This window comes from Lonchura striata, chromosome 4 (assembly GCF_050655825.1).
Source record: "Lonchura striata isolate lonStrDom1 chromosome 4, ASM5065582v1, whole genome shotgun sequence".
NCBI classification, from domain to species: Eukaryota; Metazoa; Chordata; class Aves; order Passeriformes; family Estrildidae; genus Lonchura; species Lonchura striata.
This window is the reverse complement of record NC_140706.1, coordinates 66,740,098-67,834,998: the sequence shown is the minus strand read 5'-3', so window position 1 is coordinate 67,834,998 and position 1,094,901 is coordinate 66,740,098. Positions and strand designations below refer to the sequence as shown.

The window sequence follows — 1,094,901 nt, the reverse complement described above, 5'->3', positions numbered from 1 at the left end:
ATTTCCCAAATCCCTTATCTGTTCTTTCAGATACAAAAAACCACACAGTATGCCATAGCTTGACTGTTTGCATTCATCAAAGTGAAAATGCCTATTAATAAGAACTCAATTATTTGGAAAAAAGTTCCTGGTAGTACAGCAGCACCTTTCTAAGTTATTTTCCAGTGGGAACTTTACTTTCTGCAAACCTTGTTTGACTCAAAAAAAAAAAAAAAAAGAAAACTAATTACAAATAGATGGTCTGCTGTGACTCCAAAGTGAAGGGCTGCAAAGAAATGAGCATGAAAAGCAGAACCTGTCACAAGCATCTGTGGAACAGCAGGAAGTTATGGCCAGCTTGTGACAGTAGCACTAAGACTCCACATGGGAATACTATTAAATTAACAGCACATTGAGATTAATTGCAGTTTTTTTCCTGAGGATTTAATTTTTTTTTTTTCAGTTGCCCAACAGGTATCTTGTAATGCAGTGGGTTCTATTTGGTGGGGAAATTTTCTGGTTTTGCAGCTCTTTTTGAGCTGTATTTCCAAGTACTGTTTTACTATTTTATCACCCAGAAATAGAAAAGCAACACCAGCGCTCTGACCCAGCCACACCCAAATCCTCAGGGAAGTCAGACGTCTCTTCAGAAGCCATGGGCAGTGAGATAACAACATCACACACACGCTTTGAATTTTAATTATCACTATTAAGGATTAGGAACCCTGTGAGCAACCAATTTTGCTGGCATTACTAAGCCAGAGTCAAGCCTGCTTTTAGTTAACTGTAATGCAATATTTATGCCTCAAACCTGATTTTAGCGAGTTCCCTTCCCTTCTGGATACATCACTGGAGGCTACAAGTACCCTCTTTGGCATCACCACCCTCAGTTAATTCTAGACCACAGGGGAATTTTAACAGGGAATAAACTAATCCCTCTCTTGCTACTGCCAACATAAGAGAGTACTGTTATTCCAATTCAGAAGAGATCAGTTTTTCTCCTGTTAAGCTTTTCTTTCCTAAAAGAAAGCTGGAAATATGGGGAGACTGCCTGCCCCTCCAAAGCTGCTTTAGTGTCTGAACAGGTCACTTACACAGAAAGAATTGTCTTTGAAATATCCTGTTGTCAATGACCGTGCTCTTCTGGTATCATTGCTAATCCCCTCCATTCCATAATTAGGATTGTTTTTCCTGACATTATTTCTACAGATTCCATGCTGGGGCATGACTATAAAGGACAGGCTGCAAATCTGGCCCGGAGGAGAAAGAGGGAAAAAGAATAGGAATTGCAAAAAGAGCAGCTCTCATTCTAACCTTCAGAAAAGTGCAGTTTTTCCTAATTTTTAGCATAGGGCAATAATCTGGCTGGTGCTTTGTGCCTAACCTTAAGTGAGAGTTTTAAGTGACTGCTAAGTTTAATCAAAGAGAGAGCTGTTTTGGTGAATGACTTGCAAAGAGTCTGTGCATGTGCCAGCCCTGCAGGGAAATGCCTTTGTTTTAAATGGATTAATTTGGGATTAACATGACCAACAGCTGACATACAGGATGCCTGAACACAGGAAGGCACAACAGGAAAACTTCCTCCAACAAAATTAAAACATCTCCCTCTCTTCTCCCAGCTAAACCAAGCAACTAAATTAAAGGAACCACCTAGATGACAAAAAGGCCAACAAAGGAGCTTTACCATTTGCCAGAGCTGTCACTTCTCTATCCATCAGGTCATGTGCTACAAACACTAGCAGCACACATCCTGCTTTCACTCCATGAGAATTCCCCAAATCCGTTCATTCGGCGCTGGGAAGAGCCTCAGACCCCTCCTTGGGCTGATATCTTCCACTAGTCCAAAGCTGCAATCTACAGTCTCACTGTAGACTCACTAAGACCTCACTGAGAGGTCTTAACTCCTGCACTGACCCACAGACCATGAGGAGCCCACCAGGTCCCCTCCCTGGCTGCCCCAGCCCTTGGCCAGCGTGGGCCTTGGGCTCTCACAAAAGCAGCCCTTGGACAGGAAGCACCTGGGTGCTGCCCTTTTATAGGGCAGGTGGAAGCAGGGCTGTTGCTGCTCTAAGTGAAAACACAGCATTAACCAGCATCCTGGCTCCTGGGGGGAAAGTGTTTTATTAATCAGAAAACTGCTTTCCACCCCATGGTGTCTTGCAGACCTTTAAACTTGCATGTGCAAAAATCAGAGAAATTCTTCTGTCATTCTCACAACAGTTAAAATACAGAAACCATTTTTACCATTTTTAGACTTCAGGATTACTTTTTTTTTTTCTTTTTCTTTCTTTTTTAATAAGAAAGAGGACTTGAACCTGATTAGAATTACCCTCTCATCTCAGCACAGGGTGCTATTGACAAAGTAGAATTTCAGGGTATATACCCCATCCATTAAAGGGAGAAGCTGAGATTACTTGACCAAATGGCATGGTCATACACCACCTGCTTTTCCTCATTTTATTCTAGACTACTGAAAGAGAGAGAGGGGATGAAGACCAGAAATGCTGGGCACCCCATAATCCTGATTGCCCAAAACCTGCTGTCGTGACTGGGCAATGACTGGTAGGAGGCTGGAAGGATGATGTGAAGATAATGAAGTGCAAGTCTTTGGGTGTGAGGACCCAGAGCCAAAGGGTAAAAGAGCATTATTTCACCCACAGTGTTCACCGTGCATTTCTAGTTCTGCTTTTTACACAGTTCATTTCATCTGAGAAGAAAAATGCTTTCATGGATGGTGTGTTCCTGCTATAATTCATGAGATTATGTATATTTTTCTCCACAGGGAGAAAAAAAAAAAAGGATAAAAAATTCCAAAATACCCCAAGTTTTTAAGGGAGAACTGGGACTGTTGATATCCAGTTTTGGCACCGCTTGAGGAAGGAAAAAAAATCCCTGTTAAGAACACTATGGTTGATTTTAACCAACTCACCCCCTCAGAGTTGTCTGGGTCACTGCAGAAAGCGTTTCCTTTGGGGGTGTTTGAGCCCAGCAATGCTAATTCAGACAGATGACAGCACCTGCACTGGGGGAACATACATCATTCCAAGAAAATCAAGTGGAAAAGCAACTTCCAGGCATTTTAAAAGATACAAACTCTCTAGCATACATCACCAGGAATACCCCATGCTTGGCGTGATTAGGATTTGCGTGAGCCAAAGTTTACAGTCTTGAGCCCAAGCTTGACAAACATTAAGAGCCTGTGACTATAAATATGGCCCTGCAAACACCAGTTTCTCCCTGTGAATAGCTCGCGTTGAATCATCCTTTCGGGCCAGCTAACGCTGTCAGACAATGTGTCAAGCGCCACGAATGGCCAGCGCAAACCTCCACGGATGGCTGGGGAAAAGGATGGCTGGGGAAAAAGGATGGCTGGGGGAAAAGGATGGCTGGGGAAAAGGATGGCTGGGGAAAAAGGATGGCTGGGGAAAAAGGATGGCTGGGGAAAAAGGATGGCTGGGGAAAAGAGTGGCAGTGAATGGAGCGGGGCGGCTGCCCCCACACCGAGCACACAGAGCGCGTCTGTTCCAGGGATTCCCGGCGGCTTTGAGCTCGGGGTGCTCTGCCCACAGTGCTGGTCACCTGCTGGGAGCTCCCATTGAATGAGGTTACATTCTAATTGGATTTTCCGAAGGCAGCACATTAGCATTTTCCATGATCTCACCCTTATTAGCCAAATCGCTAATCAGGAGGAGCGCGGTTATATTGTCTGCTGGTTACATTATCTGCTGCTGCAGTGTCTGCAAGCCAGTCCCAAATTCATGCAGAGATAAAAACTCCCCTCTCTCTAGCAGAGACTCGGGAGTCTATTGTGGAGCTAAGGTTGCAGTCAAACTCTAATTTTCAATAGTTCACCCAAAACCAACTTCTCTCTGGAGGATGCCTCACTCAGTGCTTTGCTCCTGCTCTTCCTGAGTCGGTACTATAAATCAGGAATGTCAGCTCTTTCATCCCTGCTGGCAGAAGCAGCATCCCTCTACAATGTAAAAGCAGAAGAATCCTTTCCCATGGACATTCCCATTGAGCCCAGAATCAAATGCTGTATATGTTTAATACTGTAAGGTTATTATTTCTATGCACAGGCCTTTGAGTATTGAAAAGAATGGAAATACCTGTTCCATAAGCAGAAATTACACATTCAGGCTGTCCTGTAGCCGATGACTCTGCCTTTGCACAGTTCAGAAAACTGTGTCAGAACTTAAATCCACAGGAAATACTCCCGAGCTATCAGGAAAGCAGGCAGGACATCTTATGTACTGCAAAAATCTGTTTCTTTCAGGTTGGGTCCCAGCAGGTTTGGATACCTGCTTCTCAACAGCAGCCTTCCTAAAAGCCTGAGGGGAAGAGACAATCTTGCACATAGATTATCAAGTAATGTTTGCTGGACAGTCATCCATCAACATTTTCTGAAAAAAAATTACTGTCTAAATACAATTTCACTTAAAAAACCAGGTTTTATTCTTGGTTAGAGTTTACATGATGATGTTCAGATTCATTACGAGAGTAATTTGGAAATATAAAACCACATTCACTCTGAAGTGAAACCCATTCAATACTTCTGCTAATATTCTTGCAATACAAATAAGTACATACAGAAAACCCCCGCTGTGATTATGTTTTACATGTTATTCAAGAACCAAAATAAAAGGAGATCTGACCTGACTGAAAAAAGGTAAGTGGGCACCTTTTACCTGGCCTGGCATGGGTGTTACCCTGATCACAATTACACAAAGGAGTTTAAACAATGAAGCAGATTTCCCTTTTACCAACCAAGGAGAGGACAGAATTCAAGGTGATCAATCAACAAATCATCCCCTGGACTCAAATAAAAGCCCTCATCATTCCCAAATGAAAACAACAACAACAAAAATATCACACCACTATTGGGTTTGCAAGCTCTTGAATTCAAACCAGATGTGACAGTCTGAATCCTCAGCAAGAACTGCATCTCTTCTCATCAGGCTTTTAAAGAGATTCTCACAAGGCAGCACAAACAGCATCTTCAGAACAAAGGGCAGTAACGCTTCCCAGCAGAGTTTAACTGGATCTTGAGGATCACCAGCCTGTATGAGCTGCTTTTCTATTGTCCTCACAGGGATTTTACCAGGCATAAATCACATGCACTGAAGAGATAAGGAGCTAGGAGTAAAAAAACCCCAGAAGAAAACAGAATAATGAAGTTGCAAGAGTGCCTTGCAGCCTTTGGTTTACACTTCTCCAGGCCGGAGGCTGTCAGCGATGGGCTCCCTTCTCCAGGGAAGAATCTGCAACAGCAAAATCAATGGGAATTATTGTGACATTGAGAAATACAACTCACTTAGGACTAATTTTCCTCCATTTTGTAACGCTTCCACACACACACCCCGCAAAGCCAGCACTGCACTTCATTACAAGACTGTAATCAAACCAATACAAGTGGCAGTAGGAATGAAGAAGCAAAAGAAAGTGGGGATATCAGAGAGTGCTCCAGGAGTCTCTGTCTCAACCTTTCTCTAATCCTGATGGTTGACACAGAACAAACAGTAGGGTCTAATGGCTTAAAACCCCCTTGTAAAATCTTTCCAGACTTCTAAAAAGATCAGCTGACATTCAGCAGTGCTCAGAGGTGTACACTGGCATTAGGTGCACCCAAGAGAGCAGCTAAATCTGGCAGAGGGAATAATGAATGCCCATGACTAAGCAGGTGTTTGTGGTTCAAAAATGTGTTTGAAAGTAAGTCACTCAAGCTAGGAAAATAAAACAAAACTGAAGAAAGGAAAATACGCTATTGCTGGTGCAACACATGCCTCCTGAAGCTTCAGAAGGTTTTGGAAATGCTCTAACACATCTCTAGTATCACAAGCACAAGTGCAGTCAGTATTTCACTTAAAGAGAAAACATTAGAAATTATGAATCCTGATCTGTTTGCTCACAGAAATAAAATGATCAAACCCTGCAGCTGTTTAAATCACATATCCTGTTCCTCTTCCCAAGAGACTTTTCTGCCTGTACTCTGAAGAACTACAACACGTTCTGTGATCTTCAGCTCAAGCTGACTTTTAAAAGCACTTTAACTTCACATGTTCTGGAGTTAGGAATCAGAAGTGTGCTAATGGCCTTTTTGCAGTAGCAGAAATCAAGCTGTATCAGTGAAAATGACAAAAATAATCACATTTGCATTCCCAATGGGGATGGCAAACTGCTAATTAAATCTGTCTTGACTACTTGGAAGCACTGATAATTTCTCATATAATGTATGCACTGAGGACATGTTAATACCAAAAATGTTAGGGGTTTGGGATTTTTTCCAGGAAAATTAAGATGTCAATTAATAGACTTTTTTTTTTCTGTCTGGTTTTTACTGAAAACCTCCACAAATCCATTTTTTTCAGTTTTTCATATTTTCCCCCCTCTCCCTACAGATGTCATTATTTCCAGTGGCAAACCCCACACTTCTCCCTCCTCTTCTTCCAATTAGCTGTAATTATAACAACATTAGTAGCAAATTAGGTGCCTCGAGGGCAAAAATCTGGGAAGCAGCAGAGTGTGGAAAGGAAGAGGAGATGAGACTATAATGGAAGTAAGCGGGCACATCCATGTGCTCATCTGGGCACCCTTAGGGCTGTGCAGGTTGAGCTTGGCTTTCCCTGAGCCTGCCAAGATGAGGAGGTGACCAGCTGCTGCCACAAGCCTCCAGAGCTACCCCTGGAGAGGGAAGCAAAAGGCTCCATTTGGGCATCTCCTCATCCCTGGCATCACGGGATCCAACATAAAAACATCCAGTTCAGGCTGGAGAAACGCATTGGTTGTATCTGATGTTCTGAAGGGGTAACTGGGGTGCTTAAATGCATCTACTGGGAATCTTTCTACCAAGGAAAGAAATGCAGTAGGATTAATTTCAAGTGAAAAAGGCAAGACATGCCAGCAGTTGCAGCACGCAAAAGGGTTCTTCCTCTGAATAGGCTTTTGAGCAATAAACCTTTTTTCCAGAGAATTTTGCATTAAATATCTGGGTCCAGGGAAAATTTCCAAGATCAAACTCTTTTTTACAACTGTCTTTTCAATTTTGCACAGTTGGATAAGGAAGGAAGTCAACACTGCTTGCCAAATAAAATGACATTAAGTACATTTACTGGAAATCTTTCTGCCTTGCTCCTTAAAAATTAAAAAAAAAAACCCAACAAACCCAAATCATTAAAAAAAACCAAACAGAACAACATGACCAAGAACAAAAAGGTCAAAACCTGACATCAGGAGTGTAACAGAGCCCAGAGAGACTTAGGAGCTAAAAGTTCCTCCTAAGGCAGCACTGCTGGTCCAACGAGACAAGGCTGGGAGAATTTGAGCACATTTTAGGACTAAGACTTCCTGCACAGCAAGGTACCTGGGGAGGGATCAGTCCAGAGGTGGGAAAGAGTTATTCTCTTGGAAATGTATTGCCGGTGCAGTAATATCTCATCTTCCTTAATCTCTGTCTTGTATCACCTACATTTCCACTTTGCTTCTCCTTCTTTGTTGGGACCTTAAAGGAAACACCTTTGGTTTTTTGGAAGACAAGCTATGAGTGATCTGAGGTTCTAAGCAGCTTTTTGAGGGTTAGGGCTTTTATTTCTTCTCATTTTGCCCACCCCATTCCTCTCATCCTTTCCTGTTTTCTGATGAATTTATTCCAAATTTATTAGAAAGGGCTCAAACCCAAAAGTGCCAGATCCAAGCCATCATCCAACCACGAGAGCTCAGTGCTGGACATAACATTGCATAAGTGATCCTCTGCCAAATACCAAAACACATCTCTGGGGAAAATAACAGTCTGGAGAGCAAACTTTAGAAAACAGCATCAAATAGTGTTCATCAAATTTCTGTAGCAAAGGGTTGGGGCTTTTAATTTAATTTAATTTAAATTAATTTTTTTAAAAAAATCCTCAGAGATAATCCTAATATTATAGATGCTGGCAAAAAAATGTTTCTTAAACTTAATAGAAAGACAAACTGGGCTTAACAAGGGCAGCAGTCCTTTGAGACAGCCTCCTTTTACCATAGGAGCAGCTAAGGAGAGTGGTGCCAGTCAAAAATAAAGTACATATATGGTTACAGGAGAAGCAGAAAACATGAGATTACAGTTGATTACAGAAGCAACCCTGCAGAACCCAAGTCAAATGCCAAAGTAACTGAGTGCAAACAGCTTCGTCCTCACAAGAGAGGGAGGAAAACACAATGAAGCTGCCTCTATACAAAACTACAGAAAAAATTACTAAGTCCTGCTTAGTGACATACACCTTTAAACAATCACATTATGGGACTCACAGATTTCAGATATCTCTAAACCAGGCTTTTTAAATGGAATATTATCAAAAATATCAGTTTCCCAACTCATTTCACTTGTGTTCAGCTCTGAAGTTACAACCTGTGATCTGTGTTTCATAATTATTACTTAAAAAAATGCCTAGCATCAAAGGAAAATTTGTTAAGGGAAATTTAAAGGTTTTCCCTAGACACATCAATCTACTGAAATATCATTCCTAAAGGAAACTGTTTCATGCCTAAAAGTTGCTTCACTGCTGATATGTTCCTATAATGAAGACCTAGCTCAGCAGAGAGATTTATTGGTCCATTTATAATCTACTGAGAAAATGAAGGATGAGAACTGAGAATCAGGAATGCTGCTGCACATACTGGCTCATTTAGACCCACCAGTGTAATTAGCACTTCTACAAAATGGAACAAAGAAATGGGCACACCAAGAACTCTTGTTCATCACATATTCTTGGAGCTTCTATCTTGGAAACCTTTCCCAAAATACTTAGAGGAAGATTTAATATAGACAACTATATATAATACATAAAGCCAGGCAGGTGACTCAATGTTTTGAGAGTGGAAGTTTGACCTCTGTGATAAATGGATAAATGATCAAAATCATCTGTTTTAGCAGCCAGGATAAAGAGAATAAGAGCCCAGAAGGTGTTAAAGCAGATATCCTACACTGCACGATGATGGGACTATTCAGAAATCCTCTTTAAAGGGACTGGAGCAGAAAAGGAAGGGAAAACTCTCCAAGTATCCTAACCTCTATCCCATTGAGAAGGAGATGTTTGGATGTTCTGGGCAAGGAACAGTAATAGAAAGACAGAACACACATTTTAAAGAAGTTTTTCTCAGAGAGTGAGAAGTCAAGTCACGTAGTCAAGCAGAAGAAGAACTCTCTTTCTTCAGATCCCCCAAGTGCACTGCCCTGGACCACAGCTGCAGTTGGTGGCACACTGGCTTCATTCCCTGTTATAAACATCCTCCCTGTATCCTCTGGTGCAGTAAATCACTTGGAGTTTGAGTGGGAGGAATGGCAAAATTAATCTCCCATTCTCTTGTGTAGGCACAGCACTACTTTCGCTGTGACCACATCAGAACTCTCCAAAGAGCTGCCGTGTAATTATGGGATGCCCATCAGCCATTTTGGTGAACTACATTCCCACTCTACCCTCTCTTCTGGGCAAACGTGGATGACAGCAAATAATAGAACAGTTCCTCTGTAGCCATCTTCTTCCAGATGTCACACAGCAGCTTCTGGACTCAGCAGTCCCTGCCACCCCACATGGTATCCACTGGCACCATGGGATGACAGATCCCTTCTGGTGTCCATCTTTTGAGTGGTCTAAAACAAGTACTTCAAAACACCCAGGAATTACTTCAAATCCAGACACAAATACTAATTATTCCTCCTTATTTCCAAAAAATAGTTTGTGCTGACCCTTTGACAAATATTTAACTCCGTTCACTTGCATGGCTCTATTTCCAGACTTCCTGAACTACCAGGACAGACGAGGAACAGCAATGGACATTTTGTCTTTAAGGTAAAACAACATCCTAAAGCCTGTATTTTGTTAACAAGGACTCCTAAACCTGTCCCATGCTGGCCCCCTGTTTTGGCACATCATTAAATTTGGTCTTCGCTGGAGCAACAGAAGCTCCAAGGAGAATTCTGAGGGTATCTTTTCTTTAGGACTATTACTAGGTGTTTAATGAGGCAAATGTGTGATCCTATAATGTGTAATAGAGACACTTTATGAATTTCAACAAAGCTATAACACAGAGGGTATTACATCAGAAACCTCACCAGTGGTGCACACATACCAACCTTGACTCTCCAAGGCAAAGCTGTCACACAAGCACTCAACAGATAGATAGCAAAGTTTACTTTACATCCCTCAAAGGCCTCCATTTGAAAAAAAAGTACATTTAATACATGCTCTGTCCAGCTGTTGTCTTACCATTTGCCTTGTGCTGCACATCTGGCGGAAGCTGGTCAGGAACATACCACTGATAGTCTGGCTGCACAGGAGAATGAAACATTATTGCAGCAATATGAACTTCACAGGCACTTCAAACAAAAGAACAGTGACATGATAAAAACATAATTGTGCTGTGAAGCCTCTCATTAGCCATACAAAAGCAGTTTAAAACAAAATCATATATTTAAGTTTGTTTCTAGCAGTCCCAGTCTTCCAGCTTGCTTCCTTTCCTATGACATTAGAAAAATTGGTGTAAACCTTTCTAGATGCCACAAATCACAATGACACTTAAAGAGAACCAAACCAGACTTGAAAAGGGCTGAGGAATAAAGTGCAGCAGAAGATACAGCAGGCATCTCCCTATACCAAAGAACCCCAGAGAAACCTGGCCCACCTGACAGGAGCTGCTCCAGTTTGAATGCATCTGTAAAATGCTCCAGTGTGACAGGAATGAAACATGGAATGAAGTTCTCTCTCCTCATCCCTTTGCTCACAGGTCAGCACTGCTGTTACTATAGCATTAGCTGTTATCAAGTAACTTCCTGAAAACACTGTGGGAGAGGGGAAATTCCCATCTTTCTCGCAAGAGGAAGTACTGGGAAGGTTATGTCCATGCAGACACAGTTTTATCCAGGGAAATCTTGGAAGAAATAGTGACTTATAGTTTATACCCCGCACTGTGGTAAATGAGTAGTAAATTACCACTAGAGAAAACAACTTTGGGACCAGTCATTTAAGCTGAAGCTGTGTTAGGCTGTCTGGAATAAGTAGTCCATGCAAGCTTGTCAAAATCTAGGTAATTGCTGCTTCAAATTAGTTACACTGGAAAAATGTTTCTTGTTTTGCAGAAATTACTCTGACAAAATCATTGAGTAGCCCCAAGGGAAATCTTGCAGATTTCAATTTACAGGGAACAAATTTCATAGACTCCTACAGAAGTTTTGCCTGAATTAAGATGGCAGGATGAAGGTGTAGATAGAGAAAACAGATTTAACTTCTATGTTGTGTTGTCACTCATGCTTATACAGCAGTAATCACTCTCATACACTGTCAGGAAAAAAAGGAGCTATTTTATTTTAACTTAAATGGTACCAGTCACAGGAATTATTGAGTAATTCTGTGCCTGTGTGCAAACAAAGTAGACTTTGATACAAAGCTTTTAGCACAGGTAGTTTTTCCACCAATGGCTCAAATTACACTCATTTGCATTGCTCTTTTGAGTTTCTGGTGAATTTTATGTTCTCTGATCAATTCTTCTCTTTTTATGTACCTATACCCCGCAAACTTGAATGAATTTCAAGAACAAGACGTGTACTTCACTTCAGACTAACCAAAATGTTTCTACTGGAGTGTAAAAAGGAAAGAAAAAGTGCAAGAACAGAAAAAGAACGAAAAAGCAAAAACACAGCCTAAACATGCAGGATTACGTATCAGGACACCCATTAAATTCTAACACCTTTCTTCATTGCTAACAAATTGCTCAGGGAGGTACCCAAAGCTCAGAGCAGCAACTCACACAGGCAAAGAATTGAAAAAAAAGGGTCAGAATGAAACTGGGAGTTACAAAGCAACCAGTCAGACTGACACCGGTGCTCTGGCAGGAATGACAAAGTTGTAAACCCAGTGATCCCTCACAGAATTAGAAACCCAGATGATGAAAGTTCAGGGAGAAGAGCCAAAATAATCTGGGCCACTGTCCAAATTGCAGGGAAAAACATTCTGCAATACTTCCAACTCTGATAAATAGGCAGATAAGCACACCCCTGAAGCACAGAAATTACTTGTCTGATCACAGCTTTTCCATTGGATTTCTACAGCCTGAAAGCGTTACATGCATTTTGCAAAAAATCAGCTATAATTTCTCAAATAATGAGCATCTTTCCATATGTGACAGCTTTATAGCCAGAATCAGATATTGTGTATTTAAAATGACATCCAGCATGTTTAAATGCATTCTCAGTAGATTGGAACAAGCCAGCCCACTTAGATAACCCAAAGCACATAAAAAATGTTCTTTGAAGCAGTATTTTCCTTGGAATAAATAGCTCCCACTCACAGAACCTGCTCTAGTGCAAAGCTATTCTTCTTTGTGCTGAGGAAGACAGGACCCTGTGGTGTTCCAGGAAAAAAGGCACATTTCCCATTGTGTTAGCCACACTCAGATACAACTTCTACTTCTGCTGATTTGGTTTTTATTATCTTATGTTGAAGGCTCAGAGCATATCCTTCTAAAGTGGGGTAATTATACAGCTAGAAAGGGCTCTGAATGTGTGCCATGGGAATAAATTAATCTAAGAAATCAGCAAGACTCAAATCAAACAACTGTATTTTTTAAATGAACAAACAAATGTAAAAGAACCCTGTTTTTCTTCTTAGTGCTGTTACAGATGAAGAGTATTTGCCAAAGTGAATTCAATCTTGATCTGGATTAAACAACACACTAGGAAAGCACAGATTCAGTTGCTGCTGAGGATGGCAGGGTGATAGCACCTGTGGTCACCATGCTTTGAGAACATCAGTGTCCCTGTCACACAGGTGATGGTGGGAGCCTTACCGAGCGCTGCTGCTGCTGCTTCTGTGCCCTGTGAAGCACTGGATGTGCCCGAGGATCTGGGCAGTGAAGAACCATTCCACAACCCCCATAACTGACACAGGGAGAGAGGAAGAGTGGAGCTGGGTAACTGGGCCTCTCAGGCTGCACTGGGAGGTCTTTTGTCTGTCAAGAAAATAAGAGCAAGAAGAAATGCATTAGCAGTGGAATACAACCAACAGGTCAGGTACAAGTGGGTTGCAATGCTGATTGTTTAGCCCCTTCATACTTCTTATCATTAAAAAAATTATTTAAGACAGCTGACTTATGCCACACCACAGTCTTGACACCTTTTATGTGAGGAAAATATTGGTCCCAAGATAAGACAAGCACATGACTGTGTCTTTTATATTCAAAAACTATTCTGTATTTTAATTGCACACAGTCACTTTCAATAGTTTGAAGGAGAACTACATGGACAGTCACTTGCATGACAAGATAAGTAAATAATTTTGGTATAGGACCAAAGTTGTTGGCCTCAGATTTGGGTCTGTCTTTTCTTAGGCCCTCTGCATTCCAGTAGAGTCAACAGCAATTTGCCTAAGGTTAGAATCAGGAAGGGCAAAAGATGATTAATATTCTGTGACTCTGTGAGTCACAACTAAATAATTTGACTTAAGAAAACAAGCTAATAAATATTTTATATGCTTGCTCTCATCTTTAAAATGCTCCACAAGCTCTGTTTAATAAAATCCTGAGGCAGGAAGAGACAAACAGGAAGATCTCCAGTGTGAACTGCTGGTGCACTGCAGGGACAGTCAAGCACAACATCACTGAAACCAGCCAGAGTGAGGGGCACTGGGCGGCACCCGGCCTCTGACACTTCAGCAGGACCCCACCACCTCTGCTGCATGGCTTGGTTGAGAATAAGACAATCCTGAAGTTTCTGTGTCAAAACAATGCTGGGGAGGACAATAAATCACCACAGAGCATTTTGGTAATCAGCCGTTCTTTTAAAGTATTGCACAATTTTGTCAAGACAGGAAACCTCGGAATTTCGTCATTCTTAAATGGGGATTGAGAAAGCTCAGAGTTTTGCATGCCATGATTTTACTATGGCTTCCTACTGACACTACTTTGAAGAGATAAAAAGGATGTTGCAAGAAAAAATTATTGCAGAGGCTGCTCAGCTAATTTGTATGGAGACCATTTCTTTCCTCAGTGATATTACCATCACTCTAATTCAATTGCAGAGGTCAGGATTAACTACAGAAGCTCTTTATTTCAAAAGTTGGTTTGATCTCACAACTCTTATATCAAGTGCCAGTGAAACAATCAAAGTCCTCTGGATTTGTTTTTGGTTGTGTCCACCCTCCCCCTCCTCCATTTTCAGATATGTTTGAAAAGTTTTTGCAATAAATACTCCCTTCATCTACTTATTTTGGAAGTCTTCTCTAATCGTTCCTCATCTTCTTAACTGCATTACTTCAGAATGATTTCATCCCAGGTGGTGACCTCATATAAAATCCAATGTCAATTAATGGAAGCCAGAAAGCCTCGAGTTGTGTGGAAAGTGAGAAAAAAAAATAAAATACACATGTGCTGGCAATGGGAGCTTTCTTTTGACTCATACCTGAGAGCTGAGTTTACTCAGTTGAGATTGTAATCTCTCATTAATTTTCTGCAATGCTTCTTTCTCCTCATTAAGCCTCTCTCGGTCAGATCTCTCCTTCCTGAAGTCTTCCTCGTATATTTGGACCTGCAATCATCGTGAACGGTGTGTGAACTTCTGCAGACTCGCTTTGTAGTTTGGTTGCTTTTTAAATTCTGCCCAAGCAGAAGGATGAATTCCAAGGGGATCCTTGCTCTGTACAGTCCTCCAAAAAAAGCTTCCCTTGTCTTTTTTTGTGACTGATATAAAGTGACAATTAATGGCCATTCTCCAGTGGCACTCATCAATTGCAACTGAAATTGAAAATTGAAACAGTCCCCAGTGCCAGTTTTTGTACAACCTTGCGCATCAAAAAGCAAAAATCAGTTTCAAATATTATAAATGAGATAGCAAATACTGGTATCCATCTTTTTAAGGGATTACCAGTAGGAGGACAAATATTTTATCAACGTTTTTCCAGTTTTCTCTTCAGTTATGGGCACTTTTAACTCCCTCCTGTATATCTCAGGTGGAAGGAGTTAGAGAAGAACCTCCACAGCCCAGTGTAGAGGCAGAGGGGAGAATAATGTACACCATTCCAAATGGAATGGAATGTACACAATTCCCAGTGGAAATACAGATGTTTGACCCTGTTCCTAGAAAATAAGCTGCCTTGCAAATGCTGAAGGATGCAGTGGCTTAGTTCTTTTTTATGTGGTCAGGAATCACAGAGCTTCATCCCATTAAAAAATATCTGACCACCCCAGGCACAGGCAGCGAGCACAGATTTGGAAACAAAACACAAATCCATAAATTATTTGGTATTAAGATGACTGCCTTAATTCTTCAGCTAATGGGCAGGCATCCACCTGGTGCGAAGTTGGAGGCTGGTGGCCTCTAACTTCTACTGACAAATAACAGTAAAGGCATGTTTGAGAGGGAACTGCCACCAGAATTTTCAGAAGTCCTTTCCTGTCCCCTTGGTTGCTCACTAAAGCCTGCTGACAGTCTCTTCCCAAAAATCTTGCTTGCTGTGGCTCATGCCCTGTCCATTGGACAGATCCAGTTCTCTTTTTGCTGGAAGCAGTGCTATGACTTCACAGAAGGAGTAGAAAAATGTTAATATCTCAGGGGAAGAAAGATCCTGTATAGAGCACAGGGTTCTATAGATTCTTTTCCTGACCCTCCAAAGCAGACAAAGCTGTCACTTGCAGAAATCCCTGCATCCCTTGTCCATCCACACACTTCTCTCCTCATTATTTCCTCCTTTCTTCTCTCCCAATTCCTTCTCTGCTGTCCCACCTCCCTCCCACTCCCCAGCTGTATAATCTGCTGGAGCTGCAAGGGAACCTCTTTGGCACAGATTTGCCATTTATCCTGCTGCCCTGAGAAAGAAGGGACACCTCCCAAGGAATGAATGCCTTCATCTCCACTGCCGTGACCAGGGATGGGCTGATGACAACCAAGCTCCCATGGGACTCTGTCATGTCACTCTTTGTCCCAAGAGTCCCTCCTCTGTCCAGTTAGAGCCTTCTGCTCCATTTCATGTAGAAGGAAGTCTGGACTCACTGTACTGATTTATACAACTAGAAAAACACATTCATAAAATGGATACCCCATGAGAATTTTGTAAAAAAAACCTGGTTTACTCTATTTTATTGTGTAGAATGAAATAACTCATTACTGTACAATCAAGTGCAGGATTTTGTTCACCAGCATGTGGCAAGCATTACATTAGAGAGCAAAATCTGGCTCTGCTGTCAAACGTGACAGAAACAAGTATTTTATTCCCATTGAATAAAATTCCCATTCTGATCACATCCATTTGTGTGTCAATAATGTTAACGCTGACACTATCCAGGACAACAGACCTGAAGTGTTAAAATTATCTGAAAACTATATTGTTTTTAAACATATTCTATCATATGGAGAGAAAGACTGCACAAAACATTTGAGCTGCTCAGAACAAAGATTAAAAAACAAATAAACACAAATCTATAGTCCTTGGGATGCAGGCTATGAATGTAAATGGTCTGCCTCACACTTAGAAAAACTGCAGTGCCAATGCTCTAGTTTTCCAAGACTAGGATCTTTGGATAATTGGCTACACTGGCACCTTCTAAGATAAAGGGATCAGAAAACACAGCTAGTAATTAATGAAATTTAGCATCCCCTCTGGATGACATTCAGCCCCTAACAGAGAGCTGGCAGGAGGACACCTCCAAGGGTCAGAAGAGCCATTCTGCTGCTTTGAGTCCTCCATAAGTCCTTCCTCCAGTCCTTTGCCAGGACCCAGTTTCACTTTGTGGACTCTGCTGTGATGACAGCATCTGGGGAAACATCATTCCAAGGAGCTGTGGCTAAACTGGCTCTTCCTTTCAGAAGCTCTACACAGCAACTCTACCAAGCACAATCCCTGGGAGAGAAGGCAAAATTATGCTGTGTGAAAGAACAGCTCACTTGAGCTGTTCTTACCTGCTGTTTAAGAACTTCAAGTTGGGTTCTCATCTCCTCAATGCTGCTCCTGTCACCCTTCCCTGGAGGAGTCCCAACAACAGGTGGGTGCTGCTTTTTCAACATGTCCAGAAGGGCCTGCAACATCAAACAGCAAAATTACTAAACAGAGATTCACTACATGAAAAAGTAAAAAACATCCTTTAAAATTTCCCCTTCACTTGTAGTTGCTTCAGTTATATACACTGCATATAAACCCACTTTACTACAGCAAAGTCTGACTGAAACATTTTTTGCACGAAAAGTAGGAATTCCTTCACATGGAACAAAGTAAACCCTCCTGTTTGAGAGGAAGTTATGTAGTCTCTATAGTTTGTCACTAGAGGGAGTTATGAATACACACAACACTGGTACCACTCTTACCTGTTTTACTGTGAAATTCTGCCACAGTTCTTCACAGACTTTATTTTTACAGTATTACACAGCTCTCCCTTGGACTGGAATAATTAAATCACTCCTACATCTCTCTGTCTATAGCCACAAATTATAATGATATATTCTTTTCTTTACTCTAGCACAAATACCATTCAGTACTTTTCATTCTCTCACCTAAGATACAAATCCCTGACTTCATCCCCTTTAGGAGTTGAATTTGTGCTGATGATCCTCAGCGCTCCCTTGCTGCCCACACTCATACAGGAAGGATGGAGGGGGAAGAGGCAAACAGGGAAGAAGGGGCCAAGCAGGAGAACCAGTATCCAAAGTAATACAAGAATTGGTATTAATTATCCAAGGCCCAACTAAAACCAAGCACTTTCCATGGAAGCATGGAAAAGGAAACTTCTTAACTGATGAGGTGCTGTCCTTAAGAATTGTCAGAAGTGAAACTGGTTATAATAGTGGCAAAGTTTTGTTCCATGCCAATACATTCAGAAGGTTGGACCTAAAACTGGGAGGGTGAAAATACAGACACCTTGATTACTGATTAACCCTTCTTCTGCCCCACTGAATCCCCCTTCAATACCTTTTTGAGAAGGTTCTACAAGTTAGAATTATGGAGCAGGAAAAAAGGGAAAAATCCGGAAAACCAATCTTCAAAAAGTTATGGTAAAGTGCATATAGTTTTTAAACTGCATTTGGACACAATACTGTGAGACCCTGCTTTATCCATTCACATAAGAAGAAAAATTTGTTTGATTTCAGAGAATTTGTAATAACTTCGAGTGGCTGAACCTGAAATAGCAGGGGACTAAAGTTAAAAGGGCACAGAGGGTCCCTTCCTGTCTCATGTGTATTCATGACATGAGATGTGAAGGACACAAACACACAGAAAATCAGTAAATTACTGTTGGGAAAGTGTCTATGAAATTGATGCTTCATTTAAAAGAATGGTCTATATACCCTGTCTTATTACAGTCACATAATTTGTTGTCTAACAAAATAAAACTTTTCAATAAGTTGCTTAACAAACAAGGCCTTGAACTAAAGTTAGACTGGAGCTTTGAGCAAGTCCCGTCAATGCATTTCAAGAAGAGCTAGATATCATGGATTCTGTCAGATTTTTTCTTATGGCAGCATTATGTTTTTGGCTTGACTTTTGCACATTATGGCCCTTTAGCTTATTAAAGCACTTATTAAAGCCATACAGCAATGGTTACTGCAATGCATTTCCTCAGGAAGTGTTTGTGGTTCACCATGAAATACAAAATTGTTAGAAAACACCCACTGCTTTATGTGATCATTTGATTAAACAAAATTGTATTTATTACTTTCCTCGGTTAAAAAAAATTCCATGTAGCTATTTCATGACAATTTCCTCAGTGAGACATAAATACACATAATATAGGTATGAATATGTGTGTGTATGAGTATAAGCAATAGGACAGGACCATGTCTTCTGAACAGAAGCCATCATTCTCAAACACAAAATACATGTTAAATGAGTTTTTAAGCTGTGTGACCTTTCTTTTCAACCACAGTCTTTTATTAGGTGCACACAAAAGCATCTTTGTACCATTTCCCCTTTGCTCTGAGGAGAGAGGATGTAGAAAGGGCTTACACATGACATGTAGAGAGGTTTAATAGGAGAAGCCAAATACTCTCTGGATTTTTCTCCTTGCAATGCAACTCTGCTACCTGCCAAGGATTTAGACCCTGCACGCACAGGTCTGAGCTGAAGTGAGTTTTGGCTCATTTCCCCAGCTTCCAAATGGTGATCATGTGTTTGCCACCAGGTTGTTCACCCAGAATTGAAAAGATGGTATCTAGTAGGTCACTGACAACAGAGATCCCAGAATTAGAGGAATCAGTAGTTGACTCCTGTTCCTACCTTGTTGAGACGGCTTATTTCACTCTCATAATATTCCTTCCTCCTGGTCATCGAGGCATTCTTCTGCTTCAGGAGCCTGTTCTCTTCCTTCATTTCATGGAGAGCTTCACTAAGGACCTCTGTATCTTTCTGGGGTGCAAAAATACAGAGAGATGCTGCAGAAAAGCAGATGGAAACATTTTTCAAGAACAATTTTCCAAACAATCTTCTGTCTGACAGATGTGCTGCATTTTTGTTGTCCCAAACACAGTTGGGAGGGGAGGCAGCAGGAAGGCAGATCATTAGTACACACAGATATGATAAAGTCTGTAGAAATTGTTTTGACCACTCACCATATGATGAGACAGAGACAACATACCAGACTAAATCCCTGCTCTCTGCAGTTTGCATGAAGGCATGGGAATGCTGGCAGGCCAAGCAGTTCAAAATCACACCCACTGTTACCCCAGACCTGCATTTCTCTTATGTACTCAGAGAATAAGACCAGGGCTAATGCTGGTAGAGTCCCAGCCATTCCCAGTGCCATACAACACTAAAGACAAAAACAGGAGAAAAAAGTACTGCAAATATTTTCTGCAGCTGCTTTATGTGAATAAAAAAGTGAGATCCAACAATCACAAGCACAGCACACCACAGGAATGGGGTTTTTTTATGTATAAAAGGCTCATCTCTGTGCAGCCAGTTGCAGTTTGGGCTCATCAGAATTTCATCACCATGTGCTAACTAAGACAGTGAAAAATACCCCTGAGTAACTTACTTATACATGAGGAAGCTTAACTCTGTTGTGCTCTCAGTCAGCTGGGACATTTCATTTTCTCCAAAAACCAGGCAAGATTAGCAGGGTATCTCTGCAATAAGTATAGGAACTCATCCAGCAGCTTGCTCAAGCTGACAAGCACTTATTGGCTGAGTGTGTAACTTTAAAGAAATTGCAGATTTAAGAACAAAGTTCCATGCTGGTAAACCTGACTCCATAAAAAAGTTTTGGATTATACCGTCATTTAGTTCATTATTCATGTATGCAGTAAAAAAATCTGAGAGAGTGTACTACTCATCCTTATTTTTATAAAATAGTAGTTATTTTCCCAGGTATTCTACATTAAAAGGCAGTAACGTGAACAGAAATATGGGCTGTCTCACATTGAATCAACACTCAGAGCAAAGTGATTCAGCAAGTACATAACACAGTTTGTCTTAGAACATGTAAATTGCTCTATGGATTTGGAATCAATATGTGCTTAGCTAGGACTAATTGATAAAAAAGTAAGATGAATGTTCTGCTTATGCAGGTGTAAGCTAAGAGGGTTGCATTTCTTTTCCTGCAGCAACTAACATTTTATCTGACCCTGGAAGTGATGCAATAGCCACTTTTTTTCAGGTTACCACGTGAATAGAGAAGCCCAACTTCAGCCATCATCACCATCTAGAAACTCTCACTAGAGGTCATGAAGTACATGATACCATGAAGCAGAATGAGAACAGGAAGCACCATGCTGAGGCATTTCTAAATCGGAGCACAAAGTTTTATGTAGGTGCCCATCATTCAGGCTGATGGTTTTACTGAGGTGGGGATCCAGCTCAGGGATCTAAATTTAGGTTCAGAAGCCCACAACATGAGCCAGGTCCCAAGGAGTCCTGAAAGAGCAGCCCAACCACTCCGAGGGTGAGGTGAACACCACTCTGGAGCAGCTGATCAGCCCAGACACTTGCAGCCCTGATAAATGCACTGACAGTGTCACTAATATTTGCAGGGAGCTGAGATAGCTGCACATGTACAAGAGCCTGTACTGTCAATACCAAAACCTGGAGCTGCATTCATTCCTTGAGTATCTTTTGCCAAGCACTTTGTGTAACATCTGCACTGCTGTTCCTCTGCCATTTGAAATACCTGCAGCATTTTCCTTCACAAAGAAATTCACCCTGAACTGAACTATGAGGAGGGAAATCTGTGCAGTGTAGAAATCAACCTGCTCTTTACTCCCCCACACACTAATATGCTGTCTGCCAGTCATATGGAAATGACTCTTTCTCTATACACAGTTCTGTGATGAGGCAGCTCAGCAGCCTTGGGTAGGATATTGAAGAGCCACAACCTCACCTCTGGGCTGTGCACAACCCACGCTCTGCCTCACACAAGGGGAGAAAGATGAAAGGCAAGAGAGAGCTCACCACAGAGCACAAAAGAGGTGCCACAGGGCACCCTCCTACCTTTTCCTGCAACAGCCTCTCTCTGCCCAGCACTCGCCACCTCTCCTCCTCTGGATGCTGCTGGTGCCTCTCCTGCTCCAGCTCGCTCACTCTCATCTCCGACACGTCCAGCCTTGCCTTCATCTCTGTCAGCTGAAAAGCAAGTGACACCATGATGGGCTCATTGAGGATTCTGAAAGGCACAGCACCTTCATGGCATTGAGCCAGAGCCATAAAAACAGTTCCAGATTAAATGAGGAAGATCCATTTGGATTCCTCTTCTCTTTGGGGGTAAAAGAAAAGGAATTTTTCAGAGCTTGGCAAAGATTTCTGGAAAATATTAGAGAAAATATAAGCACATGAATTCATTCTATAAACTTCCTGTTCATAGCAGGAAACAGTAGATGAGGAGTGTCAGTCAATGAACCAACTTGGGTTCTGGAATACCAGACAAAATTGTAAGCACTGAACTTCACTAGGCAGCTGGTGATAATGTCTGCAGCAATGACACCAAAAGCAATAAGCAAGGAATAAAAGCTATGTCAACTGGATCTTGGATGGAAAAATAACAGAAATCAAAATATGTCTTTACAACTCGTTTTGAGAGTCTCTGCTTTCAGAGGACAACTTTCATGGAGAATTTACCAAAACTTCACAAGAGATGGGACAAACACCAGCATATGGGTGATGATGTGGATCAGGAGCTGGGCACACCAGGCTGATTTTCAGTTAATTGTGCTCTCAGTTCTGTGCAATTTTTACTACAGTGTGGAGGGCATGAAGATCTCTGCTGTCATGTCCACACTGACCCTACTGTTTTAGGGACACTCTGCTTCTCTGGTTAGTTTGTCCTGCTGAAGACTGGCACACATTGGCTTCACTTTTATATGATGACATTTTTTCAATTTATGAAATCAAGACAAAGTAAGATATTTATCATGGCTATGGCTGGCTGGTATTTAAACACAGACTTAACTGTCAGCAGGTGGCACACATATTGCAACAGAAGTTTGTCAGCATTGTTACCTGCTTTTCATAAAGCTGTTTCATACTTCTAAATTGATGATCCCATTGCTTGTTCACTTCCAAAAGCTGTAATTACCAGGAAGGTACAGTAAATAACACTTATTTCAACATTTTCAGTAAATCAAAAACAGACTGGCATTCTAATCCTCTGTCAGTGAGTGTTCCCAACCTCCTCATCATCTGGCCAGTTCATTTATTTCAGAAGAGGCAAGTTTGAGGTTTGGCAAGCCTTGCAGCCCATCTGCCAGTGCTTTGGTATTTCAGTTAAAGCACATGAACATTCAGGAAGCAACACTCAGGAAACATGCAAATACACAACAAGCTACAGGTGGATCATTTGCAACACTGCACAAATCCAAAGCGGCAACTCCTAAATGGCCAGGGACTTTCCTGCCAGTTTGCTACAAGTTCCATGACCATATTTCCAATTAGAAAGTCTTTGACTTCAAACAAATGAATGGAAGACTCCTACTGATTGGGATAGTACTGAGTGCAAAACCCTGCTTGTTGTTCCTTGGCCTTTAGCAATAGTGGTTATTAATAAAATTTGCCCTTGGTACTAAATAAACCTCTGCTCTTCCAGATTCATAGGCATGTACAATCAGTCATCATGTGGTTAAGGGTATATTTAAGATTACCTCTCGTCTCTGTCCTTCCAGTGTGAGGATCTGTTGCTCCAGAGAATTAGATGACGAAGGCTTCTTTTTGCTCAGTAATGTGTGCCTTGACTGGAGAAAAGCAATGTTCAAAAATTAACCCTTCTGGCCTATTCTCTTCAAGATTCTCTTGTAAAGCTCCCATCCACCCTGACAGGTGCACAAAATGAAACTGAAACAAACTTTTTCTTACACCAAATTTGTATCTAAATACCTTCACACCTGCTGGCAGCTGATTCTGGAGAGTACACCTGCTTTAAACCCACTCAGGCTGTGTTTTAATTGAAGCATTATGCAAATAGCCACTGAAATAACCAAAATTGTATCTATTTGTACCATCTGAGACACGGAACACGAAAGAGGTTTTTAATTATCTTGCAGATGACAATACAAACAAGTAGTACAAGCCACAAAAGTTGAGCATGACTTGGAGTGGGTGTGAGTAATTCCCCTCATTTAGAAGAACTCGAATAATTAATAGGATTGCCCCTGATAAGTGCTTGCAGGCCCATGGTGATAAACTTTAGCACAATGGGCTCAAAGCAAAAAATACAGAAAACAAATAGGCCATTTGGAGAAATTTAGAAGATCAGTCTGCAAATGTTCAATTTTTTTCAAGCATGGAGTTTCACCCATGCAGGACAGCAGCAGCTAGACCCTCATTTTTATAATGGCAGTGTTCTATATCAAAATTTCCAAGAAGTTTCTATGGATTGTCATGGAAAGAAACCTGCGATCTATTAGCAAGAAAGAGAGAGAACTGGAAAAAAAGAGATGGCCTCATAAAAATAGAACATACTCTGGTTAGATACATGCTCAGCAGTTTTTGTTTCCCTCCCTAAATTTTCAACCAATATATGAAAAACAAGAATAATGGTGCGAGCACTTCTGAGGTCTGGAATAAATTTTCTGTAGATAGAGAATTTAATGCTGAATACCAATGAAGATCAAAAGACAGTGTTGCTGTGTCTTTTCAAAGGCAAAAATCCCAACCACATATTTGCCCCATGGCCAGTCCTGCTGAACTCTGATGTGGAGCCCTTGACTTCCATGCCAGAAAACATTTAATCCCTCTTCTTGTAGCTCACAGTTGTGTTTAATTTAGAGTATCTGAAGCAATACCTGGCAGCTAATTAAGTTATTCCCATGCTGAATTGCTTTCAGCATCTGGGCCTTAGGCATATATTGAAGAACATATTTAAGAATGGTAATAATGTGAATAGGACAACTCAACTACACATACACTTGGCACCAACTAGCCCAAATACTGCTCACAGAAGTTAGGGGATCACTCAAATGAACCACTTTGCACCCTTTGTGCAACTTCTGGAGGTCAAAAAACCCCATTAGAAAAGGGCTTCTAAGAATGCCATTTGCAAAAGTATTTCTAACATTTCCTTCCACTCTTACACGGTTTGAATGATTGAGAAAAATCTATTAGAGCACCAAGATCAGCCCATAATTGTCAATCTACAGAGTGACCTGCACTAGTTCAGAAAACACTTCAGAGAACAGCCAACACTGCCACTTACCTGCAATGGTTCTGATGGAGCTTCCATGTCACTCCCACCTGCCCAGTTGCATCCAAGCCAGCCTGGAGTGTTTCCTTCACTGTGGCTCTTTGGAGGAAGAAGAGCAATGAAAACAGATTTTATGTTGGCTGAAAGAGCAGGAGAATTGCTTTCAGACCCAGAAGATCCAGGAGTGCTGCCTGTGGAAGCAGCTACGATCCAGAAAGTAGTGGTGGAATTCTGATTTTAACCTTTTCCTCCTTCCTGGCTGGGGCTTCCCAGAATGGATGAAGCACAATGCCTATGACTAATGTGCCAGGCAAGGCAGCTTTGTGTGCATGGAAGTCACAATTGTCTGGCCAGTTCCCCCCAGAGAGGAAGTTGCATGCAAGGGAAGGAAGAGTATTTGCTTTTTCAGTAAATAAGAGGACAGGCTTTTCTATCCCTGCTTCCAGTTATAAAAAAATGACTTCAGTAATTACAACAACTATTGACACTAAGAGTGATTATCAGAACAGAAGAATGAGTGAGTCATGATTCTAAAGGAGCAATAGCAAAGTCTGTTAACAGCTACAGGGAAGAGCACCCCCATACAAAAACCCCAAGATGTTTAGGGGAAAACCAACACTGGAAAATTGATTTTTTTCCCCAGAGAAAAGTTGCACATAGTTGAAGAATGACCAACATTGTGTTTGCACTTCTGCCACTTGCCTTACCTGAGCACGGATCCAGCTTCAAGACACTCAAGACTTGAGAACTCAAAGGTACCCAACACTCCAAAGTTGTGTCCCTGTTTCCCATTTGAAGGAAGATGTTAGCCTTACCAAGTTAAACTCACAGAAAAGATTAACAAAGAAAAGGCTTGCACTGACTTCCTATACAAAGTCAGAATGAAACACAAAAGTGCAAAGTGTTCACGTCCTCAGTCTTGGAATTCTGAATATTAATGAATTTCAGAGAGAAGCATAGAAGAAAAATACTACTCCTTATTGTGGAAAGATCTCTGGGTCTATGGCTTTTGCAGTGGCAGCAGATGTTGCTTACTTCATTTTAAAGGAATGAAATGAAAGCTAACCTGTGAAATTCAACATAAAGTAATAGAAATCCATCTTTCGATTTCCAAAAACAGATTTAGAGAAAGTAAAGTAATCCTGTGAAATGGTGAAATTTTGCACCCACATTCCAGATATCTGGTTCACAATGTATGACTAAGCAACTCCTCTTTTGCAAGATAGAAACCCCAATTTGGAAGAAAGCTACTGGTTTATAATATTTGCATATGAAATATGTCCTGCTACCCTGAGGTTCTTTCCATTTTTCTCTTGGTTTAAGGACCAGATGGAAAACTTGTGGTGTATCAAGAGAAAAATTTAAAAACAAAGGTTATTTTAATGAAGACATTTCAGATTCTACATAGGAGTCATCCTATTCATCAAAAATTAGAAGAACTACATCTGTACCTATATCAGTGCTAGACATTGAGCATATCAGGTTGAAGACTATAAACTGGTGCAGAAAAGCACCAACACTGGACATTTGCTTAATAAAAATACAATCACAAGCCTTCCACATTGCACATCTGCTCTTGAGGGCGATGCCTCTCAAGCCCAGACACTGTCCCTTCCCCAGCTCCCACTCACAAATCTCATCCCCACACCAGCAGCACGTTCACTTTTGGAGAAATCTTGGGTTGAACAACTGCATTTTATGATGTGGCCTGCAAGGTAAAGCAGCCCCACTTTCTGGTTTCCTCACAAGAGCAAGGTGGAATGTGGTGAGTGAGGCTCTGAGAGGTCCCCTCAGTGGGGCAGAAGAGCAGGGCACAGCCCCACTCATGAACCACAGCTCCCACTTGAAAGACATTGATGCTCAAATCACTTGGAAGAGAGGATGAGGCTGAGACCTTGGTTAGACCAATAATTTAGGTCACAACAGTTCCCTGGAGAGCTGAGTAGTTTCCTGGAAAGCTACCTGGACATTAAAACACCTTGTTAGTGATTTCTTCATGACTGCAATAATGACCACTTGAAGTGAATGATTTTACATAAAATTGGACAGACTAGAACTAAGACTAAAGTACTTTTCAGTGCCTTAGTATTCATAGGGATAACTGGTTGCCACATAAAAACAGATTGGAGAAACAAGAGTATGTCTGAAATCCGTATGAAGAGAAGAAATGCCAATGAGTAGGGAACAAAATCTCAAGCTCTTCAGAGGTGATGGTATTCTTCCAGCCAAAACTGGGAGGTTGAAGCAAAATCATTGTCTGTCTCTGTGAAAACAGTTAATAGCACCAAAAAGAAAGAGAAGGAGATGACAACATTCATTTTCATTGATTTCGCAGTGATAAAGACACTGCATTTGTTTGCTGCTATCAAGAAAAACTTGGCTGTACAATAGCACTCTAGAAACCTCAGTTACACAGAAATCCTTGAAAGAATGACACTTTGAGACCTATCAGTTTTCAGAATTCAAAAAGCCCTACAAATCTTTTAAAGCATTTATACTTGGTTTGAAGCTATTGAACAAAACACACAGTTTTAAATTGCTTGGAAAATTCCAGACTGTAAAAGCATTTACAAACCTAAAAATTTGCCAGGTATGGAAAAAGCTGCTCAGGAAGTAAATGGGAGAATTTGCTGCCCCTCACACTTCCTAAGTTAACTCCCAGGTGGCATCTTATAACAACTTAGAAGCCTCTTATTAATTTCTATTTTATTTCCATTATACTCTGTAATTTCTATTAGTAGCAGTTTTGAGAGTGTTGTTTTGTTTTCTTTTAATGACCTGTTGAAAAATGAAAAATATTTTAGTTTTTATTCTAGGATGACCTGAGCTTCCTGAGCATAAAGGCCTTTTAGGCATCTTTGGGAAGCTTGCAGTGGGAGACAAATCAGAGCCTTGGAGCTGTGGCCAGCACTGAACACTCTCACAAGCCTCAACACTGCAAGATGATAAAAGTTCTCATTTTCAGAGTGCTGGATCTTAATTCTGGGAACGACTTGTGTCACAGTATTACAAAATATCACTCAAATTCAGATAATGAAAACCATTTCTCACTTCTGAAAATTCTGTCTGTTCAGTAACTGCAGCGAAACCAAGAATCACTAAAAGCCCTGATGCAAGCAAATGTGAGGTTTTCCTTGATGATAACAAAATAATGCAAAAAGATAAAGTAATATATTTTTCCTAGCTGATCATTCATCTGCTGTGAGGTTTGTTGAAGATTTTTTATTTTAATTTTTTTTCATTTATTGTTCAGTTGCAGACTTGTAGAAGCTAGATTAACTCTGAGATTACTTGGATTAAAATTTGGTGGCTTTTGGGGAGCCTTCACTTTATTTATGTTTCAGTTGAACTTGATTTTTGGCTCTATTGCTGAACCTGTTTTGCCAGCAGTGTTTGCCACAATATCCATTTTCCCATTCTGAGGTATGTGGTGAAATGGTAAAAAAATGAGAAATTTTAGCTGAAGAATAAAATTTGCTCTTGAACCAGAAGAAGAATCTGCCTCTTCCTGCCTCAACCTGGTCCCTGTGCCTCACCAGAGAGGTCTGCTAGAAAGGGATTTTCCCTTCACTAACTATGTCAGATGCTAATTTGTGTCTTAATATGTGGGAACCAGATAAAAATAGAGCAATACATGGTTTTGGAGTAAATCAAAATATTTGAGCACAGGCTCCTGCTTCAGGATTCGCTTTATCCATGAAGCATAAATGACCATAAGGCTTTCAAGTACCTGAGCATTCACAAACTCAGGCCTGCTGATTAAAATGTAAATTTCATGTGAAAATAATTGGATGACAATTTGCAAATCTAAAAAATTAAAATCTATTCCCTTTCCTGGAATGAAGAATGCAGCATCAGGACAAGCTGCAACTGAAGGAATCATAGACTGAAAGATGTGCTGAAAAGTTAATAAATTTTTATGGAAAAAAAATCCTGGCAAAAAGGGGAATTTGTTTAGAGACACTTATAGATTAGGTTTGAATGTGATTTGAGGTCAGATGGAAATGCCATACTAAAGAGTGCAATTTACACTCTTCACGCCAAAAAAATCTTAGAGAATGAAAATGACCTGCTGTCTCTGACAAATAACTTTCTGATGAATTACACTATAGGGAAAGGTACACTTTTATTTCATTAGCAACTTTTTCTTAACTTTTAAACATATAACTGGCCCCTCATTTTAAGTCCAAATCAGTATAATTTCCCAAATGGTTATTTTCTGGTGGGGGTTTTTTAAAAAATATTATTTCATAATCTTCACAAAGTCTACCAGGTGTTAAAAATATGACCTCCTTTCCCAAAACACACAATCCAAGACAGGTACTCCTAGCATCTTACACTGAGATTGTTGAAGCTCAACAGGACTGTCAGGCTGTCACTCACTTGAAGCCCAGCTCAATAACCAGCTGAGTGAAAAGTTGCTTGACTTAGAAGTATAAATAAAAAACAGCCAGCATATGTCTAGTGCAGAAATATTATCAAGTGTCCCTCTTTAAGCTCTGAAAACCACAACCACACACACATTTTACAGGCAAGAAGTGCTATAAATGCAAAGAGCATAAAAGCACCAGAGATTAAATACTGCCACGGTCTCCCGTGTGAAGCACTGCAACATCCTTCAGAAAGGGTCCAGGCGAGCACATCCTTTCTCTTTACTCCTCACATTCCCCAAACCCCCCAAATCCTATGTCTCCTTCTGCTGGAGAGAGGCTAACACGTGGAACCCGGTGTTTCCATGGATCATCTGTGGCTTGTAATTTCACAGTTAGGTTCTGCACTGACTTGTGCTTCACCACGCTTGTTTCTCCCCCGCCTCCGGGAATCCCCATCGCTCCCTGTGGCTTCTCTCACCGTTTCTAATCCCACTGGTCTGACCCTGCGGTGTCTCCTTAGTCTCGGCCCAGCTTCGTGCCCCGAGGTCATGAGTCATTCTGGAGATGGCGGTTTGCATGTGAAAGCAGCTGTGTGTAATTTCGGATTTCGTAGAAGAGAGTCATCTCCCTTTTACCTCCTCACTAATTTCCTGCATCGTGCCTCGGCGTGCAGCCTTCAGTTTTCCTCTCCCCATCCCGCACTGGAGTCACACAGGTAAGAGTGTCATCCCTTGCAAATGGATCATTCACGGTTTAATCACTCCTCTCCTCTGCACCCCTCCCTCCTCTTGGCTCCTAGTTTGTGGAAAACGGGAAAATTCCTTCTATTCTCGATATTTCAGAGGAGAGGAGTGAAACTGAGAGGGAAACCCAGAACAAGTTTCTGACAGGCTTGTTAACCACCGCTTCACTGCAGGCAAAGCCAATCACCTTAGCAGGTGGCTTACGATTTTCTGTTTGCAATACCACACAAGTGTGGGTTTGAATCATCATAATTTTCCTCCTCCTCTCTTCCTATTCATCTGAAAGCCCTTCTGACACTTCCACAGGTCTTTGTGTCCCACACCTCTGCTCATTCCCAGTTAAATCAGAACTTCCAAATGCATCAAAAATGAGTGTTTTGGGGGTTACATAGTCCCAAGGATCTGTGTTATCCAAAAGGTACATCTGGTTACAGGGTTTCACACTTAGGATAATAATCAGTGGGTTTAGCTGACCTTTTAAAGCACTATAGAATGTACCTTCTCAGTCACTCTTCCTCATACCAGAAAGCAGCTGTATCAGGGAAAAAACTGTGTAGCAAGTTCATTGCATCATTTCAGAAATCCTAAAGTTTCATGTATAGTCAAGTCCCACAGAGAACATCCCCTGAATGTTCTTTCCTGGCAGATAAATATTGCAAAAGCATACTGCGATTACCTTAAGGGAAGACGAAGTTCTCCGAGGGCTCAGCCTCTCTTGGGCAAGAGGTTTGGGGTCTTCACAAGACTCCAAAGTGTTGCTCTTCCCTATCAGGTTCCTTATTTCAACGTCCAGCTCTTTACTTTCACACCTGCTTAGGAAGAAAAAGCAATATTAAACTTTAGACCAGAACTTGAGGCTTTCTTCTGAATGTGAGAACACAGAGCTGGTCCTGCACCACCTCACAAGCAGAGAGCACCAGGGCAGTGACACACAATCTCCAAGTGCTTTGTGGCAGAAATTAATTTAAAATACTTACAGAAGAAGCCTTTATGAATTTTACCACTTTTCACCTACAAAATCCAAATTGATCCTTTTGGGGATTGTATGAAGACTGCCATATGCCCTCAACCTCACTCACTCACAGTATCAAGAGTTTTAAATTCAGCTTCAGCAAAAATGCAATCAGAATAGTTGAATATGTTTAAAACTGCAAAACTAGGTGCTCAGTTCACAAAGTCTTTTGATGGCACATTTTTTTTCTCTAACACTTTGTAGCAGACACCTGACATGCATTTTCAATTTTTTTTTCCTTTAAAGGTTCCTTTTAAAAAACATTTGTACCTTGTAAAAAAACTGGTGTGTTGAGAACACTTAAAATTCTATTTTTTGGTGGGAAAATTATTTTCTTTCAGTCTCTCCCCTAAGGATATACAGGACTTGGGTGCACATAAGGGCTTGTTCTAAATTCATAGAACAAACTTGCAACTAGGGCTGATTCAATTGATACACTGTAATGGTGGAATGTGACTTCTAGATAACTGAAATAATTAACATGAGCCCCTAAATCTCCTAGATGAACCCAAGTTATCAAGAAAGATTTATCTCTTTTGCAAGCTTAGACTTCATTGCCTAATCAACTTAAACCAATTCTAAATATAATTAATGCATGACCAGAAAGCAAACTGCGAGGCTTAAAAAAATCACCATCCTGTTACAGCAAGATTACTTCTTGATTTCAACAGAAAATACATAATTCTTTATTTGAACCACCAGAAAAACCGAAAGCTGTAGGAGTTTACCAATTATACTTCCTGAAGTTTAGACAGGCAATCCTCAGGGATTGAACCGCAGGTTCTGAGGAAACTCTTGAAGTGAAAGTGATAAAATTACCTGATACACAAACCCATCTCTCTTAATTGTAAGAGTAAATAAGCGTGGTGAATTTCATGCTGATAGCATAGAATGACTCATTTACTGCTCCATATTTAAAACACAGGGACTGTAGCAGAAATGTATTTTCACTAAGCATGGATACAAAATCATTTCCAAGAGGAAATAAAATACCAAAAGTAGCAAATAAGGGGTGGTAAAATTCTAGAGTTTTTTGGTTTTTTTTGACTGGCTGCTGGTAGGTAGATAAACTGTACTTTCATGGCCCTGAGGATTAAAAGCAAGACCTTCCCAAGGCACATTTTTATGAACTCTACAGTGGTGCAGGGGGCTGCAGCTGCTCCGAGGGCTGGTGGCAGGTTCCAAAGGCTCAGCTGTGTGTGGGTGGCAGGTGAGCCCCAGCAGCAACATGGGCGCCACGTGGCAGCTCAAGGAGAAAACTGCAGGAGGAAAGCAACGAACCTTGCGAAAGAAATCCAGCCCTTCTCTGTCTGGCTAAAAGTTGCAAAATCCTGGGGAAGCCAGGGCAAGGAGCACTTTTTCTAAGCAATTCTGTGCTGAGGTTCCAGCACCTCAGGTAGCAGCCAGAGCAAGCACTCTGCACCCTCAAGTGCACCTCCCTAGAAAACAACGCTTTCAGCCCATTTGGACTCCAGTTCCTGATGCCTGAGCTGTCTGAGACAGCTTTGTGCAGCAGAGGTGCACATGCCCTGGGCAGAGCCCTCGCAGTTTCTGAGGCTGCTCAGAAGAACTGAAAAGCCACAGCACGGAAGCAGCCACTCGCTGCTGCAATTTACCACTCCCAGCTGCCAGCACAATCTACTCCGCAGCTTGGGCAGAGTAGCCAGTGCTTTTAAACTCTTTTAAGCCAAATGAAACAGCAAAGCCTAAGGAAAAAATACTCAGAATAAAGTAATAATGCCCCGGTGCAGCCCTGGGGACTGTAAAAGATGAGCAGCAATCTGGCAGGAATGCAGCAGCAAATGCTTAGGCAGGCTGAACTCAGCTCTGCTGCTGGTTTAGCCACTGCAAGTAGAGATGTGTGACCACAACCTCCTGAGGTCAGAGCATGAACCAAGCTGAGAAATACCCCAAAAACGTGGGGGGTTGGCTTTTAATATATTTTTTCAGCCAGGAAGTGTTCATTCCTCTACTCTGCTAATCACAGTTTGATGTAGCTGTAAATGATATTCACCTCTGGCTGCTCCTACCTTTGTCTCTCCCTACATTCTTCTTTCCGGATTTACCTGGGCAAGAGCAGGACCCAGCTGTGCCTGGGTAAAAGAAAGAGAACTACAAATGGCTCAGACCTCCACAAACCAATTCCTGCTCTGTGTCTGAAATCTATCATGAAAGTCAAAAAGTTACTTCAGTTTTAGACTGAGAAACTATTAGTGCATTTATCAGCATTTTATTATCAGCCACTTTGATAATCAGAAAGACACATTTACGGTGGCTAAAATATTAATCATATCTGCTGTGTAAGTCTGATTTAGAATCTGGACTTTGAGAGCACACAGATGCTCTGAGTGCCTGAATACATCAAGGGACTTGTGATGAGGAGCTACCCCAGACCAAGAGAATCTGACTACCAGAGCTTCCCCCAAGAGAGCTCTAGAGGGCACACAACATTCAGATTCGGCACAGAACAGTTTTCAAAATTGCTTTTGGTTTCCTGGAGTTCACAGGTACACCTCTGCACCATTAAAATTTTTCAGAAAACATTAAAAGCATTTTTCTGTGTTCATACAAGATGAAATATATGTCTTCTACGTGCTAAAACTTTCTAAAGTATACTTTTTAAAGTATACAAAGATATAAAATCTACATATAGCACCTTTGCACCACTTCAGTTTTTAAGCTCCACTGGCCTATTTTTATTTTTTGATATTATTTGTAATAGTAGCATGCTCTAAGTAATAATGATTATTTGTTTATAAATGGTTACATACTTTTTACAGCAACTCCATCTTTAAGGGGAGAGCCAAAACATGATCAGCTCCATTCTTTGGGTTTGAGCAGCATAGATTGAAGGCTGAAAACTAGAATTTCCTCAAGTAAGAAGGCAGAAGTTCCATAAGAGTCCCAGTTTTGCATCTCTTGGCTTTCCCCATTTTTGACTGGAAACTGGCATTATTCCTTACTCACAGCAGTTACATGGCAACAATGGACATACCTGCAAGACGTCCCAAGGCATTTATTGCACAATACTAATACCAAAGCCATATAATTCTATTTTAAATATTAATTTCAAGGCTGGTGTGCTGGGGTCATTCTCTTGTGGTGGTGAAAGCACAAATACACACCATAAACAATTGTGAAAAAAAGGCTTTAAGCCAGGATTTACAGCCAGACACCAACACCATGGAGTCATATTTTGATGGGAAATGAATTCCAGAGCTTAATGGTAAAACATGTGCTTCATCCCCTTGGGTGGGCATTTGGGATATAGGATTCTTGCTTGCTAAGCCTAGGAAATAAATTAATGGAAAAAAAGAAATTTCTGCATTTGAATTATGGAGAAAGAACTAGTCAGATAAATTTAAAATGTGCCAAATTTCAAGACTAATTGCTTCAGCTAATATTTCCCTTATTTATGATAATAGACTTCATGTCAGAAAAAGGCCTGTAGAATAAGAGGGAGAAAGGAAGAATCAGACTGAATTATGGAATATTTAATCTAACTTGCTCTAGAAATAGACTTAAAATAGGAATAAAAATAGGGATATAATTCTTAAAAATGACAGTTTATCTGTAGAACAAGCCTATTCTCTTACATTCCATGTAATTTTGCAGAACATTTGCTCTCTTTTAATTCAGTTTTGTAGAAGTCTTGGGGTTTTTTTCATGCAAATACATTGGGATTTTTATATTGAAATCTTCTCCAGTTAAGACTAAAAAACAGCAAAAAATTTCCAGTCCAATAAGCAATAGGAAAAAGAAAATTTTGCCAAGAAGACAGAAAGACTTTTGTTACTGAAAGAAAATTGTGCAGCCCCATAAGCTCTTAGAGGTTTAGCAGACTCTAAGCTGATAGAGAATAGTTTAAAAGCGGTGCAGCTCCCTAAGGACCCGTGGTGCTATTCCAGTACTCAACACTCCACTCAAAGTTTAGGCTTGGGAATTTGAACCAGAACTTTTGAAATTGAGCTCCACTCGTTCCATGTTCCACCTCACATGTACCACCATAAAAAATAGTTTATTGGGCATAAAGCATACTGTGCTGGGACAAACACAAAAAGAACACCTGCCTTTGATTATTATGAGTAGAGACTTAAAAAGAGAGTTTAGAGGGGGAAAAAAAAGGCAACACATTATTTCAAATTGTTTTTAGCTGAATATTTTAAGCTGAGTTTCAACCCCAAAAATTTATCCAGTATTTTGAGAGCAGAGCTGGAAAGCCAACCAAGCATCAGCTGAGATTTGCCTGGCAGAACTGCTCTGTCTTCAGAGTGAGATGTCCCACAGGTCAGTGTGGGATTAGGAATAATCTCACCCCAGTGCCAAGAAGAGAGCTCCATAAGGTGTATGATAGGGGTTAAAACATGCACTGTGACCATAGCAGAGAAACACTTAAAACTTTCCCTCAAATCTGATGTAGCCAAAACATCTGCCTCTCACCCCATAAACGTCCCTACACTTCTGTTCCCTTTATGACAAAGGAATGGGCCTTTTAAGGCACATTTAATAGCCAGCAGCTGTTGGGCTGTCAAATGCCACATCTGGAGAAGCTGTGTGCTGTTAATGTGAGCAGAAACAATTATTCCTTAATACTTTTGCTTAATTTTAAGAATTACACAAATGACAACAAAAGGAGGGCATGTTCTTAATGGAAACACATCTGGTTTTCTCTAAAAACAAGCCAAAAGAAAAAAAAAAAAGGAAAAAAAAAAGAAAAAAAAAAGGGGGGGCCCAGTGATTAAGTGAAGCAGCACCTATAATCCATCCCAGCTCAGTGAGGAAAGGAAAGCTACTGATACACAGGCACTCAGTGTCTCAGTGTTTCACTACTCCCCTCAGGAAATTTGCAACATGCAAGAAGACCATGGCTGTTGGTTTGCATTAAATGATGTTACTTATGTATGTTATTATATTTATGATGTTATCAACTTATGTTACTTTTTTCCTCTATGCCTGGATGTTCCTGTCCCTTGGGAAGTTTCCATGCTGCTGCCTCACTCCTGTACTCTATACAGCCTGTATGTCAGGGAAACAGCATCATCCCCCTTTCACTTGGATCTTCCACTTAATTGACTTAATATTGACTGTCTTCATGATGGACAACATTTGGGCTGCCTTCAAACCTCAGAAAAGCCAATTAAATTATTTCCACCAACTTTCTCAGGCTTCAAAGGAGCCATGAGTGAGTTGCAGACAACTATCTCCCTGGAGAGGCAGCAAGTCGGGCACTGTCACCCAGACTCAGCCCCAAGGCCTCACGTAGCTGCGTGTGGATCACCAGTGGAAAGGGAATTGATTTTTTGCCATGAAAATCAACCAGCTGGAAAGCTTGGCCAAGCAGAGCCACCAAGCAGCACGTGCTGTCTGAGCAGATGAACTCTCCCACTGAAAGGCACACATGCAGAAAGCTGTGGGGAGGTGGCAGGAATGTGTTGAAAGAACTGAAAGCTAAAAGGACACGGAGGGAGGCAAATCTAGATGGTTTTTCAAGTGCTCCCTCTTTTTCTGTGGACGTCAATGCCTAGAAAATCTTGTGCCCCTTTCAGGGCACTTTGCTGGCCTTAGTATGTGCCTTTTTGGAATTATATCCCTTCCACAGCCCCTTCTGGACTGGCTGCTTGGCCTGCAGATTCAGCTGGAGTCCCACAAGTCTGTTCACATCTTACATGTGCTTGTTCTTCTGGAAAGCCGTGACACTGATGCAGTGCAATTGCACAGAGCTGACATTTCTAACTGGTACTTGACACCACTACTCTTTTCAAATCAAACATCACCACAAGCAGCCCATTCTGCCTCCTGCTTCAGCCTGGGCCAGGATGGGGATGCTTCACCAACACCCTGCTGAGCTAGGCTGAGCCTATGGAGGAAATCAAGCCCATGATTCGAGTCTGTGTCTACCACACAGAGCTGAGGTATTTGCAGTGATCTACTAACAGCACGAGCAGGACAGGCAGATGAAAACCATTTGGAAATGCAGCCAGGAAATGTAACATACAGTAGCTGACAGGGGACAACCAGCTCTTGAAGTCAGGTCAGCTCATTGCCTGCTAGGCAGCCTCAGCTGAAAGGCAGAGGACACTCACTGCATCATACTTAATTCTCTCAGAGTTACCACTAGAGCTAATGCTACCTTGTGAAACTGCAGGTGCCCAAAAAAATTTTAACAAAGGAGTTTTTTTCTTGTAACATTAACACAGTACCTTTCCATCTCAACACACTGATGGGGGCACAGCTCCATGCAATCCTCTTCACCTTTCTTCTTCATTTTGAGCTCCTCACAGTGAATCTATCAAGCACAGGGAAGGAAAAAAAAAGGAGTTTTTAAGGGGAAGTAAAAACATCAACAATCTAAGAGGAAAAAGTTAGGTAACTAATTACAGTGAGAACAGATAACAGTGTCTTGTATTTCTATTTTATTCTTCATAAACTACAAATGGTTGACAAGTGAGCCAGGAATCTACTTCTTCCTTCCCAGAACCAGCCACTGTTAAGTCTACCACTGTGTCAGGGACAGTTCTGCAAGGGCAGGAGCAACAATAATCTCTGGCTGCAGTGACAAAAATCTACCCAAGGAACAAAGCTGCCAGCAGTTGCAGGAACACTGGAAGGGTTGCAAAAAGGGCTTTTATTAATGATCATAAAAGAATCTATTATTTTTCATACTCGAGAATTCAAACATCCTCACATTGTCCAAAAAATTCTTATGCTTCATGGAAGTGCCCAGTAAAACTACTGCTCCAAAATTAAGAGAATTTGAGTAATGACTCTGATCTAAATCACTTGGAGAGAAGAGTAAAGGAGCCACATGTAAGTTATTGAGTATGAGTGTGCTGTTCAAGCACTCTGCAAGCTTCTAACAAGCTTCCCTCTGGTCAGGCAAGTTACTCTCCAGCACTGTATTTCCAAAGAGAAGGGAGACAAAAAATCCCAAACCAAGCTCCCAGAGAAAAGGGCTATTACAGGGTAACAGTAAGCAGTCCACATTAAGATAATCCCTTGAAACTAGAGATTTTGAATTAGAACTCCAAACATGAAAAAAGCAGGCATCACCTCTCCATCTCAAGTGGAAGAAGACATTGTACAAAGAGTGAGCCAACATCACCTCATCCAGAGGAATCTTTCTGCTCCTGTGCTGCAGGCTGGTGACAGCCCTGGGTATGTTTCTTCATATACCTCTAGCTCATCAGAAAAGGAGCCCAGAAGCCTTAGTCTTGTCTTTTGAACAAACAATATCATTATGGTAGTTGCTAGAACTGAAAATTTACATGTTTTATAAAACCTATCTTAAGGACCACTGAAATGAAGAGGGGAGCCATCCAGAGCTAAACCTGCTATTTATAAGCAAATCAGTTTTCAATTACAAGTCAGTCTCTTTATTGGTAACATCAACTTAATGTGAAACCACAGCTGAACATTTTATAGAAACCATGCTGCTTCATCTATGTGCAGGGAAGAAATTTAAAGTGAAAGGTTGCCAGCAAAAGATCTGAGGTGTTTGGCATCCCCTGCCCTTCTTAATTCCAATTCCTACAGGCATTTCACACATTCTAAATTCATCTGGTAATCACTAATTACAAGGATCCTATTAAGAAAAATGTCAATTCAGATTCATGTGAAACTTGATTCCAGCTTGTCTGAGTTTTATGAGTGTCTGTTTAATCATTATACAATCACACTGAAGTATGGAAAGCTGCATTTGATTGATTTCAACAGGAGCAGCAGACACTGGGGACTAAGTGAGGACTAAGCCTTATTTTGGAGTGCCTGAACTTGGCCTGCATGTGTCTGACTAAATATAAAATTTGAAAAATATTGACCTTGAATGAACACTCTACTACCACTGAAACAACAACAACAACAACAACAAAAAAAACAACAACAAAAAAAAAACAACAACAACAAAAAAACTGACCCAGAGCACCACAGAATTCAGACTGTTACTCCAGCTCTAATTTGTGCCACTGAGCACAAATTTCACCTGTTTCAGATGTATTTGCCAAACTGGGCACAGTATTGCAGCCTGCATTAAAATGATGCAAGTTAAAAGTCACTGAAAATATGTCACCCATGTTGGTAAGAGTCGTGTAAGACGCAAGCAACATTCTGAAAAACTGGAAAGGAAAAAAATAATGGTGAATGAACAAAAATATATTTATTTAGTTACTGTGTTATTTTCTGGTTCTGCAGTGTGAGCCAGATTTGGGGGCCCTGTTGGGGAGCTCTCTGGGGCTGCAGTGAGGACACTCTGGATTTTCTGTGTCCCTGTTCCACTGAGCCAGGGAAACACAGAAAAAGCTGCTAAAAGCTGACAAGTCCCACATCCCTGTGTGGCCCAGCTGCACACCCAGGCAGCATAAGCATGCATTTCTGCTGCTCACACTGCTGGGGTGGGGGACGTTGTGCAGGTCTCCTGACTCTTAGTCATATGTAGATTTTGCAGCTAAAATCCAAATCCCCGCTTGAGAACCTGAACGAAAGAGATGCAACCCAGCCGTTGTGCCCCATGCAAGTGTTTGTTATTAGGACTACCAGAAGTTTTTATAACCATAATATGCAGTGTAATGCTGTAGGTTTTTATTAGATCTGGCAAACTGAAGCCTAGATGGATAAAATTCAGCTACTTCAAAGAATTAAGGCTCTGTAAAAGAGAAGGTTGTAATGGTCATGTAAAGGATTGCCCAGAATTACATAAATTTTCTGCTTTCTGTCAAGGCTTTTCAGAACAGGAACACCCTGAAGTAAAACAGAATCAGTCCTGCTCACAGATTTATGGGATTTTGCAATAATTGGAAATGCTTGTTAAAAAGTGTGCAGAATTTCCTTGGTGTTCACTCACCAAATTTATCATGGCTCCAAGCTCTAAGTATTTTGGAGATACACCCAGAATAGGTCAAAAAGGCACTTTTTTGGATGGAGTATTAATTTGCATTAGAAACAAGTTTCCCACATAGAAGAAACATATTTGGGGATGAAAAAAATTCACATTGTTCAAGAAAAACAATGAGACTCGCTAATTCTAATGAAATCTTAACTGTAAAATTGATTACAACCAGAGAGGCACTCATCACACTGGTGTTTCAAAATGTTTTCCAAAGTGCTTTTCACAAACATCCTTATTGTAAATGTTAAATCCTGCACTGCTCTTGCCTCATTCTCTTTTTCTTTCCCCAAGTCTAGTTCTAGCTTAAGAGCATCTAATGTTTCCAAACCCTTACTCATTTTACCCAAACTTGCTCAGTAATTCACTTTTATTTAATTTGTACCAAAGCGATATTTTGTAGGAATGCAATGTAAAATGAATGCCAGAGATGAGCCAGACTAAAAGTGCAGAAAAGGGGTAAGGAGATGTTTGGTTTGGTTTTCCTGCCTAGATCAACTCAGTGGTTCAATTTTACAAATGACCACCATCACCAGACATTGTCCCAGTAGAGAGAATTGAAAAGAAACAATATGTCAAATAAATTAAAGTATATGCTAACAAAATTCACACAAGGAATAAACCCACTCATAAATTACCTTTCCAGTAATATACATTTTTGTGTTTTGAAAGCTGCAGGGCCTGTCACAGCCAGGCTGAGTAAACTTACCTCATTTAAGTATTACCCATATTGCAAAATAGCTCCAAAACTAAGTGGAACAAACATCATCACCAGTGCTGTTGATAAACAAGCCAGCAGGTTATTTGTGTGTGGCTGTAGTGTAGGAGGAGTGGGAGGGAGAAATGCATTATTACAGTAAATGTGGTCAAAATGGAAGAACAACCAGAGAAATAAAAGGGCATTTGATGAAAGAGAGCCTAAGCAACACTCAATGAAACTAATCTAAAATGGGAATAAAGCCTTCAAGACTTTTTTGGCATGAAGAAACCAAATTTCTGCCAACTTCCCTTACCTAGATATTCCCAGGTTTGGTTCTCAGAGTAGCACCTGAACCAGCCATTACCCTGCATGTCTGTCTGCCCTTTGCTGAAAATGCAGCTTCATAGACACAAATGCTGCCTAGAAAAAGCCACAAACACAGCAAGATCTGCCAATTGTCTCCTCCCCCATTATTTCCTGATAAAGTGCTGAGACTTCAATATAAGACAGCTTCTACCCAAAATTTTAAATCCAAATATTGATTTTAGCCAAAAATAAAGAGTAGATAGCTTCCTCAGCTCTGTCTTGCCTAATTTCATTTGGATAAAATGAAACTGGTACTGCCCTGTGTGATTCAGGAAGATTTAATGCTGAATATCTTAAGCTGATCTCAATATTAAGTACAATTCTCTTTGATTAAGGTAACAGTAGATTTTGAGCAACAACCCCTGCAAGAACTTAATTCCCAAATGCCGTCCCATGGAGCTGTGATATCCACAACTTGATAAGCAGCGTGGGCTATGCTCCCCCATACTGGTTTTGTGAAAATGCTCCTCTGGACACACACAAATTCCTGTTAGTGGCTTTAAAGCAAAACACTGCTTTAACACAACAGGACCTTATTCAAAATCAATACAACATTTGTTTCTTGAACTGGATCTTAAACAAAAACAATTTGGAGGCATGTTTCTCCCTTTGCCAATCAGCAAATTTCTAAGTATCTTTGAACTGAAGATCTTGAGAAGATCTAAAAGTCAGAAGATGATAAATCCCTTCTTCAAGTTGAAATCAGTTCCACGAATGCCACCAAAAAGCCACCACAGTTGTGCTCAGCCTCGGGTGACATACATTTTAAACATTTACATTTGTCTCAATGTCAGCCACTCCACACGGATATCTGCACAAGTGAGTTTAAAGCACACTGACTCATTTGAAAGGCCACAAAACACGAGCTCAGAGCCAAAAACATCATGACCACACTTCCAACATGCAAAAGAGTCACATAAGAAGTGACCAGAGGAAGTTGCAAATATCATCTCACCAAGCCATCAAAGACACACAGTCTACCTCAAAACACCCTCAGTATTTCTCCTGTTAAAAATGAGACTCCTCATTTTTAATACATTTAGAAGAAATTTTGAATTAATGGCAAATGTTCAGTTCATCTAAAGCCAAGTAGTGCACAGAGGTCTGGGTACAAAGTCCATGATACTTTGAGCACACTTACTGTACACAATTTCTATAGAAGGAAATTGTTAATAGAATACAATTAATTTTTTAAAAACTATATAATATTTTGATAAAATAAAGCCCTCAACAATTTATATCTTTTCAGTGCTATTTTCTCATTATCTCTGTCCAATTGTAATTTGCTCAACAAATTATTTGGAGGTGGGCAAGATGGGAAGGAAGTATTTATTTGTAAAATGCCAACCCGTAAATAATGCAGTAAAAGAAAAGGCTTATTATTATTCATTACCAAAGCACAGATAGGAAGCTTTCAGAAAGATACAATACAGAAATAAAAAGGAAAAATGCTGCAGGATAAAAGCAAGAATAGTAACTATGATATTCACTGATAGCACCTAAAATGTAGGACTTTTGCTGAATAATTTTTAATAGAGATGTCACTGCAGTGAAACTGATGTCCTGATAGGAAAGGACAAAACTTTCTCATACAATCTAAACCAAGAGATAAAAGTTAGGAAGTATCAATTCCACTACTTTGGAATCAAATCTGTGCAGTATAAGGAGGTAGGATATAAAAAAGTAACAGAAAGGAGATTACTCCAAGTACAGAGCTACGTGTCTGCAAAAAAAGGCACAAGACAGCACTAGCTACAAAAAGCAATGCACCAAAAAGAAGGGAAGTTTAACAGCAAGGAGACAAGAAGAGTTGATTTAGAAGAGGAATGCAGCTCTGTTCTATGTAAGATTCATGCCCTCCAAAAAAGCTTCAAAATCCCAGGACAAAAAAAAATAAAAATAATAATAATAAAAAAAAATAGAAAGGACAAAGGAGAAAGCAGAGCCCACAGAAAGGTAGGAACAATCCAACCAGCCAGATGATGCAAAAAATCACTGGCATTGCTTGGCTGGCAGGAACACCAGTCCTAAACAATTCAGAAGCCTATGTTGCTTTCCACTCATTCCAGCACACTTCTGGATATGTGCCAGAAATTTGGACTATGCCAGCAGCATATCACCATGTCTCGAGGATACAGAATTGAGCCAAGGGAAGATGAGAACTTCTGCTTCATTTTAAAAGGGAGGTAGAACAGTCTAGAGCCCTTATAGCTGCCACAGGAGAAACAGAAATGTGCCCTCTGGAAGCAAACAACAGGGGCCCTGGAAAAAGGAGGTTGTAATACTGCAGCTCCAGGTATTCCTTACTCAAGATTAGGATGCATCAAAACTTGTGAGGTGCAGGGTGCAGTTTTAATGACAATTTACAGCCACAAGGTAAGCAAAATATCACCTAGCCCATTCTCAAATGCTTTGTGGATTATTGAAAATAATTTGTAGTAGATGTCCTAATGATAGAACTGCCTAAGGGAATCCTGTGCCTGCTCCAGGCAGAGTCAGCAGCTCAGGGGACATTCCAAACTCCACAGAACAGATGACACTTGCCAAATTCTCAGCAGAAACCTTATCCAAAACGAGGGATTTTGGTCAAACCCAGTATAGGTGCACCAAAACTTTGTACCACTAAATTTACCTAAAAATAACTGTTTAATATAGTCAGTAACATATATGGCAATATATCCTTTACTATTGCTGTACTCTTCAGCTGTACTCTACTATTGTTGGACTCTTGTCCAACTTTATTCAGAAATAAAAGAACATTCCTATAGTCATTCTATATACACAGTAATAAGAAATTACAAAACCACTTAGGAAAAAAATAAACTTTTAAAATATCAGGTTTTGGATTTGTGGTCTATTTGGTAGATGAGAAGGGAAAAGAGGCATATGATTTGACTCTGAGGCTAGGAAGAGACCTACCAGTACAAATTTCCAATGAATGCAGATGTTACTCACCATATTTAAGGAAGGTTTCCGTCTCTGTACTGCCAGGATAGGACATGCCAGTCTCAAATAAAGGCTCTCTGAATCAAATGAGAACTAAGTGGTTTGGAGGCAAACCTGTACCTGTGTATATATATCTCAAGGTTTAACCTACACCCCAGGCTTAAGGGAAACCCCTTTCCTAAAGTCATTCTACCACTGAGTGCACATTCATCTCTCTCAAACACAGCCCACACAGACCTACTTGAAAGCACTGCTTGTAAGAGACCACAGAGGATTCCCTCTCATTCTTCAGATTAGCACGGAGCAGTGACACAACGCTTCGCCCACGCACCAGCAAGAGCTGCTCTGTGGGAAAAGTGGTGGTCGAGCATGGTGGAAAAGCTGCATCAACTCAAATTGAACAGAACACAAATATCAATCTAGAAGCAGAATAATTTACTGTAAGGGGCAAATAGGTCAGGGAGCCATTTCTAGGAATGTATTTTTAATTAGAATTTATTCTAAAGGTTTCTCTTGCAGAATCAGTGCTCAGTTTGACCAGCTACAGTCTCCTCATCAGCAGTGACATTCAGCTCTGCCCCTGACCAGAAACACCACCCTATCATATCTGATTTTCATTCTGAGGAAGAGCGCTGTAGAGGTGAAGGCTGCAGAAATGTCTCCCCTTCACCAGACAAGAAGTGATGCAGCATTTTCAAGAATCTACTATTCATTCCAAGCTATAGCCCACTACACACAGGAGTTGATTAATCAAGTTTCACAGATGATAAAAATTATCATGCTGTCACCTAGAAGTGAAAGATTCATGATAGGTAAGCTCAGAAAAACACTCATCTCTAAGTCTGATTGGTGTATCAGTTTCGGTTTTGATGACAACAAAACCTGTGCAGTTCTGTACCGAGGACTAAAAACCCTGCTGAGATTTTTAGGAGATTCCTGTTTTAACACTCGTGATCTAACTGCCCTGAGAGCATTCCCATTCTACTAGCAGAAACATTTCAGCTGCTCAGGGAAGTAGGGTGGTTCTTTTTCTTTCAAAGCACTTACTCGACTCCTCATATGCACATGGAGAGCAGTCATTTGCAAATTCATGTTCAATTCATTTCATGTTTGTTCAAACAAAACTATTCTGGAGGCATTTGCAATTATAACAGAGGAAACAACAGGCCAGGGTTAGGATCAGGAAACCAAGGTCCAATTCTTTCCCCTGACTTTCCATGAAGGGAACTTAACTGTGTTTGTACCTCCTGGATCAATGTATTAACTGCTGGAGATGCAGGGTGATTTCTCCAGTCTTTTGCAATAGTGTTCCACTCCATATGAAGCATTTACTGTAATTTTCTCAAACAAAATATTAATGACTTCAGTTTGATGGTTCACACATTTATCAACAAGAGCTCAGATTTACTGTCTGCCTGCTTAAAATAAATTTAAAAAATGCAACAGCATCAACATCTTCCACTTCTTGGAACAGCATTCACACTCAACTCCACATCAGTCACTTGTTCTTACCCTGACCTCTTGTTTAATTTTACATAAGTATTTATAAAAAGCTGAACAGCCTCGACAGGGGATGTTTGAAACTCAGGAAAGGCTTAGTGGCAAAGTGCTGGGAGGTGAGTGATACATACTCAAATCCAAGCAGCAAAAGAAATCAAAGCCAAGAGGTAATCCTCTGAAGAAAAATGCTTTTCCCACTGGATGACTGAATAAGAAGGGAATAGCATTAAATATTATTCAGCAATGTATTCACACAGAATACAGTGAATTTAGCCTTCTATATTTTTGGCTTTCACTTCAGTCAAACACAGCTCTCACCTTTGGACTGACCAACATGCTTAATTGCAATGGGACTGGAAATAGTTCAGGGCACGGTTGCCATTTTGTCATTTTTCAGCTCAACAGTGATGGGGCTAAATTAAAACTTTGCATGTGCATAACTCCTGGGTTTATTATCCATCACCTGTTCAACAGATCCACTGTGGTTTCTGCCAGGGACACCAGGAAGAGCCACTTTCCTCCTCATGCAGGACAAGGCAAAGCCAGGACTGTTAAGGCTTTAAGGTCAGGTGCCTTCTTTATGCCACCCCATGAGAGAAGTGACTAAAGATGAGAATTGATTCTGAGAAGCATTCCCTGAATAAAATACAAACCACAAATATTTTAACTGGAGTTCTTCTGAGCCTGGACATTTTCTGTTTTGCTGGGCTACTCCAAGCACTAGCCATGCCCAAAGCAGGCTCGGGCAGGGATGTGATGATCCAGCTGTGCAGCAGAGGTTAACAGGGCACAGCATCCTTCCTGCTTCCAGAGAAAAGGAGAAGAACACATGGGCCCTTCCTTTCCTGTTAACAGCAGCTTCACAGCCCTCTGACTTCAACAATTAGAGGGTTTTCTATTTTACCTCCTGTAAACATTGGTGATACAAAAGTATTGACATTTTCATCACAGCAAGGCAGGCACAACAAAGTGTTTGGTGGAGGCAGAGAAAAGCAGTCAATGGAAAATTTGAAGGGGGAACCCTTTCTTTTAGCCTCCAGTGGAACACTGTGGGGGTACAGCAGAAATCACCTTTTTACCTGACTTTCCCACTGCCCCCATTCAGAAGAAGAAAACCCCTTTGGCTACACCACACAATACTGAATAATAAAAACTTCACTGGTTCTTAGGCATACTCAAACTACTTATCTAGAAAAAGGCCAGGTTGGATGGTTGCCATTCCAATTATTTTATTGTCCACTGTAGAACTGCTTGTTTAGGGGCTTCCCATAGGGGAAAAATAAGGAAATGAGTTAGAGAAAATTTAATATAATGCAAAGACAACAGCTTGAAGTACCAGATCCTTGGTGTCTTGTAAAGGGCTTAATTGACATGTAAGTATTATTCAGGAGAGAAAAGAGCACTACAAAGAAGAAAGAAGATTGGGGAGAAAAAAGAAATTTCAATAGCGCTCAAAACATTTGGGGATTCCAGTATTCTGGAGAGGCAACTTAAGACAGATTTTCTGCCCAGAAATGTTCTGAGATTTAGCATGAAACTGATACTTTGATACCATACTTAAGGCATTAGGAGATGGTTCTGCTGCAACAAGGCAGCCTGCTTCCCTCCACACAAGCCTTACTTACTCCCTGGCTGTCTGCAGCTGTCCTTCTCCCTCTCTGGTGCATGAATGAGAACTGCTCCCACGCACTCAGGGCTTTCTCAAGCTAGAATTCTCTCTTCAGCTTCACTTATAAATAGGCTGTCTGCTCTTTTTTAGTTACCTATGTATTGAACAGGTTAACATCAGATCAAGAAGTAGCAGTGAGACAGCCAGTCCCAGGTGTCAGGTTTTTGAGGTGAACTAAACACTTAAAGGTGAGGTTCTCTCTTATCTGTACTTCATACAGTATAAAATTATATTTTTGTGCTCACAGAAATGGCTTTCTGAGGGAGGGAGATGCTGCTGCCTAGCTCTATCCTAAATTTTAGTGAGCTGCTTTTAGTTTGGACTAAAACAGCTTTTGCCTGAGATGTATTAAAAGTCAAGGCACTTCCCACTCATTTTGTTCCTGCTTACTGCGTGGCTTTACTGCTTAGCTGTGAACAGAAGACCACCCACAGCAAAATCTCTCTTCCTTATGGAAAAATTGGAAATGCCACAGCTCTTTTATGAGGTCTTAAATGGTGATTCTATGAATTCTTTACTTTTACTCAAATATATTATGCTATTTCGCTGGATTTTCCTGAAGATGCTCATGAAGTTGATATAACATCAAATATGAAAACAGGCTTTACATCAGGCCAGCAGCAGTTTCCAGCAGGAACAAAGTTTGTGGGATCATGGGAACATCTCTTTTCTGTGTTTGTGGGAACATCCCTTCTATGACATTTGTCAACCCCATGAAGTTTAAGCATGCAGCATAGTGTCAGGAAGGTTTGACTACAAAACTTTTTTTCTTAGCAATAAGGCCACCTTGAGCTGGTTTCCCACTCACTGGTCTCCACCACTCCAGTTTTTACTGAAATACTGCAGTGTTTAAATTCTGGTCCAAATTTGAATTAAACCTAATTTTAAGCAGTGTCTAAATCCTCCAAGAAATAATTTTATCTTTCTGCACCAACTTCTGAGAGATTTCCTCCCTATCCAAACACACCTTCACCTGCTTGCCAATTAGTAAGAGACAAAAGTCAGTCCTGGAGCTATACTAAATTTACTACTCTCTAAGTCAATGAAATCTTAAAGTAAAGTTTAGTGGTTTGACAGAAAAGTGACCTTTACTACATGGAGACTACTACATGGTATTTTTGCAGGAAGCAAAAGCATTTTCATGCAGATTCAGGGACTGCCAAAACCTGCAAGTTGCAGACACTTCCTTGCCTTTTGCTGTTTCTTGGCTGAGCTGCAAAAATAAAATCAGACACAGATCCCAGAGGACTCAGAATTTTCTCAATAATTTGATCTACCACAAAACTAAGTTTTTCTGGTCTCTGATTTTTATCTCAGCAGCAAGGAGTGCAATGAGCTACTATGTTCACCCAGAACAGTGGATACTTCTACAGACAGGGCTGAGAATGGAATAACATGATAGACAACAACATGAATATGGCTTAAAAGTGAAAGGAAAAAAGAAGAGAAGGAAGAAAAGGAAGAAAGGAAATAACTCTGATGTACCCAGTGAGAGATGGTGTTTGCCCTCAGTACAGGTGGCTGAATAGAGGAAGATGCCTCCACCTGGTTTGCAGCTGACCAAGGCAAAGAGAAATGAGGCTATCTCAGAGGAGGTACCCTGGCTGTTGGTGGACAGAAGGAAAGGTACCTTGGAGGAGAGGAAGGTGGGGAGATGTGATATTTACATTTCAGATGAGAATTGTACTCTTTCCCAGCTTCTTTGGAGGACTGATGACCTTTCCACAAGCACCAGCATTCATCATAGCACTGAAGCAGAAGCTGTCCACCCGACCCTCCCCATGAAGCATATGAATCTAATATTTCCCTTTTTGTGAAAACAAGAGTAATACCTGCTTACAACTCTGCAATATTGTTCTCCAAGTGTGTGGTAAAGCTAATAACCACACAAGAGAGAGCTTTTTTGTTGTTAGAAGCCAGATCCAAATATTCCTAATGCAGCTCTCTATCACATAAGCCTGAAGACACACACACACACACAGATCTATAAAGGCAAACACTCCTATATATCCTACAAGCAAACTGCCTTAGAGCTGTTTCCTGTTACCAAACAAAAGGACTATAAAAATGAAGGAACTCCTGATCTTAGGCTGCTATTTCCACCTCATATGACCTTAATTTTATGGAAACTGTACCCTTGTGTTATTTATATTTTACTCATAAAACATAGACAGAGGCAATGTATAGGCATTGGGGAACAATCAAGTAAAATATAAAACTTCTTTGAACATCAAACAAAAAAGTTGTTAAAATGATTAATTTTTAAAAATGATGTAAGGAAAAGCCATTTGCTGGAGTGGAGATAAGGTGGGTTTGTTTTTTTTTTTTTATTTTCTATTTTCCTTTAAGAAAAATAAAGGAAAAAAACAAGTTATTGGAGCACTGAAATGTTGTAGCAAACAAAGTTCTACTTCCCCAGCAATTATAACCTATGAAAAACATTAAACACTGAGGATTGTTTTATAATGTAGGGATATTTATCCACCTATTACTCATGACCTTACTCTAAGCTTCTGCAGTTCTCTGTGCATCCTATTTTGAAGGAAGCCTTAAACCACAGCAGAGTGCCTGTAAGTCTGACAGATTACTACTTGTAAGTCTTCTGAATGTTTGCAAGCATTCAAGGTTAGTTCAACCTAAACTCCTAAAAGAGCATATTCAGCCTTTGGTCCTGTTACTTGAGAGCTAACAGGATTGGCAGCCAACCAGGCATTATACGGAATTGCTACAGGATTCTGAGTCTTCAGCATTAAGTACCGTTGGAAAGATGCAAACCCAAAAGCATTTTGGGGATTGAGGCATGGAGCTGTGTCCTCCTATTCAGCACAGGCACTTCTGTCAGGAAGTTAGGAACTGACTGTCTCCCAGTCTGGTTCAGACCAAGGCCCTTTCCAAGCATGCTTCCTAAGGAAATCCCCCCACCTTCAGCTCAGAGTGGTTTTTTAACTGCTCCTTTTCTTACAGCATTAGTCAAAGACTATGGGAAACTGTACATCTTTGTGGCTTTTATTAACTTATTTCCTTTCCAGCAATATGCTGTAAAACCAGTAGTGAGACTCTCTTTAAACTCGAGTCTTACTGTGGCACTATCAGCAGCCTCATGGTCCTTTTCAATGCTCATTAACCACAGCCTTCTATATCTTAATATTGAACACATTGATACAAAATGCCTTTAAATGGTACCTTTTGTAATTCGGGGGTTTGTTTTTCTGTAGCCTGTAGAAGTTCTCAGATGAATTCTGAAAATAAGGAAGGAAATCCAGAGATGAAAGAGGGTGCAAAGTCATCATTCAGATGATAGACCTGGATTACCTGCATTCCTGACAAGACCAAAGCCTACCTCAAATTACAATCTTCATCTTCCATGTGCACACACGGGGATTTGGAAATTGGTCAAAACTCCAGCATGACAGAGTTCTGCAGCAGTTACTTCAGATGAAAGAAAGTGATAGACTATGGTTTCAGAACACTGAAGCTTAAAGCAGCAGGGCTAAACCAACAGTAACACAGAGAAGAGGATAGACAGAATTACAACGAAGGAAGAAAACTGAAACCAATATTCCAAGTCTAAAACAGTAATTCTTAAAGCAAGCCAGTTTTGAATTCCTAATGAACATACACAGACACATACAAAAGCCCAAACCAAACTATGCTTCTTGCTGAATAGATTTTAATATCCTTTGCTGGAAACACACAAACTATTATTGTTTGGAGGTTGTTTTTTGCTTCTTTATGCTTAGCTTCAGAGATACAGAACTGCTTTTCAGCTAGAGATGGGTTTTGCTCCACTAGACTTCTAAGCTGCTTACTTGTTACTGGAATTGCCATTAGGTCCCTAGTAAACAAATTAGCAGCAACACTGCTTGCTCACCCTACAACTCCCCCAGACCTTTCTCTGCTTTCAACTGCAACCTACGCAATGGAACAGGATTCTATTTTAGCAATAATACAATTTCATAGTTAGAATCCCCTTCAGTTTGAAGAAAACAGCAGCAGTGACTCATCACAAGGCATTTTTTTTTTAAAAAGGGGATTTCCTACTGAAGTAAAGCACCAATGAACATCACAGGAGGCAAAAATCATCAAAGATCACAGTAAAAAGGGAGGCCAAGGATTCCTCAGGGAGGCAATACAACTACAGAAAAAAATGGCTTTTATTTCAGCTGAAGACTCATAACCCAAACTGGATTTGTTATTCTAGACACACAAACCGGAGCGTGAGGTTTCACTCTGAAACCCAGCCGAGCCAACACAGAGCTGCTTTCAGCAGCCAGCAGTGGTTTTGGAGCTTTTGATTCATTCTGGATTCTGGCAGGGACAGAGCCATCATACACATCATATTCAATATGGTACCTGACAGAGAACTAGGCTTGGTTTAACTGCTGAACCAGGGACTAGAGGGAAATGCTATCATTCCCCAATACCTGGGCTCCTTCCATGAGTCACAGCCACGCACTTGGCTGCTTTCAGTAAGTATGAAGGTCACTTTCAAGTTACTGTTTCTAGTAAAGATAAACTGCGCTGCACAGTGAAGGCAGGAGAGTGGTTGCAAACTACGTGGGCTGTTTCCTACGTAGGCCGTTCACAGGAAGGGGCTGCCTCTTGCCTTGAACACAGATGCCAGCCATCAGGATTTTTAATAACTAGGTGTTTGCCCAGTGGGTGAGGCTTTCAGAGCACTGGCATACCAGGACATTTGCAGTGGCATCACGTTTTTGGGGAAAGATCAGCAGGAAGAGCCTGAACCCAGGGTTATTCTGCCACTGGACCACAATGCGACCTCAGCAAGTCACAGCTCCTGTCTGCTTCAGTCCAGGAGAGAATGAAAACTGCCCAGCTTCATGGCCCTCCTGCACTCAGCCCCCCAACAAGAGCTGCTTTAGGTATCAGCTTTGTACTAAGTTTGGCTACAAAAGTTCTAATTCTTCACTACAGAGTGATGGAAACTGGAGGTAACACCAGCAGGCCAGTCTGTCTTCTGCCTCTGCCTTCTACCTATGCTATCTGCATACAAAATAAACCACCACAAAGCTGAACAACGATTCTAATATCTCACTTTTGAATGCCAGGCATGGAAAGCAAGATGGAAGCAGGCAGTATCAACACACATGAATTAAAAGGAAAGCAATATAAGGGGTATAAAACAGCTTCATTTCTCCACAGGAGCTAGAGAAGACCTGGCCTAAACCTCCCCTAACTTGTTTGTGTATTATTAATTACTATATAAATTAGAGATTAAACTCACCCCTTTGTAAAGCTGTTATTCTTGCACAGCAGAGTTTTGTGGAAGGTCTCTGAATAGAAGAGGTCCTCTGGACTGACTCATAGATTCAGGTGTTAGAGACCCCTTTACGCCTTTCTCAGGCTCAGCTGGCCCAGTGCTTCCATCTAGGGAAAAGTCATGGAAACAAAGAACACTCTCAATGGAATCAAGGGCATCAATTAAAGGACTAATCACACAACTCCACAGAAGCCTGCAGTGGCTTAGAGAGGTGTAGAAAGCCAGAGGCACCAGGCATGCAAGGGAAGGAAAGGCTAAGTGTTTAGACAAAAAAAAAAAAAATCAGTTCAGCTGGGCTGTGTTGGAAGACAGCCCACAGCATTTTCTAGACATCTCCCATTCCTCCTTCTCATTTAGTAAAGAAAGGATCAAGCTAAATTTCCATTCATTATACTTATGTACAGGCAGAAGAAATTTTCTTCTGCAAGTAAGAAACAGTTAATCTTTTGCAAATCTCTTTTCAGTCCTCTTTCCCAAATTCTCTTCATGGAGCAATTTCTTGCTACATCTTCACACCCACAGGCCCAGCAATAAAAATTCAAATTTTTATTTGGTTCAGCTTATTTCAATTTGGTTAAATTTTTTCTAAAAAACTGGTCTGTCTCAAAAAAAAATCTGCTTTGTTCCCCCAGGGTTAGCTGGGATTCATCTTCTAACCAGCACAAGGCATTTTGAAATGCCAGATGGGTGAATCTGCAACCAGCATAGAACTTTAAGAACACAAAAGAGATCAATTTTTTTACGTTCACTACAGTAGATTTTGGTTACCCACAGTTTGGCCATTTCCACAAAATGAGAGCAGGCAACAGGAAACAAATCTTTCAACCCATCTAGCCAAAACAGTTATCCAGTATCTTACCAATAGGAAGAAACATCTTACCAGTAGGTGAAAATCGCCAGAAGGTTCTAAGAATGAATTATTGGATAATGAAATATTGATTAAAGTTCTCTAAATACTCTATTTTGAACAGAATTTTTAAAATTGTTTGAGATATTTCTCCTGGCCAGTTTTTCCTCAGAACATCAAACATTTACCAGGCAGGACAACGAGCTGTGTACTGAGTACATCTAAATCATGCCAGCTGCAGCTGATTTGCAACATTCCCATGTCTCATTGCTTCACTCAAAAGCGAATCTGAATATGTTTATTTCTACAAGTTAAATTTTATTTCTAGATAATATTATCCACAATAATTTAGCACCTCGATGGACTAAGGAAGGACAACTTCAACATGAGAAAGTTTATCTGCATCGTTTATTTTTATAGTTAATTATAGGTGAGTTCAGAGGTTTAAGTGTATCCTACTATTCGGGCAGCTTTTTGCACAACAAAACTCGCTGTTTATTCCTTCCCCCAAAAAGTTGTGAGAGATTCTGTGAAACATCCCACAAGGTGTCACTAGAGATTCATCAGCCAAAATACTCCTCGAATGGACGTCCTTTCCTATCCTTGCTCCCCCTTCCTTGGAAACATGTTAGACACCTTTGGAACGGGATCAGAAAGAGTTAATGCCTGAGCAGAGCGAGGCCTTTCAGCTGTAAGCAGCAACGCAATAATTTGAACAGTAAATGAACCGAGTACACACAGATCAATGGGAAATGCAAATAACTTCAGGCATCAAGTTTTAATGAACTACTAAAAGTCACCCTAATACAGAAAAAGAAATAAAATCAATTGTCAGCTCTGCCTCAGTTCCACCCTAATAGTAGAAAAGATGGTTTGTCTCTTTTGATCATTCACAGTTCCATGCCCATCTTTCACACCTAACCCTGAAAACTATACAGATGTCTTGCAAAACTCTGCTATCAGATATAATGATGTGCTTGCTCCTCATTTACAGTTATCATTAAGGCCCTTTCTATTGAACACTGCATGAACACAGCATGAATTCAAAACTGGGTTTAAAAAGAATATCACCCCTGTATTTCCCTTTCTTGGAAAAAACCCCTAGACCTCACTTGAGAGAAGGGTTGTTTAACATTTGAAAACTATCTCTGACGCAGCTTTCAGGAAGAATTACAAACGAGTTTTTAATTTTTCATAGTCTCTAAAAAACGAGTAGGATTTGGAGCCTTAGAAGATGACATAATTACTCACAGGTGAACAGAGGCACAGCTGACACCAGCACTCGCCTGCTCCAAGGTACCCCAAGTACACCAGGTGTAAGGATTTACCTTGCCTGTTTCCTGGCAGACACACAACTGCAGCACATCTTCCAGGAACAAAGTTCCAGGAGCACTTGGGATCTCCAAAAGAGATTTTAAAAACCACGAAGGAATAACATGGCTACTCTAAGTTTACATGGGAGAGGAAAATACCATATGGTAAAAAAACTAACATGAATATGTCCCAAAAAAAAAAAAGACAAGCCAGTGTTTGCCTTATTCTTCACAAGGTTATCAAATATTTCCATTCAAAAGAGCTGATTACTGTAAATTCAGAAAGTTCTTTTGCCTGTTGCGGTTACTTGGCAAATAAATCACCTTTGTGGTTATGTCCTTCTCTGCTCCTCCCTCCTCATCAGTAAAGTGGGTTTATTCTACTTTAGACTTTATGAACACACATCAATACCTCACTGAAAAATAGTATCATTCCATGAGCAAATTATGAAAATACTTTACACTTTTTTTCATGGCTTGTGTTATCTTGGATAGCCAGGAGTCCTGGCCTCCATTTACATTCTTCAGAAGTGCAAATAATATCTTCATTTGTCCTAGTATTTGTGGAACCTTTAATCACTATGGCAAGACTTGTATTTTACAGCTGATCTTGACAGGCTTCTAAATTTGTTTCCCTGCACAAGGGTATTTTTTGCTTTTTTTAAACAGCAAAATTCTTCCACTCCCTTTGAGAATGTAGAGGGCTTTTTTTAGTGTGCATAAAATGATTAAACGAGTCTCTGTGAAGACTGTAACAAAAACAAATCACATTTTGAGACCCTTTATATTTTTAAGTTCACCATTTAGGAACTGAGATTTCTCCTGATTGCTAAGGAATAGCGCTTTTTTTCTCTCCTCTTTCCATTTCCCCTTTGCCTTCCTTCCACTCTATCCCCAGATTTGGGAAGGGGGATACCTACAGCTACATGCTTTTTCGTACACTCAGGGGAATCTGGAAATGACTTGTCTGAAGGATTTCAGAGAGCTTTGATCTCTTTTTTTTTTTTTTTTTTTTTTTTTTTTTTTTTTTTTTTTTTTTTTGCAGATCCATTCACTAATTTGTATTTCAAATGCTAAGCTTCAAAAACAAGAGAGACCTACGACTGGTATTTATTTGTTTTGGCAAACAAGTTTGCAAAGCAAAAGGGATGACTTCTAGATGAATATTTAAACATCTGAGATACAACAAAATCAATTTTGACTGTGTTGTTTATATAATTGGTCCTTTTACATTCATGAGCTCCAACTGCTTTTAAAAACACTACTTTCATGAAGGAAAAAAATTCAACGCCTCTCTCCATGTTTCTCTCTAATCCTAGGGAAAGAAGAACTCTATCAAACCCTTACCAAGTCCTGCCATGAAACACATGCTTCCAAACAATTCCCTAGGGAGGAACTGGAACAGCTCTGCTTTTTACGTGCAGCGACGGTGCCATCTACAGCCCGAGCGAGGACACAACCACCTCACCGAGCAACTGGAGCCACAGGGAGCTTTCAGATGTGCTTTTGCCACACATTCCCTCCTCCAAAATTCAAGTCTGCCTGAGGATGAAACTTTAATATGATATTTAATACTGATATTTAGAAGGATATATTTTATACTTTACCCATGGAGACACTAAATATTTTCTCGTTGTTTATTCTTAGGCTGCATGGTTTTTAAGATTCTTCAGTTATGGACTGAAATCACCAATATTAAATTGGGTGTTTAGCAGATGTTTCTATGGAAACCATGTGTTAGAGGCAAGAAGCAGAAGAACATTATATTTCTGTTGTCACACACACACATAAAAGACACTGCACAGAGTTGTCAGACTACGAGAAGAAAGTTACTGGACCTTTTTATAAGCCATAGTTTAGCTGTCATTTGTACAATAGAGACTGACGTCTATACTTGTTATTTAAAGAAAAAAATAACCCCAATTCTCCCAGTGCAGCTGGCACATTACTGAGAAGCTCCACTTCCTAGGAATTAGAAATTTTTAAAGTCAAAGAAAGAAATATTAAAATGGAAATACATCAATAAGCAGCTTGATAAATAAAATGTTAATATATAAAGTCAATTCAGAAACAAAATATATACACATGCAAGCCTAATGTAACCAGTTGAGTGGGCAAGGTCTTTCCAAGGGTGCCTGAAATAAGGACTGGAAATGAAGTTTGTTACCTGATAATCAGATTTGATGGAACAAAAAATTCCAAACCACAAGAACGCTTCACTGTGGTCTCAAAATGTATTACTTGGTTGTTCTAACCTGTATAAAGGAGATAAGGTCACAAGGAATTGCTTCAGGGGAAAAAAAAAAGGGAAACAAAAAGGTAAGAGTGAAAAAGTAAAACAAACCAATGAGATAAAAAAAAGGATCAAGGCAAATGGGAGAAGTCAAAGCTCAACTTCCCACTAAACCCAGCTGAGTTGTTGGGAAAAGAGGGATCTTAAGCAAAGGCAGCTGCAGAGTTCAGTGACACCATGAAAGCAGAAGGTTCCCAGGGATGCCAACAAACAGAGCAGAGCAGCCTTGATACAAATTGAGAATAATTCAGCCTCTTCCCACACACTTCAGTCGGCAGATTTTCACCTTGCACAACAGAATCTGGACACTAGGGAAAGACACCTTAAAAAGAAATTAAGAAGAAAATGTTTTAAAAATCCCAAACATGCTGACCTTTTTCAAGTAGAAAGATTATTTAGGAATTTTTTTTCCTAAAATATTTGAAATTTTTTTTCCCCTCCAGTGTGATGGATCTGTAAGTCAGTGTACTTCTGTTTTATTAAGTCAGTGAAGAATTTGTCTACACTGGAAAATACAGTTCAACACTGACTAATTTTTGCTTGAGCAAACCATTGAGGCAGAAAATTAAATGATTGCACCTGTGATACCACAGGAGAACTATACCCCATCCTGCAGCAGTTCTATGTCCATACACTAGAATATTTATCAAGATGGCATAAATGTAAATAGCAAGGATGCTTATTTCAGATGGGAAAATGAAATGGATTTACAAATCTGATCCCAGAGCACTGAAAAAGCCTGAAAGCTTTCTCATAAATTTCCAAGATGTAACAAGAGATTTATGGAGACTGTGCCATAAATTTTAAATCAATTAAGGCTTTGCTCAGGAGCATGGGGAAAGATGGTGTAAGACCATACAATTTAATAAAGCATGAAAAAGATTAGAGACAGAAAAAAAGTACCATGTCCAAGGGAACAGTAACTTCACCTGAGGAGAGTGAATCCTGAGAAACTCTGGGAAATTAATTTAGAAAAATAGTGATGGCATTGGAAAGAGCAAATAAAAACTAGAAGATTTCAACAGAAAAAAAAAAAAAAAAAACCAAGAAAAAACAAAAAAAAACCCAACAAACTAAAGATTTCAACAGAAACTTTAAAAAAAACCCAAAACATTTTCCTCTAAGAAGTGCTAATGTAAAAAAGCTTTTCAATGCAAGAACATTATGTCATTTTAGGACAGAGACCCTATCATAAACTGAACATATTCCACAATATGTCTGAGGAAAAGGTTTTATGATTATTTCTCCAAAGAGCAGAAGTTTCTGCTTTCAGAAAAAAAAAAAAAAAAGGAAAATGCAAGGAAATAAGAGCTTTTCATAGAAAGCTTTGTATTACTCCACAGGAGGCTGAAAAACAAAATTTAACCTTTTTCAGGCAGCAAAACATCTTTTCAAGTCTTGGTTGGCACTTTAAGCACCCTACAGGGCAGAGATGCAATTGGTAGAAGTTAGTTTGTATCTCTACTAGATACAAACAAATCTATCTCTTCTTTTATGAATGCATTACATACATACAAACACCCTTAAACCTTCTCAAAAACAACCCTGGCTTGTAGGACAGCACTTTTGTAGCAAAACAAACATTGTGTGACCCTAACTTGGTAGGACTGTACGTCTGTATTTTTTGGAATGAAAGGAACCAGGTTTTACTGCTTTTGACTGACCAGGTTTTGTTGTATTGATGTGGATGAGGAGTTGGGTGGAGATTAAACTCTCATAATAAATCAGCATGTGATTCATCTCAAACCACACCAGAGTGTTTAAAATAACTTCATAATCCATCAGCTTCACTGGAGCTTCAACAGAGGAAGCTAATGATGGCATGAATGTCCAGCAGTAGTCCTGGAAGCCAGTTTTGAGGAGTAAAGCAGGACTTGGAGTATAGACAGAAACAGAGATTGTTTTATCAGTGCTTCTGAAGGGATATACACAATCTAACCTCTTTAGTGTGCATTAAATCCATACTTACCTGTCTCCTCCTCAGGCTGGCAATGCTCCTAGTCCCTTCCACTGCTTCCAACTTGAGAGGCACTGAAAGGGCAGCTTCCACTCTTCCCAGCCTTTCGCCCTGTGCACTCAGATGCTGCTCTGTTCACAGAACTGCTCTCTGAATACAGTTCCTAAACTCTCCCAACTTTTCTAACACTCAGATCAACTCTAATCTATATAAAAATAGAGCTTGCCATTATTATCTTCCTCTCCCATCTCTCCAAGTCAACAGCTCTATTAAATCCTTTCCTCTACTTATTCCTTCTTTTTTTAACCTGGGCCATAATAATCTAGGAGACATTTCTCTGATCTCTCAGGTGTCCCTTTCACTCTGCTGGATCACTTGTTTCAATAGCTTCTGTCATGCTCAAAGACTCTGCCAGCAGCACATGCAACCACTGCATGTGAGCTAATTCTGTTACCAGCACACAGACAGGGCAAACACATATCCAGGCTGAGAATTTATGTACTTACTCCCTGGATGCAGGCACAGCACACATCTCTGCTGCATTGGCAAATGGTTATTCCTTGGAACAGGCCAATATTGGATATTGCTTAACTGCTACTGTTACAGGTACTGAGAGGGTTCACTTCCTTCTACTTACTGTTTTCCTTGTAAATATTCTGGTATAAGTTGAACAAGCTGATAAATGTGACACTTTTCCCTCATCCATTCAATTTCCAGAGTCTCTGGTCAGTTGAATGTGTCTTTTCAGGCCCCTGTCTTCATCAGCCTGTCAATCCCTGGCATTATCTCACTGCAACTTAAAGGCTTAGACACTTGCAGCTGAGAATAAAAGAAGTTTCTCTTTAATTTTATCAAAGAAACTACAAGTAATTCATAACTAAGATAATAAAAAAACTTGAAGAAACATTGTCCTCAAAGACCATGACAGCTTTGATAAATATTCTCAGTTCAGGGAAATTAGTGTGGTTATTTTTTCTGTTCTCTGATAAATTCATTAACCTGAAATATTTTTGTGATCAGATGAACCATGCAATTCTGTTGCTGGAAGATGGAAATAAGCACAGGTAGACTGAGGGACAGCAGGGCTTTTCCTGGTTTGCAGAACTCAGTTACAGCCACACACAGGGTAGAAGCCACTGTAAGGAATAAGCTAACCAGCCTGGACTCAAAACTGACACGCTTCAACAGCACAACTGGTTTTGTTGGCTAAATCAAAACTGAAGCTCTGACAGATTTATAAAACAATGGGCAAAATCCTGGTGGTGGTAGACCAATAATGGATCTTTTACTCCCTGCAGCCAGGACAAGATTTCCTGGCTTCAAGACAACTACTCTGCCAAAAATGCAAAAATAATATAGTTACGATTAAGAACAGTAGGAGAACCATCTTTTGCATTTTGGTTTATATTTAATCTAACCATAGCCCCACACATCTGTGCTAAAACATTTATCACTTCCCTTCTACCAAGAGATTGGACTTTTCTTCCTCTTTCTCACCTTATTCTGTAAAGTCCTTTAAATCACATCTCTCAAGATTACAGGAGCAGCTAGCACCTGTAACAGGACTGAAATTTCATCACTAAAGAGGCACAGATAAGCTCACATGAATTTTTAAACAAAGAGACTCAAAGTGAAGTCTACAGCAGATATTCCCTAGTGCAAAACAGCACCAACAAAGCCATAAAGGAACTTCAATGAAAATAAAATTAATACTACAACAGTTATTCATTGACACAATGTTTTATGAGACATCAGAAGAAGCAGGGAAAACAAAACAAAACTATAAGATACTTGGAAGTTCTGGTTAAATGTTTGGTAAAATCTATCACTGAAATTAGCAGTGCAAATAAATAGCTTTAAATAAATTAGTTTTCAGTCACAGATTCTATCCAAACACAGAATTCTCACCATCAGGCAGTTAAACTTTACATCTGCTGAAGAAAACTATGATAATAAGCCATTAAAGTCTTAATTCCTGGCCATCAGGACCAGTCAGGAGCTTTCTATCATTGCACAGGAGTGTATCATATAGAATATAAAAAATACACAGGTAAGCAAAGTGTGTCACAAACCCACTGCAATCTGTAGACACTAGAGAAGGATCAGATTATGTCCAGATTATACAAGGATATTTTACCCTAAGTTTTCATTTACAATGAAGTGTACAATAGCAATGTAAAAGAATCTTAAATTGACTGCCAAAGCAGCATGAAGGTCTCATAGATGAGGCAGGGAGTGACAGAAGAGAGCACTGATTTTTTACAGGCTGTTAAAGGATCCAACCTAACCTCAGCTGAAGTGGCACATTCTTATTTCAAGGCCTCGTTTATGGGATCAGATCCCAGTGTATAAATTTAGATCACACTTCTCCCCCAGTCCCACATTTGCAAACATACCTTTGCAATTTTGCAGTTTGACCCACTGAGAGCAAAAACATTTAGAATTTATATGGATATCAACCCCACAATTTACTGTGAAGCCTAAAATAACAAAGCGCTGGCCCTGTTCTCAGACAGCAATTAATCCCCTTTGAAGACTATGGACAGACTGAAAAATAAAAGCACGTCCTCAGAGAAGTCAGAAGACCATGATAGTCCATTGAAAGTCTTCTGTGGAGTCCCAACAGGTTCTGGATCAGGCCCCTATAACCCTCCAGAAAATGGCAACACCACCCTTTCACATGTCCAAGCATCAGAGTCATATGTCCAAGCATGAATGGAAATTCAATTTTGTGTTTACTCTATAGTCCACAACTCCTGCATCTGCACTCTCTTGTACAGCACTTTTTCAGCTTCTCCATTTTCCAGCAGAACATCGCAGTTTGCAGGGCAGTACAATGGCATTTAAATTTGTACCCAAGAATAAACCTGTAAAAAACAGCACAGTAATTATGCATGCATTGTTAATTACCAATATGCTTCCTGTTAACAAAATCTGAACATGCATGTGATGTTTAAATCTTAAACCTCTTCAGAGTCATGATCTGGATAACTCTTTCATATTCCTTTTTTTTTTTCTTAAATAGAATTGCATCTCAGTCTCCATCTTTCCTGAACTCAGAAGCTTCTCAGTCCTCAAAGCTGCAGCAAGTAGATCTTACAATGTCAGCCCCATGTCAGACTTCCAAGTTGTCCCAAAACAGTGCACATTCTCTCCATAGTTCCTGCCTTCTGGCATTCAGCTGTGCACAGTCCAGACACACAATAAATGGAGCAAGCAGCAGTTGTTTTGTTTACTTAAAGCAGAGGGCGAACAAGCCCTAAATTAGGTCAGGAAGAATTTTTTTTCTCCTGGAAATCACAGAGTAATGTTCTTTTCCAAAGTTTTACCCCTCATCCTTACAAAATAAATATTACATTTTCTCAGTCACTATCCCAACATTATTAGAGTCCACGCATCGTTTTTCCTTCTCATTTCAGCATGCACAGTAGCAAACTCTTTTAAATGGCTTATTGAAAAGATCATAAAGAGAATGACTTCTCCATTCCCAAACCCCTTCTGGTGCTACTGTCCATTTCCTACTGCAGAGTGTACAGTAAGCTCAGAGCTGAACAGGACCAGGTGCCTTTTCAAATTCCTTTTGGAAGCTGGCTGATCACAGAATTTGACCTCGATGTTGCCATCACTGAATGCTTCCCTCCTGCCTTCATCAGAATCCATGTGATCTCTCTGAGATGCACTTGGCTTTTGCCTCCTCATAGTAATTCCTGAGTTGCCATGCTGCCTGCCTGGGGATGTGTTGTCTTTCATAATGCAGAAGCAGAGGGCAGACAGAAAATTTTTCTTGAAGTTCTCATTCATGAAAGCATACACAATAGGGTTGCAAATAGAATTGAAGAATCCTATGATCTGGACAATTGCAAAGATCATTTTGATTGTCACATCATCATACTCCTTCTCAAAATTACCTGGAGAGGAGAAGAGAGAGATGCTGTAGGCACAGAATGTCATAAATGCTTACTACTTAGCCTCTTTATATCCAGTTTGGTATTAGATGTTTTTGTTTAAAATCAACAAAAACCCATGCTGGAAGTTCTTACTATTAGCAATTGAGTTTCATCAACAAGATAAAATCAAGACTTATCACATGGTCCTGCTTTGTATGTAGGTGGTAACATAATCAAAAGAAAGAAAATTTATGAGCCAAAAAAGCTGACGAGCCGAACCACTGATTTATCTGCTACAATCTTATTTGTGATAGGAGACAAAGAAACAGATCCTGCCTTTAGCAAGTAGAGTACAACTACTGCAAATTTCCTCTTGTTCCTGCGCATAGACTGCTGCAGTATCCATGGAGGAGGTGGGAGATGAACAGTGGAATACCCCAGAGTATAAAAAAAAGCCATCACAACAAGCATTGAGGGCATTTCCAAGCCAGTTTTCAGCAAAGAGCACTGAAAAACTCCAGATGGATTCACTGGATGTCATCAATGTGAGGTCCAGTATTTGTATTTCCAATATGCCTACCTCAATAAAAGTGATAAATGTTCCATTTTAAGTTGAACTCAAAACGGTTAAGTTATATGAAATATAATTAAAAACTTAAAGACATTTTATGCTCAGAAATAACTTTTATGTTCCAGCCAAGTCCCTTTAACCTTTCAGCAAATTAGGGCAGCATAAGAGATATGGCAAGAAAAAGAATCTACACAAAGATGCTCACCCCTCTAATAATCCTGTTTTTCATTAAGTCTTTTTTTATAAGCAAAACATCAACTTTGCTATCAGAAGGTATTCTAGAGCTGAATGTTGTAGCATCATTAGCTTTTCACAATATGAAGTTCCATTACTAAAACAAAACCACAAAACCCTGGCTTTATTTTGTGAGATATGGCAGGTACTCACTGTACTCCATCATCATGTGAATCACATGGAAAGGGGCCCAACAGACTGCAAAGAGAAACACCACTGTCACCATCATAACAATTGCTCGCTTCTTCTTCCTGAAATTGCACCAAGAATTCCACACTGAATCACTGGGAACTGATCGGCAGTTACATCTCTCTCTTCAAGTTAGATCTGTGACTGTGTTCTGATGGCTGCAGATTCAAACAAAACCCTCAAGGAAAGCTCAGAAGTACACAATCCCCTTGGAAAGAAAAAAATGCATCATCATATAAAACTAGCACTTGATTTCTCTATTTTGGGACAGCAGAGCACTTTGCAAGACATTAGTATGTCTTGCAAGGAATTTTTAACTCTATTCAGGAAGACTAAAAAAGTCAGGAAAAAAGCCTTCTAGAAGTCCAAGTTCCAAGTGCATTTTGCTTACAAACCTTGATATTTTAGACATTTCGTTCCCATGAATGGTTTGAAGAACTGAAGCATCTCCCACTCGTTTCTTAATCCAGAGTTCATAGCCAATTTTAGTGTACAAGAAAAGCATCAGCATCAGTGGAAGAAGGAAGAGTATAACAAGAATAAAGGTCGTATATATCTTCTGATAAATGGGACTGGCCCATTCTTCCAAGCAACAAACATGCACTTTTTCATATAGAAAGTCATATTTAACCTGCAACAAATGCAAAGAAGATGTGTCACCAAGGTGTTTATCCCAAGTGTAAAATCCAAGCACATTCAGATATTCCTTGCTCTTAATGGAACAATGCAAATTCAACAGATTTTTTTAGAGTGACAAAATTCTTTCACAAGCACTTTTCCAATCAAATATTGGGTTTAATCCAAATTGACAAAGAGAGGCTGGGAGATGCTCTGATTTGCATGCCAGAGGAGAACTTGGCTACACATTTTGCAAGTAAAGATGGATTTACAGAAACCTCACGTTAGCCACTTTAAAAAACAAGAAAATTATTAACATTTAGACTCACAAGCAGCAGATTGTGCCACGCCTCCTGCCCAACCTCCAAATGTGTGTGGTAACTCCTCAACTATAATGAGCAGCTAATTAATCTTAAACTAAGCACAGTTCTTCCAGATCTCGGGGAGAACTGTGTCATCCTGAAACAGCAATCTTAGCCCTCTATTCCTGTGTGCAGTGCAAAAGAAAGCCACAGTGCAAATCACAGATGTAACTACTGTCATTAGGGAGAGTAGGCATTAACTAGTCCCTGCTTGTATTCCCTCTTCCACAGTGCATGCAAGTTCTAATCCTTAGCCTTTCCCAGGCTGGCACACAGAACCAAAACTCCACCTCCCTTACCCCCCTCTAATTTCACAGAGGCTGACTCCATTTCACCTAAAGGTCCAGGAAGATCCAGCAAGGACTGAGTTTAATAAGCAAATCCCCATTCGACCTAACCTACCTCAAGCCGTTGCACATACCACATGGGTGACCCAACAATAAGAGCCAGCAACCAGACTATGCCTGTAAACAAATACATTTTTTCATAGTTTGTCCAACAAGCAGGATTTGCTATGAACAGCTTAACAGCTTTGAAAAGTCAGGCAATTTAGAAAACTGTAGCAAAGAACAAAGTTTTCTATCAGTCAACACTCACATCAATAACAGCATGCTTTTTTGACATCAGCTTTCAGTTTCTCAAGCTACCTCCATTTACTGATATTCCATGAGAAAAACACTTAATCTGCATAAGGAGCATTAAAGAAATCTCTTTGTGTAACAAGGGAAGAATCATTTCCCTGTGACATATCTTAAGCAGTGCTTGTACGTTTTGAACTTTGCTTGAAATAAAAAAAAGAAATGGCTGCTAAAGGTTTATCTTTGTTAAGTACATTTTTTACTTCAGAAGCTAAGTCCCTTGTGAGAGTTTTGGCTAGTGAATATTTTACTTGTAGGCCCTATCCTTGAGCTATTTTATAAAGGTCAATTAACTCTGCCTCTGAATCACTGGTCATATCAGAGGCTTCTGTTCTGCCATGTCATCCACACTGAAGATTATTTCCCACACTCAATTACCAGAAATGCTTAAAATCTTACCAAGCATCGTGAAAGCTCTTTTATTGGTGTACTGCCACTTCATTTTTAGTGGATGCACAATTCCCTGGTGTCTTTCCACAGCAATGCAGGTCATTGTAAGAATCTCAGTTACAATAGCAGTGGACTGAACAAACGGCACCATCTTGCAAGCGAAGGCACCTGCAATGATCAGAAAGTAAGGCATGCAACAGCTATTAACACCAGACTCCATTACTAAAAATAACAGACCAAGACTGTTAGATGTATTGTAACATCTAAACTGCTAAGTCACCTATTTAAGCCATTTGTCAATGCAGCTCTCCATAGCAATTCTTTATTGTACACATCTGCAAAGCCAAGATTTCTAAGGACATATTCACTTGCTCTACTACTGGTCTGACACTTACTCCTATTTCACTTTTGACCAGGTTTTCTATCATCTGTTTTCAACCACGTTAAGTTACAGAGCAATTTATTATTTTTTCATTTTGGCAGATTACTCTCCAGTTCATGAAGGTCTGAGTGCTACCTGTTTAAAAGTTTGCCTTTTCTGAATGTGTTCCTTAAGCTTGTTTACACATCACTATCTGTACACTTCAGCATTCAATGCATGATCCTGTCAACTGAGATACACAGAGGAGGCGGCGTAAGAGGAAAAATCAACCTCTTCATCATCCTTCTGTTCTCCAAGTCTCCCTCTCTGCTGATTACCAAATTATGTTAGTGCTACTGTGCAAAACAAGTGCAATTTCCTGCCTGCATTTTCTAAGTTGCACAGATACATTGTGTTTATACAACTTCAACTTTTATTGCTGCCACAGCTTTCCAAAGTGTATATTCAATTCTTAACTTATCAGTCATTCTCTATTACTCATTCTCAAGTCCTAGCCATCTTAGAAATTGGTACAAATTATTATGTAAGAAATCTTACCTTAATGCCCTTCCCAATCTACAATCTACTTTTCATTTACCCATTTTTGACCCTGAGATAATTTTCTCTGTCCGTATTTCCACAGTTCCCTTACACTCTTACAGTTCAGTATCAGCTATTCATTCCAGAAACAGTCAGGGTTATTTTCCTTACTAGACTATTTTTTATACCTTACTCAGATATAATCCATAAACTCAAAACAGCCTAAGAAGTATCTGATCCAATTTTCAGTCAAGTTTTAAAATGCTCCAGAAACCTTAAGCAGTAACAGCATAGAAAACAGACAGAAAACAAACAGAAAACTCTGAAAACTTAATCCTACCTTCTGTGAAGGGAACAAGGAACAGGGAAACTTCTACTTGATAGGCCAGGCTAAAAGCCACTCCAGCTTACAAGAAGGAACTGGTTTGCTACTGGTCTTACCAATTCCAGTTGTTCAAAAATCCCTTTTCCTGTGACTCCACAAAGGGAAGGAGAGGAAAAATAGCAATGGGTGAAAAGGAAGCACCTTTCAAGTATATATTCAACACAATGAATGTGCACACAGATCTGGCCTAAACCAGTTTTAAGTTCCTTGAATGAAATCTTAGCATGGCCAGTAGGAACTGCATGATTGAGGATGTAGGGCTGCATGTCTGTTTTTCACCTAGTATGCATTTTTCCAGAGCATCAGGAAAAGCAAGACAAGACATCTTGAATCAAATGCAATTTATAAAATAAAATTCCCCCTGCTTCTTCCTTGGCATCAGAAATGCCTAACAAATTGCCTCATGAAACAGAGCCAATATTTTACTAACTCAGCATCTCATCAGTTTCTCACTACACCCAGTACAGAATGTGCTGCACATACAGCACCAGACCCACTCTGTCAAATTCACATCCTTCACCCAGTGGGCTTAAACTTCTGTTGTGAGATAAAACCAAAGGCAAGCTCAAATCCTACCTACTCTGCATACAGCAAACAGTGAATGCAACCGAAGACTTGATTTTACATTTTTGCTTCACTAAGTTAGAAGGGACTCCTGCTACAAATAACAAACAGAAGACCTGAACTTGTTAATGAAATGCTTAAGTTCCTGTTTCACTAAGGAAATTAGTTCAAGTCTTACTGCTGAAGCTGGGAGAAAACTGAAAACAAACAAACAAACACAAAACAAAGCTAAAAAAACAAACTTTCACCACAGGCTATTTCTTACAGTTTGAAAAAGGCCAGACCTAAATTAAATCCATTTGAACTATACCTGCCTTACAGGGATTTCCCTGTAATGCACTACTCCTCCACTGAAGTCCCAGCATCCCAGGGTATTCTTAGGAAGCAAAGTAGTATCACTAATACTCAAGTAACAAAATGAGACAAAGTTTCACCATCAGTCTGGTGGAATTTCCAGCAGGTGCCCAGCTATTTAAAGAACAAAGGGAACACCCCAAACTGGGAGAGAACTCAAATTCCCAGATGCTCTTTGTTTTTTACAGATGTCTTCTCATTTTCTTCCCAGCAAACACACTATCAAAGAGCAAAGACTACCACTCACTGTGCCTTGAGCTGAACTTCCAGGAGAAAAGGCTGCGTAAACCCCCTAACTCATCTTTTTGAAGACACACACACAACAAAGTAAGCACTTAAGCTATACAAAAGTAGCTAAAAGCAAAAATCTACATAATGCCTGCAGGTTGAGCCTACTGAGCTGGACAAACAACATTAGCACTTCTAGAAATGGGAAGCAAAAGGATATTTTCCATTAGACATGGTTGGAATAGACACACCTGCACACAGCACACACTTTGGGGACTTGGAGGCCACAGCAAAACAGCCACAAAGTTTTTTTTTTATAAACAAGAAACACCATGATAATTTCAAATGAATAGAAGGTAAAAGCTAGTCAAAAAGCCAAAAATGTACCAAAAGTAAAAATAGAACAGAACTTCGACTTCCCTGAAGCTTCTGATTGCACCATGCAGAAGGTCTCAGGGTGCCACTGTTATTAACAATGTAATATCCCTTCAGGGCTCTTGTGCTTGCCCTGAATTACACAAATGCTTACAGTTTCTGAAATCACAAGACCCTCAAATGCCTTGAAATTCAAACCTCCTTCAAGGATAAGAGACTGTTGAGCAAGGAAGTGCAACCTCCTTCACACAAGTATTTAAAAGAGATTTGCCTGGGGGAAAAAGGGAAATAAACTGTTCAGAATGTCAGGGCCAACTGAAGAGCCATCAGCTTCAATGGAATTCTGACATTAACACGCCTGAGATCCATCCACCATCCTTACTGTGTTTGAATGGGACTTAATACTGAGATACCAGGAGCCCTTGTACTTGGCAGAATAGTCAATGTTCTTCACATCAACCCTCTTTTTAGTTTTCAAATCCATTGTTTTATTTGTAAATATACAGCAGCCATGCCCAACTGCTTAGATAATTACTACAGACTTTCTCCAAATCTTTCAATACTTTAAATCAAATAACTTATGTTTTCAAATTACAAACATTAACAGGCCTTTGCACATGGAAAATGAAATCTACCATTAAATAAGGTAATTATTTCAGAATAATGCATGCACATGTCACTTAATATTTAATCCATTTGTGTAGAACAAGCTTCACCTGCAGCAAGAAATTGATAAAACCCCATTCTCAAGTGGCTGTTAATTGAAAGTCTCTTATGGAGAAACTCAGAAAAAAGTGCCAAATTTTATTGTAAGGAAGACAAGGTAAGTTTGAGGAAAAAAAATTAATTACGCTACTACATCATTGTAAATACAGTGAAATTAAAAGAAGACTGAGATAGGCAAAAAAACAGCTGTGTCAAGCACATAAATTAAAACCATTTCAAGTAAATGCTCACATTTGTGTTCAGACTTAACACAGAGTAACACAAGATTTTAAAGGAATATACTAGCTTAAATCTTTGTTATAATCCGGCAGGTAAGAATGTGGCTGTTTGGAACATGGTTTGGAGATTATATGACTAACAAACAAACACAAAGAATAAGAGCCCACTTCAGTGAGGTTCAGTCAAGGTTATTGAAATCTCACTCCATAAGTTTTCCCAGTGCTGGGTTAAAGGCTTAAGTGCTGGGATCACTTCAAAATCACTGGAACCATGTTAATTTCTGCACTAGTGGCAGTAGAGAAAAGTGTTGACTCTTCTGAATAATTTAATAATTTAAATAATATCTTAAGCATGTACCAAAATGTTTAAATTCCACACTGTTAAGCTTTCAGAGAACACTTCCACTGTCTTGTTAGTCAAGACAGCACTGCAGCATCTAATACTGACCACTTTCAACTGGGAAAGTAAATCATTTGCAGCAGAACGCTGGGAATGAAAATAACTAATTGCTTCTCTTTTTCAAGAGACTAAAAGTATTCCTTATTCACTGCTTGCTAAAAACTGCATAGATTATTCAAGCAGTCAATAGTTTTCCCAGTAATAACACATTCAGAGACTGCAAATATAAATGGCATTCCCATAAACATTTTATGCCTTCATTATCGGGCATTGTGCCTGGAACTGTGATTTAAGTCATTTCAAATATCACTTCTTTTATCACGATTATAAAAGTAAAAGCCTGAAACTATTCTCTGATAAAAGTTAAATTGCTCCTTCCTCTGGTAGAATGCTGTTGATCATGCCCTTGCACTAGAATTTCTGTCACAGTTTGTAATGAGCTCTCTCCACCTCACTTGAAGCAAGCAAGTTGATTTTTCTCACATTTTGTAACTTGGGGCAGTACGTATCAGTCATCATCACACAGATGCTATCCCTAAGGGTGTTGCATACCTGGGTAATGCATTGTTTTACATAAGTTCTTGGTATAGATGCAAGATTTAGTTCTCATCCCTCAGCAAGGAATGTGTTCTCACACAGTGAAGTTCTAAGGTAACACACTGCTGGACACACGACATTTGGTAAGTAACAAAGCACCTTAAAGACTCAGCTGGGTAGAAAGTGTCAGTTTTTCATCAAGCTTTTACAGAAGAAGAAGCTGTCACATCAAGAGGCACCAGAAGAGCACCATACAGAAGACCCACCCCTCTCCTGAGGGGCAGCTGGAGGACAGACAAGATACAGGAGGGCACCTCAGTATTCAGGAGTGTCTCAGATGACTCGCAAAGTCACCCTCTGACACCTGTCTTGAGAACACCCATTCCAACTGATAAGATACAAAATGCACAAGAACATAGGGCCATGCTGGCTGTATTGTAAACTCAAGTTATGCTCTCATGTTTCACCAAGACTGTTATATTAGACAACATTAAATTAATTCTCCCGTCGGCCCAGGTAGCTCTGTAAAGACAACACTCAGCTAACTAAGCAGTGTCAGGAAACAAAACAACTGTTGTAATATTTGACCCAGATACAAAAGCCCAAATTTATCTTTAATAGTGCTGCCATCAGTCCGACAGGACCACTACTGCTGCCTCCCACCTATGACTACATGAGAGCAAGTCCTCAACTGCTTCAGCTTGCACCACGACACGATGTATGGATGCTGTATGCATCCATTTACTCCCACTTGAGCTCCTGTTTCATTCTTCTTATCAATAAATACACTCCCAGAGATCATTTATGACAAAGCCACAATCTACATTTTCTTCTTCTGCATTACAGAGATGAGTATGCTGGATTTTCATTCAAAGCTCCCCATGAAATTACAGCCATTTCAGCTGCGAAGTTTAAATTGGAAAATCAAATAATATACTGTCACAATTACACTCACACAGCTACAAAGATTCTTAAAGACACCAGAGAATCAAAGGCAAGACTGGTTCAAATCTCTTTTTAGTCACTATGGTGCTGCTTCCAGTTGTTAACCCACAAAGAGTTAAAGGGTCTGTGTTAATGCTGCTTGATCATCAGGCAAAGTGAGGCACACTGAGATTTTTAACTGCAGGTGAAGTTAAGAGTGTGTGAGTGAAAATACGATGGAACAAGTCACAGCTTCAGCTACTCTGAAACTGTGGCTGTTCTTCTGTTTGCATTGCAGTGTTTGCAGTTCTCTCCTCCCCTCTCCCATTCTTCTGTGGGTTTCAGAAGGGGAAGAAACAGAAACACACATATACGAGCATGGAAATAAACAATCAGTTCTAAATTAAACACAAGTACAAAACAGACACATCTTGGTTCACATTGCCTAGTACAGATGCTTGTTTTAGTGATGCAAGTAAATCAAGATATAAAGGGACTCAGGGCTCAGAATCCCCAATCTATTAGCAGCATCAAGTGTCTCAGGATGCACCACTTTGTCCACCGAGGATACATCACAAGTCAAATCACCTTTTTCATAACAGAGTTGGATCTTGCACTACTCAGTGATGTGCATTACAGTGGATGAGAATAAGACTTTTTCACACTCCAAAATGAAAGGCAAAAGGCATATTAAACCAGTTAAGTCAGCAAGGAAGAGACTCTTCCAGGACTGGCAGGCTCTGATTTGCAGTACAACTGTAATCACCACTCACGCACAAAGCATCAGGAGCCAGATACCCTTGGGATACCATCAGTTTGTGTATTTGTTTTCCTCAACGTCACTTCACAGCCCCCATCCCCCAGAATAAAGGGTTAACACCCATCCATGATAGTATGTGCTCCAAACACTCTGTCAGTTCAAGGTAATGATTTCACCAGATCAAAAGACCTATAGATTCACTTGTACTGAAAATGCCCTAGCACAGCAAAAAGGGCAAGAAAAAAATACAGTAATCCCCAGAGATCACTGTACTTTAGCTGCCCAAATATTGAATATCTGAAGAGATTTGTCATAACTATGCTAGACCTTTACATTCACTACTTCTAGATTTTGTCAGGCACCCTCAGTAACAGTGTCAATAAAGACATTTTCCCCATACTGTTCCACATGCCCATGCCCTATCTCCTGTAATTCACCCCACACAGAGGTTTCATCTGATTATGATCAGATGTTTAGTCAAACTGACAGATCAGAGCCTTCCTTAGGAGAGAGAAGAATCAGAAAGGTTATCTTCCCCAAAACAGCTCATAAGAAAATAGCCCAGATGTCCTTACTATTAGTCCCAGGAGCTCTGGATTCATCACTTCTCATTGCAGTTCATGTAATAAAGCCCATTTCTCACATGTGCTCCAAGTCTCCTCTGACCTGCCAATTCCCACCCAGCATTCTAGTCTGTGGGAAGTTCTGGAATTGAATCTCCATGTTCTGACAACCATCACTGTTGTCTACAAACAACAGAAACACAGTAAGCCTTGGAAATTGAAACATCAATGTGTCACTTTATCAACACCTTTCCTGATCATTCTGAAATATTCTGAAAAATATTTCAATTTGTGGTTGCACAAAATGTTGTCTCCTACTTGCTGCAAAACCACCCCTTTTATTTTTCCACTTATAATTGTCAAACACAGTTTAAAGGAAAAAAAATAAAAACAGGAAAATAAATACCATATACAATTCTACTGCGCCTTTCTCTGCTTGCTCTTTACTACTTTGGAACTGGGATGCATAGAAAAGAAAAAAATATTCCTTCTTTCTAGACTTCAGGGAAGCTTTGCCAAAAGGTTCTTCACATCAACAGGAATACAACATAGCTCCCAAGGAAAAAAATAAATTAAAAATGTAAAAGGATGCATTATTTCAGCATATATTCCACATGTCCTCTCAGTCACTTGTTCCTTTAAGGACATTATTTTTCCTCACAAAAGGTTAAGGAGCACTGGCTACGAGCTGACCGCTGTCAGAGGAACTTAAGCTGTATAAAGAGTGATACCTCACTTGCCAGACAGATTTCATTACTCAGCGAGGAGGAAAAAAAAAAAAAAAGAGAAAGTAGTACGGCAAGGCTTCCACACAACGAACCGCTTCCCACCCGCACACCGCAACTTTGAAGGAATACAAGCAGGAGGACTGGGTTATTTTAACACAACCCGAGGGAGGGCTGGAGAGGCCATCCCTCGCAGGGGGCGGGAAGGGGAAGGGTCCCTCACGGAGGGCAGGAAGGGTCCCTCGGAGAAGGGGGAACGCGGGTCCCGGCGGCGGCGCTGCCCCCTCCCCGCAGCCCGGCCCGGCACCCACCGCCGAGCCAGTTGGAGGAGATGTTCTGCAGCATGGTGAAGGGCACGCAGAAGAAGGCGATGAAGAGGTCGCTGAGCGCCAGGGAGCAGATGAAGATGTTGGTGACGGTCCTCATGGCTTTGCTGCGGGTCACCACGTACAGCACCAAGCAGTTGCCGAAGAGCGCCAGGGCGAAGATGAGAACGCAGATGAGGACGAAGGCAACCTTGGTGCGTCTGGGCAGCTCCGGGATGTACACCAGCGGCTGCAGCCCGTAGAGAGCAATGAACTGCTCCCGCGTCACGTTGTTGTCCCGCAGGAGCTGCGCGAACTGCTCCGGGGTGATGTTCAGGGACCGCATGGCGCCCGCTCGGGGACCGGCACCCCACCCTCAGCGCCGCCGCCCGCGCCCCGCCATGGCCGGACCACCGCCCGTCCGGCGCTCCCCGCGGCGCGACGGCGGCGAAGGGAGCGCGCAGGGCCGGCAGCTGCCGCGGGCGGCGGCGGCGCCTCCGCCCCGACACAAACTTGGGGCGGCGGCGCCGCCCGCGGCCGCGTCGGGCTTGGGGGGGCGGCGGCAGCCAATCAGCGCCGGGCGCGCGCCCGCCCCGGCCCCGGCGCCGTGGGGCGGCACGGGCGCGAGGCGGCTGCTGTGGGGAGCGAGCGCGCGGGGAGCGCCTCAGATCGCCGCCCCTCACAGCAGCGCTGCTCTGTCACAAGCCCTCACAGCGCCGGGACCCCCTCACAGCAGCGCTGCTCTGTCACAAGCCCTCACAGCGCCGGGACCCCCTCACAGCAGCGCTGCTCTCTCAAGCCCTCACAGCGCCGGGACCCCCTCACAGCAGCGCTGCTCTCTCACAAGCCCTCACAGCGCCGGGACCTCCCCCCCTCCCCGCCCCTTCACAGCAGCGCTGCTCTCTCATAAGCCCTCACAGCTCTGGGACCCCCCCTCACAGCGCCGGGACACCTTCACAACTCCCCCTCACAGCGCTGGGACACCCCTCAGAGCTTCCCCTCAGACCCTCATACACCTGCCTCTCAACCTCCCATTGCACTGGGACCCGCTCGTAGCTGCTCCCTCACATTACAGCCCACTCACCGGTGTCTCCCCAGCCCAGTGTGGCGGCACAATGCCCAAGGCGGGTGCTGCAACTCCCAAACCAACCTCTCCTCACTTTGGGACCAGGCTGAGAGGGAAAGGAAAGCGATGATGCTGTGGGGAACATGGCCTCCTACGTGACGGGAGGGGCTCATGCCACCCACAGCAGGTCAGGCTGCTGCTGGTTCATGCCCAGCCCAAACAAGACAGTGCAGGGATTTTATCTGCCCTTCCAGCCCCCTTTGTGCCAATGCCACTACAAGCCCTGCCCAAAGCTCGAGCAGAAAAGCAGTTTTCTAACCTTCACTGAGAGGACAGGAGGCTCCTGAAGACCCCTTTCCTACAACCACTCTCGCCAGAGGACGTGACCGAATCCATCCCACACAACCTGGCTGGCAAGGCTACACAGGTAAGGGCATGGAGGCTGCTGAGGTGCACTCAGCTAAGTGGCTGCAAAGAAAAAAAAAAAAAAAGCCTTTGCAGTTTAAATATGGATAATAATGATAATTAAGGTCTAACAGAGGGACCAAGTTGAAAATATGCATTGACTTCTCTTCCTGCCTAATTTAAATTGCCCAGTACAGCTTTCTCACTATCACAGGTAATATCCCCTTTGTATGATACTGCATTGAATGGCAACAATTTGCTTTCATCAGTCACATAAGAAATTACCAAAAAGTATGCAGAGAAGGCAATAACAATATGACAGCCTGTTCTGGCAACACTTCCCACCCTCACAGAAATAGATGTTTCGTAGGGAAACCACATCACCAGCAAGAATGCTGCAAAATTACATTTTGTATAGAACGGATGCTCCATGGCCTGGGTACATAATTTTACCTGTACAAGGGAACCTCTAGAAAATAATGAAGAAAAGTATAGCAAAAGCTGTTTTTTTTTATAGAGTTTCTGGCTTGTGAAGGAAATTTGGAGAAGGAAGATTTCACTACCAATTCATTTGCAGCAAAATAAATATGCTCAATAAGACCAAAGGTATTTTGTGTCATCTTTGAAAAATAAGAGATTCTGTTAAGTGGAAATCAATGGAGAGAAGTTCCAATGCCTGTATTAACCTGTGCTGCTTCAATCCTCCAAGTGCTGACAACCCTCTCTTAAGGTATAGGTCCATGGTAAAAACTTTATTGTCCCATGGTGAGAGATGTCTCTTTGCTTGGGTGCAGCGTTTCCATGTATTTTTCACTTGAAACCAATGTCACCAAGCACCTTTTCTGACAGGCTTTCTAAGCCTTGCTGTGGAAGGCAAATGCTCTTTAGACTGACTTAGATACTGACAGCTTCTTTCACATGCCTTTAGGCCTGCCTTGTTGGCTGGAAAACTTGGTCTTTTTTTCCCATCATGATCCTGCTGAGCTCATGCTCTGTATCACACAGACAGAGTTCTTTTGAGTTCTGTTTTCCCAGCACCTTCCCTTGAACTATCCACCAACTACACCTGGTACAGCCTGAAGCCACCTTCATGTTCTCTGTGCACACATCCTTTCCTTTTCCTTTTTTTTCTTTTCCCTCTTCCTCCTCCACTTTGTGCTGGTAACAGAAACCTCATTTAGGAGCTCTTCTATTAACATACAAGCCAGATGTGTTTCAGCAGATTTCATTCCTGTTATAGATAAAGGGCTAAACCTTGAGGCCAGTCTGTCATCCTGGACTGCAGTGTTGTGTTGTTCATTGTAAAAAGCATCCAAGTGTATCAGGAACAAATAAATGGGAATAAGCTCTCACCTAAATACTGCAGATATAGCCTGGGTTTATGGTTAGCATGGACATTTGTTTTTTCATATATCCTTGTTTTATTACTATGATTGCTCATTACAAGTAATCAAATAGCATTGAAAATGAACAACATCTGGATGGTTATTCCACGGAATATAAACAAATTTTGAAGCTGTAGGCAATGGACGGGTGCCATTCCATCTCGTGCAGATTTAGCTGAATTTTCTGCATGCAAAGAAAGGCCCAATGCAGATCATTTTACAGATAGCTTTTCTTGTTAATATTTACCTACATGGAGAAGATAAATGTCAGATTTACAGGAACTTTCATTTTCTTTGAGCATTATCCATCCTCTTAGCTGAAAAAATAAGAGCAGAGACATCATGCAGGTTGTAGGGCAAATGACTAGTAACTGTATTTCCCCGCTCCTTGACTTGAATTAAATTGTATTTGGAGTTAAACGGGTTGAGTTACAAACCTCATCTCGAACCTGTTGAAATTACTGAAATGACTTCTCTGTTTCCCTGGGCTACAAATAATTGTCAGGTAGTGAAAAGTGTTTACTCTTCAGGGCAGTGCCTCATGTTCTGCCTTATCCTGTACCCACTGCTCCAGCTTTTGCTGCTTCCTGCAGCCACAGAGCAGAACTGTGTGGGATTGCCCTGACTCTCCCCACGCACTGAAATCACCAGCCATGTAAAAATGTTTATCTAGAACTGGAAAGAGAGGCTGTGCAAGTCTTCTTAACCAAAAAGGTATAAAATTGCTTTGTCAAACAAAAGGAGTTATTTTTACTTAATTGACATTCCCACTTCAAAGATTTGAGCAACTTTGCTGTTGCCTTGCTCACCAAAATATGAGAAATATGTACATACACACATACCTTTGTCCTGCATAACTGCTTTCAGATTTTAATGATGATTTTTCCAAATTTTTATCAGCAACTTTCAAATCCACTTCTGATATCCTGTAGTCTATGGAGTTCCGATATTTGCATCATCAGGACATGGGTCCTGCCCTTACATAATCTCTGCAATAACATATTAATCTCTGCTCTAAGTTTTTAGTAGCCTGTACAGAATAATAATAAATCACAAGGCACTGTTCTGTTCCTTTGACAATTATTTATTAAACTGATGCATTTATAAATATAAAAGAGGGTATAAAAAACCCCAAAATCTTCTAGTAAATAATTGATTAAATAGAAACAACCCATTTCTCATTATTTTTAACTGAAAAAGAAAAATAAGGCTTCCTACTAGTTAAGTGGCTAGAAATATTTTACTTCTGTATCTAGAATCCCAGTGGAAAAAAGCTGGCAACTTGAATACAGATCAAATCTTGGATAATTCTCCTTTGGTTTCTGAAGGATTGTATATTCTTTGGTCACAAACTGACAGGCTGATAAGCACAGAAAGGTGTGAAATGTGTGTTGTACCAGATTGTACTCTTGTCACAACCTCTCATTGCTTCATACCACCAAATGCTAATTTGTTTTTTGCCTACATGATTGATCTGCATGACACTTCCTTCTCATTCAAAAGAGACCATGGATTTTCTGCAGACTGAGAAATCCTGTTAGTCAGTGAGGAACCTTTTCTCTTACAGAGAGGAAAGAAGCTGTACTTGCACTCTGTTCCCCTTCTATCAGCTCGCAAAGGATCCACGTCTGGCATATGTGAAAAAAGGGGCGACAACAAAGAATGTGCCATCACAGTTTTGCATAAGTTTTGACAACTGAGCATGAAGTTTGTAGAAACTGCGAACAGCAGACATTTGGAACTCTGAAAAAACACATATTTGCTGCATAATCCTAAACCAGAAATTTTAGCACATATTTTCCCCCTTCCAAATTTCTACCCATGCTGTCTAGTTCAGGCAAAAGAGATGGTAAAACTAACAAAGCATAATTTTCCTCCTCCTCTTTCATCCCCTTAACATGTCAAAATACTTTGGAAGAGACAAATCAGATCCGTGGCACCAACTTCTAAACAGCCACTTCAACCAGTGATTAGTAAACCTTCCTGGCCTTGGATCCTTTGGTAGATACCTTGGGGTTGAACTCCCCTCTAATCCAGATCGATACCACAGCTTTTAGGATGACTCTTTAAAGTAATGGAACACCTTACCGTCATCATTAGGTATTTTTAGATTAAGTCAGAAATAGAGTTCTTAAAATTGTCAAAGCAACCTCTGAAACACAAATTTAGATAAAGCATTTGCTGTTGTTGAGAACTTATGTTTGGAGAGACCACTGAGGCTAAAGCTTCAATTTTAGATTTATATGATTTTATACACTTTGTCAAACCATATATTGTCTTGGAGAAGGGAAAACTTGACACTAATTGGACTAGAATCTTACTTGGTATCTAAGGATACAGCTCAAAGTTGGTCTTATCAGTGTATACTTAATTTGGGCTATTATCTCATCTCCATGCACGGTTTACTTTTCATCACTTGTGGAAACAGGCAGCTTCCATAAAACAGTATTTATGAAGAAAAGTATCAATCCCTAAAGCAGAGTAGCACACAGTTGCAAATTATGTTGGAGTGGCTGAACAGAAAATAAATTTTGTTAACTTTAGTGCATTAGCTTAACTCCAAATGTTTTGTCTCCCACTGTGTGGCAGTGCTGATAAACACTGCTGGCTGCTAATCTTTCTTCCTGTGAAGCCTCATGTCTCTGCACCTCTGGATTTAGGGATGCCCACTGGGCTTTATTACCCAGCCCCTTCTATCAGTGATGTTAATGCACATGTGTGCATGGTGGAGTGAAGGATACAAACCTTACAGCCCCATAGAGCTTGCTGGTCATACTTGATACAGCAGTTAAACAACAAAGAACTGCACGCATGAACTGGTCTTTGTTTAAGCCTGAGAAGCCCAGCCTCAACAGGCTGCATGCAGGTATTCCAACAATTCCCTGTGGGATCCTGCCCCTGTGACACCTGTGAAGAATTAATACAGAGACTAACTTGATGTCTTAAAGAAAATGTAGCCACCCCGTCCAGTGCAGGCTCTTACTCACCCAAACAAAGACTTTCTTGCTCAGGCTGTTCTGACATTATTTGATTTACAGTTTCTATCCCAAATTGTATAGCTGGCATGGACATTGGTTCATTGAGTAAGAGCCTTTTAAAATCACCTTAAGAAATTGTTCCCTTCCCTCAAAAGAAGCACATTTCTCATAGTTGCTGGTGTATGTGACACTTACCTCCACTTACTTTTATCCCACCTTCTGACAACCTTCCCTTGGGCTCATTCCTTGGGTTTTCTTCCTACTGCAAATGGATACTTTTTTTAAAAGAGTCTGTGCTGGACTAGGATTTATTCTTCTAGGCACTTTGACTTCTCCTGCCATTTGTCATCCCAACAATGTTTAGCGAACTTGTGGAACCAAAACCAAGCTGCAGCAAGCACAATGCTTAAAGGAAATAATTTCATGCACTTGCTTTTTCCTTTTCTCTCCTATTCCCTTTCCTCATGCAAATGAAGTAAAACAAGAAAATGGTCAATATTTTTACAACTTTAAAAAATTACATGTGTCATATAAAATATTTAGCTTGTGAGGGTTTGGAGTTTTTTGAAGAGTGAGTTTAATTTTAAAAAATTAGCTAGTCATGATGTGCAAGTAGCATTTGATATAGATACCAAAATTCTAAGCCATATATTGATTGGGTTTTTAAGTTCCTTCCTGGTGCTGAGCAACAGTTCATCCATCCTCAATTCATTACATTTTTCCATTTCCATAGACAATTCCAAAATTATATTCTCTTTTATCCACACACACAGAAAACCAGCTAATTTTTGCCACCAAACTTATTAACTGCCACAGTTTGCCTAGATATGAAATTAAACTTCCTCATCTTCTGACTTAATACCAAGTCTACAGCCTGGCCCAGCCCCATTTATTAGGAATAATCACAAGTCCCACAACAAGCAGTATTCTCCCTGGCTAGCCACAAATCTATTTCTGCTGTTCTCAGAGCATCAGGAGACAATGGCAACAGCAACATGATGCAAATATCCTCACTTCTTGTAGCCCTCATGTAATTTTCATTTCTTTCAATAATTTCCGGATGACTTGTACCCAAAAATCCATTCTAAGCCTCCTATAAATCTCACTTGCACTTACAGAGAAAGGTTTGCAAAAGCAACTCTTTTCTTTCATCTAAAACCTTTCAGCTCCAATATATTAACAAGTCTGAATACCCTTTGCTTGTTCTGTCACTTTAAGTAACCATTTTTGTAATAATTTTTAAGACTTTGGTTGACTGTCACACAAAGCCTTACCTAATTGTAAATGGCCAATTACCTGGCACAACTTTTAGCTGTTAGCAGTCTGTTTATCTTACACTGGAATTAATTCTCCATCTAAGAGCAGACACGGTAATTTCCACATTTTTATCCCAGAAATAAAATATAACAGTAATTTCATTTTCTGCTAGTCCAATTCTCATTTTGTTAACTCCTATTGATGCTAGTACCCAGCTTTGTCACTTGCAAAATATGGTGTTAAATGTCTGTACTGCAGTGAACTGGACCTTTTGCTTCTCAAGTAGAGATCTACGTAGCACAAACAAACTGAGTCAGTTCTAGATGTCAACTTAAAATTGAGGGAGTCTTTGGATATAAGCCTCCACAGGGACATGCAAAATATGGTGTTAGAGGGATTGAAAAGGGAAGCTGAACCATTTTGGAAAAAAAAGCATGTATGAGAACTGTTATTAGCTTGTTAATTTTAAGTTACCATTATGATTTGATGTATTATTAAAATACTGTGATATGAAGATTATCACACTGTAATGCTCTCACTAACTTTAAATGTTTCTATTTCTAATAATTAATTTTATGTTATCAAGTAGAGAGTTCAGCTGTTTTCACCTATAATGACTGTGTGACAGAATGTTAGTCTCTCATTTTCACATATCAAATACGCCTTAGGGCGTAAAGAGGTTCTTTCCTCAAGAATATAATGCTGCAGTTCTATATGTGATATTCAGTGATATAAATGATCCTAAATTATTTCTGAAAGACAAATCCCTGTTGGAAAATATACTTTAAAAAGGTGAAATGAGCTGATTAAACTTCTGTAAGCAAGATACCAGAATGCTACCTTCTGGCTAAGTAAAAACACTGATTCACCAATAATGTTTTGGAAAGCTCACCAGAAAAGTTTGAAATCTGCAGCAGAGTTCAGGACAGTTCACTGCTGGCAATTTCATGGCAATCAATGATCCATATTTTGCTTTGGGATAGTGGATTTCATGCTTTGTAGCTGCTGCATCTCCAAGAACGGCTTTTGCTTTCTGAAGAAATACTGGTAAGTAGTTAATGTATGTTCTGATGTTTTACAACCTTTAAATGCTGCATATTCCATAGTCTGGAGCAAAGCAATTGACTGACTCCCTTTTTACCCTTGTCTTACATAAACACGTGAAAATCACATGGGCCAAATGCCATCAGTAGTAGGTAAACAAGATGCCCTATTCACTTCCATGTAATGATTTCTTTTCTATCTTAGATTAGTATTTGCAACTTCTTCAAAATCCTTTTACAGTGCATTTATAAAGGAAAAATAATTATTTTAAATGCAAGAGAGTGTTGCTGAGAAATTACCTGGGGAAAAAGCTGATGAATAGAATAAGAAACCTTGGAAATACAGACCACAATGGAAATAACTAGGGAAGATCAACACAAAAGTATTAGCAAAAATTGGTTGTATTGTTTGGCCTCATACTTCCCTTCCACAAAAGAGCTTTCAGAGTAAATAGAGTGAAAAGAAGATGGCCCACAGGGAGGTAAAGTATTTCTTATCCTTTTTGATGAAATCAGAATTACACTCTCAGACTTGTTTTCATGTAAGAGTCTTCCTACTGTGATTAATCTGCACTTTCTCTGAGAAGGTAATTAAAACAATGCCACTTCTACAAAAGATTTTCAGAAACCATCTGATGGCTTAACAAGTAGTAGTCTCAGTGAAAGGCACCACCACTTAGGAACCACTCAGGAAATGGTGACTCCTACCCTTTTTGATGTGGGAGTTTGCTGCTTTGCCATGATTTGAGCAGCAGCTGAATTTGTCCCTCTAAACTCCAGGGGGTTTTATTACATCCAAGAACATTCTATCCCCCGCCTGCCTTGTCTGATTGGCAGAACCTTCCTAATTAAAAGATAATCACAATATTTCAGAAGGGATTAAAACAAAATCAGTTCATGAAATACCCTGTGTACCACTCTACTTCAAACAATCCACATGGTATTCAAGGATAAATCACAGACCCAGCAATATGGGGCTCATGTGAGGGCTGAGGCTCTTTGGCTGTAAGCTGAGTATCATTTATGCATTCTTTAATACTGTTGTGACTGGTGACCTTGCTATGATGCTATTGCACTATGGTTTAGATGTGATTAATTTCATATAACTCTTATTATTCTAAATTAGATCAGCTTGCTCTGAATGAGCCATTTCTTTCTTTCAATTAGAATATTAAATCATTCTTCTTCCTTTCTCATGTTTAGCATAATGTCAGCTAGATAGGGTGGTATCATGTGCTAAGCAGCAAGAGGCTTGTACTAGCACATTCCTGCTGCTTGTATTGCTGTTACCACCTGCTGTCCCCAAAGAAAAAATTTAAAGAAAAGGTTGTATGTGTAAACACACAGATTTCAAAGTACAGGCAGATTCCAGACTGTAATTATAAAGAAATTGTTTTAGGACATTTAACTGGAAGCATATTTAAAATTCCAGGATCAACAGCATACAGAAGCGATTGAATTTTGTGCTTTTAAGGGTTTTGGGGGTTATTTTCCGCTTGGCTAAAGATGATGGTGATGACTTTGGGGATATATTTGGTAATTTATTTTCAGTTAACACATCTCCATGAATCAAATTGTCACATAACACCACATAAGGTTAACAGTAGGAAGAGGTATCATTTGTCACACAGTCACAGCAGATTAGTAAGGTAGTCACTGGGCTGGCAAAAGCATTGGCAAGCAGGAGACTGAAGGGAAAGAACAGGAGTGGGAAGAGATGGGATCTCACTCACAGTCCCTGTGGGCAAAACAAGGGTTTATCTCCCCCTTCAAACACCACTACAGCACTGGGTTATATCTTGCATTTGAATAAAAGGTTAGAAGTGAATCTAGTTACAAAATAAGGAAAAATATTTAAATATTTAATAAGCAATTGTTGTAAACAACTAGAAAAAGACATGCAGGATTTTCATTGTTTGTTGCAGAATTTCAGTCTAAGGCTGAAAAAATAAAAAGCTCTCCTAGGTAAATGCAACCACCAAGGACCAGGATTTTGGACAATTTTATGCTCTAGGGTGGTATTAAAGAATAGGAAGCTTTTATAAGTACCTAAGCTGTCCATAAGAGAAGAGTTACTTGCAAAGGTAGCAAATTGTTCAGAGTACTTGAAGGATAAAAAAAGTCAAGAAAGTAAGAAAAAGCATTAAGGATTAAATTAGTGTAAAAAATCCTGAGACTCTTAAATTAACTGAAGTGCAATGCAACAATCTAATCTTTAAACGGTGTCAGTATCAATAAGCATTTTTGGCACAATTTACTTTTCACATTACAGAAATGTATTCAGGGCCACTGTGGTCTCTGTTTTGCACAAATGTGAGTGGTTTACAAAGTGAGCACCAAGAAATAAATCTGAGGAGTTTTCTCCTGAGTGCAACAGAGACAAGAAAAATAGAGTTATGAATCAATTCTTTGCCATTTAATATTTCATAGATATTGTTATATTGGACACTGTTCCGCATGAACTTCTAGATAATTTTATATAGAAAAAAAAATCAGAAAATATTCAGCCTATTATGGAATCAGTGGCAGAGAACTCTGCATTTTTAAAAGGAATGTTTTGACCATGGCTCCATGGATGGTTCCAGTCATTTACTGAGTAAATGAATTATTTAGTTGAAATAGGTAAAGACATTTAGCAAAAAAATCCAGTAAATCAGCAAATCTTATGCTAGAACACAAGTTAGAAGTTTCCCAAATCCTCAGAAGTTAAACCACTTGTGTATTAAGAACCTCATCCATGTTTCCCTAGTAGTGCAAGGAGTTTTCCAAAGCAGTAGATTTGTTTGGACAAATAAGCCTTAGACAAGCTTTTGTGTTTGAGAGGGCCACAGATGAGGTAAGTGCATAACTCTTCTTCAGTCAATTCCTAGAAAAGTTTTCCTAAGCTGTGAGATTTCCCATTTCATATTCAGAACAAACTCTCAGCTGCAGTTTCAGGTGTGAACAAAGACAGGTTTTAGTAAGGCCCTCTTCCCACAGTTAGAAAGAACAGAATAATGACAACAGACAAGTGCTTGTGGTGCCTCTGGAATGCAGCCTGGCAGGCCTACAGACTCTGCCATCGATTGACATTCAAATGCTTGACAAGGAGAGCAGTAAATGCTCTTATGGGGGAAGCTGAGGTACAGAGAGAGATGATTTCCTAAAGGTTGTTCCATAAACAAAAGCAGGCTTGGCACCTAGGCATTAGAACAGTGCTTTTTCCACTAAAATAAACCTCTCCCATCATGAGAAATTCATTGCATAGGCTTGCTGTTCTTTCTGTCAGCTCTTGCCTAAGAAAGTGTGTGCCACTAGACAGTGTCCACCTTGGCATGGGGAAAGAGGGCTCTCATCCTAAAGAGCTCCTTTTCCTAACACCATGCCCCATAGCTTATCCTGGCAAGCTGGAAAACTCATCTGGGACAAACAGAGGTGGAATAATTTTAGTTTAGGAGTCAGGAAAAATCAACATTTTTGCAAAACCTTGTCAAAACTTCAGCCTATGCAACACCAATATGTTGAATATGAAATGCAGTTCTGATTACTCTCAGTTTAAAGACAATCAGGCCAAGCTGGAAAAGGTGTGGAGAAGGATGGTTAATGGGACCAAGTTTTTCCATGACCAAAAATCTTGAGCCTGGAAATGCATGACTAAAGGGAAGAGAGAATAGGAGTCTAAGAATAACACTGAGTGACAGAAGCTGGTGATGTGAACATGGCTGTTTCTTAATACAAACAAACAAACAAAAAAAACACCTCCAAAACCAAATTAATTTCCGTGGTTGTTTTTTCTTTTCAAGATGACTACAGCATTAAATATTAAGCCTACAATTCTGAGAAGCAAAATTTTGTTTCATTTTCCAGCTCATTAAGTCCATTATGTTGAAATATTAAATGCCATGAAAGAAAATAATAATTATTTGATCCAAAACTAGTTATAGACCAAAAACTAGAGATGGTCATTAGTGTTGCCATTGCCAGATGACTTGGATTTTTCTTCATTGCTAACTTCAGATTCTAGGCTGATGGCACTTGACAAGCTTTGGGAATTACCCTTCTTTGACTGCTACCCAGAGAAAAGTAAAAATCATTCCAAACCTACAGGAATCATTAAATGTAAAAAAGAAAAACTTTTAGTTCATGGTTAACTCCAACTGTGAAGTGTCCTTCCATGTCACAGCCCAGCCTACCTGATATCAGCTGGTGCTCCAGTCTGAGCCCTGGCATGAGAAATGGAGCAAGAGCTGTGTGATGGGTGACAGATGAAGAAATATGTCAGAGAGGGAGCAGGAAGTGGTTACTGGACATGGAAATGGCATTTTCACTTACCACTGGTTTTAAAAGGCACAGCTGACCTTTAGCCATGTTCAGGAAAAAATATTTTTTTTCTAATTTCTCCATCTTCCACATCCTCAAGTTTATGACAGTCAAGCCATTTCAGTGCACAAAAGATTTTTTTTAAGTTACTTTTGAAGAAGAATTCTGCAGCTTAGAGAGTTTTTGCCTAAATGCATTTTCTACGTAAAATAACATTTGAAGTAATTACATTTTTTAAAACATAACCTATAATTTGTTTAATTGGTAATTAAGCACTAACATTGTAAATAACAAAAATCACTGGATGAGGAAAACCACTGACTGAGGAATTGGTAATGGAGTTTTTGATAGCTGTCCAAGAGAACTGTTATGAATTGGTACTGTAGACTTGCCTTCCCTGTAAATCAGCTCACCACAAAAGTTATCATCATTTGATGCAGCTCAGCTGCTCTTTCCAAAAATATTAAGTAAGAATTCTAAAGGAAAAGAAATTTGGGTATGAAAACATGATTGATTCCTGTTGCTTTAAATCACATTGCTTTATATCAGTCCTCATTATTTATTCTTATTATTTGCCTTTTTCCATGTAAAAACACAGAAGGTATTTTCCCAAAAAATGTTATTATGTTTTTTTTTTAATTCAGAGGCAAACTAAGTACTATGGCAATCAGACACTTGACATTTAATATTTGATGAAATTACAGACCTTCACAGTAATCTGAAGGTAATCTGCCAGATATTAAGATTTCATTTGAGAAGGGCATATCCAACTTTTCTTGCCCTTATAAAACTCCACTAAGTCCAGAGATTACCTTGCCTCATCTCTTGAAGCTTCTACAGAAGAGTACTGCAAAAAAACTTGTAACACATTTTTCTTGCCATTTCTCAAGCTCTCACAGAGCCGTAGACTGGAACTTTTTTCCATTTTAATATGTTTCACTGAAAATATTCTTACAGACACAAGCTAAAAGCCTGAACCACCACAGGCAAACAGATACCTAAGAAATGTTTCAGGAGACAGCGATCCCTGTTTCACCTGCTCCTGAGCCACATTCATTTTTCCCAGCTTCAAGTAGGTGCTCATCCTCTCAAGTGTTCTTAGCATGCTCAGAAAAAGCTGTCAGCTTCTCCCTCAGACACTGTTTTGTTGGCTATTTACTGGAAAAAATAACTCTGGAGAGAACCTCACATGTGCCATTTGTTAGTTCTGTTTTGTTCTTATTTAAGGGCATGACTCACTGAGCTGAGGTATACAGCATAAATAAACAGCATGTCAGATAGCAAGTGCAAGGTTGGCCTGCTATTCCTTTTTGCTCTCTGTTCATTTTACTTAAATCCCTGAAGTTTTCTTTCTTCTGACCACAGTGCAGAAGAAAGAAAACCCAATGGGAATGAGAAAGCCCTAAGCATTTTCCAGGACCACAGTCCTTTAGGATCTGGCATAAATAAGTAGCTGTTACTGTTATTCCATTCTCCTCAGACCTTTCACAGGTAGCCCACAGTAGCGAGGCTGAGCCTTCTCTGTCACAGGGGCTGTCCCAAGTGATGACTGGCACAGTGGCACCACAAGAAAGGATACCTGAAACGTGAATGAGCTCCTTAGAAACACAATTAAAAACTGTAATAGTGTGATGATAGACAAGGGAAATACCTCTGAACAAAGATTACTTCATGTTGTCAAAAGCTGAGTGTAGTAGTGTCAAAAACCTGGCATGTGGGTTTTTTTTATACTCAATACTTTCTTTTTATGTAGATTCATTCCACATGTGCCTTTACCAAGTGTTAAATTTACTAAAGCCTTAAAAAAAAATTTAAAACATTTTCAATGAATGCTTCTTTTGGTTGAGCCTAAATTCAAAGTTACAGTAAGAGCCACCGGGTCCTTCTCTCTGTTGTGAAACAAGGTAAAACACCTTTGAAAATAGGCCCATGTTGTACAGCTAGGTAAAGGAAATTTCTTCCCACCATTCATCTGCTAGCCCTTATTAAACTACTTAGATCAGGACATCAGGACTACAGTAAATATCTTTACATTTTGAAATCTATCGTGTGGTAAACACAAATGCCACCATTTACTAAGGAAACGGAGTTCCAGGGCAATACATTTTCATTATACTGATCAAATGCATATTTATTAATTTGGGTTCAAGTTTATGCATTACTCTGATTTAAAAAAAAAAGGTAGGGGGACCAAATCAGCTTTTTTTTCATGTGTGTGTTAACCTTATACACAGTGCCTGCCCTTGGAAAATAATTACCTAGTTTCCTTTTAGCCAAGCCATGTGACTGTGTGCCAAAATGGGATTTAATTTGGTCAACCTAGATCATATAACTGGGTCTTTTCACTGATTGCTATGTGTCAAAAATTGCAGCTCAAAGAATATGGTTTATTTCTAGGATGTGTGGCAGCAGCTTTCCCTAAATTTGTGAAGTTATTTCAGTCATCATGTTTGTTATCCCAGAATAATGATTAGGAAGGATCTGTTACCATTGCCCATGGTACACAGTATGTACTTATGGCTGGTATATTTTCAGTAAATAGTTCGACAGCTGCAGCTAACAATAAATATTCTTCCCAAGACAAAAACTTCAGTACATGCTCTCTTTCTCTTACAGGTTATTGCTAATTTCTAATACAAGGCTGATTGCATTCTCTTTTCAGGTTTTTACATACAGCTCTAGGTAACACATAGTGATAAGTCTAATTAATTTCAACAGTACTTTCCAACCAGAGGTGGAAATGTCATCCAATTTCTTTTAGAGGTTTATGGTGAGTTTTTGAAATTTAAAAAAAAAAAAATACTTGGGATCCAGTTTTGAATGGAATTTGCAGTGAAACTGTAAGATATAACTCAAGTGGGCATGCTCCAAGCACCCTACTTTCAAGTGCCATGTAACTATTGGCTTATCTTTCAAGACTTTTTCCAGCAAAAAACACCAGGAACAAACACATACACAAGTTTCCAATGCTTCTCAATACTCTAAGTTACCATCCTTTAATTGGGGGATTTGGAGAGATGAGGAGGCTGACAGGCACTCAAGTTTAAAAACTACCCACAGCATTTTCATTTCATGTCTCAGAAAGATTTGGCAACAACTGTTGAGCTGCAATTCAAAGCAACTTTGTTTTCAAATTTCAGATGCAATTCAGGAAGCAATTGCTTTGGTGGCAAACATGGCCTAACAAGCTCTTTGCCTCCTGTGCCCTGCTGCAAAGCTGTTTTATGGATTCACAGATTTTAACCCTACCACTGAGACAGAAAGCCAAAGCACAGAGACTTAAATTAGGATTTAAATTATTACAGGAATGTACCTTTGTGGCTGATGCCATTACCTTATCAAATTATGAAATAATTTTTTTAAAGTTTAGGACCAAGCTCTTAAACTGGTTTTGGAAGCTGGCCAGGACATCCTGCAGGACTATGAACATAGCAGCAATACATTCTTGGAAAACAAGTTTTGAAAGAGTCAGGCCATGCAATAACACAGCTGGAGGTGACCAGCACGTGGATGACCACTGCTAGGTCCAAACAATGAGGACTTCTACAAAGCAGAAGGACCAGGCTTTTTTGATCACTTGTGGCTAGCAATAAATTCAACAGGAATTCCAGGAGTCTTCCAATTACAATCAGCAAAGCTTCTGTCACACTGGGGAGTGAGAAAAAAGGCCAAGAATTTGAATTTGACAACTGCTTCTCACCTCCATATATGTATACATGCAGACACCACTTCTCCAGGAAATTGGGAAAACTTTGGTCATGAAATGTTTTTGTTCCTATGATAACTTTCCTTCCAAACTTCAAATTATTATTTCTACTAAGAAATGGCAGGTCAGAATAAATTACAGAGAAGATATCTACAGAGGATTAATTTCAAGAGATAATCGCTCTCACTTTGCCAGTAGCAGCAACTTAATGAAAAGAGCACATTTTTGGCAATGCCTTAAAGGCTTCACATAGGCCTGCCCCAGGAGATGTCACAAATCCCAAGAGTCACAGTAAGAATCAAATCCTTGAAGCAATATTCCTTCCTTATCTAACTTTTCAAACTTTTGAAACCAGCTAACAACAAGAACAACATCAACAACAGTGATTTCTGCAGGCATTCCTAGGTCTGTTTTCAGCTGAAATTATTTCCCCAGAAAACAGCATTTACTTGTATGGTTTCAATGGCAATTGGCTGCTGGAACCACTTCTAATTACTATCCTGTTCTTCACTGGAAAATTTCTTTACCACAGTGCCATCACGTTTTTACAGGTGTACCTTATCTAAACTTGTTCCCCTTAAAACTGGATATGTTTGGCAACAGAAAAGATACAAGAGGGAGTGACTGACCATGTTTAAATCTTTAATCGCTCAACCCAGTGAAGGGCTGGTTTTGGGCTGCTTAAACAACTGTTTCATTCCCTCTGAGAGCAGTGTCCTCCCATGCTGCCACCTGAGTGGCACCTGAAAAGTCTGCATATAAAAACTAATATAAACACACTGTCAGGGAGACAGAAAAAATGGGAAATAAGCTATCCTCAATGTTTTTGAGAAAGTGAGAGAAGTTTGTGCCACCAAGAGAGATGAAGTCTGAGAACAGAGCAGGGAAAGAGAACAGTACCATGCTTACCATTGCCATCCATTTTGAAAGCATTAACTCCACACATTTTCACTTGCCAACACAATCAGTCATAGAGGAGTGAGAATAACCCTTATAGCATTATGTTCACATAACTGTAATCAAAGTTTCCAGTTTTCTCCTAGTTTAACAAGTAAAACAAGTTCTGAACTATTAGGCTGGACTTAAGTAGTTTATCTTTCATACTTATCCCCCAGAGAAACACCTCTCTTGCAATGTACTAACATTTGCATTGACAAGCAGGGTTTTTCCTAGATCTAAAATGTCACAGGACTTACATAGTCAGGTTCACTTCTCAGAAGTGTTTCTTTTGAATGGCTACAAAGTAATTCCCTTTCTGCTTCATTTCCTCCTTCAAGTCTGCACAGTGGCAGATTGCAAAGCCCTCTTAAAGCTGTTGGTGAGATCACAGTGATCTAACTCGCCCGGAGGCTGTGATGGTGCAGAAAGGTTGCTGAGCTCAGACACCTGCCCTCTGGCACACCAGTGAGTGAGAACTGTTCCCAGATGGCAATGTGACCATCTATACACTTGTGACAGCATTTATTTCTGATCCTGTCCATGAAGAGGGCACTGCTCCTATTCTAATGCTCTGGGCCAGTAAACAAGGGGTGAAGGATAGCAGAGTAAATACTGTTTGCTGTCACAGACCTGTGACAAACTGGGGAACTGCTGACTCCTGCAGTGGTGCTCACTTCCTTCCATAAGCTCACTGCTTTCAGGAAAGGCTCCTTTTCCCTGAAAGATGCTTTTATTTTTAACACCAGGCTCCATTAATTTTGAACTAAGCACCATCCTCCCCACTGCTGAGTTGAAGAATCACTGTTTTTACTTCTGTGTGAGATTTGTAGCTGCTGACAGCCTCTTTATCAGATACTTCTTGAAATTTCAGTCACAGGAAGGTATAATCATTTATGGTTTGTTGAAGGCATATATTCCCATCACAACCTCGCATCTCTTTTTCTTAAAATAAAAACAAAACAAAAAAACCCAACCAAACAAAAAAAGGTAGTAAGGTTATTCTGCTTTACATTTATAGCCACCTCTGCATATTTGAGGTTAGTTCATCAATAAAGCATTAGGAACACTTTAAGTTGCTGGAAATACTAAATTTTTTTTGCCAAATTTCTTGTTACTGAGCACTTCTACAAAACTCTGTATCAAAACAACCCTCTGGCATTAGGAGCTTTGATGGTAACTTTGTGCTGTTTCCCACAACTCAAACAAACCTATAAAAAGGAGTGATCCCTTTCCAACAGGCATACTAGGATATTACCTTGGCCTTCAACAGCTTCTTCATCTGCAATGGCAGCTGTTATTTTCTTCCTCCACAGGGAGGACTGAGAAGAGCTGAATGGCAATAACTTGTGAAAGCATTCTATGCTTTTCAGTTCTTAGAAATTCATCAATGCTTTTCTTGCACCCTGTCTGGTACAACTGAACACGTCCTTGGCTTAGGGACTTCACAGCAGCACCAGGGTCCAGATGGGAATGCTGCCTGGGGAGAACACTTCCTTTCCAGCTCAGAGAATCTGCAATACCTACATTTTACCTTCTCTTGGACTTTTTTTATTAAGCATCACAGGGGTGTTTAATTGATGTGACTTAGAGTCCAACTTGTCTCATTACTAAGGCAGGGGTTCACCAGCAATTTTAGTTCCAGCTACAAGTTTGCAAAAATCACAGTAGGACACTGCTTCCACACATGCTGCAGATCATAGCAATGCCCCTGCTTTGTCTCTTGACAGCAATCCCAAAGAAAAATACTGGAGACAGCTCAAGATTGCCAGCTGTTCAGATACTGCTTTTCAATTAGTTTCATAGTCATGAATGGAATTTTCACACCCAGAAAAGACCCTTAAATTGAGTCTAACCACTAAGCCAGCACTGCCAAGGTCAGCACTAAACCATGTCCCTACATGCTGCATCTATGCATCTTTTTACACCTCCAGAGATGGTGTCTCCATCACTTCCCTGGACAGTCTATGCCAGAGCTTGAAAACCTTTTGAGTGAAAAAATCTTTTCTAATATCCAACCTGAACCTCCCCTGACACAACCTTTGGTCATTTCCCCTTGTCCTGTGTCACTTGTTAACCTGGGAGAAGGGACTCACCTCCACCTGGCTACAAGCTCCTTTCAGGCAGTTTGTGGAGAGTGATAAAGTCCCCCCTCCCCAAGCCTCCTCTTCTCCAGGTTAAATACCCCCAGTTTCCTCAGCTGCTCTTCAGACCTTTCACCAGCTCCATTGCCCTCCTTTGGATGTCGAGAAAGGAACCAAAAGAAAAGGGGAAAGAAATAGTTACTCTGAGTCATCCATCTCTGTCACACAAAAATCAAAGTGTCCATTAAATTAAAGGGGGAAAAATCACTTGTTCCTTAAATTGAAAGTTTAGTTAATTTAATTCAAAAGTTTTTTAAGAGAGAATGTTAGCTCTCCTCTTGGAGGCCATTACTCTTACAGCTTGGAATTTCATTTTATTGATGGGTGTTCAATATAGCCCACCTACTGCCATGGTTCTTCTAAAAATTCAGCTGCAGCTATTCCTTTTACCATAAAGGAGAGATACAGAATTATCAACATATACAAATGAATTATCATCTGCTAGCAATAATTAGATCATCAAATGCAGCTTCAGAAAAGCTTACTGATTCTTAGTTGCTTTCCTCCATTTATTGGCTGCCTGCATTGTATAGCTCACACTCATTAGCCAGTGGCATTTCTGTCACCTCGTGGGGTGCCACCATGTGAGCAGCAGAGTGCTGGCTTGTCAAAGCTGCTGAGGTAGCTCCAGCTGAGGTGTGGGTTATGCCTTTCACAGGGATTATTATGCAAGGCAATTGGCTTTCAGTCCTTGGCCACCACACCGGGGTGGGGACAGCTCAAAGGCAGGTCAGCAGTACCATTACCCTCTGTAGAGACCACAGGGGGATGGAGGCTCCATAGGTGGGCTTAAGGCTATGAAAAAGTGCCTCTGGAGAAAGATAAGGGTATAGGCTGCCTTTGTTCAGAATGAGGGCACAAGTCATCTTTGGAAAATGATAGTGTGTCCATTTCATTGTATCCTCTCACAAACACTAATGGAAGAAAATCACCTCCCCTCTAGTTTATCTCAGACTCACCTACACAAAGCCTAGAGAATTTAATCTAAAGTGCTGCAGCTATCAGGAGTCTCCTATTTCCCAGGCACTACAAGACAATTATTCCTCAGGTGACACTAGCAGCAGAGAAGTGATTGAGTGACATAAGCCCTAAAATGCTTCCAGCCAAAGATCCACTCCTCAGGCTTCAGAGAAAGGTGGAAATCTGACAGATCCCTGTGGGGCAAATTCATTTCCAGCTCATCTCAAAGAAGATGCTCAAAGCTGAGCATTTACATGGAAGCAAAAATGTCAGGGAAAGACCAGAAAAAGAATCCTTTGTGACACCTCAAAGGTCTGTCCTATTGGAGTGTTGTGCCTCATCTCCAGCTAAGTTCAGCCCCAGTGTGCCAGAGGAAAGCAGATTCTGTACCACTCACAGCTGAGGAATGAAGTGTTGCTGGCCATGGCAGGAGACCCACCACAAGGATTTGTCTTAATACAGTCCCACAGTGACTAAAGGGAAAGCAGGGGAAGCAACTCCAGTTATCTCATGTAACTGCAATTTTGAATTGCTAAACATTAGAGCGTGATTCAAATAATGAATTCCAGTTTCAGTTTTCCTCTGAAATTTTTAGCAATTTGTTGTTACCATTTCTTTTCAGAAACCATTGGAATCTGCAAGTAAAACAGGAGCATAGACATTCTATTGAAACCAGTGCTGCTGTTCTCAATACAAAAGGGCAGCTTTAAATATACACATGTTAAAATAGTGGCCATGGAGCTCAATCCTTGTTTACTGCCTGATCAGATAATATTTCGTTTTAAAAGTGTAGGTTATTTGCCAATTCCTATTGAAATCATAGTAACATAGCATTTAATAGTTATTAATTTAACCAGCACTACTTTATGATTGCTGCAGAGTTCCTCAGGGGCATCACAAGCACACACAAATCTCTCAAGATATCATTTTCTATTTTCCTTGTCACACTCAGAACTGCTGCCTTTCCCTGGGCCAGTACAGGCGTGCTCTGTACAGGAGGCTGCTTACATGATTTCCTGGCAACAACTTCTTCAAATTTCCTTCCTTGCTCTTGCTTCTAAACAAGCACAGGCTTTGTACACACTCACTCCCAAACTTCAGCTGCTACAAGGTCACCCAGATTGTCTCCTTTTCCTCTACTGAGGGCCGAAGTAATTTGGTAACCTCAGGTTTAGCCATGAACAAGTGCAGTGTGTAACAGAACCCCCTCTGCTCCCTCAATTTACATCCAGAATACAAGATGTATATAATATAAGAAAATATCTCAAAGGTGTCTTGCATTCTAAAAGCTGGTTTATATATTTTTAAGCTTTCCATACTTTAAAACAGACCTCCATCCATATTCCAGTTCATGTAAACAGCCCATGCATATCCCTCTTGTATATAAACTAGGGATTCCACTGAATTATCAGAGAAACTAACAGGAAAAAAAGAAACAGTACAAAAATTACATTATATTTAACTTGAGAGTGCTTATTTCTGGTTTTCGCTAGGATGAATTTCCTCATACCATTAATTTTAAGAATATAAATGATGTTTCTTTCCTTCTAAAAATCTTTATTTTTCTTTATAGCAAGAAAGCAAATACTCACACATCTATGATTTCTGAAACTTCTGTGCTTTTTGAATCTGCATAAAGAAACTCACCCTCTACTCTGTGTAAAAGAAGATCCTGTTGGTAGAAAACAACCAGTTCCCAGGCCTTGAAAGTAGCATCCCTTTCCACGGGTGGATGGATAAGGACCATAAAAGCACAGGATGCCCTGGGGTTGCTTGGCTTCAGCAAAGACGACAGCTATGCACATCACGCCAGCCTCTGGCCAGAGTCCTCCAGAAACACCTGTTTCTGGGCAGCTGTGGAAATTAAAGGCTTGGGTAAAATTCTTCTATTTTCATCTGCTGGGCTAAATCAGTGTTTTAATTGGTGCTGCCTGGCAGAATTTATTTATTGGTGCATTTGTCTTTGCGCTACTGGGCAGCAATTGCAAATCTAATTATTGCCAAAGTGGCTCTAGGGGCTTGTGCACAGGTGTTTTGCTTAATACTAAATCTAAATAAAAAACTCACTAGCAGTGAGGGACCTGCTAATAATAATTTGTGACATGCATGCGCTCAAGGAGAAAAGGCACAGCTTTCAGCCCCCTCTCCCCTCCAGCCCCCTGCTATTTAGTTCTTCAGGCAGTAGCACAAATCAGCAATCATCATCACACCATTTCCAGGTAACTGCTTTCAGAGTTGCCAAGCAAGCATGCTCAAATGGGACTTTCCCTCTCTAGCACTGCTGACAAGGAAAACCTAATTGATTTGTGAGGCTTTATCTCAACAGGACAGATTTTCCTCAAGCCATGTTCTCAGTAACGTCTATAAAGTCCCACAGAAACAACTATCAAGAATAATAAATAATTCCATTCAAAAAGCCTGAGAAGGAACTGAAAGCAAGCCAAAATGCTTCAAAAGCAATTTAAAATGTGTTTGCTACTCTACAAGGCACACCTTTTTTTCAGTAAATACATAAGTACACACAACAGAAATTGCCCTTTTAAACACAGTGTAGTGTTTCTCAGTACCCCACCAGCATAAAAGCCTTGTTGTCTTGAAACAAATAAATTTTTTTAAAGTGCTGGGAGTTTCAGAGCTTGATTCCAGAATTGTGATGCAAAGCACAGCTGTGACCAATAAGAAAATACTATAGAAGATGTTAACACTCACTGTTCTTCATCCTGTATTTCAAGATTTGATATTAAATCTCTGTGTAGATTGGAGGAGTCTTAAATGAATGATTAGCTTGTTTATTAACAGCTGTGTGTCTTTAGCTCTCCCAATTACATTACCTGATCAGAAAGTTATGCTCAGAGTTATTGGATTAGATTTTTCAAACTTTTGCTGATTCAGGGGAATATGAGTGTAGAAGACAAGAGAATAGAAACATGTAACAATTCCTTTTGTTGACTTTAAAGAGGTTTTTCTTAAATTTTAGCTTCTTCACAGTCCTGAATGGCTTTTATATATTTTAAATCAGCCAGTGATACTCCCCTTCTAGCCCCATCACTGACTGGTTTGCCAAGAGAAACAGGAATAACCTTCCAAAGAGCCTCCTCTGGCTGCCTTCTCCAAGGTAATGAAAAGAAATGCCCATAACAGGTTTAGCCACTTTTTCAGTCTAACAGGCAAGAAAGGCAAATTTCAAACTATTTGGCCAGTGACTACCCATCTTCCTCTGGTTTCTGACTGATTCAATCACACTCATTCATCCAAAATCTAAGGTTTACAAAAAAGCAAGCTGGGTGGAGAACTTTATCCATACCATGTCATGATTTAGTTGTGATTCTCAAATCACTCAGAATGAAAAAACCCCAAAAGATCCATTTTACAAAGAGAGAAATGGAGAAACAAGACACTGAGTCCATCCTGTATATACCACCGGTGCTTAAGCAGTCTATTTTTTGGGATGGCTGCAATCAGTTTAGCTGGTTTTTTAAATAATGAATCAACAAAACAATGAGCAAGAAATAAAAGTACAGATTAAAATAGCAATTAGAAGAGCCAATGTTTTGCATGATGATAGAAGCTACAGAAATGCCTTATTTTAGCTCTTGCTAATTATCAAATAGGACATTCTAATACAGTTAGAAAATTGCTACATTTATCCTAATTCATTCAGTACTGTTAGTCACGTATGTACTGCTATTGAACCATAGGTATTTCTATTTCATTACTGTGGGTAGAAAAATGAGCATGGACCAAACCTATATTTCAACTAGAAAGAAAACTGCATTTCAGCATAGAAAATCATCTTACTAGTAATTCTTTCTTCCTCAGATTTGTATGCATAATACTGAGTTTCAACATCAAATGGAAAATTGTTGGGGAAGATACAGTGATCAGCCTGAAAGTGGCAGTAAAAACCCACTGAGATGATCAAAATGTTTTCCAGAAAAAATGTGCAAAGTCAACAAATTTGTAATTCCAATCAGGGCAAGAGGTAATGGTCATTTGAGTTTTTTGAATGTTTAAAACCATTTTTTTAAAGGTGTAACAAAACTTGCTCCAAATCTCCTGGGAAAAATCAGAAATCAATTCACTGTCCCATCTAAAAAAAAAAATATATGCAGAAAAATGACTGCTGACAAGCACAGGTGCTTATTTGAAATCACTCACTTGCCTCAGTGTCGTGGTTTGACAGCATTCAATTGAGAGGTTGCATTGTCATGGGAGCGCTGGCATTGTGTCAGTGTCAAACCATGACACTCAGTTTGTAATGTTTGACTAGACGTTTCTTGGCAGCTTCATATTCATGATTTCAGAGTGTTTCAGTTCTGATCCAAGAGTATCCGGACAAATAGTCTTTCATTACTCCATCCACTGTGTCCAGCTCTGATAACAGCGGATGGATAGACAGAGAAAGCAATTTTCTGCAGGTTTTAGAACTTCAGAAGAAATTTCAACTGAATTTCATTCTAAAAATGAGTAAAAATTTTAAGTTGTGCTTGGAGTGAGAGACTAATTTTTAAAGTCAGCTAGTTCATTTCTCAAGCTAGAGTCTCACACTCTTCCTGAGCCTGAAACAATTTCCTTTGTAGAAGTAACATCTTTCTATGATGAAACAGATTTTAACTGAGTACAAAAAAGGGGATGTTAGTAATTCTCTGTGAGGTACCATGAAAGAAAACATGAAGGCATTCTGCAGAGCACAGGGACAGAAGGACATCCCGTGCACTGCTTAGAGCCATGGCATTGCCAGGAGAATGAACCTCACACAAATCTAAGCAAACACAGCTAGACAAGGTAATGCAAAGCATGAGAGTGAACATGGAAGGTGTCCTCGCACGTGGAGAGTCAACTCACCTGCTGCTTTCATTTCATCAGGTATTTAAAGATTAAGGTTTTACTTCAGGACAATAGAGGGTGGCTTTGGTAAGTCAAGAACTTGGAGCAATTTTACCACTGACCTGCAGAGGAAAGACAAAGTAAGTATTTTCATCTTCAGCTTATTCCTATTCCTGGGTAGCTGACCTCCTCACCTACTCCAAACTGTTTTTATTTAACTACAGAGGATTCCTGCTCCAAACTAATATAGCATTAAAAAAAAACAAGTTTATGTGAAGTAGTGTACTCTGCACTAGCAATTACAGAACTACTACTTATCTTTGGGCCAGCTGCAGAGTGAAAGACAGCCTGAATTTCCCATATCCCTCCCACTGAGCTCTGAAGCCCATATTGCTGTGGCTCTGCTTTTGAAATCCTGTTTCTTTGTACTTTTATGAATTTAGAATACAGTTATCAAAATGTGAAAAATATTGTCTTCTTTACCACATAAAATAGATCAAAAGAGTGAAACATTAACAACTCATTCAAGTATTTCAATTAATAGCTCATCCAACAAGTATTTTTATGCATTTTATAGACACCTACCCATTTCATAATAAATTTTCAGTATAAAATCTGATTGACAAGTCAATCTTACCTTAAAGAGACCTTTAAAAGCTCAGACTCTCCACTGAAAAATTAGAAGTATTGTTCAGCTTATATAAAAAGATAATAAAAGAAATTCTCTTAATACTAAAACCCCAAAGAACTAGACACTTTATCCATTAAATGGAAAGAACAGCCTAACATTCATTTATTCCAGGAAATATTCCTGTTGAGTTTATCTCACTGCCTGAAAGAACCCTTCAAAAGGTACCCCACAAAAGAAAAAATCCAGCTTGCTGAATAGATAGGTAGGTACAGAGGAAATAGCCAGCATTTTCAGAAGGCATAAAAATTGAAAACCAGCAGTAGCCTCTACACTTGGTTTAAGCTTCAGCTCTCTGGGAGTACACAACCTTCATGCCTGAAGCAGACTTGCAAGCACACACCAGCACAGAGCAGGCAGGATGCAAAGCTCACCACAGCTTTCAATAACTCACTACCTTCACCTCATTCTGGTCTATGAGATGAATGAGAAAGGCCATTTGAGTTGTTATTTGCTGACTTCACAAGCAACTCAGCAATTGTAGATTCTTAATTTGTAAGGCGATCAAACTGCTAAATACAAGGAGGTGGAGAAAGCAGCAGATTTTGGGGAGGGGTCCAAGGATAAGTGACTATAGCAAGTTATTGTCTTTCAAGAGCTGGTAAATTCTACCACATACATGCAGCATCACCTAGTCTGCTCATGCTCCTGTTCACCACTGTTGCCTAACATGGAAGTTGCCCAGGCAGTAAGATCCCCAGAATTCATGATGAGCTTGGGAAGGATTCTTTTTCTGTGCCCAGGGGCATGACCAGCTATACGTGTATTGTTCCTGACATGTATTTCTGCATCCTGTTCTTAAAGGCTTCAGACCCTGACAGATTTCAGTCTTTCCAATCCTTGCTGACATTTCTGTACCTTTACCTTTGAAAAGTCTGAGGAAGCACCCTCTAATTTCCCTCAATTTAAACCTGTTCATGCCTCCTTTACCAAGAGCAGCCAGGCAGAACAGGCTTTCACACTGCAACAGTCTGTAATTAGGTGCAAAGGATGGATCCCCTAAATCCTCTCTTCTTCAAGCTGAAGAACATCCATTCAATTCACCTTTATCACAGGTCATGTTTTCACATTATCAACAACTCTTTTTTCCTCTATTACACAGTCCTCAATTGTTGTACAGCTTGCTTGGATTTTGGTACCCAAGTGCTCTAGGATTTGGTAACTGATCCCCTAGGACAAGCCCCGATAGAGTACAACAACTCCCTCATCTCCCACCCAGGCTAAAAATCTCATGCACATGCCTCAACAGCAGTTTTCTTTTTACATTATTCCCAGAAACTGCCATCCATTTCTGTACAAACACTCCACATCCAACTCTCCCCATGCTGTTGCTATTCCTGAGAACTGTGCCTGGAATTTGTACCTGTTGATGAATTTTTCTTCTTTTCAAACTACATCGCCTGTTTGAAAAGATCATTCCAAACATATCCTGAGCTCTTTATTCTCCAACACGTTTGTGGCACCTACTCCACATAGTGTGCTCAGAGGATTGGAATAATTCCATCTCCAGTTCCTTGTCCTAATCACTAATAAAAATCAGACGTGTGATATCAAGGATCATACAGATTCAAACCCCCCATGCATAATGAGATAGGGAATTTGGAATGCATATTATTACTCAATAGTAGTGAGATTTTAGCTCCTCCAAAACTAAACCAATATTTCTCTGACATTTTATACTTTCAGCTTTTGTACTCTTTTTTATTTCATTTACTGAGCTGCTGCCTTATTGTGTAACTCCCTACATTAAAAAAATGCATCACTGATACAGTGCAGTTACAGTAACAATTGTTGAAAGATAAACATATTTATTTTGAGAAACAAGGTCTCTCTGACAATGTAAACCATTGTTTAAGAGTAAAAAAAAATTCATGAAGATGTTTCTCATCTCTGAGAAAACTTACTTCTTTATTTCACCTGAGAACTGTTTGTCAAGAATCTTTATATTCTTCTAAGACTCCCTCAAGGTCACCTCACAGATGTTCAGAAATTAATTGAAAGTAACAGGAACAAAGCAGAGAAACCTTTTGCTCCTTCAAGTGATTTTTAAGTGGCAGTTAGCTCTCATAATCTCTGTGCACAGCCAGAAGTAGGTGCAGGCATGGCCCAGAATAATTTAAGCACTCACAGGGATTGAGTTTTATCCAGCCTTGGGAATCCTGCAAAATACATGAAGGAATAGCAGGCTTCTCTCAGGAGCTTGAGACAGAGGAGAGCATTTCCTGGATGTCACAGCCTGGCTGCTCTCCTGCCAGTGGCACTGGGAAAAAGGGCTGACATGGCTGTGTGAGACCCACATGACCTGGGAAGGCCCACCCATGAAAGGTGGGTCTCAGAGCACCACTTCCAATCTTTTAGGGAATTGATATCAACCAAGGTAATGATAAAGGCCCTTCAGAAAGCTCCAAATCAGATTAGATACAGCCACATTTTTATCTATCACCCCTCTGCTTCTGTGGTGAGGAGCAGCTGCTGTCTAAAGCACCATTTGGCAGCACTGTCCAGCAGTGGACAGGCAACACAATTTCCCATCTGACTGGGAACAAGGAGCCAGCTGTAACACACACATCAACCAACCAGACAGAAGGCTGTGGCCAGCCCTTTGTGGCTGAAGAGAGATCACAAATCAGGCCCTAGTGCTGCTGCTGGAGAGACACCCCAGGCAGTCCTAAGCCCAAGGACTCAGCTATCAGCTGTGCAAGAAGGAAGCCCACTGCACAAGCTTCTCAGGAGGAAAACCAAAGGAAGTATGTATAATTAAAGAGATTCTATTGGGAGAGGAAAAGGTGGAGTGCATGGAAAAATCACAGTGGGAAAAGCCACATTTCTACCACAGATGCCAAACATACCTTAATAACCTATAAAGTTAAGGAGAGAAAAGATCTGAAAGTACTAAAGCCCTGATCTCACTGCAAGATGTCTGAGAAACTCTGAAGCCCAAATAAAGATGAGTCAGATTTAGAGTCTCCGATTTAGTTAGGTGCCCTGAGAACTGTACCGTATGCAGGCTATATATTGTGTTAAACAAAGCTCTCAACACACTCCATCAAAGTGAACTTTGCAAAGGCTACCAAGGGGGCTGTCACTCAAGAGTTTTGTAATGGTCAGATAAGGGAATTAACATTAAACATAGCATCAATAACATAAGCATCAGTATCTTTTTTATCAAAGAGGAGCTATATGGTCATTTAAAGTAAGAGAGAAACAGATAAATAGTTATATGTAAATGTATGGGGACGGGCAAAAAAAAACCCTGGACATCAGAGGCCTCTTATTTGCCTAGATCCCACTCAAACTTCCAGAGTAGTGTTGTGCCAGTCATGTGAGACACAAGCATAAGGAGAAAGGTCCCTGAAAGTGCCTAGAACATGTGGAGGAAATAACTGTGAAGCACAGATTTTGGGCTAACCGGGACATGGTGTAATTGGGAAGACTACCTGATTATAAAAATTTGTGTACTAACTGTCTACCCAGAAAAACCCAGTAAAGATGAAGGGAAGGAATTAAAACCTCCATCTCACTATGTACTGCTGGCTTTCCTTCCTTTTCTCTCATAGACTACCAACTTCAGTTTAGAAGACTTTTTGCCCCTAATATTGAAGTGCACATAGGCATAGAAAAGCAACTAAATTAAACCAGCATGCCTTGGATATTTTTTTCCCCTGAATATGATTTGGCTGCTGGTCTGTACAATTGAGTCAGTGTCAGTGAATGTTGTAGAGGCTGACTCACAGGGATAAGCCAGTCCCAGGCAGTTTTTGTTTGAAGGGAACATTTGTTAAAATCTCACCTTTTTTTGGCACCTTTTCACAAACTAAAAACAACCTTACAAATAATGCTAACTGTTACTCAAATGCCTTTATTTCATATCAAGATTAGAGTCTTCAACTATTCAGAATTTGTTTCAAATCATTAAAATATACAAATAGGTTACCTCTGGTCTCTAGGTTTGGCTACTAAATACCTGCTATTGATTTAACAAAGCTACACAACAAAATATATTTGTTTCTCTGTTGTCCACAAATCTGGACAGTCACTGTAACAGAAAAACTTCCTTGGGATGTAGACAAAACAAGCAAAAAAACAAAGCAAATTATTTGGAAAACTGGTTCTGTAATCCTGGTTTACTTTCATTTGATCTGTGCAGTCATTGACAGACTGCTAATAACAACTAAAAGATCTAAAACAGGACCCATTTTTTCATAGATATCAGCACATTTGCCTGCTGTGACTTCTCTCCTAATAATTTTTACTGCCCCATGTTTATCCCCCTAAACCATATGTCATGATAAAAACCAAGAATGTACAGCTCCAGGGTAAGCAAATGTAAAAGACTTTGAGTCAATAGAGAAGCCAGTTTTTGATAGCTGACAAGTCAGGAACCCCCAGAAGTCGCAGCTCAGCTTTACAACTGCTTTTTATATCTTCCTGGCTGTATTACATTGAAAGGAATTCTCTTGCTCCTTTGGGCACACAGAACACTGATCATTTACAGTTTCATTCAACCATCTCTCATTTGCATAACCCACATTGATTAATCATACAGATTTTGGTTTTCCTCCATCTGGAGGCACAGCAAATTTGGCAAGTCACTAGCAAACTGGCAGTTGCTTTCCTGGGCCTGTGACCAGAGCTGCAGAGGCTCCCTTAGTTAGGGAAACAGTGACAAAACTGAAGCACATGATGGTCAGCTGAAAGCAGTAGCCAGTCTGACCCCATTCCCAGCCATGTACCACCACTGAACACATTGCTCCTGTTGTCTCAACACCCAAGGTTCCTTTGTACTGCTCTGAGTTGCCAACATTTTCAAAGAAACGTAAACAAAGCTCAGTGCAAATCTTTGCTCCTCACAGTCAAACACCCTTTTTTGGATCAGTTGACCCACTTATCATTAGAATGACATTTTGAAGTGACATGCCACATCTCACACCACAGATTCAGTCTGATTCTCAAACAACTTGATCCAAGCACCTTCACTTTAGATGCTCTGGTTTAATGACACGATATGACATGATACTTTTTCCACCAAGAGATGGTAAAAGTGAAGCTAAAGAATGAAAACACTTGATTTTTTTCCTGCCTTCTGAACTTTCACACAGACTTACAAAACAACAAAATGCACAATTTGGCTGATGCTGTATCTGAGGAAATAGCTCCTGGGCCAATGTCACAGCTCTACTAACTACAACAGGTTCATAAAGAGTTCTTGGAAGCCAACAGCAATATTGCAGTCTGTGTCCAGATATAAAGGTCTCTGAGCTGCCTTCAGCCTGGTAACCAGAAGCAGATTTACTGCTGCAATAATATGGCCAAACAGATTAACCTGCTCTGAGCTCTGTGCTGGCAGAGCCACACTGCCTGCATGTGAAGGGGCTTCAGCACCTGCTGAGGAACCAGCAAGCTGCTACAGTAGTTTCTGGATTTCTGGTTCATTATGAAAGGAAGACCATCTATTTTAATTGTAATTTCAAAAGGCCTTGTGCAGTGCAGTGCTCTGAAATTCTTATGTACACACTGGAACTTGGGATAGCAGCAGTTTTTCATCTATTTCAGGGTTGATTCAGCTAACACTAATCATAACGGAAGACAGTTGATGCTTGCAAAAGAATAGCATAGGCATCCATCATCTTGAATGTTTCTTATGAAGCATCTTATTTAGCATTATTTTTCCTCATTTCTTTTTTTCTCTCTCCATGTAATCGCAGTCCTCAGTGTCATCTGTCAATAGACTTTGTTCTTACCAACTCAAGATGGTTTACTTTTTAAGTGGTGAAGAGAAGCTTCACTCCTTTCACACTCAGTATGCTTCACTTACGGAGTTCCTTCCTTCTCCCACGAGCAGAAAACTGTTTGGAGTGAGAAAGGCTGATTATAGTATTTCCAAAGGAAAAAAAATCAAGTTATTACATTTGTGTTAAAACATTTCCCTGAATGTTCCAGTCTGACTTTTCAGACCACAGGTGTTTGAAACCTTCACGAACTCCACTGACATTGCTCACTCCTAATAGGATTTCACTATTTCTAATGTGCACGGTTGCTGTTTTCTTCCCTTGTCTTTGGGTTTTCAGTCGTTTATTCTGCCAACTTAGGATTCCATATTGGGTGATATCTCCAAGCCATTCTTTTTAGATACACCTCTCTTCACTTGGAAAAGCTTCTGTCATTTCTATATCACTATGTCATTTCTATAATCACTTCCTCCATAATCCTGCATGTTTCTCCTAGTTATGCTATGTGTCCACAGTCCTGCTTGCTATCTGCCTTCTTAAAGACAAATGCCAATTTGCTTTGCAAAATAAGCCAGGAGCCCACATTTACCCTGTGCTTTTACTTACTGCTCCTAACCCTCTCCCTCCCACCCCACACCACTCACCAAAGCTGCTATTGCTGCAACACATAAAAAGCTGGTTTTCTTTAGCTAAAGCATAAAAGGAAGAAATCTGTTGGGATCCAATTTGTCTCTTGCTGGTGCAGAATGTGGACCTCCAGAGAATCTGAGCTGCACCAAGTATTTATCACCTCAGCATCCCCACAAAACAGTTGCTTTGACCGCACATCCCTTCAGGACAGCTGCAAAGCTTATTGGCTTTAGTTCTGCTCTTGCCCTGAGCCATATCAGCTCCAGCAAGTGATGGGCAGGCAGGTAGTGTGACATCCAGCAGTGCCCTGAGTTTCAGCATGTTCAGTTTCAGGGCAATTAAAGCTGAGCACTGAGATGCTAAACATGACAATGGGATGTACAGGAAACAGTCTGTGCCTGTTGGCTGTGCTGGGGATGGTGGGGGTAGAATCTCTGGGGCAGAAATAAAGTAACCAATGGGAAATAGCTGCATTTCATGGCCAAGTCCACATGGCATCACAGGAAACATTAAGACTGTACCAACTAAACTAACCCCAGGAAAGGGAGATACATTTATTTGCATCATGGCAGCTCTTGCCCTGTAATTTGGCTGCTGCTTCAGCCATCATTAATTTATCTTTTTCTGACCACAGCAAACAAAGATCGAATTTATTATCAAATTAATCTGAAAGAAAAGTTTAGGGCCTAACAACATGAAGTACTTTCCAGTACTGGAAAGTCTCAGCACTATCTTTCATTGATTTTACTTCCTCAAATATTTTTCTTGTTAGAGATACACATTTTATTGCACATTCTCCAAAATTCCAGGAACAAAATTCTCTGTAGATTTAGCAGACTTTTCCCTTCATGGGCTTATCAGAGCCTTCCACTGTATTGATAAAAATAGTCTCCCAAAATGGTCTCTCTGCTTAAAAGCACATTACCCTCCCAAATTCCATGCTGTAAGGGTTGCAGAAACTCACAGTTAAGGGTAATGGCCACTCAGCTTTGTATTATATGCCTTGCTAAAGGGAGCAAATTCCATGATTTTGGGATGTTTTCTAAGTTTTAATTGTAAAATGTTGTAAATGACTAATTCTTCTAAATGAAAATACTAGAGAAGAACAGTGGTAGACTGGCTATATATTCAATTTAAAGGGTTTTTTGCATATAATTACATGAAAAATAGTTTTTCAGTGATTTATCAACATTTATCTCACTCAATTTTTGTGTTTCTCTGAGCAGGTGTTTTTTCTGCTTTATTATGCCACATAGGTTTAAATTTTACAGATATAAGTAGTTTTCCATTCATCCAATAACTGAAGAAAACTATCCAATGTAAAACATAGAAAGTAAATTTTAAAACATTATAAATCTTACCTGTATTTTACATATTGCACCTCAAGTTAATTAAAATTCATTCTAGAGTAAGAATGAAACTGGCCTTTACCTTTGTGCAAGACATGTGGAAGCCTTTCCACTGACAGCCATTCATATTACATTTTCTAGTAAAAAGGAAAAGAAGAAAGGTTTTAAAGAATAACTAAGGGTCACTAAGTGCTCCCATGTGCTAACCCTCAGCTCTTAGGTTTTCATCAGTGGGAACAATTTACAGCTGCTGTTCCACAGCTCCCACAAGTCTGCTTGTAGAGCTGGGACCCACACACTTAAAAATTGACATTGAGTCAGCAGCTTTATTGTAAAAAATTAGTGAAATTTATTCTGTTGAAGAAGATTCTGAAAATTATCTTTTTGAAAACTTACCAGTTGCCACAAGCAGGGTTCTTGAGAGTATGAAGTCCAAACAAAATACAAATTAAAAGTAACTTCTGAAGTAAAATTAACTTCCTTAGCTATATTTCAAAATCCCACCCAGAACAGAGCTTCATGCAGCAGATAATCCTACTGAGGACTGCTCCCTCTGTTCTCAGAGACATACAATCTATATTACTTGTAGAAATCACTCTAAGAGCATCAGAAAATGAATAAATTATTTATACCACAATTTCATGAACAAGCTCGAAAAACATTTTCTAAAATTTTAATATATGTTATATATATAAAAACTATGTTCTGTAGCTGAGCTGATGTGATAAAAATAAAGAAACAAATCAATTAGATTAGCCAGCTCAGATAATAAATGCCTTAAATTCTTCAATGCCATTTGAGAGAAGCATCAAGTAGATTACAGAGCAATGTATAAATTAGAATTAATTTCATCAAAATTTATCCAAAAATTGGCATAAATATGATCAGATTCTCTAAGGTTGTAAGAAAAATACAACTACTAATGCTGTATGTAACTGTCTGGGGCAACATCAAAACCTGTAAAGAGAATGACTGGCTGCTCACAGAAATGCGGCCACCAAAAGCAGTTTTCAAAGAACAAATGGCTCACTCCATTCCATTATTCCAGGCTATTTCAGCCCTCATTACAGTCATGGAAAATTGGCCCATAACCACTAAGGAAGCAAAGAACTACATGAGGATTTTGAGAATTCAATCTTCAAAGTTAAATTTAAAAAAAATTAAAAACCAAGAAAAACAAACCACAAAAACCCCTAACATGATCCACCACAAAATGTACACCTTATTTCTGAATATTGTCATCAGAACAATTATTTTAGTACTTTACCAGTGTGTGATTGTCAGCTGATAAAACTTTGTACTTTTTAATAACCATTTGAGACATTTTTGTTCAGAGATAACTGGAGTGCAGATAATCACCACTTACCACATTTTCATTTATTTTTTTCTTCATACATTGAGCAAACATACCTTTGAAAAGTTAGGTAATTACAGAAACTAATTACTAAACAAAATGTACTAGTGCTGTATTTAAGCTATCTTAATCCTTTGGATCACAGAGGGATTCTATTCTATTGCTTTAAAAGGAGCTGAATTTGTCTTTGTGACAGGGTTCAATTCAGGTTTATCTGTTTTACTTCTTGTGACTCATCCTGATGTTGCCATACAGAAAATCACAGGGAGTGTGAAGTTACACAGCCTGAGGAACGAGAGTTTGCTCAGTCATAGTCCCTCTGAGGGAATCAGGAGATTAGCCCCAGTTAATTTCAATAATGTTTTTGCAGAAGTCAGGCAGGAAGTCCAAGCAAAATGCATGAAGTTACCGAAAACTTTCTTTATGAAGTGCACCTAATGATCTACCTAGAGAAATGTCCTACTTGCTGTTTTTCTAGTTGTGCATTCATCCTATCAAGGGGACTTGGGGGGCAATTTTTTTGGTTCTCTTTGCTGAGGGGCCACATTTGGGATTTGGTGGAGGGGTTTAGTACTGTGCTTTCAGGGACAGCTTCAGTACTTGCTTATTCACAAATAATTTCTTCCTATAATCTGGTAATCTGGGCTCTGAGAAGAGCTGTGGTACTGTTGAGAAAACAGAGACACTTCTCTTTAAAAATCAAACCTTCTTTTAAAGGCCTAGCAGGCCTAAGTGATTTTTTTTTTAAAATTTGTAAGTGTAGAAGAAAACACTGCTGCAGAAATAAGATAAGCTTATCTTGAATCTCAGAAACCCAAGAAACTGAAGTTTGTGAAGAGGGGGAAGAAGCATTTCTGTGACATGATTTGGCTGATGAGTGAGCTCCAGCTGCCCCTTGAGTATCATGGCATAATCATTGGCCTTTCCTCCAACACCACCATTTCTGCAAAGAACACAGCTGAGAAGCCAGATAATATTTCTGAAAACAGGAATTCCAGGGAATCAGGTACTCAACTTTATCTGGCGAGCAAGAGATAAAACTATGCTTTCAATTCCATCTTAAGAAAAACTGTCATATGCTTCAATGGCTAAAATTGTAATTTGAAATCTTACTGAAGATACAGTTGTATTTCACATTTACCAGAGAAGCATTTTCTGTTCCCTCCTTAGTACATAAAGGAAATACTATTTCCCATCTCAGCAACAAGCCATGCACCTATTTCCCATGACATACATATTTTTCTTCAGCAGCTTACAAATCTCTGGCAATATTAGTAAATGCTGGAAGACAGTGCATTCAAAAAATTTTAGAAATGAAAGGCAATTTGATTTGCAATGTTCTTTTAGAGCTGGCACTCTGCAATCCTGGTCATCCATACCAAAAAAATAAAGAATCCAAGATAAAATGGTGAACAGGAGTGGAAAGTATGGCAGCCACATCACCAAGAGGAGAGTTAAAGATTGCCCTTGTGCAATCAGCCTGGTAAATTAGGGTCTGGGAGGCAGGACATGACTGCTTCCCACAAACACATGAAATCCTGAGAGGAGTAAGTGCTGCTCAAGTTGAAAGACAATTCCCAAGAAATGGGAATACAGTGGCTGATTTTAAACTGAAAATTAGGAGGATCAGCGGAGCAATGATGTCCCGGAACAGTCAGGACAAAAGCAAACCGAGACAAATAAGCCACTTTTAAGATGGAATAAATGCATCTACAAAGAGAATTGTGGGATGTGATGGCTATGACAGTAAGGTACGGGCCTTGGTCATCCAGGAGATCTTTTTAATCCCATGATCTTGAATACAGACATAAAAGAAGAAAGAAAGGTTTTTCCCTCCTGTTTAGGTAAAACACAAATTAAAAGGGTACACAGTATAGTGCAAACTCCAGGAGTGGGAGAAGAGCATTTCTGTAGCAGGCTTCAAAGCAACAAGTGATTTGGCAAATAAAGACAAAACTATCTCAATTATAATGTGTCACTTTCAACATTTCAATCAGCACAGAAATACCTCACGGAAATACCAATTAGCTGTATCAGAACAAGCAATTTATTCCAATTGATATCTATGTGACAGTCTTAATTTATATTTCATGAGTTCCTCTGCTGTGCTATGTTTTAGCAATAAATAGCTTTTAAAGTGTCAGTCAGGAAACTACAAAGCCATACTATCGTAATGAGGAAGAATTTCAGCTCCCCTTGATTGGAATTGCAGATACCAGCCCTGAGAGCAGCTAGTGCCACTGCTCCCACAGTGGAAGTCTGGAAGTAGAATAGCAAATTCCCAGTGTTACAAAACAAGAAAATCTCATTGGTAGGATTCAAATGTGTGGAATTTCTACCAGCTATGCACAGAAAACAATGGGCATATTTATTAGACTTCATGGACAAAAAGCAACTCTTAATGCTATATTTACTAGTTTAATTCTCTTTGCTTCAAGAAATGTATTACCATATTCCATATGTAACAGATTTTTCAACAGTAAATTGAAGTGAGACAAGGGTAACTGTACTCAAAGAGTACTGAAAGCTACTTTCATTTTTAAAGTGCAGACAAAACCTGCAGTTTTATGTACTTACACTCCTCAGAGGGAGTGCCAGCTCCCTGTTTAGGTCCAATCCCCTCCCCAGGCACAAGCTGAGCCACAGCATATCCATGGCAAATACTTGGGCACATTCATTGGATCACAGAGAGACAGTAACACCATGCTCCTGTCATAAGGCTAGTTTAATTCTAGCCTCCTCTTTAAGCAAGTTGCTGGAATATCAGAACTTCTATGGAATTCAAGGTTTTTTTGAGCTTTGACAAGATCAGTTGCTGGATATTGACTTCAAACTCTGCATACCACAACACTTCAATCTCATAGAAGTGCCTTTGGTTTACTATTAAAAAAACCCAAACCAAAGCTATACAAAATCAATGCAACAAGTAGCAGAAATCTATTGTGTCCAACTATGTTTTATGGTAACAAAGAGTCTGGCTGGAAATCAATTCCTTTAAATGTGCTGCATCTGCACTACTACTTCTGAATCTCCTGCATAACTTGAAATTGAGATTTTATCTTATCTTCTTGCAAATGTTCAAATATGACAGGAGAACATGATTTGATTGCATTGAAATTTGTAGTTCATCTCACTTTACCGCTTCATGCTGTCATCTTGCCTTGCTTGTCACTCTCTCTCTAAGAAGCAACACTGGCTTTTTGTGATACTGAAAGCCTTGTTTGCATTCACTCCTTACATAATGCTTCCATCCTTCAACATGAACTTTTAGAAAGCAAGAACAAGGTGACCAGACCTTGCTCATTCAACAGATGCATCACTTCATCCTGAGAGATCAGATGAAATTACATTTATAAAGCATGTTTCAGCATCCACTCCTTAGTTCTTAGGGAAGGTGAATCTATTATTCCTTACCAACTCAGAAGTGAAACGACAAAGCCTATTATTTTCACAGTTGCTATTAGCAAATAAATACAAGGCTGTCAGTAAACAATAGCTGGAGAGGCTCACAGTTACCACAGGTTACTAAATTAATAACAGCAACCTAGAATAATTTCTAATCAGAATTATACATGACCTTCTTACTGAAAGCCAGACAAAAACCTTTTGAATGCTCACAGCAGAGTAAGCATGGTTTGTGTTAAGTCCTTAGGAGTAGATTTTAGCCTAAACAATTACAAACAACATACAAATAATTACATTTGTAAAGCTCTCTGAAGCCTACAAATTACTTTCTGTCTTTTCATATATTCCTGCCACTTGATCCCAAAGCTCAGAAGGAGCATTAAGTTGGCATTACTCTGTGCATTGAAAATCTTTGTGCACTCATGCCAGAGGCACTGGATTGAGCCAGAAGAGCCAATGTCCTCCTCTCCATTACAGGACCCACTTAGGCAGATGTCCATGGAGAATGTCATTGCTGAGATCACAAGCCCGTGCCTTACATTGGAAGGAGGCTTGTGGCTCATCTTTGCATGGGGTTGCACTGGGCCACCTCAGATAAGCAAGGCATTGTGCTGAACTGGGCAGCCAGAAGTCCTGCTATTATTTCCTCCTGCCCCCTCAAAGCCCTGTGAATGCAAGCCCACAGAAAATAATGAGCAGCTCATCTTTACTGTGTCATGAGGGATGCTACACCCACAAGTTACCCTGCTGCACTGAGCAATGAGGTTTTCCTGTTATTTTACTGTTTCTGCTGGAAATTATTTTTAAGGACAGCCATCACTTTTATTTGAACCACCAGGAGACAGATAACACGGAATAAAATCTTGGGACTATATAGCCTCTGTTTCGCAGCCTCTGACAGCACTCCCACATTTATCTCTAGGTTTACCCATAACCCTGCAGTCCACTTGTATTGTGGTTGCTTTGCTTTCCAGAATCCAGCAAGCCTTTAAACACACAGCTGGGATCCTGTTAGCTCCCAAATCCTAGCACCAAACTGTACCCCTGTGCTTTGTCTGCTGCCTGACTCCTGTCTGGTCAGGCACCAGCCACAGATCCCTCTTCCCTACCAGCAGCAGCCTCCTCCTCACACTCCAACACTTGCAAATCTCCAGCCTCCATCCCTCAAACACTAACTTCTGGCAGTGCTGGGACTGGGGCCGCTGAACCCCCAGATAAGAAAAACATGAGCTCTGTGCCAGCCAAGTGACATCTTCTGAAAAGTGGCACCTGCCACATGAGTGAATTGTTCATTGCCCTCAAAGCTCAGGGTTAATTATGTAAATTGAGAATAAATCAGCCGCCCATGGGGCATACCAGGGAAATAAAGACATTAAAATCAGATTCCTGAATATGTTAGTGACAGAACTACGCCAGAGAGGAGAAAGTGAGACTAGGAGGCTGAAAAATGTAATTAGCAAATGAAAAACTGCCATCCCAATTCCTGAGTGGGACGAGCAGCATTTCCAAGCAGCTGGTTCTGAGTTTCAGTTTTGAAGAGCAGGCAAAGGTAACAGGAACATGGACTAACAGATCACACATACAGGGACTCATTTTACAGATTATTAGAAAAATTAGTATTAAAACTGTCATATTGACCTCAGCCATTAAATAACCAGTTAAATACTAACAAGTAACTTCTAATTAATTATTTCATTATTAATAGTTAATTATTAATTAATAATTAATATTGGAGCTCTGGTTATAAAAGGCATTCCAGCCCACCCCTGTTAAATTCTGCTTTTTAAAATGAAATACTTGCAGGGTTCTGAAGACAAAGCTTTGACATGCTATTAAGAAAAAGCACTACATACATGAAAGCATTTAGGTGGCAAACACAAGTTGGATTTTTATATTCCTTGCACATCACCTATTTATGCCAAAGTTATACAGCCCACTACATATGTATTAGGCATCATTCTACTGACTTTTTTTGAAAGCAAACAAGTGCACGATTCAAAATTATGGAAAAGCCACAGGTCAGAAACTGCAACCCTTCTGTTTGGCCATAGCTTTTCCAAATAAAATGTTCTACTTTGACTAAGATATTCTACTCAGAACAGAAAAATGAGAGAAAAACAAGCTCTATAAATAAAATAATCAAGATTTGAAATGACAAGAAATACAGACTTGTGCACATAGAGAAAAAGAGAGAAATGGAAGAGCAGGCCCTGTTCTGACATCCCTCAGCATTATTCACCTAATAGTGGCTTTCACTGCTGTTTCTTGCCAAAGCACCTGCTATCCTGTATTTGGCTATGAGCAAATGGCAGCCTTGGGAAGGATACTTCACCATGCCTTTCATGTAGACGTTTCCAGATTAATTTCAACTCAAATATAATTGAGAAGATCCACATTATCCACTTTAAAAACATACACCACCAACACTAAGTTTTACAATTGATGACTACAATATTCCAAGAGTCTTAATTGAAAGGCTAAATAAGTACTTCTGTTGTTTCAAAAGATGAACCTTCTGCCATAAGGGAAATTCTAATAGTGATTTTTTTTTTTTCTCTTCTGAATGAAAATGTCAAAACCAGCAGTCAAGCTAACAAAAATCTCCACCTCAAAAGAAATTCCTCAATCTTTTTTCAGAGGTATAGAACTATTATTTCAATTCAGAACTGTAAGTGAATTTTATTTTACTAGTGGGGATGACTGGTGTATAGAAGTGGGTACGAAGTCATTGAAAACTATTAAAGAAAACACAGAATAGAAACAAAACAGAACAAGGCTATTTTAACATAATTTAGATGGAACCAGGTTATATTAAACTACTTCTACAACTGACAGCTTCCAAAAAAAACTTTTGCTTGTTTTTACAACAGAAGGAGTTAGCATAGAATCTATTCTGCTGATTTCTTTTTCCATCATGTTTCACTGTAAATGCAGGACAAAACCAATCAAACATGAGGCAGAAGTATGGCAATTGAATTCAGAGGAAGACTACAAGCAGAGAGGTAAAAGGTCTTGCTCCTGCATTCACCTTCAACAAAAACTTACCTCATGTTTATCCACCTAACCTGGCAGCTCAGGCACAGGGGAGGAATGGCACACATTTTGTCCCAGCTCTCCACTTCTCTGTACTCTGTGTAATTATTTTCAAGTGTATGACTACAAACCATAAAGAGTGAGACAGTTTACAGCAGCACTGCACAAGCATCAATCAGTACATGAAGTACAGAGAGATGACTAACTGGGCACTGAGTAACTGGGCAAGGTACAAAACACCAGACCTGTGGTTTTTGCTAATTTCAGCTCTGGGAGGCACAGGATTTGGGCTTCATGGTTCCCCAGCTCTCAGCAGGGCACTCAGGCTGTGCCCTCCCCAATCCTGCTTCTGCCACCTGGAAAGCTTAACTCTTGCTCCTCTAAGAGATGTGGCACATCCAAATCTCCAATGATTTGAAAAATAAGAAATTAATAAACTGCAGCTCAGGAGCAAATCCTGCTGTGTATCAAGCACATCACAGCAGATGGTGAGCAATTCCCACCCTAGAAGTTGAGCAATCCTAGTGTGAGCAATAGAGGCTTCAAGTGAACACGTATTTGGTACTTTTTATTTAACTGAGCTCATTGCTAATGAGGGAACATTTAGGCAAAGAGCTAATTTATATGTTTATGAGGGCACTGAGCAGAGCAAAATGCCTGGGATTCATTACAGCAACCCACAAGTTCACAGGAAATAGAACAAAACCTAAACAACAGTTTTGAAAACAGGGTAAATCTAACCCCATGCCTTCCTCCATGAATGTTCATTAGCTTCCTTTCTTTAGTCACAATGTATGTAGGCTTGCTTTCCTCCCCTGCCTCTTGTTCCAAAGTTCTGGAAAGGGACCCGCCTCTCACTTGTAGGGAAAGCAGATCTATTCTTGTCTTACTGTAAAACCAGGCTGCTCTGAAATCTCTTGTATTTTCACTCCAAACCGCAGACATCCTCTGCCACTAAACTGCCATCCTACCTCAACAGCCAGCATGGGACACAACTTGAGAGGTCGTTGGGGAATTTTAGCCACTGAAAAAAAAAACACCCACTTTGTTTCTTTTCACATAAATTATGCATTATTTATATAAATATTTCAACTACCCACACTCCTAAAACTCCTCCCCTCCCCGCTTCTTTCCAGAGCTCACCATTCTCAATCAAAAAAATTGGTGCTTACATTTTCCCTACTTTAAATTCTCTCCCTATTGTCAGCAAGCACCATCTCTTGCTTCCCCTACAAACACTCCCAGGCAGAATTGTTAATGACCATGACAATATCCCAAGACTGAAGCAGCCCTGTGACATTTTAGTTTCATACACAGCCTAATGAACACCAGGACCCGTTGGCTTTTTGGGAGGATGCAACCATTGTCAAACTCACTGTAACAAATAAAATCCTGTGAAGCAGACAATCCTTTGGGAAATGCTCATCAGGAAGCCTCTCTCCCTCCCATGTTGTATTTGGCAGATCAGTGGAGGACAGGTAAACCTGTGGAGATGAATGAGTGTCACAGAGATTTTGCATTCCATATTCAGGCTTCACGTACACAGTAGAGTCTGCTGAAGTCTGAGCTGAATGCAGCAGGTTTCCCACTTCTCTTTGCCATCCCAGGCTTGGCTTTAGCAGCTGTCCATAACCTTTAAGGCTGCATCTGTTGCCAGTCTCACTCTAACACTGGCACTGACCGAGGGAAACGCAGTTCATCCCTGTTGCTGTTCGACCAAACCCCCGCACATCCCGCTTTCAGAAAACTCTCAATCACCTGCCTGAAGGGGACAGAAAAAATGCTGGGACTCACCCAAACGCACCTTCAGGAAGAGATTTTTTTCTCATGGCAAAGCTGTGTGGCAGAGCTCCAGGTTAGACTCCAGCCTGGAAGGAAATATATGCAGAAAGCACTTCATCACCTCATTTGCAAATAAGGCTCTCAGTGCATCCTTGTGGGGCTGGGCAAACTTCACACAAACAGCCCTGGTTGATCCATTATCAGAATATTACAGCAATACTAGAGAAGGGCTTTTTATGGCTTCCAAAGGAACATTTTAGTTCTCTTGGGCTTGTTCCTTTTAATTCATTTTAGGCAATTACTAAAAGGTCCATGTGCCAAATCGCATGGATTGTGATTTTTTTGTATCCTAATAAACATATAAACAGCAAGTACTGTTACAGCAGCCCCAAGCCAGTGAGAGTTAGCAGTCTGTGACCACCTGCCTTCCTCTTCTGCTCTTCCTCTCTCAGTATCTACATCCAGAGGTGGAAAAGAGGACGGTTGCTCTGTGCAATGCACATTGAAACTGAATGACAGTCAAAGCCAAGGGAGCCATCCTATGTGAGCCTGATAAGCAGAGATCTCTGCCTGGTGCAGGCTCCATGCCACAGGGCTTCACCCTCTGCACTGCCTTCAGCAGAATAAGATGCCCAAGGCACAATTATGCTCCAGTCAGATATACTCTTTCCTTCTGTGGCTCATACAAATCACAAACCAAGCTTAACTATTACAAACTAACGAGCTGTTTCCTCTGATGCAACAAAATCAGCCTGATCTGCTCTGGTGAGACCCATCTACAGTTCTGCACCCAGCTCTGGGGTCCCCAGCACAGGAAGGGCTTTGATCCACTGGAGCCAGTCAGCAAGATAATTAGAGGGAAGGAACAGCTCTCCTATGAGAAAAGGGAAAGAGAATTGGGATTTTTCAGCTTGGAGACAAGAAGGTTTTGGGGTTACCTAATTGTGACTTTTCCTGTATCTGAAGGGAGCCTACAAGGAAGCTGGAGAAGGACTTTTCACAAGAGCCTGGAGTGACAGGACAAGGAGGAATGGCTTCAGAGACAAAAGGTTTAGCTTAGATATTAGGAAGAAATTCTCCCCTGTGAGGGTGGTGAGATCCTGGCACAGGTTGGCCAGAGAAGCTGTGGCTGCCCCATCCCCAGCAGTGTTCAAGGCCAGGTTGGATGGGGCTCTGAGGGACCTGGGATAGTGGAAGATGTCCCTGCCCATGGCAGGGGGTGGAACAAGATTATTTTAAAAGTCCCTTCCAGGCCATTCTTTGATTTTATGATTTAATTAGATCAAAGGTGATATAAGAAAAGAGAAAAAAAAAACCAAAAACAAACAAACAAAGAAAGAACCAGAAGAAACAAAGAAACTACAGAGAGGGATGGGTTTTGGGGGCAAGAACAACAAACATATAGCTAGAACGGCTCTTTGAAACAAAACCCCAAAATTTCCTCTTTTTTTATTTTTAAGTTTGTGAGCTAATATACTCAGTATTAAATTAAACATGGGACTTGAATTAAAAACACACCTTGAGATTCATCCAGCAAATAATACAAGTCCAAGTGTTCCCCTTAAAGGATAGAATAGCCCAGGCTCAGTGAAATTATATAAACAGTTTTCTGCAAAACAAAACAAGTATAATCAACAAACTTAAGCAATTTGTTGCAAAGAGAGGCAAGTTCTCAGATTGCTGGATCATCCCAAGAGGGGCTAGAAAGGAGAAGAGCTATATAACATCCTAATGACTGCTCAAATCACATTACTGCAGCACTGGGAAAGCATTCCAACTTCCAGAACTGAAACTGTGGGACTGTTTACACTCCTGCACCAGGTACAGGCTTTGTGCTTACAGTTACAAGAAAAAAAAATATCACTTCTGTGAAACAGTGCTTGAGAGGAAAAGAGTGGAAACACAAGTAGAAAGAAAATTCTAGAAGAGATGAACTGAAAAAGGTTCAATTTTGGTGCATTTTTAATGACCATCAATGAGCTTCCCATAAAGATGGCCCATAAAAGAAGATAGTCTGATTGCTATCATAGGGTCACTGCCTTAAGATTACCATTAAAGAGCCATAAATGTCATATCACTAAATAATCCCTCAATATGCTGGTAAGAAAATAATTGCTTGGAAGGGCTGTCACTTCACTCCAGAGCAGCACTATGAGGTTCCAGTCAGCTTGCAAAATTGCACATAACTAAGCACTTGATCAATTTAATTGGTAGAACAGACACTCATCAATACCAGCAGGGCTTGCAAATGGGATCTTCCCAACAGACACATTCACTGTGTATTAAAACAGGCCTCCAGCATCAGGGTTTCATGGACCAATACAATGAGCAAATGTACTGGATCCCAGTTTTGAAATGAGATCTGGTAACAAGTGTCCAAGGCTACAGATTTTAACTATGGGCCTTGTTAGAGATGTATAATCTTCTCCCACTGACATGCCCAGCAGTCTCTGTAGGATGGCCTTGAGCTGCTGACACCTCCTGGGGCTGCTTCCCAGGTGTTCTGGGAGCCTTAGAGTGGTCACTGCACGTGGCCTTTCTACTCCAGACATCTCTAAAAATTAAGTCATGAAGCAATGAATGCATACTGAACCAATAAAGCATTCCTCATTTAGGCTACTGGAAAGCTCCTTCACTGTCCTAAGCAGGAAGAAGTCCTTGTCATGGAACTACAACATCCCTCTCTATTGGTTTTCTCTATTGGACCTCTATCAGCTTTTCATCCCTACAGGTTCTAAAACAGTCCCAGCAATGAGAGTTTGGGGCTTTCCAGGAATCTACTTACAAAGCCAAGTAGTTCTCACCATGAGAAAATTTCATCCTCCAAAATTTCATCCCATTATTTTGGCTGTAGCCAAATCAATAAATTCTTCATCTATTTTCTGCTTAATGTTTGTAACACATAAGTTCTTTCATTACCTTGCAATGGTGTTAAGACTCAGTCTTGTTTGCCAAAAATCTTTGCCTAGATGGTATCTAAAATCCAGTCTTCTATATTGCAAAGATTTATTAGTAGAATAAGGGTTTGTTCCCTGCTTGGTAACAAGGTTCCTCAGACCAGCCAGAATGGCTCCCACTGCAGTTACACAGCACAGCAGCTGCCGTCAACTCACCCATCCCTAAGTTTCTCTTTACATTACTTTATCTTCCAAGTTTCTGCCTCAGACCTATCATCTCCTCACTTAAATTATTTTTTCCTTTTTATGTGCTAGTTTGCACTTTTCCTAGTTAACTGTAAAGCTTTCTGACCACACAGCGAGATCTCTGGCCCTGAGATATTACTCCTATGTAAAAGTGATCTTCTTACACATAAATTAGCTTTGCAAACTGGCAGTCTCCCTACAGCCAGAAGCATGTACACACCCCTTATCAGGAAACAGTAAATTAAATAGCCAAAATTGCTGTATTTTCAATATTAGAAGTAAAACTCTATATTTCAATCAGTCAAGAAAATAGCCAATTTTTCCTCTTTATTAAAAAAGTCCTTCTTGCTAAGACAAGGTCTTTCATTTCAAAGTTTCCCATGTTTTTCTAACACATTAAATAAGAGCCCAACATATAAGGAAATGCTGACTATTGTACATCTCTCTCCAGCTAAGCACATATGAATGGGTACTTAGAAGCTTCCTTAGCTGCTCCCCAAAGTGTCATCAAACCCAAGAGCACACTGACCCTGTGACATGGCAGCAAACTACTCACTGGTCTACAAGTACCTAAACAAAATTCCCCCCCCCACCCCTCCCCCCATCTGAATATAGAAAACCTTGCAGGTCCTGAGGATCCTGTATGTATCCACTCTGAAAAAAGAGATATTTTTTTTTGAAAAGCAGAACAGCTAAGGAAGATAAGCTTAATTCTCCCTCCAACCCAGCTATGACAGCTGGGAGCCTGAAGTAATTGCTAAACACAATGAAATTACTTTAGACATACAAAATCAAGAGAAAAAGCACCAACCTCCTGCAGTGTGATAACAGCAGGGAAATCAAGCTTCTTTACACTTCTACCTTTCTTCTGTGTATTACACAGTTTATTTGTTCCTGGGACGCATGGGTTGCTATGTATGGATCCATCAGTCATTTAATTGCATTCCCTTTATTTGGTTTAAGTCACAGAACAAGGTTCTTTTTAAACACCACCACTAAATAGCAAAATAAATCATGCTTTGCCCAAGTCGTGGCTAAAGCTGTGGAAGGAACTCCACTCCAGAAGGAAAGGATTAGGCAGATCAGTTTTGGCAGCATCTCTGCAAGCACCAGAGAAAGAAGTTTCCAAGACCAGAAAAAATACAGGCTGGGAAAGAGTCTGAGATCCAGCCAGCAGCACAAGTGGAGCCTGGGAAACAGAAAGGCACACTCAGATTCAGGTGTCTGGAGGGCCTTAGTGGGGTTTGTCAACTAAAAGTTCTCAGAAAAAATGCAGAACCACCACTGTGGTAGGACATAGGGAAGACAGCATTACAATTCTGTCTCTATTCTGTTTTTGCCTGCCATTGAACTCTTCTAAGCAGGAAAAAAATAGTCTGTGGTTGTCTGACTTTTAAATCTATAAATCTCTTTTCAGTTTGCTCTCATGGAGCAGATCATAATAAGTTTACCTCAAAGGCTCAGGTCTCACCCTGCATGCAGAAATGCAGTCCTAGAGCATCCCTGGTGTGCCAGGGCTGCACCCAGCACAAGAGCCAGCTCCAAGAGTTATCCCAGTATGGCACAACACAGGCAGGGAGAAAAGCTGTTTGTTCTGCAGTAGCCTGGAACTCAAGGGCTGCACTTCACCCTCCAAAGACTGCAGAAAACACTAGCTGCGTTTTCCTGTTGTCCTCCACACAGAGGGCAGCCCAAGGCTCAAGAGCCAGAATGAAAAATCAAACCCCCACTTCAGAAAGTTACACAGGATAACATCTTGCAACCCAGCTCTCACATTTTATCAGTGCAGAGTTTTCTGAAGCTCCCACATTACATACCAAATGCTGCTGTGTTACACCAACCAGAGTGCTCAGGGTCACCTAATCCCCAGCTACCAGCAGCCCTGATCCCTGCCAGAGGAATGGCAAAGGAGCAAATAAAAGGATTTGTACATCACGACAAAGTCATAAACACCACTTTGGCCACACCAAGTAATTCCAGAGCTGACAGTTGTTACAGATGGCATGGCAACAGGTTACCAAGGCCACAATAATGACAAGATAGTTTAAACCTGCACAAAAGAGAGTGATGCACATCATAAACCTGAAAAGGGATCTGCATCCATATTCTGATTGCCTCTGTGCATGAAAATCTGCGATGTGACTGTCTCCTGCTTTGTAGGCATGCCTTAATAGGATAGGACTGGATTGGCTTTAGTGGCACATTTGCATTCAGAAATCTCTCCTCTAAGATACACAGACAGGAGCGGAGTTTTGGGGTGGGTTTTTTGTTTATTTAGCGTTTGGGTTTTTTAATTAAGCCCATATAAAATGGCAACACTGCTTTACAACAAAGGAGTTTTGCTCCTTTATGCATCACAGCAGATAATTGGAGCCACTGGGCAAGAAAAATATCTCTGTTTACTATGCAAAATGTCTGCAGCTTAAGTAAAACCCAGGGGATGAGTGATTCACACAATCATGAAGATTTTGAATGTTGCTGTGACAGATGTTTCAGGGACAATAGTTTAAAAAAATCCTGGAAAGTTGTTTAAGCAATGAAGTCGATGCCTCATTTTTTTCCACCTTATAATTGTTTCTTGAAGGCATAAGAACTTATATCCATAAGACTGAAGTACAGTGCCTTTAAAGAGTAATAAACACACAAAATATTCCAGGTTTTCTATTAGGTTGATATCTCATGAGTCCAAGTTCCATCCTATTGTGCAAAGTTTTATGCTTGGAGTATTTTCAAACAAGCAAGCTCTGAAGCAACCCTGTGACTCTTTCCTCATTAGACCATCAATCTCCAAGAGACCTCAACCAGGATGTGGTCCCTCAAAATGTGTATAGCTATATTTTTTCATCACTCCTGGTCTAAAGAACTTTGTATAGGAGGCTTTCTCTAAGACTTGTCTATAAGAGGTACACAGTAGCCTCTCTCAGTTTGCTCAGAACTCAAACTCAGTTCTCAGAGAACTGTTATAAACCTCTGCAGCACAAAACAATTTCTGGTACAAATAATTGCTTCATTTTGACTGCTTTCATTCAAACCTTTACTTACTCCTAATACCTTCAAAGACCCTGTCTCACTACAACAATTGATTTCCCCAGGTCCCTCAATCCCTGCAAGATTAAACAGAGCCCATGCAGGCTAACACTGTGATATCATTATAGGCAGTGTCCCCAAGGGCAGATTTGGAGCAGAAAGGCCTTTTGCAGGTGCCAGGTATTTCCATGTAGGGAAGCTCAGTCTCCTGATACCCACCTCAGAGAGCACATCATGCTGGCAGCATATATCCCTTCATAAACCAGCAGTCTCCACCTCTGGATGTCTGTTTGCTTTACTTTGCTCTCCTTTAGAGACAGGTTTACTCTGAATACCACTGGAGGTAACTGAGCCATGTAAGTAATTTACTGAATTACAGAAAGAGCTCAGGAATGCTCTGATGCAAGTTCCAAGGAGCAATTCTCAAGTGTAGAGCCACCCTCCTTCTCTTCTGCAGTGCGGACAAGCCAGTTGCCTTGTAATGTTCAATCACAACATTCTAAAGGTTCAGAAAATACATTCCCTTTATTATGTGGCTAGTAAATAATTTATTGTAGTCTTATTTTGAGCCATATGCAAAACAGACCTGCCAGAGATTCAAGAGTCTTTCCGTTCCATATTATAAAGCAAGACTAGGATACAGAAAGCACCTAAATTAGCAAGATTCTCTTGACTCCACACTGGTCTCACACCAGCAGAGATGATATTTCCAGTAAGCCAGTGAACCTAACAGAACATGTTTCCCAAAAAACTATTTTCCACATGAACTTTCTTTAAAATCATGCACCAGACTTGAAATGCCAGGGAAAACAAAATCCCTGCATTTAAGGTTTTGCCGATTAAAGACCAAAGAAACACATCCAGTCAGAGTGCAGGACTGAAGTCAATATTATCTTTGTATTTAGGTGCAGAACTGAAACAGATTGTACACAAAGCCTGTGGCAAGGGAGAGGAATACAAGGGAAAACACAGCAAACACAGGCAAAAGATAACTGGGCAGACTACTCATTGTTCTATGAAACACTGGGATTGTGTGACAACCTTTCAGACCAACGCCATTAACTCCCGCAGACTCCCCAAGACATTTCTGTCCTCATCCTTATAAGCTTGTTCTATATGCCAAGCAGCAAATTCCAAAATTAATTCCCTACAGTGTCTTCCTGAAATGAAACACCCAAGCAGCTGCCTTTACATTTCTTTACAAAAGAAATTGATTTTTTTGCCTGGAATTTAATTTTGGATTATCCATTACAACCTGGCAGGAATTACCAGCAGCACGGCAACAAAAAGAGAACTGAGCATGGTATGACACAGAGCTGGGGAGGCACCTACAGAAAGGAAAATCAGTAAGTAACTCCTTGGCAGATATCCTAGGAATTTGCTTGATACAGTTACCTGACTGTTAAAAGGACAGCTCAAGAAATACACTGGAATTTTTTACAAAAATAAATCCTGATGGTCCTGATGGTTTGCAGTTTATTTTTAGGGTACAGTATCTGTAATTTAGAACCATATGTTCATTACTTCCCTTTACAGCCTCCAAATTAGCAGAGTGCATTACCATCGGTTAGAACTTGCATAATTTGTGTTCAGTTTCGTTACAGGAATCTGCACAAATCTGTGACAGTTTATTTAACAAAATTCAAGGAGGGAAAATAAAATAAAATAAAATACTCACCATTATTTGCAGTTTGCTTTGGATACACACCAAGCAGGAAGTCATCTCTCTCTATTCTTTAATAATGCTCACTGAAGCTTGGCTTAGACCTGCTCAGTCAACATGTGGCAACAGAAACAACTTATTGACATTTTTTAATTTGACGTTTTTGCTCACACAAAGGAAAACAAAGTTGCAGCCAGACCCTTTTGAAGATACCAGACACTGATGTGGAGGGAATAAAAAGTATTTTTCCCCTTCCCACAGGGAGACCTTTTCCAGAATGCACATGAAAATTCTGACCATCATATTTCTCCCCACTTTTCATGTGGCATCCATGACAAGCAAGAAGCCCAGGGGTAAATTATTCCATAAAAAGTATGGAGTACTTTGTCTTATTTTAAGCAGTTGCAAACCCACGTATAAAATCCTCACATAGCAGTGAGGACATAAGAGAAATGGGATTGGTTCCCTTTTCTGTAATGCTTTGTTTTCCCTGTTCCAAGATCCAGAATTTTCTTATCTGACTATTTTGAACTTTTGCCAGAATCCATTCCCTTTCAGAAAGCTTAGAATCAAAAAAGCCTTAAAGATAACACAAAGGTATCATTTCAAATGACTTGAAATGTAAATTATATAAAGTCTCTGTCTGATAACCCAACCCAAAGAGCTTGAGATGAGAGCAAGGGAGACAGAGTGCGCAAATACGAGCGTAGGGTGATACCCTCTATTACTGAGAAGTGGAATGCAAATTCCTCTCTAAATTCTGGAAGTACAACTTGATTTTGGCCATAGATCACAACAGTTAGGGTCTTTGGGATATGATGTCACCCTGAAATTATCCTAGGAAACACTGACCTGATGATATCATTCCTTCCCTGACACCTTTTTTTCCTCCAAGGAGCAGTTGTGTTCATTTGTTGCTGGTTCACACAGAGAAATGGGACAGATGGGGGGGTGTGGTTTTAATTCCATAAATGTGCTGTCAGTCCTAGAGAGAGGCAGCGTGGCAAAGGGGTTACAGAGAGAGAGAGCTGTGATTAGGGTTAAACTGTGTGGAGTCACACCATTAAAAGCTTCAGTGTGGGCAAGTTTCTTGAGAATAGAGTGATGGGAAGAAATCAAGGTTTTATTGCACTTTCAGAACAAGTTTTGATTGCCTTTCAGTCTCATTTGATGCCCATATAATGAAAACCTTGTAGAACACCATGGCTGTCCTGAAAAAATTGTTTTCTGATGCCAGATGTGTAAGCTTATTTTTTTCCTCATCATTTTTCTAGCAAGTGCTATAGTAACAAAGTACATTATAGAAACTCATGGAAGAAAGCAAGGAGAAACAAAATCCATCCAATTACTCAGAAATGTACCGGTCTGGTTTAGTACCTAGAAAACAGAACCTCAAAGAACATTTTGCACTGAGAGCCTGTTACCATGTTATTTCTACCATAGTGCTTAGTTAACACAATTTTAATAGCTGTAGTCATACCTGCTTTAGAGATGCACTGCCAGCTTCAGAGCTTGTCACTGAAGATTTGTTGCAAATTCCATTTGGGAGAGCTGACTGGGCTCCCATAAAATCGGTGCACTTCTGGGCATGCCCCAAATCAGACATTAAACATTTAAGCAGCTTCACTGTAGGTTTGCAGTATTTATGTTTTTCCTGTGTCTGCCTAAGAATGGCAGACTGATATTTTCTGAATGTAACTCTCTGTATCTCCCACCAAAGCCCAAAAGGAATAAGCAACAAAGATGTTCTTTATCTGTCTGCTTAACCCATGAGCCAGCCTTTCACAAATGAAGATTAAATTTTGCCATTTTTTGGGGTAGTGAAAATAGAAGCAAAAGTACAAATATTTGTCTGGGTTCAATACAGCAAGCCAGTGATGGTTCCTCCTTTGCTGGGATCGCTGTTGTTAAATCAACAAAATGAAAACTGCAGAAATCATAACTGATGACTCCTGGGGTGTTGATGGTGGCATGTTGTGTGGGAGCTCTGATCAGATGTACAGGAGGATTTAAAGTTTTGTCATCTTATCCATCATTTTAATGGCACCAGAATTATGCATAGATGAAGCGAAAAATATCTACTGAGCTGGAAAATATATTGAACTGATACTTTTTCTGCATGAAGCCAGATTCAGCTGTTGACTCACTTTTGTTATTAGTTCATCTGGCTTTATGAAGATATGTAATTTAGTTCCCTCCATGTAATGTACTTGATTGAATTTGATAAAGCTAAATGTGTATTCTATTTTATGGATCTCTGCTGACTAGAACTGGAAAAAGTTTTAGTTAAGTGTTGAATAAACTCATAAATCCCCCAGGAGAGAATTCTGTAGATACTCACATTTTGTCATGTTTTTCCCAGCAGAGAGGGGTATTGAAAACAGGGCACTGGCATAACGTTTCCTTAGGAAATTGCTTGTAGAAGTCTGTTCTCTAATGTGCAAAAATAGCAGAGAGGCAGAGAAAAGCTTTCATTTTCCACCTCTGCCAGAGACCTGCACCTTTGCAGATTCACTGCATGAGCTTAAAAATCTCTTGCATTTGGCATTGATGGTGAGCTCTGAAGCTGTCAAGACAGATGTGCTCCACCAAAAAATCATACATCTTAATGTCTTCAGGCTTCAGAAACTGCCAGAATATCTTATATAGGTGATTTAAATAGCTGCAAATCAGGCCCTAACAGAGTACCAGATGCCTCATATAAGCACTGTATTACACAGGCACATGTTCAGGTGTAGGTTGTGATAGATCACATCTAGCAAGATTATGCAGCCTTTTAATGACATGGAGATTACTGAGACCTTGGGATTGTGTAAGGTTAATGTGTTGCTTTTAACATGTTTGAATAGGATACTTCAGTATGTCAGTGTGTCATTACATACTGTTACCTTTGGTCAACAAGATTTTGAAACTCAAACTACCTGCTGTTGTCCTTCCACTTCCTCTGGGCAGGCCCAGAGGGGCTCCTACCTCCTGACTCCTTCCTTAGGGCTGCACTGAGTCTACCAGCCTTGTCCTTCCCATCTCTGCTCTGTGGCAGTTACCTGGGCTGTAGGGATACCTGGGATCTTCCTCTCTGCCCAGAATTGTATTGTAGTTTTCTTACTGCGAGTTCAGGGACAGCTCTTTCTGCCTCATGTACTCATGCATCAGAGTACTCAACTGCCAGACAAAATAATCTCAAATACAATGATGACTTTTAAAACCTGTGGGCATCTGTGGCTGTCTGGAACAGTGTCTTTTTCGCAGTAACTGATGGCAGAAATTTAGCCTGAGAGACTCCTGTCATGGGGAATTTACACAAAGATTGACATAAAATACAGAGATGGCTTTCCATGAAAAGTAAGTACAGACAGTTCAGATATATAACTACTTCCAGGACCTGCAGAAGGGAAATGAGGGAAGAGATGGGAAATCATGAAAATAGTGAAGGAGGAAGAAACCTGGAACACTTTCAATTTTCCATGGAGTTAACAGTCACAAAAGCAAAAAAAGTGTCCCCCTTGGGAGGCTGGTGAGGAGCCAGGGGAAGAGAAGTGCTAGGGCAGAACCCTGCCTTCCCAAAGGAGAGCTGAGAAAGGAAGGCATGAAGAAGGGAACTTGCCATGACAATCCCATATCATTTTATGCTGCTTTCACTTTTAAAATGTATTTTCCAATGTCAGCATTGAACAGCTGCTTTATTTTGAGAGGTAAAATGTTTTCTGGGCAGAGGGTAGAAAAAAAACTTAATGCATGCATTTACATAAAGTCTGAAAAATAGTGGTCGAATAATAAATCAGAATTGTCATTTTTTTGTTTATTTGGATGTATGTGATGTATTTTCCACTTGAGTAATCTCTGTGAGTTCCAGTGAAATACACGAGGCTGTCTGGTGATACCACAAGAGACTTATATTCTTTAGCTTACAGCCTGCTGGAACTCTGAAAAAAGAAATTATTTAAAGGGTGGCAGGTATTCAGCCTGCTACGTGAGGCCTGGCTCAATAAGAAGTACAGAGAAAAATGAGAGGGGAGACTTCAGTGTGGACTATAGAAAATGTGATGTTGTTTTGAATGAAAAGTGTTAGAAAAATGTTAGGAGATAGTGGTTATTCTAGACAGTTATATAACGCCAGCTGAAACAAATACTCCAGAAATTAAATGCTAGTATGCTGGTAGAAGAAATAAGATTAAATTACTTTTTGTGATTAAACTTGGATGAATTAAAACAGTGTATATTAACAAAGTCCTTGGAAATCAAGGACTGAAATTTTTTCATAATGTTAAGATAAGACAGAACATGATACCCTTGGGCTATTTAATTTCTTGTATCTACTGAGATTTGAGAAAAAAAGACTTTTTTCCTTATTGTTGATGATTTTTGGGTCTGTCTTAATTTATAGATCTGAAAAAAAGATGGTTAATTTTTTGGAGGGACAGGGTGTAAGCTGGGAGTTGTTGGTTTTCTCTTCCCATGATTTAGATGAGACAATTAATGGAAATGAAACCAGGACACTGAGAAGTTTGTTGCTGGCTCAAATTGGTCTCAGCCAGAATCTCACTGGTGAATTAGGCACTCAGTAGACCCAAGCAGATGAGTTTGTTGGCTTGCATATATCTGAACAGATAATTCTTGGATTTTTTTTTTTTTTTTTTTTTTTTTTGGCCTGGCTATATGGTAAGCTAATGCAGATTGATGAATAAATTAATTTTTAATACTTACTGAAGAGTGAGCTGAGGATCTAAGAGTGCATTTGAAGCAATGGTTTTTACACAGTAACGACTTGCTTCTATTAACAGCATAAATGCAAAATTACTTCATGACATTTAGCAGAGTTATTCAGCCCTAGCTGGTTCTCAAGGCTACAACTTAAGGGTCCAAAAGGCTGAAAATTGAATAATTAAACAGAAAAGCTATGAGAAAACACATCTAAAATTTCTTGACTCACATCTTACCACAGAAGTGTCACACCTAAATTGTAACCCTTTCTTTAAAATGGGGACTCCAGAGACTACGTTATTGAAAACCAGACAAATCCCCATTTGATCACACTTTGATCACCTTGAAGTGCTTAAAAATTGTACGCAGCAGAAGAAAAACCTTCATTCATTGTTTGTGTGGATGGATTTGTGTTCATCAAGCATAAGCCCAAAGCACCTCTCTTCTCAACAGTGGCAAAATGGGTCTCGCCATTTGATTTATAGGAGACTTGGTTTGCAGTGGAAGATGTTTCCTGCTGGAAACAGGAACACTGGGGCTGACAGCTCTTGGAACTTTTGCATTTTGCCACTATATTGAGTGAAATATTGTCTGTTGGACATAAGAAACACTTTTGATTTTGAAGCTTTCAAAGCAAAAACACAATTAAGTGCCTCTTGTCTGTGCTGCTTGCTTTTCTAATGTACTTCTGACCTGCTTTTGGATTACTTTTTCATTTCCACAAGGCTGGCAATAAAAAAAATGATTTGGGGTATATATCTCCAAAGATTTGTAGGCACACAAGCTGACAATAAATACCTGGTCTTTGATCTGGCATTAAATTGACCAGAAGCTTTGGAAGTTGTATAGTCCAACCCAAGATTAGCTTTAAAGTGGGGTCTGGTTGTTCAGGGGCTTGTCTAGCCAAGTTTTGAACATCTCCAAGAATATCCTCCAGCTTTGCTGAGCAGTCTGTTCCAGTCTTAACTGCTGTTGCTGTAAATATTTGTTTTCTTATTGCTAGTCAGTTTTCTCACAACAGCTTGTGCCAATTAGTATTAATCTCTTTTACTCCCAAATCAATGACTGCATTACAAGCAAACAGACAGCTGAGGAGCAGGAGAGCAATCTCTAACTTTGGCTTCCTTATTACACTGTTACAAATGAAAAGACATTTAATTTGGCTGTGAGCAAATGTAATGAAAAAATGGGCTTATTTCTTGTGAGAAGAGAAGCAATCCAAGTGTTTTGCTTAGAAAATGCGTAAGCAGATAAGTTTGATTAAGCAAAAAGAAATCCATGCAGCACAAGTAGGAAGTGGAGCTGTAAAACTGGGATGAGGCCATTAATAGTGGACCGAGCACTGACAGTATAGGAAATTACATTCTTTCTATAGACAAAACCCCATAATCTTGCAAGAAGTTTTAGGGGAAAGAAAAATGCAGTCAAGCATATTCACAAGTCCTTTTATGGACAATGTCCAATTTTGAACTTGCAGAAAAGGCTTAGACTTCACCAGAGAAGCAAAGAATAAAACTTCAGACTGGCAAACCAGCAAGGTCACTTTTCCAATTTGCCTCTGTGACCGCTGCTGTGAAAGCCTGTTACACTTGCACTCAGAATGCCAGGATTACAGCTGCCAAATGGAAAAAATGTAACAATTACAGACTGTAGAAGCTGTCAATCCATCGCAAATGCTCTCAGCCATGGAGTACTCAGAGCCCCTCTGGTAGAGCACTCTAACCAAAGGTCAAACTTTAATCCCATTTTTTTAATGTACGTTGCAGCCTGGCTGCTATTTCCAACATGGGACCCTGTAACAAGCACCTTAAAGTCCAAGCTGCACCCAAGTCTTCCAATGGAGCTTTTGTATGCTTAAATCCACAAGGACTACAAGACAGTGTAAGAACAGGTTTTGTAAAAGCTTCTCCACTATTGCAATCAATATATGTAGAATTCTCAATAATTTTGGGTAATTGATACAAGCCCATGCACCCCCTTCCTGTGTCACTGGTCTAAGACACTTGGGCAGGCGATCCCTTCCTGCCTGCTGCTTGCCAGGGCCACAGGACTGCCAGGGAACTATGAGCCACTGCATTGGAGTAGAATCTTTGAAAAGACTGGTTTCCCACCACCCACTGGGAACAGAGATGACCTTCAGAACATCTGCCACGAGATATCGGGGCAGTCCCAGTCTGCAGAGTCTTGCTGGTGAAACAGATCTGCTGAAGTGATCATATCATACAGCAAACCCCCACTGCTCCAGGGAGCAGGTTTGGTACAGCAGCACAGAATTTTATAGAGCACAACACTGCAGCTGGAGGGCAATCACTGTCAGAAGCAACAGGGGACTTTCAGTCCAGCAGAGAAAGATTGGGCTGTACAACATAATCATGCCTCTGTCCTTTCTAACCAATAACTATTTCAGACTGAAAACATAGACTGCATGTTCAAAACTGTGGCTATAGAGTGAAAAAAAAATCAGACTTTGATGTGGTCAGGTATCAACTTGACTGGATTACAGCAATCTGCTGCAATGACAGCTTTAAGCATTACCAATACCATAACAGATACCTTAAAATCAATCCAGCAATGCTGAAATAAGACATTTCTGTCTTCGCAAATCTCACATCTACAAGTTTCATGTTCTCATTTTAACAAGAACAAGCCTCTTGCCTCAGGATGCTTGGAAAGCTTTGTGCTACTGACTATTTGACCTTTCCCTTGCTGTTACTGGGGAGGCTGAGTTGACCAGCTTGAGGAAGGGACTTCAAAACCCAACTGTTCAATTGTCAGGCCTTCTAAAAGTAAATTTGTCCTGAGCAAGCAGCATGTGCAGAAAGAAGGGAATGCATCCGGAGAGGAAGAGTGGCAGCTTTTAGCACATGCAGACAAACCTAAGTGTGGCTGGTCCTACTGGCGGTTAGGAATAGAATTTAGTCTGTTCATTTATAGCTGGCATGCTTGTTACAGGCCAGGTTCAGTGTCCTGCACTGAGAGCTGTGGGAACCCTGAAATATATAAACAAGAAGAAAAACAAATCTGCTTCTGTTGGTGCCAGATCCTTGCTGTCCATCAGTTTGGCATTGCTGCAGGCATACACAACCTGGAGAGCAGGGACATGGGATAGCTCTCTTCCTCCACTGTTTCCAAGACTAGGAAATGGCCAAAGTCTGCTTAAAACAAAACCCCTTGGGCACATAGCCTTACAAACCCCTGGAAATATTTACCAGAAAGGTCTTGTTCGCCTCCACACACAATACATATCCTGTGCAAATGAATAAAATTAGAGGGATTAGGGAGGAACGGATGCATGTCCAAAGCTTTCCTTAATTTGCATTGATCTTTTTTGTTTTTTCCAAAACATTTAGGTGAGTCTTCAAACAAAATAGGTTGAAAAACACTGCCCCATCATCTCCTCTCCCCAGGGCAGGACCAGCCACATCTACAACACTCCTGGACAGACTGCTCTCCACTGAATGGATTCAGGTCGTCTTGGCCGAGGACAAACTCATCAAGGTTTGTCCCAAGAGGCCATTAATTAACAGCCTCCTAATTAAATCAGCATTTTCTTGTATAGACAAAGTCTTACAGGAATGGTTTGCGGGTTTTAACCTGTGACTAAGCAGGCAGCCATGAGTAAGACAAACTACCCTGCAGGCCAGGGAGGTAAGGGTGGGGGGAATAAAACCCGGCACTGGGGTAGGGGATGGGCAATTTAATCCAGCAACTGGCTGCCAGCAGTGACAGTCATGAATCCATCACAAACAGGGCTCCCAGCTGCCTCCCAGGAAAAGCAGCTGGGGACAGTGTAAGCTACACTCTGCATCTGATTTAAAACTTACCCATGGATCTCTACATGAACTTGACTTGTTAGCCTCTAAGTGAAATCTGTAGCCATGGTCTCCTCAGTGCCACGTAACAGCGAGTTCTGTAACTTAATCCTGTCATGACGTTTTTTTCCTTTCATTTTGTTTCTAAACTTCCTACCTTGCTGGGGTCCCCTGGTTCTTCTAGTTGGAGGACAGTAAATAATGATGACTCCTCCTGGTCATTCATCAGTTTGCAGTCTTTTCTCATCCTTCCTTCCCACCAGTCATTTTCAGACTCTAAGCAACATATACAGTCTATAGGTTACCATAATATCAAGGCTCCACCTGCACATGGACCGAAGCAAAGTGTGACAAGTGATCTTTTGTTTAAATTCGGTGCTGTCATGCCTGCTTGGATCCTCATCTGCACACAAGAGCCTGATAAGACAGATGAAACAGAGAGAGGCTACAAATAAATACACATGATGATACATCAGTCTGGAGTGAAGGTGACACAGTAGGTGCTGAGCCAAGGCAAAACACAACATAAACAGGTTAAATAATTAGGCAGTCATTTTGACTGGGTTTTGTTTCCGCTAGCCAGCAGATGCCTTTGATGGATCACAGTGTACTTTTACTCAATGTAAATGGCATTAAGAGGCGATTGCTCTGTTATGCCCTTAAGGTTTAACAGATGCTTTATACCCAGCTGCATGGAACAATCACTGTGTATGCTTCTTATGAAGCAGCTAGTCAGATTATCTGCAGATAACAGCATCTATACAATGCTTTAACATCTAAGCATACAGCAGGAAGGAAAAGGGCATAGGGGAAAATCCCCAAAAACACAACTAGAAAACCCTAGTCTCATTCTTCCTTTCACAGGTTGTGCCAGCCATGCCTGTACCATTGCCAAGGCAAATTTTGGCTGTGTCCACAAAGGAACAGCCTCAGACAGACCATTTCAAGAGAGGCCCATATGCCCCTGGCTGCAAGCAGAGCTGCTGAAACAGTGAATATGATCACGTGCAAGCAGTAACAAAACACTACCTTACAGAATTTGTTAGGAGCAATGGATGGCCATGGTGTAAAGTCAGTTCTCTTGCTAAGCTGCCAATGCTGAAACTCCTCAAAAATGAATGGGTCTTTTATATTTTCTTATTTTATCATTCATATTCACCCTGTGGTGCCAGCACAGTCAGGATCTATAAACTCTTAATTTCCTCCAATCATCCTTATCACCAGAAGATTGTTTTCTGAAAGTAAACATAAAATGGCAGAAGGGTGAGCAGAGATAAATAGATCAAGTAGTTGACAAAGCTATAGAGGCATCCACAGAGCAACTTCCCCGATTTAATATTTCTGCTTGCAAAGACAAAACAATCAGTGTAAAAGAACAGAGCATGTGATGAATTCTTGGTAACTGATACAGAGCAAGACTTCTAATCACATTTTCACTAGATTTCAGAGTGAAATACCATGCCTCATTATATGCAACCTGTAGCCTTCTCTTATTGAAGGACGCTTTGAGAGCAGGAAGGGTAAGAGGAAAGCACATTTACTAGCAAGTGTGTGGAAATAAGCACCTACACAAACTGGCTTTTATCTCTATTTCCTTCCTTGAGGTTCCCTCACTATCATGACACATTTCATAGACGTAAGAATGACCAAGACTTGGACTTTGTTATACTATTCTGCTATCTATTGAAATAAAGTCTAGAAGTAGCCAAAAAGTTAAAGCTATCCAATTATTCTGTGGATTAAATTCTATTCATATATGCTCTTAGTCCAGGAAGATTTGTGAGCTCATTTCCCACAGATATCAGTGGAAGATTACTTTGGCCATTTTTCCTTGTGGTAGCACACCAGATTGTATTGTGTCTGACAACATTCTTCCCCTCTCCTGCTCTAAGAGTTTTTCATGATATCCTACAAATGCCACCTCCATTACAACTGTTGGAAAGCAAAAACAAAATAAAAAACCAAAACAACCCATAATCTTTCCTCACCTTTCCATCCCATGAGTTTTTCCTGTTAATTACACTGTTACTTTCTATAAATATCAGATCCTGCACAGCCTTCCAGTTTCTTTAGAGAGTGCAGGGCAGTTATGCTGGTGCCTGAATGATACAAAATAACACCCCAGGTTTACTGACACTGGCAGTAATTCATGGGACTGCAGGTTAGAAATCTCTGAATCAAATAATACTGCACAGGAAAATCTGTTCCACTAAATTCCCCATTGTAAATGCATGAGTTGAACAACAACATTTTCTCATTTCCCATAATTGGGAAGTAAGAGTGGATATTGTTTATGCTCAGACTGCAGCAGGTAAATGCTTAATATTAATAAAAATGTCATGTGTATAACCACAGCTTCTATTTCCAATACAGCATTTTGTTCACTGCTCTCTCATTTCATAGTGGACACAAGATTACATTAAAAGATTCTGAAAATGTAACAAAAAAATTCAATTGTCTGACTCATGCTTTAGGTAAAGGAAACCAGATAAAGCAACCTGAAAAGGTAAAAAAAAAAAAAACCAAAACAAAAAAAAAAAAAAAACCAAACATGAAATGATTCGGGAGAGAATGAGAGAATTTGAGCACCACCACGGCCTGAATGAGATTAGCTGGAACAACAGCACCATCCCCTGCCCGCATGGCAAATGGCACAGGCATGGAGAAAATGACACTCCTGTCCCATTCAGGAAATGGGAATTCAACTCACTCCACCGACACCCCCAGCAACTGGAGCTGTAACTACAAGCACTAAAAGATGAAACAAGGCTTTCCACTTAGCTCTGTTTCCTCATTATAGCGACACTTCTTGAAGACACAGCTAGAAGCCTAGTGTGGTTTATGTGCAGCCACTCCATGAGGTTTCAGTGTTTTGCAGATACAGAGCAAGACTTCTATTGACATTTTCACTAGATTTCAGAGTGAAATACCATGCCTCATTATATGCTGCAAAGCTGGAGTACAAGGAGAGCTGCGTGTCCCCTGCCCATCAGTTGTTGGAACAGGAACAAAGCCACATGCCAAAAGCTTTACCGAGACAAGGAGGTGAAGCCTTCCCACTTTCATTTCAGAAGTGAAAGTCAGGATGAATTACAGACACCGGGCAGGTGAGTCACCTACCAAGTGGTATTTAGTCACCTTCCATGTACCTATTCCAGGTAAGCTATCAAGTGGCATTTCCAGAGGACACCAGAAATACCCCAACACCACCAAAGCTGTGACCCACCACTCCTCGCTGTAATGACTCGGCAGTTCTCTGACTCCTAGATGAATTCGACACTAAACCAAAGAGAAGAGTTATTGCTCAGGTTATTCATGCATAACATTGCCTTGTTCATATATTACTGCTTTCAGCATACACTTGAGTAACTGGATGCCCACAGCAATTCCAGCTGTCAGGGAGTTGAAGTGGGATAAAGAAACAAAATGAATAGCACTTATGAATCTAAACCAAGCAAAACCATAACCTGATATGCATCGATAACAAAATTGAGGGAAAAGAAATTGAGTAAAGAAAGTAATGATTTCCTTTTCCCCCAGACACATCAATGATTAACTATTGCCACAGAAGAAGTAATTAATTCATTGGTAGCTGTAATTTAAAGCTCTCTTAGCAATGTACTGTACTGAAGATTCCACATGTAGTATTCCTAAAGGGATTGCTACATAGTAAATGCTACAAATATTGCACTTAAATTAACTTCTTTACATGTTAATTAGACTTCTTGGAGTAAGAAAGGTTCTCAGATTTTGTTTTCTCTGTTTAATTACTTCAAAAGGGAAATGCACATATTTTTGCCCATTTGCATCTCAAAACTTTCTGCAGATGACTGATACCATACTGACCCCTAACAACTCCTGGTCAGAGTCACTGCTTAGAAATTCTGTAAGTAATTTGGTCATTCCATTTAAATCATAAGCATCAGGTGTCTGACACAGGTCAGACTCTGCTGGAATAGCTTCACATGTGAACCAAAAATATATAAAAGAACTGAAAACAGATCATGAAGATCAGATGGTGCTTTCCTAAGAAATCTAAACAAACCGAAGAAAGCTGAAAAATTAAATATAGGGTCTAATCTCTAAAGGAGTAGAAAGCAATGCCTTAAAGATTTTTGTACATGATTTTGCCTTGGCAAATATTAAATCATTAAAAAAGGAAAAAAGATAAAAATCATAACCACCAAAAACCCCCAAAACCTCCTGTTATTCCAAGGTATTTCCAAGGCACTGGTCATACCAAGCTTGCAGTGTGTGCAGCTGCCACATCATTCCCAGATGAGTAGCCATAAATTAACAATCCTTGCTAACACATTTGTAAAGGCTCCACAAAAAGCAGAACTGACAAATAGTGGCAATACATTTCAGCAAAGGGAAGAAAACATCTGAACACAACATAATTTATTTTCTTCTGCATACTTTACACTGAAAACAAAGCACTTATAGCAAGAGATTATGACAGTACTAACTTAGAATTACAATGTAAAAAAATTTCATCTTTCCATTTATTCAACATGAAAGTTATAAAGCTCTTAACCTGTGAAGAATCAGTTTCAGAAGGACTATTAAAGGTGCTATTTCTGCAGCTGATGTATGTGACTGACTGATAAGCCAAGTTTAGAGCCATGGTGTTCAGACCTTACCAAGGCATGAAAGAGAAGCCTCTTTATTCTCCTTCACACACATCAATTTGATTTTCAGAGCCAGTCATAAATGCTGAACCAAAGCAGAGAATTCAAGGCAGCCCACAAAACAGGCTGGTGCTTCTCTCACCCTTCACTCTGCTCCCTGATAACCTGAAGGGAGGGGTGCTTCAACTATCCTCTTTTCTCATAAAATCCCTGAAGAATAGATCCCATCTCTTCTTCACCTGCTTCCATCCCAGACAACCTTGACTGGCCCTAAAGTGCAGCACATCTGCTCTACTTTGGCCTTGCACAGCAACTCTCCTTCCTTCCCAGCTCCAGCTTTAGAAGAGGATAAAAACACAAAGCAGCACAAAGTGAGAATGAAATGCCCAGCAAGCACCAATATTTTGGTTTTCCAACTGTAGTGAGCAATGGCATCACCACAACATCCATATCCTAGGCTAGACATGAATATGGAAAGCTTCAAAGCACCAATAATACCAACAGTCTGAGACAATGAAATTATATGAAAGGGAAAATATATTAAAAACATTAAATTAGATTAAATACCACATACAACTGTGATAAGAGGGGAAAAATTTATTGGTCCTTTAGATTTCCAATGATTGCTTGTAATATGTTCAGCAAATTCATTCCAATATTACATACAAAGGATTTCCTTGCTTGCCATGTTAGAACTAGCTTAATACTCAGTGGAAATGAAAGGAATAAAAAGCAATTTTGTATTTATTGTGAAATACATTATTATTTTTTCCTATTTCAGCAAAACACCTGTTAAGAACTGGGTTCTGTGCTCAGCACCCACTTTCCATGAAGGTGACTCCCACAGATCACAGAAGGCACTTGAAATTCCTGGAAGCTGGGACTTGGGGAAGAGGAGGGATAACAATAAGCTCCTTTTTACTAAGTGCAATCCTAGTATAAATTCAAGCAGCCACAAAGCATTAAGATACAAAACCTCAGGCAGACATGCTAATGAAGGGCTGCAAAGCTGGAGTAACAAGGAGAGCTGCATGTCCCCTGCCCATCAGTCATCGTCTCCGCCACAGAGGAGCAGTAGCGCTTTCCTGTAGTCCCCAGACGTGTCTTTCTGTCAATGCAGAACAGCAGCACCATGAGTCACCAGAGTGGTTGCCAACGAGGGCCCCAGCACATTACACATTCATCCCACCCACAGGAAATCCACAAGGATGACTCTCTGCTCAGGAATGACACAAGGAAATTCTCTGCCTCTTACATGAGAGCTGTATTTACACAGACTGCCAGAGACAAAAAACCTTCAAAAGCTTTACTAGAAAACAGAGCTGCCCGTTGCACATTTAACACATTTGTCTGCAGGGGGAAGTCCAAAGGAGGAGCCCAAAGAACATCAAAAGCAACATACGGGCAAAGTGCACCCGCCTAGAAAGGTGCCAGCTCTGCTCCCTGTAATCAATGGGAAGCTCTGATACGAAATCCATATGGGCCTGACAGGCAATGCCAAAAAGAAACTCCACTCAGGGACCATAATGCCAAGAATGACCATAGAAAAAAATCATAAAAAGCAGGACTTTTAATATAAAACAAGAGAAAAAAATAAAAGCCTTTTGGCTTAACTTTGCAGCAACAGCTGGCTCCGGATTTCTTGCTGGTTCCTTCCCTTCCTGCTCCTTCCCATCCACTCAAAGGAAAGTATGACTCAGAGTGGTTCCACAGTGAAACCCTTTTCACTTAGAAAAGTTGCAAAGGGTTCCACACCACAACCCAAGATCTAAACTTCAACATCATGCTAATTCAGACTCCCAACCCCAGCATTATTTCTCTGGAGCCAGCACCCCCTCTGAAGCACTGCACAATAAGGAACCCAGACAAGAACAAGGAAATGATGCAGTAGCTAAATATGGTGTATGAGTAATTGCAATTTCAGAAAGCCACATCATCTGCCCTAGTGAACACTGGAAGGAAACTTTTTTCCATAGGATGTTTCCCCTACTTCAATAATACCATGTCAAAACTGCAGAGGAACTCAATCTCAGAGCCCAGGTCACCCAGCTCTACCCACACCCACCCTCTGCCAAGAAAAACAACAGTGAAAACAGTGACATCTCAATCACCCCTGCCTTCCCTGAGGCCAGAACAGTAATTTTACCTGAATCGTTTGATACAATGATTTCGCAAAATTCTTTCTGAATTCTCGTCTAATATCCAGCAGATCAATTTCACTTCTTGAAACCATGACTCTGATCAGGGTGTCATCATCAGTGCCAGCCCCCTAAAGAGAAAAGATCAAATAACTTTCAAATATGAGCCAGTTCTGTACAGATGCTGCAACAAAGCGTGAAATACAAAAAAACTATGGAACAAGATGAAAGCAACAAGTGGCATCTCAAACCACTCCTGAATTACAGTTCAGCTCCAAAACAGAATATTCAGGACAGTATCATGAGACATTCACACTGAAATGTGGAGAACAGAGGAGCTCTGATCCCTGGACCTCTATCAAGTGCCAGATGCTTAGGCCTCTTATTTAATGTTTCATCTCAGGCTTCAACTGTGAATGCCCACATAAATTTAAAAGATCCCAGTTCCAAGCTCACACAGAAGCACAGCTGCCCACCACAATCATGTGTAAATCCCCGCTGCAGTGCACCCTGAGGCTGCAGAACTGCAGTCAGTTCTGGAACTGGGCACCTCAATTCCAGCAGTGACCAGTACAAAGCAACATCATACAGCAGGACACAGGCAGAGCAACTAATCCCATGAACTCTCCAGCTGTTCATTATGGGAGCAAAGCTTCACAAACCTTTTCCAACCACACAAGCATGCCACACTCTGTCATCTTCAGTGCTTGAAGCATTTCACCTTCCTGTGCAGACCAAGGCCCTGACCCCTCTGCTCAGACAAAGCAGACTCCACACAAGCTGAAGCTGTACAAACTTTGACGTGCTAACCTGCAGATGCACCTCAGGGAAGGACTTGGCAGAGCTCCCACGGTCATCTTCAGCCTAATGTCCAGGGACACTCAATCCTTCTGGGTGCAATATTCTTGGATTACACCTAAAAATGCCCTAAAGCTGCTCAAAAGTTATGCCACAAGCCCAGTGTTTTCTGAGGAATAAAAGCCAAGTTCTGCCCTACCTATAATAATGAAAGCAAACTCTGTTCAGTGCAGAACCTTGTTATGCCAAACTGATAAATTGTGGAAGTACAAACTCCTCTGTCAAAGTAATAATTGACAAAAAGCTTTCTCATCTGAAGTGTTGAATGATTTTTATTTACAGTAAAAAAAAAAATTGGGAATCTCACCAGCACACATTGGTCAGTCTCCTCACAACAGAAGTGTATAAGAATCTAAAGCCCACAGGAAAATTGCATGTTTTAAAAAATAAAAGTCCTCCTCAGACAGCTCAGCCTACTGATACAATATTTTGTATTTTTCACCTGAACCTTATTCTACACAGTATCTACAGAAGCAGTACAGTACTTCTAAAAATTAAACTATCATTTTGTTTCTCATTACTAACTCTCAAGCTGCCACCTCATCTTCTGACAAACACACTTCAGAGCTCTCCAGCAAGGGGAAGGCAGGAATTCCTCAGGGAAGCTGATAACTTGCCTGGAAACAACAGACTACTTGCCTCTGGTTCAATTAATATTACCCACTGGGAGTTAAAAATTACAGTTTTCCCTGCTCATCTCTTCCCATCCAAGAGAAGGTGAAGCAAACAGAAACATGGATGCACTGCTAATGCAATTCCCATGAGTAATCTTTTGCAGCTGTTTAAACCTTTCTTTTCTCTGCTTCCTTTTGCTTCTCAAAGAAGGATGGATAGTAACCAAAATGTGTTTCCAAAGCTACCTAATGCCCTCCATCTGCAACTACTCACATCCAAATCAAAGAGCACTAATTTGCACAATCTACAGTCTTCCCTTCCTCAGTACATTCACCACCTAAAGACACGAGTTTCATCAGCTGGGAAGCACCCAATGAATACTGTCATTTTCCAGTGTAGCAGCACCAAATCAAAAAACAGCTGATGAGACTAAAATGTCTGTGGTGTGACAAACCCACAATGAACTCCAAGGAAACTACAAATTGTTTGCATCCTCTCCCAGCCCTGCACTCCCTGAACCTTTTGTAGATACTTAGTGATACTGTCAGCATTTACAGTGACAGAAGAGCAAGCTAAAGGGAAAGGAATTGTATCTGGAGAAGATGGAAAGTGACCCAGGGAAAACATTTACATACCTTCATGGAATAATACAGGGTCTCAGCAAAATAGGCAGGCACACTTCGGATGCATTTCACTGGAAAATAATTCAAATGATTGAATTATTGACTGCTATTAAATAAAGGGCCATCTCTGATTGCCAAGATGAGGTGTGTGTCACTGTGTTATTCTCTCCAGTGGTGTAATCTGGGCTGTTCCTCTGCTACAACTCTTTGGGTTCTGGGATTTAGAATAAGCATTTATTTCTGATAGTAGAGAGACTTTACTAGTCAAACTCTCCAACACTGTCCTAGATAAGCTGACAGGAATACAGGTGAAGACAGAGCTCAGTCTCAGCTCTGGCAGAGGTGCACATGACCAAAAAGAATGCAGTTCACCACTTCTTCTCCAGACACAAAAATAGATCCCAGGTGATTACCTTCCTAAAGGAACCCTGTTTTCACACCAGCCTCTGTGACAACTGTAATTTCAGGAGGCCTGGGAGTAAGCAAAGGCAGCCTAGTGCTAGACACATAAGGACTCAATTACCCACTGCCAGAAGTAGCTTCTCCAAATCACCAGAGGTCTCCCGGTCAATGGTCTCTTCAATCTGGAAGCCAGAAATTGTCATGTACTTGTCAAACACTGCAAAACAAAGTGTGCTCCATCAGGGAATGCCCAACATTCCTGCCAGTGCCCCTCAGTTCAGGACAATGCCACCTGTGTGTCATTATCCACAGGTCAGGTGATATTGGCCACTCACTGCCTTGTTCTGAGCACCAATTTCCCATCAGATGCCCCTTGTACAACCCTTCTCTGCACCTGGAAGGAACAGCTCCATGCATTATTCCCAATGGCCCAACCAGATTGGTAAAAGAGACTTCTGGATGGGCAAGGAGCAGGTGAAAAGGTATTGTCCCTCTATCATCAACTCAAAGTAGGCACCTTGATATGGGCTTAGCTTTTCCAGGCTGGATTTCAGGCACAAGCTCTCAGCCCCTCATTAACCACACTACCTACCCCTCCTCAAGTGAGAAACACTGCGGGTTCCCAAGATAGTGATGAACTTTTCTTCATCTGTTCCCCACTTCAGCTCCCCAGCTCTGAACAAAACCTGTTATGAATTCAAGAGAACAAAACATCAGCATTTGTTTTGTGTCCATGCATCCTGTTGAAAAGTTCTATTTGTCTCACTCTAAGGAGCAATAAATTTACTAACAAGCTATAGCTGGAGGGGAAAAATGAAATTAAATTGCCAAGTACTGAATCTCAGAAATAAATTAAAAAAATCTGACATTTACTTGTGACAGCATTTCCATGAGTAATGCAACTTCAGGCCCAGAAACTGACTGTGCATAGTCCTCTTCATACGGACTGAAGTTTGCTGAAACTGTGATAATACAGCAGATAACATTTATTCACATAACTGCCTTTTCTGCCCTTTTTTTCTCTTCCCTTTTTCAAACAGAGCAGCAGAACTTTGGTACATGATGGCTCTTCAACAGCAGAACCACGCCAACTTGGCTCAGGAGGAAGTTTTTCAAGAAGGAGGGGAAAATGGATCTAGAATCTCTCAGAAAGAGGATTTGTAGGCTGATAAATTCTTAGCGGCTTGAAACCAGATTTTAGCCACGGTTTTAGCACATTCATGGCTTTTCAGGCAAGTCTGTATGTGATGCAGACAAACACCTGGGTACATTTTCAGCACCAGGAAAGTAAAGCACTTTAAAATGTTGGAATGAGAAGAGACAACAGAAAACAAGAAAGAACAAGAAATTTGGAAAAAGTCCCGACAGTTGGGAAACTTTGCCTTTTTCCTAACTGTGTGCTAAGCACTCTGTAATGAAAAAGGTTGTACATATTGTAGTATATATGATATTTTCAATATTAATGGTATAGAATGAAAAAAAGTTGGAGAGGAAAAAGCTCAAGGCACTCACTGCCAGGATATTACAAATAACATATGCTAAGCCCTCCAAATGAATACCAGCACTCTCCATCCCGTAGCAAATGAGAAGTCCCCAGTACAGCATTTAGAAAAATACCAGCAAAAGATTGATTTAGAGACACTAGAAGTTGCAAATAGAACTTTATGTCAGCTTTAAGTGTGTATCTGCCTGACACTGGGCAATACACAAAATATACCTCAATGTATGACTTTCAAGAAATGATATCCACAAAATCTTTTCCAAAAAGTCAGACTTTCTCCTTCAGACATTCTCAGAAAAGTCCCAAAATTGCTTTAAATTAATATTTAGTAATCATAGACACAAAAAATTGAAAAATCACCACTGAGGAAAAAGTTTGCCTTCTAATGTATCAAGTCCTTTCCAGAATATATGACTCAAGAAAAACACTGGGAAGCCAAAAATACTCCTAACATCTGCACAGTCATGTACCTCAGTTCTGGCCATCTGTACATGGAAATAGCAATTAGAAAATAACTGAATCTGTTCCAACTGTGTTGGGTGGTGAATGGAAAGTCTATTGACTGAAGGTCTCAGCCCAAGTTAAATGTATGCAGCAAGCCACAGAGACTGTTTGGAAAACCAGGACCTTTTCAAGAGCTGGGTTTGGTGCCTCCTAAGTTTAGCTGCTCATTTAAACTCAATTAAAAGGGCTAAAGAAATCTATCTAGCTACCAGGGCCAGTGCTTCACGTCTTTCCTCAATAACACAGGGCCAGCTAAAAGCAAGACTGAAAACTTCATGGAACAGTCTAGATCAAGATTCAAACATTTGTCCCTCTAATTTTCCAGCTGTAATTGTCCCCGGAAGTTAACTTTAACAGCAGAACAACAATGCTTTCTGAATTTAAGTGACAAAGGATAGGTCTGTGCCAGTAAAATGTAATTTGCCACTCTGTTGCTCCATCTGGCTGTGCTATCAGAAGAATGCTTTATTGATCTGATAGTATGGGTTTACTCTGCATCACCTTGAACAATCCCTGTATTTCTTTCATCTCAGCAGACAATTTATGAGAGAAAAATGTCTTATGCAGAGTTGTTGAAATAGCTAAGAAGAAACATGTACTAAATGAGTTGTAACCAAATCACTGCAATAGTGACCATCATTCCAACAAAGCAAATGACACCCAGCAAGAAACTGTCAAGGACACTGATTAATTGCTGGAATTCCTTTCAATCCAGAGCACAGGGCTAGGGAGCAGTCATGGACAAGGGATTAAATTCAGAGAGAAGTCCAGGTCAGGTATTAAGCAATGAACGGTTAACATCTGAGTTTTTCCAGCAGTGCTCATCAAACCTCAGCCTCTCTTCCAATGATCTACTCGCTGTTTTATTCAGGTCCCTCATTAAGTAATAAGCAAAACTGAAACATCAAAGTGCAGTAAGTTTTGATCACAGTATTTCAGGTTTTGACACTTCTTTTGTCCAGAATATGTAAAAAAAAAGCACAAGAAAACATGTAAAAAAAACCCACAGAGAACCTTTACTATCACTCTTTCACATTTGAATTCCAGCTGCTTGCCATCTTTAGAGGTAACTCATAGAATTACCCCAAACCCTCAGTCAGTGACCCACCTGAGCATCCTGCTCAACAAGAGCCTCATCAACTCCAGCATCAGGATCTCTGTTTGCCTAAACAGAAATTCAGAAGTTGTTAAACTGAATAATTAGAAGTCAAAAAGCATTTCTCTGTTATATTGAGCCTGTAAGTTACTGTAACAAGTCATCCCTAATGCATCTTCTCCAAAACCATCTTGTTTTTCCCTTTTGCTTGCATGTGTCTGTATGAAGTAAGGGTCCTCTTCCCCTTTTGCCCTCAAAACCCTACACAGCAGCACCAGCTACACCCATGGGCATCACAGAAGTGTTTTGCTTCAGTAATATAGAAATTACTCTGAAGAGAGCCCAAGGCTGACCCTGCACACCAGAGGAAATGCCTCAGCTCCAGAGCCAGTCCTGCCTAGCACTGGGCCCAGCTTAGTACGCAGGAAGTGGTAAGTGCACCTAGCAGTGAAAGTCAACCCACAACAGGACACCAACCTGCAGCAGCACCACCAGCAGCCTCTGGAAATGGCCTGATGTTTCTCCTGTGATCTTATCCTCCAGGTCAGCTTCATACTCTGCAAAAGAGCAACATCCACTCACCACCTTGCAGGCTCCCTCACTATTTCAAGGGGAGAGCAAGGAAAGGCAAAAAGTCCATTTGACTCACAATTTGTAGACTCATCTTTAACACTCAGGACATATTCTGCTTTTACTTACAATATAACACTACTCTAAAAATGGAAAATAGAGCACCTCACACCTCATGTCAGGAACAGACTACAGTATTTTGAAGTACAAGGTGACATGCATGGATTCAGCTCCTTAAGGAACTAAAGAGGACACAGACATCAAGTCATGCTAAAATATGGCAGCCGCAATGTACAAAAACCAAGAGCCCAGAAAAGTCTGCTACTAATAAACTTCACTCCAGAGGCTCTGTGTTTGGGCTCAAAATTTATTAAAATGTGAGAATTTCTTGTGTGGCAGGAATCTGCACAGAGCTAAAAGACATCTGTTGAATTTAACATTGCCCTGAAAAACAAGCCCACAATCACAGGGTAAAAGCATCTACCCTTGTGAACGGCCAAAAGCTGCACCTGCTTTAGCATAAGTGCACTTGAACACAACATAGAGCAGAAGGAAAAAAAAAGTCACTTTTTTTTATGATATAAGTTTTATTTCAAATTACTGAAAATTGCCTTTCAGTCAAAAAGTTGAAAACAATGGGTGCAGGAAATACATACTTTTGAAAGAATTCTAACTATAAAGCATGAAGCACCACAATCTGTACAATAAGCCTGAAATAAAAACTATTTCAATTTCCAATTCAAATTCTAGTTCCTTTCAATATGAAGTTCTGCAACACAGCAGAAAGAATTCCCTCTTATTGGACACATCCATCACTTCAGAGATAGACCTTATTTGAAAGATGAGCTAAAATCATATAAAAGGAACTGAACAGAGACCCTTATTTTATACAGAAAATTACCTTGCTGATATACTTGTTTAATATTCTGCACTTCTGCAGGTGTTCTGGAGGCAAGAATTTCAGTCAACACTTTCTCATTGGTTCCTGCTCCCTGCAGGGGTGCAAGTATGAATCAGTTGATGGAATAACAAAAGGAAAACAAGAAATCCCTTTGACAGTCAAAACCAAGCATAAATTTATACATTTGGATCAAATAAACAGAAAATATTTTCTTCTTTCTGATATACTGTGGGGGTTTTGAAGATAATCTGGGAGAAATTATCTTGATTGTTTTCAAAACCAGCCCAACAATTCATAGAAGTCCAGTGCTGCAGGATTCAGAGGGGCCCTTCCACACTCAAGCACAGCCAGGTGTGCCTCAGTTCTTTGCTATTATGACCAAGGACATCAAGAGAAGTGAATGGAGTAAGCTTGCATCTTAGCTCCAATTCATTCAGTGTCTGTGACCAGCCAGGACATAGATAAGCACAGAGCCACCCAGCACAGATCTGCAGCCTGCTATGAACTGTGCTGTTAAACAAGCCCCTTCTTCCACTGCAAACACACTTTACAACAGAATTGCTAACCCATATAGTTCCAGCAATCCTGCAGTTCCCAACAAACACTCTTCCACTTTTACAAGGACAGAATTTACAAAAGCCAGGCCAATATCTTGTTTCCACAAGTCTAAGCCCTTGTTTGCAGGAATAATCCACTGCTCTTTACACATAGAAAGGAGCCATTTCACAAAAGCAACACTGAAATGCAATACTGAGCATTTTTTGCTTCAGCATGTTATTTACAACCTTTCCTGCAAGGAAAATATTGAATACTAATCACATACAAAGATATGCAACTGCACACAAAGCTATCCAGAATACAAACCTGCCAGGTTACAGGCAATCATTTCCAAAATGCAGATTGTTTCATGAACATGCCTACTCAACGAGGGATGCGGGCACAGTTAAACTCACTCTAATCCAAGTAGCAGCAGTGAAAATGGATGGGACAGGCTTCAGCACAGAGTTAGTGCTCTTAGCTGAGTTACCTTGCAGTGCAATCCCTACCATCACATCTGCTTTACTGCTACTCCCCTTGGCTGAACTGCAGCCAGTACTGACATCCGTTCCTGTGCAAACACATTCTCTGCATTTCCATGGTCTTGGGTTTAACATCTTTTTTTTTAGTGACAAGAACAAAACCACTCTTGTTTTCACTATCTCTACTTTCCTACCTACACCCATCTGTTCTGTCATTTCCCTGTCAGTCTTTGACTCCTAAATCAATAAGAGGAGCTTGGGAATACAATTTTTAAATTCATCAACAAGGCCTTTATCAGTTTCTCTGTCAGGTACCACCATCCCTTCCCCCAGTGCACACAAAAGCATTACAGAAAACCTCCAGGAACAAAGTTTCTGTCACCTATTTGCTGGGTCACAGGTGCATGAGCACTTGCTTGCACAGTTGACTAAAGCCTACATATTAACCAGCTGCTCATCCAGGATCTTGGGAGTTTGCATGGAAGTGTCATTCCACAAAGTACTACCTCACACTAGAGTCAAGTTCAGTGTCCTCTATTTTGATCAATACTGTAAATAGTCCAGGGACATCCAAGTCCCAAAATTCCACAGGTGTGACAGAGGCAGGAAAAAAGAGCACATGGAAGAGGCACTGAAATTTCTACACATCCACATTGTAAATTATTTGCTTACCTGGCCTGCTCAGAAAGGCACTAAACGCACTCACAAAAGAAAAAATTCAGAAGGGTAACACTGACAGGCCCATCAATTATTCCCTCTGTGTTACTGAAGGCAGTTTTTTAGAGATCATTCTACAGACAATACCTGCTCATAACTTTGGTGGACACCAGTTTACACAAGCTCATCAATTTTGGACTTGCACTGCAATCCATCAGGGTAACACACTCTGTAGCTTAAATAACAGTCAAGAAGAAACAAAGAGCTCTACACTTCTGTTAAATGCTCTTAACTAATTTTTATACAGCTGCATAGCTATAAAACCTTGTCTACTCACAGCAGAAAAATCAAGAGCCCTCTGGACTTCAGCACTGCACTTGAACAGCAAAAAATATGAACAGCAACTGCACATCTACACACTGTATTTAAACCAGAAGGAACAATTCTTATGCTGTGTAGATTTCTAAACTGTCTCTGAGTTATTAGAGTGAAAAACCCCCAGGCAAAACCATGGCACTGGCAGTGGTCAGCATAACTTGGCTAATTTTTGGTTTTTTAAGCCTACTTCTATTAGCACTCCCTTTAGCAACAGAAGTTCATTCCTAAACAAAAAAATCAACCAAAAGCACCAATCATTTCATGTAACACATGAATTCTGCCTCCTCTTACCTTGATGGCATGCTTCAGTGCATGAGCATCAAAAATATACGCTGGTCTCATCAGAGACACCATCAAGGTTTCAAACTTGCCAGTAAGTTCTGATTTCAGGTCATCCACAAGATCCTAGTGCAGAACAAACAGTGCTGTGATGAACAAGGACTAAGCATTTTAAGAGGCACATGAGCCTGCAAGCTGAAAGGCCCTGGTGACACAGCAAAAAGACAAGGAACACCTCTCTTTTTCTTATAATTGGTACCTCAGCTGAAGCAAATAAGGCAGGACAAAAGGATGAACAGGCATTTTGAAAACCTGAAATGCATTGTGGTTTGGTTTTTTTGGTTTTTTTTTAGGATAAAGCAGGGTGGAGGAGAGGGGGAGACAGAGGCAAAAGTATATTTTCTTGCAAGGAATGTTTTACAGGCAATATGGTCAATGTGCCTCATAGTTTAAAGTAATTCTTCTAAGCCAGAACCAGCTCATTTCCAGAGGTATTTTTTCTTCTTCTTACCCTGCCAAATAAGGTTTTAAAGGCAGAAGCTATTTCTTGACGCTGAGCATTGTTTCTGGTGGTGAGGATCGTCAGCACAGTTTCTTCATCAGTCCCTGAAGTTTAGAAAGAATGAGTTACAAACACTCTGAAAAACAAACTACAGTGGCACAAACTCAAAAGGCAGTGAAAGATGCTTTGACAACAACAATCTACTGGCAAACAGCAGAAACATTTAGAATAACAATTGTCAGCATACCCCAAGCTGAGCCACCAAGTTTGGTACAAAAACATGACTGGAAGACTAACATGCTGTTTGTTCTCCATCTGATCCAGACTCTGCTCCAAGCACCAGCTATAACATTTAGTCAGTCTGTTTTCGTAGATAGAACTTGCCTTTGGGATCACCAACAAACTGCCAACTCCCAGTACAACTCAGTCCAGCAATCCAAAACACCCCAGAGGGCAGCAGCATTGAGCTATTACCCATTTTATATACAAACTTTGCAAGGTAGATCCTCCTAACACAGCATCTTCCCAGCCCTAGTGAGCATGCCTGTAGGCTGAGGTGTATCACACATCCCTCCTTCCCTTTCTTCTGCTTCCTTCCACTTCAGAGAAAGCAGAAAATGGGGGTTTGTTCTCCCAGGAAATTCTGGGGCAGAAAGGCCCAGTGTGGGTTCACAGACCACTTAATCTGCATTCACACTGTGGGCTCGCATTCTCCCTGCCCCAGTAACTGCACTGTGCTCACACATTTCCAGGCCCAGGAGGCTGCTGCGTGTTTCCATGCAGAGTTCCCACTATGCTGCTGTCCATAGCTGTCCCTGTAAATCCAGAGCTACTGCCCTGTAAAACCTTAGTGTGTCCAGAACAGCGTGTGGAACACCCATTTCTTAATGGGGAATGTGTAAACCTCTTCTTTTTTCCCTCATGCTAACCCAAAAATAAACATCCTTGAGAGCTGCACAGTCACAACCAGGACATGCCCAGACCAGTGCAGTCCTGAGGCTCTCATTCTATGGCTTGTAGACACATGCTCTAGTCTCATCAACTGGGACAAAAAAGTTAGTAAGAAAGGATATTTGCAAAGGAGGAAGAGCCTTTTTCTTGTAAAATAAAAATTATCCTTACCCAATCCCTTCATGGCCTTACGAAGGGCTTCTGCATCAGCTCTGGCATCAAAAGGAGCGAAGGCTGTCACGGTGCCTCTCATGTACTGAGGGAGAGAAGGAAAAAGCCATGAAATAGAACATTGCATCTTTCAGTTCATAAACGAGCTCAAGCTAAACTTGAATTCACGATCCAAAAGCTGACTGTATTTCTCTTCAATTATCTGGTTAAAGAGTAGTCTGTGGGTGTTTAAACACAGCTCACTCCAGAGGCACTACTATGGCTTCCCTTAGCAGTGCAGCTAAATTTGGGTGTATTTATGTACCAATTCTGCAAACTACTATTATCTCCAACACTGAAACCTGAATGCAGGGAAATGACTAAGAAGTTATCATTTGCTAAAGTAATTTGAAAAATTAATTGCACAGATCATGTATGCTAGGCAAATGGCACAAAGACACACTATGGAAATAAGAACTCCTCAAGAAAACCCTACTGGAACTCTCAAGCAGTATCACACCAATTTTTTCCACTACCCTGCAAATGAAATCCACTGAACTCTACAATGGCTTTCAACTTTTCATCGTAGTTCTTTTGACATGAGCAACTTCCTAAAAAGTGATTCAGCTACATTAGTTTCCAGCTTAAAAAAAAAAAACAAAAAAAAACAAAAAAACAGTTCAAACATAAGGGCAAGAGATCAGTTTCTCCAAAAAAACAAAAATAATTCCACTAAGTTTCCATGGAACATGGCTCTTGAGGGAATTTCTCTTTGGATTAAACACAAAAGGCCATTCATCATCTCTGTGGAAATGTTTTGCCTTTATTTAAACAGGATACGTCAAGAACCTATATGTGTTTGGCACAGTAGTTAATTTGTTAACTATGGAAGTGGCCGAAAGGGGAAACAGTTAGGTTTGGGGAACAAGAAGGTGTTTCCAACAGCTGAAGAGGGGAAATTTCCTGTAAGCACTGTCATAAAAATAGCAATCAGAACAGGCAGGGCATTTTCCACTCTCAAGAAACAGCACAATAGCAAGTGCCAAGACACCTACTGAGATTGGCACCAGATTACTCCAGAGGCAGCACAGCCACCTGGCCTTCCCTGGAGTTAGGAATTTCAGCCACTCCAGTCTCCAGTCAATGCACTCAGAGACAGGTCAGCCAGAAGGGCAGGGAGAAAAGAGCAGTAACCAGAAACTGCCCCAGGGCTCCCGTGTGCTCCTGCCAGCAGAGACTCCCCACGGCTCCCACTGCGGCAGCAGCAGCCAGGAGTCAGCTTCACTTCTCATGTATTCAGACAGATCAGAACAAAAGCGTCAGAGTGTTAAATGGCAACAACAAATTTATTTTTGGGAGATGGCTTCCAATAGCCAGGATAACTCAGAGGCATGACAATCCCACTGAAACACTCTGCTTGTCCCATAATAAGCCATTTTTTCAGGTAGTACTTAGAATGTATTTATTGTCATCTTCCTAGCTAATTCCAGAGGTTACCATGAAAATCTCAAGGATTTGGGACTCACTTTTGTGAACTGAATTTAATTTAGTAAAACAGATAAAGATTGCAAAGTCTTTACCGCCTCTTCCCTTACTATCACTCCGGACAGAGTGGGGTTATTTATTTTATTTTTGCTCCATATCATCTCAGATAATTACTATTACAGAAGTACCACAATTCTCCTTTGGAAATGACCAATGTCAACAAATCTCAGCAGAAGCAGATATTGATATTTTGCTTTCTTTTGCTTATCTTGTTATAAGCAGAATTCCCCTTCACAATTCCTAAGTCTTGTGATAACAGCCCAACATTCCTGTGTGGCTGTTATAGACAAAGTATGAACACTAAATGCCACATGAAATCTCTCTGCACGGCCCTTCTCATTTTTGTTAACTGACAGGAATCCTTCAAAACTCTCTTTTCCAAAGCACTGCACAGAAAGTCCGAACATGCAGTAAGCTTGATGAGCAGTTCCTGAAAATCTCCTGGTGCAGCTGAAGCCCAAAAGACTTTTCCTGAAGTCTGAGCACCATTTGCATTCCAGACATTCCCTTGTGGCACACAGCACTCCCCACCTGCCACGGATCACCCTCCACCAGAACCTGAGCCACACCTACCTTTAGGAGCCACATGTGGGCAGATGTGACACTCCCAATACTTGACCCAATACTGGGAAAGGCTGAAGCCATCCTTAACTTCACATCAGGACCCAACTCAACCTAGTGCTTTTTAGAGTACTGCAGTGGGCCCTGACAATTGGGGTCCAGCAGGGAATACTCAGGCACACTGTGTTCAACAACCACAACTCCATCTAAAACACTCCACTATTCACAAGTGCCCTTTTAGTTATTCCAGTTCAGATTTCTCTTTTGTGAAATACACAGACAAGAGCAGAAAGCTCTGCAGCAGTAAGGTACTCTCAGTCCATAGAGGGAAGGGCTGTCTCTCCCGTCCCAAACAAGGCACATTTTGGCCACAAAGAGAGGGCAGCACTGCTTCTGAACCACCATCACAGCCTGACCCAAACTTGCTGTCACAGCAAATCTGAAAACAAGCTATGAACCAAACTTCATTATTTGTTTACTTCTATGAAAAGATAACTTATCTTTAGTATTACTAGAAACATTCCTTGTTTTTCAAGTAAGCACATACACAGGAGCACTACAGCCTCATAGGTCCATTTCTCTTTGGATAGGAAGCTCTCCATCCAGTACCAGCCAAAGCACATCAATGAAAAAAACAAACAGTCTTTGATATAAATCCTCTTGCAATCAGGAGTTATCCTTTACTCAATCACCACAGCTTACACCAGGCAGTAAAGAGAAGCACAACACAAAAAGCCTCAACACAAAGTGTATCACAAGATTGTAACACCCCAAACCTACACACATTTTCTGTCTACATTCCCCAGTACAGTGATTGCTGTTAAGGAGTCATGTGTACTGCAAATTTGTGATCACACACTAGAAATAAACATCAGCTTTCATTTTCTCCCGACACTTTCCAATGAGACACAATTAAACTCCTAGAAGCACAAAATTAGCATGAAAAGGCAAAGAGAAAAAAAATAAGACTACAAAGCAAGAGATAATATTGCTTTAGAATTTATGCCCCTCCAAATGAGGGAATTCACATTATCTGGTATTTTGGTCCAATTTTATGCTAGCAAAGGTTTCCAGAAGAAGATAAAACCTCAGGTGAAATGTTTCTAACTAACACTTCGAAGTGAACGTCTCCCAAGAGGCAATTTAGCATCACAAACTAATAGTGCCACATATCCTGGCAACAGTAACAATAGCCACATAACAAGGTTCCTTTTTATTTTCCTCACCAAGACACAAAATATTTCCTGCCCAAAGCCCCTGTGTTTAGCCACTGCTACATGCAGACCATACTTGAACTGACTGAGACTCCTTCCCCACTACCATGGCTCTGTACCACACACAGTAACTTGTTCTGCTGGAGTTCCACAGATGAAGAGCCACTCCCTTTCTCTGCAGCAACAGAAACAGTGTCCCAAAAACTTGCTGCTTCAAAAACCTGGTATTTAATGTAAAAAAGTGCTGTGAGACTTTTTGTTTTTTCTTTTTTTTTTTTTAAGCAGCCATTTGTTTACAAGATGGCACAAGAAAACTGTGGAGTGGTAAGATTGGAAATGGAGAATAATTACCAGCAAAGAGAGAAAGTATGCTATTTCCAGCAGAGGATAGCCCAGAAGGTCATGTGCTAGAATAAATGATAGATTGTTCTAAGATGTCTTATACAAGACCCATCTTGCAGATAAACACAACACAGTGTTCACTGCTGACTTGAAAGCCTTCAGAGCCATTGGAGCCCACACAGAGATGCCAGTTCAAACTGTGCTCTAAACCCAACATGACACAAGAAATATGCAATTACTTCCTGATATTTCAAGGGCAGTACAGTGCAAATGACAGTGTGAGTGGATGGGTGCAGGTGCAGAGCTGATGCAAATGCAAAACTAAAAAGACATGTCTGTAAAACACCTTGCCACGTTTAACAGTGCTTCATATCATCTGCTTAAACAGGAGGAGTAAACTCAGGTCAGCAGACTACTCACATCTGCCCCACTAATTTTAAACTCTTGAGAAAAAACAATTACACAACATCTGTGGTGAACTCTGAGTCAGTACACTACAGAGATATCAAAGACAGGGAGGAGGGATGGGAAAAAAAAGGAAGAGAGGGGGTGGGAAAGAAGCAGAGCAAGCAGCAGCCACATAGGAACCAGCGTAGAGACATTTGAGAAACCCATCCTTCACAGGTAACCTCAACAGAGCCAGAGGGGGCCGCTCAGAGCCCAGCGCTGAAGGAGTGTTTGGAATGTGTGAGAGTCTTCTGGAGCACTATGGAATTGGCAATACTATCCCAGTGCTCCAAGTCACATGTGCACATTGGCAGAACAGGAACTCCAGATATAGTGCAGAGCGGCCACACCTTCAGCAGCAGCAAGCAATCCCTTCCTGGCAGTTTACAAATGGACACACCAAATACTCCTAAAGTTTTACTCAGGAAAAAAATTGGGAGTAGCAGACCAAAACAGATCAGTCCACAGCACCTGCTGCTTTCTTCCCAGAATTCTGAGCCAGCAAGCACAGGGCAGCAGTTTCCAGCCTGTTTCCTGAGCAGGAGGAGGTGATGCCCTGTGCATTGCTGCAGCAACAAAGACCACTGCACACACAGCTGGGAGAGAAAGGGCAGCTTGTCAGGGCAGCAGTGTTCCCTCAAAGAAAGCGATAAACACAAGCCGGGAGAGACCAGCCTGTGCAGCACATGCTGTAGTTTTCCTACAAAATGAATGAACCTTTCTATTCTGGACAGAGAACTCAAAGTTCCCCAGGCCTTTGGGCAAGGGATAAAAAAAGACTTCACAGAACTGGGCAAGGACAGGTACTTCAGTGATCAAGCCTCCAAATATAACTTACCTTCTTCAAAGGTTTTATTCTTCAGTGATGTACCTAGGCTAAATTGAACTCCAGTACACTGTGCAGGGCAGCCTTTGTGAACTCCACAGCTTTAGCTGTACACAAGGAGTTTCTGTCAATTGACAGCATTTTGTGGGCATTTTCACTCTTACCTCCATTTCATAATGCAATATATAGAACAGACAGCTGTCATGAGAAGTAAAGCTTCTTCAACTTTGCTTTTTTTATTTTCATAAAATGAGTTACAGGCGACAATACTTGAACACTATTGGTCTTTTGTGGCTGCCTAACTGCACAGGAAAAGAATACCACTTACATGGAAATCAGCCCTCTGAATGTGGAAATAGGAGAACAAGGCTTCCCTAACAAAAACCCTCACTGTTCCAATGACTTCCATCTGCCAACACCCACCACCGATAAAAAGCCACCCCCAAGTGTCACCTTCGGCAGTAGAAAATTTACTACCTGAAGCCAGGAGTAGCTGGTTAGCACTAGTGAGGAATGGAACATTGCTGTTAAGAAGACAAATTAAAGTTTGTCTCTGTGGGACAGACAAGAATATTGTAAATTTCCATGTTTTTTACTAAAAAGAAGTTAACGTTAAGCCTATAAGCAATGCTATACACACCGTAATAAAAGGCTTATTGTCCAAGTATATCCCTCTGGGCAGGTGTCCTGCATTGGCATGGGTAAGGGCTCATGTTCTCCTAACATGCATCCTACAATCCAGGCCTGATGTTTAGAGAAAGAAAAATCCCTTATTTGTCACTCAAAAGAACCCCCCCCCAAAAAAAAAAAAAAAAAAAAACCAAAAAAAAATTTTAAAAAATTAAAAAATGCTGTTTAAATTTTTTTCTTTAAAAGAAGTTCCCTTGCTTTTATAACTAAATCCAGACATAATATGAGTAAATATTCACAAGGGTATTAAAACTACTAATCACTCCACTCAAGTGCAATTATTCTGACCTTTGTGAATGCTACTACAGACTGTGATCACTTTCACTTCCTACAGCAGTACAAACCCCATAAAGCCATTACAACCCCCTACAAATGAGCCATTAAACTCCTATTTTACTTTTCAGAGTGTATGCATGTGATGCAGCTATAGAAACAAATGCTGGAGTCCATCCCATTTTCCACACCTTCGTCCAGGCTCAAACCACAACAAGCAAAGGGCTGAAAAAGAAAGTCCTCAAACGAAAATCTGCACCATAGCTCCAAGGCTCCCCGAAAAACTCGTGTTAGCTGTAGGAAAACTGGGGATGGAAATATCGAGCCCCGAGCTGCCACTAGGCACTGCCACGGCGATATTTTTTTCTCCTTCCTTTCAGTGGAAGGAGCCTCCACCCACACGCAATATAAACACAGGGTACCGAAAACTTGGCCAAATTAGTGCAATCTTGTGGAAAAAAGAAAAGAAAAAAGTTGTGACTGACGTGTCCCTCACATGATCCCCGTCCTCCTCACGTCCGTGTCCGCCCGGGCTTGTGGGTGGGCTGGTTTAGGGTAGCCCTTAAAGAATCGGTGAGGAGTGAAAACAAGGAGAGGGATAATACGAGGATGTCCCCGGGAGAGGCCGGGCACGGGCCGTCGGGCCGTGTCTTCCCGGAGCCGCCGCCTTCCTCACCTTCGCCATCTCTGGGATCCTCCGGGTGGGGTCGAGTCCGACTCTGCAAAGAGAGATGCGACAGTGAGGGACAGCGAGGAGCACAAAGTGAGGGACAGCGAGGAGCACAAAGTGAGGGACAGCGAGGAGCACAAAGTGAGGGACAGCGAGGAGCACAAAGTGAGGGACAGCGAGGAGCACAAAGTGACAGCGCCCGCCAGCCCCGGCTCTCACCTCCCGCCGCGCTGCCCTGAGCCACCGGGAGCACCGAGCGAGGCACGGGGCGAGGCAGGAGCGAAGAGGGAGGAGGTCCCGCTGCGGCCCCGCCGCTCTTGCCTCAGCCGGGGGCCGGGCCAGCCCCACCCTGGGCGGGCAGCGAGCCTCGGCCGCCTCCCGGGGCCATCTGCAGGCCAGGCGCCGCCGGCAGCGGCCCGGCTTTCTTCTCCATCCCTGCCCTGCCCTGCAAGGGTGGCATTAGTGCTTTGTGTCTCAGCGATCGTTAACTTTTTGAAAGAAAAATTACATCTGCCGATAGACAGCCTCCAGCGGGTGCTCAAGCACCCTCAGGATGAAGTCTGTATAAAATCGGTTCCCATGAATCTGAAGGGGATCCTATCCCAGCACTGAAGGGCAAGTCTGAACTGAATTTGGTAAAAAGCAGACATTTCATCAGCTAACCTAGTATGGCTTCCAAGTAAGCCAAGTTAGCACAACAAGCACAGTACTGAACAGAATGTTAGGGCTGTAGTTCTTGACTATCAGAAATGGCAAGGATTTCAGGGGATGACACTTTTTTACTTCATGTCTTTCAGCAGGACCATCTCCCTGGCCCAGGAATAGGGAAGATATATCCAGGTTAGGAGAGCGAGGAGAATGCAGTCTGTGGAGCTACTCAAGGAGCTGCTCCATCTAAGCTGCAGACAGACTCACTCCCTCAGCCACACAGCCTTGAGTCAGAAGAAAGGAGGAAAAGTGACTGCAATGCAAATGGAATTCACTGCCTCTGCCAAAATAAAACATGAACATAATCCCGCTGTGTGAGCACTTTAACATGCAACAGTCACTTCTGTCTGAAAGTAAGTTGCATTTACCTCACAAACAGCAAGAGAAACATAGCTCATGATGTAAATTTAAATATTTAGTCCAGCATTTCTTGTTGCCCCTGCAGCGCACATACAGTTCAGCAAAAACATGGGATCCACCCATCTGGCTTCCTCTGCTGGACCAAGGAACAAACTGTTTGCTAAAATGTCCTTATTTACTTATCCAACTCTGATTTGAATCTAATCCATTGAAGTGGTATTCCACACACGCCCAAAGGTGCATGAAGGTAATAGAGAGCTGCTCATAGCATGTATGTGGAAATGCACATATGATTAGATGTACAACCACAATATTAAAGAAAACATTATAGAGTATTTTTTTAAAAAAGAGCAGTTGATATTCAAATTGGTTACTTCTAACTTAGGCACAACATTGCTTAGACATCTACCCCTTTCTGCAAAATTAAGTATTTTTTCCTTACACATCATGCCCAAAAGAGACACAAGCCACCCTAGATCATGCTTCAAGCTGTACCATCAAGAGAGTGCAGACATAAGGAAATGCAGTGGAAACTAAATCCACTTTGTTTAACACACTCCAAACTTCTTTCAATCAGAATGAGGCACATGAACACTGCAGTAAAGGCTCCTCAAGTGCCACATGGAGGTCAAACCTCATTAGTGAATCAGAAATGTTATATAGAAAAAATTATTGGGTGATGTGGAAATTTTAAGAAAACTGTATCAGTATCATGTGAACATATAATGAGACTCTAGGAACTAATAAATTTGTCATCATCACTTTGAAATATGTTAATAGAATCTCTACTACAGTAACTATTGCACAAAGTAAGCTACTTTCCTTGACACAAAAATATTTACTAAACTTGACAAATAAAACAAACACTTGCATAACTTGAAAAAATGTGTCTGACAACTTATTTAGAAGTTAGCATGGGACCACCTGGAATGCATCTGCTCTACCTCCCTCTCCTTGCTGCAGCAAACCCCTCCCAGCACCACAATCCAAGGTTTGAATCCTTGGCTCTCTGAAATGCTGGGTATGGTTTAATCCAGGCACAATGACACACAATTCCTGCTATCCTAAAAAAATCTGTTCCAAGTGTGTCATGTGTATAACAGCATATTAAGAGGCAAGGTGGAGACAGCTTGGCTTTTTATCTTTAAATTTTAGGTGAACATATTTTTCTGGATTATAGGACTTTTGTTTACTATGCCTTATTTGGTATCCTTATTACTTTATAGCAACTCTCAGATTCAAGGAAATGATCCAACATATGTATTGAATTCTATTTTGCCCTTTAAACTTTGTGTTGTAGGCTGTGGATTTGGAATCAAATTAACACATGCCTTTTATTCTGCAGTAAATGTCTCTGTGTACACTTTGTTCCTCATTTCCAATGGTAGAAGTCTATTCTAGTCAAAATCAAAATATTTGAAATGTTTTTCCACTCTTCTACCTTCAACCAGCTCATTATTATTTGTGAACAAACATGAGGTAACATTCAGTCAATGGGAGGCTACCACTGGATTTCTAATCAGTGAATAACAAGGAAAAGAATCTTCGGAGTGAGAACACAATATTTTTCTGCTCTTGAAGGGGGGTCTGAAATGCATGATCCAAGATGAATTGCAATGGTAGGAAAAGGTTAAACAGAGAAGAGAAGGATCTTCTTGCCAGCAGATGACGCTGGGAGTAAAACCCACTCCAGTCAATCTAAAATGTTATCAATGTGTGTTTAAGCAAGGAAATATTTACATAACTTCATAAAGCAAAGAGGCTTGGGGGAGCAGGGGGAAATGTTAGAGTAAAACCATGGGAAAGATTCACCAGGCCATTTGGAAAGAGTAGATGTTTGAAAAGAAAATAAATCTGATAATCACAGAATTTCAGCCTTTGCATCGATTTGAATGCAAAAGGGAAAGACAGGAAAAGCTCTGTGAGCAAATCCAGGATGAACCTGAAGACATGAACATGTGCCTGGAGAGAAATGCATTTTGTACTGATTGCCTTTTGCAGAAGCAATTCAAGTTAGACTAAAACACTTGGAGATGGTGACTCACAAGCACCAGCTGCAGGACCTTCATGGCCACTGTGGGCAGGTATTTCACCTGACAGCAGCTTTAACAGTCAATAGTGCCTACCCACAAGTCACAAATAAGCCTTCTAGAATAACTATAATTTTTTTTCTCATTTTTTAAAAAGTCTTTATTTTTTAAAAATAAAGACAAACTTTCACACATGTTAAGAAACCACAAGAGATCATAGCAGTCTTTCCACCTCCCCAAGCCCCTCCCTGCTCTTTGCATCTTCAATCACTTGTAAAATCATACCAGGATGTAACAGTCTGCTTCTCAGGGCTGCTGCTGGCACAGTGCACTTCCAATTCTTCTTTAACACAGTGCTGCAAACACCTGGAAAGAAAAACAGCAGTAAAATATCAAAAAAAGAGTGGCATTGCCTTAATAGAATATTTAGCTCTGACACACATTGAGACTTTGCAAGTAGGGCCCTGTCAGTTTTCAATCCATTTCAAGGCACAAGACTTGTCCATATATTGTGAAATCTGGGGTTGTAGCAGCACAAGAAGGCAAAGAATGCATGCAGGAATTATCACATTTGTGAAATAATTAACTTGATATGGGGTTTCTAATAAGGGGCTTGAAAATGTTTACAGAGTCTGGTTGCAGCACTAAAACACATCTGTGCATTTTTCTGGAAACAATGGAAAAGTCTAGGGAGATGAAGAATTAGCACAAAAGCAGTTCATTTCAGGAGCACAGCCCCCTGAAGTTGCTTTGAGGAGTTTGTAAAAGAGAAATAAATAGGAAGATGGATGGTTTGCTGTATCAAGGCACTCTCCCAGCAGGTCCTCACCTCCTGCCCAAAAGCATTGTGTCTCATTTTGCTACCAATGCTACTCCTGAGCTGTTATGTGACCCTACATAACTACCATTAAATGCATCACAGAAGAGAATAAAAGAGCAAGGCTCACCTTAAAGCAGAGTTTGCTCTGCTATGCATCCAGAAGCTGCTGAAAATGGAAAGGTCCTTCAATTTATCAAACAGAGGTGGAGCACAGGAATCACATTAAAGCACTTCTCACGCAAGATAGAAAGGCCAAGGCCTGTTACTGTCCTAGTTAAAATATTTCCTCCTAAAATTAAAATCCCACTGCAAAATATTTTAAAAGCCTATTCTAGAGGCACAGAAGGGCAATAGGCTTACCAAGGGAGACTTTCAGGCTTTGGAAATTTCATGGGGCAGACCATTTCCTTCTGGAATTATAACAGAAGATCAATGCTTAATGCTTTTCCACACTTTAATGTCTCTTTGGAAGTGATACAGCCCAAAATCCTTGATGAACCGCTGTCAGAAGCAAAGGTGAAGGTTGGAAAAATTGAGCAGTTTCAAGCTCATGGTTTGATTAACACTGACAGAGAGGAATCTGTTTTGTTCCAGACTTGGTGCCAGAGGATAGAAATTTTTCAGTGCCTTGTTTCCCTGAGCTCCTACTCGAGGCCAGCTCAGCACAAATGGAGAGAGCTTTGTGCTGCACCTCCAGCACCTTGTGGGTGGAAGGTGTGAGGCAAACACTAAGCAGTAACACCATTAAAATAAGGAACAAGAGAGGAGAGTTTTACTGCTTTACAGGCAGGGAAAAGAAACTTCAGAGTATAACACTGATAGAAAGTTTATAAAATTCTTTCCCTGCTGCATGCACTGGCATCAGGGGGCTGCTGAAGGACAGGCTAAGAGTACAAAGTAGAATATTTTGCTGCACTTTGAGAGTTGCTTTAGAGACTAAATGTTGTCTTATATTCCAGCAACAACAACTTCCTCTAAGTGATTCATTACTTCTAATCCACAACCCATTACAGAGCAGCACTCTGACAGAGATTTCTGTGGGGGCACCAGAACAATGTGAAGAGGTTAATGGGAGGTACAGGCATTTATACCCATTACAGCAGCAGGCAGCTGAATTCCTCTTACTGGCAAACGACTTATTTTCATTTACTCAGAGGAGGTGCGGGTTTCTTTAAAATTGTCTTTAGAGTAAGATACATCGCAAGGTTGCCATCAGTGCAGTAGTCTCAATTCAAGCAAATACTTGAGCCAGATTCTAGTCCTTGATGCTACTCTTAGTTACTATGACAGCTCTACAGCACTATACTAAGGCAGGACTTGATTTCCAGGGTAATTCTTCCTGAGGAACACAGTTTACAGCCCTCATTACTGGTGATATGGATTCCTCCTCTGGGTAAAGGAGGGAGAAAAAGAGCCAGGTGCTCAGGCTTTTCCAGCTGTTCCAAACTACAGCTTACCACAAGCAGATCACTTGGGCTTTGTGCTCTACATTTCCACACAGAGATGGTGTATTGGGCACAGCTCATCTATAATAGCAAACTTTTGTCTTGTCCCTCATCCACGAACTTTGAGATAGCACTAAGTAACTATCCAGAGCAACCAATACAAGTTAAGAAAGCTATTTCTCTTAACCATTAAGGCCATTAGTTCTACTTAGGAGAGAGGAGCAGAGAGAAAAAGAATTGAGTTCTGTTTAATGGAAATACAAAAAATCTGAGGCACAAAAATAAAAATCACCCATGAGTGCTTGTTTCCTTCTCTGTGGAGAAGAGAAATAAGTTTAGCTGTAATGAACTGGCATAAGGTCACTAAACAAGTGTGGGCTTTTACTGTTCCTGGGCATTTACTGTTCCCTAAAACACTTCTAAGTGAGGTCTTGTAACAAGACCTCTTTCTCACCAGGAGGCCTCCCATTAGAAGCTACACAAGAGTCCTGAGATACAGGAACAGCATTATCTTCATTTTCAAATGGAGAATAAAGGCAAGCTGAGGCTCAGTGGTGTCCCCAAGGTCACTGCTGGGGACTGATAACTGAGCCCAGGTTTCAAGTCACAAGCTACTGACTTTGCACTGGTTTATTTTTTCTCTCTACCTTGCCAAAGGTCCTCAGTGTCACTGAGAACTGCCTCCCTGATTTACCTATTGACTCATGAAGAAAAGAATCAATAAATTATTCTGAAGGATGAGAAGCACCCTCCCATCTCCATGCAGCTGTTCTCACCTGACACAGCAAAAGCCTTGGCTCCCATACAGAAGAGAAGAACCACAAAATTCTGCTTTGATTATGAGGAAGAGAGACTGGAGACAAAACCAAAGCTTACATCAACTTCTTTGCTCTTCAGCCTTTTCTTAAGCTTCTAAAACATGCTGATCTCAACCTTCCAAGTGACTATTCACCAAAACCCTGGCTAACAGTCTGATCTCATCTCAAACTGTATGGAACCCACACCAAACCCAGATAACCCAACAGCTTTACCAGGAGGCACCTGTGTCCTGTAGAGCTTTAATGATTTCTTTGGAACTTAATTTCCTTCTTTCTGAATACAACTTCCCATATAATCCTCAACACTGGATGTTTAGTACTCTAAAAAACAACAAATATTTTTAGCCCCTAGCTCAAGACCTCTAAAGTAATTTTCCTGGTATCTACAATGCATTTTGATACCTGAACTAAGAGAAACCTGCCTAAAATGCCAGCACATAAGTAAAGTGTGTTTTAATTGCTCATTGTCAGCACCCACCCAGACACTCAAGTAAAAAGCTCAATTTCTTAATTTTTAAACTTTAAAAGATGAGCAGGCCACTCAAAAGTTTATGCATAAGCAAAGCCATTAAAACACGAGGTTTTGGGCATAATTATGAATAGGACAAAATTCCATAAACCTTCTCTTGCTCAGTCATACACAATCAAACAAACACAATATTTTGAGTTGGAGGGACCCACAAAGATCAAGGTTGAAGGGCCTCCCACTGTCTAAACCACAACTTTTGCCTCAAGAAAATATTCAAAGACATTTTAAAATACCATTTCTTAACATTTTACTAATCCCACACTGATCATTGCCAGGCTCAAGGTTTTGGTTTTTTTCCCTCCATGGAATACTGTCCCTACTGTTAAAAAATAGGACACTGTCAGTAGTTTAAAATTCTCACCTCCATATTTTTGAAGAGTTGGCTGTATGACACAATATTTTTATTCTCCCTAAACTAGCTGTTTGCCTGGGAATAAACTATAAGTTCAGGAGAAATGTCCATGGTATTGCTCCTCTAAAAAGCCTCAGTGCCTCAGCATCTCTTTTGGTGGAGTTTTTGTTACTTTAATTCACATTTTCAAGGTTGAAACAATTAATGTATCACACCAACAACTTCCAGTAGTGTTAATCACAGCAGATCTGTAGGTAAACCAGAGCCAGGTTAAGGTCCAGAAACACAGGAACAAGTGATATCCTGATGCAAACTGCAGTTCTGTTTGCTGAAAGGTGCTCCCCCTTCCATCTCCAGCAATAATTTTATGTAGTTATTATTGAGGTATTCACAAAGGAAAACTTGGTTTTCTTGATTCTATTGATAACATTTCTAAATGCTAATTTTTTTTCAGATTAGAGGATCAATTCAAAGTCAGGGGCTGTGAGTCTCTTCAAGATGCACTGTTAGGCTCCTATGAAAACTCAAGCCTCTTTTTCCAAAGTGATATGGTTAAAACAGTATTTATTCTTAATAAAAGTGCCTTGATGCAAATCTCTACCAGAGAACTAAGAGCAACCACTAAACCCTAAAGTATAGATTTGAATTGGTTTTGATGTGTTCATGTAACTCCTCACACATATCCTGACCCCTCACCAAACCAAAAACCAGAGTGTATTTTTGGCATTCAGATGCTACAGGATAATCCCATTTGCAAGGGGAACCACAGACTGCCTGATGTTAAATGTCATTCCCTGCCCCCTCCTCCTCCTTCTATGTCCTGAGCTCCTCATATTATTGTACCTATTTTCAGTCAGTGGTTTGGATGACTTCTCATGAGTGGCCTGCAACACCACCTGCTTGACCATACCCCACATAATCAAAACCATAAAAACAAAATTTCTATTCCATTCCCGGTCTGGAGGCTGTTGCTCAAAAAAGAAAATGCCCAGATCCAAGAGTGGAGTTAAGAAGGAGAGAGATGTCATAACTGAGCCAATCAAATCATCTTCCCAGAATGAGAAAAGATAAATATCCAGACCTCACTATCCCCTGGCATGGGTGAAACTGAGGTAATACAACATTAAAGTTTTGGCACACAACTTTTCCCAACATGGCAAAGTTTGCTCCTCACTAACTGCAAAAGTCCTAACTCTGGACTAGTAAGAGGGAAGAAAAGGGGAGAAATTCCTACCCTGATCCCTGACACCTCTAAAGCCCTTAGGCATGGCAGTGCAGGACTTGCAGCATCAGGGTGTGAGCTTCAGGAAAAGGTGTTGCAATCCCATCTGTGCCAAGGCACCTAGCAAATCAGCGCATTTAAATTTTGCATCCAAACTACCAAGCAGGAGTAGATGCATTTCATTCTTTTAATGGCTAACCTATTTCCTTCCTGGTGTTCTAGTATTTGCTGAAGACAGCTGCAGACAAATTACCTTTTTGCCTTCAGCCAAAATAAATAAATATTTATGGCTAATTAGGACTTGGCTCTCAAGGTTGTGAGCATTTACCTGTCTGAACAAGAGGCAACGTGATAGGTCCTAGGAACAGGGAACAGCTGGTATGCCTCTAACAGAGGGAGAAACCAGGAAACATCAACTTCACAGCAACCCCAGCCTCCATCTGCACCAAGATCTATATCCAGTATAGTAGGGATATATACAATTTCTGTATAGCAGCTTAATACCAACTGGCCGCAAGCTATTCTGCTAAACACAGCGGCAGAGAAGGATGGAGGCCTGCTTTTTGTCAGGCTCCCCATCTCAGTCACTGCAGAAACTTTAGTTAAACCACCTTAAACCACGCTCAGTAGCAATTTTTTCGAAAATAGGTATGGCAATAGTCAAAGGGGAGGTGAAGAGATGAATAATGTAAACGCTGACTTGATGAAATCCTTTCCAATATTTCCAATAGTCCCAGGGATTTTGAAAGCGGGATACACCATACAGAAAGCGCGCCATCTCGTGGCACTTCTCGGGAATTGCGGCACTAGTGGGGAAAAGAGAAAGCTTTATTTACCTACACGTCCTAATATTTGATCCCAGAATATTTCTTCTTACTAAGCATTCCCAGCAGCTTTAGGCAGGAACTCCACCAGCTCTGCTTTCTGCAGTATCAAACTGTGAGCAGGTTTCTGTAAGCCAAATTTTCTATAGGAATAGATCATTTCATGCCAAGAATCTGTCTTTAACACAGGGAAACTCAGTGTTGAGCTGGAAATCAATCCAATACAGATGCAGTAGGATCAATAGGGGAAAAACATAAAAGGCCCTGGTCTGGTTTTTTAAATTTTTTTTGTCATCAATCCTTATTAATATTTGAATTTATTTTGGGGTTATATGTTACACATTGAGGAAATAGTCCATGCCCAAAAAACTGCATACTAACCTTACAGTTGTGATGAACAAAGGAGAAAACAGTAAAACCTCTCAATTAGTCAGGTTACTGCAGCAGAGACTGCAACCAAAATCATCACACTTCATAAAAGCATTTCATGCCTTCCACTGTGTTAGCACTGAATAGCATTTCAGTACTTTTCAACTGCTCAAATAATTCCCCTCAACGGAAAGCTGAAAGGGGAAGGATTTTATAACAATGAGATCTCTACAGTCAAGGCAGATCTTGGCCAAGCAAACTATTTAAAAAAAAAAAAAAATGATACTCATAAGTTACATCAAGTAAAAAGCTTTCAAACAGTGAATGAGAAATCCAGACATGCTCAAAGGACCGGACTAAAGAGGAAGAACAAGATTTTTTAAAAAAAACCAAAAGAACACTTTTAAATTTCTGTTTATATTGAAATTGCACAGTTCCACGACTATGCATTTCCTTTAAAAGTTAAATTATTTTTATAGAAACTCCCAGGTGATACTTGGTTTCTCAGAGCTGCATGCTGAGATTAAGCAGACAAATGAGTTTGTTACACATCACACAGCTCTGTCCTGTCACAAGCATTTGTTGATGCTCGAGGTCTTCTACTCCTAAAATGTTGTCAAATCTTTGTGTTTCCCATGGAGCCTGCTGTTACTTACAGAACTGGTGGAAGAAACAGGAGGTTGAAAAGGAAATTTGTGTGGAGATTAGGGCCACAAGTAAAGGCCACCAAGCAGCTATCACAGGGAGGAGAGGACCTTTGTAGGTGCATTAAACAAATTTTCTCACTGCACTCCGGGTAACCAGCTACTCATAGGGCAAAACAAGCTTTTTCCCAAAGCAGATTCACCTGCCCTTCCATACCACAACAGAACAAAGGGAAAAGTGGTCTTTTTTCCCCCTGAACTGAAGGCCAAATTGCAAGCTTTCTTATCTGGAATTATAACACACTCTCTAGCAGTCTTTTGGGTTTCTGACCTGCATTAAAGTGTCAGGTAAGAGTGCAGGAGTAGGTCTGAGTCCATTTGTATTCAGCTCCAGGAACCCAAAATTTTGGCTTCAGCCACCAGGGGCATTAAGGCAGTTGGGTCACTGCCCACATTCAGGTTTTGAGAGGCACACAAACTCCCCACAGGAGATCCCCATCAGAGGCTTGCATTGTATCCCTGCTCAGAACTACTTTAAGCCTCTGTTTCCCCACCTGGGGAATTAGGGTAACAGTGCTTTGCCAAAAAAAAGCAGGCAGGAAAGAGCAAGCAAGGCACACACAGGCCAGGTACAGCACATTTTCCTCCCTCTTTTTTTGAGCCACGGATAAGGTGATTGAATTCAGGCAGGTTTGAGTGAGGTACGTGAACACAGGGCTGAGGCAGAGCACCAATTAATCTCTTTTCCTGCATGCTTATTCTTTGCACAACAACATACTGCAGACCTCTAATTCCTCTACTAAACATCCATAAATTTCTGACAGCTGACAAGTCTCCAGGGGTTCATATGTGAATCAGGGCAACAGACACAGACAACTCCATTAAAGTAAACTTCACTAAAGCAGAGTTATAAAATTCATAGACGTCTACTTTACCCACACTGTGCATTTTAACAAAGAAATCGTTTACATCACTTCAACTACCAGCACTCTTAAAATTATTTCATTAGGGGCTTATGAAAAGACCATGAAGATATACTGTCTAATTTCCACAATTTTAAAGTAAAGGAGGGCACATCAACCCAAGATATGGTACCCCTCTGTTGAGAAAAAGGTTGCTATGCTGTATTCACAGGACAGACAGAAAAACCTCTATGCAGACACCAAAACCCCTATGGAACTGCTGGGGAGATTTAAAAAGCAAAAGAGGCCTCATCAGCACCTGCTTTGTAAGACCTCACCTTTAACCTGGGAACTGTTTGGCTGAAGAAGACAAAAAAGCCCCACGTCCACATTTCCTTTCACCCTCTAAGGAGGGCCATACCCTGCTCTTTCCTACAACCTATAACCCCAGCATAGCAAAATACATATCAACATGTCACCTGCTGTTCCCGGATCTCCTCTGCCCTGGGCCCCTCCATCCTCACCGGCTTCTCTTGACAGACACCCACCAAGTTGCTCTGGAGGGCATCACTACTGCCCAGGCCAGCAGCCAACGCCTGGGACATCACTTCCCAGCCCTCCTCTCTCTCCAGAAGACCCACAGGTGCCTGTCCCAGTGCTTTTAACCTCTGTGTTTCCACCCTCAGCTGCAAGTAAACAAGCCTGATCCCCCACACCCCTCTATTGGCCACACCTGTGTTTTGTTCTGCTCCACTTCCACCTCCTGCCAATCCTCACTCCCCCCATGGATTATTCCCCGGCCATCAGAATTCCCCAGGGCTCACAGACATAGCCCTAGGAGTCAGCGACGCTCTCATAACATGAAGTCCTGAGAGTTTTTGGGAGGCTTTTTTCATTTTCAGGACAGGAATATCAAGGTTTCTTGCCACGTCTGATGTTACCTGGCATTCACGTCGTGTAGAAAGGACTGGTTTGAATACATCAATCACCCCAAAGGAGGAGGGAAAGCATACACCAGTGATCATTTCTCCAAGCAGAGCAGTTAAACTTGTCTGCAGCAATCAATCAAGGCTCCAGCAAAACCTGTTCTACCAAAGATGGGTGATCTTTGGCAAAAGAACAGATTCCTCTGAAAACTTCATTACCATGCCTGAACACAGAGAGTTGCTTCTTGACAAGCTTCTTAATGCAGCATAAATTTTAATAAGCCAGCACATACCACTTCCCAGGTGTTAAATAGGTGTGAGTGTGCCCTGGTGAGCACAGCAGACTGGCAGTGAACTCAGCTTTTAGATATTAAATCTTACTGAAAAAGCAGAAGGATGATTTGCTAACACACAGAGATTAAGTAAAGCCTTGTGCACAAACGCTGGAATGAAAATTATTTTTTTTTCTCTATCAACTGCTTTCTTCAGCAAATAGGGTCTTGTCTTTTAACCATTTTTGCAGAGCTGTTTCTGTCAACACATCCAGAAAAAGTACAAAATTACATTAAACTCCCCCAATAAAGACAGAAATAATAAACTGACTGAAATAATAAGCAGACTGAGGACGTACGTTTTGTATCTGATTACTAAAAAATGCAAAATACCATTTTAATACCCTTGCTACTGACAAGATCTGTTCTGAAGATGCTCATTTTTCTGGAATCAAAATAGAACCAAAATAGATGCTCATTTTTCTGGAATCAAAATAGATGCTCATTTTTCTGGGACCAAAATAGGATATGCATTTTCAGAGAGAAGTCACCTGAAGCACATGCTGCTGAATTTCACTGCAAGTCACACTGAAAGCCTGTAACATTTGGATTTGTGAGGCATTCCATAAATTTCCTCTAATAATTATATAGATTTCTCACAGAACTGATTAATACTTCAATTTTTGTAACTACATGAAGCAATATATTCCCCATTCTCTAAAACTTGTAGTCATTACTATGTGATAAAATATCAAAGTAGCAGTAGTAGTAGGAGTAGTAATAATAAATTTCTTCTGTAAGTCCAAATAAGATGGACCATTATATTCTGTATTGAAAGCTTTGTCAGCTCAGATGTGCCCATACACCTGAAGAGAAAACCTGCTTTGGCTGAAGTCCCCTCAAGGCACCTCAAAACAGATCTTAAATGAATGTCAGAATTTTGACAGCCCTTCACAGAGGTGGATTTTCAAAGTGGAATTTGAAAGAGGTAACAACGTTTGAAGGGAAGCAACACAGTAGAGAGTTTCTCAGGAATGCCAAAAATTTAGAGGTACTGAGCAGGCCTTGCACAGCTGTGGCTGTGAGTGGAGCTATGCCACTACCTGTCACTGTGAAAATACACCAGATTAATCACCAGAAAAATAAACAGATCGCTGTGTTTGGTTTAGAGCCTTTGTAAATACCAAATTAGGACATTTCTGGCATAATTCTTCAGGCCTCACTGGGAACTGTTCTGGTCCAATGAGCCTTCATGTCTTTTAATCTACAGATGGGAACAGAGGTAACAACATAGTGCCTCTTCATAAAAGCACAGCATTATTCGCTCTAGTGACAGTCTCATTTTCAAGGGGCAAACATCGAGCTTTGTGTGACTTCCCTGGGAAATCATCTCTTGAATTAACACACCTTGTTGTCAAGTACTTTCTCCTGCCTTTAATGTTAGTATTCCCTATCTCTATTCTCTTATGCCTTGTTACAGATTTAAATAAATTATCTTCTTCCTCAGAGTCTGTAGCTTTCAAATACTAGCAGATTATTTGGTTGCCCTATAGCTGCCAGCTAACAAAAGCACACATATTTAACTGTTTTACTCTTTCCTTATGGATTCCCCAAAGGCTTTTCACGGCTCTTATCTGACTTCCCTCTGGTGTTGCCGGCAATGGCCCAGTAATGAGGTGTCCCAATACCTCAGTGATGAACAAAGGGAAACCTTGCCCCCTTCCAGGATACCTGTGCCTGTGCACTTCAGCAACATGCAGAGCTCTGGAGTCATTTCCTACTAACGATTCCATCTTGTATTTATCTCACCCTGCAGCTTGTTTACATCTTCCCTCCATGATTCATCTGGCTAATCTTTTAGAGCTTTTTGTTTGCTTCTGCCCCTCATCACTGATTAAACAAAATGGTGTACACCTTCTGTTGAAAGGTGGGACACTGGGAATTTAAAAACTTCCTAGAAGATCTCTGGACAGTGGGACAAGCTCTTTGCACAGGGGTAGCCTGCCCTCCTTCCTGAGCAAAAGGATCAATCAAAGGATTGGCAGCATCAATCTTTGGGAAAACAAAGCACCTATAACACCAGCACAGAAGAGCCAAATATCCACCCACCTTCCTGCCCTGTGACCACACCAGCAGAGGGGAAAGTGCTGCCTCCACAGCTGTGCCCTAAAACACACATCAAGAAATGGAAAATCGTTTGAATGGAGCAGATGTTTGATGCCACTTGGGTGTGTAATGCCAAACAACTGCCCTGCTTGTCCTTCCAAATTGACAGCATTGGAACATGGAGCACTCATCATGTGAATTTGAGACATTTATTGCTGTACTGTAGGTATTTGTGAGATGACAACATTTGAGATGCAGTACTAGTGCCAAAACAAGACAAAGCAAAGAGATAATAATCCTCTGACCTGCAGATGTTTCACTGAGTAGCCCCCACAAACTTTTCTCCTGCACTGTTAGTGTAAAATGCTTGTAAGTCAGAGAAGAATCATGTACTAGTTTTCATTTTCCAAAGAAATTGCCCTGTCAGTCATGTTTGTAAAAAGTCATTACAAAAATCAGACTCTCTCTGCTCCATGCAATACAGTAAGTATGAAGGGCTTCTGCAACACAAGTTATTAGAAGTGCCCCAACCATTCTCAAGATTTTAAGCACTTCAGGGCTACTTATCTTTGAAGTCACCTTCTCAAGGTAATCTCTTGGTGCTCATGCAGAATATGTGTCACAGTTTTATGGCTACTCATATTAATTGAACAAAACCATTCTTTCTAATCACTGATGTGAGGTCAAAATCATTCCCACAATTTTCACAGAGGAAGAACAAGAAAACCATAGAGATAAGAGGCTGATGGTCTCTGACAGGGAAACTTACACTGGATTGCTCTCTCATCATTTTTCCATGACTGAAAAAAAAAAGACCCAAGAGTGGAGAGGGCAGGTGGGGCATCAGGCACTAGGAGGAGCTACAGACAGCAAATCCTCATGGCCCAAGGTGTGTGAGGCAGCATGGTATTACCTCCAGGACTAGTACCCCAAAGATCATGTCCTATGTCTTGCAAAGCCCCTGCCAAGTGGGACTGTCTGGGTGGACAGTCTGTGTAAGAGATGATGGATCTGTAATGATGCAAATAAAAAGACCTGACCTAAATTCCAGAGTGTGTAACAATTTCAAAAGCTTGAAATAAAAAGCCATAGTGAACCAGCTGGAAGAAGGGCCAGGGCAGTGCAAACACCCTCTGGAGGAGGGCCTCTCCAACTTGATTGTAACTACCCCTGCATCATTAGCAGACTCTTCCCCCATGCCAAGTTTCCCAGCAGCGAGCAGGAGCAGGAGAACAGAGCTCAGATCACTGCAGCAAGGGCTGGAGAGCTGGAATATCCTACGTTCCTTCCAACAGCGTCCTCATGCTCGCAGCACGCTGCCTTGTAACAGAGCAATGCACAGCAGGAGTGAGGCAGGCAGATCGTGTACTGAGAAGCACTTGTTGAATTAGCAGCAACCTGCCCTGTAAAAATACACCCCACAGCAACGCTGGGGACCCGGCTGCCTGCAGCCACACCACCCCCACAGCTGCCATCTAAATGAGGCTTAAAGAACTCCTAAACCCCACACTTTAAACAAGAACACCAGCTCTATAGCACTAAAATACTTTTTTTTGCCAAGCTTACTACACAGCTGATGGCACCTATTCTTAGCTTCTCCACAGGTCCTTCCTAGAGGGACAAACCGGTGTCTGTCCATCTTTGTCCATGGTGCAGAAACTCACCAGAGTGAGCACAGGTCAGAACCTATGTTCACTTAAGCTCACTCTCTGAAAGACACCCTGGTCCCAGAGAGCTATCAAAAAAACATGGTGTGAAAGATCTGCAGCCAAGGGTCTGCACAAATTTCCCAAAGGCCCCAAACATTAACTTCCTAAAGTCCCCAAACACAAATTTCCTAAAGGCCCAGTGGCCAAGTTGCCTCCCCTGATGCCCTGCACAGGATGGGGGCAGTCAGCAGGAGGTGGCTGCTCAGCCACACTACATCACACCAGCCCCAGGCATTACCTGGAGAGCAGCAGCTGCTGTGCTGGGGCCAAAGTGGTCCCTGGGGGACATCAGAGATGGGGTAGGGTCAGCCATGGGCTGTTGCCAGGTCTGCTCCCACTCTACAGGGAGTGAAGCTTACTTGGCATTTTAGCTATATGATGGAATAGCTCCTGTGGAGTAAAAGGAGGAAAACTGAATTAGATGTAATTGAAATTGGGGGAGTGGGGGGAGAAGTTGTTTTAAAAGATGAGTGTCTTCTGCACTGGAAAACACTACATTTAAAAATTCTCTAATCGGGTCAAATTCGGATCTCTGTATGCCAAAGGAAAGCCACATAACCTCCTCTACAAAGAGAGCCTGAGGGGAGTTTTATAATACTTTCTTACAGAGTAAAAGCTGCAGGGTGAGCGCACCTTCAAATTTCCCCTGAATTTTACATGGCAAACGTAGCTACTCTAGAGACAGCGGGGGACCGGAGCACGGTCAAGGACAGGGGATGCTGCATCGGCGGAGCAGCACCCAGCCGGTGCCTTCCCGGGGGACGCGGAGAGGCGGAGGCGGCCCCGGGGGCGGCCCCCAACCCTCCCTGCGCGTCGCGGACTCACCTGGGGGCGGCCCGAGGCGGCGGCGGCGGGCGGCTCCCAGCTCCCGGCTCCCGGCACTCAGCCCAGGGCTGCCGGGGTGGCGGGAGGCGGCGCGGGGCTGCTCCCGCCGAGCCCCGCAGCTGCCGGAGGAGCAGGCACAGCAGGAGGAGCAGCAGCAGCAGCAGCAGCAAGAACAGCGCCAGGTAGAGGAGCAGGTTGAGCTCCCACTCCATGCCGCCCGCGGCGTGGCTCGGCTCCCCGCGGACCGCTCGGTGCCGGTGCCGGCGGCGGCCGAGCCTCCTCCCCTGCGGCAGAGAGGGGCACCGGGCGGAGGGGCCGCGGAGCCCGTCCTGCCTTCACCCCCCGCCTCTGCGGCACCTCCCGCCGGGGCAGCCCCGGCGGCAGAAGAGCACCGCGGCAGGGGCGGTGGGTGCAGGGGGCACCGGGGCTCCGAGCTGCCGCGTGTTGTCCCTGCGCCTTGGGCACAGGTCCCCTGTCACAGAAACGATGCCCTGACCACTGTCACTAGCCGGAGAAGCTCCTGGGGTGGCTCACCTCGAGTCGGAACCTCCCATCCAGAATGAAATGCCCACATACGTACCCATCCGCCCTGCCTCCCCAGCCCGTGTCGCCGTACACCGGCACAGGCCAAACAGCTCCAAACTCCAGCGGCACCAGAAAATGTCCCTCTTCTAGACATTTGAGACCCCTGCCCTTGGCCCAGAGCAAAAGCACTCCTGAGGTATTGCTGTGGCAGTAGGAAAGTTATTCTGAGTTTTGGCCGCTTGACTCAGATTTTGGTGAACAATTTGATTGTGATGGACCCACCATGAGTTCTGCTTCTCATGGTACCATCTTTCCACTGCCCTGTATGATTTGTCTTGGCTCAAGTCATATTCCCAAAGCCTCCACAGATTTATAAGCCAGGGAAGTGAAATTTCACAGAGCGCGGCTGCATATACTGCAAATTTTGTGAGGGCCTGAGAAGGTGTATTGTTTTCTAAAGAAATATGTATCAAAAAAAAACTTCATCAAGACTCCCAACTTCTTAACATAAGTACAGCATCACCTCCAAATCTGAGCTAAGGAGACAAATATGTATTGAGTGATGATGTTACACCAAATCTTCTACCCTTGTTGAACCTCTGCATAATACTTCACAATAAAGCTCAATATAACAATTTGAGGCAATTTGGGGAAATGATCACTTACTTACCTTTTCTTGAAGTAACACATCATTCGGACAACTTTATCCATACTGTAAAAAACATTACCTGGTGGAAAAAGGCAAGGCCAGCACCCATCATTCTCCAGTGCTCTGTGGTCTCTGACACAATAATTGGACACTTTCCCATTTTGCTTGTATTACTACGAGGAATTCAACTACTCACAGCAGTTTTCTTGTAAGAATTTCTGGGCAGGGAATGAAGAATTGGGATCTTTGGAAAATATGGGGAGATTAAGATTTATATGTGGTACACAGAGGATTCTTCATGTGAGACAGTCTGCTTCTGTGCACGAGACACTGATGGGTGGCTGTTCTACACAACAGGAGACACTTCTCTACCACACTTCTATCTTTTAACAACACCTGCATTCTAAGATACAACTTTAAAAGTGAAATTTCCTTTAAAATCAGCTGAGTCAACAAAAAGATGCATCCCCTGTTTTAAATGGAGAATTTTAGTATCAAGATTTTAAGAGAGGTTTTCCATACAGAACAACAAAAATGCTTGATTGAGAAAGATTATGACTCCCAGCATTTCAAGGCAGTCAAGATTAATTTCTGGTCTGTAACAGATACTTGGAAGCTGAATAAGCAGGAAAAATAATTGGGGGAAAAAAAGCCATTTTGATTTAATGGTTCAACTTGATTATCTGATTATCCCCCAATGTTATTAAACGTGCTATTATCTCTTAGGGATCAGATGTCAGTAAGCTTGTCAGTACTCTGGATTTCCTCTGTATTGTAAGACTGTCAATATGTGGTATCAGCAAACATTTTCTGGCACCTTTCCAATAGGAAAAAAAAAACATCAACAACAACAAAAAAAAAAACCAGCTTCCAAATAGATATTCACTTCATTTTCACACTCCTGAGCTCTTGCCTCAAGCCAGTATTTAACCTATCTGTCAAGTAATATTTAAGATTAGGATATGAGAAAGTGCTTTTATTCAGGCAACAGTTTTGGTCTATTTTTGCCTATTCCCCATGAAACAAAATTACAGTTTCTACTTCAACATGGACATCTGTTGCTTCTTAAGAGAATTTGAAGATGCTTCTAAAAGGTTTGAAAATCTTAAACCACATTAAAATCTGAACTCAGACATTGATTTGTATATTCAGAGCCTTCAACTCAAACTGTAACAATTCTGGTTTAGCATGACACTTCACTCAGCAACTGGTTTCACTTGAATCCATAGAAATTATTGAAACAGTTTGCCTGGAGACAAGGAAATTGCAGAGTGTGGAGACAAATAAAAGGAGAAGTGTAACTTCTTTTCCTCTGACTTTGTTGCTTGCCTGGCATCCAGCCTTGGAAACACTTTCCACTTTCCCCAAGGGATTGCTGAGAGCTGGGAATCAGTGTTCATTCAATGCAGCACTGTCTACAGGTTCAGAATTTCTGGCAGGACCCTTTGGAGCAAAAAACTTCTTTCATGAGAGCAGGAAACCCCAAGAGGTGATGTGAAGGCTAAAGTACAGGTGGAAACAGCAAGAATATTTTGGGGTTTACTCTGAAATCTAGCCTATGGAAACATGATCGAGCAAGCATTCAGCAAGCAGATGAAGATGTTATTACCAACTTGCCTTAAGATGGTGTTTAGATGATTTCCTGGCAGTTCTGGATCCCCTCCCTTTTTTTTTTTTTTTTTAAATTTATTTTTAAATAAAATTATTTCAGCATATATACCAGGCAACTCCTTTCCTATATTTTAGCCTTGGAAGCTGTGACACATTCCTTCTAATACGTAAGGGACAAAGGTGCTTCAGACAAAGAGCTTGTTTGAGTGCTTCACTGGATCCTGGCCAGAATATCCTGTTCCTCATCTCAGCAGGAGGTACTGTTCATGCCTCACTTCTGCCAGCAGCGCTGCTTGCAAGGATTGCCCATCCTCCCACACCCCCTGGAACTTTCATCATAAAAACAAATTATAAATTACATTATTACATCTAGGCAGAGCCTTTCTTCCCAAATAACCTTATCAGCTGGAGCACTGCATACATCATGTCATGCATGGATGATATGTGTCAATGAGCAGGACTCGCAGCCAAGCAGCAAAGGCACATTGCAGTTAAGGCTGAGATGGAAAGAGAAGGTCAATTTCTTATTTATTTTGATTAGGCTATAAAAATCAATGGCAGCTTGCTGTCAAGATGCAGAGATTCTGATGCAGTTTGGTTTTCTTCTCCAGTCCTCAAATGCGATTTTCCCTCCAGGCTCGGTTCAGTAAAATAATCCAATTCAAGCATTTCAGCCCACAGAGCATTCAGCTCAAATGAAGAAACACTTCCATGTGGGCACAGTAGATCATCACGATCTTCTTTCTAAAAATTCCTGCTTTAGCCTAAGTACCTGTGATTTATTTGCTCATTTATTCACTCTGCAGGGTGCAACACTCACTCCTTCTGAATACCCAGAGTATTTCCATTATTTCATTACCACTGTAGCCCTGCCCCTCACTGTTCAGAAACACAGAAATTACTCAGCTCCTATTTCATTAACCATTTATACTGATCTTGTTTTCTCTGTACCCTCCTCCTACAGATTTCCAATGATGTGTTTTTATGCCTCCTTAATTTGTCCATTAAATTCTTTACCCTTCTTAGCACATGTACAAGCACCAAAGCTGCAAAGTAGCCTTTGTGTGAAGAAGACTGTGTGGATCAAAGGGGACGCAGCTGATTTCCAGCCCCAATACATGACTTATTTCCCCTGGAATTACATCCAGCTCCCACTGAAGTTCACCATCACCACCACCTTCTCTTTTGAAAACGTGCTTTTCCGCCAGCCCGATAGATCGAGTCACTTAACAGTTCACTGAGAGAGCAGGAACAGGAATTTTCCCACTCCACCTCAAGCAGAAATCTCAATATATGCTGAAATTAACATATTTTTGTAATTGACGAAGAGTAAAGTAGTTTGGACAACTCCCACAAACAAAAAAAAACGCTTCCAAATTTGCTGTTAGTAAACTTGAAGAGTTACAGAATTTAACCCCAAGCCTTCGCTAATGAATATTGTCGCCAAATTCACACCAAAAAAGTAAAATCAGACAGAATTTCCACGTAAAAATTGTCAGTAAAACTCCAAGGGCAATTTGCTTATTTTTGTCCTTGGAGAAGGAGTGTCTTTCTGTAATTTTATAGATATTTTCTTACACCTATTATTTGTGATGATATTTATCCTAAACTGAAAATATAAAACCAGCATGGGAAAATCAGGCAGCACTTGTCCTCACTAGCACAAACTTGTGAGTTTTAGAAACACGACTTACATTTTAGTTTGTACCAGAACTGTAGTGTATTAACAAGGCTTGAAAAGACAGCGTGACTGAGCTATTTCAACACTTTTGTGTGGAATATGCCAGTGTCTGGGGTTTAGTATTGGTGGGAAGACAATAGATTTTCTCGTTTTAGCTCAAACGAAGCATAAAAGCCACTTGTAAAGGCCTTTTTACTTACGGGCAACATTTCAGAACAGCAGGGAGGGATGTTCTGCTGGCAGCCCGGGTGCCGCGGGGCATCCGCACCTGGAGGGCTGGGCACCACAATAGTGTTAACCACTCGAAATGTCCGGCATGCATGTTTTGTGCGGTTTTTTTGTTGGGTTTTTTTGTGTTTTTTTTTTTTTTTTTTTTTTTTTGTTGTTGTTGTTGTTGTTGTTTGTTTGGTTGTTTTTTTTTAAATTCCAGATGGCTTTCCTGAGGACCGGCACTCCGGCACCATTTGTCGCTGCCGAGGCGCTGAGGCGCGCACCCTCACACCCTGCACCGGCGCGCCTTCTCCTCGGGTGCTGCGTGCAGTTTTGGGCACCGCAGTAAGGAAAAGACAGGGAGCTGCTGGAGAGCACGAGGGTGCTGAAGGGCCCGGAGGGGAAGCCGTGTGAGGGGCGCCTGGGGGCGCTTGGTCTGTTCAGCTGGCGGAGACTGAGGGGAGACCTCAGCATCCTCGGGAGGGGGAGCGGAGGGGCAATGCCGATCTCTGCACTCTGGTGACCAGGGATAGGACTCGGGGAAGCAGCGTGAAGCTGAGTGGGGGCAGGTTTAGCTCGGATAGCAGGAAGTTTCCCCAAGCAGAGCGCGCTGCCGCCCGGCTACGGGAGTCTCGGGGCCGCGCCCTCCCTGAGGGGGCGCGCGCGGGGGCGGCAACGCCGCGGCGCGTGCGCGCTGGGCACGCGCGGCGCGCGGCGATGACGCGCGCGCTCCCCCCCCGCGCCGTGCCCCGCGCGCGCTGCCCCCTCACGGCGCGGCCATGAAGGCGACGCCGCTCTCCAACTGCGAGCGGCGCTTCCTGCTCCGCGCCATCCAGGAGAAGAAGGTGCGGCGCCAGCACCCCCCTCCCCGCCCCTTTCCCCATCCCTTTCCCCATCCCCTTGCCCGCCGCCCGCGGAGCGCGGCTGTCGCCGGGAGCCGCCTCCCCCGCCGCGGTGCCGTCGCATGGCGGGCATGGCGCACCGACCCTCTCCATGTGTGTGTCCCTGTGTTCCCGCAGCGCCTGGACGGGAGGCAGTGCTACGACTACCGGAACATCCGCGTCTCCTTCGGCGCGGACCGCGGCTGCTGCATGGTGGAGCTGGGCAGGACCAGGTGGGCGCGGGGGCTCGGCCGCGGGCCCCGGGCCAAGGAGAGCCTGAGGTTCCCCTGCCTGCAGACATCTCTGTAAACAGATTTTAACCTTTCAAGCCCTAAAGCCCTAGTATTTCAAGGGTGGGAGCAAAGAGGAGAGGATGGAAAGGAAGGAAGCGGGAAAGGGATGGGGTTTCCGTGATGATTGTAGTTACAAATAATTTATAAAATGCAGAATTGTTCCCAGGTTTTCATCCGTTTATTCAGTGGTCTCACGTTTTGCATTCTTCCCCAGACCAAACAACCCTTTTTTGCCTGTGTAAAAGTGAAATCTGTGCATTTACATAAATATGTCATTACAGTTTCTCATGTGTTTGAGTCAATTCTTAGTCTTAAAAGACAGGAGTACGTTCTAGTTCTTAACATTTGGCTCCTTCAGTTGTTGACCAGATTTTAAATAATGTTTGACAGATGTTGAACGAGAAACTGTCAGGAGTGAGAATTACAAACTAAAACCCTAACCACATGCTTTTTTCTCCCCAAGTATGTGTTTTGTTTCTAGATTTTCCCTGGTATTTTCTGTGACTTGGTGGTTTATTTGCCTTGGCAGGGTTCTTGCACAGGTCTCGTGTGAACTCGTTCCGCCTAAGCCCAGTCGACCCACAGAGGGTGTGCTCTTCTTCAATCTGGAGCTCTCACCCATGGCTGCACCTGGGCTGGAGCCTGGCAGGTAATGCATGTCTTAAAAGGAGTAAACAGGGATGGCATAAAAGCCACTGTAATCGTATTGACTTTGGGTTAATTTTATTCCAACAGACAATCTGAGTTACTGGTGTCACTGAACAGACTACTGGAGCGATGCCTCAGAGATTCCAAATGTATTGAGACTGAATCTCTCTGCGTTGTTGCTGGTGAAAAGGTAGGAAAACTTCTTCATTCCTGGTGGGTTTAAACTAAAAAATACATATAGTCCAATTTTAAGTTGGTCTCTGTCTTGTGTTGGATAGTAGAAGTACTGATTTTAGGTTAATGTAAAGATCCACTCATCTGATTTGAGAGGTATTTTTAACTTGTCATGTCTGCATAGGCTTTCTGAAGTAGCTGGGACCCTACAGAATGTTGTTTAAATTGTGCTGAAGTGCTGCATATTTTGTCCTAATTAAATCTGGCACAGTGGGTCTCTTGAAATATACCTAGATCTCTAATCTTCTTAGTCAAAGACCTAGGGAAAATATATTGGTTCTTTGTCTGTTTCAAAAAAGATGAACTAGTTTTGAAGAAAAATTAATTTCTGTAGAATCAAGCAGTTTTGTATTTTTTGTATTTTTGTCAGGTTTGGCAAATTCGGCTGGACATGCACCTGTTAAACCATGATGGCAACATCACTGATGCTGCCAGCATAGCAGGGATTGTAGCTCTGTGTCATTTTCGCAGGCCAGATGTGTCTGTGCAAGGAGAGGAAGTAACTGTGGTAAGCTGGGTTTTTGTTTCTGTTTTAAATTTCCTGAAATTTCTTTGTCACTTTAAAATTAAACGAGTTTAATAAATAACTGTATTCTGGGCCAATTCCTTTCCAAGTACACTCCTGAGGAACGTGATCCTGTCCCCTTGAGTATCCACCACATGCCCATTTGTGTCAGTTTTGCCTTCTTCCATCAAGGGTAAGATTTTGAGGTCTTATGTACCCACATAAGGGGTATAAACCTTGCCAACTCCTTTGTTTAATTGTGTTTAAGGGTAGTAAGGTGTCTCGAATTTCTACTGTTGCCTCATATTTCAAACCTTGATTCTAGGACCTATTTGTTGGTGGACCCAACTGAACGTGAGGAGCGGGTGATGGATGGGCTCCTCGTAATTGCCATGAATAAACACCATGAAATTTGTACCATCCAGTCCAGTGGAGTGGTCATGCTGCTGCCAGATCAGGTAAACCTTTGCTCTGATCAGTCCTTCTGTGGTGTATAGACTGGTTCCTGTGCTGCAGTCTTGATGTGGAAATATCCATGACATTTGGAAGCTGAGAAACCAATTAACTGTCTGATTTTATTGGAAAAGATTGTGTATTTTTTCTTTTAGTGGAAGAGCATAGTACTGTGTACCATGCTGCTGAAGGGGTGTAGAAAATGCATAGTTTTTGGTCAGATATTTATCTTTTTATTTTCCCTGTGATCTGGCTGAAAAAAATGTGCAGATTATTTCCAGTTGCACTCTGGAAGCTGCTAACTTTTTGTATGTCTCAATGAATCCAGTCCTTCATGCTAAGGGTGCTATATTTTAAGTGTTTGAAATTCCTGTGATTTAAATGTTTGTGATTCTTATGATGCTCTATAGTTTCAGTTAAAAACGTGTTGATTTCGTGGTTGTAAACTGGTTTTTGTATGTGTAACAAACAGATTCTGAGATGCACTAAAATAACAGCTGTTAAGGTCGCAGAAATAACAGAACTGATTCAGAAAGCCTTGGAAAATGACCAAAAAGCCAGGTGAGTGTTTTGGGAAGGGATGGAAATGGGGGTTTTTAAGAAATGTAGTAAAAAACTAATGTCCATCAGCAAATTGTCTTCATTTGTATTTGTTTTAAAGAGCAAGTGTTTGTATATTTGAACTTGAAAAGAGAAGCAACTTTTGTTTATCCTGAAATAATGTCTGTTGCTGAATGACCAGGAAAGAAGGGGGGAAGTTCGGCTTTGCGGAATCCATCCCCAACCAAAGGATCACTGCCTTCAAAATGGAGAGTGCTGCTGTGGACACCAACGACGTGGAAGAACAGGCTGGAGAAATCATTGCTAAAGCTGACCCTCCTTCAGAAGTGTATCTTTTCCAGGGTATTGCTCAGGGGAAAACCAGCCTAAACACACATCTAATATTCCTCATAGCTTAGGTAGGCATATAACCTTGGGAGGAAATATCATCATCCTCATCATCATCATCCTGGTCTTGGTTCAGTCTGTTTCTAACTCCTTGCCTAAAGTGCAAAGCTGAGGTCAGAACTGTGATTATTACAGTGACTGGAGAAGTGGCACTCTGAACTCCCCTTTAGGGCTGTTCTCCCCAGCTTATAAACCATCTGGTTTGCTCTCAGAATGCAAAGAATTTTACCAGCAAACACCAAGGTTTTTCTTAACTCCTGCAGTTTTGCCAATCCAGTATTGCACACTCAGAATTTTACCAGCAAACACCAAGGTTTTCTTAACTCCTGCAGTTTTGCCAATCCAGTAGTGCACACTCCTGGGACAGCCCAGATTGGGGAAGGAATAGAGAGCTCCTGGGGAGACCTTGAAGAATCTGAGAAGGAAGAAGCAGTGGAAGAGGAAGGTGAAAGTGAGGCAGCTGCTTTTGAATGCGAGAAAGTGGAGACTGAGGATACAAGTACACTGAGGGAAACTAAGAGTGGTAAGTATTTGTTTTTCTTAATATCAGATCTTATTATATCACTTTATTAAACAGTTCATCATTAAAATGTGAAAGGTCCAAAGGAAGAAAGAACCATTGTAGCTATTTTACACAGTTACTAATTCCACTTGACCCAGTCAGTTCTTTTTCAAAACTTGATTTCTGTAGTATAGGGAGAGCTCCAAATCAATCAGTAACCCCTCTAGATGTTTCATTAAAAATGCTGTGGTTATTTTTCACAGGGGTTGTTTGTACAACACTGACCAGCAGTTTGGGGTTGGTGGGGCTTGTGTGTTTTCTAGATGAACCCATTGTACTGTCTGACAGCGAGGAGGAAGAAGTCGTCATTCTGGAACCACAGGAACTACCACGGAAAACAAGGTAACCAGCAAGTGGAATTAGGAGGGGGAAAAGTTTGTAAGGAGTACTTCCAGGAAGGACAGGATTTTGGCAAGGCCGAGAAAGATTTCAATTGATCAAAGAGAATACAGAGACAGCTGAGAGCAAGGAAGTTTAAATCTAGGCTAAATCTCTTCTGTCCTGAGAGGCCAGAGCCTGGCTGGCCTGCAGCTGTCTGAGATGGTTTTGGCCATTTGACTCATTTTAGTCCTTCCAGAGGGAGTGAGAGCATACAAGTGGATCTCAGTCAATGGCTCCTTAGAGCTGCTGCAGACATTCTGTGTGCTGCACTAGAGCTGATGTAGAGTTTTACCTCCGAGAAGTGAGATTTGCTGCTGTACCCATGGAAACCCTTGTTGTTAGTGCACTTTCAAAAGATTAACTTATACCTTGGCCCCAGGTGTGGAGGGTAGTTGCCAAGTTGAAAAACGGTTCAGTATGTTTCTGATACAACTGTTATTTGCTGACAGAACACAGACCAGCTCCAAACAAGAAAATCCAAGTAAGAAAGCATTTAACAAAAGGAGAAGAAAGAAGAGAACTTCTCGTTAAAGCCATCATCCCTCCTGCAGGAATGCTGTATAATACGGATTTTGGTGTATTATTACTGAGCTTATTTTTGTAGATAATTTTATTTCCTCCCATCCCAATATCTCGTTCTGCTTTTACGTATATGTTAAACGATTGTATACAGATTTAAATAAAGAAATGGTGCCTGTAACTGAAATCCTAGGTTTGGCATCCAGCTGCAGCAAAAACACCTAGCTGAGCTTTCTTCACAGGGGAAAATCAATGCGCTGTGATTAAAACCTTCTTGTCCTTGTTACTCCACATCTTACCTTGCACTCAAACTGCTCTGTATGAAAATCACCAGAAATGCATGGACTTCAGAAACTAGCACAGAACTTAAGCAGTGGAATTTCTTTAAAAGTTTAATTAAATATTACATGCAACAGACAGGAATGCTTCTTGAACTACAGGCAGAGAGTTATGCTGTGAATTTAGGATCAGGCAAAACAGAGAGACAAGGAGGATTGCAAAATGCCTGATCTGGGCACTTTGTTTACAAACAAGTGACCCTGGAAACACACACGTATTTACAGAGTGAAGCAGGGCTATTTTACAGGTGACCTCAGTGTTACATGAGCTATGAACAGGAGAGAAGTTACTGTTGCAGGTTTTACATTCCCCAAATCAGGTTAATGTAAAAAAACCCAAACCAAATGTATATAACATTCCTCCCAGCCAGGCAAAGTGTGATTCAAGTTGTGCTCTTTCAGGAGGAGACCAACACACAAAGCTTCTTATCTCCAGGAGCTAAACCAGTGCATTTTCTTAGTGTCAGTTCTTCCAACCCAAAGTCACTGTTCCGAGTACAAAAATGGGTGAAGATGCAGTTCTTTCTTAGTTCTGGAGTACTACAAGATTGTAAACTTCTTCAGAAAAAAGAACAGTATTTCTTGCACTGTTGTTGCTCCCTTCTTCACACGTAACATCCCTATATTCCTTAGAGCCTTTAGTTGGAATGGATTAGAAATTAACCTGGATAGGCTTAACAGTAGTACAGTACAACCTGGGATATTTTGTTCAAGGCTTAGAAGCAAAAGCTGGAATTTTGCCATAATAACTTTGGAAAATGAGAAGGTGGAAAAAGATAGCAGTTAATAGCAGAAGCAAGAGCTGCCCTGAGGAAGGAGGAACGTTGTCATGCTGGACAGAGATGCCAGCCCCTGACTGGAGATTTTTTGTTAGGCTGCAGAGGAAGTCATGTTGATAATGGTGAAGGTCAGGGAGCATGAAAGAATTTTTCTCTGCTATGGGAACAGTAAGGGCACAAATTCTATTGAAACTGGAGCACAGCTCTTTGATGAAGCACTAAATTAATACTAAAACCCACTGAAGTCTTTTCACCTAAAGTACTGCTACTTGCTCCCTTTCTGGAGAAAATACTTCATAAGCTTCCTTTAAATTGCCCCTCCAATGTTGATATTTTTCAGTGGTCTTGGAATGCACCACAGAAAGGAAGGGGAAGGCAGAACCCAGTTTCCCAGGAAGAGAGCTTGTTACCTTCAAGTAATTGCTACCAGTCAACATTGCTAGTTACCCTTCCAAGGTCACAAACAGTGAAAAACATTCCTCCCTATATAAACTCTCTCTCCTGCAAGGTTAAAACATTTCCAAGACCAAGCGCCAGACATGATACACTGCACAGGCTGTCCCAAATTCATTTTAGCATTTCGGCAGCAGCCCACTGAAATTAATCTAGAAGGCTGATGGCCAGTGGAAAGCAGCTCATTAACCATTAGAACACGCATAAAAGTCCAAGTGCATCCTAAGATCAGATTGGCCAAAAAGGCTGCTCCTGCTGCTTCAACCAGAATTTTGACCACTACTCGTCTCTATTGGTTTTGTAGTCGTGGTGGCTCGGGGAAGGCTCAGGCAGGAGCACAAGGGTGGGGGCAGAGTAGTAACTTTGTAGTTGCTGCGGTAAGACATAGAGTTATTTCTCATTAACTGCTAGGCTCAGCCCGACAGAGATGACGATTTAAAAAAAAATACTTCAAACAGCCCATACCCTAACAGCTGTGAGGAGGAGTTCATACTGCTGGGTGCGCAGATAACCAGAGACAGCGCAGACTCAACTTCAACTCGAAGAGGCACAGGTTTCACAGAGCAGCCCTTGCCAAAAGGCTTTAGAAATGAATGCCAGTTTAAGATGACAGCACTACCCCTCAGTGATTTTAAGCTATTGGCAAGACCACTAACATCAGATACAAAAGCTGTTTATTAGCCAACCTGAAAATGGCTCAATTCAGCCCACTTCCATGCACTCGCTGCTTTACATGCAAACAGAGCGGTACAGGGCAGCATCACTCCATTTACACAGGTTGAGGGTAAACATCCACTTGATCTAATGCTCATTGAATGCCAGTTTGCTTTTGTAACAGTTCCAGAGCTAAGCAAAATCATGGCACATTTTTGCTGTGTGCCAAAGAGGAGCTCCTCCCAAGTGTGAGGGGCGTACGGGATTCCTGCTGTTCTGCATGCAGCCCATCCATGTCAGAAGACACTCCCTGCTCTTGAGGCCACAGAGCAGCAGTTCACCCACTGCAGTTTAATCCCTCCACCACTCCTCAAGAGGCACAAGGCAAGCAGACCGATTTTCTCAGTAGGCGTCGATGGATTTTTGGGACAGCCAACACATCAGTGGGAACTCCATGGGTTTAGGTTAGTATCGGTTTTGCACTTGGACCAGAAAATACTGACAGCAAGACCATTTTCTGCATAGTGGAAGCATGAGGTATGAGCTGGTGCAGGGGTTTTAACTGTGCAGTCCCTGCAGCAGAGCTTCAGCCTTTTCCCCTGATGAAGATCTGGCACTGCATTATACAGCAACTGGGGCACGTCCTAAAGAGCCTCATGAGTCGGTTCCAGCAAGGAGTTCTCCTCGTGGCCATAGAGTTTCTTCCAGTTTTGTAGCCATTAAGGCAATGTTTTGGATCTATTCTAAAGTCTCAGTTTAAACTAGACAGTATAAAATGCTACCAATACTCTGTGGAGACCAAATCTTTCTTACCCAGAAGGAGAAAAAGCCCTACTATAATAATGCACTTCTAATATTAACATTTAGTCTATAATTAGATAAGCAGTCTCAGACTTCACGTGGTCTGCATGGTTAATTCTGTGCCTGAAGAGAACATTTTGATAAAAACACAGCTAAAACTCTTAACAAGATTGCATGTACAAAAGATTTACATTAAAACCACATGAAACTAAACTTCATACTTGAAGTCATCAAAGCCTGTATTCATATTCTGAGTGATCATATCTAGAATCCTGAACCATGTTTAAAACTGTACATCATTTCCTGGTAATATACATCTCTTAAAAAGATCAGTCTCTTGATTATTACAATAAGTTTAGTGTGTCTGGTGGGTCAATGAGTGATACTCCATGGTACCTAGAGAGGGAACAAAAGAAGCAGGATGTCATCTTGCTCAAGTCCTCTTTGCCACAAAGAGCAGCATAACTGCAGCAAAGCACATTTCCCGCCAGGCAGGAAATATTTTGGGGCTTGTTGGCTGCCATGCCCCACACAGATTTTCGGGAGCATTAGGTATCACTAACTGTAGGAATGCCAAGAAAATTCCTCCAGTTTCTACCTGACAGTTCAGGCAGCAACAGAACACCATGTAAAAACCTCAGGGAGTGTTGTTACTCTCTCATTGAAGAGGTGAATTTGGTTAGTTGAATCTGCCTGAAAACTCAAAAGATACGTTCCATACCCTGCCAGGCAGTTACATGCTTGGACAACTCAGACTTTAACACCTCCACAGATACTCACTTGGTACTCTTGTACTTTTCCCTTATGGACTGTTGTGTGTGCTGGGCTGCTTTGAGGTAGGTGTTGTGTAGGTCTATGAGGCAAGGCTTGATGTCTTCAAGAGTGTAGCCAGTTACTTTGCACAGGGATTCAGGCTGAGGGGAAAAAAGAAAGGGAGAGGGAAATTTGAACGTTGCCGTTCATTTATGCTGATCACCAGTGGTGTAGTTTTTAGCTTCCTGTTTAACCATATTTACCTCACCCCCCCCCATCCCACTTTTCAAATGCCACAGGGAGCAATCCCTCATTAACAGCCTAGGAATACGAAAGGGCTACAATTCCTGCAGCCCAGGCCCAGCACTCAGAACTGTGTACAAATACACTGAACACACAGAGGCTTGTGAAGGCCCATGCTGGAGTGCTACATACCCAGGTTTGTCCAGTGAGTGTGTAATCTGCCAGATGAAATGCTGCAGCAGCAATAACTGATGGCAAGTATTTCAGGTAAGGATCAGCATCAATTAGACTCAACTCTCCCAGGTACTGAAAGGGAAATGAAAAAGGGAATCATCTGCTTCCAAAAGTTCACATCTGCATTAGAACCCTAACTTGAGTTTCCAATCCTGCCATCAGTTGGAAAGACACCTTTTATCAGTTCCCCCTTACTTTCTCTTTAAGCGCCTCCTGTTAGCTACTATCAAACAGCATTCCCAACACATGCTTTCCCAGCACATTTTATATTTACAAATACGTAAGAACTAGAGGAAATCCTGTAGTTGGGTCTGACCTATGCACAGCGAGACAAAGGCCTGTGTTTAGGCCCTCTGGTACCTACCACATAGCTAGGATTTACTTTAACTACAGCTGAAATGTTATCTGTGCTCTGCTCTAGAAATTAGCCTCTGGATTTAGAGCTTGCTGCTGGTTGAGGAAAAAAACCAAACTAAAAGTCCTTTTTTGCCAAAGCATGTGGGGGTAGGTGTGACAACTGTAGATAAGAGAGGGAAACATGTATCCTAGCAGTGCATCAAGCCCCAATTTCAAGTTCATTAATCTCTGCCTGCTCTGAGTAAGGCTGCATGCTTGAGCCAGGCCAAGTGGCAGCCTCTGATAAGAATGGAGTATCCCAGACAGAAAGTGGCAATAGGAGTTCCTTTCCAGCAGTGGGCACCACTTCTGGAGGAGCACAATTCATAAGGTCTATACATTATACATATATGTGTGTGTGTGTATATATATATATATATATGTGCAATAAGTACCTGCAATAAAACTCTCTAATTACATGGGCTGAGCTAGGAATTCCTACTTACCATTGACAGGCTCTCCACTTTAGCATCTGTCTGCTGGTGTAGGAAGTACTGGGTGAGGAACTGGTTGATTGTTGGAGCCGCCAAGTCAAATGACAAAACCTTCAGAATTAAGTGCTCCATCCTTAGGACCTGCTTCTTGGTGTAGGTGTCATCTGTGATGTAGACAAACTCAGCTACTTCAGGAGGGTAGATCTCTTCAAACTTTCTGTCAGGAGAAATGTTTATGAGTAAATAATTGAGTACTAGAAAACCACCAGCATTTAATGAAATGCTCATTTATATTCTGACTTGGCAAGGAGCTGGGCACTGGTGCCAAACACGTTTGCTGCAGTTGGTTCAGTAGCTCTTGAATCACTAGGATTTGAAATTAGAGAGCTACAACAGCATGATAATTTAGGACTAAGGAATTTAGTACCTGGAGTCACTGCAACTCCAGAATAACCCACTAAATTAGTAACTGGGACAAGCACAACTTGCTTTTCACATGCCTTATGTATATTTCCTCAAATACTGTTTTAGATGCCAGCTGCTGCAGCTGGAAGTAATGGATCCTCACTTTAGGGGCAAACTTCAAAGGTAACTGCCAAGTTTTTAGGTAGATAACTCCCGATTTTTATCCTAGTGTGAAGCCCTCCCAAGTTAGTTCTGCTCTAGGCAACGGAACAGCCACAAGATTTCCATCTGTATGAAACCAGCAGGTGGAACTGGAAATGAAGCAATTTCACTTACGATGCGAGCAGCATAGCTGCAGTACCCACAAGCTGAAGCTTTCCTCTCAAAACAGACATGGAAGAAAGAAACCTATCAATGTAATTTACAGCTAAGTGCAGGGTTTCGTTCTGTAATTTGTATTCTTCTCCAACTTCCACCAGCCAGTCCACAAGAATAGCCCGCATGTTGTTTGTGATATCAGGTTGCTTCTTCATGTAACCTATTTTGGGCTTGCACTTCACCTGTAGGTTTAGATGACAGATAAAGTTGAGGCTGGACCACGTGCTGCTAGGGAAGCAACTGTTTAAACTCCGCTTATCACAGTTTAACAAATCAGAAGTAAACACTGGTGAATTTAGGATCAGAAAGTTCTATTTCTGTAATCTTGCTTTCCAGCTTGTGCATGGCACAATAAACGAGTCCCGTGCTCTTATTTCTCCCTTTCTAGCAAGCTCTAATTTAGTCACTGTCTTGATAACTCATGCTCAGATACATTTCTCCACCCCAAACTCTTCCCCTGTGGGCTGTATGCAAATAAAAAAAGGACAGCAGCTCACCTCCATTTCCCTCAGGTACGTATGGATTTCATTGATATAGTCTGGCACGTTATTAACGTTTGGTGCTTTCTCTTCTGTTTCTGAGGTTATTGAAATATCCATAATACTTGGGGAATCTAGGCAGAGGATAACAGCCATGTTAAAATGGGCACCATCACATCATTTCCTCACAACACAGGGAACCTTGTGCAGGCTCACTCAGCTGGACTGGGATTTGAGGCGGCTCTATGGAAGTGAAATGTTACAGCAAAATGGAAGGTTCCCCTTCCCCTTTCTCTTCTTCCCGCTAAGAATAAAGAGATGGAAAACTCTCTTGCAAATATGTAGTGCTCAGTGCATGCTCTGTTACCTTGTAACATAGATGCAGATCCTGTAAGCTTAGATTGTGGTTTACAACGGGGCAGGCGTGCCAGAGCTTTTTGTAGCCTGCATAAGTGGGTCACAGGAAAATCAGCCCCCAGATATTCAGACATGTGCTACAGAAGATGGATCTGGCAGTTCCCATTTTTCACATACTGGTAAGGGCTCAAAACAGGGCAGAAAAACCTTTTACATCTTGGCATCCGCCTGGGTAAAGTCCCCTTCTAACTCCGTAATGGTAGCAAAGGGCAAGGCTTTATGGGTTGATTTTGTCTGTAATCTAGCTTCTCTCATGAGGTACTAAAGTAACGAAGTATACAACGGCCTAAAATAGCAGGGGATAAGAACGCAGAGGCTCAGCCGCATGGAAGAGCTGTTGCATCCTGGCAGCAGGGCCGGGGTGTCACGTACCGAAGCTCAGCTCCAGGGCGTTGCTCAGGGGAGCCAGGGGCCGCCGCTCCCCCAGCACACGCACGGCCGCACGCAGCCCCAGCGCCGCCTCCTCCTTCTGCCCCGCCGGGCCGCCCCGCTGCCGCCGCGGCGCCCGCTCCCCATCGGGCTCGTCCACATGGATGGAGAAGGGCTGGTGTTGGTGCTGCTGCAGCCCCGCCGCCGCTCCGTGGCCCTCGCAGCCGCCCCGCGCCGCCTGTGTGGAGAGCGGCCGTCAGCGCCGGGCCCCTGACAGCTCCCGCCGCGCCGAAGCGGCGCTGCCCCTTCCGCATCCCCCCGCTCCCGCCGATCGATCCTCACCTGCAGCGGGACCCCGGCGCGCTGGTGCGCTCCCCGCAGCAGCCCCAGCGCCACGCGGGTGCCGGCGGCGGGCGGCGCCGCCGCGGCTTTGCCGGCCGCCGGCGGGGGCACGTTCTCCTGGTTCTCCTGCTCCGCCAGCATGGCCGCGGCAGGAGCGGGGGCAGCGCGGCGGAGGGGACGGCGCGGCCGGAGCGGCGGGGCCGGGACGGGCGCGCCTGGAGCCGCCCGCGCCGTTCAAGTAGCCCGCGACTCTTGAACCGCCCAATGGGCGAGCGCGGCGTCACGGCCGCGCCGGATGGGGCGGCCGGAGAGGGACGGACGGACAGACACGGGCGGACGCGCGGGGCGGGGAGCGACTGCAGGCCCCGCGCCCGCCCGCGGCGGGGAGAGAGGAGCCTCCAGCGTTCCCGCCGGGAAACCTGTGTGGGAAACGAGCTGGAGCCTGCCCAGCTGGGCTCGTGAACGTGTGCCGGGAGGTGGAGGAGGGGGCGGGGGGTTTAGTCGGGGGGAGAGCTCATCACTCCAGCTCCCTGAAAGGAGGGGGTAGTGAGGTGCCTGCTGAGGGGACAAGAGGAAATGGCCTCGGGGTGAGACCGTAGTACTCTTTCCATTATCAAAGAATCGCAGACCACAGAGGTACTCGTGTTTCAACCATCCTGCTCCGGGCAGGGACCACCTTTCGTTTTAGTCCAGGCTGCTCAGAGCCCCATCCAACCTGGCCTTGAACACTTCCAGGGATGGGGCAGCCACAGCTTCTCTGGGCAACCTGTGCCAGGGCCTCCTCACCCTCAGATGAGACAACAAGTCAAAAAATTACCTGTTAGGGTGAGTCACTATCCCTGGAGGTGTTTAAGAGGTGTCTGGATATGGTGCTGGGGGATGTGGTTTACAGGGTACAGTGAAAATGACAAGTTGATGGTTGGACTTGATGATCCCAGAGGTCACTTCTATGTCACTTAAATGGCGTTGATCTTTTTTCCTTGCAAACAGATCTCTCTTTACTGGCTGCTTCGTCACTTCTAATTTTAAATAAAACCAAGCAAGAAAGTAGGTGGAGTTTTGAAATTGAGCACAGGGAGGCTGGAGAAGCACTGAGGAAGTTTAATGCCATCCATTACTAAACAAATGTGGCTTTAAATGGATCTCTCCCCACTCTGCACACACCAGCTACATTAAGTCTGGTGAAATTCTCACACCACCTTCTCAACACAACAGGAAAAACTACGTTAGGTACAGCTTAAACACACAGATGTCTTCCAAATCCATCCAAGCCTCTGGAAACAAGTTTCTTCATCCATTCTTACAGCTGGGGGACAGGCTATTCCAGTGTCTTAAACAGTAGTGAAAACATTTTTGCCAAAAGGATATTTGGTATTTACATCTGATCTTTCTTGAGCTATTAACACTGTACATAAAACCTCTGCATACAGTTAACATACACAACAGCTTATATGAAGTTTACTACTGTATACAATATGATAATAAATATGAATAAAACCTAGGAGCTGACAGTACAACAAAAGAGTAAAAGTGTTTTTGACTTGATACTGAAATGCCTTGGTTAAAACCAGAAAAATTACTCTCCTTTTTCCTTGTCAGGCAGCATCAAAAAAAGCGATCAATCCATCTTGATCACAGCCATCCAGAGTTTCCAGAAGGAGAGGAACTTTGGATTTCACATTGGTGCCTTTAAATTTAAATTTATCTATGAAGAGATCTGTGATCATACCTGTAAAAGTAAAATTCCAGGAATTACTATTTATTTTCAGTAGCAGGTATCTCTACTTTTAATTTATGATTATGTACTAAGTATTTCAGTTGTTAGAAGAGTTTTTAAACTTCACATCTTAAACAACAGTTTAATTGTAAGCAATGCAAGCCACTTGACTTTTATACATTCTTAAATGCCATCCTGAATTTGAACACAATCTTTAATCATGTCCATAAAGATAAGTATAATCTAAATATAAGCAACTGTCTATTTCAGCCATGTCTCTGACCATGAAGCCCCATTTAAATAAAGCTGAATTGTTAACAAACCATAAAGCCTCTCGAGATGTGCAGGTTGTCTCTTGTATTCCTCAAGCAGCTGATCTGCCTCTTCCAAAATGCTGCGGTATTTTGGGAGCAAGAAGTCCACGTTGCCTTCATGAACTTGTAATTCCTCAAAGACAGTTTAATATGGTAAGAGCTAGCAGCAGGTAAGTATCATAAGAGGAGGTAAGTAAGAAGAAATGAAGCTTAGATACGTCAGAAGGAAGTACTTCAAAAGGAAGACAATTCCCTTCTAAACTAGCAAGTGTTATTTTCAGAGTGCCTTATTTTCTAGTCTTCTAATGGAATGCCAGATGTCACTTCACAGACTGGATTCTCAAAATCCTGCGTATTTCAGCTTCCAGCTCTGAGACAGAACAGGAACACACCACGCAGACTTGATCATACCTTCATTTTTAGAATAAGTTAATTCCTAAGAATGTGTAGCACTCAATGAAGTGTGAAGGTAAAAGTAAACTCGGAAAATATCACTCAATTTGTGACAGCAAAAAGTTTTTAATGCCTCTTCTAAGAAGCCTCAGACTATCAGCAGACCAGTTTGGGATGGTTGATAGTATAGATCTTTTTATCCTCCAGAGAAAGGCACTTCTGTTCTAGACTAGAGGTAATTATTTGTGCACTGTGAGTCTGCTGGGATAACAGCTTTCATCAACCATTAGATTATTTTACTGCCTGTCAATAAAGTTATCATCCAAAAAATGAGTGACCAAAAAACTTGTCGAAGATTTGCTGTCTAAAACAAGCAAGATGTACAACACCATTATTATTGCAGAAACACAATATGCATAAGAATAAATTCTCTATTATTGTTTACATCTCTGGTTTGCCAAACCAAGCCCAAGTAAAACCCTTTTAGTGATAATAAAGATTCACACTGCTCTCATTAGCAGCCAGCTTTTCTACTGTCTAAAGAGCTCTGACAAGTATTTGATTCCCCCAAAAGGACAAAAGAGAACTAGTTCAACATTTTCACCTCCCCACCCTTTAAATAATAAATACCAACTCAATCATGTTGAGCTTTCACAGGGAAATCCTGGTTGTTGGAAAAAAAGTCCAAGAATTGAGACAAGCTGCCTAAGTGGTACCTCCTAAAACCTATTGAAGGTATTAACAGGAAGATTCAAAAGCAGATGATTTAAAAATTATGAGACACTGGGATGAAGTTCCAAGGCAAAGAAGTTGCATTTGGCCTGGGTGACCTAAAAAAACCTGTAAATATTTGTTGGAAGAGGGACAGAAGGAGCTGGAAAATAACAGCAGGCTAGGAGAGAACATTAGATAAACCTGGCTGCCCTTCTACCATCCAATTTAAGCATGTTCAGTAATCCTACACGTGTTTCACTAGTTAGATACCAAGAAAGAGAATTTTCCTTGAAGAAAATTGTCTTCTAGACACTTAAAATACATAATTTAATCTAAGGGAATAGATCCCCACATGACACACACCTGACTTGAGCCATGGTTTGGAGTCTGACAGCATAGCCCCTTCATAAAAATCAAACCCCAAGAGTTCAGATACTTACTCTCAAAGCATCTATTAAGTGAACCTTCTTGGCCAGCAGCTGCTGATACTCTAATTTAGGGTGGATAAGCTTTAATGTGTGCCTCACAGATTCTTCATTTACATCTAGCAGAGAGTAAAAAAGAACACCAACAAGCAAGTTGAGTACTACATACTCCATTTATGGGAATAACAAATGAACTGAAGGACAACAAAATAAAGAAGAATTTTTACCATATGACATGTTGAGATTAATCTTCCTTTTAGTAGCCTCTTTGGAAAACACATCTTTGAGGATGGATATTGTAGAGATGTTGTCAGATTTAAAGTATCCCTCACCTTTTCTATTGAAGAAGAAATTTTAAATTAATAAACTTGAACACACATGTATGCATTAAGTTTAGTAATTGTATTTTACCTGTAGGTACTTTCCAGCTGTGTTCCCAGGAAAGTGTTCTGAAAATAAAAGGTGATGCACTCTCCAGCAGGAGTCTTTTCAGGCACCTCAGGCAAGCAAAACACAACCCAGGAGTGAATTTCAGCAAAACTGAACTGGCCTTTGAGAATCAGTGTATTCATAGGCCTGTGACATTGTGAAATTAAAAGAGAAAAAGGACAGTTAATAGTTAAGAAGGAGGGACACTGTCCATGTAAAAAAAAGTTTAGTTCCACGTGGTGGCTTCCTTTTAATCAGCACCTTGTAAAAAAAAAAATCAGGTCTCTCCCTAAGTACAGACACATATTGCAGGTTACAGCTATTTTTCTGTACTTCAAAATGCAAAGCTACATGCATATTCAAGTTTTACCTCCCACTAGGCATGTCAGAACTAGAAAAAAAGCCAAATTGGAAGTGTTTGATGTCCCACTGCAAGTTGTTAAACCTGAAATTTTGGACAAAGGTAAATAACTGACAAGAGCAAATATGACTAAGACAGAGCCTTAAGAGCCTCCCGTGCTGTAAACCCCAGGTGTAGCATTTTTATCAAGAACAAGGCATAGTGGAGCTCATTTGCACACTGAAGCCTTTGGTATCTCACTTCACTCTTTCAGTTTTGGTTTGAACAAACATATCCTTGGAGGCAATATGAGATGTTAGTGAGGTAGGCAAAAATCCATCAGAAATTATATAAAATACAAAATTCCTATAACAGAGAGATAAAGCTAAAAAATGTCTTGCCTCACTTTTGGGGCCAAGCTGTGAGAAAAAAAAATAGCGGAAAAGGGTGGAGCAGAGAATGAGGCTGAAACTGAAAAGACACAGTTACCTACAGAAAGTTTCTTTTCTACCACACCCTCAGCTGTACTAACAAATGGGGCTGAACTGTAACTCAGGGCAGTAAAATGAAAAATAGCCCCAAAACAAGAGTGGCAAGGAACCCATTTAATCCATAATTTCTATTAGGAAATCAATGAAATGGAACTACAGGCTCAAAAGTGTATGTTAGGGGTTAGAAATTCCATACTCAAGTTTACCGAGCAAATGTTTCAGCTGCCTTGTGTAATTTTTTCCAAGTGAAAAAAGGCATTGATTTTTCTTTGCAAATACCTGTCCTGATCAATAGAATGAGTTCTCTGGTGAAGTGAAAGTGGCTTAATTTGATATTGATGAACTTGACAGGTTTTTGGTTGGATTCTGGGAGTTACATATGCCTGAAGTGTCCCATACTGTCCTTCAATGGAGCGAACCTGCAGAGAGGAAAAAAGAACCCACAGAGGAGAAAAGGGAAAAGATTATTTTACCACTGTTTGGAAATGTAGTGACTATTTAAATTATGTTAAAGAAAGCCTCTCATATTTCAAGAATATTTATAGTACTGTATTTACTTGATAGTGCCACTATAATTAAAGCAGATGAGTTTAAAACTAAATGAAGCATAGTCCAGTGAAGCGCTGCTGTATTAGATGAATTAAATATTAATAAAATAACACCCTCTAACTCATTTTCTGATCAGTTAAAATAAAAAGCCTCAAAAATTGAGAGTTTTACTTAAACACATATCAGATTAGGATGCTGCAGTATAAAAGAGAAAACCTCACACCTGTGTGCATGCTGAGGATTTTCTTAATCTGTGGTGGTTGCTACAAAATGTGAATTTTGTGCATCCTTAAAAATAAACTCCAAAACATCCACATGCCTTTAAGTGTAATACACTTGGGATGACAGGATTTGCTTCCTCTCCAAAATACAAATTAAGCCTATATTCCCTTGTTAGTTCCCAATGTAACTTCCTTCAAACACTTCAGAGAATATACAGTGCCAAAGCTTTCTTTCCCACACCTCCCTCAGCTTTAAGTTGCACACATTGCCTTCAGAATCCTATATTTTCCCAATCTGTGGTGTCCCCACTGCTTTCATCTTGGGGACACTCAAAAAGATGTCAGGCTTTCCTCTGACATATTTTTAGAAGCCCTTAGAAATCCTAAAGACAAATAAAAAGAAACACAAGCCCCAGATTAGAAGGTCTCAGGAAAAAACAAGGAGTAGAAATTGGACTGATCCATGTAGAGAACTCTTCATTCCAAACTAGGACTAACCATTAATTTTCTGGAACATATCTTTGAGCACTTTACCTTAAGTTCAAGTCTTGTAGTATTTGCTTGGCATCTGTAAGTTGCAAGAAGAAAGTTGCTATTTGGCTGAAAAAAGGAAAAAGAAAACTAAGTAGGAAAATAATACAAAACAGGTCTGTGGATTCACAAAATTTCTACTGGTCTGTTTTAACCTAACTGTAGCTATGTTACAGTGAAGTTTTTTGCTATGCATGTACAGCTATTTACAAGAGTTAAATGCATAGAAGCAATCCTTGGTTCCCCTGAATGTTCCAATTAGTTTTAATTATGATAGGGTTAAAAAAAATAAAAATCTCTCTTTAAGAGAATACAGCCAATGCCTCTTACAGTCTTTAATATCTCTACAAAGATTACACAGATACCTACTTTTCATCTGAAAAATGCATGTCAACCTGGCCCACTTATCTACAAAATTAGTTCAACATTCAAAAACTAAAGCAGATTCAGCAGGAAAATACACCCCAAAAAGCGCTAAGTTAATCATCACAAATGGCACAAAACCTAAAATAAAAAGCTGATTTCTGGGAGCTCCAGGGCAGAACAATGACATGCAAATTCTTTTCTTAAATTAAAAATAAAGGACTGTTAGAAGGGAAAGGATTTTACAGAAGATTTTCATAAATCCTAAGGGAATTCCAGGATTTTCTCCCTGGCCCTCTGTGTCAACTTTAATGCTGTAACTATTTAAATCTGTAGTTATTACATATAAAAAAAAGCATGCAAACATTTGACTCCCCACACAGCAGAATTGTCACATTCTAAAGCTATTTTTTAGAAATTAACTAAGAAATGTAACACTCTTCACCTAAATTGCCAGGAAGTAAATGTATATGAGTCTATGAAATCCAGAGAAGAGAGCAATACTGATTGTGTCTCTCACAATCTTCCCCAGGAATGAGAAAAAAATGAAGACAGCAGATATTTTTGCATATTTACATTTGCCTTACATCAGGACCTGCCTATAACTCCTAATGCTGCAGTGTCTCTAATGAAGCTGTGCTCTCCACAATTACCAGATGAGTAGTTTAACTGCATGTATTTTAAATCAGAGATATATACATCCAAGTTCTATTTTTACTACGCAATATGAAGAGTTTCCATCACGCCATCTCTACAGACCTCACCTCCTCGGTTTCACTCACCTCAGAATCACAGCTGCTAAAACTAACAACGGCAGAATTTTTATCCACATCCAGCAAGTCTAGTGGGACATCACTCTGCAGAATACAGGAGGAAGGAAAAATAAAGAGGTTACATTCCTGAGTAGCTCCAAGTGCATTTATCCTCTGTCATCAAGCTTTGTAAGGAGAGCGAGGCAATGAGATTGCTTCATCTCAGAGGCAGAAGCCTAACAGACATGCAGCTTACTACTTAATCCTGGAGTAACATGATGATCTTTCTCTTATTCCCTTCCAGAGTCTTGAACTCCTGGGGGGCAGGTTTACCACAACCTCAGTGTAAAATCTGTAAGTGTCTTTCAGACATGAAGGGTAGATTAAACAATTTCCTTATTTCTCATTTAGCTATAGAAACATCTGATATTATATGGTGGCAAATTAGCTGTAACTTAGCATTGCTCTGTAACATCCTTAATAAAAACAGGATTTTTATCAAGAAGTGAAAAATAAAATCCTACAATATTTCTTTCCCATTTGTTATAGAAAAATCACCTCATAAATTCCTCCTTGTCACATTTTTCTCCTCAAGCATTTCCCAAAATAAGGTAATTCAGTACTGCTACTCTTTCTGACTACCAAAGATGGCATTAATTTCAGCTGATACAGTAGGAGGAATAATTAATTAAGGTTGCTGTAATGGGCTGGACTATTTCTCCCCAACTGCACACAAATCAGATGCTGTTCCACACTGGAAATTAACAGGTGGCCCATAACATTTTGAAATTAATTTTCCACTACAGAGGGCACTTAACTTGTGAGTGAGGATGTGCACCTCATTTAATTGGTGTTTAAATTAGGACATGCAAAAGCAAACACGAAGTTACAAAGAAATCATCTGCTACAGCAGCCACTTTGGTCTATTTTAGTAATGTACAGTTGCTCTGCTCAATATGAAGTTGTTGTATTTGCTCCCTAACAAGTATGTCCTTAAGATGCTGTAACTTGGCTTTATGGACTAGAAAGTCTCTGAATGTTTTATTTATGTATCAAGAAAGCCAACAAGAACAAAGCCCCACTGACCTGTACCAAGACATTATCTATGGCTGTCTGCACCTCCAAGATTAGGCTGTAGCTGGCATCATCCTTGTTCAGTGTGAACTTGTCATTCACACTGAAGGCAGGTACTGAGGAAACTGCAGTGCTGGAGTGAGAGGACTGCTGGTATTTTTCCCGTTCCTGAAGTACTTTTAGCTGCAATTGTTCCAATTCATTCCTAGAAAAGGGAAACCACTCATAATGTCTTGGAAAAAAGGCAGCTATAGACCTACCCTAGAAATTAAGTAGTTTAAATGTGCAAGGCAATCATGTTTATCTCCTGTCCTCAATTTTCCAGACAGAAGCGACTGATGACTCCCCTTAGATGTACTTAGCAAAGATAAAAGATAGAAGATAAACTCTAACACATGGATATATGGATTTTACACGTTCCTTACCACAAGGGGTTTTTGGGACACAGGAAAGGACAAACTTTTTCCTTCAAGAGTACAATGCATTTTGACTAATATGGTAGTGACTTCTTTCCTGCCATCATTTAGAAGCTATAAAGCAGCAAGCGAGAAAGGAATCTTATCTTGCTGATACTGAGGCAGAAAGCATTAAGACATCATCATGTGAAGGCAAGAGAGAAAAGACTGTGAAATGAGGCTGCTATTCATTTCTACTTTGAAAAAGTTTAATTCTACTTCTAGATATATTAGTGATAAAGAAAATCCAGTGAGATAGGAAGGAGAGATGATATTTCAGCTTTTAACATTTCCATTCTTCCATTTAAATTTCTTTCTAGCACAATTACCTTAAGGATGAAATCTTGTTCTGCATTTCTTGACTTAATTTAAGTTCTTCACCTGATCCAACTTCTCTATGGACAGGTTCTGTAGTCAGTCCTGTCAGCCAGCCTAAACCAATATATGAAGTTTATATTCCTTATAAGCTAAAAAGAAAATTCTATACTCAACTATTGTATGTATGGAGTGATGCTTGTTCCACACACTGGGTAGAGAGAATTGAGCCAAATTTAATCCTTTCTTGTAGGATTAATCCTAGACATTGAGTACCATTTTTAAGAGTTTCATGCTTAAATTGGAAAACATTACCTTTTTTTTCATTAAGTACTTTGAGCAATAAATTCTTCTTTAACAGTTTTTAACTGAGTAGTTGGATTTTTTTCTCACCTCTCCTTTTCTGATAAAACTTGAATTACTGTCAGTACTGAAAACAAAACAAAAGCTGTGCAATGTGTTTACAGCAAACTGGTTGCTGCTCAGTGGGCTAAAAAGTTGGATGCTGCTGCTTGAAAAAAGTTATACTTTTGCTTACTAAATTAGATTTATTTCTAAAAGCAAATACTAATTGATTATATTCTGATAAATCAGGCATGATATGCAGATATGAATGGGAGTTTATAGCTCTGGTTCCCTGCCAAAATCAGTCTAGTGCGCATCCTTCCAGAATTCACCTTTGAAAGCCCACAGAGGAACATGGGCTTTCACTTTTTCCCTTTCTTCTCTGATCCATGAATCTTTACACTTCCACTAAAAGCAGCCACAAAGGATTTAGGCTGCAACAGTACTAAGTACAGCCAATCATACCAAACCAATTCATATGAGATCAGGTGCAAGGGTCTTTTGATCACTCAAAAATGTTTAAAAGAGGTATTTGTAACACCATTTTTCTCAGTAACTGACTGAGAATTGTATCTTGCCAAATGACATGATTTTCATTACAAGCAGTTTCAATAGGTTAAATTTTAGCACTGAAGGTAACTAAAGAAAGAAAATTAGCAATATTTTAGCACCCAGCAGCTGACATATGCAGCATGTTTATCATGGCTTGTGTCACAGACAGGCCAATAGCTCAAGACTTACAGAGGAGCTACTGAGATGCCTCACATGAGGGAGCTTTATTTCCTCCTAAAATCAAAATCAGCCCCATTTAAAGCACTTTGAAGCTGAAAATGAATGAAATTATGTAAAAGATAGAAGAAATAAAATGAAAACATGCTTATATATCAACATTTTTCATATATAGTAAAAAATCATAAATAATTCCTTCAGACATACCCATTAATTCATCACATTAAGGCAGCAGTTTACACCAAAATATAGTCAGCCACTGTGTTACACATGATCAATACCTTAAAATATTAAATCTCCAGTTTAAGTGTAGAAAATTTTTTTAAAGTGTAAATATTAAATTAGAAGAGGTCTTTTCATCACAAAATTTTAAGAGATGTGAGCTGCACTAACAACGTAACCTGCTTCATATCACCTCACCACACATGGCATATATTGTGTCAGTGAATGAAGCTTACCTGAGTATGTTGCTGCTAGAATTTCATCATAGCCATCTTTTCCTACACAGCCACCCTGGATTGATGCAATGCTCTCTGATAAAGCCTTCAAATAAACACATTCAAGCAAAGTGAAATATCACTGCACTAATTTTAGATGTTTTTAGAAGATTCTGCTCCACATAGCAAACATATTGAAAAGCTGAAAGCAAAACACTGATAGACAGTATTTTTCCATCAGAAATTAGCAACCTGAGTGAAGTGAAATGATCCCTCTGGATCCAATTACTATTTTAAACAACTGATAACCAAAGTAATTATGCTCAGTGAAGCCCTGGCAATACCATTTATTAACCTGTAAATCACAGACTACACACAACACTCTTGGGTTTTTCGCTCAGAGAGCAACCCTGTATTAGGTTTCACCCAGCAGTCAACCAAGACAAAACTTTAACACACAGTCTCTACATTATTTTGATTTTTGGTCAAATCACAACCACTTCACTTTCTGGTTCTTACATGTTACTTTCTGGTTCTAACATGGTTCTTACATGTTACCATACTGATTTCAAGTTCATATTGTCAATGTTACAAACCTCTTAAATTAAAAAAAAACCCACATATTTTAGCAGTAACAATCATGTAAGTTTTGAAATACAGATTTTTATTTTTAATTAATGTTTCTTTTCCAGCAGAGTATGAAGACTTACATAATCATGTCGAAGGACAGGATCATCAGCACTCTCAAAGCTATAAATCTCTATCATTCCATCATCTCGTCCAACAAGTAATTCCTTAACTCCATCTCCCAGAATGTCAAAACTATCAATGCACAGAATACCTAATGAAGAAGAAAATAAAGACATTTGCTTCACCTTTATTAGTTTATGATACAATAATACACAGGTCACACTCAGTTACATGGAAAGAGAGTCCTGCCAGCTTTTAAGGTGTTAATAATGAGATTTCTGGGTGAGTCCTTAAGGCTGAAGTCCCTACCCTGTGCTTCAGGTTCAAGGTTACTTTTTTGGCTCCATATTTCACAGAAAGACTAAGGACATACTAGGAAGCATTTTAAGAAAATAACATGATGATAAATCTTATAATTAAATAAAAATGTACTTATACATTCCATTCCCGATCTTGTCCTTTACAAAGCAGTAGGGGCTAAAAGATGTTCCAAAAGCAGCACACCAATGCTAAACCTGGGAAAGTTTTGTTCAATTATTGTGGAGACATAGTCCACCTTCAAACAAAACCCTTTATTATGACACTTTAGAGACCTTAAAAACACTGAACGTCTGAAAAATTTGACAGGTGTATTTTCCAAATATACACACGCTTAGAAATTGAAAAATTTAAAACATCTCAATGAATCGTATTTGAATCAACACAGTTTTACAAACACCACTTTAAAAATAGTGTAAGAACAAAAGTTTGATAAAATCCTGGAAATAATATGAACACAAAATCCAAAGCAAGACAAACTGATTCAAATTATTTGTCAGAAAATCAGGAGAATGAAAGAGTCCTCAGTCATATTAATATCACATAATCACAATATGTCTCCAAAGTCATCTATGAATAAGATTTCCCGATTACCCTACCCTTAACAAAGCCTCAGGTACGCTGGGAAAGCTAAAGAGTGAGAAATTGAGATACATACCTCCTCTCTTCTTTTCATTTCCAATTTCCCACCTTGGTATTGCCTTGGTACCAGTAATCTGAGTGACACCCAATTTCCCATCAGAAGTCCCATACACAATTTCTTCCCCAGAATCACCTGAGCACAGAAACTGAATTTAGAATTGATAAAATCAAGCACACTGACTTTAAAAATGTTGGGTAGTTACACTCTGCAGCCCATGGTAAAAGGACACACTGAATTAGTGATGTGCAATGGAACTGTCAGGCTTCAAACCTAAAAACAAATCCATGAAAACTGCACTCATCCTGATAATTTCCTTGGGGTTATCACTATTCTGTGTTTGGCTGCACCCCTGCACTTGAGTTCTGCCTAAAAACCAGACAGAATCTATTACTATAGATTTCAGCAAAGTTAGGCTGAAGTATGAAGGCTATTCAATGGACTTTACAGAAGAAAAACAGAGAACTCTTTCACAACACACACCCAGCAGTGAATGTTGTGCCAAAAATTCAGCAATAAAGAACTACTTTTCCAAACCAGCTCAGGATGTTTGTCACACAATCTAACTGAAACTAAATTAAGCACCAGATTAACACCCTAAAGCGATTTCAATGAGGTTAGAGCAGATTAGCAAGAAGGATGATCAAAACTATTTTAAGTTTGAACCTTCCCATCTCAGTTTATGTTAACTCTACTCAATATTCTTGTCCATCCATGTATTCAGTTATGGAAATCCACGTGTAAGGGAAATACAAACCCAAAACCTGGGCATGGCCCCCAAAAGTCCAGTTTGTTTTTACACAATGAGACCCCTCAGATCTCACTAGTGCTGTAAGATGTCTTCAACTGAATGTTAATATAATTTAGAACTGTCTAAAACAGTCATGTCTTTTTTACTTATACGTAAAGAATTACCTTGCATAGTCACTTTTCTGCTGCATTTTTAAAATCGGCTTAAAAATCAGGACAAAATAATTAACAAAGACAAGCTACAAAATCTTGAAAACATAGTAAAATAGCATTATTAATTTTGTGTATATTCTAAGTCTTGTTACCCCCATTTCCATTGCTCAGAGCAAGAACAGTAGGTGGTCCAGGAAGTTCTACTTCATACAGCAAATCAGATCCCTGAAGACAAAGAGAACAATCTCAAATGAATTTGTTAAAAAAAACAACACTCACAACCAAAACAACAACAAAAACCTCCAAAACACCAGCCACATACCAAACCAAAGTCCCACAATGACAAAATTATTATGGATCATAATAAAATGTAAGATTTACTTATTCAAACTCCTATGGGAAAACCATGTCTAAGCCAAAAACAGGGTGAAGTTTGTACAAATAAAACACAGGACTCCTGAAACGTGTTATTATAATTTTAAATGATCCAGGAACTCAGCTGGCAATTTAATATGTTAAACCCCTTAGTATCACTCAAGACTTGTCGCAACAGTAATTTATGAGAGCAAGAATTCCCAAAGTGATAAAGCCTTCAGGAAATTAAATGAGCACTTTTAGTTAGAAGGGACCAATTTGTCATCAACTTCCACCTATGAATTCCAAAGCCTGTCTATAGTGGTTTCATTAATCCTCATTTTTTACAAGTTTATGATGATTCTCCTTTCGAAAAACAGCAGCAAGGGAATGCACCAGCAGCAGCATTACCAAGTAAGGCACAGTGTACTGATCCTGATCCTGTTTAAGCCATGCTGATATGTATTCCCTTATTAATTAGTCCAATTCCACAGAACCATACATAAAACATAAAGAAGGGGGCATTTTAACCTGTAACACCCTGAGCACTCTGTCCTGACATGCAAGCACTGGTGTGATGCAGTTCACTTTGTCTACAGGAAGGCAGAGAACATCATTGATTTTATCTCCTGACAGGAAGTAGTGCTGGTCCTTGCAGTCACAGTAATGGTTATAGATGTAGCTTGCACAGAGAAAGAGATCTGCTCCTGAAATGTACCTGAGGAGAAGAAAACACTTCCTGTAGCCTCTTGCTGCAGTAGGAGTCCTTTATGCTTTTATGCCTTACTATGCTTACAGCTCCAAGGTAATATGGGGCCCTGCAAGCTGTTCCAGCTTTTAGAGTTCCTTACAAATATTAAAACCATGTGGTTTCTACAGCTCTCACATTTCTACTTTGTCTTCAGGTACATCCTTAAGAATATCTTTATAGAAATTTCATTACTATAATTTTTATGCTGATTTGTCAATGGCAGCATCTTACACTGCAATCCAAAAGAGATTTTGCTCCAGGAGCTGTGTGGACAGGATGCACTGTATCAATAACCCCAGCTCTGCTCACTCAGATTTTGCACTGCTGTGAGTGCAATGAGTCCAGACCACTCCCAATTCCCCCCACACTTCCAAGACTTCTCTGTGATATTCCAAATTCCTCCAACAGGTTACAGCACAAGCTGAAGCTGGACTAGCACTTAGTGTCACCTACACAATATGCTTAACATTAATGCATAAAATCATAAACAAACAATCTGCTATAACTGCCAAAAAATGCAAAATATCATACATACATAGCTTTGATGCTTTCAGTAAGGTTAGTTTCAAAGGAAAGAAACTGCTTCCCTCTTTTTGTGAAACCTCTGACTTCGGATCCTATAGCCACAAAAATTTTCTCCTGTGGTGTATTAAGAGCTCCTCCCAGCTCCAGTCTGGAGATCTTTTGTCCTGGTAGCGTCTTGAACACTGGCTGTCAACAGAAAATCAATTTTCATCATCACAATATCATATTTACAGTAATCTTTTAACATAAAGGATAGGAAATTTACAATTTCTGGCAAAACTAAGATGCAATGGATTGTACACAGACAAAAATAATCTGCATATTTATCTTCAGAATCACAGAGCAATCAAGCATTTTATCAGTAAATACATACAAAAAGCTTTAAAACACAATAAATTAAGATTTCATTACTTCATTGTTATTAATTCATCTATGGGAAAAATTCAGCACTGCTGTCAGCTGTTTTGTTTGTGGTTTGTTTTTTTATTTTAAAGAACAACACACACACACTCCCTCCCTCTCACATGTTACGTTCTTATTCCAGAAGTCTACATTGATTTATTTGTATTGCTATAGAATACTTATGAGCTGACCATGGACTTCCTGGAGAAGAAAACCCATGGAAAAAAAAAGTTTTATTGCATTGGGCATAAAAAGCAATCAGTTTGTTCAAATCCTTAAGGTGATTTAATAAATCTCTGCAGGTTTTTGTCTTGTTACAATAACTGTGTATGTACTCAGGCTTAAGCCAAACTTAATAGAAGTTAAGTTTTTTTTCCACATTAGTTTTTGACTGTAACTGTGGAGAATCCTGTGCTTGATCAGGCATGAGATCAGCATGCCCTCACCACAGTTAGGCATCAGGCCACAGCTCTACCTAGACCCCTTCCACTGGCATCTTATTTGCCACATCAATAAAAAATGAACTTTCAAAGTTCACTGGAAAGAATATTCCAAAAATAAAAATTTAAATGGAACATTTCCACTTACCACAGCTTCCCCCTTTTTTATGCCAAAGCACGTAACGACCCCATCCTGATCTCCAACAACCACCTTCAAAAGTGTAATACATTGTTATTTTTTATTACACACACAACTGTGGTTTTAAATAATACTCTTCCTGTATTCACAGAATCACAGAATGGTTTGGGTTGGAAGGGACCTTAAAAATCACCCAGCTCCAATCCCTTGCCAGGGACAGGGACACCTGCCACTATCCCAGGTTGCTCATGTTCCATCCAACCTGACTTTGAACTCTTCCAGGGATAGAGCAGCCACAGCTTCTCTGGGTAACCCTCAGAGGAAAGAATTTTTTCCTTCTATTTAATCTATACCTATTCTCTTATGAGTTTGAAACCATTTCCCCTTGTCCTGTCACTACATGCTATCGTAAATAGTCCTCTATTATAATGTTAATGATATTTTCATTTATTTAAGGACTCAAAGTTCTAGAGTACTTAATTACATACGGAAGTATACTAAGATCTATATAAAATGCTATAGATAGGATATTGAACAGCAGTTCAAGTACAGGCATTTGCAATCCTTTTCCTGTTTCTACTTTTAAATGTCAGCAACCATGAGGTGAAGATGTATTTGGGAAAAGTTGTGTTTTCACACTAAGACTTTATTACTGAAAAAAAATCAGCTACTTCTATTGAGTTTCCCTAACAAGGTTTCCTTAATTTGAACTTATATTAAGGAGAACTTAAAAAAAAAAAATTTCATAGAATCCTCAAGGTTGGAAAAGACATTTAAGATCATCAAGTTCAACCATCAAGTTGTCATTATTACTATAACCTCTAAACCATGGCACCCACCCAGTGCCAGATCCAGACACCTCTTAAACACCTCCAGGGACGGTGACTCCACCTGCTCCCTGGGCAGCCTAGTCCAATGCTTGACCATCTTAACAGTAAAATATTTTTTAAATATCTAACCTGAATCTCCCTTGTCTCAGCTTCAGGCCATTTCCTCTAGGCTTAAGTGGAATAGAGAAATATGGAGGAACTCCTTTGTGGTTTCAGCAACGCTGTAAACTACAAAAATTCCTTCCCGGTTCTGAAGTTTTCCAATCACAAATTAGGGGTTTTTTTTCTATTTTTTTTCCCCACAAAAAAGGTTTTCCAAACCCCCAAAATGGGCTTGCAGTCTTTCCCTATGACGTCCTATATCTAAGGAAACTCTGGGGATGATTAACGATGGGATGAGGCACAGGACAGGAGCGAAGCACCAGGCGGTCGGTACCTTCTGCGTGGACTTCTTCCCGGAGGCGGGCAGCAGCCTCATCGTCTTCTGCGCCGTGACTCCCACCTGTGGATGGAAGAGACGCTCCAGAGCGGGGCCCGCAGCGCCGGGACGCGCCCCGGGCCGCTCGCAGGCCCCGCCGCACGGCCGCCCCTTGCCCCGGCGGGCCGTGCCGCCTGGTCCCGCTGCCGGGGGCTGCCGGAGCGCTGCCGTGCCCACCTGCAGGTAATCCACGCGTGCCAGGCTGGGCTCCATCGCTCCCGCGGGACGCGCGGCCCTCCCGCGGGCACGGCGCGCCCGCCGCCCGTCACCGCGGCAACCTCCGCGCGGCGGCCGCCTCCCATTGGCTGGGCGGGCGGGAGGGGGCGGGGCCTCGGCCAGACGGGCGCTGCGATTGGCTGGAATGCCCCGGGGCGGGGCAAGGGGCGGGCAGAGCCGGGGGCGCCGCGGAGAGGCTCCCGCAGGAACGGGGCGGAGGGGGATGCCGGGCTCGGTGCCGAACCGGGCGGGAGGTGTGGTTTATTTAACAACGAAGCCGAAAATATCTGCCCTGCGCGGTGTCTGAGTTAAAAAAAAAAGCCTTACTCGGTGCGGGTACGTGTATACAGAGACATGTTAAATAGCGCTGCTGCCATTACATTACATTCCAACTTACCTGGTTCTCAGCATTTCCTTGTGGTCATAACCATGAGTTTTGGGCTTACACGCGTTACTAATACTACTAATAAAGAACAAAGATTTCAAGTAATCCTCCACTCATGTCTAGTTGGTTTATTGTAGTATGAAAAATCCTATTTTGTACCTGGACACTGCAAGGAACAGAGTATTACGCTGTATCTGTTAATTTTTTGTCTTGCAAATTTAGTGCAAAGAATTCTCCATATGTAACCATAAACCTGTTAAAATATCAGCGATCGATACCATTATACCTTTTTAATGCATAAATGAAAAAAAAATTATGGTAGTTCTTGCTTTTAGACAATTAAAATGAAGAGAGCAATCTTTTTGTGGTGAGTTAATAAAAGTTCCTAAGACTAAATTCCAGAGAAGCTGTACATAAAGTTATTTAGTGCTAAAAATCTACAATACATTTTTTTCAAGTATGAGATACTGAAATATTATTGCCAATAAATAGTTGTGCTGTAGTCGAAGCCACGTTTCCTTTGTGGAATCATTCACATCTCAGCATATTAGGATTTAGTTTCTCACTGAGTTTATGTATTAAAATTGCCAACTCTTCTGTTGCTTGGGACTTATCCTCCAACAGTTCATAGCGAAGACTGGAGATGTCCTGTTTGATTTCCTTTAATTCACCTGCATTAATAATGGAAACAAACACTTGTTAGCAAAGTTTAACATTCACTGGATACTCCTCTGTTAAGTCACATCAGTGCCTATCTCAGATCATCATCCCAAAATGTTCATGAGAGCAGGTACAGGATGGGTCAGGAGGATATACCTCATCTTCATTCTCAGTGAGATGTGTCTCCAGCCCTAAATAGCACCGAAGGAATTTTAATAGTCCATTGGGGACTCGAATTGTGCTCCACGTGTATACACAACACCAAAGATTCCCAAGGGCTGTACAAAGGTTAATGAATTAATCACACCAACACTGCTGAACAGCTGGTAAATATTAGTACCCCCTTTTTAGAGAGAAAAGGAAAAGAGGTTTTTTTCTGAAGGGATGTGCCAAAATCACAAAGGAAAGGTGTGGCAGAGCTGGCAGTAAAACTCACAGCTTCTGAGTCTCTCTCCTCTTCCTTACCAACATCCTTGGAATTAGAAAAAGTCAACCAATTTAACATGATGTTATAATTTGACACAAATACAAAAAACACATATAAACAAAGCTGTCAAAGCCAGACTTGTAATAAGCAGCAGCATGGTTTACCTTGTAGGATATTCAGTTCAAGAGCAAAAGCTTTAAAAAATGTTCAGATATTGGTCTTCCAGCAAGTGTGAGGGATGTGAATTCTTACACAGCATCTGCCTCAGGAAATGATTTGTCATGTATACAGTAGAAGAGTATGAAGAGACACCTAAATTCCCTAATGATGCAGAACAGGGAAAACCTCTAGACTTTTGTTAAAGCAGTTGTAGTACATAGACATGCCAACGTTTCCTGTTTGGGGTATAGCAGATTTCAAGAACTGTGTCTTCGGAGGCTGGGTCTGTGCTTTGGGTACCAATGAGATGCTCAGGACACAGAGTACTTGGCTGTGCAGCTGAAGAGTGAAACTCAATGGTTACTTGCCCTGATCAAAGTGGACTTTCTTCTATAAAACTTGGTGCCAAAGCCAGAAGCATGATGTCAGCAAATCCTGATTCTTCTGCACTGTCTTTCTAATTTAAACATCTCTGCCAACACCAAAGTGGCATCAGGGACCTGGAAAGGGCTGGCACTGCTGGTGGCAGAACAGTCTTTTCATCAGTCACTAGGTAGATGATTTCATACATCACAGAGCAGGAACAGGAGGAAAGCAGTGGGAATTCAGGAGAGCAGCACACTGAGAGGATTCACTTTTAGGAGCCTTTCTGCTTTTGTCAGTGACAATCACAGCTCTGGATAGTCACACAGGATGGGGAAATGTCAGGGTAACAGTCAGTGCACAATGCTGCCTTTTGAAGGCACTGAGGGGGATTTAATTTAATCTTTTTTGTTCCCTGCTTCTCCCTGCAGAGAGTTACAGGTAAGCAGAGAGCAACTAAGGAGCAAAACAGAAGCTTTGCTGCCTTAGCCGAGAGATGAGCAGCACTTTTAGGCCCCTTATATGCACACAGCTGCCTGATGCTGCCATGCCAGTAAAACATCTTCTGACCCCAGGCTGTCCATCACTGCATCACTCTGTTGCTTGATAACATTCTAGCTAGAGTTTTTGTCTGGGGATCTGCCCAGAGCATAGGAGTTTCCTTGTTGGACTGCAGGCTTGTGTTTCATTCCTGGAAGATTGGAAGGAGGGAGGACCACCTTTGCCATAATCTCATCCCAGTGGTGAGTGAGGGCATGCACCTGGAGCAAGTACCTCTCACAGGGAGCTCAGATCCACTGTTTCTCAAAAGGTCTCCCACTAAAATAGAGGTTACATTTGACATTTTTTATCACCATGCAGCTGTGGGGCTTTGTTTAATGATGGGCAGCTTCACAGGTGATTATTCCTTGAAGCTTTATGAAGGAAGGCAGGACCAGTAATTCGTGGTGTAAAGTGGTAAATTGTGTATAATTGTGTGTTCAGTTCAATGAAACAGAGAGGAAGATCCTGCAGATTTGATTAGCACTCTGGAAGTGTGAATACAGTTAATAGCTCCTTCACAGATTTCCTCTGTGCATTATGTTTGTGCTCTTATTTTCTATCTGTAGAATGGGGCCCATAACATTTCTCAGTCCTACTTCTTTAGTCATGCTTTTCCATTTTTTTGATGACATGGGCATACTTCCATTACTATCTGAGCCTCAGTGCATGTGAAATAGAAACAATCCCTCTTTTCACTCAAAACCCCCATGCATCATGTAATACTGGTTCCTAATACAACATGAAAAAAAATTGCCTCTGAATATTGCAGTCTTTTTCTTACCTTCATTGACTTCATCATTTTCTTTGTCCACTTGTGCTTTCAGAACATAACGTTTTATCAGTCTCTTCATTATTTGCTGCCAGATTAAAACAGTTATATAATCAGGTGAGATAATATAATTAAACATTGTTCATTTTTCTTTCTTAGCTCTCTCTGTCACATCTGCCTAAGAGAAAGAATGAACAGCTCTGAATGAAGTACTTGCCTCAAATGGGCTTTTCTGGGGGCATGCTGAGAAAGGAAGGGAACAGCCAACCTAGTCAGCTTTTATATCCCTTGCCCAGAAACCCACTTCAGATACTCCTTCACCAATTTCAGATGTTTGCTCCTCACACTTTCCCAACTGAGACATCAAAGACCAATTCTAAGTACTGCATGAGCTCGTTTTGAAATGCTTCAAATAACTATATGAAGGGCTTATACAATAACTGTCTTTTCTTTCAAGGAGCACTTAAGAGTTTGATTTCTACAGGAGGTTTTCTTTATCTGGTGAAGGCAAAATGTACTTGAAACACAAAATTCTGCTAGAACATTCTCACTGTTCTATTACACAGGACAGTGATCACTGTATATACTTACCTGATAGCGTGTTGGCTGATTGAGAATGCTGTTAAAACTGTGGGATTCAAAAACTCTGGAATTCGACTGAGTGAAAAGGTTTAACTAGGAAGAAATAAGACAAAATTAAAATAAATTATGGAATTCACAGTTAGGATTCAGCTCCATTATTATTTTCCTTTAGAAATGTTTGGGATCTTTCCATCTTTTACTATATCAGAGTATTTTTTTTTTAATGAGATTGCCTTGAATTATATGTTGGTTTTGGATTTGTTTTTTTTTTAATGCTGATAATTTTAGCCATCCTGTTCTGAGAAAATAGACTCAAAGTATCCTTAATCAATATTCAAGTAACTCCTTGCAGGAATTATTTGCATCTTTGAGCAGTCATCAATTTTTGGTTTAATTCTGTTTTCCCAGATTTGGTTGTTCTAACAAAATTTAAGTCTATTTCTTGTTTTATGCAGTATGTTTAGGTAGTCTGAAATAGAGATTTAGTGCTATAAATTATTAGTTACTCTATTATCATCAGAAGCATGGATTATAAGTTAAAGCTAAAAAGAAAAGAAGATTGCTGGAATAGACACAGAATTCTTCACTGCAATGAAAAGATCTCAGAACCTACCCTCGATTTGGAGTTGCCCATTCCCATTTCAATGTCCTTCTGTAGCCGTCTCCTCCTGCACTTAGAAAAGTTAATGATCCTCATGATGAAATAGAAAAAAGACTTGGGGCTTGGTACAAGACTGAAGGGTGGAGGTAACGTTTTTCCATCATCAAAATAGGACAGCCAAAGTTTAGAACGAGCAAACTTCCACTCTACATCACTGTCATCCTGTGTTACAAAATAAAACAGATGATGCTCTTGGTTTTTATGAAATGCAAAGCTTCTTTCAAATGAAACTGCTTTGAAATATCTTTCTGGTTTTAGATAAAATATTATTTTCTTGCTAGTAAGACTTCCAGCAGTTCTGCAAAAATGCAGCCACTTTACTTAGTCTATTTTAAACAAATTTCAGTTGTCTCTTATGGCAACATTTCATTGAGAATACTTAGTTCAAGCACATGAAAAAACAAGCATAATTTTTGCATCAAGTGAAAGCCAACATATAAACTCCCTGCTATTTAAAGCGGAACTTTCAGGGATTTTCAAGTCTTGTTTTTCTTATTAAAGCAGTCACATGGGCTTGGTACTTGCACAAGTGTTGAAGTATTAGACTCAAGGCAAAAAATGGCTTAAAATGGTTGTGCTCACAGCTTTTTGCATAACCAGGACAATCAACTCTGATCTATAATGGAGTATGAAAAATGCAAACTTTGTAGTGCTGAAGAAATTGTGTTCAATACTGACAAACCTATTTTGTCCTAATACACTCTTACTGAAGTATTCCAAGGCTGGATTGTAACTAGTTTTCTCCTGCTCAATTCCCTAACACTTTCCAGAACTCATTGAAAACACTGGGAATGACATATCCATTTGTGTACTATGTCTCAGATAATTGTTCTTCCTGTTTGTGTGGGTGTGTGCCTGCATCTGTGTGAATGTAGTACTCTTCGGACTCATGGTTTGGAAAGCTGGCACTATAAATACACTTCACATTTTTCACTATAAATACATTTCACTATAAATACATTTTTCATTTCAGTAACCTGAGATTTATTTTTGAAACCCAAGTATCTTCAATGCTATACATTTTCTGATTTGTTTTTTAACTGGAGTTGGATGCCAAATATTGTGTTTACATGGCACGAGATAAACCTGTTTAGATCCTTTGAGTTTCTGCAGCTTGGCTGAGTTGTTAGATAAAGTCAGCCTTCTTTTATACATTTTGTGATATCCTTTCCTGTGGTAATCTCTTCTTTGTACTTTTTGCACACCACTGAAATAATTCCTATTAACTCTGCCCTTTTTACAGAATAACAGAAAAGAACAACTTGAGAACAGAGCCCACCTCAATTTCTTGATATGAACTGTTGATCATAGCAATCAACATGTTGAGCAGAACCACCACCATTGTGACATTGTATATCCCATAAAGAACATAACCAATGTTCTCAATGAACTTGTGATCGTATTTGAGGACAACAGAGGTTACTTCAGACAAGCCAAATATAGACCAAAATAAGGTCTTGAAACTTTCTTCCACTCTGTAGGGAAAAAAAGAGGAAGGCATTATTAGTAACTACACGAAGAAATATAAAAGTTGTGTTTACAGTGACTGATAAATAACCTCAATTAATTTGTCTGTGAATCAGAGCACTGATCAAAACAACAAACATGCAAGGAAGCATTTTTCATAACACTTTCCATTTGTCTTCTGTGCTCCACTATCCATCACAGCTAATAGAGCTGTAACAATACATGCAGAACAACAGGAACTAGAAAGGTATTTTATATCACGTAATATTTTCTTCCAATTGGTTGCCCACAAGTCTATGTGATTGAAATACATACAGGTGAAATCATTTCAGGCTGAAATGAAAGCTTCCATTATACAAACAGGGAATAATTGGTCTTTTGTGTTCTGCTTTCTGAGGTCTTCAGTTTTATTTTAATACTAAGAGAGAGCACACAATGTCTCACAGACGTTGTTATCTTAGTGAGAAACCTGAAAGTTTTGATTGGCTTTTTACCTACAATGAAACCTCATACTTACGTTGTAAAGGCCGGGTTTAGTTTAGCTCCAAGGTAGTAGGAGTACAGTATGAACATTCCAATCATAAATGCAAGGAATACCATAATAAAAAGGACCATAAACTTGAAGATGTCCTTAACAGTCCTTCCAAGGGAGATCTGCAAGGGCCCAAAACTCTCATTTGCAGGCAGGATATAGGCGATCCGAGAAAAGCTGAGAACAACAGCAATTGCATAAAGGCCTTCAGATATTATCTGAGGATCAGATGGGAGCCATTTATCTCTAGCTGGAAGATATGAAATACAGGAGTTACTCATTTATCACAATCCTGAGGAATAAACCTTGATAGGATTTTTCCATTGACATGTCTGAGTTTAGTTGAGATAAATGTTTGAAGACTCTAATTCCTATTATTCCTGCTCTATTCCTTTTTCATTTAAGTCACAAATTAAGAATATGAGTTACATTACCTTCTGTTAGAAGAAAAGTGACTTGAAGAAACATGACATTTTATTTTGCAGTTTGCATTTTAACGTGAACTAGACAATAACTAATTCCTTACTGCAGTTTTTAACAAGCACTATGCTAAAGCTGGGAAATTTATTCCCATTTGGTGTTTTATTGATGGGAAGTTAAGTGCTGCCTGATGAACAATTTCATTTATTAGTCACACCAAGCTTTTGCTTTTTGCAGGATATAACCTAGTTCCCATAGTGACCATAAAGATTTTGCCAATTACTTCAAAAGAAATAGGACTGTGGGTTTTACACACAATGTGCACAGAAACAATTGAGTTATACAGAAATTCACAAATTACTATGTGAATTCATGCACCATCTTACCAGAGCACCACTGAATTAAAATGTGTTTAATATCAAAATACCCTGTGTTTCTAAATGTGCATTTACATATGCAAAATTTCAGATTGATTATATTGCAATTAAGGTAAGTTACAAAACCAACTCTGCTGTTACAATATATCGAAGCCCATCCTAAAATAAAATGTCAGCAGCATTTTCTTGTGTTGTAAAGACAGATTAATCACACCTTTATTGACAATTTCTGCACTGCAATAAGTATTTAGTAGTTTTATTCTATTTAAACAGACCTTCACAGGGCCAGCATCCTTCCTTCAGGAGGAAATGCTGATAGATGTTTATGAACATGAATAACTCTAAAATAACTCTAAAATAACTGAACAAAAAAAAAAGATAAAGGAATCACAGCAATATTTTATCTGTTGTGAAATTAGCCAGGAATAAAATGTGACTTCCAAAAGTTTAAAATCAAGGGGGTCAAATTTAGCTCTAGGGGCAAAGAGAGGCTTCTAAATGCATCCTTCAATCTTTCCTATGTTCAGATCTGTTTGGCAGAAAAACTAAGCTCACCATAAGTAAAATATTCAATTTCTGGAGGAAGTGTGACCTCGGAGAGGTCATTCTCCTCAATGTAGTTGTCCACATACTGTTGTGCTTTTGTGGCCTGAAGGAATGCCAGGAGCCTGGCCGTGAAAGCAGCAATAAAAATGGACAGCATTCCGAAATCCAGAACATTCCATAACTGCAAGATGTATTCCCTGGGTCCTTCCAGCCACAGCTCTTTGCATTCTGACCACATCATACCTGCAACAAGAAATGAAAAAGCACAGCAATGTTTGCCAAACTGTTGTCATTTAAATTCCCTGCATTTTCCAATTTCATGGAAGTGGATGATACCAGTGGAGCAGAGATTCACTTATTTGCAGTATCACAGCATCATCACTAAGATTATTCTCTCTTGGTTTCAACAGGGTTGATCAAATAGAAAGGTATTAATTGAGATTAATTAATGGAAATATAGTTCAGTCATCACCCCACAGAGGGTAGAGTAGAGCCTTGACTTTGCAGTGAAAGTATTGTGGTCAAATAACAAAACCCCTGTAATTCCAAAGGAGAAAAAATAAAATATGGGGAAAAAACATCATCTTACTTTCTTGCCATTTACATTCCTAAGCCACTTCTGAATCAGAAGGTTTAATTTTTCCACATGAACACAACTACCCAAAACCACAGATGATGAAATATAAAGGGTACAATTATACTACTGTTTTTTCACTTTACAGAATAAGATTCTTTTCAGCATAGAAAGTGGAATTTGGCGATGTGTAATTAAGTTTTCTTACTTAAACTTCTCAGAAATTAATTTATGTGGATTTATCTGCATCGCAGCCTCACCATAACCATGAGATGCGGTTGTTGTGAATTGAGACTTTTTGCTTGATTCAAAAACCCAACCAATAACAAAATCACAACCCCACAAACTTTTTCTTGTTTCCCTGGCTGTGTAATTCAAAGGGGCTGCTGCTGCCATCCCAGCCACTCTCAGAGCAGCCACACATTGAAGGCAAGATCCCAGTCCTTGCCTTCTGTCAAATAAAGAGAATTAAGCTGGAACTCCAAAAAGGCAGCATGCAAGTGACACTCACCTCCCTACCCTGACACAGTTTAGGATGAAGCAGTGCTTAAACTAGGAGATACAAGTTATTAAAAATCAGTTCTAATGCCCTGTTACCCGCCCCAAGGGTCTATTAGCTGCTGCACACAGCAGCTGGATCAATGCTTTGAGACCTGGGCTTCTCTCCTCCCTTTCAGAATTTCTATTTGCAGGAAAACAAGAAGATGAAGGGGCAATATACCTACCAAGAACCCACACCATGATCAGCATTTCTGTCCAGGTGAACTGGGTGGTCTTCACCCTAAAGATCTGCTTGGGGTAATCAGTAACAGTGACATTCGGCAGCGTTGTTATGCCCTCAAATCTGTCTGAAGCATTGAACACCAGCAGGCCTAGGAAAATAATGAAGGATGCTGCATGTGCCACAAATTTCATAAATGGGCTTCGAAGAATCCTTCCAAGCTGCAAAGGCAGAATGAAAGCAGTCAGTTTTCTCAAAGAAACACCAGGCATTCCAGAAGCATGGACACTCAGCACTCAGGACAGGCAGAAACCTCATTCTTAAAGGATATTCTTCCAAGAGCACTCAGCTGTGATGCTTTGCCATTTCAGACAAAAAGCTCCCACAGGGAGCCTCACAGAGTACGTTGTTCTATTAGTGAGTACTCATTAATTCCACAAACTCTAGATGGCAATGTTTGAGGGGAAACACTCTGAGGAATTGCAAACGTACAATGGCCGTGACCAGGAAGAGTTTGTAAAGCAAGCCCAGGGAAAGATAAATTATTTAAATCTCCAACTCCAGCAAAGCATTTTCCCTAACAACAAAAGTGTACTATTAACTTTCCTACAACTACAGCTATAGGAAGAATTAGTTGTTTTCTTATCTCTGGTTACTATATTCCATCCACAGAGCATATGTTCAGAGCTCTAAGTGCCAAAATAAATACCTGTGTCTTAACACTAATGACTGTTCTACAAAATGAACTATGAAAAATAAGGTCAGAAATATTAGTGGTTTTTGAAATAAATTCAGCAGGTTTAATTCACATCTGCACCTAGTAAAAGAACAAAACAGCAGCAGTAGGGGCAATTTGCCTGTAACAAAAGAGGGGACCAGCTGCTTCCAGAAGACTACATGAGTTTTCTTGTTTCAAGGAATTGTATTCCTTGAAATTTGGATCAGCTACTATGAACTAAGGAAACCAGCACACATTAAACTGTGCTTTCTACCTGGGCAAACAATCTCAGGTTCCCTTCCTGTTCCTGACCTTTAGAAAGCATTTTGTAATTGCAATATCCAACCACTGACCTGAATGTATAGCACTTTTATTTGACATGAGCACTGAGAAAAAACATCAGATGTTTCTGCTACTGGGAATTAGAGCTCAAGGACAAATGTCACTTTTCCATATTAGACACCAACTAAAAATATATTAAGATGTTTCTATTACATGGAGCTGTGAGGAATATATTTACTAAATATATTAATGGAAAGTGACGTTTCAGAGGATAATGAGAGTAGCAATTACACTATTTTAATGAAGGTTTATCTTCAAAGTAAATAAATATTTAACCCAGAGAAAAGATCGGGTTCCCTTCAAATATGTAGATGAGAAAAACCTTATCCTCTTTGAGATTAATTAAAAGAATTAAATATAAAAGAAACTCACATTTCTTTGCTTTACACTTGCAAAGGAAATAAAATGGAAAGATCACATTCAGCACAGGAGTACATGTACTTAAAATTTAAAAATAATGTTAATGCAACAGAGAAATCTTACTTCATCTGATGTACCAAAGATCTATGAATACATCTGATTTGCAAACAATTCATGTGCTACAGATCATCAGGATTTCAAAGAAACTGCTGCTCCTTTCCTTGTGAGATCAGCAGGAAAGGTGGGAGCACCCTTACACTTTCACATATTTTTAAAAAGATAAGAGTTCACAGTTATGTTCTTTTACAAATATACCCACTACACAGTCAGAGTGATGCATTTAATTTAATTTCTGCTCTATGGTTCAGCTGGCAAACAGACTTCCTAGGGCTGGGATAACAAATATTTTACTTAAGATTAAGTTCTGCATCAGTAAAGTCAACAGATGTTCTGCTAATGGTTTATATGGGAACAGCATGAGACCTTAGGATGCCACCAGAGGAGACTTAATAAAGAATCTGAGTGGTGACTTTCAAAAAATCCATGTTACTAATATAATAAATTACATAGCAGATACTTTAAGGTGAGCATAACCTAGGGAAATTTAAAAAAGGAAAAAAGCTCTCAGAGGTTATTTTTCTTTCCTTCAGTTTAATGTAAATTTATATTCATCCTTCATCATTGTGGTCCCCTCTTTACAGTGCAAATAACAAAAACCCCCTTAGCATCTTTTGGCGCAAGGTTAGAGATTGCTAAAAATATCATTAATTAGTTAAAATTTGGAAGCAGCAGAAGTTGCATGTTGACTGCCAGGAAAGGAAAAGCAGCTCTGAGAAGAGCACAAGACACATAATTTACCCTGCTACATGGTGCAATCCAATAACCAATGGCTAGAAAGGGAAGGCCCAATGCCACAACCAGCACCACCAGACACTTGATAGCTATGGTCTGCTCCCGTAATCCTGAGAGATTTTCATACCAGATTGTCAGTAGCTGTTGCTGACAGTTTGGATGGGCCACAAACTGCAAAGAAAAAGGAAGAAAAAACAAGACATGCTGTCATTAATAAGAAAAGTTACATAACTGCCACATGCACAATTGCAATCACCTGAAGATCTAAATTAACACCAGTTATTTAAGAACCATGACTTTTTTCTCATTGCTTTTACAACAAAGGTTAATAAATAAAAAGGAAACTGCCACATCACAAGAGCATGTGAGACACCAGTTAAGAACAAGGGTGAGCAGCCTGGATTTCACAGCAGTTTGAAGAAATCTGATAATATCAATAACTAGTGAATCAGAAAAAAGAAGGCTAGGTGTTTCACAAAAAAGGGCTTGAAAATAAATCTGATATCTGATAATTTGTGTTGGGTTAAGATTGAGATTTGATATCAGTTGGTTATACCGTGGAAAAAAGAATGAAAATACTGTAAACCTTGGATACCCATTTTATTATCCCTTGTACTCTGCAGAGATCATTATGTACTACATACACTGTTATTTGCCAGGTCTTGCTTGCAAAACTCTATTAATATTCCAAATCTCATTAAAAAGTGCATAGAGTAGTACAACAGGACAGACTTCTTAAAGAAAATCAAATTAAATCATTGGCAATAAAAACAGGGAACCTTAAACCTCTCAAGAAGAGCAATTTGAAACCACTGCATGAACTTTAAAAAAAGAGGCAGTCTTTCTACTATAATCTACTTTGCTGTAAAATTAAAGTCCCTAAGCATTTTGGTGCGTGATGCATTAAGCAGTTACTTCACATATTAATGCAGTTTGTACATAAAGTGGAGTGGCCAAGAGAAATAAATAAAGAGATTGTAAAAAAGTTCTTCAAGAAATTAATGTAGACTCAATCTGCTTCTGTTATTTTTATTAGGCTGTCACCTTTGAAGCTTATGCACCATAAAAACTGCCAGCCTGGCCCATTTGAGAAGAGATTGGGTTTTTGTGTGTTTGTGCATTCTGACATATGCCCCCAGCCTCTTCTTTTGCTACAATAAATTTCATTGTCAACTCAGGACATCAAAGGGACAAATCCCACAGCAGATTAACTATGGACAAAGGCAGGAAAGTAAATAATTATTTCAAATTACAAAGACATTTTTAAAATCAGGCTTAAAACTGTAGGGAAGAGGAGGGGAAAAACACCCACATCATTCCTTCTGTTACCACGGGGAATGGGAAGAAACAGTAAAGGAGCTTTAAGGAAGTTTAGCCAGGGCTGGGAATCAGCCCATGGGCCCTGTGGCACCTCATCCAGAGCTCTGTGCTGGTTTATCCTTCTGATTTATCAACATTTTGATCTGACACTCAGAGGAGATCTGCTGTAATTTCCAAAACAACAACAAGAAAAAATTAAAAAAAAAAAAAAAAAGGAGGAAAAAAAAATACTTAGAGACTTAGTGAATAAGATGCCAAGAGTTATGGGCAAGATCTTCTTTGGCAGTGAGTCTAAAGGCTCTTGAGAGGATCTTAGTGACTTATTTAACTGCTGGCAACTGCACAATGTACACCACTTCCAAGCCCTCGGAGCGAGTTGTGGCACTTCTCATCATAAAAGCACTGAAATTCATCCCTCCTCTCCCAGTCTTTACTGAAATACTTCAGCTTAGGATTATGTTTGTTTTATTTTCAGCAACTTTTAACTATGCCCACCCCTGTGGCGTGTGTGTCCATATTACCTGCATTTGCCTGCAGCTTCATCTCCTCCAAGGACAGTAGGTTCACATCACATTTTACCTACTGCTCACATCATTCTACAACCTTCTTCTTCCTGCATTTCTCCTCTCACTCTATTTTCCATGCTGTTTCTCACTTTTCATTACATATGTTGAACTTATTATCACACGTATCTAATACTTTCATCTCCAAGCAGAACCTCAGTGAACAAAAACGATGCATGGTCACTTAAAGAAAATATATCCCAATTTTAATGTAGCTGCTTTTCCCAGCATAACTGACAGTAACACTTCTGATGTTTTCAGTTTCATGACTGTGAACCAAGTCATCAGTATGTAAATATTTTTCTGTATGACTCAGAGTGATTATGTTATTTATTTCTGTCATCGTAATGGCTGGGTTTAGATGGAGCAAGAACAAATCCTGGCACACTCTGATACACTAACACACAAAATACAAAGATAATTTTGCATCTTCTTTCTTATCTATTAGTTGAACACTTCAGGGTTTGAAAATTAACTCCTGTGATTTTATTCCAGCTCTTACTGATTTAACTTGGAAATTCCATCTGATTTTTGTCTCGGCAAGAAATGCAGATTATTGGGCAGTGTCAGCTCTTCTCTGGAATTTTGCTGGCAATCTAAAGACAGAGTTGAGACACGAAACTAAAAGCATTAATTCAGCAGACAGAGCAAGATTAATTTGTTTTCTCTTTTTTTTTTTTTTTCCTTCCTTTAATTCCCTTAGTCCTTCACTATTGGGGCTGCAGTTTCAGTCTGAACCTTAGCTTCAAAATCACATCATGTTTAAAAGATGGGCTCCACTTCGGTGCAGTACCTAGGGCATTAAGTGCAAGAGTTTCATTACTAATAGAATTAAAAACTCCCTTTACCTAACAGTGAGGTTCTGAGCACATTTGCTTCTTGTCATATCTTTTTGTCCTCCCTCTGGATGGGGCATAGGCTCATTAACTATTTCATGGACCTGCTGCTCTGTTTTGTTGCACTGCTGGCAACAGGGAACTGACCTTGATGGACCTGACCGGGAAGCACAGCTAGAAATACAGAAAGCTAAGGAAATAGGCCACATCCTTGTCTGCCTCCTATGGTGAGAGAGTTGAAACCGTCCCATGTAGAGTTCCCACATCTGAATCTGTTCCAATCAAGATATCACTAGAATCCATCACAGCTCTGACAAAGCAAATCCCAGCATGAAAGGACCACCACGGCAGAGACATTTCCATCCTTGCCATGCCCTGTTTAACGGCCACTTACAGGGAACTGCACATGTATGAATATGGTAACAACTCTGCACCATCTATTTTCTCCCAACAAGATCATTCCTCTTGTAGGTTCTGAATTGTATTTGTCATGAACCGCAGCCAGCACTCTGAGTTTCTCTCTTGCAAGAGAAGAGAACAAGTTTGCTATGAGGAATTATCTTTATTTTTTTTCATTATTTAGATTTCTGCTATTCTTAACAGATCTGTGTGGCCCTTTGCTCAGCAGTGAATTTCATCAGTGACAACAAACTCATAAAAGAAAACCACAGCCTTCAGTATGAAAGTGGGACATGAGTATCAACAAAGTTTTGGTACACATTAAACTGCAATAGCATAAAGAAGTATATATTTAGACAATAAGCATGCTTATGAACTTTGAATTTTCCCCCCTATTCAGTCTTTTAAATTAATGTAATGCTTGTATATATTTACCTTGATTTTTGGTAATTAATATGCATTTATCTGCTGTAGACCAATAGTTTACTAGAAACTATGATTTTCTCCTTGGAATCTGTGTTTACAATTTTTATTATCAATCTTTTGGGGCCGTCATAAACACCAGCAATCCCCAGTTGCTCTGGCAGGGTCCTTATAATTTGTTTTATATGGCAGATTGGCTCAAGAGGTGGCCACAGAACACAGGGTTATCTATTCTGAGAGACACAAGGCTTCTTGTGGAGATGATGAAACTATAATGGCTGTAAGGAATGGAAGTGATGCTAATCACACAAAAAGGTAGCTGTAAATAATACATAGGCACTGCTGTTCTTCCTGGCTCCTCTCACAACAGGACACAGTATTAACTATTTTCTGTGCTAGCCTAATGTGGAATCTTGAGGAGAACAACATAGCTACAATAAAAGGATATGTATTTATGTCAAATATGTGATGCACATCTCCATTTTTCAACACATAACATTCATTCACAAAATAAACTACTCTGAGAGAGGCATCTACTGAAAACACTTGCCAAAACACCAATAAACACAGGTACAAGGTGAAGAACTGAAATTTATTGACCAAGCAGCCACAGATGTATTCTATGCATTTCCAGGGTGGAATTTTAAAATATTTTTTAAAGGAATAAACACGGTAAATCACGTGGAATTTATCACTATGACACACAGTTGCAGATGAGTTACTTACGGGTTGAAACCAACACTTTCACCAACACAGCCTTCTCTTTGAGTAGGTATTATGCATTGACTGACAGGAAGAAACAACCTGAATGTCACTGAGTGAAAATCTGCCTCTACTGAAGCACTTTTGGGTTAATCAGGAGAAGGATCTGACCGACTGTGCAAAGCCTGGCTAGCACACCTCATTTATGTCATTACAATCTCCCGCCACTTCTCAGCGGTGGGAAGTAGATTAAACTAAACTCCTTCATTACAGTCCCCCTCTGCCTTGTGAGAGCCTTGATTACTCACCCCATGTCTCAGTTGTGCATCTGACCACGGGTTCACAACACCTGCAGAAGGAGGAGGTGGCGCTGCCCTCCTGCCAGTGTCTGAGAGCTGTGAGGAGTTACCTTTTTGACTTCGTACTTAATGGCCAGCTTCACACGGCTCAGGGACGCTCGGTGCCTCTGCGCTTCCACCGGCTCCGCGTTCAGATCCCCATTCAGAATGGCCTCCACCTCTTCTGAGTCCCGGCACAGATCCAGGACACCAACCACGAAGTCCTTGCACTGCATGGACAGCTTGCGATAGTCGTTCTGGAACAGGATGGGGACAGAAAATGGCCCGTGACAAATGTGCTTAAGAATCAATGGTGAGGAAAAAAAGGACCTGTACAAGTTGATAAAAATTAAGTGTTTGATTTTTACTGTGGCAAGTTTGGAGTGTATCAGATATTACAGAATTTTCCTACAGCAGAATCATTCATTCTCTGACACAAACTGAACACCTAACAGCAGCTGTATAACACAGCATGGAAACACAGGAATATGTACCATTAGTTAAAAATAACCTGGATGGGCAACAGGGGCCAGCTGAAAATATAAGAATTTCACAAACAAAGCAGAACAAGGACTATCAAAAAAGTAACCTCACTCCTTCAAAAACTTTGCTGACAACTAATTAAATAATTGAGGCTATAATATCTTTCAGGCTCTGAGGTTACAAATATCTCTCAGCTCTTTCTACACTGCTGAAGTGGCTGATTGCTCATTACTCTGATGTACACTAGGTACATTTCTCCCTTTTACCTTTTCCACCTTCTGCTTCCCACCTTCCCTTGGAACTTCTCACACCCAACAATTGGCACAGTGGGTTACAAAGTAGCTGCATAGAGTAACCGCAGTTCAAACTTGGACACCAACCTTGCGGGCAAAATACCCCACATTTCCTGCAAGAGTGCTCTGGAAAAAACAGGAGAATTCATCTTCCATACCTGCTCAGTCTTTCCAAGGACTATAACATCAAATATTTGCCTCTCTCCAATCTTCTTCCTCCTCTGACAAAACACGTGGCTGCATTTCAGAATTTTTAGCTAACTTGGTAAAGTATGCATGTCTGTAATTTTGCCTGTACTTTTGTTTGCACTTGTAAATGTGTCCCACCACCTCTGTGACATGACCTATAAACTCTTATCTTGATCTTTACTTCAGCAGAAACCTAAGTCTTTGTTTTTGTGTCCATGTCCTCTCAGACAGATTCCAAGAAGTTCCATATCTGAGATGTGGCCTCTGATTTCCTCACATGAGGCTACAGCTGGAGGAGGAAACTTGACTGAATCTGTCGATTTTACCTTCAGTGTCCAACTAGAAACAGCACAACCACCTTTTTCAATTACTCCATAGCTTTTCTTCAGTTTTTTTTCCTCTGCCAGGCCACCAAAACACTCATTTGAACTATCTGCCTTTCCATTTTTTGTGCTCTACTGTTCATTTCCAGATACTGCCTTTTCAAATCACTTTTTGAGGGTGCAGATTTTCCCTTAGAGGTGCTGTCTTCTCAAAAATGTTTCCTTACTGCTTCTGCCCTCATAATTTTCTCACTTAATCTTTTTTTTTTTTCCCAAAAACCCTCACTTTTTTCTCCTTTCTTAAGTAATTTTAACTCCTTGTACTGGTAGTTTTGCTAAATTTTCAACTTAGCATCTATACAATGAGACAGAGAAACTTAGGTGCTCTCAGTAGTTTCAAATTATTTTGGGAAATGATGGGAAAAGAGGCTGCATAGGGTAAGTGCAAGAATCAGCCATCATTCAGATATGAATCAAAATGAAACATTAATGGAGACAAACAAATACTCCCTGATACAGACTTGGAAACAACCAGTCCTAATCATAGACCTTAAACAGGATCCTGTTATTTCCTTTGGTCATAGAGGACAAATTAATTCAGTTGTCAGTGAAGCAACAGGATGTAAGGTTATTTTAGACTTGTTTTTGGTAACCAAGGAGAACAGGACAGAAGAGTCAATTATAAAAATAATACTGAGATGTGTGACTAAAATCAGTGAAGGGATAAGCAAGCTTATGTTTGACCAAGATTTAGGACTTTGAAAAAGGCAAAGTCTTATAAAAAAGCTAATCAAGGGAGTGAAAAATACATGCCAGCATGGAGGTCTGAATGCAGATAGAGCTTTTACATGAAATGTGATTAGATCTCAGACACTACAAAGATAAAAACCTTGCAAAAGAAGACTCCAGGATGGTGGCTAGAAAATAGCAGCAGTCAAAAAACAAAGAACAACAAAGAGGAACAGTCTGTCATGACAGCCTAGTCAAGAAAGAGCTTCATCAAGAGGCCAAAACTCTAAGTATAGCTGCTAGAATTCAGGTTATAGAGAATATTAAGCAAAGCACCACAAGGTGACACAATGTAAAAAGAAGACGGAGATTTTATTCACTGAAGGACAAGGACTGACTGTAGACAATCTAATAAAGCTGAAAACAATACCATGCCTTCAGTTTATTCAAGTCCTATGTTGTTTGTATTTTTCCCCACAAAATAATTTCTAAATATTGGTGAGAATTGAACACTCTTCCTAAGCATTTAACTTCAACCAAGAGTTGCTTATACATTTCACTATAGCTAAAGGAAGTATTTACTGAAGGAGGTGGCTGAGCAAAAGCCATGAAAATCATCATGCACAGCTTAACATTAACTCAACAGGAATAAGACTGATAATCAACTTTTCTCTAGCAGTTCAAAGTAGCTGCAAATCCACTGTTCTAAGTGCATGGGAGGATACACTTCCTGCAGCGACTTCAGTAATAATACAACATAACTAAAAGAGAAACTACATTATTTCTTACCTGAATTTACAGGTACTTTTAACTTTACCAAGAAAAACAAAGTATTGGTTTTACTATTATTTGTATCTAACCCATAGTCTAAAGTGATATCTTATTAAGTTGTCATAAAGATTAGTTTAGACGGTTTTGTATTAATCAAGTGCTTTATGACATAACACAACCCAAATTTTGTCCTTGTATGAATGAACATAAGCTGTCCAGTTGCAGGGAGAGGCTTCAATTACAGAGTGTTTTCTCATTCTTTTGCTAATGAAGAAGAAATAGAAGAAGAAATAGTGAATTTCTAATACTTAGGAAATAACAAGAGTTATTTCCATGCGTTGCATGTTTGCCTACCACAAGAGTTACCCATATTTCTTCCAGCAGCAATAGAATAACAGTAGAGACATTACATGTTTCTTCATTGGTAGATACGTGATTTGCTTATAAAAATTATGTTTATTGCCAGATACGATTAATGATATAATGGATGAGTTTTTATTTTGTCAAATTTAAGGATTAAATACAGACTGCATTTTTCACAAATGCTTTTGTGAGAACTGAAAACCAGTATGTGCATTCTTAATATCCCACTCTGGCTATGAATCTTATAGCAGGAAAACTTGTCAGATTTCCCTCTCCAGGTCTTTATTTACCTATGTATTAGCAAATCAAAGTTATCCCAGTCTGATTGTTTTACAGAATTAAACAGACAAACAGTACCTGATTCTCAAACAACCTTCTACCTCTAGGGTGTTTTGTGAATATCAAAAATTTTAATCTACAGCCCCAGTCATCCAAATCACCTCTGCTCACTCCTGAGAACATACAAATTAACCCACCAGATCAACACTTACAGTTGCACAAACATCTTTGTAACATCAAAAAATATCAGCCTGCACCCTGCATTTCCCAGGTTTTGCAGGCAACTCCGGCACATTCAGGGCAACTGATGACAACTGGAATTGCAAAGCTGTGTCTCACAAGCAGTTTCAGAGGACTCTGACACACATCAAAAGCTGGATCTCAGCCTGCCCAAATTTATGTGCTCTGTTCTCACTCATAACGTCAAGCACTGCCCTGTGAATTCACCTGGAGCCTTGACAAAGAACGTATTGGTCTGTGTGCAAAGAATGAATCACACGCACAGAAAACCCTCAGCTGATTTCACTCAAGATTTGTACCACTGCAAAGGAAATTTATACTGAGCCATCACACGCAGTCAAACAAAATGTAGGGATCTGTGTTCTGTTAGAGGAGCCACACTTCTGCAAGCACCAAAGTTCACGAGCAATGCACAACTAATTCACAGTCATTATACTGAATCATAAATTTATTTTATTATCTGGTAAATGGCCACTTTGAAATCACATATATGGTGAGTTTGCACATGTAACTGTATATGAAAAGAAAGCACATAATTGTCCTAATGGTTAATCTGGCTCTGTCCTTTCAAAAGCTGGGCCTAAACCTAGATCAAGCTTGAACACTCTTTGTTAGTTCAGCTGAGATAACACTATGTAAATTTATTTGGAACACTGACAGATTCTGCTTTTAGATGCACGTCCACATATTCCCTTGGTTCAGTAGGAGCTTTTAGAAAAATTGGGAACAGGGATTTATCCTACAGATAGCAGGACTACAACCTTTTTGATCCTTGCCAGAGCAATTTCAGCTGGGAGAGCTGAGCTTGCTTACACAGGACAGTATTTAGTTGAAAGCTGGTACAAAGAGATAACCATGGGGCTTTTTAGCTACCATGTCCTTTTTCTTCCTATGGTGACTCCAAAGGCAAGTTCCATCAGCTGTTCTGACTGCCATAAATCCTCCCTTTCCTGGGCAGTAACAGCTTCAAAGTTCTCAGGGAGGAGGGTGAATATCAATTAACTTTAGTAACCCAACCCCGACACTCCCCAAGCCAAGCTGCAGTGGCCATAGTCTGCTAAAAATAGGAGAACAGGAAAACATAAAAAGTGGAAATATTTGTATTGTCAAGTATTTTGTGGTGCTACTGGAAAGGAAAAGATAATTCTCCAACTATGGTAATGGTGACTTCTTACATTAAGACAAGAAACAGTTCCAGTTTTTACAATTTGGTAGCGTTCCTGACTGAGACCAAACTGAAATTCCTGATGTCATCTGAAATCCTGCAGGCAGTCCTTGGAATTAGGAGACATAGAGGACTAGGAACACCAAGTGAAATCAGAGAAATACTGTACTCCCTGCCCTGGCCATGAGAGAATTGAACAGAGGAATACATGGGAAGAAGACAAATGGATGCAGAGATCAAAAAGGAGTAAAAGCATCAAGAAGAAATAAATATAATAGATGAATAGCAAAAGGACAAACAGCAGGTTGAAACAAGGATTTCACAAATGGAAGTAAGGAAGGTTGGAAATTAAAGGAGTAGAATGAAATGGTCTTTCAGGCTCCATTTTCTTCATCTATTTTTATTAATTTTCGGTACATTTTTTTGGCTAGGTGTCTTGCACCTTCCAAGAAAAAACAGGGCTTTGTGGTTTCTTTGAATCCTTTCTCCTTACTTCTAAAAGGAAAATAAGAAAAAAAATCCTAAAAATCTGTAATTAATCAGGTTTTCTTGAGGAACTGACTGTCATGAAAGAATGGCCAAAGTCACCTTCCCACATTTCTAATTCACTTGTGCAAACAAACCCTGGTTTGTGCATTAAGATTTCTTAGTGTAAATGATAAGCAAGAGAGGCAGACTGGACTTTGCATATGCAATGGATGTTAGGTTCAATTTAACAAGCATTTACCAGGAAACTTGGCCCTCGGGTGTTTTTAAACAGGTTCAACCTATGCTCTTTCTCTGTGGGAAAATTACCCAGAACAGTATTTTCTGTAGGAGTGCTCTGCATCCTGGAAACTGAGCATGCACAGGAAACATCATGGACCTTAATATTCCATAGATACTGAGAATAAATAATGATTTATTAAAGATTTGTCCGTTTCTTTGTTGTGAGAGAGATGAAGTATTTTGCCCATCCCATTTTTGTCTACCCGGAAACAGTTCTGCTCAGTGCTGTGCTACAGATTGAATTTGAGTAGAATGATGATCCTAGAGGAGAGTGCAGCACAAGTCTGCAGGAATGCAAATGCTACATTAGAAGCCTTCTCATCTAGGATGTGACAAAGCACACAACTTATCAGCCAAACACTTTCAGATGACAGATGTGTAGGGAAGAAAGCACTGACAAGGGAGTTACAGATGGGAGGAAACACTCAGCTTTCCTATCAGGCTTGATAGAAACAGAAGCGAAAAAAAAAAATGAGTGACGTCAATGAGGAGAGTAATTACTTCACTGGGATGTTTTGATGTTGATGAGAAGCTGGAATTTCCATGCCAGCAAGGAGTCTGGAACAATTTTTACTATAGATGCCAAAACTGAATCATCTGATACACCTGGCAAGGTTAGTAGCCACGTAAGTGCTATCCAAAAATATTGAAATCTGTGAAAACAGTCATCTTCTTGGGATTTTAGGCATCCCAAAATAGCAGGGAATTACCATTTTGAAAACTGAAATACTTTTTTTAAGCTGTGGTTTGAAATAAGAAGCTCAATCAAAAAATTCACCTTTTCTCCTCCAAAATTTCAAGCTACTTGTTTTTCTGATGAAATTTGTAAGCATAGTATTAGTACTGTGAGATGGGAGTCTCCCATGAATTTATATTTCCACTGTAATTTTTCTATGCAATTCTAATAATCTACATCCTTACTTAACAAAAACACAATGCATCTTGCCCTAATTTAGCTTTTGGGTAGCTTTTCCTCTGAGGAAAAAGAAAAATCTGACATTTTCCCCCAAATAAATATATTAAGGAAATATTCAATTAATTTGCCAGGTAACACAATACACAGCATGGTATGAGTTCCTTCAGCAAAAAAAGGGGAGAAAGGGTTTAAGCTGAATTTTACACTTCATCAGTGTGTGTTATAATACATTAATCCTCCTCACCACTGAAAATTTATTTTTAAATTCTATTTTAACTCACTCAGCTGAATATGGACCTATTCTTTCTCAGGAATTTTCTTCTTCTTCTATTAAAATTGTCTTTCTCTAACTTCTTCTGTATTCCTTCTGAGTACTCCACAGGGGAAGCAGTGTTTGCTGCTGTTTGGAGAGGTTAATGCATCTTTTGTCTCTCTCAGATGATTTTTGAAGATATTAAATGAGCAAGTGGCACCCAGCAGTGGCCTTGCAGCACCCCAATAAAGTTGCTGCTACACCAAGACACAATGCTGTGAATATCTTCACCCACTGAGAGCAATCTGTCATTCCCCAAGCTCTTCTCATTACAAGCAGTGTACTGGGGTTTGATACTTGGTGGGGTTTGGCTGCAGGGGGAGAATGAGGGACAAGAGGAAAGGTGGCTGCTGTAGTCCTTTTCAAGGTATCCAGCTGAACAGAAAAATCATTTTGAAAAGCACTGGGCAACACTTAACTAAGCCATTAATTGTCTGAGGGAGAAGCTGAAATATATAAAGAAGTTAGGGCATTGAAATAAAAAAAACAGAGCTGAAAATGAGGTAAGAGGACCAACATCTGTAAGCAGTCTAACAGCTGGTTTTGAACATGTGACATTCCTGAAAGGTCCATCAAAAAAACAAATCCACTTTGGGTATTCTTAACAATTTGGAGACATCAGTCAAAATCAGTACAAATTAAGAAGAGGGAATAAGGTCAGTGCTGCAGTGCCCCCAAGAAAAACAAAATATTTCTGCTTTTTGCACTTCTATTACTCAGCATTTGTAACTAGAACAATCTTTGTGTGCTGCAGCAATCAGAATTGTTTTCTGTCTGCTGCAAGGTTATCAGAACGAACATTTTTTCCAGTTTCCAATTTTACCAATTTTCTCCAAACATAGCAGGTGCATTAATTTCAATAAAAATTCCTTCTAAAGGCTTATATATCAAGACTAAAAGAGACAATGAGATGAGAGTATTTGTAATTGAAAAAGTAAAAGCACAGGGAATCATTTCAGCATCTAAGGACAACATGAAGTAGCAGCAACTTTAAAACAATAACAAAGACAGAAAAACACAAAAACACCATTACCTTGAATTCTTTTTCAATGTTGGCCAACTTGGCAAGTTCATTGCTGAGTTCGAGAGCAGTGAGCACTGGATCTTCACTGGACAGGGACAGATAAGCCGGACTGGCCAGTCCTTTGTACGCATTTATTCTTGACCTAGAGTGACTGAAAGAATCATGTTTTTGCTTCTCTGTACAGTCATTACATTTGCAGAAATAATCATGAGGCCTTTCTATCCTTGCTCCCTTCATCAACAGCATGTGCACGACTTCGTATTTTTGGCAGTGGGCGGCTAAAATTATGGGAGTGATGTCTGGAGAAAAGCGGGTACCGTCTTCGTCATAGGAATAAAAATCATCATCCTGGAGCTCCTGCTCACAAGGGCTCAGAGTCAGTCGCTTATTTACTGAAAACCCAGGATGATTCAAAATTGCTTCCACTATCCTAATGTAACCCTTGCTGATTGCAAGCAGCAGGGCATCTCCAATCCGTGCCAAGTTCTCTTTTTTTAACAGAAGCTCTGTCACTTCCAAATGTTCATTCCCCACAGCAAGCTGCAAGGCGTTTTGGCCCATGTAGTCAACGCAGTTGACATTCAGTGTCTTTGACTCCTCCAGCATTTTGCGCACCACGGGGATGTTCCCGTACTCGGCAGCATCCAGGAATCGCTCCTCCTCAGCCGTCAGGCTCGTGCCCCTGTTGTTGAACATGAAGGCCGGGCCCCGAATGGCCTGTCGCCTTCCCTTCTCCCTCATCATGGTCATACGCCTCAGGGATGGGCTCTCTTCGATGTACCTATGGAGAAAACAAGGAGAAGGTAACAAATTTTCACTGGTAGTAATTTGTAACTTCCAGTTCTGAGCTGCAACAACTTATTTTGTCCCTCATCCTTTGCCCGCTTCCTGACAAGCAGTATCCTGTATTGGGATTGCTCTTGCTTGTCTGCAATCTAAAGGCACTCAAAGGCTCAATGCTTCGGGCCACTGCTGTTCTCCTAGCATGGCCAAGATTTATCAACATTTTTAAGACATTGCTCCTCTTCAGAAATCCCTCCCACACATAAAATGAAAACTCATATACTATACTGCTTTCAGTAATAATTAATATTACCCATGACAGGCATTCAAGCTGATGATACCATCAGTACCATCATATGATACCGTATGATACCAAAGTAAGGCAATACTTAATGCTTACCATGTTGTAGATCACATAAAAGTGAGGTGCAAACACATTTTCCTCAGGATGTCTCGCCAAACAACATGTGACAAAGCCTGATCACAGCCTCTCATGTTGCTATTAGAAACCTGGAAGCTTCTACTCACAAGTCCCTTTGGTCAATTACAGATTTTTGGAAAACAATACTACATACACATTCAGCTGACTCTGCAGCTAAACTGCCCACAGGTTCCAGACACCAGGAGTCATCCAGTAGCGAATGGGATCAGCTCTCACTCCAGTGGACACCTGCAATGCTGTGGATTGTGTTGGGCCTGTTTCTACATCACCAATTCCAGAAGCTGAGAGGGTTTGTGTCTACATTCTTATGCCATAATAAGAAAAAAATGGAAAAGTCAAAGAGTTCATGAATAAAAATTGGGATAATTGCTGCACCAGAAAGAGGAAACCTGGGTGCAGGAAAGTGAGATGTTTTAAAGGAAAATGAGAACCAGGGAACCTATGAATTCTCCACAGAAACCAGTTATAAAAGAAGAAAGAGGGAGGGAAAGAGAAGGGTAACAGGTAAAAAGAATGGGTGAGCAAGCTAATTTGGCAAACACAGAAACTGGAATTATGAACCAGTGAATGTACTGATAAAACAGGCAGATTGGATGCTGAGCTGAACCTAGCAAGACAAGGAAGGAAGAGAGGGATGGGGACATTCAGAGCAGTGAGACTGGATAGAAATTGCAAAGAAAAGATGAGAGGCTAGGATGAGAGGCTGAGGAGCAGACACTGGCCTAGCTGGAGAAGACAGCAGCAGAGACAACTGCCTGACAAGGTCTGAAACAACAGAATGGATGGGGTCAGGCTACAGTTACCACAGCTGGAGGCAGAACAGAAGCATTTGTACCTGCCAGAGCAGAGGCCAAAGGCCTGAAAATGTACAAAGGATACCCTAAACTTCCTTCACCACCATCTGCACATAAATATGAAACCAGTCAGCAATCTCCCTTGCTTTTTCTAGTCCAGCTCAACAGTGAGGAAGGCAGCCGCCAGCTGCTATCAGTTAATCCAGTAGCTCAAGGGGTAGAGATCACTTGGGATGATTTGATGGGCATGGAGACACCAAGTGTTGATGATAAACAATATGACTTAATGCAGTGTGTGCTTTGAATACATATAACACACGTATACACAATAAATAAAGTGATCTTTCAAGTTCCAAATTTGTTTCTTAGGTCCTACGTGCCTCTGTTCCTCATCTTGAGAAAAAAAGAACAGTTGGCTCCCATCTTACAGGAGCATTGTGAAAATTAATTTTTTTTTCACTTTGCTGAAAAACTCAGACACAGGAGTAAAAGGCCAGACAGAAAAACTGTAAAGGAGATTAATCCTTCTACCCTCAGTGCATTAGAAGAGATGCGAGTCCATGTAATGAATGCCAAGGGCAAACCAAAATATTAAACAGCCTTTTTAAAGCAAACCCTGTTAGTCTGCAAAAACGACAGAACCAAGGGAAAAATGCCACATGCACCTTTGGGCATGCAAGGGCTCTGTATAAAGTGGACACAGTAGCACCTGCATGGGCAGCTTTGGTAGGTAAACATCCAAACTGCTGCAGGTTCAAATCCACAGACAGAGAAACAGCCTCCCAAGTGCTGGTGGGAGTTGTTTTTTGTGGGTGTGATTTCTCAGCTCTGAGCTTTGCTCTGTTGACACTGCACAAAATACGCCTGCTGCCATCACTGGACGCAGCACTGCAAGCCTAGGAGTTTTCATTGCACATAACTAATTCCATTTGTAAGGATAGGCCTGCCCTTCCAGCTAGCTACATCAAAATGTACAATCTTAATCACTTTATCACAACTACAAACATCCTAAAACCCAGTCCAAGCCCTGAGCATTTTGGTGAACACAAATGGGCAGCTCCGTTGCACATCAAGCAAAGAGACTGTGAAACTCATTAGCAAGGGCAGGTCTCTCCTGGGATGAAGCATTTGATCTTTTTACCTTGTAATCTGTGGCTGGCATTTCTGGACTACCTGAAATAGCCTGAGTGGCACCACAGTATAAGGAATGCTAACTACTATTTACCTTTTGAAAATGTGGCAAAACTGCTCTGGCAAACACAACATGATCCATTCTTTCCTTTTTTTTTTTTCTTTTCTATACCATTTTCTTTATATCTATAAAAAAGGCTGCATAACAGAGAGGATTCGTAACTCTCAGAATTGATTTAATGTCTTAAACCTCAGGCATATTTCCCACTTAGGAGTACTCAGAAATAAAGACTTGAGCCCAGAGTGCACACTGTGTACAGCCACAGTGCACTGCTATCTTATTCCCCAACAAAATAAGAAGTAATCTGACAAGGCAACTTGTCTTCTCATAGTTTCTTTTTAAACAAGATTTTATTGTCTTTTTTGCTGTTACACTTCCACTCATCCTCCACATCCAAAATCACACAGATAGAGAAATGTACTGCTTACTGTAATGTTATGAAGAAAAAAATTATAGGTATTAAAAATGTAACAAAGACAAAACAAATTGACTCATGCTGACTTCTTGCTTTAAGAAGACTAAACTGCCATTTTGAATCTCATTTATCTTTTATGAAATACACAATACATTTGTTTTTATATGCTCAGTTTAATTTTTCAGCATATTTTGAAATACAACATTTATTTTCACTTTATCTGCCTTCCTTTCAAACCCCACTATCTGAGTGATCACTGAGGTGATTCATCTGACTTCTGCAGACACATATCCTTTCAAAAGTGTCCTTTCAAGAGTTGCTTCCTAAGAAGGAAGAGATCCTTAACTGTAAACTTTGTGACAGAAATGATGTATCTGATGTTGCTGCAATACCTTCTCAAAATAAAGATGCATGGTGCTTGGTATTTTAATGACTAAAATATTGCCAAGACATCTCCAAAAAAATGAAAAGCACAAAATCTTGTGCAGCACCACAGAGCCACAAGGCTGCTGTGTTCATCCACACTTCTCCCCTCTTTTCTTCCACTTATCCCTCAGAAAACTCAAAGACCTTGAAGCCAGAATAGCTCTGGTCAGAGTAATGCTACAACAATTGAGTACAAGGTCTCCTATTCCATTTTCTGCTTTCCTTTTCTTACATTCAATATTTTTAGCTATCCCAAAGCATGAATAAAATAGTTAGAATTTTAGTTTTAAGTGTTTGACCATTTTCAGCATATTTTATATGTATTATTTGCCATCTGAAATAATCAAATCAGCAAAACCTTAAGTTTTGTCGCTCAACATCATTAGTCTGGCTTTAAAATATGATTAAAATAGAACTAAGTGTGCATTAATTGCTTGTGTTCTATTTGCAAAGCCTTTAAAGTTCAAATACTCAGCCTTTTCCTTGTAAGATGCTGACAACCTAATTTAAAAAAGAGGAAACGAGAGATAGGAATCATGATGTTCTTCCCAGCTGTTTCAAATAGTTTCAAATAGAAAGAACACATACAAAAACCATAAAAATATCTGTAGAATTCATGGCAAAAAAAAAAACAAACGCAAAAGAACCAAGTAAGAAAAATACTCAGTTATTCTGTATTAATTAGTTAGTAGAGATAAAGAAGGATGGAGATCAGTCATGTTAGCTGAATGAAGCACACCTGTCCCACCACATCTGGACACATTTCACTTGGCCCTGAGCCTGCAGCATTTAAGCAGCTGTTTTGAGGAAGTCAAAAACTTCACTGGAAAGAAGGAAGAACATCAGGAACTGTACAGCAACCTTCAGGATCACTCATTCTTTGCAGCAGAGCTCCTACTTGAGTGAGACCAAGGCTCCTAAAGGAGCACATCACCTTTCAAGACCTTTACCTAATGATAAGTATCACAAGCTCTCTGAACTCTGAACAATTAATTGGTTCATTACAGACCTGGTAGATAAGACACAAAAACCTATTCTACATTATAACATGTTTATGTTTACCTCACATATTTTCATCTAAAATGTATGACCTTCATACGGGAAAGAAAAAATTGTTTTAAAAAAGATTTTCCCCTTGTCTCCTGTTTTCTGCACATGTCACATTTACTATGACCTTACATTGCATCATATCCTTGCCTGGTCAGAGTTATTCTTACAAGGAATGTACAAAGCAAGACATTTGAGCAGCAAAGCAACTGCAAAGGGCTGGAAAAAGCACAACAATCCTTCTGCTTCTGCCATGGGCTGTTTCAATTACAGGTATCTACTCTGTTACTCTACCTATCCTTTTTCATGTTCAATCTAGAACTGCAGCAGAACAGAAATGTGGCATGAAGAGTTGACCTGAGAATTCCTTTTCCTTATCCAGCTCATTATCTACAGCAATCCAAAGGATTTATAGTCTTGTTTCTAAGTCTACTTTTTAACATTGCACATGGCATAAGCAATTTTAAAGGAAAGGAGAGTAGCTGAAGAAAGAGAGATTTTTATCCTGGGTCTTCCCAGATCCATAGAGCGATTTGTGCTGAAGAGCAGGCTGTTACTCTCCCTGAACTATCACATGTAATAAAAGATGGCATCAGCAACTTACAAGCAGTTTACCCCCCTGCTAAACTACAGTACATTAGTGATCCTGATTCCATTCTAGCCCTGAAAAGGAAATGCAGTCCAGTGGCAACACACAGATCTGATAAGTACATAATGCCAACAGCGCTTAAAAGAAACGACACTGGAGTCAGCCGAGCAGGAGATGCAGATTGTGCCTCTTGTTCTGCCAAAAGTCACCTCTGAGCTCCCAGTTTTAAAATTAAACAGCCATAATTGCCTTATGAAAGAAAGTGTTCAGATATGTACCTACACAAGAGCAGCGTTGTAACTAATGACTCCTGAGATTTCTCAAACTAAGCGATCTCAAGTGTTTTATTTGTTACTCTCACAGAAAAAAAACAGCTCTTCCATGTGAGGAAGGAGCTCCTGGCACTGAGCAGGACCACAAGCAGTGCTAGAGGGGCAATCCATCATGCTCACTGCCTCTCCCAAAGGAAGGCTTTCCCACCTCTCCAAGCTCGGCTACAGCCATGTATCAGAATGGGCCAATGGTAGATTTGTTTCTTCACCACTAAAACAGGCATCTCCTTCATGAATGTTGGCTCATGTTACAAAAAATTTGGGAGTTCCTGCACCAAATACAAAATGCATTAAATGAGAGCCTCCTTTTCCTTTCTGTGAGCTACTGCCTGAACTTTCCAGAAGAGGGAGGCTAATTCAGCTGAACAGTAGAACATAAATCAGGCCAGCTGCAAAATCTGACTGAGGTCTATACTCTCCCACTGGTCTGAAATGACATAATCCATCATCCAAAATGCCCTTGTGTCATCTCACAGAAGTTCTGGCTCCAAACTGGAAAGACTTAGTCCAAAAAAATGGAAAAAAAAAAAAAGAAATTATAGTGAGATATCAGGAGGAGGTGTACATGCTCTTAGGGGAGGGAACAAACTCCTGCCTCATAAAACTATGCAGAGCTTTTTCTGACTATTACCCTTCAATAACTCCTCAAAGGAAAATTTTTCTGACCATTACCCTTCAATAACTCCTCAAAGGAAAATACCAACCATCTGAATTCCTGTGGGAAAAAAAGGACTATATATTGATGGCAGAAGGGTATCTATACAGACCCAGAACAAGGCAAACATCTCACCTGGAAAGAACGAAGTTAATAGGGCTGTATCAACAAAGAATTGTAAAGCTCCTTTGAAACTTAGTCCTTTCTTTTTGTTTTGTCTGTCTAGCCAGAAAACTATGCTGTGATTTTCAGAGAGACTCAGGAAGTCAGGTATCTATCTGATGCCTACTACATTTAATTTAGAGATTTTGTCCACCTTTTTCCCACTGGGGCATATAGTACCCTGTGAAACAAGTATTACATCCAGACTGCAATCTTAGTGGGAATCTGAGGTTAATTACTTTTTTTTTTCCAGCAATATTTGGCACAGGAGGGAGCCAGCTGTACACTGACAGGCACCTTGCACAGGCTACTGCTTTCAGAAATTGCAAAACCCAGGGATGTCTGCCTTCTTGGGCAAACTGCTTCACATCTTCCTGCCTCTTTCCTGTTACAACTTGTGCTGAGTATTTACACTACAAATCCTTATAGCCAAGGATTCTCACTCTGTGCCTGCTAAAGCCTGACATGTGTCAATCTGAGCACATCAGGAGCAAGCTGATGCTCATCTTTATCTCATTTACATGCACTATGATTTTAGGCACTAGCATCAAACACAGAATGTTACTCAAGGAGAAAAATCCCACTGCTACCCAAGGATGACCACAGTCACATAACAGGGAAAATCTAGTTCTGTGTCTTTTGCCTCTATGCCCCTACGGTTCAATATACTCCTACTACATCAATCCATGTCAGCCCTTCTGTCAGTCCATTGGGCTCACAGATTCCCAGGATATCAAGAATTATCTACCAGAAACAATTCCATGAGGCAGAGCTCACTCCAGGCTCAAACACCTATAGCTGGGTAAACTGAACTCCAGTCTGATCCCCCATGGTGTAGTACCCATTTCTTCAACACAAGAATATGTCAACCTCTCTAGAAGGACACTTGGGACCCAGAATTTGAGGACTCATAGCTTACAATTCATCTGAGCCAGCTTCAACTGTCTAAAAATAATGTGTCCAAGTCTCTTTTTATGGCAGATAAAGACAGGCACCTCCAAAAAAGAAGATAAATGGCTATGCTGCTTTTCCCACTGCTATTTCTGCTCCCATTCCATCATCTACATGGGAGTCTAGACAAGTAACTCAAGCACAACTAACTTTCTGACAGCTGAAGACATGTGAAAGACCAATTCACTTAAAGTGCAAATTGCTGGGCACCAGGCATTTGTGAAGAATTTCTGCACAGTGATAGTAAACCCCACTTTTATTTGTGGTTATCCCATTCTAAGCACTGCCCTAATTATTTCTGTATTTTACAGTTGTCTCTGATTTTAATTAAGGCTTCTACAAATGCTGAATATCTTATCTTAAAACTTCGTCTTTGCTATCTGGTAATTAAATATTTCATTAAGAACTAAACGTTGTCATGAAAATATAAAATAGCCAAGCAATCCTCTGAGTTAAGTCTACCTAAACTGCAGCATGGCATAAAAATTAGTGAATTATTCATGGACAACCTACATTTTGCAAGTCGGGGAAAAGAAAGTTAACATCCCTACTGGTAAAATTGAATGCATTTATCTGGCAGTAAGTCGAGTTGCATGGGCAGCATCTCTTTATATATCTAAATAGATAGATGTTCATGATTGCATCTTTGAAAGGAAACGGATATTTTGGAAGAACACATCCAGACAGCGTAAGGTGCATCTCCAGAACTGAGGCTTTTCTGCACAGGTGTCGTAGATTTCTGCGGGCAATTTGGTTTTAAAAATACGTAAGAATAAAGCGGATGCGTTAGCAACGGGTTCTCTAAACCTCAGCCGAGCTAACACTTGGGCCAATTTCTCGGCAGCTGCACTTTCATTCGGGGGGAAAACAAGGAAGGGGTGGGCTCTTCTCTGCCCCGGCACACACCTGTGCCCGCCGGACACGGCGGAGCCGGGGGCTGGGACGATGCCCTCGGGCTCTCGGCGCCGAGCGGCCGCTCCCGCCCGCGCTGCCGGGGCCGGCCGGGACGGGGCCCAAAACTCGCCGGGAGCCGCATCCCTGCTCCGGGGAAGTTGCCGGGCGGCCCCCTGCGAACACCCCCCCGGGCCCCACTTACATGGTGCTGGCAAAAGGGGGGGGCGGGTAGTATCCGTAGGGCTCCCGGAGGGTTTTGACAGCTCTTTGCGGCGGCGGAGGGGGCTCCGGCCCCCCATTGACGCCTCTCCAGCCGCGGCGCCGGCGCTGCTGCTCCTCTTCCTCTGCCCCTTCCTCCTCCTCCTCCTGCTGCGGGGGGAAGGTCACTCTCCCCTGCTCCTTGCTCTTCCTGCTCTTGCTCGACATGGTCAGGGTCCCCTCAGGCGGCGGCCGCCGCTGCTCCCGCTCCCGGCCGGCCTCGTCCGGCAGCGTGTGCGGCGGGCAGGGAGGCAGGAGGAGGAGGAAGGAGGCACAAGCCCTGCTCGGCGGGGGACAGGGCACCCGGAGAGGACAAACCCCTCACCACAAACCCGTGGGCAAGGCGGCGCGATGCGCAGCCCGGCAGCGGGAGCCGGGAACTGCCGGGGAGGCGAGCAAGAGACAGGGCTCCCAGCAGCGGCGGCGGCTCTGCCCCCCTCCTCCTCCTCCTCCTCCTCCTCCTCTTCTGCCTGTCATCATCCCTCGCTAGGACGGCATCGTCACGGAGGCAGCGGGGCCACCGAGAGCGCACCCGCCTCCCGCAGCGAGCGCTCCGGAGAGGAGGGGACGCTCCCATCCCACCTCCGCCCCTCACGGCCCGGGAGATGGTGGGGGCGGCGTGAGGGGGCGGCGCGCTTCCACGGAGCGATACAAATGTCCCTCAGCCCAGCACCGCTACAAATGTCCCTCAGCCCAGGAGCGATACAAATGTCCCCCAGCCCAGCACCGCTACAAATGTCCCCCAGCCGCCCGCTGCTGCCGCCGGCTTGAGGTAAATCCCGGTCCCGCCAAGCCGGGCGTGAGGGGAGCCCTCAGGAGGTGCCCGCCGAGTCCTGAGGGAGCCCGGACCCGTGAGGCGGAGGTCTGCCAGCAGCGAGGTGATTCTGGCCAAAAAATTCTGGCCAAAACGGCCCAAAAGCGGCCAACAGCCCGGCCAGACCTGCGCAAAGCTCGGCAGGTATTTAGAGAAAAATATCCAGCCCCACGCTGGAAACAGCTGAAGTTGAAATTTGCAGGTAAAAAAAAAAAAGAGGTGCTTTTGACTGACTTACCGAGCGAGCCGAGGTTCCCCGAAGTGTTCCAGATGTCTCTGCCTTAGGCTTGACTATTTTATTTCTGTGTGGTGCCAAGCTGAAAAACAGTGGGAGGATGCTGAGACGCCCATGGCATGTAATCAGAGCAAATTATGCTCTATAGAGCCCAGTAATAAAGATTCCTGCTGTACAGAGACGTATTACCTCTTCCATTATTCCATTCTTATATTTTTTTGGTGCATTATTTCACAGAGAAAATTACTTCGTGATATGAGGGCAACCCTTTAAATTCAAGGTAGAGCCTGTGTGCTTTTGTATGCAGAACATACAGAATGGTAGGTACATACAGAGTACATGTGTTAATTTATATATAATAAACCATTACTTTGTCTACATGCTGCTGAGATGCCATTTTTCTATTGCTTTAAACTTTTTTGAGCAGTATTGGTATAAATTTCCATGAAACTACATTCCAAATCTGCATTCAGGTGCTGCTGAAATTGAATTTTATTTAAGCTTTCCAATTACTTCAGAGAAAGTGGACTTTGAATCCACATATCGCCACTAAGATGAAATTCTCATTTGTGAGCATCATCAAGTAGTCATAGTATAAAATACTTCTTAGCTCTCACTGTTTTTAATACCATCTCTGGTTTTGCCTTTCTTGTTTTCTGTATGTACAAAGTTTGTCATCATGAAGCACAGGAAAACCCAGCCAAGAGTTTCACAGAGATAATTTTCTCAGCTATGGCTTTGAAGGAAGAAGAAGCCTTTGTTTTCATCGGTTTAATTAACTTGCATCTTGAACTGTTTAGGGAAGTGGTTTTTTATGTCTCTCATCACATGCAAAAGCTCTTTGACCTTCAGTGGAACTGTGTGCACAGCAGAGCAAATTTTGCTCTCTAAGAAACTAATATACTGTGTTGCTACTGTAACTCTGAAGTGCTTGGGGTTATTAATTTCAGACAGTCTAGGTGTCTAACCTAATTATACATCTGTATCAGTGTTATACACTTTAAAGCACAGCCATGCAGCAATGTCTGCATCAAACCTTGTCTTCTTGCAGGGATCCTTTGACTGAAAAAATGGTACGGCCCATATTGTGTTCTTTTTATAAAGAAAATTCCTCTGTTATTACAGGAGGGCTACGGGAATGGACTTTCAATTGCCTTGAGTATTTCCCTCGAGAATAAAACATAAAAGTACAACTGAAAGTCAATGAGAAATGCTCTTGCCTCACAAATGTATGCTCAGAGCGAGGCTTTCACATACCAAGCTATGTTTGGTTTTTTGGGTTGTTTGGGGTTTTTTTGTTTGGTTTTTTTTTTTTCAGAAATAGGTAGAAAATTGTTTTAACATTAGTTCTTAGTTTTAAGGAAGTTTTATTCTTGCTTTCTTCATTGCACCTTCCATGACTAATTTGAATTGTGTTCTGTGGGCTGTGTTTTTTCATAGTTTGAGTATTGTGTAATAATTGGTTTGCTGTTCCTATAGTGAAAGGTAATATCCACTCATTTGTTACCCAGGTCACTGATAATACCTTGGAATTCATCCTTGGAAGGAAGATTTGGAATTTTTTCTTGCAGAAGCCTTCATGATACATCTCTCCATTTCAAGGGGTAAGATGATAACTCCCCGAGTAATCTTAGTACTGAGGGACAAGGGTAATGTAAAAAGAATTTACCAAATCCTTTTCTCTTTTTCCCCATACCGTTACAGAGCCACCAAGCTGAAATACACACTTCCTAATATGTGTTTAGATTAAGAGTAATATTCCCCTTTGTTTCTTTCCATGAGATCCAACTTAAAACCAGGCAGCATGGCAACAAAAGAATCCATTGTAAATCTCAAATGTACTTTGCATAGTTGTAGTGTTAGAAATAATGCATATTTCTAATTGGAATGTGTAGGGTAATTACCGTGTTCACAGTGAAATGGTTTATAGGAAATTGACCACAGTTAGAAGTGTCAGGCTGTTACCATTGGAACAGGGATGGTAGAATCCTTGTATGATTAAACTTCAGCCATCACTGCCTTGCCTGACAGTAAGAATTTAATAATCATTGCTGGTATGGTTGAGGCTCTGAAGTGCCAGATTCAGACAAATAAAATGCATGAAGGTGCACTTCTGAAACAGCAAAAACAAGTGAGAAATCTAAGAGTACTGAAATTGTACCTACAATATCCTGGTCAGGGCTGAATGTCTCAGAAAACTGATTCCTGTTCATGGCTCATGTTTTTGAAAACATTTTTAATTTCATTAATGTCAGTGTTCTAAATACTTATTCAATATTTCATGTTATCACACTATCAAATAGATGTCAACATAGCCAAGTTGAAGAAAGTGAGGGAGAAAAGATGAATAAATTTGAAATACCAGGCAGAGCAAGGCAGGCAGGCTTGTGCTGGCTGTAGATTCAGCTGGGTAAAGACTTTGCAGTCAAAGGCTGCCAATCCAGTACATTTTGTGAATGCTGACTTGAATTTACAGGGTTTGGAAGTGATGTCATTTTAATCTAGAAAAATGCTTCCTGGAAGTTGCTTAGACAGGAGTGACATAATGAAAGGAATACTACCCTGAGGACAGAGCAGGAGCAGAAAAGCTAACAGGGAAATATAGCAGGTGTGGTATTTTATTACCAAAGGTGCTCGATTATTCATAATTTTCTTTTAGAACATGGATATAATGCCATTACTATTTAATGTTTGATTTTGCAGTCAAACTACAATCCCTCATTCTTTTCACCAGACTGACTTGATCAAGCCAGGGTGGAATTGGAGTGGGACACGGCTTTGTTTATATGGATAGATTATTGTCTGGGAGAATTTTTGTGTCCTCCTCAAAATTATGAGATATATACAATTCAGATTTCAAAATTTCCCTTGGCAGTGTTGTTCATCTGGAAGGGAATGATCAAGAAATAGCTTTTCTAAATTGAAACAAAGTATCTCCTAAGAACACACAGCAATACATTTCCTTGAAATATTGTCAGAAACATGAGTTCTGTATTGCTCTCTCCCATTCTTTTTCAGCTTCTTTAAATTGGATGAATGAAGTAAACACCTGAAATATGGAAACAGCACAGCTAGAATTTATTATAATAAAATAGCAGGAAATATGTTCAGGTTCTTAGACTAAACTACCGCAGCAATAAGACCTTGCAGGTCTCTATGAGGCACCTAAATGAGCAGATACGCGCTTAAGTAAGATTGGGAAAAGTGATGGGGGAAAAAGATAATTTAGGGAGTTATGCCCTGGGGTTATCCCTTACCAGAACTTCTCTGATAGGTACATTGACACTGTTAATTTGAAAATAAATCTAACCTGTTCATCGAAAATTGTGTTGTAGACACTAAGACCTCCTTGTTGAAACCAAGTGATTTAGAGTTAAGAACCAGCAATATGCAAGAAACTTCTAGTAAAAATTCCCCTTGTGGAACAACTTGTATGATACATGTCAAATTATTATTTTTCTGCTTTATTTAAAAAAGAAGAGTAACTTCCCTCAAGAGACAAAACTGGTTTTTATTTGCTTGAAGTGACAGGTGAAGAGAAGCTAAAAGACACTAGTGGTAATGCTAGAAATAGAATCCAGGTCGTGCAGTACATTGAACCCTTCTCTAACGTGTGTGTACTACTTTTACAAAAATTGGGAAGTTGGTGGGAATAGCAACAGTGTAATGAAAGCAAAATTGGCCTTCTTTGCCTCATACTGGGAATTTGCCTACTTGCCAAGAACCCAGTGTTTTCAAGGACATTTAGCTCCTACATCAAGGACTTATATGAAAGTCTAAACAGGTTAAATCAGCGTGAAGGAAAAAGAAGGAGGGATGTGATGTCACTGATCTGTAAGCAGATCTCAGCCTCAGAACTAATATTATGATTTAAGGCTTTTTACATGAGATGAAAAGACACATTCCTGAGACTTGAGCCTGTAATTTCAGGCACCCTGTGCAGCCATTCAGGCCCATGTGAAGTGAGTGGGTATAAAACGCTGTCAAATCACCTACTGCAAACCAGGTCCTCAGAGCTGTGCATTGCAATGGTATTATGTGGTCTACTTTATAACAATAGAAAGCTACTGAAGTGCCAGTGGTACCATGAGATAGGCACTGGCTACATTTTCAAAGAGAAAATGGACAAATGCTCTTTTTTTTTGGCATTAAATGGCAACAAATATGTACATTTACATATTTGCACCTATTAGTTCCTTTTTTCCTAAGGCAAGGCAGGTATGTCTTTAGACAAATCTAATCCACTTCTGAATAAATCCACAGGGTCCTGAGCTTGTGCCAATTAAGTTTTGTTCTTCTCTTTTCAGTCCTACTAGTAGAAATTAGAAGTTAGCAGGCTTGCCACTTGGAAAGGGACTGCAGAATCAATTTCCCTTATCTCTGCATTGCCCTGGGGACTGTATGCAGCTTATAACCTCTATAAAGTTTACTTTCTTGAGATTTACTTATCATCTATATATAAAGGCTTGATTTTCTTCCCTCCATTGGTTTCCCTGTCCCTGTGTCAGCCAATACTCCTTGAAAATGTAAGCATGAACCTTAGCCTACAGCTGAGTGCTGGGAACCATATGATAAGTAGATTCATTGCCACAAGATTGTATAAATCTTTAACAAATCATTTTTCTTTTTGACAGTGATGAAAATATGGGTGGGTGAGTGCAATGTGCCCTCCTGTCCCCTTGCTGGTTGATAGCAGAAGTTACTGCATGGATACCTCCAGTGTTTCAACTAATGAGGCTGAGGGTTGCAATGGATGTGTGGAGTGCAGAGTAGCTCTTATTTTAGCAAGTTATCAATGATTTCCATCCTGTGCAAGTAATTAAGTCTGAGTATTTTTGGATATAGTTTGATCTTTCTCTGATTGGGGGATTTGAGTCACTGTGAGGATCAGAACAGGGGAAGCAGGACATAATAAAAATAATAGCAAGAGGCAAAAAGGTCAAGTGATGAATGAAAACAGTTCATGGTGATTTTTAAACCCAGAAACAAGTGGCTTTTTCATGCTGTTTTGTGTTGTAATGTGTTTTAATCTGTAGCCACTTTCTCACTTTCTGACTCCTTAGCAGAAAGAATTTTAAACAGCAGCTCACTGGTATGAAAGACGAATCTGAGTGAGAAGTGTGGCTCCCTGAGGAGGAGAAAACCTTAAAACCTTTCATCCAGGTTTGCATCATTCTAAACTCCCTTGTCCAGGGTGTCTGGGAGTTTTGACTGAAAGATTGCCTCATTCTGTCATAGTTCAGCACCTACTTCCCTTAAATCTCATCATTGGATAAATACCATCTTATCCTAGCTACATTCCGTAACTCAGAGCATTAAACTCCTCTGGTTGGAAGAGGAGTAAATACCACAGTTCACAGTGTTGATTGCAAATGTAATCTCTCCTGCCATGGGCTGCTGTGGAATAGGTGATAACACTCCAGCAGAGGTGCTCTCTGTTTGAGTGACAGCATCTCCGGGGGTCATCCCAAAACCCTGCTTGCCATCCTGTGTCAGAGGGATGGACAGCTACGAGGGGGAGGAGATCAATGGAAGATCCTGCTAAGCACTGTAGCCATGCTGTGAGTGGGAGCACATCCTCCTGTGCAGCTCCAGAGTCATTTGGGGCCAAGAGGAAAAAAAAGCCTCATTATCTGGTACAGCAAAAATCATGTTTCCAGCTCTACCAAATAATTCCTACCCCTGAAATGCTGTTCAGTGCTGAGTGAAGGGCTGAGCACTCTGAGATTCCTCATTCCCAGGGGAGCAGGAGATGATATTGGCAACTGGTGGATTAGTCTTAAGCCTTCAGGTAATAAACTTCTTATAAAGAGGCCACATCTCATCTCTGAACTAAGAAGCAGAGACATTCATTAGGAATTAATCACAATTTATATCGGAGGCAACATTTCTAGCAATTGAGAGGTGCTCAATAACAAAAAGAAGAAAACCCCAAGCAAACAGGATATTTGGAAAAAGACTATTCCTGTTACACTGCTGGTAACAATCTTCGAAGCAACTGACAGAGAAGATAAGAAAGTGTGGGAAAAGGGAGCTAGGACATTATTATTAATTATTTCCTGCAGGCAATTTAGAATATATTGAAAATAAAAAATCTTTTGTCATGAAAATTAGAATAACTCTTCTGTTGTCAATAATAGGTAATCTCCCATTGAATTAATACGTGTTTTGGGAAGGAAGAGGTTTGTAGAGGTAAAAATAAGCAAAAAGAACCTCAGCACTTCTGTCTTTCACTGGTCCCTGTGGTACCCCAGCATGTGTGACAGAGAATTAAGGACATCACATTTCTCACTTCACTTTCCAAATTAAGGAAAGAAAAAAAAAAAAAAAACCCAAAAAAAACCCACCAACCTTTAGGGATCTTGTCTGGGTTTTTTTCTGTGTTTTTTTTTCGGGGGGGGGTTTGTTTGTTTGTTTGTTTTTTGTGAGTTCAGGTCAATTCCATCAATCCCATTGCAATCACGTTCATTGAAGTTTGAGATTCATATTTGGTTTTCAGTAGAAACAATAACCCATGAATAGCTGAGAGAAATTTTCCTAGGGTTTCAGAGCACAGCCAAGTCCACTGGACTGGTACCTCAGAGAAATTAAGGAAAAAAGGTAAAACTCAGGAAACCCTCACATGTTGCATTAATTTTTAAAACATCCATGTCCTGGTTTTTAGGAGTAAACTGCAAATACAGCTCCCATTAAAACTCAGAGGATGAGAGCTGGCGTGCTTATTCAGCAGAAGAGCTTCAGTAGTGGGCCAAGTATTTTATGACAACATGACAGACAGACACAAGGAAGTGTCTTTCATGCAGAAAGCATTTATATGCCTATAATAGAGGTATTTCCATCTCCTTCAGTATTTTTCATTATATTACCACAGCTGCTGCGTGGAAACTGCCTGCAACAATGAGGGCTTTGTCTAGGAATCCCACCCCTTCAGCTTCCAGGTACAGCTAACAGGGATTTCTTACCAATAGAGAGCTCAAAGGAAATTAATCTGAATAACCAGAGGTAGAGTAAGCCCTGAAAATTTTAAATCCTAAGCATCATAATTAATCCATAAGGGAAAAGTGATACAGTTTCCTTACCAGATGGAACAGCTGTTGACAAAAATATGTGCCTGGCAAGTCAGAGATTTTGAAAAACTGAGAACCTGCACATTGTGGACTTTGATGTGGGAACAGAATTCATTTCAAGAGATACAAAGGTTATTCAAGGACTTGTTAAAATCAGATGAGTAAATACACATTAAGTATTCATCCTGTGTGTAAGCCCAGTATGTTGAAAGACTTACAGAAGCATTTTAAAAATTTGCATTATAGCCAAAATTGGATTCTCAATTTAATAAAATCCCTTTTACACATGTAATCAACAAAAAATAACTAACCTGCAGGATTGCATTAAAAAAAGAAAACTCCAAGAGCCTCATGCACTTAAACTTTCTAACATTTACATTTGCATTGTTAAGGGGAGTGTGAAAATTTTTGTGAACATGAGCAAAGTTCTAAAAAAGGCCAAGAATGATACACTGACTTGCCCCCAAACCAATGAGATACCTAGGAAATTATTGAAATATTCTGAGGAGGAGGCAAGAGCTTATTTCAGACATCTTCAGAGGTGACCACCACAGAGAGGAGGTAGATACTGAGAGGGAAGGAAGCATGAGTGTATCAGCATTTTTTTGCCCTTTTCTCCCTGTGACATTCCCACAATTAACACAACACAGCTCACTAGGTCCTGAAAGGACTGCTAGGCACTGTCCTGAGCAGTGTCTCCATGCAGCCCTATTAGATTAGATATGCAGAGCCAATTAAATAATCAGTATCCAGTTTTGTGGAAACCACAAATAAAATCCAGATACAAGACACAAGGATGCTTTTGACTTGCATGAACTGAAAAATCCCAGTCACATACTGAGATGTTAAACCTGACTGTACATCCCATGAAGAAAAATTAGCAGGAAATTTTGTGTTCCAAGACATACAAAGCTTGCTTTTTCCCATGGAAGTTCCCTGCTTATATTCCCTTACTTTGCCCATTTTTCCTCTTTTCCCTCTGCTTCCATCCCCACACAATGCAGCAATAATTATCACTAGTTCTTGCTGAGGCATCTGGACCCAGTTCAGCAGCAACAGAATATGATTCAAATGAAGGAAATTCTATGGAGCACTCCTGCAAGGCTCTGATCAGTGTATCCTGTTTGTAGCTGTTTAATAGAAATAACCTCTAAAGTCTATTTAAAATCAGAAGTGATTTTTTAATAGTGGCACAAAATTGTGGAGATTTGTGAACACTATTGATTTATTCAGCTGCTGAATTGAAATAGAAATGGGAGAGGTAATGAGAATGAATGTAAGCAGCATTGTGCATAAAAACAATTGACAGTTCAAGAGAAACAGACCCAACCAGAGCATAAACACAGCCTTAAATGTTATTAAAATATTAAACCGGTACATTGGGTCATTCATGCCATTTGATTACTTTAACATTTGCAACCACATGGGACAAAGACTCGACATGAAGGATGGAGTGGCTTTTGCACAATGGACTATCCAAATTGAAAAATTGGCCAAGTGCATGACGGACAATTTGCCTTCCTTTGAAGCATCTTGCATTTGCCAGGCAGAGGGGACAGTGTTGGACTTGATGGATCATGGGCTCAATGGAGCATGGCAGATCCTGTGTTTCTATTAAAATTGACTAGCAGAGGACATTGTTCCAGACACAAATTCGGGATTGAAAGTAAACGTATATATTCTTCTGAGCCTTGCCTATATAAAAAAATTACAAGCTGCATGATTTTTGTTAAAACTCATTATTTTATGTAGCTTGATTTTTTTGGTGCATCGCTCTGATTTACAGATTTATTTATGAAACATATGTTTTAATATTATTATTAATTATATTATTATATTAGAATAATGTAAGGTGTTAAAATTTGTGTGGCTGTGACGTGTGGTGATCTTGTGACAGAAGTACTTCTAGGTAAAATGAAGGGAATAGTTTTGGGAAATCAGAGGTACAGTTCAGTTATGGCTGTCTTTATAGCCTTTCAGCCAGTGTAAAGCAACAAACCTACCTAGCCCACAGCCATAAAACCTCTTATCAGAATCAAGCCAGAATTAAGAAATAAAAAAAATTTCCATTTAAACCTTTTTACAGGCAAAGGCAGGGCTGGAATAGATAAGTATCTCAGAATGACATAATCTTCCACTCTGTCCTCTTTGTGGCAAGTCCACACCCTTAGAAAAAGGGCAAGGCAGGGCATCTGCTGCCTGGGCACCCATTAGTGCTACAAAATGCTCTCCCTAAATCTAAAGGGACTTGTCTTGAAAGTAATTACGTGTTTTACCTGCTTCTGTCTTGTCCTTTGTTAGAAAGCTACTCTAGAATCTTTCATCTTTGTCCAAGTAAATAATTTTCCATGGCTGAACACCATTGTTGTCTAGGGACTGCATGCACCAACACAGTGGATTTGTGCATGTCATTTTTTTCAAGCTAGATAACTATTGCAGTATTAAAGGCAAACAGCCTTTAAAATCCATCTCACTCCAATTTAGATCATAATTATTAAATTGCCTCAGAGCTCAGGTGAATGTCCTGCAGTGAGCCATAGCACAAGCAGAGAAGACTATCACACTTTATAACTTCTAAATTAAGTAATGAATTAAGAGCCTTCCTATCTCCCTTATGTATCAGTGGAGAAAAGGAGCAACTCTTCCAAACAGACACTCTAAATGCCTGCATTAGGGAATGTAACAAGGGAATCTAACTGGCTTTCCAGTTTAGCCACCTATGTTTGGTCCCTGAGGTCAGGTGGTACATTATGGTCAGAAAGGGGAAGCTCTGAAAGGGATTGCTTTACCAACTTTATCTAAGTTTTCCTGTATTATCACAGGCACATTAGAGGCATGGTAAGAACTTTGAGATAGCAGATCTGCCAGAATCCACTTCTGGAAGTGGGGGTTTAAGTGCCAAAAGGGTAACTGCAAAATTTCCTCTAATTACTATTAGACTTGGACACTTCCTTGGGGAAAACACAGGTAGAGGACATCAGGGAGAAGGTGAAAAGGTCCCAAGTACCAAAGCCACCTTGGATTTCTATTCAACATTTGCAGTGTTCATCTTCCTCCTTCCTGATAATCCCAACTCATCCAGGGAGCTTCACTTGTCAGAGTGATGTGAACATGACAAATGGGCACTGCTAAGCAGGGCCTGTGGGCAAAGTGCAGAAAGGAGACCTGAGTCCACCTGAATTTCGTGCTTCTAAAAGTGTTTTCATTTTAGACCTTTCAGCATTGTGCAAGCACTCACCTGGGAACGCTCGTGTTGCCATATGAACAGACGTTTAATGCTTACAGAGTGCTTCATTTTTTTTTCAAAAAGCTTAAAGAACATAAATAATTGCTGTGATGTACCAACTACTCAAAATGTTAAGTTCATAACAAGTTTAGGGCCAGATGACCTGCCTGTACCTTAGAAAAGGTTCGAAAGTGATTTCAAAAGCAGTCATAGCTGGCAGCTGTATAGAGATGATAATTTCTTCCCTTTACACAGCCAGAGAAGACACTGAAAAGGCATAAGCTGTCGCAAATAACCACTTCCCTGTCACAGGACAGGCAGGATTTTGTGAGTCTTGAAAAATGATGAGCCAAGTAGTAGTTTTTCATGCTAATGACAGCTTGGGCACAAACTGAAGTAATCTCTGACAACCCTGAAAGTGGAGGTAGCAAAGAAGATAGTGGATAATAAGCCAAGACAGTTACATGAAGCGGTTTCTTCTCAGGTTTCCAGGGTTGATGATTCCTGCTGCTTTCTGAACGTGTTTCTTTGGAGCATGGAAGTAAACAGGTATGTCCCTTGATGCTGCAGATGCCTGCAAATGCCTCCTGGCTTCCAAAACACAGTAAAACCTAAGTTTTACTGCATCTTTCAGCTTGAAGGGATTTATGAGACGCTTGCCCTCATCTGTGCAGCTCTGTGCAGCCAGGGAATACGAGGTCTCAAGGGCTTTCCTTTTTATTAGAACAAACCCATTAATTTTATGAGCCTTTAAGTAAAGCATTGGCAAAAAGCAAAAAATAGTAGCTGATATAAAAGATGCATACTTCTTTATCTGTGCATGAGAAATTAAATAATTTTCATTAATTTTCAGGGATAAAAAAGGACTTTGACATACATCTAAAATCAGGCCAGGCTGGGGATAAGGCAAATAAAACATTCTGTGCGAGAGCTGTTCTTAACCAACCAAAATGTTCATTTCTCATTCACCAAGTCACAGCTCAGGCAAATATATTTGGGTCATTGCCCAGCTGCTTTGCTCTGAATTTGGATTGGCCATCTTGCTGCTGTATTAGCAGTCACTGTGCTCTACTCCAGAGAATGCTTCTGGGAATACATTTTTGTGTTGTGATTGCAGTAAATACAACTGGTCTTTCAGATTATGAAATGCTGAATATGTACAGGTCACTCCACTTAGTCTGACTGCTTTTTGAGTGCATTTCCCCTCCTGCCTTTTGAGACAGCAAGGTGAATAGGTCAGTCAAATGTGATGAGAGTTTCTTACTCAGGTTGTGGAAAATGTGTATTCATATACACCCATTACTAGTGTACAGAACAACTTATAAATTATCCATCAAGCTTTCTTACCTACAAAACCATTAAGGTAAATAATATAATATGGCAGGGGTTGATTAGGGGCTACCATGTATAAATGGAAGTCCACTTTGCTGCAAAAGAGGTCTATGAAAACACAGATATGTAGCACCCTGTATAATCCCAGCCATAAATTCTGTTCTCTGGGATCAAGTGTAGTAACTCACACAGATATTTGTATAGCCTGTTCTTATGCATGCCCAGCAATGCAGATTCCACAAATTCTGTGAATTACCTCCGTGTTGCTAAAATGTACTTGGAAAGTTAGAATTTTTAAAATTATTTTTCCCGTGCCATGAAAAAGTAGATTTAATTTACAAAATGACAACTCTGTAATTTGTTCTCTTGGTGCACTCAGGGGCCTGAAAATGCTAAGTAAGCTCTTGCTAACTTATTTCTCTATACTTCCTCTTATTATTTTAATTATTAATTTCATTGTGCAATGTGTAGATCAAAAATGGATTCTTTGACTGAAACCATTCTAACCTAATTTGACCTATTCTGAGTGCAACCATGGCACCTTATTTCACAATCTTTTGAAATCATAAGCTTCAAGGACAGTTTCCCTACAGAGACCTCACAATGGGAGTGTTTTATCCACTTATTTCCATAGACTGGTATATAAATAATTATTTTCACACTGGATGGACTATTATGTATCTATTTTCCAGGTAGAGTGGTACAGCTTTGACATGTAAAAAAAGGTATTTTGCAGAAAATCATGGAATATTTTGGTTTGGAAAGGACCTTAAAATCACCTCATTCTAGCCCCCTTCCATGGGCAGGAACAGCTTCCAGTAGATCAGGTTGCTCCAAGCCCTGTCCAACCTGGCCTTGAACCCTTCCAGGATAGGACATCCATTAATAAGCCTCCTTTTTTCCTCCTCAGTTCCCCCTTGGCTGCAACTCATAAGTCAGGGAAGTATCTGGCTTCGGTATCTTTAGACAGATAAAACAAAGAGATTGTGCTTGTTCTTAAGAATAATAAAACAATTTTTGTAGCCATTAATAATAAGTAAATAATGTTGAATTGATAAAAATAGAAGAACTAACCTACTCAAGAATTATTTTTAAGGGATCATAGTTCTAGCAGCATGGTATTGGACTGCTTTGCTTTTGTATATGGATTTATCAACATTTCTGGAGGTAATATCACTGTTTTAGCAAGAAAAATACTGTATGTTTTCACTGGCAGGCATGCAGCATTTTTTCACTAAAGCGAGGACCACATCACCAGGCATGGAATTCAATGTACAAACTAAATTAATAGGCTAATTTCACCATCTGATAAAGCCTGCAAGTCCTCATCTCCTGACCATGCAGCTGAGGGAGATGCAAAATATTTGACCAGACAGAATGTGTGCACAGCCTTTATAGGAACACATGAAAGAAATTTTTATGAAAACAGCATTTCTGCTGAAACTGGTGTGGAAGAGGAGCCTGCCTGCTGCTCCTGCTCTACCTGCCCCTGAAGGGGTGGACTGGGCCTATTTCCACAACTATCAATCTGCATTTTCAGAATTAGGGTATCCTCTCCTCCCTTTTTGTGAGAAAAGGTGCTTGCTGGGGAGTTGCAGTTTTGCCTCATTCTTTCTTCCTCTTCTGCTACAAGTCTTGGTGACAGGCTGGAATAATGTCAGCTGTCCTGATAATTAGAAATGCTGATTTCCTCGCCGCTGTGAAGTAAAACAATAAGTTGCTTTATGATAATATTTGCCTCAAACCACACTTAGACAACGCTCTGAATTCCCCCCTGAGAGGCTAAACTCAGCTCTGTGGGTTATTTATAGATCCTCTGCTGGCTGGTGATAATGATCCTCCTCAGGCTTAAGTCACAGGCAGAATAATCCCCTGAATTGGAGACCTTTTATTAATTGTTCCTGTAATTTTGCTTTGTGGGAGGAGAGCTACATCCCACCTGCGTGCTTGGATGCTATTAACAAAACACCTCAAAGAGCATACTGTACTGTTCCAAAGGAGTCTTACCTCAGAGAACAGGGATCTGCAGTACCTTAGCTCAGGTTCTCAAGAAACTGCACAAACTTTGTCCTGAGGAGGGTAAAATTCTCAGGCTTTATCCTGAGAATTTGCTTACTCTAAACCACCATGGCTGAGGCATCCTTCAACTGCTCACAGCAGCAAGAGTCAACAGCAGTCGCCCCAAACCACAGAGCCAATCAGCTGTTGTCCAAGGTATTCAACCCTGTAGATGCTAAAATAACTTTTTTCCTACTTTTTTTTTTTTTTAAACTTTTAATTAATTTGGAATGTTGCAAGACTTAATCAGATAACAGAAGTGATCGCTCATTATTCAGAAAGAAAGAGGCAGAGAACAAATGCTCCCTTTTCTTTAATGTGCCTTTGGGAGCAAAGAAGCAGGAAAATTGGAAAATTGAAATTGGACCAGAGAGTCTTAGAGCTTCTGTAAGGGAGGAATAATGTAGCCTTTGCTACACAGTTCTTTTGACCTCCTTCACTCAAGCCTCTTCCATGATGTCCTCACTAATGGTGCAGGTCCTGCAGAGGTACTTGGGAGCAGAAGGTGTTAATAAAACAATCCTCATCTTTTATTCATTCCCCATGTGTAAGTTTTGGGGGGGGGGGGGGGGGAATAATATTCTTTATGCTGGTGTATGGAAAGGGAACGCATTCTTTGGGGCTTGTCATCATGGTTAGCAAGATGTTACTTTCATATGGATCTCACTCTGGCAAAAAGGTCTTTTCCAAAGTGATAATATTCTTATAGTCACAATTTTATTTCCTTCACAAGATTTTACCCAATTTTCGGCATATGTATGTGATGAAAAAGAAACCACATCCATGGAAATATTGAAAAATATGGGAGCACTTGAAAAATCATTGGTTACAGATTCATCAATTCCACTGAAGAGTGCAATGAGAAAGCAAATGGCAGATTATTTCCTCTCACTTTTCCTGCTTCCAAAAGAGTTACAGGTGAGAAATAATACCATCATGAAGTCAGTAAAGACAAACTTTACACTGCTCCACAAAGTAAGAAGGGTCAAAACTTTGTTAGAGGGTCAGGTCCTACACTTATGGAAAAATAATTGTATAATCAAACAGTTCATTGGTGACACAATGGAGCATTGCTTGCACCACCAATAGCTGCTAGAATGCAGCTCCATTCTGGAAAATGTTTTAAATTAATTTCTAATAGACCATGCCTGCTGTACAAGAACAGGCAACAAGTTCTCATGAGATTCCTTCAGAGAAACATCTTCCTGAGGGACCTGAGGAGAAATCTATTTGGGAAAACTCTTTAAAATTGCTTTTAAAATTAAAATGTTGTACTACCAGATAAAAAGACAAAGTTAAAAGTACTGCAGATTTGCTGATAGGAAGAGTACCTACTGAAATTTCTTTGTAGTCTCCCATAATAGTTGAAAATATACATATTTCAAATGTTGAGGAACTGGTGTCTGTTAATCTGCTTCAGTATTTCAAGCTTTGGGAACCCAGAAGGAATAAAATGCCCAAATCAGGGTTATGTGTAATATGTGGATTAATTCTCAGAAAAAGAAATTTAGACACTGCAATGTTAGGAACTGCCCGATAAACGGGAGGAATATTCAGAATAATTCAACAAAGAATACCTGATAATGTTTGAGTAGGTGATCCTTCACAGGCATTTTGTATAAACCACACAGTTTTACAGCACTGCACAGACATGTGCAGCAGTTTAACCAGATGTGTATGCTTAGAAATTAATATTATAAAAGATAATTTAAAAATCATCTTTTTAACCAAATTTGCCATATCCGTGTTAGCTTCCTGAGGCTCCACTGGTAATTATGGAAAGGACCCCCATAACCAGCCACCCCATTTGATTTCAAAGTCCTAAGCTAGTAGCAATAGAGCGAACATAAAATATATTATTTAGTCACAGTTTTGCAGAGCATCTGCAAAGTAAGTAAATAAACAAAACCCCAGAGATTTTTTCAAAAAATCTTCAAATGAGCCTACAAAACAGCACTTACCACAGAACTTCATTAAAGAGAATTAATGACATAATCTCTGTGTGTTTACTTCTTCAGAACAATTACTTGAGGCAGGAAATCTTTAGATAAAAACCTTTAATGATGCTAAGTCTCCTATCTAACCTCCTTCCCGAAAACATTACAGTTAATGATGATAAATTCTTTCCTTTTGTATCATAATAAAATTCAGTCTTTGTATGTGGTTCAATAAGAACAAAAGACAATTTACCCTTCTTCTTTTTGATTATAGATTGACAGTGGTAATTAACTTATGAGAAGTCTAAAAAAGTGGAAAAAATTGTTTATCTTATTTTGTCAGTGTAGTTTTTATTTCTTCTGAACTTGCAAATGGATGAATTTAATGAAAGACCAGCAAATTCAGGAGTTCTGGGGTACAGTGAATGAGGGACTCTGCATTTGCTTTTCTGTTTTATAGGCTGCAAAGACAACAAGATGAACCTACAAGATGCAGTCAGATCAGGTGAGAAAGATAAAAGTATAGCTACAGATAGAAAAAAAACACTACCCAGTGGTGTGTATTATCCTGTGAGAAGAATTTACAAACCAGAAAACTGGAAGGAAAAGCAAATACTGCCAGCCTGGAGTGTGATATGTAGGTACTGTGGTGGGAAAGCTCATTTCCAGATAGTCCTATCTAAGGGCCACATGCTGCTTGGGAGCACAAAAGTGCCAGCAGACCTGCTTACCTAAGCAAGCTTACCTTGCTTACCTTAGGTAAATAAATATTGGGAGTTTATCAGAAGTTTTCAGTTACTATGCAAAAAATTAACTTGGGCCAGTTCTGTTTGCATCTAATAAGAAAATAGTCCATTTTGCAGAAGAAATTACGGAGCCAGGGAATACGTATTGCGCAGAGGACTGCAGGGCTGTTCTTCAGTTTAATTATGATTTTGCATCTGAGTCTAAAGTAAGTCTTGTCAGTGGTGCTAGTGGCAAGGAGTCGTCTACTACTCAGAGGATTTGCAGAAACCTTTTGCCCTTTAAAGGACCCACTGTTAGGAACGTGCATGTAAAGAAGGCTCTGGAGCACTTTGGTGACATCATGTACTCCTGAGAAGGTGATGCCTGGGTTTCAATCCCAACAGCAATTTTAGCATTTCCTATACTAAGTCTGCATTCTGACAATCATTGCTGGGAAGGTGGTAGCAGCTTTAGACACACAGAGCTGCCTGTTACTGTCGTGCCAGAACTCACCCCAGCAGTTCAGCCAGGGGAATGAATCACTGGAGTGCTCCTCATCAACACCACTGCAGCAATCAGCCCATTCTAATCTGTGCTGCTGCTGTGGCTGCCTGAAGTCACTTGGCTGATTTAACACTGGAATGGCTGAAGAGAGCTCGAGTAATCTGTTCCCTGGCTGAGCTGTGGGGATGGAACTGTCCTCAAACAGCTGCTGTTGACAAATAGGAGAGATATCCTTTCTATATAGATCATCTGAAGGACACCTAATGCTGCTGCCAGTGCTACCTTTGTCAGGCTAGAATCAATACCAGTTGCTTTAGAGGCTCCTTATCTGTCTGGCTAAAGCCAGAGAGTCTACAGAAGCAGCATCTTAAAAGCTTGAAAAGCATAACAGCATAAAGCTGATGTTTGAGGCAATGTTGGTCCACCAATACCAGAATTTTTTTATGAAAGCTTTTACTGAAACAGTAAATGAAATTGTCTGAGCAATTGTCCCTTAACATTGCCCATGCAAAAGAAATAAGTTTAATTCAATATGGCATGTCTTTGTCTTTTACAGGAGGACCTGGGTAACAGTAAGGCATTGATAAAGTTCAGTCAGGAATTTTAGGAAGTTCTTAGCTGAACAGAAGGTTCTGGTAGACACTTTGTTACTGGAGCTGGGCCAGATGAGCTGAGGAAGGACTCCCACAGCTCAGAGAATTTTATATTTTCTGATACTTTCTTGTAGGGCCAGCACAGAATGTAAAACAATACATGATAATCTTTTGAAGTACATGCTGGAGTTTCCACTTTTTGAATTTAAAATACACAGCACTGCAGTTCAGGCAAGAAAAACACAACAGCACACACAAGAATGGACTCCCTCGCCTGAGTCTAAAATGTAAACAGAGCACACACCCTCAAACAAATAACCACCATAAACCCCAACCCCAAACATCAACCCTTCTGAGTATACTGAATTCTGTTGTTACCTACAGGTGTTATCAGCTTTTATGATCCCCTTTTCTCACTAAAGGTAAAATCATGCTCAATCTAACTCCCAGGTTGCTGTCTTTTCCTGGCTGAAAGAAAACACCTTTCCCAGAGAGAAACACCCAAAGAACTCAGTACTGCTGTAAAACACAAGAGCTCTGTTTTAAAGTAATTTTCCAACCTTGTGGTTGTTGTGGCTGGTCTGAGGCTATCAGAGGTGACTGAGGAAGTAGGAAAGAAGCTCAATGCTCATTTTCTCAAGGTGATTATGTCTCAACTATGAGATCAAGGGCTGTGCTGTGTGCACGCACACCTCATCCCAGTTGTGTACCAGACACAGCTTTGTTGGGAGAGAAACTGGGATATTTTCAACCCAGCACTCCTGAAGTTACCCTTAGCTGGGACTGGTAGATTAGAGTTGCAAGTTTTCAGCACATGCCCCTGCTAGGCAGAGCAGACCTCTAAATCCCTGTCAGACCCACAGTGAGGCCTGTGTGTCCTGGGAGCTGGAAAATTGCTAATACCACCAAGATCCCAGTGTGGGGTTGTTTGTTCAGAAGACAGAACAGCAACACAGCTGGAAAGCATCCAGGTACAGTTTCCAAGCCCTTTCTGATGTCCCTGCCCTCATCTACTGTCTTGCTTCTGCAGAAGTTGTATCCACCTTGGAGAGGGGAGCAGGAGCTGCCAAGTCACCCTGTCAGAAGCTCACTGCTCGGCTGGTGTGCAGTTTCTCCTTGTCTCTGCTCTCCCTGTCTCCTTCCAATTTGTCAGCACCAACTTCCTCCATCCCTTTGCATAAGATACATCCAGGGCTCTGGAGCAGGGGAGGGGCAGGTGGGAGATGCAGCAGCAAGTGTCAAAAAGGGAAACATGTAGAAAATTGAGAGCAAATAGTAAAAAAATAAATTAGTATTTAGGAGGATTTTGTGTTTGCAGATAGTTACACCACATCCATTGCTTCTGTTATCCTCATCAGAGCCCTGTGACATAGCCTGTCCACACTGGTTTTAGTGGGCTTCAGATTAGATGTGTAATCAATACAAAGTATTAAAAGAGCTGATTAAGGAACAACTCCAGGAGTTTGGCTCGTCAAAAGCCATTTTGGTGCTTGAATGATTCCCCCTGCTCAGCAGTCAGCTACATCACTCTTGGGCCCTTTGCCTTCAGAGATGTGTCTGTGGGTGACAGTGACAAAGAGAAATACACCTAGGGGACACCATTTGATCCAGGGCTGCTCCCTGCCAGGAACGGCTGACTCTGGACTGACAAAGATGCTTGTTCTTAGATTGAAATACTAAGCTGGCATCTACATTGCACTAGGCCAAAAGAGAGTAGGCTTGCTTTTTTTGTGGGAGTGCTGGTGCTAAAGCCAGCAGTTTTCTTTTTTGCTAAGTCTGCAAAAGCAATGACTAATATGGTCAAAGTCAAAGGAATACTGCAAGTTTAGCAGAAGCCCTGTTTCCAAAGATTTTGAAGTCTCTCTTGTAAAATCTGGTAGGAACAGAGTTTCTTATATTGCAAAGTTAATACTGAAAACACTTTCCATAGTAAGTTTGATTTTTGGTTTCCTTCCCTGCCTCTTGCAAATGTAAATTGAATAAAATTAAAAGTGTAAACTCCATAAACACATTTCAAAGTCTATCAACAAACCCTTTCCTGTGCACATGTTGAGCCAGGGAAGTGGGATAACTGCAGGCTGAAAGGGAAACTGTGCAGCTCCTTCTGCCAGAAGATAGTGCTTTCCTATCTCCCCATTCTGGCCACTGCCATAGGAAGCATCCAGGATTCCAGATAACAGCTTTTGAGGCAGGACAGAAATGGTGAGCAGTGTTCTCTTTTCAACAAAAACAGTTCCAGTAACTTTGACCTGTGGCTCAAGGGCACCTGCTGGTGTTGTCTGTTTTCAAGGATGGCTCAGGTAGATGGAGAGGACACACTGTGCAAACAGAAAATGTTTAGCTGTCATTTGCAGCTACCCATGAGTTGGAAAAAATTAAGAGCTGATTTTATTTGAAGGCAAAAACCACCTCACTCTTGCAGAGTGGCAAATGGCAGAATAGTCAGAATATAATCAGGGAAGCTGCTTAGTTTAATGAATGCAAATGTGATAAATTGTTTGTTTATAAATTACTTACTCCTTGTAAATATAATTAGTGAAGAATTTATTAGTTAAAATCGCCAAAATAGCATGTCTCCAAGCTTGTGAGCTGTGTATTAGCAATGCTAAGTATTACCATCAGCCAGTTTTCATCATCATATTTTATTACCTGTAACATTATATTTATTTGCACTGCTTTGTGCACTACTCAGGTGGGATCTGCAGTAATTACTCTATGAAAGTGTCAGCAACACTTCCTCTGGGTCTCTGGGGAATATTAATGGCATGCACCCTGCCTCCATGGATCCCATGGTCACAACTTCCAGTGATTTCACTGAGAACAGGAGCAAGCCTCACATTGTGCTCTGCTCTCTCCTGCCATGATCCCACTCTCCAAGCTGAGGGCTTGGGAGCTCCCTGTGGGCCAGAGCTCCATGATCAGCTGACACTTCATTAATTTATTCCCTGGATGCAGTATGTCTTGAAGCCTTTCCTCTTCTAGTTCTACTGCTGCTTGTTATTTTAGTGACATTTTTTAAGTCACCTTGCTCAAGCTCAAGTGTTTTGAGCCTGGAAGGTAAGATGCAGGATCTTTGCAATTTGACACTGCAGCATTTGGAAGTGGGGGTATCCACAGTGAATTAACACACTGTCCTTACAGCTTTTATTTTTCCCATTAACCCTGGAAAACACACTTTTTGAAAGGGTAAACTAATAGTCAAAGCTTCAAGATATCTCAGCCACACCAACCTAAAAGCTCATGTCATAGGAGAAATTAATTGATTAAATTACCTTTGTCTTCTGTAACCTGGTTGATGACTCAGATCTGAAGCACCATTCACAGGAGCAGGCATTGCTCTAGCTGAGTGTGGTCACCTCTGTACCTCAAAGTAATCCTGCCAAGCAGCTATCCACAAAAGATTGGGAAAAGATGACATTAGAGGTGTATAAAGTGCCAGAGGATCTCCTAGGCAACTTCCAAAGCCTTTGGTCACTTAGGGCACAAGGATTTCAAGCACTGAACACAGGTAAGTTGCATTGCACAGTAATTTACAATAATAAACCATCACTGTTTCCTGTGTTTAATGTCTCTCCATGAGCACAATTTTGACAGCCTTTGGTCTGGTTTTTGTGCCACAATTATTACCTTCAGATCTCTTCTTGCACCCCTAAATCATTTTCCTAAAATCTGCACTTAAGTGTCATTATTCCCTCAGTGGCACAATTATATCACCCCTTAAAATCCCTGTTATATTTGTGCATGAAGAATTCACTGTTGGATTTCTCTATCCTTTTCACTTTTAAACCAAAAAATGAACAAGTAATGAAAGGAATAAACTCCCACAAATTCTCAGTATGGTCCTGCCACACAGCAGTCATTGAGACACCAAGTGAAAAGTAGCTTCTCCAACAAAAACGCTGGAGGAGGTTTAAAAGAAATGTAGGTGGATATTTGCCATTAAAAAGCCTTATTGTACAGAGCTGGTATTAAACATGGGGTGATACCCCTGTGTCTGTCTTTGTACACCCAAACTTCAAGTCTGTGGGAATTTCCAAAGTGCAAAGAACATGGAGTATAAGCCAGAATTATTTGTAAACATGGGATAGCTGAGATTTATATAACAGGCTACTGCAGATTTATGAATCTAGGGAAGGAAATAATTACAAAGGAAATTAAAGTTAAAAATAGTCATGAACCACCAAAAAGAATGTGCTTGCACCTCTTTCTCTGGCAACAGAGTGTAACACCCACTTGCTGTGTGGCAGTTCATTCTTCTAGATAATTAGTAGTGCCAGGAATGGGGGCTCCAGTTTGAAAAAGAAACTTTACTCGGTAAATACTTCTCATTATATGTTCAAAATGGGTTTTAGATTGCCTAGACAAACGGCTTATACTATATGCCTATACATCTAGCACAAAAAGTCTAATAATAGTGTGTTTCAGTATAATGCATTTCTTTTGAGAGCCGGAATAACTAAAAATAAGAGAAATTTTAAAGCCTAAAGCTAACCACCATCTGACGCCATTTATTACCAGCAGAACAGCATAAAACGCAGTGCGTGAAATGTAAGATATGAACACTGGAGGAATGGACACAGCTGCTTCTAGTTACCCTGCAGATAACTATTTATAGGGCTGGAGACACAATAAAATCCAGTATAAATCAAGAATGCAACTGGCCAGAAACAAGATGGGGAGACAGAGCTCTACACCGCTGGATATTGCTGTCACCTGTAGTGCATATGGTGGCACTGGGCCATGTCAAGGAGCTGGGAAGATGTCCAGAATTGTTAGGGGCATCCAAATACTGCCCTGAAGCCAGGCACAGGTTTTTAGTGGGTTCAGTGAACCGATCACAGCAAAACACAACAGCAACCGTTTTCTTAAGGGTAAGGAAGTTATAATCCATACCAAAAAGTCCATACTGAACAAAGGAAGTAGTAGCACAATTAAACTTTGTATGTGCCCATCCAGCAAGTGATGTGGGGTAGAAAAGTGGGATTTTAAAATACTAAAAGAAGGATTTGGTGCAAAAATGTGTACAATGTTGTAGGTGCAACACAAGGGCACTCAAGTGTGTTTTAGGGACTGCCAAGATACAGCAATGGGATCTCGTGGAATGCCTACTTGTTTGCTTGTTTTCATCTGTCATTTTCTGAAATTAAAAGTACCAGCTTTTCACAGAAATAGGATGTTTAGTGTTGTCTGAAAACACTTTTGATAGATGAATTTTAGCAAATTTTTGGTTTCTACAAGTGATACCCAGTAACTGATGTCACTGAATCAGCTTGCTGAAATCACTGTTAATTTTGTGTGCTTCATGCCTCTTTCCTCACAGGATAATCTGTGTCCAATAGGTCTGAATGAGAGGCACAAGAACAGTCCTGAGAATATGGCTAAATAACACTTGTATCTAAAATGCAGATTTTATTATCAGTGTTGGTTTAGAGTCACACTCATTAATTACACCAGAAGGAAAGAGTTTATGAAGAAACTAATAAAACTGAACATGTTTTGTTAGTATTCTCATAGTCTACTCTGACTGCTGATCAAAGTGAAAATTATATTGCATAGTTTAGAGGAATATGACAGCATATTCTTTATATAAGGTAAGTTATATTTTCCTTTGCATTTTGTTTAGGGATTGAATGAAGAATATCTTGATCTTTCTACATTTTTTTTTTTGTATTCACATAAGATCTAGGTGCACATATCCAGACACCAGTAAATTATTCATGGAGCAAGGATGATTTCCTCAGTTAAGGAACCTGTCTGAGAATCAGTTTCTGGGTGCACCATGGAATGGGGAAGTCCTTTGGGAGACAGGCAATGTTCAGTGAAACTCCTTGAATAAATATGCTTTGGAAGACACTGAGTACTGAAAGGTCAAGTATGGAATAAATTAATTCTGTAATTGATAACAAGCGACTTCCAGCTCTGGCAAATTATGTACTTAAAACAAATTATTAATATTTGTTTTCTGAACTGTTTGTGATTTTATCCTCAGATGAAAAGAACCAAGGAATTTAAGATTTTGCCCTGAAATTAAAGGATGTGGGTGTTTTAACCCAGCAGCTTCTGCTTTGCTGAAGTGATTTTTCGCAGTGTTGTGAATATTTTGCATAAGGAATATTTATATTTCTTTATCTCTGAGATCAGTGTTTGTTTGTTTTTAATATAATCGAGAATGAACTCATATAGTAAACGCTGATGTTATTTAGAGGAAGCATAAAATCAACCATTGATATCCTCACAGCTCCAGCAACTTCAAACCCCTCACTAAAGCAGAGCTGAAGACAGCATAAAGTTTCATAATACACAGAGTGATAGTAATGTGCTTTTATCTTTTCTATTTATTTGCAATTGTTGTCTCAGCTTGGAGGAAGAGGGAAATATTTGGATTCTGAGTTGATTACCATGCTGCTCTTGGTCCACCAAAGGTGTGAGATGCCCATGTCTACACACTGCAGCCTCCTTTGATACCAAACACAAGATCAGGAAAACAATTCCCTGGTATTCTTAGAGAACTACCTGCAAGAAGATTGCCTGAGAAGGGCTTTTCAATCTGATAAGGCTAGGAAGGGCTCTTTACAGCCTCCTGATTAAATGAATTGTCTCTTCAAGTAGCTGATGCCACTGAATCAGCTTCCAGCTCCACGGTGGTGAATGCCTGATTCTGCTTACTGGGCTGTTGCAGGACTTTTAGAGGGGTCATACCTGTGAGTGTCATTTAATGCCAGTTGGGCAGTGACTGCTCCATTCCCCTGGAAAATGCCAAGGCTGCCCTAACAAGGTAAATGGCTTAAGTCCCAGAAAAGACTATGAATATTCACAGTCATATTTTTGCCTTTGTTAAATAGCGTAAAGTAGCCGGCAGCTTCTGGTTCTATCTGAATAAATTTTGGCAGCCTCAACGCCAGCTTGTCTTTGACCCTTGGATGGCATCACCCAAATATAAAGCAATGGGCTAAATGACTTGGGAGCTTTTAGAACACTGTTCAGAGAAGCGTCTTCCACTGCAAAGCAGAAAAGGCATAAATAATTTAAAAACAGCGCTTTTACTCAACTACTCCTCTTTGCTTACAAAGAAAGTCGTGAAGTTTCAGGCATGAAAATAAACATACTGAGGTGAATGGTAATGCCACCCAATGTAAAACAAGGTAAAGCATACAGGATGTAACTTTCCTTAACTTGACAGTTATATAATGAGACAACATTTACAAAATCTCTTTTCAGTTGCTATGCTGATAACTAGAAATGCAACATCATATTCTGGGAAGAATTAAGGATTAAATATTCTCTGTTTTCTAGACCATGAGAAACATTTGGGCAAGACTGAAAAATTATACCCTAGAGACAACATTCAAGCCTGGGCCATTCTTGCTGTGTGCATATACATAACACCATCAGAAGCTGCCAGCTTTGCCTCAAAAAGGAAATGAACCTCTGGTATGTTGCAGAGCAGACAGGAGTGTAAGAACCCCCTGATTTAGCCTCAGCCTGCAAAATACGGATTTAGATATTACAGTAATTTTGTTAATCTGCCTTACTGGTATTGAATTGTGTTGCAGTACATTATATTTCATCTGTAAATCTCAAGCTGCCTCGAGAATGGCTCAATGTGTCAGGAGAGGCTTTCCTGGTGCTTCAGATCTGAGTCATCAACCGGGTTACAGTAGACAAAGGTAATTAATAAATTAATTTCTCCTATGTCATGAGCTTTTAGGTTTGTGTGGCTAAGATACCTTGAAGCTTTGATTATTAGTTTACCCTTTCAAAAGTAATTTCTACAAATAAATTTCAAATGTCAAATGTATTTTATTGTCTAGAATCAGTACAGAAGGAAGGGCTGAGAAAAGCAATTCTGCCTCATTCCTTATTGGAAAGAAAATGAAGGAAAAACTCCTTTAAGAAGAGAGAGAACGAAAAGAAAGCAGGGGGGAAATATCAGGAACTAATTGGTAGACACTCCCCCAAAAGGTCATGGGAGGCAATGGAAGGAATGAAACTGGTGATGGAAATCAGCATCGGAGGCAAACATCCCAAAAATGCAATCTTCAAGAAAGCAGCAGGCAATCAGGCAGGGGTGCTGTGAGAATCCACAAAGCTCACGTCAGCACTAACCTACAGCAGCCACCAGCTCCAGTCCCTGTCACACCCAGGCAACACCCGTGCTTCAGGGAGTTGCACTCAGGGGTCAGAAACTTGCACATAACACCAAGAGCCCACCTAAAAAGAGAAAACCCTGGCACCCATTTTCCATGGTCCCAGGCTGGGATGCAGTGACACAGCATTGTCCCTGTGCAAGGCATGGTGAGAGCCTGAGATGAACTAATTTCCTTGATCAGAATAAAACGATGCTGAAAAAATAATTCTCAGGCATAAAAATAGAGGGATCAGAACACAGAACAAATATGAATCTAAAAATTATACAAACTGTTGCCACTAATTGCTAAAATTACTCTTTGTTACCAGTTTTGGAAATAGTTCTTATTCTTGCTGCATTAATAAAGGAAGGATCAAAGACGTAGAAAACTACAGTGCTGCTGCATGTCCTAAGGCAAAGTGAAGCTGTTAAATCACAGATTACAAATACACACAGGGGCTCATTTTTTAGATAAACACTTTGGACTTAAGCTGACTTTTGCTTAAAAATACTGTGTGGAATAACTTCTGCACTTGATTTTATCTGTTGCACAAGTAGACTTAAAGCCTCTCCATTTCATGCCCAACAATGGAATTGGAATAAGACCCAGGGTTTTGACTACCCTGGCTTTTCTATTTCAAACCTGGTAACTTTAAATTGTGAGATTACACTAAGAATAGATATAATTTCTCCCTCTGCCTTATTTTGGTTGTTCTGGGACACATTCTGCCCTGTATTGATAGGAGTTTAAAAATAAGTCTAGTCAAACATAAAAATATTTTTGTGAGAATAAAGTGCACACTTCTTTTACAGAGAATGTGAGTATTAGTGTCCTTTAGAAAACAAATAAGTTCAAAGGTGTAGAGGAGTAAATATTTTTCCTCGTGTTAATTCCATATTTCAGTTTTCCAGCCAGGCCTGTATCACCATTAAAGCTTTAACATCCATCTCTTACAGCAGGCACAGGCCCACCTTCCCCAGGTTATAATGATAGCTTTGAGCTAAAATTTCTTTGTGTGACTTATCTGCATGGACCTCATTAAAGACTTCAGGCACCATGTGGATCAAAACATTTGGAAGAGCCTCCCAAGACTCTGTCCCTTCAGCACAGCAGATCAGGGAAGAGTGCTGGAGTGCACCAGCAGGGAAGGAGGTGGAAGCAGGGGCTTCAATATAAAAACCAGGAATACTTAAACAATATTTTTCTTGCTATGCTTAGTATGATGGGAATGTAATAGACAACAGTGAGGATAAACCTTGTTAGGTAATGCTGGCTTCGATTCCGGTTCATCTGCTGGGTGGAGGATGCCTGGAGCTGCTCTGAGCACAGCTCTGTCCAGCAGGGTGCTGGAGGCAGTGGGGTCAGGGCTCACCTGTGGTTTGTGGCACTGCTCAAGGGATAATCCTGCCAGTGCCTTTCTGTGCCAGGTTAAGAGCTCTTGCCAGGCCCCCAGGGCATCCATGCCCTTGTGCAGCGAGCGGGCTCATGCTCACTGTTTGCTGATCCAGCTGAAAGTTGTCTCTGAAGGGAAAACTATGCGTAATGCTTGAGCAGACATGAGCCATGAGGCAGGAACATGTAGCTCACAGAGAGGAGCCATGAGCCCTCTGCTCTGCTGGGTTCAGTTTCACTCTGGCCAAAGCAAATCCAGGTAGCCCATAGACACGTCTCACTGTCAGGCTAGTGAAAGCAACACCGCAGCTTAGGGAATCTGTGTTTCTTACCCACAGGATTTATTTTGCAGGTACCAGGGGGTGCAACCAGCCTTCTGATCCAGGCGCCCGAAGATGGGTGTTCCCTCAGGAGACATGCCATGGCGCAGCTTCTGGAAATCTCAGGGGCATTGAAGAAATGTAGAGCTTAGCACCAGTGTTGACAGTGTGCAAGGACCTCATGGAAGAAGGTACATGTACACACACACAAACACAGTCACTGTTTTGGTTTCTTCTAGCGTGCTACAGAAGGCTGGAGGATGCACGCCTGGGTGATTTTAAAGAAATCTATGTGTTTTATCATGTCTGGGCGATTCTAAAGAAACGTGTGTACTTATCATGTTTGGCTACACCTGGCAGTCAAGTCACGGCCACATGTGCTCGAAAATGTCTGAAAATTCACTTTTTATCTGGTTTCGGGGGGCCAGTTATCTTCACCTGCTTCGGAGGGCAAAACAGAGGGCGGGAAAACGAACAGCCCGTTACCGGGCGGCTCGGCGAACAAACCCCTCTGGTGCCTCGCACTTAAGCGCTCCGAGGACACGGGCGAGCGGCAGGTGCCGCGGGCGCGCAGGCGCTCGCTCCGCCAGCCGCTGCCGGGCGGGCAGCGCCCCTTCTCCCGACGTAACGGGCAGCCAACCGCGCCGGGGGCGGCATCCATTAACGAGATTCCAACCTGGGGGCCGTGCGCCCGCCAGCCCCGCAAGGTACCGGCAGCGGCCACGCCCGCGGCCCCCAGCGCGCCGCGCACATCTGGCGGCTCCAGCTGTGCCCGCGCCTGCGCGAGCCACGGAGGGGCGGGCGCGGCTCCCCGCACACGCACACGGGGCAGGCGCCGCCCCTCGCCATTGGCGGAGCGGCGCCTCGGTCCCGCCCCCGCGGGGGGCGGACGGCTCCGCCATTGGCCGCGCGGGCCGGCGGCGCCTCTCGGTTGGCTGCGGTGGCGCCGCGGGCGGGGCCGCGCCTTCACCGTGAGGTGCGGGAGGGCCCCGGCTGCCACCGCCGCCGCCGGTTCCGGGTCCGCGGAGGAGAAGCCGCGGAGGGCGATGGCGTAAGTGCGGGGGGGAGCCGGGACCGGGCTGCGCTCCGCTCGCCACCGGGATGGGCCCGGCGCGCAGGGGTCGGCCCCTCCGCTTGCCCTGGGCCTGCCGGGAGCACGCAGCCGCCCCCGCGCCGGGAGGAGCCGCGGTTCGGCGCGGGGCTCAGCCGGGCCGGGACGGGGAGGAGGCCTGGTGCCTGTCCTTCCACCCTGGAGGGCAGTGTGGTGACCCCCGGGTGCCGGTCCTGCTGTGCTTCCCGTGGTCCCGGCCGCTGCATAGGGGAACGGTGCTAGGAGAAGCCCCTCCGGTGTCGGGCATTCTGTGTTTTCCCTCTGGCGTGGGTTAACGCCGTGCAGCAAGTCTGTGAGGCCAGGGGGCGGGAGCTCAGGCTCCTCCGGTTGTGCTTGGCCTGCGAGGGAAGTTTCCCTGGGCGGTGAAAGGCGATGTGTGCCAGTGCCTCGGGTTTTCAGAGGGTTTAACACACACACAGTGATTTAACACGACGTGCACCTGCTTTTTGGTGTGTCTGAAGCTGTAGTGGTAATGATACGTAATGATGTTATGCTAACGTGCTTGCACTTTGCATTGTCAATAAAAAACCCGATGTACTTACCAGTGTAATGTGTACATAGCAGATATAATATGTAATAACACTGACACGGTGGAGGTGTTTTTTGGAGGTAGCAACTATCTCAGTCACAAACTCTGTCTGGACTAGTTTGCCATCCTAAGACGCATCTCCACAGCAGCCTTCACTCAACTTTGTCAAAACTTCCTAAGTTGGCAGTTTGCTGCTCTGTGTAACTTTATCAGGTTTAATATAGAAAAGGCCACAGTTGTTGCCATGTGAGTTCTTCTGTTGTGTCACTTAATCCAGTAATTCCGCTCTTCTGGCTTGTTTTTTTTATTGTGGCCGTGCAGGAGTTCCCCTCCCCTCCGCCCTGTCCCCCTCCCCCCCCCCCCCCTCTCCCGGGGTTCTTATGTGTAGTGAGCAGCTAAGCAGTGGGGCCAAAAATTTTGGCAACTGAGAAGAAAAACTGCAGTGGAGGAGGGAGTGTTCCTCTTGTTTGTTAAAGTATGTTAATAGGTTATTCAAACAGCCATTGATAAAAACAGTATTGACCGTCCACTTAGGCAGTTGTCTCTGAATGGATGTTCAGGGATGTTTGTTTAGGGTCATGGCCTGAATTTGCACATTCTGGTAGTGATCAGGAGTAGGTTTTGATAGTGGAGGATCATCTGGGCTCATTGTGTGAAGGTATGGACACATTTAGGGAGAGCTTGTATCCTTTTCATGGTGTGCTGAAGTCACTCACCCGTTTGGGAATGCTGTTAGAGAACTTTGGCATGTGAAGTGTGCATCAGCTGCTGTTTGGTGATTGCTCTTTTGCACCATTTTATCCTGTGGGAAATAGGCAAGAGGTTAGTTCATGTGTTTGGTTAGCAGTGTGCAGAGTTATTCTGTGTTTACTGTGACATGTAATAACTTCTAGTCACTTCTTATCTCCTCGCATAACTTATTCTAGCACTTGTTGCTGCCCCAAAATCTTTGTGGTGACTTCAGGCTGGGGTGAACCTATAGGTAGTTCCATTAAGGGTGATGGTGTATATAGCTACAAGGCTTCTTTTCCCAAATTGTGGTGATGTGTCAAAAGAGAAATTTAGAGCAAGTATACTTCTGGAAAAATTCATAGGTATGGAGTAGATGACTTAGTTTCATAGAGTACTTCAAAGGTACAGTGCTGTACTCAAATTAAAAAAGGGGAGGAAAAAAAAGTTTTTGCCTCAAAGGCCCCAAAGACAATAGTTTTATTTTTCTCTCTAAGCTGAGGAGTGTCCATGAGGGAAATTCACAATTATTTCTACTGTTGTAAGCCTTTAGGTTCCACTCTTTGTGGATTTGGGGGTTTCTTTTTTTTTGGTTTTGTCCTTTTTTTCCTCTGCAGCATCAAAGCCTGGCAATGTAAGCAAGAAAAGAGCTAGCTCCCCTGAAGAAGTCTGGGAGGCAGGGTTAAGTATATTTTTACTTTTAAACAGTTAAATAAAAAATTATCCCAATTCAGCCAGGGATTCCTAGGCTAGAAGTGGAAGTACTCTATGTTGGTTGCCATAGCAGGAGTTTGTCTTTGATCTCTTTACTAGGAAAATTCATGTCATGTACTATTAAAAATAGATAAATAAAAGGTACCACTTGTGCTGTAAAACTACCTCATTGGGTAGGCTATTGTGAGAATGATTATAATCTTGTATCTTACTGTTCCTTTGAGTATGCTTTAATTTTGATTTAATTAATTTTGAACTTGACCTGTTATTTACTAAGCTACTGTAGTGCAAATTTTGTTTGAGTAAGGCTGTCCACACACCGGCTCAGCCAGGTGTGGCTCTGCTGGGCTCTGCTTTCAGTGAGCTGCTTCTGCTGGAGGCTGTAGTAGGATTTCATTAGTATAATTAAAGCTCTAGTTTATTTTGTTTACAGTTTACCGCTAGTGGGACTTCAGGCATGGGCAGACAGGGAGGGAAATAGACCTGATTTTTCACTGTTTTCTTAAAAAAGCTCAGAGGTAATTTTAATTTGGTACCAGATATGAAGGAGATGCAATGTGTCCTATGGCAGAATTGCTCTGTATGTGCTGTCACTTCCCTTGGCTTTTTTTTTTTTTTTTTTTTTTTTTAAGAACAACTTTCCTTCTCTTCCTTCCTCTTTCCTTTGCTTGTTGACTGAAGAGTAGCTGAGTTTCCTAAGCTGTGCTGGGATGGGTTTGAAGTGTTTGACCTAGCTGGAGACTTTTGGGACAGATGCCAAGGTTGGCAGCTTTTTGTTTTGTGAGATGTGTCTAATGTGCCTCTGGGTGCTGACAGTGTAGGAATATCCTGAGAGGAAAATTGTGTCTGTGTTTGCGAGCCTCCTTTATAATATCATTTACTTATCTAAACCTCTTGATTTCATAGCAGAAGTGCTGGAGACCCTTTGAAAGGCAGTGATGAAGTGGGTGATTCAGAAAATGCCTTTTCTTTCCTTTAAAGAGCTGCCTTAGGTATGGCTTCTTTTCTGAGATGAGACATCCAGACATGTTATCTACGTGTGTTTATTGAGACCGGGGGATTTGCCTCCTGTCATTTAATGTGTCACTTTGGGTGTAATTGTAACTCCACTGGTTAGTAATTGCTGTAGAAGTTGGAGTATCCTTGGAATGGTAGTTAACCTCTAATAACACCAATTAACATATATTCGATAAGCACTGGATTTCTGTGAAGATCTGAAGGATATGTCTGGCAAATTTAAACTCCTGGTTTATTCCCCCTGAGAATTCAGCAATAATAAGAGAATTGGCCATGTCCATTATTTTCCTACCCACTTCATGACCATCTAAAAGTGTTTCTTCTCAATACAAAATGCCAGTTTTTCCCCCACCTTTGGACACCTCTTTTATTCAGCTGTCTCTACAAGGGCGTGCCAGGAAAATGACTTTACAAAGGATGTGGTAAACAGATATTTCTTTTTCTTTCTCCTCTTCTTGCCCAGATCAAGACCCACATCACCCTAATGCTCCCAGGCACCGAGTAAAACATTTGCTGCCTTTGTGCTCAGCTGTAGGTGCAGGACAGACCTTTTCCAGGTGGGTGCAGCTGTCCCTGCCAAGGGCTGCACTCTGGTCACCGAGTTTCTGGTTTCTCTCCTTCCAGCTCTTGCATATATGCATGCCTCCTGTAAATTTTTAATGACTTAGCTCAAGCAGAGGTTTGTTCTTGGTGTTGAGTTAATTTGCCAGGCTGAGGTTAAAATGAGTTTACCTGTCTGATGTGATTGAAATGAGTTTGTAAAGATCAGGAGCAGCTGCTTTTGAGTATTTGGCATTTTAGGGATGGAATATTTGTGGTGAAAATTGGATCGGGCTTGTAACACTGGAACCAGGCTGAAAATGAAGTGCATCCCCCCAGGATTATAACTTCCCTTGCATTTTTTAATACCGTGAAGAATGGATTATGTGTGACACAAGTAATTAAAATTCACTTTTTCAAGTCTGTTAAGTGTGTCTTCTTGCTATAAAGACAGCCTGACTGACCACAAGGTGCAATTTCACAGTAAAATCAAGCCCTCGTGTCTTTAAGGCAATCCACTGTCTGCCACTGTCTAAACATGCATAACCTGAAAAGCAGGCCCCTAGTATTTCAGTTTGGACATCATAAATGAGGGATTTGGCCTTTATCTCTCCTTGCTTCAGATATTCATTTGAATAAAGACAACTACATGACGCCAAAAAGGACTACTGTGAAAATAAAATATGAGTATCAGTGTTCTGTCACCTCAGTGCCACAGAATATTTCTTTTCTCCTGTCTTCTGCCCAGGAGAAAGCTAATACATTTTGTATTTATTAATGTGATAGGTGGTAAATGAGAGCCACAAGTGACATAATGAATAGTAAAAATGTGTTTAAAAAATAAGGCAAGGGGGAAGGCAAATAAATCCAAACACTTATCATGGTTTTGGACTACATTTCAGCATGCTGACTGAGCTGTTCATCACAGAAGAGCAGAGACCTTGAGAAAAGTTTATAAATAAATGCAGAGATACAAATGTGAAGTTCTGGGTTTCTGTTCCTCTTGTTTCTTTTTTTTTTTTTTTTTTTTTGTGTATTTGCATGGTTGGCAAGAGCTAGCTTCACACGCTCAGGTCTTGTCTTTGCAAGAGCAGTTCCTTGTAGAGTTTACTTCAGAGAAGACAGTAGGCAGTACAAAAACATTCCAGTCTCAGCAGCCTGTGGAGTTCCTGGAGAGTGCAGCAGTTTGCTCTGATGGCAAAGTTAAGTTTGTGCACAGGAGTAAATGTAGCTGAGTGTGGGCAAGGAGAGGCCTACGGGATTCATATACAGTGTATAGGGCATGGGAGAGGAAGGCTGCGAGGCCCAGGATTGAAAGCAGTGGTTACAGTGTATAGGGGCTAGAAGGTGCAGGACTGTGGTCAGAAAAAAATGCTGGTTATGGAAAGTAGCAAATATCTGTTCAGAAAAGACCGGATCTCTTCATATATGCAATCCTGATGGTCCAGATCCTGCCTCTTCATCCTCTGGGCCTTATAAATGTGCAGGGACATTATGAACAGTGTGTGCTCCTTCAGTCTCTGCCTCTATCCCCTTTTTATTGTGATAATTAATAATCTAAGTGGATTAAGCACCTGATTCCTCTGAGAGGTTGAGAACTCACATCCAGTGCAGGTGTTGCTAGTGCCTGGTTTTGGGCGCTTACACTTTTATTGCCAGCATCCTCCCTCAAGAAACTTGTTCAAGGGCAAAGACTACCCCAACAAAAGAAGAAAAGAAAAAGAAAAATCAGTGGGTGAGGATGTTAAAGGATCATCTTTCAAGCTCAAATATGTTGTATTGACACATGATGAGTGATGGGGGGATTCCTGAATTTATTTGCATGCAGGTAGCAAATGGATCCCAGAAAAAAATTGCATGTCCAATTTATTGTTATGGATTGTGATGACAAAAAAAAAAAAAATGAACACTGTCTTTATTTAAGTAGCTAAGTATCAAGATTCAATACTTTCAGTCTCCAAGTTGTCTTGCCATGGTCTTGTTTAATGATTTTTAATCATGTTTCAGTATCATGTGATTTTGAGTCATAATTTCTTAGGAAAACACCATAGTTTGCTTCCTTGATGAGATTAAATACTGGTGGTTGAGGCAATAGATAGGTAAGCCTCACCTATTGACAGCATTTCCATGGTGGTCTTGGTCACAATAGAGTGACCCTGTTGTCCCTTATTGAGAAAGGGAGAGGACAGGTTCTTCCATCCTTTTATGCTGGAAATGTTTTGACTTTCTTCACCCTGTGATTCAGGGGTTAAAGTCTCCTGGAGGCTGCCTGCAGAGGCATCATCTGCTCCATCATACAAACTGACATGTGGCTTTTTTATTGAGGTACTGTGCATGTCTTAAAGCAAATCACAGTGCCATTATGTGATTTAATTTGCTGTTCTAAAATCCCTTCTGAAACAACAGCTCCTTTCTTAGTCTGTGTGCATGTGTGTGATGTTTATTCCTCTTATTCCTCCTCCTTGTAGGGGAGTAAGTTGGTAGCTTTTTTATCACCCCTGCTGGAAAGTGGTGTTGGTTCATTGTGTTTCTTTGTTGTTTCTTTTCTTCTGTTTGCTGCTTTCATGTTATTTCCTTCCCATTCTATTCCTTCTTGAAGAAGGGATAATGAACAAATTATTAACCCTTATTCTTGGGACTGTACTTCTGTTGTTGTTTTAAACACAGGCTGTTGGTTCAGGTTACAACAGGAGAAACAAGTGCATTAAAGGCAGTTTTTTCCCAACTTCTTCCAGTTAAAATAACAAGAGTAGTTTGAGTATTAAAATGAAGAAACAGTTCGATTGTTATATTTACTGCTAACATTTGCAAATACTGACTACTCCAAAGCTGTTATGCTGCTTAAAATCTAAGAACTTTTCAATATTAGTTTTATGTTCTATAGCCCTTGATGGAAAAACCAACAGAGCCTTCATAACAAAGGGGAATAAAGTCAACTCATATTTTTTGAGGGTTGAATACTGTCAGCAAGACAGGCTGCCAGGAGCTGGAAGCTGTTAAAAAATAAAAAAGAAGCAGAATGAATGCTTTTTTTTTTTTTTTTTTTTGTAAGAAGATTTGACAGATAAAGGTCCAAGGGAGAACACTTCACATGAAACCAATGCAACAAAAATACTGCTGTATAATTACAGATGTTGCTGAGTTGAGCAACTCCCTGCTAATCACATTTAATTAACATAAACCCAGTTGCAAGGTGATTTTTGGGTGATTTGAAGAAGTGTGCAAGTTCATAAGGACTGGGTTTCTGTTCTCTATAACAGTTCAACCAGACAGTTTTAACAGAATGATACAAATCCACGCTTAAGCAGAATTATGGACACAGCAGATCAGGGGCTTTGGGGAATTCTCTGTAACTCCTAGAAGTGTCTCCTTTTGCCTTACCTTCTGCAAGGGCAGCGGTTTAGTCACATGTTATATTTTTGCATGTTAGTAAGCTTAATATGGCCTCATTTTTACTTGTATGTTCAGTTGCCTTTTGACTTACTGCTGTGGCACAACAGTTTTAGACATTTATTTGCTGTATGCTGTACAGGGCATTCAGGGTACTAAATATGGAAAGCATATTTTGGTATTTTGTTGATATGTAGTTTGAGGCAGTCTTGTGCCTGGAAACTGTTCCAGCAGAGATGAGTGAAAGTGTTTCTGGAGGTCTGGAGTAGAAGAAGAGGTGGCTGAGAGTCATGAAGTTGTTATTGAAGGAATAAAACAAGTAACTTTGTATTTGTGTGAAACAGACTGCTGGAGATGATTTAAGGTGGTACATAGTCCATTTTTTCCAAACTGTACCATGCTTGTTACTCATTTCAGTTTTGGAATGGTTTTCTTTTTCCTTCAGTTCTATAGGTGCTGGTGCAAAAACAGCGTAGCAATGGATCAAAGAAAAAATGATAGTTTTGTCCCAAGTATCACGCAGCTGGAAGATTTCCTGACAGAGCATGACTCCAACGTGGTTTGGCTGTTAGTAGGTAAGGTTAACTCTTCTGTTTTGGTTAAATTTCTTTTATGATATCATAACAAAAGATTAGCATGACAGTCAGCTACAATAACTTCCTTTTGCTAGTATGTGCCTACTTGCCATTTAATCTGCTGTAGTTTGGAAAGTGATCTAAGGACTACTATGGTTAATGACACAGCTTCCAGACTAAATTGTGTTCCACAATGAGCCTTTAAGCCAAGCTGTCATTTAATCAGTTATGAGCTGGATTTGTAAACATGCCTGATTTAGGTATGCTGATTTTTTTTTTTTTTTTTTTTTTTTTTAGTACTATTGCTTATATACGTGTAGGTATTTTTATTTTCTTAATCTAGAAACAAGTGGATCAAGGACAGCAAAATAAATATGAAGTTGTACTTGGGTCCATATAACAATACTGAAAGTGTCCAATGAATTTAGACTTTTCCAAAGGTAGATAATTAGATAATGTCTGCTTTCCAGCCTTGACTTTTGGTCTTGGAGTGAGGGGCAACCACACAGAATGAAAAACTTCATTTTTTCACTTTCACTATTCAAGTTCAAGTCTATTGGCTATTGACATACTGGAATTATTTTTCAGTAGGTCAAATTAAATAGAAAGGACATAGATAAATTATTTGCGGGTGCTTACTGTATGCTCTCTCTTTCACTTTTAGTGTGTTGAAATGCAAAGTTTGTACTCAACATAGAGTTCTCTGTGTAGTCAAGATGAAAATAGGGGAAGTCACTGGTAGTAGCTCATGGTAAAAAGTGGAACAGATGCAAATAGATCTGAAAATTTTGTCTTCAAAAGCTTTGACTTGCTTCCTGTTATGAGGCTTGCATAGAAACACATTGGAGTGGTGTTTATTAACTGACCCAGCTTGAGCCAGCGTTTCCTCCTTTGCTTTTATCTGCTGACCTGTGGCATCCTGTTATAAGAAAACATAAAAAGATACCAGTGTTTTCCTCTCCTGAATGCTGAAACAGCTAACTGTCGGTCTCAGTAAAAGGTGATGAATTCCAGAAATGAACATGCTCCTCAAAGAGCTGTTGCTCACTTTCGGAATAATTTCTAAAAATCACATGCAGTAAAACTTTGGAAATGCAATTTCTGAAACTTGGCTTCAGTGCAGAGGCTTCAAAATTCAAGAATATAATAATGAAATTAATGAAGTTTATGGGATTTGATGAAGAAAAAGTATACAGTTTCTGGCAGAGGTGAGTCCAGTGCTGAAGGCAATGGATCAGGACTGGAAAGTGTGCTGGTTTCCCAATTTTTCTCAGTATGTTTCACCTTGAGAGGGCACCTTCTTGACTGCAGCCATCTAGCAATGCCAAGTTGAACTTTAACCTCAAATTAAGGCCCATGGACCCTCAGAGTGTGAGTCATCCCACCTTTGTCCCTCCCTACAGAGGACCAGCAGGGAGGAGCTTACTCACCTGAAAGTGGGGGAGGTGAGCACTGTCCTTGGAGTGTGCTTGCCCTTAATGCCAGCTGGAGTTTCTTTCCTGGGATGTAGATTCCAGCCTCTGTGCTCTTTCCTGTGTGATCACCTGCACAGATTTGATTTGCTTAATGTGTCAAGGAGCTTATTGCCCAAGGGTAAGAGCTGCTTGAATTTTGGTCACACTGGATCCATTTTCTAGTAAGGAAATGACAAAAGTCATGGGAGTAATTTTCACATTCTCTTTCTATTTCAACAAAGTATTGTTATGAAGCAATGGAGTATCCTACTGAAAAAAAAAATAAAGAAACAGTGGAAGAACATATAGTTTTTGTAATTTTTTTCTGGTTTTTTTTTTTTGAGTAATTATCTGAACTCTCTTCAAAGTTAAGGTGCCATGCTCCTATGCATTTCTGCACTTTAGATTTTCCATATTTTTTTTCCATTTTTTGCATAAATTAAAAAATTCTGTTACAAAGTTCAGGTTTTTTCCTTACTCTGCTTTGGGTGAAATAGAATGGTAATTATCAGTAAGGTGAATTAGAACTGGTCCATTCCTTGGCAGTGCCGTTCCTTTTGGGTTTGTCCTTCTGGAAGCTTAGAGAACCCTTGTAATTAGAAATAGGTTACTAGCTCTTAATCAACTAAAGTAAAAATTACTTTGGGGATTAGCAGACCTAATTTTTTTTTTTTTAAATCTTGTTTCTCATTGGATTGCTATTTCCTTTTTTCCCTATCAAATTCCATGCTTGAACTGTTGAGGTATTTCTGCTAATCCAAAGGCTGGTACATTTCTCTCAGGAGGCAGCATCGTAGGAAATGGTTTTGCAAATTATACTGTTTCCTGTGATAATATATGAAAGACTAGAAATTTAAGTTACAGTTCAGAGTTTGGAGAAGAGTAGGGACGGTATGTAGTATGACTTTGGTGGTATTGGGGTTGTTTAGGGTGTTCTGAAATAAATGTCCATGTGGGACAATACATGTTACAATTCAATCTATAAAATCTAATGCTTAGATGATAAGTGATGTAATAAAATAATGTGGTGCCTTCTGCAGGTCCTCTGGGAGGACAGTTTTTTTTTATATTGGGAAATGGAAGAGAGTGAGGAATGTGTATTTTTCTGGACTTCCCTTTTTCCCCCATCTCTTCACACCCTTCTCATACCATCTCTCTGAAAACACTCATTAAAGTGTCCCATCAGTTTCAAATTTTTTGGAGAGCAGGAAGAACACTACTATGCCTCATAGTCCTAATAGGTAAGGTTTTTTATCTGGGTCAGTGCACTTTAAAAAATGCTTTAATTCATTGTAATCTTTCAACAGCAACAATATTGTCCTGCGGATGGATTATCTACCTAACTTATTATAATTCCCGGAACATTGGACTCATTTTAACGTTGGTTCTTAACAGATTATATAAACATGGCTACATCCATATTGGTAAGTTATGATTAATGTAATGCCACTCTTTGTCTCTGCTGCTTTTTATCATACCTCAGTTTGCTAAAAGCTTGAAGTAAACTCAGTGTTCCTTTGTTAGAGTGATTTGAAAACATTCAGTGGATTCAAAGCAGAGACTCAAGCCTTGAGTCGCTATTCAGGCACTGCCTTTGCTTTCTAAATAAGCTGTCAGAACAACTAATCACAGGTTTATCCATACTGAGACTAGGATATGTAGAATGGATACTGGCTAGAACATTTTGCATCAAAATCCATTAACTTTTTATTAAAATATTTTAAACTTTTTTCAATAAAAACGGGTCAGTACAAATCACTTGGGCACTCACCCACTTACAAAAATACCTGGTGCTGAGTCACAGAGGGCTGTAGCCCACAACCTCACTGATCACACTTCTAATTTTCTTTCATTTACTTCTCTGCCTTTCTCTGTCTGCTTCACAGAATAGCAATAACTTCCGTTCTGGACTTTTTCTGCAACTATACATCATAAATGTAGTGGAAACTTAAAACCAACAAGTCCCACTCATGCTTGGCCTGCCACAGACACCCTTGCAATTCACTTGCTTATATCCTCAAGAACCTAAGAACTGTATTCCAAACCATGTTCAAATCCAGCCTTTTTGAAGAGCAAAATAGATGAAGTACTTACTGGCTGCTACACTTGATCTACAGGCTTTTATTAAAATTTCTCTGTGAAATTGCCATTAGGTAGGGACAGCTGATATGGCTGGCTAAATATGTGGTATTCTTTATGAACCTCATCTGTGAGTAGAACCTAATGTTAATAAAATCCCATTATTTACTGCTTCGTTTCAGTTGTTTAATGTTGATTTTGGATTTTTTGGTTTTTGTTTTTTGGGTTTTTTTTTTTTCCTTTAAATTTTGTTGTACTTTTTGTGAGTGAGGTGAAAAGCCTTAGGAAAAATCTGGGCCACTGCATTACCTGCTGGTCTTTTCATATTTATTAATCCTTCTTGCTGTAAACATAATTTGTCATAACAATTGGACCAAAATCCTTACAGCCATTTAAAATTTTTTAAAACAGTCAATCAGGAGTCTTAGTTCCTCTGATTATGGTCTTGCACACAATGACTTGAGATTCTAAATGTTCTAAACAGCTTTTCTAATTCTTTTGAGATTTACAAGGCACCTGAATGTTTCTGAGTGACCCCTGAGTACCTCAGGGGTTTGGTTGTATTGTTGGGTGGTGCCAAACCCAGTATCCCTTATTTATGTACTTTGTGTTGTGAATATGTGATTTCCCTTCAAAAAGGGAACTCAAGATATCCAGTTAACCCAGTTCAGATAATTGAATGCTGTATTCTCTCTGTTCACAAAATCAACAGCTTTATGGTAATAAGCTTTTTTTTTTTTTTTTTTTAATTAGGCTCCTTTTCATTTTCTGTGCTGTCTGGAAAAGTCATGGTGCGTGAAATCTATTTCATCACAGAGGACATGTCCATCAGGTACAGATTTCCAAGCAAGTCCCCCTCCTAAATAAGTATTTTAAATACAGGTCTAAATAGCACAAATCAAAATGTTGTTTTCCAAATGAGCAGTCTATTTGTAAGTGTTAGACTGTCTCTTTTGGTGCTAGTATTTAACACTCCTACATACTTGGGAGTTCATTTGCTGCTTTAGCTTTATCATATGGAAGTGAATGCTGGATAAGATGGTAGTTGTCTTTCATATTTGTCAAATAAACCACTTTGGAGTGTGAAGGAGAATTGTGTTTTCATTTATGTCTTTGACTCCTTCATGCTCTTGCTCTTAAATATGGAAGATTCATGTTGGCCAATAGCTGGTATTTACTTACTGAGATTCAGAATAATTTGTTTTGTAACCTGAACACCAGCAAATAGTTTGTAGTTTTGATTCTTGCTGTCATGTTTGGAAAGCCTTGAGGAGGCAATGGATATGGGGTTTTGTGTTTCAGCTAAAGCAGGAATTGTGTAACACAGTGTGCTGTAATGCTTTGTGATTTCCTGTTGCTTGTAGACTGCCTCAGCTGCAGATCTCTGCACAAACTGCATGTAGGATGTAGGATTGTAGGTCTCTCAACTTCTGTTTTATTCCAAATTATTTGATTTAGAATTCAAGATGGATTTATCATTTTTCGCTGGTGGAAGATGTACAACCCTAAGCAGAAGCAGCACGGTAAGTTTCCCTAAAAGGTTTCAAAGTTTAAATTTACAGGTAGCCTACAGAAACACATTTCCTTTGCGCAGTCACAGGCATGCAATTGCTTTGTTAATGTGTACCTGAAGTACTCTGGATCCTCAGAAGATATGGATTTGTTCACTGGTTGCAGAGGAGATGAAATAAATACAGGATTCATTATTGGGGACATGAACCCTTCCTGACACAAACCATTAATCTTAATAGTAACCTTCATTAGCTGGAGTCCAAGCATAATTGTCTCTGTATTGAAGTTGATAACTATGATGAATAGAGATATCTTATGTTCTGCAAGTGATTTTAGTTTCTGAGTTTCAGTGAGTGTTGTGCTTTCAGTATTTTATCTGAAGTGTTTCAGTAAGGGATGTCCTTTTAGTATTTGACAAGCCTGTGTATTGATGATATCTGTGGTTACAGAAGTGGGGAAGTATAAAAAAAACCCATTTTTCTTCCTTATCTCTGGCTGAAGATGGATGATTAACACAGATGCAAGAGATTAATTCTATCTGCAGAAAACACAGAGAGAAAGCATAAGTAGCCTGGGCCTGTATGCCTAATCATTTATAAGATTAGAATCTTGTTGAATGAGACTTGGGTCCTGCTTCTCTTGACTTTTGGAGCCATCACAGCTCCATTGCTCATTCAAGGAGGTCCAGAAATGTCAGCGATCTACAGATGAGTATGCTAATTGAGAGGGTCATTGAACTTTGGAGGGTTTTTTTCCCCCAGCTTGCCTTTGGAAGTGGCTTCTGCTGGTGTGAAGCCTCTTCGACTTGTCAGCAAGCTCATGGAGCTGTTGCTGTGTCAGTACCAACTCAGCAGTGGCAGCAGTACTGCATGCAAAACCAGTCAGTGAATGCACTCATATCACTTTGGGCAGTGATATGAGTTTGGAAGAGCTGCTCATTTCTATTTACTGAGGCACTGCTCACCCTCTGAGGTGGTAGGGCACAAGTTAAATTCATTATATGATAAAAAAGTCATTCAAGAAGTGGAACTCAGTCTTAGAGTTAATTAGATTTTGCCAACCATGAGTTACTGTCCATCGGGTTTTCATAGGATTGTCTTCATCTGCTAGTTAAAACATATTTCTCTAGTGGCTCAGAGAATGAAAAAATGAATTAAATTTAATGCAGTGAATGTGGTTGCCTGTTCTCTATGGTGGCATTTTTCCTTGGCAATTGCAAGGCTGTAGTGTTTCCTCCTGGCATTTAAGGCCATGTGATCAGTGGACAAATAATCCAAGTAACCACAGAAGTTAGAGGTGTCCAGGTCTGACAAAAAAAGTAACATGACTAAAGTGCTCTTTAAGTGTTAAGTCATGCTGTGACTTGAGGTTTTGTATATACTTAGGAAATGCAAATGGTTTAGGAATAAAAGCTGGAGGATCATGTTGTGGATAGGGCACACCCCAATGACTTGGCTTAGGTGCCACAGCCCATTATCAATTTTCACATTGTGAAACAATCTGGTAGTTGTACATAACCTACGTAAATGCTTCTTTGAATCATTTAGTATCATGACATTCAGATTTGCTTGTCTCTTTCCTTGCCCCTTTTCTTTTCCAAAAGTGTTTTAGCCATCCAAATTGATGTGCGGAGGTCAAACCTTATTTTTGTTGTTAGGAAAAAGATATACCTGTCACTTTAAATTCCCTTTAAAGAAACGAATTAGTACATATGATTTCATTTAGTAAATCAAGTCTAATGCTTGCATCCAGGAATTGAAAAATTACATTTATTTGTGTTCTTGATGCTGCTGAGATCTCCTGGGTGAGCAATTGTGTATCCCAATCTTTGTCCGCGTCATTCTTTGCCTGATTCTTATTGATGAAAGTTAAGGTTTGCAACAAATGGATTTGATGGTGCTTTTATGGAAACAGGAAGGAACTGAAGCTGACTCATTAACTTTTCTCTGTCTCCTATTCAAGAAACCTGTGATGTCAATGTGTTCTGGATACTTACTTTCTATATGTATATATTTCTGTAACTATATGGAAATTTCTGGTGCTTTAGGTGTGTTGGAGAAGGAGTTGGTTGTTGTTGGGACAGTGTTGCAGAGATGTGTGATTTTGAGGGACAGAGGAGTTTTTTATCAATCTGGGTGCATTTAATCCAGCAGATACCTCTAAACCTTGGCTCTTGGGCATCTGCATTTCTTCTTTTGACCCTGACCACAAATGTTTGCTCCGAGTTTTAGTTTCTCTTGTCTTTGGGAAATGCTGCCTTCAGTTTGTACCCTCTGAATTGCATCTTGGGAACTGCTGTAATAACCATTGATTCTTCAGCTGCCTGAAGTCTGTTTGACTTAGAAAGACCAGATGAGGTTTTTAGAGCAGCTCAGGTCTCTTGAGTCAATGTGTAATGGGCACTCTTTCAACTGGGTAATTAGGGGGAAGTGGTGCAAGCTTTTCCCTCACATTAACTGCATAATTAGGTCACACTTTCTGAGGCAAAAGTATGTCAAAGTGTGTCACAATCAGCTCTCTATATGATCAGCAGATGTTAAAACAGATTTTAAGGATCAGAGAGCCAAGCTGATATAACAGTTAAAATCTTAAATTTGTGAGAATGTTGACTGATTGTGCAAAATGAGTATCATCTGGTTAGTTCTGCATATTAGTGTTTTCTGTTTCTCTATAAAAGAAATCTTTTTCCCACTTCAGGCATGCTGTACCAGGGAGCTTGACTAGAAAACCATTTAGGTTTTGAGATAGAATTGATCTCAGTGATATTTGTGCTAAAAAGCAGAAGTTTTTGCTTAGGTTTCTGTTCTATGCATCAAGAGGGATATTTGTTTATTTGTTTTCATACATGAGACTGAAAAACTTCATTTACCATTTTGTGCATTTTCTGTCTGGATTTATTTTTGGACTGTGACCTAGGGGTGAAATGTCTTTAAGATTTAATATTTTGTAGGCAGCTGTCTTATTTGCCAAGTTTTACTGATTTGCTTAGAATGCTGTAATTATTTTGTGGAGTTTTTTACTGCTTTTTAATATGTACTTCAGCAGCTGTTCAGTACTGTGTGGATTGGTTTTGCAAAATGTGCATATTTGAGAAACTGTAAATATTCCAAGGGAATGTTTAAATAGAATTAGAACCTCTTTCCCTCCTATTTGGTTAGATCCAAAGGCAGAAACTCGACTGTATATTATGGTGAATGACTTTGAATTTCACGTGTATAACCGCTCTGAGCTTTATGGACAACTTCAAGAGCTGTTTGGCTTGGATCCCACAATAATTCCAGCAAAGAAAGATGATGAGAGAGCACAAGTAAATGGGAGGCAGAGAACACACGCCAATCTTGAAAGGTAAATAATTATTAATTTTGCTCTTTTGTTATGCTTTGTTCTGCAAAGTGCTGAACTAATTGGGGAATGTTTTGTTAACATGTTCTCTGGAGGCCAAATGAGTGAAGCACAACAGAGAGAAATTGCACTGACAAGCCTGACAGTCTGAATCTTTTTCCTTTCCTCAGATTTCCTACCAGTAATAATTAAAAAACACAGCCAAACAAACCAAGAACTTTTGTTTAATGATCAGAGACAGGCTGAAAAATCTATTTGAAATACAGTGTGGAGAGGAAGCATGTGTTGAAGAGGATTATGCTGGCAGAATAATAATGGTTTTGCTCAGTAGAAGTAACAGCTGCTCAAGACATTGAATAGGCAAAATGTGAGGATCTCTATGGTCTTGTGTACAGCTACACAAACTGTCTTCTATTAATTCCTCTTTTTGGGCTATCCCAGAAAACATGGTGTAGAAATTGAAGGAGTTTTACATGGCTTATGTGCAGTGCAGTCAGATGTTCAATAATTAGCCTGTCTTTGGGAAGGACCTCACCAGGCTGATTTACTGTCAGGAGCAGAGAGGATCTAATGAGACTTGAGTCCTGCCACTGCTGCTGGCCAGTTGTTAAATTTCAGAGTGGGCAGCTGCAGGGTGCTGTGGCAGTGGTGAGTTTGAGTAAGGGCTCTGCCTCCCAGCCAGTCTCGTTGTGTTTTTGTCTTAAGCCCTTATTGACAGGCGCAGGAAGAATGTGAGGAGGATGTGTCTTGAGAAATGAAAATTCCCATGCCTAAACAGCAGTATTTAGAACAGGCCAGGATCCTCTGAGGAAAATTTATTTAACTATTGCTCTGAGTTAAACAAGGCATGCTTGTTTCCTACCTGTGTCAGCACCAAGGTGTAGCTCCATGTGCTTCCTGCTGTTCTCCCAGGCTTGGGAAGCCTGGCAAGTTGTCTGCTAGCAGGTCCTTTGCAAGAGGCACCCTTCTGAGAAAGGAATGTTCCCTAAGATCTGTGTCCTGAAGACCTCTAGAAAAAACATTTGGTTATTTGGTTTATTCTTCTGCAGAAAATACAAAATAATAACCCCCTTTTTTTCTTTTTTATAATTTAGTGTTAAAGTAAAAGCAGAATCTCAAGACCCCTCTTCTTCATGGAGGTCACTTATTCCAGTCATTAAAGTCAATGTGAGCACGGTGAGTGAAAAGATCCTTATAAGGAATCTATTTATCGGTATTTGCTTAAAAAATGACACTTTCCATTCATTTTTCTTACACATTCTATTTAAAGTTTTTCTTTGCCTTTGTGCTTGGAAGAAGTTAAAATTGCATCATCGGCACTCCCCTGACATAGTCACAAATCCTGCTGGTGCTGGTGGAAACACAGTTATGTTCTAACTTCTGGGAAATACTCATGCCTTAGGCTTAGTAATGACTTCCAGAATATCACCAAGTAATTAAATTGTGGGTGTTGTACAGTATGGGGTGTGCTGATTTTTTGGCAGGTGTTTGGGGTTGGTTTCTTTTTTTTTTTTCTGCATGTTTTACTAGGGATATTTGGACACATTGTTTAAAAGTTGATGTTACATCCCGAAACCACACCCCACCTCAACCCAAAACAACAACAGCAAAAAAGAATCAGGTCAACTGTTATTGAGATAATAGAAAAAAAATTCAGAGGTTAAACTATAAGGTATTTGTATTGTATTATAATATTTGTAGATATCTGCAGGTTATGGCCAGGACTTGTGTTCATGTTCTTCATTTGCCCAGGGCTGGTTCAACTGACTTTTTATAGGTAAATAAATACTTAAATGTAAGAGATCGGTGTAAATAGATATGTAAATATAAGAGATCAGTGATTACCAGTGAGTTACTGTGTTTGCTTTTTGATTTAGGGTCGCTTGGCATTTGGGAATCATTATCAGCCCCAAACACTTTGCATTAATTTTGATGATGCCTTTTTGACGTACACCACGAAACCACCTTCAAGCCACCTTGATCAGTTCATGCACATTGTGAAGGGAAAATTGGAAAATGTTCGAGTCATGCTGGTTCCAAGTCCAAGATATGTTGGTCTTCAAAATGATGAGTAAGTTTGGGGTATTTTTGTATCCATATTGTTTTATTATTTGTTTTAGGAACACAGAGAAGATAATGTTTGTTGCACTTCAATGTCTTTATTTTACTCAGTGTGTTTAGACAGTTGCCATTTGTTACCACTCTGAAGATTTTTGATTTTGGATCTTTGAACAAATTGCATTTATGGAGAAAAGCACTGGTTTTCTGTGTTGTTCTAGGTTTGTGGGTTTTGTGTGTTCTGCTCTACTATCAAACATAGAATCATAGAATAGTTTGGGTTGGAAAGGTTTCTTTGAAGGCTATCTAGTTCAAACCCTCTGCAATGAGCATCTTCAACCAGATGAGACTGCTCAGAGCCCCCATCCCACCTGGCCTTAAATGTTTCCAGGGATGTGGCATCCTGTGTCCAAGATCTTTTTCCTTCTCTCAGGTACAAGGGCTGTACGCAGGTTTTGCCACCACTGAATTTCTAGCTGAAATGCATAGTTTAAGGTGTTGACTTTTGTAAAGCTGATTCATGGTTTAGGAAATACTAATAAAAACTCTGAACTGGGCAAAAGCTGTGTAATACTTTAAAGACAGATTGCTTATCCTTTTACCTCTGTGTATTCTGCATAAGCAGGGCTAGACACCTTGAACAAACTGAAGGAAGTCAAACACAAGCTCGAGTGCTTGCATGAAGTAATACAATAAACTGTACATCATTTGTACCTCAACTGGCTTTTTATCAGCCAAATAATGCTGCTTGTAACGTGGCTTTATGTTTTTTCAAAGAACATTCTGTGGCTGTGCACAGAATCTTACTCTTCCAACATGACAACAAAGGAAATTTCTGCAGCTAATATTGAAAACAAACAAGATTAAAACAAAATAGGATCAAACTATTAGCTTTTCCTCCTGCTTCCTCTAAGTATTTGTTTTTTATGCTCTTACCATTTCTGCAGCTCCTGATGGCTGAAGGATGGCATCTGTGTACAATATGTGCTCTAATTTACTGGGCAAATTCAAGAAATTACCCAATTCCCTGGAAATGGAGGATGTTTGACTCTTTAGACCCTGCCCTCTTATACTGCTTTGGCTTAAAATTTAAGCTGGGTGTTTTAACTTGCATAAATTCCTGTAGGCAGTGAATATATAAAAAACAGCCAAGTGACTTGATGAGATTTGTAATAGACTGACAAATCAATACAAACATCGACATTTCACCTTGGAAACTGACATTTTGTTTTACAAACATCCATCTCAACACTTTTATTGCTCTTTGCAAATAAGTCCTCAGAAATTCAAGAAAAGAAAAAAATGGTGCTAGGAAAAGCAAATTAAAGCAGAAGTTTGGAGGCAGCAGGCTCAAGGTGATAGGATAGATACTAGGGAATATTTTAAAATTATAATGATAATCTCAATTTATTGCCAGTATCTAGTTTGTGTTAAAGTATTTGGTTTTTTGTTGCTGTCATTACTTGCAAAGTAAACTTAGTTTTAAGGTTCCTGCTGTGTTGCTTTTGAATAGTTTCTGTCAGTGCATGATTTCTACATCTGCTGTCTTCCATGTTTTCCAATGTTTCCTGCCTTTGAAAATGAGCTGTGGTAAAATGGGCTATGTGCTCTAACAGGTCACACGCTTAAACAGTCATAGGAATTGTCTTTTTTTGTCAAGAAATGACAGTTTATGAAAGTGACTGAGAAGCTTCAATAGTGTCTTCTGCAGTAAAACCAGAATTATTAATATGTAAATTAATGTGGGAAAGGGATTGTAATATACCCATATAATAGGAGAAATGTTTAATCTTATAGGTTTATCACTTAGATCTTTTAATATTGAGGGAAGTGTTATTGAGGCGGAACAGCTTTTTTCTTCTTTTTTTTTTATTAACTAATGGTCTAATTACTGAAAGTCTTGTCCCTTCGGTGTAGAGGGCTATTTTAGTAAGAAAACAATTAGCAGGTGAAAGAACAATATAGGACAAGGAGAAAGGAACTCTTGACTGAAAGAAACCTGAAAGTAAAACTTCTGTAGTTACTTGTGGTTAAAATACCTGAGAAATACCCTTGTGGAGAAGAACCTGATAGCTTCCTGCTTGAGTTAACTGGACTTTTAAGTTTTTTAATGTAATAGTTACAATAATAGCAACAATATGATCAATGGTTTGGTTTTTTCCTCAAATTATTATGCAAATCCATTATGCTTAATATGCTGCATTTAAAATGACTTGAATTCACAGAGATCACTCTTGGTGTGTGGATTTTTACTCTTCATCTCTTCACTCTTTCCCTGCAGACCACCAAGGCTGATGGGTGAAGGTTTTGTTGTAATGCAGTCCAATGATGTTGATATCTATTACTATATGGATGAACCAGGTACAATCTGTTCAATACAAAAATAGATAATTTTTTTTTAAAGGTTAAAAATCTGTATTCTAAGAGACCTAATGGAATGTTTTGGAGCCAATAGAGGTATCATAAATATGCTCTTGCTCTGACTGCCCTTGAAGTATTGCCTGAATTTTGAACAAAGGCAACACATTTGGCAATGGTGTCTACAGTTGTACAATATGTGGCATTGGATCATTTTTGGTCATATTTCTTGGCCTTCCACCTGAAGTCTGCATTGAATTGTGTCTTGATATTTACATACTGTAGTGCTCTCAAATAAAACTGACATGAAGACACTTTGCCTTGTGCTTAAGCAAACATTTCTCATGCTAATTTTAAACAGCTTCCTTTAGTAATGTGTTTATTATTTTATGTAATACAGGTCTTGTACCAGAGGAGACAGAGGAGAGTAATGATGGAGAAGCCAGCAACGAAGACAGCAAATTACAGGACCTGCCACCATGCTGGGGTTTGGACATTGTGTGTGGAAAAGGGACAGACTTCAACTACGGGCCTTGGGCTGATAGGCAGAGGTATGACCACAATTTACAGCTTTCATCTTAATACCCAGTATTACTGAGAGAACTTCCTCAAGTTTCCATTGTGTGATTGCTCAGACTTCTATTTGTGTGTTTTAGGGCAGACCAAGCCTGAAAGAAGAGTCCTGCCACAATGGTTTAAGATTAGTAAAGCCACTGGGGTTTAGCTTGTTGGCCTTCAAAAGTTAGGATTACTCTCATTATTAAATCAATAGATTATGTTATCTTTTTGTAAGCAAGGTATTTTTACTGTTTATCAAGTAAAAGGTTTAACTTGTTAATTGGTGACCTTTAGATTTATCAAGCTTCTCTTAATGCGGGAATAAACTGCATATTGATGAGGAAATTTTAGGGAAGCAGAAATCTGGCTATGAAAATAATGAGGGAGGAATAATTTAGCCTTGCTTAGCATAATCAGCTGCTTGATGTTATCTCCAAAGTATTTATTATCTAGCTATTTTAATACAAAATATTAGGCTAGAGTTGTATTGTTCTTCACTTGGTCCTGTGTGTTTTGCACATGAGCATTTCTGGTGAGGACAGTAGGATTGTTTAGAGAGTGAAGGACTATTAAGCCCAAGTGACATAATCAGTGCTTTCCCTCTTTTCCCCTGTTAATTACAGGCTGGTACTTGGCCTTCACTAATTCTCCTGTGAAACTGTTATGATTTCCTGTCTCTCAGGAGTGTGAGGATGGCAGCCCAAAGAGTAGTCATTAGATATGATAGTTCATTTAAGAGAAAATGTCGCTTTCTAGAACCCTTTGCTAGAAATACGAGGTCAGTGAATCATTAATGATACTTCTAATACTCCAAATAAAGCTTGCCCTATAATGGAATGCCTTTTATAATCTTAACTGGCTCAGTAGAAAGCAGTTTAGTGCAGAGAGCAGTTTAGAGATAGAGTTCCTAGATACATACTAGGAACACTTTTGCATCCTCCTGTGGATGCAAAAAAAAAAAGTTTGGAAACTTTTAAGCTGCTACAATAGCCAAGTGCTGGGTGCAGGAGGGAATTCCACCTCCTTGAGACCTGTGTAATCTCTGCTGTCTGTGCTTCATCACCCTGCCTTTTCTGTCAAGTATTTTATGGCCTGTTCAGCTGTAAATCTGTAGAAATGTGGTTTTCATTCTGAGGTCCTGAAGTTTTGTATTTTCTTTATTTCTGGGCTTGCATCAATTATTTATGCACAAACTGAAGAATAAATAGGTGACTTGCTGCTATGTTTTTGTAACAGATTTTTAGAAACCAAGGATTAGGAATAAAAAGAAAAGCATGGTTTGTTTGCCTCCTGAATTAACTTATAGACAAAAGCCATACATTTTAACTTCCTACCACTGACACTTTTAGAGATTTCAATAATGAGTTTGAAGATGAAGTTGGAATGATGAAGATATTCAACAAACATTCTTCCTTATCACATCCACTGGTTGTCTAAAGATTCAGTTCTTTAGTTGGAAGATAGTTAAATGAACCAAGTAGATGCACAAATATACATATGTATTTTTTTCTGAGAACAAAAACAGGTTTTTTTTTTTTTATTCTTCTTCACTAGGGATTGCTTGTGGAAGTTTTTCTTCCCACCAGACTACCAAGTTATGAAAGTCTCAGAAATTGCTCAGCCTGGGAAACCAAGACAGATCCTTGCTTTTGAGCTGCGAATGAATATCATTGCAGATGCCACCATTGATTTGCTTTTTACCAAGAACAGGGTAAATAGTGAAACTTTATCAAGAAATTGACTTGTCTGCTGTGGTTGCACTGTGCTTTCTGCTTATGCACAGTTTTACTTGTCTCAGGTCTTTATTACAGAACTATGGTTTTAAAAGCTGGGTGATTTTTATCTTAGTTTTTTATAATTATGAGCTAGAGGCATTACTTTAAGTTTCTTTTAAGCTTTAAAGGTACATCTTAAGCCATGCCAGCTCCTGCAGTCTTGGGGCTTCATTATTTGGACATGTCTTGTGCAATCTTAAATTCTGATGAAGCTCACCATAATGATAGATAAAAAACCAGTTTCTTCTGATACTGAATGAAGAGATGACATTAAGGGGAACAAAACTTTTATGTGTAGGAATTGGGATTTTTCTTCTACTTGTTGCTACTTTTCTAAATGGGGTACAGCATCACTTCATTGTGTCTCTGTTTTGTTCTTTTGTTGGGGGGACTGAAAGGGTTGGAATTGTAGTGTTAGACATGTAAATTAGTCTGTCCTCCCAGGCCTTGGATCAGAGTATTTTATGCTGTTTCTCTAACTGGACTTCAGTCAGCATTTGTTAAACCTAAAAAAGGTGTTATTTTGTATCAATATGTATTGTTAGTTCATTAGTGATTTTTCTGAAGGCAAGAAAGACTTTATTCATCAGGTGCTTTAGTCCAGGTGTGGACAATGACAGCCAGAGGCATAAATAAACCTAGAAATCACATTTGGACTGTTGTGCTTTCTTGCAATACAGGAAACGAACGCTGTACATGTAAATGTTGGTGCAGGATCCTATTTGGAAATAAATATTCCCATGACAGTGGGTGAAAATGGTGAGTTAAGGCTAAGCCTGATTTGTTTCCCTACTGTTTTTCCTGAACAGTTAATTCCTGTGTGTGACAATGTATTTTAGTGTTTTTCCTTCGTAATCTTGAGATGTATATTCCTAAGGAAAGGAACAAAAATACTTCCTTGTACAGTTCACTGCAAGACATTAAGGCAAATATCCATCAGGGTACTTCTTGGTAGTGGACTGCTGAAGTCGCTGGTAAAAGATGTTTAAATATAGGTATAACTCTTGTGTCTGAACGATTATTTGGTAACTTTTATTTGCCAGGCTATTCACCTACAATTAAAGGGCAGCTCCTCCACGTGGATGCCACCAGCAGCATGCAGTACAGGACTCTCTTGGAAGCAGAAATGCTGGCTGTAAGTGTGCATTAATAAGCCCAAAGCTTCAGTCTCTACAGGATTTTTAATAAATAACAAATTTATTTTTCTGTGGAGCAATCTTTAGTTTCTTAATGCAGGAAGATACCTTTTTAATGTGTTTTGCAAGACCTTAATATATAAGGAATTTCTATATACTGACATAATTGTGCATGTGTGTAACCTTTAGTGACTTAAAAAGCACTAACTTGGTGTGTAAATTATATATTTAGAATTTTTACCTTATTTACTATGTAACCACGTGTCCATACAGGCTTTGCCTTTATTAATGATTACACTCATTAGCTCTGCTAAAGGATATGTGTGCACAAGTACTCAAAAGCACTCAGCTGTGCTTGACCTACTTGAGACAGATTTAATACTGCATTATTCTTTTGTTTGCCTAATATTTCACTTCTGCAGCAGATTACTCTTCTTATGGGTTTTTAAATTATCTCAGTGATGTTTTTAATGTTTGAATTTGAACAATATATCAATGGTTGAAAAATAACTCTTTCGGGGGGATTTCTTTGAGTGTGTTGTGAAAAGTGATGCTTTTGATAAAAATTTCGCATTTTAAATTGCCTTGTACATCTACAGCAGCAGATGTATCTGAAACTCATACTATACTTTTCCAAATACATAAATACACTAACACTTGACCTTCAAACACAGAAGGAAAGACAGGGATTAAATTATTAAGGAACTGGAAGTACCTTCTGTTCATCCCAGCATGAAAACAGTTTTAATTATTCAGCAGGGTACATATGTGAAAACTGCTGAGAGACAGGGTCAGGCATTGTCATCTTTTCAGGTAATCCTGATGCTTTAATTTCTCGTTCACAGTTCCATATCAATGCCAGCTATCCCCGGATATGGAACATGCCACAGACCTGGCAGTGCGAGCTGGAGGTTTATAAAGCAACCTATCATTTCATCTTTGCTCAGAAGAGCTTCTTTGCAGGTAACCTCTTTGCTAAATAAGTTACATGTCAAATATTCCTTCTCTGAGATTTCTTTTCAAATTTTGCTGAGTTGTGCAAGGTCAGGTTCTCTGTTTTCATGTATTTAAGGCAACAGATTTTCTGAGGACAAAGTTCCTGATGCCTATAGGATGTCCAACTACATAATAGTCTTACATTTGAGTAGAAGTACAAAAAATATAATTTTCTAATATCTAAATAAATTTAATTTGCAGTTTAGTGATCTGAAATTTATTTCTTACTAGAACTCTTACCACAGCTGCTGATTTGCTTAATATTTGTCATCCCTGATGTTGATTTCTCCTGGTATCCCTCTTTGCTTGGCTCGTTTTCAACTACTTGGGCTTTGGATTGTGTCCCTGTGGCTGACAGATGATGAGGAAAAGTAATTGGCTCCTCAGGATTCTGGCTGTGAGGAAGAAGGCAATGCAAGGTGGTACAGCACCACCCAACTGTTGCTGGAAGCTCCAGCTGCAGTAATGGAAGGAATACACCCCCATCACTGCAGTGCTGCCTGGGCTAATTAGCCCTGCTGGGAGTAAGGTTTAATTAGTGCAGGCAGGGTGCCATGCTAATAAAGTTATCCCCTGAGTGAGACCAGAGCCATTGTCTGGGTAGTGCCACAATGCCCAGTGTAAATTGCTGCCATGGTCAGAGCAAAAATCAACTTCTACAACACAAAAATCCTAAGGAATCACTCACCTGATAACTACTAACTCACTTTTTATTACTTGGTGTGGGTCCAGATTTGATCCAAGACTGGTCCAGTGACAGCGCACCTGATATTTTTTCATTTGTTCCATATATGTGGAACTTCAAAGTCATGTTCCATCAGTTTGAAATGATCTGGGCAGCAAATCAGCACAACTGGATTGACTGTTCCACCAAACAACAGGAGAATGGTGAGATCACTTTTTTTTATTTGGAAGAAGTAGCATATACAACAAAAATCATCAACAAAATACAGTATATACAAATGTATATATAGAGAAAGTACTGGAATTATACCCAAAACCTTGCTGGATAAAGAAAAGCACCAAGATATTAGAGTTATTTTTACTGTTTGCCTGCTATTTCCTTGTGCTAAGTACAGTGTCTTTCTAGAAAGAACAAGCTGTAGGTAGTAAATACTTTCAGCATAATTACAGTAATTTATTACTCCAAGTACTTTGTAGTTAAATGGTAATATTCTGTGTCATGACTTGTTCAATATCTTTTAATTACTTCTACCTGTATGTTTGATACTTTGTCTAAGAACAAAATAGGGAGTAATTTTGACAAATTTGTTTGGTTTTCCTTTTCCCTCCCAGTTTATCTAGCAGCTTGTGGAGAAACCCTGAACATTGTTTTTTCTCTGCCTTTCACTGACTTTGTTCCAACCACATGCAATACTAGATTCTCCTTAAGGGTAAGATCTTTTGTCTTGTAGATGTGAGATTCTTTCCTGAAAGAAAAATAGTCTTTTTCACTTTCAGTTCATAGAATTTTTCTTTAAGTAACCCAGAGGTTAATGGTTTCAGTTTCCTTGTATGAAACAATTTAATCACAGGCTGTTTTAATTTATATATACATATATACACAAAAATGAAAATATTTCTGAGAAATACAAACATGCATATGCTTCACACGTAGATGCAGATACACATTTAATATGTATATTTATTATAGATGCTTAAATTGTGTGTCTGTGTGTGTGTTTTATTACTTGGAATTTTGTTCCCCTTTATTTATGTAATGGGAAAATCTAATGTGTGTTCAAAGATAGAATTGAATACTGTGCTGGCTACCCCCAAACTGTTTTGGAAAGCCATGTTCCAGATTTTTAAGTGGTTCTGTAGCATAAATAATGATCACAAAGTGTTTTTAACAGATGCAGATAATTCTTTGAATTATTGTACTTTTTGTCTTCCTTAAAATAGAATCTGTCTACTGCTGCTAAAAATAAAAAAAACTAGCTGATGGTGATGTTGCTAATTTGGTATCATTTGATAGCAAATAAATCAATGTTTTATAGGTTTCTTTCTTTTTAAAGTGTGGTTTAGTTGAGATGTGGAGTAAGCTTCTTTTAGTTATTTAATTTCTGCAGTATTCAATTTCTGCAGTAGAAGAACAATGATCACTAAAAGCTGTCCAGTGTTTTACAGACTGCTCTGGTTATCTGCAAGTTATTGGACTTGTAAGCCTTCAGAGCTCTTGGGATTGCACTACAACTTGCTGGGAAACAGATTTCTTGTTTAATTATGCCTGTAAAATAAAGGTGATGGCACATACGAACATTGTGCATAAAGTGAATGTAAATTAACTTTCCTGTCGCTGATGTTTGATTTTTAGGGAGAAGATGTTGATCTTCATTTGTATCTACCCGATTGCCATCCTAGTAAATATTCCCTTTTTATGCTGGTAAAGGATTGTCAGCCCAATAAAATAAGTCCTGAGTCTTGTATTTCTGCAGAGTGTCAAAGTGGTCAGAAAACGGGCAAACCCAAATGGAGGAACATTACTCAAGAAGAGTGAGTTCTATTGAGATATTTAGATATATGTTTATATCTTTATGTTGACTTTTCTTATTTTTTTATTTTGTATGTGATTCATGAACTTTTGAGGTTGCTTTAAAGATACTTAAAAGAAGTATTTTGCTTGAAATGAAAGGGTTCTATTTCCTTTTGAAAGGGCTGGATGGGTTGAATGCTGGACAGTCCCAAGTGTTGTGTTTACAATTGACTACTCCTGGCACCCAATTTATCCTCAGAAGGCAGATGAGCAGTTAAAGCAATCCTGTAAGTGTCACTACCTTTTCCTTGTTAGCATGGTTCATTTGGGAAGCTGCTGGGACTTTGGATCACACTGCTTCCATCTGCAGAGATGAACTTGGAACTGTATTGCTGCTTTATGTCTCAGGGGAATGTGTTGATCATAAGAATGCACTGGCATTGATTTAAAACCTGACAGGATTCCATGCTGCTACATTTCAGGATGTGTCCCAGTTCCTTGTGTAAAAAAGAGGATACTGTCTGCAGTTCACTTCTCATTGTCCTTATCAAAGTGGATCTCTTAAATGGGTTGTTGCACAAGATAAAATATCACTTGGTATATAAAACATCGATATATTAAGGAGGAAATACAATATTTTTGGCCATATCTTGTTCCTTAGGTTTTCTAAGTTTTTTTGACTTTCGGAAGTTGTGATCTCATCTTATGATTTAAATGTTTAAATACATTATATAGAGAGATGTAATAATACTTTCTTCCCTTTATGGGTATCAGACTGCAATTTCATTGTTCACTATTCAAGTGAGCCATCAGAAATGAGTGTCAGACTGGTCAGTCAAACTAGTGTTGAAGAATTTATTTTAACTTAACTGTCTAAATATTTCTAGGTAACTAATATCCTACAAGTATGTGCTTCCAAAAAATTTATCAATACAGAGATTAAAGTAAGTTAATTGAAATGCAGAGGGAGGTATGCTGGAGGTTACTGGGTTACATAAAACTCTTTCAGGCTGAGATTCTAGAAGCAGAACTGATGGAGGAGAGATGTTAGAAGAATAATGAGGGCTAATTTGAAAGGGCCACAATCAGCAGGTGTTAGAAGACATGCTGGATGGCATTTTTTTAGGGTTTGAGTTCCAACGATTCACATCTAAAAGAACTCTAATTTGTGAGGATGTAGCAGAAAAGGTGAGATTGATTTTGCAGATGCTCATTAAGTGCTCTTGTGAGTCTGTCAGCTTGTGTCAAATGTGCATTCTTCACATTCTGAGAACATTTCCTCATATTTGGAGCAATTGAAACCTGCATTTGCAAGTTTGTACATACACAGGTAATTAATCCGCAGCTTCCTCCAGTGGTTAATTCAGCAGTCCACCTCATTCTACTCCCTGGTGCTGATGGAATGTATTTGTTGCAGTAGCAACATTTGTATTTCATTTTGAGTCAGTCCATCAAACTCTGAGAAATATGTTGCATTACAAAAGCTGTAGTTTCTTTAAAAAGTGGTCATCTCACTGCAGCATTTGGCTGATGCATAACTCATAAGATGCTGCAAGGACTATAGACAATAATGGGGAGTTCAAGCCTTGGAGGTTTCTGGCTGCAGGTGTCTGTAGTTTTATACTTGCCAGTTCTTCCCGTTAAATTGGTACATGAAATCTTCCTCCAGCTGGAGCATCAATTTTTGATGGTTTTCCCATGGAGTTCTCTACTCCCCATCAATCAATTCACTTCCCCAAAGTACTTCCAGTTACTCATTGCATTCTCATTGCTTTTCCTCACTTAAGAAAGACAGTTTTTGGGCTCTCTTGTTCTTAAATCCAACTAGAAAGAAGGGTAGGAAATAGGATTTGAATTTCCAAACTATTTTGTGACTGGAGTAATTGAGTTGTAGGAGACAAAGTTTTGGCCTACAGAGCTACTAGTTCAGAATAGATGTTTAGTACAGCCTTGCACTTTGCATGTTTATTCTCTCTTGTTTATCCTGCAGTAGCTGTGTGGTTGTGGGAAATCTGCTCTGCTGAAATGAAAGCATGTCTCTGCTTAACTTCAAAAGCAAGATAAATACACTGAATACTTTTTTTTGGAACTTCAGGGGTTGTTTTTCTCTTGCATAATTAACATTGACTAAAATATTTGATATTTTCTTGTCTTCCCATAGTTACTCAAGATGAAAAACCCATTCTGTAGCATAGACACACTAATATAATTATACAAGTTAGGTGCCAAAAGTTGTATGTTTATAATACACATTCCTCTTGGCTGAACTTTGTCCAACAGAAGCCGAAGTTGTAATTAAAATCTATTTTCTACTCTTCTTTTGCTCCTAAGTGTCAGAAATGGAAGAAACCATGTTGTCTGTGCTAAGGCCATCACAGAAAACCGGCGACAGTGTAATTTCATCTCCCACAGCTTCCACCCGCCTTCCCCTGGACCCCTCGGAGCTGCCCCCGGATAAGCTCCACGTGGAGCTGGAACTCTCCCCAGATTCCCAGATAACCCTGTATGGACCCTTGCTCAAAGCCTTTCTCTCCATCAAGGTAGGCAAAGGAGCACGACTTGTAAAATTTATGGGTGGCCATTTGTAGGAAAGGGAAATAATTAGTTTTGAAATGGAAAATTCAAATTCTGAAGGATATGTGAATTTGGATGAAAACTTTTGGTAGGTACTAGTTCTAGTTGAGAATTGCTTTGGTGATCTGGTATAGCTGGGATGAATTTTATTGTCACAGGTTTTTGAAAATACTTTTTCTTTCAAGAAATACTGCCTATTCTCGACATGGGCAGAAAATGTCTTCTTTTAGTTTTCCACTAGTAAAATAAGAAAGTATTCCATGATTATGACTAGAACTTATCTAGACTCCAATTTTTACGCCAAGTTATACCAGAACCCATGTTTTTGGTGCATTTTAAGTTCTGCAATGTGTTGTTTTTCTTAGCTAGATTCCATGACATTTCTGGAGTTAGGATCATGGAGGGGACTGGGGAAGAACATGAGAATAAGCTGAATTTAAAAAGCTTCTTCAGTAAATATTGGAGAAGGATTATGCATCCTTTTCTTGGCATTAATCTATTATGCTTTAGAATGTGTGTTTGGTTTTTTTGCTGTCTTCTCTTCCATGGCTGATTTTTTTAGGGTGTCTAAGTTTAATTCCTTCCCATCTCTCTCACCCTCCCTTGTGGTGACAAAAGCCAAGGCAGTTGAATGTGTGGATTCTGTTTGACTAACAGCAAAATGCTTGGGGTTTGGTTGATTTTTGTGGTTGGTTTTTTTTTTTGTTTGTTTTGTTTTTTTTTTTTTTTTTTTTGGTGTGTGTGTATGTGTGGTTTTGGGTTTGTCTTTTTTTTTTTTTTTTTTTTTTTTTTGGTGGGTTTTTTGCTGGTTTGTTTTTCTCTGAACATCTGTTTCAACCTGTGCAGATCTAGGCTAAGGTGATGCTTCTGGAGGCTGGCATTTTAGAGCAGAGATTGAGACATTTTCTGAGACAGGTGATCAATATAAGGACTCACTGAAACAGAAATTTTCATGAGTTTTCCATCAAGTATAGCATGTAAACAATGAGTAGTAGAAAATACTGTTTTGTAGAGCATAGGACTTTGAAATATGCTCATTATTTTTTCATGTTGTCGATAAAATAAATAGGATTAAAATTAGGCCAGTACTGCATCTTGAAGACTTGATTTTTCCTGGTACAGAGCAAATGAAGCCATGTTTGAATTGTTTATTGAACATTCTTTTTGAATCGCATAAATTCATGAGGGAGTTGTGGCTTTTCAAGCAAAGCAGCACCATTTCAGTGCTTTTTGTCTCTGGAGATAAATGCAAACAGTGCTATGTTAGATCCCTGATTCTGTAACTATTTCATTTTTAGGTGCCGATTTCTCATGTGAAATTTAGCTTTTCTATTCTAACTCTCAAGAGAAATTTTTGATTTACAGCTTGTTTATGAAAATGTGCATTTATTGCTCTTTTTAGTATTTTTGTGATTTTCTTTAGAACTTTTAGTCCAGCTGTGCTGGGATCATCTCTTGAAAGATTTCTAGGTTTTTTTATGTTTGTTTTCCTGACTTGTGGTTGTTTTCAGTTTGTTTTCATTGATTTTTATTTAACACGTGGTGTAGAGATCCCTGGACACGCATTGTCCATGCAGTTTTGTTAAGCTTTCTAATCTTGGGAGGTAGTTTTTTGGTGTAGCACACCCTGCTAAAGGGTTTACTGTCTGGAAATGAATGCTTTATTAGGTCCTGGTATTCAGATCAGGAATTGTCCGAGTGAGTTTACTGGAGCACCTACCACCCTCTGCTGGGTCTGCCTTATTAAAAATCACTGGAAGAAAATTCTTGAGAGTTTAGCTTTTCTTTTAAGGGAGAAGATGTGATAGATTGCCAGAAACCTGATGGATTTTCTGTTTCCCAGTAGAATTTGGCAGTGTTACTTTAGCCTTAGATAATTGAAGAGGATTTGCTTAGACACAAGGTGGCTTTTAGCTCTTACCCGAGCAAGAAATGTTTATGACCTAGTGTTTCAAAGCATGTTTAAGACTTTTAAGCCTGATGAAAAAAAGGTTCAGAAAGTTGGATGAGGCTGACTTCCTGCAGGATGTGTTTTGTGTTCGTACTCTGTTATGTATCTTTAAAAGCACAAAATCTGTTTAAAAGTGTCAGTAATAATATTTCATTTACTTCTGTTGCACATGTCTCAAAACTAGTACTGTGAGAACTACTGAAATACCTTCATTTTCTGCGAAGCACAAAGCCTAAATTTGCACATTTAAACTATCCAGCTTTCATAAAATAGAAGTATCCATGTTGATTTAGCTGTACGTTATAGCAATGCCACTTATTTTATGGAGGATGAAAACCAGAAGATTTTATTTGTATTTCAGTTCATTGCCTGCAAGTTTTTCATTTGTTTTCCATATTATCATAACAATTCTTTTTCTAGGAAAATTATTTTGGGGAAGATGACATGTACACTGATTTTGAGGAGGTTATTTCAAGCCCTGTTTTGTCTCTGTCAACATCCTCAAGCTCTGGCTGGACAGCTGTAGGAGTGGAGAATGACAGAAAAGAAAATGAAATTTCAGTCAAGCCTGTTCACCCTCTTACTTTACGCCCATGGGATATCACTGTGCTTGTTAATTTGTACAAAGTGCATGGGAGATTGCCAGTGGTAAGTACTTTGTAATAATAAAAGAATTTGCTTCATGTAATTTATTTTTTTTAGTTTCATAATCTGGACCACAGTTAACTGCCTGGAACATTTAATTGCTGTGGTGCTTACCAAAATGTAAAGATTATCTACCGAAATGTGTAGATACTCTCTACTTAAACTGTGCCTGTCTAAACAACTTTGAGACAGGATTTATTCTGCTTATCTGTGAGGCAGAACTGGATAATTTTTTTAATATGTTTGTTATTCCCAGAACTTGATTTGTGTGATATTTTTGATTGACCATTACAATTTCTCTGCTGATTAGCAAATTTGTCTTATAATGGTGCAGTCTGCTCTATGCTCCTGAGTTTTGAGGGGACCCCAGCATAAAAAATCCAGATAGAATATTGGGTCCACTCAAATATTTTTGAATTGTTGTTTATTGTTGTCTAAAGGTTTTTGAAGTTGCACAGACTTCTTGAGTATTCACTGAGAGGAAAATGGGCATACTTCCTGCTCACAGGTTTGCAGCTGATAGTAAAGTTTCAGACATGTTATGTACTTTCTGTTTCTGAAACGGATGTGTTTATCTTTTATTTCAGCATTGCAGTCCAGATGGTCCAGACTGCCCTACAGCTTTCTTGGAGAGGCTGTGTTTCGAGATGAAGAAAGGGTTTAGAGAAACAATGCTTCAGCTTGTATTGTCTCCAGTGAATCTCTTTCTGAATGACAATTATCAGGTAGTCCATCAGTGTTTGTGTGGTTGGATTGTGGAAGTTGTGTTGATTTTAACATTGAATTCTTTTTTGGTAGAAACTTTCCTGCTATGCAAAGGTCTTATTAAGACTTGTGAATCATAAGAAAAATCTGATGCGTATTTTGTAAAAATCTTTTATTTTTGTCCAAATTTTTTTATCAGCAAAATAAATAGCATTAAATTAGGCTAGTGTTTTTTTCCAAGAATTGCCTCTCACCTCCTTTTCCTTGGCAGCGCCCTGCAGTGGACGAGGTGCTCCGGGAGGGTCACATCAGCCTGTCGGGCCTGCAGCTCCGTGCCCATGCCATGTTTTCCGCGGAAGGGCTGCCCCTGGGAAGTGACACTTTGGAATACGCCTGGCTGATAGATGTGCAGGCTGGAAGCCTCACAGCCAAAGTGACAGCACCACAGGTACCATCTAGAAACCAATCTGATGTACTGAAATATTATTCTTCTTCTTCTAGAACTCGTGCAGTGTGGATTTCTGGAAAGTGCATGATCTGTGCCTTAAGTAACCTTTACTTTATAGCTTTAAAATCTAATAATTTCTGTAAAGGGACAGGAGATGCCATTGTCAGAGTGATGTTTTAAAGTAAGAGGCGAATGAGATCATTTGTGGGAGTGTAGTATGAACAGGTCTCAGGAGTAGCTGCTCACTGCATAAATTCTGCTCCTTGTTCCCACTGGAACATAGTTTGCTTTCCCAGTATTGCACTTTGTTAGGTCAGTCTTAGCACTATCTCCTTTTAATTTTGCCATTTATGTTACATTTGTCTTTCCGCCTAGGTGAATGACTCCAAGTGTATAACAGGCAGATAATTTTGATTTATTTCTACTGTAGTCTGACAGATCTTTAAAGAAGGGTTGCTTTGCCAGTGTATTCTGAGGCACAAGAAAAGTACATGCATCCTATTTAGTAATTAGTATTTGTTTTCGTTATTTTTAATTTTTAAGACACTCCTGCATCTTCTTGTTCCTCTAAAAATTGGTATTATTTTCTAGGATTAAGCACATATTTAATTGGGGGACTTCAGCAGCAAGTAAAACAATGCATACGAGCAAGTTCAGTAAATCTAATAGCTGTTTTCTTGCTACATATAGAGACATTTGTGATGGTGCTTCCCAAAATGCTGCCACTGAATTAGAGGATCTGTAGGATTTACTCCGCTTCCCTGTGGTTCAAAATTAAACTTTGTTGATTCAGAGTACTCCAAGGTTAACAAACATTTCTTAAGGCTTAATGCAGCTGAAGTATATTTTTTCCTTATAAAGCCATTCTCAATTGTATGCAATTATATTTTTTTTAGTTTTCAGCACTTGAATTTGCTGTTTTGAGTTCATTGGCTTTTTTTCTTCCATAGTGTGATGTATTGCAAGAATTTGTGAAGGGACTACACTGAACGGAGGAGGAGAATTTTGTGCAGGACAGTCATAGCTAGATTAAATTCCATTCAAATTACTGCTGATTTTAAGTGCCCTTTCCTTTGGCAAGGCAAAGGAAACCCATTTCCCTCTCATAACAGAGACAGACGGTCATGAATCATTTCCTTTATGAGCGGGCTAACTCTATAAAAGACTTAAATCAACAATAGGCTAATTACTAAGTCTAGCAAGAATCAGCAGAGTTTCAGTGAGCCAGTTTCTTCCTGTGCTATCTAAATGTAACTTGGTTGCTTTTATAAAAGCAAATCTGACATTTAAATTAGGAATGGTAATGAAGTGCCTTAAGCTATTCTTCACGATAAAGTTGGGGGAGCTCTGTCTTTAGAATGAAGTTCTCAGCTGACTGCAAGAGCAAAATCTGATGTCTTTCATTAAGAAATAATTTAGGAAATTGTTTACTATCACCGTGCTTTTCCATGAAAAAGTACAGAGTTGCATGTCTTGCGCACAAGAATAAAGATCAACCTTGAGTAGCAAGAAGGTGCTGCAGCCAGGAGGGTGTGCTGAAGCCTCCTGCTCACATCCCAGCCCTAGGGGTTGTTCTCTGTTCTCCATGGAACACCACAAGTCCATCTTGTGTGGGTGGTGATGGACAATGTGCTGTTGTTTGCTTACAGCTCGCCTGTCTTCTGGAATGGGGGCAGACCTTTGTGTTCCACGTGGTGTGCCGGGAGTTTGAGCTGGAGAGGCCCAAATCTGTAATCCTGTGCCAGCACGGCATCGATCGCCGCTTCTGTGACCCAAAGGTACCTTTTCATCCATCCCTGCTGCTCACGAGACATGCACAGGTTCTCTGGAACACTTCAGAAATCCACCCTTAATGTTAACAGAACATAAATAAAAGGATCAGCCCAAACTAAGCTCCTGATAGATGTTTATATGCTTTTTCCCTTTATTCTTTCTTTTCCCTTTCCCTTCAGACGAACTCTGTGCCTGGGCCATGCCCAGCGTCTGATGACTTAAAGTACACGATGACGCGCTTAGCCATGGATGGAGCAGATCTCTATGTGGTAGAACATGGCTGTGCCACCAATATCAAGGTAAAAATATTTATCTTAACAGCAATTAAAATACTTTGTCAATTGAGTTTTGTTTTTTTGTTAGAATATCTACCTGATTTGATGGGTGGCTTGCATGCAATGGTTTAAGCGGAATTTCTAAAACTTTTTAGTGATAAAATCTGATCATGGACTGGGCCAGGAGTAGATCAGTTTGGCTTCTATTTAATAATTGCATTAATTATGTTGGCAAGTGGTGAGGAGGGGTATATGTCTCCCAAAATAAAAGTGGAAGCTGCAGATTTGGTGTAAATTAATTTTGAATACCCTGGGCAATATAAATCTCAGTGTTTGTACCTGAGAGTTGATAAGAACTTGTGCTCTGAATTAATAATTCAGCTAATGGAAATGATTGATATGGATCATGTACAAGTCAGTGCTGGATAACTCACAATCCTCTTGTGTGAATTTACATGTATCTTTGGTAGAGAAGGGAATAGTGCTTGCACTACTTCATGACTGAATCCTCTGTTCAAAAAGGGCTGTGCAGAGAAAAGCTGATATTCTCTCCATTGTCCTACTGCACAGGAAAAAAAGGAATAATTTACTCAGTGTAGGAAAATAAGTTTAGATACAGTTAAGTTATGGTAACAACAGCAAAGAAGAAAACCACCATGCTGACATAACTGAGTAGTAATTGTGCTGTTAATAAATGCAGTTTTAAATGGTAGACTTAAAAATTTTGGGCACAGCTTCTCATTATGACCAAGAATCTAACTAAAGGGCACTGGTAATTATTTTAAACATTTTTTTAATGACGTGATATCTCATAATTTGACTGGCTTTCTGCCCTGTGGCAGTAAAGAAGTATGTTTGAGCCTCCAAATTCCTTTGAATCCAATATTAAAAAGTGCCATCATAAATATTAACAGTGTCTGCAGGCATAAATATGAATGGCAGTATTTTCAAAGGCAGCTTAATAGCCTGAACGACTCTAGAAGATTATATCCTGAATGTGTTTCATTCAAATTTAAAAAAAAAAAAAAGGTTTCCTTTATAATCTGTGACAGAGATGAGAAACAATAATTTAATATTAACCCTGTGGGTAGCTCTTCCATGGCTGGTTTGTCTTTCATCTTTGCTTGGTTTAGAGAAGGGAAACTCCATCTGAAATTTCAGGAGCTTCATGGTGGCATTTCAGAGAGGACTGAAGCTGTGCAGGAAACCTGATCCAATGTCTTCAGATTATATGAAGTTTGAATAAGTTTGAAAGTTTCAGATTTTTCGGGTTTTAGATGACAGTGAAGAAGTTAATTATTTAAGTTTTTTAAAGTTTCATGACAGTGTCTGTTGACAGTTCTTTTCTGTTTTTATCTGTTTACGAAAGGATACTTCTAAGTAATTCTTTTTTTGTTATGTAAAAACTGCCTGAGATTAATTTCTAAGATGGCCTTGTTTTGTGTGTATGCTGACTTGCAAATAGAACTGCTTCCCCAGAGAGAATTTTACTGAGACCTTTTTGGGCTGTAGGTTGGTGTGTGTTAACTGGTTTAAGGCCACTCTTCTTTGCTTCACTGACAAACAGTCAGAGTTCCTGTTTAAATTCTGTTTCCAGATGGGTGCCATACGCATTGCAAACTGCAACCTCCACAACCAGTCTGTCGGGGAAGGCATCAGCGCTGCCATCCAGGACCTGCAGCTCAGGCAATACGTCGAGCAGGTGAACAACTGCAGAACTGGCCTCCAGCCAATACTGAGGAGGGCATACTGGCTGGAAGCTGGCTCTGTCAACCTGGGCCTCATCACTGCTGACATTGCTTTAGCTGCAGATCATCCTTCTAAACATGAGGTGCAGAGGCATTTCTTGGAAACGCATGATAACCGAACCAAGAGGTGAGTGATGCGGTCAAGGGAGGTGCATTTGAACAGAATATTTGTTAATCTTGCTTTCACTAAGCTTCAGTGTGGTCATGGTGTTTTGTTTTCTGCTCTCCTTCCTTTTGTAGGTTGTGGTTTTTGTGGCCTGATGATAATTTGAGAAATAAGAGAAGCAAGAACAAGTGTGGCTGTCTCGGAGGCTGTAGATTCTTTGGTGGCACCTTAACAGGACTGGATTTTTTCAAACTTGAAGAACTGACACCTTCAAGCAGCTCTGCTTTCTCAAGCACAAGTGCAGAATCTGATATGTTTTATGGGCAGTCCTTACTGCAGCCAGGAGAATGGATAATAACAAAGGAGATTCCTAAAATTTTAGATGGTTAGAGAACACACTGTACTGTATTTTTACTCTATTTTGCCCAAAAACATAAATTCTTAATGTTTTGCTATTTATAGTCTTTATGAATCTGATTAATAAAGTACAATTGCTTGTGCTCTAGTGACCTGACTCCGTCTAAGACCAGACAGAGCTTGAGCAAGCTTTCATATGCTGGATTTTTATATTAATGTGCACTTCCTTGCTGAGCAAAAAGGAGATTTTTGACTTGTTCTACTTAAATAGAAAGTAGCCAACTGGGACAATCTGATGTTTTGCTGACGTGATTTTATTAATTTTTGTCAGGACAGCATGCTAGTATGTGCATGCATATCAAAACTAGGGTTTTTATTTAATAATGATTTTTATTTCAGTAGTCAGGGAAGAGTCCAGTTGTGTTATCAGATATTCAGTTTTTCTTTTCCTTCCCTGATCCTAGGTAAAGCAAATGGTGTCAAAAGAAAAGACTGGGACTGCAGATCTGTGGGGATAGAAGTGGAAAGGAAAGCGCAACACCTGAGCCTCCAAGTGCCGCTGCGCTCCCACAGCTCCTCCTCCTCTTCAGAGGAAACAAGCAGCTCCAGTGCTGCCCTGCCCTTGCTTGCAGGGGAGAAGGACAGCCCCTCATCCACTGCTGAGGATCACCTGGGACAGAAGGAGTTCCTGCCCAGTGCAAAAAGGGAAGATGCTCATGGAAGGTTAGTAGTCTTGTCCAGGTAGGCATATAATTCTACTCTTGAATGCTCTAAGATGTAAGAACAGCCTTTGATTTAGCTATTTTTCAAGTGTTAATGATGCTGCTGAAATGTGTTTCCTAGTTGGAATGCTGATTTGGACCTCTAATAGGGGATGATTACCTGAGCAAGGGAGAAAATCCAGCATGTAAAGATACCCGCACTTGCTGTTAAATGTTTGGTTTTACATCCTCTGTATGTAGACAAGTGGCGGAGTTCAGTATGTAACGAGCATTATGAAAATAATAGCTGTGCTAATAGAGAGTCACAGAATCACTGGTGCATTTGGCAGCTGCTACAGTGCAGGAAGAGAATCATTAGTAATGAAATAAGCAAGTGAGGTGTTTATTTCTGTTCCCAGTGTGACGGTGGAGGGTGCAGAGGGCCGGCCTGCATCCCCTGGCCCCCAGGAGAGGCCCGTGGGCCAGTCCCCTATGAGGTCCCCCCTGAAGAGACAAGCATCCGTGTGCTCCACGCGGCTGGGCAGCACCAAGAGCCTGACAGCAGCGTTCTACGGAGACAAGCAGCCCGTCCCTGTGGGAGTGCAGTTCAGCAGCGACGTGTCCCGCAGCGACGAGAACGTCCTGGACTCCCCAAAGCAGAGGAGGAGCTTTGGCTCTTTCCCCTACACGCCGTCAGCAGATTCAAACTCGTTCCACCAGTACCGCTCCATGGATTCCAGCATGTCCATGGCGGATAGCGAGGCTTATTTTTCAGCTGCAGAAGAGTTTGAGCCAATAAGCAGTGATGAAGGTCCAGGAACCTATCCAGGGAGGAAGAAGAGAAAAAAGCAAGCTCAGAAAGCTGAATACAGTAGGGGGTCTATTTATCACAGCGTGGAAGGACCCTTAACAAGCACAATCCATAGAGAAATCAGTCAAGACATGAAAACATTGCCAATTAAGACTCATCCTTCCCAGGCTTCATTTGTTTCAGCTCTGGGAGGAGATGATGAACACGTTGACAACATGTACATCCTGGACTCTGAGAAGACTGTGGAACGTGAGCAAATCACTTCCCAGCAACCTGTAATGGCATGTTACCAAAATTACCTGACACAGTTCCAGGTGACCAACTGGTCAGTAAAGCATCCAACTAACAAAAGAACTTCCAAATCCTCGTTGCATCGCCCTTTAGATCTTGACACACCAACGAGTGAGGAAAGTTCCTCATCTTTTGAGCAACTCTCTGTCCCAACTTTTAAGGTATGGAAGATGGAGGAGTAGAGAAAGAATTCAAAATAACTTAAAATTACTTAGTACCAGTTGTGTGAATAAGCTACAAGAAACTTGAAATTTCTTTGCTTTTAGTTAAACGTTGAGTTTCTGACTTCAGATCATGGGTCTGAGTGGCTGTAAGGTTGTGGTCAGAAAAAGATGGAGTTAGAATTCTGTGGATGTGTGTTCTGAATTATCGTTGTTGTACATAAAAATGCTGTCTGTTGAATGATATGCAACTGGAGGACATTTGTGAGTTTTGTTTAAAATACATTATACAGAACTGCAACAGCAGTACAGTTGAGACTGATAAAGTATAATTCAGGCTCTCAGTCCTTTGTTTCAAAATTAAATTGCAACTTAGATTTAGGAAATTATTTTTTTAAGTGACCTGAGCATATATGCTTAAGGAAGGAGCTGAACTGAAATATATGAAAAAAAAAAATGGAAGTTACTTGATAAAAAACAGGTGTTTTATATCACTCTGGAATTGAATTTATAATTTTGCAGAAAATGTTTGTTTGATGCAAACCTTATGTAGATTAGTATTTGAAGGGGTTTTTTAAAAGCAATAAATTAATGTTTATGTAAAAGCAGTGTAATATGATTTTTCAAGGAATTTAAAAAGCAAACCTAGGAGTTCCTGTAACCTGTATTGGATAATCTAAGAGTTCTTTTAAGAAAAACAGCTTTAAGGGGAATTTTAAAAGATCCCTTGGTTGGGGTTTTTATCATTTGTGGAAGCAATGTAATAAACTTCTTTGCACTTTTATCTTAGATTGTTAAACAGGGTCTCACAGCTAATTCATTACTGGACAGAGGCATGCAGCTTACAGGATCAACATCTAAGTAAGTTGAACACATAATGTATGTTACATTATTGGCATATTTTTCAAGAGTAGGATTTTCCTAAACTCTTCTGAAATATTTTGGCTCCCACTAGCCCTTGCAAAATTTGATTTACAGCAGTAGTTTTCAGTACCAGATCTACTTTAGAACAGGTCACTGTATTATGAAATATTTGGGTTTGGTCGAGCAGAAAGTACACAGTGTAAGCATTAAATTATTTCATCTGTATGTTTTCAAGATTACGAATGGTGATTTCATTTAGATGAATTTGGAGGTGCTATTGACAAGTGTCCATTTCATTGCCAGAAGCTTAACTTGAATTTAGGGAGGGCCTTACCCTGGGATTGCAAGGTGTACAGTAGAAGAAACCTGCTGTTATGTGGATTTTATTAAGAGTTAAAATGATATCAGAGCACTTTTGTATTTGTTTTTACAAAGCCTGATCGTTGATGTGTGTTTGACTTGTTTAGCACACCTTACACTCCCTTGGATAAGAAGTCTGCAGAGAATACGGATGATGAAACAATAACAGAGGAATGGACGTTGGATCACCCGGTCTTCCAGACACGGACAACGGCAATCGTGGAAGTAAAAGGAACTGTAGATGTAGTTCTCACTCCTCTTGTAGCAGAGGCACTGGACAGGTAATTTTATTTTGATGGTACTAAAAATTGTCTAAAATCACAGCTGTTTCGTTCAGCAAAGGCTTGGGTAAAACAATTGAATAGCGTGGCTGTCGCAACAGCAGGGCCTGGTGCCCACCCACCGGATGTAATTCTGCATTTCCTATTAGGTGGCTGGAAGAATGGGAAGTGCCCTTTGTGTCTGTCAGTGCTTGTTTTTCCTCTGTAGTGTTAATTGCATGAGGCTGTTGGTATGCCATGTGAAGCTGGGAGTTTCAGTGGTCTCTTGTGGCTGTTTTCCCCTCACAGGTACATCGAGGCCATGGTGCACTGTGCCAGCTCCCGGCACCCAGCAGCAATCGTGGATGACCTGCACTGCAAAGTCCTGAGGGATGCTGTGCAGAACAGCAAGACCAGCTTCTCAGAAAATGTGAGGAAGGGACAAGGAAATCCACATTAATTTAAGAGAATGCTCTTTTCTTTATCTTACATAGAAAGTGTTTTAACTGAATTTAGTGTTTTGAGATATAATAGTTAAATGCTGTATTAATTTGGAATGCATACTTACATGGATTTTCATAATCAGGTCTTACATATTGTCTTTCAATGTCCAGAAGTCTTTTACAGGATTGAAGTTTTTCTGTTTTGGATGTTGTAGAGTAATTTCCATCAGATCAAATCACACATTCTCTTCTTTGAAATTACTATAGTTGGTATTAAGGATTGCATTCATCTCAGTGAGATGTTACTTATTATTTTATGGTAGTTAGAAAGAGCTTTGCATGTGCTTGCGGCCTTTTTTTTTGCAGTTCATCTGAGACCTTAAAAAATTAATTCAACTTAAATAGAATTGTATAATAGTTCTACAGAATTAGGTGTTCTTTCTGTCCAATGTAATGACTATATTTATATTCTATGGTTTCTTAGACTTCACAGTGTAGTGGACATTAATAACATGCTTCATAGTAAGTTATTTTATATAACTTACATGTGTAGAATTCAAACTTCCAGCTGAAGTCTGGTTGTTAAAGTTCACTGCAGAATGGCACTGCTGCCCTTATGGTTTTAGACCTAGTGTACCTTTAAGTGCTGCAGCCCTTGTTCTGGAAATCATGGTAAATTGCCTAAAATAAAGTCAGAATCTCTTGCTGGTTCAATGCTAATAAAATATCCTTTTACTCCCGAGCTCAGAAACTCTTGAATTTGTGCTAATAAATTATTTTTCTCTCCTCTTCAAGTTGTCTTCAAAGCAAGACATCAGAGGAACAAAAATAGACACCACCACAACAGGAACAACAAACCAGGGACCAGCACAGACCAATCTCTCACTTAAGCAAGATAATGTGACAATTAAAGGTCTTCAGGCCAATGTTACAGTTCCAAAGGTAACAACTTTTTTTTAAGCTTATCAGTGGAAAAGTGCCTCACAAAATGATCTTTATTTTGGATCCTTGTTTGTTCCCTAAAATCTGAAGTGAAGCTGTGCATTTCTGCTCGAGAACTAAAGTTTTGAACTTTGGAGCTGCTTAATTTTATGGTGGTAGGCATGCAGTAGCTAAATATCAAACATTATAGGAGTAACTGGCTTCCATGTCGTGGGTGTCACGGTTTTATTTTTCTTTTTACTGAAAGTATAAGACAAGGTTCTGTCAGAAATTAGTGATGAATGTAACATGCTATTCTAAATGTCTTTACTCTTTGATGGAATTCTATGTACAGGTGAACCTGTGTTTGCTACAAGCATCTGTGGATGAATCCCCAGGAGTTTCTTCCAGCAAAACAGTGACTCACGTTTCTCTGGTAGCTTTGTGTTTTGATAGAATTGCAACTCAAGTTCGTATGAACAGGTAAGAACAGTACATGCCACTATTTGTCATAAACTTCAGACATGTTTCATTTAATTGTTTTTGTTTACCTTGAGGTTTGCTTAATTGCTTTTTTCTCCCTGATATTATAAAGGGGTATAGTTGAGGAGACTTCGAACAATGCAGAAACTGGGAGGAATTCTGTCACGTTTGAGCGTTACATTCAAACCAGCAAAATGCAGCCTCAGTCTTCTGGCTCACTGAGATCCAATTCTGGAGCAGAAAAAGGAAAAGAAATTGCTGCTAAATTGAACATACATCGTGTTCATGGACAGCTGAGAGGTCTTGATACAACAGGTATTGAACAATATTAAAATATGGAAATGTCCGTTTTAATAGAAGGAAGTAGTTACAGTTGGTCTTGATTTTGTAGTTTGTGTTGTAGGTTTTTTATCAACATGGATAAAAAGCTACTTGCACCTAGAGCTTTTCAAGATACTTGAAAAAGAAGTTGGGGATGAATTATTATTCCACAAAGTGGTAGATGTAGACTTAGGCAAATTAAAAGCTGTCAAGACAAACTTGTAAGCAGTTTGTGTGGCAGTTGTTTTGCCCTGTAAATATTGATGTACACTGCTGGAATTTGAGGCCTGAGCTCCCTTCCTCCCAGCTAATCTCTTTTCAGCTGCCATTTTTTGTCACCTTTTGCAGGGAATGAATTACACTTATTTGCTTTCTTGCTGCATTGTAACACTTTAAACAATGTGCCTGTTCTTCCAGAAATTTCAGCATGACAACCTGTAGATTTTTAACTATAACGACTCTAAAGCTGAAAATGAGATCTACCCAACTGACTTCCATGTTGTTTGTGTTAAGGAAATGCCTTCAAGAAGCTATGACTTAAATGTTGCTGTAACTCCTGATCCTGGAAGAGCTAACCAGGAAAAGATGACCAAAAGTAGAGGCGGTTTTTGTTAAACTGCTTCAATTTTGGTGGAATCTACACCAGTTTTTACTCCATTCCGTAAGAAACAGGAGTGTTCAGACATAAGGAATTACAGGATGATTAAAAATACACAATAAATAAATAAACAACAGAAAATCACACTGCTGTGCAAAGATGAGTGAGCAAATCAAATGGGAAGAAAACAAAAACAGAGAACACTGAAACCTCTCTTTTTACTTAGTCATGGATAGAATCTTAGCAGTAGTGCCCTGTGTCGGGTATGTTATAGACATTCAAGGGGGCCAGTTTTGGAGCACTATCCAAGAAAAGTCATCATCTTCTGCTTAAAAGATTTGAGAATGAGCCTTTCTAAGGATCTTAGCATCTCATGTTTACTTTAAAAGTGAGTGCAGTTACAAATTGGAGGCAGAGTAAGGATTAGAAGGGATATAATGGACTCAGTGTAGTTCCTTGCCTGAGGTATTTGACCTTTAGGTATAAAATGATTTTAAATGTTGCTCAGTCCTTGGTTTTTTTTTTTCATATTTAAAAATTATCCTGCTCATATTAACAGACCAGGAGCAAGGTTTTTTTACCCTCTTTTTGTGCTTATTTTTCTTGCTCGTGTTTCAAGTTTAAACTTTTTCTTTCTTTTTTTTTTTTCCTCCCTCCTGTTTGAGAAATACCAAAGGGATAACTCCCACAAAACTCCCTCAATTTCAGAGAGCTTTTTGGAAGATGTAAAGTTTTTTCCATTTTGGAGCAAAGTAGTAAATATTAATTTATCTATTTCCTTTCACAGATATTGGAACTTGTGCAATAACAGCAATTCCTTTTGGGAAATCAAAAGTACTTTTTACTTTGGAAGAGTTGGATGAGTTCACTTTCGTGGATGAAACAGATCAACAAGCTGTTCCAGATGTAGCTCGAATTGGTCCTAGTCAAGAGAAGTGGGGTTGGATAATGTTTGAGTGTGGAATTGAAAATTTAACTATAAAAGGTAAAGCTTTTCAAGGCTGCGTTTTATTTTGTTTTGGGAGATTACTGACTGAATTCTGTTGTTAGGTCTTCTGACTTAGCAATTAGTTGATTAGAAATTGTTCAACTGGGTGATGCTGAATAGTACATGTCTGTGGTAAATAAATTTCTTAGGTTATACAATGAAGACATATTTAGTTGTAAGTGTCACTAATAATATATATAAATAATTTCTTATAAACTGGTTTAATCAGTTTCTGAACTTAAGGTTGAAATTGATGCTTTCACTCATCACTCAAATACTCACCTTATCCACAGGAAGTGCATTATAGAGCCAGAGTTCATCTCTGGGAGGGGAAAGCTAGTTACAGAAAGTTAATAAAACCCCGCAGTATGCGTGTGTTTTCTATCATCTGACTTACTTTTTTCCAGAGAGTAATATTTAAAAAGTCTTTTTGTGAGTACTCTTCAACTACTTGTGGTAAACCATCAGAAGCTTGAAATTGTAGTGATAAGTTGTTGAATAAAATGGTAATGCATCTTGTTTAACCAAAATCATGTGTATTTCTCTTCTTAAGGGCCATAACTTACAACTGTTTATGTGCTGCCAACCTTTACAGTCTGAGTGTTTTTACAGGGGGAAGACAGTCTGGGGCAGTGCTGTATAACACATTTGGAGTAATGGGCAAATCAAGAGAGACAGAGAGAGGTGGATTGCTTGCATCAAACAACTCTTCAGATTCCCCCACTGGTAGTGGTTACAACACTGATGTATCTGAAGATAACCTCCCTTGTGACAGAATAAGTCCCTCTTCAGATATTAATGGAAATTCAGTTTCAGATGAGCAGGTATGTCCAAACTGGGTAGAAATCATTAGTCACTCATCCTGTTTGCTTAGACACTAAACTTCCAGCTTTCTGCAGGGTCCCTTGGGAGGATTAGTGAACAGCATTAGTTTATTTTGCTTTGCCTAAATGCCTGTGGGGAAAAAAAAAAAGCATTTATGGTATGTTAGTGTCTTTCAGTGTAATAATTTTGGAAGACAATTTCCCTTCTAACTTAATGATTCCTTGTTTTTGAAGGATGAAGGTGTTGAATCAGATGATCTGAAAAAAGATATCCCCTTGATGCCTCCTCCTCCTGACTCCTGCAGCATGAAGTTGACAATCAAAGAAATTTGGTTTAGTTTTGCAGCTCCCACCAATGTGCGCTCCCCAGCCCATATATATTCAAGGTATAATTTTACCTGATATAAAAGAGAGAAAATGGCAGCATTGCTTTGTTAATTTGCATTTGTATTTGGTAGGTTCTGAATGGAATTTTTAGCTTCTTTGGAAATTATAATTTTGAGTTTGTATGTATCACAGTAAGACTTGTTTCAGTTTTTTACTGTTTTCATTTCTATGGAAGTGCTGCTAGAAAATTCTTAGTTAGATGTGAGTAAAAGAAGAAAAAAGGAAGAGTAAAAAATCCAAGTGAAAGCAAAAGCTGTCACTAAGAGCTTCTGGTGAGTTGGAAATGTATGAGGGAGAAAAGCAGGGGAAGATGTTTGTTTTGAGTGGGTGAAGTGCCAATGAAGAGAACAGCTCAGTGCTTTTGGTATTCAACCTGATAACATGCATGATCTGATTGCCATTGCACTATAAAGTTCAAGATGTCTTTGTAACATAGTTTTTCACATTGTGTATATTGAATAAGCCAAATATTTCAGTTTGTCAGTATAGAGCCATAAGCTAGAAAATAGTCTGCTCGTACTCTTGCCTCAGCCCTTTAGCAAAAGTCCTTCATGACATGTAACACTTCATGTGGGATTCAGTCAGTGATGACAATTTCAAACTCTATTATTTCAGTAGGGAGTACAAATGGGAAAAGGAAGGAATAGCAGTAGCACAAGTGGGAAGAATCATAAGTGTGTGAGTGAGTAAATCAAAAATTGCCTCAGGTACTTTTTGCCAGTTCTTGTTTTCTGGGCAGTAAGTCTGTGTTTATTACTTTGCATCAATGTCTTACCTATTTGACTGTCACTCATAACAGCATCAGAAAATGCTGCTTATTGCTGCTGCTGCCTGTGAACATGCCTTTCTCTTTATTTGTCTCCACAGGCAGCTGAATCTCCTGAGCACTGCCACGCCTGCAGTTGGTGCTTGGCTTGTTCCCATTGATCAAGTGAAATCATCATTAAATAAGCTGGAAACTGAAGGGACCCTGCGAATCTGTGCTGTTATGGGGTGCATTATGACGGAAGCTCTAGAGGTAAATAACCTTTATAAAATCAATGAGCCTGTCAGAACAGGACAGCATGATAGATTATATATAGGTTTTGGAATTCTGGATGTTTTTGCTGGCAAAATTAGAGCATCTTTAGTGAGCCTTTGGAATTGGTCGTAAGAGTTCATGAAAAGCTGTGCTTTTCTGAAATTCTGAAATTCACAGTCTGAATTTCAGAGCCAAGTCTCATGCTTATTACAGGAATGCACCTCCAGGTGAAATAAGAATAAGAAATATGGCAGTAGTGCCTGGTATATTTTATGAAGTATTTTTGTTTGCTGTTGGTTTGATTGGCACCATCTAGTGGGAAGATTTGGACGTGATACCCATGCTAAGATCCTGTCTTGCATAGTGAGGTGGATGACCTAAGTGTGATGCTGGTTTTATGCTCTGCTCAGAAATTATGCTTTGCAGCAGCCTCTTATTCCTATCTCCTTTCCTTTTCTTCTTCCTGCCTTCTTTCTACATTAAACAAAATTTTAGAAAGTGCCTGTTTTGTCTTTAACTAGGAATAAACTGTTTCTTCGAAAATTGCAATTGGCTTTGCCTGTCTGTTAGTCCAGATGTAACTTTATAAGGCTTGCAATTTGAATCCAGGTTTTTCTTTTATTACTTCAAATATATAAATAAGCATCCAGAATTATTTTTCACATGCAGTATTTAAAATCGGGTGGGTATCCATGAGGTAAATCCTTGTTGCAGAAGTTCAAAAATAAGTGAGAAGATTGCCTCATAGATGAAATCTTGTCATTGATGCTCTGTTTGCAAGTATATTCATATGTTGAAAATGTTTTTATTTTAATCTAGAATAAAAGTGTGCATTTCCCTCTGAGAAGCAAATACAACAGGCTTACCAAAGTGGCTCGTTTTTTGCAAGAAAATCCCTCTTGTTTACTCTGTAATATATTGCACCATTACCTTCATCAAGCAAATTACTCCATTATTGAGGATGCCACAATGGTGAGTTACCCAAGAAAACTGGAAATGTGTTTCCTTTAGTTTCAAATATGCCAATTCTAATTTCTTAAATTTGGCATCAGTTTGAGGAAGGTTAACAAACAAGAAAACATAACTCAAACGCTTATGCATTATTAAAGTGATAAGTAGATACTTTTTCTATTATTTAATTTTCTTTGACATCTGCTATTTTTGTTATGACTATATATATGCATAATATTTATGAACTATTAGTAAATACATGAGATCATAAACCAAAAAGGGATGTCTTTAAAGCTGTAAATGGCTTTTATCAGATTTCATTCCCTCTCTGTCATATTTCAATGGCCTTTTAATAAGATTTAATTTCTCATGGTTTTAAAATTGAATAAATCTCAGTTATTGAGGCAAGTGCACGAACTGGGTCATTTATTCCAAATTCTCTCCTTGGAACTAGTTTTCATGTCTTCTAGAAACACAAGGGTAGTGCAGACAGTTTAAGGAAGGAACTAGAATTGTACAGACTTTAGGGTTTAAGAGTCGAGTATTTTTCTTGGTGGCTTTAGAATATAAATGCCTAGATTGTAGTGGGAAATAGTTATTTGAACAAACATCAGGGATAAGGGAGGAGTGTTTATTCCTGATTTTGTGTCATTTTTATAATCCAATTCCACAGCTGTCAGATTTAAATACTGTGTTTTTTAGCATATTCAGCTGAGAACCAGTGATCAGTTTGTGGCACAAATAGCACAGTTTGATTTGTGGTCAAAATACTAAGCTTTTGTTTTCTGTAGGACAAATCAGTGATGTAATCAAAACAATCTCTATATTTGGCCTCAAATTTCTTTTCCTAAAATTCTTCTTATGAGCAATAGTCAAAACAATCTTTTTAATTTCAGTTCTGTTTGTACAGAGTTGCTATGAATCTTAGCCCATAGTTCAGACTCTGATAATTACACAAGTGCTTTTAGCTTCATATTTAGCAAGTCTGTTTCCCATTATTTATTTTTGGCCCCCTTGGGCTAGATCCTCAGGTCATGTAGTTAAACGTATTTATGGTGTTCAATGAAGCTGTAATTTTTTATCTCTTAGCTCCTTGGCTTCTTGCTTGATGTGTTGCGGTGCCAGCATGTTTGTCATAAGCCTCTTAAATATAGAGATTTAAGAGCGCTTTGACTTTTTGTCTCCTCCAGTTTACTTCAAAATGCTGTGATATGAATTTTTATTTTTATTTTATTTAAAGAGTGATGGCCTTCCTGCCTTAGTGACCTTAAAGAAAGGTCTGGTTGCCTTAGCAAGGCAGTGGATGAAGTTCATTGTGGTCACCCCAGCCTTTAAAGGAGTCAGCTTGCACAGACCAACCCAGCCAATGAAGCTGCAGCCAAATGCCTGCCACGAGCATGAGGATGGCCTTGGACTGGACAACGGAGGGGGCCTTCAGAGTGACACGAGTGCTGATGGAGCAGAGTTTGAATTTGATGCAGGTATTTTCGTGTTACTGTCCCCTTAACAATTCATAGGGACAAACAGCTCCTCTCAGATGTGTATCTTTTTTACTTTTAATGCTTGACACATTATAATCTTTTTAGAATGATCAATCTTCTTTTCTTAATCACCTTCATTCTGAAGCTGCTGCTAACAATGGTAATTATAGTATTACAATAATTAGTGCTTGTTCAGGGAAAAACAAAACAGGGGACCTCTTTCTTCACATCTTTTGTCTTGTCTTTTTCCTGCACAAAATAAATCAATTTAGTTATTTGCTACCTTTCAATTAAAAGCCAGTCAGCAGTTAGCAGATTTAAGAGAGCCAAGATGTTTGTGTGAGAAACTTGTATGTAATAATCATACAGTATAATGGAACTTTTTGTCCCTTCTCTCAAATATATGTTTTGATTAAGCAGATACACTTAGATGATTAATCAAAACCCAGCCCACCCCTTTCTGAGGAGTTCTTATTTGTCTATAAATCAGACAACACTGTGTATGTGTGTGCCAGCACTGGGAAGCTCATGGCTGCTTGTAGATAAATGTGCCTGATAATAGATAATCTTAGTTCTCCAATTATATCTAAATGAGGACAACTGTTTGCTTGGGTGCAGCTACTGTGAGTGAGCACACAATGCTCCTGGAAGGAACAGCCAATCGCCCTCCCCCTGCCAGTGCCTCCTCTGGGCCTGTCACTGGTGCTGAGATCATGAGGAAGTTGTCCAAGACTCACACTCACAGTGACTCTGTGCTGAAAATCAAGGTGAGTGCACAGGGCTGGGCACCAGGGCAAAGAGGGTTGTAGCTGGCCTGTTCAGGAGCAGTCCTGTAGCTGCAGATGAATAATTGCATGCAAAAAGTAACTATAGTACATGGAGGGTGTGCTCCTGACCTTACAAAAGGGATGCTTCAGCAGTTGATCTATATTCTTTGTCTGTTCTTTGTTGTTTTTCTTGCCAAATAACTTCATGTGCATCATTTAAGGATGTGCCCTAACCTTTACAGCCTTTGATCTGTTATTTTTGGCAACAGAAACAAGGATTTAACTGTCATGATACAAAATCGAAGATTAGCAAAGCTCTCCAGTAACTTGTACTAAAATGACTGTGTTCCAGGCTTATATTCATACCAAATGTTGCTTTGTTTTTGCAGTGTCCACAGTACTTGATTAATTTCTTCGTTTTCTGCTCACAGGGCATCCATCCATATCATTCCTTGAGTTACACCAGTGGAGATACAGCTACGGATTCACCAGTGCATGTTGGCCGCTCAGGAATGGGAGTCAGGGAAAGCCCAAGGAAAGAAAGTCTGCTCAGCTATCTCACTGGGAGCTTTCCTAGCCTGCACAATCTTTTGGAAGGGACTCCTCAAAGAAGTTCAACTGCAGTTAAAAGTAGTTCTTTAACAAGAACAGGTATGATGTAGCATAAAAAAGTATGATGTAGCACAAACAGGTGTGATGTAGCCTAATTTCCTTGTCTTTTTGAATGAATAAGGAAATAACCATTTTACATTTGTTTTTTTCTTGACCTTGTGAGTAGCTCAAAAAGAGAGCTGAAACTAATATTTCACTGACAGTTTGCATATGATAAATTGCAGGTTTTTAGTAATGGTCTTTTCAACAAGTATTTTAGAAGTTTGAAACACTGAAGTGTTCATGCTCTGTATTATTTTTCAGAGTGTATTATTATCAGTTTTTCTTTATATGTCAATTGCATACTGTATTTGATACTGTATTTTCTCCAAAACCTATCTCCTTTGCTGTCAGGGACTGAAATATTGTTCAGAAAAAAAGGTATTTTGATTTCTTAATGACTCCTTTCCTCCAATGGTCTAGATGAGCAAATGCAAAACCATGTGTAGTGCAACATCCATCAGTGCCACATGTAACTTCTGTAGTAGCACCCATAGTGCTGTTTGACACATAATTTAATGAAATAAACTTTGAGAATTAGGCTTATTTTTATAGTTTATAGGTGTTGGTAGTGAAACGGTGCCATGTTCCTTGTTTTTGCTGACTTGGATGCAAGAAATGCTGAAGCCTCTGCTTTACCTGCACAGGAAATACCGTGGCCACAGACATGTTGTCTGAGCACCCTTTGCTCTCTGAGCCTTCCTCTGTGAGTTTCTATAACTGGATGTCCAATGCTGTGGGAAACAGGGGAAGTGTCGTGCAGGAAAGTCCAGCCATCAAGCCTGGGCACAACAGCCTTCCAACAGGTATTGCTGATTTGTAGCTGACTTCTTGGTGGTTCTGGGTTGGCTGTGCCTGTGTTTGGCACTATCTGACTGAAAGTAATTGAGAGAGTGATTTATGGTCAACAGGACTTAATTGGTTCAAAGTATTATTGTGGGGCTTCCCAGCAACCTGGAAAATGAAAAGATGAGATTTAAGCAAAACTGTTGTTTTCTTTTGCCTCACCCTGCCTCCAAAAATTTAACTATTTCTTGCATTTGGAGCTCTGTGTAGCTGCTAAAGTTACATGTAGCTGCCAAAAGTTGCGCCATAAAATCTTCTTCTGTTGCTGAGTTCCTTGGTTTTGTTGGCTATTTTTGATCTTATTTGTATATGCTTATTTTGTGATTTGTGCATTGGAATCCTCGCTCTTTCTCAGTTCAATTTTGAGACTAAACATCAGCATGTGTTTTGAATAGGAATGGGTTAACTGGTGTAAGGGAATGAAGAAGAAAATATTTTTTTGAAAATCTTAGGCGTATTGAAGAACCAGATATGTAACAATTTGTTGCAGCTCACTTTTCTTGCTGGCCTGTCATCATTCAGCCTTTTCAATGTGTGTCTTAATTTCTTTTTCTCTAACACTATAGTGGAATCTTTTTTTCTGTTAGCACTCCTTCAACTGTGCTATGTAAATTTTAGGCAATAAGAAGTTGTTTTAGTTTGTTTTTAATATTGAACCAATATTCTGATCCTACAAATATCATTGTGCTGTACACATACTGCTGAACTATTGCGGCTTCTTTGTAAACTGGAATGTGTTTCTCTGTAGAAAGACTCTTTCCAAATTTGGATTGGACAATCTACCTGTTCCAGCAATATCAGGCTCTTTCTTTATCCTGAATGCCACCTTTGTGAGGTTACAGACCCCACTGTGGCTTGTTTGCTTGTATAAATAATCTCAGTGAATTAGTCGAGTCAGTGGTGGTAAGATTTGCTGTGGTGTTAGTGTTCCATGGGTATTTATTTTCCAGGTGTGGCACCCAATCTTCCTACTATCCCCTCTGCTTCAGACTTCAACACCGTTCTGTCCAGTGACCAGAACACCCTGGATGGCACCCACTCGCAGCACAGCACCAGCCAGGATGACATTGCAGGAGTGGAAGAGGGCAACCAGGGCTTTCCTGCTGTCCAGCTGGCAGATGCACAGGTAACTGGGGTTGCTTATCACCAAATGATGAGCAAGAGAGTGGAAATAATCAAGGCCTTCAGTAACGAAACGGATGTGTTTTGTTTTGTAGGTTGTTTTCAAACCTTTGCTAAGTTACACGGGAATTCAGTCGCAGGATGCGATGCCCCTGTGCTACAGGATGTACTTTGGAGAGTACCTCTCTTTCTCAGGAACTCTGGACTGCCTCAGAGCAGATATTGTTGATTCAGACACAGCAAAGGAGAGGAAAAGCAAGCGAGCCCGAAGGTGTGATGAGAGGCTTAAAAATACGTGTATTGGCTAAAGAACAGAAATTAGGCTTTTCATGTGGGGACTGATTTCCAGAGCCCTTTTTTCTTCTAATCTTTCATTTTGTCTTCCTGTTAAATTTTTTTTTTTAATATTTTTTTTAATCTTCCTATGGAATGGTTTGGGAATTTTAACTGCTTGAATCTCAGCTACTTTTGAAAGTTGGAGACTGGGGAAGGGGGAGAGCTGGTGAGAATAATAGTGGGGGGGAATTTGAGTGGTTCTGAAACCGTGTTTTGTAATTAATCCTGTAAATAGTAGTGATGTGACTTTTTATGAAAATGCTCAATCTTCCCCCAGAACAATTTTTGGCAAAGCTTTAGGATATAATGGAATGATTGCATGCCAAGCTAGGTTTCATAGAACTGGATGATTTCTATGTTAGTAGCACACAGTATGAAACTGTAAAAGTTCATCTTATTATATTTAGAACTGTGGTAAAAAGGTGATATCCTAAGGGAAATAAAAAGCTGAGTTCAGTAAATTGGATGTAAGCTGTGTAAAAAAAAAAAACATATTTGACTCTCACTGTCATAAAAAGCAGCACAGTACTAACTTGTACCTTTCCTTTCCTTAGGCAAGGAGCAGTCAATCTTCCTCCTCTGGAATTCAAACCAGCTTTGATGTTGGAAACTTTTAGCATTAGCGCTGTGGTGATGGAGAAATCCATGTGCACCCCTCACAACTCCACCAACGCCCTCTCCTTCCACGACTTGAACAAGCGCTATTACAACACCTTCCACTGCAACTTCACCATTTCCTGCCAGTCCATCAGCCAGCACGTGGACATGGCCCTGGTGCGGCTCATCCACCAGTTCAGCACCATGATCGATGACATCAAGGCCACGCAGACAGACATCAAACTGAGCAGGTACACGGCTGGCTCCGCCTCCCCGACCCCCACCTTCAAAACCCGCAAGCACAGGGACTTCCGCTCCTCGGATTTCAGCCGCAGCTCCCGGGGCAGCCTCAACGGGGGCACCAGGGTGAACAACACCAAGAACAAGAGAGCAAACAACGACAACAACAAGAAGGAGTCTCGCAACAAGAATTCCCTGGGGAGGTCGGAGCGAAGGACTTCCAAAGTGTCCAGGAAAGGCTCCAAAGATGTGGTTGACCACGTGACGATCCATATGGATGATTCTGACTCCATTACCGTGTCGGAACAGAGCGAGCCCTCTGCGGAGTGCTGGCAAAATATGTATAAGCTACTGAACTTCTATTCACTCATTTCTGATCCAACTGGCATCTTAGAAAAGTCTTCTGAAACTTTTGGGCCAACAGGTAAAGTGGTTCATGAACCCAAATAACCAAGTGCGTGTGCTTTTGCTTAAATGGTGTTTCTAAAGCTTGCTCATGAGATGGCTTTTGTGAGTTGCCCACCCCATCTAACTTGGATCAGAGGGGCAAGTGGTGAGGACGGAGGTGAGCTTTTGGTTAGTTCATCAAGATGATGTACAAAAGGAAAGCTTAATTTTACTCACTAATTACATAGTGTGGATTGAGTTTTTTTCCTCCTGAGGTGCTGTTTTGTTTTCAAGGAGGTACTGGAAGTGCTGTAAATTATCATTCTGTGAAAATATGCAAGAATGTACGTAAGCCATCCTGAGGGAATTAATTTCTGCCTTGAGAATGACAGTAAATAAAAAATCTGTGAATCTTGCTGTGGGAGAAGGAAAGGTGAAATATGATTTTGGTCAAATCCCACAAAGATTACAAGTGTTTGGGCCATATTTTCACCTAAAACTTTGAGATCTGGTGTGATTATTGCTATTTCTAATGTATTTCAACACAGCAGAGTAAATCTGAGTTGACTTTTCATCATTCTCTTTGTTGCTGTGAATATGCAGGGGATGGTATAGTTGCTCTATGGCCATATTTTCCTTGGACTTCTTTTAACTAAAGAACAAAAAACTGAGAAAGCGTCAGATGAGAACTTGTATTAAACAGATACCAGTGTCTTTCATGCACAGAATATCATATACAGAGTAACAATATCTGCACAAAATGTAAATTTTATTACCTTTTTTTTAGCTTCCTGAATGTTGAAAAGGAGAACTTGTTCATCCAGAACAGAATTATAAGAACCTTTGCCTGTGGAATGATCAAAAAAATAAACAGGACAACTGGAAACTGTTACAAATATTTATATAAGGTTCATAAGAGCGTATCTATGAATAATAATGAAACCACATCACTCATTAGTGTCTTCATTGTGTCTTGGATTTGGTTCAGTTGCAATGGAGTATTGGGGTGGAGTGAGCAAGGCACAGATAATTTTCCTCAAGAGTTTTCTTGACATGAAAGATATGTGATCCTCTCTTTGGAAGACAAATATAAATGGGAAATACCAAGGATTGATTACAAATAAAGCCTTGAATAACTGCTGGTGTTTCTGTAGGTGTTCGAAGTCCCACTGAGCCTGCCTGCAGGGTGGTGTTTGAGAATGAGCAGGACAACGGGCGGAAGCGCAGCCTGGTGACCTCGGAGCCACAGCACGTGACCCTCATCGTCTTTGGGATAGGGATGGTGAACAGGACCCACCTGGAAGCTGACATTGGCGGCCTCACCATGGAGTCTGAGCTGAAGAGAATCCATGGCAGCTTCACCCTGAAAGAGAAAATGAAAGGTGGGATGAGCTTAACAGCATTCTCTGTAATTCAATTCCCTGGCAGCTTTACATGTGCGTGTGCAGTGTGTGTGTGTGTAATATAATAATATTGAACAAGAGTTTGCAAATAATTATTGCTAGGATGCTGAAGGATTATGAAAGAATTCAAGCTTTTCAGAAAGTGCCATGGTGGAAATTCTCTTAAAAGACAGTCACTCATTTTCAAAAGCTTTCTTCTTGTCACATTTTATAGTTGGCATCACTTACCGTGACTGCTGAATCTGTGATTTTTTCAATTATTTTCCTGTTGCAATATTTTTAAAAGCAATAAGCAAACCTGAAGTATTGTACTGACTGAAATGCCGTTAAATACTTTGTTTTTTCTTAAAGATGTGCTACACCAAAAGATGACTGAGACGTGTGCCACTGCTCACATAGGAGGTGTCAATATCGTCCTGTTGGAAGGAATTACCCCAAATATCCAGTAAGTAGGAAGTCTCACAATTTAAAATTGATCAAGTTCACAGAAGTGGTATGAGTTGTATTCTTTCTCTTATGCTTCTAATTGCTTTTTGGAACTTGTAGGCTCAAACCATATGAGATTTGTAGGGAATAATTATTCCTAATTATTCCTGTTTAAGAGCTATAGTGTTTCTTTAATAGATATATTTTTCAACTCTCATGATGCATCATTCTTTGTTCTCTCATGTTAGTTTTACAGTTCCAATATCCCTTCTCCAGCTTTTATATAATTGACGCAACAAGCAGGGGAGGGAAGACAGCCACTTCTTGTGTATGAACATCATTAATCACTTGCTCAGCATTCACATTGTTCTGGCTTTTTTATTTCTGCCAGGTTCATAGACTCAAAAAGGCCATGCATTATTTTAATTTGTTCCCAGCTGCATCTCTTTCTGTTTGAGTTGCAGAATGAGCTCAACCATAGCACAGATCACCCTCACACAATCTGGGTGTTAGCTGGGTAACCCTCAGTATGTGTACTGGTCTTAGAACAGGACTCTTTTATAAAGGGGCTAAACAATGTCACTTGAGTTTCTCTCTCCTTTTAATTCCTGGGTAGTTTGGAGGATACTACATAGAAATGAAAACATACAAAATTTTATGATTTCCTCAGCTAAATTGCTTCCAGTAAGTTTCTTTCAGAGGGATAAATAACAATTCCAATCTCACAATCATGAAGGGTTTCTGAAAATGACCAAAGCTCTTCACTGTTTGTTTTACATATAGGGAGGGTACAAAAGGAAAGGGTGGAAATAATGATAAATCTTAAATGAAACAACAAGATCAAAGAACAAATATGAGCAAAACCAAAACCTTCACCTTGGTAATTTTGAAAATAAATGTCATATTGTGGGTTACAAGTAATTAACTGACTAATTTTGCATGACTGTTTACTCTTTATTTGCTTTGTTTTTGTTTTTCTTGCTTTCTCTTCAATCTTCATCTGTAGACTGGAGGATTTTCCTACATCTCCTACAAGCACAGCCAAACAAGAGTTTCTGTATGTCATATTATTATGTTTAATAGTCTTGCAATTAACTCTGTGTTGTGTAGATAATGGCTGCTTTCCTACTGTGTGTGATTGTGGAGGCAGATGTTTCTTGAATACGTCTTGGTTCACCATCTAGTATTACCTAGATAAGCTTTTTTTAAATGAAGTCCTCTAAATATCTGCCTAAAAAAAAGCCCTGGTCAATCTTAGCAGCATAGTTTTAGGGACTGCTATTAAACTGCACTCACTAATGTAATGTTAGAATGGTTTCACCAGCCCTTAAGTTCTTTAGATCTGCTTCTGTACTTCTTTTAATGACCTGAAATACTGTTGATAAATGTAAGGGAACACAGAGGTGAGATTTGCTTTGGAACTGCTGTGCTTGGAGTTACAGTTGTGGTGTCATCATGAACAGGGCCATTTCTTTTTGTCTTCATTTTTCTGTGTGCTGGTTTAACTCCCAGGCATGCTGAAGATTTGTGTGTGTGGGTGCAGGTCTCTTCTCTGTGTCTGTTTATTCTGTTGTGGTAATACAGGATTAACTTCAAAATGTCTGGAAGGAGAGGTGATGGACTGAAAAACTGCAAGTGATGTAGGGAAAATACTGGGATTTGTGTTCCTTTTTGTCTGATAGCAGCATTAAACCAGTGCATCACTGAGTTGTTGAATTGACTGTCATATGATGTGGTCAACAAAAGTAGAAATGATTAAAAGATTGGATAAAACCATGTTGGATTGATCTCGTGGTGAGTCATGAATACAATACAGCCTCTGGCTTAGAAAGTAAATTCTTTATGGCTGGAATTAAGGGAAGGATCCCTTTACTTAAACCTCAGGTATCTGCTGCTGCCTGAGTTTCCAGCTGACTCAGTGCAGTAGTTCCTGTGTGTTACAAGCCTCCTGCTGACTTTTGTTCCTCCCACATGCTTGTTACAGCATTCCCAAAAATCTGTGGAGTACTGGCCTTGTAGTCAGTTTTGTAGTGGGACAAAGACTTTTTGTCACAAATTTGTCTGGAGAGTGATCATTTATGGCATTGATGTGAGAATATAGAATTCTTTCTGGAAGTATTACTGGAATATAACTTAAATAATGATTAATGATTTTAATGATACAACCAGATGTGTTACAGGCTTATCACTGTAGGTAAGCCAGCTGCACATCTTTAGTAATAAATGGACAGCCAGACAGTTGTTCCACATTTCATTCTTGTCATGGAAGTAGGTTTTTTGTAGGCATGCAGCGATGGAGTTAATTTGTTGCATGAAATGTGGAGAAAAGCACAGTTAATTTTGCTGAGGTTTTTTTCTCCTTCAACAGCTATTCTGGACTAATACATTTTTAATAAAGGAAATGTTTATAATGGTTTGAATGCAGTAGTATTTTGTGTTCTAGATGGAAATGTGTTCTTGATTGGCTTCACAACAGTTCAGTCAGAATGGTAGCAGGAAGAAAGTAGGAAACGAGCAAACTTCAAGATAAATAATTATACTTTTCTTTTAAAGAGGTGGAATAAAACAATTTTGGCTTTTTCATAAGTAATGTTTATTTGTATAATGTTTTTCTGAAAATTGTTGTGAATTGTTTCCTCCTTCATCGTGTATTTTAAAATAATTTCTACTTGACAGTCTGCCCTAAAATATAAATTCTGAACTGCTTGAGATTATTTGCATTTCCTGCATAGCTGTGAAAATCTGAGACTGTTCCTTGAACTTCAGTCAATTAATTTGCTGTCAATAGGCCAGTGGATGCCTTACAGTGCTGTGTTTTTCTTGATTATAAGAAATATAATCAGAAGGGTGGTGTCGTTTTTTTTTTAGTTTTTATTTCCACATCTGGGTTGCTTTGGCCTTGCTGATATTGTAGCATAACACTAAGAAGAAACATTTCTTAAGAGAGTGGAGTTCATAGAATGTGTCTTCCACCATGAGACCAAACTGTCTATAAACAATTTAAATATGATACAAAAAGTATTTTACCCCTTGAAATACAATATTTGAGAAACTTGCACTGAATGTTGCAGTTTTGTTGCCTATTTTTCTATGTATTGCACCTTGACAACTACATGTCCTTCTCTTTGAGGCTGTAATTCTGTGTTGGCTGCATAATATACTTCCATTGGGTAACCCTCCAGGAATTGACCATAGAAACATTAATATGTTACCCCAATATATTTTTATAGGAGTTTAATGAATTCTGCTATGTCAAAATTCTGTTATAACATCAAAATCTGTCAGGTTAGTGCAGTTATATTTTTCTTGGGGTAACCATTGTGAACCATATCCTCCTCAACATTAAGTTTTGATTATGTATTTTGGAATAATATGTTTGAATTAAACATCAGTATTAATTCACAAATTCATCTATCACGTGCTTTGTTAAGTATTTCCTCCAATGACCTATTTGGATGGAAATCTCAGATTTGACTTTTTACCAAAAGATGATTCAAGATTATTCCTGAACAGGAGTTTAAATGGAAGGCTCTTTTTTTTGTTTCTGTGTGTGCAAATTAGTCTGTCTCTATGCAGCCTGATGTGTATGCACTGAAATGACCTTACTTTAGGCAAGAATAGCAGTTTTGAACAGATATTTTTGCCATGCATGATGTGTAGTTCCCTTAAGTGTAGCATAGTTGTTTGTGGCATGTAGTGCATCTGTGTGTAAAGTGAAAGAAAAAGGAATGTGGGTGTAGTTGCCAAACAGTATTACTTTAAATTCAGCTAACACTTAAAAACTCAGTGTAAGATACAACTGGGAAGGTTGTGCAAATGACTGCTGTTCCCTTTTGCTGTCAGAACTGTGGTGAAGTGCAGCATTGCCAAATCCCAGGCCCTGTACAGCGCCCAGAGGGGGCTGAAAACCAACAACGCGGCCGTGGTGAAGGTGGGGGCCATCAGCATCAACATCCCGCAGCACCCGGCCACGCTGCACAGCATGATGGTGCGCAGCTCCCACCAGCTCTCCAAGCAGATCTCCGACCTCATCCGGCAGCCCTCCACCGCGTGAGTGCTCCCAAATCCCTCCCCTTGCCAGGATTTTGTCACCTCAGGTGACTGTGGGACAGCCAGGCGGATTAACAGGAAGGGTTTCCTGCTCTTTGTCTTGGTCCACAGGCCCCAGCCAGCCAAAGAAGATGTGGCCACTCCTCTGCCCTCCGAGAAGACTCCAACGAGCATCAATCAAACACCGGTTGAAACAAATGAGTTCCCACAGCTGCCAGAAGGCTTGGAAAAGAAGCCCATAGTGCTGAAGTTCAGTGCCATGATAGATGGGATTGCCATCGGAGCAGCGCTCCTGCCCTCCCTGAAGGCGGAATACAAGATGGGAAGAATGAGGAGTCATGGAATGACAGGTAACAGTTCTCTGGAGCTTTAAAAACATTACTGCTTTTAGTTTGGCCTCCCTATAAACATCCAAAAGCACTCAATGTTTCTATTGACTTATAGCTAGAGCTTTGTATCTGTTGACATTAACTTTGTTTTTTTTAACATGGGCTTCCGTGATTTGTGGGCCCATATAGAGAATTTTCACTGTGGTTGTTAGAAAATTCCCAGAGGCAAAGTGCAAGAGCACATAAAGACATGTATACATTCATATATAGCATCCTCCCAAGAAGCTTCTCTCTGACTGCTAAAATACGTTTGTGTGATCTTTGTTTAATTAAATTCTAATTTGTAAAGTTACTTGAGAATAGTCTTGTAGGGCCTCAGTACTCATGAGGTGGTTTGTATGACTTCCCCCTCAGTCTTATTACTGTGGAGTCCTCACTTTCTTTAGAAATTGAGAAAACCCTGAATCATGTGGGTGGATATTTATAGTTCTTTGGGTCTGTAAACTTCAGTAACATTTTAAGCATTTTAACTTTTAAATTTTTTTTAGTGTTTCAAATTTTTTTCTATTGTTCCAAAACTGTTCTTGAATTTAAGGATAAGTAAGAGATTCTTTTAGCAGTTCATACCTTTTCTTTCCTCGCGTTCATTTTACAGGTGCCCAAACCAGATTTAATTTTGAGCTTCCAAACCACAGACTGCGCTTCACTTCAAAAGTTTCTGCCACTGACATGTCAACCATTCCTCCTTCGGCCAGTCTCAACCTGCCTCCTGTCACCATGTCAGGGAAATATGTCATGGAAGAGCATGACACTTACTCTGACCAGATCTGGAGCATCGATGAGCTCCCTGCCAAGCAAGGCTACTACCTGCAGGGCAACTACCTGCGCTGTGTGGCTGAGGTAGGTCTTGAAGGTTGCAGGCTTCTTTGATAACTTATTTCCTTGCTGTTACAGTTCTGTCTGTGCATCTTCACATTTTTTAAACAATCCATCTCCTCCAGAACTCTCAGGTTTACAGGCTGAATCCAAATACTGAAAAACTGGAAGACTGTTTTATTGTTTTATAGCTGTTTCCTGGGGTTTTTTTTGTGACTAGAGAGCTCCATAAGTGGAATAATGACATGACAGAGAACTTTAACGATATAAAATTTTCTGCTCGACACAGAGTGTTCTATTCGTAAGTTCTACTTGTGTGCCAATTTCCATAGTTAATTTTCCTGGAGAGAAAAAAGGTGTTGCTTAAAAGAAACACCTGCTGGGGAAAAGCAGGGCATTCCTGCTAACTAATTTCTTAGTCAGAAAAATAGTCTGGCATATTTGTAATTGAGAATTCTGATGTTTGCAGCTAAAAAAAAAAAACCTTAACAATCCACTGTTTTTAAAACTAAGGTTTGTTCTCAAATGTTCTGTTTTCACAGGTTGGCTCATTCGAACATAATCTCACAACTGACCTTTTAAACCATTTAGTATTTGTGCAAAAAGTGTTCATGAAGGAAGTAAATGAGGTCATACAGAAGGTTTCAGGTAAGTGGAACACTTAAAAGTTGCTTTAACTAAGATCCTCAAACCTTGTTTGATGGCAACCTTTATGTAGCTCTCAGGATCAGCTCATTAATTTTACCTCTAGCACTGCAAACAGCAGCAGGAAGCAGAACTGGATTTGGAAATGATAACAGAGGCTCTGTAAAGTATTCTATGTCTATCATAAGCAGGAGTTTTATTGGGAAGCAGGATTGTTTGGCATTCTGGACATCAGCGTCTCTGTCTCTCCATGGTGTGCCCTTGGCTGGGTTACTTTGTGTACTCACTTTGTTTGATTTGAACATTATTTTTAGTTATCCTAAAAGGCTAATTTTTAGTTTAATAAGATTCATCAGTAGCTGGAAACATCATGAGGAAAGAAAGAATAAAAAGTGGTAACTGAGTAAAAAGAATGTCTGTGTGTACATCTACCTCCTTTCATGTCCCTCTGTGTGTGTGTGTATATATAGACCTTCAGGTATACAAATGCAATAAAAGAATGGTGCAGGTCCACATGACATGCCCTTGAGGCAGTTAGAAAATGCGGTGGAGAAAATGGAAAATGCCAAATTCCCTGAAGGCTAACAAGAAACACTTGATATTTGTTCCAGCCAAAATACATTAGTATTGGGTAATAAGGAAATGCTTAGGGAAAGAATAAATCTTCTGACAGCTGTCATTATATTCTTTTAGAACATTTTTTTTTGTGGAGGAGCATACAGTGCTGAACCAGGAAACCTGTATTAGCTTTTACAGCATTTCTTAGACTCTGCCTTTCAATCTCTCCTGCATTTTTATGTGAGGAATTTACTACCAGTGCTGGTTCTCTGCTTTTCTAGACTGTAAATTTTATTGCACATACCAGCCTGATGATTTTTGAAATGTGACTGTTGCCTTCTGTATTGGGGTAGTTCAGTAGGGACATGGTCAGGTCAGAAATCCGTGAGTCTGGATGCTCAGTGCAGAACAATAGGGGAAAAAATTGGCTCTGTTCCTCTGCCTTGAAGCAGAGTAATTTTTTAAATGGCTTGAAAATACCAATTAGTGTGATGTGCTGCAGTAGTTTTTCAAATTACTGTTTGTGTTGCACTAAAGTATTGTTTGCACATTATCCTTATATAAAAACTGTGTAAGCACCCATTACTGAAGGTGAAGTTGCACAGACTGAGAGCTAGTTAATGAACAGAGCAGTCCATAATAATTGCAACTGGAAATTGAAGGCAGTTTTGATTAAAAGAAAATGATCCAGATGCAAAATGGACTGATAAAAATTTATTGTTGTTGGGGGTTTTTTGAATCCGTGATATAACTGTTTGTCCTTACCACCGAATAACTGTAATTAGATCAATTGGCATATTTGGAGAGAATTAATGGCTTGGCCTTTTCTACCAGCAAGCCCTTCATATAAACTAAATTGGAGTGTAGATAAATATCAAGAATTTAATCCAGGATTGCTTCTTCAAGGGTACATAACTTGCAGTGACTTGTGCCAGGATGAGGAAGTAAACCCAAAGATAAAATACTTGCAGAATACTCTATCCTCCTTTCATGGAAAAATACTGATATAGTCTCAATTCCTCATTTTCATGGAGTTTGTGTAGTATTTGGTCAAGTGTTAAATTTGTATAATCAGATAAGTAGGTGATACATTGGTGCCGGGGACAAAAAACATCTTTTTTAAAGCAGGTGTTACTCCTTTCAGGCTTTGAGACTTACTGTGTAAAACTTTCCAGGAGGGAGGAGCATGCCTCCATTCCTTCAGTCTTGGTGGAGAGGTATTAATTACATGTCAGAAGATGAATCTGCACAGATGTCTCCAATCCTCACTTGTTTTTATAAATTTTCAACTGGTCGCTGTTTAAAATGAGACTTAATTCATGGTCACCTCTTTATATGTATTGGTTTTAAAATGTTCTCTTTGATAAAACTGTGACTGTGCATATTTAATGCATACAGGAGGGGAGCAGCCAATACCTCTTTGGAATGAACATGATGGCACAACAGATGGAGATAAACCAAAAATTCTTCTTTACTCATTGAGCCTTCAGTTTAAGGTAATCTTATAATGACAAAACAGTGGTGGGATTTTTTTCCTTTCTCATCATGTCTCTGAACCAGATGCTCATAACTCCTTATCCATCAGGGAATTCAGGTGACAGCTACAACTCCCTCGATGCGTGCTGTGAGGTTTGAAACAGGGTTGATAGAACTTGAGCTCTCCAACAGACTGCAAACCAAGGCAATGCCTGGAAATAGCAGCTACCTCAAACTGTTTGGAAAATGCCAGGTGGATTTGAATCTGGCACTGGGACAGATTGTTAAACATCAGGTTAGTGCTCAAGATCTTTGTATGTAATGTTCTTTATAATATGTGATTAAAAAATTACATAAGCCAAGAGATTGTTGCACAGTGCTGTTTTTTTGTTTTGTTTTTTTCCACCATATTATTAATAATCTTAGAGCTTCTTAGCCCTTTAGAACAGTAATAGCCTTTCTAGTGAGTCAAACTCAGAACTTTCATTGATAGAAATATGATTTTTTTAGAATATTTGAATGAAATAATAAGATCAGAGGAGATCCAAACTTTGTTAGCCCTACATTTTGACCTAGTTTGTCTGTCTTGGTTTGACAGTTGTACCAACCTGCTGTTACCTGGAATCACTCGTTCTAGTTTATAAAAGTGTTTTATGATGCCTAGAAACAAATAGAAATCTTAGGACCTATAAATCAACTGTCACAATAGAGGATCAGGATATATAAATAGCTACATTAGTTAACACTTTATGATAAAGAAAATAAGGCTGTGATCAGAACTTAATGCAAGAATACTGAAGATCCTCAGAGGGCCTTTGGCTAGAGCAGACAAAGAGGAAAGGACACAACTTGTTGTTTTAATTTTATATTTTCTCAAATGCAGTTATTTGAGGGTTTTTTTCTTCCCATCCCCATCCCTGAACTCTCCCCTGCTGCAAACCCCTCCCTCTTCCCATTTTTTGGAACGTTTTAAGGTTTATGAAGAAGCTGGATCAGACTTCCATCAAGTTGCCTATTTCAAGACAAGAATTGGATTAAGAAATGCTCTCCGAGAAGAAATCAGTGGCTCATCAGACAGGGAAGCTGTACTCATTACTCTGAACAGACCCATTGTTTTTGCCCAGCCCGTGGCCTTTGACAGAGGTATTGTAGAGACAATTGCTACAAGTTTGTGTTTATGCTGAGGGAGAGATATATTTTTTCTCAAAAGGCTTGATTATTCAAGATTCAATATATTTCATGTTAAGTACCTGAGAAATCTGGGAGATCTTCTCCACACCAACAGATTGATGAATCTGTCATCAAACATCAAAAATTCCACATGTTGAGGTGATTGGTTTTCAGATGGTTTGGAGGAAGCTGCTGTTGTAAATCCTCACAGATGACTGATGCTGACAACAGCAGGACTTTCTGTATTTTAATTTATTAACTTTGATGGTAAGTGATCAGGTTTGTCCATCTTTGAAGCACGAGCCTGATCGCTGCACCCTGAATATATGTCTGTCCATTGTTATATAGCCTCTGACTTATAGTAATGGAGGAGCTGTAAAAAGGGAGAACAAAAATAATTTATTTAGTGAATGTACATTATTTTTTTTAAGGTGTTGATTTCAATTAAGCATTTTTGGTTTCCTCATTAAGCTGTGCTATTCTGGCTGAACTACAAGGCAGCGTATGACAACTGGAATGAGCAGAGAATGGCTCTGCATAAAGATATTCATATGGCCACGAAAGAAGTGGTGGATATGCTGCCTGGAATCCAGCAAACCTCTGCACAGGCTTTTGGGACCCTGTTCCTTCAGCTGACTGTCAATGACTTAGGAATTTGCCTGCCCATCACTAACACACCCCAGGTAAGCAAAAGTGTGATTATTGGAAGTCTGTTAAAACATCAGTTTGTACATGGTGTACTAATACATGAACCAAGTGACAGAAGCTTCAATAGGGATCTGGTTTATAAAAGGAAATATGTGGGCTTTTTTACAGGGAAACATAATTATAGATATTCATATGCAGAGCTAGAAATTAATCAGTCATTCTGTACACTTAAAATTGTACATAATTGTACACATCAAAATAAACACCAAAAAAATCACATAAAGTTAAAGCTACTTTTTGTCATTGTTCAATCAAGTCATCTTTCTTGGAGAAAACAATTGATTCTTGGCTTGTGATCTGTGGTCATGGGGCCATATGGATTATAGCCCTTGATCAAAAACATGGATTTTTTGTTCCTTTTCCAGTCAAGCTTGACTCCTGCTGCCCTAATACATTTATAATATAGGTGTTACATTTAGGAAACAGTAGTGCAAGGCATTGTATGAGCAGAGGTGAAGCTTTTGGAACTCTCTGCAGAGAAGGAAAAATACAAGGAGATATGGGCAGGGTCAGTTAATAGAGAAAGATAAATGGCATTTGGTAAATGTACAATATCACTTTGACATTGCACTAACCAGTAAATTCTCCCTGTGATTTTATTTTCCAGTCTAACCACTCTGCAGATCTCGACACTGGCTCTGCTTTAGTCCTGACTATTGAAAGCACACTCATCACTGCCTGCTCCTCAGAGTCTTTAGTTAGCAAAGGTCATTTTAAAAACTTCTGCATCCGCTTTGCTGATGGCTTTGAGACAAGTTGGGATGACTGGAAACCAGAAATAAGAGGAGATCTAGTCATGAATGCATGTAAGTGTGGGTGATTTCATACTGGACAAGAGTATTTCAGATATAAATCCACTTTTGCCCTTCCCATTGACTTGAAAAACAGCTGAGCTTTCCCAAAAAACTTAAAGAAAAGACTGTGGCCTTTTGAAAGCAAAATAATATGGATCTAAAAGGTTGTATTTCTTTGTTGTTTTCCATTATTAATAAACTTTGCTGTTTTATCTATCATTGTAATAATTTAACCTCTGCCTGGGAGATGTTGAAAGAGTTAGATGCATTGCTCTTAAACAATTTCATAAGATCCCAAGAAGATAGTCTAGTAATAGTAGTCTAATATGGAATAGTCTAGTAAGGAATATTTATATATATATATATATATAAAATGATGAACATTCTAAAAAAATTATTAAATTTAAAGTTGATTCAATACATATATATATATATAGTTATGCATTATACATAGAATTTGGATGTTACCAAGTAGGTTCACTTTACTAAATAAGAAAAGTCCTTCAATGGGAAATAAACTAGAACTCTTATCATTCTTTAATTATGGCAGGCAGGAGACTGAGGGTGGGATTGGGAAGGGCTGCTCTAAAGCAGCTTTTACTGGCTGCCTAATCACTGTACTTGCTTTGTATGCTTCATGTAGGTGTTGTGCCAGATGGTACCTATGAAGTGTGTTCTAGGACAACAGGCCAAGCTGCAGCAGGTAATGTGCTTGTTTTAATAAATCAAGTCCTACATTTGAAAACCATTCATAAAATATGAAATTTAAGTCCTTTAACTGTGTTTTAATTTAATTAGCTGGAGAAGAGTCAGCAACAGTTGCCATAACAGTCATGTCATCCCATTGTTTCCTGTCCTAGGGACTGCTAAATCTTCCTCATGCTGAGGTTTTTGCTTGCTGAACTGCTATCCCTCTCTTTCCTCTTCCAGAAAAGGCTTCTCTTGTTCCTAAATTTTTCTCTGCCCAGTCTAAGTAGTCTAGACCTTCTCCAGAGCCTTCAGAAACAGCTGCCAGTCTCTGTGTTAGTCATACTTCCATCTAGGAAGAAAACCAGTATCTTGTGTTGACATGCTTAGAGCAAGGTCTGTATTTTGATGTTGAAAAGTGGCACTCAGAAAAATCCTGGGCAAACAGGATATTCACTAGACGTACAACACATATAACATCTTCCAACATCGTTGATCAAGACCTGAATTACTAGGTCAGCATTTGTACATGCAGAAAGACATATTTTATGTTTTTTGCTGTTAGAAATTCTGTTTTGGAATAGTGTACTTCCCTGCATTTGTATGAGCTGAAGCTCGAAATGCTCTTTACTCACTCTGAAGGAGATGTCTTTTCATTAGGTCTGCCTGTATTGCATCTTTTGTTAAAGAAATACTGTGAAGTATTTTCATCAAGCATTTCAGTTGTGCAATGTGTTTTTCTCAGAATGGGCAGTTGGCTAATGGGTACATAATTCACTATAGGGGATTAAATAAAAGAGGAAAAACTGCTTAACCTGATTTTTTTTTTGAACACAGAAAGTAGCAGTGCAGGAACATGGACACTAAATGTGTTGTGGAAGATGTGTGGTATTGATGTCCACATGGATCCAAACATTGGGAAAAGACTGAATGCTTTGGGCAATACCCTCACAACATTGACAGGAGAGGAAGATATTGATGACATTGCTGACCTCAACTCTGTGAACATAGCTGACCTTTCAGATGAGGATGAAGTTGACACCATGTCTCCCACTATACATGCAGTAAGTAAATCCACCAAAATAAGTGCTACTAATTGGAGAAAGTCTTCTGTCAAATGGAAAGATCTTAATCTTGAGTCCAGCATATGAGTCTTTTTAGTTCATGCAAGTCTTGTTGCAAATCAGCAATGTTTGTGTGCTTTCTAACTCCATATTTCAAAGGCAACAAATTGCAGATCATATTTCTACTGGTGTTATGTGGAAATAACGATCTGGATTTGAAAACATGGAGAGGACACAACACCTAACCTCAGGTACTTGAACTGTAAAAGCCATGGCTTTCTTCTAGGTTTTCTTCACAGGAGAGTAAGTTACTAACATGAAAAAAATTCTATTCAATATGCTGCTGACCTTGCTTTTTAGTTTTCTGCAAAACCATTTTAACACCTGTTCCTTAATGTCTCTTGCCTGCTGAGAGAGGAAACATTTTCCCAGCACACTAATGCTCCTGTTTGTTGTTCAGAAATCAGGTGGAGGTTCCTTGGGTGGAGATGCACGCAAGCTCACATTTGGGCAGCGGATTGTAAATCACCTGCTGGGTTTGAGCCCCCCAACCCATCGGTACTCTGTTCCTGTAGAATATCTCTTGGGCTCAGCGAAGCGAGATTTGCTCCAGCCTAGCAGAGCACATATGAAAGCAGGCAGATCCTGCTCATGGGGACATGTATGTAGTAGTTACAGTGTGTCTAACTGAATGATGGGCTTCGGATCACTGGAAAAAATCCAATCAGCTGCCTATTCACATGAATTGATTCTTTTGCATGCACTAGTCCAGATTTGAAGGTGTGAAATTGACTTTGCCTGTTGTTCAAAATGTACTGATGTCCAGTTTTTCATGAGGACATTAATGAGATGTTCATTTTAAACAGGAGATCGTTGATCACCGGCGGCAGGGAGCTTCCAGTATCCAAACTGGAGAACAGCGAGGAAGGAAATTTATGAAACGTTTGGTTGATATTAGAGAGCTCAATGAGCAAGCGAAAGTCATTGATGACCTAAAGTAAGTGGGGTTTACTTTATGTTTGCATCATGCATCTTGTGGCACTGTTAAGGTTAAGTGCAAATCATTGCCTTTATTTCAAAATAAAAGATTGTCCTTTTGGATTCCAAAAGCAAAGGCTATATATGCAAGTACTCTTTCCAATCTCTCGGGTTGTTCCATAAGTGTCAGATTAGTCTGTATTTTTCTGACTCTGCATTTTAATGACTGATTTATTATCATTTTCCTGTTGATTCAAAGTCATAGTTCCATCTTGATTTATTATCATGCTGATTACTTTAGCAAAATATATTACTTTGAAACTGTAATAAGCTTAGGAAGAAGAAGAAAAATATTTCAATAGACTTTTTGCATCTTGTACATGATGTTCTCAAGATAAAACATGAAAACTTTCTTACACGCTACTTGAGATAACCCTAAAGAAACACTTATTTCAGATTTCACGAATTTCATCTGACATTCTATGTATTTTATTAATAGTATTTGCAAACATGGTTTGTTTGGCTTGTTTGGGCTTTTCTCCCCTTTTCCCCAAGACAGACTTACTATAAAAGGATCTGTCTGTGATGGGAATACAGAGTTTGGTAGTTATGTGTTCAATGATGAAAAAGGATACACATTTTACTGTTTGTACTTAAAATGAAATTTCTGTCACCATTCAGAGGGAAATTTTATTTGAGATTAGGAATTTAGGTTAAATGTTTGTTTTCGTGCTTCTATGGTTGGCTGTATTTGGTGCTGGTCATAAGTATTGGGACAAAAGAGAAAATTATGTAACTCCCAGGGAAAGCATTCTTAAAACACAGATTTCTGAAGTTGTGGAAATAATATCTGTAAGGTAACTCAACCATGCTTTACCTCCAGGAAATTAGGTGCAAGTGAAGGGACCATAAACCAAGAAATTCAACGCTATCAGCAGCTGGAGTCGGTGGCTGTGAATGACATCCGCAGGGACGTCCGCAAAAAGCTCCGTAGATCCAGCATGAGGGTGAGAGGGATTAGGCTACTTTGAGAGTATTGTAGCACTTGTGCCCCAAAAACCCTTTTACTTTGCTGGCACTCCCATGTACAGTAGCATTTTAGCACGCCAGAGCTTTTCTCTGTGTTCTCAGTTGTTGTATTTCCATATTGTTTCTGGTTTAGGCTGCCTCCTTGAAAGACAAGTGGGGTCTGAGCTACAAACCCAGCTACAGCCGGTCGAAGAGCATTTCGGCATCAGGGAGGCCACCTCTGAAGAGAATGGACAGAACAAGGTGAGCCTCTTGGAATTTGGGATCTGTGATAGCCACAACAGCACATGAAATGGGGAAAAAGTTGGACTGTGGCCTGAAGAGTCCTTTTACCACAGGCAGCAGCTGCTTGTGGTGGAACTGGATAGAAAGAAGTAATTTTGCAAGGCGGGCATGTTCTAAAAAGCATTTTTTCTCATTTTTCTGGAACCTCTGAGAAGATTTCACTTCTACAACTTGGGGTGTTCTACAGAATCCTGTTTTCAAAACATATTGAAGAAATGTATATAAGGAAAAACCGCATAGTGTAAAAATCTTTTCTACACCGGATTGACAATCATCTGCCTTTTAAAAGGGCTGTTGTAATGAGAAGAAGAAAGGGAGGTGCTTTTTTTCTGTGTGACTTAATTGTCCCATGTGGCAGATTACAAATAGCTTAGTTTTCTGTAATTTCTCCATGTTGGCTCAGGATTGAAAAGCTTGCATAGAGACCATTAGGAGAGATAGAGTACTGGCCAAGTCCTGTGCAGCTTCCTTCTCTTTTCTTCTCCCCCTCCTTCCTTTTCATGTACTCAAGCGCTTGAACTGTGATTTTATATATTCTTCCCTAAAACAAAATTATAAATATGACCCTGTATTTGTGTAGTTAAATGTTTGCATGACCCTAAAATCCTGTAGTACAACTCAAGAAGCTGTTTTGGTTTTTTTGCTTGTAGCTCTCGACTGGGAGACAGTGAAGACCTCCCAGATATCCGTGTGGATGCTGCATCCCCTGGGCCAAGAGTAACCTTCAACATACAAGATTCTGTAAGAATTACTTTATATGCCATATAATTGAATTTCCTCTGCCATTTGGTCACCAGTTCATGAAATAATTATATCCAGGCAAACACAAATTGTGTCTGCTTTGCCTCAAATTACAGATGCATTTTTGGAAGATAGACTTATTTTGTCAGAAGACAGATGTATTTTGGTTCCTTGGCACAGAAATGAATTGACTTGTGAAAGAAAAGTATTTTAAAATGGCTTGATTTGTTTCTTAGGCTCACACAGTAGTAATTTTCTTGGGATTTTTGTCAGAGGTTTACAAAAAATCACCTAGGTTTTTTTGGTGTTTGAATATATAGATAGAGTTTTGGAAGTGGGTATTAGTTTGCGGTAGCTGTGCAGGTGTATCCTTCTCAATGTTTGAAATGAATTGCTGAATTGGTTTGGGGTTTTTTCCTTTTTTTTTTTTTTTACCATGTTTTCTCATGTCTAAAATGTTTATTTTGCATGACTGAGATTATTGTAATTATTTTAATTTCTATATTTTTTTTATTTCTATTAAGTTGAATCAAACAGCTTTGGGGATTGCACAACAATCCAGCTGTCCAGGGGAAGGGTATTTTCAGGTATTTCTGAGCAGAAACAAGTATTCTTTGCCAGAGAACTAATTTATCTCATAGGGAGCTGCTTTTCAATATTTCATCTCTTTTGCACTGAGCTAAACAGAATGTATACCAAGCTTGAAAATACTTAAATATGTAAACTAAGCAGAGGAACATGATTTATTGTTTATGAACAACAATCAAAGTGCTTCTACACCCTTATGTAGACTCAAAACTTCTTTTAAAATGGATTACTGGCTTTTTGCTTAAAGACTGAGCTAGGCTCATGTAAACTGGCCCAAGTCTAGGCTTGAAATATGCTTTAGAGGCTGATTTTAGTACGTGCCTTTGCCTGTTCTGTTTTGTATAAAATAATTACCAGGTGGGAGGGCATCTTCTCACACTCTTATTTCTGTAAAAATTCTTGTATTTAATGTGGAATAAATAATTTTTTCAAATAATAGCAAGTAGGGAACGTTCCAAAATTTAATATCCTGAGAACAAGTGGAGTTTTTTTAACTACTTTCAAAACCAAGTTTAGGAAAAATAGTATTTTATTTAAAAAAAATTAATCAAGCAAACCCAAAACTCAGAGCAAATCAGAAAAGTCAAAAATAAATAAGTGAACAACAAAAAAAAAAAAAACAAACAACAAAAAACAAACAGAAGAGACATTAATGGACGTTTTCTCCCATCTAACTCTCCTCATGCTCCCCGGAAATAAATTCCTGTTTCTGAGAGAATGGTGGAAATGACACCTGGGAATGTGCTTTGCAGATTTAAATATGTTCACATTTAAAAGATACCCTACCTATTGTTGTTATGTAAAAGCCCAGTTAGCTTAGATTTCGTTGGCATAGCAAAATATTATCAATTACTTGGAAGTATCAAATGTATTTTCCTGACATGCCAGTTGTTCAGCAGAGCTCTAATTTGAATTTGCAGACTGTGTAGCTCTGCAGTGACACTGCATAGGAAGTGCTGGAATTTAACACTTGCAGATGGTTTTCACAGGCATTTTAAGAATTTAATGTTGGAAAATGGCTTGTGGCATGGTTCCTGGGAGAAGCAGGAGGCTCCTTTAGGACATTCAGTTCCGTGCTTGGGCCAGGATGCCTGGGGCGGTGCTGTACATTCTGTCTAGTGCCCTGCGTGCCCTCACTAACGCTTCCTGCAAGTCATGGGCACTTGGGCTGCCTTCTGTCCTTTTCTTTCAAAATAGTTCTTAAATTTAAATGAAATGTTTCCTTTCCTTCTAAACTGGTAAGAGCATGATGATTATCTGTCTACGGGGCTGAGCTCAATCACTAGGCAATGGCAAAGGTCTCCTCACCAAGCTTTAATTCCCTTCTTTTTCATAATCCCTCTTGCAATTCCTTTACCTGCTCTCTCCGTGTTATGAGGAACTCAGAAGTGAGGGTTTCTCATAGCAGGCCTGCTTCTTTATTTCCAGATCTATCTACTGCATTCTCTGTGGAAATCAAATCTGTGGAAATTTACTATCTTTTTGTCTTTTCACAATCAGTTTCCAGAGGAGACAGAAATGGACCTTTTGTCCGTAACTATTGATGGTCCCTCCCATTACTCATCTACTAGTGAAGGCTCATGCTCGGTATTTGGTTCACCCAAAACTCCAGCTGTCTTCTCACCCGGCATTCCCTTCCAGCCTGAAGAAGGACGCCGGGATGACAGCTTATCCTCCAGCAGTGAGGACTCGGAGAAGGAGGATGACCATGAAAGGGAGAGGACGTATTTTTATAGGAAACCACCGTAAGTAATGGTCCTGAGGAACAACACAGAAATGAAGAAGATACCTGCATATGCTTTCAGTACTCTCAAACTTGAAATATTGAATTTAAAGCTACAAATTCTGTTGCTGAGGAAGTACTGAATATACTCAAGTGTATGTGTGTGGAAGGCAGGTGAGGTTGTGTTCACTAGAGGTGACTGTGTGGGGAGGAGGGATCCTGATTAGAAAAGGAGGTAACCGATACAAATTTCAGGTCTTGGAACAGAATAAAAGAACTTGGAAAGTGAGGTTGTTGAGGCACAAAACCAGGTGCAGGTCCACAAACAGGTGTAAAAACGTGGATACTTACAAATATGAAATCTATTGTGTATCTATCTTTTTGTTCCTTTTTTGATTGAGAACTTAAGAAAAGCTTAGTTTTTTGTACTACCTTATATTAAGAAATGTGACATGCTAATGCAAGATGGGTCACTGTATTGCTGCATATCAGATAAAGCCTTTTCCCAAAATGTTTTTATAAGATCCTACAGTGTGGACATAGTTTGGGAATGCCTTGTAGCCCCTGCTGAGGTAAATGTCTTGCTGATAATTGCCCCCCACCTGTGCCTGTGCAGGAGCACCTCTCGCAAGAAAGCCACAGGCTTTGCTGCTGTGCACCAGCTGTTCACTGAGCGCTGGCCAACGACGCCCACCAACAGGAGTGTCACTGGCACCACCACGGAGAGAAACATTGACTTTGAGCTTGATATTAGGGTTGAAATTGATTGTGGGAAGTGTGTGCTGCATCCCACAATGCTCCAGCAAGAGCATGATGACATCAGTTTACGAAGGTAAGAAATGTGTGTGTTAGTTTATTACCAGCACTTTTTTGTAGTAATTATCACTGCTTAATAACAGCACCATAAGTTGCAATTGTTCTGACCCAGTGTGGCACAGGAAATTACTTTAATAACATGAGTACATTTATTTCAGGAGCTATGATCGGAGTTCCAGAAGTTTGGATCAAGAGTCTCCTTCAAAAAAGAAGAAATTTCAAACTAATTATGCATCTACTACTCACTTACTTGCTGGCAAGAAAGTGCCATCATCTCTGCAGACAAAATCCAGTGATGTGGAAACAACAGTATTTTATATTCCTGGGGTGGATGTAAAGGTAAAATGAAGGGATAACTCAGAAGGCAGGCAGTGACAATGTTTTCTCTCCAACACAGTCAAACTGTACACTCCCTTGGTGTTTTAAATGTTATTTCTATGTCCTAGCATGAACGGGTCTCAACAGAAATGTCCTTGGATTTTGTGATTTGAACCCCTAATGGAGTAAGAACAGGGAAAAATCTGTCACTGCTTGAAGGAAATTGTCATGCAATTCAGTTGAGGCAATGCCATAAATCAAATGCTCCTCACTTGATACAGCTTGGCTTTTCTAGTCTTTCAATGTGAAAGAACTATGTGTGTCCATGTCCAGTATTCCAGGCTGTCTTCAGGGATTACAATTATACCTTAGGTCCTGCCTGTTGCTTTTAGTCAAATTCAGGAATAACTAAATGTTCTCTACAACTTTTGTTATGCTCTGTGTTTTGAGGCATAGTCTACTGTGTACGTGGAGGAGGTGTGAACCCCTGGGTTCAGGGGTATTTTGGGTTTTTTATGCCAGTTTCTATAGGCCTGTGTTTAGTAATGGAACAGCTCCACCATGCATTAAGGCAGAAGGGAGGCTGTGTTCATACGTGGCACAGGATGCATGTGATGTGACAGAGAGAGAAGCAAGCTTTAGTGTTCCTAAATAATACATTTTCCCTGTTTCTCTGTGTTTTGTTGAGTTTTTTAATAGTTTATTAGTATATCTATTTTTTGTATTAAGTTTTCAGTTCTTTTGTGTACAGGATGTGAATTGGAATGTAATGTATCTTACAATGACATTTCTCTAAAGAATGGGAAGAAACAAATTTTGGTGGGAAGGAGTGGCACCAAATGGCTGTACAGAAATTGAGTTCTTCATGTGAAGTAACTTGATCTTGCTTTGCTTTCCAGTTGCACTACAACTCCAAGACTCTAAAGACTGAATCGCCAAACACTTCTCGAGGATCCTCTTTGCCACGCACCCTTTCCAAAGAGTCCAAGCTGTATGGTATGAAAGATACTGCCACATCTCCTCCTCTCTCTAGCACTGTCCACAGCAAGACTAACACCTTACTTCCTCCCCAACCCCCACCCATCCCATCAGGTACTTATAGATAAATTTTCTGAACCTTTCATGGATATATTTTCCCTTGGTGTAATCTACTGCCTTTAGATCCGGCTGCACCTTACCTGGAGCAGTGTGTTTATCCATGCTTGACTTTGGCTGCAGAAACCTGACCCCAGAAGCAAGAATGCAGTTCATAAAGCTGCATTTTTAGACATGGTTTGCCAAACCAGTCTCAGTAATATTTTTGTCATAGTTACCACAGTGTTAGACTGTCACTGCCTTCTCCCAGTTTTCATTTAACAAAAGAATGTTGGAAAGCAGTGTAAATATTTATAAATAATTCACCCATTGAAGGCCTTTAAATAGCCATGATTTGGAGTAAGATGAGTTCAAATACAAGCTTTGTCGTGTCTCCAATGATTCCTGTTTTCAAGCAGGAGGTGGCTGTTACCTCATGTCAGATCTAGAGGCATGTAGATTGCATCTCCAGTTTCTGAGGCATTCACTCTTCTCCTCTTTGGCATTTAATATTGCTTTAAACACAAAACCAAAATTTTGTCAGAACTTGACCACCAAGCAAAATTAAGTAACTCAAAGTTGTGCTTGTGGGTTTTGCCTTATAAAATCACCAGAGATGCTGGGAGAGAACAGTGAAATGGGGATACCTTCCTCAACTCTCCATGCTGTTGAACCATTAGCTCTTACTCCTTTAGGTGGCCATCCTCTTTGATTACTAGATGTTGCGTAGCGGTTTATGCTACTTCTCTTCACTTTTGTTCTTTAGTCTGTATTCTTTCTCATCTTTGCTTCTGAATTCTTACCACATGATGTTCAGGTACTGAGTCTTGCTGCTTAAATGTCTGTAAGCTCTGCATTTGGTGTGGAAATTGCACTTGTATGATAATATATATGCCCCCCAGACTAGAGATTGGCTTATAATTGCATTATTTCTTTATGCATTTTATTTTTATAAGTATTTATTAGTCCTGAATGGTTTTGAAACACATCTATTTTTTGTTTATAGTACATTTTGTAATAGTACTTTTCCTCTGGAATGGAGACCAACTTCTTGTATTGTCTTTGGTTTCCAGTAAAAGTAAGATAGGACAATGTAGTCAGGCACATGAGGCAGAATAGTTTGCACAGAATGAAAAGTCAGTGGTTGTTTTTTTTTTTTATCAAATGTAAGGAATTTTAATCTCTGTTTTAGTAGTTAATTTTTATATTTGTCTTGGAGAATTTTAAATCTATGTCTCCATTGATGTATATTCATTCTAATAGCTATATTGCATAGAGACAGTAAGTGAGCTGGTACTTCTCTGCATATTAACATTTTGATGAGCATGGATTCAAGATTCCTCTTCCACAAATTAACAAAACACTAACCTTTTTATTAGTTTATACTCTGGTTAGTTCCAAGCTTTCAAAAATTATGGTTTAGAATCCTTAGTCATTCTTTGCATAAATATAATAGGACTTGCCATTTGCAGTTTTAATTTTTTGATGTATTTTCTCTATTTAAACTGACATTCTTTCCTGACTTGTTGATTTATTTTTCCTAATACCACTTTCATTTCCAGTCAGCTGCGGTTTTTTTGCACTGGGTATTTGGAGAAGAACTATCTGTGTTTGATTTCAGGTCTAAAAAGTGAGGTGTTGACAATGACAACAAGAATGCTGGGTTAAGAACATGAGCATGGAATAACTGCAATTAAGCCTTACAGACTAATGGTTATTTTTGCAAAGTGAAAACTTAATGACTTCATTTCTTGTAGCAGACCTGATCTATATCTCTTCAGATGATAGAGAAAATTAGAGGGCACAGCTTGATAAGTTATGAAGCGTCTTCTTATGTTTATCAGTTACTGCTCAGTGGTATTACCTTAGGCAAATGTATCTTCTCAATGTTACAGCCAAAGGGAAAGGAAGTGGTGGAGTGAAAACTGCTAAACTCTACGCATGGGTTGCGCTCCAGTCACTGCCAGAGGAGATGGTGATCAGCCCCTGCCTCTTGGACTTCCTGGAGAAAGCCCTTGAAACCATTCCCATCACACCCATTGAAAGGAATTACACAGGTCAGTTGCACAGTTGTATTCTGGCACGCTGTGCTTTTTTGGTATTGAGCTGCTTTTCCTTTCAAATTCTGCTTTCTAATGAGTTCTTGTACTTGTTAAAAGCTGTTAGTTCCCAGGATGAAGACATGGGGCAGTTTGATATACAAGATCCCTTGGAAGAGTCCACAACATCCTTGGTGTCATCCTCAACATCAGCATATTCCTCCTTCCCTGTAGATGTGGTGGTTTATGTACGAGTCCAGGTGAGGGTTTAACTCAACATTCAGAGTAGTAACTTGCTTTAGTCACTGTCTTTTAAACAAGCCATGCTTCTAAGTTTGATTTTTAAAGAATAAAAACTCGTGAAAAAAAACTTTTAAAGAATAAAAAGTAAAGTGTCCCTTCTGAATGCTTTATTTTCTTTCTGCCTGTCAGCCTTCTCAAATCAAGTTCAGCTGCTTGCCAGTATCCAGAGTTGAATGTATGCTGAAGTTGCCTTCCCTGGATCTTGTTTTCTCTTCCAACCGAGGAGAACTGGAAACTTTAGGCACAACATACCCATCAGAAAGTGTGTCCATTGGTGGCAGTACTCCACAGAGTGGCTCAAAGAATTCAGCTAGTAAATCTGGAGCACCAGGTAATACATGTGTGGATGTCAATTCTCTACACAGAATATTTAAGCTATATTGCTGCTAGAGGGCATATTTTGGAGTGTGTTTGGTCTGTTTAATAGTGCTGTTAACATTAAGTATTCTTTCATGTATGAAAATGCTTTCAAAATCTGATTTTTGCCTCCCCAAAAAATGACTGCAGGTTCATCACCTGGCCTTGGCAGCCCTCTGGGTAGGACGAGGCACAGCAGCAGTCAGTCAGATCTGACTACTTCCAGCAGCAGCTCTTCAGGCCTGAGCTTTACTGCCTGCATGTCTGACTTCTCCCTTTACGTGTTCCATCCCTACGGAGCTGGAAAACAAAAATCAGCTGTTACTGTGCTAACCCCTGGATCAGGAGCCTTGGGTATGGAACAAGGTTTTGTTTGTTTTATGAACATGATTCAAGCGTGGCATGCGTTTCTGAACTGCAGGTCTGAAAGGATAACAGAAAATGAAAATGTTTCCTTCATGCTTCTAGGGAACGTGGATGAGGAGCCAACTTCGGTCACTGGCCGGAAGGACTCCCTGAGCATCAACCTGGAGTTTGTGAAAGTCAGCTTGTCACGGATCAGGCGATCGGGAGGCTCCTCCTTTTTTGAGAGTCAGTCTGCCAGCAAAGCTACCAGCAAGATAGACACCACATTGATCAACATATCTGGTAAATGCTTCTTTCATTTTAATCCCAGCTAATTAGAGAACTGCTGCTCCAGTGATGGACTTTACTCATGGCAGCTTTCTTTTTTTGGTAAGATCTATGTATTTATTTTCTGCCCTTGCACATGGGATCCTGACTTACTGGGAAAACAGCAGGATGGTTGTGATTAATCTGCCATTAAAATCCTCCCATGAGGAGTCTGAGGTACATCCAACACAAGCAGGACTCAACATAATCTGTATTCTTGGGTTCCACCTTGTCTTTATGAAGTGCATTTATAGCTAATGTTTGGACTCAGAGAAATTGCAACACCTCAGGAAAACTATATTTTCATGACAGCAGAGATAGTACTACTAGGTGAAGGAGAAAATTACTTGGTTACCTAAACCTGTTATTACTGGAAATTTACAATTGTGTGCATGTGCTTTTTCAGCTGTCTGTGACATAGGATCTGCTTCTTTCAAATACGACATGCGCCGCCTCAGTGAGATCCTGGCCTTTCCCAGGGCTTGGTACAGGAGAAGCATTGCTAGAAGGCTTTTCCTGGGTGATCAGACAATAAATCTGCCAGGTAAGAGACTGCTGCTTATCACAAAAAAATCTTGTTACACAAAGAGTTCCAATAGGAATTTTTATAAGCATTAATTACCCATGTCATATTATATCACTGAATAAGTGTAAATGTATTATGATTTACTCCACATGAAGTCACTCAGAGACATTTGATAGGAAATCCTAGACAGAAGACATGAAAAATTCCTAACATAGGTCACTGAACAATTTAAAGAGTATATTCCAAGGCCAGGTTGGATGTGGCCCTGAGCAGTCCAATCTAATAAATGGCATCCCTGCCCATGGCAGGGATGATATTAATGATATTAATGATAAATGATATTTAAGGTCCCTTCCCAAACCATTCTATAGTTCTGTGATATATAAACAAAAACAGTAGAAAACTTTAAGTTATGTCAAATGAAATACATTTATTTCTTGATAGTTCTTAGTATACGTGAGGATATGGTTAGACAAAAATGAAATAGTTTTTCTGTATTTCCTGTGCTGCGTTTTCTCCAGTAGCATCAGGCCCTGGCACACCAGATTCAATTGAAGGAGTGAGCCAGCACCTTTCTCCTGAATCCTCAAGGAAAGCATACTGTAGGACATGGGAGCAGCCCTGCCAGTCTGCTTCCTTCACTCACATGGCACAGTCCCCCAATGTTTTCAGTGAGCACAGTGCCAGCAGCAGTATGTCACCTGGCACAGCATCTCACAGCCTCAAGTCTCCAGCTGTCACAAGATCCAGGAGCGTGTCTGACTCCTCAGTGCCTCAGAGAGGTGAGTAGATAGGGACTTGTATGTTTGTTTTTTTAAAAGTATTTCCATCAGCTGTGTTAAAGAAGTATGTCATTACCACTTTGAAAATATTATTTTCCACAGTGCCTGGCACTGGAGAGTCAATGGCTTAGAGATTAAAATGGATGAATGAAAGCTGTTAGCATATTTTCCATAAAATTTCCCTATCTGTGGGTCAATTTCTGTGACAGCTAAAGCAATGTGTATTGCAAATCCTCTAGTTCTCATTTATTGTCTCTTATGGTTTTGTATTCTTAATAAAAATGGTGCTTGTCAGTTCTTTTGTAATATTCAAATATATTCAATATATTCAGTATTCATGGATATATTCTGCCAGTTTTTCCTAGCATGTGGAATAATTTTAATTTTTATCTTTTTTTTTCTGTTTAGATACTATCTCAAAGACATCAACTCCATTTAATAAGTCAAATAAAGCTGGAAGCCAGCAAGGAACACCATGGGAAACACTGGTTGTGTTTGCTATGAACCTGAAACAATTAAATGTTCAGATGAATATGAGCAATGTAATGGGCAATACTACGTAAGTAGAAAATACAATCAAGTATGTTTTAGCAGGTAGTGGTGTTTGGGGGAAAAAAGCCAATTTTTTCTCCACAGACTGTTAACAGTCTGTTGTCTTTTAGCTTTAAAATCCTACCCTTTTCAGTTTTGAACTGAGAATTACCTCATGAATACTGCAGTTGCTTAATCCTGAAGCCACATATGCCTAAATTCAACCTTATTCACTGCTTTCCAGTAGATGATACTCGGTTTCTCTTTTGGGAACCTGGAAAATTGTTGTCTGTTTTCATCTCTGTTTCTAGGTGGACCACCAGTGGTTTGAAAAGTCAGGGCCGTCTGTCTGTGGGCAGTAGCAGAGATCGGGAAATCAGCATGTCTGTGGGCTTGGGAAGATCCCAACTGGACTCCAGAGGGGGAGTTGTTGGAGGTACCATAGATGTTAACACCCTGGAGATGGTGGGTAAGTTGGAAAGCCTCCTGCTGGTAGCATGTGCTTGTCAGTAAAGGTGATTATCACTGGAAAAACTGATTTTCATCTCTTTAATTCTGTATTTCTATATTGCTTTGGTTCTATTTCAGCTCATATTTCTGAACACCCAAACCAACAGCCCAATCATAAAATTGAGATTACTATGGGTTCTACTGAAGCACGTGTTGACTACATGGGATCCAGTATCCTAATGGGAATCTTCAGTAATGCTGATCTTAAACTGCAGGATGAATGGAAAATTAATCTGTATAATAATCTGGATTCAAGCATGACTGATAAAAGGTAATATTATTTGCTTAAAATGTATGGTGTTTGATAATGTCAAATGTCTCCTGTCCAATACTTTAACCAGAAATGTGTCTGCTAGAAGACAAAGGATTCATTGTTTGGTTTTGGTTGATTGTTTTTTTTTAAATTGTTGGTTGGAAATATATTAACTGCTAATTTTCTTGCTATTTTTACTACCTAGTGAGATATTTGTCCACGGGGACTTGAAATGGGATATCTTCCAAGTGATGATTTCAAGGTCGACTACGCCAGACCTGATAAAAATAGGAATGAAACTCCAGGAGTTCTTCACTCAGCAGTTTGATACAAGCAAACGAGCGCTGTCCACGTGGGGACCTGTTCCTTATCTCCCTCCCAAGACAGTGGCAAACAACTTGGAGAAAACCTCACATGAGCAATGTAAGTGCTACCAAAAAATAATGATTCCCAATTAAAATGTTTTAACTGCTGAAATTGCCTAGGAGACAGTGTCAGTGAAACAGATAAGAAAATATAACTCATAATTCCATGTTTTACTAAGAATATAAATATGCCAGCAGTTTTTTCTGTGTCTTGCCTGAAGTTTGCTGTGCATGTTTGCTCTGCAGTGTTGGATGCAGCCCATCATCGCCACTGGCCAGGAGTTCTGAAGGTGGTATCTGGGTGCCACATATCCCTATTCCAGATGCCACTGCCAGAAGATGGGATGCAGTTTGGAGGATCCATGAGCCTGCATGGGAACCACATGACCCTGGCTTGTTTTCATGGACCTAATTTCCGCTCAAAATCATGGGCCTTATTTCACCTGGAAGAACCCAATATTGCGTTTTGGACAGAAGCCCAGAAAGTTTTGGAAGATGGTAATTTGAACTGTTTACTCATTCCTCTAAATGTCTTTACATAAGGTTTTAATAATGTATTATTATGTGATAATACATCAAAGAAAAATTTATTTTCTTTTTCTGAATCAAGAATATTTCCCAAAAACATACCACTTATCTAAAAATAATCTGTTCCCTCCACCCCTTTACCACAATTTGCTTTATCTGTGGAATAAAGTGCATTTTCAACTGTACTGGATATGTCCCTGATAATGAGCCTACTGAGTGGATTGCCTGGATTTTAATTGTCTATCTGTGTAGTCCTTCCTAGCTGCAGGATGAATTTTGATGACCTTATTACTTATATTTGTCTTAATACTGTGAGGTTTTACTGTCTGTAGCTACTGAGGATTTAATTTCTCTGTTGTTTTCAAGCTTTATACCAGGTTTTATTCCACTGGCACACTAATTATTCATATTAAATACCTGTAGGAGAATGAGAGAAAATTCCACTACCCCCACAAAGCTGCTTTTACTTTATTTTTCCTCTCCCACCCCACGTTGCCCACACCTTCAATGCAGGTACCAGTGAACACTCCACTTACATTGTTCAAACCCTGGACTTTCATTTGGGCCATAACACCATGGTCACCAAGCCCTGTGGGGCCCTGGAAAGCCCCATGGCCACCATCACAAAGATAACGCGGCGCCGCCACGAAAACCCCCCCCATGGAGTTGCCAGCGTGAAGGAGTGGTTCAATTATGTGACAGCCACGAGGAATGAAGGTTAGAGTGAGGTTCATTCAGACTGGGGATTGATCTGCTTGCAGATGGAGCTGTTGAAAAGCTGCTACATCTCAAGCGTATAAACAAGAAATTTGATTGACCTTTTCTAGCTACGCTTTTGGGAGTAGAATAAAAGAGAAAATCTTATCAATAATCATACAGCAGCAGTTTTACAAGTGACTTTTCTTAACTTTTTTGCCCTGTCATGATTTAACATCTCCCATTGTTCCTGTAGAGTTGAACCTGCTGCGGAATGTTGATGCCAACAACCCAGAGAGCAGCACAACAGTGAAAAGCTCAAGCTTGTTAAGTGGCTTCAGGGGTGGCTCCAGTTACAACCATGAAACTGAAACCATCTTTGCATTGCCAAGGATGCAGCTGGATTTTAAATCTATTCATGTTCAAGAGCCCCAAGAGCCTTCATTACAAGGTGCAGTAAAACATAATTTGCTTTTTCCTGGTGAAAAACTATTTCTCGCAAATTAGGAGTTAAAGGCAATGGTATTGTGCTGATAAGAGGATTTAATATGAGAATTGCTGCAGATCTGCAAGAAAAGACAACATTTTGTAGTAAAATGTAGAGGGAATTATTTTGAGGGAGTGAAGGTCTAGTGCAGAGGCTGGTCGTTGTAAGAAAAAACTTACTAAGAGAAATTAATATGGACATTTCAGCTACACTGGCTGTTTCATGGGCTTTGTTTCCTTATATTTATTAAACTGCTAACTGTGGTCTTTCCTCTCAAGAGTTGCTGGTTCAATGAAAAATATTCTTTTCAATTGATTTGAATTCAAATTATGTACTTTCAGTATGTATTTGTTAAGTGTATTGATACTATTTTTATATTGCTGTAGATACAAGTGTTAAACCAAAGGTGGAATGCAGTGTGGTAACTGAATTTACAGACCACATCTGTGTGACCATGGATGCTGAACTGATCATGTTTCTTCATGATTTGGTGTCTGCTTATCTAAAAGAAAAAGAAAAAGGTGAGTTGTTGTTCATCAAGTAACACTTGTCTGACAATCTGCAGTTGTCAGATTATTTAACAGTAAACACTGTCATAATCATGCTCCTATTTTGACACCTGGTGTTTAACTTTCTCTTCATAACATGGTATAGGCAGATTAAAACTTTTAGAAAGCTTTATTCTTGTTATTGTGATTCTTTCATCAATGGATTCTTTTCAAGACATGCATTTTTCTGATTTCAGAATTATTACTTTTATGCCTTTCTAATGTTCAGTTGCAGCATTCAAATTTGGCAGGTTCATTCTTAAGCAGTATGTGGCCTTCTGCAGAAAATCTGGAAACATGAGGGGGTTCTCTTCTTGTTGAGACTCATGCTTTTATTTAAACTGTGTACAAAAAGAATCCAAGTGAGCTGCTCATGGCTGACTAGTGATTTTGCTCTCTCCCCTTTGCAGCAATTTTTCCTCCTCGTATTCTGGCTGCTCGTCCAGGGCAGAAGAACTCTGTTGGTGTCCTTGAGGACAGCTCCACTGACAAAGAGTCAGAAGAAAGCATTACCTACACTACAGTTGACTGGAGGGAGTTTATGTGCAATACTTGGCATTTGGAACCCACGCTCAGGTAAGAAACATCTTTAGCTGCAGTCTCTTTGGCTATGCATTAACTTCTGGGTTAGAATTTATGCAGATTAAAGGCATTGTTGAAGGCCCTTCTGAATTAGGATACAGTAAACTTAAACTCAGTTATTTCAGTCAGGTTTTTCACCTCCTTAAACGTCCTCTTCCTTTGAGATGTTCCATTGATCATCTTGAGCTTATCTGTCTAAATCAAGTCTGAAACAATGCCTGTTAGATTTAAGTTGGTCACGAGTAACACTGGAGGAAGTTGGTTTTTTTGTATATACAAATGCTGATTTGCTATATTTATATATTTAAAACTGAGTCTTCTATTTATTGCTTTTTTTTAGATTAATATCCTGGACTGGGAGAAAAATCGATCCTGTTGGTGTTGACTACATCCTCCAAAAGCTTGGCTTTCACCATGCAAGGACTACTATCCCTAAGTGGCTGCAGCGTGGCGTCATGGATCCTTTGGACAAAGTTTTGTCAGTCCTTATAAAGAAACTTGGTACTGCACTACAAGATGAAAAGGAAAGGAAAGGAAAAGACAAAGAAGAATATTAAACGTACAATGTGACAAACCTAACTCCATTTGATTTTATCAAAGTGTTTATTATATTTTAAGAACTTAAATATGGTTTAAAGAGAAACCTAACAGCTTTTTGCTACTCTATTTAAAACTTACATTGTGAGTAACTGTTTACTGTGGTACTTGATACCATTCTGTATTTGAAGTTATTGCATGATGATGACCAATGTACATTCTGTGAAGGAATAGCTGGAACACTGTAAATCTGCTCCTCAGCGTCCATTTTATGATGTGCAATATGATCCTGCATCTTTACAATACTTGCAGATTAACTGTGAATTTTCTTAAAATTTTACTTGCCATAACACAAACCCCTCGTTGATGTGACCAGTAATTGATTTGTCAATGTAGACTGGTGTAAATTATATATATATATATAACTTATGAAACTGTGATTGCCTTAGTGCTAAAAATCATGAAGTTTATTACACTTGTAATAAAATTTAACTACTGTACAGGACCTTTTTTTATATTGATCAAGGAAGCTGAACAACAAGAAGAGTGTTTTTAAGTGTAACTTTGCAGACTTTGATTTAAGCGATGTAAAGCCCAGGGGCATGCCGGGCGGCGGGAGCTCGGGAAGCAGCCGCAGGGCGGGAAGCGCCGCCCCGACCCTGGGATCGAGGAAGGAGCTGCTCCCGGCCCGTGGCGGCTTCGGGTTCCGTCCTTGCCCGGTGGGAGCGGCCCGAGAAAGCGAGCAGGGGGCCGGGAAGGCTCTAGCAGGTGGCTGGAAGCGCTGTTGCAGCGGAGCGGGCAGCACACAGCGGCGGCTGGAAGCGCTGTTGCAGCGGAGCGGGCAGCACACAGCGGCGGCCTCCCCGCCGCAGCCGCTCCCTCAGCACAGCGGCGGCTTCGCGCCTCGGCCGCGCCCCTCCCGAAAGGGCGGGAAGGGCTGCGAGGGGCCGCCCCCGGCTCGAAGGGCGGAGGGCTGCCCGCCTCTCGATCGGGGGCCGCCGCCTCAGCCCGGCTGGGCGCTGCCGGCTCCTCCAGCCTCGTGTGCCCTCAGGGGTGCTCTGCCTGCCCGCGGGGCGTGAGCGCTGAGGAGCCTTCCGCAGGTACCAAACCCTTCAGCTCCAGCGCCGGCTCGTCCTGGAAGCTTGAGAGGGATCAGCTTTGCTGCTTTGGTTGGCCTCGCTCCCTCAGGAGAGGTGGCTTGAGGAGTTGGCGGGTCTTTGGAGGGGCAGAGCCGCGCTGGGTGTGAGGGAAGGTGGCCTCACAAAAGGGAGAAGTGCCGTGTGGGAAAGGACGCCGGGTCTGGGTTCTACCCCAGCCCTGGGCGGGTTGTTCCTGTGAAATAGGTTGGCCAGGAGGACTGCTGGTGTTTTTGCAGGGTGTTTTTACTACTGGCAGCGTTAGTGAGTTCAGTTTCCGCAGGTCGGTGGGAAATGGCGAGCAGCAATGGCTGCTTTGAGGGCGCGGCAATGTTCGCCTTCGACCCCGCGCCTGGGAAGGATTTGCCCCCCGAGGTTTTCAGACAGCCAATTTCAAAGGATCTCTCCGAGGCTGTGACTGCAAGGCTGAATCCTCCACCTTGTATGACACGCAGTGCATCAGAGGTGATGAAAAATCCAGGTAATAGTTTGCAGTTCATACAGTGGGGCTGGCTGTTAATGGTGTTGAAAGTAAACTTGCTTTTATTGCTGTATTTTCTTACATGACTTCTTTGCCATCTCCTCAAATTTCCCTCCTCTTCTAAAGTCTTTTTGTGCTGGAAGTCTTTTAGCCATTTGTTGTGGGGTGGTGTATGTATTCTGCAGCATTACCTAATTGTAAAGTTCAAGTTAAAAAGTACTGTCGAGTGACAAAATATAGAATATGTTCTGCTGCATGAGTTTTCATAAATAACATTGTGAAAGGGTTTAACTGCAGTTTGAGATGTCCCAGAATGTATTTTGAGTTGTGTCACTTTGAATAGTTGTGTTGCGGTAAAGGCAGCTGTTAAGATGCTTAAAAGCGAGGATTTCTTTTACTTCTTGGCTGGGAGGTGTTTGTCCTTGGGTCTATCACACCCCTGAAGCTGATGATTTCATCCATCCAGTGGTTGCTCAAACTTTTATAGTGCCTTAAAACAGAGAGTCCCCACTGCTGCCCAGCTTTGTGTGGAGGAAACACACAGGTTGCACCGTTTGGTATCTGCCATCAGCAACTTCGTTTTGATTGTTGATTTACAAGCGAGGGGAGGGGGAATATATGTTGTGGGGTTTTTTTTGTTATATATCTCTGTCTATATTCAGAAATTACTTTTTTTTACTACAGTAAAAGGTTTGATGCTTTTAAAAGAGGATGTACACACTTTTGGAATTGCTGTTGTTGCTAATGTAGGGTTCAGTACAAAGCAGTAATGCTCTACAGTAAATTTGGGTTTGCTTTTTTAAGAAGCATCTGAAAAGCATTTTTTGTAAGCAGGTTTTCAGAGAGTGTGTTCAGTTCTCTCCTTATTTTTTTTTTAAGGACCTTTTCTTTTTGAAGGAGCTGACACCACTGCATTTTCAGCCCTTCCCTCACAGAAAGACCTGGATCTGATTGAAAGATACAAACAGGGAGTAATAAACTCAGTATCTGCCTTGCATCTGTATGCCAAAATGCACCAACTGCAGCTTGAATTGAAAGAAACCAGCGTGGCAGGTAAACTATTCTGCTACCAAATAAAGTAGTATTTGCTTATCTTTGAGAGTATCTAAGTTGATGTGCTGGTGCAGCTGAACCTATTTACTGTTGATTGCACTAGCCTCACATATGTTGAGTTTTGGCTGCCCTTTAGTTGCCTCCACAGCTGTTTCTCATGATGAGGTGCTACAGAAATCGAGCAGGTGAATTGTGTTTAATTTTGGCTGTTGACAGAACTTTGTGAAGAGTGCATTAAGTGACAGCTGCCAAAATTCTTGGGGAGGTTAGGGATGAGGGTTTTACTTGGCCAAAATTGTCTTTTTGTCTTGTAAAAGTTATGGATGAAGTGCCTTAAAATAATTTCACTGATTGCTTCTGATTTTTTCTTCTCCCTTGAAGGTGATGTCATAAGGCCTTATTTTGCCTTTTGTGCTGTGATAAATGGTGTTTGCTACAAGACTGGACTGGGAAAGAACAAGAAGGAATCTAAATTAAATGCAGCTAAACTGGCTCTTGCTGAGCTACTTAACTTGGAGAATACAGGGGCAAAATGTTTTCAAGATTCAGGTAAGTATTGTAGCAACACCTAATTAGAGCTTGAAATGCTTGGCTTAATAGTGTCCTGTGCAAAACATCTGTGGTTTTATTAAATGCTGTAGTATTGGCCTCTGTCAGATTTTTTGAATCCTTGAGGCAAATCTGTAGTTTGGTTCTAAATCTGTTCTTTATTTTTTTCATTTGTTTATTAAGAGTTACATCAGCTGATGCCAGGGATACTGAAGGAATGAATTTGTTGCTGTTGCACTTGATTTGTTCCTTATTAGGTATAGTGACATGAAGTACATCTTAAGTGGGTTTGAATTTTTATGGTTAAAAGACTTCCTCAGTGAGATACTACTTTCAACAGAGTTCAGTTGCCATAATATTTTACCTTTTGAGTTTTGCTATCTGAATCATTCTAAGCTTACAAGGACTTCAGAATCAGAAGAGGAAGTTCATAGAGAATTAGAAAGTTTGACTTGCTGCAAATAGTGCAATATTGGTGTTTAGAAATTAGGCATCTTCATCCCACTTCAAAATATTCTTAAATTCTTAGATTTTCCCTGTGTTCCTCCTGAGCCCCGACCTCCAGGAAACTCTGCTTGTGTTTCAAGGACTGGTAAGGAATAGTCTTGGTTTTCCTCTGTTGATTCAAATTGCTCAGCAGATAGTTTATGTTTAAAAATTTTTCATTTTCTAATACGGTAAGTGATTTCTATGTTGTTAATATTTTATTAACTTTTAAACATATTTTATTAATTGTTTTAAACATACTTGAAGGCTATAAGAACTAGTATTGCTAGGATGATTCTACAAAAGGGCACAACTTGAGTAAATTGCTTGAATTCAGTAAATTTGCTTAAATTCCTATCACCAGTCCAGGTGATAGAAATAGAGACAGTATTTTCTGTACTTACTTGAGCTAGTGGCAGTGTGTGATCATATTTGGGCTGTATCTGTTGTTACTATAATGGACGATAAAAGCATCAAGTTTTTGGGTGTTCTTGAGCTTTTTTAAATCCCGAGGATCATCAGAATCCCAAAAATACATGTGGTTGTGCTTATACATGTGCTCAGGGTTATAATTTGCTCATATCTGTTTTTTCTGCTACCTGCAAATTTGTGTCTTGATGGATTCCGTTGTTTCACTTAGGAGGAGAACATACCTATCAAAAACTCTCACAAATGCTTGAGGAAGTGTTTAACCGCCTGACTGCCCAACACCCCGAGTACCAAAGCTGTGGCAGTTCTCTGGCTGCCTTCATCATTGAAAAGGGCAAGTTTGGTTTGATGTGAGCTTCGGGGAGTGGGAAACCTGTTCCCACAGAGCACTTGGGAGCAGTTTGGTGGGCAGCCAGGCCAGCTGAACCTACCACCATCTCTGGTTTTAGGTGGGCAGCATGAGGTGGTAGCTCTGGGGACAGGAGAATGCAACTACAGCCGGCGCTTTGAGTCCTGTGGGAGGCTCTTGCACGACAGCCATGCTATTGTCACTGCTAGGCGTTCCCTGCTCAGGTGAGAATGTCTCTGCAAATCCCCTTCCCTTGCAGCCAGTTTGTGTCAGTTTCACTTCTGCACTTGAATTCTGCAGTTACGTAAAAAAAATAATATAAACACATATCCATATGTATATATATACTGTAAAATATATTAATTTATTTTTCTTTTAGATATTTGTACAGGCATCTTTTGCTGTTCTATAACAAAAATCCAGCCAAGGCAGAGAGATCCATATTTTGCACAGCACCAGGCTCAAAGCTGCTTACCTTAAAGCAAAATATAACTCTTACTCTGTACATGAATCAGCTTCCAAAAGGAACTGCTCAGTTAAAATCAGAGGTGTAAGTACTGTGGTATTTCCTGAGATAAGGTGGAAGATGAATTTTTATCTTGTTTTGGGTATGTTAATGTACAGGCTAGTTATGATAAATATGCAATACAGCTCAATATGATGATACAGAAAACTTCTACATGGGTTATGGAAGTTTATTTGGTTTGTTTATTACAGACAATAACCTGTTAGCCCCCTTCCCAAGATACTATTAAATCATGAATTTAACCACTAAGCAAGTGAATGCGATGATTTAATGCCATCATATGCAGTACAAGATTGGAGTACAAAAAGCCTTGAATTGAAACAAAAGGCTCTGCTTTGTTGTCTTACCCCTTTGTAACTAAGGGAAAAAGCTGTTTTGCTTCAGAACAGCCACTGGTTTGTCTCCCTTAGGTGTTGTATCTTTTTACTTAAATATTTTGAATCACAGTGTGAGTTACATTTTAAAGGAGATTTTAAGAACCTTACAGCTGTTTTTTCACAAGTGACTTCTGTTAAGAATGTGAATAGACAAAAAAGTGACAGCTTGTTTGTAGGTGATTTTTTTAATGTGTGCACAACTGGTGGCTAAGATTAGACTGAGTGGCTGTTTCCTATTTAAATACTGATTTCAGTGTTACAGGCACTCGAGCAGTTCAATCTGTTTCTGAGAATTACAGACATTGAAGATAATACAAGGGCTAGATCTACTGATTTTTTTCTGAGAAGCAGCATTAGATACCACTTACTGTAATATCTGATCAGAGCGCTTTCTCACCGAAATCCATTCTCTTGTCCTGCCTTAGGCATCTCAGTCCCCATTCTATATCTGCTTACGAAGCCAGTGAAGAACTGAGTCTGCACGTTGCTTTAGAAGGCAGAATTTACCTGGCTGTTTGCTCTCCCCCCAAGACTGTCAGGGTGAGCAGCATGTCAGCTGGTGACAAACTGACCAAGTGGGAGGTGGTTGGTCTTCAGGGAGCCTTGCTGAGCCACTTCATCGAACCCGTGTACATCAGCAACATTCTTGTGGGTATGTTCAGTGCAAATTGCAGGTGGGGGGTTTCTGTGTTTTAGTATTCCAGTCTGATTGTGTTTTATAAAGCATTAACTAAACCACAAATTCTTTGAAGAATTACAGAATTGTTCCTTGAGATGCAGTGCACCAAAGTGTATTTATTTAGTAGGCAGTCAGAATTGCTGTTGGATATGAGGTATTGTGGGTAAACTCCTTAAACATATTTTCTAGTTTGAAAGGTTGAAATGCTGTTTTAGCAGGGAACATAAAGAGTTGGTGAAAAACAAGCAGTGCTTCAAAAAAAAGAAAGCATCCAATGAAAATAATGGTGTCTCTGGAGAAGAAAATGGGAAATAATTTTTGTTCTGTGAATTGAATATTGGAACTGATCTTTAAAAACATGAATTTTATGTGAAAAAATGACTGTAATAGATCAAGAATGCAGAAATATATGCATTTTTAACTATTTAATTTGGTGTACTTGCATGTGGCTGATCTTGTCCTGTTTATTAGGAAATGGAAGTTGTAAGGATACAAAAGGACTGGACATAACCATAAAGCAGCGTCTAGATGATGAACTTACTTCAAAGCTTCCCATGCATTACCTGGTCAATAGATCTCATATTTACTTGGTGAAGGCTGCAGTACTAATCCAAACAGATCTGAACCAGTGGTCACTTAGTTTGAATTGGACATTGTCAGATGCATCTCTGGAGGTTGTGGATGGATTAAGTGGGAAAACCACTGAAAGGTCAGCATTTATCTTCATTTTGTTGGAAATAATGGGTTTGTGCTGGTTTAGTGGAGTATTCAGTTTTTTAAGCTATGAGAGAAATTCTCTCCCATGTTAGCTGAAAGCATCCTTTGATTAAGTGAAGTTTTAGAGATCTTGTAAGCTCACAGTGAAATACCAAGATACCAAACAAAACAGTTCTCTCAGTGAAGATACCTTTAGTCCATTGGCTGTAGTAGCGAAAATGTTTTAGCTTTCACAATACATAAAACTAATTAGGATTCTAATCGAGATGGATTCTAGTTGAGATGGATTCCAGCGTGATGGTATTCACAAAGTGTTAGGAGGGAGGGGAAAACCTTGTAAGCATCAGAGCATCTTCCTTTAGTGCCTTTGTTCCTGAGTTCTATCCCTGTTTCCCTGCTCTGCCCGCAGCTCCCCGTTCCGCAGCGGCACCTGCCTGGCCAGCCGCCTGTGCAAGGCCGCCATGTTCAGCCGCTTCAGGATGCTCGCCAGGGAAGCAGGACGGGGTGACCTGCTCCAGTTTGCAACATACCATGAGGCAAAGGTGAGCTGACACAGGGAGAGCTATCATTTTTGCAGTGTTTGTGCTTATTACATGTTGGTGGTAAAGAACACGGATCTCTGTAACCGTAATTCTTAAGACTTTTTCATGGTTTTTCTTTTTTCTTCTTTTAGGTTAAATCTCAGTTGTACCAAGAAGCTAAAAGCTTGCTGCAGAGCTACTTAGAGCAGCACAGTTATGGATCGTGGATTGTGAAGTCGCCACATATTGAACAGTTCAGTGATTGATGGAGGTGGATTAAATGTTAAGTCCGTTTGAATGATCTGTTTCAGTAAATGGAGTTCCAAGTAGTAAAATGTTCAACCTGGAAGTTTGTAGTTACAGGAAGAAAATTCCAGAACTGTTTATTGTCAGTTTAAATGTAGTTATTAAACCACCTGTAATAGTTGGTCTTTTCCCAAAATTGATGTTTTCTCATAGGTGGGAGTAACCTACTGCTTTGTAAATCTTTGTTCTGCTTTGACCCACAGTGCCACCTCATTTCAGCTCACTGACCCTGACTCCTACACATCCCCACCCTGTGGAATGAACATGGGTTTTTCCTGATAGTTTCAGAATTTCTGTACATTGATTTATACTTTTTCCTCCCTTTCTCATAACTTTAGAAAAGAAAATATCAGTAAAAGCTGGATTTCTTTAAAAAAAAGGGCATATTAATGTGAACATTTTCAGAAAAAAAAAAAAGAAATGGACAGTCTGTACTTTCTTTGTAGGCATTCATTCTTTGCTGAGAGTTTTGTTTAGTGTGGATCTGCCAAGTAGTATATATTGTTTATGCTAGAAGAGTTGAAAATAATTTTTATACTTCCAAATATGAAACCTGGAATGACCAGCTATTACTCAACTGTCTTGTGACAATTACTGGTTCTGGTAATTATTTAAAGTATTATGCAGGTGTCAAAGCTGTTAAGAAAGAAAATAATGCAATGTAGTATACAAGTCTCCAGAAACAAGGTTTTTTCAGCTTTTGTGATTTGCCTCAAACTCCATCAATGTTAATGCTTTTGGATGAGTTGGACTCTTGCACTGAAGATGACTTCATCACTGCTGACAAGTGCTAGTGAAATTGTCTGCATACACAGTAACCTCGAAAATTCTTTTAAGTCCTGGTAAGAACATGGTAGTACTGGGAAGGTGTTGTTAAGTGCCATATTTGGAGTTGGTGTGGTGTCTTGAACACTTCTGTGTTCAAACTAGACAGTACACTTTGTGATTTCTGTAAATCATGCAAGTGGGGGTTTATGCAGTATTCTCGTACATCAGGAATAGTGAGTGTAGTGCTGTAGTTGTGTTTCACCTTCTTAGTGTTAGAGGATTCTCAGAGAAGTTCCTCCTCCCGGTGTTTGTTTCTTTCCTTAGTCTGTTCTTCCAGCTAATACCATATGTAGAGTCTTCTGTTGGGATGATCTTACCTTGATTCACAAGCTGTTGAAACTCGCTGACTTGTTACTGCTTGGTCCTTGACCTTTTTTGGCTCATGTGCTCTCTTGTTTCCTGTTACTGTCCCTTAACTTTGGGGGGTTGTGTGGTGGTATTTGGTTTATTGTGGCATATGGAACTGCTTGTTCGATGTAATGTTTCCTAAGAATGCTTGGGAATGGTCGTCATATTCCAGGCTAGAGCACAGTGTTGCCTTTCTGTAGTGGTGTTAAAAGTTCAATAAACGTCCTTGACAGTGCGTTAGCTATACCTTCATGCATACAGGTTCTGGGACATGACATACAAATCTGACATACACGTCACAAACCACACATGTGTTTGCATTCTATACACTTCTGGATTGTTTTTTGTATGAACTTAGTCTGCTGAGGTATTGGCACCAAGGTGTTTCCTGTAGTTGACCCAGAATCCTTAATTATGTGCAAGTACATACTTAGTACAATTTTTTTTTGTGTGCTTCAGCCATTTTACTAATTGAACAGCAAACTGAAATTTCCATGGAACTTAGGTACTGTCTTAGGAAGAGAGATGTTAAGGAAGAGCTTGTGTTTGGCTGGACACAATCACTGTGTCCTTGAGCAGTAACTTGATGGTAACAGTGTAGGTCCAGTTCTTTTACCTGGATTGTTCTTTGATTTAGTAGCAGCATATGCAGCATGCATTAAGCTAGTAAATGCATCCAGGTTTTTCCTCAGCTACTTCAGCAACTCCCAACATGTGTGATCCTACAAGCTTGAGAGGGGGCAAGAGTGCTGCAGTTCCAGTGCTGAAGCTGGAGCTGTATTCCCAGCAGGTCCAGGCACACAGAGCAGGAATGCATCACACAGATATGGCACAGAGCAGACGGAGGCAGGTGAGCACCACCAGCAGCAGCCTGTGGCTGAGCTCAGCCTCTCCCTCCCATGCTTGAGAAGAACTGAGCTCCAGGGGGAAGAATGGATGTACACATGGATATGGGGTGGGTGTGGGAGTGTTCTTTCCACTCCCTGGAGCTCTACCTGACTCACACAGCTGGGTGACGCACAGTGTATTTTAGGAATGGTACTTCCCAATTCCATGCCCCCCACTGGGACTCTCCAACTCAGTGCTCTCTGTGCTTCCCTGTTTCTCCCTTCATCTTCCTCCTGTAGTGGGTTGGAGTGGAGAATTGGAGGCAGAAGGGGAAAGGCTGTGGAGTTAAGAATTTACTGGAAACAGTGATTGTGCATATGGGGGGAAAAAAAACCCAATAATAGACAATAGTGGACAGCTCCTTCCACTATTTTCTGAACCAGAAGGAAATCCTCCCTGGAAGAGGATCCCTTTCCTCCATCCCTGCTGATGATGTGAGGTGATAGAGAATGACCTCTGTGTCTTGGTTGTGCCCTCTTCTGGATACTGCAGAAACTGAACCCTGTCCTGCCTGGACGAGAACATTGCTCAGCCTTATTACATGTGAACACGGGTCTCATTTCCATAGTCAATGGCTCTCCCTCCAAGATGGTGGTTAGTTTAGTCCATCACTGTGGCTTCTGTCTATCCTAGATGTACACACAGTACATACAATATTACACAATTACAGACATTACAGAAGTCAAATCCCCTTCAGGTACACATTGTTTCCACTGCATTATTCCACAATGTTTCCACAATTCCTCTCTGTATTAGCTGCCATGTGCCCCTGTGTTTTGGGGCAAAAACAATCCCACACGTGGTTTTGCCTTTGCTTGAGGGAGTGCTAATCCACTGTATAATGTCATGCATCATACTGTGTCACCACATCTCAGACTTAGTACATTCAGATGCTTGTCACATAAATACGCACACACCCCTATTGTGTCACTAGCATTTCGTGGCACATGTCAAACATCTTTGATACTAGAGCTGTGCAATCAAGCAGGAGAAGGCAGCTCAGAAAATCAATTCTGATAATTTTTTTAGGGGTTCTGTGGTTTTTTTACAACTTACAGGGGGAAGGTATGTTTAGGAAAGTTCACCTTGTTATGCATTTTCAGATGCTATTAACATCCTTGTTCTCTAAAGACATCTTTTAAAGCTTGGGCAAATACAGAAGCTGATCCTGCAGATGCTGTTTAAGAATGTGGACCAACCTATAATTAGATTTGACAGACATAACCATATATAGCACCTTCCTCACACCTCAGCTAGCTCTTTGTGTCAGTAGTCTTTATACAAGTATTTATTTGAAAAACTGTCTTGAACTTGTTGCTGGAGGTGCTACATGGGGACGAAGGCAGCCTGAACATATTTTGAAAATCCACTGGAGATTGTGGCTACTGTGAAAATGTGATGTGGTGATCTCCAAAACTATAGCCAACACAGGCAAAGCCTCCTCTTTCCATGACTGTAACCTTGCAGCTGTCTCAGAGTAGCCCAACTCCAAAACAGTTTGTGCAAACCAAAAGCCACAAAAAGTGTATATAGTTTCACACTGTGCTGGTATTACTGAAATGGTTAGTGAGCTCCAGCTTCTGCCTTTCCTGATGAATACCTGGGTGAGTATGTCTTTGCCATCTTTTTCTGCTTTCTGAACTATTGGACTGTTTCTGCCTTACCTAATGCTTACTGTTTAGGGATTTAGGAAATGTCTTGGTTATTCCACATGGGCTGTCTAGCTGCACAGACTGACTCCAGGGTAGGTTTTACCCTGCCGAAGCAGAGGGCTCTTAGGCTTTAGGAAATAATAAAGAAAGCCTTATTTATTAAGATAATTGTGTTTAATGAAAACTGCTCCTTCGCCCTCCCTCTGGTTGGTGAGAGCTGGGACAGCACTGCCACAACACTGCCCACAGACAAATGTCTGAGCTGACCGTGGAAGAGGTTTGTTTGCAAAGCTATGTATTATGTGTGATGCTGTTCCTTTCTACATGCTGCATTTAAGAATTTTTGGAGTAAGAAGGAATATATTTAAAGAGGATTTTTCTGCAAAGATTTCCAAGGTAGAAGGAATTCTGATGTAGAAGTTTCTTGCATATTTTCTTGTCTTCTGTGTCCTACTGTGTTCAAGTATTTTTGTTATTACTGTCATCTGATTTGAAGAAAGGGTGGGGCTTATCTGTTTGTGGCTGAGGTGACTGACAGTATTTACTTTCCTGAGTCCTTGTGGGTGGGGACAGAGCACTCCTTCACCGTGGGAAGAGAAGATAAGTAGAGAAACAGACGGCAGTGCTGTGAGTATTTTCCCAGTTTTGGCAGAAAGCTGTCATTAACACCCATTTTCTCTTTGCAGCATGCAAGGAAACTGCTGTTTTTTCCACTTTTGGTCTGGTTTTAAGTGTAAGGTGAAGTACTCCATACCACACCCACCAGGAAAACACATCAAAGTCTAAACAATACCTGATAGGTGTTGTAGTAGGCTCACTTTCATCAATTATAGCTTCTCTTGACTTGGGGCTTTTATGTAGTAAACAATGCTCTTACATTGTTTCTTTGTCACATTCCGAGTCCATCTGCATTGGGAGTAAGGATATTTCTGAGGTTCCACAGAAAGATTTCTGACAATACAGTGTGTTCACATGGATTTATACATTCATCTTCAATGTCATGTCAGTTTTGTTGTTCTGGATCCTCAGTTACCTGCACAGTTGTTATCTCTGGTGTGTTATTGTTTTCATAGTGCTTCCCTGTCTCCAAAGAATTTTGAGAACTATATTATTCTTACACCAATGAAAAAAAATGGGTCCTGCAGGAAGCTTGTGTAGTTAAGCAGTACAGCTCAAGAAAAATGAAAGGTTTCTTTTTTGAGAAGAAGCAATTTGGTGCTCTATACCTTGTGCTGTATGCCAGCATAAACTGGCATTGTATATTACTTAAAAAGTTTTCTGCAGGTGTCTTGCTTTGAGTCTGGTACCTGTACGCTTGCATGCTGCTGAATACTTCATTCATTCAATGCTTTGGTGTGTTTTTTAAAAAATAGGGTATTAAGTCACCCGTAAAAAGGCCAGAAATCATAACAAAGAAGACTCTAGACATGATTTTTTTATGTCCATGACATTTATTAAATATAATCCACAATAACTTCTAATAGCTTTTTCAATAAATAGTTGTCTTAGGTTGTTGACAAAGTGACAATGAATGAGTTTTCCAAAGAACATTGAGCCCCTAGGGCTTACAGAAAGGATCAAGTGTGATCTTAGAACAGATTTTCTTCCCACTCATATTAAGAACATTTAGTGGTCCCAAAATGGACAACAAGCTAGTAGTATGCCACATGGCAAAATATATAAATTATTCAGAATTAAATATTTCAATAAATAATGTAGCAGTAAAAATAAGAATGGTTATACAATTTCTTTCTGCATAGATTGCAGAAATCTGGTCATTTCTTGGTGAAATTCAGGAAACTTTTTCTTCTCATTGGCTTCACACTTCTTGCATGTCGGGTTTGAGAAGTCAGGGTCCTGCAATACAGAGAATTTCACTGATTAGTGATAAGTTTCTTGTTAGCTGGTTTTAACAATGATACATCAACTTCTGTAGAGTTCTTCCTTTAGCAAAAAAGAACCTTAATATTTGCAGTCTGAGAATACTCATAAAATGCTACAACAATCTCTAGGCTATGGACTCTAATCTAGTAGTATGTCAGGATGTACTACATTCATCCCTGGGCCCTCCAGCCATAAACTTTTTTGAAAACTGGCAGAGTTTTCAAAGTCATTGGTATGTAAATATTTGTTACGCTCCTAAAAGCAAGCTTTTGTCAGCACAAGATGCTTTGCATGATTCAGCAAAGAAAACTTCATATTTTGTTAAGTGTTGGCTTGTATGACCGGTAGGGCTCAAATCTATTTTGCTATATTAGATTACCATGCAAATAGATGTTTTCACATAGTTAAATCTTAGCATGTTTTTGTACAAAACCCTGTATTTCATAAGTTGATAACACATCTTGATTCATAAACATGCTGATTCTGGCATGGTTTTTTGCTAATGGTAAAACACTTTTTATTTCCTTTTTTTTTTTTTTTGGTAGCACATGTAAAAGATTGCCTACCATTAAATCCTCAAGATTCTTCTCGATATTTGTTACAAGTTGCTTGTCCTCCTCTTCCACATCTCGTTTCAAGACCTGCAGTTCTTTCAGGAAGCATGCTAGAGTTGTGTGGTTGCACTCCTAGAACATCAGCAAAATTGTTATGACTTGTTTTCCTTGTTCCAGTTTGCAAAATCTCAGTTCCCCTGGGTTTTTTACCCTCATCTCGGGAACTGAAATACTTGTTTTCTGCCGTGTATTACAGTTCATTTTGTTGCCCTCAAAGTTGTATTGGGGGATGTTACATGAGGCCTTAATTCTGTAGGTTTTGAAAAGTGAGTAACCTTTGCAAGACACTTGAAGTGTTGCAATCTCTTGGGGACACAAAGATGCAGTATTTACTCCTGAAGTGAGCCATACTCCTGCTTGCTATCTGAAAATCATGGGCTAGTAAACAGGTGGCCTCTCCTTGAGGCATATTCAGTTGGTGCACTTTGGTTGCTCTATATAATGTCTGCATCAGAGCTAGCTTTTGAACTAGGTAAATAACTTTATAGACCACGTTTGCAAGCTATTTCAGGCACTCACTGACAATACCTTACTGATCAGCCCCAAACATTTGCATTTAAGACTTAGAGCTCTGAGATAGCCAGGTCTTAATGCTGTCAGCACAAGAGAAAAGGGACACATATAAGGAAGTGGTTGCAGAATCTTACTTTAAATCTATACTGAAACAAAAGTGTTGTTAAGTGAGAAGTCTTCTGAATTAGAAACTTACCAGAGGTTCAAAGCAGCTAACAGGTAACTTGTGTAAAGCTTTTAACTACTTCCCAGTACTAAATAATTCATGTTCTTGTTTATTGGGTTATTTGCATGCTGAATGAGAGGTAGTACAGATCAGCAGCTTGTCTGCAATAGAGCTGTATTTGGAATACTCACTGCACACTGATGTGCTGAGTTTCAGAGAGAGGCGACCACAGTGATGGTATTCTTGTGGGAATAAGCCTCAGGTGTTAACTCAGTGCTGTACAACATGATGTACAGCTTATATATCCAGAAGGACTTGGTTAAGTTGTATTCACAAAGAGAATTAAGTAGAGCATAACCAAGTTTCATCATTGACGGGATGCAGAAAACTTACAACACCTTAAACAGGACCAACCAGTGGCTCTGCCTCTAGTTTAGATAAAATGTGAGTGATTTCACATGGATACTACTTTAATCTATTTCTAAGTCTGGTTTCATTCTCAGAATTGTTCCTGTGTTAAGAGTTAACAGTATTGCCTCCTGCAAATCTTACACCATCTTTAAATTGTTCACAAACCACAGTTCAAGCATGCTTTAAGCAGGAGGAATTAATGAAATATTCATTTTGTGTTACCTACTGCACAGAGGCAATGAGATAATATTGCATGTCAGCCTTTTAATGCTTGAGAATAAAAAGCAAAAGCAGTTTCTTTAAGAAATTGCACTCCCTAAATTGAATTAAAACTGAACAGAAAACTCAAACTCACCTGTTTGTCATTCGGTGTGTAAAAGTCAAGAAAATTCTGTAGAAAAGGAGGGGGGAAAATTAATTTTTCTGAAAAAATTCCATAGAAAAAAACAAATACAAATGAATCTTCAGATAGAAGAAAATCACCACTTACATTGTCAATGTCTTTCAGGAGTGTTAAATCACTTATTGAAGCTTGAAGATGTGCCTCTTTTTGAGCGGGCGATAGTTTAGTCTTCTTAAGAGGTGCTCCATAAGCTGCAGTCATGAGAATTACTGCTGCAATACAGCCAAAGATGAGGACTTTGCACATCATGTCAGTGTTATCTCAATATTAGAGTTGGGATGGATGGTGAGAGCTGATAAGTTGTCATTAAGCTGTTTAGTGTATTTATACTCTTCTTTCTGAGGGGGAAAAAGATGGGGGCGTCACGAAGAAGAGGTTTTATTACACATTTTTTCATATGTTCTACCTGTATGGCAAGAATCATTACTTTTGTTTTTCCTCCCTTGATGACACTTTGGAATTTTTATCAAGCAGGAGGGATTTTACCTACATTTCACTGCTGTAAGAGAAGCCCACACTCACTTTTGGCAGACTCTCGTTGTGCTTCCTGCATGAAACACTTTTTCCCTGTGCTGTCCTACTCCCCCATAGAATAGGCCACAGAAGATACTTCTGCCATACAAAATGTTGTCCTAAAGGTGTATCTTTTAATCATTACTTTAGTGAAGAAGAAAGAAGCCTTTTAATTTTAGTAATTGTTGATTAAACTACAGGAAGAAAGTTGGCTTCCTGTCTGAAGGTGGTTTTTTTTGCCTGTCATCTTTCGCAAAGGCAGTGTAAGCTTAGGTGTCTAACTCAGTCTTTATAGCATCAAATTTGAAACATTTATAAAAAAATCCAGCAGAATTCCTTTTTTGGGGATGAGAAACTATTCCTTCTGTTGCTGTTTATCTTAACACTACTCTTTCTTCATTGTGTGCAATGTTAACTTTTCTGCAGCTTAGAATGAAAATGCACCCCTGTGAAATGTTTACAGATTATATTGCTGATACCTAACCCGCTGCATCTTGCGGTACATATCACAAGATATGCATACCTAACCCGTTGCATCTTGTGGTGCATATCACAAGCACTGACGTTGATAGTAGGCAGTCATTTGACACTGAAGTCTGGCATAGATAGTATTGCTAAATGGTTTTCCTTTTCTGCTTCATGTGCCTGTTGGCTGATTTCTTTGGGATATGAAGTGTTTAAAATTCATGGTTTCCTTCATTTTGAGTGTAGTTCTGAGCCACATACTCCCCCTGCTGCCCAGCAGGTTCTGACATTATGTGAAACATGGTTCTTGCTCAGTGAGTTCAGCTGCTGAAGCTGTGTCGAATAAATTCTGGTTTGCACACTGCTGTTGTTTAAAGTTTTGTAGCATTTAGGATGTGCAGGACTGGGTGGGTAGCTATTTCACCTGCCATTGCATTATGGAAACCCACATTACATGTTTTGATCCTGTAGTCAGAGGGGCTGTGGATCTGGCGGTTAGAATACACTTTGGCTTGGATTAAACACAGCCATTAATATAATTCTTTTTATTAGCGTCTGTCTGTCCCTTAGCCATTAACTCAGTGCTAATTAGCAGTGCAGTCCCAGCTCCAAAGTAATCATAATTTCCTGGTTTTGAAATAAGCACATTTCATGTCTATGGTCATAAACAAATCCTAGTAGCTATTGAAGCGTGCAATATTGTAGTATTTGTGCAGTTTCAAACTTTTTCTGGCACATTATATTTGTATCTTATATTTATTCTTGATAGTAACCAATTTGTAATGTGGTGAGCTGCTGAGCACTGGGTTGTCAACTTTTCTCCAGCTTCCTACCATTTTTTTTTGCAGGTCTTGGAGATCTTAGAAAAAATGAAAGCCTGAGCATTCTGTCAGAATTTTTCAGCAAGTTTGTAGCCAGGTCAGTACAAAATAGTTGTAGTCTAGATGTAATTGGAATCAGCTCTTTATCTGTTCATTTTTTTCAAAGACCAAAGAAGCTTGCATATCCAGACAGGAGAATGGAATCTTAATGTGCAGCATTTAATAAATTGAGCACAGGAGTTTAGGTGATAATTTCTGTTTACTATTGTGCTGCAAGATTTGTGGTCCAACAGGAGAACACAACAGATCTTGTTTTGACCATTTTTATTGGATGTACCAGGTGAGGAAGAGATGACTTGGAATGTATTGATGAGCTGAGAAACAGCAAATCCTCAGTTGACATTAACACAACTTTTCTGTGCTGGTCGGGTTTCAGTTATCATGCTCAGTCTGTGCTCATATTTATTACTGGGCAAGAAATTACTTGGAGTTTTATTCATTCATTTAATCTTCCCAGCTTCACTTCATGAGAGTTGAGAGCATTTTAACAGTAAATGAAGTTACTCTTTTAAATTGTCCTGGAATCACAGAGGATAAAGTAGTGCTACAAATGCTGAACTAGAAAAATCCTGCCTTTAAAAAGTGTTAGGGCCAGGTACCAGTGACCATATGATACAGTGGGGTTTTTTATTTGGTTTTAATGCACTATTATGAAAGCTAAGTTGATTTATATCTCATTATATTTCTAAATTTAATTCTGCTGAAACAACACCATAAGAAAATGCACCCTGCCTGAAAAGCTTTAAGAAACACTGTAAAAGCCTTGCCTAAATTTTCAAGGAATATTAATTAGCAGTAAACCACATATTTTAAAAGGAAACTGTAGTTGTGGGTCAGGGATTTGGAAAGGGACAAGATTCTTGTTTTATTGGATTGTTTATACTTTTGGTAGTACTTTTACCTAATTAAAGAATAAAGGCTAATTTTCTCTTATAGAAAATGACGAAAAGTAAATGACACACACTGACTAAACCCCTAATCTGTACAACTTCAAAGTCTGGAAAAGTTTTTACATAGGATCTGACTCCTCTTGATTTAGACTTACTTGTCTTTCTAATCTGAAAACTTCCATCTTTGTGTTTTTTTATTTTGTCTTTTTTTATTTTCTGCCCTTGCAAACCTGCTGACTGGTGAATTTTGAGGACAAGTTGTGGTTTCAGTGAGGCATTTGGCATCTTGTTGATCAAGGTGCTTGCCTCCTTTCTCCATCCCCAGAACAAAGTAGTATTCAGCTGAAGTGAATGTCTTGGATGGTACTTTAGTTCACATGCAAGTTTTTTTCAGACTCTTATTATAGTACAAGATTGCTGCCAGAAGAGTCACAGGAACCACAGCAGAGTTCATATGTCTGATGAAAGCAATAACCAATTTTTGATCATGGTCTGTTGATTTAACACTTTCTAACTGTTTCAGAGAATTTTAGGGGAACAGAGGTTAACTTCTGCTTGCAGCTCTCAAGATTTTAAGCAATAACTTATATAAAATAAACCTTTAATATTTTTATTCTGCTCAGTAGGGAGACTCATGGAAACATGTTGAAGATTTGAATGAAGGATTGAGTGATAGTTGTTTTTCATTGGATTTTATGCCATCAAAATGAGACATTTACCAGTTTTCTTCTTCAGCCTTTTCTCTGTCCTTCTCATCTTTTTGCTAGATGCTACAAGTAGAATAGTTTCCAAATAAATGCAGTGGATTCCCTAATATACTAGTATTTAAATACAAGAGTGAATAACGGAATTAGCTAATTGAATATTGTACTTGATCAGGGATGCTGTTTCAGGAGAAAGTGCCAAAAAAACCCAGCTCCAAAGTGAGTAATTGTTAGAGTGATTTTTTCCTGCAAGGATGACAGTGGGGATTTTTTTTTTAACTTTTGGTTTTGGTGGATTGACTAAAATGACCTGGAAATAGTTGACAATTGGTAATCTTTCAGAAAACCAATGTTTGATGTAGTCTTCCATTGAAAGGACCAATATTAAGAGGGAATACTTTAAAAAAATATTCTCCTCAAGGACAGTTACAAAAGAGCCTGTCCTTGGGCAAAGTAACTTTAATTTCTCTTTAGGAGCTGTATGACACACAAGTTTCATATTTTTAAAAATCTTGTCAGTGATTGTTGAAAAGATGTGGATTTAGTTAAGGTATAGGGAGCCCTTGATGTTTCCTGTCACTGTAGTCTACTTTTCAGGAAGTAATTTTACAAAGGTTATGAACTTCGGAGTCAGTGTTTTTGTTTTGTGGTAAAATTTGGTGTGATTGCAAGTCTGAATGCGAAGATGAATTACTGTGAGAGTTATGGCTGAATGCAGAGTTGGGAAGCTTGATCAATAAAGGGTAAGGATTAAAGCTGGATGTTGCACGTTAAGATGGTGTGCTGTGTTTACAGAGGAAATAGTGTAATTGTTGCAAGATTTCTGGGTGAACTTGAACGGCTTCTTTTTGTCTAGGAATAGTCTATCTTCAGGAAGTCCAGCATATATCTTCAGGATGAATAGTCCGGTTTATTTATGTTTTCCTTTTGCATTCCAAATGGACTTTGTAAGGCTATCTCCATAGTGAAGTGTTGCCAAAACTTTAGTTACCAACTTCCTCTTAGTACAATGTGCACCAAACCTGCTAAAAGTGTTGTTGGTATACCCACAAAACAATACAAGTGTTAACCTCTGCTAGTTTTGGTTCCCATTTCTCTTTAGGTGCAGAACTGTAGAGACCAATACAAATGCACTGCTGATAAGGTATAAATCTCTTAGGGAAAGCCAAATGGAGGTGTCCTGCAAAGAGAAAATCAAATCAGAGCATCTTGGTCAACTTAATAGGAAAAAGTGCTTTGTTGTGGCTGGAAAGAAACTGAGGTTTGTCAGTTACAAATTACTCAAATTTGTGGCTCAAATTACAACAATGCTTGTTTTCATTTTGGAATGAGAAGTGAAGCAAAAGCCCAAAGGCAAAAGATTTCTGATTTTCAGCATTATTGTTTTGCAGTGGGAAAGAGGCGGGTATATACACTGACAAGCCAAGTTGTTGCCAAACTGTTCTCAGGGTCTGGATTTAAGAAATGTATGATAAAATTAAAGTTGAAATTGCCCTACTGGGTGAAAAGGCCAGTGAGTGTCGGGTCTTGCTGAGTGCTGTGATAGTGCACATGCTAAGCAGATGGCCTAGATTTGTCACTAGGTAGGGACGGAAGGTGTTCGGGTACCCCCTCAGTGCTGGCTGGCTCCCAGTTGTATGCAGGTGTTGTTACGATGTTGTTCCCATTCTCTCAAAGCTCCCTTTCTTGATTCCATTTTCCCTTTGCTTGCTTTTCCTACTTTCTTCAGATTGGTTGTGTGGGATTTACTGAGGAACAACAGGGACTTGCCCACACGGATTTGTTTTTCCCACTGCCATGCCCAAGACCAGTATGATATTCCTGTACTTCCTTGAACTACTCTTAAGGTCCAGAGAGAGCACAAATGTTTGGCAGGTTCCACACACCAGCCAACTGTGGCTCTGCATGTTTTGATCCTAGGTCCTGCTAGATTTATTTGATGGTACCTTTTGATCCTGGTACTGGAAGAGGTGAGTTTTCCTGTCTGCCTGTGCTGTGACACTCAAAACTACGTGGAAGTTTGTCCAGAAGAATTGCCTCTTTTCTAGTCTACCTTTACTGTCCTACCTGTTTGCTGAACAAAACAGCAAAAATTTGATTGTGTTTGTTGCCCTTGCTTGAGCTCTGTGAAGCTCTGCTGTTCTTTGGAAATGAGGGGACTGCATCTCTTTCCTTTCTTCACCAAAACCAATTAGAAGTTGCCATTTGCTTTATTTTTGAGTGAGTGTTTTAAGGGGTACCCCACAAAAATAATGAATACAAATGCAAATTTATCCATGATTACAAGGGTGAATTTCCGTACTAGTGACCTGGCATGAGGTGAATTTGAATGTAAAGCTGGAGAAAAAATACCTTTTGCTAGGAAAATCCTCTGTGTCAGTGGCATTCAGAGCTAAGGAGTGTGTTCCTCGTTCTTTAACTTTTACTCATGATGAAAATAATTTTATTAAGATAGATGGAGGAGAGCCGTCTTTGGTCCTAATGCAAATGCTGTAGTAGACAAGCTGAATTTCTTACACGTGTGTAATGCCTTGTTACTACTACTAAAAAAGGACAGCTTTAAGGAGTTTACATCTGTTCCTATTAGGCACAGCAGTTCAGTATCTTTAGTTCATTCAAAAACACTCAACACACGTGTTTCATGTATTAAAAAATTATGTTCAGTTGATTTGGCACAGGAACATCAATACAGGGATCAGAGCTAAATTTATACCCTGTCCATGATCTCAGTAATATGTGTGGGGCATAGTGAAATTCATCCAGTATGGTACGAGCATATTTCATAGTTCAAATCCTGCGGTGATTTTTAGAAGTGCCTGCGCTTAGAGCTGCATGTCTGCCCCAGCCACATCATGACCCTGGAGCTGAGCGAGCCCCGTGCGTGCGTCACCCTCCCTCCTGCAGCTTGGTTTTCTCAGAAAGGAAATGCACTTGCGTGGGCTGCAGAGGAGATTGGGTGTTCTGCCTCGCCTCTGATCTGGACGATTGGGGTAACACCTGTGTCAGCTCCTGCCCAGCTCTTAGCCTGAGTGGAGAAATCAGACATGACAGTGTGTGTGGTTCTTCCCTTTAGTGCCTAAAGAGTGTCATATAAGGCTCAGGCAAATCCATGGATCTTGGTAGAAGCAAGTTTTTCCAAGGTTTTTTTGGAATGGGGAGGGTAAGTTCCTATAGTACTCAGCTAGTTACAAAACAGAGTTAAGTTCCAAACCGGTGGAGACTTCTTGGGTGGCAGAATTGCAAGACTTGTGAAGCACTTCAGATCTGGAACGTGTTTTCTGTCTGAATGAATGCACTGTTATTGTCATTCACATGATAATAATGCCCAGCCATGACCAGTGAAATTCAAGTCCTGTCTGTTCACTCTATAAATACAGAAGGATGCAAACTGCTGTCACGTTACATTGAACATACCACTGAACAATTATGTGTAATAATAATTCCTAGAAGACTCGTGTTCAGCAGGATTAAGGTGTTAAGTTTTGCACATCAAGGTTTCCTGGAGTTTGGGAAAGATTCTTTTACATTTCTGCAGCTCTGGAGGCTGTTTACAGCAAGGCAAGACTGAATAGCACAGAAGCAGAAAGAATATGACTGATTTTCACACTTGTTCTTCTGAAGCAATGGAATGTACTCTGAAAAAAGTGGCCTGAAGTATCCAAATACCATACAACCATTTGGTTGTGACCTCATCACATCTATTACCATTTACTTTTGCTCACTAGTATTAAAAAGTGCAGGAAATAGAAACTTTGATCATATAGTTAGAGGTTTCATAAGGGACCACAGTGATCTGATTAGAGTTTATACTCCTCCTTGGTTTCTGCAATCTTAATAGAATAGGAGAAGTCTATTAAACCACAGAGTAAAAGATTTAAATGACACAATTACAATGTCTATTGGATGATTTTCTGCTTCAATAGCCAGATATGAAGGTCAGTAGAACCTACTGTGGAAAGCAAGGTTGAAATTTTGCTGTTGGTTCTCACTTGCTCTCTGGACTTTCTTCATGACAAATTTGGCAATGGAAGCAAAAGCGATGGAGAAATTTGCCCACCGCTATTCAAATTACTGTACTTTTCATTTTCCATATCTCGCTGAAGGAAAGATTGACAGTGATTTATTGGTGGCAAGTGCATCACAGCAACTTCAGTCATATATTCCATAATGAAATGCATGAGAGAGTAAGCATTTGGTCCCCTTGCACTGTCCAGATCCCGTTTTAAAACTTTTAGTAATACAAAGGGTTTTATATCGGTGAACAGGAGCCAAGAAGTCCCTGAATGTGTCATTTTGTGCCTATTTGATTTCAAAGTTTTTAAGAAAAGCATCTTTTGGATTTGGCGTATCAGAAGTACAGCATGTGAGAAAGGCTGGCTTCCAGGAGGTAGAGTGGGGACCAGCAAATGTGTGATGGGTGAGAAGTTCCCTTTTTAACCACAGAAAACACCAGTTGTGGAACAAAGTATGGAAATTAGTGTGGTTTATTCTACTGTAATAATCTAATTATGCTGCTGGCTATGGAGTGACAGTCATATCCAAATGCTAAGGGGGAGAGACAAAGGTGGGAGAGGAGGATGGGATGGACCAAAAAAAAACCCATATGATAACAGATAACTAAATGCATCTTCCACCTGTGGACCAGGGAAAAGTGAAGAATTTCATTCTGCTGCAGGATGTAGCCCATAAATGTCACAGAATCATGGAATATTCTCAGTTGGAAAAGACCCATCAGTATGAATTCTAACTCCTGGCCCTGCGCAGGACGTTCCCAAGAGTCACGCTGTGTACCTGAGAGCATTATCCAAGCACTCGAGCTCTGTGAGGCTCGTCGATGCTGTGACAGCTTCCCTAGGGAGCCTGTTCCAGTGCCCAAGAATCCTCTGGGAGAAGAAACTTTTCCTGATATCCAGCCTAACCCTCCCTTGTTGACTTCATGCCATTTCTTCAAGTCCTGTCCTTGGTCATACGAAGGAAGGGATCAGCACCTGCCCCTTGTGAGGATGCTGAAGACCCCCACGAGGTATCCCCTCAGTCTCCTCAAATACAAATAAATATCTTGGATGCTGGAGGATTTCCACAGGGAAACATTATTGCTGTGAAGCACCTCCTGTTCGAAGTATTTTCTGATTGTTTTGATGTAATATGATATTTATTTCTTTTTTTCACATTTTGATATGGATACCATCAAATTTTGGATCTTGCTGTTTTAAAGAGATTTAATGTTGATGGTTCTTCCTGATCCTTTCAAGATGGAGTAATTGGTTATGGAGTATAAGAATTAGCCATTGTTAGCATGAACATCTGAAAATTGAAGCTTATTGACAGAGTTATATGTATTTTTGGTGATCTTTTTTCCTCTTCTGGTGAGATGGTTTTTGTTTTGGATTTTTTAGTCATTAGAACACTTCATGGCTGAAAATTACTTCCCCTGATGACAGAGGCAAGTAATTATAATATCCTTTGTAAAGGGAAGATTATATCAACTGATAATACTAGACATCAAAATCTCTTAAAAATACTAAGGGTTTAAGAAAATGAGAACATTTACTGCTGAATTAACTGACCAACTGTTTCCTATAACAAAGAAGTAGAGACAAGAAGAATATCTAATGGATAGAAGGAAGGAGTTTTTGGGAAGATGTCACTTTTTAGGATGCCAGCACCTAAACACGGCAAGAGGATTTTCTGACTTTTTAAATCCAAGAATCCATTTCCTATTTATTTAGGAGGTGTGAAAATGAACCACTCAGTTTTATTGAGTCCCACTACACCTCTTCTCTCTCATTTTTGAAGGTGCAATAGCAAAATTGTTACTTCTGCCAAAAACATCAGAAGTGACTAGAAGTGATCAAAAGTCACGTTGGAACAATTGTGATTTGGATTTATGTGGAAAAGGACTCAGTTGCTGTGGAAAACAGAGCAGTAAGAGATAGACAGATTTTCCTGAGGCATGTTGTGACAATAGTACAAAGTTTGTGGTAGATTGTTTATTTGCATTTACTCCCAAACCAAAAATGTCACGGCTTAAAAATTTAGGAAGAATTCCGTGCCTTTCCCCTCTTTAAACCTAGCCTTGGGCTATGTTGCTAGATTCATGGAAGTGCCCAGTTATGTTGAGAAATTCTAGCTGATAAAGTACAGGGTAGAGGAAATGTAGAAATGGCACATAGTAGAAATTTGGATCAGATTTCAGCTGGAGTTTCTCAGCTTGAATCTTTCAGCACTTAAAATTGAGTGCATTTGTCTGTGAAATAAGAGATCATGGCTTATCTCGTTCTTATTCAATGGCTATTATTTCAGGAAGCTCTTTAGGAAGTGGATGTGCATATGGGTTGTGTGTAATGAAGGTAGCTCTAGTACAAGGGAAGTTTTTTTTGGGTTTTTGTTTGGTTTTTTCCACATTTATTCTCTGAGCAACCTGGTCTGGTGGAAGGTGTCCTTACCCATGGCAAGGTGGTTGAAACTAGATGATCTTTAAGGTGTCTTCCAACCCAAAATGTTCTTTGACTCCATGTTCCTTGACTTATATATAGATAAATACCTATCTAAAATTTTGCTTAATTTCAAATACTTATTATTGCAAGTGTTATCTTCCAAAATGGATCTCCCAGTAGCTCACAATCTTAATGTGCAAAATATGTGTGATTGAGACAGATTTCTCTTACAGCACGAGAAACAATAGCAATTCTGACCCCATTGCCTATCTTTTTAACAAAAAAAAAAAAAAAAAAAAAGGTTAGGATACAGAATACCTCTTGTGGTTTGGGTTAAAATTTCATTATTAATGAATGTGATTCATAGGTAGAATGTAGGGATTTCCCCCTATGCTATGTAGTAGATCCTTGCTTGTGGTAATTCAGGGTTTTCCCTCTCCTGGTTTTTTAGCTGGGTTATAGAATCTTAATTCTTCCTGTTCTCCTAGATGACTGTATATTAATTTCTTCCTTTCTGCCTAGTCCTGATGGGTTTTTGTAGGATTACCTGCAAGGTAAGTGGTAAAGTGTGACCTTCAGCAGGGCTGTGGTTCAGAGGCTCCCATGTTGTCATTCGGGCTATGACACTGCCTCCCCCTTCCCTGGGAAGGTGCTGACTCTGCTTTAATCTTCATGAGTAAATGAGAGTGAAATTTCATTGCTGTGTTTTGCAGCAACTTGGTGCCTCCTTTTGAATAATCCACTGTTATACCTGATCTCACAGAAACCAAGAACTGATTTGCATTGATGAATTTCTTCATTTTGATATACAGCTTTGGAACACTTACCTTATATGTCTGTCTCCTGATTTTGGTTCATTTTTTCTCCCCCAATGGAATTGGTGATAAAATAATGCACTTTGGCTTAATAATAATAGGAATGAGTACACGTAGTTCTGAAAAAACACACTCATGTCCAGAGCATCTCTCCATTCCAAAAGTAATTTTATTACTTTATTCCAATTAACTCCTATTTTATAACTTCATGTAAAATTTTATAAGTGGTTCTTTGTCTGGTATATGTGAAAATATGTACATTTAGAGTCTATGTTCAGAAAAACTGGGGGAATATTTTCTGAGATATTGAGTATTTTATGATCTATCCCATAGAACAGTATCATTACTGCCTCCAGAACTCATAGCTAAACTCATATGGCTAAACAAAAATGTCAAAAGGTTCCACTTAAATGCCCAAGGAGAAAACAGAGAGTGAAACCAAGATCTGTGGGAGAGGAATTTCTGATGTTAAACAGGAAGCCACAAATATTCAGCAGAAATATTAGCAGAAGCATCATTAATAACTCTACAGATGTACACATGTTCATTTTCTCACTCATTTTGTCCCCGAGGATTATTAATTAATTTATGGGAAACTTAAAATTATTTAAGCCACCTAATTTAATATTTAAACTGGAAATTATGTAAGTGAAAGGAAATAATATTTTTTGTGTGTTTGCCAAACAGCTGATAGGAGGAATATCAGCCAGTCCTGTAGCCATGTAGCTTAGCCAATGTTAAAAAAGAAGTTGTGTTCACTCTTTGACAACTCCAGTACTGATATTATCTGAAGTTTGTGCTGTATATAGAATTTCTTATTCTTTGTGTTCTGTCATAATACCCAACTCCTGCATATATTTTAATTGGAAAATTAGTAGTAGGTTTCTACATGTAGAATTTGGACACAAAGATCCAAGTATTCATTTTAAATCTGTGTGCGCCTTGGTATTTTCTGCAAATCAGTAGAAGCAGAGACAGGAAAAAACCAAATGAAAACCAAGTTCATTGTATTTGGGAAAACTCCAGACCTACTATGCAGTGCCCTGAAAGTGAAAAGCATTTCCTTTGCTACTGTAGATAAAAGGATTGTGTGGGGCCTCTTGCACTGCAGCACTTGTGAGAATCCTGAATTCTAAGTAGAAGTGAAAGGACTTTTACTTGTGTTCAGAAACTAAGTTGATGTTTTTTTCCATACAGAAAATAATTGAAAGGTTGTAAGGACAAAACAACAAAAGAAAAAATCGGAGTAAGAGTATGAGTTGGCCTTGAGTCAATGTTTTATTATATTTAAAAAGTACAGGTGCATTAGTCATATTCTCTGGACGATTTCTTGTAAAAGAGCTTTGGTGTTTGTAAGCTTTCTCTGTGATTAATGTTTTTTTAAAAAATAAAAGTATTTTTTAAATTAGGTGGATTGGTACTTTGGAAATTGATAATGATGGAAACTGAAATTATCTGCTCCTGACTTTCAGGGACACTGAGTGCTGTGCAGAGGAAGCCATTTCTGCTGGGTTTGAGCTGTTGTGTGGTTCTCAGGAAACCTCAGGAGGTGACACAGGACCTGTTGTGAGGCCCCATCTGTTGGTGCCTCCTCTGGCCGCTGCCCATGGCCCTGCATCAGGTACAAGGTGTTAGTCTGTGTAGTCTCTCTGAGGTCACATCCCTCTGCTTTCACTGAAGAGGACCTATTCTCACCATTTAAATCTTGCAGGATAAGCTAGGAATTGAAACCCATGCAGTGCAAAACAAGGGAGTAGTATAGAGTAATAGGGAAGCTGGTTTATGTTTGTTATGCTGCAAAGCAGCTAAACCAAATGAAATCTGTGTAAGTAATAACAAAAAGGTGGGTCACTTCTAGTATGATTTTCAGTATCAAAAGTCTGAGATCTAATCACTCTCAAACTCCTGTTAAAGTTATGTGCTAGAACCCATTAACATGGCCTGGTTTAATTGGTCACCATTAACAGCTGGATGCTGTCAGAGTAGTTTTTTATATATAAGCAACATTCAAACTGAGCAACAGAAAGAGCTGGAATATTAATAATATTTATGATGACAATTAGAAAATTGCATTTTACAAATGTATGGGACTATGTATCTGTCTTATGCTTAGAGAGTTTAAAATATGTTTATTACATCTTTTAAGACATGAATCATTGTTCTGTACCTGAAAAACTGAGCATTAATTATCCAAAGCCATGTGACTGCTGATATCTGTCAGTACAGAGCAGTTTCACTGGACTGAACTTGTAGTGTTGGTGCTCTGTCTTAATGGAAAATAAGGAGATCTGTGGGGCCTGGGAAAGCACCCTGGGTGCTTTTGATTGCAAAATGGGTTATTGATAGGTCAGTACTCATACAGAAACTTTCACTGAGGGAGAGTTTTAAATGAGATTACTATCCATCTTTGTTCTCCCAGTGACTTTTCAACCTACAGTTTCTTTCATTCCACAGAGGAATTTACTGTTTGCTGTGTACCTCTGCTGCTCTTCATCTGACCTTTATTGCTCTGCTGCCCACTGAGTTGTTCTAAAAGCCTAAAAAAGGCATATGTGTCAGACTGGGAAATTTGCTGGAGAATTGTCTTAAACACTGAGACAAATCATATGAGAACCACATAGAACTAGTTAGAAAAATATTTCCTCATCTCACAGAAGTGTCACTTTTTCAGTTTTGACCTTTATTCCCCTCTGTGTCACTCTGAAATGGTGTTGAGATCTCTCAGCTGTTTTAATGAAAAGCACTCAAGAAAGTGTGAGACTGATCCACAGCCATCAGTAGCCTGTGGAGTGGGTACCTCCTCTGGCACCTTGGTGGAGTGTGTCCCAATGGAGAAGCCAAATAAAATAGAGCAGGGTTTGGAGCCCAGCTTCAGCAATCACTTCCTAGCCCAAAAAACTGCACTCTGCTCTGCTCTTGTTTGAATGGTTTTGTTTATAACAGAAATTCCATCCTGGACCTAAGAAAAAGTTTTTGTTCTAAGTTTTGTCAGACTGTTGCAGTGAAAGTTGTAAAATTTCAGTTTCAACAAATCGTTATCCTCCAGTGGAAGAACTTGCACTGAAAAATTCCCAACCCAGTCTGCTTCTGAGTTTGCCTTGTACAACATCTTTTTAAGGGAAGTCTTCCGATGCAGAACAGTTATACTTCATGAGGGCATGAAATATAAAAGGCAGAGAGTAGAAGTATAAAAGGCAGAGAGTCTGGGTCAGAGAATTGACCAGGGCAAATATAATTTGCCACCTCACCCTCTCCCTCCAAAAAATGCAACTGTTGGGAGATGGTTTAAGCCAACCCTGCCCTGTGCAACAGGTGGAAAAGGAGCTTGAGGCAGTAGGTTCCCAGTATTTTGTTCATCAGTGCCATAAAAAAATTAATGTCAGCTCAGATGTTTGGGAATTTGTACTACACCTTTCCCACCACCTCCAGCTGCACCTGTTGCATTCCACCTGTTACCTGGTGTTTGTTCAGCTCTTTGCAAGGTGTAAAACAGGAAATTAAAAGAATTTATAAAAGTAAAATAGAGGGGAAGTAGAGTGTAGCAGCTGTCTTACAGGATGTGAGGCACCTAAAGGGAGAGGCCGACCATAAGGAATGCTTGGAACTGTTCATCTTCAGGTACTGGGTTAGCAATTTAGAAATGGGCCAAATGCTCCGTGCTTAAGGGAAGTGTAAATCTCCCAGGAATAGCACAGATCCTGTAAAAATTTTTTTGCTTCATCTTTGTTTTCAGGTGATGCTTTTTCTAATGGTACCTCTGAAGTAAGGTGGAAAGATTTTCCAATGCTTTGTCCTGTCTGGTATTAATGCAAGAGCTGTAAATGTCAGGCATAACTAAAGTGGTTTTCCTAAAGGTGATGTGGAGGGTAGAAAGGAGGAGTGAAATGAATGAGGAGTTAAGTGTTTGGAAAAGAACAGAATATGGGAAGTAGAAATTATTAAGTAGGTGGAATTTGAAATGTACCTGTAAGAAAAACACAGAAATGGGAGCATTTTTTGTTAAGTCCCCTTTCTGAACTGCATTTCTCCACATTTGAGGGTTCGTAGATTAATTTGTTACGAGCTGGGCGGGGTCAGGAAGAAAAGGAGAGGGAAGAACTTTCTTTTCTCAGCTGCCTGCTGCCCTCTTGTGCAATGATCTGCTCTCTACACTGGTGCGTTTCCTAGCCATTCATAAAGGCAGTGATAAACTTGGAGTTGCTTCTCGGTTTGATGAAATGCTGGATTTGGGGTGCTGAGCTCAAACACTTTTCTGTGTTTCACCCCTTGCAGATGCTGTCCTCATGTCAGCTGGTACTAGCCTTGACCCCTTTGTTGTTCATTGTCCCTACATTTTTTAAGGCTTTAAGGGAGGATGGAGAGACCTGCTCTATCACAGTGTTTGTCTAATCTGTTGTGATAATCTTGATATGAAACCTACTGTATCTCCTGCTACAGCTGGTATGTGAGTACTTCTTTCACTTATTTGGCTTAGAAGTAAAAATCTTTCTGACTTATTTGTTGTCAGATGTTCTCCTGTGGATGGTAGGGAATTAAACTTTATGTGGACCACTAGAATTATGTTCAGCTCTTTTTCCATTCTAATGGAATTGTGCAGCTGATGATCTTGCACCGAGTGTCTGAAAATTCCCTGATAACAGAAAGGAAGCTGGAGGAAGTGTAGCCAGAGGAAGAAAGTGAACTGGGTTTGGGAGAACAAGTGTTTGGAATTAGAATGGGAGGAAGATTGAGAACAGGGGTGGGCAGTGAAGTTTAATAATAATGTTATCTTCAAAAAATGGAAAGAGGTAAGAGAATTGTACAAAGAGTCTAAAAAGAGCAGGAGAACTCCTGGTAGGTTGTTGGACACTTAAGGAAGGGACACATGGACACAGTATCCATTTGTACATCCTCTTGCAAAGGGAAAAGAGCTGCTGAAGAGCCTGACTGGTGTGGTAAGGGATGTTTTTAAACATGATCTTCATGATATTACAACAGTAACACTATTGGACCTTCAGCTATGTGAAGAGGAAAAGTGCAAACTAAACGGGAAGTGGAGAACTTAGTTGTTATGTCTGTGGTGTATCTCAAAGCTCACTGTCATGACAGTGATACTCAGCTTGCCGGTCTTGTGTCTGAAACTGCTTTGAATTTCCAAACTGCCATCAAAAGGTGGCAGTACAGCAGTTTGGGCAAAGATTTTTGAGTAGGAAAAGTTCTCTTTTACCTTTGCTCCTGTTAGAACATGGGTCATCAGCCCAAGTGCAAAGCAGAGAACACTGTAGGGAAGTTTTGTAGTTGCCTATTTGCAGTAAGAAATATTCCCTGTGGGTATTCCCACTGGATGGAGGGATCCCTCCTGTCTTTGCACACAAGAAAGCAGCAGGAATCACATATGCTGGGATTCATCCAGAATTGACAGTCAACTGTTAGTCAAGTCTGACTCATCTCACTCGGTGAGATGCAGAAATACTCAGGAACAATTTACCCCATTCCAAACCACGTCTGTGAAACAAGTGGCTGGAAAATCCACAGGGAACAGTTCCCTCACAGGTAACTACAAAAATGTATTTTTGAAGAAAAGAACAAGAGGAAATGGTAGTAGCTAAAATTGTTTAATATCACAGGCATATAAATTAAATCAGACCACATAGTCCTTAGTATGAACATTCCCTTTACAGAAATGCAATAAATAATTAAATTAGATTAATCAACTGGTATAAAAATAAAGAATCTTCTCAGTAAAAGTAAATATTATACAAAATTGTATATACCATGCTAAAACACATCTCGAAGTGCCTACAAAGGGCACTTATGATCAAAATCATAAATATATTGTAAAGCCTCCCTGGGAGGTAATCAGCTTTTATGGCTTACATGATGTACTCTGTTAATGAAACACGTAGTTTCTGCAGAGTGTACTTAGTACAAAGAGAGTTCATCTCCTGAAAGGAAATAAGTCAAGAGGGTGTACACATTTAGATTTGTGGTGTCTGGTCCTTCTTAAGGTCACAAGTTCCTCCTGGGGCATCTTCATTTTTCCTTCTGAGAATGCTGTTGTAGAACAAGACGATGTCTTCTTGAACACTGGTTTGTTCTGCACAGATTTCCTGTTTTTCATTCATCCTGTTCTTCAAACAGCACACCCTGAATAATACGCTCAGTTTTTGATCACTCTGACAAATCAAAGAGTGAACACAAGTCCTCACATCTCATAAATCAATGCATATTTGAAGTGCACTGAGTTGCCCACAGTGATTACACTGACAGTGCCCAGAGGTGTGGTGTTGGCCAAAATCAGCTGTGCTAATTTTTTGTTTTATATTCTCCATACATAGCTGGACTGGCTTGTCCAGTAATTTCAGTTTTAAGGCACGATCTCTAAGCAATTAACCCTCTACTTTTGTTGCAGTTTCTCACTAGTTTTTTGAATACTACAAGTGAGCATTTTAAATTAAGTTCTACAGGTACAAGAAATAACCTCAATTAATAAGCAAGTATATTGTGTTTAAAACAAGAAAAATAAGCTTTAGCACTATGTTTGTTGTGATAAAATCCAAAGTTAAAAACAGTGAAGCAAGTCACTAAACAGAAGTAGGTGCATTACTTACTGCATTACATGCTGCCTCTTGGACAAAACTCAGGCATTGCTGCAGTGTAGGCTGGAGTACTTAGTTAGCTTATGACATTTCTGTAGGAAATTGCTTTTCATTCATAAAACACTCATCCCAGGTACATGTTTTGTAATGATTGCTGATAAATATGTAATACACAATGTTGTGTTTGTCAGGGCATGGTAATCCCATTTTGTCTGCCTGACAAGAATTTTAACATGCTCTTTTAGAACAGCGATTTCAATGCACTTAGCAAGTTACTGGAAAAGACATTTACAGATAAAGAAATACATACTGTACTCTTTGTACAAAAATAAAGCTCTTTCTCCAAAACCCTGCACATGCAAATATTCCATGGAGCTGCAGAAGAAATGCTGGTTTATTGCTTGTCCTTCTAGGACTCGCATAAAAATGCACTTAATTCATGATAAAGGAATTTGATTAAAACCCCCAATTTGTATTTGTAAAAAAATACAGATTAGAAGCATCAGCAGGTACACTGCAACTGCAGGATGTGCTTGAATGTTTACCCAGTTGATTTTATCCAAATCTGGAATGGAATTTTACCTGGACTTTGTCTATTGCAGTTGCAGCAGCATCTTTGCATAGTGCTCACCAATTGGTGATGAAGGGACTTAATGGGTAGGTAAGTCAGAGAAATGGGGATAGAAGGTACAGAAAGAACATGATTTAAACTCAATACTTCGATTACTTACATATGAGTGGTAGTTCTTTTTTAGAATGTTAATCCTGATGCAGTAATGTGGAAACATTGAGGTATGAGGTAGAACATTACACAGAGGAAAAGCAGGTTTTGAAACAGAAAAAGGAAAGGAGAAGAAAAAGATGTTCTAAATCAAAATGACCATCAAAATGACCAGAAACAAGGAGAGTTCACTTGGTTTGCTGTGCCCTGAAGATCTTCCTTCCTCTTTCTGATGTACATTTTTGAGGAGGTTCACATTTCAGGACAGTGAAAATGTGGAGGCAGCACATTTTGTATTAGTTTTCCTTTAGGTCGATGACATTGGTAGGAATGGAAATATTTTTAATACTACCTCATTATTTTTGGAGGTAACTAAGCTTGTCATTTTCCATCCTAAAACTAAATGCAGTTTTCCAGTTTCCTCTCTCTACCACATTTCTACTAAGTAGAGAGAAAATGAGATGAAAGGTTAATTTTTACTGGAACACTTTATGCTCTTTTCCAAGATCAGTTTCCTCATGTGGGGCTAATATCTGTTTGTGGCAAATTAGCAGTTACTGCTCAGATGGAAGAACCCAGTGGTTCAGAATCCTTGTAAACAAAATATGGTGGTATATAATTAAGCTGCCAAAACTAGTTTTAAGTGCGGTAATACTCACTTTCATTTAAAAAATTGTCAGTGATATCTCTGGCCATAGTTCCACCAAAATGTTCAGGATTCAGAAGCTGTACAGGAAGGTTTCCACAGAACAAAAAATTTGACAGATTTTCAAAGAAAAAATGGCAAATAACAAGCTGTAAAAATTAACCAGGAGGAAAGAGAGTGAATAGTGTTAAGGGTACATTAATATGAAGGTAAATGCTGTCCTCTGAGAAAGAGCACTATGCATTAGAGCTGTTTCATTCTGACTAATCATCAATTACTGTATTTATTGGACATTTTGCAGTGGCTGGTTGTACCAACCTGTCACACCTCTGCTGTATTTATCATGTTAAGCTGGGGCAGTGTAAACAAAATTCCATTTTCTGAAACAGGATTTCCCCTCAGAATCCTGTATCTCCACTTGGAGCATGTGGGTTACATCTCTTCCTATTGGAGCACATGGCAAATGTGCCATTAGCTTCAAGATGTTAATCACAGACATACAGTAGGATTTGTAAATGTTTTTTCCAGTATTGAGAAGGCAGTTAAGTGCAGGACATTTTTCCATAGTTAGCTAAGATGCAGTCTAAGAACTTATAAATAAAACTCTGTGTGTGGTATTATTGTAAATAAGGAAATCAGCCCAAGCAGATTCCTTTGAAGCTTCAAAACCCCTGATAATTTTTCTGTTAATTTTCTTAAAATAGTTGCAGAAATCTCTGCATGGAATTCAGTTAAGGTCAAAGCAAAAATACAAAAGTAACCATCTCATGTGTTTCTAGTTCAGCAGAAGGGGGACAGTTCAGACCCTTACAAGAGCCTGTTTTTGTGAAATTACAATTTCATTTTCCCTGTAAGGTGGGGCTAGAATAATTTGCAAAATAGCATCTATCTGACAAATACCCATCCAAATAAGACTCCTTAATAATTTGGGAGAAGCTTTCACTTACTACACACAGAGAATACATCATGGTAGCACTGGGAAGTATTTACATTTTTCACATCTTAAATATAACATAGTGTCTGCTTTAAAAAAAAATATTTTCATGGCCTTCAGCTCTGGTGTGTCCTAGATTAGTTCTTGAATAGCTGTAAAAACAACACATTGTTAGTAAGTATGTAAAATAAGGGTATCTTTAATGGTTTTTAAAATGTCAAAAAGCACCCAGGAGGAATGAATTCTGCTTACCATTTTCATTAGATTTTCAAAGCCCTTCAAAAATTCTTTGGGGGTTTTCTTCTCATAATATTCACATGTAAACTCACAGTGCTGGAAGATAAAAGAAAATCATGGCACTTCTAAACAGCACATCACAATCCTAAATCAAACCTCAAGCTTTCTCACTGAAAAATCAAGAAGATTGTAATCAATGCCTTTTCTAGCTGGAAAAGCTCTGACACAAGCTCTTTCAAAAGGGAAGGAATTTAGTAATGACACCTTTCACTCACATTTTCTGCAGTGATACCTGTCCTTCTGCCAGCACATTGTGTAGTTGCCAAGTACACATATGCGACTTTTTAGCATCATAGGGAATGCTTCTCCCAAAAGTGCAAAAATTGGACTTTTAAATTTTCAAAGTAATGAAAGGCAGATTGTTTTTTCTAACAGATTTGCTTTCTACAATTCCCCCACTGCAGGGGGCATCTGCTATAGAAAATAAGGAGCAATGATCACAGTTCTGAGCACTGTGAGGAAATCCTACCTCTCTAGGGTCTTTGTAGTTGAATTTGCTCACGATTCTAATGGCTTTGGCAAACGCCTCATTCTCTTGGCTGCTCGCTGGTTGCAATTTCTGGATGCCCTTCTTGAAGCAGGTCACAGCTGTGGACAGGCATCCCTCCTAGGGCAGAAGAAGGAACTGTTTTAAAGCCGATGTTGCAGTACATTTTCCTGCTCATGTTAGACTGTGGTCCATGTGCAGAAGTATTTCCTAACAAAATAAATGTCCACTTGGCTATTAATCATGACAGCATTTGAAATAAAACAATCTTGAAGAGTAGATCAGTTACATGTAGGTTTTCACCTACTAAAGCACAAGCATTTTGTTTTTAAAAAATTAAAAATATCAGTGCTATGTGTGGGAATATACTTTTTTCTTTCTCATTTTGGTGCCCTTTCTAATAATGTCTAGTTAACAATTAGAATTGACATAGAACTGCGTATTTTCAAATACTATTAAAATGTTCTTATATGATAGCATCAGAAATTATGCAGAAACTATCCCCCAAACTAACATAACAGTCAACAGAGAGAGAAAAGCAATGGTTACTGAAGCCAATTTAAGTTGCTTCATGTTTTCCAAAGAAGGAAGCTGCTGATTACACATATCAGAAAGGTTCCAAAGCCATCATCCTTGTCTGCATACCAACTGTTACCCAAGCTGAGTCTCGTCTGTCTTATGAGGTGTCACTGGAGTTTGCTGCTTGGGCCAGGAACAAGGCAGCCTTCATGGATGTTGCCTATAGCAAATTTTACTAGCAACATTCTGTGTCGGTCAGATAAAGCATTTTGTTTTCCTTAAAAGCCACACGTTTATATTTGTTTCAAGCATCCTTACTGTAACCGGCCTTGCTTACTGGAAAAAAACACTACTCGTTTTTTAAAGAGATTGATTTTCCAGTTGAAACTGAAAACATTTTTGTCTCGTTCGTGCTGAGCTGAGAAACCAGAATTTCTCATCTGTGCTGCCTTTTCTGTTTTGCTGAGCTGTCAGTTACAACTGAGGCAGCCAGTGATAAGGGCGCTGCAAGGATTGTGGGGCCTGGCGTATTGTCACGGGCTGAGCACTTTGGAGACGAGGCATGAAGGAGAGCACAGACCACTGGAAATGTCTGAGGGGGGCTAGAAATGTGTAAAATATCAGAGGCAGTTGACAGCAGTAGTTTGCATCTGACTCAAACTGGCTTTACAGATGAGCTCATAGAGCCCTTGCTTCCGGATTTGGTGATCAGCGGGCTGAGATACAGATCCAGGGCACGTCAGCATCGTGTCACTCAGTGACACTTCAGCTGCAGTGAGTGTCACCAGCAGCAGAGCTCATTTGTCTTCCAGGCTGGAATTGCCTCAGCCTTAACACTGCTTTTTCAGTCTCAGCCTGTTTTCCCTTGAATTGATGTCCTCTAACCTCTCTTGATTCAAGGGAAAGGATACTTCATTGTTAAGGGTATGAGGAATTTGTGTGGGATTGAATTGTGGCTAACAGTCCAGACAAAGGAACTTCAAGGAAGCCAAAATAGATTGGGATAAACCACCTAATTCTAATTGTTGTAATAGGTGATTTTCTCATTGAATATTCAAGACCAAATGCAAATCTGGCGTGAGCAGGTTATAATAAAAATAAATTCCAAATATTTTGATATTTGAAATGTGGTTATTTGAACAACTTTTTAATAAATTGGGTTTCAATAGCCTGTGATGGCACTTAATCATCTTGAGTTCTGCTTTGTCATGCACTGTTTAGTCACCCCTGTAGGATGAAAAGTTTGTTGATTTGCTATTACCACACTATTACTATTACCACACTAATGTTTTTTACATGTTTTACGTCAGAAGCTGAACCCTATCAACTTAATACCTTCTAAATATGTGAATTTTCTATCTTGTCTAGTATTCAGAGGAGGCACTTGGGACCTCTCAGAATCAGACAGTAAAGCCCTAAGCTTCAAGTGAGCCCTGGGCTGCTGTTGTTTTCCTTCCTGAGGTGAGCATGACTTTTTTTAAGAAGAAAACCCCAACAACCTCATTAAGCAATTAGTCACTAGTTGTATTTCCTTAGTTTCAGAGGCAGCGGCAAACACTAGATTAAAATGACAGCTAATAATCTCCTCCTTTTCACTTTGACACCACAAGTTAGAAGAAGTTTTAGTGGAAAAAGCCCAGCACTGAGTTTGGGCACCGAAGTTCTTTCTAGCAATTCAAAGGAATGCATCTAGTTTGATTGTGCTTCTGTATATTTTTTGGCAAGTTAAACATGCACTGAGCTGTAAAGCCTAGGAAGAGGCTAACCAAAACCTGTGTGAAATGAGGTGAGTTTTTTCCCTTTCTTCTGCTTGCAAGTGAGTTTAGAATCCTGTATAGATAATTTTTTAAAAATGCCTACAGCTTTTGCAGCATAGTAACGCATAATGGTGGCTTTTATATGTCAATCAAAATTGTCTGTACTACAAAATAGGGCTCAAAAATTTAAGACAGCTAATAAGACAAGTATAATATTAGGTAGCCACAGGTTGCTCTACACCTCAGTTGCATGTTGCATGTTATCAAATTAGCAAGGACTTACCTCCGAAGTTTTTAAAATGTGATTTTACTATGATTAGTATTTAAATTCACAATACATCCTGCATCCTACTACTTTTGAGAGTGCACAGACTTGATGACTCACTGTTTATAAGAAGATCTTAACCTTGGAAGATGCAGAATATCAGCACTAAATAATGTATAAATACATATCTGTATTAAAAAGGGGTTCACAGAGAGCTGCTCTTGTATTTTTAACTAGTTATAATTTAAAGAAAATATTTGCAGATGCAGTTTTGTCTTCCTGTTGGTAGCACAGTCCCTGCACAAACAAACTCAGAGAGAGCAGTGTGACTGCACATGAGAGGAGGCACTTGTTGACATGGCCTTGCAGTGCCACCCTTGTCATTTGGCTGCTGTGGGAGACAAGGGGGGTAGCTCAGCCATGCTGGAGCTCATGGCAGCTGGAGACACTTGCACTCCAAATACCTGCATCCCCAAAAGCACTGCTGCTCATCTGGCTCTTGGATGAATCCCTACTCTTAGCACTATTTCTTAATTAAATGGAATATTTGCAACTCTGGATCTGTTGATGGGTTATGATACACCTACAGTAGCAAAATAGTAATTGTGATGTCAAAATATAAACACTTCTGCTATTAAATATCCAGAAAAGGGAACTTCTGGGAAATATTTTCTTACTCTGTCTAGTTTGCATTAAGAGTACTAGGTCAGAGTTGTGGAGAAGACATTCTCCACTTGTCAATGGAATAAGCCAGTACAAAATCAAAATAATATAATTATGAAAAAGAATTTAAAGCAGTCTCACCACAAGGCTTTCTGGTGTATGCAGCAATTCAGCATCCTAAAATAAAACAAATCTAAGTTAGAAAAGCTTTAACATTTGAAAGTGATGTCTCTCACAAGATATATCCTATGCAATATATAATGTTTGAAAGGAATTTCAATATTATGACAAATGCCATCACTTACCTTATCTTTCACCATGCTTTCTAAGTCTCTAATTTTCTTTTGAATCTGTTTGTATTTTAATGTTCTGGGTGAAGATGCAGTCAGCACCATAGTGGAGCAGAAGAAAAGCATGCAGAAAATAATCATCCTCTTCATCCTGATGAGTTCTGTTTTAAAATATGCCAGGAGCAGAGTTGTGCTGTTCAAGTGTGACACTCCAGTTTGAGCTGTGCTCAGGTAAGCTCTGCACCTACCTATATATTACTCCCTGCTGGAGATGGAGACCCCACCCATTTCAGTTTGGAAAGCTTTGTAGAATGGATTTATGAGTAACCCTTTTTTCTTTTCCACTGGCTAGGTGCATGTATGCAAGCTTGTGCGTGGGGGGGCAGGGATTGATGGAGTGAAAGAAAATGTGCCCCATCTGCACATTGGACAGGAAAAAAGAGAAAAGGGTGAATTCCCATTTTCACTTTGAGTCAAGAAATGAACGTACTAAAAAGCTGGTACTTAGAAACCACAGGCCTAGGTAAACAAAGAATCTGCATTTTTTTCCTCTGTAATACAGCAATTAATCTCTTCAGTCCATCTGCAGCTCTTCTGTACTGTTCTGGAGAAATATGACAGGACTTCGTTGAAAATTTAAATTTAATTATCTCACTTTATGGCTCCAAATAGCTTGTTAGCTATTTACTCCTGATGAACTGTGGCTTTTTTATTCTCAGCTTGGATTGTGTTAGAGCTGTGAGTAAAAGCTCATCTTAGCATTTAAACCAGCTGAAATTAGCTTTATATTTGCTCGGAACCAGTAGCAGATATATTAACAACATTGTGGAGGGTATGTCCACTGGGAGTGGAGGATGCAGGGAGATAGCTTGTCCTGGGAGAGATGAATCTCTGAAGCATGCCCATTATCAAGAGGGGAGCAGTACAGGAAGAGCAGGGACAAAATCCTGGTGTGTCAGTCCCCAGTGCTCATGGCACCTAAACACATTTAGTTACATCCTTCAGCAGCTGAGAATTTCCTTGGGAATGTAGAAGAATGTATGAAGTCCAAACAAAAGTCTGTGCAGGCACTAGGAATTTATTTGACTTCCCACTCTAGGAATCCATTGATTTTTAAATCACTGATCATGACATTTCATCACAAAGAGAGGAAAAACAGCTTTAAATTACTTTAATGTATTATCATTATTTAATTACTGTCAATAGCATTGAAGGGTTCCTATGTGGAATTAGTAGAGGGCAGTTAAAGTCACTTGGGCACCTTCACTTGTGATGAATAAAAAGATGGTCATGTGTCTGTCAAATTAAATCTTTTCCTCTGAAAATCTGAATATTCCAGATGGCTTTGGGGCTGCTTTACAAAATCTACACAGAGTTTGGAATACAATTGGTAACCTGTGTCATATGCTGATAAAATGTCCTTGTATAGATCTGTCTGGTGGGTGAATCTGGGCTGTCAGGCTGGGTCACTTGTTCATTGTTCATTTAAAAATGAGTGTTTAAGCTGGTGAGAGCTCTATCTGACATACTCTAGCATGTTTCTTTTTTGTTTAGAAATGAGTATTTACTCCATGTTGTTTATGTGCTTAAGTTTTTTTCACCATTCAGAAAAGGAATAGCTTAAAGGAATAAATTTTATAGGTGTGTGTGTAAATACACATAACTGCACTCAGTCTCATGTATGCACATAATCTCTCCTGGTGAAAGGGGTAGCTACTAACACCCAATAGAACAGAAATTCTGAAAAATGAGAACTGAAACAAGAAAAAATACTTTCTTCTACCACATAGTCTGAAACTTTATTTCTTGAAGAAAAGGTAGTGTGATGATTTCCCCCCCTCTGCAGACTCAAAATAATTTCAGATAAGCAGCACAGCTGCACTATGAATTACAGAGGATCTCAGTAGGTTTTATTTGAAATGTCTGTTAATTTATGGCTAGAGTTCAGTAAAGGAAATCAACAGCATCTTTGATTTGAGAAACTACAGTGAACAATGCTTCTTTTTATCCTCTCTCCCTCCATCCCATTCCTGTGAAGCACTGCAAATTTTTTTTTTGTCTGTTGTCTTACACCTCCCTGAGGCTGCTGAGAACAGAGAGAGAGATTATTTCCAATAGTGGTGTTCTTTACACAAAGAGGGGACTTGGCTCTGCTCCTCTTTACCATAACTTTTCCGTAGTTTGTTGCCTGGTTATGTGGATGAGCATTCATTTATCCTCAATCCACTTTTTGATTTACTATTGGAAGTATTCATAGTAAAGAAACAGGCTGGTGCTAATGTTTGCTTTTACTTGTTTTGTCAGTATTTCAACTGTGGATTCTTCTGGGAAGTTTCTTTGAGCCCAGCTACAGTAGGTGGTCGTGGTTGCATTGTCAGCCATTTATACATCTTTATTTGGTTGCTAGGTTGGTAACTTCCCACTTGGATGTGTAATAGGACTCCTATTAGCTGTGATATATTGTGGTGGTTGGCAGTGTTTCATGCAAAGAGATCACTGTAGGTTTCTGCTAGTCCTGACAACTTCAGAACTATTTAAAAACTGAAGTTAATGCACAAGGGTAACTCTCCATGTGTTTTCAGAAACACAGGGCTTAAAGGGGCAGAGGAAGATCTCTACCAAAATCATGGGAGGTGAGCTCTGTCTGAGCTACTCCAAATTAAATCAGTGACATCTGAGATCAGTTTTAAAGCTGGTGGAGTAAATGGGAAGTTAGACAATGGGCATCGGACAATGTGGTAACTTGTGTTTGCATATCAGGTCTCTAAAGCTGCTGTATAGTCTTCTGTTTTGTGTTACAGGCTGTAAGGCCATAAGAACTGCATCAAGGAAGCCATGCTGACAGAGAAAGTGAAATGCAAGGACAAAGGAGCACTTCCTCTATTGTCTAGGCAGTGGAGAAAACTCCTTGATATCCCTCTTATCAGATAAGAGCGGGCAGCAAGTTTTTTATATACGTCACTGCTCTCTTGTGGCTTAGGAACATGCTGAGTCAAACAACGACAGCCTCTCTCACACTGTCACCGGCTCGGCCCCACAGGGATGGCTGGAAAGTGGAAATGTGAGAAACCTCCCAGCCCAGCCCCGCCAGGCCGAGTCCTCCTCTTTCCTCTTCGCGATGGTGCCACCCAAGATCTGCATGACTTCGACTCCGAAAGCCTGGTTCCCCCACCCACATTTTCCTTTACAGGAGAGCTGAATGGAGGCTTTTCCCATGGCTTAGTCATTGCTATGGTTCAGCCAAAAAAGTCTGTAATATACAGGTCTGCTTTCAAAGAATTTTTATAACTTAGGTTTGTGAAATTTCATGTATGTACTATCTGTGACTTTGGGGGATTGTAGGAGACCATGGAAGAGAGTTATGCTGGAAAATGGGAGCTAGAAAGAACATTCCTGCAAAATGGATTCAATAAAACTAGTCTTCAAAATATTCCTGACAACTTTGCAAGTCAGTTCTACCCTCTTGCAGTCTTATTTTCCTATTATAGGCTTTGGTATAATTATTTGGTCTTTCAGTTTTGCTTTGTGAAGAGAAAACCTAACCTGGGAAAAAAATCTATTCTTAACTTGTATTTGCTATAAAAAATCAGAGTAAATATAACTCTGAATGTGGAGACACAGACAATAAAATATTAATGGCCAGCAATCTAAAACCGTTTACATTCTCCATAATGTCCCTTCAGGATTAGCTTGTAGCTAGTTTCTTTCCCATCCTGGTCCTAGGTCAAATCAAGTAATGCTTTTTAGGCACATCGTTTGATGTATTACCGACTACTAATGACAAACTGTACTGAGGAAACATCCTGTCAACACTTAGAGCCTGAGACAAGCTTAGACCTACCCTGCACAGAAACAGATATTCAGAACTGTCCTCTTGTGGGCACATCCTTTTAAGTCTCCTTTAGTGCTGGAAGCATCCTCCCACCTCCTGGGTCACAACTTTCTCTGCAGGTAGGATGGAAGGAGCCACTACATGACCAAGTGGGATCTTCTGCCACTGCAGTAAGCAGTATCATGCAGTTCCTTTCACATCTCAGCTAAAACCTCCTGCATAAGGCCTGAACAGTTTGATGTCCGTAACTAAGAGCTGAGAGCTGTGCCTGAACTGTGTTCCAACTTTCATTGAGATCTTCATTCTTCTTTGCAGTCATGCTTTCCCCACTACCAGAGGACAGCCACATTCAGAAGACAAGTAGCAGCTGACAGGAAGTTTGGCTACCACAGTGCTCTTAAAATTTTGAGGGCAGAAAGGAGTTGTTCAGCTGAAAGCCACAGATGGGGAGAGGTTGGGGCAAGTCATTGCTTCTACTCTGTGTGGCAGCCAGGACTTCTGCTGTTCAGATGTTTGATGCATGGCAGGTCTGCAGGTCTCCTTGTGAAGGATTACCCACAGAGCACCACCTTTCTACCACAGGAGTGTTGTCTGTTTCCAACACTCCTACTGCATTTCCCAATAATTCCAGTAAGAGACAAGCCTATGGTGTGAAAAGCAGGGATATAGTAATGCTGAAACCCAACAGTGTGCGTGTCATGTTCATCTCAAATATTGAGAAAATCAGAAAAATCAGAAGAAGTACATGCAGGTGTTGGACAGTGAATGGAGGATGCAGAATGGAACAATGCAAGATGTTTCCTTTGTTTATGTACTATTGTTAATGAAGGACAGAAGTCAGAGGAGACTGACTCACTTCTGTATGACAGTATCGTTAGCATGAAACAAATAACCTCTGAAACATTGCAGGCTCAAGTTGTATCTGGTGCACAGTCTGGTACACTGGTAACTATTCCAGTAGGAGCTGGGGCTCCCTATATCCTGACATGCCTTGCATGGTGATCAGCATGGCCCTACAGTTTGAGTTTTGATAACAGAGTTAAAGGTTTGATGTTACAGATTCTTTTGGAAGTCACTCCCAGGGTTTGGTGAGGCTGCTGATCTGGTGTGGGATCTCCACAGCAGAGCAGTTGTTTCCTCTTGCACAGTCTAAAGCTAAACACAGGGCACAGCCACTGAGGGGCTATGGCCCCTTTTCCTTCCTCCAGCAGATCTGCTCTGATTTGGCCTTATTAATACTTTTTACATAAAGTTATCTTCAACATCAAATGCAATTTTCTCCTTTTTATTATGGTTATTATTGGTAGAAGCAGATGACTGAATACCACTTATTTCTGACTAGTGGTCTGCTTTCTGGTTTTCAGGTACTGCCAAAATACTACAGATTGTATCCTCCTTCATCTATGTATATGTGTTTACTGTTTATACTCAGTTTCTGATAGAATTATTTTTAATTATAGTGTTGATTCCAAATCCTATGAACTCAGTCACACTGGTCTCCTGCCCTTTCTTTTGTGTCTTCCCAGGGACAGTGTCACATCTCATGGTGCTGGGGCATCCCTGGCACAGCAAGAAGTAGTGAGGACAGAGAAGCCATGTGACATTGCACTGGAGGATGCGGTCTGCCTCCCTTTGGAGTGACTCCAAGTCCTTGCTTGCACACCAACTCCTCAGCTTGCCCTGAGCACCACCTCTGTGTGTTGCAGACCAGTGGATCAGCCACCAGATGTGCTGTCCTTCAGCCCCTGCAGCAGAGGGGAGGCTTTGGTGTCACACTGTATAGCTGGAGGGAAGTCTGCGGCAGAAGCCACATCTGCAGTTCTCAGGGTGTACAAGTGGAGGTGCTTTCTTCAGCAGCAAAGCCATTTAAAGAAATTTCTACTTCAGGTCACTCTTCTGTTTCTCATACATTAATTGCTCTGGTGATGAAATGCACTTAGTTATGACTTATAACTTCATAAATAGATCTGCTTTTTGTTTACAGGAGGCTGAAGAATGCTGAGGTGACTAGCTCATGCTATCCTTAACAGATAAGCTAGTAACATTGTAAAAACAGTGGTTTTTTTTCTTCCTTTTTTCCAGATGTCTCTGTCTACATCTCTAAGTAGCTGTATCTAACACAGGGAAGTGTGTGCCTGTGCCTGCAGATTTATCTGTTATGTGCACACACATGCAGATTTGAAAAGCTATATAGCACAATTGTTTGCATAATGAGTTTCATTTCTCCTCACAGGTCAGCGCCTTAAGCGAACCTTGGAAAAACTATTGTGTAAGCAGTCAGCACACCAAGGCAGCAGCACCCGTTGGGTAGAGCTTGTCTTGGATAAAAAGCTGAATGCTGTGGTTTCACTGACTTGTTGTTGAAACCTTGTGGTTTCTGTGTAGGAGGGTGTATAAGCTGGACACATTCGACATCCTTGATTCTGAGCTGTGAAATCTGTACATCTAATTTATGAAAATTATCTCTGGTTCAATTTTATTTTCTTTTTAATGAAGTCAACATATTTTCCTTGCATTCAGTAGAAACAGTAATGGAAATGTTTTAAGATGCATTGTGAGCATTTTTGACCTCAAAAAGTGAGAGAAATCAAGATATTCTTGGTTATGATTAAGGTCTAGGAAGGAAATTTTAGATTAAATACAGAGAGCCAGATGTGAGAGGAAAGCATTTTCTCAAGTGTGGAGACAAATAGAGTAAATAACTGTGGGAAATGACAGAGGCATTATTAAAAAATCTTCCACCTGAGAATTTGATTTAAAAAACCATAAATGACTAAGTAGGATAACTTAGAATAAACTATGATACTGGTACCGTTTAAGGCAACCTGCAGTATCTGTAGTCTGAAAAAGTGGTCTAAATAATTAAATTTATGAAATTCAAGACTAAAGAATCTAAAAGACATAGAGAGGGAGCTGCAGCAGAAATGGTACCAATCACAATAAAACATAATGGGATAGGTGATCAGTTGAGTGTTTTTCCTTCTGTAGTTGAGTTCCACACTGCATTCAATGAATTGATTTTCAGGATGACAGAATCATCACTTAACTGAAGCCAGGAGAGCCATGGATTCACCTGTATGAGCCTTTACTCCTTCCCTCACTCTCGTCCCTTCTACTCTGGTAAGTGCCTCCCATCCTGTAACTCCCCAGAAAACTGAGCTGCATCAGTACAGGACACCTGAACCTCTAATACTGGCAAATCCCATTCCCTTCACTGTCGGCAGCAGTGGCTGCAGTGACTGCCCAAACTTTGACTTTTTAGCAACAACAGTTTTGCCTCTGCCAGGCAAGTTCCCAGAAGCATGTACACCATTCCCTCTAAGTGAACGTATGGGAATGAATTAAAAATGAGCAAAGACCTCTGGATAGAAAACAAAGGAGAAGAAAAATAACATTCAAATTAATAAAACAAAGTTTCTTGCTGAAATGTAAGTGAAATTACTATTTGTGTGAGAAAAAACTACTCAGTGTGTTTGTGGGAGTACCAAAATCTGGCTGAAAACATTAGTCAAAGCATTCTTTGTGAATAAAGATTGAAAGTGTGATCACCCACTTAGCTATTTCACAGGGATGACTGCAAGATGCATCTTAATAATTTTCAGTAATTTCCATATCAAAACGTCAATAGAAGACCATAGATTTTAATTCCTCTTTACTATCTCATTGATCCATCCCAGAGGGTTGTTCCTTTTCAAAGAAAAAAAAATTTCAAGTGTTACTCTAACACTGTACCTTTGACTGGAAAATTAAGGTGTCTTGTCCTGCTTGTGTTTTCTTTTCATTAATCTGTGACAATAAATATGATGACTGCATCTGTAGATTAATATACAAGAAAATAGTAAAACTGGTCTCTAACAATACTCCTCTGGTCAAGAACATTTTTCTTGCCTGTTACTTATGAGCTTCTTCCAGACTGTACAATTGATACCTGTTCCTTGAGCAGGACAGTGCTGTTTCTCTGAATTAACTCCTGGAACACCAAAAGGCAAACAAGGAGGCACTGAAGATCCTAGCCCAGAACAAAGGTGGCTTTTGAAAATCAGATTTTTCCCATTATCACTGTAACATATACAGATAGGCAGATAACCAATGATTAGCTTTCTTTTGCAGCACACAGATTTCACCCAGAAGCAATATCATAGGTTTCATCATTCCTTCCCGTATAGCTCAGTTTCCACTCCTGGATCCTCCTCTTCTGATTATCATAAGGATTACACAAGTACTTTTTTATTCAGCCCATGGAAAAACCCTGTCAATGCCTCTTCTACTTGGTAGCTAAGCCTCCCAGGATAGCTGCATCTCTAAAATCTCCCCTTCTGCAGGTTTGTTGAGGGCACAGCTGAAAAGTCAGAAGAGATGCTGGTGGAACTCCAAAGGCTGCAAAGTGCTTGTACTTGATACTGCTGCACAAAGGGCAAAAACGTGAAGGGAAGTGGAAACATTTAACCTGAGAACAGGAAAATTCACGAGAATCTCAGAAACGGCATGAAGAGAAAAGGAGACAAAGATGTAATTTCCAAAACAATACCCGGAGATCAAAGGAAGTTGATGTGCTTTCAAACACTGTTTGTGGTGGATCTGCAGGGAAAGGTTAAAGAACGTGCTGTGAAAAATGCAGAGTCTGGCAGAGAAGTGACAGACCCTGTAGATCTTTTCTTGTCTCTTTTCCTTGCCATTGCCCTCTCCTTAACTGATTTGGCCACACTGAGAGAAATATCACCGTTCCCTTTAAATTGCCTTTAAATTGAGCAGAGATGAAACAGTTCTACCATCTGCTATAATCATGTGCCATGGATACTCTCCTTACTTATTGTCTGAGCTGCATTCTTTTCTCCTTTCTTGCTAGACCTTGTTCAGTGCACAAACTTTCCCTCGCAGCTCTGTTCATCATACCCTGATTGATTTTATAAAGTTTGGCTAATTTATGCCAAAGCAAATAAATAACTAGAAATATAAAAATGTTATGTGATGACACTTTCATATGCTCATTCCAGTTTTCTATTAATTATATTTAATTATGAAATTTTATTTGAAATAGTTTTAAAAGCTGGGATATAAATCTTTCTTTTGTTTAAAGCAGAATGTCCAACCTGCAGTGAGCTTTTTTTTCCCTTGCTCATCTCAATAGTTGCAGTGTGTTTTATGCCACTTCATATGGTTTCTGTCATATTAAAAAACTCAGATGCTCTCCCTTGTTTAGGTGATCAGTCTAATATTTATAGTCATTCTCTATGCTTTCTTAGATTTTTATGATTCAGTACACATACTCTGAAAATTTTTTGTTTTTTCACAGGTGGTAGACAGTGCCATGGTTATATACAGTGATAACCAGTATTCCAGAAAATGGTGGACAAAGGAAAAGGACACAAGTAAAACCAGACCTTCTGTATAAAAAGCCTGAAGTTGGTTCTTGCTCTTCCTACTTGATGCAGGAGGGTGATCTGATATATAACAAAAGAAGGTCAGTAAGCCAGTGTGCCATAGTAGAAAGACCCAGGCACTTGAAGGCAGTTCATAAGGAGCAGGGATAATGTAGGTTAAAGGTAAAAGAACTTCTACCTTAATAATTTTTGTCTGCTTCTAACAAGGCCAGGACAATTTTCATTAACTTACCAGTCTAGGGAATGTGGATTTGCCAGCTGTTTGGACAGGTAGTAGTTTCCTTTTTCTCTGACAAAAAGATAAGTAGTGAAACTTTTGGAATTCAAACTAGCCTTATATTTATGTTGCTCCTTGATGTTTAAAGAAAACTTCAGTGTTTTTATTAAGGCTGAGAGGGTGGTTAGGAGAAGCCAGTATTTTGTACATTAAATTGTCTTCTCTGTATAAAATTGTATTTCGTACAATACGTTGTCTTCTCATTAGTGTAAAACATTCTTCAGTGTTCATAAGTTAGTAGAAAATGGCCTAATATGGGTTGATGTGGACTGCTGTGCCTTATTAGTTCTTTAGACCTACACAGCACTTTATTGCACCTAGTGAAATGGGGTAAAAGAGCCATATTTAGCTATTTTTCTGTTCCCATTTTCTCCGTTGCCTGGAATGACAGTCCCTTTGGCTGCCTCTTGCCCTGGACGTCTTCCAAGAAATCTGCATACTCCTTACTGAAGGGACTCAAGGGAATTTGCACCTCCAGGGTGTTGATTTACTTTTCTTCTGCTGTGAGCCAAGATTTCTTCAAGAGCGACACTGTGCATGAACAAGAGAAGTTCAGTGCCGAGGTGGGCATTCACATATCTGTGTGTAAATCAGAGCAGCTGAATCCACACCTCTGTTGCTTCTCAGTCTAGTACTGAGAAAGCTTCCCAGGACTGAGTCATTTGAGTGAAGTGCAATAAATGTCAGAGAAAATAATTAAAACAGAACCTCCCTGAGTGTGAGTCATAGCTGCTCTCTAGTGGACTTGTGAATAGTGTCAGCAGCTCTAAGTACACTTATCCCCAGAAAATAATAATATAGATATTCTGCTGAGAGATAGAAGGTAAAAACTCCCTGCACCTGTGAGTTCAGCTACTTGACTTTTTTGCCACCTCTTCTCTTTTGGTGGCTGACTTACACCAGAGCTACAGTGAAAAACCAATGCAGAAGCACCTTTAAAAACTATCTCCTGTCCAGTGCTGTGGAGAGACAGTATTTCATTGACTCTATGTTGTGGGTTTGTTTGCAGAGGACACTGTTTCCACTTAGCATCCTGAGAGTGACAAGTATCTTAGAGCTAAGGGAAACTGTTTTATCGGAAAAGAGGGAGGTGTTCAAAGTACGAGGGCTTATTTCCTGAGGCAGCATGAGGGAAAAAGAGCAGAGGGAAAAATATCAGTTGCACAAAGGACCTTCATTTTTGGGAACACGACGTCTTCTTGGGCTTTCTCAGGAGAAAAGTCAATGATTTCTATGGGGCTGAGGTCAAGTAAGTACATGCACACAGAGAACCTTGGGAAGGCAGGTCCTGCCCAGCACAGTCTGGGGCTGGATGTGGTATGGAGCAGTGCTCCCTACCCCCAGGGACAGCACTTCTATTCCTGATCTTCCCAGCATCTGCACTGACTCACTGTTTAGCCTGCTGTCCACTACATTTCAAGGAATTCTCCGACATCCACCAACATTCCCCGAGCAATGATCTTCTGCCTGTATTGATTCATTGCAAGATTAACTTCGGGACCAAATAACGTCATTCCAACCCACTAAAAGTTTATTGGAGAGACTGAAAAATTAGTCTTTAATACTATGACTGAAATAAAGTGTGCAACAAATTGCCTTCTGGAGAGAGCCTTGGTGTTGTGCAAGAATTGTTCAGCCACAGACAAAGCACTGGTGTGTTTGTGAGTCTATTTTAGCCACAAATCCAAACAACAGCCCCAGTGGCACTGGTTTGAAGAAAGGCAACTCCATCCTCGCTGGAACTGGGACACTCACAGTGATAAAATTGGTTTGATTATGGATTTGCTGGTTACATTAAATCACATTTGTTCTTTTCTGGCAGGGACAAAGTCCACAATTTTTCATTGTTAATTTGTTGCTCATGAATAATTGTTTGCATCTTCCATTGGGAAGTTCACTGAGTCCTTCTCCCATCTACATACCTGGAAAGAGGGTATGTGGTTCTGTGCCTGAAGTGAGGAGATAAGCTAAGAGTCTGGAAGGGCTTCCACCTCTGCAGAGCAGAGTATTAAACACCTTCCTTTTACTGAAATTGAGGAAAGACTTCCTTACCTTATTAAGTAAAAAATCTGGATTTTGTAGTCTCTGTCTCCAAGTAAATGGCTATATTGTCCATTGTCCCTTCCATTGTGTACATTTGAACATGTGAATTGCTGATCTTTGTCATTACACAAACACCTAACATTTAATATTGCAGTACAGATGATAGCAGTGAATAGGACATAAATCTGACTTTTGCTGCCCTTATGGACCATCACTTCCATCCTTTAGTGGGAGTGAGGTAATGGTGGTTTAAATGAAAAAGGCTCAAACTTTAAAAGTAGGAAGTGCTTTTTTGTATGTATAGGGAACTTAACAGGCACGCCTGAAGGACCACCTTGATCTGTGAAAATATGTCAGTCTGATCTCTGCAGAGGTGAATATATGTACATGAAAACTAATATTGTCTATTTCCTTTTTGTTCAACTTCCTGTATGCAGAGGCCAAGTTGTTTATTCTTGTGAATGATGCAATGGGTTAACGGATAGTATGTGGGTTATCAGTAAGGAAATCTGAAGGTATAAGGACCATAACAGTACCTAATGTTTCACTTTGATTAAACTAGTGGAATTCTGTCTAAATGGAAAATTGTGAAGGCGTACAGCCTTCATTGCATCAAGAGGATATGGTAGGAAGTAACTCAAAAGACAAATTGTCATATTATTTCTAAATTATTAAATACCTTGAGGGCTTTCAATTCAAAGCCCATGCCGTCTTCTTACAAAAGTTTTTACAAAATACATGCATAGTCTGTCCTTGCCGAGGCTGAGATTTAGGCAGATGTGAGGCTCAGGGGAAGGGTTTGGTGGATTTACTTGGAAGCTAAGAGAAATCACTAGGAGGTTGTATTCTCTAACTTAGCTTGCACAAGAGAATGAGCATGTTTCCTTTTGGATACTGCTTCCATGACAAGCAGCCTTGTGTATGTCAAACCACTTTATTTGCTTTAGAAATCTAAGTTAATTAAAAATATTTAATATCAATTACAAAAAAATATGTATATTCCTTTTTGTTTCTTTGCTGCTTTATAGTGTGCACAGTGATGCAGGATAAAGCTCAGTTGCCTGTTATGGAAATGGAAAAGCAGGGGAGCAGGGCAGCTACCCATAATCCTGACCCCTGGGAGCTTCAAAACATAAAGCAGCAATCAAGATTCTCTTTGAGGTGGGTCTTGTAGACATTGTTTCTGTGCCCAACTGCTTGAATAAAGATCAAGAATAATGTTTTGTTAAGAAAACAGTAGGGAGGGAATGCCCTTGGGTTACCCCACCTTAATGCTACATGTTGGTGTTTTGAAACTAGGGTGGGGTGATTTATATTTTGATAGACCATTACCTAGGAGGGAAATAAATAACCTGAAAACTTGACCTCATTAATGCCTTGTTCCTCACCAATGTTCTTTTTGTTGTTTATATGCTGCAAAACTGCCTGTGAGGGCAGCCAGGAGCTACAGACAGTTTTTACAGGAAAGGCCGGCAGTTTTCCTGGGAGGACTTCATCAAATACATTAGGCTCTGAGAATTAAATGTACAGGCAATATTTTCCTCTTAAATTTATAGGTAAGAGGTACCTGAGTGAGTGCCTTCAGTGCCAACCACGTATGTCCTGCTGCAAGATGCAGGACCTGCAAGGTGTTGGCAGAGTCTGTAGCATTAATCACAAGAGATGCACTCCCAAACCTGACTTATCCCACTCATCTCTTGCTATGGCTTGTCCACATCACAAGCCCTGTGCTCCCCTGATGGCGAAGGAACAGCTCCCAGGGCCTCACCATTTGTAAAACCTGTATCTCCCAATTTCCTCTTTTTCACCTAATACTGACCATTTCTCTCTCTGCCTTCAGAAACCTAGATTTTGTTTTAAAGAGGTTAATTTTGTTTGCCTTGAGAGAGGCTTTTTTTGTAAAACTGCCTTGTTGCTGCTCCACTTCTTACTAAATCTCAGATGGAAAAATGCCTGCTTTTGTCCCCAGACTTGTTTTTCTCTTCTGCTGGGACTTAATTATTATTCTACTCTCCCAGTATTGCTTAAAAGATGTTGCAGAAAACAAAGTTGTATAGTATAGAAACATAAAACAATTTCAGAATGGGATTAATCACCCTATCTTCAACCTCTAGCTAAAAATAATTTTTAAAAGGATGATTCACAGTAGAAAGTCTGCATGAGGTTTCTCAAATTCAGTTCTGGTTTATCATCTGTGAGGCAATTCTGTGCTTGTCATTCTGGCAATGTGGTATCATTTTACTTGAAAATGGCTTTTACTGATTCATTTTGGGAGATGACTTTGTTGGTAAATTAGAAGGTTATTTTTGCTTCTTTCATGAAGTATTTGAAGCATATATCAGACTATAGAAAATTTAAGTAAAAGTAAATATATAATAAAACATAACAATAAGTACAGTCAAAGTGCAACACACTTAAAGCCAGTGTGAGGCATTGCTTTTTTTATGTGACACACAAGCTGTGGAACCTCAACATCATCAGGGCAAGACCTTTGTGAGACAATTAGGCACACTGGTAACATCATCTCTACTTAAATTACAGCAGAGGGATGAAAAGAAAACATCAAACCTCGGGAACAGTGATGCCTGTCATGCATTCATTTGGATGCAGGAGTAGTGCCTGGTGCCACAGGCTGTCAGGGCTACCCCAGCTGGGTGCTGGGGCTGGTTTTCAATCCACTACAACAACCTTGTAGTTCCCTTCACCTGGGCAAAGGCTGTGGCTGTTTCTGCAGCCTCTGTAAGGCTTGGCAAGCAGGATTGATGCCTGGATCTGGTGGTACATTGGCTTCCTTGGGGCTTTAAAGGACAGTGATTCCCCTACCTACACCAAAATTCCTGTCCTTCTTGATCAAATCAGACCAAACGCCTGGTCCAGTGTGAAGTCTGTTTCCAGGTCTATATGATAAGCTGTTTTCTGTTATCAAATGATCCCCAGAGAGGGAATCCACCAGTCAGCTTTGGTGGAAGTTGAGCTATGCATCAGCTGCAGGAGCACTCTGGAGACCCAGCAGTGTTTGATGGACTGGCAGGACTGGGTGCATTTGGGAGATTGGTCTGTGAGGGTAAGGGAAGTTCCTGAGTTCACAATAAACTGCACTGGATTTAAATAAAAAATGTAAGTGCAGTAGTGAATAAAGGATACTGGCATACTCTTTAAAATTTTCCATTTCCCTAACAGACTTTTTTCAAAATTATTGCAGGGAAGATTGTGAAGTAACTAAGCTTTGCTACCCCTGTGAGACCAATGGAGCAGAGAAGTGGCACAAGCCTTTTCCTGAGCCCCTTCTGCTTGGCTGCCAGCCCCGGCTCCTGCAGGTCAGTGCAGTGCCTGGTGATTCCAGGAGGAAGGGTGACTAAGAGGGTGACAAAAGTCAGTGGAGGCTGCCCTGAAGCCCTGTCACAGGAGGTGTGACATTTGTGGCAGTGCTGGCATACTTGCTGTGAATTGCAGGAAGGGCACACGAGGTCGAATGGCCGAGCTTCTTGGCTCTCTCACGGAGGGCTGTCTGGACTGGAAATCAGCTGCTGCCTGGTGAAAGCTTTTTATGAATCACTTTTAATTAATACTCGTGAAGGTGGGAGGGGGCATTATAAAGAAGGATCAGTGCTGAGTGTGGCCAGAAGCAGTGCTGCTGAAAGGGCACACTTCCCATGCTGGTGCAGGCACAGCGGCAGCAGTGCTGCTGGGAGATCTGCAGCTGCACATAAACTCCATGTGCTGACAGTTTCCCCACATAGGCTCTGCTAGCACTGCCAACCAAACTGCCTCTGGAACTAGTCCAGAGGAGAGCCACTGAGTTGATCACAAGGCTGGAACACCTCTCCCTCTGAGGACAGACAGAGAGACTTTGGTTGTTCGGCTTGGAGAAGGAAGGGTCCAGGAAAGAGTCTAGTATGTAAAGGTACAAGAGGGCTGAAGAGGGACTTTTCACAAGTGCATAGGACAAGGGAGAATGGCTTTAAGCTGAAGGAGGGTAGGTTTAGATTAAGTTTAGGAAGAACTTCTTTACTGTAAGAGTGGTGAGGCACGAAACAGGCTGCCCAGGAAAATTGTGCACTCCCCATCCTTGGAGGTGTTCCAAGATCAGGTTGGATGTGGCTCTGAGCAGCCAGGTCTAGTGGAAGGTTTCCTGCCCATGGCAGGGGTGTTGGAACTAGATGAGCTTTAAGGTCCCTTCCAACCAAAACCATTCTATTATTCTAAGATTAACCAAATTTTTACAATCTACAGACGTTATTAGAGCTACATTTTATATACTTACCAACTGCATCTGCAGCAAAGATGGTAGGCATGATTTATGATTTATTTAGAAATCATTTTACATTATTAAACAAGTGTGCTTTTTGGGGGGAATTTAATGTCCTAGTTTATAATAAATATTCTTCTTAGCATTCTAAGAGTAGTCATATTTATGTGGGGAAAAATTAAATCCCTTAACAGTCCATAACTGAATTTCAAGCTGAATATATCACAGAGAGAAAAGAATATATTTATTTTTCATGCTTTTGGTGTATTTTAAGTCTATGTGCTGTCACACTGATAAGCAATGATCTCTTAAGGGCAGAAATGAAAGCTTCCTTTTACAAACCTGGATTCACTCACACCCATAGGTCACAAAGCTACAGCAACATGAGCACTTCAGCTCCTACAAGGGTCCTAACATTTCCTTTCACATGCACATTGGTGCTTCCCTTTCCTCAGTGAAAGAAAACCTGAGACCATCCAGGAACTCTCTGTCAACAAGTGTCAAAACCTGCACCTCCAGAAATCCCTCAGGGCTCTGTGGTCACTGAGCTCACACCTGGGCACACGTGGGTGTCAGTCTGTTCTCTGCCAACACGTGTCAGTGTGTGAAAACTTGAGCTAAAGGGACCCTGAGAACATTCATTAATGCTTTCTATGGGTTTCATCGCCCAGGCCATGTCTTTAGCTTAGACATGTATCCTGGTAATCTACATCTCTACCCAGATGATGAGGAAGAGATGACCAAAGCTGTAACTACCCACAAGAAGATTAAGCCTATGAATGACAATAAGGCAGTGTTGTAAGAAGAACAAGGCAACATAATACAGGATTTAAAGTTACCTTTGTTTTAATGAAGTGAAATATCAACATGTAGGCTGATCTTTTGTCACTTTTACTGTTTTGCCTTACAATTTGCAATCCCATACATGAATAGCTGTAAATTTTTATTCTAACACAAATTTGCTCACAGATTTGTATTTCTGAGGATAATATAGACAGGTGTTTTGTACATTTGGTCTTAATTACAGACAATGAAAGACAAACTCATCTGCCAAAGCAGTCTTCAGCCACATGAGTTTTCCAGCAGCAGGTAATCCACAGGTACTGAAAAGATTGTCAGATGTTAAAGGTTCTCATTCCAGGTTGCCTTTAAAATGATATTGTCTATCTACTGAAAATGTTTATTCCTGAAGACTTTGCCAGAGGGTGTTTCCTTAGGTATAATTTCTGCAGCTGGGAATGACAAAAGAGAGGTTTTTTACTTGGTGGCTACCATAGATAGTTGAGGTTCACTAAGCAGACCAGGACTCAGATATTCCATGAAGTTCTGAATTGAATAAAAGAAAGTGACTTAATGTCAGTGAATGTGAAGTTAATTTAAATCTACATTTATATGAATCAGAGGCCTAGGCAACCTAAAATAAGAATTTTATTATTACAAATTAAAAAAAAAAAAATAGCAGCACTCAGTGTACAGTTTGGAAAGCTGTCCTGTAGTATAGTGTAGTACACCCATGCTCAGGGTTAGGGTAGAAACTTTGATTTCAGACTAATTATTTCAGAAACCATCCATTTCATACACACAGTAATAAACATTAGAGGGATAGCAGAAGGTTTCTGCCAGAGCAATGTCACCTCTGTTCTACCCCTAAGGAATGACCCAAACAATGGACAAGTTCATGAATACAGCAAAAAGGTATTGAAGAAAAATATCTTTATCCACATACTCATGGAGTACATTATAACATGGCCAATCTCACCAAGTTTCACAATGAATCGTAGGTGGGAACTGAAAAAAGCAGACTGTTGCCCAAACATCGTTACCGTAAGTGTAAAGGAAAAGAAACATTGTAGGTGGGGATTGTAGTTCTGAGCCATTCCTTTGCTGTCTTATATGTAACTGTCCCAAAAAAAACCCCAATAGGACTTCACCGTCACAAATGTCCCGTTCTGCAGGCAGCCTGCCTGTTCTTGGCTGGTTGGCCACAACCCCTGAGCACTTCTGACAACAAGAAAAGAAAAAAAAAAAGAATGCCATTTGACGCATTTCACGTTTCCATTCCTGTTCAGTGATCTTTTTCCTTCTGTCTGCGGTTGTTTAACCTTGATCCAGTCATTCAGGTGAGAACAGAGAAAAGTGGAAACAAGGCTATGTGTTTTTCCTCCCGTGTGTCGAGACACAGCACAGTCAGAGATGGACTCAGTGGTCTTCGAGCCGAGTGTTTCAAAGTGTTCTTTGAAAACAAAACAATATTTTGATTATGGCTCAGTGGCATTTAATTTCTGCAGCCAATAGTAATTATTTTACCATCTGGAATAGTGACTGTTGAATTTTCCCCTAGGGATGGCTGAGGAGGTTGTTGGGAAGCACCATCGAGGTGCCAAGCTCCAGAATCCATGGTGCAGCCAAGGATCAATTCTACATTTTGCAAAATCATCCTTTGCCTGTATGTGCTTAGACTTTGTTATTTGCAAGCTGTTCAGCAGCAACAAAAATTTCCATGGAGTAGGGAGCAGAGAGGAGTATTTTAGGATAAAATCCAGTTTGCTGTTTCCAGCCTGTGAGCTGCCTACATTGCACTGGCAGCTATGAATTAGGTGACTCAGTCCTGTGTGGTCACAGTCAGTCAGAAAATAGCAATGTTTGTGGCACACAGGGTGCTGTGGCTGGTCCCAACCTATTGAGCAAATCAGTGTTTACAACGACCACTGCACTTTTCCTTTCCCTGGTGCAACACCCAGAGCAGCCTGCTTGATTTTTCAACAGCCAAGTATAGCAGTGATAGCAGGGCCAGTGTTTTCAGAGGTGAGTCTTGGAAATAGCGGGTGAAAATTGTCTCCTCTGTTTAGACACCTAAATAAAATGCCTGCCTTCAGAAACCTTTTTGAAAGCCCCGGACCTTATCATTAGTGACATATTGTTGAGATCTGTTATCTATGTGGTTCCACAAGTGACCTAGAATAAGAAGAGAAGAATTCTTGTTTTTAGAAATGGAATAATTTGCTCTTTACAGAGTCCTCCATGACGCAGAAATATTCAGGCTGTCTGCTGGCCTTTGCTTTGAATATCATTGCATGGAATGTTCTTTCTAAGCAGTGTGGAATTGCCCAGTGGCAATCAACAAGCAGAAGCAGCTGGAGATGATCCAGGATGGTTTTGTTGGCCGTGCTGCCTTCCCAGGGTGAGCAGAAAATCCACCGCAGCGCGAGTGAGCAGCAGGAAAGCAGAGCAGGGGAAATTCATGGCACACCACAGCAGCTGTAGTGACTGCTGCAGGCCACAGCCACAGTGTAGATTGAGGTTGCCCTCGGATTTTTCACTGATTTCTTTCGGCGTATCTGCAGCCAAAAAAATCAGGTCTGGCTTTCTTTTAGCTTCACTTCAGCAGCCAAAGCAGACTTCCTGCTGTCGGCTGCAGCAGCGTGCAAAGGTTTGGGACAGGGTCTGTTCTCAATGTCAGCGAGTAGCACACGGGTCCTGGGTGCTAAGCACAGTAAGGGAATTTGTGTGCGCAGCTGAGGGCATCAGAGGGGTTTGGGCTGTGTATTTCTACTGTTACAAATTGCACAGGGTCTGGCTGCAGATTGATATCAACTGGGAGTCAGGGAACATGAATACCATACCACATTTGATTTTGTCATTGTTACTATGAAGACAACACCACAAAGACATTAATTCTAGCTTATAGGAATAACTAAAGCCTGTTTAATCTCCACTAGGATTTCACTTCAAGTTAGCTCCAATTATGAATACTTATTTTTCCAGAGATAAGCTCTTGCCACAAAGAGTAGTTTCCTTTAAATCACTGGATTTAGATGGACATTATAGAACTCAATACATATGCTGAAGTCTAACTGGACTAAGGAAGGGGTTCTTAATTTTGATTTCTATCTCTAGCAACAACCTTGCAGTTTCTCAAATCATGTTTTGATTGAATAATGAAGGAGAAAATTGTTTCCTGAAAGGGCTTCTGAGAGGCGGAGCACTGTCTAATATTTAATCTAGACAAAATTAAATTAGGAGGGAAAAAAAGATTTGCAGGAGATTATTAACCACTTTTTCTGTCAGAAATATGCAAAAAGAATTGCCATGCCAAGCGAGGTCTGTCTATGCATCCTAGAAATTCCATATTTTGTAGACGTATTCACCACTGCAAGATATTTTTCTCTCTTTTGGTAACCTCCACAAGAAAGAATAAAAATGGATAAACTATATGGGCACCCATCAGTCTTAATCCAGAATATACCTGTCTGTACATGGAGTTATTCAGACAGATCCACCCTTTGAAATGCAGAGCAGGAACATCCCCTTAAACAAGAGCTAAAGTCTTCCCAAAACTAGACACACTAGTCTGTAGTCTTACCTTTTTTTAGTGTGCAGACTCCTTCCAAATTAATGATCCATAAAATTGCAAATGCTAGTACTGACATGAGAGTGTCCAGGGCAAAAAAAAAGACGATTAAACAATTTGCCTCCATCAATGGCTTCAAGACAAAAGCCTATATCTGCAGTTCTGCATTTCTTTGGTATAAGAAGAAACAGGCCTGCAAAGAGGCTTCTTAAAATAAAAGAAATTCAGCCTAACTGCTGTTTCTGCCTGTGTTTTAAATACATCTGTTAGCTTGTGGGGGCTTCTGTTACTCAGAATTGAAGTGAGATTTACAGGAACATTTGTTTACTATGTATCCAATCAACCACGTCCAACCTTTACCACAGCAACTAAATTAGATAGAAAACGGCAATGCACTAGGATAATACTGGCATTTGCAATGTACTTTTTAAGGTCTTTCGAGATGAAAAACATACAGAGGTCATAAGCATGTGTTAGTGGAATGAAATTTCGCAGGAACCAGGAGACACCCACTTTTTCAGGGCAAAGATTGCCAAAAGACGTGATGTGACACTGAAAAAGATTAGATATATAAAATAGAAAATATCAGTATGAGATATAAATCAGAAGTCTCCAGTTACACATATGAGACTTTACTGCTTAAATAGACTGTTCTTGATTTCTCTGGATTCAAATTTGGAATGTCTGACTTCAAAATTCCCCAAATTTGCATGAAATTTGAGGGCATATATCATGTCAAATGAAAAGGAGTTCAAAGTCAAAGACCCTGCTGAGAAAACTTGGCTTCAGCCTCAGAGAATATTTCTCCCTAAAATCCTTAAGCCTGTTTTGGTGTGATTTATTCTAAACAAAAAATTAAAGAGGTTTGCTTTTGGGGAGTAGAAGAGGTTTTTTTGGGGTGTGGGTTGCAGCCAGTGCAAGTTGAGATGCAAGCACTTTGCAGATCATACTGGCCAAAGCTTTTATGTCAGGCAGCAGAGTGATTATCACTACTGTTAATCTTCACTTTCCAATAATTTTACTTTAGGAGTAAAATGGGGAAACAGCACAATATTGCCTAACAGCTGTCTGAAAGTAAATATGTTTGTATTTGTAAGGAATATGAAGGCATTTGGATGAGTACAGCACATAAAGGACTGTGGATTTTTTTACAAGACCTCATGTTGGATTTATCTGCTGTACAGAATAATGCAAACAATGAGAAAGATGAATAAATTTAGTGTCTTTTCTGTCAATTGGAAGAATCCAATGGGAAAGTCTGCAAGGTCATGCAGATTTAATTAAACACTAATAATGGAACTCAGCAATAGGCTGAATGAAGGTTGAACAAGTGAATATAGCTGCTGCTCTTTTAATTATGAGAACTGGGCTTTTCAAGTGTGCTGCCTTTCCCTAGCAATTTTCTGTTCCTCCAGAGACTTATGGACACTGATTGAGGAGAAGAGATGAATTAATCATGCCTCTCCTGGATTCACAGACAGATTGGTTTGAGATTCCAGTTTTACTCCAAAAGAAAAATGGTGTTCTCTTACATAAACCTTATGGTATTAAATCATGGTGTAATGAGATCTTACGAAGTGGCAAGTATAATTTTGAAATACTGTGGGTTTTCACTCTTGCTCTTCTCAAGGTCAGTTCTAAAATTGAAAAAACTTCTCCCCGCTCTCCCTCATTTTCATTATTATATTGTTGTATTCTTCAAATTTTGCCATTCCTGTCCAAACCTTCATTTTGGGGTCCTTTGAACTGCCCAAAGTAAAACTTTGTGCTTGAGACATTGAGACATATCAGAGCCTTCCTATGTCTGTGAAATGAGATTTGTCCTCTTTGAAAGTAGAAAAAACCTGTGTGTTCTTCCATCTGCTGCAAAAACAAAACCTCCAAAACCTTTAGATACATTGCTGTAGAAATGCCTACAATGAACCAAATTCAGCTGCTGTTAAACCAGTTCTATCTCTGGCTTTTCTTTCCCAGCTGTCTAACCTCATTCACAGCAGAGCCACAGGCTCTGTGTAGTCTGTGCCTGCATGGTCTGCTCTTATAACATATTTTCTGCATTAGTCTCTTACTATTGACTCGTGTTTTCCTCTACTTGCTCATGCTTTTGTACCAGAGCAAATCTCAGTGTTGAGAGATAGGGACTAAGAGGAGGTGCTTGACTGTTTCACAGGATTTCTTTGTACAAAAGCATTCCTGAACTACTTAAAATCCTTTGGTTAAAATAGATCAGTATCTGTCAAAATTAAGCCCTCGGGTGCATTTCCACAGCCACATGAAACAAGCAGCCACCTGTGACTGAGTTGTGCAAGTTGAATAGTATCAACAGGATCCTGGTTTTCCTCAGTTAAGGCATGGATGTTATATTTGATAGCAAGTGCTATGATGTGATGTAAATTAATCAAACCTTGTCTGGTTTGCTGAAGAAGAAATTATTAAGGGTTTCTATCTTTTGATAATAATGGTGAGAGACTGACTTAATAAGGAAGCAAAGAGCATTGATGGAAAATTACCACTGAAATCCATGTTGACATGCGTGCCTGAAGACTTTACTGGGTATCCAATGAGCTGCTGAGTTATTAACATCAGACTCTGGGCTGCTAAATTCTCTGCACAGACTTTGGACTGAGCTGTGTTCTGGTGTTTAAAAACTCAAATGGAAAGCTTGACAACTGATAAATTTATCATACAGGTGTGCATTTTTGTGCTTAGTCTTCAACATTGCTGTTAAAGCCTACTCCCTGTCCCTTTCCTTTAATAATTGAAGGCAAACCCTTTTACTGCACATGGAAGGGTACCTGTCATTGGAGATGTTTAAGGGGTGAGCTGAACTGTACCATCCGTCTGCTTGGTGTCAGAGAAAAAGCCAGTCCCTGAAGTTGTATGGCTGGTGTTAGTTTCAGAACAGCACTGTGTTTCCCTGGGCTCTGGATTGTGCATACCTGAATGATTCACAGCTTCCTGAGCACAGGTGTGCACGGAGTGTATTGGCAATTACATTGGAGAGACCCTGCTGGAGGACATCATCTTTCCACAAAGCAGGGAGGAGGAAAGATGATACTCAGCTGGTTGCAGTACATTGTATCTGCCAAAAATCTCTCTCATAGCTATTCCCTCCCACAGTCATGGGAGGGAATAAAACAAACAGCCACCCACCATCACACTCTGCAATACATCCTGTGTTGAAAGATGTTGATATTTTTGTGCCAATCTGCCTATTGGGAGGGATTGGGATACAGAACTTGCAGTTTCACTCTAAGCCTTGGAGAACTTCCGCCGTTGCTCTCTGCTGTGTGCCTCTGGTTTGTGTCTTGAAATGGCCCTCTGTCATGTTATTCTTCAGTAAAAGGTGAAAATGCATCCGAATCTCCTTTAGAATTCAGTTTTTAATCTTTAAAAAGGAAATAAAAATGGCATTTATGTTTGCTGTTAGGAGTTAGAATGAGGACAGAGCATCATCAGTCTAGGACTGTTCTGTATCCAGGTGGTGCTTAAATCTGGATATGTGTACTCAGGAACATAAAGATTTTATTGACAAGGTTAAACATTCCTTTTGTATCTCTGTTACTGCAGGATTTTCCTTGGCTTTTATGTAATCCTTGCCTGCTACTGCAAAGCTATTTTTCCAAGCCTACCTCTCTGCTTAAATAATTTCTGTGATGTCTCTGCCAGATTAGGTGCAAGTGAAGTGCCTGTTCCTCCTAGGCCAGCTGTGATGTATTCTCAGCCTCATGATCATCTCTCACTTGCTGTTGGTACATTCCCTTCCACCTCCCGCTGACCCATGCTCCAAGGCTCTGCCACCCTCCTGTTACATGTTTAGGAGTGCACATTTTTTGGTGCTTCCAAAGCATCCCAATTTCAGTCATCTTCAGGCTGCTTTTCTAAGAAATTATTATTGGAAAATGTTAACTTTCCCTGGATTTCTGGCCGATACTGTCTTAGATGTTAACTGTCTTCTGCTGAGGCTGAAAGCTTTCTAAGGCATGGGGCTATCACAGCTCTGCCTGGATAGTCCCTAAAACAACTCATATGCAAATAAAAAAGAGTGGTAATTGCTAGGAACTCAGTGAGCATTATCAAGTAACATCTACTGAAGTTGATGTAATGTTTTTAAAGAGATGGGGCCTTGAACAAGCCAGTCTCTCAATGGAAACTGCTGAAATAAGTGTGAAATGATTTCTTTTTTCTAAGGCTTATGCCACCTTTTGAACTGCAAAAGTTTCAGGATGGCAACATTGCCACAAAAAATTACTGTTCTAGACTCCAATTTCCATTAAATACCTAGATTCAGTTTGAATCAGTGCTTCACTCTTAAAAACAAATAATTTTGTATGTTAAAAATAATTAATCTGCCACCTTGACATTTGCAGGTACTATTCAAAAACCACCTTAAACTTTTGAACTCCAGGACAATGAGCCAACAGCTCACAAGCGATTCGTTTTTGTAAATTCATTCTGACTACAACATGTAGAAGGAAATTCAGTTCAAGAATGCAGATGTAGATATTTAGAAATGTCCCAGATGGCCATGATAGATCTGTGAATTATCACTAAAAAGTAGTTTGGGTGAAAAGGGAAATGCTGAACCCAGTGAAGGGAACACCTGTGTTGTAACCAGGCCCATGGTGGAGCCAACCTGTGACACCTCCTCAGAAGAAAATGTTGGTGTTGAACACCAGTGTTAAAAAAACCTAGGTGGTGACCCAGTCATGGTAAAGGAATTGTGGGGCCTTGTTCCTCCTTTGTTGGCATAGATTACAGAGGCTGGCTCTGGTCTGCCCATCAGGCTGGGCCAAAAGGACTTGGTGTGGTAAATGGATACATACCTAGACAGAGCTAGGAAAGGCTGGTTTTTTTTTTTCCCTTGACACGTAGCTGTTTTCTCCTGTGTGTCCTTTCCTGTGTTTTGGTCAATATGGGCATTGAACAAATGTGACAGGGAATGGATGTCAGAGAAGTTTCCTCTCCTTTATTTTCTGCATGATGTTGCTGCTTAACCTTCCTAGGAGAAGTTTCAGGTGGCTAAACAGAAGGCACAAGGTCAGCAGCTTTGCTAAGGAGGCATGAAGAGGAGGACAAGAATCCTCCAAGGAAGCATGTCACTGATGAAGAGGGATTGTGTTAGGGTTGTGGGATTGGCTGGGGTGTTGAATTCAGTTCTGAGCCAAGTGGCCTATAAGCCACTTGGAGACTTGAGGTGGGAGGGTTTGTACAGCCCAGGGCTGACTGAGGCTGTTTGATTGCTTTCCTAAGGCAACCTTTCCCAGTGCCAGCAGAGCTTTCCTGTTGCCACCTCAGCGCGGAAGCACACGCTTAGGGATATCAGGTCTCTTCTTGTCCCCTTTACAGGAGCAGCTTCTCAAAAGAACTTTTGTCTGGAGCAACTGCCCAGACAGCTGGGCAAACCAATGCTGGTCTGTTCCTGTGTTTCCTTTCCCAAGAGCAATACCCAGCCCTGGGTTGGAGAGCCAGGCATTGGCTGCCTGACCCAGGATGCTTGCGGTCTTCTCAGAATAACACCACCCTCAACATGAGCTTGGCAAGTGCCACAGGGAACACAAGGCTTGAAACAAGATGGATCTGTGAGCAATGTCTTGGGTTGCTCTCCCAACAGGATGCTTGCAGAGCCTTCATCTGAAGCAGTGTTGGCAGTATTCAGCCAATACTGGAAAATTCAGAGTTTGAAGCTGCCCTGGCTGACCAGCTCTGCAATCATGAAATAAGGCTGGGTCAGAGATGGGTGGGAGGTGAGAGCAGCACCTCTCGTGACCCTCACTGGAGCCATGAGGGCTGTGCTGGCCACAACAACATGGCAAGAGCCGAGACTTCCATGAGCCCCTGTGCTTGAAGGCAAACAGCCTGAGCTGGGGAAGACCAGGAAGGGCAAGGTACGATGTGCTCTTCACCTTGCAGGGAGACAGGATGAGGTGGGACAGCAGAGGCTGTTTGCTGGTGGCCCCGGCATGTCCCCATGTGAGGAGGTAGAGCTGGTCGCACACCTTGCAGTGTTGGGCTTGGCAAACCAGCAGGGCTGTGGGCAGGCAGTGCTGGCCTGGGCTCCGTTGGCAGCTCCCTGGGATGCTGTAGGCAAGGTCCTGGCATGCTGGCCCTGAGCCTGTAGCCACCGCCCGCACCACAATTTCCCCTTTGTTTTTGATGCCGATGCATCCAGAGGCTGTAGCTGCGTTTCCTACACCCACTGGGAGGATGTGGGATTTTCCTGGCTGCAAAATGCAGCAGCAAGAAGCTCTGCAGTCTGGGCCAGTGACTCAGCTGCCAGAAATGGGCAGAGGACAATTCAGACGAGCTCTCCCCTCTCCGTGTGTGCAGCAACCCAAGCCACGGTGCCCTTGCAAACCTTAATACTTTTGTTTTCCACCCCACTCCTTATTTTGCCACACAACAGAAGAATTGGATCTCGCCAGCAGGAGATACCCCAACTGGTCTGGAGAAACAAACAGATGATTTTTATTTTCAAAATATTTCATTCCTTTCATCATAGTCATTTCTGCAGAAACACAGTCAGAAGTTGCTGTGTAGGAGTATGGATTTCTGGTAACGAGGCCACCTACACAAATCCACTGCAGGAAATAGGAAGCCCATACCTAAAGCCTCCATTGTCTAAGGCCGAGTTTTGCAGAAATGCTAAAGCACTGCTTAGTACTGCTGCAGGCAATGGGAATAGATGATGCTGAGCCCTTGGCAGGAGGGGGTCAGGATTGCACCATCCTAGACCTTAACTTGATGAGTCACGGCACTGCAGGCGTTTGACAGTCGGGAGAATTCTGAATCTCGGCGCAAAAATCCCCACACAATAAATAATATCCTGTTAATTCATCTATTGCATCTTGGGTTGATAGTAGGAAGAATAAAAGTACCTGTTTCTTCCCTCCCGCCTTCAAAAAGCTCTTTCATTTCCTGGAAAAACTCCTTTAATTGTGATACACAAGCATTTTCAACTCACATTTTCTCTTGGATTTGCATTAAAAATATTGCTGGTTTTAATGCCATTAGCAATAATAGAGCTGTTTTCTGCAGAATGAAGCATTTAGCCTGAAGCATTTAGCCCAGCCAGACACTGACCCAGTTTATCAGGATTTGACAAAAAATATTTTTATTTATTTCACAGCACAAGCAGAAATAATATTCAAACCTCTTGGCCATTTTGATGAGTAATTTATTGGTTCCTATTGTTAAGGAAGAGGATGAGAAAGAGCCATGTAAAAGGATATGTTTACTGAACACTAGTCACAACTGTGGTAATATTGTGCTTAAGAAATAATTGTATTTTAGCACCTAATTTGCCTGGTATCTGCTCTAGATGGACTGTACCTTCATTGGCATAGGTTTTTTTCATTGAAGCAAAAATCTCTTTTTATTTCTGCAAAAAGTACCTGTCATTCCACTACTAACAGCAATAACTTTATTAATAATTTAGTTAACCCAATAGGAAAATAACCTAAACAAACCCTAAAAACTTTGTTAAAATTAAGTCCTTTCCAAAGGAGGCTGTTCTGCAGCAATTCTCTTCAACCTCACGAGTGTACTATGGACTGGTTTAAACAAAACATTCAAATGATTTGTGGAAACATGCTTTTGTGGATTTCTTGGTCAATCATGTCCTAAGCTCTCTAAAGAGAAAACATGGGGAGCACAGACTTAAAATGTACACTGAGATGATCTAATACCATGTTTTTAGAAGCTGCTTAAATGTTGCATTTTTAAACTGAAATACCTTCGATCTAGAATGTTTATGGTCACTTTTTCTTTGATGTTTAGAGCTTTTATAGTACTTCTCATTTGGATGTTTGAAAAAAATAGAGTTAAGTATGTATCTGTTTTCTCTATATTGAGGTGGAGAAGGAACCATACTAGGAAGCAATTTCAGACAGTAGCATGGATGTGTGAATTATGTTGGTTTTGTTTCATTACACTAAGCTATATTTTTGGGTAGGTAGCGGTCCAAAGTGATGTTGGAGATGGGCTAGGTTAGCTATTATATTTGCTTCCCCCATAAACTTGTTTTTATGGCTTTATTTAATGTGGAGGGTTCATTTCATAGTGAAACTTATGTCACTGCTAGAACCAGTCAGAAGCTTTCAGAGGACATAAAGTGGCCTTGAGAGCAAGGGAGTTTTACACCTTTGCAGCTCAGGCTTTACAGTTTGCTTTGTTAATATTTTCTGTGTTGAATCTAATTCAGACAAGCAGAAAAAGAAAAAAAATGCCTTTAGCAATCAAGTTCAGTAATTAATGGCAGCCAGGACTGCAAAGAGTTCAAGAGCTATAGGTTTAGGTCCCCACAAGGCCATGGGAGTTATGCCACATCCCTAAAGGTCAGCACACTCACCTTGGGGACAAGAGTCTAATTGTCAAATACTTGTTCCTGTTGACTCGAAGCAAGGCCATGATTCCAGTTTTCCCACATCCCAAGGGAGGGCCACAAGCATCCTGCAAGGAGCCTGGCTCTGTCTCTCAGCTGGAAGTGGTTCCATTTGATAGCAGTATTCCCAAAGGGAGAAAAGAACTCTCCAGAGTGGTCAGAGCACTCAGGGGGACTGTGTGAAAGGCTAGTTGAGTTCTCTGCTCTCCTGAGAGAGTGCCTGCAATTACTGATACAGAGTGGGAGTTTCAGAAAGTGTGGTTTGGGGGTTTAGCTTTGAACAACTGACTAATAATTACAGCATTTTGCACATGGGTTGTGAGAGAAGCCTTGTGTTCTTCCTTTCAGAGCAAATAATTCTGCATCCATCCACGTATTTCAAGCCCAGTCTGGATGATGTTTGTGTGCCGACTTTCCTCCTCATTGAAAGCCACAGCGGAGGCAAAGAAGCATCAAAGCCTCACGCACCTCACACGTCAGTAACTGGATGCCCTCTAGCGAGGCTGCCACGCTCTCAGATCTATCGGTGCTCGTAGTATTGAGGGGTGTGACACAAGGGAAACTGGCTTTGCAGCGTTATCCCCTGAGGCTGCCTTTCCTCAAGTGGCCAAGGCTCATCTCAGCCTCTAAACGGAGCAGTTTGCTGCCCTGTACCCTGCTCAAAATCCACTTATGCTACCCAGGGGCATTTAAAAGCAGCTTGTAGTGTGGCAATATTTGCTTTATTTAACTCAGTGAGGAGGTTTCAAAGGAATTAATATTGAACATTTCAAATGCTTGGTGTGATTTCACCAGGCAGTTTGCAGGATGTGAGAGTTAGTCTTCAAAATTGTAAATGACTAATTTAAATATTTTAATATTAAATGCCTCATCAGTTTATGGAACTATTTGGGTTCTGTTAGTAAAGACTCCTGGCATGTGAATGTACACAAATGTTTGCTGTGTTGCTTCCCCCCATCCTCTTTTAAATGCCAAGATTAGGTGTACCTAAAAAGAAGCCTTTTTTCTTCTCCAGTGTTAGAAGCTAATCCTGTGCTCATTGCTCTGAAAACAAACTCACACTTAATGAAGTGAGAGCACAGCACTCCTTGGCAGTTCCTTGGGTCTTTTTTCCCTAAAGCCAGCTGAAGAGATGCCTTCGTGTGGAACTGGAAGGACTGTGGGACTGTACTGTGGGCCTGAGAGATGATGCAGAAGTTCGAAGCTGCATGTGGGAGATTAAAATTGCCATGCAATTGTCATATTTTCTAATATAACTTGTAAGTAATTTTTTTTTACTCTTGAACTATTTTGTATTTTATTAAAAGCCTGGTACTTTTTAATTTCAAAACATATCTCATTAGAAGACATTTGCAATATTATCTCCCAAGCAGCTGTTTATTGCCCTTACCAATGCTTTGAAATTTAGGTGTTTGCCAGACACAAACTGCAAGTTCCACTTTCTTTTCTGTGCAGTATCTGCCTAAAATGAACACTCAGAGTGAAAACCAGGCTTTTCTGATGGTGCAGAGAGAGGATCTCAGCTGGGTGCACACAATGAATGTCTGAATTGCAGCCAGCTGAGGGAAATCTGCAGATGCCAGGTAAGGATCTACTCTTGGTGTCAGCTTAAGGAGAGGGGGGATGCAAAGGATGGGGTTCACAGCCAGCTGCCAGGCTGAAGAGGGGATCATTTCCCTCACTATCCTGCAAAATAAAGAACCATGAGACACTTGTTAACACAAGTTTTGTGCTCATTCAGACAGTGCTTGACATTCCAGACTTCAGAGATTAATGGGCAAGCCAGAAATAACATTTCAAGATTGTAGTACACGTGGCAGGGATGATTGTGTGGCTTTTTCCTACCTTCAGGGCAGACAATGGGATTAGAACAGGAAGAGAGAAGTGACATGCATCATAGGTAAACCACAGTCATCAATCTCTTCCTGTGGCAGCATAAAAAAAAAGTACAGTCACTCTAATAGGCTCTGGGATTCCCCATAATCAACTCGAACTTCAAATTTCCCTTTCTGAATATATGTGGTTAGTACTAGAAACTTTTAATCAGCAGAGTGGAAGAGGAATTATGTGACAAACTACTGCACCTAAGAATTCCTCTCTTAGAAAGAAGAGATAAATGAAAGTGAAAATGTGCTTGATGAGCCATTTAAGACATTAAAATAATTAAGGAAAAAAGAGAATAAGCACAAAAACTTCTTAACTTGCAAAACAGTTTTATTTCACACTTATACAAAGGTAAGACATTTTAAAACACTTGCAGTACAACAGATTACATCTACAGCCACCACGTTAACAGGGGACTTCTCAGGCCTCTGGAGCTTTACAGTATTTGAAAGTTTTGAAGCTGATTGTCTATAAAGGATAAACCCTCCTGCAGAACAACATAATCAGATAGCAGGCTGTGTGTCACTGCTCTAGATTTCAGAAGGAAATGTGGCTCTCCAGTAAGTCCTCCAATTGACAGTATATGACAGAAATACTGAAGAAAATGAAGGTACTCCTAAAAAAAACCACCTCAAAACCTGTGATATGTGAAATGGATTTGGACTGCATGAATTTAAATATATTCAGTGCTCCACAGATGTCCATGGTGAGCTCCTTTTTCACTTCAGATGCAAATCCTCTCTGCAGTGTAACGTCAACAAGACAAAATTTACTCTAGTGCATCATGGAACTGAACTTTTTAGGTACCTGAAATCCTGGAATAACAGCAGCTCTGTGATGTCTGGGGAGTAAGAACAATGGCACAAGGTGTTGCCTGGTTATAAACAATAAACTTTGGTCACCCAAGCAGGTTACATTCAAATTTCATTTTGGTTTCAGGTGATCAGATAAACACAAGAACATCTATTGATGGCATAGAGCTCCAAAGGAAGAACCAAATCTACATTTGCTTTCCATTAAATCCAAAACCAACTTGCCACAGGAAAACAGTGTTTCATAGAGAAATACAGACAAATATACAATTAATTTTAGAGTCTTTCATGGAAATAAACAACAGGAGAAAAATACCAAAAGATAATAAAAATCCTTGAAAGGAATAAAAAATACTGTGCTTGTCCCTTCAATCAGTAGCCTCAGGGAAGGCAAAGTAGCCTTTCCCAGCAGCAGTGGGCATCTTCACATCTAAAGTGAAGTATCTTTTAGTTAAATAGTAAACCACAGTGGTTTTTATCCAAAATGGCAATCAGGTAAGTTGTTATGGTAGAGGGGAAGGGACCCTGCCTTGCAGTATCTTCCCTGACTTCTGCAGTATCTCATTTTGACAGTCTTGGGTACTGCAGCCCTCCTTCCCCAATTATCTTTGTTGAAAAAGAGAAATAATCCAAAAAAATCTGCCCTTTCAGACTTCATTCACATGGCAGAAAACATGCAGGAGGCACAAGCCCAGTTTTTAAACCTTTTCCAGGTTATCTTTTGGACCAGCTGTATAGCAAGGCAACAAATATTAGTATAAGCTAGTTTTCTTCATAATTCTCAAAAATTCTTGTTCGCTTACTTCTCCATCTCCATCTCGATCAGCTTCATCAATCATTTCCTACAAAACACAGTGTACATTTGATCAGGTACTGGACTCTAAACACAAGATATTCCACTCATTAAAACAACAATAAATCAGAGGCACTTCATGTGAAAACAACTATTTATTTGACTGCATTTTGTATTTCTGACCTCTCAGCCCTTTTGGTATAGGACTAAATTCCCACCCAATCCTTAGGAGCTATAGGAACAGTCTGTGCCTGTTAGAAAAGCTTTAGAAAATCAGAATTTACCTGAAGTTCTTCATCTGTTAAATTTTCTCCCAGCTCCTTGGCAACCCTTTTCAAGTTTTTGAATGAAATTTTTCCTGTGCCATCATCATCAAATAATCGGAAAGCTTTCAGGATTTCTTCTTTTGAATCCTTTTCGCTCTAAACCAAAAGTAAAGCATATGTTAATCAGAAAACCCCTGACACCGAGATGCTCCTCTTCCTTATGCTGCCACAAGAATTTCTGCTAAGAATTCCTACCATTTTTTGTGTCATCATAGCCAAAAAGTCCTCAAAGTTGATGGTGCCACTCCCTTCCTTGTCGATGTCTGCTATCATCTTCTTAATCTCTTCCTTCTTTGGCTCAAAGCCTAAGGCACGCATTGCAACCTGTGCCAAAATACCAAAACCAATTCTGTTAGGAGGCCACCAGAATTTTGGTGTAAGAGCTGAGCCTGTTTCATTTCCCTGTCCAGAACTCTTAAGTCACAACTCACTGCCATGGAAACACCCTGGTTCCTCTACCATCTTCTTTCATCTTGCTGAACAATATTAGTGTTGGTTTAATTTTCTTACAGTGTTGTTTTTCATATATGTGGAAATCCATCGTTTTTATCAGGCAGAGGTAGCTCATGTTTTCATGTTACAGATGCAGAAATTGAGCAGAGTGTATGTGAGAAATCAAGGTAAAGGAGATAATTAAAGTGTTCATGCTTACATAAAAAGCAAACATAAAATCACAGGGAGACAACTGAGAATCATCTTCCCCCTTGTACTACACAAGTGCACACACACTGCCTAACTTGTTACTGCAACACAACTCAGATCTCTGTTTTGTTCTTTTTTAAATTAAAAACCAGGTAATTTTTGAATTACATATGCACAAATATGGTTGTAACTTTCTTGAATATGTGCAAAATCTGTGTTTAGTTCTCAGGTGAAGAAAATATTTGATACTCTGATACTCATCCCAGAACAAAAGTCCACTTCCCAGGAACAAGCACCTTAGTCATGAAACCTGAAACTGTTTAGTTTCTCTAATGCTCAGCTATTCAAAGCTGTCAGATGTAAATAGCAACATAACAGAGAAGCCTGTCTGCTTCATGCATTACATGCAGAGTGCACCCCAAATCCAGTCATGACAGCAAGCCATTGCTCTTCTTTGTACTCCAAAACTGTTTTAAAATAGGGTTGGACAACAGAAAAAGCAGCTACAATTTTAAGATCGAAGATTTTTTCACCTCAGAGGAAAAAGAAAAAAAGTTTGAAAACCTTCAGTTCTTTGATGTCGATGCTTCCAGACCCATCAGTGTCAAACAAATCAAAAGCTTCTCTGATCTCCTGCTTTTGCTCTTCTGTAAGTTCAGGTTTCAAGCCACTTTTCTTCCGCTGGGCTGTACCTAAGCCAGGTTTCTTGTAGTTGGATGCCTTCAGAAAGTGAAGGGAGAGAACAGATAAGAAATAGCACATTCCTGGGAGAATTTAAAATACACAGTATTTTATACTGTAATTATAATTGTGTAATTATATATAATTATATAATTATATATATAATTATGTAATTATATAATTATAGAATTGTATTATAAAAATACAGTAATTATAAATGACAACAGTAACATTGTAGAGGCGAGAAGCGTTCCTTGCTGCAAGTGGTAGACATTGAGTCTCTATGTAAATTTCCTTCGGTTATTGTAGAAAGAAAAAAAGAGGTTTTATTCCTGGGGAGTGTGGATTTGGGCTTCCTGTTTTCTGTTTTAAACTGAAAGATTATCAATTCAAGGAACAATGCCAAAAAAACAGATAGGCAGCCTGAAAATGAGCACTCCACTGAGGTGACCATGACCCTCTGCACCTCCTGCCAGTTGCCTTTCCTGCAGGTTTATGTGAAAAATATGCACATAAGCATCCTCACAGCTAAAGAGGGTTGTTGCTTATGGTTTTGGCTGCAAATGAGACTCAAAATCAGCCACTCCTGTGGGAGAAAAGTTTAAAGGGACCTGTGTGGCACCAGGCTGCCTGTCCTTTGAGTAGTTGTGGAGCCAGGCAGCAACATCCAGTGGGAGCAGTGAGATCAGCACACAATCTGTCCCGTAAGGACGGCTAATCTGCTTGTGCTGAGCTGGTGCATCATTATCCAGCACACTTCCAGACCTTTCCTGCCTCTGGTGTAAGCCAGTGCAGGCTTACATGTCCCACTGTCCATACAACAGGGAAAAGTATAGTTTTGTTTTTAAATAAGCAGCAGATAGATTTTCGTCCTGCAGCCTTGAACCTGCACAGAATCGTGGAAGGAAAGGCAGTCAGTCCCTCCCACCCGCAGCTCCAAGTGGCTAAGCACAAAGCAAGGAATTTGTTACCTAGCTACTGACCAGCGTCTTGCCTCTGCTGAATTGTTAACATGTTTAGGGCTGGGATCTCTCTTGTAACTCAGAAGATTCCGTTTTCTTCTATTTGTTAATGAGATTTCGTTTTTCAGTGTGACTTATCCCTCCCAGACTGGACTGCAAAGCCAGTTTCTGGCTCACCCCTGACTTCCCTCTGCTATTAACACACGTATCAGACTTTTCTTCTTTATATGCTGCTCTGGGAAGAAGACACACGAGACCTTTTCCCTGGCTACCTTTTCCTTCCATTTATTTCACATCTGAGTTGTGCAAATCCCTTTCAGGTTCCACCTCCGGGCCTGGCCGGCGGCTGCGGGGGCCCGAACGATGCGGAGGTCTGTGAGCCGTGCCAAGAAGAACCAGGCACGCCGAAAGCAGGCGACGCATTTTGCGAATCCCGGTAGTCTTCCGGGCGTGTTTTTCCCCTTGGAGTGGGGGACCTCTCCGGGATGTGCTGTGTGAGGTAACCGGGCAGCAACGACGGCCTGGGCAGGGGTGGAACCTGAGGGGGTTTGCAGAACGCCCGGTGTCGGCGGGAGGGGGCGGAGGGAAGGGAGCCCGCGCTGGGGAGGGCGCGCTCACCATCCGGCCGGGAACGCCGCTCCGGGCTGGCAGCGCACGGGACGGGACGGGACCGGCAGCGCCGACACGCGCCGCCCAAACGGCCAATGAGCGGGCGGGGCGAGCGCGGGCAGCCGCCCCCCTCGCGGCGCCGGCCAATGACAGCGCGGCGTGCCCGTGAGGGACGGCTGGGGCAGCGCGAGAGCGGCGCCGCCCGCGGGGCCCGGGGCAGCGGCTCCGCGTCCCGGCGGCGCCGCGTCCCGGCGGCTCCGCGTCCCGGGAAGCGCCGGGAGCGCGGCCCCTCGGTGAGACACCCGCGCCGGCCCGCCGGGCACCCCCCGCGCCGCAGGAAGCGCCGCCAGTGCAGTTCCGGTGTGTCCGCTCCGCGCGGCTCCCCCCGGCCGCGTGGAGCAGGCGGGCCGGGACGCGCTTCCTCTCCCTAGCAGTACTGCGAGATAATATTCAAATAGACTTTGGCTGTGTGGGATGGGGGCGGGGGGGGGGAAGTGCTTTTTGGATTTGAAATTGCTAGGCAAAGGGGCCTTTAGGGAGCTGGAATAAATGATGTGAATAAATTCCAGTACCTGAAGGGAACTTATAGGAAAGATGGGGCAGGACTGTTAACAAGGGCATATAATGATGGGACAAGGGGGGGTGGGTTCAAAGTGACAGACAGTCGATTTAGATTGGATATTAGGAAGAAAATCTTTATTGTGGGGGGGGTGACGGTCTGGAACAGGGTGCCCAGAGAAGCTGTGGGTGCCCCATCCCTGGAAGTGGCCAGTGCCAGGTCAGACGTGGCTCTGAACAACCTGGGATAGTGGAAGACCCTGCCCATGGCAGGGGGGTTGAAACTGGACGATCTTTAAGGTCGCTTCCCACCCAGACCATTCTGTGATTCTGTGATTTGAACCTGAACATAAGAGTTACAGGAGCCAGGGTTCTCAGTTCTTGGTGTTTATGCTTCATCATTCAAAAAGGGAGCTTTATTTTAATCCACTTACTCTGCCATGGCACCATGGTGTGGAAGAGATTTTGAGGGAAACAAAATTTCTATTTGGTGTGTTAAGAATGAATAGTTGTTTGTCAAAACTTTAAAGTCTCGGCAGTTTGTAAGTTATGAATAAGTGGCATTGCTTTTATTTTGCTTAATGAAGTATTCATGCATGTTAATTGAACTACACAGAATTTGGAATAAAATAAGTTTTTCCAGACTTGTAGGTCAAAGTCAGCGTGGCATGACTGTTGTTACCAAGAAGGATATGCACAGAGCTCTTGAATTTGGCATGTAAATTGTATGTTCTGCCCTAATGAACTTTTGCCCTAAGTAAGGCAAATAACTGAAATTCCAGACATCAGGGCATGAGGAGGTGGTAGTTCCACACAGCCTGTACTGCTGGAAGTGTAAGAAACCGTGGGAATTAGCAGCTCTTTACTATCAGCCAGCCAGAAACAATTCCATGGCATTTTAACAGTGCCCCATTTCAGCAACTCTGCCCCTTGATTTCTCATATTAAGTCCACAGGAAGAAAGCTTTATATGGAAGAAAGCCGTGTTCAGGGGTAGGCTGTTAAATATTTTCTTTGGTGATTAGTGCTCTGGTGTGCTGTGAGGATGGGGCAGTAATTTGTCATCTGTTCACAGATGCTGCCCACTGCCCATGGCTTTCAGGGATGTGAATGCCAGGAGACACATTGGACTCCAGCAACTCTCAGCCCTAGCATCCACTGGGAGAACATTCCTGGGGCCAATGAAATCACATAAATTCATTGTGGATGAAATCACCAACCAGAGCACATTGATTTGTTCTGCTGTTAGGCTGATTGAAAGTTTGGATTTGACAAGTGCTGTTGGACAGCTTCTTAACGAAACCATTCAGGCTCAGAACAAGGAGTTTAAGACGGGGATGAGTAGCCTGTTGTTCCTGGTTGGAGCCTGGAGCAATGCTGTGGTGGAGTGCCTGCAGCAGAATGTTCCTGTTCCAGCAATAGTGTCTGTGATGTCTGAGGGGTTGAACTCTTGCTGTGAGAGAGTCCAGTGTCTTCAAATACCAATACATGATGTAAAGAAAGAGCTGTGTTCTAGCAGAGTTAGGCCAAAGGCTTTTGAAAGCAAAACTGGACAAGTTGAACGTCATGATCTGAAAAATTCTTGGAATTTGCTGTGTTTTCAGACAGATATTTCTGCAACAGAAGAGGTAATTCCAATAAATTCTTGTTCCCACCAAGGACATGATTGTAATTTTAACAAGTTCCTGGTTTCACCCTTGGCTGACTTTGGTTCAGTGGCTTCTGTTGTCAAGGCAGTGGGTGACAAAAGTCCACCTGCGCTGTCTGGAAGTGGTGTTACTGCAGCCAGCTGTATCGCACAGAAGTTAACCCACAGCAGGCACTTCAGCACTCTAGGGAAAAGCCCTTTTGCAAGTCAGCAAGGCAATTTCCAGGGACACCTTTCAGGACCAGCAGCAGATCTGTGTGGTTTAGGATGCTTGGCAGTGGCTCTGAGCCATGGAAACCAGACCAGCGTGAAACTGCTACAAAGCATCGCTGCTTATCAGCAGGGGAGAGCAGAGTGCAGTGGCTCTTCCCAGGTTAATATTGCAGAGATTGTGACGTGCTGTGTGCTGGGCCTGCCCGAGAGCTATTCCTGTGTCTCCCCAGGCTTTGTCACATTAGTGTCACCAGAGCAAGCCACAGTCATCAAACACTTTGCAGACAAACCCCTCCGGATTCTGCTGGTGGATGGTGACCTCACGGAGGAGTACCGACACTTAGGTTTTAACAGACCTCCTAATGTAAGGACCATATTGGAGCGTCCCACTCCACAGGGAGGCGGGGCAGGAGATGTGTGGCTGAGCAGAATGTCGGATGTACTGATGAGTTTCGAAGTAAACCTGGTTTTGGTCAAAGGAAACGTGTGCAAAAACTTCATGGAAAGGTGCATCGCCAGCAGGATATTGGTAATTGGCTGCGTGGCTCGGAGTGTGCTGTGTGCCTTCGGGTCGGCCACTGGTGCCCAGGCAGTGACATACCTGAGCCAGCTGAGCACTGTCTGTGTCGGGAACGGGGCCTGGGCGGAGCTGTGGCACACCGGAGATGGGCGCGCCGTGGATCTGGGCGAGCTGCTGCCGGCGCGGATCAGCGCGGGAGGCATCGCCCTGCTCACGGCCGTGCTCACCACTGCCCTGCCTTCCAAGGCGCAGCTCCTCGAGGACCACTTCTGGGCTTTGCTGTATCGACTCCATCACGCTCTAAAGGACGGGAAGGTTTTCCCTGGGGGCGGTGCAGTGGAGCTCTTGTGCCTCAGTCACATCCAGGCGCTCGCAGAGCAGCCCGAGCGGCCGGGAAATGCCAAAGAGCTTCCCAGTCCCTGGCTGGCAGAGTGTAAATCCATTGTGCTCCAGGCACTGGCAAGTGGCTGGAAGCGATACCTCTGCGTGCTCCTGTGTAACACGGCGACGGCCAGCTCGGAGCTGGAAGCAGGTGCCGCCGTGGATCATCATCTCCAGAAAGCAGCGGCCTGTGGCTCTCCCTCAGCTTACATTTTGGAAGAGTTTAGGAGAGGTGGAGTGTTCAGGGGTGGCTCTGAACCCTTCCCTGGCCGTGTCACAGATTTAAAGGTTTGTGACAACGTTGAAGCCAAGACGGAGGCGTGGAGGAGAGCTCTGGACCTGGTGCTGCTGGTGCTTCAAACTGATGCCGAAATTATCACAGGCCCCAGAAGGAATCAGATCCTGAACTCGCCTGTATCAAGCGAATTTATGTTTTTGTAGGATTTTGAGCATTTGTAAGTCCATGGGAGAAGCCCAGGTGCAACCTACATGTCTTTATAAAGCAAACAGTGAGATGTGATTGTGATTTTAGAATGTAACAACAGAAGTCAGAATGAGCAACAGTCATGAGGCAATTTCTTATTTCTAGAAATGGGAATTAAATAACAAACAAAAACCACTTGTGGGCTTATCTCTAACGCAGGCCATGTGTTTTTAGCTAATGGTATTGCCTGTATGATGTCCCCTAATGTCTTCTGAATAAAGGTGGAGATCTCTTACATTGCATTGCTGTACTTGTGTTAAATGAAAGAATATACTGTAATTATTTCTTAATTAATACCTTGTTCTTAATTTCTGTACATTGCAAACGTAAGAGTTAAACTTGAAATAATGTGTGTTTTGCATTTTATACTGAGAGAGATTGTATGACTAGAATCTATTTTTGCATATATATATGGTCCATACATATCCAATTTCCCAATATATACCCTCTGGAATTTCTCTGGTTTTGACCAATTCAGACTGAATCCTTCCTTTTGGTATTACAGACTGGATGCGTATCTACACAAAATTTTCTTTTACATTGCCAACTGGATTTTTAGATAATTTCCATGGGGTCTTTCAGCTATCCTTGCCAAGAGGAAAATATTGCTGTAAGTTTTAGGTGACTGAGGCATGGCATTTTTGCTGTGTTACAGCACTGACAGTTTGAAAGCTGGGCACTGGAGAGTTGGCACTTCATTGCAAGAGAGAAGTGTGTAACTATGGAGACATTTTTTTCTGAACTTGGCATTCTGAGTCACATTGAAAGTGAAATGTCTCACCAGTCTGGTGAAAATAGAATGGAAAATGGATGGAAATGGTGATGCTTAAGAGAATCCTTGCATTCAAGAACTTTCTCATTAAAATGCTCATGGCTGGTAGCACAGATAATGATGAAATTCATCCACATATATGGTTTAGATACTTATTGGGAGTATCTTTGTATTATCATGTTACATCTCTGACCCGAAACGAAATATTCTGGTTTTCTGTCAGATCCCAGAATTTGGTGCATTTTGGCAAAATACTATAGGGGCTTATAATTTTAATTTGGAACAGTAGTTCCTAGAAGTATAAGGATCTAATTAGATTACAGTTTTGATGATCCTGCCATTATTATTTTCATTATTACAAGGTTGGCAATTTAATGAGTAGCTGCTGGGCCGCACTCTTAATTTACCAAGATGTGAGAAAGAGTCTGGTAGATCAAAAGAGACAAAAGGAGCTGGGGGCTGTTAAGTGAGAATGAAATGGAAACACAACATATAAATAAATATAAATAGACTCTGCTGCTCTGCAAGTGTTTGCAGCTGATGTTTGACTTTACACTGTTTTTCTTGAGCCTCCTGTGCTGAGCATTGCATAACCCCTGTTCCCAGAGAAAGATCCACTTGGACTTTATTTGAATAATAGAGTGAAGTGTGTTATGGAAAATCTGCAGACAGGAATTGTATTGAGGTGGTCCAACATCTATTTATGGGACTCTTAGACACTGGGAACTGACGCACCAAATGTTGAGAAAGTCCAAAATGATGTAATTTTTCCAATCGGGCTTTTGAAAAGCACATAATGATATATTTAAATGTTGTGATGCCAAACCAGGACAAGAGGTTTGCAAAAAAGCTGTCAGATGTTACATTTTGATTAATTAATGCCTGCTTTTCTACAGGCCAATGAAATGGAACAATTTATAAACTAGGTACATCCTGTATCCTGGGTTACTTAAAATTCTGTCTTTGATATGCACAGAAGATTACCATGCGAGCTCTCCTCAAGGCGTCCTCTCCTGCAGTTTGGAATCCAGCATACCGGTGTGGCTCCTCAGCCTCAGGTCTCCTGAAGCTCTCTGCACCATGGCGTGGAGATCCTGTGCCTGTGTGCCATGAAACGATTTCAACATCTGCCACAGGCGGTTTCAGCTCCTGCCAGGCTCCTCCTCTGGACACAAAGGCTGTTTGTGTAGAGCATGGTGTGATGGCAGAGCTAAGCTTTTACATGTGATGTGCTTGGGAAATTGGGAAATGGCTGAGATTTCAGGAGCTGGCACCCCTTGCTCCCTGCTGGAGCCAAGTCCCAGTCAGGTACCTTGTTTTTCCCTTGCATCCCAGTATTATCATTCCCAGCTCACTCTTTGGGGTTGATGGCATTGTATTTCATATTTCTCTTTATAAAAAAAATTTTTAGGCCTCTGCACCTTGAGGATTTCCTGAAATGTAGTAGAGGTCTCCTTGCTCATAGCAACCAGACCCTCGTCCCAAGCTGAGCCAGCCTGGAGTGCACAGCCACCTGCAAACTCTGTCCCTGTGGGAGACATGGACCAGGGATCAGTGCCTGTCAGGAGGCACCTGAGAGTTTGCCTGCTACCAGGTGTGCTGAAGATGTGAGCTGGGAAATGTAGGAGCTGTGTGAGCCCACAGTGCTCCCCAAGGAGGCAACGGAGTGACTCTGGGAGCGTGAGGAGAAAACTGCTAAGACTGTTTGTTTGCACTGAACTTCTTTAGATACCCCAGAGCAGGGCTCATGGAGAGGCTGGGAGAACATTTCCCTTTTCCTTTAGAGGAGAGAGTTGGAGAGAGCAATTGAATCTAGGAGAAAAGTTATGGAGTGACAAGAGATTTTCAGCTCTGCTCACAAGGATGAAGCGACTGGCAGGCCTGAGTCATCCCATCAGTCACACTGCCAGCAAAAAAATCATTCTGAAGAATGGGAAGAATTGACCTTCCATGCAAAGCAGGTTGGCTTCCTGTAACCAACTCAGGCAGGACATCTACAGGAGCTGAACCAACACCAGGTATCAAGTGAATTTAATGTCTTATAACTGTTTGGGGGGTTTTTGTCTCTTTTTTTTTTTTTTTTTGTGTGTAATCTCTATAAAACTCCTGTGTAAACTCCCTGTTACATGAAAGTGCCAAACTCAGATGGGGCTGAGCTGCTGCTTCAAGAATGGATTTGCTGTTCTGAAATCAGCTGAATTGCCAGGACTGCTGTGAACAACAGGCACTTCTGGGAGTAACAGAGACCCATTACAAGCCTGACCATTTGTTTTACCCAGTTTTATCCCTCTCTCTCTGTAGATCAGCAATCCTTTCAAGATAATGCCACAACAGCACAATGAGATCATAGTTTGTATGACATAATTTGGAAAAATCTAAAAATTACAAACTTAATTCTGCCACCTGCCACCAGCATTGTTGCATTAATTAACCATTTATCGCAAAGCTGCAGGGCCAAGACCTTTCTTTTCTAAGTAAGCATGAATAGATCTGCAGTCTTAAATGGCTTTTTCTTTACAGATAATGTTGCTCCAAGAACTAATGTCCACAGGGATGATTCCAGCCCAGGTGACAGAAGAGGGAGAACAGCTCAGCAAACCAGAGACAGGTTGATACTGAATAGTGGGAGGAAAAAAAGAACACAGCACTCTGTTTTGGCTTCCTACCTGTTTATTCTGCTCATAATACCCATTTCTGTAGAGTTTTGAAAAGCACCCCAGTCATGCCTCTGCTGATTTGGATGCTGGTTTGCTGTGAGTACTGGGGTTCAGCTTCTGTCGCACTGTGTCCCTGAAAACTCTGTAGGGACAAGGGCAGTTTGGGGCACAGATGCAGAATGGAAGGAGAGAATAGTTCCCCAGTTTCTCCTTCCACATCAGGCCCTGGATGATGCCTGGGGAGTGGCTTCATGTCACATTTAATCGAAGCTGGCGTTCCCAGCAGCCATGTGTTCCCATGGTGAGAGGTGTTTGGGAGGAGTCTTTGTCAGAGACTGGCAAGAAGGGCTGGGCCATGATCATGCACAGATGGTGAAAGAGCTCATGAGAGGGGGAGAAACTAAGGGCTGTATTTGGTTTCCCTGCCTAGCAGAGATTCAAAACAAAAGACTGTTTAGTTCAAAAGGAATTCTTTCCTTGGGGACCAAGTGCTACTCCAAACAATAGGATTAGTTTTTCATTTTTTCAGAAGTAGCAAAGATAGCATGCAGTTTTGATTTAGAAGTAATGGGAAGGTTTGCCTTGACTGTGCTTTATTCCAGCTGAAATCAGTAGAATGGGGTTTAGTGCTATTCACAACTTTTATCTGCTGTGTTGTGAGACCAAATATTTAACCAGCATTGCAGATTTGGAGAGATGACTAAAAATAACACAGTTGGTGAACTTATTTATTTCCAAGGTGTAATTTGCATCATTGCTTTCACTGGCTACACTTCAAAACAAAACCAAACAACAAAAACCTTTTATTTGTTAGGACTGGAAAGCCAGAATAACCCCACAGGAGTTGTATAAAATAAATTTTATTTATATATGTACATATATTCACACATTCTGGAGCAGAACAGTTTTTCAATCAGCAACATTAATTTATCATGTAGTCATACAACTCTGAACTGATTCACCTCCTGTTTATGTCAAAGAAAATCATCAAAATACCTCCTTTTTTAGAATAGCTCCCTATTATCAGTAATTTTTTCTTTTTTCAAAAGAGCCTTGTAAAAAAAGGATCCTTCCAGTAAACTGAAAGGAATTATGTCTTGTTTGGGGTATTAATTCCTGTATTCCATCTGCTGCTCCCTGCATTTGCAGATCTACCTGTGAGTCACAGCTCCAAGATACGCCTGTACCAGTTTTAGGGGAAGTGAGCACAATTCCACATGTGTAATTCCATATCAATCTAATGTCTTTGATTGCCTATACTGATGAAAATTAACTGGTACACCTGCAGCAATAGAAATATGTTGATTAGATCAGGTTAATTAACTAGCAAAACCCTGCTCATTTAACATTATTCCAGCTAACTGAATATTCCTTGCTCAAGGTAGGGGGCTGTCATTGCTCAGTACCTCTCACTGCCCTTCATCTCTCAGTTTATGTGAGCACTGTTTAAATAACCACCCAACCATCCCACCCAAATTCTGGTGCTTTCTGGAGCTGTTCAGCTGGGACAGTGTTGCTGATGGCTGCCAGAAGCCAGGAAACTTGGGATGTCGTTGGCAGTAAGAGAGCTTTACTGGAGATGAAGCCCAAATCTCTCTTTGTTTATCTGCAGTACCAGGCAGTTAACTTGAGAAATGGTAATTGATTGTGACCCTGGCTGTGCAATTATTCAGGCATGTAATTGACATCTCAAACACAAGAGCAGTGCTGTAGGAAAAGCACTGAGATTTGCCAAATGTCAGAGCAGGAATTGCTTTATACGGAGTTACTGTGGCTAATTTGGGAACTGCTCTCACATCTCGGCTCCAGTGCGGGATACTTGGGATTGGTTCCCAGCAGAGCTTGAGGAGACCTCCAGCTTCCCAGATTCCTCTCACAGCCATTCATAAGGCCAGTGAAACTGTGGAAGAAGAGAGAAGTTTCAAGGCCAGGAGAAGCTGGAGGAAATCCAATGTCTCTTGTTTGTTCATGTCTCATTATTAAATAGGCTTATTTTTATTAAAGTGCTGAAGAAAGGCCTTCCAAAAATACAGGAGCTAATTTAAAAGAGTTTTGTCTGTGCCAAGAGATCCTGCTTGAATTAAATGTGTTTGAATTAAGTGTGTTTGCTCACCTTGAATGGGAATTCCCAGATGCTTTTGCTGATGTGTGTGTGTGACAAGATGTAATTTTCCAGATATGTTATTCTCAGGAGACTGGAGGGGAAGGGGAAATCACATTTGTGTCTTGAATTAATACAGGGACCAATCCCTTTCTCATTAAAACCATCAGTGAAATTTCCATGGTTTTGGGGATTGGTCCCTGAGCAACTGAATTTTCAAAACCATGATTGCCCTTCTTCTAAATACTGGCAAACGGTGGCTTTTGGATATTTCGTAGTAGCAAGAAATGCAAAACTGAAGACTGCAAATGATGAGGAGTGCAACCTTCCTTAAAAGCCACTCTCTCTCAGATGAACTCTGGTAAGCTCTGGTAGCAATAATCATTGCTTAAGGATGACATGGAGAACATTTCCTTCACGGATGTGATAGGTTGAGCCATGCTATTCACAGAAGAATTTGATGAGGTTTAGAAGCCCATCCCATCCCTAGGTTAGGGGATGCCTCCTGCAGAGAATGTCACTTAGGAAGAGCAGTCACCTTTGGAAACGGGCACATCCAGGTTTGTCAATCTGTTTCTTATCTTAAAACAGCAAACTGTAGAGAAGAAACTCTTTACTCTCTTCATAGGGTACATAACAAAAGGAGGCCTTGGATAATGATCAGGAGTCAGAATTGTAGTAGGGATGAATGAATGTTTGATGTTATCTAAGATATGGTTTCTTCACCTCAAAAGAAATTTCCTTGATTTGCAAAGCTGATGAACCTGATGGAATTTCTCTGAAAGCCTTCTCACTTGGCCATACGCAATTATCACAAGTCTGAACTCCATAGGGATAGATATCAGAGTAGCTCTTGAAGAGTAATAGTAAACTTTGACAGTGAACACCACTGAACATTCTTTTTTGGAATGTAGGGTGAAGATTAAACCACAGCAGTTTTAATGTGCCAAGCAGAGCTCTGAGTAGTCCTACAGCATGCAAAGCAAACTCAGAGGAGCAGAACAGTTCCTCTACATCCGAGCTGGCAGGACGGAAGGAATTTTGTCTTTTCAAATGCCTGGGAAATTGAGACCACAGTATATGTGTGAGGGGTTGGAGTTTCACTAATTCTTTTTAACATCTTTTGGAAATAATTCCCCATAATCTGCTGTGGTTTCCTTTGCAAGCCATCTCTTCATTTATGGCTTCAATATTAATCCCCAGGGTCGAGTTTCTGTCTGTTTGTCTTGGTCTGACAAAAAAGTGTTGGAAGTTGCCCCTTGTCACATTTCCTGTATTGCTGATGCAGTGCTGGGTCAGGCAGATTTGTAGCAATCGTTTTAATATTGCAAGCAAAAAACGATCAGACTTTATTGCTGCAGGTTTGAGGAAAATCCTTCCTTCTCCTCTTTGGTTTAGTTGGGGTTCTTTTGGTTGTGGTTTATTTTTTTCTAGTGGAAACTTAAAATGCTTTTTTAGAATTGTGCTTTCATCTGTCTGCCTCTTCCCCTGCTCTGTTTGCTCCCCAAAATTAGCAAGAGTAATGTTCTAGTTTGCAGTGCAGTAGGAAAGAATAACTTGACTTTCTAAAATGTAATAAACAGTGCAAGACCTGGAACAAGTACAAAACCTTCAGACAAGGTGAAAGCCCCCAGAAGAATACCTCTATTCAAAAAGTCTAGGGATGTCTGCAAATACTGCCAGCAGCTTAAGTCTTGTCCTTTTCCTTTCCAAACATGTGTATGAGGTTTGCCTTTAAAAATACATACTGTATCCTTGAACTCTTCCACACTCCCAGTCAAAGAAGGTAGTATTTCCTCTAGACCAGTTGATTCATACACAAAATAAAAGCTGTGAGACATTATTTTGGTCTTGGTTGTTTCCCTCTTGTGATATTGATGGAAAACATTCTCTTTGAAATATTCAAGCTTTGAAACCACCAATCATGTCTAGCTATTGAGGGTTACCTGGCTCGACATCTCTGGAATTCCACAGGGCTCAAATTCAGTTCTACCTGACCTGATCCAGCTCTGTTTAAAATGTCCCTTATCCTCTGGGATAAGGGACATTTGTGCTGTACAGCAAATCTGCATGTGAAGAACTGAAGTGCAGTGTACAGATTTGTGTTTTGGTTTGGAATGGAATTAACTATGATCTTCCCTCCTCTTGATATTTTTGCAAGAAAATATCTGCTTTGCAGACAGGGCAAAAGGGTTTTATTTTGTGTAGGAAGCTCAGCTATGGATTTACCTTTCTATAATGCCTATAGGTTAAATCAGTGAAGATAAAGCCCTTACATCACACAATCTGTTCTATACCTGGGTCTCTAAGTGCACATGGGATGACTTAGAATAATATGCCTAACAGATGAGGGTAATTTGTTCCTTAAATATGAGCTTTTTCATTTTGGGGTCAAATATGATGGAGTGAGAGACTGTCTGTTGTTTAATGTGTCATCTGTTCCACCTGGGTGACACCCATCTGTCACCAGCAGAGGCTAATTTTGTAGCTGTGCTGTTGCCAGCAGCCTGAGAAGGATTCCTTGTGGCATTTATTTACTTCTTTATATGTGCCTTAAAATCGCCGCTGATTATTGCCTGGCTTTCTCTTTGTTGTCAGATGAGAACAGCAGTGAAAATTCCACTGAAATTTAACTTATTGGGAAGGAGCCATAAGTGGTCTAGGATTTATTCTTGAGTTGTTTTGCTGTGTCACCATCTTTTATTAGCTGCTAATTTCCTGTTCATCAATGACAAAGCAGTCAAACAGCACATCTCTGCAGTGGAGGCTGTGCCTGCATGAGTAGCTTTTTGTATTTAAAGTCTGGGCAAGAGAGAATTCTTCATAGGGGTAAAAAATGTGTGTGGAAGGAAGGGATTAATATTGGTCTCATCATCTGATTTGGCCTCTTAAATCCTTCTGGAAGTGCCAGGTCTAGAAATTCCCCCAGTTAATTTTCTTACAATCCCCTCTGTATTCTGCTTCTAACAAAGTCCTGTGAGAGTGACTGCAACAGATGAGAAAATTAACTGAGATTTGAATCACATTTGAAATTGGCAGGAAAATGAGGGGCTTAAAGCCAAGCTCCACAACATGCTCAAATACGGAATATTTGGGATCAAGAGCCCAGTGTTTGCTTCTGAGGAGAACTAGGGCTGCTTGTGATTTGCTGCAATCAATCAGGACTTTGCAGTCCCATCAAAGAAATGTCACTGGGAATGAAGTGCATGGAAGGGAGAGCCACCCTGGAGGCTTGCCTGGGGGACAGCAGCAGCTGTGACTGGGACCCCCTTCCCGCTGTTATCTGGAGTGTGGAAAAGCCAGGCTGGAGAATATAATGAATCCATTCTTTGTTGCTGTTGTTTGTTTTGGTTTTTTGGGGGAGTTGATTAGCAGAGGTTGGCTACAGTTGATAGCAGGGATACCTGTGAGAGCTATGTGACCTGCTCAGACATAATTCTGAAGGCATTAATTACATATTGCTGAAATTTCAAACCATAATTGGAGATCAGTGTTACCTTGCAGCCTTTGCAGTAATCAGAAGCACCTCAGTTCCACAAGAAAATTTGGAGACAAGTAAGCACTTGAAGCCTAAAACTGTTCCATTGTCATTATTGCTCTTTGTTTTCATTTTTAAATCTTGCAATTAGTGTTCTTAAAAAAACAATAAATAAAGCAAAAGGCAAATACAGACCATCTGTGAAACAGAAAGAAATTGTTAAAAGCTGCATCCACCAGGATCTCTGGGAAGAGTGCCACAACACAGTTAAGCATTCAGCCAGCATGATATAATTACAAATTAAACATCTCTAAAACAAATTCCACATTGAAAATAAAAATGAGTTCTGCTTGTTTCTTTTTGGTAGGGGATCATATTAAACTCAGTTCTAGAAATTACCACCTATCCTCCTGCAAACTGCAAGGTCTGTAGGGTCTGCATGCCCTCTAAAGTTGGGGTTTTTTGGTGGGGGCATCTCATGGGGCATTGCTCAAATCCATGTTTCAGTCAAGAGACTGAGTTCAGGAGGATTTAGAGCAAGTGTGGAGCTTGCTGTGTTTTTTAGAGCTCTGACATAATGGCAGGTAATGACATTCTGTATTCATGGCATGTAGAAATGTGCCTCTCGTTCCAGGAGATGGCTTACTCAGCTCATATCAACTGGATTTGTTAAAATAAAGGGCCATTTTATATTGAGACATAATAATTTTACACTTAACTAGGACACAGTCTCCAATATGTTCTCATTTCTTGCTTTTATCTAAGGAACGTTTTTCTGGCTTAAGCCAGACTGGATCTGATGGCTCTTGGGGCATGCTTGAGGTAAAAGTGCTTTCAGCAAAGTCATCTAAGTATTTGTAATGACAATTTATGTTATCACTTACTGCTGTATTTGCAAGAGGAACAAAGAAAGGCCAAAAAAATCTGTAAATAAATGAAATGGAGGATGATACAATATTTAAAATTATTGCTGAACAATTTTGTCATTTAAACAAGACTTTTTTTCTAGGCATGCCCTGCCTTTCACAGAAAAGTGTTACCCTCAGTTTTAGAGGTTGGATCTGTCTGTTAAATAGATCTGTCCTCTCCATTGAAACCAGAAGTATTCCTAAGAACTGAAGATGACTGTAATGAAACAAAAATCTCCAGAATAAAATTTCTCCCTGAAGATCAGATTAATCCTGAGACTGAATAAACAAATTTGTTTCTTAGGAAATTTGAAAGTAGTAGCAAGAAAATGGTTTGGCCTGTCAGGCACAAAATGCTTCACCAAACATGACACAGTTTTTGGAACCTTCCTAATTTAAACCAAAAGAAAAATCCTCTACCACATATATATAATTCTAAATTAATAATCAGTTATTAAAATGTTTGGAATAGGAAGTACTGAATTTTCTGCTTTGAAGAGGAGCATAAACCAATGGCTTTTAAGGGAAGGCCCATCAGAGTTTCCTTTGGACATTTGAAACCAATGAGGATGTCTTTGGTAACCACGAGTACTGCAATAAATGTAAAATTTCAAGCTTTTTTTGCTTGCTGATCCAAGGTTTTGTTTTTCCCTTATGACACTGTTGTAGAAATAGAAACCATGCATTTCAGTGTGAATTTCTTTACTTAGTTCTGGAACTTCAACCTTAGATTTTTCTTAGATTTGTCCATACCTCTGAAGGGAGATAATTTAATTTCAGAATTCTGTTTGATGCGCGTTGTAAGCTTTACTTTGGTCACAAAAGCTCTTGTTTCTAATTGCAATTACCACCAGTGCATTTCTTTAACAGGGAGGTTGTCTGGGGAAATAATTGCCCTTATTTTTACCCAGTCTGTTCATCTCCATGCTTCTCAGCTCTTCCCTCATGTCCTAGGTGTGTTGTATCAGGAAGTCTCAGCACTGCTGTCATCTGATCTGTGCTTCCTGGCTTTCCACCGTCTGAGAAACCATTCCCTGGACAAAGTGCTTTCTGGAACAAGCCTCCTGTGCCTCGTGGGATAAAGATCAGCAGCAGCAGCCCAGATATGCTAAGTCAACTTGAAATGACAGCTGCTGTTAGGAACAAGTAGAACTCATTAAAACCGAGCCCACTGGTGTTTGTATGAAGTGAATACCTGCCTGCTCAGTGGTTATTTAATTGATGTACAGACTGTCAAGCAGACAACAGCACTGACTGGAGAGACACTGTAAATCCAGCTGACATCCCCCATTTTGAATTCTCCAGAGACTGCTGACAAAATTGTTGAGATTCTTTTCCCCTCCAGTGAATAAGAAATGCTGAGTAAAAGGATATTACATAAATTGGCTGACATTTGGAGTGGACTAGCTAATTCTCATTGCCTCGTGTGTGGTGGCTCTGTGTGTATGTGCACATGTGCCTGGTATTGTCAATGAGCTCCCTGCCCACTCCCCTCTGCTCCCAGCAGGCTGCTGGGAGGCTGGATTTTGGGAGTTACATAAGAGACAGTCTAGGAAAACATCCCAACCACTTGGAATTTACCCTCGGCACTAACCTCTTTCCTCCATTGTGTCATGCACTTAAAAAAATTATTTTTTGTTTAGTGGCGTGACAGGGATGGTGTCTCATCTGAAAAAATGAGGTCTGTCTGTCGTGGGGAGGGAGTTGGGTGTACCAAAATTGACTTTTGCTCACTTTTGCTTTCCATGGGCTGTGGCTGCAGTCCCTGGAGTCAAAAATCTCTCCTTTCTGTAACAGCTGGGAGTTGAAAATCAACAAGGGCAATCATGCAGCAAAGGGAGATAAAAATGAGCTGTTAGGGCTGTATCTTCACCCTACTGGCAGCTGCTTCCTGGGAAGGGGCTAGCAGCAGGTGCTGTGTCTACAAACATTTCTGACAAATAATTTGCCTTGAAAAGTAACAAATGTTACTTTTAAATAATGTTGTGAGATTACACTTCATGGCCAGAGAAGTTGGGGTCATTTCTAGTTTGAATAAATTGATGTGAAAATCATAAAACCCATTCCAGTTAAAGTGCATTTCACCAGGAATATCACTTGTTGCTGTGTGTAACCCTCCTCAGAGCTGTACTCATTCTCAATGCAGCTTCACATTCCTGAGGAATACGAAGAATATGAGGCATATTTGTGAGGAGTTTTATCCAACAAGTTTTGGTTGGCCTGTCTTTTAACATCAGAAGCACACTCCATTTTTCCTATATTCCTTTGGAACAGTTCGGTGTTACTTTTTTACATGTGATTTTTCTCTTGTGGCCTAGAACCTTAATCCTGATTCCACTCAAGTTTCATAGTAAAGATCTTAGTAAAATATTTGTGTTCTCTTTTAAAAGTAGTTGGGATCAGACCTCTAGGCCCTGTCTCTGCTTTGTAATGTTCTGCTTTGAATTTCTTAAACATTCTGCTCTTTCAAAGGTTGAAATGAACGAGAGTTCAGCTCCATACAACAGAGCAGGAATTACAGCTGAATTCCTCCCAGTACCACTGCTTTTCATATGCTAAAATCAATAGACTGGATTCAGACAGGAGGTAAGCAAATACAACTCATTTGTACCACGTCTGGATTCTGGCCAGTTCCATCCAGTCTCCTATGATAATTGCATACAGTTTGTTCCAGTCTCTTTATCCCATTGCTTACAATGCTTACGATTTGCCTTTATTGCATGTAACCATGCTGGAAAAAAGACTCGTGTCTGAGAGGTAATGTAATTGTGTTTTCAATTATCCTCTCTGGGAGTAATCCAAACATCAGAATATAAACTAATTTCTTTTTTTGAAGCTGCTGTAAAGAAACTGAAAGAAGAATAAAGGTTATTCAGTGCTGGGCTATTTTGTATTGAGTGGAAGAACAAAGGCACCCCACTTCACTCCTCCTGACAACCAAACCTATTCACCTCTGTTGGCTCCTAACACAGAATATAGCAATACACTAACTGCAGCTTTTTTCCTTGGAATTTGGTGTTGTGTCTTGGGCATGTGGCAGCCAAAAAGCATTTGTTTACCCCCTCATAATTTTCAGGGGCCTCTTTTCCTTCTTTTCAGAAAAATTACTTCCATCTGCTAAATACAGTTGTTTAAAAAAAAAAAAAGTTGGATAAAGTTAAAAATTATGCTTTTTAGTTTTTTTTAAACAAATCACTTCATCATTTATTTCTGTCACATCTTTACTCCATTGTCCTTACTGCATGCCCTAGACACAGGCAGTTTCACACATGTGATGCATGGAGCCAGCACTTCTAGTGAGCATTGGCTGGGAACTCAAATGTCTTAAAAACTATGGCTGCCATCATCGCTTCATAGAGTCCAATCGATTTTGAAGGGATTTGGATCGAGGCCCGAACTGACTCCAGAGTGCTGAGATGTCTTATTGGTGCTTAATTTGGAGAGCATGGGAGATGTCTGGGAATCAACCACTGGAAATGGCAGGCAACAAAGGGATACCCTAAACGATTAATTTCTCTAGAAGCTTATGTTTGGGATATTGAAGGTGAGAGTGTAAAGAATGACAGAAAAGGTTTGTCATCAAGCTAACAACTCCAGTGAGCGGAATTTAGAAGTAGTCATCCCCTAAGCTTGAAAACAGTTTCAAACAGAGCTCCCAAATAGTTCCAGTTAACTACTGAAACACTAATTGTATGTCTGGCAATCGAGTGGCACTGGCCAGTCTGCACTAAACGTGGAATCAAGTTGGTTCTGAACTAATTGCTTAATAAAATCATAAGTTTATTAGATTATTAACCTAACTTTTTATTTGTTACAGGCTCTGGAGAAAACATGCATTGGCAGTAACTCATTCCTTTTATTGTACTTGCCACTTCTTCCTGCACTCCTGCCCTGAGCTCCTCAGTTTTGCTATGATATTTATAACTGCCCCATCTATTTGCCTTTTTAGAGCCTGGAATCTTCTAGAAACCAGAGAAGAGCACACAATATAGATGAAGAAAAGCAGAAAAGGGATTGGTTCTAGTGCATACAGAAAAAAAACCCAAACAAACGTAAGAATGGCTTTTTTTTTTTTACTTCCCTAAGTAAATTCTTTGGGCTGTACTCAGGTTGTATTCAGCCTCTTCCCTTTCAGAATTTCTGAAATTTTGGTTTTCTAAAGATCACAGCTCTCTGCTGCTCCATTCTGTTCTCCATTCCACAGCCACAGCTGGGAAAGGTATTTATTCTCATCCATGTCTCTGTGGTGAAACTGGCCACTAGGAAAAAAAACAGCGTTCCATAAAAATAACTGCTCAATAATAAATTTGTGCACGAGGTCATATTCTTAACCTGAAAATAAATAGCTAAATAGTTTTTAAAAAGGTCCAAAAAAGCAGCAAGCAGTTTATAAGGAAGAGAGCCATACTTCAGCAGCTAGTGAACTAATGATGCCTTATGGGCTACTTGGTACCATTGAAAGAAAGAAGCTGGAACTAATAATTGTCCTTGAAAGTCACCTCTACAAATACCCTTAATAAAAATGAAGTAGTTGGCATGGCACTGGTGTCACTTTACGTTGTCTGTGGTGATGGGGTTGTGACAAGAGACCTGTTAGTGAAAATTACAGGAATTGTTCAGCATGAGTTGGTCATTTGATGCAGGACCATAAAGGCTCTTGTACAGTTCTCTTGGGAATGCACAAGAGTTGTAGGTAAAAAGATTTCAATACCTTCATATGATATCCGTGTGCACTAAAAATACCATCTGGAGGTGGCTGCCAAAGAAGTCAGTGAGAGGTGCCATTTGAAGGGTGAGTAAAAAGTAATGTTACTGTAACTTCCAGCCAAGTAGGTGAGGTAGTCTGGGGATATATCCTGTGCACATCCTGTTCTTCCTTCCATACTCTGCATGGGGATTGACATCCCTGCCAACTGTGCAGCCAGCCTTTCCCTTGGCATGGTGTCCCCTCCTCTCCTGCTTTGAGGGACAGCACCTTCAGGTACAGCAGCTACAGGTACGGCAGCTAAAGCGTCATGGTAGCTTCAGGGAGGCCAGGGAAGACATTGGGAAATAAAAACCCGAAAGGAATGTTAACCTTAAAATCATTCTCTTCTTGCCTGTCTTCAAATCATTCCAGAGCAAATTTTTTTACATCAGTAAAACCAAGGAAGGATGTTGGCTCTGAGCTGTACAAGCACTACTTCATACAAGCACGGCTTGGCCAGCAGCGCCTGCTCCATGGGCTGCCTTGGCAGCACCCTCCCGGCCGTGTGTGAACACCCAGGGAGCTGCTGCAGGAGCTGAGCCCCGGGAGCCAGGCTCTGGCAGGCTGCAGCTGCCCGGGATCCCAGCCCCGGCACAGCCCCACGCGCGCGGCTGCTGTTTGCTCCCAGATGTGACAGGAGACACGGTGCTCCCTGCGGGCCCACACAGCTGGGCTGAGTGACTAACCCTGGCTCTGCACCCACACGCTGATGTCAGGAGAGCAGCCAGCAGCTCAGTGACTCTCCTTGTCTCTGTGTGCGCGTCAGCCACAACAGCGGCAAACCCAACAATGGGCAAGGAAGCAATCAAAGGAAAACCCAACTTCAGACTAGGAGCAACTGATGTCAAATGGGATGTGTAACTCCCATTTCCAGTGAAAAGAATCATCAATATTAGCTCAGTCATTTTAAAACAAATGAATCATTAGATGACAAAACCCATAAATTGATTCATAAACAGCTGTCATCTTAATATGAAAACTTTGAGATTAATCTGAAAAATTGCGATTCAATTGTGAATGGAAATAACAGCTAAAATCCAGCATTCATCTTGGCCAGGATGAATTTTACAAAATAAACTTCAGAGTACACTTCTAAGTTCTATCCATCCTTGCGTGTATAATATGTGTGAGCACACAGATGCACTAAAAATGCTGTCTGGCCACCTGGATTTCAGTTAATTCATTAGTATCATTAATTGCAATGACTTTGACTTGCTGGTCTTTGAGGGGAAGGCTTCTCTCATTGTTTGCTTGCTGAGTTTTTTGTTGTTTTTCCAAGGTACTTGTTGGCTGTGGTGCAATGACTCAAGGCGTGCGATTAGTCAGAATAAGCCCTCAATACTTATGGCAATAACGTTTAGCACATATATTTTTGGTTTTTTCCCTGCAGTGAAGCACTCCTAGACGAGGCATGGGTTTGGGATTGGTTGCACTTGCTGAGGTAATCGATGCCATGATGCCTTCTTTGAAGAAGACTGAAGAGGTTTGTAACTTGAGTTTTATGGTAGGCAGGTGATGGACAGTCTGATGGGACTCAGGGAGACCTGCCACCCTGCCAGGGAGAGAAATGGGGAGCTCGGAACTACTGTGAGATGGGGAAGTCCTAGGGGAAAGGAAAATGAAGGCGCCTATGGAAAAAATAAGCTATAGGGTTATGAGGATTGGCTGAGGAAGGAGAACATGGGCTTTGAATTTCAAGAAAGGAGGCAGAGATTAAGAAACAGTGGGGAAAGGAAACAGAGCTTTGGAGCACATGGCTAGGAGCCATAGTGAGATACAAAGGAAAAGCAGTCCAGAGGACAGAGCTTGGCATGAGGAGCTGGGGAAAGATTTAGAAATAGGCCAGGAACCTGTGCCTGACAGCAGGGGAAGGGAAAAGAACAGGGTGGGGACAAAGGATGAGGAGAGGAGACGAGACAAGTTGGGGGTGGAGGGTGGGGCAGCCAAGAGAAAGGAAGATGAGTCTGTGCCTATTTCAGTGTCCTCCTGGTTCTGGCATTACACAGTGTTTCCCTTCATCTGCTGTCAGAAGACACTGACATCCCCTGATAAGGTGCACACATTGACTCCCACACAGCAGACAACCTGCCACAGGGGACAACCTTTCACTGTTTGGGACACAGAGTCACTGTGGCCTGTGGCAAAACCAGTGGGCCCAGCTTTATCTCCAGTGTCAGCTGACAGCCCCCACAGGGGATGGCAGGGAATTTGTGAGTGTTAGGTCAACAACATGAACGGCCCACAAAGGTTTCAGAGCAAACATTCAGACTTGTAATGACACCAGTAACTCTTGCCTTTCACTCTCAAGTCCCTGCTGTTTGGAGTTTGCACCTTCAGCATTCTTTTTAAGGTACAGCTGGTTTTCCCCTAGAAAAGTCTTCCCAAATACCATATGAAGTATGCAATGGGTGGAATTCATGGCAGTATGAGTTCAGCAGTTAAACAAGGCAGAGGTCAGTAGCTGGCTACATTAATGTCAGAGTGAACTTCCTCTTTAGCATTTTCTGGGGGTGCTTGGAGCAGGTAATGCAGCTTTTAGAGAGAAAAAATCAATCAAGACTGCAGTTGATAAAATTAATGAAGGTGTAACAATGTGGCTTACACAGGCATTCATTCTCTATTTTTTCCTGAGGAGGAAAAGGATATAAATTAAATAGTGATTCTTACGTAATGAGTATTGCTTTTGCATAAAAGGAGGCAAAACACTGAGCAATTTAACCTCCCAGATGCTTGGAAGTTAATGATTGCAGGTCAGCTTTGAGATAATAGCCTGGGCAGTGTTGTGAAAGTCATTTTCTGGCAGATGGGGACAGATTCCATTTTGGCATGTGGACAGTGGATTACAGCCCTTTAACCACCGCGAAGAGCTGTGCTAAGCTCTGGTCCCTCCAAGAAACAAACAAGATTTCACAAGAGCCAGCTGGCTTCAGTTGCACTTACAGTACTTGTAACTTCAGATATCGTGGGAGATGCAGTCATGGTGAACTTAAAGACATATAGGGATGGTTTCCTAGCTGAGAAAGGGGGGGATTGCAGCACGTGTCTGTCCCAAGCTGGTCACTGCATGGATGGATGCATTGGGGTGTGGTGGAGATATAACTGCATCCACCCCGGCACTGAACACTGCCTCAGGCTCATTTGGGAGAGTTCTCCCTCCCTAGAAATAAAAGATAACGCAGCACAAGGGACCACATCATTTCTTTGCACTTCCAAGGGCATTCCAGGGCTTGTCTTTCCTTTCTCAGATGCTGCTGTGCCGATACCCTGCACAGGGAGCTGTCTGTGCAAGGGCTTCACGTGTTCACTTGTGCCACTGGAACTCTCTCTGTGTTCTGCATGTGATGCTTGGTCTGTGACCTGCTGCTGCAGGGTGTTATGCTCTGGGGAACCCTTCAGTGGGGCCTAGGTTTGAGGATCCATGGAAACAGTCCTGAAACAAAGAGAAAACAAATGGGAGAGTTGTGACATTCCTTCTGGAATACTATCAGCACAGATTGTTTCCAAGAGAGGGGTTTGGGGTTGTTTCTTTATTCTTTATTTATTGGTTGTTTTCCACCTGCCAGCTAATACATCTTACAGAAATGATGCAGAGCAAGATTTTGGTTGTCGAGTGGTAGAAATTAAATTAATGATGTAGTAAAATAATTTTTTTTCTTTGTAATGTCCGGCTGATCTCATCTCTACTTGCCCTTCAGTGTGACATGATGAAAGCTGCATGATGTGGTAACTGTTGTTCCTTGGGAATAGTCTGTCTATTCCTCCATGAGGTTACTTTGGATTTTTACTATAATATACAAGGGAATGGAAAGAGTATTTTCCTCAGTTCCACCTATATTTCTATTTCCAGCTGCAGTCCTCTGAATAATGTAACATTCTCCAGAATTAACCCATGTGGAAGTTATGCCTTCTATGACCTGTATAAGATTCTAATTTAAAAGAGGATAAAGACAAATCTATAACAAAACTTCCACTATTTCATGATCACTTGCTAGGAGAGACAGTGAAAGAGACATTTCTGACTTGCTAGGGGTTTGTAGTTGATGAGGAAATATTTAGAGATAAAATTATTGCAGGGAGACTTGTTGCAAGCAGCCCTCCCTGCTTGAGCAGGGGGTGGACCAGATGTGCAGAGGTGCTTTCCAACCTTAACTATTCCGTGTTGATGTGAAGATCCACTTCCTAATGATTTGTGTGTGCTCTGATCAAAGGGGATAATGGGTTTCTGAAATGACAACAACCACACAGGCAGGCACTGGCTGTATCTGCCCCACAAACACTGATTTTCCCCCAAACACAGGGAAAACACTCCCTCTAATCTCTGAACACGTGTTCAAGCTCTTCTAGTGCAAAAGCTGTTGCTTTACCCTGTAGCAATACAACAAAAAGTGTCTTGAGTCCTGAGCAGGAGCCAAACTACTTTGGGACACTTTTTGATACCCTTCCAGTGACATGGGATCAGGAGAGAGAAATAACTAAATTATGATCTTATGGTTACAATGCAATTCTATGAGAAAGAGATGTGATTTTATGATTGTTCCCGTTAAGGAATCTCTCAACAAATCTGGATTTCTTTGGAATCCAATATTAACTGAAATTGTTTATGGTGTTTGATTGCAGAGTATTTTTGAATTTTTTAAAATTTTATTTTTGATGTATATCATCAGTCTTTATACTGACATTGTTTCTTTTCTTACCCTGGAGTAATTTTGCTAATTTAGATGTATTGCTCTATGTGATATTGATAGAGAGAGAGGGGGTGTGTATACATGTGTTTGTATGTACATTAGAGAGAAGGAGAGGGGTGATTTTGCTAATTCTAAGCTCTAACCTCCATAAATATTTGTACTTAAGACATTATTTCTCATTTCTCATCAGCTGAGCTCACTACTCCATCTCTTAGACTTGCAACAGCTGCCAGTCCTTCTAGACAGTTCAGATCTTTTTCCAAGTTCAATTATTCTAGACTACAGAAAATTTGATTTACTTCCAATTTAGACCTCACTGGATTGTTTGTTCTCTTATTTTCAGCCACGCAGGGCCGTTGTGTTTCCAACATTTGTAAATACAACCTAAAACAAAGTTTTGGCCATCTGTGGCATTCTCAGATTGAGCATATATTGAGAAAATTTTATTTAGAAAGACATAAACAAGTCCACTTGTGCTTTAGAGGAATGAAGTATCCTTTGAACTGGAATGGAGACTGTAAGAGGTTTGTAATAGGGAGGAGATTATTTTTTCTATTGTTGATGTAATGTGTTTCTACCATTTGCACCAGAAAAAGAAAAAATGAGGAGGGAAGAAATAAGGTTTTGTTTACAAGAAATATTGATGAAGGGTCTTAAAGTTTTCAGGAAGGTAAATGAAAAGCTGAACTTCTGTTACAGGTGTTTTTAAAAGAGTCACCATGCAAGAAGATTTTCCCAGGCACTTATCCATATGTACTTCATGCAGAGTAACTTTACCTCAAAACTGCACCTACAAAAGTAGGTGGGCAAAAACTGAAGCTGCTTTCTATAGTAACCAATATTTAGAAGGGAAATTCAGTTATAGCCAGATTTGTGGTTGTTTCCATCATACAAGGCAGAAATCTTCCTCCCAGATTTAAACTCAAGCAGTTAATGTACTTCAAGTTTTTTACATTTCCTGTGACAAATGAGTGTGAGAATTTGTGGGAGACCTTTGGTGTCAACATGTGCTGGAGAAAGGAGATGGACGATTTTTTCCACTATTAGCTGAGCACTAGACAACACAGGAACAGCTTCAGAAGGGACACAGCTTATCCATCTCTTTTTGGCTAATTGCTTCTTGGATATGCACCAAAGAGAGGGACTGGGAAGCCAAGAGCCCCAGGGAGTGGAGAATCTCTGTGTGGAGTGGGGGCCTGGGCTGATGTTCCATTTCCAGCAGCTGGAAGTGTTCCCTGCTGCCACAGTGACACAAACCATCCGCTGAGGTGTCCACATGGTGGGAAGATGAATGAGCCTGAGTATTCCTGGGTGTTTTTGCTTTCCTGTAGTTCTAATTGCTTTTCAAAAGTGAGGGGTTTTTTTTGTTTGTTTGTTTGATTTAAGTGCTTTTCAAACACTAGTTTCATTATTCCAGTGTGAGTAAACTGGAGATGGCATCCTCATAAACTATCAAGGACATATGGCTGAAACTCCTTGAAAAGCAGCTTATGTGAGAGGGGATTGACATTTCTTGGGCTTGTCATATGGCAGGATTTGTAGTAGTAACTGCTGGAAAGCTGGGAAAGTTGTTGCCCCTTGGACCAAAAACCAAAAACTGGTGGATGGACCTGATGGAGTTTTTTACTCTTCATTTAAAATATCGCAAAAAATACTCTTGGACTTTTCAGAGTTTTCCTGTAACCATACTAACAATATAATTTAGGTTTGAATTGTGTTTACTTTGGAATTTTTTTCCCAGATTCTCAGTTCTTGCTGAGAGTCTAGAAGTTTAAGAATTATATATTGAATAAATGAGATTACAGGATGAGCCAATGAGTGCCTTGTGTTTAGTATGACCTCTGTGTGAGAGCAGCACTGAATAAAACAGCTTTTTCTCTGTAAGAGGTAAGGCATTCCTGTGAGGAACAGGGAATTGGACTCAGATGATCCTTATGGGTCCCTTCCAGCTTGAGATGTTCTCTGATTCCATTAACAATTGTAGCTGGTTACAAAACAGTGCAGGACAAACAGAGAATGGCAGCAGTTCAGATAAATGGAAAAGGTAAATGGAGAAAAGGTCTCTAAGAGGAATTTTTGAAGTAGCAGGAGGGTAGGCTCTAAGGCATTGTAACATGGAGTGTCTTACACAGGTCAAGAGAAGACTTGTGAAGGGTTGGATAATTGATGGTCTTGGGTGGAGGGGAAGCAGCCATATGGGTGTGATCGTGTGGAAGATCTGAGTTGAGGAAGGGTGGTGGAAGAGGCCACAAGAAAGGAAAATGCTACTGCCAGAAGCGCTTTAGTCAATGTTTAAGAGCAGTATTAATGACCAAATTAAGAGGCTGGACTGCAGAAGAAAGTAGAGTGAAAAAAATAAAAACAACAGGCGTGTTTTCCATTTGAAGAATAGAAAGGAAAATATATTAAAAAAATATAGAAAGTTGGCAGATCTTGAGGTGAGTGCAGATTGCTTAGGGAATAGAACTTTCACTGTAGCTCTGTTATCTTGTAGTTGTAAGCCTCACACACACTATTCCCAATGACAAACTTCTAAAGAGTTCTCAAGCCTCACAATTTTATTGGTGCACTGGATTTTCCTGATTTTCAAAAGGATCATTTGATAAGGAATTTAAGCTGTTTGCCCTACCTACCCTGTCACCACTGGGTTCAGCCCCCTCATGGAGATCAGGGCTCCAAAGACTGAGAAATAGCAGGACTCTGTCCTGTAAAGCAAGCTCTGTGACAGGGCATCCAGCTGAGAGCTGTGAGGGCTGCCATGTGTGCAGGGAACGTAAAGTTCCAGGAGTGGCTGAGTGGAATCATGGATGTTTAGTATTTAGAAAAGTTTTTTTGGTTTTGAGCATTTTGAGATTGCTTTTTTGTTTTTTAAAGAAATTAGTTTTTGAAATGACATTTTCACCCCTTTTATTCATCTACTTGAATTGAGCTTCATCTTCCCTTCATCTACTTGAATTCAGCTTCATCTTCTCTTTATCTGCCTTCCAAAAAAGCCACAAGGACTTCAGAAGGCTCCACTGTGCAAGGCCACAAAATGCCCTGCATGGAGCTTCTGTTGTAGGGAAGGAGCAAAAGGAAACAAGGAGGGTCTTCACTGTTGGCTGTGACTATCCAGAGCTTTCAGGTACAGTGATCATGTGGGATTTCCATGAGAAGTAGCAGAGAGTGTTTGAAGTGGATGGGTAGCTGGGGAGCCTGGGGAAGGGGGATGCTTGTGGAGCAGCAGGGCTGCAATGCCCATTTGGCAGCAGATGCCTGCCCCTGCGCTGTGCCTGTGGCACTGAGGGGGAGCAGCTGACACGGCGTGAACCTGTTTCTGGGCTGGGCCCTGCTCTGCCTTCATCATGAGGGTGTGGGAAGCAGCATAATTGTCTCTGATTCTGGTAAAGAACTAAAATTTATGACTTGCCAGAGGTCAGAGTTGGGAGTTAAGCAGCAACAAAATATCCTTGACGTACTTGCTAGCGAAGTGAATATTGTGAACTGCGTGAGCTGGACGCTGTGGCTGCCTTGGCGTTGGTTCGTTCCTGTGGGTTGCTGCATATTGGCTCTGTGAAAAGCCCAGTGTTTGCAGTCCCACTTGGGACTGTCCGGGGCTGCTTGTGTTGCCTTTGAAACCAGAGAGCTTTCCAAGCTCCAGGCATGAGCAGCCAGCCCAGCTGTAACACAGGAGATAAGGGGCACAAAGCATATTTTGGGAAACAAACCTTTTAATTCTTTTTCAACCCTTTCATCACGTTTTGTGGTCAGCTTCAGGCACAAAGTGCATTTGATGGGTCACTATACTTTATAAACGCTGTACATTTGTTTTATTAGAGGGGGAAGGCCTGTACAAGAATTTTCACCTGTTGCCTTTTGCTATCACTTTGCTCCCATTGGATGGGAGGAGAACTGGTTTCTGGTGAATGCAATGGAACAAAATGGTTACCCCGGATTTATTTTAAACACACGTGTCATCATATTGTGATTTAAACAATTTAGTATGGTGCAGAGGCCACAGAACTTCTGATCTAAAATAACTCTCCAGTTACCTTCTTTATAAGGCCAGAGGAAAAGATGTCCGACCGATGTTCGCTGCATCCCGTTTCCAGCGCTGCCGGCAGCGATGCTCAGCCGGACGGAGCCCCGCGCTCCAGGCGGGGTTCCTGGGTGCGGGGACCCGCTGCCGCCCCTGCCCGGTCCCCCGAGCTGGCCGCGCAGCGCAGGGAGCGGCCCCCGGCGCGGCGCGGGGGCGGTCGGGGGCGGGGCGCGGCGGGGGCAGCCCGGTGCCGGCGGGGAGCTTGTCCCCGGCGTGCTGCGCTCTGCCGCCCGTCTTGCTTCCCGCTCTCCCGGCCCGACAGCATCGCTGCGCAGCTGCCGCGGACCGGCCGGGACGGGGCGTGTCGGGAGCTCGGCGGGGCTCGGGGTTTGCGGGGAGAGGCGAGGCTGGACGGCCGGAGCAGGGGCCGAGGCCGCGCGGCGCTGGCGGCGGGGGGCGGCGGGGGCCCGGCGCGGCGCGGTGCCGTCGGGGCCCGGCGCATGGCGGCGGCGGCGGGGGGCATCGCTACGCTGCCCGACGACGGCGGCAGCGGCGCCTTTCCCCCGGGGCACTTCAAGGACCCCAAGCGCCTGTACTGCAAGAACGGCGGCTTCTTCCTGCGCATCAACCCCGACGGGAAGGTGGACGGCGTCCGCGAGAAGAGCGACCCGCACAGTGAGTTGTCCCGGGATCACCGCGGGCGGGACCGGGGCGGGCGGGCGACTCCTCGCCCGGGCAGCGGGGCTGCGAGAGGGGCCGCGCCTCGGCCGTCCCGCCCTGCTGGAGCTTCGGCAGCGAGCCGTGCTTGGAAAGCGCCCGTCAACGTGCCGAATGTTCCTGCGCGAATAACCGCGAGTACGCACACGGAGTTAATTCATACCGAGTTAATTCATACCCACATCCCGGAGCTGGTGGTTCCGCACCGACACCCACGGGATGTCCCGGGGCAAAGCCTCGCTGGCGGCTCCACGCTCAACCTGCTGGGTTCAGAGCTTGTCAGGTGCACAGAGGTTTTGTTACGGGCTTGAAGGGGTCTCGAGTTCGTTTGCGTGGACCTTAAGGGGTCTGATGGCACTTGACGGCTCTGCACGGCGGCGGTGAATGCGTTGGATGGATCAAGGTAGAGAGGAGGCTGTTCTTGGGTGGGTGCTCGTGAGTAGAAGCACCTTTGGCACACAGGTACTCTTAGGAACAGAGGGGTAAATCTGGCCAAGGAAGAAGGATTTATAACAAACTGCTGTCAGAACACCTTTTTGGCTTCAAATGTTACATGTTGCATTGTTTTGGTTTTTTTTTAAACTTAGTTAACTGTGAGTTAGATGCAGGTAAAATGTATGGATACCAGCAGCAGCAAGAGGTTGTCCCTTCTTGTCAAAAGACCTGATCTTTTGAAGGGAGGAAAAGGCTGCTGGGCTGGGAACACGGCCCATGGACTGCATGATCACAGGCTTGCAGGGAGCATGTGGCAGGTTGCTGTTACCAACACAGGCTGCTTTTTGTCCCAACAAACAAATAGCCTTTTGCAGAGCTCAGAATATTCTGGAAGTATTCAGCATGGAGGTTTTGTGGATGTAGTGGTGAGTTTTTGATGCACCTGTGAGGCGTTTCCTTCAGTGCAGGTATGGGGGCTTGCTGGTCCAGATCATCCCAGTGCAGTTCCTGGTTGGAGGGAATTTGTTACTGTGCTCGGTGTGCAGGGCCTGCCTGCAGGCACTTGGCATGAGGAGCAGGTGAAATGCTTTACTGGGATTCTCCATCTGCTTTGCACCTGTGCTCTGAGTGATGGATGCAGGGACTGGGCTAAACTCAGGGACTAGGAGGAAAAGGAAGTGAGGAGACAGACCAAAGATTCTTAATATTACTTTTCACTTTGTACATTCACCTTTTGCAAAACAATTAGTTTTACCCAACAGTTCCAAAGAAATCTTTTAAGAGGAATCTTTAAAGGAGATAAATCTCATTTGTTCATCAGACATGTCACCTCACCCTAGAAGCAGCTATGGAAATGTGCTGTAAAGGGAGGTGATGTTGAGTGGAGGATATACAAGTCTGAAGATGAGTCCAAGACATTTTCATGGCTGTTGGGTTTTTTGCCTCATTCCCTGTCTTTGCTTTTCAAAAGTGCAGGCAGTGGTGTGTGTTGTTGTGTGCTTACCTAGCTGAGCAAGGCTGCCCTGAGTGGAGGTGGTATTTATCACTGCTGCCTTTTTCATCATAGAGCTCCCCCATAGTAATTTCTTCCCTCCTGCCTTTTTTTATTATTCTCTCAGGAAAAATAATACTAGTTTTTCATTCTTGAGTCCGTCGCATGTGTGTTTTCTCTTCCTGTTCAGCCTTATCAATACCAAAATTTTCAACTGACATCTTGTGCTTTCCTAGTAGTGAATTCTCTCCTTTTTTCAGTATCAGAAGCTCTTGGCTTGTTGCTTTTTCTTCCTTTCTTTTTTTTTTCTTTTTCTGGAAGAACCCTAGTTCTGAGAAGCAGAAGCATCAGCGAGGCTCATTGCTAGGGCATTGCGTGGTTCACATCCTTAGCATCCTTGCTGTAAATACGTCATTCCACACGACTCTGCTCAACTCTGACCTGGTGAGTGCTGCTCTGTGGAAGTCCCCGTGAAATCTCGTGGTATTCCTGGCATGGCAGAGGGCAATAAATCTTGGACAACATGAGAGGACTTTAAAAAAAGAAATCAGCAAGGAAAATATACACCTCGAGTACTTCAGGGTGATCTTCTTAGTTAAGCAAAAGGTTTTGTAAGGTGGTTTTGAGAAAAGAATACAATGTTTGGATCATTTGGTTTAGAAATAAGTAAAGGTCAGTTAGTAGAGATGCTTGTGGTTGCTGCTATTCTTAGGAATTAATTATAGAAAATAACATTTTAGTACCACATCATCCTTCTTACTTTTAAAGGAAGTTCTTATTTTAGAAGGCAGGTTACTGTCTCTTTATGTTTCAGACCAAAGTTTCAATACTATAAACAATTTCCATCATCCATGTCCTTTCTACCTCCCTTCCTCCTGCCTCTATTTGAAATACACATCTGCTTTATGTCATGGCACAGTTTTACAGTCACCCCACTTACCTTCATTTATTCATAATTGTGTTGCTAATGAAATTGAGAATGGAAGTTGGCGTTTTGTGTGCTGGAGGATTGGGATCACATGATTCACACAGTTGAAACCCAGGACAGGATATCTTCCATGGCCATTATTGCCACATCTGACGCGTGTGCTGATGTGACTGACTCCAGTGAAAGTGCCCCTTTGGACACACTCTGGGGACTCCGTCTGGAGTGTTTTGCCTTGAAGAGGTACTTTCAGACAAACAAGAAACAGAAGGCACTTTCTGAGAGTTTTGTTGTCTAAAGCAAAACAAGAAACATGGCTGGGTTGTTGTTGTTGATCAACAACTGTTGCTTTATGCCCTGGAAATTGTACAAAGAACGCAGTGTTTTTAGAAAGGTTTTTAGAAACTCTCCTCTTTCCCACAAAGAGGCTACAGTGCTGGTGAGGGGGAAAAGCCTGGAGAATGGAAAGGGAACACTTATCCATACATTTAGAACATGTATGTCTAGTAGCACAGCTGGTTCCTTTCAGAGTTTCCCTAAATGAGGAATGGTTGGCATTTATGTATTTCCATAATTTCTTAAGCAGCTTTGTTTCATGATGAGCATAACCCAAGACAGTATCCAGGACATCCTGAGCCATTCTTGTCCACACCTTAATGAGGTGACAAGGCTCCAGTCTCTCACTTGGAAAGGATTCAGCTGTGTGAGCTCAGTCAGCCCTGCAAATGAAATACCTTCTTCCTGCTCAGTAGCTCTCTCCTCTTCCATAAATATCTGAAGAAAATGTAAAATAGGGTAATACTCGTCCAGGAAAATGTCTTAAAAAGGTTCCTTTCATAAATAGTTGTTAATAATATTAAGATTTTGACTTGTCTCTCTCACAGCATTTAAATGGTTACTGTCTAAACGTTTGGAAAGACTGCTGAAGTATAGACAGAGTGTTAAAGCAGCTCAATGAATATGATGGAAAGCTGATCACTGATCATGAAATGGGAAAAAACTCATGGCGCTCCTCAAGTTGAGCAAATGTCAGGTGGTGTTCAGGCCCTGTGTTTAGCTTTTGTAAGTGTGTAAATTGTTTGGGACTTGGAATATCTCCTTTCCCATTCTGGTGTCCCACAGATGTGGCTGGAGCTGTTGACAGGGCAAGACCTTTTCCAAATCTTAGCACCGAGTGAGAGGTGACTTGTTTAAAAAAAAACTCTGCCCCTAAATGTTCAAATACATTGCTTCTGTCCAAGTCCTTCTGGAAACAGATTCTTTTTCCATTACTTTTGATCTGTTGCACAGACCTTAACTGCTTTCCTAAGTACTTTGTAGCATAGCACGAAGATTCATCCTGGCTCCTGGATGTAGCTGTCTTTAGGGGATGAGGTAGCAGAGATACCCTCTGTGAAAAAAGTTGGGAGTATGCTTCCTTTGCTTCATTTGTCATAGAAATACCATCATGTTCCTGCATGTTCCTGGTCAGGGGAGGATGCCTTCTCATCACTGTGTCTGCTAATCCTCTGTCCCAGTTCCTAGTGAGTCTTGCTGTGATCCAGTAGCTGGTACACTCCAAAGGTGGACCAAGGCAACATGAGATCTTTCCAGTGGGCAGTGAACTGTCCTGTCCCTCCCAGCTGTGTTCTGCCCAGCTTGGAAATGAGGAAGGTTCCAAGGACACCACCACCCACAGGTACACTAGAGGGCAGGATTTAGCCCTTAGATTGTCTCACTTAGGCAATCAGGAGCACTTTTAGGTACTTGCATAGTCCAGTTTGCAGGAAAATGATAATCGTTGGATTATCCTGTTCACCACTGCACTCCCAGAGTTGGAAACGACAAACACGATATCATGTTGTGAGATCAAGTGGCTGCTGTTGGTTTTCATTTGGTTCATAAATGCTTGAAATTTGTGCAGCTGATTCTAATAAAAAGTTTATCTGTAGTGGGGTCATATTCAAAAGCATTTTACAGAAAGTAAATTATGTTAGTAACTCAACCTGAATTTTAAATCAGTCTTTTCAGTGGCATTTTGTTTCTGTAAAATTTCCCCAGTTCCCCTGGATTACAGAAAAGGCAGGCAGTTCTAATAAATAATTATTTGATCATTATGGTTTCTAGCACTCTTGGGAGCATTGGCCTGGGATCACTGGCTATCTGTTCCAGGATACTTGAGAGGTGATGGATTGTGCTGAACTGGTTCACAGCCCTGGAATAAATGGTGCTTTTGATCTGTTGGTGACAGTGTGTTTAATGCAATTATCTAATAGAACTAAACCAGACCCAATGCAGCCCAGAACATGCATAAGTGTATGACATCTGTAAATTGAGTATCTGTACGAGATGGTATCTGAAATGTTTATAGCATGATTTTTGAAGTCTTAAATTTGGTAATGAGATACTGTTTCAATCCTGATGGAGAATTAATAGCCTTTGATTTTGTTAGAACCAATTTAAGACTATGTGTTTCAAAATAAAGCAGCTCTCTCGCCCCTCATCATTTTCAGTAGTGTTTGGTAACAATATGTGGGTCAACTGTTTTGCCTGTCTGCCTCTTCTGTTGCCTCCAGACTTGTCAATAAAAATACTCAAAGGGTGACTCTCTGGAGTGCTGGTGGCATTTTAGGGTTACTCTCTTACGTAGTTTTTTGTTTGTTCAGGGTAGGGCCAGATTTTGACTGGAGCTCGATAGGATCAGCCGAGAATACAAATGAGATGATGTCTGCGCAGTTGGGTGGAGGTCGTCCTGCAGGAGCTGTCATGGTGCACTGCTGCTGGAGTGACCCTGGGTGAGCTTGTCACTCATCTTTGACTTTCAGAGCTTGAAACCACATTGACCAAGTGATTCACAGGAGAAGGAGATGAGGGTACTGGGAAAGGGCAAAGTAAGGCCCAGGCTCTGTACCAATGTGGTGAAATTCTGCTCATGTACTGCAGAGCTCGGGAGTTTGTCTGTTACCTTCTGACAGGGTTTTACCAGATCTCATAAAACCAGAATCATTAGGATTCCTGGAATATGCAAGTCACAGAATCCTGGTAGCCATGGCTGTGGAATCCTGCATGGTGGTGTTTTGTAAGAGCAGGGAGAGACGTCAGCTGTGATATAGCTTGAAAATATTTGTTATCTGTTTCTTGGTTCTTTCCTTTCTGCTCTCAGGCTGGCCCACGATGCCTGATGCAGCCTTACCCCATATCCCCAGACACTTCGTGCCATTCTGTGGGGGTGTAGCTTTGGGGATTTTTTTTTGTGTTAAAGGATGTCCTTAACGTACTCACATGTGCAGTTACCACAGCAGCTGGATCTGCGCTTGGGGGAAGGTCTGCAGCACCTCTGGTGACTAGCATCAATTTTTTGGTATTTTTTCTTGGCATTTCTAGGTAGTGGGGAAAAAATCTTGGAAGTCTTCATTCTTCACTACATATCCATCACTGAGATGCCAAGAAAAGTGCCAGAGCTGGTGTGAGGGAGGTGGTAGAAGTGCTGGTAGTGTGGAATGGAGTGTCCCTCTGCAGTGGCAGCTGATTCTTACTGCCTGTCGCGTGATGCCATGTCCTGAACCCATCTCGTCTGTTAAAATGCAGGACAGGATACAATGTCTTCCCACACGGATGTCTTGAAAAGCATGAACAGAGTCTATGCAGTAGTCACCTGTGTCACATTTCAGGGTGGAGTGGCTGTGTGCAGTTACTCTGTGGGACCTGCTGGCAACTATGGGGACAGAGGTGGATACAAAACCAGGCGCAGGTGTTAATGTCGAGAAGCAGCTACCAATGGCCATGTAGGGGCTGTCACCTCTGTGGAAAAGTCACTTAGGGAATTCTGCTGTGCAGACCTGTTGGGCTGAGCAGTTCCTGGGAAACAATATGTGGATTCAGTTCCTTGGGTTTCTCCCCCTGTAACAGAGCAGTTGAGATGAACAGCTGAACATGCTCCTGACCATTCATTGGAGCATGTAAATAGGAAGGATTAATTTTGTGGTTTTAGAGGTGTTTACAGACTCACTGTGGATGTTTTGCTGACAGTGATGTCGTTCATTCAGGAAAATGGAGGAAAAAGTGTACAATGCTCATGTCCTTAGAAATGCAGGAATTCCTCAAAGCTGAAGAGGTGCACAGAACTGGCTCATGTTGCCAGGTGTTATTTATTTCAGTCCCAAACTTCTTGCTTTGCAGCTTCAAACAGTAGTCTCCTCCAGAGCACTTACATGTGCTAAAGCAAGTACCAGTAGTAGTAAGGTGTTTTCCAGTGATCAAGCTCTAGTTCCATGGATCAGGATTGTCAGTGTGATATTTTATTAGGAGAAAATGCTACCAGGAGTGGGGTGCCTGACTGCTGCTTTGATGTGGTGTAAGGTGAGGCAGTTTAATGGCCAGTGCTTGTAGCTGGTGTACTGCAGGAGCACCCTCTTGCAAGAGATGTCTGGAGCAGAGTGGACACTGAAACCATCACACATATCTAAACCAGGGTATGGGCATTGCACTAGCAATGGTCAGGCTGAAACAGCAGAGAGTCAAGTAGCTTCTTCTGAGCTGCAGATTCCAAGGTCTCTCTTTTGTTATCAGGAAAGTGCTCACATTCCTTCTTAGTATGGTTCAAATGTACTCAGAATAAAACTGAGGAGTATTACCCAAATATGCACTGTGTGGTTTATTTTCAGTTAAGGAATTTGATTTCTTACAAAAAACTCTTTACTCAAGCAGGGCTACATTCAAAAGCAAATTAGAGCCTTTTTGTGAAGACTGGGATTTATTATTGTGCTGGGTCAGCAGTGATTGACAGCTCTCATCCTTCACTGCAGTTCGTGCTGTTCACCTGTGCATGCTTTACTTAAAGGTCAGCACAGCGTGGTTACACAGCTTGATGGAAGGGGATGAAATAGGACAATGAAGTAAGATATTGAGCTTATTGTGGCATTTGCACTGTCCTTGCAATAAAGGAGCTGGACTGACACCAGTGCTATACTGTGTGTGCACGTGTATGGCTTTAATTTTTATTTTTTTTTTACTTTTTGCAGAAATATTTATTAAAGTCTCAATGATCAGTTTCATTGGTACTGGAGATGAGGGAAGTACAGACCCAGCATAGTTGCTGTCTCAACCTTTTGACCAGGTTAAGACCAATCAGCTGTAAAAGGCAGCTCAATTCACAGTATTGTAGGGGGTTGTTCCTGCTTCCTTCCTGTCTGCTGTGCCATCTCTCTGGATCCTGGGTGCCTGACAGAGTTCCTTTTTCATCACTGTGCTCCAGCCTCTCTGAAATCCCATTTACTTATTCTTGGCATTCCTAAAATCAGCTTTTCCTTTCCAGCTGTGACACTGAGGCTTATTGAGCCTATGAGGCAGCAATGTCTCACCATTGCTCTGGCAGCAGTGGCAGCCTTTCATCTCGTGTGTTGCTGCTCTGACATCAGTCACAGCCCTAAAATACTGTGTACTACTGAGTAGTTGTGTGAGTTGTACCTGAAGGAGGAACACTATAAAATACCTTCTAAAATTTACACATTTTACCTTATCTGCCTTCTGAAATGCTGTTCCTGTGTTTGCCTTGGCTTGTCCCTTATTTTATGCATTTGTTTTGCTGCAAGTGAAAAACAGGTCATAGTTACAAGGAGATAAGTGAATGCACAGCAAACATAAAGCATAATTTCTGCAAGTTCTGTACATGTCTTCTGACACGGCTGTGTTGGCTGAACAGTTGCACCAGCTTTGCTCTGAAGTTCAACACCCAAAAGTGGTTATTCTGCGATTTACTTCAGTCAATACTAAACACAGTGAAAGCAGATGAGAATAATGTGGGGGATACCTTATCCTTGCTAAGAAAAGCCCTTTGGGAACAGTCCTAAAAAAACTACATGTGAACAAGCATGCATTATTCTTTTGATAAGGAAACCCTGGAACTTTTTTCTAAGTCAAGAATATGGGGTGAAAATAATGGTAATTTGGAGACTAAGCTTTATTACCTGCACCCAGTAAAGAATGAAGTTCTTCTCTGGTAAAGTTAGGAAGTTTTTCTGTTTGATTTTGCCCTCCTGACTTCCAAAGATGCATCAGTTCATCTGCAATGCCAAGGAGTCAGCAAACAGTGTGGCAGAAAGCATTTAGAAGAGTTTTATATGACGGTGACTTGAAGTTTCTGGCGTACAAAATCCTTTCGTAATGCAAAGCAATCGCTGTTTACTTTACTCGGCAGCACAAAATGCCCAAGTTGTGCTTTGTAAGCAGAATTCACAAACTTCGGATTTGCTTTTGCATGACATTTTTACTTTTAAAGGGCTCGATTAGGTTTGATCAACAAGATTATGCAAGCTGTGAGAAGTGGAGAAGTGTGGCTGTATGTGTTTTACATGTGGGCACACAGGCAAGGAGCAATGTCACTTTGGTGCTAGAAGTGTTGGATGTCACACTATTCTGAAATTATTGTTCTGCATGATGATTTTACTGTCTTTTATATGAAATTTATAGGGAGCACCAGTAGAAATGCTGTGTGTTTGGTAATCAGTGTTTCATGGGGAAGATTCCCAGTGTCATAGGTGCATGTTAAGTAGAACTGGGTACTTGCAGGAATTAAGGTCAAGATAAAAATCAGAATAGATGGAGAACCTGAATAGGGAAATGATTTCCACTGTATTCAGTATCTGTACTACTTAAAAAGGTGAAAACTTAAAATCTGAGAATGTCCATGTTAATGTGGTTGATTACGATAGTGGGTGGATGCTTAAATAGTTACACAAGTTATTTTACTCTTGGTTTACTCTTAAGTGTAATCGGAACTTCCTGAAGTGTTTGCGTTTCATGAGTGTGTACATTTGTTGTAGATGTTTACATTTTGGACACCTTGGGTCTGTCTGTCAGTGGTTTTATGCCTCTGGCTGGCAAAAAGGAAAAAGATACACTTAGAATGTTGTCATGCAAAAGCAAAGAAATGTGCCTTTGTATGGGAGTGTGACTCACTGTTTCTCGTCCTGACACTTGATTGTTTTTATTGCAATTCTGATGGTTTGGTTTATTAGCAGCCCACCTCTTCTGCTAAGGTTTCCTAGTTATTCTCTCTATTTCTCCTTTTGCTGCCTCATATTTGTTCCAGGTTTTAGGCAGTGTATGCATCAGTGACTCTGGCAGTGGCTCATTTTTACCACAAGCGTATGAAAGCGAGCAAGGAATTGTTCTCTTGTTTACAGTCTGAAGACTTTGGGATGCTTTGTATGTCAGCATTTATCAAATAGCAGAAGATGTTAAATTGCTAATTGTGCCTTTGAGAAAGAGATATCAGAAACTGTCAGAGACTCATGTGGGACAGAGGGACACAAAGATATTTATAATTCTTAGAGAAAGTTACAGTAGGCATCACCAGGCTGGGTTTCGACCTGATCCAGCAGGCAGGAAAAGCCAGAAAGGAGATGTTAATATATGCGTGTTTGTAAATTCATGTGTAGCTTTGAACCAGCCCCTGGGTTTGGGAGGGTTTGTCCTATTAGGTGTGGAGCAAGCACGTCTGACTCCTTGTGTTTTGCTTGGACACCTGGCTGGGAATAGATGTTGCCCCTGAGTGTGAAGGAATGGCCAACTTCAGCCACAGAGGATGGCGGAGTGGGAATTTGGCTGTAGGGTGTTGCATTTAGCGAAACGTTGTTGAGTCCTATTTTTCCTCTCTTTTTTCATGAGCTTCCTTGCATTTCTGATGCTTATTCCCTCTGGAGCTGACCCACCTCTGCAGTAAGACTTAAAAATAGCTGCTTTGTGCTTTCCTGTGGGCACAGAGGTGCAGGAGGATGGGCAATGGGAACTGGCACAGCAGCTTCACCACACTCTCACTCAGGGGCCTTGTGGAAGGATTTTCCTTACAGGGCCTCTGCAAATATGTTGGAGATGGGCCCTGAGCCTTTGGCTGGGGCTGAGCTTTTCCACAGCAGACTGTAGTAGCACTAGACATTGATCCAGAGACGTGCAGCCTGGGATTTTTGGGGGTACAGAAACTCTCCCTTCTCATAAACTGAGTGAGAGGTATTTTGCTTTTTGTTCCAATAAAGCAGCTGTACATTAGTGAAAATGGGGGTTGAAATAATATCTAATTTGTTCTCTCTTCCCAGGCTGTGAGCTGCTCCCTTAGCTGCAGTGTGTCAGGCAGGATTCTCACTGTGAAGTGATGGAATCTCTTCAGCAGGAGGCTGGACTAGAGAGAGTCCTTCTGACCTGACTTTTGTGTGATCCTGACACTGGAGCCTGGTACTTGCAGCTCTAGTCTGCACTGAAGTCTGTCTGTAGGGTGTTAGCTAGAAGGGTTACAGTGAAAATACAGCTGAGGCTGTAATCAGACCTTTATTTGCTGTGTAAATGCATCCAAAGCCAGAAGCTTATAGTTGGTTTTTACAGGGTTTCTTTGATATAGTGGTTAGAGTCCCCATTTCCTTGTGGAGGAGTAGGAAAAGGAGGGTTTTATTAATCTGTTTGGCTAATACATCCTCAAATTCCACCTTCTTCAGATGTGTGAGTTTGCCTCATTACAGCACCCTCCTGTACTGCCCTTACCCTGCCTTGTCTTCACCCATCTTGGCTCTTTTTGTTTGCCTTTTATTTTATTCCTATTATGTTTCTGTCCCTTCCTCTCCTCCCTGTAACCTTTATTTTCCTTTTTCCTTACTGATCCTGTGGCATTCTCCTGCACTAGAACATCTTAGCCACTGCAGCTGCTGTGAATGAAATACCAGTGTGTGGTTTTGGTCACAGGGATTGCCCCAGGCAAAGGGCTTGCCAACAGATTCCCACTAGGAGTCAAAAGGTAGTACCAGCTCAGCAGTGAGCAACTTCCAGAACGTGCAGCTCTGTTTTTCTGACATACAAAGTTGATAGGTTTGCCCAGGTCTTTGAAATGAACTGATTTTGAAGGAAATTTTTGGCTGAATTGTTTAGGATGCATAGCAATGAAAACTTTTGGGGCCGTTTAAATTGTGCAGTTCCTGAATCTGGGCCACTCTAAAGCTTTGGTTTATTAGAACTGTAAAAGGAAGGACCTGAGAGTTTGCATTGTATGTGCCATTTTCCAGTTCTAGTGCTCAGGACAATAAAAGTACTTTTGGAAAATGTTCATGTTTTCTTTGTTCTCTGCATTTGCTAACAACTTTCCTGTTTAGCTACTTGTCCTTAAAATTATTTTCTCCACAGGACTGTGCAAAACTGCCTTGGAAATAATTTTTTTGAGGTCTCGTAAGAAAACAAGGAAGATCCAATTTTTTAACAGAAATCTGAAACTTTGCCAACCACAATGCTATTAAATACCACTTTCCAACTTCCATATTCTTAGAAAAGTTTCTCCAACTTGTGAAATAAATGCCCATTTGTAACTTTCTGAAATACACTGTTTAGTTTAACCTGCAGGTTGTACATCTGTCCTGGCCACATATCTTGTGAAAGAACATCTCGGTGCCTGTTGCAGTGTGGTCCAGCTTCCTTTAGTGCCACAGATTTTACTGGTTTCTGTGGAAATTTGGGTTGGACTGTGTAGCTGGTGGTGTTTTTCAGCCAGAACATCAGTGAATATGAATCTCTAAGAGAACCTCTGTGTATTGTTGGGAAAAAACATTCCCTCTGTATCCATTTTTATATGAAGGCACTGTAGGTTCACTTGAACTATATCACTCAGAATTTCTCCACTGGTGTGAAAATGCAGATGCTCATCCTGTAATTAATTCATTCTTACTCGGCAGAATGATTCTATTAAGCTTATTATGATAGAAAAGAAAGTCCTTAATAGGAGCTGTAGATTTTCTGAGTCCTTTGAGTCAGTTTTACTGTTTAATTTAATAACTTAACGTTGACTTAGCCCAGTTCTGGGGATGTTTGCTCAGCAGGTGAGCTCTGTGTTCTCACAACATGAGCAAGCGTTGAGCAGAGCCTTGTGCTTGGCTTTCTTTGTGGATTGCAAAGCATGAATGGGAACAGAGAAATAACTCACTGCCAATGCTAGATGGGCCACAGTATCTGGGAAAACGAGCCTCTTTAGCCCTTGGTTAATGAGCTCTTTTAAAACAATCTGCTACTTTTTTCAGGCTACAAATGTCTTAATTATTTGACTTTCATGGATGGGGTCTTGAGGTTCAGTTGTGCTGAAAACAAGTATTGGGACTACATGTGAAATGATGGAGTCTGCACTGTTGCTGTTGGTGACCAAAGGTTGCAAAAGATGCAGATCATCGGTGTCAAGTGATACATTTCTCTTACAACCAATTTAGTTGCAGTGAGCTAAACCTGGAATTGTCACTTCTGCTGACGATCATGTGGTCAAAATGGGTTTGGTCAGTTAAGGCTGTGTTGTATCTTGGCATCTCCAGTTCAGTGTAACCCTGTGGCAAATACACACTGCATTAATAAAGCTGTAAAATAACACAGAAACCTGAAAAACTCACAGTACTGTTCTGGCTGTGTTTGTTCATGTGTTTTTGGAGTTGGAGAGGAAAACTCAGTGAAGTTGATATTCCTTTTGGAGCTTTCAGTGCTCTTTTCAAACTCTGCAGGAATACCTTGGGGTTTTTTTTTCTTTTCACAAGCTAAACAAATTTTTACAGGACTTACAAACCTTTACCAGAAGTTTATTTTTGCAGAATTTGAACTTCTGGCCCAGTGTAATGCTGTAGGATTTTGTGTGCGTTTTTGTCCAGAGAAAGTCACGAAGCATAGTAAATCAGTACTGTAGTAATTAATATTAATTTTCAGATGTTCCACAGCTGTTTCTTGTTAAGTGTGTGGTGATAGCTGTGTGCTTGGCACATCTCAAAAGTCTATTTCCCACAGTCCCTGCCCAGAGCACTTTTCCACGTTCTTGCTTCCCTGGAGGCTGAGTTACACCAAAGTGTTTGGAGTTGTTCACAAATCTGATTTTGGCCTCATAACTTGGGAGTGCTGTATTTTCAATACTCGATTCTGAGATGAAATTGCACATGACTTTTAACTTTTACCCTGAAAAAGGGTTTGCAGCAACTATGCCAACAGTTTTATGTTCTCTGTATTCCTGGTGTTGGAGTTTTGGTTGATTTCTTCAGTGCTTTTTTCCCCCCTTCTACAAAAAGCCAAATAAGCAACAACCTCTCTCTGAATCTCAAGAGATGCTTCTTCTCCAAAATTTACAGTCATTTCAGGCATTTATTCTGATGGCTGAAAAGCTCAAGCTATTTAAAACTGCATCTCCAAATGGAGTAAAGTACCTGCTGAACCAAAGCAGGTGGGTGAAGTAAGCTCTCGTCTGAGATGTTGTATATAACAGGCAAAGACAGGCAAAAGGGGATGCTTTCATGTGTTCATCCAAAGTACTGGGTTTGATTTATGGCTACAGAAATCAGCTAAGGCTTTGTGCTAATTGTTTACAGGTAGTAGCTAAAAGCTGTGTAATAGGATCTTACAAGTTTTCATTTCTATCAAGTGTTTCTTTTAATTGATACAAAGCTTGTTCCTGCTATAACACTGTTTCTTGTGCCTTTGCTGCCTTCACCTAGTGCTGCAGTTCTGTTTGTTTGTTCCAACCACTTGTTGGATAGATGAGGTAAACTAACGGATATTTTTTGTTGGGAACTGCCAGAACCCTTAGGGAGTGATATGGACTTGAACAGTCTCAGTTACGCTCGCTGACAGTCTGCTTGTACAGAGCTGTACGTGTTCAGTGTCCGATGCTGTTCTGCAAACATTGAGATACCTCTGGAAAAATTGCCATGAAAAATTTCTATTTTCTGGAAGCAGCTGACCATGCCCTAAGTGGCCTTTCTAGGAATTTCATGGGTTTTAAGCTGCCTTTATGCAAAATGAAGATGAAATAACTCAATCTTGCCATTGCCAAATCGAGTGCAGCTACTTTCTTTGTAAAAATGGGATCAGAAAGCCAAAGGTGGAAAATGTACTATTTTCATTGCAGGCTGAAGCTTTCTGTGACAGAGGGTTTGAAGCAGTGACTGTCAAGTCCTGCAATCCCATGATGGCTGTGAAACATTTTGTCTTTTTTTTTTTTGTTTGCTTGCAGTCAAGCTGCAGCTTCAGGCGGAGGAACGAGGAGTGGTGTCCATCAAAGGTGTCAGTGCCAATCGCTTCCTGGCCATGAAGGAGGATGGCAGATTGCTGGCCTTGGTAAGCAGCACTTGCCTGATGTCTCTGTGTTGCTGTGTCCTGCCTTTGCTCTGTGTGGGGTAGTCTTCCTTCTGCAGGACTTACTCAGCTGCTCGGTGTGGGATTTATCAGGAGAAATGAGCTCTGCACAGCTTTTATCAGTTACTTGAAATAGGAATTAGGAGGAGTTGAGTATTTCTGCCCTACCTAGGAGCTGCAAAATTTAACAGGAATACAGAATGGCTTGTCTGAGAGGGAAAAAAAAATCACATGATCAGGAAATTATAAAAACAAATGAAGATTAAAATGTCTGCCTTTTTACCCTCAGGAGTAATTTTTTCCTCTTTCACTTATTTGCACATAAAGTGATTTTAAAAGACCTCTTTGAAGGGGAAAGTAAAGCCAATTTCTTTTTAAAATTACTGTCATGGTACTAATCTGTGTAAATTATTTTCTCATTTTCCTCTTTGTAGAAAATCAAGTTTTTTTCAGCACTTCTACTTCCTAACTAGAAAGCTGGCAAAAAAAATATTTTTGAAAATGTGATGATAAAATTTTAAAAGTTATATAAATGCGGGTAAATTAAGCTGCTCTCTAGTGAGACTAGTTTTAGTTTAAACTCTTGTGTGTTTTATTGGTATCAGCTGAATTTTTAACTAATTTTTAAAGCCAATGTGTGCAGCAGACACTGAGAGTCAATGTCTCTGAGAGCCAGATGATAAATTTTGCTTTAAGAGCTGCAGTTACATTCATTTTGCTTATGAGACCTAGACACTGTAAATCCCTCATTCACATTTATATCCTTCAGTGCCTGGTGAAGCACCAGGGCATCCATCCTGCCAGAATTTTGGTTTGCAATAGCCCCTGGTACTTTGTGTAATCACACAACCCCATTCAGCCTCTGTGCACTCTGCTCTGTGGCTGGGGCTAACAATGTGCATTCCTAACCCTGGCTGAACTGCAGCTAATGAAAGGCCTGTGCCAAGGGCTGCCAAAATTATTTCTGATTTCCCTCCTCTGCCTCCATGAAATGAGATTTAAAGTAGTTTTACAGAAGCAGGGCTCCCCAGGGCGCTCCTCAGTTCTGGCTCCAGGGAGTTTTGTGTGGGATTGGGAATGCAGTTAAAGAACCTGCTTCAAGTTACTCAGATATTGTGTGACAGCTCAGTTGAAGAAAATGTGAGGAGTTGTCCACTGTGCTATTCTTGAATTAAGGATAATTGGGAATTTCCTGTGGTGCTGGTGTGGTGGCATTCGGCTTCCCATTCTAATAACACTCCAATGGGGAATGGTCAAAATAGGGTGTTTATCACCATTTGTGAAATGATAAAACACAAACACGGGGATTTGTTTATATTTGGGATTTCTGACCTGCTGCTGCATGGTGGGCTTAGTTGTAGAATATGCTTCCTTTACAACAGTTTTTGTTTGCTTAGTTCCTGTAAGACAAAATGCTTGTAAAATATCGTCCAGTCACTCGGAATTACTCTCTCAGAATATGTAAAGTTGGGTCACTTTGTGCTTTCCACTTGAGCTTGTAAAACTCTTTTTTCTTTGGTGTTGTTTCTGGAAATAGATATTACTTGAATCATGTTTACTGCATGCAGCATTGTTGTTATTCATAGGTGAAAACTCTATCTTTTAAGACTTTTTTTTTCTCCAACCAGCCGAACAAATGCTGCTGCAGTTTCATGACTGTTTTCTGTAGCACTGGCAATGTTTTTCCATGAGGATTTCTGTGCTGTGACTTCCAACAGTCTGTGGCTGGCTGTGCCTTTACTATTTTCTGCCTCTAAACAGATTGAAGAAACTGTCTCTAATTGCCAGCATCTCTTGTTCAGTTAGAGCACGGCTGTGTTTCACGAGAGCTTGCAAAGAGTGTACACTGGAAATGTCTGTGGTGAATTGCACATGGTGAAACACTGCTAAAATTTCTTCCAAAACATTATGGAACTTTAATTTCTAAACACATAATTTAGTCCTTTAATCCATCAGTCACTCCAGTACTATTCTGTCCTTTCTAATGTCTGGGGTTTTTTAATTACTTTTCAGTGTCCAGGGTCAATTTGCGTAGTGTCCTTGTTTTATAAATAAATTAACATTTTCGGAAATATGTTTGCAAATTCTTATTCAGGCCCGGTTTTCATCTTGTTGGATGTTTTTGTAATTACTTGTTGAGACATGCTGCAGGGTTTGTTCTGAGCTGGGCTTTGCAGGATGATTTATTGCACAGCCCATGGACCACTGCTCACCCTGGTGACCTGCGTGGGGGTGCCACGGGTCGCATTCTTGTGTGGAAATCTGGATGATGCAGCTTTTAATTGAGCGTTTTCATGTTCTTTACTAACAGACTCAGTCACAGGGGAGAGGAAATGGAGGGAAATGGCTGGTTGTGAATGCAGATAGTCAAAACCTCTCCTTGGAAAACCTCTTCTTTCTTTTAACTGAAAATATTTGGCAGAAATGCATATGTTTTGGCAGATTTTTGATGAAAGATTAGAAATATTTCCCATCTGATATGGCTTATTTTGACTTTCCAGATTAATTACAAGAATGAAATACTTTCACTTCATGGAATGAAATGTGATTATTTAATTTAATGAAGAAATTTCCCAAACTTCCTGTGAAAGGAAGAATTTTGACTGACTTGTATTTTATGATAAATAATTTGTTATTTAAGGATATGACCTGTTCATTCTGTCATGCTTACATGGCTTCACTGTGATCAGCCAGGTTTTGCCAGACTTCAAGGACTTCACTTGAAGGGAAATTCTTGTCTTTTGATGTTATGGATTCAAATTGTGCTCAAAGACTGTGAGAATAATGTCCATTTAGTTTGAGCAGAGTTCAGGTGTTTCATGAGGTGCTGAGAAAGCTTCTACTGCTAGATCTGCACTCTGGACGCAGCCTGAACTGAAGTGCATTTGAAAGAAAAAACCACGGATATCCAGAGTTTTTCCAGGTCCTGAGATTGACAGTGCAGTGGCTGGAATTCTGCTCTTGCTAGACAGCAGTCCAGCTCCTGAAATGTCACCTCTGGGGGGACATTAAGGAATACACAGTTCATGAAGCCTGAGCTATCATTTCTCACCTTAATCATGGAGTTTGTGTCAAAATGTTTACATTGACAATGGACTATAGGAAAGCACTGGTGTCACACGTGCTTTGGGGAGAAATAGGGACTTTTCTTTTTTCACCCTTTTTTGATGTGCCTCTGCCTGAATTTCCAGCTTGGGCAATTGTACTGAATTGTCTATATTCTGCTTAAAGTTTTTGTTCTTAAAGGCTTCTTTTACACATTTTCTGATCAGAACAAAGGATTATGCTGTAATTAAAAAGAAATTAAAAGCTGATTAATCTATGTTAGAGACAATAAATGAACTATAGCTAAAAACCTCTTCTTCTGTAGTTGTTTTTAATAATATTTTCACAGTAAGTAGCTTTCTTCAGTCATTAAAGAGTTAATCTCTATTTCTTAAAACCAAAGGTACTGCTCACATTTATGCTAAGTTAGTCCTCTGAATGTGAAGGATTTGTGGTGCTACACCAGTAATGCTTTCTCTTTTCCCTTTTTAGAAATATGCAACAGAAGAATGTTTCTTTTTTGAACGTTTGGAATCCAATAACTATAACACTTACCGGTCACGGAAATACTCAGATTGGTATGTGGCACTGAAAAGAACTGGACAGTACAAACCTGGACCAAAAACTGGACCTGGACAGAAAGCTATCCTTTTCCTTCCCATGTCTGCTAAAAGCTGACTTCCATGGCAGATTCTGAGCACCAATGTCACACAGCACTAAATATGTCGCCTTTCCTGCTCCTCTCCAAAATAGCCAAATATAAGCAATTATTTGCTGATATTACAACTACTTTTGCAGATACCAGATTAAACCATGAACGTTTAATACTGGCTTTATATTGCTCTTTAAACCTATTGTGCCAGTGTGTGTGGAGGTAAAATGACTTGCAGAATATATTTTCAGCATCAGTAACACTTCTGTTTTTTTCTAGGTACCTCTGTATTTTATTTACCTTATGCTTGCTTTATGGAGTAGAGAAGAACAAACCTGATGCACACTCATAGCAATAATTACCTTTAAAAATAATTTATATCTTAGCTTATTAGAGAGTAACTATGTTCTAATAATTACCTAAAAAGAAGTCCACAGATAACTATAATATGCAACACTGCAGTAATTCTAAATTACTAAATTATAAGGAAATGTGAAATGTATTGCTATCATGTCATGTTTCTGTAGGACTCGGGCAGCTCCCTGTGGTAGAGCTTGTAGAACAGACCTGTGTAGACAGCTGGGAACTCCCTCATGGTTATGTCAATCCTATCAAACCCTTCTCGGTACCCGAACAGTAAGAGCTTGGCCACGTTGCTGGTGATGGGCGTGGCATTTTTCGTCCTGGCCAGCTCCTCCAGGTCCATCCACTCACACCGGAGGCACTCGTGCTGGCAGAAGCTGATGCGGAAGGAGGAAGGCTCCATGCGGCAGATGACGTACATGTCCGACTTCCCGAAGGCTCCAGGGTGCTTGTGTTGCTGCCTGATGCTTAGGATGGACTTGAACTCTGACTTGATGCCAGTCTCTTCAAAAACCTCTCGAACTGCTGTGTCTCCTGGGTGGAAAGAGCAATCCTTGCAATACATCTGAGAGTAACTTAGCACTCCTTAAATCTTTTGGAAATGTGGAAAGCGTCTTACTCAGCATGTTCTCTATTCTGCTTCATAAGGTTTTAAGAATGTAGATCTGTTTTTCCAACACAAGGATAAGCTAATTTTTTGATTCCCAAACAACAGTAATTTACTTGGTAATGCTGTGCAGGGTGTGGTTTGTAATGGAAACTGATGGCTGCTGGCTCCAGTGGTCTGTTAATCCAAGACACTGTCTTTGCAGTCCTTTGGATCCTCATCCCTGTCCTTGCCCCTGCCCAGTCTTGGGCTCAGACCGTGTGCAGCTGTGCCTGTACTGATGTCAGATCTCTTGATCAGATCAGTTTCACTGCACTTCACCCTAAGGGCTAACAAAATGGATAAAACTTTTCAGAAAGTGAAAGTTGGTGCCAGGTCCTTTTCAAGATGTACCATAAGAGTCAGGTAACATTTCAAATATGCCACAGCACCAGTGCAGCACAGAGCCTGTTCTTGCAGGAGACATGCTGTAAACATGCTGCATGTGTGCATTCTGTGTGTCCCAGCCAGAGTGAGGTCAGTGCTAACATTCCTCACCACAAATGCAGCAGGAACTTTAAGGGTCTACAGGGTCTGTCTGTGTGCTGTAATTGCAGCCAGAGAACCACTCATCCATCCAGAACTCCTCCAGAGATATTTTTCTCGTCAATAACAAATTGAAGAAGTTTTTTAATATTCCACTGATTTCCCCAAAGTCTGCAGTTTCATTGTAGTCAAGTCAAATCCTCCTTGCCTGGGGTAAATACTGGTAGGTTAAATACTGGCTTTTCCCAAATGTAACCTCCTTGTCGTATCAGGTTTGAGTGGTCAATGTACAGAACTGTTGTGCAATGTTACCTGCTCCTGTTAGTTCATTTTCAGTAAGGAACGTGTGCTGGCTTGCTTCCAAAAGCAAATGCATTTTAAAAGACTCACAGAGATTCACCATCCTACGGAAGCTTGCATCTTGCCAAGTCAGAGGTGAACAAAACAGATGTTTCGGGGTAGTTTTAGCTATTAGAAATAGTAACCTCCTGTGGCAGGTGGTTTTGTTAGTGGGCAAGGAGCTGTGTTACAGAGAAGTGAACTGAGATCACGAGGAATGCTGAGGCAGGCTGTAGTTAAGAAAATGGAAGTAATAACAGATTTCATGTAAGCTTTGACCTTTGCTTTTAGATGAAGTGCAAATTTCTGTTTCCCTTTTATTTAAATGTGAGTATATATATATATATATATAAATATCTAATGACAAACTAGAAGAAACACTAGGACTGGAGTTTCAGAGATACTTAGATACAAAAATGTGTGCACTTTGCTTAATATGCATTATAAAACTATTAGTGTCACTTGCATAAGTCAGTTTGCACTCATTTAAGTAGGCAGCCGTGCATGTTGTCACTTAATGTAACCAAAGGATTTTAAGCAATGTAATTGCATTTTTTATTTGTAATTTACAATTTAGTCCCTTGAGTGACTTGTGTTTTTAAGGTTTGATGTAGGAATGAAAAAGGAAAATTAGGCTCTATTATATTTTATGCTTGACTATTTATATCTTCTTGTAATATAAAATGTGATGCAGAGAATCATAACTTTTTTTTTTCTGTAGTTTAGAAGTGGCAGGAGGGAAACTGTAAGACACTTTTCTCCTGGGTGGTTTTCGGTCCAGGCTCCAGCCATAATCCAGCCTGTTAAGTGAGGGATGGCTGCTGTTGTACTCAGTAGCAGTATCATTCTGGGGAATCCCACTGGAATGCCAATGCTGATCACTTTTTGTTCCCTTGAGTTCAAAAATCCTGCTGCTGCTGCTGGCACTAGAAGCGAGAAGGAGCCTGGCTAGACAACAGCCATGGCATTTGTGATTCTTTTGAAAACATGGATCCATTTCACTATGTTACATTGCATTGTCTGGCAAATATTTTGGATTTCCATGACCAGGTTTGACAGAAAAGACTTAAAACATGACTCATGAATTACGAAAACTAAACTTGGCCATATCCTGACAACCAACAACTTTCTCCATGTATTGAAATAATAACTGGAATGCAACCCTACCACACGTTGTAGGAGACTGCTAAAACTAGGTATTTCTGAGGTAAGGAACAATCAGGAAACCTGGGCTCAACATCCAGCTAAAGAAGTAACCAGCCTATGGATCGTGATTTTAAGGGTTGAGATACAAGGAGGGAAAAACCTAGATTATCTCTCCATAGAAAACAGCCTTGTTCATTCACCTGTGAAGATAAACTGCAGCAGTGTTCATCAGCTGTGCTGTGTTGGAGAGAAATGAGAAGTTTTCTCAGACCAGCATTGTTTCCTACCACAGGAGTGCTTCATGTCTCTGTTGGGATTAGGTGCCCACAAGTCTGAGGCCCTCCACTTCACCCTGGTCCTGTGCCAAGGAGTTTTTGGTCCAAGCTAATTAAGTGAAAGGGGTGGAAGGAAGCAAGTGCATTTATTGGAATGGAAATTTTTGCTCAGTCCATCCCTGAGGTCACTGCCCTGGATTCCAGTGTGAGCTGAGAGCTCCCTGTTTCAGTTTTATTTGGGCTATATATGGATTACCTTAATCCTCTGCACTTCTGGCTCATATTGCAGCATATCTGACCAGCCTACAAAAACTTAGCTGGCCTCAAGCACTCACTTAAAGTGTGGAAAAGAGTAAATGTTACAAACACAAAACTTCTTTGTCCTGAACATGCTACCCTGTTACCATAGGGTCCCAGAATTGTGTCACTCCATCTATTCACCATTAATTCAAGGAAACAATCCATCACAGGAACAATGTGGGTCATGCTGTATTTCAGTGGTGTTCATGTCTTTATAGTTCTGTTGATGGCTGACCTGTTCTCATAGAACTTACCAATGTCTTCTCCTGGATTAGACAGACCTCCTGGAAATTTCCATGCATTTATAGTCTGCATTGGAGGAAAAATCCATTAATAAAGTATTTGGCCTATGTTGTACTCTTTAATATGAAGAAGACAATTAACACTTAACAATTAACATAACTTTTTTTGTTGTTGTTGAAGATGCAGTATTGTTATTTTACAAATATCAGTAAGTAGGAGCTTGTTTGTTACTGCTGACAGGATGATTAGAGACAGCTACAGTCTATAAGAACTATTGGAACAAAACACCTAGTGATTGAAAATACAAACTGTCTAACAGTCATTAGACAATGTTGCTGCTAGATATAGTAGTTGAATATTTTAAAAAAAGCTGCTATAGACTATATAATATCATATTTGATCACTAATGTATTCCACTTCCATTGTTTTGGCTTTTAAAAAATGTATATATATTTAATCTTACAAACAGGTATTATGATTGTACTGTTCTATACTGCACTGGCTTTGAGATGTCTCTGTGTGTCTGTAATGATCATGTAGTGTAACTTGTCATTTTCATGGAATACAAGAAATGAGGGCTTGTGTGTGATTTATGTATAGAAACATTTATTGACTTGCAATAAAGTTCCAATATTAAAACGTGAAGTGCAGGCTTGGTTTTGTTACTTACAGTGCTAAAGGAGTCCCAGTCCCTGTACCTCTGGCAAGAGCACACAGATTTGTAGGCTTTACTTTTACTTCTGTGTACTTTCTATTTCTTTCCTTTTTAAAACTTTATGTAGGAAGAAGTTACCCTTCTCCTAGAAATAAAAGCAGTAAAAAGGCACACTGGCCTAAAAAAAGCTTTTTTTGTCTATGCAGCATAGCAGGGAAGCTGTGTGCTTTCCAGTGATTTGAAACCCTAATGACTACATTGGAAAATTATTTTTTTCCTGGGCATTCTTAAAGGGCTTGGATAGGAATTTAAAGTAATAGATTAAAAATAGTGCAGATGGAAAAGACATATATTTGACTATTGGCTTTCAGATTTACTTCTAGTTCCTGGAAATCTTTGTGTGCTGTGGAATTGTCCTGTCACAATTAAACCCAAACAGCTCTTAAAGTTCCAGCAGCTGTTAATTTTTTTTTACTCTGATATTTGTTCAAGATATTTACTAAAAGGTAAGCATGCACATTTATATTTTTGTGTATAAAAGAGTAAAAAAATGTCGTGTTTTTAATGTTTACAGCGTACTGTTATGTCCCTGGAGACTCTCTGGAGCTGGAACCACTTCTGGAGTCTACAGTATGAGAGGTAGGTTTATGCTTTAACTGGTAATTGCTGAATGAAAACCTGAAGGTCCTCCTAAAGGCAAATCCTCAACATTTTAATTTATTGTTAAGTAAAAATATAAAATACAAAAATGAAAAATAAACATCTTCAGTTACAGGAAACAATTTCAGAGGAAGAGAAATACACTTGCTTTTGTGTTAGAAATCCATCATGTGGTATGATTGAACCTGCCTATGAAAGCACTCTTTCACTGAAGTTCATTAACTGTGTTGTAGGTCCTAATGAACTGATGTTTTGGATCTTGAGGAGAAAAATCTTAGTAGCTATTTCAGGAAAGACAGGAGAATGCAGCCAATGAGATTCCAGCAGTTTTTACTGTATAAAATTAAAACTATGCATCCAAATGTATTTCAGTCCACCTAGCTAGGATTTGATTATTTCATATTAAAATGGTATTAATCTCACTCTCTTAAGAGAGTTAATTAATGCAGTTTTAACATGAAACACTTTAACTTGCAAATGAAAACATAATGGGGGCTAAATGTCTCTTGAGTGGAGTGGCACAGGCAGCTACCAGTGAGCCTGAGAGCTTTCTGCAGCAGCTGAGTTAAAACCTGGGTTAGTCTGATAGAGGCTGGCACACATTTCAGTGATGGATGCTCAGTGACCTCAAGCCACATCACATGAGCCCACCCTCACCACGGTACTGCTCTGGTCTGGCATCCTCTGCAGTGAGCGCAGACACTTCCATGTGTGAGGAATTAAAGATCTTTACACCTGCTGGACCAAGGTGGTCTCCAGGTCATGGCCAACCATGCTACTGCTTTTTTAAAGCCACAGATATGCCTGGAATTTTGGAAACCAAACCAAATCTGAATCCTTCTCTCAAAATTTGTTTTGAGCCATGGGGATTTTCCAGAGGTCTGCATGGATCCAAACACAAGATCACAGACTCCTGGTCAGAGTTACAGGACAAAACAGAAAACAAAAAACCAGGAAAACTACTTAGTTCTGCTGAAATCAATCTGCAGTTATAACAAAGCTGTTGATTTTTAGAGTTTTTTTTTCCCTTAATATGGAATTCAGTGATCTGTTGCTAGATGTGTTTAAGACAGTTGTAAAAGGAAGTAAGTTCTAACTATCACAATTTTGGACTGGAATAAAAATAAAATATATTTTGGTTTATATTACAGAATAGGCTTATCTAAATTAACTTCTCTATTTTATAATCCTGTAACAAACATACCTTATTTCTGTCTTGTACAACCAACACCTTTCCAGTGCTTTCATCTAGAACAGCACCTGGTATAGAAAGAATATTGAAAAAGACAATGTGTTGGACAACATCATACAATCCTAGCAACCAAAGTTTAACATGTTTTGATAAAAGTGCAATGATCCCCTAATGTACAGTTAGCAAGGTTTGTATGGATGAATCACAAAGTGGTTTGTCAGCACAACAAAGTATCAGAAAAAGGTTAAGTATAAAAATTCAAAGTTGGCAGTAGCAAGATAAATAACTGCAGCTTTTAAGTTACAGATTAGACAAGAAATGAAAACTTGCTTGTGTTAATATCAGAACTAAAGAATGCAAGATCAAGAGGTTACCAAAATCATCTGGCAAAGCTGCTTGGTTCAGCAGAGACGGGCTTGTAATCTTCCTCAAATAACAGAATTTTCCAGTGACTGGCTGAGAAGCCACCGTTAAGGGGGAAGAATTTTTCTTTTGTGAAATTTATGACAAAGCCCCCACGTGCTGTAGTGAAGATTTGAGTGGTTTTGGGTTAATAAAACACCAGGTTTAGTACTCTGGGCTGACAGTACAGATAATATTCAGCTGTGTGACTATCTCTGAACTCGCACTACCCAGCTAACAACTCCTGACAGGAACTGCACCATAATCTGAGTCAACTTCGTAATCAAAAAGTGGCGCTTCCAAGTGGAAAAGTGACACTTTCACTTGATGAAAAAACCTGTCTGACTGAGAAGTGCAGCTTTGCCTTATGTCTACATGCATAGCCCATGACTGTCCCACAGATTACAAGTTTTCCTACTTCCTGGAACCTAAGTGCTTTTATGTTTAATTATGTCATACTCACTGGTCATACTTTAAAAATGTCCTTCCCTTACAACAGGTCTTTTTCTCAGATTTTAAAGAGCACTGTGGTGAGCAGGACGAGTGCTGTGGTGCAACTTACCAGGATCTTTTCCACATCAGTCATGCATGGCTTTCAAATTAGAGGATAACGGTAACAAAATGCTCACATCATTTTGCAGCAGGAGAAAGACGATACAGGCGCATCTGTGATTTAAAATGCTATGGGGAAGTATACCCACAGGAAAGAATTATTAAGGAGTGAGTGTCCAGCTAAAAACATCCTGTTTTTTAATAATACATGGCAGAGTTATGTGTAGGAGGATATTTCAAAGATGGAAGTACCAGTCTTCCTTCAAGATATGTCAAAGGACATACTTTAAGAGGGTAGTCACGTATCTGCCTCCCTGTGGCTTGTGACTTTTATGATGTCATTCCTCCTGTAAATACTTTTCAGTGTCCAAGTTCAACTACTGCAATGATTAAAAGAGGCAACAAAAGGATGAACTTTGTGATTAGGAGGTTTGTTTTCTAGAAAAGCCATTCAGCCAAAGGGTTTGCTGAGACCAGGGAGGGCTGGTGAAGGCAGGAAAGTGCTGTTTGAATCAAACAGAAAGTGTGTTTGCTCTCCGCTGTTCCCCTGAAATTGAAGTCTGTGAATGTAATTTTTGGCAGCGAAATTCCCAGTGATGTGATCAGAATCTCTGCTGATAGTGATATTTATCTGCCGATATTTAGGGGATACCTAAATCCAGAGCAAGAAGGAAGAAAACACATTAACAGGATTTGCTGCCTGGTCTCATGTTCCCTTGCTGGGCCACACCTGGTTGGCATCAGTGAGATTAGAGTTTGACTGCCCTGAATTTTGGTTTTTGAAACCTGCTAAAATGTGGTACCTGGAGCTTTAAATCATCCAGTGCCAGGATGATTTTCTGGAATGGTTTATACTTGAAACCCAACCAAGTAATCATTATTACAATACTACTTGGTTTGAATGTTCTCTTTTGGGGAACAAGCAAGAAATGCAATTAAAAAGTAAAAAGAATCCCTTAGATAACTCCAGATAATGAGTAATGGAGGAGAAAAACATCCTTATCCTACCCGTTTTATTTATGACTGATGTAAATATGCATGTAAAGATGTTCAGTGTTGAAAAGCACTTGTCAACCACAGAATGAGTGCAGACACCACTGCTTGCACTGTAAGCATCAGCAGACAGGAGCAGGTATTTGTAAAACAATTTGGGAACTACTTTTAAGTCACTTTTCATAAGTGCTTTATCAAACCTATTCACCTCCATCTTCCCGTGCAGTTTCACAGTAATGCAGCTGCTCATTTTAGATTTCCTTAAGTACCAGGACTGGCCAAGGCTGATGATCCTATGTGTGTGTAGACTCTCCTTCCTGGAGTCCTTCAATTCCAAGGACTTTGTTTTAATAAGTGGATTAAGGTGGTAGTAATGCAAATAACAGCTGTGTTGTAAGGCTTGTAGACCATGTGAGGAGGAAGAAAATGCCTTTCACTTTTCTTCCTCTCCTTTTACTTTCCTTCCTCAGCTTGTCCTCTCATTCCATTGTTGCATACTTACAAACACGTCACATTTACAGACATGTAACTTTATGGATTATATTGCATATTTACAAACATGTCACTTTCTGGATGGCAGGCCACATCCTCCTCGAAGGTGGAGCATTTTGGAAATGCTTTTTAAAAACACATTATTCACTTCATACACCAGAGACTCCTCTGTATCTTTACACATGTGGAAAATCCTGCCGCCTACAAACGGATGTAGTAACTTAGCTGAAAGACACATCACACATTCCACTATTTCTGAACAATAATGGCCAAGCCCAATGAGTAACATTTGCTACTCTCTGCTTGGCCACTCTCATCCAGTCTGGTAAAACATGACCTGACCCCGCTTATTCACACCTTTGTCATCACTTGGCTGCATGGTCCTGAGGCACAAGCCCTGGCTGTGCTGTGTTTGCTGCGTGGGAAACTGCAGACAGGAGGAAAAACAGCTGCTGGTCTACTTGGCAATGAGAGTCCTACCTGTTCTGTGTTCGTGTGCTGGCTTCCTGCTGGCTGGCCAACCCCTCTCCACATCTCTGCTTTCCATTTCAGGATGATCAGAGGACTAACTCCTGCATTTCTCTGACTGGCCACAGCTTTGGGGTGGAGACTCTCATCAGAAAATTGCTTTTATTTACTGCAGATACATGCTAAAATACTTTCTTGGTTAGGTAATAAAGAAAGCCTTGTGTTTGACCCCCTTCCCAATATCTGTATTTAAATATTTTAATATTTCAAGAAAATGAATTAAAAATAGAATGGACCCTTTCCACTACCCTGGGTCTCTCTCCTAAAGTAGAAAGATAATGGAATAAACCTACCAGGTGGTATCCATGCTGCATAGTGTATTTTTGGGGTATGTTCCAGATCCACTGACAGTGAGTAGAACAAAGGACAAAAAAAACCCACATAGGAGTCATTATTTCACATTTGTTTACCTGCCTAGAATGCTTTCCTGAAGTATTTATGTCCTTTAAAGGAAATGCCAATAATGACTAAAAGCGTGTATGTTTGAAAAAGGTAGCAAAGAACAGATACGTTATATGTTGTGGAATTTTAAAATCCATATAAGAAATGATGAAATCTGTATACCTGCATTTACCAAAGTTTTCTTTAACATTTTGTCCTACTTTGGAGCACAGCTGCAAATTATACTCTGAAAATGTATTTTCCAGTATTTGCGAGTCTTTCAGAGTTATTATTTTTCTTAGAGCTCTTTCTGATGCCCACCAGGGTCACAACTCATCTTTTATGTGATTTCCTTTCAAGCAGCACTTTCAGCTGTGCAAGTTCTACTTCATAAAGCCTCTCTTTCACTTAAGTTTCCTCACAAGGAGTAACCTGCTGCTTTTGCGAGGAGAATCCGCTGTCCCGCTCGAGTTTAATGGCACATATTTTAACGGTGAGGTTTCCGTACCTCAGGAAAACAAGCTCCAACATGTCCATTGACAAACTCCAAGGCCGCCTTCAGCATCCACTCTGCCCTCTGCTGGCCTGGGAACCGGAGACTCCCACTACTGATGGCAGCAGCAGTGTTTTGTAAAATTCAAGGGATTTTTCCTCCCTAAGCTTCCTTTCACCTGACCTGCTGCTACACAGAACAAACCATCTTTTGTGAGTTCTTCCAAACTAGATTTTTCAAATTGCTGTTTATGGGCTTTAAAACCACTTGGTGGAGAAATTACACTCCACAGAGTCCCTGCAAGCCAAGGACAAACAAGTCAGGACTGCAACTGGAGAGATTTGCTCTCCCCAGTCTCGTAGTTGCTGTGTGTTAATGTAACCCTTAACCAGTACATGAGGGGTTCAAACCCATCTCCAACTACAGATAAATGAGTGATGGGATAGGTACTAGCTTATCTGTGGAACTCTGCTGAGTGAGAGAACAAAACTAATGGAATTTTGTGAAGCTAACTTCAAGATGACAATATTTTTGGCTCATTATCAGTCCCTTGTGCTGTGCTATATGCAAAAAATAAAAAAGGCAAAACTATCTTGTCTAGCTCCGTGGAAATTTTCTGTTATGGAACAGCTTTCTAGCTGTGGTTGTGGGAGGTCTAGATGGATAAGAGTGTGTGTTTGTGGTTTTTTTGTAAAATATATGTTTGGATTAAAGATTTTTAGGCACAGCTTAGATCAGCTTTCAGACCATTGCAATTCAGGCTAATAGTTGTTTTAGCTTCTGAAGAATCCCTGTTGGGTCGTTTTCCCCACCTACAGACATTAACTTGAACATAGTTTAGACAGATATACATATTAAGCACACAGAGCAGAGAAGTGCTTTTTTCTCTACATTGGTGATTGCTTTGTCTTTCCAAAATGCAGTAGCCTCTGGTTTCCATATGTTGGCTGTACACAGGAACAATTCCTACTGAAGGGGCTCCTAAATGGCTCCTTCAAAACTTTCTGTGGGTGCAACCACTCCTGTAACTCACCTGCAACCCCCAACTGGTGTGTGGCGAACCCTGGCAGCCTGCTGGGCCCCTCTCCCAGCCACAGCGTCAGGGTGGACGAGCCCTGCTCAGCGTGGTGGAAAGCAAAGCCTTGGGAAGCAGCCACTGCCACAAGGCTGCTCTGGAGGATGGGGACATGAAGCCAGACAGCAACGCAGCCTTCATCCCGCCACTGAGATACAGACTCTGCAAGAGAGGGAAATGAGGATGAGTGAACCCTTTGCTCTTGATCTGTATTGCTTTAAACTTTAACACACACTATAGCTGTGGGTAATGTGCAAAAATCTGTATTTTCATGCCATTTACCTCACGGTAGAAGTAGTGTTGGTATGAGAAACTCATCAGCAGTCTCAGATTCCAGGCTGACATTTTATGTGGTATAACTAGGTGTTCATGTGCAAAATTACGGCTTTTACATTTAGGGTCTGCCATGAGAAACAGGGGAACTCTCTTCTGGAGTGCTGTGTTTCTCAGTACAAGGAAGATAAGGAACTACTGGAGAGAGTCCAGTGGAGGCTGCAAAAAGGTTGAGGGGTCTGGACCATCTCTCTGTGAGGAGAGACTGTGGGAGCAGGACCTGTTCAGTCTGGAGAAAATGAGTCTCAGATGGGGCCATCCAAATACCTCAAAGGTGGGTGCCAAGAGAATGATGCCAGACTCTTTTCAGTGGTGCCCAGTGACGGGACAAGGAGCAATGGCCATAAATTGAAACACCTGAGGTTTCACCTCAACACGAGGAAGAACAGCTCCACACTGGGAGTGGCAGAGCACTGGAACAACCTGCCCAGTCTCCTTCTCCGGAGACATTCCAAACCCACCTGCTGTGGTTTGTCACACCTGCTTCCGGGCGATCGGAGGGGATGATCTCCAGGGGCCCCTTCCAAGGCTAATTATTTTACGGTTCTGTGAACGACCCTCCGCTCCTCCCGCCAGCGCCCCTCGCCTCCCGGCCGGGCTCAGGCTCTGTGAGGGGACGGCGGCGGCTGAGGGCGCCCCCTGGTGGGCCGCGCCGCCCCTCACACCGCCCCCGGCCCCCGGGACCCCGCCCGGCACTTGCCCCGCAGCCACCGCCCGAAGGCGGCCCGCTCCAGCCGCGGGGAGCCGCGCAGCTCGCCCAGGTCCACGCTCACACCCCCGAACTTGTCCGTCCTCGCCCGCAGCCCCGCCAGGGCCGCCCAGCCCCGCGCTCTCCGCAGCCCCCGCCACGGGCCCGCCATGGCGCTGAGCGGGGCGGGGAGCGCCCGCCCCCGGGGCGGTGCCGGCCTCTGCTCCGGAACCGCTCTGCGCCGGCCGCGGGCAGCATGTCCGCCTCCTCGTCCAGAAGGAAGAGCAAGGGGCGCCCGGCTGCGGGCGGCGGCTCCCCGCGGGATGCTCCCCCGGGCGGGCCGCTGGTGCTGCGCGTCGCCGACGCCGTGGAGGCAGGTGAGGGAGGGAGGGACGGAGAGCCCCAGGCGCGCTGAGGGCGCCTCGTTTGAATCCGAGTCCCTGCCCAGCCGCTCAGGAAAGCGGCACCGGGGGCGTCTCTCACTCCAGGGCCCCGTGAAACCTACTCTTATCCCTGTGGGAGGGTGCCGGCGGTGGCGAAACCGCGGCGCTGCCAGCGCCGCCTCAGGGGCTCCGCGCCCTCCCCTCAGGGCGGGCGCCGTGAGGGCCGGCGGGGCTGTGCTTGCCGGGCAGCGCGGGAAACGCGGGCTTTGCTGTGGGGAACGGGAGAAAATACTAGCTGGTTTTTTCCTCCCGAAAACTTTAGGAGACGACAAAGTCCCGAAGATGCTGCGCAGAGCGCTGGCGCAGCTGTCGCTCAGTAGCATGAAGGCTGCGGATCTTTGCATAGGGAGGCCGGCCCTGCTCACCTCCGCTGATGGGCGGCAGGAGGTGAGACCCTTTCTTGACCCTATAAGTGCTTTTCCCGTGCTGTTAGCCTGTTCCTGTTGTATTCAATGGAATCAGCATGGATCATGCCTTGAGAAAGATGGTGAATATGCCGTTCCATGTTTTCTACACTGTAGTTGAATCGGTATTCTCCGTGTTGGAAAAAAATCCATGCAGCTGATTTTTTTTCCTATAAATTTTATAATGTGAATAGACGTGTGTGAGTAACTGGGTTATATATTATATCTTGCATAAGCAGATGCATCTATTTTACTTGCAAATAAAGTGTGTAGTTATTTGCTACCCTTTTTCTCACTGCTGCGTAGTATTTTCTGATCGGCATAGCGTATGCTTTTGAGTAATTTCCAGAATGTGTATAGAGTCTTTGTGGAATTTTTTATCACATTTATAGGCAAAATATAACCCCTTCAATTTTGAAAATGTCTTAGGCCAAATCTTAAGAGCTCAATGCCCCTTGTGTCTTGCTCAGTGGAAGCAGGTTTTAACCTAGTCCTTCGTATTAAAGCATTGCTTACCTTGACTGGAAATGAGAGAGGCAAGACCTCAACTGACAGGTGTTTGCTTTGAAAACTCTTCCTAGGTCTGTACTGCTTGGCCCACCACAGGCTTCCCAGGGGGGAAAATTGGGCTGGTTGAAACCACACAGAAAAACCTGAAAGTAAATCCAGGTGATGCCATCACTGTGCAGCCTGTGACTGGTGCAGTTATCCAGGCAGAGGAAGTCGATGTAAAGTTGAGGTATGGAACCTGTTACAACCTTATTGATGTTTTATTCAACCAGTTCCCTTCAAAATTTTGGCTTTCTCTTATCATTTCACAGATTTGGATTGTTGTAGAGTCTGATTATAGTTATTTCCTAAATAAAGTTACTTTATAGTTACTTTTGAAAGTGTTCTAGCACTTGAATAAACATCACAGTTCCCAGGCAGTCATTTACAGAATTTTTTTCCATGAAGAAATTCCTCCTGATGTCCAGAGAGCCATAGTTTCATGTAAGAAGCAAGTATAAATTACTAAAAGAATGCACTGAAATCTCATTGCTCAAGCACTTCCTAGGTTTATAGATGCTTTACAGGTGTAGTTCATTCTCTGCTAATTAAACACCTCTGGGTAGTGCTTTGTCTGCATAATTTAACTTTTCCTCCACTTAAAAGAATCAATCTCCAACTCCAGACCCAAACAACGTATAACTGTGTGTTTACTCATCAGGAAAGGCTATGATACGTTAAGAGGTGTCCTCTAAATTAAGTGGATACACCTGTTTTCCATCAAGTTGCTTTCTTGATCGTTTAAGAGGGAGAAACGGCTTTCATTGGCAGGCTTAGGGCTCCCCCCGTTGTTCCCACTTGGAGTTGCAGCAGCTGACTCTGCTGTGAATGCCCTTGGTGCTCAGCGTGCAGGTGTGAGTGCTTGCAGAAGTTGTGGACTTCTGTCTGCAAAACGGGGATGAAGTGAATCTTAGCTCGGCTAACTAAACGACTAGCAAATGCTTTGTGGGAAAATCTTGGGAGTGTTTTTATAGAGGATGTGCAAGTGCTCAAGGCACTGTTTCAGTCCATAAAATTTGTGTATGTGTGTCTGCAAGGCTGAAAGAGACCTGCCTGATCTAAATTCTTTTCAATCCAGTACCTGTAGCAATGATTGTCGTGCCTGCACAGGTAAGATGGCTGCATTGCTAGTTGTGATCCTAAGAAATGCTAAGTACAACTTAGGATTTTGTTAATTAGAACATTTTGTTTGGCAAAACTAGATTAAATAGGTACACTTCTTTTGTTACTATGTGTCTAATATCTTCAGGGTTCAGTCCATATGATATGAAGACTGTGGATTTGTTTTGAATTGCTTGGAAAAACAATTTTTTCCCTTCCTACCACAGGGACAAAGATGCCACTGTTAATGCTGAGGAAATGTCTGTCTGTCTGCTGAGAAACCTTGGTATGAGTTTTGCTGCTTCTCTTTTGACTGTTCAATTTTTGTAGTTCTGGATACAAGAGCAAACATTTTCCTTTTATGCTCTTAATCAAGGGCTTATGGCAAAATAGGAGGTGTTACGTTACTTACACTTTGTTCAGGGATCTGTCCTGGGCTAGGTAAGTATGTCATGCTGCAGATATCTAATTTGCATTAGTTGTGGTTCCATTTCTCCTGTCCATTACTTGCATTCATGGCTCAAGTTAGGAGTGTTCAGTAGCCATCGACAGCCTTCAGGCTGATGCTGCTGTGGTGCACTCCACAGTTTACTCGTACTGTGAGGAAAAGAGTGCACTGCTGCACGTTAATAACAAGTTAAAGGATTAGCATTAACGTGAAATTCCAATTTCTGAATCCCTTTTATTTATGTTGGTGGTAAATAAGTAAAGTTGCTTGTCATTGGATGGTAGGTATACATAAGGAATGCAAAAAAGCAAGGTAAGTTATTCAAGGTAGTGAATGTAAAATTTTTACTTCTTACAATACTAATTAAAAAATCCTCCCTTTGTATGAAATTTAAGAAGCTGAAATTAATCATGACTGTAAGTTTAGGAGATCACATACGATGCTGACAAATGTTTATCTAGTAGAGTCTGCTTGTGCACAAAACTATCAAAGAGCCTCAAATTACCTTGTAATTACTTTTGTTATGTTAATTTATAGCACTTTCTAAGCTTCCTGATAAAGAATTATTCTAATGCAGGAATATCTGAGTGCTAATTGATGTCAAAGTAGATTGAAATAGCATCATCTTTGTCTTTTTTTCTTCTTTAATCATCTCATAGATGGGAAAATAGTCCTGCCAGGAAACCTCTTAGCTTTCACTTATTACGGGAAACTTTGCAACATTGTGGTGATGAAAGTGAAGGGGACTGACGGTGCAGAGCTGATTGTCCAGGGCAGCGCCATTCCCGGTGATTCCAATGAGCCAGACCTTGAGAGATCTGATTTGGAGAGTAGTGCTTTGGACTTGTCCTTACAGCTCAGCAGGATGGACATTGGTGACAGTCCAGAGGTTGCCTCCATGCACAGCCCGAGCACAGCCATGGATCCAGGCTCACCAGTCACACCCAGCGCTCCAGACTTCGGGCATGGAGACAAAACCAGCAGGGGAGATGGTGCAGACCTCACCCAAGATCTGGAGTTGGCTGGGGAAGGCAACTCTGAGGGACTCCCACTAACTGGCAAAATGGGAGCAATGAGCAATACAGATTGTTTTTACTTCATTTCTTCAAGAACTAAAATCAATTTTGTTGAACCAAGGACCAGTGTAGCAGAGGATGGCAAGTGTCAGTCCCAGATCACCTATGACATGATAGGAGGCTTAAGCAGCCAGCTCAGAATTATTAGAGAAACTGTTGAACTGCCCTTGAAGCAACCTGAACTGTTCAGGAGTTATGGTATGATGCCTGAGTGTTGGCTTACTTCATTAACTTTCTTCTTTAATGTGAATTTTTTATTTTTAAGCACTAATTACTCCAGGACTATGCACCTAATTTTATGTAATTGATCTGATAAACTTATGTGTCCCAACAATGCCAAACTGCTTTATAATTACACTGTGTGGATACTGTGAAGATGTTCTGGTTAGCCTGTGTGAGAAACAGTTAAGCAGGGAAGAAGTGTGTGTCTGTACCAAAAGTTAGGCATGTATGAGGAGAATTTATAGCAAGTAGGAAAAACTTCTGTACTTGGAAACCTGAAAGGGGCAGTTGTTTGTGTTGTCATAAGATTCTGTGTTGTTAGACTCGGTTAAAAATATCTTTTAAACGGAGAAGAACTCGGATTAATTCTTCTGCTTTTTTTATCTCTGTGTGCTCCTGCAAAATTTTAAGGAGGTCTTTTGAGCTGTTTACTCAAACTGCTCAGTGTGTTCAGCATGGAATTACAGGGTGGAAAACCAAATACAATTACTGTTGCCATACATAAAGTTATAGCTAATATATATATAAACACTTGGAGGATTTTTGTGACTCTGTGTTGTGCATTTATCACAAATGGCTGTGTTCCTTGTTGAAGCATGCATTGCTGTGAGACAGGGCTCTCTTACATATAAATATTTCTTCACTCTCTTGTCTTGGAGGCCCTTTATTTCTCTCTATGACCTCTTCCCCCACACACACTTCAAAGAAGAGGTGATTTCAGTGGAGACAGTTTCCTCTTCTCCCACACACACTTCAAAGAAGAGGTGATTTCAGTGGAGACAGTTTCCACAGCACACAGGTGGCTGTTTGCTGGCCATGTTCCACAGGTGTCAGTGGGGTGGTGTGAGGCATCTCCATCATGAGTGGTCCAGCTGCATTTGGTCCAGCCCCAGCATCACCATGTGGTTTTGTGGCAGCAGGATTTGCTTTAGCATCAAAATCAGTGCTCTTCATACCTAATACCTGAAGCTTGAGCAGATTCTTTATGAATCACATGATGGATGATGATGTTTTCTCAGCAGTTGCAATACTTTAGCCCCCATCCAAACGTTGGGAGTTCTTGGCTGATCACGGGCAGTGAGGCTGGAGCTGAGGTGAGCCTGTGCTTCCACAGCCTTGTGTATTGCCAGTGCCAGAAACGCCACAGGAGGGAGCAGCACATGCTTTAATGGACTGGTGTGAAGGAGTCTGTCTGTAGAGATGCTTTTATAATTTATCCTTTGTCAGAGGCCAGATATTTTTTTCTTAGTTTTTCTTATTAGTTTACAAGATTTGGACATGCCCTTGAGGCATCATTCCCTGTCTGATTCCCAGTCCCACTTGATGTTTCTTTGGTTGGGTTTCACCAGTGTCTTCTGTACTGGTGTCAGGCCTTTGTCAAACATTTGTCTCTACTTTTTACCTTCTAATCTTTCAACTTCTGTTTTTAGCTTTTGTGCCCATTTAATTTGGTTTTGCTGGTCTTAAACTTTCTTTGGCAGGCTCTTTACCTGGGATCACAGTTGTTTCATGCAGTTTACCTGTATTTTCTGCTCAGCTTCAATTATACATAGCAGTATAATTGAAGCTGAGCAAATTTGTTTTTCCAAAGTCCCTTATGTTATGTGTCTGAATGCTTCTGTCTCTTTGACTTAACATGGGCTATTAAATAGGCAGATTCATCCTTTTAATGTGTGTTTTTCATCATCTTGCAAACACTCTTAAGCCTCACAGCATTTCTAGAGCTTTTTGGAGTGTTGAAGAGAAGTAGTTTTCTGATGTGGGAAATTTCATACAATGACACTGTAAGAATCATGAATAACTTAGTGTATTCATGGATGTTAGGTACTCAGTTGAGTAATTATCTTGAGAAAACACAGGGAAGATTATAATGAACTGCTGAAAAATAAAATTATTTAAATAGGTGGTTTTTAAACAGTCTTTTGGACTTTAAAAATACAAGGTGTGTATGTATGTCCCATTTAAGAGTGATCTTTTCCCTGAAAGCCTAATTCATCATAATGACATGTCTGTTAAATGAATTGATGCTGAGGCCAAGTTATTATTGGTAGTAACAGGGACAGTGAAATGTGCAAGTGCAGGCTGGGCCTGGCATTTATCACCAGTAACTTCTTTTCTCTGTTTGCGTGCATGTGTTTGTCCCAAGGGATCCCTCCTCCTCGAGGAGTTCTGCTCTATGGCCCTCCAGGAACTGGGAAGACCATGATTGCCAAGGCCATCGCAAACGAGGTTGGCGCTCACGTTACTGTCATTAATGGCCCTGAAATCATAAGCAAGTAAGTCCTCCCACTTTATTTGCATTAATTCTGTAAATACAGTAGCCCAAAATATGCCCTGGCATCTGTCCATTGTGGAGAGATGTAGTATTTGCTGTGGGTTACCTGCCCAAAAGAGTCAAAAAGAAATGGGAAAGGATTATTTCAAGTAGGGCTTATGTTCCTTGTATTAAAAGAGGTTTATTGAATTTGGCTAGGACATTTGTGTAAAGCATGGACTGAATTAAAGGCAGGATTAGAACTGCATCTGCAATTGCCTGTGGGTTACTTTTGCAACAAGGTGACACTGCACAGACCGATGTCTCCGGAGAAGTAATTTTTTGGTTGTTGGTAAAAAAAATGTAGGTAAAATTGTTTCTAACGCAGAAGAGAAACAGCTCCCTTTATCTCTAATGATTCTCACTTTGCTTGTGCCCCATTTCACCTTAATTTCTGGTCCTTGTGGAAATAAAGATAACTGTAGATTTGCCTAGACTTCAGGACTTTGAAAGTGTGCGCTACAGCTTTTTGTAACTCAAAAGGAGTAATTTTCCAGGTTGCTTAGAAAACACAATAACTGCAAGATTTTTATTAAAATATTTTAATTCTCACAGGTTTTATGGGGAGTCTGAGTCAAGGTTACGTCAGATATTCGCTGAAGCTTCTCTCTGGTATGTTCCTTTGGAGAATTTTGTTTGTGGTACTGGTTCCAGCCTTAGTGTTCTTAAAAGAAAAATATTTCCAAGAAGCTTTGCATTGTGGCTTTTTTCATCCAGTGCTTTTTAAAAGGAAATAAATTTGTTTAGCTTAGCTAGGAGTCAAATTTTAGGATGCCTCTTAAATCCTTTTGGACACTGTCCTTTTTAAGGGGATATTAGGGATGGTGCCAAATCGCTCAACCTGTGTTATTAGTGCATTGTGTGCTTATTTCAACAGATAGACACATGAGCCAGAGTTTCACCAGGATTCAGATTTTCCTCTAGTTTTTTATCTTTGGAGGCCAGCTCTAAATGAGTTGGTGTAGGTACTGGACATAGCATTCCTCTGGAGTAGAGTGGCATCTTGCCCAAATTTGTTGGACCTAGCTAAGGCAGACTTTACACTTCTATGTGACTGGTGTTCATAGTACATTAGCCAAAGATTATTTCATATTGAAGGTATTAGATGTCTAATATAGTATTCATTTTAGTTTTCTTTCTTATTGGGATGCTTTTTAGTTTCTGTAGGAACTGGACATTTTCCATGAACAGCTTTCCTCTACCTTAGTGTTTTAAATCTTCCTGAGCACGTTAACATTTTTTTCCTCTATTTTTTCCTGTCAGTCGCCCCTCAATTATATTTATAGATGAGTTGGATGCACTCTGTCCAAAGAGAGAAGGGACTCAGAATGAAGTGGAAAAGAGAGTTGTTGCTTCACTGCTGACATTAATGGATGGCATTGGCTCAGTAAGTTGAATCTAATGGGGCAATTAACGTACATGGGGACTCAATGAACAAAATAATATTGCTTCTACAGTGGAGCTAATTTGAGATGTATCACTTGTGAGGAAAGAAAACACACTTAGGTGAGACTTTGTAGGATAATCTAATGCTTTTACAGCAGAGGCTGTAGGAGAGGAATGTCTCCTGAAAACTGTTAGTTTAAAAGAAAGTAGGTTTCTTCCATTCACTGCCTTTCCTTTGCCTTCTACCCCTCTTGTAGTTTTGGAGGTCAAACTGAAATTTCAGTGATAGCCCATCATTGAACTAAACCAGGTATTTCTAATTGCTCTGAAATCAAAGTCATCAGAATTCTACTGGTAACATGTAGGCTGCATGATTAAAGGCAACAGCAGCTATTTCAAGATTGCCAGAGCAGTATGTAGGGCATAAACAAATGCCTAATAAAGAAACAGTAAATTTAATTGACTTGAGTAAATTATGGGTTAAGCCCATAAAGTTTGGCAATCTCTCATCTATTGTTTTACGATTATTAGCAGGAAAGATGAAAGAACTCTCTCCAGAGTATGAAAATAAATTTCTTCTGTTTATATAATATGCAAGTTTCTCATTTTTTTCCTGCATGGCAGTTTGAGTTGCCCAGTCTGGAATTGTTCACAGGCAGATCATATTTTCTGGTGGCAAAGGCTGATGGATATCCTTCCTGGAAAGAGTGCTTCGTTCACAAGAAGAGAATGACATTACAGGAGACCTCCTAACTTATTGTGCCTCACTGTAAAAGTGAAGAAGCAGAGCTTGAGGAAATTGATTAGGATTTTTGACCTTGCTTTTCCTGCTGGACTTATAGGAAGCTTTATAACCTCCTGTCTCTGCTGGGTTTGATACCTGAACTGATTTGTTTCCCCAACTGTGTTTATTCAAGGTCTGTTGATTCTGTTTTGTTCTTGTGCCAGCGCTGCATTTTAGCTTAAACACTTCTTTTTCTCTCCTTGGTTCTTAATTTCCTGATTTAGGAAAGCAGATTCTTGGGGATTAAAGTGGGAGTGCCTCTTGTATTATCTGTTTGCTGTTTAATTGTATTTTAAAAGTAATATCTTGTGTTGTTTGATGCCTTCAGGAAGGCAGTGAAGGGCAGCTGTTGGTCCTTGGGGCCACCAATCGCCCTCATGCCCTGGATGCAGCACTGCGCAGGCCGGGGCGTTTTGATAAGGAGATAGAAATTGGAATTCCCAATGCCCAGGACCGTCTGGACATTCTCCAGAAGCTTCTCAAGAAGGTTCCCCATTCACTCACAGCAGAGCAGTTGGCACATCTGGCTGATAGTGCACATGGTTACGTGGGTGCAGACTTGGCAGCCTTGTGCAAGGAAGCAGGTAAGTCTTTGTTTATCTTATTTAGGGTATTATTTTACTTCTAGTCTCTTTATTGAAGAAAAAGAAAATCCACAGTCTGTACTAATAGCTTTTGAAACACGGAGGTTTTATTAATTTTTGTGCCAAGCTCTTCCCAGGCAAATGGGAAAAATTCTTTGAATATTAGTAACTTTGAAAATGTAGCGTTAAGATCAATAACCCTGGGGAATCCCCCGTGCCATTTCTAAGATCTTAGACAGCTTGCTCTCAGTAAACCAGTGGTTTTGGGAGTTAACTAACATGCCTAAGAGTTTTTCTACTCTCTAGACAACCCGCTGCACACAAAAATCTTAAGTCACTCTGGCTGCACAGCTTGTCCTGCAGGTCCTTGTTCCCAGGATGTGGAGGCTGTGGGCCTCAGGGATGTTTCCTGTCTCCCTTCCATATTTTGTGCCGGTATTCCATTTGCCTGCAGATGAGGAGCTCCTGGCAGGGGTGAGGGCAATGTGTGCACCTGGCTAAGGTTGTGCAGTGGAGCTGAGAGAGCTGCAGAGCACACCCTGAGCTGGGGTCTGGAACGTGGTGGCCTTTGGCCTTGGGAATAGGCTTAGCCCTGCAGAATTATCCATGCCAGGGTTCAGTATGTTCCAGGGAATGCTTCAGCGTGAGTTCACTTCTGTTTTCATTGGATGAAACATTGCAAGTACACTCTGTCAGTTCCTGGGTTTTGCTAGAGTGAGTCTGCACAGTTTGAGTATTGGAGCTTGAATCTGCCCATCAGCAGCCCTTTAAAACAGCTGAGTCAAAATCTGACTATCCAGCCCTGCTTACACGTATTTGCTCCCTTGTAGTTCACAAATAAGTTTGCTGCATGTTGTGGTTACTTTTATTTCCTTTGGCACCAGGGCAGCTTCCTCTGGCAGTGGCACAGAGCATGGATAATTCTTGCATCGGAACTGACTGTGAAGATGTCAGATGCTTTAGTAGGAGTGATGGCACCTGGAACAGCAAAGTCTTTGCTTGCCAGCTTGTAGAATTTTTAAGGGATAGTTCTCAAATAGGAATTTGTGGAGTTTTTATGGATCAAGAAGAAAAAAAAAATGAGATCATTTTCTAGTGCTTTCCTCTTGGCTTCAGTTGTGTTTTAAGCTCTGTTTTAAGTTAGAAAACATTTTTTATTCCCTGATTGTATATATTTGTTAATAAAAAAGATAAACTCCCTTTTTATTTTCCTTCCCTTGTGTTTTTGGAAGCCTGTCAGTCTGCCTGTATCTCAGTGCTCAAATAGTAAACACTTAACTAATGTAATGTCAAGTTCTCAGTGAGAAGTGTTGTGGTTTCAATTCCAAACATGACCCAGCTGAGTCTTTTTCTTATGCATGTGCAGATGGATTCATAATCCAGCTGCAAATAGATGATATTTACCCACTTCATGAGGACCTCTTAGAAAATAAATCTGTAACGTTGTGCATGCAGGTAGACTATTGCATAGATAAAAAACTTCAGGCGTCTACCTGTGACTTACTGCAGGACATAGGGTGTTATCCAGGAACTTTGCATCCAAAGCCAGTGCTGGGCATGAAGGGAGTAGGATGTCTCCTTCCTATTGATCTTCTTTCTATACGTTTGAGTGCATGCTGTCAGATTTCCCTGTCGTTTGTTACCGTGGGGTGACCTCTGCTGGGGAAAGTACAGTCCAGCGCCGTTAACTCCTTGAAGCCCACGTGAAGTTTTCCTCTTCAAGTTGCACAAGCATGAGTCAGTCGAGCTGTTACATAAACTGAACTTAAATTGCTCATCATTAAGGAATGTTCTTAGTTGAAGTTGGTTTTTTTTTTTCCAGGTAAGCTCTTTATCTGTCTTTTATATTGCATTTTTAACACCTTGTGAAATATTACTGCTTCCATTGGAGTTAAACTTAGCAAATACTTTTATAATATACTGTTTTTCCTCAGCAGAACAAGATTCCTTCATATGGTGAATTTTCCAATGTTTTGTCTAGTTTTTTGTGTTGTTCCAAGATGCATGGGCTCCTGTTGCTTCACTTCAGAAACTTTGCTGTGGGCCAAGCTAGCTTGCTATCCAGGAATGCTCTCTGATATTCAGCCTAAGCTTCCCTTGTTTTAGTTTAGTTTTATCCCATTATTTCTATTTACATCCTTGTATAACACGTTTGCTCTCCCTCCTTAGTGTTTACACCCTTCAGATATCTCTAGGCTGTTCTCATGTCCTCTACCTCCTCATTCATTACTGAGCCAGACTATAAATATTTAGCTCTTTTAATCTTTCCTCATAAATAAGTCCTTCCTGCCTTCTGAGAATTTGTGTTGATTTTTCTCTGAACTGCCTCCAGTTTGTCAATAACTTTTTTGGTGATGTAGGCCTTAGAATTGAACATAACATTTCATATATATGTATATTACATCATAAAGCATGGTATAAACATACAGTTAAGGCAACTAATGCACATTTCTAAATGTCCAAAATGCTTGGTATTAAGACAACATCTGATTTAAGAATTCTTTCACAAACATTAAGGTTGTTTGTGCTACATGCAAGCTTGATGTGTGTTTAAGTACAGGTGAAATGTGGAAACTAGCTTAGAAAAAGGATTTCAGGATTCAGGGATACATGTTCAGATTTTGGCACAGGATTACTGTTGCTTGCTGCATGCATTTCTTTTGTGATCTGTGGGAGACTCTCAAGTCCTGCATACCCCATCTATATCCTTGGGTTTGTGGCTGGAAAGACTGCAAGTTTGCAAGCTAAATATGTTTATATTCTTAATACAAAGTTTAGATCATTTTCCAGAGGACTCATCTTTCCTTATCTTTCTACTTCAACTCTGTTTTTTTAACACATGTATTGTGTATATACTGCTTATATAAACCAAGAGTGTAGTAATTAGTAACATGGTAAATGTAGTATTTCTAGGGCTTTTGCATCTCTAATCAGGTTTCCCAAGATTCTTCATTATAAAAGCTTTGATGTTTGCCTTCTATATAATTCTGAAGACCATTTGTTAATGGAAAGTAAATAACCATTGTAGAATTAAACATATTCCAACTGTTATTTTTGGCAGAAGTTGTTTGTTCTCCAGCGCAAGATTTGCTCAGTGGTACTGCTGGGCTCAGAGAGGCAAGTTTCATGTTCTGTTTAGCAACTCTGCATTTTCATGGGAATTCTGAAGGCCTGTGATACCCATTTTGTGTTGAATATTTCTAGGCCCCCATGACTATGGTGTGTACAGAATTGTGGTGTGGTGTATGATGGGATGGGCAGGTAGAGGAGACGAGGACAAGAAACTTGGAGAATCTGTGCAGTATGATCAGGACTTTCCGAAACAGGGTATTGTGACCAAAACCCATGACACATTGGGGATGCTTATAATAATCAGCTAAGAGTGTTTTCATTTTTATCTGCTGAATTTTTAAAATAGTAGTGGATTTTTCTCCTTTTCCTCCACTGAAGATACAGTTCTGGCCTGTCACAAAAATGAAACCACAAAACTGATTTTTATAGGATATCCATGTGTCCAAGATTACAATGCCTGTAGTGGCTGCAGTGGAGAAATTAAGATTTTGCTGTGATTCTCTACTGCCTAGCAAGATACTTATGATTTCCACAGAAGTTAATAGCCAAGTGTGATAAACCTGCAGATTCCATGCTGGGCACTGGGCTACATCCTGTGGACATCAGATTCCACTGGGTTCCTCTTGGTAGACTCCTGAGGACTTGAATGCCATCTAAGGGATTCACACACAGAGAATTCTTGACAAGAAAAGGGCTGATTTATGTGTGCAGCTGAGAAAGTCATATTCTTCAGGTTGGGAGAGGTCTACTGTATCCTAAATTATTTAGTAGACTGGTTTTTAGTGTGACCAGCTGCCTTCTGAATTGCTTTATGTCAAGCAGAGGAGTGTACAGAAGATAGACTGCCATATCCTGGCATATAATGTCAGTGTTTGTATGACCTTGATCTTGATGCTTCTCCTTTATTTAATTTGCCACGTGGTCTTTTATTAATTCCCCCAAAATTATAATGTTTTTAATTTTTTGGCAAAGATAAACACTGTACTTCTTTTTTAAAAAAACCAAAACATATGAAATGTTAATTATGTAGCAGGGACATGAATGGTATAAACTGTACTGAATGTTAGAAGATGCTTAGCAACAAAGGTTTCCAAATATAGCAATTTATTATAAACTTATCCTTCTATGGCTGCCTGTAGCATTTCAAGAGGGTGAATATAAATATAGCTTGATTTCTTCAAGGAGTGGGTTCAGTCATATTGTTTACAGAGAAAGGAAGTATTTGCTTTGTGACTCTCAGAATTTATCTTGAACATCCTTGTTCATTACACATAATTTCAGTGTGCTGATATAAAACACTTGGGCTGTGATAAGATAGCATCATGAGGAGAGGAAGAACAAATGGCTTTGTTTAAATAGTGGTCACTCTGGCAAGAACATTGATTTGCTTCCAGTAAGGATGCTGCAACCACTGAGACTTTGAGACTTCTGTGAAAGAGGCACTAGTGACTCTGTTTTGCATCAGAAGTTTTTTAATTGCCTAAAAAAAAGGTATCACCCTGCTTAGCCTTTAGGATTAGAATGGTACTTGCTTGAGCTGTTACAAAAAAATCTTACAGAAGTAATTGATTGAGATGTACCAGTATTACTCTGCTGACAATCTGTGAAGCCCCTTTCATAGGCATGTGATAATGGCCTGTTGTCTTGTGCTCATAATTTTCAGTCCTGTTGTTTTGGAGGTCTTGTCTGTGCTGTTCATTTGCCCATTTAATTATCCCTGCATTCTGGTTAATAGTACAGGATGGAGAGGCTTTATGCTGTTTAATCCATAGCTCTGTATGTTGATTTTATGTGGGTATTAGATCTGTAAAGGTGTGATTTCTTTAGGAGCATACTGTACTTAGCTTTTTGTTGGAGCTGAGAAACTTCCTGCTGTATCTTCTACATCCTGAAAAAGTTTCTGCAATCCACTTGCATTAAAAGAATTAAAAACCAATAAGCAACTGAAGAACTGTCTCCTAGGTTTTTTCCGGTTTTCCCTGTATTTGGCAGGGAAGTGAATTCCCGTGAAGCCCAGGAATGTCTCTTTGTTAGTTAGACCTGTGTGGCTTTTCCCCCCCAGCTCCTGCAGTTGTGGTAGCCTGGCCACCTGCAGGAAACATGAGCCGTGTGGGCTAATGTGATTAACAGTGAGGCTCTGTGCACCCCGAGGAGCAGCCCCTGACTGCTCTTTAAAGCAGACAAACGCTGCCTTCAATCCGTGCCTTCCCGGCCTCCTATCTCCAATCGAGCTCTTCCTTTCAGCTCAGGCACAGCCCTGATGAAGCAGCTCAGTGTTAGGGCATCAAGAATATCCTTCCTTTCTTTAAGCCATAAAGATTCTGAACCTTTCCCAGCACTGTCTGGACCCGGGTCCTGCTGGGGGTGTGCAACAAATGTAGATGTTTTTCTTGCATTATACTGCTAAATGTAGGAATGTGGGCTTGGGATGCTGTTGAAGATGCAAATTTTGACAGAGGCAGTTGATGACCAAGGCAGTGGGATTGTTTGTTTTGCAGGGTGGTTTTTGGTTTGCTTTCTAATTAACTGACTGCAGTTACAGATTTGAAAGGGGAAGCACTGTTTGACATGCTATGTCAAATTATTTTATTCCCTTATGGAAAGTGACTGAAAATACCATGTCTGTGTTGTTACTTATTTATTAGTAGCAGGGACAAATATTGAACCTATGCTGTTGCAAGCAATCTGCTATTGCATTGTCAAACTGAGTGCTGGTTCCCATGTGACACTCAAAATGAGGTGAGAAAGGCTGCTTGCCTTTTTGTGAAAAGGTCATGTAGAAAAATCTGTGAGTTTGGGGAATATTAGTAACAGGTTTAGTCAGATGGTCAATACAAAAAAAAAGTGTTATGAAATTTTTGCAGAAAGGGCAGAATATTGGATTTTGAAATGCACTGAAAAGCACAGATGTGATACAAATGAATTTTTGGACTGGGCCAACTGAGTTTTCTGGCACTCTTTTCCATCACTGTAACTTATAGTATAAGGAGAGCAAGAAAATCCAATGCCAGTCTTCAGTGTTAAGAGTGTTAAGTTGGTGCTGTGTTCTGTGGTGTTTAAGTTGGGTCCCTGAAGCAGAGGGTGTTTCAAAACCAAAGCAATTGGCCAAGCAGGTTAGGAGCAAACGGGCCCTTGCTTGCACATGCACATGGCAGAGTAATGTGGCTTTTTTGGCCTCTGTAACATGTGTTTTGGGATTGTTTCTTCCAGCAGCAGCTCGGAATTATGCTTTTCTGCAGAAGTGGCTACATGTGGCTGCTGCCTCTCTCCAGCAATGCCGGTGCATTCTGTGTTGGTTTTTGGAGTTACTTTTTTTCTTAAAGAAAATCTTTGCCCTTTTTTTTGTTTGTTTTGTAATGGTACTTGATTTTTGGTTTTGCACAAGGAGCGTTGCACTCACTGCAGTAAGGGCATGTAAACTTTCAGTTTTCATCATAACTAATTTTAAGTGTGTGTTTATCCAAAATTTGCAGCTAATTGGATGATGGGATTGCTGACTTCATGCACACGGTTGTGCGTTGAATACTTAATAATCTGTTTAAAGCACATCCCATTCTGCCTGCTGATATTTATATACACAGGAAATAGGGATTATTTTTCACAAGAGTTGATCAATCACTGTAACTAATATTTTAAATGACCCTTCTTGGCAGATAAGTCACCATGTTCTTGCTTCAGCAGCTTGAGTGGTATGAAAGAAGTTACGTTATTCATGTGTGGCAATGCAGTCAGCTGTAGCCATTTGTATTCAGAATGATTAGCCACTATTGGAGGACACAACTTAAACATTTTCAGGCAAAGTTTTCATAAGTCTCCTGACTTTAATTTTTAGCTGTATCCCTTGCCAACATTCCTAATTGCAATTAGACTGGGCAGTTAGCCATTAGCTGTTGCTTACTGTCTTTCTGCCCTTGCCGGTCTGGTAGCCTGGCAGTCCTTATTTTTCTCCTCACACACGTGTGACCACCCTTAGGTACATTTATGTCTGGGAGCAGGCTAGGAACAGGCAGTATGGTATTCCTTATTTCCCTCTGTTGTCACACTGTCGGGATAAATGACGTGTGTGTGTACCTAATCTGTGAATAAACCATTTCCTCTACGAAAGAAGTTCTGAAAATGCAGCTCCTCCTTCCTTCCTTCCTTCCTTGCCCTCCCTGTCACACCTCTCAGCAGCTTTCAGGCAGCTCCACAGACATGTTCCAGCAAATGTCGGGGCTCTTCAGGAAGGACTATAAATCATGGATATAATCCCTGCAGTAGATTAGTGCTCAGGTTAGCCCGGTGAATTTGCAATATTATGGTTACAAGGGATTTAAGGGCATTATCTTTCCTGTACAAACACTACATGAAAGTTATTCAGGAATTCTTCCCATATAGCCCTGGCAACTAAAGACAGATTGCAGAATATGGTTTTGAGAGCAAAAAATCAAGGTTTCTGCTTCCTGACTTTTTTTCCTAAATACAGTTTTATGTGTGGGTCAAATTAAAAATAAAAAGGTTAAAATACATTTTTAAACTGACTTTAAGTTATATGAAATGCTTTTTCTATGCATAAACCTATTGAATTTTGAACTGTAGTATGTAAAGATCTGGAAGTAGAGGAAGATGCTCACTCCGGTGCCATCAGAAATCTGGGGTCTTACCCATCCATGCCCCTCTCTTGAGCATTCCACTGCCAGCCACGTGGTAGAGGATCATGTTGGATCTGATAGGGAGAAATGGTGTGTGTCTTCTGAGTTTGGCCAGAATAATTTGGGAGGGAAATGCCAGATCAGCAGAGAAAGAAGAAACATTTACTTTTGTAAACAATCTTACAAGAAGATAACAATTTCTTTGAAGCTGCTTAAAAATTCTGGTGTTGGGATTCTGGTAGAATAAGTCAGACGGGATGGATTTGCAAAAGGAACAGCTGATGGGTAGTAAAAGATGCATGATTAACCATTTTGTTGGGCTCAGTTTATTTCCTCAAGTGCTGTGTATATATTCTGTTTTGGAAATCTAAAGTGTGTATGTATATATATATATATATATATATATATATATATATATATATATATATATGTTGGTCATTCTGAATGGCTGCTTTCTATTATTTACAGTGATGTGTAATGATACACAGACTCTGACAAATAATAGCAGTGTCGTAGGATCTATTTTTAGGCTCACATATTTGTTGTTATGACCTAATGTGCCAAAACTTAGCCAAGTTATGAGCAAGAATATCTTTCAGGCAGCCAATGCTATTGACCTTGTGCATAGCCTGGTACCAAAGAAGGATCATCTGTACCAGGACAGGGCGTTCTGCTGGGTTTTTTCCCTCTGTCCACTTGGTTTCCTCTGTTCTAGACAGACAGGATGAGTTGGTGAGGTAGAGCACACAGTTGCTGGGCTGGAACAAACTGTTTATTTTCCATTGTTTGTAATCATGCGTGCTTTATTATGCTGCTTTTTTTTTTTTCCTTTTCCTTTTCATTTTATTTAATTTTTTTTTTTGTTTAAACCGGGATTTTCCATTGCTACTTCAGTGAGGATCAGTGTTGTTCACTATCCCTTTGCTCAAAATAGGTATCCCTTGCCTGTGTGAAGTCCCACTGACCGGATAACTGCACTTCAGTCCTTCCTCCCCTCATGCAGGACTGGAACAAAATGGAAAACTCATCCACTTCTGAGCCCCCCCAGGCACTGCCAAAAGGGTTATTGGAACTCATTAACCCTGAAGAATGGAGTAACATCTGAAAAGCAGCAAGCAGAGCTGAAACAAATGCTGTGCTCAGAGTCAATTCACAGCAATGACATTATGCTTAAACCAGAGTGTTCCCCCATGTCGAAGACACTCAGGTGCCTGATGTTTCCTGAGCTGTGCCTGTTTGTATCTGCATTATAACTTGTGTAGTGGTGAACATGACTTTGCTGTAGGGTTCCACCTCCTTTGCCTCTGCACTGATTCTGGCAGCAGGGTTTGCATCCTACCCCACATTTCCTTATGTTAAATCCATCTTTCAGCGTCTTGAGACAAGGATGTGTTTTCCTGCCTCTGGCAAGCCGCTGGCTGTATCCTTCTCCTGTTACTGAGGTTCCCTCCCCCCCTGCCCCTCTTGTTAGAGGTCAATCTGAAGTGCAGGAAAGAATGATTATGATAACAGGAGGAAACAGGAAGAATCATGCTTTCTTTTTCAATCTGTTTTTTATTATTGTTTTAATGTAAAACATTGTTTCAATTAAATGCTGACCTGTGCAGTGGCGTGTGCGTGCACATGCTGAAATGAATTCTGGCTTTGTTTGGAAAGCTGTGACCTCTTTATTCCTGTTCTGGATCAAGGCTGTTGTCTTTCAAACCCACTGCTGAGGACTGAAATTTCACTTGTACTCCTTGTAGAACTGGCTGTAACAAAACTTAAGAGCAGTGGTATTCTTGGGCGTTTTGTTGGTATTCTCTCTCAATTTTTAAAATTAACGTGCTTAGTTTTAAGACATTCTCATGTAATGGAAAAAAGAAAATAACATTTAAAATGAGTGCTGAGCTACACTGGCACGTGGAGTAGATAGGTATTCAAATAAGTCGATATCTTTATCATTTACTTTCTTTCTCTATGCCTTAATTTTGTGTGATGTGATTTACTTGCATTTTTTTAAACTGAGATTCCCATGTGAATTGACTGCCCTGAAAGAAATCATAAGATTGGACCCCAATGCCCATTCCCACCCCACAAAGTCTTAGCTGCAATGACACTGGAATAATATGTTCAGTTTGTTATTTATTTGGATAAAAATTTTAAATCTGGAGGGGGTGAATCTATGTTGTATCATTTGTTTGGTTTTGGGGTTGGGTTTTTTTTTGGTTTTTTTTTTTTTTTTTTCCTTAAAATGAACTTCTTCAGAGGAAGGAAGAAGTGGGTGAGAAATTTGAGTTGTTAAAATGAGTCAGTTATATTTTATACTTGTCCTCTGGTGACCAGATTTTCATTTTACTCCTTGGCCTCATGGAATGTTTTTATTTATATATCTTACTAGTTTTGGATGTTCTGTGTAAGGGGAAACCTGAAATACAAACTTTTTTTTCTTTCTGGTATTGTATTAAGAGCCTGGGTATTGGATGCAGGTGCTCTGACTCTGCCGTAATTGGCACTTTATGGAGAGACACCAGCTGTACTGCTTCACAGGGGACATATTATGTCTCTTCACACTTTGTATATATTGTAGGAAATGCAGAATTCCTGTCATTGTCAGAAACTTTGCATGTCTGCATCTACCAGTGCCTCTGCAGAAAAAAAGACAACAATCTGCTGAAAGTTAAAACGACATCTATTTTCAGAAACTGCTTATCCCTTTTATTGTCCTTTCCTGTAGCACTAATTGATGTTTTGTTTGGTAAAATATAGAAGAGACTTAACAAATGTTTGTCTTTTTATGGTCATGCAAGGTGAGCTGGTGTGGTATGAAGTGCTTCATTTGTTTTGAAATACATGGTAACAGATACTGCATATGTGGATGTGTGGGTACCTGCACCTAAAATTATACTCATCATGTAATAATATACCAAGAAAAAAAATTAATGTTTTCAGTCACAGGACAGGTTTGGAAGCAGAAGCAATAAAACTCTAAATTATATTAGGCCTTAAAAGGGATAATTATACAGGGGAAACGATCCTGCTTTTGGGCATCTTACACAAAAGGGGCTTCAGTTGCTCTCTTGGGAGTGCCTGGGAACTGCTAATGGTACCTCTCGGTCCTGCCCAAGGACTATTGATTTGTGAGTAGGTGGGACTTGTGTGGCTTTTGAGGGATTGATTTATAGGAGGAAACTAGGAATTAGTATCAAGATTTATAGATACTGTATGTGAGTGATTTGTCAAAAAAAAAAAAAAAAAAAAAAAAAAAAAAAAAGAGTGGGTAAAACCTCTGCCTGCATTTGAAAAGTGTAATTGCTGAAGGGGAACAAAGAACTATTGAGTGTCACAGGGAATGTTTGTTCCATATAAAGAAAAATGCAGGTGTCTGGCATCTTACTACATGGAAAAATAGGGTTCTGATGGAAGTTAAAGCGGTCTCATCAAGTTTTTTTTAAAAGCTTTTGAAGATACTGTCCTGATAATAGAGAAGTGGGCGAGGTTGTGGATTTCTTGTGGGCTGATTTAACATGTCCTTGAATGTTCATTGTCCCACTTCCTCTGTGGTTTAGTAATGTGTTCAGATCTCTGTATGGACCTTTGGAGAGTTTGCCCTGAAAGTTTAATCTCTGGGAAAATGGGAACAAGGCTGTTTCATTCTGTCTTTTGGAACAGATGTAACATAGTCTATCTGTGGTTGTTAAATCCCCTTTTTTGTGCTCTCTTATCAGAAGTGTCTTGTATGTTCTATGACATAATTCAGGCCCAGCACTGAGACACTCTTTTGAACATCATTTCCTTCCCAGTGCTGCAGTATGTTTGTGTGTGGTACACTGTGCTTATGAGAACCAGGAGGAAGCCTACCTATTTCCATGTTTTTTTGTTTCACTAGGTTTGTACGCACTGCGGAGAGCGCTGGGGAAGAGGCCAGGCCTGTGGGACACCGCAGTGGCTGGGTCAGTGATGATTGCTTTCAATGACTTCCTGCAGGGGATGAATGATGTCAGGCCCAGCGCCATGAGGGAGGTGGCAATTGATGTGCCAAAAGTAAGTGGTTTTGTGCAACGATGTGGCAACATTGTCTGGGCCACGTAAAGAGAGAGATTTTATTGAGTGTAAGCCTCAAGTTACTGATAAATGTTACGCATCATCTTTCTGTTTGCATGTTTATTTATTTATTTATCATTTTAAAGAACCATTTGCAGAATGGTTCCTAATGCTTCAGGAAGAGTTTGGAGTGCAGGATCCTATCTCCTGATCTGTGGTTTTTTTATGCTGAGTGGATTAATGGGGTAAAAATCTTCAGATGCATGTTCAAGGAAGGTCTGAAACAGCCATGGAAGCTAGAGCCTTTTGGGAAAAAGATACAAACTAAAGCAGAAACCAACTGTTAGCATTTATAACTAAAGTGTGTGTAAACAAAGCTGTGAGCAGTTTGATTGCTCTGATTTTTATGTAGATGTGGCCTGAATGCCAAATGAAGGCAGAATTCAATGCTGTAGGCTGATTATGACTGCCAAACAGTCACCTGTCAGGCGACTGTCATTATATGAACAGTGCAGGTTCATCTTTACCATGCTCACTGCCCTCTTAATTACATATTATAGTAGTTCAGTAGCAGACCAAACATGAATTGGCATGGGGAACTGATCTGGTTTAAGGTAGCTCTGATCTATGTTAAGAAGACTGAGCAAAATAGTTTTGTGTTTAATGTGACTAAATCCTGATTCTGTGAGCAGTTGTGTTGGGGTTCCTCAGCAGCTCCCCAGGCCCTAGAAGAAAACATTTGTTTCATTGCATGGAAATGAGTCATTGGGAATTAGATTGCACAATGGTAGACCCTCATTCTCAAACTTGTAGGAATGGGAAATAAAATCCGTGAACTGGATGCTGCACGCAGGCAGCCCAGATGTCAAACTTGGCTTGCTAAGAGAGTGCATGCTGTGCAGGGTGGAATTGCCTGGGCTGGCCCCATACAGCTTTTCCTGGAAATGGTGTCATGTCACCAATATCCTCAAGGCTAAGTGGCTCTGCTGAGAGCCAGAGTTACTGATTCTTGCCTTGCTCGTTGTGCTGCAGGCTCGTGGGCTCAGGTTATTCCTTTGCTGTGCCTCTCAGGCACTACAGCCCCTTTGGAGCCAGGTAGAATTCTGCCCAGCAGCACAACAGGCAGGTAGAAGCAAGGTCTTGAGGTACTGCAGGAAATCTGTTCTCAGTCCTGGTCAATCTACTCCTCAGGCTCCTCTTGTCCACTAAACCATCCTACTAGTGGCTCCCTCAATTGTCACTTGATTTTATTTGTTAAACACCCATCGAATTATAGGAGTACTGCTGGAATTAATTTCTTTTATTAACAACATAGTGGAGATTACTTTTGTGCTGACAGGACCTGCATTTCCACAAAGTAATGCGAATTCTTTGAAGATGTAGGGTAAATTTCAAGCCATCTGCTTGCTGCCTGGGGTGAGTTTAAAGTAGATTCTAAAGTAATCCGGGTGCAACAGATTTTGTGTCCTCCCATATCACCTACCAGAGGAAGGGAGTTTGGAGTTAGATGATCTTTAGGGTCCATTCCATCTCAAAATATTCTGTGAATACTGTAATCTAAAAAAGCCCTGCTAAAAATAACTTCAAACACTAAATAAATTATAAGATGTAAGATTTCTTTTACCAAAGAGAAGACAGGAATTTGAACTACATTAATAATATAATCTTTTTAGGTATTTATTGCAGATGCAGTACTCACTTGGCATCCTCCTTGGTGTGGATGGGACTTTTGGTCCATGTAGTTAGTTACAAGTAAAACCACTGACATACATGAGATTTTTTTTTAACTTCATTTTTCAGATGATGGGGCCCTTTCATATTTCATTGCTTTGCAGTAGCCATGTGCCAATCAAATGACAGGAGTTCAAAGTAACTTCCGAATAAAGCCACAATTCCTTCCTTTTGTGTCTGAATTGTGTTGGCTGTGACCAAGGCAAATGTAAGATCCTGGCTGCCTATTTCAGTGTACCATATTGCCTTCCGTTTTCACAGAGCCTTTCTTGAACTTTGCTATGCGTTACAACCTTTTTAGAAGGCTGCTTTTTCTGCAGCAGGGATTTAGGGGAGAGAGGATGCACATTATAAATCAGGAAGTTAATACTGCAGTTCTTTGGAGAATTGCACTGCAGTTGCCATTCTTCCCTCTCCTATGGGTCTTTATGAAATTTTTTTCAGAGAGTGCTCTGGGTTTTACTTGCCTCCTTCACTCCCTTTACTGTAATTCAACACTCAGATTTGTGTCTTTGCAGGCAAAAGATTCTGGATAAGACATCCTTTGCCTGTCTGCTTTATTTCTTTATTACTGGTATTTAATAACCCCTGGGGAGCTGCTGCTCTGCATCGCATGCTGAGCTCTGTTGACCTGGGGAGAGCTTAAGATTGCAGCAGTAATGAAATGTTGGTGTCGTACACATGCTGTAGCAGAGAGCTGGTTTTCCCTATGTGAGCCCAGCCCCAAGGCTAGTCTTTAAAGCCATTTCCACGGTGACAGAACGTCACACCTCATTGCTGGTGTTGCAAGACCTCTCCTTTGAGTTCCTGTGCAGGTGAGAGCAGTGAAACTATTGCTGATGGACTGTTCCCCAAACGTTCTCACCTCCCCTCTCCCCCCCATGCTTATCTCTCTCCTTTTGAAATAAGGACAAGTTTGTTCTGTTTAGAATTCACCAGAATGTGAAGGTAATGGTTTATTAGCTATTTTTGCTTTTAATACTATTGCTGTACCAATTCCATGCCTTGTACTGTCAGAATTTAAAATGTAGGTGAAGTCAGAATAAGTCTCCAGATTGCTGAAAACATCCTTCATATAAGGTGACCTTGCTTCACCTTTTCTGTACGATTCTGTCACTTGTGCTGGTCTTAAATGACCTGGAGTGTGTCCGAAAAATCACTTGAGTGATGCCTGACTGATATTCAGTAGACTGAATATTTGCAGAGGGTACATGACTGAATATTTAAGAGAGTAAAAGTAACATTTAAGTGTTTTTGCCGTCTTTTTATGTGCATGTAAAGTACTGCTAATAGATTTTGCCTTCTGTTGTTGAAACTTACAGGGAATTCATGATGGTGTAATTAATTTCAAGATGGTCTTGTTCATGTTTGTCAGAATCTTTGTCTAGATAGAAGGACGTGATGATAGAATGACTAATCCATGCTTTGCCAGGTATGAGTAAGGACTGATACTGAAAAAAGGAGAACAAGCTTATATTGTCTTATTCCCTCAGAAAAAGTTGCTAAGAGTGTCAAATTTAATTCTGTGCAGTTTAAAAAGCTCCTGCATAGAATCAATGGTTGTAAGGGTAAGTAATACATCTTTTTACATTAAATCAAAGTCACACTGTGACTATGAATAGTCACACTGTTTCATATCTGACTCATAAACACAAACTTTTGTTATGTTTGCTCTCTGCTCTCTGTAATTTTCTTCTGTGTCAAAGTCTGACAATCTAAGAGAAATTTTATTTGATTTGAATTTTGCTTGGTCTTAGGAAACTAAATTACCTTTCTCAGGGACTGTCTACTTCTAGTTTCTACTCCTTGTCCTGGCATCAGGAGAAAATAGGGACAAACCAAGGTGACATCAGATTTCAGATCAGGGGAAATACAATACCTTATCTCTCAGCAACACTCTGCTTGCTTTTCACATATAACCCACTTTCCAGAGCTGAAGGATGATTTATGCTGAGCAAATTTCTGGAAGAGCGTTTTAAGGCAGAAGATAATTTGATTTAGGTGTGCCTTGACATGTTTAATATTTGAAGTGAATGGGAGTGGATGGTGACCAGAGGAAGAGCAGGCTGGGAAGATGTGGAGAAAAGTCTCAGGCTTGTTGACAGCCATGTAGGAAGAGGTGTGGCAGGTTTTAGATCTGTCTGCTTTTTTGGTAGGACAAAACACATGCCTTTGTGTATTTCTGACAAGCCTGTCTTGTGCTTCTTGTTTAATAAAAACTTTTTGAAGAAATGACTCATTAAAAACAACTTAATTAAAGAATCTTTGCACGTTCTATAGAGCATTTTTGATTTGTTTACTTTTTTAATAGTTCTGCTCCATGGTCTGAATTCAGCAAAAATGCTCTGTTCTGCAGGTATGTTGGTCAGACATAGGAGGACTAGAAGATGTCAAGCTGAAGTTGAAGCAGGCAGTGGAATGGCCTCTCAAACATCCAGAGTCCTTCATCCGAATGGGGATTCAACCTCCCAAGGGTGTTCTGCTTTATGGACCTCCTGGGTGCTCAAAAACCATGATAGCAAAAGCTTTGGCTCATGAAAGTGGCCTCAACTTCTTGGCAGTGAAGGTAGGCCACTCACACTCACGTTTTCTTAAGTTCTGCATAACAACTGATGGTTTTACCAACTTCTGGTGTTAAAATCTAGTGGCTTGTAGTGTTTGATCCTTATAGATGCTCCAGCAAACACCTTGTAAATACCAAGTAAGTTTGTGTTTTCTTGTAAGTTGTTAAAAGAATTGTTATTTATTTTGTCAGCACAGATGTTGGATGGATGGGTAAGCTGTGGAGTGAGGTCTTAAATACTGGCATTGCTTAAGGTCTTTCTAAAAGTGGCAACAATATTTTTTACTGCAAATAAAGCAATGTAAATGAAAAGTGACTCTGGATAGTGGATAGCTGCTGTTATTGTAATAATCACTTGCGTGCATGGAAATATCATCTAATCTCTTACATTCCTTTTCATTCCTCAGGAAGGTCACTCTCTTTATCTCACTGTTTGTGTTTCATTACAGATTTTTCGTGTCCTATTTGCCTTTTTTCCTGGGGAAATTGTTCTACTTCATCAGTTTTTAGAAAGCTCAAAAAATCAGTTATATCTTGAATACTCTTGTATAAATGGGATATTCTCTCAGCATTAAGAAATACTTAGTACAGAAAAATTTTGGATTTTGTTGCCTATGAATCAGTGTAATTGATCACTGTGGGTTGTATGGAAAACACATGAATGAAAGTTATTTAATAACAATACTGACCTTCACTGCATAGGAAAGAAAAAAAAGGATAGCAGAGTAATTCCACATGGGGTAGTCCTGCAGCTGTGTCAGAATGTTAATGAAGTGCAAGAAAAAACATTTGTTTAAGTATTTTGAAAGTATCTCCTCCTCAGCAGTAAGATCACGTCCCCTTCTCTGTTGACCATCTCTTTACTCACAAAGCCTCCTGTGTTAGTTTCTACACAGTTTCCTCCTCCTCCCATCCTTCCAGGCACGCTGTAGCTGTGGATCCTCTCTGGGAGCAGAGGCAGTGTTGACCCTGAAGCCAGCAGCCTTTCACTGCCTGGGCTCCTTGGGATTACAGGCAGCCCTCTGGGTCACAGTCACATCAACAAGGGCAGCCTTGGAAACCTCAGCCCTTAAGAAACACTACCTTTACTGCCTCTTCCCCAAAGACAAAGTAGTTCTTTGTGCTCCAGAGTTACTGGTAAACAAAGTAACCTTTTCCTCCGCCTCTGCTTATAAGAAAACATTCCTCTTTGTCTCACCCTAAGCACTGGTGCCTGGGAGGGTGGGGAAAAAAGGTAGCAGTCTGGGGAAAAAAAAAAAAAAAACAAACCAACCAGTTGAAAATGGATGTTGTTGCTATCTTGTATCCCTCAATCAGACAGTTTTACTGATGCAGTTAATTGTCAAGTGAAGGGTGGCTCATGCTAACCAGGAGGTATCCAAAGGTGCAGTGATGGGAAATGCTGGTGTACAGTAATGTAGCGTTTTTCCATGGTGGAGTTCTGCACGTGCAACCTTCCCCATCACTGACAAGCTGCAGAAGTGTCTGGCTCTAGGAAATTGCCTGTGATTCCCAGTTGGTTTAAATCCCCTGGCCTGGAACTGGTCAAATATTCAATGTACAGATGTTTCAAGAAGCACATTTCTGGAGCATGTCCAACCTTGGACATGTTGACTCCAGGAAGGGAACATAGCCCACTTACTCTAACTTTACATTTATTTCCTGGACAGAAAAAGGCAACATCCATCATGTACTAAATGTGTTAAACATTGTCTGTAACACTTTTTCAAGCACAACAGGCATTAATTAATTTCCACTGCAAGTGTTCCTGCAATAAATCCAAAGTAGATGAATATGTAGGGTTTTGTTGGGGTGTTTTTGAGAGGGGATTTTTCTTTACTTGCTTAGAGCCCTATTAATTTTCCCCTTTTCTGCATTATGTCTTGGATATCCATCCCTGGAACTGGCATCAGGCATTTTGAAATTAAATTCTTGATGATTTACTTTTCAGACTTGCATTTTCCTTCCAGTCTCTCTCAAGTAAGTAATTCTGATGAAAAGTGTCTGCTGTACAGCTTGTAGGATACTCTTTTGGGATAGTGCAGAGGGCAGAGGTTCTTGGCCCTTCTGGAGCTGGGACTGCAGGCAGGAGGCACAGCTCTAGCTGTGGAAGCCTGCTGCTGGATGCTGCCTCTCCCTTTGTCTGTGAAAACCTGAGAGGAAATTGATTCTGTTACATGCGGTGCTTGCTCAGTTCGGTGATTTTTGGAAGGCTTCACCTATTGCATCTGCACGCTGTGTGTAAGAGCCACGGGCACAGTAAGTCCCAGCTGCCATCAGCGCTGGATGTACTGTCCTTGTCTGAGCTGGCTGTCCTGCTTCAGTGCAGCAGGTATGGCTCCCACCCCAGCCTGCTTCCAGGAAGGCTTTGTTTGCCAGATGTGTCTGTGCAGTTTGGACAGCTGACTGTTCAGTGAGATGTTTCAGCTGGGTTATGAGCAAACTGTTTGAATGTGACCTTTCCATCTGTTTTGGGCATGGGGAGCTGTCACAAGGCAGCCTCTGGCCCACGTCTGACTGGCCTCTCGTGAGGTTTGGGAGATGGGCTGAGTCTCCATGTCATTTCTGGGCAGAGGAGCTGAAGAAAATAACGTGATAACAGATGTTTGACGTTGCATCCTGTTCTCTTCTGAAATCTATTGTGAGGTTTGAATGGTTAGTGTTACAATGAATGTTGCCTTTTTGTAAACATGCTCTTTGATACTTGGCCAAAAACTTTTTATAGCTGTATTTGCACCGAGATTGGTGACCTTTTGCTTTTCCAGAGCAAAGCAGCTTGTTGGTTGGTTTGTTTTACAAAGCAATCTTGCATATAATTCCTAGGGGGAATAGTTTATTTTTGTTCCTTCTCTTGATTTTCTTTGTCTCTAATACAATGTATCTGCTAAATTTACTGGGGAGGAGGTTGTCAACTACTTTCCAGGGGATGGCTCTTCCTGCTCTTTCCCGCCAACCGCTTTTTCTATATCTCTTGTAGCACTGAGGCTTTTTAGGGTTTTAGTGGTCACCTGGATCATTCCCCCCTCCAAACCTCTGTTATGGAAAAGGCAACTGAATTGTTCTCAGCTGCTTGGAGATTTTTCAATGTTTTGCACTCCTGGATACAAGCGAGTGTAAGACTGCGTGAAGGAATGGATTAAGATAATTTTTTCATTCTGCAGGATTGAACATCAGTCTTGACTTATCAACAGCTTTTGATCTGACTGTTTGTTTCAGCCTTCTCTGCACTTTTGTCTTTCACAATCCTCTTGTGCTTGTACCAAAGTTTATAATTTTCTTCTGAACTGTGTTTTATGCATTTTTTGTGCTAGTAAGAAAAACTCCTTATATACAGGTATTGGACCTATCCATATGAATATGATGGGGATATAACTTTCAGCTTCTGCCAGGCTGATGACACCTTGCTGTTATATACAAACTGTCTCTCCGACATTTTTGATTTAGATGTCATCTAGCTTTCTGAAACTGAACATGAAGGAAATTAATGTCATTGTATTCCCTTTTTTAACTATTTATGTGGTAGGTATTTTTGTGGACTGTTTTGACAGTTCCTGCACTTAGCTGACTAGCTGTTTTTCTTTAAGCTATTTTTTTTTGTGAGACCACTAGGATTTTTGTGGTGATATTATAGTTTTGGAAGAAACTCACCTATCTTGCTGTATGGCATAGATAATTATCTCTGCATTTGTCTTGTATCTTAGTATATTTAGATGTGTTTTAACTGCCCTCTTCAATTTTAAATTTCTTAGTTTATTTTATTTTTAGGAAATCCTGTGTCATTGTGTTGTGCTAAGAATCAAATGGGTATTACTTTTCCTTACAGATTTTTCTGTTGCTTCTCTGGGAGGAAATTTGCAGAGCATCCATGTGGAATTTTTTCCCCCCTCTTATTATTGTGCTATTTAGGTCATTAACTTTACTACCAAATAAAAAAAAAACCAAACTATTGAGCTTTTTTAGGTTTTAACCTATTTCAGAATGTACAGTGGAGTCTGCTCTTATGATGTCAGGCTGGGAGGCACTATCAGGGTACCCATCCAGCTAAACACTGTCACCCAGCTGTAGTGGTCTGATCCATGGGGACTTGGAGTTTTGTTTTCTGTCCAACAAGCAGATTACCTGAGTTTAGAAGATATATAGCAAGAAAAATTATGTAACTTCTATATGCTTGTGAAGGTTTAGAAACATAATTTTTCCTTTTGCTGCTTAGTGTTTTTTAACATTTGTCTGTTTAAAATCAAAAGTAAGGCAAAGCCTCAATTAGGGGCTGTGACAAAAAAACAGCTTACATTTTAAAAAGTTAAATGCCTTGCAGTTCAGCTAAGTGAGACACGGTAATTTTTGTAAACAGGATGAAGCAGTACTTGAAAAAAAACCCACCATGCAAAACAAAGAAAATCAAACTCACCTGTGACAGTAAGGAGTGTTTAAGGATGTCAGCACTGAGCAAACCACTGGTACAGATGATGTGAACTATACTGTTCTTAACTTTAATTTGAAATATTGGCTAGGAGATCCAACTACAGTGTGATTTAAAAAAAAAAAAAAAAAAAAGATAAAATATTCCTGATCTTTTATTTGTTGTTACTTAAGAGCTTGGGCTGAAGGAATCTTTTCTTTTTTCAATGAGCAGTAATTACAAAAATATACACTGTTCCCAGGGCTCTGACTTCACCTTGGCTTGGTTTAGCTTCCTGTATCACCCAGTCGATGCTTTTGTACCGCTCCCCGTGCTTGACATGTGCTTAAGCTTAGTTTGTCATCTGGGTCAATTATGTCAAAATATTTTCCAATTCAAGTTTCCTCTGCTTTTCCCTTCAGCTCTTGACTGTGGCAGCTCCAACAGATTAATGAGGCTTGGAAAGGTCGACTGCTTTGCTTTGTGTAGAACTGTCACTGAGTTTTGGGGAGATAGCTTAGCCTTTTGATGGGGATTTCAGTGGGAGAAGCCTGAAATAAGAAAGCTTGGTGACTGTAAGTAGTTTAAAAGCAAGGCATTTAAAATGAAAAATGCAGAAGCATTGTGGTTTTATGAGAAATTTTGGCAAACATTTGATAAAATTTCTAAAAATATCCACAGTAACACATTTGCAATAACTTGTTAGTTAATTAGCAGATAGAAAAATTACTCTATGAAAAAATTGACATTTTTTACAAGAGTTAACAAGTTGAGATACTTTGAGCTCTTTTAATCCTGAAGCTCTTTGCATATTTTACTCAACTAAAAATAAATCATTCATCCATTCTTACTATAAACTTACCAAAAGTAAATATGCAAGCAGAAAATGGTTAAATATAATCCCCATCTCTTTGTCCCTTCTCAATTACCTTGCAAATTTAGTTTTTATTAGCACTTAGTTTCTTTCTCTCTCTCTCTTCAAATTACCAGTGGAGGAATGAGTTGTTGCTGGAAGTGTGAAGTCTCAGCAAATAGGTTTTGCAGCAGGGGTGGCTCATTTTGTGTGGTTTTGCTGTGTGATTTTTGATCCTGCATGGATCCTTCCCTGATGATGCCAGAGGCACTCCGAAGGCACTGGAGCATGCAGTGAGTATAATTCAATGTTTCCAGTCAGTTCATTCTGCAGTGCAAATCCTGGCTTCTATCTTGTGAAGGAAGCCTCAGAAGACTGTCATTGGAGTTTGCTGGTCAAGGCAAATGGCAAACAAGTGGAATCTGAGACAAGGCGATAAAAAAAGCTGGATATTATAGTTGCCTTTGCAGTCTGACCATTCTGCTTGTAACAACTTCACTGCAGGGATTGGGGATAACAGGGTTTTGCCAGTTTGCTCCCTTAAATACTTTGGAGCCCACAAGCACCTGTTGAAACTGAAGTTTTTCAAACCCCAGACAGGTGTCAACAAGTTTTTAAGGTCCTCTGGAACGTGGGGCAGAAAGAGAGGAAGTGATTAAAATGGTGCATGGTTCTCAGCCTGGGGTTTCCATGTGCTGAGAAGCTGGGAGTGATGCAGATTAAGCAGCCCTGAAAGAGAAGAAGCAGGCTTTATTCTTAACAAGCAAATAGAATGCATTTTCTGAGCAAATATTTTTCTATGCAGCGTAACCAATTACCAAATCACACACATACAACCTCTGCCTTAGAAAGAGCCTTACTGTTAAAATAAAGGAAGTTTCAGTGAAGTCTTGTTAACTCGCTTCCCTGCAGCCGCCCTGAGTCATGTGCTGCTTTGGTTGGGCTGTGGGAGGGATGTAATAGCATTTTGCCATGGAGATTACAGTGCCAAAGGACTCAATAACTAATTTCTGAGTCTTTTCAGTGTTGTTACAATAGAGCACAAGGCTGAGAGAATTAAGATTGTTCAATCTGGAGAAGAGAAGGCTTAGGAGTGACTTAATTGTGGCCTTCCTAAACCGAGCCTACGAGAAAGATGGAGAAAGACTTTTTTCAAGAACATGTAGTGACAGGATAAGGAAGGATGGTTTTTAAATGGAACAGAATAGATTTAGATTGGATAGATTAGGAAAATTGTTTACTGTGAGCATGGTGAGGCAGTTGCCCAAACAAGTTGTGAATTACCCATCCCAGGGTAATGTTGTATGAGGCTCTGAGCAGCATGGTCTGGTGTAAGGTGTCCTGCCCATGGCAGGGAGGCTGGGCCTGAATGATCTTTAAGAACTCTTCTAACCCAGGCCATTCTGTGATTCCATTACTCTATCTTCAGTCTTCCATGACTCTTCAGTGTCAAAACTGAAACGAATTTTAAAAAGATGCTGGTTTTAACAGTATGAAGGGTGTATTGGTGGGGTGGGATCAAACTTTGCTCCTCTGAGCTGGATGTCTAAGCTTCTTCTGCAGTCTTAAGAGAAACTAGCACATGGCACCTGAGAGGTGAGTGGCTGTCTGCCCAAGTCAGTTAATGTGAATGTCTAACTCAGATGCCAGTGTGACTGTGGGCAGTGAACATTGCCCTAGGAACACAGTGTGAATGGTTGAAAAATCATTTTGGCACCTCTGTCTTTTCTTTTTCTTTCTTTTCTGAGATTCACAATATAGAACTCAGTTTCTAGAGACATAATTTGAAATTAAATATTAATTATGACTGATACTTTAATGTCTGATCATTTCTGCTTTGAATATATGGCAAAGAAGGAATTGTTCATTATCTTGTAGTAATAATCTAGAGTAGTAACCTATTGGATGAGATATAAACCTTCTGGTTGGAGTTTTAGGACACAGGAATTGTACTCGGTGGCTAACAGTTTAATGTGTTTGTGTAAGAGCCCAGAACCTGTATGTGAGGTTATCAGGGTATTTCTGAAGAGTCTAGACTGAGCTGTGTGCTGAGACATCTGGAGCTGTGCCCATGTGACTCAGAAAGCCTAAGTGCATAACTTTCCTGATTGTCAAAAGAGTGGAAAAAAAAACCCATGTAAGAGAAGTCACTGGCTAAATTTCCATCACCCAAGTGGTGGAAAAAATCTGCAAGTGGTCTTAAGCCCTGCTCAGAAAAATGACTGATACTCTTTAACTTCGGGAATAGCAGATGTCCCTCTTGAAATTTAAAAATGCTTTGAAAACTTTGGTTAAAACCATGTATGCACAAGCTTATCTCGTGTTGCTGTACGTATACAGGGGTTTTATCTTTTGTGCAGTTAACCTTTCAAAAGTTGATTCTGATAATATTTTAAATGCAAAAAATTTTAGTTTTTTATTAAAATAAAAAATAAGTTAAAATTCATCCAATCCAGACCATAAGCAAGTAGAAGGTTTCATGATACACAGGAATATGTCTTGTAAGTGGGGATGGAATAGTCTTTAAGCAGAGCATGCCTGGAAACTCTACTTTGAGGCTGAATAAAGAAACTTCAGCAGTATCCAATGAGCCTGAATTGGCAGATTTTTTACTGTCAGTCTGGACTCTAGCTCACAAATGCTTATATGCATGGATAAGCTACAACTGCTTCTGCCAATTTTCTGCTCCAAATCTTTTGCTGGTTTTGGAGTCCCGGTGCAAATGACCACAAGAAACAGGTTTTATTTCTTGTCTGCTTGTATGGAAGATGACTTGTTGCAGATGAGAACAGAGCTGTTCAGCATTAGACTGGCCTATTTTTTACTAGCACCTCTTGGTCAGTCTATCAACAGCTATAAAAAGCTTTTAAAAAGAATCTATATGCTCACCTCTTGGCCAGAAATGATCTTTCAACAAATGTCAGCTTGCTAAATCAAGCTCGTGTCATTTGATTTTTTAAAGCATTTAGAAAAGCACTGAAAAATAGAATAAAAAACCTCTCTTGGTATTTCTTCAGTGGCCTCCAAAGAAAGTCTGCTAAAGGTGAGCTTTGTGAAAATGAGAAGCTGTATCAGCTGCCAGCAAGTGACTTTGTGGTGGCCTGCAGACTGCATATCTGGCAGATTTATTTTTCAAATAAGAGCTGCCATGAATCTGAGCTAAAGGACAGCATGGGTGCAGACAGGGCAAGGCAAAGACTCAGCTCAGGTGGGACCAGGGATCACCCAGTTAATTTGCCACCTCCAGCTGCTTTGAATATTTCTAGTTTTTGTGTTGTGGTTTTCAGTGTTTGCATAATTGAATTGTACAGCAATTCCTCCTCTTCTGTATGTGCTTTGTCTTAACTTCAGAGTCTTTTCTTGCTGTGGACAATAAGGATTCTGAGTGCTTGCAGTAAAAACCATGACACTCAAATGAAGCTCTGATTCCCCTCATGAAGGGTGAACTAGGAGACTTTCAAACCAATTTTCATGAAAATTCTGCACAAAGAGGCACAGGTCATTAACATGTAGTAGTCCGTCACCTGGAGTTGCTGCTTAATGAAGAGAAAAATGGAGAAAAACTTCATGTTGAAGCTTACAGCAAAAAGTTGAATTCAAAATAATTATCTTAGAAACATTTAAAATGTATTGATTGCTTTGATGTTTGATGTTTCCTTTATCATATTTTAATGCTTAATTAAAAATAAAACTACAAGCATCTGAAATTATATTGTACCTTAAAGCTCAAATAGAATAGTTTTGAGTTTAAGGGGTTTTTTTGCTAAGACGAAAGAAAATGTCAGGCTGTTTCATGTTGCATCATAGGAGAGGAACACACCATTGGCATGGATGCATGTGATGTTGGTTTCCATAGGAATACTGATGTGAATAAAGGTTACTTATGGGAATGAGGGCATGAAAGGGAAGGTCCACAGAGTCCAAGGAAAAGTTGGTGAGAGAGATCTGTATTTGTGGGTAAAGTCTGCAGTGGTTTCTCATTGTGACAGAGACCTGGATGGAAAGAGAGGACTCCTGTCTTGTTCTTTAATGATTTGTCAGGGCCATGCTATCGGATTCCTCATCTGCCCTGAGTGTGATGAACAATGAGGGCCTGGAGCAGCTGGGCTGTCTCTGAGCTGCAGTCTGGCTCTCACTAACTGCTGCATACTCCTCATGGGTGGTGTCAATAGCAGCAAAAGGCTTTGTGCTTCTCTCCTTACCTTGCTTTTCCCTTCTGTCTTTCCTGCATTCCTCAGTTTTGTGTCTGAATAATTCTGTTTCCATGCAGGTAGCCACCAGACTGCAGTTTTGCAGTCATTGGAGGCCTCCAGGTGACACTTCAGCTGCCACAGCAATTGCTTTAAGGGTGGATGTTGTTGAAAGAAAACAATGCTAATTGTATCATTTACCTTTCCTACAGCTCAGGCGCACAGTGCTGGCCCTATCAAACCTTACAGGGTGGCTTTGGCCTGTGTGGTGCTCTAGGTCTGGCTCCTGCATTCATTCACCTGGTCCTTTGGATAAAGGTCAACTCTTTGAAAAGAAATAAATAAAAATGGTATCTATGTCTGGATGCTTTGCTGGTATCAGATAACTTGTGCTTTGCTTTTCAGAGGATATATTTTTTACCCCTGCGTGAGTACAGGTGTTTTCCAGTGTCAAGGTAAAGTCAGTGCATTAACTGTTACTGCAGGAATGAAAAGGAGCATGGAGAGGGGACGCTGCATAAACCAGTGAGCTGCATTTTTAGAGTGATGAATCTGCATTCCACCAGCCTGGGAACAAAGTCCAGATGGTCCCATTCAAAGCGGGCTTTATAACAGAGGCTCTGTCATTGCCAGTGCATAAAAATGTGTGTCTGCCACACATTCTTAATTGTGACATATCTGCTGTTAAAGCTGCCCTATGCTCTAGGCTTAGTGTTACCTGAAGGCACCCACGGCTGGGAGGAGGTGGTTCAGCTTTCTGAATGTGAAGGATGTTGTTTCTTCTGGGGAAATCACAAGGACACCTGTTGTTGCCTGGAAAATAGATTGGAGCCACTGGCTCTTTTCGTTCAGAGCAGCAGATAATGATCATTGTTTGTGGCTGCAGGTCAGTGTTGATGCAAACCAGGCTGAAGTCAATGAGTTGTTACCAATCCCAGGAGAAGCTGAGGCTCATTAGGAAGCATTATTTAAGCAGCCTATCCTATAGGATACAGCAGAACAGAAAATACTCTGAGAATTTGCCATTGTTTTACTTTTTATAATTGTAAGTACTTGTTCAAGACTGGAATGCTGACCCTGTGGTCTCCCGTCCGTTCCTGGTGGACAGGGCTGAGAGGATAAACAGGCACCACAGCAGCTGGCACTCATAATCCGCTTGGCAGCCTCAGCAGAGGAGCAGGAATGTGCATGAGCTCAGATGTTGAACAGCTCCCTTGCAAGGGATGGGTTTCAGGTGTGCTGCTGTGGAGCTTCTTGCTTCACCTATAGAGTTCAAAGAAGTGCTGTTAACCATCAGTCACACAGTCAGTGCTGTGGTGCTTGGTTGGGCAGGATGCAGGTTGAGAGTGCAAGGAAATGCTTTACTGTGGTTTGTCCTTCTGGCTGATTTGCAGCCTCTTGGTGCTGTTGTTGAGCACTTTTAAGAACCTCAGTGTTTATTTTTATGGTTAATTGCATTTCTCATGAAGGTAGTGGGAAAGTGTCAGGTTGAGAGGACTAACCAACATGCATAGGTACTAAAATAAATGGAGAGAGCTTGGTTCAGGTAGAGAGCAAGTAAAAATGCACCCATAAGACTTACAAATGACAAAATCTCAGAATTTTTTGTAACAGAGCATAACATAGTGTAGTGCTGGCAGGTTGTCTCAATCATTTTGCATACAAATGTATCATGCTTTTTAATTTCCTATTTTTCAGGGGCCTGAGTTGATGAATAAATACGTTGGTGAGTCTGAACGAGCAGTGAGAGAGGTGAGAAAGGGCAAGCTGTGGATAATGTTAGATACTAACCTTCTTTGGCTTTCAAATTCTTTGAGATTACCATTAAACTTTCTTAAAAACTCCTTCTCCTGTAAGTTTAACAAAGAAAATAAGAAAATGAAGCAGCAGGGATTTTTAGCTTTCTCCTTCCTTGACCTAATGATACATGTCGAATTTGGGATCCTGTGGCATCTGTTACTACTGATTTTTAAAAAAATCTGCTTTAAAATAAAAACAAGCCAAGCTAAGACAGGCTGATGTCTGTTATGGGAAGCTCTGTAGCTCTTGAGGTGTGCAGGGGATGATAGTGTACTGTAAACAGCTTCCTTTCCTTAAAACTGGGTATTTCATTGTTGTTTTTTTTAGATCTTCAGGAAAGCCAGAGCAGTATCTCCTTCAGTTCTTTTCTTTGATGAAATAGATGCCTTGGCAGTAGAAAGGGGAAAGTAAGTAATCATGTTACAAAAACAACAGACATTATTTCCTGATAAACTATTCTTACACTGTACAATCACAAATTTATTTACCTTTCCAGAATACTTCATTCTTTATAGAGAAGGGTAATATGTGTCTTTTACTCAAGCCTATTTAACTTGGCATAAACAGGTAAGCTGATGGAGTTCCTCCTTTCTCATCTCATTAGCAGGAATGAATCTACTGGTTCTCATACTCTTAGACTCTTTTCTGTGGCTTTACCTTTTTTTTCCAGTAACTTAACTCCTTTCTTTTCCCAGGGTTGTTGCCCTGCCCCAATTTGGTGTCTCCATCAAGCAAACAATAGGATCATAAGCTACATAACACTACTTTCCAAGGAGAAAACTCATAAAACTAGATTTACGCTTATGTTTAAATGTTTTGCCAGACTGGGAAAAACTTCATTAAAAGATTTGGGAACAATTGTGTCCTTTCATGTGTGACATTAAGAATGGATTATTGTGCAAACAGCTAATAGTATTTTTTTTAATATCCTGCTTTGTGATGATTCCAAGAGATGTTTAGCTCATGTCTGAAGTAGAATTATTGCAGTTTTTAGTTGCTACTACAGCATTTAATATTTGACAGGCTCTGTAAATGGACTTTCTTGGGGGATACCTCCTTATAAATGTAACTGCTACTTCCTGTTGCAGTAAATATTTTTATCCTGTTTTATTTTGCATGAAAAGCTACCGAATTGGTGCATTAGAAAGTATTTGTTCTGTTTAAAAGCACATCAAAACTTCAACATTTTTCTGGGGAAAAAGCTCCCTCAGCATCCCTGCAGATTCTTTTTTATTACAAGAAGGGCTTTTCTATATTCAGGGAAGGATAACAGGTGCCATTTTAATGTTTTGGTGACACAAATGATTTGTGTCACAAGAGGTGGCATCAAATGTAGTGTGAAGCTGCCAAGAAAGGAACATTCTTACTGTTGAAAATGCAAAATTTGATTGAAGATGTTTTCCTCCGAGTCCTTCTCATGTGCAATGTATGCAGCTGTGAAATTTGTGAGCTTCCTAGAAGAGCTATGCACTGAAGCAACAGAGAAATTGCAAAATTGTTTGCCTGAATCAAGCAGTGAGGGGAAAAAAATATCATCCCCTGCTGCAGTTGTTAATGTGTTTAGCTTCCAGAACCAGCACTTCATCAAGATTAAACCTCTTGGAAGGTTAAGCCATAATACATTTTAAACAGTCTTTCACACAGTGCCCTGGAGGTGGTGAGTTTGTATGTTTGTTTGCTTTTTTAGAGAGTAAGCAACCTGATTTTACCTTACCTGGGTCTGTCTGTGGGGGGTAGTAGGCCCAGCACAGCTTGCTGAAGAATGTGGTGTGACCTGCTGCAGTTGTGTTGTGCTGGAGACATCTGGTTTTGGAGCTTTAAAAAGAACAGGGTGGGACACACAAATATTTCATTGTCAAATCTGAACCAGATGGGAGGTAAAATATGTAGCAGAGTTCTCATAAAATTCATCTGAAATGAAATGGTGTAGGAAACCAGACAAGGCACTTATTAGCAATGGCCCTTTTTTACAGGCTTACTTTGCACAGTAGGAATTTGCAAATGCACTAGAGATGCTAACGATTTGTGGCCTCTGGAGATCCATTTCCTGTACTATTACTGACTGTGCTGAAGTTTTCAAGGAAACACCTGTTTATATTGTCTCCCCATTCCCTCTGTTGGCTGAATTAGTTTTCTTTGCTTTGGCAGTGAAGAACACTCTGTGATACAGCTTTGCGAGAGTTTAAATCCTCGTGGTTTAAATCCTTGATAGGATGCTGAGGGCTTTGTGCAGGATGTGCCACAGTCCATATCTCCTGGATTTGCAACCTGCCCTGATCCTACAAGGGTATGTCCAGAAATCCAGAGAATCTGAAACTGTCAAGTTGTGGGAGTAATTTTATGTGCAATTCTGATCAGAAATACAGATGTGAAATAACCTTGAGTAAATCACTTAATGCTGTTGTTCTTCAAAGCATCCTGCCAAGTATTCATTAACCTATTACTTAGATTTGACTAAAGCTTGTGGTTGTTTTGCTCCCAGCCTTCTGTAGAGATCACTAAACAATCCCTTCTCAGCAGCAGGGGCATATGAACTAATAGATTTTGTAATTAAATGAGAGTAGAGGTAGGTAAAGGAAGCTAAATAATTTTCTTGTTTGGGCCATTCATAATAACATCTCCTTTGCATCAGGTAGTGGACTCTGTCACTACACAAACCGTTGTGCAAACACTGTGGCTGCACTCAGTTATGCCACAGTCTTTTATTTATTACACATTCCCAAGCCATAATTCATTCCATAATTGTAATACATCTAACACGCTAACTAATGTAACTGTCTTGTGTAGCAGTTTTGTTTTACAAAATCTATTTGTGTATGTTTATTAGTTAGAGCTAGCAATACTTTGAAGTCAGCAAAAATTATAGTAATTGACATTGTTCATTGTCAAAATGTTTTATTTGGAAAAGATTATTTCTTATCCAGCCTGCTTAGAAGTTCCATGTGTTTTATCGATATAAACTAAGCTCCTGGATTTTTTTCTTGTCTGTCCACACCCTCCCTATTTTGCAAGTAGTTGACACACTGATACCTATTAATCAAGGAATTAAGAATGTGGACTGGATGCATACCAGTTTTAAAGACAGTTTATGAAAATATAATCCTGCTGCTCTGAAGAAAAATAGTTCAATATAAGGAGCAATTGCTTGAGATTAAAATCTGATTATACTTGATGCAAGAAGTCAAGAGGGTGATTCTGACTGTTCTTGAGTTTCCAGTATGGTAGTGAAGACATAAAGATACTTTGAGCTGTGTTCACTTCTGCATTTTGTTCTATTACTCTGAGCTTCTAATGCTCATGGAGGATTTTTCCATTTCTTTCTGATTTATGTTGAGATGTTAGAGTAAGTTTAGAGAGAACTTAAAATGAAAAATTAGTGGCTCAGTGGCCTGACTGTAGAGAAAAAGGGAGGTATTCACCATGACTGTTTCTAAAGAAACAATGATAAGCCTGCAGCAGAAAAGGTGGTACAAAGTTACAGGTGTCACAGTGAAGTTTGAAGAGGAGAAATTTGAGAAAGGAAAAACTTCTGCAGTCATCATGCATCAGGAACGGTGAACCATGAGATGCACGGAACCTTTTTCTCTGCTTTGTGGTTTTGATTAGCATTTGCTTACACAAGCAGATTGTGACTTTTTCTTTTCTTTCCCCATACTTTTGAAAGATACTGTTATGACTTTTTGTAGGACAGATTGCACTGAAGCAGGACTGGGCTAGATAATGCAGTGTGTAAGCAGCAAAGTTTGCCTTGGAGTAATCCCGTGCCTGCACAAAGCTTGGGAGACTTTATAAAGTACACAGCTGCTGAGAGTTATGGGTATTTGTTACCCTCAGCATCCTGACCATGTAAAACCTAATTCTTCTGGCCATTAGGGGTTGCCAAGAGGGAAATGGTTTGGTAATTAGACTTGAAAGTGATGAATGAACGTGGGTCTGTGTAAATGCAGCGCAGACAGTCTGTTTGCTGAACTTCAGAAATCACCGTGCTTTGGAAATGGGACATTGTTTATATAAGTAGGATTTTTAGGATTTTTCGGCAAGAGACATCCTTTTCTTGTTTTTCAAAAGCAAAGCATTTCCCTTTTAACTACAAGTCTCTCTAATGTAGGATGGGAAATGCTGCAGACTGCTGTAAAAGGCACTGATAAATTCTATTTTCCATGGGGAAGGAAAAAAAAGGACAAGGGACAAAATCAGTACCTTGTCTTTGACTTGTGGAGGCCAAAAGTTGGTAGATGAATATTACTAACCTTTTCAGAGTGAGGATAGAATTGATGAAGTGAAGGGACTTTGGTACCAATCACCTGAAACCACAGCATGACAGGACCACTGAAAGACACACTGTTTTCACTTTAGATATTAAAATCTTTCCAAGAGTCTCAGGTTCTGAGACTCTCGAGATGTTAGAAGAACCTATGAGGAACAGCAGCTTCTCTCCTGTAATGTACCACCTCTGCCTTGAACATGGATAGTGATAAATCTTCTCTTTTTAAACCAAGATCTCTTTCTGGGGTATTTTATCTCATATTTATTTATTCCCTACACTTGAACTTGTCATTGTATTTTAGTGCCTGTGCAAATTCCCTGGTACAATGGGCAGTGTCGGTCATTGAAGGTCAGTGTGTTGCATCTAGTAATGAAACACACAGGCTGAATTCTGTGGGATGCAGTAAAAGAGAGAGGTTCTTGGCAGAAATCCACCTTGCACAGGGTAAATTAGCAGTACTGAAGCTGGAGGAAGTACTGTCCCTCTAATATTTCTCATCCAAAGACAGAAGAAAGTGAACAAAGTATATCTGGAAGATAGGGAGTTTCCCCCTGCCATAATTGTTATGAGCGACCCAATTCTTGTTCAGCTCAAAGAACATTGTGTTTCTGGCCTCTGTTGGCACTGGTGTCCCTGAACTGGAGGGCATCAGCTATTTCCTGCAATAGCTGAGCTATTTTTGCACATGATGAAGAATTAAGGCTTTCAAACCTTTTGTGACTGTTGTATGAATTCTTTAAAGTTTTGGATTTTGGTGTCCAAACTAATATTGTCTGGGGGAAAAAGCTGCATGCCTAGTGCCAGCTTTTTATTTTAAGCCTGGCAAGGAGAGGTGAAAGAGGAAAATCTTGAAACAATTCTATTGTACAGTAAAGCTTGTAGTTGGTTTTGGAAGAGCAATTTTAACAAATAGCGTTACTCATAGTTCATGTGTGTATACAGTGTCTGCAGCCCCTTTAATTTTAAAGTAATCTTGTTAGTGCTTTTGGCTATCAAGAATCCTTTATCACAACATGTTTTTGAATCTGTGTTTCTTCCTTTTTGTTTACAAATCCCTATAATTTGTAACTTCCCAGCCTACATTATAATTCGGATATTTGAAGTCAATAGAGAATTTCATTAACATCAGTGAAAGCAGGACTGGATCCATAAACCCTTTTGTTGAAGTCATCATTTTAATGATATGCAGGAGGAACATAATTGTAACTAAAATTTATGAACAGTGAACCTATTATACATAAATATTGTTGTAATGAAATGAAATCTAGACTAGTTACTTCTAGGTCTAAAATACTTACAGCCTAAACTGTGCTTGCTTGCCTGGTAGACATGACTGGTTACAGATTTAAACTTGATTAACTTCCAGGAATGCACAGAGGAGAAATGCTGAGAAAAAAAGAATGAAGGGAGGTGGGAAATTTACTGTTTCATCAGGTGTGTGCTTGGTTTGCGGTTGTTTTTTTATTTTGTTTCATTGCTTTTTTTTAAGGCAACATCAGTGTAGCAGAATAGAACTCGTGATGTTAGCATCCTTCCTGGGTCAGCCAGGCAGTGTGAGGGCAAGCTGCAAGTGTGGGCTAATGCCAGTCTTTCATGGATGTGCATCTGGAATTAGCTGCAAGCAATGGAAATGGGTGATGGATCACCACCTAGGCACTCAAGCATTTGGATATGTGCTTGGGGAAAGCCCTCTGGAAGAAAGCCTGTTGATTCCAAACCTGTCTCAAGCTGGCTCCTTTCCTCCTTTTCTCTCCTTTCACTTTGTTTAATTTTTCTGAGCCTACTTCATTAACTTTTGGAAGCTGCAATAATGAGAAATTTAGGCGAGTGGAAGAGGCTGCTTACACAACTGTGAAGGATAATTAGGATGTGTCTGCAGCTGCCTGCAGGCCATTTGTTTCAAAGTCACCTGCAGACAGCTGAGCACTGTTTCCTATTTCCACAAAGGTCATCATTTTTTTAGGAAAGCTTGCTTGCAAGCTGGAGACCACTCAAGGAGTACTTTGAGTTCTTTTATTTTTCTGTGCTCTTCTAACGCCTTGCAAGCCAAATTACATGAACTGCATTTAATTGGTGAATTGACAGTTGGCAAAACATCATTTTAGCATAGAGGTGCTCATGAAGACTGAATTTCCCACACTTTGCATGCGTTTCCTCTGGATAACTTTCTTCTGTGGTATTTGAATTTTGTACTTGAGAAGACAGGGAAGATAGGAAACAATACAGTGGGTGGTAGTTGATACAGGTGCGTACAGGATCCAACAGCATCTAATTGTAAGGTGCTGATGGAGGGAAGGGTTTAGGATCATCTTCTTCCAGGGTTTTCCTGATCACACAGGCAGGAAAATTCCCTTCCATGGAGAATGTTTCTTGTCTGAGCACTGAAGGGGCTTGTGTACTAGAGTGTTTTGGGGTTTGTGTTTTTGTTTTTTTTTTTTTTCCAATGAATAGTGAAGTATTAAGTGATACTGTAAAAGATTTGCATGCTTTATGTTGTCCTTTGGCTTTTTAACAACATCCAAGTATGTAGTATCTGTAGTGGTCTGAATAATGATTGTTGAAGTTGAACCATTCACATGATACAGCATTCACAGAAGTGAGTTTGGCCCAGTGTTTTAATATTGGACAAGCCTGTTTTTCCTGACTGGCATGGTAGTGTCCATTCTGCTGGACAAAATGCCCCGGTGATGGAAGTTTTGCACAAAATTTTGTATCTGAAACCATCCTGCAGTTATTGTCTTTCTGGTAATGCTATTGGAGTAGATGAGTTTTCATTTTTCAAATGCTGTGGAAAACCTTAACCTGCCAAAGGCGTGTTTCACCCGAGTTTGTGAGGAAGAGCAATAAAAGAGTGTGACAGTTAATTACGATCGTGGCAGCCGGATGGAAAAGCTGGGCTTGGCAGGTGCTCCTTGCTGACAGGTTCCCCCTGCACAGCCCCCACACAAATGTCAGGTTCAATAAAAATCCTTCAGGCTGTGCAAGCAAGGCAGCTCTCATGTGGGAGTCTGCTGGCAGGGCGCTTCTGTATTTCAGGAACCTTTCACCTCTGTAGTTCATGGAGAGGTGGAGAGTCCTGCCAGCAGGGTCTATTTCAACCTGTTCAAATTTTTTTGATACCGAGCATTTTGTCATGTCGATGAGTTTTACATTTGTTTTGATATGAAATGATAGAAATGACAGAAATTTCGGTGAAAGGGTTATTTGAGATGATACTGCATCCACAAGTATTTTTAAAACCTATACTTTTTGCTTATGGTTGTGATTCTTTTGTCTGGGGTGGGGGGAAATAATAAAGCCAGGTTTTATCCATGTGGAAATCTTGCCTGATAGGATGTTTTGAGAGAGAGGTTGGGCTTGGACTCCCTTGTCACAAAACCTGCATTATAGATTTCAGCTATGTGGGGATTAATCCATCTGCAGTAATTTATCCTGGATACTTCTCCTGAGGTCTACCTCTGACCTCACAGTTCTGCCTGAGGTAGGGTCAGCTGTGCAGCAGTGGGGTCCTCCCAGACTTCCTCCTGCTTTTTCAGCCTCACAGTTGCTGTGATGTTAACAGCTCTCAAAATGTTGACTGTGTGAAGATCTCCTGCATTTCCACACCTACAGTTTAGCAGTGTAATTAAGGTCCTGATTCTGAAGCCAAGGTGTTCTGACAGTCTTCAGTGCCATTGAAGTCAATGGTGGGATGGAGAGTTACTGGTTCTCCTTTATGAAAATTAAGTGGTGCTGGAGACTTAAATACATTTTTCAGTAAAAATGGCATCTAGTATTGTAAAGCCTGTGAAATTAGTATTTTTTCAGAAGTGCTGTAGATGGTCAGATGATGCAAATGTATGTTTGCTTTAGCTCCTCGTGGTGATGCTTACCAAATTTCATCGTGGGGTGAAACCTCAGTGACTGCATTCTCAGTCTGATTTTAGTTTTCAAATATTAAAAAATCTGTTAGAAAAAGGGTGGGGGGAGGAAAAGAAATTAAATAAGTAAAAATGTACAAAACAAGAAGTTGCTGTCAAAAAAATGCCTATAGCAGGAAGAGTAACAGATTTAAATGTGATTTCATACATCTGATTATGTCTGGAAACAAAATTTTCTTGGCTTGAAGATCTGTATAAGCTAGTGAACTGCCTGTACTCCTTGGTGCAGTGATGGGATCGGGCTGTGGTTGCTTTTATATCCCCTGGAAGAAGTATGAGAGTGGTTTAAGGTATCCAGGGGGAAATTTCAGTGCCCACTGATACATGAATCCAGCTGGCTTGAATGGTCATTGGATATAGCCACAGGAGATAGAAATAAAAGCTGTGGAAATCCCTCTCTTGCTATATTGATTTTGGAGTTGGTGCTCCTGATCTCAGGTCCATCAGACAAAGGCAGAATTAATTCAGATTAATTGTGAGTCTTTGGTAAACTGTAGAATACATGGTTTATTCTGCCAAAATGTGTATTGGGAATGCCTTTAGCCAAATATACCAAGAACAGGTTTGTCTTTCATATCCATTGTGGATAGTTTTACCTGACAAGCATCAGGAATCTTTTCTGGTGGTCAAGCTGAGTGCCTGTGCAGGAATGCACGTGTGCTTTGTCTGAGACTGGTGGGACACTTTCAGGATTAGCTTGAATATTTCATAGAGGAGGATTTCTGTCTCTAACTGTTGTAATGACCTTCTCTGTCTTTAAAAACTTCATTGAGGATTGTAAATAAAGTGAGGTTAGCAAAAAATTAAAACAACACATAGCCTAATGTATTTCATTAGGGCAGCACCAGCAGTTGCCTGAACTTCTCGGGCAGGCTTCTCTTTACTCACACATTTTTTATTTCAAAGGTATTTCTGGTTGGAGCACAGCTCCCAGTGCACACAGCCATGCACACACATGGCCCTGCGTGGATTATGTGAGAGGCTTAGCTCTGGCTGCCTGGATTTGCAGGCAGCGTGTTGACAGGAAATTAGTTTGTACCAGGACGTGCCTTTGGAGGACCATTTCCAGGCAGTTGTGAGGATGACATCAACGTGTGGAGGTAGGGGCGGGGGGAGGCCAAGGCAGCCCCTTGGCTGGAAGTTGGTTTTGGCAGTGCCTCCGTGGGACTGGAGGGTTAATCGTGGTTTGTTTCTCTGGCTGCTGTTTGCATCAAAACTCCAGGCAGCCTTAATGAACGTTGCCGGTGTTAATTTGGAAGCCTTGCTGGGAAAACGGAAAATTGCATCCTTGCGTGTCACCCCTGGAATTAACGGCTTGGGCAGCACCCGAGCTCTTGGAGCACACTGTGGCTCTGAGGCAGCTCCCAGCAGCTGGGGAAGAGATCTCTCCTTGTGCCTGCCTGGGATTTTTATAGGGTGTCCTGTTCAGCCAAAAGCTAATTTCTTGTAGGCGGTGCTAAAATGTGCAGCATGTGATAGCTTAGTGAACTATGTAAGTAAGAGCACTGACATTAGAAGTCCATGGTGTCATAGGACCCAGTTGCTTCTTCACTTAATACTGGTTTTGTTTCTGATTTTTTTTGCATGCATGGACTTAAAATTCTTTACATCACTTTTAAGAGATAACAATAAAGCCCCTTATACTCTCCTAGATGCCCTGCTATTGTTTGGGCTGTATTATACCATGAGTGATTGCCTAATTGCAGTTTTCTGATGATGCCCTAATTGCATGGAAGTCTTTGCAATGTGCATTTCTCTGTGGGGACTTTCCTTAGAAGAAACACTTCTTTACTGTGTTGTGGGTTCTGGGGTTTGTTTGTTTGTTTTGTTTTGTTTGGGGTTTTTTGTTTTTCATTTGGTTTTTTGGGGATTTTTTTCAGTCAAAAGCTTGCAAGAGAAATGTTTATAATGGGGAAAGATGTAATAGCCATTCTAGCCACCTTTCTCTAAAACTACTTTTTCCTTTTTTTGAGGAAACAAAGAGAACTTTAGCATCTCCTCCAAAGTCTTCTAGCTTCAGATCATCTCATATAATGTTAACATTTTTGTCCCAGCTTTGCAATTATTTTTTTCTTTGCTTAGCATTTTCTTTTGCTCAGTCTATTGGGTATAAAGTGGAGTAAAATTGAAACTCCTGCAAGATGGGAGGCCTGGATCCCTACTGAGACTAGCTAATGTTACAAAGTTGATTTTAATTTCCTTTAAGCTGTGTGTCTTTCCAAAAGCATTTGCTATCCATGTCCAACACCTGAAGTGTTTTATCACATTCAGCCCCCTATAAGTCAGTGGGACTCTGACCCATGGGTATGATAGAAATGCTCAAGTATGGCTTGGGAATTTCCAGTGTGGCTGCAGAAACTCCAGAATCTGACAACCAGGTAACCCAAGTCCTTTCTCTAATATTTCTTAGCAACCTAAATGTTTTACTCTCTTTGCCAACATTTATTATAGCTCCTTTAAGATGTTTTCCAGACTGGGTGTGATAAGTTCACTTTTTTTGCTCTGGAAAACTGTAGAACTGGTTGTAGGATAGGAAAGGTGTAGGGGATTTATTTGGAGCTGTACAAGAGAAATGGAGCCATTACTGCTGCTTTGGCTCTGGGACATCACTGTGGTTACAGGAAGGCTGCTGGTAGGTGGGAGTGCTGCAGCAATATATGTGTGTAATAACTTTACAGCTGTATTTGTGCACTCTCTGTCTGATGGAAATTGGAGCACTTACATTTTAGTTTATTTAATATTTTTACTTTTGGAAAATGAAACTGTCAGGATGATTGTACGGCACTTCTGGGTGTGTAGGTGCCTGTTTATCTGTATAAACATTAAAGGGAACTTTTGGAATAGGACTTTCAAAAAATTTGAGATTAAAAAATTATCTTAATCCTGTATAGATCTAGTCTAGTTTAAATATCAGACTTGTTGTTGCTTCTTAGGTTATAGGGACCCAGAAGAACTGGAGAGATTAAATTTTTCAAATTGAATTGAGAAGAGTCTATTTAGGGATAGAGAAGTAAAAGCTTCCCCTGTGCAGCAGAGGAGGGAATAGCCCTGGAAGAGCAGTCGTTTTAGTGAAAGATGATGGAGGTGTGTGCCTGCCATCCACAGGGGAAGGTTGTGTGGAAAACAGTGGGGTTTTGATGTCTGCCAAGAGCAGGATTCCCAGTTTCTGGCAAAGGAGCATAAAACTCGCGTTTTTGGTACAATGTCCAGGTGCTGTCCCTAGCCTGCTTTAGTTTCCCTGCCTGTTCTCATCAGAGGGAATACTTTATGCTTGTCTGCTTAGGTTTTTCACATATTGGTGATTTCAAAACTGGAGTTTTCAGTTTTTTTAGTGTTGAGTTTTTTCCACGGTATCTGGAAAACAAACTGAGTTAAAAGACTGACAATGCAATTATGAGGCAGTTGGTCAACACTCAATTTATTCTTATGTGATAGAATAAGAGAGAATATGAAAATGTAGAGCAACTCTGCAAAACATAACTGCCTAGCTTTTTTATGCTGCATAGGGTGGTGTAAGCTCTCACTTGGATGGTGCTAAAAATGAAGGTTTGTCTGACTAGTAAAGAAGTTGTGTGAATTCAGTTTTCTTAAAAAATGTTTATTCCAGATACCCACATTGTGCTAAGTCCTTTACAACCTCCATAGCAGGGCAATAAGTAAAAAAACCCAAATCTCAGTTGCTTTGCTGAATACCAAGAAAACCTATGGAACTCAAATTCTCTGATTTGATTTTACTCACTTTATATCACTGATGCTATTTCAGAGGCTGAAGGCGAGAATAAATATTATGAAGAATTAAGGCAAAAAGGTGAATTGGAAAGAATAGTGTATCTTTTCCTTTCTCTTATTTCTAGGAAGGCAAAGATAATGCTGTGACTTTTTTTTTTTTTTTTTCTGTGAATCAGCTCTTCAGGTGCTGGGAACGTAGCAGACCGTGTCTTGGCTCAGTTGCTGACAGAAATGGATGGGATAGAACAGCTGAAGGATGTGACAATTCTGGCAGCCACAAACAGACCGGATAGGATAGACAAGGTACAAATAGATGCACTATCTATATCTTATTTCTCTTGAAAAGACCAGATTTTGCTATAATTCCATCCTCTTTTACTCTCTAAGCTGTTCTCTGATCAACTTAATGATGAGGAGCAGAAGTTCAGAAATTAAGACAAGGCAGAGGAATGGTTCATGTCCCTCACTTTTTTTCCCCTCTCTACAGAATTTTTAACAGAAAAAAATGTTTTATGGTAGCCTTAAATATCTGTTTCCTGGAAGAAGTTTTCCCTAAGCCAAGCTCATTGAACTAGTGCAGCAAGATTTCTGTTAAACTGCTGCTGTGGTTTTTGCTTCTGTTGTGTTTGTTTATGCAGGACTTTGCTGGAGTTTGTTGGTTTCATTAGTTACTTCCTTTCAAGGATTAAGTGTCTCAGCAATTCAGTTACCAACTGTAAACAGTCAAATTTCTCCTCAAATCCACAGCAGCTCTGCTAGTGTGACAAGAACCTTTCAAGTTCGTAAAATCTGGGGGGTTGTAACACACATTACAGAAAATGTCCAAGCACAAACCCAACCCAGCAACCCTCTAGGAAAGCCACTTTAAAACAGTTTACCACTGTGGTGTCTTCTCACAGCTAAGTGCAGTAGATGGATCAGTCTGAAGTGGTTTCCTTTAAGATATGATTTGTAGTGTTGGTAAGATTCTTCATTCCACAGCTTTTTGCCTTCATAACATTATTGATTGTGATGACACGTTAATTCATTAAGTTTTTATTATCTTTTTAGAGTTTAAGTTTCTTAAATAATTCTCACATTCTAAGCTGTTTTTGGAATAGTGTTTTCTGTTTTTCTTGGAGTATTCAGTCATAAAATACATATGAAATGTGTATATTTAAGGTATGGCTTTTATGCACATGAAGTCTTGAGAAAAAAAACTTGCATTTTGGCTCCAGAACACAGCCTCTTCCTTTTTGCACTGAAGGAAGCCACACAGCTGATGGAGACCTGACAAAGGCTTCCTCAGAGCTTACTTGTACATTTATCTCTGAGCCTGCCATGGCAAAGCAGGACTAGCAAAGAGTTTTCAGTAAAAGGTAATAAAACTCATTAGTGAAGAGTATGCTTGTGCAAGACTGAAACTTTCAAGATTTCACTTTTGTCAAATTAATTTGTGTAGGCACACAATCTGTGGTAACTGGGAGTGGGGCTGTGGCTGGACCTCATCCCCAGTGGGCACAGCTATGAGGAGCAGGTGAGCAGCACTGACAGCAATGAGCCAGGGAGTGCCCAGGGGCACTGAGCAACCACCAAAGGGAGCAGAGGGCACACAGGGGCACTGCATCAACATCAGGGGATAAAAGGTTGGGCTGAAGGACAGGAAGGGGGTAGGTGCTTTCAGCCTTCTGGAGTGGTGTTACTCTGTGTGGGTTGAAGCCTTCTGAAATTGTATGGCGATGCTTTGTGTGTTGTGGCTGTCTCAACTGCAATGTATGCTGAGACAGGTTTGGAGTTTTTTTGGTAACTGTTCTTTGGGGTAAGACTAAGCTGAATTTGAATACATTCTAACTGTTGAACAGCAGGGAAATTTCCTTTGGTGTCAGTTCAACAGTCTACTGTGTTGTTTCCATCACCACCTGGAAACTGAGTTCTAAGTCATTCTCCCTTTTGCTGGTTTTCTCCTGGGCACATAGTGAACACTGCTTTCTCATATATTCAGTTTTATTTGAAATACTGGCAGAACTACCATGAGTTAGGGGTGCCACCCTGCAGCACAGAGGACTTCAGGATAGAACCAAAGTTACTATGTATTGTACCTACATCACTCCAGATGCAAATCCAGGCCTCTTAGCCTGGGAATGAAAGTTTTCATTTTGATATGATGCAAAAAAAGGTAATGTCTTCTGTGCATATGAACTTTTAAGAATGAGCAACACAGTTTTGTTATCAAGACCAGACAGGCTGTACCAGGCCACCATCTTCTCCTGGCTCCATGCAATATTTACAGTGAGTCCATGCAATATTTGCAATGTATGAGTTGTACTTTTCCCCTTCCCTGGAAGAAAGAAGATGACACCAGAAGGCATTTGTGCTTCACTAATGGGAAATCTTTCAGTAGTGCTTTTTGTTTACTCTGTAATTGGTGATCCCTTTGAGAAGGTAAGAATTTGTTAAATTAATATTTTATATGGAAATAATTATGTATGACAATAAGTGGGTGTCCTGTTTTCATAGATGGGTATGGTGACTATACAGTAATTTTGAAGGTATGGCTTTTACATATGGTATAAAAGTGCACAATGCAGTTTCTGCTCTCTAGTTCCAAGGACTGGGAAAATGTCTGGAATATTTGTTTGTGACTATTCTTCAGTTTTCAAATCAAGAAGTGCTTGAGGAATGTGTGTTTTCTAAGGTGTCTATGCCTGCAAAATTGGTAACAATCTGTCCAGCATTTTAATTTATGTGGCTTCTGCTTAACTGACGATGATGTGATGATTAATCCTTGTAATTTGCAAACAGCACGTGGGGATATCAAATGTAAGGGTATTCCCCAAAGCCTAGTACAGACTTCATTATCCCTGCAAACACTATAGTACATTGCTTTTGGAGACTGAATAGATTTGAGTCAGACTTTATACAAAGTTATGTGTAATGGGAAACTTGTTTGGACTTGTCACGGATGCCTATTAATAACATATTTCTCTGAGATGTCATGATTGTATTGAAATATTATTGCATCTTAAAGTTGTCTTGTGTTTTTGTCTCAGCTACTTTGCATCTATTCATGTGATGCTGGGGAGACTTTGGAATAGTTTCTGTTTTCTGTAAGAATACAAACCCAGCACGTACTGTTTTCAGCCATGTATGGTACAGAAAGTGATTTCTCTTGGAAGGGAAATATTCTGGAACAAGATGTTCTGAACATTCTTTGAAAGTGATACAGAAACAAAACACTCTGAGTCAGTAATAATAGTAAAATCTTTCCTTTTCTTCTTCATTCTGTAAGCAGAATTGATGAGCAATAACTGGAAAAACTGCCTTTGGTTTTGGTGACTTACCCAATCAGGAGTGATTTTTTTCATGTCTAAAATATGTAGCAGTAGCTTTATGGAGCTGCTTATGGTTCAAAGCCTCTTTGTATTTTCCTATATATCAGTTGTCCTAATGAGAGATCACTTATCCCACATACAACTTTTTGAACCTGTGTATAAATTGCTCAGCTTGAAGTGAAATGTTCTGTCCAGACATACATGTGAGCAAGTTTTCAGGTGTGGTGTGACAGATTTCCATAAAAAAATCTATACCAACTCATCAGGATTTGTGTGTCCTGTTTTTCCTTTTCTCAGTGGAACCTGTTTTCCTGGTCTTTTAGTGCTGGGCTTAATTCTAGTGTAAGAAGGGTGAATTGGTATCATTACCTACCCATGCAGATATATTTTTCCCCTCTTAAGCAGCATTCCATTAGCAAGGGTACATAGGGAAAAAGAGAGATTGTCAGATCCCCAGGGACCTCGGTGAATGTTTTAGCACAGGAAGCCATATGCACGTTGCTGCAATGGATGATTTTCCCTCCTGCTGGGTCAAATTTGAATGTCAAACACTTTAGCTGTGATGTAAAACACGAGGCGCCGAGTGAAGGGATGGCCCGTGGTACAGGGTGACATCCTGGTGCTCCTGACAGCTTCACTTCTCCTTATCTTGGGGTGCAGAAAAGAGTATCCTCAAATATGCTATTTGCATAAGAATGACAGGATGTGATCAGACAAATGAAGATTAATGGGAAGCTGTGCTGTCACCATTGCCCATTGTCTCCAGATTGATGATGGTCTGGATTTTGTCTGCATTCATGGGCTTCAGTGTAGTTTAAACTGGAAGCTGTCCTGGTACCAGAATACTGAAGAGCTGAACCTTTACAAATGCTTTTTTAGCACGGGAGAGCAGTGCTCAGCTCCCCATTCCGACCATCCTGATTGTTGCTGTAAAAGCATGTGTTTTGCATATTGTGCCAGTGCAGGGGATTTTTTCCTGCCTCTTTTTGCATGTTTATTTTGCTTTTAAAAAACTTCCTGTTCCCTAGCCTTCCTCCTTACTGTTTTCCTCTTCCATCACCTGCAAGTTTTCCTGCTCCTTATGTAAGCTTTGTTGACTTCATTCTATTAACTGCTGGCTTTGAATTCAGCTTATTTTGTTTAAGAGTCATGTGAATAATGCTGAGTTTTCTGTTCTGGTTGTGTGAACAAAATAAAACAGAACTGCAGCTGATATTCTTCCTAGCAACTGCCAAGCATGAGGAAAGGGAATTTAACTCCCTTCCCCCATGCTTCAGTTGGATTTGAAGGAGTCTTCTGGGTAGAGAAATCAAGCAGAAATTTATCAAATTGATCTGCCCCTCAAAATGTTGATTACTGTGTAGTTATGGGACAATCTTAATTTAAAGTGACTTGTTTTGATGAAAATAAAAAATGCATGATAGAACCATTTGGCAGAATCAGTAAAGAAATTATAATTTCTTGCCCGCAGCAAAAGTTAATAATCTTTCCTCTTTAAAAACATCAAAGTTCACTCATTCTGAAGGCTCATGGAAGAAATTAAAATATTTAAGTTTTCAGTTTTACAAGTTAAAAGGAATAGGAAAGTATCTTGCACATTTATTTGTTATTGTCTGGAAATGTGTATGTGCTGTTACAAAGCAGGTGATGCAGTGTCACAGTCTTACTTCAGTACCACGTTGTATATTCTCCTGTTTGCATAGTTGCTTGTTTGTAATTTCTGTTTTGCCCAGATACATGTCAGTGAAGGTTATTTCTGTGTTACAACTCTGACCTGGTAGAATTTCAGTTTTCCCAAGTGTTGTATAGAACTCTAGAGTCAGAAACCACATAATCCATCATATGTCTTGCACTGGAAGGGAATGAGGAGAGTAAGGAAAGGGGGATAAGTCTCTTGCTGCCATTTCTCAGTAGTGCAGATTTCATCCAGATTTGGAGGACAGGGGACCCAAGACTGGGTGATTTTTAGAAGGAAATGGTGCAGGAACATTTAACTTTCCCACCTCTTGTATTCTTGCGATGCAGTGTTTTAGAATAGGAATTGAAATATGGGAATGCAATCACCACATCTCTCCACTCTGCTAAACCATTAACTATTATTTTTTTACTTTAAATGCTGAAATGCCTCTCTGCTTGTCAAAGGACACCCCTTATGTTCTTGTAAAACCCTGGGATTAAAAACAGCGAGTGAGATTTTGTGGGTATCCTTTTCAGTCAGGCAGCACCTAGAGCATTTACATCATCTTGCCCAGGTGCAAGTGTGACTCTTTGAAATAACAGAAGATGTGGGATTTCTTTTGAAGACAAAATCGTTCTGGAACATATAATAAGTTTTCAGAAAATGAAGCTTTAGGGAAAAATGATATCAAACTACATTATATTGAAAAGAGGATCTGATGTTCTAAAATACTTTCACAGTTTTGGCACCATCACATTTTCTATCAGTTGTTTTTTTCTGGTATGTGTTTGAGTTTTTCCTCTTAATTTTCTTATACCTGTGACACTAAGGCAAAGAGATGCTCTCTGGAAAGTTTTTTAGAGGTTCAACTTTGCCTTTATTGATATCAGATCTTTACACTTATTATTAAGAAGTTTTCACGTGTTCTTTTCACTTGCCAAACTGAAATGGCTGAATCAATACAGTTGATGAGCAATGTTGTTTGCTGGCTGAGACGAGACCTCCAGACTTCGAGGCTGGATTACATGGAGAATCCATGGTTTCTAAAGATCCTGACCACTCTTAATATGCAGAAGTAGTTTTGGGGTTTATATATGTGTGTCTCTTTAAGTCAAAATCTAGGTTTTAAGATTCACCTGAATCTCTCTGTCTCCTATCCCTTCCCCCCACACCTCCTTCTTCACAGATGAAGACTTTGTTTTCTCATGAAAATAAAATATTTCCAGGTGTGCAAAAGTGATTTTTGTTTCCAACTATTCGATTGTCAGAGTGTGGAGGGCTGAGTAGTAAATCAGCCTTAAGGCTGCTATGCTTTTAAAAACAAAATCTTAGTGGTGACAGCTGAAGAGCACAGTGACTTTTTCACTTAAGATTTATTACTTGCCTGAAAAGAAAGGTTGGAGGGAAAACTTGTTGGTCTGCATATTTTCTCCTTTAGCAGATATAGTATAGGGCCAGGACAAGTTGGCTTTATTTTGTCTGTGAAAACATACATTTAAACAATATATGTAAAAATATAATAGTTTTACTTCAAATAGAACAGAAAAGTCAATACTCCCTTCTCTTGTTGTTTATAGTGGAAAGCATTCCTTGCATCAGCTCAGCTGTGTGTTTTAGCATCACTTATACTTTTATAAGCTTCCCTGCAGCACATGACAGAAAATTTACTTCAAGGTATCAATGTGTATTTATTTCATTCCAGAGATGGAAAGGTAAAGGGCACAGGCCAAAGTTTGTTCTTACTCAGACCTCATGCCTGGAGGTCACAGAGTCCAGCTAAGGTACACAGGGTGCTAGCAAGCCTCTGGACACAGCAGGAGCTTGGAAAGGCTCTCAGATTCATGTCTGTGGTGTAAATGCCATCATGGTTCAATGAGTCTGTAACTGTGATAGCAGGTGTGGTTTTGGAGGTTTGTGGTTTTTTGTTTTGTTACTTTTGTGTGTGGGTTTTTTTAAAAGTGACATGGAAATGATGCTGTATTTCTAAGATTTCATGGGAACATCTGGGGTTAAAATGAATAATGCCTCTAAAAATGAAGGGCATGTAAGCAGTACACATAGACTGGGTGTAAATTCCTCAGTGTTGCGTTAGGTCAAGTCTATTCCTCATGTAGGTTTAGTGACAAAGCAAAATCTTTATCAAGACAAATAATACTAGTTTTATGACTAAGTGTAATGTATCTGTACAGCAAAGTACTGAGAATGCAGAGAAGCAGTATACAGCAAGGCATATTCCATAGTCAGTGTGCTGGATGGCATGAGTCTTGGTTATATTTAATTAGCTTCATTAGGGTGGTGATAACAGTTAAAGAAGACACTCCAAACAGCCTTGGATTTTAAACATTTATGGGACTGACACAGGGAGGGATGTAAGTGCAATACTGAGAGCTGCAGAAGCTCAAAGAAGGGCTGCAGTTAGGGTATTTGGGCTGTAGCCACAGACACATTTAGAGCCTTCTTTGCACTTAGTCTTCTGCCCAGCTTTTTTTTTTTGTGGAGGCAAAATGCATAGTGTTTGTCCAGCTTTTTGTGTATACTATATTAAAATAGCATTATAGAGGATGTTGTGTTTGTCAAGCACTTAAGAACTGGCTACAATCTTTGTTAATTCATCCTCTGTGTATGCATCATAATGCAGTCTCTATTTACATTAATTAAAGATGTGTGCATTGTACACGATGAAGTTGCATTCATTTAGAAAATTATTTTTGCAAGTAATTACAATTGCCTCTATTTTAATTACCTTAATACTCACATTTCTTTGTTTTTGAGGGCTCTGATTAACACTGTTTAAAATCAGATGAACCATCACTAGTTTCTGGGGGGGAATGATCAGGTTTTGTTGTTTTGTGTCATACTGAGGTCTTCATGGTTATCAGCAGTACAGGACCCTCTGGGTCTACCACAAAAAACTTGTTTATTTGAAATAGGTGATAAATTGACAACATTAATCCCCTTTGCTCAATGCTTTGCTGTTTTTTTGGTGGGGTCTACTATACAAGAATGGGACTTTTGCCTGTTATCCAGGATATTTTCTGGCAACAAGAGTGCTTTTGCCCCAGTGTCCAGACTCTTGGTTTTCAATGTATTCTTTCTTCATATCAGGCTTTTTGTTCTGGTGTCTTCTTTCTCCTTTTACTTGACTGTATTCAAACAGCTCCAATAAGGGGAGAAGTCACTTCCCTGCTGCAGTTCTAGGAGCCTAAATCCAGCATGGGCTGCAGACTCCTTGAGCCTCGGTAGGATCAGTCCTTGAGCGGGCAAAATTTGGAAAAGGTATCTACAAAATGTCAAGAAGTCTTACAAGGCCTTTTCAAATTGAGATGTTTCAAGTCCTCTGTAATGTGGTCAGGTCTCAAGACCTCTCTTCAAAGGTTAGGGTGAAAGAGTTTTATTTTTATTAATTTTTAAGAAATGTAAATAAAGCTACATTTTTCCTGGTCTCCTTCTCATGCAGCAGCTGAAATGTTTTGACTGAGCATTACAAAACAAATCAGTCTAAGGCAGCCAGCCAGTTTGGAAAGGACATGAAGGTCAAAGCTTGGAATAGCATAAGCTACTAAATAGATTATTGTATAATATAAAATGTTGAGTGACTTCTATATTAACTGTTGATAGTTATCTCTCCCCTAATAGGGTAGGGAGCTGTTCCAGTAAAAAGGGAAGTTGTGGTGAAATAGAAGGCCCAGCTTTGTACAGGTCACTGGTTTAGTGTCAGAACCAAGGGCAGCTTGGGAGGATGAGATGGCCAGCAGCAGACAGTGCCACTATTTGGTTGCACACTTAAAGATTGTGACCTTTTCACCTCTCATTTTAGGTTTAGGAAACCTCTGAACTTCAGAGCTTTATAATAAGCAAAAACTGAAATACAGTAAAGCTCTTTACATCAGTAAAGGACTCCAAAGAGCACTTGAATTTAGGGATTAGGTGTTATGCACTTGTTTCGCAGTAAGGATTTTAGAAATCTTTTATTTAATGTTCTTTATAGATATTAGATGCCATCATTTGTCCTTTCAATTGGTTAGAACCATTTGTTTGTGAAATTTCTGTAGGAAGAAGGAAAAATAGATCACAGGTGGAATTTTGTATAGCTGATTTTAAGAAAAATTTTATTGTGTTACAGGAGGTCCAGCTTTAAATTCTATTTGTTCCATCAGTGATGAAAGCTGGATGTCTTGCACGTGTGCTGCACATACTTTTCAGGGATGAATGGAAATACCATTCCTGTGCAGTATATATAACACTGAAAGACAATAGGTTTGTTCAGGATAGACAGGTTCTTTCTCTAAGATCTTAGTTAAATTCTTAACATAAAGCTGAATGTGGTACTGAAAAAATGTAGCACAGGAGGAACAGGAGCAATCCAGAGGTGACTGATTAATAATGTATCATTTCATAAGGGGTGTGGAGGGATTGATGTGCACTGAAGTGCAGAGCTGGGGCTCTCCATGTCTGTGTGAGATGTTAACATCTCCTGTGAACAGTGCAAACTTGGTGGGTGACTGCTAGGTCACTGGATACCTCAGGGTTGGATTTGGATATGCATAATAACAAAATTCTGCATGTTTTAGGCTGTGTATGATTTGATGCATAAGCAATTGTAAGAGTTAGCTCTGACTCAGAACAATTTGTGATATTTTTTGGGATAACCTAGAAAAACATGTAAATGACAAGGTGATTGAGAACAAAGGGTCTGAAAGTTTAATGGGTATTTTGATTGAGTGGTGCTAGGCGGGACTCAGCAGTTCTGGAAATCTGAAGTGACTGCTTCTTTTGGGGTTATAGATTACATATTCTTACCTAGCTGAGGAATTCAATTAAAGAGGGTGTAGTCACTTCTTCCTTTGTTTTAAATGTACGTGTATTCCCTCCATGGCAAGTGAAGTTTTGTACTACAGAAAAGCATAATCCAGGTATATGTGCTTTGAACACACTTGAAAGCAATATTTTGATTGCTGTGTACAGCATCTTCTTGAAGTACTGTTCCCAGTCAGGCACTGGAAAAGATAATTTTGGGAACTGCCCTTTTCTGGAGGGCTTGTTGTGATATTGTTCTGTGCACAATGAAAGGAGAGTCAGGTATTCTTTAACAGAAACTGGTTTATGCCTTTGATCATTCTTGCTACCCTCCTCTGAACCTCTTCCAGATCTATTACATCCTTTTGGATAGAAGGGGACCAAGGTGCAACACAGGTTTGTGTGGTACACAATGATGTTTTTGGGTTTCATCTTTACCCTTTTATTAGCAGTCCTGAATTTTTAATGCCAGAATTGCTTTTTTGACTGCTGCCAAGAACCAAACTGGAGTTTTCATCACTGTCTATTAAGACGAGAAGTGGTAATGATTCATCTTGGGGCACATCCGTTTATTTATGAAGAGAATATTGAATTTCCCATGTTTGGTGCTTTGCCTTTACTTACATTGAACATCATCCAATTGCCGTCTCCTGAGAGTCTTGGATAGTTCTTTACCATCAGTCTTCATCCCTTTTTCTTTGACTAATTCTATCATTAGAAATTATGGCTCCTATATGATGTAATTTCTCTGGTATTAAACCTCATTAAGGAGGTGTAAATTTTATACAGAAAAAATAGATGGAGATGAAGGGGTCTGTATTGTGTCGCAATAGAGAGGTAACAGGAAAGTCATGTCCCCTGCCAGTGCACGTTATCTACGAACAGATCCTGACAAGCACAGTTGGATTCTTACTGAAAACAGAGAAACAGAGGAATGAGAGATAAAGCATCACACAATATAACAGACTTGGGGGAATTTGTATTCCTTTGCACTGTTGTTTATTGGTTCTCAAAGGGAGAAGAATGAGAAGCCTGGCAGTATTTTTGGTGCCAGTTTGGGTGTAAAATAAGCAAGTAGAAGCAAAAAAAAAAAAAATCTTAAAGAGAATGATCATTCTAAAAGAAGTTTGTCTCTGTATAATGACGTACCTCATTGTGTGGAGAGCCTAAACCTGCCTGTCTGTTTATAAAGAGGAAAACAGTGAAACAGGAAGTTATTGAGATTTACTAGGTTGTAGGAAAAAAGTAATCCGTAAGGAGGGCCATGTCTTAACAGTAGGCAGCAATGCACAAGAAAAGTGCTGAGTGCCAGCCCAGTCTGGGTGAAAGCACTCCAGACAGTGGTACAGAAAATGGAGGGATCACAGCATTGGTTCTTGGAGACAAGAGTGAGTCTTCTTCAGACTGCAAAGAGTTTAGCTGTGCTTCAGAAGTTGTTTTTCTTTGCAGTGAATGCTTTCTGCAGAAGTCACTGAGTGAGGAGAGGCGGCGTTAGCCAGTTTGCAAGGCAAGTCTTACTCCATTACTTAACAGGGAGGCACGTGAGCTATGTAAGCAAGAACACACGCCAGGGTGTGTGTGTTCATCAGTCAGCATGTGGGGTGTGTGTAATTGGCAAGCATACACCTTGGAACATGTTTCTGCACCTATAAAATGGCCATTTATTTTAGGTTTATTAAGGAATGTAAATACCCTCTGCTAGCTTACAAAATTCTCTTTTTCACATATATAAAATTGAAGCACTGTTCTTTTATGCATTTCATGCTGAAGTGTGTTAAAGTCTTTAAATACCTGTTTTAGTGCTTAAGTACTAGTTTGATCTTACATCTGAGCTTCTCTGTTGTCTTCATGCACTAACAATTCCATTTGAGTGGGTGTGAGGAAATGTAACTTGACTTCATCCTAGATTTCCCCATTGATTCCTATTCCTTGTGCTCCTCTGAGCTTCCCCACCTGTACTTAGAAACAATACATTTCCCAGAGGAGCTGCAGTGCAAACCTTATTTTTCACCCAGAAGGACTGGCTTCAGAGGATATCACTCTTAAATGATGGTTTGATTCTGTGTACCAGCAGGGAGGGATTTTATCATGTTGCTTCAAATGTCTGCCTGCTCTCCAGAAAAAGTGCTGTCAAGGGATGGAAGAGTGCAATGAATCAGTGATGTGGAAATAGGCTGTGCCCTTGCTGCAGTTATGGCAGTGTACTACCTATAGAAGACTGACACCTTCTTTTTGAAGGCCTCTGTCTCCTCTGTGCATTTTGAGCAAGAGTGATGGAAACAAAGTGAAAGAGCTGTAATTGCTGTAGGCAGTGTAATTGAGGCATAAAGTGCAGTTCTGTCACTGTTTCTCCAGAAATTGCTGATTAACATTCACAGAGCTCAAAAGCCTTCCCTCTGTGTGATCCCACTGCATGTGAAGAGATTTCAGAATTATGGCTGAAGGGGAAATCTTGTATTTCCTCTTTTTTGGGTAACTTTTTTTTTTTAGTTACTTTCCAGTGAACAGAGCAGGGAAAGAAGCCACCACTGAAAGCTCTAGATCATGTGCAAGACTTGTACAAGACCATTTACTGGCTTTGTAGATAATAGGACTCTGTCCTGCCTTTGTTTTTCATGTGAAAACAGAGTATGTTTTACAGGAGATGCCACATCACAAATAAAGAAACTGTTTAAGCAGACACATTTCCACAACAAAGGCATATTTTGACGTCATCTGCCAGCAATCCTGTGACAGAACATAAATAATGTAGGCTCTTAGGAAGGGAAAAATATTAATTGGAACCATTAACCTTCTGAGAGAGTGAAGACATTTGGAAATAAATGATTTTAATTAGTGATGTTCCAAGAGAAGAAACGTTGTGGCTTGATTCAGAATCCCCAGAATTTGTGTACCTGGCGTGCCACCTGAAGTTTTGGGCTCACAGAGAAATGCAAACCCATTATTCAAATGGCAGCCTAGTTTGTTTTGGTTCTTGTTTTTCTTCTGTGGTAGGATTTCCATGGGTTTACATTTTATTCATATGGATTTTATTCTCATAAAAGTACTGATGCAAAAGATCTTAACCTGGAACTTCTTCACGCTCAAACCGTTTTCTTTTCCCATAAGCTGAGGATTGCATTTCCTTCTGACAGATATGCTTTACTGTAAAGCTCAGTGTGGATTTGGATGTCTGCAGAATAGGAATTACAAAAACTAGAAAAGGGTGACTAAAGTCATTATCTGATTAGGCAGAAATAGACCATGCATACAAGCAGGGCTGAAACAAGGCTTGTTTTGGCAATTCTGAACCCTTTGAGTTTTAACATTGTCTGCTTATATAAATATAGCATATTTATATAATATACATAAATTATTATTAATATATTCACTTGGTTTTCTAATTTTCTCATATAATAATGGAGCGAAAGAACAAAGCTTTGCTGAAGGAAAAAAAATTGAGAAAAATCTTGTGGGATACAGGAGTTCTCCCACCTCACCAGAGATGAGAGAGAGAGTGAAAATGAGCCTGGCGTTTTCTCAGCCAGATGGTCCTGATGCCCTGGGCTGATACCTTCCTGCATATGGACAGGCTGCACAGTCATCTTTTGTAGGTGCACCAGATAAAGCTGGTTTTGCCAGAAGAAATGTTCTTGTATGGAACACAAGAGTAAATCCTGCTGTTTCGGATTTCAGCTTTGAGCAGTAGCGATGTGTCTTGTGGCTTGTACTGATAAAAAACATTCTGGGTTAGAAAAAAAAAAAAACCACTTCAAAAACACTTCAAGTCGTGTCCTCTTCCAAAGAAGTGGCTGGTGTATTCATGTCATTCAGCCCTTCAATAAGTATATGCTGTCTTGAAGGAAATAGAACAACAAATGTCAGGATCCAGAAGATGAGTTTGCTTTATTTTGTGTATGTGTTTCACTGGGGTATGGTGAAGCAAAGACATTTTATAATATTGAATATTTTTGTGGTAAAATGGGTTTTTGTGATATTTTCCCTTATGGAAGAATATAAAAGTAGTCTATTATGTATTTTCCTTGGTTTTTTTAATAGTTGCTTCAGCTGTGATTCCCTATTCTCTAAGGAGCATCTGTTGCACCTAATTCTGTTTCTTACTATCACAACGGTCCTGGGCATTACATGCTTTTGTTTCAACAGTCATTTTACTTATGCACATGAAATTATTAAATTTTCTGTGTTTGCGTATCTGAAAATTAGCTAAAGGATGCTAAATATCTGAACACTTGGTCTAATTGTATTTCTTTAAACAAAGACACCTGTTATCTCTAGTTATCTAATTTATTTGTTACCAAGAACTGGAAGAAGAAACACTGAACATTTTGAAAGTTTTGTGCACATATTTTTAAATTACTCTTCAGGTTCCCAAAACTTGGGATCAGCAGATGGCAGTCAAACCAAAGTTCCATCTCTTAGCTTGCACGGAGATTTCCAAATCCCATGCCTATAGGAGAAAGTGGGAAGAGAGACTCTGTGGCAGAGTTGTGTCAGAAGAGATGTTCTTACACATGTGTAAATAGATATACGTTTGTCAGACCTTACAAAAGAGGAGCTTTGATTTCTCTCTCTCTGGGATTTGCAGAGGCTGTTTGTTTCAGGTCATTTGACTTAGGAAGCTCTTGAATTTATTTTTTTTAAAGCCTCTGTGGATGTTTTGAGAAGAGCAAACTGCTGGTTAGGTTGTCTCACTAGCATTCTAGAGATCTGTCTATTTAAAAATATTTTCTTATTCAACATGTGTAAGGAAAGGGCTTTGATTTTACACTTGCAGTGTCTGTCTCAATATGGAATATGTGTTTTTCATTAATTAATTTTTTTAAAATAAAAACCATAAGTTTCTTTAATTCATGGTGGTTAAGCTTAAAATGAAAGATTTTTTTTACACTTTCTTATTATATGGTCTTTTTATATACATCCTATTCTAAATAATTTGACACTTGCAAACCAGTACAGCTGTACAGCTTAAATACAGTACAGCTGTATTTAAGTTGTCTATGGATTAATTTCCTAGAGCTGCACCTTCCATGTAACACAGTTATTCCAAAGCTTAGTTCCTGAAAGCATGAGAACTGAAAGGACTTGCAGGGTTTGAGGTATCATTATGCATTTATTATACTATTACTTTATTATATTTTCATGTTTTTCACTCTACAATGTCATTGAACTTCAACCTTTGCCTTTTTTTTTTTTCATTTATATTGCAAATTCTGTTTTCTTTTTTCTCCTGTCTGCTATTAGGAGGGGAGAGGGAGAAAATCCCCCTAATGGAAAACAAGCCAACAAAACAAAATACTTTGTGGGAAAAATACTCACAGTTTTTATCATGAGTCAGTATTTTTAGTTTACACTTCACATCTCCCTTTTCCCTGGAGGGATTAACACTGCCTATTAATTGAAGAGCACAGTTTATACTGAGCATTATTTAACATATACTGGTGGAATTACTGTACTTCCTGTTTTGTATTCACAATAATAGGTTTCTGAAGAGTTGCCTTTGTATAAATACCTCACCGACATTTTAGGCAAGTGTATTCATGTCTTGGAGTAGGCACGAAAGAGTAATGTGTTGGAACACTGCTAGAGAAGGAAATCTCTTTGTGTTTCATGAATGATACCCCTAAAGCCTTTTAAAAAATCAGTGTTTTTAAATGACAGCTCTGCTGTGGTTTTGTTTCTTTGCTTTATGTTATTCTGGCTGGAATTGGCTGTAGTAAAGCATAAAGGGAAAATTGTGGCTTCAGCAAGGAATCTTCTCTGCACCTGGAGTACTCTGCCAGGAAGCCTGAAATACTGTCAAATGGAATAGCAAATCTGCAGAATGTGTTAATGTTAAAAGGAAGTGAAAACTCCATAACAAACAAACCATTAATGCAAGTACAAATTTCCTTATATGTCTCTTAGTCATTTAAAGTCACTTGCAAAAAATCAAGGGGCCATGGGGAGCCCAGGGAGTAAAGGTTTCCACCAGACTTTGTATCCAAGTTTTGTCTGCAGTGGTTGTGGGACTGCAAAGTTCTTATGATGGCCAAAGCTGATAATGCATGATGGAGATCAGGTCAGAACTAATTAGGTTTTATTATCAAAAGTCATTTGCTAATGCTTACTGACCATCTGGTTAGTTCTGAAATTTATTTTGAGTCTCTAGAGAAAGAGAAAAAGATTAGAGATAACTGTAATAGTGACTTTTTCTACATTAATGGTGAAATTAATAGAAGATATTTAGCCTCTGCTAAAGGGTTGTTAGCTCTCTGATAATGTTTATATTTAAGGTTTATTTTTTTAAAGGTGCACAACATTGACACCGGTCTGAATCACGGGTTCTGTTTTCTTTGCCTCTTAATTAGTTTTTACCATCTTATGTAGGCTCTCCAGGATATGTGGTGTCTTACATTCTCAAATGTGTAGAAAAAGTAAGAAATGGAAGGATGTTTTTTTCTCCTTCAAATTAAAGCTGCCAGGTGTAGCTTTACATATTTGCTACATTTGCATATTTGATGAAAATACTGTAGAAAAAAAACCTAATCCTGTGTTTTTCTGCTTGTAGTTTCACTTCAGTTTTCACCTGGTCTGTAAGTGACACCACAGAGATATTGTGTGTTTAATCCTGAAGTCATCTTTGTCCTGTTTTATAGTCAGAGAGGGGGGAAAAATGTGGGGAATTTCCTTTTAAGATACCCTCGTTTCCTGCCTTCTCTTTAATCTTCACACAAGATACACTTCCCAGAGAAGTGTCAGCTGGCAATTGCTAGCAGTAGCAATGCTGCATGTGCAGGCCCTCAACTGAGAAGAAATTCAATCAAATGACACATAAACCTGAATTCACAGAAGTTTAAGTAACTTGGCAATACATCTCCCCTGTGCATGAGTTTTGATTTGCCTGCCTGAAGCTCTGCTCATGTCTGCTCTGCTGACAAGGTTTGCACATTTGTGACAGTGCTGGTATAGCTGAATGTCCAAAAGCCTGCATTTCTCTGGCTGAGTTGGCAGAAGGCTCTGGTGGAGACTTTATGCTGTACCTTTTCCCTGAGTGATGTGAGCCAAGCAAGGCCAAAAAAAAAAAACCAAAAGTGCCTCAATTCCTTCCAATTCTCTGACTGCTGTGGTATTGAACCTCTATACCCCTAAAGAAATAATGTCCAGCATTAGCCACTCTGACTGAAGCATTCTGGGCTTGCTCTTAGTTCTGGATTGACTTGTCTCTTTAAGGTTTCATGACAGTATTGCAGATGATTCTGAGAATTAACAAAAAGAAAAATAAGTCCATTATTTGTCTAGATTAAATCAGGTCTCTGAAAAACTCCAGGCTCTTTATCTTTGGAGCGTTGGTGATGATCCAAACAGGAGGGTTGCTTTCCCTGGAAGGATTCACCTAGATTTGGCTGTGGAAAATATATTTGCTCAGCAAATTTAATCAGCTTATCACAAAGTTCTGCAGGCATGTTCTCTGTGCTTTGGGTAGTCTGGAGAACATACTGCTTTCTGAATAGCTGCAGCTCCATTGTCCATGATGTCTTGTCTGCAAAGCACAAAGCTGGACTTTGGATTTGGGGAGAGGAAAAAGCTGGGAATTTTGAGATCCCCTACTGTCCTTTGTGGCAAAGAAAAGGACAGAAGGATCCAGAAAAATCTTAGTTTGAGTGGATTTTAGTTCTCTGGATTATTTGGTTGTCATGGCACAGTTTGCAGACAGAAGGCAAGCGGAGAGCGCTCACCCTGTTTGCAAAATGACATTATTGAGATGTTGCTTGTGGTCATATTAGATGCTTGTGGAGAAGCAGAGGTCTAATTGTAGCTGCACCAGAGCTCTTAAATAGCATCCATTTAGTCACCCAGACTTTGAGAGAAGTCTGTGTTTGGTTGTGATGCTGGTAACCACTACACCACATTTCTCCTTAGGGGCAGAAAAAGAAGCCAAGTCTTAAAAGAAATAATTTCTCTGCTGCCTTGCAAATAGTAGTGCAATCCACAGGCTACGTATCTGTGGTATGGTGTTCGGGTGGCTGGTCCATGCACAGAATAACATCCTCCTGCTACCACAAATTTGGTCTCATCATCCAGATGGGAAGTGTCTGGGCTCTGGATTGGCTATTTATGTTGGTAAATTCAGGAAGGCTCCTGGGAGCTGCAGTGATGAACCATCACCACGTTGGGCACTGTACAGGAAAAAACCTGTCCCTGCCAGCCCCATGAAATGAGGACCCCCAAGTTGCCCTTCTGTTAGCAGTGTTCCATGGGATAAACTTTCTGCTTTCTTTCCAGATAGCTTCCTTTAAGCTTCAGAAATAAAACCTGCACAGAATCTGATAAAAGACACTTAAAAGTTGTAAAGGCAGATGCTGGGAGTTAAGCAGACTTGCATGGGCAGTTGCAGCTTGGTTTTGTTCTCCTGTGTGTGTCTGTGTTACAGGGTCCTTCCAGAGATTTCCCAAGTGCAAAGTATTTGTTTGTGGGATTACTTATGGATGGCCCAGTGCCAGTGAAAATATCTGCTCTGAGTACAGCAACAACCCAAACCCAAACAAAGCAGTTAAAGATATATGCTGAGCAGTATGGGCATGATATAAAAATAGTTTGTTGGTTTTTTGCTCTGGTATTGAACAATGTGGCCAGTGCCCACACGGTGCTGTGGAGGAGGCTCAGAGATCAGCATTGGTCCTTTGGGGAGTTTAGCACTCTCAGGTAAGGGAACGTGGCTTTTATCAATACGGTTTTAAACTTGGCTAATTAAAAAGAAGACAAAAGTGAATGGGGAAAAAGATGGAATAAAATGATCTATTTGTATTCCTTGTAAGTTGAAGGAAATAATTACACTGAGAGGATAAGCAGGTACCTGCTGACTAACGGGGATAAGTGGCTAATGAAAGAACTGACTTCAAAAAGCTATCAAAGTAAAAAATGGCTCATAGCAATCACTGCCATGAAGTGTCACTGAGGTAAGCATCTTAGCCAGATTACACAAGGGATTTTCTGTTCAGGTAATAAAATAATCCTGATTTTAAGAAGAAATATTATATAAATGTGTTTTGTCATGTCTAAGTCCTTAAAGTTGATTATATTACTCACAGTCTGCTTCCTGGAGTTTGAAGGGTCCTCACCAAGTCGAGGCTGAAGGTTTTGACACACAAACAGCAGCAAAGTTATGGTAACTCTTCCTTTGCACAGCACATTCTTCATTTGCTGCAGCAAATGTGTGGTAATTTGCCCATCTGGATTTGAGTCATATGCTGCCTCTCAAGGAAAATGTGTTCCAGCCACCATGGCAGGGAACCTGAAAGATAAAATGTGGTTGCCATATATAAAAGTGTAAATAATGCAACTTCTTGTCATCAGATGAGTCATGGTGTAAGTAAGTCTGTAAGTACATGCTCAGCTTGTAGGATGGAGAGTACACAAGTAATATTTCTTCTCTGACAAAGGTGTGTGTGAAATGACATGTTAAAATAGGTAATTTTTGTATAATAGTGGTTGCTCATTTTCTAATTTGGAGCAGTTTTCTGCTTTATACCGTTCTTTATGAGCGAATATGTTGTTGCAAGCTTTTTTATTATTATTTTATTTTTATTATTGGTTTTATCATGTTGGCTGTGGAAATATTGCCAAATCCTTTATGGTGAGCTGTAGCAAAAACACATGGGATTAATCAAAATGTGAAATAATATATATTATTTCACTTTTATAGGGTAGGAATCCCATGTGGGCATGCCAGTTAATTTTGTTCAAGAAAAACTTTCTCTTGCACTGCTACTTATCACAGAAGTAGAAATAATATTCTAGTTGTATTTTTAAAAATGTAACACTTTACTCTGACGGTGAACTGGGCTTTTTTTTGGTTGATTTGGCATCATCCTGTCAATTAACTGGAACAAAAAATAACAACTCTTTTAGTGTGAATAGGCAAGCAGAAAAGCAATGCAGAAGTGTTGCTCTCTTTGCCCTGTATGCAGCAGGTGAATGTTTACATGTACTTGTAGGTGCAAATACCTCTACAGAGTATAGGTATGTACAAGGTATATTTTTACATGCCCAGATCTATTTGACCACTTTTGAAGATAGAAAAATGGTGCAGTAAGGAACAGTACTACTGTGTGATCCAAGCCATGATTTCAAACATCCCTGTGCAACTTGGATAGTTTCACACACAGTAGCAGACCAGTGCCTTTTGTAAATAAACAAATGTCATAGATGATGAACAGTTAACTAATTGAAACTGTCCACCCCCAGCCAGCTTTATAAATGGAGTGCCATTTAGCAAGTCAGAGAGGGCTGTGCTTTTTTTTTTTTTATGATTAGATGAAAACTAATTTCTTCTAAGCAACATTTTCAATAAAGTGGATTGATGTCAGGTTGAGTAATGCATGTAGAAAAACTTGGTAATTTACTGAGGTACGTGATGGTTTCACTTGTGTAAGTTTGATGTAGTTGCATTACTCAAACTGTGGCTGTAAGGAGCTTTCTTTAAATCTGTGTCAATACAATATTTAAACCACACCACACAAAAAACACCCATGTAGTGCCATTTTTATATGTCTGTGCCATATAAGTTTTAAAAACTTTGTTGAATGAAAGTGTGTTGACTGTCCTTATGACACTTTTTGGTTAATCATGAGACTGATTCCTGCTTGTGCTTGTAAGAGATGACAGTGTTTAATTAAGATATGGTAAGAAGTAAATCTGAAGTATGTAATTAATATCTAAAATAATCATAGAATCATGGCCTAGTTTGGGTTGGAAGGGACCTTAAAGTTTATCTAGTTCCAAGGTACAGCATCCACTGGACTGGGTTGCTCAGAGTCCCCAGCCTACTCTTGAAGAAGGTCTGATGCATTGCAACCTTACCAGCCAAGGGAAAAAAACCCCGAAATCCAGATGTCGTGGTGAACTGCTTTTTTTTTTGCGTAGTGGTGGCTGTCTGGACTGGCAGATTCTTGGGGAGTGTAACTATCAGATGGTGTGCAGGGCAGGCAGATGATAGTGCAAGAGTGATCCATCACCTTATGTGGTTCTGGAATACTACAAGTATCAGTAGTAGCCAAACGTAGACAGTGATTAAATTCTAATTACTCAAACTTGAATAATGTAATTCTTCATATTTTAGTAACTATCTGTTGATACCTACTTTAGGAAGAATATTTCTTTACTCCATTTCCTGCCCACACCCCCCCGCCCCGTATCTCGGCTGTTTCATTTTAGCATGTCAAGGGAGAGGAAGAAAAGAGGCTGCAAATGTGTGGGGACAGCCTTGTGCCTGTGGAGCAGATTACCTCCGGGACATGCAGCTGAAATGTTTGAAACGCCCTGGAGTTTGGCAGCTTTCCGTTTGCTTTCCCTTTTCCTTCCTTTTTTTAGTCCTCCAGTAATAGCTCCCTTGTTCCAAAGAACAAAACCAGCACTTAGTGGTCATTCAGAAAGATTCATTAAAAACAGGAATGGAGTAATTGTAAACAGGCAACCCCCTCCTATCATACCTCCCCCTTCCATTCTAGCCCAGGGCACAGCAGCCTTGTGTTGTCTGGCTCCAGACAATTTTTGGGAGAAGAAAGGGAACAATAGCCTTTGGAGGTTAAAATAACCTTTCCTTACTCAGCTGTTACAGTACTTTCTTAGAAAATGGAGAAAATAACTACAATTTGAGTTTTTTAAAACCACACACTTTAACTGATAAATTTTCTCTTGTTGTAAAATCATGGTATGACTGTTATAATAAAATAGAGGTAGTGATTGTGCTAAGATTTCCTTACAGAAGGTAAGAAAGGTGTGAAACAGCAATGAGAATGTTAATGTCGTTTTCTTATAGACTGGGGTAGTCAGTGGCTGATAAAGCTTTGATTCACTTCTGGTTTGTCTTTTTTACAAGAGCTACCTAATAACATTGCAGATTTGTTAACCTTTGTGCTTCCCAGGAATTATTTGCAGTGGTATAGGCTGCAAGGAGTAGGGTGACTTATGGGATAGGAGATGTTTGTGGAAATTGTTTCATCACTAAGAGACTCTTTGAATTATGGAAGGGAGTTGAAAATATGCTTTGGGTACCTCTCCTCCCTCCCCTTTGCCTCTGCAGCTGCAGAACCCTTGTAGAGTGTCTGCTGCCTTCCCACCCTGTGAGGTCTGCCCAATACTGACCTGAAGCTGGAGCTGCTAAAATGCCAAGGATTTAGATGCAAAATCAGGTGCAGAGTTACTTTAACTCTTGCTACTGTTACTATTGATAGCAACAAGTGCACTGGACAAGGGGTGGGTACTTCATAAGAACTGTTGCATTTTTGATTGACAGATGGTTTGGAAGTGCTTCTTATAGAAACTATTTCTTTATTTGCAGTAGTGTGAGAAGCTAGAGTTCAGTTGGAGAGCCAGCTGACTTCAAAGCAGGACAATCCTTGTGTTTGTCTGGCCTGGCATGGGGTTGCTGAGAGATAAACTGGATCTGAGTGAGGCACACAAGCAGTGACACTGTATGGCAATGATTGCTATGAGCAATTTCTATTTTTCTCTAAAACAGTGCAGTGTCAGAACCAGCAGAGCTGCTCCCCATGGGGTGTGGAGAAATTTATTTAGTCTGAAGGCTGCATTAATCAAACTGGTACATGAATTAATTGGGTTTGAATTATCCTGGATTCCTTGTCATGACCCACTGTTTTGCCAGGGTGGAATTGCTGTGAGAGGATGATACTGCAAGGTTCAGGTGCAAGGATGTTAAGGCCAAATTACAGCCCTGTTTATGCCATCCTGACTGGCTAGTGTAGCTGCTTAAAAAGAAATACCATTAGGAACAGCCTAATCTGTCTAATTATTCACTACTGTTATGCAAGTGATTGGGAAGAAATTAAATTATTAGCATCCTTGGCCTAGGATCTATCCTGTTTATTTAAAAGCTGCTCAGAGTGACCCATTTTATCCCATTTTTTCTCTGTTTTAAGCAGAAGAGGCCAGGGCAGGAAAGCATGGGAAGGACAGCCCATGTAGGGTTTCTTCCCGTAGCAAATGTAAAGAGACAGGTTTTGTGTGCTGGATTGATGGGATGTGGCACAGCTCCTCTCACCTCCAGCCTGACTCTCGTGGCAGAAGACAGTGTAAGTGGTCCCAGAAGCGATAGGTCTCTAATGGGAAGTTGTGCGTGGCTGTTGAGCCGAAATTCCACACCTGTTCTGTGTCACAGCAACTTCCTCTGCACACCAGGAGTTCTGTGAGTTAGTTATTTGGGTATTCATTTTGTTGCATCCTGTTCTATAAGGAAAGCTTTCACCTAAATCTTTTTGGCTTGTCCTCCCAAACTTGCATATAACCATATGCATTTCTGCAGAGATCTCTGAAATCATGCTGTTATGAAGGATAATAATTACTTTTTTCACAACTTTGTTTTGTCACTTCACAAAGTAAGCATGAAAAAAACTGTGATAATTTTGTAATGTATTATGGAAGAATATACCAACCCCACACTTGATTTGGCATGCTCTCACCCCATTTACCCTTCCTTTATCTCTGGCCTTGACCAGATTTGTCTGTTACAGATCAGTGTTTCCAGTCAGACTGTAACACCTTGGCAGCATCCTCACACCCACACAACCACATTTTTCTGTGTTTTTTTACTTGTTGACCTCAGTCCTTCATTGGTTGATACCTATTTAAGTAGCTGGGTTGTGCTGTGTCTTCAGAAAGCATCACCAGAGCTATGTGTTTCAAATTTGCTTAGGGAAGGTGGACTATCTCCCTGAGCCTGTTCAAATCACAAGGGAAATGCATTACCATTATCTTAGTATTAGTTTGAATCAGTGTCACACACCATAAAGCTATTATGCTTTGATAATGAGTTATAAATACAAGGGTGTGACACTGGGAGTGATTACTTGAGGGCTTTCTTTTACAATAATGCATGTAGTCAGTTTCTTTTGGTATAAAAATCTTAAAGCTCAGTTTAATACTGTACTAACTATCTGCATACCTTACAGTAATCTACCTCTTCCTTTACTCGGATCTATTTTGTAATTATTTTACATTTTGCTGTGGTAGAAGACCCCTGATGAGAGTGATCAGGCTTGGGATTCAGTGATTAGTGCTGTTTTAGATATGCAGATACCATTTAAACAGATGGACCCAGCTGTTTCTGCCTGATTTTGATTCCAAGCTGCTAATTGCTGTTGGCAGGTTTTGTTTTGTTTTTTTTTACTACTGTGCTGCCCTTGGTTGTCCTTGTAGTTGTGAACTGTCAAAATACTGGGGTTTTGGGGTCCTCATTCTTCACTGCATCAAAGTTGTTGTCTTGAACCTTGCACAAGTGGGTTGTTGCAGGGATCATCCTGACTTGGTTTGTGTCTGTGAGGAATTACTGAAGTTAAGGCACACAGGGAGTATGAAGTACAGGCATCTTTAGAAAACAGGATAATTGGCCCCAGAAAATCCAAAGCAAAAGCTTCTGCAGCCTGGCCTCTCATCAACGTTGAGGTATAAAAGAAATTTGAGAAATTCATGTTTAGAGTCTTACCAGGATTTCTGAATGTGGTATTGAGAGACTAAAATTAATGTTTAAATAGTCATTACATGCTATTGCTAAGACTTAGTGACAGGAAAGGAACTTGAGAAACATGATTTTCTTGTCATAGAAAATGTCTGTGCTTTTGAGTATGAAGACATATATGGAATATGTCATCTTTCTGTGTGTGTTTGTAGTTTTGACTTCCACTGTTAATATTTTGCACAATAGCTTCTGTAAGGTGTAGATATAGAGAGTGGCCAGCAAAGGGTGGAGGCAGGTGATGGTGTTGCACAGAAGAGATAATACTGGATGGAAAAGAGGAGAAGAAGCAGGAAGGCAGTGTAAATTATACCGATTCATTTACTTTTGAAGTGGTAAGTGCTGTAGTATTACCATAGTTGCTCTCCCTTGCCTTTGTTCTGTCATTACCTTAGAAAAGATTGTTGTTTGATAAACAATGTGCAGCATTGGATGCCAGATGAAAGCATAGCCAAGAGATTAGATTACATTATCAAGGGAGAGAGGAAGGAAGATGCATTGAGAATGGGTCTGTTACAAGTCACCAGGTAATTATCAAGCTCCATAATTATAATGGGGCAGCATCTATTTTCTAATGTCTGTTTTAAATGTTACTTGTGATTAAAAGCAGATCATTTTGGGAGGGAAGAGTGAGCTTTGTTATTTCTCCATCCAGATTGCTGTTGAAACAAAGAAAAGCTGCAGAAGTGGAAAAAGTCCTCTGGTGATGTGTATACATGTGCATGTTTGGAGGGCAGAGATGTGTTTGTGATAGCTCTGAACTTTGGATTTCCCAGTAAAGTGGATGTAAAAATCAATCTGAAAATAGTATGGCATGAAGTAAATTAGTTTTTCTTCTGGTAATGAAGTCTCAGGTTTAGCTAATGTGAAGAGTTGATGGTGGTGCAATATGTTGGGGTATCCCCACAGATTTCAAAACTGGGGGAAAGGGAAAGTTAAAAATGGCAGCTTATTCTGTATCCCACCTGATGCTGATATCTCCACTGATAGATAATATTATTTTTCTACATGAATCATAAATTAAATTTTGCCAGTTCCAATTATTATAACCTTAAATAGACAGGTTTTTCCCTCTTTGGAATCACTACATATGTGGTTGAATAAGGGCCATTTTTCAGTCCCATTTCCTGAAATAGCCAAACAGCTAAAACAGGTTTCCACCCACATAAAATCTCACAAGCACTGCTATGGAAATACCTGCATGTCCACCACTGCTCTGTGTTAGATTCTTACTGGTGATACAAGAGGAAAATGGGAAAGAAGACAATCTCAAAATTATGTACAACAGTTTAGAAAATGCCTTTTCATGTCTTCAGTGTGTCTAACTCTGACATGCTAGGAAGATTGCTTGGATGATGGGACTGCCATGGCCTTTATACTGGTAGAATTCTTTATTTGCCTTTTCTGCCTGCCCATCCCCATGACTGAATATGTAGATGCTGTGGTTGCAAGCATTTCTCCAGAGAGGTGAGGCTCACCAGGTGCAGAACACCTGTCACTGTGAAAGGGATTGGGAACACCTTTCAGAGAATGTGTCTTGGAGAGCCAAGCATAGGACAGACTATGGCTGGAAGCATACTTTAATTGGAAAAGCATTAATGTTCCATAGAAGAGGAAGAAGAGAGAAAAAAAAAAGAAAACAAAAACCCCCAAACCAAATAAATTAACTAAACAGCTTTCAGAAATATGAGAGAGGGCTTCTAATTTGGGCTCAGACCTGGAATATGTCTTAAATTTTAGACTACTTTGTCAATTAAGTTCAGTTGCAAAGGGAGAGCAGGCATATGCCTTTGGCAGCCAAAGAGAAATATTGATAAATAAACTGCAATGGATAGTTCTTCCATTCCTTACAAGCAGTGCTGTTAGAGAGGACAATGAGGGTGCTGTTTTAATGAAATTCTACTCCATGACTGGAATAGCTTTGCTTAAAACATGGAAATTTTGCTTTGTCAGAGGCCTGTGAATGGTACCGAAACTGTAATTGTGGTCAGTGCTGTTGTGGGATACAAACTCTGGAAGATGTGATCTCTGCTATGGGTTTTCTCTTTATGTGCCTGGTGGCTCGTATAGAAAAGCCTTGTCATAGTTGGAAGAGCAAGGGAGCAAATGGACTTGCTAATACCAGAGTGAGCCCTCAGTTGGCATGTGAATTGCTGTGGACTCAGAAGCATTTACTGCACAGTCTGCTGTGTTTAGCCTGTTTGTCCAGAGTGAAATCTGAAATTCTTAGTCCTGTGTTAGACCTGATTCTCTTTGAACTGATTAACATGATTCTTTCTGACATTCACTACCATATGTAGTCCACATAATGTGGATTTGTTTGTGGGAAGCAGCCTGCCCTGACCTTAGTAAGGTCCCAGCCTTCCTGCAAAGCTTCTCCCCCTCCCACACCTTTTAAATTTACTTTTCCTTTTTTTAAAGTAGGTTTTGTGGAAGTGAGGTATTACTGTGGATTTCAGAACAGAATCCTCAGATGTTTTAAAAAAAACCAAACTAAAGGCAGGGGACTAGAGGGATGGGGGAAGAGAAAAGCTCTGCATGGCAAACCATTGTCTCCGGAAATGGAACACGCCCACTAGGTATTTTTCCATCGGGAACTATTGAATTAGTCCTCTGCATCCTGATCAGAGAGATTGTAAAAGTAGGACGCTTGCAGTGAATAGACTGGTTTTTGTCAATAGCTTTGAAAGTGCCTGCCAGAGCTTGCATGCTTTTGTGCAATAATTTGTTTATTATTACTTCCTTCCTATGAAAACAGAATAAAATGAGTGACAAGCAAAATACACATTTTGAGAGATTTTGCAGTTTGAAGACTTGAAGTGTTTTGTAAGAATGATTCTATGGTTTGCATTTGTTCCCTCTTGCAGTGGGAACCCAGAGGGGAATATCTGCTGGGGTGTGCTCTTCAGGAAATGGGAAAGCAGCAGGATGCTCCATCTCTGCAGGGGACACAGTCACTACTAAGATGTGAGAGATTGCATTGATTTACCATTAAAAAAACCGTGCTTGGCAGCACAAATTAGCTGCATCTTGTGGCTACAGCAGTATGGTGAAAGTGTGAGTCAGCAATCACAAGCTGCAGAATTCCCAGGTTTTGTGATTTTCTTACTCCTGAGACAGGAGTTGCTGCTGAAAAGGAGTAACTGAATTATGAGTGGGTGGTTCTCTTGTGCCAAACAACTTGAGCCATGAAGGTGATTTACCTTTTTACTCATTGTTTCAACGTGCAGATTTTAACTGGGGTCAGAGCTTAGGCCTGAAATGTGAATTTAGGTGAAGGATTTTAACCTTCAGGTAGCCAGTGCTTTGGTTGGTTCCTCTCCTTTGACTGTTGTGTCTCAGTTGAGGACTCTGACAGTAGGTTGGTGGTAGGGGTGGTGTGAATGAACAGCCACTCATGTTAGCTCAGGATCATCATGTTTAACCAAACAGCTGTGAGGGGAGGTTGCAACTTTAGGTTTCTCTTAACTACATGTAAGAATAAGTTGTTGACCCTCAACTTCAGGCACTCCCTACCACACCTCTTGAGCTGCCTTGTTCCTGGAGGAATAGGTATACTAATGTTTTTGTTTTTGTTTCATTCAGAAGAGAATACATAATTTCACTTCACCTCTTCTGCAACAAAATAAGTTATACACAGGTGCAGCACAGACTTGGTTAAAAAAGTCGGAAGTCCCTATTGTTTTTTATAAGTATTTGTTAGCTATTCATTTCTAGTCAGACAGCATGCAATGCCTGGGTTTTATTTCATGGAGGCTTGCCATAGTCATCAATGAGACCATCTTAAACTTGCAGCTCTCAGCACCAGTGAGGTGAAGGCAGCCTGGAAAGTGTTTTCCGTGGCAAGTCGTGGGTGATTAGCAGTTGGCAATGAGCTGATTCGAAATGATAATGCAAGAGTGGCTGTGGTAATTGTTGTGTTGTCTGTGTCTCAGGAAGAGGTGTGTCTGCCTCTTGCCTGCAGTAAAATTGATGACATGGTCTGATAGACAAGTGCTACATAAAGACTGAGAGGAATTTATAGGTACCTGAAGGCAATACAAGCCGATGATGAAAGGCGTTCTCAGTGTTAGACACTAATTCATAGTGAAGTGAAATCCTCACAAGGGCTTTGTGTCTGCAGTGCAGCTCACCAGGGTGAAAGCCCACCTCAATGGCAGTAGGTTGTAATTCAAACACACTTTGGTGCCATGTTGAATTCACAAGCGAAAATAAGGTAGAAATATTAATTAAATCTTAGGTGCAAGCTTCTTGCTGCATCTCTTAAGAATCTCCTCAACTACTCTACCTTCTAGTTATCTGTTATTTTCCTATCTGCTTTTTTTCTTTTTGGTTATCTTAAATATATGTATTCAGTGAACAACAATAAATGCTTCAGAAGCAGAGTAAAATACAGATTTGAACCAATTGGGTTAGAATTTTACAATTGCCTCTTTTACAGCTAACTAAGGCATTTTGTTCTGGCGAATAACACATTTTCTCAGTTTTCTTGTCTATCTCCAGAGCCCGTTTATGTAGTTCATCAGGTTTCTGTTAAATAGGGGTAAGGTGACACACTCAAAAGACTTAGTGCTTAAGAGCAGTTTCACTTCCTAAAATACTGTTCATGGTTTAAGGACTGCTGTGAACTAGTCCTATTACTTTATTTTCTTCCAGAAGATACCGGTTTCCAGTGATAAGCCACAGAATTGCTATAATACCAAATGCAGAATAGAAGACTGCAAGGCAGTTTATGGGAACAAATTAATTACTGTTATGTCCTGTGCTGTAATCATGTTGTTACGGTCATTGTGGTCTGACTCTGTAAGAGAGGCCAGGCTTGTAGAGAAATATGTGAAAGAAATGGTAGAAGTTTTAGGCATGGGTTACTGTGATCTGGAGAGTGGTGTGTTTGCCAGGAACCTTATTTTTTTTTCCTCTGTCAGCTGATTCATAAAAGATGGTGGTTTTGCTGCATCCTGTAGGAGAGAGAGTTACAAACTGCATCTTGGACGACTGTAGCAATCTGAGGTACAGAACCATCTTTTCAGATGGTTCTTTTCAGAACCATCCTATCAAATGTTAAGTGTCCTGGTGGAAGGACCTGTTCTTTTATTTCTCAGAATGCTGAAATTCAGAGACTACATTTTTTATGTATGTATAATGTAACTGCATTGTATACTTGTGCTCACCTTTCCCCCAAATACTCAAAATCTATTTGTTTTTCTGTTGATGGTCTGTATCATTATGTTTGCTTGCAAAGCTAAAAGCAGTGGAGTGGCAGAATTCTTTTAGAAACATTAGAGGTGTCAACAATAATGTTGATAATACAAAGTTCATAAGTATTTTTATTTATTTCAAAACTAATTTCTTTCATAGTCTTTCTTCACACTTTGTCTCCTTGTAAATTTGAAAAAAGAAATGGACTATGTCATTGTGTCCCATTAAAGGAGATCAAGTTGTACTTTAATACCTAAAGTTATCTGAGACTCTTCTCAAATATGCCAAGCAAACTCTCCATTTCCAAGGTCAAAAACAGCTAGATTCCAGTGACTCTGGAAGCTATCTTTTTTTTTCCTTTTGGAGCCATCTTGCTGTTCCCTGGAAGGCGTTTGCTGTTCACTCATTCAGTTCATTCACTTGAGTTAGTCTTTACTAAACTCTGTGTGGTTTCCCCCCTCCGCTTCCAAATCTTTCTCAATTGTTTTTCTCTGAACCACAACTTGCCCTTTTCCACCACTAATGATGCTTTTTTTTCCTGACTTGCTCCTTTTGTGAACACTGGCCTATTCAAGGCTGAATTTCTCATTGCTCCCAGCTTGACCTTTCTTCATTTTGTTGACTTCATGCTTTCAAATTTTTCCTGCTTTTCCTCCCTCTCTTTTTGTTCTTCTTCTCTTGTCTTTTCCCTGGCACTGTATTTCTCCATCTTAGTGTGTCCCACCCTTCCTGTTCATGTCAGCTACCTCTCATTTTGTCACTTCTGGCAAAATCAATCACCTTGGTAAGGAAATTCCCAATTATATTGTATTTTCCTTTTCAATTCTTGGCTTTGGAAATGGTTTTCCTGATTCTGTCCCACTTCTAGTAGTCATTTATTACCTCGGGTTTTACAAATTGATTAATGAAAAGAAATGTACTGAGTCAAAAGCGAATCAGCTTTTTCACATCGACACCCCTTCCTCCCAGAGCTAAAACAGTAGCTTCCACAAAGCTGCAAAACTAATGAAACTTCTGATAAATTTGTACTTCTGCTTGTTGACTGACTTCTTCTGAATTTTAGGAGGGCTTCAGCTGAGCTTCTGGTGTATTAAATACCACAGAACCTGCTGCAGGAAAGAAATAGTATGCTCCGCAAGCAAGGGCTAAAACCTTAACTAACTGCCAGTGCAGACACTGGCAGACACATGGGAATGGTATCAGCTCTGTTAGCCTTGGACACGGTGTACTGGCACAGACCTGATTTTCTGGTAAAAACAGACCAAAATATGTCAGTGGTCTCAGATCTGGCAAAACAAAATTCAGAAAGTTGAATACTGATAGATGTTGGGTGTGTATTTATTTGCTGTTGTAGTTGTTTGGTTTTGGTTTTGTTTTTCAGTATCTTGTTCCAGGTGGAAAAGCTTTTAGGTGCTTTTCTAAGCTTTTGCATACTTCCAACATTTTCTTCAGTTGCATTTTTTTCTTTACTGTCTCTTGTCCATTCTCTGCACTTCTTTCCCACGTTTCCATTTCGTGGTATTTCTTGCTTTGAACTGATGGTTGCTATGTTATATATAGCAAATCTTTCTGGTTTATTTCTGAAACTGTTCTGGTGAGTTTTTTTTTTTTTTTTCCCCTTATAAATTCTACTCTTCTTTCTTATTTCTCCCTAGTGTTAACTAAAACAAAGCCATCATAGTTTGAATTCACATTATTACTGTCTTTTGACCATTCAGATCCTTTTCTGAAATGGACAAGTGGTTTCTTCAGTAACAAAAGCAGTGATGCCACCCCAATTCTTCTTCCCTTTCCCTGCAATACCCAATGAATTAAATTTACAACAAAGGGAGACAAGGAAAAGGACTTGTGATGGCACAAGTGGGCAGCAGTGTTGCTTTGGTTACCATAGCAATGAAGTTGCCCATTTCGGCATGAGAGCATCAAGAGATTTAAGTAATGACATCCATTAAAATATGGTGTGGGCTTCCTGCAAGTTGGCAGAAGGGCTGCGGGGTTATTCTCAGCTATCTGGGTTTTTTTTGTCTGCTCTCTTAACCTTCCTGATTGACCTGTTTGCAAAAACATTCTGTATCCAGTGGCTGCCTTCCAATCGGAGACAGCCCCGAGGGTAAAGTTCACTGTTTAATTCCACAAGTGCTTAGGGACAATGCGTATTATAAAAGTACACAGAAGACTGTTGTGCTTGCTCTGCCAGTGTTAATGGAACTAATGTATTTGTCAGGAGAGGAAAATACAGCTACCCCGTAAGCATAGACTCTCACTGAAAGGAGAAAAAAGAAGAAAAAGTAAATATCGTTATTAGCGATATGGATTCTCTCTTGGTCTGTGGGATACGTATACTTGGAGAAGAATAAAATGATAGTTTTAATTTTATCTTTTTAAAATGACAGCTAAATCCTTGCTTCAAAAATAAACCACAGAATGAAAATCACTTTGTAAAGCATCCTATTTCTTACTTACTGCATTACTTCTTATTTCCTGTTACTGTAGCTTTTGCAGAATTTGTCGAGATATTTGGCTATTTAAAAACCTGGTAGGAATATTATAGATGTATTCCATGGCAGAGATGATGGCTGTTAATTTGTTAGGGTGACTTCTGAAATACGTTTTTGTGTCGATGTGGGCATTTGGTGCTGTTTGCAGATATACTTGAAGGTGCATCCTCTCAGAATGCAGTTTTTCTTTTCTTCATGGCAATATAGATATTGAGCTGTATTACTTTTATTTACACTCATTATTTTTGCTAGCAGAGGAAGTATTTCTGGATATTGTCATAACATTAAAGTAAGCATTGATTTTTTTTCTAATCTAATCTACTCAGTAATGTGAATGGAAGGAGCATTTTCCGTTTGTGAATACTTCTTTGTTTTTACTTCTCTGCTTACAAGTCAGAGTATTAAATATTTATCTAAGTATTAAATATTCAAATATTTTTTATTTATTTAAAGCCCTGTCTTTCTGCTTGATTGTGCAGCATTTGCAGTACTCAAAAAAAAACAAACAAACAAACAAATAAAATTGGATCCCAGCTGACTACTACTGTTGCTCATAGAAATAAAAAAGTTAAAACTTGAGCCGAATGGTTGAAGAAAGTGTGAGTTTAGACAAAGCTTATTAATTGTTATTTAGCCTGCACCAGTGAGTATCTGGGAACACCAGCATAAGAGTTTTCATGTAAACCTGCAACCACAGCTATATAAACAAGTCTCTCGGCTCCTTTGAAATCACAGGCAGCTTGAAACCATGAGCAAGTTTCCTATGGAAATAACTCACGTTTAAACCCTTTTAAATTCCATAGGCAGTTGAGAAAATAACCTGTTATTTAGGTCATGGAACATTTTTGTCCCTTTGCTTGTACCCATTGCATCAAATGAGGCTTCCCCTTCTGTTAAATGTGACTTCTTACAACTGGTTTCAAGCTTCATGTTTATTGTAGCTGATGGTGGGGGGCAGTGGGGACTAAACACATTTTGAGTCTAATTGCAAGTGATTGCTTTTTCATTTTTCCTTACTTATCATTGTTTAAATTCTGCTCTTTTGACATGTTTTGTTCTAAAGCACTGCCTCTTTACAATTCAGTACTTCTATTAGCTTAAGGCCCAGCAAAGCAAATCCTGTTCTGTTAGTAAATGTCTTAGTTCCTGACATGCTGCAGCAGGGTATGCATTTACAGCATACAGATGGGTATGACATTTACAGCATTAGAGCTGCAATGGTGAGAAATAATCTATATCTTGTCAGTTTATGGTAGAATCAAACATCTCTTTTAGTGGAATGAAACAGTATCTGTTTCCCCCTGCAAATTAGAGATACATTTTTGGTTGGTTTTATTGGGTGGGGTTGTTTTTTGATTTTAAAAAAAAATTAATGGCAAAAAAATCAATTCTTTCCCACAGTAAATTTGTAAAATAAGTTGTGGTTGCTACAAATTTTATATATAGTGTGTGGATCCATAAGCATGAGGAGATATTGTATTTCTCAGACTCAGAAGGCTAATTCCAAGTCTTTGTTTTATGCACTCAGGTGTTTTGGATTTACTGGGTCTATACTGAAAACTGTAGGTGAATTTGGCCCAAAAACTACGTGACTTGATCATAAAAAGTTGTGTTATCTTATGAGAAAGAAAATCTTCATGATAGATTGAATAGTCCCTGAGCTGTCCAGCGGTTCCCAAAGTAGCAGACAGGAGAACTGCTGGTCTTGGCTTTCCTTTTCATTTCAAGTTAACAGGAAAAGAACAAATGTGTGGAGATAAAGGCTTTATCCTCCAAGGAAGTTCTTTGATCCTGTGGTGGCTATTCCAGTGTAAGTCTTTACGAGGACACTTGTATTCTGTGATGAAAATTCCCCTTTTTTCTGTGTACAAAATACAAGTAGAAGAGGGTAGGGAGCATTAATCCTGGAATACAAGTGTCCCAACAGGATTAGCATAGCCATTAAGGTCTCTGTAGACAAGCCTGAGAGCAGAGTTAAAACAGTCTGTATTCTTTTCATTTTCTTTTTAAAGCTCAAAACACTCCCTGCCATGCCTGAAGCTAAGTTCAGAGTTGAGGGATTCTTCATTGTTAGTGTTTTTTGGTACCTGCCATTGCCCCTTCGGTATCACAACAAGATTTCACACCCAAAATCTGCAGGCAGGCTGTTCACCTGTCCCAGTCACAGACCCTGCTTGAAGGGAGTGTTTGCTTCAGGTGGGGTAAGATGAGATCTGCGCTTCCTCAATTCCAGAGCTTGGGGTGATTTAGCATGTACAGTCATTGCCAACTTGCTTTTTTGTTTTGCTCATCAGTGCAGACGTGTTCTTAAGGACAGAAATCACAGTGGTCTGAATAAGGAAGCTGCTGACAGCTTTACTACTATTTTTAATTGCTGTTATTCTCTGTGAGCAGTGTGGCTTTTCCAGAAGTAGTCCTGTGGAATTCTGAAAATCATACCCTGAGTGTTAAAAAGGTGCTATACTTTATTGGTAAATCTTTCTTACTGATTTTTTTTTTCCCCTCCTAAAATTATGCTAATGAGAATTTACTGATTGCTTTTTGAGCATTTATTATTCTGAAATAATCCCCACTCTGCTTCATAGCTGACATTCTAATTTCTGCACAGTTTTTTAGGAATACTGTATTTTTAACAGTAACAACTTGAAATTATTTTTCTAAACTTACATACAGCAAAACAATATCCCTGCTTTATGAAGAATTGGCAGAATGGACCTCAATTGCCAATCATGGGAGAACTCTGAAAACGTGTGTGACAAATTCAGTTATATTGAGGGTGTGAATTTTCTTCCAGGTTTTCGTATTTTTAAGGAGTCTTCTGAAGTTGATTTAATTTGTAATCCATACACCTTGTGTAGAACACTGTCCTTTATTCTTTATTACACTCTGCAGGTTGTTGATTGCATGTACCTTTTGAGTCTATCCTCTGGCATCCAGGAGCATAAACAAAGCTGCAGACACTGTTTTTTCCTCTCCCAGCAGCATGATGTGTTTGTGAATTAACCAAGTAGCCTTGGGTTCTAATTGGGTTTCCCCATTGTTGGAAAGGCAATTTATTCCTTTAATGAGACTGGAGATTAAGGATTGAATTAAAGGGAAAGTGTGGGTTGATACAAAAACCAGTTAATAAATAAGTTAAATTACTGGTCTTTTCAGTTTTAATAGCTGATGAAGTGTTGGCTTTCTTTCGACAGTGCTGAGTTGTTGGTAGTGATTGTTTTTTTTACGGTTATAACCCCTAAAGAATACTGTGCCCTTAGTTTTTCATAACTGAGAAACCACTGAAGTAAAAAAGTAGGCAGCTCCCGAAGTGGGAATGTGTGATTTAAGAAAGATCATGTGAAGATCCTGTGGTTTAGAAAAGATCAAGCTGTGAGGAGGAGAAACCACCCATTTTTCTAGAGTGGCATAAAAAGATTCACCGCAGGAGGGATATTTTGCAGCCATGTCTGTGAGCCTCCTTAGCCAAGGTAGACATACAGCCACATGAAAATTTAAATAGGGAGATCAAACACAGCTCCCAGATGCATCCTAGAAAAAATCAGGTGTTGGCTAATGGACCTTGTTTCTGTCTCACTCTGGTCTACTGCGCTTATCCTTTGCCACCCTGCGCTTTTTCATATCCTGAAGGGAGTTTTATCTCATTGCATGGTGGTGTTACATGGGTGCTTCTCTCTCACAGCTCTTCAGGGGACATATGCCTTTTCCCTTTCCTCTTCCCTGCATCTCCCTCTTTGGGAGGGGGACAGTTCAGAGCCAGCTGCTTTTACCAGAAATTCACACAGTACCTGGCAGTAGAAGGGGAAAGCCTTTGAAGTTGTGAGTAGGAAGGCAAAAGGACCATCTTGGAACTCTGGTGTGTGTTTCCTAGGCACAGCCACAGGCTCTGAAGTCATGGGTGGCAGGTGGGAGCTCCTTTTAGCCCCAGGTGTGTGGGCAAAAGGCCACCCCGCAGGTGGAGGAAGCCACGGCACTCCTGAGCCATCTGGCACAGGTTAGGTGTGCTCATGAGTTTTGCTCCTTGTAGTCCCTTATGGAGGTACAGCAGGGAGTCAGCCATGGCTCAGGTCCCCTTTGTAGTTACAGAGGAAGTTGCTGGCTGGAGATAAGGCTTCCAAAGATCCGGCCCAAATCAGACTGGATGTCTGGCACTGAGCTGCAGCCGCGCGAGGAAGTCCTTCGGCATTGGAGTCAGATGGAACGCGGGTCAGAGACTATGGGGTCAGAAGACAAAAATTGCTAAGCTAGCTTGAAATTCCAGGTCAAAAGTTTTCCCTTCTTTTATTAAACACAGCAAAAGGCATTTCTGATTACCAGGGATACTGATAACACTGTATTGTAGAGATACAGATCCTTTTGTACTCAGCCTTGCACTGCTGCCTGTGCTCTGAAGATCTTTCTTGAGGTTGAGACTGGTGCATGAAAACAATATTCCCTGGGGTTTTTTTCAAGAAAACTGGCATATTTTAAAGCAAAAAAAGTATTGAAAACCATGATATCATCATGTTTTTACTGTCTTCTAAAATTGCCTAATGAAAATATCCTTGATCATATGCAGGATGAACAAAATCCTGTATGTTCCAGGGCCCCCTATCTCATGACCAAAGCTATCCTGGAAGGGAAAGGGGGATGTTCCCCTTGAGACCATTCTCCTTCTCCCTCTTTACTGGGTGCTTCTAGACTTGTCACCCTCTCATTGGCTTCTCTTCTTCACCTCCTCTCCTTGCCCAGGAGCTACCTCAGGGACATGAACATTTGTCTTTATTGGAGTTTCAATCTTTTTTTAGACTCTTTTTCCCACACCTCTGCAAAATGGACTTGCTGTTGGTCTGTAAAACCCCACCAGATTTTTATTGTTTCTCGAATGATTCAGTTTGCTAGGTTCAGAGGTCTGAAAGACGCAGCTTTCTGAATCATGTGGCTGACATATCCTCTCCAGATTTTTGCTAGCAGTCCAAATAATAAGTAATACTAGTAAGATGTCTTTGCAATCAAAGTACAGCATGTTGTTTTCTTGGAGCCGCTGTCACTGCTGCCATTCTGTCTTGTTGTGCACTGTATTTTTCTCCACATTTGAATGTTTTGGTTCCTCAGAATTAAAAAGCTATAGAACAGCTTTCCCTCTCAGATAGTGGAGTCCTTTTTTATGATGTTTAGCCACATACATTGGTTTATCCCTTTGAATTTACCTTTTCAATTTGCCATTACCTGTCCTCGTTTGTCTGTGAAGTAACTTCTTGATGAGACTGCAACCCAGTGGCGGCTCGCCAATATTTTCTGTTTTTCTTGGAACATTTGGTTTAGGAAGTGGACTAATTAGCACGTAAACATTGTTTAGCAGAAGAACTCCAATTAGCAGTGTTTGGCCTGGCTTCAGCGATAAACAAAGTTTAGATGCACGTCAGTGTTTGTCCTAACAGTTTATAAAGTCCATTTTGTGGTCCTAGGGGACAGCACACAGCAGACATATTAAATAGTCACTGCAGTTGAGGCCATGAGAAAAAGCTTGCTGTGTCAAGCTTAATCGGCTGTGCATGATGCATTAGTGAGCTACTCTGGAAGTTTTACATTAATCTTAATTATTCTGAAATACTAACTAAATCTTTACAAATATGGGGTTTTTTTTGTTATTGTCTGTCTAGTACCATCGGGGAAAAAAATATGACACACACTTTAGTCCTTGTAAACTAATGGAATTTAGGTTTTCAATGTGTTTTTTTGTGTTGTCACTGTTTGTTTTTCCCTGCTTTGTTAAAGCCTAGAACTAAGCTAGATCTTTATCAGCACAAGCATAGGCAAGCTTCTTGCCCCAAGAAAACAATAATCCTCATTTTGGCATGACAAAATTAATGCTGATAAATGGGTGGGATAAGCTTGGACTACCCTTGTGGTAATATTGCAGGTAGCCAAGTGTAGAAGCATATACACTTGGTGGTTCTAAGGGAGGGATGCTTGTCCAGCTATGGTGGGCGTATCTATAAGAAACTGAAGACTAGAAGGTTGATGAAGTGTAAAATAATCATTTCTCCTTCCCTGCTTCACATATCTTAGTCATAGTTTTGCTGACTGGTAGTTGTAGTTTTGTTGACTGTGAATTCCTTGAGCCTGTATATGAGCAGGGGAGTTGGAGAGAGTGGATAACTTCATGTGCACATCCCTTGTGTTGGGACTTTTAATTTATGATTTAGACAGACTGGTTCAGGCTTGAATCCAGTAGTGCTATCTTTAGATCACAGACAGTATTAGATGACTAAAGTAAATATGGAATATTCTATGGGTACTAAAAATACTTGAACTAATTAATTGATGTAATCCTAGCTCTCCAAGAGAAGAGGATGCATGGAAGCTGCTGTTAATCTTTTGCTGGATTAGCTCTATTTGCATTTCAGAAATTACTATAACTAGAGGATCACACAGGACAGGTCTGTTCTTAGCTGTATAGTGGCTTGAAAATCTCTTTTTTTGCTCCAGACAGCAGTACACAGACCACAGAGGCAGTTCAAAATAAATCAGTTTTCTGCTAGAAATCTTTCCAACCAATTAAAAGTAATTTTTAAAGTGTCTAATTCAGATTTCATCAATCAGTTAACTGAAAAATAACAGATGCAAATAAAGGAAAACAATTCTATTTTTCCTTTTGATAATGAGACAGATCCAGAACTTCTAGACAGCCATGCAGGGGTGTCTGTTCTTCACTGCAGGATTCTGGGTTGCATGTATATTACTTGTCATTAAACAGTGCAGGATGTGAAGCTGCCCTTTCCCTCAGCCCTGGGTGGTTAACTGAGAGAGTGAAATAGTCCACTCACTAGGTGAGGGAGGAATCTAACCCTAATATTTAACTATTTATGGTATTTCAGTGTCACCCATGCTCTGCCATGGCAACTTCCTTGTGTGTGAAGTCAGTGGATGGCATTCTTGATACTCCAGCTGCAAAAGGATCATGTGTTCCTAGTTGCTGGCTTTTTATACCAGTTGGAGAAAACCCTTCCTTCAAAAGTGAGCATCAGAATTTGTATGTTAGCTTTAACTAAACACATTCACATTTTCTTTTTTCCCAGTGTTATGAGTATTTTACTCTTGTATGTTTTCTAAGTTACCGCTATGTCTCCTCCTCATTCCCTAATGTTCTTCCATTATCTCCCTTTTCCTCTCATTACTCCCCTCACCAACAGGCCAGATTTTGATTTAATAGTTTTGTGGTTGGTATTTTACTGAAACACTTGAGGAATTATCAAGAGAATGGTGCTAAGTATGGCCTATTGATAGATTAGCTCCTTGGAAGTTTTTTTGTCTTCTACAAACAGATTCAATATATTAGCTTATAATTACATTAATTAGAAAATAATAGATTCTTCCTACCTGCTATCATGTGAAGATACTTCAGAGGAGTAACCATGTATCACTTAAAATTCTTTATTTGGTTTGTAGTATTGGAGTTCTCTATGAGTTTAGCACATCTAAAAAGAAGTCTTTCAACATGCCGTGTGAAAAGGTGTGCAGAAATGAATTTCATTTTGGATGTACAAATGTCTTAATTATTCATATTTGCAAATTTAGTTCTCACAGGGAACTAAGAGATAGTGTCTCATTAATTTCCAATGTGGTCAAAGTTTGTGGTGTGTGTTTTTGTTTTTTTTTTCCTTATAATTACAAGATACTACTCTTGGGAAATATTCCAAAGACTAGGTTAAAAACGAGCTGTGATAAAAAAGGTCCCATAAAAGATGGGCACCGATAAGTAGAAAGGTAAGTTGATAAAAGTTTGGCTCACATCAGAAATTAACTTAACTGCTTGATTTTTCTTGAGGTCTCCTGTTCCCTTAGGCCTTGGAAACTATATTGGGGTTCTACAAATACATCCCTGATTTAATTCCAGCACATGCCAGGTTGGTGTTTTGCACTTCTACTGCAGGTTTTAAAGAGACTGCAGGTGGTTACTTGCGGTCTTAACTGTGGGGCTTTATTCTGGAATGCATCTTTGTGAAAAAAAAAAAAAAAATTTAAAAAGATACTAATCATTAGTGGAAAGCCTGTGATGTATACCTAAAAATATAGATGGCTTTCTTCATTAAAATAGCTCAGGAGCTCACATTCATACAGTCATGGATGGTGTTTGTACCTCTAAGGAACAGGTGAAGCAGTCAGCAGCTGTGGCAGCGCAGGTTAAATTGTACAGGAAACTCAGAGTGAGCTAAGAATTACATCCAAGTTTCTTCAAGTCCGGTAACCAATTTTGCTTAACTACTCTTTTATGGCTTTTTCCCCTCCCTGTTGATTTTTTTTTTTTAAAGTCAGCTATAGAACAGGGCTCTAGTGAATTGAGCAACAACTCATTTCCTTTGCAATCACCAGGAAATACACTGAGCAATTAAGGGTGGCTGGATGGAAATGGGCTTTCATTTCACTGAGATACCAAAAGTTCCCAGGCTTTCCTGGCTTTTCAGCAGCCTTCCAGGTGGTCTGACTTGGAGCTAAGTCCCCCTGTTCCAATGTCCATGGTAGCAGCAAATTTGAGGAAACAGGACTGACGGCTTGAAGGATTTAATTATTTTCTCTGTGTTTCATTGTTTGGCAGCTCTGAGATGTACAAATCTCAGCTTCTATGTCCTACCTGTTTCTTCATTATCTAAAGAGGAAAGAACTTCCATCAGCAGCCTATAGATTGACAGAGAGTAGTAGTTCCTTAGCAAGAAGGAATATCTCACAGTAATCCTTGAATTCTCCATCTGTGTAAAGATCAACAAAGTGTGGGGATGTTTTAAGGGAAGGTGACCATCTGCTGGTCTTGTTTTGCATAGAGATGCTCAGTGACTGTTTTTCTTCCATATGTTGACCTAAAAATGTAACATTTCCTCACAGTGTGAGCTTCATGTGACAGCAAGTTGTAGCTTGTTGAAATGCACTATGCCCACTAGTGTAAAATTAGAGTAATCAGGATTTCATGTAGAAACATGACTTTGGCTTGAAACTGATACAAGAGATTTACAAGATAAAAACCCTGAAAACTCCAGCAAGTCCTAACAAAATACTCTCTTTAAGTAATGCACACTAAGTAAATATTATTGTTTATTGGAATCTCTTTCCTGATTAGAGTCTGTTTTGCTGTTTACTTCTCTAGAATCTGAACAACAATGCCAGTACTATTGTCTAGGAAGATCTAGGAGACAAAAAAAAAAAAAAAATCTTGAGTTTTTATATCTCTTTTAAAAATTCAGAGTTTCTTTTTTCGTTGCTGATTTATCCAAATTGAAAGAAACTGAATTACAGACGTATCCATATCTGATAATGTGGTGTGAACTTCTGGTCCCTTGCCTCCATGGTTGAGAACTTAATATCTGCTTTTAAAAGAGATTTCACAGTCATAACAGATGCCAAATGTACTGAACTTTTTTGTTCACTTGCTGATAATACTCTGGGTTTATTTATTGTAGAGGGGTTTGTGTGTGTGGTTGTCTCCACATGTAGATTATGTCAATTTTGTGTTGTTTCCCTCCCTTATATTAATGTTCATGCAATGGCTGTGTTTTCACCATCATTTGGAATTCTGTTTAAAGTTCCTAGCCAAGTAACTGTTCTGAATGTTAATTCTCTTCTGAGCAGTTCCTGTGTTCTTCCTCTCTGAGGCTCTTAAGTGCACTGTGATCTGTATGACCCATCACAGGATTAAGGAACAAGAAGTGCTAATCTGGGTTTTACCCCTTCCTGGCTCTGTAGTTTAAGATGCCTGTGAAAGGAGAGAGCTGACCTGAGTTTCTCATAGGGCCGGGTTGAGGATTAATTAACTGCAGACACAAATTATTGCATGGGTGCTGGGAAATGCTTCACCAAGATTTTCAGCTGGTACAGTTCAGCTGAACTAAACAGAAACTTGCTTTTTGTTACAAGAAATATGTAATTGACTGATGGAAATAGATCTGAAATGTTTTTAGCCCTGTAAAATGCAGAGAAACAATTTCTCTTGTATCTCACTGTTCAGTATACACACCAGACTTTAAAATTTTCCTGCACCTGTTTTGGCATCCAATCCAACTAGGATATTCTTTCTGAAAGGTAGGAGTTCAATTTTTTACCTGGATTTGTAAAAATAGAGATTGGTGCCTTATTCTGTATCAGCAAAATGTGTCATCAGCCTTCTGCAGGGAGTTCCTAATGCAATTCCCAAGACATCTACCTGTGACATCCAAAGGCTCTGATGCCGTCAGCTGGAAATCCTGGCCTAAAAAAATGTTTGTATATTTTAATTTTCCACCTCAATTTTCAGCAGGTACTCCAGTTTACAATAATATTATTTGTTAGCTGGAACCAAGACTGGGAAAATATGATCACTCTGTAAAACCTCTGTAGCTTTTGTGGAGGTGTGATAGCAATGGACACATAGAAAACTGTACTCCCAAAGTAGTGTTAATATCATTGAAACACCTGATTTTTGTATAATCTCCTATTTTGGAGAGCAAATGAGAGAGAGGGTGCTCTATACATGTGCACATAATAAATGTCAGTCTGGTTTATTCCTTCAGAATTAATGTATATGGGACTGGAACTTCTGTAAAAGGCATTAGCTTGGTGAATATTCTTGCCAATGCCACATTTGTGTGATTGATGAATGATGCCTTGGTCATGAAGCCCTTGAGGAACAGAATGCAAATAGCAGATTTTTTTTTAAACATTTTACTCTTTCAGAGATTTTACAGGTGAATCTTTGAATAGAGTAAAATTTTTAAAATGTTGTCTTTTGACCACAGTGTACAGGGTGCTACATTTCCTTCTCCCGAGTTCCTGTTTGGGACAGACAAAGCAGATGTTTGGCTTGGAAGCAGCCTTTATTTGGCGTGGTGGCAGGAAGTACTGAGAGATTTGCTATTGACATTTAATCCCTGATGTTTCTGTAGACTGAAAGAACTTTTTTTTTTTATTTCTCTCTTTTTTTCCTTTTTTGTTAGTTGCTTGAATCTGTGTAAAATGAACTGAACTCATAATACATATTTGGCAAGGGAGCTGGAAACACAGTATTCTGTTTCTTACAGTCTTGACAGCCTTGCTTATAAATCCCAGTCCCTTGATTCCTCTGATCACAGTGAGGTTTTTTTTTCTCGCAGGTGTTTAGAACGTGAAATTAGATGTTTCCCCAAAGCTGTATGTCTGATCTCCATCACTGCAGCAATCCAACACAAGGGCCTGTCCCCAAATCATTCTTACTTATGGAAGTTTCTTCCTGCATCTGGCCCAGGCATTAATATTAATTAATATGTATAAATATTAATCTGTTTTAAAATTAAGAGTAAAAAAGAAGCAGGGAGAGCATCTGAGAAGATAACTGGGCTGTGAAGTCAGTGAAGCTGATTTACATGAAAATACCAAAATGAATTACTGTTGTAGTAAATTCTGATGGTTTTGCGGTAAAATCTCTGGGATGGGAGTTTTCATGTATAAAGTTATTCAGCAGAGATTTTTGCTGCAAAATCTCAAGTATTAGAAAAAGAACTTCACCTGTTTTTCCATATTTGCATTTTCACACAACAGACTTTTTCTTTTTTGGATGATAATCTTGGTTTTTGGAGGCCATGAAACTGCCCCTCTTTTTTCCCTCACCTGTGGTTCAGGCTATGATGATCTGTGCTGGAAGCAATGAAGTGATGCTCTATGCATTTTATATGCAGCAGATTTGAATCCTGCAAAAGTAAAGTTACTAGGGGAAAACGAAACCTATGGAAGGATTCAGCTGGTAAACTTCAGTTTGGGTCAATATGTGGAATGCTTCATTATTAGTGGACTGGATTGAGGAGGTTTGGTCTTTAGAGCTGCACCAGCTTGATCTGTGTCTCAGATGGGAATATGTGAGGGCTGCTTCTATTGTAATAGGAATGCTTTGGAACCAGAATATAACTCCTTCTATTAGGCAGTCAACAAAAAGTCTAAATACCTTTTGTTCTTAGGGGTATTTTTATAAAATTCTAACAACCCGTGGTTTCCCATTTAATTTGAATATAGCTTAATTCACCAGCTTGCCTTTCAAGATGGTCCTGGATTTACCACCTGAGCCACAACTTCCTTAATGTCATGCCAAAGTAGTTTTAAGGGAAGGTTATACTCAAATAACGTGGAAAATGTGTCCAGGAGAATGAGTCTGTGATAGCTCTCACGTTAGTTACTGAGTGCAGTGGAGTCTGCAGGAGAGGAACGTGTATTACCCATTAATACTTCACAGAAATGAGTCCTGCAAAAATAGTTGCTGACTGGAAAGAGTAAAAAAAAAAAAAAAAAAAAAAAAAAAAGAAGGCTAATTATTTTTCTTCATCAGTTCTATTTTTCATCCCTTCCTGGTGATTCTTACAATGTGGGTACTCTGTTTTAAAGAAGAGGTTATCTGTATAATTATGTAATTCTATTATTATTCCGTGACTGTGTGCTTACCACCAGTCACTAAAGTTGTTCTTCCACACCAGGTGTAGCTGTCCTTGGGTGGCACTGAAAAACAGTGTTTTTTAAAAGCTGTTTCAAGAAGCAGAAGAAATGGTGAAGCCACCAAGCATATAGGGAAGCACTGGGAGTGTGAAAAGTTCTTTAGAGCAGGATGCTTCATGCACTAAGAAAAGTAAGGAATTGAAGCATTATAAAAGCCTGAAACAAGATGTTCCTCCTGCCTTCCCACAACTAGAATTTTTTTTATTTTGTGCTTTAGTCCCAGGCCTTGTTTTTATTAAGGTAATCTTTATGTCAGGTTGCAGGGTATGTTCCTATGCATAGTTTTTCCTAGTACTGACAGCCAGAAATGGTTTCCAATCCACGGTTTTTAGAAGTTTTCTAGGCTATTTATGAATTAAATGGAATTGCCTCAGGTCCAATAAATTTACTCATTAATGGTATCAGCATTAAGTTTTGGAGCTTTCTGGGTTTCCATTATTCCCACTGCAATCTCCAGACTGTGGTCTCTCACCAGGCATTTCTGTGCACACGCAGCTGCCAAAAAATCAGAATAGGAAAGAATTACATGACTCAAGTTGTCGTCGCATTGTTCACGGGAGCCTGCCTGTGGGAGGAAAAAAACAAATACTGAAGGCAGAAAACTCTCCTCCATTCCTCAACCAAAATATGGCTGTGCCAACACAGAGAGCTTCCCTGTCCCTAAGGAATGAGGTTGTCCTTTCTTTTTCCCCACTGCTGATCAGCTGTACTAGAACTGCCCATCCATCCTGGGTACTTGCCTGTGGCTGGTTTAATGGGAAGAGATCTCAGCAGCTCCAGCAACCCAATTCCCTCTGCAAAGAGTGCATATTCCTTGGCACAGGCATGGCTGTTGATCCCCAGAGCAATTGGGATTGGCCTGGGAGTCTTTGGGAGTGGGGAACATGTACAGGAGGTGGTGATGTCTAATGGGTGAGGCCTGGTGAGAAAGGGTGGAAATTTATTGGGTTTTTTTCTACTGCTTCAGTTGTTTTTGATAGGAAAGTTTGGTGACAGAATAACCCCCAGCCTTGTGTCTGAGAGCTAAAGGATGGCAAGGATAAATTTAAAGTAAATTTATATAATTTAAATCCAATTTTAATTTTAATTTCCTTTTTTCCCATGGTTTAATAAGTTAGCACACTCTGATATTTTTATCTACAGCTTTAGCACGAACAGTAATCGTTGCCAATCCCTGTAATTATTATTTTGTGATCCTTTGGGAGCCTGCTGTACCAAGGCATTCTCTTCCCGTTGCTTCGGCACCTGGGAATTCAGGCTCCAATGATATTTTCCAGCAGATGTGACTCTCGGGGCTTGTTTATTTTTAGCTGGGGATTGTGCACCTTGATCTCGGTGGGAAGCTTCCTGTCCTCATTGTCTTTTACAGCCTGTTGTAAAGGCAAGTGGCTTATAATGACCTACCCTTACTTCCCCTCGCTGCTTCCAAAAGACACAGGAATGTCATCATCACATGTTCTAATTTACTCAGGGACGTTTGGATGAGGACCTCACAGGTTTAACCTTTCCAAAAGCTGTGTTTGTTCAAGAGGGTAATAGTGTTGGTAGCTTAAATGTTGAGGCTAAAAAGTTACCAGATTTGGTTTGATAGCTTCATTGATCTTTGTCCGCTGCATGGTTTTTATTTCTGGGCAAGTGGATCTGTGTTTTTCAGTGATAGGCATATTTTGATCACCTGATTCCATTAAAATGAAATTTCTGAGTAAAACCATTTTTATTTTCCATGTTACATATCAAAGTTCTGACTTTCCTTAAGTTAGTTTTAAATAATGGAGAAAATGGGGGGAACATACAGAAATGATTTATATTTCTCCATCATAAATGGCAGCAACTACTTTTCTTAAAAACATATTTGAGAACATCCTGAAACTTTTAAGCCTTGTGTGTGTGTCTGTGCTCCTGCACATAGGTGCCTCTGTATACATTGTTTCTGTGCTTTTAGACCAGTTTTAAAGCCTTTGGGTAGCAGGTTGTGAGGAAAAGTTTTTATCTTTAATTTATAGATACTTCCCATGTTGGTTAAAGGGAAAAAGACTGAACAAGAATGGGCTCTGATCCCAGGATCAGGTACTTCTGTAGCCCCTGTGAGCGCTGATGTTGCCATGCTGTTTTGTCGGTTTCCTGTTGTATGCAAAACAGTTTAAGGAGCAGATTTCCATCTATTATATTCCTCAGAAAACAGGCAGGATGATCCAGTTGATGGTTGGGTTTGGAATAAAGCCCAAGCTTGCAGATCATTTAATCTTTTGCTCACCTAACTTGTTTTGTCGTTACAGGGAAAAGAATGTTTGTTTCCTAAATATTCCGTGTGGTAGATAGTGGAAACTCCATGCCCACTACCTTTCTCCCCCAGGAAGCTTTTTCCCCAGTAACAATATGCAAGTTTTATTTTTGGCAACGGTTTTGAATTTTGGAAGAGAGGTATGATACAAGGATCCTCTTTCAGTATTCTTTTTTTAAAATTGGAAAAGAAAACAGAAGCATCTTTTTCTTTGCAATTATCAGGAGAGTGCTGCTGCTGTTGGTGCTTGCCATGTGATATTTATTATTGGGTAACATGCCATGCTGTGCCAATCCTGAGTTGTGTTTTTGGGAGAAGACTCAGAGACCTTAAGGAATTCTTTTAAAAAGCCAGTATTGTTTTGAATGGTGTGTTTCAAACACCTGTCCCAGAGCCATCTAGTGAGCTGTTGTAATTTCCAGTCTCCTCTGAGAATAGCCTGAAAATTTTTGATGCGTTCCTAATTGCTGCTTCACAATCGGCACCAAATCAGACCTCCTCAAAACATGTTGTTTTGGTTTTTTTTGGGTTTTTTTGTTTGTTTTTTTTTGTTAGAGCAGAAGGTTGTACAGATGTTTTTCTTGTCCCAGAATTATTCTCAGTCAGGCCACTGTTTTCATCCTTAATAGGAGAAGTCACTCCTAAAATGCATTTTGTTTTCAGTGAGGGTGCTGCAGAATTTTGGGATATGTAAAAACCAGTCAGTCTTGGTAGAAGGGACATATCGGACGTGTTGTGCACTTTTTTCCACCTACTTTTTACAGTGTTAAAGTCAGTCAACACTTGTAAAAGTGATAAGATGGTCTGAGGGGACCTGGTAAACTGCTATAGAGATCTCCCTGTACTTGAAGCATTTGTGTGCACTCCTGGTAGCGATCCTGAAAAAACCCTCCCAACATGTACCTACAAAGCTCTGTTGAATGGCATCCTGACATGTGAAAGGAGAAGTAGTGGGGCTGAGCTACCTGAAAGAATGGCTTGGCATTCCTGCAACTGAGGAGAGCTGCTTTTGAGGAAAGAATGGAGATGGGGAGGAGCCTGGCCAGTGGCGAGTGTGGGGGGTGTCAGATAGGCAGGCTGGAGCTAAAAAGACAACATCCATGTTTTTCCAGGTGTCTCTTTTGTAATATTTCACTTTTTTTTTTTTTTTTTTAAGAAGAGGCAGTACATTCAGTCATTCAGAGAACTAAGTGTCAAGAGGAGAGAGAAGCCAGGCTTGTGCTGTGCTTTCATTAAATGTTTTACTGCAAGTGGTACCTCATTTTATAATGCTTTCTCAATTACAGGGTCTCCCACACACTCATTGCCCCTCATTTTCTTCCTCATTACTTTATTGCTTTGTTTAATCCTTTATAATGTGTCTAACCCACTGCTAGGGTTGCTTGCAAAGGTCAGGCTGCCCTTGAGATGTTTTTCCTTGAAATAAGTGAAATGGTTCCAAATTATCTGTGTTCATTGTGACCAAAAAAACCCAAACCAACCCAATCTTTCAAAGCTTCAGAAATGAGTGACTTCTTCCCTGATCAAACAGGACTTCCAGAACTGGTGCTTACCTTCTACTTAAAAAGATTGAGGGGGCCCCCTCCATGCTTGAAACATATATAAATGATGAAAACAATTAAATGTGTACATATTTTACAAGATTTAACTTGACAAGCCTGAATAAACTAGCTTCTGCCCTGCCTTTGTTCTTGCCCTAGGACTTTCTGTGTACCTGCGATATACTTTCAACTCCATCAAAAAAAATTCTTCATAACCAAAAGACTTGGCATCAGAATTAAAACACAATTGTTTTGGGAATTGCTCATACCTTTCCCATTGCTTTGGCAGTATGACAATTACAGGTAGAAAAATTAAGCCAGAAAATTCTCCTGAGCCCCCTTTTGCTGCAATTGTTTGGTGTAGTTTTTACAGAAGGCTGTCCTGCAAAAGCCTGCAAAAGAGGTGGAGTGGGTACTTCAGTAAAAATCTGTTTTTCAGTTTTGCATCTTTACCTTGCATTGTTTCAAGGTGGGTTTCAGTTATAAATAATAAATCTGTCTGGAATTTTGCACTGGTATATCTTGTGGACAGGGTGTAGTTGTTGGTGAGAGCTTGCATCTTCTTATCTCACCAAATTTATTTTCATTTTGCTTTTATATGGTTCCTGGTTAATCAACATGTGTTGTATATTTGGATGTTTAAGTTCAAAATATTGCAGTCAGTGATGTCAGAAAGGCAAACACTAGGCTGAGAATATTTATTCAGACTTTCTCAGTGAAAGCAAATGAGAATTTTTTTTTTTTTTGTGACAAGTGGCATATGTACCACTCCCCAAGTAGCAGAACTATGTATCATATGCACACACAAAAAAATCAAATAATATAATGGTGTAAGGGAAAGCCTGACGGTGTCTGCTTGTATTTTAAGTGAGACTCTGACAACCCTCGCTGCCCTTCCCCCCGCTCCAAAAGTTATGGTTGCCTTTCTGGTTGCAGTCATTTAACAGCTTGTTGAAGGATAAAGGGGCTCCACTACAAGAAGAACAGGTACATCTAATATGAAGGGAATTGTCTTTGAGTATAAAATTATAAATAGCAGTACCTCCTTTGTAATTCAGTAGTGCATACTGAAATTCAGGAATGGTAGTTGGGGATATGCAGTATAGCCAAGAAATATGTGAGACTTTACAATCAGTCAGCTAATTTTTTTTTTGTTTGTTTGGTTGTGGTTTTTTTGTTTGTTTTTTGTTTTCATGGAATATTGAGTGGTGTGGGAATCAACAGGTTTGGGGAAGTGTTGAAAGAAAAACCTTCACTAGAATTGCTGGTAGGGCAAGAATTGTTCCCTTTCCCAACCTCCATGTTTTCTAAACTCAGGTAGCTGTGTAGTAAGAAAGTTTTTCAAACAATTTTTTTGAAGATCTGGTAATTCAAAAATTGTCACCTGCCTCATAACTTTTAGTGAGCGATCTGAGCTGCAAAACTTACAGAACAATCTTGGTAAAAGCCCATTAAAGGATCCATTTCTGACTTCTTATACAATTATTGTGGTTTTCATTATTTGATGACAGACAAGGAGATACCCAGTGATGTAAAGGATATATCAATTTGGAGAAATACTTGGCCTTTAAAGAAAAAAGTTGTTGCTATGATTGTGGAGAAACATGAGCCATGAAGTTATATACGTTGCAAACAGCACTCAGCTCAGTTTACAGCAGAGCTGTGTGTGATGCTTCTGCCTCTCACATGACTGTAAGTTAATGTTACCTGTCAGCAGGTTGTTATTCTGTCTGTTTGGCCTGTAACTGTTATGGAAGGAACAGGGAAAGGGAGGAAGTCAGCTTTGGTCATGACCCAGAAGATATTGGAAAGATTTTTGTTGACTTTATTATGCTTGAGGTCTGATCCTTGGAGTTAGTAAAAAAAAATCCAGGAAAGGAGAAAAAAACCCCAGAGGCTTGGAGAAGAATTTGTCATTTGATTGCTGTGTGAAACTATAGGGTTAGTTCAGAAGCAAGCATTTTAGCCCTGAGTAAGGAGAAATAATTTTGACATTTTTCATAAAAGAAAGCTTTGCTGTGTAACCATGATGTGAAAAACTTGGTGTCATGCACAGACACTCTACCAATTTATCAGGTTTTAAAATAATCTCAGGAATGGCAGAGTAGCTGGACTAAGGATTCACCTAGTTCAATTTGCAGTCTCTAGCAGTTACCAAAAACCAGATGGCTTAGAAAGAACACAGAATTACTTAAATTCCCAATTTGCTGCTCCTTGCAGGTACAGACCACCAGAACATTTATCAGGAATGTCACTACTTTTTCTCTCCTGTCTATTCGAGTAATTGACAAAATAGACACAACCAAATGATTTCTTGACTGAGAGAACTGCAAAACAAACAAAATAAGACCCAAAGGAAGCTTTCCACTAAGACTGAAAAATATAATTGGATGGCAGTGATGCAGTTTTAGCTTTGCCCATAAAAATGCTAAGTCACAACCCTAAGTTATTGTTTTACAACTCTGCCTGTTTTTTTTTTTTTATTATGAACATTGTCTTTGGCTGTTTTGTTTTCAAATAATGTTGCATCAGCTCTATTAATAAAGGTGCCCTCAGGGTATTTGCAGCTAGTGAGGTGATGTTCTGGGTACTGATTCAGCACCGAATAAGAAACTATTTGTTACCTTTTTGTTTGCAGCAGCAACAAGTTTTAACATTAAAGCATTACGGTATCTGATTGCCTACAGGAAAAGGGATATAATATTCACTTAGCAGCCAATGAGCGAATGATTAAAATCTTAAAAGCATTTAATAAGATGGAAACAGAGCAGGGCTGTTCTCTGGTGTAAAGTTACAGAAGAGGTTCACTGGGTCAGAGAAAGAGTATGGGAGATTGGATTTTTTTGTTGTCATTGAAAAAAATTGCAGTCTTACTTTTGCTGTCAAGTCAAGACAGCTCTGAGGGGAAAACCATAGATGAGTGATGGTATGTTAAAAACAGCACAAAACCAAACAAAAGAATTGGTTCCATACCTGTAATATGACCAAAACAAGTCATTATTATACAAAGATGTGCACACAGTTTCTATCCTGGCCATTAGTTAAAGCTGTAATAATTAGGGTGATGTAAACAGAATCTGAATTTAGGGAAATACTCAGCTGAAACTGCAGTTCAAGAAGTTGTTTAACCACAGGGACAGCCTTGTTGTCTGTGATAAGCTCTGCAGAGTCTGACAGCTGACTCTTGCTTACTTGTTCATTAATAAACAGACTGTTTTTAATGACATCTGAACACTTCAATAGTTCAATATATTGAAAGTGGTTTGTGCGTTTTGTGTTTGGCAAGCTCTCTCTGGAAAATGAGGTTATAATTGGTTCTTTAAGGACCTTAAATTGGCCAAAGATTCCTGCTAAATAATTTTTTATGAGCAGAGAGGGAGCCCAGGGCATGGTGTGCCCAGCATCCCAAGCACAGTTTGTGCTCAGGTCCCCAGGGTAAGGAGCAGTCTTAGAGACATCATAGATGAAATGGGGAGAAAAGGGCACTTTGGAAAGGTGAAAGTATCTCCATTTAATCCTCTATAGTTTGATGAAACTTTGCATCTCCTGAGTAAGTTGTACTGGAAGTCTAGGACTCCAGGAGTAGGGGGATGTATGCATATGAGAACTGCTAATATTTTCCAGGGGTTATTCTTCTCCAACTTCATGCTAAGGTTTGGAGGCAGAGAAATGGGGCAGTACAACTTGAAAGTTCCCAGGAATGCTGGAAAAGCCTTTGGATACCATGGTCTTCATCTGAAAGTGCTATTAAAATAAATTATGTGATATATTGAAAGGGGTTTCCTGACAACCCTGAACTGTTTCATTTTCTTCCATTTCCGTCTGTCTGCCCTGTAAAACTCGCAATTTTTGGGTACAGAAATTGGATTTGGGCAGAATAGGATCTTCCATTCATTCATTAGTTTTTCTGAATGATTTGATCCAGGCTGACAATTGCCTCACCTTACTGGAACATCCCTGCGCTGGTATCCTGGGCATGCAAACAAGTGTGAGCTTTGCAATCCATTTCTTGATTTTTCAGCTTTAAGAAAATAGCTTACTGAGATAAGAATCTAAATCCTGTCAATAAAATAAAAAAAAAATTAAAAAAAAAAAAGGAAAGGGGAGGCTGGGCTGACAGGTTTCTGTAACCCAGAAGTGAGGTGTTGGAAAGATTTTTCCCTTGTTCCTGTCTGTCTTCGCTGCCCTCACTCACCCTAAGGACTACAGCACTGCTCTCCCTCTCGTCATCAGTGTTGGTGGCGGCAGCCAGTCTGACCTGGAATGGAGCCGAGGCTCCGGAGATCTCCCCTCAGACCCGGAAATGTCAGGAATTCCCACCCTCATCCCGCTGTGTTTATTCAGGGCGCCGAGAGGCGGCTTCACCTCATGGCACTGTCAGGAGGCAGCCGGAGGCTTTTCCCCAGCGGTGCTTGTGGCTGGGGCTGGCTGAGCTTTGGACGCGCCATGCTCACTGTGTGCCTCAGGAAGGGGCAGGCTTCAGTGAGGGCTTTTCTTTAAGGCACGGCACAGATCAGGGCAGGGCGTTGGAAGGTGCCCAGTTGTCCCTGGCAGAAGCTTGGCTCCTCTCCTGAGCTGATTTGAGAGGCAGGTCTGTGCCTAAAGTTGTGTGAAATCCAGTGATGCGGACCCCAGGCAGTCTTACCTGGACTGGTCTTGGAAGGTGATTCCTTTCGCTGGAAAGCATCCATTTCTATTATCTGTGCAAAAGATGGTGTTGACATTGGTTCCACCCTGGAGATGACTGGGATTTAGTATTGCAGGCAGTGATGCAGTACCTCGTGCTTTAGGAGTCCTTGGTATGAAATGAGGCCTCATTATACTTTCCTTGATTCCTGTGCAGTTATTTCCACAAGGTCCATTTTTTCCTGGTAGATGGAAAAGCACAAGCACAGCTTGTAATGTTTAATTCTTAGTGAAAAGCCTGCCCTCAAAACCAAAAGCTTTTCATTTTCCTCTAACTTAATTGAGAATATTCTCAGTACTATGGCCTTTATTTATTCTCAATAACTCAGTTTTAGAATAAAATTTGTTTTACTGGTATTAGTTGGTAAAGAATCTCCATCTATGTTTTGGGAAGACAAATATGCATACCTGTATGGATGTCAGATAACATCATTGGAAAATTTGAGAAAATAATTTGAATATTGGTGAGGAATATAATTTCAGATGATTTGTGTGAAAGAGACTGGTGGAAAATGTCAGTGAAGACAGGAAGATCAAGATGTTAAACAAATATGGGAAGAGGGTTGGGATTGGGCTGGAGGGAGTGAAGAGTGAGATTTTTTTAGGATGATAGAAACCAGGGGTGTGTTTCATGGAATAAGGGGTCAGAGACTAGAATAGAAGGAAAGATGGATGTGGATTTGAAGGACATGCACAGATGAGTTGAATGAGTTCAAAAGGACAAGAAGAAGACTGAAAAGAGATGGAGGAGACTGGATGAGCAAAGGGAAACTGCAGCTGGGACAGAAATGCAAGAGGAAAGACTTGGAGATATAAATGTTGATGGAAAGTGGAAAGCTGAAAGTATTGTATTTTTATATTTTCTATGGGAAGAAAATTTCCAGGTTATAGGTGGGAAGGAAGTAGAGGCAAGCAGGAGCAGCGAATGAAAAGTTGAAGAAACAGACTTAGGATTTTGTAAGTTCCTTTTACTTAAGTGGGAGAAACAGAGCTGACTGAGCTAAGATTGTGGCAAAAGTAACAGTGTAATGGAGGGCATCAGCCAACTCTTGAGACTTCCAGGCCAGATGATCCATAGCACAAGAACAGGAGCAGAGGAAATGGGTGTTGGTTTATTTGGAACATGCAGGTCTCATGCCAGGTGGTTGGTTATCAGTGTGTCAGTGAATATAGACAGTGTTTCTTAGTCACTGTTTAGAAAATTGTTGCTCTGAAAAAGCTTCAACCATATTGTCCTCTTACAAAAGTTATTCCTGTCCTAACATGCTGTGAGCTGGCAGGAGAAGGTGTGACTGTTCCTGCACTGTCTGGAATTTGGACAGTTTTTGGCTGTAACCTCTCAAGTAAAGGTAACAATAACAAGAAGTCATTGGCTTATTGTTTCTTTCTTCAGCTATAAATTACAGACTTTGGGTTGTACTGTCAGGAATTTAGAGCTGGAAGCAAGTTTCTGCCACCTTGTTCCATTTGTGTTTTAAATCTTATGTGATGAGTAATAGAAAGAACAAGCATTCGAAGTGAAGCAGGATTGAGGTAGAGAGGTTTTTAGAATTTTCAGCAGGACTCTACTGGGGCAAGAGGAGATGCAGGTTAATAGAGTTCAAGGAGTTGTGCTCAGAACCTTGCCATTGCATAAACCAACAAAATCAGGAAAATTATTGTTGGGATTTCTTTGTTCCCATCTACTGCTGAAGTCCGAACTACCTGCCTTTACCCATAGATTGCTCTATGGCAGTGACATAAGTTGTAAGAGTTTGTAAGAACTCAGGAATTGCTTGAGACCTATGAAGGTTAAAAAGCTGCATAAATGTAAGACTAGAAGTGAAAACCTGTATGCTAGTTCTAATTTGACCACAAAATTGCTATGATGCAATTTTGTGACAAACCACTCTGAGTCTGTTCTCCTTAATTTCCACACCTGTAAAACTCTGATCCTTGTTTCACAGAAATGTAACAAATACAAGCTGTTGCTGTTATTATTACAGTATTTTGAAGATGTAGAGTGATAAATTATTAGGCTTAACATGTGGTACTGCTTGCCTGACAGAAAATCAGAGAAGCTGTGGATGCCCCATCCCTGGAAGTGGCCAAGGCCAGGCTGGAGCTCTGAGCAACCTGATCTAGTGAATGTCATCCCTTCCCATGGCAGAGGTTAGAACTAGGTGATCTTTAACATGAGGCTTTCTCTGATTCTGTGAATATCAGCTGTAAATCAGCAGGTTGAGAAAGGCTGTAGCTTTGAGTCCTTGTCAGTGCTCCATTGAGGGCATGGATCTGTGTGGGTGCTGGGTTTGGGGACAGCATGATAAAAGCAGAGCACCAAGAGGTCCTCAGGTGGTTTCTAGAAGTATAGATGTTGGGGGTTTTACCTTTTTGCCTTCCTGTTCCTCCCTCAGAGGAAGCATTTTCTGCTGATTTTCCTTTCCAGTAATGATGCATTTCTGTGTGTTTTGTGTGAAGTTGCAAATGAAAGTGCAGTTGTTTTGGTTTTTTTTTTTGTCAGGGGTCTGGCTTTCACACTCCCTCTCTCTCCAAGTCCAGGCCTGCAGTCTGTCCGCTGCATATCTGATTCATTTTAGTTCCTCCAGGGATGTGTTTGTATAACCTTTTAATACCAGAGACCTGGGTGACCTTGGCATAACACCATGAATCACATATGGGAAATGTAAAGTTAGCAAAAAGAAATGAAGTAAGCGTAGTTACGGTCAGAAAAGCAATTGTACAGATCTCATCTTAGGCAGCAGATAGACTTCCTGTGTATGTTTTGAGTTGTCTCTGCTGACTTTCCTGACAAAAAATGAACTCACAGAGATCTTATTTGGCTCTCAAAACCCAAGCTGATTTTGCAGGCTGATAATTAGTGTGTTTCTGTGAGCATATTTATATACATGTTGAAAACCGACTGTATCTAATTTAGATCCTATTGAGAGACACAAGACAGGGACATCCATGGTGTGATTTCTGTTATATTTATTTATACAGATTTCTAAAACTCATTAAGAGTGCATTCTGCACTCTGGACTCATGACACATAAATCTACATGTGTTTCACTAATTTATTATTTTATATAAAGATCTGCTCAGCACATCTTAAATCAGAGCTGCACACACCCAACAGTGAAATCAGCAAGTCTGTAGCCACATAAATCTCTCCAGCCTGTGTCCATCTCCTCTTTGGAGTTCAATTGCAGTTTGAGCACAAGATCATGTGAGGCACATCTTGGATTGCAGGCACTCAAGAGCGAGTTATTCCCGAAACAATTTTTTGAAAATTGCTTTTCCTGAAAGGACTCTTCTTTTTGTTTCTTTCCCCTTGTCCTCCAGCTGAAGAAATGTTATTAGCAACTGTGCTGAAGGTGTCTCAGAAAATTGCCTGAGCTGTAGTCATTCCTCTAGGTAATAAAGATATTTCATATAATACTATATCATTAATTCAGTATGATGTGACCTCACTGTAGGGGAAACTCTCAAAAGTACTTTGCTGAGTCTTTTTCAGAGTAGAGGGCCTGACTTGTCACTGGAAATGTGAAAGAATCACATATTTGAGACTCACACTTCTAAAGCACCTTGAAAAATCTTGCAATGCAATATGAAATTCAAATACACATTCCAAAACTGACTTAAGTATTCATGTTTTATGATTTATTCTTGTTAAGCAAACTATGGTCATTATTCCAAAGATCCCTGCTGGCTTTTTGGTGGAATGCTTTAGAGAAAAAAAGATATAAAATAGCAGAAAATACTATTGCTTGTCATATTTTCCCCCTGCCTTTGCCTCCCTCCAGGTGAGAAGTTCATTTTCTTTGACAAGGCTATGTAGAACATTTCCTGCATGTCACATCCAATATTCATTTGAATTTAAATGATTAACGAGTTGTTATTTTGGTAAGTCAGCAGATTTCTTTTTTAATTAGAAAGCAAATAAAGGCACTAGCATCTGCAGGGTCCTTAAGAAGTTCACAGCCTGTCTCCTGTCCGATAGCAAGAGAGGGAGAGGAGCTGACCCCTCACCACCTGGCCAAAATATCATGGTGTCTTTGCCTTTCCAAAGAGAAAAGTCCCTAGGTAAGAGTAGCCAGCTGCACCCTTCCCCACCTTGGCCATTTCTTTTCTCTCTTAAGGACCAGTTGTTATTGCCTCTCAGCAAGAGGTGGGACAAAAGTCTGTCTTTCATTGGTAGTTTTTCCTTGTATGAATGAAGGGAGGCAATCGTTAATTTTCCTTCCTCTGAATGAAGCTCAGATTTTCAACTATCCCTTAATTTTATATAATACTTTAATTTTATGCTCTATGATTGCCCTCTTGGCAGTACAATCCTTCATACTCTATTGCACAGTATTTATTCTTCTTTGGAAGTCGGTGTGTTTTCATCTCATAATTGGCCCTCATTATCCAGGCCCTGCTGCAGGAGGAGCTTCGTATTTCTGAGAAATATTTGGAGCCAGTTGGCAACTAAGGCACCCCAACATAGTTAGCAGGGAGAGATATGGCCTCACTTAGGCACAAGTGTGAGAGCCTACGTGTAACTGGAAACATTTGTTTTCCTGCTGTTTGTGAATTACTGCCAAGAAAGGAGCATCAAACAGTGCTGTCATACCTTTTGATGTTTCTCCCTTGGTCTTAAATCAGGCTCTGATGTTAATTAGTTTGGTGGGGTGGGTTTGGGTTTTTTTTAGTCATTTAATGATGAGTATTAGAGTATATATAAAACAATTTTCTTTGCTTGCACCAAAACATTGCAGACTGAGATGCTACTTGAGGTTTAGAGAGGCAATGTGAAAGCCAGGGCTTTACACAAAAACTTAGTAACAGACAGAACAGATATGAGTACAAATTCTTTAGCAGCTTATGGGTCTGTAGTTGCAACCAAATGTTGATAGGAACTGAAAAGTTCTTTCAGTAGCTTCTAGAGAGCTGGGAGCCACCCAAGGCAAAAGGTTAACAGGTGGCACAGGGTTTGTAAAGCCCTACCAGCAAATATCTGTGTTCAATAACTTGGGTTTATTCTGAATCTTTCAGTATTTCTTTCTTGATGCAAATTTCCCCTCATCCTTGGAGCACCCTTTGTTTTCACAGAGTTTTGCACTTTCTGTAGCCTTATATGGAGTATTTGTGTTGACTAGAATTTCTCTAAATAAGCCACTATAGAGAATAACCTTTAAGCAAAGAATGGTCATTCCAAAAGATTAAACAGTAATAACCTGATTAAAATGATAAAAGAACCCACATGACAGCCTAATTACATACATTTATCTTATGACTACACAAAATAAAATTGTATTCACTGTACTTCTGTACTCTGAGAATATGTATTTTCATATAGAACATATCAAACAGTTTAAAATATTGCACCTGTTTAATATCTGTTGTTACATTAGCATTTCGCCACTAGTCAGATTTTTTAAATAGTGTTTGTTCTTAGTTATGCTGTTGATTATATATTATAATTCAATATCCAGAGGCCACAATAATTTTGTAGGGTGTTAAGGGATACACAAATAAGATGATAATTTCATTGGTGTAAAAGCACATCATGCTAAATGGTTCTGGGTTTTCTCACATATTTACCTTGGGTTTGTAATGGTGTTGATGAGGGTAAAAATAAATGTTCCAATGGTGAAGAGCAAAAACGGAATAATCTAAGCTACCCAAACTGTTTTTTTATTTACTGTGAGGTTGGAACAGGCTTGCCAGGGATCTGGTGGATACTCCATCCCTGGAAATGCTCAAGGCCAGGTTGGATGGGGCTTGGAGAAACCTGGTCTGTGGAAGGAGTCTCTGCTCATGGCAAGGGGGGGTTGGAACTACATGGTCTTTTAGGTCCCTTCCAACTCAAATTGAAATTATATTATTTCCTTTATAGTCTTTTGCACTTTTATAGTCAATTGCCACTTTAAAGGCAAAAATAATTTTATTTAGGTATCTCTTCTAATGAAAAAAAGAATTTGAGCTTGAACTGCCCTATCAGTGGTGTGTGCAGTGATTAATGCCAGGACAAGTATCTGTGTGGAACCCCAGTTCACTGAGGTTCCCTTAAAATATAATATTATATATATATATAATATAATAATCAGACCCTTAAAATATTCATGGTCATGACACAAGTCTGACTTACCCTCCTCTTAAACAAGAAAGAAGAAAAGAAGAAAAGAAAACACTGGAATGTTCTAAAAAGAAGTTTCTTTAGGCCCTGGTCTCACATGATTATGCCATTGCTTCTCACCAACAGAGAAACCAAGACCCTAAATATTTTGTATAAGTCTTTCATCAAAGTGAGTACATTCCTGAGAAGTATTTTTTGGGTGTAGCAAAATTATTGATTTTAGTTCTAAATCAGTCTATGAAGGCAAATTATTATCATCATTAATCAGTTGAATATTTCAAGATTAGGTGTCTAGAGGTTTGGCAGGGACAACATTTTGCCTTCACTGGGAGATTATGAATTTTGAGTGTTGCCCTCTTTAAAGCCTTTAGAAGCTTTTGCCTGTGTAATGTTTTCCTGAGACTGGGAGAGAAGTGCCCTAAGTATAGCTAATTATTTACTTTCCTCATCAAAGGTGAGCAATACTTCTTCTTTGGGTGAGTATGTGACTTACCACACTTACCTGTATCTGTATCTGCTGTCTTTCCCCTCTTAAATATTTTAAGTAGAGATAGTGGAATGTGAACATGCTTCCGGATCTATCAGCTGGAATGTCAATTTGCTGGGAAAAGAAATAAAATATACCTTAAAAGAAGCCATAGCTGATTCTGAGATTGTCTTTGCTGACAAGATAGGATGGCACACCCATGCAGCCTGCCTTTGTAAAGCTGAAGTCCTAGACGCTTTTTAGAATTGTTCTAGGTGACCTAGATAGTGCTGTCTGGATCAGTTACAGGAATCTTTATAGTGATGATTCTTTGACCATTGGGACCATTGTCTGCTTCAAACTTCCTGCATGTCAACAAAAACCACTTGTTTTTCTCTAGGAAAACTGACAGGACATTCTCTTACCACAGTCTTTGGTTTTGCCCATACCAATATTGTTGGGTTTTTTTTACTGTGTTTGGTTTAGAAACTCTCTCACACCTTGCACAGTAGAGGAGAGACTTCAAAGTTCTGTGTTGTGTGTACCTTTTCTTACCTTTTTGAAAGTTCTGCCCAGAATTGGGTGGATTTTACTTCTAGTAAACTTTATTTTCTACACATGACAGGGTCTGGCAGCTAAATTAAACAGTTGTCATTGGGTGTGATCCATTCCAGCATGGCTGACACTTTGGTTTTGTCACCCCTGTCACTCAGAGGACTGAAAGTTGAGAGTGGGGCACCCAGAGGTGTAGGGGAAGTATGGAGAGTGACAGCATCCTTGTAGCTGGGTATCAGGTGGCTGAACAAATTGGAGACAACTGATGTAGAAGTCAAAACTGGGAAAATCAAGCAGATGGATCTTGTAAGGGGCACTTTAAATGTCACAGAGAATCTAGATTACTCTGCACACTTATGAAATCAAAACAGAGCGGTGAAACCCAAAGGCATGGTATAATCTTCATTTTCCTCTGCTGAGTGGCTCACCTAACAGACTGCTACTGTTTTATTAGTTCCAGTGGTAGATGTCTGTATTGATATTTCACATAAAAAACTGTATCATTCCATATGGTGAAAGGGGTTTTCTACTATGCTTCCTTTCCTAAAATGTCACATGGGAAAAATTCCCATAAATAATGTTGTTTTCACCCAAACAATGTTCATACTAGAAATGGTTTTTCTTTCTCATAATATAAAACAAGTTGGATAAGTCTGGAAAATGTTGACCTAGTTCTCTCATGTGAAAAAAAAAAAAAAAAAAGGCAAAGGGAAAACCTCAGAAATGAACAATATAGTTAATTCCACATGGATCTCCTTTTGTATTTTTATATATGAAACAGCATTATGGGCAATAGTAAATAGGCTTTTAATGTGCCAGGAATTTAGCCTCAGGTATTTGGCTGCTCTCCCACGTCCTGCTTCTACTGTTCTATCAAACCATACAAGGATAACCCATCCCTGTATGCTGTGTGTGGATGATAGCAGAGATTTCAGGGTGACATGTTCAGGCAGTAGGGAAGGTTGGGCATATTCCCTGGAGGAGCTCTAGGATGTGCTTTTCAGTGGAATTTAAAGAATAGGCACTGTTACTGTGTTCAATCCTTCAGAATAATTTTCAGTAAAATATTAGCAATAATATTCATGCTCAAAAAAATTATACAAGAATGGCTAGCCTGGATAGAAAGAGATACTTTTTGGGAGGTGCTGTTGTAGTTAAAAAAAAAAATCATCTTTTTCTATGAATAATCAATGTTTCAGATTGTTTTTTTTTTTTAACAGAAATTAATGTTTTCTTTGGTAGCCAGTTGGGGTTTTACAAGAGACATCTGGTCATGGAAGGATATACTTTGGTTTGGAAATGCTCTTGTTGTGCTTGCAGAACATGTTCCCACCAAAGTTTATGGCATCCAGGCAGAGCCCCAGGGAGATACCATATGACCATTTCTGAGCCTTTAACTTGCTTTTCTGACCCAAAAGTTTTTAACCTAAAGTTTTTCCCAGAAAATGAAGAGTCGCAAAACCTGTGCCGGTGTTCATTCCAATTCACTGTCAAGCTGCTGTGCTGTTTGGGGCAGATCCTTCCAAGAGCTGCTTTTGTGTGTGAATCCTATTGACATCTTTGACTCTCTTGATTTACCTTAATATAAAATACTCTCTCTTTCTGACAGCTTCTATTACCTTCTTCCTCCTGTGCTTCTCTCTTGCTTTACTCTCATTCCTTCCGCTGTGGTCTGGCCCCAGCTCCAGGTGCTTTTCCTCTGTGCTGGAAACAATTAATGCTGGTTTAGTTTTTAGCTACAATTCCTCCTCGGTAAGTAAGCTCTTTAACCTGGGCTTTAATTCCCTGGAGCAGGGTAGAGCCGTCTGTAATCCTTGGGTGTTGATCACAGTGAGTTAGAGATAATTTCCAAAGTCTGGAGTTCCCTGTTGGCCAGGAGGACTCAATGATGGGATAATGAGTAAGATTCAACAACCCAAGTTTTAGGATTTTGAGGTTATATAAATTTGCTGATTCATATGATGAGAAAGCCACTGGCCACTGTTTAATTTCTGGGATCAGCATCTGCTGATGTAAATATTAGAGTGCCAGGAAAGAGGAGCTGCAGTGGTTTACAGCAGAAGGCTGGGGCTCTAATGTCTTAATAAATGTAAGTGTCCATTGTTACAGTGATTCTCCCTTTGCTGGACTCATCAGTGAAGAATTTGGAAAGGTAGTGGAAGGGTACTGCAAATAATAATCCAAACTCTCAAAAAAGATATTTCTAGTCTATTATAGAACTGACTATGAGCAGTCCAGCTGAGCTTGATGCATAAAAACACAGTATGTGTGATATGTAAACTATGTGTATTATTAAATCTCATTAAAATGATTGCTGCTGTAGAAGAGATTTTTGTCTTTCAAAAAAAAACCCCAAAACAAAACCAACACATGATGTAGTTTCCTGTTAGAATAATGAAAATTCTAGAGATTAACAGCTACTTTTCTACTTCATACATTTAAAAGCACCACTTGAACTCATCAGTTATATATGGTATATATATTCTCTCATCAGTTATAAATGGTATTTGAATAGCTTTTTTTCTGAGTTAATTGTCAGATTTTTAGAGCTCACTGTTAATTCAGATTCGTTTGGAGAGATTTTTCAAAAGTGGAGCAGGTATTTCAAGAGTGCTAGAAAACAGGGTTGGAAATCTGATCAGGTCTTCAATTCCATGGTTTTCTCTAAATATTTTACAGCTGCTTGTAGCCTCTTCTAACTGATTTTCATTAGTTTTATTACTCCAGTCCATTCCTGCCAAGCATGCTGCAGACTCTGGTGTTGGTGAGGTGATTTGCAGGCAGAGATTCTGTGCAAGGGCCTTGTCAGTCTGATTCCTGATAGGACCAGCTCCTCATTAAACTCCCCTAGGAATAGTGCAGAAGGAACTGCATGTACATTGCCCTGTAAATAAGACATTGTAATTAATGTAAAATGACTCACAGAGAATAATTTTCTTTGATAATCATGCCATTATTTAACAATAATTCTTGTGGGTTTACTTTTAAGTAGCTTCTCGTAAGGAGTGTATATGCCCACAGGTACTGTTTAAAAGCTAGTTGGGTAATTAAACATTTTTGCTATAGTTGTTACCTCTTACAGCTGCTTCACTAAAATTATTAAGAAAGAAAACCTGGAGAAAAAACCATCAGGAAATATGTAATTGAAAAAAGTCTGACTTAATTAAAAAGAAAATACAAGTAGGAAGTTAAAGGAGCTGTCTCTGATACAACTTGGATGTGTCAAGTTTTGTTTCATCAGTATGAATAGTAATATCATGTATTACGATAATTTAGCATCCATTAGTATACAGTAAAGGATTGAAATTTAGAAGGCATTTTTATTTTATTCCAGGCTTGCCAAGTTGTAATTAAAAAATGAGTGAGAAATCATCCTTTTGATAAATTCAGTACAGTTTTGCAGTGATTGTTGTAAAGGTGATGGGGATTTTTTTTCTCTTATCTTTGCTCTCCTCCAGTCACAGGTAGGGATGTAGCTTGTTTCTGTCAGCCTGGCTGAGCTGGTTTGTGAATACAGAACTGAGAGGAGGGAGATGGACACTTCATTATGAAATCCCAGCAATTTGTAGACAGGTAAAGCCTGGTGCTTGAGAGAGCTCCTAGAGCTCCCTGGATTTCTGCAGATAGAGTGTTTCCCTGTCAATGGCTGGCATTTTTGCCAGGTAGAGGACCAGGGATGCTCACCTGGCAGAGCCCTGCAGTTCTGCACAGCTGTGGGCAAACAGGCTTTTGTCCATCCTAGGACTGCATTTGTATAAGGAAATAAAATATCAAGGATTGTGCAACTCTGCATTATGAGCAAGGAATGGGAGGATTTTTCCTATGAAAAGGGTGGGATGAAAAAGCCATGGTCACTGCGAGATTCATTTCCATCCTCTCAGCCCCCTGAAGTTTTTGTCTGTGGATGTTTGCACTCTCAGAGGGGCTAAAAAATGTTATATTGGCTAATAAATCTTCCAGGAATATTGAAACCCTGTGAATTTTGGAGCACTCATATCGGGCTGTATGCAGGTATACCAGACGTGGGGGTAAAAGCTGCAGAGATTCTGAGTGCTGCTGTTGGAGACTGTCTGTGCCACTGAGGGGGTCTCCAGCACAGACCCCATCACCCATCTGTGTAGATTATTGTGATCTGGCTTTTTTTTTTTAAATTCACTTACCTTTGAATGCTGGCAGTTCTGAAGTTACAGTTGAAGAATGGAAGGTTTCTGAGCTTTTAAACTGTGTTCTCTGTTATACAAGTGGTAGTTTTGAAATAACAGCCTGTGAAAAAGAGATGTTAAGTGTGTTTGCAAAGGGGAGATTTGAATTGTGCATTAACTGAATTTTAACTTGCCCTAAGCAGATGAAAAGTTGTAGTTTTGTCAAAATCTGACAGTCATAATCCTCAACTCTGTCCAGGGAGCAAGTTATTTCCACTTAAATTTTAATTGTCTTCATTTTTGTGTTTAAAATGGAGCTTGATTCATTGTCAGCACCGTTTGTGACCATTTTGATTGTGTTCATTGCGAAAGAAGGTTAATTTTCTGGCACAGATTTACCATAGAATAATTTTTGTATGCATGTGCTATTGGTACAAAAATATTATATCTTTGCATCACCAGAAAGAACCTAAAACTCTTGATTTTTCCATCAGAGCATCTTGAGCAAAATGAGATTCTCTGTTCCCCTCCTGCATATTCTGGCCTTCAGCCAAAGCATGGCTTTATGAATTCAGAAACTTGAAGAATGAATATAATTTTGAAAGCTAAATAATATGTGGGAGGAAATGTCGGTAGTTTTGAAGCTCTTGTGTTAGAAATGTAGCTATGTGAAGTAGGATTTTTTTTCCCTTTAAATTCCTTTGATAAATCTTAACCCTGGAGCCCAAGAGTTGTCTCTATTCAAAGGGCAATTTGTATTTCCTCTTGGTTAGAGGGCAGCTTTGAATACTGATGGCCCTGTGAAGTAAGTTAGAGTAATTTAAATTTTAAATGTCTCAGTGCCGGTCCCTGCAATTTGCAAATGCTTCGGGAAGTTCCAGATCAATAAAAAATCGAGGTAGGTGTCTCCCTACGAGCCACATCGCCCTTGGGCAACATCGGGCTCTGGGCACCCCATTCCTGAGCTGTATCCTGAACTGGGCTATTGTCTGTCTTAAATGGTATGTCGAGAGGAGTAATCAGATAGTTATGTTAAATTGACTACGGTTTGAATCTTCCTCTGAACAGTGATCAGAGCCCAAGATAAAGCTGGTGGTTCAAAGTGACTCCCTGGCAAGTCACTTAAGCTTTCAGGATCAAACACTGCTAAATTCCGGGAAGACCTTAGCATGAACACTGAAGATATTTCCTGTTTCCACGTTGCAATAACTTACCACTGGGATTCGGTAGGAAAAACACAACGTTTCTTTTAAATAATGAAACAATCAAGTATTTTATCTAACACTTTGCAGTTCCCAGGTGCTGAAGAGGGGGATTCTGTGACACTGGCAACAGGACGGGAATGTTACAAGTTGTATTAGCTGACAAAATGCCCAACTCGGGTTATGGCAAGAACTTCTTTATGCTTTGAAATTGCTTATGGTTTCCAAAATCTGCATTCTATAAGGAGAAGAGGCTTGTTCACTTAGGAAACTCACACCAATTTGGGCACCTGTAAACTGAAGGGGAGTAAACGTCCCTCAACACTTGACAAGAAAGTGTAGCTGAAGGAAAAATCCACCTCAGGAGAGCAGCGTGGCTTCTTTTGAGCCTTTCTGCCCGACAGCTTCATAGCTGGCACATGAACGCAGCTTTCCAGACAGCCAAGAACTAATAAATCATAGTTGGTTTATATATGTAAGAGTTGTTGAAATTATGCAAATCAAGTATTCAAACAGACCCTTTCAGGGGGAAAACCCAATTTCTGTGAATCATGCTACGAGTAAATGCAGTCTGAAATGAGATCCGTTGTTGACTGTATCAAAGGAGCATGAACAAGTGTTAAAAGGGTGATAGGAAAACACTTTGCCAGCATAGCTTACACCTCAGGAGACTTCCTCAGGAAATAAACTAGATATTTGCAACAAGAAGAGAAGGAAACAAGCAATGATAATATTAAACAGCTGAGTAGAGCAATGATCTCTAAATCTTGGCAAAGAAATAAGCTGTAAGTAGACCATCATAAAGCTCACAGCAGAGAGGGAAAAGCAACACAAAGGGAGAGCTGTGAATGAATATGGATTCAGAAAATGGCAAAAGAAAAGGTAAAGGTAACTGAATTTCTAGTTGTTAGAAAAGTGCAATTAAGGAGGGAAAAATACCAACAAAGAAGAAGAGCAGAAATTAAAGATGGCCTGAGCTGCTGTAGTAATTAATATGATTCTGTGCTTTTTTTTTTTTTTTTTTTTTTCTGGAGAAGTCTCCTATGGTATTTCAGGCAGGATAAAGGAATTAGTTGAAGTTCAGTAGAACAGAAGGTCATATGCTGACCAAATTTAATCATGCCCATAGCTCAACTAAACCCTTCTTTGAAACACCTCCCCCAGTGTTCTAAAATCTAGATAGTACACTCCAGATTTTAGAGGTATTTGAATCTGTCCATCAGGACTGGTACTGTAGCATCTTGAAATGCCTGGATATGTTAAGAGAAATTCATTGAGGCTTTAGTCAAGGTGCAGCTTTGCTGATTGAAGTACAGCTTGACTGGATGAATACTCATTCCTGTAGACAAGTAGAGCTGCAATCTTTCACCCCTGATGTTTGGAGCCACTGTTCATTTAAGTGGGAGATAAAAAGGGTAACTCCTGTAGGACATACATTATGTTACTTAACAAAAACCATAGCTGGGTTGTTTTCCAGAAGACACAGGCAAAAGAAGGGGGGGGGCGGGGGGGAGGAAGAAAAGTAAAAAGAGAAGGTGAGCTAAAAATCAAAAAGACTTAATGAGAACCACAGTAATTTTCAGGTCTGATAATGCAATGCAAAAATAAGCAAGATGCAGACCAGGCATCCACTTTGCATGGCAGTAAGATGAGGATGGACAGGAAGTCCAGAAGGACATAGTGGAATATATCAATGTGGCAGCCGCTATATTGACCAGCATGAAGAAAATGTAGGTGTTGATAATCCACTATTTAAAACCAATGTAGGAGTCTTCCACTGAATTTCTGTTTCCACCTTAACAGTTGGATGTGTAAAGCTGGAAATCCACCAAAGGTACAGACAGACATCTAAAAGCTTTTGAAATTAAATGCCTTGGGGAAATAGTAGGTATTAAATGGAATGAATTTATAACAAATACTGAGATTGGTCGGGGAGTTGAACAAGACTTAATCTCCTAAATTATCCAGAAATGAAGATGGAAATATCTAGGATATGTGGTAAGAATGAAGCCAGATCTGATGCCAGACTGTCTGCCATGGCAGGAATGCCTTCAGGCTGACTGTAGAACATGTAAAAGGGACTGACCAAAACAATTCCTCTATTGGAAAGTGCTGAGAGTCAGAAACATCACAGGTGGCTTCACAAAGTGGGGGACAGTCAAGGAGAAAGCCAGATGGACAACAATCAGCAGGGTCCTGCATTTGTTTGATGGAACTCTTGGCAGCATAGGGAAAAAAATGTGAGTTCAGTGGCACCAAATGTTTTCCTCTAATATTTCACGTCTGCTAGGGGCTATAAATGCTTGGCAGACTTGCAGAATGATTTCAGGACTTTTATCAGCAACGCTGCAGTCCTGATGAGCTGAAAGGACGTATTTTAACCCCAGAGTTGCAGCTCTCTCTGTCGCTTGCAGCTGGCAGCTGCAGTGAGCTCTGTAATTTATGTAAACCCTGCACCACCCATAAGACTCCAAGATCAACACACAAAGTGGTTTCTGCCGGTATGAGGGAGAAAACCACCAGGTTGTCTTCCTGCATCCGGGTGGAGGAAGTCAGTGATTGTCTGCTTGCACTAATAAGAGGAGGCATGTCTGTGGGGCCTTTTCTCCAGGCAGAGTGTCTTGGCTTCTGACCCAGCCAGTGCACTGCTGTTCTTAATTAGCCATGTCTTGTCTGTATTAATATCCTGGCATGCAGCTATCTGGGATTCTGGAGTCAGGCGTGCAGTTCTTCAGTGTTACCCACTCTTTCTCTGACACTGGAACCATGTCACCTGCTATGTGGCACCACCAGCAGCCTCAGTGACCACATATGGCTATTCCTGAAGTATTTCTGCTCATCTGGACCCAGAAAGTTCTTTAACTGCTTAAAGACTCATGTTGCATGTTTGCTGCTAGATGTTCTAGATCAAATAGTACTTCACTGTGTGAGCATCACTTTGCAGGTGCTGGTTAGAGGCTTCTTAACCACCTGTTTATCTTTTTCTCCTCAATTTATAACTTAAAATGGGTTAAGAATGCACCTTTTGAAAGAAGGAAAGGGCTTAATTGGTGTTCAGGCACGTACCCATAGCAGAGGAGTTGAAACAAGATGATATTTAAGGTCTTTTCCGACTCAGCCATTCTGCAATTCTTCCACTACCAGGTAGTGAGTTAAGATCCATAGCGTGTCTTCTGGTTGTTCCCTTATCAAAAGCATGGTTGGCATCCTATGAACAGAGGCGTCCTGAGCTGTTTGTTTTGCTCAGCAGGCTCCTGTCTAGCTACCAGCTAAGCCCTTGGCTGGGAGAAAGACCCCTTGGATTTCTCCCCAGGGTTGCCAGGTTTTCCCAAGTTTGCCTTAGTCAGTCTCAAATGGGTTTGGTACCTGCAGTGTACCCAGTATATGTTAGCTGTGAAGGGGCAAGAGGGCTGCATCTCCCAAACAGAGGGGTTTAAACCAGAGTTTGGTTTTTTTTTCACTCCCTGTTTGGAATATAGGCCTCAAGATGGGTTTGTAAAAGGCATAATCACCTTGGGGTTCAAGTACAAACGAGTGGTATTTTTTGTATAGTGGATTTATTCTCTGAGTTGAATGACTTTTCCTTTAGCTTACAGTTATTGGGACTGGTATCTACTTTATTGCTTAAAATGGTCTTCCAGAACCACAGCAGTAAAATAAGATCTTTCAAATAATGAAAACCAGAAATTTATTTTTTTTCAGCCGCAGTGCTGGCAGTAATGACGGAAAGTCATTGATTTCCTTTTGAAACTGTTTCTGAATTGTTTCCTTGATGTTGCCTACCTCTCTGCTGATTTCTTTCTTTAGAAGCAGCTGCTTTCACATATCTGGTTTGTTCCAGGAATATTTCTTTTGCACTTTGTTTATCTGTAGTTGTCTATCTGTCATTTGTCAGACAGGTCTGTAAAGTTTGGTCACAAGCCAGGAAAAGTCGTGAAGGATTTTGTGGTAGGGTAGTCACTGAAGTAACCAGGTGTAAGAAATACCGAAACTGATATGACAAGAGGTTATTTAAAATGGATCATGCAGCCTTAGAAATACATCTTCTTGTCTGCAGCACAGTTTAACTTCTTTTCATACACTGAAGTATGCAGCCTCGAGAAGTGTTCAGAGCATGTCCTGTGGATGAATCCTAGGAAAACAGAAAGTAGGAGATGAAAAGCTGTTACAAGGTGCTGTCGGTTTTTGTCATTTGAAGCTAAGTTGTCTCTCAGAAAAACATCTCATCCCATGCTGGTAATTTAATCAGTCAAAGCATTGGTAGTATAAAGGTAAAGCTTATATATGGAAAATAATGTATTATGTGGTAGATCATTGTTGTAGTGTTCAAAAACTTCTGAGGAGAATTGTGCTATTTTGGCAGGAGTTCAAAATTCTCTTTCCTACAAGGAACAGGTTCGGTGGTTTGTTTTTTCTCTAACATGTCATTTTGAGGTTACGTGGTAACATCTGTCAGAGCTATGCTAACCTCTGTCATCCAGCTGTTATAATTGTGGTATTTTCCTTCCTTTTCCTTCTCTTTCCTCTCCTTTCTGCTTTCCCTTTCTCCCCCTTCAGAAAAAAAAAAAAAAAAACAAAAACCAAAAAAAGGTAAAAAAACCCAGCAATGAAAACCACCTCCTTTTATACTGAAACTTCAGGTGGAATGAAGTGGTTATAAAAGCATCTGTCAACACAGGAATGGTTTGCCAAGCCAAGTATTTGGGTTGGAAGTCATGCCTTCCCAACTGCTTGAAAACAGGAAGTATCTCTGTTAAGTGATGGATAGCTCTACTTTGCTGAGAGGAAGAAAAGGCTTTTTTTCTTTTTTTTTTTCTTTCTTTTTTTGCCTCTGGGCCAACAAATGAGTTCTGCAGTTGTTCCATGTATGTAAAGAAAGACTCCCATGGAAATGTAGATAGGGGTGCACACATCTGTGTGTATGTGTGTAGACATATATATATATATATATATTTCTGTGTCTGTGTATGAATATAAAAATGAAAAAAAAAAAAGTACAAAACTCAAAACCAACAATACACTTTGTACATGATTGGTCCCTGTCAGAAGCCAGCCCAGGCACATCTTATCCCAGTGATTCCTGTAAAGCTCTCAAAATCTGTCAGAAACAGCCTGCAGGATTGCAACGGCTCCTGGGTGATTAATTGCCAAAAGAGTCTGGTTCCAGGTTCCATTACATGTAATTGTTATCTTTTTCTAAAGGGGTTCTTTCATTAAACCCCCCACTCCCCCACACAACCAAAAAAAAAAAGGGGGGAAAGGAAGAAAAGAGCTGACATTCCTGAGGTTTTGCACCTCTTAGACAGGAGCATGGAGGACTCTCTTATGTAAACATACACTGAAGAGGGTGTGTTATGTTGTTTATTAGCTGATGATAGATTTTTTTCTTCCCCTTCACTTATTTTTAACTTTACTAAAAATCATTTTATTAGAAACGGGGGAGAAAAGGCTGCATGGAGTGGGCATCTTCCAGTGTCTTCTCCACATTAAAACCCATAAAGTGGCAAAGGACTAGATCACTCTTGCTCTTTGCTAAAATTGCAGGAAAACAGCTGGAAATTGGGACATCCTCTGTGCCATTGTGGTAAGACTGCTCAGACTGGACATGGGGAGAGGACAAAACCTTGTGTCTGACACTCCCTTTGCAAAGGAAGTGTGTGGTTGAGTGTCCTGAAGGTATGGGCAGATTATGAAGAATAAATTGCTTTTCTGAGGCCATATTGACAAAGCAGGGTGGATTGAGAGCCTGATTTCCTGATGGTGCCTCAGTGGGTTTGAACACACGTAATTCAGAGCTGAGTTTCTGTGGTGCCAGACTGGATTTGTATCAGCATGGTTTCTCGGGTTTGCACTGCTTTTACTGCATTGAAAATGGGCTGTGTTTCTGACAGATTTAGACTTTTATAGATGGAGGCCTGGGCAAAGCTTGGCTCCCATTGAGCACTGCAGTGATTTGTGCCAACTGGCCAATTTAACTGTTTGCAATATCAGATGGAGGAAAAAAAGCATGGAGATACTGGTTCTGCAGCTGCAGAGTATCTGCCTGCAAATGTTCCTGCCAAGAGAAGTGGTTGAAATTCAGTTTCTTGAGATATTTTAATCCTATCTGAACAAAACTACATAAAAACGTTCCCTGGTATTGTCTGCATGGGCCAAGGAGCACATTGTTCCTCACAGTTGTGTTTGCATGGTGTCATTGCAACAGAACAAGTCTCCTCAAGTCTCCTTTCTCCATGATTCCCTATGAATTGGCTGTATCAATCAAATTCTGCCAGTAGCAGGATGGTTAGGGTGTGGCAAGCAGTGGTCAGGGCACTGCTGTTAGTCTGATCAAAAAGATGAGAACATTTTGTAGCATCCATCTTTGTGTGGGTTTTGAACGCCAAGCCTGGCCTTCCTTAGAGGTTTTTGAGGCTTGATATGCTTTTGCAGCAACTCTGGAAATTTTTGCTTTCTTGAAGCACTTCAAGCACTGCCTATTTGTAGTTATTGAAGTTACACTCATACCTGTTTTAAATCACCACCCTTAGTGCCCATGACTGTAAAACATGCAGAAGCAGGGCACGTTGTTCCGGCAGGTGATGACAATGGTTTCCATTGATTCAAGGCAGTTCTTCCCCCAGGTTTCATTTTGTAAGGAAGGATGATTTTGCTGTTTTCCTGCACACTGTAGGGTAAACTGTTTTGCTGTAATAGCTAAGAGACTGATCTGTAGTGCTGGCTGAAGGTGTTAGTTCCTGTAGGTAGCCACCAAAGAGAGCAGTTCCAGAGGACACATGGAATTACATGGAGAAGTTTCCCTCTGTTGATGTGACAAACTGGAAACAGGTATGAATTAGTGGTTGAAGGAAAAAGATTAACTGAAGATGTATACCAGGAGGATAAGCAGAGGGAGTAGCTGCTGCACAGGCAGGGGCATCTGACAGATGGATCATGTTCTTATTTTGGAGATGGTTCACTCTCCGTATCGCTTCATCTTGCTTTGCATCTCAGCTGGCTTCCAGTTGGAGTTGGTTTGCTGTTTGCCAGTGTATTGAAGCACACGTTTGCTCCCTGCCTTTAATTTGTGCTCCTGCTGAATGCCTGAGCAGAGGGTTCCTGCCACGCTGCTGCTGCTCGGTAGCATGTTCCTGCTGAACACCTGCTGTCAAACTATCATGTCCTTTCTTGTCAACTTGCACAATGCTCTGGGTCTTGAGCAAGACTGACACCACGGAGAGGCTGTGCAGCCTGGCTTTTATGAATCTGTGTGGAAAGCGAAGCCTTCGCATAGGGGACTGCAGCATTTTCTAGGAGCTGGTTTCTAATAATATTTGGTGAAATTCTGTTAGCAAATGCATTTTATGAAGTAGGGGATGCACTGTAGGTTACAGAACCAAAGTGCTCCACCCTGAGAGGAGTAGCAGATGTTGTGTAATGACAGCAGAGAGTAATCTGCACAGATCTTGGGAGATGTATGAGGGTGGTGACCAGCAAAAAAAGTCATCAAAGAGGGGAACTGGTTAGAGATGTTGGCATGTGCTGATGGTGGTGACAGACGTTGGCACAGAAGGAAGAAGGTGGGGAGGTGGAAGAGTGTGAGGAAAGGGGCTCTTGGCAGGAACAAAGCAGTATCGCTTGACTCGGGAGCCTGTAATTACAAGACTCCAGCCTTGTGGCACAGTGAATAAGCATGTCACCTGGAACAGAGGAATTTGGGGTTGCCTCCTGAAGCAGCTTGTGCTAGATGGAGCAGGAGTAAAAACCTTGTGGGATAATAAAATTTAGCTCTCCACTGGACTATGGTTTTTAAGTCCTTAATGGTAATACTCCCGTGTGTCACGTGTCTTTTCCCTTCAGCATCTTCTGTTAATTTTGGTAATTAACCCATGGTTGCAAAAAAAAAAACCTCCAGCAATCTCTCAAACAGGATGGATGAACTTCCTGTACTTGAAACTTTCAAAGATCCTAAAATGCCAGGCGCTTCCTGATCTGTTGGGTTGGGAGCATGACCTGCTCTGGCACAGAGTTGAGAATGAAAATATCGGGCACTGAGGTGAACCTCAAAAGCATAGGGGAAGCACCTTGATGGGAGCTGCCTTCACTCCTGCCAGAGGTAAATGATGGCACAAGAAGACCTTAACACTTCCCACACTTGTAACACATCTGTCCTGACATGTGAGTGAAACCATGGAAAACATCTCACAAACAGCTACTGCTTGCACAGGCTTCCTGGAGAAGCTGTGTATTCCCCATCCCTGAATGTGTTCCATGCCAGGCTGGATGGGACTTGGAGCAACCTGGTCTAGTGGAAGGTGTCCTTGCCTATGGCGGGGGGTTAGAACTGGATGATCTTTAAGGTCCCTTCCAACTAGGCCATTCTCTATTTTATGATTATGTTTCTTTAAAATGACTTAGGAAAGTTCAAAGTAAAAAAAAGAATTGCATTACCCAGTAAAGTTACAAGATAAAGAGCTTCTCTTGTATTGAGGAGCCCATGTAAGTAGGAGCCCCGACCGCAGTTCATAAATAGCAATTGTTAATCTAAATTGGAAAGATTGAGTTACAAAGGAACTATTCCCAGTCCTCTCATTTTCATCAGTGGTCTAATCCCAATGGACTCCAGGGGCAAAATTAAACTTTTAGTTGCATTTTTTGGGTTTTGCATTAAAAGCAATGTATCTGATTGAAAGGAAACAAGTTTAGTATAAAAATCTGTTCCTACTTGTGGATATTGATTGCATCAGAGAACATGCAGTAACATTGATTCTCCAGAGGACCTTCTCTACCTCCTGAACTGATTTGCTTTCTCTTACTCACCTCAATATGCCATTTACTGCTTGGGTGTTTTTAAGTTGTATTTATTTTTGCTAAAGTTAGGTTACCCTCTCGCACAGTTGATGTGTGAATTTTTGTTATGTGATTAAGAATGCTTTTGTATCCTTTGACAAAGCTGACTAAAGGTAGATATTTTTTAAAAAAGGGAAAGAGGAGGAGGAAAATTAGCAAAGCCCTAAGGTTAAATCTGGTCTTTTCTTAACAGGAACCACAAATATTTTCTAGGCTTTACCTATTAATGTTTTCTTTCTTCTTTCCTGAAATAGTTGTCTTCATAACTACACACAAAATACACATTTTTGACCTAGCTATCTTTTCCAATGATATATTTTGAGGAAATACTCAATTTTAATTACAGCAAAATTAAATGTTTCTTTCTGAAAGGCGAGGAGTTTCTCCTTAAAAAACTATGCTTTTTCTGTTGGTGATACTCTGCATTACATAAGAATTATCCCACTTTCCTTCTCTTCCCCAGGGGAGCATTCTATCTGTGTACCACTCATAACCTTTCAATGCATGAGCACTTAGGCATCTTTCATAGCTGCTGTGGTAACAACAACAAAAGAAAATCACATAAACCTGCAGAAGAATTGCTCAGTGGTATGAAGTATTCTGGGTTTGAAATATTCTGGTTTCTACCAAAACGCTAATTACTTAATTTTGTGTCCTTCCTGGTCGAGGTAAATCATTCAGCCCTCGCATCTTGACATCAGTGAGTTGTGTAGCTCTTCGCACACATCAATTAATTTTTGTCCCATCAATTTCCCACCTCCTGTGTGCTGCTCACCCCAGATCAGGTTTGCATCTCCCAGTCGTGAGCAGTTCATCTCACGCTCCCGGCAGCTGCATCTGCCCAGGCCTGCAGCCCCACTTCAACTCTTCACCCTCCCCCTCCTGCCTCTGCTCCTGCTCAGCCGAGCCACCGCCTGCTCCTGCTGAATCCCTCCTCCTCCCTCTCACCAACATGGATCCATCTTTGTGCCTTGCCTATGGATCACCACCTAATCCCATTGCACCCAGCCCAGGGCGGTGACCTGGCTGTCCTTATCACTCTTCTCCCCATTTTCAAAGTGCATGTTGCAAGATTGAAGCTCCATCTTCAATCGTTCCACAGGAATGATCATCCACAATCATTCCACAGGAATGACCTGTGAAAGTTGTAGTGGGATTTGGAGCAGCCATCTCCAAAGCCCTATCCATTGTGAGGGCTGGATCACACAATATCCCACTGAGAAAAGCAGAAGCTTCTAGGTTTGTACTAAAAAATGGTGTTGAGAAGAAAGTTGGTGCCAGCATCCATCCAACTTAGCCCTGCTGGTTGGCATCACCTAGGCCTTGGACTTGAAGAGCTGCAGGTGCCCAGAGCATGTGCCCTAGCAAGCTTCCCTAAGCAACCCAGAAGAGTTCACTTCTCTCCAGTGAGCAAAAATATTATGAGGGATGTCTTGTTCCCTTACTGCCAACCTCTGTGTGCAGTTTGGTTCTGAATTCTGAATTATTTTGGCCAGAAAGAAAAAGCATCTCTGTGAGAAGTGTGCAGAGTTGAAAAGCCTGGGAGGGCAGCATGATGCCCTGCAAGCAAGAGAGGCCTCAACTTGCTGTTGTGTTCCGAGTGGTCAGCAGCAAAGCAGCTCTGCAGCCCACCCATAGCCCCTCACCAGGCCTTTTTCCTCCAGGAATACCGGATAGGTCCAAGCAGGCCCCTTCCTCACCCTCTCCTGCTGATTTTAGCTCCTCAGGAGCATGAAGAGGGGAAGACTGGTGGCTTGTCAAGGGGCCAAGGTGATGGCAGCAGAGCCAGGAGCAGTCAGGCTGTGCCCAGGGTCTCCCAGGGTCACCACATTCGGAGGGCTGGAGGAGACCAGCTCTCAGTTCAATCTGCTTTTGTCTCCAGGGGCTGGAGGGAGTCTGACTCTCTTCGCAAGTTCAGGTTATAGAATATTTTCTCTCCTTTTTGTCTGTGTTGATACAGCCAGCATGCACTGCTGCAACCGACTTGTGCGTTTTTTGTACAGGTCCCAGCACATCTGGTCGCCTTGGATAAGGTTCCTGGCCTGATTGTAGTAAAAAAGTAATGATAGCATGCTTAAAACTTGGGCCCTCAACTATCAACATAAGTAAAACACAAAGCACTGGGGACAAACTGGAGGAAACAGAGATTTTAGTCACTGACCAGAAAAAAGTATGTTCACTGTGCTCTGTCTGCAGTTGTGCTTTTTGTGTCTTGGAACTGAGAACCAGGCAATGGAGCACTTGCTCCCAGCTGAGTATTTTCCCTGTCCCACCTGCACCACAGCCCTGGTCATTCATCAGTGGGAAGTTAAGTTGGCTCTAGAAAATGTTCTAATTATCCTGGGTGTCCTGATGAAACCTGCTTTGGTTTGAAAGAGGCACCGCCATGCTCATGTGAGCATTTCTTATTTCTTCTAAATAATAGAATTAGCTATGGGCATTTCCTTAAGAGCATGCAGAACACAATTGCAATTTAATTCCACTCCCTCCAAGCCTAGTCTTGAAAATGCAAATTTCTCTTTCAAGTGTGTTGGCAAAATAATGGCAACGTTCTCACACAAACACCCGATTTAGACACTGAATTATACACTGGTCAAGTTATTGTCAGTGAACTGAGTTCATCAGGAGTGGAAAACAGCACAGTCTGCTGAGCAAATATCAGTGGACAGCTTGTTTCTTGCTCTCTTCTGTAGGGATCCAGCACTGGCCACTGCAGAGACAGGGTGCTGGGCTGGGTACTGACCTGTGGGCTTCCCAGCCTTGCTCTGTCCTTGCACAGCTCCGTGCAGCACCACAGGGCCATGCACTTTCTGCTGAACATTTTCATGCTTTGTTTTAAAAATAACAAGATTTCTCTTAACATTCAGGATACATTTTTCCACTCTGAAGCACCACAACAGTCTTTTTAAAGAAACGCTAGGAAGGGTGTTAACTTGATCAATGCTGTGCAGGAAGGAAAGCTCTTTCCTACTATTTTTTCAGCATGACTTTCACTGACATGATCAAGCTGGGAAAAGACTTATTGGCTGACAGCCCAGGACAGCCATGCAATATCTCTAGTCATCTGGAACTCAAACTAGTCTACCCAAGGGAGAACCGTAACATAAAAACAATTTAGGTTACATACTGAATCTTATAAACATTGGTTTCTAAAAAAATAGTTTAAATACTATTTATGTGCATTTGCTATGCATGGGATTATTGTATTTTGCTTTCCTTGTTTCCAAATGTCAAGTAAGAAAGTAAGAAAGGTTGGAGGGTTCTTACTTTTTTTACTGTAGATGGTTTTCAGAAATCTTGGAGATTTTTTATAAACATAGGGAAATGAGCTTCCTGCCTTCTCATAAATTTAAGGGCTTGGCTTCTCCTCTATATTGGATATAATTGTTTTATATATAGATAAAGTTTATGTTTTGACCCTGTCCAGAAAGATGTTTGAAGGGAGCTTCCAGAGGCCCAGCAATCCCCTCCTACACACATGGGACTTTCACCACATCAGGGAGAGCTTGACTTCCTCTGCTGAGCCATAAAACCCCCAAGGGCACAGTTTCCACAGCCTCCTCAATAACCTGCCCCGAGGCTGTGTTTCTCTTCTAGAAATTTTTTCCTCCCATCCAGTCTGAACCCTCCATGCTGCCCTTTGTGGGCATTGTCCCATCTTAGGTTTTTTGTCTCTGTTTGCTCTGCCACCCTCCTACGCCCAACATAAACTGAGTAACCCTGAACACCCAAAGTGCAAGGCCAAACACATGTGCACGGAGCTGTGCATCACTGGCCTCTCTCTGGTGTTACCTTATTTTGCATAAAAAACCTCATCAGAGTAATCTGCTTGTCTGTAAGCATATGCAGCTCTAATAATGTGGGATAAAGCAATGTGGATCCACAATGTAAGATTCACTCCAACAAAACCCTTCTTTTCTCTGCTTGTTGTCTTGGTGGAAGATCTGAACTTGGGATATGTCCATTGCCACCTGCCCTTCTGCCAAGTCCTAACATTCCAGCATACCTTGCAATAAGTCTAGAAGTATTGTGTTAGGAAAATGATTGTGGTTCCTCTATGATTCCTTTTTTCCATAAACTGGTATTTCACAAGCTGAGTAGCCTTACTGTCTTTCCTTGTGGAGGTTCATGCTTTTGTTTAAACTGTTGGTTATTTGGTGGTGGTGTTGTTTTTGAGTTGTGTTTTTTTTACTTCCTTAATATGCTGTAACTTTTGCTGTGATGCTTTCATTGCAGGCCCTGCTGAGGCCGGGGCGAATAGACAGAATTATCTACGTGCCACTGCCAGATGCAGCCACTCGCAAGGAAATCTTCAGGCTTCATTTCCAGTCCATGCCAGTCAGCGATGAAGTCTGCTTGGCCGAGCTTGTGGAGTGCACACAGAAGTACTCAGGAGCAGAGGTAAAACTTCTTGGAGTCAGTGCACAAATGGTGTTTAAAGTTCAACTCAAATGTTCCTTGAGCTTTCTTGGAGTGCTGGTAGGAATTATGAAAAGGAATATTTCAGATATTCCTGTGTTTTTGCAATCTGGTACTTTTTTACTTCAAGGTCCCTGTCAGAGGAGTGGTGCCAGGGGAGGGGTCTCTTTCAGGGTAAGCCTTCATACAGTTGCAGGCAGCCTCATTAAGGTTGTGCTGCCAGGACTGGAGGGAGGTGGAGGCAAGCTCTCCCAGACTTCCCAGACAGTTCCCCTACATCTCCAGGAATCTTTTGAGTGCAGGATTGTGACTGAGAGCCTCAGGAGGAGAGAGGAGAGATGGAGGTAAGTAACAATGCAGGGGAACTGCGAAGGAGTCACATTGAAGCTTGTATTTTCCTACTCCATATAATTAGGATTTCACAGCAGCACTTATTGTTATAGCTTGTTGCTATTACTTAGCTTCTGACAGTGGATGTCAGACAATTATTTCCTGTCCTGGGCAGAAGGAGAAACTTTCTCAGATGCTGCTGCCTGGCAGTTATAGTAAGTATCAGTACCTTAATGGTCACCATCCTGCTCCCTGAATATTATTCATGTCAGTGTCTCATGAAAGGATTTTTCATTCTTTCCTCATTTTAATTAATTTAGAGTAATTATATTAATTCAAAAATTCAAAGAATGTTAATAAGGGTGCCAGATTGAGCTCTTGAAAGGTATGAAATACCAGAATTTCCACCTTGCTGTAGCCAGCCCTAGTGTCTGCATTATCACACTATCTAATTACATAGTCATCTTCAGCTTTTTCCATAGAGTGGAAAAGGTGCTTTTTTCCATAGAGCAGAGTGGAAAATATGGTGTGCTTGCCTTGGCTCCCCATCTCTCTGTGCGCTGTTTACAAGAGCAGGGAAATAAGCTAAACTTTTGTCTTGGGTGATTGTGGAGGATTCATGTGATTCCTTGAAGGCCTTTCTCAAAGGACTGGTGGTACTCCCAGGCCACACTTCTCCTCATTTAGCTGTCACTTAGATGCTGGTAGCCTGTAAAATGCTGTGCTGCCTACTCATAACTTCTGGCTGGTGTGGGCACTACTAAGTGTACTGTGGGGTCATTTTGGGAAGCTGTGTCACAGCAGACACCAAATGAGAGTTTTCCTCCTCCACAGCACAGGGCAGACTGCACTCTGGGAATTTATGAATGGTTGGATACTGTGTAGTGAGCAGAACTGGTTTGTGTAGCAGATCTTTCTGCCCAGAATGTGGGCTCTCACAATTGAAAAAGAGGCAACAATAAAAAAGATTTCATGCTTAAGTGTTGGTCTGGAAGACTTTCACAGCTCTACTGCTTCCACATTTTGGAGCAGTGACCTGTAACAGAGTTATGTTTATATTTAAGGGACAGTGACACAACTTGGGAAAATTTATCTGCCTCTGGCTCAGTTACAAGCCTTCAAAAACATAAATATAAACATCTCCTCTGTTGCATATGGCAACTGTCGTCGTCTTACCAGGCAACAACTACAGTGCTTCTATTTTAGAAATTCCAAGCATATGGGGATTTCCTTTGGATCTGGATCAGCTGAAAAGCTAGTGGTGAATTCCATTGCCTGGTTGATAAGGAGTCACAAATGTCTTGGTGCTGGCTTTGTACAGAACCAAAAATAAGTTAATGGGTCATTGAGTGCAGCTACAGCCTGGTTGCAGGGGAAAAAATAAAGCTGCCTGTTTCTAATATAGCATTTCTCACAAATTTTGTTCTTTTGCATCATGTGAAGTATTATAATAACTGGGGTGTAAAGAGTAAATACAGAAAAAGCCTCAGTCAGGGTTCCTTGGAATAATACATAAAGTCTTGATAGTTGGCACACACAGTGGCCAGTTTCATTAAAGCCTTTTCTTCCCAGTGTCTCCAGCTCCCAGCTTTACAAATAGTTTCCGCTGCTGAATGGCAAGTTCCCATTCCACTGTTCTAGCCTTTGTTCAGAGAAAGAAATGGAAAATGCCTGGTTTTGTGACTAGAAGATGCTGTATGAATAGGGAGCTGCGTGTAAAGATGTGTTGAATCATCCTGACATGAGCTGAATAAACAGCCAGGAAAGTGGATAGTTCAGTGTGCATCTGGCTTCCAACTTGGCCCCTTTTCAGATCAGATACTTGTGTATTTTTGCCTGTCATTGCTTATGACCAGTTATCTCTGTTCACCTGCTGGATGTACGTTTCTCTTAATGACTACCTTTAAAGATACATCAAGATAGCAAAATAGGGTGATTACTTCCCACTGTTTCATGTGAGGGAAGGTGGAAGATAATTTATGAGGGTGAATTACAGTTTCCTTCTCTCGTGTGTCAGTTAAGTTTAATAAAAAAAAAGACATTAGATGAGCAATACCTGTATAGTTAACTTTTAGGTTGAAGAAATACTCAGCTTTCTGGAAATACTGGAATTTGAATGCAATCTTCATTTCCAGACCTTTCTGAAGTAGTGCTCTGCGGCAGTACTTGGGCTCTTCTTTAGGGTTACTGCATTTTATTTTGGGCCAAATTGCAGGAGGTCCAACTTTCATAAAACTGATAATTTTTAATGGTTTTATATAATTAGAATGTCTGCACTCTGATCACAGTTTGATCACAGCTTTTCCTAGAACATTTTCACTGTTGTACTTCATGCTGAGAAGTTTTATCTGTTTCATTTCCCACTGAAGTAGGGATGATTAGAGATCTGACCACAGAAGTATTTAAAAGCAATGTTTAAAGTACAAGCAGTGTGAGTTCTTTGGGTCTCATTTGCTTGTTTTCATGGTGCTGCCACAGCCAGCTATCCTTAGGAAAGGTGGGTTTTCCATAAACTCAGGTGCTCCATTTTTCAGTTTGGGGTTAGACAAGCAAGGGATAAAGAGAGTGTTTCCCCACTGGAGAAATATTTTGTTCCAGAAAGTAGGTGATAAAAATGAAAATAAACCCAGCAGAATGAGAGATGTTCTTTTATTGTCTGAGCCGCAGTCAGATGAAGTTTTTGTTACAATTTAAAAGGCATAGAGGGAGGGTTTAGGCAGAAACTGAAATCAAGTGTTGAATTGTTTTGAGTTTAAAGTTGGTTGGAAGTTATAAAAAATTAAATAATCTGGGTATGATGACAGTATTCCTCAGACGAGCATGCTTATAAAAGTAAGATAATGGGACTGACTGCTTTTAAATTGGTGGAAAGCAGGTCATGGTGAAAGCCAAGGCTGGCATGGTTTCTATAGTATTATCAGTTTCCATGCTTACAGGACACAAGAGTAGAGCGGGAATCTTGGAACCTGTAAATCTTTCACTGGTTCTGAATCGAAGTGGAACAGTTAATGTAAAAAATATCTTTCTCACTTTGCAATAACTCTCAAGGGGAGCCCAGAAAATGAAAGGCAAGAAAAGCAAGCTGATGAACGTTTGCTCTGGCTCAAATAAGAGCAGATGTGATGCCAAAAAGATCTGTGCAGCAGCAAACTAGCTGAAATCAACTCAAGTCTTTGACTCTTAAAATATGTATTCCAAAACATGTTTGTTCTTGTTTACCAGATATTGACATATTTAAGCTAGTAACTTTAATTAAAAACACCCTCAAACAACCAAACCTCTCCAGAATCCTCTGTTTCATCCAGAGGAAGATACTAAATACAAAAGGGATGAGGATGTGTTCCGCCATCGGTGCACAGGAGGGTAAAGACCCTTTTAAGAGACTGGGGAAAGATTTGTCTGTTTAGTAAAGAGCATCTACAGTAAAGGAGAGAGAGGGGGTTTAAATATAGGGAATAAATGGACATTCAAAAGATAAGGATGTGTTATCATCTTTACATCTACCTGTACATGAAGGAAAAGATTTTCCAGACTTAAGGGAAAAGCTTTCTGCTTAACATTATTAAATGGCTGTTCAATCCTATATAGTAACCTGAAATATTACAGTGAAATGTGATTTTCAAGGTGAGGAATGCCATCAAATTGAAATGTAGCAAGATTAAGGCCTGAGATGAACCCCTGATGTTTCTCTTGGACTGGTGCAGAGGATCTGTTAATTTATATCACTCATTGAAAAGTGAACATTTGTGTGTGGGTGGATGAGGAAAAGTCTCAGCCTTCATCCAATATGAGTGGCATGGGATCACCTCCTTCCTACACACATTTATCAGTGCTAAGGATGCATTTGGCATGGATGTCTGGAAGGTGAGGAAATACCTGGCATTGGGAGTGTTTTCCAAATGTTAGTGTTTAGGATAAACGAGATGAATCACCAGAAAGGAAATAAGCAACAACACAGGACTTCCCATGGGATTTTGCCTGCTGCTGGTCTCGCAGGAGGCTCCTACGTGCGGGATGTGCTTGGGCACACTGGGAATGAGGGCAGTGTGAGCACCTGGGGATGTCTGGGAATGGCATTGGCGTGGCAGTGCTGAAAGCAGGACTTGGGGGCATTACTCTGCCTCTCCCTTCTCTTTTCAGACACTTCAGAAAGATCTGTTTCCTGTTGCCCATTTTTCAGAGGTGTTGTGCACAGTGGGTGGATTTTCATCATGTGTCTCATCTGAGGACTGATAAAGTGCTGTGTGTTCTGACCTAGTGAGGGTGTAGAGCATGGCTGGCAATCAGCACATTTATGCCAAACATAAGGTTTGGTGTAGAGGGGAGTATTGGCATGGAAATATATGCATGGCAAGCTCATCTGGGAAAGAACATTTTCTCCTTCGGTGAGATAATGATTTGCTAATAATTTAATCAAGCAGAGGAGATTTAATGCATCTGGCTGAAGGGACATTAGTGTTTCTGAAAAGGTCATACCCATTAACAGCTCAGGAGGACACAGGCAAAACTGCTTCCTAAGTAACTCAAAGAACAGTGATCCTCAGAGGAACTTGGGGAAAAAAGCCAGAGGGAATTTGAATGAGCACCATCCGTGCTGAGGTATGAAATTCTGCTTGCTTCTCAGACCTGATTTCTTTTTTCCCCATAAAGCCCAAAGAGCTGATACTTTGATTCTTCAAATGCTGAAACAGTTCAGGTGCAGGAACTTTACAGCTGATTTCAACATGTTTTTCTTCATTAACTACTTTAAAGGTATAGTCCACCCAGGTTCTGTAAGTGAGCACTCTTGTGTTTACTTTTGCAGGATTGTTTTGCAGGTGTCTGGAGAAAGAACATCAGTAGGGAGCATCACTTGTGTCAGGAGCAAGTTCCCTTCCCTTGAGCTTGTACAAAGCAGCTGTAGTTTCACCAAACCAGCTGAGGCCAGGGGAAATGCATGGCTTTGGCAGCAGCACCAACTGTGCTGTTTGCCTCCTTTCCCTGTTTTTCCTTCCCATTTTCCCACAACTTCACCCATGGCAGAGTAACCAGGAGCTCCCAGTTGCTGAGGGTGGCAGAGGGGTGCATGCTGCCAGCACAGCAGGGCACTGCTGAGCTGCCACTGTCACACAGGCTTATAAAAGAGGGACCTAGGCCCAGCCTCTGTCAGCCAGCTTCACTTGCCCTCTGCTCTTGCCTCTGGCTTTGCTGCTTTATTGTCCTAGGCTTGGCTGTTATTCCCAGCAATGGAAAAACATGTTGCTCTTTAAAAGCAGATGGGAATTCATTCCTGAAGGAAAAAATGTCTCTTTAGCCTAGTGCTATTGTTTTCTTTGAGTTTTATTTTTTGATTGTGAGTTATTTCTAGAAACTTGTAATTTAATTTTTTTTAAATCAGACAGTGGGGATTATTATTCTTTAATGTCTTAAAGGACACGTTCTTAGTATAGTAACGATCACAAGTGGGGGTATGTAAAGTTCAGAGTGAAAATTGCATTTGCAGTGATCAGGAAGGAATTGAAACTGTTGGCTTATTTCTGCCTTTTGAAGTACTTTCATTGGTGTAATGCAAATGCTTATATCAGCTCAGAGTTGAAGAAATGGCTTTTATGTTAAAAAAGAAGGAAAATATAAAAATGAAAAGTGCTTTTTTCTTCACACTGACCTGTTTTTCTGATTTAAACCTCTAGTGCTGGCACTTGATCTCATAAGTTATGATGTGTCATGGGGTATGTGGTTAGGAGCGAACTTGTTGCTTGGAGTTTGTCTCAACTCTAGTCCTAAAATATAAGACAAGGCATGCAAACTGGAGAAAGACACCAAAAAGTTACTGCAGTTCAGAGAAATCTTATTCCTGGTCCTCCCTTCTTGTATGACAAGTTCAGGGCCACCTCCTCTCAACATACACAAGCTTCTGTAAATACTGAGTATATCTTAGTACAGTAGTAAAAGATATGTCCGAAGTTTTCTTATTTCATTGATTTGTATCATTTTCTTTTCGTAAACTGGGGTAGGTGGGGAAAGCAAATATTCTTACATATTCATTGCTATTTCTCATGCCCTTAAGATTAGCAAGTGTCTGACTTGCTTAAGTGCCTGTCGTGATTAATTTTAACAGTATGCAATGTCTGACTGTCCTCAGTGTTCAATTTCTCTTTCTTTCCCTTGGATATGCTGCATTAAGAGGAGGGCCACCAAGTTGATTAGAGGGATGGAGCACCTTTCCTATGAAGAAAAGCAGAGGGAATTGGGATTGTTCAACTTGGAGAAGAGAAAGCTTTGGTGTTACCTAATTGTGGCCTTCCAATACTTGAAGAGACCATGCAAGAAGAAAGGAGAAGGACTGTTTGCAGGGTTGTAGTGACAGGACAAGGGGGAATGCCTTCAAACTGAAAGAAAATAAGTTTGGATTAGATTATTATGAAGAAATTGTTCCTTCTGAAGGTGGTGAGTCCCTGGCACAGGTTGGCCAGGGAAGCTGTGGCTGCCTTATCCCTGGAAGTGTCCAAGGCCAGGCTGGTTGGAGCTCTGAGCAACCTGGTCTAGTGGAAGGTGTCCCTGCCCATGGCAGGGGAGTTGGAAGGAGGTGTTCTTTAGGATCACTTCCAGCCCAGGCCATTATGTGATTCTGGGATTTCAAGGAGGTAACACCAAGGCATGATGTCCAGCATCAGCTTGGCCAGGAGAGCTGCAGGAGGCTCCCCACTTCTGCTGTGAAATTACCTTCCTTCCTTAATAGAATCAGCCCTCCAAAACCACGGGTTGTACTTGGTCAGTGGGATCTGAAATAGTTCTGATTGTGATCTTAATTAGCGCTAGGAAAATTTAGATGTAGTACCTGAAGGCTAATTCAGGATGTTTATACCAGATGAAAGCATCCAGAGGAACACCTTGTGCTGACCTACTTGTGTTTCTGGGACTGTGCCAGTTCAATTGCTGTCATGGTAGAAGAAATGTTAATGAATGGCAGAGGAATAATAGGGCCCAGGTGTAAAAGCCTGGTAATCTACCTGGCTATTGTTGCTGTGAATGAAGAACATGTTATTTTAATGGCAACACTGGCTGTTTACACTTCACTGAACTGCAAAGATTGGAGAGCTGGGGCTGTGTGTGTGAATTAAAATGTTTGAACATATATTGGTATCTTTGTGTGCAGAGAAAATAGGATGTTTGCTTTTGGCAGTCATCTGCAAAAAGTCATTGTTTCTGTTGCAAAAATTTAGAACCTAATAATGAATAATAATATCTAATAAAATCAAATCACAATAGACTGTGAATTACTTGAACAATAAATGTACCTAATTTCAAGCTTAAATGCTCTCACTAGTAAAACTACCATTGTGCAGTACATGCACCAACTATTCAGCTTCCATTGCTTTCTCCCATGGTAGAAATCGTATTTCACTTGTGTAAAGTGAATTTTGAGTTTATTTTCTCAGGGGTGATCATTATTGATAAAACATTTGGAGTGGGAGAATTTTTTGGTTTCTTCCTTAACTTTCTGACTTTGATTTGATACTTCCTGTCCCTAAAAATGTGTATAAGGCACAGATTTATGTACTTGTCATCCCATAAAGTTATTTGAGTTCGAAAATGCACTCTGCTATATTCCTTTCAAAGAGGTTTTGATTATGTGTAAATTTTTTTTCTAAATGAGATTTTTTGCGGATAGAATAGTGGAAATGTCTGCTTTTTTCCACTTTTTCATCCATGAACTTTAGCAGTGGCATTGTTGGAGCTGGTGGCTTTTTGGTGAGATTAAGCTTCTCAGTGTTAATTCTGAAACCATTTGAGAAGTTGTTGGTAATTAAGATAGTCACTGATGCTGAATGTGAGAACAGGGCATCTTACAGCCAAACCTACATTGTCAAATGGGGCAGTTTCAATTCTTGCCATGTAATTTCTGTTTTCCAGAGCTCTGCTGGAAAACTGGTGGGCACAAGCACTGCTGTAGCTCAGATTTTTGTGTTGCAGAAGTTGGAAGTTGTTACTTCCAAGTTATCTTTTATGGTTACCCTTACATACATATGGAAAAGCTTTGGATTGCCTTTGGCAAAAGGATTAAAAAGTTATTGGCAGATGGAAGCAACGCAATAACCACTCTGAAGCAAATTATTAGCTATGTTCGAAGCAATTCCATGGTCTGTTTTACTTTTTAATTAAACTTTTTTCAAACTATCACCTAGTTCTCAGCTTAGTCTTTTTGTTTCCTGTCTTTGAGTAATGAAAATGTCAAGGATAGCTGGGTAGGAAAAAAGCCTTTCAGGTCCTAATCTTCTGTAATTTGTCCATGGCATTGCATGTATAGAATGGAGCCATCGGATCTGGCCTGACCACTGCAGTGGGAGAAAACAGAGCAAACCCCAAGATGACTGCAAGTGCTAATTGGTCTTGACATCCCCATTGTCAGGGAAGGAGAACCAAGAGTGTTTTGTCCAGTTTAAAAGAGCTGCTTTGAGTTTTGTTTGATGGTTTATTTTCTTATTTTGGGAAGTTGGGGGTGGGAGTGATTTTTTCAAAGTAATTGGCATCTTACAGACGTAGTATTTGTTATTTCATTTCCTAGCAAACAAGGTGAATTTGTGGTAAAACTAGAAAATTACTATTACATTAACATTGCACAGTGAAACACACCGTTGGAGGGAAAAGAGGGGGAGAGCAGCATTTTGTCCTGTTTTGTCCTCTTGCTGGCTTTTCACTAGGATAAACCAACTTTGTCTTGTTCCAGAACTGCTCAGAGTAAGCTCTCATTCAATGATAAACCAATGAAGAGTGGTTAACAAAACTGTACCCGCCTCATAGCTCAGATTCTGTGTGTTTGTGAGTATTTGTGTGTCTGTATAAGGAGATCTTTTCCTGCTCAGTCTCTTCAGCCGCTGATTTCCCTTGCACCATATGGGTTTTGTTGTTCAGCTGGGGATGAGGGACCAAAGAGCAGGAGCCAGCAGGATGAATTGTTGGGATTTTTCCAATGGCATGCAAGGACAGGGGCTTGAGTGTTCATCACTGCCACAAGCAAGCAGAAAACACACACCCCAAATCCAAAAGCCACGTGCCACTTGTATTTCTGCTTTCCTGTGCAAGTGGTGGTCGTGGCTGTGTACCTGGGGAGAGGGGTTTTGTGGAGTCCTCTTGCCAGAGAGGGCGAAGTGTGGCTGGAGGGCTCATCACAGGTTCCTCATTTCATGGGATCTTGCCATTTCTGTGGTAATTTCTGGGTATTTTTGTGTTACATAAACCAAGGGGCAGGGAACCAAACTGCACTCCTTTGTTAGTGTAACAGAATTTGCAAGGCAAGAAAATGAGTGCGGAAGTTTAGTGTAAAGAAGAGAGAACAAAACTTTTCTTCATTTTGACTTTTCTAGTTTAAAGCCTGGAGACTTCCAAAGAAGTGTTGCTGGCAGTCTTGTTTTAATATTCAAATAGCAAGAGCTCATCATAATGAGATGTCGGCTCTCAGAAGTAGAATATGGAATATAGTCACAATGTTAAAAACTGAAAACTTACTCTTAATTTCTAACATCTGTTGCTACTAAATTTGCAAAAGTATTTGTGAAGTAAGCTGGGGTTTGGGGGGATTTTAGTAGTTTTTGTTGTATATAGTTATATGTATAAAGACCTTTCTCTTCTTGTTTATGATTTTCTTCACAAGAAAATAAATGTTATTAACTTACCCGTACGAAAAGTATTCTGTTTTTTCCTCTTCTTTGGTATGTACTATCCTTCTATCCTTGCACCCATGAGATAAAAAAAAAAAATTGTTTATTTATTAAAATAATCTATAGTTCATCTTCATTAAACCTTGTTTATTAGTAACAATATTTATAGAGGAGCGGGAAAAAAAGAAAAAAGAAGTTTGAAATTAATTTGTCTTCTGTCAGTGCTTGGAAGTTGGAATAAGAAAGGGAACTGGAGCAGTGAGACAGTATCTTACCCCAGGCTAGTTGTTTACCATTAAAGAGAGAGCTCGCATGCGGGAGGGAGTGTTATGTTTTGGACTTCCTTGTAACTCATAAATCTTGGCTGTATAAAAGTTCAGTCATTAATTAAGGCTTTCAAATTAATCTGTTTCCTGACTGGACTTGGCTGGTTTTGCATAGAGCAGTGCTGTTACCCAATCTCCCAGTTTCAGAGTGCTCTCAAACGTGTGGTATTGGGAGGATGGTGTTTATTGTGGAGAGTTAATGAACAGCACCAAAGGAGGGAGGGGGAGCCCCTGGGTTACCAACGTGTTCAGGAAATAGGGTGCTGGTTTCAAAATGGTTTTGTGCACTTTAGTTGCTTCCCTTACTTCAAACAATGCCAAAAGTGGCTATTTTATATTGATAAATGTCAGGCCCAGGCAGAAGTATTTTTCATTCCTTTCATTATTCTTACATAGTGTTCTGGTTTTGCAGTTCAGCCAGTTTACTCAGGATGATGTATAAATACAGCCAAAACATCTCTCTCATGTGATGGAAAAAAATTTCAGCTTTTGCTAGAGACTTTTTAGAAATTAATTGGTAGTATTATCACTCAGGTGCTGCTCATCTGAGATTTGTGTACTACGCGTTTTTCCCTTTCTTTACAAATGTGTAAATGTGTGTGTGTGTCTCCTTTCTTGCTTATGCAGACATGGAGGAGCTTTTATCATGCATTTAATTATTTCTCAAATATTAAGTATTTTCAGAAATTCATCTTGGAGATGTACTACTTTGTGTAGGCATTTCAAACCAAAGTATTTTCATTTCCTGGGTACTAGATGTGAATTAAAGTAGTCAGCTTCCTTCAGTTCTGCATGTGCAAAGGATTTCATGAGTAACTTGTAATGTTTAGATTAGACACAGCGAAGAAGAGGGTGGTGACGCCCTGGCACAGGTTGCCTAGAAAAGTTGTGGATGCCCCATCCCTGGAAGTATTCAAGGCAAGACTGGATTGAGCTCTGAGCAGCCTGGTCTGGTAAAAAGTGTTCCTGCTCATGACTGGGGCATTAGAACAAGACAATCTTTAAGATCCCTTCCAACACAAACCATTCCAGAATTTTTTTTTTTTTTTTTTTTTTTAAGTATAAATGATTTTTCCATATCCAAGAAAACCCCTTGCATTTAATGGCATCAAAGTGAAGGTATGTTTTCAGTGTCACTTAGTCCCAAGCTAAGCCATTTTAAATATCTCCAGGTCTTTTCAGTATTGCTTTATAAAGATTTCTGATGAGAGGCATGTGTGAGGCACACTGGCCAGAGGAATCTGCTTTTAATCAGCACTTTGAAAAACTCAGTGTGTCCTCAATGATAATGTCAGCATGTGAAAAAACAGCCTCACCTTTAAGAATAACTCTGCCACTCTTACTTGTTTTTGGAGCAGGAAAAGAAATTATTGCCAATTTTTTTTCAATAGCAGCTTCACCTCTAGAAGTTTGTCACAGAGACAGAGCATCAGAGATGTGCAGGCAATGAATGACCCACTAAATTGGGCAGGTGGTGGAAATCCAGGTGGTCTTGTACTGGATGAAAGTACCATATGGAGCATGATAGGAACACTTGCTAAATAAAATATGGCATTAAGAAACTGTGGTAATAAATCTCTCTTCTTCCAGTATATTTGATTGGAGACAGTCCTGGACTTGTTGGGAGATAGGAATGGGTTGTTGGATTGTCTCATTGTTTTTGTTTTTTTTTTTCTTATGGATTTGATAAATCACTTGACACATCATATTTGGTAATAAGTAAACTGTATTTCAAAGCCTGAGATGATGCCTGGGTGATATTTATAACTTGTAATCCGTTGTTACATAAGACTTGCCATTCAGTGTTGTGTTCAGTGGTGTCTGTGTGCAACCTGAGGGGCAGAACAGTTCACCTTATTGCTTGCCATATGTGAAGTAGGACTGGTTTTTCTATGTGCAGATTCAAAATGAGGAGCTACACTCAAAATACCTGTAGGGCTTTATCACATATGACATGTTTTGTGGCTGCCCATTTGTTCTGGGACCTGTTTCCTGAGAGATGTTCCCAGGAGTTTGCATCATGCCACTAGGGAATGGCTGGTGCTGGTTTCTGTGCCATTCTGAACCTGTACTGTGCAATGGAAGTCAGTACAATCTATGAAAAAAGGGCTTAAGGCTAAGTAATTAAAGTAAATAAAGGGGTCAGTTAACATGGTGGTGTGAGCCATGACCAGTGACAACTCCCTGCACCACAGGAGCTGCTCTGCTCATCTGACAGCCCTGGAGCTCTCCAGGCTTTCCCAGTAGAGCCAGTGCAGACACCCCTGCAGGATTCCCTTGTGATCATTGCTTCTGCTGTGGTTTTCCAAGGTGAACAAAACAATGATCCTGGTGTTAAAATGATAAACTAAGTCCAGTCCTAGCCCAGTCAGGATCTGCACAGAACAGGTTGTTCCCTGTGAGTTGGAACAACGCTGATAACATTTAGCAGTAATAGCAAATACATATTAATATTTGCATTATGATAACAGGAAGAGTCTATTTTGAGGTTTATAGTTGGTACTAATAATTCATCCTTAGGTTTGAGATGATTAATGAAAGAAAGTGTCTGTTTCCTACAGGAACAGTCTTTCTTGAACGTTTCTCATTTTTCAAACAGAGAACTTTTAGTCACTTTATTTTTACCAGTTGAGATCCAGCAGTTTTATTGTACTAATATTTAACCTTCCAGGACTTTTTAGCACCAGATTTTTTCCTTTGAAAATAGTGAGGGGCCTTTTGCTGTTTGTTTCTTCTTAATTAATATGCAACATTTAAGGAAAGCTTAATTAATCCCAGCATGCAGGGAGAGGGAAAGGAAACAGTGCTAGGCAATTGAGAATATATTTAGTTACATTTATACAGAAGTGATTGTATTACCTAAAAATCCCTTTTTCTTTATTTTTGGATGAGTTTGGGGGCTAGGAAGGGAAGGCAGGCACAGGCTTGGTAAAAAGAAGTGGAGGGGGAAAAATGCTTCCAGGGATCTGGAAAAGAGAAATATAATGAGCTGCCTCTGTCCCTGTGTAGAGCTGAAGCAAGTCTCGCTCTTAAAAGCCCTTGAGTAAGAGTCTAGATTTCAGTTTTAGGAGGTTTACAAAGGTTGGAAAAGCTGTGGAAGTAGAATTCTGTTCTCAAGGTGTGAACATAGGAGTGGGCTGATCCTGCGTAGGAAGGCCAGTTCTCGTTGCTGTTTTTTATTAAAATATTTTGTTACTTCTGCTGCAAATTAACATTGGTTTGAACATTTTCTCTCTTAAGTATTGTTAAGTCTTCCTCATTAAAAAAACATTTCCTCAGTAATAATAGGTTCCATATGTAGATGTACTATGTATGTAAAGTGATACATATTAATATAGCAATTGCCCGTGAAAATGTGTTTTTTTGCTTTTCCACCATGTAATGACCCTTCCTGCTCCTGCCCCCAAACAAGCAGAACAACAAGAGGGCCGGTTGAACGGAAATGCGCAGTTTTAAACCATTTTCCAGATCCGATGTTTTCCGAGCTGGAGTGGAGCTGGCGGAGGAGGCCGGCAGAGATGGATCGCTGGCTGTTCCAGGAACAGCCTGACTGCAAAGCAGGGTCAGTACCGGGGCTGGCGCGGGCCTGCCAGCGAGCGCTCGGCTTCCCTGGGAAAGCTGCTCCCCAGGTGCTTCGCCAGGGCCCTCCTCCTGCAGGATCCTTCTCTGACAGCAGAGGCCCACTCAGGTGCTTCCAGCTGAGCTTTTGCTCAGTGCTTTGCTGAAAGCAAACGTTGCAGTGAGATGGAAACACTTCACAGTACTCTGCACTTCATCTCAAAAACCTGTGGGTAAAGCATTCCTTAAAAAGAAGGAAAACAAACCCACTCTTCATTTTTAGAGGTTACAACATTATCGCAACATCTGCCTGTAGAAACAACACCCAGCCTCCATTTCATAAAATCATAGAGCTCTAAAAAGCCAAGTTACCTTGTGAAATCTCTATTTTTTTAAATCTTTATGCATTTAACAAATGAATATTTCCATGTGTTCTGGTTAAGTATTGGAACATGATGCAATAAGTCAGTTTGGCTGAGAAGATGTTCTCCAAGTATCCTGGAGCAGATGAGCTTGCCAGCTTCCTCAGGAAGAAGAGGTGGGGGAGAGTTACAAGCATTCTTCACTCCTGCCAGTTGCAAGTTAAAAGACTATCAGAACCATTTCCAAAAGCAAAAGGGACACAACCAATTTTTCTTGAACCCACAGGTTGATTGGAAACAAAAAAAAAAAAAAAATTAAATCCTGAATAAGATTAAGTGGTACAGGACATAGCTATCTCATTACTTACATGGGAAAAATGTAGATATTAATTTTACTTTTATAAATTTTGCTTTAGACTTCCTTCTGATAAAAAATTATTCAGAATCACTAAATTCAGTAATTTCTTTAGTTCTGTATCATTGACTTAACTTTTTACATTGCAAACAAAATTCAGAATGTTTCACCTTGAAAAGATTTTAAATATTTCAATTCAAAATTACTTTTTCAAGATTTCCTTTCAGTTTTGTTGCTAAATGGAATGAGTGAGGTAAGAGGGGTTTTTTTTTCACGTTTTGATAGATACACTTCAGAATCAACATTTATTTTGAGCTTGAGCTCTTTTGCTGTTTCAGTTTATAATTCTTTTGCTAAGAAAACTGAGCAGCCCAGACTGATAATTTTCTGGCTGCGCTTTTACATGGACCCAGGTGTTTGTGTTCTTCTGTTTATATTGACTTCACAGTTGAAAGATAAGAGTTTCTGTCTCAGGTGGAAATGGTAAAGTTGTAGGAAATAGTTTTTAGAAAGAGGAATATTTAGTTGATCTGTATGTCAGAACGTATTCTGTTTTGAAAGTGTATTTAAGTGATTGTGGATTATACATAGTTGTGGGCGACTAATCTAGTCTGTTGCTGCAGGTCATGGGAATAGTCATAAAAAGTATTTATTGTGAATGTGAACCCGGATGCGTGCTTTCCCGACATGTTTCCCATATGGTCTGTAAGTAAACAGTAAATCAGATAGAGCAGAGCTGAGGAAAGAGAGGAAGTGGGTACGTGGGGATTCTGCAGCATTAAAACCCTGCATGGTTTGAAGCCCTGGCTTGTTCTGTCTCTGAACGAAAAAAAAGAGAGCATGTCTAAGCAGAACAAAGATGCTCTGCAGACCTAGGAACCCATGGAGATTCAGGCATTGACAAAAAAATATAGTTTTTTTCATCAAAAAAGCCTTGGTGGAAGTGCAGAGTGGACTGGCCACCTCTAGAAATTACTTGCAATTTGCTCACCTATGCTTACTGCTGTGGCAGAGCCCAGCATGCATCTGCAAACTGCAGCCTGCACATTATTTTCCTGAAACCAAACTAGTTTTAGGGCATTGCTGGTCCAATTTTGACAGCTCACCAGTCGTGTCAGACTATCCCTGTCAGACATGTGATTCCCCCTTGGTCCTCTCTGGTTGCTTTGGGAAATCTGAACAGGGGAGGCAGGGATGGGTCAGATGGTCTCAGTGGGTGTGGATGAGGGTCTGAGCTGTAAGCACGGCAAAAATTCCTCTTTTTATTGCAGCTGAAGAGCACACAGGAAGTCCTGAGTTGCATACTCTGTACCCTGGATGTGTGAGTGGGAGGGTAGGAGTTGTGCCTGGCAGGAGAAACACTGTTTTCACAAAGTTTCAGTCTCTACTCATGTATTTGTTCTGTGTTTATCTGTTTTACCTGATTTAGCTTTAAAGCCATCCCAAGACTCTGAATTGTTGTTCCTCCTTACTTGTAGGCTAAGCAGGTTTTCTTTTAGCCACCATGGCTATTTCCCTGTCACTGAAGGGGGGCCATTTCATAGCTCTGGTATCTTAGGCTGGAAAATTTTCTTGTGGATACAACTCACACAGGTTTTCCATGCCCTGCAATCTCTGTGATTTTCCTGATTTTTGTCTTCTTTCATGGGCTAAAGAAAGTACAAATTTTCTGTGGGAAATGATTGGGAGACTAGAGAGAAGAAGTTGGCTCCAATCCAAAGGGTGGTGAGATACATTAGCACAGTTTGTAAGATAAAGCCAAATCTCTATTCTCTGTTACCTTGTGAGACTCCAGCCTAGGGCTAAATGCAGCCACAGACGAATGATCTTGCACTTCTGAGGGCATGTCAGTGTGAGGAACTTATCCTGGAATGAGGTAGGGTGTGAATGTAAATGCAGTAGCTGTTCCAGCCTAACCTACTGTGGAGACAAGGCCTTGGTGAAGTGACAAAAAGCAGTGGAATGACTCCAGTGGAAGCTGAGGATGCAGAGGGTCCCAACTGCATTCCCCCCTTAGCAGCCAACCCTTCAGGCAGGGGATGGGCTGGACACTATCTCCCAAGCCTTTTTTATTTTACCCAATAAGAATACAAGATCTAAACATCTTTGCAATAGTTGCTTTTCCTTTCAATGTGGAAATCATGATTTATTGCTCATATGTCAGAATGAGGTGGATGAAGTGATGGCCAACAGCTTTACAGTAGGTATCTTGTGAACACAAAACATAATTTAACACCTGCTGTCATGGGGAATATTTTAGCTCTGCCATCTCTTACTGGTTTTTGTCATTCCTACAGATCACTCTGGCTTTGATTGCCTCTGGGGTATCTAGGGTCTCTTATTGTGTACTTTGTAGTGCTAGAGGGATTGGTGTGTGCACACACTTCCTGTGGTACTCTGGGAGTTAAAACTCAGTTTTTTTAATGCTTGAGAGGTTGCTACACACCAGTTTTTAGGCCTGTGCGGTGTGATTCAGTTGTTACCTATCCTTTATGGTCTGCTGGAAATGAGTGTTTATTTTTAAAGGGCCTTTTCCCAGATTAAATAGAGCATTAATTAGTGCGTGAGAGGAACAGGGTGCATTATTCCACCACAGCTTTCCATCATGTCGAGAGCTCATTACCAGATGTAGAGATCATAAACAAACACACATGGCTGCTGCATGTAAATTTTCAGCAGGAGGAATTGCTGCTGATCCCTCATGATTACATCACTTTGTCTTCCAGCTCATTAATACACTTTTGACCATGGAGACTATTTAGGTGCTAATAACTCACAAAGCAATATATAGGAAAGTATTTCCTTTCCATATTTGTTAAACATATTTCCATCTGGAATTCCTGTCCTTGGTCTAGCCTACTCTTTTCTTTTTAATTTTCGGAAGAGTAGTTGTGGAGTCAAAAATTTTCCTTCATAATTAGCGTTTGCTTCCACAAGGTCTATAGCAGGATATACAAATAGTCTTCCCAAAGCCACATGAAGATGAGCATACAGAAATTAATCTGAAATTATTAGGCCAAAGTCTTTGCTGGCACAATCCCCAGGGGAGTTATGCCAGCAGGTAAATTGGCCTAAGGATGAATAAACTTAATGAAATCCGGGAATTGCTAATTTAGGACTTGATCCTGCCTGTTACCAAGGATTTAGATCCCACTGCGGTAACTCCCATAGCAGTGCCTTCCACGCCAGGAACCACAGTGGCTGTTGTAACTCCTCCACTGCTGATGGTCCATGAGGTTTGGGACATGAATGAGCACCGACCTGAGGAAGGCAGCTCATCCCAATATCATTAGAGCTTGCTAGGTGATGACAAATGAAATTTGTGGCAGAGCCAAGACTTAATCCTACATTCAGGCCCTCTCGGGGATTGTCAGATGGCCGATTCCTGTTAGGAGTGACTTTTGCCTAACTCTGCCGGGATCCTTGGCAGGTAATGTTTCACATAGTCTGGTGGAAAAGATCATACTCCTCTCATACATTTCTTGTCCCTCTACAAAACTCTCCAAGAACACCAGCCACACACTGCCTGAGCTGCTGACCACAGCAAAATGACCTGGTAGGGATGAATAGCCTTGTACCAGAGTTTCTTCCTATTCTCCTTTTATTGGAGACATCAATATATAAAAAGTAGGTAGAAATATAAAGCACCAAAGGAATGTGACACACTGTCATTAATTACAACTTCTTTCTGTGCCCAGAGCATGAATCTTAGCATTAAAATCAGTCTCTGCTTCTGTTAGTGGATATTACTGTGTCCAAAGCTTTGCAGAGCAACTAAGTACCATCACCTTAAAGGCAAAAAAGGTCTTGTTTGTTCATGGTACTTGTCCTGCTCAATGACTTACGGCTTCCATTTAGCTTCTAATTATTAAAAGCAGATAAGGGGTTTGGAGCATATTTAAGCATGTGCTTTACTTCAGTGGTGTTTGCTGACGTCATAGGAACCCAAAACAGATGCCTGTGTGCTTTCAGGGATGCTTTCTTGAAACAAGGGGAGAGGAAAAGAGAGAAGCCTCTCCTTCCCTTCTTGGCTCTCCTCTTTTCATGTGTGAGTAGCACACTGTGAGCCTGGTTTTGTTTAAATCCAAGGATGGCAACCAACCACACTCTGTGAAAAACTTCCTACTTCTTCCCGTCCTTCTTTATGGTTTGTTTTTTTTTCTTCTTGCTATTGATATTTGGGAACCCGCAGAGACAAAGTGATACGAAACTTGGAGGTCTGACAGAGGAATTTATTCTGGGAGTGTTTGTGTGAAGTCCTGTGGTCCCATGAAATCCCACTCAGTTCTACTGCTTGCTTTGCTTTTTCAAACACAGCCATAGCCTGGGCTGGTGCTTCATTTGCAGGGGGTCTGTCAGAAGACAGGGAGATGGATGGGAGAATCTCCCATCTCACAGGTTGGTTGAATTGCCTCTGTTAAGGTAATAACATTCCTGAAGCGTGTTCTAATATTTTATAGCTTTTGTGAAAGACATGGATGCTTGTCAGTAAATTACAAGTCTGTGAACCCAGTAAACCTGTTGGTTCTTCTGAATCAAGGGTGCTTGATGTTCAGATGAATTTGTATCCCATTAAATGGCAGCTGCACTCATCATGTACTTCAACTCTACAATAAAAGAGTGTGTATACAGACTTATCTTTTTAAAAGGGAAATACATTTATTGGGATTTTGTTTGTGGTTTTATATTTTGGGTTTTTTCAAAACAGTGAAGCATTCCCTGACAGGTTTGCAACAGCCAAGCAAGATGTGTGTTGAATTCACATTCACATGTAAGTGTTACGTAGCTGTCCCTGCTTTGCCAGCTGCTCAGTTTGTGTGGTGACAGACAAATAACTGCTAGGTGACAGTGCTGAAAACAATTTTGCAAGTTTCTCAAGAAAATGTAAAGATGAGACTTCTTCAGCATCTGAACTTAAGGGCCATGTGGATCACATCTGAAATATTCTGTACTTTGTAAAAAGGAGGAGAGGAATATTTTGGAAATACGAGTGTACATAGTTGGGGCACTGACAGCTGCATGTCACATCTTTTTCTCTCCACCAAGGTTTGGTTAATGTGAATAGGATTAAGCTGACCCTAACCATGAACTCTAGTGCTGATCTCTGATCAAACCCACCCTTCTGTGTGCAAAAATGTCAGCGTGAACTCTTGTTGAAGTAATATAGACTTGATTAGGATCTCCTTTTAATTGAGAAATCATATTACAAAATACATCTTCCCCAATAGTTCTAAGAAATGCCTCGTGGCAATTAAAGCAATTGCTTGCTCAGTAAATACCACCAGGAAGAAATCTACCACATTTTACTGATTTTTTTTCCCCTCCTAGATACATAATACTGTGTTAAAGAGGAGGATCAGCAGTCCATCAATAGTACATACATTTGGAAGTCCCTTGGTGGTTGATTTAATAATCTAAGTAGCGTGTACTAGCTAAAGAGAACTGGGAAGTAGTGTGCACACTTACTGCAAGGTTGTCAGGCTGTACTTAGTTATAAATCTTGCAAAACTAATCACCCAGATAAGATTCCCAAGACATGATAAATGGTAGCCATAAATAGATCTTTGACTTCCTGCTCATCTCTTCTTTCTCCTGCCCTTCTCATTCTGCTCCAGTGTAACAAAGATGTCAGGGCTGTGCAGCTCTTCCAGGTGATGGTCAGCTCTTGATATATTTTTGATCGTTGTGTGAAGTTCCTGTTAGTATGTGGTCCCTGTTTTAACCTCTTTGCAGATTCCCCCGATTATCCCAAATCACTTTCATATGGAGCTGAGGTTAAGCTTTATTTCTCTTGGCTTGTCCCTTCTGTAGCAGACACTTCGTCTTCACTTTGAAAGGACAAAGTGATGTTCAACTGCCTGGGCCTGCGCCCAGCATTTGATTATATATTATTTAATTTCCTTTGGAAAATTGGAAGCAGAACTTTAGGAGTGGAAGTCAGTCCTTTTCATTTGTTTAAGGATCTTTTAGGGCTAATATAATCATCGATAGTAGATGTCAGCATGATTAGGGTGACTTAAGGTAAAGCAAAAAAAATTGAATGCCAGGAGAAACTCTTTTGCAGAGGAGAGGATGCCAAGATTTATAGCCGTGCACAACATATGTGGGTTATGAATTGGGGCATTAAAAAATGAAAATAGAAAATCACCAGGTTTTTGAGTGACACATTGAAAACACCTGCTTCCCCTGGCTGCAGGCTGGGGTGAGAAAAGCTCTCACCCTTTGCATTATGTTTGCAGTTGATCCTTGGGCTGTGGGTCTCTCTGGAACTTAATTCAACCAAGGAACTAATTCTACAGAAATTCCTCACTGAATCCACAGGTTTGCACTGAGCTGACACTGCATTCACTCCTGCAATTAGGTCTGCACATGCCTCTAAGTGACCGCCAAGACAATTTGAAAATTTCTCATGCAGTGAAGTCAGGAAATTAAAAATTAACTCTGGAAAGGACATCATATAATATTTGGCAGTGTGGTTTGAGTGCTGTGTCCACTGAGGGGTAGAGAGTCCTTCTCTCACCAAAAAAAAACCCACAAAAACCATCCAACCCAAAAGTTGAACCATGCCTTCCATGGGATTTTGCATGATCCACAGCTGAGGGAAGTAGGGAAAGGGGAAAGGCCTGTGGCATGCATGTGCTTATGGATACAATATGACTTACTTGTGGCCTTTAATTTAGCAAAACAGCATTTAATGATGCAGAGTGAGAGTCCCACATTGCTTCAGGCTCCCTGGTGCTATGGCTGCTGTTCCCAACATGGTTATGGTGGTTATGTGGGAGAAAGGGCTTCGGTGTTGGAATGTCACTGTAGTGCTGTGCCCATTCCAAGTCTCAGAATTCTCCATTTGATCTGGAAGTCACTTGATAAATAGCAGGGGCACATTTCAGCACAAGAGAGGCTTTCTCAGTCACAGCCCTTTGAACTAAAACAAGGACCTGCACCACTCTGGGCTGCTGAGAGAAGTACCAGTCATCGTGTCATGCAAAATGAAGGGAAGGAATAAAGTCTAGCTTCCCTGTGGCATTCCAGGCATTTAAGACTTGCTTACCCCATAAAATACAAATGATTGATTTAAAATAATCTTCCAGATAGCATGAAAAATATTAAATATGATACCAAGTGGGAAATGTTAAGAACATCTTCTCTTTGCAGTACTGAATAATTACAAAGCTCGGAGAAAATAGCATATCTGGGTTTTGATTCAGTATGGAAAACTGTGCTTCTGTAGCAGCATCCTAGATGTGGTGTCCTCATTCTTCTGGTCACCTTTTATTGTTTTTGCAGAGGGGTTAAGACTTTCTGTCTGAGTCCTGCTGTCTGTACTTCCAATGTGACATGAGTAAATACAATACACAGGGAAGTGGAAAGTTTACACTTTCTCATGCATACAGGCAACTCCTGAGCAAATCTGAACTCAGCTCTTGACAAGAATCTGGAAACAAAACCAGTTATAGATACCCATACAAGGCAGACATAGCAACATCTGCTAAGGACAAAGTCGATGATACAATTAAGGTGTCCTTTTTTTTTTCCACCTCACAGACTCATGGGTACTTGGATAAGCTGTTGAATGCTGTCATCCTTAGAGTCCTCCTCTGTGTCATGCAAAGTAGGCTGCTGGGTGATTCCTGTTAGATAGGCTGGAATGGCTTCAGGGAGAGCAGTTGTGCTTTATTTTGTCATTATATAACTTGGCTAGACAATTCTGTACAGTAAAATATTTATGGAAGTTCAGGAGAAGGCATATGTGTGATGCAAGCTCTAGCAAGAGGAGTGCATCCACAACACTGCATGTAAGAGGAGCAGATGGTCTTTTCCTGTGTATTCACGTTGGCTCTAGTAGACAAAGCAGCCCCTACAGCAGGAGGCAAAAAACCTGATGGTGACTTCAGTTTGTGTCGCTCAAAGTGTCCTTCAGGATCATTTCAGGACTGTCCTATCACTGGTTGCATGTTTCGTAGTGCCTTTTTATGGTCTTTCAGTGTGATCCTTAGTTGTGTTATAGCTTCGGAGCTCACTCTTGTGGCATCTTCCTTTGGGCTTCATCCTCTCCTCCCCTGAACACTATTAAACATAAATTTCATACTTTTCTGGCCTTAAATTCTTTGAGTATCATGCTAGACTTCAACTTCTAAGAAGTTGAAATGCTGTTAACATAAAAAAGCAAAGCTGCGTACAACATGGAGGAAGGGGAAGAGAGACTCCTCTGCTTCCCCTTGTGTGTATTTGCAGAAATGCTGAGGGTAAATTCTGAGTGTAAAGCATTTTTGTGAAAAGAAATTCAAGTGACCTGTTTTCTAAGTCCTCATAGCGTTGGAAATTTGCATTACATTGTCTTGCCTAGACAAGGAAGGAGGGGGAAAAAACCCAAGAGACCAAGGAGATCTTTGCAATAACATGGCACAAATGGAGACGGAGTTTACAACTGTGAAAGAGAAGAATTTATTAGATCTCTTATCCATGGAGTAAGCAGATGTGGATGACTTTCAGACATTATGTGGATTCAGTTTCCTCAGATGGAGGAGGGCACCCAAATTACAAGCTGTAATGTTAACAATGCAAAAGCAGACACAGTAATTGACTTTCTGTTTCATTAAAATATAATCCTTCCATCAATCTTTACCTAACTCAAGGTAATTGTTGGTACCCCACTTTTCTTGTTCCATATATTTGCATCATTTATGGTTTCTTTTCTTCCTGTAATTACTTCTTTTCTTGAACAAGCAAACCCTGCATCAGAACTTGAATAAGTTATTTTCCAGCATTTTTTGCTTCCTCCTTTAGGAGTAATAACCATACACAAAGGCATTTTGCTGGGGCTTAATGGCCTTGCTTTCTAGGTCTGCCCATCCTCCCAGTCACACTCTGCCTCTCTGGAATACAGGCATGCAGTAGTCCTCCTCTGTGATTTTCCTGGGAAACATGAGCAGTTGGTGCCATGGGAAGCTCCAAGAGGTAAACTTAGAAACAGCCTGGAATTCCTCTAGCTTTCTGCTGAGGAAATATATGCTCCACAGGAGACATCTCACACCTTCCAGGAACTGGGAACCCAATAAATAAAAGCTAGAGAGCTTCCGTTAAGGACATTATGTGTGTTCTCCCCAAATGTCTTTTCTCACCTCAACCCAGGATGTGAATGCAAGTGTCACCCAGAAAGTATAACTCTTACTATTGCAGGATTTGTGTGTTTTATGTCCAAATGGACAGAAAAACAAAGTTTCTAGAAGATTTATCATTATTTTTAAGTGAGTGAGTTTGCTTTTACTGTATTGTATTATGATAGCTCATATGTAGGTAACTACAGTTGCTATTTTTAACCTGCTGTGTAAGATCCAAATCAGGACAATATTTGCCATGGCTCCAAAGACAGGATGAGAGGCAGAGTTTAAATGAAGCCATGAAAAAATACATTTTTTTTTACTTTCCTTCTTTCTAGTTGGTTTCAAAAGTTTAGAGTTGTAGCTACCTTGAAATGTTGATATAATGTAATAGAAATGTGGCTGGAGATGAAAGACAGTTCTAGACTGGCTGTGCTCTATTGACCAAAAAAAAATATTTTTAGGGAAGGGAGAGCACTTCTCCCAGTTCTTTTTGCAGGGCTGCTTTTATTTCCTTTGTTTTGGTAGGAGTCTGAGGTCTCTGCTCAGGTTAAACTTTGGAAAGGAAAAGCAAGAATTATCTTCCAGTGCAAGAAATAGGGAATATGCTGAACACATCTCCCAACCCTCCTAAGTGCCTCGAAATCTGAAAAGCAAGCAAGCAAACGCAGCAACCATTTAGCACCCCCACCCTGATAGGTTTCATAAGGTGGGAGCTGCCAAATCTGTTTTATACAGGTTTTTTTTTCCTAGGGAGAAGCTCATGACAGCCACAGCTAATGATGAAGTCTTCTAGTTTTAAATTTTTAGTTGCATAATCCAATCTCTCTTGCTGGTGGCGTTCAGCAGAATACCCTTGGCTCTGTGTCCAGGCTCTCTGCAGCACCAGCAGACTGTGAGTGAGAAGACAGGATTGTCTTAATTACCTTTAATTAAAATGAGTGCGTGCACACACACACACACACACACACACACATAGAAAGACTGTTTTTCTAGTGGCTTGGCTCCCTCTTCCTCATTGAAGGGAAGAAGTTAAACTTTCCCATTAAATGTTTATATAAAAATGAAATAATTCTGAGGTTAACCAGAAATGCAGCTTAATCTTGTATAGAAACACGCATGTGATATTTTTGAGGGGGGTGGGGGGGAAGGTTTTTAAAAAATTTTTTTTAGTTGCACAAATATAGCTGAAACTTGAAGTTGGCAGAGAGTGCTGTTTAAAAATATTTAGTCCTAGCATGTAAAAACTCGTTTTGTTACGGAATTCCTTTGTGAGAGGTGTAACTATGCCATGTCTCTGCCAAAGTGATGGGAGCCATATCGGCGGAGCGCCTCTTGGAAAATAGCTGCGTTTTGGGCTTGTAGTTACAAAATTGAAATCGGAATTTACATGTTTTATACATTGCTTGGAAGGATACCACATCTAGTAATATTTTTTAAGAGAGTGGAAGAAAGAAAAAAAGAAAGCTTGCAGATGGAGCCGAGGCTTCGCTCTGTTAGGACATGTCGGGATGAGCAGAGGTATGTGTGATGACACTTAGCATCTACCACTGAGAGCTCTGCTTTATTCCCCTTAGCTGTCATCATGTGCTGGAGTTATGATACATACACCTAATTTTGGCTACATACCTCATCTTTCCCTTCCCTGGGCGTGTGTGAGCTTTATAGAATAGCAGGAGCTACTGATACATGTGATGCTGTCTGCTGCCTGGGCACAGCCCCTGCTCAGTTTCTGGTACTGGAAGAGCAATTAAAGGCAGCATTTTGGGATCACTCTGCCTCATTAATTGTTGCCATGATTGTCCCACACGTGCAGCTGGCCAGTTGTCTGGCTCGGCTCTTAGCTTACCTTCAGCTGATTCGGAAGCCTGACTGAGACCAGGAAGAGAGAGCAGAGGACTTGGTCATTGCTGTGGCCACCATGGAAGGGGTGAGTGGGAGCCCCCATCCCAATCAAATCAGGTGTATTCAGGCATCAGGACAGCTTTGTGTCCCTGTGCAGCACCTCAGCTAAGCTATGGACACCCACACACGTGGTCACTTGTACATCAAGCCACAAAATTACACAAATAAGCAAATGGTACATTAAGTTGTGTAGTGTCACTATAGGACACGTGAAAGCATGATGCGAGCCGCTGCTATTGCAAAGGTGAAAAAGAGAGCATTTATTTTCTGACTCCAGCATTTATACTTTTTCAAAGGTGACAGTGGATTGGAGGGTGAAGGTGCCACCTCTCCAATGACATTGGACAAACTACTAGTACATCAAATTTCTCCACCTCTACGAAGGAATGCAAAACAATTTTTGTTTACAGAAAGTTGTGTGAGAAAGTTCTCTAACAGAGTGTAAACTCAGAAGGCTTTAGAATATCTTAAGAATCAGGGTGACTGTAGATTTGGGGCAGATTGCTGTGAACTAAGGTCACTTACAGACATCATTAAAGGAGCTAGCTGGTTTTATTCAATTACATGTCCTTAACAATTTCTCATTAAGGGATTCAGGAATAGCAGAGATCATCTGCTCTGAGAGACACAGGATACACATAATCCTGGGTTTATGGTTTGGGATGGAAGGGACCTTAAAGATAATCTCATTCCACCCCCCTGCCTTGGCCAGGGACATCTTCCACTAGACCAAGCGGTTCAAAAATACCTGTCCTTTCCATTTAAGAATTGCAAAGATGCTGCCTCTTCAGTACAGACCTGTTTTAAAGTAGGCAGTCCAATGTCTGCTCATAATTAATGTCTCTTCAATAATAGAGAAAGAAGTCTATATTTTATGAAAAATAATATCTAATTGTAGACTGTCATTACTGAGGGTAGGAGCTCATCTGCTCCAAAGCAGTGTTCCTAAATACAGAGCCATAGAGTTGTAAGTGCTTTAACTTGAGGAAAGCTAATAACACTTTACAACATAGCTCCTTAGAGATCAAAGAAGCCTCTGTCTCACAGAGGCATTTGTGCAGCCTGTGAGGACTTTGCACACCTGGGAAAATTTTAGGGAGCAACAGTCATATCCTAAGCAAATCCACTCCATAGGTCCCATGGTTCAGTGCATGAATCAGAGGAGTCAATGGATACTGTCTGAAAAGCATGATGCTAATACACTTCACAGTTTTCTGGTTAGAACAGATTTATTTTCCCTTTGCAAAATGCCCACATGTATAATTTTGTGCATGTGCCATCTGTGGAAGTGTTCAAAGCCAAGCTCTGAGCAACCTGGTTTAGTGGAAGGTTCCCTGCCCATGGCAGAGGGGTTAGAACTGGGTAATCTTTAAGGTCCCTTCCAACCCAAACCATTATTTGATTCTGTGATCAATCCCATTTAAATCACAGATCATAGAACTGAGCAGAATGAAGAGATGCACATACAGGGTGAATCTTTGTCTTTCAAACATTGGTCAAAATTTATCACAAGGTGATCAGTAATTTCATAGTATTGGAAACTTTTTCCTCTATACACAACGAGATTTGTAGCAATGTGTAACAATTCCTCTGTGCAGACAAGAGAAAAAAAAACTGTTTTCCTGTCTTTACTTGGTTTATACATGAAACAGGGAAGTTGAAACGTAAGAGAAGTACTACATTTAAGCCTTTTTGAAACACATCAAAAACTTTTTCTCTTAACAGCTAAGACCCTCTCAGTTTAGCCCATTTTAAAGAAAAAATTATATTTGTGACATCTTAAAATAGCATTCTCACTTGCTGTGCTCCCAACTCTACTCATGCCGACTTGTCAAATCCCCCCTGAGCCCATCTCAATACCCCAACAGCAAGCTAAGGCTCTTTTTATTTTATTTCTGGATTAGTTTTCTGATGGTCTGGTGCATTGAATCGGTGAATGAAAGGGCCAGCTTAGCACCGCAGCCAGCACAAGAGCCGGGCGGGAGCCGGCAGCGGGTGGTGCCTGTGCAAAAGCGGGGGGAACCAGGGCCGTGGCGTCCCACACTGAGCAGGAGTGATCTGCTGGGGGTGGCACAAGCCTCGAGGTATTCTTACATCTCTGTCCAGCACTGCTTTGAGCCCTCTTCAAATCCCTTGTGCGAAGTTGTGCACTGCTGGAGCCGCACTGAATTATTTGTGTGGATTTTAAGAGTCCAGTCAGCAACCTTTCCCATCTATTCTCTGACTACGGAGCAGCTTCTTGCTTTGGAAAGGGCATCCATGCCCACCTTTTCCTATAGTCTCAGGTAGGTCCTGAGAGCTTTCCAGCTATCCCTGTTTTGTGGGGATAAGTCTTTTGCTCTCACAGGGCAGCTCCTGGCACAGGGGTAGGGCAGGAATTCGCCCGAGTGAGACACAGATGTCGAGACCCGGGGGTTATTAATGTCTTTTTCAAATGCTGTGTGTGGAGCTTTTATCCCGTCCTAGCTGAGCGGGAAAGGCGAGTCCCCAGACCTGGTCCCGGCTCCCTTTGAGGTGCCCGGCGGGTGCTCAGCCTCGCAGGTACTGCTCCACCAGGAAGCGCCCCAATTTGCGCTATTCACAACCCGCAGGGCACTATTCTTCTTTCCAGGCTCCTAATCCCTTTCTCACACACAATCCCTTACAACTTTAACTGGCGGGGTGGAGGAGCGAGTTAAAAAGGAAGGAAAAAGGAAAATGAAACACAATGTAGGGCCAGGCAGTGGCTGCCAGTTATGGTGCACACAATTGACACCAGCTGCAGCCCAATTAAACCCAACATTCACAGGTGTTCCTAGCACACTCAGCCCTAACAAAACCACTTTCTTGAAAATACCTAAGGCTTTAACACAGAAGAGCCTTTTTTCATTTTTTTTTCCTTTTTTCTTTCTTTTTTTTTTTTTTTAAGGCTCTTTTAAGCTATTTAGAGCACTTTAAATACAAAGAAGCTGCAAAGGACTTCAAGTCCACTGGAAAGAGTTGGTGCTTAATGCCAGAATGGGGGAGAATCGACCCAGCTGAAACAGCCACTGTAACCATTGGTTTCAAGGGAAAGATGGGTTGTGCTCAATGCTGTTTATTCAGGGAACAGTAACTGGCACCAGGCATTTTATTGTTGCTGGGAGTGGAATGGGGCAGGAGGGAACGGCTAGGTGTAAATCCTTTTCTGCTGGTGGGCTCATCGTTGTTTGCAGCATTGCTCTGGGCTGGTATGTGACTTTGTTTCTTACTGATCTCTGTGTGTGTGGCTCAGACAGCAAATTTTAATTCTCCTTTCCTCCCAGGAAAGCTTGATTCTGGTGCCTTTTTCACTCTGAAGCAGAATTCTAAATTCATTGTTTATTTTCTGGTTTTAAAGCTTATTCCTGAGATGATAAGTCAGTCCTTTAAGAATGCACGTTTATATACATGAATTCAAAACTATTCCCATGCTAAGAGACAACTGCAGACAGCAGATAAATGCATTGGTTGGTAAGTTGCTCTGACTCTATTGAAAATGAGAATTCTGTTTGGTAAACTTCCTTTTATAGTGATACTAATAATAGCCAAACTAGGGATATTCTGGTACTCTTAGATTCAGCAGCTTTTTACCCCACCTGGCTGCCTCTTTACTGCTGCAGTAGCACCCGTGTAGTTTCAGTAGTTACAGCTTGGTTACCTAGTCCCTGGTTTGTTGTTGTTTAATCACTGCTGTCTCTGACAATCACTTGTGTCTTCATTACTGCCTTAGAGTGGGTGCTGAATGCCACTCTGGATTCAGATGCAGTCACAAAATATCTGTTTTGTCCCTCCATACAGTGAGATGTATTTTTGCCTTTGGAACAGGAGTAGGATGTTATTCCTGTTCCTCACAACACACAGAGATCCAAAAGACTGCATTTTTATTCTTATTTTTGTACTGAAAAGGTAAAAATTATGATACCTTGTAGTATTTTTATTTGAAACTCATTAAGAATTGCCTTGCAGGTAGGTAATGTTGGTTCTTAACATTCATTTCTAGAGGTAGGCAGAGGTTGTTCATCCTACTAAATGCAATGGAGAAAAAGAATATTGCCCAAGCTTGGCCTAAATTGGTAAAAGATACTGGAGGCAGCGTGGCTACTTTTCTGAGAGAAATCCTCTCAGCACAAATACAATGATAAGAAAAAAACCTGCAAGCAGCCCAGGGACAGAGCTATGGCCTGGTACAGCCCCCTCTGTGCCCTGCACAGCTAAGGCACTCAGCAGTGAGAGCTCAGGGCAGAACTGGCCAAGGCAGTGATGGCAGATGGGAGGAAGAATGGACAGGTTGGGCAGGAGCAAGGTCTGAGTCACTGAGGACTCTTCAGCTTGCAAAGACTTGACTGGGAGGGAATGAGATAAAACTCTGTAAAATCAATGATGGTGCAGGGAAGGTGAACGAGGAAGAGCAGATGAATCACCATTCTTATAACACGAGGACTCACTGAAATTGCCAGGCTTAATGCAAACAAAAGTGATTTATTATATAAGGCAAGACTGGACCATGGCACTTGATACAGGGTGATCTTGTAGAGGCCAAAAGAAGTGATTTAAGAAAGTAACAGGAGAAGTTCATTGGGAATAGACCTGTTGGGGGTTTTAAAGCTGATGATGTGGGTATAGCTTCTGGGCTTGGAGTACTGTTAAGCCTGGGAAAAATCCATGTCTTGCTGCAAAGGGTCTCCTTCCTCTGCTGTCAGTTACAGCCTCTTCTGTGGCCTTCCCTTTTTTCCTCAATCCACAGAGATGACATTTAAAAGCCCTTCTGTTGCTCCATCTGGTAAGAAATGTCCTAGTGTGGCTGTGACAAGGAGTCTCCATAACAGACAGTGACCTTAGGCCAGTAAAGCCTAATTCACCAGATGAATTCACCCTCCTCTCACTGAGGCTACACCACTACTTGTGTTTGCTTTCTATGAGTGATTTAGCTTTATCAGCTAGTGAGAATGCTTGTGAAGACTTTTTTTTTTTTAAAGTTTGCATACTGAACAAAGCAAAATAATCAAACTTGCCTTGTTGAATCTCTTACCTCAGAAACCTGATCCCCTGGGTTAGCCAAGGAATGGAAACAACTCCATGTGGCTCTGTGACCAGACACAAGGGCCTAAATTTTCAACTCTGTGCCATAATGCCTGCTGTTTATTACTCAATAATATAGAAAAGATTTAGTGCAGCCAGGAAAAGGGAGAACAATAATTTATGCCTTTAAAGTCTTTACTTGTCTCTTAAAAGCATCTGAAATGCTTCTAAGAAGCCAAAAATAATGAGTTTTCTGGTGCTTCCTCATGTCTAGTGATTTTCAGTTATGACAGAACTTATGGTTCAGTGTTCAAGAACAAAATTAAAACAACAAAAAATCCTTTGGAGGTTAGTTGTCATTTCTCTTACTGATAGTGTTGGCAGAGCATAGAGAACAGCTGAAAGCTTCATCAGAACTATCAGCTTATGGGTGAATTCCTCCTGAGTGTATCAGTGTACAAATGAAATGGGAAGAAATAGGATTGGCAGTGGTGTTCCTTTGGTTTTGGATGTGACAGCTTGACGGTGTCTCCTTCAGTTTCTGCTCCACTAAAACAGCTGCTGACAAGTGAGCACCTTGTCAATGCCACCCTGCTTCAGCATTTCATGCTGTGGATAGATGATGGTCTCTGTGAGAAGAACGGGGCAGTCAAAACCTGCTGGACTGCATTTGGGAATTTTTTATTAGTGCCTGTGAAAACTTCCAGAGAGTCTCTTCATTTTGTGCCCTTACTGCAGTATTTATCAAGGAGAAATAAACCCCTTTTTCAAAGGCCAACACAAGTTCTGAGTCTAGAATGCTTGGGATCTGTTTTTCTATCACCGGTCTTCTCCGTTGTGAAAGAATTGTGGGGTCAGTGGTAAGCAGAGGGTGCAAGGGATGCAAGGGATCTGATGCAGGTTTTTTTCTTTAAGTAGCTTAATATTCCTCTTCGAGATGGGAACACAGTCACAATGTCTGCTTAGAGAAAAACTTGCACAGAAAGATCAAGGCCTCTCTGTTAACTTTCTGGGTGATGTATTACTGATCTCCACAAGAAGCTGGTGCACTAAATCTCAGCTGTGCTTCCACGTTCAGCTGTCTCTAAAGTCCTGAAAAGCATTAAAATGCGTAACAGCAGTGTTTAGCTTTGGTGCTCATTAGAGCAGCACAGAACTAATAGTAATATTGTTGTAACTTGACAAAGCCATCTAAATCCATGCATGTTTTCTTGTGAAAGCTTCCTAAACATGCTGCTAAATCCCCTAAAAAGCTACTAAACGGCTTTGGCAACCATTAGCAGAGCATAAGCGAGGGAACTCCTTTCAGTAAGTGAACAAACAGAGAAAATATGCTGAATAGCCGGACAAATGTGTTTCAGTTGGCTCTTTCATTTACAGATATAAGGGAGCAGTCAATATCAATCACTGTTTTCCCTGTTGCACTGGAAATCACAATATCTCTTTTCATTCCACAAGCTCCTTTCACCACAGTAATGTGTCTTTAGAGTGACACTGGCATCAGTCTGTTTCCGCTGTCTGAAGTCCAGAGAGCTTAAAAACACATTGCAGGGTATGAGACCTTAACCTTCCTCCCCTTCCACACACCCCTCTCCTCTGAGCCTCCTTTTGGAATTAATTGTTTTTATTTCTTTCCCAGTGCAAGGCTGGGAAAGAAAAGTGCCCGCAGAGCCTGGGAATATCTGCTCTTGTACTTTGGGGATGGAAAAATGTATCGCTGGTGGTTGGGATTTGAATTTATCAGGTGTTGTGGGGAGTTTAACACAAGGTAATATGATTAGCGAGTTAATTTGCAGCATGCTGTAATGTGAAATGTAATGTAACTGTGGTTTGAAGTTTGAGCTACATCCTGTTTTTTGGATGTCCTAATTGCCCACAACCTGATTTATTTAAAAAAAAATTTAAAAGTTGGAAAAACTCTACTTGTGATTATTTGGCATTTGGAGTTATTTGATGTTCTTGGGTTCTCTTTCTTCAAGTAATGTAAATAATAATAATAATAATAATAATAATAATAATAATAATAATGCTGTATGGTTGGTTTTTTATTGTTTCTTTGCAGATAACAGCAGTGTGCAGAGAAGCAGCCCTTCTAGCTCTTCAGGAAGACATCCATGCCAAATCTATCGCAGGCCGGCACTTCCGGAGCGCGCTGACGGTCGTGAGCCCGAGGATTCCCGACTCCTTAATCCAGTTTTATGCAGATTACCAGCAGCAAAGTGGACTGCACGCGCTCTGAAAGGCAAATTAATACATACCTCATTCACTGTGTGAATGGCAGATTTCCTTTGTGAAGCTGTCAGAAGCCAAAGAGTTTTGTACTGTGAGCGAGTGGAGTGTCTGGAGTTAACTGAATGCAGAATTGCTGTAATAAAAGTCCCTGTGGAAGTTTTGAGTGTTATAGACATTGTCCTAAACTTTAAGTTTTACCATTTCAGTGGTATTATCTGCCTTTTAGAGGTAGTCAGATATCTGGCTTAAGTCAGTTTATCTCAGCTGTATATCCATGTATCAAAAAATCCCCAAAAGATCAAATTCTGAATTTTGGTGGATTCTTGGCCCTAAAGAGAGAAGCAACAAATGCTATTATTGCCTTGATTTGTTCCTGCCTCAACCACAGTTTGGTGCCAGGGACCATCCCAGTGAGTGGCCTCATTACAAAAAGTGCTTAAAATTATTGTGAATTTTTTGATTTATGATATTCAGCAAAGCTGCCAGACATGCTTTCTGAGATAAAGCCAAGGCATCCTGATTCATTACAGCCGAACATTTATCTTTGGTCTTCACCAGCTCCTTTTTAGACATGCTAGCAGGTAGGCACCTTAAAAAACTGTCCAGCCCTTCACCAACCTGAACCCACTACCAGGTGTCAGCAAAAATTTCTTCTTGTTGATGTTTGTTTCCAACAAAATGAGTGAGAATGTTGATAAAATAGATTATTTAAAGCTGGCTGCTTAAAATCCATAATGAACCCTAATTAATGGATGAGAAAACTTCCTTGCAAAAACTGTTATAAATGACCACAAAATACTTCAGGGACAGATAAAATCTCTTCAGGTTGTTTCTTTGTTATATCGACTGTTGAAATGATGACAAGTCCTTGTGGGCTCTCTGCTGTTGCACTCGGGATGAAATGCAGTTAAGCAAACTAATATTCAGCTTTCTTCCCCACAACAGAAAGGCTGAGCTTTTCTAGTCCAGACATAAAGAGTTGAGGGAAAGGTAAACCAAAAGCAACACAAACTTCAACAGAAAGGTAATTTCTTCACCTTGATTATGGTTTTGCTTTCTTTACTTAGTTCCACACTGTACACATTTTGTAGCTTTTAAACAGAAATCTACTATTTTTAAATGACAGTTTTTTTATTACTCTCATTCTAACCCATTGTTGCTGTAATTAGCATTTAATTTTATTATTGCTGTAGAAGATTAGAGGATGAGGAAAAGGGGGTCCTTTACTTAGTTCAGCTGATGTGTATAAGGTTTTTTCTTTTTTTCATTGTTTGACTTTTTAATAGTCCAACAGACAGAGAGAATTAAGAAAATTATAAACTGGAAGAGTTGCCTTGGGGATCAAGACTGCATCTGAAACTACTTTATCCTTCTTTTCTAAATTCTGCATACTCCGGCTCAGAGCTCAGGATGTGAACCATTCATCATAACCATTAAATTTTTGAGGTTTCCAGAAATTAAATGCCATACCTTTATCCCCTGGCACTTCACTCCAGTGTCTGCTCCTGAAGAGAGGAAAGAGAGACTGCCAATAATGAATTCTGTTTGTGATTTTGTAGCCTAAAAATAACACTATGTGCTGCTCCAGATGAGTGTTAAAACTAGATGGCCATTCCTTGGGAAGTGCTCAGGTTTATTGGGAACATGCACCAAGGAGTGAATGTGAACGGAGAAACTACAAGAGAGGCAGGTAGGAGCTGGCTGTCCTGTCCCTTTGTGGAACCCTGCTGCCATCAGAGGGAAATTTTGCACATTGAATTTTAGGACACTAGGAGAGAATGCTGGCCCATGTCTGCTGTTTCTGCCTTGGGAAAAAACCCATCCCTGCAAACATTTATCCTTGTACCTGTATGGTGCCACATTTATCCACAGGGCACCAAATCTCTGGATAAACACCCATATGCCTGAAGTGATTTTAAATGTAAGAAGCTCCCCTTTTTATCCTTGGGTTTGTGGAATTTGATTTTTTTTTTTTAAAGTTAAATATTATTTAAAAAATAAGCAATGACAAATTTGTGAAGTCCCCAGGAGGTATCTGTTGCTCCTAGAAAATTTTGTTTGGAACATTTTGCCAGTATGGTGATTTCCTGTCTCTTTCATAAAGAAAGATCACTTCTACTGTGGATGAGCAAATTGAAACCCTGGTATCAGATTTCCAGAAAATTACAAAAAATTTGGTTTTGCTCAAAACACAGGGGCAGTATAGCCCTTTCATAATCCAACTTGCTGAGAGCTGTTGCACCCTGAGCCTCTTGTTGGAACTTACTGATGAGGGCACTGTAGGACAGAGCACTCTAGGAGCATCTCCTGTCATTTACAGGAGCAAGTTTTTGTTCAGAGCTGACTCCTCACAACATGTTTTGCTGAACACCTCGTGCCTTGGCACCCACTCAAATCTCTTGCAGTGTGAGCCCATAAAAGCCTGAACACCTCTGTGTTGCAGAGCAACTGAAAGATAGAGGCACTCTGTCTTCTGCTGGGTTTTGTTGTGTTTCCATGAGATATAATTTTAATAAAAGGATTGAGGCTCAGTGAATTTCAACAGAGAAGAATCGGAGAAGAATATCTCTGTCCCATCCTCTCTCTTTGACTGCTTAGACTTCCTAGGCTTACTTCTTTAAGTTTTATAGAAACACAGTCTTCTTTCTGCCTGCTCCTATCTTTTGGAGATGTTTTTTGGCCCAAACACTGCTGGAGTCTCAGAATGATTAACATTAAATCAACTTTTCAACGTTTCAGGCACACTTTGTTTAAATACAAAATCTACCTTTTTTCCTCCAATAACAACCTCTTGCAAAATGGTATAAAATGTATTTTGACAGTTTGGCTAGAAATAACCAGGAGAATACTTATGATAAAAACACAGAATTGTCTTCACTTAACGTGAAAAAAAGTTCAGTCCTGTGTTCTAGCTAATTAATAAAACAGATTTGCACTGCAAGTATGATATACAGTTCTTAATCCTAGAAGAAAGAAAGAGGTTTGTTGTGGATAATTTTCCTTCAGCCTTAAATGAGAGCAGAACATAAGCTTTACCAAGCTCAGGTGCAAGGACAAACATGAGAGACAGAATAAAGATAATTTATTTCAAAGCTGGGTATTCAAAATAATTGAATTTAGACTTTTCAACCCTTTAAAAATTATGTCCTTAAAGCTGATTTTTGTGGATTCTGTATCCTGGCTCTTTCCTTTCAGCTTCTTTACTCATTTTGAATGTCAAAGTGTGGTGACTCCCCTCTGGAAGCTGGACACATGCCAAACAATGCTCCAGGAACTGAGCATCCATGGAAGGCTGGGAGTGATGTTTCCTGGTGAAGCAGGAGTCTGATTCTGCTGATGGGGTGTGGAGAGGGGAAAAGTGGAAGTCAAATGTGGTGTTTTGCCCTGTAGTGCCCAGGAAGATGAAGTTCAGTGATGGACACAGGTTGGTGGGCAGGAGAACTGTCTCTGCTTATTGTGGTCAGGGCTGTGAGGAGCCTGACCCTGAAGGGTTTTGGTTGTTTCTGGCTCTGCTAGAGAAAGCAGCTGATGTATGGGTGAAACACAACTGCCAGCACAAGAAATGCTGGTGTCCAGGGGTAATGGTATCCTAGTATGTAGTGAAAGAATTTGGGAGGAGTTAGACCTCAAAGATGAAGAGTCACCCGCTGGAAGGTGTTATAACCTTGGTGAAAGGCCCTGAAAGAATTAGTAAAAAGCAGGCACAAAGAACTTGCCTTGCTTCCTGTAATCCCAAAGTTGGGATAAAACCAACTGTGCTTCCATTCCGACTCCTGAGCCTTGGGATTTCTCCTGTGCTGATGCAGTCTGGGGCATAGGAAGTGGTTTGCAGTGGGGGCAGAGTTACATTTGGAAAATCAGTTTTACATTGGGACTTTTTTGTATTTAATATTGTTGCTGCAGTTGTAGTGAATTCCAGTAATTTTTATCTCCTAGGAGCCCCAAAATCTTTTGTTGATAAGTTTTTTTACTTGCATGGAAGACAATACCAAAGGTGACATTAATGTGTGCAGTTCAATAAGGAGCTTTTCCAAGGTAGTAGGTGCAAAAGGCAGAATTTCTGCTGTGGCTGGGCATGTTTTGCCCATTTGGTAGGCCAGCATCAGGAAGACAAATATTTCAGCTGAAACCTCCTCCTGATCTTGGAGTTTGTATCTGCTTCTTCTGCAAGTGTACCTCCTCTGCTGGAAACTTCACTGAGTGTTTTCACTAGGGCTTTATGTGTTCTGTGTTAAACATTTTAAATGGTGTCATTCTTCCATGCAGACTTAAATCCAACAGCTCCAGAGCCCTTACAGAGAAGGAGATGTGTGTTTTCTCTGTTAACTGGCCTGCCAAGGACAGGAGGGATGAGGGGGGGAGAGCCCCTCTCTGTGTTTGCGTGGCAGGACTCCAGCGAGAGCACAGGTGCTGCAAGAGACGGCAATGGCAACCAGATGACATTCCTTCCCCTTGGACTAGCGTGGAGCCATTGCTCAAACTGATTGTGTGCCCAGCAGCTGGACTGGATGATCTTAACGGTTCATTTCCAACCTAATGATTCTGTGATACCCTTCCAGCAAAACTGGAGGCTAGCCCGTTGTCTGTGTGTGCCTGTGTAAAACCCATGGCATTAAAGCTTGAGTTCCTCTGACTAAAAGATTAGGGGAGTGGAATCACACTTGGAAACCACTGGGAAGATACTAGAAGGTAGTCCAGGCAGTGATTTATCCCAGCTGAGAAGTGAATTACCTTTCTGGAGTTGGTGATGGGGCAGCTGATGTCAGTAGAGGCCCTCAGCACTTACCTTGAGAAAATGCCTTGAGATAGATGGAAGGAATTGAGAGCAGCAACCCTAGACATATTGAGAAAAATATTTTATCAACTTGTGCAAATATATCCTGTTTGCCTAAATGGTTCTGGAAATGCTGCCGGTCTCTTCCTCTTATGCCTGTGTGTGTGGCATTAACCATGCACCCCAGGGATTTTTTTTTTCTCTCTTTTGAGGAGAGAAACACTGAGGAGTTTTCACATCTCTGTTTGGTAAAATGGCTCTGCCATCAGCCAAGTGTGGAAAGGGCTTTGATAATGTTCAAGGTGAAACACTTGTCAGCTCTCACTTTATCCAGGAACGGATTATCTGGGCTGTGGAATAATGAGGTCATGTCTTTCCTCCACACCGCTGGCAGGAGCTTCGGATTTCACACAGGGGCAGCTGCCTACACCAAGCCTGCTCTACTTAATGCCTTTAAAGCTACCCTGCTTCCCTGTCAGCGAGTTCTCCCCAAACTGAGGGTGTGAAATGTGCTCACACAGCCTCCTTTGCAGGGTCTGTGAGTGAGCTCCTGGCGCTTGGATTGCTGTCCTGTCCCAGAGTTGGGTGGCTGGGATACAGGACCACAGGACATCAGAAGCACAGTGACCTGTGCATTGGTACTACACCTAAAGTACAGGAATGTGGAATTGGATTTGCGGGTGGGTGGACCACAGCCATGCAGCTCTTTCCAGGTGTCCCATCAGCAGCTTACAGTCTAAATCTGCAGCTTTAATGCAGAGCTGTGGCAGTGAGAGTGGCCATGGACATGAGAGATCCCTAAAGCACACAAGTTGTGGTTGTTAAAGCCTTTGGGTGCTTAAGTAGATTAGCACACAAACAAATCCTTTAATATTCTGGAATGCTTCCTCATCACCTAAGTAGGGATTATTCCACCAAGCCTTCTGCCTAGTGAAAAGTCTGCCTTTCAGATAGCTGTGCTCCTTAATGATGAGACGAGGTTTAAAAAAAAAAGGAAAATCTGAGAGCATATCAAAAGTGTCTGTGTGGATTTCAAGAAAAGCACAAAAAGAGCTGTTAAAAATATTCAAGACCCTGTGAAAACTGAGGGTGCTGCAGTGCAGACAGTAGCATATGTAGGATTCCACACTGCAAAAGTTGCTACAATTTTATCCTTAAGATTTGTTTTATGGAACTCACTACCACTTTATGTACAACTGTGTGACACAGCTCACCCACCGCTTTCTTCTTAGCGCTGTGAAAATCTTGGTTAAACTGTCAGCTTTCTATCTGAAACACACAGAAACAACCAGTTACCTTGGTCTGATTCCACTTCCAGGCTTTCATCATCTGCAATTTTGGTAAAAAGCTGCTTTTGTTAATGTGTAATGCCTCATAGTAACCGGTTACACTTTTACTACAAAGGGGTGTTTTATTTTCCCGAGGGATGAATAGTAATCAAGGATCAGCTGGTAGTGCCAAGTGCCCTGATAACACAATTGGCTGCATACAGCTTTGTTAGGCCCCTTCCTGCACTGGCTGGCTGGGGAGACTTTAAGAGAAGATGTTGGGAGAGCTGTTCTTTACCTACTTGGCTGTTGGGGAGCTGAATTTTGGGATCACTTTGTCTGCTGGGTGAAGAGGTAAGAACTGGCCTTGGAGCACATGAAGCCCTTACTGATTCAGGACAGTGAGGGGAAGGTGGGAGAGGGGATAGATGGAGAAAATGCTTGAAAATAAACATGTGAATTAGAAATGTTACCCTGGAATTCATCACTGACTGATTTTTGTGGACATGCGTGGGGGTTGATGGAGTTGGAAGGAGACAGAAATTGAGATGGAGTTGGAAGGAGACAGAAATTGAGAATACTGATTCTAATCAGAGTAGGGGCTGATTTGTGCTATTTTGATGCTGATTTAGGTGAGCTGAAGAAGGGCTACAATCACCCTAGCCTGTGGTAGGAAGTGTCTCCCTGCTAAGCACAAAGTGGAGTCTGGTTTTGATCTCATTAACCCCATCAGCACTGGAGTGGCAGGTGTGTTTCTGGAGCTTGACTCATTCAGACACTTGAGGTGCATAGAAGGTGGCAGAGATTACTTCAGAACCAGAAAGGTAAGACACAGATCTTCCTCTTCTGATTTTTTTCAGAAATTTAGGGTCCAGTAAAGGTATCAAGAGAGAGGAGGGAGATCTTCCCCTTTTCTCAATGAGAAGAGGAAAAGTTGGGGGAATAAAAATTTGAGGAGAAGTGGGAATTTCTGAACTCCACAGAAAAAACAATGAGATGGAGAAGAAGGAAAACCCACACCAATAATAACAGGAAGAGCATCTTGGAGACAGCTTTGCACAAAGGTGGGCTTTATATCTTGCAGTCAGTTCTATTAGGATGTGACTTAGCCCAAGTTTTGAGAATACTCAATATTCTTAATAAGTGCCCTGTGATTTTAAGCTGGATTTATCCTGCTGGATTGTCTTGGGAGGAAGGGTCACAGCCACAGTAGTTGAGCCCAAGCTGTGCAGACTAATGTGAGACTTCTGATTTAAAAACAGGACACAGAAGCAAATTTCTGTGTTAGCTCTAAAATTCCATTGTTCCATCAATTAAGGACACCCCCCCTCATGACTTTGATAGTAGAGTGTGTGTGGAAGGAAAATAATGGTGGTTGTGACTTGCTGAGCCCCTCCAGTTGTAACACACGTGTCCTATCTTAAGTGAGAGCTGGAAACAAAATTCCCATCATAACCTCAGGTTTTTAATCTCTGCAGAATATAATGAACTATTTTGAAAGGGTGGTTGGAGGGTTAAGCTAGGAGGGACAAACTGGTAGTGTAATAACATCTATATTAAAAATAAAAAAAAAACCCAACCAACCAACACAGATGTAATGTATTATATAATCTCTGTTAAACTTGCTCTGGGAAACCCTCCAAGAGCCAGTGTCAGTCTCCATTTTGTACAAGTCTGTACATAACCTTTGTAAGAATTTGTGTGAAGTTGGGTGGGGAAACAGAGAAACACAAAGTAAGAACAGAATGTAGCCTGGCCAAAGGCTTTCTGCAACAGCGCATTCGGAGCAGGGACACAGGCAGGTTTGCTCCTTCCTGAGCCTTTCCCACCAAGCCACCCCCTCAGCACAGGAGCTGTCAGCCTCTCTTAGTTGCTTACAGATACAGCAATTAATTTAATCACTGCTAATAAGTAATGTATATAATAAGATATGGGCCATGCCACAGGGCTGTTTGTTTTCCAGGATCTTGGTCACTGCCTGTCTCAGCATAGGTGGTGTTCACTTACCTTCCAGCAGAGAATAACTTGGAACAAAGTGCTTTCAAGCATGGTGTTTGATACAGGGGGAAAGCTACTGAAAACAGAGGAACTATAGTGATAAATCCCCTTGTGAAATGTGAAAGAACCTTTTTACACTTCTCTGACAAAACATCAGTCTGACTGTATCAATCTACTCCTGCTGAGCTCTTGTCAGCTTCTGTCCTTTCCACTTTCCTCCTTCCCTGGAACTACTGTCCTAGTCAGCTCTTCTTGTGACACCTTTGGAAGTCATCTCTTTTAACAGAGGTGTTGTTGTGCTGCTTCATTCCCATTCCCTGCCAGGAAGGATTGTTTTCCTCTACACAATTCAGCAGAGCCGCCACTGGCACTGAAAATATTGATGATGTGGAGGTGATTTGGAGCATGGCAAGTTTCCTCAAACAAACAAATAATGCAGTTATATTCATGGGCTTTGGCTGAGCTATTCTGTCATGAAATACACTGAGAAAATATTTTTTCAGTCTTTTTAAATTTTAGTCTGAAACCTAAGTTTAAAACAGAGCTGATGGACCAACTATCTCCTGTCTAGGCTACCTTTAACTGCAACAGTAGGGCTAGTTTAGCTGTTCCTCAAGGAGCAGACAGGGAATAATTCCACATTTACTACATTCTCACATTAACTTTGAATCTTTATAAACACGAGCTAGGATATATATTGGTATCCTAATACCCAGCATGTGGAAAGAGGGATGTGATTTAGAAAATGCATGCCTTGGAAGTTCTCAGCATCTCATCTTGGTTTTCCTGACATGATCCTTCCTTTCAACCTCTCTTTTCTTTGCCCAGAGAGGTCAGACAGTAGGAATTGTCCCTTCCTGCCTTAGAAAGAGCTCTGAGCAAATCATTCTTTCTGTGTCTTTCTAAGAAGTGCTGAGCACTTTTGTTTTATAGCGATTGGCACCCTGGAAAATTTAAGTCTGCAGGAGCTAATGAATCTACAGAAGTGTTTGTAATTGACTCTAAGTTGTTGTTTTTTCATGTGGCAAGTTTTAAAAAAAAACAGCAGATGGTTTTGAAAGGTAATTCTTGACATCAGTCCAGCTCCAAAAGTGTTGTTTTCCATTTGCTTCCCATGTTTCACACTGTTGGTGTGTGATGAAATATGAGTAGTGCTACTGCTGAGCTGCTGTGCTCTTGTAGGCTTGTGGTGAGAGATTTTTTCCATGTCTTTTCAACCATAAAAGAGTAAAAGAACGGTGTGGTGTTGGTTTGTTTGTTTTTCCCCCTGTACAACACCTGTAGCAAAGACTCAAAGAATATTGTAACATATATTGAATACTGATCTTAGGTGCATAAAGGTTTAAGTTTTCTGAAAATGGGACATTTGGAGGAGAATTAGAAAAGCCATGTTGCTTTGCTATGAGAACAGAGTGGTGTGTAAGTTCTAACAGATTGATGTTTAGGTTTTGATAACTGCCCTCTGCAGAGCTGAAATCCAGCCAGGTGGTGACAGCTATTTCACTACTCTGAGAGGTATGGATATAAATAATAGCTGAGCAGTTGACCTCAATATCTGCTGGAGCTGAAGATGACCTTTCTTGAATACTCTGAGGTCTCTGTCTGGCCTTCCATGTAGAAAAGACTAGAACCCACTAGGGAATTGTTGTCAGGGATTTTCTTTTTTTCTTTTGTTTAATAAACAGGGAATTGCTGCAAACACCGAGTTCAGCCAGGCAATGATGTCCACAGTTCTAAGCTAATATAAAATGTGTATTTTTCAACTGGGCACACTTGTCATTCTTATCTTTATTCAGATGCTTCTTTTAGGCTGGATTATACTGTTCAAAATATGGAAAGATTGCTGTAGGCAATAGTGCAATCCCTCCTTGGGAATGCTTTGATATTACAGTACTGCTCCAAGAAATGTCACCTTGCAGCAGCATCACTGCAGTGTTTTGGGCAGGCTAATTTAGGAGGAAATTCCATTTTCTGCATACATTTCAAAACTAATGAACGTGGGAGGCAACAGAGACAGATCCTAACTAGGCTTTGAGATACTTTAAACAGGGTATGTTTCAGTAATAGATGTGGTTATTGTAGATGGGAATTCTCTGGCTTCTCAAGGACAGCATGTTTAATTGATCAGGGAAAGAAACAAGCATCACAGGAGTGGTTTCAAAAGAAAGAGTTGTGGAGGGAATCTAAAAGAGGGACCACCCCCCCAACACACACAAACACAGAGTTTCTGGTGTCACAACCTCCCTGTGCTGAGTGTGTGTCTGTACATGTCCTCCTGGGTGGGAGCCAGCAGGAGAGAGGCACTTCAGGCTTTCTCCATGGCTTGTGTGGAACTAGAGCAGCCTGTCTCCCACCCCGATGGAAATGAGGGGGGTTTTCATCAGCAACATGACAGTATGTGCAGGGGCATGTGTGTTTTCTGTTATTACTGTCAAGCGTTTTCCCAGTCCTTTTTGGTGGGAGAAATCTGACTTTTTCAACCCAAAGGCTCTTATGGGATAATATTTTTCACACTATGTCCAAAATGCCAAAGTTTCCTGACTTCCTCGATCTTAAAGGGAACCAAGGTTAACTTTGATTTCCCCAGGAACAGAATCCAGCCCTTGACACTGAATATTCCTTGACAGGTCATTGTTACTACGGAACAAAATTCCAAGATGTGCCTGACAAGCTCTTCTAGAGTACAACAAACCACATCAAACATGCAGGGGGGGTCTTGGCACTTTATACTTGAACTGCCAATTGCAGAATCTGTCAGAGGAGAAAGACCCAGAAAATGGGAAAAGGATGAAAAAACAGAGGTTAATAGCAAATTATATTTCATCACTCTCTTGTTGGGATGTGGGAAAGTGACATCACTGTTGTCTTGTAGATTTGTGGCAAGAGATTTATGTTTTCAGAAATAGAAGAGTATTTGTTTTTTTCTCTGAGAAGTTAGAAGTGGGTGATGCTGTGGCCAGAAATCTGTGTGGCTCCTGTGACACGTTCCTTTACCTGTAGCAAATTTCTGGTGGGAAAGCAGTGACAGCTTCTGAGATATCTGAGAACTGAGATACACATTTTCTTAGCACCATTTGGTACCACACAAGTGTATGAAGGCTCAGAGGAAGAAGTTGCCATAAAAAAAATTGCCAGTCGGAAACTTCTCTTCAAGAGATTCATGGAAGAACTTCCTCCCTGTTAAATCTCACTAAAATGCCTTTCAATGATAAAGCAGAACCAAGAACATGACACAGACATGAAGCTACTGCTTCCCCACAGAAGCTGCTGCAGCCACAGAGGGAACCTAAACTTTGGTTGTTGACACACTGTTCTCAAGAACGACAAGAGAGATTGTGTTCATTAGGCCAACCCCATCATTCTTGCTAAAAGCAGGCTCAGGTTTCCATGTATATTTTCAAATCAAATTAGAAACACTGCTCCTGAGACCTCCTTCAGCTGACAGTGACGGATTGCACAACCTGATAAACAGGAGGCATTCCTGGAGCTGTGCTAACACCCGAGTCGCCACAAGTGCTTAGATAATAAAAACATGCACAGAGCCATGTATTTAAATTAGCAGAAAGCTTCTCCTCTTCCCCCATTAAAGCAGCCTACTCCTGGGGAGCAGCAACTTCTCCAGCAGAAATAGGAATTGTGTCTGTGCAAGGAATTGTGTCTCAGTGGAATGGAAGGGGCAGTTTGCTCAGCACTAGGATACGAGACAAGGATTTGCATATAATTTATGGTAGATGAGAGTAAATTATTATTGGCATTCAGTAATAATGACAGTTTTCCTTTTTTCACAAAGCTGTTTATACAGGCAGATGAAGTCAATTAGCTAAAATAGTTAACAGTTAATAAAAAGCAAGGGAAATATGGTCAGTAGCTTAGCAGAATACCTTGTGCACATGCAGACAACCCATGTAGCAGCTACACATGAAGGCTAGAGGGGCAGTTGTCCAAGGAAGATTTAAGTTGTTCAGAAAACAGTAACTATGGGTACCTGAGGAGAGGTGTAGAGGTGCTAGTTGCCTGTATGTCAGAGGAGTGGTGGAAAATGAAGAGACTTGCTGTGGCCTATCCTTAGGAGAGTGAAGTTCTGCCTGTGGTTACCCAAGGAAAATGCTGGTTTCTTTGATACAATGCAGGAGATGGGGAAGGGAAAGTGTGTTCTCAGACTCTCAGCCTATTTTACAGACCTTGGCATTTTCGTCCTATTTAATTTGGGCACAGACTAAACCCCTCTCTCTGCAGCATTTGCCGAGATGCTTTGATTCCACATTCAAATGTTCATGAGGCAGGTTCACGTCGAGGTTCGTCCCTTTGTTCTTGGAGGTTTGCCCGGCTGCTGCCTTTTACTGTCTCCTCTGCCTCTAAGAAAAGCTGATGTTATCTCCCGAAGTGAAAACTACAGGTTCTATTTGTAACTGAGGATTTCCTGTGTGCCTTTCCCCAGCCCGTGCAGTGACGGCAAGAGACTGGCACATGGGCTGAGTGTCTCCAGAGAGCTTTGAGAACAGCCCCTGCACAGGAGCTGAAGAAATCCCCAGCCACCCGTGCCTTTGATCTCAGATAAAGGTCAACCTGTCTGGTAGAAAGTGTGATGGGAAATGCTACCACATCAGCCTTTGCTTTCTCTTCCTTACCCTGAAATGATTCACTGTACGTGTCAGGGTATGCCTTCACCACAGCAGCCATGGTGTTTGGCTCTTGGGAGCAGCTTTATTCATCTCATGCACCAGCATAAGCCAGGGCCAGCAAGATTTCATGAGAGCTGCTGAGAAACTTGTTATTACAGCAGTGTTCCATAGCCTTTGTTGGTTTGTTGGAGAGTTTTTAAATCATGGAATCATTTAAGCTGGAAAAAAACCTTTAAGGTCATTGAGTCCAGCCATCAACCCAGCGTTGCCAAATCACCAGTAGACCAGTCCCTAAGTGCCACATCTACACATCTTTTAAATCCATCCAGGGCTGGTGACTCAGCCAGTGACCTGGGCAGCCTGTTCCAGTGCCTTCAGTGAAGAAATTTTTCCTGATCCCCAATCTAAATCTCCACTGGTGCAACTTGAGGCCATTTCCTCTTGCCTTGTAGTATATATAGGCCTAGTGGTGTGTTAAAAAGTTAGTTATGCTGGTCTTGTCCCAACAAGCACTGAGAGTTTCTGAGACTGTTCAAGCACTGACAACTACAAAGTTCCACCTGACACAAACTCAAAGCTGCTGACACACAAAGCTTGGGGAGCTGTAGGTTCCAGTCAGTTCTCCTGACACCACCTCTGCAAGATCATCTCTGGCGAGGGAAGTACCTGACCTACACACGCTACAGGTAAGACTGGCACAACAATTTGGTTCATAATTTTGTTGTAAATGCTAATGGAGGGGGGTGTTTAAATTCCTCTGTAACCTGAGAAATGTTGTTGCAGCTGTGAAGATTGGTTAGGAAGTGACAAGTAACATGCATAAAGGGAAACATTTCCCCTGCTGAGTCTCCTCAAAGCCATGTTGGCTTTGTGACTGCGGATGAGTGTGTGTCTTCCTTCTGGACTGGGATTTGTGCCTTAGCAAGGGCTAAGAGATGCTGCTTAGGGAGAAACAGAATAATATTCCCAGGGGGAATGCACCATGGAAATAGTTGTTCCTGATAGTGGGAGGATCACAGTTTATCTGGTGCATCTTTACAAAAGTCAGTTAAGTCACCTAGAGATAAAAGTTACTTCTAGGTGTATTAGGAAGAAAAACAAAAAGCTAAGGATGGATTGTGCTTTTGTTCTGTCCAGTGCACCTTCTGGCACTCAGGCTGCTGTGAGGGAGAAGTAGCATCTGACTGCAGAAGGTGGGGATTATCTCCAGTACCCGATCCTCAAAGTGAAAGTGGAAGGAGGGATTGGATCACTGCTCTTGGCCATCATTCAGTCCCTCGAGCCCCTTCTGGCAGGTTTTTCTGAAGGATTTCCTTCAGGCACAGAGGGCTGGTCTCTATTGACTTGGTGTCAGCTGAGCCACCTCTAGATGATGGTTTGGAGATAGAAAATTATTTGGTTGCATCAGATTCCTGCCTGTGCATCAATCCTCAAATTTAGGCCATGTTAGGATGTAGCCATAGGTGCCAGTTCATTCTCCAGAATGTTGCTCTCCTTTTTCTAATCAGAACTTCTCACTGCTATAATTTCTAGGAATAATCTAGTGAGATGGACTTGTGCGAGGTGCAGGAATGTTTGCTTGAGCCTGTGGAGAGCCTTTGGATATTGCTGGAGGGTTTTCCCTTCTTTCAGTGAAGTACTAATTCAAGTGCCAGGTGATAGTGAACACCTGCCAGTCCTCTTGGTTATTTGACTGACCCATTTAAGTCTGGTATTATGTTTCTAAAATCAAGCTTTTACACTTGGCATAGGTTTTTTAAGGTGGTACTGGCTTTAGAGATGTGAAAGGAGAGGCGTTGAGGTGTTTTCATGGTCATGTCCTAGGAAAAATGTTTATGGACTTCTGTGAGAACTGAGCCCTGCTACCTACAAACTGCACCACTAAGACTACTCTGCAGGAGTAATGGTTTTTAAAATTTTTTGTAGTAATTTTGGTTCTTTAGTTGGATTTTTTGTTCTTGTCAGACATAAGCTTTTGTAACTCTTTATAAAGTTTTTAGATGGATTTCACTGAAAATGATGTTGTACTTTGTGCTCAAGGTGTGCCTGAAGATGCGTTTGGTGAACAACCACATTTTCTAAATCCATATTAATGGATAAATCAAATATTGATTTGGAATACTTTTATTCCACACCAAGGATTTTTATGCTATTGTTTGTCCTTTGAGCCTCTGTCACTGGAGAATGGTATTTATGGTTTGTCTGTGTCTGCAATCTGTTAATTACAAACTCAGAAGTATTAGGAGTCACACTACCACTAGTACTATATTCTAGTATTCAGTACAGAACCTCTAATGCATGCAAATTTTATTTCATATAGAAATAGGTGGTTCAGGTAAAGGTTGTGCATAATGATGAAAATTTCAAAAATGAAATGAAAGCTTAGTGAAGTTTAATGAAAAACCACTGTGCTGCTTCCACAAGTGTGAGCTGGGTGTGCAGACTGTCACAGAGTACCACCTTTGTGGTACAATCCTGTTTGTAGGGATTGTTTGCTTTTGGATGTATGTTCCTGCTAAGCAGCTCCACATATCCTTAGCACATACTTCTTTTCTTTGGGGCAAAAGGTGGGAGAAGTTTTGTTTTTGGTTTTTTGTTTTGGTTTTTTTTTTTTTTTTTGGTGAAAGAGATTGTTAGTATGGTTCAGATAAACTTAAGGCTGAGTGGTGTTTAGCCAAGTACTGGAAGTCTCAACTATTCCAATACCTTACATGTTGTTATGAGAATTTGGATGTGCTTCATATCACTTTCCTGTTCTTTTGGTGGCCTAAATACTCTAAAATATTCTAAATATTAGAATACTCACTGAGAAAAACCAAACCCCCAAAAATCTTACGTCAAATGTAATATCTGGCCATAAAACTACTGACTTGGAAAGCATCCCTGTATCTCCTTGGCATCATGGCAGGGATGCAGTCGTGACCTTTAGATCGGACCTTGCCGAGGCAGGGCTGGAAAGGTGGGAGACAAGACAGCCAGGTCGATAACCAGTATCATCTCTGCTGCAGTGACAGCCGATGGGAAGAGCCTCTTCCTCTCTCATGGCAGGATGGCGAGAGGGAGTGCTTTTCTCGGGTCCTCAGCCGCCTCTGCAATAGCCTGAAAGAAGCAGAAAATACCTTGTGAATATAAACGAAGGGCTGTTCCACCTGGCTTGAAGGGCGCAGACGGCAAAACGCAGAGAGGAATCTCTCTGTAACTCTGTCAGAGGAGCGTGGCAGAACTTCAGCCCTTCAGCAGAGCCCTGTGCCCGCCGGTGCCGCGGCAGCTCCGTGAGCTCTGCCCGCCCGGCCGAGCGCAGGCGGGGGCAGCGTGTGCGAGCCGGGCAGCTCCGAGCTCCGCCGGGCCGAGCCCGCGGGGCGCTCCCTCTGCCGGCGGGGCCTCGGGGCCGGGAGGAGCCGCGGCCGCGGGACAGCGCGGGGCCGGGGCCGGAGAGGGGCAGGTCTTCCCTCCTTCCCTCCTCAATTCCCTCCCTTCTTCTGTCCCTGGCGGCCCGCGGGAGCGGCTCCCGGCGGGAGGGCGGGGAATCCACGCCGGGATTTCGGAGGCACACTGACATCAGGGGGGCGCGGCCGGCGGCGGGCGGGGGCTGCGCGCTGAAAGGCGGCGAGGCGCGGCCCGAGTCACTCCGGAACGGCGGCGGGGCAGCGCGGAGCGGCTGCCGGCACTGCCCGGGCTGGATCCGCGCCGCCAATGTGCCGCGGGAGGCGGGCGCTCACCCCGGCCCTAGGTAAGCCCGGGCGGCGCTCGCCGCGCCGCACACCCACCTCCCGCCGGGTCAGGTGCGGGCGGGCGGCCGGGGCTCCCCGCGCCGCGCTGGGGGCGGCCGCGCTGCGAGGCGTGCGGGAGGTGCGGGCGAGCCGCGCTCGCTGCTCCGCGGGGCACCGGGCGGGAGAACCGGGGCTCGGCTCCCCGGGCCGGCAGCGCTGAGTTGGGCGCGATTCGCTGCTCACAGAGAAGCTCCGGGTCGGTACTCGCCCGTCCCGCCCGACGCGGGGTCTCCGGCGCGTCGGAGCTCTGCGCGACCCTCTCGAGCCTGCGGAGACCTCGGTGCCAGACTGCGGCGTGCGGGGTCGCCCCTCCCCGCCGCGTCCTGCCCCTGCCCCGAGCCTGTCACTCGGCCCCCGGCAGCGACAGCCAGCACATGGCTGTGTGCGGCGAGCTCGCAGGGCCATTGCATTGCGCTGCCTCTGGCTTCGTTCGCAGTTCGCTGTGTTCTGCCTGGAGAGCCAGAGCCGCTTCTTGATCGCTTTAGAAAGAAAATAAAAAATCAAAACGAAATAAAAGCGAAAACCCAACCGAATCTTTCGCACCAGAGGTTGTGGTTGCACTTTGCCAGACGGGACTTGCGGCAAGGACCATGCGGTGAAGCCGAGCGCCGGAGCGGGACCGCAGCCCTGCACTCTGCGATCGCAAAGGGAAATAACAAACAACCGGAGCAGGAGCCGCGCACCCGCCGCCTCTTCACAGAGACCAGCATCGCAACAGCCCCGCTGCCTGCCGCAGCCTGCAGCCGCCTGAGGCTCCATCCAGATACTCCGCTTTGCAGGAAGGGCTGGATTTGCTCCCCGTCGCCTCCGGACCGAGAGAGCCGTGGCCGAAGGAGAGCGCCGCTTCCACGGGCGGCCGGGGCCGCTGCATGCTGACCCCGGGAGAGGGGAGCTGAGGTGGGCAGGAGAGCGGGGCTCTTCTCTGCTGGCCTAGTAGGACGTGGAGATCGGCGAGCGAGGGCTGCGCGGGGACTAGGAGCGCAGCCCGCCGGCCCTCCCCTCCCCGGGGGCCGGGAGAGCGAGGAGCCGAGGCCCCGCCGCCCCCCGCCCGCTGGATTTGCCGTTCCCGGTGGCTCCCTGCACACCCGTAAGTTGGGACCCGCCGTGCACTCACTCGCGGGGCCGGCGCTGCCGCAGCGAGCAGGTGCCGCGGGGCGCTGCGGCGCCCGCCCGGTGAGGGGCGGCCCCGACCACCCTCCCACCGTCCCCCTCCCGGAATGGAGGCACCGGGCTGCTGCGGGAAGGTTTACTGGGGATCGTGGCCGGCTGCGAACGAGCAGAACGTCAAAAACATCCCCCAGACGCTCCTCGCAGGTGGGGGCTGGAGGGGCTGAGGCGGAGGGTGCCGAGCCGCAGCGCGGGGCTGAGCGGCCGCTCGGCTGCCGCTTTAAGCGCCAGGTAATCTGCTCTCCCGAGGCAGCGCCGGGCTAAGATCTGCCTTCCTCTGGGGAAGAGAGAGAGAAGGAGAGAAAGAAAGGGAAAAAAAAACAACAACTATGTTTTCATTCATAACTTTTTTTTCTTCCCCTTTTCCCCTCCTCTTCCTTCCTCTCCGTCAGCGCCGTGATCCGCTCCGCTCCGCTCGGGGCGCAGAGGGCGCCGCGCCGCCGCCGCCCGCCCGGGGCTGCGGGGAGCGGGGCGGAGCAGGGCGGGACGGGGGCGCTGGCGGCGTGTCCGAGCGGGTGTGGAGAAGGGGAGGGAAGCGGGGAGGGGGAGCGCAGCCCCGGGTGCAGAACCGTGAGGGCTCTCGCCGCCTGCATCGTACGTTATTTTATTATTTTGTTTTACTAATTTTTCTTTTATTGTCCGGGGGGAGAAGCAGTTTACGAGCGATCTGCGCGGGGGTGGAGGTGGCTGTTCAACTCTCGCCCCGGTCTGCAGCTGGGCTTGTCAGTCTGCGCCGCGTTGATGTTGCGCTTTCCCCCCAAAGATGGCACTGGACGTCTTTGCATTTTCTTGGGATATTGTTTTTCATCCCCTAGGGAGCCCAGCTCCTGACTGGTACAGCTGTAAATCTTTCCCTTTTCGCATTCATTCAGCCTTGGTCTGTTGTGGATTTGTATTCAGTGCTCATGAAGAAGGCTGCTTCTTGTGTGGGGTAGGAGGAAATTCTTTGCTGGAGGGTGGTGAGGCACTGGCACAGGAAAAGGCTGTGAATGCCCCATCCCTGGAAGTGTCCAAGGCCAGGTTGGATGGAGCTCTGAGCCACCTGGTCTAGTGGAAGGTGTCCCTGCCCATGCCCAGGAGCTTTGGGACTGCAGAGTCTTTTAAGTCCCTTCCAACCAAGCCATTCTGTGATTCTGTTCTGTGAATTAGAAGTGAGAGTGTTTGGTTTTTCTGTTTAATCTGGTGACCACAAAGCCCACACAGGTGATGTCAGATGTAAAATGAAATCTTTTGACTACTGGATGAGGACAAAGACTTCGTGTCACGGCACAAGCTGTCACTTTCTGCTTATGGTGACTGCCTGCTAGAACAAACATTTCCTCTTCTTGTTCTTTCGGTGCCTTTTTCTCTCTGGAGCGGGGAACAGCTCCATGCTGGCTGTGGTCTGGATATACAAGACACTTTCATAGCATTATTGGATGAGTTTTTGAAATGCTTGCTAGCACTTACCTTTCTCTGCTTTCAGGTAAACACTTATGGCGTCCCAAGGGGGAGTGAAAAGGGACTTTTCCTTTGACTGACAGTAAAGAAAAGCAGCTTGTTGTCTTGGTTCCCTGCATAAATGTGGCACTTGGATGCTCAGTTCCAATTCTGTGTAGGTGCAGAACTCACTGCAGTTTTCTCTGCGTTGCAGCCTTCCCGTCTCTAGCTAGGCAGGATGGAAATGTGTAACATCTCTACTATTCTCCTACTGCTTAAAAGATAGACAAACAGATGTTCTGTTTATTTGAGAAGCTTTTAGTCTGTCTTGTGAAAATGGATTTGTTCTCTGGGTTTTGAGGTTGTTGTTGAGGGGTTTTTATCTGCTTTTAACATTCTAATGAATGCTCAGGTGCCTTTTGTTTGACACCTAGTTCATCTAAGCCTTTTCTACTCCATTTTTCTTTCACACTCTGGCCTGTGGTCAGGAAATATTTGAAAACAGGTTGTTTGCACCCTTGCTTTAATTTTATAAAGGAGTGTATTAGATGTGTAGGCTGAGTTACTTTCTCACAGAAAATGTCTTGGCCACTTGACAGCACTTAGTTCAGGACTCTGTAATGCACATACGTCACTTTAAGAGGGAGACTTTCCAAATGCGCTAGGAAGAAAATCTGTGGAGCTTTCTGATGCTGCGGATTCAGGCAGAAGAGTGAGAACTGGGCTCGTTCCTCGCTCTGCCATACGAAACATGAACGTAGTGGTGTTCTTGGCCGTTTCCAGCTCAGTGTCAGGGGCATTCGGAATTGCTGTTGCTAGAGACAGATGTTGAGTTCAGTAGCAAGGGAGAGGCACTTCCCATGACTTGCCAAGAAAGCATACAAGTTAATACTGGATTTTTATTTTTTAATTTTTTTTTTTTTTAATGGCATGGGGTCTCCTTTGCATTCCTCATCTATGATGCCATACGCAGACTCTCCCCATTACTGGACTTTGGCCAGATCCTCAGCGCTGCTGTAATCCCCTGCTGAAAGTGATCAGTACCAGGTGGCTGCGGCAGTTTGGGCTTTGCCAGAGCATTTCTGTTTTCAGAAAGTATCCGGTGCTTTATCCCTCCGCTGCCCTTGATCTCCTGTGTGTATATGTACACACGCAGTGTTTATTTACACCTTCTGTCTCTTTCCTTATTTCAGGATTTCAGATGCATGCCAGGTTCCTGCTGAATGCCAGCAGCAGAGATCACTACAGATGGAGCCCCAAAGTCAGCACGGCAGCGGCGGCTCCCTGGTGGTGATTCAGCAGCCCTCCCTGGACAGCCGGCAGCGCTTGGACTATGACAGGGACAGCCAGCCCACGACCATCTTGTCACTGGACCAGATCAAGGCCATCAGGGGCAGCAACGAATACACCGAGGGGCCATCGGTGGTGAAAAAGTCGGGTCCGCGGACGGCGCCGAGGCAGGAGAAGCATGAGAGGACTCACGAGATTATACCGATTAATGTGAATAATAACTACGAGCACAGGCCCGGCCACGCGGGGCACGTGGCGCATCAGCATAACGCCAGGGCTCCCGTCCTGAGCCGATCGACCAGCACGGGCAGCGCGGCCAGCTCCGGCAGCAACAGCAGCGCCTCCTCGGAGCAAGGGCTGCTGGGGCGCTCGCCGCCCTCCCGGCCGGGCTCCGGCCACAGATCCGACCGGACGATCCGGGCGCAGCCCAAGCAGTCGGCGCTGATCGCGGACGATCTGAAGGGGCCTTTGAAAGAGGACTTGACGCAGCACAAGTTCATCTGCGAGCAGTGCGGGAAGTGCAAGTGCGGGGAGTGCACGGCGCCGCGGGCCCTGCCCTCCTGCCTGGCCTGCAACCGGCAGTGCCTCTGCTCGGCCGAGAGCATGGTGGAGTACGGCACCTGCATGTGCCTGGTCAAAGGGATCTTCTACCACTGTTCCAACGACGATGAAGGGGACTCGTATGCGGATAATCCCTGCTCCTGCTCCCAGTCACACTGCTGTTCTAGGTACCTGTGCATGGGAGCCATGTCCTTGTTCCTGCCTTGCTTGCTCTGCTACCCTCCGGCCAAAGGATGCCTAAAACTCTGCCGGGGGTGCTACGACCGCGTCAATCGTCCGGGGTGCCGGTGCAAGAACTCCAACACGGTCTATTGTAAACTGGAGAGCTGCCCCTCCCGGGGTCAGGGCAAGCCCTCATGATTTTGGGAGGGAGGTTTACTTCCTCCAACTTCAGTTTTTCAGGTTGTAGCTGATTTTTTTTCCCCCTCCCCCCATCTTTTATTCTTCCTCTACTCCTCTCCCATTTTGGGAGGACTGTTGCTTTCCTTTCCTTTCTGTCTGCCCAACATCAGACACATGCATTCATCCCCTTGCATCTTTGCTCTTCTCCTACTGACTTGGCTGAGTGTGGAGCGTTTCACGCAGTCGCTGCTGTTCTTTGGTAAGTGTGGACCTGGGTTCTGCACCTGCCGCTCGTTCAGGCAGGGTCTTTGAGTTTGTAACTGAACCACTCCTGAAAGAGACAGTGAGGGCTCACTGGGCTCTTGAAGCTTCTTGCTCTGTGAATATCTTCCCAAAGATTTTTTTTTTCTGTGTTTTTTTGGGTTTTTTTGGTGGTTTTTTTTTTTTGTTTTTTTTTTTTGTTTTTTTTTTGTTCTCAGCAAGTTATGGTTTTTTCTCCTTAACCTCCTGAGTGCCAAGGGAGAATAACTTTCCTGGATTGTGAAATAACTTTTTGTGTGTGTTCTTTCTGGAGAGGGATGTAAAATAAAGGCTTCACCAAATGAAAGGCCTGACTCTTCTATAAGCAGCCTGCTTCTTTTTGCATCTTTTTTTTTTCCCTCTCTTTTTCTCTTAACTTTTGGAACATTCTCAGACCTGAGAATTGCCCTGCCTCCTGTTTTTGTTTTTGTTTTTTACATTTTCAGTGTAACTTCATTTTTTGCTACCCTATGTAGATCTTCACATTGGAGACATCGTGGCTGCAACATACTCATTTGTCATTTGTTTCTTTTGCTGTTCAGTCTTTGAAGGATATTGCTTACTCCACCCTCCTAATCCAGTTTTTATAGTCTGTCAGTATCAGTTGATATTAAAGTTGGTGGTGTTCATATATCCAAACAGCCTTCAGGTGTCATTGAGTCACCTAAATTTTCTTGAATTCTTCAAGTCTCTTGTGATTCTTTGGCTTAGTGAGTTTAGCTCTGCTCTGTACTTTATAATTTTATTCTGTCCCTGTTTTATTGCCTTAGCCACAGATTGTGGTCCTTTTTTGTATATTTTATGTATAAAACACAAAGTTGAATCCCAACTATTTTTAAGACAAAAGTCTGTTAAAACTTTTTTATTGTAAAGAATATTTATTATGTGAATCTCTATTATTTTATGATATTTATTTCAAAAGACTTCAAAAATGTACTCATGTCTGAATATAACAAAATATCAATACTTAACGAAATAAGGATGACACGAAGAAAGTACATATGTTAACTATAATGCAGAAAATATATTAATTAATGAAAATGCCTCTGGAGTTCTTTTGTTACAGCGACAGGTTTTGAGCTACGTGTGTGTATTGCTGGGCTGTTCCTCCTTCAGACTGTCAGGTGGCAAATAACCTCCTGTTAATACTTCAAAGCCACTAGTCTGTGCTCTAGTTTAGTTTACCTAGTTTTAAGTTTAAGCCAACTATATATCAAATAAGAGATGTTTAATACAATTGAATCTGTGTTGTGCTTAACAGTGCCAAGAAATGGAGGCTCTATTTATTTACCAAAGCATTTGGAAATACATTTGTGGAGGAGGAAACCACAACTTCCAAGTTGGTTTCTTATTTGGTGTTTGGTTTGGGTTTTTTCTTTTTTTTTTTTTTTAAGGAATTCCACATTAACATGCAAAGCCATTTAAAATTTTCTTATATAGAACTTCCTGGCTGGTTAAATTGTGCAGCAGCTGAAGAAATTAATCTCTTGACCTCAATTCTAAATAAAAAGCTTGGAGCCAGGATGAAAAATAGTGATTGTGTTGCTGTAGTTTGGTAGCTTTGAAATCTGGGAATGTGTGTGTGTGTTTGGGCCCATGTCTATGACTTACTTCATTTTTTTCCCATTTTCCAATGTCAACAGAATCTTCTGTCTTTAAATTAAAGGCTCTTAAGGGTGACCTAAGTGTCACAGCTACTTGTGGCCATTTAACACACATTCAACAGAAAAAGCTTTTCATTAAGAGTGAATGGGGAGACCTCATTCTTTTCCTTATGTGGGTCAAGGTTACATCACAATTCTCCTGAACTTTTAAAGTTTTAAATGGATGCAATTTCACATGGTGTTCAGAGTAAGTGGTTCTAGAGAAACTCCACTTCAGAACAGGGCAATGACTTGACAAATGTGTCATATCTTGCTCTTTTTTGAAGTCCTGCTGCTTTGAATTACCATATTCAAGCTGCTCTGACTCCCATCAAGGTGATGATTTGAATAAGCTCGCTTTCTTGTAGTTAATTCCATCCCAGCTGATGCAGCGTCATGGAATGGAGCTGACTGAGAAGCTACCAAAACAGCACAGATGACCCCTGAGAGGTACAAAGATAAATCATCTGAGTACATCTAGGAATGCTTTGCAGGGTGTGGGTGGTGCTGCTCCTCTGTGTGACAGAAGTGACAGGCTGGGGGGGCAGCACTGGATGCACACGGATTCTGCTGTCCAGGATTTCCCGAGAGGAAGCAGAGCCAGGAGAGGAACGTTCCTGAGGAGCAGGGACTCCGCTATCACCGCGCCTCTCGAAGAGCGACAGCTGCAAATGGCCCCGCGGACACAATGGAGGCCTTGTGTGGTGCTGGCCAGGGATGTCCACTGGTAACTGTGTGCGGACACCCGGGAACACAGAGCCAACTGCCTCCACTGCTGGCTCACAGCCAGCCCCCTGCTCAGGGCCTTTGCTCCAAGGGTGCTGCTTGTGCGTCCTCAAGGAAAACGTTGCCCTTGTACCTCTGTCTCTTTTTTTTTTTTCAGCCAGGTGACTGACTTATCTGGGGGTTTGTGTTGGTTCCTAGCAGAAGAGAAGAAATCCCAATGGACCACCATGTTCTCAATCCTGTAATGATTGTCTTCCATCAGGAGCTGTGTTGTGACACTGGTTGGGATCTCTTTTTTAAAACAACAGCTATGCTCTAGTTAGTCATACTAATGCTCCCTTTACTAACCAGATTTTGGGAATAACTTGAGGTTGCAGTGCCTCTGGAGAAAAAATTGACTTGGACCTACACAGCAAAGAAAACAGTTCCTTGCAGGTCTTACATGGTTTTCTAATTGCCAGGTAGAGCAGGCAGTGTTAGAAAAATGTGAGTAATGTGTTTTTCTCTTGGGTTAGGTGCTGTGTGCTTTGTATTTAACGTACAAATCTGTAGGCACACAGTTTGTGGTAATTAGGAGTGGGGCTGCAGCTCAGCCTCATCCCTAATTGGGCACAGCTGTGGGAAGCAGGTGAGCAGCATTGAAGGCAATGAGTGCCCGGGGACACTGAGCAACCACCAAAGGGAGCAGAGGGCACACAGGTGCAGTGCATCAACATCAGGGTGTAAAGGGTTGGGCTGAAGGACAAGAGGAGCAGACACCTGCAGCCTTCTGAAGGGATGGGATGTTGCTCTGTAGGGGCAGACACCAGAAGCCTTCTGATGAGGTATGGTGTGACTCTGGGTGAATGCTTGATGCTTTCTGAGACTGCCTGCTGAGACACTGTGTGTTGTGGCTGTCTCAACTGCAACATGACTATATCCAAGCTTGCTTCTGGCTACTCTGGAATGTAAGGTTATTGCTGCTGTGCCATGGAAGTGATGGGGGTTTTGCTCAGGCAGTTGGGTTTTGTGGTGTAGAACCACGCAGGGTTGGGTGAGAGCCCATGAATGTCTTTGCAGCTGAAAGAGAATAGAGCAAGCTGACGGCTGGATGAAGTGAAGCTGTGAAGCCTCCACAACCTGAGGAGACACAGGTTACTTTAATTATGCCCCAAGTGGTCAGCCACTGTGTCTATTCCACTTTCCACAGTGGTATGGCTATCCAAGGATGCTGTGTTCTCTTGGAAGTGGGTTTGCTGAGGGGATTTCCAGCAATTAGGGTACTGAAGTGCACATTTCAGTCATTCAACCCCAGATTTATCTGGGGGCTGTTTGAGGTTACTCCTCCATGTCTCCAGAGCACCAGACTGTCAGAGCCTATTGCAGTGTAGCTCATAAAAATTATTTTTTTCCTTGATATTTCCAAGATCTTTTGAGAAGCCAAGAGAACTCTGTAAAATGATGGTATAATTAGGCAGTAAGTTCAGCTGACCTACTGACCTAATTGCATGGGTGGCTGATGGATTTGGCTGAGGCTGCCATCTGGTCCCAACAGCGAAAGCCCAGACGTGTAAGGTCTGAGTTGAAGGAAAAAGGAAAGTCCAGCAAGCTGGAATTCTCGCTTTGCTTAGTGCCTTGAAACTTGTGATTAAGAGATGAGTTTAGGAAACAGCAGTTTAGCAATAAAAACAATGGCTAGATAAAGTTTCCATGTTCCATGCTGGAGGAATCTATTGCTGGGGTGAGAATTTGTCCTCAGAGTTGTGTTGTTTCTCCAAAGATGGCTCCATTACACCAATGATGGGGTGGGTGAGGGTGTTAACCAAGGGGCAATAACGCATCACAAATGAAAAGTGCTTGCTCTTATTTATGGTTCCATATCATAAAGACAGGTGGGAGAGGATTAGCTCCTCTGTGATAAAGCAAATCTGTTAAGAGGGATTAAAGGGGCTAGATGAAGTGTTTTAATGGACTTATATGAAGTAATAGATTTTTGTCCTGGAGGAATGTTCAGGACTCACTGATACTTCTACATTTCTTGTTCTGCTAAAATTACCTTCAAGTTATAAGGAATCCTGATTAATTATTGGCCTTCTTCCAGCTGGAGCATTTGTGTCAGTCATGGTGGTACTTCAAGAAAAAAACCTGGAATAAAATTCTGTTCTGCTGTCACACAGCTGGATTTAGCAGCCTTACACAGCACATGGGGCTGCACAGGTCTTGTTCCGATGACCTTTCATTTGCAGGGCAGTTTGCTTTTAGGGCAGCTCTTGATCATTTGTAGTTCTTCCCCATGGTTGTTTCATCTTCCTCTGGCTGGTGGGAGGAACCAAGGCATGGTTTCTTCCCTTGGCATTAGTTGTTCCCCACCCATGTGGTAAGGAGCTGCTCAAAGAGGTCACTGAAAAGATCTGCTCAAAAACCAGATCCCAGAGTGATGTTTACAGCTTGGTTTATGTTTGTGATAAACAGATGCAGTGCAGTTGGTTTTCCCAGGAGCTGCCATTCCCACTCCTCCTGGTGAAGGTGTCTTGACATACTGCATCATTTACTTACCAATAAACACAAATACGGCCAAGTTTTCCTGCCAACCATATGTGGCTTGGCTTTTTAGTTTAAGTATGTATGGGTGAGACACTAGTCTTAATGAATAACTCTTGATTTTAGCATCAAAAAAGAGCCAGGAATTCACCTGGATTTTTCAATATTCCTGATACATGTGTGGGGCAGTATTACAAGATAAGTATTGTTAAGTGTGCTTCCAGGAGAAGTACATATTCCAAAATCAGCTTGAAAGTGTGGTAGCTCTTTATTTTGGAGCAGAGAAGCATCCATTTGGTCAGTCCTTGGAGAAAGGTGTGCCTGACAGCCATGGCTCTGGCCTTGTGAGCACGCCCTGTTTTGTGAACCTTTGTCTACACGTTGGTTGGGTGCCCCGACCTGAAAACAAACATCCTGCAGAACACGATGTCAGGAGGCACAAACAGCCTGACAGCAGCTCTGCCCCCAGGGGCTGAACCCCATTGTGTTTGTGCAAGAAGGAGCACAATGGGACATCCTGCCTGACCCCGCAGGGTCGCTGCCAGAGTATGAGTGGGTTTATTCCATGGAATATTTCTTCTGAATGGAGCTGATGGATTTACACCAGTGAATGAGCTGGCCAGGCGACAGTGCCTGTGCTGCCTTAGGAATGCTCTGTGCTCATAAATGTTAGGATGTTCTTAGTTTGTGGGATAAAGTGACTGTGAGAAATAGCTGGAGCTCCCTAAATAGGCTGAAATTACATAACTGATTAACTACTTAATGGCTATTTTAAATGAAACCTCCTGTTTTCTGGCACATGTTTCAATTTCAAAACCACCTGAGAGTTCTTGTAGTGCTGTGAGGATTCCTCTTTCACACTCCAAGCAGGAGGAAGGGATTAATTTACCTGGCTTGGTGAAGGTTTTCTCCAAAGCTTCATTTGTTCTGTGATGTCTGATCTGTTGGTTTTGGGTCTGTGTGCTTTATGACTAGCACACTTCCAGATGAAAATGAATAAACTAGTTGCCTGAAAGGCAGGGAGAAGTGCTGGAGCTTTCCTCTAACCCGGGTATTGGGAGATTGCACTGTACCTTTTTTTTATACCCAAGTCTTACCTAAATTCAGTCTCATTTACCTCACCTCTCCTTTTTAGGAATCAGGTAAATTCTCCTTTTTAGGGAGTAACTGTCCACTTGTTCTGTTTTTTACATGGCATTCTTCTGGATGAAATCTGCTATGGCTACAGGAGCACCTGTGCTGTCATTGAGGCACTTTTTGATTTCATACATTTTTACATGTCCTGTATCTCATCCAGTGGGAAATACAGGGTAGTTGGATGTCATGAATTTTTGCTCTGAAATTCAACTCCAGGGAGGAACTTTGCCAAACTTTTGCTGTACCTGGGCTTGAATTTACTGATCTGCCACGAATATGTGAGGAAATACTATTAGAGTTGAAAATGCACCAGTTCTGCTGTGTTAAATAGCCAAAGGGTTTCTCTGGAGTAAACGGTAGAGACAGAAGGTGCCATTCTGGAGTCTCCACAGAGATTTTTGTATGGGCTTTCAAACCTGGAGTTCTAGGACCTGTGCTCTTGTATCCCCACTTTCCATCCCTTGCCCTCTACTGGAGCAGGAGCACTTGCCATGGGAGTTCCAGAGTCATCCATCACTGCTGCAAGGCGCAGATAACATCCCCTGGAAAAGTTAACCTCATCTGCTCTCCCTCCTGACAGTTCTAACACACGGGGGTTGGGACAACTTTATCAGTTCAGGTGGCAAAAATTGCAAAGTATCTCGGAGCATTTTGCACTTGGACTTAAATTCTTTTACATTAATTGTGCCTGATGAAACAGCTCTGAAGGAAACGTTTCTCTCTGGCTGCTGGGAAAACTGGGGTTGGAGGGCTCTGTGCAGCAATGCTGTGAGGCACTGGCACAGCCTGGAGCCTTTGACCAGCAGTGTTTAATTACTGAGCCGTTCTGTGCACAGGGATAGATGGATGGATGGAGAGGGGAAAAACCCATCCTGCTGGAAACTCTAGCACTTTCTGGAGAATATTTAAAACATGCCATAGATAGGGGGATGTGGTATATTAGAAAGATTGTTAATACTCTAGGGAGAAAAAATATAATCCCAAGACAGGGACCAATTTGAGATATTCTTGGTACAGCACACTGTATGGCATGATCCACTTGTAATGAACAGTTTCCACGTTTATTAGTTGTTGGTTTTGGTTTTTTTTTTAATGGCAGCGGTGCTGATGTCTGGGTGTCAGCTTTTGGTTATGTGGGAAACGAGGTAAGAGCCTAAATAATACATGTTACTTGAGGGGCTCGAAACTAGAGCCATATCCTATGGCCTTCTAATTAAAACTCTTTATTTCCACAGATTTATTCTGTGGGCCTTACTAAATAGATCGGCCTTGGGTTTCTAATGGTGACTACTTGAGGAGGAATGTCGCCTTTGTTCCCCTGAATGGTGGGGAGCAGATTACCGGGCTGCCAATTTCCTGCTGCCTTTCAGAGCTGCAATTTGAGCCCTATTTGCTCCTGGCTCTTGCACAATTGGAAACAATGGGTGGCTTCTTTCAGGTTTCACTTCAGAGCTCTTAGAAACTGGGGAAGTGGCAAAAGCCCTACTTTACAGGTAATTAACAATAGATAATGTTTGCTCTGCGTTCTTTCCCCCCCCTTTTTTTTTTTTTTTACTTTTTCTTTTCTTTTCTTTTTTTTTTTTTTTTTTTTTTAAGAGCTGATAAAGGTAGAAGTATACACCGAGCTCCCAATACAGAACCCGAAGGGGCAGTTTTGTGGATACAGTCCCGGCCACAACCCCAGCAAGGTGATGGTGTGGGTCAAACCTCCAAGCAAAGGCAGGGGAAGCCACACCAGAAGAGCTGCTGGGCTGCCAGCAATGCTGAGGGCCCTGTTCCAATCAGCCCAGTGTGTGTGAGTGTTTGCTGGTGTGAACCTGCCCTTTGATTTAGGGCCCCTTTTTATTGTAGCCTCTATCTCCTTTATTAGGTGCACTCTTCTCATACCTTGTTGACGTTTATGTAGGACAGTTAAATGTTTTCTTGGGGATATTCCGTTCTAGGAAACCACCTGTCCTGTAAAGTTTATCTTAAATACAGAAGCTTGTTTTACCACATAAAGATAAAGTGACTGTTGTTTAATCTTATCTTGCTAATGGAGGGTTGTGGATGCCTATGAAGAACATACAAAGAAATGCTCTTGCAATGTTATTAAAATTTATCAAAAAAATGTTTGGGGCAGATGGACAATGTCTGAATTGGGATGCTTGTGCCTCTCTGTGTTAGAAGTGCTCTCCTTCCTTACCTCCCTGCCTGAAGACAGTAGGTGGCTACTGGAACTGCAGACATGGATGCAGGGCTATGAAACAAAAATGGGATGTATCCAGCAGCACCTGAAGAAATTCAATCCCTGCACTCTATGTGTTGCATTTGAACATGTAACCAAAGTATTAAAAAACATATGAAAACAAGAAGCAGTACTGCATTGCATACCTGTGTTTCTGAATTTCCCAAGGGGATTGCAGAATTTCATTAGCTTTAACTGTGAGCATGATTTTTGCTTCTTATTCTCACCATCTGCAAGGCTTGGATTCCATAAAATACTTCTGTTTCTACTCCTTCCTGTTGTAGCTGCCCCTCTTACTGCCATGACTTCAGTAATATCTTTTAGGCTGTAAATCTTACCATTTAAACCATCCCAGAAGGACAGAAGGATTGCAGAGTTGCAACATTTTGGCTGTATCTCTGCTCCAGAGTGGGAGCAGATGGAAGGATGCCCATGCCCTCTGTTGCTCATCGTCACTGAGCTCTGAAAAAGAGGAGGAAGAGATTCTGTTCAGAGGCTTGGAGCCAAGCTGTAAAACTGCCTCACTGGGTAGGTTTGTTAGGAGATTATGATAATTTCCCCCTTTCTCCAGTTCCTTGCAGATAATCTAGGAAGATGGAGGAGATCTGAATGTACAAGGTATGTGCCCACCACCCTTCCCACCTGTGAGTCTGCAACAGTGCTTCTGTGAGATGCCAATGCAAAGGGGTTTCTGGTTCTTCTGTGCTTATGGACACTGCAATTGTGCAGTGCTCATGGACACGGCAATATAATATAGTAAAACAATAATGAAAATATCTCCCATGAGAGGAGCTGTGTGATGAATCATCCTTTCCTTTCCATCCATCCTTTCCTCCTGCATTCTGCGGGCAGAGGGACGTGTGGGGGTATTTGCACATGCAGTTAGTGTACACCAAGGGATTCCCCCTCCTGCCTCTAAGGCCTCCCCAGCGCCCTTGGGCAGGCTGTTCTTTGTGTCAGCCCTGCTCCTACATGATGTTCTGCTGTGGAAAAAGATGCATCTCTCATGTTTTTCAGAGGATGTAAATTTGCCAAGACAAATGTCGGGGAGAGGAATGCTGACAAATCTGTTTTGATTTTACCTAACTTTTACAATGCCCTACCTGCAATGCTTCCCAGATAAGGAGGTGGTGTGCCAAAAAAAGAGAATGGTTATAACTCCTGATGACCTCATCCCATCTCCCTGTTTCAGACAAGGTGCTTTTTGATGGGTTACGAGACATAACATCAGAGTTTTCAGTTTTGTGCCTGCAGTGATGGTGGGAAGCATCCCATGGAGTGAGCCCACTGGCTGGGTAGAAAGGGCAGCAGTTAGACAGGCAAAGTGTGAGTGACAACAGCCACAAAGCAACGGAGGAGTTGGACAAGGTTGTACAGCAATACACCAAAGTCAGAATGGAAAATGCTTTTTGAAATTCCCTACATCCTTCTTCTGCCATCAGCTTAGGTTCAAAGCAATCTCTCACAACAGGACTGCCACAGGCTATGGCAAGGACAGGAGGCTAAAGGCTGTCAGGCTCAGCAAAACCCAGAGTTTAGTGCTTCCCCAAGCAAAGGAGCTGGATCTCACCGAATATGGTGGAGGTGGCTCTGTCTCCATTGCTCTCCTGTGCTGGAAATGCAAGGATGGCCTGTAAAGCCAGACCCCAGATGGAATTTCTCCTCTAAGGAGTCTCAACTTCATATTTCTGCTGAAGCCTCAGCTCAGTCCGGCCATCCAGAGGAAATGCTACCAGGCAAAGGAGAACAGGTGAAAGTACTGAGTCATCTGCAGTCATTTTCCTAACAAAAGGACTTGGTGCTGTCAGGTGGTCCATAGCCTAGGGGTTATATTCTTATCTAGACTTAGGCAGGAAACCCTTTGATTTACAGCTAATAAGGAATAGCATAGTGATTGCTTGCCTCATCTGCACAGTAGATTACTGGCATGTATTTCCCTTAGGTTACAAACCTAGAGGATCCCACATCAGCAAGACACTGGCAGTGTGTGTTGTTGGCTAAGCCCAGTTAGAATGCTGAGAACATTGGCAGACCAATGCTCCAGGGTCCGTCAATTCAGGGTTAAATGAAAAAAATCTGCTCAAAAAGCTCTAAGCAACTCAGCTGGTGGCAAACTCCTTTCTGCCCCTTGAGAACACCTGGGATGCTCTACAGAATTAGAAGGCCCAAACTCCCCACAGCTGAGGAGACAGCCAGGACAAGAGCCTTTGGTTATATAGAGGGGTATTAAGCAGGCCTGCTCTTCTTGAGGCACATCACAGTACGGTCTATATCTCCTTCAGGCTTGCCCTAAGACCTGCAGCCTTAAACCCAAGGGTTTATGATGGGAGAGCTGTGCTGTTCTCTTCCATCCATTCTGGAGCTCCAGTGGATTTGGTGAGTCTGTGCTAAGGGTATCAGCTAAAACTGGCCCGTGATCAAGCTACAGGAGTTTGGTAGAATTACAGAATCCGCCCCCAGCAAAATGCTGGGTTTGAGTCAGCCAGAGAGACCAAATGGAGGTTCTTACCAACTTTGTTGGGTGCCTAACTAGAGCTAAGCTTCCTGCAAGGACAGGGGCTTTGACTGCCTTTTGTAATACAAATGGGGTATGTTTAAAGCCCTGTTTGTGGCTGGGAGTGGGAAGCTGTTTGTTTGAGGGTATTAACTGTCTGATAGCACTCTTGGCCCTCATTGAGGTGGCCCCAGGAGCAGGGTAGCTTGGAAATGCCACTTGCAATTAAAACCTGTATTTTAAAGTGCAGTTCTGCTGCTTGTTCACGCTGAGAAGGGTTTCCTATCTTTCAGAGTCTTTTGGTCGCTGGGCTACACTTAATAGGATGAGATTTATTTTTTTTTTCCCCCCTTTCCCCCTTGAACCACAAAGCTGCCAAGCTATCCAAGAAAGAGGCTTGTAATTAATGCTAAGTGGAGTGGAAAGCAGGGTGGCTGCTCAGCGTAGAGCATGCTCTGGCCTCAAAGAATGCCAGTGGAACTCTGAAACAACTGTGAGTCTCTGGCTTTTTAATCATGGTATGTGGGAGTAGGAGCTGCCCCCACTGCAGCGAATCTGTTTGGCTCCATTGTGGCTGGAATGTGAATATTGCATTGCTGAGCTATGGAAGCGTCCCTTTGGATGGGTGTCTCTTTTGGGGCATGCCGGAAAAGGCTGGATTTGCTTCTCTTTAAAAGCTCTAAGTTCCTGCAGGTTGTGACCTTGTAGTTTGGGGCTGTGATCTTCCTGGTGATAACCTCATCATCTTGCCTTGGCCTATCCCTAAAGGGTCTGTTCCAGGGACACGTTTTCTCAGCCATCCCCTCCTCCTTGCACACAGCTTTGTTGTTCAGTAAGTGGTTTCACTTTCTGAAGTGTTGAAAGTGGCTGTTAAAGCAGTAGCTGCCTTAACCTGAGGCTCACCTGCTTGACATCTGGGAAATTTCCTCCTGCACCTTCAAGCTTTTTTTCCCACTGGGTTTGATGAGCAAGTGGAATGCAGTTTCCATGTCTGCTATATGTGTTATAGACCTCACCCTGGGCAGTAATAGGGCAAGGCTTTTTGCTCAGCTCTCAGACGGGGAAAGTGGTGGGCAAGTCCTTTGCCTGTGCTTTTCCAACCACTTCTGGGTGTCTAAAAATCCTTTGAGAAAAATGCCCGTGACTGCCAAGAAACCCTTAGCTAAGAAAACTGAGAACAGATCAGTACTGAGTGGCAAAAAAAAAGAGAAAAAGAGTGAGGAGCAAAAGGAGTGACATTGGGGTTTCTTAACCTACTTTATAGTAGGTCTATTTCAATTCAGTGGTTTTCCTTTTTGGCTTTGCATTCCCAAACTGCATCCTGCATTTCTGTGTCTGTTTGGCGAGACTATAGCAGAAGCTCTGGTATCTTTGCACTGCCTGAGCTTGCAGAGCTGTAGAGAATAAATACAAGAGCAGTTGCCTTGGCCATTTGGTCACCTTGCTGTTGGTAGTGGTTTTTTTTCCCATTCTCTAACAAGTAGACTGTGGCAGAGGACCTGCTGTGTTGGTTCTCAATATAAACTTTTCCTTTGTGTTTTTGTTTTTTTTTCTGGTAGTTCCCCCCCCATTTAAAACAAAGCCCCTCAATTATCAAGCTGTGTCTTACTCAGAATTCCTAGTTTTGCTTTCTTTTTGAAGGTGGTAATACAGAAAGCTGACGTATGAAATATCTTTCTCCTCCAATGTCTGCGTGGATCTCCCCCCCAAGCCGTGTGTGTTTCCCAGCTGCCTGGGTTTCTCATGCAGATGAGCCCTGCAAAACGGTTTCCTCCTGCACCCCCTTAGGACAAAGGCTCAGTTGTTGTTTTCTGTTGATAAACTGGACATTTAACTGCTTCGTTTCCCCCCTACTACAGCAGAATTAGTCGGGGGCTATTTGCTCAGGCCCCAATCCCTGGGATTGCTGGGACAATTGCTCAAGAGGTTCTGATTTAGAAACCAATGAATGTCAAGCTGAGCCTCTGAACTAAACTTTCTTTGAGATGAGCCAGAGTGACCTGCAGCGAGCTCTAAAGAAGAGTGCAATGACCCCCCCCCTCCTCTTTCCTTCCCGAAAGGAAAAATATTTCCCAGACCACTGGGAACCCTCCTGACTTCCTCTCCTGTGAATTCTGGATTAGAGTGATTTGCATGCTTAAAGTTAATTCACTGGTGAACGGAGGAGGTGTCTGGGCGCTTGAATAGATTCAGCTCCTCGCCGCAGAGTGCCAAAGGCCTCCGGTTTGAACCATGGAGCGAGGGAAAGTGAGGACATGGAGGACAACTGCAGGGCTGAGGGGAGGGAGGAGGGATTGTACCATTTGTACTGAAGTGTTTGCAATTCTGCCCTCCCACAGGCCATGGCAACTGGACTGAATGTAATCTGGCCCTTTTATTTTCTTGCTTTCATTCAAGTGAGGCCATATAACAAGTGGGGAGAGAGAGAGGAAAGGGAGAAATGCATGAAGTATACATAATAAAGGTGATGCTGCTGGAAATGCCGTTTGCAGCTTCAAAATGCAACCAAAACTAAGCGTGCTGGATGGGTGGGGAATTTGAGTCCACTGTGTCCCTGGGAGGCTTCTTCTTTAAGCCATCCTTAAAAACAAAACAAACAAAAAAAGCCCCGTCTGGTCATCCACAGACCTCGCTCCCTGATAAGAGCCATCTCTCATGACCAAATTAAAGCATGCACTTGATAAGACACATCCATCTGCCCATTAGAAAAGTTCCCGTTTCCAATTTTTTGGTGCCTGGGAAAGCTGCATTAAAATTGATGGGGGACGGAAAGAAAAAAAAAAAAGGAAGAAGAAAAGTTTGAATCATTGCATGGAGTCACTGGCCCCGCTGAGGGGGCTTTCTCTCTCCTCTGAAGAACAGACCACGCACAAAGCCAGATGGTTCCCGTCTGCTGGCTTTATTCAATGCACTTCCTCCCACAGACGGGAGCCCTTTTGCCCTCCTTCCACCCCCCTCTTTCAAGCATCCACCACTGGGCCTTTCTGTTCTGCGGCTGGAAATAATCTTTTATTGCCCAGTTGTTCGGAAGTGACCTTTTGCCCTTGATTAGATAGCACCAGGCTCTATCGCCGGATTGCTTTTGAGCTGGCAGTTGCTTTTTTGTGTCCGCTGATCCGGTGTCAGGGAGAACAATGCAAGGCTTTGCAAAATTTTAGTCCGGCTAAGGCTCCATGTGGGATGGCGGGGGTAGGGAGGGACGGCGTTGGATAAAGCGGCCTCGCGGACCATGATTAATTATATGAAAACATTTCCTTTAATAAACTGAAAAACAAATCGTGTTTTGCTTTGGGTTCTATTATTCATCTCGCGCACTGATGCGAACGGCCGCGCGCTCCTTTCCAAGCCCTTGGATCCCTGTTGGAGGCAAAGGGGCAAAACTGCTCCTTTCCTACGGGGTTTTTGTGCCTGGCTGCTCAGGCAGGTGAGCTGAAACCTGCCCGCAAAGCCTCCAGCTGGCATCGAGCTCAGTGCTTTACTCGTGGCGTGGATGGAGGAGTTATTTCAAGGAGAGGCTCTCGGGCCCTGGAGAATAACTGATCCTTCTCCAAAAAGCAGCTCTGATAGTGTTAGAAAGGGGGATCTTAGTTACCTGTAGACAAAAAAGTCAGTATTTAAGGAAAGTAATGGAAATTCTGTAAAAGGTAGTAAAAGAGGAAAAGAAAATTATTTCTTGAGAAATTTGAACCCCAAAACCTAGAATTGAGTGTGCATTGCACCTAACTTGGTATAGGGATAATATGCTCCTGTATTTTTTTTTCTATTATTATTTTCTATTGAACTTAAAATACACTGCATTTGAGGGGTGGGAGTCTCTTTCCTAAATAAACGGACCTTGAGCTTTAGCCTAAAACAAAATCAAACAAAGCCCAAACCTGCCTTTCCCCTCCCCATCCAGCTTGATCTGGACTGACTTAGAAATAGCAGTTGTTGGCCTGTGGGTTATTCAATAATCTGCAAGTTAAAATCAAGAAAGCTGTTTTTTGGGTATTTTTGGCATTAGGTTTTCAGTGTTCAAGACAGCTAAGTCTTAGGCAGTCTGGCAAAATAAAAAAATTAATAAATTAAAAAAAAAAAAGTAAGTACATCTGGTTTCCAGTCCTGTAGGAGTTAAAGGAGAAAGATCCTTGTTCTGCATGGATTTTATTCTTTGTGTTTGGGTCTGGTGGGTCTTTTTTGTCTGGGGTATTTTTTTGGTGGTGTTTTTTTTTTTTTTTTTACCCTGATTGGATTCTGTCACTACCCAATTTTGGAGGAATTTTCTTCAGGGAATAATTTGCTGGTTGCCACAATCCTTTTGTTACTGCTGTGCACTACACTGCTTCCTTGAATAGCAACCTTAAAAAAAAAAAAAATGCATCAGCTTTCTTGGCCTCACAAATTCATCATCAGCTTTTAATTCTGTCAAGGCCACCCCTTCATCTGGCAAATCACAGGAACGTCTGTGGTGTGAATTGGACACGTTCTGTGTCACGAAGGCAGCTTGGGAGCTCTGTTCCCCACCTGCCTGCTCCTTGCTCCAGCTGCTGGAATCCTGGGCCCAGTGAGGACTGGTGTCCAGCCAAGTGGCCACCACAGCAGGCACCTTCACCTGGGTTCTCCTGGGTCTCAGAGCAATCTGTTCCACAAGCCTGTTGGTTTCACTGTTAAATGTCACAGGACTTCTCTGTGAGGAAGAGTTTGCTTATGATTTTTAATTAATTCCATGCATTTTTTTTCCCTCATGCCCCTATCTTATCCACTGAAGTGTTATCTTTGGACAGTAAGAAACACTGAAATATTTGTATAGATTCAGCTGCACTGCTTGGAAGATTTGTCAGGTGGTAACTTAAGGCCACCTGAGAGACATCTCTCCAGGCTGAGAACCCTTCAATTAACACAGGCTGTGTTAATTGAACCCATATCTGTCCCCATATCTGTTGGCTATAATCACAACAATGACTGCTGCTGTGTCTTATCCCCTGTGCCAAAGTTATTGCTGTGATAAGCAATTTACATCTTAAAATATTTTCGGTTGGAAGAAACCTCAAAGCAGTAGTTCCAGCCTAATTTGTTTTTATATAGGTTTTAATTTGTGCAAGTTAAGGATTTTTTTTTTTTTTAATGAGAATTGATGAAGAACATCTATAGGAAAATTCATACTGGCAAATTTATTTTAATTCTTTCCACTTGCCAAATTTCTCATGTGGGTTTATGGTGGTACGATAGCTACTCAGTCAGGTTTGAAAGAAGTCTGTGATAAAAGAAACTTCAGAGTAACTCATGATTCTCTGTCAAGTGGAAAAAAACATGAGCCAGTCTGAGGCAAAGCAGCAGATCTGGTTTTTGGTGTAGGAACTCACATGTGATGTGTGTTTGTTACAGGGGACTATTTCCACTTGCTGATGTCAGTGCCGCTGTTAATGAGCTGCCCACAGCCCTCAGAAATGTTGATTTCAGATTTCCACACCTCTTTGCCGGCAGACTGCACCTGGTGGGATGCTGTGCTGGGCTGCAGCACGGGGCTCTCAGGCTGTGCCCCAGCGTCAAGTCAGGGTCTTAAATGGACCTCAGCACTTCTGGCTGGGATGCTGTAGGGCAGAGACTGGGGAAAAAAAGCTTCATCTTTTCCATCCTCTTTTGTCGGGAGGGGCTTCAGGTCAAGGCTGTGAGTTGCTCCTCCTCCTCGGTCAGAGAGGGAACCCAGGAGATTTCTTATCCTCTAAGATGCTGCCAGGTCTGAGACCACTCATAATACATGATAGGACAAGAGGGAATGGTCGTAAACTGAAAGAGGGTGGGTTTAGACTGGACACAAGGAAGAGATTCTTCCCTGTGAGGGTGGTGAGGCCCTGGCACAGGGTGCCCAGAGAAGCTGTGGATGCTTCAGCCCTGGCAGTGTTCAAGGCCAGGCTGGATGGGGCTCTGAGCAACCTGGGATAGTGGAAGGTGTCCCTGCCCATGGCAGAGGGTTGGAATTACATGATCCTTTCCAAACCAAGCCATTCTGTGATTCTATGATCAGTCCCCCTGTGTCTATCCTAGGGTGACTTTAACTTGAAGCAATACACCTGCTATTATGCAGCTCGGATGACACGGGGATGGAGCTAACTGGGAAGCTCAGGGAAGAGTGCACTGAATTATTTAATTTCTACAATGCTTGAATACATTTTTCTTTCCTAGAGTGTTGTTTGAATTACCACCCCCTCCCCCCCTCTTTTTTTTTTTTAATACTTATAGAGGTTGAATGTCAGAGCTGGTCTTTTCTTGCTCATAATGTTTTCTCTTGAATTATTTTTTAATAGTTTTTTTTGTGCCATGCTAGATTTGCCTAAATAAATTGCCTTGGAAAACTAACTTAACTAAAGCGTTAAGACACTGAAAAACTGGGCTGCATACAGAAGAGATTTTAGATACTTAAAGTAAATTCAGGAGTTTCAGGATATGCATGCATGTGCTTGGTGATGGGAAATGAGTTAATTTTCTATATTCCTAACTCGTTCCTTTCTTCTCCAGCACTGTTTGCCTGGGAAAACAATGATTGCCTTTCAGCCTTTTCTTCCCTTTCAAAGAAGGGGATTTAGTCAATGGGACTATTTACATGCAAAACGTGAAGCATATGCGTAAGTGCTTGCAGGACCGCGGCCTTTCATTGTCGCTAAAGCAGCGCTGCTTTCCGGTGGCAGATGAACTTGTCATTTTAAAACTCATAATAAACAAAATTAAGTCATTGCGGGCAGGTAATTAGGCTTCAGAAAAATAAACAAGCTTTAAGGAGTTTAATAAATGTTTTCCTCAACCCCACCAACTGAGAAAAATAAGGCACTGTCCTCTGGATTATTGCAAAAGTGCAGAAATAGACATATTGAAATAAAATGGGCAGTGATGGGAAGTGGGGTAAAATCGCTCCTGGTTGTGTTGAAAGCAAAGCTTTGAATAAGATGCTGAGAGAATTGGGTTTTCTCTACTTAGTTTATTACTAGCTTTGACTTATTTTCCTGCCCGTACTGCGGGACCTGCAGATACTGCAGAGCTCTGCTGACCACAGGTTCGCTGAGTGTATTTTCTGCTGTGTAAAGCAACAACAAAAGCTCGACAACCAAAATTTCCAGCCACTCTGTTGTCGTTCAGCCAGATAGCTTTAATTTTCTTATTTGGGTAGATTACCCAAAGCATTCTATTTCTGTCTAATCTGGTGACCTCAGAACACAACAGATAAGGAAATTTGCTTATCAAGATATATGGTGGAAATAGCTGTAAGTGCGAGAATATGTTGCAATGCTCATGCTCTTGTTAAGGCTCCTTGAGGTGAGAAAAGCTTTGCTGAGAACAATTTTCCGTGTAATCTTCATGTTGTAAGTATCCTACTTGAATTGTACTGGGATCTAATTTAAAAAAATCATGTTTTCCTTGGGTGTTCAGCCAGGATTTTTTCAGTGTGTAAATATTCAAGCCTGAGGTAGGCTGTAAAAATCCCTGGCTTCCTAGAGAGCCTCTCTGCCTTGCTCATCTCCCATCCTCATGGCAATAACCAAAACCATTCCAAATAAAGCTGAGGGATCACAGTGCTCCTTACTACAAGCAAGGGCTGTATGTCCTATTCCTCTTGTACAGGCACTGAACACATTTTGAAAGCTAGACAAATAATAACCCTATCAAAATAAACCAATTTAAAATGGTAGCAAATAAAAGAGGGATACAATCATGTGCTCCTTTGCCTGACTAATGTTTCTATGTGCTTCAGCCCTCGGTCTTATTGCCTTTATGAGATTTACATAAATTAGTCATCACATTTTATCATTTTCCTTTTACATATGTATGGCTGTTAGACGTGTGTGAAAAAATGTCATGAGTATCAGAGGTCTATTTGCATTAGAATTTCCAGTGGAAATGTCAAGTATGACCTTTCCCTTGTCCGGGTGGCTAATCCCATTTGAAATTCCTGCCATGCTCCTAGGGAGGGTCACTGCGCTTGTGAATTCAAGCGCAGCACCTGCCGCAGCCTCTGCTCCTCCTCTTCCTCCCCGAGCTCAGATGACGGAGCTGGCAGCCCGCAGAGCCCGGCTGATGCTCGGCCGTGCTGCAGTTCACTGCGATCCCTACTCCCCAGCTATGGGGATAAAATGCCTTGTTGCGATTTCTTTTTTTTTAAAAAAAATTTGTCGGCATGTTGTTTTTGGAGGGTTTAAAGACCATAAAGAAAAGTCGCAGCAGACAGATTAATGATGACTTTTGAAATACAGGTTTGGTGATTTGGAAATTCTAGGGCAGAAAAATAAGATTTTTTGACACGTTAAGATAAAAAAAGGCAAGAATAAAGATGTATGGAGGTTCATAATGGGTAAGAGATGCACCTTTCATGATGAGGGAGTTGAAGCCTTCCCTTGTGGTTGTAAATCAATCTGTAAGCAGGTGCAAATATATTGGCAGGATATTCACATGTAATAAACTAACCCTTGCTTTGCCACTCCGTTGGTCTGTTGACAATTTCCCATTACAGGAAGTGGTTTTGATATTCAGAGCAAATCTGCTCTTGGGTTATAATGTCTATTTCTATCACAGTGACTTTTTAATCCCATTGTATTCTGAGGGGATTGGAAGTAAAATTTCCTGCAGTCTACAGGAAAATAACTTTTATAACCTTTCTTATCTCCAATTACATTTTATTATTTTTTAGATGTTAGTTTATTTAAATATTTACTTTGGGAAATAACCATCAGAGATTAAGTTCTTGGTTCCTGTAGTCATGTGGGTATTGTCTGTTTATGGCTGCTTTCTGAACCAGCCCTCAGTCAAATAATTTTCTATCAGACTGGAGCTGTATTGGCAAAATAAGAAGCACTGGTGCCTTCGTAATCAGTTCCTGAAATTAGAGATAGCATGGTGAGTTCCTGGGCCTCCTTCATCTTATATAAAGTTTGATTAAAGCACAAACCCAAGATAGTGGGAATGCCAAACTTGCTTCTGATTCTGCTGCCAGACTGCCCCATGAGCTGTAGCAAACAACCCATTTATAATCCCTAAACTTTACGCCCCTCTATGAATCGACAGTAATTCCGCGTAATGCGTGGAGGAGGCTTGGTGCATGGAGATTCTTAGGGGGAAAAGAAATTACCTTTGCAAATAAAATTCAACAGTAGCTTGTGTAACACTGCTGGGAACTTGTGCAGCTCACTCCTGCTCCTGGTTTGGACCTCCTGGCCTGGGTGGGGACCTGGTGCCCATGGGATGCTGAGATCCACAAGGAGCCTACCTGCTCCCCTGACTCACGGACAGCTTTCCACGCATGGCTTACACGGCACTGCCGCGTGTAAAACCAGCACGCTTCAGTTACTGCGTGACAGAAGGATGGGCACTCTGGGTGACCAAACCAGCCACCGTGCCAACTCAGCTATTCCCTTTCCAGCCTAAGAGGATCCCCTTCCTGCAGCACCTGATTGAAATCAGTCCCATCACCTTATTTTTCCCAAAGTCTGAGCATTTGTCTTACAGCAAGTATTTTGGTGGGTGATCTGCACTCTGATACAGCATAACCTTCAGTGCTTTTCCTGAGGAAGTGACTGTACTGACAAATGAAGCGTGTTTATCTGCTGAATAGAAAAAAATACAAGTAAGAAATGTATTTGACCGGGAGGTGACTCAGTATGTGACAGGTGGGATGCTGGTTACATATTTTCCTTAAGGAGTGGTAAAAGATGACAGGAACAAATCTGTCATGTCCTCCCAGGGTGTGTACGTGGGCAATGTGAATCAATATATTACAAACATGGACATCGTGGTGGGTGGTTTTAAACTCAGTGCTCCGAAATCACTGGGGACTAAAGCCAAGGTCTTTAGGCGACCTCCAGCCCTAATGCACTTGGCTAAACACTCCCCTTAGCTTCCAGTAATGGCTAGATGTCTAAGCAAGCACAGTCAGGACCAAGTCCAGTGAGAGCAGGGCAGCTTCCTTTGCAAAAATTCTTGTTTCATCATGTTCTCTGTGTGTGTTTATCTGAAAACAGAACATATTCTTGAAATGACTAGTTATTGTCTGCTAACAGTTTCTGAGTCAAGAGCTCTGCTTGCCTCTCTAGGGAGCAGCAGGGCCTGCTGCCAGCACAGCACCTGGAAGGAAGTCTGAGAAGGCTGTGGACATGGCAATTCCCCTTCTGTCTCTCTGAAAGTCTGCATGTGATACATCTGCAATTTGCGCCATCAGCTAGACAGGCCAGCACAAACCATAGCTGAGTGTAATGGGCAAACACCAGCTCATTAAAACTGTAGGAAACACATTTTTTTTTAAGCAGGAATTCTTGTATATCACTGTTAGTTTGTCAGGCCTTTCTGTGGAGCAGAGGAGAAAGGAATCCTCAAAGACTTGAAAGCTGAGCTTACCCTTCACAGCCAGCAGTGGAAACGGATGCAGTCCCATTCTCTTCCCCTTGTACTCTCTCATAACCACCTCTGGTACCCCACACTGCTCCTTCAGTAGGGATCTGACATGGATGAAAGGACAGGGATGATTGCTGTAGTGCCCTGAGCCCCTTGGCAAACACCTTTTTACTGCCTGGTCATTCCTATGTGCTCTTATGAGTATTCCCCATGTTGGACAGATGGCTCCAGCCAACTGGTCTCATGGGAAGTGTTCTCACATCCTCAAATCTTCCCGTAAGCCTTGCTTTTCCTTTAACACAGAGCCTGCTTCCTTAAATAGGAAGTTGCACTTAGAAGTGCAACCTCCTGTGAAGATTTAGGAGCCTCTCCAGGCTGCTGTATCTCTTCCAGGCACTGTGCTGATACAAACAGGCTGGGATTCTGATGCTGTGGAGACCTTACAAGGTAGTGGCCAGAGCCTCTGTAATAAAACCCTTCTGCTTATTATTGGCTTCCTGCAGCTTTCACACGCTACGATCCAGCAGAAAACAGCCCTTCTCCAACAACACCATTTCCAGTGGCTTCACCCACTTGCATTGAAAATTCAAGTCAGATCAGAAATACTCTTTAGTGCCGTGTTAGTAACAAACACTTCATGATGTATCAGTTAAATTGCATGGGTGTGACACGACATGATTGTACTTCAGGAAAGCAGAAGACAAATAGGGTCATAAACAATTTTTATAGTGCTGGGAGTGGGAAGAGGGAATTTAACATTCTAAGGCATAATATTGCATTTGAGCTACAGATCTGTCCCCCTCTCTCTTACTCCGGTCTCCTGAGATTGCTGTACCATAGAGCAGCACTGTAAACCAGCAATCCTCTGAATGGTCAGGTAAAATACTAAATACTCCAGGTTGAGGGGATTTCCTCTTGGTACATGAGTGGCATAATTTACCTCCTTTGTTTATTTATTTATTTTTAAATATGGTTGCTGTTTTGTTCTTATAAAAGAAATTAAAAATTTTTAAAAGAACAGGGTGACATATGGTCTTTCTGAGGAAATAAGAGGACTAGAAATAAGGGGTTTGCTGTTGTGCCCTGGAATCTGTGCCCTGAGATATTGCCAATGTCACTGGTAATCTCTGAGATCTGACCTGTACCAACATAGCATGAGTGGAATTCAGGTGTAGTCCATTGCCTTCCTGGCTCACTTGGATAAACAGGAGCTAATTAATTGTCTTGTTGGCTTGTGAGGTCGCTGTCAATCAAAGGAAAAACTCCCCGATTCTGACCTCATAAAGGTTTAAATCCTAATCTGTTAATTCCGTCTGCAAGATACTTCTTCATGTGTTCAGAATTTAGGTCTAAAGTTGCCCCCAACACACAAATATTTGACAAATGCTGCTAAGTACTAGATAAAATAAATAATAGATTGCATGACAAGTAGGGCTTTTTTTTTTTAGATTTCTCTATTTTATATTACTGTGATTTCAAACATATGTGGTTAAGCTTATCAGATTTCTAAAAATGAATGTTCTATAAAAATCACACTGGGCCCCTCAGCTGTGTTTTCCTCTATTATTTATAGACAAATTGAAAACAAATGGTCTTCTCTCTTACAAAAACAAAAAAGCACAATGAAATGGAAGCAGCTGTCAGAATGTGCTTTTCCTCCCAAAGTAATCTGTAGCACAAACTAAATCGGAGATTATTTCCTTTAATCTGAAGTGCGTTGCCATTTAATGGTGGTTTTGGTGGCAATTCCGATGGAAGCTGAAGGGAAAAGTGTCAAGACTGTCGCAATGGGAGAGAGCTCAAAGGTCCTTTTTGGGCCACGCCACACATGTGCAGTGCTGTACTGTTGGAAGGGGCGTGAAGGAGACTCCTTGGTCGTTAGAAAACAAGATACACAAATTTAAGGGGTGGATAGTTTGGAGCCAGATTCATGCCTCCTAAGGGGGACCTATACCCAATAAAACATCTGGGAAAGGATTTGGAGCTCAGAGGGGACACAAGTGCAGTTAATGCACTGAAGTACAGCATTCCCTCTGGCTGCCTGGGCTTTTAAGAGGATGCTGGAAAATGGGAGATTGCAGAAAGCTTGTGAGTGGTTTAAAGGCTTATATTTTGCATGGCAAGAAGGTGATCAAGAATTCCATGTATTTAGCTTATCAGAAAGAAAGGCTGAGGAGTGAGTTGACTATGGCACTTTAAACACCTTTGTGGAGAGGAAATATGTACTAAAGGGCTCCGCAATTTAGCTGGCTAAGTCACAAGACTGAACTTGAAACCAGAAAACTCAGAGCACAGGCATGTATCTTTAGCAGGGATGTTTAGTAACCACTATAATAAACCACCGAGGAAAGTGATAAATTCCCCAGCTCCTGATTTATTCAGGTCAGGGCTGCAGCCCTACTTGGAAGCGGTGCTTAAACCAAACATGAGCTGCTGGGATGAGCAGAGAGGTAACCATGATTAAATGGCCTCTTGTACAGGAGTGTGAGTGCAGTCCATTCCAATAGTAGATGGCAGCCTGAACCTGCTGTGAAAATCACCTCACAGGACAGGGCCACAGAGCAAATATCATCCTTAGAAATAACTCTACATGGCACTGGCAAGTGTTACATAACTCCTTGCTGGATCACGAGGCTACTGTAGTTCTTCCAGGTTTAGGTTCTGTTGGAGAAGGTCCAGCTCGAGCTTTTATTTCTACCCTGACTTCAAACTCAGACACTCAAACTTCTATTAGCAAACAAAACCATCCTTTTTTTTTTTTTTTTTTTTTAATTAGAAAAGAAAGCTGCTGAATTTTACTATAGTTACCTTTTATGAAATAAGCACACAAACTTTTATAAAACAAGCATCCTTACAAAACCTCTGGTACCAGATGAACTAATCTGCTCGAGTTGCCCGAGTGTGTCTATTTGCCTCCAGACAATATTCTCTGTGAGCCTGCTAAGAACAGTGACTGCATGGAAGTGAGCAAAAGGTGGTAGAATAAAGTTTACAATGGGAGGGGCAAGAAATCAAGATGATGAATGAATGCTTTGATAGCGTGGAAAGTTGTTACATTTCTGAAAGCTGAAGCAAGGGCAACAGGGAAAAAAAAAAAGATCCACTCTATAACCTTTGATTTTAAAATAACTCTGTGTGCGTCGCTTGCAAGGTGTCTCTATTTCTGAATTTTAGCGCCTTCAAGGACCGAAAGCTTCTGCTTATCTGATTGCATTTTTTGTGCTCCATAGTGTCCAGCTTTTCATCCCATCTCCACGAGGCACCACGATTAATCAATACAAGTCCAAGCAGCTCTATGAAAGCCTGGACTAGGAAGAACTCTGACATCCCCTCACATTATTATTAGTTAAAAAAAAAAATTACTTACTTTTGGTGGCCATTGAGTGCTTTTTCAGCAGCAGAGAATCTGTTGCTCTCCACTGATCTAATAACCAAACTCTGAGTGGGACATCCCCCAGTGGCATCAGGTCAGCTGTATTTTCACAGTGCTTAGTGAAAATGTGGTGGTGTCTCCTGGTTGCTTCTCCTTTCCATACAGTGCTGAACAGAACAGGATTATGGCCTCAAAAGCAAAATCTCCAGCTTCTCAACAACATGCAGTGTGTGATAATAGTTGCTCATATATTATAACAGTCATATGTGATAATATATGACTTGTTATTTTAGAGACAGGAACTTGAGTGAGGGTGATGAAGCAAGCTAATTCATGCTCTGGAATTGGTATATGTAATCGTGTTACTTGGAGAACATTCAGCATGCTCTGAAGCGTTGTCCAGGGTTACTGTCAGGGACAAGCTTGTGGCCAGAAGGAGCTGCTGTACTGATAATGTATGGCAAATCCTTAAAGAAAAAGGAATCCAAGTTAGAACTAGTTAGAAACTGAAATATCTTATCTAGATAAGGTGCTTTGCCACGCCTTCTATTTTATTTTTGGATCCTTCTGGCAAAACCACACAGTTAATGGCCATGACTGAAGAAAAATATCCATTAGCACAGCGCTACTGTGTGGTATGTGCTCCGTAGCCATTACTTTCAGAAATCACTTCGTTTAGGGCACTTCCTTGTGACTTTTCTCTCAAACACACCCTATTAACAATGCACTTTGTCTCCGACTGTATTGCAGCTGATGATAAACAGATGGATCTCGGTCACTGGATGAATATGAGAAAGCTGCTGGAGCATGGTATGGTTCGTATTCCCATCCAGCTGCCTCGGGCTTCTGTCCTCTTGAAATCCTGCTGAATAGCGAAGGCTTCTAATTAGGGTGAGGTTGAGGGTCTCTTTCTGCCCATATATCACTTTCTTTGGCAGGGCTTCCATGGACTCGCAAGAGGGAAAATGCAGGATGCTGTCAAAACAACGTCTTCTTCGGAGTGACCTGAAGAAAAATGGGGTTTGTGTGAAAGCTGGCTCTTTGAGGCAGGGTGGGGAAGGGGAAAGAGGAAAGAACGATGGTGAAAATCGTTGGCATCTCCCCTAAAGCAGCTCCTGGCGTGCAGATGGGTTTGAAATGATGCTGCGAGGCACTGAGGACACAAGCCAGTATCACAGGCTGCAGCAGCACTGCGTGCACATGTGCGACCATTAAGCAGTGATCTCTGGATTGCGCTTTCGGCTCTTTTAAGATTTTAATGGTTTTTTTTAAGGATAACTTGAAGGTTTTTTTGTTTTTTTTTTCATGTTAAAGTTCCTTCTCGTGGCAGTAAGGTCGAATGCGAGAAGGTTTTATTTTCTACTGTGGCGAGAAGATTTTATCTGTGTGAAGCTAAGTGGTCTGAGGTGATTTTAAGTGCATGGAAATCTGTAGGAAGTACACTTCTACGTGGCTGATGCCTTGTGAGGCTGGAATGGAGCCCTGGCACTGCCTAGATGCGCTAAAAGCACCTGCCAGCCTCTTGGACAGGTGTTTTTGCCCCAGTTTTTAGAAAGCGGCGGCCACAGCGAACAAAGCGGGTGTTGAAAGAACAGAAACCGGAGTCACTGGCTGAGCCCAGCTCACCGCAAAGGTGAGGAGGGGACGCAGAGTGACACTTTTCCCCTGAGGCGCTGAGGGCGGGCGGGCGCCGCTGCCGGGCCCCGGCGCCATCCCCGCCCTCAGGGCAGCCGAGGGGCGGCGGGGCGGCGTTCGGCTCCCTCGGGGACCCGCGGTGCCGAGCCCGCTGTGGAGATGGCTGTGAGCCGGGCGTTTTCCAGCAGCCCTCTCCGCCGGGACCACGCCGGGAGGCGCGACAAGCCCGGCTGCGGCTGTGCCTGGCGCTGCCCAGGGTGAGGTGATGCGTGGAGCCGCCTCGGTTGTCTCTGTGGGGAGAACCGCGCCCCAGCCTCCACGTGTGTGTTTCCAGATGGGCCAGAAGGCTTGGGCACTGCCGTGGCGCAGGCTCGTGGGGTTTTATCGCTGCGCCGAGACACTTTGCTTATCCTCGGAAAAGTTGCCCCGCTGGGTTCTTTCCGCTCCCCGCCGAGCTGATAGCCCGCACCTCCCCGGCAGCAAACAAACCCTGCCGCTCCCCAAAGGCCGGGACGCATCCCGAGTCCCGCCTGGAACGGGGTCACTCAGCTGCCTGCACTGACCCGCTCCTCCAGCTGCAGCCCCCGGCGCCTCGAGCTGCGGCACGCCCTCCCAAAAAGTGGTGATGTGTGAAGAGACAAATAGGAGCTGTAGCAGGGGAATCTCGTGTCCCGCTCAGTAATGTCTGAAAACCAAAGGGAGGTTAAGATGGGTGTTAAAAATTTACAGTAAAATCAAAATCTAGTTCTGGAATGAAGGTGTACTTCCCCACTATTTTTTCCTCGCTGTAGGGATCATCACGGTTAAGGTAAATCTAATTTTAGAGGGACATTTAAAATATATCCAAGACTGATCCTACTGGAGGGACGTGTGGACAGCTATTTAAAATGAGCCTCTTGCAGTGTCTGTGAAAATCAGAGGTTTGCCTTGTTTTATCATTACCTTTTCTTGATTGTAGATTTGCTGGAGGTTTGCTGCATACAGGAAGGCAGACCTGTTGTTTCCATATATTTTTTTCTTTTTCTCTTTTACATCTTATTGCTCACTCAAACAAGCCCCAGATGGTCACTTTCGTGCTGATTTCACCACTGTCTTCTAAGCTGTTTCTGGAAAGTTACAGGAAAACCCTAAAATATATTTCTCACCTCTAGGTTGGTATATTTCTAAAATATGTATTGGGACTGAATATTTTCAAACACAGGCTCAACAGAGCATTTATTTCTACTGAACCATGAGAAATAATCATAAAGGCTTTCTTGGAGTGTGTTTTGTACATGAGTTCAAATGATTTTCAAATAATTTCAATAGTTTTTTAACAGAATGATGCTCAGAATTTTTTTAGGTGTGAGAAATATTTATTATGTGACATTTCCCCTTAGTAATTGAAAGTATTCTTATCTACGTGTAAAATTGATGTTGGTATCAATGTATATAAATATTACACACATCTCCCAATTTGCTCCTCTTACTTGCATTACAATACTTTTACATTATGCTCTCATGTGTTGCAGTAATCTCTCACCTTGGGAGGGGAAAAAAAATCACCTGCACATCTGTCTCCACTCTTGGAATAATAAAACCTTTATGCACCTATGAATTTTCCTCTCCAAACACCAACACCAAACCCCTCAGATGGGGCTGCACGGAGAATTTAAAAGTAGGATGCCCTGTGGCAGTTAATTGTGGCTAATGCGGAACCCAGGAGGAAGAGGAAATGATTTTATGACTGTAAAGTGGAAAAAAGGACAAGTCAACTGGGCTGGGAAGAGGAGCTGCTGTGTGCAGGGGAGCCTCAGGCTTTTGGCGTGGTTGCAGGAAATGGGCTGAAAGCATCATGAGGGGCGCCCACAGATGCACTCAGAGACGTATTTAGGTCACTGACACTCTGAAAGCTTTATGCTTTTTGAGCCCAGGGGCTGTGACAAAGGCCTGTATACCCAGAGTGAAGGCTAGCATCCATCCGTGGCTGGCCTTATTGTATCCACAGGAATTTCAGATCAATGAAGGATGTTAGCAATTATGTGCTGAAATAACTAAGTACAATGGGATGAGGTAAGGAAAGCGATTCAGCCTTGAATTTGAATTTCTTTTGGTTTCAGTCAGTTTGTGCCAACACCCCTTGCAATGCGGGCTGAGTCTCTGGGGCTGTCCTATATTGTTAGGACAGGAAATTTGAGAGACATGAGTTTAGCAGCCAGCATGTGTGGATGCGATGTTTTCCCTGTGTACGGGCCGATTTTGCTGCTTGGACACATGAGGTATCTTGTGAATGTGATGCTGATTCCTCGCTTTTGGCACAAGATATTTTATAGCAGGTGTTGCTCTGGTTTTTAAGCCTGAGAAATGTCGCTCAGCTTCTTGCAGAGCTCCAACCCCTGGTGGGCTGTGAAGAAAGTCCCATGTGCCGCCTCATGCTCTGCTTGTTCCCTGTGGTTCTTTCCGCTTGTGATTCCCAAAGGGCCAAATGCAGGGCTGTGTGCCTGACCCCTGTATCCAGGCCACTGGGGCAGACTGAAGGAAGGAGGAGGAATTCCTTTGAAGTTGTGGAGCTGCTCCCCAGTAGCTGACTGGAGCCCAGTGGTGGGTGCAGCGTCCCATCCTCCTGTCGCTGCCTCCCTGGAAAGGATCTGATTCCCGCTGCTCCCTGCAGTGCAACCACACCAGTTCCACTGCAGTGCAGTCTTCTCCCAATTGCAGAGCAGTGGGCTGAGCAACTTCAGGATGACAGACACTCACAGAAAACCCCATTAAAGGCTTCCTTTCTTAAAAGCCAAAACACACGCTAGGAGAGCCTGGAGTCTGTGACTTCCAGTTAGGGCAGTTAATCAAAACGTTTGCCATGTATTGTGTGAGCTCCTTCACAGTTTGTGCATTTATCTTTTTAACATCTGCAGAACAGCATGGCTTGGATAGGTTTCTGTTACTACTCCGAGCCTGCATTGGCTCTGGAGAATGAGTGAAGAGGAGCCAGACAACATAAAGGGCAGGCAATCAAAGCTTTTGACTCTTAGATCCTCGCAGATGGGCCTTCTGATGAAATGACTAACAACTGCTGCCAGATCAGCAAGTAGCAACCACAAGGCACCTGTATTTATTTAACTTTCATTTTTCCAGATAACTTCTCTTTATGCTCTTGGAGTTTTAACTATGGATTATAAGTCATGAGGCTTCCTTCTGATCTCCCTAGCACAAGTGCAAAATGAGTCACTTGAGATTGGTTGGCGATAAGAGTTCTTCTACTGTACAAGTGGTGGATGCAAAGGCAGGAGGATCAGGCCGAGGTGCAGATGATGAGTCCAGTGTCGAGTTTGTTTCAAACATATTTATTGCCAGCCTCTGGGGTGAAGCTTTCTTAGGGCACGCACCAGAGGGAGGAAAAGTTTTTAGCAGCAGCCTTTGTTGTGAAAATAAATAAATAAAAGTCAGTGACCTCATTTATCTTCTCCAAATGGCTGTGCATCTCGTGAGTTTGGCTTTGCAGAGACACTGTCTGCAGCCAGGGCCCCCCAGCTGCTCCAGCCTGCCCGGGTGAAGCCCTGGGTGAGGGGCAGCCAGCTTCCCTGACTTTGCAGCCGCCTGCCAAAGCCGAGATGCTGCCAGATGCCTCGGGCTACAAACCTCGCACCTCAGAGCCCTCGTCCCAGGAGTGACTCGCAGGTGGTGTTGCCAGCAGCTCCACAGGAGCTCCGTGGCTCGGGCCATTATGGAAAGGAACAAAACCGCGGATGTGGCTGTGTCCCAGGATGACCTGGTGGGGCTGGCTCCAGCAGCTCCACTGCCTTGCGCAGGCACAGGCTCCAATTGCCTGGTGGCCCCAGTGCCAACCCAGCCCCGCTGCCAGACGCATGGAGAACTCTTCTTGCTCATGTGTGGGGCTTCCTAATTCTTGGCTATCCTCTCACCTTCCTTGAAGGTGCTCATCCAGAATGTGCCATGCTGTATATTGGCTTCCATCAGGACAGGTTAGAATGTGCTTTGTGGCTGCTGCTTTTGGGTGCTGTGAAGGGGCCCCCAGTGGGTGCCTGGCTGTTCCTGGAAAGCAGTCAGCTCCCCTGTTCCAGGAGTCAGATATCTGAGCAATGGCAAATGCCAGATCTCTAATTATTTCTGTATCAACCCCTGGATTTATAGCCAATGCTTTACCTGTGTGCTGTTGGTCACTGGTGGCTTTTGTTCACCAAATAACATCCTGCCCATATGTGTTGACACAGGATAAAGCTGGGGTTGTTGACACAGGATAAAGTCACAAAGCGAACCTGCTCAAGTTTTAGAACCAACGTTGCAGCACTATTGCAGCACTACCGTCAGACTTGGCCCACAGTTTTTAGCAATCCTTGCAGCTGTATCTGTCCTTCAGGATTTAAGGATATGCTTTGCTGTCTAAATGAGCACATGTATTCTCTGTCTGATAGTGGAAACTAGCTAGAACACAGAGTTCTGCCAAATTTGATCTTATATTTTTTTTGTATGTCTACAGCAAGATCTGATAGTTTTAAAAGGTTTTCATGTGACTTTTGCTGGAATGGTTTTCTTCAGTCACTTCTGTCTACGCTCTCTTCTGAGTCCAACTATGATGAGGAGGCCACATAGCTGATTTAAGTACTTCAAGCTAGTGAAATTAGACCAAACTGATTAAGGGCATGTGCGGCAAGCACAGCGCTTGAAAGCCAACCAGCTGTTACCTCCTGAGAAATGTTCTTATGAGGGTCTTGGAATTCTGATCAATCCCAGGTTTTCAGTATCATGATTGTTTAAATATTGAGCTCTGCCTTATTGCTATCTTTAGGCTACAGGGTATCATCTGTCTTTTTTGAGGAATTCTGCAAGGAGAGAAATAAAATTGAGGGGAGTCAGGGGATGCTTGGTGTATCACCAAAGCAAGAGTGGTCCCGTATTTCCCCAGTTCCTCAGCTGATTTGTTTACTTTAATGGGCCTTCTTTTTCTGGAGTCACCTCCTGCAGGGATTAGTTTGGATTTGAATTTATGCAAATAGGGGAAGTGTATTGCATTGTCCTGAGTCATAGTCATGGAATGAAATGCTGTTTTTGCTCATGGCTTAGAACTGAGCTTAAATGTGACTTTCCTGGGCTTTGTGCATTTAAAAAAAATCAAGTTTACTTTTGCATTAACATCACATGGAAAACTCAAATTTCCTTGTTTGTTTTTAAGATAAGGGGGAAAAGTTAGGAACAGGATATACACTAGCCACACTCATTACTCGTAGATGAACAGCTTCAGCCAGGAAGTAAAAGTTGTGTGTGTGATGAGGTAGGATGGAATGAGGCATCACTCATGTCCTTTGTGGTGCTTCAGTTGGTGATATTGATGAGGAGTCATGATGGAGTGCACAAATCCAAGACTTTGCATGGTTCTGGACACACTTTTGAGCATGGTGGGGGCTGGGCTGGTTTTGGGAGGGTAAGGTTGCTGTAGGAAATGCTTTTCAGTCGTGGCTTATATGGGATATACCAATGTTCTGTGAAGAGCTGGTTTGTCCAGGTTTATAGATAAAACACACCATTTACTTGTGGCAAAAAAATGCACAAAGGAGGCTGACAAAATCTTTATTTTTTTTTTTTTCCCTGTGTGGTTCCTGTACCCGTCAAGAGGATTTTATGAGATGGAGAGTGAGGTAGGTACATGGTTTCCTGCACTGTGCCTGAAAGGAGATGGATTTGTTAAGATTATTTTGACAGTGCATTTGTTGCTGTAAGGGAACATTTAGGAAATCCTGTTCGGTGTGTTTGAGTGAGGCAATCACCCTGATGCTCTTCCTCGTGGCAAACTGCAAGTAACCCTGCCTGGGAGCAGGGCACGCATTGCCCCATTCATAACAAAGGTGTCGAAACCCTCCGTGCACGGTGGTACCCGCCGTGGCTCTGCTGAGTCAGCAGCGGGGCCGCTTCCCACACCGTGCTGGAATTGCGGCAGCGCTCCCCTTATCTCCCGGTGGGCAGGGAAAGGGCACAGCAGAGGCAGAGCTGAGAGCGAATGCCCGTGTAGGGAGCAGGATTCCCATTTATCTTCAGCTTTGCTGCCCTGCCCTGGCTGCTGGTTACGTGACAGCGTTCCCTTTGCTGTGCCATTAGCTAATTGTCCCTCAGACTGCCTGTTAACGAGGTAATTTGCCGCATCTGCTTCCACTTTCCATGTCATAGACAGTCGCCGGCTTTGCAAAATGTTTTGTGTTTGTCAGGCTGCTCTGCCTGCCTGGAAATGTTTTGCCTGCTCAAATTTTTTCGGCTCATACCTTAAGGACTTGTTACTAGGTAACAGAGTTCCATTTGCCAATTGCCCACTATTTCCTTCTCACCGTATTACAGGCCTGATTATTAACATTTAGTTCAGAGAAATTGCTGTCATTATGTGAAGTAACTTCCTTTAGAGGTTACTCATTAACCTTAGGTATTTTACTGTGCAATTATAATTGCCAAATGCCATAGGCATGGAAAACCTTTGAACTCCTCAAGGTATTAGTGTATGGGAGAAATTGTATCAGCTGTGATTTTTATTCATTCTCCATCCTCACCCCACCTCCTCAGTTGTTTTTCCTTTTGACTGTATTCTCCTTCCACTCCTGTTGGCATGCTGGATAGCATGCAGGGCCTGCTTAGCTGCTGGAGAAGGGAATGTTTCCTTCTGGAAGGGAATCAGCCTCTCCTGTTCCCCTTCAGATCTGAGATTAGCCCTAGTCAGCTCAGGGGGCCCATTATCTGCTTTGCAGTGTGCCACTAGGAACAGAATTTAATCCCTTGCCCTTGCATGAAAAGTGAAATAATTGGAAAGTTGTGTGGCACGCTCCATGCTGTTAACATGTAGTTTCCCAGCATTTAGGATGGCTCTTCCATGTTTGCTTTACGGAGATTTTTGATTCTACTGCTCTAGATTGTGTTCAAGGAATGGAAATTTTCAGACAAAAAAAATTCTCTGCTTTTTTTTCTTTTATTTTCTATACAGACACAATCAGCTGCATACTAAGGTGTTTGCTTCAGGGCAACATGTGTTCTCTGGAAAAATCTTACTAAATATATTTGTCTTTCTCCCCTAACCCATTTCTCCTTAGAAGTCCATTGACATTCCTGGTAACTTGATGCCTCTGACAGGATAGAGCAAAGCTGTAGTGTGGGCCTGTGTCATCATGTGACTTCAGTGAGGAAATATATATCATACCCAGGAAATTAGGGAACAAGTGAGATATATACCTAGTGCTTAAACAGAATGAAAAAAAAAAAAAGAAAGAAAAATTACCCATTCCAACAGGAATGTTTTTGCATGGAGTCAGACTAAATTTTGATGGTAGGAACCAAAATGTGGTGGACAGGGAACATTAATCTGGTAAATCTTCCAAAATATAACATTAGGAAAAAACAGTGCTATAAATTTAAGAATAGGAAAGCGAAGGTGGGATTAACCAATGAGTCCTCTTAAGTCCTCCCTGGCAGCAGGGAGAATAAAACATTATCATGACAGAGCGACTTCTATCAAGCACTTGACTTAGTATTGCTCACCCCACTCTGCTCTGTGCATTTGATCTCAGCATGAGCTTTTGGGTTTTCTTGAAGGGGGAAAAGTGAGGAAAACCCCATAAAACCAGTATGTCCTTGTATGATGCATGCAGTACAATCTCCATGATGAAAGTGCTAAATCAGTACCATGGTATTATTAATAATGAAAAATGTTTAGTAACACAATTTCAGATAGTGCCCCAACCCTGTGGATTTTTTTTTTTTTTTTTTTGTAATCTGTTTCTTCTTTCATTCTCTAGAACAATTCTTTATCCTGATTTCAGTGGGTATTCTCATTTGGCTATGTGTCAGCTGTGACTTCTCAACTACTGTGTGTTGCAAAGAGCTAAGCAGTGGAATTTTTGGTGACATCTAATGTTGCTCTCCAGGATAAATTTAGCAATTCAAAAAGTCCAAGCAGTGCAGGAGGTGGGTAACACTTCAAAAGTTCTTTTAGTAAAACTGTGCTTCACTAAATTCCTGTCTGCTCCTTCTGCTTTACCTGCTCACCTGCAGCACCAGGTCTGATCCATGGATGCATCATTCAGCACTGTAGGAATAGCTCAGTGTTCAGCTTTTGCTTTCTGTTTATTGTCAATAAATCCACATCATTTAGCACAGACCACTAGTATGGTTGAGCACACCTCAAACTGGCATTAACTACTTGGAGTCTTTCTGCAGAAAACAGCATGAAATACAATTTGCTGGTGTGTAATGTGAAAATTACTGGCAAGACTTTACGCATGAGAAAGCATTTGGAAAAATTAAAAGCCTATTGATTGTCATAATGGCATTCTGTACAAATACTCTGGATTACAGAGTTACAAAATCATGCTCCACTGAAGCAAGTGGATGCAGAAAATTGGGAAAACATGGTTAACACCTGAGACAAGTCATGTTCCTGCCAGCTGTGGCATGTCTCTTGCATCATGAACGCCAGCAAATGCCTCCACGTATTTGTTTATTTATCCTTCTCTCTGTTTATTTATGAAATGCTTAAATGTGTCTGTTCTATGTTGTACAGGCATCACAAAATATTTACCTTTATTTTGATATGTTACATTGTTTATTGGAGCAGGTGTCATGGAATAATAACATTAAGTGTCATAGATGGTGTACCTAATATTTTTTTCCCTACAGAAACACCTATGGTAGTTCAAATGTTACCTTCATTCCATGTATTGACTTTGCAAGTGCAGAAGAAAGATATGCATTTTTAGACCAAAATTAGACTGTGTGGTAATACACAGTAAAGTACTTTCTCCCACGGAAGTTGTGGCAAATTTTAAGTTAAACAATGATTATTATGTTTCCATTGAAGAAAGTGCAGTGGGATAAATCTCTCTTAGCAACCTTCATTGTAACTCTACTTGGGGGGGGGGTGGGGTGGAACCAACAATCAAACAAGCAAGTGGCCTGGAGTACAGCATGAACAGAACTGTATGTCCTTAGGACATACAATAAGAGGCTGAAGCTGTCATAAACACTCTTTATTTCCCTAAGGTAAGGATATGTGTCTTTGCAAGTCTCATTGGAATCAGGATTTATTGATCTGGAATCTCTTAGAAACACCTGTGAGGTTCAGTGTATTATTTTCTTATAAAAATTTTTTTATTTTTGAGAATGAAATGCCTATCAAGCTTATAAAACAGTCAAAATGTTATTGATTTTCTGCCAGGAAGGTTATGTTTAAACTTACCTAGGGAAAAGAAATGCCTTACCAGGGTAAGGCATTCTGCTTTTTTTTTTTTTTTTTTTTTTAAGTCATTCCTCTTGACTAGTCCTCATGCAGTCAGGCTTAATTTCATTCATAAGGAAGGAAAAAATGGAACCTGTGCTTGATGTTGTATTGGTGACTAGGCAATCTCTAAAAGACGAACAGGCTTGGTTGGGATTTTTTTTTTTGGATGGGGGGGGGGTTTGTTTGTTTTTGCTTCCCAGGAGGGGAGAGAATAAGAACAAATTTTAGTCTCTTAAAAACAAAAAGAAAAGGCAAGAAACTGATTAGTCCTTATGATTTCAATAATGTTTGACTTGCTGCATTGTGACAACAGTGTTTGATTTTTCTATTTGCTTTCCTCCTCTTTGAATGCAAGGCTGGGATCTGTTGTTTCTGATTAAATGTGTGCTGAGCCGTGTTAGAAAACTGCACTCCCTGCACCTCCATTCCTTGTGCTCTCAGTTGCCCAATGTGGAAGTTGTGGCTCTATGGGGATTTACTATTTCCTCTTAGGATCACCTGTGCTGTGGCTTAAATAAAAGTTTGTTTCTTCAGCTGTCTGACTTCAGAGTTTATCTGACTCAGGCTGACCCCTCAGTTTTATAATGAGCTAGTTTATTTGCTTGTGCAAATTGGGCTTTCTTAGACAGAAATATAACAGACTGTAAAGAGGCCAATCTTTTGATCATTTCACCTCTGGAAGGGGGAAGGCTACAATGCCTTTCTGCACTCACTGGGCACTCCCTGGGTTGTTAATAACATTAAGTTACTGTTCCTGAACACTCTGTGGTTGGATTTTTTTTTTTTCCAAACCATATTACAAAAGTCTGGTGTGCAGAAAAATGTTGTTTCTTCTGTCTATGCTAGGAATATTGATAGGGTTTAGAATCTAATTACTTCTCTATTTGCAGGAAATACAGAGCCTTTGCTTAGCAACCAGTCTGCCTGTTTCCAATTCTTTTTTTAAGAATATCTTTGTGCTGCACCTATAGCCGTGCACACAGGGAGGCATGAGACATAATGCTGGAAGAAAAGGAGGCGTGAACACTTAGTGAAAATGGTGCCAGTTTTTCCTCGACGGGCCTTGAGCCTCCAATGCAGCCCAACAAAGCTGAGAGTGATGCGTCAAAATATCTTTTAATAAACAACGTAGGCAGTAGGAAATAATACTGGTCAGGGCTTGTTTTTCTGGCTCAGGGCCTCATTCCAACCTGTTGCAACCAGCTATTGAACGTCTATGGGGACACCCCCACACAAGAGGCCCCATGGAGGAAAGGAACTTTTACATTTCTGTTTGACTGGGATCCTTGCCAGTGGCTAAGTTCAAAGTGCAGTTTCCAGTAATTTGCTGTTACTACTCCACGTATTTGATAGGCCAGGACAGAAGCATGCAACCCGAAGTAATATTTCCTGATTTCTGACATTTCTCAAGATATGAATGAAGGTTGCTGAGGCACTAAAACTCAGAAGGGTTTTCCTGACTCTAACACCTTAGATGCTTTCCTTTTCTCCTCTTGTGCAGCCCTGTTCCCTCCCCCCATCTCCTCCCTTTGCTCACATTCCCTGCTGTTGTCAGTTCCGTATTTGGATGACATTCATATTGATTGTTTCCCTATGCAAACACTGTGTGGCTGGTCTGATGCAACCAGAAGAATCCTATTGATTTACTGAGTGTGAGGGTTATTTAGATTGATATCCTTCTGGAGTAGTGATAACGCTTTCATCTCACCTCAGAATTATGGTTAACCTTTCCATTTTGGGGGAAGGGCATGGAAATGAATTTCCTTTGCCCTGTTAACTGTGGTAAGAGGGAGGTAAGCACAGGGAGAAGCCAGTGGAATAATTACTCTTCTCTCCAGCATATGCAGTTGTAGGCCATGTGTATGCCATTGTGGTTATGGAAGAAGCATCCTCTGTAATTAAGATTATATAAGCATTCCCATTGTAATCCTTTGTTTTCAGCTCTCCAAAACTTGCCTCTTTTGGGCTGATGTTTTTCTGGCTTGTTCTTTGCCATGTCACAACTTAATTATTTATTTTCCAAGCAAAGATGCAAATGTTGGAGAGAGCTGAGGAAATTGACTTTTCTTGCCCATTTGAAAACAGCTTTTGACTTTTTTGAAAATTAGATCCAGAGTCCAAATGAGCTTTAGGTTGAAAGGATGACTGTTGATGCTATATTAATTACTGAATAATCCACGTTTGTGCAATAGGTAATGCAGATGAGCTGTGTAAGGGTTGGGAGGATGGGCTTCAATGCTTAAAATCCTAATTCTCTTTTTCTTTTACAGCTTAAGTGTTTAGACTTCCTAAGTCTGCAAGGGTGTGAGGGTCCTAGTACAGCTACCCACAAAAGCAGAGTGGTAGGAAATTTAAAGGTGCAGAGTTCAGTTCTATCTGCCCCCCTGCAGCAAAGTCAGTGCTCACAGGAACAAAAGCTGGGTGTTGAAATTCTGTGTGCTGGCTTTGCTTCACTTTTCAGCTGAAACTGTCATCTCAATTCTGTTTTAAAAACCAAATAAAATTCCTTTGACTAGTACATAGCTTGAGTTTTCAAATAAATAAGCAAGCAAATACCTTTTCTTCCAGGGAGCACTGACAGGTGTTCACACAATCCAAGCACTCATGAGGTTTTAATCATTAAACTAAACAGTTCCTTGAAAGCAGAGGAATTTGGAGCTAATTCTGATCCTTATACTTGTGCTGATCACATCCACTCCCGTGTGTCCATGCAGTGACATCCATGGGCCTTCCTAAGCAGCAAGTAGAAGGAAATAGTGAGCACATACTTTTGAGCTGAACGTTTCAAGCACTGTAATTGGAACTTCATTATTCATGATTAGCGCCTTTTTTTCCAGTGCTTAGTCCAAAATCCTCTGGGGAGGCATGGGAGAAAGCACGGAGTAGCAAATAATCACAAGATGCTCTGTGGTGGGAGCTGATCTGCCCACGAGCACCATGCATTGCTGGTACCAGGGCGTGTGTTGTGGCCGGCAGCTGTGCTCCCTTGCCAGATGCTCAGCCCACTTCTGTAACCAGCTGCAGGTCCCTAGCCTCCCTCTCTGTGGAGTTTTAGCCAGAAAGATGTGAAAGGGAGAATGCTGCAACCTCATCCATGTGTTGGGGGTTTTGTTTTATTAATTATTTTTGTATTAATTTTGTACAAGAATAACTCACTGACGTATGGCTGCATAAGTTTGTTAAGCCCACAGTCTCCTGTGGGTGACAAAGCCTCTGGCTGTGTTACAAGTGCTCTGAACTAATGAAAGAATGTTGGGTTGCATCATGAGACCAAACAGCAGGTAAACAAAGGGAACATGCTGTGTTCAAATGAAATAACTCCTCGTAAACCTGGAGGATTGCAGTGAACTTTGTTGCTTAGTGGTTTCTTGGCCAGGAGAAGCACAGAGATGTTACAGTGAATAACACTAAAGGGTTACTACCCTGAAACTGCATTCTAACTCTGTTAAGGAAGATGCAGGGCTCACTATATCCCACAGGAAGTTTTCTATGTGGTCCCTTGTGTCTTCACTGTTGATATGTGAAACCAGAATAAAATTCTAGAGGCTGTGTTAGGTTTCCATAATATTTGCTTGAATGTGAATTGTACCGAGGGAGTTGGGTTTTGAGATCATCTGTGCAAAATAAGAAGTCGTGAGGAAAGGAACGTGTCCTGTTGTTCACTGTAACAATAAACATGGAAAATGATTCAGTGATCTGTGAAGCTCAGTGAAATTTATGGGAACACAGCAGCTGTCACACTAGATTAGATCAAAGATTACTGTGAGCAAGTATCCTGCCTCCAGCAGAGGCTGGTGAGAGTGGGATGGGGAAAGAGCCTCAGAAAATAGATATATATTTGGAATTATCTTTCCCTGCTCTATCTTTTCAGCTTCTTAGAGTTATGTAGCAGCTTCTGAGACTGACATGTGCTTGGTAGCTTCTCCTGGATGTGTTCATTGTTCATTCCTCTGATCTCATTTGAACCTGTGTGCTGCTTTGCTTTGCCTCGACCAGTCCCTGTGGGCACTGAGTTCCACACTGTAATTGTTTTATGAAAAAGCATTTCCTTTTGTTTCTAAATTGCTGCCAGTTTAAAACAGGCTTCCCAACTTCCTTTATTACATACAGTAAATAATTCCCTTTTTTACCACATCATTCCATTTCATTATTTTTCAGATGTTGACTCTGTCCCCTCTTAGCCAGCTGGCATGTTCTAATTTATTTAGTTTCTTCTTGTCTGGAATTTGTCCTTTACTTGTTACTTTCCATGGTGCCTTTTCCCCTAATCTTTCTTGGTTCTTCTGGGTGCTGTGAGATGGTGTGGAGGTGAATGCAGCACTGTAATCAAAGGGCCCTAATGAGTAACCTCATGAGGGTGCTTGGATGAGCAAAATGCCTGTGGACTTGAGCCAAAGGTTGCACTGATTAGCCTGGGAAGACCGGTGCTGTCAGGCTTTGTCTGTGTGGTGTCAGAACAAGATAAAGGTGTACAAGTGCTCCTTGTTACCTGCCTTAAGCTCATCATCTCCCTTCTGAAGTTACAGCTGTGATGCCAAGGCTTTGGGTGAGCCATACTTCAGGCTCCAGGACCTGAAACAGCGGGTGCCAAAAGAAGATTATACTGGCTGTGGTGGGGTGATGAAGGTTTGTGTCATGCTGTAGAATGAGAGGAGAAGTTCCTAATGTGCTCAACAAAAAAATTATTGCACCCTCCCCAAACCCTGCAATCCATAAATGGGTAGTTTTTTTGGGTTTTTCCATGATCCCTCTGGATATTTGCATACATGGATATTTGCCCTTTAAAAGTGATTTTGTAGTGGAAAGTGGGGATGCGTTTGAGGCTCCTCTCAGATCTTGGCCTCATGGGGCACTGCAAGCCTTGACAATTCAGTAACAGCCCTTTGCACAAGCCTTGCAGCACAGCAAAAATTCAAATGGCTCCTTTTGTGGTGAGGTTACAAGTCAATAACTTGAGCTCGGATTGTGTCCATATCCGGTGAGGAGTGAGGATTACATCCCCGCCCCTCCTTCTCCTCGCAGTCCTGCCTAACAAATCCAGACCCATTCTCCGCAGGGAGCCCAGGCGAAAGGAAGGGAGTGTCGTCCCCTTGGGAGCTGTTACTGCATCCGCTCCCCCCGGAAAGAGGAGGGAGGAATTCCGACAATTCCTTGCCAAGCTGTTCCAAGGGTAGAGCGCTTACACCCCACCAGCTAATCAGGGCTGTTCCTTAAGGCTTTATTTTAGCATCTGGACTTCAATAACTTTTTTTAAGCCTAGTTTTGTACTGAGGATTACTGTGAATTTAGATCTAAACCATTGCTTGAGTTGCACATCCAAAATAAGCATTGTTAACAAAAGCCAAGTGCCTTATGCATTTTATTCAATGCTAAGAGCAGCTTGACTGCTAATATTTCATGTGCTGGAAGAAAGGGAGCCATAGTGTTTTGAGCTAATTCTGGGATTTTGGAGCACATCCTGCATGGCAAACTGTAATGCCCGTGGTTGTGCCAGTGGTGATCAGTTTGAGGCCAGTGAGATGCGGGTGCAGAGAGATACAGGATGGAATCCTTATAAGAAGGCAAACGAGCCCTTTGCTTTGTTTGTTTAATATTGCACTATTAGTTTTTTGAAGTGCCTTTATGTATAATGTCTGCCCATGTTACCTTTTAAAATTTTTTCCAGGTCTGCTACCATTCAAATAAATCATCTATCTGAGTAAGAATTTGTCCTGCCTCCTCCTAAGGCATGTAGGCTTAATCCTTTTGCTGCCTAAATCACAGTCATGGTGTTAGGAAGGTTTAAACAAAACTCTGCTGTATTATATCCCAGCAGTTACCTGGGAGAAATGCGTGGAGAAGTGGGGAGAAAGGTGAGAAAGGGGAGGAGATCACTTACCTCTCTTCTCTTGCTGTGCCTGAATGTCTGCACAGAGGAGCATTGAGTTTTTCCCTTTGCAGGAATCCATGAGCACAGCTGGGTAGATGCAAGCAGGGCTGAACTAGCCCGGAAGGGGATTGCTTTGTGTGACACAGTCGTGTGTCTCTCCAGCTCCGGCCGGGTGTTCTGGCTTTGCACAGCAGATAGCTACATAAACAGATGGAAAGCTCAGTTTTCCTTGCATTGCTTTTGCCCTTTTTGCTCTAGATTTCACAAGGAATGTCATTTTTTTGTGTGTTGAACCAAAGGATTCCTAAGTGAAGGAGCAGATTTATTTGTTCCGCAGAATGCATGTGGGTGAAAAATGCAGAGCGCTTGGTATAGCCTGATTCAGAGCTGTGTGGTTCATGGGTGTAGCAACAGCTTCCACTTGCATGGGTGCATGTATTTTGGCAAATACAGGGCTCCAGAAAGAAATGGAGCAACTCTTCCAGTGTGTTGGAAGACAAGGTCCAGATAAATACTGTTAGTAGCCAGCTGGGAGGGCAATTCATGACCGGGGGAGAGTATCCGTTCCAGGTGCCGGATCTGAATACTTGGGACAGCACTGACCTTGGGCATGCTGACTTTTACAGTAGAGTAATTAACAGAATGGGATATGCAGATAAAGGGAAGCTAACTTAGTGATATCTGGCTGTAATCCTTTTGTCACAACCCCCTTTATTGTCTAACGTGCAAAGGTGTGGACATCAAAGTATAGGTGCAAAAGGATTCTGAATTGCCTTTCTCATTTGTTTACCCTTCTAGGGAGAAAATGGTGCTGATGAATGTAGAGATCTCTAGAGCAGTAAGATCATAATTTGATTGTGTGTATAATGTGATGCATTGTTGTTGATTGAAAGGTAGAAAAATGGCTGTCAGGAATCAAAGCTTTTGATTGTAAATTACTATTCTCAAAGCTTTTAATTGTAGATTAGGATTCTAGGTGTAAGTTCTGCTAGGTCTTGATTAGATTTGCTGTCTCCCCCCCTCAGCACCCTGGGATATTGATTAGTTCACAATTCCAAGCTGTTGCTAATAATGGAATGAATCTATTAGCTATATGGTTCTGCTAAAATTATTTGCAATAAAAGGATTGTTTAGAATCATATTTGCATGGTAATGGACAGGCCTTGGCTGTTAAGGGGGGATGAACAGACCAGATTGAAGGGTTGCTTACAGCGCCAGAAACATGGGGTGGTGTGGGCTTACAGTTTGTTCTTTTGGAGATTGTTGTACTGTTCATAGTGAAGCATTAGGGAAGCTAAAGAGATAATACAGTGATCTGGTGTCTAAGACACTGACTGTGTGGAGGGGGACACCAGCTCCTTGCTTCAGTGAACATTTGGAATATTAATTTCTCACCTCATCTTTCGTCTCTTGTCCTGCTGTATGCACTTTTCTTCCACTATCACCAGTCTTCGGGGATATGGAAACTGTAGGAAAACAGCTGTTGGCTATGTTGGGGATGCCTGCTTTCCCTATCTGCTGCCAAGAAGTCTTTTTGAAAGATTTCTTGGGCTAGATCTTATCTTGTGATCACAGCCAGTGTGTTTTCTTGGAGCAAGGCTTGCAAGTGTAGTAGGCAGAAGAAAAGTTAGCCTGAAAATCCCATCAAAAAAAAAAAAAAAAAAAAAAAAAAAAAAAAGGAGCTGAGAAAAGCAGTGTCCTAGGAATCAAATTCTGAATTTATCTGCTGATGAAAATCTAAGAGCCTTGCAGGATTAGGATTAGCTAGGTCAGGGTGTGAAAGCAGATGGTGCTACCAGAGGAAGATGCCCAAATCCATCATTTGGATTTAACTTTGTAGGTTAACTCCTAGAAAGATGTAATGTGCTAACCACACAGTTAAGCTCAGAGCATCCCTTTCCTATTTCCCTTGGCAGCCAGTTTGTTTAACTGTACATCATGCCAGCAATGAAAAAACTGAAACAAATCAAAGCTGACTCTCTCACCTGCTGCATTGTGGAGCATCACCGTGGGAAGCTCACACTTTGCCACATGCTGTGGGATGTGATACAGCACAGCCTGACCTACCCAGGCTGTGTCAGCCACAGGAAGTCTGAAAATATGATTTCCTGAAAAACAAGTGAAAGGAGGGGAAGTGCGCAGTTTATGTTTTGAGGATGGCATTATTGGAAACTCCATGAGCTCTTCTGTCAAAATACCTACGAAGTAACTATTTAGTCATAGGAATAGTTGCCATTTATTTACAAGGCATCTGTGTGTGAACTAGGAAAAATCCTTTAACATCTATCAGAGCTCACAGAGATGAGTAATTCTGTGGAAACAGTGTGCGTGTCAGACGTGACTGATCGCTTGTTGCCCTGTATTCTGTCCTTTGTTTTTGAGTAAGACTCCAGTGTATGTGCTAACAGTGATTCAGTATGAACCAGGGGGTGTCTGGTAGAATCTGCTTGTTTCTTTCATTTCAACAGAAGATGCAAGATTTTCTTACAGAGAATTTTCTTGACAGAATCAAATTGTGAGGCAGTTTCTCAGTTGGTGTCAGCTGGTAAGCATTGGTTTGCATCAGGCTAGGACCTGATCTCTCTACTTATAGGACTGTCCTAAAAGTGCATTTCCCAAAATGCAAAAGCAGTTATTGGTGAAACCACACTGTGCCATTGCAGGGGTGGTTATGATTGTTATGTTACCTGGATCTCATAACTCTGTGTGTAAACAGAAAGCTCCTGGTTTCAGCACCTGTGGTCTAAGGTAGGAGTGGGATCTAGGAACTGGAGTCAAACTTGGGGCCTCTCTCTTTAAGCTCCATATGTTAACTTTAATTACTTTTCTATGTGATTTCCTTGAAATGTTTCATGGTTTTCCCAGTGCTTTAATACTGAATCTCTTATTTCCTGGACAAGTCCCTGAGCAACTTGATCTAACTGGACCTGCTCAGAGCTGGGAGTTGGAATAGATGATCTCCCAGGAGTCCTTTCAAATGTAAACTATACTGTGAAAAGTAAAAGATGCTTTTGGGACTGATAGATGAGGTATAACAGAGCAAGCTGTGGAGCTGGGGAAGCCACAAGCACTCAATTTTACCCAAAGATATGAAGCTCTGTTATTTTCCTGTATTTGTTGTTTCCATCTTCTTCCAGTAAATGCAATTACCATCAAGCAGGATTTTTTCACAAGGGGCTGGCTAGGAAATTATCTGCAGAGGGCTGGAGATAGAATTTCTAGCTGGCAAATTGTGTTAAGTTGGCCTTTCCTAACACCAGTTCCAATTAAATGGATGTAACTTCTGTAGCTGAGTGCATTTAGTTTAAGTACAGGCAGAAAGCAAATCTTTGGCATGCAAAATGACACACATCTGCAGAGAGCTTTAGCATGAACTGATGCAACTTTTCTGAGCAAAGAAACATCTGGAGATGCCAGCAATAAGAAATCAGAGTAGAAACTTATTTTTTAAGCAGACGGAAGGGACAGGGAAGATTAAATACATCAGATACCTTGTTCCCATGGAAGAGAGTGGGAGAGCAAGGAACCACAGCAGACATCACCTGCCCGATGGGTTTCTGCAGGGATTTCAATCCTGCCAGGCCCCCAGTACTCCTGCATGACTGGAGGGAAAGAAGGCAGAGAGTGCAGTCCTGTCTGCAGTGAGAGAATTTGACTTGTTCCTCCTCTGGCCAAGTAGCTGCAGCCTACAAGGCAGTTGTGGGGCAGCCTTGTGCCCAGTTCTTCCCTGGATTTACACGGTTGGGAATTGGTCAGCCAATTGTAGAATTGTGGTTTTTTCTGTGTCTCTATTAAATCTCTTTGCTTGGAACTCTCTACTAACACAAGTGGCTTATGTTGGGCATGTAATTTTTGGTCCTTCAGTGTTGTGCATGGTTTATGCACAGGGATTATTTCAGTGCTTTGTGAAATCAGTGTTATGGACACATGAAATGGTGAATTTTTATAAAAATGGGTGCAGGATAAATTTATTAATTCAGCAAGCAAGGATTGCTGACATAATATAAGCACTCTTGTGTGCTCATGAATTATTCTGCATAATTGTGCTAGAAGTGTGTCTGTGCCTAAAGGAATGCAGATGATAACAGAAGGATAGATATGCAAGGAAAGCTGTTTAATTCCTGAACTACCAAGCTTCTGAAGTAAATGTGTGGCATCTCTTTGTTTCACCATTCACTTGTGGCATAAATATCACGACTGCTACATTGCTGTTCACCAAAATGTCCAGATCCTACTTTATGCTTTGGACAAAGGCCTTGTGGAAGCACAGTATTTAAACTTTTTACCTGCAGAAAAGCTTCCTGTTCAGGCTTTGTCAACAGATGCATGAAGCGCAAGAATTACTGTTGACAGTGAACACTTTATTATGGGGCAAAAGATCCTCTTAAGAATGTAAGGTCATCAGTCTGTGAGGGAAGAATTTCTTATGCACATCAACACACAAATGCTTGATGCCTAATCCTTTAATATGATTTTTATGGATTGATTTCAACAGGAATGCAAGGACAAATCTTCAGTAGCTGAACAACCTTCTAGCAACTAGCTGGCTTTGTTGGAATCCATGCTCAAACATATTATCCCATTCTAGTTGCTTTTTAATATTGTGATTGCCAGGGCCCAGTCCTTTAGCTTATCTTACAGTTTTGAGAGTCTCCTTACTGAAGCAAACTCCTATTGACCTTTTTTGAGTATTTTGCTAAACCAAGTATTCCTGTTTGTAGGGGGCTGTCTTAGGCCAGGCTATAAGAAGATGTGGATGACTGTCACATGGGTTAGTCTGAACTGACAATGGGTTTGTCAGTCATGGAAAGCTACTCCTGATTCAGAAGATCATTTCCATTTAATGTGTGCTTTCAGCCTGACTAGGTGACTTCCCTTGCATGGCAAATATCAATTGGCTTGAGAGTAAACTCTTGGCCCTTCAGTAATTTCTTTGTGAGACTCTGTCCTCAATGTCTCTGGAGCTCTGGCTTGTTATCCTGAGACTTGCTTAGCCCTTTCCTTCCAAAAACAACCTAGTAGCTGTAAGTCTGTTCTCTAAGCTGTCACTACTTTTCTGTTCTGTTTTAAAATATCTTTCTGCTGTATCTAATTTTTATGTGGAACAGAGCCCTTCTCTAAACTGTCCTGTAGTTTGTAGTGAGCTCAGGAAGAAGAGGCATCTGAAAAGTACTAAAACCATCATGTTTCAAACCCAGCAGTTGTCAGAAATAAAGATACATTTTGTTTTAAGTGATGGCTAAACTTTTTCCAGCTGCTGCTCTTGTTAAAGAATTTAAATCTGGGAGGAAGTGAAGGCTTTTCACTGTACTACTCCTCCACCTGAGGTACTGCTTTAGTTCACTGCACTCGAGATATTCACTAATCTTTCTGAGCAGAGGAGCTGGACATAGGTTTGTTTAGTTTAGTGTGCAGGTTGTGCCTGATCCACCCTGTTTCCTGTGATCTGTGTATTCAAGGACAGTGAACCCCTTTGACTGAGCCTGATTACTTGACCCAGGAGGTCTTCCCAGTTCCTGGACTAGGTGTGCGTGCCAGACATACCCTGAATCTGTGTCAGGGTGAGCTTGTGGGCTCAAATTGGCTTCCACTTTACCCTTATTTCTCCTTAGAGGCAATCCAGGTGAATAGACTGGATGTGAGCTTTAACACACACTGACAGGTCCCAGATCTGGATGGTTTGAGGGCAAAGTGGGAATGTCAAGACTGGAAAGCACGCCAGGCTATCTCCAGTAGGGATCTGGGCAAGACCTTGGAAGACCTGTTGCCTACAAAATATCTGGAGAGATTTCATCTGCTTAATTTCTCATGTTTCTTGAATTTGTTTCATTACAAACCTCCTGGTCATTCAACATAATGTTGCAAAGACTGTGACCTGGATTCTTCATGGTATCCATGGAAGATGTGGGCAATTCCTAGCAGCTATTTCAGTAGCTCAAAATCAGGCAGCTTTCTTTACAGGGGCATCTTTACTACTGTAAATCCTGAACATTACCTACCTTCTGCTAGTGCCTGGGGCTTTGCTGTCTTTGCTGATACTGCATTTCTGGCACTGAAGACCTGTGCCCAAAATTAAGATAAGCATATTCAGTTTGCTGATTGTTTCTCCAGAAAATGCTTATGCTGAATTAATGTCCCACTGTCTGTTTGAAAATCTGAATTTTATATAAAAATTACTCCAGGTTTCTTATTTCCTTCTGTTGGTGACTGTATTTAATGATACGGGGAAAACATAGAAAATAAGCTTGGCTTTTTTTAACTTGGATTTTTAAAAAATGCACAGGTAATCAGAAATAAAAAATTAAGACTCATAAGTAAGTATATGCAGTACTATGAATTAAATGGCTTAAAAGGTCAATTTACTGTGAGGGTAGTGAAGCACTGGCACAGGTTTCCCAGAGAAGCTGTGGCTGCCCCATCCTTAGCAGTGTCCAAGGCCAGTCTGGATGGGGTTTGGAGCAACCTGGGATAGTGAAGTTGCCCCTGTACTACCTCACAGAGGGGTTGGAATGAAATGACCTTTAAGGCCACTTCCAACCCAAATTGTTCTGTGATTTTATACTCAGCTTCCCTTACACTTATATGTGACCTAGGCCTGTGCTAGAAGTATTTTTATTCTGTAATCTGTGGGCAGAAAATAACACTAGTAAAGCTTTCAGGTCACCTCTTTTTAGTAGCAGCTGCCTCAATCCAAGGCCTTGAGTGCCTTTCCTGCAAGGAAAGGGTTATCTCTCCTCTCAAATGTGAGAGCACACCCTGCTCTAGCCTGCAGGCACACAGATAATAATAACATGGAAGGATGGCAGCCTGTGCTCTGGAACGGTTTATGAGGAGGAAGTCTGCAATTACATATTTCTGGGCAAACATTAACCAAGGCTGAAGCCTAGCTTCGAAGAAAAACAACAGGCTGGAACCTCCAGTAATATAGCTGTTATGTGGACTGGAAAGAGCAGTCTTGCATTCATGGAGCATTAGAAGCTAAGTAAGAATAGCACGACAGCAAAGCAGAAGGCTTGATAATATTAGCACATCCTGTTGTGTGCCTGCAGAAAGTGTCTCTGCCTCGGCCCAGCCCTCCAGTGATATTGGAAAGACCAAGGAGATTTTTTATTTTAAGTACTCCCTAGCTCTCTTAAAACAGACCTAAGCCAAAGTAATGGGACTATTGTTTGCAGTGCTCATGGCCTAATCCATTTATATCGGTGGTTTCAGAGCTTGCCACCACACACTGAAGTTTCCCCTTTAAAAAACAAGTTACTTTGGGCATCTCTCAATCACTGCGGTTACCACGCTAGAAACAATTGCCATTCTGTGCTGTGGTTTTGTAAAGCAGCAGTCTTATTTAGAGCTTTGTGTGCTAAACTCGGGTATGCCCATTCTATTATGGACTCTCTGTACCTAAAAATGGAATTGTTACACTAAAATTAAGGAGACAGCCAAATGATACATACTTCCTCTGCTTTGTTTTTTCTGACAGACCACAATTGCTGCAGCGAAGCTGTCCAGTCATTACTGTAAACTCTGGGGAAAAGGAGTGACAGAATTTAGACCTGTATGGAAGAGGAGCGTTAGTCTAAAGAGACACTTGCTGTGGCAAGCATAATATGTAGATTCCAAAGTTAAGCACTTTGGAAAAAGTCCAAAAGATGAAGATACATACATTACTGCTGCTGGGGGGAAGGAAGGGAATCTTAAATGTCTCCATAGAGAATATTTACCTGGCTTTTCTTACTTTCCTTTTTTTAAAGGGCAAGACAGCTGTGGCTGAGAAGCTTTACATTTGGAATTAGGCTATTTGGTTCAGGTTTAATGGTAAAAGTTAGTTTATTCTGTTGTTAGCTCGACTAAAATAAGAAAATAGGTTTACTGTCCTAACATCCTTCACTGCTAGAGCAGGGACTTACCTGCCCACTTCTGTTAGTGACCTGAAATCACTAACATCCAAAGCCCTTAAGGAAACTAAAATGAAGTTACTGGTTCAACTGGCTTCACTGGGGACAGTTGTTCCTGCCCCAGTGCTGTCCTCACAATTAGCAGTGATTAACAGTCCTGCTGCAACCAATACTCCATTGGCGAGACTGGAATGGAAAATGCAGCCTTGGGGACTATATGAGGTCTCTCACAACAACAAATTGTCTTCAAAAAGCAGCTGATCCCACTTTGCCTTGTTCTGATAATGGAAAACTGTGTTATTTGGTTTTGTCTTTTCCCTTCTCTTCTGTGCCTAATACTGCATGCTTTTTAATGCCAAACCAGCTTTTAAAGGCACCCCCTCCATCCCCAAGTGTTTTAGCAGGTTAATCTTCTGGAATATTTTAACAAAGCACAAACTGTGACATTCAGTCACAGAGTGATTTCCACCATGTTTATGCTTGCTTTTTGAAAACCCAGAATATTTCTAGATAAGTGCCAGTAGATTATTTTAGGTACACCAGAAGAGATCTGTTTTTGGCATTTTGGAAAGGTCCCAGTTCAGAGGGATAGAAGGAACTGGCCTGCTCTGATGAGTATGGCTGGATTGGATCATAATTAAGGAATAAAGAATTCTGACTCCTAAATTGGTATCCTTCAGAATATTTTAATCTAACCCGAAGAAAACTATGTCTGTGTATAAATAAGGAAGATGATTAATGGGATAATGGGAGGGAACAGTTTCACTTCTTGTAAAAGGAGTGCAAAATAAACTTGACAAAAAACTGCTTTTTTAGTTTGTTTTGGGGATGGACAAATCACAGATAGCTTAAAGAGCTGCATGGGTCCTTGGCCTGTCCCTTGATAGTTTACTACATCTTTCAAACCATGGTTTTGGAGGCTGAACATGGATTTAGGTTAATCTTTCAGTGTGGCATCTGTATAAGCTTTTATATGTTGGTGGCATTATCTCCTGAATGGTAGTAAACTTGGTTCCTGCTTGTCTTCTAGTGATGTGTCCTTCTTCTTTTGGGAAACTTAACACATATCAGTGAACCAGCAAAAGATGAGAATCTAAGCAGAATATTCAAGTCAGATTTTTTTTTTTTTTGCCTGTTGAAGAAGTTACTCATTGCATTGTCATTCATAATCTTCTTTCCGTGTGACAGGATGAGCTCGTCAGATCCCAGGGAGATAAAGCGGAATTTGTCAGCTCCTAGGGGGCCAAAGTAAGCATCCTTCTGACTAACAGTTTTTGAGCACTGTGTCAGGAGTTATGGGAATTTGGAATTACGTGCTGCAGTTGAGTGGCACAGCAAAATATGGTTGTGTAAGTGTGGTTAGTGGTTAATGATTTCTTTTTTTGTCTTTCCTTCTCTGACTTCTGTGCTCCTTGCTCTGTACACAAGAGCAGGAAGGAGGATTTGGATGGAGCAATGCAGCCTCTTCATCTTTTCCTAAGTGAGTCAATATTGTTGCTATTTCTAGAAAGTCATCTTTGGTCTTTTCTAAAGGACCATCAAGAGACGAGAGACAACTTTGACATGGCAGTGTGGAAGGTGGGAATTCTCCAGCACACCAGGAGCTCTGCCCACTGGCTCTTCTGATTGCAAGCATAGTATATATTACATTCTCCCAGAGTGTCATTTTGCCTCTCTGCTGCACCGCTTCAGAGCACGAGCCTCTGCAGCACTGGATGTGGCAGAAAGTCTTGTGTAGGCAGAGCTGTGTTGACAAGTGCCTTGTACCATCTGCTTCCTTCCTCCACAAATCCATCAGCATCCATGCAGCAGCTTGTACTTGCTAAGAGCGCTGCAAGGAGATGTGATTTGGATTTAATCATTAGCAAATGTCCCTTGACTGTTTCTCAGCTGCCCCATCTGAGTTTAATTCCAGGAGAAGGAAACTGATGTATTCCTGCTTTCAGGTGTAATTACTTCAAGACAGATTGACCGTTTAAGCACACACGACACTGCTTAGCTTTAATTAGAGTAAATTGGCAGAATTTATATGACCGGTAGTTTTGGGGACCGTCAGATGCATGAAAGTATATTTTGCATATCACTTCCTGCTGAGGCTGAGCCCAAGGTACTAGCTGAAAGGCTTGTAATTAGGATAAAAACACTTTGTAAATTTAACCCTATCTCCATCAGGAGCAGAGTGGAACTGGCTAGGGAAGGGGGTGGTGCTCCAGAGAGACAAAAACATTTGAAGGAGAATGAGACACAAAAAGTACCTGGAGACTGTGCAATAACACAGACAAGTGTTATTGCCAAACTGGAGTCTTTGTAGACAGGCACAGGTGATTTGTAAGTATGTAAATAAAATTTATAAATCCTAGAGATTTTTTTTTTTCTGGAAGGCTCTTCTAGTATATAGTATAGCCCCAGTGTTGATATAACTGAAACTGAGTAAGAGGTTTGGCTAGATGTTGTGTTACAACAGTTCTTAGTGCACCAATTCAGAGTGCCCTGGAAGAATATTAGCCTTTGCTGGATCCATTCCTGACTTGACCCTCAGCTGCAACAGCACTGCAGGCAATGAGGTTTTAGTACATAAAGAGGTCCCAAATAATTGACTGAGCAGTAAGGGAAGCACTGTTGAGCCCCTTCTGTACTGAGCAACCTGGTGGGAAGGGCCTTTCATTGCTGTGCCTTCCTGGTTGGAGAAGCTCTTTCCACACCAGGAGCAGGGAGCTGCCTTGTGCCAAGCACCTGTTGATGGATGTTTTCAGTGTAGTTTGGATGCAGTTTACAGTCTATCTCTGCCTGGCAGCTGGGGAATCTCCATTTAAAAAAATCATGGAAGATGAAGGGTCTTCAGTTTTCCCAAAGAAGGAATAGCTGACCACAGGTTCAAATTTGATTAAATTATTGGCACAGAGTTTGCTAACTGATCTCTGCTTAATGTTGGGAGCTCTAGCTGATGGTATTTCATAAGAATAGAGTTGGAAACAGGAAGGGTTTTATTCTGGAATAGCCCAAATTTTATTTGTTTCTGTTTTATTGCTTGGCACATAAATGGTGGCTGTATCACCTTGCTGATTTGAAGTTTGGTGAAGAGGCTTAGTGAAAGTGGTATCAAACATCTTCTGTGATGAGGTCCGGATGGAATAGGAATCTTTGCCTGAGGATGTTGCAAATGTGGTGGGTCCAACATACTCTACAATTCTACTTTTTATTATCTGCATAATTTTTCCTGGGCCTGAGACATGTGAAGAAAGTGGAGGGGGAGCTGTGGTCTTTCACGCTTTCCGATATTTAAATTACTGGACAGCTCAGAGTTCTGAGAGGAGTTTTATTTCTATGTCAGCTGCATCTGCCTAGGCACATCTTTGCTTTTATTTGGTGCAAGTGCACCACTATCCAAACATGATATATCTGGGTCCAATAGTCCCTTGAAACTGTGTTTTCTCTAGTCAAGGCAATGGAGTTTGTAGATGGATAGAGGTGGTTATCTTGTGTTAGTCATGAGAGAGGCTATTCTGGCTGCTCCTTGTTTCTTTCTGCTTTCATGGGGTTTTTGCTTCTGTTACTGAGTTTAAATACAGTAAACAAGACCTGCATCTGCTGATGAGTTAAGAGCTTGCTGTCAGCATCCATTCTCCCAGCACAGTATCAGTACTTCAGATTTCAGTCACCTTATTCTCTCTGCTTTCAGAAATGGAATCCTGTATCCCTGAAAATGAGATGCAGTGGAAATTCTGTTGATCTTTCTTCCCAACCAAGATCATGCATTAACAGCATTCTGGCAGGAATAAGGTAAGAAATTTTGAGGAAAAACTCTGAGGTTCTTTGCTGTTGATTGTTCTCCTTCTCTTAATACAAACATTGTGATAGCAATTTCTGATAAGAAACAGTTTTTCTGAAGTCCATGTGTTCCAGGCTTAAGCAAAATGACAAAAATAAGGGCTCAAGATGAATAACAAGTGTTTAGCACAGCAGAGGAATGGTGATGGTCATGGTGGTGCTGTGCATTTGCTTCTAAGCCCAGCACAGATATTTTTCCCTGACACTTTTACTTTCAGCAGGATGCTGGGGATGGAAAACAAATATGAAATGTTTGGGGCAGCAGTTTATGCTGTGACTAATCTGTCTTCTGTGAAGCTAAAAATCCTACCTAAATTCTTCTACAGGGGAAGTGACAGATTTGTATTTTTCACTGCATGGCACATCACAAACCAGAAACGTGGTTAATAGCTGCTAATAAGCGCCTGAATTCGCCTCTTCAGGGAGCCTTCCCTTGGGAGAGCCTTTATAGTTAATCTGGTTAAATCTGGATGTTTCCTCTTCTTTTCTTATATTGTTTGTTCTCCTTTGAGGTAGTTACGGTTCATTTATGTCTAGTGAAGGGACAAGTGGTGTTTGCCAGAGCCGGCTGCAGGGGCTGATGGGCGCCCGTTTGCATGGGCCTCGTTACAAAGGCAGACCACATCCTGGCCAGGACAAAGTGCTGTCTGATCCACAGCCGGCACACACCAGTGCCTGCCTGGAGCCGTGCCAGGCTGTGGGCAGCCTTTGTGAGGAGGCACTGTGTTAGTCTGCATGGAAGTCGAAGGAAGGGATAAACCAACTAAATTAATCTTTCTTTCCATTCTCTGGCAGAGCTTCCACCAGTCAAAATATGCATGTGATTCACTACAGTATAAATTTTTCCTGTGCTTTTTGTTTGCTGTCATCTAGGAGAAAAGTGGTGTGTCATTCACTCAGCTGCTTCACTGGGAGCAGAACACATAGAAAATTAAAATACCCTGTCCTGGGTATCTTCTTGCAAAGATGTTCTTGCTTCAGCTGTAAGAGGTATCTTTGCAACCAGCTGATAAATACAACATGCTCATCATCTTCCATCTAACAAGTTTTAAACCTCCTATGCAGCTCAGGTTCCAGGATTTAAAACTTCCAGCTCTTGCTGAAATGGGTGGGTAAGCAGCTATGTCTAGCTCATATAACAGAAAACCTGAGCTTGTGGGGAAGAGGGCTAAGGTGCAGGACAAATACAAATTTTCTGCCAGTTAAGGACAGAAAAAGGAATTTACAAAGTGGGTTTGGTGACAGAGTTGGGGATATTACCCCATACTTCCTTGATTTTGGGTGTGTAAAAAAAAAAAATCAGAGGAACAAACTGTTTTTCTTTTCATTTAAACAGCACAATAAAATAGGAACTCTGTGGAATGATATGCAACTTAAGGTGATTTTTAAAATGAGTGCAGCTGCATAGGTTTGGGTTTTTTTGAGCCTTGCATCACATTTCTCCGTTGAGAGAATTATCATGTGGCTACAGGGTTTTAATAAACCTTTTTGCAGCTAAAATAAAATGTTGAGGTTTGATGGGAAAGCAGATTGAAGTGGAACATTGGTTACATCAGTAAATGTGCCTTATTCTCAATTGGCAGTGGTGAGTGTGAGTCAGTTTGTTTCAGCCTCTAAAAATACCATATGTCTTTATAATTCCAAACAAGTCCTTAAGATGGACAGAAGGAGTGTGCTTTTTTTTTTGCTTAAATATGGCTGCTGAATATCTCTGAAAACACAACAGCCCACATCCTGGTTCACCACTGCCATCCACCTCATCAAAAAGAGTGACCTCATAAAGGTATGAACCTCCAGTTCACCGTGGGGATGCTGGTCCTCTGCCTTATGTTTGCAGGTGCTAGAGAACAAAGTCAGTCCTGGCATAAACAGGTGAGTTTTCCATTCAAGCTGATGGGAGTTGTCCCCATCTGTGCCAAGAATAAACTCTTTTAAAATGCACTTGTGGGTGAATTCCTTACAGATTTTGTTTATCCAATTTTGTGTAAACATGTTGTGCTAAAACCTACTGTGTGAGCCCAGCTTTACCACATGATTCAGTACCAAACTATGTGAAATTAGCCCTTTTTCTTTGAATCTCATGGGTTTGACCTGAGAATAATTCTGAGGTTTTTATTTTACTTGAATCTCAAAGTTGAGCAAAATTAACGATTTTGTTTAAACTAACAAAAGTGCTTGGAGAAAATACCTATTTCCTAGAATAATTGTTGAGATCCTCATTTGCCTTTCAAAGTAGGCAAATACACTGAATGGGACACCTTTTCTCCACTGACTTCATTAAAATGTGTTCCTGGTCAAACTCTGAAAGGAAGTAGGTTTGTGTTTTATTTGGAACAGACCAACCATTCACTGTTGGGACTCAAATCCATTTGTCTTTAAATCTAGGACACCATTTGCTGATATATATTCTGGTAGCCATCATGTATCTATTTCTCTGCTTGACTGATCTGCCCTAAAGCTGTGAAACCTCTTTCACAATAAGAAGTCTTTTTTGAGTCCTAGAAGAAAAAAACTCATCAAATCCCAAAACACACACCTTTTGGTCTAGAACTAACTTCATTTCTTCCACATTTTTACAAAATACATTTTATATATTTTGTCCAAAATCTATTAATAACTTCAGCTTTCTGTATTCCAGCTGTAGTTTTTAAATTTTTGCCCTTAGTTTTCTTTTCTGCTTTTATGACTGTGAGCGGATAACTGGAAATATTTGATGCACCTGTTGAATTGCACAGAGGGACTGCCAGAAGCATAATATAGAGAGAATTCCTTATCTATCTGTAGAGAATTATGGAACATTGTACCCATTTTTGTTAGTACAGCTATATTTGAGCACAAATCATTGAGACAAGAACTGAACTTAAAGAAACCAAACTAAAGACAAGGGCTGTTTCTAGTGAGTGAGAGCTGTGAAAATAAGCTGAGAGAATTTAGAGTTCATTTACAATACTCCTCGTGCTAAAAACATTTCTTCCTACATTGAACATTTTGTGTCCTGGATAGTCCCATATCAGGCTGGCCATATTTATTTTGAGATGTGTGGTATTCATAATCAGATGCATAAAATTTGATTTTCCTCTTACAATGTAAACTTCCAGTACAGTCTCAGAGAAATTTGATAATGGGTTTACTTTTGCCCTAACCACAAACCTTTGTGTAGGTGTTATGTTCAGCTTAGATGGAGGGTGTGGGAGCATCTGGAAGAAAAAGTGCAAAAAATATTTCTGTGAATATGTTGCAGCTCAATTATGCCATTTCTAGTCCTTCAGAATGCTCAAGTAGCACCAGTGTTTTTCTAGTGGTATAGCACCAGTAAGAACAGGTGCCATAGAAAGGGTTGTAGTGCTCTGTGCCAGCTCTTTGCTCTTCTCTGATTGCAGTGTTTGTCCCATGCAACCTGCGACATTATTATTACCTTCTTTTCAGCTTTGTACTGAAATTTCAGTACTTGGATATTGTCATGGGGTGTCAGATACTTATCGGATACTTGAGACCAGATAGGACACATGAGGGGTTACAGCACTGAAAATGAATCTCTTTCCTGCCCAGTTCTGTAGGTTGGCCTTTTCAGGATGGTGTCAGCTTTTTTTTTGGTTGTGGTAAGGTTGGTTTTGTTTCGTTTTAATTAGGAACATGGATATAGGAAGTACTCAAGCTTTACTGGAATTGTATGTGAGGGAACAAGCTATTGTCACTGTTTGTGGGAGGAATCTGCTCAATAAACCAATATATAGGTCCCTATGCCAGCTGATAGCACCCTTGTTAAAGCCTGTTACTATAGGCCTGTCTTTCCTCCTGCTCTTGTAACTTGAAAAACTCTAAAGCCATCACTCTTTATTTATCTGGGTTTAGAGAGAATGGGAAAAGCTGTTTCAAATCCCCAGGAAACGAGCTGAACAAAGGGTGTGATCTGCTAGGTCAGTCCAATGTCTTATCTCCTCTCCTGGCCACTCCCAGCCTTTGGCCTTTATCAGTGCTTCAGGCCAGTGGGATCACTTGCCCAGGTATCTTCCCAGATGGGAGATACAATGAGGGGCTGGGTGTTTCTTTGGCTAAAAAACCCTGTTGCTTTATACCTTGAAGCATGATTGCTTTTTGTAGCATTGGCTTTGTTTATTTAGCAACAAATGTGGCTTGCACCCAAGGCCTTATTCCAAATGTTTTCCTTGATGTGCTGGATACTTGACAGCAAACATGCAAAAGGAGCCCTGAAGATGTGACTTGGAAACAGAATTAACTTCCCTGCAGTAGTTGCCTGAAGGGAGTAACAGCTAACAGCACAGGATCTGCTTAGAGTACAACTTATCCTTGGGAGCAGCAGGGAGCATGGAACTTTTTTGTGATTTAGGTAGACTCGGTTCTCAGTGCTGGACACATCTCATTTTGCCTTTAAAAAAAAAAATCCATTATCTTCTCTGCCTATTTCAGGTTTGATTCATAGTGTGCCTTGTAACTGGCAGGCTCCTCAACACTTCCAGTGATAGAAATTAATATGTGGTGGTGAGATATGCTAACGGGCATAAGGATTTCTATTTTTAGAGAGTGTGAATGTCTGCATGTAGAAGGCTTGTCCATGGCTTTTGGAAGCATGGTAGAGGATAGTGTTCCTGGATTACATGCTCTAGGAATCCTTGCAGGGCTTGGTCTGGCTCAGACAGGATTCCAGAGACTCCACTCCTTCCAAGAGTCTCTGGAGAGTGTAAATCAGAGAGACAGCACAAGCATCCCTACCAAGAATGAAGTGTGTGCACTGGTGCAGAGCGAAGGTAAGATCATGACCTTTCCCTCTCTGTCCTTTTCCAGGCAGCAAAAGCATTTTCTCCCTGTGTTCCAGGCAAAAGACAGAACATGCTAGATGATTTTCCATAGTTTTATTCTCAGGAGAGTCTTGTTAAGTGTCTGTGATGTGTTTTTTTTTTTTTAGTAATGTAGTTGTTCTGGAACCTTGTTTGTACATTTCTGGTTTACACTCAAAGTTGCTCAGTGCAGAATGAATAAAATAGAGACCTTCAAGAATCTGTCCTCCTCTGGGCTTCTCTTTAGAGATCTTCCAAGCTTTTTTTAAAAGAGTTGTCAAGTTCCACCTTCTCCTTGGGTTAATTTTGAATCTGTTTAACAGGGATAATGATTCTTTGTGATCAGAGGACTGGCCTGGGTGACACCTCAGTTTAACCATGGAAAAAGCCTCCAGAGGGAAAGGTGCTTCGCTCAGCTGCTGCACATGGTAACAGACTTGAGCAGATGCAGATGCTGAGCACAGATGGCAGAATTCCCTCCCATCCAAGGGGTCTACATGGCTGCTTTGCTTCAGCCACTTAAAGGCTGTTTTCAGTGCTCAGATAGGACTTAAGTACTGCAGTTCTTGCTGGCACACCGTTGAGGAGGGTTATGTATGAATATTTAAGAAGTGCCAAGAGGCAGTAACTTTTGCTTTGATGGTTCTGGTGGGTTTATTTTTGTCTTATGGGATCTTTCTTGCTGTGATGAGAATTGATGGAACTTTGGCTTCAAAGTCATGGTAGCATATTTGAAGTGTTTCTATGCTGCTTTTTTTTTTCTTTCCCTATCTTCATTTAATGTGTCATCACAACAAGCTTTTAGTGAGGCACTAATTAAAGATTGCTATTTGATTACTTCAGTCACTGGTTTCTTCCTTGTGGATTTGGAGCTAAGGAATGAATTTCTCCATGTTATACTCTGATGCATCTTGCAGAGGCACCTTTATAGTGTTTTAAATAGGGATGCTCCTACAAACTCCTGCTTGCTTTAAGATACTTCAGAGGCTGAGTTCAGCCATCAGAAAACCCCCTTGAATTGTTTTCCAGCTTCTAATTGTTGTGCCCCTACAAACCTGGCAGCACTGAGATGTCCAACTTTATCCCACCTCACTGATTCCATCATGTAGCCTGTGTGGTGGGGGGGGCAGTGCTGGGGAAATCACGAGCTGTGTTAAGCAGGCAGCCTTGCAAAACTCTTGGTTTGTAGTTTCCTCCCTTCAGTAGCAGTAAAATGCTGCTGCCTCACATACCAGGGATACCTGTCTATCCACTTAGAGCAACCAGATAGTGTGCTTTATGGGTACAAAGGTCAACTGGACAGGTTCATGAAAGAGAAATTAATTGAGGGTGACTAAATAGATAAAAAGGAGTCTGGCACAGGAAGTCTCTGATCCTCAAATGGTTGGCTGCTGGGAGACTGCCAGAAGGTATCGTGTGTGCTCACCCAGTTCTGCTCCTTCTGAGAGATCTGCTCTCTCCACTATTGGGGGACAGGCTGTTGGGATGGGCGATTTGTTCTGAGACAGCATGATAGCTCTTAGGTTTTCATACATAACTTGCTTCTCCACAAGGGAAAGTATTACACCATGAGGACCTGTTTTAAACAGCTATGACCTTGTTACTGGAAGGATTAAGATGTAAATCTGAAGACATGCACTTTATTTTGGAAGCCTGCTCTCTTTCAAACCTAAAAGTATCAAAAGCTTCACCTGCCTTTGGGGCTCCTATTCTCTCTGGTGTGGTGAAATGATAAAATTTACATAGGTAAACTGGCAAAATGCCTAATTTGAAAGTAAAAAATATTTGTCCTTAATTCTTACTGTCATTGCCATGATCAGGACTAGCCTAACTGTTGCAATCCAGGCCTAGCTCCTGGCTGGACAGATCCTGTAGGAAGCTGCTGGTGTCATCTTCCAAGAGTGCCATGGTTGTGTGTGTTGAACCCGTAGGTGCAGCCTAAAGCCAGGGAGGTTGTGTAGGTTTCCACAGGCTCACCAAGACACCGCAGCGGCCCCAGGGCCCTGGTTAAATGTTAACAGCCCGCTGCCAGCAGTGTCTGCAGGGCAGTGAGCAGGTACTAGTGGCTGCAAGTTCAGCATGCTCTAATTGGCAACACTAACCTGCCTTGGCATGCTCTCAGGTGTCTGTTTCACCTCGTTACGGCTTGCTTCAGGACTCCTGCATGTTCCCTGTATTTTTGTTCTCTGAAGTGTATTGGGGGTAATTTTGCAGGCTTAACTCTCTCTGACTGTGAATTCTCCTTTATTGTTTTAAAATATTTTGAGGAGGATATGTTGTTTGCTTTTGCCCTTAAAAGTCTGTCTTACACGAGCCTTACATTTGGAGGCATTTGTAGCTGGTTTAATTATTCCTGTGCCGGTTGCTGTGACTCGGAAGTGGAAATGCCCAGTGAGCTCATACTAACTTTTTGAAATCCTGGCACGTTAATGCTCTACCTACTTATGTGCTAAATAAGCATAGTAACTAAGTAACTGAGTAAGCTGTGCCTGAGCGGGCATCCTGCCAGGGGTAGGAGCGGGCACTGTTAGTGGCTGCTCGATTGGTGGCGAGCGAGGCATTTCTGATAGAGAGAGGGTTTTCTCTCCGAGGTAATGAAGACTGCAACAAAGTCAGCAGATGTGGCTGCTGGGCTGGCAGCACCCAGGTAGGAGCAGGAGCTGTAGGACACCTGAGGGTTTACTCCATCTGCCTCCCTACCTGCCAGCTGTGCTGCTGGATGAGCCCGGGTGTTCACAGGCACTGTGCTGGTGCTGAGTGCTTCACTTCTTGGGACTTTTTGCCAGGTTGCCTTTCTGCTGCTGCTTCTGCACCATTCAGATTTCCATGTTAGATTAGGGACTATCCCATTGGGCAATTGGATTTAATGGAGCTGAACTTCGCTGTGACAGTTGTTCTTGTGGTCTGCTGCTACCTTGCTGTGGAGTCTTGTGTCATTGCTAACTTTAGGGCTGGGAGCCACAGAGCATTGTACCAGTGCCCTGGTGGCCAGTTCCCAGTCAGAACTGGGCAGAATTTGTGCACAAGAGAATCTGCACAAAACTGCTTTGAAGGTGTCAGAAGAATTTGTTTCTCACCTGTTTCCACCTAAACTGGACATTTCATAAAGGCCTCATGTATGTGTTTGAAAGGGTTACTGTGTCAGAATTAAATCATCTTGAGGGAAATTTATCCAGCTACAGTGCCTTTACACACCTCTCAAATCCTGTTTAACCTCCTAAATAGTTATGTCATGCCTTGGCCTTGTGTGCTGGGGAGAGTTTCACCCGGTGTGAACAGGTCTAAAGGAACGTGTGTGATCCTGTGAAGTAGGTAACACATAGGGGTGACTTAATCCCCTGCTGAAATACAGCCATAGCAAACACCTTTTCACTTCCAAGAGGAAATGAAGAGCAAGATCCAAATATCCACTTGAAGACTGAAGACTTGCTTTTAGCAAGGGAACTAGAATGACAGAAATAGCATTCCAGCCAGGATACCTGCTGCTGTAGAGTAGTATCTCTGTCCTTGGGTTTCCTCCTCGGCAGGACATGTTACATTTCTCTGGCTTGCGTGAGAAGCCTGGGACTACTTCAAGATGGTGGAGTTGCTCAGAAGGAGAGTTATGTACCACTACATTTCCTGTTCAAATGCGTTGCCGCCTGGTATTGACTGACAAGGAGAATGAAGGGAATTTTTTAGAAAGGCTGGAAATGAGCCTTAAACAGCTGCTTTCCAGATTGTAGAGAAAACAACTAATTTTTTTAAAATTTTTATTTTTTAATCTTCTCAAAAACATGTGTTTGCCCACGGACATTGCACTGTGTAGCACCTTAATGTGCCAGAGGTTTCTGAGGTGTAAGTGAAGAAAGCAACTTGGTGTGGGAGCTGCCTCAGCAGGAGCTCATGCAAAAAGCAAGGGTTAAAAATTGCCCAGGGAAAGCTGGAGGCCACAAGAATAAGCTCATGTGGTTATCCCAGAAGGAAACTTCCAACCCTTATGGTTGGACTGAAACAAAAAATATTTTTGTCACTTTTCTCTCTGGTTCCCTGTGGGACTATGGAAGCTGTGGAAGGGCTGAATAAGGCGAGAGAGATGATCTTGTTAAGTGCTCTAGCTCATTGGGTTGTACCTTTAGTGTGGTGTTGTATCACCTTGAGTTTTTGGGTGAGGGACTTTGTTTTTTTTGGTTACTTGCAAAGGCCCTGTCTTGAAAACAGCTGTCTGCAGGACAATGGAATACTAAGCATGGCAGGCTTGGAAATAGAAAGGAGTCTTTTGAACCAAAAAGTGAAAATCCTGAGATCTATGCAAGTGGAGTGGAGAAATGTGAAAATGCTAGGAGGTCAGATCAATCTATGACACAGTCCTGCATAAAATATATGTATTTTTTCTTTTCCTGTTTTTTTTTTTTTCTTTTTAATTTAAAAAGATTTAAAACTTTAATAGTTGCTGAAGTGAGTTTGCTGTTGTGGTTTTGGATTTTTTTGGTTTTTCATAGGCAGCAGAAGAAATGAAAAGCATTAACAGCTTTGCAAGGTCACTGGGACCTGAGCAGAATTATTAACTGGTTCTCTCTCTGTCAGGCACTCTGTATTCACTGTATCACAAGCTTGAAGCCAGACCTTATTTTTCTAAGCAAAAAATGGTCCTTTTGTTGCTGTTTTTCCCCTAGTGTCATCTCTCATGGTTGCCAGGGAAACCAGTGTGTATCCTTTCAGCATAGGTTATTGGGCCTCAGGAAGGAAGTGCTCCAGTGCTGGCCTGCTATTTTTATAGAACCGTTACATAATACAATCTATTAAAGCTTCCTCTCGGAGTTTTATGGCACAAAGGGGAAATTAAGTTTGATGACTCCTAAATGTTTGATGGAGGATGTCAGGTGACTTCTGGATTGTTTTGTGCTCGCCGCATAGCAACAATATTTCTGTGTGCAATTCAAGAAGAACAAATATACATTAGTGCCCTGGGCAATATTTGCCTGCATGCAGATCACCAGAGGAAATTGAATTCTAAGCAGAGCAAGTACAAACAGTGTAAAAGTGCAGGGTGCTATCAGCTAGGGAGAGTGAGACGGCAGAGTAGTTGATGTTTTGACAGCATAAGGAAAAGAGGCTTAGAGGAAAATATTATTTCCTTTTCCATATTCTATTGTACTGCACAGAAATTGGGAGGTGCTCAATCCATTGGCAATCACCATATACATCTGCAACATGCATATTGTAGTAGCTCTTTACTGACACTGATTTCTCAGGATTTAGTGCTGGGAGAGAATGGGGATTGAAGATTTGGCATCACAAGCCATGGTTATCTTCAAGTAAGAGAAAACTGTGTGGAGTCAGTGGTGTTGGTTATACATGAAACTTGAACAGCTCCCATGTATATTCCCCTCCTAAGTATGTTTCACATGCACACTGGCTGTTCAAGGATATGTATAAAAATGAGCATTCCTGGGTTTAATACCTGGCCAGGAAGAAATCTCTGCTCAGAGACTGAGGGTTCAAAATTCCTTCAGCTCCTTCTTGTGAAGGTCAGGTTAACTATGTGTCTAGCCTGAGCCATAGCTCCAAGTGAAAAGCTTTAGCATGCAGATGAGTTGCTGTGAAACAACATTTTACTGCACAGCACTTGCTCCAGGGGAACTGTCCACGTGTTTGCACTTGGCCTACACCAAATATGAGATAATTCTAGCCAGATTAGGCATCAATGTCTGTTCTTTGTCTAATGCACGTAGAAATGTATGATTTTCATAAGTTTTTTAGTTGCCAGTATGACAACTGTGTTATACCTCAGCCCAAATTTAACATGGATCTGCAGTTTCTAATATGGATGACACTCAATCAGAGGTAGCTTTGTGCTGAGTACTCAGTGCTGTCCTTTGAAAGAAGGAAATAATGGGACTGTGAGTGGCAAGGTTGCAGGCTTTTTGGAAAGAACAGAAAAAAATCCTTCTAAAAACCTGAAGTGTGGGGTGCTAAACTGCCTCCTGATCTTTACTGCTTGTGAAAGAAAGATGTCATTTCCTCTTGAAACTGAAAGCTGCCAAAAGAATATAACTTAATTTCTATACAAGCATAAATCCTATTAGAGCTGAGAATTGCAATTCAAACACTTGCATTTACAAAGGCAGCTTCCATGATATTGTGCACTGCATTGGAGAGAGATTCATTGCTGTTTTCAACTGTCCCTGCTTATTTTGAAGATGACACTGCTCTTCCAAAACAGCAGGGAGCAAGGGAAGAATTTTCAGCAGCTTGTAACCCTTTGCAAGTAACAGAAAACCTTCAGTGTCTGTAAATTCTGTGCCACACCATTCAGGGAGGACATCTGAGATGATCCCTGCTGGGGGAATCACTTGGTGTGACTAGGTGAAAACAAAAGGGAAAGTTACAGAAACTCTTGGTCTTGGTGCTTTGCTCCTGAGAAATAACAGGAGTTCGATTGATAACATAAAAAGAACAAAAAAAGTGCTGAATTTTTGACCAGGAGGTTATATAGGACTCAGAGGATGCAAGATTTTACATGTCCCAAAGGAGAGCTGGAGGAGGAACCAGAGCTCATTACAGTTTTCCTAGGCTCCAGTCAGCATGTGTGCTGCAACACTGTTGTAAATCCATGGCCATGAGTTAACGTGAAGATTAGAGCTTGCTAGGAATTTTCCAAGAAAACAATTTTTTCATCAAAACTTTTCATGGAAACTTTTTCCTTTGGATGAAACTTTTGCGTGGAAAAATTTCTGTGATCTGGCACAGAGTTCCTGTAGAAAGCCAGAGCAGAGAGCTCAGAATAGCCAATACCCCGGAGGGTAGAGCTTTTCCTGGGAATGTGGGAGATGTGCCTGCCAAACATGAGGTCTTGATTCTCAGGTTCCTGTTCCTTCACTGTTATAAGCTCTGACTACTGGGCTTTTGGCTGTCCTGTGTGGATGCCTCTTTTTCAAAGGAGGGTGTTGGAGGGTGTCTCCCACTCTGTCTTCTCTTTTGTGTCCTGGTGCAGAAGAATTAGTTATTGTAATCCTAAAAATGTTAGCAGGACAAGAAACAAGCTTCCCATCCGGTCCTAATGATGCATTTTCACATGTTCCCACCATATGCACTTTCTACTGTCCTGTGGCATGTTTGTAGGCTGTGGGTCAGGCAGGATTAAATCTGCCCTGTCTTGATCACTCAGACTGGTGGCCTGGCTGGAGAAGGTGAGTGGTTACCCTTCTACATCACTGTTTGGACTGCCTCTGCACTGGGAACTGGTCTCTTACCAGGAGCATTTCTTAGCCAGCTTCAGCCTGGAACAGACACTTAAAATAGGTCTCCAGATACTCACCTAATCTCAGCTTTGACAGCTTTTCTAGAGCCTGAGCTAGGTGACTAGCTTAGCTCCACCAGCTGATAGTTTGTCTTGATCCTTTTAATTAATCCTTAATTTAAATCAAGTGGAACAATTTTAGGAGAAGATGCTGAAGTACCTTTCTAGCCTTGCAGGTATGACCTTCCGAGGGCAGACAGGAGACCAATTTGAATCCTCTCTGATCTGGACAGAGAGGACATAGCAAATAATGTTCTCTTCAGTTAATTGCTGTTTTCCCACTCCTTCCCCCAGAGTCACGTCTCTGATTTGAGACAACTTGTTAAAACTACAACTAACTTGCAAAAGTTTGGTATTGATGAAAAAGTCCGAAGGAAACTGAACTAATGAGCATAAGTATCTTAATGCTCCTGGTTTTGTGCTGTCCAGAATGAAATGTCTTCCCAGTGAAGAGGGAGTGAAATAGCAAAGGAGACTGGAGAAGATACTTCCTGTGTTTGCTTTGAAAACAGTGATGTATAAAAATCCTTGTTTGTTTTCAGAAGGAACCTCTGGAGGAAAACAACTGTGGGCAAGAACGTGCAAAACGTAGAGCTAGAATTATCTGACTTTGTCCTGTCAAATGTTAAGCCAAACAGGAAGGTTTATTTTTCTCCCTTCTTTTTTTTTTTTGGCAACTACTTCCCCAAGCTTCCTATGGGGTGGAAATGGGCAATAAATAGCAGGGTATCTAATGGCATCATTCCAGGCCTCCCAGCTACTGGCATTGGCAAGGAAATGGCTCTCCTTTTGCTTCCTTCTTATTTTTAGAGCGCTGAGTTTTCAGGGGGTGGAGGGAGGGTCTGCTATTATCAGTGAGAGTCAAACCACAGTGGCTGCTCTCTCTGCCCTGCCAAACTGGAGGAAGTTGGGCTCGTATAATTCACACTGCCAGCGGTTTTGCCTTGCAAGCAATACTTCCTTTAAATCTAAAATATATTCACAGGCACGCAAAGCTGAACCCTCTTGTTCCTGTAGGACCCCTGCTTTAAACATGTTCACATTTTTGTCTTCTGGCCTCTCATTTTCCTCCCCCACTACGCTGCCACTTCTTCAAGTTTAAAAATGCTCACTGGAGAGATGAATTGCAAACAGAACCAATGTTGCTCTTGGAAAAGTTGCTCAAAGAACAAGCCCTGGAGAACAACAGGCTGCAAAAACAGTCTTCTCTGTGATTTGATGACTTCCATATAAAAATGATCTTCTCCAAAATTCTATTTTGAGCTTGGTGTATTTAAAGTTGCCTTTTTTTTTTTTTTAAGAATTGTCAGTCATGCAAACTGTGGAAAATACAACTAGGTTTATTAAAAATAAAAGGGATTTGTTTGTCATGAGGTGACAAAAGGAACCAAAAATACCAAAGGCTGTTTCCAAGTTTCTGGAAGTAAAGCGTTTTCTGCTGTGAAATTTTAGACACTATTCTTAGTTTTTGCACAAGGGTGCTTGATTTTCATTTTAAATTCGTAAGCCGGCTTAAATAATTCAGAATTCATTCATACATGATAGGCTTATGTATGATAAGCTTATATTTCTATTTGGCTGTGGAGCAGAGCTTTAAAGTAGAGAAGCTCAGCTTGGTTTTGATTTTGACATGAACATTTTTAACACCCCTATTTTTATGAACTTCACATGAGAACATTTTTTTTGCACTTTGTTGCATATCTTGGACTTAAAGCAATCATAGCTGGAAGCTTTGATCTGCAGCAAGTCCCCTGAGTCGCTCCTTCCCCAAAGAGGACTCAGGTATACCAAATTCCTTCCAAAAGCTTTTCCAAGGTTATCACCTGGCTGCTGGTCTCAGGGAAGGGTCTAGCATACATCTTGTAGTAGGGGATGCTGTGGAGATACCCTGGTCTGGAATGTATTCTTCCAGGTTGTATGCAAATACAGGCTCTGCAATTTCTCCTAGCAGAGAGAAGACTGATTCTCAGGCTAGATTTGTAACTTTACTTGAAGCCTTGAGGCACAAAGCAAGGAATGATACTTGATACCAGAGGAATGGTAAGGGAAAACCAGAGGAGAAATATCTGCTTGGACATGTTCAAATTCTGTTGGTCCAGGTTGCACCATGGAGTTTAATCATGGTAGGGATCTTTCAAATGTGGCCTTGGTGGTTTCTGAAGAAAAAATTCATAGTCATGAAGATGTCTCCAGGTGGTTTGCTAAGTCTGTGCTAACTGATCTAGCCCCTTGGGCATGTGTAAATCTGGGATTTGGCAAGACCTTAGCTGAAGCACAGTATTTTCCAATCACATGGTTCTAGGATAATGGTTCCGTAATCCACAGTACCTTGTCATTTCCTGTAGTTCCTGATGCAAAGACTGAGGAAGACCCCAGGACTGGCCAGCCTTGGAAAATTGTGGTGCTGAATTGACAGTGCAAGTTTGTTTTCACTTGTGCTTTGTGTAGTAATGTGAGAATGTAGACCTTAACCAGTGAATTTTATATAATTTGCACTTGACCTCCCACAGAGGTTCAGTTTGAACCTGAACACAGAGACATTTCTACTTTTGTGTTGTGATACTTTTGTACAAGCCTATACATTCTACTCAGTGTGAGGTTATTTTAGTTTTTATTTTTTAGGTTTTTTTGCCAGATAAAAGTATTCTCAGCTATGAACAAGTAGGAATATTGCCACAAAACAGTGATTTATTACTATTATTTTTGTTTTGATGACAAAACAAAGACTCCTCAAACATATTAAAGAACCTTGGTTAGCATGTTTATCTGGAGACCACTGAGTTTGGGCTGTAAAAAGTCTCTTGCCCAAGTGCCACTATGATTTCTGGAAGAATGAAATGTGATTACTCTGTCATTTCACTAAAATACTCCTATGTGTGCAGTTTTCTTGGTTGATTTATGTTCCAAGAGGACCTCTTCTCCAAGCAGTTTGATGCTGTGAGTAGGTAAGCATGATAAATGCATCATACACTTGCTTTACATTCAACTTACAATACTCTACTCTTTAGAATGTATTAGAGACAGGATTTAATAGTCTTCTTTCCTTAATTCTCATTCATATCCACTCTGTAATAGTCTTTTGGAAAATCTAAATTGATTTTTATTACACAGTTTGCAAGTATCCATAGTGAAATATTCCTTCTATCAAAGGCTCATTTATGATGCCAAGTTTCTTATAATAATGAGATTTATTTGCCATATCTTTAAAGGTTTAAGGGCTCCTCCCCCCTTCCTTTTGTCCCTGAGAGTCCTGGTGTACTGGTATAAGGCATGATGTTTCCTGAGTGATAACATTAAATGTCTTATCCTCCTGGTGTGTTGGACTAGGAATTGTGATAGAGAAACCCTTTTGGAAGTACCTAATAAATCTCTTATTGCTGAGATAAGGAGACTTGGGCTAAACTAGGTTTAGGGATAAAATGTATTTTTGATATCTGTGGACCATTCTCAAATGTGGTGCAATTTGTTAAGTGATTACCTGGCTAATTTTTTGCCAAACATGAGATATGTGTTTTTCAGTATAGATTAATAAAATGTGGTCTTACATAGGAACATGCAGCTTTTTGTAGAATATTGATAAATACAAGGATAAAGTACAACATATATGGGGCTTGACTGTGGCTGCTGAGATAAGTAATCTCTATACAGTAAGCACTTTAATGACCTTCAGGGTGAAAATATTTACTGTTTCAAAACAAAGCAAGGAAAATTATTTATGATTTTTCTACCCATTGGGATGACCTGAGCATATTCCATAAAACAGTATTTTACAGAACATATAACTTGGCATGCCACTGTTAAATCTCTTTTAAATGTATATTTTTTTTTGCCTTCTATAAAAACTGTATAAACTGCTTTATGTGTATCCATCACAGGCAATAGTTCAGTTCAGATATCTACCACAGGTATCATTTGGTGCTCTAACAGGCACAGTGAGACTTTGAGGGAAGTACTGTGGAAGATGATTTATTTTCACATAATTTAATGCCACAGTCCTTATCTTTCCTTAGAAACAGGGCCTGGATTTTCTCCAAGTGGAAATTTTCTACTAAAAGGTGAGACTTAAACTGTGGTTAAGGAAGCAGCAGAGGAAAGAACATAAAAATAATGTGGCCAAATCCTCAGTGATGTAGCTCCATTAGAGCTGGTGGAATTTGACCACTGAGAATTTGTCCCATTAAGTCCCAGCCCAGCAAGTGTTTGCTATGAAGATCCCATCCTGCTGTGAAGTTGCTGGGCCAACACATTTGGCTACCTCCAACACTCAGCTGCAATTTGGGGTATCTTGGAAATTAATCTATGAAAAAGAATAGGGATCCATGAAATTGGGATCCATGTTAGGGAGTAGACACAGAACAGTTTCTTGCTCTGATTTTTATTATCTTATTCCATTTTCAGTTTGGTAGTTTTGACAGAGATTTGTAGGCTGGGATTGTGAGCAAAATGGAGGTAAAAGCTGCACTGAGGAGATCAGACAAATCTTAGTTTAAACTCTTAAAACTTGCAGATTCTGATTTGCACAGTTTTCAACAGTTATGTTTGAAAACTACCAGATACTAAAGGACATTTCTGTCCCCTGAAGAAGCACAAATATCTTCTGGTAGACAAGTCTGACTGGCAATTACTGTGTTTACATCCTATATATATATATATATATGTATGTATTCTCCTTCTTTAAAAGTGGAACTACTCTAAGATCTGGAAATTCCTGTGTGCAGCATCTTTGTGTGAATTTTTCTTCTCTTTCCCTATCTTAAAAAACAAAGACAACATTTGGGTGTGTCCAGAGATCTCAGTGACCTGAAAACAGAACAGATTTATGCTGCTGTGATTTATTTGAAGCCTTGTCATCTGCCTTTAGTTTTGCAGTGAGATGCTAATCTCCTCAGATTTTGTGTACTGTTAGTACATGTAAAAAGCTGTCCAAAATGTTGGTATCAGCACTGCTCCCTGACATTTACAATGAAAGTTTCAAAACATATTTGCACTAGTTTAGAATAAGTTTTACAAATTTATTTCAACCTTTGCAAATAATACTATGTAAAAAAGCCCAGGATAAATATTTAGTATTTTGATTCTTGGGTGTGAGCAGTAGAATGTGAACTGAGTGTGTAATAATAAGTCAGAAGGCAGAAGTCCTGTGAGTTGAGAGGGATTTTTCCTGCGAGGCTGGTTGGTTAATTTGGTCAAAAATCTGTGGGATGGGAGAAATAAAACTTTCTGATGAAATGAAAAACTTAAATGAAAACTTTCCACTTGGGTTGAATTTCTAGCCTGTCTTCAAAAAACACTAAAACTTACTGAACTGAGGAAAGGGCTTAGTTGCCAAAACCAAACAAAATTTAACTCTGCATGTAAACTGGAAACTCCGATTAAATTGGAAATTGTTCATTTTCCTAAAATGCTTTTGTGTGGGTTGGGAAGTGGGGGTATAATTTCCTGACCAGCTCTAACACAGGCTTGCACTGCTGCTGCTTTTTATACTTGCAGGCAGCCGGAACTGGTGACTAAGGTTTCACTAATAGTGCAAATTCTATGAGCTGGTTGTTTGTGAGCATGTAATTGACCTTTGCTGGCAAAGTGATGTGGAGATAAGGAAAGGGAAAGGATAGATTTCAAGTCTCTTCTCCAGCTCAGAGGAACACACACCAGTGCTGCCTCTTGTTTTAGAAATCCTTTCAGCGCCATTTGTAGTAATTATTTCAGTAGCTCATAAGGCAATTTCATGTCCAGAAGTGCCTGCTGCATTGCACAGGTAGCAGCACAAAGTCATTCAGCAAACATCTTCAGTACTGAGGAGGCTCCTTGTCTGCAGTGATATTAGCAAACATACAGTTTTACACAGACAAGTTGTGTCCCTAATTCCTTACTATCCATGGACTCAAAGCAGGCTTTTCCTGAGCAGCCTTCAGGAGATGAATCAAAGAAAAATATGGAGCAAACCAAATTTCTTGCTGCCCACCTCATTATTTGTGTATTCTTAGGAAGTGGAATTTCTTCCCAAGTATGAATTTATCAATGAAAAATGGGGAGAAAGAATTGAGGCAAGTTTTTCAGTCCAATTAGGGATATGGGTGTATGCACATTAGGTTCTGAACCTAAATTTCCACCTTAATTTGCACCACCCTAAATTGGGTGTTATTGAATTTGTGGGGGGAAAAAAGATCTTACTTGAATGCTAGCAATCACTGACAATTTCTATGTAACTCCTGACTTTGTCCAGTGACTTGGTGTAGCTGAATGACACCAGGGTTAAGTGTAAAGCTGCCAAGCACAGCAGTTGCAGCTGTGCTTTGAAGGGTGGTGGCTTCCAGTTTGGTAGATGTCGCTGGGACTGAGAAATGCTGATGTTTACAAAGGGGAGGGGAACTAAAGTTTAGTCAGGGGAGGGGAGGAAAACCTCTGCTGCAGCCATTTGTTACTATAAATACTCCAAATCCTTCTCCACTGTGGAGCAGCCAAAGACCCAGTTCTGCCTTCCCATAGAGTTCTTTGTAAATGCTCCATCCATGCCAGCATCCACAGCGGCTCTAGTGGCTGAGGGAAGTGTGTGTGTGTGTGTGTGTTACTGCCACGTGGCAGCATTGGTATTGTTTCATATCCCGATCTGGCTCTTTTTTGTTCAGTTCTGGTCTAGGTTTTTTCGGCAATAGGTCCTGAAGCCAGTGTGTGTTGTACAAGAGCACAGTTGGTTTTCCTTCCATAGCAGCAAAGATCCAAGCATCTCTTTGGAGTGAGAAGAAGGAAGGACAATCCTGCAGTGCTGAATGTCCTTTGCCTGTGTTGAAGTCAGCAGTGGTGGTGCCCTCCTTGTGCTCATAGGGCTGTGCCCAGAGAGTGTTTTCATTTCAGTGTGGCAAAGGTAGGAAGTGAGAACAGGCTGTTTTTCTCATTGTGTTTATTCAGCCGTCTCTCGTTTCTGAAGACCGGGTTCAGGAGCAAGGTACCGCACAGTCAGCTTCTCAACTTGCTGATGCTTGCACTCGCCTTCCCCTGTGACTCATTCCAAACACATCTTGTTCATTCAGGAGGGTAATTTTCTATTTCCACTTTGGTGCACTTCTCCTCCTCCTCCTCTGCCCCCTCCTTCCAGATCTAAAATGTCCTGTCAGCTGCTGTTTATCTGATGGTTCAAATGTCCATGCTTGGTTTCTTTTTCCCCGTCGCTACGGTTTCTCCTTCCGTTCCAAAGGCTGTTTTAGTTGTCATTTCTATTTCCCTGTCAGCAGCATTCTACATCGTCTCTGGCTTGGGCAGTCTGTCTACATCATTTTCTTTAGAGGTGTTTTTGTGCTAAATGAGTGCCTCCTAGGAAGCCCAATGTAGCATAGCATAATTAAGTGACAATATATGAGGTGCCAGTCCTTTACCAGGCAGTTAATGACTGGCTGGAAGATTTACAGGCATGAGGTAGAGTCAGAGGAAATTTAGCACTCCAGCCTGCAGTTAAATGATAGGTAGAGAACATTTGAATGTTCCTATTTCCCAAAGAAATACTACTTTAATCTTTGCTAGTGGTCAACATGTTTATTTCTATGTTAAATTTAACAAATCCAAATTTCTTCAATTTAAATTCCAAGCTTATCAAGTTTGGGAGATGTTACACAAAAACATTGCCCTTTGGAAAGAGTGTCCTGGGTTGTCTTGATGAGGTGGAGAGTGGCAGCAGGCTTGATTTTAATTCCATATCTTCCACTAATTATGTGGCTACATCTGGGAAGATTTTACTTGGGGTTCTCACTGTTTCCCCTCTTCATTACTTTAATTGTCATTTACTGTACACCCATGATCTTCCCAAAATAGCCACTCTATTCTTTATCTCTTGTGCCTACAAGCTCTGCCTTAGTAGTGTGCTCTGGAGGCCGTGCCTCCTGCTTCATGATCTGTGTACTGATACAAATGGAAGGAAGATTGTTCCCTTACCCCTGCCTCTGTCATCTTCAGATTCCACCTTTTTCTGGCCACAAGTCGTTGCTCCAGCTCCCTGGCAATCCTTCACAGCTTGCAGAAGTGAAGCACAGGGATGTCAAAAATATGCTTTGTTATTTTTAAGTGTTTAGATACACTGTAGATGGATAGATGTATCCCATTCCTCATTTACCCCTTCCCCAGCCCACATGGAAAGAAATGCAAAGTTTATTTACCTTGGTTTGGATCTGAGATGTTTCCAGTGGGTTTTATATTTTTGAGCATATTAAATATGAGTTTTCAAGGTCAGGATGTTTCGCTAGCAGGGCTTCTGGAAAGTGCAGGCATGTGGCACATAGAACACAGGCTGAGTGATATCTGTTCACATACATCTCTTTAAAGATGAAGGGAAAAATCCACTATCTTTGGATCAATGTCTGCAAGATTGTTTCAGGATAGGGTACCAAATCCTTCTAAATTTTTCCCCCCCTCTAGCTCCCTTATGTTTCTACTCATTACTTGCTTTTCTTCTATTTTTTTTTTTCCTCCTTCCTTCCTCCCTCTTTTTGGTAGCAGATTACTGTGGCCACTAAGAGGTACTGTTGATACAGCTCTAGTTACCACAGTTTAGTTGCTGAAATAGAGATCTTTTTGTGTACTATTTGCATATTTGAGCTGCTCTTTCATTGTATCCTTTTACTGGTAGTTGTTTTTGGTTTTTGTTTTACTGCATTTTTGTTTTAAATTAGTAGGCTGCTGACATGAGTTTAAATATTCACTTTATGCCATTCAGCTTCATGCCCATGCACAAGGCAGGTGAACACCAACACGGCTCCAGTTTTCCTTCCTTTACTTCTGAGTGACAGTTTTTGGAGTTTTGCAGAACATGTTTGCCTCAAGGGCTGCATTTGTTCTAGCAGTGAGGTGAGCACTCCTGATGTTGGGTTTTCCTGCTTCCCCCAGCTGTGAAACTTCACCCTTAAGAAGGTTTTGTGAGATATGCCTGGCTTCTTGGTGCACCTGTGAGGGTTCCCCTAAACTGGCTGAGTAAAAAAATTATTAAACTAATTTGTTATTAAATTTGCCATAAGGAGTATATTAAATATATCTTGGTGGTGCTTGTGCTGAGCACACTCTAGAAGTGTCTGGAGAGCATTTCCTTGGTTTTGGCTCATCTTCACTCTTTTCTATCTGTGAAGTGGTCCACTCAAAATCATGCTTGTTAAATTTCTGGCATTTTATATTGAGGAGTATTATTTTTGTCTTCAAGTTTTCTCTGTGAGTTCCATGTAAAAAGGAAAAAAAGCCATAATCCACATGAACATCTTCAGGAAATAATTCTGCTATGGGAAGAAGTTGGGATATTTTCCAAAAGATAAAATCAAAGGTGTTCATAAAAGTTTAGTAAACAGAGTTTTAGAAGGAAGTATTTTCAGGTTTCAAGTATCATTAACCTCCTATTGAAACATACTCCAGATCTGAATACATGCTGGTGTTTAGATGTCAAGGTGTCCAATGCCAAAGTGTCTTGCAGATTTCAGTTTTGGATGCTTCAGGAACCTCCTTTTCCCCTCCCCTTCTCTCATCTAATGTTTGTGGGTGCCTATTTAAATAGAATTTTGTACTCTCAGCTCTTGAACAAAAGATAAATTGCTGTGAACCTCTGCTTTCTCCCAAGTTCAACCTCTTTCTCCCACCAGCATATCCTGTGCCTTTTGCAGTTCCTTTTCCACCTCACACTTTTGATTCCTTTATTTAGCATCAATCTACCTGCATTAATTTTGAGGATGTCCTTTGTCGTAATGGAATTTTTCCTTGACTTAACTGCGTGATCATGAACAGCATCTGAACCTCCAGGGGAGTCAGACACTCAAAGGAAGTGTGTCTAAATGCATGTCAATTTATTTGCCAAGCGTGCACACGTGTATATCGCTGCCCTCTCCTGCATGGAACAGGTACTGCTCCAGGATGTGCCTCAGGCCATTTTAGGGGGAGAAGAAGAGCTGTGTCAGCCTCCAGCTGAAGGAAAAGGGTCTTGTGACTTTAGCCTGGGAGATGTTCCTGCGAAGCACAGGGTGCCTCTGGTGAGCACTTTAGAGACAGCATGGCCAGATCTGAAATCCAGAGAAATTCAATGCATATTGCCACAAAATTAAGAGTCTCTTGAGCAGCCCTCATTTCTAGTTGCAGCTGAAAAGGGCATTCAGGAATCTGAGTGCTCTTTGTTACTTTCTGGAAAATTTGCTATTTATTGCCATATGTCTATAGGACATTGTTGAAACTGACTGAGTCATGGTGCCTGGAAATGTCAGGAGGCATACTGAGTAGCAACAGAAAGTCAGGGGTAATCACAGCAGAAGCAGAAATTCTGTTTTAGTTCTGAGGCTATGAACACAACAGCTGTGTGGGAGCCACAGGGCAGGGAGCTCCTAGAAGGCAGTGCCAAGTGGGGGCCAGATGGTGTGAGGGAATGGTAAAATGTGTGAAATCATCTGCCTGTAGGTTATGAATTCAAGTGCAGTTCAGGATGTTAAGCTGGGTAAAATTTATGGTTGTCTGCAGCCCCTTTGGTACAGAGTGTTTTGCAAATTGGTTTGGGAATGAAGGTGGACTTTTTTAAAAAAAGAAGCAAAAAAAAAAAAAAGAATAAAGGCTGGGGAAAGATGTTGTCTTGATTTACTAGCACAACTATCATCTTGCATCCTTTGATTCCTTTGTCAAAAGCTTCATTCAAGAGTGAAATATATGAGCTGGGACATTTTTAGCATAGAGTGTGATCTTTCCCTTCTTTAAGGCTGGAATGTGGGAAATGGATATAATTAGGCTCCTAAAATTGAGACAAGCTCTTGGTCAGAGAATGAATCAGAGTGGTTTGGGTTGGAAGGGATCTTAAGGGTCATCTGGTTCCAACCCTCTGTCATGGGCAGGGACACATTCTGCCTAGACCCGGTTGTTTAATGCCCCATCCCACCTTGCCTTGGTCTATTTTATACTGTGTGAAATGAAAGTTTTTCTTGCCTAGAAACAGATGGATATTCATAAATGAGAGTTGAGGCTGGAAGAAAGTTGTGGTGTTAGCAACTGACTCTTGATTACAGGGGCTGTCTCTCCAAAGGCTGTATTCCCAGAACAAGGAGGAGAAAACAACATTAACACATTAACAACAGAATGAGATGGGAAATGTCACTTTGAGTGGTTTATATCCTGAGTGTGGATTCATTGGGATGGTAAGAGAGAAGGGGTCATTGACACCTTTCTTCTTCTCAGCTGAGCTTTAGCAGGTTCCCATTTTGCAGATTCTGGATGGTATTAGGGTGTGTTGGAGGAGTGCAATGCTCTTCTGGGGTCACTCTGCAGAGCTGGAGGCAGCCACCAGGGTAAAATGCCATGTGGAGGTTCAATCTCCATGGTCACATTTGGGCTGAATCCCTACATGGGCAGAATATGTAAGGTGTCCTTGGTTTTAATCTGTATCCTCTGAATTGGAAGAATGGATGGAAGGATCAAGGATTTGGGATGATGAGGGCACATTTGAAGTAGGTTTAATAGAGTAAGCCATTGCCAAATGGCTTGTCCTGTCCAAGGCTGACAGATAAGAGGTAGGAGGGTGATGGTTCAAAATGGAAGGATGACAAAAATGTGGCAAAATGAACAACTTGCCTTAATCACTTTTAACTACAAAAACAGTCCTTTGTGATTCTTGTAAACATCTGCCATAAAATTTGCATCTACTCTGAGAGCCAGATGTTGAGGTTTGTAATTACAAACAATGAGATTGAGCAGCATGTTCTGTATCCTAAGTACCCTGCTAACCAAACCTTACTTGTGTGTTCATCAATTGTCTATGACTTTTTAAAATTTTTAATTTTTTCTTGGTTGTTATTATTTTTATTTCTTACTTTGTGCTTGCTTTTCACATTTTTGAACTCAATATATCTAAACCAAATATTTTTTTTATCTGTCAGAGTTCTGCATCTAAAGTTTTGAGGCAGTGATGAGGACAAATTTAAGAAACAAAAATTAATTGTTGATTATTTTGACACATTGTAAACTCCAAGCTTTCTTATTTTTCAGCTCAGACTTTTCAGTTGATGTGAGAGGATGGACTTGAAATATTTTTAGCTTGGCCCCACAGATTAGTCCAGGCATTTCAATGGTGCTTTTATACATTTTGTTAATATGGTCAGCTAATGGAAGTGAAGCAACTTAGATGAGTAACTTCTAATCTCTGGAAGGTGATTAAGCATGACCAACTTGTAAATTAATAAGATGACATGAAATCTGATAAACAGTGTGTTTGGTGTCACAATATTTTGGGAAATTTTATTATGGAGATAATATAAAGTGGTTCTTAGTCATATGTGTCTACTGTGGGAATTCAGCATTGGTATGGAAAAATAATGTGTTTGATTGTCTTTCACTTCTTGTTATCGTTTCCATGGCTATCAATTGGAAAATACTTTTGCAAGGTGGGTAATTCTGTGTGAGGGACAGCTGCAGAGAATCTAGGTGTGCCAAACAAATAATCAAGAGTTCTTTGAAGAGACATTAGGGAGGAGAAGAGATAAGCAGAAATAACTTTTCATACCAGCTGACACAAATCTTTGTGCTGATCAGAACCCACAGAATAGGAAATCACACTGAGTTACTTAAAAGCAAGATTCCAGCTTCTCATGTTGCTGCCCATTGTATACCACTTATACATGTACCTGTATACTGAACTAGTATTTCCACATATTCTGATTTGGTTTTTAAGAGGTAACTTTCTCAGCCTTTGGGGGCTTCATGTTTGATTCTATAGAAGTGTAACGTGATTTCTGTAATTGAGAAGGTGTGTACAGTAAGTCTTGTATGACAAAATGTAGTTGCATTTTGTACTTGGGAGGATAACAACAATTTCCTCCCAATGATGGGGCTTCAATTTCTGACACATCAGCAAGTCAAATCAAAAAAGCTGAACTACAAATAATCTTAAGAGAACTGAACAACATGTCTAAGGCTCTGAATGTAGAAATAGCAGACAGAGGCATAACCCCTCCTATTATGCTTGGGCCTTTGGAAACAGAACGTGCCAGAAATATTGCCTGCCTTTGTTTTTTGGCATGGCTAATAAATCGCGCCAGTCAACTGGATGTTCCTTTGGAAAGTTACAGTAAATAATGGGTTTGGACATAAGCCAATGTTTCCTTCCGTGAGGCAAATCTTAAAAGGTACACAAAGACTGTGTTGGGCTATTCTCAGTTTCCTTGTGGACGCAGTCTTCTCCCAAGTGGGGGAGCCACAAGAGGGCAATGGGTCTTTTACACATGTGGGATGTAGCAAACCCCCCAGCCCAGCTAATTCCCTTAGACAATGGTAGAAAATTATATTAAAAAAAAAAAAAAACAAAACCAAAACAACAAACCAACAACAAAAAAAAGCCCCCCCCCAAAAAAAACAAAAAACCAAAAAAACAGTTGGGTGAAAGCAGAGAGGCATAACCTGCAAGAGCTGTTCTCAGTTCTGCAGACTTGCTCATAGAGATGTGTGCTTAGTGCTTTTAGGAAAGTGCTTTTACTTAGTGCTTTTAGGAAAGTTATTTGTGTTTACAGCCCACTTCCTAAGTAAAGAAGTTTTAATTCTTCTATGTAGCTCCTGTGCTAGATTTATTACCAAGCTTACTGCATAATTGGCACTTGGAGTGTTTCTGGATGTACTCAGATCCAGATGAGAACTACTTACCTAGCTGCTCAATTCCATTGGTATATCCCTCTTCTTCTTTTCTCCCCACCCCTTTTATTTTTTCCCCTTTTGCTTTAAGGTGTGAACAAAGTGTCTTGAAAAAGTTTGAAACATAGATTCTGAAGTTTGATTTATGATTATCCAGGAAAAATTATTCGAGTATTGAAGAAGCATACAGGCATTTCATAATTCAGTACTTCCTACCAAAGTAATATTTTCCCTTTCTATATGTCCACTGTATTAGATGAATAGAGGCAAACACAATGAGATACATTGGTGGGCAAGAGTAGAAATTTGGAATCTGATTAAATTACATGAATTTCCTTTGGCTGCAAAGGTTGAACAGCTTGTTATTGCCAAAGATGGAGGCAGTGTGAACATTTAAAGGAGATGTGAGTATGGGATAGCTCTGATGCTTCTGCTGTTTCCTTCCTTGTCCATAGCAAGTGCTGGTATGGGCCAATGACTTTTTCACATGTGCACATATGTGCAACACACAAAAAGGAAGATAAATTCTTCCCTTACCCACTTCTAGTAGGTTCTAGAAATGACAGGGTGGTAACACATCTGTGGGACTGCTGGCAGGGCAGTAACTGAGCAGCACTGTTGTGGAAACACAGTCTTCAGAGAATCTTTATCAATTCTTAGGACTCATGAGTTGCTAATTTTGGAAAACTTTCAGTGGAGCTCTTAACATCTCCTCTGAACTTTGGTTTTACCTATTAGTAATGACTTTCAGAAGTTAGCTTGAGTGAGAAAACAAAACCTTGCCATCTCCTGACCAGGACTATGGCAATATGAGAAAGGGCTCTGCTCTGCTGGCTGGTGCAAAGTGAATGTGCTGGAAAACTCACTGCAAGAGCTGCATGTCCATTTAGATAAAAACATATTTGTTAGAAACATGGAGCCTGCTCTGGTGGGTCCCAACCTTCCTGTGTTTACAGATGTGTAGAAAAATCATTAAAAGTTGTGGAAGCATGCATAGGAGTCTTTTGGTTATTGAGGTGGAAAGAAATATTTCTGTAGCTTTCAATGACCTTGTGAGTCAAGCCTCACTCTATCATTTAAAAAAAAAGTAGGAAGGAAGTGAGCTTTCTTGAATTTCAGGTTCTTTTTTAAATGAGTCAGCACAGTCTAATCTATACTGTGATTAAGTGCCTCTAGCCAGGAGGTTTAGAGAAGAAACAAACACAGTTTTGTTAGTCCCACTCCTCCATCCCGTGGTGCCTTTTCTGTGCTGGCTGTTCCTGCTGGCCTGGCCGACGTGTGCCCATGCACAGCGAGAGGCACACGCACCCTTGCACACGCACGCCCGGCCCGCACCCTCCGTGTGCAACAGAGCCTGCTGCCTGGCCTTGTCAGAACTTGAGAGCTCCCTAAAGATCATATTCTTTGTTGTCATAATACTGGGGAAATAGTAGGGGATACTGCATTGTAAATATAGCTGAAGCCCTGGGGAATAGGAGCCTTTCTTAAGGGCCTGAAGCGATGGCAGAGCATAATTCCCATAAGTAAATGGGGACATAATTTCTAAATGCTGACTGGATTTCTGCCTGTGCTGTGGCACTCCAACCTGCTAGACAATTATTATACTAAGGGATTATCTTTTAACAGAGCACAGTTATCTTCTGTTTGTTTTTCTTATTTTGCTATTCATATAAGCCAAGGGAAATGCAAAGTGTTTTAATTGGTCATGGGTCTTTCTACTGAATAAGCCTCAGCTTTATTTAGAAAGGTTTTGTGCATTACATTCACTTGACAGCTGAGGGGAAGGTTGAAGGTGAGGAGAGAATTTGACAGGTCTGTTTTACAAAGCCACCACAGTGAGGATGTGAAATGGGAAAACAAACAGATAAATGTCATCTTGAACTAAGTTATGAATGACAGTCCCATAAAAATCTATAAAAGAAATCAGGCTCCCTCTGTTTCTATCAAAATAAGGAGCATTGACCTTTTACCTCTGCCTCACCTGTCTCAGCTTGCAAATCTGACAGCTGCAAATGTTATTAAATGTATCCACAGAGTAGTAATGTAGTGATTAAAAATAAAATACTACTTTGTCATGTTTACTGTCTTTTACAAGACCTCAATTTGCTTTATATGTATTGAAAGAGTTAAATAACTGCTGGTGTTACATGGTCTAAATTCCAAAACAGTGGAAAAAAGGAGACTGTATATACTGTAAAAATTCTGAAGACATTCAAGATAAGTAACAGATGGCAAGATAATTCACAAAAAAAAAAAAGGCAAAGGAAGAAATGATATTGCTGGAAAATAAATGCAGAGTGGTCAAAGCAGAGGGAATTGTAGGGATAATTTTATCTCTGATAGTTGGGCAGAAAATAGACCAAGAGAGATGAGAAAAGGCAAAGAGTGAGGGGAGGGAGTGGTGGAAGATACGTGCATATGACTGCTTTTAATCAATGACGAAAAAGGATTGGTAAAGTGAGAAGAGATGACTGAGAAATAAATTTTATGTTCCTTAGAGTTTGTTTCTTTATAGAAGTGTGTTTATTTGGTTCATTTTGTGAGAAATTGAAAATAAACATGAAAACTGTGGAACAAAGGTAGTGACAACTCATGTGGATAACAATCTTGTCATATAACCTGCCTAAATCCAAGGCTGATAACTTGCTAAGCTCCCATTATAAATTTCAACTGGAAAATATTCCTCTTATTTTTCAAAACCCCAGAGACAGTAATATTCATTGCAAGTGGAATGATCCCTACTTAAGCTCTTATTATTTCTACATCTTGTCTCAATTCTATTGGCTCAGTAGGAGTAAATCACCAGCCAGGGACCACATTGACTTTGATGTAATCTCATAAAATCAGGGCTATTTCTTGTGAGGCATTCAGGATCAGGATACTGCTGAAAGGTGAAACGTAGCAGGTGGTGTAGTTTCATAACCTGGCATTTTAGAAGGATGTCCAGCCCAGCCTTGCTCAGTCAGACCTTGAACTCCTTCAAGCACAGAGTTTCCACAGCCTTTCAAAACAAACTGTGCTACTGTTGGATTTATGGGAATGATGTTTCAATAGCTGGTGTGCCTTGTGCATGGCTGCATTATGTGGTACAGACCTGACCTTCTCAATATTCTGTCATCTTAATGCCAGTCACCTCTTAAGAGCCTCTGCAAAGAATGAGGCTGTGGGGAAGTGTAGAGTGCTGAAGAGAAAGAGTAGTGAGATTCATTGTTCTACACCACAAAATATGAAGGATAGCATTCTGATAAGAGGTCTCTGAGGACTTGCAATGAGGGTGGGATGAGGCAAGCTGAAGGTCAACAACTCTCTGCCTGTGGTCTTTTGGAGAACTTCTGTGCAGAACAGTGTGGTTCTATGAAATAAGCAGGAAAAATGGTGCTCGCTTTTGTAGGCACACAGTTTGTGGTGATTGGGGTGGGGCTGTGGCTGAGCCTCATCCCCAGTGGGCACAGCTGTGAGGAGCAGGTGGGCAGCACTGACAGCAATGAGCCAGGGAGTGCCCAGGGGCACTGAGCAACCACCAAAGGGAACAGAGGGCACACAGGGGCAGTGCATCAGCATCAGGATGTAAAGGGTTGGGCTGAAGGACAAGAAGGGCAGGTGCTTGCAGCCTTCTGGAGTGGTGTTACTCTGTGTGGGTTGAAGCCTTCTGGAATTCTATGGTGATACTCTGTGTGTTGTGGCCATCTTAACTGCCACACGTGCTGTGACGTATGCTTTGACATGCTTTCAGCAGAGACAGTGATACTGTGGCCCTCAGGTGCTGAGATCTGTTGGTAGGATGAAAAATGTTCTGTACCTGCCCTTCCTGATGTCTCTGGTCTATTTGGGTTAGAAAGCTTTTAGAGGAAAAGATCACCTTTCTTGCTGGGTACTCAGTATAATAGATCTACCACAGTCTGGCTGTTACTGTGATAGAGAAAGACAATAATATTTGCTCATAGAGAGTAGGCTGGTTTTGTTGGGGTTTGGGACCTTATGATTTTCCCTCAAAGTACCTGTCAGTGAGCTCTGAAGAAAGCTGGCAAGTTATGTAGGAGAGCAGGTTCACCTGACCACTGAGACCTCTCATCCTGTCTCCTTACCTAATGCTGTCTAGTTATAATTAAAGTTGTTATCATTCCCTTTGGCAATCCTTGAGTTCCTCCTGACATGTAAAACGTATTTATTAGCATGGTGTATGGATAAATGAAGCAGTAACTGTGGGGGAAAAGTAGAGTTTTTATATTTATGTGACTAGTAAGTGGTAAAGCACTAAATCTCATTAAGGATCTCTGCTTTCAGGAAAAATTGGTCAGTACAGCATCAACCTGTTTTTTCCTTCTGAGTCTGTATTCTTGCACCCAAACAGTATTTAAGAACATTTGAATGCTTTACTTTGCAACAATTTACAAAATGCCAATACTATTAGCCCATGCTTTTCCCTAGAAATTCCTTAATTCCAACATCATTGAGAATATCAGAGCTTACTCAATTCCAAATTGTGTTTGCTATTTTTTTTTTGTCCTCAAAATGGCCTGTGGCTCATTTACTGTGTATTTTTCAAGCCCTGCTTTGAATGCTAACTTGTGACTTTTCTTCTTGCTTTTTTTTTCCATGGTACTTACTACTGCAGGAACTGTGCTGGGAACCATTGTTTGAATTTTTAGTTTGGAAACTTGAAAAATATTTCTGTTCCAAGTCACCATTTTCTACAGAACAGAATTCTGAATTTATATTTTGTAAGAACTAGAGGAGATGGGTGTCTATGTGTTTATACACATACATCTTATTATAATTTTATTATACTAGGTTTACTAACTGCCTTTCATACTCACACTTACTCCTGTCTGTCCACTTTTACTGAGGAAACAGTAAAGGAGTGTAAGGAGAGGAGACATTAATATATGCTTTTTTTTGTTCTGTATCACTTCATGCCCCTTGACTCTGGCCACAAATCCACAACTATTCTTTCCTAAATCTAAAAGAGTCTTCCAAAATAAGAAGTTATTCCTTCAAAAAATACAGTGTTTTGGCACATAATCCTTAGCAGAGAGTCTCTGCCTTTGAGAGTGGAAGTAATTAAAATCAAAGTTTACTGTTTTAAAATGGAGGGTTCTATGAGTTCCAGCAGTACAAGAGATTCTTATGGATCCTGTGACAAGTTTGATTCTTCTGGGAAGAACACATTCCAATAGATGTCAGCTCCAGTTCTAGGGAAGGACATGTAGCCTGTTTGAAAGGCAAGAAAAATGAAGGCCTGCATATTTCATGATACATCATGTGCTGCTCAGGTGCAGAGGCAAAAATTCAATCCTTTACAAGCGCGTCTGCCCAAACTGGAGCAGAGGTAGCTATTTTGCATCCCGCCAAAGTGTGTTTGATCTTGGAAGTTATAGAATATTTGTTTTATGACTATAAGAGTGCCAAGAAATTCTTTGAAGCAAAGTCTGTAACCTCTAAGGCTGAGATGGAATAGGATGAAACAGGAAAGTTACTGGAAAATGACATTGTTTAAAAAAAAAACCAAAACCCCCTAAACTCGAACCCAACAACCTTCCCCTCCAACTCTTTTTAAGCCTGCTTCTTTTAATTATATTGCCTGTCATGACTCTAATTCTTTAAATTAATTATGGTGACTGATATGAAGTCTAAAATGCCTTTTCCAATGTACACATGGTATGATGGATTGTGATTAATTTGAAATATAGAGGTCTGAAGTTTGATAGCTTATGAAGTACATTTTGTGATACAGCCTCAGCTTCCATTTCTTTATTGAACTGTCTTTCTGAATGTCATTAGAGTATTAGACCCAGAGGGAGACCATGTAAATGACAGATCACTGCTGAATAAAATTCCAAGTTTTCCTTTCTTCCTTCCAGACTGAGGTAGCATATTGCACTGCTACCTTGCCTGTTTTTACAGGCAGAAAGAAGCAGTCACAAAAAAATTTGCTTTATAATGGAGTCTGTGCTTGCATAGTAAAGTCTTTGCTGTACTGTCCCTTTGTGAACTTGCCTGGGTAGCACAGTATGTAAGTACTGGCTGAAATTATTTAATAGGAATATGTACTTCAGTCCCTGTGAGGGGTTTTTGATTTTGTTCCTTGCTCTTGGCTATTGAGTCCATCCCCCTGCAGTCAGTTGCATGACACCATGCTGGAAATGCTCTATAGAGCTGGGTTCTTGGTGACCAGGAACAACTTCAAGTCCCTTTCATCCCAGGTTCTGGGAAGTTCTGTGAGAGGCCTTGATAACTTCAGAAATTTGATTAAATCTTGGTTAACTGTACTTCCAAATAAGCCTATAATGAGAGTATGGGATTTTTGGCCTGGTGTGGTGTCTGGTTTTTCTTTCTTTTTTTTTTTTTTAATTGCCTTAAATAATCTGCAGTGGGAGCAGTAGCTATAATTGTGCTTTGTACAGAGCCTAGAACAGTCATTCCCAAATCCTGAAACTATCTTCAATAAGATAGAAATAAGATTTTAGGACCTGCAACTAAAGTCTTGAAATTGATTTGGCAGCTGCTTTTAAGCCAATCTGAGGCCCCTTTCATACCATTGCAATTATTGCAGGTATTATAGCTCTCTCCTGTGTATGAAAATCTAATGGCTACTGTCTTTTATTCCTTTTTGTACCACTACAGGCAAAGCTAGTCAGGTTTAATGTGAATAGTGAACATAACTGTGCTTTTTTTAAAGATCAGAGATGACAAAAGGGGTTCTCTGAAAGCAGCTTGGTGGGCAGAGCAGTTAAGAACTTCCCTTGAGTTGCTGATGAGCACTCAGGGCTTTAAACCTAAAGAAAGAAACAGATATGTGCTAGGGCTTGACAGAAAAATCCCTGATGCTAAAGTACAGATAGAAAAGGACAGATACCTTTTAAAACTACAGTGTGCAGGACAGCCCATGGAACAGTGCCAGCTCTGATAATCTATGCAAGATGATGCCTGATATTGGGAGAAAAAGATAAATGAACAGCAATATTATATTGCAAGAATTTGTAGAATGTGTGCGGCCAGGAGAAGAGGTTTGACAATCCAGCTATTAGCCCCAAGGAATTCCTCTTGGGAACAGCTCTTTAGGAGAATGTGAACAGTGCTGCACAGATAGCAAAAGAGACAATTATTAATTTGAAGCTGAGGATGCTGACACTTAGTTATTCTCATTATGAAATAATGGAATTGGCACTAAAGGAAAAAAAAAAAGCAGTGGTCAGCTAGAACACGAAAAGGTAAAAATTTGTTCTCAGGAGGAGAGTTTGTGAAGTAATGGGTAATGGTAGTTTATCTTTAAACAGCCAAAAAAGCACTCAGTCATTTTTTGAGGAATTTTTTTTCTCCACGGACTGTACAGGAAATGCAGGCTCCTGAATTAAGGTGTAAAGTAGGTTGTCATACAATTGCTCTGTAAATGTCTGGTTGTTCATTATTGCTTATTTAATCACATTTTCAGGGTAATAGTACCCATGATAGGTTTTAAACCTACAAAGTCCTCAAATCCTATGGTTAGGTGTACATCAAGACAGATTTGAGAAGATGATCTCCACATTCTTTTTGAGCAATGAAGTGCCAAAAAAAATGAGCTTGACATTATTCAGCTGTGCCACAGTTTGTGATTCAGAGAAATATTTTTTAAAAGTAGAAATTAAAATTAACAGTACATTTTTGATCTGAGAGCAAGTAAAAAAGTTACATGTTAGTCAGTTTTAAAACTAGTTCCTACCAAATGTTGATCTTGGCAAACAAAAACTGGGATGATTTTGTGTGCAGACCCCCAAAGAACCAGATTAAGTGAATTAATTCACACCAGTTACCATGAGAATGCTGGATGATGTAAATGCTTTTTTCTATAAGTACAAATTTCTGTCAAGTGGTTTAGAAACACAAGACTATATGGGACATATTGGAGGTTTATCGAACATTTGCTGGGTTTAGTAAACAGAGGAATAAAAGGATATAAAGTTGCAGGTATTACTATATTAGTCTGTGCATGGAAATACAGCCGTATGAAACTAGTGGCATGTGAATTATCCCAGGAAACAAAAGTTGAAAATGGACATTTATGACCTAGGCACTGAATGAAGCACCACAGTAACCATCTCGGTGACATAATGAGCTCAGTATTTCTTGTATCTGAGCTGTAATTTCAAAGCCTCTGCAGGCACTGCAGATCTTTTTAGATCTTCCTAATTCACCATGCAAAAGAGGAATTTCCTGTCTAATCCTATCCCTATTTAAATTTTTACATAGGATCATTAGTAGGGTTAGCTATAAGGTGTTTGTCTCATTAGTGTGGTGCTGAAAGAACTTAACCTCAAGAGTTGCAGTTTTACTCTACATTAAAATGTTATGCAAATTCCCCATCTCACTCAGGGTATCAGAGGGAAACACAGATGCTGTTTTATTATTCTCAACTCACTTTTGACTTGTTTTACTAGGCTTTGGGCTCAACAGGCCCAGAAGTAATTAAATGCTTCCTTTGTGCTATTTGGAAAATCCTTCATTAGCAGTGTTAGCTTCCTTCAAAATTAATGCTGTGCACACCAAATTGAACTGCACAGGAAAAAACCCATAAAATTTCTTCTTTAAAGCTAAAAGGGAGTGGGAATTCTTCTGCTTCATGGCCCTATATTAAGCTTAACCTATTAATATCTTCCTCATCCATTAGAGAGGGGACTATTAGACATCTTTTGTTCAAGGTTAGTTTGGGGTCTTCACTGATTTGTTATGAAGAAAATTAAAGCAGTGCTTGAAAAGTCAGGAGGTTGGGAAAGGATTTAGGAAAGGAGATACAATACAGTACCAGTGATAATGTTAAACCAAGCTGCTGCTCTTATCAAGGCAGTTGGGTTCCTTGAGCAATCAAAATCCTTCATGTGAACTTGTTCCCCCTCCCCACCACTAAACTATCAATATGTGACTGTTGTCTTCCAGGTATTTTGCTGTAATTAACAAATCAATATCCCCATGACTTGATTGTTGATCCTCCTTCTGTGACTGTATTGGCTGTAGGAAGATGACTAGTTAAAGACAAGCTATCTGGCTTGGAAATTCCTTGAAAAACCCAATGAGGTGCTTGGCTTTTAGTATGTTGCTTCCTCTGGATCTTGCAGCAGGTCCTGGAATGCAGCTGAACAAATAACTTTAGGAGATGTATTTTTTAAAACGTGATCCTTCAAATCAGTGGGACTGATGTAGCCTGCAGAATTTCCGAAATCTTTCTGAAGAGATTTCCTATGGACTTGAGTTCTACCAACTCATGGAAAAATTGATATTGACCAATGATTCTGAATGGCCTGGCTTAGCAGACAAAAAATATGTTAAAATAATACAGGAAAAAGTAGCGAGAATATTTAATTTGAGACCAGTGAGAGATTGAAAACTTTAAAACTGCTGTTTGGATACATCTAACTAATGTATGGTGAGGTATTTGGTAGTTCGTGTGCCAGTGAAAATGTGAAAAGATTATTTTTCAGTGCACTTCAGGAAGATTTATGGCAATTATATTCTCTGGTAGCAGAGCATAATAAAGAGCTAAAGGAAAGTTGGATGAATGCTTGTTTTCAAGCTTCTTAAATAGGAACACATGAAATTATTTATATAAAATAAAAGCTAAAGTGAAGATGGTGGCAAAATCATCTACTAAATAATCCTGTAATGTAAAGCCCTCCTATAGCTCTTGCCTGTAGTGACAGTCACATCTGCTTGTGAAGATAGGTTTGTCCAAACAACAGGAAGATTTTCTGTCAAATGTTTTCCAAATATTTTGGAAACTGTGAAATAATTCCTCAATCCCATAAAATTTCTATTAGGTAGTCTTCTTCTTTAGATTAATAAATTATAAAAATTGAATCTACAATGAAGGCTAATAAGCCTTGGTAAGATCAGCATGACTTTTCCTCTTGAATGAGTTTATGGTCAAGTAACAGGCACTGTAATATTGTTATGACAACATAGCACATTGAAATAATGCTTGAAAGAGCCCATTAAATTGAAAAGCTATTTGGGTACTTGACTATTTGATCTGTGGAGCAAACTTTTCAGCACTGTTTATTGAGGATTATTTATTGAGGAGTCAGAAATTTGTAATAAAACTAGTGACAGAACAGTGCTGTAAGAAACTAAATTTTCTGTTAGAAGCATAAGATTGCTGCTATTGGAAAACAGTGACTGTTTTTCTTAGTGATTTAGTCTTATTTATGATTGAGTTTTGAATTAACTGCAGTAACATAAGACTTACGTATGAGATCCCCCTCAGTGCACACATCTGACTGAGGTACATTCGCAATCATAGTAGAAAAGAAAAATGTTGGCCTGGGTAAAAGAAAAAGATAAAGGATATATTATTATACCATGGAAAACACAGGTGAGATTAGCACCACTTCAGTATTAATTTCTCCTCAGATTTTGAGAGTTTTGATGTAGAATTCTGTTCCCAAAGTCTAAGTCAGGGCCAAGTCTGAACTCTTGGTCCTTGCAATTGATCTAGCACTTCACATTGACCTTCCATGCTAAAATCTCAGCAACTGCAGCTGTGTCTTTGCATCCCAATCTTTTGGGGGTGCGTAGGTATTAGTAGCTGGAATTTTGGTGAGTTGGAAAACTTTAAGATGCAAAATCTTACAGTATGTGTATTCATATTGACAGCTAATGGTTATGAATCATACTTCCCTTGAGGCAGAAATTATTATTTGACTTCATATGCATAAAACAAGGAAGATTTTGTTTTATCCCTTTTGAACTGCCCTTGGTTTGGTCCCTTATTGGGTTAAATTTTAGTGTTCTCATCCATTTAAGTAATGATGATGCACTTTATTTACTGTCATCTAAACTTAGAGGCCTGTGACGAATAACTAAAATCAAATTTAGGACAGAAACAAAAAGCATATTGACATATCCTATCAATCTATGAATTAAAATAAGAGTAATCAAAAGCTATTTTTTTAGCAGCTATGGAGAAATAACTTATTATTGTTTAGTTTCAGATAGTGTTACTAGAAAATTGATACATATTTTTCTTCTATAGTCACCCTTTGCATCCTACTCAAATCTTCAGTCTCTAATTCGAGCAGAGAGGTTCTTCAGTTTGTCATATTTTGAGAGTCATCATAGAATCATAGATTACCAGTTTGGAAGGGACCTCAAGGATTATCTGGTCCAACTTCTCCTCATGAAAACATGATCCAGACAAGATGGCCCAGCACCCAGTCCAGCTGTATCTTATAAGTGTCACATGTTAGGGAATCCACCACTTGCTGAAAAATATTCCAAGAGCTGATGATTCTCACTGGGAGAATTTTGTCTCTTGTGTCCAATCAGAATTTCCCTGGGAGCGACTTGTAACCATTACCCCATATCTTTTCCTCCTTCCTGTATCTTCTTTGTAGCCACTCATTTAAGGACTGAAACTGCCTTAAGCCTTTTGCTCTCCAGGCTGAACTTCCCAGTTCCCTCAGCCTTTTCTCGCATGGCAAGCTTCCCAATCAACATTTGTGGCTCTTCCCTGGAGCCTCTCCAGCCTATCCATGCCTTTTTAGCATATTGGGGACCAAAACTGAGCATAGCATTCCAGGTGTAGCCTGAGAAATGCTGAATGGAGTAAGGGCTTCTTTATCTTGCAGGTGATGCAGCTCATTTTACATGGGGATGCCCAGGTCTCTTTCCAGAGTGCCACTCTCAGCTGGGCAGATCCCAGATTGGAAGGTTTAAAAATGTTTTGCAAACACTTTCCTTGGTTGTTTATCAGGTGCTTCAGCCTAGTAAGCATGTTTTTTAAACATATGAAATCCTGGGGGGAAGAAATTGTGGGGTCTAATAGTGATTTGATGGTTTTACTAAGAGCTGCTGGAATACTTGCATGTTGGACAAACAAAAGGAATTTAAAGGAATTTCTTTACCTGCAAAGTATATTACAGAAGTACCAAACCTATCCTATTTGTTGTGAAACCTTTATGCACTAGTGCAATTTCTGTGGTTCCCCTACACTTTGCTTTCCTTAGTTTCTTTTTTAATTTATGTTTAGTCTTTGTGTACTCCAGCAGTGTCATTCTGCATCTACTCAGCTGAAACCTTTGAAAAGGTGGAGGGCTGGCACTGTGCTGCATTTTAACTAGTTGGGGTATTTTTTGTCATCCTAAGTACAGTTTGATATGGGAATTTTGGTTTCATTTATTGTCAAATGCTAAAGATGTTAGTGTATGGTGCCCACACCTTTAAATAATAAAACTCCTATATTTGTTTGCAGATATTCTAATCTGTTGTTAATAAACTTGAAAGAATACAGTCTTGTCTAATAAACACATCAAACTAATGGGTACCAAAGCAGTTCAGAAGAGTGTTTGTTGTTTGGTGTTTAGATTTCAGTCAAAATTAATCAACAATGGATGGGGCCTGCTGTATTTATTAGCAACACAAATCCCTGTGATTCAGTGCCAGGTCCCTTTGACTCATTCCAGTGTATGCTGGCAAGGGTACAGGACTGATAAATACTTACATCCTTGTGACTGGGAAAGAAAGAGGGGAGGGGGATAGGGCTGAGAAAACAGACCTCACAGTTGGCGTGGGTTCCTTGAGAGCCATTTTGAATGTCTTTCAGAGTGAGCTCGCTTGTAAATGGGAAGTCATTGATTCAGGAAGAGTAGAGGCTTTTTTCTTTTTGAAACCTTCAGCTTTGCAGATGGCTGGCTGTATAAGCCTGCATGGTTTTGTTCTCACTTCCCCTCCCAGGATACTTTCTTTCCACAGTTTTAATTTTTGTTCTCCTTTGGTTTTTATTGAAGATCTTTAAGAGATGCAGTTATTGACTTTAAGAGATACAGTTATTGACAGGAGAAGTTCTGTTGCAGACCTGCTCCTTCTTGGAAACATCTGTAATGGTCTAAACCTTTTCTTGGCAGAGAAAGTGAAGGTGTTTGAACTTTGGATGTTTAGTTTTTAAGTTCCATTTGCGAATTCAAGGCAAATTATGGCTCATTTTGTGGAGGGTAGAAATGAATGGCTATCACCAGAAATGTTTCTGTCAAATCAATTGAAAATCCTGTTTCTCTTTGCTCCAGCCACTTGTGAAACTGGAAATACAGAGGTTCCACTCATGGGAATTTTCTGTCCTGCAAAATTGGAGAAGTTTATTTTCCCTGCAGATGCTGGCTTGCACTTTTGCTTCTGGAACCCTAAATTCTGAGTCTATGAAGTAAAAACACTTCAATAATGAACAGAAGCATGTTGAATTTCTTGTAAGAACTGCTTAGTGATAAACTGTGTGAGGAAACAAGTTTCAGCATGTTGTTCATACACTACTGGAATTTCAATAATGTTATCTCCGGGAATAGTAGTTGCACTTGATACTGATAAGTAAACCAGTCAGGTCACAGTACATGCTACAAATTCTTGTTCTTGACATGACACTTGCTGTTTTACAGCTTTGAACCAAATTTTCTTTTTCTACTAGCCAAATGACTCCTGAAAGTTCAGGACAATTTCTGAGGAGAGGAGCTTACAGTAAAAGGGACTTCTGAAAAGGCTGCTTGAACAAGGAGAATTCAGCTATTGATTATGGGAGAAAAAAATGATGCAGAGGGGAAATTATTGTGACAGTATTGCTATATGTCAGCTTATTTTTAGTCTTACAGAATATTGGTGTGGAACGTGTGCAGTTTACCACTGTGATTACAACAAATCCTTCTCTTGCTACTTCTCATTTCTAGGAACAGACAGAAAATACAGACTTCCTTCAGAAATAGGGAGGCTGCCTTAGAAGTGGAGTTACTCACAAAGATAGTTTAGTACCTTGCATAGTTGCTTTGGGTATACTTTGGCATCTTCTAATTTGAAAATATTTGTCTTGTGTTCCTCCCCCTCTTTATTGACATTTTAATTGGTGTTCTCTTAGGTATTGAGTGAAAATAATGTTTAGTGAACAAGTAGTTCAGGAGAGGGCAATTATGATTCAGAATATGAGCTAGGTAAGAATTATGGTTCTCTTTATTTTTCAAAGCTATTTAGAAAATGATCTAGGAGAATCATCTTTATGATCTATGTTGTTCATGAAATCTTCAATGTCTTCTTAGGCTGAAATATCTGTTCCATGCTGTTCCAAGTTTTTGAGGCTATGAAATTTATGGCTCTGTGGTATCATAACCTTGTGTCGTTTATCTGAGTGCAACTGAATGATTAAAGTCCTGAGTTTGAGGTGAATGTTTTAATTTAATTTTAGATAACATATAAAAAAATACTTGTATAAAAGTTTCCTTTCTTACCACCATGCCTTTGAATAAACTAATTTGCTAAAGCAATTGTGGAAAGTGGTTGTATAGAGATCATTTGGTCTTTGCCCCAAGAATTTGCAGTCTTTTCCCTTCCCACTGGTGCTCTTGTTTAGCTGATGCCTACAGAATAACCACAGAGTTTCATGACATGCACAGCAGCTATAAAGAACTGTGTTCCCAGAATGGGCAGGAGCAAGCTTGCCAGAATATTCAGCAAACAATTTCCCTCAGGTCCTGCTGTTACTGACAGATGGCATTACAACTTAGAAATACAGTTTACATGCTCTTTTTCACTTGTTTTCCCTTAGGATCATTTGGATTCTCGCAGAAAATTCCCTTTTGGTGAAACAGGGGTGGGTTATGAAACTGTTTCCACTGAAGTGTTCAGCAGACACAGAGGAAGTGCCTTTTTATCACTTGGAGGCAAAATAATTTCAGAATATTTTTAAGTGTGGAATTATTGTGGTGTTTAGGCAGTAGGAAAAAGAAAATTCATCATATGTTTTGAGTTAAACTTTTGTCCCTAGAATCTATTTTTATAGATTTTTTTTCCTTCCTAAATAAGAAAGAAATTGAACTTCAAGATTTTCAGAAAAATGGATTTCTTTTTTTTACCATCTGTTTGGAGCATTTACTATATAGTGCTGAAGACTGGCTGGCGCTTGATCTTTCTAGTAACACTGCTGATGAGGTTGCTGTTTGTGCCAATTGGAGTGTTGATTATGTAGAAGTATCCAAATGTGACTATAGTCTATCACTTTCCTTATTTTGTACCAGTTATCAAAATCATAACTTTTGATCTCCATTAAATTAGTTTTTGTCACATGCAAGACAGAAGTGTGGAAAAAAAAAGTAGGAGTGTCATATCCTCAAATCACTTCCCTGTTTGTCTCTCTCAGGCTTTGTCATTGTCCTTCACTTTTCCTTACTTACCTTCTCTCAAGTACTTCCTTTGGAAAAAATGAAACAGCAGGAAGTTCCACTGTCGTGGAAGTTGCCAGTGGCACCTGCTGACAATGCACCTTGGTCAAAAGCCTGACTTTACCAGTTACTTTTAAGTGCTGATCTCCCCATCCCCATGATTGCACTGGAAATGAACCTGATGGGGAAAAACGTAATTTGGCTGGTAACATCTCTTGGAAGGGTCAGCCTTGTGATGCATTGGGGTAGAGTGGAAGTCTCTGATGTTGGTTTAATGATTAAATTATTGGAATGGAGAACACAGAGGAGCTATGTGAATAGAAAAGGAAAATATGTTTGGGGAGGCCACCCATGCCCCACCCAGGTGTTGGCGCCATTCTTTCCAAATACCATTCAGGGAAGCCCCCTTCACTACACATAGCCAGCATAAAGCTCCTCATAAAACAATGTCAGAACATGTGTTAAGGCGTTCTTTATTTCATTTTAATATTTTTTTTTTCAGCAAGATTGAAAACTTTATTTTTTTGTCTGGTATTTGTGAAAGGAAGTGTTGGGTGCTCCAACTATATACTATTTTCTGAAATACTTCTTTTGCTTTTATGGGACTGCAGTTAACAAAAAAGCAAGTTTTAACCATTCATTTAATCTATTTTCTTCCTGGACATCATAGGCCTGTCTTTCTCTGCTAGAAAGGATGGGGGAGCAGGGCAGGAAGGAAATGAAGCTATGGAACAGGCAAACAGAAGAGGTTAAACAGCCCATGTTTTGGGTGTCCTGCTACCCATGGAGTCTGCAGCTCTTTGTCAGGTATCCAGACTTCTAATCAGCTTGAGGCTGGGGATCTGGGTGGATCCAGCTGCAAGGAAAGTAACTTGCCAACAAAAGAGGTAGTTAGAGATGGTCCAGGATAAAGACATGGGCTTAGGCCAAAGGGAGGGAGTGAAGGAGACACCATTAAGGTATTCATGTGGTATCTGGGTGTCCACTGAATGTTGGTATATTTGCACAGAACAGAACCATCAGAGGAGAAGAAAGAGATTTTAGAACCAGGCAGAGATGATCATCTAGATATGTAGGTTCAAATCCTGGCTCAGAACTGGGTAAGAGATACAGAGACAAGCTTTTCCAAATGTCATGGCTAGCCAGATTAATTGATCATATTTAACTTCCAATTTAAGGAATGCAATTTTCCTAGACTATATGGCATGTTAGCTGAGAGGAAGAATATATGCATTTAGCCCTGCACCTGCTAGGTGTGCACGAGGAACCAGATTTACTGGGGAAGAAAAGTGTTTGCAAGCTTCCTGTTACAAGCAAAAAGCCCCTGGTTGTTTCAGGGCCATCTAGTAGTATGTGAAACAAGAATTTGCTATGCTATCTCAGATCTTTCACTGAGGAAAATAACAGCTCCAAAACCAAAGCTTGATGGGAAACATTATTGTGTAGGAGAGAAGAGCAGTATCTGTAGCAAGGAAACAATGCAAAGTGTGTTGGTTAAGTGCTGGGGTGAGCTACTCTGGCAAAATGAATCGTTGCAATTAGTTAGGCTTTGTTGTGTGCATCTTCGGACAGCTGGGCTGGGAGGAGCTGAGAGCAATGTGTGAGTCAAAGGTGGAACCATACACAAATGGAGAAGGTTTTTTCTCTTACCAGTGGGAGGAATGGAGTACAAGCTTGGAGGTGAGAGTGTATCTGACTCATGCCAAAGAAGTTGCCCATCAGCTGGATAGATTCTGTCACATTTGCTTTGTGAGTGGTAAGTGCAGTGATGTATGACCTGCCCACAGTTTTTTCCATGTCCAAAAGAGTGTTTCTGCATTGCCCATGTTGGAACAATACAAGGACTTCAAAGTAAGGCTGTTTTGGTACCTTTTGGTCATACAGGTAAAAATGTTTCCAGAATAATTGCCTGACAAATGACAGTCAAAGTTTTGCTTTTGCTGTAAAGGCTCTAATACTTAAGTATGTATTTTTCTCTCTTTAAACCATGCAAGTTCCTAAACATGCAGGCATCTAAACCACTTTAGTGAGGTTACATAAATCATGATTGTCAATGACAGTAATTATTGGGTTTGAAGGGCGATGACTTCAAAATAAACCCTTATTTTTCCAGGCACCAGAGCTTGAAATATGTGCATCTTTCCATGCCAATAACAAGTATGTTAGCACCCCAATTCATTCTCCTCCCCACAGTCTTTGCCTTTTTGTCTTTCACAGGCAAGGGTCAGTGGAAATAGGCAAGTTGGAATATTGCCCTAAGGAATTTTCCATGCAACAATATGTTATTAGAATTTGTGTCTGAACTTTTAATAGAACAGAGACATGTATCTATATAATAAGAGATCCTAGCTGAGCTTCTTAACCCAGGTGCATGTGTTCCTACCTCTGCTGAAGACAAATGAAAGGGAATGCCCCCTCCAGTTATTAAAATGATGAAAGATGTGGAGTTCTAGGATATCATCAAGGTTTACTGGTGTTGTATGTTGAACTCAGAGATGCACTGTAGCTTGGAGGCTGCCATGGCACCTGTACACTCTATGACTAGATACCACTGGCTGCTTGTCCTGCAGCAAATATGTGGTTCCTCATTACTTTTGTGGAGGTCTGTTTGCCTGCTGAGACCTGATGGCTTCAGCTGAACGTGTTGTTTCCCCATTTGTGTCAGATTTGCAGTACCCAGAGGCTGTAATTTCTTTTTGGAGGTGAGGTTTTTTTTTTTTTTTTTTCTTTTTTCTTCCTGTGGGTGATAAGCAGTACAGGAATTATGAGCTCAGACAACAGCTGGAACTTGTGATGTGGCAGTCAATTGGTTGAGGCTGCTGAGGAGGGGATGTAACTAAACAAAACTGATAGATTTAACTGAGTAAGGAAATGTTTAACTTCCAGATGTTTAAACTGTAATCCCTCTGATGAAAACTCCTATCCTCCTGTGTTTGGAATGGATGGATGGGAAAGCATTGTGTGCTGTGCCTATCTGGCTGCCCATGTGCCACTGCAACATGCCGAGGAGCAGCAGTGCTTGTGCTGTTTCTTCTTTCTGGAAGGGAATTAAAAAAAATTTTCCTACAAGTGAATGTGTGCCTAGAGGATGCCACAGCTATGTCTTTTGCATTTTAAATTAAAAAGTGTCAATGTTAGATAATGCTGAGGTAAAACTGAAAATACCTGTAATGAACCCACAAATCCTAGTTCATCATTAAAATACTTCTCTGCAAACAGCCAGGCAGAAATCTTTCCAGTGTCCAGAGAGGAATTCCCCCAGCACAGAAAATCCCTACACATGGTAAAGGGCTGCTACTGCTGAATTTAAGAAATCTGTGCAAAAAGTGTTGGCATGGAGAACATCCCATGGGCTGGTTAGGCTGGGGCAGCGTGCTCTCATGTAGCAAGAGCTGGGCAGTGCCATAGCAGCACTTTGTTCCTGCCCCAGCACTATGCCAGAACTGGAGGCAGACCTGGAGCATAGGTGTTTCTACCCCACCAGGAGTTCTTACTGTAGGCATGATTTTCCTTCTTGCTGCCTCCCATGAGAACTTGTCCTCCTTCTCCTCCCACCAGCTGTCCTGGCCATGGCCTCCTGTCCCAGAGGAAGGGAGGCTGCCTGTTGGTCTGATTCTTTTCATGGTTTTCTTGTGTTTCCATCTAACTCCTGTAACCTTTCCAACTGCAGCTTGTCTCTGTTTGCCTGGTGACAGGCGAGTGTTGTCATGGCTTCCTTGTGAGATCCTCTGAGGATCTCACTCACCTCTGTTCTTCAAAACGGCCTGAGGTGCTTTGCTCTTTTGTAGCAGAGCCATTCCCTCTGCTGCTTGTGCAGCTGTTGTTCCTTTGCCAAATGGAGCATGTTACCCCGTGGGGGAATGAACAGTTGTGGCTTTCAACTTCCCATTCTTCAGGGTTTTGTCTGGCTTTTTGAGGATGTAATGGAATGGCCCAAAAAATCCAGCTGGGGATTTCCTCATATTCCTTCTTCAGCGGCCCCACCAGCAGCATGATCTCTGTGACTTCAGGCAATCTCAGAGGCTTCATAGGGCTTAGCTCTAATTTCAGCACGCATTTGCCTGTTTCATTTGATTCTTTCTTATTTTGAAGGGTTTCCAGCCATGTATTGCTGTACTTGCACTCTACATATGCAATATCTGTTTTTGTCTGCACCACGTCTTTGTTAAAAATGAGCAGAACTGCCACATATATTTTTTCTGCCTTTTGGAAGATAGGAATATAAAGTACATCAGCAAATTTAGTGCAGAGACTTTCTGTGAGACTTGAGTTGATATTAACTGTGAGGAGAAAAGTGAAAATCTTCTGGGCTCTGTACTTTCACTTCCTAATATTTAAAGGCTCCCACATATCACACCTGAGAACTTTCCTTTCTCCAAGAAAAGCAAGTACCAAAGGAAGATGACATACAGGCTATTTTCTTATTAGCAGGTAAGTTTACCTATCCACAATTTGAGTGAATAAATTGGTTGCATAATTTTTCATTAAAATCACATTAACTGATAAGGGAATTACTGAGAAGGACCAGAGGTCTAGTTGTTTCTTGACTGCATACATAGAAAGCTAATATTAAAACTGAAAGAAATTGAAAAGGTCCCAATAAGATCGAAATCACTTTTCACAATAACAGCATAGCAGCAGCGATAAATTATGAGATTTAATGGACCCAAGATTTTTTTGATCCCAAATAAAACCTCAAAGTACCTTGTGCTTCAAAACATGTTTTCTCTCTCTAGAGCCCATGCTTCAGATAATTTTGGAATTTTCCTCCACATTATCACTGGATGATGTAGAATTTCCTCAGACTAAAACCATACCGGATCTTGGTCAGTGTGTACACACAGTTATTTCCTGCCCACTGCAGTTTAATGTTTTGTTCTGGTATGAATGCTAGCAGGGCAGGCAGGCTCAAAGCTATCCTAATTCTACCACAATAAAAGTCTTTACACTGTGTGATTTGAAGGCTAAGGACTCACTCTTCAACAGAGAGGAAAGGGGTGGCTTCTGAAAGCTACGAGTTCTTTTCTAATGCACCTTTGTGAACAAAGCAGTGACACTGCACATGTGGTATTAGCAGGATATTGTCCCCAAGGCTGTGCAGCCATCCCCCTACACAGGTGCCACATTAAGATATTTTTTAATTGCACTTCTCTAATAGAAAGCTGGGCAATCCTCACCTGCCATGAATTGATGTTTGGGATTAGTGTGTGTGAGAGGCATGTGAGCTACAGCTCAGCTTTGTGTCAGGTTGAGGAATTCAGTGCTCCATAAACCCCAGAACTGTGATCCTTGTGGGACTGGGCTGCAGCCAGTCAAACATTCTATCAATCAGGAGGACCCCTGCGTGGTGTGGCATGAACTTTTACAATTCAGAGCAGTGTGGGACTCTGCTGTACTCCATCCATCAGTCAAGTCTGCCTGCACAGTCCCTCCACAGGGGATACCTCTGCCTTTATGATGCTGGTCATTGACAAGCTGAGTTGTGATCAATCAGTCTCCTATCAGGCTGTACAATGGCTGCAGGACAACACAAGCTAGACTGCCCCATCCTGAAAAAAAAACCCAACCCACCCCCTGAAAAAAGTTAAATAAAATTACTTAAAAAAAAAAATCCATCTATTTTTTCCTATTGCCCAAAGTGATGTCCCCAACACTTTTCTGACAATTATTTTACAATTTTTCCCTTTTTTCCCCCTAAACATGGTTCTGAAGAATGTTTTAAATTATGATTATTTTTTCCCCTAAATTTTGTATGTGTCTGTGTTTGATTACCTAATCTTTTGGCACAAGGAAGCACCTCTGATCAGGCCCAGGCCTAGAATAACACAAGTATGGCAGGTCAGGATGGAAGAAGGTGGATTGGCACAGCAAGTGTGTTTACCTCATCCCTGGCTCTAGCTTGATTTATCAGTAGATTTGGCCCTATTTACTGTATTTTTTTTTTTGTAGCTTGTGTTGAAATATATCATATAAACCAAGAAAGGTTTGCAGGATAATAATTGTTTGGAGTGACCACAGCCAAATTAAAGAGAGATCATGGTAATATACACGGATCTGGTAGTTCCTGGGCATTCATCTGGTTCCTAATTTCTGCATGTTCCTACCTCATTAATTTAGGTACAAATGAGTAGATTTTAAATTTTTTATCAATACATAAATTGGCAGTTTGTGTGTTAATGGACTTATATATATACACACTTGTTTTTACTGCAGTGTCTTGTTTCTCTGTCATTTGTATCAACAACTTTTAAAGTGTTTTTTTTGGCAACACTTTTGTATCTGGGAAAATCCTGTAAATGGTGTCAATACTTTCAGCCTATAGTAGTTGAGTGAGTTAGGCAGCTCTTTGGAAGGACGGAGATGCTCTGTGGCACTGGTCCTTTATTGTCCAGGTCAGGACTAGAGCAAGCTGGGACATATTCCTGGCCTGGATTGAAGATTTTCCTTTCTGTTGCTGTCTCAGCCATTGTATGCTTGGTGACCTTGGCCAAATTTCTCCTAGGAGATAGGAATGCTCCTGTGTGCTATGCCCTACTCTGAGTTCTGCAAGTGAAAAGGTGGTAGACAAGAACTGGGCAGAAATTATCACGTCTGGGGAAGAGATGGGAGAGTAGGAAATAACTTGTGGTCCCAGCCCTACACATACTTAAATACTGGGGAGGAAATTTGCTGATTTCTAAGTGCTCATCTTACTTGGCAGGGCTGGAAAGCTCTGAAATGTCTGTGCAGGAAAACAAGGAGCGCTAATAGGAAAAGGCAGGCAGGTTTATATGAGGCCTGGGGCATATTAAGGCAAGGACACAGTGGATTTCCAGATCTCACCATAATAGGGAAAGGGAATCAATGTCCAGAATAGGCTATGAGGAGGCAACTAGAGGAGAAAAATGAAACCTTACATTACCCAGCAAAAGCTTTCTCTATAAAATATAGGCCTCTGTGGAATAATGGAAAAAGGTCCAGAAAAACAGATGAAGTTGTACTGGATTCACTAGCTCTTTTCCCCTCCTCTGCATCCTGCCAAAAATGCAATTTTACTTTAATTTTGGTTTTGTGTTGTTTTTCATGATGCTAAAATGTTGCTTGAACACAGATGTAAACCATCAGTCCAGTATTGTAAGGCATGGACCACACAGACATGCAGTTCCTTTCAAAATGCAAACCAGAGGAAACAATCTGCCTTTAAAATTAAACTTCCTCATTAATTTCATTAAAAACGTGTGCAGCTTCTAGGGAATGGCAGAGGGTGACTTAAAACATGGCATTATCCCTTGAAAAGTGGCAGGCGGTGAATATGCTGTGGCGGAAAAAAAAAGAGGATCTGAAAGAAAGATTGGGAAAGGGAAGGGGATCTCCTGCAGTGGTTGCCATTTTTCTACTCCTGTGTGCTTTGCTGTGCTCTGCAGACACACAATAATAACCCCAGTGGGCCCGGGGATCAAATGACGTGTTGCTGAAGGATTAGGAGCAATTCTATCCCCCTGGCATGTGTTTAGGAATTTTCATTAAAATGACCTTGGGTGTGGTGAGAAAGGAATTCGGGCTGCATGGATGGAGAGCTAAACATCCTACCTGGGGAGCAACAAAAGGTCTCTGCAAGGCTCGCCTCCCCAGGCCCAAGCAGAGCTGTTGTGCTTTTTCCCTGCTGGAGTGTGCAGTTGTTCATGGTGATACGTGGAAGGTCAGAATTAAAAGGCATCTTTCCAGGGGATGGAGGGGGGAGGTGGGAGAATGGAGTGGAGGAAAGAGCAAGGGCGCTTGTTTCCTGGAATTGCTTGAAAACACATACATAGAAGCAAATATGGGTTTGGTGTGGAGCAGAATTGTGTTTAATTAACAAGGCAGCCTTGTGACCAAGTGCTGCACCAGGAGAAAATGGAAAATTATTGTTAGGTTGTGCAACCCCATCCTGTTCATCTGCACAAGCAGCCCCTGCACAGTTTTGTGAGTTTCTTGTTTATGGTCTTACTTAAGCAAAAATTTCCAGTCCTGCTGAACATCTTCTCACAGTTTGACTCTTTGTATTCAGACAGGCAGCATCTTGCACTTTACAGCAGCATATGGAATTCCTGCTGGCTGAACCCAATGTTTTTGAGGAAGCAATTTATTGATAATTGTAATGCCTATGATACATGCCACCATATCTTCTAATGGTAACATTCCAGATTAAGTGGACTAATCAGGATAAAAAGAAAGGATGATGATGTTAGCAACACAGCAAAAGCATTAAATCAAGCAGAAAGTAAAACCTCTCTAAAGTTTATAGGGTGTGTGGTTGAAAGGCTTGTACACAAAACTTGACAAATTTCATCACCTGCTGGTGAAATGTCCTCCCTACCTAGCATTCAAGGTAAATTAAATGTGCTGCACTGTAGCAGGTATTCTTGGTGACAACAGTTGTCCTAGGGCACTTGGATGTAACACAAGGTATTAAGAAGCAAGCACAGAAAAACATGAGTTATCTGTAGTTCACTGCAATTTCCAACTCATTCTGGAAGATGTCAAGGGACTATTGATGTAATGAACAGTTAAGAGCTTGTCAGTCCTCTGTCCTTTCATAGCCACCCTCAAGACATCAGTTTAGACTTGGCCTGGCCAAGTGCTGTCTTTTGGGAGGAGAAGACACAGCCCTGGGATGAACTTCCCTGGAGCAGAGGAAATGCTGAGCATTGTGCAGCAGGTGCTGTGGCTGACCACCCAGCGTTTGTAAACCAGGAGCTGATGGAGAGTGAAGCCCTGTCATATCCCCAGAGGGTGCCCCGGGTGGGATTGCTGTGATAGCAACAAAAGATGATCTGTTGCAGGTCTTTTTATCCTCAGCCTGCAGAAACACAATCCCTTACTTCAGATGGAAAGAGTTTATTTCAGCCTGATTGCATTACAAGATCCTGGAGTGGGTTAACACCTGAGCAGCAGAAGCCTGTCACATTTGAGAAGCTGTGTCAGTGTGACTGGTCTGCTCCCCTCAGCTCAGTACCTGGAGGCAGAAGACACCGTGGTTAATGAGAGGAAGCCTTGAATATTAATCAAACCTGTCATTTCCTACAAGGACATCTGTAGGCACTGCTGCTAAGATGGTTGGTTTAGACACCTTTTATTCTGATCTCTGTACTCTGCCTTCTGTGGCTCTAGAAAGAAGAGAGGAATGTAAATGTGACCTAGCTTAGTAAATGGCTTTCCTGAAAATAGGCTGAGACTGATTTTTCCTCTTGCAGAAGACCCATGTAAAAATGCATGGATTTGCAGTAAATCTCTGGAGGTTGCTCTTCAAGAAACCAATTAGTAGAGCTAAGGATAGCAGGACCTATTTTGCATTGTCTTTGTCCTTTACCAACAGTCAATTTGCTACAAGTTAAGGATGAAATTTTCTTACTGTTCTTAATTGCAGATGTCTGACTCCCCACCTTTCTGTTGTAGGGGGACTTCTTCATATCCTGGGAAGGTTTTGTGGTCATTTCAGTTTTAAGAGAACTTTCAGTCCACTTGTCGTGGAGACCAAAGAAGTTAGAAACCTAACTTCCCATTTGGAAACAGATCTAAGGTGTCTGAAAGCAAAGGGAGCTGTTTTATTTGTGCTGAGACTGCCTGTCCTCTCTGCTCCATGAGGATGAAAAACAATCAGAACCTCTGAAATATCTGTCATTCCCACTGAGTGAGGAAAAGCAGAATGTGATACTTTCTTGTGCCAATCCGTCAACAATCATTATTGGCTAAAGTTTTTCCTTGCAGCATGCAGGTTGGTGTACTTATTTTCATTTACAGGAAGGGTGATTCGGAGCAGAGAGAGGTTAATCTCTCACATTAGCCAAGTCATATTAGCACTGGCCAAAACATTCAATAGAGTTTGTTTGCTCACTGTCACTATGCATAGCTAAATGCACTGCTTCTGCCTGCCTATTATGGGTTATCTTGGGTGGCCTGTCCAACCCATTGATAAAGCCTGCTCTGACAATGAAATTGCCAGGGAAGGGGTTGTTAGCTGAGCTCTTTGGTGTCTAGAAATGTGCCCAGCCTAGGTTTTCCTAGGCTAATAAATGTGTTCCTTGTGGCCAAGGAGGACAGCAGAGGTGGCTAGCTGAGCAGCTTGGCAACCCACGATTTCCTCATCATGGGGAGACCTAATTTCTCTAGTCCCAGTTCTGGTTTGCTTGCTTCTAGTCCAAATCAGGCATTACTTTTTCTTGTTTGTTCTTAATTTCTCACATATTTAGATGCATTGCTCTCATGTCAGATACAATTGTGTTGTGTTCTTGCAAATTTCTCTCAGGAGGAATAGAAGAGGATGTCCACTAAATGTTTGCTCTAAGGGAATTGTATGAATGCCAGTGAGGGGGAGTACTTAGTGCTAGTGAAGGGGTGCTTCTAAAAGATACAGTGCTATTTGTCAGGATTTTGGTAATTTTGCCAACATGAAAATGTCTGAGTCTGAGAAAGTTGTCTGCTAAACATGAAGGGGAGGTTCTAGCTATTGAGACCTATGCATCATTCTTCCCCACCAATCCAGCATGTGTGAAGTCAACATTAGAAATATTCCCATTCAGAAGCAGAAACTGGACAGAGCACTAAAAGTGTCTAAACAGAACAACTAAAATCTTGTAAGAGGATGTGGAAGAGTTTATGCAGATCTGGGCATCTTTCCCACCTTAAATTGTGAGTTTTATACATCTGAAGAAATTTATGTTGTACTAATGCATGGAATTGAGGGTTGTATTTAACATCATGACCATTAAAAAAAAAATTAACCCCTTTGTCCACCTTTGTAGTATTTTGCAACCTTGACAAAAGGGTTGACATTTCTTCCCTTGGAATGTATGCAATGTGGCCAGCAGGTTTAAAAACAAAGAAAAGAGCTTTATTAATGCATCTTGAAGAGAAGAGTAAAAAAAAAGAAAAAAAAAAAGGTAGTCTTGTATTGGGCCTTCAGTTACTGCAGAGGTCTGTTGTCCCTGGAATACCTTTGCAGTGTGTGCTAAACGGTCACTCAAAGTCAGCATGAAAAAATTATTTCCGAAGCTGTTGGACAAATAAGGAGACTCATTCTGAGCAGGGACTAAATTGGTTTGGAACATATGCCTGGGCTGAGCAGCCAAAGTACATAATCAGGTTTAGCAAAACAAAGCCTGATACCAAACTTGCCAGGAAAAATTGTTTTGTCATTTTGAAATCTGCTTGGTTTTTAAGCAAACCTTCCCAGAACAGAAAACAATGTGTTTCATGACCCACTTCATCTGCCATTGCTGTATTTTTCCTCTGAAGACTTGTAAGGAAGGGGAAGAATATATAATCCCTTTGTTAAGATACTTAAATTAAAAGCTTGCTCGTGTTGAACCGCCCTTTCAGTCAGGATTAACATTTGTTACCCAAGTCTATATACCCTGTAAAACAACGACTAATCCAGACATTAATCACAGGAAATATTCTGGGCCTTTTAAAAATAAACCATGACATTCTATGAAGAATACATAATTGAGAATATCCTGGACAGGTTGAAAATTAGCCCAGTTGATTGGTTACATAATGATCAGCTGGGTAAGCCAAGGGGAAAGAAAAGAGCACATGGGGCGAACAATGCAGCAGCTCTGTGCTATTGTCTGCCTTTTCCTGTCCTCGAGTTCAGCTCGGTACAAACATTGTCATTCCAAAACAAATGACATTAACAGGAGGTGTCTGTACCCCTGGTCAACCTCGCTCCTCTGCTTTCCGATTTTTCCGACCACCGTTCATATTTTTCCCCCTGCTCCCTTTGCCATTTCCAGCCAGTGTTTCCCAGCCCCGATGCGTTGCCCAGAGCAACTTGTGCAGCAGTTGGGTTGTGACTGATCCCTTTCTTCAGGCAGTATCTGTCAATGTCCCCCCTCTCTGCCAAAGGCCAGTTACTCATGTCAAGGTCAAATTGTGGACAGTCATTCTGTGTCTGCCTAAGTTAATCCAAACCAAACATACCATGTATAAGTAGCTTATCTCCCAAAATAAATAGATGATAATTAGCATAAGCCACCGCACCCACTCCTTTTCCATTCCTCTCTGAAAAAGTCCTTCCACCTGAGTAAATCAGGATGCTTTGTCTGACCCATTCTTATTATGTTGAAAAGCGAGCTCTGGCTCCCAGTGGGATGGCATTGATCTGGCTTTCCCAGACCAAGCCGCTCTTAGTGACACAGGAAGAGATGCACACAGACGTGCTTGTAATGGAGGTGAGATTATGCCAGGAAACTCTCATAAACTATAATTTACAGCAGATCTCTGCAGCTCTGGGTCAATAGTTATCAGTTGTACCGTTGTCTAAACAAGTATTGTGTCTTGGGCACAAATGTGTCCCACCTCTGTTTTTTCAGACAGCAAGCTAAAGCAGACTTAGCTGTGCAAGGAGACTGAGGCACTTGGGGTTACAGTATGGATATGAGTCAGAAGTAGATTAAAATTCCATGTTTTCTCTGTGGGACTTTCACTGGGATAGCAGCTTCTTTGGTTGGCTGAACCTCTGTGTTGTGGCACTATGGGACTCTGTAGTGAAAAAAGCGTTCCCCCCTTAGTGTCACAGAACATGTAAGCAGGGATCCTGAGGGAGAAGAGAGAGAAAGCTGAGTGCTGATGCTGTCAGGTGGGTGAGCGAAGGGTGATGTTGAAGGGCACAAACAGGCAAAGGCAAAGGAAGTGATGGGTCTTAACTGCTCTCCCTGACCAAAGTGTGAAGTGGTGGTTGATGGTCAATTCTTTCCTTCTATAAAATCAATTTCCGGTGTAAATAAAGGGGGAAAAAAGTGAATTGAGAAAAATCCCAGCTTTGCTCTCGGAGAAGGAATCTGCCTGACTTGGGTTGCTGAAGCTCAACTGGCAATGAATTAGGCAGGTGGGATTTTTAGTGCTGAAAAACAAGTTTTCAAATTTCCTACGCTTCTTTTCTGTTTAAATATCCTGTAATAAAGACAGACAGGAAGTACTCCCCATGCTTATGTTCAATGTTATAGAAATAACATATATGTAATGCTAATTACTTAATAAATGATATATAGTTAAAGGAAATTCTGTTCACTACACAGGGTTTCGTCTCTTTATTTAGACTTGTGTAGCTCCTTTGCCCTTCTCAGGACATATGGTTTGTTCTGAAAGAACAAGATGAGAGCTGAGCACCCACACCTTGGCTATGGTTATCATTGAAGGTATAATTTCTGTTTAGATAATTCCCTTTTACTGCTTAACGCCTACAAAACAAAATGTGAATAATCAAAAAAAAAAGTAAAAGAACGAATAATCTAGGTTAAGTAGGATCTATAGGTTTCAGTCAAGAGTTAGAGGATGCAGTCAGTATTCTGGGATGGAGTCAGACAGAAAATTAAAGGATTAGGCCCAGAGCACATGGGCTCTGCTGTGGGCCTCCAGTGCAGGGGTTTCCAGAAAAAGTGATGTACAAGATATTATGACCTGCTCTTGTGCTTAACATAATAAATTACACTTTAATGACACAATTTGCAAGTAGTGGAATACAGGTGTATTTTGGAAGCGTTTCTAGCCAGCAGCAGAAGTGGCCCAAAACGCAGATTTGAGAGCAACATTTGTACAAGCTGGGAAGTTATATTGCTTATATTTGCTTTAGTAGCCTTGGAACACATCAGAGGCGGTGTGAAACCTCTTGGGGGGTTTGGTGTTGCTTTGCATAATTTCCATCAACGTCTTCACATCCTTCCTCAGCTTTTGAGGCTCAACCCAGGTGTGCTCAAATGCTCCCGAAACTTGGCAAAAGCTTCTGCGAGGCTGCCTGGGGGAAGGGAGGGAAGGAGGCAACGGGGAGGTTTCACCTGGTTTCAAGTTTCAGGACAAAAACTTTTGCATGAGTAACAATTCCCAGCTTCAAGAGCCCCTTGACAGCGCCGGGAATCCAAAATTGCCGGGTTTGTGTACAGGACAGGCGCTGCCAGGCGGAAGAATGGGATTTCAGGCAGCACTGAGGAACAGGATGCTGTCCTTGTCGGTGCACAGGCTGTGCTTACTGGAAGCCTGTGGGAAACACTCACCCGGACTTGGCCACCTTTTCCTCTCGGGCCGGGGCGGGGAGCGAGGCATGCGAGGCAGCGGCGGGGCAGCTCGCCGCGCGTTTCCGAGGGAAGGGAACCATCTGGCACGCCGCTGGCAGCCGGGGCTCGGGCCGCCTTTCCCCGGCTCACAGCTGGCCGCAGCTGGCCGCCGGCAGCCTGAGAACCGCCCGCCCGCTCCCCGAGGCGCTCCCGGAGCGGGGCCGCGCTGCTGGCGGGCGCGCTGCCAGGCGCGGCGCCGGTGGCAGGGGGCGAACCTTGTAAAGAATTACATTGATCGTTCGGTGCGGCGAAAACGCGCCCTCGGTTGAAAAGTCATGCATTAATTAAGTTGATGGCCTGTTTAGCTTGTAACCTCAGCAGCTGAGTCTCAACCTCTCTGTGGTCAAATAGATTTACCTAATGTAATGAAAGGCCATACCCTTTCCATTTCCTTCTTTCAAAGCCCTCTCACCACAAACTCTTCTGGTAAGGCCACTTATCAGTGACAGCACATTTTTCATTACTAGTGGAGTATGTGTTAAAATGAAATTTTGAAATCGTTTTTAAAAAATGTCACATAGTGCACACTCCATATCGACTGGTCAGTGATCAATCTATCAATCACTTAACTTTGGTTTTTTAAAGTTGGTTTGTCTCCTTGGATTGAATTTGTTATAGACAACACTCCTTATTCTAGGCAGGCTTCTAGAAGAAAGGTAGAGACCTGATTTTTGTGAAAAGTCGAAGTAATATTTGTATTTGCTTGTCTAAAAGTAAAAAAAAAAAAAAGTAATTTTACAGATCTTAAGTGATTAACTTTGTTCTGCAATTTTTCCTGAGGTTTAAAAAACTATATATATGAATAAACAAAACAGTTCTGTTCTTGTAATATAGTTCTATGTGCTAATAGATTGAGATGCTTTATGACAGTAAGGCCTTTATTTAATATGTATCATGTTTGTTAGTAAGTAAACTAGGAATTTAGTTCATGTGCATGTTCCAAATGATCCTGCAAAGTTCTCTGATTATGTAGGAGATAATAATTATGCTTCAAGTTAACAGGAAAGATTTAATTTTGTATTTGATTTCATACTATTGTGGACTGATGATGTAATTCTATTTAGTGTCATTAAATTTTACAGCAGAGTCATAGAGAATCATGGTGGGGTTTTCCTGTGTGTGGGTTTGTTTTCTGTTTTCTGTTTTTTTTTTTTGTTTGTTTGTTTGTTTGGTTTTCTCTTTTTTGGGATGTCTAGGATTTTTTGCTTGGATTTTTTTTTTTCAATGATTGTAGCAGTGATTCAAGAATCTGCCCAGTGGCTGAGATGGGTAAAATTTAAAATTAATGTGCTTTATGTTTTCTATAACAAGGAGGAAGTGTCAAACAGAAAGCATAAAGATATCAGAATAAGAATTTGTAGATGAAAAGATAAGAAATTCCAGGAAAGGCTTAAAAGAAGAAAAACTGTGGAAAGCATCTACGAAGATAGAAGCATTTCCCACAACACTGAGTTCTGCAGCATGTTCTGTTACATATTCTGTTTATTTTACCCTGCAAGGCATCCTGTTGAATTGGAGTCTTGAGTACATTCAATGACCATGACAAAGACCTTTCTGAATCAATGCAGACTGCTCTGTAAAGTGTCTGTAATTTCAGGGCAAGAAACTCCAATGATTTTTTTTATTTCAGCCATTGCTCTTACTGTTCACTTGCTTGGAATTGTTTTAATGGAACAACTTTAGTGTCCATTTGTTGAAGATATTAACACTGAAATAGGATTTAACAGAATAATTGCTGGAGTTGTTTAGAGCTCAGGTCTTTGTAGCCACTCAGAATGCTGCTTCCAAGGGTTTCCAATAGGACAAAGATGTAGTATATATTATGGGATTGATTTGTACTTTTTTGTTTCATGATTCTGAATGAATTTTGCATTCTTTTTTAAGATGTCTATACTTGTTTAAACTTAATAATTTTTCTTGACAGCTTTTCTAAGGTTAGATCTTCTGTGGGTCTTAGCACAAACTGAGTTCTTAGCTCTCTAAGTCCTTGGGCTTTAAGGTCTCTGAAGTCCAGAGGAGTCTGTCCTAATTCTTAGTGTTTCAGAGACTTGGGGCTTGATTAGGTTTGTATTTGAAGGAGATCAGTGCATTAAACTCACACCAGAAGTGGTGTTCAGTGGCAGGATTTAAAACAGACAGTGGAGAAGACAGCCAGCCACAGGATGTACCAGCTGGAATGTCTCACTGTCTACACAACAGCCGGGCTCCCTGCTGAATGAGAATTGCATAGATCAGTGCCACCTCACAGGGGAGGAAAGGATAAAGCAAACTAATGAAGCTCACTTACATGCTGTTGTGGCCTGGCTGTTCACACTTCATGAAGAGTCAAACTGGGCCTGAAGCCTTTGCATCATTTTAATTCACTGACACCTTCAGCTGCCAGTAAGAGGGAAGACACAGAAGCAGTGATCTAGCCAAACAGATATTTTATTTTTTGGTTGTGAAGATATCTACATCAGCATGAAAGCAAAATTTATTTTAAAAGGATTTTTTGCCAGTTCTGAGGGAAGAATATGACTTTCCTGAGTAGTTAGTCAGCCCTCTGGCTAGGGCACTATCCTGAAGGAGAACCTGGCCCCAGCGAGATTTCTTTTGTACTGGAGGATGTGGAGATGACATGTGCCATCTCAGGAGTGTACTTTGAATACTGTGCTGAGGGTTTCCTAGATTGCCTCTCTTTCTTGCCAAAGCACTCCACACTATGGAAGTCACTCCATGCTGGGCATCTAATTTATTCCACCCCAACTAAAGTTCTTTGTTGAAATAAGTTCCAGAAAGTTTTGGTAAATTTCTGATAGAAACACTACGTCACTGGAAACCGGTCCATTACCTCTTTCTAGAGCAAATCTATGATGGACTATGATGGCTGCTATGTTTTGTTTGGCCACTTTGGAGCCATTTTAATTCTCAGATTTGTTTTATATTGGTAGTGGGCTGGTGTTTCTAATGCTCAACATGTACAATTACTGCTCTGTTAAAAAATAAAGAATACTATGGAAGTTGAAACCAGAGACTGGAGCCCAGGAGTGAAAACAGCTGAAAGCAGCAGGGAAGGGGAAGTAAGTGGCAAAGCAGGCTCTGGTGCTGAGATGCAGGGTGTTCCTTGTTTGTCATTATTCCTTGGGGAGCTGAATAGAAGGAAAAGCCATCTCTTGTTTTGTAAGTCACTGCAAGTATCTTAAAAAGCAGAGACAAAGAAAAAGAACGGAAACCAATCCAGAATGTCTTTCTGCTTGGTTTTGGACGGTCCCCGCTCTGTCGTGTATTGAAAAGGGTCTGAAGCAGAATATCCTATTTTTGCAGTTTCTCTTTATTGTAGAGCAGAACTTGCAGAGGCAGGATGACTTTCATCAGGGTGCCAGGGGGTGGTTTGTGTGCATTATCAGAATTCTCAATCAGTGTTCTCCCAGGCAAATAGTGACAGGACAAGAGGATGCGGCTTCAGGTTGGACATCAAGAAGAGTTTCTTCATGGAAAGGGTCATTAAGCATTGGAATGAATTTCCCAGGGAGGTGGTGGAGTGCCCATCCTTGGAGGTGTCCAGGAAAGGACTGGATGTGGCACTCAGTGCCATGGTTCATTTGATAAGATAGCAACACCAAAGGTTCGACTTGATGATCTTGGAAGTCTTTGCGAAACGAAGTGATTCTTTGAATCTACACATCAGCACAAGTAAGGGGTTCAACAAAGGAAAAAGGTGCTGGGAGGTTCAATGAAGTATTTTAAGCTCTTGGAGCTCCTAAAGGAGGTTTTGTTATGTGGAAGATGAAGGTAGAGCACCACGTAGAAAGGGCAGCTGTAGAAATATAAGCAAGGAATTGTATTTTCTTCCTGAGGGAAGAAGGAAACACTGGTGATGATGCTGCGACTTTGGCTTGCTAGATAGTCAAGTACATGAGCTAAATGTTTTTTACTTTTGAAACAATAACCCCAGGAAATGTTCTGAGGGAACAACAGAGGGTGACCTCTGTTTTGCTTATGCTATTCACCATTAGCTGCAAAATCTGTATGCTTCTGTGTCTTGTTTAATCACATGTGATGGAGCCGTTTGCGTATAAACCTACTTTGGGGAAAGACATGGGCCATGTGAAGTGGCTGTGGTGTCCCTCAGAGAGCCCTGACTAAAATGGGGCAGATCCTTCCTCTCACACTAGTTAGTAGAATAATAATAGCAGAATAATAATAAGGAGAATAATAATAATAGTAATAATAATAGTAAGAGTCTAGTTGCAAGATTAACTATATTGCAAAAACTCTTCTTGTAGCATTGAAAAGATGAACTCAGTCCTGCAGCCATTGCAAAGAAGGGTTACATCCTATTTATGAAAGTATTTAGTTCAAACCAGATTTGAGGGGTTTTAAACTTGGCTGTGCTAAGGGCTGAACACTGTGTTCTTCTGCTGGCCTCTAATGCAGTGTGAAAGCATTAAGTAACATGGGCTGAAATGCTGAAAGTGCCTGTGCAGCCTGTAACTCTCCAAAGCAACATTCCAGCTCCTGAGAATCCAGTCTTGGTGCAACTGTAGAAACAGCAGCCAGGGAGGGATGATTTGCATCTTATGTCTTAATGTGAATAAAATGCATTTTTACACAAGGAATCAGAGTTGTCATAGAGGGGAGGATATGCTGGAATCTATATCAGCAAGAGGGTTACATTCTTGCCCTTTGTGCAAATCCCTTAATAATTATTTAGCAATAACCAGTACCTGAGTGCAATGGAAGATAAACAGAATTGTTGACAGCATAAGGTAGACTCTTATATAAATTTTATCATCCTGGAGCTGAGTGGCAGCAGATGTTCTTGGTCATGCAAGCTGGATTTCCCACTGGATGAGAAATTGGTGATGTGGAGTCTGGGTATGTTCTCAGTTTACTTAAGACTGCATTCATCAGTTGTGTGACGGGGATGGTCAAAGAGCATGCAAGATGTTCTCCCTCATCCTTGTTTTCTTTCCTAGACTGCTAGAACAGCAATGCCAATGGAATGACTTTATTCCAGGAATTAATTCTCATTAGAGGTACTAAAGCAGAGAACAAATTGTCTTGTTTACTTGTGCCACCTCCCACAAGTAAAATAAACTTATGACAAAAAATAGTAGCTTTTATCAAAAGATTGAGCAGGCCTTGCTAAATAAAAGAAAACGTAAAGTAACATGCAATGGCATCTCTTGATTCTGCACATAATGATACTGAAATTGAGGAAGTAAATTACAACAAAAAGGATGCAAGATAGAGCATGCAGACCTGGGGGTACAGTGCCAAAATAGCTGATGAATTCATCTGGTTTTAATGGCACAGTCACTCCTTCTTTTAATCAGTTTGTCTCTTCTGAGTAATGACACAGTCTGGTTATTGTTCTAATATAGGCAATAACAAATCGTCAAAACCAATTTCTGTACCTGCTTTTGCTCTCTTTCTAAACAGGAGATTTTGAACTGCATTCACATTGATAAGTAAGTCCTAGAAAAATCATGACATTTATTTAATGGCTGAAGTTGTAAATATACATCAAACATTACTGATTTTCTATTTCTCTATTTCTAATTTGGAAATTTTACGTTTAAACACTTTGCATAAAGAGATCCTAATCTCCAAGCAGACGTTAAGTTTACTGTAGTGTAGGAAAGTGTCTCTGATTTTCTCTCTCACATCTGCTCTAAGTCTTACATTTCTGAGGAGTTTTTTTTCCCCTGTAGATGAAAAGCGAAAGCTTCTAGTAATATTTTCCAACAGCACTGTTCATTTAGGGAATTTTTTTAGAATGGAACTTCAATAAATTCACATGGTAAGGTCCAGTTGTATTCTGCAGAACCAGAGCTTCACTCCAGTTTTCATGCAAACCAGGATCATGTGCTTCTTCCAAAGTTCAATTGCATTTATTATTGCAAGCCCTATTTCTCATTGCTCCGAGGATAACTCAGGGAATCCTGCGTGTGATAGCTGCATCCTTGAAAGCTACAAGCTGCCACCCAATTTAGTGTTGAAACATTTAACCTCTGAGCTGTGGATCCCATGTTTTTTTTTATCCTTCTGCTGGGAATACTGTGTGAAGCAGAACTGGTAATATGGTGCACCCCTCTGATGGACCCAAAAGCCCCACGTAGACTGGTCTAGTGTGTCAAAGTAGCTTGCAGTGCAGACTTCTAAGTGACAGCACATGTTCACACAAACACAAAATGTATGCAGTCAAAAAGTTTTTTCAATTATAAGAAAGAATAGTCCAGGAAAAAGCACTCTTGGTTTTAAAATACCAACAAAAAAAACCCTGGCATATGAAAAATGTCATGGCAGTGTCATCTTTTTGGAAACTTGGTGATGCAGAACAGCTGTATTTCTCAACATCAGGCAGGAGATCAGCTGGTTGAGTGATGACTTTTCATGTGTTGGAATATGGTGTCACTCTGCAAATGGCAAAAAGCAAATCCCTGCCTTCAGTCTTAGCTCCTATTTTCCTTAGTTGTTATAAATTTTGCTCATTTATTTTCACTTTTGCTCTTGGTGTTTGGCTGTCTCTTGACTTTCTGAAGTGCTAAACAGCAACCAGAAACACTGACAAGAGTGAGTGATAGAGTATGTCAGCTCAACTGAAACTCATACTTTTATAGGGAATAGCAACTCTGGAGTTAACTAAGAAATAGGGAAAGAGCAAATGCCCATTCCTGTAGCAGACTCAATTTCTGTAATTAACTCCCAAAAGAGCTGGAGCCCAACACTGTGCCTATATTTAGATAATGTATTTGTAGTATTTATATTACACCTGAAGAATCAAAACGATCAGTTTTCTTGTTTTCCTATTAATGTTTTCTCATTCAGATTTTTTAATGAAGAATTTGCCTATTGATTTTTTTTCTATAATTTGAAACTACTTAAGCAGATTTTCTGGTATGTTGAGGTATGCTGATAGCTGGCCTAAGACATTAAAATATCTTCTCTTTCCAAAGTAATGTTGATGGAAACTTTGATTTGAGCAGAGTCAAGCCTCTTATATCCTTGCCCATAGGTAAAATTTGTCCCTCAATTTCTTTCTTAATGAAAAGCAAAGGTTTGTACACCAAAGAAAAAACAAAAGAAAAACAAATGAATATTTTTCTAAGTCTGCCTTTTGTATAAGCTTTGAGAAGATTATAGTGTTGTTCCTATGAGTGTCAGCTGATAAAATCCTCAAAGCTGGTACCTAATTGGAACCTCTGGTTATCTGTAGTGAGGCTCATAACCAGTGGTCCCCCAGCTCAGGGAAAGACCTGTGTGTTGAATTAACAGCAGCTTTCTCATATTATGTGCTTCCTACTCAAGGGCGGTATATCCAATTATCGTCTGTTCCCCAAAGCCAGGGAAGCAGCGGGGTAGTGTGGTGAAAAGGCTGTATCCACAAACCATATTGATCCCTGAACAAATTTGTCTGGAGTCCTCAAGCACACACACGCACACATGTGTGCACACACACACAAATTCCTGTGGCTTTGCCAGTGCTGCTCTCTGCCTGGTTTGGTCTGTGCCTGCCCCAGAGCTTCGTGTCTTTGCCCAAGAGTTTTCCTGACACTGTCAGTGCAGGTGTTCCAGAAAAAGCCTGCAGTACTTGAATGGGGATTAGAACCTCTCCAGACAGATGACGATTGTTCTTTTATTACCAAAAGTTTTAAAAAACAAAAGGATCTTGCAGTGGGGTGGCTCAGAGTCAAAGGAACCCGAACAAAGCTGAAAATTGAGTGTATACATTGCAGCTCAATTATTTTGAAGGCTGAGGTTTCTGCTTCAATCCTTCATAAGGAAAAAGGCTGACTTAATTGAAGCATTCTCTTTTTTCATTCTCTGGGATCTTTATGCTTTGGTTTTATGTGTGTTTTATGGAAAAAAAGAAGTCAATACATCTATTAGTGATTTTACTGCTCTTTAACTTTAGTAACCCTGAACAATCCCAACGTCTTCTGACTAAAGCACAGCTTTTCAATAAGGGGAACATCAGGAAAGGTGTTTGTTTGCTGGTAGCTAATGGCCAGAAGTGGCCCCAGTTTGAAGTAAATCCATTCTGGCTTTCAATGTTATTGTTCCCAGACTTTTGATAAAACAGGTGGGATAGTTTCTGCCAGGGAAATTAAATGAAGAATGGACAGCATAGCGTTTGCAGGCTATGGGAACAATGGTGTCTAATAAAAAGCAAACATAAAAGGGACTTGCCTAAGAAACTGTTGTCTTGTTTTTCTTGTCTTTCATTTTTCCTCTGTAGGCAGATTTTGATGAGGTATTTGATTCCAGTAGGTCACTTGCAATGATGCCTGTGATGCAAATTGGTTAGTGTGTAAGTATGATGTCTTGGCTATTTTTCTGTTGTTCTTCCAATTTTCTTCCTATTATAATAAAAAGGAAGCACTGAAGACCTGTATGCATTATTCTGGTAGTGCTGTTGCCATGTGGTTTACACAAAGCAAGAATTTGGTGCAAAGCTGTGCTTTTGGGGATTACCCCAAAACCTGCAATGGTGTGACTGTGGAATTTATTTGGCAGACTATTTCCTGCAGGACAGTTCTGCTTACGAGTTCTGTGTAATTGTGTGACTGATATTCATTGTGTAAGGGGGAGTCAACAAAGCCTTCTGGCTTTCTCAGCTTCTCTAGTTAAACTGCAGTACTTGGACTCTATATTAATTCATATGAAATGATTTTAAACTCTCCTAGAATACATAGGTAGGGTGCAGCAGGAGGATGCATTTATTCCCTTTTTGCGGTGTGGCTTATCTGCAGATATAGAGAAGTGTGTCTGTCACTAAGCAAAAAAAAAAAAAAAAAAAATCCTAATGCAATCCTGCATTGCAAATGCAAATCAGCAGGAGGAGAATCTAAGCTCTTAGGAATTTCTAGATTCTATGTTTTAAAAATGTATCCTGCCCATTGACAATTCATAAAATCAAAGCACTCCGTATTTTTCTTTTCCCATGCCCATTAAAAAAAATTCACTGTAAATAAGGATTTGGATTTACAATAAGTAATTTTGTAGGCTGTTCACATAAAGTTATGTAAAGTAATCTGAAATAAATATTATAAAGTCAGGCTTTCCTATTACATCACATTTGCACATAATTTTTTGGACAGAAAAGAGAATCTGATTTTGAAAATTTTAGTTCCCTAATTCCATAGCTCTGTGGAACCATTAAGTTTTGAGTGATACCTTTCACAAAGAAGCTGGCATCTGGCTGATTGGGTGATTGGATTCTGGTGCAGTGCACTTGGGAAGGGAAACTGCTCTGATCAAAGCTGTTTCATTCAGTTCCTCTTTCAGGGATTAAAGTGTTTCTACATAAGGATTCTTCCTACCTCAGGAATTTGTTTTGACCTGATTCTGCTAAAATTTGGGAGGGTGAGAGCAAAGAGATGTATCACTGAGTAAATGATTCCTACATCCTGTCTGCACTGATCTATATCCTTGGTTTGATTAACATGCAGTGTCAATTGCTTGAGTCTCAGTGGGTTTTGCCTAGAGAGATGCTGTACAGTGCAAATGTGAGATGCAAGTGTAGTACAGGGTAAGAAATAAATCTGAACCCCTTAGACCTCACCTCTCATTATTCCAGGAGGTAGTTGAGTTTATTTTTAGTATATACTTGTTGTAGTGAATCTAAGGGCAGAATTAATTTTCTTTGCTTGTCTAAGACTGCACTTTAGGATCAGAGTTGTTGTGAATGTGATTGTTGCAGCAGCTGGTCCTCTGTGGTTACAGCCTGTGCCTTCTCACATCTGAACCTGTTACTTCTTGATCTGAGTTCTGGAGGCCTTGTGATGGTGGGGGAAAGTCCAAAGTTTGCATTCTGCCTATGGAGTTAATTGTTGGGGCATTTGAATGGTTTATAATTTCTCTAGCTGGGCAGGGCATGAGTGCTTGAGGGCAGCTGTGCCCTCCAGTTCTCTACTGTAGTCTGTGGTTATGTTTTTTTCCTTGTCTTTTTTCACTAATTTTTTTTTTGTGTGTGGTTGAAATGCATTTTAATTGCTCTTTGATCAGTATTTTTATTATTAGATAAATATACAGTGTCAAAATGTGGCATAGTTAATTTATTTCATCTGGTCATAACTTTTGCTGTTCTCCTTACAAGATCCAAAAAAAGAAAGATCAGACAGAAGCGCTATTCTGGAGGTGGTGGTAGTTGTGGATATTTGCTTCTATTTGGTTGTGTTTTGTTTCTTTCAAATTAAGACTGAAAAGCAGAGGATATCAGAAGACAGCAGTGAGCTTGCTCAAGAGGGAATTGCAGCCCAGACTTGCTGTTCCATATAATGTGCTTTTTTCAGCATCCTTGCCCTTCTAACATGAAACTGTCTTGGATATATCAAGGTAGCTGTTGTTTGAATGTTTTCAAGCACTGTGTGATGGTTTGCTTTTCTGGAATGCTTTAGGTAGAGCATGCTGGAGCATCTTGAGGAAAAAATATTTTTAATCCACTTTCTACTGAAGCTGAAGTCCTTTAGAATTTCATAATGTGATTCTGAGATATTAAGTTTCCCCCAGTCTCAAACTGGACCAATTTGCGTTTGTTGTTGTTTGCTTGGTCCCTGTTAAGAGGAGTTTAATAGTTTATTTCACCTGTTGCTAGACTGCATGAATACCTGGAGTTAATATTTTTACTGTTGAAATTATGAGAGGTTTATGATTAAAGAATGGCAACATTGCTGAAAAAAAAAAAAGACACCTTAGGAAGATTTTTATTAGCTAGGGTTTTCATGTTTCCGTGTCTGTGTTTTCACAATATTTGATGTGAGCTTTCAGTGTGCCACAAGGGAGAGAAGGAAATGAATACACTATATTTCAGCTAAAATTTCAGTAACTCTGATAAGAAAAGAAAAAGATGCATCATGTATATGAGTGACTTTGTATTATGCCATCAAGAGTGTAAGAAGAATTCACACAGTCTGATCTTGGGAGGATGTTAATTCCACATTAGTTCCCAGGGAACAAGCCTAAAGAGCTTGGTAGGTTCCCAGCTACTACAAACTAAAATAGCCATGAAATACAGCCCAGCCTTAGAGAGACTTCTGTTTTGGGCTCAGAGCACCAGTTCCTGGGATGGGGTGAAGAACTACATTATAGAGAGGGTTAGTAGGGAACATTATTTATGCTGTACATATAGAATCACTATAGCAAGATGAAATATTGTAAGTCAGTTTTGGTGGGGTGTGGATTTGCACTAATCCACTGAAGACTTTGGTTTATAGCTTGTTTTGGCCTTGTTAAAGCTTCTGTGGCTCCTGGGGTTTATTGCTTCACGGTGCTCAGAAGGACATAAATTAGTATACATCAAAATTGTTCTTGTTTATCTCCCCTGCAAGTGGAGGAGGCCCAAAAGACACAATTGAATTGAAAACAGTGCACATGAAAATTCCAGCCAGCCAATCAAGCTTTGTGGACAACGTGATTTTGCTGATACAGATTTGTTGGAAATATTATATTTCTTTCTGAGACGGGAATGATTATAAAAGCAGATCTCAAGGGAGCAACTTACTGGAAACCCAAGCCATGCTGAATAGTAACTACTTTTACCTAAGGAAGTTTGCCTTTTGCAAATTGCAGGCAATTTGCAGACCTTGCTTCTGTGCTTATTTTTGGATTGCAGTAGATGTTCTGTTGTGGCTGTTGTGGATTTTTGTATTTTCCAGGCCACATCTTTTAAATACTCTCAAGTTTAAGTGATACTTGAATAATTTTCATCCCTGGATGTTATGCTTGTTACTAGGGATGCATGCAATGAATGCAACATCATTCACTTTTTATATCTCCTACTGAAAAAATAGATCATGTAAAGAAAGTTGACAAGTCACGTGTACAGCTAGGTCAGAGCAGACAAAGTGTATATGCTGTTGGTTCTGCCTAGTTTTGAGAAAAACCCAGTTTAGTGAGACAAACCTTAAACAAATCCATTACCAGGATTTACCTCAGTCTTCACTCACTTCACAAAGGAAAATTTCAGAATTTGCTTCTTTGGAAGCCTGATGCCAAGAGAAACTGGATTCTGTGTGAGGAGATCCTGCTTGGGATGTGCCTCTTGGCTTGGCACCATGCTCCAGTCTTATTCTTTCTGTGTCATCCCACAGGAGACCTCTGAGGAATGGACTTGATATATTTTGCCTATAGAACAGCAGTAAACACCTTGTTTTGGTTATATATCAAGGGTTACCAAGCTTGAAAGGCAAGTCTGAAACAATTAAATGAAAGACCAGTTTTAAAATATTTAGGTAATTCATTGGCACTAACTCATCCAGGTGATATGGGAGATGAGAGACCCTTACATTTGACTTCTTTATTTTCATTAAATGTGCCAGAGGGGAAAAATCCTGATTCTGGCTGCCCTGTGGAAGTGAGTGTGAAGAGAAGCATCTGATGAGGTATTTGCAGGATTTTGGGGAGACTGCTCACACTTACTCCATTATGTGTCTGAGTGGGGCTGATGGAGGATTTCTCTTCAGGATCAACTCATCAGTTTCAAATCCCTTACTGAGCCTTCCCTGCTCAACATAGGGAGGTGGAAGAATTGATCAGAGGATGCAGTTCTTGGGCTGCGAGAAGGAAATAAAGGAAGTGGGAATGCCTGTGCTGGCAGGTTGCTCTCAGAGCTGTTCTCAGGTACATGACCATCCCATGACCTGATGGAACAAGTAGAGGTTTGGAGAAACTGATTAAAAGTGGTACCTGTCATGCTGTGAGAAGACCTTAAAGATTTACATGTCACTCTTCTAAAGCACTTTTTCCACTAGCTTGCTGTTTTGTTTATATATCATATGGCAGTATCACTTTTAGACACCAAATGGAAAGCATATGTAACAAAACAGAAATGTTCTTCCAGTCCGTGCAACCAAGGGTGACGTCCAATTTGAAAAATGGATTTTCTTGAGGTGGAACATGCTACTTTAATTATTACATGCAGTTTGGAATCACGACTATTTGTATAATTAGAAGTTTGGAAAGGCCTCTACAAATTCTTTCTACTTAGTCATTAAAGAGGTTTTTTCCCTTCATTTCTAAATGCAAGCTAGAAGATGAATATCAAAAACAGCTTGGAAGGCATTCTGTCAGATGAAATATTTTAGATATTGGTATTGCCTGGATTTCAGTAAGCATTTCTCAGCTGAATAGGCAATAATTTTTTGCCTTTAAAAATCTGTTTAGACCATGCCTGGAAAATAATCTTGTTGAAAGGCAAATGGCTGCTGTGGTCAAAACACTTTACAACTTCCCTGGCATTAGGGTTAAATCTGTATTTCCATATGGGCCTTATAGAATTTTAAATAAATAGATTTTTTCTGGTGTGGTGGTGTTTTTCTTTTTTTTTTCTTTTTTTTTTTTTTTGGTCTTTATTATGTAATGGTAATGAATTCTGCTCCTCATTATTTGAAAAAGATGTGGGTAGTGGCATCTATTATTTAACATTTCTTGGGAGTGAATGCTCTGAAATAGTGCTATTATCACATTGCAAAATGACCTAATCTAAACGATGGGCCAAATTCTCATCTTATTGACAGCAGTGTAAATCTAGGTGAAATCCCCTGAGACCAAGTTAAATGCATGGATTTCCTCTACATTTCTACTGTTGTTTTAAAGTGCTGAATCTGCCCAAGTGACATAATTGAAAGAGCCACTGATCAGACAAAAAAATCCTCTGCTATTTGATAAGGTTGCACAAAGAAAGTTTATCCTTGTGAATTCTGTGTATTTTTAAAGTAACTTTTTTTTTCTTCTGAATTGATTAAGCTCTGTTGAAAATTCTTTAGTGTGAAAGAAAATCAGCTGTGACTGTGGGAAGGATTGGCTTATAATTTAGTAAGAAAAAATCCCAGCATGTCTGTAAACTTCTGAAAAAAAGATATTTCTCCAGTAGCTGTAATTTTGAAAATAAGCTGGTTTTGAAGTTTGTTCTGAGCGGAGCTCTTCCTTTGCTTTAGGCTCTTTGTGCACTTTACCAGGGGTCAGGAAGTTTGCATAAAAGCAGGGCAGTAGGTAAAATCCCTCTGAAATCATGAGTAAAACTCCCAATTAAGCAGAGTCAGGATTACAAACCATGTCGAATGCAGTAGACAGACTAATATTACCTGAGGAGAATTTGTCCATCAATCAGGTGTGGTTAGTTTTTCGCACTGAAAAGCGAGTTGTGCTTGGTTTTGTGTACTGTCATTCCCTTTTTCTTAAAAACAGGGTGCTGCCATACCCTGCTTTAATGTCACCAACCACTACAGTAGTGTTACTGGAATGGTTTTTTTTCTTTGGCTTTTTTTATATTTTATAAGGATTCTATATAAAGGGCTCCCTCTTGGTTGGGCAAAAACTGGTCTGTTCATACGTATTTCTAGGAAAACTGGGAAAAGGGATGGAACTTCAAATGACTGGTGCTGTACCAGCTCTGCACACATCTCTGTGGGTTTCCTTCTCCTCTGGTAATGATTGGAAGCTTTCTGTATCCACAAGGCATAACAAATGAATAATTAGTCTTTGGGTTTTAAGATTACATCAGCTCTGAAGCATTGCTGCTCTGGAGAACCAGGTCAGTGTGGTCAATTCATGTTGATTATAGCAATTGCAAAGTGAACCATTATCCCTGATGTTCCCCTGGCAGAGGAGACTTAGACCTTTTGATCACTGAATGAAGGGAATTGTTTTATTCAGTGACTTATTATTGTTATATCTTTTGTATGAGTTCAGAGCCACTCATTCTACTTTCTTTCCAGAGAGAATTCCATCTGTTTGAGTGGTAGGGTCCTCACCTCTTGATGATCTAGTTCCATTTTCTGTGCATAGTCAAAAGAAGAATATCTGTGAATAAACTAAAAAATGCTGTGTCTGTCGCTCTCTGACTAAGCATTTGCTGGAAAAAAAAAATCAATATGTAAGCAATTTGTACATGAAAATATCTCCTTGTAGAAGGAATAGAAACTAACAATAGAAACTCCAGTGTACACCTAGGAATTACAAAATCTGGAAGGGAAGGTTTATCTACTGTAAAGCAACATAAAGTTTAAAACAATGCCAGTGGGCCAAACAGCATTGTACCATGCTAATTTTTTGCGTGCTTGGATAGAACAACCTGTCTGTGTTTACTACCACTGCATTTGATGTAATGATGCTGCATTAGAGCTAAAAGGTGTTAAGGCAGTTTGGTGTGGGGCTCAGGGATTAGCCAAGGTGGCACCTCCACCTGAAGAAGGCAGATTAATAAATAATGGAAAATCCAGCAGAGTCTCCTTCCACCCATATTGAGCACAAACCCAGTAAAGTGCTAGAAGGTGGAGTTGTTTGAGGTGATATTTGACATTGTGAACAGTACAAAAATAAGGATAATTACAGCGTCCAGACTTCCATGAAGTGTGAGCAAATTAAGTTTGTAGATATTGGTTATGAGCCCCTACATAGAGAGCTTTACATATTTTGCAGAATCAAATATAATGCTGTATTTTAGTTGGTGATAATTTCACTTCATTCAAAATACAAAATAGATGCTTGTTGCACATATGGCAGAACAAAGCAGCTCCAGCTCACTAATTCAGCATCTGCATTCTGAAGTAGATGAAACTCTATTTTTCAGAAATCTTTCTGAATTAAATAAGTCCTTTCAACTGTCTTTTCTTGAAACCAGCCATGAAATTGTTTTTCCTCCCAGTCCTATGAAAATCTGGGACAAATTATAACCTTTCCAGGCCTTCTCCCTTTAGCAAAAAATGGAAAAAGTTTTCAATATATTTTGACTTTACCAAAGACCATTATGTCTCGTGGGCAGACTTTGGCTAATAAGTTTTGCCTTGCTCTGCTTTTCAGCTGCTTGTAAGAATGCATGAGTGTGCTGTCTTTAATCTTTATAACTAATATACTTCTAATCTCCTAATTCCTCTTTCCTTTGTGCTGCAGCTTGTGTGTGACAGCCCCACACATTTTTCGAGTCCTGATTTCAAGTTCTCTAACCAGTCCTTTTTTTGCTTCTTTTGGAAACAAAAGACCATTTTTGGAGTCTGGGAGAAGAACTTGCTCCAAGTCTCTCCCCATCAGGTGCACTGTATCCAGATATTGCTGAATCCGTTCTTCCATTTCATTTCATACTGGTGGTAATAACAATTTGTGACGGCTATTATTGCACATAAAGCAGGCTGTTGCTGTTTTCCAAGTAAAAGATGGACAGTCTATATGCAGGTGCTCTGTGGCAATGTGTGTGATACAATAAAAGTTTATGAAATACTATGTGCAATACTGCAGTTGTTGGAAGAAGCCCCTTGTGCTGGGAGCCTTTTCACACAGTTGAAGTGATTCAGGAATAGTTGAAAGCTTGTGTTAGTTTGGGTTGTCAACTCCAGATTGGAAAAGCTATGTACAGGGGAGGTATCTCTCCCAGACTGTTGTTTTGATCCTCCCATGCCTCGTGTCTTGGTAATTTACGTGCATGGCAAGCGGAGTTTCCCACACACACTGCTGACCTTGGATCTGAGGGCCGGATTAGAGAAGTTGAGACTATAAAGTCCTTGGAAAACACAAGACTGTGAAGATGATTAAATAGGATAACCAATGTTGAACTTTTTTGTTTAAAAAAACAGATGTATAGGAGGCAATGATCATTTGCTTGAAAATAAGGATATGGGGTGGGGACCACAGTCTTGTGCATGACCTAAATTCTGGAGAACAGGTAACAAGAGAATTCACATGGGATTCCTTCCCTCCTTGGGCATCCAGACACATCAAACAGCAATCCATTGCTTAGTTTCTCACTTCTTTGCTCCCTGTCAATTTAATTAAATATGCAGGAGCTACTCGATTCTCAGACCTTACGGAAATCCATCTTTTTATCCCTCTTTTCATTTGCGTGCCTGCATGGAGGTGCACACGCCTGCACATCTGTATTTGTGTGCTGGCTGCGACACTCAGCCGTAAAGAATGCGTGACAGCCGTGACCGTGGAGCTGTGACACGGCTGTGTGGTGTGAAATGGGGCTGGGAAGGGAGGGGAGAGACCGATGGTACACATTGAGTGTACAGTCATTCCCTCCTTTCCCTGTCTGAAAGGCTTCCAAATCTCATATATTCACAGGCAGACCCCAGCCAAAGCCTGCAGCTGTCATGCATTTTCAACAGATTCCACAGGGCCTAGATGAGGTTTGAAGACATTCCTTAGCTCTTACACATTAGCTAAAAGGAATTACCGTAACATCTGATATTGTGGAAGTGGGAAATTTGCCATCCTGACCTTGCCCAAAGCATTCCGGAACTGGAGGTCCAAGGATTTATTATCTCAGATGGCCTCTAAAGGTCGTTGAGGGCCCGTCTAGCGGTGCTGCAGCCCAGCTTAGACAACCAATGTGCTATTCATTTGAGAGACTGTGCTGGGGTTTTTAAATTTTTTTTTTTTTCTCTGTAAGGCTGAAATAATGGGCAGACACATGTTACTGCTGCTCTCTGGATCTCTGTCATAGGAAAAGCATGTTCCATTGGAGCAATTCCCAGCTGTCAGTAATGTGCTGAAACACCACAGCCAATCATCAGAGAAGAGGCCAAATAAACAGGATGTTCACAATGTGTATGATTGCATGAGTGTGTAACAAACTTTCTGCACATTTCACAGTCTCCTAATGAGATTGACATGCATTGCTTAATCTGCATCTGTCTGTTTGGGGAAGAAACACATCAACACCATGGAGACCATGTGCAAGTAAGCTCTGCTTCTTGGCTCAGTGGCTGTTGATGTGATAGGACAGAATCTGGTACTGAGCTGGAAGCGAGCAGTGCTTCAGAGATACTCATTTAGCTGCTGGGAAGTGCCCTGTAGCCAGCCAAGTGCAGTTTGGTGAGTGTTCGTGTAATCAGAGCTGTTATTATAGCAACAGATGACAAAAGTGCCCGAGGATGATGCACAGAGCTAATTTTTAAGGGACTATCTGAGGCACCATTTGTTTTCTCTTTGTTTTGATTTCAGAATTTATTTTGATTGCTTCTTGTGTTTTAAAAAAAATCTGCGTGCAGTGCAAACCAACAAAGGAAAGAATGTTTACTGAAATCTATAATTACATAATGGAAAAGCAAAAGCCATTGTGTCTTTAATTTGAAATCAGGACAGTATAATTAGAATAGCAAATATAAAAAGGAAGTAGATGTCCTCACCCTCCAAACCATGCATTTTTCCAGCAGTCAATGTTCTCATCCCCAAAAGCATGCACTTTTTGAGCAGAGTGTATGTGAATGCACATTAACTATCTAGCTGCATAATCACTGAGGTACAAGACCCAGAGAGTTTATCCCACAGCTGGACTTTATCCCAACTTCTTCCTTAATCCCTCTTCTCCCTTCTGCTAGGCCTTTTCATGGTTTGTGGCTTATAACGTCCTGAATATTTTGTTCATGTGAGATTTTTACAGGTGACATCCCATGGCAGTTACTTACCTGAAAAAATACACCTTAAAAGAGATAAAGGCAAAGCAGAAATATAAGTCTGATAACCTCCATTATATGTGAAAGTGTGTCTGGAATAGCTATGATCTGCCCTATCACAGTACTCAAACCATTGTTAACTCTTCAGTCTATGGGTCAAATGTGTCAGGTACACTTATTAGAAATACACCCACCACAATTTCACACAGCCTCCTTGCTCATATAAACTCCAGGAGTAAGTTAATGCTCAAATGTCTTTGCAATGAGCTGCTGTAGAAGGTGTTTCAGAAGCTGCTGGTGTTGGATGATGATAGTGGTGAATTAATTTACTGTAATGGGGTAGACCACAGTGTAGGAATAAATACATGCAGAGGATGTCCTGCTTGGCTGTATCTAGTCAAGCTCTGGAGAACTGACCACCTTGTGTTGCATTAGAGTTGCATTACACTTTTCAAGATAATGGCATTCTAGATGTGACTTTATCTTAATAGCCCTACCATTATCTTTCAGTTTATCTTGGCATTTAGGACATGCAAAACTGTACCCCCATTTCTCTCAGAAAATCTTCAAAAAATGTACTGGTGATAGTACAAAAGACTAATAGATTATTTTCATATTATGTATTTAGTATTTCTGTTGTGCAGGAATACTGCTTCCCAGGCATACTTCTGACGAAGAATCCTTTTATTAACAAGAAATATCATAGGATATCAAGCAATGTGGGGAAAAGAGGAGGCAGTGAGTTATTGGCAGTTCTAGCCCAAGCCTCTGGATTAGGTTATGACTATTCTGGAAATCTAAGTCTTGCAGCAAAAGTTTAGGCAACATATGAGTCAACAAACAATATGAGAAAGAACAGAAAAAAATTCTGATGTATCTATCAAGATGCCAAAATAGCAAGTAAGCATAAAGTCAGAATTCCTGGTTCATGGGAAGAGGTGTGTTGCCAGCTCTGAATATGCTTGAAACAGATCTGATGTCATTTATTTGAAGAAGACTCTTTGCCTTAGTGGCTGTGGTTTCCCAGCATAATCTAGAGCCTTTGTGGGTTTCACAGGAATGGAATTTATGGGAATTCCTTGTTGGGGCTGACTTGTTTGTAAAAGGTGAGAAATGGAGGAATACGGTTATATTCCAGGACAGATCTTATCTGATGGGACATCTAGAGCTTGGAAATGGAAACTGAAGAGACTGTGTAGCAATTATCATGAATCCCTTTCTGTCATGACACAAACGGTTCTTTTTTTAAACTGCTTTGTGGTTGTACTTTTTAATTTTATAACCCAGTCACATCTTTAATATTTAGAGTGCTATCCTAGCTCCCAAACACTAAGAATATTAAGAATTTGTCTTCATGTTTGTATCCCATTCCATTATGTCCAATTAATTATTTTTTTTTCCTCTGTCAGTTAAGAGTAGAGGCCTAGAGAATGCCTCGTATCTTTTCAGGTGCCCTGGAAAGGGAAGTATTTAGAAACTCTGGCTGAATTTACTCCTAAGCTGGATAATGAATACTAATGGAGCATGGAGGATTTTGTTTTCCTAGCTTGATTAAATTGTGAGATGCTAAATATATGGATCTTGGTACAGGCATAAATAAATCAGAATAAGTCTACTACAGTGCTCCAAGTTTATATGCAGATTATAAAATTAAACCATTACAATGCTGTCACTCTGATTTATTTAATCTGACCTGAGACATTTATTAGCCATGACATTCTAGACCTCTTATAAAGCTACACACATGAGAATTAAATGTTTCCACTAAGTTAAGCTACTTCAATATTGACATTCTTCCCTAGAATCAAAAAAAAGAGCATGGCTAGGATTTCCATAGAAAAACAATTCTTTCAGGAGGTATTTTTTTTTGTTTTATTTTGTTTACTGCCATTATTGCAAACTTGATCAGACTCTATTTAAAATAATCTTTTTAGCTTCTGAAACTATATTTTGTTTTACTTCCCAAGAGCTTACTCAGCAATGCCAATGCATTATGGAATCAATGTGGAACAGGAAGAAGACAAGCAGGAAGCTTTAAGTGTCTGATACAAATGCATTTCTATGACTTTTTAATGGCTTGAGCAGATGTGATGTTTTTTCATCTAGGTGTATGCAGTTATCAATATTTTAAGACATTTCCTGAGCAGAGTTGCTGCTGCTCTTGCACTTTATTTCACATTTTCAAAATGAGTCTTAATCCTTATCCATGTAACGAACAGATTGTTTCTCTTTCAAAATGAACTCTATTTTTAAAAAAACCTTCTTAGCCTTTCTGTTTGACTGTGTAGCCACATGTATTTGGATAGTTACCCATAATAAGATTTTGGGAGTGAATGCATTAATATGCTTTAGTTTTAAACCTAAATAAAAATGACAACAGTATGAAATTTTAAAATGTTAAGTTTCTTATCTCCTGTTGCTCAGCTTGCTCAGAAGTGGAGCAGAGACAAAGTCAGGTGATTTATCAGAGAGATGAGAATAAGAGAGCAATTCCAGTAGAGGAAAATACAGCTTGGATTCTCATTGCCAGTCTGGTCCCTCTATATTTGTTCAGCATCTCTTCCTCACAAGCTGAAGACCTTTGAGAAAGACTTTTATCAGTACAAGTAGAGAAAGAATGGCTTCCCCAGAAACACTGCCTGAGAGGATAACCTGGGCACATCTAATCAATTCTCTGCCACTCCAGGAGCCTCAGGAAGTGCTGGTGTGTTGATGTCTCCCTGATTTAAGGGCTGTGGCTCAGCCTTTGGCCTCCAGAGAGCTCGATGGGGGTTCTGGAGTGAAATTCAATGTCAGGAAGTCTCATGAGGTGATCTAATGGGAGAAATCATCCATAAATGAACTGCTGGTTCTTGCCAGGTTTAAGAAGATGCTGTGGGTTTCACACTGGGGTTATAGCTTAACAGTGACGGGGAAAAAGCCCCAGCTGGATAAGAAATTTAGAAAAGAAGGTGGAATAAAAATACCAGGAAAAGGGAGGAAAAATTTTCATGGTTTCTGTTACACAGGCAAGGGTGAGGAAAAGGAAGGCGAACGCCAATCTCTACATTTTTTTCAGCTTGTTTTCTCAATAGAATGTTTGTACAATGTAGAGATATAGAGTGAGATGTTGTCAGTGAGGGAAAGTAGAGGAAATATGAGGAAAGAACAAGGCTGTCCCAGGTAAAGAGAGAAACAGAATTAAGCCCATTTATTAGGCAGCTGTCTCCTTACCCCTGTTCTCGTGTTTTTAGAAATTACTGCTGAACACAAGTGGCAATTTATTCTCTTGTGTTGTCTGCACTTTTGTGTGTATGAATCAAGCCTTGAGCAAGGCCAGTTTGGGAGAAATTTCAGTTAGGAATGTTTAGGGAAGGCTTTTCTTCTGAAAAGCTTTATTTAATGTACAGTTCACCCTGTTAGTGCAGAAACTAGAAGAAAGAATCAAAGATTAAGGAAAAGAGAAAACGGGCAGATTTTGAAATGCTTTTGCAATGCCTCCCAGAGGATCATATGGTGTAGCCTTACAGTTTGGAGATATTTTGCTAATATGAATTTTTATCCTTTAGTTGTCCTTTGTACTTAATTATTTACTCATTTGTTTAATAAACGAGTTAAGAGTCTTAGGCAAAACCCATTATTTAAAATGCAAATTATCTGACTTTATTTAGGGAGTTAACAGACTCTATGAATAGAAGGGCCAGACAAACCACTGTAAAATTTCTATTCCATTCCTTTGGAAAATCATCCCCTTTGCCCTCCCATTCCTAACCACAACCACACATATATCTGCTATTTTGAGGAATGCCAATATTGTTCTCAGTCGTATTTTCCTTGCAATTTTGGTGGTTATAAATTGAATTCTTCATCCTCTGCTCTGGTTCATATTTTTTAGCCTAAATCAAACTCATATGTCAATCTCCAATTGACTAATGCATGCCATAGAAACTTAAGGACAACTTTGTGAACCATATACTGAGAATGACATAATACTTGATAAAACATCAAATATTTATCAAACTAAAGCCAGTGAAAATCGGTGTCAGTGGCAGCAACAGAACTGAGAAAGGCAGTAAATATCAGCTAATTTAGCTCATTTTGACAGGGAAATAGCTTTTTCAATCTAAAAATCTTTAGTGCTGTAAATATACAAAGTGTGCTATTTGTTGATGGTAAGTTGTTAGTTAATGACAAACAGGCCTAAAGCTGCCAGTAATCATAAGCTGCCATATCTCCACTGAAATTCATACAGCTACTCTGATTTTCATCAATTAAACATCTGTTCCCAAACTTAACAATGAGCAATACTGCTCATGTGAGCCAACTGATTTTTTTTTTTTTTTTAAATCCACATGGAACTGCAGGGTCTACTTTTATGTGACCCTGGCTGTTGGGACATTCACTGCTTTAGCATTCCCAAAATAAGCAGAACCCTTCCTAGTGAATATGAAATGCATCTGCTGAAGTCTTTCCTTCCTCATCAGCTCAATCACGTTCCCTCCCTCTTTCATGTGTCCCTGCAGGCTCCTCACCTGGTGCTGTATCAGGTGTGAGCAGCTTGCCACCACTTCTACAGCCTTGTGTGCAAGAACAGCTTGCCCTCTTAGCTGTCCTCCCACAGCAGACTTCCTGTTCCCAGTCCTCCCCATCTGCTCCTCCAGGATTCCCAAATCCATCTGCTTCTCATATTATCAACATTTTTTTTAATGCTGTCTCTGCTGAAGAGAGCAGGCTGCCCAAGTTAGTTTGTAAGACTCTTGCTTTATATGTTTATACTGGAATCTTTTGAGGTTTCTATTTCATTTGCATTTTAAAATAAACTTTTTTTTTATTATTCCAGTTTGTCCATATCACCTGAAAAAGACAGGCCCATAAGGCAGGAATGCTGCCTTCCTGAAAGTTTAAAAAACATCTGTCACCTGACAATGATAGGGAAAATACCTTCATGGTGGTAAGAAGAAAAGGCTGGAAATATCCTTGTAAATGAACTGTGAGATGGTACTGGAATGATCTTAAGATTTTTTTTTTTTAAATTCAGAGCTCTTTTATCCTTATTTAGTCATTGAAGACATGATCTTACGTGCAGCTAGCCCTCTTGTGAAGGTGGTATTTGGCTATTCCTGTGGTACTAACCTGTTCCACAGTGTGTCCTGCAGGTCCTCTGGGAAGTGGTGTGGTCTGTGGTGAGAACTACCACAGCCGTTTGCCAAACTAAAAAATTCCTTTTATAGAAGAGGACACAGGAACTGCCTTAAAAAGGGATCTTTTGGAAGAAAAGAGGCCAGACACAGAGACAATCAATGTCTATTTAAAGGCCCTTTTTTTAATTAAAAAAAAATTAAAAAGTGAGTGAAGAGAAAGTTGAATCTAAACATTACATAGCTGTTGGATCTTGAAATCTAGTTCTTTGCTAAATTTAAATATTGTTTAGTGTCTGTATTTTCACTTCATGAAGGTATTTGCACGCCATCTCCTTTTCCAGTTTTCTCACTTAAAAGGAACAAAAAGAGATATTCAATGTATCTCATCTCATAATAAGGATTTTTAAAAGCTCTAATTTTTATAGCTTCTTTTGCCTTGGGTATTTCAGTTTTCCAATCTTCTTCTTAGAAAGTGAACATCTGTTCATAGATCAAATGTTCCTCAGAGGTTTAATCAGCTTCAGTCTAGAGGTTAAAACACATTTCTGCTCAATACTCCTCTCTTTATGTATTTTAGGTTTCTTAAGAGAAATTAAAGATGGAGGTGATACTCCATTTAAATTACCTACATATTCTAACACATAAATCCCTTCCTATTGCTGCTTTTTAAAGCCCAGTCTCTAACTATATTGGTCTATAATGATATCTATGTGTGTCTGTGCAAGCTCCAGAGTGCAGTCATTGGAAATTAATAATCTCAGATCACCCATGAAAATGCTGAATTGCATTGGAGTTAATGCCAATTTGTCAGGGCCCCTGCTAGTGAACTTCCATTCAGTGATTATTCCTCATTTTAAGGTTGATCTTACTCCATTGATATAAATCTCACTGATACTGGATAGTGGTAAACAAACCAGAAGTGCATGTCTTATAGAGGTCTCAGATTATTTCATCAGTGCAGTTGCTTCCATTAGTGAAATGTATGATCTCACAAGGTTGATTGGATATATGTGTGATAAGATCTCCTCTCCATAAAAACATGCTGACTGGCAGTAACTATCTTACTATTTCTGAGTTTTTTATCAACTCAATCCCCCTTTGGTGTTTCAGTATTTTACTAAAAATAGATGTCACTGACCAGCCTGCAATTACCTGTGTCATCCACTTTGCCCTTGATTATATTGGGCACTGGCAATTTATTAACAGTTTTCTAGTCTTCTTGAATTTCCTCATTATTAAAATATGTATTAAAGATCCACCTTATCAGGCTGGATATGTATTCAGCAGCTCATCTAGGAATCTGTGCCTTTTACCTTGGCCAGTTGTTGTTAAAATGTTTATAGCTAGCTGATACCAATTAGCACCTTCCATGACCATAAACTTCATCCAGTACGGATTTTTATGGATCACAGTCTGATATTTTTCCTGGAGTTGTGTATTGCAATCTTTCTTTTTGTTTGTTATCTTAATTTTGACCCAGCTGGCTGTTTAATGAAGTTACTGTCTTTCTTTAGATATGGTTTGTGGTCTTTTCTCAAATGATAAACATATTCCCAAGTAGTTTGATTCATTTACTTTTTGCTTTCTAGTTTTTCTTTCCAATCACTTTAGCTTAGTTTTTTCCTCTGGGAAAGGAGATGGTTTGAAGCAATATGTCTGGAAAACCAAGTGGGTCACTCTAAACAAGATTTTCACTAATTTTAACTTATTCAGACCATTGGAGTGGTGACGTACTTGCTGAGAAGAAAATGCATTTATTTTTAAAAAGTCACTGTTAATCTGGGGCTGGTGGAAGTGGGGATAGTGGTTTAAGCATGAAATAAGAGGATCAAGATATTTTCAATAGCAGTCTTAAAATGGTATTATTGTAACATTTTCCATGACTTTCAAAAGGCAGAAAATATTGTTTTCAGGAGTGTTTTGTGCAGTAGCCCACATTTTGTATCTGGCTTATTTTAGTGGGATTGTTTTCAGAGATGAATGCCTATCATGGCATTAATGAGTTTTTATAATAGGATCTCTTGTTTGTAGTGCTACTGCACATCTGTGGGTGACAGTAAATCCTTATGTCTTCACCTGCCTTCAACGTTAATATGAGATACAAACAAATGATTGTTTGTAATAAAAATAAATAACCCATTAGATAGCTTCCAGAGGATGTACAGCTCATTTTGGTTACTGCCTTTGGTTAATGAAATAAAATTGACAAAGGAAAGCCCAGGAAAAGATTTATTGTTATATAAATTTTAGGTATATTTTGTACATCCTTGGAACAACAGATCTTTAGACATTAGCTTTAAATAGATTTACAGGAGTCAAAGGTCATAGTTCCTGAAAACAGAGGAAACTATGCATAGAGATTGTGTTTATTTTCAGTCTCTTAAAAAAATCAAATGGAACCATTCAGTGTATAAAGCAGAAGCACTTTGTTATGAGTAGCAGAACCAAGGACTGTGGATATTTTCATCTCCCTGGTTACCATGTGTAACAAAAACAGATGTAGAAAAACTTGTGGCTTTTTTTTTTTTTAGTCATCATTACTTGCTCTAACAGATTTTTTTTTATATACATCTATAGTATATATATATATACACATATACATATATTGCAGTTTGTTTAAACAAATGCAGTAATTCTCTGGGAACATCTGCCCACAGAGCAGGCACCAGGAAACCCCACAGCAGTTTGGAAGAGGAGGCAATATGCAGTGGCCTCTGAGGAGGGAATCTGGTGATAGATCTGTGCCACCTTCCTGAATGAGTGACATCTTTAATTACATGGTTTTTCTGCAGGAAAGACAAAGATAGATTTACAGGAGAGAAGAAAACCCAGCACTGAGACATTTTTCCACAGACTGAATGCCAACAATTTAATTTCAAGTAACCCATTTTTAAATTATAAACTGTTTTAAATGAAGATTCTTTTCCTGAATTGTTCAGTACTAAATGTCATCCTTATTTAAAGCTGAAGCAGAGAATGATTCAGATCCCCTTTCTGACTAGACTGTTCATAGCTGTGGCCTTGTCTGGACAGAGTGCACAGCAGAGCCTGGGTCACTATTACTTGCCTGGTGATTCCAGTGTTTTTCCATACAGCACTATCCAGAATCACATTTATCCTTTCCATTTGTTTTAATTTAAATCATCATCTCCACACCAAGTACCATTTTTCAGGGCTTTTCCAGCTTTGTTTTTTTTTTTTTTTTTTTTTTTTTTTTTTTTTAACCAGTATGTGGTCCTGCATTTACTGTGGAGAAAAGTTTTGGTGCCTCTTAGGGATCTGCCCTTCGTGGTGAATTATAAAGCTGTTGTTCATCACACTTATGAATCAAACTGAGCATTCCCTTCTTTTCCCCTTTACCCAACAGGGACTGGTCGTGTCACCAACAAGCTGTGGGATTGTTTGTGGGCTTTGATCTTAGCTTCCTTGGGAATCTTTGAACAGTCTAACTTTTTTATCTGAGAGACTGAGAAACTTGGTCACATGGCTCCTATTTTGGTGTCAATTACTGTATCTGTGGGTCACAAACTTGTAAAGTAATGAGTCCCTCCCACCAAACAGTTGCTTTTGGGAGCATATTGGTGCATAACCTAGGGTACTAAAGTATTTATTTGTCTGTGGCGTTCTTATCAGAGTAAGGACTAGGTGCTTAATTCCATTGTAAAGCTAAATCACACCAGATCAGCAGCACTGGGGTTGCTGCAGCTGTTCAGCTTGGTTTGGAATACACTGGTGAGTGGAATATTCAGACCACTGAATATTATGGACTTAAAGGAGGCTGAAATACTTGGAGATTGTAACAGGCAGAAGGGAAAACACAAATGAAAGGAGCACAAATAGAAAGAGAAATAAACAGAGTGTTCATGATTTGTGTTCCAATAATAGTAGAAACACAAAGATCTTTCTGATTTTAGATTGAGGATCTTAGAAAATGCAGTGGTTCACAGAGAGGTCTGGAAAACAATCCTTCTGAAATGCTTATGCTTGGCACTTCTGCTGCTTAGGCATTTGGAATCGTGCAACTTTCTTTCATGAACACAGATAATAATGATTGGAACTCCTACCAAAAAATCACACATATTACAACTTCAAGGGAAGACTTTGCAGGTTCTTTGCATGGCCTAATTTTAATCATCCAAGTCAGATGCTGGTCTAGAAACTTCATTACCCTGGCTTCCTGCCTATCCAACAGAAAGAAAAAGGCAAACATCACGAACAAAAATGGCCTGTGCTTTCCTGCATTAATATATTTCCATCTTTTTGCCTGTGTCTCCTTCCACCTTCAATTAGGAGAGTTTTTGCACAGTATATCAAACATAATGTGCAGTTGATATTTAGGACCAAAATCTTTCAGTGCAATTAGGCTTTTAAAATAATATATTCTGAGGCTTCTTGCTGTGACTTTTCCTTTTATTTTCTGTCATCCTTCCTGAAGTCATTTATGAGATCTCTGCCCCAAAAGCTGGCTGTAGGCTCCTTTTGGACAGTAGGCTTCCTTAGAGGCACAAGTCAGTGCTGTACGTGCACAGCAGCAATGTCGCACTGTTATCTGTCTGAGCCCTCTGAGTTTACTATAAAAGTAAATTTTTTGGCAATGTTCATGTCTGGATCAGTCACAAGCCAGCACTGCTGTCCTGTAAGCAGGAGGTCTCCCAGCAGCTGGCAATGCTGGAGATGTTTTGTGGTGAAGAACAACCTTTGCTTTTGTAACATGCCCACCAGTTCCCAGCTCTTACCAGTTCCTAGGAGTGAGGTCTCTCAGCACTGAAGTAAAGTGAGGGCAGGAGGCAGCTGCTGGGCATTGTGGAGAGTGTTTAAAGCACTGTACAAAGCCAGATTTAGCTGCTCTCCATCAGTCTAAGCTGACCCTATAGGTATATGTGGGGCACATTCATAAAGAACAAAAGGTCAAAGAGTCAAAGACTCAGAATAATCAGCCAACTAAATGAATGGAAAAAAAAATACTGCTTCCTTTTTCCCCTTCACTTGGGGATTGGATATTTGCCACCAAGCTTCAGACATAATTAAAGCAGGGGCCTTGTTCACAGCAGGTACAGCAGAATACCTTCTTTCATAGCTGCTCCACTACAATAACACTGTTTTTCTTGCATCAGAATGATTATTTTGTTCAACTGCTTCTCTGGGGCATAGCTCTTCCTACACTTTGTGGAGAACTCCAAGATTCCAGTACCTTTCTCTTCCTTCCCTCTTTCCTTCCAGGCTATGCCTTTACAAAGGGTGGAGGAGAACCTCCCAGATTAACAAGAAATCTCTGGAAAGCCATGGTTCCACAGACAAATTAAATGGGAATGATGTCAAGGACTGAGTTCATCAGGCTACAGTTTTGCTTCTGGAAGACAGTGAAAAGTCAGTGAGGTAGAGAGGGATGATACCTGCTGTGTGCCCAAACATGTCCTGTTATCATGAAAACAATGAAGATGAGAGTAGCTGCTCCTCTGCAGACAGATTTAATCACTCCCTGTAGATAATGTAGCTATTGGATGTCACATTTCCACTTGAATCTGTCTTGCAGAAGACCTCCAAATACGATGAAGTAATGAAATAAGTAAAATACATAGATCAATATCACAAAATCAGTCACTCCAAATTATTTTTTCCCTCTAGTGCAGTTTATCTGTGTCTTATGTGGGAGAGAGTTGCCATCTTCAAAACGTCTTGAGGATTTTTTATAGAAAGTTTTAGAAAATTGTGTTTCAGATAGAAAAGTAAGTCTGTGGTGATAGAAATGTCACATTTGTACTTCTATTTTATGCACAGACCTTGGTGTCAATTTTCTTAAAAAACTACCTTATAATGCTGCTCTTTTGTGAAAATCACAGCTAAATTTTGAGGAATCCACTATGAACTGGCTTAGTTGAGCATGGTAGACTGAAGTATATTTTACTGTTTATAAATCCAGCTGGTTTCCAAATGTTCTGGGGTCTAGTTTAGCCTTCTAATACAATTATGAAAAAAAGGTCAGGCTAAATGTCAGGTGTTGACAAAGTACTGATTGTTTCCACTTTGCAGGCTTCATAAATGTCAAGAGAAAAGAACTCTGCTGTCTTGCCTTATTAGAAAAGAATTTAGTGAATGTAATGCGTCTGAAGAGAATTGGCGTGGCAGCACAGCAAACAGTCTTAGTCTCCTTCCATATCAGGTAGCCCATGGAGGAATGGATGGATAGACATGTTTCTCCATATTGACTTTATGCTGTCTCTCCAAAGCCACTCAGAGAAGTTGGGTATGCAACTCAGGATCTCTTTTGTTCTCATTTTTCATTTCAAATTTTAGCCTTTTTGCAGAAGTTACCTGCTATTTTTGTTTTCTCTCATTATTATATTTTTTCTTTAATTTTCTTTAATTCTTCAGAACTCGTTTAGAATCACTACCATCCTGCACTCCACTTTTTCTCCTAATTCATGCCCCTAGTGACAAGATACCAGTTCCTGGTAAGAATATCCCTGATCCATCCTCATCAGTCATTAGGTTATATCCACCAAGTAAATAGAGATTCAGAACTCTTGACTGTCTGATGGTCCTGACAGCTGGTAAGAAGGATTTTGAAGAAAGTGAAGTATGGTACTATAACTGTTCTGGAAAAATTCAGTATGTGGATACTTTTGAATTTAACAGAATTGGAGAATTATTTAATCATTCAGAGCCCAAGGGAGGGATAAGAGAAGATTTCTTCAGAGCTGCAGGTGAGGCTCAGAAGGCTACAGCAGCACCACTGCAACCAAATATTATCTCTTGAATGTTCAGGAAACTCCAGTTGTAAAAAAGGACAATAAACCAAAGAAGTGTACAAAGAGTTGGAATGACATCTTTTTGGGCTCTACCCAGTTCCCAAGAGGTGTTATGTGAGACTTTTTGCCTCCAGGATATTCCTATTGGATTGAGATGTGGGAGTTCTGTGCTCTTATGGAGAGTAAGTTAGAAGCCAGGAGGGGGATATCAAGTGGCTCTAAAAGATTGTGTTTATACAACAGAATGGAATATAATTCTCAGGATTAGCTGAGGATATTTGTAGGTGAGAAGCTACTAAGTAATGGCTGTGACCTGTGAGTGTCACGTTCTTTCCTACCCTGCTTGAAGACAACTGGAAATTAAAATTACTGCTGAGAATAATTCTGTGGATATTTGTAAAATTCTAGTTTTGACATGAAGTATCAGCACACACAGTCTGGAGCTGTCCTCTTCAGGTCAGTGGAGACTTTGAGGTGACAGCATTTATAAATAAACATGAGATAATGACAGTATTTATAAAAACCTCAGTATTTATACAGACACAGGTTTATCCTGAAAACTATAAAAAGATAATTTTAAAAACAGTTTATTTAAAACCAAAATAGTATCAGGATAAAACGGAATGATTATGCCATTCTGAATTAACAAAAAATACCTCATTTGCCTTCTGATGTATTCTCCTTAAATTTTGGGCAGAAGATGAATAGGCAAAATGCTTTTTTTTTTTTTTTCTTTTTTTTTTTTTTTTTTGGTAGAAAGCTGTCTCTGTGCATTAAAGATGTACATTTAAAGCAGCTAGCAGGAATTGCTTTTCCTGTGTCTGTAATAATGTGTTAATCCTTTGTGTGACAGCTTTGTGGAGTATGGCACAACAAGGGATGGACAACACAGAGTGTTCTCCATCTGGAAAACTGGTGGCTGCCTAGAACATTGGAATTTATTTTCAGTGCCACTTGGGAGACTACAAAAGGCATTCATTTTAAAAGGAGACCAGGGCAATTACCACTACATTTATGTTAGAGGTTAACATTAGTGTTATTTCCTCTATTGCCTGATTTTACAGAATGTTATGCCCCACTGCTTTTATTAGATTCAAGCAATGGATGAAATAAGTGTTATTAACCTCTAACACTTGCAGAAATTAGTCTTAAGAAAAACGGAGACAAAGCCAGGCAGCTTTTTTCCCCTGATTGTTGGTTGAGGTGCTGTAAAACTTTGCAGATTTAATAGTTACTTCATCATGTATTCGTGAAATAAAAATGATGGAAAGCAAAATAAGAAAACAAAAGCCAGTAAAATGCTTGCAGATTTTCTTAAGTAATTGAAAATTTACATAAAATAGAACAATAGCGTATTTTTACTGAATATGAGGTCACTTGAATTCAAGAAACGCTAACGCCTGAACAGAAAATATTTGCCAACTATATTTCATTGACATCATATTTGGGAGCCGAAAACATTTTAGATGCTTTGCTTTGTGGTTGCACACAGGACCTCAAACAATGTTAGTTTAAACAATTCTGAGCCCCATGTGCTTGGTACGGTCAGTGAATGGCTACAGCATCACCAGAAATAAGAGCTGAAGAGGTTCCCATGCTGTTCAGATTTAGCAGGAGTGCATATCCTGTCATCCTCAGACAGAGAAATCACCAGAGGATGAAGAAATATGCCTGGATGTCCTGGGATATGGATTCCTGAGGGCACTTCCTAAGCTGCTCAGAAACCTCATATATTCCTGGCCATGCATGCACAGCATTCTCTTCCTGCTCCTCACCTGACTAAATGATTAATGAGCTTGTCACTACGCTGTTATAATTTGATAAATAATGAAAATGGGGGAAATTGAAGACTGGCATACAGAGGGTGTAAAATTGTCTCTAACTGTGGATTTTTCTGAGCCCAGTTGTTCTATGACTTAAAATACAGTATAAAGTTATGAATACAGTGGTGGATTGGTAAACTGTCTTGAATTTAAATTTAAGTTCTTCTATTTGAAGTCCTTTTAACTGCAGATAAAACTACAGAAAATATTTATCTGTTTTTAATGATTTTATTTCTAATGTGTCTTCTTCATGTGGCAGCATAGCCTTTGCCCCCCATCTCCCCCGCAGTCAGGGCTGCTGATTAGGATGTAACTTTTAAACTTTTAGTTATATTCTACTTCCTTCCACCTGAGTTAAATGCATACCTTAGAGCTTTTTGAAATATACCACATTTGATCAATATACTTAATTCTTGATAAGGTTTTTGTACAATAATCTGTGAAACAGTGGGGAGAAATGAAATGTTTTTGAGGGGAGAAAAAGAAAGTGTTATTTTAAGGGAACAAGCATTGTCAGAAAGCAGTAGAAATAAGTGAACAGATGTAGCAGAAAATTGGTGTCTTCCTCTAAAAGCTGATAGAATCTGCATTGCAGAGATATCCCTGTACTCAAAAATGTTGGAAATGCAACTGATGATCTCATTGATCTTTCCTATCTCTCATTACTACAATATAATTTTATTTTATTCTATATTGGAACTTATTAAATGATCATAACTAATTGCTGGTGATAAATATAGGTGTCACTGCTTGAAATTTAGCATCTACATTACACCCATGTGGTAAAAAAAAAAAAAAGAAAATAATGCTTTTAAAGATGACATTAAAGGGCTCTGTAAGTCTCTTGTAGTGTAATTTCTGTAGGAGAGAGCATGCCCTTGAAACATCACTTCTGTAAACTCTTCTTTAATATTGCTGAAGCTCACACAGTAAATACTGCCATTTTCTAAACATCTAAAATATTCAGTGACCCAGCTAATTTGCTTTCAGAACATTCAGGCTTTTACTTACTTTTTAAACTATCTCTTCAATAGCTTAATTGAGTATTTTAAGCCAATAAAAAACCCTTCAACATTTCTGTCTGGACGCTCAGTCAGTATCCAAAACAAGCTTGTCATTAATGAACACTTTCTCAAACAAAAGAGAGGAAGGCAGCAGATCTGAATTGTGGCCCTTGTTTGGTTCCCTTATTCTAAACACATTAGTACACTGTATTTCTCCACTTATATAGGCTTTTGTACGGTGAGCATGTGACTGTGTAAATGTCCCAGCGGGGCACCCGGAGACTGCAAAAAGGAAAAAAAGGAAAAAAAAAAAAAAGAAAAAAAAAAGAAAAAAAAAAAAAAGAAAAGAAAGAAGAAAGAAAAAGAAAATAGTTTGGAACAATTTGCATTAGTTCAAGGGCAATGTTAAGCGTTTTACAGCTGGTTTATTGCTATTCTTGTGCTGTTTAAACTGTCTTTCATGTCAAAAGTCCTTTCCTGCTTACAAATCGTCAGGAAGAATTGCGGCCACCACGCTGTTCGCCTAAGCTCCTCCAGGGGTTCTGGCTCTTTGATCACAGATATCGTTTGCAATTGAGTTAAAAATAGGGAGCTGCTGAGATAAGCCGAGGCTCTGACAGGAGAGCAGCTTTCCTTTTTCTTCTGGACTTTGTTGGCTCTCGCTGTGCTCTGGGAGCACGGGATCTTGGCACAGAGGGAGCGGTGTGGTGGCCTCAGGAGATGCGTTTGAAGGAGTCGGGGAGGTCATTAGAGAGCTCAGCCCTTTGAGAGGTCCCTGGGTTCAAAAGCTGGCGTGTAAACTGGAGCCTCACTGCACAAAACGAACAATTGTAAGCCTGCGTCCCTCTATGGGACAGATTCAACTCGATGCCAAGGTTTTGTCACCTCTCGGCTCTCCTGAGTGAGGAGAAAACATTATTTAAAACTGAAGTTCACTTCCTCCGTAATTCCATTAAAATTATCCAGGAACCCTGTGCTTATTAAAGTTGATCAAAAATTCTGGTTGACCTTAGATCAAGTTTGAAGTAAGAGACTCTTTTGTGGGGAAAGTTCTCAAGAGCCATGCATGTGCTTTTCTGCTGTAGGTGAAGACAATTTTCTTAAATAGTCTGTATGGGCAACCTGAAGGAGAAAAGACTGCACTGCAAGTGAGGTTCATACAAACTCCCTAAAGGAAATAAATTTTATTTTTTTGTTGTAGCCTTTTAAAATTTGTTCCTCCTTTTGGAAGCATCCGGGATTCAGAGGTCTTTAATTTATAAACAGTTTTGTCCTTAAAAAAGATTCAAATCATTTAAGACATAGTCCATGCAGGGACTCCACAGCTCACACACAGACGACCTTTATTAATATAATTTATTTGTTTGATTATTTAGCTTAGGAACCTAGGTCATGAACCAGAGGCCTGTTGGACCAGATGTGAAACCAGAAAAAAGAATAGTGAAAAAACAATTTCTTCAGGCTTTTTTTAGCCAACAGTTGAAATACAGGGAGAGGCAGAGCAGCTGTCACAGCACATCAGCAATCTTTGTTTTTAGCAGTCCTCGTGGCAAAAGAGATGTTTCAGAAGGGATTTGAATATGGGTGCAGGAGTAGCTTTACAACCATTTTTTGCAGACCTGAAGCTTATATTTCATTTCATAGAGAGGAGGGAGACAGAAGATGTATAGAAAAGTGTTGTTACAGCTATGGTGTTTAAAGGCTATTGGCGGGGAAAGATTAGAAGGGAGTAGCAGGTTTTATTAGTTTGGATAGATTTTTTTTGGGGGGGGAAAAGCCCTCACAAGGTCTCAAGTGTTTTTGTGTCTGGAAGGTTTTTTTTTTTTTTCCCAAAACAGCAATTGGTGTAATGGATGATGCTACTTTTCCCATGAACTGTTTCTTGTTTATAGGGAGGGCTTACATAGCCTGTCAAATCAGCTACAGATATGGTTGTACTTGCCCACGTATGCACTGATCAGTGATGTTGTCTGATTAGAAGAAATAACTGCATGTTCTTGTTCTCCAAAATAGGTGGGGGTGGTGGTAGCTGGATTCTTGTTTTCTATGGTGGACATGGCAGCTGTGATCTGACTTAATTAAGCAATTTCATAAGAACATGATATTTTGGAAATCCAGGAAATGGTGAAGTTGGAAAGGAAAGTAAATCAGGCTTGAATTTTATGTGCAGTTGTTCAGCTCTTACAGAGCTGTCTCAATGTACATAAGATTAACAGGCCAGAACTTTTACTACAGTTTTGCATTTGGGAATATTTTAGTCATATAAATACTACTGGTAGTAAAGAAAATAACTGGAAGCTTTGTGGGGAAAAGTTGGGATTCTTTTTTGCTTTTTTCCCCTTAAAAAAAAAAAGTTGCAGGAAGTGTCAGTGATAATATCTCAGATAAATAGCCACTGTGAAGAACAATTCTACAGTTCTGCCTTATTTGTGCTTTTTTGCCTCACAGAGAGTTGAATGGACAGAAACTCTTTAGAAAAATCATTTTATCTATCAGTTTTTGTCTTTTTAACTGCCTGACTACTACTGACCCCAAAACACACCACAAGCCTGCCATTTCTTAGGATAGTGCATACCGAAAAAACAACGCAAGTCCGTGGTAATAGTTTCTAACAATTGTTAGGAAGAAGAAATTCCACATTTCCAAAAAAATTTTCCAGTTAAATGATCAGAATGTGATCTGACGTATGTGAAAAGGTCCCTTGTGAAACTCAGGTGGGAAACCAGTCTGAGAGTCCTGAGAGCAGAACTGAGGCAATGTGTCACCATTGCAAAGGTGACACAGAAACACGTCAAACTCATAATGAATATACAGAGAACGATATTTATTGCTCTCTAATATAAAACATAATATTCTAAGTGCTCATAACAAGTCACCAGAATTGTATATCGTTGGCAATGTTAGAGTGTTCATTAAGCCAAGTTATCATATGGCTAATACTAATTATACAGCTCATTTGCTAATTAGATGTGAGTCCTTCTGGAGCTTAAAATGGGGCTATTGCAATTTGTATTAGGCGGCCACTTAACTGCATGATGTGAGTCGTGGTTGCTTGTTTCTAAAACAAATCTAAGCATAATTTCTCCTCTCCCACTTTGAAAAGCTTTTCTTGAAGTTGATCTTGCACCTCCAGTGGAATGGCTTTAACATGATTAAAAAAACACCAATGCCTAACTGCATTTTCTTTAACATCTACATTTTTTTCTTGTTTAGTGTTTTTCTTAATTCAGTTTCTAGTTTAGTGCAAAGTTATAGGTAGTGACATCTGTGGCAGAAATTACATTATCTCTTTGTAGAAGGAATAGCATAAAAACAATGTCCAGAACTGTTTTAAATTTCTTTTTGATGATATCTGCCTCAGGGATGGAATATAGGGGAGGGATAGGAAAAAACCTTTGTAGAGAATGGAAAATCCATTTGCATAGATGTCTGGAAAATCAGTTTCCTCCCAAGCTGTCTCAAGACTTTTGAAGAAATCATTATATTACCTTTTAATCCCCTAGTGCCAGCAGTTGCCTGTGTGACCAGACACTATCAGCCATGGTCTGTGTGTGTCTGTCAGTCTACCTTCAGTGTCCACATGTTAATCAGATTTGTTTCCGTGGAGAGGCACATAGGCATATGCATTTTTTGCTTCTCAAAATTTGAGAGACATCACGAATTGCAGATATTAATAGAACCTGTCAAACAGTATGGGACATGATTTACTTCCTTTTTGGCACCCAGTGTATCCTGTTCCTATATATTGGGGAAGTACTACTGCAAAAATATTGGCATCTGCATTGATTGCAATTGTGCATTCACTAAGCAGCTGGGATACTCAGCTTTCCCATCTTCTTGTTGCAGGAGAGTTAAAACTGAATGTTATCCCAGTATTTTTTATATTCATAGTACTGGAGTGTAGAGGCCAGGTGCACAAGGAATAATCCTGTGTTTTGTATGCTTATTTATATATTAATTTGCTGTCAGTTAAAGATTGATAAAGTATTTCATGCTCTCAATACTACTATCAATTACCTACAGCTTAATCTTTATCCCTTATTCACTCAGATAACTGTACAAAAGTTGAGAGGTTACCCACCTAAATAACATTAAAAATAATTTCCCTCGTGTTGTATAAATGATTGATTATTAAACCAGTAAGTTACTAATGTTAGGGTGAATTGATACATGTAATTAATCTGATATCCCACACTGACAATACTGTCTTTGTAGCCTTAATGCTGAGTACACAAACCCATGCAACTCTTTCAGTAACAAGGCTTTGCTTTAATTGCTAACAAAATCTGGAAAAGTTCTTGTTGAGGATGTGTCTTCATATAAAATGTTTTATTGGGCACCTTTGGGTAGGAAGTGGTGAGCCAGACTGATTGCTTAAGCCTCAGCCACTGAAATAATAATTGTGTGTGTTGGTGACCCTGGGATTAGGATAAGACAAAGAAAGTCCCTCTGTTTTTAAGGTCATGTTGGTGTTAAGATTTATTGGAGGAGAGACTATTTTCCCTTTGCAAAAATGACATTCCCTCCCCACTTTTTCCTTCCCTCCTCAATGATCCCTGTGTGAGAGTGATGCGGATTCTCTCTGAGCTTCGTTTCCCCTGCCACGGACAAAGATGATGTGCCTGAAGCCAGCCGCGTCACCTCTCAAAGCCACTTAAACGTGCACTGTCTCAAAGATGAGAGCAGACGTGGGATAATTGGCTTTCTCCTGGTAGTAAGTAGAGCTGTGTTAAATGTGGGCCTGAGGGGAACCCCTGTTTTGGGTTGTAGTTTATTATTAGGTGAGGAAATTACTGGACACCTCCAGCTGCCATTAATCAGCCGTGGAGTCTGACTGGAGCCAAGCGAGAGGCCTGTGGGTGGATGCCGCTGAATGGCAGGGAAATACAACGAGACAGAGACAAATGTTTTCCAGCTTAGCAGCACTAAACTCTGCCCTTTCACAGTCCTTAACATGCATGTTCAAATTGATTTAGTCTGTTTACCCCCTCAGCCTAACCATCCATTTCCATTGAAGACTGACAGTTTTATGTGTCGCTACCATGTTATTATGTGTTGCTGTGCTGCCAGTAGCGATAGTGTTTCAGAAGGACTCACTTCCAGACATAAAGGGAGAAGGGGGGCAGGGAGCCAGAGTCACTTAATTCCTTTTTACAGGGTGCAAAACATGTTGAGCATGACACCCATTCTCTCCCTTTCTGTCATCCTTTTCTCTTTTCCTTTCTTCCCCCAGCCCTTCCTTTATTTACTTTTTTATTTATTTATTTGAGTCAACACATGCCATGGAAAATCCTTAAATGAACTTGCATGCTTGAGAAAGACATCTGTCAGGTGATGTAAGTGTCTGGCTTATTCCTCTTTCCTGTTTAGTTTACAAACATGCCATTCCTTCAGGGCTCTGGTATGCTGGCTGGGAGGCTGCCAAAGGTGGGTGCTGCTCAGGCAAGGAAAAGCTCAGGTAGGAAACTCAGCAGCTTGACCTGGCTCCTGGACATGTTTTAGGTCCATAACCACTGCTTTGCTGGGAGGTCAACGTTCTGACATTGCTAGAAAAGCTGAAATTGTTTATTGTACACATTCTCAAAATGGGCATGAAGGGAGACAGAAGGGAGGAGTTGTTTTTCTGTTTTGCTAGGTTTTTTTTTTTTGAGACAGAGAACATCAGCTCATTATCTAAAAGCCTAATTTCAGGGTTTGATTCCACTAACACTTCTTGTGCTGGCTCATGCCTTATTCCACTGTTTGAGGACCCAGAGTCCAGTGACCAATGATAAAGGTACAGAGGGAGAACCAAGATGTGGCTCTTTCTGTGTTTTGCCAATTTTATAGTGAAATAACAGAATAAAATGAGAAAGACACTTATTGTTTGACTCAAAGGCAGGAAACAATAAAAAATTCCAAAGAGAGAGAAGTGGCTGACAGCATCTCGATTACAAGAGCATGTAGTGACAGGACAAGACTTCAAAGTGAAAAGAGTAGGTTGATATTAGATGTTAGGAAGAAATTCTTTCACATTGAGGGTGGTGAGACACTGATACAGGTTGCCCAGGGAAGTCATGGGCATCCCATCTCTGGAAGTAGGGCAACCTGGGACAGTGGAAGGTGTCTCTGTCCTTGGCAGGGCGTGGAATGAGATGAGCTTTAAGGTCCCTTCCAACCCATATGATTCTGTGGTCAGACTTGTTTTCTGGGCTCACTCAGATCGGTCTTATGAATTCCTGAGTTCAAAGTTTCAGTGATTCAGGTGAGTTTTCCTTCTTCTACTTTTAATGATTTCTTGCTACTTTTCCAACATTTTCTTTCCAGATGATGCCTGTTTGCTGTTTTTTTCTTTGTACGTGAGCATTTATAAAATATGTATGTGATGTTTCTGTGGAGTAATTCCATTAAAGGTAGCCTACAACATCCTCTGATCGAAGGTTGCCAGTCAACAAAGAGGATTATTTGGGCTTCCCTTGTGTTGCCTGACTTTGTGGTGCTATATATACAGATTGAAATAAAACAGTTTTATTCACAGAAATCTCCTTTTGAGGGGAGTTAGGGGAGAAATGAAGGCAGGTGCTGGAGAGGGAGGTACTATAAAAAAGATTTTGTTTAGATGGATACAGACATTCTCCACACCACACTTTTGTACTCTTCAAAAATGACATTTTTACTCTGCTCACCACTTGCATTATTGCAGGACGTGGGGTTTAAAGTGGGTTTCTCTGAATACTCTTTGCCTGAGGTCATATTCTATGCATGGATAATGGAGTCACCAAACTTAATGGAGAAGAGCACTGAGGAAGATGGGAATGTAGCCTGTGAAAATTAGGGCCCTAGTGCCATAAACACTGATGGGTAAGGTCAGAAAAAGCTCAGAGCTTCAGGGTTTCCCAGCTCCTTTCCATGTATTGGAATCCCCATTGTTCTCCTCCTTCTAATGGCTACTTTGATTTTGATAATTTTTGATTATTCTTGATATTTTTTTGTGTGCCAGGACAGCCATCAGTCCTTAATCCCTCCTTAAACTGGGCAGGCACAGTCACCAGTCCCTCCCATCTTTTTTGAGGTCTCAGCCAAGTGAAGTGGGAGCCTCTGTGCCCTCTCTGCTTTCATTGGAATAGTGCCATGATATGAAAAATAATTAGAATATTTTGTTCTTGATGAACATATCCAACATGTAGACTAATTATTCATATAGTTGCCAAACAGCATTGTTGTTTCATCATTAAAATAAAAAAAATGATGTACATATAGATAAACACACTCTTCTGTTATGAAAAAAACATATATGAAGACATCCTACACTATTTAAAGATATAAATTGTTCCTGTAAACAAAGCTAAGGATTTATTTTCAGTTGGTTTCTAGTCAAAAGGATATGATAATGCTTAATACCACAGCTGTGGAGTCTATGAAAATTTGCCCACACGCTGAGATTTAAGTACATGAGCTGATGAAATGGTGCTATAGAAACAGTTTCACCACATTTAATTTAAAAGTTTCCTTTTCTGAAGTGGAAAAGTCAAGCTAAGTGTCACCAACATTTTCCAACATAACAGCAGGAATGGAATATATCAAAGCCAATAATTATTGTTGTATTGCTAAATGCTCAGTGCCCAGGAAATTTAAATCAGGGCCTTTCCTTAACTTTCCTATACCTTCAGCTTCTTCCTGCAAGCACACAGGTAACTGCATGCTATCATGTTAGAAATAAGTATCTCTTTATCCACTGTAAACCCAATTTTTGGTGACTTACATGGAAAATTGCCTTACCCAGTGAATTTTAAACAGCTGGCCTATACATCCTTTTCATTCAGCTGTTTTTCCTTCTGGAGGTACTTAAATAATATCTTGAGGGTGTTTCCTCTTAATGAGGTAATAATACCCATATCCTGGGCTAAATAAACTTGAGGCCAAAGGCCTAGGTGTTTATTAGCAGAGGATGTGGTTATTAAGAAATTTAACAGGAAGCACCCTCGAGTTATTATTTTACTGACATTTCTAATGATTATGCGTTTGAGAAATAATTGGTTGAAAAATAATGCTTATACTTTTAAGAGGGCAGGTGAGGGAGAAGATAATTTATAGGTCTGCTCTTGGCAAACAAAGATTCTGTCAGTCTGGTACCTTCCCAAGTGGGTAGTGATACCACAGGATGAAGGATTGGTTGTTGCCTTGGGCACCTGAGGTCAGCATTACTGCAAGAAAGCCGTGGAAGTTCTGCTTTTCAATTCAAAGAGTTGGGCTGTGCATCCTTTTAAGAGGCTGCTGTTATTTGTCAACAACAGAGGTAGGAAAGGCACATGAATTGGTCAAGTTTGTGTGTTGTTAGCTCTAATAAGTGACAATTGGCATCCTAATCCTCTTTAGTAAGGGAGTTTTGCCCCCAAAGGAGCAATAATAATGAGCTTAGCACTTAGAAAAACTGGTTCTCATCTCTGGGTCTTAACTGGTTTTGCAGAGATGGACAGGGGAATGGAGACAAAGGCAATTTAAAGAGCATGCCAAGATCCTGTCATGAGTAAACAGCAGTTTGGAGAAGACTCTGGACTCAGGGTCTGGTGTTCCAGTTGTGTTGCTTCTTCTGCCTCGTAATACCTCCCGTGCTGCAAATATTTGTGCTGCATGAATAGATTCAGAGGCCTTGGCTGCACTTGCCAGGCTCCTACCACCATGAATGGTGGTGTTTCATCTACAGAGCCTTCCACTTTGTGTGATACAAATGCTGGCAGGGTGCAAACGTTCTGATGAGAATGTGCAAAGTGCTCCCAAACTCAGAGCTGAGCACAGATGTAGGTGTTTGTGAGGCTGGTGGCTGAGACAGATCAAATTATGCAGTTTGGCTTCACTCATATGAAATCAACTCTCATATAAAATCCCATCAACTTTCCCTTTATTGCTAGAGAACAGGAATTCAGCACATTTAAACCCACAAAAAAAACCCAACCAAAGAAAAAAAACCCAACAAAACAAACAAAAAACCAAAAAACAAAACAAAAAAAACCACAATGTGATTCAGGGAGCAGACATGTATCCACTTTTCTTTGTAGCAAAGTATTTTCAGGGCAATGAGCATCTCTGGGCCGAAAGTTTTACCAAGTTTGACACACCCTATGAAAAATACAGCAGTGGCTAAGATCTGTGATGACAGCTTGTTTAAGTTGAATGTAGGATGCAAAGTTCCCCATGTCAGAACAAAACCACAATGGCTACTTATGTTTTGCCTACAATTAACAGAACAAACACCTTAATAGGCAAAGAAGACACAAACAGATGTTCTAATTGCACATCTGTGTGAAACTGATATTAGCTAGTTCCACTGTAGCTTGACCCTCTGCACCTTGGGAAGTTGAAGTCCCACAGGATTTGAATGATTTATTGATCTGGATGCAATGAATATTGCAGAAATAAGCTGCATTTCTAGGAAGTTAAATGCATCCTCATTCTGTGTAGCACTAATTCATGTTTGAAGGGAATTCACTCTCTCCTTTAATCAGAGTGGAAATATCAGTGTTGTTCGCCGTATCCTTGAGTAAGTGTGAGGAAAGATTAAGTATGCTGAGGATATTATTTTGGGCAACAAGATGAACATGGAAATAAGGAACTTGGTTCCAGTAGCTAAATATTTCTCTTTAGGCTTCTGAAAAGGATTTTGTGAAATGGACCAAAGAAAAGCCAATGACAAACCCTCTTTTTAGCAAGCTAAAAAGCTCCTCATGCTCTACACTGAAGATTAATTTTGTTTTGCAGTTCACTATCAAAAAACTAGAAAAAAAAAAACCTTTCAAAATACACATGAAGCTTTTTCCTAAGTAAAGATTAGAAAACCTATTGACAGATGTTTCAGAAATAGCAACTAATGAGTATCAAGTGACTTTAGGACCACCTGTAACATAGAAGACTGCAAAATAATATCCTTACCTCTAACTGGGAAACTGGACATAGTAGGTTTATATTAATTTTTTTTTTAAATTTACTTCTTTTAGAATATGTTATTACAGTGGTTTTGGTAATTATATATTTGGCACAGAACTCACTGGTGTGTGGTGCTTTGAGTGTTGTAGCTGTTCCACTGAAGTCAGTATTTCTGTCAGACATGTGAAGACTCCAGTCCCAAGCCCAGTGCTGCTTTTTATCCTTATGTTTTCCACCAAGCTGCCTCTTGTTCCCGCCAACAACAGTTACACTGTGCTGAACTGAAGTACAGCAAATCTCTGTGTTTTAAAATGCACTAAATTTTCAATCCAGCTGTCTGAAATCAGTGCAGAGGATTAAACAAATGGCATTACAGCTTGATTTGTTCAACCTGTTTTGTGGGGTTTGTTGGTTTTATTTGTTTTGCAGGTTTTTTCATAAGCATCAAACAAACCCGAAGTTTATTTTGCTAAAGGAAAGTGAGACTGAGGAAGGCACCGAGTCCATTACCATGTACTGTGGTAACGTATGTAAAATACAAAGCAAACATACCAAATCAATAAGAAGATGCAAATTCATGCATATATTGTGTGTATAATTCTCTAAGGATGCTTCCATTAATGACAGGAGTGTTATATAGCACAGCGCTTTCTCTTTAATATTATTTTTATATAATTTTGTACCTCCTTTTTATGTCACCATGTCTTTTTTAATTTTATTTTTTCATGTGGTGCTTTATGGGTTCTTAAGTATTTTGTGGCACACAGAAATGCTTGAATTAAGAGGCAAATCTTTCATATTTATTTGCGGCACTAACATCTGAATTCTAAATTTCTATTTATTTTTATTAAGGCTGGTATCATCTTCCAGGTGTTTTCAGTTAACTCTTTGGTTTATAGCAAACACGTCATGCATGCTGTGTCTTGTGTCTGTGCATTATGTGGAGCTATTGAAAGACAGTATTTACTGAGGAAATAATTTAGGAGTTCATATATATGATTTTAAAAGCTCAATTTCCCTTTCCCTAGAGGTGATTTATATATAAATGTCAAATTTCAAATATACGACTCCCAAAAAGGCGGCCACAGAACACAAGACTTTGGTCATAACACAACTCTAGTGTCAAAGAAAGGCTGTATTTTAGGGCTCTGATGGCATTGCTATGAAATATGGCTTGATTTTGGTAAGAGCAGCTCCAGGATAACTAAAGACGATTGTACTTTTCAGTGTACAACAGTTTAAAAGGTCAACAGCTTTTTTTTATGTACCATTTATACTGAGCAATGATATTCTATTTTCTTCTGTAGGTGTGAGGGAAAACAAAGAGTTGTTCTGAGTCTGTGGGACAAAAATTATGCACATACTGAATTTCACCTCATGTAGGCATTGACAATGTGAGGAGCTTGCTGTAAACACAGTGCAGGTCTTATATTGCTCTGTATTCTTATAGATAATTTTTGCAGCCTAGCAAAGACAAGGATACTCACAGAAACCTGTGCCAATGAAATGATAGACATCAGATGCAGTGAAAATCAAACCTCTTCATTACTGTGGTCAACAAGAGTCTGTAGCTGGTCACTACTTGACAGCTCTTAAGAGCCTCAAAAAATAACACTAAGATTGATCTTGTAGTAAAAGATACAAGACAACTTATAGGAACATAAAAAAAAATTAAATGTCTTCAATTTATGTGGTCTGGAAAAGGCAAAAGAGATAATGTCAATTTTAATTACTGTTTTCTTCTGAACACAGGGAATAGGCCAAAGGGCATGAATGGAAATTAAAGAAAAATGGAAAACAGATGGTAGGAAGCATGCTACAGGAACTGGAATACAGGCAGCACTGTACATAGTTTACCAAAAAGAGAAGGGACCTTATGAGTTACTTTGTCCCATTTTAAACAACATTGTCTTATGATCTGTTGCACAACAACATTATTATTAAATCAAGGCCTCATTGATAGTAACTGCTGTAGTGTTGCCAGGATTTAAAATTCTTCCTTCTCCAGCTTTTATAAGACATCTTTGAAATATGGGTCAAGCAAAATTGGTTGCTGAAAGATAGCTGCATAAATTAATAGCCTGACATCCAAAAGTGCTGGTCACCAAAACCACCATATATTTCAGGGGATACTGGTTGAATACTTGCCATTTTGGAAAAGGTTGACATTGATTTAAATGCTTCAACATGGGATTAGAAGCCTAATTTTAGTAAGCGCTTTGAAATAAATCATGCCAATATTTATGATGACATATTGCAAAGTGCTGTTGCTTTGTTTTAGAGGCTTTCATCTGGATAGGAAATCTTTTAGTTCAGGCAGAATTTCTTTCACTTTACAGCAGACTTCTCAAAGCTGAAGGAGCTGATTAGGAAATGGTGCTGACATGCAGCAGGGAGGTTTCAAACTTTGAAATCAGAGAGACTTTAAGTCGCACTAAACCAAAGACTGTGTGAAACACAAACACCAAGTGGTAGTCCTGGCAATTAATCCTAGAATTCATGCTTGGTTCTGAAATTAATTTTTTCCCCCTCCAATCCTCTCCAGTGAGGTTTTTTGTGTTATGGAACATCATGGCAGTTCTTAGAATGGCCTTCGTAGGAAAGGCGGCTTCAAAGGAGAGGGGAAAAAAGGCTGAATGGTTACTTGCAAGCATGTTAACATAAGTTCAGTCATCCCTAGGCTTCCAGCACCATGAGGGGAGAAGGTAATGAGGTCATGGGCTGGTTTTTGTAGGTTCTGAAGACTGACTTTGAGAACTGAGGAAAAGTAAATAAAGGATTATTTATTAAATGAAGAAAGGATTACCCATTACAGGATAAATCTTGCTTGCCTTACGTGTACAAACAGTTCTCATTGACTATGAACAAGTCAAATACTTACACAGTGCATTTATAACTTTTACGTAACCTTATAAAGCCACATATATTATTCTATGTTGTGGACTTAAACAGCATGCAAAAATTAGCCACTTAGGTGTATAGTGAAAAAAAGCAAACTCATTTTTACTGCAGATCTCTCCAAAGATGGAATGAAACAAGAAAATATCTTATCCATAAAAATATCCAGGCAACTAAGCAAGTTTCACTGGAGAGTCTCAATTGATGTGAGAACAGAGTGGCTGGGAAAAGGAAAGGAGGAGGATGTAAAGCATAAAAATATTTGGAAGGTATTTAAATGGAAAGATTCTTCTCCTCCTGCACATTCCTGAGAGTCTCTCAGAGCACTGGGCAGGGCTAGCCCTGGGACACTCCTTGCTGGATAACAGAAACTTCTATTATGAGATGCTGCAGATTAATTTCAGAGTCATTTTCTTCTGGACCACCAGCTATAGTTACTCAAGGCAGATTAACCAGAACATGATTGGTTTCAGCCCCTACCCAGCAGCACAAGCTAAATACCAAGCTACAGAGGGTGCCAGCACAGTGTTAGCTGCTAACTTGGTGACATCATGGCATTTGGGTGTCCTGCTCCTGCCTCAGCTTCCCTGGCATCTGTATATGGCATGTTTGTATTCAGTGGCCACTTGTGCCTTAATATGTGGCACTTGGGGACATGGCTTAGTGCTGGACTTGGCAGTGCAGGGTTAACAGTTGGACTCAGTGGTCTGAGAGCTCTTTTCCAACCTAAATGATTCTCTGTCTGGTATTGAGTCACTTGGCAGTTTGTGCAGCCTTTAGCTGATGTTATGCTCCGTACACTAGATACAAAAACTTTTCTCATCATCTTTCATTCTTCTTGATTCAGTTGGAAATCACCCGGCTGGATGTTTCCCATAGTTTATCTTAGGAATGCGTGGAGAATGACCTCTCATTAAAAGAGAAGGAAACATTCAGCCTCCTATTTTAATTCTTTTGGAGGAACAGCTGAATCCAAAGGGAAGAGTTGGATGTTTTCCCCTCTTTCTTTGAAATGTCAGCTACATAAATTGAGGAGAGCAGACTTGAATCACCACTGTACAAGTGCTTTCAGTGCTGCTCTGGAGTAATTCACAGACATTCTTCTCCCTGTGGTGGAATATTTTGAAAACCCTTCTTTTTCATCTGAATGGCAAACGCCAAAACCTCAGTGTTTTTCGTGAGGAATTCTTGTCTTCTGGCCAGCTCAGTTAGCTTCACAGTAAGAACTGGTAAGTTAAGTCTATGGCAAAGTGAGGATTTTCACATTCATGGGGAAGCAGGTAGCAGCTGCTTTCAGTCATTTGACCTCCTGTAGCACTGAGATATCAGACATTAGAATCATGACACTATACAGAAAGTTATCAAATAAACTAATTCCTCAGGGATTTGACTATTATCTCTAATTTTTCTCTGAAGATGATTTGGTTAAGCTTAGACATTCATCATGCAACTTAAATTTATGCCAGGAAGTTTTCACAGCAGCTATCAAGTACTCCATGCTAACATTAAAAAAAAAAAAAAAAAAGGCCAAATAATGCATTCTCTCAATTCCATGCTGAAGAGTATTTCCTTTCTTAATCAGAGTACATATTGGCATGGTCTAACCTGTCAGCTATAATCTGAGTTCTGTCTTCAGCTTGACCTATGCCTGTGTTGTACCTTTTGCTGATTCTGTTTCACATTAACTGAATGATAGGGCAGTTTTTAGCCAGCTAAAATATTTGACTGGGCTTTTCCTTGTGTCTTGTGTATGACAGCTACAGTCCTCCCTTGAGCAGCTCCTCCAGAGTGTAGTTGCCAAGATGGCACTCCTAGAACATAATTTTGAGTACCTGTTCTTTCCCTCAGTGTCCTTCTTGTCCTCAGTCTGAAGGCCATTCCTTCCCCCTCTGATGGTCAGTCTTGTGATTCCTCCATCCAGTCTTGTGATTCCTCCATCAATCCCTACTGACAATTTTGTTTTTTCCAACAAGCTCATCTCAACTATCCAGGAGGAATGGTAATCCCATATTCTTCTTCAATGCTGTCCTTCAAACTCCTCTTCATTAATGTGCTACCAGTCCCTCTGCTGGGGAAGGGTGATGATGTACATGTGACTTCAGGACGGTTTCACCATCTTTTTTGTTATTTTCTCTGTCCAGATACTGCTTTTCTCTCACAGCTTCTCTTCCTGTGCATAAATTGGGAGTGAGTTAAGAGCTTTGCCATACCCACACCAATTGAATGTGAACTCAGCCACAACTCAGGATTGGGGGTCGCCTATCAGGAAGCTTTCCTGGAGTCCTGAAATATTCCATGGAAACAAGAAAAGTGTTTTTTACTCTTCAACTCATTGCAGACTGTAAAGACTGGATATTCAGCTTGGTACTTCAGGCTATGTAGGTCCAGGTCTCAAGCAGTGTGGATTATTTGACACAGTTTGAGGCCAAAACTTTAGCTGCAGTACAGAACATGAAAGCTACTTTCTACTGGATTGTGATATTTTTTACTTCATTACTTGAATTACAGTGATTTCTTGTTGTGCCTGAGCAGAGTCCACAAACTCTGCAATTTACTGCTTCCTGCAACAGTCTGACACAGTCCCCTGTGGGAGAAAAATAAGTTAAATAGAGAACTCTTTCCTCTTAAAGAATTATATTGATCTTACAGATGCTGAGTTGACTTTGTGTTTTTCCTTAGAGCATTTGGCTGCAGATTTGCTATAGAGTAAATATAAGAGACCTATCATCTTCTTTCCTCTTAACCCTAAGCATTATAATCTGTCAGTCAGTGTCATGCAGTTTTTCTTTTAAAGATGAGATGAAATAATACAAAACAGCTCTTCGATGTTCACTAAATTCTGTGATTTCCCAACTATAACTATCTAATTTCTCTCCAAAACCTGTGGTTTATATGCAGCCTGAATTTCAAGTGCAATATATAGAAAATATAAATATTTAAATTTGAGATATGGTTTACACTGTTCTTTCCTGGAGTGTTTTTCCTTGTTTCAAAAACCACAAGAGTAAAGCTCAAGTAGCCTGCTTGAGAGAGAAAATTCATCATGTGTCTGCTCCAAGGCTCTTGTGTTGTTTAAGGGCTAGCTAGCCTGTGGTAAATAATCCACACATCCTCACAGGAGGCAATGCTGTGCTGGCTCACATTCCTTCTGGAAGAGCACAGGCTTGCATCTTTTGGAATCCTCCTCCTTCTTTTACCCCCTTTCTCTGAGATGGGATTGAAGAGGTTCTTTGGTCTCTGGAGGCTTCTGTGATGTTTATTTGGCACAGACCTTTATAGTTGAATTCAGTTTGACTGGGCCCCTTGAGGTAGGTTTCCACATTCTGCTACAATATGTTCTTCCCTGCAGACCGTAACATGAGTTTCCAAAATTAGGAGGGCTTTGGCATGTGAAGAGTGAATCGGTCTCCTTTACATCAGGATATACAAAGATATCTATATAGATGTATGTAAAGATGTGTAAATGATATGCAAAGAGTACATGCCCAGCTGCTGGGTCTCAGCCAGGGAGCAGGAAGTGAATTTCTCCCTGGGGACAACCTTGTGGGCATCATCAGATGTGCATACCAGTGCTAAGGTGATTTTATACTACTGGCAGCTTTGCCAAAATACACCAAAACCAAGTATTCTTTGCTTTAGTTCTGCAGAATTCCTGTGACTGACAATGACTCTGACAGGCAACTGGTGTTTCCACAGAAACTGTGCTTAGAGCAAATTATTTTAGCTCCCCTTATTAAATAAAGAGGGAAAAAATATTAACATCTGACACTGCATTTTACAGGTAATTGATTTTTAAAAATGACCCTACGTTCTCATTTATGGCCAGGAAGCAATAAAACCACCCCCACAGTTCAATTCAGAAATTCACCACAGAGATGTTGCAAGCAGAGAGCCAGGAAAAGAGTCGAGTGTAAAATACTTTTAAAACCAGGCATCACATTTCTCTATAATGGTGGATAACCTCAATCATTTTCCCTTCCTTCTCAGAGCACAAAGGATATCATACTCATGAAAATGACACGTCAGCCCTTCAAATGCTACTGACCCTGTTATACAACCTAATCAGAAATGAGATTTGTTTGAATGAACTTGCTGCAGTAATGAACTATGATGCCACTGGGCATGACTCTGGAAGCAGCTTTCCTGAATCAACCCCATGCTTGCCAGCAATCTTACTAAAATTTTGATGTGTTTTCCTATGGATTTTAGTGGCTGCAGGTGATTATGTGATACTGTGACGTAGCAAAAAATTGCAATTTGTTTTTGAGACCAGGTGGAAGTGTTCTTCAGGTTGTGTTGCTTTCAGAAGGAGCCTTTTGTTGGTTAGAAAAATTGGTTGGTACTTTCATTACGTGAGTTTTGCAGTTTTCTCTGTGGCACCTTATCCAAGTTTCTGGAGCAACTGTAGCCTGAGACTTGTCTGCCTTATGGATGGGCAAATAATGTGAGCATTAAAGAGGCATGCTGGGGTCAGAGGTTGGCTGATGTTTGTTTAATTGAGTCCTGTGGCACAAGCTGGAAAACCCTCAGCAGGGAGCATTGTCATTCAGGGCACATAAGAATACTGAAGGAGGTCAAATAATTTGAGTCTGACCCTCTTGCATCTGGTGGATCTTCAGAGTTTGGTACACAGTGATTTTAAGCTGCTTTTTCACTTTCTGGTGCAATGGTGAAACACAAAGTCCAGGCCCTATCATGAAAGATAGCTACTACCGTGTTTCTATTTTTGAATTATAATGAGCTAGATTGTGCAGTGCTTTAGCATTTCCCTTCACATCCAGTTTATGGGGGGAAAAAAGAAAAAGAAAGTAAAATGTGATTAAGAAGTTTTCTTTAGTTTAAAACAATTCTGTTCCTGACTGACATGGCTGGCACAAATCACTGATGGACATGAATGCAGAACAAGGTGCTGAGTTTGCAGTGCAAGCTGAAAAGGAACAGATATTCCTGGGCAGAGAGATGGGAATTTCCCAGTGTGCACATAGTGCCAGTGCGTGCCAGGAACAGCAGAAGATCTTTAATGCACAGAAGGGATTTAATGACTTAATGAACCTGCTGTACTGAATCAGTCAAAGCCCAGCATGCAAAGGTTTTAGAAAAACATGCTGACTTCTGGCAAGAACTGCTTATTTACTGGACTTCACTTATTTTATGGGCCATGATAGTTCATTACTTTCACATTATATATGAGGATAATTACCAGAATTTCAGTGAAGTAGCTGCCTCTTTATTTTCTGGGAAAAGTTCATATATATACAGAAAAAAAGAGCTCATTTATACACATGATTTCCCTCAGAATACCCAAAAGCCTGAGGATGTTTTACCCAAGTGCTCTCCCTGTTGGAATTTAATTTCACTAATAAATGAATATACTGTAGGCTATACCATCCGGGAGAAGATTAATAATGAAAATTGTGAGAAAAAACAGAAGTATTTTAATGTATCATAAAGGTCAGAACCAAGTGATCTCCAACAACATCTTAGCATAAGTAGGCTGCATATAAAAATGGGTTTGAAATTCTACACATCCTCCCCCTGCATAAGGCAGAATAGATTCCTCATTTCCAGTTGAGCTGGGACAATTTATAGCATCTGTCAGCTCAGCTATGCACATTTTAAATGTATAGATTCAGAAGGGAATATTATTTTAAAAACATGCAAAGCATTGTTTTCAGAGAAAAGGAAGCAAAAGATATGTATTACAAAAAAAGTCAGACATGTCTCTGTTTCAGTTTTAGAAACCTGGCCTATATTCCTGAAGTAGTTTGGAACCACAGGCTTACTTCCAAGGGGAACACCCTGCTCCCCGTGGGGAAGGATTTATGATTTTACTCAGGATGTATGAAACGCGATGATTTTGGCTGGAGTTCAGGAAACAGAAGAGGGGAGCAGAGTCTCCATTCATTTACACCCCTGCCTGTTGTTAGTGAAGTTTTAATGACAATGAACAAAGGCAGAACGTGGGTTGCAGAATGGGAAATGTGTGCTTTGTAAAAATGGCCAAAAATCAAATTGCTTCTGTGAGCAGGAGCTGCTGCTGCTGGCAGAGCTCTGAAAAACAAGGCTGCAGCTGAAAACAACAGCAGATTCTGAGAGCCCCCGTAAGGGACCTTCCTTCCAGACCTTGAGTTCATGTTCTCTTTGACCTACTGAAATGATCTGTTACAATACAGTATGAACTCAACCTTTGGAAATAGAAGCAGCCAGTAGTGTTTCCAAAATCTGTGGATGTGCAGACATGTAGCTGTATTCCCGGAATATGCAGGAACTTTTCACCCCCTGAGCTGTACAAATGGACATCTGTGCGTTTTGGGGAAGCTGCTTGATGTGGGATTTTTAAAACCTAAGTAAAGTGCTCAGCATCCAGTCATGTGAAGGAAATGCTTCCCACCGTTCCTTCTCGCTGATAATTTAGGGTTATCTAACACATGGCAACTTTCCTTTAATGAGAGCAGTGTGTGTGGGGAGAATCCCTGTCTGCAAGAAGTAGTGCTGAGCTTACATCCATTGCCTTGCACAAGGGAATTGCTCAGTACCCCTGAGCTTCAGGAGCTTGGCCCCTGCAGCATCCTCTTGCTGTGCCTTCCATGGGGGGAGCATCCTTGGGATGTAGCTGAGGCTGGCCAGGAGAGAGGTTTACACCATCTGTGTACTCTGGCAAGCCCCAGCTGCTGCAGCAGCCCTTGGGAGGATGTTGCAGCTGAAGACAATTTTGAACAGTCTGAAGCAGCTCTGAGCTGCTGAGTGGGGTCCCTGCAGGCCCCTGGCTGGGATGGAAAGTCCAGAGATTCTTGTGGATCCTTGTCTGGCTGTGGGAGGTGGTGACCAAGTATCTGCACTGAAATACGCCGTCAGTACCTTCAAAAGAGAGACACGGGCCTTGCTGGGTGGGAACAAGGCCCCTGCCTGTCATCTAAACACCATCTGCATTTTGTAAGCAAGGCAATAACCTAATGAAACACTGGAAGCAGCAGATATTGCCTGGGAGGCTGAAAGTGAGAAGGGAACTCATGAGCTGGGTTCCACCTGAGATCCGTGAGAGCCTTGAGGTCATTGACAAAGATGTCTCGACTTGAAACCCTAAACTTTCTTTGGGATGTGTTGTGCACTAGAATAGTCAAGTATGGAGTGATTTATTGGCATTTATGCAGACATGAGAGCTGCTCTGAAGGGAGACAAGTTTGCTATTGAAATGGGTTTCTTTGTGATAGAAATAAAAATAAAATGCTTGGCTTGTTTCATACCATAATATAGATTGAAATCTTCTCCTTGGCCTCAGAGAGAGAGAGAGCTCATACCCACCACATATATTTAATGTCAGCTATCATAACATTTTTCATGTAGTATGAACACATGCACATTACGGATCTGTGATGAAGACAAAGCTTCCATGGCATCAAACTGGTCAAAATGCAGCAGCATGCCCCTGGGAAACTAGAACATCACCACTACAAATGTTAGCCACTGCAAATGAAAAATTTGAGACTCTCACTGTACTTAGCTGCTCATGTCTTTCTGCCTTCTCATGTACTAATACTCCTAAAACATTAAAGTATCAAAATGTAATTACAGAGTAGATTCTTGACTTCCTCTCAGCTGGAATATACATCCAGCTGCTTTGTTAATATTGCCATTCAGGTACAATTTAAAATCAGCAGAGAAAGTCATTCCAGAACCTGCACCAGAAGGTCACAAACTCCCTTTGAAAGCACTGATACTTCCTTTTGTTCACTCTTATGTATCTGATTACAAATTACTAAATCTTACTGCTATTTGAGAACTTTTAGATTCTAATCAGTACTTTGATGAATGTACAGCACAATAATGCAGATGAGTGATGTCACTCTTTAAGCACACAGCAGCGTGCACAGACAAAAAAGTGGAGAAACCATTCAAAAGCTCTGGGACCTTTGTGATCTGGGAGCTTCCTTTGTAACCCATCCCGACTGTAAATTGTTGCCTAACAACTTGACATTGTTAAAGTGTCTAATTAAACCTTAAAAAAAAGCCCCATGCAAATACAAGATGTTCATCTTAGGTTGTGAAGGGTTGCCTTTATGTTGGTTAAATAGAATGAAAATCCAGGATAAGGAAATGTTACAGAAGTTGACTTGAATAAATAAGAAGGAAACATGAGTAAGTTCAACAATGTCAGCATTAAAGAGCTTTTCTTTAGGAACTAGGTAACTTCCTAATGCTTTGTGCTACAGCATAAGAGACTTTATTAAATGAAATACAGGTAGACATCACAGCCTTTCTTCATGTAATAAAAGAAAAACAATGTAACCAGGTGTTAAAAGATTTTTAAAAGGCTCTTCATAAAATGTAATGAAACCAAATGGTCAAAATGAAAATCATAAAAATAAACATTATCTCTGTTGTGTTTCTGCTGCAGGTGCCATGGTCCTGATCTGTTCTTTTGGTCTGTTTAAAACATTTATATTCAGTATTTTCATTTGGTGTGAAAATTCTATAGGACTATTCTTAGTAAAACCAGTGCTGAAGGATGTGAGGGTAGTGCTATGAATTTAGGAAAGGGAAGAAATGCAGAGGTCTGCTTCTGATACCTCTTCAACACCAGCTGGCAAGGGAGGATGCCTGTCCTTTCTCATAGAGTTTTTATAATTCTTTGCCTGTGTGGTTATACTTTATATACTTTATGAGGTCAATATTCTTTTAATGTATGTTGTAAGGGAGAGACCTTCCTTAGTTTAAAACATGCACCATTAAATTAGGATAATTGGGGAATTTCCTGTAAGAAGAACTTTCCTGTCACCTCACACTGTGTCTGGGTAGTAGTTTGTTATGTGGTGTACTTCTTCAGAGGTGCTGCTACCTTTTAATATTAACCTTCTTCCTTTTCTCTGCCAGGGACTTCTGACACTCTCAGCTGAAGTACAAGAAAAGGACTTCACACATCTGAAGTACAAGAAAAGGAATTTTCCCTAATTTTAGGTAATCAATGGTGTTTCTTGGTTGTAAATGGGGTTAAGTGATCTTGTTGTTGAAATAGTGTAAAAATACTTAATCACTTGCAAGTCTGCCACCAGAAGTGAACACATATTTGATTGTTCAGGTTCTGATGATAGTTATTAATTCAGTGCTTATTTTCAGCTCAAGAATATAAACCATCTTCACTGCTTCACTCTTGGAAATTAAGCCTGCATCTCTTTATTTTCCTATCCCCTTCTTTATGAGTGTGTGTATATATATTTGTACTACTGCAATTGCCTGTGCTGTTTTATCTGGGAAGCCCATTGTACAAACCTAAAGCTTTTCCCTGCTTAAAGTAGGCTTTTCTTGCAGTGTCACTTTGATTATGGCAGGGTCCTGTCTTTTCAACACTTAAGCATGTTGTGTCACCACATGATTAGCATTTAAAGCTGCTTTAGCAGTGAAAGTCAGTCTCACATACTTTTCCCCCTTGTTGATCTTAATATGGGAAGTCACTATCCTCTAACTGGACAAATTTGTTTCAAAATGAGCTTGAAATGTACAGGGGTCATAGCAACTGTTTCAGTTCATATAATTCTCCCTCTTTCCTCTTCCATCATCTCTAATACATGTGATGCACTTTAAAAGATCCTGTGAATAAGATAAGCTGGAAGAAGTCTCCAGTAATTTTGAAAGGGATCAGGGAGTCTGAAACATTGGAAGGGGTCACCTTGAATCTCTGTAGAGTATGAGAAAGGGAGGCATGCCAACCCAGATGGTCTTTCTTTATACTTTTTATGCTATAAAAAGGGGCATTACTGTTGCTTGCATGGAAGGGTTTTTATGATCAAGAGCAGAAGAAAAAGATTTAGAATTGTTAATATACTGCTTGAGTGCTTAGCCATTTATATTTACAGTAATTGCTTCTGAAAAAAAAAAAAAATGTCCTTCTCCTGCCAAGTGTAGGAAAAATAAAGGCTGATTGAATTAAGTCTGGGAACCAGTTTGATTAGAAACTGAAACAAATCTCCTAGGATTCTAGAAACCCAGTTCATTTGTGGCATTCCTTCCATACCCTAATGGGTTCTGATGCTTGATACTGAATGATAAGAAATGCTTGTTTCTGAAAACAGCTGTTGTGGGTTTGGTAGTTTTGAACCATTTTTGAGAGCTGAATGTAAACCATAAGTATGGGAAAATGCAGGCAAGTCAGATTGTTCCTGCAGATAGGACTGGAACCCGTGGTCATTGCTTCAAAAATGTTCACAGAAAAGTAGTAGATTACACCTTTCACTTTTGGAAAGAAAAGCAAGACCACCTTTATTCCAGTGAGACTGTACAGTGTCTGTAACATGTAATGTGTGCTCTGTGACTTACAGCAGGCACTGGGTGGTACCACAGATCAGCATTTTGGTGTTTTCTGAATGCTACTCTGTGCCTTTATGCTGGGATGGTGCTGGCATTGCTTCAGAACCTGATTAAAAGAAAAACATTTCTGTTCTGCACTCGTGTTAACATTACTCAGGCCTCCAAATGCTTGAAAAATTATGGTCCTGCTTTCTAACTTTTCCATCACTCATTAAAACTTGCAAGGGATGCCTGGCTGTAAGTGCCTTGCAGGGTTTGGGGCCCTTCACCTTTAGCATGGTTTCAAGTGCAAACTTGAAAATTGGTTTCTTACAGCATTTTGTGGGGCACAAGTTGGGAGCTGAGAGCAACAAACTCCTTTGGTCATGAGATGAGCTTCACTTCACTCCTGTTGTTTCCAGTCACCACAGGTAAGTTAGGTGTGAACTCCTTGGGCCATCCCTAATGTACCTGACAGGCTGAAGACTTCTGTGTGTCACATTCCCTGAACAAACTTTGTAGTTGTGCACATTTTTTTTTCCTTTATCCCTAATTGTAAATTTGGTATTTAAAAAATAAGTTCTGTAGTGACAAATGCATTTCACAGGTAGCTCTGTTTTGCAGGTAGCTCTTCAAAAATGATGAAATGAACAATAATTACCATTTTATATAATGTATAATTATCTATTATTTACAGAATAAAGAGTGAATAGTGGAAGTAAAGATCATGTCATAACCTGCAGCATGAAGTGCTAGAGAGGAGCACCTTTTTAGTGTGGCTGCATTTTTGATCATTCAGAAATTGTGGGAAAGTGTTTCTAAAATACAGCATAGGCAGACACTGAATTTCAAATTGGATTTCATGGAGCAGACAACACAACAATGAATTAACACTGACTTAATTTAAAAAATATTTAAACACCTGCTTTTTGGTATCAGCTGATCATAGTAGAGTCTTGTTATTGGACTATTTTTATGCCTTTTGGCCTATTTTATACCAGGACTGAATAATTTAATTTTGCCCACACTTTGGAAAAAAGTCTTCACCCACTTTGATGTTCAATGGAATGATATTTGATAATTTTACAACACTTGCAAAATGCAATTTTTTTTTTCAGAGAAAATTGTGTAAAGAACTGTGTGCATAAGGAGTGCAGTGGCAGTTTGCATACACAAATTTTGTGCAAATAGAATTAAAAACCCCCATGTGGTGTAAGCTTGAAATGTAATGCACAGACACTCTATGTGTAGATGTGAAAAAAAATCTTTTCCTAACTTGGGTTCCTTAGAACAAATCCATCCTGTTACACCAGAATGATACACTGAAATCTGTTCTATCTTCTGCCTTAGCAATACAAAACTTCTACCAAAAAAAAAAAAAAAAAAAAAAAGGAAATTGGAAGCTTTTGGATTATAAACATTTCCAAAATATTGGACATAAACATATATAATTTATTGACTGTATTCAGGAAGTAGATGGAATGAAAACTAGATGAATTAATACATTTAAATGATGGTTACATGACATTTACCAAATATTTTTGTGACACTAGTCTGGGGAGCAGATGGGAGGGATGGAGGAGGGATATAGCTGATATTTCAATGCATTCTTGCACATTTTCTGTGGTTTCTGTTTGGTTTGGTTGTGTTTATGGTGGGATCTGCTGCATGGCTCCACAGTCACTTGGACTGTATGCCCAGAGCATTCTTGGGTGCACTTGAAGATTTTATGGCTGTTAGTTAAGAATATAGGTTACCTCACCTCCCTGAAGGAGCCCAAATAATTTTTAGAGGGTTCTGTGGACATGAGTTCAGTCTCAGGCTTAGGAAAAAGAAAGGATTCATTTCACCCTGGAGACTGAGGAGGAAGGAAGGAGGCTGAGAAAAGGAAGGACAAGGGAGCAATGGAAAGATGGGCAAGAGAAGGTGAGAGAAAGCATCAGGTCTAAAGAGGAGTATGAATGGAGGAAAAAAATTGCAGTCAGGCATTGTTTTCCTTTGCTTTAAATGCCCCATAAGCAGAACAGTCAGCAGGCAGACAATTATAGCACCAGGCACTTGAGATTACATTAGGGTGCAGAGCAAGCTTTGCTCTCCATGGTTTATGATATCCTCTGAACCCTCTGGAAGACTAAATGATATAACTTGAGGTGACTCATACAGGAAAGCAGATAATCAGTGGTGTGCCATAATGCAAGTGAGAAAAAGACAAAATAGTCAAAGAGTGCTTACACTGTGTTACTTTTATCTTCTGATATTGTTTATCATATTGGTATTATCATGATTATTTGCTATTGTTATCATATCACCTAATGACAAAAATTCCAGGCTTGGAGCCAGGATCCTAGACAAAACATCCTAATGCTTAAGGCACTTTCTCCCTTTGCTGGTTATTAAACTGTTTCTGTGAATGAAAATAATGATAACAAGGGAAAATGTACACCATGCCAGGACCAATTTCCTGCCACACCAGGAGTGATGCACACAACAGCCTCCTGCAGCTGGAATGATGCTCTGGGATGGAGTGAGGACCTGAGGAGTATGGCTTGAGTGACCTCTGTGTGTTGTTGGCACTGAGATCCCAGATGCCTCATTTAGTCCTCCAGGCTGCAACACCTTCCTGCACGTTGAAAAATGGAAATGCAGGAAAATAGGTGTGGCGGGGTAGGGAGGTAGGTGCTCAGGCTGAGGTTTCAGTATGGATTTTCTGTAGGGATATCAGTTTCATGGCAAAGTTAAAACCTTCCCAGATAAACATCCATATCTGCGTTTTACTGCCTTTTCTTTTCCTGTGTTTCTGCTTATTAAGTTACGCTAAAGGGTACAGAGCAGACACTTGATGAAAATGGAGTGCCCTGGTTTTTCAAAAAAAATACTAATAATTTAAAAAACCCCTATCTTTTGCAGTTTTATGGCTAACCTTGATTTATGTGTCATATTTTTCTAAACCCCTTTTCCTAATCCTTTTGTAGGCAGACTTGACATTTCCCAGAATTAGCTAATGCTATACCAGTAAAAATGTCCCTTGAAAAAGGGAAATATAAGGAACTTTTCTACCAAGGTTGCATTCAATCATATTTTTTCCATTAGATCATGCTTCTGTGGAGTTCCTAGCCTCTCATTGGAAGATCTGCTCGATCTTGAACTGCAGTCAGTGTCCCTTACATTCATTAGTAGCTTATATTGGAAGCAAAGGCTTCTGAGCTTTTCAGCTGTAGCTCAACAACATTATTCTTAGGCAGGAAGGTGAAAATTTATTTACTGAAAGTAAAATATTTGTTCTGGCCAGAATGCTATTTTTGCCACTAGCACTGATGCCTTTTAGATGAAATTTTGGTAGTAGGCTAGTAAGCCTGTGATTACAAACACAGGTGAATTTAATAAAAATTCAGTCTGCTCTCATTCCTTTTGGTGTAAATCCAGAGTATTTTATTGAAATCTATTGCCATCTGACTAAACTTTGTTTCCAGGGGCTGCCAGTGTACACAGCATTTGGTGTTATCAGCCCAGGTATATTTAGATTTTCTCATCATCACAGAAAGCAAGGAAAAGGAACCAATCTACTTTCCAAGTAGCCAGGTGACATAAACTCATGTTACTGATTTGACAATTATCTGGTCTGGTAATTATGACCAATGGCAGCATCAACAATAATAATAAAAATAATGAAAAACTGACCTCCTGAAGGAACTATTTCTGTCCCTTACGTGCAGACAGACCGAACCCAAGAGGTTAAACAGCCTGTTTAGAAATTCCACTCTGAAGTTTCACCTCCCTTTTTGAATGTCCCAGAATTTCCAGTTGTGATCCCCTAAATGGAGGCATTGGAAGTGGCAGTCAGAACTTGCTGGGAAGGCTCTGAGTGTGCTGCACTGACAATGCCAAGCACTTGAATGCAGATGCTCTGAGCTCAGTGGTAGCTGCCTGGATTTAGCAGCTAAGCCTAAGATTTCTGCTTTACACTTTTGGATCCGGCCTGGGCTTTTTCCATGTCAGAAATTATTTAAACAGCTATTAGACCTGCAACAAATTGCAGTGGAAAGATCAACAGAGCATGGAGAAGCTCTGTTTACAAGGTACCACTGACCACTTGCATAACAAACCTGTCAATGATTTATAAAGTGTGCAGACATGGTAGCACAGAAAGTCTCACTCGGAACAATTGATTACTCATTGCTGCATGGTTTCAGTGATCTCCTCATCTTCCTGGATGTGCTGGACAGCAGGAAGGCCCTGCCCTTCTCTTTAGCACCTGATGATCCTTGGACAACTTTGCTGCCCTCTCTGTAAATGAATGTCAGCTTTCCTACAGAAGGACAGGGCTGGCTACTGAAGTACAATGCCTGTTTTATTTGAATGTTCTCTGGGAAACAATTTAGAGAGCATCTATATCAAACAATTCCTGTGCTACAGTCTTTGTACCTTGGAGAGTTAGGTCAAGGGTTTTGGATCAAAGCCTAGCTGAGGCTGCACACATCATGGGGCCCAGGCAGAGAAGCATTGAATTTCTTGCTTAAAATTGGCTGTTAAATGCAAATGCATCCTCCTTTGTGTCCAAGCTGAGTGTTCTGTATTTTCTCCAGGCAGCAAACTGTTGAACAGATTTCACTTCATTTCAAGATCTTTCCATCAGGCTCCTGATGAATTCATTAAGCTATATATTCATTACAGGTGATGAAAGGTATATAACCTTTCCAGAAAGGAAGTAGTCTGCTCCATATATAAATCTAGTTTTGGAAACTAAAGATGTGCTAGCATGAGATACCTGGATCCAACAATGCTGAAACATGAGCAAAGCAATTGTAATGTCAGCTTTGGAAGGAGGTTCCTCACAGTGGAGTGGATGAACCTTGTGAGGTGTCCTGATGATCTGAAACTTCAGGCTTTGCTGGATCAGGAGAGAAAGTACATTCCTTCCCAGATTTTTCTCTCAGTTGAAGCTTGATCATGGTATTGCTGTTAAATTTGTTGGCAGAGGGAATTGCCCATGGGTGCACTTTCTGTAGCAGTTGAATGCCAATGAAAAATGTTCTATAGCCATGGCAGTGTTAGAGGATCTCTGTGGTTTTCCTTAATGACTGGACACAGTCCTGTCAAAAATATATTAGGATACAAATGTAATCTGTGTTTGTGAAAAATCAAACATCCTAGCTAAGACCTGAGCAGATCCTCCTCAATGCTGATTGTGAACAAGGTAGGAACCAGGTCAAGTAAAGAGAAATATAAATTGACATCATATGAAAGCTGTAGTGTTTTAAACTTGTAGTTGTTTTACACTTGTAGTACCAATACATGATACAATCAACTTAAATGCTACTATAATTCTATTTAAGTTGGGACTATCCCTCCCCACTCTTTCCCAGTAATTCCATTTCGATCTTGTGGAAAAGATTTTGCCCTGGATGAAGCTCTCAAAAGCACTGTCAGACTACTGTGGACAAAGGGGCTACAGTCAGTCACTTACCAGACACAGTATACTGTTTTACAGTTTAATGCAGACTCAAAATAAGAGCCACATATTTAAATTTTAGTGTGACAAGTCATGTGCACCCACAAATCTCACTGCTGTCATCAGGGTCTTAAAAAAGCCATCTTTTTTGGAGAAAAAGTACACTAATGCAGTTAAACAAAGCACATTACAGGAGAAGGAGAAGCAAATCTACAGAAGGGAATTTGGTGTACTACCTATTAATACCTTTTAGGATATTTTTAATGTGCTTCAAATATTAGATAGCAAGCTGGAAAAAAGTATAATCAAGTGTAATCTTCCTTCAAGGATGTATTTCTTCCTTCAACATAAATATTAGTGTCTTAAAATGCAAGTTTGTCAGTCAATGCATGAATGACAAACTTATTGTGCTGCAAGCAAATGCTTCATGCTATTGGAAGAGTTTTCCTTAATAAAATGCAGAGGCTAGAATGTTAAATCTTTTGAAGTTGCTCCTAAACATGTAATATTTAGCTTGAGAAGCAATAGTGAGGAAATGAACATGATAAGAGCTCATTCAGTAACAGCCCTAAATTGATTATTTCCTTCCTTATGTAAACTTATCAGTCAGCCCTTTGGGCTCACTTCCGAATACCAGCTCAGCACAAGAGTCTTATCACAAGGAAATGGAATGTAAAAGCCCTGACAATTTTGATAAGGCACGTACTTTGGTTATGATCCTATCTCTCCTCTCCTCCCTTTTAAATAATTCATCTGCACTAAAAGGGGAGATGCCCTCCCTGTAACTTTGGTATAAATAAAAGTTGATGTTGTTACAGTCAGAATTAACCCTGATTATGAATCCTGCTGGTTTCTCAGAATATTCTCAGGCAAAGAGACTTGAAGATATATTGAAAATTACTAGCAGCTTTGGAATGGAGCGGCATAGTGGTCTGCTTAGATGATATCTGAGTTTTTAGAGACTCTTAGGAGTTTTGGAAATAATCTAAAGAATCTCAGTTGGGTGGATACTGTAGGAAACTTAAGACTCTCTTTTTTTATTTGCCACTTATTTATTTGCCATCTTTACCTCACCCATGCTGCCGTGGGTCTGACACCTACTTGTGATGGCAGAAGCCAGACTGAATAAAGATCCAACGGCTCACAGTGCAAAAGCCAAACATGCAAACTTTAAAAAAAACCCTACTACACAAACACCAAACCACACACTCAAACACACATAAGGCAAAAGAAAACTGACAAGCAAGCTCTACCCACCAGCCACCACAGACTAAAACTTCATAGTTTTACCAGCCAAAAACACCAGCAGAACAACCCCAAATACAAATTTAACTTCATTCATTTGTCCTAGTAAAATAATAATTTAAAGGGGTACGTAACAAGTTTTGTGGTTCATCGCATACCAGGACAGCAAAGCCTGATAAAAGCACTCAAATGACAGAACTGGTTTCGTTTGAGATGTGATGACATGCTTTTAAGCAAATGTTAAAGGCAGCAAATCCATGACCCAGTAAAATACACTCCAGACCATCAAAGTAGTTCTACAGCTTGATGAAATCCACTTGTCCTCCAGCAAGAATGACCTAAAACTCTTCAGAGGAATAAAAAAAAAGTGTGGAGGAATTCAGAAAGAATGTTTTGTAAGCAAACAGTGACATACCAAAGTTCTGTGTAAGTTTTTCAGTGAAACCAAAAACTAAGCTAAACTTACCTGATTTATTTTTCCCACAGAAACTCAAATCTTGAGTTGTTTTATGCAAATTAGGGAAAAGCCATGACTGAGGCTGGACTGACAAATAATTTTGATTGGCTGCTTACCCAAACCTCCTCTCAGGAATATCATCCTTATTCATCCTTATGAATACTTTATCGTCCAAACAACATCTCATCATTGTAAACCAAAAGGGGTCTTAGTCCTGGCAGTGTTGAAGTGTATGGCAAAGATACTATTGATCTTAATAGGATTAGGATTTCTCCAGAATTTTCATGATACTTTGCACGAGGAAGCCCTTAGACTATTTCACAAGATATCCTAAGTACTTTCTATTGAAAAAAAATGTCGCAGTAACAAGTCTTTTTGGTGAAGCAGTGGCAAAAATAAGACTGGAAAAAAGTCATGGAGCAAGTCCAGAAAGTTCTTACAGGCACATGAGGGCTCAGAGGAAAGGAAGGCTTTTTGATGGAAGGTGTGGGATCAGACTAGATTAATCTATGAATTTTCTTAACTCTGTGCTTTCTGTACCATACCAATACCACCACACATGCAGCAGACTGTACCTACTAAAGAGAAAATCTTGTTAACGTTTCTGGCGAAAAAAATCAGTATTAGCAGGGATAAGGAAAAAGCTATACATTTGCACAGTGAATTCTAGGTAGCAAAATAAAAAAGGGTGTAACTGCCTTGCCTGTCATTTATTTCTTTGGGCTCACAGTAACAAAGTCCTCAGGGAAAGAAATTACAGTAGCAGATATTATCTTATTTTACCTGCTGTATTTCCTATCTTAAATTAATAGTGCGTAGGATTTTGATTATACTTGATATAATTAATCATGAGTCTGTTTTGTTATACAAGCCAGTAAAGAGCACTTTGCTGCTCCATGAAGCTTGGCTTGTTTTATGGAGTTTAAATTAGGGCTTTGAGATATTAGTGAGGTGGACAAATACCACTGCTGAAATTCTCAATCCAACCACCAAACACAATTTCTGCACAGCTGAGCCTTCTCAGGCTGGGTTCTGCCACCCTCACTGAATGGACTACTATGCTGTGAGAAGAGGTGCATGGAAAAATGTTGTGGTTTGCTTAGAGGTGGCAGAATTGGTTATTTATTTAGGTCAAACAGGCTCAAGTACTTGGAGACCTGGGGAGCTTATGTAATGCACTGGCATGGTATGAAGGAGCTGTGTGCAGGAGGAGAGGCACAGATGGACTGCACACTCTATGAGCAGGTGTCTGATGACATTTCATGGTGATCTGGTGACAATTGTGTGGCCAGAAGTTTTCTAGTAAAAATATCTGCAGAGCCCCAGTGAAAACAAGCCCCATACAGTTCTCAAACAAACCACATAAAATCAGATCAAACCAGAAAATTAAAAAGATTCTCATACATCGTGCTTAATAGTCATGAGGTTTAGGAAACACATGTTGATCACCTATTACCCAGGCCAGTCTTCATGCTTCTGTATTACTTTGTAAGAGCTTGGGCTGAATTCAGGTCTCAAGCATTTTAAAAGACAAAGCAGTATGTTTTTTTGTTCTTGAAACTTGCAGGAGCTGTTTAGGGAGCTCAGCTAGTCTGTAGGAATAAAGTCAGGATGGTTTATTAACTAACAGTAAATATGTTTCCTTCTTTGCTAAAAGAGATTGTGGCCTATTTTGCCTGTGTGCTGCACATGGCAGCATCAGGCTGTGGAAGCAAATTATTATCACATCCTGGCTCCTTCTTCTCAGTGTTGTTTAAAGCCCAGGGGGGAAGGATGATTGTCAGATTAGGTGCAGGTCCGTCCTGCTTTCCTGAGAACCAGCTGTTTGCAGGTACCCTGGAGGGGTTTGGCCCTTGGCTTTGTTTCCATGGACATGTAATACAGGTGAGACAATTGAGATCTGAATCACTGCCTGTATAAATGGTAAAAATAACCTGCTTCAGACCAGACTTGTGTCCATCTCAGCTGGCGTAACGTGATCAGCCAGAAGATATGATCTATAGTTGGTATTAAACTGACTTCTGGCATAATAGGGTTTTTCAATGTGTTTTTTTTTGTGATATAACGAAGAGCATTGCACACCAATCTGTAAAGCTGCTGTTTTTTAAATGTATATTAAATTCTCCACTGTACAGTAGCTGCACCACGGAGCAGACTCCTTACCTCTTTTGGTGAGTTAATCTCGTGAATTAGCATTACAACGCAGCTTGAAGAATCTGCCTCCCCTTCGATTTCCTTTTCTTTTGTAGTGGATCAGTCATTCACAGGACGCTCTTTGTTTCTGGAACCACGTCTTTGTTTTGCCAAACTTTGTTCCACCCCTGTGTCTAGTAGAGACCTGTTCCAAGATGTGTTCCACTGGCTGGGAACTGGCACAGGCAGCAGAAATGCTTTTCTTGCAAAACAGTCTCTGCAAGCATTTTATCTGCTCCCCGCCCTACAGAGGAAAGATTTTGTTGAAAACAAGTAGACCTGTATGAATTTCCCTTGGGAAATTCTCCTTAAAAATCCACATTTGAGGAAATGGCCCATACATCTAACTATGTAAAGAGGTTTCGCAGAGATCTATCACAATCCATGACTCTTCAGTGCTACTCATTTGTGTAATGTGTTCATGGGAATACATTAATAAAGGACCACAGATTGTTCTGCTTTTAATGGATCCAAAATACAGAGTCAATTCTGTGAGGTGCATTTGGCTTAATTACATCTGGTATAAGAGTTTCTTCAGGTGCTGGATTCCCTTCTAGTGGTGGGAACTGCATCTTCCCCATCAGAACCAATAATCTTAATAAATGCAATCTACACTCAGTATATTTATTTTGTGGGGTGTTGTTGACTCCTGAGACTTACATATCCAAAAGTGACTTTGTCCTGATGTAAATACATTGATATTCCCAGGGTCTGCATTGCCCTGTGCGAATTTCAAGAGGAAAACAATAGCAAGAAGGCAAGGAATATTGGAAATGTTTGCTATAAAGTTGGAAAGAAGTCTCACCAAGCCTCAGATGATTTCTTTGTGGATGAAATGGAGGAAAATGTTTCAATTAACTGATGAAGCATAAAGTGAGATTCAGGCTCATAGAGGAATTTGTTCAGTATGAAATATTTTGCAGAATACAAATTTTCATTGAAGGCAGATGTGAAAGTGTCTAAGATAAAAATACTTATTATTTTTTTAAAAAGTGAGTAGTCCCTGTGTCTTATCCTTATGCACCTGTCCTAGTGCCATGTAGATGGTTTCTGGATCATATCTGTTCTACACAAAATGAACATGCTTTTTAATTGTCTAAGGGCTTCCTGAGGAATTGGTTTGTTAGGATTACTGCAAATAAAGGAAGATCTCAGTAGTCAGTTACTTCTTTGTCTAAAAGAGGTCATTAAATTTGATGATAGAAGCTGTCAATGTATAAAAATATACAAGTGAATAGTACGTGAGAACAAACGCTGACAAGTGCAGTATACAGCCAGTGCTCTTGACAAGACACAGGGTTGAGCTGAACAAATGGCTCATAAAGCTCCTTTAGCAGGAGGACAGTAAAATCCTTCCTCTAAGGTCATTTAACTTTTTAGTAAGCATTTATATGGAGACAGGGGTCTACCCTGGTGGATGGGTTGCTTGCTTTTGCCAGGCACTGCAGACAGCACTGCAATATAACTTTAGTTTATTATGGCACTAAAACTATTAAACTGTGACTGTCTTTTTTTTTCTTCCCCCCCCCACTTAAAGTGAGGTTTGTCTCTAACCAAAAGGGGACAGCCATTCTTTTCCCACTGCTGACTATTGTTTTTGGTGGGCAGCCATCTCATGCCTTTTGAAAAAGCAAGAGCTCACTTTGTGCTAAATGGCTTCAAGGGAAAATATAGAGTTGACTACAGAGGTTGATCAATAACTCACAACTACAGTAGCTCCACTTAACACACCAGAAAGTTAAAGCAGTTACTCCATTCTCTGCCCTATGAGTTAGCATTATCCAGATGATAAAAATTAGTGATGTCCACTTCCCTGGGGGACAAGAGCTGTGGTGTAGGGAGAGGCCAGGTCAGGAGCCCTTCCATGAGGATGAGGATCTAGATGATGCCCCAGGTAGCAGAGAACTATGGGGGCTTACTCCCAGGAGACAGCCACCTCTGTGGGTGGGTGTGGGAGTTGGATATGTGGAAATCCCAGATCTCTTGGAGTCAAGTTCCCATCCAGCTGGGTGACCATGTTGGGCTGGGATGGGAGACTGTCTCAGCAAAAGGCCACCATCAGTCTGTCTGATGTCCTGGTCTGCTTCTGTCCAGCCCTGGTTTCACCACTGCTCATGGTAAAGGACTGCTGCTGCCAGCTGTGTCCCTACCCATCAAGTCCCCACCATGGCATGGGGCTCTTGAAAAAAGCCTGGCATGCCCACAGTGCTGGGTTCACTAATTTCTTCCAGTGTAGGTGCTTGTTCTGGAGACATGCACAGAAACTCTCATTCCAGCTTGCAAAAGTGTTTTTCAAAGTCTCTCTGAGGTCACAGAGTTCTCTGAATCATTGAGGTCACTTAGACATAACCTAAGTGTCTTTGATAGTCCTTTGAAAGTCACTGCCAGTGTTTTCTCTGACTGGGTCATTATCTGCTTACTGAGAAACAGGAGGTTTTGTAATACACATTTCCTGTCAAACTGAATGTTTGCAACATGTGAGTCCTCATTTGGGCTGGAAGATCATATTTAAATTGATGAGATGGATTAGGAAAAAAAAAATCTAAGGACACTGACAAATCAACAATTTCAAACCCAGGTTTCTGATAGTGTTTGAACTTCATGGAAGCTTTAGGTCAATTATTTATTGATCTTATTCAACTGTTTCTTCAGAAAGAGTATTTGGATTAAATAAGCTTTGCCTTCCCACAGCAATCTTTGTGCTGATTGAGAAGGGATGTGCACTGTGTTATAAACAACCTCTGTTACAGGAGCTCTCACATACCTTCCTGTGTTGAAAAGAAAGTAAAAACATCTAGGCAGCCATCACAGGCAAGCACCAGTCCTCCATCAAGGCCAGGGGCTGTGGGTCTGGTCCAGGGTGAGGGAAATCTGGTGCTGTGCAGAGCCTAACCCAGAGCAGCAGCCTGTCAGTGCTGCTCTCCACAGACATGACAGTGCCTCAGCAGAGCAGCCCCTCATTCCCTCAGCAAAAACCTAACATTTCAGTTTAGTCCAGGAACACCATGAACTCACAGAGTAGAGCACACATCTGTTCTATAGAGGAACATGAACTTCAACATCAACCATGAACTTTAAGCTGTCTCTGAGACTCTTTCTGGATATGGTTTTTTCACCTTTTGCTCTTTGACAAATCCCAGTAAACTCATATAAACAGATTGTTTTTATTATCCACAAATCCCACAACACTGAGTATGTTTTCCACCATATCTCTCTCACTCCAAGAGAGGAAAACAATTATAAACACTGCCATGTATCCAAGTCAGAAAACACAGCTTATGTCATGCCTGTTATTATTCAGGTTGACTGGTCTACCCTGGCATATTCTGACTTTAAACCCATACCTAATCTTAACTCCAGAGTGATGGTCCTGTTAAGATCCAACCTTTAAAATTTCAAGCCCTTGTGGTCCTCCTGAAGACACTGTTCTGGGGTTTTGAGTCATTTCTGCCTGACTGAACATCGTAGAAAATGCTTAAAATTTTATTAACCCACAGATTGTACTTAATGCCTGAAAAAAGAAAACGAAGTAAGAGCAGCAGCCAGCAGGTACATCAGGAAAACACAGCAGGCTTGCACAGAATGGCAGCTCTGCTTCTAAAGTGGGTGAGACAGAAAATTATTTACCACATTTTGTGAGCACCTGGCACTCAATCTCTTGACTATCAGGACAACTCAGGGGAAAGGGGTGTTTATCACAGTGCCCTGTTAAGTGGATTTGGCTACAACAGAAATAAACAAAACAGCCTCTGGAAAAGTTTCAGGACTTTCAAACTGGTGAGTGCTCTGGTGTTGCAGACAGCTCGGCTCATTTATTAGGAGCTGAAGAGTCAGCACTAATGATAATGTGCACTTTTGTGTTTGTTGGTTTCTTCCTTCTAATTTTGTTTCCTTGTAAAGAAGGGGGGTTTCATACAGCTATAATAACTCCATCACTTCAAAATAATCTCCAGTCTGCCACACTAACATATCCAACATCTCCTTTTTTTCAAATTCTTTCCTTTACTCTGGTCTTCATAAGGAGCCTCTCCTTTGCTGCTCTGCTTTTCTTATGTGACACAAAGGAGACAATTGTGATTTCCTGTGAGTGTTCCAAGCCATTTAAATTTTTATTAACCACTGCAATATGTGCTGCCTGCTTTTCAGGGGTGCTGTGTTGTTAGATGATCCAAAATGGATGGATTGCACGCTACAGATTCCAGGGTGTAATCGTCTTACAATCTTGCATCTTGCTCACAAATGTTGCAAGATTTGCTTATTGGCTGTTTTCTGCAACCAGATGTTGAATTCCTAAGCCACAGAATGGGCCTCCCCTTACTTCTAGCCAAATATCACTTCTTCATTTCAAATTAATAATGTCAAATCATTTCTGAGTTCAGCATGTTACCCAAATTTCCACGCCCAGAAAATTCAAAAAAATGCAAGATGGAAATCCAAGACTTCGTTTTCAGGTCTGGAAGCTTTGGCTGATATTAATATCAGTACTATAAAAAAGAAAAAAATGTCAGCACTTTCACCTTATAATGGCCTAATATGAGGCAAAAAGTAGTTTTCATTCTCAGCAATTCTTATTTTTTTTAATGTAAAATTTATTTGAATTTTCAGTTTTACATTTTGAGATAAAAATTTTGCTTCTACCTGGTTCAGAAGGTCAAGAACAATATATAATTCCTTTAATTATGCCATGAGAATCTCCCTGCTCAAACTTGGTCCATCTAGACCAGGTTGTTCAGGGCTGGTTCAGTCAAGTTTGGAGCATCATGAGGTTAATAATTTTCATCTTTCAGCAGTTTTGATAGCAGAGCAAAACTGGCATGGAAGAGATGAAAGGGACGATCATGTAGGGGAAATCATACCTTGCCAGAATCCTGATGTGTGTTGTGGGGAACTCCTGGGTTCCAGTCTGGCTTCTGATGGGAAAAGATGGATTAATAAATCTGCATTCAAGTGTTAAGACCAGTGTCACAAAATAAAATGATCTCTAAGCAAATTTAAGATGATCTGTAGCAGATATTTAAAGCTTTCCATGTTTATTCACACACCAGAGAGAAGCAAGATTTCCAAAATCCCGAACTGACTAGGAATTCTACCAGAAGTTTTTATTGAAGAGGTTGAGAAAGTATCATGTGTGATGTTTCATTCTGATTTTGACTTCTTTTGTGTTTCCCACTGTATGAATAATTAAATTAAAATAATTTTGAACATGGAAAGAGAAAAGGAAACACCTCTTCCCTGTATTTGTAGGTAAATAATAACTTAATTTCAAACTGAAATATAACAGAAAAATATTTATTACTGCAAAATGGATTTCTGGTAATGGCTCATATTACTGTTGATGAATATATGATCAATTGTACTCTAGCCCTTCCTCTTGAGAGAGAATATGTTTACTAGATTGAAATACATTAAATACTGAGCCTTATGAGGGCATTCTCTGTTATGCTTAAAGCCTCCACAAGCCAGGAAGACTTCTTACCTCTTTCCCTATATTTATTTAAATCCTCTGATGAGTGGACAGCATTTTCATAAATCCATCTGTAATTTTAGTGGCCTAAACTGCTTTTTCTTCTTTCTTATTGAAATAAGATGATGAAGAGAAGAAATATGACTGTAAATGCTTGGTGCACTAAAAATACAGCATACATACTTTACATACAAATGCTTCAGAATTAGTTATCCCCACTATGAAATACTAGCTTCTACTTTGATAATTAATGGGATTTTGCATGTTGGCAGCTAAAGCTTCCCACAGTTTTTCTAAATTGTAGGGTTTTTTTGCATTAAATCACTGAAGATTAGAAAAAGTGGAACACAATGACTTGAATGACATATTGAATTCTTGAATTGTTGCTAAGAAGACTGCTCAGAGCAGTTGTCTAAGGTGCTGCCTGCTTATACATTTAAGCAATAAAACTTAGGAAGATTTCATGAGGGCTCTGCATCAGCAAAGTCCTTGGTCTTATGTTTGACTGTAGATAAGGGAACTTACTGCTTGTAATGAATGTAATAATACAGTTTATTCTTTCCTAGAAACACATTAAAACCAGCTCCTGAGTCACCTGGAAGCAAAGGCAATTCCAAAACCCAGCAGTTTGTGGCAAACACATTGCATTGTTGCAGCAGAATCTTGGAGAAAAAAAAAAATCCTAGTGGACCTCCTGGTGGTTCATCTGAACCTCTTTCTAACATTTTTGCAGCCTTTTCCCACTCATGAAAAATTAAAACTTTACATTAAAAAAAGAACTTAGAAACCAAGCAAAAGTTACGAAGTAAAATCCACTTTAAGGGGAAGAGAGAAACAAAACCAAAAATCCAAGCTTGGGTGAAATGGTTGCTTTTCTGTATCGTGCCCTCATTATGGAAGCAGCTTTTACTTAACCTCTTGGTTCTCACATCACTCATGTTAATGGCCAAGTTTCTGATACTGGTGGCATTTATCAACCGATCATCTGTGACTCCATGAGTCACTATCTCCAGGCCTGACATAAACCACTCCGGCTCTGTGTTAGGGTCACCTGGACTTTGTCACTATTTAACAATTGAAAAGGAGCAGTATTTTCTTAAAGCACAGGCCAGACCCTCCAGTGATGTAAAGGAGAACAAGAGAAGTAAAGTCAACAGAGCACTGATGTTTTCCTAAGGCTCCAAGGCAGTTGAACAAATGCTGAAGCTCTGTTTTCCCTCTGCACTTTCTTTTCCTTGCTCATTTGTTCCTTTGCCCACTTAGGTGAAATCAAATGTACTCAGGTGCAGGCAGTACTTGTAAAAGTAGCTATTGGTTTATTGCATCCCAATACAAGGATTCACTGGTTGGGTAATAGATGAAAAATTTGGGACTGTTCATCTTCTGCTCTGCCTCTAGTGTAAATCTAGAAACACTGACAAGATTATTTGGTTTTCTGTTTTTAAAGAAAAAGTGTTCTGAATGCATAAGGTTACCTTGGTGCTGTTTTGCAGAGCACAGAAAGGTAATGTAGGCATAGCACCTAGGAAGGAATTGTTTTATTTACTCTGCTTTTAAATATAGTGTTGCATTTTGGCCATTAAATGTTACAACTTTGTGTAGAAGATCTGATTTCTCAGGAGACAGAACATTCAGTTTAGTCCCATGGCCAGTTTTAACCCATGCCTGCATCCGTGAAGGAATTCTGTGACACGAGGGAGAAATGAAAGGCACTTTGCTTAAAGACACTTCACCTTTCAGTTCCTGTGCAGTTTGAAACCTGTATCAAACCTAAGTTGGGCTGGTAAAGCTATAGGGCCCAGTTGCAGCATGGGGCCAAGGCCCTGAGTCAGAACTACTGAAAAACTGATGAAATTAGTCCTGGTCTTGGGAGCTGTTGGAGAATGTATTAATTAGTCCTGCTCTTGGCAGTTGGAGAATATATAGTAATTTTTCCAGGTCAGTTTCAGCTTGCTGCTCTTCCAAGTCCCAGGAAGTAAAAAATGCATATTTTATGAACTCCTTGAAAATTCCAGTTCCTGTATGTCTGACCTGATAAGTAAAAGATGTTGATGAAGTTCAGAAATGAGTAGTAGGGGAACTTTCAGCCAAGTGCCCGACATATATTTCTTCAGTACATGATGTCTGTAAGATCAGGCTAGGTCGGGACAAACGGACCGCTGACTCAATGCAGAGAATTTTTCATTGTCAAGAAACTTCTGCTGGGAATTTAGTGCTGCTGCAAGTGGGAAGTGCTGGTAAAGCCAAAGGACGTGCCTATCCACATATTTCTGCTCCTCTCCTTCATCCCTGCCCCTAAAGAATGTGTCACAGATTCTATTTTTGGATCAATGGCAGAAGTCACAAAACAATCCTTTCAAATTATTCTGTTGACCAAATGAAGGCTTAACTCCTCTAAAGACAACAAAGCAAATATAATGTGGAATGCTGTAATTAATTCCATGTGTTTTGAGGCATTAGGGTAGAGTGGAAGGACCAGAAGTGTACTAATAAATAAAGGCTATATCCTGGTATTGATCCATATGTGGAACTCACTGCTGGAATCAATAGGGAGTGCTAAAAAAAATCAATAGCAGGATATGACCCCGAGATAAGACGGTTTCAAATCTTTCTGTCTCTCCACTACAAGAAGACAGGTTACTTTGTGTTATCTACACCCTCAAACATCCTCAAGAAGTTTGAGAAGTAGGAAAAAGCCATGTGGAAGGGAACTGCCAGGGAAAGATTTATGTGACAAAATACTTGTGTTTTGTAAGGCTGTGTTTAGCTGTTGCTTTGCAATATCAACCCTCTGGGTGGAACATTTGGATGGTTTCTTGTAATTAGGAGTGGGAATACTCAGGAAAGAGTGAGTGGTTACTTTTCCTCCACTGGATACTAAAAAGGCTGGTTTTTGCAACTCATGTGTTTTGTTTCTTGGCTCTATTTGCTTGTGTTAGATAAATGCTGTGTGGCATCTCCTGAAGCATCAGAGTGCAAACAGGGACACTTCAGTCTCACAAACTTTATTTTCTTTCTTTCAGAAACCAAAGTGAAGGGGTGGACATATGGATGCTTGGGTACCTGTCTAATACAGCATCAAGATAGAGCTGTAGCTTATACCCAGACCTGGTTAACTCACTTTATGGTTCTCATGACCTGAATCAAAAAATAGCTTTAAGATGGCTGAATGGATACTCCTCTAGTGAATTGTTTTCTATAATGTGAGTATTCAAAATTTTTAAAAATTAATTTTATTTTCTGGGAGAGAAGTCCTCAAGCAAATGTCTCTGGGAGCAAGAAAATATTTTTTTAATACTTCAAAGTTTTTATGTGTTCTTACTCTGATGAACATTGAGGCAACTTGGTATGAAGAAGCTCCATGTCAGCTAAAAAGAATATGGAGAAAATGGTAGATTTGAACCTGGGGGAAAATAAAAAAGAACCAAGGGCATTTACCCAAAGAGTTTTTCTCTTTAGAATAACTCTCTTTACCTGCCTTTGCTTGTCGTCTTCTTTTTTTTTCTTTCCTTTCCTTTCCTTTCCTTTCCTTTCCTTTCCTTTCCTTTCCTTTCCTTTCCTTTCCTTTCCTTTCCTTTCCTTTCCTTTCCTTTCCTTTCCTTTCCTTTCCTTTCCTTTCCTTTCCTTTCCTTTCCTTTCCTTCCCTTCCCTTCCCTTCCCTTCCCTTCCCTTCCCTTCCCTTCCCTTCCCTTCCCTTCCCTTCCCTTCCCTTCCCTTCCCTTCCCTTCCCTTCCCTTCCCTTCCCTTCCCTTCCCTTCCCTTCCCTTCCCTTCCCTTCCCTTCCCTTCCCTTCCCTTCCCTTCCCTTCCCTTCCCTTCCCTTCCCTTCCCTTCCCTTCCCTTCCCTTCCCTTCCCTTCCCTTCCCTTCCCTTCCCTTCCCTTCCCTTCCCTTCCCTTCCCTTCCCTTCCCTTCCCTTCCCTTCCCTTCCCTTCCCTTCCCTTCCCTTCCCTTCCCTTCCCTTCCCTTCCCTTCCCTTCCCTTCCCTTCCCTTCCCTTCCCTTCCCTTCCCTTCCCTTCCCTTCCCTTCCCTTCCCTTCCCTTCCCTTCCCTTCCCTTCCCTTCCTTTCTTTTCTTTTCTTTTCTTTTCTTCTCTTCTCTTCTCTTCTCTTCTCTTCTCTTCTCTTCTCTTCTCTTCTCTTCTCTTCTCTTCTCTTCTCTTCTCTTCTCTTCTCTTCTCTTCTCTTCTCTTCTCTTCTCTTCTCTTCTCTTCTCTTCTCTTCTCTTCTCTTCTCTTCTCTTCTCTTCTCTTCTCTTCTTTTCTTTTCTTTTCTTTTCTTTTCTTTTCTTTTCTTTTCTTTTCTTTTCTTTTCTTTTCTTTTCTTTTCTTTTCTTTTCTTTTCTTTTCTTTATTGCATTCATGCATTTAATGCACATGAAATGATTCCCTTTGCCAGACATGGTATAAAGCTGTGCTTAGAGCCCTGTGAACTCCTGGTTCCTAACACTGGAAGATGCAACCCAGCCAAAGTCCCCTCTAGATGGCTCCCATGCTTTCAATGCATTACCAGTCTTTGCCCAGATCCTTGTCTGACTCTTTTCCCCATCTGTAGCTTTGTTCTTGCTTAGAATTGCAAGTTGGAAAGTTCCCATTTCTTTTTATCTACCAAGGAGATCTATTTCAGTAATACAAGCTTTTGCATGCTGCCCCATTAATGTCTCATCTTAATCCATGCCTTGAGGGTCCAAATCCAGAGAGGGTGGAATAATCAAGTCTCCATGCAGATCTTGGACTCTTCTCAAACTGTGCCAAAAAAGTGTACCAATTAAAACAGTGCTTTCATGACATTGTAAGCCAGCCCCTTGCAGTGAATGTGGATGAAAAGAAACAAAGGTTTATAGTTTAGGTTTCAGAAAAAAGAATGATTTCCCCTCCAAAATGATCTGACTTGTATCATTCACAATTTAGTCAGAACCTGGAATGCTACCTGCAGATTATGGAAGATGGTAAAATTCATAACCTGGCAAAAGGGAAACATTCACATAATTCTCTCGGCAAGAAACCAAATCAAACTATTCTTTTTAATTGCAGGTGAGTAATAGCACTCTTACATTTCATACAAATAACGTCAGCACTCTCCTGCTCTGTGATTGATGGGATGTTTTAAGTGGAGTACCTTAACTCAGCACAGCTGGTCTCTTGTTGGATTCCTCTCCTAGCCTAAGAAATTTTTGGGTTTGGATATATTGGCAACAACTTTCCCTTCTAAGGCTGAAAAATACTCCTCAAGAGAGTAGATGCTGAATTGTCAGTTCTCTGCTTGGTCTATATCCCTGCTAGTGAAAACCAGGAATTACTGTGTGTTTTGTTTGGTTGGCTTTTTTGACCAGTTCATTTGGTCTTCAAGGTCTTGTTTGAGACCCTGGATTGAGCTAATGGTCTTTCATGAGTAATATGTCTGTAGCCTAAGTGCTTCCTTGCAGTGCTTTCAGAAGGAGTTTACCTTTTCCCTGGATCATTGTCATTTTGTTGCTTCCCATGGGTGTCCAGGGAAGGAAAACTGCTGGTTGTCTGAGAGAGGAGGAGGACTTTAAACCATTTCTATTAAGCTTCCATAAAAGCAGCATGTGCAGGAAAAAGTGGGATTCTTTGAGGATCTTGCCATGCCACCAGCTATGGAGTTCATTTAAAGTAGGCATATATCTGTTTAGTGTGTTAAATTCCTAGCATCAGACTCCTACAGATTTATTCTCAGTCTCTGAGAAAAATCCACGTGAGATTTCAGAACCCTGGAGTACATAATAACAGGAAAATCATGGCTCTGGTTAAACACCTCCCCAGGGAGGGCCTGGTAAATGTCCAGGGTGGTGATTAGGGAAGGTTAACTTATGATGTGACAAGGAAAGTAGTACAACTTAGATAACACTAATAAATGGCAGTGGTGCCAAAAAATGATAGATTACTCTGAGGTGTTCTGTTAAAAAAAAAAAAAAAAAAAAAAGAAACAAGCAGTTTTTAGAAGACTATCCTGAATCTATATAGTTATTTACTATACTAGCATATCAAGCTGGGTGTCTATGTGTGGAAAATATATTACAGAAGGAATTATTTCATATGTAAGGAATCATCTGATGTGCCCCATGTAGGACAGGACATTATACAATCTTCCAGTTTTTGTGGGTGTCATAAGTGAGCACCCACAATGCCATTTATATGGTAGCAATAGAAAGCACTTACTGAATGACTGAAAACAAATTTGCAGGGGGAAAATAATTTTGTCTTTACTCTTGTTGGTTTTATGTCCCATACACTTTAATACTTAGATTGTGGAGCTAGTAAACTGAATTGTGGGGAATTTTTTGCCATAAACAAGGGAGACACTAAACTTCTAACATGTAAAAAGCCTTTTTCCCCTCCCCAAGGATTAGCTATTTCCATCTTGTTAATTTTCTTATGTTAGAATTTCCAGCATGGTTTTCTTTCCTTCTGTTATAGCTATATGCATTATGATTCCTGTATTTTTGGCAACTATATATTTTACATTTTATTCATTGTTATGCTGCGAGCTCTCGGTCTTGCACAGACTTGGACATACGCTCTCCCTGCTATGCAGTGATCCGAAACAGATTTCAGAGGGAGAGCTCCTAATGAAAAAAATTAAGCAACACTTTACCATGTGGGATCTAAATAGCCCTGTCTTGCTCGGTGGCTGGATAATTGCTCAATATTCTGGACTTCCTGTGATGGGCCCAGCCTGTCTATCCAGAGCCAGGGACTGTGGTGCTGTGACATCTGATCTGTCTCTGGGAAATCCTGCATTGTCTGTGCAATGCTGGCTGGAAATTGTGGGGCTGCTCTCACAGCTCGAGCAGAGCCCTGCACCCACGCTTCCCTGCAGAATCCAGCTGGGAAATCAGTCCAGCTGCTGTTTATTTGGGTCTCACTCTATATACCCTCCACTGTGTGGATGCACTCAAGTGGTGTCTTTTAGGGGATTTGGTGGAGAGAAGTCATCACAGTGAAAAGCAGAGACTCCTTGCTGATGCTTGGAGATCCTCTGCGTGTCTGTGAAAAGCTCTGTTTCCTCAAGTTGGGTCTTGAAGCCTGAAGCACATGTTTTATTACACTTTTATTGACTCCAAGGGAAAAAAATCTCTCCATTTCAGTAGGAAGATGAGGCCTCCTGACACCAAAATCTTTGTTCCAAAGATTCCATGTGTGTTCTATGGCATGTAAAGAAAAAGCTACTCAGAATATTACTTATGGAGATGCTTTCTCCACCTCTCTCATAATGGACAAACGCTTGCCTGTACAGTGCTGTTATTAATCATACATCTATTATGAAATAATACAAAAAAAGTTAAAACCTGAGTGCTTACACCCAGAGTAAGCTGATACACAGAGAGGTTAGTACACATGCCTGATACCATGGTGACATGCCAAGAGGTCCTGTGTGGCTGCATGGTATGTCCCTCACTCACTCCTGTCCAGAAGTCAGGAGCTGACTGCAGATACCATTCCAGTGGAGAAGGTCTCCATGTTACATCAACATGGGTATGGCTACTTTCTTCCAGGCACTCTCTTAATGCCATTCCAACTCTTTTTTTCTGGCATGGTGGGTAAGCATTTCAGTGTGTTTACACTTTTAATGGTGTTTTCAGTATTGCCAGGTGGTGCCTGATTGGGCTGTGGGAAAGCAAGGCTTTCCATGTGGAAGCTTTTCTGAGACAGCTCTCAAGGTTTCCCCTCCTGCCCAAAATGAGCTGCCATTTTCCCCTTTCTTGAGCCATGTTGCCTGTACAGGGAAGCAGTTCAAAACCAATTGGCTTCTTGTCTGTGCTGTAGGAAGCTGATGGTCTAAAATACAAGAAAGAAAAGGACAGCACCATAAAATTTTGAAAAATCTGTGCTTTTTAGTCAGCTAAATAGGAATGTATTTACTGCTGAGGTCATACAAAATTTGTTTTTTTGTGTTTACTGGCTTCATTTACAATAGAAATGAACAGAGCTCCTTTACATAAAGGTGCACATTTGAAAAATAAATTAAAAAAATAATTTTTTGTAATCTTCTCAGGAAAAAGAGACCTTGTCACTTTTGCTGTATGGTAAGAGAATCATTAATCAAGAGCAAAACACAGAAAAAGGGTGTATCAATTTGCACACAATTACCACAATGTCCTTACTTTTCCTTTAATTCATTTAATAAAAAAGTGTTTGAGGTGTGTAATGCAATTTTTTTTTTTTTTCTGGCAGAAGTCAGAGCTGCAGTCACTCTCTATGCAGTGAGCTGACTCCTACGTGGTTCAGGCAGTTAAAAATATCAAAATTACTTTCTTCCCTCCTGCTCCTCCAGGCTTTCTTCTTTGCAGATGGCAGAGGACAATATGCTGTGTCTGCAATAACACTGACTCAAAATTCCTTTCTATTTGTAAGATAACTTCCTAAAGATTGCAAGCAAAAGGAAGTCAGAGAACAAAGCAATGTCAAGTATGCACATGTCACAACACAATGTGCTGATTCCAAGCCTTTGGAAACATGCTGAAAGACATGTCTGGAAAAAAAAAAACAACAGGGAAGTGCTTCCACACAGGCTTTCAGCATGAAAACAACAGCTGAATGTGCCCGTTCCCACCAAGAAAAAATACCCTGAAATAACAAAAGGTGCTGGAGAGCTAGAAATGAAATCATCAGATGGCAAGAACACTCTTTTGTCTGTTCTTACATAGGCTCTACTCCCAGTGCATTGTAAAGCAAGGGATCAAGCTGGAGCAGTGTTTGACCGCAAGGTGCCAAGAAGACCAAGAAAAATGGAATGTATAAACAGGTCTCTCTTACAGTGAAGGACTAACAGAACAAAACAGGAGGAAAGCAAACACAGGGCCACACTTTCAGATAATGTATCTGCAGGAATGCAAACTCAGTGCATTCCTGATCACTCCTGTAGGTACTGAAGGCACAAAAGACAGACTCTTGAGGAGAAGGGGCATACACAGTGTTTCTTTGTGAAACAGCCTGCACACATTCCCCCCATAACCACAGGTAAATCTTTGCATCATTGGTGTACTCTAAAGATGTAGGTGCTTTCAATTAGGTCTGTCACTGTTGGCTAGCTCAGTCCAATTTTCTGTCAATTTAAGAGCTGGAGTGGAGTAAATTCCAGAGGAAAATTATGGGATCCCAGTGAGAGACGACATGCACAATGAAACACTGCAGGCATCTGACTAAAGATGCTACAGAATATCACCTCCACAGGCAGAGAGACAGCCTGCCTAAATTCAAATGAAGCAGCACCCATGAATGAATAATAACATGCCTAGGCATTTTTCTTTTAAAACTGAGAAAGAGAAATAAAAATTATCCCAAGTTTTTGCAAGCAGAAACAAATACTGAGATGAAAACCAAGTTGTCTAACATCACATATCAGCTCAGGAATAACGGCTCCATCTCCAGATTCTCAAGTGACATTATAAAGCTGTTCTTTTTTGTTAAGTGCCGAGCCCCAAAGAGCACTCAGGACAAGTGCACCTGAGAGGCTTGTTTTGCATTTGGTGCTTCTGGTTGTGCTCCCAGAGATACATGCCATAAAATGACCTCACAGTTTGCTCATGCTTTCTACAGTGTGCAGGAAAATCCCAACCTTACCTTAAGCAAGTAAGGTAAGATTTAGGCAGGTTATTTTGGTTAAAATCTAGCATAAATGTTTCTGCCAGAAATAGAAAAAGTGTTTCTGTGATTTCAAAGGCTAAATATGAAATAAGTTGAGAGAAAATATTTCTTTCCCCAGACTGCAAACTGTAGTGTCTGTCTCAAAACTATTTGTCTGCTAAATATTCCCTGTCAGTATACTTTTGGGGGTTCAGGTCTTTCTTGCTGATTCTAATTGTGACTCCAACTGTATGAAGCCCCATTTAAATTTGGTGTTCAGCTGTCTTTCTTAGACTGCCATGTAATTAATGGATTTCTTCTTTCCTCTTGGGCTAGACTGAGGCTATCTGACTCTCAGGTCCAAAATAGCAAGTTCATGGAAAATGTGGCTTCTTTAGAATCAACACTAGTTGGTTTTTTTATTATTATTATTTGTGTAAACAAGAGCCTGACCAAACTGAGCCTTCAGAAGAAACCCTCTGCTGTAATAAATCATTGTTGTAGATACCCTTCTAGGCTGTAACACAGCCAAATGAGGGAGTGAGATACTCTCTTACTGCTGTGGATGGCCACATAAAGTTTGGGAGCTGGCAGGAGCAGTCAGACAACAAGGCACATGAAGTTGTTAGGCAGTGAAGGGAAAGAGAAATACCTTAAAAAGTGCTTTTGGGTTGCAGTTTTGTTGTTCCTGCCAGAGGTTTTGAAATAACACAAAGGATGAGCTTGTTGTCCTGGGAACAATATTCTAGCAAATTGCTTTTCCAGGACCAAGGGAATAGTACCTTTCATCATAATTCCTCTTTTCAGACCACTGAATAAATGAATTGAAAGCTAACTTTAGGTTAAAGAAAAAAAAGAAAAAAAGAAAGGAAATGTGGAGGGTAAATCCAAGCACTACTACACTATCCAAAAGTGCTGAAGAAATTGTAGCAGGTGGTCCCACCACCTGTGCCTGTCTACTTCCATTCCAAGTAATCTCCTTATCAAATGCAGAGAGAAGCAGACACCCAGGAGGGTCCCACAGGAAGAGCAGCAGCCGAAAAACAGAGTGACTAACCAGGGAGATAGGAACCTGCAGTGCAGGGCATACATAACCTGGGGAAGCTGAAACAGTGAAAACCACTAGAGACAGATCCTTCCCTTATTTGCAGCTTGTATATCTATAGCAGTACTGTTGGCTCCAGCCCTTCTCATTTATGTCCTGGTGGTAATGGATGGGAGATGAGAGATCCTGCAATTCCAAGCTAGAAACTGCCATGTCCTAATGGCTTGCAGAGAAAAAGGGCAATCACACAACTTTTATAATAGCACCTATTTTCTTTATCCTTTCTCAATTGCTGCAGGAAATGCTTTAATTTAATAGAGTAAGCAGATGCATTGCCTGGATTCCGGGCGGCACACTAACAACATAATGATCCTTAGCCTTGGCATTGCAGGCAGGGCTGTGGTTTGCTTCTCAGTGGGCTGCACTTCCAATGGCTTTTTATGACTGTCAGGCTTCCTCTAAAAGAAAACAAAGTGCTGGCTGAAAAAGCAATTGCATTAAAGACTGTTCCTGTCATGTATCTGAATATTCCCTTTCACTCATACTTTTCTGTGCATGAAATTTCTTAGGTAAATATTGCTGGGAGGGAAAATGTACCTCAAAGGAGCCCACTGTTGCCAGTGTGTATCCTCACATTCAAGTGGGATCTTTTGAAGTGAAGGCATTCTCCAAGTTGAGGACTTCCTTGTCAAGCTGCCTGTGGGGCACAATGCATACCTTAGAGCTGATGGCTCTACCTTTTCCCAAGTTGTTCCCTAGCAGAGCAAAGTTCTTGCTCTTTGGCTGGGAGCCAGTGTTTCCTTCTCCACAGCTCTGCTCTCTCTGCTGCAGCACTTCAGTGACACAGCTAAATGGCTTCTGAGGTGGGACCACCCTTGGCACCGTGTTGCACATTCCACTCTGCACCCAGAAGAGGTCCCTGGGCTCCTTGTAGCTTCTACATCTGGGCCCAAAGGTTTCCAGGGCTTCCTGCTTGCACCTGGCAGTGTGGAATACTTTGTGAAAACCTCTAATGGGATCCAACCCCCACTGCTTCTCTTCCATCTGTTCCTCATGGACAGGACTTTTCCCTGTCCTGCAAGGATCACTTTGGTATCAGCCCTGACACTGGATCTGCTGTTCTGGGAAGTCCAGCTGTTACTCCTGGACTTTTCTTAAATCCCTTCTCAATTTTAGCAGCACAAGAGGATATGGGCAAAAGTGAGACCTGCTGAAAGCCATCAGAAGGGTTGAGTGGCATCCTGGGTAAGGGTGACAGACCCCAGCAGCCATATTTTCCATAGTGATAGTTATCCATGAAAATGAACACTGCAGGAGAGCTAATATCAAAACATCCAGCACAGCTCCTCCGAGCTTTAGTGGCTTGCCCTGACATAGCATTGCTTGGTACTGGTTTTTCAGAGAAAGTAGCTTCACTTTGGATTTTGCACCATAGTCTCAAAGTGAGGTCTGGTTCCCCTGGATAGCTATTTGGCTCATTCATTTTGAGCAATGCTTTTGAGATTATTGAGATATTCTGAATTAAAAGGACAGCACTGCAGCTTTCTTTCATGAAACAGTAATGCTTCTTTCATTTCTTGCATGATGTTGTCAAGACAGCAGTGTCTTAATTGCACCTATACTGTTTGCCACAGTCTTTTGTAGCACACAATGTTTTGGAGCAACTTTTGTTATAGAAATATTTCCAAACTTGAGCAGCCTTTCTTTTTCCCTTTTTTATTTTTTCCCAAGTTTTTAAAAATCTGTAAGGAAATATTTATTTCTGGCTAGACATTTGAGATCTGGATTCAAGAGGCATTTTTTTTTTTTGTTCATAGGACTCTCAGAATACACAGGTTTTGTGCTAACTTTTAATCTAAAAATATAGTATATACTGAAGAAGGTCTAAGATTCTAGAAATTTAAAAGTCAGAGAGTGAAAAATGATGAGACTCTGCCACTGTGATGACTCAGAAATATATGACATTTTCTGTTATTCTATTGGGTGATGACTTTATACCATCATTTACTTAAACAGTGTGGCAAATTTTATAGTAACTTCATTAACCAATTTGGCACTTTTACAGTCTCAGCTTGCATTGCACTTAACATGCTTTTTCAATATTTGATTTCCCTGACTAAATCCATAAAGCAAAGAAAGGAGAGATTAAAATAACAAGAACTACATTGACTGAAATTCATCTCAAAGTTTATGCTGGATCCTGCTGTCTGCTTTTAGCAGGGAAGCAAAAGCTTTGCTCTTTCCTCTTGTGAAAGGGTTGTGTCAGAACAGGACAGGCCCTGAGGGACTTGGCATGAAGAAGTGGTGGTAGTGTGGTGGCAATTCCTTCAGACCTTCTCCTTCCCAGGAGTGTGCAGTCCTGTTGGTCAGAAGGCTTTTGGTAGGAAGGTTCCCGTCCATATGAGTCTTCCTTAGGAATTCTGAGCAGGCTTTCAAAACTGGTTAGGAAAAAACAATTTATCTTGCTCTCATTTTAGAGGACTCTGATAACAAAAGCCAAGCATGTGGTGAGAGTCAGATCTAGGCAGCAATAATCTTTATTTCACTGTGCTAATTTTGATATTGATCACAACACTGACCAGTAAACAAGAGAAGATGAAGCACTTTTAAAGTTTTTGCTGACTCCACTCAAGGGCCACAGCTACTATTCTTCCTGTTCCAGGAAGAGCAGCCTTTTACAGATGCTTACTGATATTCTTCTTTCTTCAACTCAAGGTAAAGAGAAAACTGTTGTGTGGCAATAAAGTCTTCGTAATTTGGCTAGAATTAATTTGCACCTATGTATAAAAGCTACGTGAAGAAATCTGACAGAAATTCTCTGCTAAGGTTGCAAAGCCTTGAATTTAAATGTTAGGAAATGTTTTATTCACAGCTGCCAACAGAACCTTAATTCAGATGTTTTTTGTGTTAAGATACAGTCTTTAATTGCATAATCACATACTATTTTTTCCACAGGACCTCTGTCTCACTCGGGGCACAGGACCTACAAGAGGGCCAAGTAGAGGTTATGCAGGCACACATAAATCTGCCACTTCCTAATTTAGCTGTCCTTGACTTTGCAACCTACATAATTTTGCTTTCAGAGAGATGCATATTATTTTCTTTTCTTAACCCATGATAGAGGCACTTTTCATAAATGGTTTCTTTTGGTGGGAAACTCTTGGATGTCAGCTTCCTAAGGAAGACATAGTTAAGAAATGGATAATTCAGTAAACACAGCCTCTGTGCATTTTTAAACATGCATAGACTAACACTTCATTTGCTCTCAGCTTGGAGTGTCTCATGGTGTTTCAAGTGCTAAAAGATTTACTATGGTTTATGACTTAAATATTTCTAACTCAATTTGTCGTTTAGCACCAAACCCCCCTGTCCTGCAGAACACTCAAAGGCTAAAGGGCACCAAAGCATTCTCCTGCTTAACTGCCCATGAATTTGAGCAGCTCTCATGACCTTTTTATTGCTCTTGGGATCTTTTATGAAATTAATAATTAAAATGCAAGGCATCAGGTCTGTCTGTGATGGTATACTTGAGGTTTGCCATGCAAAACCAGATTCCTTCAGTCACAATAATTTTTATACATTAAAAATTCTGCTTGAACCTGTCCCTCAGTATAATTTTGATTTTTCAATCCACCTTGCTACCTGTTTGTCCTTCTGCAAAGCATTGAGTGCATTTCCATTAAATTGAATTTAAATTTCATTTCAAAGAACATCTTAGTCTTAATGGCTGGATGTTCCTTTTTAAAACATGCGAGTTCTGGCAGGTATGACCTGGGGTACAAACATATAGCTTTATTTGCTAAGAATAAGCCATTGAGCTGCGTAGCTTTGCTTATGGTTCCATCACTAAAATGCTGGGAAAATACTGTAAAAAATGGACTAAAGTTCCTAGTAGAATGAGCAAGAAACAGAAACACAGATCAGAGGAATGAAATGTGATGAGCAGGCTGTCATATCCAGTTCTCTGAACCTCGTAAATGGAAAATACCCAACCTTGAATTGCATTGACTTTTTAGAACAACAGTTATCAGAAAGAGCTCCTCAGTCCAAGAAGATTGTGTTTAATAGGTGGCCAAGTCAGTGGGTTTGTAATCTGTAAAAATAATTTGCTACAGTCTACTGGAACAATAATTATTTAGTGGCAAGTACATTTTAAGGCCTTTTAGTGGCAGCTCCATGATTGATCCTATAGAGACTATTTTGAATCCAGGTTTTCATGCCTTCAGAAAATGCAGGTTTTAAGTGAGAATTCAGCTGTGGAACATTAAAATTCTTCAATGCAGATACGTGCCTGGGCTGTGTAATAGATGAACAATCTGAGGTAACTGAAAGAATCCATTTTTCCCTTTCCAATTTCTCCCCATCTGGGTTTACTAGATTACCCAACAAATATGAGTTAATATTCTAGCTTGCAGAGAGTTCTCCTCATGTTTGGAGGAGCTGTGGATTTCATAAGTTTTATGAGTTTAGAGTTGCTTTTTGGAAATGTGTTTTTAAACAGAGGCTGTGTTTTATCTTTTCTAGAACATATTTTCTTGATTTAACTGGCATGGTTTCATATTTTTTTGAATAATTTAAGCAGTCTGAGTCCAGGTCCCAAATTGTGTTGACCTTAAATATAATCCTGGTGGAGTGAATGTTGAAATAGCAAAGAGAAGTTTAGTTTTGTGTTGAAGACCAGGGTCAGTGAGAAATATTTCAGCTGTTATGCTGTCCTGATTTAGAAGGCAAATGAAAGGCTTCTGTGCATCGCATTGACGTGTTGTGACTGAATGAGTGCAGATGCATCATGAGCTGGAGTCTGCTGCTTGGAGCACTGTGAATATATAAGGAAGAGTCTGTTCCTGGGAGAAGTCAAACACAGGTTCTGGAAAGATCCCAGCAAATCACACACACAAAAAGTTATGCAATATTTGTTGGCAGGATGTGGAACAAAACAGATGATTTACAACTTTGTTTGGAGTGGGGGAGCACCACGGACATTAGTGATTTTCACCAGTGTCCAGTCAGGAACCAGGCCCTGGGTCAGGAAAAAGTGTTATGTGAATACAATTAATAATCTTTGTGGAATATGTCTTTTATATTGTGTTGAATATTTAAATTTTCTGTTGGGCTGCTGCTTGTGCAGGGGACATAACAGGGAAGCACTGGACCAAGACCAAGGAATAAGGACTACACAAACTGACAGTATTTAAGATCTTATGCTCCTCCAGGACTGGAGATCCTTTCAAAGCTGGGTTCCTGGGGAAGGTAGAATCTAAAATCTCTTACTACTGGTCAGAGCCTGAGAAATAAACTTTCCAGTCCACAGGGGCAAAATAGGTAGAACACACAACAGATGTCTGCTTCAGACAGCCATACGCAGCCTAGATTTGTATGTATGTAGATGTGTTTGGTATTTCTGCATTGTCTGGACATTAACCAGGCACAAACCAAATCACAGATCTGTGCTTGGGATAGTCAGTCTACCTCAGCTTAAGGATTTGGTGTGAAAAACATGTAGAACAACTGTTTTATTAATTGGGTGGAGTAGGAAGGGAAGGCAGCGTGTTCCTCATCTGAAATTTAATATTTGAAATTATTTCTAGTATTTGAAAAATTAATTGAATAATATTTTGGTGGTATTAGTCACCCATTTACAACAATTACTGACAAGGATTCAGCGAAAATAATGTTTAATTTTTCAAGCTGCTCTCTTGCTTGAAATAAAAATTGGATGTAGAGAAAATGTGGAGATTTTTGAAAGAGATCTGAAAACAATGGGATCCTCCTGATTAAAAAAAAAAAACAAAAAAAAAACAAGAATGGAATTTGTTCAGTTCCTTTAGAAACACAACCTCTGCCTTCAGAGCAGTCTCAACATTCTATATTTTTTCCAATCACTAGCAAAACAAGGGGAAGGGCTTTCCCAAGGGAAATCTGCTTAAGCCTGCTGCAATGTCTGCGAGGAGTATGGGTGCTGGTGGAGAGTGATACAGGGAGGAACTGTGCTGTCAACAACAGGAAGCTGGTGAAAAATGAGCGGTGCCCCTGGGGAGGTGAATGCAGAGCAGATGTCTCTAATTGTGAGTCACACTGTGACAACTGACAAGAGAAATTCTGCACTCTTGACACTTTAAAGATACCAAAAATACCAGAGAGCACATTCCATGGCTTCTTGAAGACTTCCATATCGAGGTAGCTGAGGGGGGAGAGCTCCATCTCCTCCTGTTTCCATCACTGAACAGCCCATAAAATTTGCTGTTGATAAGCTTGGAAGCAGCCAAGCATTCTAATACTTAGATAAGTCACTAATGTTAATAAAACCACTGAAGAAATAAGAGGGAAGAGGTGCAAAGGGGATTCATGTGCAGCGCAGCACCAGTTGCTTTAGATACTGATCCTTTCAGTTAAGGGTGGTTTTGGATAAGAGAGAGGAAAGTAACATCCTTGTTTATAAGCACTCTTAGATTTTGAAATCTCTCCCTTTTTTCCCTTTTGTGTGTTTTTTTTTTTTCTTTTTTAATTTTTTTCATGTAGAATGACTGCAAGCATTTTCTTGATATATTCCAATTATTGTCTGGATACAGGGTTGCAGATTTATATTGTGCTTCTTTAGTGGAGTTACAAAAAGTCAAGACCAGCAACCATTCATAGCTGGTTGCCAATTTTTTATTTTGGGATGAATGCCTGGCTTGGGTGGGTTTGCAGATGTCAACAGTGCTGCTCCAGAAATGTGTTTTAGTTGCTTCATTTGCTCTCTTGATGCAACTGCTTTACTAACAGTAGTTCAATGCCAGGTAGTCTGTCCCTTGAGCATAGCCAGGTTGTTTTGTGTGCACCAAAATAGCCTAAATCAGCTCCTTAACTTGGAACTCTGTGACCATTGATATCTGGCTGAGGCATTATTGTTATTTCTTCTTTTGTCCCATACAAAAATTTTCCCCGGGGTATTTGGGGAGGTGTGTGTGTGTGTGTGTGAATTTCATAGCATTGGAAATATTTTTAGAAATGTCTCATTCTGGCTGGATTCAGATATCTGATATTTTGACGATCTCCTCTGTTTTTCAGGTTGTTGATATTTGTGGAAGCTGATAAAGATGGAAAAGTGCATCTGGTCCTTGGGAAGGCAAACTGCACAGCTGTTCCTCCTACAGCTGCTAGGGTGCTGCTCCAGGGTGCACTTTCAAAGTTGGTATTGAATAAGTGGTCCAGCAGCATGGTGGGTTTGCTTAGGCAGGTCACACAGGTCAGAGCCTCTCAGCTCACTTCAGTGTTCCTGGGTTGGAGTTATCTCTACCACTTTCTTTTAATATTATTTTATGTTATACTAGTTAAGCCTCTGTGTATCCTGCAGTAGGTGTGGTAGTTGTGTCATGTCACATTGCATCATCTGGAAATCCCACTGGTCTTCCCCTCTGCACTGCTCTGTTACACTCCTGGGGTTACACCAGTGAGCCCTCCTTTAGTCCAGTTGTCGTGTTCACTGAAGAATAATTTAAATAATTGGACATTTTGGAACAAGTCTTTTGCTTTGTAACTGCTGTGCCAGACTGACATTTGACCAGTTTGCTAGCAGATGTTTTATTAGAGGTCAGCTCCTATTGCCATTTTGAAGATGCTGTTACTGTGTGAAAAGCCCAAGATTTACACCGACTGGAATTATTCTACTGAAATATTTGTGCTGTCACACTTGAGGATTTGTAAGTTGTGTAACACCCCTGTACAATACATTTTCTAAGTTAATGAACCTTTTTCTGTATCAAGCTCCCAAATATCTATGCAGATACACACATATGAGCCTTCCAAGGCATGCAAATCTCTGCCATCCAATCTTTTGTGGTATCACCTCTGCCAGACAAGTCAACTACAAGGGAAAGCCAGGGAGCAGGACTAAGAAAACCTCCTTCTTTCATATTTGGTGAGAATTTAAAAGTTTATTTCTTGTGGTGTTATTTTCTCTTGCTGATAGTAGGAAGAGGAGCAAGCGCTGCGTGATATTGTGTTCTCAAATCCTTGGTAGGGATTTTGAAACTACAACTCTTCTCTGCTTCTAAAAGGCTTTCCCTGGGAGAAGTTGTAGGATACGGCGGAATTTCTTTCTTCTTTGTATCTGTGTTGGCTAAAGCAGGACAGAGGAGCTTGAAAAGGCTCACCCTCCTCAAGGAACGCTATCTGATTCGTAAGCATTCCTAGAGGTTAAGGCTGGTGACTATCAAGAAAGCAAATACTTCACGCAAGGGTAAGTCCTCTAATTGTGTTTGTGTTGAATAACTGCCAGATCCCCATGTCAGGATGTCTGTAGTCACGGCTCTGATCTCACCATTCCTTCCTCGGCTGTTGCACAATTGTGTTGCATGTTTGTGGTACGGGAGAAAGTTGGAGAGCTGGGCTATGAAACCATCTCAGGGAAGGAAGCCATGTTTTATTTTAGTTGCTTGGTTTGGATAAAAGCCTGTAGGAGATGGAATAACATAAAAAAAATCCCCATAATGCGGCCCATTCATGGAAAACAAACCTGGTTTTCTCTACAGATATGTGAAATATGAGGTTTGATAGCCAGGTTGGAAAAGGAAATGCCAATAAAAATGTGTTTGCTAGTGTAGTGGAAATCCTCATGTACATATGTGTGAAGTTATTACTTGTTCTACCTGGACTCTCACCTGTGATTGCAAGGTCTGTTGGGGTCAGGCTTGTAAATCCAATAAGGAAACTTCTGAAAAACTGGTTATGAATCTGCTCCTCTGATAGATCACTTCAAGGATCTGTTGTGGCAGGGAAGTAAGACAAAGCAATGACAAGTAAGAGGTTATGAGAGAGGAAAGGAGCTCAAGGATACTGCAATGAGTTTAACTGGGGAGAGGGAAGGGAGGAACATAATAATTTCTTCCAGCCACAGCAGAAGAGTTTTGGAAACTCTCAGAACAAGCACGAATTGAAAGCCACTCAGGTTACACAAATATTCAATCCTGAAAGAATATAGCAGTTCCCTTGGCCACAGAAATGTTGATTAAAAGTAATATCCTGATCAGTCTCAGTACCATAAATCTTTTCTAGATGATAAAGCTGTGCATTAGTCCTGTTTGGTTTGAACAAAGCAAATGGCACAGAGGTCTAATTTTAATACAGAAAAATAGTAAGAGGTTGAGTTAATCTATGACCATCATGTTGTCTCACATAATAAAATCTGGTGAGCTGGTAGCAGTGCTCTGGGAGGATGTCAGTTCCACTTCCTAAAGCAGGAAGAGGAGAATTATCCAGAGCAATAAAGAGCTTGTACAAATAATATGAGGGAAATCAGAAGTTAATCTGAATACCAACTCACTCAATCTAATCAGTAGGAATAGCTCCCTGCCAACTGCTCCGTTACCTGAAACAGGGGTCAACTGATAAACATCAGCCAGTCCTCTCATTAAAAAAACACAGCTAACAACCCCCCTTCATCTCCAAATCTCAAATTCCATCGTTCCCGATAAGCACTAACCAGTTCCTCATCTCTCATTTGCAGTTCATATCCTGAGCTACACAGATTTGCTGTTAGAGATAAGGATATGAGAAAGCAAAGCCATATTAATACACATGTTGCAACCTGCGAGCCTCTCTGGGGCTGCCGTGCCTGGCGCTGGAAATAGGGGTGGTCAGTGAGCCTGCACTGGGATTTGGGATCTGGCCACACCCCGGTTGTTTGGCAACCTTAGCCCAGATGAACACAGTCAAGGAAAGCATTGTGAGCCACCTGGGCAGGGAAACAGATGACTGGGAAAAGAGGGAGCAAGCAAGAAAGAATGAGAGCAAGAAGGACCCGCCGTGTGTCTGGGAGCTGAAAGGGGGAAGAAGGACAGGGAGCTGTAATCCCAAAATTATGAAAGGTGTCACCCAGCTGCCATCACATCATGTAAATTTTTGGATTCTCATCCCACTGTTCGATATTTGTCAAAGCTAAAAGCAAACCAACATTTTCTGACTTTGCCTTTCAGCATGGGTGAGGTTTCAGTGTCCTAAAAAACAGGTAACGCAAATCAATGTTGGCATTCAGATGGCAGCCATTAAAAGGTGGCTCCTAAATCACTGTTCTGGGGTTTGAGTCAAACACTCCTCTTCAGCCATTTATCCAATGTTTTTCTAAATTTTTGGAAAGGTACAGAACTTGCCTTTTTTTGCTTTTCTTGGTAACTGAGAGAAATAAGGGTTGAGTCAGCTGCACCACAATGCAGAATTCTTCTTTACAACAGGTTAGAGGCTTCCCAGAGAAAATCGCCCTTTTCCGTTCTGCAGACTTTGGTTCTTCATGTGTTTTAGATTTGCAGATAAACTAGTCAAAACTAATCAAAAGCAAAACAGAACACAACCAATATAAAATCCCCCAACAGACTTTTTAAAGGTCACTGACTCAACTATATTTAGTTTTAATATTATTTTTAATCTCAGAGTGTGGGAAATAAGCAGGGGTTATTTCCTCCAGCAAACCAAGGTTTTCTTAGTCTCTTTTTTTGACTTCATATTTAGCCAAAGTAAAATATTAAGATCTGTAATAATCTGAGAACAATATGTCTTGTTTACACTCAAATTGCTATTCACTGTCACTTTACTTGTTAAGAGAAAAAAATAAATCCTGTTTCAGTGAGCCACAGGTAAATTAAATTTAAATCAGTTCTATGATTAAGGTCTTGGAGAGAAGCTGCCTGTAGGAGCTTATATTTGCTTATATTTAAGGAAAGTCTACCCTCAAATCAGAAATAAGTCAGATTTATTTCAGTAATATGTTTTCCTTTTGAAAAATTTCACTTTTTTCAGAGTGAGTAATATAGAGAAAACTGGATTAACTTAGATCACTATTTGTAGAAAATAGATGTACTCTTTTGCATTATGCTTTTCTGTGAGTTATCACCCATTTGTCTTTTGAAAGACATGTTCTTCCTTCCACTATTTACTTTTAATTTCAAAGGGGGAACAAAATGGGATGAGGGGTTTTGGATTATTATTTCATTTGAAATGCCTAGACAGTAATGAAACAAAATATCCTATGCATCCTTTAAAAACCAGACACTTGCTATTGAAGGGGAAATAATTTTCCACCCCCAGGCCCTGTTCCACCCCAAAAAAGAAGAGAAAGAAAAAGAGAACAGGTGCAGTTAATGGGCCAGACTAAAGTATCCTGGGAGATTTTCAAAACCACAGATGAATTTAGCTGCACTTCCGAGGAAAAGAAATGAGTTTTGTTTACTTGGGTTTTCTGCAGTTTGAAATTATCCTCTCCAGGGTAGGCTTTGGGGGAAAGTCCACTTGGAATAATTGTAGACATTTGGAATTGACATGTCAGCACCACCTCATATGACAGGGACGAATGCCACTCATTCATACACGGATTTTCCACAGACAACCAGAACAGCAGAGAATATTGCCAAGCATTGCCAGTGAAAAGCAGGAATAGCCTTGCCTTATGATTCCACTCCTTATTTTGCTACTTTTTCAAAATTCTGAGTGGGGAACAAAGTCTGGGCATTTGTCTCTGGCAGGCAACTTTATCTCTTCTTTTCCTTTGCTTTTAGCAGAACCTTTCCTCCTACCTGCACTTCCTGTTGTATTTGCTTATCTTAAATTGTCCTGGAAAATTATGAGTTTATGAAAATGGAACATGTGTCTTGATTCTGTGAAATTAAGAAATTCTTAAGAATCCTTTCAGTGCCACATACCCCTACTCAAAATATATACATGCACTGAGACACATCTGTTGAATCTATTAAAAAAGCTTTTGGGAACTTTGGAATTACACAAAAATTAGAGAAAAAGGTACATTTAATACACCATCTGCTTTATTTCTTTGGGCCTACATCACACTTTGTGCTGATCAAAACACAGCCAATTAATTTAAATGGATTTTGTCTGTGACCTTATTTTAAAACCTTAGTTCTTTGCTATGTCTACCATTTTGTAAAGTCACTGTGGAAACAGAGTGAAAACTGTTTATTGAAGTGCTAATGGCTTATCCTAATTTCCATAAGGGAGCTTTTATCCTTCATGCATTCTAACTTCAGTTGACCATTGTTTTGCTTTATATTAGGTATTTAAAAATTGTTTTGGAAAAGTGGCTAAGTAATCAAAATTGCAAATTGCCTTTCTTGTACCATTTTTTTTCCTTATTTTTATTTTTTATTAAATACCTTTCATGTTTTCTCCCTTGTGTTGACCTGCTGCAGGTAAATTCAAAGCAAAAAGCACGTTATTTCTTTTGTTCCAATGACTCACTTCAGTTAGAAACAAACTCTGTTGTGTTAGTTGTTCCTTCTAAGATAATATCATACACTGCATTCCAACATAATAGTAGCTTTTAAGTCAAAATCATAGAAAAAAAGAGTGATTGAAAATAACCCATAGGTAATAGAGCAAGCTACTGTAGAATCATCTGGATTAATCTATCTGTTTTTCTGCAGATTGGGGGGATTTTTTTTTTGGTATTTTTTTTTAAGACAGTTTTTAATGCTTGAACAAATCCCTTTTTCTTCCCTTTGGTAATGTGGTTAACTGTCTGGAATGTGAGCCACTGGAAATTCTTCCCCACAGAAGAATCTCCATTAAGCTTTCAGAGTTACTTCATCCCCACAGCTGCATGGATAGAAGGCTTTCTAGTGCCTAAATACTTACTGTATATGTCATCCTTAAATTATTATTTTTTTTTCCCAGCCAGTGCTTTGGGAGCAGGTGCTAGCCTTTTGCTTCCTTTCTGCTTCCTCTGTGGGGAATGGGCTGGAAAGAGCCAACTAATTAGAAAATTCTACAGGGAAATTAATTCTGCAAACAGCTGAGGAATGGCATTTCGGTATAATGCTCACTTTGTCTGTCAGCAGAGCACTGCTTGGCTTCACAAGTGGCAGCTCTCCCAGATGTTAAACATGTTGTGATGAGACCAGAACAGCATCATATGTTGCCCGTTTACTAAAAGTTGTGGTGCTCTGGAAGAATAAATGCATTAAAACCAACTCTGGGACGTGCTGTGTTGTGTCATAAGCCAGCAGCATGGGATTTTTTACATATTCTTGAAGTGTAGCAATGAACCAAATAGTTTTTAGGCAGCTTAGTTCCAAACGTTGCCTTTGCTTTCATGTAGGGCTGGGGGCTTGGAGAAGGAGGGGGCAAGGAGCCTCACTAAACCACTCTGTGTAAAGGCCTGTGTTGTCAAAGCCTGCTGTACACTTCAAAAAAATATGTGCAGCTCTGTGACATGTCTGAGCAAACCCCTCACTTACCCAGCTGGCTCACGTGCACGTCGGATCCGCATCCACAGGCTTCCTTCTTCAGAGGCACCGGTGACAGAAAAATGCAGGCAGGGCCCTCGGAAGGAGCCTGTTCTGAGGTGTTCATGGAAACAGCACTTAGTGAAGATGATGACAGACTATTCATGTCACCAGTACCTGCTTTGGTCACCTTAGTGTCTCTTACTTCAGGCTAAACCCCAGCCACTTGCATTACCTTATGTGATGTGCCTGCTTCTCAGCTCACTTGTGACAGACCTCTGTGACCCTCAAGCTCCTCCTGGCCAGTCCTCCTTCCTTCCACAGCCCCCAAGTTTCCCCCCAGCCAACCCTCAGGAGCAGAATTCTCATGCACATTGCTCCCAGATTGACGTGGCATCCCTTCCACGAGCTGCCAGGAGGTGGCCCTGGGCTCTGTTTGAGCATTCAGCTATGCACAAGTGACCCTCACACTCCAGATGTCTTTGGGAATTTGCCCTGGATTTAACACAGGGAGAGTGACTTGTGAGTTCCCATCGAGTAATACAGAACTGCTTTCTTATCTTTTCGGTCTCAACGTGATGTTGGAGCTTAGGGTGCTCTGAACACCTCTTTGTAGTGGTTCATTTTTCAGGTGTCTTACTCTGCCTCAGTGGCTCTTGTATTCTTGAGCTCTCTTTTATATTCTATCTCTGTCCTAAATATCTCAATGTTTTTCCTTCCTCCATTTCCTAAGAACTAATTTGTCTTATCTAAGAATAGAAAAAAAATAGGATATTCATGCAATTCCCATGGAGTTTTGTTGTTTTTCTATATCTGAAGACGCTCCAAAGCATTTTTCTTTGTCTTATATATGATTGACTGTAGCAGGAGTTAATTTTTTAAAATCCATTGTCATGTACTTCACAAATGCAGTATAATAATAATAATTCCATATTCTGTCTCAATCAAAAATCTCATCACTCCTTATTTTCTTCTCAGTCTGTTCTCTCCAGCATAATTACATTGCTTAATATGTTGCACACTGTTGGGTTCAAGGACTGCTTTAAGTATAAATTATCTATATCCTATTACCAGTCCAGTGTTAACATGTAGGTGTTGTTTGAGAATTATTTGGCTATAAACTTTATTTAAATTGAACCTTGAAATTTTGGACATGCTCATGTTGATGTGTGATCATCTTCCAGCATGAAGCACTAACTAAAGGGCTTTGACTCAGAAAGAGTCATTTTCACAGATGAAGATCATGCTTGCAGAAGAAAATAATAGCATTTCATCTTTGTCTTTAATAAAAATCAAGCCAGTTTCTTTATTTTCTAAATTTACTTCACCTGTTAGCAATTACAGTTTTCCTAATGAGATTTAATTGCTTAAGAAACCATTGAAATTAAATTCCAACTAAATATTAACATCTTCCCCTCATCTAATTCACAATTTGAAAACATTCTTTGCGCATTTTAATTTAATTTCTATAGATATGTACATTAAAAAATTGGAAGGACTAAAAAGCATCTATCTCCAAAAGAGATGTGCATGGACTTTTGGATATGAACAACTGGAATATAAAGTCTCTTTGCTCTAGAGGGGTCCTAATGTCACACGTAGAAGATTTATTCTGCAGTCACATTTTCTGAATTAATGGACTTTTTAATTTTGAAGTCCCCAAATGCATCACTGCCTGGCAGTTTTCCAAAGTGCATTATGATATAAAGATGACTGCATTATGGAAGTTTGTCAAGTGGTCCATGCTTAACATGGGGACCTGTCTACACTTAAAACAAGAACCAAATGAAATTATTAAATGTTGTTATCAAATATTCTTCTCAGAATTACATTTTTTATTAGGGTATGCTTAATAATTGCAGGAACATTGGCAGCTGAAATTTCTTAAGTGATTGTCAAATAGGAAATAAAATGGAAAATGGGAAATAAAATGTGCTATTTATTGAAGGTCAAGATAGACTGCCTTTATATTCTATGTAGATAAAAGGTCTTTGTGATTTAATTTTCTGTTTATTGTCATCCAGATGTTCAAAGAACTGACCCAGCTGGTGTGGAAATTTCACTTTTTCCAGCTTATGATAATGAATTGAATCATGAAAAACAATCATAAAACATCTCCATATTGCATCCATGGAGATTCACTAGGATGAATTACACTAAATGGATTTTTATGTGGAATGGGTGTCTTTTCCAAAGTTCAACAAGAGTCAAGACTACATCCGTACATCTTTAGGAGCCAAAAACTGTAAGTCAAGGAGAAAACACATCTGTGCGTGGAAGTTCTTGAATAATTGCACTGTTTGTTTAATGATATAGCTGATGTTATGAGTGCTCCTGGAGAGTACAGCAGAGCTGGAGCAGCAGGGATAAGGATGTTTTCCTTCAGGGTAGGGTGAAGTGCTTTATTTTGTCCTAGTGTGTTCAAGAGGACTGCATTTCCATTTTGGCTTCAAGAGATCTCCCCTTTTAAAATTGAAATTTTCTTAGAAAAAAGTAATGCTGGTTTAAGAAATTAAAACTTTTATTTATTTACTTATTTATGCTTCAAAGCAAAGTAGTTCGCTCACCCATTTTGTCTACTCAATTATTCTGATTGGAGTTTACAAAGGGTTTTAGTAAGTCCAAGATTTAGTTATTTCAGTCAATTATGTATTCATCAAGAAATTTCATTAATCTCTTTGTTTTGGTTTTCAAGGTGTTGGTGTTTTTTTGTTTGTTTGTTTGTTTGGTTTTTTTTTTAATGTGTGTTTACCACCCATATAGCAAGACTTAATAAATAAACCCAAATTGATTTATGGCTTGTTTTGCTTGGACAAGTTTGTGAATAGAAATGATGTATAAGATTTAATTAAATTCTTTCTTTCCTCCAAGAATGCCTCTATCCAAAACAAATTGATAATTTTGTTCAGAAATTGTGCTCACAATCTGTAGTATTATGGATACTCTTGAAATAAATAGACATCTGGGATAGATATTCATAAGAACTGTTTCCAAAGTTCAGAATGGAAACTTTTAAACTATCATGCTGTCCTTAAGTTTTAATATATGCCTGGCTTAGTACTGCATTTCAATATTTACATAAATTCTGTATTTTGCATAACAGATGCACCTCAGCAGAATGCAAACCTTTTCTTGATACATTTTGGCAGCAGCTGCAGGTCACATCCCTTGTTGAATTTCTAGATTGTTCACCGGGTCAACATTCAACACGCATTTTTTTTCTACTACACTTTAAAGATTTTCCTCTCTCTGCTCTGGAAATGCAAGTGTTTTTCTTTTCTCTGAAATCCCAGATTTGTTATTTGTAGGCATGGCATGGAGAGGAAGAAGGGATTAGGAGACAGTGGGAGTGAGTCAATATTTTATTGTAGTGACACTCTGGTGTTGTTCCAGCCAGTCAGTTCTACCCCAAAGCTGCTGACTGTACTACTATCCATGGCAGATGCTCAGAAATGAAAGGCTACAGCTCTTTTGCTGCTGGTTAATGTGATGCAGCACAGATGAGAAAATAATAGGTAGATATTTACACCAACTTTATCCTCTGACCAAAGAATCTGACAGTTAAAACTGTGCTGCCTCTCCCAAAGGCCAGGTGTGTGCAGGGTGGACCTGTGTACATTCCATTTATCAACAATTTCCAGAAACACAAGAACCTAACTGTGTTGAGGATTCATCTAGATGTTATTTAAGCACCTGTATTTTGTGGCCAGCAAATCACTCTGTTAAACTCACCTGAGGGTCTGCTGCCTCCACAAGAGGAATGTGTTGGGATGGCTAAGGGAACCAGGTCATGTCCCTCATGACTGAAAGAAAAAAAAGTAATGGCATATGAATAAACAAACAGAGATTTCCAGAAAAGACCTTGAGATTTTGGTCATAATCCAATAAATATTTTCTTTACACACACATTAGATACATTAGGCCAGTACTGGCTGCTTGTGGAATCCCACCCTTAACAGCAGCCTTCTTAAGAGCCAACCTGCTTGCCTTCTTCCCAGTGCTGAAAAAATCCCTGAAATCTCTGCCCCTCAGCCCCAAAACAGAAAAAAAGTGGCTAGTTTGTGGTTTTTTATTTGATAGTTTGGGGATTTTTTGGTAGGCCATCTAGAAAAAAAAGTCAAGCAAAAATTAGATGACCATAAAATTATTTTTTGACACATTTGGCAAATAGTAATTTGTAAGTAATTTGTAGTAAGTTTTTAAGAAATCTGCTCATGAACCTTGTTGTGTAAGCAGCCACTTGCTCAGTTTGAGTAAAAGGATTTCTTGCCAGAAAGCATAAATAAAAGATCACCAGCTGGGGATTCATCATTTCCACTTGTATTTTTTTTTGTCTGTGACTCCCAAAGTGTTTGGTGAAAATGGCAATGTTGTTGTACTGTTACAACCAAAGCACAGGAGATTAAAGTGAAGATAGAAAAACAAAAATGCTTGAAAAGTTACATTCCTGGAATAGAGAGAGACACAAAGGAGCTGACAGAGAAAGCTGATGCTCAGGAGTACACTAAGAACCTTCAGAGGGTTGGTATTTATGGAAAACAAAACACTTTTTTAGGAGTCTAAATTAAACACTAAGCAATGGCCCCAAACTTTTATTACATTCTAGGAAAAGAACAGGAAAAAGAATATAAAATGCTCAAAGTTATCTATGCTAAATATTAGACTGGATATTATATCCTGTCTTTAATGTTGCGGAAAAAAACCCAAACGGTCTGAATTACTATCATTTTTTAAGAATTAGAAACACAATCTGAGATGTTTTTATGCTGGGCTGCATTTTAGCTGAGTTGCTTATGAGGAATTAAAAGAGCTGAAAATCTTATATTTTGCATTGCATAATCAATGGTTTAATGACTGACTAAATACCCATCATTCTGTTCCATTCATGAGATTATGCCATACACGGTCAGGTGGCATTTGTGCAGAAGCTGACTTGTCCTTTCATTGCTAAAATCCTTGGTTTGGAATGGAATGGAATGGAGTCAAGTACAGGAAGGAAATTATTATGGAAACTTAAGAATTTGAGACCTCAGCTATCTTCAGACACAACAAAACATTTCCTCTTGTTATAGGCAGGTATGTAATTACTGATCAGACAAACATGCCAAGAAATGTTTCAAGAAGGTATTTGGCTTCTGGAAACTAATTCTGCCATCAGAGTGCTTGTCAGGTATAAGCAGAGCATCATGCTGGCATATTTTTTCTTATATGAAGAGAAGTAAAAGGGGTAAATATTTAGAACTTGGCTTTTACTTCCTGTTTCAAGGGACCCTATTGAATGTCTTTGCACCCTCAAAAGATCTTTTATTAAAAGAAACATAAGCTCCAAAGAACACTGTTAAACAATTTTTTTTTTCATTTAAATGGAAAAGATTGTGATGGATACACCTGATTACATTATCAGAGTCTAGGAATTTTAAGATCAGCTCAGATTCCAAAAATAATCAAGCTATTCACAAGTTAAAATAATTTTCAAGTGCATAATGTGAAAGGCAATTAGAAGTACAGATGTGATGCTGATGCACAGAGTTCTCCAAGTTATTTGTAGAAATTTAAGTGTGGCACTGATTGTGTTTAACCTTTGCACAATAACAGTGTTTCTTTCAGCTGGAAATTATGATGTCAAGCATAAAACATTTGCATATCTAAAACATATTCTAGACTTTAAGCCACTTCAAATACAGCCATTTCCAAATACAACTTTGAATTTTGTCCTATATAGCAGTCATTTTTGTTCTCTTAAAATAATATATTATACACAAGAATATCAAAATAACAACAGTATTCTTTTGCTCGAGAGACAGAAGAAATACACATAAGTAAAAATGTAGAGTATTTACTGTGCAGAAAGAAGAAAACATGTTGGGTGTGGATAATAGTTATTTAACTATGTTTTCAGTAGAAACTACCTCTTTCCTGAATAGGGCTGGTTGTTATTTGTACTTATATCCTCTTAAATTAAAATGACCTTAAAGAATGTTAAGTGAAAGCCAATTTTAATTAACTACAATTTGATCAGTTCATATTTGAGGAGATCAGCTCTAGATGGAAGTAGTGCAGGGCTAAATCTGCAGAGAGCACATTTCTGGCTAGCACCACCCCTCACTTACAGGCACCCTGCCAACTAGCAGGGATTTTTGCTCCAAGATTAGGCACATCTCTTCCTTAATGAATTGAGAGGAAGAGCTAAATCAGCTCAGAGTAATGTCACTGGAGAGCAGCAGGCTGAACTCTTCCAGGGAAAAGCAGCAAGATGTCAGCTCTATCCCTGAGAGTGAGGCATTTAACTCTATTTAGGTTTCTCTGCTGTGAATTAAACATCTCTAAACTGGCTAAAGGAAATCTCAGGCCTATATTCAAAGCAGTCACGTGAGTGTGGACCTGAGAAGTGTTGGTAACTGAGAACCTTCCAGGATTTCTGTAGCAATCCAGTAAATCCAATGCAACCCAGTGCAATAAGTATTCAAACACAGCCACATATATATGGAGACAGAATATCCAGCCAGAGACTTATAAATATAATATATCCTCATGTATACCATGCATTAAACTGTCTCAGTATCTAGAGCAAAACAACAGTAAATACTTCTGCTGTTTCAGGACATATTTTTTGTAAGTAAATCTTCACTTTATCCAGTTTAAAATTTTTAAGACAATGATCATATAACCATGACTTTCAGCCCAACTGATAAAGCCTGGAAGTCACTGAGTAGACCATGCATATCTATATTTCCCTGAGGGCACAGACTGCTCAGTAAATCTGCTTTGTCTTCTCACTTATGCATTGAACTTACAAAGTCAGAACAAAATCCCACCCCTAAAAACAAGTAGCACTCCTGCTCAGAGGATGCTTGAGGGAGTTATTCCAACTTGTTCTTTCTCCCACTTACATTCTATGGGAGGAAATATTTATGGAGGAAACAAACTGAAAAAGATCACAAAGATACTGCCACACAGATTTCCTGGTGTTTTTCTACAGAGGAAGAGGCAAAAAATTCTTTACTCAAATTCCTTTCTCCATGTAAACAGGGGGGAAAAATATTGTCTTTTGTCAACATTTTGTTTTGCTTATTTGTTGCTATCTGCAAAACTATTCTATGAAGATGCAATTTTTTAATCACAACTGGAATGTTCAATAAGAAAAATGATCCTTTGGGTGTGCATTTGTATTGTGCTGAAATGCATTGTTTGCTAAGTGGCCTTATCTATAATTCAGAGAGTATTTGTGTGCTTTGGAAGATCATTTGGCAAAGTCTGTGAAAGGAAGTAATTTAGTTATTTGGCTGCATTAAGGACAAAATTAATTTAAGATGAATTAGAACGTCTGGAGAAGTGATACTAAAAGAACCCAACAGCCAAAGTTCTTGGCTTTGGAAAAGGTAATTAGCCAGTACTGGAAGAGCTTTGATGACCATGCAGTTGGATATCCATTAGTAGATATAGAGGGGCAATTTGAAGTGGTGTTCTCATTCCCTGGTGAATACTTGTAGCCTGTTTCAGTGACAAAATAGATTAATTTAAATTACTGCTTTAAATTATCCAGGGACAGGCTTCATTTCAGTCTGAGTCCCTCTCTCTTCCCTCCTGTTACTCCACAGTCATAAAAATGTAGAGATGTTGCAACCCAGGTACCCAAGTGCAGGCAAAACTCCATCTGAGAATGCCTTGGGTTCCAGAAGGTTCACGTTCACACCATGAACTTAGAGACTGGCTGTTGGGAAGAGACTGGCTGGTAAGTCTTTGCTAAGTGAAGATACAGTTCACAAGCATTTGTTTTGAATAATTTTCAGAGTAGTGATGAATCTGTGCAATTTTATTTTTACCTCAACAGGACATTGGATGTTGCTAAGTTGTTTGATGTATGTAACGTGATACTCTGTGATAAAAAACAATACATGAGTGAGCTGAGTGACAAAAAGAATGTGTCTAAAAAAGATCCTTAAGGATAGGCCAAGATTGTTTGCATTTATTTTAATGGTATCCAAATGGTGTTCTAACTAAAGATATTAATAATTACAACATGCAATAAAGCTCTAGAAAGAGCTTTATGCTGCTGCAGTGTTCTGTTTGACATAGTTCTATATCCTATTCCCTGTAATAAATATCAATTTATTTGTTTTATGTTTTAAAAATTTCCTCAATGTTTTAGCTGTGAGGCGAGGCAGAGCATTGAAATTGTCAGGGATATATCATATTTTGCATACACATGCCCATGGTTTTCTTTAGGGTAACTAAAAGGTCAGAGAAGATGCTGCAGGAAGACTTTCAAACAACAATAAATATGGAAGTTGTTCCAGAGGGTGGGACTCGTTTTCTGTTTATCTGGTACTAGAGACACTTTTGTGGGTATGTAATTTGTAAGTATTATAAAATGATGGAATCATAATGGCCTTATCCATCTCCTACCAAGAAATAAGCAGCACTAATAAACTTAATCCTCAACACACAGTATTTCCAAGGGCTGGTTCAGAAAATATAAACACATTAAAGTATAGCCAGAAACCTAATCTGCTCAGCAATCACAGATTTCTCAGTTGTGTGTTGAAGACATAGCAACCCAAATTACCCTCTATTTATTTCAAGTCATACCCTTTTCCCAGCTGTATTTTTAGACAACTTCACACTAGTCGTACAAGAGCTTGTTCCAGACAAGGATTTAACTTGGGTTTATGTTAACATATAATTTGTAAAAGTTTGTAATAAACATCCTTCGCTGAGACTGGCAGAAGCTGTAGGAAGGAAAACACCACCACTACTATGGCTACTTGCTTTGATTCAAACCTCATCGTGTGATGTTTGTTATGAGAGCTCCAAAACTGCACAGAAGTGATGAATTGTCATGTCACTAAGACCAGAATTTCCAAAGCAGCCTCATCTTTTTAGATTTTTGACTTCCAACATAAATATTCACCAGAGGCTGGCTGTTGGATCGGGAAGTGTGCTAGCAGACTTTCATTCAGATAGCAAGAAATATATTCAAGACCTTAGGCCTGAGCTGGCATCCCGTAATGCACTCCCTGAAGCTGATGAAATTTTAGGGTGTGCAGGAAGTGCCAGCTGAAATCTTGCAAGGAAACACTTAGTGAATATTTATGTAGATATGGTAAACAGAAAAGGAAAGTGCCAGTATGCACAGACTGCTGGTCAGTCTGAAACTGCTGCTCTTCACAGGCCAGTTTTTATATCCTTCAGAAAAACAGGACCGTCATTATTTTTCCAATGCTGAGTGAGTTTCCCCTCTGTTAGTCACACAGAGTAAAAGCAGGTCTGTAATCTCAGTTCAGCTGCATTTGGAAACAAGTCTTGTTCGTAAGGATGGAAGAAAACCAGGCAGGAATCTATTTCTCTGCAGAGGCATTCAGTTTTTCCATGGTGTTTTCTCCACACTGACCAGATTCTATGCACTGGGTAAAGTTTTGGACTCCTTCAAAATGTCAGTTTATCATTGATACATTTCAGGATGCATCAATGACTTTGAAAGGGTGTTCTAGAAACTGCTGTGATATTGCAGTCTGTGTGAGTTGTGTTTTACTATTTAAATAATGTGGTTGTTCTGGTCAAAATTGTTTGTGATGCTGTTTGAGACACTGAGCAAGGTTGTAATGGGAAAATCCATTTCTCTGAAATGCCAGCACTTTAAATAATTTGAAGTTATTCTTCCTGTTCTACCAAAAGGAAGTTTAATCTATTACTTATCTGTCCAGGCAGCTATGTTGAAATACCACGTTCAAAGGTATTGGACTGTCTTGAAATAAGAGGGGAAAAAAGTTGTTGAAATAAATTAAATAAATATTTCCATATAATAAAAGGTGGCAATTTAATAATTAGTGCAAAGCCTTGTGTTTAAAGATTTTTCATAATATGGCATATGAATAATGAAAACACAAGGTTATTTATTCAGCATATAAAAACCAATTTTAGAGGAATAACAGATGGTGAGTGCCAGAGCCAGAAGAGAGTGAATATTTTTTAAAAGCTTTGTGATCATGCAATTGAATGAATTAAATATGAGAATTCACAAAAATTCAGTCAGGTGAGTTAGGTTCTATTCTCATTGCCAGTGGATAGATAAAGACCTTTCTGTTTCTCTACATGTACACACATTTATTAATGCTGGAATTAACAGCATCACAACGAGTCTCAAACTTCAACGTGACTTAAAATTATCAGTTCCACATAACAAAGTCTTTATGTGGGGAAACCAAATAGCAGAAATCATTCCAAATAGCTCAAAAAAGATGAGTACTACCTTGTTAAGATTTGTTTCATAAGCATGTCAGGAAGAAGAGTGGGAAGATGAGTGGGGGAAGAAGAGGGAATGACTGATCTTTCCATTATTACCAAGCTTGACAAAGCTGGAAATAGTTCCACCTTCTCCAAGTTGTAGTATCTCAGAAAATAATATTATCTTAAAGAAACAAATGAATTTTAAAACCCTTTAGGAACAGCACCAAGGACTGTGTGTGTCTATTTCAGGAGGTACTGAACTGCTGTTCCCTGAGGAGTTTCAGCACCCTGGATGCTGGGTACTGCTTTGTTTTAAATCATCTCCACAAAGGTTTTTTGCAATCAAATAATTTACTTTTATACGTGTTTTCTACCAGAGGGAGGCTGTGTCACAAGCAATACCAGTCAGCACCTGCCAGAAATATAGAGGCCACACTTCTGGTGCTTGCTCTTTGATTTGATACAGAAACGGAACTAGCTGTGACCAGCATTTCCACCTAAGGTCTGGAGAGGATAACCTGATAATATTGGGGAAATTCATGTGACTAAGAAGCATCTGCAGTGTCTTTCCCAAATATAACAGCAGTTAGAATATCCATTTTCCCAGAGAGACAATCATATGCATTAAACCTGCTCATCTCTTCTGCCACACTACTAGAGATTAAGCAGGCACTAGACTGGCTTATTGAGGTCTCACAGTTGCTCTGTTTCCTCTTTTATGGTGGGTTCTTTTTCTGTGTTAAGCTCATATGTCAATGGGCAGCTTTCATAGAGTATTGGAAGTATGTGACCGGCCAGTATTCCCTTCATTTTTTTTATTGCTGTAGGTCTTTATTGGGTTGGATATCTTCCTCTTTACAAGAACCTTTCTGTCAGAGAAACAGAAGACAGCTTTCTCCTGCCTTCCTGGAAAGTCCTGCATGGAATGGACTCCTGCAGGTCACAGGATCACAGCAGTGATTCAGTGAAGTGCACATATTCCACTCTGACCCCTGTGCTCCTCACGCTGATCTGACAGTCTCTTTTGGGAATCTGAAGAGCTTGAACAGCTCAAAATATTGTTGATGAGCTGCTGAAGGTTGGCCTACGGTTTTTGTAGACTCATAAGGGAATTGAGTGTGCACTCTGTAAATCATTTTATGGCTGAATCTCAGCTGATGCTGAAGGCTTCAGACCTCCATTTCAGCAATGTGGTCAAAGGCAGGCTAGTGGCAACTGAAAGTAACACCAGGTGACTGCTGTATCCAGTGGTAGTTTGTGAAAATTGCTTCAGTGGTCTCAGTACAAATTTTACTGACAGAATCATAGTATCTCCAAAAAAATGAATCCAAAAATAACTCCTAGTCAAAAGTTCAGGAACTGACAAGGTTTTAAAAACAGGAAGAGTGAACTTGCCTCTTCCCAAGAAGTATTCTCTGTACACCAGCAATGAAATGCAAGGGGGTACATTGATGTTAGCACCACCCAGGCTGTCAGTAAAGAACTTCTGTCCTCAGAAATACCAAATCAAGTTCATAAGGATTTCCAACACCACTTTCCCACCAGGCTGCAGTGATCACAAAACTGAAGAGCATTTCCTCCTTCTCACATCTCAGCAGTCTGTAAGCCCTGTGCCTGTCACAGCATTCCCAAGAGGCCTCCTTTACCATTCTGTCTCATCTCTACAAGCAGCTGCTTCCATTTTGCATAAGAGTTCTTGGAGCTCTTGCTTTGCTTTTGGAAGCTAAAGCACTGAAAAACTGGTGAATAACTACGTTCTGTTGGGAAGATGAAATCCCACTGCAGATGGAGAGGTTTGCTTAACCTGTAAAGAAATTCTGGAACAGCTATTGCATTGGCAAAATTCTAAAATGTAACGAAGTTTGAGTGTTCTTGGCTTCTCCTAATTTGCTTTCTTTAGGGATGTAGCTGCTCCTCACTCTGCAGATGTTTGTCCCATTACTATTCACAGGAGTTAAATATACACAGATACATAAGAGAGACTTGACCATCTACTCTCAATATTCCAAGGTCAGCTGAAGTCTGGACCTTTTACTTTATGCTCCACCAAGAGAGAACAAAACTTATGCAAGACTTCCTCAGGGAGCACTGGGTCTGAGGTTTTTCACAGTGCACAGGGCTAAAATTCAAATATGAAGCACAGCTGTTTGGACAGGAATGTTGGACCTCTTTGTTTTGAACTACAGTGACCCACTCAGCCTCACCAACGCATGAAACTCTGAAATTCCTGCACAGCTAATGACTGGGATGTGAAATTGCCTGGCAGGCAGTGACCAGTTTAGGATCTTCTGGGATTTGCAGGTGGAAGGACTGTTCTTTCTCTATCTTTCACTCACATTGCTCACACACATCATTCCATCCAAATTTGGACCTCTGTCCACCGCCCAAACTGCTGACCCAGTGATCTTGTTGCAGATGGTGACATTCTTCCCTTCTTCTAAGGATAAGTATTTTTAAGCCCCTGGTAACAGATAAAAATAAAAAGGAAAGCAATATGGCATAAACCAGTTAGTGAGTTTAATTAGAGACAGACCTCCTCTTTTAAATACTTTTTATATCCCCTGGGTAGTGCATGTATTTAATACATAAGTATTTAATACACAATAATAAAGTGCTACTTAAACCTTTTCTTTGATTTAGCTGCAATTCCACAAATATTTAGAATACCAGCAATGAGTAACTTTGCAGAACCAAGACATGATATGCTTCATTAATAACCAAATGTTAAATAAATTACTAAAAAGACTGGCAATGGCTGTAGTGGCTTGGATGAGGTGGAGGCTGCGTGGCTGACTGGGCTTTCCTTGGAGTCAATAATAGATCTTCTTACATCCCCATATATTTAGAATTCAATTTTAGATCATTCAATTCAATATCATCTTCTTTCCAAAATTATATGTATTTTCTATATTAATGCCTGATCACAACAAGATAAGGGGTATCTTCTTCTGTTCTGGGTGTCTGACCTTTCATTTTGCTGTTGCAAAGCACATGAACTGCTATAGAAAGACTGTGGAAAAAACCCACAATTTTTTCTGTAGGGATATAATGAACATCTTCGTGCATCCAAGATAATAGGAATTCCAGAATTCATGCTTACTATAAAACACAGCAAGCAAAAACAAAGTAAATCCTGATTTAATGCAGAAATAATTTCGACTGCATCTTTGGCATCTTTGGCTGGGTATGACATGGAAACATGGAAACTGGTGCTTGTTTATGCTTTGCTCCTTTTTTTTTTTTTCTTTTTTTTTTTTTTTTTCTTTTTTTTGTCTGCATTAAAATCCCACACGAGAAAAAAAATTTTTTTTTGGGGACTGGGTTCTAATGAGCTGAGTAGTAAGTCTGTTTCTTTTCAGCCAGGAAAACGCAAGGAGTATAAAATCCAGATGGTTCCATGATGCTGGAACCAGCCACGTCACATTGATTAAAGGAAACCTATAGGAAATCAAGTAAAAATCCAAACACCAGATAGTGAGAGCAGAAAACTGGCTGCACTGCGGGGTTTCATCATAACTCTGGCCTCCCCAAACGTTGCTGAATGTTAACCTGTATTTAATATTCATTAAGGTGTGGGAAGGCAGGCAGGCCTTGCAGAGGTATGGAGCAGCATCTGGAATCCCTATGGATAACTGCAGGACTGTTTATTCTTCTTTGTTTATTATTCTGAGTGTGTGCTCTCTCCCTCTTCCTCTCTTTGTCTCCCTTTGTGTAATAAAGCTCCTCTAGGCATATAAAGTAAGTCATCTGGAATTGTGCAACTCCTTCTGCCAGGAAGCTGGAAAAGCCCCTCTCCTGTGCAGAGAGAAAAATATGGACTCATCACAAACACTGAGAAATTACAGAAATACCGCATTTGTATTTGGATTACATTTGCATTACATTCCCACTGGTAAAAAAAAGAAATCTCATTTCATCCTGTCCAAGATGTTATGTTTATTTAAAACTTAAAAAAAAAAAGGCATATTTTAAAATAACATGAAGCCTGCAAAGTGCATTGAAAGGCTTCAGTGTCAGAGATGCTTTGTCTGCTAACGGGTGCAGAGAAGGAAAAGGAAATAAACAGAGAGGAGCATCTTTTACAGCCACATGGCTAGTGAAATCTTGTATTTATTCTTTGGGGATAGGGCAGAGTAGGTGCAGAGCTGCTGGTTGGATAGGAACCGGCAGTGTTTTTATTGGCAGGAGAGCCTGAGTGGCTGAAAGGTGGCCATTAACACCCTGACACGAAGTGCTGACAGGGCGATTATAAGATTAACACCCCGTGTTATATTAACAGTGTCAAAACCTCCCCTCACCTGTCAGGGAGGAGTAATGGCACGAAGGAAAACATTACAGACAAACGAAGATTTTTAACCTGAAAATACCACGCAGCTCCTCTTTCAAATTGGTGTAAATATCTAAGTGACCTACAAAAGCCCAAGAAAATGAAAGAATATATTTGAAATCAAATTTAAAGTGTAGTTTCACAAGCTGGTGTAATATCTAAGTGACCTAAAAAAGCCCAAGAAAATCTTTGAGATCAATTTTAAATTGTAGCTTCACAAGTGTGCTTGGCCACTTGTCTTGCCATTTTTATTCCACAATTGCCCCCTCCTTCTAGTGTATGTGCATAAATTTCGATTATATTTCATATTATAAGCAATGGTTGTATATGACCTGTATGTTTGTCTGTAAGGTCCATAGATAAAAACTATAATAACATATTCTTTATATAGAATTCAGTTTCTAAACAAGATCAAGGCAGAATCAAGGCATCCAAAAGGCCACAAAGTGCTAATGTGTTGCATAAGAAAAGTTCAGATTTGTTTGAAGTCAGATTTTGGGGGTTTTTAGAGAGTTGCAATTCCAACAGATCATGAGAGTTTAAGGTTGTTGAAACCCCTTAATAAAATGGATATAGATCACTTAGGACTTGTCACAAATTACCGAAGCACCAGCTGAAAAGTTCAAATGTCTTGGAAGAAGATGCAACAGAAACATTTAATAACTAAACAAGGCTAAAGGACGGATTTTTGAGCACTGTTTGGTTTGGGGGCTGTTGGAAGACAATGCAAAAAGCTCACAAACACTTTCAGATCTTCTCTTATGCTCTGCAGAAAATGGAGTATTTATTATAGCAACTGATGAGAATTGCCAAAGGTAGGGAGTTTCCAATAAACAGGATTCTAGTTTTAGGAACAACCTGTTAAAGTATTTGTATGTGTAATTTTATTACATCATCTGCTTTGGCTGACACAAAGGTCTCCAGGGCAATTCTGAACTTTAAAGTCATCTATAGAATTGAGTATTTCATCTACATATCTTTTGTACTTCAAAAAATGGAAAATATTACATAATTCAGAGAAAATTATGTTTAATCATGTTTTATTGATGATATTCAGGCAGTTTTCCATGCTGACAAGAGCCTCAGAATATTTTCTGAAATGTCAGAAATGCCTTTAGAGATTTTTCGCATTTCAGAAGATTTCTTTTTAAAAACGAGGGAGAGTCAAGACACACTATCAAGACAGTAGGGTGTTCAGCAATCTAATTTATACCAAGATCAGGTGGCCACTAAAAAGACACTCAATACAGTTTTCAGGGATTTTAATTTATGTATGATTTGCTTTAATTAATATATTTGAATTAATATATTTTAATTTAACATTTAATTAATATATCACTTTAATTAATATATAATTCACTTGTTTGCCAAGGTAATGACATGGAATTGAGCTATAAAATGCTCCAATCCGCTGCCTTATCTGCTCAGCAAAGGTGTAGTTCACTGTGCTTTGTTTTACTTTTCTTAGTAGGCTTAAGGCACCTTGTGGAAACCCTGTGTTGCATTTATCTCCTCTGGAAGCAGGCAAAAACTGTTTCACAGGAAAGGGAGGACTGTGCAGCTCTTTTTTGGGTGAGACAGGCAAGCTCTTTGAGTGCTGCTTCTGCCAGGGAGCACTGAGAGGGGATTTTGGGCTTGGTGGGGCTCAAATCAATGGTCAGTGCACGCCACGGATTTGCTGTCTCTGAGCTCTGAATGGGAGCAGAGCAACGGGCTGGATCTGCTAATCCTGATCCCTTCCTTCTGCACATCTTGGGGGTGACAAGGAGAGGTGATGGCTCACACTGCCCCAGCCCCAGCCCTCCTTTCACAGTTGCAAATCAAGAGACACTTTGGCAAAGCTGAGGTGGCAGTCAACAACAACAAAAAGCCACCACACAATGGAAGCCACCAAATTGTTAGTAAACTAGGAAATCATGTGTAGACGTGAATGTGGGAGGGGAACTACCTAAGACCTTGTTTACAAAGGAGCAAAGACATAAAGGATGACTTTCTGTGACCACTGAAGGGATAACTTCATCAGGATATACTTGTGCCAGAACATGATTCCTACATGTCAATCATGTTGAAGTGCTGGGATATTTACTGTAGCCATTTGCAAGGGTTTCTGAGTGAACAAGATGGGTTAATTTTGGTTTGTGTTTGGGTTTTTGGGGGTTTAAAAATTTATTTAAATTTTTTTTTAATCTGATGCCTTTACTCATTGAGAAGAAAATGAATATACACTCTTGAATATACACTGCACTCCACCACTGTGCAGAAAAGAAAAAACTAATTTTTAAATGACCCGTGTAACCATGTGTTGTTTTAGTGTTATGTGACAAGCAGTAAATCATCTTAGTGCCTTCTTTTTTTTAAGTAAAAAGCCATGTATTGCACTTTTGCCTCAGACAAAGTGCTGAATGACTTAAACCCCACCTACATTAAACCAAAAATTCCTCCTTCTCCAGAAACAGCACATCTGTATTGTCAGCGTACAGAAATCACATCTTCTGTAATCCCTCCATTATCTGTCATGTGAGGTGTGCATTCTCAGATAAAACATGTGCTTATTTTCCATGCTCTGGTTTTCCCAGAAAGGTAGCATGTTACATATTGTCCAGTGAAAGGATAAAATTGATGCTGATTTAGATTTTTAGAAGATAAAATGCAAAACTTTGTCCTAGAAATGTAGGTCTGCCTGGTACAAGGGCACTCATGAGCATCCAGAAGACAGTGGGAGGACGTGGAACAGAGCCCACAAAACAGCATTTTAACATGGACAACTGCTGTCTTCCTCTGTGTCTTTTCATCTGCAGAGCTTTGCCTTCCTAAACAGATGGCTGGGGAATGATGGATTTTTAAGGCATTTTTAGCACAGTGTACACAAAAGACTACTTTTCCATCACTTTCAAAAATACTTCAGTGCACTAAAATATTTAGAGAACTTTTTAAGAATATATATAATTGCTGGAGATGGATCAATTTTTTCCCATCTTTATTTTCCAGGCTATTTTTTAGCACATAAACAGATCACTCCTGCTGTCCTTTTTAGACTGAAAAACCCCTCAAATTCTTGTATATATCAGTGACACCATGGTGAAATTGCAATAGCAACACAAAGCAAAAGAATTCCTGCTTAGAGTATTGCAGCTTGGAAATGGGTCAGGTCTGGACAGGGTATTGAGGGATGAATACTGCCAGCAGCTAACTTTTCCCATATAATCCTCACAGATCCAAAGTGGGAAGTTTACATCACCAACATCCCCCAAGGGTTGTGGATGGAATTCAACCCTTGCCCATGGGGATTGCTTGGTGGCACTGCTCTACTGACACCCGCCACAGCAGGGTACAAGCCCTAAAAACTTTCCCATTCCCACTCCAGCATCTCTATATTTGGATAGTGGACAAAATTCTTCCATACTTGAGGAAAGGAAAGAAAGCAAAGGGTGCAGGGCAGCTCAGTTGGCTCCATGGCCATTGCTGCTGTTTGTTTCTTGGGATCTGTCAGGATTGACGGGTGTCTAGAACAAAACAAGCCCCGGTTTTGAAAGGTTGCTTAATGAAAGAAACAAGTTTCAACCTTATTGTGTGTCTTTGTGCAACCAGAGGTTCTGTTTGTTTAGAAAGCTAACATTTATACAGATTATGCACTCGCCGTGGTTCCGTGCCAAAAAACACACGACTGAAATGGGCCTTTCCACCACTCTCTCAGTGCTGAGCTGTGATTGTTTTTACAGGAACTGGATCTTTGAAGCAATAGCCCTGGTAGAGCAAGGGGGAAAGCATGCACCTTGTGCAATGATTTGCAAATGATGGCTTGGGCAAAAGGGTGCTGTCACTGTCCTGACTACCCCAAATGCTGTGTGATTAAAATAACTACCAGTGAGGGTGGGAAGGGTGATCAAGCAAAGCTGGATGATGTGGGGGAAAGGTCACCAGTCAAGGAAGTAAAATTTTTATGCAATGTGACACTTTTGATTGATTAAGCCATCCAAAAACTGTTCAAAGTATTAAAAGCAGTAAAATAAGAATAATTAGAGATGGCAAATTGAACTTGAAAAGTCACTGAGCAGTGGCTCAAGCTGCAAATTTGTACTTGCTCCTCATTATCCTGCTCTTGAAAATGTTTGAAATGTTTCCTAAATGAGCAGGGGTCCTAAGAGAGAATTGTTCACCTCGTGTTTGTATGTGAGTGGATATTGAGAGCCCTTTTAAAAAATTCACTTAGAGAAAAAAATGGAAAATTATAATGCTCAGAAGGATCTACTTGGACACGTGTTTTGTAATAACATATTGCAGGAGTGAATATCCAGCCTGACAAATGCACTTTTTATCAGTCAGTGGGTAGAAATGAAAACAAGGCATGTAGTTAGAGAGTGCTGGAAAATTCTTGATTTTTCTCAGTGGAATATCCTTCCTGGGAGACAATGGCTTTCCTATGGAACCATTCCCCACATTAAGGATGTAGGAAAAAAGGAAACATTTTTCTGCTTTCCAATATTTTTCCAGCTGAGGAACAGTGACAAAGCTTAAGGATGTGATTTTTCTCCCCCCTTCACATTCTCACACTTTCTAAATGTTTTCCAACTGGCAAAACAGCCACTGTTACTTTGTGCTCTTTCCTGCCTTTTGAAAAAAAAGTAGTTTTAAAGGACAGGAAAGTCCTGTTTGAAAACAGTGCTTCTATTTCTCTGTTCTGAACTATTTCTGGAGACAAGAGTAGAATTGGATTATTTTTCTTTTCATAACTATGAAATGAAAAATTCACCACTTCGGAAAAGATTCTTCTCTGAACCATCTTCCCTGAAGCGTGTTTTAAACCTGCAGTTATTTTTCACTCACCTTTATGTGGGGCTCTTTATTTTGGCCAAGTCTATCTTAAAGAGACAGTCTCCCAACAGATTTTTCACTGTTTTCTTTTAAATAGACATCTGTGGGCTGATTTGCATCAGCAAAGTGTTCATTAAAAAGGATTAAGCATGGTTAAGTGCTGGGGCCCCATCAAAGAAAGTGAGGCTAAACACCAGGCACCTTCCCTCCATTGAAGGTGCCAACCCAAGCATCCCAATTTGGGGGCTTTTTGCCTCCCATACATCAAGAAACCTAAAACTTTTCATAATACAGCACAAATTACCACTTCAGCAAGTGAGTAAATAATCACTGTTGACTTTTCTCTGGCACAAGATTTACCTCAGGATTGTGTGTTGGTGGCATGAAATGTGCTGTGACTTGAGGGGCTCTTCCCCCCCACAGCCATTCCTGTCTTTCCCCCTGTGTCCACCCAGAGCAAGATTTAAGTGGTTAAATTGCTTTGTTCATCCCTTTATCAATGGCTGCACATGCTGTGGACCCAACTGGTGGAGGTAGATGAGTCTCACCCCTGTTAGGGGAGGTCTCACTGTGTGGGCAAAAAACCCAGACCCTAATGATGGGGAGAAAACATGACCTGGAAAGGCAGCAGGGATTCCTTCCCTTTCATCTCCTGTGCTTTCATTTCCAGCAAGGAGGAGGAAGTTGGAAATTTCTTTGAGCAGGCTTTCTCTATTTCAGAGACAGAGGAAGAAGATGCTGAGTAGCAGCAGGATCCCAAGGCAGGGGAACCTGCTCTGTGCCTTTGCAGAACATGCACAACTGCCCCAAAGTGAGGAAAATATTGCAATTTATTTAATGTTTATTGCTGAGCTGCCCCATTTCATCAGGTCACCCTTTCCCCCTCCGATATATAAGTGCTGGAATTACCTGGCATGCTGCTCTAAATGAAGATTTCTCTTGAAAAAATAGAACTGAAGGGTCCAAACTGTCACTATATTTCCTACAATCCTACAAAGTTTACTGAAGAGGTTGTAGGGTTTAGCAGATTGTCATCCTGTAATTACATATTGTGTCTCAAGACATATTCAAGCTGGGGATGGAAGGCTTAATAAAGAGCTGAACTGTGTAAGGCTCTCCTTCAGAAAAATCTGCCTGGAAAGCTCATAAGAAAAGGCTTTCCTGTGAGATTTTCTATACTTCCTACTTGAAGAGAGGCTGGAAACTGGAGAATAGTAATTCTGTTCCAGCTGAAGTGGGTAGGTGCCAGAGGTTTAGGAGGCTAGGGGAAAGGTGAGGGGAGGAAAAGGGAGTTCTACATTTTCTTCAGAAATTTGGGCCCATCTTGAGTTTTTTTGGAAGAAGCTAGTACTCTTTTTTGTTTTGTTTTGTCTGAACAAATTTCTTCCCCTCTATTTTGTCTAAATCACCTGGCTGAAGTACAGCCCAAGCCTGGCTTGCTTGGACCAGCTCAGCCCACACTACTGGAGAAGAGCTTTGTGCCTGGCTTGATCCAAATCCAGATCTTAGCTTCCAGGATGGTCTTTGGTTCAGGAACATCAGTCAATATCAGCTTGTTTTGATGTGAGGCTCTCCATTTTCCTAAAGAACAGGCTTCATTTCCCTCTGCTAGTGCTGAGAGAAATTGCCAGGTGTTTAAGACATCTGCAATTCAATTTTCAAGGTGCTGAGATAGCCTTCATAGCTGATAACCCCTTCACAGCTTGAAAACATGACCTGAAATTGGCTGGTTCTGGAATGGGAGATCAGCTGAGAAGCAGAAACTAGGGCATAAAAAGCAAAGCACCTGGCAAATTCTTTACCATATTTTCACCCCTGAAGAGGAAAAAGAAGGGATCAGAGGGACTAATCACAGTCCCCTCAGAAGTACATGATGCCAGCCTGACAGATGAAAGACACACCTATCCCCACTCCAAAAAGTGGCATCAGCAAGATGGCAGCAAAAACATAATAGATAAGAAAAATCCATCAGATTTTAGTTTGGTTTCATCCTGTAAATGGCACACAAAATGACTTCTGCCACTGATTTGCTGCCACCCTTCTCCAAAACAGTGATGAGTGCTGTAATTTTTAGGTGCCTGTATTGAAGTAAGGCAGAACTAAGAGTTTTTTTCAATCCCTCAAATGCTTTGTCTTGAAACCAGTTCCTGCCACAGACAAGGCTCTTCCAGGAGAGTAGCTCTGTCCTGCACTGTGCTACCAAGAATAAACACTCCATGAACATAACTGCCAAAAGAGAAAAAAAAAAAAATCCCTCCCTTCCATTTTTTTCTTTCCTTGCAAGGCCCAACATGCTGTCTTTGGACAGATTTCAATCCTGCTTTAATTCATTAAAAAAGTGAAACAAAATCAGCATTTACATCCTTGACAGCTGGCAGGTTTTATGTGTTCTTACTGCTTCTGCCAAGTTTAAAAAAAAAAGTTTTCATTCAGCTCTGTCATGGATCTTGGGACTGCTGGAAGTGTGAGAGATGTCAAAATGTACTCACAACAATGACATACAGTACCTGAAGGCAGGAACGTATTATGCTAATGCACTGGTGTAAAGGAAGTTACAATTCTCTTTTTCACTCAAAAACCAAACCAAAACAAACCAACAAAAAGCTCCATGACAACATCAGAAAATATACCATTCTTGAAAGAAGGAGCATTTTGCTTTCCTCAAAGCCATCTGACATGTTCCAAGAGCTTTCTGTTCACCAGATTGCATTCCAGTCTATACTAGGAGGGGAAAAAAAAAAAAAGAGAGAGAGCCAAATAACTGCTGGCTTATTCACATTTTTTGATTCCTGTTGCTCCTGTGAGGTGGGAATGGTCATGGTGGGAATGGTCATGCAGCTCAGGTGCTGGGATGGGTTGCCAAAGTGCTATGGGCAAATCTTCTGCTGCAGACCTTGGGAACTCAACTCTTCCCCACTGCCATCAGGTCCATGGAGTTCACAACCCTACATGGTTATATTTGCAACATGCCACAAACAGGGGAAATGGAAATATTACAGCGATTACAAGGCAGTGATAGCAGAGCCCTGCAGCTGCTTTGGTAGAAATGAGCAGAAATGCCACTTGGATTTTGATGGGGGCAAAAATAAACTAGGAATTGGCCCTTGCATTTCCTTGCCTGGCGGCCCACTCCAAGGAAATGCAAATGTGAGTTAAATCCATCTAAGCACAAGTGTAAGAGGCAAAACTTCTCTCCACCCTGCACAGCTGTTTATATTAGAGAGAAGCCCTTTTGGAAAGAAAGAGGAGAAGCACCCCACGGTATAATTACAAGCCATGAGCACAGCCCTGCTATCATTTCCAGAGGCTTTTGGGAGGGAGCTGCCACAGCCTTGAGAACTGAATCCTCACTCAGGAAGGACAGATGCCAGATCATTATTATTGGCTTTAAGATAGAAAATACCTTATGGGCATAAGATTCTATTTACTGCCTGCAGTACATTTCAAAGAACAGCTATCTTGTCAATCACATGCCCTTTGTATTGCTCCACTAGGTCATTTTAATTTTGCTGTGGTTAGTTATTTTGGAATCGGTGTTATTCTTATGATCAGCTATCCCTTATCTACAGTGGTGAGAATAGCTTGGGGTTGTGACTTAAAGACCACAAGTATGACTAGTCTTGGCTCTGAACCTTGGAGACCCACAGGCACAGTCTTTTCTTACAGAATGCAATCATTGTGGCATGCACACAGCCCTGAGCTATTTCACTTATTAAGCCAACAACTGCTTAAAATGGCAAAGCTGCTCTTGGAAAAAATCAACTTGCTGCTTTCTGCCTGTACAAGATCCCTTTTGATACAGATAAATTTTTAGAAAATCTAATCCTGGGGCTATTGTCTACCTCTGAGATACAGTTACAGCAGGGTAATGAGGAGACTCTCAGTTGCTGTGAGCTGCTGTGCTCATCTTCACCTGCACTGTTGTGGATGCAACAGGGAGAAATGATTTCTTCTCCACCAGAGTTCCTTTAAAAAACCCACACCAGTGGAAATGTGGCTTTGTGTGTATATCTGGTATCTGGGACATCTAGAAAACCCCAGCTGAGGGAAGAGGAATAGTGTGGTGTTGCTTACAAGAGCTGGTTCTGGGAAGTTTCTGGAATGCTTCCCTGCGAGGGTGGTGAAGCCCTGATGGAAGTTTCCCACAGAAGGTGTGGATGTGCCATCTCTGGAAGTGTTCAAAATGCATTTGGATGAGGCTTTGATCAACCCTGTCTAGGGGAAGGTATCCCTGCCCGTGGCAGGGAGGTGGAATGACATGATCTTTCCAAGTTCCTTTCCAACCCAACCCAGTTTATGGTTCTCTGATTCTCAGTGCTGCTTCTCAGAAATCCTGGGCTGTTACAACCTGAGCCACTAGAGAGGTGATGTGTGCGTGTTGTGTTGGTTGATCACAAGAGTTGTCTCATGAAATCTTTCATCCACAGGCACTTTCCACTCCAAATCTGGCTTTCAGCTCCCCTTCCTGAGCAGGTTTCAGTGCATGGCACTGTGCTCCCCATGGGGAGCAGTGCTGCTCACCAAGCTCTGATCTGTGGCTGGACATGTGTGAAGTGCTGGCAGCTCTGGGAGCCTTTGAGATAAAATGTACTTTCTGAAAGTAAGATTACTCTTATTACTGAGCTGATGTGGAACTGTTTATTTTATTTGGTGTCTTTTCAAATAATTTAATTATCATATTAGTTGTGTTCATAGCTCATATTCTAAGGGCACAATTGTGTGAGTGAATGAAAGAATGCCTCCCATCAATTTCATTGTACAAACAGCCTGGAGCTCTCTCTACCTTAAATATATATCCAGAATGCGTGTGGGAAGTGGAGAAAAACTTCAGAAACAAAAGGAGCTCTTGCCCAAAGTCTCTTTTGAGGACTTCCAGTAATTTTCTAAAATAGCTAATGATCCTTTAAAGTCTGGGAAAAAAACCCCAGTAGTTCTATACTCTGCTCAATGCTCATCAAATGGTTCCCCAGTAGTTTACAATCAATAAGATTTTGCTTTGGCCCTATCAAAGTAAATATAAAAATAAAATCGCCAAATTCTGCTATTAGGCATCTGGGAAAGTTCTGCTTTTCCACATGAAATATATGACAAGCCTGGAATATTGAGACTGCCAAAAAAGTTTATCTCCACACCATATAAACAGTGCAGTTGAAAAAAATATTACCTTATGAAACTTATAGCCAGCAGGGTTATAGAAAATTTATATAGAGAGATATAGGGAAATCAGTAAATAGAATTGCTATCTAGCATGTTTTGTGGAGGCTTTTTTACATATATATAGATATTCCCAGTTATTCTCCCTTTAGATCATGCAGTTGAAAATGTAGTAGCACAAGAATTCAGAAATATTTCTAGAAAGAAAAAAGGCAACCTCCAGAAGACACAACCCACTGCAGAAAGACCTCAATGTGTCAAAATTATATTCTTCCTTTTCCTCCTCCCAAAGAAGAAACCACAATGTTTTCTCTGAGAAAACATTTTAGTCACAATGCAATGATACATTTTTCAGGTGAAATATTCTTCTCTCAAGAGGCTTGGTTGATCCCCTCCCTTTTCCCTCATATGCTGGTATACCACACTAGAAAAGCATGTCCTCTCTGCAGGAAAAACCTCTGACCACCCTGTACTCTAGGTCAGAAAGCCCTGAGTGGCATCAGTCTGGTCAGCTCCAGCTCCGTATTCCCAGCCAGATGTTCCCCAGGGGCCAGGGGGTGTCCCCACAACAGCTGGGGACCGCAGGGCACCTGCATGGAAGCTGCCCTGCCTCTCCCAGTGACCCCAGCTGCAGGAGCACTGCTGTTTGCTGAGGGCCTGGAATGTTCCTCACCCAGCTGTGCTCCTCTGGACGCTTCCCAATGGACTGCAGCACTGCTGACAGCATGGTGACACTACCCTTGGCCAGCTGACAACCAAAAGTTGCCTCCACACACCCTGGATTGGACCTATTGTCCTTCCTTTGACCCTCAGCTCCTTCCTCTGGCTCTGAGTAATGAGTGTAAGCAATCCCAACTATTCCAATCTATCTTTTCCCTATTTTTCTTCTAGTAGAGAGGATATTCCTCCTTCACTGCTCACATTCAGATTTGTCTTCTAAAGAAGTGGACACATCTGGTGGGGAGTTGGTGAGCCTGAGCTCATGCACTGGGAAGGGTTCCTGGAATACTCAGTATTTCTCAGGTAATTTGGGATAGCAACCTCCTCACAGCTGGAGGACTTCCTCTCCAGCATCTGAACAAAACACACCTGCTGAAGAGCAGGATCCTACACTGGATCCACAAACTGGATGTGCCTGGGCTTTGTCGTCTTGTATAATACAAAAGAAAAGGCAGAAAAATTCTTTACTGGGCACTGAATTCCCCAGAAGAATATGGCTGAACTTGCCTGCAAGCAAGTCACTGCTGTTTGCCTACTCTGCCTCAGATTCACCCTCTCCAGTCCATCTGTGAGTACTGTACTTCAGACAGTAACACTCAGATCAGACATTGCACAATTTGGGAACATGGGATCCATTTTCTTCCAGCATTTCTTAAGTATGTCACCGGCATGATTTGCCATTTAATTTTAAGTCAAAACTGACTGCAGAAGAGAGTCATGGAGGGGGTAGTCCACAGTTGCCACCCTATTATTAATGTTATCACCAATATTATCAACATGTGGCAGCTAAGTTCCCCTCCATAAGTCTTAAATGTAAAGCCAGGAGCCTCTGTAATAGAGACATAAGAAGGCCAGAAACCTCTGGAATAGAGACCTATGAAAATCTTAAATACTTGTGGACCAGAGAGATAATCAATTCTTTTCCCTGAATGGGGCATTGTTTCTGTCTGACAACCAAAAATGACCAAGATGAAATCTGAAGAAATTTAAGATGCAGAACTAAAATGCCATTGAGTGTCTACTGACTGAAAAGGTTTTTGTCAATGTGGGGCCAAAGTTATCCACTACCACGTACAGGCAGACAATCAGAGTGTGAAATAAAATTAGAGACTCTTAATTAGGCTTTTAAAATGCTGCTTGTTCACTACATAGTGATGTTTTAGCTCTGTTGCTCTGAGCATCTCCCTGTCCTAAAGACAGGAGCTGTGCTGTGTCTGACAGCTCAGAGTGGTGGTTACAAGGGAAGGATTTTTCTCTTCCTCACCTTACCACTGTGGAAAACATCTACAAATTGACACAAAGAGCAAGGCAGCAGCTTGCAAAAAATGCAAAGTCAAGCTTACCTGTGGCCCACCTCTGCAGCAATCTTGTTTACACATCAGCACCTCGGGAACAATCCCTACTTCACTCACATTCCTCAACAGCAGCCTTTATTATATGGTGCACCACATCCTCACATTAATTAGCACCTCACCGAGGCTGAGGATCATTTTTCAAAAGGACTGCAATTAACAAAATAAAACCAATCTCTTTTTAGTTCGAGCAGCATCACTTCTCCTCTCTCTTCAAAGAGAGGGGGTAAAATTGTTGCTTTCCTCTGCAAATCAGAAATGGAAACATTTCCCAACGCAGGGTGGTTTTCACTTGCCCACCACCTTTTGCCTGAATATTTGAAAGGACTTGGCAAAAGGGAAGGGTGGGGAAGGATATTGATTTTCTTTGATTTTTCTTTAGTTTATCTGAGGAGTTAGAGGCAAAGAGGTGGTAAGTAACTCGCCTCAGGTTACAGGATGACTCATGAGCAGTGTCTGGTTTTGTGGGCTCTTGGATTATTCACTCCAGCAGATAATCCAACAAATGCAATGATTTCTCTGTAACTCAAAATTTGGTAACTTGTCTATGACAGCTGGGGAGTCAGAGAGCTCTTAATGGCAGTGACTACAAAGTGATCTGTTGAAATACACTGTGTTTCTTTGGATGCTTTGCAATGTAATCTTCTCTCTGTGAGGAAAACCCTTAATAGATAGGGTTTAAAGATTTCTTTCCCTGTTTTCTAAACAAATTCTGTAGGAAAAAAAAAAAAAAAAAGCCTCGACTTAAAGTTTTATGTATAAAACCAGCTTAGATTTGTCATTAAAATACTGTGGCTGAAAAAGTGTCAACAAAACATAAAAATATTGGCTGTCAGTGGTAATCCAGCTCCCTCAGGGGCAGCCAGAGGGTGCCATGGTCTCCAGGAATGATTTTCTGGCTGGACTGGCCCTTCTGTGGTTGGGGATGTCTTTTTCCTCCCCAGGGGTGTTTTCAGGCTCCAGAAGCCAGGGCTGCCTGAGACAACTCCCAGGAAGCCCCATGATGGATTTGCTGGTGTTTGATTTTCCTGGTGGGTCATTCAATAGCTGTCATGCCCAAAGTGGCAGAGAAGTTAAGCTTAGAAAAAGCACAGTATTGCCTCTGGAATTCAAATAAATTTATCTTCTGGGAAAAACTTTTTATACCAAAAAAAAAAAAAAAGAACCTCATTTTTCCCTCTCCAGGAAGTCTCTCCATAGCCCCTTCATTATGGGACAACGAACAAGGCAGGCAATTCAATGACTTGTCCTCACAAGCCTGGTAAAGGCCCTAAGAGACACTTCCAAAATAATCCCAAATAATATCAGAAAGGAAAAGCTAATTTTCTACGTTCACTTTAGCCCTTTTTTGGGTGAAACATGGCAAAGCCACATGAAATGCTATACTGTGGCAGTGCCTTTGTGTCACCAGCAATATCTGTGTTTTGTAATGCACTTTTAGGACCTCCATGTGGCAAAGGGTTCTCTTGGCAAGCACGTGTTCCTTCCCCATTAAATACTCCTGTGAGTATTTAATACATATTTATAATATTTATTAAATATTAATATTTATTAAATACAGCTGTGAGAAGCTGTCAGTGCTGGTGGGTTTTTAATACCTGGGAAGAAGAATAATGCTGCATCACTATTGAAGATGGCAGAATTTACCCAAAAATATCCTGATGTTTTGGGATTCAGATTGCATGGAGCAGCTGGGCTTTAATCAAGTCTCTCACACAAATCTCTGCTACACTTATGGACCTGAAAACAAAACAAAACAAAACAAAGTAATGAAAAAAGATTTGGGACAATCATCACAGAGGGACTAAGAGCTATCTGGAGGTATCTCCCCTGCAGGCATTATGCCTCTGAACAGGGCAGAATTTAGGGCAAGTCAAAAAAAACTGCTGATCTGGAAATAATGGTGCAGGCTGGAAAGAGCCCACACCGTGCATGGCCCACCAGCTGTGTGCTTCCTCCAGCCAGCACCACAAAGGGAAACAAACACAGATCAGCTGCAAAATTATTATTATTTCAGCTCCCTTAAATCATTATTATTGTTATTATTATTGCTGTTGTTGTTATTACGCTCAGACCATTAAAGAGTGCAGTTTAGTGTCAGAAAGGTTTCAGTGGTTTCAGAGATGCTCTTGGAAAGGGTATGTTTGTGCTGCCTCAAGCCTCTCATTGTTATCCTATTTTCCAAGCAGTCTCATAACCTCTGATAAAGCACTCTAACAATTTTTTGCCATCACACATCAAAAAAATCATCCTGAGAAGATTCCTCCAGGCTGACCACAAAGGCACACCTTAGGGCAGTTGTGGCCACAGTGAAAAATGTGGCAGTACTGCTTGCCTTTGGAATATATTTGAAAATACATGGAAGCACATGTCCCTGTTTGCTTTTTGCACTGACAATGGCCAGAACTCAGGTTACGAGTACATCAAGTCCCTGCTAAGAACACCAAAGAGTGAAAGGGTGTGAATTCCAAGTGAATATGGACTTTCCAACAAACCTGGTACTAGTCCCCTGATATTTCTCCAGGACTATGTTCTGCCCTCCACAAAATTATTAGATTCTCTTAATGGATACCAGAGCTGGAAAAAAAATATATATACATTCATGCATGGTACATTTTTTTTAGTGGAAAACCAGGCTATAGCTTTCCCACTAACTACCGGATTCCTACTTTTTTCCTTTCAAAGGAATGTAATACATGTCAGCCTTAAGAAGAAGAAAAATTCTTATTTTCCAAATTGATGGATATTTAATTTCCTGTTACATTGGGAAAGATATCAATGCACTCGTGTTGAATCAACATGTTGAGCATCAATAATGAGTAAACCCAGTAATTCCTGTCAGACCTAATGTGTTAATGAAGAAAAAAAATACATATACTCCTGATCTGCATCATTTCAAGTTATAGAAGACAAGCTTTAATAGCCAGTGATACTCCATGCACTGCACCCACCTCACTAAATCCAGTGTGTTTCTCTGAAACTAATTTAAAGTCATAGAGCCAGAGCATATCCAACAGATGAAACAAGAATGTAAAAGACAGTCCTAAACCAGTTGTATTTTTCTGAACATTTCCACCTCTTTACATTAACTATAATTTCTTTGATTACAACTGAGTTTTTTTCCCCCTTTATACTGCTTAGAGAGCTTCACTCACAGCCGCTGTTTCCTTTATACCATTAATTATTCAGCCTGCTGCCCTGCTCATGTGAGTGTGAGAAAGCAACACAAAGAAACCAGGGAAAATATGAATGCAAAACCACAAAGGCATTGCCAAGACCAGGTGCAGACTCTGAAACTGGATGTTTCCGAGCCATCTTAGGACCAGCTCATGGTTAATATTGTCATTGTTGGGTTACCAGGCTTGTTATGCTCTGAGCTCTGGGCATTACTTTTTTTAAGGCACGTCCTAAGAGATTCAAGTTCCACCTACCAAAGATATTCAGAAGAAAACATCTGGCTGTGAAATTCTATGGGGAATGAGAATGCTGCCTAATAATAAATAGTATAGATAGATAGATAGATAGATAGATAGATAGATAGATAGATAGATATTTTAAATGAGACCTTAAATTCTTTAAGCAGAATCATGAGAATGGCATAATTCGCTTTAGCTATTGGTGCACCATTACCCTCACCATGTCCTCATTAAACTGCAGGAAAACCAGACCATTTTTAGGTTTAATTCCTTCTGCCTCCCCTTCTGTGATGTTTTCTTCTCTTCAGAGCTTGCTGTCCATTCCCCTCCTCTGGCTGGCCTTCCTCACAGGGTACATTCTGTTTCCTACCAGCCCTTTTCTCTCCTATGCCACGCTATGCCATACCATGCCATCCCATCCCATCTGAAAGTGTCCAGCCCAAAGCCAACAGGATGAGGACCATGCCAGCTGCTCCCTTGGGGGCTGAACTCTGGGACAGGCTTCAGTGCCCTGTTTGAACTCTGAGGGAAATCTGTGCCCAAGCACCCGGAGCAGCTGCCAGCAGCAGCCCTTTCATGCCCCCTCCCTCCTGTTTTGCTCCAGCTGCCAGAGCCGTTATCCCTCTTTTCTTCCTGCCTCCCCAAGCATTCAGGGCCACAGCTGTTTGATCAAGTCATGGTCCCTTTCTCTCAGAGACACTGGCAACCAACACAAAAAAAACACTGGTGAGGAGATCACATTTCCCTTCCCATTCCTTTTCCACCCACTGGGAACTCTGCCCTGTTCATTTGAGGGCACAGTGGACATCAAAGCTGCATGGTGGCTGCTGGGGGGCTGGCAAGGCACAACCCCCCAAAATCCATATATTCTCATCTTCCATTTATTTCCCCCTCCCACCGACCCCTGCAGAAGGAAGAGCAGGTGAGGAGTGCTGCAAAATGCTGGTCACGCTACTGCTCCTTCAATCACATCCTGAATTATAAAAGCAGATCACTTGGATTGAGTGTGAGGTACCAGTAAACTTTTGGATGTCCCTGGTGTATGATCTCATTCAGACAAGACACCTGTTGTGGGCTGCAGAGTCATAAACTGGTCCTGGGGAAAGAACTGTCTTCTCTCTGTTGTCCAGGACAGCTGATCTATCTGTTTGAAAAATCTATTTACTCTGCAGAAATTGCCATTTAAATATTAGCTGGGTGAAAATGTGAACACTGAAATAGAAATGCAAGTGCTCAGGTCCAGTGGAGATTATAAAATGTAGGAAATGATGGAATTAATTATTGTTAAAGAAAACCAAATCAACAACCTATAAGCAGCAAAGAGGTTTTGAAGTCTGTTGTAAACTTGTCTCTGACTCCAGTTAAATTGCTTTCCATAAGTAACAAAAAATTTTTGAAATTTATCTTCCAGGCTTTTGTCTTTGCTATACCTCTAACAAAGCTGTTAACAGATTCTTTAGGAGACCAGTACTTTAATTTTAATTTTTTATTGATAACTTCAGAAAATAAATATTGATGCTTTAAACTTTTGTTTTTCCTCTCCCTTTCTCCTCCCACTTTTTTTTTTTTTGCCATCACCTGCAACAGACAATCTAATAGCTATGTATATGTGTCATACAGTGAGAGGAAGGGAGATAGAGGAGCAATGGGCTCCATTTCAGTGTCCAAAATCAGGACTCTTTCATGGCACTCCATCCCAAATCTATCAGGAAACCCATTCTTCAGACATGAGTCTTGTGCCAGCTTCCAGATAGATATTCCATTTTGTGTTGATTTTGGATGCAGGGCCAATATCAGCCTGATCATGGGAACTGAGTCCAGCTTTAAATTTGGAGAGGGAACTTGTTTCTCCTGAATGCTTTTAAATACTTTCAGCTCTTTGGATGAAGAATGCCTGCTTTACCATTAGTCACTTGGAGTGAGAGACCTGCCTCTGAAGGGCCAGCTAAATCCTACAGTTTCTTCTCCATCACCCTTTGCATTGCATTAAGTACCTAAAGAAAAGGTATTTATACAAATGAATTACGTGCCAAGTGGATTTTTCTTTCATTCCAAAAAAATATGAGAGGTTTACGTACGTAAAAAGCACAGCTCCACGTGCAACATGCTTCCCAATGCATTTTCAGGCAAAATAACAAGCTGGATGCCAAGACTGCAAGTTGTCCAACAGCAAATCCAGCTGTCATTAATGCAGGTATCCATCCTCCAATGGAAACAGCCTCCATCAACAGCAGACAGCTGTGGCTTTTAATATAATTCAGTGGAGGATAATACAAAGCAGTACTTTCACGGCCGGAGCGCGGATGAAAAATGACACAGCCCAGGAACATGACAAGTAACAGGCCTGCGGGGTGAAGTTCTGACTGGCTTTAACTGGAAAGCTTGTTTTCTCTCGAGCACGGGTTTGCCAACTTCAAATGGCACTTACTATTTTTGGTAAAGTTCTTGCAAGCCCTCACACATGCTTCATCCAGCACCAGTTCAATGGTATATGATAATCATTTGGTATTATACGCTGGCAACAGAGCCAGAAGGTTTCCTTCATGCATCCTCCTACCACTGCCAAGGCAATCAAATTAATTCTGTTAACAGCCTGCCAAGTCAACTAGCCCACTAAACTGTCCTGCCTTGCGAGCGAAATCGAGCCCTTGCCATCAAACCGTGCAGTTTCCCCGCGGAGTGTGACGGCTGGAGCCCGGCCAGCGGGAGCCTCTGCTATCATCGTGCCATGCCATGCGATGGCTCTAATGAGCTGACATTTCCTCTTGCTAAATTGCCACGTCTGGAAGCCAAAGCAAATAGTGTTCAACCCCGGTAGAAACCAGACGAGGCTTTCTGACTTTTCCCTCTGCCTTCTGTTTCCTCGCTTGCGACGTTTCTCCATTCGAAGCTGCCTAGATAAAGAGGGATGAAGTAAAAAACTGCTCCTGCAGCATATGGAATATATCAGACTGTGCTGCAGAAACCAACCTGTCTCATGTTGCTTCCCCAGTCCTCACAGACCACTCTGCAACAGAGCCATTCCCTATTAATCACAAGAAGGAGCTGCTGCGATGAGAGCCACGGGCACAGATTGCCCACACTGGCCTGGCTCTGCTGCTTTGCCCTGAGCCCACAGCTGAGCTCAGATTTTTTTCCACGTTTTTCTCCCTCTTCTGGCTGCTTATTTCACCACGGCAGTGGCAGTTGGGAGATTTCACACACCCCTTCTAGGATCTCCAGGAAATCAGTGCAGAGCGCTGAAGTTGCTGTCATTATTACATCTCCTGAGTCTCTCATAATCACCATTTGGCACAGTGAAACCTTAATGCTTCTCTTCAGAATGATTTTTCACCTACAGATTTTCACCTAAGGGAACACTCTCTGGTGAGGGTCAAATCACCAGTGTGTGTTGAAACTGCTGTGGTTTTAAGCCCAGCGGTGCTCACTGACACATCTGAAGCAGAGGCATAACAGGTACATCCAAGGAATATTAATGGGAAGAAAAATTACAGGCTCAGGCTAAAAAAACAGGCAGAAATCCTCTGGGGATCTTAACACATGCTCCTCAGCATGAAAAGGGGATATTGATAAGCCAAGTTGAACAAGCATGAAAGAGATGTCTTGCTAGGAAGAGGATGGAAATTATGAAAAATGGCAGATAGAATTTTTTTTCACCCTCTTACAGAAGGCCACAAGATTCAAAGCAGGGCTATTTTTTGGTGCAACTTTCTAGGCTAGAACACCAAGCTGCTTTCTAAAGACCATGCACCTAATAGGGGCCAGTTTTGCTGGCAGCATAATTTGCTTCATAGCCTTTACTTTTGCCCTCTAAATGGTACATGAATGTCATGGACCTCAAGCTGTACTTGCAGCCTTTTCCCTAAGTCATGGCACTGGCAGTCTTGGCTGTCCTCCATCAACTTAACTATTAAGTCTCAAAAGTCTGTTATAGATTTTATAGACTTGGGGGAAGCTCATTTTGCTTGTGTGCAAGCACTCATCTGTTCAGTTTGGTTTGCCCTCTTCTATAGTGGCACATTTCATGTTTGTGGCACCAATAAATAATAAAAAACTATTCCACTGATCCCTTTGGATTATGCTGAAGTCAAGGGAATGAAAATTATCCATAGAAAAATGTTTCTTTTGGCAGCAACTTGCCTCATGCAGCAGTGACACTAAAAAATCAGCAGAACTGAGTGTGTCCTTACAATTCCAATTTTCTGTGCCATGGATTAAAGCAAGTCATAGACTCATGGAATTATTAAGGTTGGAAAAGAGATCATCAAGCCCAACCTTGTGTATAGAAGTCAGTGCACTGTGGTTCTATATTATCCCTACATATACTACATAGTCCTTAGAATTTTGAAAGCATCCACTTCATCCCTTCCCACAATAACATACCAAAGATTTTCAAAGGAACTAAAAGCACAGGGAAAATTAATAAAGAAAATAGGTACTATGTGGATAAAAATAATTTTTCCTCTGAAGACACAGAGAAAAGCCACTGATGGCACAAATACTGCTCCTCCCCACCCCAACCACCTCCCTTTGCTGGGGGTTTCCATGAGCAAGAGCCAGCAATCTGAGCTGCAAATCTGCATGGTTGCACAGAACCAAAACAAGCTTTTGCCTTTGCTTTTAATTAATGTTGCAATTCTGAAATTACTAATTGGGAAAAGCTGCTGCTTACCCAAGATACTAAACCATTTTGTGAAAGGGGCCACTGTATGCAAAATAGAGGCAATGAGCTGTGCTTTAAAAAAATAACTATATGTATTGCTCAGGTGATCAAAATATCAATAATCATCAATTCTCAAGCTTTTCTTCAAAACCTAGGTGTAGCAAAGAAAAAAAAAAAGGCAGTGTAAACTTTAAATAAGCAAGGAAATAAAGGCTGAAAACCTTCCTTGCCCCATACTAAGAAAAAATCTGGTCCCAGTCAGGAACAAGGTGGTGTTTTCATTACAGTGGAACTTCTTCTGGAGTTCTTAAAGTGCACAAATATGAGTGATTTCCAATTTAAAGACCTTCTTAGGCATGTGTGTATGTGTCTCATTTTCTACCTGCATAGAAGGTCAGAAAATCTTGCCATATCTGTTTAAAAATAAACTATCACATTCCCATCACAGCAAAAGCTCAAGGGTTTCTTCTGAGATGACAGTCTTAGATATTTTCCACCTTTGAGGAAACTCTGCTGTTTGATTTCTAGCACTGGCATATGCAGGCGGGTTTCAAGGTGTTAAGCGGCAAAGCACATTTAGCTTTGGTGTAGAAATGGGTTTTAAGGACAATATAACCTGAAAACTAAAAAACAATATTTGAAATATAGGGGGAGTTGTTTAAAATTCTTATGTTTGCAAAGAGATATTCTTGACTATGTGTCAGAAAAAAGCTCCCAGGACCCGCTCTGCTCTCTTTCAACCAGGAGCAAAATGCAGGAAATAAAATTCAAGCGTTTTTCCATTTGTATTTGCATAATATTTGCTTTGGGCTAAAGGCACACGAGGCGTGCTGACCTGCTGCTGGACGGGTGAGCACTTTGGAAAGGAGAAGAAAAGGAAGGCTCCATCCTGAGATGATGGTATCCATCAATGAATGGCATCCATTAATTGACTAATAGAATGCTGTGTCACTCCTAAATGGGCTCAGTGTCAAACTCCTGCTTCCCTCCATCTCTGGCAGCATTAACAGCGTGCTGTTGACACTGTGGCTTGAGGTCTCTCACTCTGACAGCTCTGAAAGGGTATTTTGGAAGGATTTAGTGGTTTTGAATAGCTTATTTCACTAACCCATAAAGAAACACTTTCCTTAGACACAAGCACGAGTGGTTATTTCTATACTTAAGAAGGCCAAGGTAAAGAAAACCCAACTGTGTATTTTTAAATATTTTATCTTTACACAAGCCTGGGTTATGCAGAGCACAAAGCCATATACATACTTTACAGAGAAGGTAATAATATCTGACCAAAATCTCAAGAACTGTCTGACTCACATAACAAAACTTTCAAGAAGGAGTACAAAATTAGGAAAAAATTGTCCCAAAAGAAATGCTATTAAAGATAGGAGCTTCCCCACCTGATGAGAAGCTGCATCTTCTGCTCATCTCTAGAGATAGAAAAGCAACAGAAGACTACAAGTTCTCTGCATTTCATACAGTGCCACAGTATAATACTAAATGCCCAATTTTTTTAAGTCTGTGCTAAAAATGGTCCTTCAGTCATATGCAGACCCAATCTATTTATCCTATAGATTTGCTGACTTACAGGGTAAGAGTGTGAGAGAGCTGCAGGAGTGAAGGAATTCAGACTTTTCCCAAAGATCTTGATAAGTTCTTAGCTGCCCCTGTTCTATGGGCACTCCTTACTTCCAGGATTTTCTGAAGCCTTGGAAAAATATCCTTCCTTATGTTTTTGAAAATTAAGGAAAGAATGGTGTTATGAAATGAAAAGCAATCAAATCAAATACTATCCATAGAAACCTGAGAAAAAATCCAAAAAGCAAACAATGTCTCCATCAGAGAACTGTTACAACACATGGCTGTAATAATATTATAATATTATATTATTTTCCTTAGCAACAGCTTGTGGCTTGTTTAAGCTATGTAAGTTTTTAAGAGGCTGACATTTCAATGATTCAGGGGATAACACAGTAGGATTCTTGTTAAACTGCAAGCAAAATTTAATCCCATTTCATAAATGACCCCTGATTAAGCTTGTCCAGCCTCTTAGATGTCAGAGGACTGCTATCCTGATAAAAGAGCTGAGCTGACTGAGAAAAACAACTGGAGAAGACCAAAAGAACAACATAATAATTCATCCTGCCCTTTCAGTCAGAAAATCTGGAGTTTCTTCCTGTTTTGCAGAGACTTGAAGAAAGTGACTTTCCCAGGTTCACCCACCAGTACATGGCCTGGAGTGCCAGCTGCCAGGATCCCACCAAATCCTCTCCCCATTACATCACGGAGGAGATGCCTCATTCAGGGCTGCCCATACCTTCGAGTTTCTAGAGCCATTCGTCTCTTGAAATGTTTTATTTGGGATACATATCTAGGTATCTTTGACTTTTGGTGACAATTCCCATTGCAGGGATCTTTGTGATTTCCTAACAACCACCAAGCTGAGTCAGTGCGAAAATAAAGGAAGGGGTTGCTTTGGAGGGCTGTGAAAGCAAGCACACATAAGTCTTTGCTGTGGTAACAGCATCATCATATCCTGCTGTCCCACTTTCCCATCTGGAATGACAGCTAAGAGAGATGAGAACTCACCCTGATGACTACAATAAGAACCAATTACTTTTCCCTGTCCAGGAGCATTCTGATCTGTTTTGCATTCAAAGCCTTTGCTGGAAGGAGTTATGGCTGTCTGAATATTATTATTAGTCATACATTTATTAGATAGGAAATATGTTCACTGAGCACTTAGAAACATTATAGAGCACTTTAACACTTTTATATGTTTAACTAGCATTATTCTTTGCCTTCATGATTCCCACTGTCTTTTTCCCTCTCCAAAATGAAAGAAAATGATGATTTAATCCAGGAGACACAATGAGGGCATCAACAGCTCTGGTTTTGCTGCTCCACATTCTGACTTGGGGCCTTCTCCAAATCCCCCGATAAAGTCAATGGAATGGTTTCATTGCTTCAAAAGGGGTTTGGATCAGGCTTTTTTTTATGGTGCTGGGCAAGTCACTTTGCCCCTGTGCTCAGCACATGCTCTTCTGAAACAGGCAACCTGTGTTTGGACTGGCCTGGGAGCTGCCATGGGACTAACCACAAGTTGTAATGGTGATGGAGAGGGACACAGTGAATGGTCCAGCCATTACTAGTAGAGGTTGGAAAGGAGTAACTTCTGTTTGTATTTCATTGTTGTTTAAAGGGCTGAGAACTAAAAAAGGAAATACCTGATGATTGAGGCAGTGTTGATATTGACTTTCTTCCCATTCACGTTTTTCTTAGTGCAAAGAAATGCTTCCTCAGCACAGAAAAGTGGTATTAAGGGGAAGGTGTCAGAGGACAGAAGAAAAGTCTCTTTTGCAGGAGAGCAGCTTAGCAATTTTCAGAACTCCAGCATGAGAAAGGAGGCATTTCTCAGGCCCCTGCACGGCCCTGATGGGAGCTGGATGTGTTCGCAGGACCCTTGGGGGATGCTCAGGCCACCGGAGAGGGGACAAAGCCGTGCCCAGGGCAGGGAGTTCGGTGTCCGCCTGGCTCCGAGGTGCTTGGCTTTGCTGCCGAGGGATTCCTGCTTCCTCCCCACCCTGTTTCCCCGCGTGTCCCTGCCTGCTGGCCCGGTTTATCTGTTCAATCCACGCAGAGCCCTGCAGGAGCAGCCCGGAGCCGCGGCCAGCTCCGGCAGAGGCGGTCGAACCTCCGCAGCCGCTGTGCCGGGGTGCGGAGCCAGCGCCCAGCCCCGCTTTTTGCGAGGTTTTACCCTTCACACTTCCTCCCCCTTTCCCTCTCTGCCCCTCTCTCTTTTTCTGTCGGATGTCTCAAGGAAAAGAAAATTTATGGAAGCGGTTCCAAGAGCAGTTTTCCCTGCCTTGGTGCTAGTCGGTGCACGCTCCCGGCTGGCTCAGCCCTCCCTCGCCTCTGCCCGGCTCCGCAGCTCTTTCACCTCGCACAAAAGATAGATCGTGTTACCCTTCACTCGCTGCCCCCCGGGCCCCAGCCCCCGGAGCTGCCGAGTGCATCCCTAAACGTGCCAGGTACATGCAGCTCCCTGCGCCTCCTCTGCAGGATAAAATTCCCTTGCCACATTCCCACCCTGGGAAAAATGTGAATTTCAAGGTTGTTTTTTTTTTTTTTTTTCCCCGAGACAAAAAAGTGAGTGATGCTATCTTTCTACACAGGAACAAGTGGTAGGAAACACAGGTTCTTATTCTCTCTGCTTTAATCACCAAATTGCTTAATTAATGTGGCCTAATAAATCAGACTGGTGACACGTGCTTGGTTTAGAGGACAGGCTGCCTGAGTGGCACCATGCTTATCCTCCATCCCCAGGACCAGCTGGAGGCATAGTCCAGCAGGGAAGGCCGGATTCCTGCTCCCTCCAGCCTCTTCTCCTGCCTCATGTGCCCAAAAAGCAGGTCAAAGAATGTGGACGGCAAAATTAATTCTGTCAGGATTTCTGAACCCACAGAGGTCACCCATACTCAAGCAGCAGCTGCCAAAGGCAGTTCTGCCCTTCCTCTGCCATCCCTGTTGCCCTTTCTTCTTCTTTTGCATCTTTGCCTCCCTCATTTTCTCCCTGAATCTCATTCCAAGGCTTTCCAACTTCAAGCATTGCTCTGTCAGTGCTAAAATCGCAAAGAATAAAACTTTAAAACTCTGATTCAAGCTCTAAACTTGGTTTCATGCTCCTGTTTTTCTGAACCTCGGTGGCCATTTTTCTTTATATCTGGATCCCGATTTCAAGAGCAAATTTAAGAATTTTCCCACTGCCTCCCTTCCACTGGTTCAAACCCAGAACAAATTCGGGTTTCAGGGACTGAATTTTCTCATGCATATTTCTGTATTCAGACTGAGATCTTGTGTGACAGGGATTTTCTGGAGGTGAACTGGTAACTTCAAACTGAAGCGACAGCTCTGATGGGCCCTGATTCTGGAGGCACCCGTGGTGCCCTTTCCAGGATTGCCAGGCTACGAGACAGCAGCAGTGTAAAAACAAGCCTGTTTTTAAAGGTTTGTCTCTTGGCCTTCCCTCCACAATGATGTCTCACCTATAATACAGCCAGTGACTCATCCTTCAATTATTGCTGCTGCCATTCTGCTCCAAATTGCTCGGAGGAAGGGAAGTACTGACAGAGACACTTCGGGAGATTAAAATACCCGTGTCTGCGATGCTTTATAACAGCTTTGCTATAAGGAACCTGCTTTCTCCGTGATTACTTTGTTATGAATTCACTTGTGCAACACGTTCTTGGAACAGCACGGTTTGTTTCTGGAACCAGGAATCAGTGACAGGAGATTCATTATAGGCAGGGAATATTTTCGTTAAAGAAAAGCTGTCAGGTCAAGTCAGGCTTTTATATTGCTGTTTGTAAAACAAGGTGTTTACATACCTGTAAAGCTGCCACTTTTTTTTTTTTTTTTTTTTTCCCTCTTTTGATGAAAGTCACCTTTAGATATGTAGGTGGAAACAGTTCTTTGGCACTGAAAGCAGTGAGAGCAGGAAAGGCCAACCAGCCACGCTTCCTTGCCCCCTTACAAGGTGCCAGGCCCCTGGGAAGCTGCCCCAAATGCTGTGACAAAGGGAGGGTGCAGCCTGCAGCCTCCCCCTCCTGCCAATCCCCACCTCTGTCCCCAGGGCCACGGGAGAAACCCCTCTTTGCCACAAGGTGAATAATTAAGATACTTTAGCTGGTAAATGAAAGCGCTAAGAACTCGGTGTGCTGCGTATCCCTCCTCTCTGCAGGCTGCTGCTCAACTCTTTTATCTGCATTATGATCTCTGAAGGAAAGTGTAATTTGGCAATCGTGGTCAAAGTGTTTAGACAATTCAGTCAATGGAAAGCCCCGAGGGAAAAAGACAGCTACAACAAAAACATGAAGACAGAGGGATGTGAAAGCAAATCCCGTTTGAAAAACTCTGTCTTTAGAAAAATCCCTTCCTCTCTTGCCTATGGTGAGCACACCAGGACTGTTTCTCAGCTTCAGTTTGCCTCCCAAAAATGAAGGAAAGCATGTGTCCTAGATAAATAGTAAATTAATCTAGGAATTAGATGCTCATCTCAGAAATAGGAAAATTGTAAACTGGGCAGGATTTCTGCGTTCCTGCTTTTCCTTTTCTCCAGGGCTGGTGGAGCTGGCACTGAATGTTTTAATTCTGGAGTGAACACTTCTGCTTCTGTCCCCTAATTTACCCTGCCATTTGCCCACAGCCGGGAAAATAAAATTTGCATTCAGATAAACACGGACTCATTTCCAAGCCTACACAGATTATTTAATTAAAAGTTTCCAAGTGGAAACCTCACATTATTTCCCCAAATTAAGGGCTGCTCCATAGGAACCCTCCTTTCTGCTCTGGGATAAACAGAAACCAGGAGGCGAGGGGCTGGGTAATATCCTGAACTCCCACCCCTGCACGAGCATCACCCACTAGGCTGTGCAAACACAGACCTGTGTCTCTGGAGGGGAAAAACCCAACGAGAGGGTTGGAAATGCTCATCCCCTCTGCAGCCAAAAGCCTGGAGTGCAGCCAGGCTCCACTGGTCTGACTGCTGCGGGGAGGAAGGAGCTGTAAGCCAGCAATTAGCAATTCTGCTCCTAACAGGAAAGATTGCTGGGAAGCATAAATAGTGTGGCTGTTTATAGGGGAGTTAGGGCAGGAGGAAGTCGTGCTGCTGTTGATGGTTGGGGTTTGTTTCAGAAAGCTGCCTTGCCTAGGGAAGGATGCGGTTTGTCGGAAACGCAGCACCTGGGCGAAGAAGAGCTCCGTGCACAGATGTTTGGGGCTGGCTTTTGGGATCTGCACCCCTGATATTATCACTTCCAGTCCAAACCATTCTGTGATACATAATTGTGCAGCAATGAGCTCCACAGCATAAGAGGTAACATAAAACACTTTGGTAGAGACACTGAGTTTTAAGTTTATATTGCGGTGTGCAAGGGGAGAGTCTTGGACTTTCAGAGTGATTACTGTTTAGTTTTCCTTCTTGTTTTAGCAGCATTCAAATGTTATCACATACACAGAGTTCCCTGCAGTTTTTGAAGGGACAGGTACTTTTCCAAGCAGCACAAAAAATAAAATCATGAATAATGCAGAGCTTAGTCAGGAGAAAAACAGAACTGAGAAAAAGAAAGCTTTGGGAAGGGGATTAGTTGTTTGTGCAAATGACTGAGCAAGGAAATGCACCTCTAGACACACTGTTGGTGACACTAAATGATCCAGAGGCCTCAGATGAAGAGAATATAAGGCCTGGAAAGTAACCAGACTTCTAGTTCTTACAAATGAAGGATGTTAATTTATTAATAGCATTAAAAATGAACGATGCTAGGCTGGAGGACTATGACAAAAGCATTCCTCTTGGACCATCACCTCGTGTCTTTCATCGCACGTGTACATTTGAAATCAATCTCTTAAATACATCAGGCCTGTGCCCACTGGAAATCACAGCCCTGTGTAGCTTGGCCAGTCCATCTAACCACTGGATTAAAGGGAAAAACAGACCCGCTGTGGGGTGCAGGAATTATTAGTGATGACATGAATCATGCTGGGAGCAAAGTGACAACATGACACAAAGAGGAAATTCTCTCTGACAGGCCTTTTACTTTCTTTAATGACATATCATTCCTGGTCCAAATTATGTAGGGACCTCCAGTACTATTTGACAGTACCTGGAGGAGACAACCTTAAAAATTTGCCAGTTTTGCTTTACATAAATAGATAGAGTTTCTTCAGTGCTCCTTGAACTTCCTCCTACTTACTTTGGAGAGTGCTCCTAATCTAAGGCAGCGATATTAAGCTCTCCAGCAAATGGCAAGTTCTAAAGGATCATTGTATGTTTTCCTGCTCAAGTGATAAATCTGGAGGTCAGTTCCTGGCATGGCCAATGGGAGCATGGATGTGTGCTGCAGAAGACAGGTTTACAGCATTGAAACCTGGGAGAAGCAATTACGTGAGCCACTTTGGATGAAATCATAATTAAGCCTTATTGGGGTTTGAAAGTTTGGATTTACAATATATTTCACTCGCCGTTTTTCATTTTCATGAACCTCTGGCAGTTTCTACTTCCAGCTGGGACAAGAAGAAAAGTGGCTTAAATGCACTATGAATTAAATAGTGGGAAACCCATATCCTTTCAGGAGGGCAGTCTAGGAGAAATCTTGTTCTTTAGACACACAGAGCTCTGTTATATTTCTCAGGCTGAAGTGTACAAAGTAAAAATAAGGATCTGTGATGCTTTGGGGATTCATTCAAAGCAAAATCCTTTTCCATGTAAAGGAAAGAAAACGTCTGAGGTTCAGTTGCGTTTTCCCTGAGGAATCCTTGCCTCGAGGCAGGGAACAGCAGAAAATACGAAATTCCCATCTGTATTTGACAAGAATTAGAGAAAAAAAGGACCATGTTACCTCAGAAGTGAAATCTAATGCACTGGTCTGGACCAGTAATGATACATGCACCAGTATTGTGCTCTCCAGTTTTTATCCACTGTGCAAGCAGGAGCAGCAAGCTGGATGCATCAGGAAGAACTCCTGACCTCAGTGCCTGCAGATAAATTGATCCTGCTCATTGTCACCTTTTCAATTTTTCACCTGGCTGAGGAGGTAGAAACTCCAAAGCTGGGTTTGCAAACAGTGTGACTATGCACTTGTTTGGAATTTTGGCCAATCTGTTAAAAATAACGTAAATATCAAAGAATGCAAAATATCGTAGTGGCAACACCCATTACCTCCAGCACTGGCAAGGATTGCAATATATAAACATCTATGTAATACAAAAATTCCATTAATTTAGATAATAAAGATTAATAGACTAACCTAAAACCATACAACCCTGAAGAGAGCTTGAATGTTTTTTCCATTAGGTCCTAGGGGGAAAAAAAGAGAATAATCAAAATGAACTTTTGGTTTCAAATCACTTCAATAGAGATTTGCTTCTTGGGTCACTTTAAGCATGGAGGTTGGCTTGTAGCTGCCTTTGTGCCTCTTGTGTAGAATTCATAAAATGATGATGTTATCTCCAGAGATTATTGAGACAGAATAAAAAGAGTAGAATTTCTGGAAACAGAAACAGCAAAGTGGTGGAGGTGGAAGATATAAGTCGATGGATACCAGGGATTCAGCCTTCAAAGTGAGGGGCATCATGACCGACCTCCTTTTTCTCCCACAGTGCATGCACAGTTCATCCATATTTCTCAAGGTGATGTTTGATACAACAGTTGTTGGCAGGCTCTGAACTTCTGCTGGGATTGGAGGTGGGCAGAGACCTCACCACCTTTCAGAATCAAGACTGAAAAGCCAGAATTTAAGACCTAGACCCCCTGCAATACAGAAAGGGTGTGGAATTAGGCTTCCACTTTCAAGTGTTTCAGTAATTGAAGCAACGTTCAGCTCTTGTGGTTTGGGTTATCTGGAAGTAGTCCAGCATGCTGGATTATCCAGAGAGATAGCGAGTTATATGTGTTAATGGGGAATTTAAGTAACATGATTTACAAATGGCAAATACACACTCCTCTGGTTTCCTAGCTAAATCCCAAGAATGCACTTTCTTGGAATTTCACTGAGCAATCATAAAGCCCCCAACACACTCCTTATATTCCTTCTTAGGGAAATAGAATACCAAAGATCACTACAACTCCCTTCCCAAAACTGACTTTACTGCTTTGGCCTAATTTTGTATACAGCATCAGTACACCACATTGCAAAACCATCCTTTCATCACAGCCTTTTCATTTCATCAGTCTTTCTCATTCTTGCTCACCCTACAAATAGCAGAACACAAGGGAAGATTGAAAACAACCAGCAGAGTTGGTTTATCCATCAGCCAGATGGATATCTGGATCAGCCAGGATGACAAAGCCAGATTAATATGATTTCTCGAATAAAATCCCAAACCATCATCTTCAGGCTGAGTTTGATCCTAAACATTATAACCCCACAGGTCAGGACAGCATTGGCTGCTTTCTCTTGGAAACAACTCCCCTGGGCACTGCTGGAAACACAGCACTTAAATTAGGTTGTCTCTCAGCTGGGTATTTGCATGGAGAGGGGTGGAAATAGCCTTCCTGCAAGGATAATCAAAGGCACAAACTTCTCCTTAAACTGGACACCCTTCCTTATTCTCCTGCTATCAAAACCATGTTTATAGGCATTCTATCTAGGAGGGTATCAGCTATGTAACATTAGAAACTGCTATTAAACAGAGCAGGAAGGAGGCAAGTGGAAATAGGGAGAAGGTGGTAGCTCTGACTGACATCTTTACTGGCATGGGACCCAGGATCAGTTAATGAAGCTTTTCTAATGGTGGCCTGAACCCAGTCAAGATTGGCTCCATGATGTCTTGCCAGCAGGGCTATAATCCTCCTCTACAGCCTCTTGGGAGGGGGACAGTGACACCAGAACTTCACAGGAGGTCACACTCCTGCCTCAGCACATGTGCATAGGCACATCCTTGTAGGATTTGCATGAGCACAAGTCTCCCCTGAAGCCTGGGCTCTCCCTCTGGAGGTGAAGGAGTGGCTCTGATGTGGGGCAGAAGGGTTTGCATTTCCTTGGGGTGATCAGTATGTGTATACTACCACCAGTGAGAAGCCATGTCTCCAAATACTCCATCCTGGAGTTATGGGATGGATGCTTCATTCTGGAGCATCAAACCTACTGAAATGACTGCACTTGTCCAAGGCTGGGGCTACTTTCCACTCAAAGCAGCAGGGATGAGCTGTTCTTGCCCATGACCATATTGTTTGTGTTTTATGCAACCTTCAGGCAATAAAAGGAATATGATAATCTGTCTGTTGTCTCCCTGCCATGCTGTCAGCCCAGCCAGTCCAGCAGCCCAAGAACCGCAGAGGTTTTCTCAAACAACTTCCAAGCCATATGTATGAGATACAGGGCACTTTATAAAGCAAAAACCAGATAATTTCTCAGTCTAAAGCCACCCGTGAAGTGTCAGTCTACAGGAATCAATTCACACATGTTTTAATCAACTTGTAAGTTACACTGGGTGTATGGGAATAGTTAAATTTATAGAGCTTGGAGTCTGGCCCATTAAACTCTGTCTATACTGTTTTAACACTTCTGGAAGCCTACATTTAAATTTGCCTCGGGTCATGAGTGAAACGAATACTCCTACTTCCAGCAAAATACCGAGCACAGATCCATGAATTTCTACTGAAAGCAGAAGTTTCCCCGTGCTGTCTGCAGGGAAGGTGGAGCTCTGGAAGGACCGGGACGTGCAGGGCAGGGGGGATGCACAGGGATTTGCCTGATCTGTGCCTGGGCTCTGATGCTGCTTTCCCTTCTGGTGCAGAAGAGCAAACTTTTGCCAACCCTACGCGAGCAGAAACGTGCCCAGAAATGAGATCCAGCTGCTTGCCAAAGCGATCCCGGCTACCGACAGCCAATCTGGACATTTTGGAAGCATCTGCAGGCTTGCTCTTATCGATGGAGGAGGGGTTTTGAGTGCGCTTTCTCTCGGAACAGGTTTGCTGATAGCATCAGCATCTGCTCGGCAGCAGCGTTAGCAGCGCTGCCTATGCAGGTACCGAGGAAACCAGAGACAGGGCTTTGCCAGTCAGGACAGGAATGTTTATTTAAATGTAAGGAGAGAACCAGATCTGCAGCTGCTGGATCTGCAACGAGTCTCAGAGGGGTAAAAACTGGCTTGGAAAAAAAAAAAAAAAAGCATTGCGTTCTGTGAAATGGAGAAAAAAAAAAAAAGGAAAAAAAAACCCCAAAAAACCCCAACCAGGAATATGCACTGCCCATACTGAAAAGGCATTTTTGGTTCGCAGAAAAGCTGGCTACAGCCCCCATGGCTCTGTTCGCCCAGCGACAGGCGGCCTTACACGCTGAATACCGACGGGAAAATTTGCAAAAACAATTACTTCAATTATCTCGTTGCCGTGGCAACCGCATAACACACGCTCGTGTTTTAATGAGTCACTGCCCCGTGAGCCCGGCCGGGCAGGAGCCCTGTCCCAGAGCCCCAGGGACCTGCCACCCCCACCGCACTTTTTATCCTCAAGAACTGAGCAAAACCGCAATTTACCGTCTTTAATACCAGGCTACTGGCTCAGAGCACCGCTGCAACGCTAAAAGCCTAACGCGAGCGAGTGCAAAATAAAGCAAGTGTGAAAAGCGGAGTTTCAACTTCTCAGGTGCACAGAGTGTGCATAAAATCTCCTTTAATGAGTTAATTCTGGCTGAGGTGCCGGTGGTGTGAAGCTGGAGTAGTCACTGACTACTCTGGAGCACACTCAGGGACATTAATGATGACTGTTTTTGAAACAGCCTATGTAAAATAAGTTGTGCATGCTGACAAAAACGTGTAGAGTTTCTAACTTTTATATCTCATTCTATAACATATCCATCTCTACATACATCTATGCTTCTAGGCAAAAGCATTCTAAATAGATGGGCTGATTTTTATTGTCTTATCTCAGTTACATAGCAACTGCAAATTGCTAGAAAAGAGCAAGAAAAGTGATAAAACTCCTGGGAAAGTTTGTATTAAGATGACAAGTAAGGAAAATATTTTATGCATTCAGTGAAGGGAATGAGTAATTGGAAACATAATAAAATATATGAAACAAGGCTGGTGAGAACAGAATAATAATGAACCTGGGGATCTTATTAATCTCTTTGTGCAAATAGACAAGAAGACAACCTGAAAATAAAAGAAAATACACACATATGAATTTTTGGTGCATAATCCCTTCCTAAGTGCAACCCTTGCTCTTACTGCTGCAGCACTATGTCAGATCATGGTGTTTTAGAAGCACCATGTAGTTACTACACTTTCTGTATCAAAAGTCTGCCGAGGAAGCAAACTCTACTGCACAAGCTGAGCATATAGAAAAGGTCAGAAATGACCTTCACTGCAAGTAAATCCCTTTCCAGAACCTTTTTAGTGAAATATTTATTTAAAACTCAACAAACCTCACTTATGTTGCAATGGGAGAAAAACAATTGAGAAAAACAAAATAAAAGAGCTTGCGAATATTTTTTTTCTGGAATATCGTGTCTTTTCTGGTTTTCTGTGTGCCTCTGCTGTCACAGGTATGATTGTGCTTAGAATCTGGTATTTTCCCCATTGATGTGGGTTAAAGGTTGTATTGTGGACAAAAGGCACCAAAACATTTGTATTGGGTACTCAGAAGCAACAAATTCAGCCTGATATGCAAACACTATGTGCTGTCCCATGATGCTGAAAACAGAGGAGAGCTGGGAGCACACCGAGGTATCCAACAGATAGAAACCTCCAAAACCAACTGCAACGAGGCAGCAGCTAGATGGCACAAAAATAACGTTTCCCCCTGTAATCACAACAAATTGTTTTTAATCACAAGCAGATGTGATTCATAATCAGTTTTCTAAAGTCAGTCTAATGAAAGCCCCAGCAACTCCCAGCTGAAGAATTACTTTAGAGGGCAAGGGAATACCTATAGGTCAGTTTACATACCTTGGCAGCAACATGCAAGCCAGTGGGGACATCCAGAAGGAAATAAGGTCACAAATTGGCAGGGCAGCAGCTGCACTTACCAGTTTAAACGAGATTCAGTTGTTGAAAATCTACGTCTTAAAGGCCAAATCAGCAACTCATAGACCAAACTATGAATCTTCAACTCAAATGTTATTTCCATCTGAACATATGGATATGAAACCTGGATGCTCCCCAGAGGCAGGCAGCTTAAAGCTCTGGAAACAAACTGGAGTGAATATATGAAGTGGAATGGATTTATAACAAATGTCAGGAGCTGTTGAGGAGCTGGGTAAACTTGTAACCCTGGCAAAAGAAAAGGGGGCATTTGGGACATGTGACAAGGATGAAGGCTCACATCTGCCCTGCCAGATGTGCCCAGGGAAGCCAGGGGAATGGCTGACTGAAGGACTCCAGCAAAAACACTCGAGAATGCAGGACAGAGCATGAGGAGGGATGTGACAGCACCGCTTGCTCCGGCCAAAACTTGGGAATGCTGGGCAGGATCTGTCAGACTCTTCTGTGACCCACCTGATTATCTACCCAGCTATCTCCTGACCAGCCAAGATGGGATATGGCATGCACATATGACACTGGGCCTAATTAATAGAAAGTTCCTCTACTATTTGCTCCATTCCTGTAGCATTGCAAGAATGATTTTCAAGCTTCCCAGTTCCTGAATAGATGAGCAGATTTTTCCTAGACTTTTATCCCCATCCCAAGGACATTTTAGTTGGACTGTTATGCTTTTTTTGGGGTGTTACTTGTGTCTACAAGTTCCTGGAATTATTAACACTGTACTGAACTGATTGTGGAACTCCTGAGTTTATAACTGATTACAGCTCAAAAGGAAAAAAAAAATCATTTTTTCAGAGTGAAATTTTCTTAACCATGGGAACATATTTTTATACTCTTACATTCATAAGAAAGCTCTGCCTTGTAACCCTTAGATACCAAGCCCACAGATAGATGGAAGTGAAACTATTTCTTTCATTTAAAAAAAATGCACGAACAATTCCTGCTCCAGCAGCTGAAGCTGGGAAGTCACCCAAGGAAGTTCGGTGGGAATTCCAGAGTTCCACAGATTTTGGTGATGCACCTTTCCTGGAGGAACTGAAGGCAGCACTCCTGGGACTCCAGAAGCAGCTTCCCACTGAGCCTTGCTGGATTTGGGATGCCCACAAGACAGGCAAACCTACTGCCTGCCAGCTGGGATGGATGTGTGGGATCTTGTTGGATTTAAGCTGTCACTGTCAGTCAGAGCTCATGCAAAGGTTGCTTTCCAGGTGGCACAAACAAGCTCTTCCCAAGCCCTGCTTCTTGTGATCAGGGAAAAATATTTAACTTCTTTTCTGATCTCAGTTGTGAGGGCGTTTCAGATGCTGTGAGCACTCCACCATATAGGACTGGATGCTCAAACAGCAGGAGGGAGCTCGTATTCAAAGGAATGGAAAGAAAATAATGAATTACTGGAACAGCTCTGGCCACTTCAGTAGGAACACCAGTCATCTAATGAAAATATTGACATTTATGGGAATCCACAGACAGAGTTGGGCATAGTTGTGGTCTCCACTACTGTATCACTTTTCATAATGTTTTATTTCTGTTTACCTTCCAAAACAAACTACTGTAACTGATATGTTTATAATAATTAATGAGAAGACAGCCAAACTGGAGAAAGGAGTGGCCTCAAAAATTCACACTTCTCCCAGCTGGGAGGCTTAATTGGGCTGGGGACTTCTTTTTTTCCCTAATCAGATATGGAAGAAGCAGGGAGGTAGGAATGAGGGCCCTAATTATTGCTGGTGTAACTCTGTGTAAAACAATGTGCTTGCAGAAGGGATTCATTTAATGCATTGTCCTTTGCTAATCACTCCATTAGCAGCTAAATAACCACAACTAAGATATTTACATGCATGCATGTGTGTATATGCTTCTTTGTGAATGTCACACACTCCCCCTGGTCCCTGCTGGAGCTGGAGGTGGTGCACAGTGCCCTGATTCAGCTGACAATAAATTCTCCTGAGGACAATCCCTCTTCAAGCCTCAGAGCAGCTCTTGTGGTCTGTCATTGCCCCGGGACCGACAGTGCACAGACCGTGCCTGGGAGGAACAGGGAGAGAACTTTCTTAGGGAAAAGTCCCTCACTATTTTGCAACCAAAACCAGTCCCAAACCTGAGGGGTCTCACTGCTGGAGGGACAGATGGCACTGAGCATTGGGCAGACACCATCGGGTTTGTGGTTTTGTGAGATGGACTCGGGGTGACGGCCTGTCCAGGGAAGTCTGATCCCTTAATCTCAGCCAGGAAAATGCAGTCTTTGCATGTTCTCTTAATTACTCATCAGGGAAGGAAGGCCTTGCTTAGAATGTGGCAGAATTCAGCTTGTTATACCCCTCTCAATCTTTCTTCTCTGGGAGCAAAACAGAGCTGCCTTTCCTGGTCTGCCATTAATGAAGGGTCCCCAGGTTTGTCCAGGAGATGCTTGTATATCCAGCAAGGATAAGCATCTTTTGGCCTCTCATCCATGGCTCCCACAGCTTTCCATCTGCCCAGCTGACCTTCCTCTTTGGCCAGACTGGAGAGGTAATTTCTTAAAGATAGCCAAGGCATGGATCTGCCAGTTAGGAAGTAATGTTTGTTCCTTATGGATCAAAATCTGCTCAGGAGAAGACATCGTAAAGCCAAGATGCACACATCCCTTCTTCCAACAGATATGTATGCCCTTAAAGCAGTGAGAAATCTACTTTTTGGCACTTGTCAGTCATGTGTGTCATCTGGCTCCTTAAAAGCATTGGTTTGGTGTCCAAGCAAGTGACCAAATTAGTAAATTAATAAGGTCAGGGAAACCTAAAACATGGAGTGATAAGGAGTGCCTTAAATGAAGATTGAAGGACCTAAACCAAACCTGACACGGATCTCAAACACTTTGTATTGCTGAAACAGCTTCACAAACATGCAAACCCTGCGTACCAAACAGCAGAAACATGCTTCTTCCAAATTTTAAATTACAGTGTGTGCACCAAAGATTCCTTCAAGTTCTGTCTAGAGCATGAGGGAAAATACTGACCTTGGAAAAGCAACTTTATCTCACTACAGTAAATACCTTTTCTTCTACAGCATAACCACTCTTGTCTGAAGTAATTTGTCACTTGAAAACCACCTTGCAGTACTAAGAAATATTACATTTTCCATTTATTTCTAAACAAATGCTTCTGCTCTTTGTAGATCCTGAGTGCTTCATGTAATGGTTACAGTTCAAGATAGCATAGGGAGTAGAATCAGTCTTTAACAAACTGGCAAAAATGGCAGCTAAAAAAATAAACAACTTTTCTGAAAACAGCCAACTTTGCTTACAGTTGGGAAAGGATGAAGTTAATCTGAGATATTTAATTTTTAAAAAGGACAGAAGAAAGGATGAAATTTTCCATTCCTCAGGTCTGAGAGAGAAAATCTGGTTTACTGCTTTATAAATTCTGTAGAAATTCTGCTGGAAAGCTATAATGTATCTGTGACAGTATAGCCTTAGAAGTATCATGACAGAGCCTTAAATCAAAAGATTTTACACCATTCAGAAGTAAACCTGCAATGATAAAACGTGGCAATAGGTGGGCTTCCTAACTGAAAAGGGATTTGAATAAAATATTGATAAAATCAACTCATCTCCACACATCCTTCTAATTCCAGCTGGAGTTGTGTTTGCATGGCTAATGCTGGGAAGACCTACTGGTTAAAAATGCTGAATTTGTTTAGCTCTCCTCTTCTGAGGGCAAGAGTGTCTGAATCTGGAAAGTATTTAGGTTTCACAAAAGGATATGATCAAACATTCCTGACAAAGCCTCTGTGCCCCTACTCCATCGGAATTTCTCAACAGTGTTTCAAGCTGCTGAGCTCCCTGAGCAAGGAGAGATGCAGGCTCAGTGTTAAAACTCTGGTTACTGAGAATTTTAGACTTTCTGCACTGACAGACACTGACCCCATAAGAGAACAATTCATTTGACTTGACGCTACAAAGATAATGTCCAAAATTGAATGATAAAACTGAAATTATAAGAGTGTAGTTTGAATAGAAGTATGTAATATCAAATAGTAGAAAACTTAGTTTAAATTTTAGGATATAGTAATATATATAAAACAAGATATAAGTTTTAAAGCAGAAGCTAGTCCTTTTTTATGAGTTCAAATAGTATTGTGTAATCAAACAAAAAAATCCACAGTGTGGGACACAAGTAATTAATTATCAAGTTAAAGGTAAAAATAATTAAAGTATCATTTCTTGATTAGACAATTTAACCTTAAAAAGCCCTATAGAGAGAGAAATAAGTCTCCATTTTTTACCTTATTAGAATAAAACACTGTAAAATTCACAACTTATGAGACTGTAATATAGATAAAAGCTAATAAACATCTGAGTCCAAACAAAAAATACTGTCTCACAATTTAGCCCAACCTTAACAGAAAGAAAAGTAAAAGAATCAACAGCTCAGACTCCCAATTTCTCTATTTTTTTGGCATGTGGTGGATTCTCCACCATCCTGTAGAAGGAGCAGGAGCAGGGAGCTCTCTCTGCTCCATGGAAACCCTTGAGACATCACCTATCTGGAAAATCACTAGCTGACAGATGTTAGGAGAACCTGTTACTTAAATCTGTTTTATGTGGTTTTGAAACTTCCTATGCTACATTTTTTTCCCCTTTTTTCTTTGCAGGGTTTATCCCACGACCAATTTTAGATATTAATGGTCTGTATTTTAGAAAATGATCTTGCTGGTTATTTATGCCCCACATCTCTATTTCAGTTATGCATTCAGCAACTGGAGTCCATATGGAAATGTTGGCCATTTTAACTGAATGAAGACCTTTGCAGATAAGGGATAGGAAATCTGATATTTTTTTTCCTATTTGGCTCCTAATCATATGCCACTAAAGAGAAATACGCATGAAACAGGATATTTTTCTTAATGTTATGATTTACCATTATCAATTTTAACATACAACTTGGCCCTTGCCTAGGAAGTAAACAATAAAATATTTTATTTTAGAACTGTGAGCAGGAATGAGTGGGATTGAACATCTCACTACCACTTTGAAGGAGCTTGACCTTGAGCAATATCTCCTTCCTCTATGAACATCTTTTTCACTTTCCTACCTCCCTCAGACCATTTCTGCCTGGGAACCAGCTCCACTTTCATAGCCTGACACAGGACTCAGGTTATAAAATAGCAAAGAAATACTGAGTACTTTATTTGGGATACACAGAATGGCAGCTCAGCTGTACCTACAACCCAGAGGATTTTGCAGAGGCTCAGCAGAACCCAGAAGTCTCCTTTGCATTCCCAGCAAGTGTCCTGCTGTAAACACAGGAACCCCTGCTCAGCTCTGCTGTCTACTCAAAATCAGAGCCATTTAGTGCCACAGAGCTATGATATTTTATTCCAATTAAATATCCAGGTTCTCCTTACAACCTTCAAATCAAGCCCTGGGCAGTTCTGTCAGGATCACAGGGCTTCCCCGATCAAACTCAGGTTTGGCCAACAGAAGTAAGAAGTGAGGCAGACTTTGTTTGATATTCTTTTCACCTCAGGAATGTAAATGAATTTGTTTCCAGCTAACTATCAAACATCTGTATGCCCCACTTCCTCGAGAGGCTGACAAAATAAATTCAGCACTAAAAGTCAGGAGAAAATGAGCCTGGCAGACTTATTCTGATTTGGGCACCCCCTTTCCTTCTTTGCCAAGCCATGACTGCAAAAACAATTCCTTATGCCCCTGAATAAGCACCACAGAGCTCCTCCAGCATCTACAACCAGATAAGACAATGTGGGGTGCTGTGCATAAGAGAGTCAGGAGCAAATGTGACTTCTGGAAGTCCAAGGCAGAGATGGACCTGATGGGAAAATCAATTACAGAGCTACAGTGAGGCAGTGGAAAGAGAATGATGGAGAACTCAAAAATTAAGAAAATATATATATATTCTAGAATTTCAATTGAATAACCATCTTGCACCTGCAATGCTTACACAGAAGAACAGCTTGAAAAAAAAAAGAAAAAAGAAAAAAAAAAGAGGAATATGAAAACCATAACCTAACATTACCAAAACTTTTGAGGGCAGATGGAAAATCCATGTAATAGTGAGGAACATAACTGGTCTGCCGGTGTGCAAATGCAAAGAAAGCATGGCTTGTCACCAGCCTTATTAAACTTAAAAGTAGCAATGGTTTCAGGACAGTTTACCACAAACAGCTTCAGAAAGCTGCCAAGAGACAATTACAAGTGTCACAAATCCTATACTTCACAACTGTAAAATTTTCTGACAATGACTGAGGGGGCTGAATTCACACAGAACTTCTTTTTCAGCTGCAAATTCTCGCACAAATGCATGGTTTTGCTTTCAGAAATGAAAAAACTGCTGTGCACAGATAGCAAAATACTTTCATATTAAATTCTTTGTTGGCAAAGAGATTTTGGACAACGTTTCTGTGCAAGTCTCCGTCTAGCTCATCACTTCTTGCAGGTGAAGAAGAAACCTGGGGAGTTTCAAAAGAGAGACTTTCCACTTTTCACTAGGAATATTGTCTGAGCTGATATTTGTGATGCACTTTAAAACATTAGTCTACCTAAATTGTACATAGGCCAAAACCTAATTACTGGAATTGAGTGGGCATTAGGCATTAACATCCTTATATGTTTTGAAGAGGAAAGTCTGGGTATAAAATATAAGTTAATGCTGCACCATCAGGAAATATTTTGCTTATGCAGACAATCAAATGTTTTCACAGCCTGAGGGCATGACAGGGTGAGAGTGTTTCCTACCACATGGGTTTTGTCCAACTGATTTATCAGGGGCCCAAGTGGCAGCATTTTCTACTTGCTCTCCTTAGCATGTTATTCCAGAGCTTCTTTATTTTCAGCATCTGAAGATTGTCACCAGAAGCCCAGCCACATGTTACCTACGTTCATTTCTTAACATTTCCACAGATTTTGAAGGAGGAATCCCAGTGCCCATTGGAGAAAAAAATTGGGCAAAGAGTGGGGTAAGAGAAGGGAGCCAACGTTAACGTGCTTTGAAACAAGAGAAGCAGATGGTATCCTGAATATCTGCCCTAAAACTCAAGGTGTGTTTATTCTGGTTTGCAAAAATCATCACTAATGGATTCCATGCAGCTACAGACATGGCACCAGAATCCCCCCAAGGAACCAGGAGCCAAGCAGGGTGTGCAGTGCCCATGCATGCAGAACAATACATGGAGGAAAACAGGCACAGGGAGAGCTCGAGGGGTGCTGCCCATCTCTGTCCAGCAGCAAATCTGGAGAGGGAATAGAGGGAAATGCTCACAACTCATTTTCTCACGTGTGTGGAACATCTGGCAAACTCTGTCACATCATCCATACATTTTCCTATTTCTCTGTTTTTAATTTTTCTTTTTTTCACGGGCAGTTTTGAGGTATGAAATTCACAGAGCTGAAATAATATTAAAAGAAAAAGATCTTTCTTTGCAAGGGAATTTGATCCCTAAACTGTGTTTGGACTTAATGATGTTTGCAGGTCTGTTTTGTTCATTTTCCCTGTACATTTCAGCACTCCTGCCTTCTCTGTGAGAATGCTCATGGAAAGCGAATTTGAGGCAATAGCTCACTTTGGACTTTACAGCTGACTTCCAAGCTTGCCCTTTGCAAATCTCATTATAGCAATTAGCCAGATAGATGGTGGAAGAACCAAAGTATCCCATGAGGGAAAACCTGGGCCTAGTGAAATTCGGGAGAGTTTTGCCAATGCAGGACTTCAGCCTGTATTTGTAATATGGCAAACAAGGCAGCTGCAATTTTCAGGTATTCATGGCTGGTGAAGAGACCTTCCCCTCCAAAAAATTAAAGTAGTAAAATGGTGGACATATCCAACTCAAAATGCAGACAGGAAAGAAGCAGTAGTTGTTTATTGTAGTGTGAGCTATTGGTTGAGGCTAAAATTGCAAACCAGAACAAATTTGACAAATCTACAAAGAATTTGAGTGAATTAAATATTTTCCAAACCATTATATACTGTACCATTTTCTCCTTCTGATCAGTTTAAATCTTGGGTTAAGCTTAAAGCAAATCTTGAGATTATTTTACCATAAGTACTGACATAGATTTTCACTGTTAAAACCCATTTTACTGTACAGCAGGTTTTTAAGTCCAGACCACTTTCTTTGTATAGTCACTGGATTAAATATAAACAATGCAGGAAATTAAGAAAATACTTGGTCATTTAGTCAGTAGTGACTTGTTTGGATGAGATAAACTGGAAGGTGACACTTTTCTCAATTTACCCACGTGCAAAGTAGTTTGTGCTGTCAGGAAGCAACAAAGCCTTGGTACAATTTATCCAATTGATGAATCCTTCTCATTAATGCCTGCCCTCCTGGTTGTGCTGGAAAGTGAGACTGCCTCAGGAGATGCCCCAATTTTGGTAGGCACATACTTTTTAATCCCAACTCCAAACCCTAGAGAACGGGAAGAAAGGTGATTAGGGACTTTAAAATGACAACTTAGGTTGTGTGCTTCAGTTTCTTCCTAACTCCCCAAAGCTGAGTTTGTACCTCTGGAAAAATGGTGGCATTTGGGAGGAGCTGGAGAAGCGCATGGGTTTCGAGGTTTCATATCCCAGCTCTGCCTCGCAGAACAGAGAAACAAGATGGGCAACCTCACTGCCTAACACAGGAGTGCAGTGTCTCATTTTATAATCTCTTCACTTTATTGGCTCTAGGGAGAAAGGGAATTATTCAGAGAGGAATTGTGTAAGTGCCGTCTTTGTCAAACATGTGCAAAATGAGAAATAAACATTTAAAACAGCTGAAGGGCAAAGAAGGCAGTGCCAAAAAAATGCTTGTTGAAAAGAAGAAAATTAAATTTAAACCGAGTGCTACTTGTATTGCAAAAGAACAAGAAACAGAACCTTCTATACACAGCACAGGAGTCGCAATGGAAAACCCAGGAGGGGAAGGGAGGGAAGGTGCCAGCACCAGCACAGGAGCAGGGCTGTGGGCAGCCAGGACTGACTTGGGCAAGCTCTGTGACAATGTCTCTTCCCACTGCCACGCCTGGTGGGACAGCCCTGCTGCTGGGGTGCCCCATTGAGCTCTCCTCCAGCAGCCCCCTGCACTGCACCCCAAAAGCCAACCTCACAGATAAGGCAGCAGCACAGGGAGCACAGGAGGAGAGCAGGACTGCCTGGCTCTGCTGCCAGCAGCTCCTCTCAGGAGGGGACATCTGCACTTGCCTTACAGCCCAGGATGTCCTCATCCCATCTGAGCTCTGTCCTTCTGTGCTACTCGCAGGGATAAGGAACAGCCAGGACGTAGCTTGACCCCATGGCTCCCTCTTTGCTAGGATTACGAAATACCCCCATGTCCTGGTCAGCTAAAGGAACGGGGTGTTTAATTCCTCTCTCCTGTTCTTTATGGCCATGGGCCTGAGCCCTGATGTTTGGATCCAGCCCGTGGATGAAGCATTTTCAGAGCTGTGGGTTGGTTGGACATGGCCATCTGGCTCAGCCTTCACTTCCCCCGTGCCTCAGCCTGGGTGCTGCCAGCCACACAAAATCCCTGGAAATGGCTAGAACAAAGGAGACCCAAACCTCAAAAAGGGCACGAACACTAAGGAATGGAGGACGGGGGGGGAAGGCATGGAAAAGGGTGTTGTGTAGCTGGCACTGCCACAAATGTCAGAGACACACCAGATCTGTCACAGGAAAGATGCCGGGAGATTTATTCCTGAGACATTCCCAGAGAAAAGCTTCTGCTCTGCTCTACTGTATCAGAGCTGCAAGGTGATGGTAAGAACCAAATTGCACCAGGTACCAGCTGCAATCTAAAACACACTGCAAACATATATATATATACACACACACATACATGTTAAGAATTCACATTAATAAAATAAAGTTACAAAGTTTCAATTTGTTATATGACAAGCTGGAGATTTAAATGAAGAGATCCTTCAGGATAATATCAGGACAGGTGGTGGGAGCAGGCTGGTTTTAGGGAACCCTCTCTTCACAACCCTACTTTTGTAAACAGCCCTTTAAACTCCATATCCCGTAGTAAACAGCTCAAGCTTTGCCCTTTCACTCATGATTGCCATATAATCAGGAAATGGAAATTATACAATCTGCCTCTGGCTTCTGTAGCTAAGCAAAACACTGCCCAGGCTTACTGCAACAAACTACAGAATTCCTTAGTAACCTGGAATGCAAATTAAATGAGACAGCTTCCCCTTTCTGATGATAGATGTCTTGTGTGAAGAAGAAAACCCTAACATCTGGGCACAGGATTATGTGTGAATTCCTCTCTTAGCTGCACTGAAGTGTGTTTTAAGATGGTTCCAGTATCCTGTTCAGATACTTATGTCCAAAACAAACTCATATTTTTTCCTTCTTTTTTCCCCCACAGAAGTGAGAAGATATATTACTATCCAGAGGCATATAAATCTGTACAAATTTATTACCCTGTTCTAATTAAGTTTATTTGTTGATTTATCCATTTCACCTCTTTAAAGAAAACAGAGCTAAAAGCTCTTCAAAAGCTGTGTGGTGATGGAGCCACCATCCTGTTTTTAAGTTTGTGGGCAGTAAGTCAGCCCTGCCTCATCCCAACAGCAAAAGCATCACTCAGCAGGCCCACACACTTTATCTGCATGAGCAAAATGGGCACCTTTTAATTTGTCTTCTGGGCCCCATGACTTTGTTTGGGCTATGGGGGTGAAAGAGGGGAGATGGGGGTGTGCATGATCTGCAGCACCCTGGCTCCCACCCCCCAATCTTGTCCCAAATCTGGGAAAAGAGGCTGCTGAGCCTTCATCCAGGGCTCTCACTGGAGCCAAAGGGTAAATTGAAAAAAGGGTAAATTGACAGGGCGTGATCCCAGCTGTCTCCTTCCTTCCCTGCCCTCTGCAGGGACCCAGGACCTCATGTAAATCCACTGACATCAGCAGGAGCCTGATGAAAGGGGCCTGGATTAGACCCCAGGGGCATTGCCTCCAAGAACTGTTTATGGTAAATCGATGTGACTTCAAGGAAGTGCCCTTATTTCCAAATTAAACATAATCTAATTTTAAATATCAGGTGGGGTAATCTTCTATTTAGGTAGGTCCTGATCCAGGAAATCACCGAGTACTTATTCAACTTTAAGCATCTCATTAAGTTCTGTGCTGTCCAGCATGAGACCAGAGCACAAGTTCACACATCTTTGGTTTAAGCACATAATTAAAGGTAAGCATGTGGCTAAGTGTTCTGCTGAATGGGGATGGAATTACTGGCTGGGCTGAGGCACAGAGACAGGGCCTGCTTTGTACTCCTGCAGAGAGCAGGGAGCCTCTGCAGAAGGGCAGAGAAGTGAGCACGGCCCTGAATAAGCTCGAGGGGTGGATTCACAGGGAAATCAGCAGGACTTTGAGACCTGCTACAGAAATATTGGCAGGAATAGGGAAATCTGCGTGTGCCTGGTCAGTCTGTGCTAATTCTGCAGGCTTTTCCTCCATCTCACTGGTTAGGAGGTCATCTAGTCCAACTTGCTGCCCAAGCAGAGCCTCTGGAGCACGTTACTTAGGATTGTGTCCAGGTGGCTTTTGGGTATCTTTGGGGAAGGAGACTCCATACCCTCTCTGGGCAATCTGCTCCAGCACTTGGTCACTGCTCAGGAAAGTTCTTCCTCATGTTCAGGTGGAACTTCCTGCACATCTCTTTCTTCCCCTGCCTCCTGTCCTATTGCCCTGCACCACTGGGCAGGGCCTGGTCCATCCCCTTGGCACCTCCCCGCAGATTCTTCAAGACATTGGTAAGGTCCTTCCTCAGCCTTCTCCATCCAGGCTGAACTCCATTCCCTTTCTAGAGGGCTCTTGCAGGAACGCTTAGGAAAAGTGATTGTGACAACAAAACAAGATGAAAAATCTTTTTTTTTTATTTTTTTTTTTAAGAGCTGGCAGGCTGTTAGATCTTGCATTCTTGCTGTAAGGGGCACAGAGAGGAGAGACCTTACCGTTCCTCACTTCAGGTGGAGTGACACAGCCCAGATTGGAAGCAATTGTTTTGAGTTTTGGTCTCGGATAAAGTATCTGGCATTTGGGTGACACTACACACAAGCCAAAAAGGAAAACAAACGGGGTATTTGCCAAACCCAGCGGGCTGTGGAGGGGTGCTGCCGGGAGATGGATGCAGGGATGGATGGATGGAAGGATGGATAGGGCGCTGGTGCCACCTGCTGACCCACTGCTTCTCGCCTGGATACACGAGTCCCACAAACTCAACACCGCCCTCTCACCAACTCCATCCTTCTGCTTCTTAAAGTCTCCAGGAACAGACACATCTCCTTTTGCCTTTCTGGTTTTCAATACTTTGCTCAACCTCCACATCTTTGTAAAAGCAAACGATGCTCAAAGCCAGGCTTACCAGGATATTGATATTCCTGGGCTACGTGCCACAATGAGTATTTTGTTTAACTGCACCTTTGTTTATCCCAAAACATCCCGAGCTTTGGAAAAAAAACCAAAAAAACACCCTTCTGTCTTTTTCAAAAACTAAGGAAAAAGCCCCACAGTAGCATTGGTTAATTTTATTTAAATCTCTCTGCAGAAAACTGGCTGCTCATCTTGATGTTCTGTCCCTCCTGGAAAAATACCATAATTACCTTTACAAACTCAGTTTGGCTGATTTTTAGGGGCACATGGTGCCCAGCAATCCCTTTGTTATGCCGAGGGAACAGAGCCAACCCTGCAAGGTTCACCCCTATGGTTTGAGGCAGCAGCTCCCCATTCCAAACAAGGAGAAGAAAGGAAGAGGGAGGGAGAAGAGCCAAGCACTGCACATTACACTGTGGCAACGAGCACCAGAGAGCCAGACAGGGCAGGACTACACTCACAGGGCACCCTGCCCCAGTCTGACACCCAGCTTAGTGTCCAGAGGCACTTCCCTTCCAACGCTGTGCACTCAGATTTATTAGGCAGCTTTATGGACTGATACTTCCTCACATATTACCAGTTTGATTAATTCGGCTGGCACCTCTGATCTTGCCTCCACTACTAATATTTTCCCTTGAATGGGATGGCTCTGTAGTCTCACCATTCATGTGTTTGAGTCAGATTTTACATCAAAGATATCCTAGGTTTTATATTGTCAGAAGCAATTTTGTCCCAGAAGAATGAAGATTGTGATTATCGCAGGAGGAAAGCTGTCAACTCAGCTCTGTGTAGAAAAACTGCTGTCTACAAAAGCTTATATTGGACACCCTCTGGCAGACTGCCCTCTTAAAGAAAAAAAATGCCCACTGTTACCTACATGAAAGACTTTTTCTAGGAGAGTTGGTGTGTTTGCTGACTTGGTTTGTACAGGGAATTCAAATGAGAAGAAAGAATTATGTCTTTCTTTTATAAGGACTCATTTTTTTCAGGGCAATTAAGAGAAAAGTGATAAAGGGGAGCATGAGGAAGGCATTTTTGAAAGGGAGTGACAAATGCTGATCTTTGATGATGCTCTGTCACTCAGAGCCAAAATTCTGCTGGATTAGACATTTACCAAGAAGTGGTTGAGCCTTAGCTTGCACTCTCCACAAGCCTCCAATACTGCTCTATATGAAAAAAGGCTCTCCAGATCTTTGCTAATTTTGGCATATTTGGACCAAAACACACCACTGCACTCTGCAAGCTGGTTAAGGATCAGCACACAAATTTTGTGCTAAGAGTTGTCTTATTGCCATCCCAACAGGACAGGAAGGACATCTCACAGCAGCTGCTTTTGACACAGTTCAGAGCCTGGGGTGCTTCACCACATTATAAATCAGCTTTGTGTCCAGCTGAGCCAGTGTGGCCATCCAGGAATCCAAATGCCAATAGAATTTCTTCTTTTCTGAGGATCAGCTCCTTTTTACTTTTGTTTTCTAAAACTATCCCAGAAGAAATCACTGCCAGTGAGCAAACTTGGCATAACTGTACTGAAATGAAATCTAGGAACTGAACTAGGTGCGAAATCCCTCCAAAATAAGACTGAAGGACAAAGATTTTGATTTAATGAAGCACTTGAACAAAACTCTAATACTTACTGATTTCAAGAGAACTCCAGTATAAGCTTATAGCATGTTTAAGGGATTTACTAATTCAAGGCTTGATTACACAAAATAACAGACAAAGGGAAAAAAAAAAGAAGAGTTGTAAGGAAAGAAGAAATCTGAGTGCCAAAGTCAAAGGAAAATTCTACAGTGTGAGAAGTAGAGGCTGTCATTCTGTTCAGAAACACAGGTTTCATCCTTTAAATTTGTGCCTTCCAGGCTTAATCTAATATGGTGGTGTTTTGTATAACTTCAAAAAAAAAAAAAAAAAAGTGTAAAAAAATGACAGGATGGGGTACATTTCTATTACTGGAAATGGAATTTTAAGCACCGAGTTTATCTTGTCAGTTTGGCTCAGCAGTGATGTGAGCTTGCAAGGGGTGAAGTGGATCCCTAATTGCCAGAGAGCAGGACAATGAACCGATAAGCACGGGAGCTGGGAGTCCTTTAGATGAGAGATGTTCCAGGAAAGGGGGGAATGTTTGAACAGGTACTTATCCTCTTGGAGCTGGCTTCTCCCGCAGCTCAGCAGTGTTTGCCTCACTTTTGTTCTCTGATCCCCAAAAAAAGAGCACACTGGCAGTTGTTTGGGCCAAATAAGGGAGGCAGGTATATACCTGCACTCTGCTGCCAATGCCAGCTCCACCCTGCAAATCTTGCATCTCTGTTTATGCTACATTTTTCCATGGCTCCAGACAGCCACAATTTTAATTGGACTGCCTGGTTGTTTTTTTAACCCTTTTTAAATTTATTTTATTTCATTTTATGATGCTAATCTTGGCACTGGAGGACTCCCCTCATTCAAATTACAATATCAAAATGCAGATCAGGTAATATAACAAATGGCCATTCACCTAAAATTAGGCAATCTACCATAAACAATAAGCCAAATTAAACCCACGCTTCTCCTTTCTTCCTTTTGGCCTGAGCTGCTCCTCAAACATCTAAGGGAGAAGGAAGGTTCAGAGATGCAGAAAGGTGAGAGGGGGAAGTACCAACCCTGCCCTGGGCTCTGGGGCTTTGTGATGCATTTCCCTCCTCACAAATGGAGTGCAACAGAGGAGAAATAAACCCCAGACCTTGGCCAGCTGTGCAAAGGAAATCCCAAAAGTGGGAAGGGACAATTTAGATGCAAGTTTTTCCTTCTGAAGAGCTGCCACCAGTCAGGAGGAAAGGGAAAGGAGGAAGGGACTTGGCCCCATTTTGGGTGCTTTGTTCTGTTTATGATACCTCCTGGAGCTTTCTCCACACCCCTCAGTCTTCAACTGTTAGAAACAGCAGCAGCAGAGGGAAAAAAAATAAAGGATTTCAGGAGCACATGAAAGCCCTAAGTCCCTCAAGAGAGAGGCTGGGTCTTAAATTGTCTTGGAAAGTACCCTCAAGACAGGCTGGTCTCTCCAAAGGGAGCCTGGGCATGTCAGAATCAGGTGAAGTAGAGATGTTTTGCTTCCAGGTTTAGGCAAAAATTTCCCCTTATTCCCATTTGCTCAGGTGGCTATTTATGAATTAGCAAGCTGGCTTTAAGGCACACTACACCTCCTAAGTTCCCCCAGATCCCAGTGGACCACTCCATAAAACACCTACAGATGGTACTGACTGTCAGAAACGGTTCCCAAACAGTCTGAACCCTGGCTATCCCTAAAATAACCAAAATAACCAAGTTTTGTGGAAGTGCCCCAAGTTTTGGCCATCACCTCAGCAGGGAAACACTGCTACCCAATATAAGACACCAAGTATTGTATTTCCCATCCTGCCTGGATGGTTTGCAGTTTGAAAAGAAAAAAAAAAAAGTACAAAATAATGTGCCAGATGAAACTTTAAAAGCATTTTTGTTTAAGGTAATTATGATCTCTATTTATGCCTATTAAATTACAAAGATTAATATTAAAGAACACACAAAAACTGCCAGAAGGCAACACCTGAACTGTGTATGCTTAACACCCACACTGCTTCTAAAGTAGCTGCTCACTCATCTCCTTAGAGCTGCCTGGATAATTGCAATTTTTGTGTCTAGAGGAGTTCATTTGAAATGGAAGAGAGCAGGCATTTCCTATTCCCCAGCCTGGGAGTGCTGGGTGCACTTTGATCCCTTGTTTACAACTGTACCTCCGATAATGCCTCACAGTAAAATGAGATTTTGTTCATCCAAGTACAGTGAGATGTGTGCTGTCACCACAGTTGTGTCAGCTTTTCCATCAAATCCTGCACACGTGGAATTGCCAGAGCTTTCCTGAGTCACAAATAGCTGTAGATAAACTAAAGTGTATTTTATTATTTGTATTATTTGGCCCCACGTGCTATAAAGCTCGTGAGGGCACTTACATTTACCTTCATAATTTTCTTTTCAAATTTCCTCAAAAGTTTGTGATGAGGATCCTCAAAAGTTTCAGCTCAGAAATCATACTGTGAGGAGAGTATGAAAAAGACTTCTACACATTTTAGGCAAATTAAGCAAAGAAAATCTTATCCTTAAGTTGCAAGAAAATATTAGAAAATAAACTGTGTGTTGGTCTGCAAGACAGACAGCAAAGATCTTTATTTTAACATGCTCCACACCTCCCAGACCTGATCCCAGGAAAAATGAATAATTCTATCTGTTTTACAGGAACTGCCAGCATGGTGTAAGTTTCTGAGGAGGAATACTGATTTTTTTTTTTTTTTGACTGTTATTAAGCAGCATCTTCAAGCCAAAGTTGGAAGCAAAGGGAGAAACCAAGAGAGAAGTTTGGCATCTCCTGTCCCTCAGCTTGAGCTGGAAACATCAGTTATGAAAACGGGATGGGTAATAAATAGCTCTGTCCAAGTCTCATGTGGACTAAGATGATTAAAAAGATAGCACATCACTCAGCACATCTCTTTGGCTCCTCTCTAATGAAGCACAGCCACATATCCAGCTCCAACGGGGCTTTATTAATGCCAGAACCTCATATCCTGCTGCAGCTACTGATTTAACCTGCCCAGGGCTACCCACACTTCGCACCACAGGCACAGGAGGAACAGCTGCATTCTCCACACCTTCCTGGGGGTGTGGCACACACACCTGAAGGGTTTTGGGATGCTGCAAGGGATGGTGGCAAGGCTCACATTTGGAGGAACAAAGATGGGGAGAAGAATGTGTGAAGAATCCTTGGGGCATCCCATGGAGGAATGAGCAGCGCCTCTCCTCAGAAACTTGATAGAGCAATGCTTACATGGCTCATCAAAGTGCAGAGCTGGCAAACTACAAGTTACCAGGAAGAAGAAAATAAATTATTTTCCAGTTTAGTTGTGAATTTGTCTAAAAAGAAAGGCTCCTGCATTGTTTCTATGACGAAGCGCTCCCTTCTCTTAACACTGCAATCACCGCTCTGCCTGAGACTCCAACTGCTCCTTCCTCAGGATTTCTACCTGCAGGTAGATAAAATAACCCCCAAACTCTTCAAGTGCTTGTTTCAAGGCTGTCATCAGTTTGCAGTTTTTCTTCCCCCCTGACCAGGCGAGGCAGAAATTACAGAACTCCAGTGGCAGATTACGCCTTCAGCCCCTCAGAGCAGGGGGAGCATGAAACCTTCTTTTCAAGCATCCCTGTGTCCCCTTCCCACCCTCTCCCCGAGGCTCATTCCAGCTTGTTCCCATATCAGAGGGAAGTGACAGCAGCAAATCAGACCCCATCAATCACTGGGGAGGTGCTGTGGTGGAGAAGGAGAGGTCACCACCAGGCTCCTCAGCATCCCCCTGCAGAGCCCAGCCCTGCCTCGTGCTGGGGACCACATCTCCGAGAGAGCCACCCCGGCCACAAGGGCAACCTGTGATTTCAGAATTATGGCTGAAAGGTCAGAACTGGGGGCGAACAGCACCACTTTTAAGAATTAAATTGTGCCTTGATCCTCCAGTGGTCATCTTCTCAAAAGGTGGCCATTACCACTGTGCTTCGGAGCAGATTTTGACACCTTTAAGAATGAAATCTTGACTAAATCCTCCAGTGCTCATCTTCTCAAAAGAGGGCCACTGATCAGTGCACTTCAGAGCAGGTTTTGGTGCTGTGTCTGTTGGTTTGTAACTCCAAGTGAGGGAGGGAACCGCACCGTTCTGCATTACCCTGACAGCTTTCTTACACAACAGCTAGAACACAGCACAGGTAAGTTTAATACCACCTGCCATGCTGGAGTTAATGGGAACTATGGTTATAAATCCACAGAGACATGAAAAACAGTGCTGAACCAATAAATTAGAACAAAGTGTTAAGTGAGAAAAATCCCCAGAGCGCTGAGCAGGCTGGAGCCCTTCAGTGAAATGATCTGCTTCAATGGATGATTAAATTACCAAAAATGGGGTAGGGGTAAAAGTTGAATGTCTTAACACAATTTTTAACATCAAAGGGGTTTCATTTTGCCAGAAAAGAGCCCTCAGCACCTGCAGAATGGCGTCAAAACAAATTAAGTGGTTGCCACCACACTGCCATTAACCAAATTCTAGCCATTTGTAATGTACAGAAACTCAACTGACCAATTTTATTTTTTGAGTAATTATTTCCCCCCCCCTCTGTTCCTGCCTAGGTACTTCACTTCAATAAATGCTAGCTTCTGCTCAGCATATAAGATATACACCATGATGAAACCAGCAAGTTTTTACAACCTTTGTTCTACAAACACAAGATATTAATTTGCTTGATATGGGATCATGCAACATTATTTTGACTGAAGTTACTTCCCAAATCTTATGCTCTGAATTCAAGTAATTAATGAACTTAGCACATTCTCTTCTCTTTCAAAAGTTCTCTATGTGACTAATTAATGAAGCTGTGAGGAAATAGTTTAAACAGCTTCCTGGGGATTAAAACAAGTCACAGAGACATTAGATAGAGGCTATTTTGCTTTTGACAGTTTTGTCAGTGTCAGAATGGCTTCACCCTGCATTGTCAAGGTGAGTGTTCAAACACAACTCCCCTCTCAAAATGAGGAATTGGCCCACAAAGATGTTGATTTTGGTTCTAATGCTGTGGCCAAGTGAATATTTTCTTTTTCATTATTCCTATTTCTGCCTTAGGTCAAGATCAGGTGTCACAATGGCACAATACCAAGTGAGAAGCTGTCGTATCAGAGTAACTAATGAAAGGAAGTGTTTAAAATCTCTTATTGGATTTCCCAAAGTGAGAAATATTTGCTCTACTGAAAACCACAAGAAGGCACAGGAGCTATAAGATGCTAAAATGTGTATCCTTTTTATTTATTGCTAACACACACAAATTTAGAGACTCATATAAGGCCTAAATATCAACAGCTATGCTGGAACTCTCCCTTCTGCTGAAACAAAGGCAAAAACAGATCAAAGCTTTAAACTTTGGTGAGAGAAAACCCATATAGTTATTTTTAGCTCCTGCATTTCACTAGTTCCTTCCTGATCCCTTTCTGTTCTCACACCTACACAGAGGAGATGGTATCCCATGTCCTGGAGCAAGTTTTGTAATGAATGAGGAATTCCTAGTTTACACTTAAAGCTGTGCTCTTGTTGCAGAAAGCACATCAGTCACAGTCCTATGCTGCTTCAGTGAGACCATCAGAAAAATCCCAGTATCAATACTGAGAGATTTCCATGAAAAATATCATCCCCCTCTGCTTTCCCAGTTCTGCAGCCCTGGTCTGGATGTGTGGTAGCTGGATTTGTGGAGCACACATTATCTTTTGGGGATGTGTTCATTGCCACTAGGCAATGGGTATTTAGCATCATCTTGGGATACCTGCCCAGCTGGACTGTCCTTTTTATTGATATGGGGAAAATATCCATCCCCTCCCCCCATCTAGGACTGTTGCACTGCAGTATTTTCTCAGGTTTCCATCTCTAATTGTTGCTGCTTTAACCTAATTCCTAATGCTAGTTCCCCCCAGGAGCCTATTTATGGTTTCCTGTCCTTGGGCTGGCACCTCACTGGCTCAGCCCTGCACTGCAGGTCACAAAAACCTGAGGGATCTTCCCTGCTCCTGCCTCCTGAAATAACTATTCATTGATTACATTAAGTCTCTCAATCTGACTCCAGGAAGAAATGAAGCTGTTTCAAAGAAGTTAAGTCTAGGAAGTTTGCAGTCTTTTGGAGATGAGATGCTCAGTATTGAATCAGAGCATGGCATGAGCTGAAAACTGCTTTCTAGCCTTATTGTATACAGGGACTTATTGGCGCCAGCAGAACAACATTAAATATTTCCTTTATGTTGGAATCCTCCTTGACATGCCATTTTCCCTGTTGATATTCACAGCAGTGCACAATTTTCTGCCAAACCTATATTTCAAGGTGTTTAAAGCCAAGCAAAAGCAGAAGAAAGGAAAGTAAAAATTTACCTACAAATCCTAAAGAGGGGTCAGCTTGACTTTCCATCATATTTTCTGTCTGTGAGGAATTTTGACAGGTTTATGTGTGACACAGGGTTACCCTGGGAAGGGGAAAGCCTGTAATTAGATGCCCCTGCTGTCAGCCACCTCCCACTGGCAGCCAGCCTGCCTTAAATCTGCCACCAAGAAATGCCCTCAGGGAGACAAAAGCCACTCACCTGTCACCTGTGGGATGTACCTGAACCCCCCCATATTGATGGGATGGCTAAGGATGGGGTCAAGGGTTTGTCCTGTTGCACTGCTGACATCCTGAACTTGGGGAAAGCTTTTTCCCCAGCAGCAGAACACAGACAGGAGACTCTGCCCCAGCTCCATCAGCTCCCAGGCCACCAGCAGGACCTCTCCTGCTCTGCACCAGGGCACAGCTACACCTCATGTCCCAATGTGCAATAGGATGTTCTCAATGGCTTCCAAAAGAGTTTAGCCAAAAAAAGTGTTATTTGAATGAAATGTTCTTAGTTTGTATGTGCCACTGTGCTTGCCATCAGACAGCTGCTGGCTTTCAATTGGGAAAGAAGCAGCCTCTGAAACAGCTGAAACTATATGATGCAAAAGGCTGGCATAACAATAAAATACAATTAAGCCTGAGGAGCATGAGACAGGACAGACCGTGCCAAAGAAACGAGCTGAAAATTTTTCCATCTCAAGTCACTCTAATATTTATGATTTTGTTATTTCTTAAATGTCACCTACAAAAAAAGATGCATTACATAACTGAGAGGTATTGCTAAATACCCAAACACATGCACAAGGACACACGAGGGCCATAAAACTTCAAAAGGTGGCTGCTGAATTAAAACACTAATGCTGTTAAGCATGTGTTTCTTGGAACTGCTTTTAATGTGCTCAGATACACACAGCTGCTTATCTCTCAGAAAACAACATAAAAAAGGAGAAGACAAGCCTGCTCCATGAGCATCATGTGCATATGGCTGATGGATACAGCACTGGGTGAGGGGAAAACACTTCCAGACAGGCAGGAAGGGATTGCAGCTGCAGATCCCAGTTAAAGTGGGGCATCAGAGCTGTCTTGAGTTTCTTGGGCAAGCACCAATCCTTTGGCAAGGGGAAAGGAGCACCCAAACCCCAGATTCAGGAAATGAAACATTTCTCTGCATCTTCAGAGCTATTTCACAGGAATCATTCCTTTCATAATGGTAAGAAGTGTCTTAATCATGACAGATACCAACCATGCTGCAGTCATAGTTTGGGTTTGGGCACCTAACTCTGCTTCACTTTCTGGTGTTCAGCTCTTCAGACCTCACAGCTCAGTTCCTTTAAGTGTGATAACTCAATATCAATATTACTCTGCACCATCACAGAGTCTGCTTTACAGAGCACTAAAATCCTTGGAGTTGCAAGCTAAATATAAATACTTTACTGAAATATTTACACATATATATTATTATTATTTTTAACAGGGAGAGGCAGCATTTTATGAAACAAGCAGCCTAACTCTTTGGAGAAAAGCTGGCACATTCAAGTCTTTGGAGCACTCAATACCAATTACATAAATGCAGGAATAAAGATAGTACCATTATTTCAAGATGACCATAGGCAACCACTGAGACTGACATCCCTAAGTTTATAACTTTCACTCCTTGAGCAGAAAAGTGTAAATGAACAAAAAGTCACTAGTTTCAGTCCCAGTCTTTCAGTAGGACTTTATATATGTCATATTTACAGCAAGGGTCGCTGTGGGCAGCTTCCACTCTGTCCCAGCAATAAACCAAGTGCAGGATTGGGTTACCAGGACCTGCCAAGTAGCTTTGCCAAAGTGTGAGAACCAACACAAATAATTACTAGTTAGCAACCTCCCGTGGCATTTGGCAGCTGGAACCCATGACCTCCACTTAGCAAAAGCTGGAGCCACAGGAAAGTGACAGGGATGCAGAGACCATGAAAATCTGGGTATGGGCAAGTTTGAGACAGGGAAATTCAAGAGCAGAGGGAAATGCCAAAATTAATTGAGTGCTTTGTCTGTCATAGGAAACTCTACCCCAAAGTCTAGAATGGCCTGTCACTTGATTAAGAGCTTAGAGGACTGCACAGAGCTGGCTGAAGTTTGTTGCCATCCAATCAAAATTTCTGTTCTGCACAGAGCACAGAATCGGAAGGCTTTTCTATTTTAAACCAAACACCCCCACAAATCTGGCTTTGGAGGTTAGTGATTTTCATTGAAAACAAACAAACAAACAAACACAAAAAACTAAAAAAAAAAGTGAAAAAACATTTGTTCCCATACAGAGGGACTTGATGGATTTTTTTTTTTTTTTGTGTGTGCAGCTGCATAGGAGAAAAAGAGCAATCTTAGCATTGTGCCCATAGAGCTCCTGTTCTTTGGCTCAGCCACCAGTGGTGCATTTCATGCAGCATCAGGACTGCAGTGAAAGCTGTGGGAAGGTGCCAAGGCTAACCTGCAACAAGCTGAGGGAAGGCTCACACTGCTGGGACGAGGCATTGATGGAGCTCATCTAGGAAAATTCACACCATCCTGCCCTACCAAGGGAGAGAACTGCACACTTTGCTCCTCATTTTTGTCTGATGCTTCATCCTGGCAGCTTATTTCCTGCTTTTTACCCTTTGGGCAGAGCCATCACAGAAGTTTTTAAGATCCCTCTGGTAGAAAAATCCCAAATGTAGTGATTGACTGAGTGGTTTTCACTTTGAGGGCTTTTTACCACTACCTGATATAAAAATTCCACAATATTCATGCTTTGAAATCACTCTCTAAAGGAATGGAAAAGGCAGCTTTCCTTAAAGAAATTTTCTTGCAGTGGCAATGCTTAAATTTTTCCCAAAAAAAAGAGCTTTTGTGCCACCTAGTGGAGCCACAGTTTGTGACATAATTAACATTTCCTTGCCAAACCACCAAGTTCAAATGCTGTCAGAGGTGTTTTCTCATCACAGGTTTGTGTTTCAGTGCTCAGGCCAGGAATACCACCCAGATGGGACCTCAAAAAGCTTTTCTCGAGTGTTCTGGAGGACTCTGCAAGCAGAAGATGCTGTCCTGCTCTCTGCAGAGCCTGCCCAAGGGAAGGGCAGATAAACCAGCCCAAATCCTGCTTGCATTCTAGCAAGAGCCCTCTCAGGCATGCACTGCTGGGACTTTTTAAAGTTATGCTGTGGAAAACGACTGCAAATGAATAAATGCTGTATTTCATTGGAAACCTTCATCCAGTTGCTTCTAATGACCGCAAACGAATAAATGCTGTATTTCATTGGAAACCTTCATCCAATTGCTTCTACAAGGCAGGGTTTGGTGATTGCTGTGGAACCCCTGCCAGCCAGACTTTGCAATGACTGGAGGAGGTTTCCTCCTCCAGTGCTACAGCAGCCCTACAACACCCAGCCAAAATGTGATGTGGTTTTACTCCTGCAGCAGGAAACCCACAGCCTTTAAGCCAGATGGCAGCTTGAAGGAGAGTTGAAGTAAAAATAAGTTAATCTGGGACTGTGCAGTGTATAAAGAATCAAGGCATCCCCCTGAAATGTGAAACTCCTGTGCCTGTCCCCAGTGACCAGACCCCACTAGATGGCAATCCACACCTTGGCTTCCTCTGCTGCTCTGGAAGTTGTATTCCTCACCTAATTTAAAAATTAGGAGGCTCAGGGTCTCCATACAAGTATATTTCTTCTTTTTTATCTCCTCCCTAATAGTTTAGCTTTTAAAATATGTAGTAACTGATTTTTTTTTTTTTTTAAATCAGCTGGTCTTTTTGTAGTGTAATGCTTAAGTAGAGCTTAAAGTTTTCTGATGTAATACATAGCTTTACAGAATAAATAAAACCCCTGGGTATTTTGAATCCAGGCAGCATCAGTAAGACAAACATTTTGTAATTTATGGCCTGTAATAAGTTGGCTTCAGGCCTACAGAAGAGGGAATTCAGTCAAACATCAAGAGATATGTCACAGAAAGTAACTCTGAGTGTTTCAACAAACCCCTGGTCTCTCACTGCTAAAAAAAGCCTGTAACTCAGCCTCCTCTCCCCTAATTCCAAGAAGACATTTAATGGGATGTTAAACATCTAAGCCAAAAGGATATTTCCTCTGAAAAAGTCCTAAACTTTCAGTGTGCAACAACAGATGTCATATATATATATAGATATATTTACAAAGCCTCATATAATAATGAAATTCCTTTGTATTAAAGCTATAGAGGAATAGCTTTTAGTCTGTCCTCTTTAGTCTGTCCTCTGGTTCTCAGGGTATAGGTGAAAGATTGCTTCATTATTTGCTTTGCAAGGATTTGATTGTAAAGCAGCTGGCTTTGAGTCCTGTGCAGACATCATTAAACAGGAGTTTTGTAAATTAATGAGGGCCATCCACAGAAATCCACAGTTCAGGGAAAAGCAGAATGAAAAAGCTGCACTGCATCATGGGGTTTACAGAAGCAGAAAGAGAGATTGGGGTGTTTGCAATATTCAAAGGTCATATAAAGCTTTAAACTGCAGCCAGAGCACTCATTTTATATAAAACCACATATTCACCAGCTCCCTGGATAGAAATACATTCCAATGCACACTCCAGTATTTTCATCCCTCACAAGCTCCCCTCCAGCTTTGCTTGTGCTCTCCATCACCTTCTCCCAGCACTGGCACAGGCTGCCCAGAGCAGCTGTGGCTTCCCCATGCCTGGAAGTGTCCAGGGCCAGGCTGGCTGGGGCTCTGAGCAGCCTGGTCTGCTGGAAGATGTTCCTGCCCCTGGCAGGGGCATGGAACTGGATGATTTTTATTGTCCCTTCCAACCCAAACTGTTCTGTGATTCTGTGGCACACAGAGCCAAGCAAGTTCAGCCCTGCTTCAGGAGCAGCTTTGTGCTGCTCCAGTCATACCCTGAATCCTGCAGGAGCTAAATTTCATTTCAACCAGCCTTGCTGCAGCTCCACCCTGCTGAAACAAATGTTCCAACTCCAGTGAGTTCTGTTTGAATGAAAATGAGCACTTACAGTAAACTCCAGTCCTACTTCCAAAAGCAAACATTTCCTCTAATTTCTTTTCAAACAGCAAATCCTTCTCCCCCCAAGCTGAGCACAAACAAACATCTGGAACTGCTGTGCTTTAGGTTTTGTTTATGCATATTTAATAGATGGCCAGAGGGTTAAAAACTGCCAAATAATTCTACTCTTTGTAGTTTACATTAACTAATTTCCGTGGGATTGGGGATTCATTTGCCAAGTTTCAGATCCAAGCAGAGCTTTTGTGGCTCCTGGAAGGAACAGCCAATAAATGGAAAGGCTGGACACGCATCCTTAATTCATCTTCATCCCTGAGTGTCACTGGACTAGGTGAAGCTGTGACATTTAACCTGCATGGATTATGCTGAGTAAGAGCTGGCAAACATCTTAAGCCACTGCTAGTCCCAGAGTCACCTTTGTGGGGAAGATGTGGATGTGACCTCAACAGGGCTTTTCTCTTTGGTGACTAATTCTACACATTTTTAAACTTCTGCTTGAGTATTTATAGGGACAACTCCTATCGCTGTTGCTGCCAAAAATCTGTTTACGCGCTCAGATCCTTAGAATCATAAATCTCTAAAAGGATGGGCTTCCAAACCTGCATTTGAGCAGCAAAGCAGACAGGATTCATGGGAATACTGCCAGTCCACAACTGCTTGTGGGGTTAAACCTTCCAGTGTAACAAACATTTGGATGCACTGCTTCCCATATGATGGGAGCAGAAATATTTTTGATCTAGAAGCTTAAAGTAGTAATGACCACAGGATCTTAATCTTGGGAGGAAAATAGGTCAGTATTGGGAAAAAACGTAGATGACAGCAGATCTGATGTGTAAAAAACACATCTAAGTTATTTGCTGTAGTGATAAAAAGAAAAAATGTTTAATTGATTAGCTGTGTTTGCCTAACCCCTCACACATCTGTGTGCATCTATGGACAGACCACAAACGTTATCTAGGTAATGGCAATTCCACAGGGAAAACCCAGGTGTTGTGTTTAAAAGAAAAATGATTGCTACACGTGTGAATTATCTTCCTACAGCAATAACAATATATTCAGATATTACCTGCCCTAGTGGTACAAAATAATAATTTCAAGACTGACCAGTTGGGTTTTTTAACTTGGAATTCACTTTGACACACACAAATGTGCAAAATCGGCCTACAGGTACAGAAAGAGTTCCACCAAGGGAAACAAGAGCATTTCAAGTTTCCCGTGCGCATTTAGACAGTGAATTTTTAATTATTGATTGATTTTATTTTCCAAATTTGGCATAAGCCAAGAATTCCATCCCCAAGCTGCTGTGCTGAACCATGAGGAAAAGAGAATGATGCAGTTTCCTTTCATTAGCCTGCTGTAATTATCAACTTATTCAGGAGGAGATAAGCTTCCCATAACATTAATGAGCAGGAATTCTCATTTTAAATGAATTCAGCAATTACAAGAAAATAACCAATCTGATAAAACTACCCAACATATTGCCATGGGTTCACAGTTCACTGAAATTGTACGTGAAAAGCATTAATTCTGTATATAATCCTACCTGGTTAAGCATCAGGTACAGACTCTTACTTGCATTTTCACCCACAGTTTGCAAACTGGCTTGTTCCTGTTAAAAAATGACCTTAATGTTATATTTTTTAGTCTTCAACATGGCTGCTCTAGGTATATTGAGAGTGAAAATTGTTATCTGAGTCTATTCTGGGTTATGATAGATGGTACTGAAAAGGGAAGAAATATGAAAGGAAAACAATGCCATTGTTTCCTTAATGGATTCCTATTCTTTACAGCATGCAGGAAGTTTCTAAGCTTGCATTATTAATGTGCACTTATCTTTTATGCAGAACAAGACTAGAAGAGATTTGCAGTAATCTTCAAGGTAAAACAAGGAAATTGAAACTGGGGCACTAGCTAGTTTTGTGCATTTTTCAAAGTTAAGCCTTTAAAGAAGTTAGAAGGGGAAAAAAAAGCTTGTTCACTACAGATTCTCAGTAAGTCAAGCAGAAAATTATAATCTGAAGAAAAATAGCTTTTAAAGAAAGCACAGGCTTGCAGCATTTTCTTACAATTACTGAAAGATTTTTGCATCTTGCAGCAGTTCAACGCCACTGAACAGCAAGTATAGGCTTGGTATAAACACATAAATCAAAAACTGATTTCTTACTCGAAGACTAAAGTTTCAGGGGGTGAAAAAAAGTAATCAGAAGAACACAGCTGCTGTTTTATAACAGACATACCATGGTCTTAACTCCAGACCTTCTCAGTGAGATTTTTCCCCATAAAATAGCAGAGTCCAGAGAACAGCTTAAAGAAACAATGAATTCACAGATAAGAGATAAACTTTCCACAGACTAAGTCACCAGATTGAGTAAAATTTCCCCCCATAATGTCTTTGTCACAGAGGATGACAAATGCTACAGCACCTTGCATAGCTCTGATGTAGATTTACACCATCTATGTGAAGTCCTAAGCCTCTGGATCCCAGTAAACTGTTCCAATTTCACATCAATATTTTCACCTCACCTTTGAGTCTTTATACCAAAAAAGTAATCACTGATATAAGCCAAGGGTGTTTCCTTGACTTGGTTCCCCTAAAACAAGCTCTGCTTCCTTTATCTCCTTCCACTCTTCATGGAATAACCATGTCTTTCCTTAATTATTGCTCCTCTAAATCATAACAATATGCCTTGCTAAGTATTTCCAAACTTCCTGATGATCCCCATGGATTTTTTTCCAAATTCCATTCAGGTTATCTAGTTTTTCTGTGCAAAAGTTATTTTCATGGAGGTGTCATTTAAAGCAGTTTAAGGGTAGGTTTTCAATTGTTCCTTGGATAAGCACTAACTGCTTTTCACATTCTGTGTTTTGGGGCAAGAGTCTACCAAAAAGATCAACCTGGAAATATTTCAGACTGAACATGGGTGAAATACACAGGAAGAGCACTGCATTAGGGGGTTGTACCACTTCCCTGCTGATGCAGTATTAGCCTCTTGCCCACCCCAAGGCTCATGAAAAGGCAGCCAAAGACAATGGAAGCAAAGCTGCTAAACCTATTAAAATATTTTGGCTGACTTAATTGAGTGGTGCTCGAGGCTACAGTTGCATTTAAAAAAATATTATGACAAAATTAAAGCTGCTTTAATTTAATAAAGCAGCTACATGCCTGGCTATTGTGCTGTTTAGTGTTTAAGTACTGACTTGACCACAAGAGAATTTCTGAAAAGGGTTTTAAGAACGAATGCAGAAAAACCATTTCCCAAAAGGGTAGAGGGAAAAAAAGTCTTGAAACATGGCAAAGGGGGGATATTGCAGGACCCGTAATTTGAACTTTTGTCTCCCCGGGAAATTCATAAATCCAAGAAACTCCAGCACCTGCAACCAAAATTAACAGATAATCTAAGGTATTTAAAATATTCTGCTTAACTGATGATGACTGTCATTTAGCCAACACAAACAAAAAAAATTAAGGTATCCTATGCTCTTATAAATAAGCTTGTTTTCCTTCTTTTGCTAAAGTCTTGAAAACTTGAATTAATGAAAAGTGAGAAAGGATATTGGTGTCTATGTAGGTGATGAGACTAGAAAGAGCCTTGGTACAGATATTTGTGGTAGGCAGTTGTGCCATTTCTTACTAGTTCAAGTCATGGCACATTTTTATTTTGCTTATTCCCCTGCAGCAGCCTACTCCAGACAGAAAGCTGCAAGTAGAAATCGTGGTTCTCTATTACGAAGCTGACAGAAAAAGCTGCTAATTAAACTCAAACACAGTGTTAATAATCCATACATGACTGTGAGACAAATGTCCAGTTCCTGGCTCCAGCTTGCCATCAGTATTTTTGGACAGAAACTATTTGTTCTCATTTGTTGTCCTGAACCTGACTATCCCCTGTCCCCTGAAATTCCCTAGGTACCAGAGGGAAAGCATTAAGGATTTCTCCTATGCCTATCTACAGCCATTGCACCAGCCCATGGGAAGATTTTGACATCCAGAAAAATCACAGCTTTCACTAGCTGAATAGGCAGGCAAAAATATCAATTTAAAAAGCATTATTAAGAAGGAAAGGGCTGCAGAGTCTGTGAGGCACCTCCCAAGACTGAGCAGTAAGATCAGTGCTATTCACAGAACCAATAATTAAAGCTGGGAAAGACCTCTAGGATCGAGCCCAATCATTAACCCAGCCCTGCCTGGCCCCTGCAAGGCCATGGAGACAGAGGATCGATTCCATGCCAAGGCATGGTTGGATTCCCTGTTAAGGGGATCTTTAAGCATCAATTAGACAGCAGGGTTTCTGGGTAGGAATGGATTTCAGCCCCAGTGAAAGCATTAGGAGAAAGCAGGATGTGTGTCCATAAGACGTCCGAAATTCGCTTCAGTAAACAGGAGGCAGGGGCCAGAAGGCTCCGAGTGGAGGCAGAGTGTGAGAACCCCAGGCTTGCTCTGTGGTCTCGTGTGGTGGTGAAATTCCTCCTCCAACCCGTGGTTCCAAAGAAAAACTGCGCAGGCTCTTCTTGTTCGGTCTCAAGGCAGAGGCACACACACACCCTGACATCCTCCCTGTCTGCTGTCTTCTTCTCTTCCCCCGCCCAGGGCTGCTGCTATCTTTTATATGATATATTACATGTTTACAGTTTTCCCTCAATACCTACTACCTATGTTACAAAGTGCTTTTCTACTCTAAACCAATCTGTGAGTGCCAACATCACCAAGAACATGGAGGCAAGGAAGAAGAAGAAGGAAGAACAGGATCAGCCCACTTTCCTCCATCTTAGAACTTCTGACCCCCATGTACAAAGTAAAAACCCCCCTGTACAGGTGCTAAAACCCCCCTGTACATGTGCTAAAAAATGCTCCTCTCTACTTTGTAACTACATTTACTATACTATCTAACCCTTTGTGACTGCTTGTTCCATCTCCAAAGTTGGTAACTCATTCCATGGCTCAAACTCAAAATCACAGCTGTTTCCAGCTGCCTGCCAGGGTCTCAAATGCTTCTGACCAAGGCCTGAAACCTCTAAAAATGTCTGAGAGACATTTTGAGTTCCAACAGCAGAGCAGCACAAAGAACGTGTGGTTACCACAAAAACACACTGTCCTAAACAAATCCCAGAAAGAGGCCCTTCCTGGTCCTGAAAAGCATGAGCCCTGAGGGGCTATTTTTAAACAGATAGAAACATTTTCATCGGAGAGACTGCCAGCTGCTGGCTCAGCATTTGTTCCACGCCACTGTTGGCGGCAGCGCAGCCTTGATAAGGCAAAGCAAACTCGGATATCATTCCCAAATTCACTATTCAAGCACTTAATGGAGTTACAGAAGAGGGAGAGGGGCCTGTGGACACTTCCAGCCTCTGCAGTACCCGAGATGCTACCAAGCAATGCCTTGTTTCCCTTTGAGCACATCAAACAGGCAGGATCCAGCAATTTGTATATTAAAAGTCTGTCAAGCATTCCCAGCTCGTTTTTCCCTCTTTATTCTTCAGTGCTTAGTACATATCTCTCAAAGGAGGCCAGTAAATAATACCTCAGGTGGAGTTTTTACTGTAAAGTCTTAATTTTTCTAGCAGTCCACATTTATCTGGACATACAAAGGAATTATTTTCTCTCCACCAATTAGCAGAGCAGGAGTTCAAAAGCTTCTATGACTGCTTTAACACAGAGAATTCCTTAATCCACAAAAATTAATGGAGATTACGTTAAAGAGACTTAGATATTTAAATCCTTCTCCACATTAGTCACTCTCTTTTATGTGCAGGTAACTCAGCTGAAGTCCTCAGGAGCCCTGTGTGTGGCAGAATGAACTAATCTCTCCAAATGAGAAACGTGAGTTTTTGCCAGTTCTCCCCTGACAGCAGAAAGTGGCAGCCTCTGAGGCCTGACTTTGCCCCCACTGAACCTCTTAGGACTCGTGTTAAAGTCTTAATTAGCTCCAAAAGTCCTAAATGGAGCCATTTGTTGTTGCTGTGGTTGGTTGTCCCAGTTACAAATAACTTTTGTGCAATTGAATACAACCAAGCACCAAGAGGGAAGTTCTAAATTTTCTTCTTTCCTTAAATCTGAAATATAATTTCACCATCTTATATCAGTCCCAAAGCATCCAAACAAACTTTACACTGCTCTTTTTACGGCTGCACAGTCTTCACAGGCACCTATTAATTGCAATTACATTAAAAAGTTTTGAACTCATTTTCTCTCAGCATCATCACTTTAAATAAACATATCCTCAGACAGAGAGGAGATTTTTAGAACATAGTAATTATCTCCATGATAAAAAGTTGCATTTCAAAGATTTGCTAGAGGGTATTTACTGACTGTACCTGTCAAAGACAAAAGTTACAACAGGGGGATTTTTATTTTCCACTCTCCCTTCACTTCTTTTCTTCCTGGCCCCTGAGTGCATCTCCCAAATATTTGTTTCCTCTTATACCCAGAGGCTCTTTGTGAAAGCAACAAAGGGGCAGATTTCCCATATTTAGGATGATGAGGAACTACATGGACTCAGGTTGGTTCATGCCCAAATTCCCATCTCAGTTTGGGGCTGGGGTTGACTTTGAGCTGCTCAGATGCTACCAGCAGGAACCACAGCCTCAAAATGTTTCCACAGCCTCAGAGACAACGTTCACATTTCCACCCTGCCTTCCATGGGCTGCTCTCTCCCTTGGGCTGCTGCTGCACCCAGGAGCTGGGCCAGTGAGGATGTGCAACTTATAGATGATGATTTGTTTGTATTATTTATTATTATAACTTTATATATAATATATTTTATATATAATATATACATAGATAAAAAGATATTATGAATAATAATTATTTTTCAAAGAATCATTTAGGTTGGAGAAGATCCCTAATTCATGATAGGAAAAGGGGGAATGTCCTTAAACTGAAAGATAGTACATTTGGGTAGGATATAAACCTCAAAGAGCACCAGCAGCAGCACACACTGAGGGCTTTAGCTCACAGAATAATTTGGATTGGAAGGAACATTATCTATCATATAATTCCAATTCCCTGCCATGGACAGGGACCCTTTCCACTCAACCAGGTTGCTCCATCCGACCTGGCCTTCCAGGGGTGGGGCATCCACAGCATCCATGGGCAACCTGTGCCGAGCCTCACAGTAAAGAGCTTCTTCCAGACCTCTGATCTCAGCCTCTCACCATCAGTAGGTTCACCTCATCACCAGCTCAGCAGTGTTTCTTTGTATTCACTAATTATCTGCAGCGGGTTTTTGGGGAGAAAACTTACAGAAAACCTATCCTCTTCACATCTACTGACCGTGGTTTTTCCTTGGCCAGAAGAAAAGGACACCATGAGTCACACCCCACATTCCGTATATCCAATTTCACTTGCAGCGCTGCTCCACGGCACCTCGGGAGAGAAGTTTGGAGTCTCCCACCACGTAACCCGTATCACGTTCATGTAAAATCTGAACGCAGGCAATTTTGACTCCCCTCTTGGAGGCTTTTGTAGCAGCAAGGCACAGGGCAAGGCTGGGAAGGAAGGAGCTGCCCCTCCAAGCTGCAGGCAGCCCCCAGGGCTGGCTCCTGCATCCCCCGTTATCCCACTGCCCCCTGCATCCCACTAGGGGTCAGCCCGAGCCCGGAGCATCCTCTGCGCACGGAGGGAGGGAGGGATGCAAGGGCGGCTCTGACCTCTCGGGCTGCTCTCTTCCAAAATTAGCATCAGGCCAGGCAGCTGTGAAAGCCAGCCTTCAAAACAGCTTAATTCAAGTTGCTGCCTTCAAAGGAAAAGTGTTGCAGACCCAGGAAAAGAAATGCAGTGAGGTGAAGACAGCAAGTGAAGCCTTTGGTATCTCAGAGGGATTTTCTGCTGCAGCTTTGCAGCACAAATTCAGGCACCTGAATATGCTATTTGGGCAGAATTTAATCACAAACACACAGCACCTTTTCCAGCAGATTGAGCTAATCCTTCCATAAAAATCTGGGCTGAAACCCTGGGCGTTCGAGACCTACTCTAAATAAGTATTGAAAATGACTTAATAAAAATCACAGAGCACTTTGGGTGGGAAGGGACCTTAAAGATCCTCTGGTTCCAGCCTCTGCCATGGGCAGGGACATCTCCTACCAGACCAGGTGGCTCAGAGCCCTGCAAAAGTCATCCTCGCTTGGAGAACTAGAACTACACTCCCACACAGCAGCTTCACTCCCCTGCAGCAATCCAGAGCAGCCCATTGCTCTGTCAGTGGTCAATAATATATCAGTGATGCATTTTAAACAATATAAAAAAGCAGATTTTAGCCTCTGACATATCATTGAAATTACACAGCAGATGTGCAGCACACAGGACTCGTGGGAAAGTTCACTGAAACATTTTCAGAGCATTTTCAGCAAGCTAGGGTTTTTTTTTTTCCTATTAATTTTATGCTTACAAATTGATGTTCCTTTGGTGACACAATCTAATATAATTTTGGAGGTACTGCATTCCTCCTACACAGTTCAATAAATTCTTATTACATTTTATATTGTTTTCCAAAAGGCAAGGATTATGTTAGAAACGACTAAGTTGTATGAAGAATAGCTTTTTGGTTTTTTTTAATGGATTTTGCTGGAAGCTTTGTAGACAAAGTCACGCAGCTTGCTGAGAACATCTAGTTCTTGCAAAAACTAGAAATGAAGAACAAAAAAACAGTAGCCCTTTTGGCAAAGACAGCCTTCAGTCTGAAAGTCTCAAGCTGCCATTTGGTTTCCTTCTCAAAAAAATAATAATAAAAAAAAAAACTACTCTAACTATCAAACAACTTTCTGGCTTTTTCAGAACTAGTTTAATGACCAGAAAACAGCAAAAATTCAGACAAGGACTTTTCAGTAGTGAGACTGGAACGGTTTGAACATCTGATATGGGGTCACCTGCATTTCTCAATTTCATGCCAGAAAACCAAAGGCTAAAATGTGAATTCTTGAAGAGAAACAAATCAAACTTGTATGAAAAAAAAAAAAAAAAAAGGCAAAAAAGCAGTTTTTTAGCTCTGGTGATCACAGAGCACATGAGTGGGAATTCATGGAGCAGAGCCTGGTTTCTGGAAAGCAAGTGGCTTATTAGTAGTGCCTGCCTTGCAATTGCTAGTAAAGCAGAGAGTCACTCAGCTGTGTAAAGCAGGAGTGAGAGAAAGAAAGAGCAGCAGGCATGAGTCTCCATCTAATCAAGTGCTTTGCAGCTTCCTTCAGATGTGCAGAAGCAGGAGAGTTGGGATTGGGGATTGACAGATGCTGGGGCTGATTGATCACAAATTCCAAACTGAGTAGCCAAAGAATTGCTTTAAATAAGAAGGCTCAGGCAAAAACCTAATCAAGCCATCTAATGAGCTACATGACAGACAGCTTGCCTACGTGGCAAACACCTTCCTGGGCTCGCTCAGAGTGAGCCCATCACTCCCACCAGAGGAAGGCACCAGGCTCTCTGCTCCCATGCTTGTAGAACAGACAGAAGCAGAGGAGCTGGTAGGACAAGCTGCTTCCTCTGCCTTTTGTAAAGCAGAAGTCTCTATTGTAGCTCATTAAGATCTGTAACAGCCCTACAAGCTTGTATACACCAGGCATTTCATGAATAGCAAGTTTTTGGCAGCTGACCAATCATCTGAACATTTCAAGGCTTGGCAATATTTCAGTCTCTATAGCAAAGGAGGTCATTTTCCTTCTATTCCCTGGAGTGGCAGCTTACAGTTCAGTCAAATTCCTTCAAGTGACCTTTCCACGTATTTAAAATATTTCTTTTAAATAACTTGCCATTCTGTTCCAGCTGCATTCCCCCCCCCCCCCCCAAACCTAGGATAAGGCTCCGATTTTATGTCATATCATTACTAAGTCCTCCCCTGGCAGATGCTGATTAGAAATGACCAATTAACAGTCCTCCAGTCTCTGGAACAAGCCTAATTATCCAGACTGAGGAGTGCCCAGGAAACTAATGACTTTTCCCCTATTTGCACAGTCAAGGATGCCCAGTCAGCACAGCTTGACAAGGCTCGGGGGGCTGTCAAAAGCAAGCAAACTCCCTGCAGGGCAGAGTGGAAGCGTGATGCTCAGTGAGAAGGGTCTCCAAGAGGAGAAGCTGTCCCAGGTTGGTGCAGCATCTCTCCAGGCAGGAGAGGCACGAAGGGAAGCAGAGCCTCTGCAGGGGAGAGCTCCCACCCCGCAGAGCCCGGGAGGGATCCATCAGCACTGGCTCTCAGTGATGCTGAAATGCAAACAATTCCCAGATGAGAGGCCTGAAGCTTGCAGGAGGACAACAATAGGGTCAAGAAGAGGAAGTTCTGGGGCAAACATATTTTGGCTGGGTGTGAGGACCCTTACTTTGTATGTTCTTTTTCCCTTTAGTTGCAAGTCCTGCTTGGCTACACAGGATCAGGCTGCTTTCCACTTGAATGACCTTGCAGTTTTGCAATAAGAAAGTCCTTTTTAGTTTCTACGAAACTGCAGGGCTGACCAAAATAATTTTTCCATTGTTAAAACTGCTAAAATAGGAGTTTAAACTGGCTTTGCTGACTTATTATTTTTTTTCCACACAGTAATAAGAGAAATTTCATTTAAGACTGGAAATTCCCACAGTTGCTAAACAGAAAAAAACAGAGGAAAATCTTTATAATGTCATGCTTTGTGCAAAAATATTTAACAATTAACAGTCTCAAATTTCTTATGCATTTCTTTAAATATTGCAGTTGTTTTGTGAAGACCACTGTGAACACAGCTGTGCCAAACCAACAACAGTTGAGGCCATTGTTGGTGTTTTGGCAAAACTCTCTTCCAGGAAAGCATGAAAGCCAGCTGGGTTGGAAATTGCAGATTCCAACTCTAAAGATTTAAGGGATGGAGTATGCAAAAATAAAGAGGGGTTATTCTGCCATATTTATCCACACCAGTAACAGCCCTTTGAGATCCACTCACAGCAGGGGATACAGTCAGCCTGAAGGGCAGATAGACTCCATGAGGAAAGGGGGAAAAAGCCAGTGCTGCTGAGGAGACAGCCCAGCAGCACTGGAATGCACTTTGGGAATACATTAAAACTCCCTCCCAAGTTTTTGACCTATCCATCAACACCAATAAGTCCATTAATAGAGAGGGCTCAACCAGTGAGGAAAGATCTGGCATGGGGTGTATTGTGTAATGGGCCATGGGTTTCAGTGGCTGTGTCCTGCATCTGTGAGTAGAATCAAAATATCCTCTGTAGGTAGAGAGATCCAAACCAGAGCTACCAGCCCAGCAGGAGGTAAGCCTAGCCAAAATTTGCTATCTAAAATTTACCTCATGTGTTGGTGCATAGCTGTGTCATCACACTCGGAGTTCACAGCTGTTTAAAGCCCCTTGAGGAGCATCATTCAGAACACTCTGCATCTTGTGGACACCTAAAACCACCCCCAGAGCTTATGGTGCCATGAGGAGTCCCACAGAGCAGGTCACCAGCAGGTGTGTGTGGTGACAGGACAGAAGCAGAACAGCTCCAAAGGATCTATGTAATGCCTTAGCTGGGAATAATGCCATGGCAGCATTGCAGTAATTTTGGTGGTATTTCTGTCACCAGCACCAATGGAGGGAGCACAGATCCCTCTGTCCCACTGAACAGAGGCAGCTTGCAATGAAAGGAAGGGTTTAAAATGTTTCATTTGGACAGGTGTTACTTCCCTCCTGGTGCCAAGCTACCAGATATCCCCATGCTGGCTGGAGGTGCTGCTCCTGCTGCAGGATTCCTTGGGGGGCCCCTGCTGCAGGATTCCTTGGGGGGCCCCTGCTGCAGGATTCCTTGGGGGGCCCCTGCTGCAGGATTCCTTGGGGGGCCCCTGCTGGCTTCTCCTTCCCCACCCAGCTGCCACCACGAATCAGCCAAGCACAGCTGGCCTGCCCCAGAGCAGCCGGGTGATGCTGGGCTGCCAGGGGAAGCCTGCAGTGATTTTGTGACCCTGGTGTGAGGGACACACACATCCCATGGGAGCCAGTGGGCGCAGGCAGTGCCAGCAGGACTCGTGTGGCTGGCAGAGATCTTGCATTTGCAGCCTTCTCATTGCAGAAAATGCAACTCACCAGCCAGACCTGATGCCAGACAGTCCTCCCAGGCAAGGCACCAGCCATGCCAGCCTTCAGAGTGGCAGGGAGTGCACGCTCTTTTTTTGGTGGTGGAGGCCAAGCAAACATGATACAGTTTGTGTTTAGGGAAGCACAGACTCTGCTGTGATTGATCTGGCAAGAAACCACAGTTCCTTCCTGCAAGCTGGCAAAACACTAAACACAGGGAGTGCCATGCACAGACAGTCTCAATTAAGCTATCGTTTCTGAGCTATAAAACAGCACTGGGCACATAAAACAATAGAAAACACATTTGTTTCCTCTCCATCTGCACAAGATATGCAGTGATTCAGTTTTACTCAATTGGCAACACTAGAGGAAGAAAAAACCTGCATTTAATCTTCATTTAGGACCACCTAACTGGCTACTGGTCATTTCTAAACCTTTAAAGGAACTAAAGGTGCCTTTAGAGGAATTTAAATCTGGAGCTGAAGTCAATTAACCATGGTCTGTACTAGATTAAATAGGGCACAATTGTAACAGGTTACCCAGCAGTTAGAAAATACAAAAAAACTTGCACAAACCAAGAAAAAAAACCCAAACTATCCAAACCATCAAAAACCGAAAAAACCCCACCAACCTAAAAAACAACCCAATCACATCCCTACTGCTTTTGTTCCTAGCCATGAAATTCAGTTAAGCAACACATTTTTAGAGCAGAAGTAATATCTCCTTAATAACCCTTAAAAACCTGGCATTTTCTTAGCAGCCATGTGTATAATGAAGCAATAGGTTAATTAAAATTAGAGTAGGTCATGACAAGTTATTTGGCAACACTTATGTGGTTCTGATGAAGCTGATTTCAACCACAGCCTTGATAATGGATTACACACATGAAAAATCTCAGGCTGCTGCAAGACAGAGAAATGCAGGCTATTTAACAGCAAAAATCTTATTTTGCACTTGGGTTCCATAAACCACCAGCTCCACCAGCCTGGGTAAGAAGCTAAATTCTGTTGGCTAAGCAGGGAGTGCAGGAAAATTGGGTTGGGAGACCAACACATCAGTAGTCCCTTTGTGGCCAGCTCCCTCTTTCCACTGTGCCATATCTTACTGTCACTATAAAGAAAAGAGAAACCCTTGAATTGTAAAATAACCTACTAAGAACAAATTTAGGTCTCTGTGTTTTTTTTTTTCTTCCCCATGACTACAGTCTACATGATTAGTACCACTCAACCATAAGAGGAAAATAATCATATTCAAATTTGGCCTTTGATCAGCAGCATTTCTCCTCTGCACGAGAGAAGTTCACTCTGGGTTTGGCTGGTGCCTTTAAGATAAACAAAAAGTTACCCTGCAGTTTTTCTGGCAAGCTGGTGTGGAAAGAAGCCAATACCCAGCTAAAATTAAATGCAAAACTAAATAGGGCTGCTTCACCATTTAGCCTCCTCTGGATTTGAACTTTTATAACTGGGGATTCCAAATCTCTAATTTCATACATTAAGGAAGCTCCTCAGCCTGACCATAATTTCATATATTAAGGAAGCTCCTCAGCCTGACCTTCAAAAGATCTTCTTGTGTTTTCAGGAATCTCCTCCATAAAAACAGGCAGCTTTGGCTGCATCTAATGTGAGCCTTGCCCAGTGTGGGTATCCCATGCACAGCACAAACCCCTTGGATCTCTCTAGCCTGGCCTGGGTGCAGCTGCAGGGGGGCCACAAGGTACACATGGAGCCCACAGAAGTTGTTGCAAAGCTGTTCTTGAGCTGTCTTGCTCTGCAGCACTCACAGATATACATTATATATCCTCTCTGTGTTACAGGCAATGTGCATGCCCATCACAGAAGCTGTGTGAGCCCTCTATGAACTGTTTTTATGACTAATCATGCCAACTAATTGCAGGACATCACACACAGATTGTCTTCTTGTTTATGACAGGATTACCTCTCTATCCCCTTAGACCATAATCCAGTGCTCAGAACTCCTCTCACAGACCCTTTGGAGTGCTGCCGGCCTCAGATTAATAAATTCTAGGTGACCTATGGTAGTATCTAAATGACTCATGTCACATGAAATGCTGACCTTGGCCAAAGCTGAGATATAAATATTCCATTTTCAAAACTACCAGACGCTGCTTGGACACAGTGGGATAAAGTTTCCCTGACTACTAACCTGAAAAACAGATTAGGTGGACAAATGGTTGTTAACAAACTCAGGGAAGGTTTTTGCTGATAATGACTTACCTAATTAAAACAATTTGGCAGTGGAAGAGGAACTAATCAGCAAAGAAAGAGCAAAAAGTTCAAATCCAAGGTGTCACAGCACACGTCGCAGTTGAGATGGCCACAACACACAGAGCATCACCATAGAATTCCAGAAGGCTTCAACCCACACAGAGTAACACCACTCCAGAAGGCTGAAAGCATCTGCCCTTCTTGTCCTTCAGCCCAACCTTTATCCCCTGATGTTGATGCAGTGCCCCTGTGTGCCCTCTGCTCCCTTTGGTGGTTGCTCAGTGTCCCCGGACACTCATTGCCTTCAATGCTGCTCACCTGCTTCCCACAGCTGTGGCCCATTGGCCATTCCCAATTGCCACAAGCTGTGCCTACAGCAAGGTTCAGTCAGAGACAGCATCCGAGCAATATCTATATCTTAAAACAGCTGACAGAACTAGAACAGCAAGTAATTGTGACACAGAGCTGACAAAGCCCAACAGATGTCTTCAAGACCAGATAAAACCATCTACATTACAATGCACATGAAAACTACCATGTCTCTTACTAAACCATAAAGTGGATACATCTGCCTGGCAGGGGGAAATCTATAGTGCAGATAAAGCATTTCTTCCTTTTGTCTTATTTACCAAATCTGACTGGGAGAAAAAAAACCCAAAACTCTTTTTTATAATTGAGACTGTCATATGGACATGGCAGAGAAAGCCACTTGTGTACTTAGGGTAAAATGATCAGAATAGAAACACAAAGCTCGGTGAAAGGTACTCATCACAAAATGGAGAACATTAATTACTTTCACAGAAGTACACAGCAATTAAAAAACCCCAATAATCAGGAGATACATGCATGTCTAAAAGACGAGTCCCAAAGTTTTAGAAACACAAGCACTTCTGCATTCCTCTTCCCCACAAATGACCTCAGAAACAAATCAAGTAACTTCTGACTTACATGTCTGGTAACAACAGCAGCTGAGGGTGGAATGGGTGATTTGGCTTCCCAGTATTCCCAGCTGGTCAGTGGCAGCACATGTCACACTTGAGATGGCCACAACACACAGAGCATCACCATAGAATTCCAGAAAGCTTCAACCCACACTGAGTAACTCCACTCCAGAAGGCTGAAAGCACCTACCCTTCCTGTCCTTCAGCCCAACCTTTTATCCCCCTGATGTTGATGCACTGCCCCTGTGTGCCCTCTGCTCCCTTTGGTGGTTGCTCAGTGCCCCTGGGCACTCCCTGGCTCATTGCTGTCAGTGCTGCTCACCTGCTTCTCACAGCTGTGCCCACTGGGGATGAGGCTTGGCCAATTACCACAGTGTGCCTACAGCAAGCCATCTTTAAAATAGCATATTTTAGCAAGGATGCCACAACAGTGAACCTTTTTCTATTTGATAAACAGCATCACATTCCCCTTAGATACACTAAGTTCCTATGACACAACGTGTCGACGATACCTGGCTTTATCAATCACTAAAGGTTTTGCAGAACTTTTTGTTCAAGAAAGGCATTTCTTGCCCCATTAGACAGATGGTCTGGGAAGGGCAGGGCAAAGAGTAAACACCAAATTCATGACCACTTATCACTAAAGACAACCTGGCCTGCCCAAACCTGGCCTCAGTCCTTCATTTCTCTGGAGTTTGGCAGAAGAGGAGCCATGGTATCAATTTAGGTGCTTGTGGCAGACAGCCTCAGCGTGCCCCTCAATTCCATTTCACTATTTACAGTAGAGACAGGCCAAATCCTCCATTCTAAAGCTGAGACTAACCATGTGTGCTGAGCAACAGCCTGCTGTTTCCTTGCTAACCCATTTCTAAAGTTTCCTTTCCCAGGCTAAGGGAGAAAAGAGAAGTCAAGCAGTTATATTTTTTTAAGGAGAAGCTGTTGAAATCTCCTCAGTCCCAGGCTATTTCCTCACAGCAAAGGCACATCAGCATAGAGGAAGTCAGCAGAAAGCCTGTCCTTGCATTCCTGATAACAAATGGCATTTTTTGGGGTGCCTGGTGGCAAATAACATCAAATTCCTTGCACAGAACCAGCATGACACAGACAAACTCTGTTTTGTCCTTCTCTCTGAGTAACCCAAGTGTCTTCTCATAGTGCAAAACTTGAATTCATTATGGTGGCCAATGCACTTTGAGCATTAATAATGACATTTCTACTCTCATTCTCTCCATAATGGCCAAGTTACCTTTAGAAGGGGGAACAGAGAGGATATATGACTCTACCAGGGTGACATAAAAAGTCCACAGGGAGAAGTTAATTGCATCCAGAGTCCCATTCTAACACCTTCAACCCCAGACAGGCTTTCCCCTTTATATACAGAAGTCACTCCATATGCAAAAGGAAAGCATCTCTCATTTTATACTGGATTTTATCAGCTGCTTAATATCTTGTTGTTAAAATGGAAAATAGGGAGCTTCTACTTTATGAATGCCTCATTTTACAGTGCCCAACCCTCGGCTGAATACAAATTAATTTTTTTCTTTATTGTCCTTAGTTTTTATGGCCACCATGCCTATTTGGCTGCTGCTGGGGTAAGGTCATTTCCAGAAGCCCATCCCCTCCCTCTCTGCCACCCTGCCCTCGCAGGTATTTTTATTAGAGCATCGATCACTGCAGTGGCTGGGCATGAAGTGTCACCTGGCTAATGGTGTGTGGCTTTCAGACTCCAGAACAGCTCCAAGACACCCATCAGCACATTGGCCCCGTCACCCCGGCCACGCAGGGAATTCAAATCACCCAGTGCCAGCCTCTGATCCCTGAGAGCGGAGCGATCTCTTCGCAAAGCACAAAGAAATCACCGGAGCCAAGTGGTTCCCCCGCTTTTGTCGCTAAATGTGTCAAATGGGGAAGAGTGACTCTCGCCTCTCCCCTCTGAAGGTGGGCAGGGGTAGCCAGAGCAGCAGGGACAAAGCTCCTGGATCTGCAGCATCCCTGGTGTGGCTCCTCTGCTCCCTCGGGATGGCTCAGGACCACTCCTGCTCTCCCAAACCAATCTGACCCCTCCAATAACGCAAAACCAAAACTTGGGGTGCACTTCCATCAGTGCTCCCTGCCCAGCCCTCCTCCCCCTTTCCAGCCAGGCAGTGGTTTGCTATTCAGTGCCTTTGTCTCCTGCTCAAGTCAGCTCACATAATTGATAGTGGAGCAATTTCCAACTTAAACTCCAGCATTAACATACAGAAAGCAGAACGCATTCATTTGGAGTCCTTCGCTGTTGGAGGGAAGGAAATGTTAGTCCGGGAAGACTTAACAAGAATGGAAGAAAGTAAATGGCTTTTACCTCAATCAAGGCATTTATGTCTTGATTTCCCCCCTCTTTTATAGAAGGATTCTAGCCCTGAAAAATAAAACATGGACATCCCTTACAGAAGTCCAAAAACCCCTTTGAGTTTCATTATTTATTTCAGACTTCAGCTAGATGCAGATATATATGTGCTCTGAAACACTGAAGCATGGTAATCACAGCATAATCAGTATTCTCATCTGCATTAAGAGCTGATCTTGCATTCATCAGATCAAACCCAATGCTCAATTCAGCGCTCTAATATATTCCATTTCTCTTGATCCATCTGTCAGCACATTTCTGCTATGCACCAAGTATGAATGGCTGCACAAGGCTCCAAACTGAGGAGCTGGATTTTCCTTGATCCTCATGGGGAAGTGTATGAAGCAAATTTTGGTTTACTCTTGGGCTTTTCTTTCCACCTGCCTTGGCAGAAGGTGTCTGTGTGATGTACAAGTACCTGCAGCATGGCAGGTGCTCTTTGGTTCTCATTAAGATTTTTTTCTCCCTGCCTTCTTATATTTGCAGCTCACAAATTGGGCTTACAGCTCAATACCTCCCCTTTGCCCTTCTGAACAGTACAGTTATAAGTCTCCTCATAAGGGGAGGTTATCACTATCATCAATCTCTCCCCATTCTCAGATGATTTCTTTTTTAGTTGAAGTCACAATTTCATGTCTTTTGAGCATCATTAGGCTTTTGTCATTATGCTTGTTTTATGATTTACAGATTGTGAGAAACGTTTTGCATTTCCAGCATCGACCTGTCCCCTCTCCCCTCCTTTTTTTTCAGGGATTTAAGTGCAAAGCCAAGGCCTTTCACTGAGCTGTGCCTCTCCCTTGAGAGATGCATTCACTGCAGCACACAAGGCACAGGATGTCAGTCGGGATTTCCCTTCCTGTGCCCCCAAACTCCAGCTGTCCCCTGGGCAGCAGGGCCTGAGCTGGCCCACGGGATGGGCTTCAGTGCAGATAAAACCCACCCCCTCCACAGCAATGCACCTGGCAGGGGTAGCAGCATCTCCCCCAGGTAACCCTGGATGCACACTGCACACAGTGCCATGCTGCAGGGGCAGCCCATCCAACTCCTTTCCATAACTGCAGCTCAGGAATTCCATTTCTGCCCATCTCGCTCACCACACCCATTCCACACAGGGAACACCAGTCAGGATGCTGCTTGAGCAGAGATGTGTGTACCAAGATCAGCTGGAACCAGGCTTTGGATGAAAACAAAGCCACAGTTTTACCTGTGGAAGAACTACAGAGTTAGCAACCCTTGGATTGTTTTGCACTAGCTATAAAAGTGATCTAGATCTACACAGAGGAGAACCGAGTTATTTCACAAAGTGCCTTAGAAATATCTTGAAGGGCATCAACATTTTTATTTTTTTACTTTTAAACTTTAAGAAATTATTTTCAGCTGTCTAAAGGAGACCTCAGTTATCTCTCACAAGTCACTTTACACAATTTCAGCTCGTGTCAAACCACTACAATTCTTGGATAAAGAAAACTTTAAAGGAAACAAGCATTTACTGCATGCTCCAGAAAGAGGAATATGTTTATCAAGCAAACATAAATCCAAGCTGGCAAAGCAAAACCTGAAAACTAATCACATTCACTGTGAGTTTAGATTAAAGGATTTTTTCCTAAATTTATTGCTACTGCTTTTACTGTTATTTTTACTCTACTCAAGCCTTCCTGCAGATTATTCTACACATCTCACAAACATTCAGATGTCCTAACCAAGCTTGAAAAAGGCCAGCATGGAAATCTTCAGTTGCTAGAGTTTATCTTTGAGGAAGGTTAGAAACAAAAACAGAGAGTCCATGCAAAAAACCTCATATGCTCCATCTTCCGCCCCACAGCCAAAGAGCCTCCTTCCTCTTCAATGGGTGTGAAAACAAGTAATAGATTCATGCATTTAAAGATGGAATTCTGGAGTTTATATTTCTACAAGGCTTTACAGCTTTCTGTTTTCTTTATGCAGGGGATTTTTCTTGAAATCCTGCTTTGTTTTCCCACCCCCATCCCAAAATATCCTGATAGTTTTCCAAGTAGTGATATAATGAAAAGAGTTTTCCTGTCCAGGTATTTTTACTGACCCATGCCCTTGGTTTCTGTCTAAACTCTCAAACCTGTTATGATTTAATTCAGTTCAATTTAGACTGAACAACAAAAAGTTAATTCCAATGGTGACAACTCAGTTGCTCTTCCCTGACCTTACTCAATTCCCAGCCCAGGCTAGATAATCTTGTATGATTAGGTACCCCCAATCATGGGGGGTACCTAATCATTAGGAACCCCCTAATGTGATTACAGCTTTCATAAATACTCTGCCTTGCATGAGGCTTATTCTTTAAAAGTCTCACCATCTTAATGAACAGTTCTGTGGATTGTGTGCAATGAGAATGGAAATTATTTTAGCCTTTTTACTGCTTTGTTCTACCACTCCACCAGGAATTAAATGGAAGTAGAATTTTTGGGTTTATTGCTAATATATATATTGAATGCATATATCTTTTACTATAGGAAACAAACAGTAGGACAAGTATAGCACCAACTTTCCAGGAAGGATTTCTACGACATATTTCAGCTCTGTGTTGTTTCTGAATTTGCCTGTCGAAGTGTTTGATGGAATTAATGTGAACACTCGTCCTACAGATTTGACTTTTGTGGTAGAGTGACTCTGAGGTGTCAACAAATGCAGTCTGAGGTTGTGAGTTCTTTGGGATTGTGAGTTCTCTGCAGTCTGAGATTGTGTCGTCTAATACCTGAAGCTGCACTAAATTAGTCTTCTCTTTTTAATGTCATCTCTTTCTTTCACAGCTCATGTGAGAACATTATGGGTCTTTGGAGCTTTACCTTTGGCAGCTTCAGACCATATTTGCCTGTGGGTTCATAATCTAAGGTCTAGGAACAATATACAAATAAATAGACATCATCTTTACATAAGGTGTGTTTGCACAGGAAAAGAAACAGAACAAACAAAGTTGTACTGGGTAGAATATTTTAATATAATGTGCGTTTATGAAGTCCCTTTGGAATCTAGTCTATATTACAATCGCAGAGAGATGAATCAGCACACAGCATCTCATCTCTTATAGTTATTAAAAATGGGGGATGAAAGAGAAAAGAAGGAGAGAGGGTGGCTAATGGGGGCTCTGTGTGATGGTGAGATGGGGATTTGTGTCGGAGCAGCAGCGGTTTCTTTTGGTAATTTTATTTGTGCTCTTCACTTAAAAAATACTTGTTGAGTACTCCCTCATGGCTTTGCTGTGCAGTTTGCATTTGCCACTCTCTCAGCATCCAGCTGCCAGGCATATGTGGCAACCAGCACAAGAGCTGCTAAAATGTACTTTGCATGCACGAAAGTGGAATTGGGCCACTCAAACTGGCTTCCAGCTGTGCTCGGAATTTGCAGGAGCACGCCACTGACCGTGTGGGGTGCTGCCTGTGCTCAGACCAGCACGCTGCCCCACTCACTCACTGCCTTTTATTGACATCTGCAGTGCTGCAGAAAAGGTTCTGAGCTATGCACCATGTTCCATTGTTTCGCACACGAATGAAGGATGATGCCATAGGTTGGTAAGAACAGGCTGATTTTAACCTCCACTCTGCCATCATTATGCTAAGAAAGGATCTTCAAGCCTTGCCTTTCTGATGGGAAAAAAATGTGTCTTTCACTCTCTACGTTACCCAGCCTGAAGAAATTTATATCACAGAATCACAGAATTGTTAGGATTGGAAGGGACCTCTGGAATCATCTAGTCCAGCCCTCCTGCCAAGGAAGGGTCACCTAGAGAATATATGAAATTTGGTATATATCAATCAAAATGAAAGCAAGGGATCTCATAACTTGAACATTTTAACAGGCCAAGGTAACATTCTTTATTAATGGATGAAGGGGCTTTGAGGTGGGCACAAATGTAAATTAAGCCTTAGCCTCAATTTCTCAAGGCTTTGCTAGAAAATCCCTGGGCATTTCAGCATCACAGGCTTCTCAGGAAATCTTGAAGATATTTGAAAGGCAGCTGATATTTCCAGCAGCAGTACTGAAGAGAAATGTCATGGGATTGTTCTGTTTTTCAAATACTTTCAGCTCTGCTTTGGTGGAGAAGACCTATGGGGCAAACTTGGCTAGGGTTTGGTGGTGTTACTTTCTGAGAAACTGAATTTCCAGCTGAGTGTCATTGCTGCTATTCCAGTCAGTTTTGAGTCAAAGACAAGCTGGAGTTCGCTACAGGTATTAAAATTCTTAGATCTCTAATATGAAATAAAACAGAACTAGCAATGTTCTTACTGAAAAGGCTGAAAGGAAGGAAAGGTTTTCATAATTTTTAAAAACTTTTTATTTTATTAGATATGTCTTTTTTTAGTGAAATATTATGTTTTCAATATTTGCCAATTTTTTAAAGGAGCTTTTACTTTGAAACTAAAGCAAAGGCTCTACCTTGGCTATATGCAGGGTCAGCACCAAGGGGAGACAAGAAATCTCCCCAGACCCTCCTGAACTGAGGGCTGTGTGCATTGTTAGGGAAAAGCAAATTGAGGAAAGAGCTTTCCCCACTGAAATTCACAGTGGTGAAAGCCAAGCTGAGCAGAAATGACAGCTCAGCAGCTCCAAGCAGGGCACCAGGAGGAATCCTTCAAGCCTGGAAGATAAAGAGCAGCTGCTCCAGCTCATGCAAGCTGCAAAGCAATCCCTTTGCTCAGGCCCCTTTCCACTTCCCAAATCCTGGCTATGATGAGAGGGGATGAGGTAGGGGGAGCAAAAGGGGGTGTTGGAGGAGGGAGGGTATTGGTGATGGCACAAAAACATCTATTTCCTGCCCTTGTTGCTGGGATGCCCACCCAGCAGCCCTTTGGGTGCAATCCTGCTCGGGGAAGCAGAAGCCTGAGGACAGAGCAGGCACTGCACTGCTCTCTCTCAATTAACCAATTAGTCTCCTTTCATGTTGGGTCAATGAGTTACAGTGCATTATGGCTTCAGAGGAGACAAACTAATTAAGGGTGAAGGAACCAGCACACATTCATTTAAATCTGGGCTCCTGCGAGGCTGCTGGGATCCCATGTGCAGAGCCTCATCCCCCGAGCACTGAACCTTCCCCTGGTCAAGTAAAGTGAGGACCAGCATCTGCACACTGTGTGTCAAGATATTCCACTTGGGAAAATAGCACCAGGGCTTTGGCCATGTCTCCAACTCCAGTCAAACATATTTAATACAATGATTGGAACATTTACATCTGATGTCAGCCTGTTTATACCCACTCAGGCTCCAAATTCTTATTGCCTTCACAGGAAAAAAGAGAAAGCACTCTCCAAACAAATTTTTATGGTTAACCTGTGTTCTCACTAGTGCTGGTGCCACTTTACTCTGAAAATAGAATGAACACACCTGGTACATGCCTGTGGCTGTCAAGGGCCAGTCATGTTCTGGTAGGAGTACACTTCTGCTTGTGTTAAGAATATTAGCACATTAAGGCACATTACCTTTTCTTCCCCCAGTTATCTCCACATCTTGTTAAAAGCCCTTATGAGGCAAAATGGCTTTGCCTCTTTTAAGAGGCAAAGTATGAGGATGAGTATGAGGGAAAATTCAGGTTGGAATTCTGTCAGTTGGACAAAACATCATTAGACCTATCCCTAAGACTCAGCTCTAACCTGTTGAAGGGTAGATACTCAAGGAGCCCCTCAACTCCAGCATTAGAAGATGCTATTTTGAAATAATTTGTTTGGTACTTTTTTTTTTTTTCTCCTTAGAACATCCCCAAATTTTCCAGGAGCAATTGCCCTGAAGCCAGTGTCCTGTGCAATCCTGGTAATGGTTATGAGATTCCAGGAGGCCACATGGAATTTGGCTTATTTCTGCCTCTTATTTCCTATTGATGGAATTACAGCCTATTCCTGTCAAGAATATAGTCACAGCCACATTATCACAAAGTGGGAATGCAATTGCTTAACACACCCCAGTTTTTCACAGCGTGTCAAGTTAACAGTAATTTTTTATCCTGTCTCTGCCACACAGCACAGATGTTGTTGCTTCCAACATTTCCTTCGTTACCAGAGCACAGCTGAAGAGTAATTTTAGTCCCCTACTTTACATAGTCTCTTTCATGTGCTGCTCCTGCTGCAGCCATCAGCCAGACAAGACACTTGACTAAGCAAACTGTCAATATATTTCACACATCCACAGGAGATGCATAACATCAGATTCCAAGTTTACATGTGAGATGCCTCCAGTTTGTTTGATTTTATGCTGGACTTGATCTCCCTCATTAATTTCCCTTTTGTCGTAGCTGGGAGATTTTTGACAGCATAACTTTTATATACCGAAATTTTTCCCAAAAATGGTAATATTTCACACAAATATCTCGTGCTTTATGACAGCCACAAATTTCTTTTTGATTTGTTCTCTTGCAGTGCCAGAATTCAAAGCCCCTCAGCAGCTTGCCTATATTACCTGTAAGATGGAAGTGCAGGTGGAGATTATAAATCTCCAGCCTCTTTGCATACACACAGACACAGAAAAAAGGCTGGGAAAAGGCTAAATAATTAACTGGTAAGTTCGGATATGGCATTTAGAGCTCTGCTGGATATTCCTGAGGTCCTGTCCTCAGAGAAAGCACTTTGCTGTGCCAGATAAATAGGAAGCAATGCACTTGCAGTGTAACTGGATCAGCACCTCAGCAGTAAAGACTTTCCCTACACCATCACCAAACCCAGTTAGATTAAAAGACAGGAAAATCCAAACCACTCACAACTTCTTCCCTGAGTGCGAATCAGCCATGAACTGGAATCTCTGGAAGTCATTTAACAGCCTGTAATTTGTATGAGAGACTCTCTATTTTAAGAGAATTTCTGCATCTGTTTCCCCAGCAGATACTGCCAAAAGAAGACACTGGCAGAATTTCGGCATCCTGCCTTCTGTTTGAAACTTCTGTGAGTATGGAATATGGAAATGGAAAATAACTTTTAAAAACATGACCTGAAGGAAATCCAGTTTTAGGTCTTGTGCACCAAAATGATCTAGATATGAAGCTAATACAGGACATACAAAGAAAGGGTTTTCCCTCACATTCCAAAGGGCTAAAAGACTGGGAATGTGGGAGTGCACAGTTTATTGCTTCCTGGCACTCACACTCCCAAATGTGACAATAATGCTGCAAGGATAATCAGTCCAATTTATGTTCCAAGTGTGAAATGTCCAAATCCCGCACAACAGGGGGGCTTTCATCATTTCATCTGCGTGCAGTGAATGCAGAGAATAATTAGCAAAATGAATGAAAAGGCTTTGGACTCGATTTTAATCCACCTCTGTGCAATGGGAATAACACCCCAATTCATTAGGCATCAGATGCACATTAGTGAAACACAGTGGCAACTTAATTCAGCTGGGAAGGGCATCCCCCCAGGGAGAGCCAAAACAAGCAAACCCATCATTTCTCCATATGTGGCTAGCTTCAATTAAACTTCCCAAAGCACAAATTCGTACACACCTTGAAGGAAAATGGGAAAGAACAGCTACTTTGTGGACCTTCTTGCTGTATTTCAAGATGGTTTCCTCATCCTGAGCAAGTTGAAACAGCAGGAGTGGTGGCAATTTCGATGGAAGGGTGTTCAAGCACTACAACAATGTATTCAGGGGACCTCTACAATAGTCAGAACAGGATTTACAGTACCTTTAGGGAATAGTATTACTAAATTTCAAGTTTCATTTATTCCTCTGGATTGTTCTCGCCCTTGTCACTTCGGATCAAGTGCTCCTTTGTGAGCTTGTTTTCTTATTTATTAAAAGCCAAGTGGTGCTCTGTTTACTCAATTCCATGGGAAAATAGAGTGACAGCTTGCTGTGGGCTTTAGGAATAAATGCTGTATCCTGAAGTCTCATTTCCTTGCAAACCCTCCTATTAAAGCAATAAATGGGAAGGGTGAGCCAATTTTCCTTTTCTCTAAACTTTCCCTAAAGGTTTGCTTAGTGTCTTTAGCTTAGAGAGAATCTAGAAGGAAAACACTCATGCGCTCCAATTTTTGTTTTCTTGGTAAATTATCTAGCAACTTGGCAAGTGCAGAGCTGAGGGGAGAAGTTAATTTAACTGATATCCTGCTCAGCTGGGATCCTCTTGCCTTTTGAGGTCTCAGTTTGCAATTCCAGTACTGTACAAATTGGCCATTACAGAAATTGCTTATTAGTTTTCCCAGGGTTTCAAGTTGCACCCCCGACTTCAAAATTCTCATGGATCCTATGTAAGGAAACTGGGATGTGTGATTCCCAGGGCCTGTCCTTGACTCCCTCCTCAGCTCTGAGAGACAAACCTCCTTCTCTGCCTGGGCCATGGCATGCAGAGTGGAGGATAGAGAGTGACTCTTGTCCCAGAATAGTACAGACTCCCTATGGATGTTCCAAGGAGGGAAAACTGTGCTTGAATTGCTATCCTCACTTGTCCTTCTTCTTCCTGAGCAAAGGACATTTGTGTCCCAGCAGCAGACACAATAAATGGAGGTCACTGCTGGTGTTCAGTTCCAGGGAAAGCTGAGGGATTTTCAATGTCACTCACCAAAACCAGCCCTTGGAGCTGATTTTGAGGCTGAGGTTACTCCACTGGAATCAGTTTAGCCATAACTAATGTGAATGGCAACAGAGTCCATAACAAAGCAGTCAGGGCAGAGATTTCCTCCCTCCATCACACGCCTTGCACAGCTCTGTCATCAGACAGACCTTCCCACCCTCATTCCTCTGATCCAGAGGCACATCAGGCACAATGGCAGGTATCAGACATATCTGATATCTGGCCAGGTCTGGTGTTTGCTGTGAAAGCGTGAGCCATAACCTTTCACATTCTTCCCACATCTACATAAATCAGTCCTTCTGCATGGGCTGTTCCAGGGAAAAGAGAGGTGAAGGGTAAATCTCAGGGAAATGGAAATGCTTGTGCTCAGTGGCCAGACATGCAGGGTGCTCCTCCTGGCCTCAGTGGTGACAGGCATTTCTGACACTTGTGATTAATCTTGCTCTGGTTCTGGCCATGTCACTGCAGCTTCTCCTTACACCTTCTCCAACCTGTCATGCAGCCCATGGATGTGACAAGAGGTGCAAACTGCAGATGCTCTGGCAAGCTCAGCTTTAAATAGTTTAATCCTGGCAAGTTTGTGCTGCTGAGGCTTTACAAAGGTTAAGCCCTTCGAATGTGGAGGTGGTGAACAGCTGCTCAGTGTGGCAAGCACTCAGGACAGCAGGGGCTTCTAGATCCCTCCTCTTTTTCATATCTCACACAGAGAGCAAAGTTGAATTCAGTGTGATACTTGTGTTAATGGCAGCGTGTCTGTTTGTAAACATGCAGCAAGGGAGGGTGATTTAGGGGATAACCACTCTGTGGACCCCAGATTTTCTCTTATGCAGCTGCCATTCTGTCAGCTGCTGGAGGTACAGCTTTCCTTCCTTCCCTCCTCCTCTGCAGTCCCAGGAAAAGGACTGGAAATGACTCAAAGACAAAGCAGGCTTCCCTTCTCAGTGTGAAAAGGAAAAGGGACAACAGGAAACAGTGGCTCAGTTACCTGTGGGGCAGCAGGATTCCCAGGCACTGGAGCTGGACATAGCAGAAGGCAGGATGGGAGCAGAGCACTGGTTTCTCAGTGTCCTGTGGTCCTTAAGGGCAGAAATCCCTGAGATTTACAGATATCCATGTAGTATCCTAGAGATCCTATTATTAGCAAGCTCTGTTTAACCTCCCAGAGCATCCATCAACCCAAAGCATCACAGTAACACTCCCCAGCTGTTATATTACATGGATAATTATAGTCTGCAGATGCTAATGCAAGGAACCCATGTCACTTACGATACATCATGCTACAGGATGAAAGGCTTTCTTTTTTTTCTTTTCTTTTTTTTTTTTTTTTTTTTTTAGGCTTTCAAGTGGCAAATTGTTTCTTTCCCCATTGTTTTTTATCCTGCAGAGGTAGAAGCACGGCCACATCCAACAATTTGGACTGGATTAATTTTTAAAGAGTGCTTGGAGGCTACTTGAAGACAAGCAAACACTTTGCATGTGGCTTTTGCCTGAGTGAGCAGTCAAAGGGGGAAGCACACGAGTCAACCCTACCGTGGCCTCTCAGGGACACTGCACTGCTTTTGTGGATAAGGCAGCAGGCTCAGGCAAGATCAGGCTGCAGCAAAAGCTCAGAAATATCTTGGTGGAACCCTTGGCCCATCCCCAGCCACCTCTCTCAACACTACACGTCCCTCTTGCTCCAGTCTCCTACCTCTTCTCTTGGCTGTTTCCAAGGAAAGCTGAAAAGATCTGAAAACCAATGGATGCATTTTCCTACATACCATCTGATGGCTATGTGCAATCTCCTTTTTCCACTTGTGTTACAACCACAAGGGCAGTCGGTGCCCCATGATTACAGTCTTGAACTCAGAGTGGCCTAAAATAATGTGGAGAGCACGGATTAGAGGGCCAGACACCCGACCAAATTTGAGACTGCTCAAAGGACTTAGAAAAGTGTCTCCAAATCAGGGAGCACTCAGCCAGCTTTATTTTACAAGAGGAAAAGCAGGGCACATTCCTTTGACCAAAAACCTTCTGGCCACTGAAGAAAGGAGGAGCAGGCAGGGATGGTTTAAGGATATGCTCCTTTGCATCAGAGTTTTTGGTATGAACACTGTTAATTTTGCATTCCCCCATTAATTTTTCACAAGGTTTTATTTGAAGCACAAGGCTATGATTTTGGCTCAGGGCTATGGTGGCTTGAGGATCATTTTGTTTATAATATCACCAGAAAGCCTTGATGGAAGTATTCATCTGTAATTCATGCTGGTTTGCCACTTATTCTCCCTTTTCAGTATACATGAAGCTTCTGTAAAAGTCACAGAGGTAATTGCATTTTTGGATTTGTATTGTGGGATAAAATGCGAGTGTATGTAGAATTTCCCAGGGGGAAAAAAACCCCACAATAAGACTACATTCTGAAGGAAAGAATTGTATATATGAGTAAGAGGATGTACTTCTGATGCTGCCATTTCAAACAATCTCAGCTCCAGGTTGAACTAAATCAGAAATAAATGTTTATTAATGCATTCAAATTTTTTCTTGCCTTTCTTTCTCTTGCCTTGCATAGTAGCTGGCAATGGAGGGAGATATTGTTGTTGTACAGATGACAGAGCATAAAGAAAGATTAGACCAGGTGAAAATTACATTAATTATAAGATAGCAGAGAGAAAAGATGCATGCAGGGAAGATTTACCACTTTCATTTTTATATTCTCCTTTCCTCTGAAAGAGAATGCTAAGGATCCAAATTGCCTTTAATTCTCTGCCCACAGTGCATCACACATTATTTGCAGTCAATAAATATAATTTTTTTGCAGCAAGAGGAACGTTACCAGTCACAAATAGCATAAGAAGCATTTAATGTAGTACACTCTTTATCTTTTTTTGTCCCTAATTTTAACTGTCACAACACAAAAGCTAATTTCTGGTGTGGCATTTCCCAGACAGCACAGGAGGTACTGAGACAGCTTTAATAACTTCACCCCAACCTCTGCCTCCACATCACAGCTCTGGGTAATGCACATACATGTCTGGTGGCTGAGGCTTTCACAACATCACATCTCTGATCTCTGGCTGCCAGTTTGATTCTGAGTTTGCTTTTATCCTTAATGACAATGAAGGAGGCAGGATGCAAACAAGAGAGCTGGATAGGCTCTGTTTCTGTTGTGAAATAAGAATAATTGCAGCTGGCTTAAAACAGCTTCCCCAGTGCCTTCTGTCTGTATTGGGGTAGGCATTGAAGACACTTCTAAAATGAAAAAAATATTAGGATGAGCCATTTTCCATCTTAGGGTATTGTGAGCCACACATAAGGAAAGACTTATGTTGAAAATCTATAATCTTGATAAGTCTAGAGTTTTAATTTTCTTTGAATGGGTAAAGACAGACAGAAGGGGATGAAAAGAGGAAGTTGCATCAGATAGAGAGAAATACAGCTACAAAGAAATACAGCTACTGCCTTTCAGTTTGAAAGTTAATTAAATTCTGGACATTTTCATATGGACATTGCAGTTTTCTTTTCCTCGTTAAATAATGGAAATAGTAAAAGGCCCTGAAAATACACAATGACCTCCATCCTTCAAATATAATTAATATATTAATTAGCAGCTGCTGTATCTCAACATTAGCCCAAGATGTGTACATTAACTTCTATACAGAAGATAAAACCACCTTTAATTTCATCTTTGCAATGGCTCATCCCACTGTTCTGGGACTGAGGCATGCTAATGACTGCTCAGGATCAGGAAAGAGCCTCTATTTTCCTCTCTAGAGTTCAAATCTCACCTGAACCAAACTCCAATGATCTTTTGTACACAGATGTGAAAATGAAATACTTTTGTAAAGACACAGCATTGCTTGAGCTGAGCTGTACGTGCTCATATCTAGATGCTCTCAAGTGGCTTCCTGTCATTTACTGTTTCCAAATAAATTTGTCCTCATGCCTGTGTTTTGAATGCAGCCCTGGCCTCATCTGCAGCTCTTTACAGTACTTTTCAAAGCTTATGGCAACTCAAGAGGGTATAATTTACTCCTGAAAGTGTCATTTTCCTGTTAAACATCCTCCTTCCTTCCTTGTTCCTAGCTAAAACAGAACAAGTAGAGAGAGATGCCGATGGTCTGAGCCACGCAGCAGGAAGGATACAAAGTGGTTTATTGTTGTGGATCACTGACTCTCAGAATACTTTGGGTTGGAAGAGACCTTTAAAGTCCTCCTAGTCCACCCCCCAAACAATGAGCATCTTCAGCTAGACCAGGTTACTCCAAGTCCAGCCTGACCTTGGACACTTCCAGTGATGGGGCACCCTCAACTCCTCTGGGCAACCTGTGCCAGGGCCTCACCACCCTCACAGTAAAACATGTATTCCTTTTATCCAATGATCAATTCTAGATCTAATGTCCATTCTACATCTAATATATATCTATCTCGAGCATCTATAGCTAATCTGTGTGGTCCCTTCATACAGCTGTCTCGGATCAACCCCACTCTCCATATCTGCAGGTGAGTTTTTCCCAAAAGCTGCCTCCTAGAACCCTCCCTGGCAGATTGTGGCTGTAGAGGGTGGTAGGCTCTCTGAAAATGTGACCAGAGCATGCACTCTGTTATATCTGAAATTCCCAGGCAGGAAAGACATGCAGTGTTAGGGAAGCAGTGTGATAAATTTAGCAAGTGATAATGCAAACAGCATGGAAAAAATGTGTGCTGTGCAGGAGGGCACAGGCTCCTTTGCTAGCTGGGACATTACTGAGCCCTTGGAAAGAAGGCTGTAATACATTTAAATCTGATCCACAGGCTTGCATGTGTCCACAGTCCCACTGGAGTCAGGGAGACTGCAGAGTGTGCATTTACAAGCTACAGAATTATTTATTTTTGTAAGGATAGGGAAGTTAGGGGGTAAAATGTCCTTGGCTTCACCTCCCAAACAGATCAGCAATGTAAATAGGCAGTTACCTTTCACTGTTGTCAGTGATTAATCTGCCTAAGGAGAACTCTTACTTTCTCTAGTTCACTTTGCTTTTTCTTTGTTGATATTTGACTGACTTGTCACTTTGCTTGAAACAGTAAAAACATCAATTTGCCAGAAGCCAGAGAACAGTCTCACTCCTTTTAATTTGCTCATTTGCAGTATCAATTCGTTTAGAAGTCTAAAGATTTAGCCTTGTGGTATATTTTCCTGCAGCGGCATTCTTATCCCTGTCTATAAACCCAATGCAAGTGAGTTTCTCAGAAGGAGGACAGCTGAAATCACAGAGAGTTAGTCAAATTGCTAAACTGCATTACCAAGACACAATGACAGAAAATCTCAGGCTGAGGCCAACCCTGCCCTCAGCAATTTGTTCCAATTCATTTCTTTGTCTGTTGCTTCTCTAATTTTCCTGAACTGTAACTTTATAAAAATCTTCACTGCATCCTTATATTTTACTGTAAACACCAACCAGGGTGTTAATTCACAGCTCTAGGTTTCCTCCCCAGGTTACAATAATTGCTTTCTTGCCTTTTATTTTTTTTTTTTTCCAGTAACCTTCAGTGCTATTTGATTTAGATTGATAAAGAGTGATATCGTTTCCACTTTTAACAAGCCATTGTTCAGATCTGAAGTGGTAAATATCCATCCAGGCAATTTGTATTTACAATACTTCTGCTTCTCCCTGGATTGTTTTGTTCTTTGTGACAAAAAAGGCTGAGATGGGGAAGCAAATGGATTCAGTAAATGAAGTCAGAACCATTCCTAAAGCTTAAAATCCCAGGTAGCATCATTACTAATGGCATTAATTATTTCAAAACAGTGTTGCTTTTTTCAATGAGACAAAATGTAATGTGAAATTGTTTCAGCGAAACCAGACACACCATAATCCTCAGCAGTTAATTCAAGGCTATGCATTAGCATCAGAAAGCAATTAGATGTTTGAATTCACACAAATTGGGAGGGTCACAGTAAATCTACTGTAAAGAAAAGGAACCAAGTGAACTGAAGAAAAACTTCCCAGTCAGACTGCAGTAAATATGTAGTAAATCAGCTCCTGATAATTCAGGATGCAGAGAGGCAAAAAAATAGTGAAGAATCTAGGGTTTGTTTAAGTGCCCATCCTAGTGAAGGAAGGCATAAGAAAAGGAAAGCCTGGAAAATTAAAAGGGCAGAGGGAGGGATAATATTTTTTTCTGTCAAGCAGAAAAAGAAAAGAAAATGCCAGTCGTAATGATAGGGGAAATATGAAAAAGGTAAAAAATGGTTCTGGAATGCACTGAGCAGTGAATGCTGCTGCAGAGCTGAGCAGTGAGCAGGGAGATGTTAGAGGCACCAAAGGCTGGGCTGCCCACTTGGATGGGTAGATGACAAATTGCCAACAACACGAGACTTGCTCCTGTTCAATTGCATTTTAATAACATGAAAGGGCTCGGTGCAAGCAGCAAGAGGCTCAGAACAGAAATTACCTTAGAGAAAGATCATCTGCCTCAGTGTCTCGCCGCTGAGCAGGAGGGACACAACAGCAGGGGGAGAGATCAGGGTGCCCTCACTGCCTTTAACACGCTGCTATGCATGCCTGCATCCTCGAGGATGTGCTTAAGGCAACAGTGCCCGGTCCCTGCAGCTGTTTCTGTCCCAGATTCCAGACAAAACACACTGAGGTTGCCAAAAACTGAGGGAGCAGCAGCAAATCCAGCAGCATCTGGGGCTGCAGGAACCAGAGTGGAGCTTTCCTCTGTCCAGAGTCAAAAGGGGCTTAACAAACTTGCCTGCTCCTTGTGGAGGTCCAGATCACAACTTTATATTGTCAGAGACAGAAGTTCTTAAGCAATGGGCCATAAAAATAAATAGAAAAAAGAAGTGCAAAAGCTTTTCCCATCTTCCTTAACTCAACACCTCTTTTCCTCACCTCATTCTCTCCCTAAAGCACGTACAGACTTGATGTGCTGATGTTTCTAGCTTTCATTTGATATGAAGAGTTTGGTATTTCCTACAGTTTTGGATAACCAAGCTGCTGAAGTGGAGGGAGTAAAAAGACTGGGAAGTGTACAATAGAAAAAAAAAAGCCTGAAGGGAGAAAAGACTGGAAAATATAAGTCTTCTGTAACTTTTTCCCCTGTTGCACTTGTGGAACATGCACATTAGTCAGTGGTGAGACCCTGGTGGAAGTTGCCCAGAGAAATTGTGGAAGCCCCACCACTGGAAGTCTTCAAGATTGGGTTTATGGGGCTTGGAGAAACCTGGCCTACTAGAAGGTATCCCTGCCCATGGCAGGGAGTTTGTAACAAATTAACTTTTAAAGGTCCCTTCCAACACAAACCATTCTCTGATTCTATAATTGTGAAGGAACAATCCATATTCAGGACATAGCCTTCAAACAAAGTTTTATCAGATGACCACCTGCCAACAAAGGTCAAGTGTAAAACCTTAGCACTTTGATCAGCACATTATTTATAACATTTCTGGGATAAGCTAAAGTCCACCTAATCAATGGGAATGAAATATCATTCTAGCAGTTCAAGTTCTAAGGGAATTTTTCTCTGGGATACTTTCACTGTAATTTTTTTATTGCTGGCATAATTCCCTTTGAAATGACATTTCCATTTCTGCACTCACACCGAGTCAGCCTTTCTGGGAAGGTTTCCTCCGTGCAGCAGAACAATATGGTGCTAATGGGATTACTCACAGCATAGAGTTAAGCATTCATAGAAATCTTTGAGAGAGTGGGGTGATAATTACCAGCTCTCATACCACAGCCCAAATAGTGAAGCACAATAGTGTACACATTTCCCCCAAAGTTGTCTGAACTCCTCTTGGTCAGAGCATTGGTGACATAGGAACAACCCTGCTGGAGCTTAAGCTCCATTCACTGCACTATTGTGTATAATTAAGGGATTTTTTTCTTTTTAACACAAGCACAGCACTGAGATATCCAATGTGAAGATTTTCAAGTCACAAAGCATTTAAAAAATGAAAACTCTGCCCTGAATGTAATAAAGATGTCTGTAAATTTTCCCCTTCAAAGCTCTGTATCGAGACTTTATTTCAAGAGTATTCTGAGGTAAAGCAAAACATCGGTCACTAGTATTAAAAAGAAGGGGAAAAACCCTAAAATAACAACTTAAAAGGTTGTTTCAGTATGGAAATGAAAAATTATCAAGTTTCTGCTTTAGGTTTCCTTCCTCCTCTCTCTGCTCTCTTCACCTCCCTCCTTTAGAAGGCAAAGGGATGGAAGTGTGCAGAGATACATTTTTCATCCTCTTTTATTGTTCTTTTTTTTTTTTTTTTTTTTTGGACATATATATCCTCTACTAAGCTAGAACTCACTTTCAATATACTGGCTTTTTACAACATGCTTCTGAACATTTTTGTTGTCTTACATTTTCTGTATTTTTGTCCCATCTCATTATCTCAAAGCTAACTCTTCTCCCTTTTCCTTAATATTATCTTTTATGTTATTTCTGAGGAAAGCCACTGAAGTGAACTTTGTGTTGTGCACATAGGAGAAGCAAGCTGTGGCACTCATAAGGTTTTAACAATAATGATTACTTTCATTCTATGATGAGCTTTGTACTTCCACATCCTCTCTCTTTTCAGTTCTGAACCCTCTTTTCAGTTCTGCCATTGAAAAAAAAAAAAACCCACCACCTACAGGTTCACAGATTCAGCTATAAATACCAGCAGTTAACAACTTATACATCAGCACTAGGTAAAACTGAGGGAATATTCACATTGCCTAATGCAAAAGGAAAACCAGGCACAATGTTTACCAGCAACTGCAAAATATGTTGGGAGAGAAGGGAAAAGTGCAATGACAAATTATGCAAATGGTCCATACAGGAGATATGTAAATGGCTAAACCCACGTTTTTCACGGTCTCCTAACTGACTCCCAAAGGAATTGTTAACCATGTGTAAATTACGTAACATTTCTTGCAGGCCCTTTTCTCCATTGTGTCCCTCTTCCCATCGTCTCATTAATTAACACTTTTCTCACTTTCTCCTTTGTTTCCTTCAAACTGTTTCCAGCCAAGAATAAATGAAAACCTCACACTAAAGTACATCATATTTAAATCATTAGGAAGGGAAGAAAGAAAGCCAGCAGAATACCTCTGCATGCACTGAGAATTATTTATAGCAACCAAAAATGGTCAATTGATTATTGACTGAGATAATCTGATCAAGTGATAATCAGATGATGAACTGATCATCTTTTCTGAGAGGAGGGATGTGGGCTAGAGGAGTTCTCACAGGACTGTGCTGGGGCTGTGTGAAAATGAAAAAAACAAAGCAATCCTTAATCCAGGGGCATACCAAGCACTCCTCCTGTTCCTAGGTGGAATAGGGAGAACCACAGACCCAAGGCTGGGACAGGAGTAGATCTGGGCAATTGGAAATTCTCCTTCTGGTGGCAATGCAAGCCCAGCCCTCAGACCAGACCAATGGAGAAGGGGGCAGGCACTCCATCTTTTGGAGGTGAGCTTCGTAAATGACCATCACAGCATGGTAAAAACCCCAAATAACAAATTTGTCCCACTAAACCCCAGAACTGAATGAAAAAGCCCACTGAGAAAGGCCTCCCAAGACTGTGGTTGTGCATGAGTTTTAGAAGTGATCTATAAATGTCAAGAGAAATGACATTTTGGAGCTGTGAGATGAGATGCATTTCCTCCAGTGGTGCTGATTGATTAGCCATTCACTCTCACGTAGCTAATTGTTTGCCAGCTGCTAGTCAATGAGATCCGAAATACCGTGTGTGCATAAGGCTTCTTCCCAAAATTAAAAGGAAAAGGAAAGAAAACAAGCACAGAAAACATTCATTATCCCTGTGGTTGGTATTCATTGTCCAACAGGTATCCCATATACGGTAAATACTCAAATTGTATTGCTGCCTTTTGTGGAGGATGTGAGAATGACAGAAGTGATGCTTTATATTAAATCCCCCAGTTTTTCCTTAACTAATAAACTCCTGAAGCTGCTTCTGAGAGGCCCTGAGGAGGCAGTAAAAGGGTCAGCCCAGTGATGGCATAGCTCTGATGTGGCATTAAACAGGTTTCCACAAAAAGATCATCCACGTGACTGCTGCCCCATGACTGAATGTTCTGTCAGACACTGGAGCCCATTTGCTCTGGTTGTGTTCTCAGCATCCAGAGTATCTGGGCACAGGCTGAAATATCTCTGACTGGGCTGGAAATGGCTTTCAGAGCCATTTCCAACTGAAATTATCCAGACATTTATCCAGACATTCTCAGGGCTGTATCAGCCAAATGGCTATCTCCCAGCGTGGAATTAAAAGCCTGATACTGAACAGATTATGTTTGGGAGAGTCAGAAGGATATAGAACATATTCTTCTGTAAGACTGGAATGTAATGATGACTTCTGGGGCACGGTAAGAATAAATTATTGCATTTGTCAAATATTTTGGGAAAATACATGCAATCCAATGGGCAAGGGATATTCCAGCAAGCACAACACAAATTCCTACTGTCAGAGCAGATACAACAGTTTGGATTGTCATACCCAAATAAAGAGTTGTCCTGCCTTCATCCACATCCTGTTTGCACAGCATGAGGTCCCCTAAGCTTTACGAAAAGTTGTTGAAATTAATAAAATTAATAACTAAGTGATCTAAATGTTTTATCTCTTTTTATTGGCACAATTTTTTGGGGGTGGAGGGCATGACTTATTTGCCAGTGTTTAATGCATAGGGTGGCACTAAGAAGAGAATGAAATGATCATCAGTGCCTACAATTTCCAGTTTCTCTTACCTCCTGTTAGCAAGGAGACAGTGTTGGGCAGGAACAGCTCTGGAGCTTCTGAACCAGCTCTGCATCCAACATCTCTGTCCTGTGTCCTTCACTGGCCAAGGCACAGCTGTGTCAGAAAAAAATGCATTGAGCTTTGTATTTTGAAATGGACTAGAAACCTTTCTTCCTTCTTTTCCTTCCTTTCCTTCCTTCCCTTCCTTCCCTAGAAGCACCATGTGTACAACTTTAAAGAGACAAAAAGGCAAACACAGCTTTTGATAACATATAAAAAGGAAAGCAAATATATCGAAATAAATAAAAGATGAAGAAATTCAGCCAACTGATGTAATATTTAGATGTTTTGATGACACCCTTTGATGGCTCAGACAAGAGTAGGTGTATTTCATATTTCATAGAAAAAGAGCAAAGCAAGCTCAGAGATTTATGCTGAACCACTAAAGAACAGCATTTAGAAAGCTGCAGCCGGGAAATGAATTATTTTTATCAAATTGGAGAAGGGGCTGAGTGGGAGGACTGCATGAAGGAAACAGAAAGTAGTGGTCAGAGGGGAAAAGAACAGGCCCTCAAACACAGAGGGAAATTGCAGTGGGGGAGGAAATGGGTTTGTTTTCTCCTTCTCTCTACTTTTTTTTTTTTTTAGAAAAGTACTTAGAAATATTAATATCTAAGAAAAACAGTAAAGGAAGAAGAGAGATATCATCGTGTAACTGAAGTATAAGATATCAGATAGCTGCAATTGCAGCTGGTGGAGATTATGTGTAACATATAACCTGTTGCCAACTCCTTTGATGAAACCAGTGCTCCCTTTATGCTACACTTGCAAATAAATGAGGTGGTGACCAGTTACCATTAATCTTCTGAAAATGAAGGCCAACAGTTTTCTATCAACCTCGTCATGAGAATACAGTCGAGGTAAGATCAAAGCTCTGGGGTTACAGCAAGAATGCCTCTCTGGAGATTTGGAGAATGAAGGATGAACAACAGGACTGGATTTAAGCATGTCTATCAGTGTACCTGGAATTGATGGCACACCCAGGGCTCCCACTCCTGAGAGGACACAGCTCCTTTTCCAAAACCTCCTCCTCTCCCCTCCTTCCTTTGCTCCTTCTCACCCCGTTCAGTGCAAGGGCTGCAATGGGCAATCCACAGAGATTCCAGAGCCTGCCCTTCCCTGCAGACATAAAGGCTACAGCAAAACCCCTCCATGTCCCTCTTGGCTTTGGTAATAACTTTGCTGCAAACTCTGCATTCCTTCACATCAGTGGCATTCATTTCCAAACCCTTCGGTTGCTCGTAAACTGTGCTCCCAAGATACTGGGAGAAAATACACACAGAGACACAAAAGCCTCTCTGCCCCATCATCACAACAATCACTGCAAACCATCAAGCACTGTAAAATGAGGATGTGGGGACAACCTCTGAAATGGACAGTCTAAAGGGTCAAATAGAGCCTAAACTGAAAAACTGAAGTGCCCACCACCAAAATTATCCTTTTGGCTGACTTAGGGATGGTTTCTTTCCTTGCCTCTCCCATTTATGATTGCCCACTTCTGATTCAGATTAAGCCTCTCTCCAGATGAGATGGGATATTATATTAAATAGGGGGAAATCACCCTGCATCAGCACAAAGACACAAAAGCTGGAAGTGCCTCCCATTCCCACAGATGTCAAGTCCTGTGAAGGGACAGCAGGCCCATTTTCTCCTCTTGTTTGCCTCTTGCAGTGTATGGGAAACAGGGATTTGGGCACGCCTGGTAAGCAACTGAGGGAGTTGTTGTGGAGAAACACCAAACTCAGCAGCCAACTTTTCCCCCCTCCCCATTGGGACAGCTTACCAGACTTTGAAGTTTTTTAGCCAAGGAGTATTAGTGTGCTGTGACAGCTGGCAACACATTCCAGTGGGTAAGTGATGGACTGGCTCTGGAGAGAGTAAAATAAATTATGAAGTGGGTGAAATTTCAGCCCTCCAAATAACAGTCCAATGATTTCATTGGAATGGCTCTGTCTGGCAACATATTCAAACACATACAGCTGGGCAGAGCACACAAACACTCCTACATGGAATAGCTGCCTGCATGGGAAGAGAGGGAGTTCTCCTTGGATAAAGGAGCCTGAGCTGGGAGACAGCAAGAGGGGATTTTCAAAATATGCTTGTGTGAGAGCCAGTCACGTATGGCTCTGTGTGAATGTAGGTGTTGGAGCCAGAAATGAGTGTCATACACCCTGCTCAAAGCCAAATCTCCAGGATTCCTCAGGTGATCTCTTTGCCCCAGAGAATGCCATCCACTGTCTGCACTGTTAAAGCACCAGCATATCCTAAAGACTCAATTTCTACCTCAATGAGTGCAATTTGCAGGAGCAGTTTAGCACCTGAAAACGTGAACAGGTAATGCAAATAGGAGCCCACGACTGAAAGTTTTCTGGGAAGCAAAATGAAGTCAGGTACCTTCCTCCCATTTGGAATGAAATAGGTTTAGATGGTATCACCCTGCCAGGTCCCTCTCCAAACGCTAAAAAGGCTGCCTGACCTGTGGCTTTCAGCACAGAGGGAATGTTATGGAGTTAGCTGCCTTATTTTTTACCAGGACATTACAGGTGATGGACTTGGGCTGACTGACAGAGGTGATGGGGGAGAGGAGAGGGAGAGGAAAGGAAAGCAGCTTTCTGAAGGTTTCCTATTTTTAGCAGTAATCCATTCCACAGATTTGTAGATTCTGAATGCATCATCAATAAGCAGCCTATTGTGTGAATTGTTGTTGTTGTAGAGGATCTTACATTCTCTTTTTGTCAAACGTAGCCAGTGTAATTTAATTTGCTCAGGGAAGGACTGTGCAGCTTAGCTCTCCAGAATCTCTACATCTTTTTTAGCCTCTGGATGAGATCCATTGAAATGCAAAAAAGTCCCTATGAACAGGTTTTCTAGGAGGTGTACTTGCTTCTGTCTCTCAGGTGCTCCCATTTGTGTGCAGCTTTGTGGCTCCTGCGTTGGCTGCTTGAAAGAATAAACTGTGTGCTGGGAACATTTACTGCAAAGCTCATTGCTGCTTGTGTTTGTTTTGCCATGGTTTAAGCAGCATTAGTCAAAGCCAATGGATATATGGTCACCTCCAAAAATCAGTTTCTTTCTATGGCCGAAAATTTCATGGGGAAATTACATTTTAGGGATAAACCACTCATGCCTTATATGGCATCATCCCATTTTCTCTCTTTTCATCACACACTGTCTGTTACCTCTGCCTTATTCCAGTGCAACTAACTGCTGATAGGAGGCAATTACTACTTCTTTTCTTAGGAATACCTGTAAACCCATTTTTCAGTTTGGGAATTTGTCTCTAATACTTTTTTTTCCCCTGTATACTTAATTAAAATTAAACTAAATCAGAATTAGATTTCATGCTAGCCCATTAAGCAACTCAAAGTTTATGTTCTTTGACAAAATCCTAGAGGACTCCAAGAATTTTTTTGTGCCATCAAATTTCCCAATTTAAAGTCTGGGAAACTGTTTTGATTACTCTTAATTTGTCCTCAATACTGAAGGAGAAAAGGCTTGCAAAGAAATTTACAGTGTTGAAAAAAAATATAAATATATAGTCACCTTTTGTTTTCTTTCAAATTTAAACAAGAGGACTGAATAGCCCACAAGGGAAACTAGAACATTTCAAGCTGACTTGCAATGACAGAATGATTTGGGCAGCTTTGTTGTTATTTCATTTCAATATACATTCACTTTCTTTCCAAAATTTTCTGCCAAGCTATCAAAGTAAAAATTATTTTTGTTGTTGTTGTTTGCCCTTAATGTTTTTGTCTGTTTTTTTTTTTTTTGTTTGTGTTTGTTTTTTGGGTTTTTTTTTGTTGTTGTTGTTTTTTGCATAGGATCATTTATGCTGCCAATTTCCTTTGTGTGTTTCAGTTTCTCCTCTGTTTTCTTGCTGTTACACCTCTTGAATACCTGTCCAGATAGGTAGCCAGAGACCAGAAACTCACATGAATGCTTTGATAGCAGTCAGAAGCACTGAGACCAATACTTCTGTTTATTTAAACAGAACATAACATATGATTATTATCTTTGGTATAGTTGTAAGGAGGAAAAAAAAAGATCAGGATACTCTTGTACACTATCCGAGCTCAGCTGAAATCCTCAGGGGATTCTAGGGTTTGAAATTACCAGGATGTAAATTTTCACAGAGCTCTGGCTAAGGAGGGACATCTGTATGCTCTGTTTCAAGTGAGCACATCACTAGAAATATTCTGAGAGGCTGTTGCTGATATCCAGACATGTGAAATAACAACGGGATGGTCACATCTGTTCCCCTCCCCACCAGTTCCCTCCTGTTAGATGCCTCCCAGTTAAGCTCCATTCATCACTGTTTTATTTTTAACCTGGTTTCCAAAGGAAACCCTGCACATGAGACCGTGTTGTCTGTCTGTCTGTCTGCTTATCACTGCCTCCATCAAAATGCACCCTTGCCCAGTTTCAACCAAATTGGAGAGCAGGACAGAAGCCTGTGGGATGTGAAGTAGCTGCCAGTTTCTCAAAACCTGGAGAGGCTGTGGCAGGAGCTGAGCAGCTGCCTGGTTGGACACATACACACACCAGCACAGCATCACTCGCCCTAGTGCCAAAATTCTTCAGGGATATGGAGAAGGGGTGGGCTACCCAAAGACATCAGTAGCTGGATGTTCCCCCCTGAGATTACAGAAGGAATGTAAAAAAGGCATTTGCTAGCAAACAACTTTACCAAATGACACCTCTTTCAGGTATCATTTTTCCTTGACTCAGAAAAAAATCCATAAATATGACCCCTGGTCCTACTTTGCTGCTGATGCTTCATTAGGCTAAATGGAGACAAAAAACCCTAAATTTCAACCTGCTATGTTCACAGAAGGTACAGCCCAACCACTGAAAAAAGCAGTGGCTTGACTGGATGGCCAGAAATGAAGTCGGCAGGGTAATTAACCCCAGGTGATGACCACTGGCATGAGTCAGGAAGATCACCAACTCATAATTTTGGTGTACAGCCAAAACCAGCTCAGTCTGAGCCATCCCCCAGCCTGAAATCAGGGCTCCCAGTCTGACCCAGCACAAGAAGCCACATCACCACAAAAAACTACTTGCAGTGTCTACAGCTTAAATATTACCAAGCTGGGTAAAACACATCTGTTTTGGCCAACACCAACAGACCTGGGAGCACTGCCTGCTTTGGAGCTGTTTGTTTATATATTTATTTATGCTTTCTTTGTTTTTGTTTTTTTTTTTTTTTTTTTTTTTTATGGCAATCAAAAGCTTCCCATATAGAAGTATGAACTAAAACTATATTTAATCCCTTAAAGGGAAGAATTGCCAAGTGCCTGCGGTTCTTGCTAAGAACCAACTGATGCTCGCTCCTTTGGAAGAGCAGCTTGGCATTGCTGGAATCAAAGCACTGGGAGAAAAGCTCCACTGCTCACTTCACTTCCCAGCTACCCAAGGAGCCAGCAGAACACTAGGAGGGGGGGATGAGAGATGCTCACTGTGTAATAGTTCACCAGGATCTTTGCTTTCCTTTTAAAACAGCCCATTTTGAGCCACCCAAGTGTCATCAAGCACCGAGACTGTGAGGTTCACTGACCCCTCTGCAAATGTAGGGCTCTTTTCCCAAATGTTTATATTTTCAGCTGAAAATGCCTGTGCTTGATCTCTGACTGGAGTAATATTCTTGGAAGAAAAAGCAAAGTACTTTCAGCTGTTTAAAATAACTTTACAAATGATTTTATAAAAAAGCAGTCATACATAGTTGCATACACTTTTCAAGGCCAAAAGGAAAAAAAAAAATTAAGTTTGAATGATGCTTTCATATAGATCTGGTGCCTTTTCTGGACTTGAAATAAACAAGGATCTGCCAGGTAAAACATGCAACCTGTGCATTCATAGAATAACAGGTTGGTTTGGGTTGGAAAGGGCCTCAATGACCATCTTATTCCAACCCCCTGCCATTGGCAGGGACACCTTCCACTAAAACAGGTTTCTCAACCCCATCCAACCTTCACATGAGGCGTACCTTTAAAAAGTGCACATGAGTAAAGAGCACAGACACAAAAGAATATACAGACATCAAAAAAAGGGCATGACATCAAAAAAAGGATCTGTCACCACAGCTGCTCTTGTCTCATGCCTTCTCTTAGTTTTGAGACAAAATGGATTAGGGGGGCAGTGCAGGAAATAAATTTTCTAAACTTGAGTGAATTGAGTGCAAACTGGGAAGATCCAGATTGAAAAATAATTGTGAAGAAGGTTGTATGTATCCTCAAAATTACTGAGCCAAACAGGAATAGGAATCAATTGTCTGCATTAAGGAAATTAAAGTATGTTCATAAAAGAGAATCCAGAAAATTTAGGATTGCTTTCGCCAGCTTGAGTCCACATTCCCCTTTTGAACTGAGTGATGTCACTCAGTTTAGCAATGGATCTAAACTTAGAAACATGCTGTACACAAGCTGACCACCACACCCCAGATGACCATCAGCTATCACACCCTGTGCAGCCTGCTCTCTGTGTTTCATATCACTTTAACAAAAGCACAGAAGCACATTATTTTTGAAGGTAAGGGTGGAGTGAAGAAGAGAACAAAAGAAGGAAACCTCAACAGGGATAGTGCATTAAAAAAAGAAAACACATTCTAAAAAAGAGAGATGCTGTAATATGGTGGAAAGCAGTGATTGTCCTTAAAGACCTTTCCTCCTCCCTCTGTATCTGGAATTTACACTGTGAAATTGCTACTGAAATGACTGCAAGGAATTACTGAAATCTCCACATAAAGTCTGTGTTTAGGGTTCTGGATCTTGTGCTCATTAAAAGTACAGAGATGTGAAAAACTTCTGTTCTTTTAATTTATGCACTTGTGCCAAGAAGCTTTTGTGAAATACTCATAGGGGGACTTCTACATTTTTTTCTCTCCAGATTAATAATAATAAATTCCTTGTTAATTGCACTTATGCCATCATTCCTTTAACTGGAAGAGGGAACGTGAGATGACCCTGCCTGGTGGCAGCTCTGGCCCAGCACAGCTGACAAGTGTGGTGTGAGGAGGTGGGCAATGCAAACCTTCCCTTTTTCATTGAAAGAATGCTATAATATGATTTTTTCTTTTCCTGCTCAAGGCCTGCTGCTTTCTCAGTGTCATCCTGATGAAATGGAAAAACCCAAGAGAAGATTTTGCCTGACTGCTATCACAGGAAAGGTTGTTATTCTCATTAAATCATCCTCTCTGCAATTCATGCCGCATTTGTGGCCTGCTGCGACTATTTCTTTGGCAAATTCTCCAGGTAATCTAAGCAATCATATTGTTCTAAGGTCATCCAGGAAACCAACAGCCTCCCTTTCCTCCTGACCCTCTCACAGCTTCCTGTCATTCCTGTGCTCTTCCTAATGCACTGGCCTGATTTCAGTCTTGGGGAAGTGAGCTGCTCAGAAACTCCTGCTGCAAAGAGTCCCTACAAAATAAAAACTTTTCCTGAATCTTCTCCCTTGAATGCTGTGTGCTTCCTGACCACAGCCAAATTCCTCCACTGCTCAGGGCCAGGAAATTCTTGCTTGACCCTGATGGGATAGCAGCACTCTCAGGAATCTGTTCCCCAGGAACCTTTTTGCTACACCCACTACTGCACCTTTGTGTCCCTCTGAGTCCAGGGAAGAGGAGGGGTAAACACGTAAGAGGGAAACTTACTGGCCAACAGCAGGGATAGTGATCCATATTTTTGTGATCTCCCACCACCTGCCTTTCCCATCAATCTGAACCTTTGCACAGAAGAGACAAGAGAAAGATGCTTTAAACTGAAAGAGGGAGGGATTAGATCAGATATAAGGTAGAAATTCTTCCCTGTGAAGGGGATGACACAGGGTGCCCAGAGAAGCTGTGGATGGCCCATCCCAGGCAGTGTTCAGGGCAGGGTTGGATGGGGCTCTGAGAAACCTGGGATAGTGGAAGGTGTCCCTGCCCATGGCAGAGGGGTTGAAACAAGATGATCCTTTTGGTCCTTTCCAACCCAAGCTATTCTGTGATTCTGTGGCTGGATGGAGACTGGCCGGTGACATTATGGATCACCTTTCCAAGACAAAGCAAAACCTGCTAAGAGCACCCAAAATCAGGACATTACAGATAAAGCTGCAGAGGGTATCTGCCCTTCTAAGGGCTGCTGTGAAACAGAATGGGGTGAAAAGGGGCATCAGGCACCCAGATCTGTCTGTGGGCAGCACAGACCTGTGCCTGGCTTTTGAGTTGGACCTGGCAAACCCTTGGAAAGGCCCTGATGTTCATGCTGTGCCAGGGACATGTCTGCAGGGACAGGATGACAAGGAGCCAAGCCCTGAGACTGGCAGCCTGTTCACCTTGTTGGGCTGTCCAAGCCACAGGTAATGATGTTGATTAAACAAACACCCTGCTGGAGCAGCTGCAGGCATGTCGAGTGCCTGTGCAGATGGGAGCAGCTCCAGAGGGTAAACAGGGGAGAGGAGAGCCACTGGCATGTGAAGGGCTGGCTAGGAATGGGCCCACGGACATGAAACCACAGCCAGACAAAGGGAGGGGGGAATTTCCACAGAGCACTTGAAGATCTTATAAAACATTCATTAAATTAGGTTTGCAGCGATTGTCAGCACTTGAATTATAAGGACCAAATGCAATTGAAAAACTACCTTTCGCTTTCATGTGAAATGGTAACTGCACATCAAACGTTTTAATCTCCTCCAATGATAAATATGTGGAAATCTGTAGGTCTATTTATATAAAAGCTTCCAAAAGATATGTTATCTCTGCAATTTACCCCCACTCCTTCCCCAAGGGATTTTTCTTTCATGTCTTCTTGCATGGTCTACATTTATTTACTGGTGAATATCACTTCAAATGAATTTAGTAGCAGGGATGTTTATAGAAATAGCACACTTTCAATGACTTGTGGAGAATACTCACAAAGTGAATGTTGTAAAACACAAGTGTGTTTACATTAGAAAACCAATAACAGACTGGTTAACAGACAGTCAAGGCATGGAAGAAAATAAGAGACCTGTTCATCAACTCCAGATCAGCCTACAGTCTTGAACATCAACATTCTCTTTTGGTGGTTCTACCTCTTTTGTGACAAACCTCTTTCCACGTAAGCTTTAGACCAGGAATTTTTCACTGAAACTATTCAGAGGATCACGTGTGCAATTATTTAAATAATAATTTGAAAATACATTATTGTGGATGATAGGAAATGAAGCAAACCTGCTCCAATAAGCAATTTGTGATAAATTATTCAATCACCTCTAATCAAAAGTGCATAGCATGAAGGCAAGCGAGAAAAACATCCCTAAGCAGCACTTTATCTATTATATTTTTGAAAGGAACCATGTGTGACCAAAGAATGAAATTAACTTTCTCAGGAAGCCTGGTACAGTCTTGTTTTGCTTTGGAGAACAATAATTTAGATATCAATTTATTTGACAAGAAGCATTCACTTCCAGGTCATCCAGCTGCTTGAGAGAAAAAAAAAAGAAAGAATGTGCTGAATCTGGGGCCACATTCACCTCTATCTACAACAGAATGACAGACCCAGAGAATGGTTTGGGTTGGAAGGCACCTTAAAGATCATTTAGCACCAACCTCAGCTGTGGGCAGGGACTCCTTCCACTAGACCAGGTGCCCAGGGCCCCATCCAACCTGGTCCTGAATCAAGTATTAATCAATACCAAGAATCAGTTTCACTTGAAATATGCCTAATTCAGCATGGATAGAAGCACTTCTAGCTGTAAGAAATCTGACTGCCAAATTGAGGCAAAATGAAATGCTCACTGTAAAGGAGAAGTTGCCGTAAATACAAATAAACATCCACAGCTTCTGGGAAAATTAGAAGTAAAATCCTTATTCTGAGAGGAAAAGACATGGTCTGCAATGAACTGAGGAATTCTACTAAAGCCACCAAAATGGGAATATTTCCAGTATGGCACAGATGATCAGCATGGATGGACTCAGCAGAGGAACCCTGCTGACTTTAGCCAGGCAGAGCATGTAGACAGACACAGATGATTTATTTTCAAGGCAAGAAACACCTTCCTTCCTTTCTGCTAACCATAATATTGGCAAAGCTAGCTTTCGCTCCTTGCCTTGATTTCAGTTCCCTCAAGCCAAAAGAAAATCAAAGTTTGACTGAGGAAGAGACAGCAAGCAGGAGAAGGAGGTACAGATCAGTAAATGTGGTCTCAGGTTGCCCAAGTACCCAGGTCAGAGCCAGAGTACAGGTCAGAGTTAACAGAAAGGCATGGAAAGTCCATGTTTTCATGCAAAAAAGGGAAAATGATCAGCACATCCCTGTCTCTAATTTATCAAAACTGAGCTGCTACTACAGTATTGAAAGCAGCTCTGAGTGTCCCATGTACATCAGGGCTGTTTTACAGAAGTGTGGGTGTCAGGACAAGTCCAGTCAGTCAAAATAAATACACTGAAATTGTGATTTTTAAAGCACAATAAACTCATGACTAGAAGGTACCATTCAGAAATACAGCAGCATTTCTTCCTTATTTTTTAATCATGGACTTGTAAACGAGCACCTTCTGATCTGTTTGAGCCAGGAGACAAACCATTCTGTAAAGGTTTAACAACATTTTCCAGTCTTCCCAGTACCTTGCCAATTTCAGCAAGGCCATGAAAGGAAAGAACCATCCAGCCATCATCCTGCTAGGAGAGAGTTGCTTTTAATTATGGAAAAAACAAGTCCCAGCACCTAGCCAAATGCCAGGTAAAAATTCCACTTCTAGAGCCTTGCAGAAATGGCAGAGACAGCTGAATAATGTCTAGAGGGAGGTCCTGGACCGGTGGTTTCACTGGTGCACAAACTTCCTCTCAGCTGTCATTCCAGTACCCTACCCAAACCAAACAGGCTAAATTGAACTAAAAAAGAGTCCTCTGGATCTATGATATTCCCTTTTCCAAACCTAAACCAGAGTCGTGTAGTATTCCAGTCCAGTTTCTAAGATGATGAATTACATTCTTCAGAACTTTGCTATATAATTATGGACACCTTTAAGGAAACCAGATATCCTTGTAAATTTGGATTAAACTACTTGCAGAATGTTTACACAGAGTACAGTTATCTTCTCCTATTGTTAAACAGGAATAAAGTATACATCGCTAACATAAAAATCAGAAAAACCTACCCATTTTCAAGGAATATTTATGTGTGGATCTTCAGGAGTTTGGAGGATCCAAGAGAAACGCAGACATTTAAAAGAGTAGAACTAAGTGAAAACAGCATTGCCAAAAGTATCCCTATTCTGTTGGCACAGTCCATGCAAATGAGAACACTGCATCCTTGTTTCTCCCAGGCAAAAAACCCCTTCATGCTAGATGAAAGGATTTTCTAAATTATAGCTATAAGTTTTTAACAAGAGTTCACAAGGTTTCCTTCCTTAAGTATTGTTTAGATAAGGTGCTTTAAAACAGAAATTCATCCTTTCTCAGGTTCAAACAAGATCGTGGCTTCCTGTCATTCCAAACTTCTCTGTAGCTCTGTCAAACCACCACTATTTGTTCCCAGCAGCAAGGATTCACCACCAACCATCACAGGAACGCCTCACACGTTCCAGCTGTGGCATTTCATTGCATGGGGAGGCAGGTAGGGTTGAAGAAAATAAGTGGGAAGAATATCCATGCAAGGCCATTTGGAAAGCAAGTCGCCGTCTCCCTAACATTTGTTGCTGTAGCGCTACATTTGGCCAATTATCTGCCAAAAGTTAATTGCCCCATTGTGTGACCATTTTACCCAAATTACCTCTAGAGAGAACCAGGAAAAAAAGCTGTGGCAGGGTCACCGAGCCCTCACATCCTGCCAAGGTGAGAAGAGCTGTAGATTGTACATCCACCTCTCCATCACTGCCTGTTTCCGAGTTGTAATTCTGCCTCACCCATCCAGGGAGTAAACGATGGAGCATCAAGGTCTGCAGCCCTTGGGGGTGAGAGGTGGGGGATGAGGTTTACTGGAAAGCTGCTCACATTTCATTTGAGTAATCCTGTCTGCTTCCAAGCAGATTTCAGAAAAATATCAGTGTTCGGCTGAATAGCTTTAATGGGATTACCTTTAAGGCTTCTCTAATAAGTGGTGTTATTAAGTTGTCTGGCTCATATGGAGAATTATGCGCAACCACTGGCACTCCCCCTTTTCCCTGGTTTTGTTACAAATTGGAATTAGTGTCTACTTGGTGTTGGGTTTCGTGTTGTAAAGAGGATTGGGTTAAGGGAAAATCTTTTGGGTAAAGCCCTTTTTAAAATTTTGCCTATATTAAAGAAATCCCTTTCTTTCAGCCTATGAAATGTGTCCTAAAAGGGATTAGAGATGCTGTTCAGTACAAATCTGCCAGGAAGTCCAAATCAAGATTTCACAGATCAAACAACGATACAAGATTGCAAAAACCTAAGATTTTCCAGGAAAAAAATTGTCTCATATTTTCAAAGCCAGTCTGAAAGCTCTGTAGGAATGAAAAGGAGTGAGCAGAGCCTGAAATGATGTAATACTTCCAGCTTTTCAAGGTGAGTAATTAAAAGAAATAATTATTTAAATCACTTATTTTAAAAAAGGAAATACTCTTAAACAGCATTGATCAGAATGTTTTGAACTTGATGGAAAATCTCTCTAAAAGTGAATGAAAAAAGACTATTACAGTCAAGCAGTTCTCGATTCAATCCCTTGAACAAATGATAAAAAAAGCCGTATTTTTAGAACCAAATAAACTAAGATAACATGAATGAAGAATTGTTAAAGCCAAATAAAGACTCATCCCCAGGAAGACAACCTAAGGAAATGACATAAAACTCCAGAACTACTGTATCCAGACAATTTATTGAAGGAAGTCCTCCAGGGAATGACGCTGAAAGGGCCTGTGCTCCTGTGGGATGTTCTGCAGCAGTAAAAGTGATCACCAGGAAGGTTACAGCTGTGTTGGTACTGTTGACAGCTTAAACATCTGTCTCATTTACCTGTGACAGGAGAGAAAGGGGACCTAACTCCAGCACAGTGACTACCAGCAAGTCTTGCTGCAAGGAAATTTGTTTTCCCTCTTTTAAGGCTTGATCCTCCTCCACCCTCTCTTGGCAGCAGAACCTCTTGTTGACTCTAAAAGGTTGACTCTGTTCTACTCTGAATAGTTTCCTGTGGCTGAAGAAGTCAGAGCTTCAGATCAAAAAAAGCTTTTTTATAATTCAGTTTCAATCACTATATATATACACATATACCTATATATCTACATCTCTATCTATCTATCTATACATCTCTCTCTCTTTTTATTGCCTTAGAAAAAACAGGGAATGCTGATTTTTCTTTGGAGTTTCCATCTTGATATGAGGGACATCAAGATGAAGTTGGAACTTCAAGTGGGAGAATGCTAATGCAGCACAAGGAACCTGCGTGGGCTTTGTTTTTCACATGGGAAATAGCAGAGATGAGCTTCAGAGCTGCAGTAAAAGCAATTGAGCAATTGCCAAGATTTGTAGTCATGATCTCAGGATTTCACTCACTTGAGCAAATACCCTTGAAACTCCCATTATGGTTTGTGAATCAGCAGCTGCCTTACTTTCTTAGAGATACCATCACTACAAATAAAAGTGCTGATTCCCCAGGGGGATCAGAAGGTTCTGGTCTCTATTTTCAGGGACTTATTTTCTGGGGTGTGCACAGGAGTCCAGCTCTATTTCTTGGAATGGGAAAAAAGCACCTTGGGATTTGCTCAACCGACCAACCTCCTGTTTTCTCAATATACACCTGACCTTTCCTAACTACCTGGTAGGAGGAGTTCCAAACAGAAGAAACCACACTCTGGAAGCCCTATAGTACTGCTCAGCATTTTCAGCTGTGAGGAATTTCTTTGCTGTAAGTGGAATTCCTCATGCAAAAGGCGTTCTTCAGGATGTGCGGTGCCATAAAAATCTCACCCTTCCTATATCAGCTGCCATTTGAAACATCCTGTGCATTGTGAGCTCCAAGATGCCAGTAATAAAAGAAAACGTGCTCTGAAGCCCTGTGATTCTGAGGCTTCAGGACACATTTGGGCTGCTTCACCTCTTCACACAGCATAAGGTGAAATCATTCTTTTTCCAGTTGCACTGGAAAATCTGTTCATGCCCAGGTTTTCTGTGTTTTTCTAGCAGCTCCCAACAGACATTACCAAACCAGCATCACTGCTGAATTTCCAGGCAAAGATATGAGGCCCTGAAGTAAAATGGGGGTGCTCAAGAGGAGTGCTTTTGTTGGGATGACTCCTTTCAAAACAGCATTATTGCTATATTTGACTGATCAAAGAACTGCTATACATGATTCATTTTTCACTGACTTCCAAATATGTATATTTAAACAAAAAAATAGTAGACAAGCCTGAAAAATAGAAACATAATGAGTAAAATTTTCATAAGCACCTAAGGAACCTAGGTCCTAAGGAACTACGCTCTGCTTTAAAAAATGATTTATACATTGTGACTGCAGTAAAAACCATCTTCAACAATTTTAGGCTTGTGATTCAAACAAATTTTCATCAGTTGACCTGTGTTTCTAAATGGATGGTGAAAGCACTGAATCATTTCTGAAAGCACTTCAACTTTTTCACTCAGTGATCTAAATATATTTACAGACACAAACTTTTATATATCTCTGATGTTTTAAAAGTGCCTTTGTTCCACACACTGCCATAGACAGAACATTCCAGTTGTTCACTTTTTGGGGGCATGATAGGAATATTGTGGCAAGAAAAAGATTGTACTTACTTTCAGAGGTAAAGGGAGAACCTTTTTATGTTTGGCAATACTTTCTCCCAAGGGGAAGAAGCTGGTTATGATCAAGACAAGCTGGAGACAAACACTGTCTATGACAAATGATGCTTAGCAGGACCATTCCAATATCTGATTGAGTTTAGGATGCTCTGTTGACCTTTCCCATTCTTTTTTTTTTCTCTATGAGAAGGGTGGAAAGTCACAAGTATGAGTAATAGAAGTCTAAGTCTAGTCCTTTTTTAGACATGCTAAAAACTTCCCTCTCTGTCCCTCACAACCCGTTTACATTCCTAATCTTCATGTGGTGCCTATTAGCTGAGCATAAATATGGAATGTTAAGCCTCTGTGTATCCCAAGCTATCTGCAGCCTCGAAGGATTCAGGAAAAAATTAAACAAGAGTGTTAAGTAGGCTTCCAGAAATAACAGAGCTTTAACAAACACACAAAGTATTTATAGAACATGTAAAGAACAAAGGAAATGCAGCATTTCCTCTCAGTCCGTCAGTGCTTCATGAATACTATTCCCATTCCATGTTGCTACTCTTGAGGAGAGGCACCACAGGTAATACACCTAATAAATGCCCCTGGACAAACCTGATTTTTGTGAAAAATTCACTTTCCAGTGATATATGCATTTCAAGGTGTAATTCTTTTGTAAATAAAGTCATGCTTCTGAAAAATGAATCTTCTGTAAGTGTTTGGGCTGAAGAGGTGATGGTTACTTGTGCACCTGCAAGACCTGAAGTGGGGAAGCAGCTGCATATCACATTTTCTGGCCACATAATGTTAATTGAACATGCAGAGTGTCTGTTGCAACAATGGCAAATACTGGGGTAGTGTAAACTACAGGGGGTAAAAAATACATACATTATTTATGTCTCGTTCAGAAATCTTGGGCCAAAGAGCATTTATGTAATTAATGGAGGGTAAAATATTGCAGGGACATGCTAGCATCAAATAAGTAGATGGGTATCTGCCATGGTCAGTCAATTTGAATATGGGATATTACAAAATAGCAGGCACTTTAGAGAAAGTTTAGGTGTACAGCTGCAAGAAAAAAAGGATGGTTAGGAGTCAGAGGCCTGACCTGATTGGTCAAAATCTCCACTATCAAAAAATTTAGCAGTCTTCAAAATTCTTTTGAGGATTTTTTTTCAAGAAGACAAATAGAAAACAAAGAAAAATCCACGGCCTCTACAAATGTTCACTCCCTTAATTAGACAAAATTAGAAAACCAGGACAAGAGAAAGTCTTGGATCCTCAGGCTCAATTTGTCAAGCAGAGACACTTGAATGAGGAAGCTGAAACTAATGGGCTTCTCCCAGTGCTCTGTGCTGATCCATCCTGACACCAGAGATTTCTTAAAATCCCCAATCTCAAAAAAAAAAAAAAAAAAGCCAAAAAGGGAAAAGTGTAGAAGACTGAAGCCAAAAGCTGACCTGCACTGAAAAGTTTGAGCTTCTTTTTAAAGGTATCTAAAAATTAGTATGGAAAAAATTACAACAAATAACTGTTTGACTTCTTCATGCAAGTCAAAGATCATATATACACATACTTATGAATCTCTCTTGCCTATGCTAATGGAAATCTTTAGACAACTTTAATTTAGCTACTGTTAACACTCCTGCTACAATTGAGTCAAGTGCAAAGTGCCTTGTAAATAATAGAGCTGTTTATAACCTGAAGGGCAAATCCAAATCCTGTTTAATTTCCTTACTGTTGGTCATAAACCAGTCATTTCGAGAATAGAAGTGTGATGTGCAAACGTAGTAAATCTCTCACTTTTATCATCCTGTCAGAGCAAACCCATCCTCTTCTCCAGCTTTGTTACCATGTTTGGAAGTGAGAGAAAATTCCATCTCTAATGATGCAGAGGAACTCCAGACAATCCAGAGCTCCTTGGGCTTAACAACAAGAAGTCTCAGATTTTACAGCTGATTTGGCTTAGGATTTTTTGGCACTGAAGCCCTTAGTGGTTTCTCATCACAGGACCTTTGCTAATTGGAAAGGCATCACAGCAGCACCGTGGCCAGTGGCACCAGAGCTCTGCTGGCACCCGGGAGCAGGAGAACCCAAGGGAGAGAAGTCAACGCTTTCTTCACAAGGGGCTTGCTAAAAATAAGTGGCTTGCACACCTTCACAGAGATCCAAGCTAGCTGGGAATGATTCATGCCCATGGAAAGGGGCCAGGTTTGCTGGATGGATGCATGAGGCCATTGCTATGCATTCATGAGCTGCAGTTCTCCTGCTGAACAGTGAAAATGTGCTCTGGAAAACAGAGATATGGGTGTAAATGCTTTGGTACCATTTTAACTCTGAGATACTATATAATGTTCAGGATGTTTGATAGTATAATCTCACCTTTTGTGGGGTTTTTATAGACAGGCTGAACACAAGTCTAGAAAACCAAGACTAAAGTAGAAAATAGAACAGATGATGACCCTTCTTTACTGGGAATGTATCCTGCAAATAAATTTCAGACAACTCATAGAAATCATATTAAAAAAACTAGTGAACATTTTTGGCCAGATTAAGGCTGTGGATGCTCTCTGTATCTAAAATAAATCCATTCACATCATCTGTCTCTCTGGTTGTTAGGGTTCTTAAAATACTTCACCTATTTGCCAAGTTATTGGTCATCATTTTGAGAGCCAAATTTCTAACTTTTATTTTAGCTCAAGGAACAGATGATTTTTTTTCCTCACTGCAGACATTCCTGATCTATCTGTGATTAGATATGAAACCAGTGCTTTCTAGCAGTGTGAAGGAAAGCGAAACATTAAAATAATGATGAAGGCTTGGTTAAAGATTACAAAGTTAATTAGAAATCCCTTTAATTCCCAAGGTAAACTTTCAGAAGTACTTCTGGAGGGAAGATAATTTTCTTACCCTTTTGTTTTGATCTTCTTTTGCAGGAATACTTAAACCTAAATGGAGGGGGATATGACAGATTTTCAGTTTTTCAAAATATTTTAGCAGTTTGCCGCACAGAGAAGCAACCTGGAAAGAAAATTATCTGTAGGAGATAAAAAATAACTTTCAGGTCTTGTTTTCCATGCTGCCTGTGATTAAACTATCTCTAGGTACTCCATGCGATGTCCCTGCAATTTTGGCTGTGAGGGTTGTTTAACTACTGATGGTACTGAAAAATAGAAAATGCAGCAAGAAAGAAAAATGACCTGTGAAAAGAGGATGGAATTATCTGTAGAAGCCCGTACTTCAAAGTTTACCTCAGCAGAAAAGGCTGTCGGCAATTTGTTATTAATAGGGTTTTTGCATGTAGTTCGTGCTTTTACAGTGACAGAAAGTATCCGTTCCTTACTTGGAAACGTGTTTTATTTCTAGAACTTCCAAACTGCCTGGAAAACACCATGTGTCAGGGTAGAAATTCATGGAATCACAGAATGGTTTGGGTTGGAAGGGACCTTAAAGGGAGACAACAAATGGCAGTTGTTGCACTTTCTCATTTGTAAATCCCATATACAACCTTGTTCTCCAGGAGAAGGAACTATCTATACAACAGGCTAAAATGCCTATTGTTGACTAGCACACAATGTTGATGTGAGTGCATGCATTGGCACCTTTGGAGGGATTAAAAAAACCCCAAAGAAATCAGACAATAACAAATTATAGATGAGAATTACATTTAGTACATCCAATATGTGATGATGCACTTCTTTCTGTGTAATGATCTGCAGATGTCTGCTTGCGATGCAGGTTAAATACAAATTAGGAACATCGTAACTGTTTACTCCTTGGGCTCAAGCTGTTTGCAATTTGTAAATAATGTACAGTACAACTGTGCTGGGTAAAAAATCCTGACCCCTGTAAACCTAGCTGCTGCCCCTCAATGGAGGTTCATCACCCAGATCCTGTTAATTCCTCTAGTCCAGGTTGCTCCAATCCCCATGGACACTGCCACTGCCCCTATAGTAAAGAATTTCTTCTTAATATCTAATCTGAACCTCCTCTGTTTCAGTTTAAAGGCATTCCCCCTTGTCCTGTCACCAGGATGCTGCCTGCCTTTTAAAAACATGCAGAGTTTGTGGCAGAATAGCCACAAACAGTGGCTATTAAGCAGCTACTCCAAGGCACTAAGGTACCAGCATCCCTTCAGTATGTCTTAAAGTGATTAGAAGGAATAATCACATCACAGAGTTTGCAGAAGGGCTGATGTCCTGAACTGAGTGAGCTGTGCTGCAGAAACTTAGAAATAGGGCTATAATAATGTTTTATACTGTACTTATTTTTATGATCCCTGCATAACATATTGGAAGCAGCTGTGACATTTTGAACACGGAGAGAATGTGATGGACTTATTATTAAAGGGGGTTAAGAGCCCCAGGTGGTCTGGAGATTTAAAGACCAGGAAATACCGGAGACAAATGAGAAAACAGGGTGATCCAAGCCATACCAGTTGAAATAGATTTTGATGATAAAGCACAGTTATATATCTTACAGTCTGAGATGGATATGTCATGGCAGGGACAGCATTACTGAAAAGTTTTAAGGATGATAATTACACAGTCCTCTTTCATGTGCCCTCACCACACAATTTCACCCAGTCCTACACATTGCTGGAAAGCCTGCAATTTTAAAAAATTACAGAAATACTCAGGATTTTTATACCCCACAGTTATAAAGCCCTAATAATTTATAGACTTCATGTGAGAGTGTTTCCTCGCCTGAATTTGAACCCTGCAGTGTCTCAGCACATTCAGATCAACACAAAAACATGGAGCCATGTTCTGCCTTCACAAAATGCATGGATGTTGATGCTTAATACAGAAAATCAGGCTTTCCTCTATCAATCATGTTCAATGGGAAACACACATAGACGTGAGAGGCTTTAAAAATGTATTTTAGTCCATCCTGCATCTGTCACTCATCTTGTTCTAGAAGCCTATGGTCTTTGCCACATTACTGGACTTTATCCAGCCTGTTAACACAATTCCATCATTTAAACTTATTACACAGAGAACAGTCTAGCAAGACAACTATGAATGCCTGCAGAGAACTTAGAGATAATCTCCACATATTTGGATTTAAACAAAGCAGAGTTAAAACTGCTGCAAACCCTGTAGACATGAACTGGTTTCGGAGCTCGTTTTGCAGTGCCACGGCACTGCAGTGCTGAATTTTGTTCTGTTTAGTCTCCACTGAGCTCAGTCGAGGGCTGTGGGTCAGCACCAACAGAAGGACAAGTGTTTGGCCAAACTGAAGGCACTGGTAGCACTGCCACTCACTTCAATGGGGCCGTGATTCCACTGCCAATACCTTCCCTGCCTATGCAGGCATAATGATGCCTCAGTCCCAGGCTGTAGCCTGCCTCGAGGGTAGAGCTGGTTTGTTTGCAAACAGGCTCAGAGCAGCATCACCTACACAAGTTCTCATTAAGTGGGTCAGCAGCAGGCCATCAGCACTCCCACGTGCATTAGGTACCAGCTTACTCGGAATATCCAGCTGGTTACTCATGTTTGTGCTCTCTGGAGAGAGCAATTCCTGCTTTGGAGCTGACAGATAAAGCCTTGGTACAGCAGTGAGCCTGCTCCAAATGCAGGATAGCCATTTGACCAGGAAAACACAGGTTTCACATCCTAATTGGGATGAGAAGCAGAGTACCTGAAATTGCAAGTACCTCACTTTGTGAAATTCTGCGATAAAATCCCCATCTCGTGAACAAGAACAACAGCCCAATAGTGGTCAGGGAACAACTTTAAGAACTATGTGCTTTTGTTAGTCAGACTTGGATATCTTTCTCTTTGTGTGAACATAAAAGCACAGGTTCCTCTCATTTTTAGCCATTCACTACTATGGAGATAAGAACAATGATACCACAACCTCTGGCAAGAAAAAAAAAAAAACAAACAAGGAAATTTTCCTAATTTCTCTACAGGTTTGTGCAGTATATACCTGCTGCAGAAAAAAGAAAGATCAGAGCTACAAGTAATATAATTTACAGATCCAAAGTTCTGCCACCAAAGCCTGGGGTAGGCAAGGCCAGTTGTGTTGACTGGCCTTAACACTTAGAGTGTTAAGCTAAATTTAAATGTTTCCCAGGAGATTAGAATGACATGTGGAAGGCTCAGTAATATTATTTATTATTTAACAGTATGTTTTCATTCTGGACATGGTTCCTCTGGGACGTGTACTCCTGGCTGGTTACAGAGATTGCAGCTGGATGCTGTCACTTCAAAGTATTTGTGCACTTTGAGCCAGTAAAAATGCAACCATCCAAAGAGTCTCTTGTATGATATTAGGAATGTAAGCCATAATTTAGATTTCCAGGCCAACACAACCAAAACTACTATGTAACAGTTCTAGAGAAAAATAATGAACTTTTCCATTTGCTTAACTTTATTTGCCTTTAAGGGCTAGGAAGATAAACCAGATTAAAACAAAAAATAAGCAAAGACAACAGTATGGTTTCTTCAAAATACAAAACAGGATTTTCTATGAGTTTTTCTGTGTTTCAGAAGAGCTGTGAGAAGTCAGGGCCCTTTGGCCACTCATAACTACTTGCATCAGCTGTTAACCAATTCATCTGCAGTTTCCAAATAAACTTCAGCTAAATATGGATGAAAAGTTGTTGTCTGCTTTGAAATACCCATCCTGGGTGCTTGGTCTCTTACTGAATCTATCAGTTGGAATACTAATTTTTTTTATGCCTTCTGGCTTACATCTGAAAGTAAACAACCACTCTGTATACCTCTAGAAAATGACAAGTTTATAGTGGAAAAATCGTGTTCTCCCTTACATCTGTGACTATCTACATTCTGAAAACTAGTGGTAAACTGAAGGAAAACAATGGCTTTTCCTTTGACCTCCAAAGTCTTGGATCATGGCAGGTTTTTCCTCAGATCCATTTGACTGTAAATACTTGCCCACTTCAACATCTCACAAGGCAGAAAATATATTTAAAGTCAACTTGCATTCTGGGGCCAGACAACCTAAAAACACTCAGACTTTTATTTTGTGACTGTCATCGTAACTGTAGAAGATTCTTACAATAATAGGATATTGTCCTCTCCTTATAATCTGATAATTTATGGTACAATTGCAATAGTCAGTAATGTGGTGTCTTTCTGTGCAGTTTAACACCTGACAAAACAGCTTCAAGAGCTGCTTTGGATCTAAATCCAATATAAACACCACAGGCTGCCATTTAATGCTTAGAAACATTTGCACCACAAACATTAACAATGAAATCCTTTCACTCGCCTTTGGATATCGTTAAAAAAAAAAAACAAAAAAAACCAAAACAGGACCATTTTGGTGTTCCTGAAAATGACAGAAATAATATGCAGTTTAAGACACCCATTCATGGTTGGTCTTTGTATTCAATTAATTTTTTGAGGGGTCAGTTTTCATGATTATTATCTTCTTTTGGAACAGCAGTTTGGAATATTGGCTTTTGATCATCTTTCTACAATATTTTTCTTTTACTTACCTCTCCCAGCTTCATTGTCACAACAATCTATTACAGGTGAAAAATGCAAAAACATTTGCATTGTGATCTTAATTTTTCTCCAGTTTTCTGCTTCTCTATTGATTGCCAATTCTCACAATATCTTCCAAATATTTTCCATTTTTAACTGTTGAACCAGAGTTCCTCCATGAATAGATCATTTCCTCTGCTCAAGTCTCTGAAATATAACTTGTACCAATGGGTAAGAGGGGTCCAAGGAACAATTCTGTTTGCTGCCTGATTAAATACCATTCCCAAATAATTTTCTTGATACAATAAACTATTATGAACCCAATCTTTGCTTCCCACAATTATTCTGTAATATTTGCTTTGAATTTCAGCCATTTCTCTCTTTAAATTGAGGTGCTGAGGAAAGGGAGTCCCACAGGAGAGGGATTCAGGCATAGCCAGAGATGTCTAATCTAAAAGCCAAGCACATTAAGTATCGTTCAGTTCTGACTTTGACAAATTTTAAGCTATTTAGCAGTGGAACTCATTCAGCCTCTGAAATACCAACCCTTTTAGAGGTTCACCACCTGTCAGGCTACCTCTGAACAAAGGCCAGCATGGAAGCAGCACGGGTTAAAGCAGCTTAACCAACAGAAGAGCAAATAATAACCAGCAGGTTTTATTTCTATAAACACAGATTAGTGCCAACTGGTGACTTCATGTCTATGGAAAAGTTTAAATAGCCTTGTCTAAGTTAAGCCTTGGAGATTTTATTTGAAGTGATGTTTTCTAAAACATTCAGTGGGGCAACCGGAGCTGTGCCATGAGTGGGATAAAAAGTCCTGGGCAGAAGCAAGAGGAGAATGCTGAGCATCTTGAGCAAGGACAAGGCTGGTCTCTCTGAGCCTGAAGGGAGCTGTGGTCTCCCAGTCACCCATGTGAAGAGCCTGGCCTCCTGCCCAGGTAGAGGAGGGCTGGGCTCAGGTGTTTGGGGAGCTCCAGCCCATTTTGGAGCTCCAGCTCCCTCATTTTGCATTGGTATCGTGGCTCCAGGTGTCAGTTCAGAGCCTCTGATTTGTTTCAATAGTTTTATCTATCAGACCAGCCCTGGCAGAGATTCTCTTTGCACTATGAATCTCCCACTGCAGGGTCCATGGAAATTAGAGGTCTGTGAGGGATCTCCCTGCCTGCTACTTCACATAGTCATGGAGAGCTCAGGATCACAGGAAGGGGAAAGGCTGGAGGGAGCCACTGGAGATCATCTAGTCCAAACTACCTGCTCAAGCAGGATCCCCTAGAGCACCCTTGTCACTCAGGACTGTGTCCAGCTGCCTTTGGGATATGAGTCCAGGGAAGGAGACTCCACTCTCTCTCTGGACAACTTGCTCCAGTGCTCAGTCACCTGCCTAACAAAGAAATTCTTCCTCATATTCATATGGAATTTCCCATGCATCAGTTTCTGCCCCTTGTCTCTCATCCTGTTGCCCAGCAGGACCAAGAAGAGCCTGGCTCCACCCTCTTGACCTCCTCCCTTCAGACACCTGTACACTTTGAAGACCCACAGCTCCAGGACAGCCAGCAAAGCTCCCTTCTCCTCAGGCACTGCTGCCTTTCAGGATTCCAAAGTGTTTGAGTTTTGGTTTGAGTTGGAGCAGCACCAAAATGATCAGACTCGAAATCTCCCACAAAAGAAGATTGTGTTTCTTGGTCCCATCCAAGATCAGCAGCTGGGGGTCAGCTGGGGTCAGCTGTGGCTGCCTGGGACTTTCGCTGGTGGATTCACCCGGGCCAAGAGCTGATTCTGAGGAACAGCCCAAATAAAGATGGGGAGATCAGGAAGGGAAAGTTGCCAGGAATGGAGGTGCCTTTTTAAACTTTTTTTTTTCTTTTCTTTTTTTTTTTTTTTTAAGAAATTATCCTTCCCAGTAGGAAAAACACATTACTTAAGTGAAAGAGCTCCCTATCAGCTCGAGTCTGCTCTGCCAATGCAGCCAGAGTGCAAAATTCAAGAGCTGCAGTTCCTCCCACACACCCTCCTCCAGAACATCCTCCCACAAATCTGAATGCATTCAAACTAGGAATGCAATTCAGGCAAAATAAAATTTCTTGGTATCTGTTCCACTCTCAGTAAGAGAGGTTAATCCTCCTTTCCCCCAAGCTATTTTATCCTCTAAGCTTCTTATCACCTTCTGCACCATCCACAATACGAAGACAAATTCTGTACATTTCTAAAATTTGCCACTGCCAATGCTGTCAGGAGATTGCATTATGAAAGGGATGCATTTTTTTCCCCAAATCTTAAGGTAGGAAGTACAGAAATAAAGTAGAAAAAGATGCTGTACAGTCATAGCTACTGTCCTCATTTTTTAGAAGAGTTTTATAGAATAATAAAGAAGTACATTTAAAGGCATCTATACGCAAACATTCTTGAGAGTTCTTTTCACCAGAAGAGAAAATTCAGTTCTCAGGAAACAGTTATGAATTCACTGCATGCAGAAGTAAATGTGAAATTATCTTCTTTTAGTATTATTTTTCTCATTAGAATATCTTTTCTTCAGCATCTGAGAAAGAAAACCCTTTCAAATTAAACAGAGCTATTGTTCTTAATGTGTGCCAAGGAAGGAAGGAAGTTTTTTGGGGCTTTAAAAATTTATTTTTAATAAAAGAAACCGCACAAGGGAGCCCTCAAATACCTAGAGCCACACAAGAAGTGCAAGACAGCACATGCCCATCCATGATAGCCACAGATTCCTTACATGGATACACACCAACAGAGCGAGACTCAATGTTACAACAGCTTCTCCTGGCACTGAAGGAGTCAGCCAGACCTGCTTGTTAGACATCTCAAGCTCACAGCCAGCCTAATGAGATCTGCACGATGCAAGAGGAAGAAAGGCAGAGCAGTAGGGCAAAAGGTAGCAACAGGAAAAAAAGGTAGAGCAACATTCCAGCTTTAGGAGTAGCAGCAGCAGCATCAGAACCTTCCAATTCCTTTCTTCAAATGACAAAAAACAAGCAGTTTTACTTTTTCAGCTCATTTTGTCACTGAAAACAAAATCTGAAAAACTCCCTGGTCTTGATTTTAGAATCAGAATTAAGGTGCAAAGGAGAGGAACAGCTCAAACTGAATGTACTAGTGTGACATGGAGAAACGTGCTGCACACATGAACCCAGGTTAAGATGGAGAATTTGGAGGCAGACCTGCATATGGGACGAAACCAAAGTCCTGGATGGAAGCTCCTCCAGGTCTGGGTATGGACCAAATTGTGGATGAGGAGCTTTGTCCCAATTTCTAGGCCCACAACAATGCCATTGTTTTTGTGACTAGGGTGTGAGACCATCTCTAATTTGCCTTCTCCATGCCTTCCCCCCAAAACACCTCTACTTTCCCTAAGGCAACCCATCAAGAAGTTGCCTCAGGCACTTTATGCTCAGCTTTCACCTCTGTGCTGGCAAGCAAGACTCAGAGACATCCTTCTTGCTGGTGTGCACATTTCCTGCTTCCAGCATAGCTGGGAAACAGCTCTCCTGTGCCAAGGAACTCCGTGCTGTCACTAAGTTTAGTGGCACTAAGGATGGCACCAGTTTGGTGGCATCCTTTCATGTTCATGGGCTTCATCTGCCAGGGAAGAAACCATCCCACCTTTGCAATCAATCTCTCCCTGCCACCTGATCCTGAGCTGTGAAAAATGCAAACGTGACCTCTCTAGTTTGCTTCTCACAGCAGACAGAGAAGCTGTCCCACATATTTAGGACTTGTTTGTGCTGTCTAAATTATTCTAAATCTAATTAAAAATACTTTGGGCTGAAAACAAAAATTACCACAGAAATGAAAGCTGAGATGTGGTTACAATATTCTGACAAAGTGAAAATACATTATCTATCCCTGTGATTTATACAAGAATTGGAGGACATGGTGGAGTGCAGCATAAAATACTTGTCCAGTGGAACAAATATTTCTGCAAAAAGAAGGTCATGGCAGTTTCTACAAATGATGGAGCTCTGTAGATAACTTTCCAGCTTTACTTCTGCAGTATAAGGATTGCCTGACACAGATTGGATCAACACTGGAGGCAGGTTTCATGATAAGAGCAGTTTTAAGAAATTATCTTCTGTGATCAGCAAAGCAGCAGACGGGTCAGGGTCTTCCTGAAGCCAGAACAAACAACAAATCCAGCTCCCAGAGTCTGGGAAAATGAATTATCCCCTCTCCAAGGTGGAGCTGCTTCCATTGCACTGACAGCAAACATTTTGTACAACTAAAAGGCAATTTTAATGGGAAAAACATGGGATATAAGCTTATGAATTATCAGCGTAGCTACTATTTCTCCCTCCCCTGGCATGAAAGCTGTTCTAACCGTGGCCATCCCCCTTGAAGGGCTGGAGGGTGACTCCTGCTCCTGGTGCCTGGGAAGAGCTCCCTGTCCCTAGGGAAGGCTGCCTGGAGCTGTCCCCCTTGGGTGGAGCCTGTGGATGCCTCCTCCAAGGGCAGCCCTGGCTGCCGTGGCCTTTGCTGGGCTGCAAAAGGCTCCGAGCTTGGCTGGGCTGAGGCACTGAACCCGACACATCTGCAGAAACATTTGTAATTTGCCATGGTGATGCAGTTCTGTTGCTGACACACCAAAAACACACTTAATTTCTATTCCCTCTGTCTGCACCAGCGACAGTGGCCCTGGACATCCACACAGACCCCACCACACAACCCTACTGTGGCTGGTAGAAGCGACAGGCTCCTCCACCCAAGGCAAGGATCTTGGCCAGACTTTCTACATCACAGAAACCCTTTTTGTTGCCTACTTGTACAACCTATTTTTTTTTTTTTTTTGTATAAAGGTTTGAAGTCCTGCCCTCATTTATTTTTCAAAGGAACACCTAACTGAGTGTATTTGAAGGACATTTTAGAGCTAGACAGGGAGAAACAAACTACACATGAAAAATATAAGGTACTGTAAATAAATGTGAAATATATAAATAAATACAGAATGCATTTGTACTTCACTGGTTTCAAAGAGGGAAAACAGCATCTCCCATATCTGAATGCTCCCATGTATGAAATGGCATGTGTCTAATTTGGCCTTCAGACGTGAAAACATTTGGCATGTCCCCTAGTAAACCATAATTTTTGAAATCTGAAAGCTGCCAAAATCACAAAGTGAGAGTACTTATTGGGTATAATTTGGTATGAGTTAGCAGGGTATTTGCTATGAACGTGTTTTCTGAGCTGCAGGTTGTATAGGGCAGTGTCTGTCTGCCTTTCAAGTGTTGACTTTGAGCTTCTGAAAAAAAAGTTAACATTGCTGAGGTATTACAGTCAGACACTTATTAATCAGTTGGCAACATTCCTTCTACCAAAAAACAAGGATCCACTTCATTCCAGGAGTGCAGCCTTCAGATCAATACAACCAGGATGTGAGAAATGAGGGCTAAAGCCTTCCTCCTAATGCAAGGATACACTGAAAAATGTATCAGAAGGGGATTGATACAAAAGCATAATGAAAGGTTTCCTCATTTCTACTCAGGAATAACAATCCATAAATAATTGAAGTCATCACAACAAATGCAAAACCATTAGAGGGGTTTATAGTTGTCTTTAGTAGAGACCATTAGAGTGTGCTTTTTCAGTCTAGGAAAATGAGAAGTGAAGAACTAAACCTGGGAAATTAAAAATGCTGAGAGACTGAAAATTCATGCATAAATTATTCTCTTTTCCTCCATCACATGGTTGGGGTTTGCTTATTTGTTTTGACTAACAGGTAATATAAACCACAGAAATGTCAGACTCCCCCCCCAGTTTTTTCATTCAGAAGATTTGTTCTGCTTTTCTGCCTTGTGCCGTGGAAGGCACACCCCAAAAACAGCACCAAGGAGGGAAAGCCACAGTGTAAAACCTGCCAGACTCCAGGCACTGCAAAGGGAAAAATGTTGAATACAATGTGCTTCCTGCCAGTCCCAAATAAGTAACATACTTAACGCTGAGGAATGATTAAGAAATATAGAATTCTAACAATGACACTGAAAACCAGTTAATTAATTATCCATGTACAATTTTATTTTTTATGAAAATGCAGTTTTTTTTTTAAAATAAAAATGAAACCTAAGTGCATTTTGCCCGGTCCCAAAAATACAGCACATTTGTTGCTTTGATAATTTCCAGATTACTCTGTAAACTTTGAATTCTGCTTGAGAGACTAATTGGCAGAATTCGAAGCTCAGCTGCAGAGCAGGCCAAATTCACTTTTGCTCTGAATCCTCAGATATCCATTTTCCCTATACTGAGATTACAGAGGGTTATGCAGCTATTTGTTGTGAGGTTTTGGAACAAAAAATCCGACCAGAAGTCATTTGTCTTCCAAAAATGTTGTCATTTTGCCAGACTCATCACTAAATGTTAAGTTAATCCTTGATCTATCAGTACATAGATAAGAGATGCTATGCTAAAACATGTTAATGGGGATATCCAAGTACAATAGAAAAGCAGATCTCTGAGAAAATGTCAATAATTTTTAAACAATACTCAAATTTTGATCATTATGTGAACCAACAGTTTTCACAAGTTCCTGCAGCTGGTTTTAATTCAGCAGAGAAGATTCACTGTGAAATGTTAATATCTTAATATAACACCAGGTTTGCTGCAGCTCAGTTTGAAATTGAGCCACGGAATAAGATTGTTTTTCACTGTCTTAAACTCTGTCTCAGGGCAGCTGCAATTACATCACATTAACACCTTTAAGAGCACAGGTCAAAAATGCTCTTTCTGTCTTGGGAACCAGCTACACGCGAAGCCTGGTCTAAAATCTCCTGCTGTGGATTCAGTAGAGCCTGGATCATGTTCAGACCCATCTCAGCAGATGTGGGTGGAATCACCAGCACACTGAGAAATTAAGCAATGAATGGCCCTGTTTGCTCTGTGCTGCTCGGTTTTCCACTTGACAAAAGCATAGGTCTAGCCAAAGGGGCACTCTGGAAAGGAGAAAGCAGCTTTAATTCTGGCAATAAAATTCAGCAGTTTTAGATGGTTGGTGGGCAGAAGGACAGGTTTCTCCTCACTGAAAAAATTACTTCAGACTCTATCTTCCCAAGCTTCTGTCTCAGCTTCAAACTTATTACATTATAAACATACATTGTACTTATTAGAACCAGAATAAGTAGGTTATCTGAAATTATTGCTCCCTGTTGTTACCCTGGATCTGTAAATGGTCTGCTACTCCTTAAATATAGAGAAGCAGAACTATTGGTTAATTTATTACATGTAAATTATCTGAAATGTGTATGCTATTTCTGCATCGGAAAGTAATTTCGGGCTGCTCAGATGAGGGAAAAATCTGTTTGTTATTCACAAACCCTTGCTGCACGGCATAGGAAAATATTTTTTCAGTGCATAGTCTGTTTGCTCCAGATATTCTCCCTTCGTGCCACGTGGACACTGGGGTTGTGCAGTATTTTTGTGCTTCCTGGCTGAGTGCAGAATAATAGCTCAACAAATGGTGAAGGGTACTGCTGCCAGTTATTTCTCTTCCAAAACTCCAGTGGTGTAGGCATTCCTCACTACAGGAACGTGGTGGAGCTGAAGCTCTCTGTGGGCTGAGATTAGGGATCAGGAATACCTGCTTTTGCACTAACTGACTAGATCTATGCTGTAAAGTGTATTTGCACTGCAAGGCAGAAATTGTAGCTGAGGAAAGGGTGTCAGGTAGTGCTAACTCATCCCGTTATTTTTACCCCATTAGTACCCTTCCTCTGCCCTAAACTGTTTTTAAGCCAACTCTTGATAGCAAGAGTCTTTTGTTTCTTCAACAAATCAGGGGTCAGAATGGCAGTATTTCTGCTTTCTGTCTGATCAGCACACACAGAAAGAGCTGCTCTGTGTCTTTTCTCCTTACCTCTCCTCCAGGAGCAGGGGCACAGTCTGTGCCTGCTGACACTGATTTTCAAAGGTAATCTTTACTGCAGTACCCAGGACAATGCACAAAATCATAGAATCACCACAGAACAGTTTGTGTTGAAAAGAACCTTGAAGATCACTTAGTTCCAACCCTCCTGCCCTCAATTTCTCCTCCCTGGAATAGGACCCAGTGAGAAGGAAATGCTTGAGAGGCAGAGCTCTGTGCACCAGGCTGGCTGAGGGGCTTTAGCTGGAGCTGTGTTACGACTGACACACATCTGCCTTTCCTTGGGTCTTGGAGGACATCATGGAAAAGTGCTGAGAGGCTAGAGAGCCTGAGTGGAACAGAAATCATGACAGCTTTCACAGTAACCTCATAGCTTGCCACGTGAGGAGATAGGGATGAGCAATGGCATTCCTAGGGGATGGATGGGAGTCTTGGATTTGGCTACTGCAACGTGCAAGGCAGAGCTCAGCACAGACACGACACGAGGAAAGCTCGCCCGGAGCGCTGGTGGGAGCTGGAGGAGAGCCCCAGATTAAACGTTTGCCAAAGTAGCAATTAACACAGCACCATTAATTTCCCTCTAAGCTGGGCAGTGTCACTGGTGGAGGTGTTGGAGTTCCACTGGCCCTGAGCTGCACTTGGCTGTGTCTGGAGCGAGGTGCTGCCCCACAAGTGAGAGGCAGTGCTGGTAACAGCGCCCGTGAGCCTGCACAGGCACCCTGACCGCCCACAGCCAGCTTCTCCACCTAAAAAAAATGCAGATTAACTCTTGGATCTTTTCCTCAGACACATTTCAATCCACTGCCAAGGAGTTAGCTGTAAGTCCTATGCACTATTATTTTTTAATTACTCTCAGGATATCATGGGGCATTGCCTCCTTTCTACCTTTTTTTAATGATTCCCCTTTCTTGAAGTTTTCTATCTCCCAGCTGCCTTAAGTGTTTTGGCCTATTTCTATTCCTTCCCAAATCTGCCATAAAACCCAGCACAGCTCCAAAGCACTCAGGATGACCCAGCTCTACAAGGCAGCTGCCAAGTGGTATATCCTAAAAATTAACATAAATAAAATCCCCCAACAAAACAAAAAACCCGCTTTAGACCTCCTTTAGGAATCTGGCTGAATCTTGAAAAATGGGTTCAGTGTCTTGTCCAATTTTCTGCTTCAGGCAAAACACTGCAGGACCTTCTGTGATGGTCAGGGTTGGTGCTGGAGTAAAACTAATTTTCATACGACAAACTGTGGTTAGTTTCTGCTCTGTGTGTGCATGCAGGAGGTTATTTATAATTCTCCAGGCACACTGGTGACTGAATTATATTTTGAGATTGCTTAGTTCAGACACTCTTGCTGCTGCTACCCCTGAGCTCTGTAACTTCTGATAAAAGCAAAGACAATATAAATTCACACATGCTCAGTGATTAAATAGTCTGCTTAGGTTTTTCAGTGTGCATTTTTGCCCTTTAATACAAAAAGAATATGCTGAGGCTTCCAAACCCAGTTTTATAATGATACTTGCTATCAGATGAAAACATTTAATGTGAGCCCATATCCTTTCATAAATAAGAGAGTTTCTCACTTTCTAAAGTTTCTCACCTTGTGACCTCAGAAAACACTTCAGTTTCTCTGACAGGAACTCTAAGTCATAACAACATATTTCCACAGCACAACACCGCTCATACTACTGAACTCTCTCAATATTTCCTGGCCAGGAGGGATTAAGAAGCAGTGAAACAAAACTGTTTTTACAGGTTTGGTTGTCTGGCACTCTCACTATTTGCTTAAGCTGGCAATTTATGAGAAAGTCTCCTTCTCTTTCTCTTGCACCACCTCAAAAAGTGTTACTCTTACCATCCCACCCTATGAAGAATATGTGCATTTTTAGGACAAGACAGCTGCACCCATGTAAACCCTAAACACAAGTTGATATAGACATCATAATGTAACTACATTAAAGTTAAACCCTTTTTCCTGAGGCACCCCCTTTAAGCCCCTTGGACTGCTGGAACCTCATCAATGATCATGAGGAATAATGTCACTCTTCCCAAGTTTTTCTAGCCCTGGAGGGTCCACAAACCTTGCTCTACCATCAGGAAGACATCACCACTTGAGGAAGGCAAGTGCTATCCTCTTGTGAGCTCTTACCCCAGCAGAGCTGTGGGTGAGAAGCATGGATGGAGAGGAATGAAGTTCTCAAGGACTTCCCATCCCATTGCAAGCTCTGAAGGGTTTGGTGTGGCTTTATATTTATTTTGTTTCTGCAGGAACATACTGCAGATGGAGACAACAGCAGAATGCCAGGAAACGCTAACAAAGATGACCGTTGTGCCTTACTCTGAAAAAAACCAGATGTTTATTAAAATGTCAGCCAAATGACTTGCATGTCACTGACTCTGAGGGCAGCACAGCAGTCCTACAATGTTGAAAAAGCAATAATAATGAAAAATGGTCACTCATCACTATTGAATGATAGCTGGCATCCTTGCAAAAATGGCCATTTCTGCTGCAGTCCAAGCACTGTGGAGGTGGTTGGCATCTCCATGGCTCAAGACTTCTATTTATTTCCAGTATTTAGATCCATAGGTCAAACCAGTTATTTGGAAATGGATACAGGCTACTTTATAGTTCTGACATTTCTATTTCCCCAGTGGATTGCATTAAAGGTTATTGACCTCTCTAGGGCTGATTCAGCCCACAGAGAATGTGCTCTGGGAGACTTCGGCACTAAAAGCTGTAACAATTCTTCACTTTAATAACACTTATCAGATAATTCCAATTACTGCTTGCTTTTGGAGATCCACACAGAGGGAGAAAGGGATTTACATTTACAGCTCAATTCCCAGCATGCTTTACAATACAGGCAATGTCTATTATTTATTATGTGTCCTTCCTTCTCTCCCTGCGCTCTGATGGATTGATGCTATTTGATCAATCACAGAGCTGCAGCCTGACACCATGAATTTCAACCACTCTGGCTTGGTCCAAATGTCACAGAAAGGGCTGGGAGTGCTCCCTGGCCCATGAAGAATCAATGTTTAAGCCGTAGCTGTGTGGTGATGTGTTTAGTAAACAAGACTAAACAAGAGCACACCAGAGAACTCAGTCACTGACTTCAAGAGCTGCAAGCACTCTGCATCATGCATAATTGCTCGTGGATGAAATGAATGCATATGGTCTGCAGGACAGATGGGGAGAGCACGTACAGAAGTAGCTTTCTCTGTGGAAATAAGGGAGGAGAAGCAGCAGGTAGGGGGCCCTGCTGCCACGACACCCTGTGTGCCTTGTGAGAGAGATTACAGCAGTTATAAAAGGCTTCAAACTTCCCAGATTTGAGCTGAAGTGGCTGGATGTCAGAATCCATGGGATTGATGATTCCCAGATTGTAGAAAGTTTCTTTCTGCCCCATTGCCAAAGAAGAAGCCATAATTGGTCTGTGCTGGTTCCAAGGTTGTTTATTCTGTTTATCTCTAACATGTTCTGCTGCCCTGCCCAGCTCTGTCCTGCAGGGCAGCGTGTGGGGCTCTGCCCTCAGTGGGATGTGACAAACATTAAATACCAGAAACTCCCTGGGCTGGATTTACAATAATGTGCCAATATCTGTCACCTACATTGAGCAGTGTGTCGCCAGCCTGAACCAACAGAAAAATGCCAACACCACAGTGAAACATGGAGGGCATGAAGAAGGAGGAAAAGGACAAGACACACCCAATTTTCTCCATCTTGTCCCCTTTGGACCCCTCATCTAGAATCCTAAAATTTTACTTTTGCACCCATGCCACACTTAATTATTACTTATATCAAACACTCAGAGCTTGTAATTCATCCTGTAAGATTGAAAACTCTTTTCCATGGCCAGAGATCACAGACAGTGTCTCTGGGGTCTCTGTCCAGGGGGGTTCCTGACCCCTGCCAGGGTCCCAGGCATGCCAGGGCAGCCAGAGGGAAGCCCTGGATTCCCACAGCTGGATTCCAAACAGTGTATTGGCTGTTAATTCCAGACAGCTTCTCTGAATACTCTCAAGTTTCATTATAGATGCATTCATAATGATGCAAGTTCCACCTGTAAATTATCTGGAAATCAATACCCCTATTGAGAAAGTTAATACTCCTATTTTTAACTGAGACAAAAGGAAAACAATCTCAAAGTGGTTTTGATAAGTTCCTAAGCACTGCTGCATTAATCCTGCCCTGGACAGAGCAATTGAGCTCAGTGAATTAAGTGTGGCTTTTCACAGGCAATGAAGTTTATACTTGAGTACTTTACTCCCATGACTCAGTGATGTGAATTTGGTAAGAAACCTCAATAAACAGGAGTGCAACAAATATTGTTTTATATTTGGGAGGAACAGATCAGTGGTTACTCAAAGATAATTATATCCAGATGTGTTTATCAGTTGTTCATTCAAGCATAAATAACTAACTTACTTTAAGTTACAGTTCTGACTCGTGCCAGGAATCCCCCTGGCAAACTAAGGAAATTTAACAGTTTTGGAATGGTCACGGGAGATTGCATCCTCATGTTGAATGTCCAAATGGATATACAGAATTGTTTCAATTTTGCTTTTGTATTCTCATCAGTCAGATTCTAAACCCAAGGGAAAACCCTGCCAAACAGGGCTCATTCCTCCCTCCTGGAATACTGAAGTGGATGCTGAGAAAGGCCATCTCCAGTGATTAACTGCAGAGAAGGATTCACAGCTGTCATTTCATTTTAGGGTAAAACGCATCTTTTTAAATGCATCTGGAATGAGATTTCTAAGTGTCTTTGAAAGATGGACTGCAAGCAAAAACTTTCATCTTGGCCTTTCCTGCTCAGTCTTCTCTCAATTTCCTTCTCAGATATCTGACTTTTCCCACGCATGGCTGGCCACATGTGGGCACTTACCTACTCCAGAAGTGGGGAATTCTACATGTTCCTGCTGCATCCCTGAGCCTAGCTTATAGACAATGTAAATTTAAAAGCTTTTTTGTGTCAATTTGACCCTCTCACACCACAGTTTCTTGGCAAAACCACAGGTGACTTAAATGCTGTGTGAATCTGGGCCCACAGTGTGGCTTCTCAAAGCTTCTGTGTTTTATTTGAGTCACTAACTCCTAATATAATAACCTTCATGGGTGTCAAGGCACTATTCCTGTAGTAAGTGCTGTTTTCTTTTTGGAAAAACTCAGCATGAGATCCCTCAGAAATCAACAGAAGCTTTTTGAGTAGGATGGATAACACCTACTTGGCTAATCTTGATTTCATCTCTGCTCAGGGGACAGAACTGCTGCTCCTCCTTGTCCATTTGTCCTGAATTCGCACATCTGATTCACTCCTAAGCTCCTTCATCAGCTTTAGAATATGGATGAGTAAAACCATCACATTAATTTTTTTAAATCCCATTTTATATTCACATAAATAAGCAAAAGCTTAACCATAGGGAATCATGCTCTGAAAAAAGTCAATTTCAACCTCATTATTTTATGTGATTTAAAATCTAAGAACAACATGCTCCAAAAATTTCTTACAAAAGAGGAATACTCATTTATCAAAATATTCAGATGTCTCATGCCTAAAATGAAATTGCATTAGTCTGAGTAGAGAATTACACCTGCAAAACCTACATTTAAAAGGGAATTGATGGTGTTTAGATTAAAATTTGCTTTAAGGCTCAGTGGCAGTGATTCTGCTCCCAAATCTGACAAAAAAAAAAAATAACCCAAACTAATGTAAATTGATTTAATTTCTAAAAATTGTGGTTTGGTAGGGATGTGCATGATAATGTCATTAGAAGAAGGAAGTGAAGTTGCCTTGGTTCAGCAATTGTTCATTTCAGTGGTATGTTTTGATTCCTTTTAATTTATGCTTGACACCAAATATTCAAGATCTGCAAATGTTTCTTTTGGGAGTGGGGAGGAACTACAGACTGATATTTATATAAATATCAAATCTTAACTTTTAAAATAAAATATTCCCTTATAAGTAAAAGTTTCAAATTAGGGAAAACTTCAAACCCATAGACACACACTTTCCATTTTAGCAACTTGATCTGTGCTTTTTAGTTCCATTTGGAACAGCTTTTTCAATCCCCCAAATAATGCAAATTTGAATTTCAGACAGTTCCTTGGCCTTTTAGTTTGCTAAATGTTGCCCTGTGCTCTCTTAACTGCTACGTGCTACACGATGCCAGGAAAAACAATAGCTGTATTTATGAAATACATTACTGTAGCTTCCAGCCCACAATTCTGAGACTTCATGGCTGGAATCTAAATTATGTGCCAGCATGCATGCAGTTGTTATTAATCCACAGCTGGAAATGTGAGCCAGCCCTTAGTATGATATATTCTTTGTGAACTGGTGAACTAATTCTGCAGGTAGAAATTACCCTAATAATTTACCAATTCCCTTCAGCAAATGAGCACTGATTAATTTAGTCCTAGAGCTTATCAAGGTTACTTCAGGTGAGTTTTCACCAGAATGTGTGTACACTGGCCTCCCAATATTTTTTTTTTTTGTTCTGTGTAATAATTAATCTCAGTGACATATTGTCTTCCAAAACCTCCTGACACTTACTAGAAAGTGATTCTCAGCCCGTCTTGCAGGTGACAACATTTCATTCACTCATGTGCAGGTTGCACTGGTTTTCTTGCTCAGAAGATTGTGACTACAAAAACCACCCTGTTCAGAAAGCCATGGCTCCTCCAGGGAATGACAGCTTTCTGGCACGGGCCAGCACCATTCAGAAAACGATACTTGTTCATTTAAAGTGCTGCTGAATGAACTCCATTGGGTAAAAAGGTCTTATGGGAATGAGAGGATGATTATGAAGCCTAAGCAGTCCTCCACCGTTGTCTCCAAGCAATCCTTATCAACTCAAGATCTTACGGAAACACCATAGAAAAGTTTAGGCTGGAAGCGACTTGTGAATTTTGTCAACACTCCCTCTCTCACCTCCAAGTGAACACAAAATCCAAGCCTGTGGAAGTCTTCTGAGCTGCTCCAGGACCCCACACCCATCCTCTTTGGCAGCCATCAAAATAAAGCAGTCCCTTCCAGCCCTGGAATCTTACACAGCTTAGTGAACGCGAGCATGGTGATTGCCCAAGTCTGCAAACCCATTTCAGTAGCAGCACCGACATTTGATGCCACTAGAAGACCATCATTATACTCTGCACCACCAGGAGAACTGTCTAAGAAAAAGCCACTAAGTCCTACCACCTCCCAGATCTACCAGGGCCACCATTCACATCAAGAAAACCAAATTCCCTGAGCGTTGCTAATGACTGCTTTCTTTTTCCATCTCCTTATCATTATGGTAGAAGTCTCCAGAAGAAAGCCTCAAGCTTGGTGAATGGCAAACTTAATTGGATGTGCCTGGCTCAATATTTCTATTTTTGATAGCCTAATTAGAGTGGGCAAAAGACAAACCACTTTTATATTCAGATGGCTTTGCAGACTGCAGTGCTTTTCTTTTATTTATCAAAATCATATGTGTCTACTTTAAGCACTTCATCCTAAAATATCGTGTCCTGGAATCTGACAGAAGCTTCCTGAAGAAAATACAAAAATGGTAATTCAAGAATTTAGGTCATTTATAATCAAGGATTCAAAGCAAGATGCTGGAGACGGCTGAAACAATAGGAAAAGTACCAAGGAGAAGGGCAGGGAATAGTATTCCTGCTCAGATTTCAATGGAGCCACACAATGGTACTTCTAGATGTGTGTCCATTAAAAAAAGATTGTGTGCAGGAAATTTAGCACCTCCATCTCCCTAAATCACCATATAAGTGCAATAGCCTCTTCTGCCAGTTAACAAGAATTTTTTTTTTGGCTAATCTGTTCATAAAGACAGCAACAGATAGTTCTTACTCCAACCTTCCCTGATCTGGGGCAGAAAGGTGCCACTTCAATATGTTAATGAAATCTTCACCCCACTATATGAAAACCAACTGCAGACCAAAAGCACATTCTGTCTTGCAATTTCCTGAGGGTTTTTTTCAGTGTACTGTAATCACAGAATTTACTATCCTGCCTAATCATTCAGTTTGTGGGTATTTGCCATTTTTCATCCAGGTAGGGCAAAAATGCACAGGAAATATATTTTGCCTATTTCTCTCGACTGAACTATCACTTCAAAAGCAGGGTATTCAGAAAAAAAAAAAAAGGAATTTGACCCTGAAATTAATTAGCATTGGGATGTCACATGTAATTTTAGATTGTTTTATCCCAAAAGTAAGACATTTAAGAGCCTACATGTGAGTTTTTTTTAAGGAGCCATATCTCCTAGAGATCAACACAAAGCTGATAGCTTTTTCCTTTACATTCAATAATTACATTTAAAACAAAAACACTGGCAAAAAAAAAAAAAAAAAAGCACACCTCACACCTTCAACTTTTTTACAAAACCATCCAAGCTCATTGGTAGCTCAGACCAAAGCAGGTTTTTATCAGGGCAACAGAGTGGGGCAGGGAGGGAAGGGGATGGTGCAGCCAGTTCCCCGAGGCAGGGCACACAGCCAGCCCTGCCCTGCCCAGGAGCTGCCTCGCTTCCCCAGGGCTGGCAGCAGGGAGCCCCAAGTGCCCTGCGTGTTTGCCAGCCCTGCCAGGGTACAGGGCCAGGGCAGAGAGACTCTGGTGGCACCTGCAGAGAGGGAGCTGCAGCCATCAGTTGGAGAGGATAGATAAATATAATTATTCATAAATAATACAGCCAGGATGAGAACAGTCCTCTCTGCTAGCCGGACAATGCCCTTGCTTACGGATGGGTCCAGGGGTCAAGTGGACTGCTCCATCTCACATCCTAAATGTATGGTTCACCTGCACCTGTAACCCTCCCCTAAAACATCAAGTGTCTGTAACCCCATTGGCCCAAGCCTTGTTCCAGCCCACCTTGAAGCTCCTTGAAAAGGGGGCTCCGAGGGGCCACACAGCCTCTTGGAACTTCTCCCCCATCTTGGATCTTCCCCCTCATAGGACCTCCACCCTCTCCTAGAGCATCCTTTTGTCTCTCCCCTCACCCATCCTCTCAAGCCTTGCCACGTGCTGCATCTGGCAGCTCCAAGCAAGACCCTTCTCCATCCCTAATAAAATTGATACCCCAAGACCCTTCTCCATCCCTAATAAACTTGATACCCCAAGAGCAAACTTCAGAGATCTCTTGTCTCCATTCACCCACACCGTCCTGCAGCTCAGCGCTCCCCACAGCCATCTCCACAGGGAGTGGTGCCAGAGGGGGAGCAGCACAGAGCCTGTCAGCCCTGAAGGCCAATCTGACCTGTGCTCCCCCTGAAAACAGCAGTGATGTCCCAAACACCAGCAGCAAAGCCTGGATATTTTTTATCTCACGCACATGTGGTACCTCCAGCTGCTGCCTGAGGAACAAAGGATGAGGGAGGGTGAGTGGTCTGGCCTTCCTCTGTTAAATTAATTCATATTTAGATACAACTGACACCTCTTCAGATCTGATTCTAAGTTATTTGCCTATGGAGTAAGCTAATTTAATAGGTAATTAACACAAGAGGACATGGACTCATTAATTTTTTTATTTTGTGAAGTCCTCAGTGTCTGATAAGCATTTTTGTGTTTGACTGATGATTTTGTGAAAATAAAAATAAAAGGATTGGTCCTATCTAATGAGCCCAAAATCATTGTACACCAGCAAAAGCATAGCTTTGAAACATTGGTAATAAAAAACACTATCCATGCCTGCTTTTTAATGCTTAGTTTGTCCTTAAAATATTTTGGGTGAAATTCTGTATCATCACACCCAGAGTGAGGCTGGAAAAGGATCAGGAATTTTTAAATGGCTGTAATAAAATGTGATAGCATTCTTGGATGGGAAATATTAGACAGATGGAAGGAATCCTACTAATGCCCAACAATGCATCAAGCAAGGTAATTACATGCTGTAGCCAGGATCCAGTTACTAATGCTCTGCAAGGCACAAAGGTATATGGAATCAACTATTTTTACAGCTGTCATAAAACTCTATTCCTGCTAATATTCCTCTACCTCTCCTACGTGTATTGCCATAAGCAAAAATGTCTGGAGTCTAGCAGAGAAAAATCAGGAATTACAGCAGGACAAAGTCTGTTTTAAACTCACAGCAGAACAGATAGCATTGTGCCAGCATGGGATGTTATTTACAGAAATTCCATTATGTAACCCAGTAAACTCTGGTTACCATCTTAGAAACAAATTCTTTGAAGTTCAGGGCTAATGCAAGCCCATCTTAGAAACTATGGGCAGGTTATTTCTAAGTAAATCAGTATAATGCCAGCAGAAACTCACAGCACACAGTGCTGCCAGGCCAGTGCATCCCTGAGTTTGGAGGAAAGGCTGAGTTCTTCACTTCTTTGCCAGTTTCTCTTCTTACTGTGTACCACATTGAGCTAACCCATAGAGATATGCACATATCACCATAAATCTCCATATCTGTGCTGTGGGAGTAGAAATAATTGGCATTTTCCACAGAGACTATATGGTGCCAAGGGCTGTACTTCACTGGACCAGGGATGGAGCCTGCAGTTGGCCACAGGGGTCCTGCTGACACATGGCAAGCCCCAAACCATTCAGAGAGACAGCATTTGTCAGGAAGAACACTCTGCACACAGCCAGGAAAACTGGAGCCACATTCAGGGCTCATGTCCTGGAAAAAAATAACTACAGTTGTGAAAAAACTACTCTTACAGCCTCCATGGCTGACTCCAGATATGGATTTGTGCCACAGCACATGTCACAGCTGAGACAGCCACAACACACCATATAACTTCAGAAAGCATCAAGCATTCACCCAAAGAGAGTCACACCGTACCTCATCAGAAGGCTTCAGGCTTCTGCCCCTACAGAGCAACATCCCTTCAGAAGGCTGCAGGTGTCTGCTCCTCTTGTCCTTCAGCCCAACCTTTATCCCCTGATGTTGATGCACTGCACCTGTGTGCCCTCTGCTCCCTTTGGTGGTTGGTCAGTGCCCCTGGGCACTCATTGCCTTCAATGCTGCTCACCTGCTTCCCACAGCTGTGCCCAATTAGGGATGAGGCTCCCAATTACCACACCCTGTGTACCTACAGATTTGCTGTGCACAAATGTCCAGTGCTGGGATTGCTCATTTATGGAAATGAACTGTGGAGCTGGCATTTTAACTAGTTGTACCTCCATAAGTGAATGGAAGCTCACTACAGCTGCAATTGTTTAGCAAAGTGCATGGAATTGTAATTGCTTAAGTTTTCTCATATTTTTATCTATCACATACATACTTATAAAGAATATTTTCTCCCGCAGTTATCTTTAACTTATAATTTAATTTGATTAATTGACTTAAAAAAAGATCTGCTTCAGATATGGGAAAGCCAGTGAACAGATTAGAAGCTAGAGGCTCTGCAGTCTTCACTGCACATGGTAGCATTATTTTCTGGAAGATTTCACATTCTTATTTTAATAGCTTTTCCATTAAGTTCAATCTTGCTACAGTTAAGTTATAAAGTGATACTTGCCAGAATCACAGTTACTGCATATCTGAGGTATATAATGATTCATTAATTTAACGAATCATCAAATACCATATGTATTATTAGCTTTTAACAATTATTGTAGCCTTCCCCAGAGCTGTCATAATACCATTCAAAGGGATATAAACAATACTGTCTAATGACTATTGTTAAAGAGGCCATGGAACTTGCTCAGGTAGTTTTTCTTGGCCATGTTAAAGAAAAGCTCAGGTTCAGAAGTGGAGTCATTCCTACTACCTTTATTATTTAAAACATATTCTCATTGGCATTGTCTGCCAGCTTATTTACACAACAATTTTACCTGATTCATGTTTTGCCTCCCTGGATTGCTGGAGCCCTTGCTTTAAGCAACTTAGAGCATACAATGGATATGATTGTGTTAGGTGCTGAGATACTGAGAGGAAACATCCCAGTCCTTTGGGTTCCTCCTTGCACTGAGCTCCAGCAATACTTTATTTAATCATTTTCTAATTGAATCCATGCAGCATTTGTTCTCTTTCAAGGGGAGGGAGGATGTCAGCTAATTATATGCTTCATACCAGGATGGGAGTGATTAGGTAATTATATATCACCAATAGCCGAATCTTCTAGAGGAGCTTTTTCTTGGGGGGGGGACTTTATCTGTTTTCCCTTTCTTTTCAGAGGTTTTGCTCAGTAGAAAAATATCCCTGGGCTTTTCTTTACCAGGATATTGCCACTGGAAAGTTGTATTCTACAGATATCAAGGAGAAATTAAATACAAACAGAAACACTAGGGAAGTATTATAGCAGAAGATCACATATGATGATAAAGCAGTAGCACTTTTGCATATATAGTACAAAGCACACCCTACACTAATGCAAACACCAAGCACAGCAATTTCCATTATCCTTCAGGCGTATTCATCACAGATTTTTTTTTTTTTTGGCCCTAGAATTAGCTTGGAGAATAACAAAAATCAGAGGTTTTAAGTCGATTTCATTTGCTGAGATTAAAGCAGAAAGATTAAATGAACAACAAACAGTGCCAAAAGTTTGGATATCAACACTGTCATTCTTGCAAACTTTTCCAGAGCTATAAATCTTCCACATTTTGCTGAAAGATTTTCCTTTTTTTTTTTTTTTTTTTTTTTTCAGTGACTTGATGAAAGGCAGCAGCACTTTACAGATATTATGAATGGTGCAAAATGATTGGTAGCCTTGGGAATTCTCCCTGCTTGGAACGACATTTAAAATCTATGAAATTTAATTAAAAATACATATATCATAATTGCTGTGCCTAGCTCTCTTCAGCACTCTTCTATCCCATCAAAACCATCCCGTTTTCCATTTTTCCTGCACAAGGGCTCTGAGCTGGCTGCCATGAACTGTTATGACTCTATCAAAAGTAATGGGTGCAATGTCAGAGCTTTTTTCCCTCTGCTACACCAAGGCACAAGCAATTTAGCACCATACAGTTGGGAGTTCATGATCCCTGACACAGTACACTCTAACCATTAAGCCACTGACCAGAAGTCCCACCAAAGATGCTCAATTTGTATAATCCTAAAGATAGCTGAAGCTTTACGGCTTTAAACCATTTTCCAGCAGTCCAGAAAGCCCTCTTGGAGCATGTTTGAAGATGATTTGTTTTTTCATCTGTACTTATACAGCTCACATTCCCTGCCCAGAGCAGGGTGGGGAACTGGGTGATGTTTAAAGTCCTTTCCAACCCAAAACGTTAATGGTTCTGTTTTAGAACGCTACAAATAAAAATATTTTCAGAAAAAGTGTGTGGTTTTCCACAAGTCCATATCTCCATGATGAGGATGAACTTGTTTTGGAGAAAGCAGGTGATGCACAGTAAAGAGTGTAATGTTGAGCAGCAGTGATAAAACCAAGCTGAAAACCTTGCCTGGATTTTGGTTTCCATGCCGTAAATCTCACATCTTCCCTTGTTCTCCACCCAGAAACCATCCTAGAGACAGCAAATAATCCCTTTTATTTGATTGCTGTGAAATCTCCTACTCTTGTCAGAACCACTGATAATCCTCACAGGTGGAACAAGCCCATGGTCGCAAAAGAAATGGAAATATCAGGTTGGTGTCCCCTTTTTCACACAGGCTGGGTGAGAACTTGGCCATCCCTTGGCATCTGGACTGGATGCCTTCTGCAGCACCTCCTCCTCCACTCTTTAACTTTCCTCTCTGTAAAACCAGAGCCACAATTACTGCCCTCCTCTGTGCTTTGTATGGAAATCCATTGATGCCAGTTACTGCCACCCTCAGAACTTCTTTAAAGCTGAAACTACATTCTAATTTAGCTCAATTTAATTTTTTTTTTAATAAGAGAACCTTTACTTTTTATTTTTAAGCAGCCCTTTCAAATTCATATTTTATAAATTCCTTTAGCTTAAATTGGCAGAGCTATTGTCTCTCTTTCATACAAAGTCTTGAAGTAGTACAGATATTAGTTAAGCATTACAAACTAACTAATTAGGCCTTCAATTATCATTGAAATTGTTTTTTTAACAGCTATCTGCTGATATGAAAACCTTTTGATCCCACAATAGAGCTTGAAGTATCACAGTATTCCAAACAAAGATTAGGTTACTCTTACATTAAATGTCTCTATTTATATAGAAACTATTTCTGTCTAAACACTACAAAGGAGATTGTATTATCACAAGCAATTATTTCAGAAATAATTAAAAGTCCTTTTCCCCTTCAAAATGAAATTTGAGCTCAGCTACAATCAAAACACTTCCCAGTTTTGGTTTTGTTACATCAGCAAAACCTTAAGAAGTCACCTTTCAGAAGACAAGCTATAGAATACCTTGATATATTTAATATATTTTAAAAGAAAGTTATTTTCTCAAGGAAAAAAATTCTAGGAGACATCCTTTCTAAACACCTTAACAAGGAGGAAGTCTCATGGTCTTTAAAAAGATTCTGCTGATGGTTGATTGCCTTTTTTTTAAATAATAAAAAAATAAAATAAAAAAAACAACACCCAACTGACTGCCTTAATTACAGTGTGCAGCAGCATCTCCTCAAATTAAAGGTTATTGTCAAACACTCTGCAAGACAACGCTAAACCAAATGGAAAGATATAAAAATACATCCCAGGGTTTATACAGCAGAGAGCTGGAGGCAACAGGCCTTGTTTTATGGTGAATTAAAAAAAAAAAAGGCATCATTCTCATTAACATTCATTGTGCCTGAATGGAGCCAGAAATTGCCCTGGTGTCTATATAATTAGCTTTAACACTTGCTTTAATAAAAGAAGGATACAGGAGGATGTGAACTATCATTTTCTGCAGGTCTTAAGTACTCAAGGAACCTCTGCTAGGGAAGAAAGACACTTTTGTGCCCCTAACTAAAATAATAATAACAATAATAATAGTAATAACAATAATAAAAACATCATTAGCAACTAGCAACTAGGTTTGGTTTAGTAGTGACATTTGTGTCTGTCTGCCAAAAAGCTGGTGGTGAGGAATGAAGAAGCATCAGCAGGGAGGTAGACAGGCACCTTATCAGTTCTGGGGAGGCAGCACCACAAACCCCTGCCCCTCAGATGAGGTTACAGAGCATCTCAGGAGAGGATTTTCATCACAAGGCATGGGAACAACAAGAGGACAAAAGTAGAAAGGGATTAAAGAGGCAGAAAAGAAAAGGAGCATTTCCTGCACCCTTCTTCCTTCATATTGCATCATGCTGTGTGCAAAAAATATCTTTTAATCCCTCAAGAGAGACCCCCAAGAAGCAGCACAGACATCCAGCTGAGACTCAGATGCCTTTGCCTGCAGCACTAGATGTATTTTTAAGGGCTCCCATCACCCACAGATCTGGTGTGACTCTGCTTGACTTGTGAAATCTGATCACAGCAGTAGGTGATATGACTTTAGGCAGAGTTGTGGCTCTAAGGAAGAGAGAAATTACTGTAATGCAGCAAATAACAGCACCAGAAGCTCTGTACAACATGACTTTCAGGCTGATTAAAGCTTCCTTAGATGCCAAATTTGTATGATCCTCTACCAGCCTCATTAACTGTTCAGAAGCTGGTATTGATGGGGGTTTTAAGACAAAAGAATGTAACTCCCAAACCATGGAGAATGAGATCACACAGCAGCTACTTCATCTCCTGTAGTCAGCTCCAAACAGTTTGCTGTGAGTAAAATAAACATAATTACTGATTCTTATGGAGGAACAAAGGCATTATTTCTATTCTTATTAATCAGCTCAGCACAGTTCACCATAACATTTTCCTACAGATAGAGATTACCTCTCTTTTCCTCACCACTGATGGCTCCAACTGCACCAATCTAAAGTTGACTTCAATGAAGCTACTCTAAGCATAAAGGAAATGTGGTTATACTTGAGGATTGCAAACCTGATGGGTTTTCTGGGCAATTTGAGATGAAAGAATCACAGAATGCTGTGTGTTGGAAAGGACCAACACTCCTGCAATGAGCAGGAGCATCCTCAATTAGCTCAGGTGGCTCAGGGCCCTATCTAACCAAGCCTTGAATGTTTCCAGGGTCGAGGCCTCCACCACCTCTCTGGGCAACCTGTTTCACCATCCTCATCCTAAAATACTCTGTCTTACATATATATGACCTCCCCTTGTAGCTTTGTTCCTGGACAAAGGCATCAGGCTTTATCATCCCTCCATCCCTGCCTGTTGGAGACACCAGGTTCCAGGCCTAAGTGTATGTATGACCATGAGCCTGACTCCCCTCAGCTGGACCAAAAATGCTCCAAAAATATGAACTAATATATTCTGTGAAAGCACACAGGCCTCATTTTGTTTATTCTGAGCAGAAGCTCTGAAATGTTACACCTCAGCAGATAAGACGCCTGTGCTCAGGTTTTAGATCCATAGGGTGCTTGGAATGATTAAATCAAGGGAAAAACATGCCAGAGGAGGAAATGAGCTCCTCCCCCATGCTCTCTGGTGCTGTCTCACCTGCTTTTAAGCCTCACCACTGCTCCCCAAAAAGCCAAGTCATGTCTGTGCCTCTTCCCATGTCCCTGATGGATGGCAGCCAGAGGAAAGCCAGGAAGCAGAGAATGAGAGACTGGAATATGCTTGCTCATACTTCTGAGTGATTTTGACAATAAAATAAGCTAAAAGCAGGCAAAAAACTACTGCTTTGGAAAACGTGGTGCATGGCAGATTTACAAGCTCATATGGTGAAAAGACTGGAGAATTAAAGCTGGGTGAAGATTAAACTTTTTGTGTTTAAAGACTTCAAGCTCAACACCTGAAAGCCACCCTGATCCGGAGATCTAAAGGGGAGGAACCTGTATCAAAATCAGCTAAAAAATGCTGTCTGCTCATCTCAAGCCCCCCATTTTTATGCCTGCCTTTTCCTTCTGTAAGTTTAACTTTAAAAAACTGAAGTAACAAAATCATAAAAGAAAACAATTCAGTGATTTAAAACTCCACAGAAATTTTAAATTGGAGCTGACTCTGAGTCTTCTTTCCACAGAAGAGTTTCAACTTAGATGAATTGCTGCTATTTTCATATATATAGCAATGTATAATAAAAAATGTATACATTATGTGTATAATTATATATGTAATTGCTATAAAGGACAGCAGTACCCTCATCTTTGCTGGTCCCAAATGCCTCCTCAGAGGAGTTGAAAAAGAAGCAGTTTCTAGTTTGGAGGTGAAGATAAAGGGAGGGAAACCACCCAGAGCTTTGCACACTGCATTTTGCCAGCAATGATGCAGAAGGAAGGGTGGATGAGTCCTGTGGAGCGTGCCAGTGACTGCACGGGCTGCTCACACAGCTAATGGGGAACGTGTTCAGAAACCAGCTTGCACCACAACAAAGAAATTAATCACAATTTGTTGGCACGAGCCTGAAAACAATTTCTCTGGGTCTGTAACGACTGCAGTTGTATTGGGCTCCAAGTCTCAACAGCATTTACAGTCATCAAAATGCTGTACTATAAACATTTCATGAGGCCAAACTTCCACTGAATGTAAGGTTTTTGAAAAGAGAGAGTATATATAGATAGATATTTTTAAAATCCAGATTGCAATTTGCCAGCACAATCTCCAATGTCTTGTGGTTATGAAAGTCTGCAAAGCCAGTGGAGGAAAAAGAGATTAAAAATGGGATGGGGCAAATACTCAGGGTTTTTCCCTGTCACCATGCCTCAGGATTGAGATACAGCACAAGTTTAACACGCTGCCACAGCTGGGACTAACTCATAGCTACAGCCAGAGCATATTTGATCTTTTAGACATAAACATCTTTTATTTTCCTTAAACGCAGCTTGAGCACAGGACTGGTCCAAGAGCAAAAGAAGGATAGTGGCAAGAAAGTCTGCAATCAGTTTTTCATCTGTCCCCTAGGATGAAAGAGGAATATGTGAGTCATTTTCTTGTACAATGGAGAAGCCTGAATCCCTCTGCATCTGGTTAAAGCCAGGGACTGGCCAAACCGTATTCTGCTGTGATTTGTCACAGATTAAATGCAATCATAAATGTTTCTGGAAGTATTTTTTCATGGGTTTTGAACTCGGCCATAAAACACTGTTCTTTCAGTGGAATTTCAGCCACAGAACTCCTATACTAATGCCTGAAGTGATCAATAAGTGATAAATGACTGACATTCTGGTCCTATACACTGAACAATGGAATGTTGAAGGACAGTGACACTTGTTCCCATGGGATTTACTTTATTGTTTTATGTGTCTTTTCAGACTCATACTTTGAGTTTTTTTTACACTAATGTTTCATAAACTGCTATTGAAGCAATAAAAACAGAGATAGAGAAAGCATTTGGGAGTAATGCCTGCATTTTCACACATCTATTGCATTATTCTTTCTGAGATGCTGCAGTCTGCTAGGAGGAAAGGGACTCAGGGTTGCTTTCTTCCATTTTATTTAATTAATTTTTAAAAGCAATATGGTAATTCTTGCTATGTGGAGTAGCTTTCCTCTTTTAGTCAGCCCTTCCTAAAGATCCTTCACCCACTGCCAGATGAAATAGTAACAGTGAGTGAAGCAGTATTTATTCCATCATGCTCCGTTTGGGTTACCTTAAACTAAATCTTCTCTCACTATACAGTAAACTTCAGTCTGAACAGCTATTTGGGGATTGAAGTAGTTACAGAAAACGAGCAGAGATGTTGTTCTGAACCTGGTGCTGGAGGGGGGAACCCTGCCAGGAAGGTGGGACCACCTCCCTCGGGAAGAAGGCGGAGATGGGCAGGGCTGAGACGGGATCTCCCCACTTGGTCCTGTGTCCGGGATGCTGTGCCGGCTGTAACCATCCCCTGCTGCCTGCTCAGTGCCTGCATGAATGTGCCCTGTAGGAGCCAGCACAGGCCAGGAGAAGCCAGCGCTGCCCTGGGGTCCAGAACCCTGCTGGCTGTGTGTGCCCCGCATTCCCACGCACATCCCGCAGCGCCGGCGGCTCGGGGGGCGTACCTGGAGACTCCCCGATTGATCTCAACGAGCAGAGGATGAGCTGTGTGTCATAACCTGGCCGCGTTTCATGTTCAGAGAGAGATTCGAGCTCTTTGAATAGCTCTCAGCTTGTTCCCCGGGGAGCCAGCCCTGCTGGCAGCCCTCAGCCCGGGTGGCGGCTGGGATTTATCCCATGGGAGTGCTCCAGCTCTGGATGCAGCCCCAGCGGAGCCGCGCACAGCCGGCTACCGCTGCCCTTCATTGCACAACAGGCTCAGGAAAACGCCCCCAGAGTGGAAGAAGCACACTTAAATAGCCTTATGTAATTTCAAACTAATACATGCGCGGGTTAGTCCTCCTCCGAAGGGAGGGGTCACGCTGCGCTAGCCTGGTATCCCAACAAAGCCCTCCCACCAGCTGCTCCAAGCTGGGACAGCCCAGACTACATCAGCAGGAGCATGAAGACATTCTGTCCCTAACTTGGTCTTCAGGTCACACTCCTGTCAGTCTCAGCAGCCTCTTGGGCAGATGAGCAATGCTCTCTTCTCACAAGGTAAACCCCCACACCTCACATCCCGTGCTGAATCCATCCCGAGGGCAGCCTGGCTGGTGTGGCCCTCGCCATGCTCTGCACGGACAGCCCCTCCTCTGATTGTGCCAAAAATGAGCCCCTGGTGTGCTTTGGAAGGCTTTGATTCCCAGTCTCACCTCTCATTTGTGAAGTCTCTGGTTAGCCAGTGCTGCCCACCATGGAGTTTGGTGTTCAAACAAGCATTCCATGCTTCCCCCGGGACGTAACAAACATACATGCACAGACCAAGCCTCAGTTCCCACACCCATCCTCTGTCCGTCCATCTCCACGCTTAGCACCACCCCACCCCCTAATAATTAGGATGCCTAAATGAGAACAGAGCAGATTTAATTGAGACTGTTTTTTCCATCTGAGGCACGGTGCCCACAACCTAGCGGTCCTGCCAGAGTGGGAAAACTGGAGGAGCCAAGGAATACTTTGACCATGGTGTTACCTAAGTTGTGGAAACCTGTTTTGTTCCTGAAGGAGTAGATTAGGAGTGTGGGGAATATCATGTTTAAAGCAGCTTGACACTACTTGGCGATTTCTAGTCACTGTCCGTGTGATCTGTGAAAACCCCAGAGTTAAATGAAAACAGATTGAAAAGGCAAACACAGTCATTATTTCTGCAGGGAAAGTGCTCTATCCTGGGGATACAGCTTGGCAAACTGGGAGCTTAGGAAACACAGGGGGGAGTACATCTGCTGCAGTAATTTTCCTTTTCACCTGGTTCCTGCTGTGCTGCACAGCGGCACCGCCGAGTAGCACCATGGAAATACACTCCTGCACCTGTGCTCCCCTTTGTGCCCACTGTTAATCTGGAAAACACTCATTTTTGCGAGTGTGCATTCCCTATTACCAGCATCTGACGGCTTTGGCTAAGAACTGGAGAGGCAGTAAATCAATATTCAAGTTTGTTCATGTTGGTAATAAGGGAAGAATAATTCTGATGTTCTTGGGATTGTCTTTTCTCTATGCAAAAAGATCAACCAACTCCCCTACACAGATTTGGGGCATGGAAATTTTCCTTCTAGTTTGTTGCAAAACAGGTTTTCAGCAGATGCAAGGAAATCCTTATGCTTCAAATAGTGTCTTCACTTTCTGTATTGTATAATGCTCACATGAATGGCTCCACAATTATTCCAGACCAAATTCTTTAAATCTACTCACAGCTTAAAACTTGTGTTTAATAGCTGATTATCTTACCCTTAAAGAAAAAATATTATTTATAGATTACAGTGCACTTTTTCAATCTCAGCCACTTGTTCCTGGTTTAGTTAGCACTGGCTGACACACAAAATATTAATGATAAAAACACTGTCTCTGGGTTGGGAAATCTCTGAACCACAAACAGCTAGAAGAACATTTAGAGAAAAAAAAAATTGAAAATTTACCCTGTTGTACTTTTCTATTCACATCTGATATTGGTCATTGCTAATGACAGATTGCAGAGCTGGATGAATTTCTGGAGTGTCCTGAAATGGCTGTTCTTAAATCCATCATCCCATCCTGGCAAAGAGGAAAGACTTACCCTTTTTAGAAAATAGGCTGCATGTAAATGAGCAAAAAAGCTCAATGTGAGCCAAAAAGCTCTTTAGTATCAATTTAGGCACAAATTTTGCTACCTTTCCTCAGGTGAAGGGAATCACACTTTTCAAATACTACTATGATGAATGGATTGTAACTGCTGAAGTCTCGACCCCATGAAAATAAGAATGTCCCTGAATAATTCTGTTCATTAATTTCACATGCTAAAAAAAGTAATTAGCAAAAACATTTCAAAACCAACTGCATCCAGTTTTCTTGTGGGAAATCTCAGCAGAGCACAAGCAGAGAGAATTAACCACGGTGTTACCAGGGCCAACATTGCAAGAGTCGGAGCGAATGCGCTTCTGCCTCGCTCTGGGTCTGCAGTGAACAGCTCTGGCAGCCAAATGAGGACTCTTAATTATGCACCCTCTAATCATCTCAAGATTTGCTTTAGCAGTGACATTTTTAGACATGCCAAAGAGTGAGCTGCATTTTGAAGACTTCAGAGATGACGTGAACCTTTCCTCCCTGCTTTCTTCTCATGCAACTAAATGTTGTACATCACGTGTCCAGGTGCTTTTGCTCCTGCTCCTGTATGGAGAAGTCCAGCTGGAAGGGAAAGTATGCCACTTGGTCCTCTCCAGCTTCTGAAAAACTTCTCTGCTTTGAGCACTGTGCCTGTAGAAAGATCTTGTCTCTCCACACCATGAATACCATCAAATGACAGCCTTCAGAAACAGGCAACCCCATTAATTTGTCAGCAGGCTGACAGCTAACCAAGGCACAGGGGAGACGTGAAATGTTAGCACAGACAGAAACGTTCAGACTGCTTTATCTCCCCTTCACTTCAGAGTGTTACATTAGCAGAAAACTGGCACCAGGACACAAAGGCTTGGTTGCATGCTCGGTACTGCCTCTCACAGAGCTCCCACCTGTCAACGAGGGTCCTGGATAATTCTGGGTTTTTTTTCCTTTTTTATTTTTTCTTTTCTTTTTTTTTTAAAGCTCTGATTGCAGTAGGAAAAATGAGCACAACTCCAGGGAGAGCTTGGCAAGCTCTCTCCCCGAGCCACGCTGCTCAGCACGGGCCAGAGCAGTGAGGTGGTCCCTGGTCCCAAGCCCAACCATGCAGGAATCTGCTGGCAGAGCAGCCTCCAGAGAGGAGCTGACTCCTCTCCCACTGCTCCAGCAGCCAGCCAGGAGCTGGAGCTGGCAGCACCCAGCTGCATGGACAGCCTCCAGCGAGCTGCGCTGCAAATGCACAAAAAGCAACAGGAAAAAAAAAAAAAAAAAAAAAAAAAAAGCAGGAGATGAGTTAATGCCAGACAACAGGTTATTCAAGGCAGCAGAATTGCCTAGTGCTAGGAGCAGCCCAGGGGCTTTTCCTGACGTTTTTTTGAGCCTGTTCAGTGACTGACAGAGCAAATGCATCCTCATCTCAGTCTTTGTCCCTTGTTTTCTGTGCTTTGGGATTTACTGGCAAATAGCAATAGCAACACCTTTCGTGAGCGCAGTAAGAAAAAAAACAGCAACAGAACTATCACACTATTATTAAAGCTGGAGCGAGACTGGAATGTTTTGTTATTGGGGAAAACACAATGTGAACTAGATAGCCAGCATAATGGAAAATGACAGAATAAATCATAATAAAGGTCCACTCTGTCATTTATGGATAAAGTTTTGAGTTTTAAAGTCTCTCTATGACATTGCCTAATGTTCACCAAGATAAAACCAATACACAAAAGCTCTGCTCACAGCTCTCAATCTAAGAGAAGAGGTTTTAATTACTTAATATCTCAAAATATTTTTTTCCCTAGGAGATGCAGGCTTAAAAGTCATTACATCAAAAAAGTTATCGGGGAAAATAAAAAACCAAAACCAACAACCAGACCCCAATGCCTTATTCTGTCCCCGCAACCAGCAAATTACATTTAAATTCTAAAGGTTAATCTGTCTGTTACCTACATACACATTTGGAGACTTCTTTATCAAAATTATCTGCCAACTAGATTTCCCAGTCCCATACCCTGTTTCTGTAACTCTTTGTAGCACAAGATGATTAGGATTTAGATCAAGGCCAAACTCTCCAAGGGCCTCCAACATAAAGGCTTTAGTTTGCTGTGCCAACCAATCTCAGTTTACTTTTGGAAAATAAATATAATACACAAGCCAAACTGTAGCATGGATCTCACAGAAGACATGAAGCATTATTTAATGTGATTGTGTATATTCCATAGAACAAGAGATTTAAACCAGGTGTTGAGTAATTTTATTTAAATATTATTACAGTGCTTATCTGAAGAAAATGTCTGTCTCTGGGACATAATAAAACTTATTCAAAGAAGATTCTTTGCTTCCATGAAAAATAGCCACTGAATTAATGGATCTCATACTTTGTTATTTTGGACTGAGAACTTAACAAAAGAGGATCAATAACAGAAATCCACAGAAAAGAAGTCAGAAGATAATGACAATTTTGCCATTCACCTAATCTTAGGAATCAGTCGAGCCATGTGTACCAGCTGCTGGGATCTGTGTGAACCAGAATACCTGGGGGGTAAACCCATCATCTGCAGAAGGCACGGCCAAACTCCTGCACACTCAAAAACCCTCTGCAGAGAAATCATGGTGGCTCTACGATCTGAAAAAGTGAGACAAGATCACAGAGCCAAAGGGTATTATTGCAAGGACCAGAAAACTTCCCTACCTTTTCTAATAACACATTCAAGAAAAATGAGTAGCCACTCAAAGTAAGAGAGCTTTTCCTTAAGCTGAAAATACTATCGAGAAACACTCATCAAGGCAATAATTAACGAAACCCCTTTGAACTTGTTAAGAACTCATAGCAACTGAAATAGTTAATTTATTGGCCCTTGTGGTATTTACAGTATATAATGGTCACTTTAAACAGAAGGACATGCAGCAAATCTTCTGCATATGCTCAAAGCCACAGGAATTAATGCCAGGGTCTGAGGTTTGCTAGCCTGGGCTGCTTACTGGACACACAAATCATGCTTCATTTAGCACTACATGAAAGTTAATCAAGTTTAATAACCTTTTCCTGAAATATCCCAGGAAATGAGGTAGAAAAATTAAAACAGTTAGATGTCTGCTGAAAAGCAAATATATTTATTATGCACTTTAATATACACAGGGATTTTCGCTTAATATAATACAAGGAATAAAATAAAAATTTTACAATGTGAAATTCATTCAATGTACATTAAAGGCTATTTACAACACACTCCAGGAAAAAACAGTCTATCTGCAAACCAAGTTAACTGAGGAGTTCAGATGGGGACTATTAAGCATAACAGACATTTGCATAGCAGAGTAACTGAGGAGGGAAAACACCTTTTTAGTTTTAAAGAAATGGTAATGTTTTCAATACTGTTCACAGAGAAGACAAAAATGCATCAATTGTGCCTTGGTATCTCTTAATGCATTTCTCTCCAGATGAGTTTTTCCACAAGTACACAGTATTGATATCCATGTCCACAAAACAAGTCTTTTTCCCCAGCTCTCCCATCAAGAATTTTGGATGTCTTGTGGAGATGACCTTGGAAGGACCAGTGAAATGGGATGAAGAGAAACAGGATTTCTGTTTTATTCAGGTTTTTTGGGTGGTGAGAACTGCTGCCCTGGCAGAAGGAGCTGTGCTGAGTCACAGCTGCACCTCTCTGCTCACCTCCACTCCATTTACAGATGGGAAAGGGCAGAGCAGAGGGAGCAATGGGGGAACAGCAACTTTGCTTGGCACCCAAACCCTTGATAAATGGTGATGCTAAAAACCACACGCAACAGCAATGTCGAATTACACAGACCATCTGAGAAAACAGATGATTTAAAGCAATTCATGCCCCATTCCAAAGGGATATGCAAAAATGTGGCAGAATTGTCATTCTGAAAACATTTTTGACAGGTCTACTTTCTGCTGATACGGAGAGAGGGTTTCCCCAGTGACTGTTTCAAATGTAAATACTATTCACACAAAACCCACCAGACTATCTCTAAGTTGTGGCCCCTTGTGAAATTGGCCATATTTTTAAGTCCTCTGTCCACAAGGTGCAACTCATAACAACACAATAAAATTAAATAAATATAATCCCAATGACAGTCAAGGTCAGTAGAAAAAAAGTTGGCGTTCAGTGATCCCTTTCCACAGAACAAAACATACATCTAATCACTAAGGAAAGTCATATTCTTGCACAGTATTGCAAATGTACTACACTTGAGGTTTGGAACAAGTTTGCTGAGAACATTTTGGTACTTTTTCTTTTCTAAACCACTAACCCTCTTAAGGCCATTCTGCCAGACTCCTGTTATGTTTATTTTATAATTGTCCCACAGGGACAAGAAATTCAATACATGAAACATTCAGAGTAATCCATATTGCCGTGTATCAGCTTCTAACATCTAATTTTACTATATGCTGAATGCCTGACTATAAAAGATTTTTTTTTTTTTACATTTAGGAAAAAGCAAATAACAATGGAGGTGCAAGATTTAAAAGAAGAAAAGTATTCTGATGACAGTTGATCATAATAACCAGACATGGAGCCCTTCAGTACCTCAGAATATGCATTACATCTACATCTAGAGGCCTTTCATCAAAGTTCAAGGATCTTATTAATCATCTATGAAAAATAACCTCAGCTCTTTATCATCTTATTTCTGGAATGATCAGAATTAGAGTATGAAAAAGATGAAACCCAAGCCTTTAGAAGAAACACTTGCATACAAAAATAGGCTTATTTTCTAAAGAGCAAGGCTGTGTAATGGTGAATAGTAGAATAAAGCTTGCATTTGTAGGAGAAAAGAACCCACTTATTTCATTTTATCACTTGCAGAACTGTGCAAGTAAGATGTGCACATTCAAAGGGAAAACTCACACTGCTCGCTTTCACAACAATGACCTTGACTTTGCTCTTTTTCACACAAGTGAAATACTTCTGCTGTAAGAGCGGGAAGCCAGCTTTCCATTATCCATGGATGGGCTCTCCTGACTGCTGATTCACCGTGCTCCAGGTACAGAGACACGCTGGCTCTACCTAATCCCCGTGAAGCAGTAACCACATTCATACCAGTTTGTGCTTTAAGGAGTTATTGTCTCAGGACAGGGCTAACTCAGCCATCTCTGTACTCCCCAGGCAACGCTGTCTCTGTTTTTTTCCACTGCGCTCTCGCTGCGGATTCTCTCAGCCTTGCTCACAAAGGGTCTGTATTTTCCATGGTTTGCTTTACTGACATTCCCAAAAATAGTCCTTTACCTTGGAAAAGAGAAAGAGCTGTTTCTAATGTATAGAGATATACAAGAAAGCAGGATCAGATCTTTTAGCACCTCAGACATACCCATATTAGTTACCTCATCACCATAGCAATAACAGAGCCTATTGCAGACCAAGTGTCCAAAACTTGCCTATTGCTTTCAGTGGTCCCAGTCTGCCATCCAGATTTGGTGCTGTAGTACCAGAGAGTGGATTTTTGCCTCTTAAAAATCCCAAAGACACTGCAGGTGGTTGCAGTCCGACTTCTTTGCCACCACTGAACAGCAATTACACAGACAGAACACACAAGTACAGTATTTATAAAATACTGTTAAAAGACCTGTAATTCTGGAGGGAACCTTTTGAAGTACACGGGGAACTGACAATACATGACAACAATGCAAATGTGACAAACTCGTTGCGTATTTTCTTTAGCCACAGAAAAATAAATACAAAAAGCACTGCCTTTTCCTTAACACAGTTCACTGTGGCACATGCACCTCTACCAAGCGATCTGGAATAGGAAATCCGAATTCCTGGTTCTTACCATTTTCAGCTGTGGTCAGGGAAATACAGCATATATCTTTCTGCAATTAAAAAAAGTGCTCGTTCTGTGTTTTAAATACAAAGTACACAAAATAAAATTTCGAAGCACAGAGGGTTATACTGAGAAGGCAGCCTGAAAATGTAGGCACGTTACAGTAATTAAGGTAACTGAACTGTAGGAATCACATTCTTGAATTTCTAGGTGGACTAAACAAGCATTGTTTGCTTTCATCCCAGCCAGCTGATAAATCATTGGGAGCAGAAGCGCTTCTGTTCACAGCATCATGGAATTGGCCTGGAAGTATAAAATAAAAACTTTAAGCTTTGAAATAGTCTGTAACACAAACAGCATTGTCAGAAATAGAGCTGTATCACCCCTAATTAAAGTCAAAAGCACACAACAACAACAACCTGATGAGGAAAAGTGTTTCCTGCCTAACCCCGGTCCTGTGATTGATTCCCTGTGCTCTCTGCCATCCCAAGAACCTGCAAGGTCCCCACAACACAAGAGTTTCCTGGTGGGAAGCAGCAGCCAGGAAAGGAAAGCCATTCCTGTGGTGCTCCTGTGGAGTGTTTCTGATGTGATTCCCCACAGGTGACTCACTTATCCACCGGTCAGGAAAATTACCCATTTTTCTGCTTGAGATTTGGCAAGAGAGGAGGCAAATTACAGCCTGTGCTAAGCAATTCATAATCCACACAGATTTGCTCTAAACTCCAATCTTTAAAGTGACGCTCTGGGAAGTGTTAAGAGAAAAGCAAAAGGAACCATTTGGTTATCTACACCTCATTTTTTAGCCATTTGTAAAACCAAGAATTTCACTAAGAGAAACCCTGTATTTTCAGTAGCACACCATTTGTTCTAGACAAAGCAAAGCCAAATTTTAGTGTGATATGTGGAATGTTCAGATTTCTTTATATGCTGTTTATATTTTAAAACCAAGGGAGATGTAAAAATTCACCAAAACCAGGCTTTTGATGACAGGTCAGGTCAGATGAACACATTCTACGTCAGAACCATGCAATGGATTTACAATAAAGTACAACATGAAAGCAAGCAATGAGCATCAGGTGCAGGCACGTCAGAGTTAGGAAATACAATCCTTAATTACATGTTTCAAAGTTTTACAGAAGCAGGAAAATATTACAAACAAATTCTAATCCTGTTTGGGCATGATGTACTACTGTGGGAATCTGAAGTCCTTGTAACTTTTACAAAGATTTAGGTACTTTTCTCTCCCAGCTGATGATTTCTCTCTATGTCTGTTCCTGCTGTCCTGCCCCACAGCTCATCTGACCCTTAGGTAAAATTTGCATTTTACAAATTTTACAAACATCTAGAGCAGATGTTTCTGAAACACTGTATTGTTTCAAACATTTTAATTGAAGCAAAATACCAACCCAACAGGGTCCTGCACAGTATTCTATTGCTCTACAATTCTCTGTGGACCTCAGCTACATCTACAGATATATTCAATTAAAATCAATTTCCAGAACATTTTGGGAAAATGCCTGTTTATGTGTTTTTGACAGCTGAAAACCTTCCATGTGTGGATTCTGCACCCCCTTAAACTGTCCTAGAAACATGCTGTCTTTGATGACCTGCAGCAGAACTGAGTCAGAACTGGCAAGAACATTCTTGTTCTAAGGAGCAGCAGCCCGAGCTGTCCAAAATGCTGCATTCACAGGCAAAAAAATGTTTTCAAAAGTGAGCGAGCAATAAGAGGTGGGTACGCATTTCATAAAGATGCTGCTTCTCTGAAATTCCAATAGAAAACATATTAACACATTCCAAATACCCTAAAAAATATACACCTCAACAGGAAGAGGGAGAAACATAGAACTATTTTAGCTGACTCACTGACAATTCATATCTGAAAAAGAGACTGATAATTACTTTTTCAGCTTAAAATTCAGTATTGGAGAGGAGGTGAGATATCTAAATGACGTTCACTGATTAAGAACAACACAATGGTCAGAAAATTGGTACCATAACATAGATTATAATTTTGCACTAAGAAAAGCCACCTCTTTTATAGGAGGACTATCTTTACAGTAACAGAAATACAAAATCAAAGCTTTAGAATAGTAATTTGTACTTACGCTTCACCCTTAAAATCCACATTCAGCAAAGTGGTTGCCTATAACTTATAAGAACCTTTAGAAACTTTCTGAAGAGCATTTTTGTAAATAATAAAATAAATACTGCATCTGAATATATCATGAACTGAAATTCTCATCTGTCCTTACATTTGAAAATCAAATTCCAAATCAATGCCACCTGAAACTCAGTTATCAAAGACAGTGGGCCACAATTAGAGCAACTGAATTCAAGAGACAACACAATAGTGATCCAATTCCTCTATGGCTGGTGATTTTAAATGACAGCAAAGGAAATACTTGACAGGTTAAGATTTTAACATCCATCACATAAGCAATTATGATGGTAATGATAGTAAAATGTAATTTTAGCACATTTTAAATGAAATGCAGGCATTTGGTTCCTTTGTGACTAGGTAAGTTACCTTTTACAATGGTGTTTCCTTCTTGTAGTTGAAGCTTGGGTCACTACCTTCAATCTGAAGTTTTAAGGCTTGCTTAAGGCTGAGTTCTGTCTCTGCGGAGGGATAGCCTTCCAACACATCCTGATGCCCCCTGTCCTGCACTGTTCGTGGGACAGAAACCCTGCCGAGAAAAACCTGATTGCTCTGAAGATGGTAATTTGGATTTGTCATAATGCCATTTCTCTTCTTCTGCTCCCCGCTCTGTTGGTGAATCAGGAACTGCTGCTGAGATCGACCAACTTCTTGCTGAGCTGGAGGGACCAAAATCTTGCACTGTGGCTCTGGCGGCATTGATTTGAGTGGCATGCTTGTGCCAGATTTGGCAATAGGTACTCGTTTATCAAACTGAGTCATTTCATACTCTAGCACTTTGGGTTGGGAGGAACTACTCTGCTTTATTTTCTTTCCAGCTGACCCAGACTTGCTGGAGTTGTCTGTTTTGCCCCCTTTGTTCGCTTTAGTTGATTTCAAACTAGGTTTCACTTGGCTCCATTCAAACTCACTACTGGGTGAATTATGATTTTGACTTAGGGAATGAGTTGTGGAAGAAGGGGAGACAATGGACTGCCTGCTTCTGCTGCGTGGCAGGGAATGCTGCTGGATTTGCTCTGTGAACGACAGGCTGTGGAAACTGTCGATGGGCACCGTCTGAGCGGTGGCCGTTGAGGACGTGGTGCGGAGAGAAGAATTTTTGGAGCTTTTCAGGGAATTATTTGATAAAGATGACTTCTGACGGTCAACCGTAGAATCGGGAGACTCCGAAGGAGAACTGAAGGCGTGTGCAGGCCCATTGGATAATCCCCGCATTCCAGACTGCACGTCTCCTCCTGTACTCCCTGAACTATTGGACTTCATGGTTAAGGACTGCATTTTAGAGGAGACTGACTGTAAGGGCTTCTGCTCCATTGTGTGGACTGGAGACGGAGTGCAACCATTCAGAGTTGATGCACCATATTTTTCCAGTAATTTGATAATCTGGGAGTGTCCATTTTTGGCTGCAACCCGCATAGCAGTGCGCCCAAACTGGTCAGCGTGATTTGGATCAGCACCATGCTCCAGTAATATCTGGACAACGTCAATGTGCCCCTCTTGGGCCGCAATGCAGAGTCCAGTAGCACCTTGATTACAAGTGTGGTCAACCAGAGCACCATGCTCGATGAGAAGCTGCACGACCTTCACGTGGCCTTGCCATGCAGCAGACTGCAAAGCGGATCTCTTCTCGTTATCTGCAGCGTTCACGTCAGCGTGGTACGTTATCAGCACCTGCACCATCTCCAAATGGCCCTGCCAGCAGGAAACATGGAGTGCTGTTCTTCCTTCAGCGTCGCTTGCTTCGACATTTGCACCATTTTCTAAAAAATACTCAGCCATCGTAAGCTGGTTTTCTAATGCTAGGATATAAAGCGTTGGCCGGCCATCAGCGTCTTTGTAGTTCACATCTGCTCCGTGGCTGAGCAGTAGCTCAACTATATCTCTGTGACCTTCTAAGGCAGCAACTCGGAGAGCATTTCTCCCATCGTAGCCTCTCTGATCAATGTTGGATTTATTTTCCAGTAACATCTGCACACAATCATAGTGACCTTCCTGTGCGGCTAATATGAAAGGTATCCTTCCATCATTATCAATTTCATTTGTTCTAGCACCTTGTTCTATAAGAGCTTCACAGATCAACCTGTGACCTTCAAAAGCTGCCATGTGCAAAGGTGTCCAGCCTGCATCGTCTCTGTGATTTTCATCTAGCCCCCTGTCCAGCAGAGTCCGTACTACTTCAACATTGCCCTGCGCAGATGCTATGCTCAGGACTGTTCTACCTTCACTGTCAATGCTGTCAACAGCTGCACCCCAAAACAAGAGAGTATTCACCACTGAGGCGTGGCCCATGGAGGCTGCTGCCAGAAGCGGCGTCCGGCCGTTGTTGTCTGTGTGATCAACATCAGCTCCTCCTTCCAGGAGCAGATCAACCACATCCACGTGTCCTTCATAGGCGGCCACCAGCAGTGGAGTCATGCCATCCTTGTCACAGTGGTCGACTTCAGCACCGCGGTCGATGAGGAGGCTGACCACCGAGGCGTGTCCCTTACTGGCCGGCACGCAGAGCGCAGCCACAGACAGCGCCGTCCTCCCGTCCACGTCCTCGTGGTTCACCTCCGCACCGTGGTCCAGCAGGTGCTCCACGATCTCCTTGTGCCCCATGTACGCAGCTGCGATCAGAGCCGTCCTGCCCTCGTTGTCAGCTTTATTAACTTCAGCCCCGTGCTGGAGCAGATTCAGCACGATATCTTCGTGTCCTCCCCAGGCCGCCGCTCTCAGCGCCGTCCGGCTGTCAGCATCGGCGCAGTCCACTTTGACCCCGGCGTACAGGAGCGCGGACACCACCTCCGTGTGCCCTCCCCACGCCGCCGAGCGCAGCGCCGTCCAGCCGTCGTGGTCCGTGTGGTTGACGTTGGCCCCACAGCCGATGAGGCAGTTGACCACCTTGGTGTGCCCCTGCCGAGAAGCCAAGGTCAGCGCTGTTTGCCCGTGGGTGTCTTCGATCTCCAGATCCGCCCCCCTTGAAACCAGCAGGTTGACCACGTCGAGGTTGCCGCTGTACGCCGCGTTGGCCAACAGCGTTCTCCCGTTGGAATCGCACTGGTTTACGGACGCCCCGTTGTCCAACAAGGTGCGGATGGAGTCTTCCCTCTCCAGAGCCTGCCGGACGATGCAAGACGTGCGGTCATCTTCGCTGTTGACGTGAGCACCAGCCTTTACCAGCAGCTGTAACACCTCTTGCTCTTTAGGAATTAAGGTTGACAGGGAGTCTTTGACAGGTGTGCCATTCCATATCATCCACAAAGCCAGCTCGGAAGTCTCCAACTGTAAATTAGAATTAATGAGATGCAGTGCAAACTCTTGAGCTTCTAATGGTGTTAAATCCTTTGCCCGGCAGGTGTAACTCATTGCCAGCATTCTGTGTCCCTCTGCGGCATTACACAAGTATTTCTGTGTACAGTGCTTTACATCCAGCAACCACTCTGCAAAACTGTAATGAAACAAGATTTTTGTATTTCCAAGGCCATCGATAAAGACTTTGGACAGGACATCCAATTTGCGTTGAAAGTCTTCCATTGTCAGCGTCATGTTTTTGGTCCACACGGCGTGATACAATTCCGTGGTGGTCAAGGGCCTGCAGGCTGCAAGAATCACATTAAGGATGGGCTGGACCTTTGCAAACTGTTTTCTCACAAAAAGTCTCTGACAGAGCCAAAGGTAGAGGCCATTTAATGTTCCTGGAATATCACGGATTTCCCGTAGCATGATAAAATTCTCCACAACTCCATCTAGGACGCGTTCCAGATACAAAAAGCAACCGCTGCTTTTGATGTGAAGCTGATTCAGCATTTCTGCCGTTTCTTTTGTGAGGTGTTGTCTCAGGGCTTCTTCCTGGTCCAAACGATGCAGAATATATTGCTGCACATCTTTCACAATGTAGGCCTTTCGGAGGTCATCCAGACTTATTTTTCGAAAACCTGTTGAAAGGAGAGAAAGCTGTAATTATTTCTGATCCAACTCTGCTTAACTCAATGTTGAAAGAAGAATAAATAAAAGCCAAGACATTTTTGGGTGGGGAACACCCACAATAAAATATTTTCCCCAGTAAACACAGTGAATATAAATTAAATATAATAGCAGAAAACTTTGATAATTATATGCACTGGTATCATCATATGCACAAGTATAGTAATAAGAAAAAAATAGGTGCTATTAACAAAAATAATATTGAAAATCACTCTGAATTAGGCATTGTGTGTCTGCCTTGGACAACACTAAACATCTAAGCAAAATCATCAAAGCTGCAACTGAAATAATATTATTAAGTATTATTATATCGTTAAAGGAATAATCCCTTTTCCAATGTGGTTAACAATGGAATTCTACGTAATTTTCAGCTATTTAGATTAAGACAATTATTATGTTTATTTAATTACAGAAGAGGGTATTCACATCTGCTGCATATGCATGATTAAATGTATATAAATCACTAACTTGACCACCACCCCTTTTTTTAAAAGCTTTTATGATACAGGAGAGACACTCAAAAATGTTTTTAAACATCTTTGGACCTCTGTGCACTGAAATTTTGCAAGTGAGGACTGAGCTCTAGATAAACACCCTGGTTATCGGGTGGGTGACTCATCATATAAAGACATAGGTTTTCTCGTAGTCATATCTCTCTGTTTTTGCAGCCCGTTGACTCTTTAGAGGTAAAAGGGACATTATTTCATAGACACAGACTGTGTCTGTCCCCTCCCCACTCAAGGAAAGGGACACCGTTCCCAGCAGAACATGTGAGGAAGTTCCCCGCGCTGCCTTAGCAGCCGTAAGCCTCTCAGGAATGGGGCTGAACCAAGGCAGAGCCGTCTGGACACACAGCTGCCTCTGCCATTTTAAACATTTGCTCTGGCAGGGCCAAGGTAAGCACTTGATGAGGACCTACCCTCTCTGATTAGTGACACATCGTGTTGTTTGAACGCTGCTCTTGCGGAAGTTACGGGAAAACCACAGAGGTCACGGAGGCAGCACCTTCAGTGACTGCGTTTCAGGTCAGAACTGCACCTCACTTCTCCAGCTTGTGATTCCTTCCTTACAGCCAGCTCAGCTAATCAGACACAAAACCAACTACTCTTCAAACCAAAGCTAAGTAACTCATCTCTAAATTATACTGAAGGAAAAGCAACCATAGATCAATGTGTTCAACTCCATTTCAGCCCCATCTCCATACAAAAAAAAACATTTTAAGTGAGCCTCTGAAGGATGTTGCTTCTATATTTATGTTTTTATTGTGTTTAAACACTGTGGATCAAACTGCTCAGTCTCTGAGGTTGTTTTGGCAGCAAATTCAGGCTGGTAACAGAGCTGTGGTTTTTGCTCCCCAGTGGCTTCAGCAGAGGTTCTGAATGTCCCATTAAGGTCACTCTGCTAATTGTTTAGTCTACATGAGCACTGTACAAACACCACAGCTGAGAACAGGGAGGTAAGTGTTACTAAAATATTTCTGCTTCCCTTAGTAATTATGGAAGCACTACAAACAGGACTGAACAATACCTAAAACAAAATCATGCTTCTCCACAAAATGAAATAACTGGAGAGGACACTTTTGCACATTTTGTTCAGAGGACAAAACTACACAAGTAAGATTGACTACTTGAAGATTTTTGAATGAGAAGGCCAGGAACAAGAATATAATCTTTCTCCATTCCAGAGGATTCTTTTATTTTTGGTTCTAAAAGAAAACAGAAACAGCTTTATCCACCATAACATGCCACAAATTCAAGTAATGTCCTAACCTGACCTGTAGGATAGCATAATTCATTACTTTACCATGTATTTTATTAAAATATTCTGTATGTAACTTTGTGAAGCCCTCAATTCTTGCACATAACCCAAATAAAAAAACTTTGCTGAGTAAGAGCAAAGAGTGTCCTGTGATTCTGCAGATCCCAAAGCTCCCACTTGAAGTGAAAGTCTGTTTCTAGGTCGGGATACTTCAGAACAGGCAGGGAGCTCTTCAAAATCATTCTCTGTGACTTTAGACCTAAGTGACCCTGCTCCCTAACCTCTCACATTAATCCCATGCCCACATCCTGCCTTCCAATATATACCTGCAAACGTAAGCTATTTTTGTTTTTACATCACTTAAGTGTTTTTTCAGTAGCGGATTTCATTTCCCTGCAATGAGAAAACCCTCAATGGGCTGGCACAACAACAATCCTGAGATTTCAGCTGATGTTCAGTGTTGCCTGACTAATGATTACACTTCACCTCCCCTGACTCCCAGCCTTCCCACAAAAACTTGCAGTGGTAATAGTTCAAGTGCCTCTGTCTCAGTCTCTGTATCTCTGCTTCAAAAACGAGACTCTTGCCTGTCTTGCAAGCGTTCTTTGAAAAACAATTTTCATTTTGCTTCCCCAAATAGGTGGGAAAGTGAACAAAAAACTCCCAAAGCCCTCCAAATAAAAAAGTAAAAAAGGAAGGGTTTGTGTGTTTGGCATTCTTTTCCCCTTTAAATGATGTATCAGTGCCCAGAGAAGCTGTGGATGCTCCATTCCTGGAAGTGTTCAAGGCCAGGTTGGATGGGGCTTTGAATAACCTGAGATAGTGGAAGGTGTCCCTGCCCATGGCAGGGGGTTGGAATGAGATGGGCTTTAAGGTCTCTTCCAACACAAAACATTCTAAGATGCTCCGATTACTTTGTTCCATACTAGAGCTAAAAATGATCTATTCTTACCTCAGATACACCAAATATCTAAGCACTTCAGACAAGTAAATAAATTTCAGAAGGTTTCAGAGCAGTTTTAAACTATTTGATTGGCAACATTTTATGGAAGCAAAAACCTGGGTTTTTTTACCCTTTTCTTTTTTTCTTTTCTACAGTATTACCATACATTTGTTAATGAGATCCTATATATTGTATCTGAAAGTAAGCTTGGATAGCAAGAAGCACACTACACTCATACAGACCTTCACACATCCCAGGGATGAAATGACCTTTTTAAGGGCTGGGATTAAAAAACTGCCATTGCAGCAGACTTTTGGACATAAAATGGGATGTTAATTTTAACCACTGCATCAGGCCATACTATAATAAGCAAATAATTCAAAAGAAGCCCTATAGATAGAACTGATTTTTTTTTAATTCTGAATTTTTTGTTGCTAGCTTGAAGAAGGAAAACAAAGCTGTGCATTTTTTCCCCAAATATCTGCCTAAAGCAAGGCATTTTACATTTCCAAACAAAGGGCTTGCAAACTTGCTTTGCAACTCTGCCCCATACAATAAGTCACTTTCATGGACAAGAAGGACCAAAACATTAAGAGAAAGCTCATTTTGTTTTTGATGCATTCCCATGAACTACTTAAGATCAGCAAAACAGAAGTTACAGTAGACAGAACTTACAGTCCCATGACCCTGCTTCTTGCATTGTTAAAATATTTCATACAACACATCAGTTTAAATCCAATGGGAGCTCCAGTATGAATTGTTCTAATTTATTACATTTCTGTCAGTTCTGTAAACAAATCTGTTCCAAATGTATTCCTAGGCAAGATCTAGGGTCATTCAAAAGGGGAAAAAAGGGATCTTGGTTATAAATACTTTTATAGCATGTCAACCTTTTCATACTTTAATAGTCAAAAAGCTATTAACTAGCAAGTTTCAATACTTAAAAATATCCTCCACTTTCATATCTTTAAATGGATTTACATAAGCATGTAACAGAAGTTTTAAATGCATTTTAATGTATTTAACTGAATTGTTAGCTTTAGAGTAATCCAAATTATTACAAACATGGCAGTAATTTGGCATTAATACTTTATGCTGCTGATCTAAACACCTATTGAATGAGATACTTCTGTGGCCATTTATGCACACCTGCTCAAAAAGAATAACTTATCCAGCAGAGTAAAGGGCACCTGGAGACTCAGGCAGCACACTTAGCTTTTAATGCATTTGCAGTATATTGTGCATTAAAAATTTCTCTGCCTCTTCTGCAGGTGCTATGAGACTTTGGGGCTGAAATCTGCTGCTCTCACTGGTCCGTGTCACTGCACAGAAGTTTATTTAATTAGATCTACAGGTAATAGGCCATTTGAAACTATTTAGTCTTCCCTCTTTAATTACAAAGCAATTAAATTCCAAGTTCACTCACAACTTTTTACAAAAAAATATGAAATTCCCTAGTACAATGATTTCAAAGTGGCAATGAAAAGAAAGGACACAGTAATTAAAAGCTCCCTATGTATTTCCCAAGCATTCTAAATAATGTTTCTTTCCAAACCTCAAACCTAAACAAGAAATAAACTTTTTCAAAGCTTCAGTATTATAAAAGTAAGTTTTACAACCTCATAAATATATAGTTTATCTTTTACAGTAAGACTCCAACTCCCACGAAGACTTCAAAGAAACATTAAATCACCCAAATAAATTCCAACCTACAATGAAAAATTAGAGGACAACTTAGATTTTTTTATTTTGGAAGCAATCTCCTGAAGCAGTCTCATGCCATTTATTTTCTGGAATGGCAGAAAGGTTCGGCTCCAAATCTGGCAACTGATTTGGTTTGGAGATTCAGCAATAAAACTACATGAGTAGCTCTAATTGCCAAAACATGAAGTTTCTCAGAGAAGCTGCATTGTGATTTTTCACTGTATTTCTCTAAGATTTTCATATTTTTGCTAATTTTTTAATTTTTTGGAAAGGTTGTAAGGAAAACAACCCTCCAAATCTATTCAGACCAGTAAACAGCAGAAACATGAGCAAGACATGTTCCTGAGATTTCCAATCAAGAACAAATTTGGATAAATACCAACTCCTAAAAGTTCCTGTCTGTCTGGAACTGAATGACAAATAAAAGGATGAGTGAAAAATGGATGACTATCAGTTTCTGCCTGTGGACATGTGGGAGAATAGAGCTTAAACTCCCTCTCATGCCAAACTGAACCCTTTCACCTCCACTTTCGTTTTTTTAATTGAATTTTCCAGTATTTTTCTGGTATTTGCCATTAACTTCATGAGAATTACGACTCCCTGAGATGTGACATCTGCACAGGTTGTGCAGCCATGCCTCATGCATGAGAAGGAATTCTTCACAAGAATGTCAGTGTTTAACTGAGGGGTATAATCAAGGCCACATGCCACAGATAATTGATTTACGTGTCTAGCAAAAAAAGAAGAAATTAGGTGCCTATTAAAAAGAAGCCTTTTTAAACCATTTGCACATATGCACTTTTGCTAACTTACCTTTATGCTGTTAATGAGAAATTATCTGCTGTTCACTTCAACTTATCTATGTAAAATTGCCTGATTTGAAAATGTCTCAAGTTTTCCAACTAATATGAGGGATTTTCAAACCAGGAAATTTGTTTTGTAAGCATGTTTTCTATGCTTTCAAGATTTAGTCTCCTTTTAGAAGAAGCATTAAAATTAGCTCATTAGCTAAAAATGAAAAAAAATACATTTTATGCTCTGTGCCACTTTCATGTTGGAAAGGCTGTGTTGATGTAGCTGCTTGAGTGCCCACACTTGGAGCCAAATGATAACAAATGATGATGGGGGAGACAACATGGATAACTACGGGTGCAAGACAGAATTGCTAAATTTAGGGGAAAATCCACTAGGAAAAGCCACCAGGCAGCATGTGGCAGTTGGTGACAGAGCATATGAAGAGAAGGCAGTTATCTGTCCCTCTCCTTTTTTAACTCATTTGGCATTTGCTCACTGTGGAGGGTGACCACAGACTCAGCCAGGCATTGTCTCACATTTGGTTCGTATTTTTGAGGTTGTCTCTGTAGCCAAAAGAGGCAAAACTTTTTTTTTTTCACTTTTTTTTTTTTTTTAAATTAATGAAAGCTGAGAATCTGAGCAAGGGAAAAAAAAAAAATCTGTAGCACGTTGTGCTACTACAGAATCTTGGAATACAGAAGGGCCCAGAGCACAAGCTGCAGCAGATGCAGGCACAGCTATTCAGTTTTCATAAATAAGTCGCCACCAGAAGTGAAAGAACAAAGAGGACCAGAACAAACACCCCTCCTCCTCTTCTCATTCTTAAGAGTGCTAGGGATGATTATTCACCACTGGCAGTGTCAGGATGACAGTGGGTGAGAAAGACTGGACTCTTTCTTCCATGTCATCACTATTTTTGTCTCAGGAGCTGCTTGCACAACTCCCATCTGTACTGCACGCCCAAAAAAGAGCATCATCAGGACAAGGCAACTGCAGCAAGCCCGCTTCCAGTCATTGGGAACACTTTGCTGACATGAGAGCTAAACTTATTTGTCAGACAGACTCAGAAGAATTTTTCACTGAATGAAAATTTTAAGTGAAAACAGATACAAGCTCACTGCAAACAAATTAATACTGGCCAATGTGTATTTCATACCATACTCCAAAACTTATTTTAAAATAAAAAACTACAGATGGGACACATTTTCTTCATCAATTCTGAAGGGATCTCAATCTGTCTCACCAAGTTACAGTGCAACTGATTTTTATTTGGTCCAAATACCTATTGGTGGTCTCCACTTCTGCCTGCCCACCTACTAAATATAAATAGCTTTAAAAAATGGCTTAGCTAAAAGTAAACATTCGAATACCACAAAGGAGGAGAAGAACTTGCCCCAGCAGAAGAGTTAATGTCAGTCAATCCTTTGCAGGCCAGAACCCAAAAAGAAACCCACATTATTTGCAGTTTTACAACACCAAGTTACATAGTTTTTGAAGTTAATGGAAGCTTCAGCCATGTTCCTCAGATCCTCACTACTGCAAACCTGAATATTGGCTGGTAACAGGAAAATCCTCCAACAGTGAATTAACTGGGCAGCCATCACATTGGCTGTACTGTCACATTTTCCTTTCATAGTGGCTAAACCACAACTGCCTCCAAATAGACCCTAAAATTTCTTCTCAATTTGTATCCAATTCTTTCTTTGCTGTACCTTTTCCACATTGAAGGTGGGATTATAGTATCACACACCAATTTCCTTTATGCTATTCATCAGGTCATACTCTGTGGAAATGAAAAATTAACTTGCTGGAATTAAATTTATTTTAAAGGCATATGCATTAGTTCTGCTGATTTTTCCTGTCAGGAATTCCATCTGGAAATATATTTAAAAGACAACAGCACTTTTTTAGGGCTAGTCTGTAACATTGTATAGTTCAATGGAAAGGAAACAGGACTGTTGTGAGAAAGTCTTGTCTGTTTTTTTGGCAATAACAACATATCTAATCAGCCAAACTCTGACAAAACTATTCCCATATGAATAGTGCCTGAAGGAACCCGGTGAAGCCACCCCAAAGTTTCTTTTAGTTGTCACATACTCCCAAATACCAGTCTTCATGTCTGCCACTGATTAATACAGTACTTCATTCCAAAATGCAATTATCCCATTGACCTTCTGCCACTGTAAAAACGAGCAAGCCTATGGGTCTAAGTACTATAATCACATTTTTTGTCCTAATTGTGTCCTTAATACACACAGGCTTTATACATAAGGCCTGGAATCCAGTCCAGATATTGCCTTTTATTACATTTCAGAGAACTTCCAGTAACAATGTCATTACAGTGAAGAAATGTTCTCATGACACAGTAGAGCCTGGATGAAGAAGCTGTAAAAATCTTTTTTCATGTGCAACCTTTGCCAAAAGCACAGTCCAAGAATCCACATCTACATTGTTCCTCTCTCCCATTTCACCTTCAGAGATTATTACCCACTTTCTGCAAACATGGTGAGAGATTTCAATGGCAGATGAAAGGAAAACCTTCTGAGGTTGTAAGGAATGGGTGTATGCAGCTGAAATACTTCTGTACTTACACATCACCTATGCCGTTTGAAGCCTCCTGAAATGAGCAAAGCAAGAGGAAAACTCAAGACACTGAAGAGAACATGGATGCTTTGCAAAGATAAAATTTAACTCCAAAATGTGTAGTTGATTTAAACTCTCCATAGTCCTTGGGAAAGAGGGATGTGTGTTTTTTAGAATTGCTATTTTTCCTATTGTCATTTTTTACAAGCAAGCATGCAGCAGTGCTTCCCACCATCCCCAGGGCCTGGCAAATACAACATCCTAGGTACAGGTCCCAAACAATTCCTGTGCTCTGTGCTCACCTGTAAACATTTTTGTAACAGCTTTACTCTGCTTGCGGGCAGAACACAGGAGGAGCAGCCAGGGAGGGAAGAACTCGAAGTGGCTGGCTAAAATCTCTGCTATTGTCCCAGATAAACTCGTGGAAGTCTGTTCACCCTCGGAAACGTTGCAGCCCTCGTCCACCGAATCCACCAGCATGAAGAGGCTCTGCTGAGGGGGCTTCATTCCCAGGAGAGGCAGCAGAATGCACCTGGAAGCAACATGACACAAAATCAGTATTTTAAATGCATTTAACAATGCATTGACTGTCACATCGCATCCGTGCCACGTCACTGTCACATCCAGGACAAAGTCATGATCAACTTAAAATGCAAAGTTACTTTTTAAAAAAGTTACTATGGAAAACATTGAAGTAGACTAAACTAGAAGAAATACTTTGAACAGGCAGATAGTGATCTAGCTCTTGTTTAGGCACCATTACTTTTTCACGAACTTCTAATTTATAACAATACTTAAACATTATGTAATAGTGTCCACGGCTAATTAGAAGACTTGGAAAAATGTTGCTTCACTAAGAACCTACTTGGCCTAAAGCTTAAAAACTTCACTGCTGTTGTCTCTGCCAAAGCTGTTGCAACTGCTTATCAGAAACTAATAGTGAACAATAGCTGGTCATGAAAAAAAAGTCTGAAAGACACATGAAATATCAAAGCTCAAAGAGTTCAAGTCTGAATGAATAACACTATTACAAAGAACAGAATTTCTGCCACACCTTCACAAATAAAATGCAAATTAGTAACAGACTGAGGCATTCGGTAGTGACTTTGATGTATTAGCTTTTATTTATATTGAAGTTGCCAAGCTCCTGTTACTGGGAAAGGATTATCTGCATCCTTGAGATGCAGCTCTAACAACACATCTGATTGTGTGACTAAAAAATTCAAATTTGCATCTACTGTTGGTCTCTTTAGCAGGTGGTTCTTAAAAATATACCTAACTGCATTTACATGTATCTTTAAATAGCACTACATAACCATCCATACATCTATTCAGTATTTCCACACTACACTACTATTTTTCATAGTGATTTAGGCCTGTAAGTTTCACTGACTAAATTATCTTTAAATACACTTGGCAAGTAAACTTTGACTTTATAGTACAAGGATTTGGAAAATGAAACGAGGTGAGAAAAATACATATCTGACAGTTTACTCTCTTGTAAATTTGCTGTTTGCACATGTCCAGAAGGCATGCCCATCATAAGTATTTTTTGTTTTACTCAAGTCCATAATAACCTTTTTTCATTTATTTTACTGAACAAATTTACCTTCAGCAGACTTTGGTCAACATATTATCACCTACCAAGCATTCAAATGGGAATAGGAAAATCCTGCCTGTTAATGCAAGAATTTAACCCACTTCAGAAATGATTCATAAGCCTTGTTGGGGGAGGTTGGTTATTTTCTGGTTTTCTGACAGATAAAAAAGCCAAATGGAAACAGCGGTGCACTTTTCACGCCTGACAGTAACAGCAGAATCTAGCAGAACAGACTAGGGGGGTAATTTCCTCAGAGGTATAAAAAGGAAGTACAGAATACTTGTGATCTGAAAATATTCAGTACTACATGGATTTTAAAACATGGCCTTCCCCCCTTTTTTTCAGAAGCACAAGACTTCTGGAACTCTTGTAATTCCCCAGCTAGGTACTCCTTCAGAGGATGCCTGATGTACAACTGACATCACTGCTCACTACGCTGGGAAGTTAAGCAGCTACCAATTTATAGAACAGGAAATTAAAGTAGCCATGAGGTTAAAATTACTTTCCCAAGTGATGCCAATCCCACAGTGAAAGGAGGAGGTTGGAAATGATCACATTTTCCACCCCTTCCCCCACCACAACGCTGTCTTGCCCCCTCAGCTATTTGTGTGTCAAGGCATTTTTCCTGCAACATTTCATTCCCTATCAAAACTAATTTTCTTCTCACATAGTTCTCTGTATGAAATTACTTTTTGAGAATGAATGTTACTATGAGATATAAAGAAATGGTAATGGTTATCTTAAATTAAAAATCTCACTTAAAATCCATGTGACCCTAACAAAATGCCTATGAAATACCTTAGGAGCATCCAGAAACATTCTTGTGTCAGTTTTTACCTGTTGGGAACACCACCAAGAAAAGCAAAAAGTCTTGTCTGGGAAAGATTCCCAAATCACTCTGCCTCTAAACAGGGCTGGAAGCAGATGTGTAAGGAACAATTTAAGCACTGGGCAAGCACTAGAAGGCCAACTTTTACCATCATTCTCAGCAATCACTGCTTCCAGGGACTTTGCATTTAACATCCTTTAACTGACCACACTTCCACAGGTCTGTCCAAGTCTTGTATGAACTGGTTTAAGGCTCTGGCATTCACAGCAGCAAGGCTGTCTGCAGCTTAGCTGCACACTGCATGAAATGGAAGGGTTCTTCCTTTTGTGGTTTAAAAAGCAAAATGTCCTTGTTCCATTTGATATCCTTTAACTTCTGACTGGAAGGGGCAGTGAGCAGTAATGTCATATTCTCACTATCTATGCCATTTGTACCACAGCCTCTCTGAGCTATTTTGTCCCAGGCAGATGAGTCCTAGCATATTGAAGCTGCTCCACAAAATGCTATTCCACAGCCCCTTGTCTCTCTGTGCTCTGCTTCTTTCCACTCCACAATGCTTTTATTTCTGAATCTTAACATAATTTAAATTCCACTAGGAAAAATATATGCACATAAGAAATGAGGCACAATGGCTTCTCCCAGCTTAGAGCAATATTAATAAAAGTGTGGCATTAACAAGATATTGATCAGGCTTTCTCTTTAAGTGCCCTTTGAAACTGCTTGATAAAATTCTGTTCTTCCGAGACACTTTACATCACGAGTTCAGAGCGGGTGCCAAGGAACATAATAGTGAAACTTTTCGGGAAGTGCTGTGCTAATTTGCCAAAGTCCCATTATGTGACAGCCAGGGGATCAGCTCCAGACAGCATGGGGTTAGGAAAGGCAGGTCCTGCCTGACCAACCTGATCTCCTTCTAGGACAAGGTGACCTGCTCAGGGATGAGGGCAAGGCTGCGCATGGTGTTCACCTTGACTCCAGTAAAGCCTCTGCCAGTGTCACCCTCATCATCCCCTGCACAAACCTGGATGGTGGAGTCTAAAGAGAGGTGGGGAAAGGATTTAAACCCAGCTGGGGGCAGGTCACAAGTGGGATTGCCTGGGCTCAGTCTTGGGGCCAGTTCTGTTTCGTATCCTTATCACTCACCTGGACAGCGAGCCCTCCCTAAGTCAGCCTCTTCTCCCAAGACATGGTTTAGTGGTGGGCTGGGCAGTACTGGGTCAGAGATCTCAAAGGTCTTTTCTACAACATGACTTAGTAATTCCACTCCCCTGCCATTTCTTGATTACACAGGAAAATAACATAAATCAACAAGGAATTAACAATGTCTTTAAAGCACTTCCCTCAAGGGTGATTCATCTACAGATTGTTGTAACAGATTGCTTAATTGCAGAGTGCCTCTCAAAAGACTGCAAGTTGACTTTCTTTACCTTCTGAAAGAGTAACAGCTTTCTCTTAACAAGTTGTATATTTAATATAGATATAAAATATTATCAATTTAAAATAATTAAAAAAAAAAAAACAAGTTAACCTGGATATTTGTAAAAATATAAAATCTCCAGAGAAAACAGCACAATTAGGTATTTTATAGGATGGAATTATTTTAATGGCAATCTAATGACTTACTTATGCAGAGCAAAGATGTTTCACATGCTCTGCAGCAAACAAGAATTCCTCAGAACAATGAGCCATCCCATAGAATTCTTCAAGATTGCTACTGAATTGACTGAACACATGCAAACATGATTTTCCACACATGGAAGGAATATATACAGGCTATGCTGAAGTTCTACTTATGGCTGGCCTTGGGATTTTTAGATTGGATCCACAAAAACACAACAGAACAGAGAAGAAAGACAGCAACGTTGTCCAAAAAGCTGAAAAGAGTCACAGTGGAGTGCACATACTTATTTAAAAAAGAAAAAAAAAAAAAGAATAAAGAAAACACTTTGCCAAATAGCAATTAATGAGTGTGGCTCTAGGAGCAAAAGAAATCATAATGTGCTCCTCATATTTGACTGTCTCTGGTGTATAAAAAATTCAGCTATGTCCCACTTAAACTGGGAGCATAGCTTCCTAGAAGTGCTCCTGTTTCTCTACCCTGCTGTCAGCATTCTCTACTGACAAACATACAGAACAACTGTATAAAAATCATCTCCTAAGCAGGCCAGGAGCAGCAGGGCAAAAAAAAAAAAAAACCCAAAAAAACCCACAACCAAACAACAACAACAACACAAACAAAAAAAAAAACCACCAAACCCACAAAGAAGAACACAACCACTACCCCTGATTTGTCAGACTCCAAGTGCTGCTACTTTTAGCAAAGCATGACACACTTCAAATTTTATGATGGAAATTACATACTTGGAAATCTGCTGTACTACTACTACTGAGTTCTTACCTTTCCTTTTCTAAACCATATAACAATGCTTCAACTAACTGCTTCTAGAGACACCTCCCAAGAGGTTATATCTTGGTATTTCCAACTTGTATTCCTGAGAATACATTCCTGCATCAGGAATTCACACACTGTTCTTTCTGAAGAAAGTTCATAAAAAAGTGGACAACATCATTATTCTACACATAGCCTCCTCCTGCTTTTTCCCACGTTTCTACACTAGATTCCTTGAGGAAATTCATCAGCTATTTGTCATATTCCTAAACCCTGCATATTGATCAGGAATATGCCTCTATATATACTGGATCAATGTCTTTGTCATTACATGTTTATATATAAAGAGTTTAACAATACCTGGTATATAACAAAACAATTCTCCAAGCACTCATCTCAATCTTCAAACAAGCAAACAAGCATCTTCCTCCTTGTAAGTGGTTTACAACATGACATATCACAGCCCTTTACAATGTGATTTTTAAGACACTTACTTCCATTTATGTTGTTTTGGCAAAAACTGAAAATAAAGTGCTCAGCAAGACTGTAAATAAGCCAGCTATATTTACATAATGTTGTAGTCATTTTTGCCAGCAATGTAAGAAACAGCGGGATTTTTGCCTAAAAATCACATGCTGAGACCTAGCAAAAATCCTAACCACTAAGGGGGAACCTGATGCTGCTGCCTCTAAATGAGATGCTAAACAAAATGCTAAACCTCAAGTATTTTTAATCATCCCGACTTGAAAAATTCTCACAAGCGACTGCAAACACCAGAGGTCACTTCTCCTATGCTTACAGACACATGTTCATTTGTACATTGTAATAATCCAGGGGTTGGTTAGCAGGGAGTATAATCCATTAAAACTGTCTGTCCCCACCGCCCCCAGGTCTCTATTTGCATTTAAAAGCATGGAGCCAGTGAAGATAAAGCTGTTAAAGACTGTTAGAAGCTTCAGCAAAGACAGACTTACACCAATAGCTGCATTTTTCTCTTTTGTTTTCCAAACTGCATTTGGGGCACAGGTCGCCATAAAAAAAGAAAAGATGAATTTAAATTCTAATAAAATTGACAATTCCTGCTGTTCAGCTGATGAAATATTACCCTCTTTCCAAGTACTTTTAGCAGCTGTATTCACACAGAAAGAAAAACCAGAGCATCTTTACAAATTACTTGTAGCACTGTTTGCAGAGAAGTGAGTTTTATTTTGTCCTGTGACAAGGCATTTATGTCTTGTGGATGACCTACAGTAAACAGTTTATTTACCTGCCTTATAATGCATTCTGGCTAATGATTAAAAGGGAAATTAATGATCAAATCAATAGCTGCTTTCTGTATATCACCACCCCAATTCTTGGCACTATATACATGTGGAATACAGGCCTTTCCTTCTAATTGCCTAGCTGCTCATACTGGTAAAAACATCCAGAAAAACAGACACACGGGACCCTTAACTAACTGGGAATATTTATGAAATACGAGGGCTGCGAAGCACGGAACAATTCCACACTTTAAAAAGCTGAAAAATGTAACCCATAAGGCAAAAGTGAAGGGACCCAGTTGGATGTGTGCACACCTGTGTACACACTGACAGATCTGATCTGGTTATCGAGGAGCTCGTTCTGTACTTTCTCAACAAGATAAAGTGCACTGCAGCTGATTATGATTTCCTGACTAAGTGTAATACTGGAATTAAGGCACACTCCTGGGCTACAGTATAATACAGATTATTGTTTCTAGTAAATGTATTTATTTGTAGGCTGCATAGGAAGACAAACCGGCTCTAACAATTCTACCCAACCATGGTTAATCCTATGAAGGAAGCAGAAGAGGAAAACAAACAAACAAAACAAAAGCCAGCCTGAGAATCACCCATCGGGAAAGCTCTAGGTGAAGTACACAGATGTAAATGGAGGGTCTGGCCTTTTCAGAAGTGGTGAATTAGAAACAGCAGGCGAGTCTTGTGCAACTCAATACCTGATTTTGCAATGTCTTGTAGCAACCTGGATTTTATCTGCAATTGTAAGGCGGCCTTGCAGCCCCACCAGGAGAGCACAAAAGCCAGCTCTAGGGCATCGGGCCAGACAAAAGCTGAGTTTATGGTGCGAGCAGCACCACTGGTCCCACAGAAACAGCCCATGCTGGACCCTGGCCAGCGATTAGAGCCCTCCTACAGCCTCACACAAATGCAGAGGTGATTTCTGCCCGCGAAGCACTGCCAGCGGATCTACTCGCGCATTTACTTGAAACCTCGGAAAATAGAAGCCCCAAGAGCAAATATTTTGGTGTCATAATGGATTGCCCAGAACAGTTTGCAAACAACTTGGCTATTATAAAGGACAGACAAACTGTGGCTGAAAACCATTCACAATGCTACCAGGAGCGGGCTGACTGTATTTTAAATGGAATATACTTGCCGTATGTCCTAACATATAAAATGTATTCTAAATTACACTGTCTGACATACAAAAATCTGTGTCCCCAAAGGCAAAGAGGGGAAGAGTACACAACACAATGAAAATATTTTTCCCCAAACACGTAATATAAATAAAAAGCACAATGTATTCAAAACAAACTCTCACAGTTCTGTTTTATAGTGATGGAGAGGTCAACTAGTCCACTTCCCCACCTTCAGCAGGATCAGCTCCACACCTGCCACCCTGCCACCCAAGCCTAGGCATTTCTGAAGATTTCCACAAATCAGTACTATCTCCCTAAGCAATCCATTCCAGCGCTTCAATATTCTTGAAACTGGGAAGTTTTCTCCTTCCCTTCCTGTGTCTAACCTTTACCTGCTTTCCTGCAATTCAAATCTTGTACTTCCTGCCTATAACTTCTGTCCCACAGGTATCACCAGGGTCATTACAAGGAAGCCAGTAGTACCCAAAATTTATAACTTTCTCTACAGTCACCTGACAGAATTAAGGAACAGGCTGAAAAGAAAAGAAAAAAAAAAAACCCAGAGAATAGACCCCTATGAAACCAACTTGATGTGCTGTGTCAGTTTGAAAGTGGTGTACTGATAATTAAGTACAGTTACTAATGTCTTATTCCACGTAGTCAAATATAGTTCTACCTTGCACATGGCCTGTTTACACCAGTCTCCTGTAAGCAAAGCAGTCAAGATGGCATTTATGGTTATCTCTTATCCACAAGTCCTGTGACTCTTCCAAACAGGCACTAGATTAAATTTATCAAAACCAAACCATGTCATACCATGTTAGTTGTTTTTCACCTCTTTGTTATCTCCCAGCTGTCTGGAAATAGTTTGTCTGATTGATTATTTCTTCTGGCATTTTTCATCTCAACTGACACACTTCTAATTCCCCAGACCTTTTATATCAGTCTTAAATCAAGGCACTAAATACACACATTTTTCTTTCAACTCTGAATTTTCAGCAATCCTGATAAAGATAACCTGTCCTTTGAAGACAGTCAGTAACAGTTTGAGAACATCTCACCTATTCTGTGTTGGATACCTGTTTGAGGTTTTTGGCCTGGGCTATATTTTTCTTTGATCTTACCTATTTCTTGCTACTTTTAATTATGTTAGCTGACTGCAAAATGAGTGCTTTTAAAGAAAGGGCAATATACAGGAGCATTAAAATTTTAGCTCTCCTACTATATCAGTTTTTTCTCCCTAAGGAATAACTTGGTGGATATTGTCTTTTTTCTGCTAACACATGGAGTTACTTCTTGTGAAACATACCTGACAGGAAGCATGATCAACACACCTTGAACTTGCAGTCTGGCTCTCATTTTTACATCACTTTCACATTTAGTGACCGTTCTACTTTCTTTCTGCCACCTTCCTGCTAGAGTTCAATATGTAAGCTATGAGGAGCTCAGTTTCACTGAACCAGACATTTAATACAGTGCTTTAAGACCTCAGTGCTCTTCCCAGCCAATTCCTTTCATTATACTTGTCTTCATCAGATCTTACTCACAAATCCTCTGAGACGGTAAACATTTCCATCTTTTTTAGTTTGTCTTTCTTCTTCCTCCCCTTCTAAGGAAAGAATCACAGAATCATTTAGGGTGGGAAAGACCTTTGAGTCCAACCATTAACCCAACACATGCATTTAAGATCACTTCATAGTCACTATATCAAAAAGATTTCTTTCACTTCCTCAGCTGATTTTTTCCAATCTGACTAAAGCTAATTTATGTCTCCCTACAAGCTATTGTTTCCTCTTCACCATCAGGAGCATGGTCACTGGCAGATTCCTTGTATCATGCCCTCCCAGCTAATGTTTATCTCCTATTTGTTATTCAAATTTTTAACTCTGCAGACATTATCATCCAAATTATATGCCATGGACGACAACACTTCTTATCTTAAAGCAGCTTAGCTTACTTGAGTTTGCTGCTTTGGCAGGGTAAAGCACTTGTAATTTTACAAAAGACATGGTTTTGAGGTGAGGGACTCTCTCTTAGTTACTTGGACAAAGCAGGTAAACTCTTAAGACACACAATATAGTCTGATAGGTAGTTGGTAGGTAGTTTGATTTACAGTCCAGAAAACCTTGAAGTAAAATCCCACATGTAGGGCTATCACTACATGTGATATATGTATTTTGTTCAGATTTTCCAGTGGCTTTCATTTCTTAACTTTATTCTGGAACTACAAGCATATTATGCACAAAACAAGCTACTTTTTTTTAAACACATACCTGCTACACAAGTTATCCTGACAGATCTTTTAGAGCACTGAACTCAGTCTTGACTGTACACTAAAATTTCCAGTTCTGCTTGTTCACCCCTTACCTTGTTTCCATTAGTATAGACACCTACGGCATTTGATTACTCCCTGACTTATCTTCTTGTCTGTCTCATGACCTACATGACTAAACCCATTTCCCCTCCCCCTCCATCCCCAGTTTTTGAACTGTTGTCTAAGTTGCTGTTATTTAGATTTATTCCTGGAATTTATCACCCACAATGTTTTGCTTTAAAGCTCTTTATTTAGGGTCAAAAAAATCAATGTTTTTCTTTCTGTTAAGCAATCAGTTAAGTTCTTAATGGTATTTTTTCCTGCAAATCCATCTCTCTTTAAAAAAAAGTAGGAGGTGTCAAAGAACATACATTTTGGATCAAATGAACAAGATGAAAGCATCAAATCAGGCTTACTGAAAACTATCATCAGTAGAAATGAGAGAATTGCCTATACTTTGCCTTATTTTGCATACATGTAAAGTTAGGATAACAATTTACTTTGAAATATTCAAAAGCCTGTGGTTGAAATGCAACATGTACGAGTGGAGCACCACAATAAGAAAATGAACAAGTTTAGATATGCAACAGAATGTATCAAAATCACAAGGTTAGTTTTAAATAATTTATGAAATCAAAGGTACAGCAAGTGAAAAATACATATACACCCATACATTCAGTCTTTTCAGCTTTCCTTATTAACTACCTGATTCCCTAGTTGTAGCAAAACTAATATTTCTTTGTTAAACAAAAATGTAACTTCTATAAGCTGTGTCATCTGAACACATTAAGACACAATGGAATTGAAATTCTTGTAACTTTACAGGCATTTGAATTTTTAGGTATTCTTCTACATTTTGGAAACAGACAAAAATCCCTTTATCTTCTCTGTTTCTATTTATGCAGTGCATAAACGCAACTGAAGGAACAGATATTTCTTTCCAGGTATATGATTGTATTTGCTGGCATGAGAGAAATGCTAAGCACAAAAAGAAATCTAAAAACTCCCAGATGAGGCAGGTAGAAAACTGCACTGAATAAATTCAATTGTGTGCCTGTTGTCAGGCTATATGCTTGTTTACTATGTTCTATTATTCCATGACCATAAAAGAGAATACAGCCTATTAATACACACAATAAAAGAGCCACCATTATTACTGCAGTTCAGTCTGACAACCCCCAAATTAATTAAATTTGTCCTATGCATTCCAAAGGGGAAAAAACCCAAAACTGCTGATTGGGAAGCAGGGAGAAGAGCTGTAGTGGCTGTTTCAGCAGTAAGCTGCTCCTTCAGAACAGGGGGCTCTTGAACTGCCAGCCTGGAAGAGCCAGGCTAAACAACAGCTGACATTTTAAAATCTTGAGCATTCCCTAATCAAGTGGTTCCACACCTGCCTGTGTCATGTCTTGCACACCATCATAAAGCACCTCACACTTTCACTGCTGGACTGATTGCAGGATTATACTGTCCAACCTCATTTTGAGAAAATCCTCTGCACAAATACCAGATGAAAAGCTGTTGAGAATTTACCTTCCTAGTCAAGCACACTCAAGACAGCTTTCCTACTGTTTGTTAGCACATCTCTTTATCCATCTTATTTTCCATCTTAGTAGAACGGACAATCCTAATGTTTATTGCACTTAGTTGAAGAGGCAACACATGGAGCAGCTTTCATGTGTCCCATTCAAAATTATTCTCCCCTACTCCCCAAAGCATGATTCACAGCATATGTTCCTCATGCACCACTTTGGGGCCTTATCAGTTACCTTGTGGTTTGGGTTTTTTTCATCCCCAGCCCCAAGCAGATACAGTTTTTCTGTTTTGCCTGCAAAACTCCAATTGATGCTTTCTGTACTGTCACCATAATTTACTCTCAAAAAACACGGTTAGGTTAGCACTGTGTAGACCTGATTCTATAATCTTGCTGCACTGTTGTATTTAGCTTTGAAACTGCTTTTGTAGCCTCATATTTATTAGCCTTAGCTACAACAGAACAAGTGACAGAAACTACAACTTCCTCTTCTTCCTGTCCAATTATTTGTACACAAATTGTTTACTGTGGATGAAAGCTACAATTTAAAATTAAAGAAGGTATTAACAAAAAGAAATATAGAAACACAGTTAACATCTGTTAAGACTGTGGTCATTTAGGGTAATCCAAAATCCCACAGGACACTGTTTCTCTTATCATGGATCAGCTTCACTTTACCTACAAACTGAGTTTTTTTTCTAAAAAAGTCCTGCTGAACTCTACTCCAGGAAAATGTAGAAAAAGGTTAGACAGCTTAGTGTTTCATGCTCACTATCACTGCAGGAGAGCTGATGTATTTAAATCAAGACTTGTTAATTAACTGCTCTAAGATGGAGATCATGCTGTAATCCCATTCTGAACAGTTTTTCCTCCTGAGGTTCATTCCTACCTGCCTCTTACTGTCATCTTTACACTGCTGGTATTTTCCTTAACCAACGTAGAACTTCTGAACAGTGCTCTCTTTCTTCCAGGACAAGTCCATGATGCTGCAAATAACCTTAAATAAGGTGCTGCCAGGGCCTCTTCCTTCTCTCATGTTCTAAGATATCACAGATCTGTAGCACACAACTTGCATTTTCTGCACAGCCAGGAGCCCACCTCCCCTTCTTCACATAAGCACTACCACCTCTTACTAGGACATGAGAAAGAAAAAAACCCAAGGAAAAGACACTGCTGGTGGTCTGTGGACTCAAAGTCCACTCACATATGATCCTTTATTCCATCCTTCCTCTCACTCCCATCAATTTAAACAGCAGCATCCACAACTGAGCCCAAAAGTCTGATGGCCTTCTACCTGCCTGCATGGCCCTCACTCTGTGTGAAGGTATCTGCAAACATGAGAGAGAGAGGAATTTGATAGCAATTGTTTTGCCCATTTTATTTCTTCATTATGCAAATTTTCCCAGTTGCCTTCTTTTCATTATCTCATTTTCAGTTCCTTTTTTCATGCTATCTTCACACATTTTGATATCAACAAGCAGACCAGGAATTGACCCACCTCCACTCTTTCTAGCACCTCCTCTGCAATACCTTTGAATAACCTCTGTACAATTCAAGCCTTGGGTCAATGTAATTATTTTCTTGCCTTTTTGGCCTAATTATTTCTTTTTCATCAGTCATTCTTCAATCACAAAATGTCTTTGCATTTACTAAACACTCCTGCTCCTGGACAAAGACAGAAGATTTCTCACCATTCCCAGTGTATTGTACTCATCATCACACACAAGAAACTGAAACCTCTTCAAGTCATGGCTTTCAGGAGGCAGTATTTCAATATTATCTTCTCCCAGTATGTAAGACACACTACATCCTTTCTACTTCACAATCCGCCAAATCCTTTTTTTTTTTTTTAATTGAAAAAGAAGACAGTAAAAGAAACCTAAACCCTTGCACAAGCTATGAACGTGTGCACAGAAAACTGAAGGGAAGGGAAATAATTAACAAGTAAGAATTGCTATGAAGGTCCATCTAACTAAACAGCTTATAGGAAAACCTGTAAGATTTAAGTCTGAGCCACATTGATTAAAGCCAAAATGTTAATGCCTATAGAAGTAAAAGACAAAAAGGTCTATGTAAGTTGTCATTATTAAAATGCCTCGGGGAAACTTTCTTATGGTAATTTAATCTGAAAAGGTTAAAACCTTAAACGGTATTATGTTCAGTCTGTAGGCTGTGCTTCCATACAATGAAAGAGGAACATACAGCTTGCTCTTGCAGAAACACCTACTGCTGCTATGTGACCCGTTAACTCCACAGATTTAAGGGAAAAGCCTAAAGAGAAACATACCACAAAGTACTTAAGCTTCAGGCAATCTCAACGGTTCTACTGGTCTGGAGAGCACCAGAACACAGAGTTTCCTATGAAACCCAGCACCAGTTCAAACTCTAAAGGCCCAGTTGCACATAAATACTCAGAAGCTCCAGCAGAGTCAAGATGCGCTCACAAAAGCAAATTTACCTTCTGCAACCCCACTGGAAAGACAGGCTGAGTTGGCAGATGGCTTTTAACCCTCTCGTGGCATGCTCTTACAGAAACAGTTTCTCATCTCACCCATAAATTGGTATGATTTTCAGTTGTACCTTGCCTCCATCATTGTTGAGTATTAAATAAATCACAGATAAACAAAACAATTTGATTTTAACTGTAATGAGATCGTTCTCAACTGAAGACTCCTACTAAAAGGAGAATTCAATCTTCTACCAGATCAAGCTCTTCTGAGCTAGGGTCCAACGAGCTTCAGGATTCTAGTCAAGCATAAGTGAACGATGTAGGAATGGACAAAAATCTGGGAAATTACCAAAGTAGAATGTTGCCAATTTACACAGCTAAAACATTGGTTAAAAAAAAATCCCTTTAGAAACCAAACCCTTTTATTTAGGTAAGGGATTTTTTAATGCCACATTCCTAGGTGTGACCTCTGAGGACACACTAACAAAATGAATTGTTGAATTTCAGGCTGAGATTAAACAGAATAAAGCTGTATTTAAAGACAAAGTGCTGTCCCAAAAAGGAAAGAAAGAATTCATTCTCCCTATCTCTGGAGAACACCCTAAGTAGTAAAAAACTTAAGATTATAGCAAGAAGAAACCAACTCAGGGTAACATATGGAATTTTTTTTTTTTTTCTAGAAGAACTGTGAAGCATAAGAGCAGATGAAGTCAGCATCTTCAGTTTTTTCTGTCTGGTGAAGGAGATGTTGGACTTGATTTTTCTGAGCTCCCCTTCCAACCTTCTCAAGGTTGAAATCAGTCAGTTGCACATTTGAACTTTACATGTGGTAAATGTGTAACAAAAACACTAGAGCTTTAACAAGTTACTTCTATAAAAGATCTTGTAAATTAATTTTTTATGCATTCAGATCCTTCTTTGCATGAAACAGGATACAGTTAGTCCTTGCCCTTGTTTCTACCATTTATAGCTCTACAAAATTAAGAGAGTCTGACAAAATCTATATCCTCACACCCTTCCTGCAACCACTGGAGAGCTACAGCTCCCAGGATTGTACTGAAGCTCTGGAAGCAGAGGGAAAGGCTCTGTAGCAGCCCTTTCCAGAAGGAAGTAGATGAGAGAAAAAAGAAGTAGATCACTCCCAGACAGTCTGAGACCTGGGTGAGAAAATGTGAATCATTTATCATCTATGAAAGATTAATCTGAATTACTAATGTCTTCTAGAGTAAATTGACAGAAATCCCAGCAGCTTTTAGCTTTCCAGTAGCCCAAGCTGAGGCATCTTTAATTGTGTCCAATCATGCCTCTCACCTCTTCACAGCAGTCTTGGAACTCGGGTGCTGCAAACTGCAGTAGAAGCACATACTGTGGTTAATTCACTAGCAAGGAAAACTCCCCAAGTTTGTAGGGTGCAATATCAAAACCCATTAGAGTCAGGATACTCCTAATTCATCTCAAATTTACTCCAAAATGCACTCAGATTTTTGCAATTAAGAATAGGCTACTCCAAACCAGCGAAAAGCTCACTAGTTAATTGCTCAATAAAGCCTACACAATCCATTATAATTTTAATTATATTACTGACTTCAAAGATGGTACAAGGAGTTCTAAAAATGAACAGCTTCTTCACACTTCATCTGTCATCGTTTACAACTCAGTGTCTAAATCTTTTCCTTCATCTAAGCAGGAAAAATGCATTTCAGTACTGCAGATTGGAAGTCCCTGGATAAAAGTCACAGAAGGTTTGCTGAACAAACCACTGTTTTTCTACATTGTCAGACAAAGAAACCAGAACTTGAAATAAAGCTTGTTGCCCCATTTCATTTAGATAGGAGTAAAAACTCTATCACCTACACATTTGCAAATTTCTGATGATATACCACTCTTGAGGGAAGAGGTAAGAAAAAGATAAATAACTTAGTAACCTGGAAACGCAATACAGGTGAAGGGCTGGGGGAAGGAAATGCTTGTTAGCTCTGGCTGAAACTCAGAGGTTTTTCCTCTGAATTCTGCCCTTTATGAGGTTTCTATTACATTGCAAAAGAAAAAAACACCAGAGGCTCAATCTTTGGAGTTCTCCAAGTAGGCAGAAGGAACTTTACATAGATAACAGCAATTGGCACAAGCCCTGCTGCACTTTAACGCTGTCCAAGGGAGTGACTCACACAACTCATACAAGGCTTTCAAATTTAAACAAAATAAACCCCTGCTTCAAACTTACAGTCAGCAGAGAACCTTACATGACCTCTCACACCTCTTACACTGAAGTCTACAGGTATTTGCATATTCTAGAGAACTATAAAACTGTTTGGCCTTTTACATCACTTAACATTATTGGCCACGTTAAATCACAAGGCAAATCTGCTGTGCACACAGAGATGAGGAGTTAGAAACAAGAAAAGCTCTGATAGTTTGGGAATCTGCACAAAAGGAACAATTGCACTGAATTTAGCACCAGCATGCATAGAATCTGGTGTCCTTTCTGGAGGAAACAGAAAGAAAATAAACATCTTTCGATGTTGACATTAAAAAAAAAAAAGTTCTGGGGTACAGCTTCCCTATATTCACTTTTGGTAAAAAAGATTTAACATCAGCTTGAGACAATATCTATGAAGTTCTTAAAGAGCAACAGATTTGTTCAGCAGCTCTTTCTGGTTTGGTTTTTTGGCTTTATTTCTTTTAAATATCTGGGGAGTTTGGGTCTCTGCTGATCAGGGACATCTCCTTGCATGGGAATGCAACATTAGTGATGCAGTAAGTGGAAATCTGAATTCATAGCTTCATTCTTTTTCCTGACAAAAGTCACTCAGATCCTCTTACATTAACGTAGTTCTATGAGAAATACTTCAGTAATAAAATGTTATGATATTTCACAAGCTAAAAAACACTTGGACACCATTGACCCAAATTCAGTATGTGAGAAATAAGGATGTGAAAAGTCCACAAGATTTGAAGTTCCTTGAAAAGATGCCCAGAAGCTGGAAAGAAACTTCACCTGTGAGTGAGAGCAGAGCAGCTCCACCTGCACCAGCCTGTGGGAGACATGAAAATTCACCATTTTTTTGGTGATTTATTAATTGTACAACACACCCAAGCAAAATTCAAAGTTTGGTTTAAGTTTGTACCAAACCAACACACACTAAAGGTGAGTTTTGTGGAACTTAAAAAACATGATGTTATTTAATACCTTCTACCTCTAAATTCTCTACCCCAGGAGCTTTGGTCTTGGCTATCTTTCAAACTCAAGAGCAATGGCTGCAAAAAAGAATCAGCTCTGCAGGGTAAACCATGCCCACACTTCTAGTGACAGACACTCTCTGAGCTGTGAATGAAGCAAGCTCTGCCTCCCACCAAGAATCCCAACTGCAGCACAACACATGAGAATTATGTGCTTTACCCTACTGTCTGAAGGTGTTTAATGTCATCTCCTCTGTCTGGAAAACATAAACCAGGAACATAAGGGAAATACCTTTCTACAGCCTGGTTTACACAAATTTCAGCATTATCCACAGCTTATATCAGAGTTGCTCTATGCCCTCATGGCCTTGGATAAGTGGTATCTGCCTGTATTCCTACCAAATCACTGGAAGCATAAACTTGCTGCAGCTAAACCAAAACAACCCTAGAGATAGCATTAAAAAATTTGGGTTATATATAATTTAACTTTTTTTGTATCAATAGGGAAGAAGAGCCTAATGGACCTTTTGAATTAAATTCTTTGTTTATCACATAATTACTTAACTTCTGGTGTCTGTAACATCTTTTCCTTCCCTTCTGCTGTACTTTCACTGAAAATTTGAGTGTGAGGATTCAGCACTCTCACATTTTAAGCTGCTTTCTGCTCCAACACTGACTGTTCTTTCTCTCAGCTGTCAGTGCAGCAACAAATTCAAAATGCTAAATGCATTTGTGTAATTCAGCCCTTCTGGTTCTTCAAAACTTCAAGATCTGCCCCAAAAGAATGTTTAGGGCATTTAAAACTTATAAATGCATAACAAGTTTTACAGAGAAGCCATTTAAATAGTGTGAGAAATACCCTAACTCTGAGGGTCATTGCTTCACATGTATCACTTTGACCATCAGGACTGCTGAAAATCTATTTAAGAAACATCCTTCAGGAAAACATGTCACCATTTTAACTAACAAACTTTACATTGCTTATAAACTAGCATGTTATCAGACATTAAGAAGCTTTTCTTTCTCAGTATTTCCAGGACAATTAGCACAAAAATAGAGTGGTATCATCCTGTTTAGCACTTATGAAGAGAAGTCTTTCCATTTTAGGCCATGAATACACAGCTGGGTCTGGAGCAGCTGTGAAAAGCAGAGCAAAAATTTGACAGCGTCGTTAAAGAAAAATCTTTCTCCTCTTCTTCTGAAAAAACTAAAATAAGGCAAAAATCGATGGAGCACTGAGACAAGCACTTTGTACTTCCTCAGTGCCTCTACACAAGGAGAGGTGCAATCATCTGACTGGTAAGCCTTCCTAGAACTCATTTCACATTACAACAACCTCCACTTAAACTCTGAACATACCGGAGCAGAGGATCCAAGTGCTCAGTGGCAAGACTCAGAAACCACAGAACATCCTGAATGATAATTTTGTTAAAACCTTCCTTGCACGGTTTATAGACTAGCAAAGGTTCAATCAAACAAATGATTGAGGTGTCTGATGGTGGGAAGGGGGTGGCCAAGTGCCTCTTGTTTGTGGACAGAGATTGTATCAGCCAGCAGAACAAGCTCGTGGTGCTGCTGTCAACAGCCACCTCCTGGTCCCCTGCCACAGTGCTGAAAACTTATATTCCCAGCACAGCACCTTGTCTCCAACACCTCATCTCTCTTAAATCTGAAACAGGAGAAGGAAGAACAGCCACCACAGCTGCTTCTGAGAGCAGGAGATCAGGATAAGTGGGAGCAAGGGAATACATGAAGGACAAAAAGAAAAATCTCCATGACTGAAGGTGCTGTACTACCCCATAAGTATTTTTAGTGTAATAACAGGAGTTCACAATCAGTGCTGCAAAATTTGAGAAGGAAAAGACTATTGCTGGATGTTGTGCCTATTTTATTTTTCCAGTACAAAACCAAGAACCGTGTGTACTGACCTACTCAAAACAGTCCATCATTAAACCCTATGTTCATAAAAATCAGTCTAAACAAATCTGTCTTATATTTTATAGTTCTAGGTTGCATTTTTGTCTAAAGACATTTACCTAGCTCCTGTTCTGTGCAGTAAGGCCATCACTTTTAGAACAGAGGAAGGATTCCAGCTCTTACTGAGAACTTGCCTGTACTAAATTAGTCAGATTTCCCTGTAATAGACTTTTAAACATAAACAGGCTCTTATGCACCAGATTAATCCACTTTCATGATTTTAAAAGACTGCCTGAAGCTAGATGGCCAGTCTGCTATTCCATTTATAGACCCTTAATTGAACCCAGTTTTTATTCATTAGAATTTAAGAGGGCTTAATACCTCTGAAATTAGGACCCTAATAGCTGTTAGAAGTTGCATATTCACTTAGCAGCAAACAAAAAATCCAGAACTAGTCTCGGTTTAGACTATTTGTTTTAAGACACTACACTGAGAACAATGTAGACATGCATCCTGTTTATTCAGCAGGCAAGGACATAACAGCCATCAGAACTAAAAGGCTCTTTTACACCACCATGACAATGAAAGCAAGGACTACAGTTCAACCTCAGTACTTGTCTCCACATTCCTAGTAGGCAGGAAAGAAAAAATAGAGGAGAGGAATTTCATACTGGAAATAGGCAATAAACCCTCAAGTACCAAAAAAAGTTACACCGCTACACAGTACCAAAAAAAAAATCAGTTTAACCAATATTCCAGAGAAGTTTTATACTGGCAACACGTTCATCTGAAGCCCTGTTCATGAAGACAAGCCTTACCCTTCATGAATTTTCTTCATTGTGACCCAAAGGAATAAAGACCAATAGACACATGCTGACAAAGGCTGTGCTCAACACTGTACATTGTTTTAAGTATCTCTGGATATACACTTACATACATGTAATTTATCCTTTCATATACCCTTATCCTCAAAGAAACAGAATTATCAGTGATATACTCAGGAGACTATGGTTTGTTAGGGAACACTAGTAACAAAAGCCTGTTTCTTTTCCATTCAGCTTAGACAGCTGACAAACCTCTTAAGGGTCAGGGTGATCCATTTCTGATCAATTTCTCAATCAATTTCTCATCCCATCAACACTTTGAAGTACTTACAGAAGAAGCAGCAGTAAAGATTTGACACAATCTGTGCATATTGTGAGAAGTAACATAAGGAGTTAATTGACATTTTCTTACCACATATTTTTAGACAAACATAAAACCGATGTGCTGGATCAGACCCAGGGGTCCATTAGCCCAGTTTCCTCTTAGACAGAGTATGTTATTGGAAGCTTTTCCAAGGGTCCTGTAAGGTCTCTTTCAGGTCTGTGAAGGATAACTGCCCTACCTTTATGGCACATAGAGACCATGGACCAGATATTTTCCACTCTGAAGTCAATTACTTTCAAGTCCTTCCAAAACACCCAGTCACATCTGAGGGTACTAACATACAAATGTAAATAAATTCACTGTTAATAATAAATTTTGTTTTAAAAGTAAATATTTATTTATGTCAGCTATAACGACAAAGTTAGGTTTTTCCATGTTAAGTCTGCACGCTCCGACAGAGATAACAAGCCATGAAACAAACATGTTTTAAACTATCTGCATCTTAGGCTTACTGGAAGGAAGACCTAAACAGCAGACTTTTCTTGTTTGTTTTATTTTGGGTTTGTTTTCAACAGGGCTGTTTTTGTTTGTTTGTTTTAATTTGTTTTTACCTTTTAAATGCTTCAGCAGGGTTCCTCTCACATTCCCCGGGCTGCAAGAGACTTTGAATAGCAGGATCTCTTAGTTTGTCCTCATATCCCTGGATCAGTCCACTGCGGCATATTTGTGTGACTAAACCTCTAATAAAGCCTCCGACACAGAGCGTGTCGGAGTCCTGGGCCCTGCAGAAGTGGAAGGCCAGGGCCTGGCGATGTAAGCCTCTCTGTAGGTTTGCAGGTGAGCTTGGCCACAGTAACTCAGTGCAGAGGGCTGTCTTCCCACTGCCGGGCCCTCCTACCAACAACACACCCCAGGCAGCTCCTTTCCCAGAGACAACACCGCTGTTATTCCCAGGATTCGCTACAAGAGGTGGCTTGTTGGCAGCACTGCCGCCGCAGCTCGCTTTCTCCTGGAGGCAGTGCTGAAGCTTGTGGAAAACCCACTCCCTACAGTAAAACTGCTTTCCCTGCAGCAAGCTGGTTTGAGCCATTTTATAAAGCTTCTTCTCTTGGATGTGTCATAAGCTGCAGCACATCTTCAACATCTCAGGAGCTGGGAGAGGCGCGTTCACCCGGCGCAGGACGACCTTGTGTGCGGAACTTGACAGAGGTGACAGCAACCGGTCACCCTTCCCGGTAAAACTCAGCAGCCTCCCCTGTGCAGGACGGGTGTCACTCCATCTGTGCGCTGTGCTGGGATCAGCACGGCACAATCACAGCTCAGCTGACATCGTGCAGCGGCGGCTGGGACCAGCCCTCGGCGAGACTTCTGCTCACAAGTTCACGCAGCTCCATGGCTGCATCTGTGGCTCAGGCAGTTGTGTGTGTTCCCAGTGTACAGGGGAGACAATACATCTGGAAAAGCTGAGGGAAAGCCAACTCTGCAGTGTATACTAAACGCCTTTCAACTCTAGGCATTAATCTCTCTGGATATACATACAGAAAAAGCTGTCCATAATAAAATGTTCCTTCTGGGAATTTCATAAAAAAAGTGATTTCTCTTCAGAGTACTACATACACACCACAAACGTGGCGAGTAGCACTGACTAAAGCAGACAGTCTGGCCAGCGAGCTTTGCAGACTTCATACATCTGGGAGAGTGTCCGAGAAGCGCTTCACATTACGGTTTCTTATACAGTACAAGCGACAGGGGAAAAAAAATGTTTACAGCTTCTTATTTCAATACATTCATAGTGTCTTCTTCAGGAACTTGATTCTTACTGAACCTGTTCTCAGGTATCTCAATCGCAAGATGTCAGGAGAGACAAGATCTTCCCCTAGAGCTCTGAAATAAAGGAGACAGCACTTTTAACCCTACATGCAAGTCATAATTCAGTCAGCTGCAAACGCAGACAACAAAGACCAAAGTCAAGGACTCTTATTCCTTATTCTTCCTAATACTGTTGGATTAATCAAGAGACACGATTTAAAGAAAATTTGTTGTTACCAAGCGTTATTAGCCACATGCAAAAAAAAAAAAAAAAAAAAATCCCCAACAATAAACAATGAGCAGATATGACAGTGGCCTCAAAACCACAGCAAGTCTTGCATTTCCTCCCGAGGAGAACGGAATATATCCTTCCATCCTAGAAACATTCCTCCTAGCGAGGCTTCATCACCGAACCCTCTCCTCAGCCCATTTTCCTCCTGCCGGCTGCGGGCGTTCCGGGAGTTCGCGTTGCAGGGCAGCGCTGCTCCCCGCACGCTTCTTTGTTCGCGGCAGCGGCGCCCGGCAGCCCCGGGGTCACGGCGTGACACCCGCGCCGCCGCCCCGCGCCCGGCACCGCGCCCCCGAGCCGCGCTCAGCCCGGCCCGGCCGCCGCCCCGCCCGCCCGGGCACGGCTCGGAGCCGCCCGGCAGCGCGACCACCTCCCTGCGGGGAAAGCCCCGGGCGGCCGGGAGCGCCCCAGCCCTTCCCCTTCCCCTTCCCCTGCCTCTGCCCCCGCACGCCCCGCGCACACCCGCTCCGCGCCCGGCGGGGACCCCGGGGCCGGTGTCAGCCCCGCCCGGGCAGGGGCCTCCTCCCGCCGCCCGCTCACCTCCGCGGCCGCCTCGGCGCGGCGGCTCCTCCAGACTCCAGGCTCCGCTCGCCGCTGCCCGCGCCCCTCCTCTTCCTCCGCCCGGCCCCCGGGCTCCCGCCCCCGGGCGCCGCCGTGCCAGGGCCGCGGCCACCCCGCTCCGCGGCTGCCTCAGCCCGCCCGGTGCTCTCCCTGCTCGGCGCCTCCCTCGCTCCCCGCTCCGCCCGCCCCGGCCCCGCCTCGGCCCGGCCCCCTTCCCCTCCGGCGGCGGGGACATCTGGGGCGAAGTAGTGCGGGGCGGAGGGAGACGGGCGGTGCCCCTCGCCGCCGCCCCGGGCTTTGTCCCGGCCCCGGGGCCGCCTCCGTCCCGCCCGCTCCCGCGGCGCCTCCCGGCGCGGCCCTGCAGGGGGCGGCCGCGCCTCCCGCCCGGCCCGCGGCGTGTCCCGGCCCCGCTCCGCTTCCCGGCCCCGGTTCGCTTCCCGGCCCCGCTCCGCGTCCCGGCCCCGCTCCGCTTCCCGGCCCCGCTCCGTGTCCCGGCCCCGGTTCGCTTCCCGGCCCCGCTCCGCTTCCCGGCCCCGCTCCGCGTCCCGGCCCCGGTTCGCTTCCCGGCCCCGGTTCGCTTCCCGGCCCCGCTCCGCGTCCCGGCCCCGCTCCGCGTCCCGGCCCCGCTCCGCTTCCCGGCCCCGCTCCGTGTCCCGGCCCCGGTTCGCTTCCCGGCCCCGCTCCGCTTCCCGGCCCCGCTCCGCGTCCCGGCCCCGGTTCGCTTCCCGGCCCCGGTTCGCTTCCCGGCCCCGCTCCGCGTCCCGGCCCCGCTCCGCTTCCCGGCCCCGCTCCGCGGCCGCCAACTCGGGCGGAAAAGGTCCTGGCTGGAGGCGAGCCCTTCTGAGCGCGGGGCTGGCACGGGGCCCCGCGTTCACGCCTTGTTTGAGTCGCCTTTCTGAACCAGCACGGACCTCGGAGCTTGGTCTTCTCGCTGCCTTATTTCCTTGTGCCCCGGACTGGCCCGTTTCCGACAGAGCTCCCGTTAATTACCCTGACAGCCGCCCCAGATCGTAGCAGCAACTCTGAACCTTTTCCACCTTCCTAACCTCACACAGATCCAAAAATCATGTTTCCGAGACACTGAGAGCTCCAAGGGGCATCCTTCCCTTAGACCACATTAAAGCGACCCTTGAGCTTTACAGTTTGTTGATCCCTACAAATCCTTGGAACCAGGGACCTTCATATGGAAGAAACCAGGGTAGAATGTCCTCCAGGATAACTTTGATAGGGAAGAAAACAGAATGGATCTTGCTCCAGGACACCTTCAGGAGGCCCTTATGAAGCCCCTTCCACCCATGACAACAAAGCAACCGCTCTCCTTTATTTTGTCTATAAGAGAGCAAAGGAAGGATTTTCATGAAAAGTTGCTCCCCTTGCAGCTGGCTGCATTAGTTGTGATAAGGCACTTTTCCATCAAGGATCAAGGTCTTTATGGTTGCTAAACAGTGCCTTCATTTTAGCACGGCTCTGTATGGTTTTGTACACCAGGTAATTACAGCATTGTGGAGTACACTGAATATATCCATAGGATACAACGGAGTGATTGATTTAGGGCCCTTCAAGGAGCATCCCGGGGTTCTTTGCAGGGGTGAAATGAAAAATTAAATAAATTCAGTTGGTGTACTGAAGAGCTTAGAAAAACAAGTCTGTCTGCTTCTGAAAACCAGTAGAACAAGTTTAAGAACCTTTGGAAGCAGTGAATTACAAATTCGCAGAGCAATTGGGAGTGGGGGAGAAACAGAAATATGATTAGCAGTAAGAAAATGTTGTGTGGTTGTTTTGTTTTGGGTTTTTTTAAGCTTTCTGACTTAGGTTTTTTTAACCTTACAGTTTAGGCAAATAATCTTCTCTAGGCTAGTTTTATGGTTTTGTTTTTTTTTTTTTCTTCCTAGCTGCACCACCCTTCCATTTCAAAATGTTGTGGAAACTCAAGACTTCCAAAACTAATGCTAATAAAAGTTTAAGAGACTTTGAACTGTAAAATATTTTCTTTTTTATTCTTCTTCTTTAAACAATAAAGGGATGGAGACAGATAATGATTGGAGTGATGGGATTGCAGCTCCAGTCTGCTCAGCAGGCTAGAGAAAAAACAGAAGTTGACAGAGAGAAAAAAAAAAAGGTAAAAAACCCACAAGAAATAATTGCAGATTCAACAGGTTAAGAAGCAGATCTTGGCAGAAGCATTGGATTGGTAGGTGACCCAAGGAGGAAAAAAAATAAGACACTGGACAAGGATGAGATGCAGGGGAAAGTGCAACTTCTGCCTTTCTGATGACCAAGACACAAGTGAGAAGACAATTTAGATGAAAAGGCGCTGTCAGATTTCACAACATCCGGTGTGAATATAGTGAAGCAGGTGGAACAACAGCATGATTTGCTAAAATTAGATATTTAAGTGTATGCATGATGGAGTTATAGATAATAACTGTGAAAATACTTAACCTTTCGTGCTAATACATAAATCCTGAACCAGATGACAATGATTTGGTTTTAGTGTGGTACAGAGGACACAAAATTATTAACCCCCTAAAACTAACTGGTGGGCACTTGGGCATTGCATCTGAGCTAAGTTTCCCTTTCCTACAGCTGACATCAGGACTAGGAAATAGTTGCTGGAATTACAAATGGGAGGAGAGGGGAAGGGAGAGAGGAACAGAAGGTAGAAAAAAAATGTGGCAGGCCTAAAGTACAATTAGGCAAAATCTTGCAAAGTCCAAAGCATGACCTTTCAAAAACTTTCTATGTGCAAGCTAAAGGTGAATGGCCTTGCACTGACCCTTCCCTCTAATTACTATTAGGATGCAACAGCATATAAACACTTCTCATGCTAAATTTTTTTTTTTTTTTGAAAAAAGAAAAAACCCTAAAAATAAGTTCAAAGGGTTAAAACCCCAAGGTTGTCATGAAGAGGCGCAGCCGCGATCTTTCATCTGTACACAAGAAACTAAGACCCTGATGTCAACCTTCAAAAGAAAGGGAGGCATTTTGTTATCAAGATTATTTGCGTAGTACCTCCTATACCTAAGGTGACAGCTCAGATGACATCATCCTGGTGAATTATTATAGCTAAGGGTCAGATATTTCTGATACAATTGTGCAACGTTGTAGTTAATGAGACAGTATCAGGATAAGAACCAAACCTTACTTTTGTGGTTTTGTATAACTTACTTTGACATAGATAGCAAACAAGCTGTGATCTAACTGGCTGCAACTTTGCAGGCTACAGGGCTGACAGATAAGGCCTAAAAGAAGATGAAATAAAGCCAAATTTCCTAGCTAAAAAAAAAAAAAAAAGAAACATCAACCAGCTCAAAAATACTCCATAGTTTTTGCTGCAGTGCTCTGAAGCTGTGGGAACCTTCCTAGTTAATCTGAGCCACACTGATGCCCCTGATTTTAAATGATGGGATGTTTGTGTTGTGCATGATTTTAGATGTGGTTTTGTATTTACCTGGTTAAGGCTAAAAAAAGAAGAAACTTTGAGTGAAAAAGTTGTAACATTAAGAAGTCTGCAGTAACAACGGAAAAACCTGAGGGGCTGGGTTAAGAAAAATATTTTATGCTTTCTAAATGGTTTGCCACATCTTTTGCAGAGTATTAGCAAAGACTGCTCTGTGCTTTTAAATTATTTCAGTATGTGAAAGCATGTTTCAGGATGTGAAAGCAGGCAGTCCTGATGGGCTGGAGGAGCATGATGGATCGCCATGAGAATGGCAGCGTGAGGCTGATCCTTGGAGTCATCAGAACTGGAGCCGTCCCGTGTGTGTGGCTGGGAGCGCTGTTCCCTCCACGGTGCTCGGCGCGTGGCTCAGCCCGTGCGGGTCCGTGGTCGGGGCACACGCACGTCCCAGCCAGCCCGGAGCCAGGGATGCACATCCTCGCCAGCTCCTCACGGCTTGGGCAGAGCTTTGGGCAGGCAGTGATTCACATTCAGAAAGAAATGTTTTGCAAGGGTGGGCCTGAGGCGTGATTATCTGCTTAAACACGGTGTAGTCGTTTTAACTAGTTTTGTAACTTTGGAGTTACTGATTTTCATGCATCGTTGTCTTTTAATTCAGATGCTTTCATTCTCTGACAGTTAAAATTAGTGAGGTTGATGGTAAATAAAGATAGTGCAGGCTTAGGATAACATAGGAACATAAACATAAAAAATGTCATAATTTCTCAGCAAATAGTGGAAATCTTGCCACATGAACTATTCAGGCAAAAGCATTCCTCTGATACTGTTGTTTCAGGTCTTAGTCCTAAAATCTGTCTACGCTGAGATACACTTGGGTGATTTTGTGGAGGCGCCATATAAGATGCCTCCACAAAATCCCCTGGAAGTCCTGTTCATGAGTGGCCCGTATCCAGTCTGGCAGCCACAGCCAGTCTCTGATCCATCCATCCATCCATCCATCCATCCATCCATCCATCCATCCATCCCTGGTCATCCATTGCCCCAGGTCAGAATCTCTCAGTTCCTAAATGATGCTACAGGGGATGGATGTCAAAGGCCTCAGAAAGGGCTGGTTAGTTTTTATTCACAGTTATTAGATCCTTCAGAGTCACTTAGTCACATACTTGGGAATGGACTCCAAGAGGATGTGCTTCCTGAGCTCCTCAGGAACTGGGTTAAGTTGACCATCTTGTTCCTTCTTGTCTTTTTTCAAGAGGAACATAATGCGGGTTGGTTTTGTTTGGCTTTTTTTTTTTTTTTCTACTTATCAGGGACTTGCACTCACAATTTTGATTTTCAATAGATGAAGGTAATAGTGTTCTTTTACATAAGAATATAGCCAAGAAGCATAATAGTTCCTTTCAGCTCTTTCCTCACCCTTCCTCATTACCAGGTAATTTGGGTAGGAGTACTATCTATCCCATCTATTGAAACTGGAGCTCTGTGAACAAAGGATGCAAGAATGACTAAGTTGAAGCAAAATTAAACAAAAGATCTGGGATAGGATCATGTGGTGGCTGGAACAGTTGGCCAGGAGAGGAGGGAGCTGTATTCGCATTCTCCCTGAATAGGAAATAGTTCCCATTTCCAGGCTGACAGCATTCATTTCTAGGTCACTACAGAACTGCCACCACAACATAATCTAGTTCCATTTTGGTAGAGAAATGGCTATTGTGCTTTGGGTTAGAAAAGGCAATTCTCTGTTCCTTGGTACACAGGGGCCAGGGTCTGTCCTGTAGCCACAGAAAAGGAAAAGCAGAGGTTTGCATCCACATATCCTCATCCTCTGTACAAGTACATGTGTGCATTGAATACCCAGCAGTGGTGGATGTTCATTTTGTAGCTTAATGACAACCATCCATGTCTGGAAATTATAATTTGTATCACATGTAGTTATAACTGTGCTTATATCTACTACTGTGTGTTACTATCATCACGTTGGTCCAATTGCTTGTCCCTGCTTATGCTGTCAAGGAAAACACTCTGCCAAGTGGCTGTTCAAAATAGAGGATCAGTCTAAATGCTCTGAATTCCTTCAGGAATAGCTTTTTTTCTTGCTCTGTGCTGACGTGAGAGCACCGTCCTCCCAACTGCACACTAAATTTAGTTGATAGGCTTGGAGGCACTTTTTATGCCTCTTGAGCAGAACCCAGGCATTGGCTTTAAAGATTTGCTGCAGCATCTTTTTTATATGTATGTGTAATATTTATACGCACACAAACATGCATCTTCAAAGAAGTAGGAAGATAGGAATCTTCTGATTAATAATTGATGCTCAACCTCTGATACTTACTGGGCAAGGGTTTAGCTGGGTGCCTGCAAAATCAGACACCCAGTTAAATTTTTAGCCAGCTATGCAAAAAATCAAAATATCCCAAACAACTGCTTTTAATATCCAAGAAATGCATGTTGGTGTAGCGCTCTGGAGTGCTGTGGTCTGTCCAGCCTGTGTCATTCTAATTTCAAATACTTCTGTGTGTACAGGAACATGAATCTGCTTCAGCTTCCTCCTACCTTGAAGTAACATGTTACCCAATATTTGTGCAATATGAGTTGTGGTATAACATCACCATTCCATTTAATAACAGTTGACAATGCACAAGGCCAGCCAAAATTAACACTAAAGCAATGATATTCTTGAAAACAGGTGCTGCAGCTGTCCTGCTGGATGAAAATATAATTGTCTGTTCTTTGGGAAGGGAAGAATTTAGATGCTGTTAAGTGATGGCATGAAAAAGTCTGTGGAGTAGAAATAAAAAATATCCATAGCAGCAAGTCAAAAGAGAAAGCTAAATCATGAAACTAACGTTTTATGTGAGTTGGTCCAGAAGTATATTCAGCTACATTCTCAGACCAGGCATGGAGGAAATTGTTACAATCTTAGGCAACTGATTCTCATGTGAATATTCAAAAGAACTACAATAATGAAAGACATTATGCTGACACAAGATTTTGTATAGACCTAGTGAAACCTAACAAAATATTTGCTTTATACAACACATGAATAAGCTGTGAACTTTGGGAAATTTTGTGTATAAATAACTTAAGTAAATATATATATATATATGTATGTTTCTCACATAATCTCAGTGTTTTCATCAGTCTGTGTTACAGGCAGTGTCTGAACACTTGCCCTGACCTGCTCTGTGATCTTGAGCAACTCATGTCACCTTACCTGCTTCTATTTCTCCATCAGTACAATAAAAACAGTAAATCTTTCCTATCTCCTTTCTTATGCCTGGTCAAATGGCAGCTAGGGTAAGGTTTGCCAAAATATTTTGTACCACTTCAGTAACACAAGATAGGCATAAACTTGCTCCAACCAGCTAAGTTTGACTGATGTTATTGAATCAGCATAAACTCTTCAGGCTAAACCTGGAGTAATAAATAACCAAAATACTTCTTTTGCTGTATAAGCTCTTACAAACTTCTGCCCTAGGCCTGTAGTAGCTCAAAAGCTTTTATGCAAGAAGGCACACTGTAATACTATAATGAGTCATTTTAACACATTTTCTCTCCATCTATTTACCCTGGCTCAAGAGTTTCATGTTATTTGTGAATTTGTGCATTTTAGACACTCCACTGCAATCCTTAGGCAGGCAGGCAAGCTGCCCAGGTCGCTCAGCACTGATTGCTGCCCTTCTTCTCACTTTGTGAGAGCTCTGCAAATCATCACTTCAGAAGTGAGAAAATGGTAGGATTTCATTTTGCCCATCCTTTTAAACAAACTTCACCCACCCATCCTGTTTCCTGTGAAGCCAGGGCAGCACTCTACCTTCCTTTGCCTTACCTGTAAGGGTGCTACATCTATCAAATGCAAATTTGGGGTTATCGATAAGCTCAGCTTCCAGACTTACCAGCACTTTGGAAGATAAAATGGAATGCAGTCATGCCCATCTTTGTTCCCTTAGCGTAGGGCGTGCTCAAAATAGCAAATACAGATGTTCCTTTCTTATGAGGAGGCTCAAGGAACAAGGAGCACCTGCAGGAACTCAGTGGGAGCACTGGAAGAGTCAGGAGCAGAAGGAGCAAGTTCAGAGCTGTCCTGGTGATCCTTGCAAAATTCTTCATTGGAATGCCTCAAAATTCCTCTGGCCTTTGCCCCTGCAAAACTGTTTCAGCATCTTCCACTGCTCTACCAAGGTCTCGTTGAATAGTCATACTATTCAGAATTTTTTGTGCTCATAAAGTTAGTAAATACAATCAGCATAATCCTAAAAAAAAAAAATTACAATATAAACTATATTTTCCCCAGGCTGAGGCCACTAAATTCTTGTAGACACTCAGAAAATAAAATTATTCATGACAAATTGTAATAAACAGGGGTAAATAGAAAAGATTTTTAATCTGTTTCACTGCATCTATGAAACCACTTAATTAGTCCCCTTCTAACACATATCTAAACACAGATGAGACATAGTGAGATGAAGAATTTTTAGAGAATATTTTGGATAAGTTTGCTTAGATTAATTGCAGATCTTCTGAATCTAGAAGAGGCAGCTAAAATATATCCTTAGAAATGTCCCATTAGACTTTGAAAATAGAAAGAAAAAGACAAATTAATGTTGATTGAAAAACAGCATGTGCATTTTGTGTGGAAGTAAATTTAGTTTGGTCATTAGTGTCATTTGATAAGCAGAATTTCATTCCCTTCCCCTAAATAAGAAACTTGCTCTGTTTTTCATCACCCAGACTGTTAATTCCAATGGATTAGGAATAAAAAAAAAAATCTCTTTTAAAGGGAATGAAAAGGAAATAATCACATTGTGTTTCCTCATGCAACACAGCAAAATAACTCAAAACTTTAGACACATACTTGCACCAAAGCAACTAACTTTTCCACTTGCTATTTCCCCACATGAAAAAAAAAATAAAAATCAGGGTTTTATGAAGAAAAATTGAATTTGTTGTATCATAATGGGAAAACCAGTTATTTCTGCACTTACCAAACACATAAACCATGTGATTTACTGACACTTCAGAAGGTAAAGGCAATTCAGAAGAGATTCAGAAAGTACATAAAATTGATTCAGGGCAGATACTAAGTTTGGATATTTGTTGGCTGTTCCTGTGAAATGTCATAAGCCACTACAACCCAAAATAGTAGTAGTAATATCAATAACAGTGACAGCTTCCACAGATTTCCTATTTTTTGGTAATGGACAAAAAACTCCCCTGAACTGACAGGTGCAGACTTTTCCAAAGGAGTTTGGTTTTCAGTAGCATTTGGTTTGGCCCAGTCAGTGCCAGGGAACCTGGAAAACCAACCTGATGATAGCTTTGGAAGAGCTCCTCGTCAGCCCTGGGTGTGGTGGTGCATCCCTGAGTGGCTTCCTGCTCTCCATTAGCTGATTTCCCACCACTCAGCTTGCATTACCCAACACCCTTCTCTGCCTTTTCTCTCTGCCATTAGCACACTGTAGAAATCCAAACTGAGGCCAAAATATAGGACACAAAATCAAAGGGTTTGGGTACTGGCTGTTTCCATGCATGTGTCATCTTCATAAAATCCTCTTAACGCTCTTATGATGCTGACAATTGAAATGGAACCTGGGAGAGGAGGTAAAGGCCTGGCTGAGGCAGCAGAGAGTTTATGAGATTGTTTTATGGAGTACACTGCCCAAAAGGATTAAAGGATATTTAGATGTAGAGCAACACACATCTTATTTTAGCTTTCTCTTGGAAACAAGTCTCATTAAAAAGAGGTCTAAAAAATACAAATCGAGTTGAAGTTAAAAGAGTAAAAGGCATGAATTTGATCATACAGTTCCTCTGGGGGAAAAAAAAGAGACAAAAACTAGTCTGTTGTTGAAATGCTGTATTCAACTAAACAAATTTACCAGTTAGACTCATTCAGAGATTTATTCATTTAGGCTGGAAGAGGCCTTTAAGATCATTGAGTCCACTCATTATTTACTTCCTTATGGGTGCGATCCTGAACCTGCAAGAAGACTGGAAAAAAAGCCCAAAGTCCATTTTGCTACATAGCCATAAGCAGCAGAAAGAAAGCCAAAGATAAACTGTCAGCAAGGCTCTACTCAGTCTTGGCAAAAGCCACTCCAATACTTTAGTGCAGAATATTCTTGGAAACATTAATGGGTGGCACATAGGACCTTGAAGCTGAGGATTTAGCAGAGAAAAAAAAAAAAATGGAAGGATTTAAATGGATTAAGGGGGTAATGGGACCCAGGCAGAAGGAGGTGGAGATAACTTTAGCTGTCTTGTAAATGAGAAGAGGGAGAGATGATAAATGGAGTTCTGAAGCCTCCACAGATTAAATTATCTGGGTGGGAGTCAGGTGTGAATTGCTGGGGAAGTGCTGGACTAAAGGGATTTTTGTATTTGCTGGCAGGTTGTTTCCCTTCAGGTGACAGAGTCAGTGGTGGAAATGCTTGAAGCCCTGTCTCACATATTATCCAAGGCCTGGGGAATAATTCTCAGTGTGAGAAGGAACCTTTAGTGTCTCACTAGAGACTCGGTGAAGTGAGACAGAAGGGCAGCACAAAAATCAACCTTGACAAATGTAGGAAAAAGTCATTAGTCACCATGGCAAAGACAATCTTACTATAAAGGAGAGGATTGAAAGTAGTCTGAAAATAACTGAGGAAGCTGCCTGTACAGCAGATAGACATGCACTAGAAATCACAGTGTATCCATGACATCAACAGCTTTTCCATCTTGTTGACGAGAGCCTAATTTTAAATACTTTTGCAACTGTTTTCAGATTAATCTGTGTTTCTTAAGGGGTAAGAATCCATTTGGTGCCTGGGGCTCCATTATCATATCTGCTGTGTTTTTCTGCAGTTTTTAGCAGCTATTTATTCTCTTTCCCTTTCACCACAAATTACTATCACTCTTAGAGTAAATCAAACCAAACTGATTCAAGCCAGATTTATCAGAAGTTCTGTCAGGTTTTGTCAGAAAAATAGAAAATAAACTCAATGATTTTCTAATTAAGTATGATAAATTATGGCCCTATATGAAGCCACTATAGTAACTATCCACATTGAAACACTCATTAATGCCTTTGCCAACATAGGAAAACACTATTTTCCCTCTTTTGACAAGTATTCCAGATCTCAGAAATCCCTGGAAGCCAAGTAGGTGCCTTTAAGGAAAGTCAATATCTAAATGTCTGCTTCCAAGGAAGTTTAGACTTGTCTGTGTTTTCTCTTGCACTGTATTCACAGCATTAAACTCAGTGGAAGAGGATTAAGTATTTTACTACTAATTCAGCATCTTATTACTGGAGGTAATAGCATTCGTGTGTATCAACAGCTTTATAATCCTATTGACATAAACCAAAGTCAGATGTGAACAGTACACAAGGATGGTGGGGACTGCAGCAGTGGTCCAAGCAAGGCTCCATTCTCCCATCAATATCTTTTTTCACTAATTTCACACTTGCATTTTCTCCTTGTTCAAGCCACACACCAGGGATGGTTATGTTCTTTAGTGTTTTGCCTTCCCAGGAGAGGGTTACCACCACTAAATCCCCAAGTAGCTCATTAAGCAGCTTCTTCCAAACCTTCCATGAGTTCCACCCGTGCCATGGAAAGTAATTCCCTCCCAGTGAAATCAAATTATATTTAACCTGGAAATTAAATTGCACCACAGCAATAGGTGTTTCTTGAGCACCATATCTTAGGTGGATTAATCAGATGCACGGGAGGTGGGCGGTTGGTATTAATAAGGTAAAATTTGTTTGCACTATAAGTACAGACAATTCTGAAACTGCCAGCCAAAGCAGAAAGAAAGGATATGCCTTGGTGCTGTTAATGAGAAGTAGATTAGTAGAAGCTGTGCAGTTAAAACAAAACAAAACTAAGCCAGCCACCACTTAAAGCCAAGCAGAGAAGTGCAGAAACTGTGTTCATTTTTAATAAATACAGCATCACTGGCTGCTGACTGGCAGCTTCAATGTTATCTCACTATAAATGTATAATAGTTGGGTAATTTGGCTTTCTGAGGAACATTATTAACTCTATTAGAATTACAATCAACTGAGGAAATTAGATTCCTAAATACTCTGAATCCAATGCCTGCTTTTATACACAGCTTTTGGGAGGGAGCAGGGATGGGAAACACAAGTGGAGTTAGGAGAATGCAAACCCAAGTGTTTTAGAAACCCAGACTTTTCCTTAGCTTATGACTGAACAGGAAGTGTTTCCAGCTCCAGAGCAGGACAAAATCCCAGGATAAAGCCATTCCCTGCCCGGGAAGCAGCACCAAGTGGGAGCTGGCCCCAGGTGCTGCCTGGAGAGCGCAGCAGCAGCAGCCCTCGTGGGCACGGAGTCAGAGCAGTGTGTGTGTGTCTGTAATTACATTCATGTTCTGATTATAGAGCCAGATGACTCCAACACATGTTGCTGCTGTTCCTGGGAGCATAGAAAATTTGGACCACACCAGTTACCACAAAAATATGTAGTGGCTGTCATCACACTGGTTTGTAAGCGAGGCACATTATCACCTCTAGGAAAACCTACTTCATTAATAATAACATCAATGTGACATTTTCATTTAATCCTAATGACTTCATAATTATTAATTACTGTCACTACAGAAACAAAATCCCAGGGAAGGTGGAATCTCAGTCATATAATTCTTCACAGTTGCCAGGTATTTTTGGATTACTTCATCCAGGAAGAAAAAAAAAAAATTATTTAGTCATTACTGTTGAGAAACAGTCATCATTAATATAGAAAAACTGAAAGAGTCACAAAAGATTCTTCTGCCACCCTTAAAAAAATAGAATTATAGACAGCATTTCCTTTAAAAAATGTTATGACAGTTCAGTTTGTTCAAATCACACCTTGAAGTTGTCAGTGTGTTGAGCACACACATCAAATAATGTTGTTCATCTTTGGACTATATCCTGCTGAGTTAATAATGAAGCATGATCCTCATTGTCAGTGATTTGCAAATTTATATTCTATTACCAATAGCATCTATGCTAATTTAAATCTGCATTCTCCTATTTAAGCTTTTGGTACTTCAAATATTTCATTTAAATTAGTGGAGTGAAACCAATTTTTTGTTTTAATTGAAATGGTTTTTTAGATTATTTGAACTGTGCTCACTGCAATTAAGAAAGGTCCCATTTAGCAAGTCAAGGGAGAAAAATCCAAATTGTCTTCCACAGAGTATAATTTTTAGACTTAGTTTTTCAAAATTATGGGATGCTTTGAGAGAAAGGATTTCTGATGCATTTTAAATGTGTCAATATTTACATCCATTATTGGCTTTGCTCTCTTTGCTGCATTAAACAGATTTTATATTTAGAGGAGAAGGTGAAGCAGATTGACTTCCTATATTTTTCCCCACACTGAAGAAATTGAGCCAGATTACAGAGGACAAAGATAAAAGTGGATGAAAAATTGATTAAGTTACACATCTTGTGCTCAGTGAGGGAGCTTGATAACATATAAATGGCATAAATGCTATTTTAAATAAGGTTTCATATTAAAATTGGTTTTTCCAGACGTCTTTATGGAGGTGGCTTTGAAGAATGGCAGCATTAGCCTGAGGTAACCTTCACCTACATCTCAAGCTTCCACTGATGTATTTTAGATGTACTTTTGTGCCAGAGGAAGGCATGTAAATACAGATATTTAGCACATGCTTATCTGCCCCACAGATGTCTGTCTGCCTCTGAGAACCCAAGTTATGCAAGGAAGAATATCATGGATTACTTGCACACATATTAAAAATTTGATCCTTAAAGATGAATTGCTTTCCTTTAGGTATTCAGTGTGTGCAGTCATTCAGATTTATACATAATGAATATACTCATTTGGAAAACCCACTAGAAGTCTTCACTGAAATGTAGACCTCTTTAAAGCATCACTTAATATCAAATTTGTTTTGTCACGGTCTATTTATAACACAAATAGGCAAACTTTATAAACTGCTTGGTAAAGAAAAAAAAAGATTACTCACCAGCAAGTATTTGGATAAGAATGGGCGCCCCTTCATATACACACATCAGCACTCAGTGAATCTGAGAAATCTCAGTGAATCTCAGTGAAATGGAGAAACGTTCCTGAAGCAGCACTCAGTGAACACCAACACACCTTTGTTAAATAGATGCTGATAAATGCCTTCACCTGTGCAAAATGCCACGGGTATGCCCTGCAGCAAGGCAGGACAGAGCAGGGCAGCTAAAAACAAGGGCTTCTGCAAGAAACATGAGACTAGAAATGCTGTGACTGCTGTTGAGGGTCTAGAGAAGCATTTTGAGTAGTCACAGGGACCCCAAGCACAGGAATATCTGGAAAGATGGGGTTTATGGCCATAAAACCACATGTCACACATGTCCAGGCAAGAACAGTGTGCCAGAGCAGTATTGATGTATTGAGGCTCTTCAGAGTCAGAAAATTGGCAGGGCAAGAAAATTAGGAAGCTTTGACAGGGAAGGGTGAAGTCTGTACTCTAGGACATAAGTCCCATACTCTAGCAATAGCTAAACTTTGCTCTTAAGGTGAGAACCCAGTGGTTAGTAGTAAAAAACAAGGTACCAGAATGGAAGGATTTAATTACAATGCCCACTATACACTCTATAAAGAGTTCTGGGATGTGGAAGACAGTATAGCAAAAAGGAGGGCAGTGTAGGCTTTAATTAAACACAGAGCACAGAGCTGGCCCTCTAAATCAATCATTAATTCTTGGAGGCAAGGACAAGTGCAGAGCCGTGCAAATGTGTGAAGAGAATTTTGGGAAACAGCCCTGCAGATTTCTGAGAGGAAAATGCTTTGACAGATGCCGAGTGGGACTACTTCTCCTTATGCTGAACCCAAAGGCAACAACAACAAAAAATGAAAATTACTTCATGGCATCCAAGGAAAGTGTAAAAGAAATCTTGATGTGTAAGGCTTAGAGTTTATTTTTGCCCCAGGTTTGGAGTGAGGTATTGGAAAGAAAACAGACTGATAGTCTGATTCAGGTAAAATTGAAGACATCACTTTGAGCAATTCAGAACAGCTTTCTTACCATGCAAAGACTGATTTTCTCAGTCATCTTGCACACTTAACCACAATTAAAGCATTGGTCCAGCTCTTGATGTGGTTTAAACATGCCAACATTCGTAAACATGAGCAGGAACATGCTTCCTGGACTTCAGCCAAGCATCTTAGTCCAGTGCCTTTGGTGGGAAGTGGTCTGAAACACCGAGCTGCCAGAGGATGAGAAAGTCTGCTCACTATCCTTATGCAAAAACCACATCTGAGCAGTTCCTGATGATCAACCAGCACTGGAGCTTTGCAAGCAAGCTGACAAAAAGCATTTATTTTTAAGCTCTGAGACAACAGGTTCTTGGCCATGACATCTGTAAATGCCTGTCATTTAAACGGTGGGAAAGGGAACAGTGGGAAGGCTTTTTACTTGCCAGTCAAGGCTTTGCATCTCTGTTTCTTGGAGTTGTATTTCCAGTCAGTGCTTGCCATGAAGCTTGTCCCAGCACACGCAGGAGGAGCCAGTGGGCTGTGACCTGGGGACACCAGCCGTGACAGGAACAGGCTTTGGGTGGGGAAGCAGATGAGACTGAGACATGACAAAATCGTTCTGGCAATGACAGCAGGAGACTGGATGGATGCTGTGAGATGAACACCCAGCTCTTAGATCAAGGATTTGAGAGGCTGTGCAAATGAGAATGACGCCGACCTTCAGTGAATCCTAGGACAAACACATGTAGGATTTCAAATCCAGGAGCACAGTCTTTGTACCTCCTCCTAGGTCTGGTGAAAGAACAGCTCCACCTGTGAGCACTTGCAGCATGAGCTCTCTCTATCACATAGTTCTCTCTGTCCCTCTAGCACAAAAATTGCTTGCTCCTTTCTGAACAGATCAGAGGGATAAAACTTATTTATCCACACCTTCAGTCAGGAAGGGTTACAAAAATGTGTACATTTAAAATCTTGCCAGCTCTGCATAAATTTATGGTCATTTGTGAACGTGAAGTACTCTGAGCATGTAAAGTGCTTAGACACATTCTTAAAAAATTAATCTGTTTGTAGTAAAATTAACATTTTGTTTCTCATTGACATCAGTCCCATCCCATGCAAGTAACTCTGTCCAAGAGAAAAAGAAAAATTACCTTTCCATCTGTAGGTAAGAAGGCATATTTAAGGTTTTCTGCATACCATCTGACATGGCATAGGGGTATGGCAATATTTGATAACAATTTCTTTGTTGGCTGATGTGTCTGGTTGGTGCTCAGTGTTGATGGGCAGATTTAGTTATTGGGAAGAAGGATTTATTGGACTGGACATAGATCTAAGTTTGGAAGATTTCACATTTTCCAACAAAGTGTTCTACATGCCATTTAACTGTGGAAAAAAATATTTGGGAAACCGGTCAGCTACTTCTAGGATATGCTAAAGTCTTTTTACTGAAGGAAAAGACATTGAATCAAACATCTGGAAATGAATCACTCACAAGATTCCTGCAGCTTTGAAGCAAAATGCGTGGTCAGGATAGAAGGCAGGGGAGAAAAATGAAACCTCAGAATGAATTTCCCTCTTGCAGTCATCAAAACCTCGTGCATTTGATTTGTCCCAGTTGCTTTGGCCTGCACCAGCAGTGAGAGGAAGCCACATGGAGGAATCCCCCACGACTGGAGGCAGCCACAGATAACATCACATCTCAGCTACAATGCTAGACTTGCCAGGGCTGCATTTCTTCTCACCTGATGGCACAGATATTCCTGCACCTGCTCCCTGCCACGGACATTTATTTCCCATTCTCTTGGATGAAGTATTCTCTCTCAAACCTGTTTTCACTGTAGGGAGCAGAGCTGGACAAAGCCATAATCTCTGGATTTGAGCTGTAGCTGGGGTGGGCTTGGAAGAAGTACAGACCTACTTCTCTTTAGTAAATGTGGAGTTGAAATACTTGAATAAACACAGCTCTTTTCAAGACGAGTAGCAAACATATCCTCCACTCCCAATGTAAATAAAAAGCAAAACATTCTTCCCAGTTTCACTGTAAATAAAGTAACTGAAGCTAAAACTGAAGACACACAGAATTCTGTAATATTAAAACTTCATCCATAGAAGACCAATAGAAATATTTAAAAGAACATTAGTTCAGTAATTGTTTAATTTTCTCCATTTGGAAATGAAAAGCAAGATAACCTATCTACTATGAAATAATGTGTTAATGTGACTCGCTGCCTTATAAGATAAATATCCTTAGATCTTGACCTTTCCAAGATTTGAAGACCATACTTAAATTTTTTGATTACTTTCCTCCTCCAGAGGAACTGATTCCCCTTGCTATGGTGCAGCATGTGAATTAAGCCTCTTTTATAACTATTAGATTTCTAAACCCATCATTAGACATGGCAGATTTATTTTTTTTTTTCAAATAGTTGCCAAAAATTCTAATAAGTGTGTCATCTAATGACATCATGTGAAATGCAATGGTGAAATGAGCTTGCTAAATAATTTTAAATATGTCAGCTGCCATAAGTAAGGCTTTACTAGTGGGGCCATACCCAGCAGTTTTTAAGGTGCAGAGGATGGGTAAAGACTAATTTCTGCTAAGGAAAAGCTCCTTTCTTCCTGAGGAAAAACCCTAAGTGAGTAGAAATTCATAGAGAAAATTACACTTTTCTGCCTTTTTTCACTTTATTTTTGCCCTCAAGAAACATGGGACAAAAGAGTATTTTACAGCAATTTTGTTACCTTTAACTGAAAAAATTTAAAAGCCTTTTCTTTCCATTTATTTTCATGTCTACAACCTTTGTTTCTAATGGCCTGGGTTTTATGAGTTAATTTGCAGGGACAGGTGATTTAATGCTATTATATGGTACAAATCCCTTTTCCAGGATGAAAGGAATCTCCAGAGAATAATGGAAAAGTCTCTTCCTTCTTTCCATTTGTCCTGTTTGTCCCTGCAACAAGACAAAGTTTCATTTTTCAAAAGTATCTCTGAGAATAAGTATGAGCACCTAAGACATTAATTAATATTGCACATTAGTATATGCTTTAATAATTAGGTATTGTCACTATTGGAGAGA

At 40.8% G+C, this 1,094,901-nt stretch overlaps 17 protein-coding genes and 2 long non-coding RNA genes across 88 annotated transcripts; 8 read left to right on the top strand and 11 right to left on the bottom strand.

The window, feature by feature from the left end:
* Positions 1 to 4,410: 4,410 nt before the first annotated feature.
* On the bottom strand, positions 4,411 to 53,162 carry TNIP3 (TNFAIP3 interacting protein 3). 6 transcript variants are annotated; one of them, XM_085578319.1, is made up of 14 exons: positions 52,024 to 53,162; positions 49,962 to 50,017; positions 36,920 to 37,005; positions 30,384 to 30,516; positions 24,604 to 24,690; positions 23,054 to 23,143; positions 22,416 to 22,481; positions 21,411 to 21,542; positions 19,203 to 19,331; positions 16,895 to 17,011; positions 14,402 to 14,527; positions 12,793 to 12,954; positions 10,218 to 10,278; positions 4,411 to 5,240 (listed from the first exon to the last, which is right to left on the bottom strand). In XM_085578319.1, exons 3-14 carry the CDS (start codon positions 36,982 to 36,984, stop codon positions 5,209 to 5,211), a joined length of 1,200 nt encoding a protein of 399 aa, XP_085434445.1. In that variant the 5' UTR covers positions 36,985 to 37,005; positions 49,962 to 50,017; positions 52,024 to 53,162; the 3' UTR covers positions 4,411 to 5,208. The 6 variants fall into 6 exon arrangements, with proteins under 6 accessions (XP_085434445.1, XP_085434446.1, XP_085434451.1 ...); XM_085578320.1 differs by lacking the exon at positions 49,962 to 50,017; XM_085578325.1 differs by adding an exon at positions 25,299 to 25,372 and having other exon boundaries at positions 30,384 to 53,162.
* A 135-nt stretch (positions 53,163 to 53,297) lies between these two features.
* On the bottom strand, positions 53,298 to 119,513 carry QRFPR (pyroglutamylated RFamide peptide receptor). Of its 9 annotated transcripts, XM_085578316.1 has the most exons (11): positions 116,312 to 116,637; positions 115,894 to 116,001; positions 106,808 to 106,862; positions 104,759 to 104,863; positions 98,348 to 98,451; positions 95,150 to 95,356; positions 65,368 to 65,526; positions 64,733 to 64,794; positions 63,746 to 63,981; positions 63,315 to 63,412; positions 53,298 to 62,377 (listed from the first exon to the last, which is right to left on the bottom strand). In XM_085578316.1, the coding sequence occupies exons 6-11, from the start codon at positions 95,247 to 95,249 to the stop codon at positions 61,974 to 61,976; spliced, it is 1,059 nt and encodes a 352-aa protein (XP_085434442.1). In that variant the 5' UTR covers positions 95,250 to 95,356; positions 98,348 to 98,451; positions 104,759 to 104,863; positions 106,808 to 106,862; positions 115,894 to 116,001; positions 116,312 to 116,637; the 3' UTR covers positions 53,298 to 61,973. The 9 variants fall into 9 exon arrangements, 8 of the variants coding, with proteins under 8 accessions (XP_085434442.1, XP_085434438.1, XP_085434441.1 ...); XM_085578312.1 differs by adding an exon at positions 117,818 to 119,513 and having other exon boundaries at positions 104,759 to 116,001; positions 116,312 to 116,385; XM_085578315.1 differs by adding an exon at positions 117,818 to 119,513 and having other exon boundaries at positions 104,759 to 116,001; positions 116,322 to 116,385.
* Positions 119,514 to 137,853: 18,340 nt separating this feature from the next.
* Positions 137,854 to 173,925, bottom strand: ANXA5 (annexin A5). Of its 5 annotated transcripts, none has more exons than XM_085578328.1 (14): positions 173,850 to 173,925; positions 160,372 to 160,452; positions 156,995 to 157,037; positions 150,442 to 150,526; positions 149,329 to 149,423; positions 148,830 to 148,943; positions 146,485 to 146,575; positions 145,491 to 145,570; positions 145,026 to 145,082; positions 142,505 to 142,598; positions 142,034 to 142,129; positions 141,523 to 141,581; positions 139,423 to 139,545; positions 137,854 to 138,384 (listed from the first exon to the last, which is right to left on the bottom strand). In XM_085578328.1, the coding sequence occupies exons 3-14, from the start codon at positions 157,001 to 157,003 to the stop codon at positions 138,322 to 138,324; spliced, it is 966 nt and encodes a 321-aa protein (XP_085434454.1). In that variant the 5' UTR covers positions 157,004 to 157,037; positions 160,372 to 160,452; positions 173,850 to 173,925; the 3' UTR covers positions 137,854 to 138,321. The 5 variants fall into 5 exon arrangements, with proteins under 5 accessions (XP_085434454.1, XP_085434453.1, XP_085434455.1 ...); XM_085578327.1 differs by lacking the exon at positions 173,850 to 173,925 and adding an exon at positions 168,953 to 169,056; XM_085578329.1 differs by lacking the exon at positions 173,850 to 173,925 and adding an exon at positions 168,745 to 168,876.
* A 5,344-nt stretch (positions 173,926 to 179,269) lies between these two features.
* Positions 179,270 to 184,136, top strand: EXOSC9 (exosome component 9). 2 transcript variants are annotated; one of them, XM_021554942.3, is made up of 12 exons: positions 179,270 to 179,370; positions 179,545 to 179,639; positions 180,229 to 180,348; positions 180,435 to 180,537; positions 180,952 to 181,089; positions 181,197 to 181,279; positions 181,412 to 181,544; positions 182,012 to 182,100; positions 182,282 to 182,428; positions 182,820 to 183,010; positions 183,313 to 183,391; positions 183,880 to 184,136. In XM_021554942.3, exons 1-12 carry the CDS (start codon positions 179,305 to 179,307, stop codon positions 183,959 to 183,961), a joined length of 1,326 nt encoding a protein of 441 aa, XP_021410617.2. In that variant the 5' UTR covers positions 179,270 to 179,304; the 3' UTR covers positions 183,962 to 184,136. The 2 variants fall into 2 exon arrangements, with proteins under 2 accessions (XP_021410617.2, XP_021410616.2); XM_021554941.3 differs by having other exon boundaries at positions 182,751 to 183,010.
* A 192-nt stretch (positions 184,137 to 184,328) lies between these two features.
* Positions 184,329 to 191,615, bottom strand: CCNA2 (cyclin A2). The gene is made up of 8 exons (XM_085578308.1): positions 191,425 to 191,615; positions 191,086 to 191,320; positions 190,315 to 190,430; positions 189,776 to 189,999; positions 189,047 to 189,251; positions 188,163 to 188,276; positions 187,755 to 187,888; positions 184,329 to 187,370 (listed from the first exon to the last, which is right to left on the bottom strand). The coding sequence occupies exons 1-8, from the start codon at positions 191,563 to 191,565 to the stop codon at positions 187,319 to 187,321; spliced, it is 1,221 nt and encodes a 406-aa protein (XP_085434434.1). The 5' UTR covers positions 191,566 to 191,615; the 3' UTR covers positions 184,329 to 187,318.
* An 890-nt stretch (positions 191,616 to 192,505) lies between these two features.
* BBS7 (Bardet-Biedl syndrome 7) lies at positions 192,506 to 208,770 on the bottom strand. Of its 2 annotated transcripts, XM_021554938.3 has the most exons (19): positions 208,666 to 208,770; positions 208,447 to 208,512; positions 207,190 to 207,252; positions 206,210 to 206,385; positions 205,455 to 205,641; positions 204,722 to 204,794; positions 203,685 to 203,801; positions 202,729 to 202,859; positions 202,040 to 202,124; positions 200,522 to 200,624; positions 199,750 to 199,942; positions 198,694 to 198,768; positions 197,552 to 197,617; positions 196,527 to 196,666; positions 195,399 to 195,563; positions 195,215 to 195,324; positions 195,003 to 195,106; positions 193,465 to 193,588; positions 192,506 to 193,153 (listed from the first exon to the last, which is right to left on the bottom strand). In XM_021554938.3, the coding sequence occupies exons 1-19, from the start codon at positions 208,699 to 208,701 to the stop codon at positions 193,020 to 193,022; spliced, it is 2,148 nt and encodes a 715-aa protein (XP_021410613.2). In that variant the 5' UTR covers positions 208,702 to 208,770; the 3' UTR covers positions 192,506 to 193,019. The 2 variants fall into 2 exon arrangements, with proteins under 2 accessions (XP_021410613.2, XP_077639173.1); XM_077783047.2 differs by lacking the exon at positions 192,506 to 193,153 and having other exon boundaries at positions 193,465 to 193,615.
* Positions 208,771 to 209,194: 424 nt separating this feature from the next.
* TRPC3 (transient receptor potential cation channel subfamily C member 3) lies at positions 209,195 to 242,665 on the bottom strand. 3 transcript variants are annotated; one of them, XM_085578306.1, is made up of 13 exons: positions 241,484 to 241,852; positions 232,609 to 233,380; positions 224,815 to 225,000; positions 220,169 to 220,333; positions 217,895 to 218,111; positions 216,605 to 216,838; positions 215,238 to 215,502; positions 214,533 to 214,728; positions 213,206 to 213,415; positions 212,602 to 212,685; positions 212,023 to 212,098; positions 210,186 to 210,221; positions 209,657 to 209,760 (listed from the first exon to the last, which is right to left on the bottom strand). In XM_085578306.1, the coding sequence occupies exons 1-12, from the start codon at positions 241,705 to 241,707 to the stop codon at positions 210,211 to 210,213; spliced, it is 2,640 nt and encodes an 879-aa protein (XP_085434432.1). In that variant the 5' UTR covers positions 241,708 to 241,852; the 3' UTR covers positions 209,657 to 209,760; positions 210,186 to 210,210. The 3 variants fall into 3 exon arrangements, with proteins under 3 accessions (XP_085434433.1, XP_021410614.1, XP_085434432.1); XM_085578307.1 differs by lacking the exons at positions 210,186 to 210,221; positions 241,484 to 241,852 and adding an exon at positions 242,592 to 242,665 and having other exon boundaries at positions 209,195 to 209,760; XM_021554939.3 differs by lacking the exon at positions 210,186 to 210,221 and having other exon boundaries at positions 209,195 to 209,760; positions 241,484 to 241,853.
* A 28,129-nt stretch (positions 242,666 to 270,794) lies between these two features.
* BLTP1 (bridge-like lipid transfer protein family member 1) lies at positions 270,795 to 357,569 on the top strand. Of its 12 annotated transcripts, none has more exons than XM_085579301.1 (87): positions 270,795 to 270,923; positions 278,348 to 278,477; positions 281,239 to 281,355; positions 282,764 to 282,842; positions 283,469 to 283,533; positions 286,681 to 286,867; positions 287,959 to 288,040; positions 288,742 to 288,935; positions 291,204 to 291,283; positions 291,681 to 291,831; positions 293,393 to 293,549; positions 294,294 to 294,372; positions 294,657 to 294,748; positions 295,595 to 295,712; positions 296,478 to 296,633; positions 297,042 to 297,139; positions 298,063 to 298,241; positions 298,402 to 298,508; positions 300,553 to 300,761; positions 303,167 to 303,394; positions 303,979 to 304,116; positions 304,368 to 304,544; positions 306,194 to 306,322; positions 306,497 to 306,616; positions 308,190 to 308,467; positions 308,581 to 308,831; positions 309,268 to 309,526; positions 309,924 to 310,767; positions 311,558 to 311,628; positions 312,099 to 312,272; positions 312,561 to 312,681; positions 313,490 to 313,636; positions 313,971 to 314,098; positions 314,211 to 314,413; positions 315,805 to 316,002; positions 316,618 to 316,829; positions 317,064 to 317,215; positions 318,084 to 318,234; positions 319,057 to 319,209; positions 320,429 to 320,669; positions 321,288 to 321,436; positions 321,868 to 322,087; positions 322,735 to 322,893; positions 323,923 to 324,059; positions 324,151 to 324,326; positions 324,946 to 325,652; positions 326,770 to 326,997; positions 327,370 to 327,463; positions 328,451 to 328,501; positions 331,288 to 331,494; positions 331,606 to 331,844; positions 332,479 to 332,723; positions 333,242 to 333,347; positions 335,301 to 335,398; positions 335,488 to 335,673; positions 336,353 to 336,521; positions 337,020 to 337,231; positions 337,864 to 338,062; positions 338,694 to 338,753; positions 339,575 to 339,801; positions 340,262 to 340,462; positions 340,668 to 340,798; positions 341,663 to 341,786; positions 341,942 to 342,051; positions 342,744 to 342,834; positions 343,359 to 343,421; positions 344,923 to 345,167; positions 345,762 to 345,977; positions 346,120 to 346,300; positions 347,179 to 347,371; positions 349,249 to 349,410; positions 349,513 to 349,652; positions 349,825 to 350,026; positions 350,203 to 350,406; positions 350,521 to 350,700; positions 351,131 to 351,268; positions 351,772 to 352,032; positions 352,441 to 352,591; positions 352,875 to 353,032; positions 353,152 to 353,344; positions 353,532 to 353,749; positions 353,938 to 354,189; positions 354,733 to 354,936; positions 355,172 to 355,366; positions 355,789 to 355,923; positions 356,361 to 356,526; positions 356,873 to 357,569. In XM_085579301.1, exons 2-87 carry the CDS (start codon positions 278,381 to 278,383, stop codon positions 357,087 to 357,089), a joined length of 15,222 nt encoding a protein of 5,073 aa, XP_085435427.1. In that variant the 5' UTR covers positions 270,795 to 270,923; positions 278,348 to 278,380; the 3' UTR covers positions 357,090 to 357,569. The 12 variants fall into 12 exon arrangements, with proteins under 12 accessions (XP_085435427.1, XP_085435431.1, XP_085435430.1 ...); XM_085579305.1 differs by having other exon boundaries at positions 323,884 to 324,059; positions 345,064 to 345,167; XM_085579304.1 differs by having other exon boundaries at positions 323,884 to 324,059; positions 347,179 to 347,275.
* Positions 357,274 to 366,089, top strand: ADAD1 (adenosine deaminase domain containing 1). Its single transcript, XM_031504620.3, has 13 exons — positions 357,274 to 357,282; positions 357,653 to 358,169; positions 358,489 to 358,686; positions 359,566 to 359,739; positions 360,121 to 360,288; positions 360,818 to 360,880; positions 361,415 to 361,537; positions 361,653 to 361,776; positions 361,932 to 362,102; positions 362,881 to 363,107; positions 363,606 to 363,843; positions 364,261 to 364,393; positions 364,525 to 366,089. The coding sequence occupies exons 1-13, from the start codon at positions 357,274 to 357,276 to the stop codon at positions 364,636 to 364,638; spliced, it is 2,259 nt and encodes a 752-aa protein (XP_031360480.3). The 3' UTR covers positions 364,639 to 366,089.
* A 13,746-nt stretch (positions 366,090 to 379,835) lies between these two features.
* On the bottom strand, positions 379,836 to 397,891 carry IL21 (interleukin 21). The gene is made up of 3 exons (XM_085579324.1): positions 396,263 to 397,891; positions 396,099 to 396,134; positions 379,836 to 392,873 (listed from the first exon to the last, which is right to left on the bottom strand). The coding sequence occupies exons 1-3, from the start codon at positions 396,395 to 396,397 to the stop codon at positions 392,598 to 392,600; spliced, it is 447 nt and encodes a 148-aa protein (XP_085435450.1). The 5' UTR covers positions 396,398 to 397,891; the 3' UTR covers positions 379,836 to 392,597.
* BBS12 (Bardet-Biedl syndrome 12) lies at positions 391,969 to 435,647 on the top strand. 6 transcript variants are annotated; one of them, XM_085579317.1, is made up of 7 exons: positions 391,969 to 396,478; positions 401,606 to 403,199; positions 404,402 to 408,941; positions 410,983 to 411,097; positions 426,219 to 426,346; positions 431,184 to 431,362; positions 433,105 to 435,647. In XM_085579317.1, exons 6-7 carry the CDS (start codon positions 431,349 to 431,351, stop codon positions 435,230 to 435,232), a joined length of 2,142 nt encoding a protein of 713 aa, XP_085435443.1. In that variant the 5' UTR covers positions 391,969 to 396,478; positions 401,606 to 403,199; positions 404,402 to 408,941; positions 410,983 to 411,097; positions 426,219 to 426,346; positions 431,184 to 431,348; the 3' UTR covers positions 435,233 to 435,647. The 6 variants fall into 6 exon arrangements, with proteins under 6 accessions (XP_085435443.1, XP_085435442.1, XP_085435441.1 ...); XM_085579316.1 differs by having other exon boundaries at positions 425,112 to 426,346; XM_085579315.1 differs by lacking the exons at positions 391,969 to 396,478; positions 401,606 to 403,199; positions 404,402 to 408,941; positions 410,983 to 411,097 and adding an exon at positions 419,532 to 426,022.
* On the bottom strand, positions 426,372 to 431,286 carry LOC110484369 (uncharacterized). Its single transcript, XM_085579556.1, has 6 exons — positions 431,158 to 431,286; positions 429,785 to 429,940; positions 428,774 to 428,902; positions 428,537 to 428,674; positions 428,263 to 428,301; positions 426,372 to 426,449 (listed from the first exon to the last, which is right to left on the bottom strand). Exons 1-6 carry the CDS (start codon positions 431,284 to 431,286, stop codon positions 426,372 to 426,374), a joined length of 669 nt encoding a protein of 222 aa, XP_085435682.1.
* A 12,632-nt stretch (positions 435,648 to 448,279) lies between the features above and the next one.
* Positions 448,280 to 458,902, bottom strand: LOC146767700 (uncharacterized). The gene is made up of 2 exons (XR_014955247.1): positions 458,655 to 458,902; positions 448,280 to 453,368 (listed from the first exon to the last, which is right to left on the bottom strand). It is a non-coding gene; the product is annotated as an uncharacterized LOC146767700 (long non-coding RNA).
* A 43-nt stretch (positions 458,903 to 458,945) lies between these two features.
* FGF2 (fibroblast growth factor 2) lies at positions 458,946 to 481,957 on the top strand. Its single transcript, XM_021554973.4, has 3 exons — positions 458,946 to 459,316; positions 473,696 to 473,799; positions 477,355 to 481,957. Exons 1-3 carry the CDS (start codon positions 459,142 to 459,144, stop codon positions 477,538 to 477,540), a joined length of 465 nt encoding a protein of 154 aa, XP_021410648.1. The 5' UTR covers positions 458,946 to 459,141; the 3' UTR covers positions 477,541 to 481,957.
* On the bottom strand, positions 477,177 to 489,951 carry NUDT6 (nudix hydrolase 6). Its single transcript, XM_021554972.4, has 5 exons — positions 489,769 to 489,951; positions 488,694 to 488,897; positions 483,832 to 483,887; positions 481,324 to 481,378; positions 477,177 to 478,411 (listed from the first exon to the last, which is right to left on the bottom strand). Exons 1-5 carry the CDS (start codon positions 489,926 to 489,928, stop codon positions 478,023 to 478,025), a joined length of 864 nt encoding a protein of 287 aa, XP_021410647.2. The 5' UTR covers positions 489,929 to 489,951; the 3' UTR covers positions 477,177 to 478,022.
* A 43-nt stretch (positions 489,952 to 489,994) lies between these two features.
* AFG2A (AAA ATPase AFG2A) lies at positions 489,995 to 649,908 on the top strand. 10 transcript variants are annotated; one of them, XR_014955224.1, is made up of 17 exons: positions 489,995 to 490,133; positions 490,462 to 490,586; positions 491,185 to 491,342; positions 492,481 to 492,539; positions 493,361 to 493,975; positions 496,146 to 496,275; positions 496,869 to 496,925; positions 497,577 to 497,700; positions 498,812 to 499,067; positions 510,639 to 510,793; positions 514,881 to 515,090; positions 526,228 to 526,281; positions 526,657 to 526,736; positions 538,422 to 538,548; positions 577,098 to 577,236; positions 616,744 to 616,908; positions 649,583 to 649,720. XR_014955224.1 is itself a non-coding variant. In XM_021554966.3 (16 exons), exons 1-16 carry the CDS (start codon positions 490,013 to 490,015, stop codon positions 649,757 to 649,759), a joined length of 2,613 nt encoding a protein of 870 aa, XP_021410641.3. In that variant the 5' UTR covers positions 489,995 to 490,012; the 3' UTR covers positions 649,760 to 649,908. The 10 variants fall into 10 exon arrangements, 5 of the variants coding, with proteins under 5 accessions (XP_021410641.3, XP_085435437.1, XP_085435439.1 ...); XM_021554966.3 differs by lacking the exon at positions 577,098 to 577,236 and having other exon boundaries at positions 649,583 to 649,908; XR_014955227.1 differs by lacking the exons at positions 538,422 to 538,548; positions 577,098 to 577,236 and having other exon boundaries at positions 649,583 to 649,908.
* A 3,293-nt stretch (positions 649,909 to 653,201) lies between these two features.
* Positions 653,202 to 672,304, top strand: SPRY1 (sprouty RTK signaling antagonist 1). Of its 8 annotated transcripts, none has more exons than XM_085579319.1 (2): positions 653,202 to 656,618; positions 669,964 to 672,304. In XM_085579319.1, the coding sequence occupies exon 2, from the start codon at positions 670,019 to 670,021 to the stop codon at positions 670,979 to 670,981; it is 963 nt and encodes a 320-aa protein (XP_085435445.1). In that variant the 5' UTR covers positions 653,202 to 656,618; positions 669,964 to 670,018; the 3' UTR covers positions 670,982 to 672,304. The 8 variants fall into 8 exon arrangements, with proteins under 8 accessions (XP_085435445.1, XP_021410593.1, XP_085435447.1 ...); XM_021554918.3 differs by lacking the exon at positions 653,202 to 656,618 and adding an exon at positions 666,040 to 666,144; XM_085579321.1 differs by lacking the exon at positions 653,202 to 656,618 and adding an exon at positions 666,948 to 667,081.
* A 24,996-nt stretch (positions 672,305 to 697,300) lies between these two features.
* Positions 697,301 to 905,138, top strand: LOC144246137 (uncharacterized). Of its 17 annotated transcripts, none has more exons than XR_014955237.1 (7): positions 697,301 to 705,306; positions 724,059 to 826,235; positions 833,878 to 833,961; positions 835,624 to 835,718; positions 853,119 to 853,298; positions 855,003 to 881,667; positions 884,990 to 905,138. It is a non-coding gene; the product is annotated as an uncharacterized LOC144246137 (long non-coding RNA). The 17 variants fall into 17 exon arrangements; XR_014955230.1 differs by lacking the exon at positions 884,990 to 905,138 and having other exon boundaries at positions 697,301 to 703,004; positions 705,138 to 705,306; positions 855,003 to 882,056; XR_014955234.1 differs by lacking the exon at positions 884,990 to 905,138 and having other exon boundaries at positions 855,003 to 855,125; positions 867,775 to 882,056.
* A 133,282-nt stretch (positions 905,139 to 1,038,420) lies between these two features.
* On the bottom strand, positions 1,038,421 to 1,077,425 carry ANKRD50 (ankyrin repeat domain 50). The gene is made up of 5 exons (XM_085579310.1): positions 1,077,347 to 1,077,425; positions 1,075,398 to 1,076,670; positions 1,055,333 to 1,055,562; positions 1,043,651 to 1,047,198; positions 1,038,421 to 1,041,420 (listed from the first exon to the last, which is right to left on the bottom strand). Exons 2-4 carry the CDS (start codon positions 1,075,874 to 1,075,876, stop codon positions 1,043,654 to 1,043,656), a joined length of 4,254 nt encoding a protein of 1,417 aa, XP_085435436.1. The 5' UTR covers positions 1,075,877 to 1,076,670; positions 1,077,347 to 1,077,425; the 3' UTR covers positions 1,038,421 to 1,041,420; positions 1,043,651 to 1,043,653.
* Positions 1,077,426 to 1,094,901: the final 17,476 nt, after the last annotated feature.

Excerpts from the sequence above, each read along its gene's own strand:
- TNIP3 (XM_085578319.1), bottom strand. The coding sequence starts at position 36,984 with ATGAAGAAGAAAGGTGAAGAGGATTGCATGGAGCTGTGCCCCCATCAG. Across the intron at positions 22,482-23,053 it reads TGGAAGGACAGAGACGAGAG|CTTTTGGAAGTGAACAAGCA; the intron begins GTAATCTTAAAT and ends TGGTAATTACAG. Across the intron at positions 21,543-22,415 it reads AACAGCTTTATGAAAAGCAG|CTGACAGAGATGAAGGCAAG; the intron begins GTAACAATGCTG and ends CTTGCTTTTCAG.
- QRFPR (XM_021554914.4), bottom strand. The coding sequence starts at position 73,669 with ATGCGGTCCCTGAACATCACCCCGGAGCAGTTCGCGCAGCTCCTGCGG. Across the intron at positions 65,527-73,329 it reads CTCCTCCAACTGGCTCGGCG|GTGCCTTCGCTTGCAAGATG; the intron begins GTGGGTGCCGGG and ends TGATCATTGCAG. Across the intron at positions 63,413-63,745 it reads GAAATGTCTAAAATATCAAG|GAAGAAGAAGCGAGCAATTG; the intron begins GTTTGTAAGCAA and ends GTGCAATTTCAG.
- ANXA5 (XM_085578328.1), bottom strand. Across the intron at positions 148,944-149,328 it reads TTAAAACCTTATTTGGCAGG|GATCTTGTGGATGACCTGAA; the intron begins GTAAGAAGAAGA and ends GTTCTGCACTAG. Across the intron at positions 139,546-141,522 it reads CCCTGTATTATTCCATGAAG|GGGGCTGGCACTGATGATGA; the intron begins GTATGTAAATGT and ends TTTTCTCTTTAG.
- EXOSC9 (XM_021554941.3), top strand. The coding sequence starts at position 179,305 with ATGAAGGCGACGCCGCTCTCCAACTGCGAGCGGCGCTTCCTGCTCCGC. Across the intron at positions 182,101-182,281 it reads GAAAATGACCAAAAAGCCAG|GAAAGAAGGGGGGAAGTTCG; the intron begins GTGAGTGTTTTG and ends CTGAATGACCAG. Across the intron at positions 183,011-183,312 it reads ACTGAGGGAAACTAAGAGTG|ATGAACCCATTGTACTGTCT; the intron begins GTAAGTATTTGT and ends TGTGTTTTCTAG.
- CCNA2 (XM_085578308.1), bottom strand. The coding sequence starts at position 191,565 with ATGCTGGCGGAGCAGGAGAACCAGGAGAACGTGCCCCCGCCGGCGGCC. Across the intron at positions 188,277-189,046 it reads AAGTGGAGAGCCTGTCAATG|TACCTGGGAGAGTTGAGTCT; the intron begins GTAAGTAGGAAT and ends TTTCCCTTTCAG. Across the intron at positions 187,889-188,162 it reads CACTCACTGGACAAACCTGG|CCTGAATCCCTGTGCAAAGT; the intron begins GTATGTAGCACT and ends TTTTCCCCTCAG.
- BBS7 (XM_021554938.3), bottom strand. The coding sequence starts at position 208,701 with ATGGAGCCCAGCCTGGCACGCGTGGATTACCTGCAG. Across the intron at positions 208,513-208,665 it reads CACGCGTGGATTACCTGCAG|GTGGGAGTCACGGCGCAGAA; the intron begins GTGGGCACGGCA and ends TTCCATCCACAG. Across the intron at positions 200,625-202,039 it reads TCTAGCAGCAACATACTCAG|GCTGGCTGACAGGACTGACT; the intron begins GTAAGCTTCATT and ends ATATTGGTTTAG.
- TRPC3 (XM_021554939.3), bottom strand. The coding sequence starts at position 241,707 with ATGTCGAGCAAGAGCAGGAAGAGCAAGGAGCAGGGGAGAGTGACCTTC. Across the intron at positions 215,503-216,604 it reads AATTGAATATTTTACTTATG|CTAGAGATAAATGGCTCCCA; the intron begins GTGAGCTTAGTT and ends CATATCTTCCAG. Across the intron at positions 209,761-212,022 it reads AAATGATGAAGTCAATGAAG|GTGAATTAAAGGAAATCAAA; the intron begins GTAAGAAAAAGA and ends TTATTAATGCAG.
- BLTP1 (XM_085579300.1), top strand. The coding sequence starts at position 278,381 with ATGGATCAAAGAAAAAATGATAGTTTTGTCCCAAGTATCACGCAGCTG. Across the intron at positions 316,830-317,063 it reads ATTCAGTTTCAGATGAGCAG|GATGAAGGTGTTGAATCAGA; the intron begins GTATGTCCAAAC and ends TTGTTTTTGAAG. Across the intron at positions 352,592-352,874 it reads AATGTAATGGGCAATACTAC|GTGGACCACCAGTGGTTTGA; the intron begins GTAAGTAGAAAA and ends CTCTGTTTCTAG.
- ADAD1 (XM_031504620.3), top strand. Across the intron at positions 358,170-358,488 it reads CGCTGAGGAGCCTTCCGCAG|GTCGGTGGGAAATGGCGAGC; the intron begins GTACCAAACCCT and ends CAGTTTCCGCAG. Across the intron at positions 360,289-360,817 it reads AAAATGTTTTCAAGATTCAG|ATTTTCCCTGTGTTCCTCCT; the intron begins GTAAGTATTGTA and ends TTAAATTCTTAG.
- IL21 (XM_085579324.1), bottom strand. The coding sequence starts at position 396,397 with ATGAAGAGGATGATTATTTTCTGCATGCTTTTCTTCTGCTCCACTATG. Across the intron at positions 396,135-396,262 it reads AAAGCATGGTGAAAGATAAG|GATGCTGAATTGCTGCATAC; the intron begins GTAAGTGATGGC and ends GTTTTATTTTAG. Across the intron at positions 392,874-396,098 it reads ATACACCAGAAAGCCTTGTG|GAGGGATGCCTGTCCACAGC; the intron begins GTGAGACTGCTT and ends CTTCTGCCCTAG.
- LOC110484369 (XM_085579556.1), bottom strand. The coding sequence starts at position 431,286 with ATGCGTCGCCTGCTTTCGGCGTGCCTGGTTCTTCTTGGCACGGCTCAC. Across the intron at positions 428,302-428,536 it reads TAACAGATGAAGAACTTCAG|GAAATGATTGATGAAGCTGA; the intron begins GTAAATTCTGAT and ends TGTGTTTTGTAG. Across the intron at positions 426,450-428,262 it reads ATCGAGATGGAGATGGAGAA|GATAGTGAGGGAAATGATCC; the intron begins GTAAGCGAACAA and ends TTTATTTTGCAG.
- BBS12 (XM_021554968.4), top strand. The coding sequence starts at position 433,000 with ATGGAAGAAAGCCGTGTTCAGGG. Across the intron at positions 433,023-433,104 it reads GAAGAAAGCCGTGTTCAGGG|ATGCTGCCCACTGCCCATGG; the intron begins GTAGGCTGTTAA and ends ATCTGTTCACAG.
- FGF2 (XM_021554973.4), top strand. The coding sequence starts at position 459,142 with ATGGCGGCGGCGGCGGGGGGCATCGCTACGCTGCCCGACGACGGCGGC. Across the intron at positions 459,317-473,695 it reads CGAGAAGAGCGACCCGCACA|TCAAGCTGCAGCTTCAGGCG; the intron begins GTGAGTTGTCCC and ends GTTTGCTTGCAG. Across the intron at positions 473,800-477,354 it reads ATGGCAGATTGCTGGCCTTG|AAATATGCAACAGAAGAATG; the intron begins GTAAGCAGCACT and ends TTCCCTTTTTAG.
- NUDT6 (XM_021554972.4), bottom strand. The coding sequence starts at position 489,928 with ATGGCGGGCCCGTGGCGGGGGCTGCGGAGAGCGCGGGGCTGGGCGGCC. Across the intron at positions 488,898-489,768 it reads CTTCGGGCGGTGGCTGCGGG|AGTCTGTATCTCAGTGGCGG; the intron begins GCAAGTGCCGGG and ends CCTCTCTTGCAG. Across the intron at positions 481,379-483,831 it reads TTGTACAAGACAGAAATAAG|ACTATAAATGCATGGAAATT; the intron begins GTATGTTTGTTA and ends CCTCCAATGCAG.
- AFG2A (XM_021554966.3), top strand. The coding sequence starts at position 490,013 with ATGTCCGCCTCCTCGTCCAGAAGGAAGAGCAAGGGGCGCCCGGCTGCG. Across the intron at positions 493,976-496,145 it reads TGAACTGTTCAGGAGTTATG|GGATCCCTCCTCCTCGAGGA; the intron begins GTATGATGCCTG and ends GTTTGTCCCAAG. Across the intron at positions 538,549-616,743 it reads GACCGGATAGGATAGACAAG|GCCCTGCTGAGGCCGGGGCG; the intron begins GTACAAATAGAT and ends CTTTCATTGCAG.
- SPRY1 (XM_085579318.1), top strand. The coding sequence starts at position 668,926 with ATGCTCAGTTCCAATTCTGT. Across the intron at positions 668,946-669,963 it reads ATGCTCAGTTCCAATTCTGT|GATTTCAGATGCATGCCAGG; the intron begins GTAGGTGCAGAA and ends TCCTTATTTCAG.
- ANKRD50 (XM_085579310.1), bottom strand. The coding sequence starts at position 1,075,876 with ATGGCTCAAACCAGCTTGCTGCAGGGAAAGCAGTTTTACTGTAGGGAG. Across the intron at positions 1,055,563-1,075,397 it reads CCTGCTGAAGCATTTAAAAG|GTGCATTCTGCTGCCTCTCC; the intron begins GTAAAAACAAAT and ends TGTTGCTTCCAG. Across the intron at positions 1,047,199-1,055,332 it reads TGTTACAAAAATGTTTACAG|GTTTTCGAAAAATAAGTCTG; the intron begins GTGAGCACAGAG and ends TCCTTTCAACAG.